Source organism: Leucoraja erinacea, chromosome 5 (assembly GCF_028641065.1).
Source record: "Leucoraja erinacea ecotype New England chromosome 5, Leri_hhj_1, whole genome shotgun sequence".
Lineage (NCBI taxonomy): Eukaryota > Metazoa > Chordata > Chondrichthyes > Rajiformes > Rajidae > Leucoraja > Leucoraja erinaceus.
The window spans coordinates 82,599,468-83,752,900 of NC_073381.1; the positions used below are offsets into that span (position 1 = coordinate 82,599,468).

The following is a 1,153,433-nucleotide window of genomic DNA, read 5'->3' on the forward strand; positions in this document are numbered from 1 at the left end:
CGGTTTAAACCAGCATCTGCAGTTCCTGCTACACATTCCTCTGGCCCATATGAGATGCTGTTCCTCCAATTTGCCTTTGGCCTCACTCTGACAATGGAGGAGGCCCATGACAGAAAGATCAGTGTGGGAATGCGAGGGGGAATTAATGTGTTTGTAAACTGAGAGATCAGGTAGGTCCAGGCGGACTGAGTGAAGGTGTTCAGCGGAACGATTGCCCCGTCTACATTTGGTCTTACCGATGTATAAGACATTGATGAGGCTGCATTTAGAATATTGTGTACAGTTCTGGGCACCATGTGATAGGAAAGATATTGTCAAGCTGGGGAGTGTATAAAGAAGATTTACGAGGATGTTGCCAGGACTAGAGGATCTGAGCAATAGGCAAAGTTTGAGTAGGTTGGGATTCTATTCCTTGGAGCACAGGAGGATGAGGAGTGACCTTATAGAGGTGTATAAAATCATGAGAGGAAGAGATCGGGTAGAGTAGGTGAATCAAGGACCAGAGGACATAGGTTTAAGGTGAAGGGGAAAAGATTTAATAGGAATGTGAGGGGTAACCTTTGCACACAAAGGGTGGTGGGTGTATGGAACAAGCTGCCAGAGGAGGTAGTTGGGGCAAGGATTATCCCAACATTTAAGAAACAGTTAGACAGGTACATGGATAGGACAGGTTTGGAGGGACATGGGACATACATGGGCAGGTGGGACATGTTGGCCAGTGTGGGCAAGTTGGGCTGAAGGGCCTGTACTACGCTGTATGACTCTATGACTCTGTATAAGAGTCCACAACTTGAACATTGGATACAGTAGATGAGGTTCTAGGAGTTACTCCAGCGTTTTATGTCTATCTTCAGTTTAAACCAGCATCTGCCGTTTGTCAGCACTGGGCCTGTACTCGCTGGAGTTTGGAAGAATGAGGGGGGACCTCATTGAAACATTAAATAGTGAAAGGCTTGGATAGAGTGGATGTGGAGAGGATGTTTCCACTAGTGGGAGTAGGCCTAGAGGTCATAGTCTCAGAATTAAAGATGTTCTTTTAGGAAGGAGACAAGGAGAACGTTCCTTGGTCAGAGGGTAGTGAATCTGTTGAATTCGTTGCCATAGAAGGTTGTGGAGGCCAAGATTCTCGATTTGTACGGGTGTCAGAGGTTGTGGGGAGGAGGCAGGAGAATGGGGTTAGGAGGGAGAGATAGATTGGCCATGATTGAATGGTGGAGTAAGTTTGATGGGTCGAAAGGTCTAATTCTACTCCTATCACTTTTGACCTTATGATCTGCCGTTCCTTGCTACACAGGCTCTGGATTACTCACTGTCCTCATTGCTGCCTCTTCAGCAGGAATGGTGATCATGTTGAACATGTCAGTGACTCTGGGCCTGGGATGATTAATGGCCCTGTGACCTATTTTGCTGCATCAGACTCCACACCACGAGAAGCATCCCGACCAATCGCCCCGCTCAAAGTGGCAGCATTTTACAGATATTTTAGTCACCGTACGACCGAACAGGCACAAGTGGCGTCAAATTTCAGCTCCGAGCATTTTTGCTATCTGGTTTCTTGGAGGGATTACAGGAGGGAATTATTTCACACTGACTTCTGCAGCCGATCATAGATCAAAGTTCAGGGCTGCCAAATATATACGTTTCAAAACAAAATCACAACCGTCATAAATCTCTGTTACTGGAGGATTTGATGACAAAGTTTAAAGCGCTGTAAAGCACACTGCTGCGTGTCAGATTCTTGCAACTGTCATCATATAACCTGCCAACTATCACTGGGACTTTACAGAAACTGTCCCACATTGTGGCTGCCTCCAATCACCACCCCCTCTCCTCCCTCACTGTCCCCACTGCTCCTCCTCTCTGTCCACCTCCTCCCCCACTATCCCCTTTCTCACCTCCCCCCCTCAGCCCCCCCCCTCCCCCATGGTTTTTCACCCCCATCGTCCCCCCTCCGCCACCATTCCCCCTCCCCCACTGTCACCCTCCCCCACCGCCCCACTCCACCATCGTCCCATTCCCCCACTATCCACCCCCCTCTCCCTCCCCCACCGCCCCTCTCTCCCACCATCCGTCCCCCATGTCCCACACCCGCCAACCTTTACAGTTCAACAGATGGGCCATTAGAAATAACACTCTGTCAATGGTTCTGTACACATTGCATCTGACAGTGACCGGAACATCTGCTGTGGGATGTCAGAGGACAACTACTGACAGGGACTCTTACCGGCCCTGTTGGGAATCGAGGAGAAGCAGTCAGCTTATACTGGGGACTGGGTACAGGATGGTTCAGTCGCCCGACATCAACTGGGAAGAAACTTTCCCTAAATCTGGATGTGTGCATTTTTGAACTTCTATTTGCCCGATGGGAGAAAAGGGAATAGCCAGGGTGCAACTCGTCTTAGATTATGCTGCTGGCCTTGCCGAGGCAATGTGAGGTATAAATGGAGTCAATAGAAGGGAGGTTGGTTTGCTTCCCCTGCCTCCTTGCTCTTTATTTAACCCCATTTGACTCCTTTCCACCTCTGGTGTGTGTCTGGTGGCAAGAAAAGACCAGGACAAATCACGTCAAGATTTGATTGCTCCAACCCGAAATGTCACCTATCCAAGCTGACCTCCCGGTGGCTCAGCACTTCAACTCCCCCTCCCACTCCGTCTCCGACCTCTCTGTCCTGGGTCTCCTCCATGGCCACAGCGAGCAGCACCGGAAATTGGAGGAACAGCACCTCATATTCCGTTTGGGGAGTCTGCATCCCGGGGGCATGAACATCGAATTCTCCCAATTTTGTTAGTCCTTGCTGTCTCCTCCCCTTCCTCAGTCCCCCTGCTGTCTCCTCCCATCCCCCAGCCTTCGGGCTCCTCCTCCTTTTTCCTTTCTTGTCCCCGCCCACCCCCGCCCCCGATCAGTCTGAAGAAGGGTTTCGGCCCGAAACGTTGCCTATTTCCTTCGCTCCATAGATGCTGCTGCACCCGCTGAGTTTCTCCAGCTTTTTTGTGTAACCTATCCATGTTCTCTAGAGATGCTGCCTGACCCGCTAAGTTACTCCTGCATTTTGTGTCTTTTATTTTGTAAACCAGCATCTGCAGTTCCTTCTTTCTACATTTTCCAGCATCTGTCCAATTGCTAAGTCATTTTGTTTCTGTTGTGTGAACAGGGGCAGTCATGATTATGAACAGATTCAATTATTTGGACCAGCTTGTCCTTCCATAATTATATGAAATGTTGCAAACGAGATGCTTTCGCATGGCAGCGGGTCATCTTGGGTAAATAAAACAAAATAACTTCTACCTTTTCAAATCATGTTGCAGCTACTGCTAGTCCCTGGTACCAGCCGGTATCTGTTTCCAATTTCTACTCCTCTTAAGATCAGAAAAGAAACAAACACATCTGAGGGTGAATTACTCCGATATTACTAAGGCCGCTTATTGTTTAGAGTCTGTGGGAAAAAAAAGTGATGGTGGGGGACGAATTTCCTTTGGGATTTTCCCGCTCATCTGCTGTAAATTTAGGGGAAGAGCCACCCATGGTGATGCAGGGAGAATGGCGAATATCTGAAGTACATAATTTTTTTTGTGGTTTTTGCTCTTAGTCCGGAAATTTGACCTTCCATTTTTTCCGAGTCCTTTCTTCTTTTGTGTCAGTCCAATACCCTTTGAAAACAAAAATGAAGAGTAACTCTTTCCAAACCATCTCTGTGGAAAATTCCATGATTGCGACTTAATAAAACGTAAATCACGATCCGGAAATTTGTCCACGAGATGCAGGAAAAGATGCATCAGCAAGGCTATCCCATGTGGATGGGAATATGGGAACTATGATAGTGTCATAGAGTTTGAAACTGACCCTTCGGCCCGACTCGTTCATGCTGACCGAGATGCCCCAGCTAAACGGTGGCATGGTAGCGCAGTGGTAGAGTTGCTGCCTCACAGCTCCAGAGACCCCGGTTTTCGATCCTGACCACGGGCGCTGTTTATACAGAGTTTTTACATTCTCCCCTTGACCTGCATGGGTTTTCTCTGGTTTCCTCCCACACTCCAAAGATGTACATGTTTGTAGGTGGCTATGGAAAGATGTAAAAAAATTGTCCCTAGTGTGTGTAGGTTAGTATACGGGGTGATCGCTGGTCAGTGCAAACTCAGTGGGCTGAAGGGCCTGTTTCTGTGTAGAATCTCTAAAGTCTAAATAATGATTGCTGCTGCTTGCTGGCAGAAGAAACTGCTATTGCCGCTGCTGAAGGCTCCAAGGCAACATTTCTTAAAAGAAAAAAAGAGTAATTCAGCAGTATAATAATAAAAGAGAAGCACAAAGTAGCAAAGATGAGTGATAAGCAAGAGTATTGGGTAGAGTTTAAAGAGCAATAGAAGATAATTAAAACACAATATGGGGAGAAATGATGAGGTACGAAGGTAAGCTAGCCAAGAATATAAAGGAGGATAGTAAAAGCTTCTTTAGGTATGTGAAGAGGAAAAAATTAGTTCAGACCAAAGTTGGACCCTTGAAGACTGAAAACGGTGAATTTATTATGGGGAACAAGGAAATGGCAGATGAGTTGAACAGGTACTTTGGATCTGTCTTCACTAAGGAGGACAAAAACAATCTTCCTGATATACGAGTGGCCAGAGGATCTGGGGTGACGGAGGACATGAAGGAAATCCACATTAGGCAGGAAATGGAGTTGGGTAGACTGATGGGACTGAAGGCTGATAACTCCCCAGGGACTGCTGGTCTGCATCCCAGGGTACTTAAGGAAGTGGCTCTAGAAATCGTGGACGCATTGGTGATCATTTTCCAATGTTCTATAGATTCAGGATCAGTTCCTGTGGATTGGAGGGTAGCTAATGTTATCCCATTTTTAAAGAAAGGCGGAGAGAGAAAACAGGAAATTATAGACCAGTTAGCCTGACATCGGTGGTGGGTAGATGCTGGAGTCAATTATAAAAGATGAAATAGTGACACATTTGGATAGCAGTAACAGGATGGGTCTGAGTCAGCATGGATTTACGATCATGCTTGACTAATCTTCTGGAATTTTTTGAGGATGTAACTAGGAAAATGGACAAGGGAGAGCCAATGGATGCAGAGTACCTGGACTTTCAGAAAGCATTTGATAAGGTCCCACATAGGAGAATAGTGGGCAAAATTAGGGCACATGGTATTGGGGGTAGAGTGCTGACATGGATAGAAAATTGGTTGGCAGACAGGAAACAAAGAGTGGGGATTAACGGGTCCCTTTCAGAATGGCAGACAGTGACTAGTGGGGTACCGCAAGGCTCGGTGCTGGGAACGCAGCTACAGTATTTACAATATACATTAATGATTTAGATGAAGGGATTCAAAGTAACATAGGCAAATTTGCAGATGACACAAAGCTAGGTAGCAGTGTGAACTGTGAGGAGGATGCTATGAGAATGCAGGGTGACTTGGACAGGTTGGGGGCGTGGGCAGATGCAAGGCAGATGCACTTTAATGTGGATAAATATGAGGTTATCCACTTTGGTAGCAAAAACAGGCTGTAGATTGTTATCTAAATGGTGTCAAGTTGGGAAAAGGCGAAGTATAACGGGATCTGGGGGTCCTTGTTTTTCAGTCAATTAAAGTAAGCATGCAGGTACAGCAGGCAGTGAAGGATGAGAGAGGATCTTATTGAAACATATAAGATTATTAAAGGTTTGGACACGCTAGAGGCAGGAAACATGTTCCCGATGTTGGGGTGTCCAGAACCAGTTTAAGAATAAGGGGTAAGCCATTTAGAATGGAGATAAGGAAACACGTTTTCTCACAGAGAGTTGTGAAATTCTGTGGAATTCTCTGCCTCAGAGCGGGGTGGAGGTCGGTTCTCTGGATACTTTCAAGAGACAGCTAAATAGGGCTCTTAAAGATAGCGGAGTCAGAGGATATGGGGAGAAGGCAGGAACGGGGTATTGATTGTGGATGATCAGCCATGATCACATTGAATGGCGGTGCTGGCTCGAAGGACAGAATGGCCCACTCCTGCACCTATTGTCTATTGTCTATTGAGACCCGTGTTTGATCCCAATTACAAGTTATGTCTGTACAGAGTTTGTACGTTCTCCTCGTGACCCGCATGAGTTTTCTCCAAAATCATCGGTTTCCTTCCACATTCCAAAGACATACAGGTTTGTCGGCTAATTGGCTGGGTAAATGTAAAAATAAAACTGTCCCTAGTGCGTGTAGGATAGTGTTAATTATTGTCATAGAGGGAGTGCAGAGAAGGTTCACCAGACTGATTCCTGGGATGTCAGGACTGTCTTATGAAGAAACACTGGATAGACTTGGTTTATACTCTCTAGAATTTAGGAGATTGAGAGGGGATCTTATAGAAACTTACAAAATTCTTAAGGGGTTGGACAGGCTAGATGCAGGAAGATTGCTCCCGATGTTGGGGAAGTCCAGGACAAGAGGTCACAGCTTAAGGATAAGGGTGAAATCCTTTAAAACCGAGATGAGAAGAACTTTTTTCACACAGAGAGTGGTGAATATCTGGAACTCTCTGCCACAGAGGGTAGTCGAGGCCAGTTCATTGGCTACATTTAAGAGGGAGTTAGATGTGGCCCTTGTGGCTAAGGGGATCAGGGGGTATGGAGAGAAGGCAGGTACGGGGTACTGAGTTGGATGATCAGCCATGATCATATTGAATGGCGGTGCAGGCTCGAAGGGCTGAATGGCCTACTCCTGCACCTAATTTCTATGTTTCTATGTTTCTATGTTAATGGGCGGGGATCACTGGTCGGCGGGGACCTGGTGGGCCGAAGGGCCTGTTTCCGTGCTGTATCTCTAAACTAAACTAAATGTGGGGCACACAATAGACCATTGTTGGCTGTCACATAGAACCATGTTACTGCTGCTCCTTACTGTCATTTTAAATTTACAATTCCTGTCTCAATATATTCAAGAGAGAGTTAGATAGAGCTCTAAGGACTAACGGAATCAAGGGATATGGAGAGAAAGCAGGAACGGGGTACTGATTGTGGATGATCTGCCATGATCAGCTCGAAGGGCCGAATGGCCTACACCTGCACCTATTTTCTATGTTTCACTGTCTCCAATAATGCAGAACAAATTGTACAAGCTGCTGTACAAATATCAGCTGCATTGGCATCATAGCGGCATAGGGAATATTTGATAATTGCAGAAGATCACTGCAGATGATTTGGGTGATCATCATCCTTATTGGAGCATGTGGTGACGTTCACTTGGCATAACCGGCAGCACACTTGTTTCAACAGAGAACCATGTGGATCCCAGTGCACGCCAGGATTACAGTGCACGGACCCAAGCAAAACATTGCAGGAACTGGAAATCTAAAATAAAAACTGAAAATGCTGGGAATACACTCAGCAGGACATCCATTCTCTTGCACTCTAACATGCTTACAGTAAAGGCCAACATGCCATAATACCCACATGAGATCTTTAACTGCAGTTACTAGTTATGACTCTACTCAAACCAAAACAAAAAAAATCAAGAACTGCAGATGCTGGTTTAAATCGAAGGTAGAAACAAAATGCTGGAGTAACTCAGCAGGTGAGGCAGCATCTCTGGAGCAAAGGAATGGGCAACGTTTTGGCTCCAGTCTGAAGAAGGAGCTGGACCCGAAACTCCAGCATTTTGTGTCTGCAAAAAAATATCAGTCACCTACATAATATAATCAAAGAAATGTCCACTCCTGATATTGTAGAATATAAGTGAGGAGGTTTTGCTACAGCTTTGAGCAGCTCCCATTGGAAAACAGCTGGAATGTGATTGTGGAAGTGTTTTTGAACACTATTCACCGAGTGGCTGGTGGGTATATGGAGAATGCCAGCAGGAGAGGTGGTTGAGGTGGTCCTACAACAGCATTTAAAAGATGTGTAGGAAGGAAGCAAATTGGAGGAACCGCACCTCATATTTCGCTTAGGCAGCTTAAAACTCAACGGAAAGTCTATTGATTTCTCTCATTTCAAGCAACCATTGGGGTGGGAAATTGCAACCTTCACGTGGTCCACCCTGTTTTGACGAATGCAATCAACCTTGTGTGCACAAACAGAAGATCAAACAGAACAAGTTGTCTTACAACTTTAGGCTGTGCACGCCATACGCAAGAAGAAGTAGAATATAAAGCAACCATTGTATTCCCCCCCTCTCTCTCTCCATCCCTCCCCTACCTTAGTCGTCCTGCTAGTTTCACTGTTTGTATAGCTTTGTTATCACCTCTTCCACAGCCAACAATGGACCATTGTGGGCTCCACCTTTCCTTGGTTATCGGTGCCGGCTCTGATTTGTTCTGTACCTTTTCATACCTCTACTTTCCCTCTCCCCTAACTCTCAGTCTGAAGAAAGTTGCCGACCTGAAACGTCACCAATTCCTTTTCTCCAGAGATGCTGCCTGAACCGTTGAGTTACTCCAGCACTTTGTGTCTATCTGCAGCATTAAACAGATATTTGGACAGGTACATGGATAGGAAAGGTTTAGAGTGATGTTGGCCAATAACATTTAAAAGGCATATGGAGAGGAAAGGTTTGGAGTGAACTGGGTCAAACCTGGGCAAATGGAATTAGCTTCGATAGGGCAACTTGGTTGGGGTGGTTGAGTTGGGCTGAAGGGCCTGGTTCCATGCTGTATGACTATGACTCTCTTTCAAAGACTATTTGGGACACATATGGTCATGTGACTAATTAGTATCCCGATTGTAGAGCAGAAAATTGGTATTTTATACAGTATGAGGTTTGAGAAGACTAAGTCATTACTGAACAATGGACCAGATTTGAAGGAGGGATTGGCCTCAGTTCAGTTCAATTCAGTCCAGTTCAGTTTATTGTCACGTGTACCGAGGTACAGTGAAAAGCTTTTGTGGCGCGCTAACCAGTCAGCAGAAAGATAACATATGATTGCAATCGATCCATTTACAATGTATAGATACATGATAAGGAACCTCCTCAATATTTACTGCATACTTTAACTGTACTGAGGTTGTACAATCATGACTAAATGAATGACGTTATTAAGCAAAGAGAAGATGACACGTACAATGCTTTGGCAGGACATCTTTTCCCGTGACGCATGAAATTTTGTTTTCCATATCCAACATAGGAAATTCCTAGGAGTGTAGGAAGGAAGTGCAGATGCGGGTTTATTCTGAGGGTAGACGCAAAATGCTGGAGTAACTCAACGGGTCAGGCAACATCTCTGGGGAAAAGGAATAGGTGACATTTCAGGTCGAGACCCTTCTTCTGATGGAGAGTCAGGAGAAAGGGAAATTAGAGGTATGTAGAGACAGTACAAATCAGAGCTGGCACTGATGACCAAGGAAAGGTGGAGCCCACAATGGTCCATTGGTGGCTGTGGAAGAGGTGATAATGAAAAGATATATGGATGCAAACATTGGAACTGGCAGAATGACTATAATGGGAGAGGGGCAGATAGAGAGAGAGGGGAAGCAGGGGCTACTTGAAATGAGAGAAATCAATATTCATGCCACTGGGTTTTAAGCTGCCCAAGTGGAATATGAGGTGCTGTTCCTTCAATGTGTAGGTATTGGATGAAATGAAAAATACCTGCCTTGGACAGTACTGTGGATTGATTCCTGGGATGAGAAGGTGGGCATATGAAGATGAATCAAGCAGGAATAACGCAAACACACTGGTGTTTAGGAGAATGGGAGGTGGCCTCATTGAGGTACACCATTCCATGTGGAAAAATGAGGGTAGATGCCGAGATGTCGTTTCAATAGAACTGTGAGTATATAGTCCCAGGTTGAATGATCGGCCGTATAGAAGTGAGGTGAGGAGAAATGTATTACTGCAGAAGGCAGGGAAGTGGAGAATGTTTAACTCCAGTGGGCTGAGCATGAGTTCAATGGATTTTTGGACTCTGAGGAAAAGTAAGTTAAATTTAAACACAAGTTTGGCCTCTGACATGCCACAATCACCTCTGGATTTGATATAAAAGCCAGAAAAACTCAGATCAGGCAACATCTGGACAAAAGCAGGGCCTTTGATGGAAGGCAGAGATTAAATGTCAGAAGAGGTACAAGATACTAATTGAGACAAATAAGAATGAATAGGTGAGTGAAGAATTAATTATGTCAGTTTATTGTAAAATGATTATATATTAATTATTATAAATTAATAATAACATATATAATAATGACTATTATTATAATATAATTTGATATACAAGTGCGTGTATATGTGTATATATATATATGATTAGATTAGATTAGATTCCTTTATTGTCATTCAGACCTTTCAGTCTGAACGAAATTATGTTGCCTGCAGTCATATACAGAACCAATAAAAACAAAACATACAATAAACACAAATTAAACATCCACCACAGTGAGTTCACCAAGCACATCCTCACTGTGATGGAGGCAAAATCTTAGTCTCCGTCACTTCCCTACTTGTTCTGTGTGTGTGTGATATGTTTATGTGTATATATATATATATATATATATATATATATATATATATATATATATATATATATATAAAACATACATATTTCTGTTACCTAAAAAGTAACATGTTATAGACAATAGACAATAGGTGCAGAGTAGGCCATTCGGCCCTTTGGGCCAACACCGCATTTTAATGTGATCATGGCTGAGCATCCACAATCAGTACCCCATTCCTGCCTTCTCCCCATATACCCTGACTAGGCTATTTTTAAGAGCCCTATCTAGCTCTCTCTTGAAAGGATCCAGAGAACTTGCCTCCACCGCCCTCTGAGGCAGAGAATTCCACAGACTCACAACTCTCAGTGAGAAGAAATGTTTCCTCACCTCCGTTTTAAATGGCTTACTCCTTATTCTTAAACAATGGCACCTGGTTCTGGACTTCCCCAACATCGGGAACATGTTTCCTGCCTCTACCGTGTCCAAGCCCTTAACAATCTTATATGTTTCAATGAGATCCCCTCTCATCCTTCTAAACTCCGGAGTGTACAAGCCCATTCTTTCCATTCTCTCAGCATGTGACAGTCCCGCCATCCCGGGAATTAACCTTGTAAACCAACGCTGCACTCCTTCAATAGCAAAAATGTCCTTCCTCAAATTAGGGGACCAAAACTGCACACAATACTCCAGGTGTGGTCTCACTAGCGCTCTGTACAACTGCAGAAGGACCTCTTTGCTCCTATATTTGATTCTTCTTGTTAGAAAGGCCAACATGCCATTCGCTTTCTTCACTGCCTGCTGTACCTGCATGCTTACTTTTATAGACTGATGAACAAGGACCCCCAGATCCCGTTGTACTTCCTCTTTTCCCAACTTGATGCCATTTAGATAGTAATCTGCCTTCCTGTTTTTGCTACCAAAGTGGATAGCCTCACATTTATCTGCATTAAATTTCATCTGCCATGCATCTGCCCACTCCCCCAACCTGTCCAAGTCACCCTGCATTCTCATAGCATGTTGATATACATGTTAAACACTAAGCATGATTATAGACACAAAAGGTCACATCTTTTCATAAAATGATTTTTCCTGTACATCAGTACAAAGGTGACAATAATAAACTAAACTAAACATCTGCATTTAATAAAGATTTCTGTTGTTTTTGTTGTGCCATTATCCATCTGCTTTCACACGATGAAATATGCTTCCTTTTACTGCCTGCTCATATGTTTGTCCAAATGTACCTGTCTCTGTACATAGACACCGAATGTTGGAGTAACTCAGCGGGTCAAACAGTTTCTCTGGAGAAAAGGAATAGATGATATTTTGGGTCAAGACGCTTCTTCAGAACTGTCAGGGGAAAGGGAAATGAGAGACATAGACGGTGATATAGAGAGATAGAGAACAAATGATTGTAAGATATGCAAAAAAGTGATGATGATAAAAGAACATTGTTAGCTGTGGGCTGGGTGAAAACGAGTTACAGACAATGAAACTCACCAGACAACAATGAAACTAGTACAACGACTAGGATGGGGGAGGGAGGGAGAGAGAGGGGATGCAAAGGTTACTTATATTTGGAGAAATCAATGTACATACCAAGCAAAATATGTGGTGCTGTTCCTCCAATTTGCACTGAAACTCACTCTGACAATGGAGGAGGCCCAGGGCAGAAAGCTCAGTGTGGGAATGGGAAGCGGAATTAAAGTTAATCAGAAGATCAGGTAGGCCCAGGCAGTCATAGTGAAGGTTTTCAGCTAAATTATCACCATGTCTCTGAAACATTTATATCATATCTGTTTCCAGCATCTGATATCGATCCTGTGCCAGTTAATCCCCTGCTATTCCCCCCTCATAATAGCAAGAATGTCCTTCCTCAAATTTGGGGACCAAAACTGCACGCAATACTCCAGGTGTGGTCTCACAAGGGCCCTGCACAACTGCAGAAGGACCTCTTTGCTCCTATACTCAACTCCTCTTGTTATGAAGGCCAACATGCCATTAGCTTTCTTCACTGCCTGCTGTACCTGCATGCTTACTTTCAGTGAGTGATGAACAAGGACCCCCAGATCTCTTTGTACTTCCCCTTTGCCCAACACCATTCAGATAATAATCTGCCTTCCTGTTTTTGCCACCAAAGTGGATAACCTCACACTTATCCACAGTAAACTGCATCTGCCATGCATCTGCCCACTCACCCAACCTGTCCAAGTCGCCCTGTAATCTCATAGCATCCTCCTCACCGTTCACACTGCCACCCAGCTTTGTGTCATCTGCAAATTTGTTCATGTCACTTTGCATCCCTTTATCTAAATCAGTGGTATATTGTAAATAGCACCGTGCCTGGTACCCCACTAGTCACTGACATTCTGAAAGGGACCTGTTAATCCCTACTCTTTGTTTCCTGTCTGCCAACCAATTTTCTATCCATGTCAGCACTCTAACCCCAATACCATGTGCTCTAATTTTGCCCATTAATCTCCTATGTGGTCCACTAGCTCTCCCTTGTCCATTTTCCTAGTTCCATCCTCAAAAAAGTACAGAAGATTAATCAAGCATGATTTCCCCTTCATAATTCCATGCTGACTCACGGACCGATCCTGTTACTGCTATCCAAATGTGCCGCTATATCATCGTTTATAATTGACGCCAGCATCTTCCCCACCACCGATGTCAGGCTAACTGGTCTATAATTCTCTGTTTTCTCTCTCCTGCCTTTCTTAAAAAGTGGGATAGCATTAGCTACCCATCAATCCACAGGAACTGATCCTGAATCTATAGAACATTGGAAAATGGCCAATAAAGCGCCCACGATTTCTAGAGCCATTTCTTTAAGTACCCTGGGATGCAGACCATCAGGCCCTGGGGATTTATCAGCCTTCAGTCCTATCAGTCTACCCAACACCATTTCCTGCCTAATGTGGATTTCCTTCAGTTCCTCCGTCACCCTAGACCCTCTGGCCACTAGTGTATCAGGGAATGAGACAGTACCTGCCTCAACTACCTCCTCCGGCAGCCCGTACCATACACCCACCACCATTTGCGTTAAAAACGTACCCTTCAGCTTCCCAGGTTGACAAAAGGGTGTCAGATCACAGGTATTCCATTTTCCGATCCATCCCACCCCCATCAGCAACTTAATATTAGCCTTTCTTCACTTTTCAAATTAATGGTTTTCGACCATTAATTGCCTGTACTCGCTGGAGTTTAGAAGGATGAGGGGCGACTTGAAACTTACCGAACAGTGAAAGGCCTGGATAGAGTGGATGTGGAGAGGATGTTTCCACCAGTGGGAGAGTCTAGGACCAGAGGTTCGAGAATTAGAGGTCCTCAGAATTAAAGGATGATCCATTCGAAAGGAGATGAGGTACAGCATAAAAGGTTGCAGATTAAAATAATGTGAAGTCTAAGATGAATCCAGCTAGATGGAGATAAGAAACTGCAGATGCTGGAATCTTGAGCAAAACACAAAATGCTGGAGGAACTCAGCAGGTCAGGCAGCATCTTGGAAGGGAAATCCAGAATCGGAGGAGATAGGTTTAAGATGAGGGGGGAAAGATTTAATAGGAACCTGAGGGCAGTGGGTGTATGGAATGAGCTGCCGGAGGAGGTAGTTGAGTTAGGTACCATCGCAGCATTTAAGAAACATTTAGACAGGCAGTACATGGATGGGGTAGGTTTAGATAAATATGGGCCAAACACAGGCAGGTGGGACTAGTGTACATGGGATATGTTGGTTGGTGTGGGTTGGGTAGACACAAATGCTGGAGTAAATCTGCAGGACAGGCAGCATCTCTGGATAGAATGAATAGGTGATGTTTTGGGTTGAGACCCTTCTTCAGACTGTTATTATGAGTTATTATGAAACTCCAAGACTTTGTGCTTTGCTCAATATTCCAGCCTCTGCAGTTTCTTACGTCTGAGTTATTGTGTAGAGTTTAGTTTAGTTTATTGTCATGTGTACCGAGGTACAGTGTAAGGCTTTGTGTTACACGCTAACCAGCCAGCGGAAAGACAAGACATGATTACAAGTGTACAGACACATGATTAAGGGAATAACATTTAGTGTAAGGTAAGTCTGATCAAAATCAGGTAGAAAGTGGTCCTGGACTGAAAGTAATGTACAGTGGCCAGAAGACATATTCTGGGTGGATCAACAGAAAGGTTTGGCAGCCGAGATACTACCCACTAATTAATATCTGTATGTAGCAAACCATTGATCCATAGCAAACAAGGCACCTGAACATGTGTAAGAAGGAAGTGCAGATGCTGGTTTTGTGTCTATCTTCTACATAATAAACTGTCTCGGCTGATATCAAATAGTGCCATCGTGACTTTGATCCATAAAGAGGATTTAAAAGTATTGGAATGAGATTTACTTCTTTGTGGCCAAGTTATAATAGTCACACCTCAGTAGGTTCAAAGTGAATTTAAGTCCTTGAGTGGCAGTGTAAGCTGATTGTAACTACAGTAGGCACTGTCATCCACCTGCACACCTAACCCTGCGGGGTTCGCTTAAATATCAATGGAGAACTCGGCGATCACAATACCACAGGAAAAAGACCAGTTGCAGATTCCTGGCCTTCACTGAGGGCCCCTCCAAGCCGCAGTCACTACAATCCGTTAATGGAAGATTGGCTACCTCACCATCTGCACTCACAAGACTCAGCTTTACAAGGCAGCACCAAACCACGCTGAAAGTGGGAAGCAGGGCAACGACACTGGAGATAAAAGGGAGGCCCATGGAATTGTTCTGTGTGTTTCATTATAAACAGCCTGCAGCCAATTGTAACAGCTTAGCTTTAGCCATGAGGCACCTCATAACGGCGCACAGCGATTAGACTCAATTAACAAAAAAACATGAAAAGGGGTTGGTGTGCTGCACGTTAGTAATACGCCCATTAAAGTTGGCTTGGGCCACTTCTAACTTGGCTCAGAATTATCATGGGGGCGGCACGGTTTCGCGACGGTAGAGTCGTTGCCTTACAATGCAGAGACCCAGGTTCGATCCTGACTATGGGTGCTGTCTGCATGGATTTTACACATTCTCCCCATGGGTTTTCCCCGGGAGGTACGTTTTCTTCCCACACTCCAAAGATCTACAGGTTTGGCTTCTGTAAAATTGTAAATTGTCCCTAGTGTTAATGTGCGGGGATCGTTGGTCGGCGGGCCAAAGGGACTGCTTCCGCGCTGTATCTCTAAACCTAAACTAAACTGAACTGAACGAGGGTTATAGTTTAAACAGTGATTGAAGAGTCAGTAGGTGTGCGTCTCTCTTCCAGCAGCAAAGGCCATCATTTGCTGCCCCATGCTCAAGCCGGTTAGCACGTGCCAAAGGCTTTTCACTGCGCCTCGATATGCGTGACAATAAACTAAACTGAACCAATTAACACTGACACAAATAAAGACGAGTCGTAGACAACGGAGGAACAAGACATTTGACGCATTTTGGAACCTTTTGAGTACTGAATGTCCTTTGCATCTCCCAAAATGCGCACATGTTTTCTAATATATAACATCTGCAGAGTTAATTTCCTGTAAATTTATAATGTCAAATTTTATAAAGAAATGAGGTTGAATGGAAATTTACAGCAATTCTAACATCAGAATAATCTGAACAAAATTTATCAAGCCAGTGACATTGCTACATATATATATTTTTATTTTTTTTCATTGGGATGGGCCCATTATAAATATTTTTGGACGTACATACAGGAAAACATTTATATACATGGAGATCAAGGTTAGCAGGCCATATGCTTGTATGGTGATCATATTACAATAACTTATGTCAATTCTCCATGAATTACTATGCCCTCGGGATAAGGCAAAAATTGTAGAGAGATGGGACTTTTTCACTTCAAGTAATAAAGATTGGGAGAAATGGATAAATGCTTTTCTGCCCACTTCTCCTGTTAGTCAGTTGTATGCAGTCCTTTCTGTTGACCTCCAGAGGTTGAACAATACCAAAGCACCAGAAAGAATACGAGGCTAGAATGAAATTGCTCAACCCAGCGTGTCACTGAAAATGTTCACAGTGGTTTTCGTGAAATGTTGGAGATTATAGTCTGTGAATATTTTATGGACCCCATGAAATGACTTGGCAAGTGGCCATCCAGCATTTTTCAATACAACTCTCATTTGCAACGAGGCTGTTGAATGGATTTGATGTGTTAACAGCTCCTCCCAACCCACATCCACACAGCTCATAACCAATGTTTTCCGTTGAGAAAGTCTGCCCGCAAGATCATTCTCAAGTTCACTGCCACGTGGATCATTTGAGCCGATTTTCAATTCATTCGGGGAGCACATTCCAAAAGTGGTGCTAATCCAATTAATGGCAGAGGAAGTGTACATTGAGCTAATGACTGGGATGAGGGTGGGTTTATTTCTGCAGAACGGCAATTTTTGTTCGTGCTGGGGACATTTTTTAGGGAACCTTTTAACGACATTTTAATGCTGGACATTGCAGCCAGCTTTGTGCTGTCAGGCAGATTTAGACCATGGCATTTAGCCATCTGCTCCAATTGTAAGTCATTGGAGAGATCACTCTATGGTGCACAGTAGAGCCACAGTCTGCTTCTTCTTGCTGGAATAACTAGTTTAGTTTAGTTTAGTTTAGTTTATTATCACGTGTACTGAGGTACAATGAAAAGCTATTGTTGCATGCTAACCAGTCAGCAAAAAGACAATACATGATGGCAATCGAGCCATTTACAGTGTATAGATACATGATAAGGGAATAACGTTTAGTGCAAGGTAAAGCCAGCAAAGTCCGCCCAAAGATAGTCTGAGGGTCTCCAATGAGGTAGATAGTTGTTCAGCACTGCTCTCTCGTTGTGGTAGGATCATTCAGTTGCCTAATAACAGCTGGGAAGAAACTGAAACTGGAGTTTTGCGTTTTCACACTTCTGTACCTTTTGCCTGATGGGAGAGAGGAGAAGAGGGAGTGGCCAGGGTGCCCGCTAATGGAAGCAATATGGAAAGGTGACAAAACATTTGCACCTTAAGTTAAATTTCCAAACGCCATATGGAGGATAGGGCAAAAAAATGATTGTGTACGAAGGAGTTATTGCGTACGAGGGCAGCACAGTAGCACAGCAGTAGAATTGCTGCCTTGCTGCGCCAGTGACCCGGGTTCCATCCTGACTACTGGTGCTGTCTGTACGGAGTGTGTACGTTCTCCGTGTGACCACGTGGGCTTTTCTCCAGGTGCACCGGTTTCCTCCCACACTCCAAGGACGTGCAGGTTTGTGGGTTAATTGTCTCCGGTAAATTGTTTCCAGTGAGTGGGATTGAACTAGTGCACATATGATCCCTGGTCGGCCCAGACACGGTGGACCGAAGGGTCTGTTTCCGCACTCTAAACTAAGCTTTGCAGGAAGAAGAAAGAAAATTGTTGTGATGCAGTCGGAAAATAGTACAAGGAGGTGTGTGAGCCTTCCCGCCTATGTTGTACCTTTGTTCCGATCATGTGAAGTGCAACCACAGTGGTAATGAACGGGTCACAATCAGGAAGAACACCATGAAGAACAAAGGAGAGCCTGGTATGGGGGACTAGTTTAGAATCCTCTGCCTAGGGGATGAGTCTGCGTTCATTTGTTTGTTTGTTTGTTCGTTCGTTCCGGTGAAGGCGCTGTGCACACGGCAGCCAGACAACAGTCGCTTGTCTTTTTCTTTTTGGTTTCACTTTGAAGTTAATTTTAATTTCAAGTTTTGTGTGTTGTGTTTTGTGACTGTTGGCAGACCAATTTCCCTCCGGGGATGCATAAAGTTTTATCGTATCGTATCATATCGCATTGTTAATGGGAGTAACACCAGCACATCACCTTTCATGTCCCTGCATTCAGTCCAGTGCGTGGATAGGAGTTTGATAGAAGTTTGTTCAACTGTTGCTAGTAGGGCATCGATCAATCGTTCCAGTCGATCACATTAAATTCCAATGGACCTGGTATCAGGACCAAGTCATTGCAAACACTTTCACTGAAGCCTTCAATGGAATGTGCCCTACATTAAACATCTGGAAGAAAAATATCACCAACCCCCAACCTCTCTGCAATACATAAAACTGCCCCCTGATAAACAAGAAGAGAGACAAAAAATGCCGGAGTACCTGAGTAACTCAGCGGGACAGGCAGCATCCCTGGAGAGAAGGAATGGGTGACGTTTCGGGTTTCTAAGATCCATGAAGAAATATCAGACGATGTGCACTATGGAAAGCATTTTATCAGGATGCATCGCAGCTTGGTTTGGGAACTGCTCCATCCAAGGGCAAGAAATTGTAGCGAATTGGACACAGCCCAGCTAATCACGATAACCAACCTCCCTTGTATTGACTCCATTTATACCTCACGCTGCCTCGGCAAGGCCAGCAGCATAATCAAGGACGAGTCGCACCCTGGTCTCCCCTCTCCCATCGGGCAAAAGGTATAGAAGTGTGAAAACACACATCTCCAGATTCAGGGACAGTTTCTTCCCAGCTGTTATCAGGCAACTGAACCATCCTACCACAACTAGAGAGCAGTGCTGAACTACTATCTACCTCATTGGTGACCCTCAGACTATCCTTGATCGGACTTTGCTGGCGTTACCTTGCAGTGAACGTTATTCCTTTATCATGTAAATGTACACTGTAAATGACTCGATGGTAATCTTGTATTGTCTTTCTGCTGACTGGATAGCACGCAACAAAAATATTTCATTGTAAATGTGACAATAAACTAAACCGAACTGAACTGGATTGTTTTCCTGACATTGGGATCTATCTCTCAGTGAAAGGGATAATAGTAAGATTGAACGAGAACTTACCAGTTTGAAGTTTGATCTGTATTTTATGAGGAGTTATGATGAGGGATTACGTGAAGAACCCGCTCAGCACGCATGCGCGGCATACTTCAAAGCAGCGGTGTGGAATCACAGATAGACACAGTTATTGAAGTAAACATAGTAAAGATAAGGAGACATCAGTTTATGAATTTGACCCATATTATTGAGGGTGGGAGCGGAGGGCACGTAATCCCTCATCGTAATTCCTCATAAAATACAGATCAAACTTCAAACTGGTAAGTTCTAGTTTAATCTTACTATTTTACTTCGGAGTCACGTGAGTGATTCCGTGAAGATTTCAAAGCTCTGTGATTTCAAACCGTGTAACAGTTATTACTACATCACTGCCGAAGTCTTTGAGGGAGGAAGTGTGTTATCGTAACCAACCAATGAATCTGTTTGTAGAAAAACACAATGGTATTTTTTAACAATAACAACAAAGAAATTAAATTGCTCCCCTGGGCTTAAATTAAATATTTGCAGTCTGTAAAATCTTTCCTGCAAATAAAACAGGTTTTGCCAACGGCTTATTATAAAATTTCTGACGGTCTTTCCCCCCACCATCCTACTGTAGCCAGGATGTGGTTATAGGCACGTCCATTCTTTTAGCCGTCGATGTGGATGCTGCCCTGGTGGAATGAAATTTGTACATGTTAGTTTTTATCCCAGCAGTTTTTAGCACCTGCTTGAGCCATCTTGAAATGGCTCGTCACCCAACCATAAGGTTTTTTATGACTGACCCACAACGCTTTTCATCTCCCTCGAATATTTTGGTTGTGTCTATGTAGGATAGTAGGTGGGTCATGGCACATAACTGTGTTTCTGGCGGGTAAGCCACGACTGGATTAGGTGTTCCTGGTCGGCTCTGTTTGATCAGTCCCTGGATAATGACAGAGATCTGGTCTGGAGCTGTGAGCATGGTGTCCAGTCGCAATAGGTGTAGTGACTGGACCCTCTGTGCAGCTACAAGTGCCACTAACATGAGTGTTTTGAGCATAGATGGTTCCAGGTTGAGGGATCTGGCTGGTGGCCATCCCCTGAGGTATGTCAGGACCACACTGACATCCCATATATGGGTGTACCATGGTCTAGGGGGTTAGTTGTAAATAACCTTCATTAGTTTGACCACCAGCTGGTGGGACCCCATGGCCTGTTGTCCTGGAGCTGGTTTTAAATAAACAGGCAAGGCAATTCTAGCTGTTGATGGCTCTGTAGCTGATTCCTTCATCGTGGTGAAGGTTCGCCAGGAATTCCAGTACGTTGGTAACTGTAGCGGTTGAGTAGGTTGTCCCTGTATCCAAGCAGTACTTCTCCCATTTTTTGATGCTGGACAAGTGCTGTTTTTTAGTGGATGGTCGGAGGGATGCTGACATGGCGTCGACGGTTTGTTATGATAATCCCAGTCCCAGAAGTGGTTTGTGCAGAATCTGCAACGCAGGAGTTTGATTTTTTCATGGCACGGGTGGCTTGTGCCTGACACTGGGTGTTAATAATTCTGGGTCACTGGGGAATACCATCGGAGTTTCAACAACCATGTCATGGAGTATTGGGAACCATGGCTGTGTAGGCCAGTCGGGTACTATCAAAATACCTGAAGCAGAGTCCATTTGTACTGTGCGTAGTCCCCGACTGATGAGGCAGAAGGGAGGAAATGCATAGAAGAAGAATTTCCCCAATCCAGCGCGAACGCATCTACCGCTGCTGCCTCAGGGTCTGGTTCCCAAGCGACATACATAGGTACCTGGTGATTTAGCCTTGATGCAAATAAATCGATATCTGGCATGCCATATTGCTTGATAACTTTTGTGAAAAAAATTTTGGGGGGTTTTAACATCCATTCGATGTTGTCATTAAATTTACGTGACCTGGTGTCTGCCACTGTATTTAGCTTACCTGGCAGGTAAGTTACTGATAGCCAAATATGTCTTTGGACACACCATTGCCAAATTGTGTTGACCAACTTGTCGCATGATACCGATTTTATGCCGCCCATATGGTTAATGTAGGCCACCACCGTAGTATTATCTATTTATAACCGTACATGCAAGTGATGCATATTTATGCATATGCTTTTAAACCATAAAAGTCACCCAACATCTCTAGATAATTAATGCCCAGTGTAAGTGGTAACGATGATTCTGGGTTAGTCCATCTACTGCTTGTGCTGGATATAGAGTTAGTTGCTCCCCAGCCTGGAACACTGGCATCTGTTTGGATAACTGACGTAGGGTTAATAATGATAATAGGCTGAAACTATGCCAAACGTTTTTTGCCCACCACTGCAGTTCTGATATTACTTCAGTGGGTAACTTCATGAAACGATCATAATGACCTGTATGTCGTTTTTGGTGCAAAGGTCCGAATTATGTAGCCGGAAATGCTGCTACCATTTTCCCAATTACTCTGTTACTTGTCGAGTAGTTGGTAGTTTGTTGACCATTAAATTGTTGCATGATTGTGCCAATTCAACTATTTCGTCTCTTGGCAATGATAGTCACGTAGATGGAATTAATTGTGAAGCCCAAGCAGTCCATGATTGTGGATGGCTTCAACTTAGATTTATCTGGATGTAAGACAACCCCAGGGTTTCGAATAACTGTTTGGTAGCTGAACAGCTAACATAGTCAAATTCATGGTCTTGCCTACCATTTAGGATATCATCAAGATATGCCATGACAATATGTTTTTGTCTTCTGAATATTGCCAGAGTTGGTTTTAGTGTCTTGGTGACACTCTTGGGCTGATGTGAACCCATTGGGTAACGCTTTAAACTGCTATAGCTGCCCCATCCAGGAAAATTTCAGGTATCTGCGATGATCCTTGTGAGTGGTACTAAATAGTAAACATCTTTAAGATGAATGCTTACCATGAAGTATCCTTTGGAATTTAGTTGTTTGGCAGTAACAACCGGTTCCATTTTGAAATGTATATACATAACAAACATATTTAGTGAAGTGAAGTCAATGATGATGCGACATCCACCATCTTTTTTGGGTTTAGTGAATATATTTGATACGAATTGCAAGGGTTCAGGTTTTCCCATGATACGCTTTGTAATTATTCTCACCAGTTCAGCTTGTCCCTCTTGTTTCTTTAACGGAGAGGGGAAAAATACCCTCTGGGGTGAATGTTGACCTGGAGGCAATTTTTCTAGTATGAATTGTATTTGTATTCACTAATGCCATTGAGTATATACTGATCACTCGTGATAGACTCCCATGTGTTAGTATTACTCTATATACTGGTAGGAACCAGACCCACCTACCTCCATGGTTATGGGTATTCTTCTGTTTCCTGCCGGTCCAACGAGTGTTGCACGTCGTCTGACGTGGCGGTGACGTTGGAGGGTGGCACATTTTCCATGGGGTCCGCTCTGGGCCCTGGTCTAAAGAAGACTTTCGGTGATAGAATGCGGACCCCAAGCTTTCATCAGTCCCATATGGTAGACGTTGACTGATGGACGCGATGGGATGCTGCTGCATAGGAATTACTGTTTTTGGTTTGCTCGTCCCGGCCCTGCCCTCATGAGCCGAACATTTTGTAAAACCTTTTTCATGTCCTTCATATGCTTTGTGAGGTTTTTGCCAAAGAGCAGTGGGTCTGGCTCAGTGGCTGGGGTATGCACAACCCCGCAAATGTAGGATTTTTATGGCAGATCTTATGACTTGTTTACGAAGGTTGTGGTCATCTCCGTATTTGTCCACGGAACGAGGAAAACGATGTGATGGCTGACGTCAGGCTTTTAACGGCCTCCTGCACGTGGGGTTTCCACGTAGCTGTCCACCACACCTAACAGCTCTTCCTGTTCCTGCACCCCTTGCATACTCCTGAGATCTTCAGCCATTGCCCCTGTTCTTGACCAGCCCAGTCCTGGTCACCAAAGCTACCCTCGGGTAAGGAGGAAGCAATGGACAGTGCACAAGGCACTGTGGAGGGAGTGCCTGTCCTCCCTCTGCGAGAGCGCCCCTCCTGGGGTGCACCTCGCTGGAGCTCCTGCTCCAAGAGCCGCTCCATGCGGCTCAGGCGGCTGTCTCTCCCCCGCCTGTGTGGAGAGACGTCCCCGTCCGACAAGTCGGAGCCACCGGCCGGACGCCTCTTCCGTGGCTTTACTTCCAGCCCGCTGCTCAGGCGCTAGCGGGCTGGGCTCAGCGCGGTGTCGGGGTATAGCGTACCGCCCGGTAAGCGGTCCTACCGCCTTGTTGCTGACCCCTCGAGATGGAACGCTCCTCCGTGGAGTCGAGCGGGGAGCAGGTCACGTGACTCCGAAGTAAAATGGCACAATGTTCGGCACAGACATTGTAGGTTGAAGGGCCTATTCCTGAGCTGTACTGTTCCATGTTCTTTGTAAGCAGATTTCAATGACAAGGGTCACCATTGCTCCCAATGTCCCAGTAAAGCCTTCAGTTGATTGTGATGTGGCACCATGTGCATGGTCGAATGACAGCAGTAGTCCTTCGCTCCTTGACCCAAAGGACAGTTCACCCAGCTCACCCTCACTCTCACCCCCTCCATGACACACTGGTCAATCTGAGGAGCACCTTCAGCAACAGACTGGTTCCACCAAGATGCAACACAGAACGCCACAGGAAATCTCCTGACTCCCCTCCCCACCCCCACCCCCACCCCTCCTCAATCCTTTCCACTCGTCACTTTAATTTCATGTTTCATGTCTCTTGTGTTTTATGACTGTAGGCAGATCAATTTCCCTCCTGGGATAAATAAAAGTCTATCGTAATTTTATTGTGTTGTAGAATGTACAACACCCACCTCAAATCACCTGAAGAAGTGTATTGGAATGTTGCTATTGTAATGTCCACAAAATCTTTCAAATCCAAGATAAGTGAAGCATGCAATGCAATGATTTACGAGTTTGATTCTTTTGCTCATTTTCAACATTGGCCACGTCAAGACACCAGGAGTACAGTGAAATAAAATATTATCTTTAATCGTAGATAAGGTATAAAAATAGGTTGGAACGAGTCACCCAGAATTAAAGCTCTACCAATTATCCCTGTTCCCTGTTGCTCTAGATTCACATGTGGAAGTAAAAATTGCCAAGTTACAATTGTTCTTTTCCACAACAGCAAGAAAGTACATCTGAACCAAGTGCAAAAAGGTGGTGAGCACTCAATAAGCAGCACCTGCGAATAGTGGAATAAAGTGAAGGTTTCAGGTACATTTGCCCAGCCTCACTAATGCCATCTTATTGACACATTGGATGGTGTTTCTCACCCAAGGAATCCTACCATAGACTGAGGGAGAACATTCAGTTAAGGCAGGTACAATAACAAAGTAATTGCAACACAATGACGTAATGGAAGAGTTGCTGTCTTTACACCTCCAGTGACGTGGGTTTGACTAAGGGTTCTGTCTCTCCAGCGTGGGTTTTCTCCAGGTGCTCCGGCTTCCTCCCACTTTACAAAGTTGTGCAAGTTTGTACGTTAATTGACTTCTATAAATTGTCCCTAGTGCGTAGGATAGAAATAGTGAGCGGGTGATCGCTGGTTGGCATGGACCTAGTGGGCCAAAGAGCCTGTTTTCATGCTGTATCTCTAAACTAATCTAAACTAACAGAAACCAAACTAAACTAAACTAAACCAAACGACAGATATACGAGGACCTGCAAAGATTAATGTTTACAAAATGACTCACAAAGACACAAACTTTAGTGATGTTTCAGGTCGGGACCCTTCTCTACCTTGAGGAGATTTCAGATGGAGCGGCAAAATGGAGACACATGGACATGCAGATGATGGTTTTAAAAACAAGACACAGAGGGCTGGAGAAACTCAGCAGATCAGGCAGCATCTCTGGCTCCCTAGAAGGATCCCGATCCAAAACGTCAACTATCCACATTCCCAAGAGATGCTGCCTGACTTGTTGAGGTACTCCAGCACTTTCTATTTTGTATCATTTAAAAGACAGGTACATGTACAGGAAAGATTTAGAAGGATATGGGCCAAACATGGACAAATGGGACTAGGTTAGAAGAGGTATCTTGTTTACTAAGAATGAGTTGGGCCGAAGGGCCTGTTTCCATGCTGTGTGATTCTATGACTCTATGAAAAGAGACATGAAGGATATTCAGTAGTTCAGTTTAGAGATACAGCGCGGAAACAGGTCCTTCGGCCCACCCAGTCCACGCCGACCAGCGATCCCCGCACACTAACACAATCCTGCACTTCACAATGTTATTTTACAGATGCCAATTCACCTACAAACCTGTACGTTGTGACAGATTGCGTTAGACTGATTATTACACTGGGACTGACCGGATGAAAGACATTACTGGCAATAAAAAAGAAGCAAAGCAGAAAAGTGATGATGGACTGTTACATGAACATATCGAGTGAAAATAGGTGCACAGGTGTAAGAGAAAAAGAGATGCAGCTTCTTTAAATGTCAAGACTAACATGAAACCGTCCCTAAGATTACCAGTCAGGATTGTGACTAATGTTATTGAATGCTCTCAGGCATCTGGTAAATGGTTTGCGTATAAAATGGTCACGTACTCCGCTAGCTCAACGTTTTCTAGTATATCTTTTGCATCTGCACTTGGTAACAAGCAGGTGATAATGTCTCAAGATTTGCTGATGATGGCAGGCGCATCATTTGAGCTTATTTCAACACTTGAAAGCAGCCGTCGGCTCATCTGCAGGCAGTTAGCGCCACAATCTTTTCATATTTTTGTTCCAAAATTAAAATTTCCCTTCTCTCGCTCTCACGGCTGCAGTCTTCATGTGCTGCTCATTTGTCATGGACTTCACCTTCAAATGACAGGGGGTGCCTGCACTCAGAGCCCTGGCTAAATTTAGCGCGGAGGGAATGACATCTAGAATGACTTGCTGAGGCAGTTGGCTGAACGAAGCGGATTTTTTCCCAGTGTTTGGGCAAGTTAGTGGGATAGCATCAACAAAGGGTGGGAGAAGATGAGCGGCAGTGTGAGGTGGGGAGTGGTGGAAATATATGCAGTTGTGGGGGGGTTAATATGTTGGTCGCAAATTTGCTGTCTGTTGTTCTCACATCCAATTTATTTTCTTGGAAAGGGAAACCAGCCAGTGTCCTTTACGGGAGGCTGATGCACAGAAATGCTATTTGCATGTTGTCAAATTTAAATTTCATCCAAGATGAGGGTGGAGGGGTGCACAGCAGTAGAGTTGCTGCCTTACAGCGCCAGAGACCCTGGTTCGATCCTAACTACGGGTGCTTGTCTGTACGGAGTTTGTACGTTCTCTCCGTGACCTGCATGGGTTTTTTGCCAGGATCTCTAGTTTCCTCCCATAGTCCCACACTCAAAGACATACAGATTTGTAGGTTAAGTGACTTGGGTATAATTGTAAATTGTCCCTAGTGTCCCTATGATAGTGTTAATGTGCGGGGATCACTGGTCGGCGCGGGCTCGGTGGGCCGAAGGGCCTGTTTCCGCGCTGTATCTCTAAACTAAACTAAAAAAATTGTCCTTATCAGTTTAGAGATTACAGCGCGGAAACAGACCCTTCGGCCAACCGAGTCCATGCCCAGTGCACCATGCACCAGTGAACCAGTGAACCATCTAGCACCATCCTACACACACGAGGGGACAATTTACAATTTTTACCAAACCCAATTAACCTAAAACCTGTACATCTTTGGAGTGTGGGAGGAAACCAGAGCACCTTGGGGAAAACCCACGTGGTCACAGGGAGAACGTGCAAACTCCATACAGACAGCACCCGTAGTAAGGATCGAACCCGGGTATCTGGCGCTGTAAGGCAACAACTCTACCGCCCACCAACTTGACCGCCCACCATCTTTTGTCAATTTTATTTATATAAGCACTGTGGCATTTTAAATTTAACTGAGGAAATTCATCATCTGTATAACACAACATAAGTGTCTCAAAGCATAAAAATGATCTATTGTACCACACTTACAAATAGATTAATCTGCAGTTTCATGCAATGGACTCAAATCTAACGGAGCAGTGTGTACAGGGGATTTTAAAGAAAGCATTGTCTAGATTTGTCCCTTGAAGTCTTTTCAAATCAGAGACTTATTACCCTGGTTTGCTTTGTTGATGACCAACACCAATTTGTGGTCAGTCAAAACCCTTATAAACTCCTGGAAGTGCAACTTTTACAGACTTCAGGGGAAGTCTGCGAGACAGAACAGACTCTTTCTTCCTACGCTCCATCTACCAACCCGCCTCAGCTCACGTTCGCTTGGGTCATCTGGTTATTGCCCATGGACCAAAATATTAACACACAGAGCAGCCCGGCGGTGTTAGAAGATAGACATAAAGTGCTGGAGTAACTCAGCGGGTCAGGCAGCATCTCTGGGGAACAAGGATGGGTGACGTTTCAGAAACAACTCGCGTGCGAACAGATGTCCAGACCCGAAACATCACCCGTCCTTTCTCTCCAGAGATGCTGCCTGACCCGCTCAGTTACTCTAGCATTTTGTTTCTATCTTAGTATAAATCATCACCTGCAGTTCCTTTCTACACCAGCAGTGTTCGATGCTGGCTTGATAATTCATAGAGTCAATGGAGCATGGAAACAGGCCCTTTACCCAACATGCCCACACCGGCCAACATGTCTCAGTTACACAAGTCCCACCTGCCTGCATTTGGCCCATATCCCTCCAAACGTGTCCTATACATGTTCCTGCCTAACTGGAATATTCCCAGCCTCAACTACCTCTTATGGCAGCTTCTTCCATACACCCCCCACCCTTTGTATCAAATAGTTACCCCTCAGATTTCTTTACATCTTTTCCTCTTCACCTTAAACCTATGGCCTCTGGTCCTCGATTCGCCTACTCTGGGCAAGCGATTCTGTGCATCTACTGATTCTATTCCTCCCATGATTTAATACAACTCTATAGATACATAGAAACATCAAAAATCAGTGCAGGAGTAGGCCATTCGACCATTCGAGCCAGCACCGCTATTCGATATGATCTTGGCTGATTATCCAAAATCAGTACCCTGCTTTTCCCCCCTATCCCTTGATTCACTTAGCCCCAAGAGCTAAATCTAACTCTTTCTTGAAAACATCCAGTGAATTTGCCTCCAATGCCTTCTGCAGAGAATTCCACAGATTCACAACTCTCTGGGTGAAAAAGTTTTTCCTGATCTCAGTCCTTAATGGCCTACCCCTTATTCTTGAACTGTGACCCTTGGTTCTGGACTCCCCGAACATCGGGAACATTGTTCCTGCATCTAGCCTGTCCAATCCCTTAAGAATTGCATATGTTTCTATAAGACCCCATCTCATCCTGGGCACTGAGGGATCCAGGGTGCTGTCCTGTGCACGGCTGCCCAGCCAGCAGCTGTCTGTCTCTTCATCTTTTTTTTTTAGTTAGTTAAAGTGTTTTGTTTGGAGGTCTAAACTTTGGAAACTGTCCTTCAGGGTCCCTACCTGGTCGGAGAGGCAGCTTTTCTCCGGGCTGCAGTTTTGACCCGTCCGCGTGGCCTACCAGCGGGCCTGGAGTGGCGTTTCCTGTCGGGGACCGCCCAGTACCACGACTTCGGCGGCGGCACAGCGCTGGAGCGCTATCGTGGAGCGGAGAGGGCGATGCCTTGCCCGGGTCGCCGCGCTGGAACTCCGGTGAGCTGGGACAGGCGATAAAAAACATCGCGGAGCTGCGGGACTGTGGAGCGGCCAGCTGCGGGCGGCGGCGTTGAACTTTACACCGGGAGCCTGGGATCTCTCGACGAGATCACCAGTGGTGGAGCTCCATCCGGCGCGGCCTTGTTGGCTTCGGAAGCCGCGGCCTCCAGTGCGGAAGCGGCCGTTCCAGGGTTCCCAGGCCGCTGTGAGGACTCTCCCGACGCCGGAGCAACATCACCCGGCGAGAACGGCCTGGAACATCGGGCCTCCGTGGAGGCAACTGTGGAGGCCTCAATGGGCCCGACTATGGGTGAACTGGGGATGGGGACTGGACTTTGTGCCTTCCCTCATAATGGGAACCATTGTGGGGGGATGTTTTTATGTTTAAATGTCTTTATTATTGTTATGTCTGTATTCTTTCTTTATGTGCTGCACGGAGAGGACGCTGGCGCTCTTTGTTCGCCGCTTCTCCGTTTGTCTGTTACTATTGTAAAGCGACTTTGAGTCTTAGAAAAGCGCTATAAAAATTAAATTTATTATTATTATTATTATCCTTCTAAATTCCAGTGAGCCCAGGCGACCCATTCTTTCATCATATGTCAGTCCTGTCATCCCAGGAATTAACCTGATGAACCTATACTGCATTCCCTCGATAGCAAGAACATCCTTCCTCAAATTAAGAGGACAAAACTGCACACTATACTCAGGTGCGGTCTCACCAGGGCCCTGTACAACTGAAGTAGGACCTCCTTGCTCCTATACTCAAATCCTCGCTATGAAGGCCAACATGCCATTAGCTTTCTCCACTGCCTGCTGTACCTGCATGCTTACTTTCAGTGATTAATATACAAGGGCACCTAGGTCTCGTTGCACCTCCCCTTTTCCTAATCTGACACCATTCAGATAATAATCTACCTTCTCGCTCTTGCCACCAAAGTGTTAACCTCACATTTAACCACATTATACTGCATCTGCCATGCCCTTGCCCACTCATCCAACCTATCCAAGTCACCCTGCAGCCTCATAGCATCCTCCTCGCAGCTCACACTGCCACCCAGCTTTGTGTCATCTGCAAACTTGGAGATGTCACATTTAATTCCCTCATCTAAATTGTTAATATATATATTATAAATAACTGGGGTCCCAGCACTCAGCCTTGCAGCAACCCACTAGTCACTGCCTGCCATTCTGAAAGGGACCCCCCCAAGGGGAGTAAGGGGTGACCAGGGCTGACAAGGGACGTCAGGGACAGTATAAAAATAAAAGAGAAGAAGTACAACGTAACAAAGATGAGTGGGAAACCAGAGGATGGGGTAACGTTTAAAGAGCAACAGAAGATAACTAAAAAGGCAAAAATGGGGAGACGAGATGAGGTACGAAGGTAAACTAGCCAAGAATATAAAGGAGGATAGTAAAACCTTCTTTAGGTATGTGAAGAGGAAAAATTAGTTAAGACCAAAGTTGGACCCTTGAAGACTGAAAAAGATTACTTTATTATGGGAAACGAGGAACTTACAGATGAGTTGATCAGGTACTTTGGATCCGTCTTCACTAAGGAGGACACAAACAATCTTCCTGATATAGTAGTGGCCAGAGGATCTGGGGTGACGGAGGAACTGAAGGAAATCCACATTAGGCAGGAAATGGTGTTGGGTAGACTGATGGGACTGAAGGCAGAAAAATCCCAAGGGCCAGATGGTCTGTATCCCCGGGTACTTAAGGAAGTGGCTCTGGAATTCGTGGATGCATTGGCGATAATTTTACATAGAAACATAGAAAATAGGTGCAGGAGTAGGCCATTCGACCCTTCGAGCCTGCACCGCCATTCAATATAATCATGGCTGATCATCCAACTCAGTATCCTGTACCTGCCTTCTCTCCATACCCCCTGATCCCATTAGCCACAAGGGCCACATCTAACTCCCTCTTAAATATAGCCAACGAACTGGCCTCAACTACCTTCTGCGGCAGAGAATTCCAGAGATTCACCACTCTCTGTGTAAAAAATGTTTTCCTCATCTCGGTCCTAAAAGATTTCCCCCTTGTCCTTAAACTGTGACCCCTTGTTCTGGACTTCCCCAACATTGGAAACAATCTTCCTGCATCTAGCCTGTCCAACCCCTTAAGAATTTTGTAAGTTTCTATAAGATCCCCCCTCAATCTTCTAAATTCTAGCGAGTACAAACCAAGTCTGTCCAGTCTTTCTTCATATGAAAGTCCTGACATCCCAGGAATCAGTCTGGTGAACCTTCTCTGTACTCCCTCTATGGCAAATTTTCCAATGTTCTATAGATTCCGGATCAGTTCCTGTGGATTGGAGGGTAGATAATGCTATCCCACTTTTTAAGAAAGGCAGGAGAGAGAAAAAAAGGAATTATAGACCAGTTAGCCTGACGTCAGTGGTGGGGAAGATGCTGGGGTCAATTATAAAAGATGAAATAGTGACACATTTGGATAGCAGTAACAGGATCGGTCCGAGTCAGCATGGATTTACGAAGGGGAAATCATGCTTGACTAATCTTCTGGAATTTTTTGAGGATGTAACTGGGAAAATGGACAAGGGAGAGCCAGTGGATGTAGTATACCTGGACTTTCAGAAAGCATTTGATAAGGTCCCACATTGGAGATTAGTGGGCAGAATTAGGGCACATGGTATTGGGGGTAAAGTGCTGACATGGATAGAAAATTGGTTGGCAGACAGGAAGCAAAGAGTAAGGATTAACGGGTCCCTTTCAGAATGGCAGGCAGTGACTAGTAGGGTACCGCAAGGCTCGGTGCTGGGACTGCAGCTATTTACTATATACATCAATGATTTAGATGAAGTAACATTTGCATATTTGCAGATGACACAAAGCTGGGTGGCAGTGTGAACTGTGAGGAGGATGCTATGAGAATGCAGGGTGACTTGGACAGGTTGGGTGAGTGGGCAGAGGCACGGTAGATGCAGTTTAATGTGGATAAATGTGAGGTTAAACACTTTGGTAGATAAAACAGGAAGGCAGATTACTATCTAAATGGTGTCAAGTTGGGAAAAGGGGAAGTACAACATAGAAACATAGAAACATAGAAAATAGGTGCAGGAGTAGGCCATTCGGCCCTTCGAGCCTGCATCGCCATTCAATATGATCATGGCTGATCATCCAACTCAGTATCCTGTACCTGCCTTCTCTCCATACCCCCTGATCCCTTTAGCCACAAGGGCCACATCTAACTCCCTCTTAAATATAGCCAATGAACTGGCCTCAACTACCTTCTGTGGCAGAGAATTCCAGAGATTCACCACTCTCTGGGTGAAATTTTATTTTCTCATCTCGGCCCTAAAGGATTTCCCCTTTATCTTTAAACTGTGACCCCTTGTCCTGGACTTCCCCAACATCGGGAACAATCTTCCGGCATCTAGCCTGTCCAACCCCTTAAGAATTTTGTAAGTTTCTATAAGTTCCCCCCTCAATCTTCTAAATTCTAGCGAGTACAAGCCAAGTCTATCCAGTCTTTCTTCATGTGAAAGTCCTGCCATCCCACGAATCAGTCTGGCGAACCTTCTCTGTACTCCCTCTATGGCAAGAATGGATTTCCTCAGATTAGGAGACCAAAACTGTACGCAATACTGCAGGTGTGGTCTCACCAAGAGCCTTCATCATTTCCAGTCCTACCGCCCAGCCCATATGCTGATATGCCTGCTATTAAAATTGAGGTTGAAGGTGTCAAGAAGTTATTGCTCAACATCAATACCACAAAAGCAATTGGACCAGATCAGATACAGAATCTCAAGATCTTGCCCTCAAGATCGCAGCCGAAGAACTGGCTCCAGTCTTGTAGTTCATTTTCCGACAATCGCTTGACTCAGGTGATGTTCCGCTGGATTGGAGGAAGGTTAACATCATTCCTTTCTTTAAGAAGGGTTCAACCACCAACCCAGCGAATTATCATCCTGTTTCATTAACAAGTACTTGCAGCAAATTGCTGGAGCATTTAATTGATAGTAATCTTTTGCGACACGTGAGCAAACATAACATTCTTGCTGACAATCAACATGCATTTAGGAGGCATAGATCATGCGAGTCTCAGCTTAACCTGACGACAAATGACCTGGCGAAGTACCTTGATAGTAATGTTGTTACGGATTTAGTTGTGCTGGACTTTTCTGAAGTATCCCACTCCAGAGACTGCTTCGGAAGCTTGACTTCTATGGTATTCGTTCCAACACAAAACGATGGATTTCCAGTTTCCTGACAAAACGTCTTCAGCGTGTGTGTGTGAATGGAAAGAGCTCCAATTGGCATCCAGTGTTGAGTGGTACACCCCAGGACACAGTACTTGGCCTACACCTATTTTTGCTTTACATAAATGACATCCATGAAAAAGTCGCAAGTACGACCAGACTATTCGCTGATGATTGTTTGCTGTACCATCCAATTAAGTCAGCTGATGATGAACATGCTCTCCAAAAGGATCTTGATACTATGGTTGAGTGGCCACAACAATGGGGCATGCAGTTCAACCCTTCCAAATGTGAAACTATGCATGTCACCAGAAAGAGGAATCCAGGCGAAATATCTTACAATATACTTGGTGCCACCCTTAAAGAATCCAAACAAACCAAGTATCTTGGCATCAAATTGCAGAATGATCTGCGTTGGAATGGTCAGACTCATCATGCAACGGTGAAAGCAACAGGTGTCCTAAACTTTCTGAGGTGCAACTTTCATCATTGTTCAACTTCTGTCAAGGAGAAGCTATACTTCACCCTCGTTAGACCTCATTTGGACTACGCAGTTGCAGCATGGGACCCATACACAAATAAAAACATTTCTTCCATCGAACGTGTCCAAAGACAGGCAGCTCGATTTGTTACTAACACCTATGAGAGAGAAGCGAGTGTCACCAAACTTCTGAATTCTCTGGGGTGGAACCCTCTCCAAGACAGACGTGAAGCTCACCGTTTGACCTGTTTTTACAAAATGTTAAATGGTCAGCTCGACTCGTCAGACTACAAGACCTACACCAAACCTAAACCAATTAGGAGCAGACGAGGGCATTCGATCCAATTTGTGATCCCAGCTACAAAGACAGATGTGTACAACAATTTGTTCTTCCCCCGCACAATTAAAGCATGGAATAATCTCCACCCAACTATAGTTACCCAACCAGATGCAACTAAATTTAAAATAGCTCTTTCTTCCCAATAACCCTTTCTGGCTTATGCCCTCCCTTCACCACCTCCAGTTTAAATTCCATTTGGAATATTTTGGAGGACCAAGAAACCAGGAACTGTACAACTGCAGTAGAACCTCCCTGCTCCTATACTCAAATCCTTTTGCTATGAATGCTAACATTCACTTTCTTCACTGCCTGCTGCACCTGCATGCCTACTTTCAATTACTGGTGTACCATGACACCCAGGTCTTGTTCCATCTCCCCTTTTCCTAATCGGCCACCATTTAGATAATAGTCTACTTTCCTGTTTTTGCCACCAAAGTGGATAACCTCACATTTATCCACTTTATACTGCATCTGCCATGCATTTGCCCACTCACCCAGCCTATCCAAGTCACCTTGCAGCCTCCTAGCATCCTCCTCACACTTAAAACTGCCCCCCAGCTACATGTCATCCGGAAACTTGGAGATGTTGCATTCAGTTCCCTCGTCCAAATCATTAATATCTATTTTAAATAGCTGGGGTCCCAGCACCGAGCCTTGCGGTATCCCACTAGTCACTGCCTGCCAATCTGAAAAGGACCCGTTTACTCCTACTCTTTGCTTCCTGTTTGCCAGCCAGTTCTCTATCCACATCAATACTGAACCCCATGTGCTTTAAGTTTGTATACTAATCTCTTATGTTGGACCTTGTCGAAAGCCTTCTGAAAGTCCAGATATAACACATCCACTGGTTCTCCCTTATCCACTCTACTAGTTACATCCTCGAAAAATTCTATAAGATTCGTCAGACATGATTTACCTTTCGTAAATCCATGCTGACTTTGTCCAATGATTTCACCACTTTCCAAATGTGCTGCTATCCCATCTTTAATAACTGACTCTAGCAGTTTCCCCACTACCGATGTTAGACTAACTGGTCTGTAATTCCCCATTTTCTCTCTCCCTCCCTTTTTTAAAAAGTGGGGTTACAATGAGGGCCCTTGTTCATCAGTCAATGAAAGTAAGCATGCATGTGCAGCAGGCAGTGAAGAAAGTGAATGGCATATTGGCCTTTAGAACAAGAGGAGTTGACTATAGAAGCAAAGAGGTCCTTCTGCAGTTGTTTAGGGCCCTAGTGAGACCACACCTGGAATATTGTGCGCAGTTTTGGTCCTCTCATTTGAGGAAGGACATTCTTGCTATTGAGGGAGTGCAGCGCATTCTTGCTATTGAGGGAGTGCATCCGGGATGGTGGGACTGTCATATGCTGAGAGAATGGAGCGGCTGGGCTGGTATATTCTGGGGTTTAGAAGGACGAGAGAGGATCTTATTGAAACATATGAGATTATTAAGGGTTTGACACGCTAGAGGCAGGAAACATGTTCCCAATGTTGGGGGAGTCCAGAACCAGGGGCCACAGTTTAAGAATAAGGGGTAAGCCATTTAGAACGGAGACGAGGAAACACTTTTTCTCACAGAGAGTTGTGAGTGTGGAATTCTCTGCCTCAGAGGACGGTGGAGGCAGGTTCTCTGGATGCTGTCAAGAGAGAGCTAGATAGGGCCCTCAAAGATAGCGGAGTCAGGGGATATGAGGAGGGCAGGAACTGGGTTCTGATTGGGGATGATCAGCCATGATCACATTGAATGGCGTTGCTGGCTCGAAGGACTGAATGGCCTACTCCTGCACCTATTTTCTATTGTCTAATTCCTACCAAGATCACCCCTCATCCACCAAGGAATAGTCCCAGCCTACTCAACCTCCCCCTATCGCTCAGACCCTCTAGTCCTGGCAACATCCTTGAAAATCTTCTCTGTACCCTCTCCAGCTTGACAACATCTTTCCTATAACACGATGCCCAGAACTGAACACAATACTCTAAATGCGGCATCACCAACATCTTACACAACTGCAACATAACCTCCCGACTTCTGTACTCAATAATCTGACTGATGAGTGCATCGTGCCCAAAGCCTTTTTGACCACCCGATCTACCTGCGACCACCTTCAAGGAAATATGCACTTGCACTCCTAGATCCCTCTGCTCTACAACACTACCCAGAGCTCATATTTGAGTTCCCAAAATGCAACACCTCGCATTTTTCCGCATTAAATCCCATCAACCATTCCTCAGCCCACCTGGCCAATCGATCATGATCCTGCTGCAATTTTTCACTCTCTGCAAAACCACTCACTTTTGTATGGTCAGCAAAGCAATTCATTGATAACATGGTCAGCACGGTGGCACAGTTGGTAAGGTTGCGGCCTCGTAGCGCCAGAGACCCAGGTTCAATCCTGACCTCTCATGCGCTCTGTGTGGCTTTTCACATTCTCCCCGTGGTCACGTGGGTTTCCTCCAGGTGCTCCGGTTTCAGGCAGAGGAGATTAGTTGAGCTTGGCATCATGTTTAGCTGGGGCATTGTGGGCTGAAGAGTCTGTACTGTCCTATACCGAAGATAGACACAAAACGGTGGAGTAACTGAATGGAACAGGCAGCATCTCTGGGGAGAAGTAATGGGTGATGTTTTGGGTTGAGACCCTTCTGTGTTCCATTCTCTATGGTCTGTTAGGTGTTTTGTTTCTCTGTCAAAAATAGATGTGCGCCACTTTAGATACCTTAATTGGGAGTTTAATGTCCTCTGATGATCCCTAGCAATGAAACATAAGGTGTAGGAAGGAACTGCAGATGCTGATTTATACTGAAGATAGATATAATGTGCTGGAGTAACTCAGTGGGTCAGGCAGTATCTCTGGAGAAAAATGATGGGTGGGTGATGTTTTGGGTCGGAACCCTAGTTCAGACTGAAAGTAGAGAGGAGGGTGGGTAACTGGAGGTAGGAAAAGGCCAGAACCATCAAAGAAAATTAACTGTGGGTTAGCTGTAAGTCTCTTCTCAACCAAAACTGCCCAGTGGCTTGTACGTTTGAAAACAAAACAAGCCAGTTATTTTTGGTCTTTCATACTTTCATGGTGATAGGAGCAGGATTAGGCCATTCAGCCCATCAAGTCTCCTCCTCATGGTCGATCTATCTTTCCCTCTTAACCCCATTCTCCTGCCTTCACCCCACACCCGTACTAATCAAGAATCTATCTATCGCTACCTTAAAAAATATCCATTGACTTGGCCTTCTTAGCCATCTCATGCAAATGAATTCCACAGATTCACCACCCTCTAACGAAATAAATTCCTCTTCAGCTCCAATCTAAAGGTACGTCTTTTCATTCCGAGGCTATGGCCTCTGGTCCTACTCTATCCAGACCTTTCACTATTCATTTGGGACCAGAAGGACTGGTAGGAGCTCATCCCATTCCATCCCAGTTACAAACATCACCAAGCATTCTCTCCCACAATGAGTAGTGATTAGCATGGGTGATGGAGGTTATGGGAAGAAGGCAGGAGAATGGGGTTGAGAGGGAGAGACAGATCAGCCATGATTGAATGCCAGAGTAGTCTTGATGGCCAAATGGCCTAATTCTGCTCCTATCACTTGTGAACTTATGAACAGCTCCCCAAGGAGTGTCGCCAACAAACCATGATGCCTGAATACGTGGCAATGTGGATAACAACCCAGCAAAATGAGAACTTTGTCTTACTGTCTTGTAATCATGTAAACAACGTTTAAAAAAAACCACGTGATCGCTTGGAAATCTGTAATCACTGGAATTCTGACAGCAATTCATTATTCCCTTGTTGGAACAATGCAAGAATTTCATTGTCCTATCTGGGACTCATGACAATAAACTCTCTTGACTTGGTACATTTGACAATTAAACACTCTTGACTTGTCTATTGACTTGCAAAAAGTTAAGTTAAAGTACGGATTTGTCGGCATCAGCTATTCTCTTCATTGTATGTTTACAGTCTCCATTTCCACGGCAGCCATTAAATGTTAAACAGATTGAATTATTATTGGAAGATGGAAAATCTCCCAATTATGGGTAATATTACAGAAAGCAATGTAATCCATGCTCATTCTAGTTCACTGTAAACATCAGAATAAAATGCATAACACAAGATATTTGAATATTTCTCCATTGTTCCTTTCTTTCAACATGATATATTGGGAAACCTAGAGGGATTGGAGTCTTATAAATTCATAAACTGATAAATTATAGGAGCAGATTTAGGCCATTCTGCCCATCATGTTTTCTCTGCCATTCAATCATGGCTGATCTATCTTTCTCTCTAAATCCCATTCTCCTGCCTTCTCGTCCATAGTTCCTGACACCCTTGCAAATCAATAATCTGTCAATCTCCACCTTAAAAATATCCATTGACTTGGCCTCCACTGCCGTCAGTGGCAAAGAATTCCACAGATTCATCATCCTCTGACTATCAAGCCCCTCTCTGCTTCACAGAAACGTAGAAACACAGTAAATAGGTGCAGGAGGAGGCCATTTGGCCCTTTGAGCCTGCACCGCCATTCATTGCGACCATGGCTGATCATCCACAATCAGTAACCCGTGCCTGCCTTCTCCCCACATCCCTTGATTCCGCTAGCCCCTAGAGCTCTATCTAACTCTCTTTTAAATTCATCCAGTGAATTGCCCTCGCTACCTTCTGTGGCAGAGGTTTTCACAAATTCACGACTCTCTGGGTGAAAACGTTTTTTCTCATCTCAGTTTTAAATGGCCTCCCCTTTATTCTTAGACTGTGGCCCCTGGTTCTGCACTCGCCCCATCAAGCTTGTCCAGTCCGTTAATAATTTTATACGTTTGTATATATTCTTCTATACTTTGAAATATGTAACTTTAATGAAGGCTCTTTAGGCACGGATTCGTGTAAAGTCTACATATTTTATTGCCAGTAAAATTTTGCAGTATCATAGTTACATATTTACACTTTTAAACATTTTGAAAGTTACACCAACAATATTTGACAAAGCTATTCACGGTTGATAATTTAGACATACTTCCTCCCAGCTGAGTAACAAAAAAGGAGAAGAAAACTTGGCACTTATGGTACGGTGCAACACAGAATAGGAGAGAGAGGGAGACCGCAGTCCTTGTGATGGGATGCTGGTACTGTTCACTGTGAATAAGATCACAATCTTACCCCAATTACAACTGTTACTTCAAAAGTCCTATCATGCACCACTGACAAAATTGCTTTGAATACCAGAATCTTGTAAATATCGGCATGTATATTTCCAAAAGCAGAGAGAGCAGGGACAAACATTCTTGTAAGATATTTTTATTTTTTAATCCTATTGCAGATATACTGTAACCCAAGATACTTGAGAATAAAAAATTCTTCCCGAATAGGAGATATTTTTCAGATCATATATTCCTTGTGAATTAGTATTTCCTGTAGTCATTTCAAGTGCTTTTTTGTGAGGGGCATTATTACATTTCCAAGATATTACTATCGTTCCTGGTGCACAGGAACTGTTTGCTAAAACATTGGAGTTAAGTCGGAAACGTTTATATTTTACTTTAGCAGCTTCATGAAAGGGGCCATAATCAGTTTGTGAGCAGCAGCCTAAGTGTCTTTAGTTTAGTTTTGTTTTGTTCAGAGATACAGTGCAGAAACAGGCCCTTCGGCCCACTGAGTCCGTGCCGACCAGCGATCTCTGCACACTAACACTATCCCACACACGCTAGGGACAATTTACAATTATACCAAGCCAATTAACTGACAAACCTGTATGTCTTTGGAGTGTGGGTTGAAACCGGAGCACCCGGAGAAAACCCACGCATGTGACGGGGAGAACGTACAAACTCCGTACAGACAGCACCCATAGTCAGGATCGAACCCGGGTCTCTGCCACTGAAAGGCAGCAACTCTACCGCTGTGCCACCGTGCTGTCTTATTCAGGATCAGTTTCAACAAAATGTGGGCATTATTGGTAAAATATTCTAAAAGTATATTTTAGAAATATATCATTGTTGTCTCTTTTGCGAATTGTTTAATCTTAGACATTAAAGACTTTCTATTAATTTTATGTAATATTAATTCTATAAATTGGACCTGTGATTTTCAAACATCACCGCTTAAAATATGAAATTTTACATTTTCTATACGCACAATTTTGAAAACCATTCTTCCAGAAATTCTAAGTACATAAGATTCCTTAATGCAGTCATTGCTTTGGATTGCATCACATTAACCTATATTTCTGTTCCATACGATAAGAAAGATTGCAGAAATAATTATCTCTTAAATTGGTGCTCTGATTATTTTCAAAGACAATCATGAACCAAAAGTAGAGAAAGAATTAATTATTTCACCCCGCATAAAAATTGCTTTTATTTTGTTGCCATAAAAAGGCAAGCATCTTCTTATAGTCCTGAATTATAAATTTGCTTTCTACATTTTGGGGGGCATTTCATGTTAAATTGCATATATCATTGGTTTGGTTTTAGCCTTATAACTTAGTGTGGTGATTGGCATTTGTAATGGTAATTATGAAGGCTTTAAACAGGCCGACTTTTTAAAACAACAAATGATTTTAAAGGCATGAAAAGGAGGAAGAAATTGATTATTAGTTCAGTTTAACTGCATGGATGTCATGAAGATTAATCTAAGAATACTGGGGGAATGATCTCTACCTGTATTGAGTGTCTTAATTAATGGCTAATTTAGTTTAGTTTAGAGATACAGCGCGGAAACAGGCCCTTCGGCTCACCGAGTCCATGCTGACCAACAATCCCCACACACTAACGCTGTCCTACACACACTGGGGACAATTTACAATCTTTACCGAAGCCAGTTAACCCTCAAACCTGTACGTCTTTGTAGTGTGGGGGGGGAAACTGTTGCACTCAATGTTGTAAGGCAGGATAGACCATCCATGTAATATTGCTTGCATACATGTGGCTGTACACATTATCCTATGAAAAGTGCACTTGTGCGACCATTAGGTTCAGACAGGATCAGCTTTAGCTGTGGTGATACCCATTGTTTTGGCAGTCTATTCACAATCACAGCTTAGACTCATGGAAAACCAAAAGCTCCTTGGCCAAGACCTCAAATGATCCAATTAGATAAGACCCGCATGCCACTCCAGGTCAACAATCTCAGGGCCGTGGAACAGAAAGCTGAAGGCGAGGAAGGAAAAGCCACCAGATGGGCCAAAGAATGGTGCTTGTAAGTTCATGTGAGGTTGAATGTTGAAAGAGATTCATTGTTGTACATCCAAGTTGCATCCAAGGGTCTTGATCAACTTCACATTATAACCAAATCCATTAGCTCTGCCCGAGTCAGAGAATTCAATAGCCAACTCAAAAGCAGACAATAATATACAAGATACAGATAATGATTTTTGAAAACAAGTGCCCTTCTTTTGCACGTCAAGTGTCCCTTAGTCCTTTGAATCCGTTCAGGAAGCACAGTGGAAGTCCCTTATCGCCCAAAACAACATATGTGCTACGGGAACAAACCACTTCAGCAGATGCAAAGTCCAAAGTTGTTCCACTCTCCAGGTGTTCAGTACAGGTCCTGTTACTGACACTGTTGAGAAACGTATTTCATAACGGCGAAAGTGTCGATGAACGGAAGAATCTCCAATGGATGTTTCATGAGTTACAGCACGCGTTTCACCCAATGCAGTCACCCTCTCAAACTAAATGTGCTGGGATCTGGGACGATGAGGCTGTCAAGTTCCCTAAGGACCTTGCGTCAAACATATTTTGCTGGCTGCCGTTGAGAATGTGCATCCCGTCCACAGTGGGCAAGACCTGTCGGTCGGTCATGGTTCCGCTGGGAGATGAACCCAGGAAACCTCCTTGGGCAGAGATGATCTTCTCAGGGCTGGCTGCCAGCCTGGGGGAGGTGGAGAAGTTATACCCGTACAAACCGTACGGGCTGTGCAGTCTGAAAGTACTGTAGGACCCCTGGTGGGCCTGGTTGGCGGTGAAAGCGTTATTTGACGGGGAAGGCATGATGTACTGGAGCTGGGGAGATGAGATCCCAGAGATGGGCACGGGTAAACCGGCCTGGTGGCAGTTGAACGCGTCTCCGTCGCTGCCGGCTATTGACATGTTCACACTGCCGGTGTTGGCCACGCCGATGTAGGACGGCGTCCTCTGGGCGCCAAACGTCTCGGTGCTGGGGTTGGCGAGGCGGTTGTAAGTCTCGGCGAGGCTGCTGCTGTAGCGGTTGAAGGCCAGGCCGGTGCGGTTGCAGGTGGCAAAGTCCGTCGGGCTCAGGTTGCACAGCTGCCCACTGTTCTGGGCCAGATGGAAAGCAGGGGATGGACAGGAAGAGCCGGGCAGGCGGTGTGTTGGAGGACCATTCCCCAGGCTCTGATGGGCAGATGAAGGCAACGTTCCACCTAGTGAGAAAAACACAGTCTCTTTAGTGTATGCTGGTTGGCGCGGAGTCGGGGGCAAAAGGGTTTGTTTCCACACTATCTCTAAACGAAAGTAAACTAAAACTAACCTAAATATTTTTAGGTTATATGCAGACAGAGGAGATTAATTTAACTTGGCAAAATGTTCAGCACAGATATTGTGGGCCGAAGGGCCAGTTCCTGTGATTTACTGTCTCACGTTCCATATGTTCCGCCTCCATTAACACCTCCATTTCCAGTTGGCCCCAACACTGTCATTCGTAGTTCAGAAAGTGGAGGATCTTCCACCTAAATATTTCTAGCAACACTTGGTTGGTAAGTAGGAATCAGCTGAGGGCTAAACAAATCTGACCTCATACAAGCAATGTGGTAGCTCTTACACTTCACCCTCTTCACCCTCACCATTGTATAACCTATACCCCAGCAAGAATTTGTGCCTTCTACAAAAGCAAACAAAACCAAACCAAATTAATGCCCACATTCAGAATAGTCATAGAGTGATACAGCGTGAAAACAGGCCCATCGGACCAACATGTCCCAGCTACACTAGCCCCACCTGCCTGCATTTGGCCAATATCCCTCCAAACCTGTCCTAACAATGTACCTGTCTGACTGTTTCGTAAACATTGGGGTAGTCTCAGCCTCAACTACCTCCTCTGGCAGCTTGTTCCATACACCCACTTTTCAGGTGAAAAAGTTCCTTCTCAAATTCCTATTAAATATTTTCCCCTTCACCTTAAACCTATGGCCTCTGGTCCTCGATTCACCTGCTTTGGACAAGAGACTCTGTGCATCTACCCGATCTATGCCTCTCATGATTTTATACATCTCTATAAGATCACCCCTCATCCCCCTGCGCACCAGGGAATAGAGTTCCAACCTACTCATCCTCCCCTTTTAGCTCAGACCCTCTAGTCCTGGCAACATCCTCGTAACCCTTCTCCAAACCCTTTCCAGCTTGACAACATCTTTCCTATAACATGGTGACCAGAACTGAATACAACTAAATGTGGCCTCACCAACATCTTACACAACTTCAACATGACCACCCAACTTCTCCGCTCAATACTCTGACTGATGAAGGCCAATGTACCAAAAGCTTTATTGAGCACCTTATCTATATGTGACTCCACCTTCAAATAACTACACCTGCTTTCCTAAATCCCTCTGCTCTACAACACTCCCCAGAGCCCTACCATTCACTGTGTAGGTCCTGCCTGCCCATGTTAGCCTTGCGAAAATGCACACCTCATATTTCTCTGTATGCTGATATATTAATTACCAGAGTGTTAAGAGCAGTACGTTTAATGTTTTGCTTACCCTGTGAAATCTATCTCATATTTCTGTTCAAACCTCCCAACATCATTAAATAATTCCAGGTTTTGGAGGACACCAGGTGTACCAGTTTGAATCAGTTTGCTCAGCCAGATGCACATAGTTTGTCCACGCATACCAAGTGTGATACCTAATCAGAGTTCAGGACATGTACCAAGAAGTGGATCATGAGGACTTTGTTCATGCTCTACTTGACATTGCACGTTTAATGTGGCCCGCCTGAAGGCTTGTCAGTCGGTGGGACCAGGAATCTGCCCAATGTTTTGTCGGTGGGTGGGTCCGGGAACCTGCCCGAAGGTTCATCGTCGACAGGACCAAGAACCTACCCGGTGGGACTGGGTGAGAGCTGGAAACATTGGACGTGAGGAGCAAGGGCCAGTCGGAGGGTGATCCGGGGTAATGCTTCCAGAGCCTTCAAGGTCGGCTACAGGAGGTGCCTCCAGACACAAAGATGGTCGGGCAAGGAGAGGGACGTCAGGTCGCGGGAATTGCCGCAGTAGATCGAGCGCGTGGATCGACCGGACTTTGGACTGTGGAAATGCCGTCAAAACACGGCGGTGCCCGCATGTGCAAAACATGCAAAAATAATTTCACTGTGCCATTGCATATGTGACCAATTAAGCACTATTAAACCATTGGACCATTAATGCTCTCAATATGCAGTCACGCCCCCTTGATTATGAGACTATGGAAGATTGCTCGGCCGATTTTAAAGAGTTCTTGAAGTTACCACCAATTTGTTGCTTTTAAGATAGACACTGTCTTAAATCAGGTATAAAAGACTAAATTAATAAATTACAGATTACCTAAGCTAAAGTGGGCAGCAATCTTGCATCACAACATGAAATGAATATATTAAAGTACTAATCTGACTGAAAAGGAACAATTTCTGTTGTTAGTTTTGTGATTTACGGTGAAATAATTAATATAAAATAAAGAATTGCATACTGAAACACTTTTTTGGCCAGCTATTGCTTGTAGAGTGATCTAATTTTCCTACAATTATTGGCAGACAAAGTGATACAAGGAAAAGCCAAAGTAATTACCTTGTTGGACACAAATGCTGGAGTAACTCAGCGGGACAGGCAGCGTCTCTGAAGAGAAGGAATGGGTGATGTTTTGGGTCAAGACCCTTCTTCAGACTGATGTCAAGGGAGTGGGACATACATAGATAAGGAAGTGTAAGGTGTGAAAATATGACAAAGGGAATGGATAGGAAGGAACTGCAGATGCTGGTTTAAACTGAAGAAAGACACAAAAACCTGAAGTACTCAGTGGGACAGGCAGCATCTCTGGAGACAAGGAATTGCCTGAATGGTGGCCGATTAGGAAAAGGGGAGATGCAACGAGACCTGGGTGTCATGGTACACCAGTCATTGAAAGTAGGCATGCAGGTGCAGCAGGCAGTGAAGAAAGCGAATGGTATGTTAGCATTCATAGCAAAAGGATTTGAGTATAAGAGCAGGGAGATTCTATTGTAGTTGTACAGGGTCTTAGTGAGATCACACCTGGAGTATTGCGTACAGTTTTTGGTCTCTTAATCTGTGGAAAGACATTCTTGCCATAGAGGGAGTACAGAGAAGATTCACCAGACTGATTCCTGGGATGGCAGGACTTTCATATGAGGTAAGACTGGATAGACTCGGCTTGTACTCGCTAGAATTTAGAAGATTGAGGGGGGATCTATAGAAACTTACAAAATCCTTAAGGGGTTGGACAGGCTAGATGCAGGAAGATTGTTCCCGATGTTGTGGAAGTCCAGAACAAGGGGCCACAGTTTAAGGATAAGGGGGAAGTCTTTTAGGACCGAGATGAGAAAAACATTTTTCACACAGAGAGTGGTGAATCTGTGGAATTCTCTGCCACAGAAGGTAGTTGAGGCCAGTTCATTAGCTATATTTAAGAGGGAGTTAGATGTGGCCCTTATGGCTAAAGGGATCAGGGGATATGGAGAGAAGGCAGGTACAGGATACCGAGTTGGATGATCAGCCATGATCATATTGAATGGCCGTGCAGGCTCGAAGGGCCGAATGGCCTACTCCTGCACCTAATTTCTATGTTTCTATGTTTTTATGTGACCTTTCGGGTAGAGATCCATCTTCAGACTGGTTAGGGATAAGGGAAACGAGAGATATAGACGGTGATGTGGAGAGATAAAGAACAATGAATAAAAGATATGCAAAAAAGTAACAATGATGAAGGAAACGGGCGGTTGGTGGGGGAGGGATAGAGAGAGGGAATGCCAGGACTACCTAATGTGCGACAAATCAATATTCATACCGCAAAGGGAATGGAGATCAATACCTTGTTTCTGAATTCCAGGTATGTCTTCAAAGCTGAGGGTGCGCAAAGAAGGTCTCCAGAAAGCGTAGGATTCCACAATCGCTTCTAAACCCATTCTAGGTTTAAAAAATATAAGGCCATGAGATACATGTTTGGTCAAATATATATATAATAAATTTAAATGTTAATGAGATTGGAAAACTTAACTCTTCAGTCATTTGAAACAAATTTTGAACATCTGAACATTTACTTTAGTTTAGAGATACAGCGTGGATACTGGCCCTTTTTGCCCACCGAGTCCGTGCCGACCAGCGATCCCCAGACATTAACACCATCCTACACACACTAGGGACAATTTACAATGTTACCAAGTCACCATGGCGCACTTCAATGATGGAGTAACAGATCAATATAAATATCCTCCAACTTCTTATATCAATACCGGTTCCATTGTTTGGAGCATAGAGTATTAGAGTGGAAACAGGCCCTTCAGCCCAACATGCCCACACCGGCCAACAATGTCCCAGCTACACTAGTCCCACTTGCCTGCACTTGGTCCATATCCCTCCAAACCTGTCCTATCCAAGTCAAGTCATGTCAAGTCAAGTCAAGTCAAGTCAGTTTTATTCGTCACATACACAATAAAAAAAGAACACACAATACAAAATAAAAATTGAACACAAACATCCACCACAGCATTCATCACTGTGGTGGAAGGCACAAAGTCCAGTTAGTCCTCCTCTATTCCCCCCCGTGGTCAGGACCACAATCCTCCGCAGTCGCCGCTGCTGGTGTCCAGATGTGTAGACAAGATAGGTCCAAGTAAGTCCTGAATAATCGGTGCTTCCTCACCGGAGACCGCGGCTTCAGGTTGGTGTGGGCCACATGCTGGGGGTCGAAGATCTAAAGTCTCCGCCATGCCGCTGCCAGAAGCACCGAGACCGCAGGGCCAGCGGTCGGAGCTCCTCTCCAGGGATCCCCGGCTAGGGATCCCGCTCCGGATGGTAAGTCCTCGCCGTTAGAAGTGGGCTGTGGGCCGGAAGTTGGAGCTCTTCCCCTCCGGGGTTCCCAACGAGGGATCCCAGGCTCCGGACGCCGCACCAGCTGGAGCTCCGCAGACTGCGGCTTCACGCTGCCGCGGGCCAGTGAACAGAGCGCTCTCCTCCGGCAACCCTCGGCGAGGGCTCGCCTGCTCCACGACAAAAGTGTCCGCACTGTGCCCGCTGCTGAAGCCCCGGGCGCGTCTCTGGGAAAGGCTGCACCGATCCTCTATGTTAGGCCACGAGCGAGGCGACATGGAAAAAGTCGCCTCTCCGTGGAGGAGGCGACCAAAGCGGTTTCCTCCTTACCCCCCCCCCCCCCCCCCCCACACACCACTCCCCACACAAGACACACAGAGGAACATTAAAAACACACATTGTGACACAGTAAAAAAACAAAAAAAATAGAAAAAACTTACACGCTGCTGGCAGGGCTGCTGGCTCGCAGCGCCCCCACCGACCAAATCGATGTACCTGTCTAACTGTTTCTTAAACGTTGGGATAGTCCCTGTGTCAAATACCTCCTCTGGCAGCTTGTTCCATACACCCACCACCCTTTGTGTGAAAAAGTTACCCCTTGGATTCCTATTAATCATTTTCCCTTTCACCTTGAACCTATGTCCTCTAGTCCTCGATTCCCCTAATCTGGGCGAGAGACTCTGTGTATCTACCCAATCTAATCCTCTCATGCTTTTGGACACACAGCATCTGGTTACTGCCAAACCCAACACTTCTTATGTTTTAAATATATAATTCCTTTTTATTCAGTGCCACAGGGGCGTCAGCACAGTGTGCAGTGGTAGAGTTGCTGCCACACAGTGCCAGAGACCCGAGTTCATTCTTGACTACAGGAGCTGTCTGTACAGAGTTTGTACCTTCTCCCTGTGACTGCGTGGGTTTCCTCCAGGTGCTTTAGTTTCCTCCCTCATTCCAAAGACATGCCGGTTTGTGTAGGTTAATTGTCCCTAGTGTGTAGGATAGAACTAGTGTGAATGGGTGATCGATGGCCAGTACGGACTTGACGGGCCAAAGGACCTGTTTTCACGCTACATCTCTAAAACTAAACCTAAAAACTAAAAATATAGATTAATCAATATACTCTTGCAAAATAAATTCCAAAATGCCCACACATTAGGAAATAAATTATGTTTGTAAGTTTCAAATGTAAATGCTCATAAATCCATGTGATGTGAGCGGAAATAGGCCATTCGGCCCATCCAGTCCACTCTGCCATTCAATCGTGGCTGATGTCTTTCCCTCTCAAACCCATTCTGCTGCCTTCTCCCCGTACCCGTGCAAATCAAGAATCTTATCAATCTCTGCCTTAAAAAAATAACCATTGACTTGGCCTCCACGGCCGACTGTGGAAATGAATTTGATGGATTCACTATCCTCTGACTAAAGAAATTCCTCATCATCTCCTTGATGTGGTTGTGTATGAGAAAAACGAGTGCCAGTTCCTCTACAATCATGTGAAGCTGGACTTGATTTGTTATTATTGATAAGTCCAGTGAATTGCTCCATTCAAAGGACTGATTGTTCCAAATAAGGTCATTATTTTTTCTGGTCTCATGATATGCACAAAAGGCAAAGTAATTTTTTTAATCTATTCTAAGTAAGATTGCTTGTTCAGGGTTCAAATAACTACAGGATTTACTTTTTTTTTAAATTACTCCTAGTTTTATTTAACGAAGAATTGGATTTTAAAATGTATTTTAAATCGGCAAATTTATATTTGCCTCTTGTTTGATAGCTAGAGATGCATTTAATGTTAAAATATAACATTCAATTTTTTACAAGCTCTCAATATTTTAACATGCTTCAACGTATTCCTATTTCTTCCAGGCTTAGCTTTGAATGAAGTCATTCAATGAATTAAATGCATGCTTCCTCCTCATGTGTGGATACAATCCAGCCTTTTGGACACCATGTCTGTCGATCTAAAATGCAGTGGAACAAAATCACTTGGATTTTTCTTTCCAAAAATGAAATGAGAATGAATCACTTTTAATTTTTTTCCATTCCATGCTGGTAATTTCATATCCATCGAGAGCCCTGGTTGCCAATGATTTATATATCATATTTAAATGATTGCACCATTTGTATGCAAACTTTTCAGAAGCAACACTGGATTTTAAAAGCAACATCTTGGTCTGTTTTGTCCCTCATCTTAGCTTGTGACAACAAAAGTCATTTCACACTGATATGCCTAGAACAGCAAATGAATAGGGAAATATCTCCAAAATGGGCAAAATAACATTTTCTTGGACATATTTTCAACAGACATCTAAACTAGCAGAAAGCCAGTTATGATAGAGCTGCTGACTTACAGCGGCAGACAACTGGATTCCATCCCTGACTATGAGTTTGTACGTTCTCCCTGTGACCTGCGTGGGTTTTTTCCAGGTGCTCCAGTTTCCTCCCACACTCCGCAGACGTGCAGCTTTGTAGGTTAATTGGCTTTGGTAAAAATTGTAATTCATCCTAGTGTGTAGTGTGTGTTTGTGTAACGGGAATTCTTGGTCGACGCAGATCCAGTGGACCAAAAGGCCTGATTCCATGCTGTATCTCCAAAATAAACTAAACTAACAAAAAATAAAACCAGCAGGTCATGCAGTATCTCTGGAGAACATGGATAGGTGACGTTTTGGGTCAGGATCTTTCTTCATTTCCGATCCAAAACGTAACTCTTCCATGTTCTCTGGTGGTGTTGCCTGACCCGCTGGGTTATTCCAGCGCTCAGTGCCTTTGTTGTAAAGTAGCATCTGCAGTTCCTTGTCTCTATTGTTTAAAATAAGTCAATCGCAGTTTATATGGCCACAATCTATAATGACAGATTTGTTTGTGATATCTGGTCACAGAGACACCAAGTCATAAAGCACACAAAGACATTTCTGCCCAACAAGTACATGAAGGCTCTACCCGAGCCGGCTGCCTGCCCCTTTCCCGGGGATACGTCCGTGCCCGGGTGCGGATAGAAAGGGAATACGCCCTGTCTACGGGGCGCCCTGAGGGAGTTTCGCGATCGCTGGGCACCGAGGGGGGTTGAATGTATCCTGGACAAGGATTGCAATATAGTTGTTTAGCAGTTGCTTAGCATATTTGTTCGTCTTGTATTATGGTGGTGTTTTGTTTTATTGTATTGTAAATACTATTTTAATATTTGAATAAATATTTTTGTTAAAAAAAAAAATCATGTCCATGAAGTATAATACAAATCCCATCTACTAAAATGTTATCTAGAGCCGATTGTGCCTCTCATTATTTTATACAGTCCTTTTAGATCCCCTCGTTTCCCTCTGCTTCAAGGATAGCAAACCCAGTCTACCCAGGTAGCGCTGTGGTAGAGTTGGTGCCTACAGCTCCAAAGACCCCGGATCGATCCTGAATATGGGTGCCATCTATATGGAGTTTGTACATTCTCCCTGTGACCGCGTGGGTTTTTCCCCAGATGCTCCATTTTCCTCACATGCTCCAAAGACGTGTAGATTTGTAGGTTAATTTGACTGGTAAAATTGGTAAATTGTCCCTAGTGCGTAGGATAGTGTTAATGTGCGGGGATCGCTGGTCGGCATGTACACGGTGGGCCGAAGGGCCTGTTTCAGCACAATATATCTCTAAATCTAAACTAAAACTCCTCTTTCTCTCCTCAGAACTGAAGCGTTGGATCTGAGTCAAAATCCCCTTCGTACATTCTCCAGTACAATTATGTCCATCCTTTGGTGTGCCAACCAACACTGGTCTCCCTGGGATAGTTGCATTGGCATTTCTACTCTCGATCGCTAAAACACATGGAAGCTCCTTTTTCATTCCATGGAAAATAAAATTAATTTGACATCTATTTGATGATAGTTTAAATGAGTACACACTGGGACAGAAAGAGCTATTAAAGAATGAGCACAAGTTATTTCAAATGACGCATGTAATTTTAACATGCAAAGCAGCCAGAAACTTGTAGGAATGTGTGCGTATGTGTGTGCGCCCGCACGCGCATGTGTGTGTGTCCGTGTGTGTGTGTGTACATTTGCCTGTGTATGTGGGTGTGTGTGCGCGTGTGTGTGTGCGTGTGTGTGCGCACGTGTGTGTCCATCTGTGTGTGTGCGCACGTGTGTGTGTGTATATGTGAGTGTGTGTCTGTGTATGTATGTGTGTGTGTGTGTGTGTGTCCGTGTGTGTGTGTGTGTGTGTGTGTGTGTGTGTGTGTGTGTGTGTGTGTGTGTGTGTGTGTGTGTGTGTGTGTGTGTGTGTGTGTGTGTGTGTGTGTGTGTGTGTGTGTGTGTGTGTGTGTGTGTGTGTGTGTGTGTGTGTGGGGGTGTGTGTGTGTGTGTGTGTGTGTGTGTGTGTGTGTGTGTGTGTGTGTGTGTGTGTGTGTGTGTGTGTGTGTGTGTGTGTGTGTGTGTGTGTGTGTGTGTGTGTGTGTGTGTGTGTGTGTGTGTCGTGTGTATGGTCTCAGGATATCCATGATTTAGTGCCGGAGTCTGGAAGGCTTTGGGCTAACAAGACAGGCCATCCACTTGTGGGCCGGGTAGGCTTGGGCATGGTATGATTGTGAGGAATTACAGGTAAAGGGCTTCTCCAGCAGGATTTGGCCTGATGTTTTCCAGCATTGCTTGCCGGATCCTTCGTTGCCCTCGGTGCACTGCTTCCAATTTACACTCCCAGCAAGCTAGTAGGCAACGTTTTTTATTACATAAACGTGCACATGTCTGACAAATGAGGTTGGTATTTACATTCCTTAATCCTAATAAAACCAGGCTGACAATCTGCAACTTCACAGGGTAAAGTTGCTGACGATTTGTTTAGTTGGACCAAGCCAGTAATCAGAGAAGACAATATACAGCTGGAACCAAATGATTTTCACTGGTAGTCCAGAACCGCTTTTTCTTAATTAGAACATTGATCTTCCAAATACGAGCTAAGAACATGGACTGGAAGGGGAATTTGCATCATTATGGCAGGTCTCTTGAATAGGGAGGTGTGAGCCATCAAATCATGATGAGTATATCTGCATGTAACCAAAGGGATCAATGAATGAAATGAAATTATGAAAGTGAACTTTCCTTTAGATTTTAGACCAGAGTTTAGAGATACAGTGCGGAAACCGGCGTTTCGGCCCACCAAGTCCGCACCGTACACTCACACTATCCTACACACTCGGGACAATTTACAAATTTTACCGGCCAACTAAACTATATAAACCTGTACGTTTTTGGAGTGTGGGAGGAAACCTAAGCACCCAGATAAAACACGCGGTCACGGGGAGAACATACAAGCTCTGGAGTCAGAATCGAACCTGGTGTCTGGCGCTGTAAAGCAGCAACTCTACCGCCGTGCCACCATGCCATTGAACTTTAGAGAAAATAACATTTCCAAGAAATAAACAAAACAAAGGTCACTCAACAGTGTTTTGGAGCCCTGAGAAGACAAAAGAATGTCTGCACATTTGAGCAAACGTGATATTTTAGAATCGGTGGAATTCATTGCCACAGACGGCTGTGGAGGCCAAGACAATAGATATTTTTTAAGGCAGTGATTGACAAATTCTTGATTAGTATAGGTGTCAGGGGTTATGGGGAGAAAGGAGATTGGGGTTGAAAATATACATTAGTCCTGCAGTGCCTACGGTGTAACGATAAAGAATATTTTAGTAGATGTATTGATTTTGGACCACATAAGAGGATATACACCAAAATCTGAGCAACATAGAAGTGAGATTGAATGATTGACCAAATGGTACCAGCACTACAACCTGGCTCTCAACATCAGTAAAACCAAGGAACTGATTGTGGACTTTGGAAAGGGAAGGATGAGGACCCACAATCCTGTTTATATCAATGGGTCGATGGTGGAGAGGGTCAAAAACTTCAAATTCCTGGGCGTGCAAATTTCCAAAGATCTTTCCTGGACCCATCACACTGATGCAATTATCAAGAAGGCACATCAGCGCCTCTACTTCCTGAGAAGATTACGGAGATTTGGTGCGACAGAGAGGATTCTCTTGAACTTCTACAGGTGCACATTAGAGAGCACACTGACTGGTTGCATTGTGGCTTGGTTCGGCAACTTGAAAGTCAAGGAACGGAAAAGGCTGCAAAAAGTTGTGACCACTGCCCAGTCCATTACCAGCTCTGACCTCCCCACCATCGAAGGGATCTATTGGAGTCGCTGCCTCAAAAACGCAGCCAACATCATCAAAGATCCACACCATCCTGGCCACACACTCACTTCACCGTTGCCACCGGGGAGAAGGTACAGGAGCCTGAAAACTGTGACGTCCCGGTTCAGGAACAGCTTCTTCCCCACAGCCATCAGGCTATTAAACACAACAACAAATAAGCTCTGAACTACAACAGACTATTATTATTATTGCACTATATCGGTTATCTATCGAGTATGCGTGCATGTGTATATATACACACCATACTTTTTTTTCTCCGTTATGTACTATGTTTACACATTTTGTTGTGCTGCAGCAAGTAAGAATTTAATTGTCCTATCTGGGACACATGACAATAAAACACTCTTGACTCTTGACATAGAGCCATACAGCATGGAAACAGTCCCTTTGGTCCAACTTGCCATGCCGACCAACTTGTCCCATCCACACCTGTCCCACCTGCCTGCATTTGGTCTATATCCTTCTATACCTATTCTATCCATGTACCTGTCCAAAAAGCATAGTAAACAATTTTTAATATAACTTGAAGATTATATAATGGAAGGCAAACAGTTAGTAAGATTAAAGAGGTGATTTTCCAACCAGCAGAATGTACTGTAACAAGTTCAGTATCACAGTGTTCTTGCTTGGGCTTCAATTAGGCATGCGCTATGTTAATTATCTTAATTGTAATGTGTACAATTTTACTGACAATGCATACTTAGGTGGTGGAAGAACAGAACTATGCCGCAAAAGCGTACAGGCAGGTTAAATGAGTGGATATGAACATGGCAGACAGAATTCAAGCTGGAGATATGAAACAGAGGACAGAATAATGGGTTTGATAGGAAAAGTAAAATCATAGATAGAAACATAGAAACATAGAAAATAGGTGCAGGAGTAGGCCATTCGGCCCTTCGAGCCTGCACTGCCATTCAATATGATCATGGCTTATCATCCAACTCAGTATCCTGTACCTGCCTTCTCTCCATACCCCCAGATCCCTTTAGCCACAAGGGCCACATCTAACTCCCTCTTAAATATAGTCAATGAACTGGCCTCAACTACCTTCTGTGGCAGAGAATTCCAGAGATTCACCACTCTCTGTGTGAAAAATGTTTTCCTCATCTCGGTCCTAAAAGATTTCCCTCTTATCGTTAAACTGTGACCCCTTGTTCTGGACAATAGGCGGATGATAGCATTTAGTGGATGATATCAATAGTAATAGGGGATTATAGCATTTAGATCTTGACACAAGATGCTGGAGTCATGCATTGAACACACAATGCTGGAGTAACTCAGAGGATCAGGGAGCATCTCTGAAAGATGTGGATAGGCAATGGTTCGTGTTGGGACCTTCCTCACCGTAAAAGGGACCTGACCCGAAATGTCGCCGCCTATACGATACGAAACGATAAAACTTTATTTATCCCAGGAGTGAAATTGATCTGCCAACAGTCATAAAACACAAAATACATGACACATGAAATTAAAGTGACGAGTGGAAAGGACTGGAAATGTGCAAAGATTGGGGGGGGGGAGGGAGTCAGTCCACCTCACGAAAGTAGGTTGAGGAGTTGTACAGTTAAACAGCTCCATGTTCTATCCATGTTCTGCAGTGAATTCTGCTTGAACTGATCTGGAGTACTGTGTAAATATTGATGTCTTGATTCAAAGTATATTACTTCTATTCTAATAAAAGGCACAAAATGATTCATTGAAGTGCTTGTTGAGATGAGGAGTTTGTGTTTGAGGGGAGATAGAATAGGATAGATTTGTATTCTCAAGGGTTCAGAAAAGTAAGAGGCTGCTACTTGGAGTATGTTTCCACTGGATGACGGACGTATCAGCAAAGGTTGCAATCTCCAAATGAGGAATCTGAAATTTTGCTCTGAGATTAAATGAAATTCTTTACTCGGAGATGAATATTTGGAAGACAGGCACAAAATTCCATGCTTGCTATTGAGGGAGTACAGCGTAGGTTCACAAGGTTAATTTCAGGGATGGCGGGTCTGTCATATGTTGATAGAATGGGGTGGCTGGGCTTGTGTACTCTGGAATTTAGAAGAATGAGAGGGAATCTTATTGAAACATATACGATTATTAAGGGATTGACACACTAGAGGCAGGAAACATGTTCCCAATGTTGGGGGAATCCAGAACCAGGGGCCATTTTAAGAATTAGGGTTAGGCCATTTAGAACGGAGATGAGGAAAAAAAATTTCACACAGAGAGTTGCAAATCTGTGGAATTATCTGCCTCCGAAGGCAGTGGAGGCCAATTCTCTGGATGCTTTCAAGAGTTAGGGGATATGGTGAGAAGGCAGGATCGGGGTACTAATTGTGGATGATCAGCCATGATCATATTGAATGGTGGTGCTGGCTCAAGGGGCCGAATGGCCTACTCCTGCACCTATTTTCTATGTTTCTATGTATTGACTAAAATGCTGGAGAAAGTCAGTGGGTCAGGCAGCATCTATGGAGAAAAGGAATAGGTGACGTTTTGTGTTAGAACCCTGCTTCAGACTGGAAGATAGAGAAGGCAAGAACAAAACAGTGTTGGCAACAAATGATCTCAGGAAGGGTGGAGTCCATAATGGCCCATTGTTGGCTGGGGAAGATGTGCTAATGTCAGAGATACAAGGATGCGAACAATGGAACTAGTAGGTACACACAAATGCTGGAGAAACTCAGCGGGTGCAGCAGCATCTATGGAGCGAAGGAAATAGGCAACGTTTCGGACCGAAACCCTTCTTCAGAAACCCTTCTTCTTTGGAACTAGTAGAATGACTATGGTGGGGGCGGGAGGAGAGAGGGGGTGGGAAGGAATACAGGAGTTACTAGAAATCAGCGTTCATACATCTGCGTTGAAAGCTGCCCAAGCGAAATATGAGGAAGCACTTATTCCAGAGATCTGTGGTGTTCAGTTATCGAGTATGTTCAGGAGAGAAATATTTGGACGCTAAGAAGCAGAGACCCTCAGATGGCATAAGCAGGGTGGGGGTGGAAGATCAGCAAAATGGAGCAGGGTTGGAAAGAGAGCAGCATACTGTACAATTGAGGAGGAAGACGGCACTAGAATAACATCCCTGGAGAACTTGTAAAGCGGCACGGTGGCACAGCGGTAGAGTTGCTGTCTTACAGCATCAGAGACCCCAGTTTCATCCTCACTACGGGTGCCGTCTGTTCGGAGTTTGTACGTTCTCACTGTGACCACATGGGTTATCTCCGGGTGCTCCCGTTTCCCCCCACATTTGAACGTCGTACAGGTTTGTAAGTGAATTGGCTTTGGTAACATTGTAAATTGTCCCTAGTCGTGTGTAGGATCATGTTAGTGTGCGGGAATCACTGGGTGTTACAGACTCAGTGGGCCAAAGGGCCTGTTTCTGTCCTATATGTCTAAACTACACTGAACTCAACTGTCCAGATGATAAGATAGTTTTTGGAAAGGGATGTTTTGGCTCCGGTTAAGTAGAAGAATGTAGAAGAGTGCAGCACAGGAACAGGCACTTTAGCCCACAACGTCCACGCTGAACATGACGGACGGCAAGTTACACTGATCTCATCTGCCCGTACATGATCCTTATCCCTCTACTCCCTGCACTTACTTCCATGTGCCTATCTAAAAGCCTCTTAAGCACCACTATCTGCCTCCACCACCACCTCTGGCGATGCATTCACACACCCACACACTAGGTTGAACATGATGCCAAGTCCTGGAGCAGGGTTGGCATCTGCACCATGGCAGACAGGGAGAGGCTTCAGAGGGTAACTAGGACAGCACAGAAGATCATTGGTTGCCCTCTCCCCTCCCTGATGGATATCTACACCTCCCGCTGCCTTAGCAGGGCAAAGAAGATCATCAAAGACAGCTCCCATCCTGCGTTTGGACTGTTCGACCTGCTGCCCTCTGGAAGGCGCTATAGGTGCATCAAATCCAGGACAAATAGACTCAGAAATAGTTGCTTTCCAAAAATTATAACTACTCTTAATTCAAATTCACACATGCACTGACTTCACAGCCCAACACCCGGACTTCCATCTGTATATATGTATATATGTATATAGCGCCGCAGAATTGTGCACCTATTCCCCCCCTTCTCTCCTTCTGTTTTTGTTTTTCTGTTTCTTGTTTTTTTGTACTAAATTATATGTATGCACTGAGTACGAGCAGCTTTCAATTTCACTGTACATGTATAGTGACAATAAATGGCATATCTATCTATATCTAAGTTAAACCAATCTCCTCTGCCTGCATGTGATCCATGTTCATCTATTCACTGCATATCCATATGTCTATCTCAAAGTATTTGGCTTAATGGCTCAGTAATCCATAAGCATTCATTGCTTTGCAGAGGGATGAAGAAGAAAGGGGAATAACGTGATTTAAGAACGTGGTTAGCATGGAAGAAGGGAGAATGTACTTTATTTCTCTTTTCCCTTCTGATAAACCATCTACTCTCATATCAAGAGAGTATTAGATGATTTCCGTGAGGACACTCAATACCCAAGAAGGAGTCCTGTTTCCGGGTATTCGTCTGGCCATTTCCAAGGAACAGATCACAGCTGGTATACTGCGGAATGTGACCGGATAAGGAGAAAGTCATGAAGTCTCACAGAAGCTGGAGAAAGCACATTCCGCTTGTGTAGCCTACAACCCATGGGGATGTGGAGAGGATGTTTCCACTGGTGGGAGAGTCTAGAACTAAATGGCTCAGCCTCAGAATAAAAGGACGCACCTTTAGAAAGGAGATGAGGAGGCATTCCTTTAGTCAGAGGGTGGTGAATCTGCGGAATCCATTGCCAGATATGGCCGTGGAGCCCGTCATTTTTAAGTCGGAGATTGATAGATTCTTGATTACTACGGGTGTCATGGGGATAAGGCGGGAGAATTGGGTTGGGTGGGAAAGATAGATCAGACATGATTGAATGGCGGAGTAGACTGGATGGAACAAATGGCCTACCTCTGCTCCTATGATGTAAAAAATGTTTTGAACCCAATGGCATGAGCATTGATGAACAGAGATGCTGCCTGTCCAGCTGAGTTACTCCAGCATTTTGTGTCGACCTTCAGTATGAACATTGAATTCTCCAATTTAAAGTAAGACCACACCTCCCGCCACTCACATTCCCATGTATCCCAACCTGGTACACACTCATTCTCCCATCATCTCCCAATCCCACCCCCCTGCACCGTGCCATACTCATCTCTAAACCCCCAAATCTCTTATTTCCCCCCTCAGACTTCACATTTCACTCCTAACAGAGTCATAGAGTGATATAGTGTGGAAACAGGCCCTTCGGCCCAACTCGCCCACACCGGCCAACAATGTCCCACCTACACTAGTCTCACCTGCCTGCGCTTGATCCATATCCCTCCAAACCTGTCCTATCCATGTAGCTGTCTAACTGTTTCTTAAACATTGGGATAGTCCCAGCCTCAACTACCTCATCTGACACCCTTTTCTCTCTTTCTCACCTCCAGCCTTTTTCCCTGTGGCTATCAAACTATACAACTCCTCCCCCTTCTGTCGTGGGGTAGACTGAGACTGACCCCCCTCCCACCCCCTCCCCACCCCCCCTCGCAATCTTTGCACATTGCCGTTCCTTTCTTTCGTCACTTTAATTCCATGTTTCATGTATTTTTTTGTGTTTTATGACAGTTGGCAGATCAATTTCCCTCCTGGGATAAATAAAGTTCTATCATATTGTATCGTATCATTCCATGTATCTATCCAAAAACGTCTTAAACCCGTACCCCTATCTGCCTCCACCACCACCTCTGGCAATGCATTCCACGCACCCATTCTCCACTTCTTGTGTAAACAAAACTTGCCCAAAGTCTATGTTAAAACATTCACTGTACAGCTGTGCTCTCTAGTGATGGACATTTCTACCTTTGGAAAATGTACTGATAATTGTATATGCTTCTATCAAGTCTCCCCTCAACATCCGAGATGAGTGTTTTAAAATCACTATTACTCTCTCATCTCTGCTCTCTGACCTGCTGAGTATTTCCAGCATTTTCAGTTTTTGTTTTAATCAAAGTATTTTACTGAAAACTAGTCTTCCTATTACTGTCCCTTTCCATTAAACAACAAAGCAGGGAGTGCGGGAACTGAACTTATTTAGCCAGAGGGTGGTGAATCTGTGGAGTGCTTTCTCACAGAAGGCCATGGAGGCCAAGTCAATAGATATTTTTGAGGCAGAGATAGGTCGATTCTTGATTAGTACGGGTATCAGGGGTTATGGGGAGAAGGCAGGAGAATGGGGTTAGGAGGAAGGGATTGAGCAGCCATGATTGAATGGCAGAGTAGACTTGATGGACCGAATGGTCTAATATGACCTTATGACACCGAACGGTCCTAATCCAATTTTACAGTACTGTAAACATTGCAGAGAACTGTGGATGCAGCCCAGGCCATTAAACAAACCAGCCTCCCTTCCACTGACTCCATCTACACCTCAAGCTGCCTCGGCAAGGCCAGAAGCATTAAAGAGAGTCACACCCTGGCCACTTCCTCTTCTCCCGTCTCCCATCAGGCAAAGGTACAGAAGTGTGAAAACTCATACTTCCATATTCAGGGACAGTTTCTTCCCTGTTGTTATCAGGCAACTGAACCATCCTATCACCAACCAGAGAGCAGTGCTAACCTGGGCCTACCACCTGCCACATTGGAGACCCTCGGACTATCTTTAATCGGAATTTACTGGACTTTATCTTGCACTAAATGTTATTATGTACATCTGTACATTGTAGGCTGCTTGATTGTAATCATGTATAGTCTTTCCGCTCACTGGTTAGTAGTCAACAAGAGATTTTTGATGACAATAAACTAAACTAGTAGCAAAGCGTCAACATCTATATGGCGCCAATATTGCGGGATTTCTCAATTGCTGGAAACATTGTCAAATCGTCTGCCATTAGCGACCTGAACAATACAAGCTGAAGAATAGTCTCGACCCGAAACGTCACCCATTCCTTCTTACCAGAGATATTGCCTGTCCCGCTGAGTTACTCCAGCTTTTTTTTTTAAATCTATCTTCGATTTAAACCAGCAGTTCCTACATGAACAATATAAACATTATCCCTGGGCGAGCGCTTTGCAGCAATGGTGGTCTCTGCAAACCCGGACGCTGCGGGCAACAGCCGGGAGAAGGGCGTTTGAAGTCCCGAACATCCCAACAAGCCGGGCACACTGAGACAATGCTGCTGCCTCCCCTCCCATTTCTTATATTTGTGAACGCATTCATACGGAGCCTGGTAAAGGCTTTAAATGCCCACGTTCAACCATACCACGGCAGCGGAGGGCGCCGGGCAGGTAACCAGGAGAGAAGTTAGGCACAAAAGACTGGATTAACTCAGCGGGACAGGCAGCATCTCTGGAGAGAAGGAATAGGTGACATTTCGGGTCGAGCACCTTCTTCAGACAGAGACACAGGGAAAGGGGAAACGAGGGATATAGACGGTGATACATAGAAATATAGAACACAGGACAATATAAAGTGTGAATAGAGCAGGCTTGGAAGGATATAGACCAACCGCGGGCAGGTTGTACACGTGTAGCTGGGACATGTTGGCCGGTGTGGGCAAGTTGGGTCGGGGGGGGGGGGGGGGGGGGGGCTGCTGTTTCCACGTTGTATTTATGACTCCAAATGAATGAAAGATATGCAAAAGAGTAACGAAGTCAACGTCCATATCTCTCGTTTCCCTCTCCCCTGACTCTCACTGAAGAAGGGTCTCAACCCGAAACGTCACCTATTCCTTCTCTCCAGAGATGCTGCCTGACCCGCTGAGTTACTCCAGCATTTGATGTCTATCTTCGATGTAAACCGGCATCCCCAGTTCCTTCCTACACAGGTAATCAGGAAAGTCGGGCTAGGTGGTTTGCTTGCCTGTATTTTCGTTGAGATATAAAGGCTTTCACGCTGTCTTTATTGGGAGATCACTGGTGTTTTGTAGCAAGCTGCCATAAAATGTTTTATTGGGTGGAGGAGTTGGGCTGAAGAAATCGGGCTTCATTCTCCCCCAGTAATAGCAGTCTTCGCGTTCCAGTGTCAAGATAAAATTCGCCTCCCGGAGAGATGTTGCTAAAGTGATAATTTACACAAGATGCCGTGAAAAAATTCCCGTTTAAACGCTCACCGCCCTCGCTCTATCAAATAGCCGAGTTTGTTTAACAGATTTGACCGTCCTTTCCGGAGACCGGAATCTGATCGTCGCACAAACTAATATTAAGCCTTAAAACGCCGACTGAAAAAATAATATTTGTTCGCGGGCGCAGCGGTAGAGTTGCTGCCTTACAGCGCCAGAGACCTGGGTTTAATCCTGCTTAGGGTGCTTGGCTGTACGGAGTTTGTACGTTCCCCCGTGACCTGCGTGGGTTTTCTCCGGGTCATCCGGTTTCCTTCCACACTCTAAAGACGTGCAGGTCTGTAGGTTAATTAGCTTGGTGTAAAATATAAAAGTTGTCCCTTGTGTGTGTAGGATAGTGTTAATGTGCGGGGATCGCTGGTCTGTGCGGACTCTGTCGGCCGAAGGGCCTGTTTCCGTGCTGTAATTCTAAACCAAACAAAATAAATTGCGGTGCTGACCTCTGCATTGTCCCGTTGTCCCCAGGGACACAAGCTCGAATTATTTTGCTGTAAGGTCGGCGTAGGGAGTTTGAGGTCGGTTTGAGTTTACTGCCACATCAAAGCTTTAATATATTGTGCCCGCTCTATAGTGTTGGCACTGAGGTTTCATATAACTCCTTCTTCGGAGGAATGAAATAACTTACCTGTTTCGTCCCGAATCGCGGAACCCTTTTGCAAAGGGATTTCGGTCGATCTTCAGTCTGGTTATCTGTGACAGAATTGGAATCGGCATTAGAGGACCATGGCCGTTAAGAGGAGACGCTAGGAACTAGACACAACATACTGGAGGAACTCAGCGGGGCAGGCGGCATCTCCGGAGAGAAGGAATGGGTGACATTTCGGGTCAAAGGGTGGTGGGTGTATGGAACGAGCTGCTGGAGGAGGTACCTGAGGCAGGAATTATCGCAACGTTTAAGAAACATTTAGACAGGTGCATGGATAGGACAGGTTTAAAGGGATATGGGCCAAACGCGGGCAGGTGGGACTAGTGTAGATGGGACATGTTGGTCGGTGTGCGCAAGTTGGGCCGAAGGGCCTGTTTCCACTGACTCTATGACTCAAACTGTTTACAAAAAAAGATACAAAGTACTGGAGTAACTCAGCGGAAGAAGGGTCCCGTTCGGAAAACTATCCATGTTCTCCAGAGATGTTGCCTGACCCACTGAGTTACTCCAGCATTTTTGTGTATATAACTGTTCCGCGTTTTTAATTCTCACACTGCTACCAGGGTAGAAATGTTAAAGTCTAGAGGACGTCATTTTATGGTGAGAGGGGCAAAGTTTAAAGGATATGTGTGGGGGCAGGTTTATTACACAGAGGGTGGTGGCCGGGTGCCTGGAATGCGCTGGGCTGCGATGGGTGAGGGTGTAGCATTTAAGAGACTATTAGATAGGCGCATGGATACGTGTAGGAAGGTACAGCAGATGCTGGATTGCATGGAATATAGACACAATGATGGAGTAACTCCGCGGATCAAGCGGAATCTCTGGAGAAAAGGAATAGGTGACGTTTTGGGTCGGTACTCGTCTTCAGACTGAGGAAGGGTCTTGACCCGAAACGTCAGCCATTCCTTTCTCTTGAGATGCTGCCTGACCCGCTGAGTTACTCCAGCATTTTGTGTCTGTCTTAGGTCAATGGACATGCTGGGTGTGGATCGCGTGCAAGCAGAGATTAATTTAACGTCGCATCATGTTCGGCACGGACTTTGTGGGCCGAAGGGCCCGATCCTGTACCGTACTGAACTGTGTTCTATGATTATTGCACACTACTAACCGAGCCTAGACCGCCTTGACTTTCCCCGCTCCCCTCATTCATTCCAACGGCCTTATCCCACAACTTCCAACGTGCAGGGGCGGATTAAGGGTCACTGGTGCCCTAAGCACTAACCAATCTTGGTGCCCCCCTCCTTTCCACACGGACCCAGTCCATTTTAGTTGTTGACCTTGTGGTACAGCTGGGAAGATAACCCTAGGGTGCACCATGATCAAGAAACAGAACATTATGATCAATTTGCACTAGTTTTATCAATTTTTTTTTTTTTACAAATCTTCATTTGTTTTTTTTTTCTTTTCACCCTTTTCCCAACTTTGTGGTGCCCCGTTTGGCCCTGGTGCCCTAAGCACGTGCTTAGTCTGTTTAATGGCTAATCCGCCCCTGCCAACCTGCAATACTTTCTCTCCACCTCTGTTCTCACCAAGACTTGAACGTTGACAGCTTTCCTTCCCGCGGATGCAGCCTGACCCGCTGAGCCCCGGCCTTTTCAGTTACTGTACAAATGAGGCAGTAACACACACTGTCCTGCAAATGCCGACATGTATGTGGAGGAACTCAGCAGGTCAGGCAGCAACTGTGGAGGGAATGGGCAGACGGCGTTCGGAGCTGGAGCCCTTCTTCAGACACGTTGGAATAAGTCTAGCGAGCGCAGCAATTTCTAACAGTTATCCTATTAACTGATGTCAGCTACATTTAAATCGGAAACACGAAAGACTGATTGCATCAGACATAAGTTGAAAACCCAGTAACATACTTGACGCATTAAAATCAGTGTAGTTTAAAACAATGCCTTGTTTATTTATTTTTTAAACTGGGCACAACGTTATCTAAATGTAATATGTTATCAGCGAAAATTAATAATGGGGGTAAATGTGTACTTTAGTGGTAAGTGTGCGGAATACGTTTACACAGCCGCTCTGTAAAGATTTGCAAGCAGAATAAGTAGCATTACACGCAGTAAAATGGAGCGGGAGCGGGGATTCGGCAGGAATCCGGCGTTGGGCCCCTACCTGTTGGTTTTGGTAGGCGGTCACTGTGGTGAAGACGGTCTCGGAGAAGGAAAAATGTTTCACCCCGTCTCCTCTAGGAATTGGCTTGACAGGAGACAATTCCTCTCCACACTCCTTCCGAATGATGTGTACCCTGGGCTGGTACTTGTGCATCGAATGTAAAATTATCTGTTCGGGCAACAAGCAAAATAAGCAACTGCAGATGCTGCTGGTTTACACCGAAGATAGATAGACACAAAATGCTGGAGTAACTCAGCGAGTCAGGCAACATCTCTGGAGCGACGCTTCGGGTCGAGACCCTTCTTCAGACACAGAAGAGACCTTACTCCAGCATTTTGTGTTTATCCCAGGTTAGGTGTTACAGTTTATGTTCCACGGCGCACAATTAGTTGATGCCGATAGTTTGTAATACATTCATTCTGGAATACCCCAGCGTTATGAAACAGTGCGTTAGACCGACCGCACACCCCGTTATACGCGCATAAGGGATATGAGTAGAATTAGGCCATTCGCCCCATCAAGTCTACTCCGCCATTCAATCATGGCTGATCTATCTCTCCCTCCTAGCCCCATTCTCTTGCCTTCTCCCCAGAATAGATGGTCAATTTTGGGTGGGATCGATCTGAAATTCCCCGGGGTTTGCGACTCGCTGGTCAAATGTCTCTAGTTGGATACATTCTCTCTTTCCAAATTTTAAGAATTAGGGAAACCCTTGTGTTGGATTCCATGAATTTCGTTCAACTTTGCTTTCGGTCCCAACTTTCTCCAGCGCGTCTCGCTGAAATAAACAAAGTTCCATTTGCAAATCAGTCACGAGGTTTGATTTGTGTAGGAAGGAACTGCAGATGCTGGTTTAAACCGAAGATAGACACAAAAAGCTGGAAAAGTTTCGGGTCGAGACCCTCTTCCAGACCAGAAACGTCTCCCTCTCCTTTTCTCCAGAGATGCCCCCCCTGACCCGCTGAGTTGCTCCAGCATTGTGTGTTTATCCCAGGTTTTGTGTTACCGTTTCCGTTCCACGGCGCACAATTAGTTGATGCTGATAGTTTGTAATAAATTCATTCTGGAATACCCCAGCGTTATGAAACAGTGCGTTAGACCGCACACCCCTTTATAAGCTCATAAGGGATATGATTAGAATTAGCCATTCGCCGCATCGTCTACTCCGCCATTCAATCATGGCTGATCTATCTCTCCCTCCTAACCCCATTCTCCTGCCTTCTCCCCAGAATGTCTGACAATCTCTGTACTAATCAAACATAATGCGCCGCTATAGCTCGGTAGACAGTATTCCATCTGCATCGCGTTTACTTTACACCCGAGCAACTGGTACATACACGAAACCTCCTCGTGAATTATGTTTAAACATAACCTATTTTCAAGTCCCCTCAAATTAAAGACTATACATGGTGATGATCAAGCCCTTCCGGTGCACGTAGATAATGAATAACATGTACAATAGTTACTGTTTATCTTCACGAGTACCGAGGTAGAGTGAAAAGCATTTGTTGCGAGCGAAACCAGTCAGTGGTAAGACAATACATGATTACAATCAGTGTACAGATGCATGAGAAGGGAATAACGTTTACTTACTGCAAAGGCATAATATTGAATACTCTGCGTTTAATTTTTTCCATTAATCATTTTATTCGGAGCTATGGACACAGCGGACCGAAATTGGACACAAAATGCTGGAGTAACTCAGGGGGACAGGCAGCATCTCTGGAGAGAAGGAATGGGTAACGTTTCGGATCGAGGCCTTTCTTTAGTCACCCATTCCTTCTCCCCAGAGATGCTGCCTGCCTGTCCCGCTGTACTCCAGCAGTGTGTGTCCATCTTCAGTTTATACCAGCATCAGCAGTTCCTTCCGACACTGGCAACGTTTACGGACGTTGTGTGGAGGAGGGAAGCCGAAGGCAAAGTTAACTCCAAAAGTGAAAATGTCAAATGTCTCAGAACGGAGTGAGAGCGGTGTAGTGAGGAGAGCGGTTGTGGAGGGGGGGGGGGAGGAGGGTAAAATATGCAACTCAGCTGCCGGTAACAAAGCGGTCGTGTTATTTTATTACCGAACAAAACGGTCCCACCGCCTGCAGCAAAAGTGGCGTTAAATAAAGTGGGAAATGCTGATGTCAACGGCACGGGTACAGCGAGACTTGTAGACGGAGTAGCGGGACACTGGTGTAGTTTGTGCGCCGTAAACAAGCCGCTTCAAACGCAAAGCCCTCGCCAGTGAAACTGCACTGCTCCGATTACACGACAATGAACCGAAGGAGCGTTTTGTAAGGATCCGTTTTGTGAAGGACTGTGCTGGTTCTAAAATCACCCACACGCCACACGTGACAAGATGTAGCGATTTAAAAAAAGAGCGTAGGAAGGAACTGCAGATGCTGGTTTACACCGAGTAACTCAGCGGGACAGGCAGCATCTCTGGAGAGACGGAATGGGTGACGTTTCGGATCGAGGCCTTTCTTCAGTCTGAGTCTAAACATCGCCCATTCCTTCTCTCCAGAGATGCTGCCTGTCCCGCTGAGTTACTCCAGCATTTTGTGCCTACCCACAATTTAAAATGATGTGCGTGGATGCAAAGATTACTGCATAAATCGTGTGATTTGGACCATTAACCCGGGGAATGATAATGTGAATTGGGAGAATTTTAATTTAGATTCAGTTTATTGATAAAAGCGTCAATTAAAGAAATGTTTACCGATTGCAAAACAAAAAGAGGCGAAAATCCTGGTTAATTTGGGAAGAAACCCGACCGCCTTTATCCAAACTGGCTGACATCTGTTTGGTTGTTAACTGTGCGTTGAACTGGCCTGTTAAACCGCGTAATGCAACAAAACTTGCAAAGTACCGCAGCTGTTCAAACGAGTCCACCACCGACTTCCCAGAATAACTGCGGATTAGTATTAAATCCCGTCCTCGCTATCGATGCCCACATTCCCAGAAATATATATATATATATATATATATATATAATTATTTTAGCTATATAAATCAGCGTAGCAGCCCGCTTTTTGCAATACAATGTCTTCACATTGGGCGTTGAATTGCCTGTTCAACCCTCCCCCTCCTTCTCCTGACTGCACCGCTGTGACTGACGCCCCCAGTCTCGGCTGCCAATTTCCACCATTCACTCACTCTACGCCACGGTCCGCCGTGGTGCCCATTTAATAAGGGCACTGCATAAAATGGGGCCAACTTGCTATAATGGAAATACAAATCGCAAGCTGATGTTACCAACACTTTGCGTTCCGTAAAATGTATTTCAGAAGTTAGAGCCGGAATAGGTATAGTTGTATAAAATATATACTGGCTTAGAAAATTGTATGGACACGTTTAGCCTCAATTGATTTCGGAATTGTTAGGCCGATTTACGCGCGCGCACAAACGACACACACCCACACACACACTCATGCTCATCCATACACACACACTCACATACACACACACACACACATACACACACACACACATACACATTCACACACACACTCACACACACACACACACTCACACTCACACACACACACACACACACACACACACACACACACGCCCACACACGCACACACACACCCACACCCACACACACCCACGCACACACACACACACACACACCCACTTACACACCCACACCCACCCCAGCACCCACACACCCCCACACACACCCACACACACACACACACACACACACTCACACAACACACTAACACACACACACACACACACACACTCACACACACACACACACACACACACACACACACACTCACACACACACCCATACACATACCTACACACCCACACACACACACACACACACACACACACACATATACATATACATATACACATACGTACACACATATCTACATACATATATACACACACACACACATATACACACACCCTCTCTCACATACACACATGTATTATAAGATCGTTGTTGGTGAGATTGAGTTTGTCAAAGCCGATCAGCTGTCGTATATATATTTATTAAAATGTTAGAGTTATATATGGGGGCTCTAACCTAAATATGTTTATATTTATTTATATCTATTGATATGTTTATAGTTATACAACACGTGTGTGTGTGTGTGTGTGTGTGTGTGTGTGTGTGTGTGTGTGTGTGTGTGTGTGTGTGTGTGTGTGTGTGTGTGTGTGTGTGTGTGTGTGTGTGTGTGTGTGTGTGTGCGTGTGTGTTGTGTTATGTAAATAGAAACATATCAATAGATATAAATACATACTTATTAAAACACATTTTACTGTTGTCTTTTTCAGTTTTTATTTAGTTATTTTTTTGTTTGTTTTGTTCTGTTTTGTTAAAAAAAATTGTATAAAATAATAAAAAATATTAAAACGAAAACACATTTTACTAAACCCAAAGTGGTGGTAACATTACTTTCTGATTTGTAATTCCAATATAACAATTTGGCGGTATAAGAAATGTTCATGTCAATCATACTCTCCTCCTATAAGTTTAGGTTAAGTACGAATGACTAATTCATTTAGCAAGATAGCATCAAGAAGAGATAATTTAGACACCCATCATTTACGGAATATTCCTTGATATAAATTTATCATCTGTACTTCGGTACACGCGACAATAAATTAAACTAACCTAAATTATTTCTTGTTTTGACGTTTGCCTTTTACAGGAGCTCGCGTGTGTTTGGTTTGTAGGCTACATTTAGCATTGATCCTAAATAGTTATCCACCGCTTCCCCCCTCACAAATAAAAGGTTCGATGTCCATTTAATGAGCCTAGCCTTGCTTAAATAAACATGTTACCTAATCTGGGGCCATCTCATAAAGTTCGAGGTGGTTTTGAATAAACTCTGCTAGAGGAGGAGTCAAGGGCGACGGCAGTAACCGTGTGTAAGACTTATTGTTTACGGCCTTTAAACATTGCATTTGATTAGGGAATTACTAGGTCGATTTGGATTATTTTTTTTAAACGAGTAAGTAGTTGATCAAGCGGTGGCTTTGAACTGGTCTGGGAGTTGGGAGGAAGCGCGCCTGACCATGGAGGACGTGCGGACACTGGGCACTTACATGTCCCTGGTCATCCAGCTCGTTGTTGGTGAGTTTGAGTTTGTCGAAGCTGATCACCTGCCGCATCCAGGTGTCTCCCGAGGCTGGAGAGTCAGGATGGATGTAAACCCGAGGAGGAACAGGGGAATCCGCGTTGCCGGCTACCATCCATTTAGAACTGTGGTACACGTATCTACATCAGGGGAGATGTCAGAATTATAATCATAGAGTCCTATATTGCACACGAACCTACTGATAAAGTAACCCATGTGAAGAACGGTCTCCACACGAAACGTCACCCATTCCTTTTCTCCAAATATGCTGCCTGACTCGCTGAGTTCGCCAGCGTTTCATGTCCATCTTCGATAAGTTAAACCGATCAAACATCTCCCTGTTTTAGGCGCAAAACGCTGTAGTTACAGAGCGGGTCAGGCAGCATCTCTGGAGAAAATGAATAGACGATGTTTCGCGTCGCGACCCTTCTTCGGATCTATTTGGTTTTCTTTACAATTTTATAATAACAACACGTCACGAAATAGTTGGTAAAACTGATAAAACCAGGTTAAAATCGCGATATAGAAACAAAGAAACAAAGAACTGGTTTATACCGAAGGTAAGGCACAAAGTGCTGGAGTAACTCAGCGGGTCAGGCAGCATCTCCGGAGGGAAAAATAGGTTACGTTTCGGATCGGGACCCTTCTTTAGAGTCTGCAAAAGGGCATCTACCCGAAATCTCACCTATCCTTTCAGACTAAAACCGTCTTCAGAATCTGAAGAAGGGCCTCGATTCCAAACGTCACCTATCCTTTTCCTCCAGAGATGCTGCCTGACCCGCTGAGTTACTCCTGCACTTAGTGTCTATCTCCGGTTCAAATCAGTCCGGATATAAAGGCTTTCTGGATTCCCCGAAAAAAATCAAAGTCTGAGTGAGAGTTTCAACTCCCATTATCGCATTTCATTGGGCTTCTCGTGAGTTAGATCTAGCGATTTAACTTGCAAATGCCTTTTTTAAAGATGTGTAGAAGGACAGCGAAAACCCGTCCATTGCTGCTCATGGCTGCAACACACAAGAGATGCGGAGATTGATGACTGGAAGAAGTGAATTATCGCCTACAGAACCGATTTTACTGGGAGTTGGAGACTACAAATACAAGTCTATTATTGTAGACAATCATAATAAGGATTGGAAGGTCACAGTGCCGTTCGCTGCCACCACTGTTCCACAATGTTTACCACCAGACAAACAGCTAGAGATACTCACAAAATGCCAGGTGATGTTTCGAGTCGAGACCCTTCTCTTGTTTCTTCAGTATGAAAAATGGTCTCGAACCGAAACATCACCCATTCCTTCCCTTCAGAGATGCTGCCTGACCCGCTGAGTTACTCTAGCTTTTTGTGTCTATCTTAGGTTTAAACCATATCTGTTGCTTCCTCCGGCAAACGCCTCCGTTGCCACGCGGTGAGAACGGAGAGGTTGCGAAGGAGTTTCTTCCCAGAGGCCATTCGGACTGTAAACGCCTATCTCACCAGGGACTAACTCTACTGAACGTTTTTCCTTCCATTATTTATTATGTAAAAGTATATGTGTGTTACGATTGTGTTTATAATTTGTTTGGTTGTTTGGCTGTTTGTCCGCGAGCATTGCCACTTTCATTTCACTGCACATCTCGTATGTGTATGTGACAAATAAACTTGACTTGACTAATCGCTGTGGTCAGAAGCGTGGATGATGAGTAGTGTGCAGAGCGAATGAGATACCTACATCGCTCCCGGGAAATGCCACTGGGAGCGAGGCATCGCTACGCCGGAGGGCCGGCGTTGTTGGAGATTATTCCTTACAGTTTATTTCCACATTCGGTTTGGTTTAGTGAATATTCGTGGACGACGCCGTGTGACCCGAATCAAGGAGCAAAACATGTAGGAAGGAACTGCAGATGCTGGTTTACACTGAAGATAGATAGGCACAGAATGCTAGAGTAACTCAGCGGGAGTATCACAGAGCGGCCAGTATCAACTCTGGGAATTCTGGCAAACTTTCTTTCCCCACAACTTGTGTTCTGATTTGCGCCCAAATAACACAAGGGAAATTAGGGAGCTGCCGGTTCACTCAAGCTTCCCATAAAGAAAGGCCGCTACCCGAAACGTCATCCGTTTCTTCTGGGCAGAGATGCTGCCTGTCCCGCTAAGTTACTCCAGTATTTTATCTTCTCAGGAACCTATCTACCTACATCTGTCCAGCCGCGAATTTTAACCATATGCTCGATACAGAAATAATAGACACTTAAACCTTGACGTTAGTTGAACGGGTGTTTTTACTTTGTGTAGAAATGAACTGCAGATGCTGGTTTATACCGAAGATAGGCACAACGTGCTGGAATAACTCAGCGGGACAGGCAGCATTTCCGGATAGAAGGGATGGGTGCCGTTTCTGATCGGGATCCTTGTCTTACTTGTTTAGTGGGTAGTTGATATAATGCCAGACCCATCAATGCACCAGTTGTGGCAGCGAGCGCCCGCGCTTCGCCCTCTCTCTCCCCCTTACTCTCTCTTTCCCTCTCCCCCTCTTTCTCTGTACCGTCTCCCCCTCTGTCTCTTTCTCTCTCACGCTTTCTCTCCCTCTTTCCCTATCTCTCCCTCTCCTTCTCTCTATACGTTTTCTCTTCCTCTCTCTCCCATTCACTCTCCCCCCCTCTCTCTCTCTCTCTCCCCCCCTCCCCCCCTCCCTCTCTCTCTCTCTCACCCTCACTCTCTCACTCTCACACACACTCCCTCACACACACACACACACACACACACACACACACCCACACACACACACACACACACCCACACACACACACACACACACACACACAGTGTGACGCTTTGTTTTCTGGACTGGTTACCTGTAGCGTTTATTATCCACTGGAACGATGTCCATGGCGATATAATACTGCTGATGTGGATCCAGGCCAGAGATCTTCACTCGCATAGCTGGAAACATCCGCCTGCAGTGGAAAGAATGAACATAATAACAACGTTAAATGGAGAAATTAATAAAAAATATACCGTAACCCCACAATGTTGGGAGTGTAAGCCATACCCGAGCTGTAATTCAACCTCGCAATCAGGGGAGAAAAAAAAGGAACCATACTAAATGTAGGAAGAAGCCAATTTAACCGTGGTGAATAAAGCCAAAACATTGTATAAAATAAGTAATAATTCCCATCCAATTTACTACTAATGAAATAAATCGAGCTTCAGGAACAGATTAACTGCACAAAACTTCGAACATATGGATTTCCCTGATACTAAATTGCAGTTTTCCCTTTCCAATCCGCGATTGAGCTCTTTTTAAAACATTTACAAGCGTGCACATGTGGGTTCAATCACAAACGAATCTGAAATGTGCGTTTCTTGATACATAATAAATAACATTAACTTCAGTGCAATATCGAGCGAAATGGGATGCAAATGTGAAGCAATCAGTGGGTCCGAAGGAGAAAGGGGTTAAAGCTGGCGGTTTACGATGCATTCGGTGCGGTGTGGTGAAGAGAGTTAGTGGAGATAGTTTAACAAAATTAAAACAAAACATCTAACTAGCAAATAAACAACAACGAGGGAGCGCACCTTGACAGACGGGAGTTTCGCGAGTCGCTGTCAGACTGACCTTCCAGCCTTGGTGATGATCATCTCGGTGCCGATGTCGTGAAACCTCTTCCACAGGTCAGCACCTTGAAGGTCGGCGTGGATATCCTCCCGAGAAGTGCTGCACTTTGGCGGTACATAGGCTTTGGTGGCTACCGGCGGCGACGGAGGCTCCAAGGCGTTGTCACAGTTTACAACTGAAGCAGAATGCGGGCGTCATTTAAAACCAGCACCACAGCACAAATGCAATCCCACCAAGGGCATTTTAACTGCATGTCTATATTTTAATTGCATTTACAATGTACACAGGGATTTTCCTTGCACCCTGCTTCAAATGCCAATAAACTACAGATAGATAAATATAAAAAGTTAGAGTAACTCAGCGGGTCAGGCAGCAATCTGAATCTCAACAGGTCGAACTCAGAATACAAGCAATTCGGTTGATTTATTAGCAACTAATGGGTGGTTAACGTCACATATTTTATAATCTGAAACTGGTGGTTGTATACGGTTTTTTTTTTAATACGTTTTTTTTTAACTTAAAGATGATTGAAGTGAAACCACAGCCAAAGCAGAAATCCAGCGCGTAACCTGGCGAGCGCTGCGAACTAACTCACCCGCTCTCTCGCTGTACTCGGTGCCGTAGTTCCTTTCCTCGTCCGAGCCCCGGTCCTTACTCGACGCGTTCACGGCCTGGCTGGCTGCTACATCTTTCATCTCAACGCCGTTCACGCAGTGATCCTCCAGTTTCCTCTTCTTTTCCGCTCCGATCAGCGCTTCCACCGAAAAAGCGTGAGCTTTCAAACTCATTGTAGACGGCGATCTCCTTTTCTCAGCCATTCCACGCCGGGCTCTGGTGTAAGCGTGTGTAAGTGTGTGTGGGTGTGTGTGTGTGTGTGTGTGTGTGTGTGTGTGTGGAATACAGTTGTTGTTGTTTTTTGTCCCCTCCCTCTCAAAAAGTAGCTTTTCTCCAAACTCCCAGACGGTATCCAGCGTAGAGGTTATTGCTGGGGAAGAATATCAGAGGGATTTGAGAGAGGGGGTGAGAGAGAGAGAGAGAGAGAGAGGGGGGGGGGGGGGGGGAGAGAGAGAGAGAGAGAGAGAGAGAGAGAGAGAGAGAGAGAGGGAGAGAGGGAGAGAGAGTAGAGAGGGGGAGAGAGAGAGGGGGACAGAGAGAGAAAAATGGGGTGTTCCGTCTCGTCCACTGGGCCAGATGGAGTGACATGGACTCGGCACGCTGCGGGTGGACTCTGAGCGCAATTAGGGCTGGTAATTGAATTTTGTTGCCTTGATCTGTCAGCACTTACAAGCGGGAGAGCGGGAGACATTCTTCACCCGTGCAACTCCACGCAGGCCAGTTGTAGGCGGCAAGAGGCGGGGGGAACAGTCAGTCACAAGCCCCGGCGACCTATCAGCTGTCTCACTGCCAACGTGGTCGCCCACCTCATTAACATTCCCCAACTTTTTGTGTCCGAATATGGGACGCAGCCTAAGCACCAAGTCAACTGGGTCTGTGCTGTCCGGTTTTTTTTTTCTTCCTTCCGGGAGTACTCTAACGGTTTAAACAATTCGGGGAAGCATTACTTTGACTTTTCCGCAAAGCACAGACAGCATCGGTTCGATAACGCGGGACTAACTTCTTAATATGTGCGAACAAAAATAACATTAAAAACCGATCCAAATAAACTCAAAATAACAGGGACAGATTTCAACAACAGGGTAATAGACAAAGAGGGAAAAAATCTATCGTCTGTGGCTGACAGAGGGGCCTCTCAAAAATGATGCATAACTGATGATCATTATTTGGTTTACACCGAATATAGACACATAATGCTGGATTAACGCAGCGGGGTTAGCACAAAGTGGCCAGGTACAAACCTTTGTTTTAACCAAGCTTGGTTAAACTAACTGGTACTGGGGTAAAGTAACGTCCAAGTAAAAATGAAGAAGGATTTAATTCTGTGGCATGTTATACGCCCAGTAATGCCATAATTGTTTAATGGCAAGAAGTGCGCGGAATGAAGGGCAAATATATTGCGGTTTAGAATGATAGGGAGATGCATAGCGGAGCATCCTTATAGAATAACGTAAAGTGTCAAAATATGTCAACAAGTCGTATGCGAAGCAATAAATGCCAGCGCTAAGATAGTTGTCAGAGAGGGAGAAAAATATATATCGTATTGATTAACAAAAAAAGTCCTAAGCTCCAGCAATCTGATTGTACTTAAAACTGAAACACAGCTGGTATTTATGTGTTCAACGGATAGGGAACGAGATTTTTTTTAAGTATGTGTGCAATGATCTGAATTAAAACCAGTGGGTTTGCCAAGCGGTCCGTTGATTCTAAACGCGCCGTCCTTTCGTCTGTGAACTCTGCAAAAGGCAAATCCAGTGAGGATCCACACAGAATCCCAAATACATCTGCTTTGATACAGTTCGGCCATTCACAGTTCTCACCGTGTTCCATTTGCAACACGAGTTGAACGCGCCTTGTAAGAAACATTTCAGAGACTATTGCTCAAGAAATCCCCATCATCTAATGCTTAAGTCTGTTCAGCTGGTCGCGGATAAAGTTACAGTTATCCAAATCAGACATATCGGAATTTAATTCAGGTTGTTAGTTGGAGTCCGATAACTTGATAAGGGTAGAAACATCTTAATGTGTCTGTGAACATATCCAGTTGTCTTTTCCTGTGCCAGATAGGTTTACAGCACACGCTATGCCTGTGCTGGCTCCTTGGCTGAAGTGCAGAGTTACTGCCGTCTCGCAGTCCATAATATCACCGCTTCACATATTTATAACCTTCTCTTTAAAACAAAAATACTTGATGGTCTCCGCTGCAGTTCGTTCCCGTGGCAATGCTCTGCTCCGCCGACTAAATGCCAAAGGACATTGATCCTAAACCCTCTCCTCACTCCGGTAACAATTTGTGATCCTCACCAACCCATCAACCTTTACCTAGTCCCCAACCTATTTCCACTTTTATGCGGTTTCCAGGCGCTCTGGGGAAAAAATACCTTTGTATTTGCGAGCATGTACAAGCGCAGCGTGCATATGAAGTTAATCTTGAACATGTTTTGCGTAATAATAAATAAAGCTATTCTTTGAAACAAGTTTGATTTCTGGAAGGGAAACCAATGCTTGAACATACAATTTAGTGTAACAAACCACAGCTCTTGAAGATTTTTTAAATATTCAAGATAAAATGCAGGATTGAAATTAAAGTTTTAATCCGAGTAGATTTGTTTTGCAATATTTCATGCGTTAGATTATGTTTTTTTGTGTGTTTTTCTTTGGTTTTCAACTGTTACTTTTTCTTTGCCAATCTCGACTTTCAACAATTTAGTCCCCATTCATCACCACCCCTACTCAAACATATCTCTCAGTCATCAATGACCAGGTTCTGATTGAAAATTGATAAGTGTATTGATCAAGGCAGCGTCTTTTCGCTGGCTCTGATTAGAGGTCCGCATTAGGGTTGCTCATTGGTGCGAAATAGCGAACATTAATAACTGTCAATATTTTTTGTCTCCTACCTCACTTTGGGGGTGCGATTCCCTATCACCCCCCCACCCCCCCCCCCCCCCCCCCCCCCCCCCCCCCCCCCCCCCCTATCTCCCCCCTTCCTTCTTCTTGGGACTCTGAGCACCTCTGGTCTCCTGTTCCCCGCCAACACTCAGTGATTGTGAAGTCCTTCGGAGCCTACCTTTCCTCCCCGAGACTTAATAATACATCTGCGGCGACCAGGACATTCGGCTCAAAAGGGGGGGGGGGTGGGGGGGGGGGGGGGGGGGGCAACAACGGCCAACAAGCGCTGAAGAAGGGTCTCGACCCGAAATGTCACCTAGTCCTTTTCTCCAGAGATGCTGTCTGACCCGCTGAGTTACTCCACAATGTTGTGTCCATCTAAGATACCCCCCCCCCCCCCCCCCAAATCCCAAAGTGAAGATGGAATAAGACGGAACACATAATCCGCCGTAAAGACCAGCGACTCGCTTTGTTTTTGCGTCAAACGAACTGGCTAAAAAGAATCAGATTTGTTTCCCCATTGGTGGGACTGAATGACCAAATCATATCGGCAGCATGGCCCATTTACCAGATCTTCCGTAGCTCTATCCGCAGAGAGTCTGGATTGCGGAAAATATTCTTCGCCCTCTTAGAAAAAATATATTTGGGGATGTTGCCTGTCCCGCTGAGTTACTCCAGCTTTTTATTGTTTCACTTTTGCAGTCGGCCTTAAATCGACGCGCATAAATTAACAATTAATTTTTGAGAAAAATTGAAAATTGATAAATTAATATTGTTCCTATTCATAGACTATAGATTGTGTGACCTCCTGTATGTGTATATGGACGGTGCGATTAGCACGCTTGTACTAAATCGCCGAATATAGTTGAAATTTCCCCCTTTGCAAATCTTAACGCGTTGATCCAGTTACCTATTCAATCTCAAGTGAACCCACGGTTCCTTCGCTCCATAGATGCTGCTGCACCCGCTGAGTTTCTCCAGCATTTTTGTGTACCCACGGTACTATAATCTGACCAATTCTTTGTCGTGTGCGTGGCTTGATTAAGACTTTAACCAGACTTTTCTAGATCGCGGTTTAATTAATTAAATTGAACGCAGGGTCACCAGTTGGAAGCAGCCACACAGTTTGCGATATTCGTTATGCAAGCTAAGCCTTCTTCACATGAGACACCCCCCTCGCATATCTACTCTTTTTTAAATTTCGGGTAAAGATGAATCTTAGTATCAGCTGTAATAGAACAAAACTAAATCGCTGGGCAATGTGCAGGCTTCGATAAATAGTGGATATCACGGATGACTCACATGTGTAAAAATACAATTCCCGAGTGTGTTTATTTAACAGAGGAACAAGGGAAAATAAACCACTTTTTTAAATCCCGGTATCAGGTAGAAAATCTTAATTCGATGGAATCTGGTTAAATGAAGAAGGAGCGGTGTTTTATTTAAGGAATAATGACAGATACGATAGAGGTAGAAACAAGGAACTGCAGATGCTGGAAAATCGAAGGTAGACAAAACGCTGGAGAAACTCATCGGGTGCGGCAGCATTTATGGAGCGGATGAAATAGGCAACAGATGCTGCCTGACCCGCTGAGTTTTGTGTCTATCTGAGTTAATATAATTTATTCTGCTGAAATACTTCCTCATAGCTCTAGTAAATAAATTTAAATTTAGATTCACAGTTAAATTTTAAATTGTGAGTTCGCAATATCTTTTAATCTAAATCTGTGTTTTCCATGTTCTTCGGCGATGCTGTCTGAGGCGCCTTAGTTACTCCGGCACTTTGTGCCTTTTTTTGTTGTAAACCAGCGTCAGCAGTTCCTTGTTTCTACGCGCTGTATTTGCTGTCTTTTTTTGCTGTGTTTTTACTCCAAAACGTTCAAGAGACACGTCCAAACCTTAAAGACATCAATTCAAAGCAACGATTTAACTCGCATCCACATCACAGCGCCATTTCCATCGATCAACGCCTTGTTTTAAAGATGCGCTGTGAAAATGATACATTTCGGTATTGTTTTATCAATCCCTTTTCCACCTATGATGACAACTGCAGTTTGCTGAATTTCCAGATACACTCGACAGCACTATTAACTCCTTAAGCACCATGTATGCTTTTTTTTTCAAAAAAGGATCACATTTTCGCCGCATTTTTTCGTGGACCTTTGCAACGTGTAGTTTACTTTACTGTTGTCACGTGCACAGAGATACCGCGAAAAAAAACATTGGTTTTCCATGCTTTCCCAGCGGAAACATGCTCTACGCGAGTACAATCATACGCAAATAAAACACTGGAACTATATTCGACACAATATGGTGGAGTAATTAACTCAGCGCGTCAGGCAGCATCTCTGGAGAACGTGGGTACGCGACATTTCGGGTCGAGACTCTTCTTCACTCAGAAGAAAGGACCCGACTGAATTAAGTCACCTGTCCTCCAAACGGCACCAATCCATGTTCTTCAGGGATGCTGCCATCCAGACCCGGTATGTTACTCCGGCATTCTGTGTATTTCCTTGGCAAACCTGCATCTGCAGGTCCTTGTTTCTACTGGGATAAACATAATGGAGAATAATAGGTTGTCCTCTGGGACAATAGTTATGATGTAGATGTCTAAAACAAAATCGCTGCATTGAAACTTATTCTTTAAGGTGTAATACAAACTAAATAACACGTACAATTGGTTTCACAATGCTTGAGAGAGAGAGGGGGGGGGGGGGGGGGGGGGGAGAGGGGAGAGAGGGGAGAGGGAGAGGAGGGAGAGGGGGTTGGGGGGGGGGGGGGGGGGGGGGGGGGGGGGGATATAAAACAAAAATTGACGGCAGGAGCATTAACCTAATCTTCGAGGATCCGATGCCGAAGGTGCGAATTCATTAAACGGTGTGGTTTTTAAAAAAAAATTAAAATGTATCTGCACACGGCACAACGAATGAACAGCTTCTCTGCACGGCATTAAAAGATAACCCGACATTGCGACGAAACTGTTTAAGAAAGAACTGCAGATGCTGGAACAATCGAAGGGAGACAGAAAATGCTGGAGAAACTTTGTTCCCGCTGAGTTTTTCCAGCTATTCCGACGAATCTGCCAACTTTTGCTGATAAATCCAATACAGGTAATGAGCTTCCTTACACAAAAGGATACCAAGTGCTATAGTAACTCTGCGGGTCAGGCAGCATCACTAGAGAACATGGATAAGTGACGTTCCGGGTCGGGGCCCTTCTTCAGATGCTCATGTCGCCTCTCCATGTTCTCCAGAGATGCTGCCTGACCTGCTGAGTTACTCCAGCACTTTGTGTCCTTTTGAGTATCAACAAACCAGTAGGGGCCCAGAGCAGGCGAATCGACCAGAGGACATAGGTTCAAGGTGAAAGGTAAAGATCTAATAGGAATCCGGGGAGTAACGTTTTCACACAAAGGGTGGTGGTTGCATGGAACAAGTTGCCAGAGGAGTCAGTTGAGGCAGGGACTATTGCAAAGTTTAAGAAACTGTTATACATGTACATGGATAGGTCAGGTTTAGAGGGGTATGGGCCAAATGCAGGCAGGTGGGACTAGTGTAGATGAGACATGTTGGCCTGTGCGGGCATGTTTGGCCGAAGGGCCTGTTTCCACGCTGTATCCCACCATGACACAATGATAGTATCTAAAGTTCTGCGTTTCTAAACTTTTTAACAATGTCCTCAGCCGTCACTTGTTCCATGAAGTGGGGTTAGCATCTATTAGTCATAGTCATAGAGTGATACAGTGTGGAAACAGGCCCTTCGACCCATCTTGCCCACATCTTGTCCCAGCCTCAAATACCACATCTGGCAGCTTGTTCCATACACCTATCACACATTGTGTGAAAAAGTTACCCCACGGATTCCTATGAAATCGTTTCTACTTCTTCTGGTCCTCGATTCCCCTACTCTGGATAAAAGACTCTGTGCATCTACCCGATCTATTCCTCTCATGATTTTGTACACCTCTATAAGATCTCCCCTCATCCTCCTGCGCTCCATGGAATAGAGACCCAGCCTACTCAAACTCTCCCTATAGTTCACACCCCCTAATCCTGGCAACATCCTCGTAAATCTTTTCTGACCCCTTTCAAGCTTGACAATATCTTTCCTATAACATGGTGCCCAGAACTGAACACAACATTCTTAATGTGGTCTCACCAACGTCTTATACAACTGCAACTTGGCCTCCCAACTTCTATACTCAATACTGATGAAGGCTAAAGTGCCAAAAGCCTTTTTAACCACCTTATCTACCTGCGATTTGACCTTCAAGGAACCATGTACTTGTACTCCTAGATGCCTCTGCTCTACAACACTCCCCAGAGGCTATCATTTACTGTGTAGGTTCGACGTTTCAAAATGCAACACCTCACATTTCTCTGTGTTAAATTCTATCAACCAGTCCTCCGCCCACCTGGCCAATCGATCCAGATCCTGCTGCAATCGTTCACAACCATCTTCACTATCTGCAAAATCTATCAATTTTGTCTCATCAGCAAACTTGCTAATCTTGCCCTGTATATTCTGCCCCCTACTGTTAACATCGAGATATTTCTCTCTCCCCCTTTCTAACCTCTCTCTGCCCAGACAACTCGTCCTTGAACTGACAGGAAACGGAAGTTTTGCTTTTACCAGCGGAGTAGCAATAAAATTAAAATCCATAATTTTGTATTTGGAAATCGGTGCAACCGAATTGATGATCCGTTCCTTTTAACGCAAATAACACATATTTTTTAATTAGCCGGCCATGAATGGGCAATAATTCACGTGCAGTGTGACAGGACATCGAAAGAGTCGAGCTTCGAAACAATTGGGCACTTCTGTTCAGATCGGATACTTTGACCGTTCCATCCACAGCACAGTCTGCCCAGTGACCTCTAACCGGCTTCCTCGCCTTTGTTGTTTTTCCCGATAAATAAATGATTACAAGTTGTTCCTGAAGGTAAAAGAAAATATTTGTAACTGGATACACTACGCACGGAACATATCAATTAATGTTTTGTGAATAGCGTTAGCATTTAATCTCTGGCTGGAGGGATGACAGGGATAACACACAGCAGTGGATCCGCATTGGAAACAGGTCACCCTAGCGAAACTTGCAGTCCTTGTTTAAGATGGAAATCGAAACTTGAACGAACAGTTCAGCAGGCGCATAATTATGGCCTGGCCATGTCTTTCTCAATGTTAAAATTTATTGAGGAATTAGAATGCTTTGGTGACATTGTGTTCATCATTTACTATTTGTGGAGTTGATTTTGGACGCCCAGATACCGTAACTTTACAGTGCATTCAAATGCTATTCCTGTGGCGATTTTCATAAAGATAGACACAAAAAGCTGGAGTACTGTAACTCAGTGGGTCAGACACCATCTCTGGGGAGAAGGAATGGGTGACGTTCCGGGTCGAGACCCTTCTTCAGACTTTCATAAAGATTTTCACAAAGTCTTCTTGCACTTTGACGTTTTGTCGAAACTTTGGGCGAAGCGAAATATATCCCGGGAATGCTTGGGTGGAAAACATCCCCCTACTAGTGTTTAAGAGGGAACTGCAGATGCTGGAGAATCGAAGGTTACACAGAAAAGCTGGAGAAACTCAGCGGGTGCAGCAGCATCTATGGAGCGAAGGAAATAGGCAACGTTTCGGGCCGAAACCCTTCTTCAGACTGAAGAAGGGTTTCGGCCCGAAACGTTGCCTATTTCCTTCGCTCCATAGATGCTGCTGCACCCGCTGAGTTTCTCCAGCTTTTCTGTGTAACCCCCTACTAGTGTGATTGAAATCCTGCCATTTGTGCCTAGCCCTGGACGTGTAAAAATGTGTTTTCCACAGTTTTATCAAACGTTCAAAGATTACGGACCAAACGATAATTTTAAATGCATCTATTTTTTGCAGCGCTAGCAAGTTTAACGTCTTGTAGCCTGTCTCAAAGCCGCAAACTTTCCCAGTTCAACCGAAGTGACTTAAAATTCGATGGTTGGTTACTGGTTTTGTGTGTGTTTGGGATACGTGTTTGTGTTGATGTAACGAAAGGTTTGGTGATACCTGGAACGGTTTGGGGGTGTAATTTGGCCAAAACAGTCCGCGCTTACAGAAGAATGCACCCGGCGAGATTGCTACTTAAAGTCAATCGCTATCTGCGGTCAAATTTAGTCGCCTTTCAATCAATTTATTTAAAGAAAATTCAACTTTAAAGGTATTTTGCATCTTCTGGAAATAAAAATTGTGGGCGCCTCACTCGTATAAGTGGCCGAAACTTTATGTACAGACAAAATGCGTAGGAAGGAACTGCAGATGCTTGTTTAAACTGAAGTGGCACAAAGTTGACACAAAATGCTGGAGTAACTCAGCGGGTCAGGCAGCGGGCCAGGCAGCATCGATGGAGATAAGGAATAGGTGAGTTTCGGGTCGAGACCCTTCTTCAGAGATGCTGCCTGACCCGCTGAGTTACTCCAGCATGTTATGTTTATCAGAGGTTTGGTGTTACCGTTTCCGGTCCACGGCGCACAATAAATTGATGCCGATATTCACCTTCATCGGATATCCAAGAAACACCCTGAAATCTTGAATGTTGCAAATACCCCACAATTCTAAACCTGGTCATGAGAAACATAAATTCGAAGACATTGAGGCACAGAAGATATTCCGGCCCTTGATGTCCACGGTGTAAAAATAGCAATTGGGTCGTTTAGGACCAAATATGCGTTGCATGGAGATGAAATGTCTTTGCAAGAATTGTGGCGCATTTTACAATCTTCTTTCTTCATATCCTCAATTCTCCGTCTCTGTACAAAAAACGTTTTTTCCATCTAGTGCTTACTATTTGACTTGACATTATGTATTTTGAGACAAAACGTTGCCAAATGGCCTACAAGAGATTATTTCAACACAGGGAAACCTAACCCGTTTCATTTCCGTAAATCAACTACCTCTCGTTGATTTCTCTAACCTCAAGTAACCTTTGCATTCCCTCTCTCTCCATCCCACCCTCACCCAAGTCGCACCAGCTTCGCGTTCTCACCTAGCAAACAGCTAACAATGTCCTGTTTCCTTTATCATCGTTACTTTATAGCTTATCTTTCATTCATTCTTCTATATCTATTGACATCACCGTCTATATCTCTCGTTTCCCTTCCCTCTGACTCAAGGCTGACGAAGGGTCTCCACCCCAAACCAAACCCACTCCTTTTCTCCAGAGATGCTGCCTGACCCGCTGAGTTACTCCAGCATTTTGTGTCTATCTTCGGGTTAAATCGGCATCTACAGTCCCTTCCTACACCTTTTATTCTTTAACCCTTGCATGTTGTGTAGAGGAATCTCATCGAACAAGAGCCCGTCAGATAGTCACTAACCACTGGTCAAATGGTGCTTTCAATGTTATCCGGCCTCGTACACAACATCGAGTTCAGCCGACTGTCTGTAATTTTTTTTAATAGGTATATCACGCCATTTGGGGATAGTTTGTCATTCAATAATCCATTTGTTACAGAGATCAGCCTTAGAATTAAGGTCGTTGATTCGAACAATCAAGAACCATTAGACCTGTGGTCTAGTAACTCGTATGGAGATGTACGACTGAAGCAATCTGGATTTAGTTGTGAATAAATATTCGGTCACGGTGGCGCAGCTAGAGTGTTGCATACCGAGTTTGTACATTCACCCCGTGATACGCGTGGGTTTCTCCGGGATCTCCGGTTTCCTCCCACCCTCCAAGGACCTACAGGTTTGTAGGTTAATTGGCTTGGTATAACTGTACAATGTCTCTAATGTGTGTGGTAGGATAGTGTTAATGTGCGGGGATAGCTGGTCGGCGCCGACTCGGTAGGAACAAGGGCCTGTATCTGCACTCTATCTCTAAACTCAATGAAATCAAATCACCTAGACACCCACCCATGGCCCACCGGTATCATTGTAAGCGTTGTTTGTAATGTAACATTTAACATTTGTGAACAACAGTAACTGATGATTATTTAATTTCCCTATAAATCAGGATCTTTATTGATGAGTGTTTTTTTTCTACATCATAAACCGTCAAGTGAAGAGTGTTTTATTGTCATATGTCCGAGACAGACAATGACATTCTTACCAGCAGCAGCGCAACAGAACACAGTGCACTGTAAACAATGTAATAAACCAGTGAAAATACCAGTGTTTGTATATGTATATATATATATATACATACATGTAATATGTAATATACGTCATATATATAATATGTGTATGGATGGGTATGTGTATTCACACACTGATTTGTTTACATATATAATATATATGTGTATGGGTGGATATGGCACGTCGGGAGTACAGTAATTCCCGATGTAACAACATAAATAGTTGATATATATGTCAGAAATTAATTAGATTTGTGTTAAGTGGGTAGACTGGCACACACAGTTGACAGATGAATCTTATATTTAGCGTTGTTGCTAATAATGTGTCCTCCTTACCTGTTCGACACTTAAAGCAGAGTTTTCTGTAAATTCGCCTTGTTGATATAATCAGCAGCCGCTGATCGGCGGCCACCCGCTTCCGCAAAGCCCCGCTTTCCCAATCTCCACGGAGTAGGTAACGAACATTATCGATGTGTGTTATGGTCTGTGGGAAGTACGGCCGTAATGCAGTGAGCCGCGGCGATACGAGTCTCGTATTAAACGCGACGAATATTACAATCCCTTGAGTCGAGGCGTAAAAGAATAAAAGTCAAAACGAAAATCACCACTTTAAATATTCGTTTATCATCATGTGGTTGGTTTCAAGTGTGTCGTTGGAAAAAGTAACAAGTCTTTTGGAAGTGTTTCGATCTTGTACAGAAGCGGCCAGTTGGATCTGTACAGATCCGCGATCAAATATGCACGTTTCTGTTGAATCCATCTATCAATTTTCATTATATAAATGTCACAAACTTTGTTGTACTTTATATGTCCACAAACTGGAAATTAACGTTGAACAGCGAAGACATGAGTCTGAATTGGGTCTGAATTTTGCTGCCGGAATTTAATAAAATAAAAACATTTACATTGTCTTTATTGTTTTCAACACCAATGATCCTTACCGATTGTCCCATTTAATTCCCATTACTCCACCGTTTTCAGATGAGTTATTTGCAAAACCTTACACCAGTGGCAGAAAGCGTGCAACACTTATGAATAATTGTCAAGCCATTTGTTGATCAATATATGAAATCCATTATGAGGACCAATAAACCGAATTTCAGCATTATTATGAAATCATATTTATGATTTAAATCTTTTTATTTGAATTTCAAAGCAATTTGCATACATACAATGATAACAGACAGTGACAGTCAAGGCATAATTGTGCAACAGTATGAAAGCGACCCTCAAAGCCCTTACCCTTACCCACCTTCAACCCACCCGAATCAGGTCGGAACCAAACGGGGATAAACAACACTCACATACATACACAATTCAATTCAATTCAATTCAATTCAATTTATTTGTCATTCAATTCAATTTATACATACACATCCACACAAATATGGTAAGATAAACGAAACAAAAAGCACAATTAATTAAATAAATAAATAATTTAAAAAAGGGGGTCACTAATAACAGTAAATAAGTAAGTCATTCATTAAATACGTGTGGGGAGGGGGGAGGGGGGGGGGGGTTAATGGGAGAGCTGCTGCATTAGAGCAGAACAGTGGTGGAGAGCACTCAGTCCTCTTCCGAGTCCGAAATTATATTTATGACACCAAGCAGTTTTTGTTTCACTAATTTTTTTTCCCATTTACGTTAGAATAAGAAAAAGAAAAGTATTGAAACTGAACAAAGGAATATTGTAGGTAGACACAAAGTGCTGGAGTAAATCAGCGGGTCAGGCAGCATCTCTGGAGAAAAATCGATAAGTGACTTTTCGGGCCCGAAGAATGGTCCCGACCCGAAACGTCACCCATACTTTTTCTCTCCGGATATGCAGCATGATCCGCTGAGTTACTCCAGCACTTTGTGTCTATCTTTGGTATAAACCAGCATTTGCAGCTCTTTATTTCTACACATTGTAGGTGTAATGGATTATTTCACTTGTTGCTTCTTTCCATAAAGCATGGTTGAAATATTCTACGTTAAATTGGACTTGCTGTTTCTATGAATAAATTATTTATGCAGGCTCACAAAAAAACAGTTTGTCATGCATAAAGAGTTAATAATAAACAAAATTCAGTGAAGCAGATTATAAAGGTTGAAGTACAGGTTACTTTACAGTTTATTTGGGTATTTAAAATTATGTTCTAAAATATGCACTTTTAATTATACACAGTAAAATAGGAACATTTCTAGTAAACCTGTCAAAGATTACACAAGTGACTGCATTTCTGGCAGTGGGCTTTAAAAAGTAAAATTTGATATCTTTGTTGTATGTGTAGGAATTGACATTTATCTTTGTGCCGAGGTATATTTATGTTCCAAGCATTATAAATGTCACAATATTAGATAATGCATAGGGAGGATAATAATGGGAACACCTCTGGTATTGGTATTCTTTGAGTAAGGCACATATATTTCATCATTTCCAAAGCAATAATTTTAGGTGGGTTTCCAGACACTTGACATCTACTGATTGCACTTTAATGGAAGATTGTCGTAGAACGAGTAAATTATCTGCTGTTCCTTTCTACACATTTTGTCTGCTCCACTGCGAAATTTCCTCATGGTATGCCTCCTTTGAAGAAGTTATCCTCCTCTACTCTCAGTCTGGAGAATGGTCTCGCCCATTCTTTCTCTCCATAGATCTTACATCTTGCAAATAGAGAGCAGTCCTAAGCTACCATCAACCTCAATTGGAGACCCCGTCCCGCTGAGTTAATCTAGCATTTTGTGTCTACCTTTGGCGTAAACCAGCTTCTGCAGTTCCTTCCTACATAAGTGACCCCTTGTTGATTGTAAGGCAATCAAGCTGGTATTTGCCTCACAATATCTCAAAACTATTTAATATGGACTATGGTTCATTGCAGCCTTGCATTGTTGTGTTCCGATGCTGTAGATCTTAACCCCCATGTACGAGGTGGAACCTTTTTCATTCCAAGACATAGTGAATTACATAGGTGACCCATGTGGCATTGGTCATTTCAAATAACCTGACCAATGCTTCAATTCTTCCATCCAGAAAGCTCCGTGTTTAAGATCACCTTTGGTTGAAATATTTAGGGAGTGCAGGTAACAATGTCTGCATGATAAATATATGTCAATTTAGAGGCATATGGACCAAACACGGGCAGGTGGGACTAGTGTAGGTGGGACATGTTGGTTGGTGTGGGCAGGTTGAACCAAAGGGCCTGTTTCCATGCTGTCTGACTGTGTGACTAGTGCAGGTACATTTAGAAATGGCCATGGGTAGCCCAGAGGTCCCAATGTAAGGGGTTAGCCTAAAGGAGTGTGAAACTTCACACAGTTTATCTAACTACTGCTTTGGCCAGAGCCATGGCGTCCTTGAGCCAAAATGAACGTAAACAGATCCTTCGGCACATCAGACTATAATCAGACTCTACCGGACTTGTATCTGTATCTGTACACTGTGGACGACTTGATTGTAATCATGTATAGTCTTTCCGCTGATGGTCAGCATGCACCAAAAGGTTTTTCACTGTTGCTCAGTACACGTGATAATAAACTAAACTAAGCTAGGTTTGAATCGGCTGCTCTTGCAAAAAGACTGTGAGCATTCATCTTATCCACACCCATCATGATCTTGTACACCTCAACAAGGTCACCCCTTTGCTCCAAATTGTAAGGTTCCCCAGCCTGTTCTACTTCTCCCATAATTCAAGCCTGCAAGACCAGGCAACATCCTGGCAAATCTCTTTTGCATCCTTTCCAACCAAATAAGGTCCCTGACTCCAGATTTGCAGAAGTCTTGCTAACAGTGCAAAATCAATTGCTTTCCACTGAATTAAAAGCAAATGCATCATCCATCACCAAATTATTTGGTAGCATTATAAATGCAGTGCAAATAACAAAAGAAACACTTAATCCATGGTATAATAAGCCCTAAAGTTTTGTGAAAAGCTGTGAATTAGTTTAGTTTAGAGATACAGCGCAGAAACAGGCTCTTCGGCCCACTGAATCCACAACGGCCAGAGATTCCCACACTTAACACTACCCACACATTCTAAGGGCAATTTTAACATTTACACCAAGCCAATTAACCTACAAACCTGTACGACGTCTTTGGAGTGTGGGAGGAAACTGAAGGTCTCGGAGAAAACCCAGGCAGGTCACGGGGAGAACGTACAAAGTCTGTACAGACAGCACCTGCAGTCAGGATCAAACTCAGGTCTCTGGCGCTGTAAGGCAACACTGAAATGACATAAAAGGGAAATTATCTATACAGAAAATTCCTTTATAACTGGATCAGCTGAAATGATATGATTTCTTCTTATGAATCTGATAGCTTTCAGATTCAGATAGCTGTATGGAGCTTGTACATTCTCCCCATGACCTGCGTGGGTTTTCTCCGGGTGCTCCGGTTTCCACCCCCACTCCAAAGATGTATAGGTTTGTAGGTTAATTGGCTTGGTATCATTGTAAATTGTCCCCAGTGCGTGCAGGATAGTGTTAATGTGCGGGGATCGCTGGTCGGCATGGACTCGGTGGGCCAAAGGGCCTGTGTTCCTGTTGTTTCACTAAACCAGCACCAAGCCAGTTTGTGGATGACACAAAGCTGAGTGGCAGTGTGAACTATGAAGAGGATGTTAGGAGGTTGCAAGGTGACCTGGACAGGTTGTGTGAGTGGGCAGATGCGTGGCAGATGCGGTATAATATAGATAAATGTGAGGTTATCCACTTTAGCGGCAAAAACAAGGGGGCAGATTATTATCTCAATGGGGTTAGGTTGGGTAAGGGGGAGGTGCAGCGAGACCTGGGCGTCGTTGTACACCGGTCACTGAAAGCTGGCGTGCAGGTACAGCAGGCAGTGAAGAAAGCTAATGGAATGTTGGCCTTCATAACAAGAGGATTTCAGTATAGGAGTAAAAAGGTTCTTCTGCAGTTGTGTAGGGCTCTGGTGAGAACACATCTGGAGTATTGTGTACATATTGTGTCCTTCCTCAAATTCCTAATTTGAGGAAGAACATCCTTGTGATTGAGGCAGTGCAGCGTAGGTTCATGAGATTGATCCCTGGGATGGCGGGACTGTCATATGAGGAAAGATTGAAAAGACTAGGTTTGTATTCACTGGAGTTTAGAAGGATGAGGGGGATCTTATAGAAACATATAAAATTATAAAAGGACTGGACAAGCTAGATGCAGGAAAAATGTTCCCAATGTGGGGCGAGTCCAGAACCAGGGGTCTGGTTCTGGACAGTCTTCGAATAAAGGGGAGGTCATTTAAGACTGAGGTGAGAAAAAACCTTTTCACCCAGAGAGTTGTGAATTTATGGAATTCCCTGCCACAGAGGGCAGTGGAGGCCAAGTCACTGGATGGATTTAAGAGGGAGTTAGATAGAGCTCTAGGGGCTAATGGAGTCAAGGGATATGGGAAGAAGGCAGGCACGGTTTATTGATAGGGGACGATCAGCCATGATCACAATGAATGGCGGTGCTGGCTCGAAGGGCCGAATGGCCTCCTCCTGCACCTATTTTCTATGTTTCTATGTTTCTATGTAACTAAACCAAACTGAACTTTCCATCCATCTACTCCTTTTACCAGAAGCAAGAGATACCCAGAGGCCAAACATGTGAGAACAGTGCCATCTGTAGTTTGCATTCTTCGTGAAGAATGTCGATGAGATACCAAATGGAAATTCTCTACTGATTTATTTTGCAAACTCCGAGGTTCTTCCAAATACGATTGTGATAGATAGAGTCATAGTTATATAGTGTGGAAACAGGCCCTTCAATTCAACCAGCCCACATTTGCCAACATGTCTCATCTACACTAGTCCCACCTGCCTCTAAACCTCTTCTATCCATGTACTCATCCAAACGCCTCTTAAACGTAACAATAGTATCTGGCTCAACTACCTCCTCTGGCAGCTTGTTCCACATAACCACTCTATTTTTATGTAAAGAATGTTACCCCTCAAGTTCCTATTAAATCTTTCCCCCCTCACCTTAAACCAATGTCCTCTGGTTCTTGATTCCATAACTCTGGGTAAAAAACTCTGTGCATTTACTCTATCTATTCCTCTCATGATCGTGTACACCTCTATAAGATAACCTCGCATCAATGTTGTCAATGGTCTCAAACTAGCCAAAGCCATGCACGGTGGCAGATTTGATGGGCAATCAGTGCTGAATCAGCCATTGTCTGCAGTGCATCACCTTGTTTTAGTTTCCCCCTGGCTGGGCTGCAGATAAATCCATTAGGATTGTTCCTTTCTTTTGTTAACCCTTGCCAGTCGCTGGAGAACACAGGTGTGCTATTTAGTTTTGTTTATTTTAGTTTAGAGATACAGCGCGGAAGCAGGCCCTTCAACCCTCCAAGTCTGCGCTGACCAGCGAGCACTCTCGTACACTAGCACTATCCTACGCGCTAGGGTCATTTACAATTTTATCGATGCCAATGTACCCACAAACTTGCACATCTTTGGATCATGGGAGAAAACCGGAGCACCCGGAGAAAACCCACACAGGTCATGGGGAGAACATACAAACTCCGTATTGACAGTACCCATAGTCAGGATCAAACCGGGGTCTCTGGTGCTGTCTGGCAGCAACTCTACCGCTGCGCCACCGTGCCACACTCTATTGTATACTAGACTAAGTGGGACCCGTTGGGTCCCAGCATCACACAGGAGGGCTGGTCACCAACGCAATATTCCACCTCTCCACCAATTCCAATATTGCTCGCCAGTGGGGGGGGGGGGGTTCTGTTGCGCTAGTATGGGTGTTGTGGGTCGAAGGTACTGGTTTCCAGAGGGCTAGTATAGACATTGTGGGCCAAATGGATTCTTGGGCCGGCAGCCAACTGTGGCAACGATTTTAAAAGCCAAGGCAAATAATTTGGCTGCAGCCACCTGACAACCAAAATTCATTTTGTGAACACAAACGTTTTAAAAAGGCGAGGCAAACAATTGGGCAGCAGCCACCTGACAACCAAAATTCATTTTGTGAACACAAACTTTTTAAAAAGGCGAGGCAAACATTTGGGCAGCAGCCACTTTACAGCTGCATGGAGGGGACTCACCGTAGAGTAGACGTGCATTCAGCGTTCTTCGCAGCTCAGAGAGCCGCGACCCTCTCGCTTCCTGGGTCTGGCAGAGACCGAGTGAGGGACTACACTTCCGGGTTTTATAGTCCATCCCCCCTGCCTCCAGCGGGGGCAGCAGAGAGAATGATGAATTAAAAAAAAACATTAATATCTCTCTGATTATTAATCGATGGGAAAAATCCTCCGGTCCCGGTAGGCGGGGGGCGGCTCTGAGCGAGATGGCCAAAAATGACAGCCGAAGGTGGTGGCATTCTCTTGGAAATCGCAGCACAGTGGGCCAAAAGAGGTCAAGATCAGACTTTTAGTAATATAGATTGTGAAGATTTGAATGGTATTGATGATTTCCACAGGCAAACTATGCTCTTGATGACAGTTTCCATAAGCCAGAAGTCTCTTTTGTTTTGAATGGTTCTGTGCTCTGAATTAATTTTTTGGAATAAATTTCTTGTTCCAATAGCTGACCTTAATCATAGTACATTTCTTCCTGGTGAACATGAAATGTAAGATGTTCACTTCAACCCCTGCCAATTTGGGAAAGGTCACCACATAAAAAACACATTATGCTTCTGTCTGAATGAATTTACAATAAGAAAATGATGTACAAAACAAAACAACCCAGCAAAATGAGGCAGCACATAGTGCATAGCAAAGAATGGGAATGAAGCCATGTTGTATTATCACTAAACTATTCTTTAACAGATATTGTACTACAGTTGTTGTTCTGAGATCTGATATATGAGATGCTATTTTATCGATTGTATATACAGACCTAGGGTGGCCACAGTGGCGCAGCGGTAGAGTTGCTGCCTTACAGCGCTTGCCGCTCCGGAGACCTGGGTTTGATCCTGACAATGGTTGCTATCTGTATGGAGTTTGTGCGTTCTCCCCGTGGTCTACGAGGGTTTTCTCCAGGATCTTCGGTTTCCGTCCACCATCCAAAGACATACAGATATGTAGGCTAATTGGCTTGGCGTAAGTGTAAATTTTCCCTAGTGTGTGTAGGATAGTGTTAATGTGCGGAGATCGCTGGGCAGTGCAGACTCGGTGGGCCGAAGGGCCTGTTTCCGAGCTGCATCTCTAAACTAAACTCAACTAAACCTCAACCATCCAAACAACAACTGGAGACTAGTCCTGAACTACTATCGACCTCATTGGAAACCCTTGGACTATCTTTGATTGGACTTTACTGGCTTTATCTTGCACTTATTCACGTTATTCCCTTTACCATATATCTGTAATCTGTGGCTGACTTGATTGTAATCATGTATTGTCTTTCCGCTGACTGGTTAGCACGCAGCAAGAGCTTTTCACTGTACCTCGGTACACGTGACAATAAATTAAACTCAAACTAAACTCAAATCCTTTTGTGCCCGCTACTAGCCACTGGAAAATCTCTATGCCTTTCATCTTTTAGTAATATTGAAATCCAAGTCATTGCATCAGAGAGTCAATGAGCCCCAGGCTGCTGCAGAGCCTCCACCGGCCCACTTGACCAGATCAGTATAATAGAAACATAGAAGATAGGTGCAGGAATAGGCCATTCGGCCCTTCGAGCCAGCACCGCCATTCGATATGATCATGGCTGATCATCCAAAATCAGTACCCCATACTAAATAATAAATATAATAAATATCTCTCCTGCTCTGAGTTATAATCGGTCAGTCGACCCCTGCAAACTGAAGAGCTGTCTTCTTCAAAGGTAGACAAAAATGCTGGAGAAACTAAGCAAATGAGGCAGCATCTATGGAGCAAAGGAAATAGGCAACGTTTCGGGTCAAAATCCTTTTTGACCCGAAACGTTGCCTATTTTCTTCGCTCCATAAATGCTGCCTCACCCACTGAGTTTCTCCAGCATTTTTGTCTACCTTCGATTTTCCAGCACCTGCAGTTCCTTCCTAAACAGCTATCTTCTTCAATATGTTTCGGACAAAAAGGTTGGGGGAACTACAATAGACACGAAATAAACTATGTGATTCCATGCAGTAACAAGGCCACTAGCTGTAAAAATAAAAACTGTTGTTGAGCATCTTTAGTTTAATTTTAGAGATACAGCATGGAGCCAGACCCTGTGGCTCCACTTGCCCATGCCGACCAAAATGCCCCAACTACTCTAGAACCTCCCGGCCGCAACCATCAAAATATTTCCTGTACATGTATCTCTCCAAATGTCTTTTAAATGACAAAAAATCTCTGGAGCTGCAGGAATAACAACTGCATCACTTTGTCACCCTGCAATGTTGAACATTTAGCAATGTTACAAAATGTTGAGATTTTAAAAATCAAGTCTGCAATTTATCCCATCAGGTAAAGCATAAAAATAAGTTTAATTTGACACCTAATTCACTTTCATATTTTCAGTATTAAAATAGTTATGGCCATTTTCATACACTGAAATTAGCATCTTGTTCCCTATTGCTTTTCCATTGACTCAACTCAAAAGCTGTGATCGAGGACAGTCAAAAGATCATAACTTTCTTAAAAATTAAGAAAACTGAATAACGTTTTCAGTTATTATAGATTGAAGCATTCTGAAACAAATATGAAACAATCTTACTTGGATTACCTGAAATTAAAGCATATAATTAGTTAGTTACCTAATTGTAGCTAATTACAAAATTCAATTACTAGATCTAAACATCTATTCATTTCTTAAGAAAAGGTTAACATTTTTAAATAGCCTATGAGTCCAAATAACATTCACGCCAGAATTCACAATATAACATGATTTTAAAATCTCATTGTCATGAATTTATAGGCCAAATGGAAGGAATTTAGTGTTTAATTCCCGTGAATTAATGGCCATTTTGATCATCTTGCGAGTGGGTTTTTGTGGAACACGATCGATTGGAACGTTGCAGTTTGCGGTGAATTTAAACGCCATATCGGCAGGAGAAACACTGCCAGTTCGTATGGGGCCCAAATCACATTTTCGCAACGTGAAATTTTGATTATAGTAATCCTAAAAAGCAGGTTTATATGTAAAATAAATGACTTACCCTATGTTTGTCCCGTACGTGAGATGCGTTCCGTTGCCTGTGTTGACGGCGTTAGAAGTAGCTTTTTATTTTACTCCTGCGCTGAAATTGTTGCGTTTTTTTTTTAAATTCCGAGTACGGCAGTCGGAACTAATTTTCAGCATCAGGTAGAAGCCCAAGAAAATATATCTCGGATAGGCAGGAGAAAAATGTTTTTTTTGCTCCCTCCCTCAAAGGCACCAAAGTCGTGCACACGGCCAGTGGCAGAAATGCTGCGCTGCTGAAGGTAAGTTTTGTAACATACCTAGAACATTACTGTGGAATAGTAGCTGATATCCCAGCTGTTATCAGACAACTGAACCATCCGACCACAACCGGTGAGCAGTCCTGGACTACAATCTGCCTCATTGGAGACCCTCGGGACTATCTTTGATCCGACTTTACTACTTTACCTTGCACTAAACATTATTCACGTTATTCCCTTTATCATGTATCGATACACTGCGGATGGCTCGATTGCATTCATGTGTTGTCTTTTCGCTGACAGGTTCGTACGCAACAAAAGCTTTTCACTGCCTCTCGGCACACGTGACAATAAATTAAACTAAACTAAATTAAACTAAACAAAACCAAAGAATAGTGACCAAATAGTAATTGCCAAGAAAATGATTGTCCTAAACTAGTCTTACGATATTTTACGTAGCACCTTTTCTTTCAAACACCAAAACATCTTACTGCTAATAAAATAAAGTGAAAATCAGTGACCCAAACACACATCATCGCTTTGCAAACCTTAAAAGATAATATGCAATTCAATCCACGCACAGATCAAGGCAAATTCATCTTAACCTGAGCAAAAAGGAATTTACACTTTCTTGTAGCCTGTTTGTCTCCTGGCTTTCATTTTATAGGCAGCCTTTTAAACTGTACAAATCCAAGGACTGGGCTCTGCTGGGGCTCTGCCAACTTATCACCCCCAATTGATATCTCCAGAAATATTGCAGGTTAACAGCTCATTCATCTCCTTGCTGTTTGTGGGATGTTGTTGGCACCGAGCTATGGCAATCCTTGTACTTCAAAAGTAGCTCACTGTATGAAGTGCAGGGAGACATTTTGACATAAAATATTTCTTTCATGGTCCAAAAGGCTTGCTAAAACAAAAATCCACACCTTTCATGATGTCCCAAACCACTTTACAGTCAATTAATTATTTTGAAGTGTGGTCACTGTTCTATGTAAGAAATGTAGCAGTCAATTTGCACACAGCAAGGTCCCAGAAACCACACTGTTGCCAAGTAATCTGTTTGTTAATTAATGCTGCTGGAAGGGTCAGCTTCGAGATCTTTGAACTCTGCGTCGGTGGGGTGGGGGTGGCTGGGGATCTGGTAAGCTCGAACCCGCTGGAAGGTTGCGTCTCCCGCCGTGTAGACTCAACCCTGCAGCAATGCAGCCCGGCTTATAGCGTATGCTCATTCCTCTGGAGTGAGACTTGAACTCACGTCCAAATGACTCAGAGGGGAGATCACTACCAACGAGCCAAGCACACTGTCTGAACCTGGCGGATGAAAAATGAGCACTTCTGTGAGGTGCCGGTTGACATCTGGCACCCTGGACTCGCAAGAGTGACTTCAGCGGGGAAGAGGGGAGAAACATGGGGGGAAAGAGGGAAAGAAAGGAAAGCATTGATGATCTCCAACACACGCTGTTATGATTTGCACATTCTTTCCGTTTAATTCTGGTGGGTGTTGTGAAGTCACCAGGCGTCCTTAAATGCAGAATACTAGACAGCTCTGAGTTTAAGCCCTGAAAGGTGCTATGGAAAGAAAACATTACCTCCTCTAAGCCTCGAAGGCACTTATGGGGAAGAAATAATCAGAAAGGCTTCAGCAGGATGTGATCTAGGGTGAAACAGGCCTGCTCTAAGCCATATTCACACCCACTGCTGGGGAAACAGTCCAATAAAACGCTTCTTTTAATCTAACTGATGCAGCTGATTTACAATTTATGGCCATTTTAATTTGAGTAATGGACTTGCCTGATTCAGACAAGACTACTGCCATGTGTTAAACACCCCATATGTACCAACTTGTAATGGAGCTAGCATCTAACTTCACAATGTGGACTCTGGCACTCTGCTAGGCAAACGCAAAGAAATCACAGCAAAGCTTTCTGCAATTCTATATACAATTCTAAAACAATCGTCGATCTGACATTTGGGGATAGAATCAACATTTATACTTTAAAAAATAAATCATTTTCCATGTCAACAGAAGTGAACGGAAAAATCAGGTCGGAAGCTCAGATGATCACACGATTAGTTTGCAAACTCAAAACATCTTTGACATATGCGAGAGAGCCATATTTTGCTTTGCGACACGGTGGCGCAGCGGTAGAGTTGCTGCCTTTCAGCGCCAGTGACCCAGGTTCAATCCTGACTACGGGTGCTATCTGCTCGGAGTTTGTACTTTTTTTGTGTAACTGCGTGCATTTTCCCCGGGTGTTCCAGTTTCCAAACTCCATAGAGGTATAGATTTGTAGATTAATTGGCTTCGGTATAGATTGTAAATTGTCCCTAGCGTGTAGGATAGTGCTAGTGTACAGGGATCACAGATGCGCTGAGATGAAGGGCCTGTTTCCGTGCTGCATCTCCAAACTAAACTGAAGGCAGTGCACAACAAGGACCCAGCATTAGACAGACACAGAGTGCTGGAATAACTCAGTGGGACAGGCAGCATCTCTGGAGAGAAGGAACGGGTGACATTTCGGGTGGAGACCCTTCTTCAGACCCAGCATTGATGTTTTGCCTCAGAAGGCAATGCCAGTCTGTGTCGGGACCTGTCCACATGGCAGTTACTAATTCAATCTTGTGCAGAATTTGCAGCTGTTCCCCATTAAAATACACCATGGAAACACACATTTATTTTCTGCACTATTTTAATCACGAGCAAAAACACACACTTCTCATTGTCAGCTTGAAAGCAGCTGCTAGGCACAGAATACACAGCATGATTCAACTTCCTCGTTGGATTTCTCTCCTGTTTTACAGCGCAGAGCACGTGGGTTGTCATTTAATACGATGTGCGATCTTTTCCCCCAGTTTATAGCTGAGGCAATATAACGGAGGGAGGAAAAACAATTGATTCTTACCCAACAAACCCAATGTAAAGCTGAACTGCCCACCCTGGACTAAGGGAGATAGGAGTGAATTGCATTCAGGTCTGATGCCCTGCCCTGCACAATGGTCCTTCTGGTGGGAGAGTCGAGGACCAGAGGGCACATCCTTAGAATTAAAGCATGTACCTTTAGAAAGGAGATGAGGAGGAATTTATTTAGTCAGAGGGTGGCGAATCTGTAGAATTCACTGCCACAGACAGCTGTGGAGGCCAAGTCAATGGATATTGATAAGGCAGCGATTGACAGATTCTTGATTAGTACAAGTGTCGGGGGTTATGGGGAGAAGGCAGGAGAATGGGGTTAGGAAGGAGAGATAGATCAGCTATGATTGCTTGGTGGAGTAGACTTGATGGGTTGAATAGCCTACTTCTGTTACTCTGACATGAACTTTCTGAAGGATTTGTATACAGTATTAAATACATAGGATTATATGTCTCTCTTGGCAGACATTTAATATCAGCTTGTTTTACTACTTGGACGTGAACCATCACCTATCCATGCCTGACCTGAGTTATTCCAGCACTTTGTGTCCATTTTTCATAAACCAGCATCTGCAGTTCCTTCTTTCTATATTTTCTCTATGCTATGATGGAAGTTGATTACATTGAGCAGTAGGTAGAGAAATAGGGCAAAGAGAAACATTTAGTAAAAGAGTTTGTAATTCAAAGGCAGCTAACGGACTGCATCCAAATGGCAATAGTTTCATAGCATGAGATATGGTGAAAATTGTGGAGTTGCCTCTGATAAAAATCAAAGGCTCTGGGAGAATCGATGGTTCACTGGTACTTCATTGTCACATACACCGTGGTGCAGTGAAATTCCTTTCTTGCGTACAGTTCAGTAAAAATAAGACTGTACATAGACACAATGATAGTTAAGTAGTTAAGGAGGAAATCCGTGCAGGAAGTTGCACGTTACGAAATGGAACTACGCCGTGTCGCAGAGACAAAGCGACATCACCGTAAGGGGAGAGAGAAAGGTGCTTGACAACTACCAAACATCGCCAGTCTCCACTGCCCACGTTGCACCAAGGTGTATGGATCATGAATCAGCCTCTACAGACATTTGTAGAACCACAAGTAGACGACCCTATGGAGAGGAGAGGACAGTCATACTAGTCTCGAGTGACTGCCGATAATGATAATGATGAGTTAAGTACAAGTGTACAGGAATAGTACACTGAGACAGCATACAAGAGTCTCCATTTTCATGATTCAAGGGGCAGCACGGTGGCGAGGCAGTATTGTTGCTGCCTTACAGCGCCAGCGATCCGATTTCGATCCTGACTATGAGTGCTGTCTGTACGGATTCTCTGTATTCTCCCCGTAACCGTGTGGGTTTTCTCTGGGTGCTCTGGTTTCCTCCCACACTCCCAAGACGTACAGGTTTGTAGGTTAATTGGCTTCGGTAAAAATTGTAAATAGTCCTTAGTGCATAGGATAGTGTTAGTGTGCGGGGATCGCTGGACTCCGCGGACTCAGTAGGCTGATGGGCTTGTTTCCGCACAGTATCTCTAAATAAAGTTGAAAGTTGTTATAAATGTAGAGTTGATAACTTGACCATAAAGGCCCATTATCCTGATGGTCTTGCAGGTTGGACTTGGCCAAGCGACGATGTGTGTGCCCTCTACTACTGCTCTACACTCCAAGCTGCTGCAGGCTGGGTCTGATCCACGCGCTCGGCCTCTTCGAATGGCACGCAATCTAAATTGAGCCCCAGGTTGCTGCAGGGCCCCCAGCGGCCCACTCCACTGAATCAGTATAAAGTACAATATATATCTCTCCTGCTGTGAGTTGCCAATAACATGCAAACAAAAGAGCTATCTTCTTCTTTACGACTTGGACAAGAGAGTTGGGGCACTACAATAGACACCAAATAAACTCAGCCATTCCATGCAGTAACAAGGCCACTAGTTGTTAAAATAAAAACTGTTGATGAACATCTTTAGTTTAGTTTAGAGATACAGCATGGAAACGGGCCCTTTGGCCCACTGAGTCCACACCAACAGCGACCACCCATGCACCAGTTCTATCCTACACACTAGTTCTAACCTATGCTAATTTTGCACACTAGTTAATAATAATAATAATAATAATCTTACTTATATAGCACATTTTTAGTCAACTTGCATTGACCCCAAAGTGCTTCACATAATTACATTACATTACACACAGGCAAAGGTGGGTGAAGTGTCTTGCCCCAAGGACACAACGACAGTATGCACTCCAAGCGGGATTCGAACCGGCTACCTTCCGGTCGCCAGCCGAACACTTAGCCCATTGTGCCATCTGTCAACCCACTAGTTCTCCACAATACACCCCCCCAGTTGTATACACTACACGCTAGTTCTACACTCTAGTTCTGTCCTATATTAGTTCTACACACTTGTTCTCTACACACCACACACTGCACACTTGTTCTACACACTAGCTCTCTACAACACACACCACACACTGGTTCCACACACTAGTTCTATGCTACACCACTTCTATCCTACACACTAGGGACCATTTACAGAAGTCTATTAACCTGCAATTCTGCACGTCACTGGAATGTGCGAGAAAGCCAGAGCACTCGGAGGAAACCCACGTGTTCACAGGGAGAACGTGCAAACTCCACACAGACGGCACCCGCTGTCAGGATCTAACCCGGGTCTCTGGCGCTGTGAGGCAGCAACTTAACGTCGCGCTACCGTGCTGCCTGGTGAAAGGTAAAACAAGTTTCACGTCGCAGGTAAAATCCTTCATCTGGTGTTCACCAGATTTACAGCACCAACTCTGAATGAAGAAAGCCAAATTAAATATTAAATGACCTCATGCTTCCAGACTCCAAGAATCTTGCAGTGCTTTCCCACATGCTCTGTTTGTTCTAAAGTAGAAAAATAAAAAATAATTTGGAAACAAACCGCTTCAAATCTCTGGCTCCAAAAAGACTATGCTGTTGGCTGATAAGTGTTCGACTGCGATCGTGAATTTTATTATCTGTCACTGTGCGTGTGGGGAAGAGTCCGAATGAGCCAAGCTTATTATTTCCAATAGAGCTCTAAGCGTTTTACAAAAATAATGGCAAGCGAATTTAAGTCTGTCAGCAGGCTAAATGGTAAGGGTAAGTGCAAGTTACATCTTTGTACACTGTTTTTTTTTGCATATTCACACATTTTTAAAATGACATTTCTTTAGTGGAACCTTCTGTAATAAAATACCATCTTAATGGTACAAACAATTATATATTTTACACTTTTGAAAATAATGTCATTTGTCCAAGTGCAAGTTACATCTTTCTGTACTGCAAAGCAACATATTTAAAAAAAATCTTCAGTAAAAACTTCAGTCATAAAATACCATGTAAAAACTAAATATTTTACTCTTTTGGAAAAATAACATTATTTATATATTTTTATGAGTTTCAAACTGGTAAAAACTAGCTCAAAAACTTTTGTTCTGATTTCTGTAGAAAAACAAAATGTGCCAGCTTTTATTTAAGAGCTCATGATAATTTTTATGAAACTATGCTGGGATCAAGTATAACTTATTTAACAAATGTACTGTTTCTGTACTAATATTTCCAAATGCCATTCTGACAAACTACCTCTAACCTGAAATGCTTCATCCGGTTCTCTTCCTGAAGAATCCCTTCACTTTCCGTTGAACAATCCCTGTTCCAGGCATACACTGGCCCTATCTCAAACTCTGCCTCCGTTACATTGATGACTGCATCGGTGCTACCTCCTGCACCAATGTCGGACTTCATCAACTTCACCACCAATTTTCATCCTGCACTCAAATTTACTTGGACCATCTCCGACACCTCCCTCCCCATTCGTAATTTCACAGTCTCCATCACAGGAAATAGACTATTGACTAATGTCAATATCTACTGACTCTCACAACTATCTCGACTACACTTCTTCCCACCCTGCTTCCTGCAAAGACTCTATCCCCTACTCCCAATTTCTCCGTCTATGCTGCATCTGTGCCCAAAGTGAGGTGTTCCATACTAGAACATCCAAGATGAGAAGGGAATGGAGGGTTATGGTATGAGTGCAGGCAGGTGGGACTAAGGGGAAAAAAAAAGTTGTTCGGCACGGACTTGTAGGGCCGAGATGGCCTGTTTCCATGCTGTAATTGTTATATGGTTATATGGTTATATCCTCATTCTTTAGGGAATAGGGGTTCCCCTCTCCCATCATGGATGAGGCTCTCACTCATGTCTCCTCGGTACCCCGCAGCTCTGCCCTTGCCCCCCCTCCCCCGCGTCACAACGGAGATAGAGTCCCCCTAGTCCTTACCTACCACCCCATCATCAGTCGCATACAACACATAATTCTCTGAAATTTCTGCCACCTCCAATGAGATCCAACCACTAGCTGCATTTTCCCATCTCCACCCCTTTCCGCCTTCCGCAGAGACCATTCCCTCCGCAACTCCCTGGTTAACTCATCCCTTCCCACTCAAACCTCCCCAAGTACCTTCCCCTGCAATCACAGAAGATGCAACACCTGTCCCTATACCTCTTCCCTCGACTCTGTCCAGGGATCCCGACATTCCTTTCAGGTTAGGCAGAGGTTGCACCTTGCACCTCCGCCAACCTCATCTGCTGTAGATGTGAACTCTTGTTCATCAGTGAGACCAAACACAGACTGGGCGATCGTTTCACAGAACACCTTCGCTCAGCTCGCCTGAACCTACCTGATCTCCCGGTTGCCGGACACTTTAAATCACCTTCCCATTCCCACAGACCTTTCTGTTCTAGGTCTCCTCCATTGCCAGAGTGAGGCTAAACACAAATTGGAGGAACAGCATCTCATTTTTCACTTGGGCAGCTTACAGCCCAGTGGCATGAATATTGATTTCTCTCACTTCAGGTAGCCCCAGCATTCCCTCTCTCTCTATCCCTCCCCCACCCAAGTTGCACTAGTTTTTCACTTTCACCCTACAAACAGCTAACCTGTTTCCTTTATCATCGTAACTTTTTTTGCATATCTTTCATTCCTTGTTCTTTATCTCCCCACATCACCTTCTATATCTCTCGTTTCCCTTATACCTACCCAGTCTGAAGAAGGGTCTCGACCCGAAATGTCAACCATTCCTTCACTGCAGAGATGCTGCCTGTCCCGCTGAGTTACTCCAGCTTTTTGTGTCTCTCTTCCTGAAGAAATGGCCTGACTTGCTCCTCTTTTCCAGCATTTTCCCCTTTTGCTTTAGTCTTCTTTTGTTAATTTACAATGAATGAATTGAGCTTCAGCACAACCCAAGCGACTCTTTGTACAAGTCACTGAAGTGGGTCTGCAATCACGCATTACAATCGCACCACCCTTTTAAATCTCTCAGCCAAAAATCTGTAGCCTCCCTTTGATCTGGTATTTTGTTGGTTTACATGCTTGATCAATGGTGTTTTATCATTAATGTTTTATTATTATTATTAATGTTTAGTGTTTTCTGAGTCATTCGTAACTGTCACTGTATGTCATGTTACTTGTGGGCGGAGCACCAAGGCAAATTCCTTGTATGTGAATACTTGGCCAATAAACTTACTTACCTATACCCCTGTATCCTGTATCTTTCTCCCTGTATCCTGTATCCTTGTATGTGAATTCCCAAATTCCAAATTCCTTGTATGTGAATACTTGGCCAATAAACTTTCCTGTATCCCTGTATCCTATATCTGTATCTTTCTCCCTGTATCCTATATCCCTTTCTCCCTGTATCCTGTATCTGTACACTGTGGATGGATCAATTATAATCACATGGTGTCTTTCCACTAACTGGTCAGCATGTAACCAAAGTTTTTCACTGTACCTTGGTACACGTGACAATAAACTAAACTCAAACTCAAGTAATCGAATTTCATGTCGCTGGGAAGCAACTTAGTGGGTTCCTAGACTATGGAAAAGGCTGGGACTAAACCAAAGGGAATACAGCACAATTCCAAAGATGTTGACCTGAATCAGGAACTTGTGGAAAGGGACTTGGACACAAAGGCTGGAATTAAATCCAAGTGATTTTGGACACTGATTCCATGCAGGAGCCTGAAGTGCAGTGGAATTTCTTTATCAATTCTTACTTGAACGGGACTACCTTTAATTTAATGGTGGGTATATTAGTTCATAAGTTCTAGGAGCAGAATCAGGCTATTCGGCCCATCAAGACTACTCTGACATTCAATCATGGCTGATCTATCTCTCCCTCCAAATCCCATTCTCCTGCCTTCATCCCATAACCCCTGACACCTGTACTTATCAAGAATCTGTCTATCTTCAGCTTAAAAATAGATATTGTTGATTATAGTTTCAGGAGATGACTTATGCCCCTGTCCCACTTAGGAAATCAGAATGGAAACCTCTGGAGACTTTTTGCCCCACCCAAGCTTTCCGTGCGATTCCCGGAGGTTCCCGGAGGTTTTTGTCAGTCTCCCTACCTGCTTCCACTACCTGCAACCTCCGGGAACCGCACGGAAACCTTGGGTGGGGCGCAAAGTCTCCAGAGGTTTCCGTTCAGGTTTCCTAAGTGGGACAGGGGCATAAGGAGAGCAAAAGCGAGCAGATGAGACTATTCATATGTTAATAGCAAAAGCGAGGCAGAGGAGGACGGTCATATGTTGATGTAATGGAGCGGCTGGGCTTGTATACTCTGGAATTTAGAAGGATGAGAGGGAATCTTATTGAAACAAATAAGATTATTAAAGGTTTGGACACACTAGAAGCAGGAAACATGTTCCTGATGTTGGGGGAGTCCAGACCAGGGGCCACAGTTTTAGAATAAGGGGTAGGCTATTTAGAACGGAGATGAGGAAAACTTTTTCCACACAGAGAGTTGTGAGTCTGTGGAATTCTCTGCCTCAGAAGGCAGTGGAGGCCAATTCTCTGTATGCTTTCAAGAGAGAGCTGGAAAGAGCTCTTAAAGATAGTGGAGTCAGGGGATATGGGGATAAGGTAGGAATGGGGTACTGAGTGTGGATGATCAGCCATGATCACAGTGAATGGCGGTGCTGGCTCGAAGGGCTGAATGGCCTACTCCTGCACCTATTGTGTATTATCTATTATCTATAATATTACCGAATAATGAGAGCAAGGTTAGCAGACAGGCTAAGAGAGAAGATCGATGGTTTAAATTGCAGTTATTTCAATGCAAGAGGCTCTACAGATCAGGCAGATCTACTCAAGGCATGGAGTAGCCCAGAGAATGGGAATAGCCATAACAGAAGCTTAGCTGAGAGCAACTCCTCCACATTCCTCACTGAGATGGAAGGCAAAAAAAAATGTCCATCTTTTCCCTTTGCTCTCCCGCGGTAAGGAGCCTCGAGCCTTCTGTTGACGGGATGATCTTGACCCCCGTAGCCAGCGGCGTTTTGGCCCTCCACATCGGGGTGATCAGCTCCTGCATCGGGGGGATGTCAGCTCCCCCACGCCGGCGATTGTACCCCGTGTACGGGCTGGTCGAACCTCTGCGTCGTTGGAGCTTCCCGACTAGCCTCTCCCGAGACTGCCAGCTCATGATGGTAAAGGCCACAGCGATCCCAGGCAAGGGAACAACTCCGATGTCAAGTCCACACCCGCGGTGGGGCCCAAGGTCAGCCCGAGGAGGCCTCCAGATCCATCATTGGTAGGCCGCAGAGCGACCGGAGACACGATCCAAAAAGTAATCGCATCTCCGGCAAGGTAAACTGAAAAAAATGTTTCCCCGACCTACACCTCCTTCCCCTACCTAAAACAAACGGAGGGCATTTACCATTTTTAACCCAGAAAAAATTAAAAAAAAAAAAAACAGACTGTTGCCCGGCGGCGTCCCTGGTGGTTACCACACATTTTTACCATACCATACCATACACATAAAACCATACCAATTATACCATACCAAACCATACATACCATAAATCATGCCAGACCTACCATATTGCCAATCGTGCGGCGTCATACCCTGGTGGTACCATACCATACCATATCATACCATACCCATACCATACCATACCATATCATACCATACCATACCATCATACCCATATACCATACCATACCCTACCATACCATACCATACCATATCATACCATATCATACCATACCATACCATACCATATACCATACCATACCATACCATATCATACCATACCATACCCTACCATACCATACCCATACCATACCATACCATACCATACATACCATACCATATCATGCCATACCCTACCATACCATATCATACATATCATACCATACCATACCATACCATACCATACCATACCATACCATACCATACCATACCATACCATACCATACCATACCATACCATACCATACCATACCATACCATACCATACCATACCATACCATACCATACCATACCATACCATACCATACCATACCATACCATATCATGCCATACCATACCATACCATACCATACCATACCATACCATGCCATACCATATCATACCATACCCTACCATACCATACCATATCATGCCATACCATACCATACCATACCATACCATACCATACCATACCATACCATACCTTACCATACCATATCATTGAGTGGATATATTTGGGGTGTCGTTCAGTGATGCTATATTTGTAGAACTTAGGAACAATATCTCTTTGATGGGATTGAATTATAGACCTAAAACATTGGTTTTTAAATTATTATTGCTGTCGGTATATCAAAGAACATTGACAAATCGCTTTGTGTGCTAGCCAGGCAAATCATATCATACATGAGGTGAGCAGGGAGTGAAATTAAAGAAAGGATCAGAAGAGTGCAGAATATAGTGTTACAGATACTGGGTAAGTGCCCAATAAAAAAAGTGCAAGAGTGGTAATGATGTAGATTGGAGGAATGTGTGAAATGTACGCTGAGGACCTTGAAGCTAATGACCATTTCCACTTTAGTACCATTGCTACAGACTGGAACGTGTATTTCACAACATTTTCTGATGTAGAGGGTTAGTTGGCATTAGTATTAGTGGAAGAGTTTATCTTTCCTGATATTGAATGGGTCATCCATGGTGTAAATGTCTTGGATGGAGTGAAATTTGTTAAAATTTGGGGCGGATGGTGGCGCAGTGGTAGAGCTGCTGTCTTACAGCGCTAGAAACCTTGGTTTAGAAACCCGTGTTTGACCCTGACTATGGGTGCTGTCTGTACAGAGTTTGTACGTTCTCCCTGTGACTGCGTGGGTTTTATCTTGGTGCTCCGGTTTCCTCCCATGCTCCAAAGACGTGGAGGTTTGTAGATTAATTGGTTTTGGTGAAATTGTAAATTGTCCATGGTGTGTAGGATAGTGCTGGTGTATGGGGATGCTTGGTCTGGACACGGTGGGGTGAAGGGCCTGTTTCTGCGCTGTATCTCTGAACTAAACAAACTAGAATAGCATATGGGTGATTGTGGTCGGCGTGGACTCAGTGGGCTGGAGGGTGCGTTTCGGCACTGTCTACTGGAAGTGGTTTTCGCCTGCATGAAATTGAAAGACTTTATTTTTGGGAAGTCTGTGACTATAGAAACAGACCACCAGCCGCTGGTCACCATCTTGAACAAACCCATTCACGCTGCTCCGACTCGCCTGCAATGGATGATGATGCAGCTGCAGCGGTTTCATTTCAACACTGTCTATAAAAAAGGCAAGGACATGCACATAGCTGACATGCTATCAAGGGCCCCACGCAAAACCAGCAAATAACAACTCTCTGAACAGGACCAGTTCTCAGTAATGAAGGTAGGGTATGTTCCCACTGATTCCCTAAGCAGCCTGGCAGAGCACACGGCTGCTGACGAGACTTTGCAATTACTGTCCGCAGTCAACCGGCGTGGCTGGCCGGATAAACAACGCTCGCAATCCGCCCATACTTCCTGGTTCGCGACGAACTGGTGTTACAGGGCGGGATTATAGTCAAGGGCCACAAGGCAGTTGTTCCAGCTGTCCTCCAGGACAAGTACTTCAACGCCATCCACAGGGGCCACCCCGGTGTGGAGGCAACCCTACAGCGGGCACAGAGCATGTTTCACTGGCCTTGTATGACCAAGTATATACGTGACAAAACTGAAGTCTGTGCCATCTGCAAAAGCCTGACGCCACACCAGCAGAAGCAGCCCCTACTGCTGCACCCGGTACCTACTCTACTGTGGTCCACGGTAGCCACCAACATATTCAAATGGCATGGGAAACTCTATCTGGTTCTTATTCGGGCTGGTTTGACATCGATCTACTCCAAACCATCACATCTGAAGCGGTTATCCAGAAGTTACAACGCCATTTCTCTGTGCACGTTTCCCCTGCAGCGCCTTCCATCCGACAACGGCAGTCAGTTCACCAGCCAACTTTTCAAAACCTTTGCACAACGATGGGACTTTCGACATATCACCCGCAGCCCTGAGTTCCCGCAGTCCAACGGACTCGCCGAACGGGCCGGTCGAAGCACAAAACAACTAATGGAGCGTTCATACCTTGCTAAATCTGACGTCTACCTGGATCTGCTCAATTTAAGGAACATTGCCTGGGATCCCATACTGGGTTCCCCAGCCCAACGACTGATGTCTCACCAAACCCGTGCTGCCCTGCCTGTACCACAGCAGCTTCTGCAGCCCACAGGTCTATTCTCCGCCTGCGATCCAGAAACAATTACAATTCAAGCGCGATGCACATAAATGTTTTTTCGACAAGTCCAATAAGCCACTTAAACCTCTCTCCAGTGGACAGGTTGTTCACCTCCAGACCAACAATGGCTATGGCTGTCTGGGTCACATCCACAGCCCTGCCAAAGAACCGCGCTCCGACTTGATTAGCGCGGACGGGGCCATTTACAGACGCAACCGTCAACGTCTCCTTCCTGTGAAGGAACCGCGTCCTGCAACCCCGCATCCAGTGGTCTCGCATTTTGTATACCCTCCCGTTACCGGGCCGGCTGCTCCACTGCCAGAGACTGTGTCCCCCGCGGCCTCTCCACAGCGTTCAGCGTGGAGCGCGCCTACTTCACCACCTCCACCCAGCGGGTCCCCAGTCACATCCCCAGTTCCCTCCCCAGTCACTTCACCGGTGAAAGGAGGAGATGCAGATTCATACCGCATTTTGTGTTTCTATCTATACTTCGCTATATGCGTTATTAACGTTCCGGCTACTATATTGTTTGGCCACCATGTTTCCACGTATCTATGCTTCATTTTGTTTCTACAAGGAAAGATGTAGATTGGTTATTTTCTGCTAACCAATTGTAGTGCTTGTTAGTAGTTGCTACACCTAATATGTGATTTATATTACCAAGAGCTTGCTTACGTAATTCAGTCTGAGTAGCTGCTAGTTACTGTAATGTCCTGCTGTAAGACCAATGCTGTAAGTGACCTTTAATAAACACACGTTGCATCTTGCCGTGTGTACGACTCGACTCATTACAGCTATGGCCTCTGGTCCTGGACTCTCCCACTTTCAGGGAGCAATGAACTTGGGATTTTCTCCAACAATCTCACCAACTTGTAGTTAACTGATATAAGCTGTGATTTTCCACACATATTATTAATAATACTTAATGAATAAAACAGCTAATTGGATTAGAGCAGATTTTGTGGATTTAGCATGCTGAGTGCTGCCAACCATTTTTGATTACCAACACGTATCTGACCTTGTGTCTTTCTCTGAGCTTCTGTGTTTGTTTCATTTCAACTATTTCATCATGTGTTTTATTGCCTCAACTTGGGAAAGTAATCCAGTAGTGAGAAAGTAACATTGAATCGCCATTGAGCATGGTGTCCGATTGCATGATGGTATACAAAAAGCGGCACGGTGGCGCAGCGGTAGAGTTGCTGCCGTACAGCGCTTACAGTGAACGAGACCCGGGTTCGATCCTGGCTATATTGGTGTTTGTCTGTATGGAATTTGAACGTTCTCCACACTCCAAAGACATACAGGTTTGTAGGTTAATAGGATCGGTATAAAAATGTAAAAGTTGACCCTAGTGTAGGATGATGTTATTGTGCGGGGATCACTGGGCTTTAGACTTTAAAGATACAGGGTGAATGCAGGCCCTTCGGCCCATCAAGTCCACACTGACCACTGATCACCCCGTACACTAACAGGGAACAATACTAAGGACAATTATTATCCCTGCATATACTAGGGACACTTTACAATTTTACAGATGCCAATTATCCTATAAACCCACACGTCTTTAGAGTGTGAGAAAAAACTGGAGCGCCTGGAGGAAATCCATGCAGGTCATGGAAAGACCGCATAAAGTCCATAAAGACGGCAGCCGTAGTCGGGGTCAGACCCGGGTTTCTGGCGCTGCAAGGCAGCAACTCTATCACTGCACAATGTGCCTGGAGTCCTGTACTTCTCACAACATTATCTTACTGATAGCTGGTTAAACAATAGCTATCACTAAACCTTCATTCAGGAACTTCCATCAAATCCAGGATCTTGGCCATCCACTTAATTCATGGTACCATTTATTGCACTCCCCTCTCCCGTCGGGAAAAATGTACAGAAGTGTGTAAACGCAGAGAGCCAGATTCAGGGATAGTTTCTTTCCAGCTGTTATCAGGCAACTGAACCATCCTACTGCAACCAAGGTGCAGTCCTGAACTATTATCTACCTCATCAGAGACCCTCGGAATTTACTGGCTTTACCTTGCACTAAACACTATTCCCTTATCATGTATCTGTACACTGTGAATGGCTCAGTTGTAATCACCTATTGTCTTTCCACTGGCTGGTTAGAACATGACAAAAGCTTTTCACTGTACCTCAGTACATGTAACAATAAACTAAACTGAAAGTGAGAAACATCTTCAGCAACCTAATCCCCTCAATTGCATTAGCTTATACCAGAACTTGCTCACAAAACAATTCTTGCTATCTGCTTTCCTTCAAAACACTTCTGAAAATTTGCCATGGCCAGAGTGAGTCCCACCGCAAATTGGAGGAGCAGCACCTCATATTTCGCTTGGGTAACTTGCGCCCCAGCTGTATGAACATTGACTTCTCCAATTTCAGGTAGTCCTTGCTTTCTCCCTCCTTCCCCTCCCCTTTCCAGCTCTCCCCATTCCTACTGTCTCCCCCAATTCCTTTCCCCCCCCCCCCCCCCCCGCCCCCCCCCCCCGACATCAGTCTGAAGAAGGGTCTCGACCCGAAACGCCGTCTATTCCTTCGCTCCAGAGATGCTGCCTCACCCGTTGTGTTTCTCCAGCTTCTTTTACCTTTAATCAGAGATTGATTCCCATGTCAAATGATTCACAGGCAGAATAGGTGCAATAATGTATACAGTGCAAAGTAACTGATGGAAGAACATGTTCTAGACATTGCTCGGTAACACACTATCAAACTAGATATAGCTACCTAAATGAGACTTAATGTCATCAATACAGATGTTCAGTTTTAGCTCCCTGCCTTGTCTAATTTGTTTTATGTTCACCCCAATATAGTTTAGTTTAGAGATATAGCATGGAAACAGTTCCTTCGGCCCACTGAGTCCACGCCCACCATCGATCACCCATTCACATTGGTTCTATGTTATCCCACTTTCTCATTCACTCCCTGCACACTAAGGGCCAATTAACCTACAAACCCACATGCTTTTGGGATGTGCACCCGGAGGGAACCTGCGTGGTCACTGAGAGAATGTGCAAACTCCGTACAGACAGCTCATACAGCCATGCCGACCAGCGATCACCCGTACACTAGTTCTATCCTACATCCTAGGGACAATTTGCAGAAACAAATTAAGGTGGGAGGAAACTGGAGCACCCAGAGAAAACCCACAGTGACATAGGAAGAATGGCCAAACTCCGTGGAGACAGCACCCATGGTTAGGATGGAACCCGGGTTCCTGGCGCTGTAAGGCTACAATTCTACTACTGCGTCACTGTGTCAATGAAACTCCCAGACATTGAAGATTTATTGTGCCCATGTCCTCCTTTTTGAAAATATATGGCACTATGAATAGAATCCTAGCCTACCCAACCCCTCCCTACAACTCAAGCCCTCGGGACCTGTAAATGTTATTTGCTCTCTCTCCAATTCAATGGTGTGGTTCCTATAGCAGGTTAGCCAAAACAGCATAATACTACAAATTGTATTTCATCTCGTTGTTGTCAAAGTGAATTTTAATAAATACAAACTAAAGCACAACATGTAAAGGAGATAGGAATCTTTAATTTATAATGCAGGCACGGTGGCGCAGTGGTAGAGTTGCTGCCTTACAGCGCCAGAGACCCAGGTTCCATCCTGACTACGGGTGCTGCCCGTTCGGAGTTTGTACATTTTTCCTGTGACCTGCATGGGGTTTTTTTCCGGGAGCTCCAGTTTCCTCCCACACTCCAAAGATGTACATGTTTATACCTGTAGGTTGATTGGCATGGTAAGATTGTGACTTGTCCCCAGTGTGTGTAGGATAGTGTTAATGTGCGGTGATCGCTGGTTAGTGCGGACCCAGTGGGCCGAAGGGCCTATTTCCGTGTTGTATCACTAAACTAAACTACACTAAACACAAAATACATGTGTCGCTTTCTTTTGATTAAAACCAATGATGAAACTTGGTAAAGTTGTAAATTGTCCCCTGTGAGTGTAGGATAGTGCTAGTGTGCTGGGATCGCTGGTTGAAGCAGACTCGGTGGGCCGAAGGGCCTGTTTCTGCACTGTTTCTCTAAACTAAACTAAACTAAACTGAACTGAACAAAACACAAACTACGTCCTTCTCTTTGTTTTGATGAAACCCATGATGGAACTTCACCATCTTGGTCATGTCAGCCTTGATGAAAGGTCACTCATAAAACGCTAACCTGCCTTCCTGTGTCAGATGTTATGCATTTCCAGCATTTGCTGTTTTTATTACAAATTACACTTAGCTATGCTGGGCACAAAACAGAACACTTTGGCCCATTAACCATTTGCACCAGTTTTCAGTTTACGGGGCTTTTAAAAGGATCCTGTTACAGGTTTCTTTAGCAAGTAATTGCTGTTTATAGTGAATTAAAAATATATACAAAAGTACGTTATGGACAAATAAGTAACATTTTCAGAGTTAGGCATATGCCAAAAAGTTAAGTCAATATCCTTGTGTTCAATGGATAATTGTTTCAAAAATAAATACAAATTGACTAGGAATGCACCTCACATTATTTATTTGTGATTTTATTTTGTTACTTAATATAATTCCCAGCCCCAACATTCCAGTTTAACACCCTTCTTGAGCTGAGCACCAATCTGAGGAACTAAAGAATCAAAACAGCTCATAAAATACAATTAGACCATTTGGTTGTACTTTACACAAAATCACAGTCATCCAATATAATTTTCTGTTGAGCTTTATTGTTTTCCTAACACGAAAGCTGATTAAGAGCACAACTCCAGAGAACATCTAATACTCAAACTGGACATGGAATACATCCAGAGGGTCAATGTAGCCTTAAACTGAAGAATCAATTTTATAATGCTTGTTTATGATCACTGTGACACATTTATATAAATATACACATATAAACCCATTGATTGAGAAAAACATAGTAAAATAATCATTAATTTTCATGTATTCATCATAGAAACATAGAAACATAGAAATTTGCATGTAGGCCATTCGGCCCTTCGAGCCTGACCGTCAGAAATATGATCATTCTGATCATCCAACTCAGTCCCGTACCTGCCTTCTCTCCATACCCTCAATCCCCTTGGCCACAAGGGCCACATCTAACTCCCTCTAAATATAGCCAATGAACTGGCCTCTTTGCCCATCGAGTCTTCACCATTCAATCATGGCCTATCTTTCCCTTTCAGCCCTGTTCTCCTGCCTTCTTCCCGTAATCTTTGACCATCACCGCCTTAAAATTACCCAGTGACTTTGGCTCCACAGTCATCTGTAGCAATGAAATCACCACCCTCTGACTAAACTCTCATCTGTCATATGAAGTGACTGCCCTTAGATCCCTGAAGTAGGAAAGGAGAGAAGATGGATATGGTTTAATTTAGTTTAGTTTAGAAATACAGCGTGGAAATAGCCCCTTCGGCCCATCGATTCCATGCCGATCCCCGCACACTAATGCTATCCTACACACACTAGGGATCATCCTGTACACTAACTAGGGACATTACTAGGTCCCTACACAGGCTAGGGAAAATGTACAGTTTTACAGAAGGCGATTTACTGACAAACTTTAGAGTGTGGGAGGAAACCAGAGATCCCTGAGAAAACTCACGCAGGTCACATCATACCACACGTAGTCGGGATCGAACCCGGGTCTCTGGTGCTGTAAGGCAGCAACTCTACCACTGCGCCACTGTGGTGGTTAAGAGAATGTATGGAAAGAATGTTGTTATTAGTTGAGGCTCGGACTATCTCAGAATAGGGATGGGAGCAGGCCAAAACATCATTCAATGCTAGTTTGATGACAGCTAGAGTACTGGATTTAGTTAAAGTCACCATATTAAAAAAATAATAGTTTTCATAAGAAAGCATGACTCAAGAAGGGAGCACATGAGGTGAATAGAAAGGCATCTTGTATCCAGAATAGGGGAATCAAGAACCAGAGGACAAAGATTTAAGGGAGAAGAGAAAGATTCATAAGTTCATAAGTTCATCAGTTATAGGAGCAGAATACTTCAATCATGGCTGATCTATCTTTCCCTCTCAACCCATTCTCCTGCCTTCTCCCCATAATCCTTGACACCCGTACTAATCAAGAATCTCAAATCAAGAATTTAATAGGAATCTGAGAGGCAACTGTTCCACACTGAGGATGGTGGGTGTATGGAACGATCTGCCAGAGGAGGTAGTTGAAGCAGGGACTACAACAACATTTGAATGATATTTGGACAGGTACATGGATAGGAAACGTTTAGAGGGATATGGGCCAAACGTGGGCAACTGGGACGGCTGCAGATGGGACATCTTGATTGGCCTGGGCAAGTTGGCTGAAGGCCCTTTTTCCATCCTGTAAGACTATGACTCTTGGAGATCATAATCATAATCATAATCATAATTTATTATCCAAGTATGTTTTGCAACATATGAGGAATTTGGTTTGCCATATAGTCATACCAAAAAAGCAACAAGACACACAGCTACATAAAAATTTGACATAAACATCCACCACAGCGGCTCCTCCACATTCCCCACTGTGATGAAAGGCGATAAAGTCTTCTTCTTTCCTCCTTTCCTCCCGCGGTCGGGGGAGTCGTATCATCCGCAGCCGGCGATCGAGCTCCCACGTCGGGGCGATCTAAGATCCTGCATCGGGATGGTCGAAACTCCTGCGGCTTGGAGTCCCCAAAACCAGTCCATAACCAGGGACTGCGAGCTCAACAAAGTTAAAGTCCGCAGCTCCCGCAGGTTGGAGCACCAAAGGCCGAGCCCAGGCAAAGGGATCGCCCGCTCCAATATGTTAAAGTCTGCAGGCTCCACGGTTTTGGAGCTCCAGAAGTCCCAAACAAGAGGCCACCAACTTCACGATGTTAAGCCGCAGTGCAGGCGGAGATACAACACGGAAAAAGGTGCAACTCCGTCAAGGAAAGAGATTTAAAAAATCCCCCACCCCCCCCCCACACATAATACAAAAACTAAAGATAAACTAAAACATACATTTTACAACCAACCAAAAAACACAAAGAATGAAAAAGACGCAGACAGACCGTTGGCGAGGCAGCCATCGTGTTCAGATTCAGATTCAGATTCAGATTCAGATTCAATTTAATTGTCATTGTCAGTGTACAGTACAGAGACAACGAAATCCATTTAGCATCTCCCTTGAAGAGCGACATAGCAAACGATTTGAATAAATAATAATAAGTGTCCGGGGGGGGGGGGGTGGTGATTGGCAGTCACCGAGGTACGTTGTTGAGTAGAGTGACAGCCGCCGGAAAGAAGCTGTTCCTCGACCTGCTGGTTCGGCAACGGAGAGACCTGTAGCGCCTCCCGGATGGTAGGAGGGTAAACAGTCCATGGTTGGGGTGAGAGCAGTCCTTGGCGATGCTGAGCGCCCTCTGCAGACAGCGCTTGCTTTGGACAGACTCAATGGAGAAGAGCGGGGAACCGGTGATGCGTTGGGCAATTTTCACCACCCTCTGCAATGCTTCATAGTCGGAGACAGAGCAGTTGCCATACATACTGTGATGCAGTTGGTAGAAGATGCTCTCGATGGTGCTCTCTAGAAGTTCACCAGGATCTGAGGAGACAGATAGACCTTCTTCAGTCTCCTCAGGAAGAAGAGACGCTGATGAGCCTTCTTGATCAGAGTAGAGGTATTGTGGGTCGAAGAGAGGTCATCGGATATGTTGACTCCCAGTAACCTGAAGCTAGGAACACGTTCCACCTCCGTCCCGTTAATGTGGATGGGGCTGTGCGTGCCGCCTCTGGACTTCCTGAAGTCTACAATGAGCTCCTTGGTCTTCTTGGAGTTAAGGGCCAGGTTGTTGTCAGCGCACCATGCTGCTAAGTGCTGGACCTCCTCCCTGTAGGCCAGCTCATCGTTGTTGCTGATGAGGCCAATCACCGTTGTATCATCTGCATACTTGATGATGGTGTTAGTACCATGTACAGGTGTGCAGTCATAGGTGAAGAGGGAGTAGAGGAGGGGGCTCAGCACACAGCCCTTGTGGAACGCCGGTGTTCAGGGGGTGAGGGTTGAAGAGGTGTGCTTGTCTAACCTCACAGACTGGGGTCTGTTGGTTAGAAAGATCAGTATCCAGTTGCAGAGGGAGGGGTCGATGCCCAGGTTACCGAGTTTGGTGATCAGTTTTGATGGAATAATGGTGTTGAATGCTGAGCTGTAATCGATGAACAGCATTCTTACATAAGTGTCTCTGTTGTCGAGGTGGGAGAGGGCGGAGTGAAGTGCCGTTGAGATGGCATCCTCCGTACTCCTGTTCTTGCGGTAGGCAAACTGATAGGGATCCAGTGTGGGGGGTAGGCAGCTTTTGAGGTGTGCCAGGACCAGCCTCTCGAGTTGGGCTGGGTTTGTTTCTGATGTAGAAGAAGCTGAGCATAGGAATTAAAATTAATGATATCAAATTGGGAGATCGATACAGTGTGATGTTAACAGATATAGTTCTCTTAGTAAGTAAGGGATGTTTTGATAACAGGATTTGAGAAGGGATAATGTGTTAAGGGCTGTTTCAGATAAAAGCCCACATCACGTTGAAGAAGTTCTGGGATAAACATTTGATGTTCTATAATCTATAGCGCTACCGACTGATAACAGGAGAGTGAGATCCAGTTAGAAAAGTCTTTCAAGCTAATGTGGATATGATAGCTACCCTCCTGTCATATAGTCATCGCATTACAACATGGAAACAGGCCCTTCAGCCCAACTTGCCCGTGCCGACCAAGATGCCCCATCTACACTAGTCCCACCTGCCTGTTTGGCCCATATCCCTATCGATCTTTCCAATCCACGTATAATAAAGCACACACAACAAAATCCTATACCTCCAGCGGCGGAAGTCCACAGGAACTGGAGGACAGAGATGTGTGGTGCGTCCGTCACCACTCCCGTTGGAAACCAACTCCACTGTTTTGTCGCTAATGTTTTCAACGATGATGATGATGATGATGATGATGATGATGATGATGATGATGATGATGATGATGATGATGTTGATCTCTAAACTAAACTAATTGGACATTATTGGCCCACTCTAAGGGAAAGATAAAAATAAAGCATCTTTCGCAGCTCCCCTGTGTAAGTCCGCCAATTTATTCTATTCCTTTCCTCCAGGGATGCTGTCTGACCCACTGAGTTACTCCAGCTTTTTGTGTCTATCTCAGCCCCTTCATTTAACAGGTGCAGTTCTAGTTTCAAATACAGGCCGGGAACACATGGAGTGTGGGAATGTGAGCGCACAAGATCAACTAGATTACCATTCAATAGGCATTTAATAGGCTCATGATCAGCTGCTCAAAGCTTTCAATTAATACCATGGACAGGATCTTTGAGATATACATAACACTATGACCAATTGTAGCTATTGTTCACACAAGAATTATTGCAAAGTTAACCCTCACAGGTTAAAATTGCGTACTCCTCTATCTGCTTCTGATGTAATTGCAAATTTTTTTTTTTTTTTTTTAATATTTTATTTTATTAGAAGTAAGCACAGTCATATGGTACCAAAGTGCCTAATATATATTTTCATAATACATTTTATGTACAACTTCTTTTTTTTTTTTGTTACATTGAAAAAAGATGAGAATAAGAAAAAGAGGTTAGATAGTAAAGGATAGAAAAATGTGAAATATATAGTGTGTGAAGAAAGAAAACGAGTAAATGAAGAAAGTTGAGAGAGAAAATAGTGAAAAGAAAAGGAGATCATTATTTATAGTCTTGACCAACCCTCGTCCAGTCCTGAAACAGTTATTTTTTACAATTGTGTTGCACCATATGATTCCAAAAAAACGACGAATGGAGACCAACTCGTTATGAATTGGTCTGATTTATCCATTAGGAGGAATCGCATTTCCTCAAGATGAGCGGTGTCCAACATACTTGCAATCCACATTTTAAGCGTTGGTATTGATGTACCCTTCCAAAATTTAAGTATTAATTTTTTTGCTATTATTAAACCATAATTAAGGAATAGATTTTGAGATGCGTTCAATTTATTCCCATCTTCCATTACACCAAATATAATCATTTCAGTATTAGGTTCCATTCTTGTCTTGAATAATTTTGTAAGTATTTCAAAAATATAATTCCAAAATCTATAAAGTTTTATGCAGGAAACTAAAGAGTGTGTTATAGTTGCCTTTTGGGCTAGACATTTATCACAAGTGGCGGATATATTTGGATAAAATTTGTTCAATCTTGTTTTTGAATAATATAATCTATGTACAATTTTAAATTGTATTAGATTATGTCTTACATTAATTGAACATTTGTGAATATATATCAGGTATTTTTCCCATTTAACCTTCGTAATTTTTATCATTAATTCCCGTTCCCACTCTTCTCTAAGTACCTCTGTCGAGATTTAGAATACTATTATATAAATAGGATATTAATTTTTGTGAGTCAGCTTCAATATTCATTGCTTCTTCCAATAAGTCAGGAGTTACTTTTTGATATCCTTGTATAAGCAAATTAATGTCAGGAAGGTCTCCCAAAAATTAATCCTTCATCTATTTGTTTCTTATCAAGATTGTGCCCTTTGATGACATCATCCAGCAAGCTGGCGCAGTGGTAGAGTTGCTGCCACACAGCACCAGAGACATAATTGCCATAGAGGGAGTGCAGAGAAGGTTCACCAGACTGATTCCTGGGGTGTCTTATGAAGAAAAACTGGATAGACTTGGTTTATACTCTCTAGAATTTAGGAGATTGAGAGGGGATCTTATAGAAACTTACAAAATTCTTAAGGGTTTGGACAGGCTAGATGCAGGAAGGTTGTTCCCGATGTTAGGGAAGTCCAGGACAAGGGGTCACAGCTTAAGGATAAGGGGGGAAATCCTTTAAAACCGAGATGAGAAGAACTTTTTTCACACAGAGAGTGGTGAATCTCTGGAACTCTCTGCCACAGAGGGTAGTTGAGGCCAGTTCATTGGCTATATTTAAGAGGGAGTTAGATGTGGCCCTTGTGGCTAAGGGGATCAGGGGGTATGGAGAGAAGGCAGGTACGGGATACTGAGTTTGGATGATCAGCCCTGATCATATTGAATGGCGGTGCAGGCTTGAAGGGCCGAATGGCCTACTCCTGCACCAAATTTCTATGTTTCTATGTTTCTATGAGACCCAGGTCCAACGCTGACTATGGCTGCTATCCGTATGGAGTTTGTGCGTTCTCCCTGTGACCATGTGTATTTCGTCCTGTTTCCTCGCACATGTGCAGGTTAATTAGACTGTAAAATTGCCCCTAGTGTGTAGAATGCACAAGTGGGATATCGTAGAATTAATGTACAGGTGATCGTTGCTCGGTATGGACTCAGTGGGTCGAAGGGCCTGTTCCCATGGTGTATCTCTAAATGAAACTAAATTAAACAAAAACCCACAAACACCGAATCAGTCTCGGATGACAACCAGGTCTACCAAACCACTCTAATCTCAAGTAACTCCTGCAGTTTTCTCTCCCGCATCCCCACCCTATCTCCCCAACTCCTGCATTCTTCGCCCCTCCTTCCCCCTTTCGCCCCAACTTCTCCACCCTAGTTGTCCTAGTATTTCCACTGTTTGCATCCTTATATCCCTCTCATTAACGCATCTTCCCCAGCCAACAATAGGCCATTGTGGGCTCCACCCATCCGGAGATCATCTGTAGCCGCCCCCGATTTGTTCTAGCCTTTTCTCACCTCCAGCCCACCACCACCCTCTATCTTTCAGTCTGAAGAAGGGTACCGACCCGAAACGTCAAGTATCCCTGTTCTCCAGAGATGCTGCCTGGCCTGCTGAGTTCCTCCAGTATTTTGTGTCTATTCACCAGACCACCACCTTTCCTAACCCTTCCACACCCATCTGATTCACTGCATGAACACAGATTTCCTTCAATTAAATATCAGGAATACTGAATTCCAGGGCTGGCAACATTGGGTGAGAGTTGAGAGTGAGAAATTGTGAGTGAGCATAGCGACCGGGGGGGGAGGGTGTGGGAGGGGAGGAGGGTGGTGGGGGGGGAGGGGGGGGGGTGCTGCTCCCCACTCTCACGGTAGGGAGCTTTTGCATTTTTCAGCTTGAAATTGTACAATCTGGTGCATACTCTAGCGAGTCTTTTAACTTACACTTGAATGCAACATTTATGCTTTAAATTGGATTAGGTATGAATAAGGTTAGGCTTAATTACATTACTAATTACATTCCACAGTAAAGCTAGACTCTGATCAACAGGTGCAGCACATGAATGACTATATTCATGTATGGAAATCAGATTATAATTCATGCTGTTATGCATATATATATGTGGGAAAAAACAGAGAAACAAGGCAAGAGTCGGACTTCAATCACTGTTCTGCACAAATAAATCAATCAACCTTACCCTTTGACTATAGAAACAATATGAATATAATGCCATATATCCAATTGTGTACGGTTCATTGAAATTAAGATATACTAGACGAAGTGGGACCCGCTCTGAGCAAGATGGCCAAAAATCACAGCCAAAAGTGGCAGCGTTTTTTCTAAAATCAATATACAGAACACCAGGAAGTGGTCAAATTAGACTTTTAGTAATATAAGTATGTAAAACATATATATGGAACAGGCCCTTCAGCCCACCAAGTCCACACCTACCAGAAATCTACCATACACCAATTCCATCCTACATGCCAGGGACAATTTACAGAAGCCAATTAACTTACAAACCAGCACTTCTTTCGGATGTGGGAGAAACTGGAATATCCAAAGAAAGTCCATGTGGTAGTAAGACAGCAACTCTACCCCTGCGCCACCGTGCCACCCCATTAAATTATTTTTTCTGTAATATATTTATTAGGGTGTCACGTCAATAAAGATGAACACATGATTCTGATATCTGCCCTTAGTTTGATAACACACATCTCCAGTCATTGTGTTTTATGGCTGGTTTTCAACCTCTTCAGTCTGAAGGTCTCGACCAGAAACATCACCCATTCTTTCTCTCCAGAGATGCTGCCAGTTCTGCTGAGTTATTCTAGTTTTTAGTGTCTATCTTTTAAACACTAATAACTCTTTTATTTTTCATCAATGTGGAAAATCCTTGGCACCTGCAGTTCCTTCTTGCACTCTTTGTTAAACGAAACAGGTCCTATTCTCATAATATCGTTCACCTCAACTGAGTTTTTTCTTCACCTCCGTTGCTGCAGAGAATACAATCCCAGTTATCAAATTTTTCTTCAAAGTGAAAAAAAAATTCCAGCCCTGCCAACATCTTCATAAATCGCCCCTGGATCCTCTCCAGAGCAATTGCACCCTTACTACAATGCGTCATAGTCTTACAGCATGGAAACAGGCCCTTCATCCCAACTTGTTCATGCAGATCAAGTTGCCCCATCTAAACAAGTTCCATTTATCCGCATTTGGCCCATATCCCTTTAAACCATGTGTGTGCCAGTGTGTGTGTGAGAGTGTGTGTGAGTGAAGCCGCGACAACATCCGGAGTAAGCGGAGACTTGGCGATGTCGGGGGAGTGATTTCCTCTCCCCCCCCCCCCCGTGAAATTCACACCCGTGCTGAAACGGAAGGTAAACGGCTGCACAGTGTATGGTAAGTCCTTTAGAGAGCGCGAAGGGGAGGGGGGGGAAGAGAAGTGGAGAGAGGTGGAGAGAAGGCGGGGTGATGGGGGAGAGAAGGTGGGAGAAGGGTGGGAGAAAGAGTGGAGACACTGTTAAGAAGTTTAATAAAGTTTAGCGGGCATTTTACCTACTGGCTGGTTTTCCCTGGTCCTGAAAACTCCAATGAGTAGGTATGTTGCAAAGCCTACCTGAAGCGTCGCTGAAAATCTGTCCCAGCCCGTGTGCGCGATTTTGGCACCGTTTAGAGGGGGCGGGTTTTAAAATGCGATTTTCCCCAGGCTGTTCAAATCGAGGATGTTCAGCCTAGTTAATTATTAACGGAAAATCGCTGGAATATTCTGTCGCTTTAGCTATTTTTAATTTTAAAGGCTTTATATAATTGTTATAGCAGGTTAAAAATTAACCTCTAAACCCCCGACCACCGGCAACCAGCAGGGTCTCATACAGCAGACAACAGAAGGCAGGCTGTTTATTTTTACATTAAAAAGGGCTTCTTAAGATCCCTTTATACAAAGTTTAAAGTTGCGAGTAGCTCATTTTGGCCCCATTATATCCCGCAGTATTTTTCTGGGCATTTGAGGGCACAAATCCACCGCAATGTAAACGTTCTAAACCAGCGCGTTCACAGGAAACCACTAGAAAGCTGATTTAAATTGACTTTAATTTACTGCAATTGAACACTAAATTCTTTCCATTTGGCCTATAAATTAATGCAAATGAGATTTAAAAATCATGTTTTATTGTAAATTATTTGTGAATATTATTTGGACACTTAGGCTATTTAAAAATGTTAATCATTTATTAAGAAATAGATAGATGTTTAGATCTAGTAATTGAAGTTTGAAATTAGCTAAAATTGGGTAACTAACTAATTATATGCTTTAATTTCAGGTCATCCAAGTAAGATTGATTTTATATTTGTTTCAGAATGCTTCAATCTACGATAACTGAAAATTTCATTCAGTTCTCTTGCTTTTTAAGAAGGTTATGGGCTTTTGACAGCACGCGATCACAGCTTTTTTGTTATGTCCATAGAAAATCAATAGGGAACAAGATGCTAATTTCCGAGTATGAACATGGCCATAACTTTTTAAATACTTGAGATATGAAAGTGAATTAGGAGTCAAATTAAACTTCTTTTTCTGCTTTATCTGATGGGATAAATTGCAGACTTGATTTTTAAAACGGTAACATTGTAACATTGCTACAATGAGCCATTCAAAATGCCCAGTCAGCGAAGGAGATTGCCTACGGCTGCCCTCGACAGCCTGTAACTAATTAGCGACCCCACTCCACTGCACTACAAGTTTAAAAGAATCATGCCGACCAATATTTACTTGCGGAATATTTTTCAACGTGCTGAGGCCACGAGTATTTGTGAACTTCCCTCGAGCATGAAGGAGAGTTCCAGTGACCTCATAGGACCTTCTCGGACCACGTGTCAACCATGCTGCGAGTTTGAGTCGAGGGCAAACTTGTCTAAACTCGCAGATTAGGTCGCTGCTGTGGGACAGCCCCTTTAGCCCGAGATTCATCCCCGCGGCTCCAGAGGCGGCACCGACGCCCCCACTCACCCGGTCTGCTCCTGGCTCCGGGCCGGGGTTAAAACCCCATGGGATGTGGACAGAGCGGCCGACGGACACAGAGGGTGTGAGGTGTGAGCAGTGCCTCGGGGGGCGGTCGGTGCTGGGACCACCGCCATGTCTCATCTATCACACCATCTGCAGGAACAGGCCTGCTTTAAACCAATGCTGTCTAGTTCTTGAATCACAAATCCCGGAAAAATGACTATGCATTCACCTTATATATATATCCCTCATGGTTTTTACTCACCTCTAAAACAATTTTTGCTTTATTTTGAATTTCCAGCACCTGCAGACTTTTGAGCGTGAGAAATTTGTGATCAGCGTGAGAGCATGAGAATGTTGTGAAATGCGTGAGTATCACGGTCAATGCGTGAGGACTGGCAGCCCTGGAATTCAATGTTTTCAATCCTCATCAAAAACATCCCTCTATCACTAACCCTGCCTTTCTCCCTGCCAACTAACTGAGGCTGAATCAAAGCATTGGTTTATTTGGATCTGGCCTGAGGATAATCTTTTCACCACATATTCACACCATCACTAATATTGCCAATCTTCATCTCCATTGCATCAATTATTTATTCAAGCAATTCAATCGAGATTTGCTTCCATTACATTGATTAAATCCTCATCCATATCTTTCTACATCTTGCATCCCAATCTTTCTTTTCTCCTTTCAAGCATAAATTGGAACCTACTCTGACTATGTTTTTTGGCTCTTACCAAATATTTTAAGTGGTTTTATGTTCAGTTTAGTTGTATAGATATAGCACAGAAACAGGCCCTTCGACCCTCCGAGTCTGCACCGACCAGCGATCCTCGCACATTAACACTATCATACATACTAGGGCCAATTTAAACTTATACCAAGCCAATTAACCTACAAACCTGTACGTCTTTGGAGAGCGGGAGGAAACTGAAGTTCTCGGTGAAATCCCACGCAGTCACGGGGAGAAAGTACAAACTCCGTACAGATATGCGCCCATAGTCGGGATCGAACCCGGGTCTTGGCACTGTAAGCGCTGTAAGGCAGCAACTGGACCGCTGCGCCACCGTGCCGCACATGTGAAAACATGTTTTTGTTAACGGTTGTGTTTCAATGTCAGCAGCACACTCTATGTTCTCTTGGGGCTGGTGGAAGTCACAGTGACTAACGTTCCAACTTACAACTTTTTCATTGCAACGTGGACACCAGGTGATTCAAATAATAATCCAAATTCAGTATATTTTAATAATTAAGTTGTGCCCTGACCATAATATGTACAGTTGGGATTTCCTCGAACACATCCATGAACTTCTCTCCTTCTCTCCATGAATCCACCAGAGTATTGAAGGCTAACAATAAATGAATGTTTATAGAGTTATAGAGTTATAGTGTGGAAATAGGCCCTTCATAATGCGGAAATAGGCCCTTCATAGTGCGGAAAATAGGCCCTTCATAGTGCGGAAATAGGCCCGCACATCAACAATATCCTACATTATCCTACAAACACGGGGCAATTTACACATACCAGTACGTCTTTGGAGATACATCATGGAAACAGGCCCTTTTGGCCCAGGTTGCCTATGCCAACCAAGATGACACAGCTGCACTGGTCTCATCTCCCCACGTTTGGATAATTTAATCCTGAGTAAAACTGAGTCTATAAAACTGAAGGTAGACAAAAATTGCTGGAGAAAACTCAGCTGGTGAGACCTTTCTTCAGGTTGATGCTGGAGGGGGGAGGGGTGGGCGAGAAAAAGAAAGGAAGAGGCGGAAACAGTGGGCTTTGTGGGAGAGCTGTGAAGAAGGAGGGGAAGGAGGGAGAAAGCAAGGGCTATCTAAAATTAGAGAAGTCAATGTTCATACCGCTTGGGGTGTAAACTACCTAAGTGAAATATGAGATGCTGTTCCTCCAATTTGTCTGGGCCTCACTCTGGCAATGGAGGAGACCCAGGACAGATTGGGAATGGGAGGGGGCAGTTGAAGTGCTGAACTACTGGGAGATCAGGTTGGTTCCTAGTATGAACTGAGTGGAGGTGTTGGGCGAAGCAATCGTTGAGCCTGCGCTTGGTCTCACCGTTGTAGAGAAGTTGACACCTGGAACGGCAGATGCAATGGATGAGGTTGGAGGAGGTGCAAGTGAACCTCTGCCACACCTGGAAAGACTGCTTGGGACTTTGGATGGAGTCGAGGGGGGAGGTAAAGCAACAAGTGTAGCATTTCCTGCGGTTGCAAGGGAAGGTACCCAGGGAGGGGGTGGTTTGGGTAGGAAGGGACAAATTGACCAGGGAGTTACGGAGGGAGCGGTCTCTGCGGAAAGTAGAAATGGGAGGAGATGGGAAGATGTGGCCAATGGTGGATCCCGTTGGAGGTGGCGTAAATGTCGGAGGATTACATGCGACGGCTGATGGGGTGGAAGGTGAGGACAAGGGGGACTTTGTCCTTGTTACAAGAGGGGGGATGAGGAGTAGGAGCGGAGCTATGGAATATAGAGGAGACCCAAGTGAGAGCCTCATTTATAATGGAAGAGAGGAACCCCCGTTCCCTAAAGAATGAGGACATCTCCGATGCTCTGGTTTGGAACACCTCATCCTGGGTGCAGATGCGACGTAGACGGAGGAAGTTGGAGTAGGGGATGGAGTCCTTACAGGAAGCAGGGTGGGAAGAAGTGCAGTCAAGTTAGCCATGGGAGTCAGTGAGTTTGTAGTAGACTGATAGATCTATGCATAAATATATCTTCAAAACATTGGAAGTGAGAGAAAAAACCCCGTCATTATCCCATTGCTGTTTGTAGGACTTTGTTGTCGGCTAATTACTGAATATTTCTACAAAAGCAACTCTACTTCAAAAGTACTCAAAACATTGGATTGAATTGAATTGAATAAATTTTATTAGCCAAGTGTGTATACATACAAGGAATTTGCCTTGGTGCTTTGCTCGCAAGTAAATATGCAGTAGACAATTAAAAATATAACGTTATAATGTGCACATGTGAGGAATGAAATAAAATACCAGAGCAAAAGGAGACGACAGACTTTTGGCTGTTGAGTTGAGCTGCTGCTCGTGGAAAAAAGCTGTTTTTATGTCTGGCTGTGGCAGCTTTGACAGTCTGGAGTCGCCTTCCAGAGGAAAGTGCTTCAAAGAGTTTGTGGCCAGGGTGAGAGGCGTCAGAGATGATCTTACCCGCTCGTTTCCTGGCCCTTGCAGTGTACAGTTCGTTGACGGGAGGAAGGTTGCAGCCAACAACTTTCTCGGCTGACGGAACGATGCGCTGCAGCCTCCAGATGTCGTGCTTGGTGGCTGAGCCAAACCAGACACTGATGGAGACGGTGGTCATGATGGAGAAACACAAAACATCCTTTGAACATCCTCAAGTTATGAAGACCCCTACATAATTCCGGCTGCACTTTCATAACTTCAGAAGAACTGATCAGGAAGAAATTCCTCCTCATCTCCTTCCTAAAGGAACATTCTTTTATTCTGAGGTCATGACCTCTGGTCCTAGACTCTCCCACTAATGGAAATCCCTTGAACTTTGCCCCTCTCATCTTAAAGCTCTGCCATCTAGTTTTTTGTAGTTGTTTTGTTTGTTTGTTTGTTTGTTTGTTTGTTTGGTGTTAATATATACATATACTACCATCCCGCTTCCCAAATAATATTGTTAATAGGACACTTTGAAATAGATTTTGTCCTCAAAATTCAATTCTTGCCAAAAGAAACGCGTGTAAAAAGAAAAGCAGAATTGATGTTTTATATATACCCCAAGCTTCTGGTCACCTTTCATAGTATATGGTTGGGTTACTGTGTTGTTGGATTCTTCTCTCCCCCTTGCACACCTCAAACTGGTGATTCACATCATAGCTATGAACAAATATATGTAGAAGTGATAAAACCACAGTTATATCATCAGTTAGCCACAAATGTTTCAAGGGGGAAAATGAACAATTTAAAAATTATTAGAACAAAACTGCTCTGAACAGTTAAAGATGGAGTCTGTCCGTTTTCATTCCAAACGTTTCTTGCATTGAATATGTCAGGTAAATTCATCAATGCTGGAGAAACTCAGCGGGTGCAGCAACATCTATGGAGCGAAGGAAATAGGCAACGTTTCGGGCCGAAACCCTTCTTCAGTCTGAAGAAAGGTTTCGGGCCGAAACCCTTCTTCAGTCTGAAGAAAGGTTTCGGCCCGAAACGTTGCCTATTTCTTTCGCTCCATAGATGCTGCTGCACCCGCTGAGTTTCTCCAGCATTTTTGTGTACCTTCGATTTTCCAGCATCTGCAGTTCCTTCTTAAACAAGTAAATTCATCATGTTGGTTCTCAGAAGTGAAAGTTCAGTCATCCAAGATAAAATAATTTCCACTCTTCTTCTGCTCCACATCCTTGATAGAGTTCATTTTATTAATCCTTGGTCTATAGTTATATGGGTCTCTTCGGAATGTGATCTCCAGCTGCAATAAAAATTCATTCATTCCAGCGAGCAGAGTCTGCGGAAGATTAGCTGTTGTAATTCTTGATGGTATTCCATCAAACATTATTACATGATCAGCCAAATAGGTGGCCATTATAAAATCATCGAGAATGAAGCATTTTATTACTCTTCCAGCCATTAAACGCTGTTCAGAATCCAGGTAGGCTGATGGTTGATCAATCAGGTAGACTGAATCAGCAGGCTTACCTAACTAAGCAAAGAGCCCTCGAGTCTTTGGCATTTCCACCATGGACACCCTCCACCGTATCTATACATCTTATAATCTGAAATGTTGTTGTATGTATTTACAGTGACAATAACGTGTATCGTTATTATTATAATTTGTTGTACTTATATCTGGTCAATCAATCATGATGCTTCAATTGATTCCCAGGTTGTCATGCTAGTTAATATGGGTGAAATCCTTGTTAAGGTTTAGATATACAGCATGGAAACAGGCCCTTCGACCCACCGAGTCCGCATCGACCAGCGATCCCCGCACATTAGCACTATCTTACACAATCTAGGGGCAATGTACAATTATCTCAAGCCAATTAACCTACAAACCTGTACCACGCAGTCACAGGGAGAACGTGCAAACTCCATACAGACAGCACCTGTAGGCAGGATTGAACCCGGGTCACCGGCGCTGTAAGCGCTGGAAGGCAGCAACTCTACCACCGTGCCACTGTGCTGCAGGTGTATTTAAAAGGTTGATTTATTTGCTACTGAAATTACCATCTTGCTTTCCAAATATTTGGATTGTTTCTTTAATATAATCACTGAATGTTCAACGTCGATGAAAGATGAAAAAAATGGAAAGCCCGCCTTTGACGAGTATGTAATTCATCATGAGGTTCATAACTTCATAAGTTTTAAGATTAGAATTAGGCCATTCAGCCCATCAAGTCCACTCTGCCATTCAATTGTGGCTGATCTATCTTTCCCTCTCAACCTCATTCACCTGCCTTCACCCCATAACCCCTACACCCATACTGATCAAGATCCTGTTAATCTCCGCCTTAAAAATATCCATTGACATGGCCTCCACAGCCTTCTGTGGCAATGAATTCTACAGATTCACTACCCTCTGGCTCAAGAAATTCCTTCTCATCTTCTTTCTCAAGGTATGTCCTTTTATTCTGAGGCTCTGGCCTCCGATCCTAGACTCTCCCTCTAGTGGAAATAACCTCTCTATCCACTCTATCCAAGCCTTTCACTATTCGGTAAGTTTCAATGAGATCGCCCCATATCCTTCTAAACTGCAGCGAGTATAGACCCAGTGCCGTCAAACGCTAATCAGATCGCTCCAAACCTGTCCTATCCATGTACCTGTCTCACTGATTCTTAAATGTTGGGATAGTCCCTGCCTCAACTACCTCCTCTGGCATCTTGTTCCATACACCCACCACCGTTTGTGTGAAAAAGTTACCTCTCAGATTCCTATTAAATCTTTTCCTCTTCACCTTAAACCTATGTCCTCTGCTCCTCTATTCCCCTACTCTGGACAAGAGTGACTGTGCATCTGCCCGATCTATTCCTCTCATGATTTTATACACCTCTATAAGATCACCCCTCATCCTCCTGTGCTCCAAGGAATAAGGTCCCAGCCTACACAACCTCGTCCTACAGCTCAGACCCTCTATCCCAGGCAACATCCTTGCAAATCCTCTCGGTACCCTTTCCAGCTTGACAGCATCTTTCCTATAACATGGTGCCCAGAACTGAACACAATATACCAAATGCGGTCTCACCAACATCTTATACAACTGCAACATGACGTCCCAAACACTATACTCAATAAACTGACTGATGAAGGCCAATGTGCCAAACGCCTTTTTGCACCAGAATAATATGTTGGCCTCAACATTGGACGCTACAGATCTTGATATTGCAACCTGCCTCTTTAATAGTGAGAACGTCTTTCAGTACTGCTCTGAAATGTCAGCATCAATTATGTGTTAAGTTTTGGAGTATAGTTTGAAACCACATCCTTCTGAAACTGACATACAAGTATTTCCAACTGTGCCAAGAAAGTTAAAATTCCTTGTTACTACAGTATAATCCTCTGATTACTTCTACTATATTGGGAGCATCAATTCAAGTTAATATGCTCAAACCCACAACCGTTGACCCAGAAGTGATAGCAGTGCCAACCAAGCCAAATTGGCAGTGTAACCGATACTGTTTAACAGATCACACCTCTGCATGTTCAAATCTGTGGTTAATTTTGTACATTCCTTGAAACAGCATTTATCAAAGTCTCAATTTCTTGTTAACAGCATTCTCTCCCCGAATGTTCTGAATTAATCTCACCGCTCTTGGTTTCGGGAAGAGAAAACTCAGGCAGAATTCTTATTCTTGATCTCCGCTTCGTTATGGTCTGTGGAACCTGGAGATAACAGAGGTCACTTTAGTCACCAAACATTGTCAAAGATGTCAGAATCTTCAGTCAGAGGGTGGTGAATCTGTGGAATTCGTTGCCACAGAACGCAGTGGAGGCCAAGTTAATGGATATTTTCACGGCAGAGATGGATACTGTGCATTCTTGATTAGTAAGGGTGTCAGGGATTATAGGGAGAAGGCAGGAGAAAGGGGTTGAGAGGGAGAGATAGATCAGCCATGATTGAGTGCAGGAGTAGACTTGGTGGGCCGAATGGACTAATTCTGCTCCTAACACTTATGATTTGCGCGGGGCAGGTTTTTTTACACAGCAGGTGGGTGGTCCCTGGTACTGCCAAGGGTGGTAATGTAGGCAGATGTGACAGTGATGTTTGAGAGGCTTTTGGATTGGCACCTGGATATGCAGGGAATGAAATGAATCATGTGCAGGAAAATGAGATCAGTTGAGCTTGGCACCATGTTCGGCACAAACATTATGGGCGGAGGTCATATTCCTGTGCTGTGCTGTTCTGCGTTCCGTGAATCAATAATATGACAAAATAGGGAGAGGAGAAATTAAATAAAAGTAACATGTATTATATAAATGGTATAATAAACAATGTCAAATAAAAATCGTTTCCAGAAGACAAAACAGGATCTAGATCTATCTAGTTATAAAATCACATCGTAAAACACAAATATTCAAAAAAATGGGTTCAGGGTAAATGCAAAGTGGTTGGTTTTCATAGATTTAAAATCTTTCATTGTTAAGGATCCTCTATTGAGGATGGCAATTGAATTATCCTATCACCAACTAGAGTCGGTCTTAACCTCCCATCTACTTCATTGGAGACCTTCAAACTACCTTTAACCAAACTTTAGTGGACTTTATCTTGCACTAAATGTTATTCCCTTTATCCTATGTCTGCACACTGTGGACAGCTTGATTGTAATCATGTATGTGCTGGATGGAAGTGCAAATGCTGGTTTATACCGAAGATAGATACACAATGTTGGTGTAACTCAGCGGGACAGGCAGCATCTCTGGAGAAAAAGAACAGTGACGTTTCGGATAGGAACTCTTCTCAGACTGAAAGTAGAGTTGGGTGGGTGGGGGGGATATAAACTGGAAGCGAGAAAAGATCAGAACATATCCTATATAGTCTTTTCGATGACTGGATAGCATGCAACATAAAAGCTTTTCAATGTACCTCTGCACATCTATTTCTCTCATGACTTACTAACCCACACATCTTTGGGATGTGTATGGAAACTGGAACATGCAAAACAAAGAATATCACTGTGACTTGTCACGTGTGACAAAGTATCATTCATCATTCATACATTCAAGTGCGAACTCCACATAAGCAGCAACTGAGGGCCCATTTGAACTCAAGTTGTAGGAGTTGCAAAGCCAGACCTGAAAAGGGGCGGCACAGTGGTGCAGCGGCAGAATTGCTGCCTTACAGCGCCAGGGACCCGGGTTCTAACCTGACTACGGATGGTCTTTGTACGGAGTTTGTATGTTCTCCCCCTGACCTGTGTGGGTTTTCTCCAGGTTATCCCGTTTCCTCCCACACTCCAAAGACGTACAATTTTGTAGGTTAACCGGCTTGGTAAAATTGTGAATTGGCCCTAGTGTGTGCAGGATAGTGATAGTGGGCGGGGATCACTGGTCGGCGTTGACTCGGTGGTCCGAAGTGCCTGTTTCCGCACTGTATCTCTAGACTACACTAAACTAAACTAAATCCTCATGTATGCTATTGTGTCGCCCATTATGGTGGAATGTAAGCAGAAATAATGTCAATTAGGGGAAATTAGTAAGGAAATAGGACTGCTTGGTAAGTCAACAAGGACTCAATGGACCAAAATGGCTTCCTTATGGAAGTAAATTCAGAGTTCAACCAGCATGCACCACACCAGCTTTAGACTTGATGTGAATCCATGGTGTGGCTTTTCAGAAAGGTTTCAGCCCGTTTTATCTTGCCAGGATGGTCCAAGGGGTCTTTTGAGGTCAGTAGGCAGGCGAACAAACCTCCCTTTTCCAAATCCACCTTGTTGCATGGGTCTTGTGGTTTGATTGAAGGGCTTTGCATGATCAGCCTTGTTTGATGTGTTCCTTCGGATCCTGTCCTGCAGTAATGTGGCAACGTTGTTAAGATAATGAAAAACAATGAACTTGATTTTTTTTTCCCGACTATTTTTAGCCTAGAATCTGGCCACAAAATACTGGCTGCAAAAAATATCTAATTGAAGCAAGCTGCGATTTCTTCAGTGCAATGGTTACATCTCAATTGAAGTAAAATTAGCAAGTGCTCGAAAGTCAGTCAATTATTTTGATATTCATAAACTCTGCGGGATGTTTGCAACAATTAATCAGGCATTGTTAACCACGATGGAATGGATATACATCACGATTGAGCATGTCAAAGCAGGGAGCACTAAATTGAACACACAATATATAATCTGTTCCAAATGAAAACATTATTAGTTCTAACAGTTTTTTTTACAGGGTGTGGAGCATTCCACCTCATTTAAATACACTATTATTTGACTCTTTTAATGGATTAATTAAAACGCAGGAGCCTGAAAGTATTTTGGTCTGCCTTGGGCAAGTAAGTGCTATAACTTTGGCAGAGGTGGGTGCAGAATGTGGAGAGAAATCTGGGGCACAGCCTATTTTCTTTGCATTTTTGTTTCACACCAGTCTCTTTGCAAAGCTGCAAAGAGGATCGTGCGGCAATAATCTCCCTCCACTAACCTACGACCATGTTCATAGGACGCAGGAGCAGAATTAGGCCATTCGTCCCGTCGAGTCTGCTCCACCGCTAAATCAAGGCGCCTTGGGATTTTATATCTTTGAATCCAGTCCTCCCTCTGCATTCCAGCAGGTACAATGCAGCCCAGACCTTCACACGAACCAATCTCCTCCCTTTCCATTGGCTCCATTTACACCTCATGCTGCCTCGGCAAAGGAGAAACCCCATGTCAATAAAATGTTAACTTCAAAAATTTAACGGCGAGTGAGGTATTATTTCTCCCCACCCTATTTTCATTTCATTGAGCGAGGGTTCTGGAGACCACATGTGGCAGTAATTGCAAAGGTTTTGCAGAATTCTATCCCTTTTATGGACTTTATCTGATATCTGCTTGATGTTGTCACGCTGGAAAGGTTACACAGAAGATTTACGAGGATGTTGCCAGGACTCGAGGGCCTGAGCTATAGGGAGAGGTTGAGCGCAGGAGGATGAGGGGTGAACTTATAGAGATGTATAAAATCACGAGAGGAATAGATCGGGTAGATGCACAGAGTCTCTTACCCAGAGTAGGTGAATCAAGGACCAGAGGACATAGGTTTAAGGTGAAGGGGGAAAGAGAGTAGATAGATAGATAATAGATAGATAGATAGATAGATAGATAGATAGATAGATATAGATAGATAGATTCAGATAGATAGATAGATAGAAGATAGGGTGGTGGGTGTATGGAACAAGCTGAACGAGATTGAGGTCATACATTAATACAATACAATAAAGGGACAATCCCACATATTAACATCCAAACAGTTAGTCCACCCAGCATCTCCTCACTGTGATGGAGGCAAACGTCTTAGATCTGCATTCTCTTCCCTCCTCTTCTCCCTCTGCGCTGGGGCGATACCCAGTTAATAGTAATCTGAGGGGTAACATTTACACACAAAGGGTGGTGGGTGTATGGAACAAGCTGCCAGATGAGGTAGTTGTGGCAGGGACTATCCCAACGTTTAAGAAACAGTTAGACAGGTACATGGATAGGACAGATTTGGAGGGATATGGACCAAACACAGGCAGGTGGGACTGGTGTAGCTGGGACATTGTTGGCCGGTGTGGGCGAGTTTGGCCGAAGGACCTGTTTCCACACTGTATCACTCTACGGCTATGACTCCATCTGGGGTTTAAGGTAACATCATTGCTAATGTGGATGGACCCATCTGCATTTCCAGCAATATGGCTATGGAATCAGAAGTTTCACTCAAAGTATTAGAAAAGTACAGTATTCTTTAGTCATCCATTTTTTGCGAACCTGAACACTGCCGACATCTATCGCTCAACCCCCAACTGCACTGGAGAAAGTCATTATCCACCAGTGGGAGAGTCTAGAACCTGAGGTCATAGATTCAGAATTAAAGGAAGGAGATGAGGAGGAATTTCTTTAATTAAAGGGTGGTGAGTCTGTGGAATTCTTTGCCACAGAAGGCTGTGGAGGCCAAGCCAGTGAATATATTTAAGGCAGAGTTAAGGGGCTGTCCCACTGTTCGAGCTAATTCAAGAGTTCTCCTGAGTTTCCCCGATTCGAACTCGGAGAATTACGGTAATTGCCGCTCGTAGGTACTCGGGGCTCACGTGGACATTTTTCAACATGTTGAAAAATCTTCACGTCTTCACGAGCTTACCGCGTTTCTCGAGTACCTGCCGTTAGCGTTACGAGGTGCTAAGGGACATCCCGAGCTCCGACGTACCCGCTACGTACATTCTACATGCTTATCACGAGTTAGATTTTTTTTTTAAACTCGGGAGAGCTCTTGAATTAGCTCGTACAGTGGGACAGCCCTTTAAGATAGATTCTCCATTAGTACAGGTGTCAGGGGTTATGGAAAGAAGGCAGGGGAATGGGGTTCGGAGGGAGAGATAGATCAGCCATGTTTGAATGGCAGAGTAGACTTGATGGGCCGAATGGCTTTATTCTGCTCTGAGAACTTATGAACTTATAATGATGTCACTTTCTTGAACCACTATGTCTTCTGGCAAGGAGTTTGAGTTTAGTTTATTGTCACGTGTACCGAGGTACAGTAAAAGCTTTTGTTGCATGCTAATCTGTCAGTGGGAAGATAATACATGATTACAATGGAGTTATCCACATGATAAAGTGAATAATGTGAATAACGTTTAGTGCAAGATAAAGTCCAGTTAAGTCCGATCAAAGATAGTCCGAGGGCCTCCAATGAGGTGGATAGTCTCTGAGGACTGCTCTGTAGTTGTTGATAGATGGTTCAGTTGCCTGATAACAGCTGGGAAGAAACTGTCCCTGAATCTGGAGGTGTGCGTTTTCACATCTCTATTCTTTTTGCCTGATAGGAAAAGAGGGAGTGAACAGGGTGAGACTCATCCTAGATTCTGCTGGTGGCCTTGCCGAGGCAGCGTGAAGTGTAGATGGAGTCAATGGTCGGCAGGTTGGTTTGTGTGATGGTCTAGGCTGCGTCCACAATTCTCTGCAGTCTGTCACTGACTTTGGCGGCTTTGAAGAGGGGGGGAGGGGGCAGGATTAAAATGCCGTTTTCTCCTGCCTGTCCAAGATATACAGTATGTTCTCGGGCTACTACCTGATGCTGAAAATTCGTTCCGACTGACGTTCTCGGAATTTTTTTTTTAAACCGCAGGACAATTTAAGCGCTGGAGTAAAATAAAAAGCTACTTCTCTTGCCGTCAACGCCGACAACGGGACAGATCTCATGTACGGGACAAAACATAAGGTAAGTCGTCTATTTTACATATAAACTTGCTTCTTAGAGTTACTTTAATCAAAATTTCATTGGCAAAAACGTGATTATGTAAATATACGAACCGGCAGTGTTTTTCCTGCCGATATGGGGTTTAAATTCACCACAACCGTAACGTTCCAAACGATCGCGTTCCACAAAATCTCACTCGCAAGATGATTTAAATGGCCATTAATATACGGGAATTAAACACTAAATTCCTTCCATTTGGCCTATAAATTCATGACAATGAGATTTAAAAATCATGTTATATTGTGAATTCTTGTGTGAATGTTATTTGGACACTTAGCCTATTTAGAAATGTTAACCTTTTCTTAAGAAATGGATAGATGTTTAGATCTAGTAATTGAATTTTGTAATTAGCTACAATTAGGTAACTAACTAATTATATGCTGTAATTTCAGGTCATCCAAGTAAGATTGTTTCATATTTGTTTCAGAATGCTTCAATCTATAATATTATAATATAATACATTCAGTTCTCTTAATTTTTAAGAACGTTATGGGCTTTTGACTGTCCTCGATCACAGCTTTTGAGTTAATGGAAAAGCAATAGGGAACAAGATGCTAATTTCAGAGTGTGAAAATGGCCATAACTTTTTTAATACTGAAGATATGAAAGTGAATTAGGTGTCAAATTAAATTATTTTTATGCTTTATCTGATGAGATAAATTGCAGACTCGATTTTTAAATTCACAAAATGTTGTAACATTGCTATTTATTGCTTCCCCCAATGATGCCATGAAAAGATATGAGTGCTCAGTGTTTAAAATCCACACCCACAGATGTTACTGGCCATACATAAAGACATTCAATGGTGTGTGAAATTCGATTTGACATAACTTGCAAAAAGTCCTGAGACTCAAAGAACCGCAGATGCTGGAATCTTGAGTAAAATACAAAGTGCTGGAGTAACTCTCTGGGTTAGGCAGCATCTCCAGACTAAATGAACATGGACAGGTGATGTTTTTGGGTTGGGACCCTTCTTTGCACCCTATCAAATCCCTTTACATGTAGTAATCGCTTTCACCCACTGCTTCCTTCTTCTTTTATGTGGCATGCACAGCTTAAAGTTGTAGGACAACTTGTTCTATTTGATCTTCTGTTTGTGCATGTCTAGTTGATTGCATTAGTCGAAACAGGGCGGACCACGTGAAGGTTGCAATCTTCCACCCCACCCACTGCTGACGTCCCTCAGTAACAAATTCCTCATGCTAGGTATCTCCCTGAACAACCCTACCTCCGTGTATCTTGAGTATGCCTCTCTCAATCCTCTGGTTGTATTTGTTGTAATCTTCTCCACATTATGGTAGAGTGGCTGCCTCACAGCACCAGAGACCCGGGTTCAAACTGACTCCGGGCGCTGTCTGTACAGAGTTTGTAGATTCTCCCTGTGACCGCGTGGGTTTTCTCCGGGTGCTCCGGTTACCTCCCACTCCAAGATGTGCAGATTGGTAGGTTAATTGGCTTCTGTAAATTGTCCCTGGTGTGTAGGATAGTACTAGTGTGTGGCGATCGCTGGCCAGCAAGGACTTGGTGGGCCGAAGGGCCTGTTTCCACACTGTATCTCTAAGCTAAACTAAACTAAACTAAACTAAACTAAACTAAATTAGAATCTCTCTACCTATATTTAACCTGGCTCCTGACCAGCTCTGTCCATCATTTCCATCATCCGTAAAGGAGGGGGCAAAACCTTCTCGGGCTGACCCTATTTCATGGTCTACTTCACCAGCAAGCTTAGGCTTCATGAAGGATAGAATATAGACACAAAAAGCTGGAGTAACTCAGTGGAATGGGCAGCATCTCTGGAGAGAAGGAATGGGTGACCCGACCCAAAACATCACCCACTCCTTTTCTCCAGACACGCTGCCCGTCCCGCTGAGTTACTCCAGCTTTTTGTGTCGATCTTCAGTATAAACCAGCATCTGCAGTTCCTTCCTACACATGAAGGATAGTATGTTATTGTAGATGGCCACAGAACCTTTCACATAAAACTGTCACCACCATCCACTCCCCTGTTCTCCCAGGCCATTGTTCTCTTTCACTGTGACATTACAGCTAGAACAGCAATGTGCTATTGAGACACGATGTGAGAAACTTCTTTACTGTACATGCACTAGCCATCTACAGTTATTCCCACAGAACCTCACATAAAACTGTCCCATCCACTCCTGTTCCCCAGGCCATTTCTCTGTTCATTACAAATGCTGAGCCGTGATCTCTGCTGGCAGCAGAACCCTCTTGCAGACTTTACCATTTCCGAAAGGTAGTAAATCTAACGGCATACCCCTTCCAGCATGAAAATATCGTGGGAAAATAAGTAGTAAATGTAGCCATGAAAATTGATGGCCTCCATTGTGCAGCCTCCCATCCTCCCACGTCTGAAGAAGGGTCTCGACCCGAAACGTCACCCATTCCTTCTCCCCAGAGATGCTGCCTGTCCTGCTGAGTTACTCCTGCATTTTGTGTCAATCTTCGGTTTGAACCAGCATCTGCTGTTCCTTCCCACACACTCCCACTCCATTTTCTGTGTATTATAATCATTTCCACAAACTTAAGTTATACAGTCATAGACTCTCCCCCCCCCCCCCCCCCCCCCCCCCCCCCGTGTCCCCCAAGATTCGGATTCAGTCCTCCCCCTTCTCCTCCACCCTTCGTCCCCTTCCACCCACATCCCTTCCTCTCGCTTCACAATTTTCACCTCTTTTATCCTTCTCCCACTCTTTTTGTCTTTTTGTCTCTGGCCTTTGTCCAACCATCTGCCTATCAAGCCTCGGTGGGGGTTGAGATTTTTGATTGGAGAAAGGCTAACTTTGATGAGATGCAAAATGATTTAAAAGGAGTGAACTGGGACATTTTGTTTTATGGGAAGGATGTAGAAGAGTGTTAGGTGCCTCCCCCTCCTGGTGAATGCTATGTACTTACCTTTCTCTGTTTCTATCCCGAGTACAGGCCTCGTGGCTGTGAGTCTGGAATCAAGGGGTTAAAGGCTCCTGTACCCGATTGGCCAAGCTGCGTCAGGTGATGGGTGACTCATCTGAAGCTTAAATACCAGAGCTTCCCAGGATTCTCTCTCTTCTTCATCGACCCTCGCTGATGAGCAGACTGCTGGTGTGAGCTGAGGGAGGCCTGGCCACATGGCATAGAACTTTGTGTACTTTCACCATTCCTTGGTAACAAATATTGAATTGGGACGGATAAGGGCTGACCTTAGTGTTTTCGTGTATTTTGTTTCAGGGTTATATCTCTTTAGGCAGGTTTTAGAGTCTCTGGTTCGATGGTCCATTACGTGGCTGGCTGGAGCACTGTTTAATTGTTTGTTAGTCCATTCATATCCCTGACTGGGTTGTTTAAATCAGGTTTGGGTTTTGTGTTCCATTGAATAATTAAAACTATTTTTGAACTTGAACCTGGTTTTTGACTTATGTTACGCGGCTCTGAAGTACCTGCATTTGGGAGTCGTAACAAAGAGAAATGGAGGACATTTAAAGGGGAAATTTTAAAAGTACAGAATCTTTATGTTCCTGTTCGGTTGAAAGGAAACAGTAAAAATTTGAAAGAGCCCTGGTTTTCAAGGGAAATTGGACATCTTGTTCGGGAAAAGAGGGAGATCTACAATAATTATCGGCATGAAGTAAATGAGGAGCTTGAGGAGTATAAGGAATCTAAAACGAATCTTAAGAAAGAAATTAGAAAAGCTAAAAGAAGACATGAGGTTGCTTTGGCAAGTAAGGTGAAAGTAAATCCAAAGGGTTTCTACAGCTATATTAATAGCAAAAGGATAACGAGGGATAAAATTGGTCCATTGGAGAGACAGAGTGGACAGCTATCTGCAGAGCCAAAAGAGATGGGGGAGATATTGAACAATTTCTTTTCTTCGGTATTCACCAAGGAGAAGGATATTAAATTATGTGAGGTAAGGGAAACTAGTAGAGTAGCTATGGATACTATGAGTTTCAAAGTAAAAGAAGTACTGACACTTTTGAAAAATATAAAAGTGGATAAGTCTCCAGGTCCTGACAGGATATTCCCTAGGACATTGAGGGAAGTTAGTGTAGAAATAGCCGGGGCTATGACAGAAATATTTCAAATGTCATTAGAAACGGGAATAGTCCCCAAGGATTGGCATACTGCGTATGTTGTTCCATTGTTTAAAAAGGGTTCTAAGAGTAAACTTAGCAATTATAGACCTGTTAGTTTGACTTCAGTGGTGGGCAAATTAATGGAAAAGATACTTAGAGATAATATATATAAGCATCTGGATAAACAGGGTCTGATTAGAATCAGTCCACATGGATTTGTGCCTGGAAGGTCATGTTTGACTAATCTTCTTGAATTTTTTTGAAGAGGTTACTAGGGAAATTGACGAGGGTAAAGCAGTGGATGTTGTCTATATGGACTTTAGTAAGGCCTTTGACAAGGTTCCTCATGGAAGGTTGGTTGAGAAGGTTCAACTGTTGGGTATAAATGCAGGAGTAGCAAGATGGATTCAACAGTGGCTGAATGGGAGAAGCCAGAGGGTAATGGTGGATGGTTGTTTGTCGGGTTGGAGGCAGGTGACTAGTGGGGTGCCTCAGGGATCTGTGTTGGGTCCTTTGTTGTTTGTCATGTACATCAATGATCTGGATGAAGGTGTGGTAAATTGGATTAGTAAGTATGCAGATTATACCAAGATAGGGGGTGTTGTGGATAATGAAGAGGATTTCCAAAGTCTACAGAGTGATTTAGGCCATTTGGAAGAATGGGCTGAAAGATGACAGATGGAGTTTAATGCTGATAAATGTGAGGTGCTACACCTTGGCAGGACAAATCAAAATAGGACGTACATGGTAAATGGTAGGGAATTGAAGAATGCAGTTGAACAGAGGGATCTGGGTATAACCGTGCATAGTTCCTTGAAGGTGGAATCTCATATAGATAGGGTGGTAAAGAAAGCTTTTGGTATGCTAGCCTTTATAAATCAGAGCATTGAGTATAGAAGCTGGGATGTAATGTTAAAATTGTACAAGGCATTGGTGAGACCAAATCTGGAGTATGGTGTACAATTTTGGTCGTCCAATTATAGGAAGGATGTCAACAAAATAGAGAGAGTACAGAGGAGATTTACTAGAATGTTGCCTGGGTTTGAACAACTAAGTTACAGAGATAGGTTGAATAAGTTAGGTCTTTATTCTCTGGAGCGCAGAAGGTTAAGGGGGGACTTGATAGAGGTCTTTAAAATGATGAGAGGGATAGATAGAGTTGATGTGGACAAGCTTTTCCCTTTGAGAATAGGGAAGATTCAAACAAGAGGACATGACTTCAGAATTAAGGGACAGAAGTTTAAGGGTAACATGAGGGGGAATTTCTTTACTCAGAGAGTGGTAGCGGTGTGGAATGAGCTTCCAGTGGAAGTGGTGGAGGCAGGTTCATTGGTATTATTTAAAAATAAATTGGATAGGCATATGGATGAGAAGGGAATGGAGGGTTATGGTATGAGTGCAGGCAGGTGGGACTAAGGGAAAATAATTGTTTGGCACGGACTTGTAGGGCTGAGATGGCCTGTTTCCATGCTACAATTGTTATATGGTTATTATATAACCATTATATGGTTATATGGTGGTGAGCCTTGGCAGTGGTGGGGCCTCGATGGCAGCGAGAGTCTTTGCGGTGGTGGAACCTTGGCGGTGGTGGGGCCTCAGCAGCAACGTTAGCCTTGGCAGTGGTAAGGCCTTGGCGGCAATGTGAGCCTCGGCGGTGGTTGGACCTTGGCGGCAATGAGAGCCTCGGCGGTGGTTGGACCTTGGCGGCAATGAGAGCCTCGGCGGTGGTTGGACCTTGGCGGCAATGTGAGCCTCGGCGATGGTTGGACCTTGGCGGCAATGTGAGCCTCGGCTGGAGGGCCTCAGTGGTAGTGGGGCCTCAGGGGCAGCAGCCTTGGCAGTGGTAGGGCCTCAGCAGCATCGGGAGCCTCGGCAGTGGTAGGGCCTCGCGAAAGACCAGCGGCCGATGAGCGTGAGGGGGGAGGGGAAGACAATGGGGACCCGGCATGGGGGGATCGCCATGGGGGATGGTGGGTGAACAAAGGGAGACCCAGTTTGAGGGGAGGGGGGGGGCTCTAGTTCAGAATCCTCTGCCCAGGGGTAAGTCTGTGTTCGTTTGTTTGTTCATTTGTTCCGGTGAAGGTGCTGTGCACACGGCATCCAGCCAACAGCCACTTTACTTTTTCTTTTGTTTTCACTTTTAATTTCAGGTTTGTGTATCTTGTTGTGTGTTGTGTCTGTTGGCAGACGAATTTCCCTCCGGGGATGAATAAAGTTCTATCATATCGTATCGTAGCGTATCTTTTAAATATTGTTATCCCACCTCTCTCAAACACAGTAACTGGCAGCTCATTCCATGTATGTACTTCCCTCCAAAAATAATGACTCATAAATTCCTATTAAAGTTTTCCCCTCTCATCTTAAACCTGTACCTAGTCCTTTGTTCCCTTGTGGGAAAAAGACTGCGCATTCACCGTATATCAGTCTTGCAAGCCAGAATTTTGATGAATCTTTGTGGTTAAAGAGCACAAGAGATGTGGAACTCAGAATTGGACAAGCAGTTAAGATAATTAAGGCACATTTTGCCATGACCTCAGCTGAAGGATAAAACAGGTTTGAAAGTATTCACATTCCATGATACTGAGGGAGCCACCTCTCGTGTTGCCAATAGCACAATTACAGAGAGTTGAGGACGCAGCCCAGACCATCGCGTAAACCAACCTCGTTTCCATTGACTCCATCTATACTTCACGCTGCCTCGGCGAGGCCAGCAACATAATCAAGGAGGAGTCGCACCCTGGCCACTCCCTCTTCTCCCCTCTCCCATCGGGCGAAAGGTATACAAGTGTGAAAACGCACACTTCCAGATTCAGGGATAGTTTCTTCCCAGCTGTTATTACGCTTCTGAACCATCCTGCCACAACTAGAAAGAGTCCTGAACAAATTCCATTCCTTCCAAGCCTGTTGCACCATGGTTGATTCAGTCAATATTAGTGTAGCTAAAATATTAATATTAACCTATTATTCCTACATTCAACTAGAGAATAGTCCTGAACTACTAGCTACCTCAATGGAGACCCTCGGACTATCTTTGATTGGACTTTACTGGCGTTATCTAGCTTTAAACGTTATTCCCGTTATTCCCTTTATCATGTATCTGTACTGTGAATGGCTCGATTGTAATCATGTATTGTCTTTGGTTAGCACACAGCAAAAGCTTTTCACTGTACCTCAGTGCACGTGATAATAAATAAACCAAGCTAAACTAAACTAAACGCTGCCTCATCAAGACCACCAGCATAATCAAGGACCACTCTCATAGGTCATAGGGTGAAAACAGGCCCATCTGTCAAACTTGCCCACGCCGACCAATATGCCCCATCTACACTAGCCTCACCTGCCTGCACCTGCCTCCATATCCCTCCAAACCTGTCCTATCCATGTGCCTGTCTAATTGCTTCTTAAACTTTGTAATAGTTACTGCTTCAATTACCTCCACCGGCAGCTCGTTCCATACACCCACCATTCTTTGTGTGAAAAAGTTATCTCTTAGATTCCTTTAAAATCTTTCCCCCTTCACTGGTCAATTCCTGTTCCCCCCTCTCCCATCAGGCAAGAGGTACAGAGGATTGAAAACGCACACCTCCAGATTCAGGGACAGTTTCTTTCTAAACTAAACTAAAGTAAACTTACTAAAACAGTTATAAAATCATAAGTGATAGGAGCAGAATTAGGGCATTTGGCCATCGTCTACTCCGCCATTCAATCATGGCTGATCTATCTCCTAACCCCATTCTCCTGCCTTCTCCCCATATCCTCTGTCACCTCTCTACCTAGGCTCTCTACTTACATTGTGAAATGTAGAACATCCTCTCTACCTACAGTTAATGTGGCTCTTGACTCACACCCTCCATTACATTTATCATCCAACTAAACTAATCTGAACTATCAAAGATATTCACTAAGAGTCAAGAGTCAAGAGTATTTTATTGTCACATGTCCCAGATAGAATAATTAAATTATTACTTGCTGCAGCACAACACAATATGTAATCATAATAAATAATATAACAAAAACTCAGAAAAAACAAACAGTCAATAAGAGTGCAATAATAATAATAATAATAATAATAATAATAGTCTATTGTAATTCATAGCTTATGAGGTTGTTATGGGGTGGGAGATTGCACCCTTCACCCTGTTTCGACAAATGCAATCAACCCGGCGTGCACAATCAAATAAGATCAAATAGAACAAGTTGTTCGACAATTTTAGGCTGTGCACGCCATACGAAAGAAGAAGAAGAAGGTTGTTGTGTTTAATAGCCTGATGGCTGCAGGAAACAAGCTGTTCCTGAACCTGGAAGTTACAGTTTTCAGGCTCCTGTACCTTCTTCCCGAAGGCAATGGTGAGATAAGTGTGTGGCCAGGATGGTGTGGGTCTTTGATGATCTTGGCTGCCTTTTTGAGGCAGCGACTACAATAGATCCCTTCGATGGTGGGGAGGTCAGAGCCGATGATGGGCTGGGCAGTGATCACAACTTTTTGCAGTCTCTTCTGCTCCTGGACTTTCAAGTTGCCGAACCAAGCCACAATGCAGCCAGTCAGTGTGCTCTCTACTGTGCACCTGTAGAAGTTCAAGAGAATCCTCTTTGACATACCGACTCTTCGTTATCCTCTCAGGAAGTAGAGGTGTTGATGTGCTTTCTTTATGATTGCATCAGTGTGCTGGGTCCATCGTCGGAAATAAGAGGAGGGGGACTGGTGGAGATAGGAAAAGGGGGGTCATCACTGGGTCTGAAGAAAGTTCTCGACTCGAAATGTCACCTATTTATTTTGACCAGAGATGCTGCCTGACCTGCTGAGTTACCCAAGCATTTTGTGTCTATAATCAAAGATATTAATTGGAATGTGTCACTTGGATGGAAGAACGATGTGTTTGATAGTATTACCGCACTGGGTAGTGCAGAAGGTGCATGAACCCCATCCAAACAGATCATTGTCCATGTGGGCTTGAAAGGAGACACAAGAAACTGCAGATGTTGGAATCTTAACTGATACATGAAGTGCTGGAGGAACTGAGCGAGTCCGGTAGCATCTGCAGAGGGAACTGGACAAACTAGGGGCAGCACCATGGTGTAGCGGTAGAGTTGCTGCCTTACAGCGTGTTCAACGGCAGAGATGCAGGTTCGATCCCAACTGCGGGTGCTGTCTATACGGAGTTTGTACATTCTCTCTTGTGACTGCGTGGGTTTTCACCAAGATGTTCGGTTTCCTCCCACACTCTAAATACATGCAGATTTGTTGATTAATTGGCTTGGTATAAATGTAAATTGTCCCTAGTGTGTGTAGGATAGTTTTAATGTGCGGGGATCGCTGGTCGATGCGGACTCAGTGGGCCAAAAGGCATTTTTCCACACTGTATCTTTAAAAAACAATGTTATGAGTTCCAACCCGAAACGTTGTCTGCCGATTTCCCTCCACAGATGCTGAGTTCCTCCAACAGTGTTGTTTTTTGCAAGATACCAAGATACCTAAAGGGCCTGTCCCACTGTGGCGACCTAATTGGCGGGTTTAGAAGAGTTTAGGAGAGTTTGAAAAAGTGTCATGTTGAAGACCTCCTCCAACTATGTAGAAGACCTCCTTCCACCTCCTTCCACTATGTTGAAGAGTAGCTTCTACTACCTACGACTAGCTTCGGGAAAATTGGACATCGAATAGTGGAGAGTGAAGACGACCTCCTTCAATCTCCTTCGACCTCCCTTTCGACTATGTTGAAGACTATCTACGACTACCTTCGACTACCTTCGGTTACCTTTGACTACCCTCGATTACCCATGAATAACATGCTGACCTACTACGACCTACTTCGACTAAACCTACGAGTAAAAAATATATTGATTTTTCCCATGGCGACCTTTTTTTACTCGCGGGCATTTTTCAGCATGTTGAAAAATATGCCGCGACCTAGCTGAGGCCTCGAGTAAGTGGGGACTACTCTCGAGCACGAAGGAGAGTTACAAAGACCTCCTAGGACCTCGTGGCGACCATGCTGCGTGTACGAGTCGAGGGCAAACTCTTCTAAACCCGCCAATTAGGTCGCCGCAGTGGGACAGCCCCTTAAGGCTCAAGGACAGTGCCAGGCAAGAATCATAGCTTGCAGTTCCAATGAATTAATCATGGGAACTTAGCATCAGATAGTGAGGGTACCTCTACCTTGAAGAGTGATAGAAAGTATAAGAAGGGAAGAGGCTGAAGTGAATACAGGCAGCTTTCTCAATAAAAGAATGTGAATGAATGAATGTATGATACTTTACGTAATGTCACACGTTCCTCGGTACAGTGAAATGCTTTGTTTTGCATACAACCCGGTAAAATCATACAGCAGACCTCACATGGGCAGTACGACAAATGTTGCCATGTTTGGTGCCCACAAAGTTAAAAAAATTGACCAAACAGTCCGATGTCTGCTGCCAGCACAGTGCAATGTGCTTGAAGATACTGCAAGAAAGATGAAACAACACCATGAAGCGTCGTAGAGTCGTAGTGTCTTACAGAGCGGAAACAGCCCCTTCGGCCCAACTACCCCAAACCGACCAACATGCCTCATCTACACTGGTCCTACCTGCTCGCATTTGGCCCATATCATCTCTAAACTTGTCCTATCCATGTGCCTGTCTAAATGTTTCTTAAGCGTTGCCATAGAACCTGCCTCAACTACCTCCTCCCGCAGTGCGTTCCATCCACATTCCATGCGTGAAACAGTTGCTCCTCAGATCCCTATTAAATCTCTCCCCCCCCCCCCCCCCCCTCACCTTACACCCATGTCCTCTGGTTCTCAGAAAGAGACAGAAAGAATTCTCCATGCATCGTTTAACAGCATCACAATGGCATTTAATCAAAAATGTGTTTGTGATTTTGGGGACACGGCGCATTTAATGCATTTTCTCTGTGAATAGAAATGTTTAATTGAAACAAGCTATGCCTGTGTGTAGATAGAGGGAGCTGTATGGTGGAAGATGCATGCTGCAGATGGCTAAATCTGAAATGCATTCATTTATAACCTGGCTATTCAAGCCAGATTATTCAAAAGATAAAATTCTGAATTTCTTATGATTTTTTTGTTTCGGTGGATGAGTTGAACCTTAGTTGTGGTTAATGCCCGGAGGCACATCTTCTATTTATGTTATGTAAAGCCCAGGAGATACAAATCCTCTGTGACATAATTTATCCATAATTTTAGCCAGGGAAAAATGTATGTTGTCATGGAAACACGGGAGACCTATATAAACTAGGACAGAGTGCTCGAGGAATCAAAAACAGATGAGAAAACAGTGCCACTATGGGATGGAAAGGTTGGAATACGATGGAATGAATATAGTGGTGAGCTCTGACGTTAATTCATTGCCCTTTAGTGCTGAAAGAATATTCAGATACACTCCCGGTTTAATTCCCTTGTCACCTTTTCATTCTGGCAAACTTTAACAATCAATGCTGGCATCTTTCTTACATTTGTCATTTTTCTCACCTTTGGCTGTCTGCAGGACATTCAAAACCATTTATGGCTTTTGGCTTCTAATTCAAACAGCTCAGATTACCTGCTGTACTCATTGCAATGCTTTATTTCACATTGAAATCTTAAAATGACAGGCTTCATATTCCTTTAAAATAAACACTTTGCAATATCCCTCTCTTCCTCAGTTAAGCTGAGCTCATGTTTAGCTTAGTTTAGTTTAGAGATGCAGCGGAGAAATGGGCGCTCCGGCCCACTGAGTCGGCACTGACCAGTGATCCCCGGACACGAGCACTATCCTGCACCCCAGGGACAATTTTATTTTGTTATTTCCGAAGCCAATTAATCTACAAACCTATACGTCTTTGGAATGTGGGGGGAAATCGGAGAACCTGGAGAAAATCCACGTGGTTACGGGGAGAAGGTACAAACTCCATACAGACAGCACCCATAGTCCAGATTGAACCTGTTTTTCTTGAATTTTGATTCTTAAGTTAATGCAGTCTGTGAATGTCCATCTTTACTCTTTTCCTAATAGAAACATAGAAAATAGGTGCAGGAGTAGGCCATTCGGCCCTTCGAGCCTGCACCGCCATTCTATATGATCATGGCTGATCATCCAACTCAGTATCCTATACCTGACTTCTCTCCATACCCCCTGATCCCTTTAGCCACAAGGGCCACACCTAACTCCCTCTTAAATATAGCCAATGAACTGGTCTCAACTACCTTCTGTGGCAGAGAATTCCACAGATTCACCACTCTCTGTGTGAAAAATGTTTTCCTCATCTCGGCCCTAAAAGATTTCCCCCTTATCCTTAAACTGGGACCCCTTGTTCTGGACTTTCCCAACATCGGGAACAATCTTCATGCATCTAGCCTGTCCAACCCCTTAAGAATTTTGTAAGTTTCTATAAGATCCCCCCTCAATCTTCTAAATTCTAGCGAGTACAAACCGAGTCTATCCAGTCTTTCTTCATATGAAAGTCCTGTCATCCCAGGAACAGTCTGATGAACCGTCTCTGTACTCCCTCTATGGCAATAATCTTTCCTCAGATTAGGAGACCAAAACTGTACGTAATACTCCAGGTGTGGTCTCACCAAGACCCTGTACAACTGCAGTAGAATCTCCCTGCTCCTATACTCAAATCCTTTTGCTATGAATGCTAACATACCATTCGCTTTCTTCACTGCCTGCTGCACCTGCATGCCTACTTTTAATGACTGGTGTACCATGACACCCAGGTCTCATTGCATCTCCACTTTTCCTAATCGGCCACTAATGTAATAAAAAAGAACCAGCGATGCTGGTTTATACCAAAGATAGGCACAAAATGCTGGAGTAACTCTGTGGATCAGGCAGCATCTCCGGAGAAAATGGATTGATGATATTGCGGGTCTGAAGAAGGGTCCAGCCCAAAATGTCATGCATCTATTTTCTTCAGAGATGCTGCCTGATACACTGAGTTACTCCACCATTTTGTGTCCACCTCCACTCTTTGATTTATCCTCGTCACCTTACACTCAACATGTCCGAATGGAAGATAGACACAAAACGCTGGAGTAACTCAGCAGGCCTGGCAGCATCTCTGGAGAGAAGGAATGGGTGACATTTCTGGTTGAGACCATTCTTCAGATATCAAAATAGAAAGATATCACTGAATGTTGTGGGTTTCAGCAATAGTTACCAGAGAAAGGTTTTGAACAAGTTAGGGCTTTATTCTTTGGAGCGCTGACTTGAAGAGGTTTTCTGAGAGGGATAGCCAGTGTGACGTGGAAAAGCTTTTCCCACTGAGAGAGGGAAGATTCAAACAAGGGGACATGACATTTTTAAGGGAGAGTTTTTGATAACTTCACTCAGAGAGTTAGCGAATGACTAAGGTGGTGGAGACAGGTTAATTTTTTGCTTTAAATAACAAATTGGATAGTTATATGGATGGGAAGGGAATGGAGGGTTATGGTCTGAGCGCAGGTGTAGACTACGATTATGTGTTCGGCACAGACTAGAAGGGTCGAGATGGCCTGTTTCCATGCTGTAATTGTTATATGGTTATATGGTTATCACTGTGTGAATAGCAGCAAACTGTTGAATTTCTAGGCCATTGTGTGGCCCTCACGAGGATTCCCTTATCCCATTTTTAAGATTTTTGATAATCATTTACGCACTAAGACATTAATATTTGCTTTAAATAACAAAGTACATTGGAGAGCAAAATCTTGCCGTGTAGAATACGTCCCTTCCTACAACAATAGAACCATGCGGGGAGTAGATTTGGTCGAGGCACAGAGTCTCTTGCCCCTCACCTCAAAGGAATCGAGAACCAGAGGACATAGGTTTAAGGTGAGGGGGGAAAGATTTAATAGGTTCCCAAGGGGGTAACCTTTTCATGCAAAGAATGGTGCTTGTATGGAAGGAACTGCCGGAGGAGGTTGTTGAGGCAGGTACTAATGCAGCATTTAAGAAACATCTAGACAGGTACATGGATAGGACAAGTTTAGGGGGATATGGGACAAATGCAGCCTGCTGGGAATAGCGTAGATGGGACATGTTAGCCGGTGTGGGCTAGTTGGGCCGAAGGGCCTGTTTCCACGCTGTAAGACTCTTATCTCTATAACAGAATATGTGTAACAATAACACGTATGGCATATTGATGAGAAGATGGTTTCTTTCAATGTCAAAAACTTTGACACCAACCATGCTATTGTTAACCATGGTTGGCTCCATCTTTCTGCCCCTCACTACAATCAGTTCAAAGAAGGGCACTTTGCTCATCCATGTTCTACAGAGAAGTTTAATAATGAGTCTGAAGAAGGGTTCTGTCCCAAAACGTCACCTTTTCCTTTTCTCCAGAGATGCTGCCTGACTTGCCGAGTGACTCCAACTCTTTGTGTTTTTTTGTACTGTTGTTACCATGCCTGGTAGAGTGCCTGCTTATGGGCCACATTGACTCAATGAAGAGTAGTTAACTCCATTTACTTTGCCGGGGTCATAGGGTGGCACAGTGGCGCTGCGGTAGAGTTGCTGCCTTACAGTGCCAGGAACCCGGGTTCCATCCTGACTACGGGTGCTTGTCCGTACGGAGTTTGTACGTTCTCCCCGTGACCTGCGTGAGTTTTCACCGAGATCTTCGGTTTCCTCCCACACTCCAAAGACGGGTAGGTTTTGTAGGTTAATTGGCTTGGTATAAATGTAAAATTGTCCCAAGTGCTTGTAGGACAGTGTTAATGTGCGGGGACCGCTGGCTCGGCACGGACTCGGTGGGCCAAAGGGCCTGTTTCCGTGCTGTATCTCAAAACTACACTAAATAAAGGGATTCTGCAGTTAATCAGCAATATGATTAGATGTGGCATGATCTTTCCCTCAGAATACGGAAGTGCTTTGAGCCCAGCCACCTGTGATAACAGATTATTGTGCACCGGGGCATAGCTGTGCACCTACAGTATGCGGTCTCTTTGCAGCTTTGTACAGAGCTTGCTTTCTTTCTTGGGAAAGGAAGAAATGATTGAAGAGTCAAGCTGATTTTTTAACATATCTTCCGTTCTCCCAAATGTAATTGGCATCAAAGCACAATGAAAACCTGTTTGTGGACACTGGATGTTTTCCAACGTACACTTTCAGCATATTCCGTGTCCCCCAGGACCTGACTCATATAAAAACATCAGCTTGTCATCAGATGGCCAGTGTCACTGAAAATCTTCAAGGGTCAGATTTTTGAAATACTTAGAGACAAAGCAAGAGCTTCATCTATTATTTTTCTTAATATTAACTCTTTGCTGGCATCTGAAGCATTAGAACACATTTATTTTCCTAACTGTTGTAACGAGCTAAAAAAAAAGGCCATGATTTATTTTGTGAACTGTGAGGGATGGAGGGTTTAACATGTGAACCAGCACAGAGATTGAACTCCTCTGGAAGCAACCGATGTCCCACAGCAGTTCAATCTCTCTTTAGGTTTATTGTACCCAGGTACAGTGAAAAGCCAGACACAAAAAGGAACAAAGTGCTGGAGTAACTCAGCAGGTCAGGCAACATCCGTAAAGAACGTGCATTGTCGACGTTTCGTGCCAGGACCCTTCTTCAAACTGATCAGTCTGAAGAGGTGTCCCAACCCAAAACACCACCTATCCATGTTCTCTGTAGGAATTAACTGCAGGTGCTGGTTTGCATGGACGATAGACACAAATTGCTGGAGTAACTCAGCGGGTCAGGCAATATTGTTGGAGAAAATGGATGGGTGATGTTTCGGGTCAGGACCTTCTTCAAAAGAAGGACAATCTGAAGAAGGTCACAACTAGAAACTTCACCGATCCATTTTCTCCATTTTCTCAAGAGACGCTGCCTGTCCCATTGAGTTACTCCAGCATTTTTTCTCTATCTTCCATGTAAACCAGTATCTGCAGTTCCTTCCTACACTGTGAAAAGCTTTTGTTTGTGTGCTTTCCAATCAAATCAGATAATACTATGAACCCAATGAAGCCAAACACAAGTACAAAATCAGACGGAAGGTGTGGAGTAACTCAGCAGGTCAGGCAGCATCTCTAGAGAACATGGATAGCTGATGTTTTGGGTCAGGACACTCATTCAGACTGTCAACTATGCATGTTCTTTAAGGATGTTGCCTGAGCTGCTGAGTTATTCCAGCGCTTTTTTTTTGTAAGCCAGCATCTTCAGTTCCTCGTTTCTACAAGTACAAACGGAAGTGTGAAGATAAAGGTACCAGCGTGCAGAATGTAGTTTCTCAGCAATGTAGTCTAATGCTTGCAGAGAAAATGTCCAATGTCCACAATGAGGTAGGTAGCAGAATTGGGACTGCACCCCAGCTTATGGAAGGACCGTTCAGAAGTCTGATGGTTCATCAGGATTGTTGATCAGGTCTCAATAAAGCAACCCCAATTAGTACAACGTAATTAAAAAGTAATGCACACAGCCGGTCAGGCAGCATCACTGGAGAAAATGGATGGATGCTGTTTCGGGTCAGGACTTCGGTCTGAAGAAGGTCCCCAGCCGAAACGTCACCCATCCATTTTCTCCAGAGATGCTGCCTGACCCGATGAGTTACTCCAGACTTTTGTGCCCCAGTTAGTACAAAGTCAATCTTCTTTGCATGTGACTTGTTGACCTCTTGAAAACAGAAATGTTTATTACCCGATTCCTTTCTTAAAATAAAACAGATCAAAAAAATGTCTTTCTGTCAGTTTTTGCTATTTTTAACCTCTCGTGATTAAAATCAAGGCCAAACATTTCCCACAGTAATGCCAGTTATGATAAACTGTTGTATAAAATCAATATTCGCAAGTTGTGCATTATAAAAATATTTAATACTGAAAGGGACCCATTGCCATAAATTATGTAAATCCAGACAGAGTTATTGTACATTGAAGCATGGTATTTATTGAAAATTCCCAATCAGTTGTAAAAGATTGTTTAACACACAAACTGTTAATTGAATTAGCTAATCTGTGATTTTGAATAATATTTCCTTACCAAAGTGTTACGGAAAACCTCTTTACTTGTTTGTGTGGTGTATTGTGAACAATTCATAATGATAACCTCTTAAAACTGATCTCTTATTATAATATTAGGGCACAGAGTCACTTGCCCAGAGTAGGAGAATCGAAAACCAGACGACATGGGTTTAAGGTGAGGTGGGAAAGATTTAATAGGAATCTGGGGTGTGACTTTTTCATGCAAAGGGTGGTGGGTGTATGGAACGAGCTGCTGGAGGAGGTAGTCGAGGCAGGGACTGTTGTAACCTTGAAGAAAAGTGTAGACAATACATGGATAGGACAGGTTTAGAGGGATAATGGCCAAACGCAGGTAGGTGGGACTAGTATAGATGGGACGTGTTGGTCAGTGTGGAATAGTTGGGCCGAAGGGCCTGTTTCCACACTGTAAGACTCTGACTATGACTCTTTATGAGGTTGTTTCATCTTTATTGCAGTGTCTTCTAGCACATTGCCCTGCACATTGCCTTGCCGAAGAGCCTGTTTGATTCTATGCACTAAGACAGAAACTGGCCCCTTGATCCATTGTGAGTGCTTGGGGCATTGTTATCTTTCTACACTAATGCCATTTCTCAGCATTCAACCCAGCGCTGTGCCATGTCTTCCTCCATTTTGGGAAACATTCATTGAAGACCTCACTCACGGCCTCTGGTCCCACCCATAGATGACCAGTTTGGGCCATGATGGGCTGGTTACAAACTTGCCCCTGTAGAGTCATCGAGTCATGCACCATGGAAACAGGCCCTTCGGCCCAACCGACCTACGCCAACCAACTTGCCCCAATTAAACTAGTCCCACCCGCCTGGGTTTGGCCACATGCCATTTTCATTCTATGTTTGTTTGTCCGTCTCCCCATACTTTACTATTCTGAGTCCTATTCCCCTGTCAACTGGACTGATTTAAATTTCATTCGATATTGGCCTTGATTCAGATTTTTGCTGATACTAACTATAAGCTGAAGCTACTTTGTGTAGAAATTGACTACATGTTGCACAAAGGAACCTACAGTCGTCTTCTTCTGATCGAGTCCACATACAAGATTAGAGGTTGTTCAGCCAGAGCTGAACACACTTCCTGGTAACTGCACAATGGTGTCTGTTTTGCGCTTCTTGTGCTGCTTGTGCATGGTGGTGGAAAGATTGGTGGAAACAGGGCCGCGACGTGAACGCTCTTTCCTCGACCCCAATGAACTACAGTATATGTACTGAACCAAATAAATCTCTGAGGCCAAATCTTTCTCTGTGTTTCAAACCTCTGTACTGGGGATTTAGTTTAGTTTAGTTTAGTTTACAGCACAGAAACAAGCCCTTCAGCCCATCGAGTCCACATCAACCAGCGATCCCCGTACACTTCCCGCACAGGTGTCAAAGGTTTTTACTCAGAGAGTGGTAGCTGTGTGGAATGAGCTTCCAGTGAAGGTGGTGGAGGCAGGTTCGTTTTTATAATTTAAAAATAAATTGAATAGTTATATGGATGGGAAGGGAATGGAGGGTTATGGTCTGAGCGCAGGTATATGGGACTAGGGGAGATTATGTGTTCGGCACGGACTAGAAGGGTCGAGATGGCCTGTTTCCGTGCTGTAATTGTTATATGGTTATATGGTTATGGGGAGAAGACAGGAGAATGGTAGGAGGGAGAGATAGATCAGCCATGATTGAATGGCAGAGTTGACTTGAGGGGCCGAATGGCCTAATTCAATAGACAATAGACAATAGGTGCACGAGTAGGCCATTTGGCCCTTTGAGCCAGCACTGCCATTCAATGCGATCATCCCCAATCAGTACCCCATTCCTGCCTTCTCCCCATATCCCCTGACTCCGCTATCTTTAAGAGCCCTATCTAGCTCTCTCTTGAAAATATCTAGAGAACGGGCCTCCACCTCCCTCTGAGGCAGAGAATTCCACAGACTCACAACTCTGTGTGAAAAAGTGTTTCCTCATCTCCGTTCAAAATGGCTTACCCCTTATTCTTAAACAGTGGACCCTGGTTCTGGACTCCCCCAACATCGGGAACACGTTTCCTGCCTCTAGCGTGTGCAAACCCATCATAATCTTATATGTTTCAATAAGACCCCCTCTCATCCTTTAAGATAGAGCTACACCTTACAGCACCAGAGACCTGGGGTTCAATCCTGACTACGTGCTCTTTCTATATGGAGTTTGAATGTTCTTCCTGGGATCTCGTGGTTTTTCTCCGAGTGCTCCGGATTCCTCCCACACCTCACGGACATATTCCAAAGAGATGAGAGGTTCTCAAAGATACAGTGTGGAAACAGCCCCTTTGGCCCATTGAGTCCACGCCGACCAATGATCATCCGTACACTAGTGCCCATACATTCGTACCTGTCTATTCATACAGTAGAATATTTATTCATAGAGTTCAATTTACCTAGTATCTATACACTGTGGAAGGCTTGATTGTAAACGTATATAGGGTTTTCTCTGACTGGATTGGACACAACGAAAAAAGCCTTTTCACTGGTTAAACGTGTCAATAATAAACTAAACGGAACTAAAGTAAACTAGAGAAACTGGGAAGAAAATAGAAAGAAGACATTGGGTTATGGAACACAGCAATTTATTTGAAGAAGGGGTCTCGACCCGAAAAATCACCCATTCCTTCTCACCAGAGATGTTGCCTGAATCTAAAGAAGGGTCTCGACCCGAAACGCCACATAGAAACATAGAAAATAGGTGCAGGAGTAGGCCATTCGGCCCTTCGAGCCTGCACCGCCATTCAATATGATCATGGCTGACCATCCAACTCAGTATCCTGTACCTGCCTTCTCTCCATACCCCCTGATCCCTTTAGCCACAAGGGCCACATCTAACTCCCTCTTAAATATAGCCAATGAACTGGCCTCAACTACCTTCTGTGGCAGAGAATTCCAGAGATTCAGAAAAATGTTTTTCTCATCTCGGTCCTAAAAGATTTCCCCCTTATCCTTAAACTGTGACCCCTTGTTCTGGACTTCCCCAACATCGGGAACAATCTTCCTGCATCTAGCCTGTCCAACCCCTTAAGAATTTTGTAAGTTTTCTATAAGATCCCCTCTCAATTTTCTAACTTCTAGTGAGTACAGGCCAAATCTATCCAGTCTTTCTTCATATGAAAGTCCTGACATCCCAGGAATCAGTCTGGTGAACCTTCTCTGTCACCCGTTCCTTCTCTCCAGAGATGCTGCCTGACCCAATGAGTTACCCCAGCATTTTGTGTCTACCTTCGATTTAAACCAGAATCTGCAGTTTTTTCCTGCACAGCAATTCATTTGATGGATAGGACAGGTTTGGAGGGATATGGGACTAAAGCAGACAGGTGGGACTAGAGTAGATGGGACATGTTGGTCACTGTGGGCAGGTTGGGCCGAAAGGCCAATTTCCTCACTCTATGACTCTATGCTTCTATGAATCTGCAAGAAAGGTGAGGGAGGGATATACTCAGCAGACAAGGAGAGGAAAAGACAAAGTGTGTAAAGGCACTCGGCCTGTGCTCACTGGAGTTTAGAAGAATGTGGGGGAACATCATTGAAACTTACTGAACAGTGAAAGACCTGGAAAGAATGGAGTGTGGAGATGATATTTCCACTACTGGGAGAGTCTAGGACCAGAGCCTCAAAATAAAAGGACGTACCGTTAGAGATGAGGAGGAATTTCTTTAGTCAAAGGGTGGTGAATCTGTGGAATCCATTGCCACAGATGGCTGTGGAGGCCAAAGTTGATATTTTTAAGGCAGAGATAGATAGATTCTTGATTAGTACAGGTGTCAGAGGTTATGGGGAGAAGGCAGGAGAATGGGGTTGAGAGGAAAGGATAGATCATCCATGATTGAATGGCGGAGTAGACTTGATGGGCCAAAAAGCCTGATTCTGCTCCTAGAACTTATGAACTTAAGATAGGTGGTTGACCTTACATCAAATTAGATCTGTGTAAATACCAACAGAAAAATAAAGTATGTAGACACAAAATGCTGGAGTAACTCAGCGGGACAGGCAGCATCTCTCAAGAGAAGGAATGGGCGACGTTTCGGGTCGAGACCCTTCTTCAGACTGATGTTAGGGGAGGGGGGGAGGAAGATAGAATGTAGGCAGAGACAGTAAGACTTGTGGGAGAACTGGGAAGGGGAAGGGGATGAAGAGAGAAAGTAAGGGCTATCTGAAGTAAGGGAAGTCAATGTTCATACCGCTGGGGGAATGGGAGGGGTAGTTGAAGTGCTGAGCCACCGGGAGATCAGGACTGAGCGAAGGTGTTCAGTGAAACGATCGCCGAGCCTGCGCTTGGTCTCGCTGATGTAGAGAAGTTGACACCTGGAACAGTGGATACAGTAGATGAGGTTGGAGGAAGTGCAAGTGAAACTCTGCCCCACCTGGAAAGACTGCTTGGGTCCTTGGATGGAGTCGAGGGGGGAGGTAAAGGGACAGGTGTTGCATCTCCTGCAGTTGCAGGGGAAAGTACCTGGAGAGGGGGTGGTTTGGCTGGGAAGGGACGAGTTGGCCAGGGAGTTTCAGCGGGAACAGTCTCTGCGGAAAGTAGAAAGGGGTGGAGATGGGATGATGTGGCCAGTTGTGGGATCCCGTTGGAGGTGGCAAAAACTTTGGTGGATTATATGCTGTATGCGACGGCTGATAGGGTAGAAGGTGAGGACAAGGGGGACTTTGTCCTTGTTACGAATGGGAGGAAGGGGAGCAAGAACGGAGCTGCGGGATATCGAGGAGATCACAGTGAGAGCCCCAGGGGAATCCCCGTTTCCTAAAGAATGAAAGAAAGAATGAAAGAAAGCATGAAAGAAAGCATGAAAGAAAGAAAGAAAGAAAGAAAGAAAGTAACGTATTCTGTACACAATCCTTGTGTTATGCAATCCAAGAAACAGCAACAACATGTTTCACTGGGAATTAACAATGTACTCACCAATCGCCTTTCCTGACCTCTGATTGCAATTTCCAGATTTATAACTCATGCATTATGGCAAAGGGTTTAAATTATTATGCAGCGATTCTGTTTGTCCAATAAATGGAATGTGAACTGTCCTGTGGGAGGTAAGTAAGTTTGATAATGTTGAATAACCCCGTATCTACTAACCAGAATACTATTTTATATTCTCATGTTGTCTCACTCCAAGTGAGTTTGCCCTCACCGCGTACTTTCACATAGGTCTTTGCTCCAAGTTTATTTGGCACATTCAAGGGCTCCTGCAATTTGTACTGGCCGTTGAGGTTTTCAGTTTGGGAAAGGAATAACTTACTGTTTTCTGCTGCTTTTCACTTCAGCAGCTATCAATCTATTCACAGCAAATCTGGAACTGTTGTTACCTTTCTTCCCTCGTGCTCAAGTCTTCATCTCCAGCTTGCAGCTGCTTACATTGCGAGTTGTGCAGATGCTGGTTCACACCGAAGATAGACACAAAATGCTGGAGTCACTCAGCGGGACAGGCAGCATCTCTGGAGAGACGGAATGGGTAACCTTTTAGGTCGAGACCTTTCTTCATTGTGAGTTTCTTGTTTTTCACCTCGTTTGGTTTGGCGGAAGGTACAGAAGCTTGAAAGCATGCACCATCGGACTCAGAAACAGCTTCTTCCCTTATGTTATCAGGCTTCTGAATGGTCCTTCCATAAGCTGGGGTGCTGTCCGATTCACTTCTACCCCATTGTGGATATTGGACTTTGTCTCTGAAACTGTACAGTACAAAGCTGAGAACTATATTCTGCGCTCTGTATCTTCCCCTTTGCTCCAATTATTGTTGATTTGATTTGATTGTTTTTCTGTGGAGCATATCTGATCTGATTGGAAAGCATGGGCTGGATAGGGTGACAAATAGTGAAAGGATAGAGTGGATATGGGGGGGGATGATCCCATTAGTGGGAGAGTCTAGAACCAGAGGCCATAGCCTCAGATGTTCCTTTACAAAGGGGATGAGGAGGAATGTATCTAATTAGAGGGTGGTGAATCTGTGGAATTCATTGCCACAGTGAGCTGTGGAGGCCAAGTCAATGGATATTTTTAAAGCGGAGATTGACAGATTTGTGACTAGTATAGGTGTCAGGTGTTAAGGGGAGAAGGCAGAAGAATGGAGTTGAGAGGGAGAAGTAGATCAGCCATGATTGAATGGCGGAGGAGATTCGAAGGGCCGAATAGCCTAATTCTGCTCCTAGAATCTGTGAGCATGCAAAACAAAGTTTTTCACTGTACCTCAGTACACATGACAATAATAAACCTGACCTAAACCAAAAGCACCTATCCTTGTTGCCAAACTGCTGTTTTACGCACTGGTCATTAACACCCAACCAATTCCTTTCCAGACTGCACAAACCTGCATATTTGGGGAACAAAGAGCACAAACAAAGTGTATGTTTAATTTATTCTTTGCAGACGGTGTCTAGAACTTTCTAAAGATGTGTTGCAACGCAGAAAGCAGTTAATTATGATTCAGTTTTGCTGACAGACTCACACTAACAACCGATATTACGTAAAATGGGTTATGTGTGCAGAGAACGATATTTGCAATGCAACGTTTGAATGTCTGTAATTAATGTTAGTTTTCAGCCTAAAAATGGAGGCACTGCCGCAAATATTGACCAGAAAACAAAAGTTACCAGAATATTTTTGTTCTGATGCTTCAGACTTTTGACTTTTGAGATACAGTGTGGAAACAGGCCCTTCGGCCCACTGAGTTTGTGCCGACTAGCTATCACCCCATACGCTAGCACTATCCTACATACTATGGACAATTTACAATTTACTGAAGCTAATGCACGTGTTTGATGTGGGAGGAAACCGGAGTATCCGGAGAACACCCACGCAGTCACAGGGAGAATGGTCAAACTCTGTACAGACAGCAGCCATAGTCAGGATCGAACCCGGGTCTCTGGCGCTTTAAGGCAGCAACTGTAGTGCTATGCAACGTGCTGCCCAATTAAAAACTGCTGTTCTATGATTTTTTTTAAACAAATAATGTCAATGGTGGAAATTCAAAATAAGAAACAAAAAACGTTTGAAATGTACAACAGCGTGTGCAGAGAGAGGAACAGAAGGAATGTTTTCTCTTTCCTTTACCAGTCTTTCTCATTAAGTGATACAGGATGAAAACAGGACCTTCAGCCCACCCAGCATTGGGAGTATTGAAAGCAGTTCGGGTCACCCCATCACAGGAAGTACGTGGGGGCTTTGAAGAGGGTGCAGTGGAGGTTTATCAGAATGCTGCCTGGATTAAGGTGAGGGGGGAAAGATTTAATAGGAACCTGAGGGTTAACATTTTCATGCAAAGGGTGGTGGGTATATAGAACGAGCAGCTGGAAGAGGTAGTTGAGGCAGGTACTATCGCAATACTTAAGAAACATTTAGACAGGTACATGGATAGGACAGGTTGAGAGGGATATGGGCCAGGTGGGACTAGTGTAGATGGGACATGTTGGTCGGTGCAGGCAAGTTGGGCCGAAGGGCCTGTTTCCACACTGTATCACTCTGTGACTCTATTAGATGGTTTCTGCTGCAGGAAAGGAGGGGTATACTCAGATTAGTTTCTCTGGAACATCAGAGTTTGAGGTGAGACTTGAAAGAAGTATATAAAATGACTAGACTAAGTGGGACCCGTTGGGTCCCATGTTCACATGGGAGGGTTGGTCCCCCAACGCAATATTCCACCTCTCCACCAATTCCAATATTGGTGGCCAGTGGGGAGGGGGGGCTTTCTGGAGTGCTAGTATGGGTGCTGTTGGCTGAATGGACTGGTTTCCATTTTCTGGAGGGCTAGTATGGACATTGTGGGCTGAATGGATTATTGGGCTCAGCAGCTCAGTCACTCAGGCCTGGTGGGCTGGCAGCTCCGTCACTCAGGCCTGGTGGGCCAGGTCACTCAGGCTGACAGCTCACTCACGGCTATTCTGTGAAATTCCATTTTAAGCAGAGTGCAGGCCACCAAATTCAAAAGCAATTTCATACCATTTCAAGCAACATGCAGGCCACCAAATTCAAATGTAATTTCATACCATTTCAAGCAGAGTGCCGGTCACCAAATTCAAATGCAATTTCATACCATTTCAAGCATATTGCAAGCCACCAAATTCAAATGCAATTTCATATAATTTCAAGCAGAGTGCAGGCCACCAAATTCAAATGCAATTTCATAGCATTGCAAGCAGAGTGCAGGCCACCAAATTCAAATTCAATTTCATACCATTTCAAGCAGAGTGCAGGGCACCAAATTCAAATGCAATTGTATACCATTTGGGCTTTATAGTCCTGGGCCCCCGGAAGGGGCGTTACCTTCATTATGGTGATTGACAAGCGAGAGGACCAATCAGCTGATCTCAAGATTTTTTAAACATTCATACCTTTTTTATTTTTAATTGATCGGTAAAATCCTCGGGGCTGCCTCAGCGGAGGAGGACTGTGAGTAAGATGGCCAAAAATCATAGTGATATATAGTAGTGTTTTTTCTAAAATCAATATACAGCGCAGACAGGAAATGGTCAAGATGAGACTTTTAGTTACTGTCTATAGATGATAGGCATAGATGGGGTAAACAATCAGAACTTTTTTCCAAAAGGTGGAAAGGTCCAACGCTAAAGGGCATAGCTATAAAGTGCGAGGGGAAAAGTTTAATGTAAATGTGCGGGCGAGTTCCTTGCACCGAGAGTGGTGGGGTCCTGGAACGCACTGCCAGGGGTGGCGGTGGAGGCAGATGCGACAGTGGCATTTAAGAGGCTTTTAGACAGGCACATGGAAGTGCAGGGAATGGGTGGATATGGATAATATACAGGCAGATGAGATGAGATCAACCTGTTTCATCGGTTTAATCAGGTTGACCTATTTCCTGACACATTTTGTCTTCTCTTCCAGCTTTCTTCTCCATTCCCCCCCCCCACAATCAGTCCAAAAAAGGGTCTCGACCCAAAATGTCACCAATCCATGTTCTCCACATATGCTACCTGACCCGTTGGGTTACTCCAGCACTTTGTGTCCTTTTTTCTACATGGGCTGAGGTCTGGATTGAACCCCGGTCTCTGTTGAGTTTTACTGTCTATATAACTCATTATTACCTAGCGCACAGCTAACAATGGACCATTGTGGGCTCCGCCTTTCCTTGATCGTCGTTACTTTTTGCATATCTTTCATTCATTTGTTCATGTCTCTCTATCCATCCATCATCCATCGGCGGTCACTCGAAACGAGTATGACTGTCCTCTCATGGAGGATGCCTGTGCGTGACTTTGTTTAACGTGGGGAGACTGGTGCACAGACAGTAACCGCACGGCCCTTGACATATCTGGATCAGAATCCAGGTACATGGAGTCCAAGGCGACCAGAGACCCTTTTCTGCTGCAGCCTTCATCCGCCTTCCCAGCCGTTGTGACGCTCCACTAAAGTCAGCCATCATCCTTCGCCTGTTCCACCATTGAGGTCTTGGTTGGATTGCTCTTTGACAGAGACCTCCCCCTCGACCTTACCGCCATGGGTGGCCCTACCAGGAGCATAGCTCCAGACGGCATCGCTCTCAGGATCTCAGGACCACACGAGCTTCTCCACCACGACAAGGTGAAAATCCACAGAGAAGATCACCATCTATATATCTCATTCCCCTCTTCACTGATTCTCAGTCTGAAGAAGGCTCTCGGCCCGAAACTTCACCTATTCCTTTTCTCCAGAGATGCTACCTGGCCCCCAGAATTACTCCAGCATTTTGGTGTCCATCGCCAGGTCTCTGGTGCTGCCCATTCTATTTACCTTCAGACTTGTTAATGACATGACCCATCATCTAAGGTTCTGAATAATTAATAAAAACGATACACTGGGATTGCTTCTACAACAGCCTCAGTTATTGCTATTGTAAATGCTTGACGGGAATTCTTCACATTTACCGAGCTGCCTTCTTCCAAGCTCACAGGGCGCACTTTGGCAGCCAATTAACAACCTTTTATTCTCACCTCTCTGCCTGTTCAAATTCTTTCCCTATTTACCTAAAAAAATAAACATACCGGTTTAACGGCTCACTAAATGCGGGCCAGCATATGCACTGCACCCTTCCCCAAAATCAAATTGAAAGCCCAACAATGGAGCCTTTTAGAATCTCGATCCTGCTGCATACCTTGTGCAGACTCTTATTAAGTGTATACCCGTGGATAAGTATATTAAAAAAACTAACGGAAAACCATGCACTTAACAGAAGTGGATTGCACAGCCAACACTGGCAATTACATTCATTTACAGGTCCATGAAAATTCCTTTGCTTCTTTAAGATGGGATTTTTAAAGGAGCCCAAATGGATTTTGTGCCAAAGTATATTAAAGGAAAGGATGTTAAACAGGTTTGATTTTTGTTAGTTTTGAAATGCAGCCTAAATATGTTAATGAAAAAGGAAATAGCTTCCTTTATATCAGTAAGGTCTCTCTTTTATATTGATTTATAGAAAATTAATAATGTTTTTCATAGAGCTGTTTTTGTATTTAAATATGACTCATTGTTTTTGTACGAGTTGGGCTGAAATGAATCTGGTGGCTTTTATTCCACACTTATGGTAACTTTATGCATTGAAGATGTTGATTAATAAAAGATGACAGATTAGGAAGGAAGTGAAGGGCTTCACACAAAGCGAAAGAAAGCAAGGGGATGAAATATTAGATCTACATATGAAAGGAAATTATGACGGTAAATTGGTTTACCACTATTTCCTCGACTGCCACTTCTCCGCAACATTCTGTTTGACCCAGGATCTGGCTCAGTGCTGAAAAAAATTAAAAAATACAAATGAATTCCAAGCTCTTAAGAGTGGAATTAATTTACGGAAAAGGTTAGCGGATTAGTTTTTCTCGTTTCGTTTGAAATTTGGAAACATAATCTGTTTCCCTGATGACTTATCCTGTTCTCAAACGTTTCTAGCTCAGCTGCGTTTCTTTCCTGTGTTTCTCATTTATTCTCTCCATCACGAAGACGCTCTTTGGAAGGCAGAGTGAGTTTAGTTTATTGTCACGTGTACCGAGGTACAGGGAAAAGCCTTTGGCGCATGCTAACCAGTCACGGGTAAGACAATTCATGATTACAATCGAGCCGTCCGCAGGGTACAGATACACGATAAGGGGAATATCGTGGATAACGTTTAGTGCAAGACAAAGTCCAGTAAAGCCCGATGAAAGATAGTCCGAGGGTCACCAATGAGGCAGATAGGAGCTCAGGGCTGCTCTCTAGTTGTTGGTAGGATGGTTCAGTTGCCTGATAAAATGTCTGCTCAAATAAATATATAGTTAACATGAAAAACATTCTTATCAGGACCAGGGGAAGGAGGGGAAGAACAGGGGTGAACTGGTGTGGGTGGGGGGGGTGTGGGGATCTGGTACTTTGTAAGCGCCCTTATGGGTGATTATTTGCATACCTTGGCATGGTATGTCAACAAAGAATTTCACTGTGGCTTGAAAGTCAGGCATTACACATTTCATGAATCATTGTCAAATTACTAGACACTTGCTTGACTTGCTCAACCTATTAGTTCTGAGGTTTCAATTCTCTGGATGTTTCCTCTACCTGCAAGCTGCAATATTGTTCCATAAAACTGGTGCTGATTAAGCTGCTGATTCACAAGCACCACAGAAAGCATACCGTCGGGTTCCACCACAGCTTGGTTTGGGAACGACCCCTGTCCAAGGTTGCAAGAAATTGCAGGGAATTGTAGTTGTAGCCCAGTCCATCGCACAGACCAAAATCCCCACTGTTGGCTCCATCTACACCTCACGCTGCCTCGGCAAGACCATCAGCATAATCAAGGACCAGTCTCACCCTGGTCACTCCCTCTTCTCCCCTCTCCCTTCAGGCAAGAGATACATAAGTGTGAAAACGCACAGCTCCAGATCACGGACAGTTTCTTCCCAGCTGTTATCAGGCAACTGAATCAAGGTTTCAAGATCAGTTTATTTATTGTCACATGTACAAATTAAGGTACGGCGAAATTTGAGCCATACTACATGAAAAGCAACTAGACACACAGCCAACATAAAATAAAAGTTAACATAAACATCCCCCACATCAGCTCCCCACATTCCTCACTGTGATGGAAGGTAATGAAAGTCCAATCGCCTCCCTCGTTATTCTCCCGCGGTTGGGGCTGTTGAACCATCCGTGGTCGGGACCATCAAAGCTCCTGCAGCTGGCGATGCGATGCCCTCGTGACGGGGAGATCGAAACTCCCACGTCTGGAAGGTTGAAACTCTCGGTGGCTTGAAGTTCCCGAATCGGTCTCTAGCCAGCGAATGCTGGCTCCACGATGTTAAACCCCACAGGCCTATAGGTGAAGCGCCAGGTCGGTCTCCAGGAAAGACCACGCCACTCCACGATGTTAGGTCTCAGTGGGGATGGAGATACCATACGGGAAAAATCGCATCTCTGTCGAGGTAAGAGATTGAAAAAAGTTTCTTTAAAATAAGGAGGCATGGATCAGGAGTAGGCATTTGGGGTCAAGTATACCCCTGGAGGAGTAAAGGGGATTGTGGAACTTGTTTAAAAAGGAAACCTGAAGGGTGGGGGCATGAGATGGCTCTGGCAGATAAGATTAAGGAGAATCATATAACCATATAACCATATAACAATTACAGCACGGAAACAGGCCATCTTGGCCCTACAAGTCGGTGCCGAACAACTTTTTTCTCTTAGTCCCACCTGCCTGCACTCATACCATAACCCTCCATTCCCTTCTCATCCATATGCCTATCCAATTTATTTTTAAATGATACCAATGAACCTGCCGACACCACTTCCACTGGAAGCTCATTCCACACTGCTACCACTCTCTGAGTAAAGAAGTTCCCCCTCATGTTACCCCTAAACTTCTGTCCCTTAATTCTGAAGTCATGTCCTCTTGTTTGAGAGGGATGTTGAATTGAAAGAGATGTTGTAAGTGTATAAAGGAATAAGGAGAAATTTGAGGGAGACGAGGGGCCATCAGAACCCAAGGTAGACATCTATGTGTGGAGCCATGAGGGATGATTGAGGACCTCAATGAATATTTCTCCTCAGCTTGTGTGGGAAGTAACACTTTGGGAAGGACATTAAACTGAGGGAACTTGAGACTTCTACTTGAGTACAAGTGCATGGTTCCATGAGATGGAGTCGTAGGTAGACAAGATGGTCAAAAAGGCTTTTGGCACTTTGGCCTTCATCAGTCAGAGTATTGTGTATAGAAGTTGGGAGGTTATGTTGCAGTTATTTTAGATGTTGGTGAGACCGCATTTTGAATATTGTGTTCAGTTCTGGGCACCATGTTCTAAGAAAGATATTGTCAAGCTTGAAAGGGTTGAGAAAAGATTTAAGAGGATGTTGCCAGGACTAGAGGGTGTGAGCTGTAGGGAGAGGTTGACTAGGCTGGGTCTCTATTCCAAGAAGCTTAGGAGAATCTTATAGAGGTATACAAAATCATGATAGAAATAGATTGGGTAGATGCAGAGTCTTTTACCCAGAGTCGGGGAATCGAGGACCAGGGGACATAGGTTCAAGGTGAAGGGGAAAGATTTAATAGGAATCCGAGAGGTAACTTTATCACACAGAGGGTGGTGGGTGTATGGAACAAGCTGCCAGAGGTGGTAGTTGAGGCTGGGACTATCCCATTGTTTAAGAAACTATTAGACAGGTACATGGATAAGACAGGTTTGGAGGGTTATGGACCAAGCGCAGGCAAGTGGGACTAGTATACCTGGGACATTGTTGGCTGGTCTCCACACTGTATTAATCTATGACTCTATGACTCTATGAATGGCAAAAGGTGTTTAATCAAGATAAGTGTGAGGTGTTACCACTGGGAAGTAAAACCAGGATAGGACCTTCACAATGAATGGCAGGGTCCTGGGGAGTGTTGTCGAGCAATGAGATCTAGGAGTGCACCTACATAGTTCCCTGAAAGCGAGTTCCGTATAGAAGGTAGGTTGTCATGTTACAGTTGTACAAGATGTTGGTGAGTCTGCTTTTGGAAGATGGTGTTCAGCTTTTGTCACCCGTCTGTAGGAAAGAAAACATTGAACTGGAAAGAGGGCAGAGAAGATTTCCGAGGATGTTTCCCGGATTCGAGGGCCTGATATAAAGGGAGGTGGGAGGACTTTATTCCTTGGAGCACAGGTGACTGAGGGCTATTCTTACAGAAAATCATAAGCAGTATAGATAGAGTGAATGCTTCTTCCCAGAGTCGTGGAATAAATAACTAGAGGGGTATGGTATAAGATGAGATAGGAACAACTTAGAATAAACCCGAGGGGCAATATTTAGGAAAGGTTTGGTGGGATTTAGGCCAAATGTGGGATTAGCTTTGATGGGACATCTTAGTCAGTATGGATGAGTTCTCCCAAAGGTCCTGCATGACTCCATAACTTCCTGACTCTAATTGAGGTATTGTATATGTATACTTTAGTTTAGTTTAGTTTATTGTCACGTGTGCTGAGGTACAGTGAAAAGATTTTGTTGCATGCTAACGTCAACTGAAAGATAATACGTGATTAGAAAAGAACCATTTACAGTGTACAAATACATGATAAATGAATAACGTTTAGTGCAAGGTAAAGTCAGAAAAGTCCAATCAAAAATAGTCCGAGGGTCACCAATGAGGTAGATAGTAGTTCAGCACTGCTCTTTACTTCATCTTCTAGAATGATCTTTTTTTTTTTAAATCAGCCTTAAAAATTGTCTTCATCTTGTTTTCCCTACCTCTACAATGTTGCTTCGAAGAACAGCAATTCATTTTAATAATCTAGGTCCTCCCTATTTGATTTGGGAGGCATTGTCACCTTACGCTGCTTTAAGGCATATCTGTTTTATCTGTCGTCTTTTTCAAATTCTTCCACATTGTAACTCCAAGAGTATCCTCCACCTGATTTTGGACATGGTCCCGATGTTGGGGGAGTCCAGAACCAGGGGTCAGAGTTTAAGAATAAGGGGTAGGCCATTTAGAACTGAGAGGTAGAAAAAAATATTCACCCAGAGAGTTGTGAATCTGTGGAATTCTTCGCCACAGAAGGCAGTAGAGGCCAATTCACGTGATGTTTTTTTTCAAGAGAGAGTTAGATTTAGTTCTTTGGGCGAAAGCAGAAGCAGGGTACTGATTGTGGATGATCAGCCATGATCATATTGAATGGAGGTGCAGGCTCGAAGAGGCGAATGGCCTACTCCTGCACCCATTTTCTATGTTTCTATGTTTCTATGTTTATCCTGGAGTATCCCGGTGAACCAGGGCTAATCCCACCAGGAGGATCGAGGACTCGCTCACCAAGGATGGTGTGGACCCGGCTCACCCACCGTGGACCCTGATCTCAGCCCTCAGTCACCGCCACCGGCGGGACCCGCGAACAACCGCCGAGATCGAGGAAGGACCCCTTGTAGCCAAGAGCTACCCGGCATGGGAGGACTGCCCAGAATGAAGAAGGGATCTAGTGGGGGTGCTGCCTGCTGGAATAACTGAATAGGTCAGCCAGCATTTCTGGTGAACATGGATAGGTGGCACATCTCCAAAGAAACATCAGTTATTCCCTTCATTCAACCCCACACTTTTTCACCACTGTAGAATCTGTCATCCATGAGATATAGATAGTTTAGTTTTCTTTTAGTTTAATTTAGTTTATTGTCATGTGTATCGAGGTACAGTGAAAACGCTTTTGTTGCGTGCTAACCAGTCAGCAGAAGGACAATATATAATTACAATCGAGCCATCCAGTTTACAGATGCCAGATAAATGGAATCATGTTTAGTGCGAGATAAAGTTCAGTAGAGTGTACTTTCAATGTCTTCCTTCTTATGTTTACAAGAAAATCAATGGAATTATCCAGCTAATTTGTGTTTGTATTCATTGTGCACAAAATACTTGTAGGATTGAGGGCGGCACGATGGTGCAGTAGCGATAGAGTTGCAGGCGTACAGTGCCGAGGACCCAGGTTTCATCCTGACTACCGGTGGTGCCTGTACGGAGTTTGAGCTTTCTCCCTGTGACCACGTGGGCTTTCTCCAGGTGCTTCGGTTTCCTCCCACACTCCAAAGATGTACAGGTTTGTAAGCTAATTGGCTTGGTATAATTGTAAATTGGCTCTAGTGTGTGGGGATCGCTGATAGGCTCGGACTCGGTTGGCCGAAGGGTCCATTCCCGCGCTGTATCTCTAAACTGAACTAAACTAAGATTTGGTGGAAGAGAGACTCTCGGGCTATGAGCTTTGCTCGGTACACAGTTGTGAACGTTATGAATGTACCTGATGTCAGCACTGAATGTCTGATCATTCCCCAAGGCTCTATACTAAGATCCTGTTATTTTAGCTTTACAGCAATTACCTCCCTGAAGTATGCTCTGATTCAGAAGTTTTTATGAGTTTGGATGACACAATATTATGACCCCATAAATTACTGATTGGCAAAAGGTATTCTCTTATTGTAAACTTGTCAGTTTATCCACATGTCAATGTAAAAAAAAACATCTATTATTAAGAAAAGGCTCTTCAATTTTTTTTTAACAAGTCACTGCCTGCAAAATCTTTTTTGTTTCAACGTAACTTTCTTTCCTTTAATAGCTGCAGATACTTCGTAATGCTTACCATCAGATACCTGGGCATTATTCCACATTCACCACAGATTTAAAAGACCTTTCATTTTGTTCAGACAATATCAAGACTCCCTTAATGCTGTTCTGATTATTAAATTTTATTACATAGATTAACTAGTTGCTTAATGTCTCCAAATTTGCTGTCTTTTTGGGAATCAAGTACAAAAACTGATTTTACCAGTGGATTAGATGTGTAACGGTGGCACGATGGCTCAGCAATAGACTTACTCCCTTACAATGACAGAGACCCGGGTTCGATCCTGACAACGGGTGCTGCCTGTATGGAGTTTGTACGTTCTCCCTGTGACCACGTGGGTTTTCTCCATGTGCTCCTGCTGCCTCCCACATCCCAAATTGCGTGCAGGTTTGTAGGTTAATTGACTTCTATAAATTGTCCCCAGAGTGTAGGACATAGAACTGGTGTATGGGTGATCACTGGTCAGCACAGACTCGGGGAGCCAAAGGGCATGTTTCCACACTGTATCTCAAAACTAATTTCTGTTTTATTTAGTTTTAGAGATACAACACCGACCAGCGACCCCCATCCATTAACACTATCCTACACACTCTAGGGATAATTTTACATTTATTCCAAGCCAATTAACCTACAAAAACCTGTACATCTTGGGAGTGTGGGAGAGAACCGAAGATCTTGGAGAAAACCTATGAGGTCATGGGGAGAATGTAGAAACTCTGTACGGACAGCCTCATAGTCGGATTGAACACGAGTCCCTGGCGCTGTAAGCACTGTAAGGCTGCAACTCCACCACTGCTCCAACGTGCTCCCTTTGAATGGTAAAAGCATGATTGGGGTCATTCAGCATATGAAGACAGTACAAGTTAAATAAAAGAGCAATCCAACTATTCCCACTTGTCTGCCCCATCAATCCTGCAAATTGCTTCATCTCGGATAATTAGCCAGTTCTCTTTTGAATGCTATGATTGCACCTGGTTCCACCAAATCCCACGACAGTGCATTCCTGACCCTAACCACTGGTTGCATTAACAAGATTTCCTTCATGGCAATCATGGCTCTTTGTAAATAACCCTCATTCTATGCCCACTAGTTCTTGACCTCGAAGATAGACATAAAATGCTGGAGTCATAGGGTCATAATGTCATAATAAATAGGAGTAGAAGTAGTCCATTCGGCCCCTCAAGTCCACCCTGCCATTCAATCTCTCCCTCCTAAATCCAATCTCCTGACTTCTCCCCATAACCTCTGACACCTGTAATCACTCAGAGAAGGAATAGGTGATGCTCCGGGTCCGAGCCTTTCTTCAGCCACAATCCGGAATGTCACCTATTCCTTTTCTCCAGAGATTCTGCCTGAGCCACTGACTTGAGTTGAGTTTAGTTTATTGTCATGTGTACTGAGGCACAGTGAAAAGCCTTTGTTGCGTGCTAACCAGTCAGTGGAAAGACAATGCATGGTTACAATCAAGCCATCCACAGCGTACAGATTAGATAAGATCATGTGATAGTAGACTTAGGCCATTCGGCCATCAAGCCTACTCCGCCATTCAATCATGGCTGATCTATCTCTCCCTCCTAACCCCATTCTCCTGCCTTCTCCCCATAACCTTTGACAACCGTACTAATCGGCTTCCCACCGGAGGCGTGGCTGTGGACTGGGGAAGCAGCCGGAGGCCATTGTTGAGGCGCCGTGGTATCGATGGCTCCCGGGTGGTCGCAGAGATGCCCTGGTCGGAGCCCAGCCGGTGCCCCGCGGGTTGGTGGGAGGAGAATCGCCTCGCGGGTGGGAGCCCGTATCGGTGGAGCCCAGGCCTCGGGAGAGGATCTGGCAGCGTTGTGGGGAGGTCGGTGCAGCGGGCGACGATGGCGGACACGTGAAGTGGGGCAGCAGCAGCGGTGGAGCCTCATCGGCAGCGGTGAGACCTCGCGGCGGTGAGGCCTCAGTGGCGGTGGTGACCCGCGATCGACGGACGATGAGAGTGTGGGGGGACCACCGTGAGGGAGGGGAGAGAACAAAGGACAATGGGAACCCAGCGTGGGGGAACTGCTTTGGTGGGTGGAGAGAACAAAAGGAGGAGCCAGCGTGCTTTCTATCTTTGTCAGCGCTGTAGGTGGCCGTTATTTGTATACATTGTGTATGCAAGCAAAGAATTACACTGTGCCTAGTCATGTGTGACAATAAAGTCTTCCATTCCATAATCAATGGGGAATGTTTCTCTCCATTCTGTCTATACCTGTCATAATTTGTTACAAGAGAGGACAATATCAGCTACCACTTAACTAAAGCTTCAAAAAACAAATTGGAAATCTGAAATATTGGAAAAACCCACCACGTTCGACTGCATCTGTGGAAGCCCATCTTAAACTGTGCTGAGCAAGTATTGAATACAATTTCTTGCCAAGATATCAGACAACATTGACAATTTATTAACTGGAAAGAAAATGTATAAAATCAAGCAAAGAAAGCCAACAGTGGTTTAACAATAACTCCAATTAAACATCAGGTAAGGGAGGCCCGATTTTCGTTCTTCTTTCCCTTCTTTAACAAGTTTTTATTCAATTAATCACAGGTACACAGTACTAAAAAGATCAAGACTGCCACTGGCTGTCTGCAAGCAACAATCAAACAGGGTGGTATGGTGGCACAGTGGTTGTACAGCGGCAGAGACCTGGGTTCGATCCTGACTATGGGTGCTGCCTGTATGGAGTTTGTACATTCTCCCTGTGTTTTTCCGAGGTCTTCGGCTTCCTCCCACATTCCAAAGATGTTTGTAGGAAAATTGGCTTGGTAAAATGGTAACGAATTGTCCCAAGTGTGTGCGCGATAGTGTTAGCATGCGGGGATCGCTGGCGGGCGCGGACACGGTGGGCTGAAGGACCTGTTTCTGCGCTGCATCTCAATACTAAACTAAACTAAAAATGTTAAATTACAATGTTGTCAATCTTATCCACAATACACTCGCTCTCCGCGGTGACTAGCATTCACGGAAGGCCTCTAGAGTTCCCGTGGACACCACATGCTCTCTCTCCAGCGACACGCAATCACGGGTGTGTGAAGGGAGGCTTGGTGTGTCTTAAGTAGCACCGAGGAAAAACTGGGCTTCAATTCTAAACTGAAAGCAGAAAATATTAGAAATTTGCAGGAGGTCTGTCAAAGAAACACATTTTATTGAGGACAATGGTGATTAAAAACCTATAGCCGACAAATCATAAATATTAAAAACGTGCAATGGAAGCGTAATCTATGGGCTATAATCCTGAAAAAAATATCACGTTTCCTCCATTCATAATTGGGTGGTATGGTGGTGCAGCGGTAGAGTTACTGCCTTACAGCATTTACAGTTCGATTCAGATTATGGGTGCTGTCAGTACGGAGTTTGTACGTTCTCCCTGTGGCCGTGTGGGTTTTCTCCGGGATCTTCGGTTTCCTCCCACACTTCAAAGACATACAGGTTTGCAGGTTAATTGGCTTGGTTTAAATGTAAATTGTCCCTAGTGTGTGTAGGATAGTGTTAATGTGCGGGGGGTTGCTGGTCAGCGCGGACTCGGTGTGCTGAAGGGCCTGTTTCCGTGCTGTATCTCTAAACTAAACTAATGGTTTATTTTTCACCATACATGTCACAGTGCCATTTGGCTTTTAATTAGAGATGAGTGTTATGGTCTGTAATAGCTGTTGGAAGCCGTATAATCGTAAAAGTTCCACTTCATTACATTGCATTGATGTTATTCCCATTCAGTTACAAACTTCCAGGTTGTTTAAAGCCAGCCAGATTGGCGTGGAATGTTCTACAAAATGAAAAGAATAGAAGCATCCACCTCCCAGAATTTTGCATTCGCTTACGGAGAATTTACAATGCGTATCATTTGACTCAGGTTCCAACAGACTGACTAAATGATGGGGAAGGCTTTTCCACATGGCTATATTCCTCCTTGAGCTGGCAGCTTGTTCCACACACCCACCACCCTTTGTGTGAAAAAGATACCCCTAATATTCCTATTAAATCTGTTGCCCTTCACCTTAAACCTGTGTCCTCCAGTCCTCGATTCCCCTACTCTGCGAAAGATTTGCATCTACTCAATCTATTCCTCTCATGATTTTGTTATACTTCTATAAGATCACCCCTCATCCTCCTACGCTCCAAGGAATAGAGTCCCAGCCGACACAACCTCTCCCTATAGCTCGGACCCTTGAGTCCTGGCAACATCCTCGTAAATCTTCTCTGTGAACATAACATAAGGTGCAGGAGGAATATAGCCATGTGGAAAAGCCGCCCCCATCATTTGGTCAGTCTGTAGCTGATCTGATCTAGACCTCTACACCTCTTTCCTTCCTGTTCTTATAACCCAAAAATCTGCTCACCATGAGAAATATTTGTAAGAAACTGCACGAGCAAAATGCAAACTGCTGGAGGAACGCAGAGGGTCAGGCGGCATCAGGAAAAGGGATCCTGACTGCAGGTACTGTCTAAACGGAGTTTGTACATTACCCTGTGACCACGTGGGTTTCCTTTGGGTGCCCCGGTTTCCTCCCACATTCCATAGACGTACAGGTTTGTAGATTAGTTGGCTTTGTTAAAATTGTAAATTGTCTCGAGTATGTAGGATAGTGCTAGTATACGATGGGATCGCTGTTCGTTGGGGACTCGGTGGGCTGAAGGGCCTGTTTCAGTCCTGTTTCTCTGAACTCTCTGAAAGTCTAAGGTCTAAATAGAAGGAGTATCGTTGTGCTTTGGTTGCACCACTACTTCCAAGATGTGGACTGGACTTTGGACTTTTTCTTTTTCTTTGTAAACCTCGCCAAAATATGGCGGATGCGTATTTGTGGTTGAGGAAAATAATTTCACCGTGCTGTGCATAAGTGACAACAAAGGCCCATTGAACCATTGGTGTCAGTGGACCACAGGGCCTGTTTCAATGCTGCATCTATAAGGTCCAAAGTCTAACGTCTAAAGTCCACGGAATGATGTTGTTGGAGTCTGCTTACTTTCAATAGAAAGCTGCAATTAGTGCAGTATTATACCATTCCCAGCACACATTCCCTCCTTCCCGTAACTTGGTCATCCTGGAGACAGAGAGGCAAAGTCATTTGTTTCACTGGGATTCGATGCTTTCAGCAAAAAATTATTCCTGGACCACTATCCAGTCTTCATTTTACTAATGTTACTCAGGAGGGAAACATGAGACGGGGTAAAGTTGTTAGCATTTATTAATTGTGTTTATGTTACTGCAAATACTGAGCCAGCACTCTTCAGAATCTTGACTCACCATTAGACTAACAAAATAAAATGCTGGCGACAGTGATTTCATCAGTTCTCTCACAGTGCATTGTGTATTTAACATGGCACACACTCAGTCCATAGATAATTCTAAACAGCTCTCAGTCCGAATATTTATTCTACGTAAGACGTGCTTCCATGTTGCACTCCTGCTCCATCTCTTTCTACAATGCTAGGCTTAGACTTTCTGTTGCAATCAGTGGTAGGTGCCTGGAATGTGCTGCCAGGGGTAGTGAGGCATTGAAGCGAGGCACATAGAAACATAGATAGAAACATAGAAATTAGGTGCAGGAGTAGGCCATTCGGCCCTTCGAGCCTGCACCGCCATTCAATATGATCATGGCTGATCATCCAACTCAGTATCCCGTACCTGCCTTCTCTCCATACCCTCTGATCCCCTTGGCCACAAGGGCCACATCTAACTCCCTCTTAAATATAGCCAATGAACTGGCCTCAACTACCCTCTGTGGCAGAGAGTTCCAGAGATTCACCACTCTCTGTGTGAAAAAAGTTCTCCTCATCTCGGTTTTAAAGGATTTCCCCCTTATCCTTAAGCTGTGACCCCTTGTCCTGGACTTCCCCAACATCGGGAACAATCTTCCTGCATCTAGCCTGTCCAACCCCTTAAGAATTTTGTAAGTTTCTATAACATCCCCTCTCAATCTCCTAAATTCTAGAGAGTATAAACCAAGTCTATCCAGTCTTTCTTCATAAGACAGTCCTGACATCCCAGGAATCAGTCTGGTGAACCTTCTCTGCACTCCCTCTATGGCAATAATGTCCTTCCTCAGATTTGGAGACCAAAACTGCACGCAATACTCCAGGTGTGGTCTCACCAAGACCCTGTACAACTGCAGTAGAACCTCCCTGCTCCTATACTCAAATCCTCTTGCTATGAAAGCCAACATACCATTCGCTTTCTTTACTGCCTGCTGCACCTGCATGCCTACCTTCAATGACTGGTGTACCATGACCCACCCAGGTCTCGCTGCATCTCCCCCTTTCCTAATCGGCCACCATTTAGATAATAATCTGCTTTCCCATTTTTGCCACCAAAATGGATAACCTCACATTTATAGGCACATGGATAGACACAAAATGTTGGACTAACTCGGCGGGTTAGGCAACATCTCTGGAGAGAAGGAATGGGTGACGTCTTTGAGGTCGAGACCTTTCCTCATTTCAGTACATTTTATGGGGCAGCACAGTGGTGCAACAGTAAAGTTGCTGCCTTACAACCCCAGAGACCCGGGTTCCATCTTGACTACTGACGCTGTCTGTGCGGGGTTTGTATGGTCTCCCTGTGACCGTGTGGGTTTTCACTGGGTGTTCTGGTTTTCCTCCTACACACCCAAAGATGTACAGGCTTGTAAGTAAGTTGCCTTCAGTAAATTGTACAAATTGTCCCTAGGATGTGTAGGTTAGTATATGGGGTGATTGCTGGTCAGCATGGGCTCTTGGGCCAAAAGGCCTATTTCCTTGATTAATAAGGATGTTACGGGTTACGGGGGGAAGGCAGGAGAACGGGGTTGAGGGGGAGAGGTAGATCAGCCATGATTGAACAGTGGAGTAGACTTGATGGGCCAAATGGCGCAATTCTGCACATTGAACCTATGAACTTTCCACGCTGTATCTCTAAAGTCTAAATTAACATAAATAGAACGAAGATTATGGTGGAGATCGATCAACATTGCACAAACTAAGCATCAATTTAACTGCAATATTTAGTAAATATTTTGATAATTGTGCTGGGCTTGGACTAGATTGAGCAGAAGCAGAGGATGTGGAGCCTGTGGAAGCAGAGAGCCTCCGTCCGGTGTTAAAACCCACAGTTTGTTCATTCGTGAGAGAATTGGCTTCCGTCGTCGTCCAGCACGTTGACAGAATTGGTCGCCCGACACATCACTAAGTGCATTGTGTCGTCGTTTTTGGGGATCGCCACGAGGAGATTTCTGTCATGGTCCCCAAAACCCACAGTGAATAATCATAATGTTCTTAATCTCACCAATGTGAAAAATGTCACGTTTTTTCCATGAGGTAAAGGAATGTAAAAACTTATTCCAAAGTTGGGGTAAGAAAAACATTTATCCTCACGCCTGGCAATTGTCAACATGATCACACTGATCACGGCCAACACAGTTGGACTCTGAGGAAATCGGCCATTATACGATTTGTCTAAATTCCCTGAGCATTCTTCAGTTACGTGGATGTGCTGCTTCACTCCAGAGGGGGCAAGGAGTAGGAAGCAAGTTTTTTATGATGTTTGACATCCGAAAGGAAAACCATGGCCGCTGCAGCAAAAGCAGTGAAGCATGAACGTGGAACCAAAGGACAGGGCAGCCCTGATGTTGTATCAGTGGGTGCTGTTGCAGAGAAAGGTCAAGAGCATGAATATCCTGATGCACGTCATTTAAGGTTAGGCTTAGGCTTAGGTTTAGGTTTAAATTTAGGTTAATGATACCATACGATACGATAGAACTTTATTGTTTCCAGGAGGGAAATTGATCTGCCAACAGTCATAAAAACACAAAATACATGAAACATGAAATTAAAGTGATGAGTGGAAAGGATTGGGGGATGTGCAACGATTGGGGAGGGGAGACGGTCTCAGTCTACCCCACGACAGAAGGGGGAGGAGTTGTAAAGTTTGATAGCCACAGGGAAGAAGGATCTCCTGTGGCGTTCTGTCCTGCATCTTGGTGGAACCGGTCTGTTGCTGAAGGCACTTCTCAGGTTGACCAGTGTGTTATGGAGGGGGTGAGCTGTATTGTCCAGGATGCTCCACAGTTTGAGGAGCAACACCCCCTCCAAGACAACAGAAAGGTTTGTTATTGTCATGTGTGTTATTGAACAGTGAATCAAGGAACAGTTGATTCCACAACCCTGGTTAAAACCCTCTGTGCATTCACCCTATCAATTCTCCTCATGAATGTAAACACCTCCATAAGACCAGCTCTTAGCCTCCAGTACCTCCTCAGCAACAAAGTCCTAACTTGTCCAATCTCCCTTAGAGCTCAGGCCCTTTCCTAGTATGTGCAACAAATACAATGCAAAACTTTGATTTGCATGCTATCCAGGTAAAAAATCCATACGTGAAGATTGGTTAGATAATCTTTATTTTTAGTAATGTCGATTGAAGGATAAATGTTGTTATGACACCAGCATAATCAAAGATGAGCCGCACCCTGGCCACTCCCTCTTCTCCCCTCTCCCATCAGGCAGAAGGAATAGAAGTGTGAAAACGCACACCACCAGATTCAGGGACAGTTTCTTCCCAGCTGTTATCAGGCAACTGAACCATCCTACCACAACCAGAGAGCAGTCCTGAGCTACTATCTACTGCATTGGAGACTTTCAGACTATCTTTAATTAGACTTTACCTGACTTGCATTATTCCGTTATTCCCTTGATCATGTATCTGTTCACTGTAGATGGTTCGATTACAATCATGTATTGTCTTTCCTCTGGCTGGTTAACACACAACAAAAGCCTTTCACACTACCTCGTTACACGTGACAATAAACTAAACTCAAACTAAATAAGTGCCCTGCTGAATTTCAACATGACTCTCGGCAAAATATGTTTATATCTACTTGACATTGGCAGGTGGAGGAACGATTTGATATCTCATGTTAAAGGCTCTTCAAACAGTGCGGAACTCTCTCAGGACTGCACCAGAGTGTCAATTTAGTTTTATGTGGCTCAATCCTGAGACTTGGCCACACATCCTCCCCGTTTTGAAGCGAGAGAGCTGTCTGCTGATCCTCAGGAGAGGATCACCAGATCACCAGGCTTGTCACATGGCAACATGCCGATGAGTTCAACCTGTGGTTTTGACTGGATTTTCCATCGCGGAACAGAAAGAAAATCTCCCCGACTATGTAATGGGCCGCTGATTCACTAACACTATTTACTTTTCACTCCAAAGGGATTAATGTTTTGTTTTGTCATGCGTGTGGTGCACTGTAAACTGTTCTGCAGTGCAGTAACATACTGTGTATTTCCTCTTCAAGACTCTGCAAGGGTGTCAGGGGTTATGGGGAGTAGGCAGGAGATTGTGGTTGCGAGGGGAAGATAGATCAGCGATGATTGAACGGGCCGAATGGCCTAATTCTGCTCCTATCGCTTATGACCTTTCAAGTGATCGTGCGTCAAATTGAAGGGTCTCGAGCAGAAATGTCATCCGTTCCTTCTGTCCAGAGATGCTGCCTGTCCCGTTGAGTTACGCCAGCATTTTGTGCCTATCTTCAATCAAACTGAAGAGATTGCATTCACAGGTTCATACGTTAAGGGAGCAGAATTAGGCCATTCGACTCATCAAGTCCACTCCGCCATCCAATCATGGCTGATCTAGCTTTCCCGCTCAACCCCATCCTCCTGCCTTCTCCTCATAACCCCTGACACCCATGTTAATCAAGAATTTGTCAATCTCGGGCTAAAAACTATCCATTGACTTGGCCTCCACAGCCTTCTGTGTAATACATTCCACAGATTCACCACCCTCTGACTGAAGAAATTCCTCCTCAGCTGCATTCTAAAGGTACGACCTTTTATTCTGTGACTCTGGCCTCTGGACCTAGAACCTCGCACAAGTGGAAACATCCTCTCCACATCCACTCCATCCAGGCCTTTCACTATTCGGTAAGTTTCAATGAAGTCCCCCCTCATTCTTCTAAACTCCAGCAAGTACAGGCCCGACAGGGATGGTCCTAAGGACTCACGAATCTTTAATAATATTGAGCTGTCAATTGTAAAATTTACAAAAATAGGATAAAAGCAAACAAAAAATATACACTTGGCATCCCAGCAGAGTCATGCTTGGGAATGTTAGTCATCTCGAGCAATCCTTGGACATCTCCAACTCTTTATAAGTGGTGAGCTGTGAGGTTTATCGTGGTGCTGGTAATCTTGGATTGATTGATTGAAAGATACTGCACAGAAACAGTCCCTTCAGCCCAACAAGTCTACGCTGACCAACGATCGATCACCCATTCACTCTGGTTCTATGTTATCCCACTTCCTCATCTACTCCCTACACCCCTCGCAGTAGCACAGCGGTAGATTTGCTGCCCGTCAGCGCCAGAGACCCGGGTTCGATCCTAACTAGTAAGTAAGTAAGTAAGTAAATTGTATTTATATAGCACGTTTAAATCAACTCGCGTTGAAACCAAAGTGCTTTACATAGAAAAAATAATAAAGTTTCCGTACATCCCTAGAAAAATAAAAAAAAAAAAAAATGACACAACACATTATAGAATTCAACATGAACGTCCCCCCACAGCAGAATCAGAATTTTCCACTGTGGGGAAAGGCATCAGAAAGTTCAGTCCTCTTCCTCTGTGATCACCCGAGGTCGGGGCCTATTTGTGGCCTCCGCAGTCAGTCCGATGTTTTCAGGCTCTCTTACCGGGAAGATCGAACTCCGATGTCGGGTGAACACTCTTCAGCGGCTTGGAAATGTCTGGAGCGGCCGCCGCGCTGGCTGGAACTCCGATTCTGGTGATTTCAAATCCCAGGCTCCGCGGTGTTTTAAATCCAGCGCTGCCCGCGGCTGGACGTCCGCAGCCACAGCTCCTCGAATGTTGGAGTCGGTGGTCACAGCACTCCGGAGCTTACCACACGGCGACCCGGTAAGGCATCGCCCGCTCCGTGATGGTGTCCCAGCGCTGTGCCGCCACTGAAGCTGTTGTCCCGGCCGATCCCTACAGGAAATCGCCGCGCGGAAGGGGCGAAGAAGCAGCAAGGAGAGAAACCGCTTCTCCGACCAGGTAGGGACTAGGAAATAAAGTTTCCCCTTCCCCTCTTAGCTGCGCCTCCATGTCGCCGTTATATGAATGAATGAATGAATAAGTTTATTGGCCAAGTATTTACATACAAGGAATTTGCTTTGGTGCTCCGCCCACAAGTGACAACATGACATACAGTGACAGTTATGAATGACACATAAAACATTAAACATTATATGACAAAGGTCTGCAATATTGTGCTTTAGGTAGTTTGCCTCTGCAAATGTTTTCTGCTCAATTATCAGCCAGACTTTACCCCAGGTTTGTTAGGTATTTTGGAGACACAAGGAACTGCAGATGCTGGTTTGCAAAAAAAGACACAACGTCCTGGAATAACTCAGTGGGTCAGGCAACATCTCTGGAGAACATGGATAGGTGACGTTTTGGGTTGAGACCCTTCTTCAGACTGATCAGCATTCGAAGAAAGCTCCCAACCTGAAACGCCACCTATCTATGTTCTCCAGAGATGCTGCCTGACCTGCTGATTAGTTTCCGCACTTTGTGTCTTTGTTAGTTATCTTGTTGGCTTACAGGGGTTTCCGTCAATGGAGTGCCAATAAAAGGGAGGAACTCCTAATTAACAAACCCTGATACTCTCCTGGGAGTTTCATTACATTCATCAGACAGGAATCCTTAAACTGTCATAGTCATATAGTCATAGAATGATACAGTGTGGAAACAGGCCCTTTGGCCCATCTTGCCCACACCGGCCAACAATGTCCCAGCTGCACTAGTCCCATCTGCCTGCGTTTGGTCCATATCGCTCCAAACCTCTTTCAATCCATGTACCTGTCTAACTGTTTCTTGAACGTTGGGATAGTCCCAACCTCAACTCCCTCATCTGGCAGCTTGATCCATGCACCCACCACCCTTTATGTGAAAAGGTTACCACTCAGATTCCTATTAAATCTTTTTCCCTTCACCTTAACCTTATGTTCCCTGGTCCTCGATTCACCTACTCTGGGCAAGAGACTCTGTGGATCTACCCGATCTATTCCCCTCCTGATTTTATACACCTCTATAAGATCACCCCTCTTCATCCTGCACTCCAAGGAATAGAGACCCAGCCTATTCAACCTCCCCCTATAGCTCAGACCCTCTAGTGCTGGCAACATCTTGGTAAATCTTCTATGTACCATTTCCAAATTGACAACATCTTTCTTATAATGGATATCTTTGGAAATCCAGTAATGCAGAGAATGTTGCTATGATATCAACGACAAGCTGCTGTGGAGACCAAGTCAATGGATATTTTTAAGGCAGTGATAGATAGATACATGATTAGTATGGGTGTCAGGGAGAAGGCAGGAGAATGGGGTTAAGATCAGCCATGATTGGATGGCAGAGTAGTCTTGATGGGCCTAAGTCTGCTCCTATCACTTATGAACATATACTATGAACATGAGATGACCTTGTAAAGGGAATAGATAGGATGAATGCAGTCTTTTACCCCAGGTAGGCAAATCAAAAACAAGAGGACATATATCTAAGGTGAGAGGGATAAGATTTAATACAAACTTGAGGGGCAACTTTTCACTCGGAGGGAATGAGTTGCCAGAGGTGGGAGTTGAGGCAGGTACCATAACAGCATTTAAAAGACATTTGTACAGATAAATGGATAGCTAAGGTTTAAAGCGAAATGGGCCAAAATGAATGGCCTAATTCTGCTCCTATCACATGAATTTATGAACTTACGAACTGCCAGACAGCCAGGAAGAACCAAGATATTCAGAGAGAGAAATTGTAGCCAAATTACTCCAAATTTAAACCAATACATATTAAAGTCATTCTCCCTGTGAAAATATATCTTAAGGGATTTATAACATTGTACAGTCAACTCCAATAAAATACAGCCAATTTATGTAGGTTATTTTAATGAATTATGTATAGATGTTATTATTTCTTGGAAAAATTCAGACAGAGGAAATTTTAGAAGGCTTGAGTTAACTTTGGTTCAATGATTTTATTCATTCGGTTTCTGCTTTATTTTGCGGTAGGTTTTACTCATATTTAACTTTAAGTTCACTTCCTTTATATGTGTTTAGTAATGCCTCACTGTGTAGTTACCAGCAACCTAGTTCCCTTTTAATTCCTACATTTTCTATGTCTTGAATGTTAATATTCCGCTGGTGGGCTTTGACATTTTTGAACTCATCAGAAACTAAATGCTCTCGCGTGAATGGTTCATTGGTTCATTGTTGTCATGTGTGCACTGCACAGTGCAATTATTGTTGTGTAAATCACACATGCACGAGTCCACATATTTTGGCGCCATTTACAAAAGTCCGAAGTCCAGTCCACATGCTCGATGTACGGGAGGGGCTCCCGATCCAGGTAAGCCCCAGGCTGCAGCACGGCCTTTTCCGTCACCCTTGACCGATCAATGAACATCCTTCTCCTCGCCCAACCGCCTCTGTGTCACGGAGGTGCCTCCTGCAGCCATCCTTGCAGGTGCTGGAGTCAATACCCCGGTCCCTCTCCTACCGGCCCGCTCCTCGCATGTGTCGTCGCCAGTGGCTCCCTCCTCCTCGTCTCTCCGGTCTAAGGGGCCAAACTCAGCGGCTTCCAAGCTTTCCCTCTGCAGGCAGCAACCCACCGGGCCCTTGCCTATATGCTCTTCTTCTTCCAAATGTGAAGCATCATGCTGGTGCACTGCCTCACAAGGGGCTGTAGCCCACAGAAGCATATAATCATAGGCTGAATAGAGCACGGACAGATAGACGCTCACACACACTCACATCATGAGAGGAATGGATCGGGAAAATGTACATGGATTTAGAGGGATATGGACCAAATGCAGGCAAGAGGGAATAGCATAGATGGGACATGTTAGTCGGTGTGGCAGGTTGGGCCGAAAGGCCTGTTTCCATGCTGTATGACTATGACTCAAAGTGTAGACTCACTAGGAGGATATTCAACCCATCCTAACCACTCTGTTTCAGTTTAGTTTATTGTCGCGTGATAGGTACAGTGAAAAGCTTTTTGTTGCGCGCTGGCCAGTCAGCAGAAAGACAATACATGATTACAATCAATCCATTTACAGTGTATAGATACACGATAAGGGTCTGAAGAAGGGTTTTGGCCCGAAACGTTGCCTATTTCCTTCCCTCCATAGATGCTGCCGCACCCGCTGAGTTTCTCCAGCATTTTTGTCTACCTCAGGTTCGTAAGTTATTTGGCTACAGTAAAAATTGTACATTTCCCCTTGTGTGTAGGATAGCGCTAATGTACGGGGGTCGCTGGTCGGCGCACACTCAGTGGGCCAAAGGGCATGTTTTCACGCGATATCTGTAAACTAATCTAACCATACTAAATGCAACTAGTACTTTATCAATGTGGCAATATTCAGATACAGTTCTTTAGTAGGCCGTTTTTCTCAGTACACTGCTCTTTTACTACAAGATAGACACAACATGCTGGAGTAACCCAGCGGGTCAGGCAGCATCTCTGCAGAAAAGAAATAGGTGACGTTTGGTCTCTAACTGAAACATCACCTATTCCTTTTTCTCCAGAGATGCTGCCTGTCCCGCTGTGTTACTCCAGCTTTTTGTGTCTATCATCGGTGTAAACCAGCATCTGCAGTTCCTTCTGACACTCTTTTACTAGTTTTATTCTTATTGAACATCTTTGCAATCCCATTTATATTAGCAGCAACATTTTCTCATACACTCTCTTTGCTTGTCTTATTTTAGTTTCACCTCCCCTTCTATTATTTTGTAATAAATACTTTAAATGCTTCTAATGATCCAGCTGTCACAACCTGCTGGGGTTGAGAATTCCAGAGATTCATCACACTCTGTGAGAAGAAACCTCTACATACCTCGTTTTTAAATGACTAGTCCCTTATCTTGTAATTATGTCCCCTTGGTCGAAACTGTTCCACTGGTGAAACTGTCCCAATGTCTGCCCTGTCAAGCCCCCTTAGAATTTTATATGTTTGAATAAAGTCATCCCTCATTCTTCTAGTCTACAGGGAATACAGACCAAAACTATTTAGAAACAAACATCTGCAGATGTTGGTTCATAAGTTCATTAGTTATAGAAGCAGTATTAGGCCATTCAGCCCATCAAGCCCATTCCGCCATTCAATCATGGCTGATGTATCTTTCTCCCTCAATCCAATTCCCCTGCCTTCTCCCCAGAACCCCTGACACCTAATCAAGAACCACCTTGAAAATATCCATTGACGGCCTCCACAGCCTTCTGTGGCAATGAATTTCACACAATTCCACACAAAATGAATACACCAAAGAGCAGAAAATGCTAGAGTAACTCAGCAGGTCAGGGAGCATCTCTGGAGAACATAGATAGGTGTTGTTTCTGGTCGAGACTATTCTTCAGTCTGAAGAATCCATCCTCTGAAGATGGGTATTGGCCCGAAACATCATTGATCCATATTCTCCAGAGATGCTGCCTGACCTGCTGAGTTATTCCAGCACTTTGTGTCCAAAACTATTAAGTCTCTCTTGTTAGGACAACCATCTCATTGCAGGTATTGGTGTATCTTCTTTGCACTGCCTTCATTGTTACTATTTATTTAGGCAAAGAGTCTAAAACTGTATGCAGTAGTCTAGGTAAGGCTTCATGTACACACTGCACATTTGCAAAAAAAACCTCCCTGTTGTTTAAAACTCCAGCCCCTTCACAACAAAGATGGCAATGCCATTTGATAATAATCTGCCTTTTGATTTCTCTTAGTGAAGTGTGTGGCCACAGGTTTGCCTATATTAAACTGAATGTTATCAGGATGAATCACAGCATGGTTTGGGAACAGCTCCATCCCAGACCGCAACAGATTGCAGAGAATTGTGAACGCAGCCCAGACCATCACTATAAACCAACCTCCCTTCCATTGCTTCCATCTACACCTCATGTAGCCTCGGCAAGGCCAGCAGCATCATCAAGGTCAAGTCTCACCCTGGCCACTCCCTCTGCTCCCTCCGCACACCTCCAAATTCAGGGACAGTTTCTTCCCAGCTGTCATCTGGTCCTGATTTACCATCTACATCAGATTGAAGAAGGGTCTTGACCTGAAACGTCACCCATTCCTTCTCTCCAGAGATGTTGCCTGTCCCGCTGAGTTACTCCAGCATTTTGTGTCGATCTTCGGTTTAAACCGGCATCTGCAGTTCCTTCCTACACCTTTCAACTATATTTAATCGATCTTTATTGGACTTTAACTTGCACTAAATGTTGTATCCTTTATCCTTTATCAAACTTATGTTTTGGGTTGGGACCCTTCTTCAGACTTATGGAGAGGGGAGGGAGAAAGCTGGAAGAGAGATGGGGGCAAGTGATAGGGGAAAAATGGGAAAAGTCATCTGTTCAAGTCCTTCAGAGATGCTGCCTGACCTGCTGAGTTACTCCAGAACTGCAAAACAACATTTGACAGAGACCTTCTTATCTTTGAGTAGCCTCGTGAGTAGCTCTGCATGTTTTCAAGTGCTCCAAGGGCTTGTTTTCTTTATACTGTACTTGGTTTATGTCTACAATGTATGCTGGAGTGAATTAAAAGCTGCAGGACCAAACAACTGATTCAAATGGACTTAGACAGCTCTGTGTCTCTATGTCTTTAATAATCATGGTGTTGGCAGAGTGCACTGGGCTGAGGATGCCAAGAGACACCCTGCTGGCGACATGGCGCCATTCCTAGAAACAAAGACAGCAAACAATTCAACAAAGGAAAGCTCAGTTCTCGCTAATTAATTTCACATTAAGGGTTTCTGACTGCAGTTCGAGAGATATGCAAAGAGCACACTTTAAGGTACGCAGCACCTTCACTAAATTTGTTTTGTTGCCTGGATACAAATCGGTATTTTAGTTCAGTTTAGTTTAGTGTTACACCAATGAAACAGGCCCTTCGGCCCACCGGGTCCGCGCCGACCAGCGATCCCCGCATATTAACACTATTTTACTGCGCACACCAGGGACAATTTACATTTTACACCAAGACAATTAACCTGCAGACCTGCACGTGTTTGGGCTGTGGGAGGAAACCGAAGATCTCGGAGAAAACCCACGCAGGACACGGGGAGAATGTACAAACTCCGTACAGACAGCACCCGTAGTCGGGATCGAACCCGGGTCCTTGGCTCTGTAAGAGCTGTAAGGCAGCAACTCTACCGCTGCGCCATCCTGCAGCCCCTAAATGATAGGGAAAATGTCAATTTACGCACCTTGATTCATGATAGCTACGGTGCAGAGCTGACGCAGAGACAACAACCTGGCTGCTCAACACCCGGCTTGACATCTAACTATTCCTTTGGGAACAGGAAGAAGGAGGAAGAAGGAGGAAGAGGAGGAAGAAGAGGAGGAGGAGGAGGGGGAGGAGGAGGAGGAGGAGGAGGAGGAGGGAGGAGGAGGAGGAGGAGGAGGAGGAGGAGGAGGAGGAGGAGGAAGGGGAGGGGGAGGGGAGGAGGAGGAGGAGGGAGGAGGAGGAGGAGGAGGAGGAAGATGATGATGATGATAGCTACGGTACACTTTTTTCCAGGCAGAATTGCTCACTGAAAAATCAATTAATCTGTTGTCTTCCTTCACATCACGTACCTGATTTAATTTATTTACTGTATATCTTCTGCAAAAAGAAAGAAAAGCTGAAGATAGAATAGTACAAGCATGGGAACAGGCCCCTCATCCCACAATGTTGCCAAGATGCCAAGTTAAACTGATCTCATCTGTCTGTACATGATCCATATCCCTCGATTCCACGAGCTTCCATGTGGCTTTCCAAAAACCCTGGCGTATCTGCCCCCACCACCATCCATGGCGATGCATTCCAGGCACCCAACAAGCTCAGTGTAAAAAATCCTGCTCCGCACATCTCCTTTAAACATTCCCCCTCTCACCTTATAGACAGCCGCTCTAGTGTTGGACATTGGAAAAAGATTCTGGCTGACCACCCTGTCTATGCCTCTTATACTTTTATATACTTCCATCGTCTCCACTCAATCTCCTACGTTTCAAAGAAAACAATGTGTCTATCCAACCGTCTATCGAGTCTAGGACGAGAGGTCATAGCCTCAGAATTAAAGGACATTCCTTTAGGAAGGAGATGAGGAGGAATTTATTTAGTCAGAGGGTGGCAGAGATGGATAGACTCTTGATTAGTACGGGTGTCAGATGTTATTTGGAGAAAAGCAGGAGAATGGGGTTAGGAGGGAGAGATATAGTCATAATTGAAGGGCGGAGTCGACTTGATGGGCCGAATGGCCTAATTCTACTCCAACCGCTTATGACCTTATGATGTTATGAACCTCTCTCTGTAGCTGAAACCTTCCAACCCAGTCAGCATTCTGTTCAACAAACAGCATTTTGGTAAACTATTAGCAAATTTTCAACAACTTTTAACAAATTAACAATTTTTTAAATATGGAATGCAGACACGATTTAAGGTAAATAACTAGTCTTACTGTCATGACTTTAACATTTACTCCTCTAAGTTCATTGTTGATTGGTGGTACACAATATACTCAATTGTGTTCTTGCGAACCTGTTGTATCATAGCACGATAATATTGTTACTGTACAGAACAAGCGCATTCTGTCCGTTGGGTCTATGCCCGGTCCTGGTCAAGGCTCCATATTCCCACTTCTTCTCCATGACCTATACATTATACTCATTCACGTCTCTTTGAAGCCACATGTGTTTCTGCTTCCACAGGGGCGGCGCGGTGACGCAGCGGTAGAGTACCCGGACGTGGCGTCGAAGGACGAGATGCCGAAGCAAAGAAATCGAAACCAAATAGCCGAATGGAAACAAAGCCGAAACGCCAACGAACCAAAAGTATATGAAGCCGAAACGCCAACGAACCGAAAGGCTGTGTCGCCTAAAAGCAAACTCACCGAATGACCGCTCTGCCGAAACGCCACCTAACCGAAAGGCAGCGTCGCCGACAAGCCAACTAACCGAATGCCGCTCTGCTGAAAGGTCAAATAACGGACATGACGTTGCCGGGGGGTGGGACTTGTCAGTGATTGTGCCAGACCGCCCATGTCTATCACATCACTGGCCCACGAGTCTTCCCACACAAGCCATTATTTGACTTGATTTGTATGTTAATTGGCTAGGCATAAATTTAAAATGTCCCTAGTGTGTGTAGGATAGTGTTAATGTGCAGAGATTGCTGGTCGGTGCGGACTCATATTACCATATAACATATAACAATTACAGCATGGAAAACAGGCCATCTCGGCCCTTCAAGTCCATGCCGAACACTTATTTTCCCCTAGTCCCATCTACCTGCACTCAGACCATAACCCTCCATTCCTTTCCCATCCATATACCTATCCAATTTTGGTCCACCGACTCAGTGGGCCGAAGAGCCTGTTTCCGTGCTGTGTCTCAAAACTAAAAACTAAACTACACTAAACTGGCTTAAAAGAACTGGTTGTGACTCTCATGTATCCATCATCACATTTGGCAGATAGTTACGAGCCTAGAATTTGCTTTTAGAATTTTGTTTGGCCTGACATTTAACCTATCGGTAATGAGCATAGCTACATAAAAACACCACACACCCACCGCTAAGTCATATTCAACATATTCTGGGGTAGCAGATTGGAATCCTCGGAGGTGCCCTCGATGAAAAGCTCCTCCCAAGTTCCTGCTTCCAAATCACTGCTGGGGGATAAAAGTTTTGCTTTTTGACACACGTTCGTTAAACTGTCACCAGTAGCTTTCTTCTGGGACAACCTCTATGTTCTACTGTGAGACTGGGTTCTTTTTTTTATCTGGAATGAGGAAGACTTAAGACGTGGCTGATAGATGATCTTTCATAATTATGGAGGATTTAAATAGGGTAGGATATGGAGAAGATGCTTGCAGCTGAGAAGGATTTTAAAATTAATGCAAGTCCCCATAATGTACACTAAATCCCAACAAATAAATCACTAGTCACTGATAAATCCAATGCAGAATTTCGGAGACAGAGTGAGAAAGGGGAACTTGCTGACATTCAGAGTAGTTGAAGGAAACAGCTTTGATTCTTTAAGGAGAAGCAAGTGTTAGCACTTCAGAGAGAAAGATATGAAGGGATATACGGTCGAGGTGAGATCATGTGGGGAGATTGGGAGTAGAGTTGTGAGGAGCACAAATAATTTTGTGACAAATTGTGTGGGACAATTTAGGTTAAGGTTTAGGACAGGTTTAGAGGGGCATGGGCCAAACACATGCAGGTGGGACTAGTGTAGATGGGACATGTTGCTTGGTGTGGGCAGGTTTGGCTGAGGGGCCTGTGCTGTATCCATGCTGTATCACTCTACGACTTTAAGACTATACTAGACCAAGTGGGTCCCGTCCCCTCAATGCACGGTTGCGGTGGGGTGGTGGCCTGTGACGTCACACACACACTAACCACCCCCACACATACGGGGGGGGGGGGGCTCCATTTGTTCCTAGTGTGTAGGATAGTGCTAGTGTCCGAAGTGATAGCTGGTCGGTGCAGACTCGGTGGACGAAAGGGCCTGTTTCTGTGTTGTATCTTTAAAATCTGAAGTCTAAAATCCGCTGTAGAAACAATACACATACAAGCTGCACGAGGAAGGCGCTGGTCATGGCTCTGCAGTCACATATAGTCTTGACTGGCTACAATGCAGATTTTCTTTCCTTTAAAGGCATCAATGAACCAAGAAAACATTTAAGGAAACCTAATTATTTCATCATCACTATAATTGATTCTCCAGATTTATGTCCCCTTTCACCTTCAATTGCCCCCCTCGCCCCTCTTCTGGCATCACATATCTTGCCTCTTCTCTGTTTATCTCCGTATCTCACAGTTTTTCACTTCTTCCTGTCTCTTTTGTTCCTCCATCTGTCAAACAAAAGGCCCCATCGCCTGTATCCATCTATCAGTACCTTGCCTGGTCTTGTCCTGCCCCCACCTCCCTTCCAGCTTTGTCCCCATAGAACAAACAGTCTAAAGATGGGTCCCAACCTAAACGTCACCTGCCCATGTTCTCCAGAGATGCTGCGTGGCCCGTTGACTTACTCTGAAACTTTGTGGCTTTTTTTGTAGTCGAGGTCGAGATTGTTCCGCTAGTAGGTGTCAAACGAGAGGAGGTGGTTATAAGATGAGGAAGCTGTTATTTAAAACTGAGGTGTACAATAGACAATAGACAATAGACAATAGGTGCAGGAGTAGGTCATTCGGCCCTTCGAGCCAGCACCGCCATTCAATGTGATCATGGCTGATCATCCACAATCAGTACCACGTTCTTGCCTTCTCCCCATATCCCCTGACTCCGCTATCTTTAAGAGCCCTATCTAGCTCTCTTTAAAGTATCCAGAGAACCGGTCTGCACCGCCCTCTGAGGCAGAGAATTCCACAGACTCACCACCCTCTTTGTCAAAAGGTGTTTCCTCATCTCCGGCTTACCCCTTATTCTTAAACTGTGGTTCCTGGTGCTGGACTCCCCAAATATCGGGAACATGTTTCCTACCTCTAGCGTGTCCAAACCCAAATAATCTTATATGTTTCAATAAGTTCCCCGCTCATCCTTCTAAATTCCAGAGTGTACAAGCCCAGCTGCTCCATTCTATCAACATATGACAGTCCCGACATCCTGGGAATTAACCTTGTGAACCTACGCTGCACTCCCTCAATAGCAAGAATATTCTTCCACAAATTTTGAGACCAAAACTGCACACAATATTCCTGGTGTGGTCTCACTAGGGCCCTGTACAACTGCAGAAGGACCTCTTTGCTCCTATACTCAACTCCTCTTGTTATGAAGGCCAACATGCCATTCGCTTTCTTCACTGCCTGCTGTACCTGCATGCTTACTTTCATTGACTGATGAACAAGGACCCCCCAGATCCAGTTGTACTTCCCCTTTTCCCAACTTGACACCATTTAGATAATAATCTGCCTTCCTGTTTTTGCTACCAAAGTGGACCACAGAGACTTCTTCTCATGTAGGAGTGGAATCTCCAGTATTCACTACCCATGAGGATCAAGACAAATTTCACTACACCAATTGGTGTTTGTGACAATGAATGGCCTTTGTATCTTTGTATCTCTTTGTATCTTTGTAGGGTCGAGAGTGGAGGGTACTTAAAGAGGAAGTAGATCCATTTTGGAGAGATCAGCAAATTAAGAGTTAAAGGGAACTGATATAGATGAAGAGATAGACACAAAAAGCTGGAGTAACTCAGCGGGTCAGGCAGCATCTCTGGAGAGAAGGAATGAGTGATGCTTTGGATCACCATCCTTCCTGAGACCGTCTGACGATGGGTCTCAACCTGAAACATCCACCTATTCCTTTTCTCCAGAGATGCTGCCTGGCCCGCTGAGTTACTCCAGCTTTTTGTATCTACCTTTGGTGTAAACAGTTCCTTCCTGCACTGCACAGAAGAAGAGATGATGCCTGGGGCAGATCAGCCACGACCATTTTGAATTTCAGTGCAAGAGTGAGGAGCCATGCACCCTGCTCCTGCTCATATTTAGTTGAGTGCATTATTGCCACAATGCAGTGAAGACCTGCATTCGGCCTGCTACCCAGCCAATTCATGCTGCACACGAGTACAATCACACTGTTCTCATTTTCTTCTTTAAAGCAGTAAAACATCCAAGAATTGTATGCTGCAACGTGATCACCTTTCAAACATAAAAAAACAAGTCGACCCTCTGCCAAGAGTTGTAATCTTGTATTCTGATTATGCATGGGAGTCTGAAGCATTCATTGTAAATAAAATAACGCGGCCAAACTCGGAGCCTGGAATAGGCAGTCACTTGTCCCACAGAACCCCATGAGCATAACATTGGTTTCACTATGTTTGAAATTACACCAGAAATGGGAAATGCTAACAGAGAAATCGGAGACTCACACTTCATCATTCGGCAGTCCCACTGCCTTCAGAAGATTCAGCATGTTCTGACGGCTGGCAAACACCGAGGAAGTTGTAGCGTTTAAACTGTGTAGTAGAACGTCAAGAAAAGTGGTGCCCTGTTTAATGCTGTTTGTTGAATTGCACTGGCACTCAGTCAACCCCATTGCTTAGTGGTAATTTATTACCTGCAACTGACCACATTACATGTAAGCTTATAATATATGAGAGCTCCAACAGAGATGGCGCACTGAACTCCTCAGATGTATTTTCTTCCAACAGCTTCTATGGCGGTGATGGAAAGTCAACAATGTCTAAAACCCATTGTTTCTAATGTTCAAAAGCCTTTCCACCTGACCTTCAACATGCATGCTAATGCACTATTATTTGCATGATGTTTATGCAAATACGCTGCATATATTTGAATATATTTGCAATTGGTTTGCATACAAAGCATGAATATTTAGTGATGCTGGAACAACAAGACATGCGGAGTTTGTTGGTTATATGACCTCTGTAAATTGCCCTCGCGTTTAGGGAGTGGATGTGGAAGTGAGATTCCATGGAACTAGTGTAATCGAAGGTCGGTGTAGACTTGGTGTACAGAAGGGCCTGATTCCATGCTATATCTTCCAATCTATCAATCATTCACAATCAATCCAAGGGACTATATGCACCAGTACTGCCCATGAGGGTCACCTTTAGACTTTAGCCTTAAGAGATACAGCGCGGAAACAGGGCCTTCAGCCCACTGAGTCCACTCCAACCAGTGATCACTCCATACCCTATCCTACACACACTAGAGACAATTTTATAACTTACCAAAGCCAATTAACCTACAAGCTTGTGCCTCGTTGGAGTGTGGGAGGAAACCGGAGATCTCGAAGCAACTCGCGCAGGTCACGGGGAGAACATACAAACCCCATACAGACAACACCTGTGGTCAGGATCAAAACCGGGTCCCTGGTGCTGTAAGTAAGTAACTCTACCACTGCGCCACTGTGCTGCCCCCTATGTTCTATGTGACCCGATCACCATCTCCATCTGTGAAAGAAACTAGTTTACTCTTGAAAGAAACAAAAAAAATGCTGGTAATGGGTTCAACAAAAATGTGCTGTCAGTAGTTTAACTAGCTACTGTAAACTCACCCTGGTGAAGGTCAGTGGCAGGAGAACTGGGGATGGAGAGGGTTAATCTGATGTGGATCGAGAGGCAAACTGGGACTTGTGTCAATGGATGCTTGATAGTTAGTGCAGACAGTTGGCTGATGGGCCTGTTTCTATGCTGTATGACTTTTTGACTCCATAACACACATTACATCAGTTGGCAGCATATTCCAGAGTCTTATTACCCTTTCAGAATAGGAGCATTGCCTTACATATAAACTGTTTTTCCTTTACATCATTAAAGAGATGAAAGGATTTATTCCAAACCCACATCTGTCTGTCTTTTTCAGATAATTTCACCAGTCAATAATCCCAGTTCTTTTCAAATTATTTTGTCTCTTTAAATTGACTTTTGTGTTTCGAGTCATAAGCTTATAGATAACATAGAGTAGAAAGAGGCCCTTCGGCCAAACTTGTCCATGCTGTCCAAGATGCCCATCTATACTAATCACATTAGCCGGCATATCCCTCTCAACCTTTCCTATCAACATACCATTTCATTATCATTATCTTAATCGAATGTCGGCCGACCAATATCATTTAAAAGTTGTTATTGTAGCTGCCTTAACCACTTAATCTGCTCTGACAGCTAATTCCAAATAGATACCATCCTGTGTATTGCCACATTGGCCCAATTCGTTCTTTTAGATCTTTCCTCTCTCAATTTAAATCAAAAACAGAAAGAAAACCTGTGTTCATTCACCTTGTCTCTGTCCCTCGTGAGTTTATACGATCACCCATCAATCTCCTGTGCTCGAAGAAATAAAGTCCTGGCCTGCCCAACGCCTCCCTATAACTCATGCTCTTTAGTCTTAGCAACTTTATCGTAAATCTTTTTTCCATTCTTAAGTTTAGTTTAGTTCATAGATAGAGTGGGGAAACAGGCCCTTGGGTCCACCACGTCCGCACCGACTGAGGATCCCCACACGTTACCACTATCCTACACACACTGGGGACAATTTACACGTTTACCAAGCCAATTAACCTTCAAACCTGTACATCTTTGGAGTGTGGGAGGAAACTGAAGATCTCTGAGAAACCCCACGAGGGGAGAACGTACAAACGCCATACAGACAACATCCGTATTCGGGATTAAACTGTCTGTATGGAGTTAGTACAATCTCCCTGTGACCACGTGGGTTTCCTCCGGGTGCTCCGGTCTCCTCCCAAACTCCAAAGACGTACATGTTTATAGGTTAATTGGCTTTGATAAGGTGTAAATTGTCCCTTGTGTATAGGATAGTATAGTGCTAGTGGTGATCACTGGTCGGTACGGACTTGGTGGGCTGAAAGGCCTGTTTCTGCGCTGTATCTCTAAAGTCTAAAGTCTAAAAAGTCAAACTAAGGGTGCCGGGTGTTCTGGGGAGAAGGCAGGAGAATGGAATTAAGGGGGAAAGATAGATCAGCCATGATTGAATGGCGGAGTAAACCTGATGGACTGAATGACCCAATTCTGCTCCTAGAACTTATGACCTTATGAACAAGACTCACTCAATCGATCTCCGCAAGTTCCTGCTTAATGTCTCCAAAATTGGCCTTGCTCAATAGAACATTAACTTGTGGATCAATCCTATCTTTCCACATAACAATTTTAAAACTGAAAGGATTATTTATGGTCACTGGTCCTAAAGTGCTACCCCATTAATACTGCTGTCACTTGCTCGATCTTGTTCCTCAAGAGGGGGGTCAAATGTTGCATCCGCTGGAGTAGCGGACTCTATATGTGATTAAGGAAGCTTTCCTTCCAAGCCCGTTAATATTAGTTAATATCAGTCAATATTAGGGTAGCTAAAATATTAATATTAACCTATTATTCCTACAACTAGAGAGCAGTCCTGGACTACAGTCTACCTCATTGGTGACCCTCGGACTATCTTTGTTTGGACTTTCTTTACTGGCTTTACCTTGCATTAAATGTTATTCCCTTATCATGTATCTATCCACTGTAAATGGATTGTAATCATGTATTGTCTTTCCTCTGCCAGTTTAGCATGCAACAAACACTTTTCACCATACCTCGGTACATATGTGTGTATATATATATATTCAATGGTATATGGACACACTGATCTGTTCTGTATTTATGCCTGCTATATTCTGTTGTGCTGAAGCAAAGCAAGAATTTCATTGTCCTGTCTGGGACACATGACAATAAACTAAACCGAAACTACAGCTAATTGTTATCTCCCTGCACATCTACACCTCTGATTGCTGCTGACTGTTGGGAGCGGCCTATAATATGGTCCCATCAAAGTGAACATCCCTTCTTGTTTTTATGTTCTATCCCTATGGATGATCACCAAAGAATATCCTTTCCTTTCTAAGATCTGTTATTTGTACATTGATCACTCCTGCAGCCTTGTACCCTGGAACAATGCACCGTCAATCCTGCCTCTCTCCCAGCCATGTAAGGACTGTAGCACCCCAGTCCCCTGAGCCACTCCATACCCTTCATCCACCTTACCCGAGTGCATCCAACTCCAGATCCATTTCCTTGACATGGTTAGTCAATTCCCACTGGTGGAGTTTAGTTTAGTTTAGAGATACAGCACGGAAACAGGCCCTTCGGCCCACCAGGTCCGTGCCGACCAGCGAGACCCGCACATTAACACTATCCTACACCCACATTTTTTACATTTACCAAGCCAATTAACCTACAAACTTGTATGTCTTTGGAGTGTGAGAGGAAACGGAAGATCTCGAAGAAAACCCACGCAGGTCATGGGGAGAACGTACAAACTCCGTACAGACAGCACCTGTAGTCAGGATCGTACCCAGGTCTCCGGCGCTGTATTCGCTGTAAAGCACCAACTCTACCGCTGCACCACCGTGACTGCCAAGGACATTGTATGTTTCCCTGATCTCACACATTTGATTAGTGCGGGTGTCAGGGGTTACGGGGAGAAGGCAGGAGAATGGGGTTAGGAGGGAGATATAGATCAGCCATGATTGAATGGTGGAGTAGACATGATGGGCCGAATGGCCTAATTCTGCTCCTATTCATTGTGACCTTATGACCTTATCCTTCAGGATCGGACTGGGTTCCTGGCGCTGTAAGGCAGCAACTCTACCACTGCGCCACAGTGCCGCCCACCTCAACCCACATGGCCCACATCTTCTTTCTTTTTATCGGTGGCGTTTGTCCAACCATTTGCTAATCAAATAACGCTCCTCACTTTAGTCGGCCTATTACCTGCCAGGCTTCGTCCTCCCCTCCTCCATTCCAGCTTTCTTCCCCCTCCCTCCACAATCATTCTGAACTTTCCATGTTCTCCTGAGATGCTGCCTGACCCACTGTGCAACTGTGTTTCCTTACGGTGGCTCAGCAGTAGAGTTGCTGCTTTACAGAGTTTACAGGGCCAGAGACCCAGTTTGATCCCGGCTGTGGGTGCTGTCTGTACGTAGTTTGTACTTTCTCCCCGTGACCGCGTGGATTCTCTCCGAGATCTTCCTACGGGCTTGTAGGTTAATTGGCTTGGTATAAATGTAAGTTGTCCCTTGTGTGTGTGTGTGGGATAGTGTTAATGTGCGGGGATCGCTGGTCGGTGCGGACTCAGTGGGCTGAAGAGTCTGTTTCCGCGCTGTTTCTCCACACTAAACTAAATGAGCTGAATAAGCCTGAAGAAGGGTCTCAACCCGAAACGCCACCCATTCCTTCTCTCCAGAGATGCTGCTTGGCCCGCTGAGTTACTCCAGCTTTTTGCGTCTATCTAAACTAAACTAAACCTGTTGTTACCCTTACCTCTGCTCAGCCACATTTATTGAATAAGTAATGAGAAGCTGTGAATCAGAATTACTCAGAAAGCTTATCTGCCCTTGAATCTCCTTGTCCTCTTTCAAACGTCTCCTTGGAACCTCATTTCTCACCAATCATTTTTCACATAGCTTAATATTTCTCGTCATCTGTCAAATTATATCTGATCCCATCAAGTTCCCAAGAAGGTTTGAAACTGTTAAACAAATTACTACATGTGCTAAGTATTATTTACTGATCTATCTTTGCCAGTTTCAGCCCAATTACATCTGTTTAGTTTAGTTTAGAGATACAGCGTGTAAACAGGCCCTTCGGCCCACCTTGTCGGTGCTGACCAGTGATCCCCGTACACTAACACTATCCGGCACACTAAGGACAATTTTTACCTAAGCCAATTAACCCACAAACCTGTACGTCATTGGAGTGTGGAAGGAAACCAGAGCACCCGGGAAAAACCCACGCAGTCATGGGGGACACGTACAAACTCCGTACAGAGGGCCACATCTAACTCCCTCTTAAATATAGCCAATGAACTGGCCTCAACTACCCTCTGTGGCAGAGAGTTCCAGAGATTCACCACTCTCTGTGTGAAAAAAGTTCTTCTCATCTCAGTTTTAAAGGATTTCCCCCTTATCCTTAAGCTGTGACCCCTTGTTCTGGACTTCCCCAACATCGGGAACAATCTTCCTGCATCTATCCAGTCTTTCTTCATAAGACAGTCTTGACATCCCAGGAATCAGTCTGGTGAACCTTCCCTACACTCCCTCTATGGCAATAATGTCCTTCCTCAGATTTATACACACACTGAACTTTTATTTATTTTTTTGTTTATTATATATTGTTTACAGTGTTTTGTTGTGCTGCTGCCAGCAAGAATGTCTTTGTTCTACCTGGGACATATGACAACAAAACACACTTGACTCTTGACATCAAGAGTGATGATCTTAGCTACATTCTTGTGATTTTTTTTGACATTGGAGGTGATGCGAACTAGTGGCATGGTTAATATTTTTAAAGATTAAAATGAACTTCAAGAAAAGCTGGAGCCGGGTATTAGTCAGTGTTGACGCTCAGACTGCTCCCTTACGTTCCTGCAGCTGGTACTGTGCTGAAATGGTGTGAGGCTGCCTCCTGGTGTCAGCATTACTGATCACCAGAATTCAACGCATTGCCAAATCTGTCTTCACTCTGATGAAATGTTATGTCGTAGCACAGTATTGATGCGACTTGGATCAGAAAATTAGAAGACCCACACGATTGGGCCAATGAGAAATATTTCCAAATTATTCCACTCTAGTTAGGAGGGCATAATAAATATTCAATCCAATGCTTCAACGATTCAATGATCTCGTGTACTGCTTTCTTTTGCACACAACCCAGTCAAATCATGTCGCAGACCTCACCGAGGTAGTAAACAAGTGTTTTAAACAAAGTTATATAAAAAGAAAGAAGACAGAGAAAGAAAGGTCATTATTACATTTAATATTTCATAATTAAACCACACTTTGCTTCTCTTCAAACCATCACAAGGAAAGTTCTTATAGGCAAGGATAAGCCTTTTATTTGAGGCTTCAGTTGCGTAGAGTCATAGAGTGATACAGCGTGTAGACAGGCCCTTCGGCCTAGCCGCCCTTTATGTGAAAAGGAAGGAAAATAGGATCAAGAGTAGGCCATGAAACAATGGATCGACTGGGCTTGTATTCACTGGAATTTAGAAGGATGAGAGGGTATCTTATAGAAACATTTAAAATTCTTAAGGGATTGGACAGGCTAGATGCAGGGAAACTGTTCCCAAATATTGGGGGAGTCCAGAACCAGGGGTCACAGTTTAAGTATAAGGGGTAGGCCATTTAGCAGATGAGGAAAAACATTTTCACCCAGAGAGTTGTGAATCTGTGGAATTCTCTGCTACAGAAGGCAGTGGAGGCTAATTCACTAGATGTTTTCAAGAGAGAGTTAGACATAGCTCTTTGGGCTAACTAAATCAAGGGATGTGGGGAGAATGCAAGAACAGGGTACTGATTTTAGATGATCAGCCATGATCATAGTGAATGACGGTGCTGACTCGGAGGGCCGAATGGCCTACTCCTGCACCTATTTTCTATGTTTCTATTTGGCCCCTCGACCCTGTTCTGCCATTCATCTAGACTGCAGCTGATCTACCTCAAGGCCATGTTCCTGCGCTAACCCATATATTTTTTCCCCTTAACATACAAGCATCATGCTAAATCCGTATTGAAGCAAAGTGGTTTTGAGTGTGGCCTGATATAAGACAGCTGTCAAAACTCAGTAATCAGTGCCCAATTCCAGCTTAATGCAAAGCTGAATTCTGTGGTCCTTCAGGGCATTTGATAATGTATTGATTCACATTTGAACACAATGGATGCCCCCGCACATTCTTTTAAGCTTAACAATATTTACCTACAGATTGGAGCTGTGTGCATGGGGCCAAACGCATTTATTGTTGCTTTCATCGCTTTCAACTATTCCACCGACCAAACATGGCTATGGCCACTAACTATTCACAGGTGAAGCTCATGTTGCATTTGATTGCCATACATTTTATTCATCTCTCCTTTGTTATTTTGTTCTCCCGGGGTAACTAGCTTTTTGGTGCCTCCACTCCCCTCTCCCCCCCCTCCCCCGCCCCCTTCCCTCCTCCTCTCTCTCTCCCCCCTCCCTCTTCCCCCATCATCCTTTCCCTCTATCACCTCCCTCCCTCTCTCCCCCCTTCCCCTCCCTACACCCCCTCTCCTACCCCCTCCCTCCCTCTCCCTCCTCTCCTCCTCTCCTCTCTCCCCCTATCTCTCTCCCTCCCTCTCTCTCCTTTTCTACCTGTCTCTCTCCCCCTGTTGTGTGTCTCTCTCCCCTCTCTCCCCCTCTCCCCCCCTTCCATTCTCCCCCCCCCCTCTCTTCCCTCAATTCTCCCCCACCCATCCTCCCCCTCTCTCCCTCCCCTCTCCCCCTCCTTCTCCCCTCCCACTTCCCTCCCTCCCCCTCCCCGTTTCATCCTCCCCCTCCCCCTCCCTTCCCCTCCCCCCCTTTCCCCCTTCCCCTTTCCCCACCCCCCCTGTCCCCAAGGTGTAACTGGAAGAGTCCCCAGTTGTTTATCTTTTTGGTTTAAACTTTAGAGATATGGTGTGGAAACAGGCCCTTTGGCCCCCTGAGTGCACACTGACTAACCTGTGATATCCTTTTAGTTTAGTTTAGTTTACTTTGGCTTTAGATTGGCTTAGTTGAGTTTAGTTTAGTTTAAGTAAATAGCCCAAGCCATATAACCTATACATCTGTACAACTTTGGAAGGTAGGGGGAAACCAGAGCACCCGGAGAAAACCCACGCAGGTCACAGGTAGAATGTACAAACTCCGTACAGACAGCAGCCATAGTCAGGATCCCCCTCCATCCCCTCCCTCTCTCTCCCCCCATGACACTCCCCCTCCCTCTCCCCCTCACTCCCCCTCCCCTCCCCTCACTGACCGTGCTCTCTTTCCCTCTGCCTCAGAAAAAATATCTGATATGTCCCCGTCACATTAATTGCCTTCGTTGTCTGGTCCACCTTTACATTGAGTTAAGAAAAAACCCTTGTGGTGACTATTGAGGGGAAACTGAGAATCTTCCTACTCATGGCAGGGTGGATTACTGTCGACGTGGTCTTCAGCTGGCCTCTCTCGGAGCATAACAGTTAAATAAAAGCAGTTTATATAAATAAGACTGATCTGGAATTAGTTAAAAGCTCAGGGTTCAACTGAAACCAAAGTAAATAGGTTTTATTCTCACAGTGCATGACAGGACCCAAAATGCTCAGTTAGGTTACAGTGTACAAGATTCTCTCTGGCTATTTGATCATCTATGTATATATATATATGTAATAACAGTATCGTGGATTTCAAACTGTTTCTTCGCAGTTGGCGTGGGGACTGCCCTGTTTCTAATTTAAAGTCGTGCAGGACCTAGACTGACCCTCAGTACATTGTACAAATAATCGTCAGGAGTAGTGTGTGGGCATTGCACCTGCAAGCAAGGCTCGGCCAGGGAGCAACATCAGAAAAACATGAAGGGGAACAATGGAGGAATTCACAAAGACAACTTTATTATATTAGCAGGTTGACACAGATGTTGATCCCCAATGTGCAAGCATCACATGAGGACCTCTTGCTAGAGTTTGGAATAACAAGAAATTCAAATGTATCTTCAATATTGGCCATGGATTGTATCGAGGCACTAATTTAGTTTAGTTTAAAGATACAGGGTGGAAACACAGAGTTCACGCCGAGCATCGATCCCCCGTACGCCCCAGTGCTATGTTATCCCACTTTCATATCCTATGCATTAGGGATGATTTCGGAATTAACATAAAAACCAGCGCATCTGTGAAAAGTGGAAGGAAACCAGCGCACCCGGGAAAAAACCCACGTGGTCACAGGGAGGACATACAAACTCCGTACGGACAGCAACCGTAGTTAGGATCGAATTTAAGTCTCTGGCACAGTGAGGTAGCAACTCTATTGCTGTGCCACTGTGTCGCCCATCATTTAGTTTAGTTTAGAGATACAGCATTGAAACAGGCCCTTCAGCCCAACTAGTCCACACCGACCAACAATCACCCATACACTAGTTTTATACTACCCTCTAGGGACAATTTACAGAAGTCAAGTAACCTACAAACCCGCACGTCTTTGGAATGGTGGGAGGTAATCGGAGCACCCGGAGAAAACCCACGCGGTCACAGGGAGAATGTACATGGGCAGCACCTGTAGTCAGGATCAAACTAGGGTCTCTAGTGCTGTAAGGCACCAAATCTACCTCTGCGCCACTGTGCTGCCTATAAAGTTTAATGTGTTCTTTACTAACTTTTTGTTTTGAAGATAATTTTTTATTTCACCATGCTGTGACATTAGAAAAATGTTTAAAAAAAAACTCTGAATGCCATACTGTGACTTGGCATGATGGTATGTAATACCATATCCGTAAACCCCCTCAGTCTGATGAAGGCGGAATATTCTGATCTCAAATATCATTTCATATGGAAGTAACAATGTAAATTCAAGAGGCAATGATTTTCGCCTTCCGCAGTTTTGCTCTGTTAAAGTGCATTACATCACAGAGTGAAAGAAATCAAACCATTGTGGGCTCTTACAATAGTCACGTTTAAATCTGTCCGGCCCTTTGTATCATCACTTTTCTGCTGTGGTGTGGAGAGTAGACCGATATTAAACGGTCTCCTTAGCCCACACTGTTCATAAGTGATAGGAACAGAATTAAACCATTCGGCCCATCACATCTACTCCACCATTCAATCATGGCTGATCTAACTCTCCCTCCTTGTACCTTGTACCTTGTACCTTATACCTCCCGAAGAGTCCACCAGGGACTATACTGGAAGTTGGACAATTTTATACTGGACAATGTTTACATTTATCAAGCCAATTAACCTACAAACCTACAAACCTGTACGGCTTTGGAGTGTGGGAGGAAACAGAAGATCTCGGAGTAAACCCACGCAGGTCTAAATGATGTGCGGCACAGTGGCACAGCGATAGAGTTGCTACCTCACAGTGCCAGAGACCTAGATTCTATCCTAATAACGGTTGCTGTCCATACGGAGTTTGTACGTCCTTCCTGTGATCACAAGGGAGAAGGTACAAACTCCCTACAGATAGCACCCGTAGTCGGTATCGAACCCGGGTCTCCGGCACTGCATTGTTTGCTGTAAGGCAGCAACTCTACCACTGTGCCACCGCTACTGCCCATTCTCCTAACCCCATTCTCCTGCCTTCTCCCCATAGCCCCTGACACCAGCACTAATCAAACACAGTTTGATTACTGTCTTCAACAGTTAAATGTAAGCAAAGGCATCAGTTGTGATGAATCTTTACCTGGTGCTCCGTACAGCCACGGGTTCAATTCAATGGTTCTACGGTGCTTTATTACCACGTGCAAAGTGCAAATGCACAGTGAAATTATTTTCTAACAAACAGTACAGTAGAGTGTCACTATCCCACCTCCGGTTAGCAGCTACATAGGTGCACGAGTAGGCCATTCGGCCCTTCGAGCCAGCACCCCCAATCAATGTGATCATGGCAGATCATCCAAAATCAGTACCTCGTTCCTGCTTTCTCCTCATATCCCTTGATTCCGTTAGCCCTAAGAGCTACTGTAAATCTAACTCTCTCGAAAACATCTAGCGAATTGCCTTCTGTGGGAGAGAATCACAACTCTCTGGGTGCCAATTTTTAGGACGCATCTTAGTCCTAAATGACCTTCCCCTTATTTCTGTAAGATCTCCTCTCATCCTTCTAAATTCCAGTGAATACAATCCCAGTTGACCCATTCTTTCATCATATGTCAGTCCCGCCAACCCAGAAGTTAACCTGGTGAACCTACGCTGCACTCCCTCAATAGCAATAATGTCCTTCCTCAAATTAGGAGACCATAATTGCACACAATACTCCAGGTGTGGTCTCACCAGGGCCCTGTACAACTGCAGTTGGACCTCCTTGCTCCTAAACACCTAAATCCTCTTGTAATGAAGGCCAACATGACATTAGCTTTCTTCACTGCCTGCTGTACTTGCATGCTTACTTTCAGTGGCTGATGTACAAGCACACCCAGGTCTCTTGGCACCTCCCCTTTTTCTAAACTGACACCATTCCGCTCAGTCCGTCGTAACCAACCTGATCTCCCGGTGGCTCAGCACTTCAATTCCCCCTCAAATTACCAATATGACCTTTCTGTCCTGGGCCTCCTCCATTGTCAGAGTGAGACCCAGCGCAAATTGGAGGAACAGCGCCTCATATTTCGCTTGGGTAATTTACACCCCAGCGGTATGAACATTGACTTCTCTAACTTCAGATAGCCCTTCTAATGAAGAAGGGTTTCGGCCCGAAACGTCGCCTATTTTCTTCGCTCCATAGATGCTGCTGCACCCGCTGAGTTTCTCCAGCAATTTTGTGTACCTTCGATCGTCCAGCATCTGCAGTTCCTTCTTGAACACTTCAGATAGCCCTTGTTTTCTCTCTCCCTCCCCTCCCCCTTCCCAGTTCCTCTACTTGTCCCACTGTCTCCACCTACTTTCTATCTTTGTCCCACCCCTCCCCCGACATTAGTCACCCATTCCTTCTCTCCATAGATGCTGCCTCACGTGCTGAATTACTCCAGCATTTTTTATCTGCCTTCGATTTTATCCAGCATCTGTAGTTCTTTCTTACACCATTCAGATAATAATCTGCCTTCCTATTCTTGCCACTAAAGTGGATAACCTCACATTTATCCATATTATACTGCATCTGCCATGCATCTGCCCATTCACCCAACTTATCCAAGTCACCCTGCAGCCTCATAGCATCCTCATCGCAGCTCACACTGCCACCCAGCTTTGTGTCATCCGCAAACTTGAAGATGTCATATTTAATTCCCTCATCTAAATCGTTAATATATATTGTAAATAACTGGGGTCCCAGCACCGAGCCTTGCGGCACCCACTAGTCACTGCCTGCCATTCTGAAAAGGACCCGTTAATTCCTATTCTTTACTTCCTGTCTGCCAACCAGCTCTCTATCCATGTTAATACCCCACCCCCAATACCATGTGTTCTAATTTTGCACACTAATCTCTTGTGTGGGACCTTGTCAAAGGTTTTTGAAAGTCCAGATACACCACATCCACTGGCTCTCCCTTATCCATTCTACTTGTTACATCCCCAAAACTTTCCAGAAGATTAGTCAAGCATGATTTCCCCTTCACAAATCCATGCTGACTTTGACCGATCCTGTCATTGCTTTTCAAATGCACTGCTATAACATCTTTAACAATCGACTCAAGCATCTTCCCCACTACGGATGTATGGCTAACTGGTCTATAATTCCCCGTTTTCCCTCTCCTTCCTGTCTTCAAAAGTGGAGTTACATTGGCTACCCTCCAGTCCACAGGAACTGATCCAGAGTCGAGAGAACATTTGAAAATGATCACCAATGCATCAACGATTTCTAGGGCCACCTCCTTGAGTACTCTGGGATGTAGACCATCAGGCCCTGGGGATTTATCTGCCTTCAGTCCCAACAGTTTACCTAACACCATTTCCTGACTAATGTGGATTCCCTTCAGTTCCTCCCTCCCATTCGATCCTTGGTCCCCCAGTATTTCTGGGAGATTGTTTGTGTCTTCCTTAGTGAAGACAGAACCAAAGTACTCGTTTAACTGTTCTGCCATTTCCTTGTTTTGCATTATAAATTCACCTGTCTGACTGGAAGGGACCTACATTTGTCTTCACTCCAAGCTGTGTAGTTCCTCTTTAGCTCCTCGATGTTCTCTGGGGATCAGCAGCCTCACATTTAACTTCCACGTCCCTCTGCCTGCATTAGTCCTGTAGGTGACAGGATGCTTGAAGGAGGCAGTGGTCAGAGATCACTGGTGACATTAGTGTGTCTGACAATGACGGGCTTCGACGTGAAGAGAAAGTCTATCCTGGACCGGGCTGAACCATCCGGTCTTGACCAGGTGAACCGCGACTGGGATCCACCCGTAGGGTTGCTGAAGGCATCGCACAGCTTTGCATCTTTGACCGTCCATCAGGAGCTTGGAGCATGGATGATGCAGTTGAAGTTGTAGTTTAGTTAAGTTTAGTTTAGTTTAGTTTAGCGAAACAGTGTGGAAACTGGCCCTTTGGACCACCGCGTCTGCACCGGCCAGCGATCCCCGCACATTAACACTATCCTACGTACACTAGGGACAATTTTTACATATATACCAAGCCAATTAACCTACGAAACTGTACGTCTTTGGAGTGTGAGAGGAAACCAAAATTCTCGGAAAAACCCACGCGGTCACGGGGAGAATGTACAAACTCCATGCAGACAGCAGCCATAGACAGGATCGAACCCAGGTCTCTGGCACTGTAAGCGCTGTAAGGCAGCAAATCTACCGCTGCGCCACCGTGCCGCCCTTTAGTTTAGTTTAGTTTATTGTCATATGTACCATGGTACAGTGAAAAGCTGTTGTTGCGTACCATCCAGCCAGTGGAAAGACAATACATGATTACAATCTAGCCATTCACGGTGTAATATTTTACTGAACTGTAAGACTGTAGACTTCGGAGCTACAGCGCGGAAACATTGAGTTTGGTCCACCGAGTTTCTGCAGAGCGGCGATCACCCTGTATACTAGCACTATCCTATACATTAGGGATAATTAACTATTTTACCGAAGCCAATTAACCTACAAACCTGCACGTCTTTGGAGTGTGGGAGGAAACCGGAGCACCTGGGGAAAACCCATGCTGTCACAGGGAGAACATACAAACTCCGTTAAGACAGCACCTGTAGTCAGGATCGAACCTAGGACTCTACCGTTGCACCACTGTGCCGGCCTGCCCCACCCTGTATGCAAGAAAATAATTTCACCATGCATTTGCACACGTGACAATAACGCACTATTGGTAGAATACATATGACAAAAAGCATATGTTCCTCGCTGACTGCAATGCAAATTTGGATTTTAAGTCCTTAGCCCAATGCATGCAATTCCAATGGCAGTGAAAGGAACCTTCTTTTCTATCAAGGGAAATACAAAGTGCAGGCAGCATCTATGGGGAACATGGATAGGCAACGCTTTGGGTCGGGACCCTTCTTCAAAAAACATCTGCAGTTCCTTCTTTTCATTCTGTGCTGAATCTGTGGAATTCTTTGCCACAGATGGCTGCGGAGATCCAGTCAATGCATATTTTTAAGGCAGAGATAGATAGATTCTTGATTAGTACGGGTGTCAGAGGTTATGGGGAGAAGGCAGGAGAATGGGGTTAGGAGAGATAGATCAGCCATGATTGAATAGCGGAGTAGACCTGATGGGCCAAATAGACTAATTCTGCTCTGATAACATATTACCTATGACCTTACGAATACTTAGTTTGTTTTCAACAAAAGGTCGATGCAATGCTGTCATCTGCCAAGACAGATACACCTGGGGCAAGGATAGAGTGGATGTGGAGAGGATGTTTCCACTGGTGGGAGAATCTAGGATCAGAGTTCATAGCTTCAGAATAAAAGAATGTTCCTTTAGGAAGGAGATGAGGAGGAATTTCTTTCATCAGAGGGTGCTGAATCTGTGGAATTTATTGCCATAGGAGGCTGTGGAGGCCAAGTCAATGGAACATTTTAAGGCAGAGATAGATAGATTTTTGATTAGTACGAGTGTTGGGGGTTGTGGGGAGAAAGCAGGAGAATGGAGTGTGATAACGACTACCATCATGGAGACCCAATCCATGCCCTCAGAACCTGCAGGGACCAGCTGGCTGTTGTCCTCCCACATTCCAAAGACCTGTAGCTTTCTAGGTTAATTGGCATCTGTACATTGGCCCTACTGTAGGGGTGATGGTTGGAATTCCACAGATTCATCACCCTCTGACTGAAGAAATTCCTCCACATCTCAAAAGGAATGTCCTCTAATTCTGAAGCTATGACCTCTGGTCCTAGACTCTCCCACTAGTGGAAACCTCCTCTCCACATCCACTCTAACCAGGCATGTGTAGAATGGAACTGCAGATGCCGGTTTATACCGAAGACAGACACAAAACGCTGGAGTAACTCAGCGGGTCAGACAGCATCTCTGGAGAAAAGGGATAGGTGACCATTCAGGTCGGGTCTAAAGGTCTGAAGAATGGTTCAGACCTGAAACATCACCTATTGTTTTTCTCCATAGATGCTGCCTGACCTGCTGAATTACTCCAGCATTTTGTGTCCATCTTCCGTAGAAAATCTATGTTCTGCTACTGTAATTTATTAAGTTTAAGTTTTGGCTTATTATGATCATGTACACCGAGGTACAGTGAAAAGCTTTACTTTACAGGCTGGTACTATACATAAACATAATACACAGTACACAGACGCAAAACTCAAGTACAATAGACAAAGCAAAGAGAAAGATACATCATGTAGAATATAGTTCTCAGCATTGTAGCACTTCAGTTCCACACACAGAGTTCAATGTCCACAATGGGGCAGAGGTAAATCAGACTGTACCCCAGCTTATTGAAGGAGAATACAGAGGCCTGATAACAGAGGGGAAGAAGCTGTTCCTATGTCTGGAGGTAAGCATCTTCAAGCTTCTGTACCTTCTGCCAGACAGGAGGAGGGAAAAGGAATGACCAGGTGGGACCATATTCAGGGACAGTTTCTTCCCAGCTGTCATCAGGCAACTGAATCATCCTACCACAACCAGAGAGCAGTGCTGAACTACTATCTACCTCTTTGTAGGTATGTTACAATACTTACCTTCAGCGGCGCTGCAATTCTGCCACTGGCCGTGTGCGCGTTTTGGTGCGTTTGAGGGGGGAGGCGGGGTTAAAACGCGGTTTTCTCCGACCTGGTCCTGAATTATATTTTGTTGGAGTGCAAGATTTTGCTAAAGAATCGTTCCGACGGCCGTTCTGTGTGTTTTAAAAAAAAATTTGCCTGACAAGTTAATCGCTGGAGTGATTTTAAAATCAGCTTCTGAAACCGTCAACGCCGACAATGGGGCCGGATTTTACATAGGGGACAGGGAAAAGAAAGGAGTTTATTTTTATGTATAAAAGTGTTTCTTAAGATGCATTTAATTCACATTTTAAGTTGCGAAACGGTGATTTTTTTTCACCGAACGAACCGGCAGTGTTTTTGCTGCCGATACGGGTTTAAATCCACTGCAACCGCAACGTTCCAATTAATCGCGTTCCAGAAGAATCCATTCGCAAGCTGATGGCCATTAATTTACAGGCATTAAACATTAAATTTCTTCCATTTGGCCTATAAACCCATGACAATGAGATTTAAAAATTATGTTATATTGTGAATTCTTGTGTGAATGTTATTTGGACACTTAGGCTATTTAGAAATGTTAATCTATTCTTAAGAAATGGATAGATGTTTCAATCTAGTAATTGAATTTTGTAATTAGCTACAATTAGGTAACTAACTAATTATATGCTTTAATTTCAAGTCATCTAAGTAAGATTATTTCATATTTGTTTCAGAATGCTTCAATCTATAATAACTGAAAATGTATTTCAGTTTTCTTAATTTTTAAGAAAGTTATGGGCTTTTGACTGTTCTCGATCACAGCTTTTGTGTTAAGTCAATGAAAAAGCAATAGAGAGCAAGATGCTAATTTCCGAGTATGAAAATGGCCATAACTTTTTTAATACTGAAGATATGAAAGTGAATTAGGTGACAAATTAAACTTCTTTTTCTGCTTTATCTGATTGGATAGACTTCAGACTTGATTTTTTAAATCTCAAAATGTTGTAACATTGCTACTCTTTGGTGAGCCTCAGACTATCCTTGACTGCACTTTATCCTGCACTAAACTTGATTCCCTTATCATGTATCTGTCCACTGAAAATGGGTTGATTGTAATCATGTATTGTCTTCCCACTGACTGGTTAGCACATCACAAAAAGCTTTTCACTGTACCTCGTGACACGTGACAATAAACTAAACTGAGCTGAAAACTGAACTAGTCTAGTCTTTGATTATGTTGGCTGCTTCTCCAAGCTACTGTGGTGTAGATGTAGAGGATGGTGGGATTTCTGGTCTGTGTGATGGACTCCAACCAGACTCCAACTCTCTGCAATTTCTTACGGGTTTAGGCCAAGCTGTTCCCAAACATGATGTGATGCCACATGACGGTGTACTTTCTATGCTGCAACTGTAGAAGTTTCCAAAGTTTCATTTTAGTTCTTAGGTTAGTTTAAAGATACAGCACTCTTTGGCCCACCGTGTCCACGTCTATGGTGAGGAAATAAATAATGCAACTTACAATCAATGAACAATCACAGGTTGTTTTTCCTGTGTTTTACTATAATTGGGACATCTATAAGGAACTATTAAATATGAACATTTGAATAAGTACCGTAACTATCAGTGCCCAGTCATTGCAAATTCTACCTCTTGGAAAGATTAATTAAAGAGATCAGCTGCTCTGATGGGGATAGCATCGAATTATTATTAATAATTAATACAATTGGAGTCATAGTCAAACAGCATGGAAACAAGCCCTTTGGCCCAACTTGTCCATGCCGTCATAAGGCCCCATCTACACTAGTCCCATCTGGCTGTGTTTGGTCCATATCCCTTTAAACCTTTCCTATCCATGTCCCTGTTCAAATGTATTTTAAATGAACAGAGGTGACATGTCAAATCTGAAGAATGGTCCCGACCCGAAACTTCACCTATCCATGCTCTCTAGAGATGCTGTCTGATCCGTTGAGTTACTCCAGCACTTTGTACCCATGTAATTTGGATGTGGGTTTGTGCGAAACTCAATTGAGTATATTTCATCTAACCAAACCTAACTATTCATCCTTTGGTAATGAATTAGCTAAATGCAAAGGTGGTTGCATTTTAAGAGAACTAGTTATTTCATAACAACTGTAGCGTGGACTGGGTTTGGAAAATGGTGTCAAACCTGGCGCCTCTTGCATGCCGGATCAGTAGACTATTTCTGTACAACTTCTGTAACTTCTGCACAAAATTTGAGGAAGGACGTTCTTGCTATTGAGGGAGTGCAGTGTAGGCTCGGCAGGTTAATTCCCGGGATGGCGGGACTGACATAATAAAAGAATGGATCGACTGGGCTTGTATTCATTAGAATTTAGATGGATGAGAGGGGATCTTACAGAAACATATAAAATTCTTAAAGGATTGGAGAGGGTAAATGCAGGAAAAATGGATGTTGGGGTAGCCAAGAACCAGGCGTCACCGTTTAAGAATAAAGGGTAGGCCATTAAGGATTAAGATGAGAAAAAAACGTCTTCACCCATAGAGTTGTGAATCTGTGGAATTCTCTGCCACAGAAGGCAGTGGAGGCCAATTCACTGGAGGTTTTCAAGAGAGAGTTTGATTTAGCTCTTAGAGCTAAAGGAATTAAGGAATATGGGGGATAAAGCAGGAACGAGGTACTAATTATAGATGATCAGCCATGATAATATTGCATGGCGGTGCTGACTCGAATGGTCGAATAGCGTACTCCTGCATCCATTTTTCTATGCTTCCATGTTTCGATACCTCAGCACAATCCCTGATTTGCAAAGTGTACAGAAATAGTCCACTGTGACCGCATTCGAGAGTCGCCAGGTGGGACAAGCTGAGAAATCGTAACACCGTTGAGTCTGGGGGTGGGGGTGGGACGGGGCACGCCCTTTGCTTGCAGGAGGGAGCTGCTCTTTGGAGGTTTGGCAAAGCCCATCCACCGAGCAGAGTGCAGGGAGTGGGCTGTACCACATCTGAACCAGCGCTCCTAATGCTGATATCAGATGGCTGAAATGAGAATCTGTCAAACTTTCCAGCATAGGCTGCTCTGTAAAAAAGCCATTAAAAAATCAAAAGAAAATCTCTCATATTCTTATATTAACCGAGCATTTCTTTTCATAGAGGCTTATTGCTTTGTTGGCATGTCTCCCATGATTTATACACTTGGAATCTATTTGTGGAACCCTGCGTCATTAAATTCAATTCAATATGCACACTCAATAGATTAAATAACTGGCACAGTAATGTAACTTAATGATGCAACCACTATGGAACTTCCTCAATATTATGACTAATAAGATCACTTCCTGTTTAAGAAAATAATTCTTTTGAAGACTTCAACATATTTCAGTCTGCAATAAAAAAATTAATAACAGTCCCTGCTCAAAAACATATTGCATTTGGTCAAATGAAGACCATTGTGTTCGGGTTTAAAATTCCTCTGATTTTATTACAATCACCACGGTACAAGAACTCAACTCGGATTCTTTACAGTGGGTATTAATAAAAAGGGGGGCTTTGGAAAAGTGAGTCCGTTTGTTTCGGAGTTCGTTAATGTGCTGTGTCGTCTGGCTCATAAAGTTAAACGTTTTTCAATCGGTGCGCTGCGCGAATATTAAAGTCGACGGCTGTAAAGGAAAGGAAGATGCTGTGAGACATGAACAGACTCTTCTATCAATGGCCATCTTTGTCTTCCATTCACTTGGTAAATGATGGCTGCGGTAGCATAGTTCCAGGATGAATGGTCATCCAAAGTTAGGTTTGATATGTCCTTGTAAATGGTAGTAATGCTGATGAGAGGAGACTTAAGGGCCTGTCCCACTTACGTGTCCTTGGCACGCAAATTACGCGACCTCGAGGAGGCGTTTGAGCATCGTATAGCCGCGCGTGGGGCCGGTCCCACTTAGAAGTGCAGAGGGGTTTGTAGTTGTGCGCGACATTCGCGCGGGGCTCCGAAATTTTTGTAGTGAACAAAACCTTTGCGCGCCAACGGCCTGTCGCGGAACTGACGGCCAAAGTATGGGACAGGCCCAAGACCCTGGCACGATGCAACTTCTCACCTTCAACAGCAGCAGAAGCAGGCAAACGATCGCTGAACTCGGCCTGGGGCTCACGGCCATTGTGGTCCGGATCCGCCCCCACTTCTGCTCCCAGAGCGGGGCCAAGAAAATTGAAGATAGACACAAAATGCAGGAATAACTCAGCAGGACCGGCAACATCTCTGGAGAGAAGGAATGGGTGACGTTTCGGGTCAAGACCCTTCTTTCAGACTTTCAGACTTGCTTCTGTCCAGAGATGCTGCCGGTCCCGCTGAGTTATCCAGTTTTGTGTCCATCTTCAAATGACGTCACGCGCTCCAGACGGCTGTGCCTACGCATGTAATCGCACCCGACCTTCGCAGGACCATCACGGCTCAACGCGACCACGAGGTCGCCGTAATCTGGGTGCCAAGGACACATAAGTGGGACAGGCCCTTTAGCCTCCTTGTACAGGAGACATAGCATCCTCTACAAAGACCCACATGGACCTTAAAGTCACATATTTTTGATTTAAGGTGAGAGGGGCAAAGTTTAAAGGAGATGAGCGGGGCAAGTTTTTTACACTGAGAGTGGTGAGTGCCTGGAACCCGCTGCCGGGGGTGGTGTTTGAAGCAAATACGTTAGCGGCATTTATAACACTTTTGGATAGGCAGATGGATATGCAGAGAATGGAGTGATATGGGTTGTGTGCAGATACATAAGTGATAGACTTGGCAGTATGTTCAGCATAGACATTGTAGACTGAAGGGTCTGTGCTTGCGCTATACTGTTCTATGTTAATGATCTATGTTCTGAAAAATTATTAGCTATAAAATTAGCTCAAACTTGTGACAACGAGAAGTTTAAGGTATGGATGTGTGGGATATGAGGTACCTTGACTTGGACAATGGCCAACCCTTGTCCCTGATGGCCCAGGCTGATATCAGGCAGGAGATACATCCAAAGAAGTACACGTGACAATAAAAGACCTTTGAAACCTTTGAAACCAGACTCAGGAAGAGTTTCTTCCCCTCTTGTTGTCAGGCTTCTGAATGGCCCGTCCATAAGCTAGGGTCCTCTACGCTATTGCGGACATTGGGCTTTGTCCATGGAACTGGTGCGTTATGATGCTGAGAACATATTCTGCTCTCTGTATCTTCCCCTTTGCTCCATCTATTGTTCTTGAGTTTGACTTGATTGCATTTATGTACACTATTACTTGATCTGCTTGGATAGCATGCAAAATGCACCCTGGTACCTGTGACAATAATAAACCTCAGTCTAGATAGAGCGATTTCTGCAAACCCCAATCAGTCAGGCAAATAGCGGAAATTATCCTGGCACGACTGACATAGACCATTGATAGGGTGTGAGGCTGCTTATGGTAGGCTGCTCTGGATGGCTGGATTGCATGGGATCCAGCAACTGGGTAGATAATTGGCTTGATGGAAGAAAGCAGAGGGTGATGATGGAAGGTAGGTTTTCGAAATCGAGGGACTGTGACTAGTGGTGTCCCTCAAGGATGACTGCTGGCCCCATTGCTCTTTCTGGATTCTATCAACACCTTGGATGAGAATATGCAAAGCATGATTAATTAGTTTGCAGATGAAACTAAAGTAGATGGTATCATAGATAGCAAAAACAGTTATCAAAAATTATAACAGGATCTTGAGCAGTGGGGCAAGTGGGCTGGTGAGGGAATGTTCAATCTCAGGATGGCGGGACTGTCATATGCAGAGAGAATGGAGCCGCTGGGCTTATATACTATATAACCATATAACCATATAACAATTATTATGGAATTTAGAAGGATGAGAGGGTATCTTATTGAAACATATAACATTATTATGGGTTGGGACATGCTAGAGGTAGGAAACATGTTCCCGATGTTGGGTGAGTCCAGAAACAGGGGCCACAGTTTAAGAATAAGGGGTAAGCCATATAGAACGGAGATGAGGAAACACTTTTTCACACAGAGAGTTGTGGAATTCTCTGCCTCAGAGGGCGGTAGAGGCCAGTTCTCTGGATGCCTTCAAGAGAGAGCTAGATAGGGCTCATAAAGATACGGGTTATGAGGAGAAGGCAGGAACGGGGTACTGATTAGGGACGATCAGCCATGATCACATTGAATGGCAGTGCTGGCTCGAAGGGCCAAAAGCACCTATTGTCTATTGTCTATTAATGAAGTTAATGCAGTAAGTGTGAGGTATTGTATATTGGGAAGTCTAACCAGTGAAAGACCTAAGCAGTGCACGGCAGGGCTCTGGGGAATGTTGGAGAGCAGAGGGCTCTACGTACATAATTCCTTGACACATGCAGGTATATAGTTTCTTGAATGTGGCATCACAGGCAGATAGGCTGGTCAAGAAAGCTTTTGGCACATTGGCCTACATCAGTCAGGTACTGTGTATAGAAGTTGAGATGTTATGTTACAGTTATAGAAGACATTGGTGAGGCCGCATTTGGAGTATTGTATTCATTTTTAGTCACTGTAAATAAGCAAAATCCACAATCTGAAGTTCAAGATCATCTTTAATCAGTACGCATATTATAACGGTACAACAGGTCGTTGGTTGTTAGTACATCATGACCGCTTCCAAGACTGACTAGTGTAGGAAGTGGGTGTTAGTATGAATCAAACAGTAGGGTGGGGTTAGTGGTGCTATTCTACTATGATTGGCTTTCATGCATAAACCAATGTACAGTCACCTCACTATAGGAATGATGTTTTTAACCTGGAAAGAGTGCAGAGAAGAATGACATGGATGTTTCAAGGACTTGAGGTGCTGAGCTATAGGGAGAGGTTGGGCAGGCTAGGACTATATTTCTTAGAGTGCAGGAGGATGAGTGGTGATGTTATGGAAGTGTTAAAGATCATGAGAGGAATAGATAGAATGCAATCTTTTTTTACCCAGAGTTGGGGTATCAAGAACCAGAGGACATCAATTCAATTCAACTTTATTGTCATTGCACAGATACAAGTATGGGTACAACAAAATGCAGTTTAGCGTCTGTTCGTAGTAATAGTGCAATATAGAAATAAAAATACAGAATAAGCAAACAATGTGGACGGAGAGACTGGAGAAATCTATCGGCGGGACTCCGAGTTCAGCAATGTGATAGTGTTGTTGAAGAAGCTGTTCCTCATCCTACTTGTACGAGACCTGAGGCTCCTGTACCGCCTCCCTGATGGGAGGAGGGCAAACAGTCCATGGTTGGGGTGGGAGGGGTCCTTGATGATCTTCCCGGCCCGTCTCAGACACCGTTTTCGGTGGAGGGCATCCATGGCAGGGAGCGGGGCACTGATGATGTACTGAGTGGTTTTCACCACCCGTTGCAGTGCCTTCCTGTCAGCTACGGTGCAACTGCTGTACCATACCGTGAAGCAGGTGGTCAGGATGCTTTCGATGGTACAGCGGTAAAGGTTAGGAGTGGATTGGGGTTAAGATGAGTGGAATAATTTAATAGGAACCTGAGGGACATGTTTTTCAAACATTAGTCGTAGATGGAACGAGCTGCCAGAGCAGCTGGTTGAGGCAGGTACTATTACAACATTTAAAAGACATTTAGACATGTACAGGTGCACAACCTTTTATCCGAAAGCCTTGGGACCAGACACTTGTCGGATTTAGGACATTTTCGGATTTCCGAATGGAAGATTTTTAGCGTAGATTAGGTAGGTAGCGCGGGCGGTTTGAAAAGTCTGGAGCGGCTGCCTCCTTAAATCAGACATCATTCCATAATGTTAGTGATTTATGGGGTGTGGGGGTGGGGGGGGGGGGGGGGATTTAGGGGGGGGGGGAAAGGGGGAAACATTGATTCTTAGTCCCCTACCTGGTCGGCGACTCCCAACATCGCGGAGCTGGGGGCTCCGTCCGGCCGCGGGCGGCGCCGGTTGGAGCTCCGACCCCGGCAACTCTACCCCTGGCTGCGAGGCGCTCCAAATCGTGCGCCGCCCGCGGCCGGACGCCCACAGCCCCAGCTCCTTGAATGTTGGGAGTCGGCGGCCACAGCGCTCCGGAGCTTACCGCACGGCGACCCGGTAAGGCATTGACCGATCCCCGCTTCTCCGACCAGGTAGGGGACTAAGAATTAAAGTTTAACCCTTCAACCCCCCCTTCACATAAAAGCCCTCCAAACTAACTGACTAACATTTAAGCAATGATTTACAGATGTTTAAGTGTCTCCCCGGTCTCTGGGGAGGAGGCAGCCGCTACAGTAGTACAGACCTGGGTTGACCGTGGGTCGTTTCGGGTCAAGTTTGACGCCAAACGCGAGCTTTGGTGTGCAGACGACATCCTGGAAAAAATGGCCGGTTTTCAGAGTTTTTCGGTTTCCGGAACTCCGGATAAAAGGTTGTGCACCTGTACATGGTTAGGAAAGATTTAGCAGGATAAGAGCCAAACCCAGATAGATTAGATTAGTGTAGACAGGCCATGTAGGTTGGCATGGGCGAGTTGGGCCAAAGATTTCTAATGTATAATGTCAGGACTGTGCAGTGTCATTAGAAATGTTTTTTGCTGAGTCATCGATCTCTTGCAAGATCTCACAGTTGTCAGATGGAGCCTAGCAACTGCAACTTCAGCAGCTGGGAACTAAAGAGGTACACAATAACTATAACTATCACACTGTTTAACCAACATTTGGTCAAGTCCATGGATAGGGGGACCTAACACAGTCAGGTGGGACCAGTGTAGATGGGACATGTTGGTTGTTGTGGACAAGTTGGGCTGAAGGGCCTGTTTCCGTGCCGTAAAACTCTATGACTCTATGACTCTATGAATTTATAAGGAAGACAAGTTGTGGTGGAAGCTCAACCACCTGAAATAATGGGAGCACAGAGTCAGTTGGGACTATGGTCCGGTTCAGAACAATGGCCATGTATGCAAGTTAGCATCATGGTATTAATAACCCATGTCTTTTCTACCATTAATGGTTTATCTGTTTTAGTGTTTCACACACTGATTGGGTTACTGCATGAAACCACAGAGCTTTGAAGTCTTCACGTAGTCACTCACGTGACTTCGATATAAAATAGAAAGATTAAACGAGAACTTACCGTTTGAAGTTTGATCTTTATTTTATGAGAAGTTGAAGTGAGGGATTACGTGCCCTCCATTCCCAACCCTACTTCTCATAAAGATCATTCGGTAGTTCTAAGGTCGTTAATCTTCTTATAACTTAGGTCAGCAACTATTCTGTGGTTTCTAAAGATTGACGTGCATGCGGCTGGCGGGCTCTTCACGTAATCCCGCGCTTCAACTTCTCATAAGATAAGGATCAAACTTCAAACGGTAAGTTCTCGTTTAATCTGTCTATTCTATCTCATTGTCATTTACCATCCCAAAATAATAAAATGTGCCAAGATGTTAAAGCAGCTATTTTATTATTTTGTCATATGTCGACTTGCCCAAGTAACACCACAAATGCCACAGCTTTAGAATGCATAGTGGATATACAAAGTCAATGGCCCAATGGTTCAATGGTTCTTTATTATCACGTATGCACAGCACAGTGAAATTCTGCTGCGTAACCCACAAATGCACAGTCGTCATATTTTGGTGCCGTTTACTAAGAAAAAGTCCAAAGACCAAGTCCGGTCCACATGCTGGAAGTACTTTTTTTTGGTATCAAATATAATTTATTTAATTATGATTACGATACAAAAACCAAAAAAAAAAAAACCCATCACCATATTACAAAATGACCAAATATTCAGACACTAAATTTCCAAACAACTAAGTTACAAATATACTAAATAATGACTATACAACAATGTCCCTCTCTAACACAACCCGGGCACGGACATAACCCCGGTAAAGGGACAAGCATCTGGCTCGGACAAAAACTTCTTCCGCCTGGCACCGTGACTCATGGATAGCCAGCTTGGCCAGGCCTAGGAGCAACCCAACCAGGACATCTTTGGCCCTGCCCACTCCCTAGATCCCGTCACCAGTCCTTCGGTCGCTGAAAGCAGTGCCACTCCTCCCCCTCTGACCCTAGGTGGAGTGGCGGTGCTCCTTGCTCCCTGGACCCTGGCTGCAAGGGATGCTCTACTGGTCCCTATGCTGGGAGTACTGGAGCGCCTGTGATCCAGGTAAGCCCAGATAAACCCCAGGCTGTTGCAGACCCATGACCCGAAATCCCTCTCCTCGCCCGACCGCCCCTGTGTACTGGGGGCGCCTCTTGCAGCTGACCTTGAAGGTGCTGGAGACAATAACCCGGTCCCTCTCCTAGCGGCCCACTCGTCACGTCCGTCGTCTCCAGCGGCTCCATCCTCCTCGGCTCTCCGGTCTTCGGGCTAACGAGCTTCTCCCTGCAGGCAGCATCCCGCTGGATCTTTGTTCTCGGCCATCACCGAGTCTTAGTATGCTTTGTGAAGTCGCCATGTGAATGCAGCTCAGTTTTATTATTACAGATGTTCCAGATCAGGGGCAGCACGGTGGCGCAGCGGGTAGAGTTGCTGCCGTACAGCGCCAGAGACCCGGGTTCGATCCTGACTACGGGTGCTGTCTGTATGGAGTTTGTACGTTCTCCCCGTGACCATGTGGGTTTTCTCCGGGTGCTCCGGTTTTCTCCCTCACTCCTAAGAAGTGCAGGTTTGGAGGTTAATTGGCTTCGGTAAAATTGTAAATTGTCCCTAGTGTGTCGGATAGCGTTAGTGAACATGGCGATCATTGGTCGGCGCAAACACGGTGGGCCGAAGGGCCTGTTTCCACAATGTATCTCTAAACTCAATTGAACTAAGCTAATCAGATGAATGGCTGCGCCTGCCTGTTAATGTTCCAAATTTGCTGAATAAATGTTGAACGCACTGTGAGGCACTATTGGTTAATGTGTCGGGTGCTGACTGTTATATTGTAGATTTAATTAGCTCTGTGGTACCAAAAAAATGAATAAATAATCAATGAAGTAATTATAAAAACACAGTATGCTATTATTAAAGGAAAGTTTTAAATGGCAAAAGATGAAGTCCCAATGAGACCTGCACCTGGATCATGTAATTTTGCAGATTAGCACATTAGCACTCCTTCAAAAAATGTGCTTGCAATCTTCTCCCAAAGCTTTTTCCTTTTTACGACCAACCATTTGGATTTCCAGACTGGTCCACAAACTCCACATGTTCAGACACTATTACTGGGAAACAATAAAGGTTGTGTTGTGAACATGTTAGCTACTTAGACCTTGCTTTGGCCCCAGCCATTGTGTTGGTGCCAGAGAATAGAAGTCGGTTCCCTGGTCATTGTCAACAAGCAAAACTGTGACTTTGTTATTTACTCTTCCAGAGGGAAACTAAACCATTTTCCTCTCTCTCCCTCTCTCTTTCTTCCCCCCTCTACCCCTCTCTCCCCTTCTCTCTCTCTCTCTCTCTCTCTCTCCCGCTCTCTCTCTCTCTCTCTCTCTCCCTCTCTCTCCCTCCCTCTCTCCCTCTCTTTCTCCCCCTCTCTCCCTCACCCTCCCTCTCTCCCTCCTCCCAACATCTCTCTCTCTCCCTCACTACTTCTCTCTATTTCTCTCTCTCTCTCCCTCTCTCCCCCCCTCTCCCCCACCCTCCATCTCTTCCTCCTCCCTCTATCTCTCTCTCTCCCTCTCTCTCTCCCTCTCTCTCTCTCTCTCTCTCTCTATCTCCCCCTCTCTCTCTTTCCCTCTCTCTATCTCTCTCTCTCTCTCTCCCTCTCCCCCCCTCTCTCTCTCCATTCTAGCCCTCTCTCTCTGCCTCTCTTATCCATCCCCCCCCCCCCCCCCCCCCCCCCCCCCCCCCCCCTGTCCGCCCGTCCCTTCAATCTGTTTTGTCCCATCCAAACCTTACTGGGATATATGTAGATTCGACATTCTCCCCATCTTTTTACATCAGTGACTGTCTGTTATCACTGACTCACAGCTTAAGGATAAAGGGGAAATCCTTTAAAACCGAGATGAGAAGAACTTTTTTCACACAGAGAGTGGTGAATCTGTGGAATTCTCTGCCACAGAGGGTAGTTGAGGCCAGTTCATTGGCTATATTTAAGAGGGAGTTAGATGTGGTCCTTGTGGCTAAGGGGATCAGGGGGTATGGAGAGAAGGCAAGTACGGGATACTGAGTTGATGATCAGCCATGATCATATTGAATGGCGGTGCAGGCTTGAAGGGCCGAATGGCCTACTCCTGCACCTAATTTCTATGTTTCTATGTTTCTATGTTATTCTAAACTATATCTGGATGACAGAGTGAAGTGGATCAAATTTGTGTTCAGCTTTCCAGAAAGTTGCTGAAATGTGAAACAATACACTATGTTATAATTCACTCCAAGGAAACCAACTGGGACATGCCTCGTGACTTCAAAAGGAGTTTATTTTTGTAAAGGTTTTGCGCAGATTTTCATTGCTTTCATAGACATTATGAATCCTTCAAACATGTATTGCATATGCAAGACTGTCTAACTGTAGGCATTTTGAGTTCAGTGATAGACACAGATAGTTGGAGTAACTGGGCGGGGACAGGCAGCGTCTCTGGAGAAATTTGGAGTCATAAAGGTATACAGCGCAGATACATCACATAGAGGTAAACAGCACAACCAGAGAGCAGTGCCTCTTTGGTGACCCTCGGACTATCCTTGATCAGACTTTGCTGGTTTTACCTTGCACTAAATGTTATTCCTTATCATGTATCTATTGGCTATAAATGGCTCGATTGTAATCACGTATTGTCCTTCTGCTGACTGATTAGCACGCAACAAATAGCTTTTCGTACCTCAGTACACGTGACAATAAACTAAACTGAACACAGAATCAGGCCCTTCAGCCCAACTTGACCATGCTGACTGAGATGCCCCAGCCAAGCTAATCCTATTTGCCAGCATTGGGTCCATATCCTTCTGAACCTTTCTTGTCCATTTACCTGTCCAAATGCCTTCTACAAGTGGTTATTACCTGCCTCATGTTGTACCTGCCTCAACTACATCCACTGGCTGCTCTTTCCATACACCCACCACTCTCTGCGTGAAAAAGTTGCCCCTCGGGTTCCTATGAAATCTTTGCCTTCTCATCTTAAATCTAGACTCTCTAGTTCTTGATTCCCTTACCCGGGGGAAAAGACCCTACCTACTTCCCTCATGATTTTATACAACTCTATGGGATCACCTCTCATCCTCCAGCACTCCGAAGAGTAATGTCCCAGCCTACCCATTCTCTCCCTACAGCTCAGGCCTATGAATCCTGGCAACATCCTCATTCATTCTTCTCTGCTCCCTTTCCAGCTTAAAAGCTGAGAGGACAATAATAAGGAGTGATTGTTTCTATTTCATATTAAAGATAATATGTAATATAAAGAAAAACAACATATTTCCAAAGGTGGGAATGTCAAAGACTGGAGGGCATAACTGTAAAATGAGATGGGCAAAGATTACAGGTGATGTGCGGGGCATGTTTTGTCACTCTGGCTGGTGGATGTCTGGAATACACTGCCAAGGTGTTGGTGAAGGCCAATATGACAAGGGCATTTAATAGGCTTTTAGACAAACACTTAGGTGCACTTGGCATGGAGGGATGTGGATCATATTTGGGCAGAGGAAATGATGTTCGGCATGGATGGTGTGGGCCAAAGTGCCTGTTCTCGTGCTGTACTGTTCTGTGTTCTATGCTCTAAACCAATGTTCAGAATTGACAAAGTCGCCAATGGGATTGCAAGCTTACAGTTGAGAAGTGTAACAAATAAGCTCTAAACTGCATAACATGGGGTCACTGGTGTTGTCTTTTTGCACCATTATTGTTTGTATGTTTTTTTTATGTATGTATGTATGTATGTATGTATGTATGTATGTATGTATGTATGTATGTATGTATGTATGTATGTATGTATGTATGTATGTATGTATGTATGTATGTATGTATGCATGTATGTGTGCATGTATGTATGTATGTATGTATGTATGTATGTATGTATGTGTATGTATGTGTGTATGCATGTATGTATGTATGTATGCGTGTATGCATGTATGCATGTATATATGCATGGATGCATGCATGTATGTATTTATATATGCATTATGTATGTATGCATGCATATATGTATGTATGTATGCATGTAGGTATGCATGTGTGTACGCATGTATATTTGCATGTATGCATGCATGTATGTATACAGGCATGCGTGTGTGCATGTATGTATGTATGTATGTATGTATATATGCATGTATGTATGCATGCATGCATGTATGTATGTATGTATGTATGTATGTATATATGTATATATGTATTATGTGTGTGTGCATGTATGTATGTATGTGTGTATGTGTGTGTGTATGTATGTATGTATGTGTGTATGTGCGTATGTGTGTATGTGTGTATGTGCGTATGTGTGTATGTGTGTATGTATGTATGATTGTATGTATGTGTTATGTGTGTATGTATGTATGTATGTATGTATGTATGTATGTATGTATGTATGTATGTATGTATGTATGTATGTATGTATGTATCTTTCTTTTCATGCTCATCTTGTTACAAATGTTGACCTCACTGTCATCGTCTGTCATCGCTTCCGGGGACAATCAGTGGAAGCCATCACTTGTCGCAGTAGATGATGGTGGTAGCAGAATTAGCTCAGGATACTTCCAGTTCCCAGCCCCACGATGTGGATGCATCTTCTATGGGGCCTGTATGTATGTATGCATGCATGCATGTGTGTATGTATGTATGTACACATAATTGGTACATGTACCAATGAAACATGTACCAATGAAACTGAGGTACAGTGAAAAACTTTTGTTACCTGCTAACCAGTCAGCGGAAATACAATACATGATTACAATTGAGCAAATGCATTATATCAATTAATATTTATATATATACACACACGCATAATATAAATATATATGTATATACTGATATATATATACTTTCATTTATTATATAGTTTGCATATTCTGTTGTGCTGCTGCAAGTAATAATCCAGTTTAGTACATACAACAATAACACACTCTTGCCTCATGACTTGACTCTTATCTGCCTGATTGACCTCTTCTTGTGCCAGCCACAAACCAAGAAGCTCAGCCCTGGGTGCATTCTCTTTGGTCTCTTTGGTCCCAGTAACAATTGCACACAGTCTCTCTCCAGCTTCAGCACAGCACTACAGTCAGTCTTCCTGCTCCCAGTATCCCTGCTCGTGAACAGCTCAGCGCCCAACCCACAGCTCGTTGCCTGTTCTGCGGCCTCACCATGGCCTCAGTGCGTCAGCCTTTCAGTTTGTTTACTTTATTTTGAGTATGTTTGAATGTGTGTATTTAGTCATTGGTAAATGTGTGATTTTGTGTGGGGGGTGGGGTGTGGTGGCCAGTGAGGAAGGAATCCGTTTCGGGGGCCTCCTACATCAGAGGGAAGGCGGGCCAGGAATGGCAAATCCCCCGTGGCCTATCCACAAGGATCGGTGTTGCACTTTTGTTATGATAAACCAGGCGGGGACTTTCGGCAGGCGCAGCGTGGAGCTCTAGAACGAAGGAACAGGGTGACCGGTTCTGGGGCTCGCCGGAGGGTAGCCAGTCCGTTTCACTGGCCCATGGTGGGCAAGCCGGTTGGGCAAAGATCCCTTCCTGAAGAATGGGAATTAAGTCAAATGTTGGGACATCAGGATGCAGTGCACAGGTTCATAAGTTCATAAGGTATAGGAGCAGAATAAGGCCATTCGGCCCATCAAGTCTACTCCGCCTTTCAATCGCGGCTGATCTATCTCTCCCTCTCAACCCCATTCTTCTGCCTTCTTCCCATAGCCCCTTACACCCTGACATCAAAAACCTGTCGGCGGGCTTTAAAAATACCAACGACCGGCCTGCGGCATCTACACAATCTTGTTTCACAGATTCTCCCCTCTGACTAAAGACCGATCCTCCTGGACTCTGGACTCTGGTCTTGTCCACGGGGGGGGGGGGGACCTCTGGTCCTAGACTCTCCCATGGAAACATCCTCTCCGCAAACTTTTTTGTGCCTTCCACCACAGTGATGAATGAATGTGGTGGATGTTTATGTTAATAAGTGTGTCCTGTTTTAGGCATTTTATTATTTTGTGAACCCATCTTTATGCTTTGTATGGAACTGATTTTTAAATTATGTAAAGCACTTTGGGGTCAATGAAAATTGACTATAAATGTGCTATATAAATAAATTTATTATTATTATTATTATTATTATCTGCCTGATTGACCTCTTCTTGTGCCAGCCACAAACCAAGAAGCTCAGCCCTGGGTGCATTCTCTTTGGTCTCTTTGGTCCCAGTAACAATTGCACACAGTCTCTCTCCAGCTTCAGCACAGCACTACAGTCAGTCTTCCTGCTCCCAGTATCCCTGCTCGTGGACAGCTCAGCGCCCAACCCACAGCTCGTTGCCATATTCTGCAGCTTCAACACAGGCCTCAGTGCTAAGTCCACCATTGTTTACTATCTATATTGACTATTTGAATGACAATGTCTTGAACATCATTGGTAAATGTGCAGATCACAGCAAAATTGGTGGTATAGTGGCCAGTGAGGAAGGATATCTAGGTTTACAATAGGGGGTCTACATCAGTTGGGAAGGCGGGCCAAGGAATGGCAAATGCAATTTATCTCTGACAAGTATGAGGTGTTGCACTTTGTTATGATAAACCAGGCCAGGACTTTGACAGGAAATGGTGGAGCCCTAGAACAGAAGGAACAGGGAGTACAGGTTCATGATTCCCTGAAAGTAGCCAGTCAGGTCACGGTGCACATGATGGGCAAGATGTGCGGTGTCCAACATACTTGCGATCCAACGATTAAGATTTTCAAAAGACATTTGGTCAAATGTTGGGACATAGGCAGGATGCACTCCCCACACTGGAGTTCCCTATAAGTTATAGGAGCAGCAAGAAGGCCATTCGGAGGATCAAGTCTCAACCGCACTTTCAATCGCGGCTGATCTACCTCGACCCTCTCAACCACATTCTTCTGCCTTCTTCGATTACCCCTGAGCATTCATACTAACCAAAAACCTGTCAAACTCGGCTTTAAAAATCGGTAACCTGACTCGACCCCTCCATCTGCAAGCAATGACTTTCTAACAGATTCACCCCCCTGTGAGGTTAGACAAGCATACCTCTTCAACCCTCACCCTAAACACCGTCCATTTTCCACAGGATATGTGTGCTAGACTCCCCCTCCTGGAAACCCTCTCTCCGCATCCACACCTATCCAAGCCTAACACTATTCGGTAAGTATGCAGATGATACAACGTCTGTATCTGGCCTCAGTCAGCAGGAAGCTATAGTTGGAATACGAGGGAGAGGTCTTTTTTTTTAGCAGCATGGTGCACTTACAACAAGTAAGTACCTTCATCCAAGGCACCAAGTGCCTAATTGTAGATTTCAGGAATATAGATAGAGGCGATACGCACATTTATTGTCACTATGCATGGACAGTGAAAATTGAAAGCTAGCTCGTACTCAGTGGATCAACATCTCCGATGACCTCTCTTGGACCCACAATACCTCTACTCTGATCAAGAAGGCTCATCAGCGTCTCTTCTTCCTGTGTCTTCCATCTGTCTCCTCAGAGAGAGCATCCTTACCAACTGCATCACGGTATGGTATGGCAACTGCTCTGTCTTCTTATTTTTTGCAGTTAGGGTGGTGAAAATTAAGAATAAGAAAAATAACCCGGTTTCGATAGTAAATGATCTGTCCAAAGTGAGATATATTGTGTGTGGAGGCGCTCAAAAAAGACGAATGAATGAAGAAAGCTGGAAGAAAAGAAAATACCAAAAGGAGCTAAGACATCCAAAGAAACCAGCAGTAAGGGAGATCATGTTTATAATCTTGACGGCCCTCGTCCAGTCCTGAAACAGTTAACTTTTACAATTGTGTTGCACCATCACCACCCCCCAAAAAGACGACAAATGGAGACAACTGGTTATTAATTGTTTGATTTATCATTTGCTATGTCGCGTTTCCTCAAGATGCTAAATGCATTCCAACATACTTGCAATCCAACGATTAATATTTTCAAAAGACATTTGGGCAAACAAATGGATAGGAATGATTGAGAGGATTTGGGCCAAATGGGACAAGCCCAGAATGGCAACTTGGTCAGCATGAACAAGTAGGGCAGAAGGACCGGTTCCCATGCTGTGTAGCTCTATAAGTCTATTACTCAAGCTCTAGTGAATACAACTCAACTGCAGCAGACACACACATGCTCAACTTTATTCAACTTTATTCAACTCAAAATTCTGCAACCAAGTTCTCTGTCGCCCAGAAAACCAAGCAGAAGCCATGTTCGTACCATAGCAGAACCTCCCGTGTCATTGTCCCCAGGCATTACCTCAGCTAAAGGGCGGCACGGTGGTGCAGCGGTAGAGTTGCTGCCTTACAGTGTAAGAGACCCGGGCTTAATCCTGACTACGGGTGCTGTCTGTACAGAGTTTCTCCCTGTGACCCGCATGGGTTTTCTCCAGGAGCTCCGGTTTCCTCCCACACTGCAAAGACATACAGGTTTGTAGGCTAATTGCTTTGTAATTGCTGTGTGTGTAGGATAGTGTTAATGTGCGGGTATCGCTGGTCGGCATGGACTCGGTGGTCTGTAGGGCCTGGTGCTGTGGTGTATCTTGAAACTAAACTAAACTAAACTCAAGATATTTTTTACTCTTATCACTTTTACCACATAAAATCTAAACCATTCCCTCCACCTTAAAAAAATCATAAAACTGGATGAAATGTTTCTACATATAACTTTGCTTTATTATAATCATTCATAAACTAAAACAGACCAATGATTGCTTCAAGAGATTTTTCATCAATGTACCAAGACGACAGTTTATTATAAATAAATTTATGGTACAGGCAGTACAGTGATGCAGCTGGTAGAGTTGTAGCGCCACATGGAGCCAGAGACCTAGGTTCAATCTTGACCTCGGGTGCTGTCTGTGTGGTGTTTGCACGTTCTCCCTGCGACCACGTGGGTTTCCTCCGGGTGCTCCCACATCTCAAAAATGGGTTAATTGGCTGCTGTAAACTGCCATTAGTGTGAAAGTGCGATAACAATGAATTAGTGTGAAAGGGTGATCGATGGTTTGCATGGACGTGGTGGGCTGATGGCCATGTTTCCATTCTTTCAACCTTCAGCAGTTACTTCAGCTTGAATAAATAGATGCTTTGAGTCCAAATGCTATGATATGTTTAGAAAGCTGAAAATACAAAAAGGATGTCTACTGTGCTAAAAAGTTACATTGTGCAACGTGCTAATTTTATCTCCCTTTATGTTACACACCTGTAATGCTGGCAGATAACTTTTGACACTATTCATTCAAATACCAACATTCATACTCAACTGAAACAAACAGATGTCCGATCATTTAATACAAATCCTATCTTCTGATATTGATCAATGTGATCCTGCACAGAAGGTTGAGTTTGGTTTAGAGATACAGCATGGAAACAGGCCCTTCAGCCCACCAGATCCACACCGACCATCGATCACACTAGTTCTATGTTATCTCACCTGCTCATCCACTCCCTACGCACTGGGGGGGGGGGTGTTTTGGGGAGGAAACCAACCGACCACCCAGAGGAAACTCACGTGGTCACGGGGAGAACATACAAACACCACACAGACAGCACCCGCGGTCAGGATTGAAACCGGGTCTCTGGCATTGTGAGGTGGCGGCTCTACCAGCTGTGTTACTGTGTTGCCAAACATTGGTTACAAAAAATGTCTTGATGGTTTTGGTTCAAAAGAACTTGGACCATTTTTAAACAAAAGAATCTTAATTTCTTTGGAAATGGTAACATTAAAGGCTGGTAATATTACAAAGGCTGATTAGCCTACAAACCCGCACGTCTTTGGGATGTGGGAGGAAACCGGAGCACCCGGAGGAAACCAAAGCGGTCACAGGGAGAACGTGCAAATTCCACAGAGACAGTACCCGAGGTCAGGATCGAACCCGGGACTCTGGCGCTGTGAGGCAGCGGCTCTACCAGCCTCGCCACCGAGCCGCCAAACAGCGGTTGCCAAAAAAAAATGTTTTGATGGGTTTGGTTAAATAAAAAATAGCGTGACTGCTTTTCAACCAATGAATCGTCATTTCTGTGGAAATGGTAATATTAAAAACTCTTTTACAAGTTAAATGTTATGACATCAGATGTACAAATGAGAAATCTTAAAGTATGTGTTGATGGGCAATACTCCGTTGTATTGCAATAATGAAAACATGTCTTTTCTGAACACTGAGATCTCTCCCAGATGCGAAAGACTCATGACTCATAAGCTTTGGAGATTTTTCACTTGAGCAACATAATGTCTGGAACTCATCTGAACTGGTCAGATGCTGTATTCTTTAAATTAGTTATCCACCAAAGTGCACTGTTGCCAACTGTTGAGTGATCGTTTCCACATATGAGCCACGATTTGCAACTTGTAAATTATCCATCCTGTGGGAGAATTCAACGATCAGGAGAATAACGAGTGCTTGTCAGTTCACGGTCAGAGTTAGGGTCGGAGAACTGCTTAAACTCAATTTTTGGCAAACCCCATACAGCGAGTGAATCCGCCACTATTGGTGAGGTGGGATACAACTTTGAGGGTAAAAAAAAAAAAGTAGGCTTGATGTGCTTCAGCAATTATCCATAGTTTTGTATTACTTTGCTGGCAGTGTTCTAGGTAACAAGAATATACCTGGGGTTTAACTGGATTGTGAATTGACCTTGCCACAGCTGCAGTGAGTTTAGTTGGTTCTTGGCTGCAGACCACACTCAGTAGCAGGATATGTATGATGTGTTAAAAACAGCCTGTGAATATGTCTCTCTGAATAATTCCATCACTCTACACCCTATCGAAAACTATAATTACATGGAAACAAACACAAAAGAAAAAGCAAATGGATAGACACGAAATGCTGGAGTAGCTCAGACAGCATCACTAGAGAGAAGGAATGGGTGACGTTTCGGGTCGAGACCCTTCTTCAGACTCAGTTCCTCCAGAACAGCGGGTGTGGAGATAGTACTGGTCCTCCAGCCAGCAGGAGGTGCTAACACAGTCTAACAAGAACTGCTGCTCACCCAACGATGCCTCTTCCAGCCAATTCTCTCAATCTCCTGGACTATAAGTAGCAGGCTGACTCTGGGAATGATGCAGAGTTCTGCTAACCCATGGGTTGCCTAGAGGTCATTAATTATGAGGCTTAGTTTTTAGTTTTAGTTTAGAGATACGGAGCAGAAACAGGCCTTTCGGCCAACCGGGTCCATGCCGACCAGCGATCCCCGCACACAAACACCATCCTACACACACCAGGGGCAATTTACAATTATACCACTCCAATTAACCTACAAACCTGTACGTCTTTGGAGTGTGGGAGGAAACCGGAGGGCCCTTCTTCAGACTCATTCTCAGACTTTGTGTCCCTTTGTGTAAACCATCATCTGCAGCTCCTTGCTTCTGTGTTTAGTTTAGTTTAGTTTAGATTAGAGATACAGCACAGACACATGCCCACCGAATCCACACCGACCAGCAATCCCCACACACCAACACTATCCTACACACACAAGGGACAATCTTTTACATTTATACTAAGCCAATTAACCTACAGACCTGCACGTCTTTGACTGTGGGAGGAAACCGAATATCTCAGAGAAAAATCCACGCAGGTCACGGGGAGAACGTACAAACTCCGTACAGACAGCACCAGTAGTCAGGATCGAAACCGGGTTTCTGGCGCTGTAAGGCAGCAACTCTACTGCTGTGCCACCGTCCATGATATGAGTGTCTATCCTGTCCATACCTATCTATGCACTCCCACCAAAGAAGCACCAAGTCTCCATGAGAACTGGGCACACAGCAACATAGCAGTGTTGAAAATCCTGTAACAAACCAGTTAACAGGAAATAAATCTTTTATATCTTGATAACTTCATCCAGGGCAATAGAAAATTCCCACGTAAGCCAACTATTTCTCACTTATGCCCACATGGATCGATGGTTGTCTTTCCGCTGACTGGTTAGTATGCAACAAAAGCTTTTCACTGTACATCAGCACTCGTGACAATAAACTAAACTAAACTAAACTAAACTAAACAAAGGAATATATTGAAGATAGACACAAAAAGCTGGAATAACTCAACGGGTCAGATAGCATCGTTGGAGAAAAGGAATAGGTGACGTTTCGGGTCGAGACCCTTCTTCCAACTGAGATTCAGCGAACTGAATATATTGAGTGTCTAAACTTAACTTCTCAAGCTTCTTCTTGTGTATGGTGTGCACAGCCTCAAGTTGTAGGACAACTTGTTCTATTTGATCTTATTTGATTGCGCACACCAGGTTGATTGCATTCGTCGAAACAGGGCAGACCACATGAAGGTTGCAATCTCCCACCCCAATTCAGTGGAACATGAATATAAGATGTTTTAACACAAAATACCTTCCTCTGCTTCCTCCAACCTGACCCTATCACGAGTTCACAAATTCACATATTTCAGAGTCATAGAGTTATTCTGCATGGGAACAGGCCCTTCAGCCCAGGTAGATAGAGGTTATAATATATCAGACATTTCTGATTTCTGAAATAAATGAAATCCAGGATTTCACTCACCACTGATAGGCACAAAATGCTGGAGTAACTCAGCGGGTCAGGCAGCATCTCTGGAGTAAATGGATAGGTGACGTTTTGGGTCGAGACCCTTCTTCAGTCTGAAGAAGGGCCTCGACGTGAAACGTCACCCATTCCATCTCTCCAGAGGTGCTGCCTGTCCTCGCTGAGTTACTCCAGCATTTTGTATCTATCTTTGATTTAAACCAGCATCTGCATTTCCTTCTTACACATTTTACAGAAGATGTTAAGCTTCCTTAACAACCAAACTAGTAGACTATTCGAAGATAGACACAAATACTCATACTTTCATAACAATGAATCACAGGCAGACAATTTAACAACACCTAGAAATCGCTGTCAGTGAAAAATTTGGTGCCTAAATATGAATTGTCTGTAGGTAGATTTGATAATCCATTTTGTGTAGCATGAGCAACTAATGCACATCACCAAAAAGCCCAGCTAAGTTAAATGTACTAAAGAACAATGTAAAAAGTGGAAAAATTGCAGAGATCATTAATTCATTGAATATTTGTGTTTATTATATGTTACGAGTTCTGTGTTTGCAGCTCTGTTATGCTGCTGTAAGTAAGAATTTCATTGTTCCATAGTCGGTACTGATGACAATTAAATGCTCTTGACTCTTGAACAAGGCATCTGATTACTCAGGTGACCCCGTGCACAATGCAAGTATTCAGGCCTCAGAACAGAATATTTAAGGACCAGTTATCCCTGATTTCACAAAAATGAGAATTATTTGAGTAATATTATACTACCTGCTCAGGGGAGCATGTCCAAATTGCATCTTTCCTTCTAAATTTGAATAAACTACAGGCATATATAAACTATTGGGACGCAATTTATCCTATAATGTGGTTGAGAGGAATGAATAAAATCAAGCAAGGAAGCAACAATTTATAATCGAGCTTTGGGATTTATTCAGAGAGGAATAGATTTATAAAGCAAAAAAGTCACGTTATGCTTTTTTAAAAATGTACTCAGGCCATGATTGTATAGTTTCGTTTAGTTCGGAGATACAGCGCGCAAAGAGGCCCTTCGGCCCACCGAGTCCGCGCCGACTAGCGATCACCCTACACACTAGGAACAATTTACAATCTTTATCAAAGTCAATTAAGCTACAAACATGTATGTATGTCTTTGGAGTGGGGGAAAAAAAATGAAGCACCCAGAGAAAACCCACGCGGTCACAGGGAGAACGTACAAACTTTGTGCAGGCAGCACCTGTAGTCGGGATTGAACCCGGGTCTCTTGCGCTGTAAGGCGGCAACTCTAATGCTGCACCACCACGTTGTATATAGCTTTTGCAGAACAAATATAGCAACAGTGGGGAAATTACTTTAACGGTGCTTTATTGACACGTGTGTAAAGTGAAAATGCACACTTTTCTTGCAACCAGTCCAGTAGAGTATTGCCATACCACCCCAGTATAGAAATAGTCTTCTGAGCCCGCATGCAAGAGGCACCGTGTTTGTTGCCATTTTCCAAGCCCATTCCACCCAGTTGTAACGAGCTGTGCCCGATGCAGGCAAGTCCCAGGCTGCTGCTGGGCCTTCAGCCATCGCCTTCCCTTGGACGTGTGGATCGACCAGTGAAACCACGTCTCTCTCCTGGAGAGGGACGTTTGTTCCTCCTTTGTTCCAGGGGGGAGCCTCCCACAGCCGACCTCGAAGGCATGGTAGGCCAGACCCCGGTTCCCTCTCCTCTCCGACCTCTTTCTCTCTCTCTCTCTCTCTCTGAAAGAATAACCCATGGAGCTTAAAAATAGGCATTGGCCAAAACGATTAACTGACTTACTTCCATGTTACGAAATTCCATACAAAAATGGAATCATATTTGCCTGGATAGAGTGGATGTGGAGAGGATGTTTCCACTGGTGGGAGAATCTAGGATCAGAGGGCACAGCCTCAGAATAAAAGGACATACCTTTAGAAGGAAGATGAGGAGGAATTTCTTTAGTCCAACGGTGGCGAATCTGTGGAATTCATTGCCACAGAAAGTTGTGGAGGCCAAGTCAATGGATATTTTAAAGCTGGAGATTGATGGATTTGGTTTGAGCCACTGTATTAAATTTTTCCTGACCAATATAATCTCTGAACTTCTGTCAAACTTCTAAATCCTTTTGCCACCATTACCAGTGCTATTAACCAATGGATTACAATGCTTTCTCCATGTGCATGACTATTCATATTGGCTGTGAAGTCATTAAATAAAGCAAAATATCATTGAGACTGAGTTTTTGAGCTGGGTTTATTTGGAGAGTCACACTCAAACATCACTCTATACGTCCTGTTTTCAGCTGCTGATCACGCTGCTGCAAATTTCAAACATATTCTATTTCTAAAAGCTTGAGGCTGAAAATTGCAGCTGGAAATAATAGTTGCAAAGAAGAATTTGGTGCTCAGATGAGACTTCTCTGTCCGTTATTTAAGCATGGGCATGAGCAAATTTAAAATAAAAGGTTTTAAGCCTTTGTGAAAATAGGAACCAGGGGAATGCTTGTCAAAATCAATAAGACTCTGCCTGTTGTTTCATCAGAGATGATGTGTTGCTCAGTTTGTATTATGAGGTTGATCATAGGGTGAAGGGTTGGCGGACATCGTTAGGAATTATTCCGTGGAGTCTGTTGTCACTTTTAGCAAAATTAAAGATGTGTCCTTAAAACAGTGATTTGTGTCCATTTAAATAAATGACTGGAGGGTTGAGGGTCGGGATTGCAGCTTTCTTCATACGTGCTTCCTGTAACCACCACAAGAGTCAATGTGGGAAAACCCTTATTTTGCTTTAAATTTCACAGCTGTATCCAGGGATACCAGGGGAGTGTGAGGAAATAGGATTAGCTTTGGGTTGCACTTGAGAGTGTCTAGGATCAGAGGGCACAGCCTCAGAGGGCACGTGCCTTTAGAATTGAGAAGAAGAGGAACCTCTTTAGTCAGAGGGTGGTGAATATGGCCAATTCTTTGGGTATTTTTAAGGCAGGGGTTGATAGATTCTTGTTTAAGAAGGTACTGCAGATGCTGGAAAAATCGAAAGTCGACAAAGAATGCTGGAGAAACTCAGCGGGTGAGGCAGCATCTATGGAGAGAAGGAATAGTCGACGTTTCGGATCGAGACCCTTCTTCAGACCCTTGATTAGTAAGGGTGTCAAAGGTTATGGGAGAAAGCAGAATGTTGAGAGAGAAAGATAGATCAGCCATGATTGAATAGAGCAGTAGACTCGATGTGCTGAATGAGCTAATACTACTCCTGTGACCTATGAAAATATATGAACTTGCAGAGACCTGTCAGAAACATGGTGGGCTAGATGTACTCTTTGTGTGCTGTGAGCCTCCATGGAGGTACTGACTGTGCATACTAATTTAATAGCATTTTAACACTTCAACTTATATAGTTTTCCTGGGCCTGGAAGAACACGGTGGTGCGGTGGTGCAGTGGTGGAGTTGCTGCCTTAAGGGCCCGTCCCACTTTCACCACCGAATTCACCACCTTTTTTACTCGTGGCCATTTTTCATCAGGCTAGAAAAACGCCCCGACCTGCTTGATGCCACGAGTACCTACGACTGGCATCACGACCTACCTACGACCTTGTGACGACCATGCTGCGAGTATGAGTCAAGGGCAAACTCGGCAGGTCGTGAATTGGGTCGTGAAAGTGAGACAGACCCTTTACAATGGCAGAGACCCGGGCCCCGACCTCAAACCATGCTCTCCAGGGATGCTGGCTGCATGACCTGATGAGTTACTCCAGATCTTTGTATCCTAGACAGTCAGAACCTTTTCCCCCAAGACTAAATGTTACAGACTAAAGTGCATAGCTTTAAGGTAAGAGGATCAAAGTTTAAAGGAGATGTGCAGAGCAGTTTTTTTTACACAGTGTCTGGAACGCGCTGCCGAAAGGGTGGTGGAGGCAAATACAGTATTGTTTTTGCAGGGAATGCAAGAATATGTATCATGTGCAAGCAGGTATGATTAGTTTACCTTGACATGATGTTCAGCGCAGACATTATGGACTGAGGGGCCTGTTCCTGTGCTGTACTGTTTTATGCTCTATGTGATTGCCAGATGGTTTAATAACTTCACTTAAAACACCTTAGCATTTTTTACTCCCTCAAAGTTTTTCCCTCCCCCCCCCATCCCCCCCCCCCCCCCGCTTTGATCTGTCGTTTTCACACCTTACCCTTCCACATCTCTCCCTTGACTCTCAGTCTGAAAAAGGGTCTCAACCTGAAACGTCACCCATTCCTTCTCTCCAGAGATGCTGCCTGACCCGCTGAGTTACTCCAGCATTTTGTGTCTATATGAATTCCTACCCACTTCGGGATATTGGGCTGATGGAATCACCCCACTTGACACCACCAGCGCTTGGATTTCTTCCTTCTGTTCCATAACAATTCCACGGCATTGTGAAGTCGATTGTTACTGGGGACGTGATATTCCAGAGGCCTAGTGACAGAAAGAGACTCCACCTTTGATCTGAGATAGAAACATAGAAATTAGGTGCAGGAGTAGGCCATTCGGCCCTTCGAGCCTGCACCGCCATTCAATATGATCATGGCTGAGTATCTACTCAGTATCCCGTACCTGCCTTCTCTCCATACCCCCTGATCCCCTTAGCCACAAGGCCCACATCTAACTCCCTCTTAAATATAGCCAATGAACTGGCCTCAACTACCCTCTGTGGCAGAGAGTTCCAGAGATTCACCACTCTCTGTGTGAAAAAGGTTCTTCTCATCTCGGTTTTAAAGGATTTCCCCCTTATCCTTAAGCTGTGACCCCTAGTCCTGGACTTCCCTAACATCGGGAACAATCTTCCTGCATCTAGCCTGTCCAACCCCTTAAGAATTTTGTAAGTTTCTATAAGATCCCCTCTCAATCTCCTAAATTCTAGAGAGTATAAACCAAGTCTATCCAGTCTTTCTTCATAAAGACAGTCCTGACATCCCAGGAATCAGTCTGGTGAACCGTCTCTGCACTCCCTCTATGGCAATAATGTCCTTCCTCAGATTTGGAGACCAAAACTGTACGCAATACTCCAGGTGTGGTCTCACCAAGACCCTGTACAACTGGGTCAGATGTGATTCTGCAACTGTACCTCGATAGAACGATAATGACATGTAAAGTGTAGGAAGGAATTGCAGATGCTGGTTTACACCAAAGATAAACACAAGATACAGCAGTAACTCAGCGGGCAGGCAACATCTCTGGAGAGAAGGAATGGATTTATCTTTAATTATATTTAAGGTATATCCCCATTGCAATTTAGGACACAACGAGGCATTCAAACATTTTTTAGGAAGTGAAACTATTAGAAACACTTCAGACCTGCATTCAGCAAGCTATTTAGACTTTAGAAATACAGCGTGGAAACAGGCCCTTCGGCCCACCGAGTCAATGCTAACCAACGATTGTCGTATACCCAAGCCAATTAACCAACAAACCTGCATGTCTTTGGAATGTGGCAGGAAACCGGAGCACCCGGAGCAACCCCACATGGTCATGGGGAGAACATACAAACTCCATACAGACAACACCCGTAGTCAGGATCGAACCCGGGTCTCTGGCGTTGTAAGGCAGCAACTCTACCACTGTGCCACTGTACCTCCCCATGATTGTGTCAGCAGTGTTGGGGCATCGTGGCCACAAACCAATGTTGAAATCATGATGTTTCCCAAAATCCCAACCTCTGGAATTTTATCTGAAGATCATATTAGCAATCGATTTTCAGAATATAATGGTTCAATGGTTCTTTGTTGTCATGCATGCACAGCACAGTGACATTTTTTGCACAACCCTCAAATACACAGTGGCATTTTAATCATAGAGTCATACAGCGTGGAAACAGGCCCTTCAGCCCAACTCGCCCACACCAGCCAACAATGTCCCAGCTACACTAGTCCCACTTGTCTGCGTTTGGTCCATAACCCTCCAAGAGCGATCACTCTACATTAACACTAACCCTATCCCACACACACTCGGGACAATTTACATTTATTACCGAGTTATTACATTTATTATATCACCAAGCCAATTAACCTACATATCTTTGTAGTGTGGGAGGAAACCAGAGCACCCGGTGAAAGCCCACACAGTCATGGGGAGAACGTACAAACTCCATGCAAACAGCACCTGTAGTTAGGATTGAACCAGGCTCACTGACGCTGTAAGGCAGCAACTCTACCGCTGCCCAACCTGTTCTTATAGGGCGTCGGGTCCATCCTTGTTCTCGGCGGTAAGTTATTCGCTGATAATCTCTGTTCTCTGACAAAGCTGGGAATCTGAGTCAAAAAAACTGTAGGAATGTACAGCACATCAGTAAACCTCTGCCAAGTTAAAAGACAGGTTTATGTTTTGAGACTGGTAACACTTCATCAGAACTGTTCTGATGAAAGATACCCGTTTAAAACATCGTTAATCTTTCTACTAGCCTCAGCTGGCCTGGTGCTTATTTGCAACATTTTCTGCTCTTCATATTTCAAGGTGTGATGGATTTTTTCACAAAGCATGCTCGAAGGAGTTTGCGCCTGTTCATTCATATCATGTTACAACATTAATAAGGTAACACCATTTAAATATGAATCAATATATGCCAGCATGTCGCCGTGTGAGAAAACATTTTTCATCAAGCATCGCTCAAAAGGAAGTGAAGACCTGTTCTAACAGTGTCTGAATTTTTAGAGGTACAATAAAAACTCTTCCTTTGATGCTGGCAATCCAGATTAGGAGGTTCTTTGAAGTGAAAGGCTTGGATGGAGTGGATGTGGAGAGGATGTTTCCACTCTTGGAAGAGTCATAGCCACAGAATTAACGGATGTTCCTTTAGGCAGAAAATGAGGAGGAATTTATTTTGTCAGAGGGTGGTGAATCTGTGGAACTCATTGCCACAGAAGGCTGTGGAGGCCAAGTCAATGGATATTTTTAAGCCAAAAATAGATAGATTCCTGATTAGTACGGGTGTCAGGGTTTATGGGGAGAAGGCAGGAGAATGGGGTTAGGAGAGAAAGATCAGCCATGATTGAATGGCGGAGTAGACTAGATGGGCCGAATGGCCTAATTCTGCTCCTATCACTTATGAACTTATCACTTCTCCCCATAACCCCTGATACCCGTACTAATCAGGAATTTGTCAATGTCCACCTTAAAAATATCCATTTCCTTTCTGAAGAGACATCCTTTTACTCTGAGGCTATGGCCTCTAGCTTTAGATTACTTTCACTAGTGGGAACGTCCTCTCCACATCCACTCTATCCAGGCCTTTCACTATTCAGTAAGTTTCAATGAGGTCCTTCCTCGTCCTTCTAAAATTCAGCAAGTACAGGCCTAGTGCCGTCAAATACTCATCATATATTAACTCAATCATTCCTGGAATCATTCTCCTAAACTTCCTTTCATAAACCCAATGGTTCTTTATGGTTCAATGGTTCACATGTATCGAGGAGCAGTGAATTGTTTTTTTTGTACACAGCTCAGTAAAGTATTACTATACAGAAGCAAAATCATAGATTAAGTACAAAGTGAAATAGCCCACTTAGATAATACACAAGTCGCCAGGTTTTGGCACCATTTTCAAAGTCCAAGTTGCATTCCGTGCAGTTCGCCATTCAGCCTCATGTCCTGGCAGCGTTGCAAGGAGGGCCTGGCCCAGTGAAATATAGTTTAGTTTAGTTTAGAGATGGAGCGTGGAAACAGGCCTTTCGGCCCACTCTGTCCGCACCAAACAGCAATCCCCGTACATTAGCACTATCCTACACACTAGAGACAAATTCTTACCGAAGCCAATTAACCTGCAACCCTCTGCATCTTTGGCGCGTGAAAGGAAACTGGAGCACCCGGAGAAAACTTCATTAAGTCTTGACACCTCCGTAGTTCGTGTTTTGGTCAAGTTTTCTATCAGGTTTCTCAGTACACCAGGCATTCCGTTCTCTATCTCCATTCAGCCTCTACTACGGGTGCTGTCTGTACGGGATTTGTACGTTCTCATCGTGACCGTGTGGGTTTTCTCCGGGAGCTCCGGTTTCCTCCTACACTCGAAAGACGTACAGGTTTGTAGGTTCATTGGCTTCGGTAAAATTGTGAATTGTCCCTGGTGTGCAGGATAGCGTTAGTTTGCAGGGATGGTCGGTCGGCGCAGATTCGGTGGGCCATAGAGCATGTTCCCACGCTGTATCTCTAAAGTCTAAAATCTAAGGTAAAGAGTTGTAAAGAAGGTGTGGGGCATGGTAATTGGCTTCTATAAATTGCCCAAAGTATGTAGGATGCGAAAGTGGGATAACATAGTGTACGGGGATCGTTGGGCGGCGCGGACTCGGTGGGCTGAAGGACCTGTTTCCACACTGTATCTCTAAAGTAAACTAAGCTATGCTCTGAAAAGGGGGGGCCTGCTTTATTCAAAGTTGGTCACAGTCTGTTAAATGTAGTATCCAGCTCTGGACTGTGAAACGATTCCAACTCATGATTCTACACAGATTGCTCACATCTGCACTTCAATGTGTGCAAGATCAAATGCGTCATAAAGTAACTTCTCTCTTGGCATCGTGCAAGACATTGGTTTCCCTTTAAAAAGAAATAAAGAGTGATACCAATTTAACAATATTTTCATTGGGCGTCAAGTCCTCTTTGATCTGGATACTGTGCCGGATACTAGTGCTGATCGAGAGACTGCAGAATTTTGTTGATGTAGCTTCCTTCCCCGCACTCATTGAAGATTTCACTTCATGATTCTCTTCAGCCCTGCTTCATGTCAACACGCCTTCAATAACTGCTTCAAGGAATTGTTCAAACTCAGAATTGTGCTCTTCATTCTTTCAGATACCTCCTGATGAGGACAAATGGTTGATGAGAAGCTTTCCGAAGTCACAATCCACTTTTGAGATAATTTAGATTTCAGGGATACCACTTGGAAACAGGCCCTTCGGCCCATTGAGTCCGCACCGACCAGCGATCACCCTGCACACTAGCAATATCCCACACACTAGGTATAGTACACTGCACCTAGGAGTAAATATCACCTGCAACTTGTCCTGGACCACCCATATTGAAGCAATGGCCAAGAAAGCTCACCAGCATCTCGACTTCTTTAGAAGGCTTAGGAAGTTTGGCATGTCGCCAACAGCTCTCACCAACTTCTACAGATGCGCCGTAGAAAGCATTTTATTGGAATGCATTACAGCATAGTTTGGGAACAGCTCCATCCAAGACTGCAAGAAATTGCAGAGAATTGTGGGCACAGCCCAGACCATCACACAAACCAACCTCCCTTCCATTGACTCAATTTACACCTCATGCTGCCTCGGCAAGGCCAGCAGCATAATCAAGGATGAGTCACACTCTGCCCATTCCCTCTTCTCCCCTCTCCCATCAGACAAGAGGTATAGATAGAAGTGTGATAAAACACACCTCCAGATTCAGGGACAGTCTCTTCCCAGCTGTCATCGGGCAACTAAACCACTCTATCAATAACTAGAGAGCAGACCTGAACTACTATCTACCTCATCAGAGACCCTCGCATTATCTTTGGTCTGACTTTACTGGACTTTATCTTGCACTAAACATTATTCACATTATTCCATTTGACCTGTATGTGTACAGTGTAATCATAGTATAGTCCTTCCGCTGACTGTTAGTAGGCAACTGAAGCTTTTCACTGTACCTCAGTACACGTGACAATAAACTGTACTAAACTAAACTAATGTTTTTTAAATGTGATGGTACCTATTGTGAGAGCCTGCAAACTCCGCCCAGACAGCAGCGAAGGTGAGAATTGAACGCATGTGACTGGAGCTGTGTGGTAGTAGCTCTACCTACTTCTCAACCGTGCCACCAGTCTGAAGAAGGGTCTCCCCAAAACGTCACCTATTCCTTTTCTCCAGCGATGCTGCATGACCTGCTGAGTTACTCCAGCTTTTTGTGTCTATCTTCGGTTTAAACCAGCATCTGCAGTTCCTTCCTAGATATATGTAGGACACCACTGATGTTATCAGGATCTCATCAGGATGCATCACAGCTTGGTTTGAGAACAGCTCCATCCAGGGCTGGCCTTAAGGGGTGCGGGGCCCAATTGGGAACAATTTTGGTGAGCCCCAGGTTCCCAACCAAGGTCTGTAGAATCATAGAAATACAAATAAAGTCTATTATAGACTTTATATCTCTATAGTAGAATGGAAAGTAATCAAAATGTGCGCTTAAAAAGTGCCTGTGAGTTAATGGACCAAACAGATCTAGGCTACATTTTAATATAAGATTGCATACATGTAAGCCTACAAGTAACAAACAAAAAATGTGTAGATCACCTCTGAAAAGTACATAGTTACAATACCACTTGTTTTAGTGACTGTGAAATGAAAAATAAGTAATTTAATTAACTAGATCCTTGCAAACCAATAACTATTGGTGAAAAACCTGTCCAGGCATTAAATTTTGGGCTTCAACCCCATACCCTTTGGGCTTCTACCCCATCCTAGCTTAGTTGTGTGTGTGTGTGTGCGTGAGTTCTCCATTCCCCCTCACAGCCCCCTCCCCATCTAACCCTTTCTTCCCCCTCCACCCCTCTACTCTCTCTCCACCCCTCTCTCCCCCCTCCACCCGGGGTAATCTACCCGAGCCAAGAGTAGATTACTTCGAGTCCAGCGCGGGGCCCCATATGGAGCAATCGTCCAATCGGCTTAAGGCCAGCCCTGGCTCCATCCAGGACTGTAACAAAACAGTGAATTGTGGACGCAGCCCAGACCATCACACAAACCAACCTCCCTTCTATTGATTCCATTTATACCTCACGCTGCCTCGGCAAGGCCAGCAGCATAATCAAGGATGAGTCACACCCTGGCCACTTCCTCCTCTCCCGTCTCCCATCAGGCAAAAGGTGTAGAAGTGTGAAGACACACACCTTCAGATTCAGGGTAAACGAAAATCCTGGAGAAACCCAGCGGGTGAGGCAGCATCTATGGAGCGAAGGAATAGGTGACGTTTCAGGTCGAGACCCTGGGGGCGGGAAGAAGAAAGGAAGAGGCGGAGACAATAGGCAGTGGGAGAGCTGGGAAGGGGAGGGGAAGAAGTGAGAAAGCAGGGACTACCTGAAATTGGAGAAGTCAATGTTTATACCGCAGGGATGTAAACTACCCAAGCGAAATGTGAGGTGCTGCTCCTCCAATTTGCGGTGGGACTCACTCCGGCCATGGTGGAGACCCAGGACAGAAAGATCAGAGTCGGAATTGGAGGGGGAGTTGAAGTGCCGAGCCACCGGGAGATTAGGTTGACTAATGCGAACTGTGCGTAGGTGTTGGGCAAAGAGATTGCCAAGCCACCGATGTAGAGCAGTTGACACCTAGAGCAGCGGATGCAATAGATGAGGTTGGAGGAGGTGCAGGTGAACCTCTGCCTCACCAGGAAAGACGGCTTAGGTCCTTGGATGGAGTCGAGGGGGGAGGTAAAGAGACGAGTGTCGCATTTCCTGGGGTTGCATGGGAAAGTACCAGGGGAGAGGATGGTTTGGGCGGGAAGGGACAATTTGACCAGGGAGTTGTGGATGGAGCGGTCTCTGCGGAAAGCCGAAAGTGGAGGAGATGGGAAGATGCGGCCAGTGGTGGGATCCTGTTGGAGGTGGCGAAAATGTCGGAGGATTATCTGGTGTATGTGACGGCTGGTAGGATGTTAGGTGAGGGCAAGGGGGACTCTGTCCTTGTTATGAGTGACAGGATGGGAAGTCTCCTCCAGATTCAGGGACAGTTTCCTCCCAGCTCTTATCAAGCAACTGAATCATCCGACTACAACCAGAAAGCAGTGCTGAACTACTATCTACCTCTTTGATATCCCGCAGATTATCCTCGATCAGACTTTACTGACTTTACCTTGCACTAATCAAGTATCTATACATTGTAAATGGATCGATTGTAATTATGTATTGTCTTTCTGCTGATGTTAACACGCAACAAATACTTTTCACTGTACCTCAGTACATGTGACAATAAACTGAACTTAACTGAATTGAATTGAGTATCAATCAGTTTAGGCACAGCTATTTTTCTGCCATACTAACACTGGATGAGTCTTTACTGTGCTATTTGAATGAAACTCATCCTTTGTCAATTAAAATGCTGCAATGCTGGTCGATAAATAGCCCATAATCAGGATCAAACCCATGTCTCCGACTGCAACTCTACTGCTTAGTTTAGTTTAGTTTAGAGATACAGCACGGAAACAGGCCACCGATCACCACACACTGACACTATCCTACACACACTAGAGACAATTTTTACATTTACCAAACCTATTTAGCTACAAACCTGTACGTCTTTGGAGCATGAGAGGAAAATGAAGATCTCGGAGAAAACCCACATGGTCATGGGGAGAATGTACAACACCGTACAGAGAGCACCCATAGTTGGGATCGAACCCGGGCCTCCGGCGCAGCATGCACTGTAAAGCCCCTGTCCCACTTACGTGTCCTTGGCACGCTAATTACACAACCTCGTGGTCATGTTGAGGCGCGCTGGTCCCGCGAAGGTCACGCACGATTTCATGCGCCCGCACAGACGTCTGGAGCGGGTGATGCGTCAGTCTGAAAGAAGGGTCTTGACCCGAAACGTCACCCATTGCTTCTCTCCAGAGATGCGGCCGGTCCCACTGAGTTACTCCTGCATTTTGTGTCTATCTTCAATTTTCATGGCCCCACTCTGGGAGTAGGAGTGGGGGCGGATCCGGACCGCAACGGCCGTGAGCCCCAGGCCGAGTTCAGCGATCGTTTACCTGCTTCTGCTGCTGTTGGAGGTGAGACGTTGCATCGCTCCAGGGTCTTAGGCCTGTCCCACTTTGGCCGTCAGTTACGCGACAGGCCGTTGGCGCGCGAAGATTTAGTTTGCTACAAAATTTCGGAGCCCCGCGCGATATCGTGCACAACTCCATACCCCTCCTCGCTTCTCTGTGGGACCAGCCTCGCGCGGTCATACGATGACCGTGTGCCTTAGCACGACAACGAGGTTGCGTAATTTGCGTGCCAAGGACACGTAAGTGGGGCAGGCCCTTAAAGCAGCAACTCTACTGCTGCACCACTGTGCCGAATAATTCTACATAGGTGAATTAATTAGTTCAACCCAACCATAATTTCCACATCCTGTCAAAAGTAGGCCCAAAAGCGCCTGCACCAAAAACACGAAACCAGCATCCGCTGTTCCTTTCTACACATTTTGTCCTCTACACTGTGAAATCTCTACAATGTATGCTTCCTTTGAAGTTCTCCTCCTCCTCCCGCTACCATATCTGTAGACTCCCTCTCCTCCGACTTTCAGCCTGAAGAAGGATCTCGACCCGAAACGTCACCCATTCCATCTCTCCAGAGATGCTACCTGTCCCACTGAGTTCCTCCAGCATCATGTGTCTAGCTTCACACTAAATAATTTGTTCTGCTTTCAGATGCAGTGTGTTTCCAATATACTTCTTTATAGATTTGCATTGTTTGCAGTCTCTTTTTTGCCCTTTAGTTTAGTTTAGATTAGTTTTGTATAGTTTACAGATACAGCGCGGAAACAGGCCCTTCGGCCCACCGAGTCTGTGCCGACCAGCGATCCCCGCATATTAACACTATCCAACACACACTAGAGGCAATTTTACATTATATCAAGCCAATTAACCTACGGACCTGTACGTCTTTGTAGTGCCGGAAGAAACCAGAGCAAACGGTGAACGCCCACACAATCACCGGATTAATTATGCATTTGATATGGTCCCACATAGGAGATTAGTGGGCTAAATTAGAGCACATGGTATTGGGGCTAGGGTACTGACATGGATCGAAAATTGGTTGGTAGACAGGAAACAAAGAATAGGGATTAACGGGTCCCTTTCAGAATGGCAGGCAGCGACTAGTGGGGTACCGCAAGGCTCGATGTTGGGACCACAGCTATTTACAATATACATTAATGATCTAGATGAAGGGATTAAAAGTAACATTAGCAAATTTGCAGATGACACAAAGTTGGGTGGCAGTGTGAACCGTGAGGAGGATGCTATGAGGATGCAGGGAGACTTGGACAGGTTGGGTGAGTGGGCAGATACATGGCAGATGCAGTTCAATGTGGATAAATGTGAGGTTATCCACTTTGGTGGCAACAAGTTGGGAAAAGGGGAAGTACAATGAGATATGGGGGTCCTTGTTCATCAGTCACTGAAAGTAAGCATGCAGGTACAGCAGGCAGTGAAGAAAGCAAATGGCATGTTGGCCTTCATAACAAGAGGAGTTGAGTATAAGAGCAAGGAGGTCCTTCTGCAGTTGTACAGGGCCCTAGTGAGACCACACCTGGAGTATTGTGTGCAGTTTTGGTCTCCAAATTTGAGGAAAGACTTTCTTGCTATTGAGGGAGTGCAGCGTAGGTTCACGAGGTTAATTCCCGGGATGGCGGGACTGTCATATGTTGATAGAATGAAGGAGCTGGGCTTGTACACTCTGGAGTTTAAAAGGATGAGAGGGGATCTTATTGAAACAAAGATTATTAAGGTTTTGGACATGCTCGAGGCAGGAAACAAGTTCCCGATGTTGGGGGAGTCCAGAACCAGGGGCCACAGTTTAAGAATAAGGGGTAAGCCATTTAGAACGGAGATGAGGAAAAACCTTTTCACACAGAGGGTTGTGAATCTGTGGCATTCAGAAGGCAGTGGATGCCAATTCTATGGATGCTTTCAAGAAGAATTAGATAAAGATAACGGTGTCTAGGGATATGGGGAGAAGGCAGGAAAAAGGGGTACTGATTGTGGATGATCAGCCATGATCACAGTGAATGGCAGTGCTGTCTCAAAGGGCCATATGGCCTACTCTTGCACCTATTGTCTATTGAATATACAAGCATGTGGGAGGAAAACGAAGATCTTGGCGAAAACCCACGCAGGTCAAGGGGAGAACGTACAAACTCCGTACAGACAGCAATAGACAATAGACAATTCGCTGGTCAGGATGGAACCCGGGTCTCTGTCGCTATAAGGCAGCAACTCTACCGCTGCGCCACTGTGCCGCCCCTATGCCTTAAATTTTTCCACAAAATAAATACATTTGAACTATTTTCAGCCCCTCTTTAACATTCTGCTTTTGGAGAGGTTTTCAATTTTTGAGTCTAATTACACAACACACCGTTCCCATCTAAACATGTAACGCTGTTAATTGAGTAATTTTCCTTGTCCAATAAGAGGTGCAAGTGCCAGGGACAAACCATAATAATAATGAGAAAATGTACAGACTCCCCTGTGTGAACAGATGCCAATGCACAAGGAAAAACATTTCCTTGCAGCCCTAAATAAAACTGGACTAACAGAAGAATCCATCTGTTTCTTGTTTTTTTTGCCTCCAACAATTCCCTTATCCCATCTTGTCGAACATATTCAACTACAGCTGGCTGCTAAAATGAGTCGAGACGTCAGGCCTATTGGTTTCCCTCTATACTTTACGGCTAATCACCAGATCGTTTATTAGTAGCGGGGGTGGGAGGGGAGGGGTCTGTACATACATAGCCAGCAGCAGGTGAATGTTGTCTGGCAAAAATATTGTCGTCCAAGGTGTTGTGCTCACTTTTTCGTTCCTTACTGCGTGTTTGTTTTCTCCCGCCCGCCCTCAGAGCATTTTCCGCAATCTCCCTTTAATGTTTTATTTCGAACAGAAAAAAAAAACGCGCAAGAGAATTCTTTGGCCTGTGCGTTGTTATTACATTGCTAGCAGGGCTTTGCGATCTGGCGAACCTGCCCCGGTTTTTTCCAAGTGAACCAGGGACGGTACAAATGCAAATTAAAAGCAGATTTATTCACACTTAAAGCATTAACAATAAACTTACACACACTCCACCCTGACCTGCTCTGCCACCGCCCCCCTCCCCCACATCCCCCCCCCCCCCCCCCCCCCCCCCCCCCCCCCCCCCCACCCCCGTACCCAACCAAATAATGCCTGCACATTCTGTGTGGAACGAAAACCACTGTCACAGCAGGACAACTCATTTTTTATTAACAGCTCATCAGTGAGCAGGTTGTAATTCATAATAAAGAATTTACCCCAAGGATCACCACATGACTAAAGGCCTTTTATATCCTGACAAAAAGGTATGCTGTTCCTTTCTGTTTCCCTTCAATAAAACTACAATAGTTAGCACTTCATTTTCAAGCTGTTATGAGGAATCAGGTGTGTTCATTTAGCAGTGAGAGGGGAGGGGAGGGGAGGGGAAGGGGGGGGGGGAGAAAGAAAAAAAAGAAAGAAAAAAAAATCAGAAACACCCGTCTCAAACCGAACATTTCAAAGATGTGTCTAACACCAGCAGAAATATTTCTCGAGCTACACATGAGTAGTCTGGGTGAAATGCAAATGAGATGAGATTTTATCCCATTAGAATATCTTCATATTTCTCCGCACAGCAGTTCAATTAACTCTACGTCAACTGTTGCTTTATTAAAAGTCACAGCATTAAATCAAGGCATAACGTGATTTTTGTCTCAGTGGGAACCATGAAAAAAAAACAGCTTTAACTGTGAATCATGCAGAGCCCGAGTGTTAACTCCAGCTCAGAAAGCATTAAAAATGTGTTCACTTTAGCTGAAGGGAAAAGAAGGCTGCTTATTAATGTAATGGCAGTTAAGTAATGTTAGATTAAGTATCGATACTGAACAGAAACGTCAAGCATTGCAGGTAATTGTTGCCAGCTCCACGAAAACCCAAGTTATTTTGTTCAACTGAAGATATGTCCTGCGTAAAATGGTGCTGGTTGCCATGTCTGTCATAGCATCATGTTTTAGCGATAAATTCAGACCAAATATAAGTAATGTTCACTTACTTCGTGTCAAACCATCATCTTGGAAAACCCTGGGTAACAAATTAATTTCTAAACATTTAGGGGAAAAACGTCAACTTAGCACCTTTTTTTAGATTATTTTAGAGATACAGCGCGAAAACAAGCAAAACTAGCGATCCCCGTACACTAACACTATCCTACACACACAAGGGACAATTTACAATTATACCAAGCAAATTAACCTACAAACCTGTACGTCTTTGGAATGTGGGAGGAAGCCAGAGATCCTGGAGAAAACCCACGGGGAGAATGTACAAACTCCGTACAGACAGCACCCGTTGTCAGGATCGAACCCGGGTCTCTGGCGCTGTAAGGCAGCAACTCTACCGCTGCACCACCATGTCGTCCTTTTTTTAGTTCGAACACAGTCCCCCACTACCACAGATTTAGCAGTTGAGTCTCCCGCATTTAGGGACATCGCAGGCATCAGCACACCCACAGTGCAATGGGATAGCATCGTCCTGAACAGTAAACTAGCGGAAGTCTCTTTTTTTCCTGTAATCCAGCCCATGATCTCAAAATTTGAGGCTTGCGGGAGATCCCTTTCATTCGAGGGATGATTTTCAGCTTGAGATCCCTTGGATCATGTAAAAGAGTCACAGGTAAAGCCCTGGATAATCCGATCCGATCCACCTGCTTCACTATGTGGAGGTCTTGAGGTGCCTCTGAAGACAGGGGAATGAATGAATTCTAGGATTCATAGAAACATAGAAAATAGGTGCAGGAGGAGGCCATTCAGCCCTTCGAGCCAGCACCGCCATTCATTGTGATCATGACAGATCGTTCCCAATCAATAACCCGTGCCTGCCTTCTCCCCATATCCCTTGATATCACTAGCCCCTAGAGCTCCATCTAACTGTCTCTTAAATCCATCCAGTGATGGCCTCCCCTTTATTCTAAGACTGTGGCCCTTGGTTCTGGACTCGCCCAACATTGGGAACATTTTTCCTGCATCTAGCTTGTCCAATCCTTTTATAATCTTATATGTTTCTATAAGATCCCCCCTCATCCTTCTAAACTCCAGTGAATACAAGCCTAGTCTTTTCAATCTTTCCTCATATGATAGTCCCGCCATCCCAGGGATCAATCTCGTGAACCTACGCTGCACTGCCTCAATCACAAGGATGTACTTCCTCAAATTAGGAGACACAATACTCCAGATGTGGTCTTACCAGAGCCCTACACAACTGCAGAAGAACCTCTTTACTCCTATACTGAAATCCTCTTGTTATGAAGGCCATAATTCCATTAGCTTTCTTCACTGCTTGCTGTACCTGCACGCCAACTTTAAGTGACTGGTGTACAAAGACACCCAGGTCTCGCTGCACCTCCCCCTTACCTAACCTAACCCCATTGAGATAATAATCTGCCCCCTTGTTTTTACAGCCAAAGTGGATAACCTCACATTTATCTATATAATACTGCATCTGCCACGCATCTGCCCACTCACTCAACCTGTCCAGGTCACCCTGCAAACTCTTAACATCCTCTTCACAGTTCACACTGCCACCCAGCTTTGGGTCATCCACAAACTTGCTAGTGTTGCTCCTAATTCCCTCTTCCAAATCATTAATATATATGGTAAACCGTTGCGGCCCCAACACCGAGCCTTGCGGCACTCCACTCTCCACTGCCTGTCATTCTGAAAAGGACCCGTTCCCTCCTACTCTTTGCTTCCTGTCTGCCAACCAATTTTCTATCCACGTCAACACCCTACCCCCAATACCATGTGCTCTAATTTTAGTCACCAGTCTCACATGCGGGACCATGTCAAAGGCTTTCTGAAAGTCTAGATATACTACATCCACTGGCTCCCCTTCATCCATTTTACTTGTCACATCCTTAAAAAATTCCAGAAGATTAGTCAAGCATGATTACCCTTTCATAAATCCATGTTGACTTGGACTAATCCTTTTACTGCTATCCAAATGCCCCATTATTACCTCTTTAATAATTGACCAGCATCTTTCCCACCACCAAAGTCAGGCTAACTGCTCTGTAATTCCCTGTTTTCTCTCTCGCTTCTTTCTTGAAAAGTAAGATAACATTAACTGATCCTGAACCTATTGAACATTGGAAAATGATCACCAATGCATCCACTATTTCTAGAGCCTGAGGACCCTGGGATGCAGACCTGCCGGCCCAGGGGATTTATCATCCTTCAGTCCCAGTAGCCCACCCAATAATATTTCTCTCCTAATGAACATTTATTTCAGTTCCTCTACCCCCCGTAGATTCTTGATTCAACATCAAGAAATTAGCCTTTTCTATTTGGTTGAATAGATAGTCATAGAGTCATTCAGTCATACAGCATGGAAACAGGCTCTTTAGCTCCACTTGCCCACACCTACTAAGATGACCCCTCTACACTAGTCCCACCAGCCTGTGCTTGGCCCATATCCCTCTAAACCTATCCTACCCATGTACAAGGAACTCAACCATCCTATCAACAACTGGAGGGCGGTCCTGAGCTACCATCTTCCTCATTGGAAACCCTCGGACCATCTTTATTGGCCTTTACTGGACTTTATCTTTATTCCCTTTATCCTGTGTCTGCACACTGTGGACGGCTCAATTGTAATCATGTATAGTCTTTCCACTGACTGGAAAGCAAGCAACGAAAAGCTTTTCGCTGTACCTCGGTACATGGAACAATAGCTAAATTAACTAAACTAAACTACCTATCAAAATGTATTTTTAATGTTTTTGTAGTACATGCTTCAACTACTTCCTCTGGTAGCTCATTCCATATACCCATCATCCATTATGTGAAAAAGTTGCCCTTCAGTTTCTTATTAAATTTCACCTCTCACCTTAAACCAATGAACCCTGGTTCTTGATTCCCCTACTCTGTGCATTTACCTTATATATTCCCCTCATGACCTTATGCACTTCGATAAGATCGCCCCTTATTCTCCTACCCACCAAGGAATTATTTAGTTTAATTTAGAGATACAGCGCAGAAACAGGCCCTTCGGCCCACCGAGTCCGCACCAACCACTAACACTACCCTACATACACGAGGGGCAATTTACACTTATACCAAGCCAATTTACCTACAAACCTGTATGTCTTTGGAGTGTGGGCGGAAACCGAAGATCTCGGCGAGAAACCCATGTGGTCACGGGGAGAACGTACAAATCAGTTAAAGGCAGCACCCGTAGTTGGGATGGAACCCGGGTCTCTGGTGCTTCAAGTGCTGTAAAGCAGCGACTCAACTCTACTGCTACACCGCCGCGCCCCCCTAATGTCCCAGCCTGCTCAACCTCTCCCTATAGATGGATGGGGAGATTTTTGTCAACGAACAGAGTTGGGCCGAGGTCGTCGAGAACATTGGGGGACCTGGAGTGGGAGGTGAGCGGAGAAGGGATGAGTACTTTTTGTAACTTTGTTGGCGCCTTTGTGGTGACTCTTTTGTGTGTTTCACTGTACCTAGGTATGTGACAATAAAGTACCATCATCATCACCTTAGAGTTCACCAGTTATATTTGCTTCACTTACACTTCATGGTTCTACATGCTAATCCAGGCCAGTCCTTCACTTACACTTCATGGTTCTACATGCTAATCCAGGCCAGTCCTTCACTTACACTTCATGGTTCTACATGCTAATCCAGACCAGTCCTTTACCATTACAGGAAGGCTGGTTTCTTCTTTAATAAAAAAGCTGGAAATACTCAGAAGGTCAGACGGCACGTGCAAAGAAAGATTAGTTGGCTTGTTGGAAGACATTTCACAAAGTTTCTCATATGAAGAATAAATGAAACATTATCCTGATAATCAAAAAATATGTACAGGTACGGTGGCGCAGTGGTAGAGTTGTTGCCTTACAGCGCCAGAGACCCGGGTTCGATCCTGACTACGGGTGCTGTCTGCACGGAGTTTGTACGTTCTCCCTGTGACCTGCGTGGGTTTTCTTTTGGTGCTCCAGTATGCTCCCACACTACAAAGACGTGCAGGTTTGTAGGCTAATTGGCTTGATATAATTATAAATTGTCCCTAGTGTGTGTAGTATAGTGTTAGTGTATGGGGATCGCTGGTCAGCGCAAGCTCGGTGGTCTGTTTCCGCGCTGTATCTCCAAACGTAACTAAAACCTAAGGTAGCATTTAACACAATGTGTTTATATTTTATTCTGCAATAGCACCGTGCCAGAACGTACCAAGTACAAATAATGTGCTGTAAATACTCAACAGACCATGTGATGTGCAGAGCGAGCAAGAGAGTTGATGTCAGACCCTCAACAAAACTTTGCTGAAGCTTCTTCATTCTGAAAAATGACCTTGGGTTTCCTCTCTGCACAGATGCTGACTGACCCAAGGAGAATTCCCAGCACTTTCAATTCTCTGGTGTCTGTAGAGCTTTGATTTTGTGTAAACACTGTTGGTTGTTGGTTTTCCTTACAGCAGTCCACACACTCTTCTGAGAATTGTGGTTCCTCATTCTCACGCTGCATCTGAGGTAGCAATTCTGCAGGTAGTCATTTTCACCACTGCTTCTGCCAAGTCTTTGCCAAAGCTAACGTGCTAAAGTAGAAAAACAAACCCAGATGTTGTGAAGAGAAACAAATACATGGTATGTGCGATGGTGAACAGTTTGGTTCCTGGCCAAACGATGGAAAGTCATTGATGAAAGTGAAAGCAGATAGAACAAGTTTGCAGAGTAGAATCCTGCTCTTATCACTTATGGACTTATAATAATAATAATAATAATACCTTTTATTTATGGGCGCCTTTCAAGAGTCTCAAGGACACCTTACAAAAATTTAGCAGGTAGAGGAAAAACATGCAAGGGGAATGAAATAAATAGTAGAGACATGACTAGTACACAAAGTAAATACAGAATTCAATACAAAACACAGTATGAGGCAATTAATGCACAGATGAAAAGGGACGGCACGTGGGGCTAAGGATAGGCAGAGGTGAAGAGATGGGTCTTGATGCGGGACTGGAAGATGGTGAGGGACACGGAATTGCGGATCAGTTGGGGGAAGGAGTTCCAGAGCCTGGGAGCTGCCCTGGAGAAGGCTCCGTCCCCAAAACTGTGGAGGTTGGACTTGTGGATGGAGAGGAGACCAGCTGATGTGGATCTGAGGGACCGTGAGGGTTGGTAGGGGGAGAGGAGGTCAGTGAGATATGGGGGGGCCCAGATGGTGGAGGGCTTTTTAGGTGAGGATCAGGATTTTGTAGGTGATCCGGTGGGAGATGGGAAGCCAGTGAAGTTGTTTGAGGACTGGAGTGATGTGACTCTATAACTAACAACGCCACTCCATCTGCATGCCCTCAACCAACCCTGCAATGCTGCCAGGACAACGGACCTTCATGGTCAGGTCAAGATCCCTGCACTTATAACAACTGGGACTTGAAAATGGCACCAAACTGGCGAGTCTGTATACTGCCTCAGTGTACTACTGCTGTATACTTGTACTGTATCTAATATGTATCGAAGTGCTTATGTATGATGATACTTGTCTGAACTGTATACAAAAATGAATTTTACTGTACCTCATGTGACAAATAAAGTACCATCCCCTACTATATTTGCCATACCCCTCACCATCCTCTGGTTGAACAGCAGGCAAGTAAGTCATGTCATAAGGAATAGGAGTAGAATTCGGTCATTCAGCCCATCAAGTCTACTCCGCCATTCAATCATGACTGATCTATCTCTCCCCCCTAACCCCATTCTCCTGCCTTCTCCACGTAACCCCTGACACCCGTGCTAATCAAGTATCTATCTATTTCTGCCTTAAAGTAAGTTGACTGTTGGGAGTACTCATGGAAGGGGACCTTATGTTGTGGTGTTTTATGACTGTTGGCAGACCAATTTGCCTCCTGAGATAAATAAAGTTTTATCGTATCGTACTGTATCGTATCGTACCTTCCGACGGGGAAGCTGGGGTGGTAGTAACACGGTGGTGGTAGCACGGGGGGGTGCGCTAATCCATCTGATCTTCGTTCATGCCGGGTTTGTGCGTGCACCTTGGAATAGGAACCCCGCAGCAATCTAGCGGCACATAGTAACTCAACCGTGTTATGTATGCTGCATCATAGGGAGAAAAAAGGAGGAAATGTACAATTCCCCATTGTGAGGAATGAGTCTGAACGATGGTGTGAATGGATGAATCACAGAGTATTCCTCTAGGAAGCACCAAATACCTGGAGGTGTGATGAACTACAGCACTTACTCTCTGAGGAGCCGAAGGTTGGTGCGAATGAAGTGTTAAAATCTCGTGAATACTTAGCTGCAGGTGGATGGAAGTGACCACATCTGGCAGCTGCAATAAAGTAGCCTTGCCCAGGGGTTGAAAACAAGCTGTATGACTAATTAACTCCCTGCGTAGACTGAGGCCCTCTCCTGTTCTCCCATTCCTCACGTAGAAGAATAAACACCATTAGACCCCAGGGCGGCACGGTGGTGCAGCGGTAGAGTTGCTGCCTCACAGCGCCAGGGACCCGGGTTCGATCCTGACTCCTGACCATGGCTGCTGTCATCTCGGAGTTTGTACGTTCACCCCGTGACCTGCGTGGGTTTTCTCCAAGAAACTCTGGTTTCTTCCCACACTCCAAAGACATGCAAGTTTGTAGGCTGATTGGCTTGGCATAAATGTAAATTGTCCCTAGTGTGTGTAGAATAGTGTTAGTGTGCGGGGATCACTGGTCGGTATGGACCGGTGGGCTGAAGGGCCTGTTTCCATGCTGTATCTCTAAACTAAACTAAATTAAAAGACTTAGTTTCTTAATCACAAATTAAAGGCCTTTGGGCATGTCATGGAGTCATACAGCAACCAGAAGACCATCGAGTCTGTTCCGCCATTCAACCATGGCTGTTAGTCATAGATATATAGCCAAGATGACTCACCTGCCTGCATTTGGTCCCTATTCCTCTAAACCTTTCCGATCCATGTACCTATACAAACGTCTTTTACATGTTGCTATAGAATCTGCCTCAACCAACTCCTCTGGCAGATTCTCAGCCGGGAAGAGGTTAGGTCATGGAGCATCTCTGGAAGTCACGGATAGGCAGTGTTTCAGGTCGAGATCCTTCTTCACATTGCAGTTTGCATTTCACCCCAGTCTCGAGAGCTGCTGCCTGACCCTGTTGAGTTACTCCAGCACTTTGTGTGGTTTTTTGTTGTAAACCAGCATCTGCAGTTCCTTGCATCTCAATGGGTGAGGTTAGATTTTAGGTACCTAGACCAAAGCATCACACAAGATGTTTAATAAAGATGTTTGAACAATCAGTCTCAAGAAATGTCTCAACCCGAAGCATCACCTATCCGTGATCACCCAGGGATGCTGCCTGACCTACTGAGATACTCCAACACATTGTGTCTTTTTTTTTTTGTAAATCGACATCTGCATTGGGCAACAGGTACAGAAATGTGAAAACGCACACCTCCAGATTCAAGGACCGTTTCTTCCCAGCTGTTATCAGGCACACTGAACCATCCAACCACAACCAGACCGCAGTCCTAAACTACTATCTACCTCATTGGTGACCCTCGGACTATCTATGAACGGACTTTACTGGCTTTACCTTGCGCTAAACGTTATTCCCTTATACTGTATATCTGTACGCTGTGGACCGCTTGATTGTAATATGTATTGTGTTTCCACTGACTGGTTCGCATGCAACAAAAGCTTTTCACTGCACCTCGGTACACGTGAAAATAAACTAAACTAAAGTGAAATTGCAGTTCCTTGTCTCTACAGAGGACGTTTGGTTATGAACATATGGCTGCCCAGTTATTTAATCAATAGACCAAGGAGTTTGTTAGATTTTGCAGTAATTTTCTGCTGACAAAGACTGCACTTCCACCTGGAGGTGATGGGGATGAAATGCAAACTGCTGGCTGAAAAACTGCATCGGAATTACACGAAGAAAGCAGTATTTAACCCTGCGGGTAGCTTGATCTTTGGTGAATTTGTGATCCAAGCATTAGACTTTTCTTTAGGCTTTTAGAGATACAGCGCAGAAACAGGCCCTTCGGCCCATCCAGTCAGAGCCGACCAGCGATCACTCCATACACTAACATTATCCTACACACTAGCGTCAATTTACAATTTGTTTTTACCAAATCTAATTAACCTACAGACCTGGTGATGGTTGCAGCAAAAACATTAGTGGCATTTAAAACATTTTGGAAAGGCAAATGTCAAAAACTAGAGGGCACAGTTGGAAGGGCCAAAGTTCATAGGTGATGTGCAGGGCAAGTTTTTACTTAGGGGGTTTTGGGTGCCTGAAACATTCTGCAAGGGAGGGTGTTGGAAGCAGTTTAAGAGGCTTTTAAATAGACTTACAGATAGGCAGGGACTAGGGGGATATGGTTCATGTACAGACAAATGGGATTATGTTTAAGAAGGAACTGCAGATGCTGGTTTAAACCGAAGATAGGTACAAAAAGCTGGAGTAACTCAGCGGGACAGGCAGCATCTCTGGAGAGAAAGAATGGGTGACGTTTTGGGTCGCGACCAGACATCATCTTGGAATCATGTTTGGCACAGACATTGTTCCTGTGCTGCACCTCCCTCTGTATAGGAAGGAGCTGCAGATGCTGGTCTCCATAGAAGATAGACACAGAATGCTGGAGTAACTCAGTTGGCAGGGAGTATCTCTGGAGCGAAGGAATGGTTGCTGTTTCAGATGAAGACCCTTCTTCAGGACTGAGGCCTATTAGCCACACTATCTCTCCAGAGATGCTGCCTGGATCTTATGTTTGATGTTCTATGGAGCAAATTAGTTTAAATTTCCCTGTTATTCTTCAAAATGAGCACTTTACCTGGAGTGACGTAATTTGATGCAAGTCTGGTTTAGTTTAGTTTTAGTGGGAAAGCTACCAGAAGTTTAAGTTTGAGTTTTCGGAGAAACCCCACACAGGTCACGGGGCAGAAGGTACAAACTCTGTACAGACAGCGCCCGTAGTTGGGATCGAACCGAGGTCTACGGCGCTGTAAGGCAACAACTCTACCGCTGCGCCACCGTGCCATCTGGTGTGTAGATTGCATTGGAACCACAAGTGCAACCCAGCTGCGAGGAAAATGTTTTAGAGTGATGTAAAACAACATGGACATTATGTTTCACTACATTGCTCTTTCAACATTTGTTCAGCAACAAAAAGCTATTTAGATTAAGATCTTAATTGAAACCTTTCAAGATTAGGATCCAATCCTATTCTGTGAGTGCTCGTTCCTGCTATGAATCAATAACAAACTCACAGATGAAAATAGCAATGGGCAGAGCAAGTCCAACACATTTACTGCAGAAAGTCTAAAACATCCATTTTAGTTTAGTTTTAGTTTAGTTTAGAGATACAACGCGGAAACAGGCTCCTTAGCCCACTGAGTCCACGCCGACCAGCGATCCCCGCACACTGACACTATCCTGCACACACTAGGTACAATTTACATTTATACCAATCTAATGAACCTGCATACCTGTACGTCTTTGGAGTGTGGGAGGAAACCGAAGATCTTGGAGAAAACCCACGCAAGTCACAGGAAGAACAAACAAATTCCGTACGGAGAGCATCAGTAGTCAGGATCTTACCCGGGTCCCTGGCGCTGTAACGTTGTGGCTCTACTGCTATGCCACTGTGCCACCGTTTAGTTTAGTTTAGAGGTACAGCATGGAAACACGCCATTCAGCCCATTGTGTCCATCGTGACCATTGATCATCTGTTCACACTGTTTCTATGTTGTCTCACTTTCCCACCATCCACGCCCGACACATTAGGAGCAATTTACAGAGGCCAATTAACCTACATTAGCGCATAACTTTGGGATGTGCGGGGCACCAGAGCACCTGGAGAAAACAAACACATCCACAGAGAGAACGTGCAAACTCCAAACAGACAGCATCCTAGGCCAGGATCGAACCGGGGTCTCTGACGCAGTGAGGCAGAATTTCTACCAGTTGTACCACAGATGACAGGCATAAACTCATCACTGATTTATTCACTTGAGGACACAGTGCTTTTAAACTGATACAGATTTGACATTTGCAAGAATGATGCACAATACCTGTGTGAATTTGCCCCACACCTTAGACTTCAGACATTAGAGAAACAGCACGGAACAGGCCCTTCTGCCCAACAAGTCCACATTGACCAACGATCACCCCGTACACTAGCACTATCCTACACACTCGGGACAATGGGAATTTTAGTGAAGCCAATTCACCTAAGAAATCTATGCCATTAGTGTGTGGGAGCAAACCGGAGCACCTGGAGAAAACCCACATGGTCACAGGGAGAACGTGCAAACTCCCTACAGACAGCACCCGTTGTCAGGACCGAACCCGGGTCTCTGGCGCTGGAGGGCAGCTTCTCTACCACTGCGCCATCGTGTTACCACACAATACAGAACAATATAAAGTTTGCAAACTGAATAAGATTGTACTAAGGTTTATCTTCAGATCGTATAAATCTTTAACCTCTCACAAAAGATTGAAAATGTTTGAGAAATATAAATGTTTCCCTGTAGATGGATCTATGGATGAACATTTTGGAGGACAATTTTGACTTTAGTAAAACGTGTAACAGCCATGAGACCTATATAAGGGATCAGCTGATATAATAATAATAATAATAATAATAATAATAATAATAATAATAATAATAATAATAATAATAATAATAAATAATAATAATAATTATCTTATTTATATAGCACATTTTTAGTCAACTTGCATTGACCCCAAAGTGCTTCACATAATTACATTACATTTACACACAGGCAAAGGTGGGTGAAGTGTCTTGCCCCAAGGACACAACGACAGTATGCACTCCAAGCGGGATTCGAACCGGCTACCTTCCGGTCGCTATATAATCTTTCCCATTTGATATTATTTAAAGTGAACATGCACATTTTTCTTTTCAGTAATAATATTTCAAAACACACCGTTTCTAAAGTTGTTTTGGAATAAATTTTCGCCAAGAATGTTTGATACTCCAAATATTTGGAAGGACTATCAGTATCTTAAAGAGAAAGATTATAGACAATAGACAATAGGTGCAAGAGTAGGCCATTCGGCCCTTCGAGCCAGCACTGCCATTCAATGTGATCATGGCTGATCATCCCCAATCAGTACCCCGTCCCTGCCTTCTCCTCATATCCCCTGACTCCAGTGTCTTTAAGAGCTTTATCTAGCTCTCTCTTGAAAGTATCCAGAGTACCGGCCTCCACCACCCTTTGAGGCAGAGAATTACAGACTCAGAACTCTCTGTGTGGAAAAGTGTTTCCTCATCTCCGTTCTAAATGGCTTACCCCTTATTCTTAAACTGTGACCCTTGGTTCTGGACTCCCCCAACATCGGGAACATGTTTCCTGCCTCTAGCATGTCCAAACCCTTAATAACCTTATATGTTTCAATAAGTTCCCTCTCATCTTTCTAAATTCCAGAGTATGCAAGCCCAGCCGCTCCATTCTCTTAGCATATGACATCCTCGCCATCCCGAGAATTAACCTTGTAAACCTACGCTGCACTCCCTCAATAGCAAGAATGTCCTTCCTCAAATTAGGGGACCAAAACTGTACACAATACTCCAGGTGTGGTCTCACTAGGGCCCTGTACAACTGCAGAATTACCTATTTGCTTCTATACTCAACTCCTCTTGTAATGTAGGCCAACATGCCATTCGCTTTCTTCACTGCCTGCTGCACCTGCATGCTTACTTTCATTGACTGATGAACAAGGACCCCCAGATCCCGTTGTACTTCCCCTTTTCCCAACTTGACACCATTTAGATAATAATCTTCCTTCCTGTTTTTGTTACCAAAGTGGATAACCTTACATTTATTCATCTGCCCACTCACCCAACCTGTCCAAGTCACCCTGCATCCTCATAGCATCCTCCTCACAGTTCACACTGCCACCCAGCTTTGTGTCATCTGCAAATTGGCTAATGTTATATTTAATCCTTTCATCTAAATCATTGATGTACAGTTATATTGTAAATAGCTGCGGTCCCAGCACCGAGCCTTGCGGTACCCCACTAGTCAATGCCTTCCATTCTGAAAGGGCCCCGTTAATCCCTACTCTCTGTTTCCTGTCTGCCAACCAATTTTCTATCCATGTCAGCACTCTACCCCCAATACTATGTGCCCTCATTTTGCCCACTAATCTCCTATGTGGGACCTTATCAAATGCTTTTTGAAAGTCCAGGTACACTACATCCACTGGCTCTCTCTTGTCCATTTTCCTAGTTACATCCCCAAAAAATTCCAGAAGATTAGTCAAGCATGATTTCCCCTTCATAAAATCCATGTTGACTTGGACCGATCCTGTTACTGCTCTTCAAATGTGCCGCTATTTCATCTTTTATGATTGACTCCAGCATCTTCCGCAGCATCGATGTCAGGCTAACTGGTCTATAATTCCCTGTTTTCTCTTTCCCGCCTTTTTAAAAAAGTGGGATAATATTAGCCACCCTCCAATCCACAGGAACTGATCTTGAGTCTATAGAACATTGGAAAATGATCACCAATGCATCCACAATTTCTAGAGCCACTTCCTTAAGTACCCTGGGTGCAGACCATCAGGCCCTGGGGATTTATCAGCCATCAGTCCCATCAGTCTATCCAACACCATTTCCTGCCTAATGTGGATTTCCTTTAGTTCCTCCATCACCCCAAATCCTCTGGCCACTACCATACAATCAGTTCAGAATATTCACACCTTGTTAAAATATATATATGGTATACAAATATAATGTTGTATAGTTTTCTATATCACTGCATCGGGTGCTGTCACCATCTATATCTGGAGCTGTCTGTACGGAGTTTGTACGTTCTCCCCGTGAACACGTGGGTTTTCTCCGCGATCTCCGATTTCCTACCACACTCCAAAGACGTACAGGTTTGTTGGTTAATTGGCTTGGTATAAATGTAAATTGTCCCTAGTTTGTGTAGGATAGCGTTAATGTGTGGAGATCGCAGGTCAGTGCGGACTCGGTGGGCCAAAGGGCCTGTTATCACGCTGTACCTCCAAACTAAGCTAAAAAACAAAACTACCATAAATTAACTTCAAAAATACCTCATACGCAGTAAAGTGCTTCCGGACATCGGAAGAAAGGCACGATTATAAATGGCAAACTTTCTTCCTTCTTTGCACCTGGATAGAGTGGCTGTGGAGAGGATATTTCCACTAGGGGGAAAGACCAGGACCAGAGGCCACAGCCTCAGAATTAAAGGACGTACAGTTAGAAACGAGACGAGGAGGAATTTCTTAAGTTGGGGGGGGGGGGGGGGGGGGGGGGGGTGAATCTGTGGAATTCATTGCCACAGAAGGCTGTGGAGGCCAAGTCAATACATATCTTTAAGGTCGAGATTGATGTGTTCTTGATTAGTACTGGTGTCGGGGGTTTTGAGGAGAAAGCAGGTGAATGGGGTTGATCAGAATGGGGAAAGATAGATCAGCAATGATTGAATGGCAGAGTGGATTTGATGGGCTGAATGTCATAATTTGCTCCCATGACATATGAACAAGAACAATGATGTGGTGTATCTACACTGCAGAGTGATTTGAGAGAGTAACACTTAATCTATATCTCTACCCAGTACTACTCAGTTACACCAATGCCAATACAACAGAAACAGGAAGAATCGATTCTAGCAATTTTAATACGTGAGAAAACATGTCATCCATGATCTTACTGAACGATGAGAGGGGCTGAATTACCTCCTCTTCTTTCTGCTTCTTACATTCATATTATGTCCTTATTCCCAAGTTTAGGTTATTTAGTTCAGAGATACCACCTGGAAACAGGCCCTTTGGCCCACTAAGTCCACGGCGACTGGTACATCAGTTCTATTCTAACCACAAGGGACAATTTACAGATTTAGTAAAACCTATTTAACCTACAAGCCTGCATATCTTTGGAATATGGTAGGAAACCAGAGAACCCAGTGAAAAATCCACACGGTCACAAGAAGAACATACAAATTCTTCCCACATCCCAAAGATTGTAGGATTGCAGTGTATTGCAGGATTGTAGGTTAATTGGCTTCTGTAAAATTCCCCCTAGCTTTAGTTTAGTTTAGAGATAGAGAGTGAAAACATGCCCTTCGGCCCACCAGGCCATTCGCTTCACCAGGCCGTTCGCCTGCGGATGATACGCCATGGTGCAGTGCAGCTTAACCCCGAGAAGGCACGCCATGGCCGACCACAGTTCAGATGTGAACTGAGGCCCCGGTCGGACGTAATTTCCAGCGGCAATCCAGTGTGCCGCCAAAGCACAGGCACACGTGGCCGCAGAGGTGTCTGCCAATGGAACTGCTTCCGGCCACCGCGTGAAACGGTCGACCACGGGCAGGAGGTGGGTGAAGCCACGAGAAGGCGGCAGCGGCCCCACGATGTCCACGTGGATCTGGTCAAACCGCTGGAGAGGGACACGGAACTCCTGGAGCGGTGCCCGCACATGCCGCTGTACTTTGGCAGTTTGGCATGGGAGGCAGGTGCGCGCCCAATGCCCAACCTGTTTGCGCAATCCGTGCCACATGAAACGGGAAGCCACGAGGACTGTCATCGCCCAAACGGAAGGGTGGGCCAGCCCGTGGAGCACCTCGAACACTCTGCGCCGCCAGGCGACGGGGACGAGTGGCCGCGGCTGACCAGTCGAGACGTTGCACAGCAGCCTCGCACCCCCGGGGCCACATGGAACGTCCTCCAACCGCAGGTCCGCAACTGCGGTACGATAGGCGGACATCTCCGCATCCGTCAACTGGGCAACAGCCAGGGCTGAGTAGTCAATGCCATCGGACACCTGCAAAACGGCGTTGACCGCAGGACGAGACAAGGCGTCGGCTACTCTGTTGTGTTTGCCCTCGATTAAACAAATGGAGGTAGTGTATTGAGAGACAAACGCCAACTGCCGCTGTTGGCGAGCAGACCACGGGTTGGAAACCTTGGCGAACGCAAAGGTGAGGAGCTTGTGGTCCATGTAAGCGGTAAATGTCTGCCCCTCCAAAAAGTAACGGAAGTGGCGCACGCTGAGGTAAAGGGCGGGTGCCGTTGAGGTGCCTGCTGAAGGAGGCCAGAGGCCGCCAATGTCCGTCAATCAGCTACTCTCGCACTGCTCCAACCACTACACTAATTAATTAATTAATGTTTTGTTTATAGGGACAGTGCATATTAATTAACATTTGCACGTAAATATGCGAGATTGTAGCCAATCAGTAGCTAATTTCCGTCTCTAGTCCCAGGCAAAGGTAGGTGAAGTGTCTTGCCCAAGGACACAATGACAGTACACACTCCAAACAGGATTCGAACCGGCCACCTTCAGGTTGCCAGCCGAACACTTAGCCCATTGCGCCATCTGTCGCCCTATTCCATTAATAGGGAGGAAAAGGCAGAAATAACATGCATGTTAGATTTGGGGAGTTAAAGTGTGGGAGTGGATTTATAGCTGAAATAGACGGGAAAGGAAAAGTGATAAATGGCGGCACAGTGGCACAGCGGTAGAATTGTTGCCTTACAGTGTCACAGATCCTGACTGTAGGTGCTGCCTGTACGGAGTTTGTACGTTCTCCCCGTTCTCTCCCTGCATGGATTTTCCCCGGGTGCTCTGGTTTCCTCCCACACTCCAATGATGTGCAATTATGTAGGTTAATTGGCTTCGGTAAAATTGTAAATTGTCCCTGGTGTGTGTAGGATGGTGCTAGTGTGTGGCGTGATCGCTGGCCGGCCCATACTCGGTCGGTGAGTCGAAGGGCCTGTTTTCAAGCTGTATCTCTAAGGTCTAAAAGTCTCTAAAGATATACATATTTTGTAGATTCCATGTCTCCCCAGGATTTTTATGTATTGATTTTTCTCAACCAGATCCCAATAGCTGATTCATATCAACCCTGTCGAACAAAGTAAGTTGAGACCAAAGGGCTTGTTTCTATGCTGTATGACACTATGACTATCATAATTTGATGCTATTCTCTTCAGAGCAGCTGATCTCTTTAATTACTCACTCCAGAAGGTGGAATTTGCAATGAACGGGGACTGATTGTTATTCAGATGTTCATAATCAATAATTCAATTCAGTTTTATTTGTCATATGTAGGTTAACACAGGGTCAACGGTACAATGAAATGTGTTTGACAAGGCAACGGGTCACCTCAGCAATATTACTACAAGGATAAAATAAGATTAAATGACATTGGTAAGGTAAAAAGACAATAATAAAATAATCAACATATATGATGTGAAATGTGTTTATGAGTTCAGAAACCTGACACCATGATGGTAAAAACTGTTCTTAAGTCTGGTGGTACGTGCAGCCATGCTCCTGTATCGCCTGCCTGACGGTAACAAGGAGAACAGTCTGCGTGCTGGGTGGCTGTGGTCCTTGATGATGCTGTGTGCCTTCCGCAGGCACCGCCTGTGGAAAATGTCCTGAATGGCCGGGAGACAGTTGCCAGTGATGTACTGTGCCGCCTTCACCACTCTGTAGTGATTTGCGGCTGTGGGCAGAACAGTTCCCGTACCAGACTGTGATGCAGCCCGTCAGCAGACTCTCGATGGTGCAACTGTACAAGTTTGTGAGGATACTGGCATTCATGCCAAACTTCCTCAGTCTTCTCAGGAAAAAGAGCCGCTGGTGGGCTTTCTTTGTTATTGCGTCCGTGTGGGTGTCCAGGAGAGGTCCTCAGTGATGTGCACACTGAGGAACATGAAGCTGCTGACCCATTCAACCTCAGCATCACCGACGTGGATGGGGAGGTGTCCACTCCCCTGCTGTCTCCTGTAGTCCACGATCATCTCTTTAGTTTTGCCTACATTGAGATGGAGGTTATTTTCCTGGCACCAGCTGTTTAGTGCCTTTACCTTCTCTCTGTAGGCCGTCTCCTTGTTGTCTGATGAGGCCCATGATGGCCGTGTCATCAGCAAACTTTAGGATGTTGTTTGAGCTGTGCTTAGCAGTACTTGCTGATGAAAGTATACCATGAGTTAGGTTCCATGAGAAGAACGTTGTTTTTGGCATCCAATAAAGATGTGAGCGGGATAGTATTTATAATTGCAAGTTGCCCTAGGAAAATTCTTTACTGATGCCACAGTCTATGTACAAATTGAAGGTAAATATTGAGAGTGACTTGGAGACACAAAGAGCTGCAGATGCTGGAACCTTGAGTAGAATAGTCAATAGTCAATAGTGCTTTGCGTATTTGTCCCATATGCAACTGCATAGTGAAATACTTTTTGCATATATTAAACACACGGGCGCCGCTATATTTGGCAACATTATTCAGTTTCCAAAGCCCAGTCGGCCCGCACGGCCGATGTACTGAAGCAGTTCCCCCGAACCGACGTCCCGCTCCTCTCCTCGTCCGCCCATCTTTGTGTCCCGGGGGCACCTCCTGCAGCCGATCTTGACGGCTCTGGAGGCATTAACCCGGTTTACCGTCCCTCCTGCCTTTGCTCCTCGCGTCCGGCGTCTCCAGCTGCCTCCTGGTTACGCCAACCCACGATTCCCGGCCCTGCCGACTGACAAGCCTTCGGCCGGGAGTAAAAGAGTAAATGTTGGGTCAGGCATATCATGCAGGACATGGATAGGCAACATTTCGAGTCGGGATCTTCTTCAGACTGACGTCAACCCCTTGTTTGAAGAACAGATACATGGGGTACTGGAAACTGCAAGAGACAGTTATTAACAACTTTAATTGGGTCCACCCTCATCGAAAGGTGGCTGGCTCTATGATTTAGCGTCGATGGAAGCTGGAATTAATCTATCTTTATTAGATGCATGGAGGGAACGTTGCTTTTTTTTCCCCTCAGTTTTTGATTTAAATGACATTTGAGAGCTTGGAGAACTGATGGAAATTTAACACTGGGAAAATTAACAAGATGTAAGTGCATTTTTCGCAGCAGATGAGTGTGGAATGAATAAATTGCATCAAGTAACTAAAAGGGAGGAATGAAAATGAGTTTGAGCAAGCTTGAGGATTAGATTCCTTGTGCACAGACCGGCAGCTGTGTCTATGCCTGTGGGGTGCTGGCAGGAAAGGGGAAATAAACTAAAAACAATCAATCTTTAAAACATAATACATATTAACAATGTTTTCTGAGGCTAGACATTGTTTAATCAAAACCGGATGCAAGATTTTGCAAGCCTTTACTGCTTCAAGTACCTCATAAAAAAGCCCCAGCTCTTTGAATAGCTTAAGGGCAATAATTGTAAAAACCCAATGTTATTTGGAGAGTCATTTCTGCAAAGTCGTTTCTGCTCTCCTCCCATGTTGCTGATCTTTCGTGAGAGTCAAAGTTCAGGGTAAACTGGCTGAAATATTCACGAGAACCAATATTCAACTTTCATAATTTTATTGGTATTAAATAGCCTTTCTATCTAATTGAAGGAATTCTTAACTGAGAAAGTATATGTTCCATAAATTACAATGCATACCCTAACATTTCACCAAAGGTTCAGGTAAATTTGAACACAGATAATTAGTAGCTTCTTTTCAAACACTGTCTGCTGTATCCAGCATATTTTTAGACTTTAGGCTTTTGAGATACAACGTGGGTACAGGTCCTTCATCCCACCGAGTCCACGCTAACCAACGATCACCCCGTACACTCGGACTATCCTACACACTAGGGTCAATTAACGATTTTACTGAAGCCAATTAGCCTACAAACATGAATGTCTTTGTAATGTGGGAACAAACCAGAGCACCCGGAGAAAACCCCCGCATGTCACAGGGAGAACGTACAAATTCCGTACAGACAGCACCTGTGGTCAGGATTGAACCTGGGTCTCTGTTGCTGCGCCACCGTGCCACCCATAAATTTTGTAAGAGTATAGGGTGCACTTTCACCTCATTCCAATTTTCCTCTTCCACTGTTGCAAAAATCCCTCTCCTTATGCTCTGTGCAATGATATTTTCCAACAGCTCTTCATAGTCAGTATCACTGGATTCCTGCAGATAATTAGCCCAGTTTCCAATTGGCTCTCTGCAAGCAGGTTGAAACAATAATGGCAAAATGCAATGATTTTCAAGGGACTGTAAAGTATTGGAAAATGTCCTTATTTTCCTTTTTAAAAAGACAAATGAGAGATGGTGAGTTTTGCTGTTTCAAAGCAGCCATTCCATCTTCCTCACCAATTGAAGTTAGCACCTGAAAAGACAAATGGTCTCTACTTACGAAATCACAGAAACTGGGCATTTTTGTGGAGCATGCATAACAGAAACCCTAAAAACCTGAGGTATTTGTGGTTTGGTTGTGGTCGTAGAGCCATACAACACGTCAACAAGCCCTTCGGCCAACTTGCCCATGCTGATCAAGATGCCCCATCTACACGTCCCACCTCTCTGTGCTTCACCCATATCCCTCGAAACCTTTCCTATCCATGTGCCTGTATAAATGTCTTATATATGTTGTTATAGTACCTGTCTCAATTACCTCTTCTTGCAGCTCATTCCATAGTCAACTACCTCCTCTGGTCGTTCCATACACCCACCACCCTTTGTGTGAAAAAGTTACCCCTCAGATTCCTGTTAAAACTTTCCCCCTTCACCTTAAACCTATGTTCGGAGAACAAACGGAGAAGGTAGGCACGGGTTATTGATAGGGGACGATCAGCCATGATCACAATGAATGGCTCAAACGGCCGAATGGCCGCCTCCTGCACCTATTTTCTATGTTTCTATGTTTCTATGTAACTAAACCAAACTGAACTTTCCATCCATCTACTCCTTTTACCAGAAGCAAGAGATACCCAGAGGCCAAACATGTGAGAACAGTGCCATCTGTAGTTTGCATTCTTCGTGAAGAATGTCGATGAGATACCAAATGGAAATTCTACACTGATTTATTTTGCAAACTCCAAGGTTCTTCCAAATATGATCGTGATAGATAGAGTCATAGTTATACAGTGTGGAAACAGGCCCTTCAATTCAACCAGCCTACATTGGCCAACATGTCTCATCTACACTAGTCCCACCTGCCTCTAAACCTCTTCTATCCATGTACTCATCCAAACGTCTCTTAAACGTAACAATAGTATCTGGCTCAACTACCTCCTCTGGCAGCTTGTTCCATATACCCACCCCATTTTTATGTAAAAAATGTCACCCCTCAGGTTCCTATTAAATCTTTCTCCCCTCACCTTAAACCAATGTTTCTCTGGTTCTCGATTCCCCCACTCTGGGCAAGAGACTCATCTACCATTTCAAAGTGAATTTCTATTCCTCTCATGATTTTATACACCTCTATAAGATCACCTCTCACCCTCCTGCGCTCTAAGGAGTCCCAGCCTAACTCAACCTCTCCCCATAGCTCAGAACATCAAATCCTGACAACATCCTTGTAAATCTTCCCTGCACCCTTTCCAACTTGACAACATCTTTCCTATAACACGGTGCCCAGAACTGAACACAATATTAATGCGGTCCCACCAACGTCTTACATAATTGCAACATGACCTCCCAACTTCTGTACTCAATACTCTGACTGATGAAGGTCAATGTGCCAAAAGCTTTTTTGAACACCCCATCTACTTATGGCACCAACCTCAAGAACTATATACCTGCACTCCTTGATCCCTCTGCTCTACAACATTCCCAGATCCCTACCATCCACTGTGTTGGTCCTGCCCATGTTAGACTTCCCAACACCTCACATTTCTCCCTATTATATTCCATCTATCTACCTCCTCCTTAACTTTGCTTTTATTTTTATTTTCACTTTATTTCTAACTCTTCCATCACCTGCATCTTTCAATTTAAGTGTAAGTACGAGTTATTAAATTGGGCAGTGGTCTCAAAATCTAATCTTGGGAACACCAAAGCCCAATCTCAAAAACAACCATGCACACATCTCCATTTTTCATTTCTTTGCTCATGTTGTGACCATGTAGCCTCTTCCTTAGCCTTTCATGGTGTTTATTTTATAACTACGTGGACAGTATGTGGTACTTCATGAAACAATTGTGTTTTGTTTAGTTGAGTTTATTCTTGTTACGTGTACCAAGGTACAGTGAAAAGCTTTTTTGTTGCATGCTATCCAGTCAGCGAAAAGACCATACACGATGAAAGAATGGAGCAGCCGGGCTTGTATTCACTGGAATTTAGAAGAATGAGGGGATCTTATAGAATCATACAAAATTATTACGGGATTGGACACGGTAGATGCAGGAAACATGTTGCCGATGTTGGGGGAGTCCAGAACCAAGGGCCACAGTTTAGGGATAAGGGGTAGGCCATTTAGAACTGAGATGAGGAAAACAATTTTCACACTTGAGTTGTGAATTTGTGGAATTCTCTGCCTCAGAAGGCAATGGAGGTCGGTTCACAGGATGCATTCAAAAGAGAGTTAGATCGAGCTCTTAGGGATAGTGGAATCAAGAGGTATGGGGAGAAGGCAGGAATGGGGTACTGATTGTGGATGATCAGCCATGATCACATTGAATGACGGTGCTGGCTCGAAGGACCAAATGTCCTACTCCTGCACCTATTGTCTATGTATCAATGTATCTATAATTACAATCAAGCCATCCACAGTGTGCAGGTACAGGATAAAGGGCAAAATAAAGTCCAATAAAATCTTATTAAAAACACACATCTTTTGAAAATCCATGAATATAACTATAAATATATTACTCCAACTACCCCTTCCTGTTACTTTGGGTCATAGAATCACACAGCTTGGAAACAGCCCTTCGGCTCAACTGATCCATGCGAACCAAGATGCTATTCTATATTCACATTTGGCCCATATCTCCGACGGGCCGCGCGGCCAGAAGGCTTCCCGACGGGCCGCGGCTGAGGACTGGGATCGCGGCCGGAGGCCTTCATCAAGGCGCTGCAGTTTTGATGCCTCCCGGATCGGCGGGTAGAAGCCCGGGTTGAGGCCTTGCAGGTCGGAGTCCGGGTCGGCGAAGCGGCTGACGGAGCTTGCGGCTGGGGCCTGGGTCGGCACCGCGGAGGCGTGAAGTGGGGCGTCGACAGAGATGAGGCCTCGATGGCGGCAGCTATTGAAGCCTCGCAAAGATGAGGCCTTAGTGGTGGCGAAGACTCACGGCAGCAGTAGCAATGCCTCATGGGTGGATGAGAGCGTGGAGGACCACCTTGAGGGGGGGGAGGGGAAGGACAATGGGGAGCCGGTGTGGGGGAGGAGGGGGGAGAACAATGGACAATGTGGGGGGCGGGGACAAAGGACAATGGGGACCCAGGGAACTGCTGGGGGAGGACAAAAGGGGGAACAAGCGGGCTTTGTATCTTTGTCAGCTCCGTAGGTGGCCGCTATTTTATACATTGTGTATGCAAGCAAAGAATGACGCTGTGCCTAGTCGCATGTGACAATAAAGTATTCCTATTCCTAATCTTTATTCTTAATCAGAGGGTGGAATTATTTGCCACAGAAGGCTGTGGAAGCCAAGTCAATGGATATTTTTAAGGCAGCGGTCGATATATTCTTGATCAATACGGGCGTCAGGAGTTATGGGGAGAAGGCAGGAGAATGGGGTTGGGAGGAAGAGATAGATCAGCCATGATTGAATGGCGGGGTAGACCTGATGGGCCGAATGGCCTAATCCTGCATCTATTCCTTATGACCTAATCCTTTCCTCCAATACTCAGTCACAATGGTCAAATGTATCTTTGCCATATGCAGGCTGACTTTCATTTATAAACCAGAACGTAAGGAACTGCAGAGCTGGAATCATGAACACAAAACAAAACGCTGGAGGAACTCAGGGGGTCAGGCAACATCCGTGGAAGTGTCCCAAACTGAAATGTCATCTGTCCCTTCTCTCCACATTTGCTGCCAATCCTATTGAATTCCTACAGCAGTTTGTTTTTTTTGCTCATTTCTATACCTATATTTTTACCACATATTTTGGCACTTAATTTTAGTAATAATCTCTAATATTTTGTCAGGTTTATCACACTTCAGTTTATGAACAGGGAATGTTTGTAACTCCTGCCCAGCACCTGGATCCTTAACTTCCTGACCAACAGACCACAATTAGTGAGGATGGGCAACAGCAGTTATGGATGTGATCATGGTTGGATGATCAGCCATGATCACATTGAATGGCGGTGTTGGCTCGAAGGGCCGAATGGCCTACTCCTGCACCTGTTGTCTATTGTCAATAATTATCAACACCAGTATCCCGCATGGATGCGTGCTCAGTCTCCCAACATGCTCCCTATACATATTCAGTGGATATATTTAAGGCAGAGATAGATAGGTTCTTGATTAATATAGGTGTCAGGGGTTGTGGGGAGAAGGCAGAAGAATGGGATTAGGAGGTAGAGATCAGCCATGATTGAATGGCAGAGTAGACCTGATGGGCCGAATGGCCAAATTTTGCTCCTATTCCTTATGACCTTCTCCATTCACCAGTGTGCAGCCAAATTCTGCTCTTGCTCCATCTACAAGTTTGCAGGTGACACCACAGTGGTGGGGGCCAGACCACGAACAATGAGGAGACAGAGTACATGAAGGAGATGACGAGTAGACACAAAATGCTGGAGTAACTCAGCGGGACAAGCGGCATCTCTGGAGCGAAGGAATGGGTGACATTTTGGATCGAATGGAGAGCTTACCCTCGGACTATCTTTGATCGGGCTTTAATGGCTTTATCTTGCACTAAACGTTATTCCCTTATCATGGATCTATAAACTGTGAACGATCGATTGTAATCATGTATTGTCTTTTTGCTGACTGGGTAGCATGCAACAAAAGCTTTTCATTGTTCTTCGGTACACGTGACCATAAACTAGACTGAACTCCCCCACTAACGTGGTGACCTCATCCTTAATGTCAACAAGACGAAGGCGGTAGTTATTGACTTCAGGAAACATGGTGAAGTACATGCTCCAATCATCATCAATGGAGCCAAACTGAAAATGGTTGAGAGCTCCAAGTTCCTTGGCATTAATGATACCAATGATCTGTCACGGACTAACCACATTGACGAGGGAGCCAAAATGGCACACCAACGCCTCTACTTCCTTAGGAGACCGAGGAAATTCAGCATGCCTCCAGTAACTCTCACAAACTTCAGCCTGTCACCACGTGGGTTTCTTACGGGTGCTCTGGTTTCCTCCCACGTCCCAAAGAAGTGTGAGTTTTTCAGTTAATTGGCCTCTGTAAAATTGCCCCTGGTGTGAAGGGAGTGCCTGCAAAAGTGAGATAACATAGAACTAGTGTGAACTAGTCATGAACATGTGAATCGATGGTCGGTGTGGACTCGGTGGGCTGGATGGCCTGTTTCCATGCTGTATCACGAAGACTAAACTAAATGTCTGGAACTAATATAACTCCACTGACTAAGTCAGGAAAGTTTATATGTCTATATATTGGCATTTCTTAACGCGGCTGCATAGAAATGCATGGAAAGTAACGGCAGATGCTGGTTCACACAAAATGGACACACAATGCTGGAGTATCTCAGCGGGCAAGGCAGCATCTCTGGAGAGATAGAACGGGTGACATTTCGGGTTGAGTCCCTTTCAGATATTTCTGCATAGAAACGTGTCTCTTCAATGTTACAAATAAAGGACTTCACATGTCATGAGGTCATGTGATAGGAGCAGAATGAGGACATTCGGCCCATCTAGTCTACTCCGCCATTCAATCATGGCTGATCTATCTCTCCCTGCTAACCCCATTCTCCTGCCTTCTCCTGTATAAATCAAGAATATTTCTATCTCTACCTTAAAAATATAAATTGTCGGCCTCCACAGCCTTCTGTGGCAAAGATTTCCACAGATTCACCATCCTCTGATGAAATAAATTCCTCCTCATCTCCGTTCTAAAGGAAAGTCCTTTAATTGTGAGGCTGCAACCTCTTTTCCTAGACTCTTTCGCTAGTGGGAACATTCTCTCCACATCCACAGCCCGACGCTGGGCAGTAAAAGCAAGGCTTATATTTATCAAGTGCTTTTTGTTTCACATCCTTTTCAAAATATCCCAAAGCACTATGCAACCAATGGGGTATATTCGAAGCATGGTGCCGGCCTAATGTAGGAAACACACTGGTTTGCACTCGGCATGCTCCTACAAACAGTAACGCGATAATGACCAAATAATGGTGTTGAATTTCCTCAGTGCCAGCAAAGCCAAATTATATAGTCACTGGGTGGCACACCAACAGCTGTTTTGGATACGGGTCTGATTAACACCCAATGCCCAAAATATGGGCTACTGTTGAATCAGTATTACCTGAGGGAAAGTTTGCACTTTGTGTGCTATGCAACTGCAAAGTACTGAAAAGTTCACACCGTGAGTTACCACCCAAAGGCAGAAAGATAACACCAGGGTAGTGAAAAGTGTTTAGAATTAATCTTGTCATGGGGTGAGAAGGAAAGTGTTTGAAGAAGGGGATCAACCCGAAACGTCACCCATTCCTTCTTTCCTTCTGTCCCGCTGAGTTGCTCCAGCATTTTGTGTCTATCTTAGGGAGAATAACAGATGGGTCGCACCCTGGCCACTATCTCTTCTCCCCTCTCCCATTGGGCAAAAGGTATAGAAGTGTGGAAACGCACACCTCCAGGTCCAGGAACAGCTTCTTCCCAGCTGTTATCAGACAACTGAACAATCCTACACACAACAAGAAAGCAGTCCTGAGCTTCTATCTACCTCATTGGATATCCTTGGACTCTCTTTGATCGAACTTTCCTGGACTTCATTTTGCACTAAAATGTAATTCATGTTATTCCCTTTATCATGTATCTGTACACTGTGAATGGCTCAATTATAATCATGTATTGTCTTTCAGCTGACTGGTTAGCATGCAATAAAAAACTTTTCACTGTACCTCGGTACACATGACAATAAGCTAATCTCAGATGAATGCACATGGGACTAGCATAACCGGACATCTTGTCAGCCTGGATGAGTTGCTGCATAACTAAGTTTCAATGATATAATGTTATACAGTGTGGAAGCAGGCCCTTCGGCCCAACCTACCCCCACTGACCATCTACACTAGTTTCACCCACCTGCATTTGGCCCATATCCCTCTAAACCTGTCCTATCGACATATCTGTCTAAATGTTTCTTAAATGTTATGATAGTCCCAGCCCTAACTACCTCCTCTGGCAGCTCGTTCCATACACCTTTGTGTGAAAAAGTTACCCTTCAGAATCACATTAAACCTTTCCCCCCTCACCTTAAACATATGTCCTCTGGTTCTGGTTTCCCCAACTCTGGTCAAGAGACTCTGTGCTGGAAATACTCAGCAGGTCAGTCAGCATCTGTGGATAGAGAAACAGAATCAATGTTTCAGCTTAAAAATCATTTGTCAGAGCAGTTTCCAAAAGCTCAGTTATTCTTTAAAATGTCTGTAAGTTTTGATATTCAAATGCTGTCACAATAGCATAGTCCCATGTTCTATGTACTTGTTTAGTTTAGATTAGTTTATTATCATGTCCGGTTATGCTAATCGCATTTGCATTCATCTCAGTTTAGTTTATTGTCACATGTACCAAGGAACAGTGATAAGCTTTTGTTGCGCGCTAACCAGTCAGCGGAAAGACTATACACTATTACAGTCGAGCCATCTGCATTTGATCTAGCTGCCTACCCCCCACACTGGATCCCTACCAGTTTGCCTACCGCAAGAACAGGAGTACGGAGGATGCCATCTCAACGGCACTTCACTCCGCCCTCTCCCACCTCGACAACAGAGACACTTATGTAAGAATGCTGTTCATCGATTACAGCTCAGCATTCAACACCATTATTCCATCAAAACTGATCACCAAACTCGGTAACCTGGGCATCGACCCCTCCCTCTGCAACTGGATACTGGACTTTCTAACCAACAGACCCCAGTCTGTGAGGTTAGACAAGCACACCTCTTCAACCCTCACCCTGAACACCGGCGTTCCTCAGGGCTGTGTGCTGAGCCCCCTCCTCTACTCCCTCTTCACCTATGACTGCACACCTGTACATGGTACTAACACCATCATCAAGTATGCAGATGATACAACGGTGATTGGCCTCATCAGCAACAACGATGAGCTGGCCTACAGGGAGGAGGTCCAGCACTTAGCAGCATGGTGCGCTGACAACAACCTGGCCCTTAACTCCAAGAAGACCAAGGAGCTCATTGTAGACTTCAGGAAGTCCAGAGGTGGCACGCATACCCCCATCCACATTAACGGGACGGAGGTGGAACGTGTTTCTAGCTTCAGGTTCCTGGGAGTCAACATCTCCGATGACCTCTCTTGGACCCACAATACCTCTACTCTGATCAAGAAGGCTCATCAGCGTCTCTTCTTCCTGAGGAGACTGAAGAAGGTCCATCTGTCTCCTCAGATCCTGGTGAACTTCTACCGCTGCACCATCGAGAGCATCCTTACCAACTGCATCACAGTATGGTATGGCAACTGCTCTGTCTCCGACCGGAAGGCATTGCAGAGGGTGGTGAAAATTGCCCAACGCATCACCGGTTCCACGCTCCCCTCCATTGAGTCTGTCCAAAGCAAGCGCTGTCTGCGGAGGGCGCTCAGCATCGCCAAGGACTGCTCTCACCCCAACCATGGACTGTTTACCCTCCTACCATTTTTTTTTTATTCAAATCGTTTGCTATGTCGCTCTTCAAGGGAGATGCTAAATGCATTTTGTTGTCTCTGTACTGTACATTGACAATGACAATTAAAATTGAATCTGAATCTGAATCTGAATCTGAATCTATTTCATAAGTTCATAATTTCATAAATTCTAGGAGCAGAAATAGGGCATTTGGCCCATCAAGTATTCTCCGCCATTCAATCTTGGTTGATCTATCTTTCTCTCAGCTCCATTCTTCCATAACCCCTGACACCTGGGTGGACATCCATCTATTTTATTCTTCCTTGTGTGCATGAAGAACAGCCAAAAGCGGAAAGAACAAAGCAGTAAAGAAGTTACTCTCCAGGAATAAACTCCTTGAGGGTGCAGAGATACCCCAGAAAAACGATCTAACCTGCAAAATAGCGCGACTCACCAAACCAAACTTAAATGTCCCAGTCATTAAATCAATATTGCAAGCAGATTTAAAAGTGGATTTCCAATGGGTTCAGGTTTTATGAGTGTTTCAATAGTTTAAAACAAGCCAGAACGTTCTGCCACAGGACACATGTTCTAACGTTTCATGTTGAATTCCTCCTAATGGTAAATAGGTTATTGCCTTAACAGAAATGAGCTGCAAAGCTAATTTCTCTGCTTCCTCCATCTATTAACTCCCAGAAGTCTGATGTCATCCAGTAATTTGAAGTGTATTCTTTATACTTCTAAACTGGTCAATAAAAACGTCACTCACTTGGTTCAGGACTAGTTCTCGAGTCAAACTGGTTCTAAAGAGAGTAATGTCCTTCGAGTGCCTGTGCACGCAGCACATGGAAAACTGCTGCTTCGGCAGTAACTCCTCTTCAGAGTAACAATCATTTATGGAGCAATTATTCACCAGGGTGTCAGGGGTTATGGAGAGAAGGCGGTAGAATGGAGTTGAGAGGGAAAGATAGACCAGCCATGAATGAATGGCAGAGTAGAGTTGATGTGCCGAATAGCCTAATTCTGCTCCTAGAATTTATGAACTTATGAACTTATCAGTGTGTAGAAGTGAAGAAGAGTTGCAACCCAAAACTTCGATGGGTGGCACGGAGATGCAACGGTAGAGTTGCTGCCTTACAGCGTCAGAGACCTGGGTTTGATCCTGACTGCAGGTGCTGTCTGTACGGAATTTGTACCTTCCCCTTGTGACTGCGTGGGTTTTCTCTGGTTGCACTGGTTTCCTCCCACATTTCAAACATGCGCAGGTTTGTAGGTCCATTGGCGTCTGTAAATTGTCCCCAGTATATATAGTATAGGGGTGATCGTTGGTCGGCGTAGACTAGGTGAGCCAAAGGGCCTGTTTCCATGCTGTATCTCTAAACCAAAATAACTAAGCCTGTTCATTCACACCCAGATGCTGATTGACCCATTGAGTTCCTCCAGGACTTTGCGTTTCGCTCAAGATTCTAGTATCTACACCATTGCTTCTTCCACTCTGTTATCAGGCTTCTGAACAGTTCATTGTCGACATTGAATTTGTCTCTGGAACTGATGCGTTACAGTGCTGAGAACTATATTCTGCACTCTGTATCTTTCCCTTCACTCTACCTATTGTACCTGAGTTTGGCTTTATTGGCTTGATTGGATTTAAGTACAGTTTCATTTGATTTTTTTAGTCTAGTTTAGTTTATTATTGTCATGTGTACTGAGGTACAGTGAAAAGCTTCCTTGCTGCGTGCTATCAGTCAGCGATAAGACTACACGTGATTACAATCAAACTGTCCACAGATACAGGATAAAGGGAACAATGTTTAGGCACCACATTTCGAGCACCATATCTGAGGAAGGGTATGTCGGCCCTGGAGATGATCCAGAGGAGGTTTACAAGAATTATCCCAGGGATGAGTGGGTTAACATGATGAGCGTTTGATGGCACTGGGCCTGTACTCGCTGGAGTTTAGAAGAATGAGGGGGGACCTCATTGAAACAGTCTAATTATGCTACCATCACTTGTGACCATATGACCTTCAGCGCAAGTTAACGTCCAGGAAAGTCTGATTAAGTATAGTCCGAGTTTCTCCAATGAGGTAGATGGTATGAGATAGGAGAACTGATGCCAGTGAACAGACTCTACACTGAGTATTCCTCACATTTCTTGTTTAGTTTCTAGTTCCCCCTGGTCTATTCCTGCTCATTCACCTGAACATCATCTTTTCTTCTATAAAATTGAAATGACAGGATTGGTCTTTACTTTCATAGTCGTAGATAAAATGCTAGTGCTCACTCTGTACCAAACAGTCACACTAATGGTTGGTTACTAACAAGGAATTTGTACGGATAGGCTTAGATTTAGGTTTATTCGTGCCACGTGTACTGAGATATAGTGAAAAGCTTTGTTTTGGCATGGATGGAATGGAATATGTTATAGTCACGTGACAAGGCACAGTGAAATTCTTTGCTTGCACGCCCAAGGTACGCAAATAGTCACCACATACGGCGCTGACAAAGTCACAAAGTACACCGGCTGCTCCTTTGTTCTCCCCCCCTCACGGCGGTCCCCCCCCCCAGCGCTGGGTCCTCCGGTTTGCGTGCTACCATCTGCAATCTACACTTCACGCTGCCTCGGCAAGGCCACCATGGGGGATAATCGTGGGCGGATTGATTGTAAGCATTGATACTCTTTCCGCTGACAGTACCTCGCTGCATATGGCAATAAACTAAACTGAACTAAACTGTCTCTGATCTTCCCTTGCCTTATTTCTTCCCTTCCCCCTTTAACTTAATACCTTAATGGCACGCTTGTTTGAAAATTCTCAAATCTACAACAATTTCCCATTTTGACAAATTAGTTCCATATACCCAACACCTTCCGTGTGAAAAAGTTGCCCCTTGGGTTCCTATTAAATCATCCCCCCCACCCCCCCCCCCCCCCCCCCCTCAAACAATGGCCCCTAGCCTGAAAATCCACTACCCTGAAAAAAAAGAATCCATGCATATCAGTGCACACCTTATCTATCCTCTCATTTCTCTTATAAATGTTAATGTTCACAAATATATCCACAAATTTAAGCCTCTGTTTAGTTCATTTTTGTTTCGAGATACAGCGCGGAAACAGGCCCTTCGGCCCACCGAGTCCACACCGACCAGCGATCCCTGCACATTAACAATATCCAACAGACACTAGGGGCAATTTACATTTATTAATTTGTACCAATTAACCTGCAAACCTATATATCAAGCACCCATAGTCAGGATCGAACCTGGGTCTCTGGCGCTGTATGGCAGCAACTCCACCGCAGTGTCACTGTGCCATTCTGGAGCTTCTAGCTTCTCACTATTTTTTTTAAAACATCACTGTTTCCAGGTATACTTTCTCAGCCCAAAGGTGATGACTTTCTATTTGTTGACACTGGTCCGTTTCACCTGATTTTTCCAATTTGCCCAATCTTGCCTGTATCTCCATTTATTTAAAAAAATTGTCAATCATGTCAATTTTCTTGCGGCCTCAAGAAACTGGAATAGGTGGGTTATTAAACATGAAAATGGATGCAATGTTAACACAAATCCTTATGGGTCATCATCACGTCACAATTCACCATTCTGAGCACAATCTGAGCACCTGGTTTCTATTTCCTTATTATTCTATTTACTATTATTCCCAGGATAATACATAGGAGCAGCAGTGGACCATTCAGCCCATCAAGTCTGCTCCACCATTCGATCATGACTGACCTATTTTTCCCTCTCAACCCCATTCTCCTGCATTCTTCTTGTAAGCTTTGTCATCTTTACTAACCAAGATCCTATCAACTTTCAAAATACCCAACTTTCAAAATATCTCCACTTTCAAAATACCCAGTCACTTGGCCTCCACAGCCATCTGTGGCAATCAATTTCACATGTTCACTACCCTCTGTGTGAAGAAATTGTAGGAAAGGAATTGTAAGAAGTGTAGGAAAGAACTTCAGATGCTGGTTTAAATAGAAGATAGACACAAAAAGCTGAGTCAAGTGCCTGTCCCACTTAGGCAACTTTGTAGGCGAGTGCAGGAGACTCTGTGCTTGCCACATGATTGCCACATGGTTGCCATATGTCCGCTGGTGGTCTCTGGTGAGTCACCTTCATGATCGCGAGGAGTTCACACATTCTGGGAACTAGTCTCGGTCTCAGTATGGTCACTGCAAATTTTCTGCGAAACAGGCCCTTCAGCCCGCCGGGTCCGTCCCGACCAGCGATCCCCGCACATTAACACTATCCTACACACACTAGGGACAATTTTACTATTATATCAAGCTAATTAACCTACAAACCTGTACGTCTTTGGAGTGTGAGAGGAAACCGAAGATCTTAGATAAAACCCACGTGATCACGGGGAGAACGTACAAACTCCATACAGACAGCGCCCACAGTCGGGATCGAACCCGAGTCTCTGGTGCTGTAATCCCTGCCAGGCGGCAACTCTACCGCTGCGCCACCACGTTGATTTACCCTCAGAACCAATGCCTAGTCTTCATCAAGCTTCCGATAATCATCTCACGCTTGGGGCAGCCTCCAAATCCTTGCTGCCATTGGGACCTCAATCTGTGAGCTTTCTTTCTTTGACTGAAGGAGAGATGGAAGCAGCTGTGTATTTAACAAGCTGGCAGAAAAGTCAATCTGCCTCTCCTGGTGCATTACCTTCCCATTGGTGTCTCAGCTGTCAACATCTCCTATGGATTGTGTGCTTCCATACATTAGGTCCACTCAAGTCTGTAGTTGCTGGGTCTGGTGTACAGATTCCCTTTACAGGCACTGCCCAACTTACTTAGTAGGCGTTATACATAAATTTACACTTACGTCAGCACATATGTAGTCCACTGCTTTATTTCTTGGTTGTCTTGGTAGCAGTGCATTACTGCCGTGGCACACGGCTGTTCCCGGGGATGCTCCCCACGTCGGAGCTTCCCTTACGGTCTCTGTGTCGGAGATCCACCGTGGTCTCCGCGTCAGTGCTGAGCTCGTGGACTCCACATCGGAGCTCCTCCATGATCTCCACGTCGGAGCTCCCCCATGGTCTCCACATCGGAGCGCCGGAGCCCCTCCATGGTCTCCACATCGGAGCTCCCCTCGTGATCTCCACGTCGGAGCTCCTCCATGGTCTCCACATCGGAGCTCCTCCATGGTCTCCACATCGGAGCTCCCCTCATGATGATCTCCACGTCGGAGCTCCTCCATGGTCTCCACATCGGAGCTCCCCTCGTGATCTCCACGCCGGAGCTCCTCCATGGTCTCCACATCGGAGCTCCCCCCATGATCTCCACATCGGAGCTCCCCTCGTGATCTCCACATCGGAGCTCCCCTCGTGATCTCCGCGTCGGAGCTCCTCCATGGTCTCCACATCGGAGCTCCCCTCGTGATCTCCACATCGGAGTTCCCCCATGGTCCCCACGTCGTAAATACTAGTACATTTATACATGCGCAGCAGCACTTCGGTTTCCGACTTACGTAACGTCTGACTTACGCAAGGGTACGCCGAATGTAACACTAACGTAAGTGAGTGATCGTTTACACAAGCAATAATACGTATGCCCTGTCTACCATCACAGCATTCACAGCAACATAGTGAGTAAACATGAAACAAGTAACATCTTGCACTAAGCATTATTCACCTTATTCCCTTTACCATGTATCTCTAAACAGTGAATGGCTCGATTGTAATCATGTATAGACTTTCTGCCGACTGGTTAGCATGCAACAAAAGCTTTTCACTGTACCTCGGTACACGTGGCTGTAAGCAATAAACAAAACTCGGCACTTTTCTGTGAAGAATACAACTTTGAAGAAATCGAAATCAAAAAAATGTATTCCGTACAATTATGTAACCGCACTGTAAAGTCCACTCACCCCTCTTCCTGCGGCTATTGGTTGGTTGCCAAGGTGCTAATCCCAAAGTGGAAGTCTTTATTGAAAATTCTCTGCTTTTATAGTTGCACGTATCAAGTCTTCTCCAAGCTGATCTTTTGAATATTTCAGCATGTTTTTGGTCTAAGTTATAAACTTCCATTGGGAGGTACGATGACCTGTGTACACAGTGTAATAAATCATAAACATGTTTGCCTTATACACTGAAGAAATCAATTAAAAGATAAAAAATGCACTGTAACTGATCCAGGGCAGTGCTTCATTTCAGTTTTGCTATTCTTTACTGTGTTTCTTTTGGGCAGTGGTAGAGCTGCCGCCTCACAGTGCCAGAGACACGGGTTCAATCCTGACTACGGCTGATGTCTGTGTGCAGTTTGTGCGTTCTCCCCGTGACCACGTTGGTTTTCTCCAGGTGCTCCGGTTTCCTCCCACATTCCAAAGACGCCCAGGTTCGTGGTTAATTGCCTTTGGTAAATTGCCCCCAGTGTGTGGGAGGCGAAAGTGGGATGACATAGAATTAATGTACGGGTGATCAATGGTTGGTATGGTGGGCCGAAGGGCCTGTTGCCGCGCCATACCTTTAAGCTAAACAAAAAATTCTCTCTAAACTAATCTGAAATCAGTGCAACCTATTGTCAAATTTTAAACACTAATTGCAACAAGGTCAAAACTTCTCTTGGTCTTTAAATCTGACCATCAATCATTTGAACTAGCAATAGGACTTTATTTGCAAAATACTTTCAGCAGTATTTTCTGCAGAATCTGGCAGCCTTTACACTGAAGCATTCCAGCAATGTTTGTGAGAGAAGTTGATCTCATGTTACAATCTGTACAGTGGCAACATCAAATATTACAGAGATTCTGTGAGCATTGTCACTGGGTTTAGAATAAACCTTCTTTTGGATGCCAGCCCCTCACACATATATTCCATGCCCAGAAATGAAGCAATCACTGCCCCATTGTTGTCGTCATGAAATCTTATAGCAAGGAAGCAGGTCCTTAGGTCCAAGTCATCCTTGCCGACCAGGATGCCTATCTCAGCTGTCCCATTTGCCTGCATTTGAAACATATCCATCTAAAGTTTTCATATCCATGTACCTGTCCAAATGTCTTTAAAATGTTTTCCTTCTAGCAACATCAAAACTTCCTCGGGCAGCCTGTTTTGCAATATGTACCACTTCGGTGTGAAAAGGTTACTCCGCAAGTTCCATTTAAGTCTTTCCCCTCTGAACTTAAACCTATACAGTGGCACATTGACGCAGCGAATCATAGATCAGCAGTTTTTAATCGGCAGGCACAGTTGCACAGCATCAGAGTTGCTGCCTTACAGCGCCAGAGACCTGCGTTCAATCCACACAACAGAGGCTTGTCAGTACGGGGTTTGTACATTCTCCCCATGACCGCGTGGGTTTTCTCCGGGATCTCCGGTTTCCTCCCACACGCCAAAGACGTACACGTTTTTAGGTTAATTGGTTTCTGCAAACTGCCCCCTAATGTGTAAGATAGAACTAGTGTATGGGATGATCGCTGGTGGGCTCAGACTCGGAGGGCTGAAGGGCCTGTTTCCGCACTGTAACTCTAAAGTCTAAAATCTATGCGCTCCAGTTGTTGATTCCACTATCCTGGGAAAGATACAATGTCCATTCACCCTATCAACACTGCTCATGTTTGTAGACATCTCTGTAAATCACCCTTCAGTCTCCCACATTCCAAAGAATGAAGAAACAAGGAACTGCAGATGCTGGTTTACCCAAAAAAAAAGGCATATAGTGCTGGATTAACGCACAGTTACTTGGGTCAGGCAACATCCCTGAAGAACAGGGATAGGTTGCGTTTTGGGTCCTAGCTTTCCTAAACACTCCCTACAACTCAGTCGTTCAAGACCTGGCAACAACTTTGTAAATCTTTTCTGTGCTATTTCCAGCTTAATGGCATATTGTCTAAACTGAAAAGACCAAAACTGGCCGCCAGCAATGGCTGCCTCGCCAACAGTCTGTCTGTCCCTTCCATCTTTGTTGTTTTAAAAGTATGTGTTAAATGTATCTTTTTAGTGTTCTTTAGCTTGTTTTATGTGGGGGGTGGGGGTTGAGGGTCGGGGGAAACTTTATTTTAATCTCTTACCTCGAAGGAGATGCTATTTTATTTCCGTATCGTATCTTCGTCTGCACTGTGACCTAACATCGATGAGTTGGCGGCCTTTGATGGAGATCCATTTGGGAGCTCCAACCACGGGAGCCTGCGGGATACACCATCGCGGAGCTCGCGATCCCTTTGCCAAGGATCGACCTCTGAGCTCCAACCACGGAGCCCGCGGACTTAACATCGTGGAGCTCGCCGTCTCTGGTTAGAGGCCAACTTTGGGTGCTCCAAGCCGCAGGAGTTTCGACGGCCCCGACGTGGGAGCTTCGATCGCCCTGACACCGGGGGGCTTTGACCGCCAGATGCGGGAGCTTCGACTGCCCCAGAAGGATGGTTCAACAGTCCCGACCGTGGGAGAATAAAGAGGAAGAAGATTGGACTTTATTGCCTCCCATCACAGTGAGGAATGTGGGGAATACGCTGTGGTGGATGTTTATGGGCCTGTCCCACTTAGGTGATTTTTCAGGCGACTGCCGGCGACTGTCAAGTTGCCAACAGGTGCCTGAAACAACGGCAACTGGAACGGCGACTGTCAGAGTGGAACACACACACACACACACACACACACACACACACACACACACACACACACACATCGCACACACACACACACACACACACACACACACACACACACACACACACACACACACACACACACACACACACACACACACACACACACATCGTTCCTTCACCAGTCCATTATGCAGGCGGGGTACAGGGCAAGCAGGGGGAGCACTGTCTGAGTGAAATTCAAGGTGATACAGACACACACCATGATGAACAGGAAGGTTGGCGCTGTAATTAAGACGGATAAAGCACAGTGTATGGTAAGTCTTTAAAAGAGGGGGGGGAGAGGGGAGAGAAGGGGGCAGAAGGAGGGAGAAGGGTGGAGAAGGGGGGAGAAGGAGTGGAGACAACTTTTAAGAAGCCAGAAGACATTTAACATTTAACCATTTCCTCCTGTCTCCACTCGGTCTGGCCGTGTCATTCGGACTCCCGCATGTTTCCTTTCCTCTGGTTCTGGGGGGGTCCTGTAGCGGCACCTAGTGGTGGTTTGGGGAAGTCTGAACCCTCGTCATTGGTCGGCTCGGTCACGTGAGCACGGGGGTTCGTTCACGGGCTTTTTAGTTAGTTGGTCAGCGCTCCTCCCAGCAACAGGAGCTGTTTTGTGTTAGAAACATAGAAAATAGGTGCAGGAGGCCATTTGGCCCTTCGAGCCAGCACTGCCATTCAATATGATCATGGCTGATCATCCCCAATCAATAACCCGTGCCTGCCTTCTCCCCATATCCCTTGATATCACTAGCCCCTAGAGCTCCATCTAACTGTCTCTTAAATCCATCCAGTGATGGCCTCCCCTTTATTCTAAGACTGTGGCCCTTGGTTCTGGACTCGCCCAACATTGGGAACATTTTTCCTGCATCTAGCTTGTCCAATCCTTTTATAATCTTAGAGCCCCTAGAGCTCTATCTAACTCTCTCTTAAATCCATCCAGTGACTTGGCCTCCACTGCCCTCTGTGGCAGAGAATTCCATAAATTTACAACCCTCTGGGTGAAAAAGTTTTTTTCTCACCTCAGTCCTAAATGACCTCCCCTTTATTCTAATACTGTGGCCCCTGGTTCTGGACTGGCCCAACATTGGGAACATTTTTCCTGCATCTAGCTTGTCCAGTCCTTTTATTATTTTATATGTTTCTATAAGATATCCCTCATCCTTCTAAACTCCAGTGAATACAAGCCTAGACTTTTCAATCTTTCCTCATATGACAGCCCTGCCATCCCAGGGATGAATCACATGAACCTACACTGCACTGCCTCAATCACAAGGATGTCCTTCCTCCAATTAGGAAACCAAAACTGTACACAATACTCCAGATGTGGTCTCACCAGAGTCCTATACAACTGCAGAAGAACCTCTTTACTCCTATACTGAAATCCTCTTGTTATGGCCAACATTCCATTAGCTTTTTTTACTGCCTGCTGTACCTGCATGCCAACTTTCAGTAAGCAATGTACAAGGACACCCAGGTGTCGCTGCACCTCCCCCTTACCTAACCTAACCCCATTGAGATAATAATCTGCCCCCTTGTTTTTGCAGCCAAAGAGGATAACCTCACATTTATCTATATCATACTGCTTCTGCCATGCATCTGCCCACTCACTCAACCTGTCCAGGTCACCCTGCAACCTCCTAACATCATCTTCATAGTTCACACTGCCACCCAGCTTTGTGTCATCCACAAACTTGCTAGTGTTGCCCCCAATTCCCTCTTCCAAATAATTAAAATAGCTAGTCAGGCACGCGTATTGCACGAGGTTTTGTTTTGTTTTTATTTGTTAATAAAAAATTACTTCACTCAACCTGCCTGGTCTCGCTATTAACGTGACCATTTTCCCAGAATGCGGGAACTCCTCACGACCATGAAGGCGACTCCCCGGCAACCACCCACGAACATGTGGTGACCATGTGGCGACTGCATAGTCTCCTGCAGTCGCCTAAAAAGTCGCCTAAGTGGGACAGGCCCATAATGTTAACTTTTATGTAGTTGTGTGTCTTGGTATTTTTTTAGTATGGCTGTATGGTAATCCGCATATCACTGTGCCTTGATTGGTACACGCGACAATAAAAGACCTTTGAAACCTTTAAACACAATACACAGTGTGACCTTCCCAAATTCTTGTACAAATGCAAAAATAACATTCCAATTTGTACACTCAGTGCCTTCACTGAGGAAGCCACTGGGTCAAAAACCTTCTTCTGTCCACCTGTGATACCACTCCTATGTCCCTCTGTTCTACGAGGCTCCCCAGGACCTTACGTTGATTATGAAAGTCCTACCCTGGTTCAATCTCAAAATGCATCACCTCATACTTATATGAATTCAATTCCATTTTCCATTCCTCGGCCCACTTACCCAACTGATCAAGATCCATCTGTAATTCTTGATAACCTTCTTCCTCCTTCATGGAGAGGATGTTTACAGTAATGGGAGAGTCTAGAACCAGATGGCACGGCCTCAGAATAAAAGGACATATTTTCAAAATGGAGATGAGGTGAAATTTCTTTCGGCAGAGGGTGGTGAATCTGTGGAGGCCAAGGTCGGGACCCTTATTCAGACATCTTCAAAGTGGGGCTGAGAGGGAGCCATAGATCAGCAATGATTGAATGGTGGATCTGACACGATGGGCCGAATGGCCTAATTCTGCTCCTATGTCCTATGATCCTAGTCCTTTCGCCTGGAAGGCTCATTAGTTAGTGGGATCTCGCTAAAAAGCTTGTCGGTAGGCGGGACATGCTCATCGGACAGCGTAACTGGGGGGGGGGAGCTGGAGACGTCAGGCGTGGACCAGTAGGAGGGTGAACCGGGGTAATGCCTCCAACACCTTCAAGGTCGGCTGCAGGAGGCGCCCCCGGAACACGAAGATAGCCAAGCAAAGAGAGGAGAGGGACGTCAGTTCATGGGAACTGTTCCAGTACATCGAGCACGCGGGCCCACCGGACTTTGGACTTTGTATAATGGCGGCAAAAATGGCGGCACCTGCATGTGTAATATATAGAATTTCACTGTGCAGTTGCAGGCAGCACGGTGGTGCAGCGCTAGAGTTGCAGCTTTACAGCGCCAGAGACCCGGGTTCGATCCTGACATCGGGTGTTGTCTGCATGGAGTTTATACATTCTCCCCATGCGACCTGCGTGGGTTTTCTCCGAGATCTTCATTTTTCTCCCGCACGCCAAAGACGTACGGGTTCGTAGGCTAATTGGCTCAGTATAAATGTAAATTGTCCCTGGTGTGTGTGTGTGTGTGTGGGATAGTGTTAGTGTGCGGGGACCGCTGATCAGCGTGGACTCGGTGGGCCGAAGGACTTGTCTCCTCGCTGTATCTCTAAACTAAAAAGCTAAAGTTGCAGATGTGACAAATAAAGTTCCGTTGTTGAACCATTGACGCTATGGGCCTGTGATTGGGTGATGGGGCCCACCTCTGAGCTGTACGCCTCTCTGACTTTATCTGTGACTCCTGGCCAGGGGCTATCATGCAGCTGGGTTTTCAGGTTTGGTCGCTGGGCCTGGTTTCTCAGTGTTTAATGAAAGTATTGCACAGCTGCTAAAGCCTCTTCCTGTGCCGGTTTCTGCCTCAAGCGTTCAAGCACATTGGCAGCAGAGCATTGCCAGCTGCCCAGCCTCTCATTCGCACTCTTCCTAATTGCCACGCAAATAGCGAAAGCTAATTGTCATCCCGTTTGTCGCTCGCCGCAAACGCTATCTCTAAGCTCCATTTGTATTCAACGTGCCGTTGTACATAATCTGCGTCTTCTTCAGAAAGATGGAGGAGAGCACATCCTGAGCGTATGGATCGCAGCCAGCACTGTAATGAAGTTGTAATCATTCCCACAAAGAGGCACCATGAGAATTGGTTAATGGACTCCTCGTCGTGCAGAGGGCTGTATAATTTACCGATCACTTACTTGAACTGTTTCTTACTGGATACAGTAATTACACAGTGGAATACCCACTCGCGAAAATTACCCTTGGAAACTTAATTAATACTGGAAAGGTCGATCAGATGGAAAAAGGATTGATGGTGCGGGGAGAGGAGAGCCCGGTGCGGTGTGTATGGTTGCTGCACAAAGCATATCCTGATCCATAACCACTCCCCGAGGCCCGGCGCAGAATCTCTCGAGACGCAAGATGAACACACTTCAGCCCTGCTCACCTTCGCTAAGTATTTATCCATATGTAGGAACGCACGGAAAATACATTCAACCCACTGGGATCTCTCTTGCGTTTGTTAGGCCACGGATCCGGACTTCTGTGAGTCCCGTGCCAGCTTTAGCTGCAGCAGTCCTCAATCTGGTAATAGTGAAGCCAAGCTGTTGGGCTCCAGCAGCAGCCAGGGATCAGAGAGCGTTCATTCTATTCTCAGCGTCAACCCATCCTGAACGTCCCATCTGAAGATGGGCCTTGACTCCAAACCTCACCCATTCTGTTCAGTTTAGTTAATTTAGAAAATGCTTTTTGTTGCGTGCTAAGCAGTCAGCGCAAAGACAAGCCAATGGATATTTTGAAGGCTGAGATAGATAGATTCGGGTGTCAAGAGTTATGGGTAAAATGGGGTTAGGAGGGAGAGATAGATCAGCCATGATTATATGGCGGAGTAGACTTGATGGACCGGATGGCCAAATTCTGCTCCTATCACATGACTACAGCCAGGATGTTTAGGCACTAAAACAACTCTGAAATAGGCAGGCAAAGAGGCATAATAAAATCACAAAAAAGGCACGAGAAAGGCATTTATTGACATAAAAAGGCATAAAAAGGCATGTATTTCCGCCGCCAAAATATGGTTTAAAATGATAACATAAAGGTATTCAGAATTCGGCCATGGGAACGGGTCTGTCGGCTGCAGCAGGGCTGGAGTTCCAGAGCCCCGGGCACAGGGGGCAAACCCGCTGATCAGAGTGGAAGTGCCGATGAGGTTGAGATCAGCCTTCTCACGCAGTCTAGCTGCACGTTTTCTGGGGGACCTCTGGGGGGGGGGATTTTGTACGGATTAGGTCTCTGGCGCTGTAAAGCAGCAACTCTACCGCTGTGCCATTGTGCTGCCCATTAATAGGAATAGTGGATTACATTGATGCGGTGCTAAACCCTTTTGACAAAATAATAACAGTGGAACATCCAGCAAGCCACCATGATCGAACAAACAATATCCGGGCTAGTGAGCTAGATCTTCATGGATCAAGGAGGCACAAGAGGCGGGAGATGCTGGAAACTGCATCAATAAAAGGTGAATAGCAGGAGGAACTCATCAGGCAGGCAGCATACATGGACAGAAATGGACAGTCAATGTTACAGGTTAAGACCCTTCATCTACTCAGGCACTTAAGTTGAGATTTAGGTTTAGGTGAGGTATATTATTGTCATGTGTGCCAAGGTACAGTGAAATGTTTTGTTTTGCATGCTCTCTAATCAGATCAAAAATACTATACATAAATATAATAATTCCTGAGTCTGGTGGTGAGCATTTTCAAGCTTCTGCCAGATGGGAGCAGGGAGAAGAAGGAATGATCGAGGTGGGTCAAGTCTTTGATCACGTTGGTTGCTTTTCTGAGGCAGCGTAAAGTGCAGATGGAGTCAATGGTGGGGAATCTGGTCTGTGTGTTGAACAGGGCTACATCTACAACTCTCTAGAATGTCTTGCTATCCTGGGCAGAGCTGTTCCCAAGCGGTGATGCAACTTGCTTTTGTAGTCTAAATACTTACGCAACTTGTCAAGCTAACTTTCGACAGGTGACCAAACAGAACACGATACACAAAATGCAGCCTCGATGTCTTGTACAACTGCTCTACAGCGTCCCAACGTCTATACTCCGTTCTCTGCCTGATGAAGACCAGCCTTCTTCACCACCCTTTCTGCCAACAACACCTCTGAACTCTGTAATAGAGTCATAGAGTCCGAGTGATACAGTGTGGAAACAGGCCCTTCGGCCCAACTTGCCCACACCGAAGTATCTTCGCCTTTGCTCAATCTATTGTACTTGAGATTGGATGCTTGTATTTATGTATGGTATCATTGATCTGATTAGATTTTGCTTTCTATGGTGCATCTGTGGAAATTTGTAAGAGTAATTGGAGACATGCTGCGCCCACACCATGTTTAAGGATGTACGCATCTCTTTAAAACATACTCAACTGCTGCAGGGGAATACAACAGGGACACGGGTTCAAATGTTGCACTTTTAAATAGTCCCCGAGCATTGGACTGAGTATTGAAAGACCACAGACCCCTGGAATACACTCTTAGATAAATCTCTGTCCAATGAGATTTTATTCATTAGCTTTACATATTTGAATTATTGGGTTATTCAGATTAGTAATATGTTTATTTGAACTTTAATATGAAATCGCCCTTCTTTGAATTAGATCTCTTGATAATGTGTGGCTACTCACCTGATTAGTTTAGTTTAGAGGTACAGTGCAGAAACATACCATTCGGCCCACCGAGTCTGCCCGAACAATGATCACCCCGCACACTAGCACCATCCTACACACGAGGAACAATTTACAATTCTTACCAAAGCCAATTAACCTACAAACTTGTACGTCTTTGGAATGTTGGAGGAAACCATTCAAGAGGGCTTATTTATTTCAAGAGGGCTAGAATACAAAAACAGGAATGTAATGCTGAGGCTCTATAGGTGCTGGTCAGGCCACATTTGGAGTATTGTGAACAATTTTGGGCCCCATATCTGAGGAAGGATGTGTTGGCCCTGAAGGTGGTCCAGAGGTGGTTCACAAGATTGATCCCAAGAATGAGTGGGTTAACTTATGATGAGCGTTTGATGGCACTGGGCCTGTACTTGCTGGAGTTTAGAGGAATGAGTAGGGACCTCATTGAAACATACAGAATAGTGAAAGGCTTGGATGTGGATAGGATGTTTCCACTAGTGGGACAGTCTTGGACTAGAGGTTATAGCCTCAGAATTAAAGGACATTCCATTAGGAAGGAGATGAAAAGGAATTTCTTTAGTCAGAGGGTGGTGAATCTGTGGAATTCTTGGCCACAGAAGGCTGCGGAGTCCAATAGGTATTTTTAAGGCAGAGTTCAAGTTCAAGTTCAAGTGAAGTTGAAGTTCAAGTTCAAGTGAGTTTGTTGTCATGTGTCCCCAATAGGACAATGAAATTCTCGCTTTGCTTCAGCACAACAGAACATAGTAGGCATTGACTACAAAACAGATCAGTGTGGCCATGTACCATTATACAGATCAGTGTGTCCATATACCATTATAATGAGATAGACAGATTCCTGATTAGTACGGGTGTCAGGGATTATGAGGAGGAGGCAGAAGAATGGGGTTAGGAAGAAGAGATAGATCAGCCACGACTGAATGGCAGAGTAGACTTGATGGGCCGAATGGCCTAATTCTGCTCCTATCACTAATGACCTTCTGACATTAGGAACCGGAACACCTGGAGAAAATACACCCAGACACAGGGAGAACGAACAAACTCCATACAGACAGCACCCGTAGTCAGGATCAAACCCAGGTCTCTGGTACTGTAAGCAGCAACTCTACCACTGCGCCACCGTGCCACACCTGATGATTGATGACTGTTTCCATGTTTGCCTGCATTCCTTGCCAGGCCAATCTATAAGTTGAAGGCATGAATCAAAGGCACTCAGTGAATAAAACATTTAAGCAAACTGGCTTGATTTTACTTCGGAGTCACGTGAGTGACTACGTGAAGAACCCCGCCAGGACGCATGCGTGTCATATCACTACACGCATTGCAACGAGTCACAGCAGGGGGAACAATGTTCCCCTTAGCGGCAGAATTTGAAAGCCGGGAACAGCAGGTAAGGAGACTCTGTGTTCTTTACACTTACTATTATCATAGGTGGAGGCATGGACAGATCCAAGAAAAACAAGAAGGCTGCGAAAAAGCTGGCGGGGGAGAACCGCGGAGTTGCGGGCAGCCAGCAGCGGCCAACGGCACACCAATCTCCCGTAATGGGAACAGCTGTGCCCGACTTCGCCCCCCCACCGGCCAAATCAACACCGCGGCCGGGCGGTAAAGCGAAGCAAAAAACTGACAGAGTCGTTGACTCCGATGAGTCCGACTTTGAACAACCGCGAGCGGCCAGTGCCCGTGAGCATTGGGGCCGGTTGGAGCGGCTGATGGAGCAAATGTTCCAAAGTGACAGGCTCCGGGAGATGGAGACTAGTCACAGTGGGCAGCTAGTAAGTCCTACAGCAGTACCTCTTGTAGGGCTGCACAGTGCTTCTCCCTCATCAGAGGGGAGTACAGGGGGTCAATTCTGGGCTGACCCTGAAGAGGGGTGCACAACATACCACTAGTGTGCATGGGGTGCAAGAAAACAAAAACCTATTGGATATGGTGTCCCAGTTCATTCAACCTGACCAAACTGGCCAAAACCTGGAACCTAAAATAGCTGCAAGTATCGACTACATGTCATTCAATCAGCTATAAGGACAGGCATTATTGGACACCACAGCAAGACACTTACCACCAGGGAACTGCAAAACACTGAATGTTCCCAGTGTCAACCAGTGTATTTGGAAAAATGTCGGAGCCTCAATCAGAGCCAGGGACTTGAAACTACAAAAAGTTCTGAAAGTCCTAACAGCGGGAATTACGGCTTTCGCCCGCACAATAAACTAAAAAGACATGACACAAGATCACCAGGATGCACTGGCTTTATTTTGCAACTCCCAATACGAGTTAAATAGTATTAGGAAGAGTGCCATCCAACCGGCTTTAGACCCCAAATTTGCAGGCCTGTGCAAACCCGGAACCTCCAAACCACCAATATTACTATTTGGAGGTGACTTATCCAAACAGGGAAAAGAACTTGACGAAGAGGCTAAAACCTAGGGGCTCATTAAAGCAACGTCTAAAAACTACTTTGGCCAGAAACAGCACCCCTACGCACCCACCAGTCGGACAAGACAAACTGGTGAAAGCTCAAGGGCCAGGTACACTCAACATCGGTCTTTTTTAGGCCATGGCCCAGACCGGCCTTCCTGGAAAATGTGCAAACCCCCAACACCAACCCAACTACAGACCCAGACACCAGCGCCTCAATGTCCACGGAGGATACCGAAAATGTAATAAACCTACCACTGGTAACCATGGAGGTAGGTGGGTCTGGTTCCTTACGAATTGAAGGGAGCATGGAGGTTGGTGGGAGATTTCACTTCTATCTGGATGCATGGAATAAGTTAACTACCGACACTTATATTTTAAGCAGTATCCAGGGATATACCATAGAATTTATACAAAAACATAACCCTCCAGTTCAGCATGTACCAAACCGAATGTTCGTGCTTACAGGCAAAGAAAAATCAAAAGCGCATGCTGAACTGGAGCGGCTTTATAAAAATGGGGTAATTGAGAAAACCCAACACGAATCACAGGAATTCGTGTCCAATATCTTTATCAAAAACAAGAAAGATGGTTGTTGCCGCATCATCATAGATTTGACTAATTTGAATACTTTCGTACAATATATTCATTTCAAGATGGAAACCTTTGTTACTGCTAAGCAATTGATTTTCAAAGGTTACTACATGGCAAGCATCGATTTAAAAGATGCTTACTATAGAGTACCCATAAGAGGTGACCACAGATGTTATTTAAAATTCAACTGGATGGGACAGTTGGCAGTACAGGGCACCACCTAATGGGCTAACATCAGCCCCCAGGCTGTTCACTAAAATTTTGAAACCAGCCCTAGTGTTTCTGCGGAAACAAAAACACATGGTAATGGCATATCTAGATGACATACGTATTGTGGGCAAAACTTTGGAATTGGCTAAACAAACGGTAACAGCCACAAAACAATTATTTGAAAAACTGGGGTTTATCATCCATCCAGTTAAATCTAAATTAACGCATTCAACCACAATGGATTATCTGGGGTTCACCATTAACTCACATGTCAGTGACTTTGCCGAAAGAAAAGGTTACAGCCTTAATAGAGGCTTGCAGCAAAATCATTGACATCAGTAAACCATCCATCAGACTGGTAACAAGAATAATTAGCAACATAGTGGCTGCGTTTCCAGCCACACAATTCAAACCTTTACATTATCAAAATTTACAGAGGGCTAAAATACGAGCACTCAAAATTAATGGTGGTCATTTTGACAGACGAATGAAGCTACTAACAGAGGCCATAATGGAACTAAAATGGTGGAAAAATAACATTGGGCATTGTTCCAATCCAATCATTATCAACAACCCGTCTATGGTACTACAAACTGATGCCAGTGCACTTGGTTGGGGTGCTACCAATTCCATCTCCAGCTGTGGAGGGAGATGGAATGCACAGGAGGCATCATTATTACAAACACTGGGCATAAACTACCTGGAAATGTTGGGTACATTCCATGGCCTTAAGTCATATTGTTCTGGGTTATATCACCAGCATGTTAGACTACAAATTGACAACACCACCGTGGTAGCATATATCAACCATATGGGTGGAAACACATCGACATCATGTGACAATCTGGCCAACACAATTTGGCAATGGCGTATCCAGAGAGATATTTGGATATCAGCTACCTACTTATCAGGTAAACTAAATTTAGTGGCAGACACCGGGTCACGCAAATTCAATGAAAACACCGAATGGATGTTGGATAAAAAAGTATTTGCTGAAATTACAGCACGGTATGGAACACCAGATATCGATCTATTCGCATCCAGGCTCAATCACCAGTTATCGAACTATGTTTCATGGGAACCAGACCCTGGGGCAGCGGCAACAGATGCATTTTCGCTGCATTGGGGGAAATTGTTTATTTATGTATTCCCTCCTTTCTGCCTCATCAGTCGGGTATTAAGGAAAATACAGCAAGACTCTGCGTCTGGTATTTTGATAGTACCCGATTGGCCTACTCAACCATGGTTCCCGGTGATACTCGACATGGTATTAGAACCATGCATCGCCATCCATCATAGACCTAATTTACTGGTTCATCCCATAACAAGGGAAAGTCACCCATGTCATAATTATATAAACCTATTAATTTGTAGAGTTTGAAAGCACCTCTACTACACCTGGGACTGACGGACCGAACAGTGGATATTATTTCAGCGGCCCACAGACAGTCCACCGAAAAACAGTACGGTGTACATCAAGAAATGGGAAATGTACTGTCACAACAATAACATCACCCACAGATCTATGAACATCCCGTCTGTTCTGGAATTCCTGGCAAGCCTCAATTACGATGAGGGGCTTAGTCATAGTGCCATCAACTGCGCCAGAAGTGCTCTGTCAACATACCTGTGGCAAGGAACAGAGCGGCATTCTGTTGGGACACACCCTGGTAACCAAACTCATGAGGGGCATTTTTAATGTTAATCCCCCAAGAACCAGGTACTCCCAAATATGGGATGTGAGCATTGTCCTGACCATGTTAAGAAACTGGTCTCCAGCTACAGCTCTGTCCCTACAGAAACGGACTATGAAAACAGTCATGCTGATGGCCTTGGTCACGGCACAAAGGGTCCAGTCGCTACAGAAACTAAGGTTGGACAACATAACTACTTCATCTGGAAATTTAACTTTTCACATCAATGAATTAGTCAAACAGAACAGACAGGGGTCAGCAGGCCTAAAAATAGAATTCAGGGCCTACCCGACAGATGATCGTCTCTGTATTGTAACACACTTGCTATTATAAATGGAGTATACTAAGATCATCAGAGGCAAAGAAATGGCACTTTTAATCAGCTACAAACAGCCACACAAAAAAGTGACAGTCCAGACCATCTCGAGATGGCTAAAACAGGTCCTAATAAAGGCTGGAGTAGACACTAACATTTTTAAATCTCACTCCACCAGGGCTGCAGCTACATCGGCAGCTATGAAGTTGGATGTTCCTATGGACCAAATCCTCAAGACAGCAGGATGGACAACGGAGAAAACTTTCCAACGATTTTATAACAAACCAGTAATTGAACCTGGAACATTTGCAGAAATAATTTTAAGTTCTATAATATAATTTTACCCCATAAATAGGGCTATAATTTGGTGTTAATAAATCTATCGTTGTTTTTCAATATCGTATTGATGTCTAATAATGTTAACACTATTCTCCCCATAATCAAGGCAGATGTGATGCATGGACTAGTTTCCATGGCATGGAATCACAGAGCTTTAAAATCTTCACGTAGTCACTCACGTGACTCCGAAGTAAAATAGTAAGATTAAACGAGAACTTACCAGTTCGAAGTTTGATCATTATTTTATGAGGAGTACGTTGAGGGAATACGTGCCCTCCGCTCCCACCCTTGATCATATACTCAACTGGCATCTTCTTCTCTAATCTTACTATGTTTAGTCATTACAGTTATCTGTGATTTCACACCGCTGCTTTGAAGAATGACACGCATGCGTCCTGGTGGGGTTCTTCACGTATTCCCTCAACGTACTCCTCATAAAATAATGATCAAACTTCGAACTGGTAAGTTCTCGTTTAATCTTACTATTCTATGTGTTCCAATTTGTACAGGCCGATTTACTCACACTGAGTTTCAGGTTGAGGCCCCTCTTCAGAACGGAAGAAGTGAAAAGGTAATTATGCTTTAAATTCAAGAGATGGAGAGGTAGGAGGAGTGGAGTGTCTGCGAAGTGAAGTTCAGTTCAATTTTAGTTTTAGTTTATTGTCACATGTGCCAGGGTAAGTGAAAAGCTTTTTGTGTCTATCTCCGTTTTAAACCAGCTGTCCAAGTTTGACCAACCTCTCCTTATGACTGTAGTAGGCCCCCCTCGGTCATGACTGACCATGGGTGATGCATCCTAGTTGTTGGCTGCTTGCTCCAAACCTCGTCCCTTATGGCTGAAGAGACCAATGCGGGAGTGACAGTCTCTGTCGCAAAGGTCACATTAGTGTGTGGTTTCTGGTTTGTTGAAGTTGCTGCGCTCCTTTCTGCGTGCCCGCTTGTCTGCCGCTGCGTTCAACAGTTTCTCTTACCCCGTTTTGAGACGCTGGTTCAGGGTACCTCTCCACCTCGTGCGGTCAGCTGCAAGGCTCTCCCAGGACTCTACATCGATGTGAAGGGCCTTCATATCTCTCTTGCAGACATCCTTGTAACTTAGCTGGGGGCGGCCGATGGTTCCCCTCCCAGATGTCAGCTCTCCATAGAGGATGTCTTTTCGAATACGGCCATCCTCCATGTGGTGGACATGGCCCAGCCACCGCAGTCTGCGCTGCCTGAGTAGAGTGTACATACTGGGAAGGCCAGCGCGAGACAGGATCTTGGCATTGGACACTCTTGTCTTGCTAGGATATGCATAGGATACGGCGGATGCTTCTCAGGTGGGAGGTGTTGAGTCTTCTCTCCTGCCTGGCATATGTAGTCCATGTCTCACTGCCATACAGCAGCGTGCTGTTGACACAGGCGTTGCAGACTGCTATCTTTGTCTTCACTGTCAGCTTTGGGTTGGTCCATCCCTGTCCGGGGGCAGCCGGAGATGTTCGGGGTGACCCTGGACTGACGGGACACCAGCCCGTAGCAGTGGCGGCCCAGGATTACAGCCAGTGCGGAGAAGAAGCGCTAACTCCAGCTCAACTCTGCATGTCCCGCCGGGTTAACTGACAGCTGCCGAGAATGTTTATCATGATTGACCTTTGACAAATCCCATGATTCCTTGAGTTTTTCGGAATACAGAACTCACTTATTTAGGCAAACATATCGTATCCCTACTGCTGCAGTCCTGATAAGCGAACACCAGAGGGAGCTGTCCATTGTTGGTTCAGATTGAATTCAAAGACTGAAAATAAAAAATTGAGCCGTATATTGAACTGAAGGCGTTCGCAGTTGAAATACATTAATTATGCGTTAATGCGCCAATTACAACCTGATGCTTGCCCAGAAACTGCAGTTTATTTTTAAGATTATTCCATATTTTTTATTTATTGTTTTAAATATTCACAACCTTTGCCTGCCACCCTGAGTAAAAGGGTGTTGGAATGTCCACCATTTAGTCCGCTTGGCATTCTTTCCACCTTAACAACATCTATAGAAAAGACATTGTTAATTGGGAAAGCATGCAGAGAAGATTTACAAGGCTGTTGCCAAGACTTGGGATGAGCAGGTTAGGACTTCATTCCTTGGAAGTGTACAAGATGATGAGGAGAATTGATATGATAGACGCACAAAATTTTATCCCGAGTTGGGGAATCAAGCACCAGACGTCAAAGATTTAATGTTTATAGCAAGGAACAGCAGATGCTGGTTTAAAATGGAGATGGACACAAAAAGTTGGAGTAACTCAGCGGGAGACAGGCAGCATCTCTGGAGAGAAGGAATGGGTGACGTTTCAGGTCGAGACTCTTCTTCAGACCAAAGATTTAAGGTGAAAGAGGAAAGATTTAATCGGAACCTGATAGGAACCTTTTTCACACAGAAGGCAGTGGGTATATGGAATGAGCTGCCAGAGGAGATAGTTGAGAAAGGTACTGTAACAACATTTAAAAGGCATTTGGACAGATACCTGGATAGGAAAGATTTAGAGTGGTATGGGTCAGACGTGGGCAGGTGGGACGTGTAAATGGGGCATCTTGGTACCAGTGAAGATGGGGCAATTGGCTCCTTCCACCTATATCCCTTCCTCTGGTTCAGAATATGATTCTCTTTTGAATCATGTTACCCCTTTACATGGAGAATGTGGAGGTTTTGACAAGGATGCAGAGGTGAGGTGGTGAGTGCCTAGAACGCGCTGCCAGGGGGTGGTGGTTGAAGCAGACGAAGCTGTTGGTAACATGGAAGTGACTTTCGGATTGGCGTATGGATATGCAGGCAATGGAGTGGTATGGGTTATGTGCAGATAGTTGAGTGATGTTCTTGTTTGTGTTCGGCACAGACATTGTGGGCCGGGCCTGTTCTTGTGCTGTACTCTTCTACGCTCCATGTTCTCTCTTTATCTTACATCCTTTTGGCCTCTTTTCATCTCTGACCTTTTTCCACCCATCTGCCAGTTAAAAATCCCCCTCACCTGTATCCATCTATCACTTATCATGCCTTGTCATCGTCCCCCCCCCCCCCCCCCCCGCCCACCACCTCTTTTCCAGCACCTACTACAATTAATCTGATGAAGGGCCCGACCTGAATCGACACCTATCCATCTCTTCCAGAGGTGCTGCCTGACCTGTTGAGTACCTCCAGTACTTTGGGTCTTTTTGAATGTAAACTAGCCTCTGCAGTTCCTTGTGGTCTACATCCAAATGGTCTTTTAATTCCCCCTTTCCTTCAAAGCGTAAATCAACTTAGGATGCCCGTTGAGCAAGTAAACTTGACAAAGGGACAGAATTTAGATGAACAAAAAACTGCAGATGTGGGAATTGTGAAATAAAAATGGAAAGTGGTGGAAATGTTTACGGCACGGCAGTGCTGCAGTAGAGTTGCTGCCTATAATGCCGCTGTCCCACTTAGGAAACCTGAACGGAAACCTCTGGAGACTTTGCGCCCCACCCAAGGTTTCCGTGTGGTTCCTGGAGGTTTTTGTCATTCTCCCTACCTGCTTCCACTACCTGAAACCTCCGGCAACCACCTGCCACCTGCAACCTCCGGGAACCGCACGGAAATCTTGGGTGGGGCGCAAAGTCTCCAGAGGTTTCTGTTCAGCTTTCCTAAGTGGGACAGGGGCATTACAGCGCCAGAAACCCGAGTTCAATCCTGACTACGGGCGCTGTCTGTACGGTGTTTGTACTTTCTCCCCGTGATCAAGTGGGTTTACTCCGGGTGCTTCGGTTTCCTCCCACATACAGGTTTGTAGGTTAATTGGCTTCTGTACAATTGAATATTGTCCCTAGTGTATAGGTTAGTGTTAGTGTGCGGGGATCGCTGGTCGGCGCAGACTCGGTGGGCCGAAGGGTCTTTTCCACGCTATATCTCTAAACTAAACTAAACTAAACTAAACTAAACTAAACTAAACTAAACTAAAGGTCAGGTAACTTTTCCGGTGGGTGGCGCGACTCTCGTCAGCAGCGGCCTCTGCAGCCCGTCCGCATTTTATTATTTTCTGTCTATGTTTTTATGTAGTTTTTGTTATTTTTTGTTGGGGTGTGTGTGTGGGGGGGTGGGGTTGGGGGTGGGGTGGAAGGGAGGGGGAAACTTTTAAATCTCTCCCTGCACGGGAGACCCGACCTTTTCTCGTCGGGTTTCCGTTATCGTTGGGGCTGCAATGAGGTGCGGCCTCCAACAGGAAGAGACCAGGGACTCTGGTGCCGACGACTCACCGTCACCGTCGCGGGGCTGGCCGAGTCCGGAGCGGGTGGAGCGGTGGAGGAGCGGTGGAGGAGCGCTGCTGCTGCGGCCCGACCGGCGAGTCGGAGGCTTCAACTGCAGGTCTGCGGACGGCGGCACCGGGAGCCCGCGGGTCCCTGCAGGGAGACCGCTTTTCAGGGCTCGCGCAACGGCGACTTCTCCCGCCCGAGTTGCGGGGTCGAAGAGCTCCTGGAGCGGGGCCTAACATCACCGCCCCGCGCGGCTTGGAATGGCCGCGGGACTCTGCGAGCGCACGCCGGGGGCTCCAACATCAAGACCCGGTGTGCGACCTCGCATCACCCGGCGTGGCTTTAATGGCCGCGGGACAATTGCCATCGCCAGCCGGGGGCTTTGACTTTGACTCTGACATTGGGGGGGGGGGGGGGGGGGGGGGGGGGGGGGGGGGGGGGTAGAGTGCAGTGGAGAGATAAGTTTATTTGGCCTTCCATCACAGCGATGTGATGGATGTTTATGTAAATTATGTTGTGTCTTGGGTCTATTTGTTTGTAATGTATGGCTGCAGAAACGGCATTTCGTTTGGACCTCAAGGGGTCCAAATGACAATTAAATGTATCTTGTATCTTGTATCTTGTATCTTCAGGGGAGATTGAAATGCAGTTCAGGTCCATAACATTTCATCTGAAAATATGGAAAGGAGATATTTATGTTAGATGAGGAAGAATGGGGGATACTGGTACACTCTATCAAAACACCTCTGCCTGTGTCCACCTATTGCCTGCCAGGTTGAAGAAGGGTCCCGACCATTCGGGTGACGTCAGCCCGTGGCCATCGGTGCCTGGGTCGACGGAGCCCGCGGCTGGGGTCCTGGTCGGCTCCATGGAGGTGTCGATAATGGTACTGATCGACGTACGAGGACGGACACGTGGAAGTGAGGACACCGCTCCGGGGGATGGAACAAAGGGGGACCCGGCATGGAGGAGGGGGAAGTAGAATGGACAATGGAGGACGTGGGGGTGGGGGTTAGGGGGACCACTGTGAGGGGGTGAGGAGGGGTGGGAGAACAAAGGGGGACCCGGCATGGAAGAGGGGGGAAGTAGAATGGACAATGGAGGACGTGGGGGTGGGGGTTGGGGGGACCACAGTGAGGGGGTGAGGAGGGGTGGGAGAATAAAGGGGACCTGGCACGGGAGAGGGAACTTATAACTTTGTAAGCGCCCTTTATGGGCAATTATTTGCAAGCAAAGAATTTCACTGTTACTTGTCACATAAGACAATAAAGTATTCAGTTCAACTTCTTCTCTCCAGAGATGCTGGCTGACCCGAAGAGTTACTGCCGTATTTTGTGTTCCCTTTCCTAGTTTTCTTTCTTCCCAGTCACACGATGGGTCCCAACCCTAAATGTCACCTGTCCATGTTCTCCAGAGATGCTGCCTGGCCTGCTGAGTTACTCCAGCACACCAGTGTCTTACTGGCATGGTCAACTTGGGCCACATAGCTTATTTCTGTGCTTCCTTTTCTACATCATTCAATGTCATTTAAAGATTTGCATTTTTATTCATCAGAGTCTAACAGTCCATTGTGATTTTCTCGGTTCGTTTCTTAGCTTCCTTTACATTTTAGTCTTTGGTTCTCCTCAGAAGGCAGTGGAGGACAATTCTCTGGATGCTTTCAAGAGAGAATTAGGTAGAGCTCTTAAAGATAGCAGAGTCAGGGGATATGGGGAGTAGGTAGGAACAGGGTATTGATCGTGGATGATCAGCCATGATCACAGTGAATGGCGGTGCTGACTCGAAGGGCCAAATGGCCTACTCCTGCACCTATTGTCTATTGTCTATTGACCTGTTTGTTAGTTTAGTCTGGTTTGGCTCAGCCACCAAGCAAGACATCTGGAGGCTCCAGCGAATCGTCCAATCAGCTGAGAAAGTTATTGGCTGCAACCTTCCCTCCATTGACGAACTGTACACTGCAAGAGCCAGGAAGCGAGTGGTTAAGATCATCTCTGATCCCTCTCACCCTGGCCACAAACTCTTTGAATCACTTCCCTCTAGAAGGTGACTCCAGACTGTCAAAGCTGCCACAGCCTGACATTAAAACGGCTTTTTTTCCACGAGTAGTAGCTCTACATAATAACCAAAAATCTGTAGCCTCCTTTTGCTCTGGTATTTTATTTAATACACATGTTTAATCAATAATGTTTTATTATTAATGTTTAATGTTTTATGTATCATTCTTAACTGTCACTGTATGTCATGTTGTCACTTGTGGGCGGAGCACCAAGGCAAATTCCTTGTATGTGAATACTTGGCCAATATTCATTCATTCATAAACTTATTCATTCATTCATTCATCCATTCATTCATTCATTCATGCACCTACCATGTCCCATACACCCACCACCCTTTGTGTGAAGAATTTACCCTTCAGATTCCTATTAAATATTTTCCCTTTCACCTTAAACCTATGTCCTCTCTAAACTAAACATAAACTAAACTAAAGCATTTAATTCTAATCCCATGTGCCGACTACTTCACACCATAACGCTCTCTCGACCTTCCCTCAAACGTATGCCCTCAAAACATTGTTAATTCATAATAATGAGTCTCCATACCCATCGCTGCTGAGGCTACAAGGCTTTATCGCTTCTGTGAAAGACTTGGAATCGCTTTCTACTTTAATTCGTTTAGTTTAGTTTAGTTTATAGCTACAGTGCGGAAACAGGCCCTTCAGGCCCACTGAGTCCACACCAACTGGCGATCATCTATTCACACTAGTTCCAGCCTACACATTAGGGACAATTTTACTGAAGCCAATTAACCTACACATCTTTATAGTGTGGGAGGAAACCGGAGCACCCGTAGAAAACCCACGCAGGTCACGGGGAGAATGTACAAACTCCGTACAGACAGCACCCGTGGTCAGGATCGAACCCAGGTCTCTGGCACTGTGCGGCAGCAACTCTACCGCTGCGCCACCGTGCCACCCGCCCCTGTGAAAGCTTGGAATCGCTCCTCCTGCTTTTATTCTGACGCTGACTTTTGCCATTGTTGCGCTTTTCAAACAAAGGATCTGCTTCTTCTTCTTGCGAATGAAACATAAACCAAAGGAATAGTTAGATCTCAAGCCGGGTGTTGAGCAGCCAGGTTGTTGGCTCTGCGTCAATGTCTGCCAGGCCCTGAGCTCCATTTGGTGGGTGGTAGAGCGGGCACTCAGAGATGACATGGTTGGCTGTCTGTTGTTCTGCTCCGCATTCACAGGCTGGGCTCTGGTGGAGTCTCCATCTCCACATGCTGGCATTGAACCGCCCAACTCCAGTACCAAGTCTGTTGAGCTTCACCCATGCTCCTCTGGGGAGGTCAGACCCTGGAAGCTTTTATCTGGTGAAGAGATGTAGCTATGTAATGGAGATGAGGTTGCCTTCCACTCCTGTGACCACTTGGTGGCTATCCAGTGTGCTTTTGTCTCAGTTGGCTGGATGGATTGTTTTCCATGTGGAGCAAAGGGGTGACGGGACTTCAGTCATGGTGGCCTCTGCTCTCTGCTAATAGCCTGATGGAGGAGGTGATCTGGGTCCATGGCACGACGAGATAGTGCCAGAGTTGCTGCTTGCCTTCGGATCCCTGCAGGCAGAATACGTGCAAGTATAGGGAGCTGCTCGACTGGAGTAGGTTGAAGGCACCCAGTGAGAAAGGACAATATAACGAGATGGGCTGTTGCCTTTGAAATGCAGCATTAGGCTGATGGAATCAGCGGCAAGAGAGGCAGGGAAGGATGTTTGTTTCCGGTGGCTGTCTCCAACTACACAGTTCTTAAGTGGTGCCAAGAAGCTGCTCATGTTGCAGTGAATGGCATTGGCCACCCCTGCAAACACTTCTAGCAGCAAAAAGCACCTTTGATCAGTGCTCACATCTCCTGGGGAATGAAGGGTGAGCAAGTTGACCTTTCAATGGTGCAGAAAAAAGGAAAGGAGATCAAAGCTGTGGTGAAGGAAGTACTTTATAGATTTTATTTTCAAAAGGTCAAGTATAAAGGCTCAAGGTCAACAGTAGAGTGGGTCTGCAGTTAGCAATCAGTCCAATAGTTCTGCACAGTAACAAGACAATACTTTGATTGCTTTTCCCATTATTTTGCTGCACCAGGTAATCTTCCTGTAAATCCTTTCTCTGCACAACTTTGACACTAGTGTCACTCTCTGTTTCCCATGGGCTGAGGCTGATCATAAAGTCATAGAGTCATTGAATCATACAGTATGAATCACACATCACAGAGGTCTATAAAACCACAAGGGGAATAGGTAGGGGTGAATGCGCAGAGTCGTTGACCCAGGGTAGGGGAACGTTAATTTAGTTGAGAGATACAGATATTTGTCAATCTCTCCCTTAAAAATACCAATTGACTTGGCCTTCACAGCTGCCCGTGGCAATAAATTCCACAGATTCACCACCATCAGACCAAAGAAATTTCTCCTCCTCTCCTTTTTAAAGGTATGTCCTATTATTCTGAAGCTATGACCTCTGGTCCTAGACTCTCCCACTAATGGAAACATCCTCTCCACATCCACTCCATCCAGGCCTTTCACTATTCAGCAAGTTTCATTGATGTTCCCCCTCATCCTTCTAAACAATTTAAGGTGAGAGGGAAATATTTATAAGGAACCAGGGGACAATTTTTTTTTTACTCAGAGGGTGGTGAGGAAATAGAACAAGCTGCTACTGGAAGTGGAGGAGACGGGTAGAATTAGATTGTTTAAAAGACATTTGGACAGGTACATGGTACCTGTATAGACAAGGTTGAGTGGAATATGGATCAAATGCAGGCAAATGAGACTGAAAGGCCTCTTTCCATGCTATATATCTCTATGATTATAACTTTGAGTGTTGTGCTCTTTGGGGTTAAACACTATTGAATCGATTATTTTGATTCTCCTATCGTCTTCCCATGACCTTTCTAACCTCCACTTATTGTCGAGAGAGAGACTCACCATTGCAAGAAGTGACTTATCTGATCACCGTTTCTGCACGTTTTCTGCTCCACACTTGACCATTGGTTTAAGCCACACAATATTCCTCAGTGTCGGTGACAATACGCCACTCGTGTGTGCTCTGCGCTGGGATTGAATGTCCTTTATTGATGGTCTGTCTGCGTGCATGACTGACAAAAAGGGATATCAGCCTGGTTAATTATCTATGCAATCGTTATGGCTGAACGGGCCAGTAATCTTCTAGGCAAATCATTAACTGGGAGGTAATCCTTCTTCAGAGAAGACTCGGGTGATTATGGGCTTTGTGTTCATTTCCCCGGTGATGCGTGCTAAACACAGCCAGCCCCAGCGCCAGCCCCAGCCCCAGCCCCAGCCCCCGCTGGGGAACGGCTCAATTCACCGTGCCCGCCTCGGCGATGCCTGCAGAGATTAGATCCGCTCTGGACCACCTCCTCGCCGGAGCAAGCACCGCGGAACGAGCGCTGCCAGCATGGGAGGAAGCGATCAAAGACTCTGAAATGCCGGAGTGTTTCGTCTCATTGCCTCAGGATGCAGCGAAGAGCTTCTCTCACACCAAGCGGGTAGGGAACTACCTGGTGGGCAAGATGATCAACAAAGGCTCATTCGCCAAGGTGATGGAAGGGCTGCACATTCCGACAGGAGAGAAGGTAAAGGCGTGTAAGAAGGAACTGCAGATGTGAGTTTAAACCGAAGATAGACACAAAAAGTCTGAAGCAGGGTCTCGACCCGAAACGTCACCCATTTCTTCTCCCCAGAGATGCTGCCTGTCCCGCTGAGTTACTCCAGCTTTTTGTGTCTATCTTAGGTAAACGCGTCTCTCTTAGGTACTTGCTTCCTGCTTGTCTGATGCCGAGTGAAAAGTACATCAAAGGAGTGGAGCAATCCCAGTCTTATATTGATTAGTGTTCAAAAAGATAAGACATTGATGTTAAAAAAAGGTATTTTAGATAGAAAACATGACAAAATCTGGCAGTATTATTTTGCAAGAACAAATTTAATAAAGTATATGAATGTATATGGGAGTGCAGCATACCGGAATCTGTTATTGATTTTTAACCAAAACTTTCCTGAAGTGAATTACCGGACAATATTCTGTTCATTCCGCTTCTGCTTGTTTACTGCACAACCGCCAACAGCTGGGCTATCGCTTGCGTGTTTCCATGTGTGTTTTCTTGCATTATTTCCACTTTATAGTATTCCATTTGCAATAGACTTTAACGTTGTCGCAGAATCAGCTACTGTGGAGATTGTAGCGGCACTGTGGTGCAGCGGTAGAGTTGCTGCCTTACACCAAGCGGGTAGAGACCCGGGTTCAATCCTGATTATGGGTACTGTCTGTACGGAGTCTGTACGTCAAAAGCGGAGTTTGTTCGTCGTCCCCCGCTCCACCTCCCCCGTGACCGTGTGAGGTTTCTGCGGGTGCACCGGTTTCCTCCCACACTCCAAAGACGTACAGGTTTGTAGGCTAATTGGCTTGGTAAAATTGGAAATTGTCCCTAGTGTGTGTAGGATCGTGTAAGTGTGCAGGGACCGCTTGTCTGCCGAAGGGCCGTTTTCCATGCTGCATCTCTAAACTAAACTAAATAAGTATTTATTTTATAAGGACAAAATTAATGAAGTTTATGAATATGTATTATTACAATATACCTGAATCTCGGTGTTTGATTCTTAACAAAAACGTTCTTGAATTGACCAACTTGAATATTTCTCATGACTAAATGTGCTTTCCTGTGTGTTTCCTTGTTTATTTCCACCTTCTTATAGTCCATTTGCAATAGCCATTAATGTTGCCGCATAGCTACTGTAGAGATCATAGAATTGCAGAGACACAACCCAGTACCAGGCCCTTCAGCCCGCCTAGTCCATACTAACCACCAACTTTATGCCCATTTATACTAATCCCACTAGTTCCATTTATATATTCTTCCACAATCTCACTACAGATCCTGCCTGACTTTCTGAGTGTTCCAGCATTTTCTGCTTTTAATTCAGACTGCTAGCCTCTGTAGTGTTTTACGGCTCCTGCAATTTAGTTTTTCTAGTGTTTAGCGATACCGGGCGGAAACAGACCCTTCGGTCCACCGAGTCCGCACCGACCAGCGTTTCCCACACCCCAACACGATCCTGCACACACTGGGGACAAATTACACTTAAACCAAGCCAATTAACCTACAAACCTGTACGTACGTCTTTGGAGTGTGGGGGGAATCTGCAGATCTCGGAGAAAACCCACGAAAGACACTGAGAGAACGTACAAACTCCATACAGACAGCACCTGTAGTCAGGATCGAACCCGGGTATCTGGTGCTGTAAGGCAGTAGTTCTACTGCTGCACCACCGTGCCATTCTTATTTAATAGTTCCCCAGCACAGCTTTCATATGGCAAATCAGGACTTTGGAGAAAAATATTTTCTCCTCTTTAACTGTTGAAATGTAAGGTAACTGGTAACTGGTTCGTGCATTTGTCAGTGGTACTGTGGCTCAATCTAACTTAATAGACGGTGCAATGGTGTTTTATTGTCCCATGTAGCTAGGTACAGTTTATTTCCTTTTTTGCAACAATTCAGTAAAAATCTTACCAAAAGTATTACCATACTTGAGTGCAATAATACCTACCGAAGATACACACAAAATGCTGGAGTAATGCAGTGGGACAGGCAGCATCGCTGGAGAAAAGGAATGGGTGATGTTTTGGGTGGAGACTGTCAGAGAGTCATAGAAAAATAGAAACATAGAAAATGGGTGCAGGAGGAGGCCATTCGGCCCTTCGAGCCAGCACCGCCATTCATTGTGATCATGGCTGATCGTCCCCTATCAATAACCCATGCCTGCCTTCTCACAATATCCCTTGACTCCACTAGCCCCTAGAGCTCTATCTAACTCTCTCTTAAATCCATCCAGTGACTTGGCCTCCACTGCCCTCTGTGGCAGGGAATTCCATAAATTCACTGCTCTCTGGGTGAAAAAGTTTTTTCTCACCTCAGTCTTAAATGACCTCCCCTTTATTTTAAGACTGTGGCCCCTGGTTCTGGACTCGCCCAACATTGGGACCATTTTTTCCTGCATCTAGCTTGCCCAGTTATTTTATAATTTTATATGTTTCTATAAGATCCCCCCTCATCCTTCTAAATTCCAGTGAATACAAGCCTAGTCTTTTCAATCTTTCCTCATATGAGAGTCCCACCATCCCAGGGATCAATCTCGTGAACCTACGCTGCACTGCCTCAATCACGAGGATGTCCTTCCTCAAATTAGGAGGCCAAAACTGTACACAATACTCTAGATGTGGTCTCACCATAGCCCTATACAACTGCAGAAGGTCTCGCTGCACCTCCCCCTTAGCTAACCTAACTCCATTGAGATATTAATCTGCCCCCTTGTTTTTACCGCAGTCATTGTCAGAGTGAGGCCTAACGCAAATTGGAGCAACAGCACCTTATATTTTGCTTGGGTAGCTTACAACCCAGTGGTTTAAATCTTGATTTCTCTAACTTCAAGTAACCCTTGCTTTCCTCCCTCTCACCGACTCCACTTTCCTGTCCTCGTCCTAGTCACCTTCACTCCGTACCATTCTAGATTTTCATCTGTCCGCTTTCTGTGAGCTGTGAGGAGGATGCTAGGATTCTGACTGACTGTAGTGGGCAAATGTTTGGCTCCTGGATAAATGTGAGGTCATCCATTTTGGTGGCAAAAAACCCTCTAAATGGTGGCCTGGGACAATGTACCATTCTCAGAGGTTTCCAGTAGCGAATGGTAGCTTTCATTGCCGCATTGTTCTTCAGTTGTCGCTTTCACCACACCTGGAGTACCCTTCCATATCTCTAGACATTACCTAGAGGGAGTGCAGAGATGGTTCGCCAGACTGATTCGTGGGATGTCAGGACTCTTATAGAAACTTACAAAATTCAGGGGTTGGTCTAAATGTTAGGGAAGTCCAGGACAAGGGGTCACAGCTTAAGGATAAAGGGGAAATCCCTTAAAAGCCGAGATGAGAAGAACTTTTTTTCACGCAGAGAGAGTGGTGAATCTCTGGAACTCTCTGCCACAGAGGGTAGTTGAGGCCAGTTCATTGGCTATATTTAAGAGGGAGTTAGATGTGGCCCTTGTGGCTAAGGGGATCAACGGGATACTGAGTTGGATGATCAGCCATGATCATATTGAACGAAGGGCCGAATTCCTATTTTTCTCTCACCCGAAAGATTCCTTGCTGAGATGCTGCGTGTCCCAGAGTTACTCCAGCATTTTGTGTCTATCTTTGGTTTAGACCAGCATCTGCAGTTCCTTCCTACACATTTCATCTGCAGTTTCTTCCTATGCAACATACTTACCGAATAATGAAAGGCCTGGATAGAGTGGATGTGGAGAGGATGTTGCCAGTAATGGGAGATTCCAGGAGCTGAGGATGTAGCCTCAGAATAAAAGGACATACCTTTAGAATGGAGATGAGGAGGACTTTCTATAGTCAGAGGGAGGTGAGTCTGCGGAATTATTTGCCACAGAAGGCTCGGGAGCCCAAGTCAATGTATATATTTAAGGTGGAGTTTGACAGATACTTGATTGGTAAAGGTATCAGGTATTATGGGGAGAAGGCAGGAAATGTGGTTGAGAGGGAAAGATAGATCAGCCATGATTGAATGGTAGAGTAGACTCAATGGGCCAAATGGCCTAATTCTGCCCCTATAATTTATGAAATTTTGAAGTACGAGTGTAAGAATATGTAAGAATAGTACATTACACTGAGGCAATAGACAATAATTGCCAGTTTACTGGTGCCATATTGTATCCAAGTTTCAAAGTGTTTTTAAATATCGAGTCTTAAAGTGGCTTAAAGGCCCGTTTCAAAAACCTTTCAGTTAGACAATAGACAATAGAAAATAGGTGCAGGACGGGGCCATTTGGCCCTTCGAGCCAGCACCGCCATTCAATGTAATCATGGCACATTACACCCTTGGACGCCACTTTATGTCGAAAAAAAGTCGTGATTCTAAATTAGCGTGGAAGGATGTGCAGAGGCTGGTTTCTACCAAAGATAGACACAGAGTAGTGGAGTAACGCAACAGGTCAGGCAGCATCTCTGGGGGAAAAGGATGGGTGACATTTCTGGACAGAACCAGTCTTCAAACTGAAAGTAGAGGGGTGAGACTTAGATGGAGTAGACTAAGAATCACAATCAAGTTGTATTAATATTGGGGTTTTTGATTTATTGATTTTTTTAATTGATTATGGTACCTTGTTTGCTGCTGCAAGTAAGACTTTATTTGTTCTGTTGTGGGTACATATGGCAATTAAACCCTCTTGGCTCTCTTAACACTTGTCTCTGTACGGTACACTGACAATGACAATTAAAATTGAATCTGAATCTGAATCTGAATCTTAACACGTTTGCAAACGCTCAACTGGGCGGCACGGTGGCACAGCGGTAGAGTTGCTGCCTTGCAGTGTAGAGACCCGGGATCGATCCTGACTATGGGTGGTGTCTGTACGGAGTTTGTACGTTCTCCCCATGACCGCGTGGGTTTTCTCCGGGTGTACCGGTTTCCTCCCACACTCCAAAGATGTACAGGTTTGTAGGTTAATTGGCTTGGTAAATTGTAAAGTGTCCCCAGTGTATGTAGGGTAGTGTGAGAGTGCGGGGATCAGTGATGGGCGCGGACCTGGTGGACCGAAGGACCTGTTTCCGCGCTGTTTCGTGAAAACTAAATAAAACATTTTTTTTTGGTGGATGTGTTCACCCAGGTAGCCATCAAGGTGATCGACAAGAAGAAAGCAAAGCAGGACACTTACATCCAGAAGAACATGAAGAGAGAACCCCGCATTCACCAAATGATCAAACACCCCAACATCGTGCAGCTCTTTGAAACGCTGGAGACTGAGAACTCCTACTACATGGCGATGGAGCTGTGCCAGGGAGGTGACCTGATGGACAGAATCTGCGAGAAGAAGAAGCTTGAAGAACGCGAAGTGCGGAAATACACCCGGCAGATCCTGGCCGCGGTGGAACACCTCCATCGCCATGCCATCGTGCACAGGTACGAGCGAGGACCATGCAAAGTCACAGTGCTGGTGAATCTGTGGAATTCTCTGCCACTGAAGGCAGTGGAGGCCATTTCACTGGATGTTTTCAAGAGAGAGTGAGATTTAACTCTTAAGGCTAAAGGAATCAAGGGATATGGGGAAAAAGCAGGAACGAGGTACTGATTTTAGATGATGGCGGCGCTGGCTCGAAGGGCCAAATGGCCTCCCCCTGCACTTATTTTTCTATGTTCTATGTTTCTATGAGCCAGGCAGCATCCCTGGAGAACATGGATAGGTGATGTTCCAGGTCGGGAGCTTTCTTCAGACTGTTTGCAGGTGGAAATGGGGATGGGGAGTGAAGAAAGCTGGAAGAGTGGAGGGGCAGGACAAAGTGTGGCAGCTCATAGGTAAATACAGGTGAGAGGGTAGCATGGTGGCGTAGCATTAGAATTGCTGCCATACAACTGCAGTGACCTGGGTTTGATCCTGACTAAGAGTGCCGTCTGCAAGGAGTTTGCCCACAGTACACGTACTATCCTACACATTAGGGATAAATCACAATTTACCAAAGACAATTGACCTGCAGTCCTGTACGTGTTTGGAGTGTGGGAGGAAACAGGAACACCTGGAGATAACCCACACGGTTACAGGGAGAACGCACAAACTCCATACAGACAGCACCCGTAGTCAGGATGGAACCCGGGTCTCTGGCGCTGTAAAGGCCCTGTCCCACTTACGGTAATAGCCGTTCGTAGGTACTCGGGGCTATTTTTTTAACTCGTGGACATTTTTCAACGTTGAAAAAAAGTCCGGACTTACCTGATGCCCCGAGTTCCTACAGCTGGCATTACGAGCCTCTACGAAATATCTACGGACTCCTATGGCCTCGCTACGGACATTCCCCGCCATTCCCCGAGTTCGAATCAAGGGGAAAACTCGGGAGAGTTTGTGATTAACTCGGGAAAGTGGGACAGGGCCCTTAGGCAGCAACTCTTCCTCTGCGCCTCCGTGCTCTCCTTGGGTGTTGCCTGGGATGGAACATTTTAATTATGAAGAAAGGCTGAAGAGGCTGGGTTAGTTATCGTTGCCATTTAGCTTAGTTTATGATTGGATGGGCATAGTGGCGCAGCGTTCCTGTGGCACCAGTCCTTGCATTCCAGAAATGGTAACTTTCCATGGTGGCTCTGCCATCTATCAGAAACAAACAGATAAGAAAAGTTGCTAAGCCTGAGTAGGGCACATCCCACCATTGTTACCAAGATTGTAGACAGTCTAGTGTGTTTGGATTATACAATGTAAAGCTTTTGTTTGCGTGCTATCCAATTAAATCAGATCAGGGCTGCATGATAGCACAGCGGTATAGTTACTGCATAACAGCGGCAGGGACCCGGGATCGATCCCAATCATGGGTGCTGTCTGTACGGAGTTTGTACGTTCTCCCCACAACCTGTGTGGGTTTTCTCCGGGTGCTCGGGTTTCCTCCCACACTCCAAAGACGTACAGGTTTGGAGGTTAAATGGCTTCAGTAAAATTGTAAATTGTCCCTTGTGTGCGTAGGATAGTGTTAGTGTACGGGGATCGCTGGTCGGCGCGGACTCGGTGGGTCGAAGGGCCTGGCTCTGCGCTGTATCTCAAAACTAAACTAAACTAAAGATAATACCATACATGACTACAATCAAGCCATTCACACATAGAACAGATAGAGCAAAGAGAAGTATAAAAGAGTGGAGAGATTTCATTGGATGTTAGTAAATCTTCTTCTGCGACCTACAGACAAAGGGTCACTATGATCTGACGCTATATCTTGTGAATAGTTTGGGCTGTTTATTACAGAGGCATTGAAACATACAGCATGTAAACAGGCTCTTCCACCCAACTTTCCCATGCCCACCAAGATGCCCCTTCTACACTAGTCCCACCTGCCCGTGTTTGGCCCATATCCCTCTAAACCTTATGGAGTGGACATACTATTGTTACTTTTTTGCATATCTTTCATTCATTTGTTCTGTGTCTCTCTCTATATCACCATCTATATCTCTTGTTTCCCTTTCCCCCGATTCTCAGTCTGAAGAAGGGTCTCGGCCATTTCTTCTCTCCAGAGATGCTGCCCATCTTGCTGATTTACTCCAGCATTTTGAGTCTAGCTTCAAATTCTTTTTAAACTATTCAGAAGAATGAAGAGAAGGAAGGTGCACAGCTCAATCACAAACATTTTAAATATAAAATAATTGTTGGTTTTAAGGATGTATTTAAACATATCATGTTTTCTGGATTTTTCTTTCCCCCAAGGGATCTGAAAATAGAAAACTTTCTCCTTGATGAAAATAACAACATCAAAATTGTAGGTAAGTGTAGCACAATATGAAATAACGAGGTAATATGTTGGGAACAATGGTGTTAAATGTTACTGCTGCAGCACAAGATCATTTGTTGCCAACTTAAAATAAAATGGTTATTAACATCATCTCAAGTAGCAGTAAAAGGAAATTAATCCAACAGAATAAGGATAATTCCTGACACCAGTTCAGTTCAATTCAGTTTACTTTATTGTCACATGTACTGAGGTACAGTGAAAAGCTTTCGTTGCATGCTAACCAGTCAGCAGAAAGACAATACATGATTACAATCGACCCATTTACAGTGTATAGATACATGATAAGGGAATAACATTTAGTGCAAGGTAAAGCCAGCAAAATCTGATCAAAGATAGTCTGAGGTGAAGTAAGGAAGATAAGGATGAGGGTCATGGTGGGGGTCACCAAAATGGTAGATAGTAGTTAAGGACTGCTCTCTGGTTGTGGTGGGATAAGTTGCTTGATAACAGCTGGGAAGAAACTATTCCTGAATTTGGAGGTGTGCGTTTCACACTTCTATACCTTTTGCCTGATGGGAGAGGGGAAAAGGAGGAGCGGCCAGGGTGTGACTTGTCCTTGATTATGCTACTGGCCTTGCCGAGGCAGCGTGAGGTGTGGTGCTGGAATGCTGGAGTAACTTCACAGGTCAGGCAGCATCTCTGGGGAACATGGACGTTTCCGGCCGGGACCCTTCTGCAGATGACCCGCAGAGTTTAATTTAGTATAGAGATACAGCGTGGAAAGCAGCCCTTCAGTTGAGTGAGTCCATGCCGATCAACGGTCACCCATACACTAGTTCTATGTAATTCCAGTTTTACATTCTACATACTAGGTACAATTAAGCTGTAAACCTGCCGTCCTTGGAAATTACTCCAGTTACTCCAAGACTTTGTGTTCTTTATGCGTATTAACCAGCAAATCTAGAAAATCTTTGGTTTCCATATAAGGATAATTCCTATTTGGGGTAAACACAAAAGCATGTGAGATTAACTCAATCAGTTAGATCTTCTCACTTTATAGAATAGGTTGTTAAGAGGATTTGTAGACACTGTCTACAATCATAAATTGGAAAGCAGGCACAATCCTTGTAATTTACAGCACGGCGGCTATCAAAAGTTGAAGACATCAGCAAAAAAAGCCAAATATTCAAGAGAAAAAGCTGGAAAGGGTACAGAGAAGATTTAAGAGGATGTTACCAGGACTCGAGGGCCAGAGCTGCCAGGAGTGGTTGACCAGGCTAAGTTTTTATACCTTGGAGCACAGGAAGATGAGGGGTGATCTTTTAGTGGTGTACAAAATTGTGACAGTTATATTCGTACAGAGTGGAAACAGGCCCTTCGGCCCAACTTGAGAGGAATAGATCAGATGAATGTACAGGCTGTTTTGCCCAGAGTAGAGTGATCAAGAACCAGAGGATATAGGTTTAAGGTGAGGAAGGAAAGATTTAATAGGAGACCTTTAATAGGGTAACTTTTACATGCCAAGGGCAGTGGGTGTATGGAACGAGCTGCCCGAGGAGGTAGTTGAGGCAGGGACTATCACAACATTTAAGAAGCAAATAGACAGGTACATGGATAGGATGGATTTAGAGGGATATGGGCCAAAACGCAGGTAGGTGGGACTAGTATATGTGGGACATGTTGGCCGATGCGACAAGTTGGGCCGAAGCTGTATGACTCTTAAGAGGAATTCAATCTGGCAGACATTAATAAATAAAACAGCTTTGAGTTCTTTGGTCTTTTATTTGATATTCCATTTTTGTTGTATATTCCTTTGATGTAGATTTTGGATTAAGTAACATCCTGAAGAATGACAGCCAGGAGATGTTAAATACACAGTGCGGGAGTCCAGCCTATGCTGCCCCTGAGCTCCTCGCCCACAAGAAATATGGTCCCAAGGTGGATGTCTGGTCAATGTAGGTACTGGGTTGCGTGGGAAATTAATCTGTCGCTTAGAAGAGGATAGCAACGCATATACTACTGTTTCCAATTGGTGCTATCTCACTGCCAAGAACAACACAATACTTCCTCCTATAAATGTTACCTGATCTGCTATGTATTTCTACAATGTACACATGTTTTTTCCTGAATCTTTGTGCAGAAATGTTTGAGTTTATTTTTCTTTGAGTGTTGCATGCTGAAGGCACAATACAGCAGTGTAGGTTGGTAATATTTAGATTGGCTGAAATTTACAATATTTGTGCATTTGGTCTGTTGAGGTCTCTGGTGAATGGTGACTCTCCGATATTAATGGCGGTGCCAATAATTGTCAAGATGAAGAGATTCATGAATTCCTGAGTTCTCGGAGCAGAATCAGGCCATTCGCCTCATCAAGTCCACTCCGCCATTCAATTATGGCTGATCTATCGATCCCTCTGAACCCCATTCTCCTGCCATCCCCCCCCATAATCCCTGACACCAGTACCAATCAAGAATCTGTCAATCTCCGCTTTAAAAATATCCATTGACTTGACCTCCACAGCCGTCTGTGGCAATGAATTCCACAGATTCACCACCCTCTGACTAAAGAAATTCCTCCTCATCTCCTTTCTAAAGGTATGTCCTTTTATTCTGAGGCTATGGCATCTGGTCCTAGATTCCCTCACTAGTAGAAACGTCATCTCCATATCCACTATCCAGACCTTTCTCCATTCGGTAAGTTTCAATGAGTTTCCCCGTCATCCTTCTAAACTCCAGCAAATACAGGCCCAGTTCCTGCAAACGCTCATCAGAGGTTAACCTACTCATCACTGGGATCATTCTCGTAAACCTCCACTGGATTTGACCTCAGTTATTATGGTGGTCACAGATGATTAACCCTCACCTCCGATAGTCATTGCCTGGTGCTTACAATCAAGATCAGATTCACCTGCCTTCCTTTCCAGGAATGAGTGGGTTAACCTATGATGAGCGTTTGTCGGCACTGGGCCTGCATTCGCTGACATTTAGAAGGATGAGGGGGGACCTTATTGAAACGTACCGAATACTGAAAGTCTGGATATTGCCCTTGGAGTGTTAGAGTGGCCAACCTTGGAACATGTCGAGGATGTTTCCACTCGTGGGAGAGTCTAGGACCAGAGGCCACAGCCTCAGAATAAATAGACGTAACTTTCGGAAGGAGTTGGGGAGGAATTTCTTTAGGCAGAGGGCGGTGAATCTGTGGAATTCATTGCTACTGAAGGTTGTGAAGGCCAAGTTAATGGATATTTTTAAGGCAGCGATAGATAGATTCTTGATTAGTACGGGTGCCATTCGTTATGGGGAGAAGGCAGGAGAATAGGGTTGAGAAGGAAAGATAGATCAGCCATGATTGAATGGCGTAGTAGATGTCTTGGGCCGAATGGCCTAATTCTGCTCCTATAACTTATGAACTTTTGAACTTATGAGATGGATCCATCCTGCAATAACTGAATAAATTCAAAAGCTACAAATAAAAACCAGAAACACCCCACAGATCAGAGAGGCAGCTGAATGCTTTCAGCACCTTCTGTTTTATTTCAGATTTTCAATATTTATTGCATTATGTTTGAGGATGTTATTGCAACTCTGCCAGCCTTGTTTAACAATGATTCCACCATCTGTGTTCCTTTTATTATTCAAGAGATTGTCAGTGTTTTACATAACTCAGAAAGTGGGAAATGATCCCAAATAAATCTCAGCTTATGAGCGATATTTCCTTTGACCTATCCATCCTTCCCCCATCTTCTCTGCAAGTTCATTTAGTTCATACATGAAATGTGGAAACAGGCCCTTCGGCCCACTGAATCTATGCTGACCATCCATCACCCGTTCACACTAGTTCCATGTTATCCCACTTTCTCATCCCCCCCCACTCCAAGGGCAATTTACAGAGGGCCAATTCACCTACAAACCTGCACAACCTTGGAGTGTGAGAGGAAACTGGAGCACCCGGAGGAAAGCCACACGGTCACAGGGAGAACTTGCAAACTCCACACAGTCAGCATCCGAGGTCAGGATCAAATCTAAGTCTCTGGTACCATAAGGCAGTAGCTCTACCAGCGTACCACTGTTTCTTTCAATCCACGGAGAAAAAAGGAACTGCAGATGCCGGAATCTTGAACAAAACAGAACGTGCTGGAGTAACTCAGAGGGGCAAGCGGCATTGTGGAGGGAATGGATGGCAGCATTTAGTGTCAAGACCCTTGCTCAAACTTTTTCTTCCTCTCGAAGGGTCTCGACTCGAAACGTCAACCATTCCTTCTCTCCAGAGATGCTGCCTGTCCTGCTGAGTTACTCCAGCATTTAATGTCTATCTTCTTCCTCTTTCCCAGTTCTGTTAAATGATCTTCGACCTGAAACGTTAACTGTGTTTCTCTTTCCATTGATAGACACAAAAAGCTGGAGTAACTCAGCGGGACAGGCAGAATCTCTGGATAGAAGGAATGGGTGACGTTTCGGTCGAGACCCTTCTTGTTCAGAGGAAGGGTTTCGACTCGAAAAAGTCACCCATTCCTTCTCTCCGTAGATGCTGCCTGATCCACTGATTTACTCCAGCTTTTCGTGTCTATCTTCGATTTAAACGAGCACCTGCAGTTCCTCCCTACACATCTCTTTCCATTGATGCTTCCTGAACCGCTGAGTATTTCCAGCAATTTCTGTTTTTATTTTAAATTCTGGAAACTTTGACGGTTCTGGCTGACATTATGTGAATTCTCTGGTACGTCTGAGGTTGCGGGGGAGATCTGATGGAAGTATATAAAATTATGAGGCATAGATGGGGTTGACACAAACAATTTCCCATGATGGAAAAATCAAATGCAAGAGGCTTTAGCTTTAAGGTGAGAGGGGCAAAATTTTAAAGTGGTGTGCAGGTCAAACTTTTTTTACACAGAGGGTGCCTGGATCACACTGCGGGGTTTGGTGATTGAAGCAGATACAATAGAGGCTTTTAAGAGACTTTTAGATCGCCAGATGTATATGCAGGGAATGGAGGGACAGGGGTTATGTGCAGATACATAAGAGATGATCTTGGCATCATGTTCAGCACAGACATTGTGGGCCAAGGGGCCTGTCCTTGTGCTGTACTGTTACCATGCACATTCTGTACAGCTGCCTTCGAAATGTATATTGCATACTGTTAGGTAATATATTTAAAAAAAAATAATATTAATATAAAATAGTTACCTTCTGGTTCCAGGTAAGAGTGATATTTTTTTTTAGCTTAGTTTAGTTTAGTTTAGAAAAACAGCGAGGAAACAGGCTCTTTCGGCCCACTGAGTCCGCACCGACCAGCGATCCCCGCACATTAACACTATTTACACACATTAGGGACAATTTACATTTATAACAAGCCAATTAACCTGCAACCGTGTGCGTCTTTGAAGGATGAGAGGAAACCAAAGATCTCGGAGAAAACCCATGCAGGCCAAGGGGAGAACGTACAAACTCCGAACAGAACAGCACCCGTAGTCAGGATCGAACCCGGGTCTCTGTACACCGTAAGGCAGTAGAACTACCACTGCGCCACCGTGCCAGCCTAAGCATCCTTCAAGAAGCAAAGATTCTTTGATTTATCTTTCTAAGCAAACCCACTCCAATAACTGAGCTTGCCGTAGCCAACTGTTCTTGGTTTTTTAAGACCAAAATGAATGGCATTGTTCATTTTACAAAGAATATGCTGATAGGGTTCATATTGATTTCCTTCAAATTTCCTGCTGTAACCAAGAGCTATGAATCATGTGGTGAAGGTTTAAAGGGTGGATAAGAGCTGACGTCTACAATGCTGCTGAATAAGATGAGACTTTGAGGATCATTAGTTTTAACTGGCCAGTCAACTGTTTTACCCCCTACAAAGCATGTAAAATCAATCATACTTTCTATTTGTAAAAGCATAGCCCCAAGGCTGCTAAACAGAAAAATGTTCCCTATATAATGAAACTTGTTTGATTCATTGTAAGATACAGTTTGGAAACAGACCCTTTGGCCCAAGCTGACCATCGATCAGCCATTCACACTAGTTTCATGTTATCCTAATTTCACATTAGATCACACTGGGGGAAATTTCACAGGGGCCAATTAACCTACAAACCTGCAAGTCTTTGAGATATGGAGGAAACTGGTCACACTGGGAACGTGAAAACTCCACACAGACAGCACCCAAGATCAGGATCGAACCACAATCTTTAGACTTTAGGCTCCAGAGATACTGTGCGGAAAAGGCCCTTTGGCACACCTCCAAGCCAACCAACGATCACTCCATCTACTAGCCCCATCCAACATACTAGGGACAATTTACAATTTTTTACCAAAGACAATTAACCTACAAATTTATGTCTTTGGAGTGTGGGAGAAAGCCGGAACACCCAGAGAAAACCCACGCAGTCACGGGTAGAACCTACAAACTCTGTACAGACAGCACCCGAAGTCAAGATAGAACCCAGGACTCTGGCGCTGTAAGACAGCAAATTTACCGCTGTGCCACCGTGCCGCCTGCTATGAGGCACCAGCTCTACCAGTTGCACCACTATGCCGCTAATGATATTCTAAGATTGCAATAAATGATTTATTCCCATTTTAAACTGGTTAGACATAGACTGTGAGTAAATATTTTCTGATTCTTACAATATTTTATAATCCTGACTACTGAAACATGCCATTGGCATTGTGGAATGCCTTAAAAATAATGTACCTTGATGTTTGCCATGGTCATAAAGAGCTTTTGGGATTAGACGAACAGTCCACCATTTTGATTTTCCGGCAACTGGTGGTCGGGCACCTCCTTTAATCCAGAGAAAATTCCAAGAACGCACATGAAATCCCCCCTGGAAATCCCTGTGAAAATGTGGCGCTGAGGCTGGGTGAGGTGGCCGAATTCATTGGGACTTCCACGGTTGAAATTGCCCACTGCCGCCGGGGCTCTGGAACTTTGGCAGATCCGTCCCCACAGACGATTTCCGAGGCTGACTTAACGGGTTGGGACCTTGACCCACGGTGGCCAAGGCGGTCAGTTCCGGTATCGTTGGACTCCTCCCAGAGGCCGTAACCTCTACTGGTCTGGCAAAACGGATAATCCAGAAACACTCTGGGACCAAGGGTGTTGAAAAATCAGTCGTGGACTTGTATCACACTTCAAAGGAGCGAAATCCTGCAGGATAAATTCCTGACTATATATTCATGATAACAAGTTTTTTTCCCCGCCAGCAATATTTACTGAGATATCAAACAGAAGTGACACATCATTTTTCAACTATTGGATGCGTCCAGATTTAGCACAACCCGCTCATGCCAGATGAAATTTCCCATCAAGAGTCGCTGCCTTACAGCGCCAGAGACCCCAGTGCGACCCTGACTACGGGCGCTGTCTCTACGGAGTTTGTACGTTCTCCCCGTGACCTGCTTTGGTTTTGCCCAGGTGCTCCTATTTCCTTCCGCACTCCAAAGATGTACAGGTTTGTAGGTTAATTGGCATGGTAACATCGTAAATAGTCACTCGTGTGCGTAGGATAGTATTAGGTTGCGGGAATCGCTGGTCAGCGCGGACACAGTGGGCTCCTCGCTGCATCACTAAACTAAACTAGAAGTTACCCACTAATCAAAAGTTAGGGGAAATCAAACACAACATGTCTGCATTCCCAGACATTTTGGAATAATGTCAGAGGCATTTTGGAATAACCCTGGCCCAATATGGAGAAGCACGACTTTTGTTTAGTTTTAGTTTAGTTTAGAGATACTGCGAGGAAACAGGCCCTTAGGCCCACTGAGTCCGCAATGGCCAGCGATCCCTGCACACTAATACTATCCTACACACACAAGGGAACATTTCACATTGATACCAAGCCAATTAGACTACGAGCCTGTACGTCTTTGGAGTGTGTGAGCAAACCACTGAGAAAACCCACATGGTCACGGGGAGAACGTACAAACTCTGCACAGACAGCACCCGTAGTCAGGATTGAGCCCAGGTCCCTAGTCTCCAAAAATATGATTTAACTTTTCAGTTTGAAGGATGATTATGGGGCATAACTTGCAGAAGAATTCCTGGATAAATGAAATATGCTGGTGTCTGCAGCTCTTCCATCAAAGTTATAGACGATGCACAAGGTGGTCTTGGTAGAAATCCATTGCTAGAGGGTAGGAAATTATGCTTGGATTGTCTAGTTTAAGAACATAATGTTCTTAGAAATCTTGCAGAGAGGGCCTCACCTTAAAATGATCTTTGACAAATATATGCTTTTGGCTGCACTGGTGCAGAAATGTTGTGAGGATTATTTTTCCTTTCATTATTCTAGCCACTGGATTACATTCATTATTTTTTATTTAGTTTAGTTTAGAGATGCAACGTGGAAACAGGTCTTTCGGCCCTCTGATTCCACGCCAACTAACAATCACCCTGTACACCAGCACTATCCTACACACTGAATCCACAACCCTGCACTTCCTTGGGGGTGTGGGGAGGAAACCAGAGCACGCGGACGAAACCCACGAGGTCACAGGGAGAACGTACAGACTCCGTACAGATAGTACCCGAGGTCAGGATTGAACCAGGTCTCTGGCGCTGTAAGGCAGCAATTCTACAGCTGTGCCACTGTGCCACAAAGTTACTAAAATATACATTATTTTCTTTCTCTATTAGCATTTCCCATTGCTATTGCCATTCTTTTTCTCTTTCCAAGCAGTCCTTTGGGATTGATGTTCTCAGTTTTGTGGGCTGTAAAGTAACTAATTAGTAGAGATGATGCCTCACAGGGCCAGAGACCCAGGTTCGATTCTGACCTTAGGTGTGGATTATGTGGAGTTTGCATGTTCTCCCTGTGACCATCCCAAAGTCGTGCGGGTTTGTATGATAGATGGCCTCTGTAAATTGTCCCTAGTGTGTATGGAGTGTGTAGAGAGCACTGGATCAACTAACTCTTTATTCCCACGCACAAACAAACTTCCTATACGATACCTAACCAACACCTCGGGTCCAATCCTTGTCTCTACTCGTCCAAGCCCTTCAGCCTCGTGCGAATAGACATCTCCAGACAGTCAACACAGTCACAAGTGCATCTCCAGAAGATCGACCTCGATCCATGTGGAGGCCCCTCTTTTATACTGTATCGGACCCATGGCGCGAAATACATGGGGGGGGGGGGCAACCCCTACCAGCCAATCACAAATAAAGATCATATAATACATTTAATGACAGCTCCCTAACACAATCACAAAATACCCCATTACATTGTTACCACAGATGGTTCTAGTTGGAAGACAGTTCACCAAAGTAAAGAAACATTTCCCCAGGTAACATAAACAATTAGAGCAAGGCTCCATACTTTGACCGATCACAGGATAACAGCACAAAGACTCTGCAACATAATTACCAATACTTTTACAACACCTCATTCTGTAACCAATCCTGGTCATGCATTTGCAACCCAGCTCAGCTCTTTCTGCAAAACCCTCATACATATTAACAATTGAAGGGACAACTGGACACCACCCTGTGCTGGACTTCCTCCCAGGGTCCAGATTCATGGCTTTGCAGTTTTTCACAGAAGATACAAGCAGGCTTTGCAAATGCAGAGATCCTCCATTTTGTGACATATTTATTTGGCCAATATTATCACAAAGACATGCAGGTTTGTAGGTTAATTGGCTTCGGTGAGTTGTAAATTGTCCCTGGTGTATAGGATAGTGCTGATGTACAGGGTGACCGATGGTCGACGCGGACTCGGTGAGCTGAAGGGCCTGTTCCCGCGCTGTATCTCTAAAGTCTAAAATAAAGAAGGATTCTGGCGAGTCAGTATTATCTCTCTTCTTCCTTGCCAATTGCACATTTCAGAGGGTTGCATCTGGAGTTGAAGTCACGCAGGAGAATCAGTTTGTCTCCCTTTGGGATGTGGACCTGTACTATTCCCAATGTCAGAGTAGACCCACATTCCCAATCCCCAGATGGGTTAACAATAAATATAGCCATCAATAAGATCCTCCTGTAGCTGTGGTAACCTTGCTCTCTACGTTATGGTGGTAGCGTTAGATTAAAGACTATGAGGGGAGGGGGTGACTCATGTGAAACACAGGGATAGTGAGAAATATTGATTACTTTCTTTTTAACCTTCCCTAAATAGATTTTTTTGTGAAATAGTTTAAAGAAATATAAACTGCTTAAGTAATATCTGCTTTGTGATTACCTTGATATGAGTGAAATGCAGGTGGTCAAACCCAAATTAGTATTCAAATTCCCTCCTTATTCGACTAATCGTCACAAACACTATATCTCACTAACTTCATGTGAGTGTGGGAGTCGACAATATACTTCTGCTATGAAGGACAATTCTCTGTATGTATTGGGGAAATCATGTTTTTGAAAGGGTCAATGACATACAAGGGTTTTTTTCTATTGCCCCCCCCTGTCAAAAAACTATTTACTGCTACACAGTATTCTCCCAGGAAAGACCGTGACGATGTGAAAACAACACTCACCAGAAGATCCAATTTAAATAAAGCATCAAAGTGATGGTGGTCATCAAAGTTGATGAGCAGTGAGGGAGGAATGGGTTGTTGGTTGGGATAGGAACATCAGAGAACCAGCTGTACGTATCCGTTATGTCAACCGGCACTTGTTCTTACCTCAGCTTCCGGGACCCTGCTTGTTTATGAGTTTGCTTTAATCTTCCCTTTCTATTTATTCAGTGTTCAGTCCATTCGCACACTATTTTATTTTCTATACTTCCAACTATACATCTTCTGCCCACATCACTTTTTACACTCATCTATCTATTTTGACATCACCACCTTAACAAGTCATTCTTTTGTGTGTGTGTGTGTGTGTGTGTGTGTGTGTGTGTGTGTGTGTGTGTGTGTGTGTGTGTGTGTGTGTGTGTGTGTGTGTGTGTGTGTGTGTGTGTGTGTGTGTGTGTGTGTGTGTGTGTGTGTGTGTGTGTGTGTGTGTGTGTGTGTGTGCCTGTGTCTATTTGTATGTCTCTGCATATTTGTGTGTGCGTGCATGCATGTGTGCGTGTGCATATGTGTGTGTGTGGTGCATGCATGTGTGTATATGTGTCTGTGTGTATGTCTGTCTGCATTTATGTCTGTTTGTGAATATGTGTGCGTGCATGCATGTGTATGTACGTGTGTGTGTCTGTGTGTCTGTGTGCGTATGTGCATGCATGTGTATGTGTGTGTTTGTGAATACGTGTGTGTGCGTGCATGCGTGTGTGCATGCATGTGTATGTGGGCGTGATTGCATGCATTGTATGTGTGCACGAGCATGCATGCATGTGTGCGTTTGTGTCTTTTAGTCTGTCTTTTTTCCTTTATAAATATTGTTCTGCTGTGAACATTTTCACCTCAAAAAAAGCTTACACATTAACTATTCTACTCTTATAAACCTAAATCTAAAGTGTTACCAAAGCAGTGTACGTTTTTGTTTGATATTTCTGATGAAGCAGTTTGTGGAATTCTCTCTGATATTGAGCAGTTCCATCTGAAGTCTAAATGTTGCCATTGATATTTTCTAACTCTGAGGCAGTTTAGATCATGTTTCTTTTGCTGATATTTTATTGTCAAGCAGAGCTGGATCCAGTGTTTCTGAATTCAATGTTTCTCACAGTCCCCATGGTCTTGTATTCACAGCGGGGTCAGTATGTTTGCAATGTTCACTGGCACATTACCATTCACCGTCGAGCCCTTCAACATCAAACAACTGCATCAGAAGATGGTAAATGGGGACATGAGTTCCATCCCATCAGAAATTTCCTCAGGTACCAGATATTTATTGAATTGAATTGATTGTTTGGAACATACAGCAAGAAAGTCTCCACCCAGAACGTCACCCATCCTTGTTCTCCAGAGTTTCTGCCAGACCTGCTGAGTTACTACAGCACTTTGTGTCCTTCGGAGTAGTGTTTGGTCACACTAGTATAGGAGAGATGTTGTTAAGCTGGAAAGAGGGCAGGGAGAATTTACGAGGGATGTTGCCGTGACGAGGCCTTGAGCTATAGCGAGAGGTTGGTCAGGCTAGGACTTTCCATGTGCCTGTCCAAAAGTCTTCTTAAACACCACAATCGTATCTCTCTCCACCGTACCGTGGCAATGTGTTCCTGACCCCCACACCACTCTGTATAAAAAATCTTGCCCTGCACATCTCCATTAAATTTCCCCCGATCACCTTATAGCTGTGCCCTCTAGTGTTGGACATTTCCACCCTGGGAAAAAGGTTCTGACTGTCTACCTTCCCTATGTCTCACATAATTCTATATACTTCCATTAAGTCTCCCGTTAACCTCCGATGTTCCAGAGAAAACCATCCAAGACTATCCAACCACTCCCCGTAGCTGAAACCCTCAAATCTAGGCAGCTTTCTGGTAAACCTCCTCTGCACCCTCTCCAAAGCTTCAACATCTCTCCTATTTAATGGGGTGACCAGAACTGCTTGCAATATTCCAAATGTGGCCTAACCAAAGTCCTGCATCATGAATTTCTGACGTACTCCATGCACCAAGCTATGAAGGCTAACATGCAATATGTCTTCTTTACCTGCCTATCTACTTGTGCTTTCACCTCTAATGAGCTATGAACACCTCTGCTCAGTCCGCCTAAACCAACCTGATCTCCCGGTTGCTAAATACATTAACTCCCCCTCCCATTCCCACACTGGCCTTTCTGTCCTGGGCCTCCTCCACTGTCAGAGTGAGGCCCAGCGCAAATTTCACTTGGGCAGCTTACACCACAGCGGTATGAACATTGACTTTTCTTACTTCAAGTAACCTTTGCTTTCCCTCTCTTTCCATCCCTCCTCCTCCCTAGCTGTCTAACCAGTCTGACTGTCCCCGATCAAATAAACCGAACATAGACATAAAGTGCTGGAGTAACGCAGCGGGTCAGAAAGCATCTCTGGAAAAAAGAAAGAGGTGACGTTTCGCGTCGAGACCCTTAAACTAAAGCCATGCTGATAACAATATGTTTATTCCTCAGGGGCTGCGCACTTCATGCTTTCTTTACTCGAACCCGACCCAGCCAAGCGGCCCTCCGTCAGAGAAGCAATGGAGGAGAAATGGATAAATGAAGGGTTTGTTCGAAGACCACTGCACTCAGTTATCTACAAGAATAGGTACCTAACCAATAGTGAACTGTGGACAGATACAAAACTGTGGATAGACACAGTAATGGGCCTGTCCCACTTACGCAACTTTTTCGGCGACTGCCGGCATCCGCCACGGGTCGTTGTAGGTCGGTGAAAATTTTCAACGTTGAAAATTCAGCGCCGACCAGAAAGACGCTATGACTCTTTGGGCGACTGAGGAGACTACTCACGCCCATGCAGGCGACACTCTGGCGACATGTCGCGGGGTGAAGCCTGTATGGTCGTGAGAAGTCGCCCAAAGAGTCGTACCTTGTTATGGTCGCTGCTTGATTTTCAACGTTGAAAATTTTCGGCGACATATAACGACCTATGACGTGTGCCAGCAGTCGCCGAAAAAGTCACGTAAGTGGTACAGACCCATAAGAGTTTAGAAGGATGAGCGGGTACCTCATTAAAACTTACTGAATAGTGGAAGGCTTGGATAGAGTGGATGTAGAGAGGATATTTCCACCAGTGGCAGAATCTAGGACCAGAGGTGATAGCCTCAGAATAATAGGACCTTTATTTTGGAAGGAGGAGGAATTTCTTTAGTGAGAGGATGGTAAATCTGTGCAATTCATTCACTGTGGAGGTCAAGTCAATTGATATTTTTAAGGCAGCGATAGATAGATTCGTGATTAGTACAGGTGTCAGAGGTTATGGGGAGAAGGCAGGAGAATGGGGTTAGGAAGGAGAGACACTCAATAAAACACTCTTAACTCTTGCCTCTCTGGAGAATAAGGATAGGCGATGTTTCGGGTCGGGACCCTTCCTCAGACTGTGGACTTTAGTGTACTGTGGACATCTTTTCAGACTGTCAGGTAAACCTACTTGCATAAAACTTCGCCCTAGTCAGTAGCATAAATGCATCATCATTGTTGAAAACATTAGCGACGCAGTGGTGTTGGCTCCAACGGGAACGGTGACGGACGCACCACACATCTCTGTCCTCCAGTTCCTGCGGGCTTCCACCGTTGGAAGTATAGGATTTTCAGATTCAGATTCAGATTCAATTTTAATTGTCATTGTCAGTGTACAGTACAGAGACAACGAAATGCATTTAGCATCTCCCTGGAAGAGCGATATAGCAAATGATTTGAATAAATAATAATAAGTGTCCGGGGGGGGGTGGTGATTGGCAGTCACCGAGGTACGTTGTTGAGTAGAGTGACAGCCGCCGGGAAGAAGCTGTTCCTCGACCTGCTGGTTCGGCAACGGAGAGACCTGTAGCGCCTCCCGGATGGTAGGAGGGTAAACAGTCCATGGTTGGGGTGAGAGCAGTCCTTGGCAATGCTGAGCGCCCTCCGCAGACAACGCTTGCTTTGGACAGACTCAATGGAGGGGAGCGAGGAACCGGTGATGCGTTGGGCAATTTTCACCACCCTCTGCAATGCCTTCCGGTTGGAGACAGAGCAGTTGCCATACCATACTGTGATGCAGTTGGTAAGGATGCTCTCGATGGTGCAGCGGTAGAAGTTCACCAGCCATCTGAGGAGACAGATGGACCTTCTTCAGTCTCCTCAGGAAGAAGTGACGCTGGTGAGCCTTCTTGATCAGAGTAGAGGTATTGTGGGTCCAAGAGAGGTCATCGGAGATGTTGACTCCCAGGAACCTGAAGCTAAAAACACGTTCAATTTTGTTGGGTGTGCTTTATCATCATTTACAACAATGCTATGTACGACAGTGATCGCAACTTCAACTGAAGTGTGAATGGCCGTTGGTTTGCTAGAAGCTCATCCGCCCTTTAACAGGTCTTGTTTTTGGTCCTGCTGGGGGTCCACAGCCCCCTCCTCACCTGGCAAACCAGGTGGGGGAGACGGTTTAGTCGCCGACTATCCGATCATGGAGCAGGTAGCACGGGATTAAGTGGTACCCGCAGCATAAAACAAGCCATTGAAGGGCAATTCTTGGTGCTTTGTGGAAGTTCACTGTCCAGTGAGATACATTTCAGAGGCAGTGTGCCACATACATTGCACATTTAACATTATCAAATAGGTATCAATTTTAAAATGTTGTGAAAGGAATGTTTCAGAATGTGTTAGAAGTAAACTTTATGTAGGGCGATGGCTGGATAATTTTCAAAGTGGTCCCGATCTCAACAGATGAAGGAAGTGGATAGATAAGTGGATGAGGTCAAAAGTCAACCAAGCTCTCATGGAATGTCGAAAGGAACTGCAGGTGCCAGTTTACATCAAAGATAGACATAAAATGCTGGAGTAACTCAGCAGTTCAGGCAGCATCTCTGGAGAAAAGGAACAGGTGACCTTTTTGGGTCGAGGTCCTTCTTCTTCAGACCTCATTGAGTCAAGATCTCATTGAGTATCTTCAAGGAGTCATTTGGAAACTGCTGCTTCTCTTTATCATTTTCTTATTCAGTTGAAGATTTCATTTCGATTTGTGTCTACAAGCATCAGGGAGGGACAATTCAATTATTGCTCTGTCAAGGAAGTTTAGTACAGGTACTCTCAAATAATTGTGTAGGACTTTGGTGAGGCAATCACTCCATGTTTGCAGGCAAAATGGCAGCTAATTATTCCGATTCATTCTGCCAAAAGCAAGTGGCTGCTGAATGTGAATATTAACTTTCAGTGATTTGTGTACAGATCCTCGAAACACCATTTTATCAATTTAACAAATACTCCCTCTTTCTATTTTTTCTGACCAAAGTAGATTCTCCCATATTCTTGGCCACATATCCCATCGATCATGCCCTTGCCCATCCACTTAGCCTGTTTTTGATCTTCTTGCAGCCTCTCTACATTCTCCATCTCCCAATCCCCAATGCCACCTGCATATAATTCAGAAATGATTATACTGCATAACATAATATATAGAAATGTACACTACAGAAACAGGCCCTCTGTCCTACAATGCATAATGGCAAGTTAAACTAATCCCCTCTTGCCTGCATTATATCCACCTCCTTTGATTCCCTGCATGTCCCTGTGCCCATCTAAATGAATGCTAATATTGTATCTGCCTCCACAACCACCCCTGGCAGCGTGTTCCAGGCACTCACCAGACTCTTTGTAAAAAACACTCGCCCCACATAGAGTTGCTGCCTTACAGCAAAATGCAGCGCCGGAGAGCCGGGTTCGAACCCGACTACAGGCGCTGTCTGTACGGAGTTTGTACGTTCTCCACGTAACCTGCATGGGTTTTCTCAGAGATCTTCGGTTTCCCCCCACATTCCAAAGACGTACAGGTTTGTAGGTTAATTGGCTTGATAAATGTACAAATTGTCCAACTTCCAGCATAGTTCCTGGTGGACTCTTCGGAAGGTACAAGGTACAAGTTACGTCAAAGCTAAGGTTTCATCTTAACATAGAAACATAAAAAAACATAGAAAAATAGGTGCAAGAGTAGGCCAGTCGGCCCTTCGAGCCAGCACCGCCATTCAATATGATCATGGCTGATCATCTAAAATCAGTAGCCTTTTCCCCATATCCCTTGATTCAATTAGCCCTAAGAGCTAAATCTAACTCGCTTGAAAACATTGTGAATTGGCCTCCACTGCCTTCTGTGGCAGAGAATGCCACAGATTCGCAACTCTCTGGGTGAAGAAGTTTTTCCTCATCTCAATCCTAAATGGCCTACCCCTTTTTCTTAAACTGTGACCCCTGGTTCTGGGCTCCCCCAACATTGGGAACATTTTTCCTGTATATAGCCTGTCCAATCTTTTAAGAATTTTATATGTTGAAATGTTTAATGGTGAAAAAGGTGCTCTCATCTGAAAAGGGTGGCACAGTGGCGCAGCAGTAGAGTTGCCACCTTACAGCGATAGATATTCGGCTTCAAAAGGGTGCTGTTTGTATGAAGTTTTATGTTCTCCCAGTGACCACGTGGGTTTTCTTCCGGTGCACCGGTTTCCTCCTACAATCCAAAGATGTACAGGTTTGTAGGTTAATTGGCTTCAGTCAAGATTGTAAATTGTTTCTTCGTGTGTAGGATAGTGTTAATGTACGGGGCTAATGCTGGTCAGTGTGGTAATGTAGTGTTAATTCTGGTCAGTGTGGACTCGGTGGGCCGAAGTGCTTGTTTCCATGCTGTATCTCTATATTAAACTAAACTATGCCTTTTCCATCCTTGGGGGAGGGGGGGGGATATGTGAAATATTCTAAAGGGTTATTCCAAATAGGGGTCTGGAGAGTTATCCCCAATTTTCTAGTCAATATTTATCCCTTAGCTTTTATGAAAGTTTATGAAAGTCATTATGTGTATAGGTCTTTTCTTACTTGATGTTTTTTTTTTAACCTTTGGACTTACTTTGTCCCAGCAGAATATACAGTATTTTATATGTATCCAATTTCTATATTCCATTTTCCCAGAGGAATACGGTTATGAGTGTTATTTCCGCATTATAAATACGGCATTTTAATGACAGACAAATTGGTCAGATTTTCTTTTTTCAATGTTTCAATGGTTACAATGTTTAATTTTCTTTACCCGGCAACAGTGCAGGCATGCACACGGTTTCCTGTTTCTGATAATACTTGCCTTTGATACACAGGAACTGCATCTAATGATATGGTGGGAATAACGCGTATAATAACTTCTTTATTTTGTAGACTTCGTTCTGATGAACTGAACTCGGTGGTTTTGAACTTTATGACAGAGAAGAAAGGTTTCGGGTTGACGGAGATTGTTAACACATTAATCAACAACAGGCCATCTCCAAGCATGGCAACGTACTATTTATTAGTGCAGAAATTGGCACGGAACCAAAAAGAAATAAAAAACAAGAAGGTACTTCATATTAGTTCTTCGATATTTTATGGCTCTTTCAAAAATTTTAATTATATATTATTAAAAGACAGTATTTGATTATTTTTTCCGCCCCAATCTGGTTATAATTTTTTTTAACCATGTTGTTTGGTTTATTACCCAGAAAATTGAGCCAAGTGAATGGAACTTATCATCTGAGGGTCTGCAAATTCACCAAGTAGAAAACAACTCCCTTAATAAAAGACCAATACAGCAGGTACTTCAACATTGACTACCTTCTAAATCGATAGGAGGTTCGGTGTCCTGATCTATGCAGTGTCATTATGACTTTTCTATTGATCAATTTTAATTCCTGGGCTTGTTTCGGACAGCAGGTGTGAGGTAGAACTTCATCGACTACACTGAATACCAAATAGTGAAAGGCCTGGATGGAGTGCATGTGGAGAGGATGTTTCCACTAGTGGCTGAGTCTAGGACTAGAGGTCATAGCCTCAGAATAAAAGGACATACCTTTAGAAAGATGAGGAGGAATTTCTTTAGTCAGAGGGTGGTGGAACTGTGGAATTCATTGTCACAGTCAACTGTGGAGGCCAAGTCAATGGGATGTTTTTCAGGTGGAAATTGACTGATTCTTGATTAGTATGGGTGTCAGGGGTTATGAGGATAAGGCAGGAGAATGGGGTTGAGAGGGAAAGATAGATCTGCCATAATTGAATGGTGGAGTGGATCTGATGGGCCGAATGGCCTAATTCTGCTCCTATCGCTTCTGAACATTATTCCAAAAGTGAGTGATATATTGACTCAAGGTTTTTTAAATCTCTTCATCTGACCCATCAGGTAAGAATAAAGTCAGGAATGTTTAATTGGCCTATGTAGCAGGAACAGAACAATGACCATTTTACTTGCTGCAGATTTACAGGCTCATTAATGGAATAACTCAACGCATAAATATACAATAAACAATACAAAAACAAATTAATAACCAGGAACATTTGGTAACCAGACCATAATAATATAAAATCAAAGTATGTTGTGTAAGCAAATCAAAGTCCATAGTCGATCAAAGATAGACACAAAGTGCTGGAGTAACTCAGCGGGTCAGGCAGCATCTCTGGAGAAAATGGAAATGTGACAACTCGGGGTCAGGACCCTTCTTCAGACCCATTCAGATCAGATAATACCAGACGTAAAAACAATCGTCAAACTCAAGTACAATAGAGTGAAAGGGGAAGATATATAGAGTGCAGAATATCATTCTCAGCATTGTGGTGCATCAGTTCCATGGACAAAGTCCAATATCCGCAATGGAGTAGAGATGAATTGGATAATATTGTTCAGGAGGACCATTCAGAAGCCTGATAACAGAGGGGAGAAAGCTTTTCCTGAGACTGGTGGTGCGCTTTTCAATCTTCTGACCCTTCTGCTGGATGGGAGCAGGGAGAAGAAGGAATGACCAGAGTGCAAGAAGAGTTTGTTTAGGATGTCTTTCATAGTGTGAAGTGCAGATGGAGTCAATGGTGGGAATTCTGGGCTAGATCTACAACTTTGCAATTTATTGCGGTTTTGGGCAGAGCTGTTCCCAAACCAAGCTGCGATGCCACCCGACAGTATGCTTTCTATGGTGCATCTGTAGAAGTTTGTTATTTCCAATAAGAACATTTAGTATAAGAACATAAGTAAGCAACCCAGTGTATCAATATTGATTTCTCTAACCTCAAGTAACCCTTCCACCCCCTCTTGCTCCGTTCCTCCCCCACTCGTCATTGTACCAGTTCCAAAGGCGTCTCGTTGAGTCTCATTGTCTGTAACTCCTTTTCACCAAGCTCACAGCTAACAAAGGCCTGTTTCCTTTATCATCGTTACTTTTTTGCTTATCTTTCATTCATTTGTTCTATATCTCTCAATATCATTGTCTATATCTCTCGTTTCCCCTTCCCTGACTCTCAGTCTGAGGAAGGGTCTCGACCCGAAGCGTCACCTATCCCTTTTCTCCAGAGATGCTGCCTGACCCGCTGAGTTACTCCTGCTTTTTGTGTCTATCTGGTTCAAACCAACATATGCAGTTCCTTCCTACACTAGAATATTTAGATTATTGCCTGACAAAAATGTCTCTTTGGTAATTCATAGAGAGAAAATGAAGCAGCAAAACAAAGCAAAGAGATGGAGGGAAGAATTCCAGATGAAAACCTACCGTCTGAATCGCAGAAAAGTAGGAAAACGACAGAACAATTTTTTCAGGAGGATCAGAGGACCATGGAGACAAGCAAGAGGCAGTGGATGCACAGCCCCACGCCAAAAGACAGTATTAAAGAAGAGGAGATTGCAATTTCTTTAGAAAAACCTGTCAACTGTTTCCCAGAAGGTAACTCAGTATGTGTAGGAAGGAACTGCAGATGCTGGTTTACACTGAAGATAGACACAAAGTGCTGGAGTAACTCAGCGGGACAGGCAGCATCTCTGGAGAGCAGGATTGGGTGACATTTTGAATTGAGACCCTTCTTCAGACTGAGAGTCTCTCTGCCTCCATCTCCCCTGACTCTCAGTCTGAAGAAGGAACTCGACCCGAAACCTCACCCACTCCTTCAATCCAGAGATGCTGCCTGTCCCGCTGAGTTACTCCAACATTTTGTGTCTATCTTCAGATAATTCAGTATTCTTATTTGAATGCGTATTTTGTTTCTCATCAACATTTTTAATAACATTTGAGTTAGAGATGTACGAACAATCCAAAGATGTTGAAAATTGAAGGCAGGCGGAATGCAGCTAAATATTATCCCCTGGTAGGAATGACAGGAGTCTCACCTCTCTCACTCCCTCTTCTCCACTCTCTGATCGGGCAAAAGGAATTGAAGTGTGAAAACGCACACCTCCAAATTCAAGGATAGGTTCTTCCCAATTGTTAACAGGCAACTGAACCATCCTACCAACATGGGATTAGTGTAGATGTAGTGTAAATGGATGCTTGAGTGGACTAAGTGAGCTGAAAGGCTTGATGCTGTGCTGTGTGACTCTCTGACTCGAATTGTGATAAGATGCCCACTGCTCCAGCGCTGTAGGCTGCGTGCGATCCACGTGTTCGGTCTCTTGGAGCAGCTCCTGGTCCCAGCCGAGCCCCAGGCTGCTCTGGGGCCTCTAGCGGCCCACTCCCAGTCGAGGGCGTGCACTCCCTCACGCAGCCGATCTGCTTCCCGGCCCTCGGGGGGCAGGTTCCCATGGATCCTTGACCCGCAGCGGGTGAGCTGGGCCTTCCAGGCGGGTTCCTGTCCACGGGGTGGGTCTTCCATCCATGGCGGGCGAGTCCGCGGCGAGTGAGCTGGACATTCCGGGCAGTTTCCAATCTGCAACGGGGGTCCACTGCCGCGGCGGGCATGTCGGGCCTACCGGCCAAGTCTCTGGTCTCCGGTGGGCGAGCTGGACCTTCCGGGCAGATCCTCGTTCTACGTCTCCCTGGGATACTCCCACCTTGCGCGCTGCTCATCGGGATGTGTGTTGCTCAGCTGCTGATTAACCTCTCTACATTGATTCGGTTGACTACTATCTAAGTACAAAAATTATGTTGTGTCATTTGCAGTTTCTAAATTTGCAAACAGGGAACTCGTGCACTTGGGACTTCCTTCGTCTAGACATGCATCCGACCTGGAGGGCTCAGATTGTCAGCATAAACCAGAGGCCACCCAATGGACAGTTGCTGCAAAGAGGCAAGACCAGAAGGAACATATACAAGAGACTCGTTTGCAACCAATAGGTCCACAGGAGGTTGAAAGGAATCACAAATCACCAATAGGCAGCCCTGATAAAGCTACACCCAGACTTTTGTTGGATACCAAAGGATATTTCAAAAGTCCACCAGCCCATCATGAAACCAAGTTTAAAGACCTTCTTCAAGCTATGGAAGACCAATCAGCACCAGCACATTGGAGGTGTCACGAGAAAGATGAGAACAATTTTGCGGTGATTAAAACTCCTCAGCCTTCCCAATTGCCAAAACTCAATCATGGCATTTTCAAAGATCCCTTTGGCAACAAAACCAGCTGGGTCCCGTCACCTTGCCACAGGACAAATAGATCCTCGCCTTTCTTGGTCAATGGCGCCAGGCAGCCACTATTCACACCTTCGCGCCAGCAGGCCTTGGTGGCCAAGAGCTTGCGTCAGTCAAAGGAGAAAACAAAAACCTCTCTTTCCAACAACCTGTTCAGAAGGAACTGCATTCAGCTGAAAGCGGCACGCAAACGCACAGACTTAAATCTACTTGTTCTGCCATCAGCGTTTCAGTCAAAGTCAGACAAAAAAGGTGAAATTATAAAGCTGGACTTTGTGTGATACAATAGACAATAGACAATAGGTGCAGGAGTAGGCCATTCGGCCCTTCGAGCCAGCACCGCCATTCAATGTAATCATGGCTGATCATCCACAATCAGTACCACAATGGAGAACATGGATAGGTAACATTCCAGCCTTTCCTTAGTAAACCTGCATCTGCAGTTCCTTGCGCAACATTTTTCTTATCTAGGTCCCAAACAGCCTTGTAGACAGAGACAAGATGTCAAGTATTCCACCAGGCGATGGCAGAACACGCTGACTATTATTTATCCTCAAACAGTGCCCCTTGGCATGAGACTCCTCAGTTTGGGGAACTACCCTTCCCAGCATTTAGCCTGAGAAGCCTTTAAGAATGTTGTAAGTGTTGATAAAATATCCTTTCACTCTTTAAAACTCTAGAGACTATGTTCATAAATTCATGTGATAGGAGTAGAATTAGGCCATTCGGCCCATCAAGTCTACTCCACCTGATCTATCTTTCCATCTTATCCCCATTCTCCTCCTCATAACCTCTGACACCTGTACTAATCAATCTCTATCAATGTATCAACTAATCAATGTGTCTATCTCTGCCTTAAAAATATTCATTGACTTGGCCTCCACAGCCTTCTGTTTAATCCCAGCCTACTCAAACCAGGAAATGTGCCATTCCTGGAACCAAGTGAATCTTCACTGCATAACCTCAACCTGGGCAGTGTCTAATTGCAAGCCTTCTTGTTGAGTAACCAAAAACCATTTACTCATGGGACCTATTCCAATTAATCTCAGTAAAAGCCCGTATCCTTGGACTTTACAGCCCAATATCACCCATGAAATATTTTTGGTACTGATATATTTTCCCCACTAAGTCATGATGTAAAGTGCAATAGATATCAGACCAATACATTGCTAGTTTGCATTTTAAATGTCAACTATGCAGTCGGAACAGTGGTGCAACGATTAACCTGCTGCCTCACAGCGCCAGAGACCTGGGTTCGAACCTGGCTACAGGTGCTTGTCTGTACGGAGTTTATACGTATTCCTTGTGACCGCGTGGGTTTTCTCACAAGGTTTCCCCCCACACTCCAAAGACGTACAGGTTTACAGGCTAATTGGCTTTGGTAAAATTGTAAATTGTCCTTAGTGTGTAGGATTTATTTGGAATTTGAGGGGTAACATTTTCACACAAAGGGTGATGGGTGTATGGAACAAGCTGCCAGAGGAGGTAGATGAAGCTGGGACTATCCCATCATTTAAAGAAACAGTTACATGGATAGGACAGGTGTGGGGGGATATGGGCCAAGCGCAGGCAAGTGGGACTGGTGAGTTGGGACATTGTTGGCCAGTGTGGGCAAGTTGGGCCGAAGGGCCTGTTTCCACACTGTATCACTATGACTCTCTCTATGACTCTATGATATTGTTAGTGTATGGGGTGATCACTGGTCGAATGGCGGAGACACACTGGGCCGAAGGGCCTGTTTCTGTCCTGTATCTTTAAAGTCTCAAGATGATATACGATATAAACTCACAAATGGCAGAGGTACCATTAAAAGAACATGATCTTGCATTAGTTGAGAGACTGATAGAGATTAGAAAAATAATTGTGCAAGAAAGGCTAACCATACAGAGAAATATTTTTATGTCAGGGTCATTCGATTGGACTATTAGATTACTGCTCAACTGTGACATGACTATTATTATACTTAAGAACTTTTTGTAGTCATGAATATTTACTATCGTCTATATTCTGCTATGATTTAATCACTCAACAGGGTGCCAAATAAACATACCTATTTTTGGCCTTTTACAAGTATAATAAATATAGCTTTTTTAATAAATCAATCGGTGTATATTTTAGCTAAATGAATTATTTGTTCTGCAATCTATAAACAGTGTTAAATGTATTTTGCAATACTGAGTAGAGCCTTTATGTACTTAATATAATTCCTTTCCTGTTTGCTCAGTATTTGGTGAAACATTTTTCTATTCCTCCAACATGGTTCAGATATATGTATTAAATGTTTTGATCTATTGCAGTGTTTATCTCAGGTAAAAATGTGCAGAGTATACTTTGTACTCCTAAACATGTAAGATATTATAAATTGCTCCTATTTTCACTGTTTATTAATTTTGTAATAAAAATGATAAGAAAATGCTGTGTATTCTTGTCCTAAGTTAAATTACATTTCTAATCATGAAGGTTTTTTTAATATAAAGCTTAAAGAAATAGAATATAGAGCATTGAACATAGAACAGTACAGCACAGGAACAGGCTCTTTAGCCAACAATGTCTGTGCCAAACATGATGCCAAGATCAACTCTTATCTGCCTGTACATATCCAAAAGTCTCTTAAATGCCACTGTTGTGCCAAACACCACCCAGTGTGAGTTCCAGGCACTCATTACTACATCAAGTCTCCCCGCAACCTCCAGCATTCCAGAGAAAACAATCCAAGTCTGTCCAACCTCTTCCTATAGTTAATACCCCAGCATCCAGGCAGCATTCCGGTAAATCTCCTCCACACCCTTCCTGTAACGGAGTGACCAGACCTGAACGCAGTGCTCAAAACAACCAAAATCCTATAAAGCTGCAATACGACATCCCGATTCTAATACTCAATAATAATAATAATAATAATAATAAATTTTATTTATGGGCGCCTTTCAAGAGTCTCAAGGACACTTTACAAAAATTTAGCAGGTAGAGGGAAAACATGTATGCGGAATGAAATAAATAGTAGAGACATGACTAGTACACAAATTAATGACAGAATTCAATTCAAAACACAATATGAGGCAATTCAAGCACAGATGAAAAGGGAGGGGGACGTGGGGCTAAGGATAGGCAGAGGTGAAGAGATGGGTCTTGATGCGGGACTGGAAGATGGTGAGGGACATGGAATTGCGGATCAGTTGGGGGAGGGAGTTCCAGAGCCTGGGAACTGCCCTGGAGAAAGCTCTGTCCCCAAAACTGCGGAGGTTGGACTTGTGGATGGAGAGGAGACCGGCTGATATGGATCTGAGGGACCGTGAGGGTTGGTAGGGGGAGAGGAGGTCAGTGAGATATGGGGGGGGGGGCCAGATGGCGGAGGGCTTTGTAGGTGACGACCAGGATTTTGTAGGTGATCCGGTGGGAGATGGGAAGCCAGTGAAGTTGTTTGAGGGCTGGAGTGATGTGATGCCAGGATTTGGTGTGGGTGATGAGTCGGGCGGCTGCGTTCCGGACCAGTTGGATTTGGTTGATGTAGGTGGAGCTGATGCCAAGGAGAAGTGAGTTGCAGTAGTCCAGTCGGGAGGAGATGAAGGCATGGATGAGACTTTCAGCAGCGGGAGGTGTGAGAGAGGGTCTGATTTTGGCGATGTTGCGGAGGAGAAAGAAGGAGGTTTTAATGACATGGCGGATGTGAGGCTCAAGGGAGAGGGTGGAATCAAAGATCACGCCAAGGTTGCGGGCCTTGGGAGATGGGGAGACAGTGATGCCGACGATGGTGAGAGTGGGGTTATTGATTTTGCTGAGTGTGGATTTGGAGCCTATGAGGAGTAATGTGTAAGAAAGAACTGCAGATGCTGGTTCAAATTGGAGATAGACACAAAATGCTGGAGTAACTCAGCGGGTGAGGCAGCAGATAATACAAAAGTAACTGGTTTTGCAGATAGTGAAGATGGTTGTCAAAAATTGCAGCTGGATCTTGATCGGTTGGTTAATGGAATTTAATACAGAGAAATGTAAGGTGTTGCCTTTTGGGAAGTCTAACATGGGCAGACCTCAGTGGGCAGACACAGTGAATGCTCGGGCTCTAGGGAGTGTTATACAACGGAGGGATCTAGGAGTGCAGGTTCATAGAATCAAGAGTGTTTTATTGTCATATGTCCCAGATAGGACAAGGAAATTCTTGCTTGCTGCAGCACAACAGAATATATAAACATAGTACATAACGGGAGAAGAATAAATGTTCCGTATGTGTACACATGTACACATGCACACATACTCAATCTCAATAAATAATAAATATAGTGCAATAATAATGATAGTCTGTTGCAGTTCACTGCTTATTTTTTGTCAAGTTTAATAGCTTGATAATGTAGAGTTGTCTCAGGAAGTAGAGTCGCTGATGTGCCTTCTTTATAATTGCATTACTGTGTTGGGTGCAGGAAAGATCTTCGGAAATATACACGCCCAGGTATTTTAAGTTTTTGACCCCCCTCCACTATCGTCCCATTGATGTAAACAGGATTGTGGTAAGAATCTTCATTCTACCCCTACCATAGTCCACAATCAGCTCTTTGGTTTTACTGATGTGGAGAGCAAGGTTGTTGTGCTGGCACCATTTGGTCAATCGGTCTATCTCACTTCTATACTCATCACCATCTGCGAACAGTGGCGAACAGACTGACCTTGAAGGTGGCGTTACAGGTGGATAGGGTGGTCAAAACATTTTTTGATGTTTCCAGGTCTCGAGGGCCTGAGACTCTGGGGAAATGTTGTGCAACATAATTTCACTGTGCTGTGCATACATAGAATATGACTGTATTCCTTGGAGCACAGGAGGATGAGAGGTGATCTTAAAGAGGTGTATAAAATCAGAGGAATAGATCGGGTAGATGCACAGAGTCTTATGCTCAGAGTGGGGAAATCAAGAACCAGATGGCGGGTTTAAGGTGAGGGGTGAAAGATTTAATAGGAATCTGAAGGGGTAACTTTTTTACACAACGGGCAGTGGGTGCATGGAACAAGCTGCCAAATGAAGTAGTTGAGGCAGAGACTGTCACAACATTTAAGAAACAATTAGACAGGTATATGGATAGGACAGGTTTAGAGAGATATGGACCAAACACAGGGAGGTGGAAATAGTATAAATGGGACATGGGCACTATGGTCACTATGGGCAAGTTGGGCTGAAGGGCCTGTTTCCACGTTGTGTAACTCTATGACTCTCAGATTATCCTTATCCCTTTCTATAACATTCCCAAATCTAACTGCACTGTAATTAATTCCAGGATACTACTCCCAGTGAAACCTTGATTATATGTGCAGCTTTATTTCCTGCAACTAAGTTCAAAAGTTTTGCCTTTTCACCCCTCTTGCACCTCCACCACCTTCCTTATTTATTGGGCTTGCTTCACAACTGGTTTAAAACTGTTTTCCTAAGTCTATATCAGGAATTCTGACCCGTGCATATTTTTACCACTGACTGTTTTGTTGTTAATATCAGGTCAAATGAAATCACCTTCATCACTGATCCATGTTTTGCATTTATAAAGAATGTACCATCACACCCACACCAACCTCCCTTCTATTGCCTTCTATTTGCCTTCCACCACAGTGAGGAGGTGTTTGATGAACTCACTGTGGTGGATGTTAAATTTGTGTTGACTATGTGTTTTGTCATTTTGTTAAATTATATACATGACTGCAGGGAAACAAAATTTCGATCAGACCGAAAGGTCTGAATGACAATAAACGAATCTAATCTAATCTAATCTAATCTAATCTATTGACTCCATTGAGACCTCTTTCTGCCTCGGCAAGGCCAGCAACACAATCAAGGATGAGTCGCACCCTGGCCACTCCCTCTTCTCCCCTCTCCCATCGGGCTACAGGTATAGAAGTGTGAAAACACACACCTCCAGATTCAGCCACAGTTTTTTCCTAGCTGTTATCAGGCAACTGAATCATCCTACCACAACCAAATAGCAGTGCTGAACTACTATTTTCCAAAGATCATTGAGCGGATTTACCTCTTTGATGACCCTCTGACTATCCTTAATCGGACTTTGCTGGCTCTACCTTGCACTAAATGTTATTCCCTTATCATGTATCTATACACTGTAAATGGATCAATTATAATCGTGTATTGTCTTTCTGCTGACTGGTTAGCGCGCAACAAAAGCTGTTCACTTTATCTCGGTACACGTGACAATAAACTAAACTGAACTGACCTATGCATTTGCTCTTCTGACTCTTTTTGGGCAGTTTGGAGGTCTATAGTGTAGGTCCAATGGCGATATCCCTCTATTTATTTCTTGACTTCAATCCCTACAGCATCATTTATTGATACTTGTAGATATATGTAATTCTTTAATAAATATTATCACCTCCTAAAACAAATTTCCCTGCAAGCACATGGGTTCTTGTCCTGTTGAGGCCTGTTGATGTCCCACCTTCCCCAATGCATCAACACTCAACACAAATAAAGGCAAGCATACCATCTACTTCTTTATCATTCTATCTACTTGTGTTGCCACTTACAGGGAGTTATGGACTTGGTCTCCAAGATCCCTCTGATTAGCAATGCTGCTCAACTGCTCTGTAAATCAATGATGCTAAGTATCATGTTATTAATTGTACATTTACTCCTTACATTCAACCTCCCAAAGGGCAACAACGTACATTGGCTCAGATTAAACTCCATCTAATTCATTCCACTGAAAATCAATGAACTACAATGGAAACAATCACTAAGACCTCATTAAGTTATTGTGCAAACAGATAACTATTAAAAGCCACCTGGACTTACCTTTGTTAACCCTGGAACATAAATATTTCAATCAAATAAGCAATAGATATGACAATTGCATGATTATTTTTGTTACCAGTCAGTGGATTGTTGAAGGTTAATGAGTTTGCTTGTCAATATAATTGACATTTGAATAATCCTAGGGTGGAATTAGTAGGTTAATTGGCTTCGGTAAAGATTGTAAATTCTCCCTAGTGTGTGTAGGATAGTGTTAGTGTACGGGGATCGTGGTCACAGTGAGCTCTCCTTCTGCACTGGTACAACGCTCGTCAGGGACTGCCCTAGGCTTACTGCTATTTTTTAATTTTTTTTAAAAAAACGGAGCCATAATTGTGGCGATCGCATTTTGTGATTTAGTTTAATTTAGAGATACATTGCGAAAACAGGCCCTTCAGCCCATCGAGTCTGCGCCGACCAGCGATCCCCATACACCAACACTATCCTACACTGTAGGGACAATTTACAAATTTACAAAAGCCAATTTGCCAACAAACCTGTACGTCTTTGGAATGTGGGAGGGAACTGGAGCTTCCCGGAGAAATCCCACACGGTCATGGGGAGAACGTACAAACTCCGCACAGACAGCACCCGTGGTCAGGATCAAACCCGGGTCTCCGGCACTATACGACAGCAACTCTACCGCTGTGCCACCGTGCCACTGTGATTGTGCAAAAGAATTTCACTGCGCTGTGCATACTTGCCAATGAAGAACCAGAGAGACATTGAGCAATGCGGGAGCAAATCTTCAATTAGGTCAAATAAGATTAATGAAACATGGAGCAATATGTCACACATCAACCACTGACCAATACGCAAGTCTTTGATGCTAGATCATAGAAAACTATTTAATACTCTCCACATTTCCCTCATCACAAAATTTATCAACACTTCATCAAAAAAATCCTGCAACAAGTCATCACTGAGAAGAATTGATATGCAATAATGTGTAAAGGACTCAGTCATGGAAAAAGTCATATATAATCTGAAATACATTGACATAATAAAGGACATTCTTTGAAGCAAGTGTTCCTTGAATAAGGAATCCAGGCCTGATTGAAAGCAGCCAAGGTTCAAAGGGGTATATAGCTCACTCAGACACACCCTTAAGTGATATTTTGGTATGCATAATATAGCACTGTTACAAAATTTTGAGATTTTAAAAATCAAGTCTGCAATTTATCCCATCAGATAAAGCATAAAAAGAAGTTTAACTTGACACCTAATTCAGTTTCATATCTCAAGTATTTAAAAAGTTATGGCCATTTTCATACTCGGAAATTGGCATCTTGTTCCCTATTGAGTTTCTATGGACATAACAAAAAAGCTGTGATCGAGGACAGTCAAAAGCCCATATCTTTCTTAAAAATTAAGAGAACTGAATGAAATTTTCAGTTATCATAGATTGAAGCATTCTGAAACAAATATAGAACAATCTTACTTGGATAACCTGAAATTTTACTTCGGAGTCACGTGAGTGATTCCGTGAAGACCCCAGCTCCAGTGCGCATGCGGCATTGTCGCACAGCGTGCAGAACGCGGCAGCCAGCGGGAGTCGGGCTAGCTCCCGCATCCAGGGACGAGAGGTAAGTACTTACCTTAATCGGGCCTTGTGATTTTTGCTCCAGGGGGAGCAAAGTGAGGCATGGTGAGCGGGCCCCGTTTCGACTCCAGCGTGGGGCCGACAGTGACGGGGAAAAGGTGCCACCCGGACCGCTAACGCTGCGGACCGCTGCTAGGAGCTGCGCTAATGCCGGTCCGCTGAACAGCTGTTCCGTACAGCCGCGGACCGGCGGGAAAATTTTAAAAAACCCGACCGGCAGCCCTGCAGACTCCTGACCAGGAGAATCACCGCCCGGGAACCGCCACAACGCCGCCTGGAAAACGGCAGGCAGCCTCTACTTACAGGTAAGGGGAAATCTTACCAATTTACAGGTTCTACAGGAGCCATCTTCCTCCAAGCTGGAACAGGTTGGAGAAGGCAAAATAAGTATGTCTGTCTCCCCAAGCCAGAGGAGGTCATAAAGTTCACCTCCAGGAGAAGGACTGCCTGCCCAACTCCACACGAGTGTCCTTATCTGGGAGGCAGCCACCGGTAGCGGTGGAGCTATTTCAATGCTCCCGCTCACTCGACACCGAGCCGCTCCCTGTGCCGCCGGTGTAAAGGGGCACTGGCTGAATGCCAAGGGAGCTGACTCCTACCCCAGTGCTATTGCACTAGCCATCTCCCTTGTCGAGGGATTGATGCAACAGCGGAGTGGAGTGCTTTGCCTCCTCCCATTTAGCGCATCCTTTATGCTCCTTTTTTAAGGGCTAAGGAGGCCAGGGCTGGGCTGGCTTAAGCGCTGGGCAGGCGGACGAGAACAGCAGTATGCCAGGGGAGCAGGATCAGGAAGAGCCACTGGGTGTCGTGGGCCACTACATGGCTCCTCCACGCGACCATCTTCCCAACAAAAGCCCTGCAGGAGCAGGCCTTTCCAGAGGCAAATCCGCAGGCAGCTGGGTCTCGTAGACTCACAGACAAGCAGCGAATTCTACAGAAGGTCAAGATGTTACCACCTTTGCTCGCCTTTGGTGCTGACGCCTAAGATGTTCCCATATTTGGGATACTCGACTGAACGATGGTGCATATAGACCTGCCCGCAACCCCGAATATATGGGGCTATGCAAACCGCTGCTGCGGGGAAGAGGGAGCAGGCTATGGGACGAGCAGGACATCACATCCAACACCCAGCTGGCAGCACCCCTCGGCATCCACCAGCAATATCAAACAAGGACTGGTGAAAGCCTGGTGACCGCTGCAGATCCCCCATAGTTCTTTTTAGACGGGGCCCAGAGCGGAGCCGTGGGAAGATGCGCCGCCCCACCGACAGCACCAGCATACCAGCAAACTACGCCTTCATGAACAACAACAAGCATGGAGGTAGGTAGTCTGGTTCCTCCCAGTTTACACTAAAACAAGGGTGTTCTACTAAACTGCATGGGGAGTGGGCTAAGCATGGGATGCTGTCACAAATAACCAAAATATACTCAACAGCATTAGAGGATAAAAACGAATTCAAATTGGGCATTTTACTGCCAGTTCAGCAATGCGCCCAAAGGGCTGTTTCTCCCTCTAACAAAAGAGAAGTGAGAAGGCAAGCTGAACTAAACAGGCACATTACTAAACGGATTGGAATTTGTATCGAATATATTCACCAAAACTATAAAAGATGATGAATGTAGCATCATCATTGATCTAATATCACTAAATAAATCTGTTGAGTATATCCACTTTAAGATGGAGGTGGAGTTTTGTCACTGCCAGACATCTGATCTCCCTAGGATACCTATGGGGAGCATTGATATGGAAGATGCTAACTATCTTACACCATACACTAGGATCATTATAGATACCTAAATATATTTACCTGGATCATGGATATCCCGGTTAGGGCAACCATGGGAGCATATAGCATTTCATATGGTCTAAACCTCAGCCCTAAACTATTATAAATGGCCATGAAAATATTAAGAAAACAAGCATAATCATGGCACATATTGGATGATATCCTCATATTAGGGGAAACAAAGGAATTAGCTGTGGAGCAGTTCTAGCTACGAAACAGCTCCCTAAAGCTGAGGTTCATCCCACGCCCAGATAAACCAGAATTGAAGCGTTACTACCAAGGATTATCTGGGCTTCAATAATAATTCCGTCCATATGACTGTTACTTTGCCAAGATACTTGGGTCACTATAATCAAATCATGAATGTACCCACTGAAGCTATATCACAATTAAGGTGGTGGGCAGACATATATTTGGCATAGTTTTCAGCCCCATTATCATCACCAATCCCAACTTGGTTATTTTAAAAACCAATGCCAGTACTTTAGGCTGGGGAGCAACTAAACTCCATATCCAGCACAGGTAACAGATGGACCAAGTCACAAACATCGTTACTACACATACCGGGCATCAACTTCTTGGGATTGGTGATCGCCTATTGGGCTAAAAAGCATATGCATTTCAAATGCAGCACGTACATATGTGGTTACGGATTGATAATACTATGGTGGTGGCTTATATCAACCATATGGGGAGCATAATAATCATTATTGTGCAACAAATTGGTCAAACAAATCTGGCAATGGTGTGTCAAAAGACATTTTAACTATCAGCTCCCTATGTCCTAGGAAGCTAGAACACAGTGGGAGACACCATGTCACGGGGTAAAATTTATGATTACATTGAATAGATGTCATAACCCAAAATATCTGCTAAATTTATTAAGCAGTTTGAAAGCCAGATATCAATTTGGTTGCACAAGACGGAATCACCAGTAACCCATGTATGTGACTTAGGAACCAGATTAGAGGCAGCAGCGATAGATGCCTATACGCTGGAAGGGGGAATTTCTGCTTTGCCTCCCTCCCTTCTGCCTCATCAGTCGGGCACTTCGCAATACAGATGGGATCTGTCTTCGAGATATTGAACGTGCCCGACCGGCCTACAGCCATGGTTCCCAGTTCATCACGACACGGTGGGCGAGTCACCTATGGATTTCCCTAGTGGACCATGGTTGCTGACTCAACCCAGTATCAGGCATAAGCCACCCATGCCAGGGAAACATCAAACTCCTGGGTGCAGGTTTTGAATAGACCTTACCAGGGACTGGGATTATCCAAAGGAACCATTACCACCATGTCGGCATCCCTGCGAACAGTCACTAAAAGCTAACATGGGTAAAATACTGCCACGACGCAGGGACATCGAACTATTCAACCACTGACATATTGGAGTTCCTGGAATATCTACACCATGACTAAAAGGTGAGTTACAGTGCCGTAAATACAGCATGGAGCGCCTTATCTGCTTATCTAAAACTGCATGTCAGCAGAGCATGGGATCCCATCCACTGAAGGTAACTTATGAAGGGCAACTATAATATAAGCCCCAAACACCCAGGTATTTACCCATGTATGGGATATTGGTGTGATATTGACATACCTCAGAGAATGGCACCAGCCAGATCCCTCAGCTTGCTTAATCTATGTTTTAAAAAAGGCTCATGCTTATGGCTCTCGTACACGCTCAAAGAGTCCGGTCACTCCATAAACTAGACTGGATACATGGTGATTATCCCAGACGCATCAAGTTCATATTTAGGTCTGGTAAAATCTAACTCGCAGGTATATGGATTCGGCACGAACTAGCAGGGTCGAGATCGCCTGTGTTTTCCGTGCTGTAGTCGTTATATGGCTATATGGACCAGGAACGCCCGATTCACTGGTGGGATTCCGGGCCTACCCACCAGAGTCCAGGTTGAGTGTGGTGACCCATCTACTACTATATATAGACACAACCCACTATCTTAGAGGGAGAGGAAAGCCTATGGGTCAACCACAGTAACCCGAAACGGGGTACGAGCCAAACCACTCCAAGGTGGCTCAAACAGGTACTGAAAGCTGCCGGAATAGATAATAATACATTTAATCCCATTCCACTAGGGCAGCATTGGTATCAGCGGCTGAACGAATGGACATCCCGGTTGACCACATTTTCAATACAGCAGAATGGTCAAGGGAACCGCGTTCAGAACATTTTTTATTATAAACCGTTGATAAACCTGATTTAATTGCAGGAGAATATTACAAACTGCAATATTAATTTAAGCTCAGAGGAGCTCTGTTATGTTGTTATTGTTAACAAATACCTTTCTGTTTCTTTTGAAAGCAGATCCACTGGTTGATTATGATAACACTTCCTCCCTCATAAACTTCGGCAGTGAGTGAAATAAAAACTGTTACACGGTTTGAAATCACAGACCTTTGAAGTCTTCACGGAATCACTCACGTGACTCCGAAGTAAAATAGTAAGATTAAACGAGTACTTACCAGTACGAAGTTTGATCTGTATTTTATGAGGAGTTACGGTGAGGGATTAAGTGCCCGCCGCTCCCACCCTCATTATACAGATCGAACTAGTAGACTGATGTCTCGTGATCTTTACTATCTTACTTCAAATATTGTGTCTATTCTGTGATTTCACACCGCTGCTTCGAAGTATGCCGCATGCGCACTGGAGCTGGGGTCTTCACTTAATCCCTCACCGTAACTCCTCATAAAATACAGATCAAACTTCGTACTGGTAAGTACTCGTTTAATCTTACTATTAAAGCATATAATTAGTTAGTTACCCAATTGTAGCTAATTTCAAACTTCAATTACTAGATCTAAACATCTATCCATTTCTTAATAAATTATTAACATTTTTAAATAGCCTAAGTGTCCAAATAATATTCACAAATAATTCACAATAAAACATGATTTTTAAATCTCATTGACATTAATTTATAGGCCAAATGGAAGGAATTTAGTGTTCAATTGCTGTAAATTAATGGCCATTTAAATCAGCTTTCTAGTGGGTTCCTGTGAACGCGCTGGTTTAGAACGTTCACATTGCGCTAGATTTGTGCCTCAAATGCCCAGAAAAATACTGCGGGATATAATGGGGCCAAAATTAGCTACTCGCAACATTAAACTTTGTATAAAGGGATCTTAAGAAGCCCTTTTTAATGTAAAAATAAACAGCCTACCTTCTGTTGTCCCCTGTATGAGTTCTGACCCGTTGCCGGCGGTCAGGGGTTTAGAGGTTAATTTTTAAACTACTATAACAACTAGATAAAGCCCTTAAAAGTAATAATAGCTAAAGTGACGGGATCTTCCAGCGATTTTTCGTTAATAATTAACTAGGCTGACCATCCTCGATTTGAACAGCCTAGGGGAAATCGCATTTTAAACCTGCCCCCCTCTAAACGGCGCCAAAATTGCGCACACGGGCTGGGACAGATTTTCAGCGACGCTTCAGGTAGGCTTTGCAACATACCTACATAATAAACTACAAAAAGGCTGAAATCTGTTTTGGTGGATTCTAGTCACATTGTTCAATGACGTCAGGATCAAATTATTTTCTTGGTCCAAGTGTGGTCAGTGACACAGAATAGGCCAGAGATTCCCCCTGATACGCTTGCCCACTTATCTTGCACTGACCTAAATAAGTTCATACTTCATTGGGGCAATATGCAGAAGCAAATTAATCTACGAGCCTGCACATTTTTGGGATGCGGGAGGAAACTGGAGCACCCAGAGAAAACCCACATGGTCAAGGGGAGAACGTGTAAACTCCATACAGACAGCACACGTAGTCAGGGTGGAACTATAAGGCAGCGACTCTACCTTTGCGCCACTGTGTCTTGCTCAATATATTGAAGAACTAAATTCTGCTGTTCTTCCTGTCTACCAAAGCTGATCTACTTATTTTTGTATTTTTGTGAAAATTTTGGTATAATTTGTTTTTTCCCATTTTAAGTTCCCGAAGACACACTTGCTCCAGTTTTTTTCAATGCAGACTCATCATTCTGGATGCTAAGCTTTCCAAAACATCCCCGAGCTCAGTGTGGAGAGGCTGCTTGCAAGGGCCTGTGTTGAATGGGTCGAGGAAAGTGGTGCAACTGCTCAGCACTGTGATGTTGCGATCAGGGCTGGCACTGTGAGTGATGGTATTATCGGGGAATGGTGGCACGTTGCCAGAATACTTGAATCAAACAGCATTTCGCTCATCATCTCCTGTTTTTGTGATGGAAGCTGCTGTCTCACACACTCTTTGTTTGCCTGCATCATCGTCCCTGTTCCAGAAATTTTCCAGTGGTAACAGCTCCAGCAATAGTTGTTTCCATTGAAGTTGTTACCATGGACAATAGACAATAGACAATTGAAAATAGGTGCAGGAGTAGGCCATTTGGCCCTTGGAGCCAGCACCGCCATTCAATGTGATCATAGCTGATCATCCCCAATCAATACCGCGTTCCTTCCTTTTCCCCATATCTCGTGACTCCGCTATCTTTAAGAGCCCTATCTAGCTCTCTCTTGAAAGTATCCAGAGAACCGCCCCTGAGGCAGAGAATTCCACAGACTCACAACTCTCTGTGAGAAAACGTTTTTCCTCGTCTCCATTCTGAATGGCTTGCCACTTATTCTTAAACTGTGGCCCCTGGTTCTGAACTCCCCCAACATCGGGAACATATTTCCTGCCTCTAACATGTCCAAACCCTTAATAATCTTATATGTTTCAATAATATCCCCTCTCGTCCTTCTAAATTCCAAGCCCAGCCGCTCCACTCTTCTAAACAAGCCAGCCGCTCCATTCTCTCAGCATATGACAGTCCCGCCATCCCGAGAATTAACCTTGTAAACCTACGCTGCACTCTCTCAACAGCAAGAATGTCCTTCCTCAAATTAGGGGGCCAAAACTGCACACGATACTCCAGGTGTGGTCTCACTAGGACCCTATACAACTGCAGAAGGGCCTCTTTGCTCCTATACTCAACTCCTCTTGTTATAAAGGTCAACATGCCATTCGCTTTCTTCACTGCCTTCAAGGAATTCAAGGATATGTTTCATACACATCCTTGGGTTTACCGCATAGTATGTGAAAATATTACTCAAGCAGAGCCCATGCCCAGAGGTTCAAACCCAGACAATGTCTTGCACATTGTGTAGCATTGTGGAGTATGGTTTGCCCAAAGCTTTGATTAAAACCAGCTCTAGTTGCACTATGCCAACACGTGTTTTCTGTTTTGCTGTAATATTCCTTGAAGCTTTATTTAGTTATCATAAATTTTAGTACCTAATGAACTGAGTAGTTTCCAAAAATAAGCCTGCAGAATATTGAATAAGCCTTGCCAAAATTCAGAACAAGTGTGGATATAGGAACTTGAAATTGGAAAAAGAAGTTTATGTATATATACAGTATATATATTATTTTAATTGATTTGTTTAGTTTCGTTTTGCTTAGTTCAGAGATACAGGCCCTTCGGCCCACCGAGTCCACGCCGACCTACACTAGTTTTATCTAACACACAGGGGGACAATTTTACAGAAGCCAATTAACCTGCAAATCTGCACATCTTTGGGATGTGGGAGGAAACTGGAGCACCCAGAGAAAAGCCACACGATCACAGGGAGAACCTGCAAACACCATACAGACAGCACCCATTGTCCGGATCAAACCTGGGTCTCTCGTGTTGTAAGGCAGCAACTCTACCATGCACCACTGTGCTGCCCAAAGTGTGAATGAAGGAACTTTTTGGAGAGAGGAAGAAGAGAGGAATTTAGTGCTTCAACATAGCATGAGCAAGTAACAAAAATATTTGCTTGTTTGTGCAAGATCATGCAATAACATCCACTGAATTACTTTACAAGGTGTTCAGCTGATGTGCTCACACAAAATGGAAAATGAGAAACATGTCAAAGATAGACGGCATTGTAATGTTGTCCCAGATTTATATCGTGCATTTGTTCTTTTAACAAAATAAAGACCATTTGCATGAATATTTTAAAAGCAAAATAGAACTTGGCAGAAATGCAGAAAGCCCTGTAAATAATTAACACCAACCTATCGTATTGGATAACCTTTCCTCTGGAGGTATCTGAGCCTGATAGATTGATGAAAAGAGATTGAACTAAACAGTGCTTGTATGCAGTTGCTTCATGTTACAGTGGTGAACAAAATCATCCTCAAACATCAAACAGTGACTGAAAATTATGAAGTAAATGTGACCTTGATGGAGTATAAATTTTAGGAAAGATTGAGATACCCTGTAGGTCTCTACAAACTTAAGACAAAGCTATGTATTTGGAAATATTGAACTGAGATGCACTAACACTGAAGATAGATACTAATGTTGGAGTAACTCAGCAGGACAGGCTGCATCTCGGGATAGAAGGAATGGGTGATGTTTCGGGTCGAGACCCTTTTGTAGACGTCACCCATTCCTTCTCTCCAGAGATGTTGCCTGACCCGCTGAGTTGCTCCAGCATTTTGTGTCTATCTTCGGTGTAAACCAGCACCTGCAGGTCCTTCCTACACTAACACTGCTTTTGCTTTGGTTAGATATACAGCGTGTAAACAGGCCCTTCGGCCCACCGAGTCCGTGCCGACCAGCAATCCCCATACACTAGCACTATCCTACACACTAGGGACAATTTACATTTTTTACCGAAGCCAAATAAACTACAAACCTGTACGTCTCTGAGGTGTGGGAGGAAACCAGAGCATCCGGAGAAAACCCACGCAGGTCAGACAGCGCCCGTAGTCAGGATCAAACCCGGGTCTCTGGCGCTGTAAGGCAACAACTGTACCTTTGCACCACTGTGCCGCCCTCTAGCTACATAGCAACTGAAAGCTGTATTATACTATAGAGCCTAACCAGAAGTGAGGGCAACTCTTTGGAAGAATGGACCTGAATGGATCTAATGCTGAAACAATTGAGTGTTCAATTTTGTGTTCAATGCAGACAGTGCTTTGTCAGATTATTAAATCTTTTTGATTAGTATTAAGTTCTAGGTACATTACATTAATAATTTACTGGTTACATGATTGACATTGGTATCGTTCATTAAATGTTTTGATTTGGAACTAAAATTATTGGCCCATTTGAATAAAAGAAAGATAATATGTTTCTACGGGCCTTTCATACTCCAGTAATATTGCGCCTTCAACAGTATTATTATCATGCACAAGCATAGAAATCCGTTTACATGTAGAAGGGTTCAACAGGTGGCTTTGGCTGAAGGATACATGTTCAAACATACTATTTTTATCATTGTTAAGAAAGCCATTGGACCATTGAATGTATCCATGTGCCTGTGAGATCAATTTCAATCTTACTACATGTCGTAGGTCATGAAATGATACCGCATGGAGACTGGTTGTTTAGCCCATCGTATTCATGCTGACCATTAAGTTTCTATTTACACTGATCCTACATTAATGCCGGTTTTTAATCACTCTGCGTTTTCATCAACTATCCCTGGATACCAAGGAGGATAGATTGTTTTGACACATATTCTCCTGGTGTTCTAAGAGATAGAATTGTGAGATAGTGTACACTTCCACCATTAGAGTGGAACTTCACCTTTGGGGAGAGAGAGGAGAACTTCAACTTTGGAGAGAGAGAGAACCTTACCCAGAGGGAGAGCTTGGACCATGGTATGTGCCAATGCCTGCCAGTGCAGACAGGAGACTCGAATACACTTCATTAACTACCCCGAGATTCTTCCATTCATATGCACGCTAAGGGCAATTTACAGAGGCCAATTATCCTACCAACCTATATGTTTTGAGATGTGGGAAGAAACAGGAGCACCCGGGTGAAACCCACGAGATCACTGTGACAATGTTAATTCAAGAGAGAGTTAGATTTAGCTCTTAGGGCTAACGGAATTAAGGGATATGGGGAGAAAGCAGGAATGGGGTACTGATTCTGTATGATCATATTCAATGGCGGAACTGGCTCGAAGGGCCGAATGGTCTACTCCTGCACCTAGTTTCTATGTTTCTATGTGAAAACTCCACAGAGGCAGCACCCGAGGTCAGTATTGAACCCAAGTCTCCGGCACTGCACAATAGTGTCTCTACTGGCTATGCCTATGTGCCCCCAGTCAGCTTAGAGGTGGTTAAAAGGAAAATTCTATTGCGGATCTGCTCATAATTCCCTGTCAAATGGCACTAAATTTTAACTTTCACTCATTGAATTTGAAAATACACTTGGGAGTGAGAAATGGGGAAGTAAAATCAATAAAGTGCAGCCAAGACGTGCGGCTGTCATGGAGTTTAGGCATTTGTTAGGGTGGGTCATAAATAACTCTATCCTGAATGTGATGGTCATATATTCTTCTGGCACACACGCTCACAAGCGAATCGCTTAATTAGGGCAGGCATTCATTAAAATTTATTTTTAAGAAAGAAATAAAATATTTTACGCTCGAACTTCTACAATGTAATAAAACATGTTTGGCTCCTGATTCCTTGGAATATTAACAAAGGATTGGCAACTTCTCCTTGTCCACCATTGCTTTCAAACAGCAGTGTTTTCAATTAGAATATTATGTGTAGCACCCTCGGGATTCTCATGCTAGGAGCATTAAAAGGAGTCACTGAGGTCCCATCATATTCCTCCACAAGCAAACCTGACCACACACACACTATCTAAATACACAAACCTACCCCACACACGCTAAAGCAACAAATTGACATCCTTCTTCATCAATAGAGCAGTTTCTGCAACTTAGCCGGATGCACTGAAACTTTTTTTTCAGAAGAAATCTTAGTTTAACGTTAATTAATACCAGCGCCAATCCCCTGCATTTCAGGGCATAACAAACAGATTAATGCTTTTTACAAGTTAGTCGAGCGTTCAATCTTGTCAGTGTTTTCATTCAACTCCTACAGGGAACCATTTACTGCTGTACTGCATTAACTGATCAAACAATCAATCTCACTATTATGGCTTAATCCTGCAACTAAAATATTAATGCTGACCTTTACAAACTTTTTTTTTTTCTGGCAGCAGGCACAGGTGAAGAAGTCTGACCTGGTTGGGAGGAGCTCAATCTGAGGAAATAAATAGTTAGAGATGTGTAGGAAGGAACTGCAGGTGCTGGTTTAAACTGAAGATAGATACAAAATGCTGGCGTGACTCAGCGGGACAGGCGGCAGCTCAGGATAGAAGGAATGGGTGACGTTTCAGGTCGAGACCCTTCTTCAGACTCTGTCACAGTGGCCTTCAGTAGATAGAGTATTGAGTATGGAAGTTGGGAAGTTGTGTTACTGTTGTACAAGACATCGGTGATGCCACAGTTGAAGTATTGGGTTCAGTGAAGACCACTATTTCATGTTTCTGGAAAGAATGCAGAGAAGATCTAGGAGGATGTTGCTAGGACACGAGGGCCTGAGGTATAGGGAGAGGTTGAGCAGGTTTGGACTTTATTTCTTGGAGTGCTGGAGGTTGTGGGGTGATCTTATAGAGGTGTATACAATCATAAGGGGTATAGATAGGATCAATGCACAGATTCTTTAGCCCAAGTAGGGGGAAGAAGAAGGGTTTAAGGTGAAGGGGAAAGATTTAATAGGAACTTGAGAGTTCAATAGGAAGATTTAATAGTTTAGTTTATTTTGGTTTGGAGATACAGTGCAGAAACAGGCCCTTCAGCCCACCGAGGCTGTGCCGACCAGCAATCCCCGCACATTGACACACACTAGGGATAATTTACATTTATATCAAGCCAATTAAAGTACAAAGCTGTACTTCTTTGGAATGTGGGAGGAAACTGAAGATCTTGGAGAAAACACATGCAGGTCATGGGGAGGACGTACAAACTCTGTGCAGACAGCACCCATAGTCGGGATCGAACACGGGTCTCTGGAGCTGCAAGTGCTGTAAGGCAATAACTCTACCGTTGCTCCACCCTTAAGAACTTAGGAATAGGAACTTTTTCAGAACGGTGTTGGGTTTCAGTACAGGCAGGTACAATAACGGTGTTAAAAGACATTTGGTACAGGTCAGGCCAGGAGCATTTAGAGATACATGGAAATATGGGTATGGAATAACAACAGTTTGAAAAAGATGATTCAATTTTTGTCATTGACAGTGTACAGTACAGAGACAACGAAATGCATTGTTAGACATTTGAAGGGAGACACAGGGATATATGCCGCCGTAACAATACATGGGTGAAATCTGGCCCAAGACACAACGACATGCACTCCAAGCGGGATTTGAACCGGCTACCCTCCGGTCGCCAGCCGAACTCTTAGCCCATTGTGCTATCTGTCGTTTAGGTGGGCATTTTGGTTCGCATGGACGAGTTGGGCCAAATTTTCTGTATCTGTGCTGCATGATTGTAGGAGTCTAGAGTATAGGTGAGCTTAGAAGTCGGCTCAATTTGTTACCGTTGGATAAGGCATTGGTGAGGCCGCAATTGCAGTATTGTGTTCCGTTTTGGTCACCCTGCTGAAGAAACGATGGCATTAAGCTGGACAGGGTGCAGAGGATGTTGCCAGGAATCAAGGACCTGAGTTAGTGGAAGAGGTTGGGCAGGTTAGGGTTTTATTCTTTGGAGATGTGGACTATAGATCTGGAAATATGAGTTTCAGTCACACCGTGGCAACAAGGGAATTTAAATTTATTGGATTCAATTAATCTGGAATAAAAGAAACTAGTATTAGTAATTGTGTCTATGAAACTGCCAAATTGCCAGAAGAGCTCAGCAGTTTCTATAGTGCCCTTTAGAAAGGTAATCTACCATCTTTACTTGGCATAGCCAACATGCAATCAGATCATCTAGTACAGTACACTCGTAGTTCACCTCTACGCAGGCTTTTTACAGGAAAGATATTCGCAATATGGAAAGATTTACAAGTATGATGCCAGGACCTGAGGGTCTGAGCTCTAGGGAGAGGTTGAGCAGGCTGGGACTCTATTCCTTGGAGAGCAGGAGGATGAGGGATGAGGGATGATCTTATCGAGGTGTATAAAATCACCCGGGGAATAAGGGTCTGAAGAAGGGTCTCGACCCGAAACGTCACCCATTCGTTCTCTCCAGAGATGCTGCCTGTCCCGCTGAGTTACTCCAGCATTTTGTGTCTACCTTCGATTTAAACCAGCATCTGCAGTTCTTTCCTACACACAAGGGATAAATCGGGTGGCTTCATCTCAATGTACAATGATTTAATTGTCTAACCTGATTTGACAGGAAATCAGATTTTTTTTTTTACACATAAGGATAGAAGCACAAAGTCTCTTCCCCAGAGTAGGGGAATCGAGGACCAGGGAACAGAGGTTTAAGGTGAGGGGGGAAAGATTTAATAGGAATCTGAGGGGTATCTTTTTCACAGGCTTGGAGGGATATGTGCCAAACGCAATCAGGTGGGACTAGTGTAGCTGTGACATGTTGGTCGGTGTTGGGCTGAAGTGCCTGTTTCCATGCTGTATTACTCTATGACTATGACCAGATGCTCATTTCAGAGGGTATTTAGGAATAGGTAAGATATTCCAGCATTCCAGCAAAATCATCTCCTTACGTTAACCAAGAAAAGGGAGATATGGAAAAAAGTATAAGGACACCAGTAAGGATATTATTCTTGCATCCAATTTATGACTGGAATTGTTTTCCATAAAACCTGAAGAATTAACAAAACAAAAACATGTTCATGATCTATTCAAATTTATTTTCCGTGTTACACCCTCGGGAAACATACTTTTGCAAGGGTTGGTCGATGATTGTTCCAGGTATAAACTAAATCTACCTCAGGCATACCTTGATGGTCGATGTAGCGGAGGTAGAGGTCCTAATGATAGTTTATGAATGGAAACAATTCCTATGCCACACAAAGTTTAGCTGAGGCACAGAATCAAACGGTGTGAAATGGTGAGGAAAGATTAATGACTGTGTCATTTGCTATTAAAGTCGATCAGTGGAGTGTAACAGTCTGAAAACTGTGCTGCATTCATTATTCAAAGCACACGGTGATAGAGGAACTCACTGGGTCAGGACACAACTGGGGAGGGAATGGACAGGTGACGTTTCAGGTCGGGACCCTTCTTCAGTCTTAAGCAGGAACCCAGAATGTCACCTTTCTATACCCTCCCCAACCCACTGAGTTCCTCCAGCATTTTGTGTTTTGCTCAAGATTTCATCATCTGCAGCCTTTTGGATCTGCATTCATTATTGGTTTGAGTTTCACAATTTTCTGCCTCTGAAATTTTGCTTTATGTCAGAAGATATCTTTAAAGAAATAGAAAACTGTCTATAGTTTAGTTTACTTTAGTTTAGAGATACAGCGTGGAAACAGGCCCTTTGGCCCACCGAGTCTGTGCCAACTAGTGATCACCCCTTACACAAGCACTATCCCATACACACTATGGATAATTTACAATCTTTACCGAAACCTACAAACCCGAGTTCTTTGGAGTGTGGGAGGAAATCGGAGCACCCAAAGACTACTTAATATCTCATCTAAAGAACAGGGCCGACAACAGTCAATGGTCCCTCAGGAATTCACTGCAGTGCCAGTCCAGAATTTTGGGCTCAAGTCCCAATCTCTGCTTTATACTATGTCAACCAGTTGTCCTGACCCAAAATGACACCCATCTTTTTTCTCCAGAGATGCTGCCTGACCCGTTGAGTTACTCCAGAACTTTGCATCTATCCTTTTATAATGCTGATTTGATGCCAGCCTATTAACTTGCAAACATAAGCTCAGTGTACTCAGAAATATCTTTAGCTTCCCACATTTGTCACATTGCTTTAAAGTTGCAGTGAAATAAATTAGAACTTTTTCACTATTAATAGCATAGCTCTACGTTGTACTGCAATCAAATCAAAGTGACGACTTCGAAGTAAGGGCAAGTTCAAGACTTCCCATTCTTCTGAGGCAACCTGCCGCTACACGTTAATCTACTCAACAAGTCTTGACATGATGGAAGTAAATGTGTGACCGTTGAGTTAGCTCCAGATTAAATATTACTCAAAACAAAAATTGGAAATTAAACTAAAGACACAAGAGGCAGCAGACACTGGCATCTAGAGCAAAAACACAAGGTGCTGAAGGAACTCATCGGGTGAGGCAACATTTGGGGCAAGAACGACAAGCAACCTCTCAGGTCAGGACCCTTCTTCATGCTGTGGGAAATTAAACTAGACTTGTTTAATTTAGAGATAGAGCACGAAAACAGGCTCTTTGGCCAACCGAGTCTGCGCTGACCACCGATCCCCGTACACTAGTACTGTCATACACACTAGGGACAATTTACAATTTTTACTGAAGCCAATTAACTTACAAACGTGAACGTCTTTGGAGTGTGGGAGGAACCCACAGCACCCGGAGAAACCCCACGCGGTCCCAGGGAGAATGTGTAAACTCCATACAGACAGCCCCCGCTGTCAGGATCAAACCCGGGTCTCTGGCACTGTAAGGCAGTAACTCTACCGCTGCACCACTGTGCCTCCCTTAGTTGTGCCTTGAACTTTCACAATGATAAATATTGAACAATTCAGTACTTTCTCCAAGTGATAGCAATTTAAACTACTGTACATTTGTAGAATTTGCTAGTTCGTGATTTTTTATGGGCTTGCCATTGATGGGAGTGATTCTAAGTTTTGGGAGTAGCAAGGGGCAGATTATATTCATGCTATTTCTCATTTCATTGGGATTGCAAAATTAAAATTGTGAGGAAATAATTGTAAACCTGTCGCTGGAGATCTAGACCTGCCCTTGGTCTAATTTTCCAACAAACCTGAACCGTGGCAGTTAGCATCACCAACTAAAGCCACCTCTAAATATTTATGAGTAGAGATCAATTTGGTTAAAACTTTCAAGAACTGGTCAACACCATCATTGCCATAAGACTGGAAGAAGAGAAACAAAAAGGGAAGCAGCACATTAATCTGCAGATGGGCAATAACATGCTCTCCCACCGACTGCTGTTGTGACATCCACGTCAAAACCAGTTAGCCCAAAATTGTGATTTCTCCCGAAGAAAGACACAGAGTGCTTAAGTAACTCAGCAGGTCTGGCAGCATCCCTGGGGAAAGAAAGTATGGGTGACATTTCCAATCGGACCCCTTCTTCAGAATGAACCCCTTCTTCAGAAGGTGTCTGAAGAAGGGATCCGACCCAAAACATTTGCCCATCCTTTATCTCCAGAGATGCTGCTTGACCCACCGAGTTACTCCAGCACTGTGTCTTTCTTCAGTATAAACCAGCATCTAAGTTGAGTTTAGTTTATTGTCACGTGTACTGAGATACTGTGAAAAGCTTTAGCTGCGTGCTGACCAATCAGCGAAAAGACTGGAAAGATTGTAACATGATCAATTTGGTTAAAACTTTCAAGAACTGGTAAACACCATCATTGCCATAAGACTGGAAGAAGAGAAACAAAAAGGGAAGCAGCACATTAATCTGCAGATGGGCAATAACATGCTCTCTGTTATTATTATCTATTACAGACTATTATCTAAATGGTGGCCGATTGGGAAAGGGGGAGATGCAGCGAGACCTGGGTGTCATGGTACACCAGTCATTGAAGGTAGGCATGCAGGTGCAGCAGGCAGTAAAGAAAGCGAATGGTATTGTAGCTTTCATTGCAAAAGGATTTGAGTATAGGAGCAGAGAGGTTCTACTGCAGTTGTACAGGGTCTTGGTGAGACCACACCTGGAGTATTGCGTACAGTTTTGGTCTCCAAATCTGAGGAAGGACATTATTGCCATAGAGGGAGTGCAGAGACGGTTCACCAGACTGATTCCTGGGATGTCAGGACTGTCTTATGAAGGAAGACTGGATAGACTTGGTTTATACTCTCTAGAATTTAGAAGATTGAGAGGGGATCTTATAGAAACTTACAAAATTCTTAACGGGTTGGACAGGCTAGATGCAGGAAGATTGTTCCCGATGTTAGGGAAGTCCAGGACAAGGGGTCACAGCTTAAGGATAAAGGGGAAATCTTTTAAAACCGAGATGAGAAGAACTTTTTTCACACAGAGAGTGGTGAATCTCTGGAACTCTCTGCCACAGAGGGTAGTTGAGGCCAGTTCATTGGCTATATTTAAGAGGGAGTTAGATGTGGCCTTTGTGGCTAAGGGGATCAGGGGGTATGGAGGGAAGGCAGGTACGGGATACTGAGTTGGATGATCAGCCATGATCATATTGAATGGCGGTGCAGGCTCGAAGGGCCGAATGGCCTACTCCTGCACCTAATTTCTATGTTTCTATGTTTCTATGATTACAATTGAGTATTCTGTAGTTCCTTCGGACACATTGTAATTTCCCCACTGTGGTCACAAACAAATATTATAAAGAGTATCAAATCTTACTCTTTATTGTGCAGGAAAACAATGGGTTTGATGCCAAACAGTTCCCACGTGTATGCAGAATAAGCACAGGGCGGCACAGTGGCTACCTTACAAGATCAGAGACCCATCTTTGATCCTGACTAAGGTGTGCTGTCTATATGGGATTTGTACGTTCTCCTTGTGGCCACATTAGTTTTCTTCTAATGTTCTGGTTTCCTCCCGCACTCCAAAGACGTACATGTTTGTAGGTTCATTTTGTAGCTTTGGTAAAATTGTAAATTGTCTCTAGTCTGTGGGATAATGTTAATCTACAGGGTCAGCGCGGACTCGGTGGGCCGAAGGACCTGTTTCCGCTTTGTATCTCTAAAGTCTTAAGTCTAAAAGATAAGAATGAGAAACAAAAGGAGAACAATCCAGATGCCGGAAGTGTCAAATAAAACAGAAAATTAATTGACATGTAAAATGAATTCTGTTCCTCTCTCCAGAGTATCTGTACTCTGCCTCAGCATAGATGACTATTTTCAACATTTTTTTTTCAGCATTTTCTCTTTTCATTTTATTTGAACTAATTTTAATCCATTGTTTAATTTTATTTTCACTGAGATTCACTGAGACAAATATCCAGTCATTATTTTGCATATCAGAGAATTAATCACAATGTGGACATCACTTGATTGATTATCAGAAATATTCTTCAGCCAGCACCAGAAAAATATCTATGTGCTTTCTGTGTCTGAGGAACAGTCTTTCCTAGCCTCAGCAATCTGTACTCCAACAATGGTTGGGAATAGCCTGAGTAGTTCATTGATAAGCTTCAGACAGCAGTAGCCATTAAAGATTCTGAGTATCAAAAATAGACTGGAATAACTCAGCGGCACAGGGAGCATCTCTGAAGAGAAGGAATGGGTGATGTTTCGGGTAGAGACCCTTCTTCAGCTTGCAGCTGCCTGTCATGCTGAGTTACTCCAGCATTTTGTGTCTATCTTCGGTGTAAACCAGCATCTGCAGTTCTTTCCTGCACATGTATCAAAATATTGCTTTGCCTGAGCACACTTCAATAACAGATCCGTGCCATTGTCTACAGTAATAGTATTTAGAAAAAAATAATTTTGCAAAGCAAACCTTCAGAACATAGAACATAGAACAGTACAACACAGGTACAGGCCCTTCAGCCCACAATGTCTAGATGCACCGACTTAGCCCCCCTACACATCAACGGCGAGTGTGTGGAGAGGGTCAACACCTTCCGGTTTCTCGGCGTCCATATCGCGGCTGACATCTCCTGGACGGACAACACGACAGCGGTCATCAAGAAGGCTCAGCAGCGGCTGCACTTCCTGAGGGTCCTCAGGAAGCACAACCTAGACTCTAACCTGCTGCTGACCTTCTACCGCTCGTCCATCGAGAGCCTGCTGACATACTGCATTACAGCATGGTATGGCAGCTGCACCATGGCAGACAGGGAGAGGCTTCAGAGGGTAACCAGGACAGCGCAGAGGATCATTGGTTGCCCTCTCCCCTCCCTGATGGACATCTACACCTCCCGCTGCCTTAGCAGGGCAAAGAAGATCACCAAAGACAGCTCCCATCCTGCGTTTGGACTGTTCGACCTGCTGCCCTCTGGAAGGCGCTATAGGTGCATCAAATCCAGGACAAACAGACTCAGGAATAGCTGCTTCCCGAGAATTATATCTACCATGAATTCAAATCCACACATTCACTGACTACACCGCCCAACACGGACTTCCATCTGTATATATGTATATATGTATGTAGCGCCGTAGAATTTGTGCACCTATTCCCCCCCCCCCCCATCTCCCTTCTGTTTTGTTTTCTGTTTCTTGTTTTTTGTGTAAAATTGTATGTATGCACTGAGTACGAGCAGCTTTCAGTTTCACTGTACATGTATAGTGACAATAAATGGCATATCTATATCTATGCTGAGCATAATGCCAAAACCAACTCTTATCTACCTGCATTTAATCCATACATTCCTTTCCCTGCATACCCCTATACCTATCCTAATGTCTCTTAAATGTTACTGTTAATGTCTCATAACTGCCTCCAACACTACGTCCAGCACATTCCAGGCATTCATCATCGTCTGTGTAAAAATACTTGCCCCACACTGATAACTGAGATGAGGAAAACCCTTTTCACCCAGGGTTGTGAATGTGTGGAATTCTCTGCCTCAGAAGGCAGTGGAGGCCGATTCAAAGGGTGCATTCAAAAGAGTTAGATAGAACTCTTAGGGCTAGGGATATGGGGAGAAGGCAGAAATGGGGTACTGATTGTGGATGATCAGCCATGATCACATTAAATGGCGGTGCTGGCTCGAAGGGCTGAAAGGCCTACTCCTGCACCTATTTTCTATATATCTATGTATTACACATCTCCTTAAAATGTTGTTCTCTCACCTTAAGGCTATCTTTTCAGTATTTGATATTAACACCCTGGCAAAATGGGTTCTGACTGTCTACCCTATCTACTCCTCACATAATTTTATATACTAGTTCTTCATGCAATCTCTGGTGTTCCAGAGAAAACAATTCAAGTATGTTCAAATCTCTACTTGTAGCTAGAAAGTGACGCAAAGTGCTGGAATAACTCAGCGGGTCAAGCAGCATCTCTGGAGAACATGGATAGGTGACGTTTCGTGTCAAGGCCCTTCTTCAGACTGTTAGCAGCTGGGGGGAGAAAGCTGGAGGAGAGGATGGGGTGGGACAAAGCCTGGCAGGTAATAGGTGGATACAAGTGAGGGATAGGAAGGAACTGCAAATGCTAGTTTACACCGAAGATAGACACAATATGTTGGAGTAAGTCAGCGGGTCAAGAGACATCTCTGGAGAAAAGGAATGGGTGACATTTTGGGTCGAGACCCTTCATCAGATTTGTCTATCTACAAGTGAGGGGGTTTTGATTGGCAGATATGCGGATGAAGGTGAAAGATGGGAAGAAGCTCTAAAGAAATAAGAAGTCAGAGGAAGGGATTTAGGTGCAAGGGAATGGTAGAAGGAGAAAGGTTTGTTAGCAGTTAGTTACCTAAATTTAGAGAATTCAATGTTCCTACTTAGATACATAGACAATAGGTGCAGGAGTAGACCATTCGGCTCTTTGAGCCAGCACCGCCATTCAATGTGATCATCCACAATCAGTACCCTGTTCCTGCCTTCTCCCCATATCCCTTGATTCCGCTAGCCCTAAGAGCTCTATCTAATTTTCTTTTGAGCGCATCCAATGAATTAGCCTCCACTGCCTTCTGAGGCAGAGAATTCCACAAATTCACACTACTGTTGAGATGTAACGGACCCATTTGGAATATAAAGGGCTGTTCTTCTTATTTGTGCATGCCTCACTCTGTACATCAACACGATTAAATAGAATCAGATTTCATTTTCGTGATCTGGTTATACAGTGTGTACGTCTTGCAAATTGAAAGGTTTAAATTAGCATGGAGGTTGTCCCATTATCTCTCACCATGAAGGAAGTGGATACGTATCCAGTTATTGAACAAGATGGGGGCACAGTAGTAGGGTGCAAGGGTGCAAAAATGGGTGCAAAAATATGGTATTGCTGGCTGCCTTCTGCATAGAAAACTTAGAGAATAGGTGCAGGAGGAGGCCATTTGGCCCTTCGGGCCTGCACTGCAGTGTCAACTCCTCATGCATAATGAACACTCGGTAGTAGCCCCAAACCTAATGTGCAGCCAAGCTGACCAGAAATTCAATGCAACAAAATTGCAAGTATTTAGAAATGTCATTATTTATACACAAACGTTGAGCCATGATTAAGGTATGCAGAAGGCAAAAAGACCAATGATTTTGGCTTAGAGAAAATGGAACATTTTCAGAAGTGACATTAGCAGAACACTAACAGAAGATAATGACACAACAAATATGTCCCGAATCTTACCTTACTGGGAGGTTTGTCGACAAAGGTAGAGTAAAGAGAATGCAAGTTCAGAGAGAGACGCTTAGAATAAGAGGAGTTCAGATGAGTTCAGTTTGAATTGGAGACCTGTAGAAAAGATCAGCAAAGATCAAGAGTCAAGAGATCCGAGGGTTTAATTGTCATATGTACCAATAACAGAACAATGAAATTGTTACTTGCAGCAGCATAACTGGCCTGTAAACACCATACACTCAGATAATATATAATGAACAAAAATTCATTAAATCAATAACCATAATACGAGTACAGAAAATCCTTAAGTGCTCAGTGCAACCAAAGACAGCCCATAGAAGTTCACAGTTGAGGTCAGTTTGGTGTAGTGTTCAAGACCCTGATGGTTATTGGGAAGAACCTATTCTTGAACATAGTGGTCATGTTTTTCAGACTCCTATACCTTCTTCCCAATGGTAGGTGTAAAATGAGTTTGGCCAAGGTGGCACTAACAAGTCCCTTTGCACCTCCGATTTCTGGATTCTCTCCCGATTTAGAAAATATTCTACGTCTTTATTCCTTCTACCAAAATGCATGACTCCACACTTTACACTATATTCCATCTGCCACTTCTATGCCCACTCTCCCAACCTATCCAAGTCCTTCTGCAGAGTTCCTGCTTTTTCTACCCTACCTTCCCTTCCACCTATTTTCGTATCATCCACGAAATTGGCCACAAAGCCTTCAATCCCCTCATCTAAATCATTAATTTGTGTGAAAGCCCCCCACAAGAATTCTTTAATGCGTTTTTCTTCAAATTTCCCCGATTGTTTTGTATGCCACTCGTTTGGATCACATCTGCCACACATGCTTGGTGCACCAAAAAAAAGTATAATCAACTTCTCAGCGCCAGTGTGGTGCAAGAAACTAGCGATAGGCCCGCCCTTGAATTTCAGCCCCATTTATTAGCACTGAATACACCATGTAGTAATGCCAGCATGCTCTGCCTGGCCTTTGGAACTGATTATATTGAATTCAATGGAAAGCATTTTAGAAGTAGAGTAGCACATGCTTTCTCTCCTGTGTAGACAAAAATGCTGGAGAAACTCAGCGGGTGCAGCAGCATCTATGGAGCGAAGGAAATAGGCAACGTTATGGGCCGAAACCCTTTTTCAGACGTTGAAACGTCACCTATTTCCTTCGCTCCATAGATGCTGTTGCACCCGCTGTTTCTCCTGCATTTTTGTGTACCTTCGATTTTCCAGCATCTGCAGCTCCTTCTTAAATGCTTTCTCTCCTATTGCATTTAGTGTTAATTATGGGGAATGAATGGTCAGGCAGTGGTAATTCCATGTGCTTGTGCCTAAACAGCTCAGAGCAGGACAAGGTAATCAAGGCACTCTCAACAGCAAAACAAGCAAGTTATTTTAGTTCCACAAAAGGGAAGCAAAGTGGAGCAGCTGGTAGAGCTGCAGCCTTACAGCACCAGAGGTCCAAGTTCAATCCTGACCTCTGGTGCTGCCTGCGTGAAGTTTGTAGGTTCTCCCTGTGATCGCGTGGGTTTCCTCCGGGTGCTCTGGTTTCCTCCCATATTCAGAAGACGTAAGCGTTTGCAGGTTAATCGACATCTGTAAATTGTGTAGGGAGTGAATGCTAAAGTTCGATAGCCTAGAACTGGTGTGAATAGGGTGTTTGATGATTGGTGTGGACTCGGTGGACTGCAGGGCCTGTTTCCATGCAGCATTTTTTCAATCAATCAAAAAAAGAACAAAGAAAATGTGCAGATGCTACGGAAATTTTCCATGAAATCCTCACTGAAATAATAACTCTGTTCTCTTCCCACAGATGCTGTTTTCCTTGTAGAATGCTTTCAACAATTGTTGTCTACATCAAATAAGGTTGTTCCTTTTTTTAACACCAGAGACCCAGGTTCGATCCTGACTATGGGTGCTGTCTGTACAGTTTGTACGTTCTCCCTGTGACCACATGGTCCGGTTTCCTCCCACATCCCAAAGACGTGCAGGTTTGTATCTTTCTCTGCCTCTGCCTCAGAAGGCGGTGGAGGTCGGTTCTCTGGATGCATTCAAGAGAGAGTTTGATAGAGCTATTAAAGATAGTGGACCTAGGGGATATGGGGAGAAGGCAGGAACGGGGTACTAATTGTGGATGATCAGCCATGATCACATTGAATGACAGTGCTTGCTCGAAGAGCCGAATAACCTTCTCCTGCACCTATTGTCTATTGTCTATTTGCCGGTGCTAGAACCGTGGGTTTGAAATGCATTTCAAAGCATTTCATTGCACCAAGATACATGTGATAATAAAGTATTATTGAATCAATTAATCAGGTTTAAAGAGGTGAAGACTTCTGTAAATTGTCCCCAGTGTTTAGGAGTGCTAGCGCTTCTTAGTGTTTAAGAATTTAAGAAATGTTTGAGAGTACGGGTGATCGTTGGTCGGCGTGGACTCGATAGGCCGAAGAGTCTGTTTCCATGCAGTATCTCCAAACAAACCAATCCAATGTGACACCACATCCATCTCATTGGCATTGTAAATGCATAATTATCTTGCAGCTATTTAATGTATAAAGAATTCAGGTTGCTTGTTATTAACACTGCCTTCTAAACACTAATTGGTTAAGCGTGCATCTTTGTCTGTTCTTTGATCTGTCAACATCCCCTGTAACAGAAGCAGGCACATGAACTCTGTGTGTTTAAGCTGACCAGGTCTCAGTGGGCAACTTGACACTTACTGACGAGGAATTCGTCACAAATTCAAAAACAAGCCCGACTCGTATTTCACAGTTTAATAATAACTGCAGACTAATGTCGTTCATCAAGTTTCTGATATTCACAACACTCATTCATAATTCATTGCTTTCTCTGCAGGACACATGAAGGGAGTGCAGACGGTTTAAGCGTGAGGTCATTTATCTTCTCAGGTAATGAATAGAGGGAGTGGGCCAGACAATGTCTTTGCAAGGGAAATTAACTTGAAACATCAAACAGACCTCTTTAAATGTTTCAGAAGAATTAGCATTTATTGATTCAATCATATTGTCCTCTTGGGGTACTTTATTGGCAATAACATATTTTTTAGTTTCATGTGTAATCAGAAATAAAATAGAAGTTGATTCCATCTTCAAGAGTCAGAGTGTTTAATTGACCTCTGCACCAAAAACTGAACAATTAAATTCTTACTTGCAGCAGCATAATAGGTCTGTAAACACAATGCTCATAGATAAGAAACAAAAAATATTAAAAAATTAAAAACCTCACTATTTGTGCAAATGAACAAAGTCCTTAGTGCAACCAAGATAGTTTAATTGGTGTTTGTAGTATTCAAGAGCCTGAAGGTTGTTGAGAAGAGGCTGCTCCTGAACCAGGAGGTCACAGTTTTCAGACTATACCTTCTTCTCAATGGCAGGAGTGAAATGAGAGCGTGGCCAGGGTGATGTGGGTCCTTGATGATGCTGTCTGTTACTTTTCTATTACATCAAGGCCCCTCTGTGCTGCATGGGACCACAACTCAGCCAAATAATAATAAACAGCATACAACACACAGGGTTAGACGATGAACATCAGATCAAAGATTTCCACTCCTGCTATATCCAGTTGTGCATTGTAATGGGAATTTGACACTGAAGAAGGGTCCTGACAGAAACATAATTTATCCTTGTTCTCCAGAGATGTTGCCTGACCCACTGGATGCCTCCAGTACTTTGTGTCTTGTTTGGTAAACCAGCTCCTGCAGTTCCTTGTATCTACATTTCTGGCAAATGGTTGATATAATATGGAAATTTGTACTTTATAAAATGCAAAATAGAGTAAATAAAAGAAATATTAAAGAAAAGAAAACGCTACAAAAATTGGTCAAGTCTATGAGCATCTGTAAAATGTCATAGTACTATTGTAATATCCTTGTATCCACTCAGCGGCACGGTAGCGTAGCGGTAGAGCTGCTGCCTTACAGCACCAGATACCCATGACTTGGGAGTCTGTAAGGAATTTGTACGTTCTCCTCATGACCATGTGGGTTTTCTCCCGAAAGAAAGTTCCGGTTACCTCCCACAATCCAACGCCGTACAGGTTTGCAGGTTGCTCGTTAATTGGTTAATTGACTTGGTATAAGTGTAAATTGTCCTTAGTGTGTGTAGGATAGTATTAGTGAGCAGAGATCACTGGTGGGAGCGGACTAGGTGGGCCGAAGGGCCTGTTTCCACACTGTACCTCTAAACTAAATGAAAAAAACTAATAGAAGGAGGATCCTCAATGATGGTGGGGCTCAGAATATGAATGCTAATGACGTGCCTGAAGCATTGTCAGCCACATTCAACCAGAAGTGTCAAGCGCATAATACATGGTGTGAGATCCACACCATCTCGGGGCACAGTTGATGCAGCCCACTTGGTGTCAAGAAAAGACTGAGAGCACTTAACAGGGCAAAGGATGTATGAACTGACAGCATCCCAGAACTGAAAAACTACAGAAAAGTGATCAAATAAGTTTGGTTTAGTTGAGAAATGCAATGTGGAAACAGACTCTTCAACCCACTGAGTTTGTGCCGACTAACAATCACACGTGCACTAGTTCTATCCTGTACACTAGGGACAATTTACAGAGGTCAATCAACCTACAAACCTGCATGTCTTTGGAGTGTGGGAGGAAACTTGGGCACCTGGAGAAAACCCACGCTGTTACAGGGAGAATGTACAAACTCTACAGAAAGCACCCATATTCAGGATCGGAAGACATGAGTGTACTACAGAACATTTTGCAGATGATGCAGAATGGAGGGGGGGGGGGGGGGGGGGGGGGGGGGGGGGGGGTAGGGGGAGGGAAGGAAAGGTGCGATCAGGATACAAATATTCTAATGAGAAGCTGACGAGTTCATGGGGTGGGCAAAAAGTTGGCAAACGGGATATAATGTGAGTAAATGTGAAGCGCTTGACCTTTACCCACATTGTACCCTGTTTGCTAACTTTTCATTCGGTGCACTAAAAGCTAATTACTTCCCAGTCTATTCTCAACCATGAGCAAAGTCAAAATGATGGCTGGTGCCATCAGTGGTACTATCAAAGACTGCTTACACTCTGACAACTTGATCATTGATGCCTAGTTTGGGTTTCATCAAAACCACTTGGTTCTGGACCCTATAGCCAAAAGCCTTGGTCCAAATAGCGACTAAAGAGCTGAATTCCCCAGGTGACAAGAACCTTGATGTGTGACTCAGTGTGACATCAAGGATAGACACAAAAGCTGGACTACCTCAGCGGGACAGGCAGCATTCCTGGAGAGAAGGAATGGGTGACGGTTCGGGTTGAGACGTCTGAAGAATGGTCTCGACCTGAAACATCACCCATTCCTTCTCTCCAGAGATGCTGCCTGTCCCGCTGAGTTACTCCAGCTTTTGCCGTCCATCTTCAGTTTAAACCAGCATCTGCAGTTCCTTCGTCCATGTGATATCAAGGAACCCTGGTACAATTGAAATTATTGGATATCAAGACGATCTCAATTGAGCAGTCATTGTTATTGGAGTTTGATCATCCCAACTCAGGATATTGCTACAGAAGTCCCTCACTCGTGGGTTTGACCTAGGTGTAACCGACCAGCTACTTCATCATGAGATCGGAAGTTTCAAAACTGTATGATATTCAATCCCATATGCTATCGCTCAGCTAATGAAGCATTCCATGACAGCACGCAGCAAGACCTTGACCGTATACAGACTTGGGCTGATAATGTTTGTGCTTTGGAAATGCCAGGCAATGACCATAGTCATGGAGCTATAGATTGTGGAAACTAGCCCTTCGACCAACTTGCCCACGCCAACCAAATTGTCCCATTTACACTCGTCCCATCTCACCTGATGAGATGAATTCAGTTCAGTTCAGTTCACTTTAGATTATTGTCACGTGTACTGAGGTACAGTGAAAAGCTTTTGCTGCGTGCTAATCAAGAACAGAACTCATTATCAAAACATGGAGGGGACGTGTCCCCTCTGGCCCCCCCGGGTTTTCCACCCCTGGTGCTAATTAATTAGAGGAGAGACAATACATGATTACAATCGAGCCATTCACAGTGTACAGATACATGATAAGGGAATAACATTTATTTGTCCCCACACCATTCTACCATCTGCAAGGCACAAGAAAGAATTGTAATGAAAGACACTACACATGCTTGGATGAGTGCTGTTCAAACAACACTCTATGCAATCCAGGAAAAGGCTGCCTTCTTGATTGCATCACACTAAAGTTTCACTTGCTCCAACACCAATGCAACATGGCTACAGAGTGCACCTTCTATGAAATACACAGCACTTCCTCCCCTAGGCTCCAGGGAATGGAGTGATCTGGATCACATTCTTGCAAAGGAGATTAGTTTGACCTGACTTCATGTTCAGCATGATACCTCCCAAGTCCACAACCTCTATCACCAAGATGGATAAAAGTAGTTGGTGCAAGGGAACGCTATCTAGCTTTTGTTTCCTCTCCAGATTACACACCATGCAAACTTGGAAATATATCACTGACATGCCCCATATCCAGGCGACTAGGGGTGCTGTTTGTATGCTGTTAGTAAGTTCTCCCCGTGACTGTGTGGGTTTTCTCCAGGTGCTCCGGTTTCCTCTCACATTCCAAAGATGTACAGGTTTGTAGGTTAATTGGCTTTGGTAAGTTGTAAAATAGTCCCTAGTGTGTAGGATAGTGTTAATGTATGGGTGATTACTGGTTGATGCGGACTTGGTGGGATGAAGGGGCCTGTTTCTATTTTGTTTCTAAAGTCTAAGTTACTTGTCCAAATGTTTTTTTTAAATATTCGTTTCTGGTTTCAGTGCATTACCTGCAAGGCCATCGTCCATTGACAAAACATAATAACCATTGGGAGTGTAATGCCATTTTCATGAACCATCAACTCAAGGACATTTATAGATGCGTAATAAATGTTGTTAGCCACATCTATTTCCAAATAAATCAATAAATTAACAAAGTATTTGCAGTAGTTACCTTCACCAAACATAAAACAATTCTACATCATTCTTTTAAATTCAAAAACAAGATATTTTATATCCTCTGGTTCTCGATTCCCCTACTCTGGGCAAGAGACTCAGAGAGCTGAGGAGAAGGGAGCCACTGGCGACGACAGACATGAGTGAGTGGGCTGGTAGGAGAATGGGTATTAGGAGAATGGGTATTGCTCCAACCCTTCAAGGTCGGCTGCAGGTGGCGTCTCTGGGACAAAAAGGTGGTGGGGCCAGGAGAGGGACATTGGTTCACAGGTCAAGCTGGTGAAGGGCGATGGAGGTAGCCCTGCAGCAGCCTGGGACATACACGAATCTGGAACAGTTCCAGTCAGTGGCGGACTGGGTCTAAAAATATTGGTTGCCAGGAGACAAAGAGGGCCCACTTCATCAGGAGCCCACTTGATATCGGGGGCCCACTTCATCAGGGGCACACTTGCCATTGGGCAAGCTGACACCCTGGCCAGTCCGCCACTGGTTCCAGTACATCAAACTAGTGGATCGGACTTTAGACTTGCTGTAAACAGCGCCAAAATAATGTGACTTGTGCATGTGTGATCCACGCAAAAAAAAATTCACTGTGTAGTGCACACGTGACAATAAAGTACCATTGATTCATTGGACCATTCTGTGTCAAAGAAACACCTGATTTCCTGTCAAAGCAGCTTAGACAATTAAATCATTGTGCATTGAGATAACGTCTTTCATATGTATCTCGGGAATCAAAGTACTGTACCATAAGAGAACACAATGTTCCCATTAATTACTGTCAAGTAGGCAAATATGACATGAAATATGTTTTAGAATAAGCTATTCTAAAACTGATCTCCTAGCAAAACATTACAATTCCATATCTACAGTCTTTAATGCCTTGACAACTATATCAATGTAGTAGAGTAAAAACAATAAATTGTTTATAGGTTCTGGTAACAATTCAGCACCCACCTTATGTGATTCGGCAGCAGAAGTCGGTAAATGCTGGAAGCTACTGTATGAATTATTATCTTGGTGGGTTGAGGAGTGTATGTAGATCATATTCAGGTTAATGTTCACTAAAAATCCAAAGGTTAAACAGGAGAGCTGACCTCCTGGAAGAGTTACAAGATGGTGGCCAGTGTTCCTGAATGTTAACAACTGTAGCAGGATAAGCTTAGTTTTAGAGATACAGCGTGGAGACAGACCCTTAAGCCCACTGAGCCAATGCCGACCAACAATCCCCCATACATTAGCTCTATCCTACACACTAGGGACAATTTACAGAAGTCAATTAACCTACAAATCTGCACATCTTTGGGTTGTGGGAGGAAACCGGAGCACCCGGAGAAAGCCCACGCTGTCACCGAGAGAACATACAAACTACGTACAGACAGCACATGCAGCCAGGATCGAACCCGGGTCTCTGGCGCTGTAAGGCAGCAACTAAGGATGTGCCACCGTACCGCCACTTAGAGGTAAAACGTTTAAAACTCAAGTCCCATCAGCAACTGCTAACACTTTGTGTCTTAATAATGTTAGTTTAGAGTCCATAAGCGTGCTAGCCACCAAAAAACGCAGGTAGACTTTTATTTCTGTTGACTTACAACGTGGAAAGGTTTTGAGCCAATTTTTCAGTTATCCAATCCAGTTGTAAACAAAGTTAATCCATAGCAAAGAAGTAGATATGCCCGCGTGATGTTTTCTGATGATCTCACCAATAAAAGGTTGTGTGCTGTTGAGACTGAAACTGATAGCGCATTGAAAATTAGTTAATGTGTATCAAAAGGAAAGGTGTTCCCAGTCATATTATATTAATAAATGAGGTAAATACTGCCTTGACCCCAAAGTAAATACAAATTAAACGTTATGTAGGCTGCTACTCTTTCAATAGACTGTTTTATAGGATATTCAATAGAATATATATACTTTTAACGATCATGTTACTAAAACTAAAAAACTAACTAAAAAACACACAAATGCATGTTTAATGTTACAATGATTTATCTAAAAATGTATTCCTTCAGGACTAAAGAACTCTGATGTGGCCAATTATATTATGCTGTTATAACCAATTATATAACCAATTAAAGTTATTTATGAAATTAATACTTTCTCACTATTTTAGCTTACAGATAATGTAGCCATTTGTCATATTCAGATTCCAATAAAGCTCTATGAATTATTCAGAATTACTTAAATTACCGTCTTAAGCGTTTATAATTTCTTGAGCTTTGCGCATGCTATGATATTAGACATACTGACATTGGAGATTGGTGAAGATGGATGGTTCTCCTTTGCTGAAGGATTGTTATAAGATTATTTCTGTTTTGGGAACAGCTCTATGACCACTTCGATAGACACAAAATGCTGGAGTAACTCAGCGGGCCAAACATCATCTCTGAAAAGAAGGAATGGGTGACGTTTCGATTCAAAACCTTTCGTCAGACTGAGAGTCAGTGGAGAGGGAAACTGGATATGGAAGGATACAAAGAACATGTAAAAGAACAGATCAAACCAGACGCTGATCAAGCATATGTACAATGGTTCACTGTTGGATGAGGGGAAGGTGACAACGAGGCATACAAACAGTAAAATTATTCAGGGGGGCATTGAAACTTGTAGAACTAGGATGAGGGAGGGACAGAGAGAGGGAATGCCATGGTTACTTGAAGTTAGAGAAATCAAGATTCATACCAAAGAGCCGGGCAACTTTCCTGCATCATTTACTGTTACTGTTGGTCAGCATAACAGGTTATTTACTTCATTGTTGTGTGCAATTTGGTTGCCATGATTTCCACGTTATTTTCCTCATAATTTCTAAGCCTCGATCAATGTCTCTGGATTGTTTTACAATAGAAGGAATATAGCAGCCTTTCTACTGCAGTGGAGAGGCACTTTTTTTTTCATTTATCAGCTCAAAATAGGTCAAAACATATTAAGGAATATAATCAAAATGGTTAACAAATGTTGGTTATACTGGATAACTAATTGATAGTGATCTTCTATCTGTCTGCTTGTGTTGGGAGGATATTGAGTGTCATAAAACTCTCTTCAATCATCACCCTCAGATCATTTACCTGTACATTAATTCATTTATCAGATTAAGTTGCCAGACAAAATAAAAGGGGGCACATTAGCAGTAAATTCATTTGTATTCAGGAGGAGCCAATAGCATGAAAGGCATAGATAGAGTGGATGTGGAAAAGATGTTTGCACTGGTGGGAGAGACTAGAACCAGAGGTCATAGCCTCAGAATTAAAGGGTGCTCTTTTAGAAAAGAGATGAAGAGGAACTTCTTTAGTCAGAGGGTAGTTCATCCGTGGTACACGTTGCCACAGAGGGCTGTGGAGGCCAAGTCATGGATAATTGTAAGGTAGAGGCAGACAAATTCTTGATTAGAACGAGTGTCAAGGGTTGTGGGGAGAAGGCAGGAAAATGGGCAGGATTAGGAGGCAGAGATCAGCCATGATTGAATGTGGTAGTAGACTCGATGGGCCGAATAGCCTAATTCTACTTCTATAACTTGTGTACCATTGGGCAGCATAGTGGTGCAGCTGATGAAGTTGCTGCCTCACAGCAACAGAGACCTGGGTTAAATTTTGAACTCGGGCACTGTCTGTATGAGGTTTTTCACATTCTCCCGATGACTGCGTGGGTTTTTGGATGCTCTGGCTTCCTCCTGACAATAGGTGTATGAGTAGGCCATTCGGCCCTTCGTGCCAGCACCGCCATTCAATGTGATCATGGCTGATCATCCCCAATCAGTGCCCCATTTCTGCCTTCTCCCCATATCCCCTGACTCCGCTATCTTTAAGAGCCTTATCTAGCTCTCTCTTGAAAGTATCCGGAGAACCGGCCTCCACCGCCCTCTGAGGCAGAGAATTCCACAGACTCACAACTCTCTGTGAGAAAAAGTGTTTCCTCGTCTCCGTTCTAAATGGCTTACCTCTTATTCTTAAACTGTGGCCCCTGGTTCTGGACTCCCCCAACATCGGGAACATGTTTCCTGCCTCTAGCGTGTCCAAACCGTTAATAATCTTATATGTTTCAATAAGATCCCATCTCATTCTTCTAAACTCCAGAGTATACAAGCCAGAGTATACATGGTATACGGTAGAGTTGCTGCCTTGCAGCACCAGAGGTCCGTGTTTGATCCTGACTACAAGTGCTGTCTGTACGGAGATTGTATGTTCTCCCTGTGTGTTTTCTCCGGGTTCTCCTGTTTCCTCCACACTGCAAAGACGGAGAGGTTTGTAGGTTAATCGGCTTCAATAAAAGATAGTATATTGTATTCAGTGAGTAGGACAGTGCTAGTGCACGGGGATCACTGGTCGGCACGAACTCAGCGGGCCAAAAGGCCTGTTTCCGCTCTGTATCTCTAGACTAAACTAAATTGCTAAACAAAACTAACACAACATTTTGAAGGGTTCCTGGTTAATTGCTAGATTTGTTTTAGGTTAAAAACACATAAGAAATTAGTAATGCTTACGCAATTCCTGTCTGTTTCTCGAAGAAAACTGTTCCTCCTCCCGGGCTCAATCCCATTTCACCACACCCCTACCTTAATATTTACAAAGTAATGGGCAAGCATACTAATAAAGAGCTTGTTTACATTGTCTAACACTAAAAAGGCCACTGTGTAATTATTAAAAAGGGCAATTAAGAACTTGTTTTCTCTTCTACTCCACTCAAACTTTATACCAAGGCATGTTTTCCCCAAAATTGCAAAATCAGTTATAGTTTGAAAAAAGAACAAAAGAAATGGAGGTCAGGCTGGGCCTTTCCACTCCACCATCTGCTCTGCCATTCAACAAGATTATGCTGAAGATGGACACAAAATGCTGGAGTAACTCAACGGGACAGGCAGCATTTCTGGAGAGAAGGAATGGGTGACGTTTTGGGTCGAGACCCTTCATCAGACCAAGGGTCAAGGGAAAGGGAAACGAGAGATATGGACTGAGATGTAGAGAGATAAAGAACAATGAATGAAAGTTATGCAACAAAGTAATGATGATTAAGGGAACAGGCCATTGTTAGCTGTTTGCGAGGTGTGAATGGGAACCTGGTGCAACTTGGGTGGGGGAGGGATGGAGAGAGAGGGAGCGCAAGGGTTACTTGAAGTTAGAGAAATCAATATTCATACCACTAGGTTGTAAGCTGCCCAAGTGAAAAATGCCCATTCCTTCTCTCCAGAGATACTGCCTGTCCAGATGAGTTACTCAGCATTTTGTGTCCATCTTCGGTTGTCCATCTAAACATCTTAAAATAAATGGCCAAACATTCCCAGGCTTCTAGGAGAATAAAGTCCAACCATTCGCCAGCTTTCAGATACATACTGTAGAAACATAGACAATAGATGCAGGAGTAGGCCATTCTGCAGTTCGAGCCAGCACCGCCATTCAATGTGATCTTGGCTGATCATCCACAATCAGTACCCCGTTCCTGTCTTCTCCCCATATCCCTTGATTCCGCTAGCCCTAAGAGCTCTATCTCAAGAGCCTGTCCCACTGCGGCGACCTAATTCGCGAGTTTAGAAAAGTTTGCCCTCAACTCATACTCGCAGCACGGTCGACACGAGGTCCTAGGAGGTCTTTGTAACTCTCCTTCATGCTCGAGTTGGGGTGAAGACGAGAGATATGGGCGGGCAAGGTGTGAAAATGACAGATCAAAACAGACAATAATGATCAAAAATGGAGAATGGTTCATTGTTAGCTGAGGGTAAGGTGACAACGAGGCATAGTATCAGTAAAATTTAATCAAGACGACAGTGAAACTAGTTGGAGAACTAGGGTGCGGGAGGGCCGGTGAGAGAGGGAAAGCAAAGGTTACTTGAAATTAGTGGTTACTGGTTATAATAACAGCTTAAACATAGAAATGCTGATAATTTGTTCTCTGAAGACGTCTGCTGTAGAAAAATGAAATGGGTGATGATCCTTGGAGGCACACATTCTGAAGAAGGTTCCCAACCTAAAACATCATCTGTCCATTTTCCTCCACAGATGCTGTCTGACCCACTGAGTTCCTCCAGCACTTTTGTTTTGACCTCTGGTGGAGCTGGCTGCTTGCACGGAGCTCCCTCTAGTGGTTTGCAGTGCTGTCTTGTTTGAAGTTACCGTCGCCACAGACAATATAGAACATACAACAGGTCATAAACAGGCCCTTCAGCCCGCAATGTCTGCACTGAACGTGGTGCCAATAAACTAATCCCCTCTGCCTATACATACTGCATACAGTTTTGGTCTCCAAATCTGAGGAAGGACATTATTGCCATAGAGGGAGTGCAGAGAAGGTTCACCAGACTGATTCCTGGGATGTCAGGACAGTCTTATGAAGAAAGACTGGATAGACTTGGTTTATACTCTCTAGAATTTAGAAGATTGAGAGGGGATCTTATAGAAACTTACAAAATTCTTAAGGGGTTGGACAGGCTAGATACAGGAAGATTGTTCCCGATGTTGGGGAAGTCCAGGACAAGGGGTCACAGCTTAAGGATAAAGGGGGAAATCCTTTAAAACCGAGATGAGGAGAACTTTTTTCACACAGAGAGTGGTGAATCTCTGGAACTCTCTGCCACAGAGGGCAGTTGAGGCCAGTTCATTGGCTATATTTAAGAGGGAGTTAGATGTGGCCCTTGTGGCTAAGGGGATCAGGGGGTATGGAGAGAAGGCAGGTACGGGATACTGAGTTGGATGATCAGCCATGATCATATTGAATGGCGGTGCAGGCTCGAAGGGCCGAATGGCCTACTCCTGCACCTAATTTCTATGTTTCTATGTTTCTATTAGCAATGTTACAAAATTTTGAGATTTTAAAAATCAAGTCTGCAATTTAACCCATCAGATAAAGCATAACAACAAGTTTAATTTGACACCAAATTCACTTTCATATCTCAAGTATTAAAAAAGTTATGGCCATTTTCATACTCGGAAATTAGCATCTTGTTCCCTATTGATTTTCAATGGACATTACAAAAAAGCTGTGATCTTGGATAGTCAAAAGCCCGTAACATTCTTAAGAATTAAGAGAACTGAATGAAATTTTCACCTATCATAGATTGAAGCATTCTGAAAAAATATAAAACAATCTTACTTGGATGACATGAAATTAAAGCATATAATTAGCTAATTACCTAATTGTAGCTAATTACAAAATTGACCGATGTGACAGAAATGGTAATAAACAACCAGACTGCCTTGAAAATTCAAAAATGCGATACTCAAGATCAGAACTTTAATATTATTGTATAATATGCTGTAAGTCAGTTATGGATAGGTAAATAAATTACAATTTCTAGCAAAAGACCAAGTCTTTATGGAGAAGATCAGCTGCTAGCTGGTACATTGGCATATCATAATCAGTAGCATCATCATACTCCTCAGACTGCAACCAATAAGCAACTCTGTACACGTTGTTTTTCCTCAATTTTTCAATTTTAGAAAAAAAGGTAGAGATTATAAAGTTAAACGCTAAAACAAATAGTAAATACTAAAAAAGAAAATCATGTTTAATCAAAATTCAATTACTAGATATAAACATCTATCCATTTCTTAAATAGCCTAAGTGTCCAAAGATTATTCACAAATAATTCACAATATAACATGATTTTTATATCTAATTTACATTAATTTATAGGCCAAATGGAAGGAATTTAGTGTTCAATTGCTGTAAATAAATGCCCATTTAAATCGGCTTTCTAGTGGGTTCATGTGAACGCGCTGGTTTAGAACGTTCACATCGCGCTGGATTAGTGCCCTCAAATGCCAAGAAAAATTAGGTTTCTATGGCCCTACCATAAGCTAGACTGAACTAATGAGTTAGGTCAACAGGTGACACCACAATGCATGTCACAATCACATCAGAATCCCCTCCAAACTTGTTACCAAGCTCAGAAAACTGGATCTTTGCACATCCCTCTGCAGATGGATGTTTTTCTTCAACAGACCATGATCAGTAACAATTGGCCACAATACTTCCTCCTCGATATCCATCGTCACAGGAGCACCTGAGACTGTGCACTCAGTCTCCTGCTCTGCTCAGTTTGAAGAAGGGTCTCGACCCACTACGTCACCTATTCCTTTCTCCAAGGATGCTGCCTGAACCACTGAGTTACTCAAGCATTTTGTGCCTGTGTCTATTGTGTCTATCTTCAAACCATACCATGACCCCTGGTTCTGGACTCCCACAACATCGAGAACATTTTTTCTGCATCTACCCTGTCCAATCCCTTAAGAATTTGACAGTCTCCTCTGCTTCTCAAGTTCGCGGATGACACAACCCTGATTGGTCTGATCCAGGAGGGAGGAATCTGCCTACTGACAGGAAGTGATACAGCTGGTGTCCTGGTGCCATCTCAACAACCTGGAGTTCAATGCATTTAAGACAATAGACTTTAGGAATGCTCCCCCTCCCCTCACAACACTCACCATCAACAACACCACAGTCACATCTGTGGAGTCTTTTAAGTTCCTGGGAACCATCATCTCCAAGGACCTTAAATGGGGGGCCACCATCGACTCCACAGTCAAAAAGGCACAACAGAGGATGTACTTCCTGCGGTAGCTGAGGAAGCACAATCTGCCACAGGCAATGATGGTCCAATTCTATACGGCCATCGTAGAGTCTGTCCTCGCCTTCTCCATCATGGTATGGTTTGAAGATAGACACAATAGAAATTGAAGATAGACACAAAATGCAGGAGTAACTCAGCGTGACCGGCAGCATTTATGGAGAGAAGCAATGGGTGACGTTTCGGGTCAAGACCCTTCTTTTCAGACTGAAGAAGAGTCTTGACACGAAACATCACCCATTGCTTTTCTCCATAGATGCTGCCGGTCCCGCTGAGTTACTCCTGCATTTTGCGTCTATCTTCAATTTCTATTGTGTCTATCTTCAAACCATACCACAGTTTAAAAATCAGGAGGAGGCCATTTAGGGCTGAACCCCTTTCACCCAGAGAGTTGTGAATCTGTGGAATTCTCTGCCCCAGAAAGATGTTTTCAAGAGAGAGTTAGATTTAGCTCTTAGGGCTAAGGGAATTAATGGATATGGGGAAAAAGCCAGAACATGGTACTGATTTTGGATGATCATTCATGATCATATGTTGGGATCACGGAGACATGGCTCCAGGGTGACCAAGGCTGGGAGCTGAACATCCAGGGATATTCAATATTCAGGAGGGATAGACAGAAAGGAAAAGGAGGTGGGGTAGCGTTACTGATTAGAGAGGGGATTAATGCAATGGAAAGGAAGGACATTAGTTTGGAGGATGTGGAATCGGTATGGGTAGAGCTGCAAAACACTAAGGGGCAGAAAACGCTGGTGGGTGTTGTGTACGGGCCACCTAACAGTAGTAGTGAAGTTGGAGATGGTATCAAACAGGAAATTAGAAATGCGTGCGACAAACGCAAAACGGTTATAATGGGTGACTTCAATCTACATATAGATTGGGTGAATCAAATTGGCAGGGGTGCTGAGGAAGAGGATTTCTTGGAATGTATGCGGGATAGTTATCTAAATCAACATGTAGAGGAACCAACGAGAGAGCAGGCTATTTTAGACTGGGTATTGAGTAATGAGGAAGGGTTAGTTAGCAATCTTGTTGTATGTGCCCCCTTGGGCAAGAGTGACCATAATATGGTTGAGTTCTTCATTAGGATGGAGAGTGACATTGTTAATTCAGAAACAATGGTTCTGAACTTAAAGAAAGGTAACTTTGAGGGTATGAGACGTGAATTGGCTAAGATTGACTGGCAATTAATTCTAAAAGGGTTGACGGTGGATATGCAATGGAAGACATTTAAAGACTGCATGGATGAACTACAAAAATTGTTCATCCCAGTTTGGCAAAAGAATAAATCAGGGAAGGTAGTACATCCATGGATAACAAGGGAAATCAGGGATAGTATCAAAGCGAAGGATGATGCGTACAAATTAGCCAGAAAAAGCAGCATACCGGAGGACTGGGAGAAATTCAAAGACCAGCAGAGGAGGACAAAGGGCTTAATTAGGAAAGGAAAAATAGATTATGAAAGAAAACTGGCAAGGAACATAAAAGCTGACTGCAAAAGTTTTTATAGATATGTGAAAAGAAAGAGATTAGTTAAAACAAATGTAGGTCCCTTGCAGTCAGAAACAGGTGAGTTGATCATGGGGAACCAGGATATGGCGGACCAATTGAATAACTACTTTGGTTCCGTCTTCACTAAGGAAGACATAAATGATCTGCCGGAAATAGCAGGGGCCCGCGGGTCAAAGGAGGTGGAGGAATTGAGTGAAATCCAGGTTAGTCGGGAAGTGGTGTTGGGTAAATTGAATGGATTAAAGGCCGATAAATCCCCAGGGCCAGATAGGCTGCATCCCAGAGTACTTAAGGAAGTAGCTCCAGAAATAGTGGATGCATTAGTAATAATCTTTCAAAACTCTTTAGATTCTGGAGTAGTTCCTGAAGATTGGCGGGTAGCAAACGTAACCCCACTTTTTAAGAAGGGAGGGAGAGAGAAAACAGGGAATTACAGACCAGTTAGTCTAACATCGGTAGTGGGGAAACTGCTAGAGTCAGTTATTAAAGATGGGATAGCAGCACATTTGGAAAATGGTGAAATCATTGGCCAAAGTCAGCATGGATTTACGAAAGGTAAATCATGTCTGACGAATCTTATAGAATTTTTCGAGGATGTAACTAGTAGCGTGGATAGGGGAGAACCAGTGGATGTGGTGTATCTGGACTTCCAGAAGGCTTTCGACAAGGTCCCACATAAGAGATTAGTATACAAACTTAAAGCACAAGGCATTGGGGGTTCAGTATTGATGTGGATAGAGAACTGGCTGGCAAACAGGAAGCAAAGAGTAGGAGTAAACGGGTCCTTTTCACAATGGCAGGCAGTGACTAGTGGGGTACCCCAAGGCTCAGTACTGGGACCCCAGCTATTTACAATATATATTAATTATCTGGATGAGGGAATTGAAAGCAATATCTCCAAGTTTGCGGATGACACTAAGCTGGGGGGCAGTGTTAGCTGTGAGGAGGATGCTAGGAGACTGCAGGGTGACTTGGATAGGCTGGGTGAGTGGGCAAATGTTTGGCAGATGCAGTATAATGTGGATAAATGTGAGGTTATCCATTTTGGTTTCAAAAACAGGAAAGCAGACTATTATCTAAATGGTGGCCGATTGGGAAAGGGGGAGATGCAGCGAGACCTGGGTGTCATGGTACACCAGTCATTGAAGGTAGGCATGCAGGTGCAGCAGGCAGTAAAGAAAGCGAATGGTATGTTAGCTTTCATTGCAAAAGGATTTGAGTATAGGAACAGAGAGAGGTTCTACTGCAGTTGTACAGGGTCTTGGTGAGACCACACCTGGAGTATTGCGTACAGTTTTGGTCTCCAAATCTGAGGAAGGACATTATTGCCATAGAGGGAGTGCAGAGACGGTTCACCAGACTGATTCCTGGGATGTCAGGACTGTCTTATGAAGAAAGACTGGATAGACTTGGTTTATACTCTCTAGAATTTAGAAGATTGAGAGGGGATCTTATAGAAACTTACAAAATTCTTAAGGGGTTGGACAGGCTAGATGCAGGAAGATTGTTCCCGATGTTGGGGAAGTCCAGGACAAGGGGTCACAGCTTAAGGATAAAGGGGAAATCCTTTTAAAACCGAGATGAGAAGAACTTTTTTCACGCAGAGAGTGGTGAATCTCTGGAACTCTCTGCCACAGAGGGTAGTTGAGGCCAGTTCATTGGCTATATTTAAGAGGGAGTTAGATGTGGCCCTTGTGGCTAAGGGGGTATGGAGAGAAGGCAGGTACGGGATACTGAGTTGGATGATCAGCCATGATCATATTGAATGGCGGTGCAGGCTCGAAGGGCCGAATGGCCTACTCCTGCACCTAATTTCTATGTTTCTATGTTTCTATATTGAATGACGATGATGGCTCAAAGGGCCAAATGGCCTACTCCTGAATGAATGAATAAATAATGAATGAATGAATATTTATTGGCCAAGTATGTACACATACAAGGAATTTGCCTTGGTGCTCCGCTCGCAAGTAACAACACGATATACAGTGACAATTGAGAATGACACATAAAACATAAAACATTAACAATAAAACATTATAGTTTAAATATGTGAATGAAATAAAATACCAGAGCAAAAGGAGGCTACAGACTTTTGTTTATTGAGTAGAGCCACTGTTCCTGGGGGAAAAAAAACTGTTTTTATGCCTGGCTGTGGCGGCTTTGACAGTCCGGAGTCGTATTCCAGAGGGAAGTGCTTCAAAGAGTATGTGGCCAGCGTGAGAGGGGTCAGAGATGATCTTACACAATCGCTTCCTGGCCCTTGCAGTGCACAGTTCATCAATGGAGGGAAGGTTGCAGCCAATAACCTTCTCAGCTGATCGGACGATTCGCTGCAGCCTCCGGCTGAGCCAAACCAAACCATGATGGAAAAGGTGAGGACAGACTCTACAATGGCAGTATAGAATTGGACCATCACTGCCTGTGGCAGATTGTGTTTCCTCAGCTGTCGCAGGAAGTATGTCCTCTGTTGGGCCTTTTTGACTGTGGAGTTGATGGTAGCCCCCCCATTTGAGGTCCTTGGAGATGATGGTTCCAACGAACTTAAAAGATTCCACAGATGTGACTGTGGTGTTGTTGATGATGAGTGGGGGGAGGTGAGGGGAAGCTCTCCTAAAGTCTACTATCAATGCCACTGTCCACTCCTGCACCTATTTTTTATGTTTCTATGTCCTCCCAGCGATTTAATGCTGCCTGACCCACTGAGTTACTGCAGCACAGATGCAACTGTGGTATATCTTGAGACTCATGTGTTGGAAGGAACTGTAGATTTTACTTCGGAGTCACGTGAGTGACTACGTGAAGAAACCGCTTCCAACGCTTGCGTGTCATATCGCTACACGCATTGTACGAGTCAACAGGAGGGGGAGGACGTTCCCCAGTAACGGGAGAGTACAAAAGGACCAGCAAAAGGCAGGTAAGGACTCTACATTTTTGATTTAACAGGAAAATGGATAGAGTTAAGAGGAAGCGGCCCGCTAAAAAGCTGCCCGACAAACGTGTGGAGAACACGGATGAACGGCAGAGACAGCAGCCGCCGGCTTTGGATACGTCGGCAGAGGAACCAGCTGTGCCAGAAAGCGTTCTGGCACCGACAAAACTTACTTCCCGGGCGGGAGGAAAAGTTCGGCAAAAGACTCACCACCTGGAAGAGCCCGACTTGGAGCAGCAGCGGGCGACCAGCCCGTATCAACATCGCACCAGGGCTGAGGAGCGGGAGATGAAACAAACCCGCTATGAGTGGGTGCACACGGAGCAGCCACAAGAAACAGCTGACCGGGAACACAGTCAGGACCGGTATGGCCAGCGGCTGGATGAAGGAAGCCCGCAAACCAGCATCCGTGAGTGCCGGGGACGGGAACGGCGGGGATACAGCAGAAAACAGCACACTGCTGAAAGACTGCAGGATTGGGGGCAGCCAAAAATGGCTAGTGCAGCCCAGCACAAAGATCGCTTAAAGGAGCTGCTTGAGGAGCTCATTCACAGTGGCAGTCCCGAGAATGAGGAGACTAGCCATAGTGGGCAGGCAAGCCCCATATGGGTACCCCGTGAGGGACCCCCTCAAATCTCAGACTCCTCGGAGGAGAGTGGGCAGGACCCTGATGGGCCAGAGCCCGGTAATACAGCGTCCCATGATCCTAAAACAGCAGGGACTCTGCTGGACATGGTGGCTGATTACTTTAAGCCAAGTCAAACAGGGGTAGACTTGGATCCCAGGATGGCAGCTAGTATTAACTATATGTCTGGCCACAAACTCCAACAGGAAATATTTACAGAGACACTGGCCAGACATCTGCCACCTGGCAACTGTGAGGCATTACAGGTGCCCAGCGTAAACCAATGCATTTGGCAGCACATGGGGAGGAACATAAGGAACCAGGACCTCAAGATCCAGAGAACCCTAAAGGGGCTGACGGCAGGAATCACAGCATACACCCGCACCCTGGACAAAACAGAGCTAACCAAAAACCATCAGGACGCACTAGCTCTGTTTTGCAATGTGCCATATGAACTAAACAACATGCAGAAGGCTGCCATTCAGCCAGCACTGGACCCCAAATATGCTCCCATCTGCAAACAAAAAAACACAAAAACATCAACCCTTTTGTTTGGACAAGACTTGACCGCACAAGTCAAAAAACTGGATGACGAAGCCAAGACACTGGGGCTCATTAAGGCCAGTGCAAAGGCCTATTTTGGAGCACGATATCAGCCACATACAAGACCTAAAAATGTGGCTCAGACCAGTCGCAGTGCCAAAAATCAAAATTACCAACAGCAGCCTTTTTTAGGGTATGGCCAGGGACGGCCACCCTGGAAGATGCGGAAGCCTCAACCTCACACACAACCCCGAAGGGATATCAAACCAGAACCCCCCTTTTTCAGAAAACCAAAGAAATAATACAACCACCAGTAACCATGGAGGTAGGTGGGTGTGGTTCTTCTCTAAAAAAGGGACCCACTATGGTGGGGGGGAGGTTGCAATACTACAGCTATGAATGGTGTAAAATCACTACAGACTCGTATATTCTTAGCAGTATTCAAGGTTATCTGATAGAATTTACTTATCCCAAAAAACCCCAGTACAACATACACCAGAAAAGCATTTTGTCCTTACAAAAACCGAACAATCTAAGGCCCACATGGTGCTACAAAGATTGTACTCAAAAGGTGTGATTGAGCATACTATTCATGAAAAATTAGAATTTGTATCAAACATCTTTATTAAAAATAAAAAAGATGGGGGTTGCAGGATTATCATTGACCTTTCAACCCTAAACACATTCGTTCAATATGTTCACTTTAAGATGGATACTTTTATTACTGCTAAAGAATTAGTGTCAACTGGGTTCTATATGGCAAGCATTGACTTAAAAGATGCATATTATACAGTACCCATCAGAAGGGATCACAGACGGTATTTGAAATTTAACTGGATGGGGGAACTTTGGCAATATAGAGCCTTACCGAATGGGCTAACATCAGCCCCCAGATTATTTACTAAAATTCTGAAACCAGCTTTGGCATTGTTACGTAAACAAAGCCATAGGGTGATGGCATATTTAGATGACATCTTTATTGTTGGCACAACTTATGAATTGGCATATCAAACAGTGCTCGCCACAAAACAATTGTTTGAACAACTAGGTTTTATCATCCATCCAGTTAAGTGTAAATTGATACCAGCAACTAATATGGATTATTTAGGATTCACCATTAACACGGTCAATATGTTAATAACTTTACCAATATGTAAAGCTGCAGCCCTACAGCAGGATTGCAGCGAGCTTCTTAACACCTACAGACCCTCCATTAGACGGGTAGCCCGAATAATTGGGAAAATTGTGGCCACTTTCCCGGCCACACAATTTGGGCCATTACATTATCAAAATTTGCAAAGAGCCAAAATTAGAGCACTCAAATTTAACAAGGGTCATTTTGATAGACCAATGGAGCTGCCTATGGAAGCTATCATTGAACTACAGTGGTGGGTACATTATATTAGGTATTGCTCCAACCCCATCATTATTGACAACCCGTCTATGGTATTAAAAACAGATGCCAGCGCCATTGGTTGGGGAGCCACTAACTCTGTTTCCAGTTGTGGAGGGAGATGGAAGGAAGAAGAGGCAGTATTACTTAACACACGTGGCATTAATTACCTATAGATGTTAGGGGCATTTTATGGCCTTAAGTCATATTGCTCAGCAATTAAGCACCAGCATGTACGATTACAAATTGATAATACCACCACGGTGGCATATATTAATCACATGGGTAGAAATATATCGACATCTTGTGATCAATTGGCAAATTCAATTTGGCAATGGTGCATCCAAAGAAACATTTGGATATCGGCAACTTACCTACCAGGTAAGCTAAATTTAGTGGCAGACACCAGGTCACGCAAATTTAACGAAAACACGGAATGGATGTTAAATAAAAATATATTTGCTGAAATTACAGCAAAATATGGCAGACCAGATATTGATTTTTTTGCATCCAGGTTAAATCACCAATTACCAAGGTATGTGTCCTGGGAACCAGACACTGGGGCAGAAGCTACAGATGCTTTCTCTCTGCATTGGGGGAATTGGTTCTTTTATGCATTTCCCCCGTTCTGCCTCATCAATCGGGTACTAAGGAAAATTCAACAAGACTCGGCATCTGGGATTCTCATAGTACCCGATTGGCCTACTCAACCGTGGTATTCAGTCATACAGGGGATGGTGTTAGAACCATGTTCCCTTATTGGACATAGCCCGAATTTATTAATTCATCCAGTGACTGGGGGCAGCCATCCATGCCATAAGACTATGGATTTGTTGATTTGTAGAGTCTGAAAGACCCACTACACGGCATGGGGCTGTCAGACAGGACGATGAATCTCATCTCATCTGCACAAAGACTGTCAACACGGAAGCAGTACCTTGGACACATCAAGAAATGGTGCATATACTGCTTGGACAACAACCTGGACCAGAGGGCCAAGAACATTCTGGCTGTATTGGAATTCTTAACGAGCCTCCATTATGATAATCGATTGGGCTACAGTGCCATCAATAGTGCCAGAAGTGCACTTTCCAATTATCTAGCGCAAGGAATGGAGCGGCACACGGTGGGAACGCACCCCCTGGTAATAAAAGTTATGAGGGGCATATTCAATGCAAATCCCCCTAAAACCAGGTACTCCAAAATCTGGGAGGTGGGTGTCGTTCTAAACATGCTGAGGAGCTGGTCGCCCATTACAGCATTGTCACTTCAGAAACTGACCATGAAGATGGTTATGCTCATGGCACTAGTTACCGCTCAACGAGTCCAGTCATTAAGCAAACTGAGCCTGGACTCCCTGATCACCTCACCCGAGAAACTGGTGTTTATCATACAGGAACTAATAAAACAAAACAGACCAGGTTCATTGGGTCAAGTGATCGAATTCATGGCGTATCCATATGACGAACGACTGTGTATAGTAAGACACATCCAATTATACATAGAAAATACTACGAGTATTCGAGGTCAGGAAATGGCGTTGTTAATCTCTTACAAGAAACCGCACAAAAGGGTCACGACCCAAACTATATCAAGGTGGCTCAAATATGTCCTAAAGATGGCAGGAATAGATACTGATGTTTTTAAATCTCATTCCACCAGGGCTGCAGCAACATCCGCAGCAAAAATTCTGGAGGTGCCCATGGACCAGATCCTCAGAATGGCAGGATGGTCATCCGAGAGGACTTTCCAAAGGTTTTATAATAAACCAGTTTTGGAGCCATCATCATCATTTTCAGAAACCATTTTACGTTCAACAATATAATTTGCCCAAAAGAATACAGGGCTATGATTTCAATTAATAAATTTAATTTTCGTTATACCACACAAGTCTTTGTATAAGTGTGTTTTAAAATTACTAATGATGCTCTCTCCCAATACCCAAGGCAGTTGTGAAGCATGGACTCGATCCACGGCATGAGGTCACAGAGCTTTGAAATCTTCACGTAGTCACTCACGTGACTCCGAAGTAAAATAGTAAGATTAAACGAGAACTTACCAGTTTGAAGTTTGATCTGTATTTTATGAGGAGGAACGTTGAGGGAATACGTGTCCTCCGCTCCCACCCTCCTATGATCATATCAGAAACTGGTATATCTTTGATAATCTTACTATGTTAGGTCATTATAGGATTTTCTGTGACCTCACCGCTGCTTTGAAGAATGACACGCAAGCGTTGGAAGCGGGTTCTTCACGTATTCCCTCAACGTTCCTCCTCATAAAATACAGATCAAACTTCAAACTGGTAAGTTCTCGTTTAATCTTACTATTCTGGTTTACACCAAAGTTAGACACAAAAAGGTGGAGTAACTCAGCGGGTCAGGCAGCATTTTTGGATAGAAGGAATGAATGATGTTTTAGGTCGAGATTTTGGGTCTGAAGAAGGCACTCCACCCGAAATGTCTTTTGTCCAGAGATGCTGCCTGTCCCGCAGGGTCACTCCAGCTTCTTGTGTCTGTCTTCTGCACCATGGATGGACACAAAATGTTGGAGTAACTCAGCGAGACAGGCATCATTTCTAGGGAGGAGGAATGGGAGACCTTTCTGGTCCTGACCCTTCTTCAGACTCAGCAGGGCTCTCGATTAACTTTTTTTCCCTGTTGCCAGTCGGGCAACCTTGGCAGCTTTTTTGGTTGCCAAATGACAGTTTAGGTGGTCTTTTAAGATGGCTTGCATGACGCGTGCTCGGACGAAGTGCGTAGTTACCAGTCTGAATTACGCTCAATGAAGCATTCACATATTATTTCTCCTTCAAATAAAGTCACAAACTAACATATTCACCAATCAAGACATGATATATTCCACAATGACATGCAGCAAAATTATAATATAGTATCTCAACTCTTTTTACACATTCCAATTAATGCAATTTTTAGTATTTCTTTCCACTTCCAAACAAAAATGTGGTTGGATTATTCAGCGTATGATCAACTTGTGTCAATAAATCCTGGACCTTGATAATATATATGCTTAACCATGCACAGTACAGATTGATGCAAGCATGTTTTCTGTGAAGGACCGAAAATTATCATGACATGGCCATAGCATGGGTCGTTATTGCTATTGGTACAGAAACACTCTTGCTTCCCACATAATTTATCCACAACAAAATATACAGGTTGCAAGGAATTTTCTAAAGGCATTTTATGACAATAGCTGACAAAACTGACTATACCCATCTGACAGGCTAAACATTACACTAACTAACAAGAGATGGCCAAAGGACATAAATGCAGCAAATGTTTGGTAATATATTTAAAGGTGTCAAGACGCCACATTATCAGACATTCAGATTAGATGTGTGTGGCAATGAAGATACCCAATTTGTAAGCCCCATTTAAAAAAAATTGTTGATAAACACTTTTTCCATCATTCCCACTTCAGAATTAACGTTAAAATTTCAACTGAAATATCTCCTGACCAAATTTGTGATGTATATGACTGACTAGAAGTAAAACCTGGATAAATCCAACGTATAGTTGTGAATGTTGCTCATTAAATAACTACAGTACAGATACTCCATATTAACAGCATTGATTTGCCATTAAAATGAATTCTGTAATAACGTCAGTGACAATTGAACACTGCGGTTTTAATGTTTCACGTGTTCAAAATTTAATTAATCCATCTTTATGGATTAAAACAAATAATAACATTGGGAATTAAAACATATTTGATTGCATTCCGTTATCAAACATAGTCAATGTTAGCTCTGAAGACATTCCCAGCACAATACGGTTGGGAGGGTCAGGAGGGGGGACGGGTGTATGAATCAGTGCAGGATGGATAGGTGGTGGTGGGGGGGCTTGAGAAGGCAATCGGTGGGGATTGTATGGATTGAGGCAGGGGAATTAGTCAGTGTTGGTTGGAGTAGGTATAATTATGAGGGGAGAGCGCGGGGAATGTCAGTGGGGTTGAATGGGGAGGATCTGTGCAGGATGAAGAGGTGGAGCAGTGCAGGATGGATGGGAAGGGGGGTCAGTACAGGATGAATTGGGGGACCAATTCAGTAGGATTGATAGTGTAGGATTGATGGGGAGTGGCAGGAGAATCAATGGCGAGGTGGCTAGGGAGATCAGTGCAGGATGAATAGATTGGGGGGGGAGGGTAGGGGGGAGTGGGGAGCACAGGGGATGTCAGTGAGGACTGAATAGAGACAGGAACGGGAATCAGTGTGGGATGGAGTGGAGGGGGTCTCAGGATAAGGGGAGTGGAGGGGGGTGTACGGGAGAGAGAGAGAGAGAGAGATACTGAGAGAGAAAGAGACAGGAAGGGGCAGAGGAGGTGGGAAGGAAGGCCAGCGCTCCTCGGCCAAAACCTGTCAGGCACGGAAATCGCAACTAAAATATGGAGGGGACCGCGGACATACCTTGGAGGCCGCGCGCGCATGCGCACACTCACACACACGCGCCAGGCTTCTGTGAACGGTAATTTCAGCTCAATCCAGCGCTAAATGCAGCTGAACTGCCTGTCTCGCCTACAGCCCCGTCTCAATCCAGACATGGCTGTTGGTTAACCTGGCGGGGCAGGCAGAGTGAGGTGGGTTTTGCGCTACTTTTCTGCTGTGGGCCAGGGGGCGCCGCGCCCGTCTGACTTCCGACATCTCTGGCCACCCCCGGGGGATGGGGGGGGGGGCTCTCAGGCAGGGACGGGGATGGTCCAGTGGCGGTTCGGCAGCGATTGCAGCGCCGGAGACCGGTATCGGTCCTGGCTGCCGAGAGTGTTTTGTCTCGTCTCCCTCCTCAAATCACACCCCCCCCTCCCCCAACTCTGCTTCGCGCTCGGACCCTCCGTCCGCCATCTAGCCAGGGAATCTGTTCCCACAACGGAGTGGCAGCAGACACAATTATCCGTCACGTTCCGGGCCTCCAGGGGAGAATGACGGCTGCCGCTGTGCGGGGGCCCGGCAGTTACTCGCTTACGACCCTCCGTCACGCCACACTTAGCAAAGTTGCCCCACAACCCGGACACAAAAAATGATTCGCCTCCAGAGTTGCCCCGGACCCGCGGAGGTCACTCCACCCGGGCAACTTAATTGTCGAGCCCTGGTCATAAAACAAAGTTGCAAAGCCGGGCAGAAATGACCCTCCGTCACGCCATTTAGGTTGCCCCGCAGCACTTTGAGTGGTCATGCTGCCGGACACGCGGGAACCGTTAATTTCGAGCCCTATCTTCGGTATAAACAAAGTTGCAAAGCCGGGCAAAATGACTCGCCATTTAGGTTGCCCGGCAGACTTTGAGTAATCAATGAAAGATATGCAAAAAAGTAACGATGGTAAAGGAAACAGGCTGGAGTAACTCAGCAGGACAGGCAGCATCTCTGGAAAGAAGGAATGGGTGACGTTTCGGGACGAGAACCTTTTTTAGACTGAAGACTGTCAACCCGAAACGTCACCCATTCCATCCCTCCAGAGATGCTGCCTGTCCCGCTGAGTTACTCCAGCTTTTTTGTGTTTATCTTCTGTTTAAACCAGCATCTGCATTTCCTTCATTACGCATGGTTCCTTATTTCATCGTCGAACGCATTCTGGGAATGGATTTTGACCTGCGGCGGCTTCCGTCCGCTGAACCAAAGATCCTAGAGGAGCAAGATAGACCACTCCTCCGAAATCCAATGGACTGACGTGTAGTACGTGACGGAACGTCACGCCCGCCATTTTTTAATGCAACACGCGACTTCCGGTATGCCACCCGCTGTGATCCAAAGCAAAGATTATAGAGCTCCGCTATAATCTTTGATCCAAAGCAAAGATCCTCGAGTATCTTGTAGCGGGAACAGCCCCCTCCTTTGCGTAGTTTCCCTTGCATTGTATTGTGCAGTTTCCCTTGTATTGCTTTAACACACACTGCACAAAATTAAATTTAACGTATACATATTTTATATATTTATATGAATGTGTGTCTGTGTGTGAGAGGCAAGTTAGAGATAATTAAGTTTATTCTCATGGATCAGAAGCAACTTTGATTTAAATAATCACTATTAATTTATTTGTCTTGTAAGATGATATACATAAACCATAAAGGCAATTATATATATAATTATATAGTAATAATATATATATGCATATATATATATTTATACACACATATATATACATATATATACACACACATATATACACACATACATATATACACATACATACATACGTATACACACATACATATGCACATACAAATACACGCATACATATGGATACATTTATATGCATACACACACATATTTAAACATATATACATACATATATACACACATATACATATACATGCATATATACACATACATGCATATATACACATACATATATATTTATACCTATGATCATTTTCCAACGATCAATAGATTTACGATCAGTTCCTGTGGATTGGAGGATAGCTAATGCTATCCCACTTTTCAAGAAAGGAGCGAGAGAGAAAACGGGGAATTACAGACCAGTTAGCCTGACTTTGGTGGTGTGAAAGATGCTGGAGTCAATTATTAAAGATGTAATAATGGGGCATTTGGATAGCAGTAGAAGGATTAGTCCATGTCCACATGGATTTATGATTTTACAGTGCATTTAAGCCCCTCCCATTTGTATGGGATGCATTCCTGGAATATGTTGGAAGTTTATTGTAACCGAGTGCTACATGCCTGAACAATGGATGATATATCACTTAAATGCAATTGTTTTCAGTTGTGTGGAGAGACCTGTATATTGAAGATGCTTTTTGCCTCTAATTTGTCAATTTACTTTAAATTTATTAGAGCTTATTAAAATTTTCTTACAAAAACCATAAATTATTTTCTTTCTATCCTCTTTTGGACCCAAGGCATAGCAGAGCTGCCAACTCTCACAAAGAGGTAAGGGAGGGAGAGATGGAAGGAGGGGAGAGAGGGAAGGGAGGGGAGATCGAGAGAAGAGAGGGGGAGAGAGAGAGAGAGAGAGATGGAGAGAGAGATAGGGAGAGAGAGATCGAGAAGAGAGGGGGAGAGAGAGATCGAGAGAAAGAGAGGGAGCGAGGGGGGAGAGAGAGAAGGAGAAGAGGGAGAGAGAGGGAAAGGGGGGGAGGGAGAAGGGGAGAAAGGGGAGAGGGAGAAGGGGGGAGGGAGAAGGGGGGGGAGGGAGAAGGGGGACAGGGAGAGGGGGGGGGGAGAGGGAGAAGGGCGGAGAGGGAGAAGGGGGGAGAGGGGGAAGGGGGAGAGGGAGAAGGGGAGAGGGAGAAGGGGAACAGGGAGAAGGGGGAGAGGGAGAGTGGAACGATAGCACATTATAACGCGCAGCCGTCCCATTCCGACCAAAGATTATAGAGCAGAGCTCCTCTAGTATCTTTGATTGTGGCCGCCGCCACCGAACCCCCCGGCCCACCATTGCACCCAAAGATGATAGAGCAGAGTTGTATAATATTTGATTGCACCCTTCTTCACGGCGGGCTTGTGATCTTTTCTTGTGATGTCTTGACAATTCGAGGGATATAATGGGTAACAGCCGCCCATTCTCGGACTTGAATCGGAGCTCGAAAAATCTCCTGGTCACTGGACCTGATGTGTCCGCGGGCCATATTGTGGAGACCAATCCCTTACAAGAACAAAACCAAAAACGTACAGAAGTGTTAAAAATTGTCTTTATTATTATGGTAAGTAAAGGTCTATTAAAAATAATTTTCTAATGTACCGACAAACCCAGTTTCCCAATGGCCGTTGATGGGAGAACAGAAAATAACATTTTCACGACAGAATATCGACTGAAAATAATACAAATATTTTCTCACCTTTCTTTTTTATTGGGGAACCTAAAGAATGACAGGTCGGGTCGTTTAGATTTACGATTAGAATACTTGATAGCAGAGCAGTGAGATGACATTTAGATAAGGACGCCATGACAGTGTGGGGGAAGCCCAATAAATGCCCTCGATAAAATGGCGTCCACAATCACACACGTGATACTACGCGTTTTTCGAGGAGTGAGTGGTCTATCTTGCTCCTCTATAATCTTTGGCTTCACCTTCCTTCTCTCCAGGCGTCTCGTTGCCCCGCAACGCAACCGGAGCCCAGGCCCAGGACCAGCGCCGTCCGTCCACCCATCCCCGCAGGCAGGCAGGCAGGCGCTGCCAGCTCTCACCTAACAACAACCATCGCCCGGGTAAGCAGAGACTTATTTATTTGAGATCAGTCTGAAGATGGGTCTCTACACGAAACGTTACCCATTCCTTCTCTCCAGAGATGCCGTCTGCCCCGCGGCTGAGTTACTCCAGTTTTTGTGTTATCATTCTCAGGCTTATTTAAAGCTAGCCAGGAACCGGGAGGGGTAGAAGGAGGGAGAATCAGAAGCCTGAAACATCACATTCCTTCTCTCCAGAGATGCCGTCCGTCCCGCTGAGTTACTCCAGCATTTAGTGTGTAGAATCAGAGGTTGTCGGTTACCGATCCAACATGGCTCGGGACGGGAGGGGAGGGGTGAAGAACAGGATGTCCCGCCTCTGGCAGGCGGTGATTGGTGCAGGCCGAACGCCCGCCTCTGGAGTCTCGACCCTGAGTGGCCAATCCCGCCGTCACGCAAGGAGGAGGTGGCGGAAGTCCCGCCTTCTCCCTCAACCTGGCCGTTAGCAGCTTCAGTTGGTGTTGTTGTGGCGGCGGTTGGAGCGCGAGGCCCCGGTCCCAGGCTCGGCAACCGGTCAATGCACGAGCGGGAGCCGTTAGTGCAGCAAGTGGAGGCGATGTAATGCAAAGCACGAAGCCGCAGGAGGAATCCCAGTGGCGCTCTGGCAGCATCTGTGGAGGGAATGGACAGTCGAGAGAGCTTCTACAGACCGCAGTAGGTGATCAAGACGGGTGGAGAGAGCATGAGAGAGCCATTGAAATTTTGCAGGGAGGAGAAAATACTATGGATGAAAGAAACCTCAAATTCTGCAGGGGGACAAGGGGAGTGAACCCTTGATATCTGTGCAGAGCAGGGGAGACAATCCCTTGGGGGCAAGGGGACATTGAAAAACGTTATTCAGCATGCATTTTCCAAACCTATCAGATATACTATACATAAGTACAATCAAGTCAAACTGAAATACAATAGACAGAACAAAGGAAAAGGTATAGTACGCAGAGTAGAGTTCTCCGCATTGTAGCTCCCTCCACAACTCCGCTTGACAAATTCCAATCCCTCTCAATGGCATATAGGGCACTTTTGAATTGGACAACCGCTAGCTTCAGGGAGTCCCCATTCCCCCCACATCGTTCAAGGAACATAGAAATTAGGTGCAGGAGTAGAGGCCTTCGGCCCTCTTCCAGCCTGCTACCGCCGCTTCTAGATGTATGATCATGGCTGATCAGCGGACTCAGTATCCGTACGCCGAACACCTCCGCTCGGTCCGCATACCCCAAGCTGATCCCCTTAGCCACAAGGGCTCACACTTAACTCCCTCCCACTCCGCCTACCCTCTGTCCTGGTCCTCAACTGGCCACTCTGCAGCAGAGATTTCCACCTCATATTCCGTTTCAGTCTGCACCCCGGGGGCATGAACATCGATTTCTTCTCATTCTGTTAGTCCTTGCTGGATTTCCCCTTTATCCTTCCCCTGTGTCCCCTCCCTGGACTTCCCCAGCCTTCGGGCTACTCCTCCTCTTCCCTTTCTTGTCCCCTGTCCACCCCCCACCCCCGATCATTTTGTAAGTTTCTATAAGAACGTTGCCCTCTCAATCTTCTATAATTCTGCTGTATAAACGCTGAGTCTATCCAGTCTTTTCTGTGTAAGACAGAGTTCCTCCGCATCCCAGGAATCAGTCTGGTGAACCGTCTTGCACTCCCTCTATGGCAATATAGGTCCTTGGACAGCACCTAGCTTCAGGGAGAACCAGATGCTTGGTAAGGAGGGAGAAGAAGTTGTTCCTAAGTCTGGTGGTGCACGTTTGCAGTTTGGGGTGGGACTATTTGATTATGTTGGCAGCTTGAAATGTCGATGCAGTCAACGGTGGAAATCTGATCTGTGTGATGGACTGGGCTACATCTACAACTCTCTGAATGTCCAAGAATTTTGAGGTGCAAGGGTGAGCAAGTCCTTGAATTCTCGGATTAACATGGAGCAAGTCCATAAATCCGGCAGAGTGGCGGTGCCTTAAATCAAGAGACAAGAGTGTTTAATTGTCAATTGTACTAGTGATGGTGCAATTAAATTCTTACTTGCTACAGTTTTTACAGCCCATTAATGCAATAACACACAAATAAATATACCATAATCAATAATACAATAAATTAAGGATCAGTAATACTTTGGTAACCAAACCATAATAGTGCAAAATTGAAGAGCATAGTGTAACAGAAACAAAGTCTTTAGTATGTCATTGTTGATGATGTTGGGTTGTGGTTAGTATTATGCAGTGTTCAAGAGGTTGGTGTTTGTTGGGAAGAATCTGTTCTTGAACCTGGGAGATCACGATTCTCAAGAACCTGCACCTTTGTCCTGATGGTAGTAGCAAGATGAGAATGTGGCACTGGTGGTGTGGATCCTTGATGATATTAGCTGTGTTTTTGAGGCAGTGTCTCCTGTAAATCCCTTTGATGGTGGGGGGCTTGAGTACCTGTGATGGACCAGGCAGTTCCATTAGTTTTTGTATTCTACTTCAATCCTGGGTGTTCGAGTAGTTGAACAAGGCCGTGCTGCAACTAGTCAATGTGATCTCTTCCGTACACCTAGTGAAGTTCAAGTGAGTGTTTGTGTACTTACCCAATCTCCTCAATCTTCTAAGGAAGTGGAGGCATCGATGAGCTTTCTGAGGTGCTCCTGTGTTAATAGTCATTAAGGATGAAGTGTGGATAGACAGAAAATGATGGAGTAACTCAGCGTGACAGGCAGCATCCCTGGAGAGAAGGAATGGGTGATGTTTCAAGTCAAGACCCTTCAGACTGAACCAGGGGAGGGGAGATACAAAGATAAGGAAGTGTAAGGTGTGAGAACGAGAGATCAAAGAGGGTGAAGATCAAGACAAATGTAGAACAGATCAGTGGTATACAATCCAGCATCTGCAGTTCCTTCTAGTACAGATCAGTGTTAGCTAGGAGAAGGTAACAACAAAGCAAACCGATAAGATGTAATCAGGGACAGTCAGATTAGTCGGAGAACTCGGAAAGCAGCCTACAGATCATCGGATCGGCTGCCATTCGAAGAGGCCAAGCGAGTGGATTCAACGCACCTGCAGCAGCATCAGTGGAAGACATTTACAATGTCACATGACCAGGCCGACCACTGCAACTCCGACCCAGTGTCATCGCCAGGACAATGAACCTTTCAGGCCGAGTCAAAACAGCATTTGTTAAGAGCTTTGAAATTTGAAGGATACTAGATGGCGATGGAGACATATCGACTCCTGTCTATTGCCTCAGTGTAACCTACTATGCTTGCATTCTTGTACTTAAATTTGATTGTGCTAGTAAGATTTTCACTGAAGTACATGCAAAAAACGAATTTTATTGCACCTAGGTACATGTGACAATGGAGTACTATTGGATGCATGTTATACTTTGGGCATGTTGTATGGGTTAAGTGTTATACTTTAGATTGTTTACTTTTTTAACAAATGCACTAACTAAGATGTTGGTATAGCCAACTGTTATTATTAAGTAAGAAATGAATATGCATATAAATCTCATCACATTATAATACATTTTACTTAAACATTTTGCAATACATTATTTATGAAGGTCAAAATGCTGTTGAAAATTTGAAACTTGCAGAGTAGAATCACAAAGAATGGGCCCACCACCCTCCAATTTGTGATCCTCATCCTGTGGTTCTTTATCCAAGTATCTAATCTGTTGATAATTCCCCAACATGCAGAATCCACCTCCCCATCCCTGCCAACTGATTTCATCTTGGATTACCCCCGCACTCCAATTATCCGCCTTACCAAAAGCCTCTGTTACCGATTCATCCACAAATCTTTCTTCAAATCGTTTGTACTCTCATTGATTCAAATTCTGTTCTATGTAATTCTAGAGTACCAATCTGAAGAATCGGCTACTGCCACGCTGAAACCATGAATCATAAACTCACCAAGGAAGAAATAGAAGAACAGTTTGAACAATTCTTGAAAGAGGTACAATTATCTTCACTCTAGTTTGTGTTGTAGATACTTATAAGTTGAATGTTACTTGTCGGTAAAAAGTAGAAGCCAAGCACAGGCAGACTTTAATCAGAACTGCTGTAGATTTGGGAGCAACAGCAGGAGGAGATTAGCAAAAGATCAGACTGATTGACTCTAGCCCGAGTGGGAGGAGAGAAGTGATTCAGTGCCGGGAAAACAGTTGAAAACTGAGGAATTGGTTTGTAAATTGGTAAATTGGGCAATTTATCAGTCAATTTAAGCAAGACTGCTCTTGGGGAGCGATAGTGAATGAGTGGCCTAGTGAGGGAAGTGCCCTGTGAGTAAAGTGTGAGTCTTTGGCTCGAGAGTCTTCGGCGAGGAGGCTGAGGAGAGGAGACCACGCAATACGCTTGAGAGTTAGAGATGAAAGAAGGAGATGTCAGGCAAGCTGATTCATATCCATTGGTCGGTGGGGGCACTGCACTGGCGGCAGCCCTGTCAGCAGCGCGTTAGTTTTTTTCAACTTTTTTTATTTTTTTGGTATGTTTTGAAGTGTGTTTTTAATGTTCCTTCGTGTGTTTTGTGTGGGGGGTGGTGTGGGGGGGTGAGGGGGAAACTGTTTTGGTCGCTTCCTCCAAGGAGAGGCGACTTTTTCCAGGTCGCCTCCCCCGTGGCCTAACAGCGAGGATCGGCGCGGCCTTTTCCGGAGACGCGCCCGGGGCTCGGGGCTCCGGCGGCGGGTGCAGCGTGGACTGTCAGCACGGAGCTGGGGCTCGCTGGAGGGGAGCGCTCCGTTTCGTTGGCCCGCAGCAGACGGCAGCCTGAAGCCGCGGTCTGCACAGCTCCAGCTGGCGCGGCGTCTACAGCCCGGGATCCCTCGTGGGGGACCCGGGGGGAAGAAGAAGCTTCCACCACCGGCCCGCGGCCAACTTCTACTGCGGGTCCGGTATGGACTTAACATCACCCCTGGAGGGGAGCTTCGATCGCCGGCCCTGCAGACTGCGATGCTTATGGCTGCGACGTGGAGGGAACTTTAAATCTTCGGCCGCCGGCCTATACCAACTAAAAGCTGCGGTCTCCGGTGGGGTTGAGCCGACTCTGGACTTACCTGGACTTGTACCTTGTCCTTACCATCTGGACGCCCGCAGCGACTGCTGCGGAGGGTTGAGGTCCCGACCACGGGGGAAAATGGAGGAGGACTGGCCAAATTGTGTGCCTTCCACCACAGTGATGAATGCTGTGGTTGATGTTTATGTTAAAATTTTATTGTGTTTTTGTGTGTGCCCTTTATCATTGTATCGCTGCTGACATATCATTTCACTTGCACTTTTTGTGCAATGTGACAAATAAACCGTTGTATTGTATTGTATTGTGTCAGTGCGATGCTTGCAGTATGTGGGAGGTCAAGGACACCGCTGGTGCCTCTGGCTGCTACAAATGCGAGAAGTGCATCCAGGTAGAGCTCCTGAAGGACCGTGTTGGGGAACTGGAGAAGCAAGTGGATGATCTCAGGTTCGTCCGAGAAACGGAGTCGTTCCTCGACAAGTCCTACAGTAAGATTGTTACACCTAAGGTACTGGAAGAGAGAAGGTGGGAGACAGTGAGAAAGGGAGGGAAGCATGGAATGCCAACGTCCCCGGGTGTTGTACCTCTTGTGAACAGGTTCACCCACTTAGAAGCTGTCGAGACAGAAGACGTGTTTACACTGAGTGGCGGACTGGCTTGCGATGCGAATAGGGCTGTTGAGCCAAAACCAAAAAGGCCTAAGGCAGGCAACGCCATTGTAGTGGGAGACTCCATTGTGAGAGGTAAGGACAGGGGTTTCTGCGGCAACAGACGGGATGCGAGGATGGTGTGCTGCCTTCCTGGTGCCAGGATCCAGGATGTCACGGACAGAGTGCAGAAAATCCTCAAGGGCGAAGGTGAACATCCGGAAGTGGTAGTGCATGTCGGCGCAAACGATGTCGGAAAGAAGGGGATGAATATTCTGCAGCGTGACTTTAGAGAGCTCGGAAAAATGCTGAAAAGCAGGACCTCCAGGGTTGTTATCTCCGGTTTGCTTCCAGTTCCCCGTGCTGACGAGAGCAGGAACAGGGAGATACGGGACCTGAACGTGTGGCTGAGGAACTGGTGCACGGGGCAGGGATTTAGATTCTTAGATCACTGGGATCTGTTTTGGGGTAAGGGGGAACTGTACAAAAGGGACGGATTGCATCTCAACAGGTGTGGGACCAGCATTCTGGCAGGCAGGTTTGCCACTGCTACACGGGTGGTTTTAAACTGAATAAGGGGGGGGTGGGGTGTCGAATGGGATAGTGGAGGATGGAGTTAAAGGGAAAGGGTTTCATAAATGTGTGAGCGTAGAGACAGAGGAGTGTGAAATGAGGGTAGAAGCAATAGGTAGCAAGGTGAAAAGTAAAAGTGGCAGGCCGGCAAATCCAGGGCAAAAATCAAAAAGGGCCACTTTTCAGCATAATAGTATAAGGGGTAAGAGTGTTGTAAAAACAAGCCGGAAGGCTTTGTGTCTCAATGCAAGGAGCATTCATAATAAGGTGGATGAGTTGAATGTGCAGATAGCTATTAATGACTATGATATAGTTGGGATCACGGAGACATGGCTCCAGGGTGACCAAGGCTGGGAGCTGAACATCCAGGGATATTCAATATTCAGGAAGGATAGACAGAAAGGGAAAGGAGGTGGGGTAGCGTTGCTGGTTAGACAGCAGATTAACGCAATAGAAAAGAAGGACATTAGCTTTGAGGATGTGGAATAGATATGGGTAGAGCTACGAAATACTAAGGGGCAGAAAATGCTAGTGCGAGTTGTGTATAGGCCACCTAACAGTAGTAGTGGAGTTGGGGATGGCATCAAACAGGAAATTAGAAATGCGTGCAACAAAGGTAAAACATTTATAATGGGTGACTTCAATCTACATATAGATTGGGTGAATCAAATTGGCAAGGGTGCTGAGGAAGAGGATTTCTTGGAATGTATGCGGGATAGTTTTCTAAACCAACATGTAGAGGAACCAACGTGAGAGCAGGCTATTCTAGACTGGGTATTGAGTAATGAGGCAGGGTTAGTTAGCAGTCTTGTTGTGCGAGGCCCCTTGGGCAAGAGTGACCATAATATGGTTGAGTTCTTCATTAGGATGGAGAGTGACATCGTTAATTCAGAAACAAGGGTCCTGAACTTAAAGAAAGGTAACTTTGAGGGTATGAGACGTGAATTGGCCAAGATAGACTGGCGATTGATTCTTAATGGGTTGACGGTGGATATGCAATGGAAGGCATTTAAAGACTGCATGGATGAACTACAACAATTGTTCATCCCAGTTTGGCAAAAAAATAAATCAGGGAAGGTAGTGCATCCATGGTGGCCGATTGGGAAAGGGGGAGATGCAGCGAGACCTGGGTGTCATGGTACACCAGTCATTGAAGGTAGGCATGCAGGTGCAGCAGGCAGTAAAGAAAGCGAATGGTATGTTAGCTTTCATTGCAAAAGGATTTGAGTATAGGAGCAGGGAGGTTCTACTGCAGTTGTACAGGGTCTTGGTGAGACCACACCTGGAGTATTGCGTACAGTTTTGGTCTCCAAATCTGAGGAAGGACATTATTGCCATAGAGGGAGTACAGAGACGGTTCACCAGACTGATTCCTGGGATGTCAGGACTGTCTTATGAAGAAAGACTGGATAGACTTGGTTTATACTCTCTAGAATTTAGGAGATTGAGAGGGGATCTTAGAGAAACTTACAAAATTCTTAAGGGGTTGGACAGGCTAGATGCAGGAAGATTGTTCCCGATGTTAGGGAAGTCCAGGACAAGGGGTCACAGCTTAAGGATAAGGGGGAAATCCTTTAAAATCGAGATGAGAAGAACATTTTTCACACAGAGAGTGGTGAATCTCTGGAACTCTCTGCCACAGAGGGTAGTTGAGGCCAGTTCATTGTCTATATTTAAGAGGGAGTTAGATGTGGCCCTTGTGGCTAAGGGGATCAGGGGGTATGGTGAGAAGGCAGGTACGGGATACTGAGTTGGATGATCAGCCATGATCATATTGAATGGCGGTGCAGGCTCGAAGGGCCGAATGGCCTACTCCTGCACCTAATTTCTATGTTTCTATCCGTGGATAACAAGGGAAATCAGGGATAGGATCAAAACAAAAGATGAAGCGTACAAATTAGCCAGAAAAAGCAGCCTACCAGAGGACTGGGAGAAATTCAGAGACCAGCAGAGGAGGACAAAGGGCTTAATTAGGAAAGGGAAAATAGATTATGAAAGAAAACTGGCAGGGAACATAAAAACTGACTGCAAAAGCTTTTATAGATATGTGAAGAGAAAAAGATTAGTTAAAACAAATGTTGGTCCCTTGCAGTCAGAAACGGGTGAATTGATCATGGGGAACAAGGACATGGCAGACCAATTGAATAACTACTTTGGTTCTGTCTTCACTAAGGAAGACATAAATAATCTGCCGGAAATAGCGGGGGACCGGGGGTATGGGGGAACTGAGTGAAATCCAGGTTAGCCGGGAAGTGGTGTTAGGTAAATTGAATGGATTCGATAAATCCCCAGCGCCAGATAGGCTGCATCCCAGAGTACTTAAGGAAGTAGCCCCAGAAATAGTGGATGCATTAGTGATAATTTTTTTAAACTCTTCAGATTATGGAGTAGTTCCTGAGGATTGGAGGGTAGCTAATGTAACCCCACTTTTTAAAAAGGGAGGAAGAGAGAAAACAGGGAATTACAGACCAATTAGTCTAACGCCGGTAGTGGGGAAACTGCTAGAATCAGTTATTAAAGATGGGATAGCAGCACATTTGGAAAGTGGTGAAATCATTGGACAAAGTCAGCATGGATTTATGAAAAGTAAATCATGTCTGACGAATCTTATAGAATTTTTCGAGGATGTAACTAGTAGAGTGGATAAGGGAGAACCAATGGATGTGTTATAACTGGACTTTCAGAAGGCATTCGACAAGGTCCCACATAAGAGATTAGTATACAAACTTAAAGCACACGGTATTGGGGATTCAGTATTGATGTGGATAGAGAACTGGTTGGCAGCAAGGAAGCAAAGAGTAGGAGTGAACGGGTCCTTTTCACAATGGCAGGCAGTGACTAGTGGGGTACCGCAAGGCTCAGTTCTGGGACCCCAGCTATTTACGATATATATGAATGATCTGGATGAGGGAATTGAAGGCAATATCTTCATGTTTGCGGATGACACTAAGCTGGGGGGCAGTGTTAGCTGTGAGGAGGATGCTAGGAGACTGCAAGGTGACTTGGATAGGCTGGGTGAGTGGGCAAATGCATGGCAGATGCAGTATAATATGGATAAATGTGAGGTTATCCACTTTGGTGGCAAAAACAGGAAAGTAGATTATTATCTGAATGGTGGCCGATTAGGAAAGGGGGAGATGCAACGAGACCTGGGTGTTATGGTACACCAGTCATTAAAAGTAGGCATGCAGGTGCAGCAGGCAGTGAAGAAGGCGAATGGTATGTTAGCATTCATAGCAAAAGGATTTGAGTTTAGGAGCAGGGAGGTTCTACTGCAGTTGTACAGGGTCTTGGTGAGACCACACCTGGAGTATTGCGTACAGTATTGGTCTCCTAATCTGAGGAAAGACATTCTTGCCATAGAGGGAGTACAGAGAAGGTTCACCAGACTGATTCCTGGGATGTCAGGACTTTCATATGAAGAAAGACTGGATAGATTCGGTTTGTACTCGCTAGAATTTAGAAGATTGACGGGGGATCTTATAGAAACTTACAAAATTCTTAAGAGGTTGGACTGGCTAGATGCAGGAAGATTGTTCCCGATGTTGGGGAAGTCCAGAACAAGGGGTCATACTTTAAGGATAAGGGGGAAATCTTTTAGGACCGAGATGAGGAAAACTTTTTTCACACAGAGAGTGGTGAATCTCTGGAATTCTCTGCCGCAGAAGGTAGTTGAGGCCAGTTTATTGGCTATATTTAAGAGGGAATTAGATGTGGCCCGTGTGGCTAAAGGGATCAGGGGGTATGGAGAGAAGGCAGGAACAGGATACTGAGTTGGATGATCAGCCACGATCATATTGAATGGCGATGCAGGCTCGAAGGGCCGAATGGCCTACTCCTGCACCTATTTTCTATGTTTCTATAGTTTGCTTTTGTAAGATGCATGATCTTCAAGATAATGGTGAACTGCGCAGTACAAATGATTTGTGCTCAAGATCTTTAATTTGACGTGTTGGAAATGTATCTTGTGTTGAGAATAGGTATCATTGTGATAGGGTTTGATAGTACAGTGAACCCTTATTTTAACGGACCCCATTATAGCGGATTTTGATTATAGTGGACGGACCCTCAACTTGCACTGCCTCCCCGGCCGTTTAGAATTCAGGCTTCCGATGGCCTCCGCATGACTCGCAAGGTGCGCGAATGAGCCCTTTTTCATTCACCGCACTGTCCAGTTGAAGCGGCCATTGTTGGGGCTCAGATTGGAACAGTGCTTTTTTCAGTTCACAGTTACCTGCCATTGCCGAGGAGAAGTTGGTAGGAAAGCCTAAAGGTCTGAGGGTGGAAAGGTCACATGGTACAGATGGACTGCACCCCAGGGTTCTGAGAGAGGTGGCTTCAGAGATTGTGGAAGCATTAGTTGCGATATTTCAAGAATCATGAGATTCAGGAGTGGTTCCTGAAGATTGGAAAATTGCGAATATCATCCCGCTGTACAAGAAGGGAGCAAAGCAGAAGAGTAGAAACTATAGGCTGGTTAGCCTGACATCGGTGGTTAGTAAGATATTAGTCAATTACAAAGGATGAGGTTGTGCAGTACTTGGAAGTTCACGATAAAATAGGCTGAAGTCCGCATGTTTTTGTGAAGGGATGTTCTTGCCTGACAAATCTGCTGGAGTTCTTTGAGGAAGTTAATAGCAGGACAGACAGAGGGGAGGCTGTAGATGTTGTTTACCTCGAATTTTAGACGGCCTTCGATAAGGTGCCGCATTTCAGGCTGCCACGAAAGATGAGAGCCCATGGTATTAATGGGAGGATGGTAACATGGATAGTGGGTTAGCTGGATGTTGGAAGGCAAAAAGTTGTAATAAAAGGCGCTTTTTCAGGTTGGCTGCCAGTGACACAAAGGTCGGTGCTGGGGCTGCTTCCCTTCACGTGATTAATGATTTGGATAAGGGTATTGAAGATTTTGTGGTCAAGTTTGCAGATGATGCAAAGATAGGTGGAGGGGCAGACAGTGTAGAGGAAGCAAGGACTCTGCAGAAGGACTTGGACAGGTTAGAGTGGTTAGAGAAGTGGCAGATGAAATTCAGTATCGCAAAGTGCAGAGTCATGTATTTTGGTAATAAGAATAAAGGTGCTGATTATTTTATAAATGGAGAGATTCCAGAAATCAGTGCAAAGAGACTTGGGAGTGCTGGGATAGGACTCCCAAAATGTCATTTGCAAGTTGAATCGGTAGTAAGCAAGGCAAGTTCAATGCTAGCATTTATATCAAGTGGACTGGAATACAAAAAAAGAGATGTAATGCTGAGCCTCTAAGGCTCTGGTCAGGCCACATTTGGAGAACTGACCAAATGTGGGCCCCATATCTGAGAAAGGACATGCTGTCTCTGGTGAGGGTCCAGAGGAAAGTTACAAGAATAATTCCAGGAATGAGTGGGTTAGCATATGATGACAGCACTGGGCCTCTACTCGCTGGAGTTTAGAAGGCTGAGGGGGGACCTCATTGAAATTTACAGAATAATGAAAGGCATAGATAGAGTGGATGTGGAAAGGATGTTTCCACTGGTGGGAGAGTCTAGGACCAGAGGTCATAGCCTCAGAATGAAACGGCGTTCTTTTAGAAAGGTGGTGAAGAGGAACTTCATTAGTCAGAGGGTAATTAATCTGTGGAACTCATTACCACAGGAGGCTGTGGAGGCCGTCGGTGGATATTTTTAAGACAGAGATAGATAGATAGATTCTTGATTAGAATGGGTGTCAAGGGTAATGGGGCGAAGGCAGGAAAACGGGATTAGGAGGCAGGGATCAGCCATGATTGAATGTCGGAGTAGACTTGATGGGCCGAATGGCCTATTTCTACCCTATAACTTGTGAACTTGTGACCCACTGTAGGGCTCTCTTCCATCTCACTAGCTGCAGCTTGTTCCTTCACTTTATGTGCTTGACTGTCACCGTCTCTTCCTTCTCCTGTCACCTCTGTCCACTTAGCCTCTCCCCCTCCCACACACACCTACCCTCCTCCATCGCATCCTCCTCCTTCACCCCCGGAGTCGTCGACATATTCGACCAGCAGGTGAGAGGGAAAGGAGGCCATGGTGACCAGTCTTGTCATTGGCAGTGGCCTGAAGAAAGCCCTGTTGCAGCTGTTGCAACATGAGGCACAACAACAGCCACATGAACTGGTGAAAAAGGGCTTGGTGGTGCAGACCAACAGCATTAGTGCTTCATTTTTAAGTGAAGGGGCACAAAGTGCTTGAGTAACTCGGCAGACAGAAGCAGGGTTATAATGTCATCTATCCATGTTATCTGGAGATGCTGCCTGACCCACTGAGTTACTCCAGTACTTTGTGTCTTTTAGTCATCATCAACAGTTGTTTCTTTCAACTAAATACAATGATAATACCTTGCTTGTTTATAATGAACAATTTGCAATAATGGACACCATTCCCCCCCCCGTATGGTCTGTTAAAACGAGTGTTTGTTGTATACAGAACCACTTTAATTTACCTGTGGGACATAGTTTAAACCTGGGGACGACTAATTGAGATGTTAATCTAACACAGAAGAGTCTTGACAACAAGTAGGCCATTTACCTCCTTGGTCGTTTCCATCATAAAATGAGATTATAGTTGATAGTTAACGTCGGGAAAAAAAATAACTTTCAAAATGAAATTGAACAGTTGAACAGTTTGCCCTAAAGCCCATGCACACTTGGGAGCTTGCTCAAGGTTTCTCAGAAGTCCATCAATTGCTATCTCTTGGAGGGAAAAATAAATCAATCAAATTAGTCTGACAGTATCGACCCCCAACAAAATGATGCAGGTTATTTTTTGATTAATCCCTGCTTTTGTAAGTTTAGATTAAGTCTGTTCCTCATAAATTTTCCAACAAATTCCTTCTCGCTGAGAGTCATGTTAGACAAACATGCCTGTAACTACACACCATATCTGTTCTGACCTTGTTAAAAAGGGTACACCATTTTCTGTACTACACATATTGACTACTTGTGGTGGCTTGTAAAGATGTCAGAACCCCAGCTATTTCATCCCTTTGCCTGCCTTAGCAAACTGGGATCAATATGATAAGGCCGCTGAGTATTTATCAATGTTGAATCCACTCGGACATCTAAAATTTCCTGTTTTGTGATAAATTGTGCCTATATTTCTCTGAATTCTCCAACTACAATGAACTTCTCTTGAGCATGTACAGATGTGAACCTCTGTTCATGCACAGTTTGCTCCTTTTATCCCTTATGGATGCTACTCTTAACTTGTTTGCCCTCTTTCCCTGAATATGTTACAAAATCCTTTGGGATTTTACTTAATCTTGTCTGCTGTGCCTTTTCCTTACCCTCCCCATTTATTTTTCTAAGTAACAGCTGCCTACTATACTTTATGCACTCTTATAGACGTCCCTCTATTTTGATGCCCAACACTTGCCATATGCTTCTATTTTATTTTTATCCAATTCTCTAAACCCTCAAGCTCACGAATAATTATTTGAAGTTGAAGAAACTGAAGTTTACCCTGCAGCTTTCTTGTGTCTTTTATAATTTAAACAAGTTTCAAGTTTAAAAACTCACTGTGTGTAAAACAAAATTGCTCACACATAGTCATAGTCATGCAGCATGGAAACAGGCCCTATCTACATTAATCTACATTAGTCTTGCCTGCGTTTCTTTCAACTTTTCCCCTCGCACTTTAAAACTATGCCCTCTCGTCTCAATGCAGAGGGAGGACAAGGAGGGAAAAGGCAAGGACTTTAAGACTTTTGCCTTCCATCACAGTGAGGAGGTGCCTGGTGGACTCACTGTGGTGGATGTTAAATCTGTGTTCAGTGTGTGTTTTGTTATTTTATTCTATGTTATGACTGCAAGGCACGAAACTTTGTTCAGACTGAAAAGTCTGAATGGCAATCAAGGATACTTTGACTTTGACATGAATAGATTTTTACCAAACTTTGAACAATCTTAATCTTAATGGATAGTGGATATTGCAAAAGTGCTTGTAACAAAAAAATTGAAATTGAAAATTTCAGAGAGGGGGGGAGGAAGAGGGAGAGGGGAGAGAGGGGGGTGAAGGGGAGAGGAAGGTGGTAGGGTGGGAGTGGTAGTGGGGGGGGTGAAGGGGGGAGAGGAAGGAAGGTATGATAGGGGGGGGAGGAGGGACGAGAGGAAGGAGGAGGAGGATGGGGAGAGGGAGAGGGCTGACGAACTCGGCGAGCGGACGGCTTGGACAGGGCCGTCTGCGAAAGGGCAGCGGGCCTCGGCAGCTCTGGGCCTCCAGCGGTGTGGAGGGCCTTGGCAGCTCTCTGGCATCACGATTCCCTGTGTCCCTGCGATCAGTGGAGGAATCGCAGGTTTCCCAGAGGGAATAATGGCCGCCCAGGGCCACCTTCTCATCATCACGCTGCCCCACGCGACGATAACGGCCGCGCGCCATGTTCTATGATCGGGGCGGGCGGTGGAGACGGAGAGGATTCAAAAGCAAGCCAGGTGACCTCTGGATCTGCAGAGGCTGCTTGTTCTTTCTGCTGCCTTTTGAAGAATGGGGGGGGGGGGGCGGGAGGGCGAGTGGTTGTGGGGGAATGAGGTGGGGGGAAAGGAGGAGGAGGGGGGGGAGGGAGCAAGGGAGTGGGGAGCAAAACTGGCTGCGCATTGAAAATCTGCGCAGCTGGCCGCGAGGAATCAAAGGCTGGCACCCACAAGACAGGCAGAAACACACACACACACACACACACACACACACACACACACACACACACACACACACACACACACACACACACACACACAGTATATGATATAGATTAAGCTAATAACATTGTTTGTTTATTGCATGTTTGTTTATTACCTTTCATATGTTTAAATAAACAATTATTAATTGAGCTGTCCAACTCTCGTCCTTGTACTGATCACTGTGTACACATTTTCTAGTCTGTTTCAGATGAATCTGTTGATTTAGGAAATTCACCAAAATCCAGTGTTCTAAATTCATTGGGGAAGCATAATAGAAAGGAAACAAAAAAGGATACAAAACCGTGGTGGATTAATGAAGACGATTCTGACAATGGGCGTAAGTAGCTGCCTTTTCCTTTTGCAGCGACATTATGATTTCAGTTCTTTGAAGTTTGACCACAGGAAGGAAGCACAGCATCAATACTTGGAAACCGTGATGTAGTTTTACTCCAATTAGTGTGTTCTTCAATTTTTTTTTAACTTCTGTTGTATCATTTGAATTGAAGTTTTCACATTTTTGTCTTTCTCTTTTCCTGTTGCTTACCATTTAACTTGCTTTCTTTTTTATGCTTTATCTGCTTGAACTTCTTGGCACGTTTCTAATCTTCTCTATCCAAGAACCCCCTCTGAGAAGGTTTACCAAACTGAAAAGACAGCCAGCTGTCATTGATGCTGGCACTGAAACACTGAAGATAGAAATTGGTGAAGAACACAATGGAAACCCACAATCACAAAGCCCAGGTTCACATGAGGGTATTTGTTTGTTTTATATTTAATCTCCTGCTTGTATTGTGGAGCAAGTAATAAGTTCTCAACATAGTGGTTGAATTTTGCTTGCCTGGAAATGCATAAGCTTCTAACAACATTTAACTATAAAGAGTTACCTAGAAAGCAGGATAGATCTTGTACTTGCATTTTCCACACTGCTAGGATGTGAAATGCATTTAGAGCTAATAAATTATTAGGGGATAGAATAGTGTATTTAAATTGTTTCATTTAATGACAATTGAAAATACAAGTGACCAGCTCTCGGACACAAATGACTGAAGTAACTCAGTGGGTCAAGTAGCATCTCTGGAGAACTTGTGTATGAAGGAACTGCAGGTTGCTAGTTTATGCCAAAGATAGACACAAGGTGCTAGAGTAACTCAGCGGGCCAGGCAGCATTTCCAGAGGAAAAGGATGGGTGACTTTTCAGGTTGGAACCATTCTTCAGTCTGAAGATAAATCCCTGGAGCCTGGCCAGGTCTATCCTAAGAGATTGTGAGATGTGGGGGAAGTAATTGCTTAGGCCATGGGAGAGAGCTTTGTACATGGCATTAATTGAGATTTTTTGAAGAAGAGACCACGAGGATTGATGAGGGCATATGGTCTGCAATGGCTTTGGCAAGTTTGTATGTGGTACACTGCTATGGAAGGTTGGACCTCATGGAGTCCAGGGTAAGCTGCCCAATTGGATAGAAAATTGGCTGCAGGGATCAGTTTGAGTGATAGGTGGATAAAGATGAGGGGAGGGTGTGGGTTTGAAAGACAGATGGTTGGACAAAGGCCAGCCATGAAAAGACAAAAGGTGTGATTTAAGGATAGAAGAGATATTAGTTGTGAAGTCAGTGGAAGAAATATAGGTTAAAGTGGAGAAATGGGTGCGTGTCCAGGTGGGGCACAGGGAAGAGAGGAGGGGGTTATGTTTGTAGGTTAGTTACCTACCTCAAATTGGAGAATTCAATTGATGGAAGTTTTAGTTTACAACTGAAGAATCACCACTTTTAGCCCATGTGCTAAATACTAAAATTCAGTTAGTCTTGATTACTTTTTTATCTGTTTCAATTCTTCTGTACATAGAGCACTAAATTTGTTTTGGTTTTCCACTGTTTGTAGTCTCTCCAGAAGATTTATTAGATCTCTTTGGTAATTACTGTCATGTTAATTCACCACAGAAATATGGCTTTTTCAAACTAATTGTGATGCATTTTCACTTTTTTACAAAATAACAGATATGCTGCCAACCAATCAGAGCTATCTCAAATCTCAGAGATTCCCACAATCAATTGCAGAGACTGAAGAAGAGCAACAAGCGGAGAAGATTTTGCTCCAAGGTGATGAGCGGTCTTCAGTGTCCATCAGTAGAGACAGTTTGGAACCAAATGGTAAGAAATATTTTCTGAATGGAGTTAGAAATATAAAACAGTGAATAACTGCTAGAGGCAGTGGTGGTGACAAGAGTCAAGAGTGTTTTATTATCATATAGAACAATGAAATTCTTATTTGCTGCAGGACAACAGAATATGTACACATAGTACACTGTAAACAATATGATAAATGAAAAAAAAAGTTCAGTGTGTATATACTGTATACACATACTGACAAGTGTATATATACACACACACACACACACACACACACACACACACACACACATATTTATATGGCTGTAGGGAAGAAGCTGTTCCTGAATTTGGACGTTACAGTTTTCAGGCCCCTGTACCTTCTTACCGATGGTAGTGATGCAATGTGTGTGTGTGGCCAGGATGGTGTGGGTCTGTGATATTGCTGGCTGCCGTTTTGAGGCAGCGACTCGGATAAATCCCTTCGATGGTGGGGAGGTTAGAGCCACTGATGGACAGGGCAGTGTTCACAACTTTTTGCAGTCTTTTCTGCTCCTGAAGTTACCGAACCAGGCCATGATGCAACCGGTCAATATGCTCTCTACTGTGCACCTGTAGAAGTTCAAAAGAATCCTCCTTGACGTACTGAATCTCCGTAATCTTCTCAGGAAATAGAGGCATTGATGTGCTTTATTTAAAATTGCATCAGTGTGCTGGGTCCAGGAAAGATCTTCGGAAATCCGCATGCCCAGGAATTTGAAGTTTTTGACTCTTTCCATGTTGATATAAACAGGATTGTGAGTCTTCATGCTCCCTCTTCCAAAATCCACAATCATATCATTGGTTTTACTGATATTGAGAGCCAGGTTGTTCTGGCACCATTTGGTTAATCAGTCGATCTCACTTCTATACTCTGACTTGTCTGTAATTTGTCCAACAACAGTGGTGTCATCGGCAAACTTGAAGATGAAGTTCGCACTATGTCCTAAGTCATGAGTATAGAGTGAGTAGAGCAGGGGGCTGAGCGCGCAGCCTTGAGGTACTCCGTACTGATTGTTAATGAGGAAAAAGTATTTCTGCCAATTCGAACAGACTGGTCTGTGGATGAGGAAGTCGAGGATCCAATTGCAGAGGGACGCGCAGAGACCTAGTTCCGTGAGCTTGGTAACCAGCTTGGAAGGGATGATAGTATTGAACGCCGAGCTGTAGTCTATAAACAGCTTGATGTAAGTGTTTTTATTGTCCGAGTGGTCCAGTGCAGAGTGGAGAGCCAGTGAGATCGCATCCTCCGTTGACCTGTTGTGACGGTAGGCAAACTATAGTGGGTCGAGGTTCTTGTTGAGGTAGTTGATATCCACCATAACCAACCTCTCAAAGCATTTCATCACCACAGATGTTAGTGCCACTAGTCGATAGTCGTTGAGGCAGATCACCTTACTTTTCTTGGGCACCGTTATTATTGATGCCCTTTTAAAGCAGATGGGAACCTCAGACCTCAGTAATGAGAGGGTGAAAATGTCCGCAAAAACTCCAACCAGTTGGTCTGCACAGGTTTTGAGAACTTGACCGGGTATGCCATGGGTTCCCAACCTGGGGTAAATTTCGCCTGCCCAATGGGTAAGTTTGTTGATTCTGGATTTGTACATTTTTTCTCATTGACTGACTGTTTCGTTCTGGTATACCGGTATCTGTTCATCATTAGTTGTTCATAAATAAGTGAAATAGCATTGTTATGTGCTATTAAAGTTGCAAGGGGTAAATGGGACAAAAAAAGTTGGGAATCCCAAGGGCATCCCTTTTGGTCCAGGCGCTTTCTGAGGGTTTCACCCACCTGAAGGATCTTCTGACATCGGCCTCTCTGACGGGGGCTCGGGAAGGCACATCAGTGTTCTCCCTATCAAAGCGTGCATAGAGCGCATTGAGCTCGTCGGGGAGTGATGCTTCGCTGTCGCTTGAGCTGCCTCCTGGTTTTGCCTTGTAGGAGGTGATGGCATTCAGGCCCTGCCACAGTTGCCGAACATCCAGCCCATCCTCCAGCTTTGAGCGGAAGTCCTTTTGGCCTTTTTGATGGCCTTGTCAAGGTCGTATCTGGACTTCTTAAAGACCTCTGCATCACCAGACCTGAATGCATGGGATCTGCTCCTCCAAAGAATGCGGATCTCCTGGTTCGTCCAAGGCTTCTGGTTAGGAAACACTCGGATAGTTTTTGTAGGAACACAGTCCTCCACACATTTCTTTATGAAGTCTGTAACGACTGTGGCGTATTCATTCAGGTCCGTTGCCAAGTCCTTGAACATTGCCCAAGCTACTGACTGCAAGCAGTCCTGTAGTTGTCCCTCTCCCTCCCCAGACCAGCTCTGTGCAGTCCTCTCTTCTCAGGACACACTCTTCAGTTGCTGCCTGTGTGCAGGAAGAAGCAGTACCGTTGAATAGTCGGATTTCCCGAAGTGAGGGTGAGGGATAGAGCGATAGGCATCCTTGATAGGTATATAGCAGTGGTCAAGGGTGTTTAATCCTCTGGTGCTGCAGGAGACATGTTGGTAGTAGTTTGGGAGTGATTTTTGTTTCAGCTTGGCTTTGTTGAAGTCCCCGGCTATGGTGGTAAAGGGTTCGGGTGCGCTGTCTGGTGCTTGTTGACTACGGCGTGCAGCTCCTCCAATGCTAGACGGACGTCTGCCTGGGTGGGATGTAGACCGCGGTCAGGATGATGGAAGCTATTTCCCTCGGGAGGTAGAAGGGGCGGCACTTCACCGCCAGATATTCCAGGTGCAGAGAGCAGAAGTTAGACAGAGCTGCCACGTCTGAGCACCACGAAGATTTGACCATGAGGCAGACTCCCTACGATACAGTGCCCTCGATAATGTTTGGGATGAAGACCCATCATTTATTTATTTGCCTCTGTACTGCACAATTTGTGATTTGTAATAGAAAAAAATCACATGTGGTTAAAGTGCACATTGTCAGATTTTATTGAAGGCCATTTTTATACATTTTGGTTTCACCATGTAGAAATTACAGCTGTGTTTATGCATCGTGCCCCCATTTCAGGGCACCATGATGTTTGGGACACGTGGCTTCACAGGTGTTTAAATGCCTCCTTAATGCCGGTATAAGAGAGCTCTCAGCACCTAGTCTTTCCTCCAGTCTTTCCATCACCTTTGGAAACTTTTATTGTTGTTTATCAACATGAGGACCAAAGTTGTGCCAAAGAAAGTCAAAGAAGCCATTATGATACTGAGAAACAAGAATAAAACTGTTAGAGACATCAGCCAAACCTTAGGCTTACCAAAATCAACTGTTTGGAACATCATTAAGAAGAAAGAGCACTGAGGAGTTTACTAATCGCAAAGCGACTGGCAGGCCAAGGAAAACTTCCACAGCTGATGACATAAGAATTCGCTCTATAATAAAGAAAAATCTGTCCGACAGATCAGAAACACGCTTCAGGAGTCGGGTGTGGATTTGTCAATGATCACTGTCTGCAGAAGACTTCATCAACAGAAATACAGAGGCTACACTGCAAGATGCAAACCACTGGTTAGCTGTAAAAATAGGATGGTCAGGTTACAGTTTGCCAAGAAGTACTTAAAAGAGCAACCACAGTTCTGGAAAAAAGGTCTTGTGGACAGATGAGATGACGATTAACTTGTATCAGAGTGATGGCAAGAGCAAAGTAGAAGGAGAGAAGGAACTGCCCAAGATCTAAAGCATACATCTCATCTGTGAAACACGGTGGTGGGGGTGTTATGGCCTGGGCGTGTATGGCTGCTGAAAGAACTGGCTCATTTATCTTCATTGATGATACAACTGCTGATGGTAGTAGCATAATGAATTCTGAAGTGTATAGACACATCCTATCTACTCAAGTTCAAACAAATGCCTCAAAATTCATTGGTTGGCGGTTCATTCTGCAGCAAGACAATGATCCCAAACATACTGCTAAAGCAACAAAGGAGTTTTTCAAAGCTAATAAATGGTAAATTCTAGAGTGGCCAAGTCAATTACCCGATCTGAACCCAATTGAGCATGCCTTTTATATGCTGAAGAGAAAACTGTAGGGACTAGCCCCCAAAACAAGCATAAGCTAAAGATGGCAGCAATACAGGCCTGGCAGAGCATCACCAGAGAAGACACCCAGTACCTGGTGATGTCCATGAATCGTAGACTTCAAGTAGCCATTGCATGCAAAGGGTATGCAAGAAAATACTAACATTACTACTTTCATTTCGATGACATTGCTGTGTCCCAAACATTATGGTGCCCTGAAATGGGAGGATTATGTATAAACACTGCTGTAATTTCTACATGGTGAAACCAAAATGTATAAAAATAGCTTTTTTATTAAAATCTGACAATGTGCACTTTAACCACATGTGATTTTTCTTTTTCTTTTACAAATCTCAAATTGTGGAGTACAGAGGCAAATAAATAAATAATGGGTCTTTATCCCAAACATTATGGAGGGCACTGTTTTTGATGATTTTTTTGCTGTTGGTAACATGTCGCCATGGACAGGCGCCATCTTTTTTTTGCAATTACTACATTTACAAAGTGTTTGTCAGGGAATAGAGTGATATGGATTATGTGCGGACCGATGAGATCAGTTTAACTTGGCATCATGTCCTGCACAAAACATTGGGAGCCATGATACAAATGGTGACAGCGCTGGGTGGAGAAAATTATGGAAACTTGTTAATTGTAAATTATCTATCTATACAAGATGATGATGCGTTCCAGGCACTCACTATTCTAGATGTAAAAAAAAATTGCGCTTCACATCTCCATTAAACTTTCCCCCTCTCAGCTTTTTGCTATGCCCCCTCATGTTGGATCCTGGAAAGAATGGTCTGACTATTGTATCTATGCCTCTCATAATTTTACATATTTCTATCAAATATCCCCTCTATCTCTGACATTCCAAAGAACATTTTTCTTTGTCGCCATCCTATCCTAGAAATTCTCTTTCTTCTCTCTGCCCTCTCCCTTCTCTGCAAATTAAAACGTGTTTGTTTCCTATCTATACCAAAATCTGATGAGAAGTCATTAACCCATAAATGCCCCTGAGCATAATAAATAAGACTTTTTAACTCCGTATCCCTGACAACAGATTATCCTTGACCTGTAGTTGACTTGATATTTGATATTTGTGTTGAAAGGCGAACCAGTTTTCAATTTGCTGTATATGCTTTTTGTGTATATTAAAATTGCATGCTGAAATGCTGTTTTTGATTTGCGATAATATGAGCACAGCTCTTTGGTGTAAAGACAATGGAAGTAAATTGTTGTTTATTGTGCCTAAATAAATATCCTGTGTCTTACTGAATGTCCTTTACCATTTGAATAAATAGTCAGTAGGATCCAGTTTATAAGATACTCTTCAAACCTAACAGAGGTGATTTTGTTCATTTGTAGACTCTATTGTGGCATCAGGCCCTGCACAAACCACTTTTGGACCTGGACTTGATACACTCGAAGAAGAAGAGGAGAAAGAACAGTTTTTTGCTAATCTTGAGACGGGCGCTTCCTCTACTATTGACTATTCAAGGCTAATTAAAGAGCTTGAATCGACAGGTTCAACACCCATAAATGCTTTGAATCAGTAAGTTGATTCTCTAGGGTGAATTGTGAAAGTTATGGACATCAGTATCTTATATGGACTTTGATAAATATGCTTCCAATTTTTTAAATGGGAGAAGATCTTTATTTGTCCAATATTTTTGTACATGGAGTATATGCTAGGAGGTCATGAACACCAGATTTTGAAGCAATGTTATTGTTTACCTTTACAGCAAGATATTTTGCAAAGATATAATCACTGATCTTTTTCTTGTGATACTTTTAGGAACCTAAGCACTAGAAGCAAAAGTAGGTTATTCCCTTTGTCCTGTATCATTTATTAAGATTATGGCTATATTTTACCTTGATCGCTTTGATAATTAAAAATCTATCAATTCCTTGAAAATACCCAGTAACCGAGTTTCCACCTTTTTCCTTTGGAAATCAATTTATTCTCGTCTGTCCTAAACGGCTAACTAAGACAAAACTCTTGGTTCAAGACATTCCAGCCGGGGAAATGTCAAAATCTACAATTGACTTAGAAAACATAGACATAGAAAATAGGTGCAGGAGGAGGCCATTCGGCCCTTCGAGCCAGCACCGCCATTCATTGTGATCATGGCTGATCGTCTCCAATCAATAACCCATGCCTGCCTTCTCCCCATATCCCTTGATTCCACTAGCCCCTAGAGCTCTATCTAATTCTCTCTTAAATCCATCCAGTGATTTGGCCTCCACTGCCCTCTGTGGCAGGGAATTCCACAAATTCACAACTGGGTGAAAACGTTTTTTCTTACCTCAGTCTTAAATGACCTCCCCTTTATTTTAAGACCATGGCCCCTGGGTTCTGGACTCGCCCGACATTGGGAACATTTTTCCTGCATCTAGCTTGTCCAGTCCTTTTATAATTTAATATGTTTCTATAAGATTACCCCCTCATCCTTCTAAACTCCAGTGAATACAAGCCTAGTCTTTTCAATCTTTCCTCATATGACAGTCCCGCCAGGGATCAATCTTCCCAGGGAGCCTACGCTGCACTGCCTCAATCACAAGGATGTCCTTCCTCAAATTAGGAGACCAAAACTACACAATACTCCAGATGTGGTCCAACTGCAGAAGAACCTCTTTACTCCTATACTAAAATCCTCTTTCCATTGGGGCCAACATTCCATTAGCTTTCTTCACTGCCTGCTGTACCTGCACACCAACTTTCAGTGACTGGTGTACAAGGACACCCAGGTCTCGCTGCACCTCCCCCTTACCTAACCTAACCCCATTGAGATAATAATCTGCATCCTTGTTTTTGCTGCCAAAGTGGATAACCTCACATTTATCTATATTATACTGCATCTGCCACGCATCTGCCCACTCACTTAACCTATCCAGGTCACCCTGCCACCTAGCATCCTCGTCACAGTTCACACTGCCACCCAGCTTTGTGTCATCCGCAAACTTGCTAGTGTTGCTCCTAATTCCCTCTTCCAAATCATTAATATATATGGTAAACAGTTGCGGCCTCAACACGGAACCTTGTGGCACTCCACTCGCCATTGCCTGCCATTCTGAAAATAACCCTACTCTTTGCTTCCTGTCTGCCAACCAATTTTCTATCCATGTCAACACCCAACCCCCAATACCATGAGTAATTTTAGTCACCAGTCTCCCGTGCGGGACCTTATCAAAGGCTTTCTAAAAGTCTCGATACACTACATCCACTGGCTCCCCTTCATCCATTTTACTTGTCACATCCTCAAAAATTCATAAAAAACTTGTCAGCTCCTTTAGAATTTTTACCTTTCCATGGAATTGCTTATTTTTTGTTGTAACTCAAGATTTTAGGCTTAGTTTTCCTAATTTCTCTACCTATGAGTTGAGTTTAGTTTACTGTCATGTGTACCAAAGTACAGTGAAAAGCGTTTGTTGCGCGCTAAACAGCGAAAAGACAACACGTGATTACAATCGAGCCATTCATAGTATACAGATACATATTAAAGAGAATAACGTAATAACACGTGGTAAAGTCTGATTAAAGATACTCCGTGGGTCTCCAATGAGGTTGCTAGTAGCTTGGGATTACTGATGTCCTATGACAAATAAGTCAAGAAAAAAGCAACAGGAGAAAGTCATTTGCTTGCTCATATCCTTTGAGCCTTATCCTCATTTCAGTGACAATGACTGACTACTGTTAGTTGTTCTGCAGTTAGATTCTTTCAGAAACCCTTCTGAATATCCTTTTTAATGCAGTATCTTGACAATGTTTATAATCTGTACTTTGTGGAAATTCAATTCTATTTTATGCAGTTGACCAAACCAATACGTCAGAAGTCTTAAGCTTTAGTTATAAAATATAATTGAATATGCGATAAAAGATTTATGTATTGTTTATGATCAAGAATTATAGCCGGCAAATGTACTAGAAAGTTAAGTAATTGCGGATATTGAGTTAGTACGGAATAAGTTACTGGATAGAAATCGATGATTATGGTTCCATTATTTTGTGGTATAGTTATACGTGATAGTCCACCACATTACATTTTGTATTTTGTTTCTAGACAAGAAGATGAGTTTGCAGCATTAGAGGAGGAGGAAACAAATGAAGTTGAGTCCCCAAGACCTAAAAGTGTCACCGGTAATTTAAAAGCTTAGAGAAATGCTCTATGGTTTATGGATGTTGTTTGTGTGAATTAAATTAATTTGCAAAGACTGCAAACAAATTGCAAATAGTAGCTAAGAACTTGTTCACAAAATTAATTTATCTTGTTAAGGGTTCTAAAAATACCTATCTCATTGCTCAATTGTTACATCCATGGAGTTTTCGGTAGAAGACTAGCCTTTAGAGATATAGCGTGAAAATGTAATGAGCCTGCGCCATCGAGCGATCACTCCGTACACTAGTGATATTCTACACCACTAGGGATAATTAACAATTTTACCAAAGCCAATTAACCTGCAAACTTGTACATCTTTAGAGAGTGTGGTCTGAAACAAGCGGTCACCGAGTGAGCGAACAAACTCCATACAGACAGCATCTGTAGTCAGGATTGAACCCAGGTCTCTGTTGCTGAAAGGCAGCAACTCTTCTGCTGCGCGACCGTGCCGTTCCCCCAAGAGTGGATGTTACAGGAAGAGTTAAAGTTAAAAGATCAATTTAAGAATCAAGAAATTATGTATTGTCGATATCAGAGAACAAGCTAAGATCATTGCCAAGTGTTTGAAATTTTTGAGTTTTATGAATGCAAGACTTTGTTTGGGTAAGAATCACTCTTGGAGATAAAATCCAAAAATATTTTATAAAATAAATAAAAATACCAAGGGTGACCAGAGCAATAAAATAAATTGATTGTCGTTTAAGAAAAGTATTGCATTTTGAGATGTGATTGAATCATAATCTCAATATTATTTAGCAGTAACCTTGGAAACAATTGTTGGTACTGCAGTACTTCTTGGACTTCTGTGAAGGCTGAACTCTAAGATGTGGGAAATCAGATGCTAATGTAGGGGCATCTGAGGAGAAAACTTTTTACACAAAGGGTGGTAGGTATATGGAATGAGCTACAAGAGGAGGTAGTTGAGGCAGGTACTATCACAGCTTTTAAAAAAAACATTTGGACAGGTACATGGATAGGTGTGGAGTGACATGGTCCAAATGCAGACAGGTGGGGCTAATGTAGATGGGGCACATAGTTTGGCATGGGCATGTAGGACTGAAAGGCCTGTTTCCGCACTGTATGACTCTCCGTGTCTAGGTATGCACTTAAAAATCTGAATAGCAGAAGCTGCGTTTTAAATCTATCTGCACATGGCAAATAAATTATTTAAATATTATCGGGAAATTAAAATGTGTTGCCATAATAATCAATTCATTTGGAATCTCACATATTTGATCATCTTTAATGTGATCTGGGCCTTTGTTTAGTGGTGCGCACTACTGAATATGCAAACTTAATTTATTAAATGCTGCAGCCAGGTTTATGTAAAGGCAATGTTAGTCTAAATACAATGCAAGACTGGAAAGAAGTATCCTTGAAACAGTGCACATTGTTTACTCTTCTCTGGTTGTACAAATCCTTTCACTAACAAACATTTTGATTTGGAAGTGTGTATGATATCTGCAGAATAAATTTTGTTCTAAATTGTGAACAGCTTCAAGACACTATAGTGAAGATTTTGAAGAGGATTCTGTTCAGATTGGTGAAGAATTTGAATCAAATAATAATATAACGAAAGCTAAATATATTCTAGATGGCATTGAAGATGCAAGAGAAGCCAAAGAACAGGTAACCATGTTATAAACTTGAATTTTTACCAAGTATAGTCATGTGATTTAGGTTGCAAATCATTTTGTTGAAAAGTACTTCGATTAGATGGGTGCAATAGTCAATATTTGCTCTGTAGTGGGGCCTAGTCAGACCTCCATTTGTAAAGCATATCGGTCAGTGTGATCGTCAACTCATTCTAAAGTACTTGCTCTTTGATTTTTTTTTTGGGGAACCAATAATGCAGAGTAAGGGTTTAGGAAGGAATGGCAGATGCGCCGTTACACAAAATACTGGAGTGACTAAGCAGGACAGGCAGCATCTCTGGAGAGAGGAATGGATGATGTTTCAGGTCGAGACCCTTCTTCAGACATTACCAGACATTAGTCAGGGTAGAGGGAGATAAATAGATAAGGAAGTGTAAGGTGTGAAAATAGGACAAAGGGAATGAAGCTTAAGGAAGATGTAGAATGGATCGCTGGGAGAAGTTAACAACAAAGCAAAATAGATAAAATGTAGTAGGAGACAGTAAGACTGGTCGGAGAACTAGTAAGAGGGAGGGATGGAGAGCGGGAAAGAAAGGATTACTTGAAGTTAGAGAAGCCATAGTTCATACCACTGGGTTGTAAGCTGCCCAAGCAAAATATGAGGTGCTGTTTGTCCAATTTGCGCTAGGCCTCACTCTGACAATGGAGGAGGCCCAGGACAGAAAGGTCAGTGTGGGAATGGGAGCGGAGTTAAAGTGTTAAACACCCAGGAAATCAGGTAGGCTTAGGTAGATTGAGCGGAGGTATTCAGTGAAACGATTGCCGAGCCTTCGCCTGATCTCACCAATATATAGGAGTCCACACCTGGAACAACGGATACAGTATATGAGGTTGGAGGAGGTGCAAGTGGACCTCTTGCAGAGTAAGGGGACATCTTGTGGCTCATTATGCCACAACATCATATGTAAATTCTGCTTGTGAACTTTTTCCTAATATATGTATTTTGAGGGAGGCAATAAACTAGTACGATCTACAGTCTAATTGAATAGCCTTAGCAGAATGAATAGCCACCAATTTAGTTTTAGAGATACAGCGCAGAAACAGGCCCTTCGGCCCACCGAGTCCTTACTGACCAGCAATCCCCGCACACTAGGACAATTTACATTTATACCAAGCCAATTAACCTGCAAACCTGTACGTCTTCGGAGTGTTGGAGGAAACCGAAGATCTTGAAGAAAACCCACGCAGGCTACGGGGAGATGGTAAAAACTCCGTACAGAGAGCACCTGTAGTCGGGATCAAACCAGGGTCTCCCGTGTTGCAAGCGCTGTAAGGGAGCAACTCTACCGCTGCGCCACCATGCCGCCCATTGCACAGATGATTTGGCGTAGATAACGCTCCACTGGCAGCTGTGGGGCAGACCATTCTGGATCCAACCCGTTGCCACAACCTGATTGACCTGCAATCTGAGACTCTCCTATACCAGGGTTGGCAACCTATGGCCCCCGGGCCGAATGCGGTCCATAAACCAAAATCGTCCGGCCCGCAGACTTCCGTCATCTCCGGTACCTTCCGAGCCCGAGGCCACGGCGCCCAGGTGTGGTGACGCAAGAAGGCCAGCGCTGGCGGCCGCAATGGCGGAGCCGCCGAGCAGCGCCGAGGAGTGCTGAGCTCTGGCTGTACCACATCCGGCGCAAAGCCGCCAGCGGGGCCGCGCACCTTCTGTGTCTGGGCTTCACTGTCGGAATCGTGGTTGTCAGTAGGCTGGGGACGAGTGAGTGTGAGTATTTGAGCCATTGCCTTCAGGACGGAGCCAAGGCTATGGTCCGTAGGTATGCCATGTTGGTGAGCGCCCATAACTAGGGGCTGTTGCTCCGGGTGGTGTCCTCGAAGTGGCGGGATCTATGTGAATTTGTGATTTGATGCCTGGCATCTAGGGCGGGTTGGGGGTGGGGTCCATGTGTACACGTGATAGGTGTGGCCCGCCATCCGCTCACCGACATGTTTCCTGGCCCCTATGCAGAACAAAGGTTGCCGACTCCTGTCCTGCACTCTCATCTATACCACAGATTACTGTGTCATGGAGCACGGAAACAGGCCATTCAGCCCAATTGGTCCATGCTGACCATGATGCCCCATCTACGTTGGTCCCACGTACCTGCATTATGACCATTTCCCTCTATACCGTCCCTATCCATGTTGTACATCGGCAAAATCAAGCATAGACTCTGGTGCCGTTTTGCCTGCAGGATCACCTGGTTGCTAACCATTTTAACTCTCTTCCCATTCCCATACTGACCGTTCTGTGCTGGACCTCGTCCATTGCCATAGCGAGGCCACATGCAAACTGGAGGAGCAACATTTCGTATTCCATTTGGGTAGCTTACAACCCAAGGGTATGAATATTGTTTAAGAAGGAACTGCAGATGCTGGAAAATCGAAGGTAGACAAAAGTGCTGGAGAAACTCAGCGGGTATGGCAGCGCAGCATCCATGGAGCGAAGGAAATAGGCAACGCTTCGGGCCGAAACCCTTCTTCAGACTGAATATTGAATGCTTCAATTTTAGACAACTACCCATACCCCACTCCCCTCCCTTACCTGTGCCGTACCTGGACTCGCTCCCATTTCTACCCTCCCCCTTCCCCTTCCGCCTATATTTCTTCCTCTAGCTTCACAATTTGCAACTTCGATCCTTTTCACCTCACAGCTACTGTATATTCATCTCTGGCCTTTGTTTAACCATCTATCTATGAGAAAACCCTCCTCATCTGTATCAACCCATTATCTATTTGTAGGGAGGAACTACAAATGTTAGTTTACACCAAAAATAGACACAAAGCGCAGACCCTTTGGGTGTCATCTGCGAACCTACTAGTCATACGTATAACAATACCGTCCAAATTATTGATGCAGTTTAAAAACAAGGAATGATTCCCATCACTGATCCGTGCAATAATTGCTAATCACGCACTTGCAATCACAAAAACAATCTTGCTTCCTATTACCAAGCTAATTTTGGATCCAGTTTGGCACTTAATGGAAATGTTGCCTAGACTCAAGGGTCGGAGCTTTCGGGAGAGGTGTGAGTAGACTGAGACTCTATTCCTTGCAGTTCAGAAGGACGAGGGGTGATCTTATAGAGGTGTATAAAATCATGAGAGGAATAGAACGGTTAGATGCATAGAGTCTCTTGCCCAGAGTAGGAATTGAGGACAAAGGTTTAAGGGAAAGGGGAAAAGAATCTGAGGGGTAACTTTTTCATACAAAGGGTGGTGGGTATATGGAACGAGTTGCCAGAGGAGGTAGTTGACGCAGTGACTATCCCAATGTTTAAGACCAGACAGGTACATGCATAGGACAGGTTTGGAAGGATATGGGCCAAGCGCAGGCAGGTCGGACTAGTGTAGCTGGGACATGTTGGCCAGTGTGGGCAAGTTGAGCCGAAGGGCCTGTTTCCACACTGTGTAACTATGAGTTTAATAGGGAAGTACTTGATTGCACTGGAGAGTAGGTCAAGGAATTTTTCTGTGACATTGCATGGAATGGAGCATTCCCGCAATTAGGTATAACTGGATAGGCTGGGTTTGTTCAAAATATATAATGCTCTTAGACTCTACTTGGCAGCCAGGATGTGTTCCTGAGAACTAATGGGATTAGTGATATGGGACTAATGGGATTGGTGTTGCCAATAACACTGCTCTGCTGAGAACAATGGCTCTTTTAGCAGCCTGTAACACAACTGTTAAGTAGAGAAGTCACAAGCTGGGGAGAGTTGTGTGGCCAAACAAAAAGAGAGGAGACGTAACATGCATAATATCCAACAGTACTTAATGAGAGAGACCATCGAATCTGGGCTCTCTGTTCAACACATGGAGCAAGTGCTGCCAGTCCCCAGCTTGCACCTGGCACACTAGCTTATTCTAACTAGTGTTTTTTAAACTAATTAATAAATTCAATTGCATTTGTGAAATCAATAAAACTGGCCAGGTAATCCAAAATCAAGATGATGAAATGATTACATTTTTCTCTTATTTATGTTCTTCAGATATTAGATACACTTTTGTCTATATATTCATTGGACTTCGGCTCTGGGCATTGTTATGTGACCAGTTGATAGGTGTACTTTAGTAGATAAGTGAGCATTTTACTCCCTGTTCCTAATTGCCCTTGAGAAAGGGGTGAATTAAGATATTTAAAGAAAATTAAAATTAAATTATTTGAAAATAAAATTAAGAATTAATAAATTTAGGTAAGTAATTTAATTTAATCAAGTAGGTTTACTTGATATTTTTTGGTGTGATATTCAAGTTTTACATTAGTTGGATTATTTGAAACCTGTTTTGTTCTTAGTGGAACAATCAGATGAGAGCACAATGTTTCTGTGTGCCATTTGTCTGCATTTTATTTAAGAACTGCATGCATACACTGACCACAGGCATGCACGCAGTGTGCTTGTATATATTTGATCTAGATCCTGCATATAACATATGAACAGGTCCTTTGGCCCAACCCGTCCATGCCGACCTAGTTATCCATCCCCGCTAGTCCCATTTACCCATCCCCCTCTAAACCTTTCCTATTTGTGACATAATATGTGGAGGGTGTTGAGCATACATTGTGACATCAAATGTACATTTTGATGTAACTTGTGTAAGATTCTTTTGTGCAGTTGAAGCCCACAAACAATGTGGACTACTGGCCCTGCAACACCTCTTTCCCTGGAACGAAATGGAACAAATAAAATGTGTCTAAGTATGTAGAGAAAATATGTTTTTCCATTCAGTGATTACCGCGACTAAGGCAGTCCTAAATGTAGTTGGGCCTTCGGGTAAAGTTTTATCTAGGCCCCCTCAGTGACAATAATGCAAAATTCGCTGCCAGGCTGTATAGTGAGGCTTCAAGCCACACCGTTGGAATAAGGGATAAATGGCCACCAGTTGAGATGAAAATATTAATCGTGCGATAAGTGGTCGAAATTGCCTACAACAGAGTGAAAAGAAAAGGAGAACACTAAGTTGTGAGATCTGTGAAAATCTAGCAGGTGAATTCAATGGCATAAACTACGTATAACCTTAAAATGAAAAAAACAAGTCTAGTGAAGGTACGGTGTTGCCATGGTAATGGAATGGTTGAGACCGACCGACAATGCTGGAGCTGGATAAGACAACAGAATGGTTGTTGTAGCTGCACTAGATGGAAAGCCAGAGTTCATCAGTCAAAAATAATTCCAGGAATTATTAGGAGTGTGTTTTACATTTTTAGTAAGCGTGTTTTTTCAAATGAGTGGCCATGTACTTGGATAGCAGAATGGGCCAATGTTTCAGCTGTATTCTTTTATTCTTGTACTTTCATATGCTTCTGAGAGAACTTGGACCTGCAAAGCATCTGAAGGAACGGGAAACAAATCTTGAGCATAAACAACCGCTAAAATTAGAGACGGGGCATGGTGTTTAGAAATGTAAAGATTTGTTGTGTTGAATTTTCAGATTAGTTGTTCATCTATCCTTAGTTTCATCCTGCTTTTCTCTTCATATATAACTCATTGCTAGGTAGTGGACACTTTCAGTAAATGTACAAATGGTCTGTATTAAATAGCCAACGAGATGTATTAAACAAATGTACAGTGCCCTCCATACTTTTTGGGACAAAGACCCATCATTTATTTATTTGCCTCGGTACTCTACAATTTGAGATTTGTAATAGAAAAAACCACATTAAGTGCACATAGTCAGATTTTAATAAAGGCCATTTTATACATTTTGGTTTCACCATGTAGAAATTACAGCTGTGTTTATACATAGTCCCCCCCCTTTTCAGGGCACCATAATGTTTGGGTCGCAGTAGTGTCATGTAAATGAAAGTAGTCATGTTTAGAATTTGTTGCATATCATTTGAATGCAATGACTGCTTGAAGTCTACGATTCATGGACATCACCTGGTGCTGGGTGTCTTCTCTGGTGATGCTCTGCCAGGCCTGTCTTTAGCTTATGCTTGCAGCCATCTTCAGTTTATGCTTGTATTTGGGGGCTAGTCCCCTTCAGATTAAAAGACATGCTCAATTGGGTTCAGATCGAGTAATTGACTTGTCCACTCAAGAATTTACCATTATTTAGCTTTGAAAAACTCTTTTGTTGATTTATTTAGCAGGATGTTTGGGGTCATTGTCTTGCTGTAGAATGAACCACTGGTCAATGAGTTTTGAGGCGTCTGTTTGAACTTGAGCAGATAGGATGTGTCTATACACTTCGGAATTCATTATGCTACCACCATCAGCAATTGTGTCTTCTTTTTTTTCTTCTTTTTTTCCAGTTAAATTTTTATTGATTTTTAAGAGATATTTTCAAAACAGTGCAACACCATCACCATAAATAAAACAAAGTAAGAAAAACAGCAATCAAAATAAAAAAATAAGTAGATCGGGGGAAAAAAAAGAAGTAAATAGATTTTAAAAATCGGAATAAGGCCGTGTGGTTCACTTGCCAAATTAAAAAAAGAAAAAACATTACATTGATTAGTTATCTGGAGATAATTCAACATTCATACAAACATACCGTGTAGTTCTATATAACGCAATCTTCCCATATCTAGCTCGGCATTTATCTAATTGGTGTCATGGCTCAAATAAACAGTCCATTTTTCCCAGATCTTCTCAAATTAATTCTCCTTGACTCTCAAGGAATATGTCAATTTCTCCATATTAAAGATGTCTCGCACAATTTCAAACCACTGTTCCTGTTTTGGACTTTTTTCATTAAGCCACTGCCTGGTAATGGCCTTCTTACTTGCTGCAAGCAAAACTTATCAAATATGTATCTTCTATTTTTACACTATCTTTAATACGCCCCAGATACATCACAGGGCAGGTATTTGGGATTTTATAACCCAAGATATTATTTACAGCCGCATTAACATTTTCCCAGTATGGCCTTATCTTTACACAGTTCCAGAAAATATGCGAGTGGTCTGCCTCCGTACTCCCACACAGCCTCCAACAGTGTTGTTGGACAGCAAGTTGTCTGCTTTTTATTTTGGGTGTTATAAAAAAGCGAGATAGATTCTTCCAGCAAAATTCTCTCCATACTAGTGAGCTTGTGGATGAACATTGTGTTTCACACATTTGATACCATTCTTCTTCTGTTATTTGAATCTTTAATTCTGCTTCCAATTTTGTTTTTATGTAGAGTGTTGATTCTCCCCCGCTTTCCACCAGAGCTTGGTAGAAAGCAGAGATGACCCGAGACCCCTTCTGTTTGTATGCATCCACAATCACCTTGATCACATTATTTGAAGTTTCATCTAGTTCTGGCCTTATCTCTTTTATAAAGTAGTCTCTTAATTGCAAGTATCTAAAAAAATCTTTGTTTTCGAGACCATACTTTGACTTTAAATCTTGGAAGCTCATAAACTCGCCATTTTCTGAAACTGTATACATTGCCGTTATGCCTTTTTGTGCCCATTCTTTGAATTTTGAATCATACACCCCTGGCTTAAACTTTGAGTCATATGCGAACCACTTCAATGCGTGAACCCCTCTTTTGAATTTGTATTTTTCCACTATAACATTCCATATTTCTAACGTAAATGCTACTATTGGATCCATAGCATGTCTCAAAGCCTCTCTCAGATATTTGTCTCCCACCAAAATCTGGGTCTGGTAACCCTGTATCTCCCTTTCCATTTCTTTCCATCGAGATTCATAATCAGGCCTACACCAACAAGCCAGAGGTCTGAGTTGAGCTGCATAAAAGTATTTCCTCAGATTTGGTAAAGCCATTCCACCCTTGCTTTTTGGCAGTTGAAGTGTTGTTAGTTTTATTCTTGGTTTTTTGCTATTCCAAATGAATCTAGAGATCATTTTATCCCAGGCTATGAATTTATCTCGGGGAACATTAATTGGGAGAGATTGGAATAAATATAGTAGTTTAGGTAGGATATTCATTTTTACCGTTTGTATTCTGGCACTGAAGTCTAGAGGAAGGGTCGACCACCTCTCAACATCCTTTTTGATGTTTTCTTCAATTTAGTTATAATTAGTTTCAAACAAGTTGGAAAGTGTTTTGGTTATAGTTACACCAAGATACTGCATCATTTTAGAGTTCCATTTCAGATTATATGCATCTCTGATTTGTTGGGATGGAGAATAATTGAATGAAAGAATTTGTGTTTTTGTTATATTCAATTTATACCCTGAGTAGTATCCATATGTTTCAAATAGGTTCATTAGATTTGGGAGACATATATCTGGTTGTTCAAGAAAAATAATGATATCATCAGCGAAAAGACCAATTATATGTTCTTTCCCCCCTATTTTGACCCCCTGCAGGTCTTCTCTCTGCCTTATTGCTTGTGCTAAGGGTTCAATATACAAAACAAAGAGAGTAGGAGAAAGACAGCATCCTTGCCTTGTGCCCCTCTCTAACTGGATCCTTTTTGATATGTTTCCATTTACCTTAATCCTAGCTGTAGGCTCCTGATATATTGTTTTAATACACCGAATTGCATCTTCATTGAAACCAAATCTCCTCAGTATTTCATATAAGAATGCCCAACTAACGCTATCAAAGGCTTTTTCTGCATCTAAACTGACCAGGACCATATTTGTACCCTTTTTTTGAGCATTATCCACAATGTGGAGGGTTCTTCTAATATTAGTTTGACGCCCCCGAATAAATCCAATTTGGTCTTCATTAATCAAATCTGGTACAAAAGTCTCGAGTTGTTTGCAAATGATTGAGGTAAATAGTTTGTAGTCTACATTTAAAATTGAGATTGGCCTGAAATTTTTACCTTGCTCCTTGTCTTTGCCTTCCTTGGATAAAATGGTAATAATTGCTTCCTTCCATGATGGGGGAGCCAGTTAAAGCAAGACAGGAGCAGAAGTGTTAGCTCTTTCTTAAAGGCCTTGTACCATTCTGGTGGAAACCCATCGCTGCCTGGTGATTTACTAGCCTTGAGTCTACTGATTGCAGCTTCCAGCTCCTTCACCGTAAATTGTGACGTAATGATATTATTTTGTGTCTCACCAATGGATGGCAGATCAAGTGAGTTAAGAAAACTTCTCATTGTCCTTTCGTCAGCTGATGGTGGTTTAGAATAGAGTTTCTTATAGTATTCTTCAAATATTCTTTCAATCTCATCTGGCTCGTGTGATAATTGATTGGTTTTAGGATCTCTTATTTTATGAATTGTATTAGAGGCCTGCTGTTTACGCAGGCGTCTGGCCAGGAGTCTAGTTGCTTTTGGACCTGCTTCATAATAGGTCTGCTTTACGAATCTTGCCCTTTTTTCCATATCTCCCCTGAGGATCTCATCTATCTCCCCCCTTTTTTTCTTAATCTGTTTTAGTACCAACTGATCCTGTATGGTTTTTATGTTTTTTTTCCAATTCTTTCAGTTTTTCTACTTTATGTTCATACGTAGCTAGCCGGGCCTTTTTTTGTGATGATGTCAGGGCGATCAGCTTTCCACGTATAACTGCCTTCATAGCATCCCACAGTATTACAGGATCCACATCCCCGTTATCATTCTCTTCTATGTACCTTTTTATCTCTTCCCTTATTTGTTCCACATTTGCCTTATTATTCAAAATACCCACATTGAGCCTCCAAACAGTATTTATTTTTCTACTATTCAGGTGTACTGTCAAGCTGATCGCACTGTGATCAGATACATCTGCCACCCCGATTTTACACTCTGTGATCCTGTGACTTTCACCCGTATTCATTAAAAAGTAGTCAATCCTGGAGTAGACTGAGTGAGGTACTGAATAGTGTGTGTAGTCCCTTTCTAAAGGGTGAAGTTCTCGCCAAACATCAATTAGGCTTGTTTCCTGTATTGATATGTTAATAAACTTAGTCAGATGCATCTTGATTTTTTTTTTAGGCTTGTTATATCCAAATTATGATTCATGACCACATTGAAGTCCCCTCCACATGTCAAAATACCTTCAGTCTCTAAAGCAATAATGTCAAACAGAGTTTTGAAAAAACATTTGGTACTCTATGGGGGGGCATATACATTGATCAGTGTCACTACTTTGTTTTCCAACTTTCCTTTAACTAATACATACCTTCCCTCTTTGTCCCTGACTTCTTTATGGCATTCAAATTGGACTGCATTTGTAATAAGGATAGCCACTCCCCTCTTTTGGCTAGTTTTATAAGAACTATAAAATGCATTTCTTAAGCCAAAGCGTTTTAGTTTCTCATGTTCTTGTTGAGGCAGGTGGGTTTCTTGTAAAAATAGTACCTGGGCCTTTTCTTTTTTCAGTTTAGCCAGGACCTTGCTCCTTTTAACTGGATTATTCATCCCATTTACATTGAGTGACACCAATTTGATAGTATTACGTGACATTTAATTTACCTACTCCTGTCTTGCATTCATAAATCTCCAGATAACTTGAAACTGTGCAGGTCTGAACATCTGGACAACATGTGCCAAATAAAAAAAAAAGAAAAGAAAAGAAAAAACAGTTGACTTCCAAGTAAGGGTGATTCCTTTCCACCCTGAGTCCCCGTTGGCAGGTATAGGGGAAAGCCTCCTCCCAGAGGGCCCCTCACAAGAGGTGAAACACTCCATTTCACGCATCCTAGTATCGTCCAACGTCGTCCGATAGCACTTATAGTCCAAAAGAATTTGTGACACAATAAAAGCTAGTTGGATGGGGTCTGCTCAGACTCCTGTAGTCGCACTCTTACTGTCTCTCTCATCTTCGCTCCTCTTTCCAACTCTCTGCCATGTCAAAGCCTGGAGAAGACGCTCCATCTCTGGGTCCGCCAGCTCTTCAGCGCAGTAATCAGGTGTCTCCATGGAGTAGCCTCTCCTCCTCAATTCCTGCGCTGCGTCTTGTGCACTATGATATGTGCATGTTCCAGAGTCCCAGTGAATAGGCATCTTGTCCAGCGGGGTCTGGAAGTGGACACCTCTCTCCTTCAGGGCCCTCTTTATTCCCTTATAAGCCTTGCGCTTCCGGACAACCTCCGTTGCATAGTTGTGGTCAAATGATAGACATCGTCAGTCAATTATTATCTTCTTTCCCCAGGCCATCATCAATACCATTTCTTTGGTATGAAACTCCAGGAAATTTACCAGGTTTGCGAGCCAAAGCTCTGTGCGCGCGCTGGATCCGTACGTTGGTGTCCGTTGTTATTACGAGTTCAGTTTTTAAAAGTTGCTCCACAAATTCAGACATAGATTTGCCTTCTTTCTCTTCAGGTACGCCGTAGATGCGAATGTTATTTCGTCTAGACTGTCCTTCCAAATCAGTCAGTTTTTCTTGCATGGCTTTCTGTTTTTTTTCATAGATTTAAACAGCACATTTTTCACAACCATGTTAATTGTTTCAGCCTCTTCAATTCGTGCTTCAGCTTTGTTTCGTCTAGTTTCATGGGCGTGGATTTGTTTGGAGTTTGCAGAAAGTTTATGATAAATTTCTTCCTTCAGTACTCTGAGTTTGGTTTTCATGTCTTCTTTGATTTCTTCTTTAAATTTATGTAAGTCCACTTTATATTCAGTCCTGAAGACTAGATCTGGTGTACACCAACATTAAAGATGCATATAAAGCAGCCTCCCTCCCCCATATCGGCAACTCTGACCACTTAGCGGTCATGCTCACACCTGCATACAGACCCAGGGTGAAACAGGACAGGCCAACGGTCAAAGAAGTCAGAACATGGCCACAGGGAGCTACGGCAGCACTACAAGATTGTTTTGAAACCACACAGTGGGCCATTTTCAGAGAGGCAGCAATAGATGACAGTGGCATCAACCTCCAAGAATATACAGAATCCGTCATCGCATACATCAATAAATGTATTGAGGATGTAACGGTGGTAAAAACCATCAGGAGGCGTGCCAATCAGAAACCTTGGCTAACTGGGGAAGTGTGTTCCCTACTGAGAATCCGGAATGCGGCATTCAAATCTGGGGACAACGCAGCATACAAACTGGCAAGGGGTAACCTATCCCGGGGGATCAGGGAAGCGAAGAGGCTGTACGGACAAAAACTCAATAGCCACTTCGCAAATGACAGACACACGTCGCTTGTGGCAGGGATTTCGTACCATCACTGACTACAAGCCCCCCCCCGCTGCGGATATGCCAAAACAACCCCTCCCTACCAGATGAACTGAACGAGTTCTACGCACGGTTTGAGGTTAAAAACAGCACCCAGACACGTGCACTTCTGCCATCTCCCAGTGACCAGTCGCTCAGGCTGTCCGCAGCCGGAGTTAAAAAGGCCTTTGCCAGCGTCAATCCACGCAAAGCTGAAGGGCCGGACAACATTCCTGGATGCGTTCTAAGAGACTGTGCCGAGCAACTGAAAGATGTCTTCACAGACATTTTTAACATCTCACTCAGCCAGGCAGTAGTGCCCAACTGTCTTAAGAGTGCCACCATCGTCCCTGTCCCGAAGAAACCAAACCCAGCCTGCCATAATGACTTTCGACCAGTGGCCCTAACACCCATTGTAATGAAGTGTTTTGAGCGACTAGTTATGCAGCACATCAAAAATAGTCTACCTGCCGACCTAGACCCACTGCAGTTCGCCTACAGAGCCAACCGATCCACAGAGGACGCAGTCTCAACAACACTGAACCTCGTATTGTCACATCTCGATCAGAAAAATACCTATGCCAGGATCCTCTTCATAGACTTCAGCTCTGCTTTCAATACAATCATTCCGCAGCAGCTGGTGGAGAAGTTGGAGCTATTGGGGGTTGATGCTGGCACATGCAACTGGGTCCTGAACTTTCTGTCGCAACGGCAGCAGACAGTCAGGGTGGGCAGTAGGACATCAAAAACCATAGCCGTGAGCACTGGCTCACCCCAAGGCTGTGTCCTAAGCCCCCTTCTGTTTAGTCTGCTGACACACGACTGTACTGCCAGACTCGATAACAACTTCATCAACAAGTTCGCTGATGACACAACAGTGGTGGGTCTCATCAGTGACAATGATGAATCGGCGTACAGGATGGAGGTGGAGCTGCTCACAGGTTGGTGCAAATCCCACAACCTCATTCTTAACGTGGGAAAAACTAAGGAGATGGTGGTTGACTTCAGGAGGGCGGGGAAACAACACCATACACCTCTGCACATCGACGGAGCTGATGTGGAAAGGGTCAGCAGCATGAAGTTCCTAGGACTACATCTGTCTGATGACCTGACGTCCACGGCCAACACCACAGCTCTGGTCAAGAGAGCCCAGCAGCGACTTCACCCTCTCCGAAGACTACGTAAAGCAGGCCTCCCCACTACACACCTACGGACTTTTTATAGGGGGACTGTCGCGAGCACATTGACCTACGGCATCACTTCCTGGTTCGGAAGCTGCAAGGCGTACGAACGGCACCAACTAGACAGGATAGTGAAGACCGCCAGCAGGATTATTGGTGCTCCACTCCCCTTCCTGCTGGACATATACAGGAAGAGATGTATCAGCAGAGCCATCCCCATCATCAAAGACCCTTACCACCCATCGCATGACATTTTCTCCATCCTGCCATCTGGGAAGAGGTATAGGAGCATTAGCTGCAAAACCAGCAGGATGCTCCTCAGCTTCTTCCCACAGGCTATAAGACTGCTAAATGGACTTTTCCCCCTGCCAAGTATCGCGCACAAACCCCCACACTGCAGCAGAGCCACTGTTGTGCCGCTGCCGGTCGGAACGCCTGTTGAATGTTTAGTAGAGTGTTAAATTTGTTCATGATACATGTATTTTTTTTTTATTTCTATTTATTTTTCATGTACACTGAATGGACACTGGTTCAGCAACGTTTTTTTGTTTCCTCTGGGTATGCGAATACTCAGGAAATGACAATAAAGATATACAATACAATACAATGTATTTCCTTACTGATATTGTGTAGCATTGAGCGCACGGTTTCTGCTGTGTCATCTTTTGAGCTTTGAGCTTTGTCCATCTCCGGTGAATTCTTTCTTTCTCATCCGTCACGTTTCTTTTGACTTCTAGTTGTCACTCCCCCACTCATTCCAAAACAGAAAACTGTGAATTATGTAGCAATTAGTGAATTAAGGGAGATAATAAACTGTGAATTATGTAGCAATTCGTGAATTAAGGGAGGCTAGTTTTAAACTTGCTATCGGGAGCTTGAAATTAAGCAGCCATCTGCTCGCGTTGCCACCGGAACTTCTCCTGTGAGCAATTGTGTCTTCAATGGCGATACGTGAGCCAGTACCTTCAGCAGCCATACATGCCCAGGCCATAACACCCCCACCACCGTGTTTCACACATTAGGTGGCATCCATGAACTTTGGATCTTGGGCAGTTCCTCTCTGCACCGTACTTTGCTCTTGCCATCACTCTGATATAAGTTAATCTTTGTCTCATCTGTCCACAAGACCTTTTTCCAGAACTGTGGTTGCTCTTTTAAGTACTTCTTGGCAAACTGTAACCCGACCATACTATTTTTGCGGCTAACCAGTGGTTTGCATCTTGCCGTGTAGCCTCTGTATTTCTTGGTGATTAGTAAGCTCTCTTTCTTCTTAATGATGTTCCAAACAGTTGATTTTGGTAAGCCTTTGGTTAGGCTGATGTCTCTAACAGTTTTATTCTTGTTTCTCAGTCTCATAATGGCTTCTTTGACTTTCTTTGGCACAACTTTGGTCCTCATGTTGATAAACAGCAATAAAAGTTTCCAAGGGTGATGGAAAGACTAGAGGAAAGACTAGGTGCTGAGAGCTCTCTTATACCTGAATTAAGGAGGCAATTAAACACCCGTGAAGCCAAACATTATGGTGCCCTGAAATGGGCGGACTATGTATAATCACAGCTGTCATTTCTACATGGTGAAACCAAAATGTATAAAAATGGTCTTTATTAAAATCTGACAATGTGCTCTTTAACCATGTGCTTTTTTCCTATTACAAATCTCAAATTGTGGAGTAAAGAGGCAAATAAATAAATGATGGGTCTTTGTCCCAGACATAATTGAAGGCACTGTATGTGCTGTTTGAAATAACCAAATTAATCTGCATTACTTTTATTTTAGGAAGTAAAGCCAGGCATGCTAGCAAAAGGTAAGCATTTCCCTTTATATTTCTAGAATCGTTGACACCTGAATATTTCCCATTTTTGTTTAAATTTTACTGATGTAAGTGGCTGTTTGCAAACTGATCAAAACGTTACCAATGTACAAGGTAAAGATGACACTTGTATTTCTCAAGTTCTTTGAATGTATTCAATTGTCATTGGTGCTAGGTAATTATATGTTGTTAGACATCTTTGTCACCAGCCCAGGTCCCTTCTCTAAATAAAAATATAGGTCTTGCACGATATTTGAATCTTTTGCAATTTGCGTCGCTTCAGCCAGTTTCTTTTGGAAAGCCTACCATGAAGCAGCAGTGACTGCACCAAGTGATGGAGGGAAAGATTTAATAGGAATCTGACTTTTTCACAATAAAAGGGTGGTGTGTGTATAGAACAAGCTGTCATAGGAGTTAGTTGAGGCAGGTACTATTGCAATGTTTATGAAACATTTAGACAGGTACATGGATAGGACAGGTTTAGAGGGATATGGGGCAAACACAGACAGGATTTACTAGTGTAGATTGGACATGTTGGCTGGCGTGGTCAAATTAGGCCAAAGGCTGTATGACTCTGTGGTTCAAGGTCATGTATGTAAGGTTTCTTAGATTTCTTCACATCTTCATGACATTTTTAGGTAATCACATGGATATGCAGGAAATGGAAAACTATGGATCACATGCAGGCAGACATCAGTTTAACTTGGTATAATGTTTGGCCAAAGGGTTGTACTATTCTGTGTGATACAAGAAGATACTTTAATGTTAATCGTATTTACATTGTCCCCTTGTAAGTTACAATATTTTGCTTTCTTTGCAACTATTTTATTTATATGTTTAGCATACCCAAAGAGGGAAATGATTCAACAACCAGACTGGAAACAAATCTTGAGGCTTCTGTGTAAAGCTTTTTTTTTTAACATTAACTCCTCCAGAAAAGAGAAACAGTAGATAGACTAAGTTGAAAAGATAAGGAATTACCAAATAACTAGAAAATTGTCTACCATAGAAAATACAAAATCATAGTTGGTTATATTTAAATATCTAAGATGTCTTACAAAATATCCCCTGTTCCTAATCGGAATTAGCAATGGAGCAGTAGTAGAAATGCTGCCTTACAGCACCAGAGATCTGGGTTTGATCCTGCTTATGGGTGCTATCTGTATGGAGTTTGCACATTCTCTCTGTGACCGCATGGGTTTTCTCTGGGTGCTCCGCTTTCCTCCCACATTCCGAAAACGTACAGGTTTGAAAGATAATTGGCTTCTGTAAAATTGTAAATGGTCCCTAGTGTGTAGAATAGTGCTAGTGTACGAGATGATCACTGGTCAGCACAGACTCAGTGGGACGAAGGGCCTGTTTCCACAACGAATATCTCAGGTGTTAATTAGAATAATCATGGAGCTTCACTAAAAAAATCACTCTCTTCTTTTATGTCACAGTATCTTGCATCCATCTGCAGTATGTATAGTGAGTAGTGTAACTGCTTACCTGTTCAATGATCATTTTGTGTTTAACCACCTCAAAATATGCATGTTACCAATTTGAAATGAATAGAGGGAGAGAGAAACCGCTGGTTTCTGGTAATTATTTGGCATTAGCAATTCTTCTTCAGTGATTGTGTAATGCATTTGTATACAATTTGATTACCTGGCTATTAGTCAGAGCTTGGGTTGCTGTGAGCTGTACTTATTTGTTATTATAAATTATAGTCATACTGCTAGATTCATTAGATTCAACGCTGGATACACAGAAGTTATTACAATCTGGGGATGACCGATCTATGGAAAAACAATCAACTGATGGAAAAATTGGACTGGACACAGCATCTCAAATGAATACCACAGGTAAGTAATAAACAAAGTCAAAGTCAAAGTAGCCTGTATTGTCATTCAGACTGTGGTCTGAATGAAATGTTGTTGCCTTGCAGTCCTACATATAGTAAAAATTACAAAAACACACAATAAACACAAATTAACATCCACCACAGTGAGTTCACCACAGACACCTCCTCACTGTGATGGAAGGCAAAAGTCTTAAGTCTTTGTCTCTTCCCTTCTTATTCTCCCTCTGCGCCGAGGCGATCCAGGCTTCGGATGTTGTGACCCCGCCGGGCGATGGTAAGTAATGTCAGTCCCGCGACTTAATCCGAACTCCACGAACGGGACGGTGCAACTCGGGGTGGTCGAAGCTGCAGCCCTCCAGTCCAATCCAAAGGTGATGGAAAGACGAGGTGCTGAGAGCTCTCGTATACCTGCATTAAGGAGGCAATTAAACACCTGTGAAGCCATATGTCCCAAACATTATGGTGCCCTGAAATGGGGGGACTATGTATAAACACAGCATTAATTTCTACATGGTGAAACCAAAATGTATAAAAATGTCCTTTAATAAAATCTGACAATATGCTCTTTAATCACGTGATTTTTTTTCTATTACAAATCTCAAATTGTGAAGCGCAGGGGCAATGATGTGACTGTCCCAACATTATGGAGGGCATTGTATGTACAATGTCAATAGTTGAAAACTTGCATTCCTGTGTGGATTTAGTTTGATTGCAGAGATTTTGGTAAACTATTACGTTTTGTTAAATGTGCTGTCGCAAAGTAATCCAGTAAGTAGGGATATCAATATTGTTCATCTTCTGAAGCAAGTACAAAGTTACTACATCATATTACTGCATCATGTTTGGGAAGATTTTGTATTAATGATTTTTTTTTCCAGCTATTTCTGGTGGGCAAACTAACAGTGATATTGAAGCCCTACATCAAGCGTATCGTAAAATTGATCAGTCTCTGGAAAGTACAGGGGCGGGACAAGATTCAATAAATGGAAGAGACACTAACTTTGCTGTGCATCCTCAGAGCCATGTTGGAGACTCGGCAAAGAATATTTCCACAACTGAATCTGGTGAGCAGAAAAATGAGTTAAATTTGAGTCACTCATTTCCTTGTAAAATAAGTGTGCTTATTTAGTTGGCTAATGTACCAAATAAGATCATAAGAAGTAGTTCAGTTCAGTTTATTGTAACGTGTACTAAGTACAGTGAAAAGCTTTTGTTGCGTGCTATCCAGTCAGCAGAAAGACAATACATGATTACAATTGAGCAATTTACAGTGTATAGATACATGATAAGGGAATAACGTTTAGTGCAAGCCAACAAAGACCAATCGAGGATAGTCCGAGGGTCTCCAATGAGGTAGATAGTAGTTCAGCACTGCACTCTGGTTGTGGTAGGATGATTTGGTTGCCTGATAACAGCTTGGAAGAAACTGTCCCTGAATCTGGAGGTGTGCGTTTCACACTTTTGTATCTTTGGCTTGATGGGAGAGGGAAGAAGGTGGAGTGGCCAGGGTGCAACTCATCTTTGATTATGCTGCTGGCCTTGCCGAGGCATTGTGAGGTGTAAATGGAGTCATTAGAAGGGAGGTTAGTTTGTGTGATAGTCTGCGCTACGTCCACAGTTCACTGTAATTTCTTGTAGTCTCGGATGGAGCAGTTCCCAAACCAAGCTGTGATGCATCCTGATAAAATGCTTTCTATGGTGCATCTGTAGAAGTTGGTGAGGGTTACAGGGGACATGCCAAACTTCCTAAGCCTTCTAAGGAAGTAGAGATGTAGATGTGCTTTCTTGTTTGTTGCTTCAATATGGAGAAGTTGTTGGTGAGCAGCAGGAGTAAGTCATTCAGCTGCTCAAGCCTGCTCTATTGTGGCTGATCCAAAATTTCTTAAGTACATTTTTCAGCTCTTTCACCTTAATTCTTGCTCATTAGAAATGTTGTTCTTTGTGCCTTAATTAAACCAACGGCCTCGGTCTCCGCCTTTAGTTTAGTTTAGAGGTAGTTCAAGTTCAAGTGAGTTTATTGTCATGTGTCCCTGTATAGGACTATGAAATTCTTGCTTTGCTTAAGCACACAGTAAATAGTAGGCATTTACTACAAAACAGATAAATGTGTCCATATACCATGATATAAATATATACACACATGAATAAATTAACTGATAAAGTGCAAATAGCAGAAAGTGGTTAGTAATAATCAAGAGTTACAGCGCGGATACATGCCCTTCAGCCCACTGAGTTCTTGCCGACCAGCAATCCCCATACACTACCACTATTCAACACACCAGGGACAATTTACAATCTTTACCGAAACTGAGGAGAGGGAGGGCGTGTGGAGAGGGAGGGAGGAGGGGGGGGGGGGGGGTGGAGAGAGAGAGAGGGGCAGAGAGAGAGAGGGGGGGGGAGTAGAGAGAGAGAGAGGGAGGGGGGGTGGAGTGGGAGGTGGGTAGTGAGGGTAGATAGGGAGGGGGCAGCTCCCTGCTCCATCCATCTCCTCCACTCCCTCCCCCTCCTTCCCCCCCCCCCCCCCCCCCCCCGCCCATCTCCCTCTACCACCACACTCCCCACCCCATCTCCCTCCTCATTTCCCTCATCCTCCTACCCTCACTCCCATTCCCTGCCTCAAGACCTACCCAAGTCGTAGATCAGTGCCAGGGTCTGGTTCTTGTACTCGGCCCAGCCCTGGCTATAGACTCCAGCCGTTAGCTTGGCCACTGCCTGGGCTCGAGTCCAGGCACCGAGTTCATCTCCGGGCTCGTCCCTGACCCAGGTTCGTCCTTGGTTCAAGCAGCGGCTTCTTTGTCGACCTCGGTCACAGCCCCATCCCAAGCCCCGGGCCTCGGCCCTCACTCCGGCTCCAGCACTGGGCTGGGCCTGCGACACCACCCTCCCCACCAGGTAATCGGGCAGCTGCCGCCACTCCTCGTTCACCGCGAGCGCTGGAGTGGCCCTCCCTCCCGGAGTGTCACGTCCTGCCTTGTGAGTGCATTGTGACATCACACGGGTTTTTTCCAAAATGGATGAGTTTTTGGGGCTAGTTTTAAAATTTAAAGGATCAATAAGTTCAGAAATATAAGTGGGATTGCGACGGGAAGATGTTTATCGCCACGACAGGGAAAATGTGAGTAGGATATGTGAAAATGGGAAGGCTGTGGCCTAACGTTTAGAAGAAGATGGGTAAAGCAGATTGACACATCGTGGGCACACACAGACAAACAAGATGAAGACTTTTAGTTATATATAGAGATGTGAGGGGTAACTTTTTCATACAAAGGGTGGTGGGTGTGTGGAACAAGCTGCTAGAGGAGGTAGTTGAGGCAGGGACTATCCCAACATTTAAGAAACAGTTAGATAGGTACTTGGATTTCAAAAGATAGGACAGGTTTGAAGGGATATGGATCAAACACGGGCAGGTGGGACTAGTGCAAACTAGGTGGGACATGTTGGCCAGTGTGGACAAGATGGGCCGAAGGGCCTGTTTCCACTATTACTCTGACTCTAGAGGCCCAGTGCCATCAAACCCTCATCGTATGTTAGCTCGCTCATTTCTGGGCTCATTCTTGTAAACCTCTGCTGGACTGTCTCCAGCGCCAGCACACCCTTCCTCAGATATGGTGCCCAAAATTGCTCTCAATATTCCAAATTCAACTTGCAGGATTCCAAAACAGTTAATTTGCATCAGCACTTCCAAGTTCCATTGCACCTCCATGCATCCACCTCTTAAGGCTTTCTCCTGCCCCCACTTCTCTTTTCCAGCCTTCTCCCCACTGCAATCAGTCTGAAGAAGAGTCCAGACCCTAAATAACACCTATCCATTCCCTCCACAGATGCTGCTTAATCCCCTGAGTTCCTCCTGCACTTTGTGGTTTGCACAAGATTCCTGTACCTGCAGTTCCTTGTGTCTCTTTGAACATAAACATACACCTTGGGGAAGATTTACTGAAAATGACCCAATCAACATTGAGACATTTGCCACGTTTTTCTTCTTTCAACTGGAAGAAATTAACATTGCAATGTCAAACTGATTAAATATAATCGGCAAATTAATTCAATAGAGATTGTAATATTGGGTTTAGTATGATAATTTTGTTTTAATTAGAGCGCTTGGGAAATTAGACATTAATGTTCTGTGCAACCTGCGTAAATGGAGCAAAGCACTTTGAATGAATTGTAGTAGAATTTTTTTAGCTTTATCACAGGTGGTTGATATTTTCAAATACATTAAGTACGAGATTGGCTCACTTGGTAGAACTCTCCACACTGAGTCATTAGATAAAGGGTTTGAACTCCACTCCAGAACTTAAGGACATATAGGTCAGCACTCGTGCTGTTTTGATGGTGCTGCATTGCAACTAATGGTGGATATAACATAAAAATCTCATGGCACTACACATAGAGTCATATTAGTATCCTGGGAACTTTTTTTCCTACCAAGAATATCAGACTAGCTGGTTTACTACTTCAAATGCATTTGTCTTGTTTACTTGCACAACACTGAATAATATGCTTCAAAATTAATTTTTTGGTTGCAAATTGTTTTTGGTGGCCTGCAGAAGATGCAATGCAAATACTTTTTTTTAAAAAAGGGAATAATAAGTGAAATTAAAGAGGAGAAAATGGAGGCTTGATGCTAGAATATGTGACATCTGCGAACAATCAGCTTGGTTTTGTTCTTATTTCTTGTGGATCAAAACTTACAAATGAATGGCATATTTTTAAGATTTGCCTACAGTGGAAGAACTAATGAAACCTATTAAAGGGGATGCTGTATTTCCAAGAGGATTTGACTTGCATTCAATAAGGTAAGAAAAAAATCAATTAATGATAATTACAATTATCTGGTTCAAGCTTCACAATATTTATTTATATTTTATTTTGTGATCTCCAAGCAGTTTCGTTTTTTTTGCCTGCTTTTCTGGCTGTTTTCATGACAAGTGGCAGTCGTGCCACTTTTCATTTGTTTTAATGAACATTTTGTGAAAACCGCATTGAGCATCCTTAAATTGGATGTAAATATAAATTCACTGTGGTTGACATTTTTGACTAGCACAGAATTCCATCAATGGGAGAATAAGCTAACATGTAGGAGTTAAAGAAGTAAAAACTGTCGATGCTGGAAATGAGAAGGTAAAGCAGAAAATTTTGAAAAAATTCTGCCAGTATACATATTTGGAGAAAGAATCTAATGATAGTACATAAGTTCTAGGAGCAAATTTAGGCCATTCAGCCCATCAATTCTACTCCGATATTCAATCATGGTTGAAAGTGATAGAAAGTGATTAGTGGGAACCTGTGGAGCTATTTCTTTTAGCACCTGGTGGTGGGTATAGGGAATGAGCTACCAGAGAGGGTAATTGAGGCAGGTACTATAAAATATTTTAAAGACATTTGGATACTTACCTGGGTAGGACAGTGATATGGGCCAAAACGTGTGCAAATGGGACTAGTGTAGATGGGGCATCTTGGTAGGCCCAGGTCAAGTTGGGCCAGTGCCTGTTTCTGGGCTCTGTGAGTCCATGACAAGACTACAAAGTTTTGTATTATCACCACTGAACAAGCATTTCCATTACTTGAAGATACAATTTTCTACCAATTATACGACAATCTATTTTAATCATAGCCTTTAATCATAGTCTAAAATAGCATTTGGATTTTCATTTGCTATCACTGATATCTGTAATTTGTCCAAATATTCTTTGATAAATCTATACTTATTCGAGAACTTGAACACAGTGGTTTGATTGTGATGTGCCATTTAATAACAGCACAGGTTTGTTATATCTCTTTACTGCTGAGTATTAGGAAAAAACTCCTCTTGAAATAGTAATATGATATTTTACAAAAGCTCAGACATGACCAATTTTTGTAGCATTCTTTTCTTTTAATATGTGTTTTATTTAGTTTTTTGGTTTTTTTTTTAATGTATATATTTCCATATTGTATATATTTGTCAGAAATGTAGATTATAAGAACTGCAGGTGCTGGTTTACATAAAAAAGACAGTGCTGGATTAACTCAGCTGGTCAGGCAGCATCTCTGGATAATGTGGATAGGTAATGTTTCGGGTTGAGAGCCTCCTTCAGACTAAAGAAGAGCCTGAAGACTTTTACAGTCTGAAGAAGAGTCCTGACTCAAAACATCACTTATCCATGTTATCCTGAAATGCTGCCTGGCCTGAGTTACTCTAGCGCTTGGCATCTTTTTTTGCAGGTGGGTTTTTTTTGCATACAAAGATTAGGTCATAATTGTACTTCATTTTGGTTAGGCATTTGCATCCAGATCTTACAAATGCAATGTCATCATTTTCCTCATCTCTCACTTGGTAGTACAAATGCCCAGCAGGAGGGTGAAGTTGCAGCAACATGCAGTAAACCGATGGATTCCAGTGGTCCGAGTCTCTTTCAACCACAGCTTAACTCTAACATTTCATGTGAAAGACCCACATACCAAGAAGTATCTGAGAGTTCATTGAAGCAAAATGCGAACCACACAAGTAGAATTTCTGATGATGATGTGGAAGCCTTAATTAATGAAATAAAAAATGATTCTGCAAGCAAACACAGTCTCGTAGCTTCCACTTCACAAGCTGTTTCCCACCGAGATTATCAGGTACACACTATTCATTTTATATATTATGCAAACTTTTACATTGGCCCTCTGTGTTCAAATATAGTCAATATAATGTTTCTGGCAAGCAACCTTGTGTGAGGAATGTAATCCCTCATCTGTCTTCTCCCAACAGTCTAATGAAGATGTGTGCAAATTGCAATGATGCCACAGCAGAACTTGCAAAATAATGTGCACTGTGGAACAGCTGGTGGAGCTGCTGCTGCGCCAGAGCCTGGGGTTTGATCCTGACCTCAGGTGCTGTGTATGTGGAGTTTGCACATTCTGCTTGGGTTTCCTCTGGTTACTGCAGTTCTTCCCCACATCCCAAAGGCATATGGGTTTGTAGGTTATTTGGCCTCATCCACTCCTTGCACACAAAGAGCAATTTACAAAGTGGGACAACATAAAACTAGTGCGAACGGGTGATTGGTGGTCGGCGTGTACTTGGTGGGCCAAAGGGCCTACTTCCTTCCATGCTGTATCTTTCAATGATTCAATGCAAGTTTTTTTCTGAATATTTTTGAAAGCTAAAATTTGAAAAAGCACTGATCTTTTAAGGTTATATTTAAATGTTGACTGGTTTATTCCTTTGTGATTATAGTGAGCACACAATTATTCTCAACAACTTTAGTAGCAAGTACACTGAATAAAGATTTAAGACTATGCATCATATTTGAAATGGCAGATTTTTTGAGCAATGGACTGTTTTTGTTCGAAATGAAAGCAACATACTTTTTGTTTAATTCACGGACTGTTGGAGTTTTCAATTTTGCAACCAATATCTTTTTTCAGTAATGCCTTCTGTGAGAAATCAGAGCAGAGGCAATAACAATGGGATTGAGGTGCAACATTACTTTTACAACTTAAATGTTGGAGTTTGAGGGACTGCAGACCCTATTTTTGTTCTTCTTTAACAAACCTTTATAGATTGGCATTCAGTGAATAATAGAAGTATAGATTTTACTTCTTATGCACTGACAATTTATAAACGAAAGTTCCTCATTTGACTGAGACCTTGGATGATGCACTGGAATTAAATGTTGACTGTTTACAATCAGGAATTGAAATTAAATTGAGCAATCGTTGAAATTTACAGCAGGATAGTTAGATGGCCGGCATAGAGACACAAAGAACTGCTGATGCTGGCATGCTGAGTATAAAAATAAGGTGTTGGAGAAACTCACTGGGTCAGGCGGCATCTGTGGAGTGAATGGACAGATCATGTTTTGGGTCAGTCCCCTTCCTCAGCAGACTGATTGAAGTAGGGGGCAGAAAGATGAACTAGGACAAAGTCATGATATGTGTTTAATAGATATAGATGGAGAGGGGTGGTATTGGCAGATGGGTGGAGTATGTAATAAAGGCTAGAAGTTAAAGGAGACTAAATGTTCAGACATTTCCACCACCACAGCGTCGCTTTTTGCCATCCCCACCCTTTTCTGTAGTGAACTACCTCCACAACTCCATCCCACTTAACCCGGCCCCTCCCAGGGCATTTTCCCTTGCAACGGCAGGAGATGTAACACATGCTCCTGTACCTCTTTTACTTCCATCCAGGGACCCCCAAGCACTGTTCAACTAAGGCAGAGGTTCCAGTGCGTCTCATCATACCTTGTCTACTGTATTTACAATGTGTCTGCCTTTTACATTGGCGAGACCAATGGGTGACATTTTGCCAAACACGTGCACTGTCCACAAAAAGTCTGCAGGTGCTTCGGTTGCCAACCATTTTACCTCCCCTTCCCATTTCTAAACAGACCTGGAGATGATTGGGTTAATGTACAACGTGCGTTTGATGGCTCTTGGACTGTACCGGCTGGACTTTAGAAAAATGAGGAGGGATCTCATTGAAGCCGAGCGAATAATGAAAGGCTGAGACAGAGTGGAAGTGGAGAGGATGCTTCTAATGGTTGGAGAATCTAGGACCAGAGGACACAGCCTCAAGAATAAAAGGACGTACCTTTGGAATAGAGATGACAAATGTCTTTAGCCAGAGGAATCTGTAGAATTCATTGTCACAGCAGCTGTGTATGTTTAAAGCAAAGATTGATAGGTTCTTAATTAGTAAGGATGTCAAAGGATATATGGAGAAAGCATGAGAATGGGTTGAGATGTAAAGGCACATTAGTCATGATCGAAAGGTATAGACTCGATGGGCCAAATGGCTTAAATCTGCTATATTTTATGATTATACTGAGACAGTACAAACTGATCCCCCTATCATTTATTTCTCCACCCCAAATAATACTCAGTACTATGTGGTAGAGATCTATGTTTTATAAAAGCAGGAAGAACCTATTAGGTCATTCATTCGCCATTTTTAAAGAAAGTATTGTTTTATAATCAAAAACCATTTGATCTAATGGCCGATTTAATCTTGGGTCTTGCCATAATTGTGGGATTATAGGACTGCTTCTAAGTGTAATATGCTTCAGTTGACTGATTTTTCAAAAATATAAAAAAATGATACACACAATTAGTCTAATGATTTATTTATTTTTCTCCTGCCGTGGAATAACATCATCCAATTGTTGTGCAGATTTACGCCAAGGCCAAAAGCCCAAGCTTAACGAACAAGAAGCACTTTGGTGGAAACTACACATCTGTCAGAAGCTCGGGATATGGCAAAGTTAGTTCATTGAAAAAAGATCCCCTTGGTGCTAGTGAAAAACCGACTCATTTATCTCCAACAAAGCAAGCTGTGCCAGTGAAAGGCTTTAAAACTAGATCCTCACCTGACCATACAAAAGGCAGACCTAAAGGTAATATCCTTTTTTTTTCTAGTAGATTCGAAAATTATAGAGTATTTATTTTGAAATGTAGCCAACCCGTCAGAGTGTTCATTTTATTTCCCCCATTAATTCTTGGAGTTTTGCCGTTATTGGCAAATCCAATGTTTATGGTCTACACAAGTTATTTTTGAGATAAGGATGCTTTGAACAACTGCAGTCTGTCTGATAAAGATATTTGCACATTGCTATTTTGCAGAATCTTTGCAGAATTTCATTTATCGTAACTGAAGGAACATTGAAATATGATCAAGTTTTTTTAAGGGCCTGTTTCCACGATGTATCTCTAAACTAAACTAAACTATGCCCTACTACACACTGTAGAGACGTATTGCTTTGATGTAAAGTGACGAGAATAATCTTAGGAAGTATTGTATAAGATATTTTTTATAAAACTATCATCATTTGATTGGTGTTCTATTCTTACCATGTTCATCTCTTTATATTATGTATTATGCTAGTCTTTTTTTTGTCAATGCGAGTTATTTATCCTCCACAAAAATTAAATCATGCTTTTTATGCTGAAATGATAGTATATAATTTTTTACTTTATTTCCCTTTTCTCAACTAGGACAGTTATTTATAACACAGACAATCAGATCAGAAAAGCAAAAACCTGCAGAAAATAATCTTGAAAATCCACTGTTTACTTCAATGCAGTCATCCTTTACACCACTTCAGCGACAGATGAACAGTGGGCCAAATCATACAAAATTACTTGGTGGCCTCGCACCAGAACAAGTAAAGCAACATTCTTCCTGTCAATAGATCGATAATAAATTCACCATGTGTAAAGAAATATTTGCACTTATACTATACCTATTACATACCTAAACAGAGAACATAGACTGAAAGAAGGGTCCCGACCCGATACGTCTCCTATCCATGTTCTCCAAAGATCCTGCCTGACCCACTAAATTACTCCAGCACTTTGTGCCTTTTTGTGTAAACCAGCATCTGCAGTTCCTTGTTTCAACATAGAACAGTGCAACACAACAACAGGTCTTTCACCCCACAATGATTGTGCCGAACATAAGTTCAAGTTAAATTAGTCTGATTTGTCTGCACATCATCCATATTCTTTCTTTCCCTGCATATCCTTGTTTCTATCTAAAACCCTCCCAAACACCAGATAATCAGAATAATTATTAATCACATTAAGGTATTAAAGTATAAAGGAATATCTGATATATTCCTTAATGGCATTTATATTATCTATGGCACACCAAAACATAGACCATATACCGAAATAAGGCTCCCGACCCAATTATCTGCAGCGGTAGAGTTGCTGCCTAACAGTGTCAGAGAGCCGGGTTCGATCCTCACTACGGGTGCTGTCTGTATGTAGTTTGTACATTCTCCCCGTGACCTGCACATGTTTTCTCCGGGTGCTCTGGTTTCGTCCAACACTCCAAATGCGTACAGGTTGTAGGCTAATTGGCATGGTCGAATTGTAAGTTATCGTTAGTATGTGTCGTCAGGATAGCATTTGTGTGCGGGGATCGCTAGTCAGTGCAGACGCAGTAGGCCAAAGGCCCTGTTTCGGCGCTGTATCTCTAAACTAAATAAATAAGTCAACTCGAACCATAATACTGTGTATAAAATAAGTTTAAGTTAAAATAAGTATAAAATCTGGCTTTTGTTAATGAGTCTGTATCAGGATTACTGATGTGCAATGTGCTGACGATCTGTAAAGTCAGAGGATAGATACTTTATGTATATTTCCTACAATACCATACTTTTTGTTATAGCTAATTACAAGAGACAATTGGGAGCTTTCAAAAGGAAATGGACAAAGATTGTCGGAGCCCGGTAGCGTATGTAGGGAACTTGTCCTACTGCAAAAACTAGAAGAGGCACATGAGAAATGGAGCACAGAGCACGGCCTGGTTGAAAAGCTGAAAGAAAAGCTGGAAAGGAAAGAAGAAGAACTTGTTGGCAAAAATGAAGAACTGAAGAAACTTCCTCAATTAAATGAGGAGATTTACATGCTTCAATCAAAGGTAAATATATGCTTTGGGAGTTCTCAAAAACTATACAAGCAGAAAAAACCCAACTGAAAATGTGTTTTAAAACAGGATGGATTACCTAAATTTGAATCATTGTATATCTGCAATTTTTTTTTAGGTCTGATTATATAAAGCTGTTTTTGATCTGATTAAATAATGCAGTTTTTGATGGATAAGAAACGTGATTACAAACAGTTAAACTGTTGCCGTGAATATTTTTGGTCTCTGCATTCGACTACATAAATAACAAATAAATAAGAAGATAGTCACAGCCAACATCAGTATGAATCTTGATCTGTAAGTGTGTTGGGGTTATGGGGGGGAAGGCAGAGGAATGGGGTTGAGAGGAAAAGATGGATCAGCCATGATTGAATGGCAGAGTGGACTTGATGAGTTGGGGGAACAGGTTACGTTGGAATGGGTACATCACACTGGAATTTCATTTAGATTTCTTGGGAAGAGATTTTTCCATTGTGGGGATGGGGGGGTGGAATAGGGGAGATATTTCATTTACTCAGGAAAAAATTGCAATTTTCTTTGTGGGATGGGGGAAGCTCCCTATTTCATTGTGGGGAGGTTGATTAGGGGAGAGGTTTAATTAAGAGAATTTTCCATGGGGGGGGGTGGAATAGGGGAGAAGTTTCATTTCCAGAACTTTCCTTGGGGTGGTGGGATGGGGGGGGGGGGGGGAGAGGTCAGGTCAGATTTCATTGTGGGGGGGGGGGGGGGGGGGGGGGGGGGGGGGGGGGGGGGGGAATAGGGGAGAAGTTTCATTTCCAGAACTTTCCTTGTGGGATGGTGGGGACAGTTGAGGGCTATGGGTGAGTGGTGGAAACGGGTTGCGTTAGGGGAACGGGTGAGTGGTGGGTTATTGCGTTGGAGGAACGGGCCCAACGGGTACCACTTGGATTACTATATATTACTAAAACTCTCATCTTGTTTGTTAGTGAGTCTGCCTGTTTGATTCATGCCCTGAATTATGCCAAAACGGTACACGATAGCGCTACAATTTTTGGACTACCTAACTCACCATTGTCCTGTGGTGTGTTTTTTATCAAGTTTCGTTCAGATTGATGTTAAATTTTACAAGTTATTCACATTTTTATCTTTACAAAATCCAGTTTGAGATTGGTCCGTCTTGGTCTATTTATAATTAAAACATAACTAAACCCAACCTTCCTTTTGTAGCAATTTTGTAGCCTGTTTTGCCTGATCAGCACTGCAATCTAATTTAACTGCATTTCAGCTTTTTCATGATGAAAGGTCATTCAAGTTGAACATCCTCCTCATTTTCTCCCCATCATATACACCATGATCCGCTGTGTTACTCTGACACTTTGTTTAATTTAAGATTTCTGCTTCTGCAGTTTAATGTATCTCCAAAATATCTTAAGTTCAGTTTAGTTTAGAGACGGAGCATGGATACATGCTTCTTGGCCCACCAAGTCCATGCCGACCATCGCTCGCATTAGTTTGATGTTATTCCACTTAGACATACAGCAGGAAACAGCCCCTTCGACTCACTGAGTCCATGTCGACCAGCGATCACCCAGTACACAAGCACTATCTACACACTATGGACAATTTACAATTTTACCGAAGTCAATCAACCTACAGACCTGTATGTCTTTTGAGTGTGGGAGGAAACCGGAGCACACAGAGAAAACCCATACGGGCACAGGGAGAACATTCAAACTCCATACAGACAGGACCCGCAGTCAGGATTGAACTTTGATCTCTTGCCCTGTATTGGAGTAACTCTACCACTGTGCTGCAGGAGTTGAGTTTGCACGTTCTCCTTGTGAGTTTCATAGAAACATAGAAAATAAGTGTAGGAGGAGGCCATTGGGCCCTTCGAGCCTGCACCGCCATTCATTGTGATCGAGGCTGATCATCCACAATCAGTAACCCGTGCCTGCCTTCTCTCCATATCCCTTGATTCCCCTAGAGGTCTATCTAACTCTTTTTTAATCATATTGAAACATATAAGATTATTAAAGGTTTGGACACGCTAGAGGCAGGAAACATGTTCCCAATGTTGGGGGAATCCAGAACCGGGGGCCACAGTTTAAGAATAAGGGGTAAGTCATTTAGAACGGAGATGAGGAAACACTTTTTCACACAGAGTTGTGAGTCTGGGGAATTCTCTGCCTCGGAGGGCGTTAGAGGCCGGTTCTCTGGATACTTTAAAGACAGAGCTAGATAGGGCTCTTAAAGATAGCGGAGTCAGGGCATATGGGGAGAAGGCAGCAACGGGGTACTGATTGTGGATGATCATATTGAATGGCGGTGCTGGCTCGCAGGGCCGAATGGTCTACTCCGGCACATATTGTCTATTGTACAAATTCATCCAGTGAATTGGCCTCTGTGGCAGAGAATTCCACAAATTCACAACTCTCTGGGTGAAAACGTTTTTTCTCATCTCAGTCCTAAATGGCCTCCCCTTTATTCTTAAACTGTGGCCCCTGGTTCTGAACTCCCCAAACATTGGGAACATTTTCCCTGCATCTAGCTGGTCCAGTCCTTTTATAATTTTATAAGTTTCTATATGATCTCCTCTCATCCTTCTAAATTCCAGTTGGGTGGCACTCCACTCGCCACTGCCTGCCATTCTGACAGGGACCCGTTTGTTCCTACTCTTTGTTTCCTGTCTGCCAGTCAATTCTCTATCCATGTCAATACCCTACCCCCAATACCATGTGCTCTAATTTTGCCAACTAATCTCCTGTGTGGGAACTTATCAAGAGCTTTCTGAAAGTCCACATACCGTACACCCACTGGCTCTCCTTCATTCATTTTACTTGTCACATCCTCAAAAAATTCCAGAAGATTAGTCAAGCAGGATTTCCCCATCATAAATCCATGCTGACTTGGACCACTCTTTTTACTGCTATCTAAATGCGCCTATTACTTCTTTAATAATTGACTCCAGCATCTTTCCCACCACCGATGTCAGGCTAACTGGTCTATAATTCCCTGTTTTCTCTCTCGCTCCTTTCTTGAAAAGTGGGATAACATCAGCTACCCTCCAATTCACAGGAACTAATCCTGAATCTATAGAACATTGGAAAATAGTCACCAATGTGTCCACGATTTCTAGAGCCACCTCCTTGAGTACCCTGGGATGCAGACCTTCAGGCCCTGGGTATTTAATCAGCCTTCAATCCCATCAGTACCCAATACTATTTCTCGCCTAATGCAAATTTCTTTGTTCCCTATATCCTCTGTCCTCTAGTGCATCTGGGAGATTGTGTGTGTGTCTTCCTTAGTGAAGACAGAACCAAAGTACCTGTTCATCTCTTCTGCCATTTCCTTGTTCCCCATAATAATTTCACTTGTTTCTGCCTTCAAGGGATCCACATTTGTCTTTACTAATCTTTTTCTCCCAACATACCAAGAAGCATTCTTGGCCAGCTTACCTTCGTACTTCATCTTTTCACCCCATATTGCTGTTTTTGTTACCTTCTGTTGTCCTTTGAAAGTTGCCCAATCCTGCTACACTTTGCTATGTTATACACCTTGTCTTTTAGTTTTATTCCATCCCTAACTTCCCTTGTCAGTCACGGTTGCCTCTTACTCCCCTTAGAATCTTTCTTCCTCTTTGGAATGAAATGATCCTGCATCTCCTGGATTATGCCCAGAAATTCCTGCCATTGCTGTTCCACCGTCATTCCTGCTAGGATCCTTTTCCAGTCGACCTTGGCCAGCTCCTCTCTCATGCCTTCATAGTGCCCTTTGTTCAACTACTTTTCTGATTTAACCTTCTCCCTCTCAAATTGCAGGTTAAAACTTATCCTATTATGGTCACTACCTCTTAGAGGTTCCTTTACCTTGAGTTCCCTTATTAAATCTGGTTCATTGGTCAACGCTAAATCCTGAATTGCCTTCTCTCTGGTAGGCTCCAGTACAAGCTGCTCTAAGAATCCATCTCGGAGGCATTCTGCAAACTCCCTTTCTTAGGGTCCAGAACCAACCTGATTTTCTCAGTCTACCTACATATTGAAATCTCCCATAACCACAGTGGCATTACCTTTGTTACATGACAATATTAACTCCTGCTGCAACTTGCACCCTATATCTAGGCTGCTGTTTGGGGGCCTGTAGATAACTCCCATTAGTATCTTCTTACCTTTACAATTCCTCAATTCTATCTACAGCGACTCTACATCGTCAGCCCCTATGTCATCCCCCTGCAAGGGACTGAATTTCCCAGAGCTACCTCACCTCCTCTGCCCACCAGCCAGGGTGTATAACCCTGAATATTCAGTTCCCAGTCGTGATCCTCCTGCAGCCATGTCCCTGTAATCCCCACAATGTCATATCTACCAATCTCCAACTTTACTTCTTATACTTCATGCATTCATACAATACTTTTAATCCATAACTCACCTCGCCTTTCACATTGAATCCTTTTTCACTTGGCCATACACTCCTATCCCTTTGAGAGCTTTCTGCCCCATTAATTCTGGTGTCTTTCTTAACGTTTTCCGTACTCTCTTTCCCGTTAACTCCACCCTTATATATCCAATTTGTCTGTTAAGGTGCAACCCATCCCTTTTGTACAATTCATCCTTGCCCCAAAACAGATCCCAGTGGGCTAAGAATCTAAATCCCTGCCCCCTGGAATACACCCAACTGTGTAATGTTCTCTCTGCTGTTTCTGTCTCTAACCAAACCAATTCTGTCTTTGACCCAAGTTCAGCATACTGCTCACCATCATGCAGTTTTCTCCATTTTAAAATTACATGTAATTCTATTTTGAAAGCTACTACATGTCCCTCTGGTGCTCTCAAGTCTCCAGTATACCTCGGATGAGAAGTGGCCCCCCTAATGAGGTCCACGCCTACCCCCCCCCCCACTCCTAATTACTTGGACACCTTTCCGCTTGAGGTTTTGCACCTTAATGCGTCGTCCTCGGCGTTTTCCCCCCCTACTCGTAATTCATGACTGCGCTCGTCTCTGCCAGCAAATAAAGCACTATAATTGCACATCAAACAATTATTGCCTTGTGGAGCTATCTGTCGCGCAATAATTTCGGACTCACCCCCCCAACCGCACACGGGGACGCACTCTGACGAGAGCCTAGGTGACTCTCTAACAATCTAGATGGAGGTGGGGGGTTGATTGGGGTCGGAGTTTCTGGTGTGACGGAAGTGTGTAAGATGTGAGGAAGGGGGGGGCGTGAGGGGTTAGACGGGGAGATGATGTGGAATAGGTGAAGGGAAGGGGGAGGAAGGAGAGAGAGAGGACTCGAACGGAAAGAAAAGGAATGAATGGAGGGAGGGGAGGAGGGTAGCGTGATTCAGGGGGAGAAGAAAAGGTTATGGAGGGAGGGGGGAAAAGTGATGTAAGGATAGAGTGTGGAGTTTAGGGGGGGGGAGGAGAGAGGAAAAAGAAAAAAGGAAAAGAAAAAGGAAAAAAAAAACTATTAACACAAGCAGAAGGCGTGGACCAGTTGAAACGAAAAGCTGAAAGGGGGGGGAGGGAAACTGGAACCAAGGCTCAGCAAGGAAGCCGAGGAGAAAATGAGATCAACCAAATATGGTCAGAAGGTAGAAAACAACTTTATACAAAAAAGACCTCGGGAGTGCAGTGTGTTAGCCGTAAAGATGTGGTGAGCCCCCCAAGATCGTTGTCTGTAGAGTGGTGGTAGTGGGTGATAGAGCTTGTCGTAGCAAGTGCCGTAGTATGTATCTATGTGTGTTTTGTAGGGTAGTTGTTTAGGGGGGAGAATAGTTTGGTGCGTATCTGTGAGTGTCGTGCTGTGGTACAGTGAATGGGATGTGTAGTCTAATGCTCGGGTGGTGTGTGTGATGGTGGGGACCATGTCGGGAGCGGAGACGGGTGTGGTGTGGTATTAGGTGTTTGGTGGTGGGTGTGAGCGCGTATATGCATAGCTAAGACGAATTGGAACAGTTTCACTGTGCCTGCGCAGGGAGGAAGATTGTCCGTGGATTTTTTGGGGGTGTCAACAGAACAAATCAAAGTGTAGGGTAAAGCAAATGGTTGTTTTGTTCTGCTAAGACAAGATAAGGTATGGTTTTTTTGTTGGTGTATGCTTAATAGAAGGCAGGTGTGGAAAAGATGACGAACTGAAAAGAAGAAGAGAGAAAAGCAGTAAAAACGAAAGAAAAGAAGCGGGGTTTGAGGAATAATAAAAAAGAAGAGGAATACTACTACAATAAAAACAGAAGGGCATTACTAAGTATATTAATATGAGTTTAGAAAAAGAATTAAGAGAGACAAAAAAGAATTTGGGGAGTATATAACAATCTACAAAACTATAAGTAGAATAACAAATAACAAAGAACCAATAGTCCGCATCAAAAACAAGAAGATAAAGGGTATGTTGTGAACTGTAGGGTACTATTGGGGATTTAGACAGAGAAGGATGGGAGATAAAGTTATAATGTAAGGGTGGACATAACAAAAAGGATATAGTATACAGAGGAAAAAAAAACACCCACGCAACAGCGATCGCTGGGAAAAACTGCGATGGAATCGGTTGTCCAGACAAAGATTGAAGAGGTATAAAGGGAATGTTAGACTCAAACTCAATACAAATAAAAGCGTCAAAGAATAATTTAGATTTAAGAATGAAAAATAACTACAGTCCAAACGTTGTTTAACTTACCACAACCAATAATCACCTTAACCAAAATATATAAATGAGAATAAGATGAAAGTGGTTGAGACATAGTCAAAAAGTAAGAAAGAAAGATAAAAGAAAAAGTGTTGGTAGGCCAGTAAAAGGAACTCTAAATAGTCGGGATAATACCAAAGTAGATTGTGGACAGACTCAGTGGGAGAACAGCTGAGAGCCTTGGATGAGGTTAAGAGTAAAAACAGCCATAAAAGCATAAACAAGTGCCAAGACAGTGATGCATTGAAACGGAAAAGGAAAGGGGAAGGTAAAAGGGACAACTACACAGGGACGAACGGCAGATAAATTCGTAAGAGGAGAGGGCCTACATAAATGATCCACACGGGCCAACCACAATTGGGGAACATAATATTTTCAGCTGGGTTACACAACCAGTGCGAAAAGCAGGGTAAGCCAAAGAGTCGTAGTACGGAAGGTACTACCCCAGACGATATGCAGACTCTCCGTGCACCAGAACTCAGCACCACAAGACGAAGGGTATTGAAGGGGGCTACAGAGTGCACGTGTGGACGCAAAACAAGCAAAGGGGGAAACTAAGTAAACAACCACCAGCCACCGAAACATGTATGAATAGGCTCTCAAAAAGAAGCGTAAGCGCACTATCCCTACTAAATGTCATAGAATCGATGGGAAATCCAACGGATGAGAGAGGGGTCACGTTAGAATAGTGTGTTCAAAGGATGTATGATTACTAGGTCTAGACTTGGATGCCATGTATCAGCCTACGGGAGGACCTGGTTAGAAAGTACGATATCATCAAATGAATCAAAACAGGAAAGTAAGGCACACAAATAAGGGAGGTGGTCGGAAAGATGCATGGGAAAGGGTCAAGCATATCGAAACAAAAAATATATATTATAGCGGGGTGTCGGTAGTTCATTGGATAGTCATAGGTAATATCTTAATATATTGTGTGGCGGCGTTGTGAGCAGATAGGTGGTGCGGAAAAGTTGAGGTACTGAGACATAAGTTCAAGAGAGCTGAGCATACCGTGAAACGCGATTGGAGGGTGTAGAATAGACGTAGTCTACACAAGAGAGATGACGAGATTAGAAAAACTATACCCGAACCGCCACGTGGAAATTCTTTATGAGCTTGCAGTAACTCCGAATATATAAACCCTTTGAATAAATTTGGGATGCGACACTTCGCATGGTGAGACCGTGTTCAGGGCTAATTTGGGCCGGACTGAACAGGGGGAAGACGGGAAGGAAACTATAGTCCCACGGGTTGATGCGTAGTGATTGGCAGTTGTTGGGGGGTCGGCGTGTCGGAAGAGGGGGAGAGACGGGGGGGCTATAAGTGGAAACAGAGGTTAGTGGTCAATTGGTTAGATATTGCTGCAACGATTGTCGTATAGGCTGTCCCAGCCGACCTCTCCTGCCCAGCTGCGTTGCCGATGGATAAACATTAGTGCGGGAGAGACCTGTGGAACAAAGCCTAGATTAACGATGTGAGCATAGCATATTCGGGGCCAGCCGGCGTGGGGGTTGGTCAGTCAAAATCGAACACGGGACCCAACCCGGTGGTTCCTCCAATTGCGCAACCCGAGGACCCAGACCTAGGCCCTCCCGTTGTTAGAATCGACGAACCAACCGGGGTGGTGCTGGCAAATTTCGCGGTTCAGTGGGGTGCTATCAGTACACACGAGCATGCGACTAACTTGCAAAGCCGTGGGATTTTGTTGAGAGCAGGAAGTGGATAGAAGGGGGATTGGTGAGAACCGCACCATGCGGCCCGGTCGCGGCTCTAGGACAGGAAGTAATATGTAGACGAGAGCCTTTTGGGTGGCACGAGAATATAGCTAATTTACAGATAGGGAAGACGGTGAGTGTAGACAGAGAGGGGGGAATTGAATATCTAAACAAGTGCGTTAGACAAAGAGGAAGCGAAAAGACCGAACTAGCTGCCGGGCTGGGTGGGAATATGGATGGAACATGTACGCTGATTGGCCTTCCGCGGATTCAAGAGGGAGGGAGGCTGGCATGTACGGGGGCAGGGAAGGCCCCCCGGTTGGTACATGAATTAGCCACGACAGCAAACAGTGGAGAACCCCGAGTATCTGGTCTGGTGGAAGGGGGGGGGGGGTCGGCTAGCCAGCGGACAGGCCCAATGCGACCCAGCATGGCCGATCGGGGAATCCCGGGATAGGCAGCTGGCAGCCAGGGCCCCGTCGCAGGGACACTCCATCCAAGCAGGCTCACCGCGGGGGCCCGCGCCGCACGCGGCCGCCAGCCTACGAAAGGCGGCCTACCGCGCAGCCGCGCGGCCCCGACCCACCCCCCCACATGGGGGGGCAGCCACACGGCAGAACGGCCTGGCATCGAGGCCATCGCCCCCCTGGGTTTTCGAGGATAATGGTGGGGGGGAGGGAGGCCAGCGGGGGCGGGTCGCTGGCTACAGTCCTGTTATTCTGGTTGCTCGCTAGACGCCTTATTAGTAGGCTGTGTAGGAAGGAACTGCAGATGCGGGTTTAAACCGAAGATTGACACAAAATGCTGGAGTAACTCATTGGAACAGAGAACATCTCTGGAGAGAAGGAATAGGTGACGTTTTGGGTCAAGACCCTTCTTCAGACCCCAAATGTCACCTACTCCTTCTCTCCAGAAATGCTGCCTGTCCCGCTGAGTTACTCCAACATATTGTGTCTATCTCAGGTTTGTAGGCTAATTGGCTTGGTAAAATTGTAAATTGTCCCTATGTGTGTTAGTGCACCGGAATCACTGGTGTGCCAATGGGCTTGTTTCCACGTTGTATCCCTAAACTAAATAACTTCAGGCCCCTTTGATCATTTGTCCAACATTGTTTTTATCCACCACCCCATCTTATTATTTTGCCCCATCCCAACCGAACATCTCCCTGAACCCCTTCCAATTCTCCACAACAATCATCTATCCCCAGTTCTCTTAACAATCTGCTATCCAATTGATTTCCTCAATGTGGCTGCTATATTGCCAAGGTTACATTTGGCTAATTTTTGTAGAGGAGAATTAGCACAAAAACAAATCCTGCCTTATAAAAAAATGCTGAGATATAAATGTTATTTGCGGAGAATTGACACGGCCTTGATTCAATCCTACAATTTGCAATAAGAATGATCAAAAATGCAATCAAGATACATTAAAGACCTAGATGGTCTCGATTTCACAAGGATTACTGAGCTACAGGCTTAAATAAATGAATGAATGAATACGTTTATTGGCCAAGTATTCACTTACAAGGAATTTGCCTTGGTGCTCCGCCCGCAAGTGACAACATGACATACAGTGACAGTTAGGAATGACACATAAAGCATTAAACATTAATAATAAAACATTATTGATTAAACATGTGAATTAAATAAAGTACCAGAGCAAAAGGAGGCTACATATTTTTGGTTATTGTGTAGAGCTACTACTCGTGGAAAAAAAACAGTTTTTATGGCTGGCTGTGACAGCTTTGACAGTCTGTAGTCGCCTTCCAGAGGGAAGTGATTCAAAGAGTTTGTGGCCAAGGTGAGAGGGGTCAGACTCGTTCGTTCGCTTCCTGGCCCTTGCAGTGTACAGTTCGTCAATGGAGGGAAGGTTGCAGCCAATAAACTTCCGAGTTGATCGGACGATTCATTGCAGCTTCCGGATGTCGTGCTTGGTGGCTGAGCCAAACCAGATCATGATGGAGAAGGTGAGGACAGACTCTACGATGGCCGTATAGAATTGGACCATCATTACCTGTGGCAGATTGTGCTTCCTCAGCTGCTGCAGGAGGTACATCCTCTGTTCTGTCTTTTTGACTGTGGAGTCAATGGCAGCCCCCGCCCCCCACTTAAGGTCCTTGGAGATGATGGTTCCCAGGAACTTAAAATACTCCACAGATGTGACTGTGGTGTTGTTGATGGTGAGTGGGGGTGAGGAGAGGGGGAGCACTCCTAAACTCTACTATCAATTCCACTGTCTTAAGAGCATTGAGCTCCAGGTTGTTGCGATGGCACCACAACGCCAGTTGTGTCACTTCATGTCTTTAGGCAGAATTTTTCCCATCCTGGATCAGTCCAATCCGGGTTGTGTCGTCCGCAAACTTGAGAAGCTTGACAGAGGAGTCAGTGGAGGTGCAGTCATTGGTGTAGAGAGAGTAGAGGAGAGGGGAGAGTACGCAGCCTTGCGGTGCTCCTATGCTGAGGGTTTGCAGGTCCGAGATGTGCTTTCCCAGCCTCACATGCTGCTTCCTGTCTGTCAGGAAGCTGGTGATCCACCGACAGAGGGGTTCAGGCAGTCAACTCTTATTTGCAGATGACACAAAGCTGGGTGGCAGTGTGAACTGTGAGGAGGATGCTGTGAGAATGCAGGGCGACTTGGACAGGTTGGGTGAGTGGGCAGATGCATGGCAGATGCAGTTTAATGTGGATAAATGTGAGGTTATCCACATTGGTAGCAAAAACAGGAAGGCAGATTATTATCTAAATGGTGTCAAGTTGGGGAAAAGGGAAAGTACAACGGGATCTGGGGGTCCTTGCTCATCAGTCACTGAAAGTAAACATGCAGGTACAGCAGGCATTGAAGAAAGCAAATGGCATGTTTGCCTTCATAACACGAGGAGTTGAGTATAGGAGCAAAGAGGTTCTTCTGCAGTTGTATAGGGCCTAGTGAGACCACAACTGGAGTATTGTGTGCAGTTTTGGTCCCCTAAATTGAGGAAGGACATTCTTGCTATTGAGGGAGTGCAGCGTTGGTTTACAGGGTTAATTCCCGGGATGCAATATGCTGAGAGAATGGAGAGGCTGGGCTTGTATACTCTGGAGTTTAAAAGGATGAGAGGGTATCTTACTGAAACATATAAGATTATTAAAGGTTTGGACACGCTAGAGGCAGGAAAAATGTTCCCAATGTTGGGGAGTTCAGAACCAGGGGCCACAGTTTAAGAATAAGGGGCAAGCCATTTAGAACAGAGATGAGGAAACTTTTTCACACAAAGAGTTGGGACTGTGGAATTCTCTGCCTCATAGGGTGGTTCTCTGGATACTTTCAAAAGAGAGCTAGATAGGGCTTAAAGATAGCGGAATCAGGGGATATGGGGAGAAGGCAGGAACGGGGTACTGATTGGGAATGATCAGCCATGATTACATTAAATGGCGGTGCTGGCTCAAAGGGCCGAATGGCCTACTCCTGCACCTATTATCTATTGTCTAACTCGGAAAGTTTGGAGGGTAGTAGCTCTGGCACAATGGTGGTGAATGCAGAGCTAAAATCATCAAACAAAATCCTCGCATAGGTGCTGGAGGATGAAGTGCAGGCCCAGGTTGACTGCGTCATCCACAGATCAATTGACCTGATATGCAAACTGCAGAGGGTCCAGCAGGGGGTTTGTGATATTTTTCAGATATTGGCCAGCACAAGCCTTTCAAAGGTCTTCATGAGTACAGAGGTCAGTGCGACAGGCCTGTAGTCATTAAGATCATCAAAATAATAGGTGATGTTTTGGGTTGGAACCCTTTTTGCAGTCTGAAGAAAGGTTCCAACCAAAACGTCACTTATTCTTTTTCTCCAGGGATGCTGTCTGACCCGCTGAGTGAATTAAAGAGCTGAGATGAGAGTGACTGCCTCTCTCTCTCCCTCTCAACTGAGATGTCAGCATTTAATTAATTGTGGCACTGATTCAATCTGGAAAAGCTGAAATCAAACGGTCATTAAAGGAAAAACACTCTGGTGGTTGGAATCTTATCGTGCAGAAAGGAAAATGGCTTTGGTTGTCAGAAGTCAGTGGAGCAGCAAGAAAATAGAAACACCAGCACCTGCAGTTTCTCCTTCAAGTTGTACATCATCCTGACTTAGAAATTTAGTTCCACTCCTTTGCCATCACTAGACCTTCATCAGAAGGACTGCACAATTCTAGAAGTCGGCGAGCCTTCATCTTCTCAGAATTAGAGATAGGCAATAATTGCTGGCTTTGCCGGTGATGCAGGTTCTGCAAATTCATTAAAAAGAATAGCATTTATTTAGTCATCTCAAGTTGATACTAGGTTTAGGTTTATTAATGTCTCGTGCACAGAGATACAATGAAAAGCTTTGTTTTTCATGCTATCCTATCAAATCAGATAATGCTATACGTTGATACAATCGAGCCAGACTCGAGTATAGATTCAGATTCAGATTCAGATTCAATTTTAATTGTCATTGTCAGTGTACAGTACAGAGACAACGAAATGCATTTAGCATCTCCCTTGAAGAGCGACATAGCAAACGATTTGAATAAGAAATAAATAATAAGTGTCCGGGGGGGGGGTGATTGGCAGTCACCGAGGTACGTTGTTTAGTAGAGTGACAGCTGCCGGAAAGAAGCTGTTCCTCGACCTGCTGGTTCGGCAACGGAGAGACCTGTAGCGCCTCCCGGATGGTAGGAGGGTAAACAGTCCATGGTTGGGGTGAGAGCAGTCCTTGGCGATGCTGAGCACCCTCCGCAGACAGCGCTTGCTTTGGACAGACTCAATGGAGGGGAGTGTGGAACCGGTGATGCGTTGGGCAATTTTCACCACCCTCTGCAGTGCCTTCCGGTCGGAGACAGAGCAGTTGCCATACCATACTGTGATGCAGTTGGTAAGGATGCTCTCGATGGTGCAGCGGTAGAAGTTCACCAGGATCTGAGGAGACAGATGGACCTTCTTCAGTCTCCTCAGTCTCCTCACACAAAGCTGGAGTAACTCAACAGGTCAGGCAGGCATCATCTATGGAGAAAAGGAATAGGTGGTGTTTTGTATTGAGACCCTTCTTCAGACTGAGTGTCAGGGGAAAGGGAAATGAGAGATATAAACAGTGGTAAAGAGACATATAGAACAGATGAATGGAAAAATATGCAAAATAGTAATGATCAAGGAATATCAAAGAGGAATATCAAATGGGTCAAAGGGGAAGATATTGATTGCAGAATATATTTCTCAGCATTGCCACGCACCAGTTCCAGAGACAAAGTCCAATGCCCGTAGTGGAGTCGAGGTGAATCAGACGGCATTCTAGTTTAAGGTAGACACACAATGCTGGAGTAACTCAGCGAGACAGCATCTCTGGAGAGAAGGAATGGGTGACTTTTCGGTTCAAGACCCTCCCTCATACTCTAGCTTATGGTAGATTAATGTAAGGCTGGATTTGTATGCACTCCAAGTTTGCAACAGAAACAGGATTCTTTCTGTCAAGGGCACATATAAATCTAGTGAAGATTTTGTATAAAAAAACAATAATCTGAGTATTTTGAAATGTTATTGTTGAGCTTTATATTTCTCATAAATTTAAATTAAATTATATATTAAATTGTATGTGCATATTTTCTACATTATAAGGCTGGTAAACAAATCACCACACCTCCCTTCCAAGCCATAGAATATCTGAAATCATACAAAGGCTCTTCACAATGGATTTCAATTCTAGTGGATTTGATGCTTTTCATACATCTCGAGTGTATTAATATATTCTAGTCACTCTATTAGTGACACATTGGTATTTAGGCAGATTTAACTGTATTTAAAACAGATTTAAACAATGTCCTCTAATTTTTGAGTTCATATGAGGACTTTATTTTTTGCTTTTTCATCAGGGAACAGTTGAAGAAGAAGAATATGAAGCAAGTGTCAATCCATGATGTACAGCCATCTGAGCAAAATAAAAATCAGAATATTGACGACTTGGTTTCACAGCTTAGAATTCAACAGGTGAGTTCTGCTCTTCAAAGATTCAATGGATCTTTATTATCACATGTATCGAGGTACAGTGAAATTCTTCTTTTTGTGCATACTATTCAGTAAATGATTGCTATACATCAACACAATCCCAGATTAAGTACAAAGTGCAGAGATATAGCCCACTGAGACTGTATACTAGAGTCACCAGGTTTTGGCGCCATTTCTAAAGTCCGAGCTGCAGCTGGCCATAAAGGCCCGTTATCCTGACTGAAGGGCCTCCAGCCATTGCCTCTATCCAGATCGTCCAGCGAACCGTCGTCCCTCTCCTCTCTCGGCCATCTTCACCCTTTGTGCCCTGGGGGCACGTCCCACAGCCGATCTCGCGAATGCGGAGGGTAAAACCCTCTGGATCTTTCACCGGCCCTTTGTTCTTGCGTCTGCCGGCACCGACTCCCATACTCTCCAGTCCTCGGGGATGAGCACGGGCTGGGCTTGGTGGCTTCCCTCTACAGGTTCTGCGGCGTACAAACAAGGCCTTCTGCCAGTGATAGCCGCAGCCTGATGGGTCGTTCTTGAAGCTTTACATAGAAACATAAAAATTAGGTGCAGGAGAAGGACATTCGGCCCATCGAGTATTATGATCATGGCTGATCATCCAAAATCTGTACCCCGTTCCTGCTTTCTCCCCATATCCCTTGATTCCGCTAGCCCTAAGAGCTATATATAACTCTCTTGAAAATATCCAGTGAATTGGCCTCCAGTGCCTTTTGTGGCAGAGAATTCCACAGATTCACAACTATCTGGGTGAAAAAGTATTTCCTCATCTAAGTCCTAAATGGTCTACTCCTTATTCTTAAACTGTGACCCCTAGTTCTGGACTCCCCCAACATGGGGAGCATTCTTCCTGCATCAAGCCTGTCCAATCCCTTAAGAATGTTATGTTTCCATAAGATCCCCTCTCGTCCTTAATTCCAGTGAATACAAGCCCAGTCGACCCATTCTTTCATCATATGTCCGTCCCGCCATTCCAGGAATTAACCTGGTGAACTTATTCTGCACTCTCTCAATAGCAAGAATGGCCTTCCCTAATTTAGGAGACCAAAACTGCACACAGTACTCCAGGTGTGGTTGATAAGGTTCATTACTTAAAAAACAGACAACTCACAAAAAGGTTAGGTAAACCAACTCAAACTTTACTGATCATCAGCCTGCGGAAGTGACGGGGATACATCAGTCAAGTAAGCAACAGACACTTGACTTCTCTGCACCACCACTTCAATGAACAAAGATTTGCATGGTGTTTTATACAGTGTGTCACTTGTCACATTCCAAATATGTTAGTCATGGTCACAAGATGCATCCAACATACATCACTACAGGACGAGTCTGAGCTTGTTGGTTGTCTCTCTTATCTATTAGTAGACACATTTCAAAGGCATCTTATCAGTTGGAACTTCCAAGACAAGACATTTCAAAGGCATCGGTCTCTTATCAGTTGGTACTACCAAGACAAGACATTTCAAAGGCATCTTAGTCATTGTCTCAATATACATCCACATGAGACGAGCCTGGTCTTTTTGCACCTCCCCTTTTCTTAATCTGACACCATTCTGATAATGATCTGCCTTCTTGCCACCAAAATGGATAATCTCACATTTATCCACATTATACTGAATCTATCTTGCATTTGCCCACTCACCCACCCCATGAAGTCATCCTGCAACCTCATAGCATCCTCCTCGCAACTCACTCTGCCACCGAGCTTTGGAATCGTTTATATATATATATATATATATATATATATATTCCTTCGTCTAAATCATTTATATATACGTGTGTATGTGTATATGTATATTTGAGGAAGGACATTCTTGCTATTGAGGGAGTAGGTTTACAAGGTTAATTCCCGGGATGGCGGGACTGTCATATGCTGAGAGAATGGAGCAGCTGGGCTTATACACTCTGGAGTTTAGAAGGATGAGGAGGGATCTCATTGAAACATATAAGATTGTTAAGGGCTTGGACACCCCAGAGGCAGGAAACATGTTCCCGATGTTGGGGGAGACCAGAACCAGGGGCCACAGTTTAAGAATAAGGAGTAAGCCATTTAGAACGGAAACGAGGAAACACTTTTTCTCACAGAGTGGTGTGTCTGTGGAATTCTCTGCCTCAGAGGGCGGTGGAGGCAGGTTCTCTCTATGCTTTCAAGAGAGAGCTAGATAGGGCTCTTAAAAATAGCGGAGTCGGGGGATATGGGGAGAAGACAGGAGTGGGGTACTGATTGAGGATGATCAGCCATGATCATATTGAATGGCGGTGCTGGCTCGAATGGCCGACGCCTGCACGTGTGTGTGTGTGTGTGTGCGTATATATAATAAAATAAAACTGTAAAGGAAGTGCTTTATTATGTAATATCCAAATTGTATGAAGGAATTGTGTTCAAAAACTTTGAGCTTTGAATTTTTTCACAGTATTTGAACAGGCCTTTGCAATACTGGCAGTTGAATACCAGAGCAATGGTAGAGAGAAATTCCTGAAGTTTATATAGTGGAGGGAATATCCTTTCCTAATCATTCAAATCAAATCCTTTTGTCACACACGTCTTTTCAACTTTTGCCTTTGTTCAAAAACCACCCTCGCCTGTATCGACCTTTGTCTTGCCCCTCATCGCCACCAGCACAATCAGTCTGTAGAAGGGCCCGACCCAAAATGGCACACACTCACGTTATCCAGAGATGCTGCCTGAGTTACTCCATCACTTTGTGTCTTTTTTTGTAAACCAGAATCTGTAGTTCCTTAATTCTATATCACTCTATCTATCAGAGTTAGTTCAATATTGGCTGCATTTGGTCCATATTCCTCAAAATATTTGCTATCGATGTTCTTGCTCAAACATCTTTTAAACGTTGTTTCCAGTTTCTACACTTCCTCTGGCATTTCGTTTCATTTAGATTATTTGAACCTTGTTCACTTTATTTCAATTTTATATTTTGCAACACAATGGAAAAAATTGAGAGTATTTGGGAAACATAAACAGTTTTTGTGTACATTCAGAATGTGATAAGAATTACTTTAACTGTTTTATATACTAACCATTTTTAATCATGCATCAAACACTGCTGTGAACAATTGCAGTAAAACAATGGAACCAATTACAGAGGAAAATACTAATTTTATAAGATGTGTATCTTTGCAATGCAATGTGTGTACAAATTCAAATAGTAAATAGGACTTCTCATATCAGATAACTAAAGGTTTATAGTAATTATGGTCTGAATAGGTAGACAAGATGGAGAGACAAGCCGAGTGATTTATTTTTGAGCCTTACTTAAATTTATTATTGGGCACTTTAATAATAAGGCAAATCAGGAAATTATTTAAAAGCACACATAATACTCGTATACCTTTTAAGAATCCAGTTTTTTCTATGTACATAATTTGATCATTTTTAATTTCTGTACTCCATCTGTTCGTTTTATGACATTTTTGTTTCTTTGTATAACAGCAAACCCAAATAAATCTCCCACAAAGTGCTGGAGTAACTCAGTGGGTCAGACAGCATCTCTGGAGAAAATGTTTGCTAGCGATGGTCCCTGGCCCACTGAGTTACTCCAGCACTTTGCGTGTTTGTTTGTCAAATAAATCTGAGTTTCGTCATTCTCTTTCTTCTTTTTTCCAGTTACTTTTACTGTTCATGGTTTGTTTTGGCAAACTATGAAACAGCATTGTGGTGGTTTACTGGTTCTAAACCACTTAATCACTTTCTTTATTAAATTGTATTATTAAAAGAAGTGAACTAGGAATATCTGCTCCTCTCAAACACCACTGAAAAGATATTTTGCGACTTAATGTCAACTCTCATTTTGACCTTTATTCAAGTTACTGAATTTTTTTTTTTTTTGGTAATTGATGTACATGCATACAGCATAGTTGATACTGTGGCAAACTTCTTGACGGTCAGTTTTTATCCTGACTTTTGTCTTTGGATAGTTCTATTGCTTTGTAGGACATTATTTTTGATTACCTTTTCCTACCCCTAGAAAGGGCACAAAACACTATTCCCTTTTCATGTATCTATAAGTTGTAAATGGCTAGATCATAATCATGTATTGTCTTTCTGCTGACTGAAAGGCACACAACAAAGCTTTTCACTGTACCTTGGTACACGGGACAATAAACTAAACTGAAAACTGGCACAGCACTAGAGTTGCTGCCTAACAGAGCCAGAGACCCGGGTTGAGCCAGATACCCGGGTTGGTCAGTTTAATACTGTTTGATACTGACTACGGATGCTGTCCGTATGGGGTGTCCACGTTCTCCTTGTGACCGCATGGGTTTTGTCCGGGTGCTCCGGTTTAATCCCACATCACAAAGACGTATTGGGCTGTACATTAATTGGTGTCTGTAAATTGTCTCTAATGTGTAGTATAGAACTAGTGTACGGGTGATCAATGGTTGGCGTGGACTAGGTGGGCAGAAAGGCCTGTTTCCACGTTATATCTCAAAACTAAACTAAATTACCCACCATAAAGAAAAACATGCTTCTGCAAATTACCTCCCACACAATATTTGACATATTATGGGTCTACTGAGTGGGAACTTGATGCTCTATCTGTGATTTTAATCTATTTTGTTTGATCCCAACTTTCAGAGAGAAGAGGTTAAGCTTACAGAAGAGATTAAAAAACTTAAACAAGAGAAACAAGCATTAGAGGTGGACCTAGAAAAAATGAAGAAAGAATGTAATATGGCTAAAGAACAACTTACTAATACCTCAGGCGAGTTATTGGTTGTGCAGTTAACCAATTCCTTTGTTGGGATTGGATAATTATTCAAGATAAATAATGAAGAAGTATTAAAGCTGGCCTTAAATTGCAATGATTTGACCAGAAGACATGAAGTTAGTAATTTTCAATTCTATATTGTTAAAATGTAAAGACATGCAAATCTTTTTAGGAAAACACAAAATGCTACAGGAACTCAGTGTGTCCGCTAACATCTGTGGTGGGAAATGAACAGACAATAACAAACGTTTTTGCAAGCTGATGGAGTGATTTAATTTGCACAGATAAGATGGACACATCATATAACCATATAACAATTACAGCACGGAAACAGGCCATCTCGACCCTTCTAGTCCGTGCCGAACACATAAACTCCCCTAGTCCCATATACCTGCGCTCAGACCATAACCCTCCATTCCCTTCCCATCCATATAACTATCCAATTTATTTTTAAATGATGAAAACGAACCTGCCTCCACCACCTTCACTGGAAGCTCATTCCACACAGCTACCACTCTCTGAGTAAAGACATCAGTCTGTAGAATAGTCCTGATCCGAAACCTCTTCTGTCCATTTCCCTACACACATGTTCTTGATGCATTGAGAATCCAGAGCACTTGTTTTTTGCTTAAGATTCATCCATAGACTCTTGCTTCCCAATATTTTCTACTGTAACAATATTCTTAAGTACATCGGTTGCTGCTTAACCAATAGTATTTTGAATATTGATCTACCTAGCTTATTTTTCTATAAATATTAACCATATTTCACGTGAAATTATCCAGTTCTTAAAAACAGAATATGACTTTCAGTTCTTCCTTTGGTAATCTGTTCTTGTATCTGTTGATAAATTACTTATACTTTTGATTTCTTATTTATGGACTGTCCCCAGGGTTTGGAAAATCTGTACCATTTGGATTCCTCCTCAATCTAAATACTTCATCATTACAATCGTTTTGAACATTTTTACTCAAGCTTTGCAAATTTTCCCCACCCACTGTGCCCCATCAATGCTCTTCAGGTCTCCAGCACAGAGTGGATAAATGGAGTGATTTATCATTGTGCCCTGCAACCATAGAAGTAATGGCACAGATTGATTGCCTGTTTTTTTGTTTTTTTTAAACTGCACACTATTAATTTCCCTTGATTTCAAGGCTATCAGAATGTATTTCTCCTTTCAGATATTTTCCTTTAAAAGGTCGAATTCCTGGAAGATTTACTTATCAGTAATTATCTGTTTCCGCTACCTGAGCTCTCTGCAGCCTTCATGCCTCAAAAAAATGCTCATACATTTTGTAGAAAATTGAAAGCAGACCAAATAACATTAAACATCAGCAGGTCAAGCAGCATCTGTGGAGGGAATGGATATGTGACATTTCAGGTCCAAGTAATCATTTGGACTGGAGAAGGGTGCAGATCTGAAATGCCGTCTGGTTGCAAGTGACACATATCCTTCTATTCCCAGCATCTCCACGAGCCAATCTAAATGCTTCTTAAACAATTGAATATTGTGAGCAATTTTTAGCACCATATCTGTGGAAAGATGTGCTGGCTCTGGAGAGGGTCCAGAGGAGGTTTACAAGAATGGTTGCAGAAATTAGTAGATTGACATATGATGAGCGTTTGATGGCACTGAACCTGTGCTCGTTGGAGTTTAGAAGAATAAGGGAGGACCTCATTGAAATGTACAGATTAGTGAAAGGCTTGGATAAAGTGGATGCGGAGAGGATGTTTCCACTAGTGGGAGAGTCTAGGACCAGAGGTCATAGCCTCAGAATTAAAGGACATTCTTTTAGGAAGGAATTTCTTCAGTTAGGGTGGTGAATCTGTGGAATTCTTTGTTACAGAGGCTTTGCTGTGGAGGCCGTCAGTGGATATATTTAAGGCAGAGATACATGGATTCTTGATTAGTATAGGTGTGCGAGAAGGCAGGTGAATGGGGTTAGGAGGGAGGGATAGATCAGCCATTGTTGAATGGCGTAGGCATGATGGGCCAAATGGCCTAATTCTGCTCCTATCACTTGTGACCTTATGATAAACTTCACTTTCTTATCTGCTGTGGCCACCACACCTGCACGCCACACCGCCCTGTGTAAAAGAAAAAAAAACTTGCCCCGCACATTTCCATTAAACTCCCCCTCTCCACCTTGTAGCTATTTGTATTCTGACTTTTGTTTTAAAAATCCAGGTGATAAAGATTTTGTAATGAAAATAATGGAAGAACAGAATAAGCAAGAAATCCATCGTCTCACCAAGAGGTTGCAATGGTATGCAGAAAACCAGGAGATGTTGGACAGGGATACCGCACGGCTTAAAACAGCAAATGGAGAGATTGAGAAGCTAAAGGAACAGGTACTGAATACACCTGGCTGATTAACAAAGAATTGGATGTCAGATAGATCTTGAACTATCTGAGTCTTTTCTCAAGACAGTTGAATAGTTATTACTGAATCACTCCGAACATCTGTTACATAATGCTATATTTTTGTGTGCTGTGCTACTCTATTTTTCATGGCCTGTTCATATTCTTCACATTAGCATCATTTTGCAGTCACATAGAATCAGATTTACCAATGCTTTGTATATCAAAGTCTCTATTATAATCATAGTAATACAGCATGGAAACGGGCCCTACGGCCCAACTTGCCCACACCGACCAACATGTGGGCTTGCCTTTGGCCCATATCCTTCCAAACCTGTCTTATCCATGTATCTGTCTAATTTTTTCTTAAACGTTGTAATAGTTCCTGCCTCAACTACCTCCTCTGGCAGCTTGTTCCATACACCCACCGCCCTTTGTGTGAAAGAGTTACGCCTCATTCCTGTTAAATCTTTTCCCTCTTCACTTTAAACCTATGTCCTCTGGTTCTTGTCAATCCTTCAGCTTCCAATTACCATTATTATAGTTTTAGGTTCCTCGGTCAAGTCTTTCAGGGTACATTTGCAAACTCACCGTTTCTTCAATTTACTCTCTTCAACTTTAACAGATTGAAAAGCTTGCAGCTGATTCCAAAAGTCAGAAATTCACCTCCTGAGAAACGTGCAAAGGGCAGAGCACTTGAAGCCAAGCGAATTCAGGACCTTGAGCGACAAGTATGTACTGTTTATTTTTTCGAACTCTGGTTGCCAACTTGTTATTAACATTATAAAGTAATGGAACACCAATTGGAATACAGTAGGAAACGCTCAGTAGGAAGGTTGCATCATCTATGGAAAAGTGTGTTGAGTGCCTAGAACACGTTGCCTGGGGCGGTGGTGGTTGAGGCATATATGATAGTGGTATTTAAGAGGCTTTTGGATAGGCATATTGTTATGCAGGGAATGGAGGGATCTGGATTATGCGCAAGTCTTGGCATCATGTCCAGCACAGACATTATGGGCCGAAGGGTCTGTTCTTGTGCTGTACTGTTCCACATAGAACTGGAAAAGTGAGAAATCAAGTTAGCTTTAATGTTGGAGAGAGGGTGGGGAAGGATGAATAGTTAAATGGGAATATCTGTGATTGGGTGGGGCAGGGTATCTGAAGTGATTTCACTGTTTTACGGAGCTGTAAGCTGTTCCTCCACAATACAACTTTGGTCTTGTCGTTCATTACCTTGTGTCCTCGGTGACATTTTAGCTATATGCCCACAGAGACATTTGAAGCACCTCATTGTTTGGGTATGGCCCACACTATATGCATGATGCCAAAATGGACCACTTTTGGAAGGGTCCATCCTGAGCAAACTCTCTCTTTCTTTGTTCCTCTGGCCTAGCATTCCATTATCACTGTTCCAAACCTTTGACTTTGAGAGGGATTGTAACCCCTTTGCACCCTGCCCTCCTCCAAACTTTGATTATTTTATTTTGTCAATCTTGTTCATTTTCATTGCCCAACTTCCTTGTTGCACCCTATTAAATGTTTCCATCCTCCAGCACTCTCATACTTACTTCCCCAACCTGGGGATTATTTTTGTCAGCTTCATTGGCTCTATCTTCTTTAAAAAACTACATTTAACAAAATTTCCTTCTGGCTTGTTTCACTCTCCGATCCACCAATATTGCTTCTTCTTTTCTGCCTCCTGGGACTACCCCGTGCCCCATGGTTTTGTAAACCTCAGTCTCTTCCACTCAATGCCATAATTACCCCACTCTCCAACATTTCCTTATAACTCAAACCTTCTAGACCAAGTAACATCCTCATAAATCTTTTAGCTGTACAGCATAGAAATAGGCCCTATAGTTCACACTCATTCATTCATTTACACAAATCCAATTTTATTCTCCTCACAAACACTTCATCCTGCCCCAGATTCTACCACTTGCCTCAACACTCAACACAATCACATGACTTCAATTACTGGGTTAATTAATCTATTAATTAATTTGCATATCTTTGCAACGTGAGAGAGAGCTCACTTGCCCATAGAGTGTAGGATATTTTTGAGGCAGATGTAGATAGATTATTGATTAATGCGAGTGTCGGGTTATGGGGAAAAGGCGAATGGGGTTGAGAGGTGGATCAGCCAGGATTGAATGGCAGAGTAGACTTGATGGGCGGTATGGCCAAATTCTGCTCCTATCACATAAACATGAATATGAGACGGGGGTGACCTTATGGAGGTTTATAAAACCGCGTTGGAAATACCTAGGGTAGCCATCTTTACTCTAGTTTACAATTTCAGTGACCAGGATTGATAGTCTCTCGAGTTGTGAGGCAGTAATTTTACGTGCTGTGCCACTATGCCACCCGAATGCAGTAAACCCAAGGAATGTTGGAAGCTACTTTAGTTGGTAATTTTTCTTGGGGACTGGGACTCCCATATAATGTAGCATTTTAAAAAAGTTAGACAATTTAAAGCATTCTGTACTATATTCTCAGCATCTGCTGTGTTTTGAGTTTTATTTTCAGGTATTCTCTGGATTATTTTATGAACCTGGATGATTCAGTAAAATGTAGCGAGCCCTTTGCACAATTACATTTGTAAAATGGAGGTGGGGAGAGAAATCAGATAGTGGCTCCTTGCTATCAGTGCAAGGAAGTTTTGGAAACCATATGGAGATTACCAGTGTGTTTGAGAAATGCATTTCCTGCTCATGAGTTCTTTGAGAAAGATGAAAATGTTGATGATATAATAAATGTTTTGCATTAACTTTGATATATTAATAATATTACAAGCAATATTCCACAGAGAAGGCTTTTCAAATAGTTACTGCTGCAGTGGCAGCTGGTTTAAATCACATAATTAAATTGTTTATTGAAGGTTGGTATCTGGATGAGTTCAATTCATGGGTAGAGTTTCAAAAAAGCTCTCTTTGGGCTGTGTAGCGGGAAATCGCAGGAGTCCAGCCAAAAACTAAGTGGACACAAGTTCTGTGCATGAGACGTGTTTATTCTCTCCGATACAGCTCCCTACTCCTCGAAAGTCACGGGCTTTGCCTGGTCTTAAATACCAACTCGGGTACAAACCACATGACTAGCGCCTCCCACACCGAGACGCCGCCCTCCAGAGCCGAGGATTCGTTGTGCCCGTGGCTTGCCACCAGGTGTCGCCACATGACCCCTCCCCCACTCCGCAGAACCAGAGGCACCGAACCGGATGGGACGCCGAACGAGGCGGCCAGAATGCGTAGAGATGACCCCATGCCCGGGGGGTTGCTCGGTTCAGAAGAATCTCCAGGAGCCCGGGACAGCAAACGCCCGCGACGGGGCGGTTGAGCCACATGGACTGGCTCGGTCAGGTCCAAGTGGGTCGGCTACAAACGAGCCATAGACACAGTTTTGCACCGGCCTCCCATGTCCAAATCAAATGTAGAAGGCTCGTGACGCAGCGCGCGAAAAGGACCTTCATACGGGCCCTGCAAGGGTGACCTGTGGGAGTCATGGCGAAGAAAAACATACGTGCAGCCCATCAGTGGCAGTGGCACATGGGAAGGGGCCACTCCATGACACGATGTTGGGACGGGAGACGGCACCGACCCTCTACCGCAAGCGGACCAGCACCAATGACGGCGGTTCCTGGGACCCATCAGCAGCAGGGACGGTGAGCAGAGCACCACATACCAACTCCATGTAGGACAATGACTGATCCTCCTTGGGGGCTGTCCGAATTCCCAACAGGACCCATGACAACTTGTCCATTCACCCAGGGCCTGTGAGACAAGCCTTCAGGGTGGCCGTTAGACAGCGGTGGAACCTCTCCACCAACCCATTCGACTGGGGATGGTACGCTGTCGAGTTGTGGAGCTGCGTCCTCAACAGGCGGGCCATGGTGGACCATGATTCAGATGTGAACTGGGCACCCCAGTCGGACGTGATTTGAAGTGGAACCCCAAAGCGGGCAATCCAAGTTGCCACAAGCACACGACTGAGCGGAAGTGTCCATGAGCGAGATGGCCTCCGGGTAAAACGGTCAACCACCGTAAGCAGGTGCGAAAGACCCTGGGACGGAGGCAGTGGCCCCACGATGTCCACGTGTACATGATCGAACTGTCGGCGTGGCACTACGAAGTCTTGAACAGGCGCCCGGATGCGTCAATGTACCTTCGATGTCTGGCATGGGATGCACGCCCGGGCCCAGCCACAGACCTGCTTCCGCAGTCCATGCCACGTAAACCTTGCAGCCACCATAGTGACCATGGCTCAGGTGGATGGGTGGGCCAGCCCATGGATCACCTCAAACATGCAACGGCGCCAGGCCGCTGGAACAATATAGGATGGAACCAGACGGACCCAACGGCACGTCTTCAAGCACCAAGCCAGAGATCGCGGTGGGGTATGCTGGCATCTCATCATCCACCAACTGAGCCACTGCCAAGGTGGAGTAATCTATTCCTGAGGCTGGGTAAAGCACGGCTGCAATTTCCGGATGGGAGAAGGTATCCGCCACTAGGTTGCATTTCCCGGCGATGTGTCGGACGTCCGTTGTATACTCCGAAATAGCCGCCAACTGGCACTGCGGGCGGACCAAGGATCCGAAACCTTGACGAAAGCAAACGTGAGGGGCTTGTGGTCCGTGAAGGCTACGAAGGAACGGCCCTCGATAAGTACCGGATGTTTCGCACTGCAAGGTGTAAGGCGAGCAGCTCCCGGTCAAAAGTGCTGTAGCGCTGTTCCGCAGCGCTCAAGTGCCGGCTAAAGAAGGCGAGAGGCCGCCAACGGCCGTTAACCGACTTCCAAAACGCCACCAACCACAGAGTCCGAGGCATCCATGGTGGGGGCTTCGGCCAACGGATGCATGAGCATTGTCGCCCGAGCCAAGGCCTCCTTCGCCCCTTCAAACGCCGCCGTTGAGTTCGGCCTCGTAGGCGGCAGTGGCGGAATTCATTATTTTTTTTCAAATTTCCCTTGCAGGATTACACTCCTGGGCGTCGGGGTCACCAGTGTAGCGGGGACTCGCGGGAGTCCAGCCAAAAACTAAGACACAATTTGTGTGCATGAGACATGCTTATTTTCTCTGACATAGCTCCCTACTCTTTGAAGGTCACGGGCGTTGTCTGGCCTTAAATGCCAACTTGGGTACAAACCCCGTGAATAGCGCCTCCCACACCGAGACGCCGCCCCCTCCAGAGCCGAGTGTTCGTCGTGCCCGTGGCTTGCCACCAGGTGCCGCCACACCAGTGTTAATATGTTGCATTTTTGCTTATTTTTGACAACAGATATCTCTGCTTCTTAAACAACTCTCATCAATGAACCTTTAATTAGTGCAGGTTTTTAATGTACCCTGATTAAATTTGTGAGAAAACCGTCCTGCTTTACCAAATTTATTCTATACTTTAATATGCAAATTAACTGTGCAAGCTAAATCTAACCACTTCATATTTGTAGATTTTTTATTTTTTTTCTTACTGGGATGTTGCTTTGACTAATTTATTCACAGCATGAGGACATCATGAATCATTGTGAAGGAGCCTATTCTGCCCATCTTCCATGCTAAATAAAACATGAGCTATTTAGACTTTTCTCAGTTCCTTGTTAGTTATGGCATTTCAACTCTCCATTTAAGCCCTTGGTCAACACAAGGCTTTTTACCTCCACTGATAGATAGACACAAACTGCTGGAGTAAACCAGCCTGAATAAGGGTCTCGACCTGAAAGATCACCTATTCCTTTTCTCCAGAGAAGTTGGCTGACCCGCTGAGTTACTCCAGCATTTTGTGTGTATGTTCGGCGTAAACCAGTATCTGCATTCCTTGCTACACTTTTTACTTCCACTACCTGGTGGTGAATTTCAGACCACCAACACTCTTTGAATGGAAAAAGTATTTCCTCAAATTATTTTGAATACTTCACTCCCTGGTATCTAGTTATTGAATTTAGTGGAAATTAGATCTTCCTGTTCACACTAACTCTGCTTCTGTCAATTTTAAACACCTCAATTACATTTCCATGTCCTCCTTGGTCCAAGGTAAACGGCCCCAGCTTAACGAAGATGTGTTCTCCAGTCAAGGAAGTGTTGTGTATAGTGTAATGCTCCGAAGGATACACAGTGGTCCCAACTAGAATTTACACTGTCTCAGTATCACATTTCCCTTCTTTTGTAATCTGAGCCATGACTGGTAAAGGAAAAGATCTCAATGCTTTCTTAATCATCCTCTCTGCTTGTCCTAACATCTTTAAAGATCTATGGATATCTTGGATCCTTCATTTTTTCTACACTTTCATTCAATGCCTGACTTTTATTGTGTATTCCTTTATGACTTTGGCTTTCTCAAGTGCATTAGATCACCTCTCCAAGGTTGAATTCTACTTGTAACTTTGTTTGTTCTCCTTTACTATCACCTACAAGTGTTTTCCTCACTATTAACCACATTGCCCATTTTGTATCAACTTCAAGCTTCTTAATTTTATTTATTTTAGTTTAGAGATACAATGCATATGTTAATCTAAGTTCTTTTGTCAGTCAAATTCAAGAAAATTTGATTCAAACCATTGCTGCTAAAATCAATTATTTATTCTGACAGTGCTAGATAATTCTTTAAACCTTCCAACACCGAGCTAAAAACTTTGGGGCTGGTTGAAAGAACTACTGACTTTGGTATAAACGTAACACATCATATAGGTATTAGACAATGATGATACAAAAGGAGTGGCAAACTATTAACCAATCATTATGGTTTACCATACATTTAGCTTATTTGCATTAACCAATCAACTAGATCCTTTCGAGTGATTGACAACACGCATAGTCACATGATTTTCCCTTTCCCGGCCCCTTTACCACCTTTTTTCCCCCTCTGTGGCTTTCTTTAACTTCTTTGCTCAAAATCATTTTATTTCAATGAAGTAAAACCACAGAGATATAAAACTAATTCTCAGAGAACACCTCTCAGAATATAAAATACATATCATATAACCATATAACAATTTCAGCACGGAAACAGGCCATCTCGACCCTTCTAGTCCGTGCCGAACACGTATTCTCCCCATGTCCCATATACCTGCGCTCAGACCATAACCCTCCATTCCTTTCCCGTCCATATAACTATCCAATTTATTTTTAAATGATAAAAAACTAACCTGCCTCCACCACCTTCACTGGAAGCTCATTCCACACAGCCACCACTCTCTGAGTAAAGAAGTTCCCCCTCATGTTACCCCTAAACTTCTGTCCCTTAATTCTCAAGTCATGTCCCCTTGTTTGAATCTTCCCTACTCTCAGTGGGAAAAGCTTATCCACGTCAACTCTGTCTATCCCGCTCATCATTTTAAAGACCTCTATCCGGTCCCCCCTTAACCTTCTGCGCTCCAAAGAATAAAGCCCTAACTTGTTCAACCTTTCTCTGTAACTTAGTTGCTGAAACCCAGGCAACATTCTAGTAAATCTCCTCTGTACTCTCTCTATTTTGTTGACATCCTTCCTATAATTAGGCGACCAAAATTTTACACCATACTCCAGAATTGTCCTCACCAATGCATTGTACAAGTTTAACATTACATCCCAACTTCTATACTCAATGCTCTGATTTATAAAGGCCAGCACACCAAAAGCTTTCTTTACCACCCTATCTACATGAGATTCCACTTTCAGGGAACTGTGCAGTTATTCCCAGATCCCTCTGTTCACCTGTATTCTTCAATTCCCTACCATTTACCATATACGTCCTATTTTGATTTGCCAAGATGTAGCACCTCACACTTATCAGCATTAAACTCCATCTGCCATCTTTCAGCCCACTCTTCCAACTGGCATAAATCTCTCTGTAGACTTTGAAAATCTACTTCATTATCCACAACCCCACCTATCTTAGTATCATCTGCATACTTACTAATCCAATTTACCACACCATCATCCAGATCATTGATGTACATGACAAACAACAGTGGATCCAACACAGATCCCTGTGGCACCCCACTAGTCACTGGCCTCCAACCTGACAAACAACCATCCACCATTACTCTCTGGCATCTCCCATTCAGCCACTGTTGAATCCATCTTGCTACTCCACCATTAATACCCAACAATTGAACCTTCTTAACCAACCTTCCGTGAGGAACCTAGTCAAAGGCCTTACTGAATTCCATATATACAACATCCACTGCTTTACCCTCGTCAATTTCCGGAGTAACTCTTCAAAAAATTCAAGAAGATTAGTCAAACATGACCTTCCAGGCACAAATCCATGTTGACTGTTCCTAATCAGACCCTGTTTATCCTGATGCTTATATATATTATCTCTAAGTATCCTTTCCATTAATTTGCCCACCAGTGACGTCAAACTAACAGGTCTATAATTGCTAGGTTTACTCTTAGACCCCTTTTTAAACAATGGAACAACATGCGCAGTACGCCAATCCTCCGGCACTATTCCCGTTTCTAATGACATTTGAAATATTTCTGTCATAGTCATATATCATACAGCAATTACACAATACATACAACATATATTTTCACCTTTGGAAAAGAAAGTTATTTCTAAAACTTCAGATTTAAACAAAGTCTAATACTCACAATCCTAATTAAACACAATACACTTGACAAATAATTTCCCTACTTCATAGTTAAAATAGTTACTTATGGATTAAATTTGAGTTTTGCCCCATTCTTACAAAGTAGTAAGTTATTTTTACAATCCCCAACCGCACAAAGGCCACTAATTGTCACACTTGATTGCTTCGTCCCTGGCTCGAGTCTAGTTTAATTACCACCTCCCCCTTCTATCTCTGGATGAAAGGAATGTAAGGCCTCCTCACTAATAGCATGCCACACAACAAATGGAAGATTATCAAAACAGAGTTACTTTCTCAGTTTTCTATAAACATAAGAAACCACCTTTATACAAAGGTCACACAACCATCACCCATGCCTTATCTCTTATCTCAACATAAATATTTTTAAACGGCACAAACCAGATCACAGACTAGTATCTAGCCTTGGTGCCCACAACCTAATATAGACGACCATAAATCCCCTTTATAACGTAGCCGAGCTCAAAGATGTGCCATAAAGAAGGACACACGGTGTTCATGTCTTGAGAAGAAACCCATCAATATCCGATACTCTAAACCAAATAAAACTTCTGAGAGTTATAGCCGTTTCAAAACAAACAAAGCAATGCGTATTTACATCAACATCTTGTTGTAACAAGCCATCTGTTCTCGTGTGTGTGTGTGTGTGTGTGTGTTTGTGTTCGTGTTCTTTATTCCTTTGTGGCCTATGTATTTTGAAAACCTCCACTCCAAGTCCCTCTCTTGCAACTCAACACAAGTTCCTTACACAGAAATTATCATTTGAGCAATTTTATTGTATAATATTTCCTCACGTAAACAGGCCGTTCTGCCCACTGAGTCCGCACCGACCAGCTATCCTCATACACAAGCATTATCCTACACACCAGGGACAAATTACAATTTTTACTGAAGCCAATTAAACCAAAACCTGTACGTCTTTGGAATGTGGGAGGAAATCGGCGCACCTGGGGGAAACTCACAAGGTCACGGGGGGAATGTACAAACTCCGTACAGACAGCACCCGTAGTCAGGATTGAACCCAAGTCTCTGGCGCTGTAAGTAGCAACTCTACCGCTGTATCACCCTTAATTGTTGCAGTTAAATAGAAATTATTTATATATACCAGATAACTTGAGGGATCTTGCTCTAAGCCCCTCAGCACGCCACTGCAAAATCAATTACAATCATTAAAGTTCCCAAATTTAACTTGAAAAAAGGCATAAAGTGCTGAGGAAATTCAGCGGTCAGGCAGCATCTCTGGAGAACATGAAATCACTTTTTCTCTTTGATCTGGACTTTGCTTTTCTCTGACAAAATCCTTCATGGTGGACTTTTTGTTCCTTTCTCAAATTGATGTTGACAACTTTGAATATGCTACCATTAATGATCCACCTCGTGTTTACCTAAAAAAAATCACACAAGGTAGTCAAACACTATTTCTCTCAACAAAGTTGCGCTTATTCTCCTTGATTCATTTTTAATTTCCTAAATGATTTTTCATGCTTCCCTGGGAGTTTTTGCCAACAACCTTTTTCCAATCACTTGCTCAACAACAATGGTAAATTAAATAGATTGAATTACATGGCCTATTCCTTTCTCAATGTTAAATCATTGTACCATAAAAGCAGCTGTCTAGACCTTTCAGCACCATGTCCCAAGCAAAAGAGAACTGGCATATGACGATCAGAGTCTTTACTGTTTCCATATTCTTAAAGAAGCTGTTTTATCCAGAAATTTACATCTTTAGGAATCCACATTAAAAAAAATATTTTTTTGAAGTGTATCACAAAGATTTAGAATTAAATATAAATGGCCTAATTATGAAGGCGTATAATTCCAACATTGGGCTGTGTTTGATCGTGAGGAAAACAGTGTTATATCAATCGTAGGAAACATGAAACCAGTCTGAAGAAAGGTCTCGACGCAAAACATCACCTCTCCATAGATGGTGCCGGTCCTGCTGAGCTACTCCAGCTTTTTGTGTCTGGTTTAAACCAGCATCTGCAGTTCCTTCTTACACATGGGAAACTAATTAATGGATTGGTCAAGCAGGCTGATGAGTGGACGTTAAGGTGACGATGTTACATATGCATGAGGTCTTTGTGATGAAGAGCATAACAGTGAGGTTTGATTTGTTAAAAAAAAAACATCAGTAACGTTGTGAGATGTTATGTTATATTTCATTGGATTTTGTGTCAAAGGATCACTGATGCTTGAGGCCAACATGAACTAATCACCTATTTCACCTGGTCTTCTTTAGAGGGCATGGAACCTCCACACATCCCACTCCCCCACATATGTGGTAAAAGAGTGAATGATGAGTTTGTTTTTCGAATTTGTATAAGTGGTTGGTTTGGTTCGAGTCAATGTTTAGTTTACTTTATTGTCATGTGTACTGAGATACAGTGTAAAGCTTTTGTTGCATACTAACCAGTCAGCGAAAAGCCAATGCACCATTACAATCGAGCCATCCACAGTGTACATGATAAAGGGAATAACATGAATAACACTGGGTTAGTGTAGAAATATTGAAGCTTTATGTGACAGGACTCTAGGAGTGCATATGCCAGTCTCAGGTGCTCATTTGGTCATAATAGTCATTTTAAATAGGTGATCAGCACATAGATTTCTCTGTGAAACAGAGGGAATTCACCCCATTAAGTCTGATATCTGGAAAGCAATGAATTGAAGTTCACTGGATTAGGAAAGATAGTTTATCTACAACTGAAGAAAACCAACTTTGCTACCATCTAGTATGATGGCATTGTCACATTTTCTTCATTATCCTCCCCAGATTAATTAGAATGCAGGAGAACACCCTTCTGTCACAGATGATATTGGTCACTACTTTTATACGTTACCATCGTTGAACTCTTTTGTTTATGCATGATTGTGCTTATTTAATTTAGAGATACAGCATAGAAATAAGCCCTTCTGCCCACTGAGTATGCGCCAACCAGTAATCCCTGCACACTAATGCGATCCTACACACACTCGGAACAATTTACAATTATACCAAAGCAATTAACCTACAACACTGTACGTCTTTGGAATGTGGGAGGAAACGAGATCCCGGAGAAAACCCACACAGAGAAGTGCTGTAGTCGGGATTGAACCCGGGTCTCTGTCGCTGTAAGGCAACAACTCTACTGCTGCACAACTGTGGTGCCCTCGGCGTACGGTATTACTCAATTGTAAGCAAAACAGTATTTTACTTTATCTAGGTACATGTGACAATAGATTATTAAACTATAAAGTGTATGTACTGTACAAGGTCATTTCTCATTCTTGTCTCAGGTGAAAGAAATGGAAGAGATAATTCGAAGGCGCTATCCAAATTCCTTGCCTGCCCTTATTTATGCCGCGGCTTCTGTACCTGATGCATCAGCTGAAACTGAAGGCAACCTGTATTCAAGAGCTTTTCTTGAAAAAAGGATAAAGAAGCTAGAAGCTGACCTAGAGGGGAAAGATGAAGAAGCAAAGAAGTGCTTGAGAACAATGGAACAACAGTTTCAAAAAATAAAGGTACAGATCATTATTATTTAAAGCTGTACCCTTACAAATAAATAGTTAGCTGATGCAAGAATTTTGGGCAATGTTGTAACATCATTATTTTATTAATTGATAGACTATCATGTTTTCATTGATGTATAGATTTTTGAAGCTTTTGAAACTATTCAAACTTTATGAAACTCTACAATCTGTCGATGAGGATAGCGTGGTGTTCATCCCCTCGTATCCTTGGGTCAACTACCAACTGTTTCGTCTTGTTCACGTTACAAGTTAGGTTATTGTCCTGACGCCATGACACTGGGTTCTCGATCTCTTTCCTGTACGTCCTCTCATTATTGTTGCAGAACTGGCTGATAACGGTGTGTAGGAAGAAACTGCAGATGCTAGTTTACACCAAAGATAGATGCAAAAGGCTGAAGTACTCAGAACAGGCAGCATCTCTGGATAGAAGGAATAGGTGACGCTTCGGGTCGAGACCCTTCTTCAGACTGCTTCATTTTAAAGGGGATGATGATCAAGGAAAATGTAGAATAGATCATTGTTAGCTAGGAGAAGGTGACAACGAAGCAAACAGAGATAAAGTTTAAAGAAGGGTCTCAAGCTGAAACGTCACGCATTCCTTGTATCCAGAGATAGAATGCTGCCTGTTCTGCTGAGTTACTCCAGCATTTTGTGTCTATATTTGGCCGATAACAGTATCATCGGCAGACTTAAACTTTGTCGATGGTGTACTTGGCCACAGAATCATGTGTGTACAGGGAGCATAGCAGGGGACTCGGCTCTAAATCCTGAGGGACAGCAGTGTTGAAAGTCAAGGTTGAGGAAATAGTATGACTAATCGACTGAGGTTGGGAAGTCCAGAAGCCAGTTGGAGATGGAGGTCCTGAGGCCAAGATCCACAAGTTTTGTGATAAGCATTGAGGTTACCGTGGGGGAAAAACAGACATTGTAAATGAATGATGTTCACAGAGATTTAGGCATTCTAGTGCATGATTCAACATGGCAACCCACGTCCAACATGTAGTTTAGAAGGCAAGTATTGGCAGTATTTTCGCCTTGCAAAGGGATTATATGTTAAACAAACAGAGTGGTTTTATGGATGTACATGGCCTTGGAATTCTGTGCACAGGTTTGTCCCCACGCTATCCAAAAAATGATATAATAGCATTGGAGGCAGCCCACAGGAGATTAGCCAGTCTAATTGGTTTAGTTTAGTTTAGAGATACAGCTTTGAAACAAGTCCTTTTGCCCACCGAGTCCACGCCGACCATCGTGGTCACATATCACACTAGTTCTATGTTATTCCACTTTTACATCCACTCCCTAAGCACTGGAAGCAATGTACAGATACAATTAACCTACAAGCCTGCTCGTCTTTGAGATGGGGGAAAAAGACGAAGCACCCGGGGGGTAACACGCGGTGACAGGAAGAACGTACAAACTCCGCACAGACAGCACCCGAGGTCAGGATCGAACCACAGTCTCTGGCACTGTGAGGCAGCACCGTGCCATCCTTGTACTGCATAGATCTTGGCATGGGAGGGTTGTCCATTCAAGAGAGGCAAAATGGTTTGTGTCCATAGTTCAGAAGAATGAGGGAATGACCTCGTTCAAACAGAAATTCAAAGGAGGCTTGACTGGATAGATGTTGAGATGTTTCCACAAGTAGGAGAGTTGTAAACAAGGGATTAGTCATTTAAACGTCAGGTTTGTAGAAACATCTCTGAGGGTAGTGAGTCTCTAAAATTTCTCCAACCCTGAGGGTGGGGGAGGTCAGATCATTAGATTTGTTTTTAAGGTGGAGATAAATATTTGGAAGGTCGATGAATAGAAGGTTATTGCAAACTGGGATAAAAGAGCAGTTAATGCCATTATAGACCAGCTGGGCTTGTATTGAATGGCAGGGCAAACTTGAGGGACCCGGGAGCATATTCCCACTCCTAGTTTCTTGTATGCTTATATCTTGTAGGTTTACCATATGTGCTTCCTTGCTTGATCCTATTTTAATTGTCTTGGCACTACTTACCTTTCTGAAGAAGGGTTCTGACCCCAAACGTCACCCATCCTTCTCCAGAGATGCTGCCTGATCCGCTGAGTTACTCCAATACTTTGTGTCTATCTATCTGATATACACATGTATTTCATAGCTGAAGCCTTATTGAAAATTTTCATTATTAATGTTTCAAATCTGCTCAGTTTTCTCTCAATGAGTGACTTTTGATAACATTTTTCATTTAAGTTCTCTTAATTTTCAGTTCATTTGAGAGTTTAGTCAATGTGCACACTTGATTTTTATCCATGCTGGCACTTTATACAGTGATGGACCACGTTGTAGAAGAGCAGTATGTTAACTCCTAATTCTTAGTACCATCCATCGTTTAGCATGTGTGCAGTCATTTAACGTGTTCAGTAATTAAACATATTTCCCTTTCCTTGGAATATCCTATTTTTTTCCCCCCAACCTGACGTCATATTCAATGACGTACGAGTGATATCATAAAGATGGCATCACAATGGCAACCACATCATTCAGCTTCCTGCCTGAGCCATCTACAGGATGGCTCGGGTCTTGCAAGATATAATGTAAGTCAATTATTATGCCACTTAGGAGCTAGCATTTTGCCATTGTTTTATAAATATTCCAATGGAAGGTTAGATCACATGGGATCTAAGGAGAGATAGCTGAATGTATAGAAAATTGGCTTCGTGGAAGGAAACAGCCATGATCATATTGAATGGCGGTGCAGGCTCGAAGGGCCGAATGGCCTACTCCTGCACCTAATTTCTATGTTTCTATGAAACAGAGGGTGATGGTGGAAGGTTTTGCTTCTCATACTGGAGACTTGTGACTAGTGGTGTGCCTCAGGGTTTGTTACTGGACCCATTACTGTTTGTCATCTATATCAATGATTTGTATGAGAACGTACAATATAGAAGTATGGAGGTCATGTTGCAGTTATGTAAGATGGCGGAGAGGCCACATTTAGAGTATTGTGTTCAATTCTGGGCAACATGTTATAGGAAAGATGTTGTTAAGTTGGAAAGGGCGCACAGACTATTTACAATAATGTTGCCAGGACTCGAGGGTCTGAGCTATAGGGAGAGGTTGACTAGGCTGGAACTCCATTCCCTGGAGAGCAGGAGGATGAGGGGTGATGTTGTAGAGGTGTATGAAATCATGAGTGGAATAAATCAGGTAGACGCTCGGTCATTTGCCCAGAGTGGGGGAATCGAGAACCAGAGAGTTTGAGTTTAAGTTGAAGGGGGAAAGATTTTATAGGAATCGGAGTGGAAACTTCACACAAAGGGTGGTGGGTGTATGGAACAGCCTGCCAGAGGAGGTAGTTGAGGCAGGGACTATCGCAACATTTAAGAAGCAATTAGACAGGTACATGGATAGGACAGGTTTAGAGTGATATGGGCCAAATGCAGGCAGGTGGGACTAGTGTACATGGGACATGTTGGTCAGTTTGGGCAAGTTGGGCCAAAGGGGCTGTTTCTACATTGTATGACTCTAAGTAAAATTATTTTTTTAATGCTCATGAAGAAAATAATTTTGGTTGTTTGTAGTATTTCCTGTTTTTTTTTAATACAAGTCAAATCTTTTTGGTAAACTGTTACCAAAAAAGATTGCAGGAAGCTTTGTGCATCAGAAATCTAGTGCAATTCTTCTGAATTGAAATGTATATGCTTATTTTGAAGGTACTATTAAAAGTACTATTAAGAGTAAGAGCAACGTGTTTACATTACAAAAGCTACAGGAACTGAATATATTTTCATCTCCATAAATAGTTTCTTATTCCACAGTACACAATTACAAAATCCCACACTGTTTCATCACTGATCATTGCCTTCTTGCTTATGTACAGTATCTCGGCTGCATTATAGATCTTATTTTCCGGTAGGCGGCGCAACTCTCGTCAGCAGCGGCCTCTGCAGCCCGCCCGCGTTTTTATTATTTTCTGTCTATGTTTCTATGTAGTTTTTGTTATTTTTTTTGTTGGGGTGTGTGTGTGGGGAGGGGGGGTGGGAGGGAGCAGGAAACTTTTAAATCTCTCCCTGCACGGGAGACCCGACCTTTTCTTGTCGGGTCTCCGTTATCGTTGGGGCTGCAACGAGGAGCGGCCTCCAACAGGAAGAGACCGGGGACTCTGGTGCTGACGACTCACCGTCGCGGGGCTGGCCGAGTCCGGAGCGGGTGGAGCGGTGGAGGAGCGCTGCTGCTGCTGCTGCTGCGGCCCGACCTCCGGAGAGTCGGAGGCTTCAACTGCAGGTTTGGTGGACGGCGGCACCGGGAGCCCGCGGGTCCCTGGAGGGTGACCGCTTTTCAGGGCTCTCGCAATGACGACTTCTCCCGACCTGAGTTATTTTAGAACTTTGTGTTTTGCTCAAAATTCCATAATCTGCAATTCCTTGTGTCTGATTCAGTTCAGTTTAGTTTATTGTCACGTATACCGAGGTACAGTGAAAAACCAGTCAGCAAAAAAACAATACATGATTGTAATCAATCTATTTACAGTGTATAGATGTATGATAAGGGAATAACGTTTAGTGCCATGTAAATACAGCAAAGTCCGGTCAAGGATAGCCTGAGGGACATCAAAGAGATAGATGGTAGTTCAGCATTTGCTCTCTGGTAGCAGTATGGTAAGATGATTCAGTTGCCTGATAACAGCTGGGAAGAAACTGTCCCTGAATCGGGTGGTGTGCATTTTCATTCTTCTATATCTTTTGCTGGAAGAGAGAAAGGAGAAGAGGAAGTGGCCAGGTTGCGACTCGTCCTTGATTATGCTGCTGGCCTTGCTGAAACAGCGTGAGGTATAAATGGAGACAATAGAAGGGAGGTTGGCTTGTGTAATGGCCTGGGCTGCGATTCGCTACAATTTCTTGTAGTCTTGGATGGAGCAGTTCCCAAGACAAAGCTGCGATGCATCCTGATAACATGTTTTATATGGTGCATCTGTAGAATGGTGAGAGTTGTTGTGGGGGACATGCCAAACTTCCTAAGCCTTCAAAGTAAGCAGAGGCGTTGGTGTGCCTTCTTGGTCATTGCTTCAATATGGGTGGTCCAGGTGAAGTTGTTGGTGATATTGGCTCCAAGGAATTTGAAGTTTTCGACCATCTCTACTTCGGCACCAGGACACAAGGTTCTCAATACTTCCCAAAGTCGATCACTATCTCTTATGTCTTGCTGACATCGTCTTGACACCAGCACACAAGGTTCTCAATACTTCCAGATTCAGAGACAGTTTATTCCCAGCTGTTATCAAACAACTGAACCATCCTACCAACAACTAGATAGCAGTCCTGAGCTACTATCTACCTCATTGGTAACCCTCGGACTGTCTTTAACTGGACTTTACGTTTTTCTTGCACTAAACATTCTTCCCTTTATCATGCATCTGTATTGTGATCATCTATAGTCTTTCCGCTGACTAGTTAGCACGCAACACCAGTTTGATCCAGGCTACGGGTTCTGTCTAATTGGAGTTTGGTCATTCTTCCCGTGCCCTGCGTAGGTTTTCAACGGGTGCTCCGGTTTCCTCCCACATCCCAAAGACATATGGGTTTGTGGGCCAATTATAAAATTGTAAATTGTCATTAGTGTGTAGGATAATGTTGGTGTGTGAGGATTGGTGGTTGGCGCAGATTCGGTGGGCCGAAAGGCCTGTTTCCGTGCTGTATCTCAAAACTAAACCACACTAAAAGCTTTTTTGTACATATGATAATAAACTAAAGTAAATTACTGCTTGTTTTCTAGATTCAGTATGAACAGAGAGTCTCGGAGCTTGAACAATTTTTAACACACAAAATAGTTAACGAAAAGGAAAAACTAGATGCTGATTCCAAAATGAAGATACTTGAAGAAGAAATTCTCAAGTTGAAAGAAGCCCACAAGTTCAAAGAAAATCATCTCAGGGGTGACATTGAAAAGCTGAAAAATCAGCTTTACCAGGCAGAATTAAAACTGATGGAAAGAGAAGATAGCTCCCTTCGAATGGTTGACCAGCACATGCACAATTCATATCAACAAGCTAAGATTGAAAAACTCAATTTAGAGCTAGCTGCAAAAAACCGAGAGATACAAGAACTTTCAAAGACTTTAGAGCGTCTTCAGGCCGAGAGAAGATTGCTCCTTAATAATAAAACAGCTACTGACAAATATGATCCTCGGCAGAAGTCCACCAAGAAGTCCAGAAAAGGAAAAGAGTCTACACTATCTTTCCCAGCAGCATTTGATGAAAAAGCTTATCAGCCAAATGACTTCTCTGATTCTCATATATCAGAGGTTCTGAAAGAAAATGACATATTGAAGAACAACATAGAAAGATTGTCTTTGGAAATGGACAAGCAACGAGTACAATTGGCCCAGTATGAAAATGAAGTGAGGAGGTAAGGACAAATTTTAGTTTTCTTTTTGTCTGTTTACTTGAGTAAATTGCACTTGAGTAGCTGTTGTATGTGGTTAGATTAAAAACCTGAGGAAGATCACCAACCAGCCTTTTGCCCGATGGCCACTGCTAACTCCTCACCTCGATGTCCTTAATTGAGGGCCATTTAGATGTATCTTGTCCTCAATTTTGTTTCTCTTCCTGCCTCATTATCAAATGTGCCAGGGCCCAATGTCAGAGGATCGCATTTTTAATATACCTGATAGCATAACGTACCATAGATACCACACACAACATAGATTTGTTAAAAATTAGTAAATATAAATGTTCATTATATTATCATATCTTTGCAAAAGCAAATTATGTAGGTCAAGACCTGATCATACTACTTAACCTCAGAGTGGTGTTTGTTCTCCATTTAAGCCTTCCTCCATCCTTGAAACTCTATCCTTCTCTTCTCTCTCACTTACTTATCTAGCTTCCTTTAAAATGCATTCTGGATTAGGAGCTGACAATGAAGGCCAAAGAAAGAAACAAAATGCTGGGGTAACTTGACTTTACATGTTTGATTTGTTGACAATGGAAGATGCAGGGATGTTGTCTGACCCGCTGAGTTACTCCAGCATTTTGTGTCTTTGTTTGGTAAACCAGCACCTGCAATTCCTTGTTTCTACATGTTTTTACAATGATGGCTTCTGGTTTTACACTTTATATCATTGAAACATTCTTCAAGCCCTTTTATATCTCTTAAGTTTCTATTTAGTAACCCCTAAACCATTTATTTTGGAGACACGAGGGTTCCAGTTTATTCTCCCACAATTTATTTTGCATTCTCTCCAGCGCCTCCATCTTTTAAAAAAACATGGCATCCAGAATAACAGATAGTACCACAAGAGTACGTTTCACTAAACTAAATCCATTTAGTCTTAGTCGTCTACTTATCAATGGTAGTCCTCGAGAAGCAAATACGAGTTATTATTTATTAGTAATCCCAGTTCCCATTGCAGTTTCTTTTAATTTTCTAGCTGTTATCTGAACTCTTGACTCACTGAAATGTAATGTCTTTCATTGACACACTTTGAGCATATAACTGCTCAATTAATTTCATTCTCTGTGTGATATCTGACAGGACTTCAAATATATAGAATCTAGTGGTGATTATTGTGTCGACAAAACACCACAAATATTTTACTTGGTAAAGTTCTGACAGCTTTGCACAAGGGTACTTGTTGAATAAATAATGGAAGATAATAGAAAATCATCCTTGCTACTTATTATGGTAGACATAAAAGATCACCAATGCCTCTTCCGATATTCATTATTTCCCCAGATATTCTGTAATGCGATGTTGAATATTTTTATGGTTCTTTTTGAGAGAACTTGAATTGTGCTGTGTTTCTTGTATCCAAAAATACTTCACTGGGAGTCCAAGTACTGAGATTGTGGGCGGTGCAGCAGTAGAGTTGCTGCCTTACAGTGCCAGAGACTCGGGTTCGATCCTGACCACGGGTGCTGTCTGTACTGAGTTTGTACATTCTCCCTGTGACCACATGGGTTTTATCGGGTCGCTCCTGTGTCCTCCCACACTTCAAAGACTTGCAGGTTTTTAGGTTAATTGGCTTCTGCAAATTGTAAAATTGTCCCTAGTTGTGTGGAGGTTAATGTACGGGGTGATTGCTGGTTGGCATGGACTTGAAGGGCCTGTTTTTGCACTGTATCTCGGAAGTCTAAAGATTTAAGAAATGGTTCCTTAGAAATTAAAAAAACCCAAGTTCTGACGTGTTTCTTCAGTAATTCACCAAAGTGTCAACCTGGTTTATGTACACAATTTGTGGAATGAAGCCTCAGCCAAAATTGGACACTGGTCACAATTAAGCCAAACTGAAATCTGAATTAAAACATAACATTGAATTGTGTGCTAAAATCTGATTTTCTATGTGGTTTTTAGTTGGAATAAACATTGTGTACCAGGTTTTGGCTGGTGCTTGATAATAGCTGTATCTGAACATTTCTTTGCTTTGCTGTAGAACCCAGGGAGGTCTTTCTGAGCATGTTGCAGCATTAAACGCATCTCATCAACAAGAAATAGAACAGATATTGACGCAGCATGCTCTGGAACATTCCTCCTCCAAAGTGGCTGAATTGGCGAATAAAATCACTGCTCAAGAGGTATATGCAATTTGCTTACAACCTAACACAATTTAATTTAATGTATTAATATTCAGGACTATTATGTATTACTAATGGCTTTACAATTTCATAAACGGTTTGGATTCAAAAAATGGAACAGTTTTTAAAAGTGCTGGAGAAGCTCAGCGAATCAGGCAGCATCTCTGGCGAATATCGGGTCGCCAATCTTCTTCAGACTATCTGACCAACCCATCTGCCTATCAAAACCCCCATCACCTGTATCCACATAGTACTTACCAGGCTTTGGCCTGCCCCCACCTCTCTTCCAATTTTTTCATCCTCAACACAATCAGCCTGAAGAAGGGTCCCGACCCAAAACATCACCTATCCATGTTCTCCAGAGATGCTGCCTGACATGCTGAGTTACCCCAGCATTTTGTATCCTTTTTTTTTATATAAACCAGCATCTGCAGTTCCTGTTTCTGCATATTTTTATATGTCATTTATTATGGGATGTTTAAATATATATTTTGGGCGTATATTGAGGTGGTGGTGTATCATTTCTGAATTGTGAGGAGTTTTTATGACGTGATCAAGTGCCATTTTTTCAAAACTTTTAGCGATGATGATTTTCCGAGTTTAATTTGGTCACAATGGAAGTTACAAATCGATATATCAGACAGTGGCTTGTAAAGAACGACCCAGGAATCAGCTGGTAGAATTTATTTTGTACATTGAAAGTGAGTTATTCGCTATTACTGTGCAACAGTGCAATCCACATTAGTCAGGAAATGGTGTTCGGTACACTGTTGGGACTGAAGGCAGATAAATTCCCAGGGCCTGTTGGGCTGCATCCCATTATTATCTGAATGGTGTCAACGAGACCTGGGTGTGCTTGTATATCAGTTACTGAAAGTAAGCATGCAGGTACAGCAGGCAGTGAAGAAAGCTAATGGCATGTTGGCCTTCATTGCAAGAGGATTTCAGTTTAGGAGCAAGGTCTTACTGCAGTTGTACAGGTCCCTGGTGAGACTGCACCTGTGGTATTGTGTGCAATTTTGGTCTCCTAATTTGAGGAAGGACAGTATTGCAATTGAGGGAGTACAGCGTAGGTTCACTAGGTTAATTTTCGGGATGGCGGGACTGACATGATGAAAGAGTGGGTCGACTAGGCTTCTATTCACTTAGAAACATATAAAATTGTTAATGGATTGGACAGGCAAGATGCAAGAAAAATGTTCCTGATGTTGGGGGAGTCCAGAACCGGGTCACAGTTTAAGAATAGGGGGTAGGCCATTTAGGACTGAGATGAGGAAACATTTTTTCACCCAGAGAGTTGTGAATCTGGAATTCTCTGCCACAGAAGGCAGTGGAGGCCAATTCACTGGATGTTAGATTTAGCTCTTAGGGCTAACGGAATCAAGGGATATGGGGTAAAAGCAGGAACACGGTACTGATGCTATATGATCCGCCATGATCATATTGAATGGCGTTGTTGGCTCGAAGGGCTGAATGACCTACTCCTGCACCTATTTTTCTATGTTTCTAAATCTATTAATCTGGCACACTCAAGACATTGATAGCTCAGGCAAGCAGATGCTACTTTATTAATAGTCCAACATACTTTTAATTCACTGTAACATGGTAGAATAATGCATTTTCCAATGAACCTGGTAAGTTTAAAGGGAGAGTGTGAGGAAAAAAGGCCATAGCAAATTTCAAGGAAATATTGGATACAGGACCATGTGAGTTTCAAGAGCAATATGCACAAAGTGCTGGTGTAATTCAGTGGTTCAGGCAGCATGTCTGGAGGAAAAGAATTGGTGACGTTTTGGGTCGGTACCCTTCTTCAGACTTCAATAGTCTGAAGAAAGGTTCCGACCTGAAACATCACCCATTCTTTTTCTCCGGAGATGCTGCCTTGACCCACAGAGTTACTCTAGCACTTTGTGTCTATCTTCGGTATGCACCAGCTTCTGCAGTCTCCCTTTCTACATGCATTTTAAAGGAGGACAGGAATGGAGGCCCCCATGAATACAAGGGAATACAGGAATCAGCATCCAACATACCAGATGCTGAACCATCAGGATTTCCAAGTAAATAGCAGACTAATATAGTGTTACTATAATTTGAGATCCATGAAAAGACATCGCCTCACTCCTGCATCGGTGGGGAAAGAAAATTAACATTTCTGGCCAATGACTGTCAGAACTTAGACTAATGCATCTACCTAAAACATTGGCACGCAGTGGTAGAGTTGCTGCCTTACAGCGCCATAGACTCGGGTTTGTTCCTAGCCTAAGGGTGCTGTCTGTGCGGAGTTTGTATGTTAAATCTGGGACCGTGTGGGTTTTCCCCAGGTGCTCCAGTTTCTTCCCACATTCCAAAGACGCACAGGTTTGTAAGTTGATTGGCCCCTTGTGTGGAGGATGTGAAACTAAGTTAACATAGAACTGGTGTACAGGTGTACATTGGTCAGCATAGACTCGGTTGGCCAAAGGGCCTGATTTCATGCTATATCTCTAAACTAATTTACTGGATTAAATAACTAATTAACTGCCTGATCTGTTAAGTACTTCCAGCATTTTCTACTTTTATTTCAATTACCATTGTGTAGAATTTTTGTTTTTTTGATTGCCACAATATTTTGAATCCATATTAATTTTAACTGAATAAGGACAAAGTTTGTACCATTAGAGTGATCACTTTTTAAATTTAATAGATTATTTTGCATTTAATAGATTTGCCATTCAATAGATGTAAATTCCCAGAAAATGTGTTTTTTTCCTTGATGAGTTATGATATTTTTGCTGGTTTCCAACAACTTAAAGAGGTACAAAATGAAGCAAGGTCAAAATACGCAGATGTAACAGAGCAACCTTTTGGTTACCAGGGTAGCATTTGCATATTTCCACCATTAAACAAGATTGTGTAAGAAGAAGGACTTTCACTGCACCACAATCTAGCTCTTGTATTGAACATCACAACTGAATACAGCTTTAATTCAACAGCTAAAGGAACTGTCATCTCTCCATCTGCTTCTCATTCTCTTTGTACATGAGAGTATAGAGCTGATCCACTTAACCTCATGCAATAAATCTGCCATCCAATGAATCAATACAGTGAAGCATAACTGTATCCCTTTGGTCTCAAGTATTTCATTGGGGAGATGAAACCAGACATGTAAATTATATTCTAGATGCTGTCACATCAGGCAACTATATCATTAGAGAAAGATATTTCTACATAAATCATCTTGAAATAAAGCCCTTTATATAATTTCCCTTCCTAATTGCTTGTGTTACTGACATGTTAACTTTGAGTATTTTAGGTCCCTTTAAATACAATTGTCAATGTAACAGTACCATAGACGAATAAAACTAGTCAGTGTTTACTCCCTATCAGTTCAATGGGATACATTAAAACTGAACTTGTTGTTTCCTGTTGAAGTAAGCAGAATTTCAATCTTTTATGTGCATCAAATCAATCAACTTGCTGGATTACATCTCAAAATGATTGATGTCCCTACCACGTCATTTATTGAAATGATAACTGATATTACTTTCACTTTCAGAGACAAAAATCTTTGCTAACTTCCCATGCTGTATCCTACATAAACTTCAGTGCATTGGAGTTTCCATGGGATGGTTACACTGGCTTCAACCTGTTCCTTACCAAGCCCTGTTTTCCCATAGCCTCCCTTTGATGATCCATCTTAGAAATGCAACCTTCATAAGATCATAAGTTATAGGCGGAGAATCGACCCATCAAGTCTACTCCACCATTCAATCATGGCTGATCTATCTCTCCCTCCTAATCCCTTCTCCCCATAACTTCTGACACCTGTACTAATCAAGAATCTACCTATCTCTGCCTTAAATTATATCTACTGATCTGGCCTCCACAGCCTTCTGTGGCAAAGACTTCCACAGTCACCACCCTCTGACTAAAGAAATGTCTCCTCATCTTCCTGAAAGAATGTCCTATAATTCCTAGGCTATGACCTCTGGTCCTAGACTGTCCCGCTAGTGGAAACATCGTCTCCACATCCACTGTATCCAAGCCTCATTATAATTTGTGCTGCCCTGATTCTACTTGCACTTGGTGTTCATCCAAATCGAGTCTTCTAATCTGCCCTATGGAACTGCTAATGTACCATTGATGAAACAAGACTCCCTTGTTTCACACGCTATTTTATGAGGCTGTTACCAGGACTTGAGAGCCTGAGCGATAGGGAGAGGTTGGGCAAGCTAGGGCTTTATTCCTGGGAGCACAGGAGACTGAGGGGTGATCTCATGGAGGTGTATAAGATCATGAGGGGAAGCATAGGGTGAATGCACAGTCTTTTACCTGTTGTGAGGAAATCAAGAACCAAACGATGTAGGTTTAAGCTGAGAGGGGAAAGATTTAGTAGGAACCTGAGAGGCATTTTTTTTCACACAGAGGGTAGTGGGTATATAGAATGAGCTGCCAGAAGAGGTAGTTGAGGCAGGTACTATTAACAATTAAAAGACATTTGCAGAGGATAAATGGTTAGAAAAGGTTTAAAGGGATATAGCCAAATGCAAGCAGGTGAGTCTTGGGTAGATGGGGCGTCCTGGTTGGCATGGGCAAATTGGGACACAGGGCCTGTTTCCATGCTCTACGACTCAATAACTATCCAAGGAGCTCTTTACCTCGGTCCATTTAAAAGACACATAAAATCCTGTTTTTGTAGTGGCAAAACTCAACGGCACCGCCCTATTTCCTCCTGTTCCTTTTGATCATCATCTATAAAGCATCTTATGATTTAATACTGTAAAAGACTATTTGAATATTCTTTGAAAAAGTTCTTGTGCATAAAATTCTCCTTGCATTTTTATTACAGGTTATGATAAAGCACCTTCGAGAACAGATTACTGAGTTGCAGAAAGATCGTGAGGCACTTTCGTTTGCAAAACTCCGCGAGGAAAAGCTGCAGACTCAGGTACTTGACCTTCAGGTATTAATATTGCCTGAGATTAGAAACAAAGGACTGCAGATGCTGGTTAATACACAAAAGGACATAAAGTGCTGAAGTAACCCAGCGGGTCGGGGAGCATCTCTGGAGAACACGGATAGGTGGCGTTTCTGGTCAAGACCCTTCTTCAGATTGAAAGGATCTTTACCTGAAATGTCACCTATCCATGCAATATTGCCTGAGTTCATTTCAGTCATACATTCACACTAATGTAAATTCATGTTTTAAAAAAAAGAAATTTTAGCAAGGAAAGAAACAAGTGATTTACTGTAACACTTTCATGTGAAAAACAAGCACACAGCTGTAGATCAAAGTAGATTTCAGGGATAATAAAGTCTGTTGAACAAAATGGAATTAACTTAAACTACAACTATTTTTAAATTGCGCTAATGTACATAGGTTATGCAGAACAAAACTTTGTTTTGTCTCCCTTTGCCCTTGAATGCTAGATGGAATTAACATATGGTACCACCTATATATATAATATTTAAATAGTGTAAGATTTGAGAAGTTTTCCCTCGTGCCACAATCAACAAAACCAAAGAGCTGCTTTTTGGACATTTTTTTATACGGGACTGGGACTGAGAGAGAGAATTCCACAGATTCACCACCCTCTGACTAAAGAAATTCCTTCTCATCTCCTTTCGAAAGGTATGTCTTTTTATTCTGAGACTATGGCCTCTGGTCCTAGACTCTCCCAATAGTGGAAACATCCTACCCACATTCACTGTATCCAGGCCTTTCACTATTCGGTAAGTTTCAAACTCCAGCGAGTACAAGCCCAGTGCCTTCAATCGCTCAACATATGTTAACCCAATGGATATGGATTATATGCATGCAGATGAGATTAGTTTATCTTGGCATCATGCCTGTCCCAGACATTGCGGGCTGATGGGCCGGTTACTGTGCGGTACATTATGCTCTACTATGTGGAAAGCAATTGTGTTGTCTAGCATCTCGTTATGGATGTTTTATTTGTTGGGGGAGCAGTGATGTGAGGCAGGTCAGTGGAAGACTTTTTAAATGTTATTTTATCTGTGCAGCCCATTCAAGTGTACGCTTCAATGAACATGTCAGTGATGACTTGGAGCTCAGCATCCCTGAATGCACATTCTCTGTGTTCTGCAGCTCATTGACTGAAGTTGGACTGACCTTGGGTCTATATACATAGAAAGGTTTTCCTTTCAACCTACAACTTAACTCAATACCAGTCGGAAACTTGTTAAAGTAAAAATGCGATATCGTGATGAGAAAGGGTTTGAGTGGAAATATAGCCTTGAGTGACCCCAGTCCGCACTGAGATCGACCCATTGATTAGAATCATGGTTTTATTGTCATGAAACAGCTAAAATAGAGATGACTTTCTGAAGATATGATGAATGGAATCCATGATGCAATTTGGGGAACAGTTTGTCAGCCACTGCGAGAACATAGAACAAGTACTTCGGCCCACAATGTCTGTGCCAAACATGATGCCGAGACCAACTTTTATCTCGCTGCGCATAATTTGAGTTTAGTTTAGAGATACATTGTGGAAACAGGCTTTTCGGCCAAACGAGTCCACTAATCGGTGATCCCCACACACTAACACTATCCTGTACATCTTTGGAGCGTGGGAGGAACCCGAAGATCTTGGAGAAAACCCATGCAGGTACACGGCGAGAATGTACAAACTCCATACAGACAGCACCTGTAGTCTGGATCGACTCCGGGTCTCTGGCACTGCAAGGCAGCAGCTCTACCGCTGCGCCATCATGCCGCCCATAATCTAATTACCCTGTGTCAATTACAGAGCATTTCCTGTGCTCTTTCCATCCATCTTTCTTCACTGCAACAAGTTATGTTCATCGTGCCCAAAGAGGCATGGTGAATAGTGCGGTGCTGGGGCGAAGAGCTGAATGGCCTTATCCTGCACCTATTTTCTATGTTTATATAGATAAAATGCCTTGAATCTTTGAATAATTAGCTCCTAAATCGTCTGGTGATTTTCAAGGGACCATTCCTGATGTTATAGAATGATATACAGCATGAAACGCATCCTTCGGCCCACTTGTCCACACTATCCAAACTGCACTAGCCCCACCTGCCCGCATTTGGCAAATATCCCTCCAAACTTGTCCTATCCATGTATCTGTCTAACTGTTTCATAAACGTTGGGATAGGCCCTGCTTCGACAATCTCCTCTGGCAGCATGTTCCATACACCCACCACCATTTGTGTGGAAAAAGTTACCCCTCAGATTCCTATTAAATCTTTTCACGTTAAGCCTATGTCCTCTCGTCCTCTATTCACCTAGTCTGGGCAAGTGACTCCGCGCATCAACTCGATCTATTCATCTTATGATTTTATACACCTCTATGATCAATCCTCATCCTCCATCACTCCAAGGAATAGAGTCCCAACCTACTCAATCTCTCCCTATAGCTCAGACCCTCAAGTCCTGGCAACATCCTCGTAAAGGATGTTTCAAGAAAGCGACGTGAATGTTAGAGCTCTGTGCATTCCAGGCACTGTGAAGTGTGCCATCTATAAAGAAACTATGTATTTCATGGATATTTTTATCTTTTAATAACCATATAACCATATAACAATTACAGCACGGAAACAGGCCATCTCGGCCCTACAAGTCCATGCCGAACAATTTTTTTTTTTTCCCCTTAGTCCCACCTGCCTGCACTCGTACCATAACCCTCCATTCCCTTCTCTTCCATATGCCTATCCAATTTATTTTTAAATGATACCAATGAACCTGCCTCCACCACTTCCACTGGGAGCTCATTCCACACCGCCACCACTCTCTGCGTAAAGAAGTTCCCCCTCATATTACCCCTAAACTTCTGTCCCCTTAATTCTGCAGTCATGTCCTCTTTTTTGAATCTTCCCTATTCTCAAAGGGAAAAGCTTGTCCACATCAACTCTGTCTATCCCTCTCATCATTTTAAAGACCTCTATCAGGTCCCCCCTTAACCTTCTGCGCTCCAGAGAATAAAGACCTAACTTATTCAACCTATCTCTGTAACTTAGTTGTTGAAACCCAGGCAACATTCTAGTAAATCTCCTCTGTACTCTCTCTATTTTGTTGACATCCTTCCTATAATTTGGCGACCAAAATTGTACACCATACTCCAGATTTGGTCTCACCAATGCCTTGTACAATTTTAACATTACATCCCAGCTTCTATACTCAATGCTCTGATTTATAAAGGCTAGCATAACAAAAGCTTTCTTTACCACCCTATCTATATGAGATTCCACCTTCAAGGAACTATGCACGGTTATACCCAGATCCCTCTGTTCAACTGTATTCTTCAATTCCCTACCATTTACCATGTACGTCCTATTTTGATTTGTCCTGCCAAGGTGTAGCACCTCACATTTATCAGCATTAAACTCCATCTGCCATCTTTCAGCCCATTTTTCCAAATGGCCTAAATCACTCTGTAGACTTTGGAAATCCTCTTCATTATCCACAACACCCCCTATCTTGGTATCATCTGCATACTTACTAATCCAATTTACCACACCTTCATCCAGATCATTGATGTACATGACAAACAACAAAGGACCCAACACAGATCCCTGAGGCACCCCACTAGTCACCTGCCTCCAACCCGATTATCAGCCATCCACCATTACCCTCTGGCTTCTCCCATTCAGCCACTGTTGAATCCATCTTGCTATTCCTGCATTTATACCCAACATTTGAACCTTCTTAACCAACCTTCCATGAGGAACCTTGTCAAAGGCCTTACTAAAGTCCATATAGACAACATCCACTGCTTTACCCTCGTCAATTTCCCTAGTAACCTCTTCAAAAAATTCAAGAAGATTAGTCAAACATGACCTTCCAGGCACAAATCCATGTTGACTGTTCCTAATCAGACCCTGTTTATCTAGATGCTTATATATATTGTCTCTAAGTATCTTTTCCATTAATTTGCCCACCACTGAAGTCAAACTAACAGGTCTATAATTGCTAGGTTTACTCTTAGAACCCTAATGACCACCCTTTCTTCACTGCCTGCAGAACCACATGTTTGTTCTAACATATACTTTGCAAAACAAAAACGTGATTCATATCCAACCAAATTTTAACCCTTAGATTGCCAAGCTCTTCGATGAACTCGGGGAAGCCAAGGAGAATCACAGTCCAGAGATGAGGCACTTTGTGGCATTGGAAAGGAAAATTCAGAAGATGGAGCTCAAGTATGCTCAGAGAGAGCAGGAATTCCAACAGGTACTGTACAGTAAGTGGTCGTAAAAGGCCAGACAAATAACTACAGCTCTGTAACAGAAGTCAACTTAAACCTCTGAATAAATCTCTTGTCAAGCTGAAATTAATTGGTGCAGATCATTACTTGCAGGAAGTGTTTTTGAACTTCCCTGCCTAACCTACCACACCACATCAGTCTGAAGAAGGGTCTTGACACAAAACGTCACCCATTCCTTCTCTCCAGAGATGCTGCCTGTCCCGCTGAGTTAATCTAGCATTTTGTGTCTACCTTCGATTTAAACCAGCATCTGCAGTTCTTTCCGACCACACCTTTGATATCTTTTGTATTCAGTAAAGGGGCTGTCCCACTGCGGCGACCTAATTTGCGAGTTTAGAAGAGTTTAGGAGAGTTTGAACAAGTGTCATGTTGAAGACCTCCTTCGACTATGTTGAAGACTAGCTTCGACTAGATTCGGGAAAATTGGACACCGAATAGTGGAGAGTGAAGACGACCTCCTTCGACCTCCCTTCGGCTACGTTGAAGACCATCTACAACTACCTTCGATTACCTTCGACTACTGTCGATTACCTACGAATAACAGGCTGACCTACTACGATCTACTTCGACTAAACCTACGAGTAAAAAAAAGAACGATTTTTTATTTTTTTTCCATTGTGACCTTTTTTTAAAAATTATTCACTGGCATTTTTCAGCATGTTGAAAAATACGCCACGACCTAGTATGCGGGGACCATTATCGAGCATGAAGGAGAGTTACAAAGACCTTGTGTCAACCGTGCTGCGAGTATGAGTTGAGGACAAACTCTTCTAAACTCGCCAATTAGGTCGCCGCAGTGGGACAGCCCCTTTAAGAGGCATAGTTACTTCATAGAGGCATAATATTCTCCAATTTCAGTCACAATTTCATAGCCTCAGAATAAAATGATGTGCATTTAGAAAGGAGATGAGGAGGAATCTTTACTCGGGGTGGTGAACCTGTGGAATTCACCGTCACAGAGGCTTTCGAGGCCAAGTCATTGGGTAATTTGATGGGGAAGATTGACAAATTCTTGATTAGTACAGGTGTCAAGGGTTAAGAAGAGAAGGCAGTAGAATGGGGTTGCGAGGGATAGCTAGATCAGCCATGATTAAATGGCAGAGTAGACTCCATGGGCCGAATAGCCTAATTCTGCTCCTATAACTGAACTATGAACGATTTGATAATTTCAGCTATTCACTCCCATACTTGCATTCAGAACTAGGCACATTGTTTGGATTATGCGCACAGATAGATCCACCTTTGGAGTGGGGTTCTACTTTCCTTAACATCGACATCGGCAACCTGCTCACAAAGGTGTCACCAAAAGGACTATCTACCCATTACATTAGAGTTTTCCTGTAGATCACTTAAACCTTTATAAAGTGAAGCATAAAGATGGGAGGCATTTATACATTATTTAACATTAAATAGAAGCTAAAATATTTTAATATTTTAAGCATAAAAATTTCAAAATGAATACTCAACAATACAATTTTTGCAACATTTATGTGGGGGCTATTGAGAGTATTATGCTAATTTCATAGATGGGGACGGATTTTTTAATTCAATTACACTTCTTCAACAAGGTATGACATTTCTGGCTATTTTAATAGCAAGTTCTTAAACTTCCCATTAACATGCAGATTGGATAAGGGAGAGCCAGTGGATGTGGTGTATCTGGACTTTCAAAAAGCCTTAGACAAGGTCCCACACAAGAGATTAGTTTGTAAAATTAGAGCACATGGTATTGGAGGTAGGGTATTGACATGGATAGAGAACTGGTTGGCAGACAAGAAGCAAAGAGTAGGAATTAACGGGTCCTTTTCAGAATGGCAGGCAGTGACTAGTGGGGTGCCGCAAGGCTCAGTGCTGGGACCTGTTATTTACAATATATATTAACGAATTAGACAAAGGAATTGTAATATCTCCAAGTTTGGGGATGACACAAAGCTGGATGGCAGTGTGAGATGCGAGGAGGATGCTATGAGACTGCAGGGTGACTTGGATAAATTGGGTGAGTGGGCAGATGCATGGCAGATGCAGTATAATGTGGATAAATATGAGGTCATCCACTTTGGTGGCTAGAGCAAGAAGGCAGATTAGGAAAAGGGGAGGTGCAACGAGACCTGGCTGTCCTTTGTACATCAGTCACTGAAAGTAAGCATGCAGGTAACAACAGGCAGTGAAGAAAGCAAATGGCATGTTGGCCTTTATAGCAAGAGGATTTGACTATAGGAGCAAGGAGGTCCTACTGCAGTTGTACAGGGCCCTGGCGAGACCACACCTGGAGTATAATGTACAGTTTTGGTCTTCTAATTTGAGGAAGGACATTCTTGCTATTGAGGGAGTGCAGCGTAGATTCACCAGGTTAATTCCCGGGATGGCGGGACTGACATGATGAAAGAATGGATCGACTGGGCTTATATTCACTACACGGGGCATAGGTTTAAGGTGAAGGGGAAAAGATTTTATAGGAATCTGAGGGGTAACATTTTCATGCAAAGGGTGGTGGGTGTATGGGACGAACTGCAGGAATAGGTAGTTGAGGTTGGGACTATCGCAATGTTTAAGAAGTAGTCGAGAGTCAAGAGTGTTGTATTGTCGTATGTCCCAGATAGAACAATGAAATTCTTACTTTCTGCAGCAAAACAGAATATGTAAACATAGTACACTGTAAACAATATATTAAATGAGGGGGAAAAAAAGTTCCGCGTGTATTTATATACATATACACACACATACTCACAAGTACACGCGCGCGCACACATACACACACGCAAGCACACGCACGCATACGTACATACAAAAAAAACAAACAATAGTAGTGCGATAATAATAATAATAATATAGACTATTATAGTTCAGAGCTTATTTGAGGTTGTATTGTTTAATAGCCTGATGGCTGGAGGGAAGAAGCTGTTCCTGAACCTGGACATTGCAGTTTTCAGGCTCCTGTACCTTTTACGCGATGGCAGGGGTGAAATGAGTGTACGGCCAGGATGGTGTGGGTCTCTGATGATGCTGGCAGCCTTTTTGAGGCAGCGACTCCAATAAATCCCTTTGATGGTGCGGAGTTCAGAGCCGGTGATGGACTGGGCAGTGGAAAGTAATTAGACAGGTACATGGTTAGGACAGGTTTAGAGGGGTATGGGCCAAACGCAGCCAGATGGGACTAGTGTAGATAGGACATGTAGGCAAGTTGGGCCGAAAGGCCTGTTTCCACGCTGTAGCACTCTATATATTACATCTCCATTAATCCTTTGTTCTTCTATTTACCAATTCAGTTAATTCAGAAAGCTCGGCACTCTGCTGATGCGGATCAAATTCAAGAGGTGGAGAAGTGGAAGAAGCTAGCACAATTGAAAAATTATGAACTGGAACATTTCCGAACGGAACTCGATTCCATACTGGACGTTCTCCGTGAACTGCAGAGACAAGGAATTGTGATTCCAGCTCCTAGTTCCGTTCGACAGAATATCGCAACATTTACTAGGCAATTGTAATACTATAAACAAATTGATTCACTTTTATTACGTTATAGAGTCTCTCACTGGCTTGTGTATGCAGACGAGTAGCCTGTGAGGCTCTACCATCTTGACGGCTGCTCACAAAATCCATTGTACGTGTAGGGTCATAAACTGTTTGGATGAAATGTTTGGCACCATCCCCTTATCTGAAGTTTTAGCCTCCTGCAGCTCGAGCCAATCGGCACAATCTATTAAGGGAATTTTGCTTGAGTACATCTAATTTCCTCATTAAAATCCTTTCACTCAGAGCGCCTCATTGATATATTACTATCTAGCAAGTCTGCAAGACATTGATGTGTATCTGAAATACTGTTATATGCATTCATTTATATTTGAACATTAATATTTTGTACATTTTTGTGAATATTTTTTCCAGATACGCTAGTCATTCATATGTTACTACATAATCTGATATTAGGGCCAGGATTTGGTAAATTATGTATAAACTGTGTATAACAACAAATATTTAGAAGCAATGATTGATTTAGATGACAATTTCTCCTTAATTTATAACTTCAGTGAGAATAATGTCGCCAAATAGTTTAAAAAACGGAATACCCCAATAAAAATGAACCACCCACAACACAGGAGAAGAGATTAGTTATTTAATATCTCTTTGTCGATTTACAACTGTACATATTATTGGGAGTTTTTTGATATGTTCTTAAACTGTAAACATTTTGGTAAAGTACCTATCAAAGTCGGCTTGTTCCAATGAAATGTACATTTTCTTTTGGTAATGTACAACAAATTGAAGCATGTATTTATGTATATTTTGGTTTTGTCATAATAAATCATACTAATTTTGACAACAAAATGTTCTGATTCGGACAGGATGCTCAACACTACCTTTGCCCTTTATCAAGTCAAGTCAAGTTTTATTTTTCATTTGTACATAAAGTGCAGTGAAATTAAAAAAAAACACACAATACACAATAAAAATTTAACACAAACATCCACCATGGCATTAATCACTGTGGTGGAAGGCACAAAGTTTGGTCAGTCCTCCTCCATTGTCCCCCGTGGTCGGGATCACAACCCTCCGCAGTTGCCGCTGTGGGCGTCCAGATGTGCAGACAATAAGTCTAGGGTAAGTTCTGAATCGGTGCTTCCCCACTGGAGACCGCAGCTTCAAGATGGAGTAGGCCACATGCCAGCAGTCGAAGATCTAAAGACCCCGCCGCAGCCAGAAGCACCGCAGACCGCAGGGCCGACGGTCAGAACTCCTCTCCAGGGATCCCCGACGAGGGATTTCTCTTGGCATAGATGGTCCCCGTCGCGCCCACGATAGAAGTGGGCCGCGGATCAGCGGTCGGAGCTCTTCTCCTTCCGAGTCCCCAACGAGGGATCCCAGGCTAAGGACGCCGCTCCAGCTGGAGCTCTGCAGACTTCAGGCTGCCGCGGGCCAGCGAACAGAGCGCTCCCCTCCGGCAACCCCCGGCGAGTGCTCGCCAGCTCCGCGATCAATTAGTCCTCGCTGCGCCCGTGGCTGCAGCCCCAGGCGGGTATCCGGGAAAAGCCGCACCGATCCTCTGTTTTAGGCCACGAGCAAGGCGACATGGAAAAAGTCCCCTCTCCATGGAGGAGGCGACCAAAGTGTTTCCCCCACACTAGACACACAGAAACATTAAAAACACACATTGAGACACGCAAAAAACAAAAAAAGTAGAAAAAACTAACACGCTTTTGGCAGGGCTGCCGGCTCGCAGCACCCACACCGACCGAAACTTAGAACTCTTGATGTTTTCTGAGGTAATTTTATAATGGGATGAGATATGTGTTCACTGTGTATAAATGTTCAAATAAGTAGATTTGCCCACGCCGACCAATATTCCCCATCTATACTGGTCCTATGGGCTATTGGCCCATAGTCCCTGTAAACCTACCCTAGCCATGTGCCTGTCTAGCATTGATCCTTTCATGTGTGTGCAGACATGTACATACATATACACATGCTAGTATGTGCTACCTCACACAGACCAGATTGACTGGTTCAGCCCCTTACGATTGCCTCCCAAAATCCAGATATGCCAGAGAGATCCATCACTTGAAGGATATTATCATTTTTTCAATGATAACGCTCATGTTAGGAACCCTCTCCAAGACAGACGTGAAGCTCACCGTTTGACCTGTTTTTACAAAATGTTAAATGGTCAGCTCGACATAGACTACAAGACCTATACCAAACCCAAACCAATTAGGAGCAGACGAGGGCATTCGATCCAATTTGTGATCCCAGCTACAAAGACAAATGTATACAGCAATTTGTTCTTCCCCCGCACAATTAAAGCATGGAATAATCTCCACCCTACTATAGTTACCCAACCAGATGCAACTAAATTTAAAGTAGCTCTTTCTTCCCAATAACCCTTTCTGACTTAAGCCCTCCCTTCACCACCTCCAGTTTAAATTCCACTTGGAATATTTTGGAGGACCAAGAAACCAAGAACCAAGAACGCTATTCTCTCTTGTTTTCTCAGATTCAGATTCAATTTTAATTGTCATTGTCAGTGTACAGTACAGAGACAACGAATTGCTTCGTTGCAAAAAATGTTTGGGAACAACAGCCTTTGACACCAACTGTAACTGTGTGAGTGGAGCTGGCTATTATTGGACCTGTGCTCTGCAATGTGTCTGAACCCCACAGTATGTCAGCCGCTGTTCCTGGATTTGTCATCTCTGGGAAGTAAACAGGCTGACTGGAAGGTCATTGACACCAAATCTTCTGGCCTCCCACCTGTGTTCAGTAACATCAGACATACCTGTCACCTGCCCAAATTTTTCTTATCCTTTTAGCCCTGCCTTTATCAACCCTTCCCTAACATCGTAGAAACAGGTGTTGTGTGATGTAGAATGTGCATATCACAGTGCCCACCCACACAGTTTAGTTTAATTATTGTCCTGAGTTCCGAGGTACAGTGAAAAGCTTTGTATGCTTGGTCTCACCGATGTAGAGCAACTGACACCTAGAGCAGCGGATGCAATAGATGAGGTTGGAGGAGGTGCAGGTGAATCTCTGCCACACCTGGAAAGACTGCTTAGGTCCTTGGATGGAGTCAAGGGGGGAGGTGAAGCGACAAGTGTAGCATTTCCTGCAGTTGCAAGCGAAAGAGCCAGGGAAGGGGGTGGTTTGGGTGGGAAGAGACAAATTGGCCAGGGAGTTACGGAGGAAGTGGTGTGGCAGAGGTTCACCTGCACCTCCTCCAACCTCATCTATTGGACCTGCTGCTCTAGGTGTCAACTGCTCCACATCGGTGAGACCAAGCGTAGGCTTGGCGGTCGCTTCGCCCGCTCAGTTCGCAATAACCAACTTGATCTCCCGGTGGCTCAGCACTTTAACTCCCCCTCCCATTCCGAATCTGACCTTTGTATCCTGGGCCTCCGCCATGGCCAGAGTGAGTTCCACCACAAATTGGAGGAGCAGCACCTCATATTTCGCTTGGGTATTTTACAACCCAGTGGTATGAACATTGACTTCTCCAATTTCAGGTAGTCCTTGCTTTCTCCCTCTTTCCCCTCCCCTTCCCAGCTCTCCCACAGCCTACTGTTTCCGCATCTTCCTTTCTTCTTCCCGTCCCCCACCCCCTCCACACATCCGTCTGAAGAAGGGTCTCAACCCGAAACGTCACCTATTCCTTCGCTCCATAAATGCTGCCTCACCAGCTGAGTTTCTCCAGCATTTTTGTCTACCTTTGATTTTTCCCGCATCTGCAGTTCTTAAACAATAGCCAATCTGAGGTGTTTTGTTATGGAAACAATATTACAGGAAGAAATTGTTTTAAAGTTTATTTCTGATAGATGTGTTCTACATTACGGGGCGACAGATGGCGCAATGGGCTAAGTGTTCGGCTGGCAACCGGAAGGTAGCCGGTTCGAATCCCGCTTGGAGTGCATACTGTCGTTGTGTCCTTGGGCAAGACACTTCACCCACCTTTGCCTGCGTGTGAATGTGTGTGAGTGATTGGTGGTGGTGGGAGGGGCCGTAGGCGCAGATTAGCAGCCACGCTTCCGTCAATCTGCCCCAGGGCAGCTGTGGCTACAGAAGTAGCTCACCACCACCGAGTGTGACTGAGGAGTGAATGAATAATGCGATGTAAAGCACCTTGAGTATCTAGAAAGGTGCTATATAAATCCCATCCATTATTATTATTATTATTACAAATGTAATAACTATGCTAATGGGAAAAGTCTCTCATTGTTTTGCTATCCATGACCCTCATAATTCTGTACATCTTAATCCACTCCAAGGAAAGCAAATCCAGCCTCTGCTGTTAGCTGATGCCTCCATTTCAGGCAATATCCTGTTTAATCTTCTCTGCACGTTCTCCAATGCAGTCACATCCACAGTCACATATGGTGACAAAAATCTGCACACAGCATTCATCAGGCAAGAATGCATCAGGCAAGAATGAAATGCTCGACAAGGAGAAAGAGGTGCAGCGCACAGGCCTTGAACCTGGTGAGATGCAGGAACAGCCCGGCCGGGATTCACCCCACAGAGCCCAGTCCCTCCGCGCACTAGAGTCTCCCAACCCCTGCAGAGTAGTTATTAAGATGGCTGATCCGTGGGCGGTTGCTGTTGGGCCACAAGTTGGGGCTTGATTAACCCCGGCTGGGTCGCCTGGGCGAGGGTGTCTGATGTTGTGAGACCCGAAACACCCGGACCCCAAGTCACATCACTGAGGATGTGTCCCAGTGCATCTAGAAGATGTATATTTCGCAATGTTATGAAATGTTTGTATTTTTAGAAAACTCTTTGTTTTACAATTTCCTGTAACACAACCCCATTGTCCCATTGAACCATCTAAGCAGAGATGCGTTCCTATGGCATGGAGCACATTATTGAATTTGTATCTCCTCTCCAGAGGGAAGTTTAATTTTTTTTACAGAGGCCTCATTTACACAGTTTGGAATGTTACTCAAAATCCTGAGTTGAATCCTGGAAAGCTTGTGCTAATTGAGAGCATTCCGATATGCTTAAGGGTAAATATCTACAGGTGTTTGCATTCATTATGTTTGACCTTTTCTTCACAACCTACTTCTACGAAACCAACCGGAACAACCTTATCTAAAGCAGCAGGAGATCTTGACCTGTTCATTGAACCAACCACAAAATCAGAAGACTCTAAGAAACCACTGTCCAAGGATTCAATGTTATCATTATGTGGTACAATACAGGAACAATGCAGCAGCAGCAGCAGCAGCAACGACAAGGCACTCCAGGTAAAGGACTAGTGGTTTAGAATACAAAGCATTGGCAGATGAATCCCTTGGCGTCTTTTACTTTTTAGACGCACCAGCTATGACTGTATTTTTATTGGTTACGTCAAACAGTCCTTGTCCAAACCATCCCCCAACTCTTTCTCTTACATCGACAACTGCATCAGAGCTGCCTCCTGCACATGTGCAGAACTCATTGATTTAATCAACTTTACCACTAACTTCCACACTGCCCACAAATTCATTTGGACTGTCTATGTATGACACCTCTCTCTTTCTTGATCTATCTCCATTGCGGGGGACAAGCTACTACAACAAACCCACCGACTGCCACTTTTTTCTGAAAGCACCTTCCCCACCACAGCCACTTGTAAAGATGCCATCCCCTCCTCTCAATTTGTCCATCTCCGTCACATCTGCTCCAAAGAGGAGACTTTCCACTCTAGGACATCCCAGATGTCATCTTTCTTTAGTGTTTTCCCCCCTTGCTGTCGTAGATGGATACTTCACCTCCGCTGCCCCTGTGCCCTGCAGTCTGATTAGTCCATTCCACCATACATGATGAGCTTGCCTCTGGTAAGAAAATTACGCTCTGGAATAAGAGTTCCCTGTGAAAACTTAATCATAGTTACAAATCTCTGCCTCCTCCAATCCTATAATATTGTGGTGCAGATTACTGGAGGGATTTGGAGCAGTTGTTTATCAAGCTTCCCTTCTGTGGAGACTGAAAATTGGGATCCATATTGGCAAAAATGCCATTCTAAACACGCCAAATCCTTGAATACTGTTAATTAAACTTTCCCAGCACTAATTCATTATGGGATTTTTTTGTGTAGGAAATAATTGCCCAGAAAGTGGAAGTAGCAATTGCCTTTAAAAAATGAACATCATAATCTAAAGTCATCCATAGGCACTAGGAATTTGAAGTAATCTTCATTTTGGGTCAGGAAATAGACAATAGACAATAGGTGCAGTAATAGGCCATTTGGCCCTTCAAGTCAGCACCGCCATTCAATATGATCATGGCTGATCATCCGCAATCAGTTCCTGCCTTCTTCCCATATCCCCTGACTCCGCTATCATCAAGAGCCCTATCTAGCTCTCTCTTGAAAGTATCCAAAGAACCGGCGTCCACCGGCAGAGAATTCCACAGACTCACAACTCTCTGTGTGAAAAAGTGTTTCCTCATTTCCGTTCTAAATGGCTTACCCCTTATTCTTAAACTGTAGCCCCTGGTTCTGGACTCCCCCAACATCGGGGGAGTCCAGATTCAATAAGATTCCCTTTCATCCTTCTAAATTCCAGAGTAAACAAGCCCAGCCACTCCATTCTCTCAACATATGGCAGTCCCGCCATCCCGGGAATTAACCTTGTGAACCTACGCTGCACCCCCTCAATAGCAAGAATGTTCTTCCTCAAATTTGGAGACCAAAACTGCACACAATACTCCAGGTGTGGTCTCACTAGGGCCCTATGCAACTGCAGAAGGACCTATTTGCTCCTATACTCAACTCCTCTTGTTATGAAGTCCAACATGCCATTCGCTTTCTTCACTGCCTGCTGTACCTGCATGCATACTTTCAGTGTTCAAGAAGGAACTACAGATGCTGGAAGATCAAAGGTACACAAAATTGCTGGAGAAACTCAGCGGGTGCAGCAGCATCTATGGAGCGGAAATAGGCGGCGTTTCGGGGCCGAAACCCTTCTTCAGACTGATCAGTCTGAAGAAGGGTTTCGGCCCGAAACGTCGCCTATTTCCTTCGCTCCATAGATGCTGCTGCACCCGCTGAGTTTCTCCAGCAATTTTGTGTACCTGCTTACTTTCAGTGACTGATGAACAAGGACCGCGTGATCCAGTTGTACTTCGCCTTATCCCAACTTGACACCATTTAGATAATAATCTTCCTTCCTGTTTTTTCTGCCAAAGTGGATAACCTCACATCTGCCCACTCACCCAACCTGTCCAAGTCACCCTGCATTCTCATAGCATCCTCCTCACAGTTCACACTGCCACCCAGCTTTGTGTCATCTGCAAATTTGGTAATGTTACTTGTAATCCCTTCATCTAAATCTAAGGCATTTGAAAGTGGGCCTTCTTATCGTTCAGTAAGTTAGATATTTTGTTTTTACACAGTAATAGATTTAGCAGCTTGATAATTTCAAAGATACATAGTGTATTATCTTCTACTGAATGACTGGTTCTTTATGACTGTAGGTTAGCAAAGCAGTTGTGAAATATAACTATTCCTTCTGAGTATCAACTGAATTGTCAACCACTTCCACTACCCCACCCCATCACCTTACCAAGTACCGATTTCTATTTAATGTCATAATTGGATAATAGGTGAAACATCTTGTTTACTATTAAGATATACCCCCCAAGTTCTGTGCATCTCCAGGTGATGGACCTTCTGCTTGTTTCATCTTGAAAGTGCCTTTTTCCAGTAGAAAGTGAGCACTCATCTTTGTCTGCAGACAATATGAAGTTGAATATTTTGTATTTCTGTCCAGGGTGTGCGATCATGAACTAGTCTTACACTTGAAGTATGGATGGAATTGGCCATTCAATGAAAGGCTAACTGTCCGTTTTAGATTTGTTTTAATAATAATTAGCTCAGCTAGCATGTGATCAGCTGAATTGTTTCGTAAGGAAGTCAAGCTCAGGGATTTTCTGTTTTTAAATTGGCGAGAATGTGTCTCTGATATTCTTATATCTCAGAGTTGGATCTCTACATTGAATATATGTCAGATCCATGTACTTTGTTTCCAGATATTTACTATCTGCAAGATCTTTGAATCTGGTGCAAATTTTACCTCCAGTTTAAATTCCATTTGGAATATTTCGGAGGACCAAGAAACCAAGAACCAAGTGATCTTGTGTGGATCCAGTAGTATTTGGCGTGCTTATTGAAACGTGTGGCTTCTCCTGAAGTATGATCTCAGCACTCCATAATGATCAGGCAACCAGTCCTAAAGAGAACCTGTGCATAAGTTCATTGGTATTGGTAAGAAAAAACACTGTGCATAAGTCATGCTATTAGTACGGTGATGATGTCTTAAGTTCAGTCCTTTTAATTACTGTTCCAAGTTTAGCTTCAAAGCTACCTTTTGCAGCCGGAAAGGTAACATAATTTTGCCATCATTAATTATAGTAATTAAGTTTGTTCCAGATATTTGTGACAGGAAATTAATCTTGAGTACAAGAGAAAAGGGCACTTTGTTGTGGAATTGAAATGTTTCTCACATGCAGCGTAAAAATTGATACCCTGTCTACATGGTGATGTCAAATTGCTGTTTTAGATTAATGAAATCATCCGCAGCGTTGCAGCTAGATATATTTGTACTTAAGCGATTGCATGTGTGAGGGTAAACATCAAAAGTAAACGGAAACTGTGAGACCAATACTTCTGCCAAACATAATGACTGCAAGATAAATACTAAAATACAAATTGATAACTTGCATGTTTTTTGGAGGGTGGAGGGAGAAGAATATTTGCATGATGGAAAGAAGTTTGATAGGCGATGCAGATATAAATGATGTATAAACAAGCTTCCCCAACAGGAAAGAGCTTATCAGGTGTGGATTTATGTTCTGAGTGTCATCAAGATATTTGTGCAATTTATTTTAGTATACTATCTCTGGTGCATGGTGGATTAGGGTGCTAGAGCAAACTTGGGCTGAAGGACCTGTTTATTATTCGTTTCTATCTATGAATCCCTCTACCGTGTTGGCCTGTGCATTCCACACATAAATTATTCTGCTTTTGCCAATTGCCTTGGTTGATAATCTCCGTTTGTTGGGAGCAGATCTAACGAAACATTTACTTCATAAGCAAGCACATTGCCAAACGCCATCCTGTACTGAAATGTTTTTCTTTGCTTCCATCAAAGTCATGTTTTTCTCAGCGTTTGTTATAACTTGAACCCCTCACTCTCTAATCATTCATATTGTTTAATGTAATCTTTCCAAACATACAATTTTTGTGATATTTTGAATCTTTTTATTGTTTATAGTAACCGACTGATCACTGACGAAGGATGCTTAAAATGACTGGAAGTGGACCACAACAGACCCAGTTATTTTTTAAACTTTTTAGTGAGGACTCAATTAGATAACTCAATTTTACCATACTATTGAAGAGCAATCCATTACTGGAATTTTAATTTAGTTCACATGTTTTTGGTTTGTGCACAATTCTGATGGCCACATTTTTTGTCATGTCCAATGATGATTGGGCAATTGATATCCAAGTCACTGTGTATGACCAGCAGGGGAATTTCAAGCTTATGGCATTGGCATCATGTTGATGTTTGTCTGCCTTTGTGATAGAGAGAAATGATACCAAAATAATCGAAGATGAATTGTATCCTGTAGAATTTATATCCTGTGTCAGTGTTGAATGGCACATAAATCAATCCTGACCAGTCTAAAATATCTTGCTATTTAATTACAAAGCCTTTACATCCATAGTTTGATGTGTAACCAGGCTTTCTATTTTTTTTTTTTTTTTTTTTTTTTAACAATACAGAACAAAACAAACAAAAAATATAAAATAAAAACTGAAAAAGACAACAGGAAAAAAAAAGGAAGGAAAAAAAAAATTATTTAAAAAAATAATATTAATAAAACAAAGCCGCCAGACATAACAGTATTGGTACAATCCACATGGTGCTACACAGTCATGCATTGCAAAAGCAGAAGTAAAGGTCACAGGACTACATCACTGCAGATAATATGAAATTATGAAATTATTGGACTTTGAGATGGTTGATAAATGGTCCCCAAACACTTAAAAAGTTGTTTGGTACCTTGGAGTTGTAGAAGCGTATCCTTTCCATCTGTATGATTATTATCATTTCATTGAGCCATTTTTCGAAGCAGGGGGGTGTAGATATGTAACAAGGCATTGTTTTGTTCAATGTAGATGTGTAACAAGGCGTTCAATGCATTGTTTTGTTCTTTACAGCTACGGTGTTCATGGCACCTTCCCCCGTGCCCCTTGTCTCACACTCTACTGCCAGCTCTCTACCAGCTTCCACTGGCATGATGGGCAATATGATGGGACAGTCGGTTGGAATGAAGGGGCAGCCAGCAGGGATGGATGGTGGTTGGCATTGGAGTGGGCAATGCACAATCCGGTGTCATCAGAGTCCCAGAGAACATGGTGGGTCCCCAAGGAGGCAATGGTAGGAAATTCGTACGGTGTCCAACCAAGCCAGCAACCACTGTGGGACCTTGGTCAGGTCAGTGAAGTCCAGTTTTTATTTAATCTAAGAACAAAGTGAGAAACACTTCACAGAGTATTATCAATAATATATTTCTGAATTGTAACATTGTGGCGGCACCTGGTGGCAACCCAAGGGCACAACGAACCATCGGCTCTAGAGGGCGGCATCTTGGTGGGGGAGGCGCTAGTCACGGGGTCGGTACCTGAGTTGGTGTTTAAGGCCGGGAACGCCCGTGTCGTGCGAGGAGTAGGGAGCTGTATTGGAGAGAATAAACACGTCTAGTGCACGCAACTCGTGTCCGACTAGTTTCTGGCTGGACTCCTGCGAGTCCCCGCTACAACATTACCTTTTGGACTTGAATGTGAAAGTCTACATTGTTATTTCTTCACTGATAAACCTTGTGGATTATGTGTTTTTACACTTTTAATTAAAATGCAGTTACTCCAGTAGGTACCATGTAGGTGCCTGCTTGTGGAGTGACATTAATCATAGTGGCATGGAGTAATCAGAAGTGGTTTCTCTCCTTGTTGGTAATCCATTCATGCTGCAGAATTTTCATTGGTGTGAACTAGCATTTTATTTGACACCATGGGAATTTTAAAAAAAAACATTGCAAAGAGCTGCAACACAGAACAAAAGAGAACAAAAAAACAGGTTTTGAGAATTAGGATTTCAATTTTTGATATTCATTGGAACAGGCCTCCCTAGCTGGTGTTTTTATTCAGGGATTTTAGATCGGCTGGATACACTTTGAAAATAGATCAATATACTGTGAACATAGAATGCTCAATCTCAACGAGATAAAGGTGTTAAAATTTAAAATATTCTTTTTACTTGGAGTATATCTTATCTGTTATTAGAAAAAACAGATTCTCATTCGACACGTTATTATTTGAACATAAGCCATCAATCTGTAGATCTAGTCTATGTAATGTTAATCTGTACAAACCTAATGGCATAGATATTGTCTCAAGTTAAAGTGACTGGAAAAAAATATATATAGATCGCATGTACGTTATGCTTGGAGTCTTTAGAAGACAACTTTATTTTTTATATCCTCTAAATCCTGAAGTCTCAAGATTAATTTTAGTCCGCCAGCTAAATTCAGGGAGAGCTGACCAAGTCAAGAATCAAATCATCTTTGTTACTCAAATGAGGCCAGAACAAAAAAAGATATGTTTTAATTAGAATAATTTAAATTGTTTTTCTTTAAGTGTTTGGTACTAAAAGCATTTCATGTTTCTAGTACCAGACACAGGCGAAAATTGTTTGAATTATATGGGTTCAAAATCATTGTAACTGATTCCTACGTGTGATTGACTGCTATTTCGACAGAGAGGTCAGTATTAGGTCCTTAGAAATTAAGGTGCAATGCTTTTGGGAAAAAAAATAGTTGAACTCGTTAGACATACTGTCTTAGAAACTTGATCAAGTTTATTGAAGAGGTGACAAAGATGATTAAGGGTAAAACATGGACTTTAGTAAAGCATTTGACAAGGTCCCGTGCTGGCACGATCCAAAAGGTTAAGGCGCATCAGAGCCGGGGAAACTTGGTAGATTTAATCAAAATTATCTTGGCCAGAGCAGGTATGGTAGTGGTAGAGCAGTGTTATTTACAAGAGAGGTCTGAGACCAGTGGGGTTCCACAGGGATCAGTGCTTCGAGCCCTGGTTTATGATTTGGGTGAAAATGTAGCTGGGCTGATTAAGTTTGCAGATAACATGAACATTGGCAGATTACAAAGAGTGAAAAGGGCTGTTAAATGATGCAGCAGGTTCTAGATCAGTTGGAAATATGGACGCAGATGGCCGATAGATTTTAGTCTGGATGTATGATGTGTTACACATTGGGGTGGTCAAATGTAAGAGGATAATACACAGTAAATAGAGGGATCCTTCAGAGCATTGATGTACAGAGAGATCTTGGGATGCATGCCCATAGCTCACTGACAGTGGCAACACAAGAGGATGATAAAGATGTATGGCATGTTTGCCTTTATCAGTTGGGATATAAAGTATTAAAGTTATTAGCAAGTTGTGTTACAACTACAAAATAATGGCTATGCCAGGTAAGACAGAAGCAGTTCCAACAGCAATGTTTACACGGTATTTAGACAAGCACATGAATGGCAGGGAATGGAGGAATACAAATGTTCAGACAGATGTGATCAATTTAAAAGAGTGTCTTGGTGTGAACAGACATCACAGGATGAGACCTGTTTCTGTGCTGCATCGTTTTAAATTCAGTGATAAATCTGATATGTGAGATAATGTGCATTCTCAGCATTTAGCATTTAATTTAGAATCAATCTCTCTCCACACAAGCTTGTGATCCAAGTACTTTCAGCTTTTGCAATATTTTGATGTGTCTTTTTTTTTGGTGCTTTCAGTACAAATTGTGATCCCTTGCATTTAACTGTTTCCTAAAGGTTCTATGGGAATCGGTGATTCAAAGCACTGTTCTTCAAGTGGAATTTGAAACATTTGCCCAATCATTCAATGCATAGTTAAGAATGGGGCTGAGGTGGGCATTGATAGGAAAAGATAAATCTAGGTGACTGACCCATTTATTGAAGTATTAACAATTTATTTTTGTTAGTTGAGGCTACATTTATTGAAGTTAGTTGAGGCTACATTTATTTTAGAGAAATATTTTGGGCAATTTTACTAGTTATGTGTTGGCGTAAATCTGTGGTGCTAACTTCCCATAGATTGTGTAATAAATGGATATATAGCATTGGTTACGTTACTCCTGTGGCTTACTTAGGAAAGAAGTTGAGAAGGTTAGCATCATGTTTGGTACATTGTGGGCCAATGGGCCTGTTCCTGTGCTGTACAGTTCCTCTCTTCTATTCTGAGATCCGATGGTAACGTTTCACCAAGGAACAAACATCACAAATTAAATAAACCCTTCTATATTCCGCACCTGAAAATCACTTTGCATCGTCTGTAAAACCACCTTTGCTTTGAACGAGGACTGAGTGTCGCCGCCCCCCCCTCCCCCCCCCAGCCCCCCACCCAAACCCTCCCCACAATCCTCACCAGCACCTGCACCCCTGCCCAAACCCCCTGCCCCGCCCCGCCTCGCCACCATCAAACACACACACATGGGACTGAACTGGATGGAACATGCTGTCATCACAGGTGTTCCACGGCACTTGTCACTTTGCTTGTAACAGCACTATTTGTTATGTGGTATATTTATGGGGTATGTGTTATATGTGGCTATTGTTTTATGTGGGTTATGTGGTATCTATGGGGTACATAATATTATGTGTTATATGTGGGTATTGTTTTATGTGGGTTATGTGGTATCTATGGGGTACATAATATTATGTGTTATATGTGGGTATTGTTTTATGTGGGTTATGTGTAAGTGGGGAACCATGCACAACTGGACAGGCACTTAAGCATTTGACTACTGGTTATACCTGTATAATTGAGTATGTGACCAATAAACTTGAATTGAATTGAAGTGAATTGCTTCTTAATTTGAATTTTATTTTCTGCGAGTTGATTTTTATTCCTATCTCTGTCCTTTCCTTAGTTGTGAGCATCTTTTTAATCTTGGAAGGTGCTCCTGTTATCTCAGTCCTAGTTACCATTGCAACCTTTCTGTTGTGATCTTTTTCTCATCCCTGGTATTTTATAGGGTGGCTAAAAGCGCAAATAGGGGTAAGGTGGAAGTGTTTAGGGACAATTCTTCAATTATCATAGTTTTATTTTCTAGGCCATCAGTTTTGTACATATGCATCAATTTTATTTTTTTTCCTCTTTGCGCATCCATTCTCTGTTAAAAGCTTTACTTTTTCTCTTCAATGAGTACCTAATTTTGTTTTTGCTCCCTCATACATGCATGCACTCCATTACCAGCACCTCAGCATAATAAATAGGGTTGTTGATAAGCATGTGAACAGATGGAATATTTTCTCTTTAGAAAGCTGAATGAGACCTCATTTTGTTAACGTTATGAAAGTCTAGATGAAGTGGACACAGAGTGTTTCTGCTGGCAGGGAAGGACAAAACCAGAGACCATGAATATAAAATAGTCATTAAGAAATCCAATAGGAAATTCTAGAGAAACTTGTTTATATAAGGAGTCATGAGAATGTGGAATGTGCTATTGATGTGTATAGTGTACATTGAATGAAAGGCTGGATGAGGACACGGGGGAGGGAATGGAGCATGAACGTGAAAGATTCAGCTGAGAAAATGCAGGAGGCAGCACCAGTAGAGTATGAATAATAGAGTGGAGTCAGTGGCGGACTGGGTCTAAAAATATTGGTTGCCAGGAGACAAAGGGGGCCCACCCACAACTACAATGCTATCATTTAACAGGGGCCCACTTGCCATCACTTGCTATCACTTCATCAGGGGCCCACTTGCCATCAGGCAAGCTGACACCCTGGCCAGTCCGCCACTGAGTGGAGTGGTTAGTCTGAATGGTTTGTTGCCATGTCAAGTTTCCTGTGCAGGTTGATTATTAATGTTAGTGTATGATTTTAGTATTATTTAGTATGTGTAGTATATGATGATGATGTTGTCTTATTGCATTCAGAGATGAATCAGCAAATGGCGTGAATGAATATAAGTTGCCCAAGTGGTATGATGGGCTTCAGCCAGCCTGCGAGTACAATGGGTGGATGGACGGACAGGCAGTCCTGCAGGCCAGATGCTCAGCACTCAGCTGTGGAAATGAAGGGAGATGAGAGCTGATGCCCCACATTAAATGATAAAATGTTTCTGAATTGCATAACAGACTTATTATTTGATCTATGTGAAAGAAAGCTCTGGTTTGACTAATTGTCCTAATCATTCCTGGCAGTCTTGGTCTATTCAGTCTAATGAAGCGATTCCCTGGTTAAGCTGTGGAATAGCAGTTTCAGAACTGCTTCCCCCGATGCATCTTTTCTGAACTCTGTCCACTGCAGGCTGTCTGAGTGGTTTATAATAACTTGTGATGATGTTGTTGCGTGGCTTGCAGCTAGTACTATTACAGCTAGGCAAGGGGGGAAACAACCTGTCATTTTACCAACAACCCTGCAAGAGTCCAGTGCCCTCCGGATAAACGTCAAACATTCCTGTAGATGAAGTTGTGTGAGCCAATGTATGTTCAATAACAAAGTGTCTGTGTTACAAAGTTGTTCCTGGAGTACCACGCACATTCTGTCTTTGTCCCCACCATTATTTTTTTTGATATTTTAAAGTCGAGCAAATAAAAGAAAGCAAAGTTATCGAACAATAAATCTGGATGGTAGAGGCAATGATTGGGTTTAGATCCCAATGGTTGTGTTTAGATCCTAGGTATTGGAAACGACTCGGGTTTGAATATTTTTACTCCTTGCTATTCCAGAGATCACTAAACCATGTGGGTTGATTTGTTGTGCAAATGTTATTTCTGTACAGAAAACCCCTCACCCTTACAACTGAATTATATGTATCTCCTTTTTAAAAAGGTTATCATTAGATTGCCTTAAATGCTAATAGTCAAAGCAGCGCTAGTATTAAAGCGCAACATTCTGATTTGTTATTTTAACTACTTACATGATACAGACAAATAGGTAACGGATAACCTAAAGTATCTGTTACAAATCAATTTTAACAAAGCTGAAATTCTCACCTGTTTCAAAGAAAAGTTTAATGTTATTAGGCTGTGGGCCGAGGAGCTTTATTCCAGTGTTTCGTGACCCATGTCACAGAACTACATGACATTTTCACATAGTGTGTACAAATATTATATAAATCACCCCTGAAACTCGTCATGAACAAGACTTGCACATTTTTATTAAATTAGAGAAAAAACGGAAAAAGTTTGGGTATTTTTCATCCAATCAAAGCAAGGAGGTTGCAATACTATGATAAATTTCCAACTGTTGGATCTTTCAAAAACTGAGCAGTCTATACACATTTAGCATTGTGATTAACAGTTGTTTAGTTTAGACTGCAGTCATGAACTATTCACCACATACAATGCAAATAAATATTATATAGTGTTTGCTCAAATGATATTGAGAATCTAACATTCTAAATTTTAAACTATTTGACACAATTGTGATAATGTCTACCGAAGATGAAAGGTATGATGAAAGGAACATGTTTACAATATTTTATTCCTGTTTTATGATGCCCTTTTTCAACACACTTACGTAAATGAGGACCCTTCTCAAAGAGGTGACCCTAACTTAGTAGGTAACAAACTTTTGAGAGCAAAATTGTATTTCTGAGCTCACCAACCTGTGGTGCGATGTTCATTTTCCTTGAAAAGCAGAAGATACCACAGATTTCAAATGGTGGACCTTTTTTTTTAACAGTCCCAATTCACAAATTATCAATGTATGTAACAGTTATTTATAGTTTTTTAAACTATTGTGGTATATAATGTTTAAACATCTATTGCAATAGGACGGATTTCTTTTGATGCTGAGTATTATAGCTTTGTTAAATAATAACTGATGTTTTGTAACAGATACTTAAAGTGAAAAGTTACGAGTTTAATGCACCAGATATGAGCAATAATTAACTGTGTAGCACTTCTCAAGACATTTAATTTCTCTAGAGCTACATCCAGGTTTATTGCTGCAGTGGTGGTTACTATTTATGGTGCCTAGTATAACAAAAATGTTATCTACATGTATTAAATCAATTAAACTACTGTCTATTGTGCACATTTGTCTGGTGGAATAATTTAATTTAATCCTGACATGAGAGCACTGGCCTCATTTGCTTCTGAACGGCATGAAGAGTTCACCTTGTTTGAGAATGCCTGAAGGTGATCCACAGAGTTCAGGATGTTTCTCGAGTTGATGAGATTTTGTTTTTATTGAAGAGAAGTGAATGTAAGCACTCTTTATTCGTATTTCTTTATGATATTGAAAGTGATCATTCAACACAATGTCTCAAGGCACAAAACCCCAACAACCCTATTCTCCTAATTTTTCCTGCAACATGTTTTCCCCATACTCCTGTCAGTAATTGGGCACAAAGAGAATGTGCAAACTTCACACAGACAGCACTAGAGATCTGAATTAAACTGCTTGTTGGAGCAATGAGTCAGCAGCTCTGCTAGCTGTGCCACTATCATTTGTATACATTGAACAGGTAAGTGAGTCAACTACATAAGTAGAAGGAGGAAGATGTTTTATTTGTATGTGACATACTTTTATTGAAATTAACAAATGTGCTACAAAACATGCAGATGACAACAACATTTTTAAAAATTGATGTTAACTCTTGCTTGGAAAAGTGTCCCAAGTGAAGAATAATTTATCCTACTTGCTGCTGCCACAGATTGCTTGTGTAAACTGTTTTGTTGAAGGTTCTCCAGGATGCGTGCAGTGCTCCCTGCACGTTCTATTCTGAGAATAGCAGTTCTATACTTCGATGTGAATTACATCCTGGTTCTGTTTAGGTTCAAAAACGAGGTTTGCCTTTTCGGTCCGTGTGTGCCAAACAAGGACCTAAAATATAGAAAGAATCATTATTTGATACTGTTTCTATGGAAAAAGCTGCCAAATTAACTTTTTCCCCATAGCTCTGAAAATATCTTCAGCTGAATTGATCATCCAATGCCTGTTTGAAAATTGCTATTGAATCTGGCCCCACTACCAATTCACGCAGTGACACTTCAATTGTAAAAATCTAATTCTCTCTCCTTTTTCCAGTGAATATAACTATCAAAACCTCTCCTCATTTTTAACACCAATTAAATTTCAATATTCTCCTATTGAAAAATAAGTGCATTGATTCCAAATCCAAATGAGTGTAACAATCCATTTTTCTCAGTGTACTGGTTACTTCATTTCTCTAACTAGGTCTGATTATGTTTCTGTAGTGAAGAGTCCCTTCCAACACAGAACATGCTGTCTGGGTGAAAATTCTGTCAAAATAACAGAACATATATATTGATGTGGACGGTGTATTTGATGCAGTATACGCAGACTTCTGCAAGACCGTTGACAAGTTTTGACATGGCAGATTGATCCAAAAAGTTAAAGCCCAAAGAATCTTAACTTGAGTAGCAGTCAGGATGATGGAGGAAGGTTGTGTTTGTGATTGGAAGCCAGTAACTAGTGGTGTATCACAGGGATCAATGCCGGGACCTTTGCTTGTCATGTACATTAATTATTTGGATATAAATGTAGGAGGTATGATTAAATTTGTGATTGACATAAATATTGGTGATGGTGTTGAGGTGGATAGTTTTAAGTTATTGATCCGTTGTTAAATTGGGTTCAGCAAAGGCTGGTCATATGCCATGAATGGAACATGACCTCATTGTCCATGCCCAAAGCTTTCCTCCAAGATGGAATCGTAGGTAGATTAGGTAAACAGGTGGAGAAGGTAACAGGCATACAGATGTGGCCTTCATGTTGTCAGGGCATAGATTACAAGAGCACGGTACTTTATAAAACCTTGGTTAAACCACAGTTGGCGTATTGCGTGTAACTTGCGCTTATCACTGTAACGATGGGGCATAATTGCATAGGAGAGGGGACAGACGTACCAGATAATGAATAGGATGAAATGTTTCAGATAGGAGAGATTTGCTTTCCTTGAAGCAGAGGAAGCTTATTAGAGAAAATATGACAGGTGTACAAAAAACTATGTGGGGCACTGACAGTGAATAGACAGAAACTTTTGCCCATCATGGTCACAGAGCTATACAGCATGGAAACAGGCCCTTGTCCCACCTCGTCCATGCCAGCCACATTGGCATACTGGGCTGGTCCCATTTGCCTGCATTTGGCCAATAGCCCCCTAAATCCTTCATATCCATATCTATCCAAATCTAATGTCTTTTAAAGTCGTAATTTTGTAACGGTACCCACTTTGATAGCTTCCTCTGGCGGCTTATTCCAGATATGATTATCTACTGAGTGGCAAATATTAGCTAAAAATGTGTGACAGATTTCTTTGGAAGTGGCCCATAAAGATCCCCCATTAGTTAGGTATCTATAAATTTGATGCTTAACAAATTAACAATGGGGTGTTTTAATTTATACTGATTGTTGTAATTCTTTCCAAATCACACTGGTTAGTGCTGGGATTGTCACCTTTCCCAATGCAGTTGCTTTCAATTTTTAACATGTTGTGTTGCCCCTCTTTAAAAAAAACAGTCATTACCTTGGTGCAGTTAGCAGCCTTTGGCTCAAGTTCATGGACGGTTGTAATTTGTTTCAGAAAGTCTGATTCTTGCATGCCCGGTTGTGATCCACCCCTCTTGAAGACGGCTTTTGGGTTTGATAGAATAACTTTCAGATTCACAGCAAATCCTATTTAAAAACAAAATTAGGATACAAAAAATGTATTAAGACATATGTGTTGTGTAGTATTGTAACTTAAACCCCTTTTTCACGGGGCGACTTGACGCAAGAGGTAACCAGAGTTTAACATCGTGGGAACCTCGTGCGGTAACAGTACGGCATTCGTGGACCACCGTGGCGCTAACGGCAGGTAATCGTGTAACTTGGGTACTCGGGAGCAAATTCAAGCAAGCAAGCTTGAATTTCTCCAAGAGTGACTAGTACACTTGTGGTTGAGCATTGCAACATTTTATGAACGTAGTGACCAGTGCAATATCCGTAGTAACTCTTGCGGTTACCGTGGGAACTCCTGCGAACGGTGAACCCGGAAGCTGGACAGAGGGGACAGGAGGTGAGTAAAAAAGGTGTTCTCAATGTCGCCAATGGAACATGTGTCCATCGAGGACGTCCCACCTCATTGTCATTGTTGGAGAATCTTTTTAACAGGAACACTTGCAGAGATGGCTCCCAGAAAAGCTCAAAGAAAGGGGGTAAAGCGTGTCAGAAAGGTTTTTGCCATGCAGGAGAATGAGGAGGAGACGCAGCAAGAGAGACAGTGGAGAGGCAACAGGAGATGCCAGAGATAACACTGCCTGTGGGCTCCTTGGACCAGGGAGAGGGTGAGCAAGGTGGATTTCAGATTGCCTCCCCAGTAGCCGTTGTAGGAATAGCCTCAACAGACGCTTATGTAAAGGGAAGATGGCAGAAGGTAAGACCATATAACTTCTCCAGGGAACAAGAGGGGGAACTTGTAGAATGGCACCAATTTAACGAGATTCTCTACGATAAATCCAGAGAGGATTATAGAAACAGGGAGAGAAAACGGAACCTGCTGGAGACGAAGGCTGTGGAGTATCTCGGGTGCTCATGTGAGTATATATAACGATATATCAATTCATCAACAGGAGAACCATTTAATGTTATCCAAGATTTAAAAACATACAATGCTATAGATGTAAAAGTGCTGTTTTTGCAGTTAACTTAAACTTCTCCTATAAGTCTGTCTGTGCCCTGCAGCTGCAAAGTAAAAAAGTCGCAGACACTTTTACACCCTCTGTGTTTGAGGTTGGAATCATGTCTCTAAGAGCCATAAAATAAATTATGACATAATTTGTGCCACGTGATGATTTAATTGCACTTGACAGTTTACAATGTTCATTCAAGATTTAACGGGAAAGCTTGGGAGACGGACAAGTCACTCGCACAAATAACAGAAATGCCGAGTACCGTCGGAACTCTTTGTCTACCCCCCCGTTATATCGTATGATATCGTGCTAGACCACGACCACTTCACTCTGGTCACGTCTTGCGTCAAGTCGCCCCGTGAAAAAGCCCCATAACCGTACTTCTAAAAAACAAAATAAAATAAAATAAAATAAAACAAAATGTTACTTTTGCTTTTGAAAACAAACTAGGTTGCTTTGATGTAATCACATTGTCCAGAAATAATTTTTGTCTTCACATTTTAACAATCATTTTGTATTGTTATCGATCAATATTTGCTGCGTCGGATACAATTGTTCAAGTAGTTGTAGGCATCCAGATGCGTTTGAAAACAATTTCGTAGAAACTCCCAGCAGAAATTAATTTTCGCTCTACTGTCAATGCAAGGAAAAAAATCTCAACATAGCTCCTTTCCCCAGAGCATTTAATCAATAGTCACACGATGCCTGCTTGATGACTGCTTTGTTTGCATCGGCCCATTGCAGAGTTCTCAGATTTGTATTCATTATTTATTAAACGTACAGAAAATCCAGTAGTAAATCTTTTTATTGAATTAATAATGTTTATCGCTCAGTCTTCTCCCCAGGCAGCATTCAGGAATGTCCAATGACCAAGCCTGAGGCTCTTCCATACCTCTGCTGCTGTCAACAATCCAGTGGGCCAGGAATTGAGTCACACTCTGTTCTTGATTCCATAGGATGCCATCATTAATTCGCGCATACACACACATACAAGTATGTACACACATGAGCACACAAGCATATCCATAGATACAAATGTAGGTACAATTTTATTAGACGTGTCCTCATAAAAATAGACAATAGGTGCAGGAGTAGGCCATTCGGCCCTTCGAGCAATGCCATTCAATGTGATCATGGCTGATCATCCACAATCAGTTCCTGCCTTCTCCCCATATCCCATGACTCCGCTATCTTTAAGAGCCCTATCCAGCTCTCTCTTGAAAGTATCCAGAGAAGCGGCCTCCACTGCCCTCTGAGGCAGAGAATTCCACAGACTCACAACTGTGTGATAAAGTGTTTCCTCGTCTCCATTCTAAATGGCTTACTCCTTATTCTGAAACTGTGGCCCCTGGTTCTGGACTCCCCCAACAAAGGGAACATGTTTCCTGCCTCTTGCATGTCCAAACCCTTAATAATCTTATATGTTTCAATAAGATTCCCTCTCATCCTTCTAAACTCCAGAGTGTACAAGCCCAGCCGCTCCATTCTCTCAGCATATGACGGTTCCGCCATCCTGGGAATTAACCTTGTAAACCTACGCTGCATTCCCTCAATAGCAAGAATATCCTTCCTCAAATTAGGGGACCAAAACTGCACACAATACAAATAGATCATAAATGGATTGGCCCGATACATGGGCAAGCAAGAAATGATGTACCTAAATGTTAACCAATATGTGTAATTGTAGGAAAGAACTGCAGACGCTGGTTTAAACCAAATATAGGCACAACAAAGCTGGAATAACTCAATGGGTCAAGCAGCATCTCTGGATGCTGAGGAATTTGTGACATCTCGGGGCGAGATCATTCTTCAGACTGAGAGTCAGGCTGCTAGGGAAGATGAGACCACATGGTATTAAAGAGAAGATACCGGCATGGGTTGGCTGGATGGCAGAAGGTAAAGAGTTGCAATAAAAGGTGCTTTTTCAGGATGACTGCCAGTGAACGACACACACTGAACTTGTTTTCTTCTCCCGTTATGTATTATGTTTACATATTCTGTTGTGCTGCAGCAAGCAAGAATTTCATTGTCCTATCTGGGCACATGACAATAAAACTCTCTTGACTCTTGACTAGTGGAGTTCTGTAAGGGTCAGTGCTGAGGCCACTTCTCTTCCCGTTGTATATTAATGATTTGAATAAGGGGATTGTTGGCTTTGTGGCCAAGTTCGCAGATGATGGTAAAATCTTCTGGGCTCCCACCTGTGTAACATCAGACATACCCGTCACCTGCCCAAATTGTTCTTATCCTTTTATCCCTGCCTTTATCGACCCTTCCCTAACATGTTCCTTACAAGTCTGATCTCATACATCGCAGAAACAGGTTTTGTGTGATGTAGAATATCACAGTGTCCACCCACACAGTTTAGTTTAATTATTGTCCTGAGTACCGAGGTACAGTGAAAAGATTTGTGTGCTGTCCAGTCAAAGAAAATACTAAACTTGATTACATTCAAGCCATCTACAGTGCACAGATATAGGACAAAGGGTAGAGCACTCAGTGCAAGATTAAGACACAGACATGGTCTTTATTTTCTCTGCATCTCTTAAACCTAAAACATGTTCAATAGTAATACTGACCAATTCTGAAGATGGGCTTTCCATCTGAAGCAGCAAGTTTGCTTCCCCCTCCACCTGGTCTGCGGAGTGTTTCCAAACATTTCTGGTTGTAGTTCAGATTACCAGCATTTGCAGTTTGTTTTTTTGCTTCATAGTGCACTTCGAAGAGCACTTTCTTTCATCAGAATATTATCCACCATTGTGTCCAGAACATGAGTGTACACCTTATTACAGACTTGCAATAACTAACACGTGTCCTGGCTTCACACATATGGTTGTGACATCTGGGCCTTTGACACAACGAGACAGAATGATACAACACTCAGACAATTTATGGAACCTCCTGTGCACCTGTTATTCACAGGCCTTGCTCTACACACTGGGATCACTGTATAACAAACACAGTGTTATGTTAAGCCTTGGAAACACAACGCAATATCTTCCTGGTTTTCCAATCACATGAGATCAGAGGGATCATCCCTTTGTTGTGAGATTGCACCTTAATTTTCCAGCCACCCTCCACCCTCACAGTCTTCACCTTGACTTTCATCCATTGAATATCCTTCATCTCCATTGGAAGACACCAAAGTCATTGCCTTTAGCTGGCGGCCATACCACCAATAGCTGGTAAACTCCAGCTCCCATGTCACATATAAAGCATGGTAGCCAAGTTCTTGCTACTGCCTGTAATCTCCCTCTTCCCACTGTGGAAATAGATCTTCAGAGGAAGAGTAGCACTGCACTGCAAATAAGGAAGATTGGATAATTGGGAAGGGTAGGGGGCCTTAGAGGGCAATAGGGTGATGGGAGAGCAGATAACCATGTTCTACAAAGTGAGAAAATGTATCCATTCAAATAGCACTCTATAATTAGCAATGTTACAAAATTTTGAGATTTAAAAAATCAAGTCTGCAATTTATCCCATCAGATAAAGCATACACATAAGTTTAATTTGACACCTAATTCACTTTCATATCTCAAGTAATAAAAAAGTTATGGCCATTTTCATACTCGGAAATTAGCATCTTGTTCCCTATTGATTTTCTATGGACATAACAAAAAAGCTGTGATCATGGACAGTCAAAAGCCCATAACCTTCTTAAAAATTAAGAGAACTGAATGAAATTTTCAGTTATCATAGATTGAACCATTCTGAAACAAATATAAAATAATCTTACTTGGATGACCTGAAATTAAAGCATATAATTAGTTAGTTACCCAATTGTAGCTAATTTCAAACTTCAATTACTAGATCTAAACATCTATCCATTTCTTAATAAATCATTAACATTTTTAAATAGCCTAAGTGTCCAAATAATATTCACAAATAATTCACAATAAAACATGATTTTTAAATCTCATTTACATCAATTTATAGGCCAAATGGAAGGAATTTAGTGTTCAATTGCTGTAAATTAAAGTCCATTTTAAATCAGCTTTCTAGTGGGATCCTGTGAATGCGCTGGTTTAGAACGTTCACATTGCACTGGATTTGTGCCCTCAAATGCCCAGAAAAATACTGCGGGATATAAAGAGCCCAAAATGAGCTACTCGCTATAGAAAACTTTATATACAGGGTTCTTAAGAAGCCCCTTTTAATGTAAAAATAAGGTACATACCTTTAATTGTTTGCTTTATAAAACCCTGGGGCTGCGAGAGGTCGCGGGTTTAGAGAGTGATTTTTAAACTACTATAACTATTATACAAGGCCATAAAAACTAATAATACTTTTTGCGACGGGGTCTTTCAGCGATTTTTCGTTAATGATTTACTAGGCTGAACATCTTCGAGTGCAACAGCCTAGTAAAAATCGCGTTTTAAACCCGCCCCCTCTAAACAGCGCCAAAATCGCGCACACGGCCTGGGGCAGATTCTCAACGACGATTCAGGTAGGTTTTGCAACATACCTACTATAATGACTCTGAATAGGTTGGAGTACAGAGCAGTTCAGCATTGCTGGAAAACAAGGATTATTTTCAAATTCTGCACCGCACCTGCAAGGCACAGCGAGTAGCTACTTTACGGAAATAGACACCTGGGTTCAATCCCGACCACGGGTGCTACCTGTATGTAATTTGCATTCTCCCCGTGACTGCGTAGCTTTTCTCCGGGTGCTCTGGTTTCCTCCCACATTCCAAAGATGTACAGGTTTGTAGGTTAATTGGCTTCTGTAAATTTTCCAACGTGTGTGGACTAGAACTAGTGTATGGATGGATTATTGCTGCTTGGCACAGACTCGGTGGACCGAAGGGCCTGTTTCCATGCTGTATCTCTAAACACTAATGACCTGTTAAGCTGCTGCAGGCAGTGGTGTGCGTGGGAGGAATGGCACCCAAGGCTCACTGACTACAGTCACAGCTAGACTCGAGCCCTGTTCACTTCATCGCTCACCCAGAGCTCATCCGTGAGACTACCCTGTGGCTGGTGAACAGCAGCACCGAAACATAAAGGGAGAAGCTGCCATGGCTAAAGGAACTAAAGATAGTTATGGAGCCTGAAGTTTTTGAGTAATGAATTCCCCAAGAAGAGGACCTATTGATTGATTAAGAGAACAAAAATGTATGAGATCAGACTTGTAAGGAACATGAAAATGGATTGAAAAAGCTTTGACTAGCATGGGGAAAGCAAAAGATGAAGGAAGACAAATGTATGTCCATTGTCGTAAAAAAAGGTGCATTGATAATGTAAATGAACGAAGTAATAGTTTAATTTAATTTAGTGTTTAGAGAATGGTGGTGGGGTTAAACTAACAGTTTGGTTCTATCTTCACGGACAAAGACACAAATATCTCTGCTGAAATTTAAGGGATCCCATGAGCCTAATGAAAGGAGGAATGAAAGGAAACTGGTTATTTAAAGTATACTGCTGGAGAAATGAATAGTGCTGGAACTGAAAACCAACACATCCACAGGACCTGATGATCAGCATCCCAAAGCGGTAAGTGGTCGCCATGGAGGAATGTTGGTTATCATTTTCTAAAGTTCCCCATGTTGTGAAGGGATCTCGGCAGGCTGGAGGGGAGGGGGGGGGGGGGGGGGGGGGGTGTGGGGGGAGGTAAATGTAACGTTGTTGTTTACAAAGGAGGGAAATCAGGGATCTACAGATTAATTTGCCAACCATCTGAAAAGAGAAAATGCTGGAGTTAATTCTGCAATAGGCAATAACAGAACTCTTAGTAAATGTTGTTTAGTTTAGAGATACAGCGTGAAAACGGGGCCATCGGCTCACCGAGTCCGCGCTGACCAGCAAATGCCCGTTCACTAGTTCTATCCGACACACTAGGGACAATTTACAAAATCTAATTAATTTATAAACTGATACATCTTTGGAGTCAGTACGAAAACCAGAGCATCAAGGGAAAAACCCACGCGTGTACAGAGAGAACATAGACAAACTCCATTCAGCCTGTTCCCGTAGTCAGGATTGAAGCCAGGTCTCTGGTGCTGCAAGGTAGCAACTCCACGCTGCCCCCACTGCACCGCCCGAGGTTTCTGAAATAGGCATTGTGCTTGAGAAACCACATGGAATTTTTTGATGAAGTAACTAATAGAACAGAACCAGTAAATGTGATGCATTCAGATTTTCAGCAAGCCTTTAATAGGGTTAGTGTGCAGCATTAAAGCACAAGGTTTCGGGGATTGATGAACGGGGACAAATTGGAAATCAGTAGAGAGGAAGGAAGCAGAGAGGAGGAATATAATGTCCGTAGCAATATTCTGTAGGAACCTTTCGAGGTGGGAAGCAGTGACGTGACATGTGGTAGGGATCGGTGCTTGAGCATTAATGAACTGCTTCAGGCAATCTGAATGTAATATTTCTGAATATGTCGATGACAGAAAACTAGATGGGATTCTGTGTCGAAGGGAAATGCAAAGACGTTTCAGGAAAATTTAAGACAATTGAATGAATGGCAAATACTGTACATGACAGGTGCAGTGGATAAATGTGAAGTTACTCGTTATGAAAAACAAGGCAGCAGGTTATTTTAAATTGAGACAGATTGGGAAAAGCTGATGCACAGAGGGGCCTGGGTGTCCTTGTACATCAGTCACCAGCAAGTTAGTGCAAAAAGCAATTAAGATAGCAAAAGGTACATTGGGCCTCATTACAAGAGGCTTCCGTGTTCAGGGATTTGGACCCAAAGATCCCTCCGCACTTAGAGGGCCCTTCGATCAAACGTACTTTCCCCACTTCATTAGACCTTCCAATGTGCCACTCCTCACACTTGCCCGGATTAAAGGTCACCTGCCATTCCTGGTATGACTTAAAAATCCCATCCCTCTCCTTTTTTTGTTGCACCACATGGCAAATTTCACCCAATCACTTTTGGAAATTGGACCATTATAATTCAGTAGTATTTATGTGAATTAACTGCAGCAGTGTGGTTAGCATGTTGGACAATGACAGGCTGGGTCTCAGTCACCTACTGGCAGAAGCTATCAATTTCTCCCCAAGCAGACAGCCACACATGTTCCCGGCACATTTCATTGGTTTAGTTTGCAAGTCCCGAAGAATAAAACTGATTCGTGGTACCAATAGTAAAGTTTGTCATTTTACTCATTTTGATGTACGCTAAATAAAATATGGACATTAAAAATCAATGTGAAATGAGTTCAAGACAGAACAATTCTTCCTTCACCGTTCATAAAAGAAGAAATATCTCGTGTTGACAGTGGATTCCACACTAAAAGAATAGGATTTACTACCTAGTGTCATATGCCCTAAACAACACTGAAGGTTCGCTTACCTTGTAGATGAGGAAATTCAGCAATTTACTAAACCGTACCTTTAGGGTCATTATAATCTCGCACATAAAGATGAATAATTGTGTGCATGTGTTTTTTTTTTTACTTTATTGGGCCATTAGTTTAGTTTGGAGACACAGTGCGGAAACAGGCCCTTCGGCCCACCGAGTCCGCACTGACCAGCGATCCCCGCACACTAACACTATCTTACAAACCAATTAACCTAAAAAGTATTTGGAGTGTGGGAGGAAACCGGAGCACCTGGAGAAAATCGTGGTGAGAATACGCAGCCAACACCCGCGGTCAGGATCGAACCGGCGGTTCTGGAGCTGTAAGACAGCAACTCTACCACTGCGCCACCCTTAACCATAATATTAAACTGTTAATGTTAAGTCAGTGCAAGACTTGGCTGAAAGCATTTCACTGATGCCAGCTGAATGCAGGAATTAGATCTGGGCTTCTAACCAGAGTAGTTCAATGAACACATCAAAACGCAGTAGGGACGGAGTTTTGCTTACCTGCCATGTCAATGGCGAAGGGTCTGTCTGGTCTCCAGCCGGTGTACCAGCCCACCACACGGCCTTGTTCCACCAGCGGCCGCTCATACCGCCGCCCCCCAACTAGTCCCACCGGCCAGACAGACACCTTTTTGGTCGAACGCATCTGGAAAAGCAGCAAGGCATGCAAGGGGTTAATCAGCAAGCACAGTCTTCAACTTAAACACAGAAGAAACCAATGAGGTAGTTTGATCATAACATTGTTCCCATCTCTTATTACCCACCAATGATTGTCGCACAACTTCAATGGCTGGTGGCCGTGAACATATTCTGGCAGCCCTTGTTGAGTCCATGCATGTGCCAAACACACAATTGTCAACATACACCGACCAGCGATCCCTGCACATTCACACTACACCAGGGACAATTGACACGTCAATTAACTGACAAAACTGTACGTCTTTGGAGTGTGGGAAAAAAACGATCTCTGGGAAAATCCGGTCATGGGGAGAACGTATAAACTCCGTACAGACAGCACCCGTGGCCGGGATCGAACCCGGGTCTTTGGCGAGGCAAGCGCTGTAAGGCAGCAACTCTACCGATGCACCACCGTGCGTGTAGATGGGACATGTTGGACGCTGTGGGCAAGTTGGGCGGAAGGGCCCGTTTCCACGCCGTAAAATTCAATGACTCGAAGCGTGCCCACTTCCCAGAGCAACATTCCTTCCTGGTGGGGCACTACCCTTATTCAGATTTAACAGATATGATAAATTAATAATAATGCCCCCTTCCTCGGGAAGTAAGACGGTTACAAAGTGTTTGAGGTCTCTATTTTACCGTTACACTATTTAAGAATCCAATACCTGGGGCACATTGAAAATGCAGTGAAACCTTACCTGTAGAAAGATTACTGAGTGCACAATGACTGGTTCATTGGGGATGGTGATTGTCTGGGGGTGATAGACAAATGCATGGAGGCAACACATAGAAACAAGAAATACAGCATCCAGAAAACCCCTTTCAAATACAATCTCCGCTATCCCAATGTTACAGCATGACAGAACCTAGGGGGAGACCTCAGCAGGAAACATCATTATGCCCCTGTCCCATGTAGGAAACCTGAACGGAAACTTCTGAAGACTTTGTGCCCCACCCAAGGTTTTCGTGCGGTTCCCAGAGGTTTTTGTCAGTCTCCCTACCTGCTTCCACTACCTGCAACCTCCGGCAACCACCTGCAACCTCCGGGAACCGCACGGAAACATTGGGTGGGGCGCAAAGTCTCCAGAGTTTTCCGTTCAGGTTTCTTAAGTGGGACAGGGGCATTACAAATCAAAATCTCGTATCCAACCCAAGAACCAGGCTCTGGCCCACTTTGAACCTTCTGAATAGAGTACAGACTGGTTATAGAACAATACACAATATAGAACAACAGGAATGAGTCATTCGGCCCACAATGTCTGTCCTGATCGTGATTACAAGATAAACTAATCTCATCTGCTTGCACTTGATCCATAATTCTCAATTCTCTGTCCCGATGTCCCAAATATGTCCGAATATGTCCAACGTGGTCCTCTAATGCACAAGAGCACTTTAAACCTTGGCCTGGTTGTGAATGGAAATCCTGATCAAACTAGGGGCAGATAATAACATCCCTGATCCAACGCAAGCTTCAGAACAAGGACAGTTTCTGCTGCTAATATCTTACAAAAGAAGTGTATTGTTGTAAGGTACGTTGGAAATGTGGTAAATAATTCACATTTCAGGATCCCAGAACTAGCAATGAAGCCACCAACCTGACAATTTGATTCTACTAAATGTTGGGCGAGAGATTTGGTTGAGTTTCATTTTTGGTTTAGGACTCACAGTTTAAGCTGGCAAAATACCTTGTGATTAACCACAACAGCTCCCGTGATCTCTCCCGAAGATGGTGGAAACAAATTCCGATCCATTTAGGCATAAATGTGAGCGATATCTGGGAGAGTTGCTTTTTGCAGCTTTGACACAATCGCAAGATAAGATAATTTTGGTTCTATAATTTATATGGCTTTCTACCGCAAAATTCACACTACAGTGCCAAAATGAATCCAATTAAACTTTATTAAATAAATGGTAACATTGATGAAAGAAGAATTTAAAAATTAACTTCCCTTTTCCCGTACCTATTGTACTTGAGTTTGACTTGACTGCATTTATGTATAGTATTATCTGATCTTGATTGGACAGCACGCAAAACAAAGATTTTCACTGTACCTTGGTACATGTGGCTATAACAAACCTAAGCATAAAACTAGATAGATTCCATTAGGCCCTGGAGTCTTTTCCACCGTAATGTTCTTTGAGTGACACAACACCTCTTCCTTCTTGATGTCAACTTGATATCAACATACCTCTCCCTGATCACTCTATTTTCCGTCTGAAGAAGGGTTTCGGTCCGAAACATTGCCTATTTTCTTCGCTCCATAGATGCTGCTGCCCCCGCTGAGTTTCTCCAGCTTTTTTGTGTACACTCTATTTTCCATGTCTGTCTGCTTGACGAATACTAATGTGAAGTACTCACTTAGTACCTCAACCACCTCCTGTGACTTTACACATAAATTCCATCATTCATCCTAGAGTGGACATACCCTTTCCCTAACAATCCTCTTGGTTTTAATGTATGGATAAAATGCCTTGGGATTTTCCTTAATCCTACACGCTAAAGACATTTCATGGTTCTTTTATCTCTACTTATTCTCTGTTTAAGTTTTTTCATATTTCCTTTATATTCAGCAAACAATCAAACTGAATAGAGAAAGTACAGTATGGAGGAGATCAGATATAGTCATATATTCATAGTTATACAGCATGGAAATAGGCCCTTTGGCCCAATTGTCCATCCGGCCCAAGTCGCCTACCAGAGATAATCCTATTTGCTTGCATTTTCGACAAATCCCTCGAAACCTCTCCTGCCAATATACCTGCCCAGATGTCTTTTACACGTTGTAACTGTACCTACCTCTACAGCGTCCTCTGCAGCTCCTTCCACATACCCACCATCAGAAAAAAGATTTAGAAGATATTGGTGATAGATTTACTGAGTGACAGGAGTAAATAACAAAGTAAATCACGAGTAGACATAAAAGTAAACAGTCAAAAACAATACACGGAGAAGAAAGGTGTAAAGGGACCAAACGTGGGCAAATAGGACCAGCTTACAGTAAATGGGCATCTTGGTTGGCATCTACGAATTGGACAAAGGGTCTGTTTAAGTGCTGTATGACTATGACTAAATAAGTCAAATGGAGTGAATTAGAGTGGAAAGTGGCAGACTGAAGGCAGGGCTCCATGCTCAATGACATCTTTGCACTTATCTTCAGTAGAGAAAAGGATCCTGACTTTGTGACAAGGAATGAGGAAAGCAAATCTCTATGAGTGGGTTAAAGGAGGCACTTGATGGCTTTCATTGAAGGAGGATGTCCTTGGTGTAATGCACCTGAATGTTTCAAAGTGTCTTTGATAAGTTGTCACATGAAAGAATGGTGCACAAGATAAAAGATCCTGGTATTGGGAGATATGTGTCAGCATCGATTGAAGACTGGTTTACATATGGAAGAAAGGGAGCTGGAATAATGTAACAAGTAGATTGCCACAGGAATCAGTTCAAGGCCCTGAATTATTTAGAATGAATGATTTGGAAGAGGAGACAGAGCGTGATGTGTAGTAGTCACAGAGTAATACAGCGTGGAAACAGGCCCTTTGGCCCAATTTGCCCAAGCTGACCAACATGCCCATCTACACTAGTCCCACCTACCTGCTTTTGGCCCATATCCCTCTAAACCTACCCTATCCATGTACCTGTCTGAATGTTTCTTAAACATTGCAATAGTCCCTGCCTCAAATACCTCCTCCGGCAGCTCGTTCCATACACCCACCACCATTTGTGTAAAAAGGTTACTGCTCAGGTTCCCATTAAATTTTTCCCCCTCACCTTAAACCTATGCCCACTGGTTTTCGATTCCCCTAATCTGGGCTAAAGACTCAGTCTGTTTACCTGATCTATTCCTCTTGTGATGTTGTACATGTGTAAAGGGCTTTATCTGATTGAAACATGTAAAACCATAGGAGGCCTGACAGGATAGGTCTTGAGATGTTTCCAAAGGCAGGAGAGACTAGGCCTGGTTATGAGGAGGTGGACATTTAAACTGAGGTGCATGGGAATATCTTCTTGCAGAGGTTAGCAGACCTTTGGAACTCTCCATCAGGGAGGATTGTGAAGGCTAAATTAATATATGTATTTCAAGAGGAGACAGATAAGGATTTGAAGGCCATGGGAACTGGCACCAGAGGAGGAGATGAGACCCAAGCCAGATCATCCATGATCATGTTGAATGGCAAGGCTTGAAGGGCCAGGTGGCCAACTCCTGCTCCTATTTGGTTATACGGTGCTGTGGAATATTTTTTACTCTGTTCCATATTTTATTAAATTTGAAATCGAAAGTTCAAGTTTAGTTTAGTTCAGAGATACAGCGCGGAAACAGGCCCTTCGACCCTCCGAATCCGTGCTGACCAGCGATCCCCACACACCTACATCAGGGACAATTTACGATTATACCAGGCCAATTAGCCTACAAACCTGCATGTCTTTGGAGTGTGGGAGGAAACCAAAGATCCCGGAGAAAACCCACGTGATCACGGGGAGAACGTACAAACTCCGTACAGACTAGCGCCCGTAGTCAGGATCGAACCCGGGTCTCTGGCGCTGTAAGGCAGCAACACTACTGCTGCGCCCATCAGAATGAAGGGTCCAAATTGCAGAATATAGTAACAGAAGGTATTTGTGCGGCTAATACAGCTGTTATGGTCCCTTTGAGTGTTCACATTTTGTTTAACAAAATAGATGGAACAACATTTCAGTAATCGAAGCTGCAGTGAAAACGTGGATACAATTGGCTAAGCAAATGAAAACATCGGGGGTTCAGTATTGATGTGGATAGAGAACTGGCTGGCAAACAGGAAGCAAAGAGTAGGAGTAAACGGGTCCTTTTCACAATGGCAGGCAGTGACTAGTGGGGTACCACAAGGCTCAGTACTGGGACCCCAGCTATTTACAATATATATTAATGATCTGGATGAGGGAATTGAAGGCAATATCTCCAAGTTTGCGGATGACACTAAGCTGGGGGGCAGTGTTAGCTGTGAGGAGGATGCTAGGAGACTGCAGGGTGACTTGGATAGGCTGGGTGAGTGGGCAAATGTTTGGCAGATGCAGTATAATGTGGATAAATGTGAGGTTATCCATTTTGGTGGCAAAAATAGGAAAGCAGACTATTATCTAAATGGTGGCCGATTGGGAAAGGGGGAGATGCAGCGAGACCTGGGTGTCATGGTACACCAGTCATTGAAGGTAGGCATGCAGGTGCAGCAGGCAGTAAAGAAAGTGAATGGTATGTTAGCTTTCATTGCAAAAGGATTTGAGTATAGGAGCAGAGAGGTTCTACTGCAGTTGTACAGGGTCTTGGTGAGACCACACCTGGAGTATTGCGTACAGTTTTGGTCTCCAAATCTGAGGAAGGACATTATTGCCATAGAGGGAGTGCAGAGACGGTTCACCGGACTGATTCCTGGGATGTCAGGACTGTCTTATGAAGAAAGACTGGATAGACTTGATTTATACTCTCTAGAATTTAGAAGATTGAGAGGGGATCTTATAGAAACTTACAAAATTCTTAAGGGGTTGGACAGGCTAGATGCAGGAATATTTTTCCCGATGTTAGGGAAGTCCAGGACAAGGGGTCACAGCTTAAGGATAAAGGGGAAATCCTTTAAAACCGAGATGAGAAGAATTTTTTCACGCAGAGAGTGGTGAATCTCTGGAACTCTCTGCCGCAGAGGGTACTCGAGGCCAGTTCATTGGCTATATTTAAGAGGGAGTTAGATGTGGGCCTTGTGGCTAAGGGGATCAGGGGGTATGGAGAGAAGTCAGGTACGGGATACTGAGTTGGATGATCAGCCATGATCATATTGAATGGCGGTGCAGGCTCGAAGGGCCGAATGGCCTACTCCTGCACCTAATTTCTATGTTTCTATGTTTCTATAACCCCGGCTCCATCCCCCATCCCTTTCTTCACGACATCGACGCCTGCATCAGGGCTGCCTCCTGCACCTGCATAGAGCGCCTGGATTTAATCAACCTTGCCACTAACTTCCACCCTGACCTCAAATTCATGTGGACTACCTCTGACACCTCTCTCCCTTTCTCGATGCCTCTATCTCCATCACGGGAAACAGACTATGTAGTAACGTCTATTACAAACCCATTGACTCCACAGCTGCCTTGACTACACATCCTCCCACTCTGCCTCTTGCAAGGATGCCTTCTGTTACTTTCAATTTCCATGTGTCTCCTTTTCCCTTTAGTCAGAGGGTGGTGAATCTGTGGAATTCTTTGCCACAGAAGGCCGTGAAGATCAAGTCAGGGGATATTTTTAAAGCAGAGCTAGATAGATTCTTGTGTTCAAGAAGGAACTGCAGATGCTGGAAAATCGAAGGTACACAAAAGTGCTGGAGAAACTCAGCGGGTACAGCAGCATCTATGAAACCCGCTGAGTTTCTCCAGCATTTATGTGTACCTATAGATAGATTCTTGATTAGTACAGGTGTCAGAGGTTATGGGGAGCAGGCAGTAGAATGGGGTTAGGAGGGAGAGATAGATCAGCCATGATTAAATGGCGGAGTAGACTTGATGGGCCGAATGTCCTAATCCTACTCCTCTTGCTTATGACCTAGACTTGTCACTTAGATCTTCAATCAACCCCCCCCCCCCCCCCCCCCCCCCCCCCCCCCCCCCCCCCCCCCCCCCCCCACCTTACCTTGTGTAGGAAGGAACTGCAGATGCTATTTTACACCGAAGATAGACACAAAATGTAGGAGTAACTCAGCGGGACAGGCAGCATCTCTGGATAGAAGTAATGGGTGACGTTTCGGTCGAGAGCCTGAAGAAGGGTCTCGACCCGAAACGTCACCCATTTCTTCGCTCCAGAGATGCTGCCTGTCCCGCTGAGTTACTCCAGCATTTTGTATCTATCTTCAATTATCATTTGCCAGGCTTTGACCCACCCCACCTCTCATTTCCAGCTTTCTCCCTCAACTCCAATCAGTCCGAAGAAGAGTCCCTACCCGGTATGTCTCCTATCGATTCCCTACATAATTACTGCCGACCCACTGAGTTCCTCCAGCACTTTGTGCTTTGCTGAAGATTCCAGCATTTGCAGTTTCTTGTGTCTCCATGGAGACAGTGAAAGCTTCTTATACAGTGCTGGTTTGCACCCTCTGATACCACAGTCTTGGAAAAATCAAGTAACCAGGATGTTCGATATAGTTTTAAACTAAAAGGGTTTAACAGTGTTATCATAAAGGTAAGTCTGAAAAGAAAGGTTATGATGGAGGATCTTGCAGTAAGTTGGATACAAATAACCAATTTAAAGAGAGGGACAAAAACCCCAATTGTTACCTTGGCAACTAAAGTCACATTGAGGAACCATTAACAGTGCTATGTGAATGAACCAAACAAGATAGATGTTACAAAATAGAGGCAAATTGGTTCCCATCAAGTAGTTTCACTGTTTTGATGAGTTAGAGCAGCTTGGACAATGTCAGTTCTTTCTGTGATCTGAATTAGACAAGAATCATATGGAGAGCCTGTTTCTACAGAATGATATACAGCCACATTCAAGCCTCACCAACAGAAATGACTACAGAAGGGACATTACAGTTTGTCTGATCATTCAGATAATGAGGACATTGGAGTGTACAATACCTCTACCACACGCAGCGATGGTGGACAGGTTTGAGTAAAGAAGTTACTTTACATACCAAGGATATTGTCTTGCAAATGAATCCCTACCTCTTTATTCTGTGTCTCAAACATATTACAAATTGCTAATCAAAATAATCGTTTCATATTTGTTGATGGGCTTTGGTGACTGTCATTTGCAGGTTCAAAGTGAGTCTGCAGCATTGAAACTAATTTTCCACAGAGAATGTTGTTTGTCTAAGGTCTCTGCATGGACCACTTAGCACAGTGCGAAGAAACCGTGGGCCAACGTTTGCACCAAGTTAGCCAAGGCACTGTTGTATATGTGTGGATAATTTGACTGTAATCCTGAGGCTGGATATGGCCAATGAATTAGTTCAAGAACTGTTCGGAAACAAATATCTAGCAAATAGATGTTCTTCAAAGTGAACAATATCACAGAAGTTGAAGAGTCCTGGTGGAGATTGACTGGGTGTAGATGTGTGCTGACAGATCTTCTCACACTGTACGAGGTGGGAGATGTCTTGTTTAAATGTTGTGCAGATTACCCTGATCTAAATTTGTTAGAAATAATTATGAACTATAATTTGGCCAAGGAGTCAGAAGCAGGAAGAGACAATGAGAAAGTACAAAGTTCTTCAATGAAACTTTGTACTTTCTCATTGTCTCTTCCTGCTTCTGACTCCTTGGCCAAATTATAGTTCATAATTATTTCTAACAAATTTAGATCAGGGTAATGCAACCTTGCATTGCAATTTTAGTACCTTTTTAGGTTATGCCCTACTCTAAAGGTAGATTAATGCATTCAGACAAAGTTGTTAAGCATGCAAGATCTGCCATTGGAAAAGGCATCCAAGAATTTGAACACCACAAGTATAACTGGACTTCATTGTGTCAGATCAAAATCTAAGATGACTAAACCAAGTCCAAGGCACCAGACTGAGACCATCTCATTGCAATGGCCATTGCTCCCTAAAGGCCAAACAGTTTAGAACAGTCAAATGTTTCATTTGCTGAAGGCAAGATCACAATCCCAAGCCTGTAGATGCAAGGTTAAGGTAGCAATGAAAGCAACTTTACTGTTACACAAAAATTACACAAAGTGCTGGAGCAACTCAGTAGGTCAGATATGATCTCTTGAACATGGATAGGGGATGTTTCAGGTTGGGTCTCTTCCTCAAACTGATTGCATTGAGAAGGAGTCCAACCCGAAATGTCACCTATCCATGTTCTCCAGAGATGCTGCCTGACCTATTAAGTTACTTCAGCACTTTATGTCTTTTTTTTTGTAAACCAGCATCTGCAGTTCCTTGTTTCTCAACTTTACTGTCAATTCAAAATGACAAAAGGAAGCAGGATTTAATACTTTGGAGGATCATTCAGACATGACGAACTGGGATTAGGCCGTGTCTGTACCACCAGCTTCAATGGCAGACAAGGTGGAATAAATATATGAAACAACAGCCAGCGCAATGACATGGAAATTGATACTGCTATAGGCAACTGGATAATGAGCCAAGACACTTGGTCTAGCTAGTTCAACCAGTTGCCGCAGATGCAAAATTCCTTCACACTGAAAGAGCTGTCAAGTGAAGCATCAAATCTAAGTGGATCTGAAAAAGAAAAAGGACATTTGGTTTTTTTTTTTGGTTTTTTATTTTATTTTTATTAGAAGTACGGTAAATTACAATCCTACACAACACATATATCTTAATACATTTTTTGTACCGCTTCATTTTTTTTGAGCTTTAAGAAAAAGGTAGAAGTAAGGAAAGTAAAGAAAGTGCAAGAGAGTCGTGAAGTGCAAGAGTGTTGGGAAAAGAAAGCCCCTTAGGAAAGAAGTTAGAGAAGGAAGTAAAGTGAGAAAATAGACCCTAGAAAAGAAAGAAAGAGAAAATAGAAACAATCGCTCTATTATAACATTAAACTCCGCAGAAAGGGGACTACCAACCAAGTCTGTTTTTGTTGTTTTACCTCCCGTTACCAGGTCCTGATACCACTTATTTATATATTTGGTTTTTTTTTTAAATTACTATTGCACCTCATACTTGTAATAGGTCCAGAAACATAGACCACGTCTTTTGGAATTGGTCTGCTTTACCTGCTAGGAGGAATCTCATCTCTTCCAGATGTAATGTTTCAAACATATTTGATATCCACATTTTTATTGTTGGTGTCGGCGCATTTTTCCAGAATTTAAGTATAAGCTTTTTTCCCATTATTAGCCCGTAATTAAATAAATTCTTCTGAAACACGTTTAATTCAGGGTTACCTTCCGATATTCCGAAGATAATCCATTCTGGTTTTGGTACCAGTTTTATTTTGATCAATTTTGAAAAAATATCAAATATTTCATACCAGAATTTTTGGATTTTTGTACAAAAAACAAAAGAGTGCGCTATGGTAGCTTCTTGACACAGGCATTTATCACAGATTGGTGAAACATTAGGGAAGATTTTATTTAATTTAGTTTTTGAATAATATAATCTATGTAATGTTTTAAATTGGATGAGCGTATGTCGTACGTTGATCGAACATTTATGCACCTGTAGTAAATGATTATCCCAGGTCTCTTTTGAGATTTTTATAGCTAATTCTTGTTCCCAATCTTTTCTAATTCCATCTGTTGTGGGTATTTCTATGTTTAAAATGATATTATATAGGTACGATATTAAATTAGCTGATTCCGCCTTGGTCTTCATTGCTTCATCCAATAAGTCGGAAGGCATATTATGATAGTCTTTTGTGTGTTTTTTTCAGATAATCACAAATTTGAAGATATTTAAAATATTGGTTATTTTTCAAATTATATTTCAGTTGTAGTTGTTGAAATGATAGTAAATTCCCCAATTCATACAGATCTTCGAGCGTTTTAATTCCCATTCTTTCCCATTGTATAAATGATTTGTCTATGATTGATGGTTTAAACGATGGATTATTGACTATTGGTATTAAAAGAGATAGGTTTCTTAATTTTAAATTCTGTTTTATTTGTTTCCATGTTCTTATTGTGTTATGTATAATTGGATTTTTATTATAATTTTTATTATTCAAATTTATTGGTGAGAGGATGGTCGCTCCTATATTACTCGGGGAGCAGTCCCCTTTTTCCATTACCATCCAGTCCGCCTGCTGTGCAGAATTGTCCAGCAGGTGAATCATATTTTTAATATTTACTGCCCAATTATAATACATAAAATTAGGGAGCGCTAGACCCCCCAGCTCTTTTCGTTTATTAAGGTGTGCTATTTGTATTCTATGGGATTTATAATCCCATATAAAATTTGTAATGTCTGAGTCCAATTTTTTGAAAAACTTTTTTGGGAGATATATAGGTATTGATTGAAATAGGTATAGAATTTGTGGTAAGAAAACCATTTTAATAGCATTTATTCTGCCTATTAAGGACATCGGAAGTGTTTTCCAGAATTTAATCAGATTATTCAATTTCTTGAGTAAGGGATTATAATTGGCTTTAAACATATCCTGGTAATTTCTAGTAATTTCAATTCCCAAATATTTGAATTTTTCTGTAGCTATTTTAAAGGGAAATTTCCGAAGATGTGTTGAGTCTTTTGGTTTTATCGACATAATTTCACTTTTGTTCCAATTTATTCTATATCCCGAAAAGGATCCAAAGTCCTCAATTAAATTTAATATGTTTGGTATACTAATTTGTGGTTTTGTGATGTACAGTAGTACATCATCGGCATATAGGGATATTTTATTCTTTGAGTATTTTGTATTATAACCATAAATATCCGGATGTGTTCTTATTTTTTCAGCAAGGGGTTCAATTACCAAAGCAAATAACAGCGGTGATAATGAGCATCCTTGTCTATTGCCCCTTGATAGTTCAAATTTCGAGGATAAAATATTATTAGTTAATATTCTAGCCGTAGGTTTGTTATATAATAGTTTTATCCATGCGATAAAGTTTTCTCCCAATTGGAATTTTTGCAATACTTTAATCATATAATCCCATTCTACTTGATCAAACGTTTTTTCTGCGTCCAGTGAGATAATAGATAACTCTTGGTCGTGAGATTTATGTGAGTGCATTATGTTAAGCAAACGTCTCAAATTATTGAATGAGTGTCTCTTAGGTATAAATCCTGTTTGATCTCCATTTATTAATCTACTAACGTACCTGCTTAGTCTACTGGCTAGTGTTTTCGCTATTATTTTTTGATCCGTATTTAACAAAGCAATAGCTCTATATGAGCCTGGTTCTTCTATGTTTTTATCTTTTTTAAGTATTAATGTGATCGTTGATTCTGCTAATGTTTCGGGTAAGCTTTGCTCTTTAAAAGCGTATGTATACATTTTCTGTAATCGTGGGGTAACTATATCGTAAAAGGCTTTATAGAATTCACTACTGAATCCGTCTGGTCCTGGTGTTTTGCCATTCTTTAGTGTTTTTATTGTGTCTTCTATCTCCTTAGAAGTAATTGTTGCTCCCAGTTCCTCTTGTTCCCTCAATTCTAATTTTGGGAGGTTACAATTTTCCAGAAATTCTGAAACTTTATTATTATCTATTGACGTTTTAGATGTATATAGATTTTCGTAAAATTGAGCAAATCTTTTATTGATATCCTTGGGTAATGTTAATAATTCCCCACTATCTGATTTAATCTTTAGTATTGCATTCTTTTTTTCCCGTTTTTTCAATTGGCGTGCTAAGAGTTTGTGGGGTTTGTCCCCGAATTCAAAGTGTTCTTGTTTTGTAACTTGGAATAATGTTATAACTTTCTCTGACAATAATTTATTCAGCTTGAATTTCAATAATAGGATTTTATTATGTTTATCCATAGTTGGATCTTTAGCATTATCTGTATCTAATTGTTTTATTTGTTCTTCTAAATGTCTTTGTTCTTTCTTATTCTTTTTATTTTGATAAGCTTGAAATGAAATAATGACTCCTCTAATAAATGCTTTAAAGGATTCCCATAATAGCGTGGGGGATATATCTGGTGTATCATTTATCTCAAAGAATAAGTCCATCTGTTTTTTTAGATATATACTCCCTTGTGGGTCTTTTAAAAGTTGCGAATTAAACCTCCAGAACGATTTATTCATAGACATTCCTTCTAATTTTAAAACAAAGGTTAAAGGAGAGTGATCTGAAATCGCATTAATGTGGTATTTAGGATTCATAGTGTGTGTAATTAATTTTGTATCCACAAGAAAATAGTCTATCCGTGAATATGTTTTATGCACCGTTGAATAGAACGAGTAGTCCCTTCCCGTCGGATTTGCAATCCTCCATACATCTGCTATATTTGTGTTTTCCATATATGTATGTAAGAGTTCACTGGTTTTAGATTTCATATTACCTTTTTGTTTTTGCATCGATTTATCTAAATAAGGGTCTAAAACACAGTTGAAGTCTCCTCCAATTATAACATTTTGATAATTAAATTCTGCAATTATATTCAGAATTTTATTAAAAAATTGAGGGTTATCAAAGTTGGGCGCATATATATTTACCAGCGTAATTGGCGTATTATTGATCTCTCCTGCTACTATAAGATATCTCCCTTCCTTATCTGAAATAGTATTCTTTGATTTAAATGGAATTCCTTTACGGATAATAATTGCAGTACCTCTAGATTTAGAAGTGAATGAAGAGTGAAATGTTTGGCCTATCCAGTTAGCCCTCAGTCTCGTCTGATCTTGATGTTTAAGATGCGTTTCCTGTAGGAACGAAATGTCCGTGTTGTATGCTTTCAACTGAGCTAGTATCTTGCCCCTTTTAATAGGTTCATTAATACCCCTTATATTCCAACTACATAGTGTGACTCCTCCCATTTTCCTTTGATTGTCGTCATACATTTTTACCAATTTTAATGACCTTACTTATTATGGTGCATCCATACCTCAGGACTCTGGTTATTTTGGGAGCATTTATATTATAGACTTTCTTGGTAGTTCCCCTCTGCGATTGTCCTTGAAAAAAAAACACATAAATGTGACATATTGTGATAAAAAAAAAAAGTATATAGAATAAATGTACGGTGTCTGGATTTCCGACACCGTAGTGAGTGGCCCACTCGTCTGTGGGATACGACATCGATATTGCTTCCGGCGTAGCTGTTATGAGGTTAGCCCCGCTGACTTTATTACTCATAACCTAGGGGGTAGGTACCGTTTCCAAATCAGTTCTATTTCACCCCATTGCAGTATATATATATATATATATATGTTTCATTCCGACTTATCAAATCTAATCAAGTATTCAGTTACATATATTCCTCTCTCTTTATCTCTTAACTATTTGTAATTGGTTTTAGTATTGTTAAAAGTGAGCTGTTCGTTGAAAGGGTTAACCAGAGTCAGGCTCCTGGAATTAAGCCAGGTGCCTGAGTCTCTTCCCCTCCCCACTCGAGCTGCGGAACCTGTGAGATTACAATGTTGTCTGCGTTATAACACATATTTATCAATATCAGTTTATGTATTAGTATTGTTAGTTATTAATTACTAATAATTCTCTATACTTTGTAAGAGTCTGTAAGAGTATGTAAGCCATGTGATGTTTTTCACTCTCTCTCAGCTTCAGCAGATCTGCATTCTTCTGTTATCAATGTTTCCTGGTTTGAGCATCGCATGTCCTTGAATTAAATTCGAGAGAAGATTATAATGTCTAGACAAGTCTCGTGGAAAATCTGTTGCGAATAGTCATTTTTAAAGCTTGGTGTTATTCACTTTTTTCACTTTTCTACTAATATTCTTGTTGGGGGAATAAGCACATTAATTAGTTCATGACGTCTGGTGATCAATCTTCTTTTGTTGCTGCCTTAGCCACGATTTCTTGAGCGTATTTAAGGGATTCTACCGGGTTAGTGAATGTTTTTGAGATTCCCTTGAAAGTGATACGCATCCTAGCCGGATAAAACACTCCACATATGACGCCCTTGACACCGTAGAGAGCTTCTCTGGTCTGTGAGAACTTTCTTCTCTTTTGCACAATCTCATAAGGGTAGTCCCGTAGAAGTTTAATAGAATCATTTCCATACATCATCTTCTCTCCGTGTTTAATTTTTTTCATCAGCGCTTCCACTGTTGGGATATCCCGAAGTTTGACTATAATCTGTCGTGGGTAGGCTTGTTCTCCTTGAAATCTTGGTTTAAATCTAGGTAGTCGATGTGCTTCTTCAATTACTGGTGCCTCAGGTAAATTGAGTACATGTTTGATTAAATTGGCAGTGAACTCACGAGCGTTTTCCCCCTCAGCTCCCTCTTTCACTCCACGTATTCGTATATTTTGACGTCTTGAGCGAGCTTCTAGTTCAACACATTTATCAGATACTTTTGTAAATTGGCTCTTGAGGCTGTCTAATTCTAACTTCATTGCCTCCATTTCTCCAGCCATCTCTTCCACAACAGCTTCCAAATCTTTCACTGCAATTGCATTTGCGGAAATAGTTTCATGCACAGCCTCAAACATCTTTGTGGACTCTTCTGCCACCTTATTAATTTTCCCCGTTAGCTCTTCTTGCACATCATCAACTTTTTTTTGCAGAGCACCAATGCCCGCGAGTATTTTTTCATTACCAGCAATCAAGTTTAAATTTCCAGCTTTCACATCATTTTTCAAATCTCTTACCGAGTTCCTTAATTCCTCCATTTCAGTTTTCTCTTTTGTGATCAACTCAGTCTTAGATCGTGTAGCCATTCCAGAATCCACTCCAGAGGTTAGTTTTGCAGTTTCTTGATGTTCCTGAGTCTTCAGCAGTTGTTTTGTCACTTTCCTCTGTGGGCTCTGACCTGGAGATGTGTTTTTCATTTAAAATGATTTTCCCTCCGTTAAATCCACGGCGCTTACTGATGACGTCATCAGCACCGCGACATGAAACTCCGGTAAGTCTTTAAAATCGGTCCCGACCTCCAGACCCGATTTTAACGCGAAAAATCGCGATTTTTTCAGCGGAGCTAGAAGATTTGCGACTGCTAGCAAAGCATGCCGCCACCGGAAGTCGCGCGTTTACATTTATATACCGGTCTGTTTAACATCTCACTAAACCCCCCATGGGTATTTGAGGACACGGTCACCTAGAACACGTTCACCCTGAAACCCTACAGCAAATGTGCTGGAGACGGCAGCTTGCGCGGTGGATATGCGCAGGTTCAACAGCCTCCTCGAAACTGAAAGCGTTTTGAACCGCGAGGTATTGGGAGTTAAAATGGCTTCGAAACACCAGGTCGAGAGTTTGGCAGAGGAGACACTCTGTCCCATCTGCCTGGATTTATTCACCGACCCGGTTATCCTGGGGTGTGGGCACAACTTCTGCCGCTCCTGTATCACACAGAGTTGGGACAGGGAGGAGAGAAACTCCTGCCCGGAATGTAGAGAGGAATTTACAGACCGCACCCTCAAAGTTAATCGGGCCTTGGCGAGACTGTCTGAGAAAGTTCGAACACTGAGCCTGAATACGGAAGAGAAGGAAAGTAAACATCACTGCGAGGAACATCAGGAAGAACTGAAGCGGACATTTGTGTTCAAACTTGGAGCTAAATAGTGGATTCAACATAAAACCTGCAAGATCAGGAAGACTCCAAAAACCACTTAGGTTAGTTCATGTTCATTCGATGTGTCCCAATTATTTTACTTCTGCCTCATGGTTTATTTTATATAATAGGAGTATGTGAGGGTATGATTAAGCAAGGGTATTGTGATCAGTGTGTGTATCAGTGTGGGGTAGCACAATGTGCAGCCAGTTTCACTACTCTCTCACAGCTCCCACTACCCGAGTTCAACCCTGACTTCTGGTGCTATCTGGGTTGAGTTTGTACATTCTCCCTGTAACCACATGGGTTTCCTTTTTTTAAATTATATAAATATTTAATTATTTAATTTAAAAAATAAAAATAAGCATACAGAGTATTAACACAATCAAAGACTGCCTATGTTGACAGTTTACAAACAAACGATCATCAAATTAATATATCGCCAACTCTATCAACAAATCACTTGACCTCCCGTGGTGACCAGCGTGCGCGGAAAGCCTCCAAAGTCCCCGCGGACACCACGTGTTCAGTAGCGGACTGGGTCTAAAAATATTGGTTGCCAGGAGACAAAGGGGGCCTCACCCACAACTACAATGCTATCATTTACCAGGGGCCCACTTGCCATCACTTGCTATCACTTCATCAGGGGCCCACTTGCCATTGGGCAAGCTGACACCCTGGCCAGCCCGCCACTGCCCGTGTTCCTACTCCAGGGACACACGGGCACGGACATAGGCTCGGAAAAGGGGCAGGAAGCCAACCCCGGTGCAGGCCGTCGACTGCCTGCTGCCCAAACCCGTGAATGGCCATCGTGGCCAGGCCCAGGAGTGGATGGACAGGGAGATCACACGGTGGGAGACTCCACTAATGGTGGGAGTGTTGGCCCACACATTGGACAGGTCTGCAGTTTGCTGCTCCACCACACAGTGGCAGTGTTGAACATTACATTGGACGGGCCTGTAGTACACCGCTTCACCACACGTTTTTTTGTTAAATTATACAAATACTTCATTCAACAAATAAAAACATACAAATTAGCACAATCAAAGACTGCCTATGTTGACAGTTTTACAAACAAACAAAGATCAATTTAATATAACGCCAACTTTATTGACAAAACACTCAATCTCCCGCGGCGACCAGCGTGCAGGGAAAGCCTCCAACGTCCCCGTGGACATCGCGTGTTCCTACTCCAGGGACATGCGGGCACGAACGGATGCCCGGAAAAGGGGCAGGCAGTCAGCGCTGGTGACCAGATTCCCGGCTTTAAGTATATCTCGATAAAAGCCAGGCAACTCCCACCGAGCGTGACGACTGATGCCCGCTACCGGGAGCTGTGTGTCCTGCTGAAGGCAGCGACCCTGGCGGAAAAAGTACGTCGCCAGCGACTACCCACTGCCTGGACCCGCGAATGGCCATCTTGGCCGGCCCAGGAGGAGATGGACAGGGATATCCACTCCTCCCTCCCAACCTTCCCCCCTCTGTACCGGGTGCCCAAATATCAGGAGTATGGGGTTAAAATGCAGCCTATACTTGAGGAACAGCCCCTTCAGATAGTCGAACAGGGGCTGCAACCTCTCACACTGCATGTACAAATTAAATACGGTCTCTTCCTTGCCGCAGAAGTGACAGGCGGCTGGCGAGTCTGTGAACCAGCTCAGTAACCTGTTGCAGGCCACAGCCACGTGCAACACTCTCCACCCCAGGTCCCCGATGTAAAGGGGGAGAGACCTCCACTGGGGACCACTCCCGCCATCAGGTGGTACCACGGACCAGGGCGTGTCTGGACGGAAGACAAGGGCGAGGAAGTGCAGAGTGTGCAGGAGCAGCCTGTACAGTACGCGCGTCTCTCCATCACGGAACGGCACACGGAACAGCATCTCGGAAAGGCGGCTCATGTTGCGTGGGGACGGCTCTCGTGAAGGGACCCGGGCCGCAGGAGGCCTGACCAACGCCCTAGCCGGGCAACGACTTTCACCTCTAGCTCCTGCCCATTCGCCGGTCAAGCCCCCTCCATGGGACTCAGGTAGACTCAGGTGGTACGTGATGCTCCATGCATAAGATGTCATCTCCTCCGGCAGGGAGTCCACCTCCCATTGACCCACCAAGAGACCAGAACACTTCCCCCAGTTGATTCTGGCCGAGGATGCAGCCAAGAAAACTGGTAAAGCCAGGCCTGCCAACCGCCTCTGGAGAAGGCACAGGAATGGCTCTACACAGACAGAATACAGCTGGCCGGACATGGGACGTCCCTGACGTACCCCCCTCCTAAAGTGAATGGGGGCCAACAAAGAGCCGTTGACCTTAACAAGGCATTCCGCAACAGCGTACAAAAGCCAGACTCGGGCCACAAGGTGCGGTCCAAATCCGAATGCCTGCAGGGTCCCCAGAAGGTAGTCGTGCTCCACCCTGTCAAACGCCCTCTCCTGGTCGAGGGAGAGAAAGGCAACTGACTGACCAGCCCCCTGGGACAGATGGATCAGGTCCTGGACCAGATGGATAATGTCCTGGATGGATCGGCCCGGGACTGTGGGGGACTGGTCTGGGTGGATCACTTGGGCCAGCACGGGACCCAGGTGATTCGCTATTGCATGTGCAAAGACTTTGTATTCTGAGCTGAGGAGAGAGACCGGGCGCAAGTTCTTCAAAAGGAGGAGATCGCCCTTCTTCGGGAGCGGGACAACGACTGCCCTGCGTCACGAGAAGGGCATCTTCCCGGTCGCCAGGCTCTCCCCCAGGACCTTCATTTAGTCATCCCCCCAGGACATCCCAGAAGGCTCTAAGAAACTCCACCATCACCCCATCCAGTCCTGGAGACTTGTCCCCCCTGAGCTGATGCAGGGTAGCAGTCAGCTCCTCCAGAGTTAGGGGATCATCCAGGTGTTCAGCCACCTCTTCGCACACTACGGGTAAGCCCTCCCAAAGAGCCCCCTGCGCATCCCCACTAGACGTACCCGCGGAGAACAGAGTCCTGCAGAAAGACCGAACCGAGGCAGCGATGTTCTGTGGATCTGGGACAGAGGAGCCATTATCCACAAGCAACCCAACAAGCTGCCTGCGGGCTCATCGCCACTTCTCCAGAGAAAAGAAAAAGGGGGAGGCGCAGTCCAGATCGTGCAACATCTGGAGTCGCGTCCTCACGTACACGCCCCGGGACCTCCGAAGCTGCAAGTCCCTCAGCGCACCCTTCTTCTCCTGGTTCTTGCGCCACTCGCACGAGTCCCCACCAGTCCAACCCAAGTGAGACTCCGAGTCAAGCAACTCTCTCTCAAGCCGTCAGATCTCGGAGTCCCGCCCCTTGGTCCACTCCCTCGCAATAGTCCTGGCGAAACAAACGGACGTAGGCCTTCCCCACGTCCCACCATTGCCTTAGGGAAAGGAAACGCCCCGGCCTCTCTCTCCACTTCGCCCAGAACTGCCTGAATGAATCCCGGGATCGGCGATCCTCCAACAGCTGGTTATTAAAATGTCAATACGCGGACCCTGCCCGTGTGCGCGCGCTGGGATAAAGTCCACTCGCACCAGGCAGTGGTCCAAGCACGACACTGGCCGCATGGAGGTCGCCGAGACACAAGAGGCACAGGCCTTGGAAACGTACAAGTGGTCAATACGGGAACCACCACCCTCAAACCTGCATGAGAAGGAACTAGAGTCAGGATGGAAATATCCAGAGAATCAGCCTCCACCGCCCTCTGAGGCAGAGAATTCCACAGACTCACAACTGTGAGAAAAAGTGTTTCCTCGTCTCCGTTCTAAATGGCTTAATAATAATAATAATAATAATAATAATAATAATAATAATAATAATAATAATAATAATAATAATAATATATTTTATTGTCATTGCACGTCAATGCAATGAGATTTAGTATGCAGCTTCCAACCGATGTAAAAGAAGAGTAAAATAAATAAATAGCTGTGTAACATGACCATCCGAGGGACAGTCCAGGGGGAGGGGGGGGGGGGGCCCTATTCACCAGGGCCGGTTCAGAGCCGCTATAGCTCTGGGAAAAAAGCTGTTTCTGAGTCTGGAGGTTCGGGCATAGAAGGCCTTGTAACATCTGCCGGAGTCTTTATTACCCCTTATTCTTAAACTGTGGCCCCTGGTTCTGGACTCCCCCAACATCGGGAACATGTTTCCTGCCTCTAGCGTGTCCAAACCCTTAACAATCTTATATGTTTCAATAAGATGCCCTCTCATCCTTCTAAACTCCAGATTATACAAGACCAGCTGCTCCATTCGCTCAACATATGACAGTCCCGCCATCCCGGGAATTCACCTTGTAAATCTACGCTGCTCTCCTTCAATAGCAAGAATGTCCTTCCTCAAATTAGGGGACCAAAACTGCACACAATACTCCAGGTGTGGTTAGAACAGGTGTGGATAGAACATGGATAGAACATGGATAGAAAATGGTTTAAGGGACCAGCAGCATTGATCCTAATTAAGGGCCACATCAGCAAATTACAAGACCATATAACCAGGTCAGCTGTAATCCCGGAATAGTCCAACCTTTGTCCAGCCAAGCCAGGTTGAGAAAATTAGTTTGAAGGAAGTTTTCATAGAATGCAAGCGAGACAATTATCTGGAATGATTTGTTTAGCAATCAGCTGGAAAACAGTCTATTTTCGGCTGTGGTTTAGTCTAATGAGGCAGGGTTAATGAGCGATCTAATTGTAAAGGATCCTCAGGGAAGATGCGATCATAATGTGATGGAATGATGTGTTAAATTTTAGAGTGAAATGTTCAAATCCCAAATTAAGACTTTAAATTGAAACAAATCCAATTACAGAACCATTGCAATAACTTTGTTTAGGTCACCTGGAAAACAATTGGATTAGAAGATACCACCTACAAACTGGGAATATTAAAAAAACATTTTCAACAAGCATTGTGTAATTAATTAAAACTCCACTGAAAATGTCTAAATCCATGGGTATCCAGAGAAATTAGGAACAGCATTAAAATAAATTCAGGTCAACCACGTTGCCAAAGGCAAAAGTAAATCTGAATATGGAGAGGGTGGTATGACCAAGAAACTTTAAAAAAGACTGAGGAAGCCTGAGAATAAACTTTTTTTTTAAACTGCTTGTCAGAGCTTTTACATTCGTGCAACAAGAGAGATTAGCACGAGCGGTTCACATTTTGTGAGGTGGAAAAAGGAATTACAATGGAGAATGAGAAAATACTGGATGTGTTTAATTAACTTACTGAACTTGTCTCAGGGTGGAAGGGTAGTGAACATAATTGAAAAGTGCACTGAATCAAGGATCAAATGGACTTAAGGAATTTAAAGTAGTTAGAAACATAGAAATTAGGTGCAGGAGGAGTAGGCCATTCAGCCCCTCGAGCTAGCACCGCCATTCAATATGATCATGGCTGATCATCCAAAATCAGTAACCCGTTCCTGCTTTCTCCCCATATCCACTGATTCCATTACCCCTAAGAGCTAAATCTAACTCTCTCTTGAAAACATCCAGTGAATTGGCCTCCACTGTCTTCTGTGGCAGAGAATTCCACAGATTCACAACTCTCTGGATGAATTTTTTTTTTTCATTTCATTCCTAAATGGCCTACCCCTTATTCTTAAACTGTGACCCCTGGTTCTGTACTCCCCCAACATCGGGAACATTTTACATGCATCCAGCCTGTCCAATCCTTTAAGAAGTTTATATGTTTCTATAAGATATCCTCTCATCCTTCTAAATTCCAGTGAATACAAGCCCAGTCGATCCTTCCTTCATCATTATACCGTTAATATCGTTATAAAAATTGTGTTGGCTGCGGCAAATGGTTCAGAAGGAATCCAGCATCGTTTAGCTGTTCCCATGCGAGGACATTCCAGATTGATACTCAGGAGTCTGTCTACCTCTCCAACCCTCAACCAGTCAGACCTGCCATAGGGTCCAGGATCACATTCATTTCACAGGGCATCTCAGCCTGGGGAATGAGGAAGTTAAGTCATTGAATGAAACAGCATAGAAAAGGCTCATGTGATGCCAACCATCAAGTCCTGTCTGCACTAAACCTATTTACCTCCATGTCTTGGTGATTCAGGGGCTCGTTTCCTTAAATGTTACGAGAGTCGCTGCTGTTACCACTCCTTTCAAGTTCCATCTGACCTCTGTGTGAAAACAATTGTTTCCTTATATCCAGTGGGGTCTCTTTGTTTACCAGTGTCACCACCTCCATAATGTCAAAAATTAGACTTTCATGTTCTTAATATTGAAAAAGATCACTAAAAATAAAACATATTCATTAAATTAGGCCTTTAAACAGCATAGCACGATGATCTGCTATACCCCAACATCATAGAACGATACACATACCACCAACACCTTGCCCACAAAAAAAGCACTGTATCCTTTTAACTTGCTTAACTTAATCTATGCCTACTGCTATGATAAAAAGTCTATAAATGCTACCATATCTCCGCCTCCTATAATTTTGTACACCTGTATCAGGTCTACTCAGCTTTCTCCACATAATGAAAACAAACCCTGCCTATCCGCCTCTCCTCACAACACTCCATTCCTGGCATCATCCCTGTGAATCTCCTCTGCATCCTCTCCAGTGTATTCCCATCCTTTTTATGCTCTGGTGACCAAAACTGCACACAGACCTCCAGATGTTATATAAAGCTGCGCTGTTACTTCCTCGGTCTTGTATTCTATGCCCCAGCTAACCAAGACGAGCATCCTTTATTTGTTATTTCCCGCCTTATCATCTGTGTTGCCAACTTCGGGGACTTTAGACGTACAACAAAGATCCTCCGTTCTTCAATATTCTTTAGGGCTTTACCCTTCAATGTGTATGTCCTACCCTTATTTGACCTAAAAGGCATTATTTCAGAGAATGCTTTTTGTGATTTTTGCTTTAATGACATGTTTTGAAACAAAGCGATCGTTTTTCAAGTTTTGAAACTTAGGACCACACGTCTGAGAGGCTTCAACCCTCCTCAGAGGCCCCTGGCAGCTGAGGTGAGTCGACTGGCCATCTCAATCCAGCCCAGACAAGTGGGATCAACGGGCAAGGGGGGTGAATTCAGTTTCATTTGGTGCCAAAGGAGGGGAATTACAGGAGAAATTACAGGGAGTGAAGGATGGCACGCTCTCTGCAGCCTTACATGCTAAGGTTGTCAAATGGCTTGTGCTGGTGACAAAGAGCACATCAGGCTTGATCAGTGAAGGCAAGGCCACAGGATGACTTGAAAATCACAACACAATTGGGCAGAATTACAAAGGGCTCCATAAAACAAAAATAGGTTTGACAATCTTGAGAGCGTGGCAGACAGGGTAGACAAAATCCAACTCACGGATCAAGTATATTTGGATTTTAATAAGATATTGGCATGGGAATGAAAAAAAACTGCAGACGATGGAAATCTGAAATGCAAACAGAAAATACTGGAAAGGTCAGGAAGTATCTGTGGGGAGAGAAACGGAGTTAATGTCCCTTCTCCCTTGTTCTCTCCAGCAGGATTCTCATGACTTGATGCCTTGTTTGTTAACTCTGTTTTGTATGGAGTAGGAAACAGTATAAGAAATGACCCTTGCCTCAGGGCAGCCGGGAAGGATCAGATGTGGCAGATCAATGGTCTTGTGCAGCCGCTGAAGGATCTCAGACTGTGACATTGGACTCTTGGGCTGCATGGACATCTTGCACTGGATGCATGCCAGCCACAGTGTGAAGTGGACAGCTCCAGTTGGTGCCGCCATGATTACTACAGTACGTAAACCTCCATATTCAGGGGCAGTTACTTCACAGCTATTATAAGGCAACTGAACCATCCTATCAACAACGAGAGAGCAGTCCTGAGCTACTATCTACCTTACTGGAGACCCTTGGATGATCTTTAATGGGACTTTACTGGACTTTATCTTACACTAAATGTTATTTCCTGGCCACAGAGATCCATACAGTGCTCTTCGTGGTTAGTTACAAGCAAATATTCACAGTTCTGATGAAGGTTATTGACCTGATATGTTAACTGTTTTTCTCTGCAGACTATCTTACTGCCTGATCTACCGTGTGTTGCAGCATTTTTAGCTTTTACTAGACCATGTGGGACCTGTGGGGCCCCATTCCCCAACGCGGGGGGAGGGTGAGCGGTGTCACAGTTGGTCCCCGAACGTGGTGTCGGCGCTCACCCCGGAGACAGGCGCCCCCGGACCCAATCACCCCCATCACCCGTTCCACCAACATAACCCGTTCACCCAATGCAATATTCCACCACTCGCCCATAAGCCCCAACTGCGCGGGGGGGGGGGGGGGGGGGGGGGGGCAGTCGGCGCTTCCCGGAGCCAATGAATGGACTCGACTTTTGGAGCGGCGTCAGCGCTCCCTGGAGCCAATTAATCCTTCCCATGTGTGGGTGGTGGGGGGGCAAAAATCTCCCTCTTCTTACTCCCCTTGAAGCTGCTAATCCCATTGTCTGTCACCTCTCCCTCCCACTCTTTTTCCCTACCCTCAGTCACTCCCTACCCTCACCTCTCCCCTTTCGCACTACCCCACTAGAGACAATGTTTAAATAACATTTCTTCTCCTCCTATCCCCCACTCCATCAACTCTCATAGTTTCTATTTCGCAGCAGAGATCACATTGTGATGTCATTTTCGGTTTTCGGAATCTTCACTGCAGCTTGTGTAAATGAGATCTCATTGTGATTGGATGACTGTGAGATGCCATTGTGAGATCATCACTGGAAGCTGCTAGAAAAGTCTCCCACTCACAGGCAGTTATTATTTTCAAAGTTGGCTTTTTTTTTAACTTTAAATATCAATAACTTGTGAAATATAACATCAAATGTGAAGAAACTTGATAATAATGACGACAGGAAAAAATTAAGTTGATTCTGCAAAGGTTTTTTGCGCTATTGTGTACCGTTTTGACGTAGTTCCTTGATCTCACAGACAGACAAACAAACAAGATGAGACTTTTAGTATAATATAGATTTCAGATCTCAGCACTTTCTGATTTCCATAAATTGGGCAGCATGACGGCACTGCTATAAAGTTGCTGCCTCACTGCACTGGAAACCAGGGTTCAATCCCGCCTACAGATGTTGTCTGTGAGGAGTTTATATATTCTTCCTGTGACCATGTGGGGTTTCTCCAGGAGCTCCGGCTTCGTACGACACTCCAAAGACTTATAGGTTTGTATGTCAATTGGCTTGGTATAATTGTAAATTGTCCCTGGTGTGTGCCGGATAGTGTTAGTGTGCAGGCATCGTTGGTTGGCGTGGAAGTGGGCCGAAAGGCCTGTTTCCGTGCTGAATCTCTAAACTAAACTAAATTATGTTGCCCTTTATCCAAGAAACCTGCGACATGAATTGGAGCAAAAGCTTAAAGAGCTGAGGTTAAATCACATCTAGCGCAGGGCACTGGTCGCTCGTTATGAGGAAGGAAGAAGGAGCAGTACTGATCTCCCAACATGGTGTCAGACTGTGCCGGGCTGGAAAATAACACAAGGACGAGGGGCAACAAGTGCAGAAATGTCAATAATGTTAGAAATGGATCAGAAAAGAAAAAAAGATTCAGAAAGCCTAATAAGGCTTCATAAACGGCAGTGATGTGGTCAGTCCCAATGGATTTCAATAAATGCAATTTCCTCTGGGATGTTCCCAGTACATTTTACAGCTGTGTACGCTACATTTCCGATTAATTGCAACCCAACAGTCTCCTTCCACTTGGTTTCATTGTCACTTTCTACTGATTGCCAAATCATCCAGGCCCTTGTTTAACAAACCAACCATCACTTTTCCCCATCAAACATTCTTTCCCTGTCCCACCATTCCAAACGAACCTCAAATCAAGAAAGCAAAAAGAGTAGGCATTCCTGAAGGGCCAATTAACGCCTCTTATACTTCACGTCAGGAACACGAGATAAAGTCAAGTATCAAGTATCCTTTGTTGTCTCTCAGGCTTTTCAGTTTGAATGAAATTTCATGCCTTGCAGTCATAACATAGAATAAAATAACAAAACACACAATAAACACAGATTTAACATCCACCACAGTGAGTCCACCAGGCACCTCCTCACTGTGATGGAAGGCAAAAGTCTTAAAGTCCTTGTCTCTTCTCTCCTTGTTCTCCCTCTGCGTTGAGGCGATCCAGGCTTCCGATGTTGTGACCCCGCCGGGTGATGGTAAGTAAGTCCCGCGGCTGAATCCGAGCTCCGTGAACGGGCCGGTTCAAACTCCGCGGCCCGGGGCGGTCGAAGCTGCCGAAGCTGCCGCCCTCCAGTCCAGCGGACGAAGCTGTTGTTGCGGGAGCTCCGGAGAACAGGTCACCAACCTGTGACCTGCGAGCTCCCGATGTTGCCGTCCACTGGGCCCGCGGTCGAGCCTCCGAGACTCCGAAGTCGGGTCGCCACCGCCGCAACGCCGCCACAGCCCCGAAGTCGGCCAGCCTTGCGTTGGTAAGTCCTGGCTGGCTCTGCCTCCGGAGCCTCGAGGTCAGTCCCAGTTGGAGGCCGCCAGCTCCGCCATTAGGCCTCAGCGCAGACGGAGACGGGGGATACGACAAGAAACGGTCGCATCCCCCCGAAGGAAGACTAAACCAAGTTTCTCACCCCTCCCCCCCCCCCCCCCCCCCCCCCCCCCCACACACACACATACACAACTAAAAAAAAAAAAAAAGAAAAAAACAAACAGACTGCAGGCAGATATAGGATAAAATAGATTAGTACAATGATTTAAATCCGATTCACTTCTACCCCATTGCAGGCATTGTCTATGGAAATGTGCTACAAGCTGACAACCATATTCTGCACTCTGTGTCTTCCTCTTTGCTCTGCCTATTGTACTTGAGTTCAACGTGATTATAATTATGTACAGTATTATCGGAACAGAGTGGACAGCAAACAAAACAAAGCTTTTCACTGTATCTCGATACACATGATAATAATAAACCTAAACTTAATATCAAGACAATGCAATGGACAGCACAGATTTAATGTCGTTGGCAAAACGATCAGAGGTGGATAAACAGTTTTACAGTGTTTATTTATATAGCACTTTTCAACAAAATCAAATGACTCAAATGCTTTTGAAACCAGGTGAATTGGAACTTTCCAAAACCAAGTCAATAACGTGGCGAAGGCTCTATGAACCTTCATTGCCACAACTTAGAAATCGAGTTTAAAAATATAGTTCTCCCATAACTTTAGGGGATAGTCCCGATCTTCCACATTATCTTCTTTGCAGATATTACATTTCTTTGTAACTATAACACTACAAGTCTGACCGCTGACATTTTTCTCTTTACACTACTATACATACTTGTGTGTGGCTTGATTGTATTCTTGTATCGTATTATCTGATGTAATTGGTCTCACACTAACAACGTTTTTTCACTGTATCTTGGTACACATGACAATGATAAACTAACACTATATCAACAAAACAAGAAAGAGGTGCAAAAGGACTTAGCTTGCCTCAGACAAATATATTAAAAAGCCATATATGCTCAAAACCTTTGATAATAAAATGAAATCTGCAAATGAAACAAATCTGAACAATTCGTTCTGGCTGAGTGCAGCACTGAGGAGAATGTTACTGTGCTGTGCCTGAGCTGAGTGTGTTCTGTGCGTTGCATTAGTTTGCTCAACAGCAGATGTAAAGCTCCTTCAAAATCACCAACCATCAAAACTCTGGTTATTGGAAAATTGAAGATGAAACTTCTATTTCCTTCTGATTCCACCTGATAGCTCCCTCATCTCATTCCCTGCTGTTGCTTCACCCCTGCCAGGACTCGGTGCAACGATGCCCTAGGTCATCTCTCCAACAACACTCTGCAGGTTCACGACATGCCCACACAACTTCACTTCCTTTGAAGAAGGGTCTCGACACAAAGCATTCCTTCGCTCGAGAGATGCTGCCTGTCTAGCTGAGTTGCTCCAGAATGTTGTGTCCATCTTCGATTCAAACCAGCATCTCAGATTCAGATTCAGATTCAATTTTAATTGTCATTGCAGTGTACAGTACAGAGACAACGAAATGCATTTAGCATCTCCTGGAAGAGCGACATAGCAAACGATTTGAATAAATAATAATCACTTCCTTTGGCAGTCACCGAGGTACGTTGATGCTAGAGTGCCAAGAAGCTGTTCCTCGACCTGCTGTCTACACCTTACTTCCTTTGCACCATGCTTGCCAACAATCTCCTGTCTCCCTTAGAACTGAGTTGTAGATGCAGGAGAAGGCCTCTTGCATCTGCTCAGCCATTCAATGTCACGATTGATATTTTGTACCCCTTAACAACTAAAACCTACCATACAGAGACTGAGCTTTTTGGGAGAGTATTAACATAGTTTACCACTCATTGGTGAAGATATCTCGCTCCTGATAGCCAACCTCTTATTGTGAGAACATGACCTCCAGTTTTAAATTACTAGATTTTAGAGATACAGAACGGAAACAGGCCCTTTGGCCCACCGAGTCCGCACTGAGAAGCAATCACCCCATACACTAGCACTACCTTACACACTAGGGACAATATACAATTTACAGAAGCTGATTAACCTGCAAACCTGTACTTCTTTGGAGTGTGGGAGGAAACCGGAGCAACCGGAGAAAATCCATGCGGTCACAGGGAGAACGTACAAGTTCCGAAATCAGGATGGAACCCGGATCTCTGGCGCTGATAGGCAGCAACTCTGCTGCCCCTCTAGGCAGTGGAAACGTCAAAACACCATCAGCAGGAATGTAGCGCATTTCAATGAGATCACCTCTCCAAGATGCTTTTAAGCTCAATACAGTGCAGGCTCAATCCGCTGAGAGTAACTGAACACCTACAAATTGAGTAATTTAAAGAAGGCATGTATGACTTGTTCAGGGTGAAACATGAGGAAACAAATGGCAGAGCAGTCCATGTTCTGTAGAATGCTGTAGATCATCACCACATCTTTGATCTGGAATATGGGAGGAAACATGTTAGCCGCCTCCCCTGCAGGAAACGTACCCAATACAGTAAAGTTGTTGGCAGCCACTGGATGTTGGGCAAGTACAACATTAAAGCAGGGAGGAAGTAAGAGAAGAATAATCTGACAGGTTGGGAGAAGTATGGTGAGAAGATTTTATTGACCAATAATACCAGTTTAGCTGGGTCAGATGGCCAGTTTCAATAAGCAAAACGCAAAGTGCTGGAGGAATTCAGCAGGTTAGGCAGCACATGTGGAAGGATCGGACAGTTAACGTTTCAGGTTGAGACCTTCTTCAGAGTGAATGGAACGTGGGAGAGATTGCTGGAAAAAAGCATTTGGGCAGGACAAAGCATGGCAAGTGATAGGTGGGTAGAGGTGAGGGGGTGTAGGAAGGAACTGCAGATGCTGGTTTATACCGAAGATAGATACAAAATGCTGGTAGTAACTCAGCGGGACAGGCAGTTTCTCTGGATAGAAGGAACAGGTGACGTTTTGGTTTGAAACGGGTCTGAGGAAGGGTCTCGACCCGAAATAAGAATAAGGGGTAAGCCATTTAGAACGGAGACGAGGAGACACTTTTGGTCACATGATCAATCGTGAGGTTCCACTATTAAACCGTGAAGTTTCCATATTGTACATTGAAGTGAAAGCCAACATATAAAGATCTGAAGCTTAAAGATCCCTAGAGACAGTTTTCATTTAACCAAGACTGTGCAGAGAGACTGGGAATCAATGCAATGCTGACAGCTATCAGCAGCTATTGTGTAGGCGTTGATGGCTTCAAAACAAGCCAACACAATTCCTCTTGTCAAAACAATCTGCACAACAAAACGTAGTCTGCTGATGATATGACAAAAGCTTGGAGAATAGGTAATTAATCGTAAGGAAGAAATGTCAGGATTACGTACATTGTTTACAGATGAAGAACGAGTGAGAACAAGTGGTCTTATATTGTTATTTCAACTAAATATACATGGTACAGGAGTCACACAGCATGGAGACAGGCTCTTCGGCCCAACTTGCTCATGCTGGCCAACATACCCCATTTACGCTAGTCCCACCTGCCTTTGTTTGGCCCATATCCTTAACCTATCCTATTCATGCACCTGTCTAAATGTTTATTAAATGTTGTAATAGTACCTGCCTTAACTACCTCCTCCAGCAGCTCTTTCCATACAGACATCACACTTTGTTTAAAAAAGTTGCCCTGTAGGTTCCTTTCCCCCCTTCACCTTTCCCCACTTCACCTTAAACCAATGTCCTCTGGTTCTTGATCCCCTACTCTGGGCAAAAGACTTTGTGCACGAACCCGATCTATTGCCCTCATGATTTTATACACCTCTATAAGATCACCCCTCATCCTTCGGCGCTCCAAGGAATAAAGTCCTAGACTGAAGTACACCAGCACTCTCATGTCCCTTTGCACATCCAATGTTTGAATTCTCTCCCCATTTGGAAAATAGTTTTCTCCTTGATTCCTACTACCAAAATGCATGACTCCACACCTAGCTACATTATATTCCACCTGCCACTTCTCTGCCCACTCTCCCAACGTGTCCAAGTCACTCTGCAGAGTCCATGCTTTCTCTGCACTACCTGCCCCTCCACCTATTTTCGTATAATTCACAAACTTGGCTACAAAGCCTTCTATCCCCTCATCCAATTCATTAATATACAAAGTGAAGAATAGCAGCCCCCGCACCGACCCCTGCGGAACTCCAATAGTCACTGCAGCCAACCAGAAAAAGCCCCCTTTGTTGCCACTCTGCAAATTCTGCCATCCAGCCAACCTGCTATCCATGCTAGTATCTGCCCTTCGATACCATGGGCTCTTATCTTCCTTAGCAGCCTCACGTGTGGCACCTTATCAAAGGATTTCTGAAAATCCTGCTGTTTATTTCCTCAAAGAATTCCAACAGGTTCGTCAGGCAAGATCTCCCCTTCACAAAACCGTGCTGAACTTGGCCTACTTTATAAGGTGTGACCAAGCACATACAGACCTTGTCTTTTATAATGGACTCTAAAATCTTACCAACCACTGAAGTCAAACTAACCGGCCTCTGGTATCCAATCATCTGCTTCATTCCCATCGCAAATATTTGCAATTTTCCAATCATCTGGAATCATTCCTGGCCCTAGTGAATCTTGAAAGACCACAACTAACCCATTCACAACCTTTAAAGCCACCTCATTCAGAACTCTGGGGTGCAGCCCATCCGGTCCAGGTGAATTACCAGCCCTTTAACTTCCCAAGCACATATGAAGGTACCAAGCACCTTCTCCTTAGTAATAGCCACTCCACTAACTTCGATGTCCACTCTTGCCTCTTTCTTACTCTTTGTATAACTGAAGAAATGCTGCTATCCACTGTCCCCTCCCACCCAACCTACAACCCCCACCCTCACCCCCAGCTTTGCTCCAGACCCTTCCGTCGGTCGCCCTCATTGCCGGTGGGGCAGCGGGCAGCTGATGTCTGCGTACAATCCGGTGTGGTTAAAATCCACTGCCAGAGCCAACAGCTTCTTTCTACTAACTTCCTGCATCCTCCCAGTGTTCTGACAGGCATGAAGCGATGGATCCCCTCGGGAAATGGCAGTGGCTGAGTGGAGTCTGCCTTGTCACAGATGAGACCACTCTGGCCACAGTAAATGGGCAGGATGAGTCTGGCTGGCTGCAGCAGGTTGCGGAGGGCTATCTCACATATACACTGCTTCTGGATACGCACCATCTCTCGTGTATACAGAGCGTGCTAGCATACCAAACCATCTCTGTGATGTATACTATACCCAGCAGAGGCATAATCTCTCGCATCTACTGAGCAGGCCCCAGCACACACTGTGTACGCTTCCCCATCGTATACTTTGATATACATCAGTTCTTGGATAGACGCTGCCCTCCACTTCTCATAATGACTCTATAAAATAAACTGCTCCGGGATATACATTATCTCTGATATACATCATCTGCAATGTCTCGATTCATATATATATATATATATATATACGTTGCCCCAGTGCCCGCAGCATATCGGGGGTACACACCGACCCCAGTATGCGCGGACTTTTGCCTTAACACGGTCCTCACCTCGAGTCTCACGTCCTCAGCGTGTGAGGTTTTAATGGGAACTGTTTAGGAATCGTTTGTCAATTGAGTTGCCGCGGAAGAACAGGCAAGAGTTAGTTGTACAAGGTGCGCCGAGACGAGAAACAAAGGGATGGCCGTGGAAAATACAGAGATAGATAAGATACAGAAAAAAGCATTCGAGAGGAACGTTGACAAATAGGTAGAAACAGCCATATAGTCGACATGGAGAGATATCGAGTGTAGGTGGAGGGGGGATAGATGCAATAAGTGTCTGGGGTGGGGGGGGGGGGGGGGGGGGGGGGGGGGGGGGGGGGGGGGGAAAGAGGGCAGGGGTGAGGGAAGTGGTTTGGAAGGATGGGGTGTTTAAAGGATAACAAAGTATATCCTCGGGTGGAGAGTCTGGAAGCGGGTGTCGGGAGAGAGAGAGAGAGGGAGAGTAATGGGAAGAGTAAAGAGGAATCCAAACAGATAACGCCGCGCACACAGACACCAGAGACCGCTGGCATCATGAACACAAAAGTGCTGAAGGAACTCAGCGGTTCAGGCAGCATATGTGGAGGGAATGGACAGACACCGTTTATGAATGGGGGGGGGGGGGGGGGGGGGGGGAGGGGGGGGTAGGGGGAGAGAGTGGGGGGGGGAGTAGGACAGTGGGGGGTTGGGAACGGATAGATAATGGGGGAGAGCGGACGGAGCCAGTGAGGTGAGGGGCGGCAGTGGAGTGGCTGATGGGGAGTGGGGATTGAAGTTGAGCGTTAGTGGTGAAGGGAGGCAGTGGGGTGGCTGGGGGGAGAGGGAGGGAGGGAGGGGAGAGAGAGAGGGAGGGGAGAGAGTGGGGGTGAGGGGAGGGAGAAGGTGGAGAGAGGGGCCACAGGGGGGTTGAGGGGGTGGGGAGGGGAAGCAGTGGAGGTGGTGCTGGCCAGCGCCGCGCTCACCTACCTACCTCGTGGAAGAGCTCAAGGCTGTAGGTGTTGTCATCGTCCGCGAAGAAGACAACGCCGGCCGTGTGTGAGGAGCGGTTCTTGCGGACCCAGCGCAGCCCCTCGTTCCTCTGCTCGGTGGCCCGGGGCAGGCCGGCCCGCTTGTAGCGGCGGGGAGTGGGGACATACAGGAGGGTGTAGGATGGGAGGCCAGAGGCAGCGAGCAGCTCGGACACCAGGCGGCTGCGGCCGGCCGCGTCCTCCACCAACACCCAGTGGAAGCTGGGCAGCTGGCGGAAGGTGTTGGCCAGGCGGGTGAGCTCGGCCTTCTGCACCGGCCGGCTGTAGGTGGGGGTGATGGCGTAGATGGTGGGCAGTGACAGGTTGGCTGCTGGAGAGAGTGGCAGCGGCGTCTCCCGGGGGCGCCGGCCCGAGTCAATGTCCGCCAGCATCAGCAGCATCAGCGCCCAGGGCAGGGCAAGGCACAGGCGGCCGATCACAGCCCCCCTCATGGCGGGGCCGCCGACCCAGCCCCAGCCCCAGCCCAGCCCAGCGCCGCTCACACCCACACCCACACACACACACACACACACCTACCTCATCCCCCTCCCCACCGGCCGCCCGCCCGCCCACACCCGCCCCACCGCGGCCGCTCACACGCTCCCGCTGCCCGGCAGTCTATCCGCCGTCTCCCCGCAGCTGCGGAGTAGGGGATCAAGGAGAAGTGAGAGAGAAAGAGATAGAGTGATGGAGGAAAACGGGCTGGCAAAGGGAGATGAGGGGGGGGGGGGGGGGGGGGGGGGGGAGGAGGGGAGAGGAGAGGAGAGGAGAGGAGAGGAGTGGTGAGGAGTGGGGAGGGGAAGAGAGGAGAGGAGAGGAGAGGAGAGGAGAGGAGAGGAGAGGAGAGGAGAGAGAGGAGAGGAAAAGGGAGGGAGAGGAGGGAGGGGATGAAGAGGAAGGGGGGAAGGAGAGAGACGGTTGGGGAGGAGAGGAATGAAATGGGGGAAGAAAGAGAGCGAGAGGGAGAGGGGGCAAGAGGGAGAGAGGGAGGGGAGGGATGTGAAGGGACGAAGGGGGAAGGGTGGAGGATGAAGAGGGAGATTGGGATAGGGGAAGGGATGGTTAGGAGAGTGAAGAGGGAGGAGAGGGTGAACGAGAAGAGGAGGAGATAGAGGGGGGGGGGAAGAGGGGGGGGGTGGGAGGGGGAGGGAGGGGGGAGGGAGGGAGGGAGGGAGGGGGGTAGGGGAGGATGGGAGGGGGAAGAGTGAGGGGTGGGGGGTGAGTGGAGGGGAGGTGGGGTAGGAGGAGGAAGGGGCAGGGTAGAGGGACAGGACAGATGGAAAGGGGGTTGAATGAAGGAAGGGAGGGGGGATGGGGGCGTGGAGAGGAAGAGGAGAGCAGGAAGAGTGTCTGTCGAAGTTGGTCTGGGGGTGTTTATTGATCATCTGCTAAACTCATCCATCTACCTGATCACATCTATGTGCTGGGCGCAGGATCCGAGATAGTAAACACTCTGGAAGTTTTAAAAGCGAAAACGGGGAGAAGACGGGAGGGAGGCAGAGTGAGGGGAGCAGGAGGGGGAGTTTGGAGAATGGATAGAGAAGGAGGAGGGAAGAAGGAGGGGGGGGATGAAGGGATGGGAGAGGAGATGTTTGAGGGCATGAGGAGTTAAGAGAAAACAAATTGGAGGTTGGTGGTGTCCTGTCGCTGTTAACCCGGCGGTCGAGACGGGACGGGCTGTTGCTACCACTGGCAGCTGCATGGATGATCTGACTGTAGCCCGGGTGAGTACTGGCCTGCTGCAGATACTCCCCTGCTTTCTATCCCTGGAGGGAGTTGAGGGAGAGTGGGCTGAGAGACAGGGCTGCAAACATACGCGACTAGTCTGCTGTATTCCGGCCCGCTGATGGTGGGGAGCTGAATGGCCCCGCAGTTGCCGCCTTCCCCACTGGTCCGTCCGGCGACCAGTCAGTCAGTCAGTCAGTCAGTCTGCCCCCGACCGACCTGCGCTCCCCTGCGTTGCCGGCTGACCGACTCATGAAGCCCGCTCCTAAACTCACAGCGTTGAGCTCCTTCAGTTGCCACCACTTCTTGCCTGAGTGGCCAAGGACACAGGGATTCCCGCAGCGCGACCCGCAATCTGGGACCTTTTGTGTCTCCATATACTGGGGGAACTCTAATAATGCTGATTTATTCCAAATCATGAGAGGAATAGATCGGTTGGACGCACAGTGTCTTGCCCAGAATAGGGGAGGGGGAGGGAGAGAGATTAAATTGTACTCTGGCTGGTAACTTTTTCACACAAAGGATGGTTGGTGTATCGAACAAGCTGTCAGGGGAGGTAGTCGAGGCAGGTACGATCTTACCGTTTCAGACACATTCAGATAGATACGTGGCTAGGAAGCGCAAGCGGGTGAGACGAGTGTAGATGGGACATGTTTGGCGGTGTGGGCCTATTTCCACACTGTGTGACTATGACTATAATTCACTGAGTGGACAGCACATTTTCTCCTCCGTGGACAAAAATGCTTGAGGAACTCAGCGGGTGAGGCAGCATCTATGGAGCGAAGGAAAGGAGCGCCTATTTCCTTCGCTCCATAGATGCTGCCTCATCCGCTGAGTTTCTCCAGCATTTTTGTCTACCTTCGATTTTCCAGCATCTGCAGTTCCTTCTTAAACAGTTTCTCCTCTCTGGGGCGTTAATCCCTTCTGCAACATTCAAGCGCCGCTCGTATAAAAAAAAAAAAATAATGTATTCAATTAGGATGCAAAATTCTGAAGAAGGGTTTCGGCCCGAAACGTTGCATATTTCCTTCGCTCCATAGATGCTGCTGCACCCGCTGAGTTTCTCCAGCTTTTTTGTGTAACCTTCGATTCTCCAGCATCTGCAGTTCCTTCTTAAAAACAGGATGCAAAATATTATTGACGAACGAAAACTGCGGTAACACATCATAATACAAAATCACCAAATCATCTAAGACACCACATTTTCCAATGACTATAATACAATCCTTATTTGGGATAGAGCGCCGATCTCTGAGAGGAGCAGCGCACTGTTGAACTGAACTGTGTGCTCGTCTCTGCAACTCACTCCGTCCTCAGCGGCGAGTGTAGCCGAGGCCGCGGTCACATCACGCACGGATATACCGACTGGTGGAACGGGGTGGCGGGGCAGGGAGGCTGGCACCGGCTGCCGACCTGTTGCTGCCCTGCGACCGACTCTGGCTGGACCCGGGCACTGTGACATCCTATTGAGGTTACTTCCACAATTCCCCTACACACCTCCATACCCCCCCACCCCACGTGTTGGTAAGTCAGACCCCTTGAATTCACACCAGCCCCCGACAACACCGCAGCACTGTGGCTATTCATCCATCACCAGCTTCACGGGAAAGATTGTCACTTTTATCTGCATAGAAGCCGAGGACGATGCAACCAACATCCTCAGTGAACACACATGAAAGAGGCACAGAGCTGCAGCCGGCAGTATCTGCATGTTATATTGACCAGGGAATTGTGTACCGTCGCGACATCCATTGGAACTTGACTTTTATTGATTTACCGTGTTGGGTAAAAGCCGATATCACAAGGATATTGCATCTCCCCCTTCTGGGGGACAATGTATGTTACAATGAGGTTCAGGAGTTTAGGGCGACACAGTGGTGCAGCGGTAGAGTTACTGCCTTAATATAAGCGCCAGAGATCCTGACTACGGGTGCTTTGTCTGTACGGAGTTTGTACCTGGGACCTGCGTGGGGGTTCCCCATGTGTTCTGGTTTCCTCCCACACTCCAGAGACATACAGATTTGTTGGTTAATTGGCTTCTGTAAATTGTCCCTCGTGTTTGTAGGATAGAACTGGTGAATGGGTAGCGCTGGTCGGCGTGGACTCGGCGGGCCGAAGGGCCTGTTTCCACGCTGCATCTCTAAACTAAACTAAACTAGACTAAACTAAAATACTTTAACTAACATCCCATAACCGGTTTACATCTACAAATGGAAACATGGAAAATAAAGCAATGTGATAATGGCTGATTATCCATTCCTGTCACTTCCCCACTGTCCCTTGAATCCATTAGCATTAAGAAATGCATTTCCTCGCAGAACATACATTGATTTGGTCTCTAGGGCCTTCTGTGGTGAAGAATTCTACAGGTTCACTACACTCTTGGTGAAAATATTGCTCCTCATCTTGTCCAATGTTGTCCATTCCCAGGGCCCCAGCGAAGAGGCAGTGAACTGGCTAAAGGGGTTAAATTAATCATTATGATTTTCAGCACACTACCATCTTATTCTGCCCACATTAGCACTGAAATCAATATTGTGTCTTAAGATGTGATTGACTGTTGACATGATTAGACATGGCTGAAGTACATATATAGACTTTCTATCAGGTTCAAGATTTACGTTATTTTATTACTTGTGATTTCCAAGAACATTTACAACTTGCTGTACATTCCATTCTCCTGCTGTAATGGGGTCTCACAATGGATATGGAATAAGTGAAGGCACAGTCCAGCTAGTGTCCCAAGTTCCAGGATACAAATACTGGAATCATGATTATTTTGTCGAAGGTGGGTGAACATGCTTTGGGGTCAGATCCGTAGTGAACAGTGAGCGCTGAGGAGGTCATGGGCAGAATGGCCTGTTCTCATCACAGACTGTGTCAGGCGAAGAAGTGTGTAGAAACGAACTGCAGGTGCTGGTTTATACCCAAGATAGACACAAAGTGCTGGAGATGGACACAAAAAGCTGGAGTGTCTCAGCGGGACAGGCAGAATCTGTGGAGAGAAGGAATGGGTGACGTTACCCATTCCTTCTGTCAAGAGATACTGCCTGACCCGCCGAGTTACTCCAGCTTTTTGTGTCTATCTTTGGTTTAAACCAGCATCTGCAGTTCCTTCTTACACAAAGTGCTGAAGTCTGAAGAAGGGTTCCGATACCAAAACGTCACCCATCCTTTTTCTCCAGAGATGCTGCCTGACCCGCTGAGTTACTCCAACACTTTGTATCTATCTCGGGCAGAAAGGTGTTTGGAGGCAGCCTTGTGTAATCACTCTGCTTTGACAAGGCCGCACAGGCCGGCATCATTTCTCTCCCACGTCCACTTGACTCATGCAGGGAGTGAGGGGGTGATCGTGGCTGCTGGCAGCAGTGCTGGAGGCTGTCGTGAGGTGCCGGCCTGTCCTGTTCGGGGAACTGCAGAGCTGGCTGTCTCAGCAGAAGGAGCATCTGTTAACGCCACAGAACCTGCCAAGCTGGGCCTTCTGGTAATAAACCACAGAGTATGTTGTAGACTTCAGCTTGGCACAGAGCTCCGTGGGGTGGGAGTTCAGGCATGATCCTGCCAACATGGCTCAATCCTCCATTGTGGCTTCAGTGAATGCAGGTGCAGTTTGGTAGCAACACACAGGGCTTGGTAATGTTACCTCAAGACCCTCAGCACACACTGTTGTGACTTTGACTGTACCTCATTGACAACAGCAATGCTCATCATCGAATCATATAGCACTGAAACAAGCCTCATCCACACTCGCTGTGATACCATATCCATTTGCTCACATCTCTCAATGGCTTTACTGTCAGTGTACCTGTCTGAGTTTTGTGGCAACAGGAATAATGGGTATGAGATTATATCAGACTACAGAAGTAAAATCAATAACATTACATATTCTCGTCACCAAAATACTGCATCTGTTCTATGGCTCGATCCCTGACCCCAGGAATACAACTGCAAACGACAAGGCCTCACAGAAAAGAAGATGAGGCCTGAGGTAGATCAAAGATAGATGCAAAATACTGGAGTAACTCAGTGGGTCAGGCTGCATTTCTGTAGAAAAGGAATAGGTGACGGTTTGGATCAAAACCCTTTTTCAGACTGAGCGTTAGGGGAGACTGGAACTAGAGGTATGACAAGGCACAGAACAGATCAGAGCCAGCACCGATGACCAAAAAGCCCACCGTTTGGAAGCATAATCCATTTAACATTAGCGTGTAGCAAGCTGAGGGAATTGCACCAAAGACTTGCAAACAAATCTCTGTCCAGGCATTTGCGAGTGAAACTGCCACTATTGGAGTCATCAAATCCAACAGTGACAATAAATGCTCTGCCAAATTTCTTTACTATCAATTCACTTCACTCTCAGTCTTGTCAACATTACATCCAGGACCACTTTAACAAATTGGAAACTCATTTTCATCAACCATCATCACTGCAGCAAACACACAAGAGGCCGCCAGTTAAGCACATTTAATGGGGCATATTTACTTTAGTGTTATATTCTGGTGGGATCTTTTCTTTAGTGGATCTAAATTTTAATCACATGTGAGGTAACTCAATAGTCCAATCTTCTTATTGTAAGCTCAAAGCAGGACAAGAAAATGTGGGTTATGCTCATCAACATTTGACTGCCTTTCAATGACCCCAGCAGAAACTTTGCAGATAATGTGAAAAATTGTGACTTTCTAATAGCACATTAAGCAAGATGAACAGTCTTGCAAACTAATGCAAACCAAGCAATTCCAAAGCGAGATTCGACTATGAAGCGGGTTTCGACCTGAAATATGGGTCGTTCCATTCCACCCACATATGCTGCTCGACCCACTGAGTTCATCCAGAAGATTGTTTGTTGCGAGATTAGAAGAGATTATTGACAGGACTGTAAATGAAATCCCCAGAAGCTGAATTTGCTTCTGGTAGTAATTACAGGGTCAGCAAAACCTGGGGCAATGGTGTGTTATTTGTCACATATTCAACTGCGCAGTGAAAATCGTTTTGCATATAATTTACATTTCGGAGCGCCGCCATGTTTTTGTGCCATTTCCAAAGTCTAAAGTCCAACAGCTGGGCTGGGGAAAGAAACAACTGCAGGTACGAGAAGAGTGAAGTCAATGTAGGAGATGTTCAGCGGGTCAGGCAGCAAATATGGAAAGAGTGAAGGTTTCAGGCTGATTGCCTTTCGTCCAAACTATGACATATTTGGGACAGTGTAAGTTTGAAGTCAGAGAAATAATGGGGGAGAGGGGGGTGGGTTGGATGAAAGGTGAGTAAAGAACAATAGGGAGTTGCTATGGGAGGACAAAATCTGTAGGGATTGAATAATATAAAAGAGGAAGGGGTGAACTGGTGATAAACAGAAAATCAGTCCAGAGTAGGAGTAATTGATAAAAGCCATTTTGTGAAGTTGTTGATCTCATGGCTTGTAAGGAAAGCTGCAACATGTCAAGCTGTCTATGAAGCCAGATGTTTTATCCATGAGGAAGGTCTCAGTAAATTACTGAGTATGATGAAACTGCACATATCATCACTTCACCCCAACTCGGGACACGGAGCAGAGTGAACTCACCCAGCAAGGCCTCTGCACCGGTTCCACTTCCCAATGGCATTGGACTTGGTTTCAGGATCTCCTTCACCCCAGTCTCACTTAAACTCTTCCTGTAGAGCCTTTTATCTATTAATAGCAAGGAGCTGGATTCCACTAAAGTCTACTCTTTCTGAGTAGTCAATTTGGTGATCCACGTTGCCATGCCCGCCATTTGTCAGGATTCTAAGCTCCTTCGAAAACAACCTTAGGTGGTGCAACGGTAGAGTCTCTGGTGACGTACACCACAGACCCGGGTTTGATCCTGACTGCGGGTGCTGTCTGAACATCATTTGTACCTTCTCCCTGTGATCACATGGGTTTTCGCCGGGTCGTCCCATTTACTCCCACACTCCAAAGACGTACAGGATAGTAGGTTAATTGGTTTCTGTAAATTGCACATTGTCCCTAGTGTATAGGATCGTCCTGGTGGGCACCTCGCCCACTTTCGTTGGCCGAAGGGCCCGTTTTCGTGCGATGTCTTTGAAGTAAAGTCTAAACCTTCTCCCTGTTCACAGAGTGAGCAAGACCAGTCCTTCAAGTTAGACCCTACTTGGGAGTTTTGTGTGCAGTTCTGGTCACTGCAATATAGGAGGTGTTTGTTTGCACTGGGAAGAGTGCAGAGGGATTCACCACACATGTTGCCCGTTTTGGAGAACTTTAAATATGGGGGGGGGGGGATATTGGATCGATTGGCCTTTCACTGAAACTAAGGAGGCTGAAGGGTGACCAAACATACAGCTGCATAAAATTATGAGTGGCAATGATAGGGTAGTCAGAATTTTATTTTCATGGTATTAAAAACTAGAGGGCCTTTTTTAAGGAGAGGAAAGAGAGTTTTACAGGGGATCTAAGGGAAAAGTATTTTTCAAAGAGGCCATTTGGTATCCGGAACTTACTGCCAGTGGAGGTGGCACAATCAGATAGATAAATTCCAAGAATTTGGACAGACAATTTGATGGTGTATTTATCCAATTTCACGCTTTCTAATAGGAAAAGCAATGTACATGTGAGCAGAATTTAACGATCATGTAAATTTTTAATGCATTATTTTTTAAATTGTTCAGTTCAATAGATTTAGAACATGTAAAAAAAGTGCAGCCTATCCAGTTATGTGCAACTATATAACTGGCCAGCTCTTGGACTCAATGCCTTGGCTAATGAAGGCAAGCATGCTATATACCTTCCTCATCACTCTGTCTTCTAATTAGAAAAACAAGCCTTGATCATCACCTTCTGCCTCCTACCACCAGGCCAATTTTATATCCAATTCGTCAGCTCACTCCGGATACCATGTGTTCTAATCTTTTGGATAACCCACTATGTGAGACCTTGTTAACGGCCTTGCTAAAGTCCACGTGGACATTTACCAACCTGCCATCGTCAATCCTTTCCATCATCTCATCAAAAACATCAATCAGTTTGATTGGACAGGATTTCCCAGGCACAAAGCCAGACTGACTCCCACTAATCCATCCGTGTCTTTCCAAATGCAAATAAATCCCGTGTTTAAGAATCCCTTTCAATAATTTTTCCATCATCAATGCAAGTTTCCTGGCTTTCCTCCACTCTTTCTTACATAAAGGCATCATATTAGCTAACCGCTACTCTTCCAGTACCTCACCCACGGTTAACAGAGATAGAATAATCTCTGACAGGCCCCTGCAATCTCCTCCCTTGTACTCTATAACATCCCAGGATACACCAAGTTAGGCTCTGAGGATTTATCCACCCTAAGGCTTCCAATACGTCCCCTAGAATATCAGTGTTTCTTCCCTTAAACTCATTAGCATCCATGTCCTTCTCCATAGCAAATACAGAAGAGAATTTGAGCCTCTGCCGTTTCCATGCATAATCAGATTTATCCTCATGAGGACCTATTCTCTCTCTATCTACTATTTTACTCTTAATATACTTGTAGAATCGTTCAGAAGAAATTTAGAATCTCCAGCACTGTGGTGCAGGATCTGAGAGAGGAAGATTACTAATAGACTATATGTAAGTCAAGTACAGTCAAAGAGTGGGATTTGCTCCCTATTCCCACAGATGAGACATCACTCTCTATAAATGCTCAGACTACTGGTTCACATTTGTGCCGATCACTGCTCAGGCCCGAACAAATCACTGACTTGAAAATAAAGCAATTCTCTAAATTCTACACAGCAGAGGATTCTATATTCCATTTGTTTCAAATTAGTTTAACAACCATGGACATGGAGTATGGAGATTGGTATCGCAAAGGTACAACTCACATTTTCACACTGGATTCCACGTATTGCCGGGGAAGAAGTTAGTGGTGGGAGGTCCCGCTTCATATTTTTTCAGATGGGGTGGGCAAATAGACTTTTGGCACATTGGCCTTCATCAGTCATTGAGTATAGAAGTTTGGAGGTCATGTTGCAGTTGTACAAGATGTTGGCGAGGCCGCATTTTAGAGTATTGTGTTCAGTTCTGGGCACCATGTTATAGGAAAGATGTTGTCAAGTTAGAAAGTGTGCAGAGAAGATTTTCAAGGACTCGAGGATCTGAGCTATAGGGAGAGGTTGAGTCGGCTAGGACTCTATTCGCAGGAGCACAGGAGGATGAGGGATGATCTTATAGAGGTGTATCAAATCATGAGAGGAATAGATCGGGTAGATGCAAATGGCTGAATGGTCTAATTTTGCTCCAAACTCTTGTTTTTCAAAGGTTCAACGGTCTGTTCATTGTCACATGTACCAATTAAGGGACAGTGAAACTCGAATTAGCATACAAACACACTAAAAAAAAGCAACAAGACACACCATGACATAAACACAAAGTTAACATAAACATCCACCGCAATGGATTCCACATTCCTCACTGTGATGGAAGGCAATAAAGTATAATTTTCATCCTCGTTATTCTCCCGCGGTCGGGGCAGTTGAACCATCCACTTTATATTGGTATGTCCAGTTCACTAAATGCAAAGCAATTCCAATCTGGCAAATTGTTGCCCGAACGGTCTATTTCCTTCACCATGGCTTATAATTATGACTTGAACTGAGTGCTGTCACCTATATTCACTCTGCTATCCTCATTCACCAACTGAGCTCATTCACTCAGTTTTATATCCAGCTGGTCAACGGTGTCATGCCTGATTGATCTAGATGCTGCACTCAGTTTTACATTCTTTAGTTCAGTAGTACCATCATGGATTAATCCAGTCGTCTCCAATTCAGTGATCCAATGCTTACCTCCTGCCATTAATTCATGAATATCCAAACCCTTTGACAACAGCAGTTCTTTTCACAAGTGTCCAACACACAGCGTTGTCCCGCTGTAAGGCTCCCGATCCCGGGGAGATATAACACGTCCAACACAGTAAAATGGCCACAACTCACCTGCTGACTGGCGATCACTCCTTGCGTTCTGCTTGCACTACCTAGTCAGGAAGGACTATCTTTGCCAATGAGAACATAAAATGTCATTGTTGTCCAGCTGGAGAGAATGCAGATGTCATTGCTGCCTGGTCAAAGGGAACACATTTGTTATTGTTGCAGGGCCAAGGAAAGTTCACCAAGTGTCTCTACGGGCTGGACTATATCAATATGGACCAGTACATGAAGAAGGACCCCTGCAAGGAACAATTCATGTCTGAAGAAACGTCCCAAAATGTCACCTATCCATGTTCTCCAGGTATGCTGCCTGACCTGCGGGGTTACTCCAGCACTCTGTGAAACGTCACGTATCCATGTTCTCCAGGGATGCTGCCTGACCTGCTGAGTTACTCCAGCACTCTGTGAAACGTCACGTATCCATGTTCTCCAGGGATGCTGCCTGACCTGCTGAGTTACTCCAGCACCTTGTGTTGCTTTGTGCACAATTCACGGCACTCACCAATTGTTCTGGTCCACTGCATAAATCCATGTTAAACACATTATATTTACACTAAAGCTAATCTGTAAGATAGTTAGCAATGATTTAAGTGCTTCCTATTGACTTAAGTGATGAAATCAGAGCTGGGAGATGGGTTTAAATACAGTCAGAGCAGCCTATTGAAATACAGAGTGCCCAAAGTATGGCCCAGGTTGGGAATGTGTCTCCTCAAAGAGAGTTGACAATAGCTTCTGCTGCAAAGAGGTCCTCTGTGGGAGGACCAGGCAGGTAAGGCACTTAACCCTGGATATTCACAAAGAATGAATCACAATCTGTCTCTATCCCTTTGGCTCATCCTCTCCAGCCGTAGCTTCTTCCACTTCTCTTGCTTCTAACGCTGCTCTGATTATATTTTTAAAGTCCTTTTTTTTTGCAGTTTACACTGTATTTGGTATTGCTATTGTATTTTTTATTAATAATTATATCCTCAAAGAAGCCCCTATTAAAAGCTGATGAATAGGAACATAATGTTGTCAGCGAGGCTTTTAGACAGGCACATGGAATTGCAAGGAATAAAGGGATATGATTCATGTACAGGCAGATGAGATCTGTTTAACTTGGCGTCATGTTCAACACAAACATCGCGTGCCAAAGGACTGTCCCTGTGCAGTACTGTTCCATTTTAGTTTAGTTTAGGGAAAGGACTCAGAAACAGGCCCTTCGGCCCACCGGGTCCATGCCGAACAACAATCTCTGCACACTAACACTATCCTGCCCACACTAGGGACAATTTGCAATTTTACCCAGTCAATTAACCTGCAAACCTTTGCCGTGTGGGAAGAAGCCGGAACTCCCAGAGAAAGCCCACGCAGGTCACGGTGAGAAGGTACAAATTCCATACAGACAGCACGTGTAGTCAGGATCAAACCCAGGATCTCTGAAACTGAAAGGTAGCAATTCTCCCACTCCGCCACCATGCTGCCCTATGCCGATTATGTTCTATAACAAATCCCCATTTGGCATAAGTAGCATTCTGACCCGTTTTTGATCTTATTTAGTTGTTAATCCCATGCCCAGGAACACATCCTGAGTGCTAATTACCAATAAGTAAGTATGGAACAATATCATTTACTCCATTGACCCATTCATTGATTGTATGCCTTTTTGTCAGTTATATCGTTCATTTAGCCTTCATTCAGCTGCATTAATATCCATGTACTGATCTGTTAATTCTGATACACCATCATTCATCATCCAGTGCCAATGACAATGTCTCTGTTGCATCATCATTCAGGCATTCATTCAACTCAATGTTATCCAATATTATTTGCCATTTATATTTTTCCTCACTATCTTTTACTTTGCTTATTGTTACCTGTCAATGTTCTTCTTGACTCCATACATATTAAGCTCAGTTTGAATACGGGGGGGAAAAAGAAATCTAAAATTGACATGAAAAGTAACTTTTATTAAACATGTTGTTTACATAACATATGTCTGAGGTTCATTTAAAAGCACAGGGGAGTGTTTAGACAACTGTTGCCATTAGAAAGATACCACCCAACCAGCTGAATTTGGCCACAACAAATCGAATACAACCTAAAGGTGTAGCAAACCAGTGTTTTAATTCTTCCTGCTCAGCAGGTCGAGCAGCAAACAGTCTTATTCTACATTATGGGAACACAAACAAAGTGCTGGCCAATTTAAATGAGACAATTCACTCCGTGCAGGCAAATTACCTTGAATTCAAAACTGAGTATACACAAGGCTGCTAAAACCCCACAGTAAGAGTCCACGTCAAGGCCAATAAGGTGCTTTTCTGCACTGCATCAGCAATTATTTGCCAGATAGGGTACAAAAAAAATCTTTCAGTGGACATCCACTGCCAAACCTGAGGCTTGTTAAAATCAGCAATAAGTCTATAGCAGAAACAAATGGCTTTGATTTCTTTTTTGTAATCTCCATATATTAATTAACAAGCAAACTGTACAAGTACATGCAACTTACAAGCTGGCCTATGTGGAACTAACACACATACAAACTCCTGTGTTCTGTCCCCACCACCCTCCCCACCCTCCCCTACAAAACGTGCATGCAGCAGGTGAACTGGCCCAGGGTCATGCCGCTCCACATCAGTGATCAGAAACTCAAAGTGGCCTCGGGAGCAGGAGGAGGAAGAATCACTGCACCTCATGGATGTAACATACACATGGGGCTTCACGTACTATGGGACTCAGAAAAAAAAAAGTTTTTTTTTTCTAAAAAAAGCAATCAAAAGTTTGCCTTTCTTCCAAAAGGAATGCATTTCACTGTTAAAAATAATTGTTCTTGCAGTAATCCTGAAATAAAGTTAGCTAAAATCAGATATAAAATTATTACGGTGTTTTCAACCAGAACGTCCAGCAATCTTCATGCTCTGTCAGATCAGCTCAGATTGCCAATTGACACAAACATCCAGGAAAAGTCTCAGGTACTGCTCAAACAGCTTATGCTCCGTCCATTATTGGCCAACACTTTAGGCAGTCAAATGTACAATTTTATACAGCATTTATCTCAACTGTAATTATTGGAAGAGAACTGCATTACAAGGAACAGTTTAGTGCCACAATCTCTGCAGAATACCACAACTGAAGTTGCTTTTCACAGTCCCCAGCACTGACAGCAGTTTCAAAACATTGTTTTCATGCAAAACATCAGAAAACATAAAAATTATTAATTCAAAATGCAAACATGTGCCTGTTTCACAAAGAGAGAAGCAATGGCAATTATATGGCAAATGACAAACAACACTTGAAAGTCTTCTGTTTAGAAATATAACGAGTTCTGCTCTGAATCAGTTCTGAATCTGAAATCCTCTCTGTCGCTAAATTGCAATCAATGTTATGTTTTTGATTGGGAGCCAATGATATCCACACACTGACATTATCTGCATAAAGTCTGTAATTGTTGAATACCATTCGTATTGCTCACAGAAATATACCACTGGCCTCGGGTCACGGGCATGGACTCTGCCACCAGCAGAGAAAACAAACACCAGCATTTCGTGAGGCTTCAGTGAGCAGACAGCAGTGGAAGAAGTGTGTGCAAGGAAACAAAATGTAAGAGCAGAAAGGTAACACTGTTTGTCATTTCTATAGAAATGTTAATGAACAATTCAAAATTTTAATCCGAGTTTGATACTTTCCAGTATGTGGCTAAAGCTCTTTTTTTTTTTAGGTCAGAGTACTGGTCTCCTTCAATTAGCCTCCTACATATAGTCAGTGAATCTCACTGATCACCATTTTCCATTCAGATTTAATGCAGTGTGCGTGTGCCAGTTCATGCCAGCATACATACAGAAATACATTCACATATGTATGTCATTTTTAGGATTGATGAAGCCCTATTGTTGTTTGAAACAGTGCCGTTGGCAAAACAAAGGTGGTTGTCTGGCTCCAGCAGCAGTTTGATCATATTTGTGGTCAGCGTCTGATTTCTGCCTGTTTGGTGATTTATTTTGGAAATCATTACGACCTTATACAGGGAGATCCAGTCGAACTCTCAAGAGATGATTGGGAAGCTCTACGAGTCAGTGGTGTCAAGGTGGGGTCCACCAGTGAAGATGTTGGGAACAGTTTGTACCAGCCAATGACCATGCTGGAAAGGTCAAGCTCTTCCAGTAGGATCTGTGCCACGCCCATAAAACACTTGTGGTCCATTCGGCCATAATCTCCCCATACTATCACCTGTAAAATAATAAAGCAACAAATGAGGAAATGGTACTGTATGTTATGCAGATAACTTCACTTGATTGACAATGATAAATATTCTGTCACAACTTTTCAGTAATCACATTGTATATAGATTAGCGAGCACAGATTGAAGCCCCCCCCCCCTCCCCCCCAGAGGGTATCGTTTAGTTTAGTTTAGAGATACAGCATGGAAACAGGCCCTTCGGCTTTGCAGTGTGGGCAGAAACTGGAGCTCCTGGAGAAATCCCGCGCAGGACATGGGGAGCACGTACAAACTCCATACAGGCAGCACCTATAGTCAGGATCGAACCCGGGTCTCTGGCGCTCTAGGGCAGACACTCTTTCGCTGCGCCACTGTGATTGAAGGTGAGGACATAGAATGTAGAACAGTACAGCACGGAAACAGGCCCTTCAGCCCAACATGCCTGCACCGATCACGATGCCAATCTAACTCCACCCATGGTCTGTAACTCTCTATTCCCAGCCTGTTCATGTGTTTTCCCAAATGCCTCTAAAACATTGCTTACTGCTCCTGCCGCCTCCCCTGATGGCTTGTTCCAGGCACCTAACATTATCTGTGAAAATAAACTGGTCTTGCATTTCTCCTAGGGATAAGTGGGCTAGAGGAGATGAAGATTTTTTTTTCACCAAGTGAATCGTTGCACTGAATCTGAATGCACTGCTTGAGAAGGCAGTCGAAGCAGGTGCTCTCACAACATGAAATATCTTTCTAGAAGAGCACTTGAATCGCCAAAGCATAGAAAGTCAAGCAACCTAGTGGTGGTAAATGGGAATAGTATAGATGGGTACTTGATGGTCAGCCTGGAGTTATTGGGCTGAAGGACCTGTTTCAGGGCTGTGTGATTCAATAAATATGATTGCAATGGACTGATAGATTCACTGGTATAAGATCTGATTCTGCATGAAGTTATAATATACACACTAGGTTTGGCAAAATGCTTCATCTCAGGGCTGTTAGAAATAAGGAACTGCAGATGTTGGTTTACAAAAAAAAGACAAAGTGACGGAGTAACTCGGTGGGTCAGGCACCATCCTTGGAGAACATTGATAGGTGATGTTTCGAGTCGGGAAGGGTCATTTAAAGGTACAGAATGAAATTGATGAATTGGCTAAAATGGACAGGAAGTGTCTGAGATGCTGCCTGACCCGCTGGGTTACTCCAGCATTGGTGTTCTTTTTGTTTAAGTTCATCTGTTGATGGTCTGTCCATTTTAACCAATTCATCAATTTCATTCTGTCCCTTTAAATTACCCTCCTATCAACAACACCACACATTTTAAAGTCATCTACTAACTTACTAATCATATCTCCTTTATTCGTATCCAAATCTTTACTGTCTATAACACATGGTAAGGGTTACAACAATGATATGTGTCATAACAGGTAACCGTGTTCCTATCCTATGAGTGGCACTTGGGATACCCTGGAGTGATTTCAAATGGAGTAATACCAGTGGTAGAAGGTTTGTTGGCCAAGCTTTATAAAGGTAGTGGGTACCATCCTGAGAGCCTGCTGAAATAATTTGCCAAATTTACTAAGATACTGAATAATACTCACCTGTAAGACTTTACCCTGTGGGCTTTCTTCAAATGGCAAAGACTGTTGATAGAGTGGATCAAGTGTTTTCCGTGCAATTTTTGTTTTCTTTTTGGCAATGCAAACACCATTCTCCAGCAGGTACACTTTGACATAAGGAGCTGCAACAGGATGAAATTAAAGACTGAATAAACATATGCTTTTAAGATCAAATTCCTACGAGTTATGACTGTGGTTTATTCCAGATTGACTTTCAGCTTCAGAGCTGGGGAGGGAACTTGCCGGCCAGATTACTGTTCTGCTTCAAAAGCTGCCTGTTTTTACAAAAGAGGACAGTTGTATAATCACCAATATCACTTGATGTTTGTTAGGGAAGCTGAAACACACACACACACACACACAAACCCAATTCATGGAGTGTTGAATCACAGACAAGTAATAGTGCAATTTGGTCCTGCAGGTTCTGCTGGGTCTCTGTTAGTGTCATGCAGTTCCCATGCCTTTCCCGACAGCCCTGTGATTATTTTTTTTACTTTCAAGCACTGATCAATTTCCGTCATGAAATCTAGACAAAGGTATTGTAGATGTTAACCACTGCTGTCTCAAATAAGTGATTTCTTTGTTCTTTTACCGAGTACCTAAATGTGACCACTTGGTTCCAATGTTTCTGCCAATGGCAATAGATTCTAGCTGCTAAAACTGCACATCACTTGAAATATTTCCATACATTGTTTCCCCACTAGGGGGACAATCCCAGCATCTCCGGCATTTCCCTGTAACAACGCACCCAGAAACTGTCCCCGTAAAGGGCCTGTTCCACTTGGGCTTATTTGCTTATCATTTAAGCGGCACGGTGCGCGCATGGCATGCATTACGCGTGCACGGTGCGTGGTGAGACGTGGTGGCGTAGGCAGTGACGCGAGGTAGCGTGCGACGCCCCAGGATTTGGAGATTCTCAAAATCCTCGCTCGCCACCTGCGTGACGCGCAAATGACGCGCTCGCCACCTGCGTGACGCGCAAGTGGGACAGGCCCTTCAGTCTTTCCTGCAGCATCTCTAGTACCTTTACATCTGTGCTTTGGTGAAGAGATGATACTCCAGGTGTAGCCAAACCAATGCTTTGTACAGGTTCAACAAAACCATCCTGCCTTCGCTCACTCTTATAAAACCACATTCTCAATCTACCTGCCATCTGCAAGCTTTACATAACACCCCCCAGCTCCCGCTATTCCTGCTGTACTGTCCATATCGTAGTGCATATCTTCATGCACCAAACGTCTTGTGCCTTGAGTCTACCATCCTGGTGGACTGTCCATATCCTCCTCACCATTCAGACTTCCAAGTTTTGTACCACCTGTAAATTTTGAGATTGTCCCTGGTACACTCAAATGCTTGTTATTAAAACACAATGGGAAAATCAGTAGACTTGGCATCTGCCTCTGGAGAACATTACTGATCTCCTTCCTCCTAAAAAAATATTCATGAGTCTATTTTCTGCAACTGAGCTAGCTCCTTATCCTTTGCTGCGTCTTCCATTCCAAGGCCTCATCCTTGCAGATGAGCACTTAATCACATGTTGCAAGTCCCACAAGCCACTTCAGCTGTCCCATTCAACCCTCGTGCCATCTCATCAAAACATTCAGTCAAAAAACAAATTACTGAAGGAAAGGGAATTATGTTTCATTTTCAAGATAAAATATTGCAGACCTATGATGAAAAGAACTGCAGGGAAGGGAGCAATTGCCCAGCCCTGGGCTAATGGGCCGAATGGCCTCCTGTGTTGTAGTAATTCCCAAATGCAACCTAATTTCATTAAGCATTGGCCATTGGTCTGCAGGATGGAGGACAGGGGACAGGTTGTGCTGTTTGCGCCCTCAGGGCAACTATGTTGACAAACGTGCAAAAGAAAATTGAAAAAGATAACTTTAACTTTTTTTAATTGAAGCCACAACTTCTTGCTTTTTGCTATTCTTTAATTGTTGCAACGTTCAGTTATTTGTGCCTTGTGTGCCTGAAAAATCTTCTAACAACAGTCAATTTAGGTTTCATCACCTCAGGCGGAGGTGTCTCTCTGCAGATACTTTTCCCACTCAGTGAAATTTCCTTACTGGCTTATAAATGTGGGAATAAGTAAGAGAGTAAACTAAATTGGCTTACTTTAGACTGCATGCAGCCAGTGTGATACAGAGGGTGCCAAAGACCAGGTGTGTGGCTGACTTACCAGGGAGCGACTTAGAGCCTAGTTTTTGAATGAGGCCTCGTGCTCGAATTACTTCAACCTCCAACTGCCCCTTCCGGTCCAGCATCCCAATTTGAATGTCACCTGAGGAAACACACGGAATTTCAAAGAAAAACCTACAGAATGCATGGAGTGTTGGCGATCCCAATTCTCATTATCAGGTTGCAAACTATGAAAGAGAAGCAGAAAGGTCAGCCTGAAAAATGTATTACTTCAGCACAGCAAGAAAGTTACGGAATACCAAGTATTCAGAACGCCTCTTCAGAACTCCCTTCAGCCAGCAAAAGATCATTCAACCAAAACCAGATCACACAAAAACACAGCTAAATAAGAGGCACCTCGTTCTTCTAACCTCCAAATAACATCAAAGATCACTCATGTATCAGGGACTTTTCAATCATCAGCAGGTCATATTTTGTCCTGAATTAACCTTCTTCACCCTGAAAGGTGTCACACCTTTTGTTACGCCCGACTAGACTCTAAGACAGGTCAGCCCTGGTCTCATTTCCATGTCAGAAAGTTCTGGCGAGATGAGCACACAGATTTGGCCTAATACCCCAGTGCATTGTGGGGGAATGTTGTACTGATGGAGGCACCATCTTTTGGATAAAAACCTTAAATCCAGGAACCATCGCCTCACTCAGTTGGATTGAATTGCACCTTTGGAACATTGCTGGTGAGTTATCCACAGTTCAGTCAACATCACTAAAAATTCATCTGTCTGGAAATCACATTGATTTGTCAGCTGTTGTATGCAAAGTATAAATTAGTTTTGTTTAGAGATACTGCGCGGAAACAGATCCTTTGGCCCACCGTTACCGTGCCAACCAGCGATTCCCGTACACTAACACAATCCTATACACTCGGGAAAATTAGTATTTGTACTTTACCGAAGCCAATTAACCTACAAGCCTGCACATCATTAGAGTGTGGGATGATACCAGAGCACCTATAGAAAGCCCACATGGTCACAGGGAGAATGTACAAACTCATTATAGACAGCGCCCTTAGTCAAGATCGAACCAGGATCTCTGGTACTCTACCGCTGCGCCCACAGTACCGCTCGGCAGTGTCCAGATTCCAATGGTAGCTCATATTTACAAAGCCTTTAAGTGTTAAAGGCATGATGTAGTTGCGTCTTTTCATATGTGACCAGAAACGGTTCACTTTCTGAACAATGGCAGTGAGCTGTGGAAAGAGGGCACTGAGCTGTGGGCAGCAAGCGGCAGGTTGCAGGTAGTGAGCGGTGAGCTGCGGATAGTGTCAATGAGCAATGCCGGTGAACTGTGGAAAGTGGGCAACAAGCTATGGGCAGCAAGCTGTGGGCAGAGGTGGTGTGTTTTGGCTTGTAGACAGTGGGTTGTGAACAGTGGATTGTGGGCGGTGGGCAAGGGGCAGTGTGCAGTGTGCTGTTGATTATGGGCAGTGTTCTGTGAGTCATTTCTATGTTATGGGCAGTGGGCAGGAGGCAGTGAGCTGTAAGTTGGGGACAGTGGGTTGTGACCAGCGAGCCGTGAGCCATGGGCGGAGAGCTGAGGCAGTGGTAGGGAACAGTCAGTATTGCAGTGCAGCACTACACCACTGGGAACAGTGGCAGTGAGCTGTGATTGCAGATGGTAGATAATGAACCATAGGCTGCAGGCAATGAGCTGGGTGGATTGAGGGCAGTGGGTTGTGGGGAATGACCTTTGGACAATGGGCAATGAGGTTTGGGTCGTGGGCAGTTGACTGTGGGCAGTGAGCTGACTGGGCAGACGTCTAGCAAGGATGATGGGCCTATTTAAAGTGAAGCACTACAGGATCCCCAAGTGACCAGAATACTGCAGGATAACTATAAGAGTTTTCACTTCCTGAACAATCACTGGGCTATGACCCGGAGAAACATCTCATAGACACTACTACTTGTCACCCTGCAGTGGTGGCTGACATCTGCTCACTTATCCTTCAGTGAATTTGGAGTGTTTTGTGGATAAACAACCAATCCACTAGCTGTGCTTCTGTGCTGAGTGACAATGCCTTCAGAAGGCAACATCTGCCCCGCAGTTCCCCTGAGTGCCAGCAGATGTTTGCTTATCTCTTGCTAGCTGGAGAGCGTGGGGATGTGAGCTGACAACAGCCATAGCGATGTGAGGATAACGGAAAGAGTGGTGTGGCAATGGTGGAAGTGGCAGACACCTGCACCCAGCTCTCTGCCCCTGAGCAAGTGCCTTGCCCTTTGGCTGCATGCTGTAGGGCCATGGTGTGACCAGTGCTGGTGTGACTACTGCTGCCCGACCTACAGTGCCTGGTCAGGCATGGCCAGGTGCTCCATGAACACCTACTCGCACCCAGCCAGAGATATTTTCTCTCAAATCTGAGCTGGCATCATTTAACTTGAAAGCACATTTGTATGAAAAGTTTTTAAATGAGAGCCTGAAATTCTAAGAAGAAATTGCAATCACCCCTTTGCCTGTTGCTCTCCGAATCTCACCTTCAGCCACTTGGCCTTATGCCACTCCAAAATTAAAAAAAAAACAAACAATGATAACAAAAAATAACACATTAACATTAATTATGAATTCATTTTTCAATGCTCTGCAGTAGAGGCCGCTGAGCTGATGAAGCTATTGCTGATTTCTGGTTGATTAATGCACTTGCCTTCCCCAAGCACTCCAATAAACTGAGCTAAGAAAGCTCTGAGCGCTGTGTGTGTGATTCCAATACTCATTACTTACCCATGGCTGGCGTTGCTAATGTTTGCCTTCCAACAAGTTGCGCAGGTCCCAGCCCATCAAGGAAGTCGCTGAATTGACTGTCGGCACCTAATCTCATCCCAGGAAATAAACTAGAGCAGATAACATTAGTTAGAGGTATGAACATATATGGCCACATTATTATTTAGCCACTGGGCACTCCCAGTGAGAAGGGCTAGCAGAGGTCAGATGGTTAGTTGGGTGACAACCCTCTTTCCCTGATTTCTAAACCTACACCAACTGGACTGAGAACAAGGTTTAATATTCAGCATTTCAGATGTTTTTACTCTTTTTGTTTTTCACCTCCAAGAGTCCCTTCTCCACTCCAGGGAAAGCACATCTAGGCTATCCTGTCACTCCCCATGGATGAAACATTCAATCTCTGGCAAATTCCTGGTGAATCTCCTCTGCACCTTCTCCAGTGCAGTCATATCCTTCGCGTGATGCGGTGATCAGAAATGGCCTGATTAATATTTAATACATAAAATACATAAAAGACAATTAATCTGAACAGGAGAGGGGATGAGGGCAGAAGTGTGGGAAAAATGATATGATGCAGAGGATTAAATATCAACTACAGTTCTGTCAAAGGTTCTTCAATTGGAAATCTTAACTCTCCCCACAGATGCCGCCTGACCTATTGTTTTGCACTTTTGTCTTAATTTCACCTTTCGTGCTTTTTAAAATGTTCTCCGGGTGCTCCGGTTTCCTCCCACACTCCAGGCTTGCAGGTTAATTGGCTTCAGTACTCCCCTACTCCCAATTCCTCCGTCTACGCCACATCTGCACCCAGAATGTGGTGTTCTAGACCAGGGCATCGGAGATGTCCTCATTCTTTAGGGAATGGGAATTCCCTTCTCCTATTATAGATGAGGCTCCCACCAGGGTCTCCGCTATATCCCACAGCTCCGCTCTTACACCCCATCCCCCCCACTTGTAACGCGGACAGAGTCCCCCTTGTCCTCACCTACCACACTACCAGCCGTCACATACAGCATGTAATCCTCCGACATTTTCGCCACCTCCAACGGGAGCCCCCCACTGGCTACAACTTCCCATCTCCTCCCCTTTCTGCTTTCCGCAGAGACTGCTCCCTCCGTAACTCCCTGTTCAATTCGTCCCTTCCCACCCAAACAACCCCCTCCCCTGGTACTTTCCCTTGCAACCACAGGAAATGCTACGCTTGTCGCTTTACCTCCCCCCTCGACTCCATCCAAGGACCCAAGCAGTCGTTCCAGATGTGACAGAGGTTCGCCTGCACCTCCTCCAACCTCATTTACTAGATCCGCTGTTCCAGGTGTCAACTTCTCTACATCGGTGAGACCAAGCTCAGGCTCGGCGATCGCTTCGCCCAACACCTCCGCACAGTTAGCAATAACCAACCTGATCTCCCGGTGGCTCAGCACTTCAACTCCCCCTCCCATTCCGAATCCAACCTTTCTGTCCTTGGGCCTCCACCATGGCCAGTGCAAATTGGAGGAGCTGCACCTCATATTTCACTTGGGCAGTTTACACCCCAGCGGTATGAACATTGACTTCTCCCATTCCAGGTAGTCCTTGCTTTCTCTTCCTTCCCCTCCCCTTCCCAGCTCCCCCTCCTCCCGACATCAGTCTGAAGTAAGGTCTCGACCCGAAACGTCACCTATTCCTTCTCTCCATAGATGCTGCCTCATCCGCTGAGTTTCACCAGCATTTTTGTCTACCTTTGACATTAACAAATGGTTTATTTTTATTGTTCTAATTTTGGTTTTAATTTTGACTACACTTCTCCAAATGCCAGTTAATGTCAGCTCTGGTTATAGTTTCTAACAGATAACCTTCCCTTCCGCACCCCCAGCAGAATGAAAGCCTTGACTGGAAAGCTGTAAAGAATGGGCTGTGCAAGCCTTGGTGTCTGAACACTTATCATGGAAGTGTCGAATCAATTATTGGATGTGAAATGCAAGCAATATCTGGTGGTGAGTTAAGGTTGATTGGGGAAAAGAAAGCTCCAGATTGCACATTGGACTGCCTGGATGTGCAGAGACGTGCTGAATGGAATTAAATCTGGAGACATGTGCAGAAGCTGAACAAGTAAAGGGAGTACAGTAACTGGAAGAGTCGAGGAACAGAGAGATCTTGCAGAGCATGTTGACAAATCCTGAAGATAGAAGGGGTTAAAGACGCAAATGGTGCCTTTTTTGTCCTTTTTTGGCCAATACAAATAATATACTGTAAGAGCAAGGAGGCTACACCAGAACTGTGTAAAACACCATGAGGTCACAGCTGGAGCAGTTCTGTTCACCACAATACAGGAAGGATGAGACAGCATTGGGCAGGGTGCAGATAAGATTTACAAGGTTGCCAGGGGCTATCAGGGGTGCAGTTGTTTTCTTTGGAGCTAAGGGGACTAACGGTTGGGAAGGCTGTTTCTAAGCTAACTGTGGGCCTAAAATGAAAAGAATTAGCAGAAAGATTAAAGGACAATTCAGTAGATTAAAGGACAATTAAAGGACAAAATGAGTTTTTGTCCAAAGGGGCTAAAGCCAGCTGAAACACGATGAGCCAAAGGGTTTTCTTCTGTAGTAAATTTCCATAAGAAATTTATCTTTTTCATCTTAGTGAAAAGACCTTCTTAAAATGCGAGATATATGCCTGAATGTGCCTTGTTTCTCACCATCAGATACAATGGGTCCCACCTTTGGCAGAGCATACCAAGACAATTCAGTGTACTTACTTTCCTTCTGAACTGTAGCTGTTCATGCTACCATCTGTGGACTCCCGGCTGGCCTGGCGCGTCATGCGTCGCATTTCCACTGCCATGCCAGTCTCTGTGCTTCTCTGGATGGTGTTTCTGGACTTCTTCACTCTAGCCTCTGTTGACAAACACTCACTTTGAAACACCTCAGAACAGTTTAGTAACATGGTCGTGCAATAATGGTAGAGACAAAACATGGTGTTTGGATGATGCTTGAGATGCCAACTGTTACTTAAGTTAGTCTTCCAACTTGACATAGTTGGATACAAAGAAGATTCACGCAAAGGCCAAAAGCCTAATGTAGGATGAATCTACCACAATAACTGCATACAGTGCCCTCCATAATGTTTGGGACAAAGACCCATCATTTATTTATTTGCCTCTGTACTACACAATTTGAGATTTGTAATAGAAAAAAATCACACGTGTTTAAAGTGCACATTGTCAGATTTTATTAAAGGCAATTTTTATACATTTTGGTTTCACCATGTAGAAATTACAGCTGTGTTTATACATAGTCCCCCCATTTCAGGGCACCATAATGTTTGGGACACATGGCTTCACAGACGTTTGTAATTGCTCAGGTGTGTTTAAATGCCTCCTTAATGCCGGTATAAGAGAGCTCTCAGCACCTAGTCTTTCCTCCAGTCTCTCCATCACCTTTGGAAACTTTTATTGCTGTTTATCAACATGAGGACCAAAGTTGTGCCAATGAAAGTCAAATAAGCCATAATGAGACTGAGAAACAAGAATAAAACTGTTAGAGACATCAGCCAAACCTTGGGCTTACCAAAATCAAATGTTTGGAACATCATTAAGAAGAAAGAGAGCACTGGTGAGCTTACTAATCACAAAGGGACTGGCAGGCCAAGGAAGACCTCCACAGCTGGTGACACAAGAATTATCTCTATAAAAGAGAAAAAACCCAAACACCTGTCAGACAGATTAGAAACACTCTTCAGGAGTCAGGTGTGGATTTGTCAATGACCACTGTCTGCAGAAGACTTCATCAACAGAAATACAGAGGCTTCACTGCAAGGTGCAAACCACTGGTTAGCCGCAAAAATAGGATGGCCAGGTTAGTTTGCCAAGAAGTACTTAAAAGAGCAACCACAGTTCTGGAAAAATGTCTTGTGGACAGATAAAACAAAGATGAACTTGTATCAGAATGATGGCAAGAGCAAAGTATGGAGGAGAGAAGGAACTACCCCAGATCCAAAGCATACCACCTCAACTGTGAAACACGGTGGTGGGGGTGTTAGACAATAGATAATAGACAATAGGTGCAGGAGTAGGCCTTGACCCTTTGAGCCAGCGCCTCCATTTAATGTGATCATGGCTGATCATCCACAATCAGTACCCGGTTCCTGCCTTCTCCCCATATCCCCTGACTCCGCTATTTTTAAGAGCCCTATCTAGCTCTGGGCCTGGGCTTGTATGGCTGGGCATGTATGGTCTGGGCATATACGGCTGCTGAAGGTACTGGCTCACTTATCTTCATTGATGATACAAATGCTGATGGTAGTAGCATAATGAATTTGGAAGTGTATAGACACATCCTATCTGCTCGTTCAAACAAATGCCTCAAAACTCATTGGCCGGCGGTTCATTCTACAGCAAGACAATGATCCCAAACGTACTGCTAAAGCAACAAAGGAGTTTATCAAAGTTAAAAAATGGTCAATTCTTGAGTGGCCAAAGTCGATCACCCGATCTGAACCCAATTGAGCATGTATTTTATATGCTGAAGAAAAAACAGAAGGTATAAGCCCCCAAAACAAGCATAAGCTAAAGATGGCTGCAATACAGGCCTGGCAGAGAATCACCAGAGAAGACACCCAGTACCTGGTGATGTCCATGAATCGTAGACTTCAAGCAGTCATTGCATGCAAAGGATATGCAACAAAATACTAAACATGACTACTTTCATTTACATCACATTGCTGTGTCCCAAACATTATGGTGCCCTGAAATGGGGGGACTATGTATAAACACTGCTGTAATTTCTACATGGTGAAACCAAAATGTGTAAAAATGGCCTTTATTAAAATCTGACAATGTGCACTTTAACCACAAGTGATTTTTTTCTATTACAAATCTCAAATTGTGGAGTACAGAGGCAAATAAATAAATGATGGGTCTTTGTCCCAAACATTATGGAAGGTACTGTACATACTGATAGCTGCATGCATGTTCAGTTCTATCTTTGAGTCTTTTTACTGTTCTGTTTCAAGTATTTCTAGGAAGCTTCTGGCATGTGGAAAACTGTTCAAATATTGTTATCATAAGGTATCGCAAACTCAGGTATTTGGGTTATCTGCATATGATGGGAAATCAGGGCTGGAGTTCCCATTACATCAATATAATCAGAGCAGTCCATGCACACTGAAGATAGTCCAATGCTGAGGGTGAGGGTATTTTAATTTTTTATGGGCTATATCCAAACTAGTCTGAATTTCTAATGGGATCTGATTCTCAGATTCATTTATTGTCAAGGTGCAATGAAATTCCTCGTCCACATGAATCCCTAATTCAAAGTTAGGATTCCAATATCTTTGAGAAGGTATAATAAAATTTAATTGCCTATCCAATCAGCAAAAGTATTTATGAATTAGATCCCACTATGTTTACAGCCAGTGCATTCCACATTACTAAAAACCCTTGGAGTAAAAAAACATTTAATTTCCCTCCCAGGACCTCGGCTTAAGGATTCACTCACCACAGGATCTTCACATGTCATCTAGAAAATCATTCATAGGAAGAGCAAGCAATGGCATTGAATGGCCCGCACTTCAGGAGCTAACACAGATTTATGGCCCAAATGGCCTCTTGTGTTGCTATGTGTCTGTGCTTCTACACGTCCTGGCCTCACAGGAGACGCAAGGTGGTAGACCAGGCCTTGCACAATGCCCCAAGTAAGCTGTTGCTATTGCAGAGAGTAGAGATGTGGGGGGGGGAGGGGGGAAGGGGTGAAAATGAGTGTACATTAGGCATGCAGGGGAGAGAGGAGCAGGGAGAGGAAAGAGCATGGCATAGACAAGGAGAGAGGATGACAGGGGAAGGGAGTTGACTGGCGGGTACAGCGGTGAGGCAAGGTGTGGAACAGCATGATGGAGGAAGGGGGACAGGATGCCAGGGTAGGGAATAGATGGTGAAAGGGAGGGGACAATAAGGGTGAAGAGGATGGCGTAGGGGTAACATTTGTTGGCGGAGAGAGGAAGGTATGAACATAAACTTGGGTGAAGACAATGGCACTGGGAGAGTAGATGTTGAGGGGTGAAAAGGATGTTGTGGAGAAGGATAGAGAAGGCAACCTCTGTACATGAAGGCACAACACTCCGCAATCTGATTTGGGGACGATTGCTTAATGTGATGCGTTGATGAACAGAATTCGATTGGCAATTCTAATGCACAGGAAAGCAAGAGGCTCCAGAGAGGTCCATCATGGGTTCAGCTTCGTCCTCCATCAAAAGCCTCAAGAAGGTGGCATCTATCATCAACGATCCCCACCTCAGACTTCTGTTAGTGCCTTCCCTCCCTGGCAGTCACTCACTCGTCTCTCTGGCTGATCCTGTGGTGTGATCCCCTTCCAGACAACCCACTCTATAACACTTCATGCCTCCTGCGTGCATCTCTCCTGCAATGCCAACTACCCCTCCAGCTGATCCATGCATTCTGTGAGGAGCGGCAGCTGGACACACTTCCTGCAAACGTAATCGTCACAAACACAGTCTGAAGAACGGTCTTGACCCAAAACGTCATCCATTCCTTCTCTCCAGAGATGCTGCCTGTCTCGCTGAGTTACTCCAGCATTTTGTGTTTACCTTCGATTTAAACCTGCATCAGCAGTTCCTTCCTACACACTTGAACTCATCCGCTTCTCCCACATTTCACAGCATTTTGTAGATTGCTATTACTACGCCTGAAGATATTACTCTCTCAAAGAGCAAGGAAAGACCTTACCGTGACTGTCTGTCATCGCCTCGCCTCCTTGCCAAAGCCTTTGCACTTAGTCCTCAATCATTGTACCATGACCTTAGTATCAGCCCTTCTCAAAAACCACAAAGTAATTTGATAAAATACTATTGTGTTACTCACAAAAAGATTGTGCTGTCCTTCGGTATTCGTCCTCCCAAAATGCATCCCCTCAGACATCTCAATGTTGAACTTTATCTGCCCAAACTTGCCCAAAATCACCATCCACCAAATCAACCCCATTCTCCTGCTGTTTCCCTATAACCTTTGATGCCCTCATCAATCAACAACCTATCCATGGATACAAGCCCCTCAAATCCTGTGACATCCTTGTGAATCTTTCCAGAACTGTGCATAACGGTCTGTGTGGTCTCGCCAATCACTTGTACAGTTGCAACATGATGTCCAAACGCCCCGAGTGATGAAGGCAGGTGCACTAAACACCCTTTTCACCACCCCATTTACCTGTGTGGCCAGGAAACTATGTACCTGTACTCCGAGGTTGCTCTGTTCTACAGCTCTCTTCAGGGCCCTCCATTTTCTATAGGTCTTGCCAAAATGCAACACTTTGCATGTGTCCTTGTTAAATTCCAATCACCATTCCTTACCCCACTTTCCCAGTTCATCTAGATCCTATTGTAAGCTTAGATAACTACCTTCACTGTTCCTTATACCATTAATTTTGGCATCATCCCGAAACGTATCAACCATGTCAATAATATTGTCATGCAAATCGTTGATATGGATGACAAACAACTGCAGACACAGAAATCCCTGTGGCACACCACTGGTCACAGCCTCCAATCTGAAAAACAATCCTTCATTTCCACTCTCGGAATCCTTTCACTCATCATGTTTACCATGAATCCCGTATGATCGAACCTTCCAAACCAGCCTCCATGCGGGACCTTGTCAATACTTAATGGAAAGATAAAATAGCTGCTTGTGTTCTGTGACATCATTCGAATTCACTATTTGATTGACTCCACAATTACAAATATAAAAAGAAAAGATTAAGGAGAGCTCAAACTGGTGTGTTTAAAACAGCTGTTTGCCCTGGTGAGAGAGTGCACATCAGGCAGACATAACATTAGAGGCTGGTTGCTCAGGCAATTGGCCAGAACACTTTATTCACCTAAAGTATAATAAAAATCCAGAAATCTCTTGTAAATAACATTTGATTTCAAAACTTAAATGTATTCATAATCAGCAGGTTACCACTCAGTTCTGATGTCTTATTGCCCTGAAACATTGTCTCTGTTTCTCTCTTCAAATGCTGCCTCACCTGCTAAGTATTTCCAGCATTTTTCATTTTTCATTCACAATTCAGGCATCCGCAGAATTTTCATTTAATATCACACAGTCCAGAAGACTTGTTGGGGCTCAGCCCCATTTGCATCATGATTTTGGAGACTTTTGAAGGTGGCATGAATGGTCTGTGATTCTTGCTACGAGCTTAGTACTGTTCATTCTGAATCTGTGTACATAGTTGCATGTATTCTTTGGCAGTGAGTACTTGTCACAGACTATCATGGGTTCAGTGGCAGCTGATATCTCCGTAGAAGGATCTCGTGCTTGACTTAAGATAACTCATGTGAAATTAGGCAACAGAGAAACGGGCTTCAGCATTGCTTGGTCTTTGTTGCCCATGGGCCATACCATTCTATGGGAAATGTAATTCTCAGCCAACATCCAACATGACCACACATACAACACGATTCTGAGCATAAATAACAAGTGTTATCAATGGTTGAATTCCTCCCAACAGCAAAGGATTCTGAAGCTACTACACTTTGGAGAACTGTGTGGCTGAATTTTCCTGCTTTAGTATGACTTTGATTAAAAATGATAAATGTCCATTCTATCGTCACATGTAACAGTAGAAATTGCAATATACACCAATCAATTAAATATCATTTTTTTCTCGCAACAAGTTGAATTTACCAAATTAATGTGCTCACTTGCTTAGGTCCTCTGTATAAACAGATAATCATAAGCAGCACATAACACTTTTAGTACATTATACTTGACAGACCTGCAATTGCAAAGTTCTTCCAATCACACTAGTACTAACTGTGTGTTCTGTTCTGAACCTACTGCATTGCTTGTACTGTGGACAGATATTGTGTCGGCTTTGCAACTGGGTTTGAATGGACCTATTTTCTATTATTAATTCATTATGCATCCCTTTTTCTTTCAATATGGTGGTGGTTCACTACTCTCTGAACTATTGAAGTTATTCCATAGTGCAATTGGCCAATGAATGCCAGAATATAAATCCAGTGGTGATATATTTCCAAATCAGGATGAGGGATTGCAGCTAATAGGGTCTTATGGATGCACTCTTGATAAGATGAGAAACAGACTGGTGCTTCTTACATATTGCTTCTTGAATTCCAGGCAAGTGGAGAATATTCCATCACACTCCTAACTTGTGTCTTGTAGATGGTGGAAGGGCAATGATTTTATAGTGTCATACAGTACAGAAACAGGACCTTCAGTCCAGCCTGTTCATGCTGACCAAGATGCCCCAACTAGGTAAATCCAATTTGCCATGTTTGGCCTATATCCATCTCAGCCTTTCCTATCTGTGAACCTGTCCAAATATATTTTTAATGTTGTTACCGTACCTGCCTCAACTACTTCATCTGGCAGATAGCTCCATATACCACACCCCTCTGTGTGAAAAGGTTTTCTCTCAGGTTCCTACTAAATCTTTCCCCTCTCACCTTAAATCGATCACCTCTAGTTTTTAATGTTCCTACACTTGGAAAAAAACCCATTGCATTCACCCTGTCTGTCTTCCTCACAATTTGTACACCACTGTAAGGTCACTCCTCAGCCTCCATTGCTCCAAGGGATAAATGCAACTATCCCCTACAGCTCAAGTCCTCAAGCTATCATCCTCGTAAATCTTCCCTGCACTCTTTCCCGCTTAATGACACCTTTCAACAGTGACCGACACTGAACACAATACTCCAAATAACCAATACTCCGAACCAACATCTTGTACAACTGTAACATAACGTCCCAACCTCTATACTCAATTCTCTGACTGATTAAGGCCGGCATTCCAAAAGCCTTCTTCACCACCTTATCCACACGCAATGCCACATTATTTCTACCTGCAATGCCACATTCATGGAACTATGGACTATCTTTACAGCCTTTTCTGGGAAAGATGGGACCTGTACAAGTGGGACAGGTTGCAACTTAACCAGAATGGGGCCAATTGGTTTGGTTGCACTGTTGGGAATGGTTTAATCTGAGTTGGCAGGGGGAGGGGGCTCAGAGTAGATCCACAGATGGAAAGGTAGAAGGAGAAATAGTTTGCAGTTCCAAGTAAGTGCACATCAAGGGAATTCAAATCCAAGTTAGATCTATTTTATTGCAAGGAGTATAGCAAGTAAAATGGATGAGCTCAAAGTTTTAATTAACATGGGGTCTATGATACTGTTGGCATCACTAACACTTGGTTAAAGAATAAACTTTATCTCAATATCTATATATTGCATCTCAATATCCGAGGCTCGGGAATGTTCAGGGAAGACAAAAGGGGGAGTAAAAAGGGAAAACTATTGCGTTGTTTGTTAAAGATTGCGTTACTTCAGTATTTAGAGAGGTTGCCCAAATGAGACCTTAGACTAGGTAGAGGCTGAAAGCAAAAATGGTGTTGTCTGAGGAGTTTTCAGATTTTCCAGCAGTCAGCAGGAGTTAAAGGAACAGATGTAACGGCAGATATCAGAGAGACACAACACAAATAAGGTTATCATGCTGAAGGACTCAATTCCCAGCTATTCACTGCATTGAATTGAAGAGCATGGAGGTCATTATGTAACAAAAGTTAGATTAGACCACAAATGGCATATTTTGTTCAGTTCTAGGTGACACACTAGAGGAAAGATATGATTGCACTAGAGCTGGTGTGGACATTTATTAAGATATTGGCGGGGATGTGGAGGAGACAGGTAGGAGGAGCCCATACAAATTAATGAGCGGTGTAAATTGGCTGATGGTGGGAAACTTTTCTTCATAACACAAATGTCTCAAAGTCAAACTTCTTTTTCACCAGTAGTTGTAGTTGCAAAGTGGAACACATTGCGTAAATGCACAGTGGAGGCAGGTACTCCCACAACATTTTAAAACTATCTGGATGAGCTCTGAAATTACCAAAGCCAAGAAGATGACGGAGCTAGTGGCCGGTACACACATGGTGGGTTAAAGGGCCTCTTTCTGTGCTGTCTGACTCTGTGAGGCACAAACGAGGAGGAGTGGGGGTGGGGTTAAGGCATTCAGGAGTCCAGGGGGAGTCCAGGGGGAGAGAAGGGGGAGAGAAGGGGAGAGAAGGGGAGAGAAGGGGAGGGAAGGGGGGAGAAGGGGGGGGGGGAGGGGGGGGAGAGGGGGGGGGGGGGAGGGGAGGGGGGGGGGGGGGGGGGGGGGAGAGGAGGAGGGGGGGAGATGGGGAGGGGGAGAGAAGGGGAGAGAAGGGGAGAGAGAAGGGGGGGGGAAGGGGAAGGGGAAGGGGGGGGGAGGGGAGAGAAGGGGGGAGGGGGAGAGGGGAGGGGAGGGGAGGGGAGAGGAGGGGGGAGAGAAGGAAGGGGGAGAGAGAAGGGGGGGAGAGGAGGGGAGAGAAGAGAAGGGGAGAGAAGGGGAGAGAAGGGGGGAGAAGGGGGAGAGAGGGGGAGAAGGGAGGAAGGGGGGAGAAGGGGGAGAGGGGAGGGGGAGAGAAGGGGAGGAGAGAGGGGGGAGAGAAGGGGGAGAGAAGGGGGGGGAGAAGGGGGGAAGGGGGGAGAAGGGGGGGAAGAGAGGGGGGAGAGAAGGGGGAGAAGGGGGAGAAGGGGAGAAGGGGGAAGAGAGGGGGGGAGAAGGGGGGAGAAGGGGGGAGAAGGGGAGAGAAGGGGAGGTAGAAGGAGTGGAGACATTTTTATGAAGTGTAATAATGTTTAGCGGGCATTTTACCTACCGGTTGGTTTTCCGTGGTCAATGAGCCAATCAAAATGCCTGGTCAACGAAGGAAATTGCCTACGGCTGTCCTCGACTGCCTGTGACTAAATAGCGTACCCACTCCACCGCACAACGAGTTAAAAAGAACCATGCCGACCAAATTTTACTCCGTAAAATTTTTCAACATGCTGAAAATGTTTCCGCGACCTAGCTGAGGCCACGAGTATTTGGGAACTTCCCTCGAGCATGAAGGAGAGTTCCAGTGACCTCATAGGACTTCCCAGGACCTCGTGTCGACCATGCTGCGAGTTTGGGGCGAGGACAAACTCGTCTAAACTTGCAGATTAGGTCGCCGCAGTGGGACAGCCCCTTTCGCTATAAGGAGAGGGTGGATAAAAACTAGGTGACGTGATAGAAGTAATAAATTAGGAGACCATGGTCATACTAATTTTCCCAGGGTGGAGGACATCATTTTTAGATAAGAGGGGAAAAGTTTAAAGGGCAGCGATAAGGCAAGTTTTCTTTTTTCTGAGTGTGATAGGTGCCTGGAACAGGTTGTGGTAGTAGTAGATATGATGGCAATGTTTAATAGGCATTTAGACGGACACACGAGTAGATGTTGACCATGTTCAGATCCATATTTAAACAGTGCATGTGCAGTTTAAAATGGCATCATGTTTGGCAAAGACATCATGGGCTAATTGCTATGTTTATGTAGTGGACTATCCTATGGTCTGTTAGGAAGAATGCCTTAGGGTGTTGCCTGGATTGGAGGTCTATTGTTACAAGGACAGATTGGATACACTGGGTTCATTCTCATTGGAATGCATGAGGGATGACCTTAGAGAGGAATATAGGATTACGATGGGGCACTGATGGCATTAACTGCTTCCATTGTTCATCAATCGATGAATTTTTCAACCATATTTACTGATCTACCTTACTTGCTCAGATTCATAATTGGTTTCCATTAAATTTAATACATTAAAGTTGCAGTGATCTGTGCCTCTTCTGAATTGGATACAAAATTATATTATACCACTATCATTTACAATGATAATTAAAGTTAATTTTTCTCACTACAGGTGCTGTCTGATCTGCAGAGTATATCCAACATTTTCAAAATTACTAATATCAGTAGCTTTTTGCATTTAAAAAAGAATGGACCAGGGTAGCCTAAATCTAATTTGTTCCATGAAATCCCAAGAGTTAGGGTGACCAGAAGTCTAGTTTGCTAGAAGGGCACAGAAGTAACATTAGGACAGTGCATTTATACACGACTATATAGAGTCATTATAGAAGGGAGGGACTGGTGATGAAAATTAGAATTAAGAGCAAAGAACTACTGAGCAGATTTACAAGAACACTGGCTCAAATGCAAACTACGTTTATGTCTTGGTTCCAAATTTAAGTCATGGTGTGGCATGAACCCATGCTCCCTTGCATCCTATCCAGTGCCCTGGTCCAGATGACTTTGGAGCCTCTCCCTGATACTAGTTTGACATCTTTCTGGTTCAACCTTCTCCAATTCATAGTCTCCAACTACTTTCAGAGACGCTGATGCCTTCTTGCATGTAAGTATAGAAACAAGGAATCACAGATGTTGGAACCTTGAATAAAAAATAGAGTGTTGAAGGAACTCAGTGGGACAGATGGCATCTGTGAAGGGAAATGGACAGGTGAAATTATACGCCGGGACTCTTCATGAGACTGATTAGCGTCAGGAGGTAATAAAGCTGGAAATTAGAGTTGGGGCTGGGATAAAGCCTGGCAAGTGATAAATGGAAGGTACACAAAATTGCTGGAGAAACTCAGCACCCGCTGAGTTTCTCCAGCATTTTTGTGTACCTTCGATTTTCCAGCATCTGCAGTTCCTTCTTAAACACGTGATAAATGGATCTCGGTGAGGAGAGTGGGGGGGAGATTGACAGATGAGTGGAATAAGCGATAAAGGCAAGAGGTTAAAGGGAACAAAAGGGTATTAGGAAGGAAAGAAAAGGAGCAATGAAGTGTAATGCCGGGGAAGGGATATGGGTAGAAGGGGATAAGAGAAAGAGGGGAAATAAAAGGTAAATGTGGGACGCAGGAATGGGAGATGACGGTACAAAGCAGAGGAAAGGAAAATAGTTTTCTATCCTTGGTCTCTCCCATTGCCAGAGTGAGGGCACATGCAAACTGGAAGAACAGCACCAAATATCCCGTTGGGTATCTGACAATGGTTGAATTCTTCAATTTAAAGTAATACTCCCCTCATCCCATTCTCTTTCCCTTGCCCTCATCACCCCAGTGCACGTATTTCTCCTACCCCAGTCACCCTACTACTTCACCCGCTCATCTGGCACCCCCATCCACAGTTCCCTGTATCCCCTCTCTTACCCTCTAACCCACCCACCAACCCTACCACCCCTTAAGTCATATCCCTCCCTCTGGATTTTTATTTCACTCCTCCTCTTCTTTCCTATCTGACGTGCTTTTGTCAGGGGGATTTAAATCAGTTGCAGGTTAGAGGGCGGAGAAATGGCACGAGGAGTTCAATCTGAGCAAATGTGAGGTTTTCAACTTCTAGAAGTTGAATCTAAAAGGGCAGTAGACAGTTAATGGCAAGACATTTAATTACATGAATATACAGAGGGATATTGTGGTCCAAGTCCATGGCAACACAAGTAAATAAGACTATAGTGTGCTTGCCCTCATCGTTCAGGGCATTGAGTATACGACACATTGCAGCCATATGAAACTTCAGTAAGGTCATGTTCGGAGTATTGTATGCAGTTACGGTTGCTTCTTTACAAAAAGGGTACGAAAGCTTTGGAGAGGTTTACTAGAATGGTGTAGGAAAGAACTGCAGATGCTGGTTTAAATCGAAGGTAGACACAAAATGCTGGAGCAATTCAGCGGGACAGGCAGCATCTCTGGAGAGAAGGAATGGGTGATGTTTCAGGTGGAGACCCTTCTTCAGACTGAATTAGATGGTGCCGGGATTAGATGGTACTAACTATAAGGAGAGGTTGGACAAACTTGGATTGTTTTCTGTGGAGCGTTGGAGGCTGAGGGGAGACCTGATGGAAGTATATAAAATGATGTGAGGCATAGATACAGTAAACAGTCAAAACCTTTCTCCTAGGATAGAAACGTTAAAGACTTGAGGATATAACTTTAAAGTCAAAAGGGGGAACGTTTAAAGGGGAGGTGAGGGGCACGTTTTTTACGCATAGAGTGGTGGGTGCCTAAAACCCGCTGGCAGTGGTGGTGATGAAAGCGGGTATGATGGTGTATTTAAGAGTTTTTTAGACCGGCACATGGATATGCAGGGAATGGAGGGATATGGTTCTCATGCAGGCAGAGGAGATTAGTTTAATGGACATTGTGGGCCAAATGACCTGTCCCTGTGCTGTACTGTGCTGGAAATGTAAGCATATAAGTGTCAAAGTTATAATGCATTCACATCAAGCAACATTGAGGCCTCAGCAGGATTATTATGGAGCAGCCTTCATGGAATAATCAAAAATAAAATGAATCGTTACTTCAAAAAACCTACAAGCCCACTTGGAAAAATATGATCAGAAATAGATTAATTCAATATTAACAGAAGGGATATTATCTGCAAGGTAAAGACGGGAATATGAAGGGCAAGGTAAAAGTTGAGGTTGTGCCTTTGACTGACAGCTGTTTCAGAAACTGTTGTAAAGAAACCCACTGATGCCCCATAGTATCAACGATTGGCAACTCAGTGAGCAGTATAAATCCTGCTGAATTAGATAGCTAGTTCAGTCAGATGGTGAGAGAAAGCAAAGTGTAAGCATGGAGCATGTTGCAGGAAAAGTTGCATTCAGCAATGATTCAGCAGGGATGATTCAAATTACAATGAACCAGGCACTATGCAATGACATGAGAAGCGAAGCATACTAATGAGTAGATTTGCTGATGAGGGGCGAGGTGCAGGAATGGGGAAATGGGACCTAAAGCAATCTGGATCAGCCGACTATAAATTGAGGTCTCCGAGTGGACTTGTGCCATTCTCCTGCTCATACTACCAAACCATTGCAGGCAGATAGACCATCCTCCTCCTGTTTCTTATTTTCTCACCTTTTCTCCTTAAGGTGCTGACTCCAGTTTCAGTACAGATCCAAGGGTACTGGGCACCTTCCAGTACCTCGCTCATTTGGCCATTCTTCGTGTGTGAGCCTAGGCAATGAGCACAGACAGTCAATGTTGGCAGACTATTTGAATGTGGAAGGCATCCCGGCCAACCACGACCATCTCCTCATCTAAGCCCACACACATGCCGACGAATAGAAAGACGTGTATCCAATTGTCCATGGGAACACTGCAGCAATAGCAAGCAGGGTCTGAAAAGTTCTGGCCTGTAGTCTCACTGGCGAGGCTGGAGATAGCTGATACACCCGCCCTCTAACAACAATGTTCCTTGTAGAGAATGTGATCATGCAGCACAGAATGGTACAGCACAGGAGGAGGCCAGTCAACTCACAGTGTCTGTTATGTCTTAGAATAAAGTTATCAAATTAGCTCCAAAGCCCCTACTAACCTGTCAGCTCCTAATTAATACCCTCAGATCTGCACCACATTACCCCTCACTAAACCACAATCCTTCAAATGTTTTCCATACACATATCTAACCAATTCTTATTGGGTAATAGCCAGCTTATTGAATTCACAATTGAATTCCATTTGTTTCAGCCACCCTTTCCTATGTTACAAGTGTGACACTTCCAAGCACCCCACTGACTGCGATGTTTCTGTAGTGTCCTGAGGGGATGCGATAGCTGCCTTATAAATGCACCTCTATTTTCTTTCCTGTGAATGACGTTTTTACAGATCACAACAATTCTTTAAAAACAATATCCTCCTGGAGCCCCAGAACCTTCTTTAAACAGCAAAGACTCAGAATAGCATCACAATGAATGCCTTCAATGTGGCAAGGTAGGGTACAATACTTCATGGGAGAGTTGCCAGGTTTGACAATGAATGAGGTGAACAGGTATTCATGCAGATGATCAAAAGCTTCACCAAAGACCTACTAAAAAGGAAAAGGTGAAACAGAAGGCAGATGGGTTTCAGGGGAGAATTCTAGAAGCTTAGGGCCTCGTTAACTGAAGGCACAGCCACCAATGGAGGAATGATTGCTTTCAGGAGACGAGAATCACAGAAGAGCAGATTTCCTGTCAGGATCTAACGCTGATGAGAAGTCCAGAGATATAGAAGAACGTGGCTTGAAGGTATGTCTGTTAAAAAAGTGCCACTGCCCAACTAGATGGCAATGTCTATCACCAGGAATGGAGTGAGGTAGGGGGAAGGAAGGGATGGTGAATGTGAGCCAGGGTGCGGCACAAGTGCCTCAGATGACTTAACAATAACTAGTTAAAACATCAGCAATTAAAACCACTGATTCTAAAATGCTGGCAGCCTGCTTGATCAGACCCCCCCCAACTATGGAGACATTTAAGTCATCAGTAAAAAGCACGATCTTCATGATTACTTCCACAGTGTTTGCCGTGGAATCAGAGTGACATGGTCATACAGCACAGACACAGACTCTCCAGCCCACCATGTCCCGCTTCAATTCAACTTTGTAACACAGAGCCAGCCCAATGCTAGCCTTCAAAGCCAACCTCACTGCAAAAATAAAAACAAAAGATGCTGGAAAACCCATCAGGTTTCAGGTCAGCAACCTTTGTCAGAACTGGGGAAGTGAGAGTGGCATGTTAGTTTTGGTAGTTGAGAAGATAGTAGAGGGATGTATAGAATGAAGGGATGGTCTGAGATCGGATTAGTGAAAATGGTTTAATGGCAGCAGTAACCAGCACATTAAACTTCTTGGTCTGTGCAATCTGTTGTTAATGATAAACTGTTGGGACCTGCCCGAGAGGCTAGATTGAGAGGACCTTAAGAGGATGCTCTTAATGGATGATTAATTGAGAGGATGATCTTAATCATAGAAGTCTAGCCTATTGGGAAAACTCCACCACGTTACCAATAACAACACATTACCTCTCAAGGCAGCTTAATGTGAACATTGTTTTGTTAAGGAAATTCATGCTTGAAGAAGTGATGTGTGCTGGAAATCGGAGAGATTCCCTTAAAGCATTTGACAAGTTATTGCAGAAAGTAACAGCTCCTGGTGTGGGAGGTAACATGTTGACATGGATTGAATTGCTGACAGGAAACAGAGTAGACACAAATGAATCATTTTATTTCTAAGTCACGTGAGTGACTACGTGAAGAGCCCACCAGCCTGCATGCGCGTCAATACGTTGACGGATGGCATGAGAGTCAGATCTGGCAGGTAAGCTAATATTGTTTTCAGGAACGGGCGGCTGCGGTACAGCGGGCCCGGAGTAGCTGACGGGCGCAGCCTGTGCGGCTGTCGCCGTTGGAGCTCTGAACGGGAGCATGCGGCCGGATTTGGAGGCCGCCGTGGGGGCCCCGTAAGGAGCTGGGATGCGATATTGCGGCTGCTGGCGTGGCCAGGTCAGCGATCGTTGCAAAAGATTAGCAGCAGCCGGTGGGTTTAGAAATAGCCACGGCCTGGACCGCCACCGCCAGGTTAGCTCAGCTGCCGGGTCAGTATTTACTGTGGGGGGTTTCCACAGCATAGCATACGCTGTAGAGCAGCATATAGTGTATGCTCTATTTATAGGGCGGCTATAAACAGGGCTGGCAGGTTTTTTAATAGCGGTTGCTGCTCGGTCACGTAGAGAAAAGATACAAAGCACATTTATTATCACATACACCAAATGGTGTAGTGAAATTTGACTTGCCATTGCAGCACAGAATGGGGCTCCACTGGAGCAGTCGGCTGTTCGGAGCATCTTACATGCAATGCCTGTACAAGATTAATGCTCCGAAAGGGAGTCAGCCAGAGGCCTGAGGAGGCAACGTCTAGTTCAGGGTTGCGTTCTATTTCCTCCCCTAAGAAACTCCATTGAGGCTCCAGAAAGCTTAGGAAGCCTTTTTTGAGCTGTGTCTATCAGACACCTGTGGGAGTAACACCTGGTTCAGGGTTGCGTCATTATAATTTCCGCTCAGAAGAGGGGAGAGACTTTCATAAGAGACTCCAACTATGTGGATATCGATAGATCCTCTTATATAATGGGGATATGCTTCTTTTTAATCATATGAACAAACTATGCTCGTGTACCGGAGGCATTAACAGGGCGGCTCCAGCCATTTGCCTGTGACAACACCTGGTAGGGTTGCAATATTTCTCCCACTCTGTGGAGGGGAATATCGGAAAGAGGTGACTCCGATTATGATGCCGGCTCATCCAGGTCATATGGGGGCCAGAGGCCTGAGGTAGCAACACCTTTCCTCCCCTGAAATACTCCGTTGAGGCTCCAGAAGGGAGCAAGGACTCGGAGTCACTAGCAGGTGCAACCTGTCTGGTAAGTACAATAAATAATGATGATTTATACCGACAGCAGAGGACCGCGGCAGTGCGGAAAACCGACGGCCACTTCGGAGTCGCTGGCAGCGCCAGTCTGCACAGCTAGTTCCGATTCGGCTCCTAGAGGGAGCAGCTTGGCAACCCCGAGTCGGCGCAAAGTCAAAGCCAAGTCTGTGAGACAAGTCCTGTTGGACGATTCGGGACAAGAGGATTCTGTCCCCACATCTATGGCAGATGTGATTGGCCGTTTGTCTAAATTGGAACATCTGATGGATCAGATGGTGGCACAAAATATGCTCTGTGGTATGGAGGCATGCACAGGCAGTTCGAGTCATACGCCTGTGGCAACACCTGGTTCAGGGTTGCAATATTCCTCCCACTCGGATGAAGGGAGTGTCGGAGATGGTGCCAAAAAATATGCTCCATGTTACAGAGGCATGCACAGGCAGTTTGAGTCATACGCCTGTGGCAACACCTGGTTCCGGGTTGCAGTATTTCACCCACTCTGTCAAGGGGAGTGTCAGAGATCAGTATGGAGCTGACTCCGAACATGAGTATGTGCCTGAATCCCATGCTTTAAGGCATGATGTACAAGAGTCACATAAGGAAGAGCTGCCTGCTCTTGCCTCTAAATTTGCTGTTCCCTCTGGGACGGGCAAGCCACTACAAGAGGAGTTGGCCAGCAGCATCAGGTACCTAACATCAGACCAGCTGAAGGAATGGCAAGCATGGGGCTGAAGATGTGGTCAGACAGGGCCTGAAGCTCCAACAAGCAGGTTGACCCGGATTCAGAGGTGCTGGCAGGTAAGGTCTCTTTATTAACCTCCGTAAAACTCCAAAATGGAGCAGTCTGTCGGCCCAGTTTACTGGCAGCATGGGCTGTCTAGTATCTTTTCACTGTCTCTGGAGAAGATCAGGTTGATGCAGAGACATTGGCAGGGTGCCTTGCATAGTAACTTCTGTAAGTTCCAAGTAGGACCAGCTTGGTTACCCTGGTTCAGGGTAGACAATCTTGGAACTGACTGGCCATATGGATCATATTGCCCACGGAAGCATTGCCTCAACATCTGTGACTGAGGTTATCAGGCTGCTCAGTAAAGTTAAATAGTTGAAGTCTCCCTCAACACATGTTTACATTTCTGCTCAGTTAGTGGAGTTGCCAATTCATTGGAAACATCATTGCCATCCTCTCTGGGATAGGTAGCTACCAGCAGGAAGCTGGTCTGGCATATAGTATTTTTATCTGACCTGCAGGTTCATGTTGTGAATCAAAAATGTATATATAATAATCTGTAGGCTCTCAATACCAGTATTCCTGATTGAGTGGCTGGTCGAAGAGATTGTGCTGCGCACACTGGCGACTCAGACAGGTGGTTTCAGTCAGAGGACTGCAAAGCAATTCCTGGTTCAGGCTTGCATTATGCTAATTTCCACTCTGAGGAAGATCGCTGAGGATTCATGGTGACTCTAATAGTCAAGAGTTGACAGGGAACTTGTATTCCCACATCAAGTGGATACTGTGTTTCAGCTCTAGTCATAAGGTTCTGATTATATGTTATCAGTGAAATGTATGAATAACTAGATAATGCATCTTCCGCGGCAAGAGAAGCCAAAATCTTCCGTCCGTACGGTCAATAGGGGAACAGTGGTTCCAAGTGGAATCAGTGACATCTCACAGAGGATGAGTCGTCTGCCCAAGAACAAGTGGAGTATATTTCTGATATTTCTCAAGATTACAGAAACGTGGAGCATGCCAAATAAGGTTAGGATTTGGCTAATTTGATCATGTGTTTGGTTACCCAGTTTGAGATGGATTAGCTTTCAGCAATTTATCTGATTCAGAGAATCGATCTTGAAGATGCATACTTTGCCATAAATATACACAAGAGGCACAGATATATCTAGTGTTTTCATAACAAAGTCAGTGGTGGAAGCTAATACTGCCCTACTCAGATCAAAGGGCATTGTGTCATGGAGTTTTTTAGATGACATGCAAAATTTGCATTTGATAAAACTTAGGGGTTTATCAGTAGATGCATCTTACGATATTAATGATGAGGCAACATGAAATTTAATAGTGCCAACTTTGCCTATTCATTCAGGCCATGGTAAGGCTGCTGAAGCAGCTCCTATTTACTTGGTCACGAGTGATGGCTGGTGCAGCCTTTTTCTCGGGCAGCTAGCTCTGCACGATTGTATGGGAAGTTTGTGAACAAGATATGTGAGTTACTTTTAAACGGAAGTAACAGAGGTTTGTGTTGTTTACAGTTTGGGCTTAGAGAAACGATTGTGTGATAGCACAATTGACACTGCTTGTGCTGCTTTGTCATTCTCTACGGTCCCATAAATGGGACAATAAATGATTGGTTATTCACCCACTGTTCAAGGTGTCTTTTATATCACCGCTCTAAAAGCCTACACCATCGTAGTGTGCAATGTATATCAGTAAATTATTATGCAGATATTCATCTACTGTATTCCTAATGGGAGCAGTATCTTTTAAGTTGATTATGCTTTTAGCAACTGATTTCAGCACAAAGAACACAGTCTTTACTCAATCTCTGGCTCGGTCTCTGGGCCATAACTGACATTAGGGTAGCTTGTTATGGGAATGATCTCATAAGCAAAATGGGCATGATTGCGTACATTTGGAGTTGACAGCATACCCACCAGAGCGGAGATTGGGGGTGTTATTAGGTATACAGGTACACTGAGCTTGCTAGTACCTATGAGATGAAAAATAGTTTCTTTATTGTTATTTAATAGTCTCTCAAGAGATTGCCGATGGCTCATTAGCAGCCAATAGAATGGATATTTCCCTTTCATCATACAGCAAAAGGCTTACAGGCGTGTTAAGAAGTTATTAAATTTGGTTGAATATGTCTGGATATTTGCAGATAGAATTCTGAACAGTGTTGCATGAGTTATTGTCTAACTCAAAGTCAATTGGGACTATGGTCCGGTTAAGAGCAATGGCCATGTATGCAAGTTAGCATCATGGTATTAATAACCCATGTTTTCTACCATTAATAGTTTATCTGTTTAAGTGATTCACACACATATTGGGTTACTGCATGAAACCACAGAGCTTTGAAATCTTCACGTAGTCACTCACGTGACTTCGAAATAAAATAGAAAGATTAAACGAGAACTTACCGTTTGAAGTTTGATCTCTATTTTATGAGAAATTGAAGTGAGGGAATACGTGCCCTCCACTCCCAACCCTGATTCTCATAAAAATCATCCGGTAACTCTAGTGTCGTTAATCTTTCTGTAGTTTAAGGTCTGCAGCTGGTCTGTGGTTTCATACAGTTGCTCTGAAGATTGACACACATGCGGGCTGGCGGGCTCTTCACGTATTCCCTCACTTCGACTTCTCATTAAATAAAGATCAAACTTCAAATGGTAAGTTCTCGTTTAATCTTTCTATTTTCTGGTTGGCAAGGTCTAGTGGGCAGCTTGCCATAAGGATCAATGCTGGTCATTTAAACTTTTTAGAATTTATACCAATTGGGTGCTAGCAATGAAGGTATGGTCATTAAATTTGCTGAAAGTGGGTGAGAGCAGAGGTTTGATCTGTAAACTGTAGTACTGCAACCTAGATTGGCAACTATCCCTCTCCACAGATGCTGCCCATCCTGCTAAATGATTCCTACAAAATAATATAGATAAGTTAGGTGAATAGACAAGGATCGGGCAGAAAGAGCATTAAAAATACAGGTGACCTTGTATAAGTATTGGATGTCATGTTGTAACTATACAAAACATGAGACTAAAGGTGGAATATTATGTACATTTCTGGTTGTCAAATTACAGGAAGGATGCAGTAGAATGAGAGAGCCTGCACAAGGGATTTAATGGGATGTTGTCTGGAATATCAATGATTTTTATAAGAATGCATGAGGCATGATTAATAAGTTTGAAGATGACAGTAAAATAGGTGGTATCATAGCCAGTGAAGACGGTTATTTAGAATTACAGCTAGATCTCTCCCCGCTGGGGAAGTATGTTGAAGAATGGCAAATGGTGTTTCAGATAAATGTGAGCTGTTACATTTTGGGAAGTCAAACTAGGGCAGGAGCTTCACAGAGGAACCCTAGCAATTGTTATAGTACCTTGAAAGATAGGGTGGTAAAGAAAGCTTTTGGCATGCCGGCCTTTATCCGTTAGGGAATTTAGTACAGAAGTCAGAACGTTATGTTACAGTTGTACAAAACATTTGCGAGGCTGCACTTGGAGTATTGTGCTTTTGCTTTTGCTATAGGAGAGATGCCATTAAGCAGTATAAAATGTTGAGAAGACTTACAAGGAGTTGCCAAAACAGCATGAGCTAGAGGGAGGGAGAGGTTATGCAGGCTAGGACTTTATTCCTTGGCGCGCAGGTGGTAGAAGGGTGATTTTATAGAGATGTATAAAATCATGAGGGGTAATCTTATAGGAGTATATAAAATCATAAGGGACATGGATAAGGTGAATGCACCTCATCTTTTGCGAAGGGTACAAGCATAGGTTTAAGGTGAGAGGGGAAAGATTTAATTGGAACCCGAGGATACTTGGATAGGAAAGGAGTAGATGGACATGGGTCTAATGAGGGCAAATGGGATCAGCGCAGATAGGCATCATAGTCAGCATGGACAAGGTAGGTTGACGGGGCCCATTTCTGTAATTCTATGGTTCGACAAGGAAATCATCCATTTTGGCAGGAAAAGTAAAATAGAATGTTATCTTAATGGTGAGAGATTGTGGAGGGATCTGGGTATCATAATGCATGCTTTGTAAGAGATGAGAAGGCACTGATAGCATGTGACGAGGAGTGCTAGCAGGATGTTACTGTCTATTGTGAGCGGAATTCAGTAAAGTAGGGAGGTTATACTTCAATGGTATAGGACATTTGTGAGAATACATCTGGAGTATATTGTGCACAATACCAGTCTCACAGAATCATGGAATCATGCAGAAACAGGCCATTCGGCCCAACTCTTACATTTCCATCAGTAGGCACTCTTCTGTATGAATCCTTTCAGCCAATACTCGATGCTATGCCTAAACAATTGTCCAACACATATTAAAACGAGATACTTCTTAAATGCTGTCAGTGTGAGTTTCAACCACTCTTGAGGACAGTGCATTTCAGGTACTTACCACTCACTGTGTGAAGAAGGTTCTCCTCATATTCCCCTATAAACCTATGTCCCTTCATTTTATCTATGTTAAATACAGGGAAAGGGTTTCTGCGATCTACCCTTATCTATACCCCTCATGAAGTAATCCCCTCCTTCACTTCCAGGAGAACACACCCAGCTTTGCCAGTCTCTCCTCATAAATTAACTGCTCCATCCCAGGCAACAGCCAGGTGAATTTTCTCTGTACCCTCTCCAGCGCTATCACATCCCTCGTGTACATTGGTGCCCAGAACCACATGCAGTTCTCCAGCTGAGGCCTGACTAACATTTTATAAAGTTGAAGCATAACCACCCAAGAATGTTACCACCCATGAAGACCAGCAATCCATATTGACTTTGTAACTGCATTGTCAACCTAGACTTATGCTTCAATGTTGTTCTGTTCTTCAATACTCGCTGGGACCCAATCATTCATGATGTATGTCCAAACCTTGCTGATGCTCCCAAAATGCATCACCTCACGTTTATCTATATTAACTTCCATCTGCCAATTCTCAGATCATTTCACCAACATCTTGATATCTATCTGGAACCTACCAATCATTTATTGTCCCATTTATGGGACTGTAGAGAATGACAAAGCAGCACAAGCAGTGTCAATTGTGCTATCACATAATCGCTTCTCTAAGCCCAAACTGTAAACAACACAATCATTAATTCTCTCCCACAGATGTTTCTCTTGGTTCTTCACTCCCACTGATGTTGGACTGATAGGTCTACAGTTGCCAGGCTTTACACTGCTGCATTTCTTGTTCTCCAGTCAAACTCCAGTGCAAATGTAAAAATCTCAGCCAGAGCAACACCAATCACGTTTCTTGCCTCATGTAGCTGCTCACGATAGATCCCATCCAAACCTGGGGATTATTCCACCTTTAAGGATGCTAAGGGCATCGAGTCCCTCCTCTACATCTATGAAAACCTGTATTTGACTGTCACCTACTCTTACATTCTTTAATTCTCCAACTACAGGGTGTATTCTTTATGAATACCAGTGAGAGTATAACTTCCGGCCTCATGCCCAGATTGCCCCTGTTGTCCCTAAAGGGTTTTACTTTTACACTGGTTATGTTAAATATATGCCCTTAATATGCTTGTAGGACTACTGTGGATTTAGCTTAATCTTGTCGGCCTGTGATTTATTTTTGTGAGCTCTTGTAACCATCCCAATTTCATTTTTAAGCAACTCCCTTCACTTTTTATACTTTGTTGTATCTCCCCTGTTATCAGTTTCTATACCTGTTGTATGTTTCCCGTTTCCTCGTTATCCAACCTAAAAACCCCTCAACATCCAGGATTCTTCTTACCACTTTTACTATTATGGAAACATGGTTTACCTTTAACTCTTGCTATTTTGCCTTTGAATACTTATCGCTGTGGAGATGTAGACCTACCTGCATGTAGGTGCTCCCAGTTTATCTTTGCCAGGTCCTCCCTTATGTTAATACAATTGGCCTTCCCTAATTTAAGACCTTTATTACTGGTCCAACCAGATCCTTTTCCCTAACGATTAAAATATATAGACTTATGATCACTTTCTCCAAAATAATCCCCCACTGACACTCCCTTTATTTGACCAGCTACATTTTCAAGAGAAGGTCCAGTAAAACATCTTCCCTCAATGGTCTATCTATATACTGCATCAAAAAGTTACACTCCAAAACTTCAGCCCCCTTTGAGCCTTTAAAGCTGAGACCATCCCAGTTAATATTTTGGAAATAGTACAATAACTTCAGTAAAAACCCTATTTTTGTTGCATTTCTCTAATATCTGTACTTCTACCACCTGTTATTTAATATTTGGGAAATAGTACAATTAGCAGTAAAAACCTTATTTTTATTGCATTTTTCTAATATCTGCCTACTTATCTGTTCTTCTACTTCCTGTTGGCTGTCCTGTGGGGAGAGCACTAAAACACTCACAGCAAAGTAACAACAACCTTTTTGTTTCTAATCTCTGTCCATTTGAGAGTCTTCCAGGATATCTTCTCTCATTGCAGAAGTAATGCAATCTTTGACCTTCTCCCTTTATTTCCTTATTTGAGGAAGGTTCGTATTGCATTGGAAACTGCCCATAGTTAGCTAGTCAAACATCTGGCCCAGATTACATTACCAACATCAATTTCAATTTGTGGCATACCAGCCAGGAATTCAGGCAACAACTCTAGCAAAGCATATTCCTTGCAGAAATGACGACTGAGAGGTAAGAATGCTGCCGTTAGATAAAATGCTGCAGATGGTTCTTCTTTCTTTCATTAAATGGCTTAACTCTACATGGCATGGAGCCTCATCAGAGAGGAATGCAGTATTAACTTCTCATTACTCTTCCCCGAGCCTGCTGTTCAACCTTGCAAGGCTGCCTGATGGGTATGGAACATCATTACATTATTTCTTTACCAATCTAAATTTGAGAAGACAAAATTCATTGTGAAATGTTAATTTTATGGTTCAATGCACAAGCAAAAGCACTGCAGCATGATACCTAAAGATGACAAAATGTGGTTGGTGTACTGTGGAAGGTCAGTCTTCAGAGCTCATCTGATAAATAAACTGATTTTTGATCACGATTTTAAACTATTCAATTCCCAATAAAATTATTAAATGTCCCATAATGAACAAAATACTAACAGGATGGTCTAAAGCAGTAGAGCTCAGTCTGTGTGGGTTGGTTGACTCCTGTGCCTGCTGAGGTTAATAATTAAACTCTGGGTACAGAAGCTTTACCTTTATGCTGCTCTGAAGATGTGAAGTGGCTTAATTTACACTCCGCTGCCATTGAAATGTTACGTAAGTGGAATAGAACAGTTCAAATATTCATAAACATGAAAGTAATTCTTCCCTATGGTTAAATTACATGAGACTTCACTTCTTGTATTCTTGGATCTTGGTCCTCCAAAAATATTCCAAATGGAATTAAAACAGGCTTCCATGTCACTTAACCAGTGATTGATACTGGGGCCTTCCTCAATATTATGTGCCAGCTCTGTTTCAGTGTTATGGTCCTGTCCCACTTGGGCGATATTTCAGCGGACTGCCAGCGACTGGCAAGTTGCCGGCAGTCACCTGAAAAGCCGGCAACTGGAACGGCGACTGTCAGAGTGGAACACACACAAACACATCACTTCCTTCATCAGCCCGTTATGCAGGCAGGGAACAGGGCAAGCGGGGGGGAGTGCTGTCTAAAAAATTCACACGGTGCAAAGCCAAGGTGAAACAGACACACACCGCGATGAACAGGAAGGTTGGCGCTGTAAAAAGATGGCTAAAGCACAGTGCACGGTAAGTCCTTTAAAAGAGGGGGGGAGAGTGGGGAGAAGAGGGGAGAAGGAGTGGAGACAACCTTTAAGAAGCCAGAGATACACGGCTGTGAAGCCCGACGGACATTAACATTACTGGTCGATTATCCTTGGTTCTGAAAACTACTGCTTACCTTTTTTTTCCCCCAATGAAATTTACTGGTCAGCACTGGCTACAACCGACGAGAACCTCCGAGAACCTTTGACCTCCTGGCAACTAATTAGGAGCTCCTGGCGACCCACCTACGGCTTGAAAATTCTCTCTACTCTCCATGGTGGCTGAATTCTAGTCGCCGCTAATTTTTCAACATGTTGAAAATATGTTGAAAAATTCACGGTAACCATTATGAGGCCGCGACTAGTTCCCACGACCATGAAGGCGACTCCCCGGCAACCGCCTGCGACCATGTGGCGACAGCATAGTCTCCTGCAGTCGCCTAAAAAGGCGCCTAAGTGGGACAGGCCCATAAGGAATAAAACATCATGAGTTACAGTACGACTGCTCAAACCCTTTGTCTCTGATGGATGAGATGGAAAATGGTGATGCATGGGTGCACAGGCATAAACACTCACCAGTCTGGCTGAGCTGTGATGTGCTCCTGCTCCTTCTCGTCAAGCCGACAATGGCCACCATTTTTGCACCCAAGCTCGATCTTCTTTTCTTGCCCCCTGTTCCTACTGTTCCCACAGCAGTGTCCGACTGACTGCCGTCGTTATTGTCCAGACTATACATCTCCTCACTTACACTTGTGCTCTTCATAATATTTCTCCCCGAGGTCCCCATCTGCCTGCTTTGCATTTTAGAGGTAAATGCACTTTTTTTCCACAACCAATTTCACCATGGGAAGCATGAAAAGGGAAGAAAAGAGATTAAAAAGTAAATTGGCACACTCCCTTCAAGCATAATTCTATTGGTAACATTTCAATTGCGATACCTAACTGCAGTATCTCTTATTAGAATGATTCACTGAGCTTTAACTGAAATCCATAATGAAACTGGTAGGCACAATAAATCACCTCTAAATGAAGCAGAGATTTCCCAGCATGGCACAAAGTCGCATATTAAACAAGTCCCAGGTTCTAGCCCAAATTCCAGAGGAAGATAGATTCCAAAGGGAGTAAGGGGCAACCGTGGCTGACAAGGGAAGTCAGGGACAGTATAAAAATAAAAGAGAACTATAACATAGCAAAGATGAGCGGGAAGCCAGAGGATTGGGTAACTTTTAAAGAGAAGGTAACTAAAAAGGCAATACGGGGAGAAAAGATGAGGTACGAAGGTACGCCAGCCAAGAATATAAAGGAGGATAGTAAAAGCCTATTTAGGTATGTGAAGAGGAAAAAATTAGTTAAGACTAAAACTGGACCCTTGAAGACTGAAAAGGGCGAATTTATTATGGGGAACAAGGAAATGGCAGACATGTTAAACAGGTACTTTGGATCATTCTTCACTAAGGAGGACACAAACAATCAATCCTGATGTACTAGTGGCCAGAGAGGTTACGGAGGAACGGAAGGAAATCCACATTAGGCAGTAAATGGTGTTGGGCAGACTGATGGGACTGAAGGCTGATAAATCCACAGGGCCCGACGGTCTGCATCCCAGGGTACTTAAAGAAGTGGCTTTAGAAATCATGGTGATCATCAATCCAGAACCAGGGGCCACAGTTTAAGAATAAGGGGTAAGGTGAGATGAGGAAAAACTATTTCACACAGGGAGTTGTGAGTCTGTGGAATTATCTGCCTCAGAAGGCGGAGGAGGCTGGTTCTCGAGATGCTTTCAAGAAAGAGTTAGATAGAGCTCTTAGAGATAGTGGAGTCAGGGGATATGGGGAGAAGGCAGGTACGATGTACTGATTGTGGATGATCAGCCATGATCACATTGAATGGCGGTGCTGGCTCGAAGGGCCGAATGGCCTACTACTGCACCTATTGTCTATTGTCTAAATCAGCAGTGAATTAGGTGGCCAGTGGCTTTGCCAGGATTTGAAAAAGAGTAAAATGTTTGATCTAGATCACCATAAATTGTGCCCAGTAGATACTTAGTTGATGGGCGAGATTGGGTCTTGTGATATTCCTTCTGTTGGAACAAAATGCCAAGGGATGGCCAAGACCTGAAGACTGCCAACAGCAGGATGGAAAGGGAGAGAATCTTAGTTATGACATGAGAATAGCTGCTACTGGAAGCTCTGGGATGCTCGTCAGCTTTAATCAGATTGCTCTAACGTCTTTATCTTTTGCTCATCAGGGGATCGATAAAGAGATCATTGACCACATGCAAATGTACACTGAACCCGGTATCAAAGAATAATTGGGCAGAAAATCAATTGGTGGAACAGTGTTCAAGAATCCTGACAGAAAGAAAACTGACGAAACTGTGCTTCATTATTTGTGCAGTGTGGCCCAGAAAATCTTGCAAAATAAATTAGTTTGGTTCAAACTGGTATGGAGACTGAGGTAGACACAAACATGCTGGAGTAACTCAGTGGGTGAGGCAGCATCTCTGGAGAGAATTCCTTCTTTTTAACAAAGCATTTCAGAAGGAATTCTCTCCAGAGATACTGCCTGACCCACTGAGTTACTCCAGCATTTTGTGTCTACCTTCGATTTAAACCAGCATCTGCCGTTCTTTCCTACACATGGAGTCTAAGGTGCTCAATTGGAGATGCATTCTGTGATTTACTTTAATAAACTGATAAAATGGAAAGTCATATATGTAGTCATAAAAAGCAACAGAGAACAAACAGAGTCATTGTCAGGCAACAAATATGTAATAAAGTTGATGTAACCCCCTGATCCCTCCTTGTAGCAGACACCACTTCATTAAACACATTCTATTCAGCCATCATTACCATCTGGAAGTTTGTGTCCTGACCTCATGGCAGGACAAGTGGCCTTCTGCACACTTCAAATAATGATCAAGCCAATGATAGATTCACAACATGATAAAGTAAAACACAGTCCATCTGCTTGTGTACCTCTGTGAAAGGCCACGAGTCACACATCCATGCACATTCCTCACATTCCTCTCATGCCGTATCATTCTTTTGCTGTTTTCTTCATGAACCCGTTTTCTAGATAGTAAATCTTCTGCCACCGTCAGCTGCTTTCCAACATATAGTCTTTCAAATACACCTATTATGTTGCTACTTTGATGTCAGAGTTTCTCCCCTCAGAGAACAGTGACAGTTTTTGCAGCCTCTCCACAAATCGTGCTGAAGATAATTCTTCACCCCAATTAGCATTTTTGGAAATAGATTATTAAATCATATGAACACACAGCTAAAGCTTGTTAATTCATTAGAATAAGACAAACTCAGATGAGTTATTGGATGTTCCATGAAGTCTTTGATTTTACGTCGGGGGTCATCATTAACCCGACAAGCTAATGCACAGAGGAGCCCAGATTGTGCAGTGGTGTGCAACAGCAACCTGGGATTTTCACTGAAGAGTAAAGCAGCACGGCATTCATTCAGAGGGGCTCCACAGCACTTGTAAGGCCTGGTTCACTTATCTAGAGCAGACCTATCTGAATGGGGCCAAGGCCATGAAGCCTCTCCACACTGCTTAGTGTCCCCACTATTCCTTCCAACTCACTGAGCCTGCTCATCATCCCACTCCTTTACTTTCCCATCTCTCAGTCTCTGATCAATGCCTGATCTCACAATCACCAAGCCACAATCTGACAATGCTCCCTGACCACATGTACCATCCAATGTTGCTGTCCAACATCCAAGTGCCGAGACACTATCCACCAAAGATCCTATAGGGGAGCAAGATAGCTTACTCCTGCGAAATGCAATGGGCTGACGTGTAGTACGCTACGGAGGGGATCCTGGGCATTTTTCCCCCACCCATTTTAGTAACCGGAGCCTACCTGACCCGACCCGACTCGCAGTGTAATCAACGTTGCGGGGGAACAGTTTGTGTGTGTGATATAGGGTTAGATTCATAATTCTGTCAGTTCATACTTCTGTTAATTCTTGTCAAGAATAAAATTTGACTCTGGTAATTGTCTTTTTTAATGTTTTTTAAATCATTTCTTTTTAAATGGCTCACAAGCAGTGTTTGAGTTGATTTTGTAGTAACCGGAACCTACCCGACCTGACCTGACTGCCAGGGTAATCAACGTTGCGGGGGAACAGTTTTTGTGCGTGATATAGGGTTAGATTCATAATTCTGTTAGTTCATAATTCTGTTAATTCTTGTTAAAGAATAAAATGTTTATAAACACACATACATGAATGTGATATAGATGTATATAATCATATAACACACACAATCATATTTCTTCTGATTTTTATATCCAATGATGAACTTTATTTCAGACTAGACAAGGGACATTAAATAATAAACATTGTAAACCTCCCCGCAACTTCACACACATTAGGCCCTATCCCACCCATCAACTCTCCCCCGGCACTCCCTCGCCTCCCCCCACACTACAATGTCTCCCCCCCATGCCCCTCTCCCCTTCTCCCCGGGCTGCACACCCCTTTGCCCCGGGCCGCACACACACCTTCTCCCCGCTGCCCCGGGCCGCGCACCCCCTCTCTCCGGGCCGCACACCCCCCTCTCCGCGCAAGTCAAAGACCAAAGCGAAGGTACGGGAGCGTTGGCGGAAGCAAAGATACGATCTTTGGCCGGAAGCAAGATGGCGGAACAAGATGGCGGAACAAGATGGCGGAGGCTGGTTGCTAAAATGGGTCCTTTAATCAACCATGAATCTGCCCATGGCCGTACCATGCGTTTGCATGAGAGCAAACCATCTTGCTCCGCTATAGGATCTTTGCTATCCACTGACCTTTCAGGTTGACTCTCCCCCCAGCAACTCCAGATTGAGTAATAGTCTGACTCTTAGCAATCCACACACAGTGGACACACTGTTTCGTTTAGTTTGGAAATGCCGCATGTAAACAGGCCCTTCAGCCCACAAGAGTGCGCGTTGACCAGCAATCCCGCACACTAACACTATCCTACACACTAGGGACAATTTACAATGATATTAAGCCAATTAACCTACCTGTATGTCTTTGGAGCGTGGGAGGGAACCAGAGATCCTGGAGAAAACCCTCGCAGGTCATGCGGAGATTGTACAAGCTCTTTACAGGCAGCGCCCGCAGGATCAAACTGTCAGGATCGAACCCGGGTCTTTGGCGCTACGAGCCAGCAACTCTACCGCTGTTCACCATGCCGCACACTGATGCAGGCCTGATTCATCTGGTCATCTTCATGCCTCTGTCCACTAAGCACAACCACATCCCTGCTACCTGTAACTCAACCTTCCTCAACCTACTGCAAAGACAAGGCTCACAGATGAAGGTATTTCACCATGCAACACCCATTCAGTGGGACACCGGGCCTTGGGTTATATGTGCTGCTGAACATGCGTGGTCGGCTGAGAGCTACATGTGTATGGGTATGCTGTAAACCGCCTGACTTACTACTGGCATGCAACTTTAAGATAAACATTTGCTTCAATGAAATCAACAGGATACTTCCAGTGCTTGACATTTTCCCACACAGCCCAGCAACTACGTGTGAGAGCCACAGGCACACTGGCTCTGCACAAACGGTGGGACCATCAGCACAGGTCCTCACACAACATCTTTAGCCAGTGGTGCTGAATGGATCAGTGTCCTCTTCAGGTCCTAACAATCACACAAGACAAGCTTAGAATCAGAACACCCTGCATCAGCTAATAAGGCCTGGATAGAGTGGACATGGAGAGGATGTTTCCTCTATAGTGGGAGAGTCCAGGATCAGAGGGAGGCCTCAGAATAAAAGGAGATGAGGAGAATTTTTTGCTGGAAATTTCTTGAGGTAAGGGAAAAGAGAGGGAGGGGCTGGGGATGCGAAGAACAGGAGAGGGAGGTGTGGGAGAGGTACGAGATGTTAAGGTCTCCTTGCAACATTTTATACATCAACCAACTGCATTCAAACGTAGCTTTTTGCAGAATGAATTAGCACTGACACGACAACAACACTTGACTAAACCTTGGGAAATCATTCCTTGGCTATATCGTGCTTTGAGCGGCTCTGATGTAATTGTAAATGTAAGCATGTTTTTTACATAACTTTACAGGTCTACAAAAGAACAGCATTTCAATAGACAATACTGGCAGGAGTAGGCCATTCGGCCCTTCGAGCCAGCACCGCCATTCAATGTGATTATGGCTGATCATCCACAATCGGTACCCGTTCCTGCCTTCTCCCCATATCCCTTGACTCCCTTAAGGGGTTGGACAGGCTAGATGCAGGAAGATTGCTCCCGATGTTGGGGAAGTCCAGGACAAGGGGTCACAGCTTAAGGATAAGGGGGAAATCCTTTAAAACCGAGATGAGAAGAACTTTTTTCACACAGAGAGTGGTGAATCTCTGGAACTCTCTGCCACAGAGGGTAGTCGAGGCCAGTAGATTGGCTATATTTAAGAGGGAGTTAGATGTGGCCCTTGTGGCTAAGGGGATCAGAGGGTATGGAGAGAAGGCAGGTACGGGATACAGAGTTGGATGATCAGCCATGATCATATTGAATGGCGGTGCAGGCTCGAAGGGCCGAATGGCCTACTCCTGCACCTAATTTCTGTGTTTCTATGTTTCTATGACTCCGCTATCCTTAAGAGCCCTGTCTAGCTCTCTCTTGAAAGTATCCAGAGAACCTGCCTCCACCACCCTCTGAGGCAGAGAATTCCACAGACTCACAACTCTCTGTGTGAAAAAGTGTTTCCTCATCTCCGTTCTAAATGGCTTACCCCTTATTCTTAAGCTGTGGCCCCTGGTTCTGGACTCCCCCAACATCGGGAACATATTTCCTGCCTCTAGCATGTCCAAACCCTTAATAATCTTATATGTTTCAATAAGATCCCCTCTTATCCTTCTAAATTCCAGAGTATACAAGCCCATTAGAGTATAGTTCAGTTTAGTTTAGTTCATAGATAAGCTTGGAAACAGCTCCGTTGGCCACGCCGACCAACACTCACCCATGTACTGGTTCTAGTCGACACAAAAACTGATCTCCATATTTAGTAATTAATGTACTTTGAATAGGTTAAAATTAATAAACAGCATAATGTAGATAAGATAACAAAATTCTAGGAAAATTTAAATAATTTCCCGTACATGACAAAAGTATATATCACTGATATTTTGCTACAGATAAAGGCAGTTACACATATCCTAAAAAATAATATTAAAGATAGACACAAAATGCTGGACTAACTCGGCAGGACAGGCAGCAACTCTGGAGCGAAGGAATGGAGAGAAGCATCCAGAGATGCTGCCTGTCCCGCTGAGTTACTCCAGCATTTTGTGTCTATCTTTGGTTTTAACCAGCATCTGCAGTTCCTTCATACACTAAAAATAATAGTGTCCTTTCAATGCAATGCATTAAATTGATGGACTTGGACTGCTGCCTTAAGTCACCCAACAAGGTCCACACAAGCCTACAGCCTGGGGGAGATCCTGCTGGGGTTATATGGATAATAACCAAATTATTATTCTGTAACCTGCAAGTCTGGCAGTGTGGAAACGCTGGGGGTGGGGTTTGAATTGAAGTAAATATTTTAAAATATAAAAATTATTTCTGAAAAATATCAAAAGCTAAAGGAATAAACTCAAAATAATTAAAATTGTTAAAATAATTTAAAAAAAGTAGTCTTACCTTCTCCCTTGACTTCTAATGCACAAGCCTGGAATTCCCACCAATACTGGCTCTATTGTTACACCGTATGGAATGCTGAAAGTGGGTGAGTAAGTTAGTCTCGGACCTGCGTGATTGTCAGACTCCGAGGGAATTCCGAGGCTTGTTAATGTTTTGTCAGCCGAACACTGTGCTTCTAATCAGTGTGGCAGCAAGACTAGTCCTAGTTGGCGTGTAGTTAGCAGTGCAAGAGTACACACTGAAGGTAACCAATAATGATCCAATGAAACTCAACACATGGAATATTTCCACGTCTTATGTAGGAGACATGAATGGTGGGCTATACAACGTGAGGCTATATATTTAAGAGGGAGTTAGATTTGGCCCTTGTGGCTAAAGGGGGTATGGAGAGAAGGCAGGTACAGGATACCGAGTTGGATGATCAGCCATGATCGTATTGAATGGCGGTGCTGACTCGAAGGGCCGAATGACCTACTCCTCCACCTATTTTCTATGTTTCTATGTGAGGTCCTATAATTGCAATATAATTCCATCAGTCTGAAGAACGGTCTCGTCCCGAAATGTCACCTATTCCTTCTCTCCAGAGATGCTGCCTGTCCCGCTGAGTTACTGCAATATTTTGTGTCTATCATTGATTTAAACCAACATATGTAGCTCTTTCCTGCACATAATTCCATCTGCTGTATACTTCATATCCTTTAGTCCTATATTAGGGGCAATGTCACAACTCACGCTAAGATATAAGAAATATCAGGAGAGGAAGAGGATAAGCCCCAGTGAGGACACATAAAATCGTGGGCCGAAGAGCCTTGAACTCAGCCACAGGTAATGGCAGAGAAATAATTAAAAAATGGGGCGGATGTGGCAATGGAACCAGCCGCAGACCCAGAGGGGATTTGCCCATAAAACTTGGCAACTACCGTTTCTCTGCACATTTCTATTGCCAGTGTTATTCGCTGGCAAGTGCGTGTCAAAAGGGAACCTTACTACCCAGCAATAAGTGATGTCATTAAGCTGACTGATCAGCCAATCACATTGAGGAATTCCTGCAGCTAGGAATCAGGGAAGGAAAAAGCTCAATTTTGGCCAATGTTTTAAATATTATAGAGTGTAAAATAAAAAATTGAACACATTAAAGTCATGAAGTGCTCAGACAGGGTGGGCGGAGATAAACTGATCCCATTGGCATAGAAGTCAAGAAGTGGCTGGATGGTTCTTACTTAGTGCCTCCTTCGGTCCTGTTACATTTCTATGATTCTGTAGTTATTATATAGTTGAGGTAGTTACAATCCACATACATCAAATCAAGTTTTTTGGGGTGACTTTGTTAAACAGTAATTACAACTGTGAGTACATTGCTGAAATCATCTTACACCTTATGGGTAATAATTTTAGGAGTTATTTTACAGTGGCATTAATCATCTGAATGACTGACCTCTTAAATATGACACAGCCCACAGCGAAAGATTGGTAAATAAACTCAAAGGAACTCCGACATTGCTGTGTTTTCGTGGCGTATGATGGCAAAAGTTGATATTATTCAACTGTGATATTTACTTTGCATCGAAATACCTTGAGCAGCTTCTGCAAAGCTGCTGGTGTCCTTGCTCCTGACTGGACTGAGGTGCTAAGGATGGAAGAGATACCCTAGAGCCATCCACGTTAAACTATGGTAAGCACACAGACTGCTTTAAGACTGCGTTCAAGCACAACCACGGCCTTAACATCAGTATTATCTACTGATGAATGTTGGAGCCTTGTGCATTCCAGTCACTCATTCCCTGTTTCACTGGTATGTTAGCAGTCTGAAAAATGCACATCCCATCTGTCAAGGAGAAGTAGACAAAGCTCTCAGAATAAAAAGTGGCGATATGCTTAACAGAAGTGTTTTGCATATAATGAAACCAATCAAACGGCAGCTGCTGATGAAAATCACAAAACTGTGGGGAAATTTACCTCTCATATATCCATTGATTTTTTTTCCCCTCTCACCTTTAACCTGCTCCCTTAAGTTGTACGGAAATAGTATCTATCCTATCTTGGCCCCTCATAATTTCATAAACCTCTATGAGTTTGCCCTCAGCCTCCTAATTTCCAGTGAGAGTAAACCCAGCCATTCCAAACTCTACTAAGATCATTCTTTTAATCTGGATTTTTAACTCATATATTGTGTTTAAAAAATATATAATTTATGATGCTTTTATAAGTGATATACTAAGAGTTTATATGCACTTTATGATATTTTTATAATATGCATTTTTTATGTAATGTTGCCCCTTGGCTGGACCTCGAGTCCGCAATAAAGTTTATTATTATTACTTGAACCTACAACTCTTCATTCCAGGCAACATCCTGGTGAATCGCTTCTGCACTCTCTCTTTTCCTATTACACCCTTTCTAGTAGTGTGATAACCAGAACATCACAGCATTTTATAAGTGTGGAATAAACTGTGTTTTGTATAGCTGCAAGTTGATGTCCCGACTCTTATACTAAGTGCCTTGGCCTACAAAGGCAAGCATTTCAAATGCCCTCTTCACAACCATATCCGCTGTGTAATCACATTCAGGCAGCAATGCACTTTCACCGCAAAGTCCCTATATATCTACGCTCATAACTTTCCTGTCACTTTAAATGATACAATACGATAGAACTTTATTTATCACAGGAGGAAAATTGATCTGTCAACAGTCATAAAACAGTCATAAAATACATGAAACATGAAATTAAAGTGACGAGTGGAAAAGATTGGGGATGTGCTAAGATTGGCAGGTGGGGGAGGGAAGTCAGCCTACCACAACAGAAGGGGGAGGAGTTGTACAGTTTGATAGCCACAGGGAAGAAGGATCTCCTGTGGTGTTCTGTACTGCATCTTGGTGGAACCAGTCTGTTGCTGAAGGTACTGCTCTGTTGACCAGTGTGTCATAGAGCGGGTGAGCTGTATTGTCCAAGATACTCCGCATTTTAAGAAGCATCCTCCCCTCCAAGCCCACCTCCCATGAATCCAACTCCGCCCCCAGGACCGGGGCCAGCCTTCCTGATGAGTTTATTAATCCTATTGGCATCTGCGGTCTTGGCCCTGCTGCCGCTACACACAACAGCGAAGTAGATGGCACTGGTTATATATCCCACCATCATTTTACCAAGATTTAGCTTTACTGGAGAGCTCAATTGACCACTCCAAATGAATGACAACATACAGAAGAGCTCTCTCCATACACTTGGGGGACCATCAGTTGTGGCTTCTGGTTTGTGAATGATTTTCATATTGAATTTGCAAAATTTGCAATCACCTAATATTTAGAAAACCAGTGCAGCAGGAGGAAATTTCCAGGCCATAGTCTGTTCAATGTCACAATGCTCTTTTTGGGGGGTTTACTCTGTATGATGTGATGCTAGATTTTATGTTTTACAACAGTCCTATACATAATTGAGTTTGGGACCCCTGAAGATATAAAGATGAGTGCAAGCTTCGTCATTCATCTTTTCCCTGTCATGGGAATAATACAATCCAAGAATAACTTGGTCTATCAGTATAACAAGCTCCTCATCGCTGGGATCGAAAGCTTTTACTGCACACAATCTGAACCCTGACCATAAGCAAGGAGGTGAAAAGTTAATGCAAATAAATTGGGTTATGGAGTCAACATTACAATGGGAGAGAACAAGCTAGAGGAAATATTGTGCACATGCTTACAAAATATCTGGGAAAAGCGAATATAATTTGACTATTATTTAAAATGAATAAATAACCCAAATACTTCCTGTTTCTAATAACTAATGCCACGAAAATATGCATTACATACCTAGAACATTACAGACATGTACTGACACCTAGTTGGATTCATTGATGCAAGTTAAACTGTTTCATACTCCCAGCATATTATTTTTATAGGAATAAACTCATGCTGCCTCACCTACACAACAGTTATAGATCTGACATGTAACAACTCAATGACATCCCCACACAACCTGCACTGTATGTCGAAGTATCCACCATATTCATTATTTGAAAGGCAAACTGTGTGAATACTTAGTGAGACAACACTTGATACGAGTCATTAAGCCACTTTATTTACTATTGGGTAGACATTCATGTCAGATGTGAACACATTTGCTCATTTTAATCAAAAGAATTAATATAAGAACACAAAAATCATACACACCATGTGCGTATCTTTAAATCTTTTCACCAGGTTTTGTATTTATTACATCTTAAGATTTCCATGTTTTCATTCAGCCTATAAGGTCTATGCTGACTAATAAAGCTCCCCCATTAATTTTCCATATAATCTTTCCATGTTCTGATCAACCCCCACTACCCCAGATTTCACCACTCATCTAAAACTAGGGTCAATTTAAAGTAGGCAATTAACTGAATATCCACGTATCCTTGAGATGTGGAAGGAAATTAGAGAAGCGGGATGTGAGCCATGCTGGGAGAATATGCAAATTCCACAAGGGCAGCACTTGAAGTCGGGATCAAACTGAGATTACTGAAGCTATGAGGCAGCAGCTCTACTAGCTGTGTTGCTGATTAAATGCTTTTCTAGGAAGTCAGAAAGACATCCTTTTTGAACATTTATATCGGCACATAACATGTAGTTGTTGAACAGATCTGTAATTGGCATCAGTCTTTGGGGGAAAAAATCCAAACTACAAATTTGCTTATAACAGTATGTACCAAGTATATGTTAAACCAGGATTGGGTGTTATATGACCAGCCTTTAATGAAACCACACCTATCTCATTAATGTCATTGGGCAGTGAAATGGAGATGTTATTTGATTTAGCAAATTCCTGTTGGAGAAATATAATCACTGCTTTTTGAAACAAGTAACTTTGTTTTAATCAATGGACACATGTGAAATTGGCTTGATTAGAATGCTATAATAGGAAGGCACTATAATAGTGTTATTTAGATGTGAATAAATTATCAACTGCTGAATTAAGGTGTGGTTATCTGGGTGAGGAGAGGGTGCAGAAATCTGCTCTGAATCTAACCTTGCTAAACATAAAATTTACCTATTCTCAATTCTAAAATTCTTACTCGGATACAAGGCAAAATTCGCCAAAATAGATGTGGTAAAACAGAAACCAAAACTTCATCAATAAGTTTACTTGAATGAAAACACTCACGTTATTCGCAGAGGCATCAATGCTACATCCAGGAGTTTTCATTTCAGTTTGGGAACAGTGTATCCTAAAGTCCCATGACCCAAGCTGGCTTTCAGCCCAAGTGGGCATAGTTATTCTGTTGTTTCTGCAGTGTAATTTTCCATAGTGGTATCCTAAGGCAGATGATTTTTACTTAAGGTAAATCCCCACTGCTTACCTGGTTGTATATTCCTTTGTTGGAAAATCACGTATGATCCCCAAGCAATTGTTAATGTCCCTTTTAATGCTGCATTAATTTGGCACTCAACAGTTTCAGCTTTAAGAGCATTATTTCTATAACATTTAATATTTAACTTTAACTTGAAAATATGGATATGTTGACATTTTTAAAAATCTTTTTAGGTATTTTATGTTGTCTTTTGATTAATTTTGTTTTGCCCTTCTTTTCGGAAAGTGCATCACTGCATGTACTTGTGACACTGGCAGTTTCTATGCTTCCAACTCTTTCTGACAGTGTACCAGCAACCAATTCTTCTAAGTCAATGGTAGAGAAGTCATTGGCCTTCTTCTCAATGGACTGAGGCAGTGGTCTTGCAGTGTCTGCAACTATGATCTGTTGGTCAGGCAGTATTTTGGATTTCACAGGCTTAGCTTTGGGTCTTTGCTCCTCCTCATTTTCCTCATTCATACATCTGACACACAGAAGCTCTCGAATGAATGATGAACTAAAAAACACAAACAAGGAAAAGGGGCAAAAGTAAAAGAAAATCAAAGCGATACGGACAGAAAATTAATGTAATATAACACAAAAGGATTAATGAAGGGAAAGAAATGTTGCATACAAAAGGTTAAAAAAATGAATGAAAACCATGCTTTAATACAAATAAGGTTAATATAATAAAACGAAAACCCGAATCACATGTAGAACAATGCTGCCAACTAAACATCATTTTGAAAGGAACAAATGTCTATATTCAATTTGACATGTCACTGAAATAATTAGATACCTTGAACAAAATGATGTTTATATTAACACATTACACAATATTTCAAAAGAAATGGATGGGATTAAAATAGATTTTTTTTTTTGCAGTGTAGCATGCAAGAAATGTTAGTACTCATGCTGTTATGTAAAATAAGCTGCATCCGAATGGCAAGTACTTATCTGGGTAATCAGCTGAGACAGGAGGATATTATCACCTTGTGGCATGTGGGAGACATGTGACCAACAACTTTAGTGTTGTTAAAAGTTAGTTGTTTCATTTGTCATCACAAATAATTTGGCTACCTGGTACACCAAGACTTGTTTCATTGAATTGCTACCCTTTCATTTTGAAGTTTATATGCTACTTTTGGATCTAGTTGGAACATTTTAAGACCTTATCTGGCTTTTGAAATAAAAGTTTCTATCTATTTTGGTCTCATTAGTCACCATTACCTTGAATGCATAGTTAATCATGTGACATCTCTACATTATTTCCTTGGTGTTGGAGTTGCTTATATGATTGACAGTTGCGTTTAATTTAATTGAAATGAAGGTCAACATAAAACCCCGCCCCACCCCACTTATTAACATTTTCCTTTTCCATGGATGAAGCAGAGGGGGGTGGCACTGTGTACTATAACTGGGAGACATGACACAAAAATGCTTATAAGGTCTTGTCAGTTGCAAAGGCTGGTGGCAACACAACATGCATTTTACCAGATGTACAGTGATGATACCTCACTCCACCAACTATTGCCTCTCCTGAAGCTCATCACTACTTACCTGATGAGCAGAGATTTGCCTCAGCTAACAGTTGGAAGGACTAAAGGCATGATACTTGGTCCCGTCACGGATTCTGTTGCTTGACTGTTGACGCTATTTTTCTCAACAGAATGTTATGAACTGGACTGGCAGCATGATTGGCCCACTGTGGCTAGTCTGCTACTCAATGTGATTATAGCTGATGCTCTACCTCATCTCATCTTCCGATCAGTATTAACCTTTGATGCGCGGTAAACTAGCATCTGCACTTCCTCGTGTCTTTAACCTTTGACCCAATTGGTGTTCAGCAATGTATTGGTTTCACCCTTACATGTCCTCAATAATTCATCATCTGCAGGCCTCCGTGCAGCAACTTCTAAAGGATTGCACTCCATGTATTCAGATTCTTCTTAGCTCAGCCCTACTTGGCTGACCGGGTCCTGAGAAAACGGCCCTCCAGCTAGATGAAACAGCTTCTCCAGTGTCTGAACAAAATCACTTAGAAACATAGAAACATTAAAAAAAAAAATAGGTGCAGGAGTAGGCCATTCGGCCCTTCGAGCCAGCACCGCCATTCAATATGATCATGGCCGATCATCTAAAATCAGTACCCCGTTCCTGCTTTTTCCCCATGTCCCTTGATTCCTTTAGCCCTAAGATCTAAACCTAACTCTCTCTTGAAAACATGCAGTGAATTGCCTTCCACTGCCTTCTTGTTCCATTTCACTGAGGTGACGTCTAATTCTTCTGAACTATGATGAACTTTGCTCCATCGATCCACCCGTTAATTTACTAGAAAAAGTGAGAAACTAGTCCCTATCTGACAATTATTGGTTTGAGAGTAGTTTCAGAACTTTCCCTGAGTTAACAAATAGATAAACTTCATCCCACAAGGGAATAAATTGCATGAATCAAGGAATATTTTATCAGATTCAAAATAAACGAATACACGTGATGAAAACAGGCTCAGTCTTGCCCTTCTCATTATGCATTTTAACCTAGAGTTTCCCCGAGGACTGGCACCATAATAACTTACGTCATCTTAATATTTTCAAACAATTCATAATGTTATTTGATTTTTGTGACAGAACCAGTGCTGTAACAGAGCAATCCAATTAATGACACTGTTCTCCTTCCTCGTAACCCGGATCTTTTTCTCTTTAAGTAATTATTCCATTTCCTTTTGGAAACTCAAATTGAATCTGTTTCAACCCTTTCAGTCAGTGCATTCCGTATCAAAACAACTCATGTGAAAAAGGTTTCGTCAGACTTCCTTTGAAATTATCTCAAATTTGCCTCCTTTGCTTATGACTCTTCTGCACTGTAAGCAATTTCTCTTAATTCACACAAAGTAACCATGCATGATTAGAACTCTTAATCGTTTTCCATTGAAGGAGCATCGAATGAGAAAGAAAAAAATTAGAGAGAAAAAATGAAATACGCAGTTAAATATGGTGAACCGTAGATCATGTTATTCTGGAAAATAATGGCAATTTCACACTATACATTCATTAATCCATAATCTGGGTAGTGTGTTCACTCGAAGAAGTGATATGTGGTAAATTATGAATCACTGTCGTTTCCTGATCAGTTTACACCACTCAGTTGTTCGTTTTGAACAAATAGCAACTTCCATGTAGATTTTGAGAACATGCTGGATTTGCATATGAAACAATGCAGAAAGCAATTAATGGCCTTAATTCATTTTTACCAGTCAACTTTGACCCAAGAAATGTTCAACAGACATTCAATTAATTCTTCTGAGAGATTTAAAAATAATTCTTACTTCGCCTTTCTCTTTTCTTCTCTCTCCTGACACAACCTTTCCCCTTATTCTCCATAACTAATTTGACTCAAAGTCATGGCACAGTGGCGCAGAGGTAGAGGCCAAAGACCTGGGTTCAATTCTGACTACTGGTGCTATTTCTACGGAGTTTGTACGTTCTCCCTGTGACCGCATGGGTTTTCTCCGGGTGCTCCGGTTTCCTCTCACATTCCAAAAAGAAGACGTACAGTTTTGTAAGTTAATTGGTTTCTGTAAATTGTCCCTGGTGTGTAACATAAAACTAGTGTTCGGGTGATCATTGGTCAGTGTGGTCTCAGTGGGCCAAAGGGCCTGTTTCCATGCTGTATCTCTAAAACTAAGTCACTCACTGTTCTATTGCTGTTCAATTTCTATCCCAATTCTTAATCCTTATTTATTACGATGGTGCATCAATGTTTTACCTCAATCACCTGAGTTCCACATGTCCTGTTTCTCTGTTATTTTTACGGAAAAAAGGGAAGAAAAGGTTTAATCCATTTGGAAAATGCCACAAAAATCATCTACAATGACTGAAAGCAGAAAAGGAGACCATTCTACCCATGCATCTGTGCAAGCCCTTTCAAAGGGCCAACAATTAGCCAAGAATCCTGGAAATTAAAGGGCTTGTCCCACTGCGGCGACCTAATTTGCGAGTTTAGAAGAGTTTGCGCTCAACTCAAACTCACAGCATGGTTGACACGTGGTCCTAGGAGGTCACTGGAACTCTCAAGGGAAGTTCCCGCATACTCGTGGCTGTCAGTTTGGTCGTGGAGAATTTTTCCCGCATACTCCTGGCTGTAAAGTTTGGTTGGCATGGAGAATTTGAACTCATGGACACTAGGCAGTCGAGGTAGGTGTATGCAATCTCTTTTGCTGACCGGGCATTTTAATTGGCTCATTGGAGTTTTTAGAACCAAGGAAAGCCGATCGGTAATGTTAAATGCCCGTTAAACTTTATTACAAGTTGTCTGGCTTCTTAAAAGCGTCTCCATTCCTGCTCCCCCCCCCCCCCTCTCCTCCTCTCCCCCTCTCTCGCTTTCTTCCCCCCCTCTCCGCGCTCTCTAAATGACTTACCGTACCGTGCCAGCCGTCTTTTACCTTCCTGTTCATTGCGGGTGTGAATTTCAGACAGCGCTCCCCCGCTTTCCCTGGCCCCCGCCTTTGCGATGTGTTTGTGTGTCTGTATGTGTGTGTGTACAGATGGTTGATCCGGCTCGTGGTTTCATCGCTGACGGTCGATCGAGCTCGAGGTTTTTCAGGTGAGTGTCCTCGAGCTTGAAGGTCGAAGACAGTCGCTGAAAAGTCGAGTTAGTGGGACAGGCCTTTAGAATGTTCAGTGTCTGTAAAATTCTACATGGCATGACTTCGGACTTTGAGTGTGTGCAAAACATCTCCTACTTTTTCCACTGATTCCTTTGCCAAATATTTCAATCTTTGACTTCAAGTTATCAAAGTATCTATCAGTTGGCAGTTTCTCCTAATTCACCCATTCATTCCTTCACAGAATTATGAACATGTGAACTAAATCTTCCCATAAGATGCTCCAATCTTATAGAAGCTGGGCCTCTTGGTATTGCCCCGATATCTCTCTGTTTATACCTTTCAAGGATCTTAACATCTGAAGCATGTTGTCAAGAACTGACACAATACTGGGAATAACTTCTGGGAACTGGCATAACTTCTGTCCTGATTCAGTTTGACCTAATCTGCCAGAACAGATAACATTATTGGCACAATACAGGTTACAGTCCACTAATATCTCATGGCCAGAAAGGAGACCTGAACAAACAAGTTGCTCATCTGTTTGACCAATTGCTTTAGCCTCTTGAGCCATTCTGGCCTTGTGGCTCTCCAGGCAGCATAGCTTGGTAACAAAGAGTTCAGTCTGAAGAAGGGTTTTGGCCCGAAACATTGCCTATTTCCTTATCTCCATAGATGCTGCTGCACCCGCTGAGTTTCTCCAGCAATTTTGTCTACCATAACTTGGTGACAACTTATTTGGTTTAATGAAGCTGATTTAAGCCTCAATTAAGTTCATGAAGAGCCCATGAATTAAAACAATTTAATTTGTGGGTCCAGGGTCACGGAGGTGAGACCAACTGAAACAGACCTGAGTATGAGAAAAGTTTGGACATCAGTCAGGTGATTTGCAACATCAAGGAATGAGTTGGCTCTTTGGAGCAGAAGGGGTGGTTGGGGGAGTCTATTTGAGAAACAATGAATCATACCTCACAAGAATTGTGCAGACCAGGATCTGCATGACAGGCCTGCAACACCCATGAGTTATGAGCGTAGAGAGGAAAATCCCAGAAGTTGCTTAATGTCAGGTATTGCACGCCACTGCACATGTTCGCACTGTGCATTGGATGGAGGTCTGAGAAGAAAACTCACAGCCTTCACAAATCTAGCAGTAAATAATTTTTATTTTTGTGTCATTCTTTGTTGAAAAAGAATCACATCAATAGACAGTAGACAATAGGTGCAGGGGTAGGCCATTCGGCCCTTCGAGTCAGCACCGCCATTCAATGTGATCATGGCTGATCATCCCTAATCAGTACCCCGTCTTTAAGAGCCCTATCTAGATCTCTCTTGAAAGTATTCAGAGAACTGGCCTCCTCCGCCCTCTGAGGCAGAGAATTCCACAGACTCACAACCCTCTGTGAGAAAAAGTGTTTCCTCATCTCCGTTCTAAATGGCTTACTCCTTATTCTTAAACTGCGACCCCTGGTTCTGGACACCCCCAACATCGGGAACATGTTTCCTGCCTCTTAATTCAAGAGTCCAACCTCTTAATAATATTATATGTTTCAATAAGATCCCCTCTCAACCTTCTAAACGCCAGAGTATATAAGCCCAGTCACTCCATTCTATCAACATATGACAGTCCTGCTATCCCGGGAATTAACCTTGTGAACCTACGCTGCACTCCCTCAATAGCAAGAATGTCCTTCCTCAAATTTGGAGACCAAAACTGCATACAATATTCCAGGTGTGGTCTCACTAGGGCCCTAAACAACAGCAGAAGGATGTCTTTGCTCCTATACTCAACTTCTCTCGTTATGAAGGCCAACATGCCATTCGCTTTCTTCACTGCCTGCTGTACCTGCATGCTTACTTTCAGTGACTGATAAACACGGACCCCCCAGATCCTGTTGTACTTCCCCTTTTCCCAATTTGGCACCATTTAAATAATAACCTGCCTTCCTGTTTTTGCTACTAAAGTGGATAACCTCACATTTATCCGCATTAAACTTCATTTGCCGTGCATCTGCCCACTCACCCAACCTGTCCAAGTCATTATGCATTCTCATAGCATTCTCCTCACAGTTCACACTGCCACCCAGCTTTGTGTCATCTGCAAATTTGCTAATATTACTTTGAATCCCTTCATCTAAATCATTGATGTATGTTGTAAATTGGTGCGATCCCAGCACCGGGCCTTGAGGTACCCCACCAGTCACTGCCTGCCATTCTGAAAGGGGCCCTACTCTTAATTAGGTTAATCCCTACTCTTTGTTTTCTGTCTGCAAAACCAATTTTCTATCCATGTCAGCACTCTGCCCCCAATACCACGTGCCCTAATTTTGCCCACTAATCTCCTATGTGAGACCTTATCAAATGCTTTCTGAAAGTCCAGGTACACTACATGCACTGGCTCTCCCTTGTCCATTTTCCTCGTTACATCCTCAAAAAATTCCAAAAGATTAGTCTAGCATGATTTTCCCTTCGTAAATCCATGCTGACTCAGACCAATCCTGTTACTGCTATCCAAATGGGCATACTATATATCCCATGACCAATATTGTGTTACACTGATCCTTCCTGTTATTTACAGGGGTTTTGTTAAATTTGCTGACAATTCTAGTATAGTGGTACTTTTACATGATGTCAACTACACTAATCTCAATTCTCTTCTAATGCATTAAAGAACTCAACCAGGTTGATCAAGTGTGATTTCATTCCTTAGTTTTTCTTTTCCCCATCTAAAATATTTTCATATATAAATGTTTATTATGCCTTGTACTGGTTTTTCTTTTGGCATATAACATCTATTTACTGCTGAAATGTCTTGCTCCTCACTAATACTCCTCACTATGTGATCTCTAAACTAAACTTAGCAGAAATTACATGGGTCAAATTTCAAGGAATCCAAGCACCTAATTTGTTAATTTGCCCGCATTAGAAGAGAATGATGTCAAAATGGTTGCTCTTATCCTTGACAATTCACACCTGTTGGTCTATGATAAAGCCCCACACTCCACCAATTCACCGAAAAATGAAGCAATAATCATTGATATAAAAAAATATTGCTCAGTGTTAACTATTTACATAGTGATAAATGTAAAGTGATCTCCAAGTTTTCACATTGTCAAGACACAGTGCTTCATTGCTGAGTAAGATTTTACTTGATACATAATGGGTTATACATTTCCCATGAGTTATACGTGTAAATAGGGTAAACACATCAAGGAAGAGGTAGAATAACTAAATGCAGGCCAATGCTTTGATGGAGGTGTGGGATTTATCACTTAAGGGAAGAGGCAACAGGGTAAGGCAGCTTCGCTTTACCTCAAGTCACCAGAAGCCGAATGCCGTCTCTTTTTCAGATCTTCTTTTCCTGGCTTCTTTTCAGAGTTTCTTTTCTCTCCCTGGTCTACTAACACCCACGATATCCTCCTCTCCTTTTTATTTGTCACATCCCTGTTGTTTTCTAAGGATTTCGATCTTTTCCACAATTAAAGCATGCAAAATAAAATTAAAACAACTTAAATGGAACTAACTAGTTGAGCAGGATGTGACCAGCTTCATATACTGATGATAAACGAGTTATTCTCCTTCTGCTTACAAATTCAAAATTGTTAATGAACAAAGCTAATTGTAACAAAAGGAATAAAAGCAAGTTTTAGGCATAGCTTGAAGTTCATAAACAGAATAGGAAATGGTGCTGATTCTGCGAAGGTGGCTCTATCCAAGATAAGAGAGGTATCTTTGTAATATCATCATAGCACGGAAGACAAAAACTCAACCAATGGACCTGTAAGGAATACTGCACAAGAGCTAAATAATAGATTGTTATACTTAAACAACTCTCCGCAAATATAATAAAACTGTCAAACTGATTCAAGTTCTCCTTTTCATTTTGAACTGACATGAGATTTGCAAACAGTGCTTTTAAAATTTCAACTGCTATTATGTGTCTAATTTTAAATGGATTTTTCAATATGTATTTGTTTTCAGAATTCCACATCTGATGTCTGATGTGAAGTTAGGCATTTATTGCTGTGTTTACCATATGCTGTCTGGAGTTGAAACTCACCTAATCTTCCGACTGCCCCTTGGGCGCTCGGATTGTACTGACATGTAGCTTGTACTGCTGAGACGAGAGGCACTGCTGGTTCGAGAGATGGCTGAAACATCACTAGCATCGCTGTCCGACGACTTGACCGAAACATTATCAATGCTTCTGTTTTGTTCATTATACGAAAGATGCTTAAAGTGAATACAATTGTACACCATTAATACAAAACACACAGCCATTAAAAATGCTTATTTTTAACTATTAATTGAACTCTATTTAGAATTCTTATTATGATTAATATTCTGTTCAACAATTTCAGAATTCAACTGCTTCAAGTTATACACCTAACATAGCCAATCATATTTTAAGCAATTTTACTTGAAATAACATTTTATAATGAAAACACTGGTTTGTAAAGGCTGTTTGAACTCCACACTTTTGCAAATAAATTTGAGGAAAATCTAGAAAACATATTTTTGAGAATGATACAAAATTGTGCACAATTTGCAGCCAGATTAGCCCTTGCACACAAGCGGAAAATCTTATTATTTTTATGACTATATAAATCATAATTTTTCATCCAATTTTTCATCAACATTTAATGATCAATTTCACAAGTATTGGTGATGATGAGATAAGAAAAGTTCAAATTAACTCATCATTTCCAGGAACCTATCAATAAATCAACTACTTAATATATGACTACTTTGCAACCAAAGGCAAAGGAAATAGCTGCTATCCATACTATAATGTTATTCTGCTACCATCTTTTGAAATACAAATCTTTTTCAAATAACTTATTTACTTATAAAACAAACGTTTTAAATCTTCCTCCAAAATAAGTCTCAGTGGAACTGGCGATAAACTGTTGGTATGGAAAGAAAGTTCAGATAACTCACTCCATCTGTGTTTCTTTCCCACTCTCACCAGTTCACCATCGGTTCACCTTGTCCATCCCTCCCACCATACCCCATCCTCATTATCAAGGCATCACCCTACCCTACCTACTTCCATGTGCCCATCACCCACATATTTACCTACCTGGGTTTCTTCTCCCTTGGTTCAGTCTTTCTAGCCCTGCTCCCACCTTCCCTCCCTCCATCTGGCTCTTTTTCTTACTTCTTCAGTTAGCTTCATTCTTTCTTTATACCGGCTGCCTGCCCAGTACATCTCCCTTATCTGGTCAAACCTATCACCTACCAGCATCCATCTCAATCCTTGCCCCTTGCCCCTCCTCTTCCCCATCCCTCTGCATTTGCCCAAATCTTTGGAAACTGGAGACCTAATGTAGTGAAAATTAGTACATTCTAATAGGCAAGACTGCATCTTTTACAGCGCCCTCAGCTTTTTCCCATATTTTTAAACAAATGAGGTGAACAGAGACATATACGAGACATATATCTACTTTTACTCCTGACCAAGAGAGTATAGCAGTTTAGCAGCAATCTATGTCTATGACCCAATGGCACTGTGTGAACATCACATTGTTCCCTACAGACTGTCTCTCCTCCCATTCCCCTCAACCACCCTTTCTGATTGCCCCCTCGTCTTCCCTTTTCTGTTTCCTTTCTCATAACAATGCTTCCAGCAAGGCCCCCTGCACACATATTTCTCGTCCTCCCTCTCCCAGTTCCAGCTACCCTCCATACACATTGCTTCCTTCCCATCTGGTCTGGTTCCATCTGCCATTCATTTCCCCCTAATGATTAACATTATCCCTTTCCTTATTATCAGATTCCAGCATAGGTGTGTTCCCTCTCATCACCCACAAGCAGTTGGCTCTACCTTCACCCTTCCTTCCCTTCATCTGGCTCTTTTCCGTACTTCTTTAGTTAGTCTCCTTCTCTCATTATACTGGCTATCTTGCCTCTCCACTCTCAGTGTATAGTTTTGACATTAATGCAGGGTGTTTTCTTGAAACGCCGACAATTCCTTTCCCACCCAACAGATGCTGTTCAACCTGCTGATTAATTCTAGCAGTCTGTTTGTTGCACTAGTTTGTAGGCCCTTGAAATGTTACTGCCAGTCAATTTTTATCAACCTGTTCTTTAGAGGGTGGATATAAAAATCGTGGAGGCAGAGATGATGTGTCTGTGGAAATGTATTCCCTGCAGCTACACTGGTGTTAGTCCTGGTGCAGCAATCTCTGAGGATGAAGAGCTTGGTTGTGGAGAGGAGTTGACAACAGGCTTGTTGCATAAATGCTCAATAACTAGGCACCTAAACTGCTTGACTAAACAGGGAGCGGAAGAGGGAGGAAAGGAGCGAGGGGAAGAGGCAGTAGCCGAAGGGAGGGCAGGAGTGAGGGGATGAAGCAAGAAGGAGAAGGGATGAGGAGGGTGAAGGGTTTGGATTGGGGAGGAGTGTGGTGTAGCAGAGTGATGAAAGAAGGGAAGAAGGATAGAAGAGAAGGGAAGAAAGTAGGAGACCGCATTTAAAATGAGCAGATAAGAAATTGTATATGGAGAATGAGTAAAAAAGATGTATGATAAGACAAGAACAAGGGAAGACTTCAACTAAGATCTATAAATATATGAATCACCAAGAAATCCAGCTAGGAATTTGGGAGAGTCTTATTACACCAGGCAGGGGTAAGGTGGTGTAAATCATTGCCCCAGGAGCCGAGTTGGAGGAGTCAGGATAGACATGAGGGTAAAGGGATGGAGGATCTGTTGCTGGGGTTGATTGGTGAATAGTGAGTCGATTTTAGACATAGGAAATATCTGTGATAGTGGCCTGTTTCTGCATCGTACCTTCTGTGTCATTCTTACCTTTGTGTACATCTCCCGCTCCTGTTCCAAGCTGGTCACCATGCCCGCCGGCTGTTTGCTCGCGTACACTTTTGCCTTTATAGACTTCGATCGCTCTTCCACTATTCGGCTTCCTATGAAAAAAATGGGTTGGTTATAGAAACATAGAAACATAGAAATTAGGTGCAGGAGTAGGCCATTCGGCCTTTCGGGCCTGCACCGCCATTCAATATGATCATGGCTGATCATCCAACTCAGTATCCCGTACCTGCCTTCTCTCCATACCCCCTGATCCCCTTAGCCACAAGGGCCACATCTAACTCCCTCTTAAATATAGCCAATGAACTGGCCTTGACTACCCTCTGTGGCAGAGAGTTCCAGAGATTCACCATTCTCTGTGTGAAAAAAGTTTTTCTCATCTCGGTTTTAAAGGATTTCCCCCTTATCCTTAAGCTGTGACCCCTTGTCCTGGACTTCCCCAACATCGGGAACAATCTTCCTGCATCTAGCCTGTCCAACCCCTTAAGAATTTTGTAAGTTTCTATAAGATCCCCTCTCAATCTCCTAAATTCTAGACAGTATAAACCAAGTCTATCCAGTCTTTCTTCATAAGACAGTCCTGACATCCCAGGAATCAGTCTGGTGAACCTTCTCTGCACTCCGTCTATGGCAATAATGTCCTTCCTCAGATTTGGAGACCAAAACTGTACGCAATACTCCAGGTATGGTCTCACCAAGACCCTGTACAACTGCAGTAGAACCTCCCTGCTCCTATACTCAAATCCTTTTGCTATGAAAGCTAACATACCATTCGCTTTCTTCACTGCCTGCTGCACCTGCATGCCTACTTTCAATGACTGGTGTACCATGACACCCAGGTCTCGCTGCATCTCCCCTTTTCCTAGTCGGCCATCATTTAGATAATAGTCTGCTTTCCTGTTTTTGCCACTTTATAAATTTACAAAGCAAATGTTGAGCAGGTTTACGATCCCACACAAACATTTTGCAGCTAGGTATACCAAGAATCAACAAGCCAGAAGGATATAATATGACCCCAAAACTCTGTGCTGTATATTTAAGGCAAACTTTGTATCCTTTTGCCATGGCTCTTTATGTTCCTCATGCTGAGAAACTTGCCAAACCTTTCAAAATTAAAAAAATTAAAAGTTAAAAAGCAATTAAAAACCGTTGGATTGTTATCCTTGGAGGGTCAGAGGTTGAGGGGAGACCTGATATTAGAATATAAAAATGATGAGAGGCATATATAGTCAGGATCATTTTCCCGAGATGGACATGTTAAAAACTAGAGGACATAGCTTTAGGGTCAGAGGGGGAAAGTTTAAAGGAGATGTGTGGGACAAGTACTTTTACACAGAGAGTCGTGGGTACTTGGGAACAGGCTTCCAGGGGAGGTGGTGGAATCAGATTTGATAGAGGCATTTAAGAAGAAGATGGAAGGATCTTAATCAATGCAAGCAGAGGAGATTAGTTTAGCAGCATCATGTTTGACACAGACATCGTTAGATGTAGGGCCTGTTCCTGTGCACTATTGTTCTATGTTCTAAAAGTAATTATAATAAGGCATAAAACAATCATTCACTTGAACAAGAATACCAGCATAGGTTTGTTCAAGGCAAATCATGTCTAAGTAATTTAATAAGAGTTTTATTTGATGACGGATAGCTGAGAGAAACACAGCAAATGTGTTAATGTGACCTCCAAAATGCATTTAATGAGGTGTCAGAAAATAGATTTGACATTAGCATTGAAAACCATGGAATAAAAGTGGCAGCATGGAGAGAAAAGCTACAATGGAGTTTCCCAGAAGATGCTAAGCAGACTACTATGTTTAATATTTTAGATGGACTTGGGTGCACAGAGTACAATTTCCAAATCTGCAAATTACCACATGACAAATACTTTGGAACTGTGAGAATGATAGCAAACTTCAGAAAGATTTTGATAGGCAGATAAATGTCAGATGAAATTTAACAGAAAAACGGAAAACCAAATAACTAAAAGTCTCATCTTGACTATAAAACCCCAGATGCCTGGACGGGAGTCAGTCACTCTGGAAGATCACGAGGGAGAGTCCACGACTGTGATTCTAAGCTGTGAATCAACTGAATATTGAGTCTGCAATGTACTTGCAATAAATGATTTGTTAGCCCTTAATTTGGTGGCCTGCCCTCTGCTTGAAATGCTATGAAATTGAATTTGGTGGCCTGCACTCGGAAATGCTTTGAAATTGAAATTAGTGGCCTGCATTCTGCTTGACATGCTATGAAATTGAATGTGGTGGCCTACACTCTGCTTGAAATGGAATTTTAAGGAATAGCCATGAATGAACTGCCAGCCCACCAGCCCTGAGTAACTGAGCTGCCATCCCACCAGCCCTGATTGACTCAGCTGCCAGCCCACCAGCCTTGAGTGACTGAGCTGCCAGCCCACCAGGCCTGAGTGACTGAGCTGCCAGCCTACCAGGCCTGAGTGACTGAGCTGCCAGCCCATCCATTCGGCCCACAATGTCTATACTAGCCCTCTGGAAACCCTTCGGCCCACAACACACATACTAGCGCCCCCCCCACCCACTGGCCATCAATAGTGGAATTGGAGGAGAGGTGGAATATGGCATTGGGGGATCAGCCCTCCCATGTGAACATGGGTCCTAACGGGTCCCAATTAGTCTAGTGTTATATATAGCCAGGAGAATGAGATGTAACATAAACCACAGGCCACAATATTGGAAGTACAAGAATTGACAAATTTGGAGTTACCTGCAAATTGTACATTGAACTTGTCAGGGCAGATTAAGAACATGGCTTAAACTAGCAAACAATAGCCAGGGGTTCATAAATAATGAGAAGAAATAAGTCATAATTAAACTTTGCAGCTTTGGTTCGACCACAGCTGGAGTCATGTTCCCTGTAAGCCAGGCCTTAAGGAAGGTGTGAAGGCTTTGAAGCAGATGTAGGAGATTTAACAAAATGATTCCAGAATGAGAGATTGCAGTTATACGAAGAGACTGGGACTGTCTCCTTTGAATAGTGGAGGTCATGAGGGAATCTGGTGTAAATCATGAAGCACATAGACACAACAGAGCACAAATGTTACCATTGACACATTTGTCGACAACATAAATGGACTCACGATCCAGAATGCACTTGTGGAGCCAAGTTCAATCATTGTGTTCAAAAAGGGAGTTGATAGATTTTGTGAAAGGGAAGAATTTAAGGGGTTCGGGGAAAGACCAGGGACTCTGGACCCTAGCAATGAGACAATTGGACTGTTCTTAATGTAGCAATGGTATGGGATCAATGTGCTGTAGCCAGATCGTGGTGTAGAAAATTACTTATGGAATCGGCTTCTACCTTTATTCCAGGCCAGGTAGTCCAGATCCCCACAACCTTTTGCTTGCAAGGAAATTCTGCCCATGTCCCCTCCTGATTATTTTATCAATAATTTCAAGAGACATGGAGTTATACAGCATAGAAAAGGATCCTTTGGTCTACCATATCCTTGCTGACTTTTGTCAATCTAACACTGATCCCACATTAAGTCCATATCTTTCTATATCTTGCCTGTTAAGTGCTTATCTATATATCTCTTAAATGAGTGGTTGTATCTGGTTCATCCACATGCATTGGCAGTGTCTTCCAGATATCAACTACTCTCTGAATATTGCATGGGATCTTCTGCAGTGGGACTCAAAAGAGACTCTTCACATATACTGAGCCAGAAAGAGGAGTTGGTGGAATGAGATTTGATAGAGTTATCTTGTTAATGATGATTACACAGTTAAAAGAGAGTTACATTAAGAGACCTAGAATGCAGTGATAAAATTGATGGGTAATCAAAGTGCAAATGGGGAAAATTGGTCACTTCATGGGTAAGAAGCCAAGCAAGTATATAAATGACATGAATAGAAACATAGAAAATAGGTGCAGGAGTAGGCCATTCGGCCCTTCGATCCTGCACCCCCATTCAATATGATCATGGCTGATCATCCAACTCAGTATCCTGTACCTGCCTTCTCTCCATACCCCCTGATCCCTTTAGCCACATCCAACTCCCTCTTAAATATAGCCAATGAACTGGCCTCAACTACTTTCTGTGGCTGAGAATTCCAGAGATTCACCACTCCAGGGAATCACAAGTACCCATGGATTACTTGAAGACATTTATCAAGTGTCAATGCCTTTATTCTCCTCTCAAAATAGCTGGTCGACACAAAGTACCAAGTCAAATTTCTTGTATGTATACATACTTGGCCAATAGAATTTTATTCTGATTCTGATTCAATAACATGGTGCATCAGAAACGTGCCTGTCTTTTCCAAGTAGCATTGACACATTTTGTCAAAGCATCATACACCCCCAACACGTGGTAGACTGTTAACATCAATAACGTCTATCCATGATGCATTTGAGGATCCTCAAAGCCATATGTGTCTAAGCTGATATTTCATACTTACAGACCCAAAAAGTCTTGCAGTCCCATTAAATCTGCAATAGTTTAGTGTTTTAGATGTACAAACATTTAATTGTTAGGATCTCAAATTATGAAAACACAACATGGTCGAATTTTATCTGCTACTTAAATGTTTCTGTACATTGGTGCTTGAGACAAGTTTCACTGCAATGCCTCAGAAACACAAAAGTTTAATAACGGTGACAATTTGATACCTTGCTCCACACTCGTGCTTTTGACAGGGACCTGTGGGAGCTGCCTTCCCCTCCGCCCGTACAATGGTGTTGCCGTTGACGGTGATTGCACCAGGCTTCCTTGTTGGTACACTCTGTGAAAATAGAGCAAACATTACTGGTCCGGCTTTTACATTTCTCTTCTACAGCCTAAAACCACCTTATAGAACATTTTGTCATCAATTATAGTTCAAGGAACATCAAACTATTGCACCTGATTTCACCACATCCCTCTCCTTGAACATTGTCAAAAACATTATTTCTGAGCAAAACCTCAATTCCAGTTGCATCTTTGTTTCAGTTGTCTTGTTTTCTGAACATGAATCCCTTGCTTTTTTATTTTGGGAAGCAAGGAAGGATCCATGAAATGTAATTCACTCCACACATTTTTAGTACAAGCTGTCTCCGGACTAGAATGTTTGCCATCGGAAATCCACTTCTACTGAGGCTACACCGTTTTCCCGACTGCAGCTCAAAATCTTGTATTTCTTGAGAATTAGTGTTGAATTTGATGTAAACAGCAACTATTGCAAGGTTAATTGTAAACTTTAAATCTGAGATTGAATCGTTATCCAATTGTTATTCAGAGGTGTTATGAGAATGTGCAGCCTTAGCACAGATCTGTTTACTCAAGATGAGACTGAGTAAGATAAATGGCTTGCTGTTGCTACAATTATTTACGTTGTTTTTTTATGTTTTTATTTCCATTCTCTTAATCTGTATCTTAATTTTGCATTTGTATGAAAATACCCAAATATGTTGGAATTGGAATATTACAACTTATAGCACAATTGAACCAAATTAAGATCAAATTGTCATGATATCCCAAAAATCAACAATGTTAACAATCCCCAGCGACACTCCCAGCCTCTCCTGGTGGCTCTTTGACAATTTGCTCTGTAAAAGGAATCCCTTTTAAAATATCTCAGATAGGATAAATTTCACTGATAATTGAAGACATTTAAAACTCGTTTAAATCGTATCAAAATGTGGTAAACCACTATAAATGGTAAAAACTTATTAAAATACCTACCTGCACTTACCTTTGTAATCATGTTTGGCTACCCCATTTAATTGAGTGGGATCATGTTAATTGTATGGACAACCCTGGCAAACTGTGTCTGCCCCATTCAGTACAGGAGGTCAGACCTCTACCCTCCGACTCATTTCGAGTCTGGGATAGAGGGCAAGGTCAAAGGTACAGCTCACCTTGGACTTCAATGCTGCAACATGCAGTTGTGGTGGAAGTCAGAGATGAGGTGACCTGCAAACAGGACATCATTATCTGTAGAACTGCCAGCCATAGTTGAGCAGAGTCTAGCCCAACCACTCAGATACGTTGCCAGGTTTACCAAATGGACAAAACATCCTCCTCACAAACCATAACTCTATTCATTGACTTTCAGAGGGAACTGCAGAAGCTGGAGACCCGCTGAGTTTCTCCAGCTTTTTTGTGTAACTCTATTCATTGAATTGTACTCATTGACTAATATTTCTAATGTATCTACATTAATTTGAATTTCAGGAAAATCATTAAGTCTGATGATCTGCAATGGGATGATTAGAAATCTCAGCTGGAACTCAGTGCAATCAGTAAACTATGCAACTGTAATCAGTAAGAGGTCATCCAATTAAAAATTTGAAGATTTGAAATTTAGATTAGCACTTACTCCTTTGAATCTGTCCCATAATAATCACAAACCAGTTGATTGGATTCAACTAAAAGCAACTAGGAACACAATTCAAGAACTGCTTTCCATAAAGTAGTTGGAAACCATTGCTAGAAATGTCTTCACACAGTGAATGGGGCAAGGATCCAATACAGAGTGATTTAGTGATTAAGATAACTGTGTATTAAGAATTCTCAAGACATACCAACATCAAAATTCAACTACATTATGCTAAAAAAATACAGCATCACATTACCCAACTTCTACCACCCATTTTTTAAAATGTATGTGAGCAAAACTATTGTTTTTGAAGGTGAACACAGTACGCTTACTGGAGACGGACTAGTTGAGGTTATTAAACAAACAAGTCTCCTGTTGATGAGCCTCAACTAATTGCTTGCAGCCTGGAGAGACAATTTCATTTAAAAATGTCTTCCAGACCGCCAGTCCCACACTGCGTTCAAAAGCTGCACCATAGGTATGTCCCAGTAACTCCCACATCCAGTATACAAATCAACTTATCATCAGACAGTATGATTGAGATGAGAGGAGTATTTCTGGTGATACTTGGGTCCTATCAGAAATGTACCACAAGAGGGATGGTCGAATGGGATGAAATTATCGACCTGCAAAGTAGCAGATGCATGTAGTGCATTAATTAGCACAGTAAATTGTTCTGTTTGAGCCCTGGCTCACACTAATATAACATATCAAGCTAGTGTCAGCAGAACAACTTCAAACCATTTATTCATTCATTGGATAAGGATAAGGGCATGGTCAGCATTTGTTGCCCATCCACGTGTGTGTGCGTGCTGTATGTATGCTTGGGGCGTGCCCACCTGTGTCTGTCAGTGTCTGTGTGTGCATTTTGTCTGCTGAGAAAAACAAACACTGCAACGGATAAAAACGGGAAGTCGATGGAGGGAACAATGTTATGGCGGAGGATGGGGTGCCAAACGAGCAAACTTTGTTCTTGTTGCCATCAAATTTCTGCAATGTTGCAACCATCTAAGTGGAGAATATTTGACTTCACTCCTGACTTGTGGCCTGCAGATGGTGGAAAGGCCATCGGGTGGCAGGAAGTGATAACCCAAAGCCAATTGATGAGCAGGATTAAAACTGGTCTCTCAACATGTGTGGGATTACTTTTCAGAATCAAAATCAGAAACTTTAATGTAGCAAAATGAGTCAAAGCAGTTCATGGAAGATTGAAAATGAGAAATGAGTCTGACAGTTGGACTTCTTCAGTATTTCTTCTCTTCACCACATGACTGTTATCCAGTGGACTGGATCCAATGGTGTTTATTGAACAAACCTTGCTTACGTCTACAATGCACAGGAAATCTGCTTTGCCGTAAAGACCCATCTTCAACTGATGAGGTAATGTAAACTACGTTGAAAAAATGAATTTCACCACAAAATTCTTTCCCTTTGACTTTAAAAATTGTTATCTCTATAATTACACAAAGGTGCACTTCAAGATTTTTACGGTTTCCTGCCATGATAGCTGTTCTACAACAATGAGGGAAGGTCATCTGTGTGCCCTTAGCATTACAGAGCACCCTACCTTCTGTCAGGCATTAATGCACAATCTCACAAAGTGAAAAGAATCATAAGAGTAAATTATTTTGAAATACATTTTACTTTCCTTCATGTAACAATTTATATTTTATTAGAAATATGATGTGACCAAAAAGTGTTCAAATCTTATTTTCAAGACAAAGATTTACACTGACAAATAAGATTAAAACTTATCATATTGTGGTCACTACCATTAGGAGGTAGTGACCACAATATGATAAGTTTTAATCTACAATTTGAGAGGGAGAAGGGTAAATTGGAGGTGGCAGTATTACAGTTGAATAAAGGGGACTATGGAGCCATGAGGGAGGAAGCTGGCCAAAGTTGACGGAGAGAGACCCTAGCAGGGAAGGCAGTGGATCAACAATGGCAGGAATTTCTGGGAATAATACAGAAGGTGCAGGATCAGTTCAATCCAAAGAGGAAGAAAGATTCCAAGGGGAGTAAGGGCGATTGTGGCTGACAAGGGACGTCAGGTACAGTATAAAAATAAAAGAGAAGTAGAACAGAGCAAAGATGAGTGGGATGCCAGAGGATTGGGTAACTTTTAAAGAGCAACAGAAGGTAACTAAAAAGACAATACGGGGAGAAAAGATAAGGTACAAAGGTAAGCTAGCCAAGAATATAAAGGAGGATAGTAAAAGCTTCTTTAGGTATGTTAAGATCAAAGTTGGACCCTTCAAGACTGAAAAGGGTGAATTTATTATGGCGAACAAGGAAATGGCAGATGGGTTGGACAGGTACTTTGGATCCGTCTTCACTAAGGAGGTCACAAACAATTTTTCTGATGCAGTAGTGGCCAGAGGATCTGGGGTGACGGAGGAACTGAAGGAAATCCACATTAGGCAGAAAATGGTGTTGGATAGACTGATGAAGGCTGATAACTCCCCAGGGCCTGATGGTCTGCATCCCAGGGTACTTAAGGAAGTGGCTCTAGATATTGTGGACATATTGGTGATCATTTTCCAATGTTCTATAGATTCAGGATCAGTTCCTGTGGATTGGAGAGTAGCGAATGTTATCCCACTTTTTAAGAAAGGCGGGAGAGAGAAAACAGGGAATTATAGACCAGCTAGTCTGACATTGTTGGTGGGGAAGATGTTGGAGTCAATCAAAGATGAACTAGCGGCACATTTGGATAGCAGTAACAGGATCGGGTCCGAGTCAGCATGGATTTACAAAGGGGAAATCATGCTTGACTAATTTTCTGGAATTTTTTGAAGATGTAACTAGGAAAATGGACAAGGGAGAGCCAGTGGATGTAGAACTTTCTGGACTTTCAGAAAGCATTTGATTAGGTCCCACATAGGAGATTAATGGGCAAAATTAGGGCGCATGGTGTTGAGGGTAGAGTGCTGGCATGGATCGAAAATTGGTTGGCAGACAGGAAACAAAAGATTTGGGATTAACGGGTCCCTTTCAGAATGGCAGGCAGTGACTAGTGGGGTACTGCAAGGCTCGGTGCTGGGACCGCAACTATTTACAATATATATTAATGATTTATATGAACGGATTACAAGTAACATTAGCAAATTTGCAGATGACACAAAGCTGGGTGGCAGTGTGAACTGTGAGGAGGTTGCTTTGAGAATGCAGGGTGACTTGGACAGGTTGGGTGAGTGGGCAGATGCATGGCAGATGCAGTTTCATCTGGATAAATGTGAGGTTATCCACTTTGGTAGCAAAACAGGAAGGACAATTATTATCTAAATGGTGTCCAGTTGGGAAAAGGGGAAGTACAACAGGATCTGGGGGTCCTTGTTCATCAGTCACTGAAAGTAAGCATGCAGGTACAGCAGGCAGCGAAGAAAGCGAATGGAATGTTGGCCTTCATAACAAGAGGAGTTGAGTATAGGAGCCAAGAGGTACTTCTGCAGATGTAGAGGGCTCTAGTGAGACCACACCTGGAGTATTGTGTGCAGTTTTGGTCCCCTAATTTGAGGAAGGACATTCTTGCTATTGAGGAAGTGGAGCGTAGGTTCACAAGGTTAATTCCCGGGATGGCGGGACTGTCATATGCTGAGAGAATGGAGGGGCTGGGCTAATATACTCTGGAATTTAGAAGAATGAGAGGGGATCTTATTGAAACATATAAGATTATTAAGGGTTTGGACACATTAGAGGCAGGAAACATGTTCCCAATGTTGGGGGAGTCCAGAACCGGGGGCTACAGTTTAAGAATAAGGGGTAAACCATTTAGAACGGAGATGAGGAAACACTTTTCCTCACAGAGAGTTGTGAGTGTGGAAATCGCTGCCTCAGGGGGCGGTGGAGGCCGGTTCTCTGGAAACTTTCAAGGGAGAGCGCGATCGGGCTCTTGAAAATTGCGGAGTCTGGGTATATGGGGACAAGGCAGGAATGGGGTACTGATTGTGGATGATCAGCCATGATCACATTGAATGGCAGTGCTGGCTTGAAGGGCCGTATGGCCTACTCCTGCACCTATTGCCTATTAATTTAAGTGTATAACATCTGACATTCTACATCATTTTTGAAATGACAAAATAGGTTGACCCTCAAATTATAGCTTGACCAATTATTAGTTTCATTTCTACCCCAAGAAGACAATTACTTGAAGGAATCAAATGAAGTTCACAGTAAAAACAATGTTCTGGAATGCTGAGGATTGCATGTTGAGTAATGCCTGCTGGGTGTGATCGTGGTTTGTTACAACATTATTGTCGTCATTTCAGCATCAATTCATACTCTTCTAAGAGCAGAAGACTGTTGATTTCCTTTAAACTGGAACATTTGGATCATAAGAAATTGGCGACAGATTTAATGAGCGCATTGCACCAGGTTACATAAAAATGTCATTCATTACCACTTTTCCTGACTCAAATCAATTGCGAAAAATCTTTATTCCCCTGGTGCTCCTAGCATGACTGGCATGAGGATAAATACAGCAATTAATGACTGCCACAACCATCACATTAAAATATAAATCATGTACATTTTCACAAAAGGAGAGCCGGAGATTCTTTCTACATTTTATTTGCAATTCAGAGGTTCAGTTTGGAACAGTCATTCATGACATCTGACCGAGAATTTTATTTTCACCCGTATGTGTTTCTCAATTTTTGCTGTGATATTAGTATCGAAGATTCACTTTCAGGCTTGAAATTTGTTGTTCTTTCAACTTTTTTTTTGCTTGAGTACTGGATGATCTAGAAAGCTCATTGGGGGATTATTTACTGATGAAGGGCATTGTAGGGAAGCCTAGTTGCTTTCTACATGTTTACACTTAAGACCACTGCCTCCCAAACCATACTCAGGAGCTGGCTTGGCTGACTACATCTCTCTCCAGTTCTGAATCATGACTATTGTGCTGTCATAATGCCAACCAGCAATTTCAACACAGGACAAGGAATAACCCCCACCACTCAGGTCTCCGCACTACACCAGTCAGAACTAAAATAACTCAGACATTTTGCAGGCTTTTCTAAACTGCTATTTAATCATGGAATCGGCAGCAGTTGAGGTGACAGTTACTTTAATGGGAACGTATGATAAAATTAGCAAAATAATAATCACAAAAGTGTTTGAAAATATTAATAGGACGTTAATTTTTGGGGACCCTTTGCCTAGATGTCAGCGACTTAAACTGACAATAAATTAGATGATACAATCAATTGAATGCCACCAAACTGGTGTCAAGTGAGATTTTGATAGCATTCACTGCCCATTTTCAAGAGAGCTGAGCCAACAATTGACCGTCCCCTCAAATGACATATTGTGAATTATTTTTAATTTTTGCTGCTTTTCAGTTTTTGAAAGACTCCAGCATCCTGACATGCCGTGTGAATGAACAAGAAGAAAGATAGAGTGGATGCTTAGAATGTCATGAAGGAATGGCCAGAATTATCAATGGCAGAGAATAAGTTCCAAACCAAAGGTCTGGGTGAGAGGTTCTTCAATGTGTGCTCCAAAGGGATTCTAACATTTTAATGCAAGCCCCTACTCCAGTGTTGTAGGCAAGGTCTACAGTAAAACAAGCTGAACACGTATAATGACACAGAAATGACACTGCTTACCAACTACTGTTGCTGTTTGTGGGGATACAGATTGCAGGAGAGTGGGAGATGATCCTTAAGAAGGTTGAGGAAAGGACCATAAGATTGGTATCGGGAGATGTGAAGCAGCCCTCAGGTCAGGTATCCAGTAAATCATCGCGATTGGAGATGTTTTGAATGAGGAGTTGGTGCTGGTTCTGAGGGGATGATTGGGGATGTAGCTGAAGAGAAGTTCAGAGTAGGGGATGGGGAGAGGTCCAAGGGGAAAAATGATTTTTGCAAGAAGAGGCATCTTCCTTACTTTGGCTTGCACTATTATGGTCTGGTTACCTAGTATTACTGATAATTTATTGTATTATTGCCATTGTATATTTATTTGTTTTGTTGTTGCAATAATAGGCCTGCAGTGAGTAATAATTCCTGGTGCAAATGACAATTAAACAGTTTTAACTTTTGTCTCTTGTTTGGGAGTGAATAACTATGGATGAAAAGATCAAGAGGAGTTAACTTGAGGATGGTCAACCCTGGAAGTGACAGGTGAGAGTGGAATAATTATTACTGCGAAGGAGACCTCGATGCTCTGGTTATGAACTGCTATAGAACTGATACGCTACAATGCTCAGAACTATATTCTGCACTCTGTATATTCCCCTTTCATCTATGTATTGTACTTGAATTTGAAATGATTATATTTATGTACCGTATTATCTGATCTGTTTGGATTGCATGCAAAACGAAGCTTTTATCTGTATCTCGGTACACGTGACAGTAATAAACCTAAACCTTTTGTATTTAGCTGCAGGTTTTATATACAGAACAATTTTGTGCTTGTCAAGTGTGCATTATACTACTACTGACAGCACTGATATGCTGCACAATGGCCTTTATGGCGATCTAGAACTAAGTGTGAGAAACCACTGGATGTGTGCTGGGATAACAGTGTTCTCCATGAAAAGGATGCATCAATCAAATTGAAAGAAATTTGATTGCCGAAGTATTAAGGAATCGCTGGAAACAAGCAATGGATAACCAAAAAAATTATGAAGAGGGAGAAATTATAAGTATGAAGGTAAACTGATTAAAAATGTAAAGAAGACAGTCCATACCAAGAATAACAGACAATCTTAAAGAGAGAAGAAGGTACAACCTCGAGCATTAGAGAAAAATAAATGGGCAAACAAATGGGAGTAAAGGCCAACAAATGGCATGGAGCAGATGGCCTGCATCCTAAGCTCTTGAAGGAAGTGGATGTCGTGAAAGTGGATATTTTTTGGTTGTAAACCACAAACGTTCCCTGGATGCTAGACCACACAGGACTGGAAAACTCCCAAATGTAACATTCTTTATAATTATACAGAAGTTTAGATATTCTGTGATTAATGTAATTACACAGATCAGGAAAATAGGATTTATGATTTCAAGCTGCATCTGAAATAAATAATGAACGGATTTTCATTAGTTAATTCCCTTGAATGATCAGCTTTGCACTTTTAGTGTTAATTTCCACCTTTTCTCACATATTCATCGTTTATCCCCAAATCTTTCCATCCGTCAATTTTATCTCATCATTCCAGAGGATAGATTAGTAACCAGTATCTACAATAAATTCATGCAGATTCAGAGCCTGGCTGGTCACAATCTGGGCCCAGTCAACACTGAGCTGCTTATAGTCAGCAGTGAGCGGGGATCCGTTGTCTGCAGCGGGAGCCCCCTCAATCCCAGCGCAGAGCTAATGGGGGCATCCAGCTGTGATCTGCTTCACTCGCTGCCCTCTGACTGGGTATGTGCATGCTGGCAATGAGCTGACCCCATTTCCCAACTGGAGAGGTTGGTCTCCAGATTCCAGGCAAAGCTGTGTGATCAATGCAATAAAATCTCCCCCCGTGATCCTTGCTATGTCTTGGACAATGCAGGAAGTCGGACTAACCATGGCTATTTGCATTGCAGCAGCAATCTTCCAAAGTCTAGCCCATAGAATTCCTCATGTCCTCCAAAGCAGAACTGGGGCATAGCTAACTCTCTAGGGAGCTGCCACCAGCCACCAGCCAACTAGTATGCTTGCAGGGCACTTCTGTCATGTCTCATCATACACCTCCAAACTCTGTTTACAAGAGATAGCATGACCTGAGATGGACCACAAACTGTCTTCCTTGTGTGAATGGGCTCCCCAAGCAAGGCAGGCAGTGGATGGGCAGTGGATGGGCAGTGGGACCTCCTGCATGACAGCATGAACAGTGATGAGGCCTGGAGCCCAGTGAGGGAAGCTTGAACAACGGATGCTCATGGACAGAGTATTAATGCTGTCTCCTCAGATCCTGGTGAACTTCTACCGCTGCACCGTCGAGAGCATCCTTACCAACTGCATCACAGTATGGTATGGCAACTGCTCTGTCTCCGACCGGAAGGCATTGCAGAGGGTGGTGAAAATTGCCCAACGCATCACCGGTTCCTCGCTCCCCTCCATTGAGTCTGTCCAAAGCAAGCGTTGTCTGCGGAGGGCGCTCAGCATCGCCAAGGACTGCTCTCACCCCAACCATGGACTGTTTACCCTCCTACCATCCGGGAGGCGCTACAGGTCTCTCCGTTGCCGAACCAGCAGGTCGAGGAACAGCTTCTTTCCGGCGGCTGGTACTCTACTCAACAACGTACCTCGGTGACTGCCAATCACCCCCCCCCCCGGACACTTATTATTATTTATTCAAATCGTTTGCTATGTCGCTCTTCCAGGGAGATGCTAAATGCATTTCGTTGTCTCTGTACTGTACACTGACAATGACAATTAAAATTGAATCTGAATCTGAATCTGAATCTGAATGCACAGAGGGAGAGGGATGAATCGGCTGAGGGGAGATGTAAAAGGGCAGACTGGATTTGTGCTTCAAGTTTAATGAGCCTGTCCATTGCTCGGTGATAGCAAAGCAACACTGGCAAACACCCTCTCCTCCAGTTGCCTTGGGCTAGATAGAATTCCCCCCAGACTGGCCCAGCCAGAGAGATCATCAATCGTTTATCTGCACTGATGCTTGACGTGCCATGATTCACTGCAGTCACCAATTTACTGCTGTTGGCAGAAGAGGTAAACTACTGGGACCACAATCATTGCCATGAGGATCTCCAGATCAACCACAACCCGGGGGAGGGTGTCATGCCTGACTCCTTCTCTCTTTTGATTCACAGTGAATTAATTGTTCCTAGAAAACGGGCATTTTTATGGGTGGGCTGGAGCTGGTTGGAACTGTGACAACACACATTGGTTGTCCATCAGTGCCAGACAGAGCTGCTGCATTGTCTGGAGATACAAAGGGCACTACACGCTGCAAACACATGAGGCACAGGTCTGATAACTATTCTCTCAGACCAAGCCGCAATGTACCAATAAAGTGCTATACTAGTGCACTTTTTCCAAAGCAAAATAATTTCTTGCTCTATAGATTCCAACCATTCTTTGTGGACTGAATTACAATTTGGAATAAGATGGGAATATGATCTAAATTCACCAATCAGCAAATAATTATCAATACCAGGAAGCCTAAGGATGATACTAGATTCTAATGGTGAAATCCCCTCTTTAACACACCACATAGCTCTGGAATATGGAAAAAGAATTGGAAGTCATTAATCATAGATCAAAATTAAAGATTAGAATTCTCAGTTATATTTGGTATTGGAAAACACAAATTGAACTAAAAACAGTTAACTTCCAAATGAGCCAGCACATAGTTTTATACATAAATCTTGACGCAGACTTTGAATAGGTCAGTACCTGTCATCCTCTGGAGAGGCATGCTGGATGTGAATCCTGGGACTAGGAGGTCGTTTCCTATCTAGGGAGTGAAACCACCTTTTCCACCATGAAACAGGAAGATACATAGACAAGTTAAACAGAAACTGCCAGCAAAGGCTTAGCGGTAGATGGCTGACTAGGAGTGTACCCCATGTATCTAAACACAAGCAACATGGAAAGATTTTAAGTGATAAACCTTCCCATGAATGAAGCAAAGCTGGAAAATGGTGATGGCAAATGGTGATGTTGTCATTCCATCTTTAATGTAATTGTTTGGAATGTTTTCATTATATTTGCATTAATTTGAAGCAAAATGTATCTCAAAATTTTAATGACAGAGTGAGGGATGGATGGCAATCTGCCAATACTCGGTATTAAGCGTCTTGTATAGTTTGTTTTCATCCCCACACATGAATAAATTATCTGAGGAATAGATAGGGTAGACAATGATAATGTTTTTCTTAAGGTAGGAATGTCAAAACAAGAGATCATTGTTTTGTGAGAGGGAGAAATTTAAACGAGAGGAAAGTTTATACACAGAGAAGTTGATATTGGGTATGTGGTTGGCACGGCATAGAAGGATACAGACCTAATATGGGAAAATGGAATTGATGTAGATGTAGATGGGAAAAATGGTTGGAATGTATGTAGTGAGCAGAAGGGGCTGATTCTGTGCTAAATGTTCACAATGACGGATTTATCAATAAAAGATGTGTCCCTTCCATTGCGTTTGAAGAATGTATCTGCTCCAATAGTGATAGACAAGGCTTTTCCCACTTACTCTGACAAGGGGATTAAGATTTAAGCCTAGGGGATTAAGATTTTTAAACAAATCTGCGTAAAAATACTAAGGTTCAATTCCATTATAAAATATTATCTGTGCATTTGCCATTGTTGTTGACATTGAGAATCTGCCATCAAATGATGATAAAAACTGTGATCACTCAATAGGAATGGAGTGGTACAGAAGTTTGATGAAGTCCTGCTGAGGTGTTGTGTGTAGATGACACTAACTCAGAATCAAGGAGCTGAAAACTGACTGGGTGGATCTATGCTGACATCTCTAATTCTACTCAATGTAGAATTATGTGACATGTACAAATTGTTTAAAATGAAAGCTGACTTATTCACCATGTATGGTGCCGCTACAACTCAATGAATCACAGGAATGCTATTTTCAAAATATAATCATCCAATTTCTCTTGGCAATTTTTCTTCTATGGTATTCTCCTAAACACCGGGCCCCTAAATCTTAAGACATATATGGAAGAGCAGGAGTTCTGACAGGAGGAAGCTAACGTCTGGCTATTCCTTGTCACAGAAGGGAGCCAAGAAGAGATAAGAAGGTATGCCTCAAAAATTGGCACACAATACTGTCCAGGGTACTGAGATACACATGTCCTTGGTGCGGATTCGGTGAATTCATCATTCCACACACTCAAAACACAAGCAATGTCCTTGTGTTTGAGGGAAGTAATTGTGCATGATTAGTACTGATAGGTACAATGATTGGTAAGGATGTGGTAGGCCAATGATGAATAATGACTGGCAATGCATGCAGAATCACACAGCAGAAAGTACTACCATGTTAAAAGTGCATAAAAGCCTTTACACACACACACACGCACACACTTTACCTGAGAGGTTAGAAATGGACATCTTAATAATTTCTCTTTTCCTAATAAGAAGTCCAAAAGCCAATTACACAACATTTATTGATAATCCAATGCAGAGCAATGGCTTGGAGGACCTTAATGATATGTGTTGGAATTTTGATTCCAATAAATTGATCACAGTTAGGGCTCTGGTGTTCCACAATGAACTACCAATATTTTAAACAGTTCCTGTTCTAAGACATGACTAATATGGAGACTATCTGTGTTCTGAGTATTATATGATCTGGGTTAGCTGCAGCTCCCAATGATGCAGATTAAGGCCCTGAGACTTCTGCCACACCTGCAAGAATGACTCCAGTTTTCATCATTTTAATGAAGGCAAGAAGATTCTTTCAACTTAAGCTAACCATTGAAAGATATTTCAGGAAATGTAAAATAAGTCATGACTGGCTAGCTAAAAGCTAAATTAGAGAAAGTTTAAGTTTTCTCCTTTCCACGTTTATATCTTGCATTTTTTAGAAATGTTTTCCAGCAATGTAATCAAAATGGTGTGGAGATTGTAATTTATCTGCATTGAATAATGTGGGTGTGATTTTTTTCTGTAGGAGTGAGCCAGTGGGGAAAGTATTGTGAGGGCAAAATTCACTCAAGTAACCATGGATTGTGCAACAGAAAAGGTCTCAGGAAACACTATGGTATGAGTGACCTTTTTGTAAATCAGGTGCTGGATTAGTCAAACTCAGCCAGGCTAGTATCAAAACCTACCAAGGAAAAACAGGATGACGTAAAAGTCATGTGCAAAACATACAAGGATAAGAAGGGGGTTTACTAGCTTGACCTTGTTTGACATCCATGCATTGTTGTATTGTGTCTAAACACATCACCATCCACTCTACAAAACCACTCCCTGGCTGGGGCATCTTTCCAGTTGGCTGTTTACCGCTGAGCAATACAAGAAAACATCAAAGGACATCCTGTCAGCCTTGCAAAGCTGAGTAAACCTGGCAAAGCAGCTGAAGGTGAGGAAAAGGGAGAAGAAAGCTGCCACAGTGCTTGTACCTTGTGCAGTGCTCAGACAGAGCTGGGTGGCTTCAATGCATTTCACCTTCCCAATTTAAAGCCAAGCACTGTTTACACACATCTTGTAAATACGCATAGCTTTAAGTTGCTCTGTTCAAGGATGAAGCACAGCCTAAGGAGAATAAAAACTCTAAATAACATGGAGAGAGGCCCTTAATATGTTGACGGGTTTTTAAACAATGCATTAATGCACATTCTTTACTTTTGTCTTTGATACATTTTGTTTTTCTCCAGTAAAATATTTGGCAGAGCTTGTGTACCACTGATTATTGTGTTTGTTTCTCTCTGCTGTCATTGAAGGATTAGGCTTTCCCATCATGATGCAAATATAAAGTACAAGCAAGCACTGGGTTTCAAAATCCCTGGCATACAATTTTTTGACCTTATGAATATATTCCGATCAATTTTTAGGCAATTTCTTGAAATAAGTTAAATCTACCTGACATTCTAGCAGAACGTCGCTAGAAAGTTTGTGAGACAAATCAAGTGATTTGGAATTAGCCTGACCATGCAGCTGACTGCTGCTGAGGGGGTGGTGATATTTTTGGTGGGAATGTTTGCATGGGAATGGATTTGTCAACCGAGGTCTGATTTGGGATCAGGGGTTTGGGAGTTGTGAGCAAAGGGTGGCTGCAGACTGGCAAGATGGATAGGGATGGATTTGCTAGCTGCTGTGGGCACCTGGCATTTTCACGTCTTCTCTCTTTCTCTCTTGGCTCCGACCCCCGAGTTGCAACTTAAAATGTCTTTGACCGGTTCAGGCCATTTTTTGGAAGATATCCAGACAGCTGCCACAGAAGATTGAAGATTTTGATGTGGACAAGCTTTTCCCTTTGAGAATAGGGAAGATTCAAACAAGAGGACATGACTTCAGAATTAAGGGACAGAAGTTTAGGGGTAATATGAGGGGGAACTTCTTTACTCAGAGAGTGGTAGCGGTGTGGAATGAGCTTCCAGTGGAAGTGGTGGAGGCAGGTTCATTGGTATCATTTAAAAAATAAATTGGATAGGCATATGGATGAGAAGGGAATGGAGGGTTATGGTATGAGTGCAGGCAGGTGGGACTAAGGGGAAAAAATTTGTTCGGCACGGACTTGTAGGGCCGAGATGGCCTGTTTCCGTGCTGTAATTGTTATATGGTTATATGGTTATATGATTATTTCTGGACATTTCCTATCAGTGGCTCTCTGCGGGAACTCGCTATACAACCACTAGCCTTATCGCCGACCAGTTCTATTTTCCCCGATGACTGCTCATACATATGAATAGGAGTAGAGAATTTAACTAATAATGCTGCTTGTACAATACACCACTTCCTAAGCTTTATATTCCAATGAGGGGTTATCCCATCAGACCTGAAATTAATTACAGGCCAAATCGTATTTAAATGTAACTTAGAGACTCATGTACGTTTGCAGGCAGTGACAAAAAGGACTTACCTTACCTTGTAATTCAAGTTAAACTGGCAGGACATCTGCTTGGATTCTGTTTAAAAATATTCTATTTCAAACTCCTACCTGTTTTTAAACACTAGCCACTGAGTAATGAGATACTGTCAACATATGAAAGGCTCTCTACAAGCTAGAGGAAGAAAAGGTAAGCAAGGAAAGCAAAATTATTGAAATGCCAAGCACTCAATGTGAAATATATACACAAGATTAATATGGTTCATGTCTGAGGATTTGCCTAAGCAAAAGGGCAGAAAACATTGTAAACACTATCGTCTGAACACGACACAAATCTACGAAGCCTACAGGGTCACAACTAAAGAAACATGGAATCATCAGCACAAGGATAAAAAAGGGTTCGATATACCTGTCTTGTTCTGGTGACTGTAAACTAGTATCGGGTCTCAAACAGTTGGTACTAGCACTCCTAGCCCTGTCAAGAGAGTGCTGTATTTCACTAATGCCAGTACATGGGATCCAATGGTGGAAGAGAAGTAGGACAGGGAAGGAAAACAAAGAAGGAATATAATGTTAGATCGTAAATCATAAAGCCAATGCACTCTTCAAAACATAATACAAAAACAGTTATGAATTCAATCATTAAAAAAAAATGCTGGAAAGTTGGAAGGATGAATGTCAAAACAATTCAGTCAAAAACAGAATCTTGGCACAGTTAAAGCAATCTTTGACAATCATTTGCTCATGTGGTTCCGAGGTGGTGTAACCCATTCATTAGCAAAAATTAATGTAACAAGCGAGAGTTGGAGTGAGCTTGGGAGATAATGTAGCAGCATGGATTAGATGGCTTACAATTAGCATGCTGATGATTTCTGCTTGTAACTCCACAAAATGCAGCAGGATTGCACACACATTTCAATGTTTGATTTGGGTGTTTTTAAAACTTTCAAAGATATTGTAATACTGGTTCAACCCCCAAAGGTCACATTTCAAGAGCTGCCGTTGGGCTGCAAAGTTTCCTCTGAGCTGGAACAACACTAGTCTGCGTAACGGAATAACAATTGCAACAGCTAACCTTGGAGGTTGCAAAAGGTAAAAACCCAAATTGTGTGATTTTTGGCATTGATGTGTTCATTCAAGAAATAACTGAACACTGCAAAATGCCAAGGATCAGGTGAAAGAATGATGGGAAAATCTTAATGTCCTCTATAGACCAATATAAAAACATAATGGGTTTAATCATTCAGGGAGATCCTATTTTGTATGATTTGTCTGGACAGCAAGCAAATCAAAGTTTTTCTCAGTACTCGTATCATTAATAAACGATTATCAATGCCATTAATGTGCTTATTATAGCTACAATTTTATATTAAAACTGCTGTATACATAAGCTCTCAGGCTGGAATCTATTCATATGTTAGCGTTATCTGCAAGATTGTAGTGAATGATTTTGTGTGAGCTGAGTACGTAAAGATGAATCAGCAGAAGACTGGCATGTAATCAGTGGAGCCAGCCCCACACTACACAAAACACACACAAATCAAGGAGATCAGTGATGCAACGACTCAGTGTATCAACAGTGACCTGACATATGGCCAACACCATCATCCCAGGCATGGGCAGAGTGCTCCAAATTCTCATACAAAGGCAAAATATTCTGGTTCCAATGAATCTTCTATGAACAACCTTCTTTTACCCCCTCCCTCGACTCTGTCCAGGGACCCCAACAGTCCTTTCAGATTAGGCAAAGGTTCACTTCACCTCCTCCAACCTCATCTACTGTCTCCGTTGTACAAGATGTGGACTTTTATACATCGGCGAGACCAAACATACACGGGGCGATCGTTTAGCTGAACACCTTCACTCAGTCCGCCTGAACCTACCTGATCTCCTGATTGCTAAACACTTTAATTCTCCTTCCCATTCCCACACAGACCTTTCTGTCCTAGGTCTCCTCCATTGTCAGAGTGAGGCTAAATGCAAATTGGAGGAACAGCATCTCATATTTTGCTTGGGCAGCTTACAGCCCAGTGGTATGAATATTGATTTCTCTAATTTCAAGTAACACCGGCATTCTCTCTCTCCCTCTATCCCTCTCCCACCCAGGTCGTACCAGTTTCTCATTTTCACCCACAAACAGCTAACAATGGCCTACTTCCTTTATCATCAAAACTAATTTGCTTATAAACAATAGGTGCAGGAATAGGCCAATTCGGCCCTTTGAGCCAGCACCGAGATTCACAGTGATCATGGCTGATCATCCACAATCACTACCCCATTCCTGCCTCCTCCCCATATCCCCTGACTCTGCTATATTTAAGAGCCCTATCTAACTCAATCTAACTTATCTTACATTCATAGGTAAATAAAAATGCTGGAGAAGCTCAGCGGGTGAGGCAGCATCTATGGAGTGTAGGAATAGGTGACGTTTCGGGACCAGACCCTTCTTCAGACATTGTTCTTTATCTTTCTACGTCATCTATATTTCTCGTTTCCCTTACCCGTGACTTTCAGTCTGAAGAAGGGTCTCGACCAGAGACGTGACCCAATCCTTCTCTCCAGAGATGCTGCCTGTCCCACTGGGTTACCAGCTTTTTGTGTCCACCTTCAATAAAATGCTGTTCTGATACTTGAAACTCACCAATGACAATAAACTCTCCAGCTCTCATTGGGGTGCTTCTCAAACCATTTCCATCCATTGGTGACAATACCCTGTGCATTACCCGATATTTACAGCTGGACTAATTTACCCCCTCCGTCTCCCTCACTGATCCTGCCCTCCCTCATATTTCTCCCTTTACTCACTCAGACTACCAATACCAAGTTACACTACTCCCTTCCTCACTGACCACCCCGACCTCCTATCGATACTGCACTCTCCTTCACCTACAATCCTACCTCACAATGCTATATTCCACACTCTGTGCTTCCTTCCTCACTTCTCTGGGCACTCACTCATTCACTCTCTTCCCTCCGTTACTTATTCACACTGACATTCTCAGTGTCTTCCTTCCCTCTGTCCCTCGCACTCTTCCCACCATGCCACCTCCTGCATTCAATGCATCCTTCCCCACTGACACTGGTAGCCCTCACTCCCATTGCCCCTTCCCCACACACATAGTTACCATCTCACTTACACTGTTCCTTCCCTCCTTCCAGACTCACAGACCCTGCACTCATACAGCCTCTCCAGCGCTAATTCCCTCTCTTGTTCCATTTGTGACTTACTTCCTTCCCTCCCTTCTTCAATGAAGTGTGGTTCACTCTCCAAATCTTTGATATAGTTTGTGAAGGTGAATCCTCAGCACCAACTTCTGTAGCTCATAACTCCAAAATGACGTTTATTCCTAATCTCTATGTAGATTACCGGTCCGGTACCGCATCACCAGTTCTTCGCTCCCCTCCATTGAGTCTGTCCAAAGCAAGCGATGTCAGCATCGTCAAGGACTGCTCTCACCCCAGCCACAGTCTGTTTACCCTCCTACCATCTGGGAGGCGCTACAGGTCTCTCCGTTGCCGAACCAGCAGGTCCAGGAACAGCTTCTTCCCTGCGGCTGTTACATTACTTAACACTGCACCCCCCCCCCCTTCCCGGACACTCCTTCCCCCAGACAAATTGCACTACTACGACTGTATGTACGTATATTTATTTATTGCTCATTATTCTATGTGCGCTCTACTGGGTAGATGCTAATTGCATTTCGTTGTCTCTGTACTGTACACTGCACAATGATGATACAGTTTGAAACTGAATCTGAATTTCTGTTATTAACAAACCCTTAATAATCCTTAAATCCATCTCAATAACAGAGAATAACATGAAAAGAGGCAGCAAAGAAAGGCAGTTTGCAGTGGCAGATTAACCTATCCATCTGCACATCTTTGGATTGATCAAGGACACTAAATTCACTGGTTACGGAAGAACGTGCAATCTGCTCGCATACATCATCGGAGATCAGGATTGAACTTGGGTCACCAGAGTTGTGGGCAGGAAACTCTACTAACTGCGCCAGCCCACTCTGTGATGCAGAATTTTATCAAATGCTGTCTGAATGTCCAAATACATCATGTGAGTGCGCTTCACCTGAACTCAACGCAATACTCCAAGTGTAATCTCACCAACAATTTGTACAGCTGCAACATGCTGTTCAAACATTTGCACTCAATACCCTTCCTAGTGACGGTAAGTGTTCCAAATCCCTTCTTCACTGTCACCATGGCAAGCCATTTTTATGGAAGCATGCACCTATACTCTCTTTTCCACAACTCTCTCCAAGGATCTACCATTTTCTGTGCAAGCCTGACCTGTTTTGACATATCAAAATACAAAACATCACACTTGTCAGATTTAAATTCTATTTACCATTCCTTAATCCACCTTCCCAGCTTATTTAGATCATGTTATAAACTTAGATCTCCTTCCTCAATTTACCTATACTACCAATGTTGATATTGAAAACAAGAGGACAATGGTTTAGGGTTAGGGATTAGAGGTATTGAGGGGATTTGAGAAAGATGCTTTTCACGCGAAGTGTGATTTGAATCTGGAATACTAGATGAGAATGCAAGCAAAATGAGTAGTCTCACTCTATATAAAAAGTATAGACTTAGGGCTGGTAATGGGCATTAGTGTCGATGGGGAATTGATGGCCGGCAGGCAATATGAAATAAAAGGCCAGTTTCTCTTCAAATTTGAGTCATACAGCATGAAAACAGGCTCTCCGGCTCAAACTGTCCATGCCAACTAAGGCACCTGCCTGTATCAGCCCCATTTGCCTGCATTTGGCCCTTATCCCTCTAAATCTTTCCTATCCATGAACATGTCCAAATGTCTTTCAAACATGTCTGTCAAACCGGCCCTGCTGAGTGCCCCCCACCCCCATGGACAGTCTCCCTCGGATGGTCACGTCGCAAAGACACATCTGCACTTTAGTCTGTTTGAACTGTTTGAACTGTTTTACTGTTTTAATGTTCTTTTTACAACCATGTTCTCGGGGTATCTATATCTAAATTTTATTAGTTATTTAAGCTATGACATCGGATGGAAGCTGCATACCAAATCACTTATGTGCAATGACAATAAAAGATATTATTATTATTATTATTATTATTATTATTAATTATTATAATTGTACCTGGCTTTACCACTTTCGCTGGCAACTCATTCTATATACCCAGTGCCATATGTGTGAACTTGCCCTTTAAATCTTTTTCCTCTCACCTTAAGCCTTTGGCCTCAGGTTTAAACTCTGTCTGGTGAAAAAGACTGTGACCATCATCTTATCTCTGTCCCACATCATATTATAAATCTCTATAATGTCTCCCTTCAGCCTGCTTCACTTGTGAATCTTATCAGCACTCTCTCTAGCTTAGTCCACACTTCCTATGGTGTAGCAACCAGAACTGCACACAATATTACAACTGATGCAACATGATGTCCCAATTCTCATACTCAATTCTATTTCACAAAGATGGTGGAAACAGAGACTTTGAATATTTTAAGGCAGAGCTGGATCAATATTTATAAGTGAGGGAGTAGAAGATTATGGAGGGCAGATGCGAAAGCAGAGTTTAAGTTACAATCAGATAGCCATCATCATATTAAATGGTGAGGCCAGCTTAAGGGGCAGAGTGTTCTCCTACTGCTCTTTGTATGTTCACATGTCCATAATCCTCCAAACAAGGTATATGAAACTTGTGGAAGAATCAAACTGTTGTCAAATTGATCTAAACGGAGTCTTCTGGAATAATACATATGTATAGTCCCCCTGCCATTGACCTGTTAAACTTGACTCCTTCGCATCTTGCCTGATTGCAATCTAGAAACATCTAGCAACAATTTAACCCTTGCATCCTCTGCTCATCCAGTGTTAATTAGTACAGGTATTAAGCTAGGCTTTGTGGACTTGCTGATATAGATAGGGTCCGTGTACAGAACACACCAAAAACTAGGGCAGAGGTGCAAAGGATTTATAGAGTTATTCATAAATCCACCATGCTGGCCAATTTGTCTTATGGTTAAGTTATGATTCAATTTTAATATTTTCAACTTCTGTTTTAAACCCCTTCATGTCTCACAACACCGTGCCTCTGCAATCTCCTTCAACAGTACTGACCTCCCATCCGCATTCCTCCATTTCTGGCTTGCACTATCGCCAAGTGTGCATGCTCCCATCCTCTTAACCCCGTTTTTATCCTTTAAGGTGCTACTTAGAACTGCCTCATTGCCAAAACTATTGGTCATCTCTCCTACCATATTTATTTGGGTTGTGAAAAAATGTTATTGGCTGACATGACTGAGAAGCATATTTGGATGCTTCATTAGCAGTTCCTCATGAACACAATCTGCTGTTGACTTAATCTCAAGGGACTGGAAGAAAAAGTGTAATTAATTATGCCTCAGTTGCATAAAGTTATGTTGTGTCTATAGCTGTCGTTCAAGGCCGGGTACCACACTTTAGGAAGAATATACTTCTCTGAATAGAGAAGTTGAGGAACAGGATCACCAAGAAGATGCTAGGTATAAAGTTAAATTATGAGGAAAGATATCATGGATAAAAATTGCGTTCACTCTGGCACATGTTAAGGAGGATTCTAATTAACGTGTTTAAGTTGGTTTTAGTTTTTAGAGGATAGGTGGAAAGAAACCAGTTCCTCTGTTGGGACAAGGAAACACAATCTTTAAACTCGAGCTAGCCATTCCTTCACACAAACCATGTCTGCAACAACCCTTCTGTAAATTCTTCTCTGTTAACCTAATCAAAAACTTAAATTGTTAGGCAAGGAAATGAATGATTACGGCACCAAGCTGTTAGACAGAATCTAGATAGACATCAGGCCTAAACTTGTACAGAATGGTGCAACAGGTCAGAGCATTCCTGCTTCCATATGACTGCATATCCTTTTGAGTTGTATAGTTTTGTACATACAGCAGGGGGCAGTTGATGGGTAGTTTTTTAAGTTATGTCATTTTTTTTTGGAAATGCATTAGCAGATGGCTAAACTCCTTTAAAGCTAGATCCCATTGTTAAATATGGCCACAGGAGGGTGAGTAAATTTTACTCCTTGTTCTTCAGATAAGTAGCAGGAGAGCACCTGCAACATCCAGACACTTTCAACTCTTCTTACCTAACCAAGATGTCTGTAAATGACAATATCCGTGATTCTCGATTCTGAGATCTGTCCAGTCTAATGCTGGATTTAAAGCAGGAAGGCAAAGTGTAGCTTCAGAAGCAGTTTGAAAATTAAATGTTAAAAGAAAAATATTAATCCATGCAAACATATAGAATAATCCACTAAATTGGAAACAAAATTTCACATACATTAAAATAATTAGATAGCAAATAAGGTGTATTATGATAAGCAAGGAAAATAACAGAGGATGTTAAATACATTCCAATAAACAATAAATTCAAATAATGCTAACTCTGTCCAATCTCTTGAAATACAAGTTCCCAGGAGAAAAAAAGCGATTTGTCTGCATTTTAACTAAAATTGCATTTTTATCTTAATTAAAAAAAATACTTTTGGGTGCCATTCCCAAATATTAATATCTGATAGTTGTATTATTTTTTTAAGAATTGACTAAAGGTTTTGACCTAATTCCTGTGAAATCTAATTGAACAGATGAGAGTCATTGATCAAAAGTGAAAATAGCAACAAAACAATTAACTAGAGCAAAAAATAAAGATTGTTACACTTAAACTAACATGGCATATTTCAAAAGAAAATAAATGTGAAGGAGGAAAGAGTTCGACAGCAAGAAAAAGATGGATTAAACGAATGGAGTTCAATGTAAAATCTGCGAGTGCATCTGTAACCATCTCATGAGCAGTAATCACCAAAACAAGCTACCTTGTACATTCTACATGTCTTCATACCAACATTGTGGCAATGCTTTCAAACATTGGGGTATATGGTAGGGAAACAAAAGGGGATGGGTGCATGGTCAGGTAGATAGGGGTTTAAACCAACCCGCAACCATGAGTTGCTGGCTCAGATCCATATTAGTCCCATGGTGTACCAACTGGTCATGTTAGTTCCATGGTAGAGAAGGCAGTCATTCTAGTTCCTCAGCATACAACTGGTCATACAACTGGTCTGGCACAGTTGCGAGTTTCTATACGAGCAGGACACGCCAGTCCCATGGTATACCATGTGGTACTGCTTACCCAATGATATATCAGTTGATCATGCCCAATGGTGTAGTCTAGTCCCATGATAGAGCAGTCGGTCACACTAATCTCATGGTATAGCAGCTGGCAATCGGTAGAACCGCTGACTCATGCACAACTATTTCAGATGAATGTATTGTCATGAAAATTCAGGAGAGCCAGCAACCAGAAGATTCATGATTCTCTGAAATGAATGCATCTATGTTGCAAACCCACTGAATTTACTTATTAAGAAAAGGGGATACAAAAAGCATTCTAACATCATAATCTGTGCATTTAAACTTTCAAACTTTCATTCCCTTTAAGCATTTTGTTTATAATGTTAGTCTCTCTTCATTATTCAATTGTATATGTGCACAATCACACCTCTAAAAACATTGCATTCCAGTTAAAGAAGAGTCCTGATGCTAAATGTCGCCTATCCATTTTCTCTAGAGGTGCTGCCTGGCCCACTGAGTTACTCCAGCACTTTGTGTCTATCTTTGCTGTAAACCAATATCTGCAGTTCCTTTTTATTACATTTAAATTTTAGCTGCCAGGTTCCTGCCTATTTCACCAGTCTGTTGGCTCCGTAACTTGTGATAAATATCTTTAACAATTAGTCTATTTTCAAGTTCAAAGTGATCTCAATTTTGAAAATGTTTCCTGTCTGCCCAAGTGCAGGCTGACAATATTTACGAAAGTGATTTGTATTCCTAGTACCAAAAACGGGATACACTGTGATCATCTCTCTCGAAGAAGTCAAAGGGAAGGAATCGACAGGAATGTCAAGAGATCTTTTTCTGATTCGGAGCCTGTGACAAGTGGAGTGCCGCAGAGGTTGGTGTTGGGACCACTATTGTTTGTTATCTACGTTAAAGATTTGATGACAATATTATTAACAATATTAGTACATTTGAAGACAACGCCAAAATTGGTGGTACAATGACCTGTGAGGAAGGATATTTACATTTACTGCAGGAGTGTTTAGTGAAGCTATATAGGTGTAGCTGAGCAATAAAAAGTGGATGATCACCTTGATGCAGAGTACTGCAGGCTCCCAAATAGTCAACAGGAATTAGAAGGGAAAATATGCCAGGAGATTACAGGACTAATAAGGGGACTAATAAGGGGAATTGTATTGTTCTTCCCCAATATAGACTAGAACTGTCATAGTGCAGAAGGCGTAGATGAGGTGGAATATGTCGAATGTGTTCAGGAAAGTATCATCAGGCAATATGTAGAGTGCCCTCCACCGGAGAAGGCAATTTCAACGAGTGTTTCACTTCTGTTTTTACCATAGAGAACTACATGAAGACTGGGGATCTTGGAACAGTCAATGAAAGTGCCTTGAGGACAGTCAGTACTATGTTCGAGCAAGTGTTGAATGTCCTAAGGCTTATGAAGGTAGACAAATCTCCCCGACCTGATCAGATATAGCTGAAGACACTGTGGGAAGCAGGTCAAAGAAAAGGAGACATGGGCAGGGGGATCAAGTGTATCCTGAAGGATTTATGAACTTATCATATTAGGAAGGAACTAGGAGGGCAAAAGGGGGGGGCCCCAACTGATAAACTCCCCATCCAGACTTGTCCCCCCCCCCCCCCCCCAAAGAGAGAATAGAGCGACCACACACCTCAAACTGGTCACCCCCCTGGCTTCTCAATGGTCAACTCTTCATATTTCACTTCTGTTTTCCCACACCTTCTGCTCTTATCTTTGGCCTTTGTTCCAAACATTTGGCTATCAAAAAAACCCTTGCCTGTCCACCTATTACATGCCATGACCTGCTAAGTTACTCGAGCACTTTGAATCATTTTGGGGTATTAACCAGCATCTGCAGTTTTTTGTTTCTACATCATTAAATACAGGTGAGGTGCCAGAAGACTGGAGGGTGGTTATTGTTGTGCCTCTATTTAAATATGAAAACAACAACTCAGTGAGCCTAACATCTGTGGTAGGCAAGTTACTGGAGAGTATTCTGAGGGATAGATAGACAGGCATTTAGATAGACAGGTGCTGATTCAGGAAAGAGGCAGCATGGTTTTGTACGTGGATCATGAAACTGATTGAGTTTTTTGAAGATTTAACCAAAAAGGTTGATGAGGGCAGAGCTGTTGACATTGTCTATAGGGATTTCGGCAAGGTATTTAATAAGGTTCCGCATGGTAGGCTGTTCTGGAAGGTTAGACCCAGTGGGATCCAGGGAGACCCAGCCTTTATAACAAGAGGAATCAAATATAGGAGCAAAGAGGTCCTTCTGCAGTTGTACGGAGCCCTAGTGAGACCACACCTGGAGTATTGTGTGCAGTTTTGGTCCCCTAATTTGAGGAAGGACATTCTTGCTATTGAGGCAGTGCAGCGTAGATTTACAATGTTAATTCCCAGGATGGCGGGACTGTCATATGCTGAAAGAATGGAGCAGCTGGGCTTGTACACTCTGGAGTTTAGAAGGATGAGAGGCTATCTCATTGAAACATATAAGATTGTTAAGTGCTTGGACACGCTAGAGGCAGGAAACATGTTGCTGATGTTGGGGGAGTCCAGAACAAGGGGCCACAGTTTAAGAATAAGGAGTAAGCCATTTAGAACGGAGACGAGGAAACACTTTTTCTCTCAGAGAGCGGTGAGTCTGTGGAATTCTCTGCCTCAGAGGGCGGTGGAGGCAGGTTCTCTGGATGCTTTCAAGAGAGAGCTAGATAGGGCTCTTAAAAATAGCGGTCAGGGGATATGAGGGGAAGGCAGGAACGGGGTACTGATTGGTGATGATCAGCCATGATCACATTGAATGGCGGTGCTGGCTCGAAGGGCCAAATGGCCTATTCCTGCACCTATTGTCTATTGTCTATTGTCAGCTGACTGGATAGAACTTTAGTTTCATGGAAGGAAAGTAGAGGGCGATGGTGGAAGATTGTTTTTTGGACTGGAGACCTGTGACTAGTGGTGTGTCTCAGGGATCGGTGCTGGGCCCGTTACTTTGTGTTTGGATCCAATGATTTGGGTGAGAATGTACAAGGCAGGATTTGTAAGTTTGCAGATAGTACTCAAGTGGGTGATATTGTTGATAGCGAAGATGACTATCAAAGATTACAGCTGGATCATTTGGACAAGTGGGCTGAGGAATGGTTAATGGAGTTTAATGCAGATGAATAAGGTGTTGCATTTTTGGAAGTCAAACCAAGGATAGACCTACACAGTGAATGGAAAGGCTCTGGGGAACATTGTAGAACAGAGGGATCTAGGTATAGTTGCTTTAAAGTGGCACCAGAGGTAGACAGGGTTATCAAGAAGGCTTCCAGTGCATTATTATATTACAGTTGAACAAGACATTGGTGAGGCCACATTTGGAGCATTATGTTCAGTTTTGGTCATCTTCCGATAGAAAATATATTCTTAAACTGGAAAGAATACAGAGCAAATGTACGAGTATCTGCCTTGATCTTCCTCAATACCCTCTTTTCACCACCAGCCTTCTGACACCTTGTTTCCTTTCCTCCCTCTCTCACGCAAATACACCCATTGTGTCCCCTTGTCCCACCCCATCCCATCCCAACCCCCATTGCTCAACGCTCTCCTCATAGAACAGAACAGTACAAGGCCAGGCCCTTCAGCCTACAATGTCTGTGCTCCTTTGGTTTGTAATTCCTATATTTACTTATACCACTGAAATACCTTGCGATGGTGTGTAATGTGATACTGCTTTATGTTAAAGCTGTACTGTAACTCCCTCATATGTTCTTCCATTTTGTTTGTTCTTCCAAAGGTGAACTAGCAGGTTAATGAAGCTATCAATTTCGAGTGATTCTGGTGGATTTTTACTTATTTAGCATCAATCCTTCCTGCCAGACATCCTCACATTAAGCTCACACAAAGAAAGTCTCTCCAAAAGAAGTGAGGTTGGATTTGCAGTCAATGGCACATCATTCAAAAGATAAACAACAATGAACATTTAAAAAAAATCTAAATGAACAAGCCATTGGAGTTTATTAAAATGACCTTAAATAAATATTTGCTGAACTAATTACCTACCTAGAATTATTTTCAAATGAACAAACTCTTACCTGAGACTTTTGCAACCATTCCCCACCAGTAAAACAGCAGCAACATTCCCCTTGGCCCTGGCACAGAATCTTTTTTACTGAGTTTGCATCATAAGCTTTGGACAAATCAGCCCAACTCTTACTTCCTCACCAGACTCCAGCAAGGGGCACAGCCTGCCCTCCAGCAGCAACTCACAAACTGGAGCTTCCAGGTTTCTACGTGTATTAAAATTCCAGAGTTGCTCTCAGCTCCATTGGATAATAACAGCAAATACTGTCATTCAGGTCATTACTTGGCAAAGCCAGGTCACTGGGAATATTTACTGGAAATGTATAAATGTGATAATGACCTACTTTCTCAAATGATAAACGTTTCAGTGGCTGGCTTTTTAGAAGATCTCATTAAGATGCCTTGGGCCTCAAATTCTGTGAAAGATTCTTAATCTAAACCTAAACAAGTCATTGACACAACTCAGACACTGAATAACGATGTTGTATCTAAGGTTCTTTGTGTGTGTGTGTGTGTGTGTGTGTATGTGTGGTCAGGGGAATGAAGAGGTTGAATGCTGTCAAATTTAATTTGAAATTAGACTGAAGATCACGTGATACCCCATCTCTATCAGTATCTTAACACCTTAGTCATCTCCTGGTTCAACAACTACATTGTTTGAATGAAAGTCAGAAGTCGTGTTTCCTTGCCCATAGCTAACCAATAACAAAATCCCTCTGGGACGAATAATGAAATCCCACCAAGCGAGGCGATGACCTTGCTCCTGGAAGGTCATGTTTTTGATTTGGTGGATTGGTCAGGTAGTTCCTCGATGATCAGGAAAGATCTTCAAAGGTTTCAAAGGTTTCAAAGGTCTTTTATTGTCACGTGTACCAATTAAGATAACCAGTAAGCTTCTACCAGTAAACTTCTACAGGTGCACAGTAGAGAGCATGCTGACCTGTTGCATCGTGGCTTGGTTCGGCAACTTGAGTGCCCAGGAGCAAAAAAGACTACAAAAAGTAGTAAAGACTGCCCAGTCCATCATCGGCTCTGACCTCCTACCATCGAGGGGATCTAAAGCAGTCGCTGTCTCAAAAAGGCTGGCAGCATCATCAAGGACCCACATCATCCTGGCCACACACACATCTCCCCGCTACCTTCAGGTAGAAGGTACAGGAGCCTGAAGTCTGCAACGTCCAGGTTCAGAAACAGCTTCTTCCCCACAGTCATCAGGCTATTGAACTCAACTCAAACAAAACTCTGAACATTAACAGCCCTTTATCTGTTTATTTGCACTTTATCTATTTTATTTATTCATTTGTGTGTATAATTTATACAATGGTATATGGACACGCTGATCTGTTCTGTATTTATGCCTTCTATATTCTGTTGTGCTGAAGCAAAGCAAGAATTTCATTGTCCTATCTGGGACACATGACAATAAACTCCCTTGAATCTTGATATTCGTATTACCATACAACCATACTAAAAAAAGGAACAACACACAACTATATACTGCAAAAGTTGCACATTCCTCACTGTGATGGAAGGCAATAAAGTCTAATCTTCTTCCCTCATTTTATGATCTTATTCAAGTCACCAATATATTTAATGGATTGCTGGTTTCAGATAGGTTGGTTATACTTCAGTCTAACCTGTTCAAATCCAAATGTGAGAACAAAATATCCAATGACAGAGCTGGAGCAATTCAAAGTGATGTTATAACAATACTGCTCCAGGGCAAAGACCTTAAATCTTATGACATATTAAGAACAGTGATTTGTCCAATGAAAGTTGATCAAGTGCTTGGGTGTGCTTTCAAGTGAAAATGGCTCAGAGAAAAATGTTTACATTTTCATTAAATATACATTAAGACCAGCAGCTCTTGTTGATAGCAGTATTTTGGAAAAATACAGCTGTTTGAATTAATAAAGATTTTACCAACAATAAATACTAGTGATGGCATGTCATTGTATGTTTATTTTGCTGCATGTTAATTTGTAAAGTCAATATCTATGGAGGGGATGTGCATTAAATTTGATGGGATGTTTGGGCAAGTGGTATGCCCAAATGCATAATGTAAAAAACTAACATCCAATATAGATGGGTACTCTGTATCAATGATTATTTTACTGAATTTCTTTCTGAGTGGCATTGTCAAAAATCTGCTGAGCACACAATCAAATACAAACAGTGAAAATGATAAACTCTCAATATTATTCACCACTGGGATGAAAGGCGGCATTCTACAAACAGAAAGTGTAGCTGTGTTAAAGCACAACAAGATGTCTGACAATGAACTCATATATTTACAACTGAAAATCATTTTTACGACGGCAACATTAAACCAAAGTAGAAAAAAAAGTCATTCACAGATTACCTTCGTTTACAGAATGAGAAAGCAGTGTTGGGCTGCTATATTTACCTGGCAGTATGCAGGCATTCTGCACTCCTTCCTCGTTTTGCTCTGGGCAGCATAAGGAGCTCACTGCACAGACATGATGAATGGGGAGCAATTCAGTGAGGAGAAAAGATGGAGCAATGAAAAAGAAAGTGAGATCTGATGAAGACGTGACTGAATGAACAAATTATAATATTTTCATTGTATGCTTCAATGATACAAGCACTTAAAACTTTCCAACAGGGAACATGTTAGCTCTTGTGATTAAATATCAGAGAGAATGAATTTAAATGTACCATTGCATTAAATGCAGTCCCTAATAGAATTATGTTAAATTTAATTTATCTTATTAACAGGGGGTCATGATATAATTAATGTAGTAAAAACTACCAAATTACTTGGAAATGTTAAAGAATGCCCCTCATTCCCAGACTCTGAAAACCACATCGTATTTGAATGAAAATTATGCAAGTAAAATTATTTCCTAACCAAAGCTTTTTTGTGACAATCACTGATGCAGTGCAGAAGGCAATGTAAATATGGATATGTGTCGTAAGGAACTGCAGATACTGGTTTAAATCGAAGGTAGACACAAAATGCTGGAGTCACTCAGTGGGACAGGCAGCTTCTTTGGAGAGAGGGAATGGGTGATGTTTCGGGTCGAGACCCTTGAAGAAGGGTCTCGACCATTCCTTCTCTCCAGAGAAGCTGCCCGTCCCGCTGAGTAAATACGGATATGAAAATCACATACAACTCAGTACTTACAGCAATCATGTTCCCTCCACAACAAAATCTTTAAAGATCCCCTACCCTCAGTTTGGGAAGAGATCAACAACCGTCAGGGGTTGGCCTCCAATTTTCTTACACTGGGATAATGTTTCAAGATTTAACTGCGATTAACTTGCTAACAATACCTGACCCTTGGTTTTACTGCAGCCCTGAGAGAAGCCCAGGAAAGAAGAGTATATTGAGAGCCTGTCTCGAGCAGACTTTGTTGATACTTTCACACAACTTCAATCATCAATGAAAAGAATGATAATGGAAACATATTCTTTATCAAAACTGCTACTTTATTTGAAATGTATGCAATAGCAACAAGTTTTTCTCTCAGGAAATATGCTAATACCCAATTATAAATTGTACCCTGATTCTATTATAAAAGATTTGCCATCCCAGGAATCATTTTGATGATGCTTCACTGAATTTGTTCCATAGCAAAAGCATTCTCCAAATAAGAAGCCACGACAAGACCCGTACACCAGCAGCACCAGTCCCTGATCCTACAAATCAGATCCTCTCACTATGACGGTCAGCATACCATTAGATTTCTTATTCCTCAGCTTCACCCGCACACTTATTCCCAGTGACTGGTGTACAAGAAACCCTGATATCATTAAACCTTCCTCTCTCCTTATCTCTCACCATTGAGTAAAACATCTCCCACATTATACTGCACCTGCTTGAACCTGCCCACTCCTTCACCCTGTCCAAATCAAGCTGGAAAACACTGTGCCTTAATTTCACCATTCGGTTGCTCGCTATTTTAATTATATGACATTTTTGTTACTAGCCATTTGCAGAAATTGAGCAAGTAACGAGAAACTATGAAGCTGTCTATTATCCCCCTCCTCTGTGCAAAGAGAAACTTGCATCTATGAATCTATCTCATTGTGGGATCTGTACTTTAAAGAAAATCTGTACTTTCTCTGCAACTGGAACAATATATTCTACACCTTGTTTATTTTTTCCTTTGCTCCACCTGATGCACCCATGTATGGTATGATTGCCTGGATATGATGCAAAACACAGGTTTCCACTGAGTTTTGGTACACCTGACAATAATAATCAAATACCAAGAGCAGTAATTCACCGTTTCTTCAGTCTCTACATGAAACTGAATTCCCTTATCCCTGGTATCAGCCTGATGAATCTCCTCTGTCTCCACTTTCGAGCTCTGGGAACCTACACATGGCATCTAGAACCAAAGACATACTGTAGGACAAACCTAACCAGAGATGTAAAGATCATTAGCATGAATTCCTTTACCTTCAGTGCTCCTGTTTGTGAAGCGGAGCATGCCGTACATTTTTTAATAGCCCTCCCAGCTTGCACTGTCGCCAAAGGTTTATAATTACACACCCCTAGTCTGCACTGGCATCGCCATAGCATCACTCCTTACTAACTGACTCCCAGATAGTGCTCAAAATATGTACATTTAAAATAAATGTCTCTCAACGTTGTCAGTTCATTGTTCATTCGCTGTTTATGCGCATTAGTTTTAGTTTAGGGATGATACAGGCCCTTCGGATAACTGAGTCTGTGCCGACCCACCCGCAAACAAATTCTATCTTATACACGAGATGAAGAAGGTGAGCGATGAGGGTAAGAGAGTGGATGTTGGCTACACAGATGTTAGATGTTAGTGGGCTCTCTAATGTAGATGTAGATGGGTTGGTTATTAAGTTAGCAGACAACACCAACAATGGTGGTGTTGTGGACTCTGAGGAAGGCTATCAAAGGATACAGTGGAGTATAGAACTGTTACATATATGGGCAGTAAAATGGCAGGTGGCATTTAATGCAAGTGGCACATGTCCTCACAGGCAGTTTATGCAATGCCTCTCAGCTCTCACTTCTCTTTCATCGACATACATTGATGGTTCATCTCTCCCTTCATCCACAACCGATTGTCAACCCAAAGCTCTTACAACTTGATAACACCTCAGATTGTCAGCTCATATCCTCAAATGCCTGCTCATGGCATTTGCTGGATCTGCCCACTGTCAACTTGAATGAATGCACTGTCCATGCTTGCTGGAGAACATACCAACAGGCACTGATGAGGAAAAGATATGCATCCCATTGCACGTCAAGTCCTGCCATCCTGTCCAGCTGTGGAACTTCAGGTTGCAGGGATTAGCAGAATTTCTCTTCTTTGTTCGTTGGAGACACCAGATGTATAGAAGTATAGAAGTATTGTGTATAGAAGCTGGGATGTATGTTAAAATTGTACAAGGCATTGGGAGACCAAATCTGGAGTATGGTGTACAATTTTGGTCGCCCAATTATAGGAAGGATGTCAACAAAATGGAGATTTACTAGAAGTTGCCTGGGTTTCAACAACTAAGTTACAGAGATAGGTTGAATAATTTAGGTCTTTATTCTCTGGAGCGCAGAAGGTTAAGGGGGGACCTGATAGAGGTCTTTAAAATGATGAGAGGGTTAGACAGAGTTGATGGGGACAAGCTTTTCCCTTTGAGATAGGGAAGATTCAAACAGAGGACATGACTTCAGAATTGCAGAAGTTTAGGGGTAATATGAGGGGGAACTTCTCTACTCAGAGAGTGGTGTGTGGAATGAGCTTCCAGTTGAAGTGGTGGAGGCAGGTTCATTGGTATCATTTAAAAATTACAGGCATATGGATGAGAACAGGAATGGAGGGTTATGGTGCGAGTGCAGAGACTAAAAAAGTTGTTCAGAGATGATAGGGCCGCTGGCCTGTTTTACTGTTAATCTTATTGTTTTGCATGGTGACAGTGAGGGATTAATCTCTTTGACCCTGGTGTAACATCTTGACTGCTTCTGGATCATTACAGGACATGCCCAACAGGCAGCAATACTGCGAGGGCAGAGCTAATGCAGCTTAGAGATGATAGGCCTCTGGGTAAATTACTAGAATCTATTGTTTGCATGGTGAGTGAGGGGATCTTTCATCTATTCTGCATCTATTTCACTGAGGCCCTTGCTTGCCCATCTCCTGCAGCTCCACATATAGATGACCATATTCTCTCTCTAGTTACCCTTTCCATTTTAGTATATATAAATCTCTTTGGATTATCCTTAATCTTATCTGCTAGTGATAACAATTTCCTTCTTCAGGCAACCCAGCTGAATACAGTGCAGATGCGATTCACCAGGATGTTGCCTGTATTTGAACATTCCAGTTATAACTAGACATTGGATGGACTGGGAGTTTTATTTGGAGTGGAAGAGCCTTGGAGGTGACCTGGTTAAAGTACAAATAATTATGAGGGGAACAGATAGCGCAGACAGTAAAAAACAAATTCCATGGTGGGGTTGTCTAAAACAAAACCGGTAAAAGTCCAAAGATGTTTTGGAGGGCTATGGGGGGGGGGGGGGGGGATTATCTTAAACACAGAAAGTGGTTGGAATCTGAATGTGTTGCTGGTGAAAGGAGATATTCTCACAACATTTAAGAAGTGTTGGAAAATCACTTGAATCGCGATGACATAGATGGCTACAAATTAAAAGTGGGTAAATGGGATTGGTATAGATAAGTACAGTGGTCAGGATAGACCTTAGGTGTGGGGATGGGTGCAAAGGGCCCATTTCTATATGGTGCTATATGGTGCTATTCTGTGACTCTAATTATATAATATATAGTCACCCTCACTCACCAAAACATGCATCATGAGATTGCTGCACTCTGAGACCACTGAGCAAAGTCACAATGTGGTTTCCCCATCTCCTTATTATACAATGAAATAACTGAACTATACTCACTGTACTCTTCATACTCACACAGGGAGCTCATCGCACAAACATCACATCTAAATCCTACCTTTTAATCATTTTCCTAGTTTCATTTATAATACACACGCTCACAAACACGCAGACGTGCATGCACACAAACACATACATGCTCACACACACAGACATGCATGCACACAAACACATGCACGCTCCACGCACACACAGACATGCATGCACACAAACACACTCACACACAGACATGCATGCACACAAACACGCTCACACACAGACATGCATGCACACACACATACACACTCACGCACATGCAGCCATGCATGCACAAACACATACACGTTCGCACACAAACACATACACGCTCACACACAAGCAGCCATGCATGCACAAACACATACATGCTCACACACACAGACATGCATGCACACAAACACATACACGCTCATGCACACGCAGCCATGCATGCACAAACACGTACATGCTCACACACACACACACAGACATGCATGCACACAAACACATATATGCTCACACAGACAAGTTTCCGCTCACTCCATTTACTCAAAATTCAGGATGTCAGCATATCTTTTCTAGTTTCTTTATAAACGTATCCAAACATGATGTAACTGAATAGGGGGATGGCCTGGAGGAGATGAATGGCCTCTTCCTGGTTGTTAGCTCTTAATTTCCAACCTATTGTTTGGGCCTTCCACCTCCCATTGACAGCACTTTCAGGTAAGCTCTCCAAGGGAAACTGCCTCGCAGGTACCAGAAAAGGTAGTGTTCCACTGAAATTCAATCAGGATTTGTTAATCAGTCCAAGCTAGTCAGACAATGGCCTTGCATGCTTTGAATGGCAACATTTACATTGGATTTCATGTGCAGAGAGAATAGATAAGCTTAAAAAATACCACTCGTCTTCCCCAAGCTGTTTCTTGCAGAGAGGTAGCAGTGATGGGCAGCTAAATTTGGGAGTGTTAACACACAAGGTTAAAGCACACACTCTCCTTTGCCTGTTTCATCCATTGCAGCCCTCCCACCAGAACCTGACTTCAAATGCTATTTCAGGTGCAGTACAGCTCAGAGGCTCCACAGACTGTTGGTTATTGGCTGCAAACAGCTTAGAGCTCAAGAGATGGAAGCAAACATTCACCATTCATTAAAAGTGACAACCATCTTCCTGTCAACTTCCACGTACCCCAATGTATGCTGCCATGACATTATGGTCACCACACATCTGAGATTTATTATAGTACGAGTTAATAGCTAGGCCTTGCTCTCTTTGTCTTCTACAAAGAACACCAGAATAAAATGATTCATTGTCACCATGATATTGCGTAAAGTGCCAGTAGCAGAAGATAGGATTTATTTCCTGTGATTTGCTCTCTGTATCTAATAATGATCCACCTAACCCATGCTGGTCATAACCTCCTTCTTTTCATTTTCATAATGGTATCAAGGACTAATATCACCCAACCCGACAGTCTAGTAATCATGATACACCCACTGACTGGAACTAGTCTGGCATTACCAGTCATTAGCCTGTAATAGATGCAGAGGTTACACACCAAGCTGCAGTGTGGTTTGGTTAGGAGATTTCCATACTTTTGACCCAAACTGTGTCGGTCATGTTAGGCAAGGATAATAACTTCTGTTAAATTATGTGCCAAACATGAGAACAGATACAGTCCTCCAACACACACTGCTTCAGTTCTTGTATGAAGAATGCCCACTTGAATGGAAGTTGTGGAAAGGGAACAGTTTTGGGAGGCTGAGCCCGGTGGATTCAGCTTGATCATATGCAAGTGTGAAAATCTTCACAGGGAGACCAAGCAGTCTCTCCTAACATTTTGGCAAAGGAGGTCATCTCAGACATCTCTAGGGGCAGCTGCATCAACATTATAATCCCATTCCAAAGCAAAATAATTAAAGTGCATGATGAAAAAAAAACTTTGGGGAAATGTTTCCCCCCCCCCATTATAAATACAGCCTCTGCAGCATTGCAGTGTGGGTGCTGCATGCAAGGCAAATGTTATTCATCCAGGGCATTAATGTGCTGTTAGAAGCAGGAGTGTGAGTAAATAAATCAAGAGGTGCAGTTACTGTAAATTAAAGGAGAAAGAGAACATAGAGGATGAGAAAAGGAAGATAGGTTTGAAGTTTCAGGAGAAAATAAAACAGATTATGGTTCCAAAATTCATTGGAGCTGCTCATGATAAGGGTGCAAATTTAGATACCGCCTCAAGCATTGTGATGCACACTGCCAGTCTTGTAGAATCGTAAAATAATTGAGGTCTTTTATATCTGATCGCGGCTGTACATGTGCAGGAAACGGGATATCCGGATCGTTGTAAAAAAACAAAGCTAACTATTTATCTCCACCATGAATGACTTTCTGGATCGTAGAAAAAAAAAAGTAGATAGTGACAGAAAAGGATTTCAAGTCAAATTAAATACAGGTACAGTGAGTTAAATAAAGAAAGAGATAGAAAGGTTGGATTGGCAAAAGAGAAAGAGACAGAAGGGAAATGAAAGGATAGTAATCCAATTTAAAGAGCACATGGGAGCTATTAACCACCAGTGTGATTGGGATCCCACAGGGTTTACTCTTCCCTACATTGTTCAATACTATCTTTGTGTGCTTCAACTGCATTTTCTCAAAACACACTAAGAAACTCTCTGTGATGCTCCATTTCCACAAGGCTAACAATGAAATGCTGCAACTCATTTTGCAATTCGTAGTAATTTGCATTATGACAATTTATTTTAAACACTCTAATAGCAACCAGCGTTAACTTGTTATTATTTTACCAGTGAATCTTTGCCCACTGTGAGCTGGGTTTAATTTTGATGTTGTCAAGATTGCCGGCTGGTTGGGAATCTGAATATGTCACCTGGTGTATATGGAGCTCAAACAAACAGAAACTAATTGTGGTCATGGAATAATTCAGCTGGTAAATAATTCAGATCCTTTGTAACCTAGTCACCTCTCTGCGTACGAGATGGAAGATGTTTTACACCAGTGGAATTACTTACAAACACCACCAAAATGAAAATTGACACAAAATGTTGATCAAGATGCTGAACAAGAGGAACAGGATAATTGATGAACACTGTACCTGTCTCTTTCATATGGGTAATGATTGTCTACGTCCCTGGGCCTGCGCTCGACAGGACTGCGTGAGACAGCTTGGTATTGGGTGGGAGAACGAGATCGCCGACTCTGATGGATTTCGTCTAGACTCCTATACAAAAAGATTTACAGTTCAGTAGAGGATGGTCAAGACTACTGCAAGTAGAAACTTTGTCTCAAAATCTTTCATCTCAAGAGAAAGCAATTTAGTGTAAGAAAATCAAAGAGCACCAACCCATAAAGTATCTTTTTCTCAAATGATTTTGAAATTCCACAAGAAAATTTTAAATCAAAATAGATTACCGAATTGACAAATTTGTAAAACAAAGGTTATATATACTTCCTGCCCATCGTTTAAAAAAAAAAAAAGAAAGTTGCAGCAAGAAGATGAAACACACCTCTGTAGTGGGACACTGGGTAAACGTGACCGGGTCCTGCCCTGGTCGTCACCACGGTGAGGAGAGACAGAGCGTGAACGATGATGCGGGCTTCGCTGTTGATCGGGCACTGTTAGTGTGCTTGCTCTACTTTCTCTACTGCTAACTCTATAATCTGTTGGTTAAGATGCCAAAAATAAAAGTACAATGTTTTAACATTTGTTTGTATGAACAATAATCAATACGAATAATGCTGCAACTGTAAAGATGAACTTTAATGAAATAAGAACTTAAAAGCGTGATTCCATGCTAACAGCTTTTTTAACCATCTCTATAGCTCATTACTTTTAATCCTTAAAATATGAGATGTTCTTTAAAATGCATGCAAACAAGACAACCTGTACCCAAACTAGATTGTTAAGGGGCTGGTCTAGTTATGTGATTGACATTTATTATGCATTATTATGATTAAAAACAATTGGAAGCCATCACCTTGGTCATGTGGAGGTCCAGAGGCCATGCAAATGTCTACATTAGGTTAAAGCAAAGCCATGCAGGTTGCAGTCAATTGGAAATCTCAGTTCTATGGCTATATGCTGCTCTATTGCAGTTCACCTGTGGAGCTCAAGCAGGAAGGCTAGAACATGGCCATTGACTTTGTCACAAAGTAGTATTCTTTCCAACCAGAGTCTTAGATGTTATAAAGTGCAATTTATTTTGGGAAGCATTAGGTGAACATAACACAGGAAATAAATGAGAATAATGTTTCTCTTCTGTCAGAACGCAGTGGCATAAACCAGCACTAATATCAAAATACCCAAACTGTAAGTGAACACTGAATTAGGTTTCCAGCCAGTTAAATATGACACGTAAAGGCATGTTACCACGTAACGTCCTCAGCAATCAAGATCAATAGCTCTTCAATTATTCATTCTCTCCTTTGAAATTCAAAGCATTGGATTTTAAGCACTTCCCAATAAATGATTTAACTATGAAATATACATCGTTTTTTATGAAACAGATTGTGACATGAAGTTCCAAAGTTGAATTATTTTATGAGAAAACTTAAGAGGATTTCAAAATGGTGAGGGAAGTTGATCTAGATAAACTGCTCAGACAGCTGAAGGGTTGGCAGGGCAAGCAGAGCAGGCGTAAGAATTGAAACAACTGGATAGCCTACAGTTTTCAATTAGCTTTATTCTATAAATAAATGAGTTAGTATTAGGATTTTAACAGTTAGAATCAGAATATTTAAACTAATCTATTTTGGCATAGAGTAACAAACTTGCAAAATGAGTGATCCAGATAGGCCATTGGGCCTTGCTTCATTCATAAAGCAGTGAGTTAGTTTCAGGATATTGAAAATACAATGGGATAATGTGAGATGGTTGGTAAATGGGGAAATGTATTTAAAAAAGGTAATTTTGTTTGGCATTTTCACTTGTAGCCCTACATTTTCTTAACATTCATGGCGATTTGTTAATCACAAGTTGCATTTTGCAGAAGAATGTCAAAGGCCAAGTTCTTTGCCACTGGAGTGACAGAAAACCAATGACTTCTCCCTGCACCCCATGAAGAGATCATCGATGAGTATGGCATAGATTGGGTAACAGAACACTCAAACACAAAGCAAAAATCAATTCATGAAAACTGGAATTAATTAAAAAATAAAACCGACATAACAAAGCGGAATATTTAGGTGCAGTTTTTTTTGGTTTTTAATCTAAATATTAGTTTTAGATAGAATTTAATTGCAGAATTGTGTATAGCACTTAAGATCTAAGGGTTTAACCGAATACATTTCAGCCAACATTCAGTCAAATATCACCCACTAATTTCAACACTGTTGTTTTGGCTTGAGTCATGCAGCCATTTCTAATATGGATGAATAGTTGTTCAATTTATGTGTACAAATCTTTAAATGAATTTAATAAGAAAAGAGAGCATACAGTTAATTCCTGTTTTTATTGAATTGGGGGCTTGTGTCATTTCCTTTCCAAATAGATTTCTTGATGCAACTAAATTAGGCCAAATGTTTTCTGATCATAAACAGTTTTATTGTTAGTTCACAGCTCTGAGCAAATTGAAGACAAATTATAGCCCAAAAATGAGCAAGTTCATTTTATTTTTAAAAATTCAGACTGTTTGATGTAGTTTGATGTAACTGCATATACAACTCTGTTATTGTGCTAAACTGTTCTATAATCTTACAATTTTCTTTTGGGGGACATTTATCGAGGATTTGCTACTCAGGTGTGCAGGATACGAGGCTGCAGAATCAGGGCTAAAAGACTCCATCTCCAACCCAAGTCTCTACTTACCTTGGCTTCAGATCTCAACCAAGGCCTTGCAGTTAGTGCATTTTGTGTATAAAGTGTGAAATTGCCCTGAGTTACTTGTGGGACATCGTTAAATAAATCCAAAATAACAATTTTTGTGTTGTTCACTTGTGCTGAACATTGTGTTCAATCAAATTCAAATGATTTGTTTAAAATGTACATGTCAGCCCAATTAATAGCCGTTTATACACCTCCAACTGTACATTGAAAAGCAAAATGCTCCATCCTCACAGTGGGAAATAAATACTGAAGCAGTAATTTTAAAGGAGTGATTATTATTGCTTCTTTGTATTACATCTCAGCTAACGAGCATGGGCTTTGACATATGTAATTACAATACAATATCATGGCTGGCCTTTGGGTATTATCTGCTTCTTAAAACATTACTGACCTCCTGCTAGAGCCCCACATCAAAAGCAATTCTAAATGCAGATAGCATTCATAATGAGAGCATGTTCTGCCACCCACCCACCTGCTGTGACCACTCCAATACCATCATCAACATCATAATCTGAGATGTCACTATCACTGATTCGCTGAGATCCTGGTTCGTGATGGAACAAACAGACAAAACAACTGTGTGCGTGGACTCATTAACATTTACGAGTTATTTTTAAATCAGAAATGCTTTGAAGAATAAACAAATAAGAGTAACCTAGAAATTTAAAATCTGTTGAGTTATTCTACATTTTTAGCAACACAGTTTCTAATTGGGATCTCTAGCACAGAATAAATACATTCAAACAAAGTGAAAATGGGACACATATTTAGCATATCATGGTATTTCACTTAAAAAGCAAAAATCAAGAAAAAAAAGAATTAGATTCTAACCATAACATGGCAGATGACCCATAGGATTCTTACTGCAGATGCTTACACATTGGGCAAATGTGCTGGGAAACTATCATGTTCATTTGTGTACAACTCAAGATCTTTCATCCACTAATCATCTGAAAATTGTGGAGGACATACATACAAATTCCCAATATGTGGTTTCTCTAAGCGAGGCTCTTTGGCAGGATACTACACTGAGAAATATATTCCTAACACCTGGAATATTTTTTTTTTTGTGTTTGTTCCATGGGATTGATGATTGGTAATACCAGATGTACACACCTTGCTGAGACTGCTACTGAATCAATCAAACTGGGGGGGGGGGGGGGGGGCGGGGAATAAAGGATATGTGAGAGAGAATAGTTTAAAGGGAAATAAATGAGAAAATAAGATAGATGCGATTGCTCTGCAAGGCAGCGCATACTCAACGAACTGAAGAGCCTCCCTCAAAGATGTAAGGAAATATAAAAATAAATTCTGAAAATATGAACCCCAACTATATGTGGCAAAATGAGTGACTTCGATGAAAAAAGGACATGTACACATCCAAAGGTGGAAAAGTAAGGAGCCACCGATATTCTGATGCGAGTCATAGTATCAAGAGCTTTACATCACAGAAGAATGACATTAAAATGACAGTGTTTTGGTCAATCAAGAAATTCATTTCAGACCTGAGAAGGGAGCCAACCGGAAACATTGTGTGTCCATTACCCTCGACACATGCTACCTGAGCAGCTGGAGGAACTTCTTCAATGGATTTGTTTACAGGATCTCAGCAGAGCCAACATGGTCAGCATTTAAAACCCTCCCTTAACTGTGTTCATAGAGTGAATCATGGAACCGCGGAGATATACAGCATAAAAAACTGTATGCCCTTGTCCTATCAAGTCTGCACCAACCATCTAGGATAATATTGCATTAATCCTTCTTTTAAATGTCCCTATATACTCATCAGCTGCTGCCATATTCTACCACTCACCTACAACACACTAGGTCAATTTACAGTGGCTAACTAACCAACCACTGAACATCTTTGGGATGTTGGAGAAAATTGGAGCATCCAGAGGAAAACCAATTAGTCACAGAAATAATGTACGAACATCAAAGAAGTGCTGCCTTCTGTAGCCACTGTAGCCCTTCTTGCAATGGTTTTGAAGGATCTGTTGGCATAGATTAACTGATAATGAAAAACTGGTTTTATTTCCCAATCGCGATGATGTGCAACTTGGAGCAGAACCTGTCGGTGATTGTGTTCCCTTGTGCACCCTGCCCATGTCCTTGGCATAAATATAGCAGAATTGGGAAATGTCGTCAAAGTAGCCTAGACAAGTAACCTCCGTGAAATTTGTAAATACAACCACGATGCATCTGTGGTGGAGGGAATGAGTGTAGGATAGCGAATGAGATGCCAATCAAGAGGGGGTGATTTTTGGTATTAACATTAATCCCATTTTTCAAAATCTTTTTAGACACTATCACAAAATCATTGCAGTAACACTATTGAATCAACTTTCCCATCAGCCATGCAAACTACTTCACCTCAATTTAGTATCCATTTTTCCAAAAAGCATTGGGTTTCAGATAATAACCAATTTTAGTTGATGAAAGTTATTCCTCATACCCCTCAAGTCTATGCCATCACTTTCAATCTCTACCCCTTATCTTTGAACCTTACGGGAACAACCTCTCTCTATGTGTCCAATGCAAACAAATAAACATGTGAATTAAGACCAAGAGTAGGCAGCTGTCAAGATCTTGTGTGTACCAATCAAATTCTTCTCAATTTTCAAAACCCATCACGATTTAGCACAGTATAAACTTGTCATCTTCGAAACCAATACATTTTCTTCTGCTCTCTTTTGAGGACATTCATAACCTCTCAAAAATTTGGTGACCCAAATTGGATGTAGTAGTGCCCAAATTAGTTTTTTTTTTAGAGATTCAACCTAGCCTCCCTGTTTTTGTAATCTGTGCCTCTGCTTATCAAGCTCATTCCATATGAAGCTCATTCCAGACTATTCACTTAACATTTTTTTGCCCTTTTCACAGATTTATGCACACAAACGGCAAGTTCCTTACACCCTTTAGAACTGTGCCATTTAGCATGTATTTCCTTCCCCTGTTCTATCTTCCATAGTTATCACATCACACTTTACCTCATTAAATGTTCAGCTTGCTGTCCAGCCATTCTGTCAATCAGCCATCTTGTTTTGCTACCTCCAGGGATCTGTGTGCAGGAACATCAAGATTCCCTATGCCTAGCATCACAATATTATTCTCTGCATTATTTCCTTCGCTCCATAGATGCTGCTGCACCCGCTGAGTTTCTCCAGCAATTTTGTGTACCTTCGATCTTCCAGCATCTGCAGTTCCTTCTTGAACACATTGTTCTCTGCATATTCCTTTCCTTGTCTGTTCTTCGTAAAGCCATAGGGCTATACAGCATTGAAACAGACTTTAGGGCCCACCTTGTCCATGCTAGTTAATATTCTGGGCTAGTCCATTTGTCTGCATTTGGTCTGCGATCTTCTAGACGTTCCTATCCATATATCTGCCCAAATGTCTTTGGAAAGTATAATTGCATCCGCTTCAAGGTATCCTTTGGCAGTTTATTCCAGACTTGGACCATCCTCTGAATGAAAATGTGCCTCATGATGTCCTTCTCTCACCTTAAGCCTATACCTTCAAATTAGAGAATCCTCTATCCTGGTAAAGAGACTGGGCGTTCACTTTATTCTCGCCCTTCAAAATTTGTATACTTCAATAACGTCACCTCTCAGCCTCCTATGCTCCAAAGAAAAACATCTAACCCATTCAGCCTCTCCCAATATCTCAAGCCCCAGTAACATCCTTGTGAATCTTTACTGCACCCTTTCAAACTAAATTTCATCCTTTGTGTAGTTGGGTGACCACAACTGCACAAAATACACCAAGTTTGGATCAAACGCCTTCTTCCCTGTCCATTTGACTCACCGTTTTCAGGGAACCATGTACCTGTGCCCCCAGAGCTCCCTGGTCTATTTCACTTTCCAGCAGTCTCCTTTTCACTGTCATGCCCTGGCTTGACATAGTAAAGTACAACATCCACACTTATCACAGTTAAATTGCATTTGCCATTCTTTGGCCTACCTTTCCAACTGATCTCGATCCTGTGGTAAACTTAGATATCCTTGCTCATTGGCCACAATACTATTATTTTTTAGCATCGTCTGCAACATTATTAATTATGTTAACTACAATGTCATCCGAATCATTAATATAGATGAGACAGTGAACCAAGCACTGACTCCTTGGCACACCACTGGTCACAGACCACCAATCAGTAAAACAACCCTCAACAACTACCCTTTGATTCCATTCTTGCAGCCAATTTTGGATCCAATTGGCTAGCTCACCTTGGTTTCCATATGATCTAACCTTCCAGATAAGCCAACTGTGTTGGGACCTTGTCCAAATATATTTTTTCACACTTGGATGGGCTGATTCCATTCATCACTTCAGTGCCCATCTAACCAGTCCATTGGTGTCTTCTTGCAATCTACAATTATCTTCCTCATTCCAATGTCAATATCATGTACAAACTTTTAAATTACATTTAAACATAAATCACTTAACTACTCAATGGAAAGCTTGGCGCCTTTGTCTTAAGTCTCTGTATTTGAGGACACACCTGTCTTAGAATCAGCACAATATGGATTTATTCCTGAATGAAGGATGTTCGACGTGGAATGTTTCAATAGTGTCAGCCTGTACTTACTAAAGTTCAGAAAAATAAAAGTGTTCTCATTGAATCATACAAGATTGATAGGCTAGATAACAAAGGCAGTTTCCTCCACTCTCTGGAAGTACAAAGACTCAGCATTAAGGATCAGAAATTTATCATTGAGATAAAGTGAAGTGTCTTAATTTTAAGGAAAGTAAAATGGTTGAGTTACATCTCATTGTAAAATCATTAATGGGCACATCTGTAATTTATCGTGTGTACACCTGCGAATGACAAGTTTACAGGAAGTCAGGAGAATAAGCTCCTGCCAGACTGAATATTTTTGATGACATCACTGAAATAACAAATTATATAAATTCCATTATATACTTGGATGTTTGGATGTCAAAATATGTCAATGGAAAATATGAATAAAAGATAATGGCCATCAATGCTTTAAAAAATACCTCCTAAAAGATGATGATTTTATTTATCAGATTTCACTATACAAAATATGTATAGGCAAGTTAAATGTATTTAATGGCTTTCTAAAAGAACAATGAGTATTTATGAAGTATTTACAAAATATGATATTACACAAGAAAATATACTCAATGTGCTGGAAATACCTTGCCCTGCTCTTTAACAGAACATTAACTTGTTTGTTTTAATCCGTTGCCATGAAATGAAAATTTAAAACGCTAATAATCCAAAGCATTGTTTTGAAGGCAATTGCCTTCTTTATGGATCCAAATTTAACAGAGCATTTTAATAAATTATTTAAAATATTTCCTCATTATCATAAAGGGAAAACAGGAGCAAAAATGTAACAGGAAGAGTAGATTGGAAGTTAGGTAATAGTTTGCAATGGCATATTTAAAGGAGAGCTTTTCAGTTGCTGCATGGTGATTGTGATGAATGACTCAAATCACTAAATTAAAATAATACAAAGCATCATCAATTTTATATTAATAATTGAATTTGTGCCCATTTCCCCCTCATTTGTGTTTTGCGCCCCGCAACAGTACAGAATCAGCTCTGATTAGTCATAAGCAAAATCCTATTTAATTAGGTATGTTGCAAAACCTACATGAATCGTGGTTGAGAATCTGTCCCAGCCCGTGTGTGTGATTTTGGCGCTGTTTAGAGGGGGCGGGTTTAAAACGCAATTTTTACTAGGCTGTTGCAATCGAAAATGTTCAGCCTAGTAAATCATTAACGAAAAATCGCTGAAAGACCCCGTCGCAAAAGGTATTATTAGTTTTTATGGCCTTGTATAAAAGTTATAGTAGTTTAAAAATCACTCTCTAAACCCGCGACCTCTCGCAGCCCCAGGGTTTTATAAAGCAAACAATTAAAGGTATGTACCTTATTTTTACATTAAAAGGGGCTTCTTAAGAACCCTGTATATAAAGTTTTCTATAGCGAGTAGTTCATTTTGGGCTCTTTATATCCCACAGTATTTTTCTGGGCATTTGAGGGCACAAATCCAGCGCAATGTGAACGTTCTAAACCAGTGCGTTCACAGGAACCCACTAGAAAGCTGAATTCTAGCAATTCAACACTAAATTCCTTCCATTTGGCCTATAAATTAATGTAAATGAGATTTTAAAATCATGTTTTATTGTGAATTATTTATGAATATTATTTGGACACTTGGGCTATTTAAAAACGTTAATCATTTATTAAGAAATGGATAGATGTTTAGATCTAGTAATTGAAGTTTGAAATTAGCTACACTTGGGTAACTAACTAATTATATGCTTTAATTTCATGTCATCCAAGTTAGATTATTTTATGTTTGTTTCAGAATGGTTTAATCTACGATAACTGAAAATTTCATTCAGTTCTCTTAATTTTTAAGAAGGTTATGGCCTTTTGACAGCACACGATCACAGCCTTTTTGTTATGTCCATAGAAAATCAATAGGGAACAAGATGCTAATTTCCGAGTATGAAAATGGCCATAACTTTTTAAATACTTGAGATATGAAAGTGAATTAGGTGTCAAATTAAACTTCTTTTTATGCTTTATCTGATGGGATAAATTACAGACTTGATTTTTTAAATCTCAAAATTTTGTAACATTGCTAATTTAATTGTATCAGTCGATCTACCCTTCGCTGTGTTTTTTAATCTGTCCGTGGCCTTTCACACCATTGACCCCAACAGCCTATTCAAGCTTTTCTCCACCAGTAACACTGACTCCACCCCCCGTCCCCATCCCACCCCACACAACTACACATATAGACACACACATATATTTCGCTCTAGTGCCTCTCAGGGCCCTTCTTATCTCTTATTTTTAAGTTGGCTCTCAGCAATATCATTTACAACACGTATCTATTTCCACAAAAGCTGGCAAACGTTCCACTGTCTCTAAATTATGAAACATTTAGTACCAGATGAGCAAATCATTCTTCCACTAAATTTTGGAATTATTAAAGTAATCACAAAATATATTGTCTCTTTCCCTGGCAACTCTGAAATTGAATAATACTGATCACAACGTTGACTTTAAATTCAGATTTCATATCCAAGCCGTCACCACAATCTTCTAGCTTTAGATCTGCAATACCATCTCATATCAACAGTGTGGCATTTGCTACAGAAGGATTCATCCATGTCTTTTTGCTGTGCCATATTCAATGACTTGAAGACTCTCCAGGCTGATTTCCCAACTCAAATATTTGTAAACATGAATTCATCATAAACTCTTCTGTCCAACCCCTAAAGCACACCAGTGTCCCTCACACATTGCATGCTGATGTATACAGTTCCTGGTTAAAACAACATCTGCCTTCCAATGTTCTCAGGCCTAATTTTATTCAAATATACTTCTGTAACGGTAAACTTGCCTCGAGGCAATGAACCAAAATACCTGCATTCTTTCATGCTGACCAGTGATCCACCTTAAAATGTAATCACACCACCAGTTGTGTCCACTCTTTCAGTTACCAAGGGCCTAAGTCCTGGCATTCCCTCTCTGTGTCTCTCCAAATGTTTTTCCTCCTTTAGGATGCTCCTTAAAACTATGATCAAGGGTTTGATGAACTTTTCAGGTGTCTCCTCTTGGGAACTGGCATGTGATAATATTCTTGTGAATCACCTAGGGATGTTTTGCTTCATTTAAGCCACAAGACAACTGGAAATTGTTGTTTCAATGCACATTTAACAAAATAACAAAATATTGAACACTGAAAATATTTACATTGAACATTTACTTCACAACCTAGATACCCCGACTCTTAAATGAACTACAATTATCAATGACCTACTTTGCAGTCTTTTGCTAGGACTATCCCCATGGACATGCCGCCGTGGCATGTAGGGCGATGGTTGGGGCAGAGGTAGTGAAGATACGTCATGCGTCTGAAGTTTATACCAGTGTGGTTCATCATCCAGCAATGCCGTCTCCAGCTCTATAAGGATCTGTAAAAGTGTAGCAACGTCATCTATAGCAGTCTAAGAAGCAAGCAAGAGAGAACTGAATAAAGATATAATTAAAAACAGGACCAGATGATTATAAGCACGTGACTGATAGCGAAAGTCATTTTCCAAAGAATGTGGGAATTATAGAAACAGCACAGGAAATCACCCAATGAATTAATTGCTGAATAAAGTATTTAGTATTTTATTCCGTATACGTCTTAAAATAAGAATGGTCTTAAAATAAAATATCTGACATTTTATTAAATTGGGTATTATTATTCAAGCAAATATTTTCCTTCTAACAATTTTAATGAGGTATATGTTTGATCACTTACCATTGCAACTTCTAGGCTAGAATTCTCTATTCAATTCTATTATGGCAACAACTACAAGATAATTACAAGATACAAGGCACCAAGGCAAATTCCTTGTATGTGAATACTTGGCCAACAAACTTACTTACTTACTTATTTCAGACTCTGGAATGGGACGTCTTTTAAAGTCTCACCTTAGACTTCCGCCACTATCTTATATTTCATATTTTATCTATATAACAAATATAATTATTATTTGGTCTAGGGCAATGCCATGAACCATTTACTAATGTTTAAGTATTACAGCTCACAGCCCAAGTTCTTTAACTGGAAGTGAGCATTTATACTCCAAAATTCATAGGAGCATCAAAACGTAACACAACAGCAGCAAACCGGGCCTGCATTACCAGATATTAGATAACCAACCATGTTGGAGCTTATGTTTGGAACATGAATCACTTCCAATGAGTTATTCCTGTGATATCTCCACATAAACCAAGCCTGAATTAAGCTGGTTCAAGACCTGATGGTAGAGTACCTAGGATTCACACACATAGTGACAGCTCATCAGTCTAACCTTAATTCAGAAATTGTGATTGTGAGTGTTGTTAATTTATATTCCCTCTTCCAAAAGTAAAAGACTGAGAATGTCTCACACATGACAACAACAAAAATGCCACTTCTCTTTAAATTGCTCTCCTCTTCTCTACTTTTGTTGGGCAAATAAAAACATTTTCCACTCATTGTACATCTCTGTTCTGAATGCCTGACCAACCTATCCTGCCTAATTTCACTTTGTGTTAAAGGATCAAATTGCTGAACATAGCAAATGATCACAGATCAAATTGCTAAGCATACCCATTTACTGAATTACCAGAATGTACAGTGTTTTCAGACAGTATTCAGACCCCTTCTCTTTATCCACATTTTGTTACGTTACAACCTCATTTTAAAATGGATTAAATTATTATTTTTTTATCATCAATCTACACACAATACCCTATAATAAAAAAGCGAAAACAGGTGTTTAGAAATTTTTGCAAAGTAATTAAAAAGAAATCACTGAAATGTCACATTTACATACGTATTCAAACCCTTTGCTATCTATTATATATATAAAACTCAAATCAGTCCGGCTGCCGTCCGGCTGCATTTCTTCCTTTGATTCATTGCCACGCCCAATCCAGACGCTCAATCTCCGAGATATTTTCCATTTCGGTAGAGATTTCGCTTTTCTTTCTAAGTACCCGCTCCTCATTTCATTTCGTCGTGTTGAAGTACATGTTTTTAATCAAATCCTTCTCCCACCCACCCCCAAGTATTTCAAAAATAAACAGGCTTCTCCATTTACATGTCAGCTTCCAACACACTTCGAAACAAAGTTGCAAGAGAGGAACACTGACCTTTTCACTGCTGCAGCAGGCAGGGGAGGGCTGCAATCTTACATTTGGGAACGGGCTCAGTTCCAATGGAGGAGACGGGTGCATGGCGGAATATTGGGTTGGGGGATCACACCATTGGGGGAGCAGACCCATTTACACGTCAGCTTCCAACACACTTCGAAACAAAGTTGCAAGAGAGGAACACTGAACTTTTCACTGCTGCAGCAGGCAGGGGAGGTGTCAATGGATTTTTTTTTTTAAAGAGGCAGGGCAGTGCTGGAATCTTACTTTTGACAACGGCTTCAGTTCCATTGGAGGAGACGGGTGCATGGTGGAATATTGGTTTGGGGGAATCACACCATTGGGGGAGCAGACCCAACGGGTCTGCACTTGGTCTAGTTATATATTAAAACTGTGTGGCTGCCGCCTGCCGCCTGGCGTCCGGCTGCCTTTCTGCCTTTTGATTCGCTGCTGCTTCCTATCAGCTTCCAACACACTTCAAAACAAAGTTGCAAGACAGGAACACTCTGAACTTTTCACCTCAATGGGATATCACAGCAAGTGCTTCAACAGGAGGGGGAGGGCCAATTGGTATTGCAATTGGAACTGCTGCAGCAGGCAGGGTAGGTGAAATAGGATTTTTTTTTAATCCACTGCTGAGGGAGGCAGGGGAGTGCTGGAATCTTACATTTGGGAACGGGTTCAGTTCCGTTGGAGGAGACGGGTGCATGGTGGAATATTGGGTTGGGGGATCACACCATTGGGGGAGCAGACCCAACGGGTCTGCACTTGGTCTAGTGACAATTAAAATTGAGCTTAGGTTCATCCTGTTTCCATTGATTATCCTTGATTGTTGCCCACCAGTGGTAAATTAAATTGATTGGACATGATTTGGAAAGGCACACACCTGTCTATATAAGGTCCCACAGTTGACAGTGCATGTCAGAGCAAAAACCAAGCCATGAAGATGAAGGAATTGTCCGTAGACCTCCGAGACAGAATTGTATCGAGACACTGATCTGGGGAAGGGTATAAAACAATTTCTGCAGCATTGCAGGTCCTGAAGATCACAGTGGCCTCTGTCATTCTTAAATGGAAGAACTTTGGAACCACCAGGACTCCTCATAGAGCTGGCCGCTCGGCCAAGTTGAGCAATCGGGGGAGATGGGGAGGTGACCAAGAACTCGATGATTACTCTGACAGAGCTCTAGAGTTCCTCTGTGGAGATGGGAGAACCTTCCGGAAGGACAACTATATCTGCGGCACTCCACCAATCAGGCCTTTATGGTATGGTAAAAGGCACATGACATCCCGCTTGGAGTTTGCCAAAAGGGTTGTTTTCTCTGGTTCTCTGGTCTGATGAAATCATGACTGAACTCTTTGGCCTGAATGTCAAGCGTCACGTCTGGAGGAAACCAGGCACTGCTCATCACCTGGCCAATACTATACCTACAGTGAAGCATGGTGGAGGCAGTGGGGATGTTTTATCAGCGGCAGGAACTGGGAGACTAGTCAGGATCGAGGGAAAGATGAATGGAGCAAAATACAGAGATGAAAACCTGCTCCAAAGTGTTCTGGACCTCGGGCTGGGGCGGAGGTTTACCTTCAAACGGGACAACGACCCTAAGCACACAGCCAGGACAACACAGGAGTGGCTTCGTGACAAGTCTGTGAATGTCCTTGAGTGGCCCAGCCAGAGCCCGGACTTGAAGCCGATCGAACATCTCTGGAGGGACCTGAAAACAGCTGTGCATCGACGCTCCCCATCCAACCTGACAGAGCTTGAGAGGATCTGCAGAGAGGCATGGAGGAAATTACCCAAATACAGGTGTGAACCAAGCTTGTAGCGTCATACCCAAGAAGACTTGTAATCGCTCCCAAAGGCGCCTCAAAGTGCTGAGTGAAGGGTCTGAATACTTATGTAGATGTGATATTTCAGTTATTTCTTTTTAATTACTTTGCAAAAATTTCTTAAATGTCTGTTTTTGCTTTTTATTATGGGGTATTGGGTGTAGATTGATGATTTAAAAAAAAATAATTTAATCCATTTTAGAATAAGGCTGTAACGTAACAAAATGTGGAAAAAGTGAAGGAGTCTAAATACTTCTTGAATGCACTGTATTGCAGAACACAGTTGTACAACTTATAGCTTGCCAAATTAAAGGTTCATGAATTTCAATTATTCCTGCTCTGAACCCCTGGGAAGGTTTTTTGGAGGAAGTTAAATTTGAGTTGCCCTCAACATCCACAACACCCCAATTCCCATTCCTACCGTGGTGAAGAGCAGTCCAGGAATTCACAATGCATCAACGAGACAGCTTTCTGCTGCACAATGTCTGACCACTGACACAAATGCTTTAGCAATAAAAATAACTTCAGGTCGAAAGGGTTTGTGTCTTTTACCTCTCCAAGAAATCCACTTTCTTCTTCGTGCACTCGAGGCTGATCCCACAATGTGATCTCTAACATCCGTTCTCTAAAGTCTCTTCGGTGAACGTGAGAATAGATAAACGTTTGGTTCCATTTTGGCTCCAAGCTTCTCTTGACTGTTTTGGTCCTCCTCTTACTTTTGTCACTGCCAGTTAAAATATACAGTTCATTTACATTTGCTAATCCTTTCCAACCATCACAATTCAAAAATACAAAACATGTCAAGGCAACACATTCTACATATTCAAAGTGAATCATAAAAAGAATTCTGGCAAAATGAAATATACCGCGACAAAGATAATCTACTTCAGTTCCACACTCAGACCGTGTTGCCATTGAGGTTTTTAAAAATAAAGGCAAATGTTTTTCAACACTTGAACTGCAAGTTTGAAGATATTGGCCCAGATTTAGCAAAGGCAATGACACAAAACCATTAGTCTCTCTGTCACTTCACGATAAACTCTTAGCATCTTTGACATTTCAGCACGAGACATAAATTTTGGGGGCTGTGCATTATTCAGCACTTCTCCGCAGTCCATGCTGCCCATCAGAATCCACTATTAAAATATCAAAACATCCAGATGGTTGCAAACCACCTTGGAAGATTAGTGCTGTGTTGTACAATTGTTCAACTCAGTGGTTCAATGGTGCTTTATTGTCACATGTGAAAACGCACAGTGAAATTCAGTTCTGATATACAGTTCAATAAAGTATTGCCACACCTAAGCACAATTCCCAACTAGCAAAAGTTTACAGAAATAGTCCACTGAGACCAGTGTTGTTAATGGCTAATAAACCAAATGGCTCAAAAGATCTTTTGTGCTTGTGGGTTTTAAATTCCTCACACAAATATTTCTACATATAATTGATAATAAAACAAAATATTTAATGTACATTCAACTTAAGAATTGATTTACAATATTTTTGCTTGTCAATGTAATGGAAATGTCCACCTATATTTTGTACTCTATAAAAAGTTCACAATGTTGTTTTTTTCCCCAAACTGATTTGAGTGAGAATTCTTTAATGTCTGTTATTCCAAATTGATGAGATCACTGTTGCTGCCCTTCGGGGTTCGACTGGAATCAACGCCGGACGGGAATTAAGTAGAAAATAAGGTAGCCTTGCCCAAAGAGGTTTTCACCACTTTAAGGTGGGCTTTTTTCAAGATTAGTGGCAAGTATTGTCCCTTCATCACTGTCCTCAAAACGTGGGTCTTGTACCACATTGAGCTACCTTTACCAACCTGCCATGCCCATACCCACCCTTGGTATCGCCAACAATAACAACAGGCAATCTAGATCTTAAAGCCTTGATCATCCAATCTCATTTGGAGTTTCATCCTCTTTACATTTGGGGGCCTACAGTTTTATGAAGAAGTCTGCTGTTGCATTGCTGCCTGATGGGTGAATACCAAGTAAAAAATACCAATATTTAGAAACATAGAAACATAGAAATTATGTGCAGGAGTAGACCATTCGGTCCTTTGAGCCTGCACCGCCATTCAATATGATCATGGCTGATCATCCAACTCAGTATCCCGTACCTGCCTTCTCTCCATACCCTCTGATCCCCTTAGACACAAGGGCCACATCTAACTCCCTCTTAAATATAGCCAATGAACTGGCCTCGACTACCCTCTGTGGCAGAGAGTTCCACATGGCAAACGCCTCCGTTGCCATGCAGTGAGAACGGAGAGGTTGAGAAGGAGTTTCTTCCCAGAGGCAATTCGGACTGTAAACGCCTTTCTTACCAGGGACTAACTGTACAGAACGTTTTTCCTTCTATTATTTATTATGTAAAATAATATGTGTGTTATGATTGTGTTTATAATTTGTTTGGTTGTTTTGTTGTTCCGCGAGCATTGCCACTTTCATTTCACTGCACATCTCGTATGTGTATGTGACAAATAAACTTGACTTGACTTGACTTGACTTCCAGAGATTCACCATTCTCTGTGTGAAAAAAGTTCTTCTCATCTCGGTTTTAAAGGATTTCCCCCTTATCCTTAAGCTGTGACCCCTTGTCCTGGACTTACCCAACATAAACCAAGTCTATCCAGTCTGAAAAGGACCCGTTTACTCCTACTCGTATAAACCAAGTCTATCCAGTCTTTCTTCATAAGACAGTCCTGACATCCCAGGAATCAGTCTGGTGAACCTTCTCTGTACTCTCTCTATGGCAATAATGTCTTTCCTCAGATTTGGAGACCAAAACTGTACGCAATACTCCAGGTGTGGTCTCACCAAGACCCTGTACAACTGCAGTAGAACCTCCCTGCTCCTATACTCAAATCCTTTTGCTATGAAAGCTAACATACCATTCGCTTTCTTCACTGCCTGCTGCACCTGCAAGCCTACTTTCAATGACTGGTGTACCATGACACCCAGGTCTCGCTGCATCTCCCCTTTTCCTAGTCGGCCACCATTTAGATAATAGTCTGCTTTCCTGTTTTTGCCACCAAAATGGATAACCTCACATTTATCCACATTATACTGCATCTGCCAAACATTTGCCCACTCACCCAGCCTATCCAAGTCACCTTGCAGTCTCCTAGCATCCTCCACACAGCTAACACTGCCCCCCAGCTTAGTGTCATCCGCAAACTTGGAGATATTGCCTTTAATTCCCTCATCAGATCATTAATATATATTGTAAATAGCTGGGGTCCCAGCACTGAGCTTTGCGGTACCCCACTAGTCACTGCCTGCCAACCTGAAAAGGACCCGTTTACTCCTACTCTTTGCTTCCTGTTTGCCAGCCAGTTCTCTATCCACATCAATACTGAACCCCCAATGCCTTGTGCTTTAAGTTTGTATACTAATCTCTTATGTGGGACCTTGTCGAAAGCCTTCTGGAAGTCCAGATACACCACATCCACTGGTTCTCCCCTATCCACGCTACTAGTTACATCCTCGAAAAATTCTATAAGATTCGTCAGACATGATTTGACGAATCTTATAGAATTTAGTATCATCTTGGGCTTAGTAAATGAGATTAATGGAATTGACATAGGGATTCAAGAGACATGTATCAGTGCTGCATGACTCTATGACCATCAACGATGTGAATGGTATCTAAATCTTATGTACTTTATTAAGTCAAAAGTTGAGACCTGTGGAAGTTTAGGAGGAAATTTATTTATTTGTATGTTTGTAAAGATTCTTTACAAAATGCACAATTTACATGCAGCCAAAGGGGATTTAAATGGAATATGGTGGGATCACTGCAAGAAGAAAACAACAAAGCATTTATATATCCCGTGGATATATATTTTATTTTATTGGCAATAAAGCACATTTGGGAGTCCTCACCATCTAACTTAGGAAACAGATCTGCTAATTTCTATGCTCAGGCAAAAGCGCATGTTCAACATGTTTTCTCTACATGAAAGATGCCATATCAAATGCTGTATGCAACAAACTGGGAATTGAGCTGAAATTCACTATTTCATTTACATCAGGATTTGTTAATGGAATCAAAAGATAATCAAACTATGCTAAATAAGGCAGAAGATCAAAAATATAAATGTGTGATTAGTAATCTCCCATTGGCCATTACTAGCTAAGAAGAGGGTAGTATCACAGAACTCTGCATATAAAAGATGCTGAAGGAGGCCACGTGTGTGCCATCAGAGCCACGTCACTTAAAAGAGTGCTACGATCTAATCCCCCCTTCCAGCACTGGGTCCATAGTCCAGTCAGAGTTCTGCAAGTACACATCTGAGGATTGTTTATGCAGGATTTTTTCCCTTTAAAGTACTAGCAAACCAGCCTGAGCTGTATGTTGAAACAAACAACTACAGATGCTGGTTTATATCAAAGATAGACACAAAGTGCTGGAGCAACTCAGTGGGTCGGGCAGCATCTCTGGAACGGATAGGTGATGTTTTGGGTCAGGACCCTTCTTCAAACTGTAAGGAATTCTTTAATTTTAAGTAACTTCTACCTTCACATCGGCTTGTAATTTTCTCCCAAATTCTCAAACCATGTCTGACATCTTTACAAAACATGGCAATAAAAACAATGTTCCTCTCTCCTGATAGCATGATGTCAGTGTTGATAGGGAGAAGCTGGTGAAGTTTCTAATTTTGATTGTTTTAATGTGAAAGGAGTGAAATCTGTGAAAGATTAAAGTGCTAGAATTTGAAGGAAATGATCATTATAATGGATCTCCTGGTACTATGAAGTAATAATAGAAATTGTTCACAGTTTCACTTTTGTGGGGGGAGGCAGAGATGCAAGACAATGTCTTAACACATGTGGGAAAATGTAACATTTTTGAGGAAATTTGGAGGAGGTTTCCAGGAGGGAAGAGACAAAGCCCAAACTTGATGTACAGTTAGCTGAAGGCGTCCTTGAGGAGCAGAGAACACTGCTGGTCCAGAAGCTGTGCTGGAAAAAGTACTCATCATCTTGAGCCAGCAGCTCCAGAATTCTTTTCACTGTCAAATTTTCTGAGGCCTGAGAAACCTGGTAGTAGCCACTGAATGGTAACCACTGAAATTCAATTAATTTTCAAGAGAACATTGAGAATCTGATTTAAACATGCATTCCTTTTAGCGTGATGCCCGTTCCTATTAAACATGACTATAAACATGTCAAAATGATCCTTCTTCAACTATCATTGAGGCAATTTCTTAATTTTATTAACAGGTAAACAGTGTAACACAAGCAAATACATAGCTTCAATACTTCTGATTTCTGCAGAATGGAAATTCTGGTTGAATTTGTCCGTTTGATTTAATTAAACAAACACTAAAGGATTTATGTCCATATATTTTTTTTAAAGCTGCAACTATGATCCTGCTAAACTGTGATTATTATAACATACTAAGTTTTGTCATTAAGTAAGTCTCATATTCCAGTGAGAATGGATTTTGTGATACAACACTGCCCTCTATTGTCACTGGATTGATTGCAAAATCCACCAACCGTCTCCACCACCTTCAGTCAACTGAGATGTACGATGATTGAGACCTCAAACTTGACATCAAGGTCATTGTGTACGGAGAGGTTGCGATTCACACACTTTTGCATGCATCAGACATGTGAGAAACTAAAAGTTGTCACCTTTGAGCACTGGAGAGGTATTAGAATACTATATTTGTAACAACCTCCAAATTCACAATGTCAATGTCTTATCCAAGGCTCACATGATTGACATAGACCCATGGGTCTTCTTGTCCAATGCCACAAATGTAAATATACATTCAGGAAGGCATCGTCCATTTCAAGTCTCTCTGAAGGAAACATGGAGAAGTCAAGTGCAAAGAGTTGAAAGGAGTATTCAAGGACCCAATCAAGCCACCCACACACGCACTCAAACCCCACCTCTCCCTCCTTGGCAGAGTCTGCATATCTCACATAGAATCTCAGTGGAAGCAAATTTACCTCAATGGAGAAAACGTTGCAAATAATATGGTTACATAGAAAACTTACATAGGACATAATATTCAACATTAGTAATTATATATATCAATATTAATTCTGACAATAGTAATAAAGCCAATGCACTTGTGTATCACTGACATTCAGGCATTTTAGTTTAGATTGATTTATTCACTTAAAAAAAATACACCCTGCAAAGTTATGTGGCAATCCAGGCTATGGATCTAATTTAGAAACTGTGGAGGAAAGAACTGCAGATGCTGGTTTAAATCAAAGATAGACACAAAATGCTGGAGTAACTCAGCGGGACAGGCAGCATCTCTGGAGAGAAGGAATAGGTGACATTTCGGGTCGGGACCCTTCTTCAGACTGAAGAAACTGTGGGTCCTATTTCAATTTCTCTGTTTGCCAATGTCAGATAACCTGGTCTAGTAGGAAAAGGAAGAATGATAATTTAGTGGCATAACTATCTAATCATCCCAGTCGTCTTAATCTAATCTGACCCTCAGCAATTTCTGGTAATTGCCGGACTTGGGAACAATGGGATTTACCATCCAATGAGGAACAATATATCCATTTTGATGGTCAAACATTGTTCTCCATTCTTTTAGTCTAGCAGGGTGGCTAAGCTTTTTAATCATGAAGACTAATGTTTGTAAAGCTGTTCTAAAATAATGGTCAAAATCCGTAATAATTAAGAGGGAAGGACCTTACATAGAGTTGACTACTTATTATCATCCATGTCCCTGTTATTCTAAGGAAATAAAATAAATAAGTGGAGATGTAACAACATTATGCCTCCAAACACAACAATACAAACAGTTGTTTTAATTGATTTCTCAATGTTCACCTTCGATCTGGAAGGAAGTACATTTTTACATAAGGATTCCTGGGCCGACCATCCCCTCGAGAAGGAAGCTCCATGGCTTGTAACACATTCACTATCAACTGGTGGCCTACTTTATCATACCAGAGTTTCACCTGTGAAAAGAATATATTTTATGGTCCATGCATCATCATTCAAAAGCTCGTACACAACAAAATGTCAAATTGTCAGTACATGCTGTTTTAATAACGGATATACAGGCATTATATTGACATTCTTTTGAACTTTATTCTGTGCACGTTATTTCTTTAACTGTCCAACTGCAGGTTTTCCAAGACGAAAAGAGACCAAGATCCACTTACTTACATAAAAGTGTTAATTCCCAAATCTAAAAATCTTCTAATCCCGAGATTTGAAAATATGTAAATTACCTGATATCAGCCTTGGCAGCTTCATAATTAATAATGATAAACCACCAAATGACTCCATATTGATATTAAACAGCGAGGCACTTGCCTATCAGTGCTTCAGTTAGTTCCAGTGTAAATAAGCACATAAACATTAAGATAGGAGATGCCGTGCCCCATGAGAGTCACTGTTCTTTCTCCAGTTCTCTTCCTCTCAGAGATGTTGGCTCTTTCTGAGATGTTGGTCTTTTTCATCTATAATCTCGATTGGTTAATGTTGGTAGGTTGTCAAATTTGCCCTCTAACCCATTGAGAGACTTCTTCATTTGGTTACCTTTCTCATAGACTGCCGCAAGCAGGGCTGGAAGGTAAGGTGTATGCCCATCGAGGTTGGCTGCAGAAGTTTTGCAGGGCAATCGCTCTACAAAGCCTTGAGTGCACTGGGCATAAACGGAGTGGCGAGGAGAAAGGCCATCAAGAACACCACAGAGGCAGCGGAGAAGGCGTTGAGATGGCTCTGGATCAGGAGAGGAGGTCCATGGGGAGGAGCGAATGGCACCTGAACACAAGTCGTGGTCTGATCAACCACGGCTGGGTCGCCTGGGTGAGGGTGTCTGATGTTGAAAGACCCGAAACATCCAATGACCCCAGGTTACATCACTGATGATGTGTTCAAGAGCATCTATCAATGTATTTGTATCAATCTCAGAATGTTTCCAGTTGCAAAGAAAGGTTCTTCAACCTAATTTATTAATTGTTCCTTTTGCCACAGATGCTGTCTAATCTGCTGAGTGTTTCCAGCAATTTTAATTTTTTATTTCAAAATTCCAGCATCTGCGCCTTTTTCACTCAGACCATAGAGATACTTTCCAACTTAGGTCAGAAGACAAAAACCTAGAGCAGAAAGTGCTGCTAAACTTTTGACTTCATAATCGAGGGGTAAAGGAAATAATTATGAAATCTTGGCTGCAAACGCAAACCAACCGGAATTCAGGTTAGCGAGCTTTGTGGTAATGTTGAATTAGTAGAAACAAGGAACTGCAGATGCCGGTTTACAAAAAAGAACACAAAGTGCTGGAGCAACTCAGCGGGTTGGGCAGCATTCCTAGAGAACATGGCTGATGACATTTTGGGTAGGGACCTTTTAGTGGCAGATTAATAGCTATGTACCTATACATTGAAAACACCTATCATCTTGACAAAAACTACAAACATTCAATACTGAACATCAGATAAACGAGGGAACAGTTGGTCCATTCATTGGAATGGAAAGAAACTACAGCAATTACATATTAACTAATTTACATTGTTTTGAATTAATTTGAATATTCTTGAATTATTTAATTGCTTAACAATACTGTAAGCATTAAGCATTAAGCACAGCTTAAGGATAAGGGGGAAATCCTTTAAAACCGAGATGAGAAGAACTTTTTTCACACAGAGAGTGGTGAATCTCTGGAACTGTCTGCCACAGAGGGTAGTCGAGGCCAGTTCATTGGCTATATTTAAGAGGGAGTTAGATGTGGCCCTTGTGGCTAAGGGGATCAGAGGGTATGGAGAGAAGGCAGGTGCGGGATACTGAGTTGGATGATCAGCCATGATCATATTGAATGGCGGTGCAGGCTCGAAGGGCCGAATGGCCTACTCCTGCACCTAATTTCTATGTTTCTATTACTGCAAGATTCAGCAGAGGTTCTCCTATTACTGTACATTTTACATATTGAGTGAAAAACACACACTGCATACCCTGTGAAAATATTTTTCGATGTTCATCCTTCGCTACTTCTGGCGAGGAGGTGAAATAATCTATTCGGCATAGTTTCCACGACTTAAGGTGCAGTTTTGCCACATAACCAGAATCTTTGAAATAGCAAGGGGAGTCCGATTTAAACATGTAACTGCAGATGCTGGTTTTCAAAAAGACACAAAGTGCTGGAGTAATTCAGCGGGTCAGGCCTTTGCTTGCAAGAGTGGGAAGATTTGTTTTGAATGTGTTTTTCTGAGGTTTAAGATTAGAATCCTTGGCACAAGCATTGAACGCCTGTCCAGATGCAGAGATGTTGGGCAAGTGGGGCATCCTTTGGGTTTACTTCTGTAATCACTCTGTATTTTTCATTTGTATCTGGCCAAGATGATGTAAACATTTGCAGGATCTGAATCGAATGATCCATCATCAAACAAAACATGGAAAATCAACTTGCAGTAACAACTTCCCAACTAATATCTTACGTATCTATTGATTCTGTTACCCTGTTGGGAGTATTCATTTGCTTTTCAAGACAACAAATTTGTTTTCTTGCAAGAGGTTTTCTTGGTGTTTTACCTCGTCTTAGAATCCTTTTCACCTTCTTGCTCTTCATTCAGAGATGACAGACCTCAGCTTTGTATAAGATTAGTATTTTTCTTTGATACTTAAATTAGACATTGCAGGCAGGTACGGGATACTGAGTTGGAAAATCAATGATCAGTCCCCTATATCTTACGTATCTATTGATCTGAATGGCGGTGCATTTGCTCGAACAAATTGTTTTCTTGAATGGATACCTCCTACTTTTCCCTTCTGCATTCCCTGAATTTCTATGTGTTTCTATGTTTCTATACCAGATTATCCAAATAATGGGTAATTTCAATGCACTGAGGAAGTTCAATGTTGCATTAAACTTGGACGTGGATTAGTAGTCGCCCACAATTATTTCTAATGACTCTGACAAAAGTTGCCTATACAGGCTTCCCTAGGATTTAACCACCATGCTCATCACTTGTTTTGGATAAGTGTATCATGTTGATAAATGAGATTAACATATATTAACAAAATACTGAAACAAAAAGAAAATGACCAATCACTGGATAGATTTTTCTTAATGTTTAGACATTAAGTGCAAACAAAAATCACAATAAAAAAAACGACAAGTCCCTAATGGCGGCCAGTTGAATGTTCGGCCCAAGTGATCGCATCCCAACGCTGAAGCCTTGTTCAATTTGTCAAGACTGTTAACTCAGTTACATAATGCATTTATATCAATGAAAAAGATAAAGGTTTTTCTCAACATGTATGTTTAGTTTTGTGTGTTATTGGTTTACTCACTGAGAGCTGTCCAGGTAAGATCTGAGGGGCATCTTTCAAAGCTCCTGGGCTGGTTGGAGAAATGACTGAAATACAGGGCCGTTCCATCTTCTGCGACTCAAAGGAACTCGAACCTGAAAGCATTTAATCACAGTACTTCTATTTATGCAGATGCTTGGCATACATTAAGTGTTGAAATACCAATGCAGAGACAAATGTATAATATTCCCTGAGTTATAAAGCACAGAAACGGACCCTTCTCCCACTGAATCCCTACTGATCTTCAAATATTAATTTACCAAAAAGCCACTTTTTATTCTCCCCATATTCTCCTCAATTCCTCCCACATCTTCAGATTCTACCATTCACCTACACACCAAGGGCAATTTAATGACTTTACATCCTATCAATGTGGGATGTGAGGAGATACCAGAGCACACTGAGGAACCACATCACACAGCCATAGGGAGCATGTGCAAACTCCACAGAGACAGCATTTGAGGTCAGGATTGAACGTGGGTCTCTGGCTCTGTTAAGGAACATTACTACTCGCCTCCACTGCGCCACAGTGGCATTATATGAACGTATATCGTGGTTACATCCAGTCATACAAAATCATGTTAACTGAATCTTAAGAAATAAAATAATGTCTTTATTCAATGTCAATTGAATACTTGGAAGCAATATTTTTCAGTACGTTGGTCAACAAATAATTCACGGATTCTTGATGAGTTTGTGGGTTAGACACATATCTATTGTTCAAACCTAAAATTAAATTAAGCCGTGTGGAATAGCAATTCAGAATCTTGTGCACAATGAACTTGGGCAGTCACAAAATTATTAATGGGTATAAGACCACAGCAGAAATCACCCAATAACTTCAGACACAGGGGGCTAAAGAAGTTTGCAAAAATGAAGGATGTAATTAAAGCGATAGGTAAAGGAGATCCAGCAGATGCTGTGGATTTGGAATTCCAAAAGAGATGCAAGAAGGTTACTGTCGAGTGCATACTGGTTTACGGTTGGATAAAGGAATGGCTAGCTAACAGAAAACGGTGAGTAGGATGCCATGAGTATTGTGGGAATTGAAACTCTGCTGAGCTAAATTAAACATACCTGGCGAGTAGGGGAAAGTTCCTGCTCGCTGCACAAAGCTGCAGTGTCGTCAGTCTGAATGTTTTGTACAGCTTGTACTAGACGATAAGGCTTTGTGTTGCAGGGAAAAAGGTTAGAATGATGAATTGCGCAGACCAGTGCAGCTAAGTCATAAAGAAGTATGGTAAAAGAGGGCTGCTTGCTTAAGGGTAGCTGATCAGTCTGCAGCTTGACTTGCTCTCCTTGTTAACACGTTTCTGAATAAAGTAGTTAACTCATTCAAGTCTTGGTAAATTATTCCAGCAGGATCCTTGCTGGGGATTGTCAATGATTTGGATGAAAGGAGCAAGTGTACTGTAGCCAAATTTGCCGATGAAACAAAGAGTTAGGAGATTTTGAGGACAGAAAGGCCTGAGAATGGTATATAGATAGGTTAAGTACATGAAAACAAGGTTGATAGGTGGAGTGTCATGTGGGGAAATGTGAGTTTATCTACATGGAAAAAAAATGAAAAAGTAAATTATGATTTAAACAGAGCAAGGTCATTAAACATTACAGTACAATGGGATCTCACACACAATGTTGGCATACAAGTATTTAGGATTACAAGTGCAACTTTGGCCTTTATTGCATGTGATAGGGAATTTCAATTTAAGGAAGTTTTGATTCAACTTTACAGGGTGCTTGTGAGAAGGCATCTGGAGTATTGCAAACGGTTTTTGTCTCCAAATTTCAGGAAGAATGTGTTTACCGTGCCTGGAGTGCAGGAAAAGTTCACTAGATTGATTTGTGGAATAAAGGGATCAATGTATAAAAAAGATTGGGCCCATACCTACTGGAATTTAGAAGAATAAAAATAAATTATCAAAATATTTAAGATTCTTTGGGGAAATTAGAGGGTGGATGTGAATGTTTCCCCAGTGGGATACCTAGAACTAGGTATATGGTTTCAGAGAAGGGGGACTGCTGATTTCAGACATGGGTGAAAAATAATTTATTCTTCTAGAAGACTGGGAAACATTAGAATTCTCCACACCAGTGAGCAGTGAGGTGGAGTCACTGGATATATTCAAGGTGGAGATTGGTAGATACCTGAACCACATGTGAGTAGAGTGGTCTGGGGACAGGAACAGGAAAGCGGGGTTGAAGCCAAAATTGGATAAGCTAAGATTTGATTGAACAGAGAAGCAGGGCCAAGGTCCAAATGGCTTAATCCTGCTCTTGAGTCTTACCTTTCATATGGACTTTGTGCCTTCCCTCACAGTGGGAACCATTGTGGGGGGATGTTTTTATGTTTGGTGTTAAATTCTTCTTTAATGTTGTGTGTTATTTTTATTGGTGTGCTGCAAATGACAACTCAAATTTCACTACACCAATGGGTGTATGTAACAATATATGTCCTTTGTCCTTTGTCCTTTATGTCAGCCCAGGTTTAATGGGCAGCACAGATAATTACTCCCTTTAATTCAGAATAAAACATTGAATGGTGCAGAAAATCAGTTCCAAAAGCTAAATCCCCTCCTTTTTGAAAATACTTACTGGACTCCAAAGGGGGGTGGGAGCTCTCCGGAATTCTAGGTATGTCACTGTAGACAGAAACGGAACAATTTGTATTGTGATATTTTTGGCAAAAATAACCATCACATTCAATCACCAAATGATTAATGTTAACACAATTGATCGCAAACAAGTTTATTCTATTTTTAAATAAATATTTTCTAATATATTTCATTAGGACTTAGAAAATGAATAGGATTTCAATGCAATCACAGTTCAGACTATCCAAGAATCTACCCAATATTTGCATGATTGACAGAAACTTCAGTAAACTTCACCAGGAAATATTTAGTTCAATGCGGCTGCTTATAGCATTTTTATGACATCCAAAGGGAAAGAAATTCCTGTTAAAAGTTAGAAAATGAGATTCAGCATGGTGAAGACAGTATTTGATATTCTTGCCTTTAGTGGTTGGAGTACCAAGTACAATTGTTAGGATGTCATCTTATAACTGTACCAGACGTTGGTGAGATAACACTTGGACTATTGTAATCACTATCTGCTATTAAGCTGGAGAAGATGCAGAAATGTTACACGAGGATGTTACCAAAACTGGAGGGCTTGAATTATGAGGAGAGACTGGAAAGGTTGGGGTTTTATATTACACAAGGGCATAGGAAGCCGAGACATCACCTTATAGAGGTATATAAAATCATGAGGGACATAAATAAGGTGAATTGTTACAGTCTTTTTCCCCAGATTAAGGAAGTGCAATACTGGTGGGCATGGATTTAAGATGAGAGCGGGAGATTTAAAGAGGATCCGAGGGGCAACTTTCTCACACAGGATGGTGAGTAGGTACCTGTTGAGTCAGACACAATTACAACATTTGTAAATTTGACATTTAAAAGACACTGCAAAAGGTACATGGACAGTAAATGTTTAGAGGGATGTGGGTCAAATGCAGGTAAATGGGACTAGCTTAGATAGGTTTTTGGTTGGCACCGACAAGTTGGGCTGAAGGGCCTGCTTCTATGCTGTACGACCAAATGCTGCATGACCCGCTGAGTATTTCCAATATTTAAGGTTCCTTGTATCTATGATTTATTTTTGCTTTTTCCATGGTATTTGTTAAAATAAGACTCTCAGTTAAATTTAGTCCTTACATAAGATTTATATACATATTATATCACGATCCCACTATGATGCCAGTCTGCAATTGTGATCGTGACAACAAGCTGCAAGCAGAGTAGGCTTAAGATAGAAAGGTTTAGGAGAAGATTTGGCTGGGCTCAGAATGTAGAAAGATTGTTTAAAACTCGTTTTCTACATCAAATAAGGTGATTTATGGAGAAGCGTTATGTATACACAAGGATAACAGAATTTTCTTTTTTGCTCGTGGGTTTCGGAAAAAAAAGTAGGAGGATTATGCTTTAGTTACATAAGGCATTAGTGAGACCACATCTTGAGCACTAAAGTATGTATAGCATTGGACTCCTTGCTTAGAAGGGATGTTAATGCATTGGAAGCAGTTTATGAGAACACAAACTGGAATGGGCAGGTTATGATATGAGCAAAGATTAAGCAGCCTTAGCTTGTATCTGCAAACGTACAGAAGAATGAGAAGCGATGTGATTGAAATTTGTAAGGTTCTGAGGGGACTTGTTTAGAGGATGTTTTCTCTTGTGAAAAAAAATCTAGAATTAGGGGGTCACTGTCTAAAAATAAGGAGTTGCCGTTTTCGACAGAGATGACGTGTAATTTTCTCTCCGAGTCTTTGGAATGCTCTTCTTCACACGACAGTGGAGGCAGAGTCTTCCAATATTTCTAATGAAAGAGGAAGAGAAATACAGTACGTTAAATATAGGAGGGTGGGGGTGTTGAAGGTGACTACCTTGGGAATGTGAAGTTGAGGTTACAATCAGGTCAGCCATGATCTAAAATGGTAGAGCAGGCTTGTGAAGCTGAGAAGCGGTTCCTAATTCATGTATTGTATGTACATCATTTTGTTCGTGAATGTAAGCTTAACAATTCATATTCAGCAAAATTTTTCAATGCATTTCTTAAACCACTTTAGAAATGTTTAGAGAAATGCATTTGGGGAGACATGCAAGATCATGGGATATAAAATTCAATTGTTCAGTGTCTGTACTTTGGTGTATGTATTTCACAGGCCCAGTGACCTTGGGTTTAAACCTGACCTCTGGTGCTGTGCATATGCAATTTGCATGTTCTCCCTGTGATCTCAGATGTAACCCCTAGATTCTCCACTTTGCTCCCTTATCCCCAAGACGTGGGCATTGTTTGGTTAGTCAGCTGCCGTGAATTGCCCTTGGTCTGTAGGCCGGTGACAGAAACTGAGGAACACTGATGGGATTGTAGGCAGAATAGTTTAGAGGAAAAGTTAGTGGGGCATGGGATTAATGGACTGTTCCGTGCTCCAGCATTGACTTGATGGGTCAAAGTTGGCTCTTACGACGTCATAAGGAAACATGGAAATACCTGCACACACACACACATGCATCATGTGAAGCATTCAGACGCAGTGTGGTTGCACCTGCTGACATTTTGGCTGCAGCCCAGTGGAAGCAGAAGGAGTTGGCAGATTGTGGTAATGTCTGATGCTGATTTCTAACAAACATAGCCAAAGCAGAACTCAATAATGCAATAAAGATAAATGTGGAGCCTTTGAAGTTGGGACAGGGGAATTAATGGCAGTAACATTAAACAGATATTTAATTTTGTAGCTGCATTGACATTTAAAGAAACTGAAAGCATGCCAAGGGACAAAAGGGAATGGGCAGCTTAAAAACAATCAATGTCACAATAGGAAATGTATTTGGAAGAGCTACTTAATAACACATGATGAGATAGAACTACTGAACACAGATATTGGCCCATTGAGTGAATGCATTTTCTCTATCAGGTTACGTAAGGATGGGACTTGCATTGGTTAAGTCCCCTGGGCATGTAGTCTTGCATCCTCAGACTCTAAAATAAGTTGGCTGCAGAGATACAGAGTACAATGAACATGATCTTCCAGAGTCCCTCTGATTTTAGGCAGTCACTACGATTTTATGAATGGGGGAATATTTTTCAAAAATATTTTTCGCATTCTCTCTGGATGTAATGAGCCGGGTGGTTAAAGTAGATATCAGACCAGATTAGTCCAGTCAAATTTCTGTCGGTACTGAAGATAAAATTGCAGCACAGATATAGAGGATTGATTAACGGACATAAAAATCAACTGTTCATTTTCAGGTTTGGAAACTGTAACTAGTGGGTGTCACAGGGATCAGTGTTGTGGCCACAAACGATTTATAACCCAGATTAATAACTCAGATGAGGGACTAAGTGTAATTATCCATTTACTTCGTAAACAAAAATGATAAAAAGATGGTTAAAATAAATAAGTTGGAAGGACACAAATGCACATACATTTGTTTGCATTCTCTGTTGGTGCACAGAACTATATTGAAAAAAACACAAGGTGCTGGAGTAATTCAATGGATCAGGCAGCATCTTTGGAGTACATGGAAAGGTAATGTTTTGGGATCCTTTCTCAGACTGATTGTGGTGGGAGCGGGAAGGGGAGAGAAAGCAGGGAGAGAAATGGGGGCTGGACAAAACCTAGCAAGAGGTGGATGCAGGTGAGGAGGGTTTTTGATAGGTTGATGGTTGGGCAAAGGCCAAAGATGAAGATATAAAAAATATTAGATAAGGACAGAAGAGGTGAGAATTGTGAAGCCAGAGGAAAGAATATAGCTGGAAGAAACATAGAAAATAGGTGCAGGAGTACGCCATTCGGCCCTTCGAGCCAACACCACCATTCAATATGTTCATGGCTGATCATCCAAACTCATATCCCGTTCCGGCTTTTTCCCCATATCCCTTGATATGGGGTCAGAGGGAGGTGGAATGGGAGACATGGGTGTGAATCCAGGTGGGGTACAGGAAAGGGATGGACACACACACCTATCCCTACACCTCCTCCCTCACATCCATCCAGGGACCCAGCAGTCCTTCCAGATGAGACAGAGGCTTATATGCACCTCCCCTAATCTTATTTACTGTATTCGGAGTTCCTGATGTGGCCTCCTTTACACTAGCAAGATCAAACATAGACTAGGCAACCATTTTGCCGAACACTTGCGTATGGTCCGCCAAGGCCCGCTAGATCTCCTGGTTGCTATTTATTTTGCTTCCCATTCCCCTACTGATCTTTCTGACCTGGGACTCCTCCATAGCCAGAGTGAGGCCACAAGCACACTGCACAAACAGCATTTCATATTCTGCTTGGGTAGCTTACAAACTAATGAACATTGAGTTCTCCAATTTCAGGTAACTAACCTACTTCTCCTCTAACCCCTTCTCCTCGTTCCTACAATCTTCTCTGTGCCCCACCTGGATTTGCACTCATTTCTCCCATTCCTGCAATCCTTGTCCTCGTCCACCTACATTCCTTCCTCTGGCTTCATAATTCTTCCCTCTTCGATCCTTACCTCACACTTTTTGTCCCTTTATCTCTCGTCTTTGTCCAAACAACTATCTGGATAAATTATGCAGAATTGCCTGACAGGCATTTCAATGCTTTTATGCAATCCTTCCCAATGTTTGCATTGGATAAAAATAAATATCCTGCTATAACCATATAACCATATAAGAATTACAGCACGGAAACAGGCCATCTCGGCCCTACAAGTCCATGCCGAACAATTTTTTTTTCCCCTTAGTCCCACCTGCCTGCACTCATACCATAACCCTCCATTCCCTTCTCATCCATATGCCTATCCAATTTATTTTTAAATGATACCAATGAACCTGCCTCCACCACTTCCACTGGGAGCTCATTCCACACCGCTACCACTCTATGCGTAAAGAAGTTCCCCCTCATATTACCCCTAAACTTCTGTCCCTTAATTCTGAAGTCATGTCCTCTTGTTTGAATCTTCCCTATTCTCAAAGGGAAAAGCTTGTCCACATCAACTCTGTCTATCCCTTTCATCATTTTAAAGACCTCTATCAGGTCCCCCCTTAACCTTCTGCGCTCCAGAGAATAAAGACCTAACTTATTCAACCTATCTATGTAACTTAGTTACAGTGCTATACAGTGCTATGCTTATAATGCTATACATTGTCCAGGTAAAATGCATATTGGACCATGAGGCCCATGCGGCTCTCATCGAATTTTATTTCCCGACACAAAACTTAAATGTCACTTAACACGTTCCTTCACAAGCAACGCTATAGACAAAATATAAACCTTACCCTATTGGCCTTGAAACAACTATTTCAACCTGAAGTTCTGATTTAGATTCCAAAATGATATTGTAAACTTCTTCATTTGTAGCTCCCGGTAAAGGTTTCCCATTCCATTCAAGGACCTCGTCACCTCGGAAACAAAAGTTTTACAATTATCACACCATTTCAAAATTACAACACACATTTTTTTCCAAAGTAAATATGGATTCTGGCAATTCACATCTTTCAGGTAATACCACGATTTAGAAAACTGAAATATTGAACAGCTTGCAAGTATTGTGATCCTTGATGGATTGATTGAAAGATACAGCATGGAATCAGGCCTTTCAGCCGACCGAGTTCACGCAACCATCGATCTCCCGTTCACACTAGTTCTGTGTTATGCCAGTTTCGCATTCACTCCCTACACATTTAGAGCAATTTACAGAGACCAATTGGCCTGCAAATCCGCACATCTTTGCGATGTGGGGGGACAATGTGGGGGCAGTCAGAAAGAGAACGCGGATAGTCCACACAGACAGCACCCGAGGTCAGTTTTGAACCTGACACTGTGAGGCAGCAGCTCTACAAGCTGCTCCACTGCACGCTAAAACAACACCTGTCTACAGCAAGCACTTTTATTTATTTTTCTTTGAAGTTTCATTTAGGATTTCCATCCCGTGTGGATGCACAGAAAGATACTGTGGAAATGGAAGTGGTTATTGGTGATTAGTGAACGATCTACATTGGGAGAGAATTCTCTTCAGAATACTGAAAGGGGATAAAAGGTGGGCAGAAGGGCCAGTTTGAATGCTGTGTGACTATGACTGTACTATTATCTTTACATGGTTCGATTATTGTACTTTAATTTTTTTGCACAACTTCAGATAGTACTGCAATTTTGCACAGTTCAATTTTGCATTCTTTGTGGTATTGTTGTGTTTAATATTACTGTGTGTATACTGTTTACTCCATGAGTAAGAATTTAGTTTGAATCTGAAGTATTTAATTTGAAGTATCTAATAGCTAGCTGCGTTCAACGGTAAGATGGCAGCTATGTGCTTTTCCTAACTTCAGGGCTTTTTGGTTTTTGTAAACGCATGGTCTGTGGTTCTTGACCTCTCAGGTTCACACACAGTAGTTTCTCCCAAAATCACTCCAGTGCCCAGCTCCTGACATACAAGATATGGCTGGTACCTCTACTACTGCCCCAGAATATTGCTAATAAACTCACGTTTACACTTGAGCCTCCAGTTCCATCAAAACCATGATTGCCTCTTGGAGTAAGATTTCACGTGTTAAAGAGTTTGACCTGCATTCCCTCATCACACTAAACTGTCCCTCTTTACTCTATTCGGGAATGCACCAAGATTATATCTACTTGTTAAATCCCTCAGATGCTGCAATTCACAACTGCCTTCTCTAACATTTGATTACAGGGACTGAACTTTGAACTCTGAAATATTTTGCAAAACAAGACTGAATTGTGCTTTTAACTTTACAACAAATTTTAACAAACGGATTGTTTATCACGCTGCAGCACCATTCAGTTTGCTTGTGTCACACAGATGTTAGAGCCACCTTACTTCTATTTCTGATCACAGCATTTTGTCCTTTGAATTTGTTGCTTGCTTGTCTTATGTTATTAGACGTACTATACGTGCAAATATTCATGCCTCTCGGGGTTTAACCTACTTCCTACATTTTCAAATACATCCCTTTTATGGCATCCTTATCATCTTGTTTTGAGCTTCCTTGTTACATTCGTGAATATTATTTTAATTCTAAAGAATGGTTGTCTTTTTGCCAATTTGCCAAGAGGTTTCGATTTTTTTTTTTACATAGCATTGGACTCCCACAGACACCATTCCCATCACGTGCAGCATTTGCGGGGTTCTTCTGATCTGATCTCGAGTTGAGTATCACTGTCACTCATTCACTCACACAGACACAGAGCATCAGCACTTTTATTATGCACTTGAGCCTTCAACAAAACAGCAAGTTGAATACAAAAATGTTAATGGAAATAGGACATGACTGCACTTGAGAAGATGCAAAGGATATTTTCTAAGATGTTGCCAGGGCTGTTGCAGAGAGTTGTGAATCTGTGGAATTCTCTGCCACAGAAAGGAGTGGAGGCCAATTCACTGGATGGATTCAAGAGAGAGTTAGATATAGCTCTTAGGGCTAATGGAATCAAGGGGTATGGGGAGAAAGCAGGAACAGGGTACTGATTTAGTTTAGTTTAGATTAGTTTAGTTTAGAGATACAGCGCAGAAACAGGCCCTTTGGCCCACCGAGTCCACACCGACCAGCGATGCTCCACACATTAACACTATCCTACACACACTACGCATAATTTACATTTATACCAAGCCAATTAACCTACAAACAGTTACGTTTTTGGAGTGTGGGAGGAAACCGAAGATCTCGGAGAAAAACCACGCAGGTCATGGGGAGAACGTACAAACTCTGTACAGACAGTACCCGTAGTCGGGATCAAACCCGGGTCTCAGCACTGCAAACGTGGTAAGGCAGCACCTCTACCGCTGTACCACCGTGCCGCACAATGATCAGCCATGAACATATTGAATGGCGGTGCTGGGTCGAAGGGCCAAATGGCCTACTCCTGCACCTATTTGCTATGTTTCTATTTCAGTAATAATTATAGGCTGGCTTTGTTTTCCTTGGAGCAGAGGAGGCTGATGGAGGGAACAAAATTCGGAGTGGCAATTGTTAGATGAGAAATGTATCCCTTTAGCTGAGGTATCTGAAACTAAAGGGTATCGGTTTATGGTAAGGACCAAGAAATGTAGAGGATCTGAGGAAGAACATGTTCACCCAGAGGGTGATAGGAATCTGCAACACACTGCTTAAGGAAGATACTTTCACAACATTTAAGTAGAATCTAGATGAGGATTTCAAATGTCAACATACAGAAGGCTACAGACCAAATGTTGATACATAAGATTTGTAAAGATATGAATTTGATATTGGCAAGTTCATAGTGGACCGAAGGGCCCATTTCTGTGCTCGATAATAATAATAATAATAGTGGATGGGATTTATATAGCGCCTTTCTAGATACTCAAGGCGCTTCTCGATGTCTCCAATCACGGATTTCCAACCATGTGGCACTTAACATCGGAGTAATCTATAACCCTCCATTAATAGTTTCCTTGTTAGCCAACATAAATATACCAGATTATCTGCCATTTACTTACCAGCTCTCAAGTGGCCCACAACATCAGCTAAACTGCCTTTTTTCACTTTGGTGATGAAGGCCCCAAGTCTTCCAGTTTCTGTTAACTTTCCTCCAACCACCTGAATGGTAAAATTGACCAATGAATTCTCACTGATTATTCTCAGCTGATTATTATCTAAATGTGATGAAAGAGAAGCTGCACCTATTTGCGGGAACATTGTCCAGTAATCACATAGATGCTGTAGGGTCATGGACTTTGTAAATTATATCAACCTCATGCTCAGGTCAGTACTCCTAATGACATTCACAATCATAAGAGGTCTCCCTATGAATTAATTTATTTGTACGCCATCTGATGCGGTTTTGAACGGGATACCCTGCTTTGATTTTGTGCCGTTAAATTGGGAAGAAGAAAGAATATTAGGTAATTTTTCAGGAGTAATATCCCCATTTTATGAAATTAATGCTAAATTTCTTCTGCATAAAAAAACAACATTCTGTTCCAAAATAAATCTCTTGCCACATTGATTATTGTGAAATAACTTGACAATCCAGATCCGCCTCCTATGAAATAGGTGGTACATTTTGTACGTTTTTAATATCATCTGGTTATGGAAATTATCTAGTAAGTCAACTTAACAAATACTAAATCATCCCTGTATGTTTTTTCAGTCCAATTGAATTGAATTATCCACTAAGTGTTCATCTATTTTGTGTATGCCACATTATTTACAAATTCTTTTTAGGTTCAAATAAAAGATGGGGCCCTGAAACTCAGTTGGCCACAAGGCCCTCCCTCTCCTGTGGATCATCTAGTAATGAGAAGCAGTTAGCGAGCAAGATGACTCCTTGTTTCACAAGGGACAACAGCAAACAGTTTAATGTAACCCGCACACATCTGCAGGAATATATCTTGCCTAAAGAGTACAGAGATTACGGCACAGAATTGATTTATTTTAAATGAATGAATTGCATGCACGGAATTGAAAAGGACTCACTTTTAACCCAAGTAAAGCTCCAGATTCTTTAGGCATACTTGTTCTCTTGTTCAAAATTATACGTCCTATGAGACGATCTCCTTCTTTGGACGGTTGCCACGTAACGGGATGCTGCCGATTATATGACATTGATTGAATTACATAAGCAAATTGGAAACCATAGAATTAAAGACTATTTCTTATACTGTAATTACTCCCAGTTTTATGATTAACTGTATACAGAAATTCCAACCTTTGCTACGGATTAATTTATAAGACGGGATACTTGCAGTGAAGCTATCGCAGTATACAAGACCATGAGGGGTCCTGGATAGTGAACATTCATGGTCTTTTTACCAGCGTGGAGCATTCTAAAACTAGTGAGCATAGGCTTAAGATGAGAGAGGAGAGATTTAAGAGGGACCTCCGGATCAACCTTTACATTTAGGGGATAGTTCAAAGCTGGAACTTCAGAGGATTCAGGGGAAAGTCAGAGGATGCTAGAAAGGGGGGACAATTACAACTTTCAAAAGACATTAGGACAGATATGTGGACAGGAAGGTTTAGAGGGATTAGGGTCAATAAGGGCTAATGGGACTAGACCAGAATCCCAATATGATCCGCATGGACAAGTTGGGCTGAAGGACCTATGCTTTGTAGCTCCTTGACTCGATAGTTTGCTTGTGGTTCTCAAACTTTCCCTGGAAAGTTCAGAGCATCCAGCCAGTGCAATCTGGGCTGTTTGGAGTCAGATACTCTCAGGGTCTAACCATCAATTCAGCCACTAGTAATGATATGTAGAATAATACATTTCCTTCAAAGCACAGCTGTCCGCCACAGAGTGTATAAGGTGGGTGTACACCCACTGGAATTTTGCATAACAAGAGGTAACTTCACAGAAATGTATCAGACTCTGAGAGGAATTGATTGCAGAAATAATGCGTCATTCGGAAAGCAAAAAAATTGCAGTTGCAGATGTGAAATTAATCCACAGGATGGTTACACAAAAGATTCCAGCATCTGCATTCTTGTGTGGCTCCATTTTACTGCTCCGCTGCAAAATCTCTTCAGGATGTGCCTACTTTGGGTAAGTTCTCCTCCTCTTGCCAATGAGAGATCTGGAGGACCCACTCGTCCTCTGTCATTTCTGCTGCTCTCCTAAATGTTTATAAATGCTGCTATCATGTCTGCTTCTATATTCCTTCCTCTGGCTTCACAATTCACACCTCTTCCCATACCATACTTTTTCTCTTTTCATCTCTGGCCTTTGGCCAACCAGCTGCCGACAACAATCCCTTTCTTTCTATCGACCCATTACTTGCCAAGCTTTGTCCAGCCCCCACCTCTCTTCCAGCTTTCTCCCACTCTACCCACCACAATCAGTCTGAAGAAGGTTCTGACTTAAAACCATGTGTTACAGGGATGCTGCCTGACCCAGCATTTGGAGTTCCATGCATCTTGGCATCTCCACCCTGGAAAAAGACCCCATCTATGCCTCTCATTTTTTTACATACTCTCAGGGGAAGGGAATCACATTCTTATGCATCCTAAGGAGTAATCCGACTGAAAGCTAGGATTTTAAATGTATCAATGTAGGTATGACATTGACTGGGATAACATACATAAATATTTGATTTAAAGGCTCTGAGACCTGATTTGATTACATTTGATTAAAAGGCTTCACTGCAGGTACTTCAAGTTACTGGAAAAATAGCACAAAAACACTATCTCTGAAGTATCCTCCAAATTGGCTGGAATGATAAGTGAAGTAACATCTCCCAGGCTAACAACCCAAACACTGAGGCAAATAATTGGGTTCAGTTGCCTACGCTGTCTGAACATGATTATGGACACAGCTTTTATGTTAAACGTTTGGTAAAGAATCACACAAACATTGGTTTACAATGAGTAGGGAAAATATATCACCAGGAATATAACACTGGTTCAAGGACAGAGACAGGAGACACAAAGTGCTGGAGTACTCAGCAGGTCAGGTGACATCTGTGGGGGAAATCAACAGATCATGTTTCCATTCACAGACAGAGGTTAATGTGGGACAGATCTCAGTTTAGATCTTGTTTCCTTTCACTGTTTTTCTGCCTGAGGGATAATGGCTGCCTTTAAAATGCGTGTGCTCTTCTTCATGAAGTGATGCCAATTGGTTTGATCCTGTGCTCATTTCTCATGCCTCTATCACCTTAAAGTTTGCTTTCACGATGTTCCTTACAGAATTATCGCCAGCCTCTTTGAGTTCTTACTTGTTAACAAGTTAAAATAGTGCTGTTGTTTAGCTAGGCACCTATAGGCATGTACACACAATGAATGCTCTGTCCTCACAGCTGATGTTGTGCTTCGGTGAGATGACACAGACAGGCCTCTCACTTTCTGTTAGGATTTATCCATAGGTAGTTCTGGTTCCAGGTTCATCTTGGAACATGTTCCACCAATTTTATCATCCACATGTTACATCTAAGGGAAGACTTGGCATTATCACAACCTACTATTTGAGTAGTTTTGTGGGAGACAAGATATTTACAGTAGTTACACCTTTTCAATGCAAGTGACATTACAGGGTCTTGTTATTAAATGACAGCCATTTTATCAAGTACTCTTTAAATAATATTAATTATATTGGGAATGTGAATCACAAAAACACAGTGTTATGAAGAGTAAAAATCCAATGTGAACTTACCGAGCTGATTGGCGAGGTCTCGCTGCCATGCCACGTAACGGGATCCAACCAATAGTAATCTAGATCACCTGGCGAGATGAAAGAGCACAATTACAAATCATAATAGTTTCTGACAAATAATTCATGCTGTTTGGGTGAGATGGTAGATAATAATCATAATTCTAAATAACTTTTCTTTTTACCTAATATTTCTTCTTACTTAAAATTCATTCTTTATTAGTCATCCCATTTCCAATCTGATCTACACTTTTCCTATACAGGTGCCTGTCCAAATGCCTTTTAAACATAGTAATTGTATGGCCCTACCCCCTCCTCTCGCAGCTCTTTCTAAATGACCACTACCCTGTGTGATAAATGCACCCAATGAATCTCCTCACATTTTTCCATTCTCACCTTGAACCTGTGGCCTCTAGTTCTAGACTCCCCTGTCCTTGGAAAACAAAGTCAAACTATCTATGCCCCTTGTCATTTTATAATCCCCTCAAGGGTCACCTTTTAGCCCTACTTTGTTGCAGTGGGATTAATCAAAGTCCCGATTGGTCTGAAGGGTTCCTGACCTGAAATGCCATCTGTCCATTTCTCTCCATAGACGCTGCCTGACCCGCTGAGTTTCTCCAGACGTTGTTTTTGGTAGTCTATCCAATCGCTCATTATAACTACAGCCCTCCATTCCAACCAATCTTCCGGTGAATCTCTACGGCACTCTGCCATTCCTACCACATCCTTCCTGTTGTGTAGTAACCAGAAATGTACACAATATTCTAAGTAGCCAATGTTTTGTATAGTTGTATACGATGTCCCAACTAATATACACAATGCCTTGGCCTGTGAAGAGAAGTGTACAAAATGCCCCTTTCCATTATCTTCATCACCTGTGTCACAACTTTCAACGAGCTATGGATTTACACCCGGAGGTCTCTTTGTACATATACAGTCCTGCCATTTGCTGTTTATGTTCTACCAGCATTTGACCTCCCAAAGAGTGTTACCTCACATTTGTTTGGATTTAAGTCTATCTGCCACTGCTTTGCCAACTTTCCAGTTGATCTATGTCCCACTGCATCTTTAGATAACCTTCATCATTGTCCATGACTTCACTAAGTTGTGTCATCTGCAAACTTATGATTCATACCTCCTATATTCTTAGTTTTTCTTCACTTTGCACATTGCCTGACCTGTAAGGAATTCAAAGTTTTCTCATCTTTATTAAAAAATTGCACAACTGCTGTGTTTTTTTTCCATTTCCAGCACTATTTATCCTATCTCTAGCCTTTCTGCACAGTCTCCGCAGACAGATCAGCTGTGATTAACAAGTCTTTACTGCCGTGTTTCAGTTCAAACCACTGCATTACAGTCTGTCTTCATGTGCACCCTATCATATACAGTATATTCCCTATTGTTCCCGCCCTTCTTGCTTTCTTTTTTTTCCAATTGAAATTGATAACTCTGATCCTTTTTCCACAGATGCTGCCTGACATGCCAGATATTTTAAGTGTTTTCTGTTTTCATTTCAAGCAATTTGTTTTGTTTCAGATTTCCAGCTGCTGGAGTGTGTTACTTTAAAAAAAAATGCTGTTGCATTATTGCAATCATTGTCCGAGGAGAGGCCAGGAGATTCTGTGGCGGCAGATGAGATGCGAGGATGGTCTGTTGCATCCATGGTGCCAGGGTTCAGGATGTCACAAGCCGAATTCCGAACATCCTCGAGAGAAAGAGAAGGTGAACAGCCGGCAGTAGTTGTGCATGTGGGCACAAACGACATCGAGAAGAAGAGGAAGGAGGTTCTCCAACATGAGTTCAGAGAGTTGGGAAGAAGACTGACATGCCGGACTTCTAGGGTGGTTATCTCTGCATTGCTTCCAGTACCTCGTGCTAGTGAGGACAGGAACAGGGAGATAGGGGATCTGAATGTGGCTGGGGCTGGAGCAGGGAGCAAGGATTTAGATTTATAGACCACTGTGATCTCTTCTGTGGTAGGGGTGACCTGTACAAAAGGGACGGGTTACACCTTAACTGGAGGGGGACCGACATTCTGGCAGGCAGTTATGCTAGGGCTACATCTGTGGGTTTAAACTAAATAGTGGGGGGGATGGATTGACATATTGGGAGTATAAAGATGGAGTTGAAGGGGAAGAGGCTGCAGGGAAAATTACAAAGGATTCTCAAATTAAAGGGAAGGTAAGCTCGAGAATGGATAAGAGGGTAAGGTCAGGGCCAATTGCGAGCGGTTCGAGGGGAGAAGTGAATACGGAGGTCAAAGTGTTGTATATGAATGCGAGATATATAAGGAATAAAGTGGACGAGCTTGAGGCTCACTTAGAAACTGGCAAGTATGATGTTGTGGGAATTACAGAGACATGGCTGCAAGAGGGCCAGGGTTGGGAACTGAATATTAAAGGGAATACCTCCTATCGAAAAGACAGACAGGTGGGCAGAGGGGATGGGGTTGCCCTGTTGGTGAGTAATAAAATTCAGTCCCTTGCAAGGGGTGACATTGAAACAGGAAATGTGGAGTCAGTATGGATAGAACTAAGGTATTGTAAAGGGACTGTCCCACCAGCATGCGATTGCATGCGTCTAGCGCGACCAAACGGAAGTACGCGGTAAGTGCGCGGTAAGTACGTGCAAAGTTCGCGCATGACGTAATTTACGTTAAACTCACCAATCAGTTGGGCAGGAGGCGGGCCGACTGAATTTGGACGTCGTGCGACACTGGGTGGTGACATCATCGTGCAACGCCACATGCTAGGCGTACGCCGTCAATACGCTGCATACGACGTCAAGACGCTGCGTCCGACGTCGAGACATTGCATACGGCCTCAATGCGGCTGCGGGCCAACAGGCCGTTGTCGCGCGGGATTTTCGGACAGTGCAAGATTTTTGGAGCCCCGCACGATGTCGGGACCAGCCCCGCACAGCTCCATGCGCCTCCGCTGATCGAAGTGGGACCGGACCCGCGAGGCCATAATCCTCAAGCAACCATGTTTGGTCGCGCTAGACGCATGCAATCGCATGCTGGTGGGACAGGTGCTTAAGGGTAAAAAGACCCTAATGGGACTAATCTACAGGCCCCCAAACCTGGACATAGTAGCCTGGACATAGGACACAAGTTGAATCAGGAGTTAAAATTGGCATGTAGTAAAAGTAATGCTGTGGTTGTTATGGGAGATTTCAACATGCAGGTAGACTGGGAAAATCAGGTTTGTACTGGACCCCAATGAGCCATTAGGAGGTAGTGACCATAACATGGTCAGGTTTAATCTACAATTGGAGAAGGAGAAGGGTAGATCGGAGGTGTCAGTTTTGCAGTTGAATAAAGGGGACTATGGGGCCATGAGGGAGGAGCTGGCCAAAGTTGACTGGAAAGATACACTAGCAGGGATGACAGTGGAACAAAAATGACAGGTGTTTCTAGGAATAATACAGAAGGTGCAGGATCAGTTCATTCCTAGGAAGAAGAAAGATTCTAAGGGGAGTAAGGGACGACCATGGCTGAAAAGAGACGTCAGGGACAGTATGGAAATTAAAGTGAAGAAGTACAACGTAGCAAAGATGAGCGGGAAGCAAGAGGATTGGTTAAGAACAACAGAAGATAACTAAAAAGACAATATGTGGAGAAAAGATGAAGTCTGAAGGTAAGCTAGCCAAGAATATAAAGGAGGATAGTAAAAGCTTCCTTAGGTATGTGAAGAGGAAAAAAATAGTTAAGATCAAAGTTGAACCCTTGAAGACTGAAAAAGGTGAATTTATTATGGGGAACAAGGAAATGGCAGATGAGTTGAACAGGTACTTTGGATCTGTCTTCACTAAGGAGGACACAAACAATCTTCCTGATATAGTAGTGGCCAGAGGATCTGGGGTGATGGAGGAACTGAAGGAAATCCACATTAGGCAGGGAATTGTGTTTGGTAGACTGATGGGACTGAAGGCTGATAAATCCCCAGGGCCTGATGGTCTGCATCCCAGGGTGCTTAAGGAAGTGGCTCTAGAAATCGTGGATGCATTGGTGATAATTTTCCAATGTTCTATAGACTCAGGATCAGTTCCTGTGGATTGGAGGGTAGCTAATGTTATCCCACTTTGTAAGAAAGGAGGGAGAGAGAAAACAGGGGATTATAGACCAGTTAGCCTGACATCGGTGGTGGGGAAGATGCTGGCGTCAATTATAAAAGATGAGATAGCCGAACATTTGGATAGCAGTAACAGAATCGGTCCGAGTCAGCATGGATTTACGAAGGGGAAATTATACTTGACTAATCTTCTGGAATTTTTTGAAGATGTAACTATTTCACACAAGGAAAAGCCAGTTCAAAAGGCCGTTGCGTCAACATGCTTATAGGAAAGCAGTAAGATATGATTTCTGAAGAGGTCAATGTCGCAGCCCACATGCATATCTGGTCATGCCTCGCCTACTTTCGTCTCCAACTGTTTCAGTCACAGTGCATCTTAATGACTGTATATCAGGCGCGGTACTTTACTTTATGCTACTGAAGCAGTTGTGATCTCCTGTTACAATAATTGACTCTCTGAGCATTCCTTTTCACAACATAGTGACTGATAACACAACGTATCAGTCAATCCTAACCCAGGATGAAAATCATTCAGATTTCCAACCTAAACCCCAATCAGTCGCTGAGCTCTGCAAATACTGTAAGTTGATCACCATTGTGTTTCCCCATCCCAGTGTAACAGGCACAGTGTTTCCCCATTCCAGTGTAACAAGCGCAGTGTTTTCCCATCCAGTGTAAAGGTACTGTGCTCCCATCTCAGTGAAGTAACAGCCATAACGCTCTCCCATCCTGGTGTTAGACCATCACACAAACCAACCTCCATTCCATTGACTTTATCTACACTTCACGCTGCCTAGGCAAGGCCACCAGCATAATCAATGACCAGTCTCACCCAGTCATTTCCTCTTCTCCCATCTCCCAGCGGGCAGGAGGTACAGAGGTTTGATAAAGAAAATACCGCTAGATTCAGGAACAGAGTGTGGTCTTGTCCTTCTATCGACCTTCTATGAAGATTTTTGAACTATTTCATTCAGACATTTTGGGGATTTCAATGTTAAATCCTTGCACCAAATGTTGTAGAGCTTGCAAATAAAAGCTTCCCACTGTACTTCGGTAAACATGACAATAATAAATTAAACTAAGCTAAAAATAGGCTATAATGCTAAGTGAATTAAATGTAGCAGATGTGAGATTGTTTTTTTCTGAGCATATACCCCGAAAAAGAAACTGGCCCGTATGCAGTCCCCAAACATATCCTCAGAATCTTCGCGAACCAGCTGGCAGACATATTCACAGACATCTTTACCCTCGTACAGCTCTATTCTGAGGTTAGCACCGGTGTTGAGAAGATCACTATCATCCCCGGTGCCAAAGGAAAGTAAGGTAGCGTGTCCTAACGTCCAGTGGCTCCGACATCCACCATCAGGAAGTGTTTTGAGAGGCTGGTCATGGTGCATTTTAATGCCAGCCTCCCAAATAACCTTAATTCCACTAAAAACGATTCTCCACCCCTCGCAACAGGTCCACACCAGACACCATCTCTGTGGCCCTACGCTCATCTCTGGAATATCTTGATAACAGGGACACACACCTACGCCAGGCTCTTCTTTATTGAGTATCGCTCTGCCTTCAACAACATAATCTTAACAAAATTAATCTCCAAACTCCTGGACCTTGGAGTCAACACCCTGCCCTGCCACTGGATCCTTGCCTTTCTGACTACAGTCAGTGAGGAAAGGCAACAATACACCATCCACAATGATTCTCAACATCAGTGGCCCATGTATTCTCAGCACCTTATTATATGCCTCGACCGTGTAGCCAAATTCTGCTCTAACTCCATTTATATGTTTGCAGATGACAGCAATGTCATGGGCCGGATCTCAAACAATTATGAGATGGAGTAGAGGAAAGAGATAGAGAGTCGAGTAACATGGTGTCAAGAAAACAACCTGCTCCTTAATGTTAGCAAGAGAAAGGTGCTAGTTATTGACTTCAGGAAGCAAGGTAAAGTATGCACCACATTCAGCATCAATGGTCCTGAAATGGAGATGGTCAAGAGCTTCAATTTCCTAGGCGTAAATATCACCAACAATCTGTCCTGAACCAACCACATTGAAGCCACGGCCAAAAGAGCACACCAACACCACTACTTCCTCTAGAGAGTAAGAACGTTTAGCATGCCTCCAACAACTCTTACCAATCTCAATGGATGCACCATAGAAATCTTACTATCAAGTTGCATCGTAGCCTGATTTGGGAACATCACTGCCTCGCACAAGAAATAGCACAGAGTTGTGGATGTAGCCCAGACAATGCGGGTAGCAAACGTAACCCCACTTTTTAAGAAGGGAGGGAGAGAGAAATGGGGAATTACAGACCAGTTAGTCTAACATCGGTAGTGGGGAAACTGCTAGAGTCAGTTATTAAAGATGGGATAGCAGCACATTTGGAAAGTGGTGAAATCATTGGACAAAGTCAGCATGGATTTACGAAAGGTAAATCATGTCTGACGAATCTTATAGAATTTTTCGAGGATGTAACTAATAGCGTGGATAGGGGAGAACCAGTGGATGTGGTGTATCTGGTCTTCCAGAAGGCTTTCGACAAGGTCCCACATAAGAGATTAGTATACAAACTTAAAGTACACAGCATTGGGGGTTCAGTATTGATGTGGATAGAGAACTGGCTGGCAACAGGAAGCAAAGAGTAGGAGTAAACGGGTCCTTTTCACAATGGCAGGCAGTGACTAGTGGGGTACCCGCAAGGCTCAGTGCTGGGACCCCAGCTATTTACAATATATATTAATGATCTGGATGAGGGAATTGAAGGCAATATCTCCAAGTTTGCGGATGACACTAAGCTGGGGGGCAGTGTTAGCTGTGAGGAGGATGCTAGGAGACTGCAAGGTGACTTGGATAGGCTGGGTGAGTGGGCAAATGTGCAGATGCAGTATAATGTGGATAAATGTGAGGTTATCCATTTTGGTGGCAAAAACGGGAAAGCAGACTATTATCTAAATGGTGGCCGATTGGGAAAGGGGGAGATGCAGCGAGACCTGGGTGTCATGGTACACCAGTCATTGAAGGTAGGCATGCAGGTGCAGCAGGCAGTAAAGAAAGCGAATGGTATGTTAGCTTTCATTGCAAAAGAATTTGAGTATAGGAGCAGGGAGGTTCTACTGCAGGTGTACAGGGTCTTGGTGAGACCACACCTGGAGTATTGCGTACAGTTTTGGTCTCCAAATCTGAGGAAGGACATTATTGCCATAGAGGGAGTGCAGAGACAGTTCACCAGACTGATTCCTGGGATGTCAGGACTGTCTTATGAAGAAAGACTGGATAGACTTGGTTTATACTCTCTAGAATTTCGGAGATTGAGAGGGGATCTTATAGAAACTTACAAAATTCTTAAGGGGTTGGACAGGCTAGATGCAGGAAGATTGTTCCCGATGTTAGGGAAGTCCAGGACAAGGGGTCACAGCTTAAGGATAAGGGGGAAATTCTTTAAAACCAAGATGAGAAGAACTTTTTTCACACAGAGAGTGGTGAATCTCTGGAACTCTCTGCCACAGAGGGTAGTTGAGGCCAGTTAATTGGCTATATTTTAGAGGGAGTTCGATGTGGCCCTTGTGGCTAAAGGGATCAGGGGGTATCGAGAGAAGGCAGGTGCGGGATACTGAGTTGGATGATCAGCCATGATCATATTGAATGGCGGTGCAGGCTCGAAGGGCCGAATGGCCTACTCCTGCACCTAGTTTCTATGTTTCTATAATCAGACAGACCAGCGTCTCCATTTACACTTCATGCAGCCAACATAATCCAGGCACATTCTCACCTCGGTCATTTGTTCTTTCCCCCTCTCCTGCCATGCAGAAGATACAAAAACTTGAAAGAAAGCACGTACTACCAGATTCAGAAATAGTTACTTCCCCATTGTCATCGGCCTACTGAATGGTCCTCACATAAGCCAGGGTGTAATCCTGATCTTCCAACCTACCTCATTGTAGATGTTGGACCTACAGAATCTACTTGTAAGAAAGTACATTGACATAGTTGGGAAGCATTTGAAGAAGAAATAGTAAGAGTTGAGTACCGTCATGTCCCCTGTAAGGGTGAAAGTTAAGGATAACAAGTGCAGGGAACCCTGAGTATCAAGGGATAAAAGAGAAAAAAGGAAACATACAGCAGGTATAGAGAACTAATGATGGGAATGGGCCAAGAAGTTTCACCCAGAGATTGCTGGCCACTTGGAATGCATTGCTGGAGAGAGTGGTGGAAACAGCATCACTGACAGCATTTAAGTGGTGACTGAATGAGCACTTGAATCAAATAGGCATTGAATGTTACGGGCCTGGGAGTTAGACTGGAAGATGGGCACAAAGTGGATTGGTACCCTTTCGTCTGCTTGGACATGGTGGGCTGAATGACCCGTTTCCATGCTGTCACTGAACATTCATATCAAAGTTTATCATTCAACGAACCAATTCAACAAAAGTTTATCAATTTATCAAACTTTATAATTTCTATCACAGTATATCAGACACAGAGCAAAACTAGAATAACTCAGCAGGTTGGGCAGCATCTGTGGAGGGAATGCATAGGCAATGTTTCGGGTGATGGACCCTTCTTCAGACTGAAGAAAGGTCACGACACAAAAAGTTGCCAATCCATTCTCTCCACAGATACTGTCTGACCCACTGAGTTCCTCCAGCACTTTGTGTTTTGCTCAAGATTCCGGCATCTGCAGTTTCTTGTGTCTCCTTATCACTCAATGAATCTTGCTCTCCGAGTATCACTGAACCATGAGTCACTGAACCAGATGATATTGTGGCCAAGGATTTTAATGCGCTGAATTGAAGTTGAGGATGGCACAGTTAATAGTACTATTGCCTCGCTGCACCAGAGAACCGGGTTCACTCCACCTCAGGCACAGTCAGTGGGCCGTAAGGCCTGTTGCTAAGCGATATCTCTCTACAATTCCTTGAACCTTCCTCTCATAGTTTATAGCTCAGTCTGAAGAACGTTGCCTATTTCCTTCGCTCCATAGATGCTGCTGCACCCGCTGAGTTTCTCCAGCATTTTTGTCTACATTCTCATAGTTTATCATCAGTCATTGAATCTCTTCTCACACTATTTCAGCCAATGTGTTTCCTAACACAGCATATCACTCACTGGGCTTTCCTATCACACTATATTGGTCACTATGTTCCTTAGCACAGAGTATCAATCACAGCGTATTCTGATCACATTATGGCTTTCATTCCACAGTATGTCTAGCAGGGTACTTTTGTGTAGCTGTTCATCACTCATTGAGCTTTCCCAAAAACAGGATTTCTACCACTAAACCTTTCCATTACAGCACATCAGTCACTTTGTTTCCTTAGATCATGTATCCATCACTGGGTATTCCTGTCAGTCGCTGTGTATTTATAGACTATCAGTCATTGTGCTTTTGTATCATAGTATATCGATCATTTTCCTCTCACAATACATCAATAAGTGAGCCTGCCCTAGAATAGCACTATCTGTGCTTTTAAACACAGCATGTGGAATCAATTTATCAGCGTGGCCACTTTTTATTTCAACATCACTAAATCCCCACACAATTTCTGAAACCAGTTAATGTTGCAGCAAGCCCGAATGCTCCTTCTGATTATATTTATTTACTTCTTATTTTTCTCTCATATTTTCCTCTTATTTCCAATCAGAAGGTCCAGACTCTGAAATGTGTAATGGATACATTCTACCTTTCCCGTCTTTCTTCATTGGCACAAAATTACATTTTATTTCAGTAAGATGTTATTTACATATCAGAAAATGATGGTCCCTACCTTTCTCACTGACACTTTCGCTTTCTATTTCCACATCTTCACAACTGGTGTATTCTGGTGTTGATGCTCCCTCCTCCTCGGAGCTGCTTACTGATATTTGCCTTTTTTTACCAACTTTCTTCATTCTATGTGGTTTTGGTGGGGGTGGCCTGACAGATTCTGATTGGTCAGAACTAAGAGAATCATTTCTCAGCATGGTTTCACTTTTTTCCCGCTTAGTTCGAGCCACAGCAGAGCTGGGATCCAGGTGAGACTGCTTTCTGTAGGAGTCTTGGTCCTTTGCATCCAGGTGCTCAGTCGAAGCGGTGCTCCTTCCCTGTGTTGGTGGGCTGTGATTGCTCAGATGCTGCTGTCGAGAAGCTGAAAGCTGCACATCTGCATTCCTTTCACTGGGGTAGGACTTCTGTGCTTCAGTAGGGGAATGCTGCTCTTCCTGTGGCTGTGTCCTCCTTGGTAATCTGTGCTCTGTTCCCTGGCCCTCTTCAACCGGTGTATTTGGAAGGGATGCATCACTGTGTCTCCTTTCATGTCGTGCTCTTGACACTTTAGCATGCATGCGCATCTGTTGCTCCTCGGGTAGGGATTTAGCAGGATACCGTGCTAGATTGGGATCACTCTTGTATCGGTTCTGATAGTCCTCTCCATTCCATTCCATGTTCCTATCTTCCAGCTTCTCCCCTTCTAATTTTTCACCCATGTCCTGATAGTCCTGTGATCGGCCTTTCTCCAGCCGCCGGCTCTCTCTCCGCTCTTTATGTTCTCTTTCTTCGGCTGGCCGGTCAACCTGCCGAGGGGATGTCTTTGGTGTGCGTTTCCGTTCACCTTTCTGCACTTTTCCATTCTGTTCTGAAAATGAAGAATTCTTCCTCCTGCAATGATCAGTATTAACAATATATGTAAATATTTGACACCAAACCAGTAATTTGAGAATTTTTGAAACCTGTAAAATTAAGCAGATCCATTAAAGGCAAGTAAAACATGGTAATATAAATTCAGATGGTGACAACAGTCTTGAGGTCTAGTACAAATAATCCCAATATTGTCCAATTTAAATGTAGATTCCACAAAATGGCATGGACAAGATTTATACTGCCCAATTGACCATATATCTCTGGCCAGCCTTTCAATGCTTTTCAATTCAAAGTTCAAAAACACAGCATTTCTTGGACATTATTCATAAATAGAAATGAGCTGGAATTCACTCAAATTCACTCAAATTCAGCTGTGGTCCAAGAGGTAAATTAAATACACCTTCTCTGATGAATCACAGGGCTGGAAGTTGGACAAGGGTCATCAGGACTTGAATCACTGTAACCCAGAATACCCCTTTCCACCTTGACTTCACAGAATCTTTCAGCTTTGAAAGAGGCTCTTTGGCCCATAAAATTCATTTACTCATAAAGACTAATCCCATAGCCTTCAAATGTTAGCAATTTGAGTGTTTGTCTAGATGTTTCTTCAACATTATGGCAGCTTTTGTCTCCACCACACCATCAGGTAGTGCATTGCAGATTACAACTAATTTCTGGGTTAAAAAAAAATTCACAGATCCCTTCAAAACCTAAATCCCATTACCCAAAACTAACATCCCCCTAGTTATATATACCATTGCTATGGGGGCAAGTTTCCAATCCTCTACCCTATCTATACCCTCATAATTTTGTATACCTCTATCAGGATATCCTTGAGCCTCCTCCCTTACAAAGAAAACAAATCCTCTCATCATAACTGAAATGTTCCATTTCAGACAACATTCAGGTGAATATTATCTGCTCCCAGTCCAGAGCAATCCCATCCTTTCTATTGCTTGGTGACCAGAATACACACTACAAAAGCTCTGGCAAAACCAATATTTTATAAAGTTATGTGCCATAACTACCCTGCTTGTACGTTTTAGTCACCTCCTCCAATGAAGACTAGTTTTGGCCGCCCCGGCTAATAACACACAGAAAATTGCAGGATGTTTGGGAGCTTTGGTGAACACAGGGATCTTGGAGTGCAAATCCACAGCTCCCTGGAAGTGACAACACAAGTGGACTAAAGAAGGAATGCTTGCTTTTATTAATCGGGGCGTTGGGTATAAAGTTTGTCAAATCATATTGCAGCTGTAAAAAAATTTGGCTAGGCCATATGTGGATTATTGTGTGCAGATCTAGTCACGCTCTAGGAATGATTCTGATGAGTACAGTACGTAAAGAAAAATCTTGGATTGAAAAGCCAAGTTTAGTGAAAGTGACCATGAAGATGACAAATTTTAAACCCAACAAATAACCTTAATGGAAGGATATCAGGTATCCTTAGATGGTCTTGTCTTGTGTGGTTGCAGTGCCATATCAAACTGTTTGAGTTTTGATTGATCCCCGAGGTGCACAGCAAACTAAAGTTGTACCATCATTCCCGCATCATCTTCTGGGGATAGGCAATAAATGCAGCCTTGCAATGATAATCACACTTTGAAAATTAATTACACAAAAGCAAGTAGCACCTCATATCTGTAGCCTTAAAAGTGACCCTCCTATTTGCCTTGAATATTCAGATGAATGCTATATATATGCAACTGCATTTGGCAATTAACCCAATGGGAAATCACACTGCACCTTGCAGCCCAATTTAGTATTTTATCCAGATCTGGTTGATTTACTCAGTATTACTGCATATGAATCACAGGTTTATGATGAAGGTTGGATTGGTTTTATATCTAAATGGACCTCAACACTATGTGGTCCTTTGGATTCATTTAACTTGCAGTCACAAAGGCACTGACAAAAAGTGAGCAATGCTGTTCTTGAAGCTCCTTTTCCAACAACACTGTGGGACCACAATTGTTCATGATGCCAGCTTACCATCTCCTTCTCAAAGGCAATTAGGGATGGTAACTAAATGTTGTCCTTCTTAAAACAATGGGATGTAGACATCATTCACAGGGCCACAACTCAAGCACTCCATAACTAGTGTAGTTATTGTCTGAAGTGTAGTTGCTGTGGACAGCATAGATAAAGCACCAACGAAGAAGAAGAATTTGACAGTGGACTGGATAATCTGTGTAGGTGTTGGTGAGTGATGTGAATATTATGCAACGTAGAGTAATGCAGCAGAAAAAGAGTGTGCACCCACTGTATCTGTGTTAACCATGATGCCACTCTAAACTAATGCCTGTAACAATCAACAATGTCCCCCAGCAGTTTGTTTTTTGATCCAACATCTGAAGTCATTATGTCTCTAAACTTTATTCTTGGATTCTCTGAAAAGCCACAAATCTATCAACATTTTGAATGAACAAAATGACAGGACCTCGATTACTCATCCAAGTGGAGAATTGCTTGGCTCACCACTCCTCGAGTGAAGAAATTATCCTTGTCTCAAATCGTAAACAGTCAATCCCTTATTCTCAAACTGCAGCCCCTCGTTATAAACTCCTTAACCATGGCAGAACAATCTACCTGCATCCAGCCTACCAAAGTCCTGCAAGAATTGTGTAGGTTTCAGTGAGATCTCCTGTGCTTCTTCTAATCAGCCACTTGAAGTTCCGTGCCAGTCTGAGTAAATCAACCAGACCTGGATAAAATACTAAATTGGGCTGCAAGGTACAGTGTGAATTCCCATTAGGTTAATTAGCAGATGCAGTTGCATATATATATATAGCATTCATCTGAATATTCAAGATGATTCTTGCAGCAAGCAAAAATTTCATTGTCCTATCTGGGACACATGACAATAAACTCTCTTGACTTGACTTGACAATAGTCTATCGCTGGAACCAGTCCAGTGATTAATTCTCAAATTCTTCATTTGCCAGAATGGAATTTGATGAACATTCTCCCAATAATTTCCAATGGCCCTCAGACAGCAGCATGCGACTTTAAAGAGAAAGTAGGTACTTGGATCATGGTAAATTGGGGTTCAAAAGCCTACAAATTACACCAAGCTGTACAAAGCACATGACTGTGGAAAGAAAAACCACGTTGATTTTACCAATTGGCCAAAGTACCATGAAATGAAAGTGGGGAAATCAGGTCAGAACAGGAGACATGGAATCTAAAGGATGGAAATGGTAAATAATAGGACATTTGGAGGTGTCATGAGTGGTGGTGATAAAGATAAAGATGAGCCTTCCAAAGAAAAGAGGTATCAAAGAGGATTTATGAGTTCAGGGCAATAGACATTACCAACATGGACTCTAGTAAGGCCTGTGCCACGGAAGAAGGTTAGAATCCAATGGGCCAGGATTAGACAGCCAATTAAATATAAAATTGGCTTGATGGAGGACTCAGGGGGTGGTAGTGAAGGGTTGTTTTTTTTAATTGGAGGCCTGTAACCAGTGGTGTGCCACAGGGATTGGTGCTGGGTCATCTGTTGTTTTCCACATGTATGTTAACTACTCGGATGAGAATTAAGTTAGCACTATCATTAAGTTTGCAGGTAGCACCAAAATTGGTGTGTGAAGGTGTGTTAGGGTACAACAGGATCTATACCAACTGGGAAAATGGGTACAGGAATAGAAAATGTAAATTAATTCAGACAAGTATGACATGATGCATTTTGGGAAGATGAACCAGCTCAGGAGATACATAGTGAATGGTAGGGTTACGGAGAGTGGTGTAGAACAGGGAGGAATAGGAGTACAAGGACATCGTTCTCTGAAAGTGATGACACAGCATGGCACACTTGCCTCCATTGGTTGGGGCATTGGATACACAAGGAGGGACATCATTTTACTGATTTGGAGATTTTGGTGAGTCCACACGAGCAGTATTGTAAGCTATGCTGGTTGCCATGCTATAGAAAGGATGTGGCTAAATTAGAGAGTGTGGGAAGAAGATTCACAAGGCTGGTGCTGGGACTGCAGGGATGGGGCTTTAAGGATAGACTGGATAGGCTAGGACTGTTTTTACTGGAGCAGAGGAGGCTGAGGGATGACTTTATCAAGATTTATAAAGTCATGTAAGCATGGATAAGGTAAATGGCCATTCTCTTTTTAATCAAGTTAGGGGAGTCTAAAACTGGAGGGCACAGGTTTAAGCTGAGAGGGGAATGATAAAAACGGACTCAAGGGCTAACGTTTTTTACATATGTGTGGTGGGATATGGAACAAACTGCCAGAGCAAGTGGTAGAGGCAGTAACAAAAACACAATCATTTAACCTAGGAATGCATTGGATAGGAACATTTACATAAGGCCAAACATAGGGAAATGGGTCCAGCACATCAGCATGGATGAGTTGTGTATAGACCTATTTCTGTCCAGTATAACTCTTTATAGGAAGAGAAAGAACTTTAGGAGAGGAACAACAGCGAAGGGTGTCTGGGAAGAACGACTGGATAATAGGAAGAGAAAATTACTCCGTGATATGATGAACAAGCAGGAAAGCAGACTAGAATGTTGCATGCTTCGGGGATGGGGTAGGAGAGGATCATGGGAAATATACCTGGGGAGGAAGTGAGGATCTGTGGTGGCAAATAGGATGAAGGAAGGAAGGTCAGTGGGATGTAAGTTGACTTTAGTTTGAATCAGATCTCAGTCAGTAGATCTTACTTACAGCAGTAAAGCCTTTCATGGAGGTAATGCCTCCCAGTAGCCAATGTGGAGCCATTATTTATAGCCAGCAATTCACCATTCAAAAGCCAATTATTCTGACAGCCTAAACCACAAGCCTGTTTACAATGACTGCGATAATATTTTCTCTTGTTTAAGCTCCTCATTACCATTATCAGGATGGTTTAAAATTCTCAACATCCTCACCAATGCATTCAAATTCTTCCATGAGCTTAATTCTTTTTACAGTTTTATCAGACAGGCAGGAATTTAAAAAACCTGGTGTGGGGCAACATTGGTTAATAAAAAATCTTGACTGTGAGAAGATATCCCAAGTGAATCAAGAAATATGATATTATTAGAAAATGTGCTATATGTTAGATGAAGTGCACATTTCCCTAATGATTGCCCACAATGCCCCGCCTGGTTTTCCTTGTATCCTTTTCCTGAACACTTTATACTTAGAAATATTAAGCACCCAGAACTCACTATTTCTAAGCAATTTTCCTGTTGCTATTAAATTATATTCCTATTTAGTTATGTGGTTTAACAACCATTTCACCATACTGTGCACCTACTGTATATTTCTTGTGAAGCTTCTTGATCCACTGATAACTTAATATGGTACTACTTCCGCTACCAGCACCATCTAGCACTCGTCTTATTCCTTATTTCTACTTCTATATATTTAACTCGTAGAAATATTAAGCCATGATAAACCACTTCAGCTACAACACATTGCACTATGATTCAAAGTAGAACAAGGTGGGTTTTAATGCTTCTTTGATTACCTCTCTCTCGGGGGTTCGCTCCGAGATCTTGATGCAGACTGTTTCTGTTCAAAACCCATCTCTTGCCGAGCAAGTTCAGACACCCGAGTCTTGTCAGGCAGAGTGGCGTCTTGTGTCGGTACTACTGTACTTAAAGGAGTCTGGGAATGTGAGCGCTCTTGCAGTCTTGCTTTCTTTTCTCTTGGAGCATCAGAACCACCAACAGTAGCTGTGTCACTCAAGGTTCCATCCTGATTTGACGTCTGTGGTGTTCCACTTTCAATGAACCACGCTTCTGATTTTGTAAGAATTTCCTGTTGCTTACGGCATAAATTGCATACCCACATTACCTAGTCAAGATAAGAAAAGTAATTAAGTGATCAGGCTTCAGACTCTTCCAACATAGATCTTCAAAGTCTGCATGTTGATGTTTTTACGTTATTTTGGCTCAAGCTTTCACTTTATGCAAATAATTCAGTTGTGTGGTTAGTTTATATTACCATTCACAAAATACCCACTCACCCAACCTTTACAAATCACCCCGCAGCCTCAGAGTTGAGTACAGGAGCCAAGAGGTCCATCTGCAGTAGTACAGGGCCCTAGTGAGACCACACCTGGAGCATTGTGTGCAGTTTTGGTCCCCTAATTTGAGGAAGGACATTCTTGCTATTGAGGGAGTGCAGCATAGATTTACAAGGTTAATTCCCAGGATGGCGGGACTGTCATATGCTGAGGGAATGGAGTGGCTGGGCTTGTATACTCTGGAGTTTAGAAGGATAAGAAGGGATCTTTTTGAAACATATAAGATTATTAAGGGTTTGGACACACTAGAGGCAGGAAACATGTTGGGGGAATCCAGAACCAGGGTTAAGAATAACGTTAAGAATAAGGGGAAAGCCATTTAGAACGGAGACGAGGAAACACTTATTCTCACAGAGAGTTGTGAGTCTGTGGAAATTTCTGCCTCGGGCGGTGGAGGCCGGTTCTCCAGATACTTTCAAGAGAGAGGGCTCTTAAAGATAGTGGAGTCAAGGGATATGAGGAGAAGGCAGGAACGCAGTACTGATTGGGGATGATCAGCCATGATCACATTGAATGGCAGTGCTGGCTTTGAAGGTGCTACTCCTGCACTTAATGTCTATTGTCGTAGCATCCTCATCGCAGCTCGGTGTCATCCCCAAACTTAGAGATGTTATATTTAATTCCCTCATCTAAATCTTAATATATATTGTAAATAACTGGGGGAGACCCAGGTGACCTAGTGGATGATTTACAAAAAGCTAGTATGCATTACTAATCAGGGAGAATGTCACAGCTGCAATCAGAGAGTATGTAATGGAGGGATTACCCAGGCGGAGTATATGGGTGGAGCTCAAAAACAAAAAAGGTGCAATTCTCCTGTTGGGATCATATTATAGGTCTCCCAAAGGGGAGAGATGCACATATAGATGTAGACTGATAATGGAATGATGTGAAAACAACAAGGGTGTCATAATGGCTGACTTTAACTTTCTCAATATTATCTGAGACTTTCTTAATGCAAGTCTTAGATGAAGTAGAGGCTTCGAGGGGTCCAGCAGTTGGCCCGCACAGATGTGGGTAGGTACATTATCCAGTCCAGATGCTTTCCAAAGGTGCAACCTCATGAAGGATCTTCTGACATTGGTCTCGGTGATGGAGATTACCAGGCCTTCAGGCGCTGGGTGGACCCAAGAAGCCACATCAGTGTTCTCCCTTTCAAAGTGTGCATAGTACACATTGACTCATTTGGGAGAGATGCCTTGCCATCACTTGAGCTGCCACTTGGTTTTGTCTTGTAGGAAGACAATTGGCAAGGTCCCCCAGGGCAGGTTAATCCAAAAGATTAAAATGCATAGGATCTACAATGATTTGGTTGGTTAGATTCAGAACTGGCTTACCCACAGAAGACAGAGGGAGCGATGGAAGGCTGTCATTCTAACTGGAGGTCAGTGCCAATGCTGTTCTACAGGGTACATTGCTGGGGCCTCTGTTATTTCTGATATATATAATTGACTTTGATGTAAACATACATGGGTTGGTTGGTAAACTTGCAGATTACATAAAAATTGGGAGAATTGCAGACAGTGAAGAAGGTTGAAAGGATACAGTGAGATATAGATCAGTTACAAATATGGGTGGAGAAATGAATGGAGTTTAATTTGAGCAGGTTTGGGGTATTGTACTTTGGGAGAACAAAGTAAGGGGGAAAGTATACAGTTAATGGCAAAACCCTTAACAGCAATGATGCATAGAGGGGTTGCAGTCCAAGGTTGTAGGGTTCCCTGAAAGTAGCAACATGCATAAATAGAATGGCATAAAGGGTGTATTGTATATATACGTTCCTTGATCAGAGCATTTGTTACACAAGTCTGAGTCAGGAAGACATGTTACATTTTAATAAAACTTTGATTTGTCTGCTTTTGGACTATTGTGAGCAGTTGCCGCTGTCCCTGAATAAAACGGATGTGGAGGTTTTGGAGATGGTGCAGAAGAGTTTACAGAATGTTGCCTGTATTCAAGGTTACTAGCCATTAGGAAAATTGGAAGAGGTTTATAAGATTATGAGAAGCAAATATAGGGGTTGACAGTCAGAAACATTTGGCCAAGGTGGAAATATAAATTAGTAAAGAGCATAGCATTACGATGAGCGGGGAAAATCTAAAGCAGACAAATATACACAGAATGGAGTGATATGGATTATATGCTGGTGGAAAGAATTAGTTTAATCTTGCATCACGTTCAGCACAGACACCATGGAACAAAGGGTCTGTTCCTATGCTGTATTGTTTTATGTTCCTGCTGCAGCAAGCAAGTGGAAGAAGCATACATAATATTTTTTTTAAATAAGGAAGACAAAAGGGGAAATAGACCAGTGATGAGACTATGTCTGGAGTCCTGTATATAGCATTGATCTTCTTATTTATGTGACTGCATTAGAAGCAGTTCAGAGAAGGTTTAAAAGGCTGATACCTGGAATATGAAAGCTGTTTTATAAGAAACGTGTTGTCAGGTTAAGCTTGCATCCACTGGAGTTTAAATGAATGAGGAGGTTAAGAATCAAACATGAAGATTCCGAGGGGCCTTGAAAGGGTGAATGTGAAAAGGATGTTTCCTCTTCTAGAGATTCTGGAACTGTGGGTCACTGTTTAAAATTACGGGAATGCTAATTTATCTGTCCCCTTCTCTCCTTAGAAATATATCACTGTTAGCACGAGGTGATTAAATAACCACAGCACAAATGTAAACCGTAAATGGTCTAGAACTGGAACTAAACCATCTATCATGTGAACAAACATCTCAAATCACATGTCAGCTAATTGGAAACACTCAGTAAGAGCTAAACCGTTCATCTACAATTTTACATTGGCACAACTAAAATTATTGTTGTTATCTTACCATGTCATGCATGCACTAAAGCAGCAAGATCTCTAATTTATGAGTCACATTTAATGTTCCAAGTTGATTTACAGGAACATTATCAAATAAAATGGGCACGGAAGCGCACAAGGAGATTTTAAGCAGGACAAACAAATGTTTGGTCATGAAGAGGGGAGGTGCTGCTAGGATTGTCTAAATGACGGGAAAATCATGGAGACTTTTCAGCAATCGTATTTGTGCCTCGAACAATGCCGTCCCATCTTTCATCTATTGGTCCATAGTGCTGCAGGTCACAGCATTTCAAGCACACATCCAAGTAATAGATGATGTGTTTTCACCTCTAACACCTTTTCAAGCAGCACCACGCTCCGAGTGAAAAAAAAATCATTCTGTGTCGCCTCGCTAATCCTTCAACCTTACGCCAATACCACCTGGATTTGAACTTCTCTCCTAAAGGAAATTAATCCAGTCTATGTTAGTAGACAGGTGAGATTCAGGGAAAGATGTCCAAACCCTAATCCACTTTGGCGGCAAAAATAAGGGGGCAGATTATTATCTCACTGGGGTTAGGTTAGGTAAGGGGGAGGTGCAGCGAGACCTGGGCGTCCTTGTACACCGGTCACTGAAAGTTGGCGTGCAGGTACAGCAGGCAGTGAAGAAAGCTAATGGAATGTTGGCCTTCATAACAAGAGGATTTCAGTATAGGAGTAAAGAGGTTCTTCTGCAGTTGTATAGGGCTCTGGTGAGACCACATCTGGAGTATTGTGTACAGTTTTGGTGTCCTAATTTGAGAAAGGACATCCTTGTGATGGAGGCAGTGCAGCGTAGGTTAACGAGGCTTGTATTCACTGGAGTTTAGAAGGATGAGGGGATATCTTATAGAAACATATAAAATTACTAGACTAAGTGGGACCCGTTGGGTCCCATGTTCACAGGGGAGGCTCGTCCCCCGACGCCATATTCCACCTCTCCACCAATTCCAATACTTGTGGCCAGTGGGGGGGGTGGGGGCGGCTTTCTGGAGCGCTGGTATGGGTGTTGTTGGCTGCAGGGACTACTGGTCTCCAGAGGGCTAATATGGACATTGTGGGCCAAATTATTGAGGTGGCAGCTCAGTCCCTCAAGCTTGATGTGCTGGCAGCTCACTCACGGCTGGTGGGCTGGCAGTTGACTCACGGCTATTCCTTGAAATTCAATTTCAAGCAGAGTGCAAGGCCACCAAATTCAAATCCATTTTCCTACCATTTCAAGCAGGGTGCAAGGCCACAAAATTCAAGTGCAGTTTCATACCACTTCAAGCAGGGTGCAAGGCCACCAAATTCAGGTTCAGTTTCCTACCACTTCAAGCAGGGTGCAAGGCCACCAAATTCAAATGCAGTTTCATACCATTTCATGCAGGGTGCAATTCCACCACATTCAAATGCAGTTTCATACAATTTCAAGCAAGATGAAACCAACATAAAACGACCATAAAATCACACAAAACACCACACTCACAGTTCAGTAGACATTCAGTGTGTTCAGTTGATTCACAGGTCAGACAGAGTTGTGACCTCTCCCTCCCCCATCATGCAGAGACTGAGCCACACCCACACTTCCGGGTTTTATAATCCCTCCCCCTTCCACCGGAAAAGGTGTGGCCTTCATGGCGTGATTGACAGGAGAGAGATTCTCAACATTTTTTAAACACTAATAACACTGTTATTTTTCATTGATGGGAAGAATCCTCTGCACCTGTTTCAGCGGAGGGGGACTGAGTAAGATGGGCAAAAATCACAGCCGTAAATGGTAGCGTTTTACCTAAAATCAATATAGTGCAAACAGGAAGTTGTCAAGTTTAGACAAACAACCCTTTACAGTGGTTTTTCACTTCAACCCAACACCCCCCAAACAACCTTTTGAGGTTTTCACTTCAACCCACCCCCCCCCCCCCCCAAACAACCCTTTGCAGTGCCTTTTCACTTCAGCCCCAACCCCCCACCCCCAAACAACCCTTTGCAGTGCCTTTTCACTTCAACCCAAACCCCCCCCAAACAACCATTTGAAGTGCATTTTTAATTCAACCCAAAACTCCCCATAACCATTTGCAGTGCATTTTGACTTCAACCCAACCAACCATTTGCAGTGCATCTTTACTTCAACCAAACAACCATTTGCAGTGCATTTTTACTTCAACCCAAACAACCATTTGCAGTGCATTTTTACTTCAACACCCAGTGCAACAACCATATTTTCATTTTCAAACCACATTACTTCACCCACTCACAGTTTAGTAGACATGTGTTCAGGTTATTCAGAGCTCAGAGAGACCCCCTCTTGCAGTGCATTTTTACTTGCAAGACCCAAACACACCACTTTGCCCTGCATTTTTTACATCCCCCAAACCTCCATTTGCCGCCAGTTTTACTTCAACCCAAAGTTGGGGTAGAGATTTGAACAATTTGTTTACTTCAACCCAACAATATTTCTCTGTGATTTTTCTTCCAAACCCAAACAACCATATCCTCATTTTCAAACCACATTAAGGCACTCACAGTTTAGTAGGGGCAGTCTTAAGCAGAGCTCAGACCAGACGTGACCCTCTGCTTCCTTCATCTGTAGGAGTGGGGCACACCACTTCCTTGTTTTCTCTCGGAAATCCCTCCCGCCAGCAGGGCAGCAGAAGAGATTTTAAAAAAAAACACTTTAATATCTCACTGCTTTTTCATCAAATGGGAAAAAATCATCCGTACCCGCCAGGAAAAAGTTGGGCTCTGTTGCGGGTGGCCAAAAATGATGTGCCGTAATGGCGGCGCTTCTCTCGGAATCACAGCACTTAGCAATAAAAGCGAGTCAAGATCAGACTTTTTAGTATGATAGATTAAAGGACTTGGGCAAGCTAGATGCAGGACAAAAATGTTCCCAATGTCTGGCGAGTCCAACCAGGGCCCACAGTCCTTAGAATAAAGGGGAGGTCATTTAAGACTAAGTGAGAAATTTTTTCACACCCAGAGTTGTGAATTTATGCAATTCCCTGCCACAGAGGGCAGTGGAGGCCAAGTCACTGGATGGATTTAAGAGAGTTAGATAGAGCTCTAGGAGCTAGTGGAGTCAAGGGATATGGGGAGAAGGCAAGCACGGGTTGTTGATAGGGGACGATTAACCATGGTCACAATGAATGGCGGTGCTGGCTTACTATGGCTCACTTAAGTTCACTTACTTCATTAAGATATACTTACACGGCACTTCTTTAAAAAAAAAAAAACTCACCTAAACTATCAACTCTTTATATGCATGTAATTACACATCTGATTATTTTCAACAATGTTCAGTTATTTATTCAACCATTATTATAAATGTTCATCACCCCCGAACCCCCTCTGTTCCATTAACCCCCAAGACTGGCACGCAGATAACTTCATGAAGACTGTCCAACTGTTTGCGGCAGGTGATGTCCCAGTACGTATCACTTTTCATGCACTTTTTCCACACACCGCTAACTTGCCAGTAGTTTAGTTTAGTTTTAAGTTTAGAGTGATACAGCATGGAAACATCTCTTCAAATCCAATGAGAATTACTTCAGTAACCAGCGATCTTCCATTACACGTTAGTACTATAACTATCCCAGTTTCTTTATCCATTGCCGGTGCACTAGTAGGCCCAATTTACAGAGGCCAGTTAGTTTCCCCCCCTTCCCCTCCCCTTTGTCCGTTGGGGGTGGGGGAAACCCCCTCGGCCCATCACCCCCCCACCCCCCCACCCCCCCACCACCACCCCCCCTCCCCCCCCACCCCCGCCCCCCCCACCCACCCCACCCCCCCCCCCTCTAACTCGGTAAAGATGGGCACAGGGGGGGCCCCTTTTTCTTTTTTTCCTTCCTGCCGCCCTCCCCGCATCGATTACCTACAAACCCCACATCTTTGCGACATTGTGGGAGGAAATCCCTTCTCTTTTCTCCTTGCAGAAACAGGAACACACGAATGAAATCCCATGAGAATGAGAAGCGAGAATGGTGCAAAAGCTCCGCACAAAGACATGTAACCGAGGTCAAGATCGAAACCAGGTCTCTGGCACCACGAGGACAGTGGGCCCCTAGGACTGAGAAACTGAAGCCCCCACTTGGTGCCACTCTATAAAACAATACAAGGGCTTGATACATTACATATTGCAAGGAGGGGAACTATAATATGCTGTTTTAAACGCAAGATAGACACTAAAAAGCTGGAGTAACTCCAGCGCGGATACGCAAGCCGCAGCATAATGCTTTTTTTTTTTGGAGGCCACAGTTCATTGGCCATATTTAAAGAGGGAGTTAGATGCGAGCGCTTGTGGCTAAAGCGTATCAAGCGGTATGGAGAGCAGGCAGGTGTACAGGATACTGCAGGTTGGTATGATCAGCCTATGAATCATCCCTTGAAAATGTCGCGTGCCAGGCTCGAAGGGCCGCATGGCCTACTCCTGCACACCTATCTTTATAAACTTTCTATGTTTTTCTATGCGAAGAAGCGAATAAGTAAGTAAGTTTATTACATTTATGCAAAGCTATTCACATCCAAAGAATTTGCCTTGCGTGCTCCACACCCATAAGAATAAAAACAGTGACATACGGTGACAGTTTACGAATGACACTAAAACACTATAACATTAATAATAATAAAACATTAATGATAAAACAACATTGATCAAGTATGTGAACCAACAAAATACCAGATCAAAGGGAGGCTACAGATTTTTGGCTGTTGAGTAGAGCAACTACTCGTGGATAAAAACTGTTTTTTATGTCTGGCTGTGACAGCTTTGACAGTCCGGAGTCGCCTTCCAGAGGGAAGTGATTCAAAGAGTTTGTGGCCAGGGTGAGAGGGGTCAGAGATGATCTCGCCCGCTCGCTTCCTGCCCTTGCAGTGTACAGTTCATCAATGGAGGGAAGGTTGCAGCCAATAACCTTCTCAGCTGATCGGACGATTCATTGCAGCTTCCGGATGTCGTGCTTGGTGGCTGAGCCAAACCAGACCATGATGGAGAAGGTGAGAACAGACTCTACGATGTTTAGTTGTAGATGTAGAATTGGACCATCCATTGCCTGTGGTAGATTGTGGCTTCCTCAGCTGCCCGCAGGAAGTACATCCTCTGTTGCTGCGCCTTTTGACTGGTGGAATCGATGGTAGCCCCCACTCTTAAGAGTCCTGGTCATGCCGGATGAATGCGTTCCCAAGAACTTAAAGACTCCACAGATGTGACTGGTCTCCGGTGGAGTGGCTTTCTCAATGACTGTGAGTGCGGCGTTGATCGAGTGGTGGAGGAGGAGCTCTCCTAAAGTCTACTATCACATTCACTAGGTCCGTCGCGACAGCGTCCGCGGGGTCTCACGGCCGCGTCTGGGCCGCTCGTCCATCAAGCGCCTGCCTCTCTGCTCGGGTGAGCTGGAACTGCGGTGGGCGGTCCCACGTCCGTGCTTCCTGTGGCGATGGCACCAGGCACCTACCACAAATGTGCACTTCCGGTCTGGAGGCAGAAGGGTCCTCACACCCGCAATCCAATCAGGTTGAGGTCATCCGCCCAAACATTGAGAAGTTGACAGAGGGATGTCTGTGCGAGATGCGTCCGTAAGTCGTGAAGAGTAAGGCGAGGAGTAGCTACTGATCAGTGTAGAGTCGAGTCGAGGGGCTCCGGTGGCGGACGGCCCTCCTGTGCCCTCGCTGCGCAGGTGTCTGCGCGAGTGCAAATGGCAACCCGTCGTTGCGGTCCCACGTCCGGCGAGATCCCGAGTGTTTGCCCGGGTATAGCAGGGACGGGTGACGTTGTTTCGGGCGCCAATCGACCCCTTCTCAAGGACGATACTTGGCAGCCATTGCTTCCTGAAAGGGACATATTGCCTGGCCCCGGACCTGTCCCACTATTCACGCGAGAGTTAGATTACATCAATTGCTCTGTTGACTTATTCACAAATGTCGAGCCACGCGGTCTGGACGGCCTCGCATGTGAAGGCCCGTGTGTGAGTACGTGGATATGATAGATAGTGCGTAGTCTGACAAAAGAAAAACGCGCCCTCGAGCCGGTCCACCTCTCCCGTAGCGCCGTACTATGGGCCGGCTTTATTTGTTGTATCCAGTGGCTGGGCGCATCTTTTTACTCGTGGATTTTTTCATCAGAGCAAGGAAAAAACGCTCCCTAGTCTTCACACTGGATGCCCTACGAGTACATCCTGCTGCGTCATACACGCAGCCCGAACTACGGTATATTCCAGGATTCCTACCGCATCCTACGGACTCTTTACGAACTCTTCTGAGAGTTGCTTAAGAACTCGGGGAATTCGTTGAATGACTCGCGGTAAGTGGGATACAGGCCTCCTCTCATTCGTTATATCATCAGCCTTCACCATCATGATCGCCTCCCCTCCATGCCATTGAAACATAGCCTAAGAATAAATGTAATCCTCCCATTGACTTATCAGAATCCCCTACTGGACAAATTATTAGCAAAACATAGGAAGAATTAGGTGCAGGCGTAGCTATGCCCCTGTCGAGCCAGCCACCGTGCCATTCATAGGATTGTGATCGACCGCGCTATGATGTCATGGCCATAACTCCCAACGTTTTCTGCATGAAATTCTCGCGGTTTCCCCATAGTCCCTTGAGTTGGTTCGCCTCTATTACCCTAAGAAAATATAACCTCTTCTTAAAAACATCCAGTGCATGGGCCTCCACTTGTCCCTCCACTGGCAGAGAGAATTCTTTGTTTTTTTTTTCACAGATTGCACAACTCTCTGCGGTGAAATGAAATTGAAATTAGTTTTCCTCATTCTCAGTACTAAATGGCCTAACCACTTATTCTGAAACTGGTGAACGACCCTGCGTTTTGCCGGACTCGCCCCAAAATCAGGCAACATCTTTTCTGCCATCTAGGCTTTGCTCCAGATCTCCTTAACTAGGAATTGTATGTGATATATATGAGACATTGCGTACCTCGCACCCAGGTCTTCCTCTGCCAACTCTCTCGACACTATTTAAATATCACGAATGATATATAAGCCCCCACGGTGTGACTCCGCGCCATTCTGTCAGCTATCTGTGCAGCTACTGCTTCGCCCATCGCTGGGTCCAAGCTCACTCCCGTGCATCCCTGGACGCCTGTAGCATACCTTGGGCGCTTTAATTAGAAGATTAATGTATTGTGGCTAGTCCTTGTCTGTTCCAATTTCGCCTTTCTCAAATTAGCGAGACCAAACGGATACACTGCTCCAGTTTATGGTCTCACAGGGCCCTCAATAGCCTCCAGTATACCCCAAGGTCTTGGTTCAACAGGGACCTGCTCACTAAAGCTGCAGTAGGACCTGCCTTAGCCCTCGGCCTCGATGACGGTGTCAAATCCTCTCGCTATGCGGTGGTGCCATTACAGCAGCCATTCAGCTGTCCCCAGTCACTGACCACAGGTGTGGACATTCTGACTCGTGCACGATGTATCCGGAAGGCCACAAATGTCCTGCACGGGTGCTCGTTAGGACGGGCCTAACGTGCGTAAATAATGCAACAAGTTGTGGACATTGTGTGGTACCCCTAACCCGCACCTGTGCCCACTCGGTTGCGCGTCTGGACTACTGAACAGAACTCAGATGCAACAATTAGTCATTAGAGGCCTGGCATTGCTCTCTCCACCGTTACTCCAAGCTTACAGGCTGCCCTAGTGCTCGCATAGTGATGTGCTATTCCCTCCCGGCACTCCAACCTCTCACGTGAAAATAGACATCAGCTCCCAACCCTTCTCTTTCCTGTCCTCACTTTTGTCCTTCCTGGAAGGTGATCTTCCATGTGAACGTGAGGAATATAGGTCACTGGCGACTCGAGTGAATAGAAGTATAGAGAGCAGCAGGGCCTCAAATGAACAGGGGGGAATGAGGGCCTCAGGGTCCAATGAAAGGCACGGATAGAGTGTTTCAAAGATTGGGATAGATGAGGGGAATTCAGAAACCCAAAGTTTCTTGAAGGGGGCAGCAGGATTAGTGAGCAGGGACACAAGGGACACAAATGAGCGGGAGGGAGGGAGGGAAATCATCTGACACAAGTGCAGATTCACAAGTGCAAGAGAGAGAAAGGTGTGGAAACATAGCTAACTATCCACTGATTCAATAAGATTGAAGGTACGTGATACTAACATATTGACATACTTGATTGGTAAAAGTGTCAAGGGTTATGGGGAGAAGGCTGGATAGGAGAATGGGGTTGAAAGGGAGAGATGGATCTGCCATGATTGAAAGGCAGAGTAGATCTGACGGGACAAATGGCCTACTTCTACTCCTACGACATATGCATGTATCAATTAAAGAGGGATTGAGGAGGAGTGTAAATTAGACCAGACAAATTCAATGTTTAACCGGATACCGAACAAAAATAACGATTGGCAAAACCTAACAGTTCGGGGGTGAACAAAGGCAATCAAGTAATGGATTTTACATTGACACATGCTGATAATTCAAAACGTGAAAGAGTGAGAATTCATTGATTTACAGTGCCAGTAAGCCTTTTTAGCCACGTCTTGCTTGGAGAGATGATATGAAGTAGGATGAGAAAGGGTCCGATGACATGACATTCGGAGGATGTTGAAGCAGATCAGGAAGGGAATCTGATTACATTATTTACATTTATCTCAACTCTTACCTCAAACAAAAATCTAAATTCTCACCAGCCACACACTGGTCCTAGATGTAAAGGCTGATCAGACAAATTGATTCTGATCGCTGACGCTTCTCCTATCTAGATCATCATCCTGTGTATTGAGTAACTTGTATGGAAATGAATCCTCAATTTATACCGAGCTATTTAAATTCTGGATTGGTTGATATCAGGAACTTTTCAACAACAGGTTTAACTTACAAAATTCTGTAACTCAAGGTAAAAAATGATTCCCGAACTGATTCACAACCTCAACATTGACTGAAAGTAGTCTAATATAGATTTTCATATCATATTTTGGTTTACTTCATAATCACACAATATTTTCATTCCATATTAAACTGACAACATTATTATAGTTCCTGGCATCACCAATACAAATGTCACAGTTAACGACCAAGGAAGTCCTTACACCAAGGAGCACAGCATTGACAACAAATACAGCCCTTATACTCACACAGTAACAGCGGACAAATGCACCAAATGAACTTCTGCTCTTAGCAATTCAAAGCTGTTTGTTCAGCAAACGACGATCTCTGAACTAAGACAGTTCTAAATGTTAACTGCTTCTTGGTCTCCAAGAGATGAATTATTGTGCAGGACGCACCAAACATTTCACGAGTTGTGCCTGTGCCCAACCATCAGACCAGAGTTTAATGTTAATTATTTGGATTCAGTTCAAACTAATCCAAATTCAGAATAACAATCCACAGATGTCAGGCCACCCAACACAAACGGTCTGATGAAGGATAAAGAGGATCTCATTTTGCTTTTACCTTTTACATTACTGAAATGCAGCATAATGGATGATGAAAATGTTTTCAAAATCCTTATCCCCAAAGGATTATTAAATACCTTTACCCCAGCTGATCTGATGTAATTTAAAGTACACCACTTTCGTAAAAAATACAAACATACAATTTAAAAAAAATGCAAATTAATAAATGAAGAGCATCCAGGCTCAGCAATTAATGTAGAAGATGTTTTGAAACGTCACTAATATATTGAATGAACATTTTACCTACAGAGATCAGGTTCCACCCTCATATTCTGACCTCACTGAGTTGCAACGCTGACACAATTAATTTTGTTTCAATGCCACTGGATTAGAAATAAATAAAAAGCTTGTGGTCCTGTCCAGCTGCTGTTTTTTCTTCTTGCTGGCAATATGATGTGTGTGAAAAAAGATTAGGCTCACCTGAAATGGCCCATGAGATTGCACTTCCAACTCACTTGCCAAAACCAGCCTTTCATTTACAAATAAGTAGCTGTGGCTAGCAACTGCCATCAGGGGCAAGCATATTTCAGCAGTGATTTTTCAGTCTGGGTTCTCCCCAGTCTAGCAGAGTTTATTGCCCTTTATGGCGCTCTCAACATGGAGCAGCAATGGGGAGTTGGCGGTGAGGACGAGCGTGCCATAGGTTCTATCATACGTTGTGTATTTTTGACACCCTTATTCTTTTTCACCAATTCTTTTGCAAACTGCATATTTCAGTATTGTTATACATAACATAATAAATACTCAGTCCATACAACGCAGAAATATCAATCCTCCTGAACTTGTGCTCAATAGTGAATAGGTTTACGTACATAATACAGCACATCGGGGAAGAAAGAGCCTAAACGGCAAGGCTCCCTTCCTGGAGGCTGCTGTTGGACATGTTGGAACTATTGGAACTGTTCTGCTTGGAGCATGATGTGAGTGCAGGTGTGCAGTTGCACATTGCCGAAATGCTTATCATTCACTGTCCTGTCTAACATAGGTGGAAGGGCCCGTCCGGTGGGGGGGCGGCCATCTGCGAAGACTAGCTGCCAATGCACAGCGCGTGTTTTATTAGTACGATGTTAATTCTTTTTTTGTTGCTATTTAGTAGCTATGCTCCAAATGGAAATTTTTAAGTTTCTCGGTGCTTGTCTTTGGGTGAGGGGCCCGGTGGGTGGGCCCCGGGGAGGGGTGGCCTGCGGGGCGGGGGGGGGGGGCGTAAGGAGGCAGGAAACCGCTTTCGGTCGCCACTCCTCATGGAGAGACGGCGACTTTTGACTTTTTCCTGTCTGCACTCCCTCGATGCCTCAACACAGAAGAGACTCGGTGTCGGCCCTCTTTCCCTGGGAGAAGACGGCGCCCGGAGCTATCCGTCGTTGGGGATTCCCGGGACGAAGAAGACAGGGACTCCAACGACCCCGGCCCCTAAAGGGAATTCGAGAAGAGGCTCCCCCTCAAGAAAAAGAACGAAACAAAAGAACGGACAAAAAAAGACAGAGGAGTGAGCAAGACCGAGGGCCAAACGTGGGAATAAGCAATGAACGGGTAAAGGCAGGACTTCCAACCGTGGCCTCCCGGCACCGCGCGGCCTACATCAGCTGTGGTCGAGAACGGACGCCCCCGAAAAGACGCAGAGCCAAAGGTTCTAAACGTGGGGCACGGCAGGGAGGATTACCATCCAGAGCGCCGACCTCCCCCAATTGAGGGGAAGCAGCCCCCTGGGTGACGAGCCCTCTGCACGCTGTGGCCGTGGCCGCCCTGACAACATCTTTGCAAGGCTAGCATCTCTCTTGAACAGAAGTCTGCCCCGGGGCCAGGTTGCCGGCCCACATCAAACACAGGCAGCTGGGCGGCGCTGCGGCCAGTGACATCTCAGCAAAGCTCAAAGAAGTTGGTCCAGTGTCCGGAAGCGAGGAATACACACGCAGCGATACGCCGCAGGGATCTTACCATCCGGAGCGGGAACCCTCGTCGTGCTCCCTGAAGAAGGATAACTAGGCCTGACAGCCACGGTCTGCGCCGATGCTCTCATTATGCTATGCCGGGCATGCGGCGCGGGGACACATCCAGGGGACACATTCAGCAAGGATGAAGATGTATGTGTCCTATATCGGGACACATGACAATAACACTCAAACCTTGCGCGACTTGACGTGTCAGCCGGCGCCGAGGACTCCCTCACTGGGAATCCCTGGAGAAGAGAAGAGCTTCGACTCACCGCCGCCTGCGGCCTACGTACCATACTCTCAAGCACCGCGCCGGATCGGTAGGAAGAAGAGGGGAAAAGCGGCGACCCGGGATTACCTTGCCCACTGTGCCATCGGACTGCCTCATGCAGCGGGAACTGTCGCAAAGTCCGGCTTGCCCAGGTCTCCAGACACCACGGGACCCAGAACAATCTCGGAGGAGGACGTCTCGGGAGCATTTAAAGTTGCTCGCCTTCACCAAACCACTGGTGAATGAATGCCCTGGTGAACGATGTTTTGAGGTTATAAAACCATTTGAAAAATTTGTATGGAATTGTGTTGATTTTTTTTTATGATGTAGACCCTAATCTCTGTAGGACAAGTGCATTCACATAAAGCACGGTTCATTGTGCTATTGTCAGATGCAATAAATCTTGACTAGACTATTGAAGCTAGTAGCACAGTGACAGGCAGTAGTAACACTGCCCTGAAGGAACCTATCATTTTTGCCCAATCGGCCGTTCTATTGAATAGCCCAAAAACATGACAAGTGACCATGTGCTAGAGAACGCACAGCCAGCGTACAGGACAAACCAGCAGTTTCTGCGGAAGTCACCACAGGCCGAGTCGTGACATCTTTCATGTTGGAGATCCTCCTGTCTCAGACCTGATGTGACCAGTTAGCCACAACTAAGTCGCTCACTAATGGGCGGAAAGGGGTAAGCCGGGCCTCTTTCATCAATGTGTCACCCCCGTGCTAACCCGTAGTCGCTACAGTCCCACATCCAGTCGAAAAAAGAGCCACTGTCCCCGGGTTGGAACTGGCCGAAGGCTATCACCTTCCACAGCAACGGAATAACCAGACCCACACTCCTGATGCTCACAGATGTCATTGTTGACATTGGTCTTTGATGCGCATATTTTGGCCATCTAGCACCACTTGCAAAGTCCAGCAATATAACCTGATGGCGCCGTAGAGGGATGCGCAACTGTGGTCACCTGGTGAGCGATGCTCCTGAAACAGCCGCAAGGGGGATGAAGTGGGGCGGATGCTAAACCGACAACTGAGCATGGATTAGATTCACACGGACGGGCAAGCGCACACGATATAAGTTGTTAGTAGGATATTATATGATGAGCAAGTGAGGGGTCACGGGGGTCGACGGGATTGCGCCAACAGCTCGGGGCCAGTAAAAGTGGTCGATTCCCGTATTTTGGCCCACTTAAGAAGCGTTCAATCCCACCTCAGGAGATGTACTCGCTCTTGACTGTTATCCCCTACATACTGCCGCGAGTACTCATCCAGGGCGGGCTGGGGAAAAAAGGATCCTGGACGGCCGAACAGATAACGCGCCGCAGCGCGCGGCACTCCTGCAGAATGCCTCGCCGGACTCCGCGCGATGCAGCCATCGCAGGCTGCCACAACAGCAATACTATCGCCCCCGACGACGAGAATCAACTGGCGGAACAGCAAAAACGCTGTTAGAGCCACAGTCCTGTCCACCCTCAAGAGGGGCCGGACCTGTCGACACCGGGGTGCTTGCCTTGTCCAGCGACACAGCTTGGGGGGCTCCAGTGTCATACATGGGGCGTTAGGGGGGGGGGCTACCGGACATCTTGTTAGAGGAGAGATGGAGTTTGAGGGGTGCCAACCTTCCACTACAGAGAAGTCTGGATCGGCAGGGGAGGATAAATACCTAGGGTGGTGTCCCGTTAACTCCTCAGCTCGATGGGAAGCGGGATGGGGCGAGAAACGGGACCTTCGTTTGGTGGAACCCAGTAACACGCCAAGGAATTCCAGGCTGTCTTCGCGGTGAGGCGGGGATGTGACGCGTGGGTAAATACATCATGAAATGCAGGAAGAAGAGAATATTGCACTGTCGGTGATCAAGATGGTGGTCTGTGGACGGTGGAGAGCACGAGGGAAGGAAGAGTTGCAGGGAAACATAGGGCGGGAGGTCAAAGGAAGCGGAGAAGGTAATTGATGAAAGCAAATGCCCAAATAAGAATAATGCAGGGGGCAGTCGCCTGGGGGAGGTGAGGAGGGGTAAGGGCAAGGGGTGGGGAAAGGCGAGAGGGATAGATATCACAGGTTGGGGGTCACCACGGCAAGAAGTGATTGGGACTCCTATTAGGCGCGGGAAACGGTGCTAGTCGCGCCTCCTGGCAATGGCAGTGCCTAAGCGACATCAGGGGCCCGCAAATGTCGGTGGTATAGAGACTACAGGCACACCATCCGAAAGTCATGAATGGCAAAATGCTGAATCGCAGATAAGGGCAACGGGAACAAACTCTATCTTAGCTTCGGGGGCTATGCGGTGCAAACAAAACAACCAGACTGGACGGTCACGAACGGGTTAAGCGGAACAAAAAGAGCGCGCTGGGGAGACATGGGGAGGTAAAGGTAATTGTGGGCTGTGTGTGAATGGCTATTGGGGAGTGCGGAACGGGCGGCACGCACAAGGGAAAGTCAGACACTCATGACAAACGGGAAAAGTGAGTAGGGGGCGAACGAGCCGGAGGGTGAGTCTTGGAAAAGACAATAATCCCAAGGGGGGACAAGGTCCGATTCAGGGCAAGGTCTATGCACATGGACATTACAATGGTGGCCAGGAGATCTCGCTGGATCCTAGTCTGAAAGCTTCCAAACCCTGCATGAGGGTAGAAAACAAAAGAGAGGCACAATAAGAAAAAGGAAGAAAAAGTGGGGGGACACAGCAGCTTTCGGGATCGTTGCTATACGGGTCCGAGCTACCACCCCACCCCACCCCCCGAACTAGAATGGACAATCTTCAGCCGTGTGCATGTTCTTGCTAAAACAGTTGTCTTCTGCTCCCCTCGAGAGCCACCGTACTTCATGGCGACGCACACGTTGACACCATCAAGTAGCATCTTTCCTATCATGCACACAACACCATCTGGCGTTTTAGTTTACAATAGAATTTTCCTTTAAAACGTCTTCCCACAGACCTGACAGATCACGTGAAAACCTCACATCCTGACGAATCCCCTACCAAGGTATCACACGGAAACAACTTCCGAAAAGACCATGATTGGAAGACATCTAGATGGGATTTCATTTTTTAAAGTTGATTTGAGTTCCCAGTTTAATGCAAGCTGGGCACGATAGGGTCAGGCAAAGCCTCACATCTATTGCCACCCCCAGGGTACCATCTGCCCCTCACACTCTTACCCTCTTTAAATTAACATTTGGGAATTTTTGTCCCTCTCCGATTACAGTCTGACAAAACCATATCTGCGTGTAAACCCTGTCACACCCTAAACCTGTTGCTCTGTTGGACACTCGTTGCCAGACCTTTTAGAGGCTGCACAACTCTCAAATACAAATCTGTTTCGAATACTAATAGTACTGCTACTTATATTATACTCCTGTAAACTATAACATCTTGCACTAATACACAGACATAACACTCACAGTACATTGCGAGGGGGGGGGGCCTGCAACAGTAGCCACACACACACAACCACACAAAACACCACACATCATTATAATTCATCTATGAGTAGTATAGACATATATACCCATACATGTATATAGATGCACACACAAACAGTTAGGATATGTAAAGAGAAAAGCATCTCCCCAATACCAAACATTAGGAGGATCTATCATACTTTTCTCTTTGAGGGATAATAAACAACTGCCGATCACCACCACTTTATGAGAAGTCCTCCATACCTTTATCGAAACTGTGAATCAAGAGTTTGCCACCATCTTTTGAATACTTTTGCGTAAATTTTCTAACGTCAGCTAAAGTCTATTGCAGATTAATTTCATCCAAATGCCTACTTGTTTATTTGAATAAATCGAATAGTCAGAAGCCAGTTAGTAGTTTTGTTTCAATATCTCCCCTGGCGCCTGGCGGTCCCTGTTTAACCCCGTGGTGCTGCCCCCCTCCGATGAGAAATGCAAAGTCCCCTCTATTACCAAGACTAACCCTCTCCCCCCTCTTTGTATGAAATAAGGGGAGTATCATTGTGGAGGAACGAATAGTGTATGGTAGTGATGATACGCGTTACTGCGTGAAATGTGCTTCAACATTTGGAATCCCATCAGGCGAAGGATTGCAGTGAAGACCGCAGTCTGAATATAACATTCTCAAGGAAGTATGACCAAAATTACCTGGCAGGCTGACAATACATAAAATCATAAAGTTCGCTCAAATTATATTTTGACGAGGGCTTTCATTTAGCCCATTAGAAGAACTTCTTAACCAAGTTGGATCCTTTTACACTCACAAACTCAAAACCTTAAGCAAGCGGGTTCTTCAGCCTTGTGTTATACTCAGTTTAGTTTCTTATTTGGAAGATGCATGCATTTCTCAAAATGAAAGAACCCACGCAAGCGTATTCATATTCAGGCTGTTTCGTAGCAGAAAATAGGATGTCGTAAAGGTGCTAAAGATACATGCTGGAAGTGGCATACATTCGCGAACAGAATCGAGCTAGTCATAGTACACGTATGTGTACAAGCCCTGCCTTCCACCAGTCAAATTAGCATCTTCATTTAATACGAGATTCATAATTCCATCCACCCACATTGACTTTACAAATAAATATTAATGCTTGTTGGCAGGATGGGACAAAATCAACAGAACCATGACATTTTCCAGTGTATCATGTATCGTAGTTATCTTTTAGACTGAACAAGAGAAACTTATTTAGCCCCACATCAATTCTCTGGAAAACACTCTCATGATCAAACGCCTCCCCACTCCTCGCAAAAGTGACCTACGTGCAAGACCCATTCAAAAGTATGTTGAAAGCTCTACAAGCAAACACGCAAGTCCCCAACAAGTTCTTTCTACCTGCACCGTAATAAAGAACAGGCCTCCTCCGTTCGTCAAAATGATCGCATCAATGTGATCAGTACACATTTTGCAGGCTGAAATCTGCACTTGCAAACCCATCACTCTCAGATGGCATTCTTTACTTATAGTGGCAAGTTGCTGCCCGAAGCCCCTTCAGCCACGCCTCTGTCAAATCTGACTATGTGGTCTCTATGCATTAGTTTGGCGAAATATCGTTCGGTACGCCATGTGCGGTTTCCTCCTTTCTGCCAAAGGCATTAGTTAATTTGCCAACTTATAACACGCCCCTGGTGTGTCGGAGGAGTGATAGATCAGGGGGTTGGGGGAGCGGCGTGATGCGTGGCGGCTGCCATACGGGATGAGCGAAATTAGATTACAGAAGAGCGGAGTTAGGTTATTATAGAATACAGTGAGGAAAACAAAACAAGGATTATGTGGGAAGGGACTAGTATTAAATAATTGGTGGCTACTCAGTGGGCTGAAGGCCCTGTTTGCATGTGTTGTTCTATGACTCTTTAGAAGGCAGTGTACCATGTGCAACATATTAACTTTGTTTCATGAACATAATGATCTTTACAAATAAGTATATTGTGTATTGAATGTGGCCTAATTAATGTTTTAATTATACAGTTCTAGCATAACGAGCCCAACTACCCAACAGGTACTATGGATAGGTGGCCACTCACCAGACATATGCACGACTCAACTCAGTCTCTGGAGCATTTGGACAGTGAATGCCCTCTTTAGTATTTATGAACTCTCGCTAAGCCGCAACCACACAATCCCACAAACTCATATCCAAAATCCTGAACGAGCACCTAAGGCCGCGCGCCAGACCCCTACCTCTCCAGCCACTCCTCCCTTGGGCCCAGCATCAGTGATCTTACCAGACCAGAGATTAGCCAACCAGGATAGAAGATAGGCAACAAACATCCGCGAGGCCTCATCGTCTTATACCCCCACCCTTAGCCCCACAAGGCGTTGAGGACTACCCAGTTTTCTACTAAACTACTATTTACTAACCATTACTCTTTACAGTACACCTCTATCCATGATATCTATCCAAATGTCGTGTTAACTGCACTTTGTGATTGGAACCTGGCACAACTTACCCCTTCTTGGAAACTCGTTCCCATACACCCACTACCGTCTGTGAACGTGAAATAAGGTTGCCCCATTCAGTTTGCTATTAATATCTGAGCACCACCTCTCACCTCTTAAAAACGATTTGTCCCTCTGTCTTTTTGGAATCGTTTTTTTTTTTTTCTTTTCATTCCCCCATACCCATGAGGTTTAAAAGATTCCCCACCGATCCCCAAAACTTCTCCACTCGGAAAAAAACAACCACAGTTCTCTCATAATCAGAAAACACCATCCCAGGAGGAGTGCCGTGCAATAGTCCTCGGCACCATCTCCATGTTGCCATTTCATTTGCTCCATCTGAAGTGTGGTGATGGTCTCACTCTAGCTGTGGCCATAACAATGTTATAATTCAAGTTGTAACCTAATACCTCTTAAATTTCTCTATCAGCTGAACGACTCTGTCCTACCTGATGAAGGAATAGTCTATCTTTACGACTTTCCTCAACAATCTATCGGATGAGATACCAACTCTGGCGATCTTTTGACTTAGTACACTTGAGGTCCCCAGTTGTTATTGCCCTTCATCTAGAGTCCTACTGATTCACAAGTGCTTATGCCACCATCCTTTCTACCCAAAGAATGCACCCCGGCAATATCTATTTAAATAAATTGAAAGTAAGCAGGCAGGTCACGAGGCACGCGCAGATGAAGAAAAGCAAATGGCGATGTTGGCCTTCATAGACAAGACCGAGTTTAGTATAGGGGGACAAATAGCGTCCTTCTGCACAGTGAAGTGACAGGGCCCCCTCCTAGAGAGAGCCGCACCATGTGGAGTCCTATTGAGTGTGCAAGTGTTTAGCCGTCTACAAATTTGGACAAGATAGAAAAAAGAAAAGAGACGAAGTAATAAAGAAGGAGCACTGAGGATAGACAGTCTCTTTGCTATCTATATTGAAGGAAGTGCACATGCGTAAGTCACTGAGTGGGCGTAAAGCGAGCGAGGTAAATTCAAGCGAGGAAGGCGGGAGGGGGCGGAGCGCGGAAATCTGTCATAGATGTTAGAATGCCAGTGGACGGTGCATAGTGTACTATGCCACGAATTAAGAAAGAATGTAGAAGGATATCTTATTGACGCATATAAGGATTTTATTAAAAGTTTGGACACGCCATAGCTGGCTAAGTGAACAACTGTTCCCCATGTTGGGAAGGAGTCCAGAGAACCAAGCGGACAGGCCACAGTCTAAGACTAAAGAGTCTAAGCCATTAGAACGGAGATGAGGAAATACTTTATTCGCACAGAGAGCATGGTGAGTCTGTGCGGATTCTCTGCTGTCAGAATGGCATCGGATGTCCGGGTGGAGCGCGCACGGGTTCATCATGGCGGGGACATGGTTTCATGAGAAGGGCATACGCAGAGTTAGCAGCCCCTCAGCTTGTGTCGTTTCCCCACCTTTTTGCCTACTACCCTTTTTCCCCCCTTCCCGAGAAGTTTAATAGCTAATTACTTTTTTTTCCCTTCTTCCCTGTATATTGAAATTCCCTTATAATCGATGAGTATAGCAAGCACCCACGGGTCAAGAGTAAAGGGACTATCAGGGGAGAGAAGGGAGAAGACTATAGGAAAAAGGGGTTACTGCCCATTTCCCATTTTGTGTAGGGTCCTGATTGTGGCTGACACCATGAATCCTACATTGCATGGTACGGTTGCTGACAACGAAGGGCCGAATGGCCTGCCTACTCCTGCCACCTCATCTCTAGTCACTTCCAGACCTAGCTGTAACACAGCCAACTCAATCGACTGGTGAGATGTAGACCACCTGATATGTTCGCCCCTTCCCCTGTACCACTTTCCACCCTTAGTAATGCGAGGTCGGCCGCAACTGCGCTCACCAATCAGAGTCCATGACGCCGCCCGCTGCCAGACTGCCCCTCCACATGATATATCACAACACGGTGAGACTGTTCCCCTACCGTCATGCCACTTCCCCCCCCCCCCCTAACAATAATAGTCTATAAGCTGATAGCATTATTGCCACATACCAATTTTGTGTATATAAGTTTAAAACTTATGAAGTTATGCCTCAGATACGCTATTTTTCATAGGTTTTATGCCTTTACATCTCAGCCCGAAGGCATGCCGCTGTGTAAGTACTACACCAGGGTGTATATTCACCACCACAGACACAACCCCCCCCCCACATCCTTACCACTGATTGCTAAAGGTGTTGGGTCTCCTTCTAATTAGCACAAAAGGATTCTGCTCCAATGTGCAATTTGTACGAAACTGACTGATCAGTATACCGTATCAGCGAATTGCTTCTATTGACATACACTTGGTTCTGACCGATCAGAAACTCTAAGTGATTGACGCCCCCCCCCCCCCTCCCACTGTATTTTATATGATTATCATGAAGGGGTTGTTACCCTCGAGCGTCTCGAGTTCGTGGAAACGTGGTCATAAGAGTGTCTGCCTTCACTCACGTGCACTTTCAGCCACCAGTTTCACCATCTGCTTCAGACAACATAAGGAGCCAGAGATGTGGCATCATCCATGCTGTCTACTGGAGAATTCACACTTCCGCAGACCAGCTGCTCTAAGGGGAAATTGGAGTAAAAGAAGCTACAGATGGAGCAAATCCAAAAAAAAAAACAGAAAGTGTTATAGGCACTTTGGAATAACTTTACCTGGATAGTATGCAACGTATAGTTTTTCACTGTATCTCAGTACACCTGACAAGAATAAATCAATAATCTGATCTGACAGTGATATTTTGTGACTGATATTCAGAAAATAGTGCAGCAACAGGAACAGAGGGCTTCATCCCCACCATGTTACACAGGAACTATGATGCCGAATCTAAATTAATCCTAACAACCCACATACGTAGGCATTCCATATCCTCTATCCACAACCACTCTACACGGCTAGCTAACAAATCGATCTACGTATCTATCTAATCTATAAATTATATCTATCTATCTATCTATCATTCTATTCTATTAATTATATAAAACTGATGAATGCCTGAATCGACTGCCGTACTGTTGTCCGGCTCGCGCTTCTATGCCCTTTCTTCGTATTTGATTCGTTCCATAGTTGTGTCACAATGCCCCCAATGTTCACATATGTCAAGCGGAAGTATGGCATCCATTTACATATGCAGGAGCCCCAGCCCATGGATGAACGTTCCATTGGTGCTTTCGGATGATCACAATGCCAATGATCAAAGACATTTTGCCAATAAGAGGGAGCTAAGAGGATAGCGTTCACCAGACTGATCTCGAGAGTCGGACCTTTCATATTGAAAGAAAGACCTTGCCTGGATAGGACTCGGCCTTGTACTCGCCCTAATTTAGACATTTTTTTAGGAAGATTGCAGGGGGGCGGCAGGGATCTTATAGAAAAACGGGGTTGCGGGAAGTCCAGAACAAGAGGACCGGTCACAGTTTAAGCGATAACTCGGCGCAGGGAAGGAATCTTACTAGAGACCGAAATGAGAAAAACATTTTACACACAGAGCCAGTGGAGACTGAAATCTCTGGATTCACTGACCAACAGACGGTTAGTAGCGCCTGCTTCATTGGCCTATATTTAAGAGGTGGGAGTTAGAATGTGCAGCCCTTGTGGAGAGCCTCAAAAGCTCGATGAAGGGGCGTTTTGTTTGTTGCGAGAGAAGGAAGGTACAGCGAGTACTGATATGGATGCATCGCCTCTATGATCATAATAGCAACATGGAAGGTGCAAAGGCTCGACAGCGGACACGAATGAGCCGACTCCTGCCACCTTGATTTCCTATTTTTCTAAGTTTCCTGCTTTTTCTCACCCTCTCTCATCTCCCACCCATTCCACTCTCCTCTCCCTACCCCCTTCACTCTCATACTCCGTATCCCCCTGCAGCCTCTCCTCTCACCTGTTTTGCCCGCTTCGCCCCTACCCCCTCTGTTCCACCCATCTACCACCAGCTCCGGCCACCTCTCCAAAAAAACCTGCTGGCAGTCCTACCCTCCCCTCCACCCCTACAGCCGCGTGCACTATCGCGCACTTCATCTCCCTCACCGCTATAACTCGTGAGACGATTACACGTGGCATCTTGCTGTGTCCCCTCCCCCCCAAACCAGCACTGTTCAAGCCATCACCATCTAGACATCGAGCACCTCCCTTTAGCCTTCTTTCCCCATCCCGCCTCCCTCCACCTCTCAACCGGTACCTCCCACCCCTTATTCCCCTCACTCTTCTAGACACCTCCACACTTGATTCCCACCCCACCGCCCCCTCCCACAATATCCCACCCATCATCACCCCCCAATATTTCCGGCCCCCTCATCCTCCTCCACATATCCTCATCCCCACTCCCTACAACCAATATTCTCTTACACCCCCCCTCCTATCACCATCTCTTACTCCACTAGCATCCTCATCTCCCACGTATCAACATCCACTCCCCCCACATCTATCCTTCCCCTGTGCCCCATAAATCTACATCCTAGCTCTCTTCCACTTGCACTGATTCTCTCCCCCTTCCCCAAGTCCACTCCATCCATACCCGAATCTTTCCCCTCGCTACAACCCACCCCTCCCTCCTCCCTCCCCCCCTCCTCTCCTCATCCTCATCTTCCTTTCTCTTCCCTCCTCTCTCTTTCCTCCTCCTCCAACCCCATCCGCCCCCCCCCACCCCCACTATCTCTCTCCCCATTCCACCCCAAAACAATTATCGATTCCACATTATCCACCCCTACTCTCACGGCATCCAGTCACACCCTTTCCCTCACCAAATTTCTGCTTCCCGTTTAGTCATACTCCTCCTCTCCCTCCCTCAAACCTACTATTCCTCACCCCACCCCCTCCACCCCACCTGCGCGTGTTTGGGGGTTGTTTATAGTGAGTGTGATTGCCTCTTAGCCCCCACCCCCCCCCCCAAACGCCGATTGGGGAAACAGCCAAAGAGGGTATCTGCCCCACTTGTCAGCCTCTTAAATGCTTATTTTTGATCTGCCTTTTATAATCCACACCTGGCCCCGCAGCGTCCAAGGCTACTAGACCACTCTCTGTCTGTAAGCAAAATATATGGTCGTCATACTTATTTTATAACTTTCCTCGTCGCTACCGTTAACCCTCCCCATTGTCCCTAGTATTTGGATATTGACCACCCTGAGCGAAATAAAATGACCTCGACTCCAGCATATGACCCCTCTCAAGTATTTTAGCCACACCTCTATCGAACATCAGCAACCCGATTAATTCCTGACAAAAACAACCCGAACGTCTGTTGAACATCTGATTACATTTGCTCGTAGATATATGCACTGCCACTGACCCAGAGCAAATACCAACAAACCCCCCCTTGCACCCTTGCCAAAGCCTCCACATCCTTCTATATTGTGCAGCACACCAGAACTTCGCACAATACTACCAAATGCCAACCCAACCAACGTTTTACACATCTGTAAATATACTGTCTGCATTCAATTCAAGCCCCACACCAATGCCCCCGAAGGCATGCATAGGCAAAATACCTTCTTTACCATCCTAACCATTTATGCTGGTAAACTTTGCAGGGACCATATGGAACCTTGCCACGCCAAGCATCCCTCTGCTTCATCACATGGGATCCCATGTAAATAAAATGGCTTGGTGGTGATGGATAGACATCAAAATTGGTTCTGTAGTGGGTAGTGAAGAAATTTAGCTAGTGACAAAAAATAGAGCAGAGAAATTTACACTCGCAATGCACAATAGAGAACCCGGATTTTATTTCATCCTTGGCTTTCATCGTTATCATTCAGATCAATGACTCTCAGGGACAAATACATTTTAGCTTCTGCTCAATTTACAGATAGTCAGAAAGGGAGGGTGCAGCAGAGGACAACATGCCAGTCAGTGAATGGCAGAAGTTAGGCCACCAATCTCTTGCCAGTTGTTTTGTGGATTCATAAGAAATGCTCTTGCTTGCTCCTGACTCGGCAGACAACAACATTTTGTCAAGGCCTTGAACTCTTTCTGTGCCATCTCCAGTGATCCCTCTTCTTCTTCTTCTTGCGTATGGTGTACACAGCCTAAATAGGTTGCGACAACTTGTGGATTCTATTGATCTTATTTGATTGTGCCATCGCCAGTTGATTGCATTCATCTGAAACAAGGGCGGCATCACGTGAAATTTTGCAATCTCCACCACCAGTGCAGTTAGAGTGATCCCTCTCTAATGCTTGGTTGGTAGATTCCAGCTGGGGTTACAGATTTCAATGAGTTTTTTGTCCTCTTTTCTAAAATGCTGAACCAGGACGTCATCTCGGACTGGATTAGCAAACCGAATAACTTACGTTGTTTATATATCTATACTCTGACACAGGGAGTTATAGTGCTACACCAGATCCTTGTACAAATATCCACACAATTGTTCAAAACAGGTGTACTCAACCAACCCTCACCCTCCCTCATGCGTTTGCCTTGTTAAGCTTTGATCAAGTCGGAGCAATCTGACAAAGTCCAAATAACGACTAGATCCACGGCGCGGAGTCAAGGCCCATCTCCTACGTGCGCACGTAGCCAACTATGTGCAATCCCTAACATATAATGAACATCATTGCTGAAGAAGGCAAAGTGTTGGTTGCAAAACTTCACTTTTGCTTTGTAAAACATTTTTGTTACATTAATTACATTGTAGCGGCACCAAACGTGGTGAATAAACAGTTGCTTTATTCAGACATAATAGGTTCGAAATACATAGACGTTTGGTCCTCTAATATAATGTCAATGCTGCTGCAGCTGACTGAGCAAGAGTGTTGCCTCGAGCTCAGCTACCTGTCGACTCATGATCTCCAGGTGAGATCTGCTTAAGTACTAGGACACTCCCCTCAACCCATGACGTCACGTGATAGTCCTCATAATCACTGACGAGGGTTCGACCGTAAGTGGTCTGACCATCAGGTGAAGCCACAACATTGAGATTTTAGTTTATACTAAAATAAAATAGCCCAAGTGGGATCCATTGGGCCCCGTTCCCCCAACGTAATAATCCACCACTCACCCGTTCCCCCAATGCAACCCGTTTCCCCAACGCAACCCGTTTCCACCACTCACCCGTTCCCCCAACACAATAATCCACCACTCACCCGTTCCCTCAATGCAACCCGTTTCCCCAACGCAACCTGTTTCCACCACTCACCCATTCCCCCAACGCAATAATCCACCACTCACCGTTTCCCCCAACGCAACCCGTTTCCACCACTCACCCGTTCCCCCAACGGAACCCGTTTCCCCAACGCAACCCATTTCCACCACTCACCCGTTTCCCCAACACAATATTCCACCACTCACCCATAGTCCCCTCAGGAGGCCTGGTCCCCCAACGCAACCTGTTCCCCAACGTAAGATTCCACCACTCACTGGCTGTCCCAATTATTTCCCAATGTAAATCCACCAGATTCTCACCCATGCATATGTCTTCCTGACCACTTTCTTCTGTTGCTTTTGTCATTGCCCAATTTTGCATGCTAAGCAGTGTAAAGCACTATCTTTCTCACGTTAGTGCCGACATCTCAGGTGTCCCTTGCACCACATGAAATACACTGATACCACTTTATGACATGACTGCTCGTATTAAAGGGAAGATGCCCACTGACTAGCACTGTAAAGATGGGGAGGGATCGGAGTGTTGGGGGCAAGATCAAGGGGAGTACAGGGCTTGTCCCACATTGGCGATTTTTTAGGCGAGTGCCTAAAAATGTTCAACATGTTGATAATTTTTCAGCGATAGTGGCGACAATTTGGGCTGTCATAGGTTGGCGTAGGTTGTCATAGGTGCTGTCGTAGGTTGTCGACAGATTAGCATAGGTTGTCACCAGGTGACGTAGGTTGTCGCTGGTGCTGGCCGGTGAATTCCATTGTCCCAGTCACTGACAGTCGCCTAAAGAATTGCTTAAGTGGGACCGGCCCATTAGAGGGGCAATGTGTAGCTTGAACAAACAATTACACAAATACTAGAGTAGGCCTCCCATTTCTCTTTGCTTGAGACACTGGTCAAAGGAATGAATTTCTGAGGAGAACTATCACAAGCCTCAGGCCAGACACCTTGTAGGCAACAATAAAAGCAGCAGAAGAAAGTGGTCAGGAAGGTGAATTAATGAAATTATACTGGGTGCTAGTGCTGCTGAAGCCTTAATGACCTCGCATGTAGGATAACATCAACTTAAGCAGCACTAAAACCCATCTGCCAACAAATGCATATCTATAATGTAATATTGTTCATACTTCACACTTCTATCACCAATCTTATGACAATAAAATCATAAGAAACAGAACCAGGAGTAGCCCCTTCAACCTTTCATGTTTGCGACACCATTTTTTAAGATCATCTTCCATCTCAGTGCCACTTTCCTGTACTAACTTGTTTCCCTTGATTTCCTTACAATGAATCTGTCAGTTTCTGCTTACCTTATAGACAGCAACTGAGCTTCCCTGAGGTGTGCCACTGGTCGAAGGCTTCCAATCACAACCAAAAAAATGTCCACAACCATCCTTACATTGTCATGCCAATGTTGTGTCTCACTCTTTTGTTATCCTGCCAACTAGCTCTGTGTTTCACTGGAACATAATCGAAGACATTACTGAAGTCCATGAGGATAACATCAGCTGCACTGTCATCACCTCTTTAAAAATTCAATCAAACTGATCAGACAGGGTCTTCCCAAAACAAAGCACTACTAATTTTTGTAATCAATCTATTAGACTATAAAACATAGGAGCAGAATTAGCCCATTGATTCTACTCTGCTAGTCAATCATGGCTGATCTATTTTTTCCTATCAATCCATTCTCCTTTGACACTCATCCTAATCAAAAACCTATCAATACCCAAAAACATAAAAAATACCCAATGTCTTGGCCTCTCACAGCCACTGTGGCAATGAACTCCACAGATTCACCGACCTCTTGTTAAAGAAATTATTCCTCATCTCCATTTTGAAGGTTTGTTTTATTCTGAGGCTGTGCCCTCTAGTTCTAAACTCTCCCATTACTGGAATTATCCTTTACATGTCAACTCTATCCAGACCATTCATTATCTGATAGGTTTCATTGAGATTCCCCCCTCGCCCTTCTAAACTTCAGCAAGTACAGGCCCAGAGCCTTCAAACACTCTTTATACATGAATCCAATCATCCCGGGATTATCCTCGTAAACCTCCACTGGACCCTCTCCAACGTCAGTACATCCTTCCTCTGTCCCCGCCTTTTTAAATGTAGATTCATCCAGTCCCTCAGAAGACCTTTCCCAATAACCTTTGTATCAATTACGTTAGACTCAGAGGACTGTAATTGGCTGCTGCCCTTCTCACATTTTTTCCACTAGATTTTTTCCCCATCCTCAACCTGTCTCTGGAGCGTTCCTCCATCTTCCTTACAGCCAGACTGCTGCTGTGTATGGAGCCAGAAGCCAGAAGTTATAGCTCCTAAATCAATACCTTTATCAGTATTTACAACAGAAACAGATTACATTGTTGGATAGCAAAGGGAAAGGTGAAATTCTAGTGCAAGGCTCCGTAAATATAATGGTACTCAATGTCTGAATAGGCTTAAAGGTTGATAAATCCTCAAGGCGGGATGAGATTTATCTTAGTCTTTAATGGGAGGCATATCTGGGGCTCTGGCCATGTGAGTGAGTACCAGATGACTGGAAGATGGCAGATTTTCAGGCAGGGTAGCATGGAAATGCCTGTTAACTGCAGACCTGTGAACCTACCATCAGGACCAGGAAGGTATGAGTGAGTTGTGGATGGAGTGGCCTCTAAGTAAAGTGCCAAAGCAGTGGAGATGGGAAGTTGTGACTGGTGGAGGCGTCGCTTTGAATGTTTGCTGTGGAAATGTTGGAGAATGATGTGGTTGATGCAGAAGCTTATGGGGTGAAAGACAGGGACCTGGGGAACATTATCCTTGTTCCTCTGGGGGGAGAATGAGCAAGAGCAGAACTGCGGGACACAGATGAGGGATCTATCCATAACAGCAGGGAGTGGAGTGGGAGTTGGGGGGGGGAGAGAATTCACGTTTACTAAAGAAAGAGGACATCTCAACTGTCCTGGAGTGGAAAGTCTCATCTTGGTAGCAGATTGGGAGATGGAGAAATTGGAAGTAGGGAATGACATCTTTGGGGGAGGCATGGTGGGAGGAGGAACTGTTCATATAACTGTGGGAGTCAGAGAGTTTTTAGTCAATGTCAGTCTATAGGCTCTCCCGTGATGGAGATAGAGAGATTGAGAAAGGGAAGAGGGGTATCAGAGATTGTCCAAATGAATTTGAGGCCTGGATGGAAATTAGTGGTAACATTGATGAAATCAACAAGTTCTGCATGGGTTCAGGAGGTAGCCCCTATGCAGAATTCAATGCCCCAGCAACTCTAGCAGTTCTTCCAGATGAGGCAGAGATTGCTGTGCACCTCTTCTAACCTGCACTGCATTTGGTGCTCCCGATGTGGCCTCCTTTACATCGGCCAGACCAGGCATAGACTAAACAACCATTTCACCAAACACTTGCGCTCAGTGCGTCTAAGCCTGCTCAATCTTCCAGTTGCTAACCATTTTAACTCTGCTTCCCACACCAACCTTCCTGTCCTTGGCCTCCTCCAATGCCAGAGTGTGGAGGAAATTGGAGGAACAGCACCTCATATTCTGCTTTAGTAGCTTACAATTCAATGGTACCAACCTAACCCCTCCATCCACTTTTTTCTCACTCTTTTCCCTGCACCCCACCCAGATGCACAGACATTTCCTTTCCATTTGTTGAAATACAAACATTCATACCCAGGTTTAACTGAAATGTTGCTAGTTAGTTAATTCTACTCATTGGGGAAGTTGCATTTTCCACCCAAATCTTTTTCCTCAACAGAGACAGTACATCCTGCTTATTCTAGCTGCTTCTATACCTGTAAATCCAATGTCCAACCATTAACATTTCCTGTTGTATTTTTAATTCAACAGTGCCATCAGCCCTTTCAGACAAAATGATTCTAAGTTCCCACAACCATTATGCATTCCTTGGTCTTCCATAAACAGCCAATGATTCAGTGGCAACAAGCAATCTGCTGGAGGAACCAGGAAAGGAATGATTGATATTTTGGGTCAAAACCATGCATCAGAACAGGTTCATGGACGTGCTTTCCTCTCACAGATCTGAGGACCAACACTTAACCCTCACAGATCTGCTGCTCTAGCAGAAACATAGGTGCAGGAGTAGGCCATTCGACCCTTCGAGCCTGCACCGCCATTCAATATGATCATGGCTGATCATCCAACCCAGTATCCCATACCTGCCTTCTCTTCATACCCCCTGGTCCCTTTAGCCACAAGGGCCACATCTAACTCCCTCTTAAATATAGCCAATGAACTGGCCTCAACTACATTCTGTGGCAGAGAATTCCACAGATTCACCGCTCTCTGTGTGAAAAATGTTTTTCTCATCTCGGTCCTAAAAGGTTGCCCCCTTATCCTTAAACTGTGACCCCTTGTTCTGGACTTCCGCAACATCGGGAACAATGTTCCTGCATCTAGCCTGTCCAAACCCTTAAGAATTTTGTAAGTTTCTATAAGATTCCCCCCTCAATCTTCTAATTGTCAATCTTCTAATTCTAGTTCTAAGACTGTTAGTTGCTCCAGATTACAGCATCTGCAATCTCCCGTGTCTGCTTCAGTATATCTCCCAAGTTCCATCAACCCTTGTTACAAAAATATCTGACCATGAGAATTTTGGGAAGTTTTTATCATTATGATGAAGATACCTCCATCATGTCAAAACTACCAAACCATTTAATGGGATAATCAAAGCACTAAATGGAGTCAAGAGAGTTTAATTGAAATTTGTAGTTGCAACGGAAGAATGGAATTCTTACTTGATGAAGCTTTACAGGCCCATTTAGGCAGTAACAAACAAAAATACAATAATTAGTAATCCAACAAATTAATATTCAATAATATTAGGTAACCAAGGCACAATGGTGCAGACCGAAGCACATAGTGCAATCTAAACAAAGTCCAAAGTAGATCATGGTAGCTATGGTTAGTGTTGTGCACATGTGATTTAAGAACCTGAATGCCGTTATGCAATCTGTCAGTATGCTCTCTGTCGTACACCTGTAAAAGTTTGATCTGTATTTGATGACAGACTGAATCTGCTCAATTTTCCTAGGAAGTAGAGGCGTGGATCAGCTTTCTTTGTGATTTGCAACAATGTGCTGGGCACAGGACAGATATGTGCACACCTCGTAAATAGATGTTGTCAACTCTCCACTGATGTTCTGTCCATGAAGACAGGTTAATGGATCTTCGACTTTTCCTTCATGAAGTCAACAATCAACTCCTCAGGCTACCTTGAGACAAGATGTTGTCCTGGCACCATTCAAATAGATTATTAATCGTATTCCCATTCCCACATAGACCTTTCTGTCCTTAGTCTCCTCCAAAGTCGCACCAGCTTCCCGTTTTCACCCAACAAACAGCTAACAACAACCTGTTTCCTTTATCATCGTTACTTTTTTGCATATCTTTCATTCATTGTTCTTTATCACTCCACATCATCATCTATATCTCTCGTTTCCCTTATCCCTCGCTAGTCTGAAGAAGGGTCTCAACCCGAAACGTCACCCATTCCTTCTCTCCAGAGATGCTGCCTGTCCAGCATTTTTTCAAGTTCCTAACTTCCCGGAGATGTGATCAATTTTTCGGATCACATTCTCCGGGCTCTGCGGCCTGCCATCGCTGGAGCTGGAGGCCTCCTCAGACTGTCGTGAGCCCCACCCCGGGGCGCGGATTTAACATCGGAGCGGATCCCTTGCCTGGGATCGCTCCCACCGCGGCCTGCGGACTTACCATCAAGGGCTCGCATTCTCGGGAGTGGCTAGTCGGGAGTTCCAACGCCGCAGAAGGTTCGACCAGCCCCGACGAGAGATTCGATCGGCCGGCACAGGGGAGCTGACAACCCCACGATGCAGTAGCTGAACGCATCTACGCGGAGGGCCAAATGCCGCCAACTACGGGAGTCAAGACCGTTCCGTCAACGGAGGGCTCGAGGCCCCCGACCGAGGAAGAACAAAAGGAAGGACTTTAACTTGATTTCGCCTCCCATCACAGTGAGGAATGTGTAGGAGTCACTGTGGTGGGTGTTCATGTTAAAGTTTGTTTGTGAGTCTGCTGCTTTTAATTGTATGACTGACCTGGCCAGTGAAATTCCTCGTATGTTGCAAAATATACTTGCCAAATAAATTCTGATTCTGATGCTGATTCTGATTCTAGCTTTGGTCTAAACCAGCATCTGCAGTTCCTTCCTAACCATAACATGTGCTTGTTCTCTCAGAGGGCAAACGTTTCCCAGTGCTTGAAGCCAGGAACCTGGAACCATTTCCATCCAATCGATCTTTAACTATCACTATTCTTCCGACAGGTAGATGAGGGCATGAATCGCAATTCAAAGAACCTTGGAATCAATCATGATTGTAGCAGATCTTTCAAAACAGAAGACAGAGCGGCAACACTTTGCTTTCACACCATGCCTGACTGGCTGAGTTCCTCCAGCAGTTTGCTTTGTATTCCAGATTTCAGCATCTACAGTCTCTTGTGCCTCAAATTTAAAGGATACATGACCAACAAAACCAGGTGAGTTTAAGAGAATGTGGGAACCAGAGGCTTCATGTGAAGACGAGGAACGGAGGCCTGGCTGAATGGACAGAGGTCACAGAAACTAGAGCCCTGGCGAATGGGCAGGGAGCGTGACACGCGTTTTCTGATGTAACCGATGCGAGCCAGCGGGATTTCCACATAGTTGATAGCAGATTATCAGAGTTTTACTGCATGTCAATACCATAAGTTATAATAAGACAAGTATATTTAAGCAATTGGACTTCTTAGATCTTCTCCCCCTCCAGGATATATGTTTCTGCTACTATCTGTAGCAATGTTACAACATTTTGAGATTTTAAAAATCAAGTCTGCAATTTATCCCATCAGATAAAGCATAACAATAAGTTTAATTTGACACCAAATTCACTTTCATATCTCAAGTATTAAAAAGGTTATGGCCATTTTCATACTCGGAAATTAGCATCTTGTTCCCTATTGATTTTCAATGGACATTACAAAAAAGCTGTGATCTTGGATAGTCAACAGGCCATTTCTTAAGGAAAGATTAACATTTTTAAATAGCCTAAGTGTCCAAAGATTATTCACAAATAATTCACAATATAACATGATTTTTATATCTAATTTACATTAATTTATAGGCCAAATGGAAGGAATTTAGTGTTCAATTGCTGTAAATAAATGCCCATTTAAATCGGCTTTCCAGTGGGTTTCTGTGAACGCGCTGGTTTAGAATGTTGACAGCGCGCTAGATTAGTGCCCTCAAATGCCGAGAAAAATACTGCGGGATATAAAAAGCCCAAAATAAACTATTCGCTATAGAAAACTTTAATTACAGGGTTATATATATGCCCCATTTAATGTAAAAATAAGGTACATACCTTTAATTGTTTGCTCTATAAAACCCTGGGGCTGCGAGAGGTCACGGAATAAAACAGTAATTTTAAGACTATTATAACTATATTATCGAGGCCTATAAAACTAATAATACCTTTTGCGACCGGGTCTTGCAGCGATTTTTCGTTAATGATTTACTAGGCTGAACATGTGCGATTAGTACAGCCTAGTAAAAATCGCGTTTTAAACCCGCCCCCTCCAAACAGCGCCAAAATCGCCAACATGGCTGAGGGCAGATTCCCAATGGCGATTCAGGTAGGTTTTGTAACATACCTACTATCTGTGACTTTTTTTAAAGAGGTACTGTCATCTGTTTTCCGATTTATTTTCATCACCCCAGCCCATTCAACAACAGACACCACTAGCAATTGCTCCAGCTGCTCATCCACCCCCCGAGCAGACTCCGAGCCCTGGAAATACAAGCTGACCAGAATGTATGAATGATACACTTCCTATTAATGATGCAAACTTTTGGACCAGCAAATGACAATAACATTCTACCTCTCAATGATCTACAGTTATGTTCCTGAGAATTAACATAAAAAACACTATTTAAGTAACCAAACAATGAGGTGTAATTTCTATCAATACCCGATAATCATAAATCAAACTGTATGAGGCACTGGTATTTATATTGTGTGTTTTTTTTAAATGCAGATTATATGAGGGGACTGCAAGAAACCTTTCCCCACGTCAGTGATAGCTAAGATCAGAGAACACGGGCAAACATAAATTTAGGGTAAGAGTTAAGAGATTTTAAGGAAATCTGAGGGGGACCTTTTTCATCCAGAGTGTGGTGAGTATCTGCAATGCAGTGCCTATGAGAGTGATAAATGCAGTCACTGACAGCAGTTAAGAAGCATCTGGACAAGCACTTGAATCACCCAAGCATAGACGTCTATAGACCTCGTGCTGGAAGAAGGGATAAAAAAGGATGACCCCACTGGTAGGCATGGATAGGTGCGATTTGCATATCACTACACCTTAATTGGTACACATGACAACAACAGACCTTTGAAACCTTTGATGTGGTGGACCGAATGGCCCGTTTCCATGCTGTATGACTGAGTCTGTGCAAATGGTTAGAATATGTAGAATGAACCAGATGGTGCAATGGTTAATGATACTGTGCTATCTCAGAGGACAGCCCCAAACTTGCATAGGTGGGTGGTGTCTCAATAATCAGGGCCCGGTGCTCTATCTATGGGGCTTAGATAGCGCTGATCAATGAGCAGAAGGATACCTCCCAATGGTTTAGGTTACACCTGACTTGGAAATTCTTGGTTGGTGCCTGAAATGGCAAAGCACTGCATTTCCTAGCATGACATTCCTATTCTGATTCCTAAACAAAATTAAAGCAAAGTCCAGCACAATAGACCCCCAACATCAGATTAACAACAAATTCTAACAGGTATATTTCTTCAACACTTTAAGAACCAAATCAAATGTTACATTTTACATTACTCCTTTGTTAATAATAGATTAATAAAAATTAAAATAGAAAATCATGAAATCTAACCACTTTGTCCTCCTTTCAGACAGCATCCAAGGAAGCATAGCAAAGAGAAATGGAAAACAGGAGAGAAAGAAAGGAGGCAAACATTAATCAAGAGAATGAAAAGAGTCACAATAATTGTTATTAAAGAATACTTCTATAAACATTTTCAACACTAGCCATGAAGAAATAATATTTCATTTTTGATTATAAACAAAGTCCAGCACAATAGACCCCCAACTGTATGAACAAAGTAATGAGCAAATCACCAAATAAATCAAATTAGCAATTGTACGTATTTATAAAAGTTCTGCCAGGCCTCTTTCAAGTTTAGCTTGAACAGCATCTAAACGCGTCTGACGGGACTCGACCCGAAATCCCACCTGAAAGTTACTCCAGCTTTTTGTGTCAATCTAAAAAATCACTCTTCATCTTCAAATCAGTATCAAATGGGCATCCATCCTCCCTACACACTGCATGGTGAGAGCTTAAATGTGGCCACTCATGCAAATGATGTTCGAAACTCAAGGTACTTCCATAAAAGTCGATTATTAGTGGATGTGAGGAATTTGAAATCTCAATCAAGCACAGTTCTAATAACTATGCCTGCAATTTACCTTTACATTTATAATTGGATAAATGCCTGAGGGATTCATGCCATTTTGTGGAAGAGGACTGGGAATATAATGGTATTGATACAATGGCAGAGGTATTGTTAGATTTCCTCTGGAGTCCCGAGCCACCATATCCCACCCATCTTAAACATATCTAACAGCTTGTCTGCAGGTCAGATAGATCTGGTCAAGACAGCAGCTAAGCAACCTACCCACCCTCTCTTCTTTTCATTGACCTCTCAAGTTTGATCCTTCTCTTCCCCGAACATCTTCTCAAGAAAACGTCACTGGGAAGCGTCTTTGTAGACAGCAGGAGCTCCAGAGCATCCACAATGTCAGGAGCTCTCTGATGTCTGCCATAACCAGCCCCTGTGAAAGACTTGGAATCCCCAATACTCCAGAGAAAACAATCCCAGTTTGACCAGCCCCTCTTTACAGCTACCGTCGTCCCCGCCTCACAGCGCACTTCCATGGGAAGGAGTCCTCGCCCCCCAATGATGACCCTTTTTCCCGTCTCCAACACACCCCCTCCTCGTGGAACCCCCCTCGTAAAGTCCCGGCTCTGGAACTCTTTATCCAGAACTGCCGCCGCGACGTCAACCGCCTCAACTTCTCTACTCCCCTGTCTCACTCTAATCTTTCCCCCCCTGAACGCACTGCCATTGAATCACTCCGCAAAAACCCAGATTGGGTCATCAAACCAGCCGACAAGGGAGGTGCCGTGGTAGGCTGGCGCGTCGATCTCTACAAAGCTGAGGCCACGCGCCAACTCTCGGACACCTCCTCCTACTTACCCTTGGACCATGACCCCACTGACGAGCACCAGGCCACCATTTCTAACACCATCACCGACTTCATCAATTCCCACGCCCTGCCCGACCAAGCTTCCAACCTCATCGTTCCCCAGCCCCGCACGGCCCGTTTCTACCTTCTCCCCAAAATCCACAAACCCGGCTCTCCCGGCAGACCCATTGTCTCTGCCTGTTCGTGCCCCACCGAACTCATCTCCACATACCTTGACTCCATCCTATCACCCTTGGTCAATTCCCTTCCTACCTATGTTCTAGACACCTCAGACACTCTCCGCCGCCTCCACGCATTCCACTCTCTAGGCCCTCACCCCCTCATTTTCACCATGGATGTCAAGTCACTCTACACCTCCATCCCCCACCAGGATGGCCTCAAAGCCCTCCGGTTCTTCCTCGACCAGAGGAGCAACCTATACCCAGTCACTGACACTCTCCTCCGCTTAGCGGAGTTGGTCCTCACCCTCAACAACTTTACATTTGACTCCTCCCATTTCCTCCAAACCCAAGGCGTAGCTATGGGAATACGCATGGGCCCCAGCTACGCCTGCCTCTTTGTCGGGTACGTTGAACAATCCTTGTTCAATACGTACCAGGGCCCCATCCCCGACCTCTATCTCCGTTACATTGACGACTGCTTTGGGGCCACCTCTTGCACCTACACACAACTGACTGACTTCATCCACTTCACCACCAACTTCCACCCGGCACTCCAATACACCTGGACCATTTCCGACACTTCCCTACCATTCCTTGACCTCACCATCTCCATCGCAGGGGACAGACTCCTGACCGACATACATTACAAACCCACTGACTCACATGGCTATCTGGACTACACGTCTTCCCACCCTGCCCCCTGTAAAGACTCCATCCCCTACTCCCAATTCCTCCGCCTGCGCCGCATCTGTTCCCAGGATGAGACGTTCCATACCAGGGCATCAGAAATGTCCTCGTTCTTCAGGGGACGGGGATTCCCCTCCTCCACCATAGATGAGGCTCGCACCAGGGTCTCTTCCATACCCCGCAGCACTGCCCTCTCTCCCCATCCCCGCACTCGCAACACCGCACCAACCGGCAAATACAACACATAATCCTCCGCCATTTCCGCCACCTCCAACGTGACCCCACCACTCGCCACATCTTCCCATCTCCCCCCATGTCTGCCTTCCGCAAAGACCGCTCCCTCCGCAACTCACTTGTCAATTCTTCCCTTCCCTCCCGCACCACCCCCTCCCCGGGTACTTTCCGCTGCAACCGCAAGAAATGCAACACCTGTCCCTTCACCTCCCCCCTCGACTCCATTCAAGGACCCAAGCAATCGTTCCAGGTGCGACAAAAAGGTTCACCCGCATCTCCTCCAAGCTCATCTACTGCATCCTCTGCTCTAGGTGTCAGCTGATTTACATCGGGGAGACTAAGCGTAGATTGGGCGATCATTTCGCCGAACACCTCCGCTCAGTTCGCAATAACTAACCTGACCTCCCGGTGGCTCAGCACTTCAACTCCCCCTCCCATTCCCAATCCGACCTCTCTGTCCTGGGTCTCCTCCATTGCCAGAGTGAGCAACAGCGGAAATTGGAGGAACAGCACCTCATATTCCGCCTGGGGACCTTGCGTCCGGATGGCATTAACATTGAATTCTCCCAATTTTGCTAGCCCTTGCTGTCTCCTCCCCTTCCTTAACCCTCTAGCTGTCTCCTCCTATCCGCCCGCCCTCGGGCTCCTCCTCCTCCCCTTTTCCTTCCTTCTCCCCCCCCACCCCCCATCAGTCTGAAGAAGGGTTTCGGCCCGAAACGTCGCCTATTTCCTTCGCTCCATAGATGCTGCTGCACCCGCTGAGTTTCTCCAGCATTTTTGTGTACCTCCTTACAGCTAGTTGTACCCTCTAAACTACGCAGCATCCTAGTACACCTCTTCCGCACATAATCCAAATGCTCCATGTCCTTCCTGTAATGGGGTGAATGATGGCACTACACACAATACTCCATGTGCACCCTCACCAAAGTTTTATAAATTTGCAACATGACTATCCGGCAATATGCTGACAATAAGCAAACTTACCAAAAGCCTTCTTTACCACTCGATTCTTTTGATGTGTGAAAACGCTGTAACTATCCCATCTACATTTATATCCAAGTCATTTTTATATAATCATAAATATCAAAGGTCCCAGCACTGATGCTTGTGGAACATCACTGATCACAGATATCCAACCAGAATCACAACCTTCCACCTTTAACCTCTATCTTCAATGTGCAAGCCCATTTGTAATCCAAACTACCAAGTTGCCATGGAGTCCATGCATCCTTAATCTTCTGGATCAGCTCCCCATGAGGGACGTTTTCAAATGCCTTGTAGGCACCATCCACCCCTACCCTCATTAATCACCTTCATCAACTTTTCAAGAAACACAAACCAGTGTGTAAGACATGACCTGCTCCATATAAAACCAATGTTGACTGTCCCCAATTAGCCCACTCTCTTCCAAATGGAAGTACATTCTATCCATAAAGTAGACAAAAATGCTGGAGAAACTGAGCAGGAGGAGGAGAATGTCTTCAAAATAGGCATACCTTGAGATTTTGCAGTGGAGTAAACAAAATGTTTAAGAAGGAACTCCAGATGCTGGCAAATCAAAGGTAGACAACATTTCTCCAGCATGTTTGTCTACCTTCGATTTTCCAGCATCTGCAGTTCCCTCTAATCATTCTATCTATAAGAATAATTTCCAAAACTTCCCTCCCCCAGATGTGAAGCTGACCTGCCACTAATTTCCTGGATTATCTCTTCTTAAAACAAGGGAACGACATTGGCAACGTTCCAGCCCCCTGGAACATCACAGAGATCTTTATCAAGGCCCCTTGCAATCACCTCTCTTGCCTCTCTCAATAAACTGGGAGAGATCTGTCAGGCTCTGGGGACCTATCCACCTTAATGGTCTTCCAGACACCCAACACCAGCCTTTTCGTGATCTAAAAATTCCCAAGCAAAATATATCATATCCAACATTAATCTTACAATTCTCCAATTCTATAAATGCACGTCACCCAGGTAAATCATATACATGAGTACATCAGGCAATGCAAAAGGGAAAATAAACTGAATGCAGAATAGTGTTACAACTACAGAGAAAGTGCAGTTAAAATAAATACAAGGGCCAGAACCAGACAGATGGATAATCTGGAAATTCACCCTCAGTTTATGAGAGGTGCTGATAACAGTGGGAACAAGCTTTTCTTAAATCTAGTGGTGCAGGCTTTCAAGTTGTATCTTCTGTCAAACGGGAGAGGGGAGAAAACAGATTAATCAGAGTGTGAGCAGTCCTCAATTATGTTGACTGCTTTTCTGAGGCAGTGACAGGTCATGACATATATTTACTCCAGTCTACCACTCAGCCTTGATGCATTGCAGTTTGTCTACTGTCACAACAGGTCCACGGCTGATGCCATCTCTGGCCCTACACTCAATCCCTGGAATGCATGGATAAGGAGGACACCTACATCAAGGGCCTGTCCCACGAGCATGCGACTCCATGCGGCAAGTGCGACCTAACGCGGTCGCTTGAGCCGTACGGCCTCACAGGGCCGGTCCCACTTCGATCGCCGGAGCCGTATGGAATTGTGCGGAGCTGGTCCCGACATTGCGCGGGGCACCGAAAAACTGACACAGTCCAAAAATTCCACGCGGCAACGGCCTGAGACCGTACACACCGCCTCGACAGGCATAGGCAGAGTCTCGACGTCATACGCAGCGAACTTCGCTCGAACTTCACGTCAACTCGTAGGGGATCACTCGACCTCCGCGCGGCCCCCGCTTCCGGTTTGGTCGCGCTTGCCGCATGCTCATGGGACAGGCCCTTCAGACTCCTATTCAATCAACTTCTATTGTCTGCTTTTAATACCATTATCACAACCAAGGCCATCTACAGTCATGGAATTTGGAGTCAGCACTCCCCTCTGCAAATGAATTCTCGACTTCCTGACCAACAGTCCACAATCAGTGAGGATAGGTGACAAATCATGGTCCAACCCATACCTTAGGTTTGCTTGAGTTTAGTGATATGTAGAAAATCATGTAACAAAAGTATTTCACTGTAACTCCGTATGCATGACAATAAACTAAACTGAACTGAATGCCTTGGAATTCTCTTTAACCAAACTTGCCAATGACATTTAGTGGTTCCTTCTGGATCTCCTTATTCCTTGCTTGAGTTCTTTCCTGCTTTCTTTATATTCCTCAAAGGTCCTGTCAGATTTTATCTTCCTAACTTTACACATGCTTCCTTTTTATTTTTGACCCTATTTACCGGGTGCGACGGGCCACAATGTACAAGTCAGCAGACAACAGGGTAAATGCGTGCCCAACGTCGCCCTCACTCTGATGGCCACCTTCGTGTGTGGCTGCATCAGGCGGAGTGTAGAGCCAAGGCACGTGGGCACCAAGTGTCACTACCTGCTGAGGTTCTACCTGTCCCCGGTGTTGCGATGGATGGGCCTGGCGCAGATGCCATGCAATGTGCCTGTCAGCTGGACATTGCCGCCCCATCTGTCATTTGTGGAAAGGTTATTCCGGACCAACACCTTTGACCACATGTCCATTGGGCAGTGGTCAGCATGGAAGGGAAAGGACTCGATAGATCCGGTGGCGTGGTTCCCAGAGCAGACTGCCCAAAATGCAACATCGTCAGAACTGACCAACAAGCACCATGACTTGGCTTGGCTGGCGGTGAGGGGAGCCCTCCCAGTCCGATCCTTCCTGCACCGTCAGAACCTCACTACCAGCGCACGTGGCCCTCGGCATGGCTGCTATGGAGAGGAGACGGTTGCCCACCTCTTCGCAGAGTGTGGGTTAGCAAAGAGAGTCTAGAGAAGTATGCAAGGGTCCCTGGCATGCTTTATCCCGAACAGCTCCGTCACAGAGGACTGTGATTTACGGACTGTTCCCAGGGACACATTCAGAGTCTGACATCGAGTGCTGCTGGAAGATCATCAACTCGGTGAAAGACGCTCTGTGGTCTGACCGAGCATTGTTGACCACCCAGCAGAGCGAGATGTATGTGGGGAAATGTTGCCGACTGGCCCACTGCAGACTGCAGGAGTACATGCTGAGGGACGCACTGAAGCTCGGTGCAGCCAACGCCAAGGCTCGGTGGGGGAGGACCACAGTCTAGGGTCCGTCTGCTGCTGGACATGGGGGGCAGGGTGTGGTGGAGCCGCCCCTCAAAATAAGGGAAGAGATTCCATGCCAGGGGGCCACATGAGTGGCATGGGTGGGGGACAGATTTGTGAAATCTGAAAAATGTATAAACACTATTGAACAATTTGTATAGCCTCTGAAAATGTCGGACGGTTCACGTATTGTATACATTTATTTACTGAATAAAGTTTATTTTGAAATTTTTTTTTAAATCCCTCTTGTACACCTGCTCTGGATGAGAATCGAATAATCTATTTAATTTACATTGAAGAACAAGAAGGCAGATTATTATCTGAATGGTGTCAGATTAGGAAAAGGGGAGGTGTAATGAGACCTAGGTGGCCTTGTACATCAGCCACTGAAAGTAAGCATGCAGGTACAGCAGGCAGTGAAGAAAGCGAATGGCAAGTTGGCCTTCATTGCAAGAGGATTTCAGTATAGGAGCAAGGAGTTCCTACTGCAGTTGTACAGGGCCCTGGTGAGACCACTCCTGGAGTATTGTGTGCAGTTTTGGACTCCTAATTTGAGGAAGGACATTCTTGCTATTGAGGGAGTGCAGCGTAAGGTTCACCAGGATGGCGGGACTGACATATGATGAATGAATGGATCGACTGGGTTTATATTCACTGGAATTTAGAAGGATGAGAGGGTATCTTATAGAAACATATACAATTCTTATGGGATTGGACTGGCTAGATGCAGAAAAAATGATCCCCATGTTGGGGGAGTCCAGAACCAGGGGGTCACAGTTTAAGAATAAGGGGTAGACCATTTAGGATTGAGATGAGGAAAAAGTTTTTCACCCAGAGAGTTGCGAATCTGTGGAATTCTCTGCCACAGAAGGCAGTGGAGGCCAATTCACTCGAACTATTCAAAAGAGAGTTAGATTTAGCTCTTACGGCTAATGGAATAGATAATAGACAATAGGTGCAGGAGTAGGCCGTTCGGCCCTTCGAGCCAGCACCGCCATTCAATGTGATCATACCTGATCATCCCCAATCAGTACCCCGTTCCTGCCTTCTCCCCATATCCCCTGACTCCGCTATTTTTAAGAGCCATATTTAGCTCTCTCTTGAAAGCATCCAGAGAACCTGCCTCCACCGCCCTCTGAGGCAGAATCAAGGGATATGGGGAGAAAGCAAGAATGATTTAGGATTTAGGATGATCAGCCATGATCATATTGAATGGCGATGCTGGCTCAAAGGGCCGAATGGCCTACCCCTGCACCTATTTTCTATGTTTCTATGTTTCTACACATTTGCTGAAGCATACAAGAGAATAGGCATTATACTGAAACAATCTTTCTCTTCCACTTATTCCCACTGTGCAATAGATTGCAGATGCTGGGATCTTGGGACATTACTACAATTAGTCTGAAAAGAAGTCATGACCCAAAACGTTGTCTGTCCATTCCCTCCACAGATGCTACCTGGCCCGCTAAGTTACTCCAACACTTTGTTTTTAGCCCACAGTACAATCTCTGTCCTTTGCCGGTATGAATCTAAACTGAAACACTTCCCACACCTCAGAAGCCACCCTCTGAAAATACAGATACCAAAGATGTATTTCACTAATGCTTTCTGTTAACTGGGTTCGCCTTTAGCAACTGAGTACAAGGGTGTTTGAAGATTCAAAACTAGGCACAAAATCCATTGTGTACCAGGCAGCAGTGATCCTTTACATTCTATATGCTTGTGAGATTTGGTCTAGCTAAAGGTGGTAAGTCAAAGAATTGAAGGGATATCACCAGTACGTACTTATACCCTCCTCTATCACTGGCTGCTCATTCCATATGCTCACCAGTCCGTGAGAAAAACGTGCCCCTTTAGATCCCCTTTAAAATGTTTCCCATTCCCTGAAATCTATGCCCTCCAGTTTTAGACTCCCCTACTGGTGGAAAAAGACTGATCACCAACATTATCAGGATTTCATAGCTCTTTATACGATAAATTATCAGCACCCTCAGCCTCCTTCATTCCAAGGAAAGCATTTCCAGACTCTCCTCGGCTCCAGCTTTACAGAGAATATATAACATGCTGTGGCCTTGGACAACTTTCCTTGCTATCTTCAACACCACCAATTCTCATATCCAACTTCTACCGGGCTGTCGAGCTAAGATCTGCCCGGTAGAAGTTGGATGTCGAGGATTCGTGGCAACATCTACCTTAAGACTGATGAAGGACCTGGGGATCAGCGGACAAGGTCTACTCCAGGCCATCAAAGAAACATCACGGGTGGCAGAGCGGAGTAGCCAGTGGCTCTGGCTGAAGAGGAAAGACCCCATTTGGTCTCCCAAATAACCGACTAGACAGATGCAGAGGGGGGTGGTTCTGGGACGCCAGAATGCACCGCTGAGCCGACTGGAGACGTCGTGGGTTCAATCAGCGAAACGTCGATGAAAGTAGGTGCCCACTGGATAACCCCAATGACGTGTCTGCCTAGCCTTTCTCAACATCGGAGGAGCATAGGTGAGTGCAGAAGGCTCCCATCACCATCGGGAGTAATTTGATATTTGGCACTTTGGACTTTTAACATCTAGTCCTGTGTATTTGTAAACAACACCACCAATTCTCATATCATCTGCAAACTTACTCATCATACCACCGACATTAACTCTCATGTCACCACAAATACCAACGGTCCCTGCTCCAATCTTTATGTTACACCACTGGTCACAGATGAACAATCAGAAAAGCAACCTTCCCACAGTACCCTCTGCGTACTATTACCAAGCCAATTTTGGGTTAGCTCTGGCAGATCTCAGGTATGAACAAGATACTTTCCACCACACTGAAATTTGTAAAAAATATGAGAAATGTTAACCTAATCCAGAATTTTCTGTTAAACTTCAAATGTCTATGTTATAAAATAAAAGAATACTTGTACATGTAAGTATATTTCATATTTTAAATGCAATAATTCCTGATGAAAATTACACAACCAAAAAACTATTATGAAGCGATTTGGCCCATAGCATCAATAAAAGAACTATCCAACTAATTTCACTGCCTTGCTCTCCCCCTCCCCTCCCAAATATATATGTATCCTGGTATGCATCAAGTATGCATCTAATTCACCTTTCATTTCAAGCAGTGAAGTGCATATCAAAGAAACTTGCTTTACATAAACAATTCTCCTCAGCTTTATTACATCTTTTAAATATCTTTTCTCAGCTCTTTCTCCAATTACCATAAATCTACCGTTGCAGATTAACAAAACTCCTCCCAAAGACACTTCTCATTTTACCTAATATCTAACATTGGTCATTCTACTCTGAAACACTCGACTCTGCAATAACAAGTCCAAACTCACAGACTTCCTTCAGTTAACACTGTCATCCCTGCTTTTTATTCCCTGCTATGCTGACCCAGCATCCTCTTAAATACATTTCTATCCTTCACCTCTGCCACTCACTGGGAGTGTCATGGAGTCATGAGCAGAAACAAACCCTTCAGGCCATCCAAGTCCGCACTAATCATCCATTTACTCTAATCCTACATTAATTCTTTAAAAACATATTTACCTGCCCTTTTTTCAACTTATCCAAGATTCTACTACTAAACTACATATTAGAGGCAATTTGCATTGGCCAAAGTAATCTCCAAACTTACACATCTTTGGGATTTGGGAAGAAAGCTCTATGTCTGGGATAAATCCACACAGTCACAGTGAAAATGTGCAAACTTTATATAGGCAGCACCCAAGGGCAGGTTTTAATATGGTCTCTGGTGGCACCAGCAATGGCTGCCTCGCCAACAGTCTGTCTGTCCCTTTCTTCGTTGTCTCTTTAGTATGTGTTAAATGTATGTTTTTAGAGTTCTTTAGCTTGATTTATGTGGGGGGTGGGGGAGGAGGTTGGGGGAAACTTTTTCAAATCTCTTACCTCGACGGAGATATGATTTTTTCTCAGTATCATATCTCCGGACACACTGCAGCCTAACATCAAGGAGTTGGCAGCCTTTGCTGGAGACCGATTTCGAGAGCTTCACCGCGGGTGCCTGCAGACTTAACACCACAGAGCCCGCAATCTCTAGACCTCTGAGCTCTACCGCAGGTGCCTGCAGACATTAACATCGTGGAGCTCGTGGTCTCTGGTTAGAGACCGACATCGGGAACTCCAAGCCGCAGGAGCTTCGACCGAGCCCCGACGCGGGAGCTTCGATTGCCCTGACGTGGGGGCTTCGACGCCACGCGGGAGCTTCGACCGCCGGCAGTGGAAGCTTCGATCGCCCCGACGGATGGTTCGACTGCCCGACCGCAGGAGAAAAATGAGGGAAAAAGATTAGACTTCATTGCCTTCCATCACAGTGGGGAATCCACTGTGGTGGATGTTTATGTTAACTTTTATGTAGTTGTGTGTCTTGTTGCTTTTTTTGTATGGCTGTATGGTAATTCGCATAACACTGTACCTTGGTACACGTGACAATAAAAAACCCTTTGAAACCTTTGAAATAATAGCTCCACGATGCATCACTCTGCTTCCCCTTCACTGGGAAAATAAGTTTACTCTGAAATTCCTATTTCATTTATTGTGGCAATGTTAAATTACTGGCCAGTAGTGTGGCTGTTGTGCACAAATGGAAAAATATTATAGTAAAACATTGTCTAGGTTCAAAGATTTTCACTGGACCATCTCAAGCCGTCTCTTTTTATGCTTTTGGAGTTCCTGGTAAATCTTTTTACATCTGCTCTGGCATCTCCATCATAAATTTGAAGACCATGCTTGGTTTAATCAAGGCTAGCCTCATTTTTCAATTTCATAGTTCTCTCCCTGTCTCAATGGCATTTTGAACTTTCAAGTAAATCTACTTTTAATCCCTTTTCTAAAGAAAGTGGTCTCTGATTCATATTACTGAACTCCCACATCGTTGCTATTAAATCTGGCAAAAAATTCCATGCTGAAATTCCATGCTGAATACTCTCCAAAGCTTCAGCATTTTTTCACCTGTGATACTACAGATTGAGCCTGATTCCCCAGATGAAGTTGAGGGATTTAAAATAGCTTACATACGGTAACTTCTATTGTGACATTTAAACTTGGTTCCCCTGAATTTATCCCCATTTGGATTACTAGAAACTAAAAACAACAAATGGCAGAAATACTCAACAGGTCAAGGTGACATATGTGGAGGGGGAAATAGAGTTAATGTTGCAGTCCAATTACCTTTCATTAGAACTGAAAAAGTGTCAGATCATTTCTCCAGTTCTGATGAAAAGCCTTTGACATTAAACTATTATGTCTGACCTACTGAATATCTTCGGCAATGATTCTTATTTCTGATTTCTGGCACCTCCAGTTATTTGATTTTCAATCTTTGATTTACTAATCTGGTGAAATGACACATAATTGCACTGAATTTCATCAGTAAAAATGCCAGAAGGTAAATAATCAAATTATATCAATAAACGGTCTCCCTATTTAATTTTAAAGAAAAATGCAATTCTGCCCATCTCTTGTTCAATTTTCTATCATTTCTGTTATAACAATGGAAGGGTTTAAATTGTAGGCAACTCTTCATATTCTGGCCATCAACAGGTGCAATAGTTACAAATAGAAACATAGAAACATAGAAAATGGGTGCAGGAGTAGGCCATTCGGCCCTTCGATCCTGCACCGCCATTCAATATGATCATGGCTGGTCATCCAACTCAGTATCCTGTACCTGCCTTCTCTCCATACCCCCTGATCCCTTTAGCCACAAGGGCCACATCTAACTCCCTCTTAAATATAGCCAATGAACTGCCCTCAACTACCTTCTGTGGCAGAGAGTTCCAGAGATTCACCACTCTCTGTGTGAAAAATGTTTTTTGGACTTATGTTTAAAGGATTTCCCCTTTATCCTTAAACTGTGACCCCTTGCCCTGGACTTCCCCAACATCGGGAACAATCTTCCTGCATCTAGCCTGTCCAACCCCTTAAGAATTTTGTAAGTTTCTATAAGATCCCCCTCAATCTTCTAAATTCTAGCGAGTACAAGCCGAGTCTATCCAGTCTTTCTTCATATGAAAGTCCTGACACCCCAGGAATCAGTCTGGTGAACCTTCTCTGTACTCCCTCTATGGCAAGAATGTCTTTCCTCAGATTTGGAGACCAAAACTGTACACAATACTCCAGGTGTGGTCTCACCAATACCCTGTACAACTGCAGTAGAACCTCCCTGCTCCTATACTCAAATATGCTTAAAATAAGAAATTCTCCATCGTTATTTACATTGTAGTTTCCAAAGGGAAGAACACTGTTGATCCTGGCTCAGTTTTCTTTTCATTATAGAGGACCAAGGATAGCAGCACATATTTCAATTCAAACATTTATGAGAGGCAATTCAGTTCAGCACATCAGTGACAGGCTGCTGGAAATGTTCAAGCCTGTTGGGTGAAGACAGTACGAAGCTCAGTTATGATTCACCGTTCTCTCCCCTTCCACAAGAACACAGCCTTTTGCTGATTCTACCTTTCAAGCTCGCTCACGGAACACAAAACAGTTCAACACAAATAACATGTCCTTTAGCCCACCATGTCTATGCCGAACATGCTGTCTCTTTTGGTCCTATTCCACTTAACACACTCTAAAAAACAACTATTATTCATCGGAATGAGGTCATGGAAGCGTTCATTCCTATATCTTAATCAGATTCACATTGAAGCAGGAATTTGATAGAACTCCTTTAGATTATGTCCACTTCTCAGTTCAGAAGTGGCTGCCCCCTCTCAATGGATGAAATGTCAGAGAATAGAAAGAGAACATTGGAAGAAATAACAAAAAGATGGCAACATTCCAATAATTCTGTTCAATAATTCATGAATGAGATCATACAATCAACAAAGGCAGATTTATGTGGCTTCCTTTCTTCCAGTTCTAATTTTAACATCTCCTTCACTCCATAGATGCTGCTGCACCTGCTGAGTTTCCCCAGCATTTTTGTGTACCTTTTAATTTTAACACAATGACTGCTGAGACACTAAATCTAAGAATCCAATATATTTGCTTCTGGAACATATTATTTAAAATATCACATTAAGTTGTACTATGTTAAAATGTATTGCCATACTTTCCGGCTGGATAGAGAAACAATGCAAAATAATCAGATAATTCTCCAATATAAATATTGGGCAGAGCTTCAATATGACACTAGACTAAATGGGACCCGTTGGGCCGTTCTCACACAGGAGGCTTGGTCCCCCAACGTAATATTCCACCACTCACCCATAGCCCCCAACTGCACAGGTGCACCTCATTTCCCCTCATCCCTAGCTCTCTCTCCCCCTCCTCTTCACCCTCCCTCTTCTTTCCTCTCTCCTCCTCCCCTCCCCCAATCCCTCGCTCACCTCTCTCTCCCTCTGCTTTCCCCTACTCTCAGTCACTCCCTCCCTCCTTCCTCTCACCTCTCTACCCCCATCCTATCCCTCTGTCCCTGACGTCCGCCACGCTTCACCTCCCATATACCCCCCCCCCCGCTATCCCTCCTCACCTCCCCCACTGCCTTCCTCTCCCTCTATTCCCCACTCCCGACCTACCGCACTCCCCCCTCCTCTACTCCCCCCTCCCCCATCTTCTTTCCCCCCTCCCCCTACCCTCCCCCAATCCCTCCCCCACCTTTCCTTTCCCCTACCCCCAGTCACTCCCTCCTTAACTCCTCTCCGTTTTTGCGACATCAACAAACTTTCCGTTTGGCGACATCGCCGCGCCAGGTCGGCCGCTTCCGGTCCCTCCGGAAATTGTATCTGGTTGGAGACCTCCGCCAGCCTGCCTCAGCTCCAGTAAAGACGCAATGGGACAGGACGGGGCCGGACCCTACCTCTGAGCGACAGGAGAAGAGACTAATTCGCACGGCGCAGACTGGCAGGAGAGGAGATCGATCTGCGCATGCGCGGTTTTTACGATTTTTAAACCTCGCTAACTTTTACATTAATAATAATAATAATAATAAATTTTATTTATGGGCGCCTTTCAAGAGTCTCAAGGACACCTTACAAAAATTTAGCAGGTAGAGGAAAAACATGTAAGGGGAATGAAATAAATAGTAGAGACATGACTAGTACACAAAGTAAATACAGAATTCAATACAAAACACAGTATGAGGCAATTAATGCAAAGATGAAAAGGGATACCACCGATCAGAACAAAATGTGGTGCACACGCAGCAGGGGAGAACGGTGAGTGAGCTGGTGAAAAATCGTAGCGCTATTGGGTACCGTTTTTGCGCAAATAGAAAAACAGTGCAAACCGGAAGAGCACAAGATCAGAGCTTTAGTTATGCATAGATTGGCAGGTATACTCACATTATTTGAGCGAAGAGTAACCCGACCTCCACACCGGGCACAAAACTTAGTCTGGCAATAAGAGCAGATGTGGCCGCAGCCATCGGCAAACTTGGTTTTGAGGCAGATCCCACATGTTGGAGCATCATCCTTGTGTTCGCCCTGATAACGCCGGGCTTCATCACCAATCTTCCTTATCTGCTCTTTATAGCTCTCAAATTGCTGATGTAGACGTCTGTGAAGGAATGAATAAACTAAAGTAAGGCAGTTATTTCAGAATGCTTTTATGTTGAGATAATTACGCAACACTAAAATGCTCCACCACCCCAAATTTCCAAGGAAAAATTCAGTGCTGCTCAGTTCAGATGGTGATGCACGACATTTCTGCAGAAGGGTCTCAGTGACGATCTTAAAACCACCATTGGGGCCATTACATGATATATATTTAGTTAAATATGTAATCATAGCCTGGTATTTATATTTTCAGTCATAGCTATGAGGACACATTTATTGTCAGTCTTAGTCAGTTCCAAATAACAACAAACCAAAAATGATTTCCTCACTTAAAATGCAAGGAATATAGACTACAATTTTAATGTATTTAACAGCATGTTTTCATTTACTCAAATTAAATTTAACTTTTATTTTCCACCAACATAAAATTAACAATTTGAATTGTAAGATGCATTTGCGTTGTTACATTGCAATTTGTAATCATCAGAGTTCAACCACCATTAAGGACGAAATAAATTAACAACCATTAGTGATTATATACCTCGTGCAATTGGTACCAATGTACCAATAGCTACTAGGTACATGCTAGATAATGATCCAGGCACAATCCAACCTCAAACACACCCCCATGCCTCCACCACCCTCTCATATGAATTTGACAGTGAATAGAAATGATCTTTAATCAAAGGAAGCCCATCGATGCTATTGTTGCTAATTACAAACATGTACATCAATTAAGAGCAATAGATAGCCACTCCTTGAATCTGTTTCGCCATTTAATAAGACCAAGGCTGATCTAAATGTAACTTCAACTCCATGTTGAAACAAGATACTGCAAATGCTTGGTTACAAAAGAGGATAGAGTGCTGGAGTAGCTCAGTGGATCAGGGAGAATCTCAGAAGAACATGGATAGGTGACATTTCCGGGCAGGACCCTTCTTTAGACTCAAGTATTACACCCTTTCCTCATAAGACAAGCTGCCTCCAGTACAGGTGACTTCAGATTCAGATTCAGTACAGGTGACTTCGAAATGCATTACTTCTGAATTACCGGGAGGAGGTAATAGTCAAAGAAAAACAGTCCATCTTATGATTTTCAGTAACGTGAAGCCATGTCATCTGCACATAGATCAAGGAAAGCGAGTTGGGGGAAAAAATAATTTGTGTTTACTTATTTCAAATTATGTAAGAGTGAATTTTATTCCATAATCTCACATTTTTGAGTCATTATTTATGGATTTTGCAAGTCCAAATTTCTATTACCCAAACAGGCGTAACACAGGGATTATCTGTACAAGCTAGCAAACCTTTTTTTACTATTAGCAATGAATTTACATCTTTCCTTAAATAAAGTACAATATTGTACTAAGTACTATAAGTACTAGAAGATTAATATTGTACAAAAGTACTCAAAGAATAAGTATCACCTATCCGCTATATAAATGAAGTATATACGTCACTATTTTCATATTCAGTACCCTAAAAGTAAGCAATTACATTCTGTAATTTTTGCTAGTTGTTGACAATAGTATTTTGCTAGTCATTGCCGTTATTCCTATTGTTATTCTAGTGCAAAGTATATTTATTAACTTGACATTGTTTACCTAATTTAAAATAAAAGAAAAGCTCCTTCTAGTTTTCTCTTTACTTTTTCTCCAAATATAGCCACACCAAGCCTCAGCAAATAATCATCCAAGTCTATTCTGGGTGTGATTATATTTTATTCAAGGAGGTATTCCAAATAGTCAAAGTCATAGAGCTATACAGCAAAGACACAGGCCTTCTCTCCAATTCATCCATGCTGAGCAATTTGCCTATTTGAGCTATACCCATTTGCCTGCATTCAGCCCAAATCCCTCTAAACCATTTCTCTCAGTGTACTGTCCAAATGTCTATTAAATGTTGTGATCTTACCCACCCCTAACACTCCCTCTGCCAGCTCATTCCATATATTCACCACTCTCTGTGTTAAAAAGATGCCCTTCAGTCCTTTTTAAATTTTCCCCCTCCCACCTTAAACTTATGTTTTCTAATTTTAAACTCCCCTGCGCCATGTAAAAGACTGTGCCCATTCACTTTATGATTTTCATGATTTTGTATAATTCAATAAGGTCATGCCCCACCCCCCCACAGGAAAAAAAGTCCCAATCTATCCAGTCTCTCTTTATAACACAAGCCCTTCAGTCCCGATAACATCCTTGTAAATCCTTTCTGCACACTATGCAGCTTCATGATATCCTTCCCTTTGCTGGGTGAATAAAACTACATATGATATTCTAAGTATGATCTCACTAAAATCTTCTACAAATGTTCGACTTATTTCCCAACTCTGACCAATGAAAGCAAGCATATCAAATGCCTCCTTCACCATCTTGTCTACCCTTATCACCACTTTCAGGGAACTGGGCACTGTACTCCTAGGTCTCTCTGTTCTACAACAGTCTCTAGGCCCCTGCCATTTACTGTCTCAGACCTGCTCTGGTTGAACTTCTGAAAATGTAACACTTCACATTTGTCCAAGTTAAATTCTACCTGTCATTCCTTGACTTGCTTTACTGGTTGATTTCGTTGTAATATTTGTGACGAGGTGTAAGCCTCATGGATCAGTGCCGGACCCATTGCTGATTATCATCTATATCAACGATTTAGATTAAAATGTACAATGTATGATTGGTAGATTTACAGATGACACTTAAGTGGGTGATACCGTTGATAGTGAAGAAGGTTTTCAAACATTACAGCAGGCCTTTGATCAGGTGGGCGTGGGCTGAGGAATAATTATTGCTAATGTTTGGAGTGTAATACAGAAAAGTGTGAGGTGTTGCATTTTGGGAAGTCAAACTAGGGCAGGACCTTCACTGTGAATGTTAGGGCCCTGGCAAATATTGTAGAGCAGAGGGATTTAGAAGTACAGGTACATTGTGGCCATGGTGGCCGATTAGGAAAGGGGGAGATGCAACGAGACCTGGGTGTCATGGTACACCAGTCATTAAAAATAGGCATGCAGGTGCAGCAGGCAGTGAAGAAGGCGAATGGTATGTTAGCATTCATAGCAAAAGGATTAGAGTATAGGAGCAGGGAGATTCTACTGCAGTTATACAGGGTCTTGGTGAGACCACACCTGGAGTATTGCGTACAGTTTTGGTCTCCTAATCTGAGGAAAGACATTCTTGCCATAGAGGGAGTACAGGGAAGGTTCACCAGACCGATTCCTGGGATGTCAGGACTTTCATATGAAGAAAGGCTGGATAGACTCGGTTTGTACTCGCTAGAATTTAGAAGATTGAGGGGGGATCTTATAGAAACTTACAAAATTCTTAAGGGGTTGGACAGGCTAGATGCAGGAAGATTGTTCCCGATGTTGGGGAAGTCCAGAACAAGGGGTCACAGTTTAAGGATAAGGGGAGAATCTTTTAGGACTGAGATGAGGGAAACATTTTTCACAGAGAGTGGTGAATTTCTGGAATTCTCTGCCACAGAAGGTAGTTGAGGCCAGTTCATTGGCTATATTTAAGAGGGAGTTAGATGTGGCCCTTGTGGCTAAAGGGATCGGGGGTATGGAGAGAAGGCAGGTACAGGATACCGAGTTGGATGACCAGCCATGATCATATTGAATGGCGGTGCAGGCTCAAAGGGCCGAATGGCCTACTCTTGCACCTATTTTCTATGTTTCTATGTTTCTACATAGTTCCATGAAAGTGGCATCACAGATAGATAGGGTGGTCAAGAGGCTTTTGGTACATTGGCCTTCATCAGTCAAGGTATTGAGTATAGAAGTTGGTATGTTATGTTGCAGTTGTACAAGACGTTGATGAGGCCATATTTGGAATACTGTGTTCAGTTTTGGTCATCCTGTGGGAGGAAGGATGTTGTTAAGCTGGAAATAGCACAGATAAGATTTACAAGGATGTTGCCAGAACTTGAAGGACTTGACTTGAGGGAGAGATTGTGCTGGCTAGGACAGGCTTATTCCTTGAAGCACGAGAGGCTGAGGGGTGATCTTATGAAGGTGTATAAAATCATGAGGAGACTGCACGGTGGTGCAGCGGTAGAGTTGCTGCCTTACAGCACTTGCGGCGCCAGATACTTGGATTAGATCCCAACTACGGGTGCTGTCTATGGAGTTTGTTCATTCTCCCCGTGACCGCATGGGTTGTCTCCGAGATCTTTGGTTTCCTCCCACGCTCCAAAGACGTACAGGTTTATAGGTTAATTGGCTTATTATAAGAGTAAAATGTCCCTAGTCTGTGTGTGTAGGGTAGCGTTAATGAACGGGGATCGCTGGTCGGTGCGAACTCGGTGGGCCGAAGGGCCTGTTTCCACGCTGTATCTCTAAACTAAACTAAATAAACTAATAGATAGGGTGAATACAGAGGTTTTTACCCAAGGTAGGGGAATCAAAAACAAGAGGACATATGTTTAAGGTGAGAGGGACACGATTTAATACAAACCTGCTGAGTAACTCTCACACTCAGAGGGTGGTAGATATATGGAACGAGTTGCCAGAGGAGGTAGTTGAGGCAGATACTACAGTATAACAGCATTTAAAAGACACTTGGATAGGTACAAGGGTAAGAAAGATTTATAGGGATATGGGTCAAACACAGGTAAATGGGACTAGCTTAGATGGGGCATCTCGCTCGACATGGACTAGTTGGGTGAAAGGGCCTGTTTCTATGCTGGATGACGATGAATATTCTGATGTTTTTTTAATGATTTTTTTTATCTTGGTGATAGTTTCTAAACATAATTTGTATGAATTAAATGATGTTTGCAGATTCAGTGTCTTCTTATTATGTAACAAAAATATTAATTAATGTGAATTTGGTTTAATATGTTTGACATTATTTCTTTAAGGTTATAAAAGAAATACGAGTTCAGCTCTTTGGTCAGAGTGAACTCTATGTTTGACGAGAAAATGCTTTTAAGAGCTTCCAAGCTAACCTCCTAAAAAGACAATCTTTAACATTTTCTGATTGGTTGATATGCAATGCCAATAATCTCCCTGGTCCTGCCAACATTAAACAAAATTAAACGCGGTATTAAAACGAGAAAAAGGATTAGAGAGTTGCCTGAAAAAACTGTTAGGCTAAGTATTGTGAGTGATTTAGAATTCAACAAAGTTGACCAAGAAAACAATAAATAAAGGGAAAATGGCAGTAAACTAGAGAGGAACATAAAGCAGACTGTAAGCACTTCTAAGCTAAAAGTTGGCGAGGGCAAATGAGGCAATGAAGCAATATTTATACAGGGCTATGTGGACACGGCAGAGGAACTGAACAATTTCTTTGGTTATTTCTTCATAGACACCACAAAATACTGGAGGGGCAAAGGTTCTGTTTAACTGGAATTCAGAAATACTGGTGCTTCAACAAAGAGAAAATAAAATGCATTAGAATGAATAAATCAATGATGACTGGAGAAGTAAATGACCGAGGTGAGGCAAGTGATTGAAGTGTCAGTGGTGGGAACATTTTGGGACAAGTGACCATAATTCTATTGGTTTTAAAGTAAGTTTGAAGAAAGATAGGACGGGCCCACAAGTTAAGATACTTTAATTAGGGCAAGGCTGATTTTGAAGGCTTTAGACGGGAACTTGCAGAGGTTCCTTCTCATTCCCATGGTGCCAAGTTCCTTCTCCTCTGCCTGCATGTGATCCATATCCCACCATTTTGTCATATCCTATCTAAAAGCCTCTTAAATGCCACTATCATATCAGCCTCAACCACCAGCCCTGGTAGCGCATTCGAGGCACCCACTACTCTCTGTGTAAAGAACTAATTTGATCAAGTTTTTTGAGGAGATGGCAAAGATGATTGATGAGGGTAGAGCTGTGGATGTTGTCTACGTGGATTTTCATAAGGCATTTAATAAACTCCCCAAATGCTTCAGAAGATGCACTGGATTAACAGTGACTTGGTTGTATAGATTCAGAACTGGCTTACTGGTAAAAGGCAGAGGGTTCTGGTGGAAGGCAGGAGCCCTGTGACCAGTTGTGTTCCTCAGGGATCTCTGCAGGGACCTCTGTTGTTTATGATATATAAATGGCTTAGACATAAACATAGACGAGTCGGTTAGTAAATTTGCAGATTACACCAACATTGCTGGGGCACAGACTGTAAAGAAGGCTGTCCAAGAAGGCTGTCCAAGTATAGAGATCAGCGACAAAATAGTCTAAGCAGAAAAATGGCAGATGGAGTTTAATCTGAGCAAGTGTGAGGTTTTGCATTTGGGAGGTCAAATGTAAGGGGGGAAAGAGACAATCAATGGCTTGTCCCTCAACAGCATTGATGAACAGAGGAATCTTGAAATCCAAGTCCATAACTCCCTGAAAGAGGCAACATAAGTTGATAGAGTGGTAAAGGCATATTGTATGCTTGGGCATTGTGGGCATTGAGTATAAGAGTCATGATGCAGCTTTACAGGACTTTGATTAGCCACATTTGGAGTATTGTGTGCGGTTCTGGTCACCCCATTACAGGTAGGGTGTGGAGACTTTGGAAAGTGGGCAGGGGAGGTTTACCAGAAAGATGTGTAGGGGAGAACTGCAGATACCGGTTTAACTCAAAGAGAGACACAAAATACTGGAGTAACTCATTGGGACAGGCAGCATCTCTGGAGAGAAGAAATGGGTAACGTATGCCTGGTTTAGGGGGTATTAGCTACAAGGAGAGTTTGGACACACTTGGATTGTTTCCTTTGGAACATCAGAGGTTACAGGGATAGAGGTTTATAAAATTATGAGAGGCATGGAAAGGATAGACAGGCAGAATCCTTTTTCCATAATGGAAAAATCAAACACTAGAGGGAATAGCTTTAAGGTGAGAGGTGTACGGTTTAAAGGAGATGTGCTGGGCAAGTTTTAGTACACAAAGGATGGTGTGTATCTGGAACACACTGCCATGATGGTGGTTGATGCAGATACAGTAGACATTAGACAATAGACAATATGTGCAGGAGTGGCCAGCACCGCCATTCACTGTGATCATGGCTGATCATCCCCAATCAGTACCCCCAATCAGTACCCCGTTCCTGCCTTCTCACCATATCCCCTGACTCTGCTATCTTTAAGAGCCCTATCTAGCTCTCTCTTGAAAGTATCCAGAGAACTGGCCTCCACCGCCCTCTGAGGCAGAAAATTCCACAGACTCACAACTCTCTGTGTGAAAAAGTGTTTCCTCATCTCCGTTCTAAATGGCTTACCCCTTATTCTGACACCATGTAATTACCGGACTCATACACAATAAAGATACAACACATCTTTATTAAATTACTTATAGTATTGGATATGCAGTACATTACATGTCCAAGCTACTACACCTACTGCCTGTCGGAAGCAGGTTTCTAATATTATAAAGCATGTACTAGGCGGGACTACTACTAACAAACACTCTGATTGTCTAGCATGCAATAGCCAATCTGCACTTAGTAATGGCATTTAGAGGTTTTTGGAAAAGCAGATGGATATGCAGGTAATAGAGTGAGATGGATTATATATAGGCAGATATCATGGATCAGGGACAGCACAGGATATCATGCTTGGCACAGACATTTTGGGCCAAAGGACCTACTCCTGTGCTGTTTAGTTCTATATGTTATCGCTAATTGTGAAGAAGCTGCAGCACAGTAATGCAGCGGATAAAGCCACTGCCTCACAATGCCAGAGATTTGGGCTCGATCGCAACCTCGGGTGCTGTCTGTGTGGAGTTTGTACATTCTCCCTGGGACTGTGTGGGTTTCCTTTAAGGGCTCCAGTTTGAATAAATGAATGAAGGTATGATTGAATGAATGAATGGAATGAATGAATGAATGTATGATTGATGAATGAATGAATGAATGGATGAATGAATGAATGAATGAATGAATGGATGAATGAATGAATGAATGAATGAATGCATGAATGAATGAATGATACTTTATTGTCACATGTGACAGTGAATTCTTTGTTTTCTATCCCCAAGGTATGCAAAGAGTCGCCACAAAAAGGGCCTCGACAAAGTTACAAGGTATTCCGTGCCAAGTCCCCCATTGTTCTCCCCCCCACGGCAGTTCCCCAAGGTCATCCTTTGTTCGACCACCCCCCACCCCCCCCTAAGAGCGGTTCCCTGACGCACAGCACAGACAGTCGTTCCTCCCACAGCACAAAGACTTGCTGGTTTGTAGTTTAATGGGCCTCTGTAAATTGCCCATAATGTGGAGGGAATGGATGGGAATGTAGCATAACATAGAACTAGTGTGAACAGGTGATCGATGTTTGTCGTGGACTCAGCGGGTCAAAGGGCAAGTTACCATGCTGTATTTTTCAATCAACCAATCACAAACCACTTTGGAAGGACACATGTTATGTTGCCCTTTATTGTATAGGATTTGTGTGTAAGACATGGGACATCTTGCTAATTATGACAGGTACAGGTCTTACTTCAGGAAAGATATATGAGTAATAGGTGGAGCACCATAATGGTCCATGGTTCCCAGGTTTGTCATAAGTGTAGAGAATAAGTAGACAGGTAGAAAATCTTTTCAGCCCAGAAGAATGAGGCACATTTCCTTACAAATATTAACAGGATACCGGTAAATGCAGAATTTACCAAGGGGTATCAAGAGCCAGAGGTCACAATCTTAAATTAAGTGTTTAAGAAGGAACAGCAGATGCTGGAAAATTGAAGATAGACAAAAATGCTGGAGAAATTCAGCGGGCGAGGCAGCATCTATGGAGCGAAGGAAATAGGCGACGTTTTCGGGTTGAGACCCTTCTTCAGACTGATTTGAGACAAAATAAGAGTCAGTTGTTCAGGAACATAGAGCAGTACACCACAGGGGCAAACCCTCCAGCTCACAACATCCGTGCCGAACATGGTGCCAAGTTAAACTAGTCTCCTCTGCCTGCAGGTGATCCATATCCCACCATTTTACTTCTTAGTCACGTGAGTGATTCCGTGAAGAACCCGCTCAGCACGCATGCGTGGCATTACGTCCAGCAGAGCAACAGCGGCACAGCGGGAGTTAGGCGCTCCCGCTACGGAAGTGAAAGAACGGACCGTCAGGTAAGCTGAGGTCGGGTTTTTCTTTCACAGGGAACCTTCTGCTTTCAGGCAGAGAAGAAAGGCTCTAGAACAAACCTGTCCCCCGCTCGACTCCACGGAGGAGCGTTCCATCTGGGGGGGGGGGCAGCAACAAGGCGGTAGGACCGCTTACCCGGCGCTCCGCTATCCCGACACCGTGCCGAGCCCAGCCCCGCTAGCGCCTGAGCAGCGGGCTGGAAGTAACGCCACGGAAGAGGCGTCCGGCCGGTGGCTCCGACTTATCGGACGGGACGTCTTTCCACCCGCCCGGGGAGAAAGACAGCCGCCTGAACAGACCTGCCCCCGCTCGACTCCACGGAGGAGCGTTCCATCTCGCGGGGGCAGCAACAAGGCGGTAGGACCGCTTACCGGGCGGTCCGCTATTCCCCGACACCGCGTCCGAGCCCAGCCCGCTAGCGCCTGAACAACGGGCTGGAAGTAAAGCCACAGAAGAGGCGTCCGGCCGGTGGCTCCGACTTATCGGACGGGGACGTCTCTCCACCCAGGCGGGGGAGAGACAGCCGCCTGAGTCGCATGGAGCGGCTCTTGGAGCAGGAGCTCCAGCGAGGTGCACCCCAGGAGGGGCGCTCTCGCAGAGGGGGGTCAGGCACTCCCTCCACAGTGCCTTGTGCACTGTCCATTGCTTCCTCCTTTCCAGAGGATAGCTTTGGTGACCAGGACTGGGCTGGTCAAGAACAGGGGCAATGGCTGAAGATCTCGGGAGTATGCAAGGGGTGCAGGAACAGGAAGAGCTGCTAGGTGTGGTGGACAGCTACGTGGAAACCCCACGTGCAGGAGGCCGTTAAAAGCCTGACGTCAGCCATCACATCGTTTTCCTCGTTCCGTGGACAAATACGGAGATGACCACAACCTTCGTAAACAAGTCATAAGACCTGCCATAAAATCCTACATTTGCGGGGTTGTGCATACCCCAGCCACTGAGCCAGACCCACTGCTCTTTGGCAAAAACCTCACAAAGCATATGAAGGACATACAAGAGGTTTTACAAAACTTTCGGCTCATGAGGGCAGGACCGGGACGAGCAAACCAAAAACAATAATTCCTACGCAGCAGCACCCCATCGCGTCCATCAGTCAACGTCTACCATATGGGACTGATGAAAGCTCGGGGTCCACATTCTATCACCGAAAGTCTTCTTTAGACCAGAGCCCAGAGCGGACCCCATGGAAAATGTGCCACCCCCCAACGTCACCACAACGTCAGACGACGTGCAACACTCGTTGGACCGGCAGGAAACAGAAGAATACCCATAACCATGGAGGTAGGTGGGTCTGGTTCCTACCAGTATATAGAGTAATACTAACACATGGGAGTCTATCACGAGTGATCAGTATATACTCAATGGCATTAGTGAATACAAATACATTCATACTAGAAAAATTGCCACCAGGTCAACATTCACCCCAGAGGGTATTTTTCCCCTCTCCGTTAAAGAAACAAGAGGGACAAGCTGAACTGGTGAGAATAATTACAAAGCGTATCATGGGAAAACCTGATCCATTGCAATTAGTATCAAATATATTCACTAAACCCAAAAAAGATGGTGGATGTCGCATCATCATTGATTTAACTTCACTAAATATGTTTGTTAAGTACATACATTTCAAAATGGAACCGGTTGTTACTGCCAAATAACTAAATTCCAAAGGATACTTCATGGTAAGCATTCATCTTAAAGGTGTTTACTATTTAGTACCATTCACAAGGATCATTGCAGATACCTGAAATTTACCTGGACGGGGCAGCTATAGCATATCTTGATGATATCTTAAATGGTAGGCAAGACCATGGAATTTACTTTGTTAGATGTATCAGCTACCAAACAGTTATTCGAAACCCTGGGATTGTCTTACATCCAGATAAATCTAAGTTGAAGCCATCCACAATCATGGACTACTTGGGCTTCACAATTAATTCCGTCTACGTAACTGTAACATTGCCAAGAGACAAAACAGTTGAATTGGCACAATCATGCAACAATTTAATGGTCAACAAACTACCAACTACTCGACAAGTAACAGAGTAATTGGGAAATGGTAGCAGCATTTCCGGCTACATAATTCGAACCTTTGCACCAAAAACGACATACAGGCCATTATGATCGTGTCATGAAATTACCCACTGATGCAATATCAGAACTGCAGTGGTGGGCAAAAACAAACAGATGCCAGTGCTCAAGGCTGGGAAGCAACTAACTCTATATCCAGCACAAGTAGTAGATGGACGAACCCAGAGTCATCGTTACCACTTACATTGAGCATTAATTATCTAGAGATGTTGGGTGACTTTAATGGTTTAAAAGCATATGCATAAATATGCATCACTTGCATGTACGGTTACAAATAGATAATACTACGGTGGTGGCCTACATTAACCATATGGGCGGCATAAAATCGGTATCATGCAACAAGTTGGTCAACACAATTTGGCAATGGTGTGTCCAAAGACATATTTGGCTATCAGCAACTTACCTGCCAGGTAAGCTAAATACAGTGGCAGACACCAGGTCATGTAAATTTAATAACAACATCGAATGGATGTTAAAACCCCCAAAAAAAAAAAGTTATCAAGCAATATGGCACGCCAGATATCGATTTATTTGCATCAAGGCTAAATCACCAGGTACCTATGTATGTCGCTTGGGAACCAGACCCTGAGGCAGCAGCGGTAGATGCGTTTGCGCTGGATTGGGGAAATTCTTCTTCTATGCATTTCCTCCCTTCTGCCTCATCAGTCGGGGACTACGCACAATACAAATGGACTCTGCTTCAGGTATTTTGATAGTACCCGACTGGCCTACACAGCCATGGTTCCCAATACTCCATGACATGGTTGTTGAAGCTCCGATGGTATTCCCCAGTGACCCAGAGTTATTAACACCCAGTGTCGGGCACAAGCCACCTGTGCCATGAAAAAATCAAACTCCTGGGTTGCAGATTCTGCACAAACCACTTCTGGGACTGGGATTATCATAACAAACCGTCGACACCATGTCAGCATCCCTCCGAACATCCACTAAAAAACAGCACTTGTCCAGCATCAAAAAATGGGAGAAGTACTGCTTGGATACAGGGACCACCTACTCAACCGCTACAGTTACCAACGTACTGGAATTCCTGGCGAACCTTTACCACGATGTAGGACGCAGCTACAGAACCATCAACACAGCTAGAATTGCCCTGCCTGTCTATTTAAAACCAGCTCCAGGACAACAGGCCATAGGGTCCCACCAGCTGGTGGTCAAACTAATGAAGGGTATTTACAACTCTAACCCCTAGACCAAGGTACACCCATATATGGGATGTCAGTGTGGTCCTGACATACCTCAGGGGATGGCCACCAGCCAGATCCCTCAACCTGGAACAATCTATGCTCAAAAATACTCATGTTGATGGCACTTGTAACTGCACAGAGGGTCCAGTCACTGCACCTATTGCGACTGGACAGCATGCTCACAGCTCCAGACCAGATCTCTTTCATTATCCAGGGACTGATCAAATAGAGCAGACCAGGAACACCTAATCCAGTCGTGGAATTCCGGGTTTACCCGCCAGAACCACGGTTATGTGCCACGACCCACCTACTATCCTGCATAGACACAACCAAAATATTCGAGGGAGATGAAAAGCCTTGTGGGTCAGTCATAAAAAACCTTATGGTCGGGTGACGAGCCAAACCATTGCGAGATGGCTCAAGCAGGTGCTAAAAACTGCTGGGATAAACACTAACATGTACAAATTTTATTCCACCAGGGCAGCATCCACGTCGACGGCTAAAAGAATGGACGTGCTTATAGACCACATCCTGGCTACAGCAGGATGGTGGGGGGAAAGACCGTTCAGAAATTCTATAATAAGCCGTTGGCAAAACCTGTTTTATTTGCAGAAAAGATTTTACAGACTGCAAATATTTAATTTAAGCCCAGGGGAGCAATTTAATTTCTTTATGGTTATTGTTAAAAAATACCATTGTGTTTTTCTACAAACAGATTCATTGGTTGATTACGATAACACACTTCCTCCCTCAAGGACTTCGGCAGTGCGTGAAATAATACCTGTTACACGGTTTGAAATCACAGAGCTTTGAAGTCTTCACGGAATCACTCACGTGACTCCAAAGTAAAATAGTAAGATTAAACGAGAACTTACCAGTTTGAAGTTTGATCTGTATTTTATGAGGAGTTACGATGAGGGATTACGTGCCCTCCGCTCCCACCCTCAATAATACGAGTCAAACTGATAAACTGATGTCTCCTTGTCTTTACTATGTTTAGTTCAACAACTGTGTCTATCTGTGATTCCACACTGCTGCTTTGAAGTATGCCGCGCATGCGTGCTGAGCGGGTTCTTCACGTAATCCCTCATCGTAACTCCTCATAAAATACAGATCAAACTTCAAACTGGTAAGTTCTTGTTTAATCTTACTATTTTGTCATATCCTATCTAAAAGCCTCTTAAATGCCACTATCATCTCAGCCTCAACCACCAAGCCTGGTGGCACATTCAAGGCACCCACTACTCTCTCTGTAAAGAACTTGCCCCGCACATCTCCTTTAATTTTGTTCCTCTCACCTTAAACCTAAGCCCTAGTGCTAAACATTTCCACCTTGGGAAAAAGATTCTAACTGTCTACCCTAGCCAGAATAGCACCTTTCCATCGCAACCATCAGCCTTCTATCAGTAAGCCAGTTCTGAATCCAAACAACCGTGTCGCCGTGGATCTCTTGCATCTTAATCTGGATCAGTGTACCTCGAGGGACTTTATGAAATGCCTAAGGACTGAGAAGAGAAGACATTTCCTCACCCATCGGGAAGCATACCTTACAGATTCTCCGCCTAAGAGGACTATGGAGGCTCAGTTGCCAGGTATTATTATGGACAGATAGTTAGATATTAAGGGTGTCAAGGGATTCGAAGTTAGTGCAAGAAAGTAGCGCTGAAGTAAAAGATTAGGCATGATCTTATTTAACAGCAAGGCTGGCAAGCAAGGCTGAATGATTTGTTCCCACTTCAATTCTTATGTGCTTGTGGTCAAGTGATTTTCTAACTTCCAATGACTATTTGTCCTGAGATTTCCCAACTCTAGCTACCTCCTAGGGCTGTACCATCCTAATTAGCAGTGACTGACCGTCTTGTAAATTCCTAACTGGACTCACAATGAATCTTGTGATTTTTGTGATTGCTCGTCCAATTATTTCCTCACTTAAACTGACTGCTTCGCCTGGGATTTCCAAACCAGCAATGACTGCCGGCCACGTAATTCTTGTGTGTAGCACTGACTGTTTGTCCTGTGCAGGGTGTCACATCCTATTGGTTCCAGGCTGAGGAGTTGTCTTCAGGAAGTTCAAGTGACTATGAAATGTTTACCAAACACTTCTAAATACTGTCATTCTACAATTTAATGGTATATCAGAATTAGGTCTCTTGTGACCTACGCATATCATAATCGAGCAAATGATCTCACATCGTGTGCTCAAATCCTGCTCCACCATTTAAAAAGACTGCTACCCATCTTATGTAATGCCATTTCCACGTCCCTGCTTATTCGTGGAGACTTTTCACCCCAGTATCGAAATATCACCACATTTGAAACCATTTTACGTCTGTGGTTTCATATACATTCTGGACAGATTCGTGTTTTTTTGTAAAATGTTAGTTTGTGCATTTTAAAGCTCACCTCATATTATGTAATAATTCACATTGAGAATTAATACCATGATATGTTCATAGAAGATACAGTTTTAAATACAATCTCTTACAACTTCATAACTAACTTTAATATTTTGTCTCTATATGTTTTCCTTACCACATTTTAATATTTAATCTATATCTATTTTACTGTTTAGATTCTTTGTCTTTTAACCCATGCCTATTAATCTCTTAGTAGAATGATTGACTACCGACATACTTGGCTTAGTTCATGGGAAATTTGATGTCAGATCATTCCGTTTACCTGCCCCTGTCGATATCAGAACTTTTTTTTTTACAACATTTCTTCACAACATAAAGTAACTGCAAAAATTGTAATCAATAGTTTTATCCGTCTGCAAAGGTTGGTTGTGGTACTCTGGGCATATTGAAGTTTGATCGATTTACGTCCTGGAAATTCACTCTCAGCCAGAGCCCAGCAACAACCACGTGTCCACAATAATGTACAAAATACATGGACAGCGCAACTGAAATGAAAGCGGTGACGTTCTGTAAATGCAAATAATAAATCACACAAGTATCTATTTTAATGCCAACTGGCTAATAATTTACACCTATAAATAATCAAAATTAAAGAGCTTGTATTTAATGTCTCATTTGATTGCTTGTGTGAAATAGAAGAACTGATGTAAACAAACAAGTAATTTACTCAATCAACAAAGTGCTTTTTTAAGGATCTTAACTATTTCTTGACAATAGCTTAATGAATACAAGTTTGTAAAATGTAGAATGGATAAAACACAACATACTGGTCCAGATCGGGAGAAGAATACATCTTGCTGAGTCCCTTCGATGGTCCTGTTGGCAATTCATTCCATTGGGGTAAGCTATAAAAGTCATAGTTTGTATTATTATTTTATCCCATGTTATCTTGTTACAGGATATACTGCACATGTTGTACTGGGTTGAAGAAACAGTATCCCATATGCTGGTCTGCTCAGTGCTGAATTAAAAAAAGTACCATTTCAAATGCACCATTTCCCTTAAATAAAAACTGTTTTCTAGACGTCTAGCTTAATTTTGTTTAAATTAACTAGTTGCATGCACCCCAGAATGTAACAGGGAACATTAAAAAATGACATGTACTATACATTATTTGAAAATACATGAACACCACATACACTGTGTATACTGATATTTACATCTTTATCTAAATGCAAATATTGTGATGGATTCACCGATGAGACTGGTTGTCATTAACATAATTTTAATTAGAGCTATCACAAGAACACAAGAGCTCTGACTTTTGCTATTTTCAGATCATTCACATTGGGTTGAAGGCTCACTTGCTCATGAGTGCCTCACATACCTCGGAACACCACAAGAGACAAATAGACATAAAGGGATGCAGACAAAGACAAAGACAAGTAATGATCGCTACAACAAATAACAGACTAACTCTTCTAGAAATATATAAGGAAAATAGGCAAAGGTGATTACAAATAATCCAATATATCATAGGAACACATTTTATCTTTTTTAAATAATAATTTGAATGAAGCATCTTTAGTATTCATAATAGGGAACAATACACAACAATGTAAACATATATATGTTACTAGAATTGGTTTGGAGTACTTTTAAAACACATGACAAAATTACAGTTACGCTGCTGTTGAAGGATGCAGCTAACATTAGCTGAATTCTGTTTCCAAAAACCACCAAGAGGGTGCAGTATCTTTAAACTCTCAAAACCGTAGCTTAACCAGTTAATTGAACACCAGCATTTATGCAATTTTCTTACGTCAGATATATGAACATTTTGCTTTTCCATCGAAGAGTATTTGTCTTTTCCTTCTGAGAATATTCCTTGCTCAAACAAGCACAGCAAGGTTCTTCTCGGGAATGCCCAGAAAATGCATATTCCTTGATGGTGCAAAGCATTATTAGCAAGCTTGATCATTTCCACAACCAACACCAGAAATAACGCTACTCACTCAATAACAGCAGATGAAAGGGGGTCAGGATTACAGGAGTCAATAGAAATTATCAACGATGGGCTGCAAGACCTTCCTATTCTGAAGTTAGCTATTAATTTTTACAAGGTGATATGAGTTTATCATGCAGCATTCATTTGGGGCGACACGATTTTCCCTCTTGATCATCGAAAAGAGGTTCTGAATTGATCTGAAGACTGCATTCTTTGTGTAACTTATGTAGAACCACCGTGAATTTAACCAATGTTTTGCAGGGACTGGATAGCTTCTATCTTGAAATGCTCCTCAACATTCAAACGGGAATAATAAATAGATCTTCTATTTACTTTTGCATGATTTAAAATTTCTTACCACAATTTAATTTGTTGACATTATTAGGGACAATTAGATCACCTGTCCAAGTCAGAGTATCTTTACAAAAAATAATCAGCAGTTCTGTAGGGACGTAGTCGTACTTGCATCAATTTGAACACTGCAATGTACAATCAGTCATCGTTGATTTGATTCATTTAACAATATTTTTAACATTTGTGATGTGTTTAGTACAGCTCAAAATACAGCTCCTCCCCAACATACGAACGTCTTACTTATGTGCAGCCCGCACATAGGAATGAGTGTTTGGGAGACCACCGGGATGGATTTTTAGGCTGTTGTGGGACTGCAGGCATCTTCTATCATCTAAGTTTACAGCTACATTTCCAACTTGCAAATTGTTCACCTCCTCCAACCTGGCATATTGCATTCATTGCTCATCATGTTGCCTCCTTTACATTGGTGAGACCAAGCTCAGATTCGGTGAATATTTTGCTATTTCTCCACAGAGCCTACAATTCCCACCCTGCCCTGTTGTCCTGAGCCGCTGCCTGCCACGGTGAGGCCAAATAACTATAGTGTGCTTGGGTAACCTAAGGCTCAATGGTATGAACATTGAACGTTACAATTTCAGTCCCCACTCCAAACAGGCCATCCACGGTCCTTCGCCCGATGTTCATATTTTCCCTTTCTGCTCCCCTCTTTATCAAAGTCCAGCACCCTATCCACCTGCAGGTCTGGCAACATCCGAGTTGGAAAATGAATGAATGAATACTTTATTGTCACATGTGACGAGTCACAGTGAAATTCCTTGCCTGCATACCCAAGGTATGCGATAGTTGCCATATAAAGGACGGTGACAAAGTTACAAAGCATCACGCGCCAGTGCTTCCTGTGTTTACCCACCCCTCCCCTCCCTCACGACAGACCTCCCACTCCGGGTCTTCCATTGTTCTTCCCCCTCCCTCACGGCAGTCCCCCCACGCTGGGTCCTCCTTGGCTTCTCTCCCCGGCAGCGGCGTCCTCACTCCCACGTGCTCCGTCCTCATCTATCGGTTGGCACCCTCATCGACCGCCGCACTGACCTCGCTACTATTGCCGCCGTGTCCCCGCCTGATGCCTCCGTGGCGCCCACCCAGGCCCCAGCCGCTGGCTCCGCCCACACAGGCCCCAGCCGCTGGCTCCGCCGACCCTGTCGGCCGCGAGATCCTGGCTCCGACCCGCGAGGCTCCACTGACCAAATTCCGACCCGCAAGTATTGGGCCAGGACCCTTCTTCAAACTGATGGTGTAGGGGGAAGAAAGCTAGTAAAGCGGGGTGAGTGAAAGGGGTGGGACAACAATTTGCAAATGTGGGTGGATACATGTGAGAAGAGATGATTGGAAGAAGGGTGAAAATGGTAACAAAGGCTTGAGTTGAAATGGAGGCAAAATGGTGTCAGATAAGGAAGGAAGAGGAGGAGTGAAATGTGAAATGCAAAGCCGGAGGAAGGTTTAGTGGGTGGAAGGAGATGGTAGGGGGTGGAGGCTGTAAAAGGAAAATGGGGGACTCTGAATAAGGAGGGGTGTGTGATGAGCATCAGGCAGCAACAGGAACTGGGTGCTGGGGGCAGGAGGAAAATGGTATAAAACAAGGCATAAAGGCAAGACAAAACACAGTGGATGAGAAGGGGGTGTTGAGAGATTTATCTGACATTTGAGAATTCAATGTAGCATGCCTTAATAACTATAATCCAGTAGTGCTGACATCCACCATTACGAAGTGCTTCAAGAAACTGCCCTTAGCGTTGCGATGTTACAAAACCTACCATCAGCGGCGCTCCCGATCTGCCACTGGCTGTGTGCGCAACTCCAGAGCCTTAGAAGGGGGGGGGGGGGGGGGGGATTAATATGCAGGTTTGTATTGATTGTCGGAGAGGGATTTCTTCGGGCTGCTTGTTGATGAAGAAAAATCGATCGGACTTCCGTTCCCGTTTTTTTTTAAATCGCTGGACAATTTAATCTCTGGATTAAAAGTAAAATGCGACTTCTAACGTCCTCAACACCTTCAACATGATGGACCGCAATATCAGGACAAAACAAAGGGTAAGTCGTTTATTTCAGATATAATCTTGCGTCCTGGGGTGGGGCTTTAGTCTAATTTTACGATGCAAAAATGTTATTTAGGCCCCATACGAATCGGCCGTGTCTTGCCTGCCGATATGGGCTTAAAATTTACGGCAACGTCAACATTCTAATCGATCACATTCCAGAAACACCCACTCACAAGATGATTAAAATTCTCTTTTTTTTTGACAATCATGTTAAAAGAGCATCTAATTCGTCTATATTTTGTGTAATTGTCTATCCATAATCAATATTTTTATACTAAATATCCACAACAGTTTTAGTCACATGTATTGTGCACAAAATAATAATTTTGAGATGGATGTTTCTAGATTAATTTATGGGAACTAAACATTAAATTCTTTCCATTTGGCATATACGTTTATGACAGTGAGATTTAAAAATCATGTTATATTGTAAATTCTTGTGTGAATGGGATCAGTTTGTTATTTGGACACTTAGGCTATTTAACATTTTTAGCCTTTTCTTAAGTAATGGATAGATGTTCAGATCTAGTAATTGAATTTAGATGAATTCTAATTTAGATTAATTTGATGAAACTGAATATGAATTTTTTGTTGGGTATTTACTATTTGTTTTAGCATTTAACTTTATCATTTCTACCTTTTTTCTAAAACTGCAAATAATAACTTGATTCTGTTAATGCTGTTCAGTGTTTTTTTTTTTTTTTCTTTACATTTTAAGCAGATGTCTCCAAAGAAGAAATGCAAAATTGTCAATCCAAATGCCCAGCAAAAGAAACTGATTTACACAGCATTCGCAGAGAATTTGGACTACTCCAAATGTGATGGTCTACAGGACATTCTTAATGGGAAAGTAGTGGGCAGAAAGGCATGTCATGCGTGGTTTGAAGAGTAAAAACTTGTAGTTTACAATGCCAAAATTGAAAAGTTGAGGACAAACAAGGTGTAGTGTTGCTTATTGGTTACAATCTGAGGAGTATGATGATGCTACTGATTATGATATGCCAATGTACCAGCTAGCAACTGATCTTCTCCATAAAGTCTTGGTCTATTGCTAGAAATTGTAATTTATTTACATATCTGTTACGGACTTACAGCATATAATACAATAATATCAAAGTTCTGATCTTGCGAATATCACATATTTGAACTTTCAAGGCAGTCTGGGTGTTTATGACTATTTCCGTCACAACGGTCAATTTTGTAATTAGCTCCAATAGGTAACTAACTAATTATATGCTTTAATTTCAGGTCATCCAAATAAAATGTTTTATTTGTTTCAGAATGCTTCAATCTATAATAAATGAACATTTCATTCAGTTCTCTTAATTTTTGAGGAAGTTATGGACTTATGTCTGTCCTCGATCACAGCTTTTGTGTTAAGTCAATTGAAAAGCAATAGGGAACAAGGTGCTAATTTCCGAGTATGAAAATGGCCATAACTTATTTAATACTGAAGATATGAAAGTGAATTAGGTGTCAAATTAAAGTTATGTTTATGCTTTATCTGATGGGATAAATTACAGGCTTGATTTTTAAAATCTCAAAATTTTGTAACATTCCTACTTAGCGCACATTAACTTCAATCTCCCAGACAGTCTTGATCCCCTGAAGTTTGTCCACTGTTGTAACAGGTTCATGGGGTGCCATCACCCTGGCCCTACACTTATTTCTAGAAACATCTAGATAACAAGGACACCTATGTCAGAAACCTATTTATTGACTATACTGTAGCTCCGCTTGGAACTAATCCCATTTAAACTCATCTCCAAACTCATGGACCTAGGCGCCACACCCCATCTGCGACTTTCAGGCACACAGACTGCAGTCGTGACAATATGTACTCCACAATAATTCTCAACACCGGTATACGTTCTCAGCCGCTTACTTGACTCCCTATACACTCACGGCTGTGCAGCCAAATTCTGCTTTAACTCTATCTACATGGCACCAATGTAATGGGCCGCATCTCGGACAATGACGGATTGGAGTACAGAAAGGAGATAGAGAGCTTAGTAGTATGGTGTCATGACAACAACCACTCCCTGAATATCACAAGACATAGGAGCTAGTTATTGACGTCAGCAACCGTGGTGGAGTACATGTCCCAATCAGCGTCAATGGGATCGAAATGGAAATAGTCGCGAGCTTCATGTTCCTTGCAGAAATATCACCAATAATCTGTCCTGGACCAACCACATCGAGGTTACAGCAAAAAAAAGTACACCAACACCTCTATTTCCCCAGGAGACTGAGGAAGTTCATCATGTCTTCAATGACTCCTACCAACTTCTACCAACACTTCATAGAAAGCATAATTTCATCACGGTTCGATTGGTGAACAGCTCTGCCCAAGACAGCAAGAAATTGCAGAGAGTTGTGGATCTAGTCCGGTCCATCACACAGATCAGACATCTCACCTCACCTCATCTACACTTCACGCTGCCTCGGGAAAACATCCAACCTAATCAAGGACATTTTTCATCCCTATCATTCACTCTTCACCCCTTCACCGTTGGGCAGAAGACATAACAGCTTGAAATCACGTACCACCAGATCCAGAAACAGCCTTTTCCCTGCTGTTGTCAAAACACTGAATGGCCCTTCACAACGCACAATGTTTGTTTTCTCTGGAACTGCAACATTATAATGTTGTAAACTATACTCCACACTCTAGTATTGTTCTTCTTGCACTACTTGTTGTAAATGTGCATGACTTGATTGTGTTCATGTATAATATCCGACTCAATTGGATAGTGTGAAAACTAAAGTTTCTAAACACTGTGCCTCAATACACATTACTATAGTTTAACTTAGTTTATTATTGTCATATGTATCAAGATACAGTGAAAGAAAAATTGTAAACCACACCAAAATCGACATTCATGCTGTTGGGTTATAAACGACACAAGTGGAAATGCAAGGTGCTATTGTTGCGTCACTTTGTCCATCTGTGTCGCTTCTCTTTTGGTTCACCTTCCCTATCTCCCTGCTGCAAGTGATAAGCGTTTCCTAAATGCTGCGTCACCCTAAAACCTGACAGGTTTTCCCCAAAGCAGCAACACCAATGAAGTGCGTTTGCTGAATCTTGGCGAGTGAGCAACGTGCATTTTCTGAAACAGGTGATGTGAATGATGTATGTACAGTATATGCTCCCTGAACATGGCATAGTGACTCATTTTAGGTAGAGGAGAGAAGTTTGCAGATAGGTATGAGTCAGGCCAGTTACGGGGAGCCAATGATTGGGAGATGCGGGTAGATTTAGGAGGAAAGCTTGTTGTTCTGCACAAAATAATGACTACTAGTTTGAGGCCTGATATAGTGCTATGGTCAGTTAGTCAGTGGATAGTGTATTTTATAGAACTGATGGTGCCTTGGGAGAACTTAGTGGATGAGGCTTATGAAAGGAAAAGGCTTAGATATGTAGAGTTGGCAGCAGAAATTGAGCAGCGAGAGCAATAGTACATTGGGTAGAGGTGGGTTGTAGAGGTTTCATAGCGAGATTACCACGTCGCTATTTGGAGAGCTAGGAATTCGCGGACAGAGTTTGCGTCAGGCCGTAAAGCAGATGTCAAGCAGCAGAGCAAGGCAGTAGGTGGATTTGGTGGAGAAGAAATATTGTCAGATGGGGGCAGAAAGGAAACATATGACATGCAGTATGTGTATTTCTTTGTAATTGTAGTATGTGCAAGTGTATCCCGGTCTTATGCAAGGGTGATATTTGGGATGTTACAAGTTTAATGATAGGCTCGGATTAGTGGAAGATAGGAAGATAGAACCTACTGTTGGGCCTTTTCAAGGTGTTGTGGGCCTAACTCAACGAAAAACCAATGAATGGAGGTGCCCACTTGGTAACCCCAATGATATACTTGCATGTACAGGATTAGTTTTTTTTTAAGAACTAATTAATATGTAGTTATTAGATAGCTATTTTTTTGTATATGGAGTCATTTATTGTAAATTGGTTTAGATAGTTAGACTTTAGGCTTGGTTTTCTTATCCTGGACTTATAGCACAAGTACTTTGTGGTTTAATTGTAATGGTGCATGCATTGCACAAACCCTACAGTGTGGGGCTATGTATGTTCCCTGAACATAACATTGTGTGTGGTATGTGTTGCATGAACACAGCAGACTGGGTGGTGGGTGTTCCCTGAATCCCAGTGTGGGTGGGTGGGTGTTTCTTGAACCCCACACTGTGGGTAAAATGGGTTTCCTGAATCCGACAGCATAGGTGATAGGAGTCACAGGATGTAGAGTACGGAAAAAGCTCCTTTGGCTCAACTCATCCATACCGTTGCTTTCCTGAGCTAATCCCATTGCCTGCCTTTATCCCTCTAAAGCTTTCCTATCTATGCACCTGTCCATTATAGGTGAAGTGTATTTCCTGAACTCGACAGTTTAAGTGATGCCAGAGTGAGGTACATCACAGAAGCAGGCTTGGCTCGTCTGCCTGTCACCTCCAAGCCCACTGTTGCACCCACTCTATTAATAACATCTGGCTACTGTCCATTTGGACCCTAGCCTTCCGTTCTTTGGCAGTCTTTGTACAGGTGGATACAGGGGAAATGATCTTGGAGATTAGTTTGAATGGGATTATGGTGCTGACGGCAAAGGTATTCTCGATAAATCGTAGTTTGATGTGGGTGTTCTGAAGAGTGTTTCCTAAAGCAGGCAATATGAGTGACTGGCGATTGCTGAAGCCAGCAATATGAGTGACATGCACTTCTCCGAACATGCAGAGCAAGTGATGATTGTTGCATGAATCCGACTGATGTGTGTTTTCTGGATCTGGCATTGTGAATTATGTACTTTCCTGAACTCAGCTTTGTGAGCAATGCACCCTTTCTGGATCTGACATTGTGAGTGATGTGCATTTCCTGAGCGTGGCAGTGTGATTGATACATGTTTGCTAAACCCAGCAGCGGAATCTTTGTGTGCCTCCTGAAGCTGGCAACTTGAGTGATATGCATTTCCCGAATGCATCAATGTGATTGATGTGTGTTTCCTAAACCTAACTGTGTAACTGATGCGTATTTTCTAAGCATGGCTGTGTGAGCTCTGTGCACTTCCTGAACTCTGCTGTGTGATTGATGTGACTTTCCCAAGCCCGGCAGTGTTGTGCATGGCAGCTTAGCACCTTTTGTGTTTCTGTTTGCTATTAATATCAATGTTGTTTATCCTAAATTCATTTTCCAGTTTGTGGGAAACAGGACTCTAAAAATGTTTTGAGGTCTATAAGCTGAGTTAAAGTTCCATGTCCTTCTGGAACCTGATAGAGCAACACAATTCTTGCAATATGTTAATATAATGACAATCATGTTTCCTGCTTTGGATCTACCATTCAGAAAGCCATGATTTGTATTTTCACATGGAAGCCGGCTCATCACAGAATCATTGATTTCATATCATAATTTCATTATTATTTGATTATGGATAATGAAGCATAGAAACATAGAAACATAGAATATAGGTGCAGGAGTAGGCCATTCGGCCCTTCGAGCCTGCACCGCCATTCAATATGATCATGGCTGATCATCCAACTCAGTATCCTGTACCTGCCTTCGCTCCATACCCCCTGATCCCTTTAGCCACAAGGGCCACATCTAACTCCCTCTTAAATATAGCCAATGAACTGGCCTCAACTACTTTCTGTGGCAGAGAATTCCAGAGATTCACCACTCTCTGCGTGAAAAATGTTTTTCTCATCTCGGTCCTAAAAGATTTTCCCCTTATCCTTAAACTGTGACCCCTTGTTCTGGACTTCCCCAACATCGGGAACAATCTTCCTGCATCTAGCCTGTCCAACCCCGTAAGAAGTTTGTACGTTTCTATAAGATACCCCCTCAATCTTCTAAATTCTAGCGAGTACAAGCGGAGTATATCCAGTCTTTCTTCATATGAAAGTCCTGACATCCCAGGAATCAGTCTGGTGAACCTTCTCTGTACTCCCTCTATGGCAAGAATGTCTTTCCTCAGATTTGGAGACCAAAACTGTACGCAATACTCCAGGTGTGGTCTCACCAAGACCCTGTATAACTGCAGTAGAACCTCCCTGCTCCTATACTCAAATCCTTTTGAAAAATGAAAGATGGCGCAGTCGGGTCCAGTTGCCGTCGTGGTGGCTCCACAGAGATTGTGCGTTTTTTTTAAACTATTATGTTTATTTCTAATATCTTTCTTACTGCTAACACATCAGCACTAACACTCCACGATCAAAAAACACTTTTGAACTTAAACTTTAGGATAACCCGAGGTTTTTTAGACACTTTATCCACCGATCCAGCGTGGGCGGCAGAGACCATACGGGCGAGCGGCAGCAACAACAATGGGAGCACGTCTCCGGGAAAAAGTCGGGAAAAACGTCGAGGTCAGCATGGGGGGGGGGGATTTGGAACAGACTAAGAGCTCAAGCCCGCGGTCCACCTCTGCCCAGCATTCTTCTTGCTAATGTCCAGTCCCTGGAAAACAAGATGGATGATCTCAGGGCAAGGATTCGATTCCAGCAGAACACAAGAGACTGTAACATCTTTTGTCTGGCGGAGACATGGCTGACTCCACTGGTGCCGGATCAAGTAATATGCCCAACCTAGTCCTTCTCTGTTTTTCGTGCAGATAGAACGGAAGAATCCGGAAAATCAAAGGGTGGAGGAGTTTGCTTCACGAACAACAACAACTGGTACAACCCTAAGAATATTAAGACGCTTTCTCGTACCTGCTCGCCAGCCTTGGAGCATCTGCCGATCTCATGTCGTCCATTCTACCATCCCCGGGAGTTCTGCTCAGTGATCGTCACAGCCGTCTACATTCCACCGCATGTGGACACTGACGTGGCACTATCGGCCCTACACGATGTGTTATGTCAGCATCAGAACCAGCATCCTGATGCCGCTATGGTGGTGGCTGGGGATTTTAATAAGGTAAACCTCAAAAAAGTTATTCCTAACTTCTGCCAACACATCACATGTGTCACCAGGGGGGAAAGAACATTGGACCACTGCTACACGCCGTTCCGGAAAGGCTCCATGGCCGTTTCCCTCCCTCCTCTTGGAAAATCTGACCACGCTGCCATTTTCCTGCTGCCGGAGTATAAACAACGGATAGGACGGGAAGCGGCAGTGACGAGGGACGTAAAGCGGTGGTCCAACCAGTCAGAGGCCATGCTGCAAGATGCACTGAGCGATGTTGACTGGAATATGTTCCATGCAAGTTCCAGAGATGTCAGTGAGTTCGCGGAGGCGGTCATGGACTTCATTGCAACAATAGCCGATAACATGGTCCCCACGGTAAGGATTAGCATCTTTCCTAATCAAAAACCCTGGGTGGACAGGTCCATTCGCATTGCCTTGAATGCTCGTACCGCTGCTTAAAACTCCGGCCTGGCATCCGGCAATATGGATGACTACAAGGCAGAATCCTACAGACTGCGAAGGGCGGTGAAGGACGCAAAAAGGAGGTACAGGGACAGGATGGAGTCACAGATGGAGTAGCGTGATGCCTATGGCAGGGGCTACGGTCTATAACTAACTACCAGAGCAGCCGCCCCTCAACCGGGAGTGCCGGCACCTCCTTAGCTGATGACCTGAACCCTTTCTATGCACAATTTGAGGCGGGCACCATCACCCCTAGCTCACCGACTAACAACAACGCCGCCAGTGCGTGGGCTAGCGAAGCTGGAGGGAGGTCCACCGCTGGGGATGTGCACACATTCTCGGTGACCAATCACGACATGAGGAGGGCTCTGACGCGTGTGAACACGAGGAAAGCTGTAGGCCCAGATGGCATATCTGGGTAAGTCTTGTGCTAATCAGCTTGCTCCAGTTCACCACAATATTCAACCTCTCCCTGGCCCAGATGGTCCCTATGCTTTAAGGATCCACAATTGTACCCAGTGCCAAAGTCTTGTGCTAATCACCGACTTGGCCCTCCCTCAGTGGTCATGAGAGTTCACCACAGGATACATTCCCCCTCTCCCTGGCCACAGCAGTCTGTACCGTCCCTGCCGGATGATGCGATCTCAAGAGACCTTCCAGAAGGGGGGCAATGCTGTTGATTGATTTCAGTTCAGTGCCAACACCATGCCTCACCAGACTTGCTGAGAAGCTGCTGAATGAACACTCACCGCCACTGGTGGGGAGACCCTCCAACCCCCTCAGTGGTCAGGGTTGCGAGATGCTGTACTCGAGAGACTGTGTGAGCAAGGACTACATCTGCTGATGACACCTGGGGGCCTGATCCCCCTCGCCTACCATCTTGGATCTGACACTGGTGTCTGCAGTTCGCATAAAACCGTCCAACAACTGAGGATCCACTGGGGATGATGCGATAGGGGGAGCAACCAGGATTTGATCTCACCTTGACAGCCAGAAGGGGGGCTATGTGAGAATGCTGTTGATTGATTTCAGTTCAGCTTTCAACACCATAGTCCTCACCAGACTTGCTGAGAAGCTGCTGGAACTGGGGCTGAACATTTCCTGGACTTTCTCCATATGAGACGGAGTTTCTTCCCACAGACCATCAGGACTGTAGACTCTGATATCACCAGGGCATAAATACTGTTGTATCTTTTTTTAATGTAAATACTGGTTCTGTTCTGTTGTTTTTCACAATCCCGCAAACATTGCCACTTTCATTTCACTGTATATGTGTATGTGACAAATAAAGTTGACTTGACTTGACTTGGCCCACCTTGTTCCTAAAGCATAATCAGGCCACGTGGTAGGTGTTTGACAATGCAATTTTGTTCTGTGGTGAATTACTGCCATTTGACATGTGTGATAAAAATATTTCTGACATTGATCAGTTACATTCTCACACTGTTGCTCAAATATACGTCACTGTGGTACATCGATCATTTGCGACTCCAAGCTGATGTTCTCTACCTAACACTAGAAGCTAATCAATTTCCAATCCTCTAGTCATTCCACAAATCACTATTTCTGATGTTTTGATGGTTATAAATGTATAATTTCTGGATTCCTCAATCTCATTTACCCACAGATTTAGTTTATAGAATTTGATAATAAATTAATCTCACGCCAAAAGTGTCAGTAACCAATCGAAGATATTCAGTTCATCCTCAAGTTGTACGAGATGCACATTCCCACACATGGCAGCCAATATCATCAAAGACCCACACCACCCTGGCCATACTCTCAATTCGCTACGACCATGAGGAAGACTAGACAGAAAAATGAAAATTGTGACCACCAGGTTCAAGAACAGGTTCTTCCCAGCAATAATCAGGCTCCTGAATACTACAGGACACTAACCTCAACAATTATCATCATCTATGTCCTCAACTGTGATCTTCTATGCCCTCTGCCCCTTTATGGTCTTAATTTATTGTATTTTTGATTGTTACACATTATCTGTGCATTATTGTGCTAGCGGGCCAGTAAGCTACAACAAGTAAAAATATGTTGTCATGGGACACTAGCACCAGAACTGGGGAAGGAGTGCGCTATTCCATTGAGATCGGGTTATGAAGTGCCTCGGCAATTCTCATAACTAGGGTTGGAGACAGGTGGTGGGAGTCATAGTCAAAGTCATACAGCATGGAAAAAGCCCTTTGGCCCAACTTCCCCACATCAACTAAGATGCCCCATTCTATACTAGTCCTACCTGCCTGCATTTGGTGCATATCCTTCTAAACCTTTCCTATCCGTGTACATCCCTCTGCTTTGCAACACTCCGCAAGATGCAATACGTCACAATTATCTGCATTAATCGGCATTAACCATTCCTCAGCCCACCTGCCCAACTGACCAAGATCTTGCTATAATCTTTAGTAGACAAAAATGCTGGAGAAACTCAGCGGGTGAGGCAGCATCTATGGAGCGAAGGAATAGGTGCCGTTTCGGGTCGCGTCCCTTCTTCCATCTTTGCTATCTACAATACTACCCACTATAATGTTCCAAGAAAGGCAGGTTTAATAAATTATGAACAAATGAAAGATCAGTGGCACAGCAGGGGGAGCTGACAGTCAGTGTGGTAGCCAGGGCATAAAATGTAAACAAAAATATGCATAACAGGGCAAATCCAGAGTTGTGAATGGCTAAGAAAAAATGTATGTTTCAAAGAGTTAAGAGTATTGTTATATGTCCCAAGGCAGAACAAATAAATTCTTACTTGCAACAGCAGCACCGCAGATGTGTAAACATAATACTCAATAAATAACACAATAAACAAGCAAAAAGAGAAGTTCAATAAATAACCAATTCCAATATAGTGCAAAAACCACTATGCCCCTAAGTCCCTGGTGCAACCAAGGCAGTTTGGAGTTTAGTTGGAGTTCGTAGTGTTCAATAGCCTGATGGTTGTTGGAAAGAAGTTCTTCCTGAAACTGGACGTTACAGTTTTCAGACTCCTATACCTTCTTTCCCATGGCAGGAATGAAATAAGAGCTTTGCCAAGGTGGCTTGGTGATGCTGGCTGCCTTTTAGAGACAGCGCCTCTTATAGACTTCCCCTTCGGAAGTGGGGATTCCTTCGATGATGGGAAGGTCAGTACCTGTGATGGACTAGGCAGAGTTCACCACTTTGTGTAATCTCCTTTGTTCCTGGGCATTAGAGTTGCCAAATCAGGCCATGATGTAACCAATCAATAAGCTCTCTACTGTACACCTGTAGAAGCTTAAGAGAGTATTCATTAACATATCAAATGTCCTCAATCTTCTAAGGATCAATGTGCTGGGCTCAGGACAGGACAGATATTCATATATATGCATGTCCAGGAAGTTGGTGACTCTCTCCACAACCGACCCGTTGATGAAGACAGATTTGTGTATTCTCAGTGTTCCTAATCTAAAGTCAACAATCAGGTCCTTGGTTTTACTGACGTTGTAGGCAAGGTTATTGTTCTGGCTCCATTCAATCAGACGATCGATCTCCCTTCTATATTCATCATTATCCATAATTCATCGTTGAAATTTGAAAGGGCATAGGTTGGCGCCAGAAACGTGGCAACTCTTTGCATATTGTCTCGGTGAAGTCTATTATTGTTACACTCAGTTATTGTGCATATCCATAGTATGATTTTACTGGTTTGCATGCAAAACAAAGTATTTCACTGCACCTAGGTACATGTGACAATAAGGTTTAATCAGACAATGGTGGTATTGACAGAGATTTAAATATGGAGATAGAACGGTATCCTGCTCCCTGGTGATAGGTATAGAGCGAGTAGAGCAGAGGCAAAGCAAACTGCCGTGAATGCCCCTGTGCTGAGGGTTATCAAGAAGGAAGTGCTGTTGCCAATTTATACTGATTGTGATCTGTTGATGAGGAAGCCAAGGATTCAATTGCTAAGTGTTGCACGGAGACCCAGTTTGGAGGGGATGATGGTGTTAAGTGCCAAGCTGTAGTTCATGAACAGCGGCCTCCGAGAGTCAGCGAGATCACAACCCCCATTAATCTATTGTGGCGATAAGCAAATTGTAGTGGGTCCCAGGTTCTTGCTGAGATAGGAGCTGATATGCGCCATAACCAACTTCTCAGAGCATTTCATCTCCACGGACATTAATGTCCTTTGTTTGAATGCACATAGCATTTGCACAAGATAAATGAGTTGATAGCAATATATGAGTATTATGGAATAACTATTACAAATACATATGTGGTGGGTAAAGAGGACAGGGTGCTCATTAGTTTATTTTAGTTTAGTTTATTGTCACGTGTACCGAGGTACAATGAAAAGCTTTTGTTGAAAACTAACTAATCAGCAGGATTTCAATGGAGCCATCCACAGTGTACAGATACATGATAAAGGGAATGTTTAGTGCAAGATAAAGCCCAGTAAAGTTCGATTAAAAATCGTCCGAGGGTCTCCAATGAGGTAGATAGTAACTCAGAATCGCTCTCTAGTGGAGGTTCCAGATTATACACTGTTTTAAAATAATTCAAGGTTATTCCAGGTTATACACGGTTCTCAAAGAAGAGGCCAAATAGTAAATGAGGTGGGGTGGCATTGTTCTCAAGGAATGTACTTGAGTGGTGTAAGAAGGAACTGTAGATACTAGTTTAAACTGAAGATAGACACAAAAAGCTGGAGACAGCATCTCTGGAGAACAGACATATCGGGTCTGAAGAAGGGTCTCAACCTGAAACAACCCCTATTCCTTTTCTCCAGAGATGCTGTCTGACCCACTGAGTTACTCCAACCTTTTGTGTCTAACTTAGGTACTTGAGCAGTGTTGGGTTGAGATATAAAAGGCAGTAGCTAGTGATGTAGAGTTGGTTTGGGTTAAAATCACAAACTGCAGGGGAAGGAAGATAACAGTTGAAGAAGTCGATAAACCTCACAAAATGTTAACTCAATAGGTTAGAGCATAAATGGGGAAATAAAACCGAACTACATCACATGAACAGGACTTTTAGACCACAATGTCATGCCAACCATGACACCAATTTCAACTAATTCCATCTGCCTGCACAGTCTATGTCCTTCCATTCCCTGCTGGTTGAGGTGCTTGTTTAAATGCCTCTTAAATGTTACCAATGTGTTAGCTTCACCACCTCCTCTGGCACTCTGCAAAAAAAACTTGATTTAAACCTATCCCCTCTCACCTTAAATCTATGCTCTATTTGACTTTTCCATTCTGGGAAAACAATTCTGATACTATCTGCCCCATGTATATATTTCATAATTGCATATATTTTTTATCAGATTGCCCCAGACCATCCGATGCTCCAGAGAAAACAATCCAGGTTTGTCCAATCTCTCCTCAGGCCAAATACTTTCTAATCCTGGCAAGATTCTGATGAGCTTTTTTTACACCCTCTCCAAAGCCTCCACATCTTTCTGTAATGCAGCGAGCAGAAATGCCCACAATACTACAAGTATGGCCTAACTAAAGTTTTATACTGCTGCAACATGACTTGCCAACTTTTATACTCAATGCCCTAATCGATGAAGGCAAGTATGGTGTACACCCTCTTTACCAACCTATCGAAATGTGCTGAACATAAAACACTGGAGAAACTCAGGCGGTCAGGCAGCATCTATAGAGGGAATGGACAGGCAACGTTTAAAATCAGGACCCCACTTCAGATTGGTAGATACTTGTTTTGCCAATTTCAAAGAGCTCTAGATTGGCACCGAAGATCCATCTGCAACTTCCAAACTCCACCGGTCATTTTTCCACCAGTATTTCCCATTGATATAAATCCTATAGCATCCTTTGACAACCTTCCTTATTCTCTAAAGCTCTGCCAAGTTGAGTTTATTGTCAAAAGCACAGTGAGGTGCAAAGATAATATTGCTTGCAGGCAGATCGCATCACGGGCAGATAAACTTAGAATTTTTGTGTGGAAGCTTACTAATCATCCCATCTACATTTTCATCCAAATCATTTATACATGGCACAAACAACAGGTCCCACCATTGATCCCTAGTCACAAATCCCCAATCAGAATAATGCCCATCTACCATTACCCACTGCCAAGTTTGAAATCCAATCTACAGAAATATGGCTGAGAGAATGACAGGATTTGCAGCTCTATGCTCCAAGGTACAGATGCAACAGGTGTGACAGGGTTACGAGTTAGAGAGGAGGTGGGTTTTCCTTTTAGATAAGGGAGGACATAACAACAGTGCTTCAAGAGCAGATTCTATGTAATCATCTAGTATGGTTAAATGGGCAGATGTAGAAACATGAAGGGAATGATCACTTTGATGGGACTGTTTTATAGGCTCCAAAATAGTCAACAGGAGATTGCAGATAGCTGTAACAGGGTGGTATTAGTAGGATATTTTATTTTCTAATACTGACTAGGTCTGCCACAGAGTAAATGCTTGGAAAAGATGGGAAACTTGTCCAATGTGTCCAAGAAAGCTTCCTAAAGCAATGCATGGAGGGTTCTACAAAGGAGTGTGCATCAGTGGACATCCTCTTGGGGAGCGAGGTAGGGCAAGTGACTGAAATGTCAGTGATAGAGAATTTTGGGACCATAATCTGTTTGTTTTTAAATAGTTATGGAAAAGATAAAACTGGTCCACAAGTTACGGTCCTGAATTGGGGCAAGGACAATTTTGGAGTCTTTTAAAAGTTTAATAGCAAGAGTTCAGAAACTGCATTCAATAATAGGGTGAAGGGCAAGTCCTTTAAGGAAACCCTGGTGGATGAGACATATTAAGGCTCTGGTCAAGAGTACAGAGGCATACATCAGGTTTAGGCAGTATGGATCGCAAATCCCTTGACAAGTACAAGAAATGTAGGAATACACTTAAGAAGGCATCTGCAGGGGAAAAAACGCCATGAGATAGATCTGGTAGGCATGGTAAAGGAAAATGCCAAAATATTCTACAGGTATGTTAAATGTAAAAAGGTGGCTAGGGAGAGTATCCCCAAAAGATTAGCATGGCCTCAGAGATGGGCCTGATTTTTAATGAATATTTCTTGTTAGTGTTTATGGAGAGATCATAGAAGTTAAAGAATTAAAACAAATGGGGCATAATGTCTTGGATCATCTACAAATTGTCAAAGAGAAGGTAATGGTGATTTAAAACTCATTAAGGTGGATAAATCCCCAGGACCTACCTGACCAATGCATCCTTGGACCTTGTGGGAAGCTAGGGAAGAAATTCCGAGACCCTAAACTAAAAGAGATATCATCTTTTGACACAGGTGAAGTTCCGGAAGATTAGAGGATAGTTAATTTCGTACCGATATTTTACAAATGCATAAGTAGAAGTCAGGGATCTGTAGACTAGTGAGCCTGGCGCGAGTGGTGGCGGGTAATTTGAAGGGCATTCTGAGGGGCAGGATCTACCATCTAACATTGAATAAGGAATGGCTCATTAGGGATCGTCAGTACAGTTTTGTGTGTGGGAAATGTCTCAAAATCAGTTGAGATTTCTCAAGAAATAACCAAGAGGATTGGTTATTCCCACATAGATAGGAAGAATGCACACAATCTTTCTTCCCCACATTGTCTGTGTGTCTTTAGCAAAACCTTTTGCAAGGTCTCACATGGTAGGCTGCTCTGGAAGATTAAATCGCTTGGGATTCAGGGAGAGATAGCTAATTTGTGATATAATTGGCTTGTTGGTCAGAAGCAGAAGTTGATGGTGGAAGGAATTTTTCCCGACTCGAGACCTGTGTCTAATAGTGTTTCGCATGGATCTGTGCTGGGTCCACTGTTGTTTGTCGTTTATATGAATTATTTGGATGAGAATGTACAAAGCATGCTTGGTAAGTTTAGAGATGACACTAAAATAGATGTTCTCGTAGACAGTGAAGATAGTTATCAAGAATTGCAGCAGGATCTTGATCATCTTGATCAGCAAGCAATAATTTCATTGTCCTATCTGGGACACATGACAATAAACTCTCTTGACTTGACGAGCGAGGTAAACTTGTCAAGGCAACTGTTATTCAGTGTTGTATTCTGGAAAATTAAATTGGGGTAGGATTTCCACCCAGGGTAAGGGCCTGGGGAATATTGTAGAACAGAGAGACCTCAAAGTATATATTTCCTTGCAAGTGACATCATAGGTGGACAAGGCAGTGAAGAAGATGTCTGGCGTTGTGAAAAGGAGTTCGAACATTGCAATGAGACAAAACATTATTGAGGCCACACATGGAGTATTGTGCACAGTTTTGGTTGCCGTGCCATAGAAAAGATGTCATTAAGCTGGAAAAAGTTCAAAGAAGATTTTGATGAATATTGCCAGGACTCGCAGGCCTGGGTTACGGGGAGAAGTTGGGCAGGCTAGAACTTTATTCCTTGGAGCATAGGAACTGAGGGTTGACCAAATAGTGGTATATAAAAAGTACTAGCCTGCCAAACTTCTCCTTACAAAGTGCAGGCCCTCGAGTCCTCATAAATCTTCTCAGCTTATGACATCCTTCTCATAGCCAGGAAAATGTCATCAAGCCTGGAAAGTTATCCACTTTCAAAGAAACTAAACTCCTTATGATCACCTCTTCTGCAATGTTTAAACTTCCCAATTTTCCATACGAATATGTCCCTTTGGCCCACAATGTCTGTGCTAAACATAATGCCAAATTAATCTACTCCTTTCTGCCTGCTCGTGATCTATATACCTCCATCCATAGAAGTTCATGTGCCTAGATCTGAAAGACATTTAAACGCCACTATTGTATCTGCTACTACTACCACCCCTGGCAGCAGATTCCAGGCACCTATCTCTCTGTATAAATAATATTTGCCCCACATACCTTCTTTAAACTTACCCTCTCTAACCTTAAAGGTATGCCCTCTAGTATTTGACATTTGCACCCTGTGAAAAGGGTTCTATCTATGCTTCACATAACTTTATAAACTTCTATCACACCTTCCCTCAGCCTCCCACACTCCTAGTTCCATTTCTCATCCTGATTAGCACCATTTATTTCCTTGCTTATCCTCATGCATTGTACTTACTTACAGAACATCTTTCGAATTCCTGTTATTTTACTTGCCATTTTCTTTTCTGATAATCGCTGTTACTTTCCCATTTGACTTTACTCTGCCCCATTCTCTGCCCTGTGAGGCTTTCTGCTATATTATTCTACTGGGATCTCACACAAAGCAATTTTTGTTTTTTTCTTATCCTCAAAGCACTTTGTCATGTAGATGCCTCAAGATTTGGCTGTCTCTGTATTCTTTGTAGGGACATGTTTACCCCGACCCCATGAACCTTGAATGCCACTGCTGTAAGACGGATGTACCTGCTCAGCTTGATACACTTGGCAGTCTCCCAATGTGGGATATACCTATATCTGTGTGGGAAGGAACTGCAGATGCTGGTTTATACCCAATTTGGTCGATGGGTTAAAGGGGTTAATAGGAGAAAAAGTGAGAGAGCAAGAGAGAGGAAACCTAAATAAAGGAAAACAAACTATGAAATGAGGACAGTTAGAGAGTGAAAACAGTTAAAAAAAAAAACTGTGTTCACGCAGAGACAAAAACTGAGCCAACATCACAGATGGACAGGCCAGTTCAAAAACAGACGGACAAAGCAAGTTACCCAAAGTTGTACGATTCAGTATTAAATCTTAAAGGCTGCAACGTGCCCTGATGGAAGCTGAGGTGCTTCTCTTGACTCCACAAATAGATAAAGCAGATGGAGTATTGATGTAAGGCAAAAGGGAGCTCAGAGTCACCCATGTGATCTGAACACCGTGATACATGAAGCAGTCACCTAATTTGGTTTGGTTTCTCTAATGTAAAGATAACATTGTGATGAAGATGCAGTCCACTAGATGGAAGAAGTGCAAGTGAGTTGGGGGGTTTTCTCAAAAGGACTATTTAACTCCCTGGTTGGTAAGAATGGAAAAGGTAACAGAACACATGTGGCACCTTCTTTGGTCTCATGGAATGTCGTATGAAAATAAGCTGGGGATTGGTAGAGGCAAAGATCAGTCCATGGAACAATTTCTTCAAAATGAAAACAAATGGATTGCTGGAGAAAATGTCTCCATTGGTAGAATCCCATTGAAGATTTTGGTTGATTCTTAATAGTCCCTTGAACAAGTCTTTCAGTTCAGTAACACTACAGGATGGTTTACTTTCAAAATTCAAAACGGCATGAGGTATGGGTTGACATTGGAAAAGATTGGCATTAGTCACCAAGCAATGGCTAAGCAAATACACTTCAAAGCATAAATACACTACAAGAAAAACATGGCTATGAATAGTTAAAAACGGTATCAAAAAGGCTCCTAATGTTGCAAAAAAATGCTGTAAACCAGTTCACAATTCAGCAAAGGAAAACTAAGACATTGAAAAGGAAAAGGAAAGCAGAATAACAGTACAACCCTGCATGATATATAAAGACAGATAGTAATAATTCTACATAAAAAGATTGAGAAAAAGGTAAAGTTAGAGCCTTATCAATGAAGAGAAATGTATCTTGTAAAAAACAAGGGGGAGAAATCAAACAAATATTTAATCAGTCATCAAGTGCAGAAAATACAGATTTGAAAAATTCCGAATACAGATTTGAAAAATTCTCTTTTAAGGGGCCTTCTCTCCTATTTCTACTTTCCACTTTTAATTTTTTTTAATTTTTTATATACACACTTCATGTTTTTTTATTCTCTACCATCTATTTTTCCACTTTTTCCCCTTTCTATTGTTTTCTTTTTCTTGTCTTGCTTCCTTCCTTCTCATAACATAAAACTAGAGGTTGTACATAGAATGGATTACGTTATGACATAGTTGGCACCTAAAATTAGGTTCCACTGTACTGTTTTGTACTGTATTAACTTCTAATAAAATAAACAAAAAAAAACAACAAAAAAAACAAAACAAAAAAAAAAAAGTGCAGAAAATAGCCTTTCGGCCGATCCTGTCCATGCTAACATTCAAGTAGCCATACATACCAATCCCATTTACTCGCATTTGGTCTATAGGGCTCCATGCCTCAATTGTTCCAAGTGTTCATCTGGAATCTATATTACTAAAAGTCTGATCTTGATCACTTTCTGTTGTATTGTATATTGATTTTAGAAAAAACGCTGGCGCTTACAGCTTTGATTTTTGGCCATCTTACTCGGAGTCCCCTTCCGCTGTGCAGGACAAGAGGACTTTTTCCATTGATGAAAGATAAAAGAGTTATTAGTGTTTAAAAAATGTTGAGATTCTCTCTCCTTAAGGCCACGCCCCTTCCAGAGGGACTATAAAACCCCGGAAGTGTTGAGTGCCTCAGTCAGTCTCTGCAAGATGGAGGAGCGAGTGGGTCACGTCTCTCAGTCTGAATTGTGAATAACACCGAACATATGTCTACTAAACTGTGAGTGTGGTTCTACAAACCTTGAGTGCCTTTAATGTGGTTTGAAAATGAAAATGTGGTTGGTTCGAAATAAAGCCCAGCAAATGGTTGCTGCTGGTGGTGGTTGGTTTGAAATAAAGCACAGGATTAAAAGTCTAAACATGACAACTTCCTGTTTGCACTGTATATTGATTTTAGGTAAAACGCTACCACTTACGGCTGTGATTTTTGGCCATCTTACTCAGTCCCCCTCCACTCATCAGGTGGAGAAGATTCCTCCCATCAATGACAAATAAAAGTGGTATTAGTATTTAAAAAATCTCTCTCCTGTCAATCATGCCATGAAGGCCATGCCCCTTCCGGTGGGAGGAGGAGGGATTATAAAATCCAGAATAGTGGGTGTAGCTCAGTCTCTACAAGATGAGGGAGGGAGGTCACGTCTGTCTGAGCTGTGATTCAACTGCACACACCGAATGTCTACTGAACTGTGAGTGTGGTGTTTATGTGGTGTTTTCTGTGGTTTTATGGTGGTTTCACCCCGTTTGAAATGGTATGAAACTGCATTTGAATGTGGTGGCCTTGAACCCTGCATGAAGTAGTATGAAACTGCACTTGAATTTGGTGGCCTTGCACCCTGCTTGAAGTAGTACAAAACTGTACTTGAATTTGGTGGCCTTGCACCCTGCTTGAAGTGGTCGGAAATTGCACTTGAATTTGGTTGTCTTGCACTCAGCTTGAAGTGGTATGAAACTGCGCAAAGTCCACTAAGGGCGCTGCATTGAAGGCGCCTCTGCCTACAGCCTGTCCGTTTTTTCCCCTATTTTCTTTATTTTAGTTTGTCTAAATTGTCTGTTTTGGGGATTCTTTCATTTTTCTATGTGGAGGAGGGTGGTAAGGTAACGGGTAAACAGTTTCCTAGTCGCTTCCTGGCGAGGTTGCGACTATTTCTCCAAGTCACGTCCTCTCCCCTCCTCTTCGCGGCCTACCACTGGATCGGAGCGGCCTTTCCTACCTGAGACCGGGGCCGGACCAGAGCTTCAGCAGCGGCAGCACGTAGCTGGATTCACCGCGGAGCGGGCGATGCCTCCCTAGATCGCTGTTTGGAGCTCTGGACCGTTAGGCCTGCTGCTCCAACATCGCGGAGCTCTGATTCGCGGAGCTCCCAACACGGGCAGCGTTGACTATAACTTTGCGGAGTTCCTGGGGCCCTTTGCCGAGGGCCGCCAGAGTGAATCTCCGCCTAGCGCGACTCTGGTAGGAAGCGGCCAATTCGGAAGTCCAAGCCGCTAAGGTTGGCCTCCAGTCCTGACGTCGGAGTTCCAACATTACGGCGAGCGGGCCTGAGCGGCGAGTGCTTGAAGTGGTATGAAACGGCACTTGAATTCGGTTGCCTTGCACCCTGCTTGAAGTGGTATGAAACTGCACTTGAATTCGGTTGCCTTGCACCCTGCTTGAAGTGGCCGGAAACTGCACTTGCATTAGAGAAATTAATGGGACTGAAAGTCCCTAAGACCCGATTACCTGCATTCCAATGCTTTGAAAGAAATGGAGATAGTGGGAGAAAAAAGAAATGCAAATGCTTGAAATCGAAAATAAAAACAGCAAAATGCCCCAAAACACAGCAGGTTATGTTGTATCAGTGGAAAGAGAAATAGTGAATGTTTGGGGTCTGGAAGCCTTCATCAGAAATGGGAAAGAAACTTTAGGTTTCAGTTACTGGAGGAGGGATGTGATAGAATGAGTCTAAGTGGCGTAACTAGGACAATTGCCAGCATATTAAACTCTCTTGATGTGTGTAATGAGTTGTTCATGGTAAGTTTTGGAAATCTGCTTAGCTGGCTGGATTCTAAAAGTAGGGCAAGAAAACTGTGTTCACGTGATATAAAAAGAGAAAATGGAAAATGCTGGAAAACTCAGGGAAACAAAAGGTAGACACAAAAAGCTGGAATAACTCAGTGGGACATGCAGCATCTCTGGAGAGAAGGGATGGGTGATGTTTTGGGTCGAGACTCTTCTTCAGAGAAACAAGTTGGTCTAAGTAGCAATAAAGTTGAGCTAGGACAATGGATAGAACAAAGAGAATTCTCACAAAAGGTGACGTCATGTGGCAGGTTTGCTGCTAATGTGAGTTTGGCCTCCTGGGACATCCCTCTCTGGTCTTCTCTCCTACTGACAACTAATTTGTAGTTCTCCGTTTCCCGCATCTGATGAAGAATGGCAGGCCTAAAATATTGACGAGTGCTCTTTCCACAGTCCTGTCTCATCTGCAGACAGTGAAAGCACTAATTGTCATTTCCTAAATTCCGGAAGATTCCAGGCTGGTTCCATAGATGGAAGGCAGCAAATGTAACTCCACTATTTAACAAAGGAAGAAGAGAGAACACAATGTTACCCTGACATCTGTAGGAGGGAAAATGCAACAATCTACTATTAAGGTAGTAATCACTGGGCAGTTGAAAATAATAATCGGATCGGACAGAGCCCATGTGAATATATTAAACAGTAATCATGTTTGACAAATGTGTTTTAATGTTTTAAGGTTGTGTGGAATAGGCTGGTAGCAACCTATGGATGTACTGGGACTTTAGGAAAATCTTCCATTTAGTGTCACATTAGAGCTTATTAATCATGACCATGGCCCACTTGAAATTACAATGATCGCACAGACTCAGGGGGTGAAGGACCCGTTTGCATGCTACATCTCACTAGGGCCCTATTATGCTAGAAGCCCTCTATTCAATAACCAGTATAAAATAATCTCTTGGTCAACTTCAGAAATGGAGAAGGGTAAGCATAGTGTGCATTTAATGGAATGTAAGCAACACAACTGTAGCATAAGCAACGTATATTTTGTAATCATGGGCACTGATTTCTGTGGTTATCATGGCTTTATTTTGAGTTTCAGATAAAAACGGGCAGTATGGGGTGAGAGAACTACCATGTTGAGGACTGAGGGGAGATTGCCAGAAGTGAATAGATCTGTGATGTTTTGAGAGATAGTGGCCCAGTGTTCGTTGGCGGGATCATGGTCAAGGGGTGGCTATTGGGAGACGTCCGAGACTGATGCCTAGCCTCGGCATTATAGAGGACATCCCACCAGACTACAATGGCACCAACCTTGTCAGCAGGTTTTATGGAGAGGTTGGGATTGGTGCACAGTGAGCAAACAGTTGCTTGCTCAGTGCTGGTGTGATTGAAATGGCTAAGAGGAGTGAAGAATTCAAGTCATTGAATGTCACGGCAACAGTTGGAAATGAAAGGGTTGAGAGACGGCCACGTGGAAGAGAAATGTTGGAAACAGGAGAAAAGATCACCAGTTGGGGGGGGGAGAGAGGTGCAAGGATTCCTTGTCAAAAAATAAGCACAGAGGCAGACGTGGAGACAATGGAAGAAGACTCGACATCATGGCAAGCATTGAGGAGTGGGCGCAGATTTAAAAAGGTATATCCCTTTTATCTTTTTTTCTTTTTTTTTCTTTTTTCTCTTCTTCTCTCTCTTTTTATTGCACTTTTTCACGATCTATTACTTTCACCACCTTATCTAACCATCTTTTTCTCTCTTTTCGCTTCTACTACTTTTTTATTATTAAATTTAAAAACAAAGTTGTACATGAAATGTATTATATTATTCTTGGTTTATACTACTGTGTATGATTTCTAATAAAAAATATTATATAAAAAGATTTTAAAAAGTGAGGCCTCTGCTGAAGATAGATCATTCAGCATCCGAGATGGGGGGGTTGGTAGGATGATGAAGGCCAGCAGGAGTTTGGGATGGAGCCTGATATAGGATAAGACGAGGGTAGGGTTCAGGGGGAGGGGGCTCAGGGGATGTGCCTTGGTGGGAGGATGCATGCTCAGAGGAGAGTGCAGGGTGGTGTGGGATTGGTGGGTGAGGATGTAGCAGGGTCAGTGTGAGAGGCAGGACACCAGGACCCTGTGGCATCAGTCAGGGGAATTCTCAATGGAGGTGGCCAGGAAGTGGTGGGATCGGGCAGTGATGGTGATGAAGTAATTGACAGGGAATACTTGGGGGAAAAAGCACAAATAATCTCAGCAGCGGAAGCAAAAGTAAAATGGTGCAGAGAAAACAGCAAATATGACAATATGTCACTGGAAAAAATGGTTGAACTTGTATGACTGGCAAGATGTTCAAACAGAAGAATCTAGACAAGGCCGGAGAGTAGAAAAGCAGGAGGTAAGTTATAACTATAAATTATGTGGTGAAAAAACATCCAAAATAACAAATTGTGGTGCGTGGGTCTCAAAAGGAGGCACGAAGTCCAGTGTTTGAGAAGCACCTTTATTGTATTCCTCCCGGTTGAAGGGAAGACGAAACCAGAGGAAGATGGCACCCAAACCCTGCCTTTTAAACCCTCCGGCTGAGGGCCGCCTCCGGACTGCACCACTCCTGTGCCGAGGGTTTCGGCAGTATAATGGCACGACCCTTAGGAGCCGCCACAAAATGAGGAATTGCATAAAGAATAACAAAAAAATAATAATATTAATAAAGGAAAGCACTCAGTTGCAGGAAACTGTTTGTATAGGGCAAATCACCAAGTCTGAATTGCCACCGCTAGTGTTGAAAGAACACAGATTGTATGCAACAGATGAACACAGCATGTAACAGGTGGTGCACACCCAGGTGTGAAGGCACTGGGCCTCTATGGCAAAACAAAACAGTGGAATTATTCATAGGAAAGAGTTTAAAGACCAGGAAGTCCGTAAAGACAGGAATATCATAAATACAATAAAGAACCAACCGAGAACCATTTAAATCAGATCAGAGAAAATTACAGCAGAGGGACCTGGAGTGTAAGTGTATAGTTCCCTGAAAGATGCAACACAGGAAAACAAGATGGTGACAAAGGCATATGGGATGTTGCTTTCATCAGAATGGGCATTGAGTATAAGAGTAGGGACATCATGTGACAGCATACTAAAAGGATACGATGAGGTAGAGTGGGTGCAGTAAAGATTTACAAGGATGCAGCTGGGACTAGAGGGCTTTAGTTATAAGGAGAGATTTCCCTGCAGCAAAGGAGGCTGAGGGATGACCTTATCAGCTTTATAAATCATGGGGGAGCATAAATAAGGTGAATGGTCACAGTAGGTTCCCAGGTTACAAAGGGCATCGTTTCGTGGATATATGGAACATGCTGCCAGAGGAAGTGGCAGAGGTGGGCATTTTTGACTCCTCTCATCCTGGCCACAAACTCTTTGAAGTACTTCCCTCTGGGAGACAACTCCGGACTGTCAAAGCCAGACATAAAAACAGCAGTAGCTCTACTCAACAGCCAAAAGTCTGTAGCCTGCTTTTGCTCTGGTATTTTATTTTATTCGTCACATGTTTAATTTATAATGTTTTATTTTTAATTGTCTACTGTATATCGTGTTGTTATCCTTGCGAGCAAAGCACCAAGACAAATTCCTTGTATGTATACATACTTGGCAAATAAAATGTATTCTTCAATTCAATTCATAATTAGTGTTTAAAATACATTTTCACAGGTTAGATAGGAAATGTCTGAAGGGATATGGAACGAACAGGGGCAAATCAGCCATGATCATATTGAATGGCGGTGCAGGCTCGAAGGGCCGAAATGGCCTACTCCTGCACCTATTTTCTATGTTTCTAAATGGGTCTTGCTCATGAAGCAGCTTAGTTGGCATATACAAGCTGGATTGAGGGGCCCATGACCATATTACAGGGAGACAATTTGGCCCTTGGTGTATACATCAAACAGAAGAGGATTTTAGGTACTGTATTTCCCTGGTTCCAGCTCAGGTGCTTATCCTACTACTTTTAAAATGCAGTGAAGGGTTTTTGCCTTCAGCACTGTTTCTGGCATCCCCAATACTCATTGAGAAAACTATTTTGTTCTCAACCTACCTCTTATATTTTTACCAATTAGCTTCTTTAGGTATGTGAAGAGGAAACAATTAGTTAAGACCAAATTTGGATCCTTGAAGACTGAAAAGGGTGAATTTATTATGGGGAACTAGGAAATGGCAGACGAGTTTAACAGGTACTTTGGATCCGTCTTTACTAAGGAGGACACAAACAATCTTCCTGATGTACTAGCCAGAGGATCTGGGGTGAAGGAGGAACTGAAGGAAATCCACATTAGGCAGGAAATGGTGTTGGGTAGACTGATGGGACTGAAGGCTGATAAATCCCCAGGAACCAATGGTCTGTATCCCCGGGTACTTAAGGATGTGGCTCTAGAAATCGTGGATGCATTGGTGATTAATTTTCCAATGTTCTATAGATTCAGGATCAGTTCCTGTGAATTGGAGAGGAGCTAATGTTATCCCACTTTTTAAGAAAGGCAGGAGAGATAAAACAAGGAATTATAGACCAGTTAGCCTGACATCGATGGTGGGGAAGACGCTGGAGTCAATCACAAAAGATGAAATAGCGGCACATTTAGATAGCAGTAACAGGATCGGTCCGAGTCAGCATGGATTTATGAAGGAGAAATCATGCTTGACTAATCTTATGGAATTTTTTGAGGACGTAACTAGGAAAATGGACAAGGGAGAGCCAGTGGATGCAGTGTACCTGGACTTTCAGAAAGCATTTGATAAGGTCCCACATAGGAGATCAGTGGGCAAAATTAGGGCACATGGTATTGGGGTAGAGTGCTGACATGGATAGAAAATTGGTTGGCAGACAGGAAATAAAGAGTAGATATTAACGGGTCCCTTTCAGAATGGCAGGCAGTGACTAGTGGGGTACCGCAAGGCTCGGTGCTGGGACCACAGCTATTTTTCAATATATATTAATGATTTAGATGAAGGGATTACGTAACATTTGCAAATTTGCAGATGACACAAAGCTGGGTGGCAGTGTGAACTGTGAGGAGGATGCTAGGAGAATGCAGGGTAACTTGGACAGGTTGGGTGAGTAGGCAGATGCATGGCAGATGCAGTTTAATGTGCACAAATGTGAGGTTATCCACTTTGGTAGCACAAACAGGAAGGAAGATTATTATCTAAATCGTGTCAATTTGGGAAAAGGGAAGTACAACGGGATTTGGGGGTCCGTGTTTATCAGTCAATGAAAGTAAGCATGCAGGTACAGCAGGCAGTGAAGAAAGCGAATGGCATGTTGACCTTCATAACAAGAGGAGTATAGGAGGAAAGAGGTCCTTCTGCAGTTGTACAGGGCCCTAGTGAGACCACACCTGGAGTATTGTGTGCAGTTTTGGTCTCCAGATTTGGGGAAGGACATTCTTGCTATTGAGGGAGTGCAGCGTTGGTTCACAAGGTTAATTCCCGGGATGGCAGGACTGTCATATGCTGAGAGAATGGAGCGGCTGGGCTTGTGTACACTGGAATTTAGAAGGATGAGAGAGGATCTTATTGAAACATAAGATTATTAAGGGTTTGGACACATTAGAGGCAGGAAACATGTTCCCGATGTTGGGGGAGTCCAGCACCAGGGCCACAGTTTAGGAATAAGGGGTAAGCCACTTAGAATGGAGATGAGGAAACACTTTTTCACACGGAGAGTTGTGAGTCTGTGGAATTCTCTGCCTCAGAGGGCGGTGGAGGGCGGTGGAGGCCGGTACTCTGGAAACTTTCAAGAGTGAGCTAAATAGGGCTCTTGAAGATAGCGGAGTTTGGGGATATGGGGAGAAGGCATGAACGGGGTACTGATTGTGGATGATCAGCCATGATCACATTGAATGACAATGCTGGCTTGTAGGACCGTATGGCCTACTCCTGAACCTATTGTCTATTGTACCTCTAAGTTACTGAACTCTAATGGAAGTGAAATTGGTCCTTTCTGTTTACTGTCTTAACCTCTCGTAATATTAAACAGCTTGTTGAAATCTCCCTTAAGTTTCTTTTGATTCCAGCCAGTCTTCCATTATAATAAGATATGATTATAGCATTTAAGAGGCTTTTAGATGCTACACGTGGATGGATCGCGTGCAGGCAGATTAAATTAAGTTTAAATTGGCATCATGTTCAACACAGACACTATGGCCCAAAGGGCCTGTTCCTGTGCGGTACTTTGATGTTCTATGTTCTAATACAAATCTCACAAGAATAATAACTGCTGCATCTCACCTCCAATGGACTTCCTGCGGAAGTGGAGCTAATCTTCCAAACCAATGGAAAATTGTTCAGCCGACAGTGACTATTGTCCAGAACAAAGTTTATCAAATATCTCAGTAATCAAAGAGCAGTAAGGAGATCATCTTGGTGCACACTCAAGAGGCCAAACTCCATCATTGATATTTTCACTGAAGCACACACAATACTTAATTTCCACAAGACGAAAAGTCTTCCACACAAAATTGTGTTGCATCACCACACTGCCGTCAAATAATAAAACTTTACTGCAAGACCTCAGAAAAAGTAGACATCCATTTCCCAGTAGCCAACTCTCGAAAAATATGTGATTGATGATGAGGTTCGCTTTTGCCTTCCGTGGGATAACAGCCCATAGTCATTTGAGTAAAATGGTAATGAAGACCTTGGAATTAGCACAACATTCATAGCAAACTAATTGCAAAGATCCCTACCCTCCAACGTTTCTGCAAATTGCATTATCTATAACCGGTTTCTCAAGGCACTCGTGTGAAATGACCCGCCTACTCTCTGAAATCTTCCAAATCCATTGGTAGGACAAGCAAACCATTTCAGTTTCCTCTCCCACATTGAGATTGATTCACGTAATAAAAAGCAGAAGATGATGGCAACACTAAATAGGTCAGGCAGCATCTTTGAAAATAGAAACAGTTAATGTTTCAGGACTGAGACCCTTCATCAAAACTGGATAACTGCAAGAAAACAAGTTAGTTTTCAGTAGTAGAGAAATAGGTTAGGGGTGGATAGACCAGAGGGAATATCTCTGAATGATTTAAAAACACCTTATGCTCCCTTGTTTGTATTTTGCATTGTCACTAGCAGGCCTGTGGGATACATCTGGTATCCATAGAAAACGAACTGAATTAACATGAAGACAGAAACAGCCAATTTGATACATGCAGAAAGTAAGAATGAGTTATCTAACTATGGAAAATTTGATGTCAAGTGTAGATGACTGCTCAATGTCCCGGGGTGTTGTTTCTTCGGCTTGCATTGGGTCTTATTGTTACAGCTCGATAAACCATACACATGACAGAGTGAAAGTATGCATGCAGAATTAAAGTGTCAGGAAACCAGACACTCACAGGTCTCTCCTGCAGACTATGCAACATCTGGAAATCTTTCAACCGGAAAGCAATTCATTTGCACTTCCAATCTATGTACTAGATGGATTAGGTCCCTGGGTAGTGAGAAGGGAAGAGATGAAAAGTATCCATGGGTCAGGAAGAAAGCATTTCAGAAGCACCTATACGGAATGCCTCATCAGCACAGTTAGTGGAATGGAGAAACTGACAGTATTGAACTGAGTCCTTAGAAAAGACAGGGCTGGAGAACGTATAGTCAGGATAACTGTGGGAGTTGTGAGCTTGCAATGGATGTTTGTGGCTGGCCAATCCCCTGTGATGGAGACAGAGAAATGCGGGCAGGGAACGGAAGAATCAGAAATGTTCCACATGAAGACGACAGCAGGCTGGAAATTGGCAGCTCAAATTTTCAGGTTTTGGGTGACTGCAGGAAGCTGTATCTATGCAGTGATCAATATACCAGAACAAACGATTGTACCTCATATTTCTGAATGATAAAGGTACTTTGGGCCAGTGCAAATGTCTATAGTTACTCCTTTGATCTGGGGGGGGGGAGGGGGGGGAAGTTGCTCACTGTGAAAAGTAGTTCAGCAGAACAAGTTCAACCAGACAAGCAAGTATTTTCATGGTGGATGCCTGTTGGGCCTCTCTTGAAAGAGATTAATATGATACTGTTGCTCTCTCCACAGTTGCCATCTGACCTACCAAATGTTTTCAGCATTTTCTGTTTCTAGTTCAGATTTCAACGCTCCCAGAGAAAACTCAAGCAAGTCACGGGGAGAAGGAACAAACTCTGTACAGATAGCACCCAGTCAGGATGGAATCTGGGTTTCTGGTGCAATTCTACTGCTGCACCACTGAGCTGCCCCATTATCAAAACTAATTATTAAAGCTAATATTGTTCTTAAATCTCTGCCCCTTTATTTTATACCTACAACCTCCAGTTTTCTATCCTTCCACCAAAAATAACTTTCTCCCCTAGTGCTATATAGTGCTGTATTCTAGTGTACCGTATTCCACTGTATTCTAGTGCTATATATACTTTATCAAATACTACAATAATTTTAAATACTTCCATCAGTCTGCTTTTCAAACTGGATGTTTGCGAAAATTGTTGGTGTGAAGATAACTACTTTTCAAGATGTGTACTTGAACCAACAAGAAGTCCATAAGGAGCATTTTATATGTTGCAATTTCTGCAATGAATGTGATAAGGAGGATAGTACCAACCTTCAAGAGATTGAGACATACTGCAGGAATGATAGCTAAACAGCAGCTTGAGGGAATGCATTCTGAAAGTAAAATAGCCATTCTGACTATCCCTAATTCGGCCTTTGCATATACAGATGGATCCTGTTTCTCAAATCCCCTCCAGTAACTTCCCCACCACTGATGTTAGATTCACCAGCCTGGAGCTTCCTGGCCTATCCTTGCAAACCTTCTAAACCTTGTTAAATAAAGGCAAAATATTAGGCACGTTCCAGTCTGCCCAATGCTAAGGTAGAAAAATCTCTGCAAGGCCCCAGCAATTTATTTGCTAGCTTCTTATAATGTCTTAAGAAATACTTGGTCAGAGCCCTGGTCAGATCCAACTTTATGGCCTCAAGACCGCCAACACCTCCTCTTTCATATTATCGATATGTTTCTATTCTCATCCCTGAATTCACCAGCTTCCATAATCTTCTCCATAGAAATGCAGACAAGAGATATTTATTTAAGACCGGCCTACCTCCCATCGCTCCACACATTGATGGCCGCAATGATCCTTTACAGGACCTATTCTCTTCCTTTTTCCAACAGGTTGTCTGATCAGACGTCCCCCGCCTGAAATTCACCAGGAAAGTTGAGAATGCTGAGATGAGTTTACACACAGGTGCTATGGAGTAAAAGCAAGAGCACTCACCCAATAGCTATTTCAAGGGCACGGTTGTCTGAATACCCCCCTTCTATTCTGCAGCACACTAGGCAGGATGCAATGACACTCCATACCACATTCACATAGTAGCGTGACACAGAGCTAACAAGCAAGCAGTCAACTCCCAAATATAATTGAGGGATATTAATTTAAAAGTACCCTGTACTGTGAAAGACCAATAAACTATCCAAAAGTATTTTTTTTTTTTAAACTGGAAATCTGAAGAAAAAACAAAACATTGGAAACACTTAGGAGGCCAGACGCCACCTACGGAGAAAGAATCTAAGTTCACCTGTTAGGTCAGTAACCTGGCATCAATCTATATTATACATGACCTCTGAGGATCATTTTTTTTAAATGATAAAAATTAATGCACCATTCCCTTAAAAGAGTTTGTGATGTGCCGTAACAGAAGGCAGTCATTGTATAATTACTATGTTTAGTTCATAACCATAAAAAAAACAGCATTGCTTCAGACTCCAATGCTTTTCATTTTAATTACATGCTGATTTATAATACATCTCCTCATTATACCCATTCCACACCAGCTGCACAGCCTCTGTAATCACTTAATATTATGCAGATTGAAAGTTCTTATAAATGGCCTGAAAGACTGCTCATTCCGGCTCCTCCTCTTAGCTCTGTGGTTTGTTTTATGAATGACTGCCGATCAATGACTGCCAGCTGCCCACTCATCTCGTTCCTATCAGTTTCAATGCGCATGCAGCACAGCCTCAAGCAGTGCCTCTTGATTACCAATCAGTTCCCAGTGTTGGTTAAGGATTTCCATAAACCAGAGGATGGAAAACAAATATGGATTTGACAGAAGTTGCTTCACTGTGATGTCTGTAACAAAATCCTGCACTATTGGTACAGTTCACTGAAGTCTGATTTTTTCTTTAATTTTCCTTTTGCAAAATATGAATCAAGTCTACATCAAGAGTACACAGCAAAATATAAACTAGCACGAGAAACAGCTCACCGGAAATTCAATGTTAGCTGGAATGGAACAAAAATAACTGGAATTGAAAGCTGTCTCAATTGTTTCTTTTGCTTTTCTGGATTTTCTACTAGCTGCATTAATGTATTTTTTAAACAAGAGTTACATTTTTCTTTCAACACCAATTAATTTCCTTAGTTATTTATTTTGGTATTTAGGCTCTCACCAATGGTAAAGCAGTTAGCACTGCTGCCTCAAGAGCTCCAGCATCAGTGGTTCGTTCGATCCATTTCTGAGATGCTGTATGTCTATTTCTGTTGTGTGGGTTTCCTCCAAGCGCTCCCGTTTCCTACCACATCCCAAAGAAATGCTGATAGGCTGATTGGCTATTTAACAGAATTTATTTTCGTCCCTGCCCATCTCTGGCCACCAGCAGTTCTTTCCCAGTAATAATGTGGGCGATTTACCCCCTTATGTCACTGGCCATAATTACGGGTCACAAACGTATCCCGATTAATGTGTGACTATGACTTAGCCACTGGACACTGAAACTGATTGAAATAAAAGGGAATGAGTCTCGCACAGAGATCGTCCCTGGGGGGACATTTTGGGAACAATGGCCTTAATTCTGCAAGTTTTTTAGTTCTGATGAAGGGAAATACTGATCCTCATTGGGGAGAAAGGCTAATTGCAAGGCATTATGTATTATTGAAGTAGATTAGAAGGCACTATTTGAGAATAAATCCACTTCTGATATGTGGGAGTCTTTTAAAAGTCAGCCAGATAGAGTTCAGGACCAGCATATCCCTTAGAAGATGAAATTCATGGATGGCAAGTTTAAAGAACCTTGGATGTTAAGAGATATTGTAAGTTCATTCAAAAAGAAAAAGAGAACATAGTCAAGGTTTAGGAAGCTGAAATTAGACAAGACCCTTGAGGAATACAAAGGAAACAGGAAATTAATAAGAGAATGGGAGGGCTAAAAGGGGCCATGAAAGGTCCTTGAAAAGTAAGATTAATGAGAATCCCAAGCATTTTATACATATATTTGGAGCAGGTTAACTAGGACTGGGTAGGTTCTTAATCGATAGATCTCAAGGACATAGGAGCAAATGTATGTGTGCAGTCAGAGGAAGTGGGTGAGGTCCATCAAGAATACTTTGCATTGGCATTCACCAAAAGAGAAGTACATGGATAATGGTTAGATTTGCTAAGATACGTCAATATTAAGGAGGAGATGGTATTGGGTGTCTTTAAAAACATTAAGGTGGATAAATCACCAGAGCCTGATGCAATCTAGCCCAGGATACTTAAGAAGGCAAGGGGGGAGATTGCTGGGGACTTGGCAGAGATCTTTAGTATTGTCTTTAGCCAGGGGCAATGTGCCAGTAGAATGGAAAACAACCTTCATTATTTCTTAATGTAAGAAGGGCAACAGGGACAAACTAGGAAGTCATAGGCCAGTGAGCATTGTATCAGTGGTAGAGAAATTCTCAAGGGCAGCATTTATTCACTGTTGAAAAAACATGAACATTAGGCACAGTCATCGTAGTTTTGTGCAGGACAGACCTGTTACAAATTTGATTGAGTTATTTGAGGAAATAAAAAAAAATGATGAGGTTAGAATAGTGGATACTGTTTATATGGACTTCAGCAAAACTCTTGACAAAATCCCCTATAGTAGGCTGGTTCAGAAGATTAAGTTGCAAGAGTTCCAGTTGGTAAATTGGATCCAAAACTGGCTTGGTCATAGAAAACAGCGGGTCGCGGAAGAAGGGTGTGATTCTGACTGGAGGTCTTTGGCTAATGGTGTTTCACAAGCATCAATGCTGTGTCATTTGGATGAAAATGTAGATGGCCGATTAGTAAGTTTCCAGATGACCCAAAAAAAGGCAGAGTTGTGGTGAGCGAGTAAGATCGTCAGAGGATACAGCAAGATATGAAGCAGTTGCAAACTTGAAAGGATAAATGGCAGATGGAGTTAAATCCAGTCAAGAGTGATGCACTTTGGGAGTAAAGTATACAGTGAACGGTAGGATTCTTAGGAGCTTCAATACACAGAGGATACTTTGAGGTGCAAGTCCACAGTTCCTTGAAAGTAGCAACACAAGTAGATAGAGTGGCAAGGAATGTGTACGGCATGTCAGAGCCATGAGTATAAAAATTGACAAGTCACATTACAAATGTATACAATTTTGGTTCAGATACAGACTATTCTGCTGTTCTGATCACCACACTATAGGAAGTATGTGGAGGACTTGGAGAGGGTACATAAAATATCTACCAGGATGATGACTGGATTGGAGTGTATTAACTCTGAGGAGAGATTGGACAAACCTGGATTGTTTTTGCTGGAGTGTCAGAGTGTCTATAGAATAAGACCCATAGATTGGGTAAATAGAGTCTTTACTCCAGGGTAGAAATGTCAAATACTAGCAGGCATAAATTTAGCGTGAGAGGAGGGAAAGTTTCAATGAGATTAGCAATGTTTGTTTGTAGGTGCCAGGGAAAGTAGTGGGTGGGAATACAATAGCAACATTTTAAGATGCATTTGGACAGATGCATGAACGGGCAGGGAATAGCTGGATAGTACATGCAGAAAGTACAGCATATGCAATGTTAATGTAGATTGGATTAGCTTAGATTAACATCATGGTAAGTGCTTACTGCTCTAACTTCTCCCAGATTCTACCATTCACCGATGCACAAGGGTCAATTTATAGTAGTCCATTTAACCCACTAACACGCACATTTGTGGAAGGAGCCTGAAGCAATCATGGAAACCAAATGGTCACAGGAACTACGTGCACAAACTCCACCGATAGCATCAAAGATGATGATTGAATGCTAGCTTTCTTCACTGCACTACTTTGCTGGCCCGTGTGATAGTTTCTTCAGTCCCTTTGATATAATCCAGAGATGAAGTTGATGAGCATTTATTATAGAGGGCATGGGTATACAGGCAAATAGAATGAGAAGATATGCGATACAAATTCAATGCAGAGAAGTGTGAAGTAATATTTCTTCAGCGGAGAGAATGAGCCAATCTAGGCAGAATATCATAGTACATATGAGTGCACAGCAACAGAGAAACCTGTGTGTATAAGTCCATAAATTCTTGAATGTGACAGAGTATCTTAAGAGAATGGTTAATATAGAATAAGAAATTCATAAATAGTGGCACGGAAAAATGAGATGATGGTGAATATTTATAAAACACAGGTTAGGCCACAATTAGAGTACAATATATGGCTCTGCTGGGTACATTGTAGGAAAAGATACACATTTTCTGGCTAGGTGTTGAGCAGATTTTGTTCTAGAGACAACTCCCATTTTACTGCCATTTGGGTTACGGAATTCACCCTTACAGAATCCACAAATCATTCCCCAATAATTCGAGATACAAAATAAAATTTGCTCTTATGGAATTTGTGCAAACTCTAAATAAATACACATATATTTTTCAGTTTGTGTTTCTTCATGCATGCACGGACCATTGTCTAGAATCGCAGCCTCTGAATAGATTGTTGTGCAAGGAAAAGTCTAAACTGCACTGAACTGTAACAATTCTGTGTTTCTGGGAATAGCCCATTGAACAAATTTATGATGTGTGTTCGGCACATTTGTCTTCTAATTAAGATATAAACAAGCTTGGACATTTTCCACTGAATTAAAAAAAAAAATTTTTCCAGATGATGAATGCAAATCTTGACAGCTCTCAAAGTGCAGTATCTTAATCCAATAAAAATATATGAACCTAAGAGTAGAAGGAATTGGGTGCACAGTTCTTTGAGTCTGTTTTACCAATCATCAAGATCATACCTATCTTTCAGCTCAGTGCCATTTTCCTGCACTATTCCCTGAACCTGTGATTCCCTTATGTTCAGAAATCCATTGCTGTTTTGAATGAACACAATGACCAAGCCTTCACATAACTCTAAGGTACATAATTCCAAAGGATCACTACCCTCTAAGCAAAGAACCTTTGCCTCATATCAGTCCCAAACGACATCTATATTATTTTTTCAAACTATGATAGGCTCCTCAGATAAGGGAAGCATCTGGTCTGTTAAAGCCTTTGCCCACTCTACTCAAACAGCAATCTCACTCTCCCTGGAACCAATCTGGTGAATCTGCACGGCACTCCCTTTATGGAAAGTTCAAGCTTTCTTAGATAAGGAGACAAGATCAAAACTGTACATAATATTCCAGGTGCAGTTTCATCTCAGTCCAAGACCATTATAATGAGGGTTCCATACTCCTGAAATCAAAAGCTTTTGTGATGAAAGTTAACATACCCTTTACCCGTCTAATCGCTTCCTTCATCTGTACGTTCGCCTTCAGTGACTTGTGTACAAACCGGTTTCTTTGTTCCCTTGAACATCATCAAAACTCAATCTCTCACTTTTCAACAAAGGCTCTTTTCTGTTTAGTGGATCAAAGTGGATAACGTTACATTTCCCCACATAATATTCCATCTGGCATGTTCTTGCCCATTCATTCATCTGCATTCTTACATCTTCCTCTGTACTCACAATCCTGCTTAGTTTATTATTACCAGTAAATATGACATTTATTCCCCTCAGCCAAATTGTTGATATGGATTCAAAATCTTTGTCTACAGTATCCAATAATTCAAAGCCTGACAACTTGAGATGGGTCTATTTATATCCACTCCTTGTTTTTTGTTCCATATTTTGTTCCATATTCCATGACAGTTCATTACCCCCTATTTAATATTCTTTCTTAACCAACTTCCCCTGCTGGATCATATTGAAAACTGCCAGAATTCCAAAATAACCATACCTGCTGCTCTCCCTTATCTGTTCTACTGGTCATTCCCTACCACCGACATTAAGCTAACGTGCCAGTAGTTCCCCATTTACTCTCTCCTTCCTTTCTAAAATAATGGGATCACATTTGCAGACCTCCCCTCATTCCACAGGAACAATTCAAGAACCTACAAAACCTTGGATGTTGACAACCAGAGCATCCAATCTGTCTCAAGCCACCTTCTTCACAACTCTTGGATATACAGTACATCATCAGCTTCCAAGCTCACCAACTTGTCTCAAACTGTTTTTAACTAATAGTTATTTCTTACAGATCCTCAGACATCTAGGCCATTGATTCTCCGTGAAAAATGGTAAGTATTGTGATTTCTATATCAACAGTCACAAGGTAAGTGCTTAATTTCTCTGCCATTTCCTTATCCTCTAATATAAATTCTCCTGACTGTGTCTACATTTGCCTTCACTAATCTTTTCCTGTAAGTGCAAAAGCTCGTAGAATCTGTTTTAATGTTTCTCACTCGTCTACATTCATATTCTATCTTGCCTTTGTCTATGAATTTCTTGGTCTTCCTCTGCTCATTTTTTCAGTCATGAGGGCAACATTCCGACCCTCTCTTTTGATTTAATACTACCTTAAATTTCTCCAAACATTACTTTGTCTTGGGGGATTTTGCGCCTCAGCAGATAATTTGCCAAGATTTCATGGTGAAGCAAAGAGAACTAAGACATGGATTGAATTCCCTGAAATATTTCTGCATGCACATTCAACTGCCCCTATACTTGAATGAGTCATTTACAAGAACCTGGAGAAAAGGCTGAAATTAAACTACTGTGTCAAAGATCTCAAAGGCCCTCAGTGTTGCAATAATCTATCGTCCCTACTTCTAGAAAAAGAAAGCTCCCCAATCAGAATAAGTTAAACTCCATTCTCACACCTGCTAGAAAAATGTCCACAAGGACATGAAAACTGTCCACAAGGAAATGAGGAATGTCCACAATGTCCACAATGAGGAAACTTTCAGCTTCCCCAATATCAATTCGGAGGCAGCTGCAGGCCATTTCTCCTTTCTAGCTTTTTTAGATTATGACTGATCCAAATCTTAACTTATCTTGCCTCTGAAAACACATTAAGCTTGATTTATGACATTTTCTGTTGATCTCCTTTTCCCGTCAGCTCTTTGGGCCAAAGCATTCCAGATTTACGCTTCTTTCAGTGCTGAAATGTTTTTTGACAACTGCATTGTGGAACTCCAACACTAATCTTTCAGTATTCTGAATTCTTCCATCAAAGGAAGTATTCATCTCATTCATTTATTATATATACCTCAGGAATATAATTTAATCTGTCCTTCAAAATGTAACCCTTCATGCCATTTATTCTGTGTGGTATCATCACATATCCAAGATATCTTTATAGAGAATCAGTACTCTGGATGAAGTCCAATTCATGCATCCTTTTTATAGCAACTTAACTGATGCAAAGTCTTGTGTTTAATAAGTATACATTGGTTTTTGCCATCTTTAACATGAACTACTAAATTATTTTGACACGTCATCACAATTGAGCAGTTTCCCCCAATTTGAAAACAATCTAATCTATTATTGCTGCTCCCACTATGACATCATCTGCACAATCCTGCTCAGTACTGTAAGCAGTTTTGAGCATATGGCTTTCCTTTTAATTATGGCAAAAAGCCATGTCCCCAGAAAAGCTCGCTGGGGATATTATTAATTCCATCCTAATGTATTGATTAGTTCCATAAGCCAACATCTCCGTTTGTTATTTTGTTCCAACACTGTGAACTCACATTTTTTTGCAGTGTAAATGTTACCAAATATCTTCTCAGACTAAAACAGCACTATCTACCATATTTATTGCACCTAAAAACTGCAACTAGTTCTGAGACATGACTTTTCCTTTACAAATCCAAACGGGCTTTCGCTGATTAGTTATAGTTTACTTCTTCACAAGGAGTTAAAAGAGGCAAGGACACAAAATGAATTCCTCAGTCTCTAACATGAATGGATGACATGTTCATCTGCAATTCATTGATGGATGCAACCTGCAACAGCACGGAGTGGTAGAGCAGTGGTAGAGGACATGTGGCCATGAGACTAGTGGTGTGCCTCAGGGTTCGGTGCTGGGCCCATTGCTGTTTGTCATCTATGTCAATGATTTGGATGAGAACATACACGGCAAGATTAGCAAGTTTGCAGATGATACAAAAGTGAATGGTTTTGCAGATAGTGAAGATGGTTGTGAAAAATTGGGCTGAGGAATGGTTGATGAAATTTAATACAGAGAAATGTGAATGTTGCATTTTGGGAGTCTAACATGGGCAGGACCTACACAGTGAATGGTATGGCTCTGTGGAGTGTTGTAGAACAGAGGGATCTAGGAGTGCAGGCGCATGGTTCCTTGAAGGTGGAGTCGCAGGTAGATAGGGTAGTCAAAATGGCTTTTGGCACATTGGCCTTCATCAGTCAGAGTATTGAATATAGAAGTTGGGAAGTCATGTTGCAATTGTATTTGAAGCTTTTGTGTTCATTTCTGGGCACCATATTATAGGAAAGATGTTCTCAAGCTGGAAAGGGTACAGAGAAGATTTACGAGGATGTTGCCAGGACTAGAGGGTCTGAGTAATAAGGAGAGGTTGAGTCGGCTGGGACTCTATTCCTTGGAGAGCAGATGAGGGGTGATCTTAGAGAGGTGTATAAAATCATGAGAGGAATAGATTGGTTAGATGCACAGAGTCTCTTGCCCAGAGTAGGTGAATCGAGGACCAGAAGACATAGGTTTAAGTGGAAGGAGAAAATATTTAATAGGAATCTGAGGGGTAACTTTTTCCACACAAAGAGTGGTGGATGTATGGACCAAGCTGCCAGAGGAGGTAGTTGAGGCAGGAACTATCCCAACGTTTAAGATACAGTTATACAGGTACATGAATAGGACAGTTCTGGAGGGATGTGAGCCAAAGGTGTGCAGGTGGGACTAGTGCAGCTTGGACATGTTGGTCGGTGTGCACAAGTTAGGCCGGAGGGCCTGTTTCCACGCTGTATCACTCTATGACTCTTAGGTGCATGTGAAAATAAAGTACCCATTGAACATTGAACCATTGAATACCTAATTGTATGTTTTGACAAACTTACAATTAAATGCCAGTGAACAAACATAACACCCCATTATTCTGAATGTAGATGCTAAAATATTTGGCAAAATAAACTCTGGAGTACATTATAATCTGAACACAGGTCAACCCCTTGAGTATGTACCAACCATCATAATCATTTTCACACTCATGTTTTTCCAACTTATTTTATTCTCCCTACATTCCCATAAACTTCCCTCCCAAATTCCACATCTACACACTGGGGGATGATTATTGGGGTAGCGTGGTGGCGCAGCAGTAGAATTGCTGCCTTAGAGCATCAAAGACCCAGGTTCAATCCTGACTATGGGTACCATCTGTAACAATAATAGGTGGGAGAACATGTTTCAAGGAAGATATAGGACAGTGCAATAGGATATAGATAGTTGTGTGATGGGCAAAAATTTGGCAAACGGAGTTTAACGCAGGAAAGTGTGAGGTGATGCACTTCAGTAAGAGGAATCGACAGGAAGACGAACTAAATGGAAAAAGATTGCAGATAAGGAAAGGGAAGAGGTGCTCTCCACATATGAATCACAAAAGCAAGCAGGTGTAGTGGTGGCATGGCACATTGATTTTTTATTATAACAGGGTTGGAGTTTCAAAATAGGGAAGTATTGTCACTATACAGGCTATTGTGAGGCCATACCTCAAGAACTGTGCACACATTTGGCCCACTTTTTTCTAATTGATATACTGTACTAATATTGCAGCCAGTCAAAATGAGATTTACGAGGCTAAGTCCTGGGAAGAGAGGGTTAATGGGCCATATTGTTTTGAGTTCAGATGAATGAAACAAATGGGATCCTAACAGGATGTTGAATTTGGGTGAACAACGAGATGTTTCAACTAGTGGGAGAATCGCAAATAAGGGGATTCTGAGATTACTGTACCTCAGGATTAATTGTTCAAAACTTTGCAGTCGGTTTCTCTGCTTCTCTTTCAATAAGATCTCCCAAACCTGTCCTGCCCAGAACCTGAAGGCAGATGTGGAAATGTAGAAATTGTAGGACTGCAGAGGCCATTGCCTGAGGATCCTTCAGATTACAAAATATGGAAAAGAGCTGGATTATAGGACAAGCACTGACATCTTGTGTTTCTCTAGATTATTAACAAGCAAGATAAGTAGTGACACATCAGTCCTCATCCCAGTCCACCATTTTGTCTGTATTTGTCACATAGATATTTTAGGAATCTAGGAATTTGATGTTCAGCCAATGTGATGTGGAGGAAATCAGGCATCAAAATTTTCAGACTCATTCCTTGATTTGCACACATTCATTCATAAATGAATGATTCATTCATTCATTCAAAGTATCATTCATTCATAAATGATAAATGAATGAATGATACGTTATTGTCACATGTACCCAGGGTATTAATGTACAGTGAAATGCTGTGTTTTGCATTCAACCTGGGCAGTACACAAGTGTCATCACGTGTTGGCGCTGACAAACTTACAAAAGTGCCGGACAGTCCTATCTGAAGAAGGATCTTGCTCAGTCTGAAGAAGGGTCTCGACCACGAAACGTCACCTATTTCCTTCACTCCATAGATGCTACCTCACCCTCTGAGTGTCTCCAGCATTTTTGTCTACCTTCGATTTTCCAGCATCTGCAGTTCCTTCTTAAACATAGAAACTAGGTGCAGGAGTAAGCCATTCGGCCCTTCGAGCCTGCACCGCCATTCAATATGATCATGGCTGATCATCCAACTCAGTATCCCGTACCTGCCTTCTCTCCATACCCTCTGATCCCCTTAGCCACAAGGACCACAACGAACAGTCCTATCTACTGCCTGCCGCTGCAACAGTTGTAGCTGCTGAACATCGCAATAAGAATGATTATGATCTTTTCATCTTCAAAACTGACTGAGGTTTGAAGCCTTAAAGAAAATTGTTTTTACATTGAATTTGACACCATTGAATGTCCTGTTTGAAATATACCCATAATATTAAACACTCTCATTCTGCTCACACATTCTGTTAACTTGTTTAGTTCATTCTTTGATGGTCTGACAACATTATTTTGTCTTCCATACACTAATAACATTAGTTCAACCTATATGTCGAAATATATTTATATAACTTTAAAGAAAAATAGCACAAACTTGTATATTGCAGTCCTCAATATGTCCAGCCTTACATTTTTACATTTGAACCTGCTCTATCAATTCTGGAAAATCAGGCTGAATATGTATCTTAAATTCACTTTGCTGACCAACTCCACATAAGACACAGCAGAGAGACCCTTTGCCTTACACTGTCCCTGCTGGTTCGCCTTCCTTCATTCATTCAGGCATGAATATACTTAACTACTGATACTCCAGAGTTCTTCGAGAGTTCCTCTCCATTGAGTCTGTCCAAAGCAAGCGTTGTCTGCGAAGGGCGCTCAGCATCGCCAAGGACTGCTCTCACCCCAACCATGGACTGTTTATCCTCCTACCATCCGGGAGGCGCTACAGGTCTCTCCGTTGCCGGACCAGCAGGTCCAGGAACACCTTCTTCCCTGCGGCTGTCACACTACTCAACAATGTACCTCAGTGACTGCCAATCACCCCCACCCCCGGACTCTCCTCCCACAGGAAAAACACTATGACTGTATGCATGTAAATAGATTTATTTATTGAAATCATATTCTATGTCGCTCTTCCAGGGAGATGCTAACTGCATTTCGTTGTCTCTGTACTGTACACTGACAATGACAATTAAAGTTGAATCTGAATCTGAATCTTCAAAGAATTATACATTTTCGTGAAAATATCTCAGCAAGAAATGACCCTTAACTCTCTGACTGTATTCTTTTTTTCTCCGGTGGCATCCACACCATTAGTATTTGCCTCGCAATTTTGCTCCAGCATTTTGTGTCTATCTTTAGTAGAAACCAGCATCTGCAGTTCCTTGTTATTACATTTTGATGATGTTTTATTTGGCCTCAGATAGAAAGGGCATCCAACCGAGCTACAAAAAGATTCATCTTTTATTAATTCAATTGAATGCCTTACAAAGGTCATCATTGAGTGAATTAGGATTTTTTTAATTGACTATGTGGCCTTTTAAATTAAGTACCTAACGAGTGGCTTCTCAAACAGATGTGGAATCAGTGATGATCTGCTCTCATGTTTTGAGATTTATTTAAAACACAGCGTGAAAAGACTCCTGCAAATAGCACTGGATCCACCTGGAGGAAGATTACCAGGTAGATTACCAGTAGTGTTGCGGTTCTATCTATTTATTATTTCTATTTAGATCTAGCATTGAGAAAACAAATATATGTCTGATATTAAACAATATCAAATCCTGAAACAAAAATTAACATATTTGGCAAATGTAGTTGTTTTTTTTAAACGTGGTGTTATGCATGTGTGCAAAACTCTACAGTGATCAGAATGAAAGCAGTCCGTGAAGGAAATAATCTATGTCTTTTAGTGCATTACTCTCAAGTGATTCATGTCCAAAGTTGTGAAGTTTTAGCTCAGGCATCCAGTTTCAAAATGTATTCAAAGAACAATTACCATACGGCAAAGCATTCCATCTACAAAGCACACCCATTACCCCAAGTAGATTCACCATCTACAAGGCACAAGACAGCAGTGGAGAGAATATTCTACACTTGCCTGGAAGTGTTCCAGCATAGCTCAAGAAACCTGAAACCTACAGAACTGCTCCCCAGCAGCCATTCATGACCACAGTACATATACCATCCACAAATTACACTAAAGTTACACTAATAGTACATCTCAAGAAAGCCTCTACCATCAATAAGGGCTTGGTAACAGGGCACCATCTGCAGTCTTCTTCCCAAGTCAAATATCAAGCTAATTTACAAATATCTCACCATTCCACCATTCAGAACCTTTTCCCAGAGTGGAAGTGGCAGGACCAGAAGGCCTAGATTTAAGGAGAGTGGGACGAGGTTTAAAGGATGTGTGTGAGGAAAGTGTTGTTTTTACTGAGTAGTGGGAGCCTGGAGTAGACTGGTGGTGGAGACGTATATGATATTGGCATTTTAGAGGCTTTTCAATAACATATGCGGGATATGGAGGAATATTGATCTCCTGCAGGCAGAGAATAGTTTAACTTGGCATCATGTTTGGCACAGACATTGTGGGTCGAAGGGCCTGTTCTTTTGCTGTCGTACAGTTCTATATTCCAGACAAATCCAGGTTTTGGAACTCCCCATCCAACATCCCTACAGGAATACCTACACCAGAAGAACTGTAAAGGAGGAATGAACAATGAATTACTCAAATAAACCCAAATGAATAATTTAATAAATAATGGCAATTGCAAAAAACATCAGTTCTCTTTATGCTTTCAAGAGATGTTCATCCTGCACAGTAGTTTTCTATTATAGAAAGCTTGTGATCCGTTAGATTTGCCGTGAGGGACCAGAGACAAAGTCCTCCATTCTTCACCTGGATCCTCACTGTTCTAGATGGAAAGGATAAGTTTGAATCATGGTGAACAAACCATTGTAATTAATTGAATTTGACTTTGTTTTTTCATATCTGTATTTTTTTTTTACATTCCCAACCCAACTATGACGTACTTTTAATAAAGAATGGTGGAGACATGTTTTAAAATGTTTTCCAGACTCGTTCAACATATCAAATCCCAACATTGACACATGATTTTTATATTCAATCTTTTTTTTTCTCTGTCTGCTGGATTCTCAACTGAAAGGTGTACATTTTTCAGCGAGGTTATAAAAATTCTCTTCAGGACATTAGATTGCAACCTTCACGTGGTCCAGCCTGTTTCGACAAATGCAATCAACCCGGCGTGCACAATCAAATAAGATCAAATAGAACAAGTTGTCCCACAACTTTAGGCTGTGCACTCCATACGCAAGAAGTAGAGGACATAAGAAATCTGCAGTTGGGCAGCAATAGCCTTGCTACCTTACAGTGCTGGAGACCTGGGTTCGATCCTGACGACAGGTGTTGTGTTGTCTGTACGGAGTTTGTACATTCTTCCTGTGATCGTGTGGGTTTTCTCTAGATACTCCAGTTTCCTCCCACACTCTAAAGATGTGCAGGCTTTTGTAGGTCCCATTGGCTTCAGTACATTGTCCCTAGTGTGTAGGATAATAACTAGTGAACAGGTGATTGTAGGTTAGAGCCGTCTCAGTGGGCCGAAGGACCTGTTTCCACACTTGAAACTAAATTAAAAACTTAGTGGAAAAAGACATGAAGACTAACAAACTTGTCAATATGGAGATGTCGAGGACAGTCCGTATTACAGTCGAGGTACTGGACATCCCAGGGTGTATGAAGACGATAAAGCACCTGGACTGAATCAGATGTATCTGAAGACACTCTGGGAAACTAGAGAATAAATTGCAGCAGCCCTGGCTGAGATATGAATCATCGTCAGGTTCCAGATGACTGGATGGTGGCAAATGTCCTGTCACTAAGGAGAGCTGCGAGGAAAAGCCTGGGAACTATAGACCAGTGAGCCTAACATCTGTGGTAGTAGGTGAGTGACTGGACAGGATTCTGAGAGACAAGATACGTATATGCATTTGGATAGATGGAGATGATTAGCCGTGTGGTTTTGTATGTGAGAGATAGTGTCTTATGAATTTGATTTTTTGAAGAAGTGACCCAAAGGGTGAGAGGGCAAGGCTGTAGACGTTATCTATAGGGCTCCACATGGTAGGCTTCTCTGAAAGGTTATATTCAATGATTCAATGATACTCTATTGTCATATGTACATAGGGAGAATGAAATGCTTTGTTTCATATACAACCCGGTAAAATAAAACCCCCCACTCACGCTGGGTCACTTTTCCATCTCTGTACTCCACCTCGCTCCCAGCAGCGTGGGTCCCATCAACGACGGTGGCTCTGGGGCAGGTTCGGAGTCCACAATGGGTGAGCCAAGACCACCACTGGCTCCACTATCAGCGTTCCGCAGTGGGCGAGTCTTCCGTCGGCAGTCCACAGCTACGAGCCGGGCCTACTTGCTGGGACACTCCAGGTGCGCTGCTCGTATGGGATCTAGGGAGAGCTAGCTAACTGGACACAGTATTGGCTTTATGAAAGGAAACAGAAGGTGGTGATGGAAGGGCTAGAGGCCTGTGATGGTGTGCCTCTGTGGATTGATGTTTTCGGTTTGTATCAACAGTTTGGATGAGAATGTGCAAGGTATGATTAGCAAGTCTGCAGGTGAAATTGAAGTAGTATCGTTGATCGTGAAGACAGTTATCAAAAGTTAGAGCAGGATAGAAGGATATAGGCCATATGCAGGCAAATGGGACTAGTTTGGATGAGGTATTTTTCAGGGCATGGACAAGTCGGGTTAAAGGGTTTGTTTCCATGCTGTACGACTCCATGACTCTAACCCCATGGTCCTTAACTTCAGCCCAAAAATCTGTCTACCTTTGGCAGATATATTCAATAGCTCAGCCTTGACAGTTGTAATCATTTTCTTGTTCCTGCCCACCTACATTTTAATGAATAACCCTTTACCCTGAGGTTACCACACAGGAAAAATAGTTTAGCTGCTTTCGTGCTGTGAAGTCCCCTTAGAATTGTATTTGTCAATTAGATCACCCCTAAACTGTAATCTATATAGATCTATGTAGACAAGACTATTCCCTTTTCACAGAACTGTCTCCAAACAAATATATCCATCCTGAAACAAGCTATATCGACAAGTTGAGCGAGTGTAGATAAAATGGCAGATAAAGAATAATATGGGGATAGCTGAATATTGACATTGGAAAGAAGAAATGTAAGATATATTTTAAATGGTTTGAAATTTGTAATGCTGTTGTGCAGAAAACTTCTGTATTGTGGAACAAAAAGTAATCATGTCGTGTTAGCAAAAAATGGCAACAAATGGAATGTGGGTCTTTATTACAACAGTAATATGTACACATTCGATATAAATCAGCTGTTTGTAACCTAGTGAGAATGTGTATATTATCTCAATCCCTTTTCTAAATTTTGTTTAAAACCCTTGTGTGTCAACTGATTGAAGGCTTTGTGAAAAATCTAATTTACCACAGACTAGTTCCACCACTGGATTAGCTCAATGTGACAACTTGATCCGCATTGACAAGGTGGAAAGGGCACATATAGCTACATGACTCATGTCTCCAATGACCCGTACCAACTTTTTACCAAGATGGCGCCAAAGATTGGTGACTTTGTGTGCTCTTCCCAGAGATGGATCTACTACTATCAGATATAATTGCTCTACTCTTTTAAATCTCTTTTCTATCTGCAAGTACCTCCATTTCCACATTTCTGAGGACATTTTCTTTAATATTCCTACAGATCTGATAATCTCACAATCTCCAGGATCAAGGGCCTTGCCTGACCTGAACCAACCTGATCAGCAAGGTTTACTCTGACCACCAAAGCCTGAGGCTCACATAGATCCGCCGAAACCTCAATGTTGTGCAGCTACCGACATGGCCAACCCAATGCAGGCACCGACGTTGAGGAGCTACAGTAGCAACTAGACCACCGGGCCCCACCGAATGCATGCCCCTTATCGAGGAGACACTGACCTGATTCAACCTAGTGTGGGCCTTGACCTCCCGATGCCATATTCCTATGTTGAGGTGTGGTAGGCCGAAGGCCCGACTACCAAAGCACCCAAAACCACGACCGATTGCAGGACCGCATTAAGCGCAACCAGCTGCCTGATGGAGAGACCGACTCCACGCTCCTGCTCCTGTTCCCAACCAGGAACAGCTACCTTCTGAAGAAGCATGGGAAATGAGCTGGACTGCACCAGAGACTGAAACAACATGGTTTCAACTCCTCCTCCCCAGCATACAGTTGGCTAACGTACAAGCTATTTAGAACAAACTGGATAAACTTAAGCTAGACTCACTTATGTTAGAGAACTGAGGGACTGCTGTGTGCTCTGTTTTACAGAGGCATGGCTCACCCCTGCCTCACCGAACTGTGCCATACAACCCAAACATTTCTCACTTCACCGGATGTCCCAAGGCTTTGTTTATAATAGCCAGGGACTTGAATCAGTCCAACCTGAAGAGCATGCTGCCAAAATACTATCAGCACGGCTTTTGCCCAACCAAAGGTCCAAACTCCCTCAACCTCTACTACACGAACGTTAAAAACATATTTAATGTTTCACAACCCATTTCCAGACCGCATTTTGGTAATTCTGGTTGCGCTTCCACTCCCTGCTTGCAAACAACAACTGAAGCAGAAGAAGCCAGTCCAGAAACACATGCAGTACTGGTCCATGGTAACAGATGGGATCCTTTGCAAGTGCTTGGAGTCGGTGGACTGGTACTCAGGACTCTTGAAGAGTCAATGGAAGGAAAGCTAGTTTGTGGGATAATTTGGGCTACATCGAAATGAATATGCCACAGCTGTCACAGATTACATCAACAAGTGTGCAGAGGACTGTGTTCCAAAGAAAATAATACGTCTATTCCCCAACTAGAAAACATGGATCAACTTTGAGGTCCATTCCCAGGTGGAGTTCAAGTCTGCAGCATTCAAGTCAAACCAAGGCAGCTTGAAGAGTCAATGGAAGGAAAGCTAGTTTGTGGGATAATTTGGGCTACATCCATAACTCTCTGCTATTTCTTGTGGTCTTGGGATGGAGCTGATCCCAAACCAGGCTGCTTTGGACAAGCTGGCAAAAGAATGAAAGACTTGCCTCACTACGGTTATTCCTTCTTCTCCCTGCTCCCATCTGGAAGAAGGAACAGAAGCTTGAAAGTGCACACCACCAGACTCAGAAACGGCTTCCTCCTCTCTTATCAAGCTTTCAAACAGTCGTTTACAAACCAGGCTACTGGCCAATTCACTTCTACCCCCCAACATTGGACTTTGGAACTTGAGCGCTACAATCCTGAGAACTACATTCTGCATGTTCCACTTTGCTGCATCTATTGTGCTCGGGTTTGACTTGAATGTATTTATGTAAAGTAGATCTGATCTATTTGGACAGTGTGCAAAATAAAAGCTTTTCACTGCACCTCAACACACGTGACAATAATAAACCTTAACCTTCCACAAATGCACCATAGAAAGCACTATCAGCAAACATTACAGGTTGGTTTAGCAACAGCTGTGCCCAAGATGGCAAGAAATTGCAGTGGATGTAGCCCACCCCATCCAAAAAAAGAGCCTTATTCCCCCCCCCCCCCCCCCCCCCCCACCCCCCCTCCAACTATCTCCGCTTGATGCTGCCTAGGGAAAGCAGTCAACATAATCAAGGATCATTTCCACTCCAGTCATTCCCACTGCCCTCCTCTCCTGTCAGGCAGAAGATACAAAAGCTTGTACTGACTGCTCCTCCCATAAACTAGAGTGCAGGCCCAATCTCTAATATAACACAACACTGACCTTGCTCTTGTTTCTTATCTGCACATTCTCTGTAACTGTAATGCTGTAACACCATATTCTGCAATCTGCTGTTTTTCTCTTTGCACTTGTGTATGGCCTGATTACAATCACGTATATTATGATGAAACCAGGTAGCTCGTAAACAAATGTTCACTGTATCCTGGTACACGTGACAATAATAAACCAGGATATCATAGATTGAAGATCCTGTTCCTGTGCTGTACATTCTGTTCTATGATATCTAAAATTAATTATATCACAATTTTTACAGATAGCTAACAAAAATAAATAACATAATTTTCAACTAACAATTTAAATATTGAACAGAATGTAAAATAAGTTCTGGAAAGCACACTCAATATTAAAATGGACTGTCCCTTAACAACTTTTTCGTTTGACTCCTCCCATTTCTTCCATATACAAGGTGTAGCTATGGGCACACGCACGGGCCCAAGCTATACCTGCCTCTTTGAAGGGTACGCCGAACAATCTTTGTTTGAGGCGTACCATGGCCCTATCCCCGAACTCAACTCTACCTCAACGGCTGCATTGGTGCCACCCCCTGCACCCGCACACAACTCACTGACTTCATCCATTTCGCCACCAACTTCCATCCGGCACTCAAGTACACCTGGACCATTTCCGACATTTCCCTACCATTTCTAGACCTCACTACCTCCATCGCAGGTGATAGACTACTGACCAACATCTACTATAAACCCACTGACTCCCATGGCTATCTGGATTACACTTCTTCCTACCCTGCTTCCTGTAAGGACTTCATCCCCTACTCCCAATTCCTCCGTCTACGCCGCATCTGCACCCAGCATGAGGTGTTCCACACCAGGGCTTCGGAGATGTCCTCATTCTTCAGGGAACAGGGGTTCCCCTCTTCTACTATAGATTAGGTTCTCACCAGGGTCTCTTCCATACCCTATAACTCTGCTCTCACTCCACAACCCCCCCATTCATAATAAGGGCAGTTCCCCTTGTCCTCACCTTCCACCCTACCAGCCGTCACATACAACAAATAATCCTCCGACATTTTCGCCACCTCCAACGGGATCCCACCAGTATCCACATCTTTCCCTTTCGGCTTTCCGCAGAGACCGCTCCCTCCGTAATTCCCTGGTCAATCGTCCCTTCCCACCCAAACCACCCCCTCTCCTGGCACTTTCCCTTGCAACCGCAGGAAATGCTACACTTATCACTTTAACTCCCCCCTTGACTCCATTCAAGGACCCAAGCAGTCTTTCCAGGTGCGGCACAGGTTCACCTGCACCTCCTCCAACCTCATCTATTGCATCCGCTGCTCTAGGTGTCAGCTGCTCTACATCGTTGAGACCAAGCGTAGGTTTGGCGATCGCTTCGCCCAACACCTCCACTCGGTTTACAATAACCAACCTGATCTCCTGGTGGCTCAGCACTTCGATTCCCCCTCTCATTCCGAATCTGACCTTTCTGTCCTGGGCCTCCTACATGGCCAGAGTGAGGCCCACCGTAAATTGGTGGAACAGCACCTCATATTTCGCTTGGGCAGTTTACACCCCAGCGGTATGAACATTGACTTCTCCTATTTCAGATAGTCCCTGCTTTCTCCTCCCAGCTTCCCAGCTCATTGTCTCCGCCTCTTCCTTTCTTCTCCCCGCGCACCGCCCCCCCCCCCCACCCCCCATCCTCACATCAGTCTGAAGAAGGGTTTTGACCCGAAACGTCGCCTATTTCCTTTGCTCCATAGATGCTGCCTCACCCGCTGAGTTTCTCCAGCTCTTTTGTCTACCCTCAATATTAAAATAGTTGATTATCAGAGTTGTTAAAATCTATTATTTATCTAAATAATTATTTAAGGAAATTATTTTATTTATTTTAACACCAGAGAATTTGCAAAGAAGTAATTATAACTTTCCACTCCATGAAAAGCACTTTTGCACTGCATATTTCGCTTGGAATGTCTTTCAGAATATTTTACAATCATTTTTATTTAACTTTTATGAAGTTCTTATCAGGTAACTCACTTTCTTTGATTACTGTGAAGGTTGCATGCAGATACAGCAGGCAGTGAAGAAATTGAATGGCATGTTGGCCTTTATAACAAGAGGAATAACAAGAGGAATCAAATATAGGAGCAAAGATGACCTTCTGCAGTTGTACAGGGCCCTAGTGAGACCACACCTGGAGTATTGTGTGCAGTTTTGGTCCCCTAATTTGAGGAATGACATTCTTGCTATTGAGGGAGTGCAGCGTAGGTTTACAAGGTTAAATCCCGGGATGGCGCGAATGTCATATGCTGAGAGAATGTAGCAGCTGGGCTTGTACACTCTGGAGTTTAGAAGGATGAGAGGGCATCTCATTGAAACATATAAAATTGCTAAGGGTTTGGACACACTAGAGGCAGGAAACATGTTCCCGATGTTGGGGGAGTCCAGAACCAGGGGCCACAGTTTACGAATAAGGAGTAAGCCATTTAGAACGGAGACGAGGAAACACTTTTTCTCACAGAGAGTGGTGAGTATGTGGAATTCTCTGCCTCAGAGGGCGGTGGAGGCAGGTTCTCTGGATGCTTTCAAGAGCTAGCTAGGGATCTTAAAAATAGCGGAGTCAGGGGATATAGGGAGAAGGCAGGAACGGGGTACTGATTGGGGATGATCAGCCATGATCATATTGAATGGCGGTGCTGGCTCGAAGGGCCGAATGGCCTACGCCTGCACCTATTGTCTATTGTTGCGAAACCTAATTCTCTGCAAAAAACAAGAAATATCTTACAGGATTTTGCGTGATTTCTTATTTAACTATAGCAGGAATGGACCATGACTTTAGCACTCAAACAAACTCTTAAGATCTGGCTCTTAAAAAAAAACTTGACAAATATTTATGCAAAATCCAATGAGAAAATCTTTAAGTCATTATGGCACGGTGTACGGGTATAGCAATATTATACAGTGGGGCCAGTATTCTAATCAACAGCTTTTACACAGAGTTTTCTGAAACATACAAGGACTGGCAACCGCAATAAATATAGATTGAAAGTCTAGATTACAGCACTAATAATTATGACTGGTCTTGCAAGCTTCCTGAGAAAAAAGAGCCTGTTTTCATGAGTTAGTTAATGAGTCATCTGTTGTATAAAATTCTCCAACTAAAACAATGAATAGTTCAGTCTACCAGTACTGTAAAATTGGTGGCTGCAGTCCCACTTTAGCATCATTTCTTTCAGCAGATGTCAAATACAGGGAAACTACATGGAATTAACACGTTTTTTTTTAATCACACAGTCATTATCAAATTATTTGATGGTGATTTTATGCAAATATAACACTGGTAGGTGAAACACAAATGCAACACCAATATTAGCAGAAGATACATTAAATGAAGGAAAGGTGTCCTTATATGGCATCTTCCAGCTTCTGAAGTGCTGCTTCTTTCAGAAGAAGCTTAAGAAAGAAAAGTCAGAGTGGAAGTAAAATGATGAAATAAAGCAGAAGATGGAGAGCACGCAGAAACGGGGTCTGCACAAGGTCGTAGAGACATCTGACACAACGTCAATTTCCGACACAGAGTCTGGGATTTGCATTGAGGTCAATGTAACCAGAAACAATTCCTCTTCAGGTCAATTCGCTGAGACGCAGGTCGGCACAGAAGCCATCAAGTTTCATATTGGTGCCAGTGTTAATGTGGATCGTGTACCTAACAAAGAGAAAGTTGTCTTAAAGATGTACAACGGATCCAACCTGCTGGCGGAAGGTAGGACAAAAGTCATACTCCGGAACAAGATGAACAACAAGAAGTACCGTGTTCACTTCATAGTGGGAGAGGAAGGCTGGCTCACACCGCTCCTGAGCGACAAAGCTGCACAACAGGAAGGGAGAGTTGCAATGAGACCTGGGTGTCATGGTACACCAGCCATTGAAAGTAGGCATGCAGGTGCAGCAGGCAGTGAAGAAAGCGAATGATATGTTAGCATTATTAGCAAAAGGATTTGAGTATAGGAGCAGGGAGGTTCCACTGCGGTTGTACAGGGTCTTGGTGAGACCACACTTGGAGTATTGCGTACAGTTTTGGTTTCCTAATCTGAGGAAAGGCATTCTTGCCATAGAGGGAGTACAGAGAAGGTTCACCAGACCGATTCCTGGGATAGCAGGACTTTCATATGAAGAAAGACTGGATAGACTTGGCTTGTACTCGCTAGAATTTAGAAGATTGAGGGGGGATCTTATAGAAACTTACAACATTCTTAAGGGGTTGGACAGGCTAGATGCAGGAAGATTGTTCCCGATGTTGGGAAAGTCCAGAATAAGGGGTCACAGTTTGAGGATAATGGGGAAATCTTTTAGGACCGAGATGAGAAAAAAAATTTCACACAGAGAGTGGTGAATCTGTGTAATTCTCTGCCAGAGAGGGTGGTTGAGGTCAGTTCATTGGCTATATTTAAGAGGGAGTTAGATGTGGCCCTTGTGGCTAAAGGGATCAGGGGGTATGGAGAGAAGGCAGGTAAGGGATACCGAGTTGGATGATCAGCCATGATCATATTGAATGGCGGTGCAGGCTCAAAGGGCCGAATGGCCTACTCCTGCACCTATTTTCTATGTTTCTATGTTTCTAACAGATGAAACTCACCATGGTTCACTACGAGAATTTCAAGAGCCTGAATGCTGTTAGCGAGGCTGACTCATTACTCAAGAGCTACGAAGATGTCTTTGACAAGGAAAGACCGGGGAGACTACCAGGCAAGGTCAAGTTGGTACACAGAAGGAGGATGTGACTCCATCACAGTGTTCTGCAAAGCCGGTACCTGTAGCCATGAAAGGGAATGGCCAAGATGGTGTGGTAAATTGGATTAGTAAGTATGCAGAAGATACTAAGATAGGTGGTGTTGTGGATAATGAAGTAGATTTCCAAAGTCTACAGAGAAATTTAGGCCATTTGGAAGAATGGGCTGAAAGATGGCAGATGGAGTTTAATGCTGATAAGTGTGAGGTGCTACATCTTGGCAGGACAAATCAAAATGGGACGTACATGGTAAATGGTAGCGAATTGAGGAATGCAGTTGAACAGAGGGATCTAGGAATAACTGTGCATAGTTCCCTGAAGGTGGAATCTCATGTAGATAGGGTGGTAAAGAAAGCTTTTGGTGTGCTAGCCTTTATAAATCAGAGCATTGAGTATAGAAGTTGGGATGTAATGTTAAAATTGTACAAGGCATTGATGAGACCAATTCTGGAGTATGGTGTACAATTTGGTCGCCCAATTATAGTAAGGATGTCAACAAAATAGAGAGTACAGAAGAGATTTAGTAGAATGTTGCCTGGGTTTCAGCAACTAAGTTACAGAGAAAGGTTGAATAAGTTAGGTATTTATTCTTTGGAGCGCAGAAGGTTAAGGGGGGACTTGATAGAGGTCTTTAAAATGATGAGAGGGATAGACAGAGTTGATGTGGATAAGCTTTTCCCATTGAGAATAAGGAAGATTCAAACAAGAGGACATGACTTCAGAATTAAGGGACAGAAGTTTAGGGGTAACATGAGGGGGAACTTCTTTACTCAGAGAGTGGTAGCTGTGTGGAATGAGCTTCCAGTGGAAGTGGTGGAGGCAGGTTTGATTTGATCATTTAAAAATAAATTGGATAGTTATATGGATGGGAAAGGAATGGAGGTTTATGGTCTGAGTGCAGGTAGATGGGACTAGGGGAAAATAAGTGTTCGGCACGGACTTGTAGGGCCGAGATGGCCTGTTTCCGTGCTGTAATTGTTATATGGTTATATGGAAGGTCAAGACTGGTCTCATGAAGCTGGTCGACCAGGACATCTTGACTCAAGTCGAAGAACCAACTGAGTGGTGTAGCAGGCTGGTCGTTACAGTGAAAAAGGACAGCACAGAGGTCCTAGACCCCTCAACAAAGTCCTGAAAAGGGAGATCCACAGACTACCAGTCATAGAGGACCTACTCCCCGAGCTGTCTAAGGTGAAGATTTTCTCCAAATTCGATCTGAAGTCAGGATACCTCCACTGCGAATTAGATGAGGGGAGCAGTTTCCTAACAACCATGAACACCACTTTTGGGAGATATCGCTGGAATAGGTTGCCATTTGGACTGAAAGTAAGTGCAGAGATCTTCCAGAAGAAGCTGCAACAAGCCCTAGAAGGATTAGAGGGAGTGGAATGTGTTGCAGATTACATCATCCTATTCAGAGTAGGAGACACCAGAGAAGATGCAGAAAGGAATCACGATGCAAGGCTGCAAGAACTTCTTCAGTGATGCAGAGACAGAGGCATCAAGCTGAACCAGACGAAGTTGGTAGTGAAAACTACTTATCACATTTCTAGGACATGTAGTTACAGATTGTGGCCAGAAATCGGATCTGAAGACGATCCAGGCTATCCTAGAGATGCCCAATCCAACAGAAATCCAAAGATTACAAGGCAGTGTAAACTACTTGGCAAGATTCCTGTCAATGTTGTCAGACACATCCGAGCCTTTGAGGTGATTGACCCACAAGGATGCAGAGTGGGAAAGGTCATCAGAACATGACACGGCAATGTCAAAGATTAAGGAGCTGTTGACAATGGCACCTATCCTGTATACTACACACCAGATGAACAGCTGACCATACAATGTGATGCAAGCAAGGCAGGTCTAGGTGCAACACTTATGTAGAAAGGACAATCACTGTCCTAGTGATTCGAGCATTGACGCCGACCAAACAGGGATTTGCTCAGATTGAGAAGGAGGCACTAGCAATAGTGTTTGCCCTCGAGCGCTTTCATCAGTACTCCTACGGACAGAGTGATCGTGGAGAGTGACCACATGCCATTGGAAGTTATCGCCAGTGAAGGTGGTGGAGGCAGGTTCGTTTTTATCATTTAAAAATAAATTGGATAGTTATATGGACGGGACAGGAATGGAGGGTTATGGTCTGAGCGCAGGTATATGGGACTAAGGGAGAATACGTGTTCGGCACGGACTAGAAGGGTCAAGATGGCCTGTTTCCGTGCTGTAATTGTTACATGGTTATATGGTTATAATACAGAGAAGTGTGAGGTGTCGCATTTTGAAAAGTCTAATAAGGGCAGGATCTTCACAGTGAGTGGTAGGCCTCTGGGGAGTGTTGTGGAGCAGAGGGATCTAGGAGAACAGGTGCATGGTTCCTTGAAGGTCGAGTCGCAGGTAGATAAGGTGGTCAAAAAGTCTTTTGGCACATTGGCCTTCATCAGTCAGAGTATAGAATATAGAAGTTGGGAGGTCATGTTGCAGTTGTATAAGACGTTGGTGAGACCGCATTTAGAATATTGTGTTCAGTTCTGGCGCCATGTTATAGGAAATATATTGTCAGGCTTGAAAGGGATCAGAGAAGATTTACAAGATTGTTGCCTGGACTAGAAGGTCTGAGCTATATGTAGAGGTTGAGTAGGCTGTGTCTCTGTTCCTTGGAGCGCAGGAGGATGAGGATGATCTTATAGAGGTGTAAAAAATCATGAGAGGAATAGATCGGGTAGATGCACAGAGTCTCTTGCCCAGAGTAGGGGATTTGAGGACCAGAGGACATGGGTTCAAGGTGAAGGAGAAAAGATTTAATAGGAATCTGAGGAGTAACATTTTCACACAAAGGGCGATGGGTGTATAGATCAAACTGCTGGATGAGGTCATTGAAGCTGGGACTATCCCAATGTTTAAGAAACAGTTAGATAGGTACATGGATAGGACAGGTTTGGAGGGATATAGATCAAGCGCACGCAGGTGGGACTAGGGTAGCTGGGACATGTTGGGCCGAAGGGCCTGTTTCCACACTGTATCACTATGACTCTATGACAACTGCGGGTAACTTGACTTCTGTGTCTGTATCAGTCGTCCGTTGTGATATGAGTTACAGACAATGAGACTTAGCAAGACAACTTTGAAACTAGTACAATGACTTGGGTGGGGGAAGGAAGAAGAGGGAGGGAATGCCGGGGTTTCACAAAGTTAGAGAAATCAATATTTCATTCCACAGGGCTGTAAGCTGCCCAAGCGAAATATGAGATGCTGTTCCTCCAATCTGCATTTAGCCTCACTCTGACAACAGAGGAGGGTTAGGACAGAAAGGTCAGTGTGGGAATGGGAAGGAGAATTAAGTTTTTAGCAACCGGGAGATCAGGTGGGTTCAGGCGGACTGAGTGAAGTTCAGTGAAACGATTGACCAGGCTACGTTTGGTCTCGCCAATGTACTGTATAAGAGTCCACATCTTGAACAACGTATAAAGTAGATGAAGTTGGAGGAGGTGCAAGTGAACCTCTGCCTAACCTGAAAGGACCGTCGGCGTCCCTGGACAGAGTCGAGGGAGGAGGTATAGCGACAGGTGTTGCATCTCCTGCGCTTGCAGGGGAAGGTACCTGGGGAGAGGGTGGTTTGGGTGGGGAGGGATGAATTAACCAGGAAGTTGCAGAGGGAACAGTCTCTGCGGAAGGAGGGAAAGGGTGGAGATGGGAAGATGTGACTAGTGGATCCCGCTGGAGGTGGCAAAAATGTTGGAGGATTATGTGTTGTATGCGACGGCTTGTATGTGAAAGGCAAAGACTAGGGGGGCTTTGTCTCTGTTTGACTAGGGGAAGGGGAGCAAGGGCAGAGGTTCGGGGTACCGAGGAGACACGAGTGAGGGCCTCATCTATGATGGGAGAGGGGAATACCCATTCCCTAAAGAATGAGGACATCTCGGATATCCAGGAATGGAACACCTCATCGTGGGCGCAGATGCGGAGAAGACAGAAGAATTGGGAGTAGGGGATAGAGTCTTTGCACGAAGCAAGAAGTGGGAAGAAGTGGGAAGAAGTGTTATCTACACTTCTTCCCACCCTGCTTTGTGTACACTTCTTCTCACCCTGCTTCGTCACACTTCTTCCCACTTGTGCAACAATGCTCTGTTAAACAGTATAACATACAGCCTTAAATATTTTTAGCTTGCAGCAACAAAAATAAACTTAGTTATTAAAATCACCTTAATTTTTGAATATCCTGCAGTGCAACATAAATTGTTATTGCAAGTCTGAAACTCTCTAGCCCCTAAACCACTTTCCCCCAATTGTCTTGTGAATGTGATTTTCCATAAGACATTCTCTATGAACACAACTATTGTGTTAAGCAATACCTGTACATATAACCTTCATCAAAATAGCCCAGGATTTTGCAAAAAAAACATGGCTGGGCAATATCTGATTCAGTACAGACCATCCCCTTTTCAAAAATGTACATCACTTCGGATACTTTGGGCAATGGGGGTTGAGGGGAGGAGATTATCTCTCAGGGGAAAGCAGCAAAATCAAGTTTGTAAAGGCACATGACTCCAAGATGTTACCTCCATTGTACCAGGATGAAAACAATCTCAGGACGTTCTCAAAGGAGCAGATAATCAATCAGAAGCTGCATTACACTTTGGAACTAACTACAGAAGTAGAAAGGGGAATGAAGGAAGATATGTAATTTCATTCCTTTATTCATAGTAGTAGCAGGGATAAACCAAGTAACTACAGGCCATAGTCTTAAATCAGTGGAAATCAGATGAACACGATTTATCAACACCTTAGGAAGATAGGAATTGATTACAGATAACTAGGTTTGCAGGAAATCCAGTCTCATTAATTTGACTTTTTGTTAAAATAAGGTAACTAAACATAGTGATGGGGGGAGTGCAGTAGATGTCGTTTACATAGACTTTAGTTAGGCCTCCGACAATGCCCTGCATTAAAGGCTGATCCAAAAGACCAAAGGCCATGGGATCCAGGACAAGTTGGCAAAATGCATCCAAAATTGGTTTAGTAATAGGAGAGTGGTGGTGGAGAGTTGTTCTTATGGCTGGAAATTTTGTGATGCCAGTCACCAAGGGTCGGTGCTGGATTCTTTGATATTTGTGATATACATTAACAATTTAGATGTGAATATACGATTAATATATTTGCAGATGACACAGAAATTAGTGTTGTATATTGCTTTTCTGTTGTATTTCCCCCCCCCCCCCCTCTCTTCCTCCCCCTCCCCCCCAATGGGAGTAAGGGCCTGCCCATCCCAATCTAGCAGTATTTTCCCCCACACCCCCTCTTCCTCCCCCTCCCCCCCAATGGGAGTAAGGGCCTGCCCATCCCAATCTAGCAGAGATGGCACCTTGCCCTGCATTTCGCAACTCCTGCATTCTATTGTCTACGGATCTTTCTTGATGTTTTCACTCTTCAACTGCTCCCATTCACTCATTGAGAAGGTAATCTTGTTTACAGCTTATCCCCATGGTAACCCCAGTTTTATTTTATCAGAAACTCCCCCCCACCCCCTTGTGTTTCCTGCGGTTTAATAAGCTTATTTTGTGGCCTTTCCAGTTCTGGTGAAGAGTCAATGGCTTGAAACATTTCCTCAGTTTCCCTTCCCACAGTTGCAGCCTGACTTGCTGAATATAAACCAGCATTTTCAGTGTTTATTTTAGATTTCCAGCATCTGCAGATTAACAAAGAGAATTAAATATGGTTGTCACATGCACACACATCAGCTTGGACATTAGGAAATGCAAATGTAATAAGAAAATGGAAGTATGGATTGAAGTAAAAATATGATGATCTAGCTACATGAATCATCAAATGCAATTCACATTATTAATCACCAAGTTATATGTAGTGAGGACATAAAGATATTCAAGGGCATTATCAAGATAGTGGGTTTTCTTTACGTTTGTTTTAAGATGAACTAAAGGAAATGCTATGGGGATTGGTAAGTGATACACATTAGCACAGAAAGCATCCAGAACAGGTTCATAACAGATGTTTATTCAATTAAAGGAAAACATTTGCATGCCTAAATAAAAGTATATTAAGTGTACATGAGTGTACATTAAATGTTTTATAAAATAATACTGCATTGGAGGCAATTATTTATTTATTGAACCTATGCCAGATTTTAGTTGGAACTCTACAATTAATCCCACTTTCCCCACTTCCCTCACACCATTGTAAAATTTTCCTTCAAGTCCACTTACAATTCTCTTTCGATCATCAGAACTAAGTCTGATTCTACCCACTTTCAACCAGATTGCATTCTTGATTGCGACAACCCGCTGAATAAAAGCAGTTTCATGCTATCTCTTTTGCTGATAAATTTATATCAACATCCTTTTGGTTATCACTTTTGTCACTGGAAACAATGCTTAACTTTCTCAATATCATTTGTGACAACTCTTCCAAATCTCCGCCAACTTTGTTCTCCAGTTTATCCACGTATCTAAAATTCGCTCATCACTGCTCTTACTGGAATAAATCACTTCTGCACCAAGTTCATGACCATAACATTCCTTCTAGATCTGAACACCACACTCTGCTGAACTTGTACGTATTTCTTTGACAGTTACATATCTCAACCTGTCCCATCATTTGTATAAATTACACCTCCAAAACATGTTAAAAATTGTATGATTGTCTTTGCATTGTCTCTTCTCAAACTTTTTACCAGCCTTTGCAATCCCTGAACTTTGCTGACCCTCTCTTACTATCTCTCAGTATCCTTAAAGTGCCCAGCTAAGGCCTAGTATCAAGAAGGCCTCAAATGGCACAGTGCAGAGACCCCACTCTGTAAAGATGTCAAGAAGTTAAATATAAACCTAAGTAAGGTGGCTGATTCTTTGGCTCCAAGTTCTATGGGTAAAGTTTTCCTTGTGCATCATTTGAGTGTATAAGCCAACAAAAGAACAAAAAGGAATCCTATCCTATATCCATACTATTTTTATTGAGTAAAAATGAAAATAAAAGTCACGCTTAAGATGATAAAACTGACTTTCTATCATGGGATTAAAGCGCAATGCCAGATGTTGCATAAAAAGCAACATCTCATACAAAGAACTTTAAATGGTAGATTTACAAAATTAAAATTAAAAAAGGAATTTGGAAAGCCATCCTTTGAGATGGAAAATTGAGATATGTAAACCGAGCTGCTTAAACGTGTGCAAAACTAGGACCACAGTTCTAAGAGCTGTGAAGTTAACAGATTGCAAAAACAGCAGATACAAGGAAGCATTATTTCTTGCCAGGGATTAATTTGGATCTGTGCTGACACTTTTGATTCACCATGTTGTTATTACTAACTTCAAGTACGCTACCATGGAAGTCACTGAGAGACCCTCTACCATGATGACTACAATGGAGGGAGAGCTACCTTACTTTGATATCAACTGGAAAGAAGTGGCTACTAGCAGTTAAAAAGATAGAAACTATTCAACTGCCCTTAGTTAAAATTCTGCTATGACTATTGCTAAGGCTATAGGGTGGCCTGTCAACATTAAGTCATCTCCTCTGTTGAAGCAGTAAAGGTTTTTAAAACATTCCTGCTCAGATTGCTAAAATTTTGAACAGCTGTTTTTCCAGGAATGAAAGAGTTTGGGGTTTAAGATGAGTTGATAGCATAAACAACCAACAATCCTGTCAAGGTCATAAAAATGTTAATGATGGAATGGAAACAGTCAGGAATAATTTATTTGATATACTACAGGATTAATTTGTTTTAGTGTTTTGCTCAATTGCCATTACTGGATCACAGATTAATTAGTACTGGCAGCTCTTCCCATTCAATAGTCAATAAAAAGGTTGGCTTGTCAACAAACAGGATGTGTACGTCTCCATCGGGATTATCAAGACTAAGAGTTTCACGCTATTGTTAAGAATTCTGATAAAAACAGTTTCCCATCATTGGTTAGAGAGGAAATGAATTGTTGGCATAAAATTGGCAATTAAACATTCCTCCATCTATCTGTATATATTTTTTAAATCACCTACCCACTCACCATCACTTCTTACACATTGACTGAGAACATAAATTTAAAGTATATTATCAACAAACCACAATTTCATATTTTCCACCTAATTATCAAGGTTGAACTAGAACTGCTTTGTTTCTGCATGACTCAACAAGGATTTCTGCAATATAACGTTCTTGCATGGTGTTGTAAATGTTACGTGCAACAGTTGAATAACAGACATGTTCAAAAACAAAAGTCTCCAATTAGAATCAGGATAACCAACTCCACTTACAATTCATCGTAAGGTGAACAAAGGGGACTATGAAGGCATGAGCGGGGAGCTGGCCAAGGTAGACTGGAAAGGGATCCTAGCAGGAATGACGGTGGAACAGCAATGGCAGGAAGTTCTGGGCATAATCCGGAAGACGCAGGATCATTTCATTCCAAAAAGGAAGAAAGATTCTAAGGGGAGTAGGAGGCAACCGTGGCTGACAAGAGAAGTTAGGGATAGAATAAAACTAAAAGAAAAGATGTATAACACAGCAAAGAGTAGCCGGAAGCCAGAGGATTGGGAAACTTTCATAGGGCTGAAAAGATGAAGTACGAAGGGAATCTGGCCAGGAATATAAAGAAGGCCAGTAAAAGCTTCTTTAGATATGTTAAGGGAAAAAGAGTAGCAAAGTCAAATGTGGGTCCCTTGAAGGCAGACACAGGTGAAATTATTATGGGCAACAAGGAAATGGCAGAAGAGTTGAATAGGTTCTTCGGATCTGTCTTCACTAAGGAAGACACAAACAATCTCTCAGATGTACTGGAGGACAGAGGATCTAAGAGGATAGAGGAAATGAAAGAAATCTTCATTAGACGAGAAATAGTGTTGGGTAGGCTAATGGGACTGAAGGATGATAAATCCCCTGGACCTGATGGTCTGCATCCCAGGGTCCTCAGGGAGGTGGCTCTAGAAATAGTGGACGCATTGGTGATCATTTTCCAATGTTCAATAGATTCAGGATCAGTTCCTGTGGATTAGAGGATAGCTAATGTTACCCCACTTTTCAAGAAAGGAGCGAGAGAGAAAACGGGGAATTACAGACCAGTTAGCCTGACTTCGTGGTGGGAAGGATACTGGAGTCAATTATTAAAGAGGTAATAATGGGGCATTCAGATAGCAGTAAAAGGATTAGTCCAAGTCAACGTGGATTATAACATTTATAAAATATAAAAGGACTGGGAGAAAAAACCTTTTCACCCAGATAGTTGTGAATTTATGGAAATCCTTGCCACAGAGGGCAGTGGAGGCCAAGTCACTGGATGGATTTAAGAGAGAGTTAGATAGAGCTCTAAAGGCTAGTGGAGTCAAGGGAAATGGTGAGAAGGCAGGCACGGGTTATTGATTGGGGACGATCAGCCATGATCACAATGAATGGTGGTGCTGGCTCGAAGGGCCGAATGGCCTCCTCCTGCACCTATTTTATATGTTTCTATGTTTCTATCATCAGCATTCTGAGAGGACTTTGTGATCAGAAAATCAGCTCAACATTAATATGGCAGGTATATGAACAGATCAGGAACTGAACACTCATTGTTCCATCACCTTAAGGCACATCAAGGCATGACTGTATACTCTACACTTGTTGACTGGAACACACCCGCACAGAACACTGGGGACCCTAAAATCACCATCACCTCCTCAAAGTTCAGTTCGGTTTTAGTATATTGTCACATGTACTGAGGTACAGTGAAAAGCATTTGTTGCATACTAACCTGTCAGCAGAAAGACAATACATGATTACAATTGAGCCATTCACAGTGTAAAGATACATGATAAGGGAACACATTTAGTGCAAGATAAAGTCAGTAAAGTCCAATCAAAGACAGTCCGATGGTCTCCAATGAGGTAGATAGTAGTTCAGCACCGCTCGTTAGTTGCGGTAGGATGGTTCAGTTGTCTGATAACAGCTGGGTAGAAACTGTCTCAGAATCTGGAGGAGTGCGTTTTCACACTTCTTTACCTTTAACCCAATGGGAGAGGGGAGGAGGAAGTGGCCAGGGTGCGACTCATCCTTGATTATGCTGCTGACCTTGCCGAGGCAGCGCGAGATACAAATGGAGTCAATGGAACGATGAGTCGGCCTACGGGGAGGAGGTCCAGCACTTAGCAGCATGGTGCGCTGACAACAACCTGGCCCTTAACTCCAAGAAGACCAAAGAGCTCATTGTAGACTTCAGGAAGTCCAGAGGCGGCACGCACACCCCCATCCACATTAACGGGACAGAGGTGGAACGTGTTTATAGCTTCAGGTTCCTGGGTGTTAACATCTCCGATGACCTCTCTTGGACCCACAATACCTCTACTCTGATCAAGAAGGCTCACCAGCGTCTCTTCCTCCTGAGGAGACTGAAGAAGGTCCATCTGTCTCCTCAGATCCTGGTGAACTTCTACCGCTGCACCATCGAGAGCATCCTTACCAACTGTATCACAGTATGGTATGGCAACTGCTCTGTCTCCGACCGGAAGGCCTTGCAAAGGGTGGCGAAAATTGCCCAACGCATCACCGGTTCCTCGCTCCCCTCCATTGAGTCTGTCCAAAGCAAGCGTTGTCTGCGGAGGGCGCTCAGCATCGTCAAGGACTGCTCTCACCCCAACCATGGACTGTTTACCCTCCTACCATCCGGGAGGTGCTACAGGTCTCTCCGTTGCCGGACCAGCAGGTCCAGGAACAGCTTCTTCCCGGCGGCTGTCACTCTACTCAACAATGTACCTCGGTGACTGACAATCACCCTCCCCCAGACACTCCTCCCACAGGAAAAAACACTATGTCTGTATATATGCTAATGTAAATATTTATTCAAATCATATGCTATGTCGCTCTTCCAGGGAGATGCTAAATGCATTTCGTTGTCTCTGTACTGTACACTGACAATGACAATTAAAGTTGAATCTGAATCTGAATCTGAATCGGAAAGGAGGGTCGTTTGTGTGATGGGGGTCTGTTGATCAGGAAGTTGTGGATTCAGTTCCAAAAGAGAAAAGGGGATGGAGGAGGGCAATTCTGGCCTTTTGAGTCAAGCCCCCGTCCCATTAATAAAAGGCTAAGTGTTGCAAAGCAAACTTATTGCGGACTCAAAACATTGCATTCTTTCAATAACAAGATGAAAAACATCCTTAAAAAATTGATACAACTGAAGATTTAGGTGTTGATATCATATCTTATGATGTTGCATCAATGGAATTATTCTCAAACTAACAGATAACATCTTATAATCTCTGCTAAAATAGTACGCCGATAAATAACATTAACATATCAACAAATCTGATGATGAGCAGAATATCAGCAACTTGCTAATGCATTGATGGTAAAAAAAAAATTTATAAAGAAATCAGAACTCGCATCAAACATAGAGAAAAGGTCTCAAATCAATGGGATAGATAAATAGGATCTTTAGTCCCTATAGATTTTGTAATATTAATGTGCCAGTAAAGTTAAATTGATTTGCTGGCTGTCCTCATTAAACTGATATTATTTTCACCTTAATCCATGGAACAAATAGAGAAGATACTGGAACGGATTTGCCAGGGATCGACCTCGGAGCTCCAACCATGGGTGCTTGCGGACTTAACATCACGGAGCTCGCGGTCTCTGATCAGAGACCGATTTTGGAACTCTAAGCCGCAGGAGTTCAGACCGCCCCGACTCAGGAATTTCGATTGCCCCGACGCGGGAGTTTCGATCGCACCGACGGATGGTTCGACTGCCCCGACGGCGGGAGAATAAAGAGGAAGAAGATTGGATTTTTTTTCCTTCCATCACAGTGAGGAATGTGGGGAATCCGCTGTGCTGGACGTTTATGTTAACTTTTATGTAGTTGTGTGTCGTGTTGCTTTTTTTTCCCGCATGGCTGTATGGTAATTCGCATATCATTATACCTTAATTGGTACATGTGACAATAAAGGACCTTTGAAACCTTTGAAATAGAGATGAGCTGAGAATGTTCAAGCACCATTGTGGAGCGAACCTTATTACTACATACAATACATCAATACAACAGAGGAACAGGCCCTTCAACCACAATATCTGCACAGTACATGATGCCAAGTTGAACTAATCTCCTTTGCCTGCATGTTATCCATATCCCTCCATTCCCTGCATATTTTACATGCCCATCTAAAAGCGTCTTAAACACCACTATCGTATCTGCATTCACCACCACCCAGAGCAGCATGTTCCAGGCATGTTCCAGGCATGTTACACTGTGTAAAAAAACTTGCCCCACTCATATAATTTAAACGTTCCCCCTCTGCCCTTAAATGTTTGACATTTACAACCTAAGAAAAGTTCTGACAGTCTACATGATTCTCATAATTTCATTTACTTCTGTCAGGTCTCTCCTCAGCCTGACTCCAAAGTACCAAGTCACCATGGATCCTTGCATTGTAATCTTCTGGATCAGCCTACTATGAGGAACTCTATCAAATGCATGAACACAAACTCACTGCCCTACTCTCGTGAATCACCTTCAACAAATCCAAACAAAAAAAACTTGTGGTTCAGAGACAGCCATTCTGATTTCCATAATTATCCCATTCTCTTCCAAATGCAAGTTAATCCTATCCCATTGCTTTCCTACAATTGACGTGAATCTAACTGTCATACAAATTCTTGGATTATATGCACTCCTTCTTAAACAAAGGAACAATATTGGCTAGTCTCCAGTCCTCCAGGACCTCGCCTGTAGCTAGAGATGATACAAAGATCACCTCCTCTCATGCCTCTGTAAATAGCCCCGGTATGTCCCATCAGGTGATAATGCTTCGATGATGTTGTACTCCTTCAATTTTATTCCCATTATCTCTCAATTATTCTCATTTTACCGTGTTTCATGTTTTCACAATATCAGTAGAATTACTCATTTAGTCATTGGTTGTAGGAGTGATTTTAGCTCTGATGAGAAGGTTGGGAGGTGGTGAAATTAAGATTTTGCATCCTGGCTTTCACTGCCAAACCGTGCCGGATTTACCTACAAGCTTGGTAGGCTGAAGCCTAGGGCCTCAAAATCTAGGGGGCCTCCGGCCAAGGTGTATAATATTTTTGACACTGTCATAGGCCTTTCTTACATATGCTGTCACAACGCACTGTAGTCTCTAAACAACCCTTCAGTAATTTTCCTTGCCATCCATTTCAGAATAATACTGTTTTAAGCCGATGAATCAACACTAGCACTGGCAATAAATATATTTTTTTTAAAGTGCAGGTTTCCAGCCTGTTATCTCATTGGCCACGCTCAGCTGCACATCAGTGTCAATCTGGTGGCACCGGGATCCGGCAAACTTTCACACATTCGCCAGTAAGCAGCGATGGCGGGTGCAGGGAACATCTTTGCATACTTGCAGGCTTCAAAAGGCAAACTCAGGGGTAAGTAGGAAAGTGCAAAGATATTTGAACTAGGAAGTTGGCAAGGAGCAATGCTAGGGGTAGAGCTGATAATTGTTACTAGAAACGTACTGTGTAGTGCTGTGGCTGCCATTGTCAGGTTAGGAATAAAACTAAGCATATTTGTAGCATCTATTTTGTTAACGACAGGAAAAAGCATACTCATTTTGTAAACAGTTTTTGGAAGCAGGTTTGATTCAGATTAGATTCAGATTTTGCAATATAATTGTCAATAAGGAACAATTCTTTAAGAAATATTTCCCAAATATTGTACAGAAAAAAAAAATGTCTTCACTCAAGTGGATCCCATTTCATGTTTTCCTTTCTAATAACTGTTGGAAGATTAATTTAACTTTTTATTTTCAGATTCTAATCTGAGCACGAGTAAAAGATTTGAAAGTGGTGCTAACAAGCGCAAGAGAAAGAGACTTGAAAATGATGCGGTAAAGAAGTTAAGACCAATCACTGCTTTCTTGGATCAGCCACTGACAGAGGCAACAAGTGCCAGCGATGAAGCAGATACATTGATTCTCTCTGTTATTCTCACTTGACCGACAACCGTTACACACCTCCAAATCATGTCCCCATGCACATTTACATTAAAGACATGGACTGGGCAGTGAATGCCACAGTGTAACCCAGTGCAGCATGTGAGGCAATGTCCTGCTCCCGGCGGCAGTCGGAATTTAAGGATTTGCGGGAAGCAGCTGACATGAGCGAAGCTGGCGAGCGGTAGGAGAGAGATGTTCAGATGGAGAGCATTGCCAGATGTGAGCGGGGAACTGAGGCCAGTTCTCCGTGATGTACGGATCCCAATGCTCAGTGCTTCGTGTTTCGGAGTTGGCTAATGTTATTGATTTGTAATTAGCCTGATTTGTAATTAGTTGACAAAACCTTAATTTATTAATCCAGATTATACAGGGGGATGGGATAAGTGTAATATTAAAATGACATGCAAGGTGTCAGGCTGTCTGTCACAACATACAGCCCCGATAACCCATTATTTCCTTCATTTAAATATTGGGAAGGTAGCACTATTGTCATTTGCCACTCAACTGTTATGTTTGTTTACCTCACTGACTATTTCTAACCCCCTCCCCCCCAAATTCCTTTGACAGGTTGAATAAAAATGTTCCCAATCTCGCTGTTTTATTAATTGAACACATAGATGAACATCCTCAAGGAGTGTAATCAGATGGAAACTAAATCAGATGCAAAGTTTAAGAGCTTGTTCAAAGAAGAGGCATATTTAAAAGAGTGACAGAGATACCTGCAGGGGAATGTGTGAGGAGGTTATTATGTGTCTTTAGTTTTAGCTTGAACCAGGACATCTGAAGATTCAGAGTTTGATATAGTAATTGTGCTGATACTGACTCCAACCAACCATGTAATGAATATCATCCATTCCGGAGTTTTGATTTTTCTGATGCCATTTAAACTTCACTTGGATTTCAATCACTTCAATGTAAAAGTAATTGGGAATGGGGAGCATTGGAACAAAAATTTGCCCTCGGTACATATTAACTGTAATATAATAATGTATGCATGTTGGTAGGTGCAATCAAAACAAAGATTTGTTTTATCATTGTTGTGTTATGAATACCACCAAAAATATCATGTACTCATTAAAGATCACATTAAATAGAATATAATTGCTTAAATATGTATTGATATTGCACATTGCATTTCGGAAAAGTCTCAGGAAGACAGCAAAATACTGAAAATATTGGGGGTGAAAATGGCTTCAGGACAGTTCGTTAGGAAAATGAAGGAAATGGTAACAGAATACATACAGCTGAGTGAGTATAATTTTATGGATGAGAAATTGTGTTCAACCAATTGATGACTTATTTGACAAAGTAACTAGCATGTTAGATAACAAGGAAGCCAATGGATGTAGCAAATTTTGTTATACAAAATTTGGTCCATGAAGTACCCCATAAAAGATTACCGTATTAGATAAGCACCTGTGGAGTTGAATGTTTAAGAAAGAACTGCAGATGCTGGAAAAATCGAAGGTAGACAAAAATGCTGGAGAAACTCAGCGGGTGAGGCAGCATCTATGGGGCGAAGGAATAGGTGACATTTCGGGTTGAGACCCTTCTTCAGACATGAACATAATAGATTAAGTCCAGGGGGTCAGATATGGGGCTTTATGTGTGGGCCAGATATATTGTCAGAGCAGAGGGGCTAGGAGCAAGGCCAAATGTATATCCAGAGATCTGAAATAGTACAGTCAAGGTCTGGAAAAGCTGGGACAATGGGAGTGTTCAGCACTGGGAACATAAGCAGGTAAGCAGCTATGATAAAGGTAGAATAGGGGACCAGGTGTAAGGCTGAACTCAGGGTCAGGAATGAGAGAAGGTATGCAACTGGAGTCAGGGTCAGGAGTAGTACCAGGTGTGCAGTGAGTCCCAGGTTGGTCAACATGGGCCAAGTGTTTGATTATAATCTGATTTCCATACATGAATATACTAAGATCATTCATGTGCTGCACCTGTTGAGTGTGGCTCTACTGCGGAATGTAATTAGGAATGTAATTTAGCCTAACCTTATTCATAGCTAATCCAATTTGAAGCATAAATATTACATTCAAGTGTAAGTTAAAAGAATTGCTACAGTATGCACCAGATTGCACAATTTCAAGTTGAAAAATACAAAACCTCTGTACCATAAGAGGGGAGACAACCCTCTCCCACATTCATACAGATCTATCAAATTATATACTTCCCACTAACAGTAGGATCTAAAAGTGTCACACCGTCACTGTCAGGTAATCATGGTCATCTTATTAACACTTCACCGGCAATAAAAATTTTAAGCTCACGTTTTAGGTTTTTGTTTGTGTTTTTTTTTTGGTTTTGTTCTTGTTTTTTTTTAAATAAAACAGTAAACTTGCAATTTTATTTTCTTAAAAATTCCTGATTCTTTCACAAAATGTTTGCAAAGTTCAGTTATAGCAAAAGTTTTTCACAGTGTTCATTTTAACATTTATGCATTTTTTTTCCAATCACTACGATATTTAATAATAACATTTTATGTCCTTTAGAGAAGGAATTGCGAAATTTTAAACACCCGTCATCATCCTTGGCTTTACTCAAATTATTTAAAACACTCTTCCATCTTCCTCTAGTCGTGGGGGTGGGGGATTGGGAGGGGCCTCACAAGTGGAATAGCCTTGGGCCTCTCTTCATCTAAATCCGGCACTGCTGCCAAACCTGCTTTAATACTCCCTTGTCTGACATCACAACACAAGGAGCTATCATGCACAAGAAAAAATGGTGTAACAGGCATTAAAAATTGAAAAAAAAAACGTTAAATGACGAAGGTAGAAAATAATGAAACATTTCAATAATTTGCATTATTACAACATCATTAACGTAACATTCCAAGGTTTTTCCACAAAAGCATAATTAGACAAAATCTGACACTGAACCACGTAAGGATGATTTAGGGCATCTGCCAAGTTTTTTTTTAAAGGTGCCATTTAATGGAGAGCAGTGGACAGGCAGAGAAATTTAAGTAAGGGACCGTTGACCAAAGACCCAATACCATTGGTGAGCTGCAGAATCAAAGCTATAGAAAAGGACATAATTAGTGGAATTCGAAGTTCCAGGAGAGTTGTGTTGAAGGTGTTTAGGTTGGAGTGAAATTAAGCCATGGAGTATCTTAAACTCTTAGGATTGAGTTGTTGCTATCAGACTGCCAAGGTGGTTCAGTTAGCACAGTCTAACAAATGAACGATGCAAGTTGTTATCAGCAGCAGTTTTGAAAGATCTAACGTTTACAGTTGGCTAGGGGTGCAGGGTAACATATTCAGTGAAGGTATTAACAAAGAAAACAGCAAAGTGCTGTGAATCCTTCGTAGAATGAACTTGATAGCTTTATCTCACAGATAGATTGGATCAATAAGCTTTATCTCACAGAAAGATTGAAATCCTCAACATATAAACATAACTTTAACAAAATGTTAAAATTCACACGGGGATGTATTCTCCAAGCCCTTAGTCATCCAATCTTTTTCAATTGGAATACGCTTGTTTGATTCTGTATTCAATGCACAATACCCAATTTAGGATTGATTAATTTGAACAATAAGTGAGTAAATATGATAAGGAGTTTATAACTAACTGCACTGATTTATGAAGTAAGTTACCAAAACACACCGTTATGCTAACATTGCATCGGGCAAAAAGGTATGTTTTGATAAGTTACAAATATTGTGGCATAGAAGAAAGTCTATTGGCCTGCAATTTTTATTTGCAGAGCAATCACATCAATTACATTCCTTGCTCTCAGAAAAAAACTTTAAACGAGACCGTAGAGCATAACATTAGTAAAAATAAACAGATTGACTTGCCTCGCAGATGGTGTATCCTGGTCTTGAAATGCCTGGGTGCAGATAAAGCCAAGACAAGGCATCACTGACCATGGTGACATCTTCTGCTGGTCCCTGAAAGGAGCCATTGAAGCAGACCTTAGTTTGGTGCTCAGTTTCAGTTTAATAGGTGGTGCTGCCGTTTGTTACCTCTCACATCAAGTCTGGGATTCCACAAACATTTAGGTGCAGTATTTCTCAGGTTCTGGGGCTGTGCTGCACGGGATTTACTGATGTCCAGATGGATGATCTTTCACGTACTGAGATTTTCTCAGTTGTCGTTGTTTCTTTCATTATTACATTTTAAGCATTTGGACACTATTAACAAGGCCAACATTTGTTACCCATCCCAAATTTCCTCAAGAAAGTGATAATGAGTCACCATCTTCAACCTAAAATGGTGTGTAGAACACAAAATGCTGGAGTAATTCAGCGGGTCAGGCAGCGTCTCTGGAGGACATGAATAGGCAATGCATCGGATCAGGACCCTTCTTCATACTCTAAAGACTGAATCTGAAGAAGGCTCCCAATCCAAAACGTTGCCTATCCATGATCCACAGATGCTGCCTAATACGCTGAGTTACTCCAGCATTTTGAGTTCTATAGAAGATTACAGCATCTAGTTCCTTTGTGTCTTAAAGTACAATTAGGGTAAATGAATGTTCTGTAGAAATAGAAAATACAGAGGAAATGGCTTGCTTTAATTACACTAATACATTTATCAGTTTGTACTTTATGGGGAAACTTTAATCAAAGATATTGAACAAATACGATTGATCCAATACAAGCAACTCCACATTACTGGCCAGAGAGGGGAAAAGGGTCCATTCCCAGAAAAAGCTTGGCATGGCAATTTTCCATTGTGCAAAGCTGAGCCATTATTCAAGCAACCCAAGTTTTTAAAAAAATAAATGTTTATTTACTTCCCTCCCTCCTCCCTCCTCCACCCCCACCCTCGCCCCCACCCCCAGGATAAATTTCGCAAGAACACACTTTATTCTGTAGCACAATTATTTTGGTAGTGCTATGTGAATTCAAAAAGGAACATTGAGAGAAAGAGGGAGAGGATGCAAAGGAGTGCTTAGAGAAAAAAAAAAGTTGGGGAAAGGGGGTGTTGAGGGAAAGAGAAAGGCAAAAGAAAATAGAATAAGTGACGGCCTAAGGGAGTTAAGAGAAGAGGGTAATGTAGAGAGCACAAAATATGTGGGGTGTGTGGAGAAATACAGAAGTGATAGGGAAATGGGGAGAGGAGAGGAGAGGGAGGAATAGAAGGGAAGGAATGACAGAGGAAGAGAAAGGGAGAGTTGGGATGGGAAGATGAGGAGATGGTGGGAGAAAAAAGGGTATTCGATGCGGAGAAATAGTCAAGAAAATTGGGGGAAAGGGAGTTAAAGGAAACAATGGGAAAGGGAGTAAAAGGAAGGAGAGAAGGGAAGGCGGTAAGGCAGTAGGGGAATAAAGCCATGCATAGGAGAGAAGTAGTAGTGGTGAAAGAATGAGGGGAGAAATGAGAAAAGGAAAACGAGAAAAGAGAGAAAGAAGGATTCACAGAGGGTTCACATGGAGTTTAGAATGTTGTGGTCTGTGGGGCAAATTGTATTTTTCCCTTCAATCAATGCAAGTAAAATGGCATTAAATTGGCTGCATCCCAATGATCTGGCTGCTAATATAATTAGATGGATTACATAAACATCAGTGGGTTATACTATAGAAAAAGAAACAATAAAGCCAAAATCCTATTAATGATTTTAGGAGGCCAATATTGATGTCATTGATGCTCAGATGTTATTGTCATTAGTGTTTTTCCATAATTGCTCTAATTTTATTTCAATTTATATCTATTGCTCAGCCACCAGACTAAAGACATCCAAGCCACGAAAACAAAGAAAAGTCAAAATGTAATATGTATTATTGCAATGCAAAATGTAACATTGGGCCGACACAGGACCTGGTGCCAAATACAAACTGTGGCAATGACTGCCCCTTAGTCTGATTATTAGTTTCCCCAAAGTGTATCTAATTATGCTGATGAGTGTTGTGCAGTTGTTATTGTCTACATGGAATTTAGTAAGATCTTTGATGTGCAACTGGTCAAAAACCCATATACCCAGAGTCATTTGGCAACTTGGATTCAAAATTGATTTGGTGATCGGAAACAGAGGATGTTAGTGGAGGATTAGTTTTGCGATTGAAACCGTGAGATCAGTATTGAACCACGAGGATTGGTACTGGGACACATACTGCTTTTATATACATAAATGATGTGAATATGACTATAGCAAATGTGATGAATAAGTTCACAGATGACATGGAAATTGGTGGTGGTGCTTATAGTGAAGTTGCTGGTGTGTGGCTTCAGAACAATATTAATAAGATGGGCAAAGAAATGGTAGATGAAATTAAATCCTGAAAAATGTGAGATGATGCATTTAGATTGGACTAATACGATTAGGATACACACAATAAATGGGAAGATCCTAGCAAGGAACAGTGTCCATATCCAAACAGCAGATATAGATAGTGTAGAGAAGGCATAGAGGATATTTGCCTTCTATAGCTGAGGCATAAAAAAAACAAGAGCAGAGAGATTGATTTATACAACTATATACAACTTTGTTTTTGCAGCAGCTGAAGTGGTAGGGGAGGTTCTGGTTGCCATACTGTAAGAATGATGCAATTACATTGGAGTGTGTGCAGAGGAGATTAACGAGAACATTGCCTGAGATGCAGCATATCAGATATGAGGAGAGGCAGGATAGGCTGGGTTTGTTTGCTTTGGAATGGAGAAGTCTAATAAAGTCATACAAAATTATGAGATTTATATTGGGTGGTTTATGAAATATTTCCCCATGGCTGAGATATCTATCACCAAAGGACATAGGTTTAGGGAAAGGTGTGGGAGATTTAGAGGGGATTTCTCCCAGAAGATGATTGAAATCTGGAACACCACATCTGAGGGGGTGGAAAAGGCCTGTAGTCTCACTGCATTTTAGTATTTAGACAAGTACTTTATGCGTCAAGGCAAAGAAGACTACATGCCAAGTGCTGTAAAATAGAATGTATAGATGGCTACTCGATGATCTGCAAGGCCATCTTCGGGCCAAAGAGCCTATATGATTCTATGATTCTGAGATGTTTGCTAAGCAGTCCCAGCCTGGACAATGGTTTCAAGGATGAAGAGAGCAATAAATATATTAAATAAACAAAATAAACAAAACCAGATGTCAGGAATGACTAAATTATTATTTTATGTAACTTTGAGCTCTGTAATGAGATTTTCACAGTACAGTGTTGTACTACTAATTTCAGTACCGTACAATATTGAAAAATATTGACAATTAGTCAGTTCTATTCCAGTCACCCTTCCCTACTTGCAATTGTTTCCTTTTGCAATGTATCACCAAGTTTTCTTCCAGAATCAAACTGGTCAATCTGTCTCTACCAGATGTGGTGTATTCCAAATTGTAACACGTCATTAAAAAAAAAATTGTCTTAACACCTACCCTCTGACTTATAAAACTATTTATTTTATATCTCTCTTTGCTCTGATATCTTGTATCTAATGACTGACCCTTCCCCAGATTCATGATAAACGATCATGTTTAACCACTGTCTACCTTCCCCAGATTAAATTATTTATCCTCTTTTATTCTATCAGTATCCTACTTAACTACGAATATCTCTAAGATTCCTCCAATTCTTCTCACCTTTAAAGAGAATAATCCCAGCTTCTTCAGTAGCTCCATTGGTACACTTTGCTCTCTCCTTACGCACTTGATATCCTTCCTATAATATGGTGTTCAGAAATTTATGTTGCACTGCATGTAGTTGAAGGCTTACCAGTGGTTTATAAGATTTAGCAAAACCTCTAGCATTTTGTACTCTATGTCTCTATTTATCAAAATGAAGGGAACGGTTTGTCCATTTGTTAAACAGCTTTATGTTTGTTCCATAACCTTCAAAGATTTATTGGTATGAATTCCCAGGTCTCTATGCGAAACCCCACTTTACTATTGTGCCACTAAATACGAGAGAACTAGAGAACAAAACCAATCAGTAACCAAAGCTTTAGAGAAACAAAAAGTCATACGAAACATGTAAATAATGAAAAAGGTAATGTCACATAGTGCTAGTAACACCCGCGTCTTGGAAAATAATCAAAAAACTTCAGCGTGTCTCCAAAATAAGTGTGCAGTCTAGGATTATTCCAAAGTAAACTAGGTTTATACAACGAGTGAGATGGATGCCAGTGTAATTAAATCCAGCGTTTTACTTACATCACAATAATATCGGTGGGGGAGACTGATCTGTGCTTAATTTAAATTAGTTAACAGCAGAAGGCTTACTTGGTGAGTAACTGAAGATCTACAACTGAAGATGCCTGCAAACCCACTGGGGCATCAGGATCACCGTGAAAATAAGCCTAAGGTTTCAACATCGATGGTCCAGTGTGCCAATATTGAGGGCCTCTGCTATGTCAGCCAACAGCTATTTGCAAAGTTCTTGCCTCCAAAAAAAAAGCAAGCAACAACAACAGATCATGAATTTTTGATGAAGTTGGCAACTGAAAGATTTCATGAACAGCATATCAGTGAATTCTTCATAAAAATTATACACAAGGAGGCAGCACTAACAACCACTGCAATGACATTGAGGAATTTAATCTACCACTTCCAAGCTGTTAATAGGAAAGTTATATTTTGGAACCAAAAAGAGATTGATGAAATGAGCTAAAACATGATTAAACTTCATAAAACACTGGTTACACCATAGCTAGCAAATCATGTTTAACACTGCCATTACGAAGGAATGTTAAGGCATTGGATTGGAGTCAGAAGGGATTGGCAGGAATGGTGCCAGGAATGAAAGATTTCAGTTAACCTAGGGTTATTCCTGCTCTAGTATCGGCAGGATAAATAAACTCAACACAGATGTAGGGTGCTGGTAAAAGGGAATTGTTTCTTTCTGCATTTTGTTGTAAAATGTCTTGGAAGTAGCTTCAAGGACAGGTTTCAAAAGGGAATTGAATTCTTTAAAGAACCAAATACTGCAAATAACCCAAGTACCCAAAGCCTTCCTTTCAGTACCAACTGTTTAGCCATTCATCCATCTGACCTGTCCTATTTCCATTTTTGCCAGCACTAACATCTTGATACATTTCTGTCAATATTACTATCTACAACATTTCCAAGCTTCTGAAATCTATAAACTTGGAAATTACATCTACTTTACTAACATGCATCAATGGGGAGATACAAACTTCCCTCCAGCATGAAAAGCAATAATCACCATACTGCCCTGACCCTTTTAATCCCATGTTTTAGTATTACTTATCTGCTAAATGACAATCTATCAAACATTTGAAATGGCAATTTGTCAAACAGCCATTGGTGTTTCTCATATCACAATAAACCGCTGGGGTTGCGTGCTATTCCAGAGATTATTTTGTGACCTTGTAAATCGCTCGTTCTAAGCTTCTCCCCAGTCTAGTTTCAGTCACAAATCACTGAATCAAGCACTTTATTTTGACAAAACACAAATACAGTTCCAACAACTGTACCTAACCACCGCGGGTTCGATCCTCGCATCAGCCTGATCAAGCCCTCTAGGCCTCACTCAAACAGAGACACTCCAGAAGGTCACGCAGTCCTAAATGCTCTCCCAGAAGATCGATGCAGGACCTCGTGACAGCTGATTTTTATATGTCCCCGGACCTCGAGGGGCCAAACCACATGGGGGTGGTCTCTTTACAATCCAATTACAGATATTGATTAACCCCATACATGACAGACATTTACCTGACCCAATAATACAGTGGCTAATACATTGTATTCAGTGTTTCACAGAGGAAACGAACATCGCAACATGTGCCCTGATGTGCAAGAAAACCAGACAAGGCTCAATACTTAATCCAATCAACATTCAGCAAAGTAAAGCTTTGCAACATTATTTACAATGTGTATGTCTGGTTTGCATTCATCCAATCGATTCCATGCATTTTGCACCTAATTGTCAGGGTCTGCAGATGTTCCCATTCTCTTCCTGCAGCTTTGATATAGGCTCTAGACAAACTGGCACCATTCTGCAGCTTGTACCATTTCTACAGAAAGCACTTTTAAATTGACCAAATGGCCTAGCAGCCCTGAAGCCTTTACGCAATTTTAGGGTCCTAGCCTCTCCAATTCGGCTAGGATTAACATTCCTTCCTTTTATCATATATGATAAACCATCATTTATGATAACTAAGTAGTCAGATAACCAGATATACATATGTGTGTCCATTACATTCTCCATCTAAGACGATGATGTTTCTTTCCAGAATCATGTCAAGCTTCCCGTGTTTTCGTGGGCATAGCTTCACAATATCCGTCTGATGAGTCTTCACCTCCCAAGTTTTCGTGGGCGCGAATTCCCTCCATCTGTGTTGTTGCCCATTCTTCTATCCTTTTCCATAGTCGAAACTATAACCTATAATTCCTGAAAAACTTAGGACAAAGCAAGTTACCATTCATGCACCAATGCTTCCCCATACATTCACTGTAATTCTGCAATACTATTCATTTTCCATTTCACTATTTTGCTCTATTATATTCTACTCTATCACTGTATTCTTATTCCTATTCTGTTCTATAATATACTCTTTACTATCCTAGGATCAACACTAATCAGCCCTCTCCATATTCACACAATGTTATAATATGTATATCTGATGATGGTTTCTCATATAAATTTCAGCTGGGTTCAGTCCAGATTTCCCTACAGGTGTGACTAATTTAAAGCAAACCATGAAAAATGTTCCAATTTCACCAGATTCAGTCTCAGCCTTCAACTTACTATTTTAAATTTCAGTGTCCAGCTCATCCTTCTCATTCCACAGCATTGTGGCCGATAACACAATTCCATTCCAATTCCTGTGGAATTCCCAGCTGTTCAAATTTAAACAATCAATTTCCATATGTTCTCAATTTTATCATAAATCCAATTAAGAATGCCATTTCTAAATCTAGGGATAATTTATTTCCACCTTGATAATAGAAGCCGCTTTCCCATCAAGGGTTAAACAATTTAGATCCATCGGTTAAATACATCGACTCTGATATCTCCACACCCATTCAAGTTTCTCCTTCTAATTCAACAGACTTCTCCCCCAGTACTTCTTCCTTAGTATGTTGGCTCAGTTAGTCTTGGGGTTCTCGCTTATACTAGTTTTTTAACTACTGAATAATTTCCTTGTCTGGTTTCTTAAAGGGAAGTCCTGCTGCTCACAGTTCCTGTTTTGACGATTTCCAATTCCAACTCTCATGTTCCCTGAATAATTTCCATGTTACCAGATCTTCCCAAGTTCCATCCTTCCTGATGTTCTATGAATAATCCTTGTGGCTAAGGGGATCTTGTGGCTAAGGGGATCAGGGGGTATGGAGAGAAGGCAGGTACAGGATACTGAGTTGGATGATCAGCCATGATCATATTGAATGGCGGTGCAGGCTCGAAGGGCCGAATGGCCTACTCCTGCACCTAATTTCTATGTTTCTATGTTAATCCTTCCCATTTTTGGCTGCCTGTCTGGGGATGAGACAACAATATCAATTATAATCAAACTCCAAATATTCCTAAGCCAAATCTCACAAGTCTGTTCCAAATCGCAAAATTAAAAAAAGCCTCTTATTCATTACCATACAATTTAGAGACCGAATTCAAAATGTTATAAATTTATTTCTAATAATCATAATTTAAATGCAAAGTGTTTTACCCCAACCCACAGAGGAATGTCTTTTATTCAAATTCAGTTATTTTAAGTGGAGCTTGTTCCTATAGTCGTCATAGTATGTCAGTGTTGTTTCTCTAGGAAATATTAGATATTGTCACTTTCCTTCCTTCACTGGCGTTAAAAGCTAGATGATGTTAAAGTTGGGCACTAGGGTAGGTTCCCTTCTTCTTCTTTCCTGATGTCAGTTTCGAGGGAGTAGGGATACTGAGGAGCAGCTTTCTCTATCGCTTGGCCTTCCCAGATTTGTCTTAAAGGGACGGGACAGTATCATTTCCTCCTGCTTGTTGATTCCTGTTTCTGGGGAGCTACATTACCTTTGATATCTTCTGTCCGTTCTCAAGGGGTCTGTATATTCTATACCTCACTCCCCAGATAGGTTGTTGTCGATTATACTGTCCTGTAGGCACAAACTCAGTAACAAGTTAGTATAATGGTTTCTTTCCCCACTCCCGTACCTCCTGCACAATAAGTTTTTTTTCTTCTCTCCCTGGTGCCATTCTTTCTCACACCAGCCACATGGTTCCTTTTCTTACTTTCTTTATTGCCCCTTGATTTTTCTTCCGTCCTGCTATATTCTATCTTCTCGCTGGGCACTCCTTGCTCCAATGACCTAATTGTGTACAGATGTGAAAAGCTCCTTGATTTACAATGTTCTTTGCTCTCAGGGGTTTTCTTGGGCAGTCATAAGATTGTTTACAATTTTCTTTTGTATGACCTTCAGTTTTTATAGCACAATATTGTGGGGAACTTACTCCATATTGATAGTTTAAGTCATCTGATCGGTCCATATATAATTTTGAAAAACGGTCTAAAAATTCATCTGCTCCTTCACCCTTTTCTGGTTTTATTTCCAGAATTTGTTTTAAATCACTTGGTTTCTGAAACATGTTTGCAAAGGCCTTTAAAACAGCCTCTTCTCTAGCACTGTCATCCATTACTACATTTACCAAGGCTTCATAAGTTGGGTGTCCTAGGGCTACTAGAAATTTGGTGTTTTCAGCTGGAGTAATTATCTGTTGTATGGTCTCCCACAAGTCCCGGGAATCTGCATGATATACACGCATGGTGGTTCTTAAATCTATATTACTAAAAGTCGGATCTTGACCACTTTCTGTTGTTCTATATATTGATTTTAGAAAAAACGCTGCCACATACGGTTGTGATTTTTGGCCATCTTACTCAGAGTCCCCCTCCACTGTGCAGGACAAGAGGATTTTTCCCATCGATGAAAAGTAAAAGTGTTATTATTGTTTAAAAAATGTTGAGATTCTCTCTCCTGAAGGCCACGCCCCTGCCGGAGAGACTATAAAACCCGGAAGTGTTGAGTGCCTCAGTCAGTCTCTGCAAGATGGGGGAAGCAAGAGGGTCACGTCTCTCACTTTGAGCAACACTGAACACATGTCTACTAAACTGTAAGTGGTTTTACTGAGCCATAATTTGGTTTGAAAATATAGTGTGGAAATGCTAAAGCTGCGTTGCCTTTGGTTTGGAAATGCTAAAGCTGTGTTGCCTTTGGTTTGGAAATGCTAAAGCTGTGTTGCCTTTGGTTTGGAAATGCTAATTGCCAAATTAAAGTTGCCTTGCCGAATTAAAGTTGCCTTGCCTAATTAAAGTTTCCTTGTCTAATTAAAGTTGCCTTGCCTAACTAAAGTTGCCTTGCCAAATTAAAGTTGCCTTGCCAAATTAAAGTTGCCTTGCCAAATTAAAGTTGCCTTGCCTAATTAAAGTTGCCTTGCCCAATTAAAGTTGCCTTGCCCAATTAAAGTTACCTTGCCTTCTTTATAATTAAAAGTCTAATCTTGACCAGTTCATGTTTGCGCTTTGTATTGATTTTAGAAACAACGCTACCACGCACGGCTGTGATTTTTGGCCATCTCGTTCAGAGTCCCCCTCCTCTCATCAGGTGCTGAGGATTTTTCCCATCGATGAAAAATAAAAGAGTTATTAGTGTTTAAAAAATGTTGAGAGTCTCTATCCTGTCAATCACGCCATGAAGGCCACGCCCCTTCTGGTGGGAGGGGGAAGGGACTATAAAACCCAGACGTGTGAGCGTGGCTCAGTCTCTGCAAGATGGAGAGGTCACGACTCGCTGTCTTTCGTGGCCTTGTACCCTGCTTGAAGTGGTATGAAACTGCACTTGAATTTGGTGGCCTTGCACTCTGCTTGAAGTGGTAAGAAACTGCATTTGAATTTGGTGGCCTTGCACCCTGCTTGAAATGGAATTTTAAGGAATAACTGTGAGTCAACTGCCAGCCCACCAGCTGTGAGCTAACAGCACAACAGGCTTGAGTGACTGAGCCGCCAGCCCAAGAATCCATTCGGCCCACAACGTCCATACTAGCCCTCTGGAAACCAGTCCCTTCAGCCCGCAACAACCATACTAGTGGTCCAGAAAGCCCCTCCCCCCCCCCTCCACTGGCCACCAATATTGGAACTGGTGGAAAGGTGGAATATTGCATTGGGGGACCAGCCCTACCATTTGATGCTGGGACCCAACGGGTCCCACTTTGTCTAGTAATATAATAATAATTATTATTATTATTATATTATAAATTATAATTATAAATAAATATTATATATTTTATTGTCATTGCACATAAGCGCAACGAGATTTGGTATGCAGCTTCCTATACTTCCTATAATCTATAAAAGCAACAGGTGACTTCTTCCTATCAGGGATTCTGTTTAGTACTGCCATTATTTCATGGGGCTTCCACAGAGTATGGACGTCTGTGGCACGGGGATTCTCCATACTTACTGCACTGGTCGAATCGGTTGTACCCAGCCCTTCACTTACTGGGTACTGCCTATGGGATATGTGTTTAATTTGTAAACTTCCGGTTACATCAAAATCTATCTCGGTATCTTCAATCACTGTCTCACCCTCAGATGAATCTTCCCGTTCACTAGGGGTTCATGGTACCTTCTAAATGATTTATTTCCTTCTTTAACTGCTCGTTCAATTTGTCTAGGGGTATGCTCTTCTTTCTCCTTAACTAATTTAGTTCTTTTTCTAGTTTGGGTTCTGGTGGCGTGAACTCTAGGACTGTCTGTAATGGACGGGGCGGTCTGGTTTAAGGAAGTCTGTGCCGTGGAATTTGATTGTCTATTCCGGTCAGAAGCTGTGACCGGAATACCTTAGATCAACGTGCATCTAAGGTATTGGGATCGTAAGATGTATAAGGTGGTCGATGTGAATTCCTAATTTTAACACTCTCCCAATCTCCTAAATAATCATCTCCTTCCCCCTCGGTCAGCACTAACCAATCTTTAAATTTACAGGGACTAATTTTTTTCCAGGAGATCTGCCTTTTCCTTGTTCTGTGTGTTTCCCTTCATCTCCACTCCTTCCTTTTAATCCCTAAATTATCAAGCTCGCTCCTGAGTTTAATAGCTCCAAAGCATTCGCAGCCTCTCAATTCTTTATTCCTTTGCTCCACCAATCCTACTCTCCTGTTCAAATTCTTCTCCTGTCTCCCACAAGTCCACGCACACTTTCAATCTTACAATTGCCACAATCCTCAGTCATCCAAAGATCAGAGTACTCCAGGGAACAATCAAACTCATTCTCGCAACTCGTTTAACCCTCAATCAAAGCACATGAAGATAAGCTTTAGACACACAAGTAACACAGTGCACAAACAGGAGATCACGTTGCTTATTATTATTATCAGGCACAACCACACTCCTACATAAACTACAATCATTCATCCAGTATCGCATTCAGTAACTGTACAGTTCCAAAAGCAAATCACAATATTTTAAACTTCCAAAATTTAAATCTAACAATACACAATCTACAGTAAATACAGTGCAATACACCATAAACTACTAATTCATAATGTTGTCTCCACAGACCAACGAGTCGGTTTCCCATTATCGAAAATTAACAAGTTTCCAGCACCCTAGTAAGTCTTTCACAGATAAGTCTTCTCGCAAAACAAAGGCAAAATTCCTAACACCTAGCAAGTAGTTTATCTTCTTTCAAATGAGTACCCAAGAACTAGTCACACAAATCTTACGTACACAGAGATCCACACAGTCTTTTCAAAGCGGTAAACACAATTTGAATCCAAGCGGATCCACCTTCTCAAAAGAAATAGCAAACACAATACAGCAGCAAATTACCTGCACTTAAACACTTGGATTCAAACAAGAACAAATACAGTTGTAACATAAGAGCGAAATCACATTCAAATAAGAAATAATATACTAATAGTTATAATGCATTAAATCACACTATTTTAAATTTCACTGGTTCACACAATTCAAACAAACAATTCTAACAATACAAGAGCAGAATTAGTTACATTACCAGAACAAAATCAGTTACATTTCAAGAACAGAATATCACAACTCACATAAAGGCAGAGCAGTACAATTTAAGCAACCAATACAAATATTTAATTCAAACGCACTTTTACTTAAATTATCTAACACCCAATAATCCTTAAGCACTCATACAAACAGCAATACAAATAGCGGTCTGTGAACACACTCTAAATCTTAACTTTCTAAATCTTAATACAGGTACACTCTAAATTTATTTACATGCACAAAATATTTACACAATTCGGATCCGATAACAATACAAAAAGCTAGATTTTTACAATTTACAAAAATGATTTAAAGCACTAGCGCAGTTTACAAACACTCAATCTCAACACCGCGTCATGCTGTTATCAATCAGTGAACCTCTCCCTCCGATACCGAAGATTTTCCCCTTCCAAGGTTACTCTTTGCTGAGGGGTACTACTCCTTAAATGACTACTTTTCCTCCCGAATGTTACTATCCTCATGCTAAGATTGGACTTCTATAGGGGGACCTCTATCTCTCCACTCTAAGTTCTACAGAATTATGGGTATAATCCCTCACATTCGGATTATTTTTCACCAAGTAAATCAGGTTCCCGTCTCACAGGTACTCTTCGCTATCAGGTACTAATCAACAATCGTCCATAGGGCTACTATTCACTGTTGATCAATCGCTATTTGGAATTGATCACGGACATGCACAAACTCCGAAGTTCTATCTACACGGAATTTGAATTCTGCCGTACGGGCAGAACTTCAATATGAAATTGATTCTGCAAATTTAGACTCGTTCTCGAACTCCTAGTTTTGGTGCGTACCACTCCACATACGCCTGCTCGCTAATTCAAACTAAATTGCCCAATGAAAAAATCTCGAATGGACTAGAGTATTCTCAGCCAATCTATACTCCATCCATCGAGCCCAGTACCTTTACGAGGTTCCTCGTCCGTCACTCCAGAGAGGGACTCAGACACCTTCAAGAAGAGACCCCTCTCTGCTGGCGCTGAGGGTTCAGCACCTAGCCTCTTTGCGCTGGCAGTCGATGCCGATTTTCGGAATGCACCTTTCCGATCAGCGCTCCCGGCAAAGATAGATCAATACATAGACCAGACCTGTATTTCAATACCCCAATTGGATACCAAATCTGGACAGTGGGCCACCCCTCACCAAATGAAGCAAGTCAGGCTCTCATTAAAGCAGCTGCAGTCTACCAACTACGACCACGTTTTGGGCCACTACAGTTCCTACTACTGTCCCTAACCACCGTGGGTTCAATCCTCGTATCTGCCTGATCAAGCCCTCTAGGCCTCGCTCAAACAGAGACACTCCAGAAGGTCACGCAGTCCTAAGCGCTCTCCCAGAAGATCGATGCAGGACCTCGTGACAGCGGGCTTTTATAGGTCCCCGGACCTCACGGGGCCAAACCACATGGGGATGGTCTCTTTACAATCCAATTACAGATATCGATTAATCCCATACATGACAGACATTTCCCTAACCCAATAATACAGTGGCTAATACATTGTATTCAAACAGTGTTTCTCAGAGGAAATGAAGATCGCAACATGTGCCCTGATATGCAAGAAACCTAGACAAGGTTCAATACCTCATCCAATCAACATTCAGCAAAGTAAAGCTTTGCAACATTATTTACAATGTGTATGTCTGGTTTGCACTCATCCAATCCATTCTATGCATTTTGCACCTAATTGTCAGGGTCTGCAGATGCTCCCATTCTCTTCTTGCAGCTCTGATCTAGGACAAACTGGCACCATTCTGCAGCTTGTCCCATTTCTGCAGAAAGCACTTTTAAATTGACCAAATGGCCTAGCAGCCCTGAAGCATTTACTCAATTTTAGGGTCCTAGCCTCTCCAATTCGGCCAGGATTAACAACCTGATTATTACTGCACAACTTTACAAATATGTTTTTTCTTACTCAATGTTTTATTTGACTAAAAGGAAATGTTAATGCTAGCGAAGATGGATATAGAAGGACAGATACATTTTGTGGCTGAACAGCTGATGCAGGAGTGAGAAGATTAGGTATTTAGATTATTGGGATTGGTTAAGACATGTACGGCGACTAATGTTGAAGAATGTTGATGAACAGAGAGACTTTGGGGTTCACGTTAACAGTTTTCTGAAAGTGGCAACACGGGTTGATAGGATGGTGAAGAAGATGGATATGCTAGGACATGCTGGCCGGTGTGGGCATGTTGGGCCTATTTCCCTGCTGTAAGACGCTATGACCCTATGTGCCTTCAGGCAAGTAAAAGTTGGAAGATTAGTGTTGCAACTTTACAAACACTGGTAAAGCCACTGTTGGGAGTATTGTGTGTAGTTCTGGTCACCGTAGAAGAGTAATGCTGGACCAAGTGCAGAGAAGAAAGCTGCTTGTATTGGCAGACTTTAGTTATCAGGACACAGAGGGTGGATTTGTTTTGCCTGGTGCAAGGGAGGTTGAGTGGTGACCTGTAAGAGGTATATAACATTATAAGAGTCATAGTCAGAAGATTTTTTCTAATAGTAGGTGTATTAAAAACAATAGGACGTAGGTAGGTTTAAGGTGAAAGGAAGGAGTTTAAAGGGGATTTTAGTTGTTTTTAGTGGTTGATATGTGAAGCTTGCTGCTAAAGGAGATGGTAAAGTCAAATACAATTATTATATTTACGAGTCATTTTGACAAATAGGTTACAGATCTAATGTGGGGAAAATAGGATTAACATAGATGGATAAAAGTTTGTTATGATAGTGGTGAGCCCAAGATTCTGTTTCGATGCTATACAAATCTAAGACTCTCTGTATCTCCTCCTGGCTGAACTAATATAAAATGAACAAATGTCAAAACTACAAAGGGAAAAGACTACCAATTTGACTGTATTTGTGAGTAATTATAAAAGGCTAATTAGCTGCAGGTTTTTAATAAGTAAATGATTTTGCTTCCTACAGCGTTTTAAATCATTAGCTCCTCAGACACAGTTGGATGGCTTTTATCCCACTGCTCACCAGTAAATCCTAAGATTCAAAGCCACAGCTATCCTAAAGTGAAATTAGCTTTAATATGCAACAGTAAAAGCTGTCAGAAGCTCAAGGCAGAAGAGCTTCTGACTCGTCCTGAATTTTAAATATAAATGCATCTTCAATTTCCAAAGTCATGCATGCGATAACATCTCCGCAATGTTTTGCAATTTTTATATTGAGATTACATCTTCTGGTGGGTACATTTAAAAATAAACCAAACAGTATTATAGTTAAAGATAGACACAAAAAACTGGAGTAACTCAGCGGCCCAGGCAGCATCTCTGGAGAGAAGGAATGGGTGACGTTTCGGGTCAAGACCCTTCTTCAGACTGGTTAGGGATAAGGGAAACGAGAGATATAGACGGTGATGTGGAGAGATAAAGAACAATGAATGAAAGATATGCAAAAAAGTAACGATGATAAAGGAAACAGGCCATTGTAAACTGTTTGTAGGGTGAAAATGAGAAGCTCGTGACTTCCGGTGGCGCCATGGAGCACTAAGGTGCGGCATTGAGCTCCTCTCCCGCAAAAATCGCAAAAAAGCCGTTTTAAAGTCAGTACCGATTTTTTTTTAAACTCACCGGAGCTGCTTGGTGTCGTGTAAAGTGACATCATCAGAAGGTGACGTGAAAATCGGGGATCTTAATGGTAAAAATCGGGAGTTTTAAATGAGCAAAGAAAAAAGCTCAAGGGCACCTAAGAAAATCACTATTAGTCTTCAGCTCGAGAAAGTATTGGATACTCTGCAAATGACAGAAGAAGGCTCAGAAGAAGAAGAAGAAGCTTACAGCCAAGGGTCTCTGCTTGAAATGGCTACAAAAGGAGACAAGAAGGAGAATGAGGTAAAGCAAATGCTTTTAGATATGACTGCTACAATCAATATTACACTGGAAAAGACGCAGAGTATGGAGTCTCATATGGAGAGTAATAAGCAGAGGATGGAGACTAATATGGAGAGAATTTCTCAAAAAATTGATAATACTCGCAGTGAGTTAAAAGAACTGAAGCAATATAAGGAATTTGATAAAAATATGTTAGAATCGAAAATGACTATAACAAGAAATTTAAAGATGTGAAGGATGATATCGGAAAACTGGATGAAATAATGGAAGAGATGGAGAATGAGATAAAAGAGATGGTCACAGAAATAAGGGGTTTGAAAAAAATAACAGAAAACTGAAGAGGAAAAACTTGGAAGAATGACTGACAAATGTCTGGACTTAGAGGCAAGATCTCGAAAACAAAATCTGAGGATTCTTGGAGTGGGTGAAGGATGAGAGGGACATGAATCTCAAGCATGAATTTTCGTTACTGATTTACTCAAAGATGTCTTTGAACTGTCGGAAGAACCAAGAATAGACGTCGCTCACCGAGTTGGGCGTGTTGCAAGAGGAACAAATTATTCAAGACAGATAATTGTGGAATTCAGTGGAATTTATATTGAGAAAGATTACCCATGGGAAGAAGCTGACATACCGTGAGGATAATATTCGAATTTTCCGTGATTACCCATCTGAAGTTGTCCAGAGAATGAAACACTCTGAAGGATGTCCCCGGAGTTAGATATGGGGTTGTTTTTCCAGGGAGAATGAAGGTGTTTTATAACGGCACTGAACGCTCATTTACAGATCCTGGAAAAGCTTTTAAGTATGCAGAGGATATCGTAAAGAAAACATCGGGGGAAGCTATCGACAAGGAAGAAGATTGAACTTTTTAATTCTTATGATAGAGTTTTGAACTGGCTAAAATGGCGGAGCTTTCCAGACAATTACAAAGCTTATCTCTTTGGAATGTGTTTTGGAGAGTGCTGGCCATATTTCACCTTGAACGCAAAGCTCAAAGTTTAACCCCTTGGTACCTGCTTGTATGGTGTTGGTACCTGCTTGTATGGTAGTTAAAGAATGGGATATTATGTAAGAATCTTGGGTGGATATATATGGTAAAGTTTAGATTAGATTAAGATTAGATAAATTGGAAAGACATATATACTTATATAATCGTGTATATGGTGTGTTTTATATTAGTTTTTTTACTTCTTATGTCTTTTCCTGATTTCTTTCGGCTTTCACTGGTGCTGGTTTGATAAATTCATAAAAGAAAAGACAGAATATGAAACGGTCTGTAACATTTTATGAGACTCTACCAAGGGGGAGGAGCTCAATGTATAACAACATCAACGGAAGTCAATAAATTTTTTGACATCATCGATGGCTATTCGTCTTTAAGGTATCTTTTCTTAGATACCTTAATAGCACTTTTTTTTAAGCACAATCAAGATTTTTATTTGTTTATTTCTTTTGTAATTAATTGCATATCACATTTTTTCTTTCTTTTTGTAAGGCACTTTATAAGGAGGTGCAATATAAATCTAATAACTTGGGATGACCACCCAACTCCCAGAATTCTGAGGTATTTGGTTGCACCATATGTAGGTATGTTACAAAACCTACCTGAATCGTCGATGAGAATCTGCTCCCAGGCCGTGTGTGTGATTTTGGCGCTGTTTAGAGGGGGCGGGTTTAAAACGCTATTTTTACTAGGCTGTTGGAATCGAATATGTTCAGCCTAGTAAATCATTAACGGAAAATCGCTGAAAGACCCCGTCGCAAAAGGTATTATTAGTTTTTATGGCCTTGTATAATAGTTATAGTAGTTTAAAAACCACTCTCTCAACCCGCGACCTCTCGCAGCCCCAGGGTTTTATAAAGCAAACAATTAAAGGGCTTCTTAAGAACCATGTATATAAAGTTTTCTATAGCGAATAGTTCATTTTGGGCTCTTTATATCCCGCTGTATTTTTCTGGGCATTTGGGGGCACAAATCCAGCGCAATGTGAACGTTCTAAACCAGCGCGTTCACAGGAACCCACTAGAAAGCCGATTTAAATTTACTTTAATTTACAGCAATTGAACACTAAATTCCTTCCATTTGGCCTATAAATTGATGTAAATGAGATTTAAAAATCATGTTTTATTGTGAATTATTTGTGAGTATTATTTGGACACTTAGGCTATTTAAAAATGTTAATCATTTATTAAGAAATGGATAGATGTTTAGATCTAGTAATTGAAGTTTGAAATTAGCTACAATTGGGTATCTAACTAATTATATGCTTTAATTTCAGGTCCTCCAAGATTATTTTATATTTGTTTCAGAATGGTTCAATCTATGATTACTGAAAATTTCATTCAGTTCTCTTAATTTTTAAGAAGGTTATGGGCTTTTGACTGTCCTCGATCACAGCTTTTTTGTTATGTCCATAGAAAATCAATAGGGAACAAGATGCTAATTTCTGGGTATGAAAATGGCCATAACTTTTTTATTACTTGAGATATGAAAGTGAATTAGGTGTCAAATTAAACTTATTGTTATGCTATATCTGATGGGATAAATTGCAGACTTGATTTTTTAAATCTCAAAATTTTGTAACATTGCTACCATATGATTCAGGAATACTATCTTGATTTACAATGCAAGACGATAGACAAATAAAGAATGGAGGAATTACATTCTGTAGTTGGAATATAAGGGGTGCCAACGAACCAATTAAGAGGGGTAAAATTTTTGCTCAACTAAAATCTTTGAAAAGCGACATAATGTTTTTGCAGGAAACTCAAATGAAACAAACACAAATGAGATTAAAGGCGAAGTGGATAGGCCAAACATACTACTCCTCATTTACTTCTAAATCTAGAGGTACTGCTATTCTTATTCGAAAAGATATATTTAAATTAAAGAATACTATATCAGATAAAGAGGGAAGGTATATTATAGTTTCGGGAGAAATTTATGCAACCCCACTAACTATGATAAATATTTACGCTCCGAATTTTGACAACCCCCAATTTTTTGATAAAATTATAGATATATCAGTTTAATTACCAAAATGTGATAATAGGGGGGGGGACTTCACCTGCGTTTTAGATTCATATCTAGATAGATCAGCAAAACAAAGGAGGAGTAATTTAAAATCTAAGACTAGTGACCTTCTAAATACATATATAAAAAATACTAATATAATAGATGAATGGAGGTCTACTAATCCAGTTGGAAGGGAATACTCATTTTACTCTTCGGTACATAAAACTTATTCAAGAATTGATTATTTTTTAGTGGATATGAAATTAATGCCATATACAATCAATCCAACATACCACATTAGTAGTATCTCAGATCACTCTCCGTTGACATTTTCAGTAAAATTTGAGGGAATGCCGGGTAAAAAATCTTTTTGGAGGTTTAATACACATATTTTAAATTACTTACAAGGCTATCAATATTTAAAACAACGAATGAAACTTTTTGTTTATACAAATTATACACCAGGTACCTCGCCTTCTTTATTATGGGAAACTTTTATGGCATTTATTAGAGGAATTATAATTTCATATCAAAGTTTTCAAAATAAAAAGAATAAGACAGAACAAGAAATCAGACAGTTGGAGTTAGATAATACTAAAGATTCTACGACAGATAAACACAATAAGATAATATTACTGAAATTTAAACTTAATCGAATTTTATCGGCAAGAGTAATAAGACTATTCCAAATTACAAAACAGGAACATTTTGAGTTTGGTGACAAACCACATAAGCTTTTAGCTCGCCAATTGAAAAAACAAGAAAAGGAAAATCCTATAACTAACATTAAATCAGAGAAAGGTGAATTACTAATACTACCTAAAGATATTAATAATAGATTTGCTCAATTTTACCAACATTTATACACATCTAAAATTAAAATAGAAGATAGTAAAATTAATTTTTTTTTTAGATAACTGTAATCTTCCAAAACTGGACCTTTTGGAACAAGAGGAACTTGGAGCTCAAATTACAATCAAAGAAATAGGTGAAACAATAAAATCGTTGAAAAATGGTAAGACACCGGGACCAGATGGTTTTAGTAATGAATTTTATAAAAAATTCCATGAGATAACGACCCCTTATTTATTTAATTTATACTCCCACGCTTTTAAAGAAAACAAACTACCTGAAACACTAACAGAATCAACTATTATGCTTATTCCAAAAAAAGATAAAGATTTAGAAGATCCGGGCTCATACAGAGCTATATCACTTTTAAATACAGACCAGAAAATCTTAGCAAAGACTTTAGCAAGAAGATTAAGCAAATATATTAGTAAATTGATAAACCCTGATCAAACGGGGTTTATACCCAAAAGATACTAATTTAATAATTTGAGACGCCTGTTTAATATAATGTACTCACATAAATTAGAGGAAGAAGTTATATAAAATATTTCGTTGGACGCAGAGAAAGCATTTGATCAGGTAGAGTGGCAATACTTATATAAAGTACTGCAAAAATTTAATATGGGAGAGAATTTTATAACATGGGTAAAATTATTGTATGATGAACCGATGGCAAGAATTTTAACTAACAACATGTTATCTCAAAAATTTAAACTATCAAGGGGTAATAGGCAGGAATGTGCGTTATCACCCCTGCTATTTGCCCTTACGATAGAACCTCTGGCTGAAAGTATAAGAATTCATCCGAATATTCAGGGCTATAATACTAGGGACTCAAAGAATAAAATTTCATTATATGCAGATGATATACTTTTATATATTACAAAGTCACGAACGAGCATACCAAATGTATTAAATTTAATAGAGGAATTCGGGTCTTTTTCTGGATATAGAATAAACTGGAATAAAAGTGAAATCATGACATTAAAAGCTCAAGAACCTACACACTTACTGAAGTTCCCCTTTAAAATCGCAACAGAAAATTTTAAATACTTGGGTATTCAGATTACTAGAAAATATAAAGCATTATTCAACGCTAATTTTATACCTTTATTAAATAAACTTAATATGCTGATCATTTCCTTTATCATTATTAGGTAGAATAAATGCAATAAAATGATCTTCTTACCACAATTACTATACCTATTTCAGTCTATACCGGTATATATACCAAAATACTTTTTTTTTTTAAATAGCTCTAATATTACTAATTTTATTTGCGACTATAGATCACATAGAATTACAAAAAAAACACTTATGTAAACCAAAAGGGGTCGGGGGACTTTCACTTCCGAATTTTATGTTTTATTACTGGTCAGTGCATATTAAGAATATAATTTATTAAGATACTTCTACCCAACAGACAGAATGGATAAAAATGGAAAAAGGGGATTGTCATCCTTGTAATATACGAACGATCCTCTTCTCCCCGAAAAAACTGAATAACACAATATATAAAAAGAACCCAATTATAAATGGTACAATAAGAATTTGGAAACAAATAAAATTATCTTTAAAATTAAGAAATTCATCATTGTTAATGCCAATTGCGAATAACCCTTTATTTAAACCATCTCTTATTGATAAAACATATAACCAATGGAAAAGTCTCAGAATTAGAAGGGGATATGTACGAAATGGGAAACCTACTATCATTCCAACAATTACAATTAAAATTTAAACTGAAAAACAACCAATATTTTAAATATCTTCAGATTTGCGATTTCATGAAAAAATATATACAAGGATATCAAAAATTAGATTATGTCTTACATTAATCGAACATTTATGAATATATATCAAGTACTTTTCCCATGTAACCTTTGTAATTTTTATCATTACTTCCCGTTCCCACTCTTCTCTAAGTACCTCTGTCGATGGTAGGTCTATATTTAGAATACTATTATATAAATATGATATTAATTTTTGTGAGTCAGCTTCAATATTCATTGCTTCTTCCAACAATGTTTCAAGGAAAATAAATAGCTCTGCAGGTACCTGAAAGCCAAACAAAGTAAATAACATGGCCTCTGGACCAGATGTCATCCCCGTTGATTTTTTAAAAACAGTGAATGGATAAATCAGACACCAATCCACAACATTACATCACGTATCTGGAAAGAATTGGACATGCCAATAAGCTCAGACACCATAAATATGTCCCCTTCAAGAAAGGGAACAAATTAACTGTGGTAACATCAGGAAGACTTCCTGCTGTCTGCTCTCGGTAAAAACATTCCCAGGGTTCTTTACGATCTCCGCCTCCCCGAATTACATGATTGTATTCAATCCATTCAAAGACACAGTGAACATCATCTTCACTGTGCTTCAACTCTGAGGAAAATACAGGATATCAGCACCAAACATTAGGCAAAGATTTTTCAACCTCACTAAACCCTTTGATTCCATCACTCAAAAAGAACCATGGGGCATTCCCTTCAAATTTAGTTACACATGGAAATTTGCGTCACCTTTACATGCCACCCTGCTGGACAATAGATCCAATCTTAATGTTTAAGAAGGAACTACAGATGTTGGAAAATCGAAGGTAGGCAAAAATGTTGGAGAAACTCAGAGGCAGCATCTATGGAACGAAGGAAATAGGCAACGTTTCGTGCCGAAACCCTTCTTTAGATCCAATCTTAATGTACCTGAAGCAAGGCTGCATCATCACCTCAACACTTATTTTCCCACCGGATCTCCCGCAAGTTTATCTTTAGGCCTGTAGATTAACTCCATGCTGCTGTCGTGGAGCTGATTCTGCAGGTCTAAAAGTAAACTGGTCCAATTACATGGCTTCCAGTCCAGATGCTAATAGACTCAGTCATGGAGCCGTACAGCACGGAAACAGACCCTTTGACCCAAATCGTTCATGCTGACCACAATACCCCATCGAAGCTAGTCCCATTTGCCCACTTTTGGCCCACATCAGTCTCAACTGTTCATATCCATATACCATATACCTATCTTTCAAGTGTTTTTATTGGCAATAACATTGCAGGATTCTTATAGAACTCAATGTCCTTTTCTTAGAGATATTTGCAAAGGAATCTAAACATATATATACACAAGAATTTGGAGAAGATCGTAGGTGGCATGATTAGTAAGTTTGTAGATGACACTAAAACTGATGGTGTGACGGACAGTGAGGAATGTTGTCTATGGTTACAACAGGGTCTAGATGAGCTGGGAAAGTGCTCCAAGGTATGTCAGATGGCAAAGTACAACATTATGCATTTTGGGAACAAACACATTGAATGATGTGGTGTACGGGAGTGTTGTAGAACTGAGAGGTATAGGGGTACAAATGCATTGTTCCCCGAAAATGGCAACAGGGGCAGACACGGTGCTAAAGGTGGCATATGGAATACTTATTTTTTATCACAGGTGCAGCTGAGTACAACAATTAGGACGCCATGTTATCCCTGTACAGGACATTGGTGAGCCAACACCTGCGTGTTGCAAATATCGTGCGCATTTCTGGTCAGCATGTTATGGGAAGGATGTGATTAAGACGGAAAGATTGCAGAAAAGATTTGTTAAGGTTGTTGCCGGGACTGGACGGCTTGAGTTACAAAACACTGGAGAGGCTGAGACTGTTTTCCCTGGAGCCAAGGTGGCTGTCGGTCGACTTGATAGGGGTTTACAAAATCACGAGGGGCATTAATAAATTGGATATTCAGAGTTTGTTTCCCCCCTGAGTACAGGAGTCTAAAGATAGAGGGCATTGGTTTACGGTAGGTGGGGAAAGATTTAAAGGGGACCTTTAAGGGTAGGGTTTTCACACTGCACTGAAGGCGGTGAGTATATAGAATGAGCTGCCAGAAGTAAACGCAGAGGTGGGTACAATTACAATGTTTAAAAGGCATTTGGGTAGGTACATACAGTGCATTCAGAAAGTATTCATACCCATTCATTTTGCCACATTTTGTTACGTTACAGCCTTATTCTAAAATGGATTAAATTATTTTTTTTAATCATTAATCTACACATAATACCTCATAATTAAAAAGTGAAAACAGGTGTTTAGAAACATTTGCAAAGTAATTAAAAATAATTAACTGAAATATCACATTTACATAAGTATTCAGACCCTTTACTCAGTACTTTGTTGAGGCACCATTGGCAGCGATTACAGGCTCAAGTCTTCTTGGGTATGACGCTACAAGCTTGGCACACCTGTATTTGGGTAATTTCTCCCATTCTTCTCTGCAGATCCTCTCAAGCTCTGTCAGGTCGATGCACAGCTATTTTCAGGTCCCTCCAGAGATATTCGATCGGGTTCAAGTCCGGGCTCTGCTGGGCCACTCAAGGACATTCACAGGCTTGTCACTAAGCCACTCCTGCGTTGTCTTGGCTGTGTGCTTAGGGTCGTTTTCCTGTTGGAAGGTGAACCTCTGCCCCAGTCTGAGGTCCTGATCGCTCTGGAGCAGGTTTTCTTCAAGGATCTCTCCGAATCATTCATCTTTCTCTCGATCCTGACTAGTCTCCCAGTTCCTGCCGCTAAAAAATATCCCCACAGCATGATGCAGCCACCACCATGCTTCACCGTAGGTATGGCATTGGCCAGGTAATGAGCGGTGCCTGGTTTCCTCCAGACGTGACACTTGGCATTCAGGCCAAAGAGTTCAATCTTGGTTTCATCAGACCAGAGAATCTTGTTTAGGTGCCTTTTGGCAAACTCCAAGCGGGCTGTCATGTGCCTCTTACTGAGGAGTGGCTTCCGTCTGGCCACTCTACCATAAAGGCCTGATTGGTGGAGTGCTGTAGATATAGTTGTCCTTCTGGAAGTTTCTCCCATCTCCACAGACGAACTGGAGCTCCGTCCGAGTGACCATCGGGTTCTTGGTCACCTTCCTTCTCCCCCGATTGCTCAGTTTGGCCGGGCGGCCAGCTCTATGAAGAGTCCTAGTGGTTCCAAAGTTCTTCCATCTAAGAATGACGGAGGCCACTGTGTTCTTCTGGACCTGCAATGCTGCAGAAATTGTTTTATACCCTTCCCCAGATCTGTGTCTTGATACAATCCTGTCTCGGAGGTCTACAGACAATTCCTTCATCTTCATGGCTTGGTTTTTGCTCTGATATGCACTGTCAACTGTGGGTTCTTATATAGACAGGTGTGTGCCTTTCCAAATCATGTACAATCAATTTAATTTACCACTTGTGGACTCCAAGTTGTAGAAACATTTCAAGGATAATCAATGGAAACAGGATGCACCAAAGCTCAATTTTGAGTGTCATAGCAAAAGGTCTGAATACTTATGTAAATGTTATCTTTCAGTTATTTCATTTTAATTACTTTGCAAAAAATTCTTAACACCTGTTTTCACTTTTATATTATGAGGTATTGTGTGACTATTTATGTCTTCCTTAGTGAAGACAGAACCAAAGTAGTTATTCAATTGGTCTGCCATGTCCTTGTTCCCCATGATCAATTCACCTGTTTCTGACTGCAAGGGACCTACATTTGTTTTAACTCATCTTCTTCACATATCTATAAAAACCTTTGCAGTCCGTTTTTATATTCCCTGCCAGTTTTCTTTCATAATCTATTTTCCCTTTCCTAATTAAGCCCTTTGTTCACCTCTCCTGGACTCTGAATTTCTCCCAGTCCTCTGGTAGGCTGCTTTTTCTGGCTAATTTGTACGCTTCATCTTTTGCTTTGATACTATCCCTGATTTCCCTTGTTACTATCCCTGATTTCCCTTGTTATCCACAGATGCACTACCTTCCCTGATTTATTCTTTCGCCAAACTGGGATGAACAATTTTTGTAGTTCATCCATGCAGTCTTTAAATACCTTCCATTGCCTATCCACCGTCAACCCTTTAAGAATCAATTGCCAGTCAATCTTAGCCAATTCACATCTCATACCCTCAAAGTTACCTTTCTTTAAGTTCAGAACCCTTATTTCTGAATTATGTCACTCTCCATCCTAATGAAGAACTCAACCATATTATGTTCACTCTTGCCCAAGGGGCCATGCACAACAAGACTGTTAACTAACCATTACTCAATACCCAGTCTAGAATAGCCTGCTTTCTCGTTGGTTCCTCTACATGTTGGTTTAGAAAACTATCCCGCATACATTCCAAGAAATCCTCTTCCTCAGCGCCCCTGCCAATTTGATTCACCCAATCTATATGTAGATTGAAGTCACCCATTATAACTGTTTTACCTTTGTTGCGCGCATTTCTAATTTCCTGTTTGATGCCATCCCCAACTCCATTGCTACTGTTAGGTGGCCTGTACACAACTCCCACTAGCGTTTATCTGCCCCTTAGTGTTTCGCAGCTCTACCCATATCGATGTCCCTTTCCCGTGACTTTCAGTCTGAAGAAAGGTCTCGACCCGAAACGTCGCCCATTCCTTCTCTCCAGAAATGCTGCCTGTCCCGCTGAGTTACTCCAGCATTTTGTGTCTATCTTCGGTTTAAATCAGCATCTGCAGTTCCTTCCTATACACACATCAGTCTATCCAATCGAGGATACAATTGGTGATCGAAATACAACAGCGAGTGTTCAAGGATGATTAATGCACCTGGCTCCAGTTTATGTACTTAACTTCATCCCGCGTTGAAACCGATCCGGGGTGTATTAATCACCAGTAAATACACGCTTCATTCTCCTCTTTTCAATACTTGTATGACAGTTTCTAAAACTGGCGCACACAATGCTTTGGGGCCCGTTTGAATGGGTGAAAAATACAGCGATTCCGAATCTCGCTGCACTTAGCCCAGTAGAGTTATTTCCTTTACTCGTTTCAATGCATGTAAAAGCAAATGACGATACGACATGAAGATTCTTGCCACAAACAACCAAAAAAGCTTGTAATGATTAGCATTTTATTAACATTTCGCCTTTTCATTTTGGATCGTATAAATAAAAGTGATAGTAGACGTTTACACGGAATTCAAAATATTTGTTTTTATTATGGGTAGCATTTTGGAAATTTGTAGGGAAATGGAACACTTAATGTTGAGGCACCGTTACTATAATCTGACGCTTAAAATGCCTGCGTTTTAAAATCTAAATATTTCTTTGCTGTAAAATAAATAGTTACACATGGTCATAGCTGGTTACCCTATATTCTGCTAATTGGTATTCATATATATATGTTTTTAAACGCATAAATGATAAATTGCAGGCATTTTTAAAAGAGTTTATTTCAGTTGTGATTAGTTAACGATGTAAACCTTCTGAAATAGAAACCAATTATATTTTCCCAAAACAAAAATCGAGTAAAAATGTCCTGAGCATAAATGCCTAATTCACAAACAAGAAACTGCATCAGGAAATATCGGATTATAATTTGATTTTAGACGCCCAATACGATCCATTAGGAACCGCGACAGTTCTGCGTGCGGCACGCACTTGGGCAAATGAAATGTATTTTTAGCAATTCAGAACTGTGTTCTGCATTGGAACGATTTCATACATATTGAGCTAGGAGCTGAAGCTAGTGTCTGCAGTTTTATAGCACGGGACAATTATAGGTAATCAAAAGAAAAATAATTAACTTTATCGAACATCTGTGTGAGAAGGGTCTCGACCCGAAACGTCACCCATTCATTCTCTCCAGAGATGCTGCCTGGCCTGAACCGCTGGGTTACTCCAGCTTTTTGTGTCTATCTTCAGTGTATACCAAAGATCATACAGCGGAGCAAGATAGGCCACTCCAAAGATCATAGAGCGGACGCCATGACCAAAGATCATAGATTGGAGCGGAAACGGAAGCTGGTTACGGAAATGGTGCTGAGGATTACCCATGACCTACTACGGCTTTTTCGGCTCCGCTCTATGATCTTTAGTGTGAAGAAAGGTTCCAACCAATCATCTATCCATAGCCCTCCAGAGATGCTGCCTGACTCCAACATTTTTGTTTTACCCATCTGAGTAAGCCTGCCAGTTGTCCTGCTAATTAGTTTCAATGTGTCTCATTGCAGCTATGGGTTTGTAGTGATGTGACTGTCTTAAACCTGCCAAAACACATGTTTAAAAGTGACTCTTATTGAGTATCAAGAGTACAGTCAAACCAAGATGGAACTCTTGAATGTGATTACTAACTGTCCTTGCACCTGAAGGATGGTGTTAAAGTTTTCACACTTTGTATTTAGATTACGAAGCCATGGACAAAATTACTGGGAAGTAAAACCTGTATGCATTTTCAGCGTTGCAAGGGGATTGGAGCACTGCTATTGAACCTTTGTTTAAAAAAAAAAGAAAGAAGTAATTACGGAACAAATAGATTAACCCAAGCTGTGGGCAAATAAATCGAATTAATTCTGAGAGACATTGTAAACTTTTATTTGAAAATGCACAAAATGAATCAAAACCCATCAGCAAGGATTTAAGGTAAGGTTGCGCCAGACTAATTTGATTGATTTCTTGATAAAGTAACATGGACAGTTAATGATTGAAATGCTTTTGATGTAGTCAACATAACTTTTAGCAAGGCCCCAAATGGCAGGTTGCTCATGAAAGTAGGAGTCCAGGGGAGAGCACCAAATCGGATCCAAATCGGATCCAAAATCAGCTCAGTCAGTGCAGGAAGCAAAGAATAATGATGGTGGGTGTTTTTGCATCTGTAAGGTCATTTACCAGTGGGACTCCAGAGCTCAGTACACTGTCTACGGCTTTATAAAATAAATAATTTAGACCTAAATGTAAATGTCACATGAAGAAAGTTGCACAAAACATAACAGTTATTCACAGTGGCTGACAGTGAAGAGGGAGGTTTTAGATATTAAAATATAAATGGTCTGGTCAGTTGAGCAGCAAAGTGGAAGGTGGAATATGATCTAGAGAGGTAAGGTTTTAAGGAAATGCAACAAGGAAAGCCGACACAATAAAAGGGAAAATATCAACAGGTGTGGAGGAAGAGAGGGTCTTTGGAGTATATAAAGGATTAAAGACAGAACAATAAGGTGATTCAAACACAGGCAGGATGCTTTTCTTTGTTAGACAAGGAACAGAAGACAAAAACAAAATGATTGTGCTGGAACCACACAAAACAATAGTCAGACATCGGTCTGAGTCAAGGTGATGTATTTTTGGTATATCAAACCAGGGCAGGATTTACATAGTAAATAGTAGATCCCAGGAGAGTGTTAGAACAGAATGATCTAGGAATATAGGTGTACGGTCCCTGAAATTGGAGAGTCAGGTGGACAGGTTGGTAAAGGCGTTTCACATTCTTGCCTTCATTGGCAGTATTAAGTACAACGTTTAAGACATCATGATGCAGATGTACAAGTCGTTGGTGCACATTTGCAGTTCTGGTCGCCCAGCTACAGAAAGTTAGAAAGGGTGCAGAAAAGATTCACCAGGATGTTTGCTTGGACTTGCAGGCTTGTTGCAAGGTTGGATAGGCTGGGACTTTATTATTTAGAGCGTAGGAGGTTAAGGGGTAACCATATTGATGTGTACAAGATTATGCCGTGGATGCCCAGGGTATAGGATTCTAAAACGAGAGGATATATGCTTATTTATTTATTTGTTTGTTCATTTGTTTATTTGTTCCGAACAAGTAAAGACATAAATAGGAATAAATAACGACAACAAAATCGAAGTAGTCAAACAATTGGACATTCCAGGCAACATTTGCAAAGCAAACCAAAAGCATAAAACAAAATTTAAATGTCTAACACTTTTTCTTTACAAGCTCGAAAAGGAGCGAGAAGAAGAATAGCTTATTTAATCTCACCCCTTCTCCCTAAACCCTTCTTCAATATTTAACAATTAATTAATTAATTAATTAATTCATAATACCCTAGACAATTTTTAGAGATGCATACAGACGTATATATACATACAACTGATTTACACATACAAGTAATATGTATGAAGTAACCAAAAAACATAAATAAATAATAAATAAAATAATAAATAAACATTAACCCCTGTTTGTCAACCATCCCCTTCATCCCTGTGCCTTGTGAAAAAAAGTTTTTTGTATGTCATTTTGAACTGGTTCATATTTGGACATTGCTTTAACTCCACATTCAAACTGTTCCACAATCCTACACAGACCGAAATACAAAACGTTTTTCTGGTTGTGCGGACTCTTTGTACCTTAAAATTAAATATTATTTTTAAATTATAACCCCCCCACTCCCTCATTGAATAATTTTTGTATATTTCCAGGTAAATTTTTATTTTTGGCCGAAACATTATCTGTGCTGTTTTAAATGCAACCAAATCTTCAAATTTCAATAATTTTGACTGTAAGAATAATGGATTAGTGTGACCCAGATACCTGACATTGTGAATAATACGTATTGCTCTTTTTTGCAGAATAGTTAATGAATGTAGCTAACTTTTATAGTTATTGCCCCAGACGTTTGCACAGTAATTTAAATAGGGTAAGATTAGTGAACAGTAGAGAATGCGGAGTGATTTGTGATCCAGAACCTGCTTAATTTTGTGTAATACAGAAATGCTTTTTGACAGTTTGGATTGTACATGTTTAATGTATGATTTCCAGCTGATTCTATCATCCATTATAACCCCAATAAATTTATTTTCATGAACTCGTTCAATTTCAAACCCATTTATCTTTATATTTGCTTGTGTAATTGATCTGCAATTACCAAATAACATTATTTTGGTTTTGCTCAAGTTTAAAGATATTTTGTTCCTGTCAAACCATGTTTTCAGTTTGCCCATTTCTTTTGTTATTTTGTCCAGTAATTGTTTTAAATTCTCCCCAGAACAAAAAATATTTGTGTCGTCTGCAAACAAGACCAGCCTCAAGGCATTGGACACATTACAAATGTCGTTTATATACATGATGAATAGTTTTGGACCCAACACTGACCCCTGGGGGACACCACAAGCAATGTCCAAACATGTAGAACTGTAGCTACCCAGCTTCACAAACTGTTGCCTGTTACTTAAACAGCTTTTTATCCAATCCAGTACTAGACCTCTGATGCCATACCTTAATAATTTTTTTAATAAAATATCATGATTGATCGTATCAAATGCTGTCTTTATATCAATAAATATCCCAGCTGAATATAGTTTATTGTCAATAGCGTTTGTGATATCTTCAATTGATTCTATTATTGCAAGTGATGTTGATCTGTTTGATCTGAATCCATATTGACTTTCAGTGATTAATTTATGCTTTTCTACAAATATGTCTAATCTATTGTTAAACATGTTTTCTAGCATTTTGGAGAATTGAGGGAGTAAAGAAACAGGTCTATAGTTTGTGAAATGATGCTTGTTCCTAGTTTTGTATATTGGTATGACTTTTGCTATTTTTATTTTGATTGGAAAGTACCGGTTTGGAAAGATAAATTACAGATGAATGTTAGAGGTTTGGAAATCCCCTCAATGACCATCTTAACTAACGACATGTCAATGTCATTGAAATCAGTAGACATTTTGTTTTTATATGTTTTAACAATGCCCAACAGTTCTTTTTCATCTACTGCCATAAGAAACATAGAGCAGGGATTATGCTTAAGGTGAGAGTGGAACATTTTAAGGGGATCTCAAGGCAACTTCTTCACTTGAACGGTAGTTCATATCTGGATTGGACTGCCAGAGAAAGTTTAGAAACTGGTACCATTACTACTTTCAGAAGACATTTGGATAGATACATGGATAGGAAATTACAAGCAAATGGGCTTAGTCAAAAATCTCAATTTGGTCGCCATTGATAAGATGGGCCTGTTTCCGTGCTAGGTCTATGACTTTATGACTCTGCATACAATTCTGCACACACTATATAAGGAAAAATGAAGGCTATGGAAAGTGAGCAGAAAAATATTGCCTGGATTGCAATCGCTGAGTAGTGAGGATAAACTGAATGGGCTGGTTGGCTCTCTTTTTAAAACGGATGGACTCTACAACATCTCCCAACAGTCAGCAGAAATTAGAGCAGCAAATATGTAGGCAGGTCAAAGAAGGGTGTAAATGCAAAAAGGTTGTAGCAAAGGGTTTTTTAAAGTTTCTCAAAACTGCTGTGGATTCTTTTAATGCAAGGTGTTAAGAAGTGGAATTCATAAAATATTTTGATTCGTAAAAGATGATGTACTACTACTACTACGACTGTACTTGATCTTATCTTTGGAAAAGAAGATGGGCAAGTGAGAAAAGCATCTGTGCACGCATCCTTTATGCAGCAACTGTAGTCTAGTATGCTTCAAGCAGGCACGTGCCGTCAGGGTGGGCAAGGTAGGAACTGCCTACGCCGACTAAAATTATAAAATGGTCATTACTAAATATAAATAGTAAAGGCATGGGAGAATTATGCCTATCTAAGAGATCGATCTCTCAGGTAGACATAATTCTCCGTGCCTTTCAACCGCAGCACTTGTAACACGTGAAGGTCTGTGCAGCCCACATGCCGTCAGCGCTGCTTCAAGCCGTCAATGACAAACAGGGCTGAAGGCAACTGAAACTCTGCCTTTGCTGTACTGTGCAGGCACAGCAGCCTACTGCGCATGTGCAGCGCTAGTTTCTTGGCTGGTTTTTCAAATATGCATTGCCATTATCTGAAGAGTATCTTAGGAAACAAAGAGAGTAGAATGGAGTTTGTGTACCAATAATGTGGTAAGTACATTTCTTGGTGCTTTATGTTTTTAAATATGGTATTTCCCTGGGTGGTGGAGGGGGGGGGGGGGGTGAAAAGAGTTCCTTTCACAGCGTTTGGGGAGTCTGGCCTGGGGTAACGTTGCGGGGAGGGCAGGAGCATTGTGAAGGGGGGGATCTGGATCATGCCAGTAACCCACTTGCGATGCTTCTTGCACGTAGCCACCGCATTGAGGCGGGGGGGGAAGGAAAGAAGTAGCTCGGGTGACTGTGAGCGGCCGTCGGGCTGGACAGCGGAACCGGCCGCCACCTCAGCGCCTTTTGCCGGCCCCCGCTCACCTCTGGCAGCTCCCCGTCTAAAAACCTCTCTCCTGGCGCTCGCTGGCCTCACTCATGTCAGCCGCTTCCCGCAAATCCTCAAATTCCGACAGCTCGATTGAGGTTACTCTGCTGTGGGAATTTAAGGATTTGTGGGAAGCGACATGAGCGAGGTCGGCGAGCGGCAGGTGAGAGGTGTTCAGACGGAGAGCACTGCCGGAGGTGAGTGGACCGGCAGAAGGCGCTGAAGTGGTGGCCAGTTCTGCTGTCGGGGGCCCGGCGGCCGCTCACAGCCATCCGAGCTGCTTCCCTCCCCGACCACAATGCGATGGTTCCGCGCCTGGAGCATCGCGGCAGCGGTGAGTGAGTTACTGGCATTATCCCCGACCCCCTCCTTCTCAATGCTCCTGCCCTCCCCGCAACTTTATCCCTGGTCAGTCTCCCCACATTCTGTGAAAGGAACTGTCCCCTCAATTGGTCACTTGAACAAGTATTGTCATTCAATGAGATAACAACTGATTCAACTTTTCCCTGTACTCCCGATTTTCCCACCATCTCTCCACCTGCCATCACCCTTCACCCCCACCCAGTAATTCAGAACTTGGAAGCCTTGGGCAAATTGAATTGTTACTGTCTTTATTTTTATTTTTTATTTTTACGGAGAGAACAATCTGTGCATGCGCGGTTTAAGGTTTTTTTATAAGGCCGACTGACTGCCTACCCTGAGTAATTAATCATGACACGTGCCTGACTTCAAGATAGTTGTGGAAAAAGTTAAAGTTGGTGCTTGAGATATGGTCCTAAACTCGAGGAAGGCAGATTTTAATAGGGTAAGACCTGGCAGCATCTGCTAAAAGGGAAAAGTAAATCTAGTAAGATGGAGGGTTTTAAAAGCGAGTTTAGAGTCAGCATGTCACTGTCAGAGTAAGAAGCAACGATAGCCAGTTTAAGGAACCTTGGTTAACAAAAGACATTCAAGATTTGATCGGGGAAAAGGCAGAGATTTGTATCAAGTGTTAAATTGGTATCAAATTAGTCTTTTGAAGTTTATTGTGGATGTAAGAGAGAACTTAAAGAAAATAGGTTGTAAGTCAGAAAATGGAAAGAGCCATGGGAAGGATGGACAATTAAATATACAGAGGATAGGACAATTAAATCTCAAAAGAGGTACACTGGGAGAGGTGACTATTTCACAGAGGTGGTCTTTATATGAAACGCTGCCAGATGAGGTAGTTGAGGCAGGTATTATAAACAGCATTTAAAAGACATTTAGATGGATGCGGGCCAAACGCAGGCAGGTGGGATTGTCATAGACAGGGCATCTTGGTCAGTATGGTCAAGTTGAGCTAGTTTCCATGCTGTATGACTCTATTCATACCAATCATAATGCCCATCTGAGCAAGTCCCATTTAGTAGCGTTTGTAAATGGGATGCTGTCAGATCTGAATTGGCAGCTGAAAACAGAGTATCATGTGGTACTGTGGTCAATTTGCAGCAGTAATGTACATCATCGCAATCTATCACCTTGTAATACAATCAAGCCATAAAATTAATTTTGGTTTCATAAAATGAGTATGGGGGCACGCTAGAAGTTGCACCAAAAGATGACTGCTGAAGATGCAATAGTTCTGCACACTAAACCTTATGCAGCATACAGAGCCAACCCATCACACATCGAACACATCAGTTTAAAGTTCAGCACTCCTGTTAAATCACAGTGATAGTAGACAATTAATCAACAGGAGGTGGCAGTTTCATGAATCTTCTAACACGGTAATGTCCAGCTTTTGAGCACCAAAGACAGGGTTGAGACCATTTATTGCCTTGTGCAGCTGAAGGGCCTAGTGGATCTTGCCTTCCTCCTGAGATCCCGACCATTGGAAAACATAGAAAATAGGTGCAGGTGGAGGCCATTCGGCCCTTCAAGCCAGCACCACCATTCATTGTGATCATGGCTGATCGTCCCCTATCAATAGCCCGTGCCTGCCTTCTCCCCATGTCCCTTGACTCCACTAGCCCCTAGAACTCTATCTAACTCTCTCTTACATCCATCCAGTGACTTGACCTCCACTGCCCTCTGTGGCAGGGAATTCCATAAATTCACATCTCTCTGGGTGTAAAAGTTTTTTCTCACCTCAGTCTTAAATGACCTCCCCTTTATTCGAAGACTGTGGCCCCTGGTTCTGGACTCGCCCCACATTGGGAACATTTTTCCTGCATCTAGCCTGTCCAGTCCTTTTATAATTTTATATGTTTCTATAAAATCCCCCTCATCCTTCTAAACTCCAGTGAATACAAGCCCAGTCTTTTCAATCTTTCCTCATATGGCAGTCCCGCCATCCCAGGGATCAATCTCGTGAACCTACGCTGCATTGCCTCAATCACAAGGATGTCCTTCATCAAATTAGGAGACCAAAACTGTACACAATACTCCAGATGTGGTCTCACCAGAGCCCCATACAAAAGTAGTCTATACTAAAAATCGGTTTTCAGCTAGTTCAATCCATTCACATGATATCAAGAAATGGGCACTCATTCTGCAGCACACAACATCCTCACTGTAGTACTGAAGACGTGTGCTCCTGAATTAGTTGCATCTCTAGTCAAGTTGTTCCAGTACAATTACAACCTAGGCATCTAACCAACAATGTGAGAAATTGCCCGCATGACTTTTTGACAAAAGGTGAGACAAATCTGCTGGTCGAGCATTATCAGACTGTTGCTCGTGGACCACAATGGTACCTGTGATAGTTTTCATCTGCCATCGTGGCACGCAACTGAATAGGTGTCCTTCATTTGAAATCTGGAAACTGTTCAGTGGTCATGCAATCAATACCGTGATGGATAGATGCAACCGCAACAGGTAGATTGGTAAGTATGAGATCACCAATCAACAATTCATAAAGGTCCTTCAAACCAACATGTTCATCAATTCCTAGTTTGGGTTCCGCTAGAATCACTCTGCTCTCATTTCATCACAGCCTTGGTACAAACATGGGCCAAATAGTTGACATCAGCTGTGAGGGGAGAGTAACTACCATTGTCATCAAGGCAGCATTTCATCAAGAGAGACATAAAGTAGCTCTGGTAAAATTGAATGGACAGCAAGAGGAAAACACACCAATGGTTGGAGAAATACTTCAACAGGACAAAATGATTGTAGTTGTTGGACAAAATGAAAATGAGAAGGTGGTGAAGTGTTATTGGTGAAACGCTTTGGAGATAGTGTCCATAATTATTAAGCTTAAAGTTAGTTATGGAAAAGGATTTGGGTTGTCCTCAAATTAAAGTTCTAAGATAGATTAGAAGAGATGATGAAAGTAGACGGGGAGCAGATGCTTATGGGCAAAACAACTGACAATAGAAAAGGTATTTCAAAAGAGAGTTAACAAAGAGTTTACGGGATGATTGAAAAAGCAAAAGGCAAAATTTGGGATCCCTGAATGACAAGGAAACCGAAGATTTGATCCGGATAGGAAAGTAACTGTAGATTAAAACTGCAGGTATGGACAGAAAATAGGAACAGCAGATGTCGGTTTCTCAAAAAAGTGCTGGAGTAGCTCAGCAGGTTAGGCAGCATTTCTAAAGAAAATGGAAAGGTGACATTTTCGGTTAAGACCCTTGAGACTGATTGTGTGGTGGGGGGGGGGGGGGGGTGCGGGGAAGAGACGATGGGCAGGACAAAGCCTGTCAGATAATACATTGATACAGGTGAGGTAATAGATAGGTATAGGTATGGTGGCAGCGCGATTCACGTTGCAGCGGCCCCTACAGCCTGTCTGTCTTTTTAAATATTTTTTGTCTAGTTAAATGTAGTTGTTCGCGGTTTTTAATACTGTTTTTAACTGTGTATATGTGGGGGGCGGGGGGGGGGGAGGGGGGGAAACTTTTAAAAAATCTTTTCTCTGCACGGGGGACCCGACTTTTTCCCTGTCGGGTCTCCGTTGTCGTTGGGGCCTAGCACGGTGGAGCGGCCTCCAACCGGAACGACCTGGGGGCTCCAGTCGCGGAGCCTGCGAGCTGCGGCCTTACTTACCATCATGGGGCTGGCCGGCTTCGGAGCGTGAGGAGCGGTGGTGGCTCGCTACTGCGGCCCGACTCCGAAGCTCAGAGGCTCCAGCTGTAGACCTGGGGACTGGGACATCGGGAGCTCGTGGGTCCGGGTGGAGACCGCTTTTCGGAGCTCCCGCAACCGGACTTCTCCCGCCCATGTCGCGGGGTTGGAACGACCCGGAGCGGGGCCGTACATCGCCCAGCGCGGCTTTAATGGCCGCGGGACTTACCATCGCCCACCGGGGGCTTCGACATCGGGAGAGAAATGGTGCAGGGGAGAGAAAAGACTTTGCCTTCCATCACCGTGAGGAGGAGATTCACTGTGATGGATGTTTGTGTAAATTGAATTGTTTGTATTTCTTGTAGGAATTGTCTTTGTTTGTATGGCTGTGGAAACAGTTTCATTTGAGCCTCACTGAGGTTCAAATTACATGTAATAAAAATGGTATTGTATTGTATTGTAACGAGTAAGTCTCTTGAGGAATAAGGTGAGTGTAGGACAGAACTCAAGAAAGGAGGAGCATTCAAAGGGGCCGTAATCCAACCACCCAAGCATATTTTAATGAGAATCTCAATCATCAGGAACAAAAAGGTAGCGAAGGAATGCGTGGGCCCCTCAATGGCCTAAGGGATAATTGATAATGTGGAGCCAGGGGATGCGAATAAAGCCCCAAATGAATACTTCCCATCTGTATCTCCCAAGGAAAAGGAAGTGAGAGGTAGCGAGTTCAGGGGGAGGTACTGTGATAGTCCTGGAGCACTCAGTGTTAAGAAGGTAGATGTGTTGGATGCTTTGGAACAAACGTGGATAAATCCCCAGAGCCTACCAAGATACTACCGGAAGCTGCTGACAGAGATATTTACATCTTCATCAGCACAGGTGAAATACGAGATGACAAGAGGACAGCTAATGTTAACAAGAGCAACGGAGATAAGCCAAGTAACTACGTGTCTTACATCAGTGGTGGAAAATCTTACAAAAATCTGAGGATCAGATCTACATTTGTTTGCAAAGGCTGGTGCTAATCAGGGTTAGTTAGCATGATTTAGTGCAGGGAAAGTCCTATCTCACTAATTTTTGAGGAGGCAACTAAGAAGGTTGATGAAGGCAAAGCGGTAGACATTGAAGGCATTTAATTTTTTTGATATGTGGAGCCAGGGGAATTTTTTGAATTCACATACCCAATGCATTTCGTTGTCTCTGTACTGTACACTGACAATGACAATTAAATTGAATCTGAACATGGCATGGTAAGTTGGTCTAGAAGGTAAAGGCACATGGTGACAAGGAGATCTAACTAACTGGCTCCAAAACTGGTTTAGTGATATGAAGTAAAGGATAGTGGTTGAAGGATGTGTTTCTGATTGGAAGTCCATGATCAATGGTGTACCGCAGGGATTAATACTGGGTATATTTTATCATATTAATGATTTGGATATAAACGATAAAAGTATTTGTAGTAAATTTGTGGAAGACACAAAATCAATGGTGTTGTGAATAGCGAAGAAGGATGTGAAAGGCTACAGCAGGATACAGATCAGGTGGAAACTTGGGTGGAGCATAGGCATATAGCACTTAATTTTGACGTGCAAACTAATTAATTTTGGAAAGTCAAATAGGTATACGAAGTATCGAGTAAATTGTTGGGCACAAAATAATGTTAAAGAACAGAGGGACCTTGGGGTTCCAGTTCATGGCTTTGAGTTAAATAAGGAAAGGAATTATAACTTTGATGGAAAAATACAGAAGACAAATGGCATACTTTCCTTCACAAGTCAGCACATGGAGGGGGGGGGGGGGGGGGGGGGGGGGGGGGGGTGTCATCCAGTGAGGCTTTTTGAGTTAAATAAGGAAGGGAATTATAACTTTGATGGAACTGTTCTATTGGCCTCCATTAGAAGAGCAGATGTGTACGGTAATTACAGATAGCTGTAAAAGTAATACGGTAATATCAATGGGAGATTCTAACTTCACTAATATAGACTGGATCTCCCACTGCAATTTGCCTACAAGATATCAACGGGGATGAGATCTCATTGGCTCTGCACAAGACTATTTGGACAATAAAAACACACACATCAGGCTGATGTTTATTGGCTACTGCTTGGTGTTCAACACCCATCAACCCCTCAAAACTTGTTACCAAGCTTAGGAAATTGGGTTTCTGCACATCCCTTTGGATCTTCTACTTCCTCATTAATAGGAAGCTCAGAGGGGACCGTGCCTTTGCTGTGTCGGCACCCAAATTATGGAACGATCTGCCTCTCCACATTAAACAGGCCTCTTCTCTGTCTTTTTTGAAATCACTTCTTAAAACCCATCTCTTCTCCGTGGCCTTTGATACCCAGTAAGATGTCGACTTTATTTACTTGATTTAATTTATTTTTTGATTGCTTTATTGCGTGGTTATTATTTTTACTCATGTTTTATGTCTTTTAATTTATTGTTGTATTTCATATGTAATTTTTGCGCTTTATGTGAGCTGTTATGTTATGTTCTGTTATGTTGTCTGTTTATGATGTCTTGTTTATTCTTCTGTACAGCACTTTGGTCAACATTGGTTGTCTTAAAGTGCTTAACAAATAAAGTTGGATTGGATTGGATTGGATTAATAGACCAAAATCGGCACAGGGGCACCAAATGTGCTCAGTCTCCTGCTCTACCCATGACTGTGTAGCTAGACATGGTTCCAACTCCATTTTTAATTTCGCCAACAACATCACTGTTGTTCAACGAATTTACAGATAATGATGAGTCCGAGTACAGGAGGGAGATTGATCATCTAATTGAATGGTGCCAGAACAACCTTGCTCTCAACCTCAATAAGACCAAGGAGCTTAGTATAGTTTAGAGATACATCATGGAAACAGGCCCTTATCTTTGTCTGGTCTTAGCTTCAACATGGTTACTCTGTTAGTTTCAATGTGGGTATAAAAAGCTTTGGTATTTTCTTCATCAGACATAGCCCTGTTTGGTCTGTCTAATCACTCGCTTGAATTTCTTCCTCTTCTCATTATATTCATCAAAGGCCCAGTCAGATTCCATCCTCCTAAACCTTGCTTTTTATTTTGGCCATGATGTGTTTGGCCAGCTCTTGTTAACATTAGCTACGCTAACACCTCAACAATTCCAAACCCACTGTGATGTACCTACGCCCACAACTCAACGAGTCACCAATATTGTTTATATGTGTCTTGTGTACGAGATACTAATCATATAAAACAAGACTGAATGGGAAGGGTTTGGAGAGATAGGGACCAATTGCAGGGAGATTAGACTAGCCCAGAATTGCAAATTTGGGCCTAAGGGCCTGTTTCCATGCTCAATAGCTCTACATAGGTAGAATAATATAGGTAAGTGAACATTACAATCTTCCTTCCCACACCTGTCCCTTTCCCTCCTTCACATCTACCCTGACCCTCTCAGCCCCACCCTATTTCCCACTATGCCTCTAGCCCCCTATCCCCCCCCCCCCCCCCCAACCCCCCCCCCCCCCCCCCCCCCATTCCTCTTTCTGTCCTTCTCATCTCCTGCTCAACTATATCCCTCTGTTGTGCCTCATCCTGGCAGTGGAGGAGGCAGAGGAGACTGGCCGGTGTGGGAATCGAAATTGCAATGTTAACTGGCTATACTTCTCCTCTGTTAACCAGCTATACTTCTTTTTCAGTCCATATGAAGGGTTCCAACCCGAAACATCGACTCTTTTCCCTTCTCAGATGCTGCATGACCTGCTGAGTTCCTCCAGCTGCTTGTCGTTTAGTACTCACTAGACTAAGTGGGACCCGTTGGGTCCCATGTTCACACGGGAGGGCTGGTCCCCCGACGCAATATTCCACCTCTCCACCAATTCCAATATTGATGGCCAGTGGGGGGGGGGGGGGGGGGGGACTTTCTGGAGTGCTGGTATGGGTGTTGTTGGCTGCAGGGACTACTGGTCTCCAGAGGGCTAGTATAGACATTGTGGGCCAAATGGATTCTTGGGTGGCAGCTCAGTCCCTCAAGCCTGATCTGCTGGCAGCTCACTCACAGCTGGTGGGCTGGCAGTTGACTCACAGAGGCTATTCCTTGAAATTCCATTTCAAGCAGAGTGCAAGGCCACCAAATTCAAATCCATTTTCTTACCATTTCAAGCAGGGTGCAAGGCCACCAAGTTCAAGTGCAGTTTCTTACCTCTTCGAGCAGGGTGCAAGGCCACCAAATTCAAGTGCAGTTTCATACCATTTCAAGGAGGGTGCAACAACACCACATTCAAATGCAGTTTCATACCATTTCATGCAGGGTGAAACCACCATAAAACCACACAAAACACCACACTCACAGTTCAGTAGACATTCAGTGTGTTCAGTTGATTCACAGCTCAGACAGAGTCGTCACCTCTCTCTCCCCCATCATGCAGAGACTGAGCCACACCCACACTTCCGGGTTTTATAATCCCACCCCCTCCCACCGGAAAAGGTGTGGCCTTCATGGCGTGATTGACAGGAGAGAGATTCTCAATAATTTTTAAACACTAATAACACTTTTATTTTTCATTGATGGGAAGAATCCTCTCCACCTGATAAGCCGAGGGGGGCTGAGTAAGATGGCCAAAAATCACAGCCATAAGTGGTAGCGTTTTATCTAAAATCAATATAGTGCAAACAGGAAGTTGTCAAGTTTAGACATGATTGGGCGTGCTCAATCAAAGTTGCAGAGTTATTTTAGCAGAGAAAAGCTGTAGAAGTGATGGCTCCTTCCCTGTTCCTTGTTCCTTCCCTGCTCTCATGGTTCAGAATGAATTTTTTTTTAAACCTGGGAGGCTTTTATTGTAAGAAAAAAAAACTTTTCTCTGCTAAAAGAACTCTGCAACTATGATTGAGCACGCCCAGGAGTAACAGAGGTCACATGCTTACGTTAATATTAACCTTTTTTTCACCCAGTTTTATTCCACCAGGGAGGTCTTACTTTCCACTACCTGCAACCTCCGGTACCCACCTTCAACTAGCATCGCAACCGGCTTCAACTAAAAAATTGCCTATTTTTAAAATGGCAACCCATTTTTAGTGGAGGCTGGTTTTGAAATTTTTGAAATAATCGCCGGAACATAGAAGAAGCGGAAACCACTTTCGACCATTAGGGAGACTGACAAAAACCTCCGGGAACCGCACGGAAACCTTGGGTTGGGCCTAAAGTCTCCAAAGGTTTCCGTTCAGGTTTCCTAAGTGGGGGCTTAAGACAGCTAAAGCAAATTGTACGGTAAGTCCTTTAAAAGGGGGAGAGGGGGGAGGAGGGGGAGGAGGAGGAGAAGGAGTGGAGATAACTTTTAAGAAGCCAGAGATACACGGCTGTGAAGCTTGGCAGACATTGAACATTACCGGTCGGTTATCCTTGGTTCTGAAAACTACTGCTTACGTGTTTAATCCCAATGAGCCAATGAAATTCACCGGTCAGCACTAGCTACAACCCTCAAAAACATCCACAACTCTAAACCCTACGAGAACCTTTGACCTCCTGGCAACCCACCTACAGCACGAGAATTCTCACTACTCTCCATGGCGACTTCATTCTGGTCACTGCTAATTTTTCAACATGTTAAAAAATTTGCAGCCACCATAATGAGGCCGCGACTAGTTCCCAGAATACGGGAACTCCTCACGACCATGAAGGCGACTACCCGGCAACCACCCGCGAACATGTGGCGACCATGTGGTGACCGCAGTCTCCTGCAGTTGCCTAAAACGTTGCCTAAGTGGGACAGGCCCATATAGACATTTTGTTTCAAATTGAAACAATTGGCTGCACAGTCTTTTCAATATTTTTGCTACTTCAAAGATTAGTATGCATGCCCCATCGGATTTCTCTATGCATGCAGCATCCTATTGACTTGGTCTTTCTTCCCCCAAAAATGCGACTGTGTGTTTAAATTCCCTTTGTTCTGAGTCTACTTGTTTTAGTCCTCCAAATTGTTTGTTATGTTGTTGAGTTTGGTGTCATCTGTAGATGTTGAGGCTGGACTTTGTATGTCTAAATACAACTCATTGGTTCAAATGCCCTACCATTCACTGTGAAGATCGGGGTGAGACTGGTCCTGGATTATGCTGGTGGCCATGCCGAGGCAGTGTGAAGTGTAGATGGAATCAGTGGAAGGGAGGTCGGTTTGTGTGATAATTTGGGCTACATCCACAACTCTGCAATTTCTTGAGGTCTTGGGTGGAGCTGTTCCCAAGATAGATGGGAAGATAGATGGGATGGTGAAGAATGCTTTTGACACTTTGGACTTCATCAGTCAGTGAACTTGGCAGTCGTCTGAAAAATCACCTAAGTGGGAAAGGACCATAAAAGGTAATGTAAACCATTTTATAGTAAGTTCCAAAAAGAGAAAATGAATAAATATTCAAAGGAGAAACATTTGTCAAGCTGTACAGAAAAAATGGAGAGTAGGAAATTATTAATATTCTATGCAGTATTGGGGTCCATACTATGCAAAGAACATTGAAGCTTCTACAAGGATACAAATGCAAGTTCTATTGTCTGATTAAATAAACACTTTTTAATATATATTTTAGACAGGGAGAAATTATGAAATGGCTTCAATTATAAATGGTATAACATGTCAAAAATATATATTCAGTGTTCAGATGATGGGGGTCAAAAGTAAGGGAACATAGATTAAATGAGAAAGACTTAACACCAAGGTGAGAGGAGCATCTTTTTTTAAAGAGTTGCAAGACTGTGGAATTCGCTTTAAGGTTTAGTGACTATCAAGACATATTAGACAATGCTCAAAGTAAACGAGTTGAGAGATCTAGATAGAATGAGTGAGTAAATATTGATTCTGGTTACTTTCTCACGCTGGGGATAAATGCCAGCATTGACTGAAGATGATCAATACATGCTGCTATGTTATGCATTTTCATTGAACTTAAAATATTATCTACAGCACTTTAACCACTGATAAACCCTGCTGATTTGCAGTTTAGCCTGTCTTCATGATCAACATAATTTCCTCAAACTCAACAGCGATAAGAGAGAATCCCTCCTCATAGGCTCCAAAGCCACACTCAGCAAAATCAATAACCCCACTCTCACCATCGATGGCACCACTGTCTCCCCATCTCCCCAGGCCCGCAACCTTGGCGTGATCTTTGATTCCACCCTCTCCCTTGAGCCTCACATCCGCCATGTCATTAAAACCTCCTTCTTTCATCTCCGCAACATCGCCAAACTCAGACCCTCTCTCACACCTCCCGCTGCTGAAAGACTCATCCATGCCTTCATCTCCTCCCGACTGGACTATTGCAACTCACTTCTCCTTGGCATCAGCTCCACCTACATCAACCGACTCCAACTGGTCCAGAACGCAGCCACCCGACTCATCACCCATACCAAATCCTGGCATCACATCACTCCAGTCCTCAAACAACTTCACTGGCTTCCCATCTCCCACCGGATCACCTACAAAATCCTGATCCTCACCTACAAAGCCCTCCACCATCTGCCCCCCCCCCCCCCCACCCCCCCCCCCCATATCTCACTGACCTCCTCTCCCCCTACCAACCCTCACGGTCCCTCAGATCCACGTCAGCCGGTCTCCTCTCCATCCACGTCCAACCTCCGCAGTTTTGGGGACAGAGCCTTGTCCAGGGCAGCTCCCAGGCTCTGGAACTCCCTCCCCCAACTGATCCACAATTCCGTGTCCCTCACCATCTTCCAGTCCCGCCTCAAGACCCATCTCTTCACCTCTGCCTATCCTTAGCCCCACGTCCCCCTCCCTTTTCATCTGTGTATTAATTGCCTCATACTGTGTTTTGTATTGAATTCTGTATTTACTTTGTGTACTAGTCATGTCTCTACTATTTATTTCATTTCCCTTACATGTTTTACCTCTACCTGCTAAATTTTTGTAAGGTGTCCTTGAGACTCTTGAAAGGCGCCCATAAATAAAATGTATTATTATTATTATTATTATTATTACTAAACTCCTTGAGCAGCATTAAGCCAAACATGACAATGCTTCCTCATCTGGTAAACAGTATTGTACACAGTTGCACATTCATGTGTAGATAATGGGTGAAGAAAACTAATAATTATGATAATCAGGGCGAGGCATTCCTGCCTGCCTACGCAATTAATTGCAAGATGCTAAGACTGTAATTTTTCTTTTAAAGATGCTTTGATTAGAATGTCTCTGTATTTCAAGGCAAATTAATAACATGGTACAGTATCTATCTAAACCAGTATAAATGTTTATGTTTAGGTACTACAACATAAATTAAAAAAACATTAAACAGGTTTTTATTTGCTGAAGTTATGTGTACTCTATCATGACACTCAACAAATTAGCAGAAATCCAACTTCCTCAATATCTGTTCAGAGGTAATGCAATCTTTTAAATTGAGCTTTCTTTCTAAGTCCTCTCTACAACAATTACAAATAACTCAGAAGCTTCAGATCACATTACTCCCCACCTTAAACCTATCTCTTTTGGGTTTTGGACATTTTGGTTTTGGAGAGAAATGTCCCACTATCCACACCATCTATGCCCCTTACACATTTGTACATCTCAATCAAGTTGCCCCCATACCCTCCTTCTTTCTAAGGAGAATAAACCCAGCCTATCCTGTCACTACTTATAACTGAAGGTACACAAAAATGCTGGAGAAACTCAGCGGGTGCAGCAGCATTTATGGAGCTGTTCAGACTGTCTGAAGAAGGGTTTCGGCCCGAAACGTTGCCTATTTCCTTCGCTCCGTAGGTGCTGCTGCACCCACTGAGTTTCTCCAGCATTTTTGTGTACCTTCGATTTTCCAGCATCTGCAGTTCCTTCTTAAACATTACTTATAACTGAAACATTACATCCCAGACAATATTCTGGTAATATTTCACTGCACCCTCCATAGTTTCTAAATTTAGAAGATTTATGGGGAATCTTATAGAAACTTACAAAATTCTAAAGGGGTTGGACAGGCTAGATGCAGGAAGATTATTCCCGATATTGGGGAAGTCCAGTACAAGGGGTCACAGTTTAAGGATAAGGGGGAAGGAAGTCTTTTAGATCCAAGATGAGAAAATCATTTTTTACACAGAGAGTGGCGAATCTGTGGAATTCTCTGCCACACAAGGTAGTTGAGGCCAGTTCAGATTCAGATTCAATTTTAATTGTCATTGTCAGTGTACAGTACAGAGACAACGAAATGCATTTAACATCTCCCTGGAAGAGCGACATAGCAAACGATTTGAATAAATAATAATAAGTGTCCGGGGGGGGTGGTGATTGGCAGTCACCGAGGTACGTTGTTGAGTAGAGTGACAGCCGCCGGAAAGAAGCTGTTCCTCGACCTGCTGGTTCGGCAACGGAGAGACCTGTAGCGCCTCCCGGATGGTAGGAGGGTAAACAGTCCATGGTTGGGGTGAGAGCAGTCCTTGGCAATGCTGAGCGCCCTCCGCAGACAGCGCTTGCTTTGGACAGACTCAATGGAGGGGAGCGAGGAACCGGTGATGCGTTGGGCAATTTTCACCACCCTCTGCAATGCCTTCCGGTCGGAGACAGAGCAGTTGCCATACCATACTGTGATGCAGTTGGTAAGGATGCTCTCGATGGTGCAACGGTAGAAGTTCACCAGGATCTGAGGAGACAGATGGACCTTCTTCAGTCTCCTCATGAAGAAGAGACGCTGATGAGCCTTCTTGATCAGAGTAGAGGTATTGTGGGTCCAAGAGAGGTCATCGGAGATGTTGACTCCCAGGAACCTGAAGCTAGAAACACGTTCCACCTCCGTCCCGTTAATGTGGATGGGGGTGTGCGTGCCGCTTCTGGACTTCCTGAAGTCTACAATGAGCTCCTTGGTCTTCTTGGAGTTAAGGGCCAGGTTGTTGTCAGCGCAACATGCTGCTAAGTGCTGGGCCTCCTCCCTGTAGGCCAGCTCATCGTTGTTGCTGATGAGGCCAATCACCGTTGTATCATCTGCATACTTGATGATGGTGTTAGTACCATGTACAGGTGTGCAGTCATAGGTGAAGAGGGAGTAGAGGAGGGGGCTCAGCACACAGCCCTGTGGAACGCCGGTGTTCAGGGTGAGGGTTGAAGAGGTGTGCTTGTCTAACCTCACAGACTGGGGTCTGTTGGTTAGAAAGTCCAGTATCCAGTTGCAGAGGGAGGGGTCGATGCCCAGGTTACCAAGTTTGGTGATCAGTTTTGATGGTATAATGGTGTTGAATGCTGAGCTGTAATAGATGAACAGCATTCTTACGTAAGTGTCTCTGTTGTCGAGGTGGGAGAGGGCGGAGTGAAGTGCCGTTGAGATGGCATCCTCCGTACTCCTGTTCTTGCGGTAGGCAAACTGATAGGGATCCAGTGTGGGGGGTAGGCAGCTTTTGAGGTGTGCCAGGACCAGCCTCTCGAAGCACTTGGTGATGATGGGGGTAAGTGCAACTGGGCGGAAGTCGTTGAGGCTTGCCGCAGTGGAGTGTTTTGGCACTGGCACGATGGAGGTGGTTTTAAGGCAAGTGGGGACAACTGCTTGGGCAAGTTCATTGGCTATATTTAAGAGGGAGATAGATGTGGCCCTTGTGGCTAAAGGGATCAGGGGGTATGGAGAGAAGGCAGGTACAGGATACGGAGTTGGATGATCAGCCATGATCATATTGAATGGCGGTGCAGACTCGAAGGGCCGAATGGCCTACTCCTGCACCTATTTTCTATGTTTCTATGTAAGGCAGATCAAGCCTGGATCTGCACATGGAACTATTATGTGGTGGCCATTACAGGGGCTTGATTGCAAGAGGGCCAGGACTGGGAGCACACCAATCCAGGATTTCGATGCTTCAGGCATAGAGAGTGAAGTAAAATAGGCCTCCACATAGCCAACGTGAGATAATGAACAGTTGCCTAGATAAATTACGGAAATATCTAGAAGCACAGGGCTGTCGTAGCATGCGACTTTAACTTCTCCAACACTCTCAGACTTTGTTTATCCAAGAAGTGTAGACTGGGAAGAGTTTGTTGGATGCAATGTTTTTTTTGTGACAGTGCGTATGAAACAGTACATATTGGGTTCATATAAAAACACTGCTTAGGTGAATCCAAGAAGGTTTCTTGAAATGGTATGTGGATAGTGAAGGAGAAACAATATTGAACCTTGTATTAGGAAATTAGCCTGGCTAGATGACTGGCTATTCAGCGAGAGAACAATTTGGGAACAGTGATCAAAACCTCCAAGTTTTAAGATGAGGATTGTACATGAAGATAATTTTGGTTTGGGGGGAAATGTACTCAAATGGGGTAACACATATTACAACATTATTAGGAAGGATCTAGATAAAGTAAATTGAATGCCCACGTCTAACATGGGGGAATTGTTTAAAGACCAAATGTTCAGAGTTCAGAGCCAGCATGCTCCAGTAAGTAGAAGAGATAAGGATGGCAACCTTTGATGACCAGAGAAGGTGTAAATTTGGTCAAGAAGAAAAAGGAAGCATATGTAAGGTTCGGGAATGTGAAACCATACAGGGCCTTTGAGAAATATAAAGAAAGCAGCAAATAACTCAAGCAGAGAATTAGAAAGGCCATGAAATGTCATTGGCAAGTCAGATTAAAGAGAATCCCAAGGCTTTTTATAAGAGTGTAACTGAGGAGAAGGTAGGGCCATTCAAGTATAAGGGGGCCAATTTATGATTGGAGCAGAGGATGCAGAAGAAGTATGAAACAAGTACTTTGCATCAGTATTCACCAAGGTAAGGATATACTATTACTCCAGGCCAGTTTGCCATCAAGAAGTGTTGGATCTCTTAAAAAAACATTAAGGTGGATAAGATGTATCCCAGGTTGGAGAGAGACACAACTGTAATTGTGATATGTCGGCATGGAGGAAAGTGATAGAACATCTGGTGGAGTGCTGCAGCAACAAGATCCTCTCACTCAACATCAACAAGACCAAGGAACTGATTGTAGATTTCAGAAAAGGAAAGCCATAAGACCATGTGTCAGTTTCATTTGGGTATCTTTGGTGAGTCCAGTGGGAGAGGATGAGACATCGTGGGCCCACCACATAATTGCAATCTTGACCAGAATTACCAACCTCAATTTTTCAAAGGCATTTTCCGAATTTCAGTATGTCTCTGAATACTCAACAATCGTCCCAGATGTACTATAGAAAGTCTTGTCCATCACCACCCTTATGGTACCGTCCTGGCGATCACAGCGTTCAGGAACGCAAGACGCTGCAGAGAATGGTGTGCTCAGCCCATCATGGACACAGCCCTCCCCTCCAACTATATCACCTACATGCTACCTCAAGGATGGCAGTGGCACCGATAGTAGAGCTACTGCCTCACAATGCCATAGACCCGGGTTCAATCCTGATCTCGGCGGTGTCTGTCTGGAGTTAGCATGTCTCCCTGTGACCACTTGGGTTTCCTCGGGTGCTATGGTTTCCTTGGACATTCCACAGATAGGGCTTTGGTAAATTCAGTGATCTCTGTAAATTGCCCTAGTGTCTAGGAAGTAGACGCAAAATTGTGATAACATAGAACTACCGTGAACAGGTGATCGATGGTTGCCGTAGAATCGGTGGGCTGAAGGGCTTTTCCAATTCAATTGATCAATTAATCTATCCAACTTGCCATCACCAGCCAACTTGCCCCACCTGCCTGCCTTTGGCCCATATCCCTCTAAACTTATCCTATCCGTGTACCTGTCCAAATGTTTTTTAAATGTTGTCATAGTATCGGCCTCCACTACGTCCTCTGGCAGCTCGTTCCGTATATCTACCACCCTTGGTGTAAAATAGGGTCCCTCAGGTTCCTATTAAATCTTTCTCACCTCACCTTAAACCCATGTCCTCTGGTTCTTGATTTCCCTACTCTGGGTAAAAGACACTGCGCATTTATCCTAACTATTCCTCTCATCATCTTGTACACCTATATCAGATCACCCCACATCCTCTTGCGCTCCAAGAAATAAAATCGTAGCTATCTCAACCTATCTCAGGCCCTCGGGGTCTGGCATAAATCTTCTCTGCACCCTTTCCAGCTACTTTCCATTAACTATCAGGTTCTTGACCCAACCTAAAAACCCCTCATCCTACCCCGACAGAACACTGGCCCACCTTTTGCATTACTATGCACTTGCCTTTATTCTCATTATGTTTTGCACTAAACGTCTTGTTTTTGCACTAGTCTTCTTTCTTTAAGAATCTTGTGCAACTCATGTATAATGAATGTTATTTTCTGTGTATGCCCAAGGCTATATGATCTGTGTTGCTGCTGCAAGCAAGATTTTAATTGTACCTGTACCTCACCATACTTGTGCAGATGACAATAAACTTGAACATGTGCTTGAGAGGAGATGGCTGGTGCACTGACACAGATCTTTATATCCTCTCTAGCCACAGGTGAGGTCTTGGAGGACTGGAAAGAAGCCAATATTCTTCCTTTGATTAAGAAGGGAAATTATGTGCCTGTTAGCCACACATCACTGGTAGGAAGATATTGGAGAAAATTTGTCCGCATAGGATTTACTCACATTTGGAAGGGATTGAGCAAATTAAGGAGTAAATTGGTCCTAATGTATAGGATAGTGTTAGTGTATGGGGTGATCTCCAGTCGGTGTAGGCCTTTTCCGTGCTGTATCTGTAAAGTCTCAAGTTTTGGGGCATATGACAAGAGAACACTCTTGACTCTTGAGCCTCTGACGATTCAGCAAATCCAAGTTTGTCTAATAGCTAACACTCTCCAGTACAGGCAATATCGACGAGAACCTCTTTTGCACCCGCAAAACCCCCACATCCTTCCAATGGTAGAAGAACCAGGACTGCACACGATAGTCCAAATGTGTACCAACTAAAGATTAGTACCTCAGCATGTCTCTTAGAACATAGAAATTTTGCAGGAGTAGGCCATCGGCCCTTCGATCTTGCACCGCCATTCAATATGATCTGGTATGATCATCCAACTCAGTTCCCGTACCTGCCTTCTCTCCATACCCTCTGAATCCCCTTGCTCAGCCCATCAGGGCCACATCTCCCTCCCAACTAAATATCACCTGAACTGGCCTCAAGGACCCTCTGTGGCACCGATAGTCCAGAGACTTCACCACTCTCTGCCATAGACCCGGGTTCTCCTCATCTCGGTTTTAAAGGATGTCCCCATCCTTTAGCTGTGACCCCTGTCCTGGACTTGGGTTTCCTCGGGGAACAATCTTCCTGCATCTAGCCTGTCCACCCCTTAAGAATTTTGTAAGTTTCTAGTGATCCCTCTAAATTCTCCTAAATTCTAGAGAGTATAAACCAAGTCTATCCAGTCTTTCTTCAGGTATCGACAGTCCTGACATCCCAGGAATCAGTCTAGTGAACCTTTTCTGCACTCCCTCTATGGCAATAATGTCCTTCCTCAGATTTGGAGACCAAAACTGCACGCAATACTCCAGGTGTGGTCTCACCAAGACCCTGTACAACTGCAGTATCCCTCCCTGTACCTATACTCAAATGTTTTGCTATGAAAGTCATAGTATTCGCTTTCTTTACTCCTGCTGCAGCTCCTTCATGTATACCTTCACCCTTGGTGTACCATGAAACCCAGGTCTCCTGCATCTTCCTATTTCCCAATCACCCTCACCTTTAACCCAGCCATGTCCTCTGGTTCTTGATTTCCCTTTTGCCACCAAAATGGATAACTGCACATTTATCCACATTATACTGCATCTGCCAAACATTTGCCCACTCACCCAGCCTATCCAAATCACCTTGCAGTCTCCTAGCATCCTCCTCACACCTAACACTGCCCCCCAGCTTAGTGTCATCCGCAAACTTGGAGATATTGCCTTCAATTCCCTCATCCAGATCATTAATATATTTTGTAAATAGCTGGGGTCCCAGTACTGAGCCTTGAGGTACCCCACTAGTCACTGCCTGCCATTGTGAAAAGGACCCGTTTTCTCCTACTCTTTGCTTCCTGTTTGCCAGCCAGTTCTCTATCCACACTCAATACTGAACCCCCAATGCCATGTGCTTTAAGTTTGTATACTAATCTCTTATGTGGGACCTTGTCGCAAGCCTTCTGGAAGTCCAGATATAACACATCCACTGGTTCTCCCTTATCCACTCTACTAGTTACATCCTTGAAAAATTCTATAAGATTCGTTAGACATGATTTACCTTTCATAAATCCATACTGAATTTGTCCAATGATTTCACCACTTTCCATATGTGCTGCTATCCCATCTTAATAACTGACACAGAGCAGTTTCCTCACTAGCCCGATGTTAGACTAACTGGTCTGAAATTCCCCAATCTCTCTTCCTCCCTTCTTAAAAAGGGGGTTATGTTTGCTACCCGCCAATCCTCAGGAACTACTCCAGAATCTAAAGAGTTTTGAAAGATTATTACTAATGCTCCACTATTTCTGGAGCTACTTCCTTAAGTACTCTGGGATGCAGCCTATCTGGCCCTGGGGATTTATCGGCCTTTAATCCATTCAATTGACCCAACACCACTTCCCGGCTAACCTGGATTTCACTCAATTCCTCCAACTCCTGTGACCCGCGGTCCCCTGCTATTTCCGGCAAATTATGGATGTCTTCCTTAGTGAAGACGGAACCAAAGTAGTTTGTCAATGGTCTGCCATACCCTCCCATGATCAACTTACCTGTTTCTGACTGCAAGGGACCTACATTTGTTTTAACTAATCTCTTTCTTTTCACATATCTATAAAAACTTTTGCAGTCAGTTTTTATGTTCCCTGCCAGTTTTCTTTCATAATCTACTTTTCAACATAGTGTGACTTTTCAACTTTTAAACTCAATGCCTAGACCGATGAGGGCAAACATGTTCCTTTCCACTTGATCCACTTGCGTTGCCAGAGTCAGAGAGCTATGGTTTTCATCCCTGGATCTCTTGTATATCGGTCGGAGGATCCGGCAGACCACAGCCTGTAGGGAGAGAGCCGCCGAGCTGGCTACCAGTGGGAGGACCCAGCGAACCGCAGCATGCAGGGTGAGAGCTGCCGAGCCAGCCCATGCTCATCCCTCGCGGCCCGAACACAAGACCTATAGGGGGGAGGCCACCAATCCGGCCACTGCTCGTCCCCCAAAGACCAGGAGGATGGAGCTGGTGACGACAATGACGTCCGCAACACGGGCGAGGAGCAAGGACAGTAGGAGAGGGAACCGGGATCTGACTGCGCTCTCAAGGCCGGCTGCGGGAGACGCCCCGGAGCACAAAGGTGGACGGGCGAGGAGAAGGACGTCACTTCCAAGGAAGGCGACTGCTGGAAGCCCGCAGGAGCCTGAGACTGAGGCTTGCCTGGATCAGCCACCGCTCATAAGAGCTAAAACTAAAACACTGACTGGACTTTAAAAATGGTACCAAACATAGCACCTCGTGCTTGCAGGATCAGTAAACTAGTTCTATGCACTTGCTAATCGAGGATGTGCTTAGGTATGGGAATACCACACTGGACTGTGTGCAAGAAAATAGTTTCACGTTGCGTTTGTACATGTGACAATAAAAGTACTACTGAACGAATGAACCATTATTGCCCCTTGGATTCCTGCCATTGATTATATACTTCCCACATGCATTTGACCTCCCAAAATCCAATACCTTACATTTGTCCGGATTAACAGATTTGTTATCAAGACCACTCTAACACATGGCTACAGCAGCAGTGATATAAAATTGGCTAAGAATGAGCACACACAGTGGCACTGAAAACTTGTTCTTTGCACTGGTAAGAATACGGAGTCTTCAAGGATTTTAAATCAGAACCACTGGGTTTTTTTTTAAATTACTTATTTGATGGGTGTACAGAGCAAACTTTACAAATTTGCAGACAATACAAAAATCTTGGCGGTAGAATGAATGCATGGAGGCGAAAAAAATTGAATTCAAGATGAGATAGATGAACAAGTAGAATGACCAGAAAAGTTGTAGATGAAGTTTAATGGTAAATGAGAAGGATCACACTTCATAAAGAAGATTGAGAAGAAGCAATACTTTAAAGTATGTACAAGAGGACAAAAATATATTTCATTGTGGTATATCTGCATGGCTCTTAATAATGTTGGCTGCGAAAAACAGGCGGGATCCTGGCCTTTATAAAGAGGGATAAAGAGGGCTGACCATCATCGTGGAGTCCTGGGACACCTTGCAGAGGGTCTCCAGCAGCAGTCTCCACCCGGCGCGGCCTGCGGACTTTGGGAGCCGCAGACTCCGGTAGGAGGGGGCCGCCTCTGTGTCCACGCCGCTGAGGACGTCCCGCAGCCCCGACGTAGGACTTACAACACCCCGGCGGGGACATCGGGCCGCCCGTAGCGGCAACTGCGGAGGGCACGGGGAGGCCCTGACCACGGGGAATAGTGGAGGAAGAAGACTGACTTTGGTGCCTTCCCACACCGTGGGGGACTTTGATTCTGCTGTGTGGGGATGTTTTATGTTCAACCCTATAGTGTGTTGTGTCCTGTTGATTGTTATTGTATGGCTGTATGGAAATTAATTTCACTGTGCCATCAGGCACATGTGACAATTAAATATATCTTGAATCTTGAATCTTGAAGTACAAGAACAAAAGTCATGACAATCATTTGTAAAATACTGGTTTTAAATTCATATTTCCCTTATAAATAGGAGGCAATTCAGACTATCAAATCTTTATCAACTCAGAACAATGCTATTCCTTGAAATATTTCCAGTACCATATTTTCTCTTAATTGCCCATCAATTTTTCTCCTACCCACCTACAGTTTTGGTAATTTACAGTAGAGAGTTTACTTTCCCCCCATCAGTCTGAAGAAGGGTTTCGGCCCAAAATGGTGCCTATCTCCTTCGCTCCATAGATGCTGCTGCACCCGCTGAGTTTCTCCAGTATTTTTGTGTACCTTCACTTCCCCACCAGGTATCTTTGGGCTATGAATGAAAAGCAGAGTACCAGAATAATTGAACCCGGATCATTGAAGCTACGGGGCATCACCATCACCATCTGCTGTTCTCCTCAACAGTGTCTATTTTTGGTGTCATCATTTAAGAAAACTATAAAGGGTTGTAGCAGAGTCGCATTCGAGAATCGCTAAAATACACAAGAGTTGACAGAACTAAGGTGATGAAATGGAGAAGGTGGATTTGTTTTCCTTGGAATAGAAAACGCTGTGAGACAACCTTACAGAGGTTTCCAAAATCATGAATAATCCAGACAGAGAAAGAAAAGAAAATGTGTTTCCACAGGTAAAGGGATCAAGAACTAAGAGAAATAGATCAAGGGTGATTGGTAAATAAATCAAAAGTTAAAACTCAGCAAGCACTTGGGATTTAGAATGCATTTCCTGTTGATTCAGTTGCATTTCAAAAAGGCAACCTTAATCAAAGAATTTTGGGATAAACTGGGTTCATTTTAGCAAGCAGGTTTGGGCTTGGGACTCTTACCGGTAATGGCCAGCAGCGGCCTCTTCCTGTTTCTGTGTGTAGTTTTGTTATTTCAGTGTGTGGGGGGATGGGGGTGGGGTGGGAGGGGGGGGGAAAACTTTTGAATCTTCACTGGAGGAACCTTCATAAGTGAGGCCGCAACAGGATCCAACGGGAAGAAGCCGGGGACTCTTTGCCGACTTACCATTGCCGTCGCGGAGTGGCCGAGACCGGAGCGGGTGGAGCGGTGGAAGCGCTGCCGCTGGCTGCTGCTGCTGCTGCTGCCGATGCCGCTGCTGCTGCTGAGTCGGAGGCTGCTACTGCGGGTCTGCGGACGGCTCGGACGACCTCGCGCGGCTCCCTGGAGGGAGACTGCTTTTCGGGGCTCCTGCAACGGCGAATTTCTCCCGCCCGTGTTTGCGGGGTCGAGAGCTCCTGGAGCGGGGCCTACCATTGCCCCGCGCGGCTGGAACGGCCGCGCGGACTTTGCGAGCGCACACCGGGGGCTCTAACACCAAGACCCGGTGTGCGACCTCGCCCCACCCGGCGTGGCTTGAAGGGCCGCGGGACAATCGCCATCGCCAGCCGGGGGCTTTGACTTTGACTCTGAAATCGGGGGGGGGGGGGGGGGGGAGGGGGGAGATAAGTGGCAGTTTGGAGAGATAAGTTTTTTTTTCCGATGGATGTTTATGTTAATGTATTATGTTGTGTCCAATGCAGAAACGGCATTTCGTTTGGACCCAGGGGTCCAAATGACAATTAAATTGACTCTTGACTCTCTCCCTCTTGACAGGCCAAATAGGCTCTTTCCGTGAGATTACGTCAGTATCCAATTTATCAATTTATCAACCCATCCGGACACTTTCGATGAACTACAATGGTAGTGTTATTCTACCATTTTTAGAATTTTGTCCTTAAAATGTTGGCTGTTCTTATTTTTCCAAAGTAAATAAGAATATTGGATTGAGGTGTTCAAAAATAATGATTAGTTTAGGGGCAGTGAGTAGAAAGAAGTTGTGCTATTCGCAGATACTTAAAGGACCAGAGAGCAATGATTTAAAATCATGAAAAAAACTGGAGAGAGTGCAGAAAAGATTGACAAGTATGTTGCCTGGATTGAAGTGAAACGCTTAAACTACGAGGAGAGATTGGATCAGCAGTGTTTTTTTTCCCTGGAGCAAAGGAGGTGGAGTAGTGACATGACAGAAATGTATACAATTATGAGAGATATCCAGTAGGTAAGGTAGATAACCAGGGTTTTTCCCCATGTTAGTTGTTTCTGAAAATGGAGGGCAGATGTCTAAGATGAGATAGAGAAAATTAAATGGGATTTGATCGGTACATTTTTCATACAAATATCTGGTATCTGGAATGAGATGCTAGTGGAGGCAGGAACAGTTGAAAAGTTCAAACAAAATCTGGACAAGTACTTGAAACAGCAAACATAAAATCGGCCATGGAATTGAGGTAGGCATGAGGTATTAGTACAGATAACCACAATAATCAGCATAGACACAGTGAGCCAAACTGCCTCATTCTATTTTAGGTTAGAGATACAGTGTTAAACAGGCTGTTTGGCACACCAAGTGGGCGGCGATCAGCAATCACCCGCACGCTAGTTCTATCCTATGCACTAAGGGCCATTTACAGAAGCCAATTAGCCTACAAACCTGTGTGTCTTTGGAATGTGGGAGGAAGCTGGAGTACCCAGAGAAAACCCACTGGTCACAGGGAGAATGTACAAACTCTATACAGTCAGGATCGAACCTAGGTCTCTGGTGCGTTAAGGAGGCAACTCTACACTGCGCTACTGTGCTGCCAATGATGTACAACTATGGTGTAGAACTCTGTGATCAGATCATAGAAAACATAGAAATTAGGTGCAGGAGTAGGCCATTCAGTCCTTCGAGCCTGCACCGCCATTCAATATGATCATGGCTGATCATCCAACTCAGTATCCCGTACCTGCCTTCTCTCCGTACCCCCTGATCCCCTTAGCCACAAGGGCCACATCTAACTCCCTCTTAAATATAGCCAATGAACTGGCCTCAATTACTCTCTGTGGCAGAGAGTTCCAGAGATTCACCACTCTCTGTGTGAAAAAAGTTCTTCTCATCTCGGTTTTAAAGGATTTTCCCCTTATCCTTAAGCTGTGACCCCTTGTCCTGGACTTCCCCAACATCGGGAGCAATCTTCCTGCATCTAGCCTGTCCAACCCCTTAAGAATTTTGTAAGTTTCTATAAGATCCCCCCTCAATCTCCTAAATTCTAGGATCTTACGTCTGCCACAGAAACCGTTGGTATAAGCTCACCCAAGACTGAAGGGGCGGGAGATGTTCCTCCACCAACCTTCTATTCAAAGTGGGCATAGAATGCAGCAGTCTCATCAGCAAGGGGCCTTTGTTGCCATCAGTACCACACAACTTTGCTTTGTAATTCAATGCAGCATGCAAGCCCTGCCACCATTTATGGGTGTCCATGGCATTGCCTTGAGCCTCAAGCCTGGTGTAGAATACCCTCTTGGCATCCTTAATGTCTGGGTATCTTAAAAGATGGTGCAGCAACTCTTTGCATGCCCTTTCCAGAGGATGGAGTTTGCACATTCTCGATGATGGAGTTTCATCCAAAGAAATTTCCCTCAAAATTAGCCCTCAGTTAGGGTTAATGATAAAATAATCCAGGTGCGGTTGACGGGCATGCAAGAGAATAAGCTTTCGGGTTACAAAGAAATGAGCAGGGGGGGAAATGGATTACATGCTGGCAGCTGGGCAGTGACCTCCTTCTGTGCCACTAACAAGGCACACTGATTTCATCAACCCTCCTCCTCACCATCTCAAAAAAATTCTCTCATGCTCCGATTACACGATTATATAGTGTGAACTGAGGTTGTATGGTTGAGTTAGAAACTGGAAAGTACAGCAAGTCTTATGGGAGGCAGACAACAACATTCACTAATATATTCTCAAATGACAAAGATGAATGGCTGCCAATAAGGAACCGATTATACCCAGATTTTCATGTATATATCCAGAAAAAATTAACAAAAAAGTCAAGTGATAATGGGAGTAGAAGAGGTGTTCGTAAAATCGTGGGCGAAAAGGACAGCTGTCGAAGGAAATTGGTAAAAACACATTCTTTCCGACCACTTCAGCTCATTTCTATTAAATTTGCAGCACAAATAAAATTAAGCACTCTCATCAAGAAAGGTGTCAGGCTGACAATTAAAATCTGACAAGTCTCCTCAATCACGTCATTCATAATGCTCCCACATACCTGTATCACCAAAAAAGATTTGGGGTGGCAATCTCATCGAATACAAATGGATCACCAATGGTTAAAATTGACTGAGATGCCACATGAACAGGTTTAAGAGTAGGAATAGAAACCCTCCTGTGGTTTGATTCTTGCTGAAATTGTTTGCTAACCCAACCAAGTTAAGAGAACTTCTGTTCAGAAATGTATGCATAAGGACATTGGAACGGCAATTTAAGAGATGAGGGTATCATCTGTAATCAAAGAGGATAATGATGGAATTGATGTATTGTTATTTGGGAAGCTCAATTCATTGCGCATACATATTATATTTCTATTACAATCTTCGTTCCTTTCAACATTCCTAAATTCATTCAACCAACAAATCTAAACAGTGTTGAAGACTTATTTCCTGCTGTTACATCTTTAAATCAAGTATCAAATCTACTCATACTTAGCCCAGGGATTATATAAATGAGGTACCACCATTGACGTATTTGATTACAGTGAAGTTAATCAAAAATATTTTTATGCTGATAATCTCAATACTGTGAAAGACCAATTGGCTCAAACTAATTCATATCTGGGAAAGGTACAGGTGTTAATATTTACAGTTGGTTTAAAAATGGAACAATGACTTGGCCAGATAAATAAAAAGGTTTCTTATGACTGTTGAAAATCCTGGCAATTTCATTATTTTGCTTCCTGTTAAACAGGATACTTAAATTAAATTAAAATAGTTCATTTGACAATGAACAGATGACAACAATAGCCAGTCAGGCACAGTGGAAGGGCAGTTGTAGTGAAAGAGTACAGAAACAGGCCCTTCGACCCAACTTGTTCATGTTGTTCAAGATGCCCCATCTACACTAGTTGCATTTGCCCGAGTTTGGCCTATATCCCTCTAACCTTTACAATCCAAATGCCTTTAACTTGCCTTGGTTCAACTATTTCCATTGACAGCGTGTTCTATATATTCAACATCCTCTGTGTAAAAAGATGCCTCTCAGATTCCTAGTAAATCTTTCCCCTCTCACCTTAAACCTATGCCATTCAGTTCTTGATTCCTCTCTCCTGGAACAAATATAGTGTATTCATCCTATCTATCCCCTTCCGGACTTGTTATACCTATATAACATTACCCCTTACCTTTCTGTGCTCTAGGGAATCAAGTTTTAGCCTGTCCAACCTCTCCCTACAGCTCGGCCCATCAACCTCATAAATCTTCTCTGCACCCTTTCGAGCTTAATGGCCTTGTAGAACATACTGAAACAAGGGATCAAACATACATGGAATAAAGTGCATGATAGGTAATCAAGGAGGTGAAGCATATGGTAAGCTTACTTTTATTGATGAGCTGAGAACATGAGTTCATGGAGTAATTGCACAGAGCACCAGTTAGGCATAGACTCCAGCACTGCAAACAGTTCTGATCACAAAGCATTACGCGAGTGACTGCACTGGAGAGGGTGCAGTGGAGATTTAATGTTGCCAGATATGGGGAAGCATAATGTGGTTGGCTAGGGTGGTTTGTTCTGGTTCTAAGGGGAACGAAGGAGGATGTGGTTGAGGTGCAGCAAATCATGCAGGGCCTTGATCATTTAAATAGGAATAGCCTATTTCCCAATCACGAGGATAATAACAAGGAAATATAGATTCAGAGGCTGATTAGTGAGGTGCAGAGGATTTTTAAAATATTAATGAGCAGTGGGAATCTGGAGGTTACTACTAAAAAGGATGTAGAAGCATATTTATCAGTGCCTGGAGGCCACTTGAACAGCTGTTAGCCACAGATCTGGGAAATAGGACTAACCTTGGCCATAGGAAAGAAAAGACAGACTAAAGGGCTTCAGTGTAATAAAAACATCTCCAAAACATCAAAATTCTGTTAATCTGGCACGCTTGGGACATTATTTGCATGGGATGAGAAGAATCGTCTAGACTATCAGATGCTGTCATTTTGCTACCTAAGCACATGGAACCTAGAACAGCACAGCAAAGGAATAGGCCCTTCGGCCCATGATATTTATGCTGAACAATATGCTAAAATAAACAAATTCTTATTGCCTGCATACAGTCTATAGTCTTCCATATTCAAGTGTCTATCTAAAACCCTCTTCAATGCTTTTATCCTATCTGCTTTCACCACCTGGCAGCGGTTTCCAGCCACCTCCCACTCTAAGCGCCAAAGAAAAACAGCCCTTTATACCTCTCAACAAAGTTATGGCATCTACTCTTTGAAATTTCCACCCTGGGGAAAAAGTTCTAACCATCTACCCGACCTAAGAGAGACTCTTGCCACATTTTAGTATTGGGACAAGCACTTCAATTGCCAATGCATGGAGAGCTGTGGACCAAGGGCTATTAAATGGGATTAGTATAGATGGGTACCCGATAGTTGGAATTAACATGGTGGACCCATTTCTTTGCTCGATCCCCTTCCGGTCTACATTTGGCACTGCGTAAGACTCATCAAGTGACTCAAAACACCCGCATGACGAAACCCAGTTAAGATTTTATTTTTTCAGTTACCAGAGGTGGCCAAGACATTTCCCGGCAAAGCCAAAAAGTGATTATCATGCATTATACGCCGTTTAAACTAATGTGGTATGGGGGATGGGAGCATGAGCAGAGAGACAGAGGGGTGTGAAATGAGGGTAGAAGCAATAGGTAGCAAGGTGAAAAGTAAAAGTGGCAGGCAGACAAATCCAGGGCAAAAATCAAAAAGGGCCACTTTTCAACATAATTGTACAAAGGGTAAGAGTGTTGTAAAAACAAGCCTGAAGGCTTTGTGTCTCAATGCAGCAAGGAGCATTCGTAATAAGGTGGATGAGTTGAATGTGCAGATAGTTATTAATGAATATGATATAGTTGGGATCACGGAGACATGGCTCCAGGGTGACCAAGGCTGGGAGCTGAACATCCTGGAATATTCAATATTCAGGAGGGATAGACAGAAAGGAAAAGGAGGTGGGGAAGCGTTGCAGGTTAGAGAGGAGATTAACGCAATAGAAAGGAAGGACATTAGCTTTGAGGATGTGGAATCGATATGGGTAGAGCTGCGAAACACTAAGGAGCAGAAAACGCTAGTGGGAGCTGTGTACAGGCCACCTAACAGTAGTAGTGGAGTTGGGGATGGCATCAAACAGGAAATTAGAAATGCGTGCAACAGAGGTAAAACAGTTATAATGGGCGTCTTCAATCTACATATAGATTGGGTGAATCAAATTGGCAAGGGTGCTGAGGAAGAGGATTTCTTGGAATGTATGCGGGATAATTTTCTAAACCAACATGTAGAGGAACCAACGAGAGAGCAGGCTATTCTAGACTGGGTATTGAGTAATGAGGAAAGGTTAGTTAGCAGTCTTGTTGTGCGTGGCCCCTTGGGCAAGAGTGACCATAATATGGTTGAGTTCTTCATTAGGATGGAGAGCGACATAGTTAATTCAGAAACAAGGGTTCTAAACTTAAAGAAAGGTAATCTTGAGGGTATGAGACGTGAATTGGCCAAGATAGACTGGCAATTGATGGTGGATATGCAATGGAAGGCATTTAAAGACTGCATGGATGAACTACAACAAGTGTTCATCCCAGTTTGGCAAAATAATAAATCAGGGAAGGTAGTGCATCCGTGGATAACAAGGGAAATCAGGGATAGTCAAAAACAAAAGATGAAGCATAGAAATTAGCCAGAAAAAGCAGCCTACCAGAGGACTGGGAGAAATTCAGAGTCCAGCAGAGGAGGACAAGGAGCTTAATTAGGAAAGGGAAAATAGATTATGAAAGAAAACTGGCAGGAACATAAAAACTGACTCCAAAAGCTTTTATAGATATGTGAAGAGAAAAAGATTAGTTAAAACAAATGTGGGTCCCTTGTAGTCAGAAACAGTTGAATTGATCATGGGGAACAAGGACATGGCAGACCAATTGAATAACTACTTTGGTTCTGTCTTCACTAAGGAAGACATAAATAATTTGCCAGAAATAGCAGGGGACTGGAAAGGGGGTCAAATGAGATGGAGGAGCTGAGTGAAATCCAGGTTAATCGGGAAGTGGTGTTAGGTAAATTGAATGGATTAAAGGCAAATAAATCCCCAGGGCCAGATAGGCTGCATCACAGAGTGCTCAAGGAAGTAGCCCCAGCCCCCGACAGACGAAGCTCCCCTCTAGGGGTGATGTTAAGTCCACGCCGGGCCCGCAGTAGAAGTTGGCCGCGGGCCGGCATTCGGAGCTTCTTCTTCTACCTGGTCCCCCACGAGGGATCCCGGGCTGCGGACGCCTCGCCAGCTGGAGCTCTGCAGACCGCGGTATCAGGCTGCCAGCTGCCGCTGCTGGGCCAGCGAAACGGAGCACTCCCCTCCAGCGAGGGCTCGCCCGCTCCACACCGAGAGTCCGCGCTGCGCCCGAGAAAGGCCGCGCCGATCCTTGTTGTTAGGCCACGGGGGGGGGCGACCTGGAAAAAGTAATCTCTCCGTGGAGGAGGCGACTGAAGCGGCTTCCCCCTACACCACCCCCTAAAAAAAACACACCGAGAAACATCAAAAGCATACTGTAAAACATACTAAAAAAAACTCTCTCTCCCCCCTCTCTCTCACTCGACCCTCCCCCCCCTCTCTCTCACTCGCCCCCCAGACTGCAGGGCCGACCTCTCTCTCGCTCCCCCCTTCTCTCCCTCTACCCGTCTCTCTCTCTCTCCCTGCGGAGATTGGCGGATCGGTAACCAGCTGTGTGTGTGTGTGTGTGTGCGGGTCTATGTGCCTGTATTTTTTTAATGTGGGAGTCCATGTGTGCATGTGCGTTTCTGTGTGTGTGTGTGTGTGCGCACGCGTGTCCGTGTGCGCGCGTGTCAGTGCGCGCGTGTGTCAGTGTGTGCGTGTGTCAGTGCGCGCGTGTGTGTCTCTGTGTGACATTTCTTTATTTTTTCCTACGGCCCGCAAAAATGTGCCAAATATATAATGTGGCCCTCATGCTGAAAAGTTTGGAGGCCCCTGCTTTAAAGGATCCTGTTTTTAAGAGTTCCCTGTTTTTATGCTTCTATTGGTTTAGACCAGAATTATGAAAGCTTTATTCATTCTTTTCTCGGCCTGTCCTGATATTTCCTCGTGATTTATACATACCCACCCTCAGGTCTCTCTGCTCCTGCACACCTCCTAGAAAAGCATTCTTTGTTCAAAAGCATTCATTCTTTGTGCCTTTCCTTTTATGCCAAGTGCGTTAACTTTGCTGAGAAGCCTATAAAACTGACACACCATTCTCAAAAAGTAAGTTTCAGTAACAGAGGATGAGAGAAAAGTTGGGTGGTCTACGGAATGCTTTTCTTTTAAATCAGCAACTTTTGAAATGTTGTTCCTTGCCTCCTGCAACTTCCATCATTCAGCTCTGGTGCAACATCATATTTGAAAGTTAAAAAATGAGTCAGAATCATAGAGCAAGGAAATGGGTCATTCGGCCCACCTTGTCCATGCCAACAAACATGGTATTCTTGGCTAATCCGATTTGCCTGCATTTGGCCCATATTCCTTCAAACCTTTCCTATCCATGCATCTGACCAAATGTCTTTTGAAAGTCGTAATTGCATCCACTTCTACAGCTTCCTCTGGCAGCTTATTCCAAATACGAACTACCCTTTGAGTGAAAAAGTTCCCCTGAGATCTTAAAACTCCCCTTTCTCACCTTAAGCCTTTGCCAAATAGTTTTAGAATCCTCTACTCTGGGTAAAAAGACTGAGCATTCACTTTATCCATGTTCTCCTCACCTTAATAAGGTGGTAGCAAGATGAAGTGGGCGCATGTGCGCATGTGCGGAGCTCTTCTAGAGTGTGCGCATGCGCAGGACATTTCTGGAGTGTGCGCATGTGCGAAGTATATCGGGCGGGAAAAGCCTGCGGAATCAGCCATGTTTGCCAGACGTTTCTGAGTTTATGTATTAAAGAAATAAGTTGCTTAAAGCTTAAATAAAGTTAAGTTAATTACGAGGAGTGAACGTTTAATTTATCTCACAACAATTTAAGCAACTTATCTCAGAAGTCAAACAGTCCGACTTGGGATGGAGAAACTATTGAAACCACAACGCTTGGATCTGGATCCCAACTCATCTGCTGCTGCAAAGAATTGGAAGCACTGGCTTCGTATACTAAATAACTAATTTGATGAGTGTGGCAATGATGCACCAGACAGACTCAAGACATTAATAAGCTTTGTCTCTTCTGATGTATATGATTACATAGAGGAATGTACAACTTATGATTCTGCTATTGATGTACTAAGCAAACTCTTCGTTAAGACACCCAACGTGATATTCGCTCGACACCTCCTTGCCACTCGAAAACAAAAACCTGGTGAGTCACTTGATGAATTTTTACAAGAATTTCAAAGACTTAGTAAAGACTGTGCCTTCATAGCAGTTACGGCTGATCAATATCGACAGGAAGTTATTCGAGACTCTTTTATCAATGGTTTGGCATCACCTTTAATACGACAGACTATTAGAACAGTAACTACTGTTCCTGGCAGTTCAGAAGCAACAAGTTGTGTCTCGACTAAATCTAACTATAATTCTTCACAAAACCTTGGATTTACAGTCAGCTAGCTATGAAAAATTTGTGTAGCAATATAATTCTAGGTCAGGATTTCCAGAAACTGCACAGATCACTTCAAATAATGTATGAAGGAACTATGCCTGATCTTGTATTGTCAAAGCCACCCGTATTGTGTGGTCTTTCTGCTGCATCTGTTGAATGTCCTTCATTATTCACTAATTTATCCTCCAAGTGCAAGCCAATTGCTACAAAATCAAGACATTTTAGTAAAGATGATAGGAACTTTATCAACACAGAAGTAACTAATCTTTTACAAGAAGGGATTATAGAACCCAGTTCTTCCCCTTGGAGGGCACAAGTTGTCGTGGTTAAGGACCCCTTGGAGAGACATAGAAAGAGACTCTGCATTGATTACTCTCAAACTATAAACCAGTTCACGGAGCTTGATGCATATCCATTACCTCGAATAGAAGAGATTATCAATACATTAGCTAAGTATAAGATATTCTCTACTTTTGACTCAAAAAGTGCCTACTATCAAATTCCTCTGAAGGAATCAGAGAAGAAATACACTGAGTTTGAAGCAAATGGGAAATGATATCACTACTGCAGAGTTCCTTTTGGAGTAACTAATGGCGTGGCTGTTGTTCAGAGAGAGATGGACAAACTTATTGAACAGGAAAACCTTAAAGATACTTTCCCTTATCTTGATAATATAACTATTGCAGGAAAAGACCAAACTGAACATGATGAAAATGTACAACGGTTTTTAGATGTTGCACATTCTAAAAATCTAACATTAAATGAGGCTAAGTCAATAACATCAGTATCATCAATTAATATTCTTGGTTATTGGGTTGGAAATGATATAATCAAGCCTGATCCAAAAAGACTCCGCCCACTCCAAGAGATACCTGTTCCAGCAACATTAAACTCTCTACGAAGGGTTCTTGGGATGTTTGCGTATTATGCTAAATGAATACCAAATGTTTCTGACAAAATTCAACCTTAGATTAGAGCAAAATCTTTCCCCCTTGACTCTACAGCAATTGGTGCCTTTACTTCTGTAAAGAAACAATTGGAATCTGCGACATTACACGCCATCGATGAGGATCTCCCCTTTGTTGTTGATTGTGATGCCTCTGATTTAGCAGTATCAGCAACATTAAATCAAGGAGGACGATCAGTGGCTTTCATGTCTCGTACTCTCCAAGGTAGTGAATTGCACTACCCACCCGTCGAAAAGGAAGCTACAGCAATTATTGAAGCAGTGAGGAAATGGAGTCATTTCCTTGCTCGCCAGCACTTCACTTTGATAACAGATCAGCGTTCAGTAGCTTTTATGCTGGATAATCGGAAATGAACGAAGATTAAAAATAGTAAAATTCATGAATGGAGGATTGAATTATCCACATATATAAGGATAATGTTGCTCCGGACACATTAACTCGAGCATTTTGTGCCTCTGTTCATTCTTCTGCACTCACTGATCTTCACAATGGGCTGTGTCATCCTGGAGTCACTCGTTTGTTACACTATGTTCGTTCCAAAAACGTACCTTTCTCTACAGAAGATGTGAAGATGACGTGTGCTTCATGTAGAATCTGTGCTGAATTAAAACCAAGGTCCTTCCGTCCTGAAGAAGGAAGATTGATCAAAGCTACTCAACCTATGGAACGTTTGAGTATTGACTTCAAAGGGCCTTTACCATCCTCCTCTCGAAATGTTTATATACTTACCTTAGTTGATGAATATTCGAGGTTTCCATTTGCCTTTCCTTGTCCAAATATTTCAGCTGCTATGGTTATCAAATGTTTAGATCAACTGTTTTCATTCTGTGGATTTCCAAGTTATATACATTCTGATAGGGGCACCTCATTCATGTCAAAAGATTTAAAGGACTACCTTTCTACGAGAGGAATTGCAACAAGTAAAACAACACCCTGTCATCCTATTGGAAATGGTCAGGTTGAGAGGTATAACGGAATCATTTGGAAAGCAGTGAAACTGGCTTTAAAGTCAAATGATATACCAGATCAGCAGTGGGAATGTGTTCTACCAGATGCATTACACTCCATCAGATCTCTACTGTCAACTGCTACCAATACTACTCCACACGAGCGGTTCTTTAACTTCAAACGGCGTTCTTCTAGTGGTACTTCTCTGCCATCATGGTTGACGAGCCCTGGGCCTGTGTTGCTTCGTCGTTATGTCCGATTAAATAAGAATGAACCTTTTGTTGATGAAGTTGAACTGACTGATGTCAACCCTTCTTATGCAACTATCAAGTATCGGGATGGACGTCAGTCAACTGTCTCACTTCGTGACCTTGCACCATGTCCATCTTCTCCATCAGCTCCGTCACTTCCTGATAACACTAATCGAGAACTTCCTCTGTCAGCTCAGCTCCGTCACTTCCTGATAACACTAATCGAGAACTTCCTCCGTCACTTCCTGATAACACTAATCGAGAACTTCCTCCGTCAGCTCCGTCACTTCCTGATAACACTAATCGGGAATTTCCTCCAACACTTCCAGCATCCTCTATGGAAACTTTTACAAGAAATTCTAAAATTGAAAATCTAAATAACAATATGAGTGAAGTTGATGACCAAGCAATATATCTACCCCCAGCTATTGAATCACCGGTATCTCCTGAGGCTCCAGTGCTGCGACGGTCATCAAGACGTATTAAACCTCCTGACCGTCTCAACTTATAAATAGGAGGGGAGAATGAAGTGGGCGCATGTGCGCATGTGCGGAGCTCTTCTAGAGTGTGCGCATGTGCAGGACTTTTCCGGAGTGTGCGCATGTGCGAAGTATTTCGGGCGGGAAAAGCCTGCGGAATCAGCCATGTTTGCCAGACGTTTCTGAGTTTATGTATTAAAGAAATAAGTTGCTTAAAGCTTAAATAAAGTTAAGTTAATTACGAGTAGTGAAAGTTTCATTTATCTCACAACACAAGAATATCTGGATGACGAGAGAAATTCTATTCATATCCCTCATAATTTTATAACGAATTGTTCTATTTTAAACTCCTCTGCTACAGGAGAAACAGACCTAGCCTCTCCAATCTTTCCAAATTAAAACACTCCATCGAGCAACATCCTGTTGAATGTCACCTGCATCCCCTTCAGTACTCTCACATTCCATACTGTCAATAGAATGGTGAAAAGAACTGCTTGCTGTAGTCCACCGGAGGTCTGAGCATTACTTTATGAAGTTACAGCATAACCTCCCTTCTCGTATTCATTGTTCCGTCTAATGATTGCCAGTATGCTTTATTTAACAATGTTTTCTACCTGTCTTGCCACCTTCAAGTATCTTTGGACAGTCAGGTCTCTCTGTTCCTCAACACCAAACCATTCATGGTCTATGTCCAAGCCTAATTAGTGCTCCCAAAATCCACCAACTGGATTAAATTTGCTTTTGCCATTTTGCCTTTTGCTATTTTTCAGCCCGTTTCGCCAACGCATCGATTTCATCCTGTACCCTAAGGCAACTCTTCAAGTCAGCATCTCCACCAGTCCACGTGCTATTCGTGAACTTACTGATCATGCATTCCACATCCACATCCAACTCAGTCAGGTAATTGCAAACAGTAAGGATCCTTGCAGAACACCCACAGCAAGAGGCATCTTATCAGAATACATCACAACCTGGTATGACAACTTATCATTCCTTCTTCTCTCTTCCTAAGCCCATTTCATGGTTTTGCATTTTTGTTCCTTTTCCCAGCAATATTTAATAAGATTTACACAAGGGAGATCAAGACAGGAGTCAAGGGAGTTTTATTGTCATGTGTCCCAGATAGGACAATTAAATTCATGCTTGCTGCAGCACAACAGAGATTGAAAAAATAATAGTGTTAAGAGAGTTTATTGTAAGCAGAGCATTTAGGCAATTTGGTAGCCACAAATGAGACTCCAAGATGATTTGATGCCTTTCTGGTGCTAGAATCAAGGATACCTTGGAGCGACTGCAAGGGGGAGGGTGATAGCCAGCCACTGTGGTACACATTGGAACCAATGCCAATATATAGGAAAACAGATGAGTTCAACCTCAAAAGCTTGTAATCTCTGGATCGCTTCCAGTGCCATAAGTCAGTGCGTATGGAAAGGATAAGTCTGATGAATATATGACTAAAGGGATGGTGTGGGTGGATGGGTGAATAGTACTGATTCTGGAGAGGGGGTGAGGGGTGGGGGTGGAGGAGGACCCTGTCAAAGTAGGACATGTTGCACCTTAACTGCAACAGGACTAACATCCTAGTAGGGAGTTTTAATGGTACTTTGGGGATGGTTTAAACTATGTTGGCAGGAGAATGGAGCTCAGGGATCTTGTTTTCTGCACATGCAGTAAATAGCCCTACTACCCCTAACTGCCCTTCCAAAATGTATCAGCTTGAATAAATTTCATTAATTGGCTTTCTAACATCAGAAATTCCCAAAAGACACAATGTGAAATCAAATTCTCCTCCAAAATCGGTAACAAGCAAGAAATAGTTCATAGTTGTAATTATCGAAGTGGAGCTCACTGCTAGATACAAGAAGATGTATGACGTTGCAACATTTGCAAATACATTTTATTCTTGGGCGTGAGAGAAACACGTTCCAGTTTAAGACTGTAAAAGGCTATTTGTTCCAAGAAAAATCCATATCCACTTCAACCAGTCTCCCCAGCACCAAATGTACCAATCCTCATAACACAGTGTCATCATAATTCCAGTCTGAATCTTGCTAATCTGAGGCATAATAGCACAGCTGGTAGAGTTGTTGCCTTAATGACTTGGGTTCAATCCCAACTACTTTAGCGGTTGAGGAGTTTGCGTGTGACGGGATTTTTCTCCGAATGCTTCTGTTTCTGCCCACAGTGGGAGAGTTGAAAGTTGAAGGGAGAATAAAATGGGATTTGTGTAACATTAGTAATGACACTCATTCCTGCAGCACATAGCACAAGGTTAGTACACCCATGTGAAATATTACAAGATTTGTTCCGTTGGAACAGACTCCGCCTTCACCAAAACCCCATCTGAACAGCTCAACGTTAGTCGAAAATCCATCACACAAATTTCTCACGCGTACAAAAAAATATAAAAGAGCCAACTTTGCTACAATCACATTATTGATACAGCAGCTGCAGCTTTAACCAGGAAGTTAATTATTAACTTACTCGCTATGCTTCAGTTACTTTCCACAATCTACTTCACTCTATAAATACAGTCACACTACCTGGCATCATCAAAGTAACAGGAACTGAGCAGGCAATGATGTCAACTATACCCATAATGTCCCAACTGCTATGATTTTATCTTGTGTACCTGCGCATATGCCAGACTGCTATGCTACTTTGTTTTATTTTTTATATTAATATATTATCATTCCAACCAAGATATGGGAAAAATCGCACAAAGCTTCTAAATCAATCCTATAGTAAAAAACGTTTTTCATCCAACTTCCAGGTTCTCTAAAGGTAAACAGAATCCCAATCGACGATGCAAATACCACTCGCTTAAATTACAAACCAAAACCACACTGGACAGAAGGAACCACTGTTATTGAAGATCTCCTGGGGTGGGAGATTGCAACCTTCACGTGGTCCGCCCTGTTTCGACGAATGCAATCAACCTGGTGTGCACAAACAAATAAGATCAAACAGAATGAGTTGTCCCACAACTTTAGGCTGTGCACGCCATACCCAAGAAGAAAAAGTAGAAGGTACACAAAAAAGCTGGAGAAACTCAGCGGGTGCAGCAGCATCTATGGAGCGAAGGAAATAGGCAACGTTTCGGGCCAAAACCCTTCTCCGTCTGAAGAAGGGTTTCAGCCCGAAACGTTGCCTATTTCCTTCGCTCCATAGATGCTGCTGCACCCGCTGAGTTTCTCCAGCTTTTTTGTGTACCTTCGATTCTCCAGCATCTGCAGTTCCTACTTAAAGAAAAAGTAGAAGGTTTCCTTAAACTCTGGGTCTGATGAAAGGACACCGACCCAGTAGTCAATTGTCTTGTTCTCCACAAATACAGCCTCATCTACTGGTTCAGTGCACTCCCTTTTCTAATTTCACATTTCCACATTCTACAATATTTAACAATGTCTCTTAAATTCATATTGGACAAAGAGACAGAACATCCAATGAAACCATGAAGTCACTACCACCAAGAAGAACCCCATTCAGAGCATCCTGCAGATTCCCTGTACCAGCTCTCAGCCAAACATATCCTGGCCCATCTACTTCCCAGGTCTTTTCTTGAAGATCTACTTTTTTTTAATTTTAAACAACACTCCAATTTCCATTTAAAGTGACAAATGAATCTGCTTCCAACAGTTTGCTTCCACCATTCATCCACTGTGCATTCCAAATCACAATTACTCAATGTAGTAATTTCTTTTCCCCTCCAGTCACTCTTGCTATTTTTGCTCTCTGCAATTCAACAAAAAATGTAATCTCTCTTTATTCATTCTATCTATTCCCCAAATACTTCTTTAAAGTTCTATCAAACTGCCTTTCAACTTTCTCTGATCTAAGTAAAATAATCCTAATTCATCTAATTTATTCATGCGACTGAACTCCCCCATCTTTGTGACCATTCTATAATTTTTTTCTGACACCCACAAAGTCATCTATATCCTTCCTATTGTGCTGTTGGCACAAAGTATACAGTGCCCCAGTTGCCATCAACTGTATTTTGTACAGATTCAATATAACCTCCTTCCTTCTGTACTCTTCATCTCATTAAATCACATCCTATCTGGCCACCGTTAAAAAGCTGCACACAAACATCCAGATTATTTTTCCCTGCAGCCCTCTTAGATGCATTTATCTGCATTACTCTGCCTTTTATTCTTCCTACCAAAATATAAACTCTTCTGGATTAAATTCCATCTGCCATATAACTGCCCATTCCATCAGCTTGCCGATATCCACTTTAGATTGATTACTGGATCTTGACTGCTCACCATCCAATTTTTAAAGAAAAGTTCAAAAGGAACAGGAGCACCAGGCCATTTCGCCCCTTGAACCTGCTCTCCCATTCTGAAGTCTGAAGGAAGGCCTCGACCTGAAACGTCACCCATTCTTTCTATCCAGAGATACTGCCTGTTCTGCTGAGTTTCTCCAGCATTTGTGTCTATTTCCCTTTCAACATCGTGACCAAACGATCTGGAAGCAGCTTAATTTCCTTGCCCAGTTCCCATTAACTCGATTCCATTGTAATCCAAAAAACACTTACCTCAGCCACGAATATATTTAGTGAATCAACATCCACAATATTCAGTACAAAAATGTAAACAATTCTAGTCTGAAGAGATTCCGTCTCATCCTGGACTTTAGTGTTCTAAGATAAAGCACCCCCCTTTGTGTGTATGTCTTCTGCCAATTTCAGAGTCATGGCATCATATTATTGTGTAGGGCAGAACAGGCCTGTCTACCCATCTAGTCCATCAAGTACCTGTCAATGCTATTTACATTTGTCATTAGTTTGTCCTTAGGCTTCTAAGCCTTGGCAATCAGGAGCTTGTTCAGATACTTCTTAGATGTTGAGAGTACTCGACTCCTCCACCCACTCAGGCAGTGTATTCCAACCTTAAGGCGAAAAACATTTCTCCACGGATACCCACTAAACCTCCTACCTGCTTATCCCAAACCTATGCTCTCTATAGACACCTATGTCAAGGGAAATGTTCCCTATGAATCTAGCTTGTCTTTCAATTTTATATACCTCTTAGGTGTCTCTTCAGCCTTCTCAGAAAACATATCCAGTCTATCCAGGCTTTTGAGGATATTGTTAGGCATGTTTCAAGGTAGAAAACTGATTACAGTGGGGAGGGGAGAACAAAGTGGGAGGTGGGGGGCAGGACAAAGCCCGGCAAGACATAGAGGATACAGGTGAGAGGGCGGGGGGGGGGAATCGACGGATGGGTGGACATTGGCTAGAAGGGCCCCAACCAAAATGTCATGATATGCTGCCTGACCTGTTTAGTTACTCAAGCACTTTGTGCTTTATTCAAGATTCCAGCATCTGCCATTCCTTGCGCCTCTACCCAGTATTTCGTTATGAATGAACACCGATGACCTGATACTGACATTTTAATCAAAACAAAAATCAGTTAATCTTATCTGATCATCAGTAAAAGCCTCTACCTCCCCTAAGCTTGAGAAGCAACCACTCACCAAAATTTGCAACCTGTTAAGATGCCAATTTTATACCAATGCTGCCACACTCCTCTCCGTGAGGTAACTATAAAGATGATGCTTCCAATGCTCATGCGTAGCAAGGCAGAGTTGAGAAAAGTTATGGAAGCAAGTGTGTGGCTGGAAATGTGGTAGGTGTGCAGCAAGGAGCAGGAAATTGGCCGTTTGAAGCTCAAGACATTAACGAACGCAGACCCAGTAGAGAAGCTGTAAGGACTGAAGGGAATGATTCTATTGGGGAGGGACAGAGGTTGGGGAGGTGAGAGGAGAGGAAACATTATTGGGATCCAAACAGGGAGGGTTATGGGTGTAAAGTGTGGAGTGAGGGCAGGTGAAGGGAGTGGGAAGCAAGAAATGAGGCACACGGCAAAAGGCATGTGGTCTCGTAGGTATGCGTGCAAGTGCGTACGAGTCTGTGCCCCTATGAAAGGACAAGTGTGTGCATACGAGTGGTACAATGCTTTTCACTCTGTATCATTGCACAACGTTGATTTATTAGTTACTGCAACTTTCACAGTTAAGTTTCTTACTTTTGTCCAAGTGACCCATTTGAAAAATATCACTCTGCTCAAGCACCTCTAAACTATCACAACAGTCAAATGAGGAATGAAGTGAAACTCTCTGAACAATCCTGCCAGTTTGAAATTTACAATGTGACAAAAAAACCTACTCCCATTGCCATCTGCCCTGTGCTCATCTGGATTTAATGAAATCTCTGGTACCAAGAAAGAAACTATCCGCTCAGCTATTGAGTGTTTACGCGCTCCTTTGCCTAATCTAGCAGAATGTGAAATAGATCCAGAACAGATCTTCACTTCACCTGTTGTTGCTGCTTCATGTGCACCTCTGCCAATCCAATGTACTGTATTCATGCTTCAATGTGGTCCCCTCCATATTGGAAAAATAATCAGTTTAGGGGATTATTTTGCAGAGGACTTGCTCTTAATTCCGACGAGCTTCTAGTTACCTGCCACTTTAATACTCCATGTTGCTCCCACTCCAATTCATCTTTCACTGACTTCGTAAACTGTTGCCACAAAGCCGAAAGCAATTCTGAAACATTACAACTTTTGACTAGGTAGGTTGCAGCCTTTTGGACTCCATTTCGAATTCTCCAACTTTATGGGGCACATTTTGTCTGCCTGTATAGAACTAGTCATTTATGTTATCATCTATTCCTGTTATTTTGGTTGTTTTCATCTCCCTATTAATGCAGCCTGACTTACTGGGCATGTTCCAGTCCAGTTCTGACCAAGCCTTTGCTCCATTGCTCTCACCATAGCTGCTGTACACAGTAACTCGCTGAGTATCTCCAGTATTTTGTTTGACCAGATTTCCAGCATTTGGGGATATTCTTAAATTTTCTGCATCACATGGATTCACCTCAGAAGAATCCATGCAGTAAGCTCACCCATGGTTTGGAGTGGTCTGGGTTCCATGGGACCTTTTAACTTAATGTTCTTCTGCTGCCCACTGTACATCACTACTGAGATGCTCCTGGGAGGAAGCGAAATGTAATAAAAGAAAGTTAAAACCCCCCGGCAATGCTGAATACCTGAAACAGCAAAAAGAACGGCAGAAATACCCAGCTGGCCAGGCAGCAATCCTGGAAGGACAAACAATTTACAGTTCCAATTAAGCAACCTTTACCAAAACTCTGATAGGTTAATTGGGGCAGTTGCAAGCAATATTAAGCCTTTTTTGTCCGCGTAATATGTTGCGAGAGGTAAGACTGAGATCTGCCAAACAAAATTTTAAAGATTGAGTCAACATAATGACTGATAGAAATTGTTGTCAGTTCTGAAATAAATGTGAAGACATAGTGAACGGCCCAAATTTGAAGAATTCGATATTAGAATCTGAAATGTGCCCTGATGGAACAGTATTGTCCCTCAGATATATGTTGAGTTTTGTTATAACAACATACAAGACAACTTACAGAAAGATCAGAGTGGGAATAATGTTGAATGACAGTGTAGGCAGTGTAAGCCCAGGGTTACTCCTCTGTGCTGAATGGAGATGCTCCGCAAAGTCATCACCTGGTCCAGGTCTGGTTTCTCCAATGATACTGAGAATAAGGTATTTTGTTGTTGTCACAACTGCTGTGCAGTGCTGCAGTCCCGAAAATAACATTGTCTTTTGGACAAATGTAATAGAAAACATGCTTACTATAGAACAAGAAAAAAAGACACACAATTTAACTATCACCATCTCACAATATCCCAAAGCGCTTTATAGCCAATTAAGTAAACATGGGAAACTTGGCACCCAATTCATACACCATGAGATTCCGTAGACAGTTTGACACCAAATGATCTCTTGAATCCGTTCCGGTCAGGCTTTTGTCACTTCTGAACACATAGTATTCTGAAGAGTTTAGAAAACAAACAGAATGTATTTGACATTTTTTACTTACAGTATTCTAAAAAGGTTAGTAAAGGTGCCCTACATCAAAGTAGGAGGCCATTCAAATCCATTATTGCAGAAATTAGGATTAAATTGTTCTTAGCCATAAGAGCATGTGCAACACAAAATAGAAAATTCATTTGGCTGTTTGTATTCCAAACATTTGTCTGTATTGAGTACAGACCAAAAACACTAAATTGGGTGAAATGTGCATAAATGATGTCTCATTAGCATCTATTGTCAATGATGTCTCATTATCATCAAGATGTCAATTAAGTTTCTAATAGGATCTAAAATGCAGTAACCGGTGATTTCTTGTAAAGCAGCTCAGATACCAAACTGAAAGATTTCCACTAAAGGTACAGCTTCTTAATCAGCCAAAACTTCAATGAAATTATAAAGGCAAATTCAAAATGGGATAATGCTAGGAATGGTGTGCTTGGATTGTTAAACCCAATTAATCCACATCCATTTAACCCAGTGCAGGCCTCGTAACAATCGCAATTCCAACTCATTATGATTGTGATAACCAGATAGTAATAACATGATGAAATGTAGAAACAAGGAACTGCAGATGATGGTTTACAAAGAAAGACACAAAGTACTGGAGTGACTCAGCGTGTCAGGCAAGATCCCTGGAGAACATGAATAAGTGACTTGTTTGGTCAGCACCCTTCAAACATTTAGAGTCTTGAGGCATAATTACAGCCTGGAACCAATTGTGGAAAAGAATGCAAAAAAGCAGGCGAGGCACATAATCAGTCATCGATTAGCCATGCAGATCTGAGGGACCATACCATTTTGGAGTTACAGAAGCACACAGCACAGAAACCAGTTCAAGCCAATGAGTCCACACCAACCATCAAACACCCATTTATACTAAACCCACTTATTCTCCTCACTTTCCCACCAACTGCCTGCAAATTCAATCTTGTATCTATGAATTACACAGTAGCATATCAACCCTCCAATCAGCATGTCTTTGAAACATGGGAGAAAATTGAAGCACCCAAAGGGAGTCACAGGGAGAATGTGCAAAGCCCACATAGACATCACTGGGTGTCAGGAAGGACACTTGTGGTGCGAAGCAGCAGCACCACCACTCTGTTGTTGGTCATCATAAAGCAAGGTGGTAGTTAATTACATTGCCCTCCTTCATTAAGGCATGGAAAATAATGCAAAGCTGCACATGCAGACAGCTCACAGGAAATTTCAGGTTGGACCTGGATTGGAGTAAAATATCAGTTTGTCCCATAGATGCATCCTTGAAGTCAGTAGCGTTACCATGTTCTGCCTATCATTTTCAGCACCATTGAGGTAATATGAAGATGATATAAAGCTGGGTGGCAGTATGGTTTTCAAGTACGATAGAGAGTGGCTTTAGGGGACCACAGATAGGCTAGATAAATAGGTAAGAACATGGCTTATGTGGAAAAACTGAAGAGAATACTGCTTGGAAGTTAAAAAAGAGAGAAAAATTATGAACAATTGAAACATGAACACGCGACAGCATTTAGGAAGGTAAATAATATTTTGCTCTTTAATACAATAGCATTTGAGTGCCAGAGTAATGATTCAGATGAGTATATTGTAATATACACTGGAATGCAATGACATTCTTTGTTCACACGAAGCTCACATTGAACAGTACACATACAGTAATGATCAATACCACATTAAATACAAAAATGAGTGCAAAACGGCAGCATGGTGCAAGATTGTAGGGCAATCTGAAATAATGCTAAATAATTATTAAAGTACAATAATGGTGTAAGGTAGAGTTAAGAACATTGGTTCATCCATGGTTTTCGGTTGAGGAAAACTCATGTCGTCTTCTTCAGCTCACATTCCTCTACATACTTACCGATAAGTCTGTAACTGCATTGGCGTACTCATTTAGGTTGCCCGCATAATCCTCGAATATGGACTAGTCCACCAGCTCAAAGCAGTCGTGAAGCATCTCTTCCTCGCACAGCATCATACGACTTTCTGTACTGGATTCTTCTACAGCCGTTTTTGATCGTGAGCAGGGAGTAGAAGCACAGGCAGGTGGTCAGATTTTATAAAACGCGGTCAGAAGATGAAGTGGCAGGCATTTTGTATGGTTGTGCAGTGATTGAGTACTATAGTGTACTGTTCTGTGTCTTTTTTTCTTTTTCTTTTTTTTATTTTGTATGGATTTATTGACATTTAATCTATTCAATTAGTTTAATCAATCTCTGTAAAGCACTTTGGTTCAAAGTGATTTTGTTTAAAAGTGCTATATAAATAAATATTATTATTATTATTATTATTATTATTATTATTGAGGGTGTTTGGGCCTCTGGTAGGACAAGACATGTGCCCATTGTATTTTAGTATCAGAATTTGGAGTTTGAAATCCCTGGCTATTATGAACATGGCCACGAGGTAATATGTTTCAAGGGGATTGGTAGCAGTGCATAGTTCATTGAGTCACGGTGCTATACTGTAGGGAAACAAGCCCTTCAGCCCACTTTGTCCATGCTGACCATTAACATTCTGTGCTAGTTTCACTTGCCTGCATTTGACCCATATCGCTCTCAACCTTCCTAGCCATCTGTCCGTCAAATGTCTTTTGAAAGTAGTCATTATATCTGCTTCAATGGCTTCCACTAGCAGCTCATTCCAGATCCAGACTACAGACTCCAAATGTAAAAGTTGTCCCTGATATCGCTCTTAAATCTCCCTCTTTATAACTTAACCCTATGCCATCTAGTTTTAGAATCCTTTACTCTGGGAGAAAAAAATCTCCTGATTTTGTACATCTCAGTAAGGCCATGCCTCAGGCTCCTACACTCCAAAGAAAAAAAGTTGCCATACCAGTCTGCATCTCATCAGAATATTTTCTATAGTGCATCGGTGGAAGCTCAAGAGAATACTTGTAGGCAAGCCAAATTTTCTCAGACACACAAGAAAATAAATACACTTTTTTCCTGATCACCACGTCAGTATGAAGGGTCCAGGTTAGGTTATTTATGATACAAATATGGAGAAACTTGAAGCTGTCAACCATCTCAATTATATATGAGCTGGTATGACTGTTTCTGGAAAACTAACAGGCTAGGTCTTCCTAATTAGGGAAGAACAGATTTGCAGTAGATGGAGCACAGGAAAGATTCATCAGTGATTCATGAGATAGTAAATTTTAAGAGATAAAATTTTAAAATTTAAAGTCCCAACCCTTCTTGAATGCGTTTGTAGGGATACGGTTCTGAGTATAGGATGCCTTAAATTACATAAACAATATTTGCCTCATACAAAGCAGAAGTAAACATTAATGGTTTCTAAAGGAGGTTATTGAGCAAAACGGTTAAGACAGGAACATTGGCCGATTTCCCTGATGTTCACCAGCCCATCTTACTCTTAGTCCAGATTCCTCCTGGTCTCCTGACCAAAGCAAACCATGTGTTGATTTGAGTTACATTTTAAAAACTAAGCTGGAAAGAATTTTGCACAAGAAGGATATTAAGAGATATGATAACATGACAATATACTGACCAAACAAGATCTAATTTACTGCCACACTCGTCTCAAGTGGACCAAATGGCATTCTCTTGTTCCTGTGAATTTTCTGGTCAAGGCAGAATTTTGTGTGGGCAGTATTAGTGAGTGAATTATGGGAGTCACTGCATGAAATTAAAAAACATCGGGCTTTTCCAGCTAACCCTCGCTCTCATGCAACACAATTATGGAGCATTATTAGCATCTGCAACAAATCATCAGACAACAAATGAATAGCACCTGAATGGTGTGCAGAAACCCAAACATGTAATTTGCCTTCTAGACAAAAAAAACTCATTATTATCACCCTTTCCACCTGCCCAACACTGCAAACAGCTTCAAATTGTAAACAGCCAGAGTGTGTACATTTTTGGCCCAGTTGGTGCTGATCTGGTTATTTCTTACCAGCTCATCAACAGAGACAAACATGTGTAGTCACATGGACAAGATCAGCAAGTAAAACCAGAGGGAAGTTAAGTCACCAATCAGATTCCACAGATGAAGCATACTACATGGCTAAATGACACAGTTCTTCAGATCAGATATCAAACACAAAGCCAAAATGTCCAAACTCAACAATCCTTTTCCACCTTAAACTTTGGTATATTAAGATTATGATTTCTAAATCTAAAATTAACAAGATCTAGACATTTCAGAACAGTGATTCTTAACTGCTTCAACATTACATGTATGTCATTTCATGTTGTGATCCTGCTGCTTACTCCTGCAAATAAATATCTTACAGATCCCAAATAAATCAACAATGCAAAATATCAAAGATGCTTGGACTGGAAGTTGTTAATTCACTGTTTCCCACTTTACGGCCAATATTAAAAACTGCTGTGGAGTCGAAGCTTAAACACAAAAAAAAAATCATGACAATCAACAGAAAGAAGTTATGCTTCTGTAAATGCTGCAAAATGTCCCTTGTTGATGCACAGGAGCATTATCACACAATAGAAGTGACACTTCAAAAAGAAAAGTCGCAGAAAGGAGATAGTCGAAACATGACAACAAAGTAATAGACGCATTAGATTTGTGGGTGATAATACTGTGGCAAAATTTGAGATCCAATAGTTCCTGGAGGTTTTGAAGAATGGACGTGATAATACTGAGAGGGATAGGGAGAGGGTTTGCGAGGCCAAGTGATTGAAAAATAAGGGTTGGTAGTGAAGGATATTTAGTGAGGAACTTAACTCATGGAAGGAAGAACAAGCGAGGGCATAGAAACAGAAAATATGTGCAGGAGTAGACCATTCGGCCCTTCGAGCCAGCCAACCTCTATGTTCATGGCTGATCATCAAAAATCAGTACCCTGTTCCTGCTTTCTTCCCATATCCCTTGAATTGCTGAAAGAGTTCAATACAAACAACAACATGGAAATCAGTAATATAATAGATGAAGCATGGCAGAGCCTGGTATGCCATGGAGGTGTAATAGGTAGTCTTTGTCAAGGCATGGTGTGGTCCAAAGATCATTTTAAGAGTTCAAGGATGACATCAAGGATGCAAACAATTTCAAGGAGAGGCATGGATTTGGAGGCTTCAAGAAAAAATGAAGACAATTGGTTTAGTGTTCCTAGGTAGACAAAAGTGCTGGAGAAAATCAGCGGGTGCAGCAGCATCTATTGAGCGAAGGAAATAGGCAACGTTTCAGGCCAAAACCCTTCTTCAGACTGACGGAGGGTGGGGGGGGGGGGCAGGGAGAAGAAAGGAAAAAGGAAGAGGAGGAGCCCGAGGGCTGAGGGAGAACTGAGAAGGGGAGGAGACAACAAGGGCCATCAGAAATGGGAGAATTCAATGTTTATGCCGCTATGGTGCAGGCTCCCCAGGCGGAATACGAGTGCTGCTCCTCCAATTTCCGTGTTTCGTAATCTGGCCATGTAGGAGACCCAGGACAGAGAGGTCGGATTTGGAATGGGAAGGGGAGTTGAAGTGTTGAGCCACCGGGAGGTCAGGTGGGTTAATGCAGACCGAGCGGAGGTGTTCAGCGAAACAATCACCAAGCCTACTCCTGGTCTCACCGATGTAGATCGGAGGGAGCGGTCTTTGCGGAAGGCAGATACGGGGGGAGGTGGGAAGATGTGGAGAGTGGTGGGGTCACGTTGGAGGTGGCGGAAATGACGGAGGACTATTTGTTGTATGTGACGGCTAGTGGGGTGAAAGGTGAGGACTAGGGGGACTCTGCCTTTGTTACGAGTGGTGGGATGGGGAGAGAGAGCAGTGTTACGGGGCATGGAAGTGACCCTGGTGCGAGCCTCATCTATAGTAGGAGAGGGGAACCCCTGTTCCCTGAAGAATGAGGACATTTCCGATGCCCTGGTGTGGAACACATCATCCTGGGAGCAAATGCGGTGTAGACGGAGGAATGGGAGTAGGGGATGGAGTCCTTACAGGAAGCAGGGAGGGAAGAAGAGTAATCTAGATAGCCACGGGAGTCAGTAGGTTTATAGTGGACATCGGTCAGAAGTCTATCACCTGCGATGGAGATAGTGAGGCCAAGGAATGGTAGGGAAGTGGTGGAAATAGTCCAGGTGTATTTGAGTGCCGGGTGGAAGTTAGTGGTGAAGCGGATGAAGTCAGTCAGTTGTGTGTTGGTGCAGGAGGTGGCACCAAAGCAATCGTCGATGTTTTGGAGGTAGAGGTCGGGGATGGGGCCCTGGTACGACTCGAACATTGATTGCTCGACGTACCCGACAAAGAGGCAGGCATAACTGGGGCCCATACGCGTGCCCATAGCTACGCCTTGTATTTGTAGGAAATGGGAGGAGTCAAACGAGAAGTTATTGAGGGTAAGGACCAGCTCCGCTAGGTGAAGGAGGGTGTCAGTGGACGGGTATAGGTTGCTTCTCCGGTCGAGGAAGAACTGGAGAGCTTTGAGACCACCCTGGTGGGAGATGGAGGTATAGAGTGACTGGACGTCCATGGTGAAGATGAGGGGATGGGGGCCTAGAGAGTGGAATGCCCGGAGACGGCGGAGAGTGGCTGAGGTGTCTTGAACATAGGTAGGGAGGGATTTAACCAAGGGTTTTAACAAAGGGTTAAAATGGTTTAGTGTTCCTAATGTCTGGCCGGAGGATATTTCTGTTCATCGAATAAAATCAAGAAGTAGTAATATGTTCCAAATTCACACATGTATAATGCTAAATTTAAATAGATAACTGATTTAATTTAAAATAATAATAAATATAATTTTAGTTTCCTGTTAAAGTCAGTAGCCAATTTCCTAGAGCTAAGGATCGCATAGTAGATGGCTTTTGAGTCAATCCACAAAATAATGTCATTCATTTGATAACTAATATTAACAAAGTACAGATTAAATCAGAAGACAAAATAAACACTTCTGCATTCCCATTTATGTTGTTGTACAAAATATTCTTAAAACAATGGAACTGTTCCTTGCCAATTCACCAACCTTATAATTAGCATTAAATACAGGATGGAAAGCAATTGCACAAGGATTTAAGTTACTTTGTTAGAGTTCTATTAGATCTCCCGACAGGTTATCCAAGCCATGTCACAACTATATCCTGACAAATGACATTGAGTTAAAGATACTGATATTTCAAAGAAATCAAGCAAGAACAAGTGTTGGTCTTGCTAGATACAATGAAATTGAAATCAATGAAGTATCCACTGGTGTAAAACAGCTGTATAATTCAACATAAATGAGTACTTTATGGTACAATTTGACACGTTAAATTAATATTTTAATTCTTCCATAACTCTAACAGCACGGAGAGAACACAATGATTTTGCACATCATCGGGTATCAGAATACTAGCCCCACCCACAGATAACATGAAGAACATTACAGTTGTGACAGTATTTGATTTGGGCCTTGAATACTTAATGCTAAATATACGCAAGCGCTTTGACAGGTACAGTACAGTGCATTTCACCCACAATGTAACATCATTTACGGGTCAGCCTATACGAAATTATTCTGAAAAACGGAATTCCCATTTATGCCAATGCAGACGTCCAAGGCTATAATGCAGCAGTTGGTACATGAACATAGTATGAAAAGATTAAAAAGGTTGGACGGAAACTGTGAATTAAAACGGTTCTTTGAAAGAAAATGGGAGCGGTCTAACAGTGCATTCGGCTTGCGGGATTCAAATACACCCACCTCCTCCCAGTGCATCTCATCTCATCTCACCCACCCACGTTTAAAGGGGGTGAAACAACATGTATTCCCGCACAACACGGCGCGCTTCTCGGGGGGGAGTGGGGCAGGTTCAGGGTAGGGCAGGGTAGGGCAGCCCCGCCGCAGACACCGGGGCCCGGGGCCGGGATACCGGGCACGGTCAGCCTCTCCCCACCCACATGACATGTGTCCCGGCCCTGCCCGGCCCGGCCCGCCTCGCCAGGGGAGTTACGGGAGGGGACGGCGCTGACCTGACCTGGGCTTGGACGCGGCGGCGGCGGCGGCGGCGCTATCGATCCCCACCCGCCAGGTAAAGGCCGTCATGACCAACCCATCCATCCACACACCCTGGACCGCTGGGTCCCAGCCGGCACATTGGGCCGGGAAGCGGCGGCACTAGCGGCGGCAGCGGAGCCCCGGGCATCACATGGGGACAGGGAGAGGGACAGGGGACAGGGAGAGGGGCAGGGAGGGACAGGGACAGGGACAGGGACAGGGGACAGGGGCATCACCTGGAGACAGGGAGCAGGGGCAGGGACAGGGGCGGGGAGCAGGGACAGGGACCATGGCGCTTACTTGAGCATCGCCTCCTCCTTGCGCTCCTCCTCACGCTGCCGGTCCAGCACGGCCATGATGATGCTCCGCTCCTCCTCGGTCAGATGGCTCAGGTCGGGCACGGCGGGCACGGTGGCGGCAGAGGCAGCAGAGGCGGCGGAGGCAGCAGAGGCGGCGGGGGCGCGGGGGCCCAGCGAGGCCGACATCTCCGCGACCGGCCGACCGGCCGCTTAGCACAAGCCACGGCCGCCAGCAGCAGCAGCAGCAGCAGCAGCGAGAGAGAGAGAGAGGCGACAAACACACGGACTGCACTGCACTGCCAGCTCCAGCTCCAGCTCCAGCTCCAACCCGATGCTCAGCTCAGCTCAGCGCGGTACTGATGCTGCGCCTGGGCGCTGGCAAGCAAGGTGGGCAGGAGGGGGCGGAGCTGGGCGGGGACCGGGGCTAACTCCCCCATCCCATCCCTCCCCGACCCGCCAACGGGTAACTCCCTGGTATTACCTTATCCCCACCCCCTGGCACAATCGTATCCCCACACACCCCCTGATCCCACCCCCTCCCCTGGTATTACCTTATCCCCACCCCACCCCCCGGCCTCACCCCCTCCCCTGGCACAATCTTATCCCCCCACACACCCCCTGATCCCACCCCCTTCCCTGGCATTACTTTATCCCCCCCCCCCCCCACAAATGCCCCATTCTCTCCCTCACTACTGCACCCCCTCACTATCCTTCATGCCACTCTTCTTTATTGCCACTTTATCTGCCACTTCCTCTCACCACCCAGCTGTATCTCCTCACCAGTCAACCACCTCTCCCCCTCACTGCCCAGTCCCACACCTCACCCCATCATGTCCATCTCCCTCGCATCTCTCACCATCACCTTTTTTTTCTTTGCCCACAAACACACCCATACCTCATCATCCTCTCTAGCGTCTGCCTCTCACTTCCTCTCACTGACCCCACCCCACCCCCAACTCCCATTCACCTACCACTCCACCACTACCACCACCCTAACCTGGCTCTCCCTTACCAAAGGCATCTGATCAATCCTCATCACGGCCCCACTCTACCCCTCCCCATAGTCCTTCCTCTCCATATCCCCTACCTCTTTCCCATCAATGCCCCCTCTCATTGCCCCAAGCCAGTCCCCAACCTCTTCAGTTTCTTTGCCCTCCCAAATTGTTCTTCTTTAATAGCCTGCTTATTCTTTGTTTTCATTTTCAATTCTTTCAATCCTTGTACGATTCTTTTGTAGTGACAAAAACTGCACAATGTTGACCCAATAGCATTGACCGTATTAAAAAAACCTAAATTTAATTTTATATGACTGCAGTTTTTTGCAGTTATTTATGCAGTTATTCTCTTTCTCCTGAATCTGTACACTGTGAACTGTTTGGTTGTAATCAAGTATAATCATTCTGCCCACTGTATGGCATGCAACAACAAAGCGTTTCACTCTACCTCAGTACACATGATAAGAAACTAAACTAAACATAGAAGGAGGTCATTTGGCCCATCTCGTTTTTACTAGCTTGAAGAGTAATCCATTCCCATTTATTTTCCCATAACTTATTGTCCCTGACATTGGGACTAAATTCCATCACCCACCCACATGAAGCCAATTTTAGAGCAACCATTATCCTACCAACCCAGTGTCTAAAGAAGTGTATCTGGACTACACTTCTTCCCACCCTGCTTCCTGTAAGGACTCCATCCCCTACTCCCAATTCCTCCGTCTACACCGCATCTGCTCCACGTATGAGGCGTTCCACACCAGGACATCTGAAATGTCCTCACTATTCAGGGAACGGGGGTTCCCCTCCTCCACCATAAATGAGGCTCGCACCAGGGTCTCTTCCATACCCCGCAACACTGCTCTCTCTCCCCATCCCCCCACTCGCAACAAGGGCCGAGTCCCCCTAGTACTCACCTTTCACCCCACCAGCCGTCACATACAAAAAGTAATCCTCCGTCAGTTTCGCCACCTCCAATGTGATCCCACCACTCGCCACATCTTCCCATCTCCCCCCATATCTGCCTTCCGCAAAGACCGCTCCCTCCATAACTCCCTTGTCAATTCTTCCCTTCACTCTCGTACCACCCCCTCCCCGGGCACTTTCCCTTGCAACCGCAAGAGATGCAACACTTGTCCCTTTACCTCCCCCCTCGACTCCGTTCAAGGACCCAAGCAATCGTTCCAGGTGCGACAGAGGTTTACCTGCATCTCTTCCAACCTCATCTATTGCGTCCGCTGCTCTAGATGTCAGCAGATCTATATCGGTGAGACCAAGCGGAGGTTGGGCGATCGTTTCGCCGAACACCTCCGCTCGGTCCGCAATAACCAAGCTGACCTCCCGGTGGCTCAGCACTTCAACTCCCCCTCCCACTCCGTCTCCGGCCTCTCTGTCCTGGGTCTCCTCCATGGCCACAGCGAGCTGCACCGGAAATTGGAGGAACAGCACCTCATATTCCGTTTGGGGAGTCTGCATCCTGGGGGCATGAACATCGAATTCTCCCAATTGTGTTAGTCCTTGCTGTCTCCTCCCCTTCCTCAGTCCCCCTGCTGTCTCCTCCCATCCCCCAGCCTTCGGGCTCCTCCTCCTTTTTCCTTTCTTGTCCCCGCCCACCCCTGCCCCCGATCAGTCTAAAGAAGGGTTTCGGCCCGAAACGTTGCCTATTTCCTTCGCTCCATAGATGCTGCTCCACCCGCTGAGTTTCTCCAGCTTTTTTGTGTACCATCCTACCAACCCAAATGTCTTCGGAAAGTAGGTTGAAATTAGAGCATGTGGATCTTAGGGAAAATGTTTAAACTCCACAACGAGGTCAGGATTGAACCTGGATTGCTGAAACTATGTGATAGAGGAACAATCCGTGATTTAATTCCATATGTGCAACGTCCCATTTACTTTTTAATTGTTTCATTGTTTCAATGTGCCATCAATGTGTGCTAATTTTATAATCAGCAGTTGTCTTCAATGTTCCCTGAAGCACTCATTGCATGGCACAGGAAAGGAACAGAAATGCTGCAAACAACTGCAAGGATATTTAACCAAAATACATATTCTGAAGGAAATGCTAGATGTTTCAAGACCCCATGATTTTAACATCATGAAACGTGGTTCGAATTGTTTTCATATAAAATCAAGAAATAGATTTGATTGCTGAAGTCTCATTAATGAGTCTTATATTGCTCTTTCCTGAAGTTTCACAAACTTCCTCCATTTCCCGTTGCATGATTTCAATTGACTTTCTTCGTAACTTGGAATAGCATCAAAATACACCTTGTAATGGTTTATAACCAACTGAAAATACATATCTGATGCCCTATCACCTATTAGTGAATAATTTCACATTAGGTGATTATGATGCTTTAGAGCCATAAAGTTATACAGCATGGAAACACACCATCGGGCCAATTCCTGTATGCTGAGTGACATGCCCTATCTCAGCAGGTGCTATTTTCCCACATTTCTTTCGAAATATCTCCCTCTATGTATCAAGTATCAAGTATCCTTTTTTGTCATTCAGACTTTTCAGTCTGAACGATATTTCGTGCCTTGCAATCATAACATAGAATAAAATAACAAAACACACACCGAACACAGATTTAACATCCACCACAGTGAGTCCACCAGGCCCTCCTCACTGTGATGGAAGGCAAAAGTCTTAAAGTCCTTGTCTCTTCCCTCCTTGTTCTCCCTCTGCGTTGAGGCGATCCAAGCTTCCGATGTTGTGACCCCGCCGGGTGATGGTAAGTAAATCCCGTGGCTGAATCCGAGCTCCGTGAACGGGCCGGTTCAAACTCCGCGGCCCGGGGCGGTCGAAGCTGCCGAAGCTGCCGCCCTCCAGTCCAGCGGACGAAGCTGTTGTTGCGGGAGCTCCGGAGAAACAGGTCACCAACCTGTGACCTGCGAGCTCCCGATGTTGTCGTCCACTGGGCCCGCGGCCGAGCCTCCGAGGCTCCAAAGTCGGGCCGCCGCCGCCGCCACAGCCCCGAAGTCGGCCAGCCTCACGTTGGTAAGTCCTGGCTGGCTCTGCCTCCGGAGCCTCGAGGTCGGTCCCAGTTGGAGGCCGCCAGCTCCGCCATTAGGCCTCAGCGCAGACGGAGACGGAGACGGGGGATACGACAAGAAAAGGTCGCATCCCCCCGAAGGAAGAGACTAAAACAAGTTTCTCGCAAAACACACGTACACAACTAAAATAAACTGAAATAAACTGTGACAACGGGACAAAAGAAAACAAAAAAAGAAAAGACGGACTGCAGGCGAGTCGCAGCTGCTAGGGCAGCGCCGCCACTTCCGGACTCCCGGAGCCCAACACTTTAGGGTTTTTGACTAACTGATTAGGGAAGCAGTCTGAAGAAGGGTTTTGACCCGAAACGTCACCCATTCCTTTTCTCCAGAGATGCTTAGTTACTCCAGCATTTTGTGTCTAAAGAGGAAACACTGAAGTGCATTAAGGTGGATAAATCCCTAGGGCCTGACCAAGTGCATCCTCAGACCTTCTGGGAAGCGAGGGAGGAAAATTGTGGATACCCTCACAGAGATGTTGCATCATTTATAGCCACGGGTGAAGTTGTGGAAGACTGGATTGAGGGTCTGTGACCAGTGGAGTGGCAGGGGGCTCGGTGCTGGGTCTGACTGGTTGTCATCTACTTTAATGATTTGGATAACAATGTCAGATGTAGACCTACATGAATGTATCTGCATCCAGTCTATTTTTTGTCAGGTCCTGTATTATGATATTGAAATTAGCCTTCGCCGAATTCACGTCCTTAATTTCCAGTTAATATTTATCCATTTCATTTGAAATTTGTGGAGCTACAGTCACTTTTTCCAAACTGCTCCCCTGCTGGCACTCCAGCCACTGGTCTGGCCACACGCCCCTTCTGAACAAGACCATTTCAATACTGGCTCAAAATGCTCTTCTGGAAGCACTTTTAAATCTCACCCCTTCTAAACTTTTCACAAGAAGACAATCTCTTTAACTACCCTATTACATCTCTGTGATTGCCACATCCTATATCTCCTCGTGATTGTTAGGAAACCCCCGATAAAGTGATAGATACAATGATAGACAGATGAGATAGACACAAAAAGCTGGAGTAACTCAGTGGGTCAGGCAGCATCTCTGGAGAGACGAGGTGACACTTAATTAGAAACTACTTTCCAAGTTCTACGTTTTTGACCTAATTCAAAAAATCCTCTTGGATATCCTCCCTTATTTCTGTAATGATGATGACCATAACAATATTGTAACATCGCCATTCCTTTTACATTCCCCCCCATCACATCTAAAAATGATATACCCCAGAATGTTGCTGACTCGTGTTCTTTTCAAAAGTCAAGAGTGTCAGGTCTGTTTAATTGTAATACGCACCGGGATTGGAACAATAAGATTATTATTTGCTGCAGCTTTCCAGTTGGATTAAATGCAACAACACCACAGATAAATATACATTAAATTATCATTCCTACTATGTAAACCAGACCATAATAGCACAAAACAAAGTACAACCTTAGTAGTTCAAAATCCACAGTAGTTTGGTGCTGAGGTGGGGTTGAGGTGAGAATTTTGCAGGGTAGTTCAAGAGCCTGATAGTTGAAGTGAAGAGGCTGGTCTTGAATCAGGAGGTAACATTCTCAAGCTCCAATACCATTTTCCCAATGGCAGCAGCAAGTTGATAGTGTGGCCAGGGTTGTGTGGCTTATTGATGATAATAATTGCCTTTTGATGCAGTGCTTTCTGTAGATCCTTTCGATGTTGGGGAGGTCAATAGCCGTAATGCACCAATGGTCACCACTCTCTGCAGCTCTTCATTCTTGCCAAGTCCCCCACTGAAGTGTCACCATTAGCCAGAAACTCCTCTGGATCAGCCACATGAATATTAACTTCCTGACACCCCAATGTCTTTCCACTATCTACATTGTACAAGGCCTGAATCAAAAGTGTGATGATCTGGATGAACAGCCACAAGATCAAAGCCATTTAGATCAAAGCAGTCTACTGACAGGTTCCTCATCCACCACTCTAAATATTTACTCCCCCTACTGTTGCCATGTGATTGCTGCAGTGTGTACCACAGAAGGTCATAAGTCTTTGAAACTGCCTTCCACAATGGACGACGGAAACAAAGTCTTTGAATCATTTTAAGGCAGAGGTAAATGGACATTTGATAAGTATGGGGATGAAATGTTCCAAGCGATAGGTATGAATGCAGAGTTAAGGTTACACTCAGGTCAGCTATGATCTTACTGACTGATGAAAGGGGGTCGAAAGAATGAGTAGCCTACACTTCTTTCTAATTTGTATATTTATATCTCTGTACTTATCTACAAAACATAGTGCAGTTACTTGTTAGATAGACAAAAATGCTGGAGAAACTCAGCGGGTGAGGCAGCATCTATGGAGCGAAGGAAATGGGCGACGTTTCGGGTAGAAACCCTTCTTCAGACTCAGTTACTTCTTAAGCTAGTTGAGCATGCAACGTCTACCTCCAAAAGGGCCAAGCGAAGTAGGTATCGAGGAACATTTTAAAGTCAGAGACCATCCTTGAAATGAATTGAATTAAAATGGATTGAATTGAACTGAATACTTTATTGTCACACGTGGGCCGCGAGGTTCTGACTTGCGAGGCACGGATTCTCCAGCCGGCGAGGCTCCACCTCCGAGACACTGGCCTCGGATTCTCAGCGGAATCTCCGGAAGGCGTGAAAATTATTTGAAGAACATCCTTATTTAAAAATATATTGTTGGTCCTTCATCATCACTACTAAACACTTGGAGAGCCCCTTCATTTGAAGGGCTTCAGTAGTTTAGTTTAGAGATACAGCGCAGAAACAGGCCCTTCGGCCCACTGAGTCAGCACCGACCAGCGATCCCCACACATTAACATTATCCTACACTCATTAGGATAATTTACACTTATACCAAGCCAATGAATCTACAAACCTGTACGTCTTTGGAGTGTGGGAGGAAACCGAAGATCTCGTAGAAAACCTACACGGTCACTGGGACAACGTACAAACTCTGTACAAACAGCACCCATTGTCGGGATCGAACCCGAGTTACCGGCGCGGCGCTGCAAGCTCTGTATGGCAGCAACTCTGCGCCACCGTACCGCTGCATCACCTTAGTTCTCAGAGGAAGTAGTGATGGAAAATAGATGCTCGTGTTGGCCACAGTGGTCAGAAACAAAAAATGAATTAAAAAGTTTTGCAAAGATTAAAGTACGATTTTGATATTAATAGTAATATTTGGAATATCTCACAATGATGTGAGACGTGTGTGACCTTGTTACAATTAGTTTAGTTTAGTTTAGTTTGGAGCTACTGGATGGAAACAGGCCCTGCGGCCCACCAAGTCCACGCTGACCGACGATCACTCATACACTAGTTCTCTCCTGCACCTTAGGGACAATTTAAGAATCCAATTAAACCACAAACCTGCATGTACTTGGAATGTGGGAATAAACTAGAGAACACCTACACAGTCACAGGGAGAACGTACAAACTCCACACAGACAGCACCCGTACTCAGGATCAAACCCAGGTCTCAAGTCCTTCCTCAGCTTTGGAATGAACGAGGCATTAGAGTTTTGGAATAAATGAGGCTCTTTTAGCTATTCATATGAACAAAGTATTCACCACATTTTGGAAGCACCATGACAGATTTTTAATAAATCTATACAAGAAAGTTTCCTTGTTTGATTCACAAACATGCACTCTCCCAGCAAGACCACAAGTTTAAGAGTGGTTTGGCACAAAGCATGTTTTGACATCCACCAAGCAGGCAGAGGTTTAATTAGCTACGGTGGCTCAGTAGCCACTACTATACAAGACGCAACCTACCTTACATAACAGATGGCTTTATCAGAGTGGATTAATGACTTTCCCTCACTCTCCTCATCTTGAAGTAAATCAACCAAATGTCAGCCTGCCACCATCACCAAACCCCTGGAAAGAAAATTAGGCAAAACTGTTAGCAGCCGATATGTGGAACTGGATATGTTTCAGCAATGCCTGCCTACATTATGTTACATTTATGCTTTGTAATTATTTCCCCACCCAAATCGTATCTTGGTGTGCAAATGGATAGCTGGTATTTGCTGAGACATAACAGCAACTTCAAAGCCATTTATGTGCCTTTATGAAGAATTAAGGGCCTGTCCCATTTAGGCTATTTTTTAAGCAACTGCAGGTGACTAGGCTGTCGCCACATGGTCGCCGTTGTGACGCCTGTATGGTCGTGAGTAATCTCCTCAGTTGCCCAAAGAGTCTTTCTGGTCGCCGCTAGATTTTCAACATGTTCAAAAAAGTCGGCGACAGTGGGTTGACGCCAATGAGCGTAGCTTGACTTCTCCTGATGTAGGTGCTGTCATAGGTTGTCGCCGGGTGACGTAGGTTGTTGCTGGTGCTGACTTTGGTGAATTCCATTGGCGACCACCTACGTCAACCTTCGCCAACCGGCAACCGGTACCAACAACTGAATTGTCTTTAGTTGTCGCCGACAGGGTTGTAGCTTGTCGCGGGTGGACAGGGTTGTAGTTTGTCGCGGGTGGACAGGGTTGTAGACTTGTCGCAGGTGGACAGGGTTGTAGCTTGTCGCGGGTGGACAAGGTTGTAGTTTGTTGCGGGTGGACAGGGTTGTAGCTTGTCGCGGGTGGACAAGGTTGTAGTTTGTCGCGGGTGGACGTAGGTTGTAGTTTGTCGCGGGTGGACGTAGGTTGTAGTTTGTTGCGGGTGGACAGGGTTGTGGCTTGTTGCGGGTGGACAGGGTTGTAGTTTGTCGGGGGTGGCCAGGGTTGTAGCTTGTCGCGGGTGGACAAGGTTGTAGTTTGTCGCGGGTGGAAGTAGGTTGTAGTTTGTCGCGGGTGGACGTAGGTTGTAGTTTGTCGCGGGTGGACAGGGTTGTAGTTTGTCGCGGGTGGACAGGGTTGTAGCTTGTCGCGGGTGGACAAGGTTGTAGTTTGTCGCGGGTGGACAAGGTTGTAGTTTGTCGCGGGTGGACAAGGTTGTAGTTTGTCGCGGGTGGACAGGGTTGTAGTTTGTCGCGGGTGGACGTAGGTTGTAGTTTGTCGCGGGTGGACGTAGGGGTTTAGTTTGTCGCGGGTGGACAGGGTTGTAGTTTGTCGCGGGTGGACAGGGTTGTAGTTTGTCGCGGGTGGACAGGGTTGTAGCTTGTCGCGGGTGGACAGGGTTGTAGTTTGTTGCGGGTGGACAGGGTTGTAGTTTGTCGCGGGTGGACAGGGTTGTAGCTTGTCGCGGGTGGATGTAGGTTGTAGCTTGTGGCGGGTGGACAGGGTTGTAGTTTTGTCGCGGGTGGACAGGGTTGTAGCTTGTCGTGGGTGGACAGGGTTGTAGTTTGTCGCGGGTGGACACAGGGTTGTAGTTTGTGGCGGGTGGATGTAGGTTGTAGCTTGTGGCGGGTGGACAGGGTTGTAGCTTGTCGTGGGTGGACAGGGTTGTAGCTTGTCGCGGGTGGACAGGGTTGTAGTTTGTCACGGGTGGACAGGGTTGTAGTTTGTCGCGGGTGGACTGGGTTGTAGTTTGTCGCGGGTGGACAGGGTTGTAGCTTGTCGCGGGTGGACAGGGTTGTAGTTTGTCGCGGGTGGACAGGGTTGTAGCTTGTGGCGGGTGGACAGGGTTGTAGTTTGTCGCGGGTGGACAGGGTTGTAGCTTGTCGCGGGTGGACAGGGTTGTAGCTTGTCGCGGGTGGACAGGGTTGTAGTTTGTCGCGGGTGGATGTAGGTTGTAGTTTGTCGCGGGTGGATGTAGGTTGTAGTTTGTCGCGGGTGGACGTAGGTTGTAGCTTGTCGAGGGTGGACGTAGGTTGACATCGGTTGTCGTAGGTTGTCGCCTGTGTGGTCATAGGTTGTCGTAGATGTGGTCATAGGTGGACGTCCTAATGGGTGTTGGTAGCTTGTCGTAGCTTGACAACGACTAGGTGGTAGGTTGTTGTAGCTTGTTGTAGACGTTGTCATGAGGGGGGGCCAGTCACCGTTGTTTTGGTGACCTGCCACGATTATGACAGTCGTTAGCAGTTGCCTAAAAAATCGCCTGTGGGGCAGGCCCTTTGGACATTATCTCAGATTTGACAGCAATAGACCGAAATGTAACCAACAACCTCTGGATATCAGTTCTCTCATTTAGTCTGCCTCGCCTTCCACACCATCGGACATCTTCCAATGTTTTCCCGATACCCTTCCTCACTTTCTCTGCATCATTAAAACTCATTTTATCTCCAGCTCCTTCTGATCCTTTTGAAAGGGCAACAACTAGAAGCATTTCAATTCAACTAGAACTCTCTCCACGGATGCTAACTGATCTGCTGATTATTCCAGCGTTTTTTATTTTTACTTTAACTTTCAATCATTTGCAATTTTTCGCCTTTGATCTAGATATGCGGAAGTAGAGAATTGTAATTATACCCAGTAAATGTTTTGTCTCAGTAAAAAAAAATCCCCTGGAACCTAATTAGAAGACATAATCGTGTCAAAAACATTCTTACAAAAAAAACAGAACCATGGGATCTAGGACAAAGTGATTTGTGTCTGAGCTCACTCTGTTTGATACTGCAAAGTATGCGGGTGAGCATATGGGTGATGATTTGTTCCTTGCACTTAGTTTCCAAGCATGTTAAGTTACTCCAGGGACCGAGGGGTGGGTAAGAGGTATATGTGGATGTATGATGGGGGAAGAAGCTGAAAAGCAAGCACATGGACCATTAATCGTAAACTATGTTAAAGACACAGGTGCATAGCCACTTTGGTGCATAATACATGTAGGTTTAACACACCCTATGCTGTCACATTTAAATTCCTGCAAATGCCCTAGATACCATTCTTCTCTCCAGGTGAAACATAATTATATTCTGGAGATTCTCAGCTTCTCAGAACAGGAAATAGATGGATTGCATCATCCATATTAGAAATATACCTTTGCTATTTTTAAAATAGTGTAATTTTTATTTGTTTCTCAAATATCTGCTTGAAAAAAAGCATTTTCGTATTACCTTGTAAAACACTGCCCAGAATTAAACGGGCAATGGCGCATACTGGAAAAATGTCCACAGGTAGTATTTTCGGAGGCAAGAATGGGTACAACGAGGTTCCCGGGACAAACAATGTGCATCAAAATGCTGTAGCAATTATCTTCCAAGACTAGAGGTTGAGGATTTCACAAACTAGGTTTCTAACGTAACCATTCAGCATACTCTCCACGTATTTCTATGGAAGTATGAATAAGTATTCGGCAACATGCCAAATCTCTGCAAAGTTCTGAGGAAGCGGAAGCATTGGTAAGGTTTCCGTGTAATTGTATCAATGTACCGGCACCAGAACAAAATCATTAGAGATGTGCACACCCAGGAACGTGAAGCTGGTGACACTCTCCACTGTTATCCCACTAATGAAGACAGTTGCACGGTCCCTCAGCTTTCCTTCCTGAAGTCAACAACCAGTTCCTTGGTCTTACTAATATTCAGGGTAAGATTGTGGTTCTGGCATCACTCAGCCAGATTATTAAACTCCCTTCTGTACTCTGACTTGTCGTTACCAGCTATTCATCCAACAACGGTGATATCTTCAAGTCATTTAAAGATGTAGTTGGAGCTGTGCCTGGTTACACAACCACGGGCATAGAGTAGAGCAGGGGACTGACTGAGCACACAACCTTGAGGCTCCAGTGCTGACCGTCAGCAAAGAGAACCTGTTGTTGCCAATTCATACTGATTGAGATCCAGTTGTTATGGGGCAAGTAGAGACCCATTTCCCCGAGTTTGTCGATGAGTTTGGACAGAAGATAATACTGAACGACAAGTGCTAATCAATGAACAACAGCCTAACCTGTTGTTCCCATTGTCCAAATAGTCGAAGGAACAATAGAGAGCCAATGAGATTGCACCCGCGGTTGATAAGTTGTGGGGATAGGCAAATTGAAGTTGACCCAATGTATAGGAAAGAATTGCAGATTTAAATCTCAATCCGAAAAGTCACCTATTCCTTCTCTCCAGAGATGCTGCCTGGCCCGCTGAGTTACCCCAGCATTTTATGTCCACATTTGAAGTTGACCCAGATCCTTATTGTGACAGGAGTTGATAGACATCATAATCAATCTTTCGTAATCACAGCAGAGTACCACAGCTTGGTAGTGATGGAGGAATGTTACCTTGCTCTACTTGGGCATTGATATTATAGATGTCCTTTTAAAGCAGTAGGGGACCTCAGGTCATAGTAACGAGAGATTAAAGATGTCCATGAAAACTCTAGCCAGTTGTTCCTTGCAGGTTTTCAGATTGTCAGTAGACCATCAGGGTTGGATACTTTCTGAGGGGTCACCCTCATGAAAGATCTCCTGTCATCAACTTTGGAGACTGAGATCAGAGAGTCATCGGGGGAATGTGGTGGCTTGTGAAGGTACATTTTTGTTCTCCCTTTCGAAGGGAGCAAAGAAATCATGGAAGGTAGGCATAAAAGCTGGAGAAACTCAGCGGGTGAGGCAGCATCTATGGAGCGAAGGAATAGGTAATGTTTCAGGTCGTGACCCTTCTTCAGACTGATGTGGGGGTGGGGGGGGGCGGGAAGAAGAAAAGAAGAGGTGGCGGTCAGTAAGCTGTGGGAGAGCTGGGAAGGGGAGAGAAAGCAGGGACGACCTGAAATTGGAGGTCAACGGTCATACCGCTGGATTGTAAACTACTCAAGCAAAATATGAGGTGCTGCTCCTCCAATTTGCGGTGGGACTCACTCTGGCCATGGAGGAGGCCGAGGACAGAAAGGTCGGATTCAGAATGGGAGGGGGAGTTGAAGTGCTGAGCCACCGGGAGATCAGGTTGGTTAATGCGAACTGGCAGAGGTGTTGGGTAAGCGATCGCTGAGCCTACGCTTGGTCTCACCGATGTAGAGCAGTTGACACCTAGAGCAGCGGATGCAATAGATGAGGTTGGAGGAGGTGCAGGTGAACCTCTGCCACACCTGCAAAGACTGCTTGGGTCCTTGGATGGAGTCAAGGTGGGAGGTAAAGCCACAAGTGTAGAATTTCCTGCGGTTGCAAGGGAAAGCACCAGGGGAGAGGATGGTTTGGGTGGGAAGGGACGAATTGAGCAGGGAGTTACGGAGGGAACGGTCTCTGTGGAAAGCCGAAAGGGGAGGAGATGGGAAGATGCGGCCAGTGGTGGGATCCCGTTACAGGTGGCGAAAATGTCGGAGGATTATCTGTTATATATGACGGCTGGTAGGGTGGAAGGTGAGGACAAGGGGGACTCTGTCCTTGTTTGGAATGGGGAGATGGGGAGTGAGAGCAGAGCTACGGGATATAGAGGACCCTGGTGATAGTCTGGACCAATCTCTGACAAGTCCCGTCCCCCAGCGATGTCATGTCCATTATTTGACTGTTCGGTATTGCGTCCGTTCGGTCAGTTGGCTTTTCGGCGTTGAGCTCTTTCGGTTATTTGGCTTTTAGGTGTCCCGCCCTTTCAATTATTTAGCTTCTCGGTGTTGCATCCATTCAGATATTTGGCTTTTCTGCGTTGTGTCCGTTCCATTAGTTGGCTTTTGGGCGTTGCGCCCTTTCGGTTATCTCGCTTTTTGCCGTCAATTCCGTTCGGTTATTTGGCTTCCACTTCTTCGCGTCGGCTTCCCATCCTTCGACGCCACGTCCGGGTACCAGAAGGAGATGTGCTGGGCATATCTTTACATGAGTGGTGGATGCCTGGAACATGCTGCCAAAGGTGGCATTTAGGAGGCTTTTGGGTAGGCACATGGATATGCAGGGTATTGACGAGTATGGATTATGTTAGGGATGAGCAGATTAGTTAAACTTTGACATCATTATGGGCTGAAGGACCTGTTCCAATGCTATACTATTCTATGCTCTATGTTCTACACAGCACTACTTATAACTCAAACCCTCCAGGCCTGATAATATCCTCATAAATCTTTGTTGCATCCTTTTTTCCTAACCAGAAGCCTTGGATGAACCATGAGATCCGCATTCTTCTGAAGACCAGATCCCGGGCATTCAGGCCTCGATATACAGAGGTCTACAAGAAGCCCAGATACGACCTTGGTAAGGCCATCAAAAAAGCCAAAAGGGACTTCTGCTCCAAGCTGGTGGATGAGACGGATGTTCGGCAACTGTGGCAGGGCTTGAATGCAATCACCTCCTACAAAGCGAAATCAGGAGGCAGCTCAAATGTCAGCAAAGCATCACTCCATGACGAGCTCAATGAGTTTTACGCACGCTTTGATAGGGAGAACTTTGATGTGCCTTCCCAAGCCCCCATTCGCCCGAGATGGTATTTCAGTTACAGTCACAGAGGCCGACGTCAGAAGATCCTTCAGAGGGGTGAACCCTCGGAAAGTGCCTGGATGTGAGCTGGGGGGAAGTGTTAGGTATGAGGAGGATGCTAGGAGACTGCAAGGTGACTAGGATAGGCTGGGTGAGTGGGCAAATGTTTGGCAGATGCAGTATAATGTGGATAAATGTGAGGTTATCCATTTTGGTGGCAAAAACGGGAAAGCAGATTATTATCTAAATGGTGGCCGATTGGGAAAGAGGGAGATGCAGCGAGACCTGGGTGTCATGGTACACCAGTCATTGAAGGTAGGCATGCAGGTGCAGCAGGCAGTAAAGAAAGCGAATGGTATGTTGGCTTTCATAGCAAGAGGATTTGAGTATAGGAGCAGGGAGGTTCTACTGCAGTTGTACAGGGTCTTGGTGAGACCACACCTGGAGTATTGCGTGCAGTTTTGGTCTCCAAATCTGAGGAAGGACATTATTGCCATAGAGGGAGTGCAGAGAAGGTTCACCAGACTGATTCCTGGGATGTCAGGACTGTCTTATGAAGAAAGACTGGATATACTTGGTTTATACTCTCTAGAATTTAGGAGATTGAGAGGGGATCTTATAGAAACTTACAAAATTCTTAAGGGGTTGGACAGGCTAGATGCAGGAAGATTGTTCCCGATGTTGGGGAAGTCCAGGACAAGGGGTCACAGCTTAAGGATAAGGGGGAAATCCTTTAAAACCGAGATGAGGAAAACTTTTTTCACACAGAGAGTGGTGAATCTCTGGAACTCTCTGCCATAGAGGGTAGTTGAGGCCAGTTCATTGGCTATATTTAAGAGGGAGTTAGATGTGGCCCTTGTGGCCAAGGGGATCAGAGGGTATGGAGAGAAGGCAGGTACGGGATACTGAGTTGGATGATCAGCCATGATCATATTGAATGGCGGTGCAGGCTCGAAGGGCCGAATGGCCTACTCCTGCACCTAATTTCTATGTTTCTATGTTTCTATACCTGGCCGTGTTCTAAAAACCTATCTGTCTGGAGTTTTTACGGACATTTTCAACTTCTCACTTCTGAGGTCTGAGGTTCCCACCTGCTTTAAAAGGGCATCAATAATACCAGTGTCCAAGAAGAGCAAGGTGACGTGCCTCAATGACTATCGACCAGTGGCACTATCATCTGTGGTGATTAAGTGCTTTGAGAGGCTGATCATGGCGCAAATCAACTCCTACCTCGACTAAAACCTGGACCCACTGCAGTTCGCTTACCGCCACAACAGATCAATGGTGGATGCAATCTCACTGGCTCTCCACTCCGCTCTGGACCACTTGGACAACAAAAACTCATATGTCAGGCTGTTATTCATTGACTGCAGCTCGGCATTTAATGCCATCATCCTCACCAAGCTGGTTACCAAACTCTCAGATCCAAAGATCCTATAGCGAGCAAGATAGACCACTCCTGCGAAATACAATAGACTGACGTGTAGTACGCACCGGAGCGGAACTTCCGTCATTCCAGTAACCCTGACCCGACGCAACGCTCAATGTAATGAGCGTTGCGGGGGAATAGTTTATGTGTTTTTAAATGTTTTAAATGTCTTTTCACATTTTCTTTTTAAACGGCACATACCTTATACAGGGTGGAATTGCAGATGCTGGTTTAAACCGAAGACAGACACGAAAGGCTGGAGTAAAACAGCGGATCAGGCAGAATCTTTGGAGAGGTCTAGGTGATATTTCGGCTCGACTTTTTCGATACGCTGTGCATGTGTGTGTGTTTGTTTGGCGGAGTCTGAGGGGAGAAGCGCCGGCACTAAGAGCGAGTGAACACGTGGACAGACGGACGAAAGCAACGATCATAGAGCGGAATAGGTGACATTTTGGGTGGAGACCCTTCTTCAGACTGACAGTCAAGGGAAAGGGAAACGGGAGATATAGGCATATCTTCCATTCATTTGTCCTTAGTACTGTCTATATCTCTTGTTCCTCTTTCCCCTGACTCAGTCTGAAGAAGGGTCTCCACCCAAAATGTCACCTACAAAGATCATTGGTCACCTATTCCGCTCTATGATCGTTGCTTTCGTCCGTCTGTTCGCACGCTCTTGGGGCCGACGCTTCTCCATTCAGACTCCGCCAAACAAACACACACAGCATGTCCGGCAGATCAGTGCGGGCCGAGAGCAGGAGCAGGGCGAAGGATGACATCAAACGGGTCATGGCAGCTATCGAAAAAGTACGTAAATGGTAAAGGGTAAATGGTAAAAAGAATTAAAAACCCGAAGGAAATAGATGTTTAACAAATAAAAAGGGCGGCCGGCGATCGCTCCGTGTCTGTGTCGGAGGGAAGGGGGGGAGGGGATGATGGTTTGAGTGAAGACAAATCTTGACCCAAAATGTCACCTATTCCTTTTGTCCAGAAATGCCACCCGATCCTCTGCATTTTGTGTCTAACCTTTAATCTCTCAGCCTGATATAGCAGAAACTCCCTGAATTAGCTTGACGCCATGATGGAAGCCGGTTACCCAAATGGCGCTGAAGATTACCCATGACCCTACTATGGCTTTTTAGCAGAGTGGACCATCTTGCTCGCTATAGGATCTTTGCTCAGATCTGGGTCTCTGCGCATCCCTCTGTAATTGGATCCTCGACTTCCTCATTCACAGACCACAGTCTGTCCGTATTGGTGGAAATGTGTTATCCTCGAGAATCAGCACAGGAGCACCTCAAAGCTGCGGGCTCAGCTCCCTGCTGTACTCACTCTGTACTCATGACAGCGTAGCCGGACATAGTGTGAACTCCATGATCAAGTTCGCTGACGACACCACTGTTGTGGGACGTATCACTGATGGGGACGAGTCAGAGTATAGGAGTGAGGTCGACCGACTGACCAAATGGTGCCAGCACAATAACCTGGCTCTCAACACCAGCAAAACCAAGGAACTGATTGTGGACTTCAGAAGGGATAGGATGGGGACCCACAGTCCCGCTAATATCAATGGGTCAATGGTGGAAAGGGTCAAGAACTTCAAATTCCTGGGAGTGCATATTTACGAAGATCTCTCCTGGTCCCAGAAACATAGAAACATAGAAAATAGGTGCAGTAGTAGGCCATTCTGCCCTTCGAGCCAGCACCGCCTTCATTGTGATCATGGCTGATCATCCCCAATCAGTACCCCGTTCCTGCCTTCTCCCCATAAGCCCCTGACTCCGCCATCTTTAAGAGCCCTATCTAGCTCTCGCTTGAAAGTATCCAGAGAACTGGCCTCCACTGCCGTCTGAGGCAAAGAATTCCAAAGATGCAGGGTCATTTCATTAAAAAGAAAAGGAAAGATTCTAAGGTGAGTAAGTGGTGACCGTGGCTGACAAGGGAAGCCAAGGACAGAATTAAAATAAAAGAGAAGGCGTATAACGTAGCAAAGATGAGCTGGAAGCCAGAGGATTGGGAAACAGAAGGTAACTAAAAAGGCAATACAGGGAGAAAAGTATGAAGTGTGAAGGTAAGCTAGCCAAGAATATAAAGGAGGATAGTAAAAGCTTCTTCAGGTATGTGAAGAGAAAAAAAATAATTAAGACAAATGTGGGTCCCTTGAAGACAGAAACAGGTGAATTTATTAAGTGGAACAAGGAAATGGCAGATGGGTTGAACAGGTACTTTGGTTCTGTCTTCACTATGGAAGACACAAACAATCTCCCAGATGTACTAGGGGACAGAGGACCTAGGGTGACGGAGGAACTGAAGGAAATTCACTTTAGTCAGGAAATTATTTTGGATAGACTGATGGGACTGAAGGCTGATAAATCCCCAGGGCCTGAAGGCTGATAAATCCACAGGGCCTGATGGTCTGTATCACTGAGTATGCAAGAAGATGGCTCTAGAAATTGTGGATGCATTGGTGATCATTTTCCAATGTTCTATTGATTCACGATCAGTTCCTGTGGATTGCAAGGTAGCTAATGTTATCCCACTTTTCAAGAAAGGAGGGAGAGAGAAAGCAGGGAATTATAGACCAGTTAGCCTGACATCGGTGGTGGGGAAGATGCTGGAGGTGAATATCAAAGTGTAATAGTGGCTCATTTGGATAGCAGTAACAGGGAGAGCCAGTGGATGTAGTGGACCTGGACTTTCAGAAAGCATTTGAGAAGGTCCCACACACGAGATTAGTGGGAAAAATTAGAGCACATGGTATTGGGAGTAGAGTACTGACATGGATAGAAAATTGGTTGGCAGACAGGAAACAAAGAGTGCCTTTCAGAATGGCAGGCAGTGACTAGTGGGGTACCGCAAGGCTCGGTGCTGGGACCGCAGCTATTTTTAATATACATTAATGATTTAGATGAAGGGATTAAAAATAACATTAGCAAATTTGCAGATGACACAAAGCTGGGTGGCAGTGTGAACTGTGAAGAGGATGCTATGCGGATGCAGACTGACTTGGACAGGTTAGGTGAGTGGGCAGATGCATGGCAGATGCAGTATAATGTGGATAAATATGAGGTTATCCACTTTGGAGGTAAGAACGGGAAGGCAGATTATTATCTGAATGGTGTCAGGTTAGGAAGAGAAGTACAAAGAGACATGGGTGTCCTCGTACATCAGTCACGGAAAGTAAGCATACAGGTACAACAGGCAGTGAAGAAAGCTAATGGCATGTTGTCCTTCATAAAGAGAGGAGTTGGGTATACAGTAGGAGCAAAGAGGTCCTACTGCAGTTGTACAGGGCCCTGATGAGACCACACATGGAGTATTGTGTGCAGTTTTGGTCTACTAATTTGAGGAAGGACATTCTTGCTATTGACGGAGTGCAGCGTAGGTTCACAAGATTAATTCCCGGGATGGCAGGACTGTCGTATGATGAAAGAATTGAGCGACTGGACTTGTATTCACTGGAATTTAGAAGGATGAGAGGATATCTTATAGAAACATATAAAATGATTAAGGGATTGGACATGCTAGATGCAGGCAACATGTTCCCGATGTTGGAGAAGTCCAGAAACAGGGGCTACAGTTTAAGCATAAGGGCTAGGCCATTTAGAACAGAGATGAGGAAAAACCAAGAAACCCAAAGAGTTGTGAATTTTTGGAATATTTTGCCTCAGAAGGCAGTGGAGGCCGATTCACTGGATGCATTAAAAAGAGAGTTAGATAGAGCTCTTAGGGCTAGCGGAATCAAGGGGTATGGGGAGAAGGCAGGAACGGGGTACTGATTGTGGATGATCAGCCATGATCACCTTGAATGGCGGTGCTGACTTGAAGGGCCGAATGGCCTACTCCTGCACCTATTGCCTATGTATCTATGTATGTATCGATGTCAGTATGGGAATGGGAAGGGGAATTAAAATGGTTAGCAATTGGGAGATCAGGTAGCCCGTGGTGGATCGAGCATCAGTCCTGCAAAACGATCTCTTTGTCCACACTTGGTCTCGTTAATGCAAAGGAGGCCACATTGGGAACACCAACTGCAGTAAATTAGGTTAGAAGAGGTGCATGTGAACCTCTGTCTCACCTGGAAGGGCAGTTGAGGTCTGTGGATGGATGCGAGGGAGGAGGTATAGAGATGGGTGATACATCTCCTGCGGTTGCCGGGGAATGTATGTGGGGAGGGAGTGGTTTGGATGAGAAGAGATGAATGAACCAAGGAGTTGTGGAGGGAACGGTCTCTGTAGAAGGCAGAAAGGAGTGGGGATGAGAAGAAGTGACTGATGGTAGGATCACATTGAAGGTGGCTGAAATGTCAGAGGATGATGTGTTGGATGCAAAGGCTGGTGGAGTGAAAGGTTGGGACATGGGTAACTCTATTCTTATTCCGTCTGGGAGGAGGTGGAGCAAGAGCAGAGCTGCGGGACACAGAGGAGAAGCGGGTGATGGTTTCATCTATGATAGAAGGGGGGAAAACCATGTTTACTAAAGAAAGAGGACGTGTCAAATGTCCTTGAATCGAAAGTCTCATTTTGGGAGCATATGCAGAGGAGACAGAGAAATTCATAGTATATGATAGAGTCTTTGCGAGAGGCAGGGTGGAAGAGATGTAGGCCAGACAACTGTGAGAGTTAGTGAGTTGAAGGGCACGTGAGGTGTCTCAGATGTAGGTCAGAAGGGAGTGGACAAGAGGGGAAAGGATGGAATCAAGGTATTTGGAGATGGGTTCTGTAGGTCAAGAAACCATGGGTCTGCCAGGACAGTCTTGTTTGTGGATTTTGGGAATGAGATGGAAGTGGGCTGTGTGAGGCTGGGGAATGATAGGTTGAAGGTTATGGAGGGGAGATCGATAATGGTCTGGCAGATGAAGGTCTGGTGTTTGGCTGTGGGATCCTGGCAAGGGGTAGGTATGAGCAGGTGTCTGAGAGCTCAGATGGTATCAGCATGGTAGAGGTCGGCTGCCAGACTACAATAGCACTTCCCTTGTAGGCAATCAGGGTACTGAGTATAAAGTTGGGATGTTATGTTGCAGCTATACAAGACATCGGTGAGGCCACATTAGGAGTATGTGTTCAATTTTGGTTACCTGCTATCGGAAAAATGTTAGATAGACACAAAATGCTGGAGTAACTCAGCAGGACAGGCAGCATCTCTGGAGGGAAGGAGTGGGTGACATTTCGGGTCGAGACCCTTCTTCAGACTGAATGTCCTAAAATGTATAGAAGTAGATAAATCTCTGGGATATGATCAGATATATCCTAGGACACTGTGGGAAGCTAGATAAGAAATTACCAGAATATATATATGAATCATCATTAGCCACGAGTAAGTTGCCGGAAGACAAGACGTGTTGTTCCTCTATTTAAGAAGCTTAGTTTAATTTGGAGATATAGGAGAAAACAGGCCCTTCGGTTCCCTGAGTCTACGGCGATCAGTGATCACCCATACACTAGCACCATCCTACACACTGGGGACAATTTACAGAAGCCAATTAAACTACAAATCTGCACGTCTTTGGAATGTGAGAGGAAAGTGGAGAACCCGGATAAAACCCACGCAGTCACAGGGAGAACGTACAAAGACTGTACAGATAGCACCACAGTCAGGATTGAACCCGAGTCTCTGGTGCTCTAAGGCAGCAACTCTACTGCTGCGACACTCCACTACCCTGCACAGGGCTCCAGAGAAAATTCTGGAACTACAGACCAGTAAAGCCTAAAATCTGTGATAGGTAAGTTACCAAAGTGAATTCTGGGATATAAGATATACAGTACATGCATTTGGAAAGACAGGAGTTGATTAAGGATAGACAGCATAGTTTAATGGATGGTCTCACAAACATGATTGAGTTTTTTGAAGAAAGTAATCAATAACCAGATGTCATAGGTTTACAGTGAGAGGGGAAACATTTAAAGGGAACCTGTGGGACAAGGTTTTCACACAGAGGATGGTGGGTATATGGTATGAGCTGCCAGAGGAAATAGTTGAGGCAGGTACTATAACGTTTAAAAGACATTTGGACAGGTACATGGATAGGAAAGGTTTGGAGGGATATGGGCCAAGCGCAGTCGCGAAGGGCTAGTGTAGATGGGGTATCTTCGTTGACATGGGCAAGTTGGGCTGAAAAGCCTGTTTCCATGCTGCATGACTATGACCATTGCTCTATCCATTTGTTCCCTTCTCAAATAGTCTGTAGGTTTATAAAGGCCCATCCATGTAGGGCATTTCTAATACTTAATCTTCATGCTGTGATATGATCATTTCATGCTTAATTAGTTAAACCCCTTTTCAATATCATTCCTATTTGAAATGTTTGGGAAAGAAATCACTCATATTCACATGGTGCATGTTACAACCTCAGGATGTCCAAGAGCACTTCAAAGCTAATTAATTCTTTGTTGCTTTGTGGGCGGGCTGTGGAGGATTTCAGCTCAATCTGTGTTTGTTCCCTTGATGTTGGTTAAAAATAAAATGTAAAAGCATTGAGGAGGCAGTGTCGTAAGACCTGCCACTTTCTGTTATATATGCATAGACACATACGCTTCATTCAGGGAATGTTCACCCTGCAACAAATAAGACTGTTCTATCAAATATACCGCACAATAATGTTTGCATCATTCACTGAAACATAATTTTGAAAATCAAACAATGCTTACGAAGAGCTTTTCTTGCAACTGTATGGCAATCATTGGTTGACCCAACATCATCTTTGTTACCAGGCACAAAAAACCAGGCCCTGAGACCTATTATCTGGAGTCAGAAATGTAAATTCACCATGACGGGATTTGGAACATATTCAATTAATTAGGTAAACCTGGAATCATTAGCAATCACCCTGAAATAAGCAGATTGTTGCAAAGCCTCATCTGGCTCAAAAATTGAGGAAATCTGTTGTCCTGACTCTCTATGGCCTACATCCAAGCCAGGGCATATTATGCACTCGTAAATTTGGAAAAAATAAGAGAAATAAAATCTGTTGGACCTCACCATCAGATATAGATATTGAACCCAGCCTAGTTATTGTCGCAAAGTCATCCTCACAAAGGCCCGCGTCTCCTACCTAAACCAAGAGAGTTGTCCATGGTCGACTGAAGCATCAGCACAAAATAACTGGAGCCACAGAATCAGACCTTTATGACACAATTTTGTTGGTGTTGCTGCTCCTAATATCACAGAACATGGAACCCTCACTGTACAAGAGCAGGCGTTTCACCCCATAATGACTGCGCTGAACATGATGCTAGGTTAAACTAATCTCTTCTGCCTGCATTTCCCCTGTTGGTGTTATTGCTGTCAGGATTGTTGCAGCCTTTTGCTGCTAACTTGGCTGTTAATGCTGTTGTTGATGCTGGTGCTGTTGTTCCTGCTGATGTTGGGGCTGCTGCTGGAGTTTATGTAGGTGTTAGTATTATACTGAAGGTGTTGCTGCAAATGTAGCTGTTGTTGCTGATGTTGTTACTACTGAGGTCAGTGGCTTGTTGCTTATGCTAATGGCATCCTGCTGATGATGGACTGGCTGCAGATGTTGGCATTGCTACTGGTACCGATGGTGATATTGCTGTTGTTGCTGAAGATAGTGTTTCTGCTGGTGTTGGTGTTGCTGCAGGTGTTGGTGCTGCTGCTGCTGCTGTTGATGTTGGTGCTACTACTGTTGCCAATGCTGCAGATGATGTCAGAGTTGCTGCAGCTCTTGGCTTGGCTGCAGATGATGTCAGAGTTGCTGCAGCTGTTGGCTTGGCTGCAGACATTTGGGTTGCTACTGATGTTGATGTTACTGGTGTTGCTTCTGTTGCTTCAAATGTTGGTGTTGCTACTTGGTTATGGCGCATATCAACCTCTACCTTAGGTAGGACCGAGACCAAACACAATTTGCTGACCAGCCAATAGATCAATGGGGGATGTGATCAAGCTGGTTCTCCACTCTGCACTAGACTACTTGGGCAATAAGAACACATACATCAGGCTGTGTTTCACATGCTACAGCGTTCAACATTATCATCCCCTGCAAACTTGTTATCAAATTCACGGAGCTGGGTCTCTGCTCATCCCTATACAACTGAACTTCCTCATTGACAGATCACAATCAGTACAAATTGACAACAACACTACCTCCTTGGCAAACATCGGGTGGCATCTCAAGGCTGTGCGCTCAGTCCTCTGTTCTACCTACTCTATGCTACAGCACAGTTCCAAAGTCATCTTAAAATTCGCGGACGACACTACTGCTGTTGGACGAATAACAGGTAATGATGAGTCAAAGTATAAGATGTTACATGCCTGTTATGCAGCTTCATGTAAGAATGTTGGACCATGTGACCATTCAAAACTCTTGACTTAACTTTTGAGTCTTGCTGATATTGATGTTGCTCCTGATATTGGTGCTGTGCTCATGTTATGGGTTTTACTGCTTATGCTATTGCTGCTGGCCTGGGTGTAGTTTCTGATATAGGTGTTGCTACTGATGTCATTGCTATTGATGGCATTATCGTGGCTGTGCCTGCTGACGCTGCTGCTGTTGCATGCCTTTAATAGAAGCTGCTCCCTGTAAAAAGGCAGGTGTTTTCCTGATGTAGTGTGATATTTATTTCTGTGCACACCGTTTTGTTGAGTTAGTGGATACTCATTCCATGGGATTATAACTACTGCTACTCAGCATCTTCTTACTGTTATTCAGGTGTGCTGAATTTTCTAATGTGGAGAGGATATTTTCTTTAGTGAGAGAATATAAAGCTGAGGTTCAGCATTTAAAAATAATGTTTTCCATTTAAGATAGAGAAGAAGTCAAATTATTTCTTTCAGGAGGTCAAGGGTCTTTGGAATTATTTTTTCCCCAAATGACAGTGGAACCAGGGTATTTCAATATCTTTAAAGGAGGGGTAGATAGATTTTTGACAAGGATGGGATGGGGGAGACGTGAAAGGTTACAATAGGTAGATGGGTTGCAGAATTGAGATCGATATTGGAGCAGTCATATTCTGATGGCGTGGTAGAGCATGCTCGAGTGCTGAGTAGCCTATTAATAGTAGTTTTTCATTCAAACTCAAGTACAATTGTACGCAGACTCCTCAATATGGGACTAGATTTCATATGTCTCTTTGCAGTGGGATTTGCATGCAGAACAAACCTCTGATTGATACAAATGTTTTCAGATCCACAGCTGACCTGAAGGTGTTGCAGATGTTCTAATCCTGGAAATAAAATGAAATACACCATTACTATTTGTCCTCCAGTCACCCCATACCAAACTAATCGATGCTGACTATCTCCAATCAGTTCATTGCTTTGCAAATGTGAGTAATGCCCCTGTCCCACTTAGGAAACCTGAACGGAAACCTCTGGAGACGTTGCGCCCCACCCAAGGTTTCCGTGCGGTTCCCGGAGGTTGCAGGTGGTTTCCGGAGGTTGCAGGTAGTGGAAGCAGGTAGGGAGACTGACAAAAACCTCCGGGAACCGCACGGAAACCTTGGGTGGGGCGCAAAGTCTCCAGAGGTTTCCGTTCAGGTTTCCTAAGTGGGACAGGGGCATAAATCTTATCTCCGAGACTCTTCTCCAATAATTTCCCGATCCCACTGATATAAGGCTCACCAGCCTACAATGTGCTGGATTATCCCTGTTGCCTTTCTTAAGCAAAGGCACAACACTGGCTATTCTCCAGGCCTCTGAATTTCTTATTACTCCATTCTTCAAGAAAATGTTCTATGCTTCTTTGATTTCTGTTTTATGTTACACTGGTGCAATACAACACGTGGCTGTCTGCTGACTATTCACCAAGTAATCCAGAACTGGTAAGTCATAATTTCTTCCAAACCGAAAGATGTAAGTAACCACTCACTAAAGATTATCTGGTCCGTTGGCCCATCTTACCCATGCCAACCAAGATGCCTCAGACAAGCGAGTCACATCTGCCTGTTCCTACCCCATATCCCTCTAAACCCTTCCTATCCATGTACCTGTTCAAATGTCTTTTAAACGTTGTTACTGTACCTGCCTCATCTATTTCCCCTGGCACCTTGCTGACAGAAATTTTCCCCAGCCACAATGTGACCAGGACCAGTTTAAGCCCACAGATCAACAATCAACAACATTCATGGATTCAGCAAGAGTTACATTTGACCTTTCAGATTCTTGCTTTTCCATCAAAGTTGCTATCAGTTCCAGCTTCCTATTTTTCTTAACTTAATTCCCTGATTATGCTGCTGTCAACTTAAACAATAAATCTTTTTTTTTTAGCTCTCATACTATTTAAAACAACATCACTGCAAATATGATATTGCAAGTAAATGAGGACAAGCACGTCTTGAGGATTTGGATCAATGAATGGAGAAAGTAAGAACATTTCGGGTTACATACACCTGTTTTTATTAGAGAAATATACAATAAAAACTATTAATAAAGTAACAAATGTCACCCCTTTCTGCTTGTTAAGTCTTCACTGATATGAGCAACGGCTACTGACAACAAATCTCATGGTCTTCCTGTTTGCGATCACTGGTCTGCAGAACTCCAGGATCCTGGCACCATTCTGGATCACAGCTCGTGGTGAAGTCTCTCTCTCTCTCTCTCAATCACAGTGCACATATAATCAATAAGCCTGCTTGACCGACATGTACCATAATCTACAAACAAAAGTTGACTGTTTTTAAAACCTGCTGTTCTTCTTAGTACTATCAACAAGAGGGCCACTGAGGAAAAAAAGGTTTATCTTATCTTTTTGCTAGATGTCTTTGCAGGTGGCCTTATGATTTACTGGTTCTTCTGAGTGTGCCCAAGTATTTTCCCAAGCATCTAATTGTTTTTGAGCAAGCCTGCTTGGCCGACATGTAGGCTGTCAGCTCCATTCTAGCTGAAAAGCCTTTGCATTACAGTCTCTGAAGCTTTTTTTGTACAAAGGAAATACTTATATTCCATTGGAGACCAACTATCTCGGGACGAGGGCACCGTTGCAGAAGTCCCTGAAGGAAGCATACCTCTTCAAGTAATTCTCTCTCCATCATCACTGATCTTCTCTGAATCCTCATCTTCTGGGATTCACCAATAATGAGTAACTGATCTGAACTTACTTCATAATATGCCTTGGGTGCAAAAGGAACTCAGAATCTAGGCATCACACAACAAAGTGCCTCTATTGAATCCTCAATGTTACCACCCATCAACAAAGAAGAAATACAGGATGTGGTACAGTGTTCATTTTTCTTGAATGGGTACAGCATTCAAGAACTTCAATAACAACAAATAATTGCATTAGTATTATTTGGAAACGTACAGCATGTTATATATTCATTTCAAACAGCACCATTATGCTGTGTATCATGCATTTTATCCGTAAAATACACTGCAGCAACTTGCTGGAGCTTTCTTGACACTATTTCCTGGACCCGTCACCTCCACTACCTCGAACGACAACGGCAAGGACTATGTTCATTCCAACGTCATGTCCAATGTTCACATGTTCACAACTTGTATATATTTTGTAGGCGTAATTCCTAGAATTCAGTACTTATTATATAAAAAAGTGAAGAAATGAGATCCAAATTGGCTGATGAGGGAACATTATTTAAAGGGCTTAGTGGTAGATAAGCAAGACAAGCATTAAAAGAGCACATGGATGAATTACGACAGTCATTTGTTGCAATCTGGTACAAAAATGAAACAGGGAAAGTGGCTCAACCATAGATTTAAAATAAATTAGCGATTGTATCAAATCCAAGGAGGAGAAAATTAAATGGTCAGAAAAAGCAGCAAACCAGAAGATCGTGAGCCATTTAGTATTCAGCAAATGAGGACAAAGTCTGATAAGGAAGGTGAACAAGAATCATGGAGATATACAGCATGGAAACAGGTCCTTCCGTCCACCATATTTATGCAGACCAAGTTGGCATTGTGGGCTAGTCCCATTTGCGTGCATTTGGCCTATAGCCCTCCAAACGCTTCCAATCCATATGTCTGTTCAAATGTCTTTTGAAAGTCATAATTGTATCTGCTTCTGCAGCTTTCTCTGGCAGCTCATTGCAGATATGGACAACTTTGTGAGTAAAAACATTGCCCATAAGGTCCTTCTTAAATGTCCCACCCCCTTCACCTTTTCTAGTTATAGAATCCTCAACTCTGGGAAAAAGACTGTGAGCATCCGTGGATAAAGTTAACATAGAAACAGACTGTAAAACATTTGATAGATAAGTGAAATGAGAATTCCACAAGTTTGGAGATGAGCTCGGTTGGCATAATGGTATTGGAAGTAGAGCTATTTTTGACGAATAGGGTCTAATGTAGGTGTCCTTCTTAACCAGGTGTTCCAGGTATGAGTGTAATGCCAGGGAGATGGCATCAGCTGTGGATCTGTTGTGGTGGTAGATAATAGACAATAGGTGCAGGAATAGGCCATTCGGCCCCTCAAGCCAGCACCACCATTCAATGGCTGATCATCCACAATCGCTGCCCCGTTCCTGCCTTCAGTGAACTGCAGTGGCTCAAGGCTGCTTGGTAGGCTCAAGGTAATGTGCACAATAACCAGTCTCTCAAATAATTTAATGATGATAGATGTCAAGGCCATGGACGGCTGTCATTAAGGCATGAGATCTTGCTTTTCTTTGGCACCCAGATGATAGTGGTCTTCTTGAAGTAGGTGGGTACCTCAGAATGGGGTAGGGGGAGATTAAATATAAACAAAAGCAGGTAAAGGGACTTCTGGCAAGTGGGAAGTTTTTAAAGTGAGATACAGTAGTTCCTTTTAGAGCAAAAGCTGTGGTTGGCAGGATTAGGGAACCCTGGGTGAGAGGTATTAAGGCACCAGTCAGGAAAATGAAGAAGGCATTTGTCAGATGTAGGCAACTGGCATCAAGCGAGTCCCTGGAGGATTAGGAGATGTAGTACACTTAGGGAGGAAATCGGGAGGGCAAAAATGGAGGAAATTAGATAGCTTTGGCAGATAAGATAAAGGAGAATCCTAAGACATTCTACAATTATAAGAAGAGCAAAAGGATATCAAGCAAGAGATCAGGTTCTCAAGGATCAATGGGGCCGTCTATATGTGGAGCCAGAAAGATGGATGAGGTACTTAATTGATCTTTCTCATCTATATTCACCATTTAGGTCTCGGAGGTTTAGGAATTAAGGAAAATAAATATTAGAAGATATCCCTATTTCAAAGGGAGTGGTGCTAGAGGTCAAGAAAGATTCAGATAGATAAATCCCCAGGTAAATCCCCAGGATTTATCTCTATAATCTGTCCAATGTTGTTGCTCATTTTTTTAGGAGAAGTGCAAAGAATCCAGGGGATTATCAGTAGGGAAGCTATTGGAGAGGATACTTTGGGATTAGGATATACTGCCATGTGAAAGGGAATGGGTTACATAGGAACTGTTGGCATGGCTTTGTATACGGCAGGTCATGTCTTAAAAAGCGTTCAAGGGACAGGTGGGATGGATATGTCACCTACCACATGGGAATTTGGTTTGCGGCCGCATTTCCAAGATGAACTATTTGGGGTGATGAATATTTCTCGGCACAGTTTCTTGGGTTAGCCCAGGGAAGACCTGCACTGAGTTTGGATGATCAGCCATGAACATATCGAATGGCAAGGCAGGCTCGGGGGGGTTTGAATGGCCTATTTCTGCTTGCAATTTCAATTTTTTTCCTGTTTCTATCATTATGGGAGCACCTTCATCACAGACAGCCGCAGTTCATTAGGAGCCTGTTCCAGTGCATTCCATGCTGATCCGATTGGTAACAGCCGTATTCCTGAGAAGAAAAGGAATAAATAAATGAGCTGTATCTGGAACATGTATTTTCAAAATTTATTCTTGAATTGATGAGAGACACCATGCTGTGAGGACAGCAGCTGTTCTGTGTTCATTGCATTCACTTCCTGGAGAAGGCAACAAATGTTCTTTCCCAAAGAAGGAAGAATTGGTCGTGTGTTCTTCCTCTTAAAAGGGTTTGCGCGGCATCTCGTTGAAGCTTAGGCAAATGTTCCTCGCAGTTATGTTATCTTCAACAGCTTCAAAATAATTCTGACAGCAAATAAATGGAGCAACTGTAATATCCATGCAATGGATTTCTGCTGCAATCAATAATTTCAGTTTGTCACAATCAGTCTTGTATTTCACATTTCCGGTATTCAATTTTAATTATTTCTATTTTTCTAATATTTGGATTTAATTTAATGGCATTGGTATATTGTCATGCAGTGAAAAACTTTGTTCTGTGTCCCATCCAGGAAAACCCTAATCCTAACCCTAACCCTAAAACTAACCGTAACCCTAAACCTAAACCTAACCCTAAACCTAAACCTAACCCTAACCTGAGAGAGAATGACTGGGGTGCGAGTGGTCCCCAATTATGTTGGCTGCTTTCCTCAGCGTGAAGTGAGGTGGAGGTTGTCGAGTTGACGCCAAGCAGCTGAGCTCTCCATCTCCTTTCTGTCAGAGTCATACAATGTAAAAAAAGGCCCTTTGGCCCAACTTCCCCACATGCCCCATCTACACCAGTCCCGCTTGCTTTTGGCCCATATGCCTCTAAACCTATCCCATACATGTACCTGTCTAAATGTTTCTTAAACATTGTGATAGTATCTGCCTCAACTACCTCTTCCGGCAGCTTGTTCCACCTTTGTGCAAAAAAAGTTACCTCTCAGGTTCCCATTAAATCTATCCCCCCCCCTCACCTTAAACCTATGTCCTCCGGTTCTCGATTCCCCTACTCTGGAAAAGTACTCTGTACAATTACCAATCTTGTTATTTTTTAATATCTGGCCCACTGCAGTGTGTCATCTGAAGACGCATCCTTGCAGGACTCCAGTGTTGAGAATTATCGTGGAAGAAGTCTGCCTTACTGATTGCAGACTATGGATCTGGAAGTCAAAGATCCCGTGGCAAAGGGGAGTGCTGAGACCTGGTGAGGAATTCGGAGATGAGTTTAGTTGGGATCCTGGAGTTGAAGGCAGATCTATAGACATTGAACAGGAGTCTGACAAAGGCATCCTTCTGTTCCTGATGAACCAGGGTCCAGAGAGCCGGCGTCTGTCATGACCATGTGGCGGCAGGCAAACTGGAGTGGATCAAAGCTGGGAGGCTGGAGTTAATGTGCGCCATGACCAACACTTTAAAGAACTTCATGATGATGGATGTCAGAGCCACCAGGTGGTAGTCATTAAGGCACGTTACCTTGTCTTTCTTTGACACCATGATGATAGTGGTCTTCTTATAGCAAGTGGAAACCAGAGATTAGAGATTGGTGTAGGTGTGGAAGTTAAAAAGATTTAAACTTACAAAATAGATTCTGCTGAAACTAAGACAAGCTTTAAGTTTCTCCTATTAAATTGCAAAGCCAGTAAAACGCACTAACCTTTACTTTCAGTAACAAAGCTAACAAACTGTTGATGTTCCCTTTCCAATAACATAGGTGAGATAAGAAGCACAGCTTCATGAATGTCTCCTCTACAATATAAACATTGAGAGAGGATTCAGACAATAAGATTATAATGTGCGTCATAAGTAGAAAAAAAACAAAAGGCTTGTTCTGCAGAAATATAGCCTTCTCATATAACCATATATGGCTAACCCTTCTTCTCTCAGAAGAACCTGTCAATCTTAAGAAGCTGTCAATCTTAAGGATCTGTCAATCTTAAGAAGCAAGAGGCTGTACTATGCTTTGTAGATAAGGTATTGCTGAATTGTCAATTATTGGGGTACATATACATGTACTGAGATCATTGTCCCTTTGTGTGGGGATGAGAACTCTGTATAGTCTGTAATCTGCATACTGTAAAGAGTTTTACCACACCCGCCTGTGAAATAATGATTGTACTGCTTGATCACTGATTTTATTTGCGTTTTTGTCTGTTTAAGAGAAACTGAACCACAACATTGGGGTAGTCGAGCAGGTCTTGCTGGGAACAATCGCTGAAGACTGAGTAAGAGGCTACAGTTTGGCCGGGGTCTCGAAGGGGGAAGAAAGTGCACTATCAGACCCCTTGAGTCTGAACTCCTAAGAGTACCCAGGAACACTGTTGTCTTTCATCCGAAGTGATCTGGTTCCCTGCCAAGATTTTTCAGGACAGACAACGCAAGGTAAGACAATTTTGGGGATTGTTGACTCAGACTAAGTAGGCTGTCTGCAGTATTAAGCCGATATTTTGGGCCAGTAATGGGATAGGCTCGGGATAAGAGTAATGTGGGAGCTGCGGTATATGTGGGAGTTTCGGTTGTGGGAGCTGCGGTATATGTGGGAGTTTCGGTCGTGGGAGCTGCGGTACAGCACATGTGTTATTTGGATCCAGGGAAAACGTAAAGATTGCATAATGTATTAAAAAAAGAGAGATAATAAGGTTGTCCAACATAATATTAAACAATTGGTATGTAGAAATGGAAACCTAAGCAAAATATCCCCGGGGACCCCTTGTCTGACATAGCGACCTTGTTTACAGGGGGGAGAGGGGGGGATAAGGAACAAATTCGGGGAGAGAAACAATTGGAAATAGTGTAGACTACCTCCCCCATGCCCTGGCCACCAGTCACTAACAGCAGGAGTTACGACACTCAGATTCCGTGAAGAGGAAGGGGTTCTAGTACTCCTACAGGGAAGGGTTACCCCCAGAAGAAGGAAGAACTGATAAGGAAGATGAGGAAGAAGAAGGGAGAGGGCTTAAGGCAGAAGAGGAAGAGCAGTGAGAGAGTTCAACAACACAGAGCACCAGGAAAGAGAAACAGCAGATAAGAAGTTTGAAAAGATAAAGCAGGATGTCGAGCTGGTGGCTTTCGAGGCACTGTTCCTTAACTACCCTGCAAGAATCGAGGCAGCACACAAGGTTAGCGAGGTTAGCACACAAACAACGTTTTTCACTGTATCTTGCTACATGTAACAATTATAAACCAATGACCATGTTTTAAATTATTGCAGCTATGCACACGAAGGAGATCCAGGAGCTACACATGTTTTGGGCAGTGCAGCACCTGCCCAAGCAGACCACTGGTCAGGTGTCATTGAGTTTGGCTTATAGACACTAGCGGGCCAAAGTTATGTACCAGAACGGAGTTGGTACATTCTCTTTGTGATGCATGGGTTTCCTCCTGGTGCTCCGGTTTCCTTTCACATTCCAAAGACAGGCAGGTTTGTAGGTTAATTGGCTTCTGTAAATTGTCTGCAGTGTGTAGGATAGATCTAGTGTACGATTGCTGGGCAGCTTGGACTCGGTGAGCCAAAGGGACTGTTTCCATGCTGTATCTCTAAACTAGAGTAAACATGGCTTACAATGCACAGATGCAAATGCATGAAGTGTGATTAATCATGTAAATTCACTATAGTCTTGAAAGAAACAGGGAAGTATGATGCGACGCCAATAACAGAAACTTGCCCAATAAGGGGCAGCACTGAACATTAAATGAAAGGAGGAGGTTCTACAGGATTGATTAAAAGTGCTGGAGAGAGAGGATAGTGTCAAAGACAGAATCTGTTGTAGGAGCTAAGAAACAACAGAAGGAACATTAGACAATAGACAAGAGGTGCAGGTCCCAGTAGGCCATTGGGCCCTTCGAGCCAGCACCGCCATTCACTGTGATCATGGCTGATCATCCACAATCAGTACACCGTTCCTGCCTTTTTCCCATATCCCTTGACTTAGCTAACTTTAAGAGCTCTGTCTAACTCTCTCTTGACAGCATCCAGAGAATTGGCCTTCACTGCCTTCCGAGGGAGAGAATTCCACAGATTCAGAACTCTCTGGGAGAAAAGGTTTTTCCTCATCTCCGTTCTAAATGGCCTACCCCTTATTCTTAAATTGTGGCCCTTGGTTCTGGACTCCCCCAACATTAGGAACACGTTTCCTGCCTCTAGTGTGTCCAATCCCTTAATAATCATATGTTTCAATAAGAAACCCTCTCATCCTTCCAGTGTATACAAGCCCAGTCACTCCATTCTATCAACTTATGACAATCCCGCCATCCCAGGAATTTACCCCATGAACCTACGCTGCACTCCCTCAATAGCAAGAATGTCCTTCCTCAAATTTGGAGCCAAAAACTGCACACAATACTCCAGGTGTGGTCTCACTAGGGCCCTGTACAACTGCAGAAGGACCTCTTTGCTCCTATACTCAACTCCTCTTGTTATGAAGGCCAACATGCCATTAGCTTTCTTCACTGCCTGCTATACCTGCATGCTTACTGTTAGGTGTATTTTCTAGGTCGCCAATGAGTGGGTGAGATAAAGTGGAGCAAATATGCAGGGAGATTACAGTGCTGTGCACAAGCGATGAGGTGTTCTAAATGGCATTTCAGTTATCCCAATGTAAACTGGTATCACTGGAACAGCAGAGAGGCAGTATCTAAAATGTGTTAAGAATAATTAGAGGCAAAGAAAGCATATGAGAAAAAACAAGCTCCTATGATAAATGGGAATCTAAATATATTCTACCGTCAAATCAATTGTAATAGGCTAGTACCTGGAAGAGCTGGATCTGTTAAGGTCAAACATGGGAACTTGCACACATATGCTCAGTTAAAGTCCTAAATTTAATCTTCTGACCATCAAGGAAGATAGTGCTTCCAAAGTACTAGTGAAGGAGGAGATTATTGAGACACTAAATACATTAAAAAATTGTTAGACTGCCAGTATCAGAACGGTTATAAGGTCATAAATCTATACAGCACGTAAATAGACTCTTCAGCCTAACTGACCTTGCCGACCAAGATGCCCCATCCAAATTAGTTGTATTTTCCTGCATCTGCCCCATAACCTCTTCCCATTCATGTTCCTGTCCAAATGTCTTTTAATATTCCTCTATATACTTCTTAAGGTCACCCCTCAGCCTCTTTCGCTCCAGAGAAAACAGTCCCAGATCATCATGTCTCTCTTCCAGCTTACCAGTCCAGTAACATCCTTGTGAATCTTCTCTGCACCATCTGCAGATTAATCACATCTTTCCCATAAGGCAACCAGAACAGTACACAGCATCGCAGAGGCAATCTCACCGATATCTTGTGCGGCTGTAACGTGGCAGCCCAACACTTGTACTCAATGCCCCATCTAATGAAGACACACGTGTCATACTCCTCCTTCACCACCCTGTCTCAATGTGTCTTCACTTTCAGGGAGCCGTGTACTGGTATCCCTAGGTGTCCCTGTTCTACAACATTCCCGGATCTCTTTATTCACTGTGTGCGTCTTGCCCCGAATACATGAATTGACTTCCCTAGACGGTACCCAAAACATGAGTCTTTTTAGGCCATGGCCCAGGCCGGCCTTCTTGGAAGATGCGGGGACCTCCAACGCCAACCAAACCGAAAATCCAGACCCCAGCGCTACAACAGCAGTGAAGAACCAACAAAAAGTAAACCTGCCATTGGTAACTATGGAGGTAGGTGGGTCTGGTTCCCTACAATATACAGTGGGCACGGAGATTGGGTGGAGATTACACTCTTTTCTGAATGCATGGAGCATGATAACAACCGATACTTACATCTTAAGCAGTATCCAGGGATATACAACAGAGTTTATACACAAGTATAGCCCTCCAGTTCAACATATACTGAACCGAATGTTCGTGCCTTCTGATAAAGGAAAATCAAAAGCGCAAGCTGAACTGAAGCGGCTTCACATAAAAGGTGTAATTGAGAAAACTCAACACGAACCATTAGAATTCATGCCCATATATTTATCAAAAACAAAATAGATGATGGTCAGCGCATCATCATAGATCTGACAAAATAGATACCTTTGTTACTGCTTAACAATTAATTTCCAAAGGTTACTTCAATGGCCAGCATCGATTTAAAAGATGCTTACTATTCAGTGCCTATTCGAGGTGACCACAGATGTTACTTAAAATTCAACTGGATGAGACAACTCTGACAGTATAAAGTACTGCCAAATGGGTTATCATCAGCCCAGGCTGTTCACAAAAAATTTGAAACCAGCCCTAGCGTTTCTACGGAAACATACACACATGGTCATGGCATATTTAGATGACATACTCATTATGGGCAAACTTTGGAATTGGCCAAACAAACTGTAACAGCCACAAAAAAGTTATTTGGAAAACGGGGATTCATTTCATCCAGTTAAATCTAAACTAACGCCTTCCACTACCATGGACTACCTGGGGTTTCACCATTGACTCAGTTCACATGTCGGTGACTCTGCCTACGGGAAAGGTTAGAGATTTAATAGAGGCTTGCAATAACCTCACTGACATCAGCAAACCATCCATCAGATTGGTAGCAAAAGTAATTGGCATAATGATGGCTGCCTTTCCAGTCACACAATTTGGACCTTTACATTACCAAAACTTACAGAGGGCAAAATACAAGCACTCTAAATTATGCAGGTCACTTTGACAGATCTGCGAAACTACCAATCAAGATAAAATGGAACTAAAATGGTGGATAGATAACATCTGGCCTTGTACCAATCCAATCATTGTCAGTAACCCTTCCATGGTACTACAAACTGATGCCAGTGCACTTGGGTGTGGAGCCACCAATACCATACCACCATGGTAGCATACATTAACCACAGGGTGGAAACAAATCAACATCATGTGACAATCTGGCTATACAAATTGGCAATGGTGTATCCAGAGAGATATTTGGATATCAGCCACTTACCTACCAGGAAGACTAAATTCAGTGGCAGACACCAGGTCACGCAAATTTAATGAAAACACCAAATGGATGTTGAATAAAATAGTATTTGCTGATATCACAGCAAAATATGGAACACCAGATATCGATTTATTCACATCCACACTTAACCACCAGTTATCAAATTATGTTACATGGGAACCAGACCCTGGAGCAGTGGCGACAGATGCATTTTCGCTGAGGGGGGGGGGGGGTGGGGGGGGGGGGGGGGGGGGGGGGGGGGGGGGGGGGGGGGGGGGGGGGGGGGGGGGGGGGGGGGGGGGGGGGGCAGGCCTCCACTATGATGAGGGGCTCAGTTACAGTGCCATCAACTGCGTCAGAAGTGCCCTATCGACTTACCTATGGCAGGGGACAGACCATTACACTGTTGGGACTCACCCACTGGTACAAAACCTATGAGGGGAACCAGATACTCCCAAATATGGGATGTGAGAATAATCCTGAAGATGCTCAGGAATTGGTTTCCAGCAACAGTTAATTCCCTACACAGACTGACATTAAAAACAGTCATGCTAATGGCATTGGTCACGGCACAGAGGATACAGTCACTGAAAAATCTAGACTGGACAACATGACTTCCTCAACAGAAAATATTACGTTTCATATTTATGAGATAGTAAGCAGAACAGAAAAGGGATCAGCAGGCCTCAATATACAATTAGGTCATACCCAACAGATGACCGTCTGTGTATAATAAGACATCGTCGTTATACATGGAGAAAACGAAAATCCTAAGAGGCAATGAAAAGGCACATTTTGGCAGCCACTAGAAACCACACCAAGAGTGATGGGCCAGACCATCTCAAGATGGCTGAAACAGGTGCTAACACAGGCTGGGGTGGATACTAATTTTAAAAATCTCTTTCCACCAGGGCTGCAGCTACATCGGCAGCGATACATTTGGATGTTCCAATGGACCAAATCCTCAAGGCAGCAGGATGGTCTGGAGGGGAAAACATTCCAATTATTTTATAATAAACCAGTAATGAAACCTGGAACGTTTGCAGAAACAATTTAAGTTCTGTAAATTAATTTAAACCCATAAAAAGGGGTTATAAATTTGTGTTAAAACTTTTTATGATTTCAATGTCGAATTCATGTCCAAATTATGTTAACACAATTCCTCCCACAGTCAAGGCAGACGTGATGCATGGACTCGTTTCCACGGCATGAAATCACAGAGCTTTAAAATCTTCACGTGGTCACTCACGTGACTCCGAAGTAAAATAGTAAGATTAAACGAGAACTTACCAGTTTGAAGTTTGATCTGTATTTTATGAGGAGTTACGATGAGGGATTACGTGCCCTCCGCTCCCACCCTGATCATATACTTAACTGGTATCTCTTCTCTAATCTTACTATGTTTAGTCATTACAGTTATCTGTGATTTCACACCGCTGCTTTGAAGAATGACACGTATGCGTCCTGGCGGGGTTCTTCACGTAATCCCTCATCGTAACTCCTCATAAAATACAGATCAAACTTCAAACTGGTAAGTTCTCGTTTGATCTTACTATTTTTGAATGCAATTCAGTTACAATCGTGCTATACATTAGCAGCTGCAATCATACCAAGTATAAGTGTGTAGGGTAGTAGACCACACCGAGTCCATACACAACACCATGTTTTAGGTGCCATCTAGTACCCTTCATGTCTGAATTTTTTTTGAAATGTCAGTCTTAACTTGGCCATCGAGTCCCACTGTCCTGGCATGGCTCTGGGTCAGTTGCAGGGGTTGTCGTTGCTGGAGTCGTCCTGGCTAGGCGATGTGGTGGTGTCCTCCATTGCTGCTCTGCGCCACTGTTCCACGGGTTCGGCCACTTGTGGCACTGGATCTAATGGAGACCTAATGGAGGATGAAAAAATGATTAGCCAAAATCTAATGGATCAAGACAGGATCACCCAAAATGACTCCAGGGATGAAGGACTTTAGTTACATAGGTAGACTGGAGCATTTAGAGTGGTTCTCCTTGGAATAGATAAGATTTCATGGAGATCTAATTGAGGCGTTTAAAAATCACTAAGGTAATAGCGATAATGTATAGAGAGAACTATTTTGATTGGTAGAGGGGGTCAAGAACTAAGAGGCAAAAATGGTGTTGACTAAAGAACCAAAAGTACCATAGTGACCTGAAATCTCGCCACAGCTACGTCAAATCGATAGATTGAAACTTGCCACAGTTTGATCAGGATTTGTGGGCAAGTTGGCTTTGAATTCAGTGGCAAATGCCATTGCTTTAGCAATCACTGGGGGACCTAGACCAATTAATTATTCTGCTATTCAGGGATAACTGCATTTAGTGCACTTTCTTCACAATCGGCATTTGAAAAGGGTACTCCTCCAACTCCAGTTGCACTCTCCTGATCTTTGGGCGCCTGGACAGGAGTGGGTATTTGAAGGACTTCCTCATATCTGTCTGAGTCTCACCAAGTTCCAGGGACTGGGCTGCCAAGGGCTCTATTCATGAGGGTATGTCTGTGCCTGGTGTTCGTCCATAGAAAGCACCAGGTCTCTGGAGGACTTCCGGAAGCGGGAGGTGCCACGGGGGCTGGTGTGTACCTGGACAAGGATGCCAGTGTTTTTAAGTATATTTGTAAATAACTGCAAACTGTGTAAGCACTCTAAGTGTTAATGAATCTTTTTTTTAAATTGTTGACAGATCTATTAAGATATGAAATATTCATGGAAAATGTCAGACACATTTGGTTAGTTAGGTAGAGGCTGGGAAAGGACAAATGGGCTCTGTGAAGATTCTGGTCGTTGCACGATGCAAGGATATATATTACTTACGGAGCCTGGAAAGGACCAGGTCTGAGGAGCGAGGAAGTGGAGGGATTTTTGTGTTGCTTCACATATACAAAATGATGGCGAAATAGCCATGAGCTTTTTTAAATGAGATCCTGAATTTGAATCTTGATAGTCCATGTACCTTTCCGACTCAAAGAAAACACCGGTCCTGCTCTCAGCCTCAGCAGCCGATTGGTCAAGTTTACTTGATTGGCCATCTGGAAGAAGAGCGAGTTTACTAATAATAAGGAGAAGCAAGGAACTGCAGATGTATGTTTACAAAAAAAACATATAAAAGTGCTGGAGTAACTCAGCGGGTCAGGCATCATCTCTGGAAAACATTGATAGGTGATGTTTCCGGTCGGGATGCTTCTTCAGAATGGGGGCGAGGGGATAGAAGGAAAGCAGGAAGAGAAGAGGGTCAGGATAAAGCCTAACAAGTAAGAGGTGGATAAGGGGGTTATAGGCGGATAGTTCAGACAAGATATTACAAAACAGAAGGCGGAAGATAAAGGGATTGAAGAGTTGTGAATTGTGAAGCTAGAGGAAGGAAGGAAGTAGAGGGGGGAATAAATAGGTGGGAGTCGAGGGAGGGGTGGAGTATGAAGGAAGAAGGTTGTGGTCACCTACAATTGGAGAATTCATATATCTGTTAGCTATTTAAAATTCATGAGTTCAGGTTGAACAAGGGGGGGGGGAGGGGGGAGAGAGATTAGGATTAGGGGGGAAAGGCGCTGGGAATAGGAAATGAGTGTTTGTCTGAGGCGTTTCTGTTCGGTGTCTCCCGCCCAAGGGTCGTGTTACTCACTGGTCTTCGGAGCATTATTAGAGCAGTAAAATGCATCGTTAACAAAACCCACCCAACATGCCCCGCTGTGCAATGACATTGCCAACTCTCAAGTTGCAACAACAGCCCCTTCACCGCGTTTAACCCCTCAGTGCTTTATCGGAATCACTGAGAATCGTTTGATTTTTACCTGAGCCTTCTCTTTTTCCAATGTTCCTTTAATCACAGACTATGACAAACAGTTTGGACGCGGGGTAACGCAGCGCCTTCCTACTGTGTAGTGCTGGCGATATGGCCGGGGCAGGGGCCGGGGCCGGGGAGGTAGAGTGTCGGTCGGGGTGGGTGTAGAGGGAGGGGGTGAAGAAAAAGGGTAAAGAAAATGGCGAGAGGCGGGAATCGAGGCTTGTCCTCCTTGACTCTTTAAAGTTTCCGCGGGCAAACGCCTGCAGCCGGACTAACCAGCCCGGTTAGGAACTGTCCAAGAGCAGGCTGGTAACTGCTGTGAGGCTGGTCCTGTGACCAGGTGAAGGGCGAAGGATAACTGATATCCACCGCCTTTTCTGCACCGCACCGCACAACCCCTTCCTTTCTACCCCTCCTCTTTCCTTTCCTCCCTCCCCCATCCTTCCCCCCTTCTTTCACCCCCTTCCTTTCCCCTTTCCTCCCCCATTCCTCATTTGGGACGGCTTTCCCGTGCTGGGGGACACTTTGGGACTATGGGGCTGTGCCCGAAAGGTGGGGGGTGGGGACGCGGCTGTCAGCGGTGAAGGACACACTCCGCTCGGCGGGCATGGGACAGATTGACTGAGTGAATAGCTCCCGGGGGGAAGCTCAGTACAAGGGAGAGGAACATCACCCCACAAGCTCGGCATCCCCCCCGGCCCGCCCCATCAGGAACTCAAGTTCGTGTGTTGTTTCTGAAGGACTCGGAAACTCAGGGCGACCTTGAGAAGAGTTCCCGGAGGACGTGGTGCAAACACAGGTGAGAGGAACTTCCTTTCGACAATTCACCGCAATAATTCCGCAAACCAACGCATGCATTACTTTAGCGGTTCTTTTACTGTACTTTAATTTGTTCTCGCTAAACCATCATCCGGAAGTGTCTATTTAATATCGGAGTGTAGAAGTAAACTCGCGCAGAATTTGTGCAACGAACTTGTCAACTCTGTTACCATGAAAACGGAGAGCTAGAAGTCACTATAATCGATGTAAATCAATTAATACATCTGCATCACATCGTGAACCCGTCTTCCCAGGTGATCATTAATAATCCGAATCACCCTTTCAATTAAATTGGAATATTTGCCCCTCCCAATTTAAGACCGTTTTTCCCTAGTTCATCCCTATGCTTTTCCCGTAACCGCATTAAAGTGTACAGGGTAAATGACATCATCTCTAACACGACCCTCCGCGGACTCTCCCTCCACTTGATCAGCTGTTTAGATATTTCCCCCGGGATAATGTGCCTTGTTGGACCAGCTATATATATACTGCATCAATCAAAGCGTTCAATCAAAGCGTTCTCCTCCACACCTCCAAATACCCCCCCCCGAGCTTTTCACACGAAAGCAATCCTAATTAATATTCGGAAAATTGATAACCCTTGTATCCCATTTTATTGTATCTCTTTTATTTGACATCTGTCAATTTTTCTGTTCCACTCTCCTGTTGGCCGCTGGGTGGTCTGTTTACCCGCAAAGTGGTGACACCCTTTTTGCCTCATTTGAGGTGCCTTCTACTGTTATACTCGCTCAGTACTGAGCAACGTAATCTTTGATGGACAGTGCAATATGTCCTCCCCTTTTACTTACCCCCCTCCCCCCCCCCCTCCCCCCTTTTACCCCCCCCCTCCCCCCCCCCCCCCCCTAAAAATGGTATATCGGCTGGTGCTGCATTTCCTTTAACCACGCCTTGGTGACGGCAACAGGATTGTAGACCCCTGGGTGCAAAGCTGTAATTAATCTTCTTTGATAGATATTCCTTTCATTAAAATAGAAGCAATTTAGCTCAGAGTTCCCTTGGTGTTCACCTACTTGCTTGTTCTGCCTTCTAGACTTACAAACTATTTCTCCTCCAGGCTATTGTACCTTTCCATTTGAAGCTCCCCCCTTCCTTGTTAGCCCAGTGGTGCAGTGGTAGAGTTGTTGCCTTACACCACCAGGGACACAGGTTCAATCCTGACTATGGGTGCTGTCTGTACTGCGTTTGCACAGGTTTTCTCCAGGTGCTTAAGTTGCAGGTTAATTGGCTTCAGTAAAAAATGTCCCTAGTGTGTACGATATGGCTAGTGTATGGGCGATCATTGGTTCTTAAAAGCCCACTCCGCGGGCTGAAGGGCCTGTTTCCACACTTCCAAACTTCCCTACAGCATAAGCCAACCTCCCAAGCAAGGATGATTTCATTCAGCTTAAAACAAACCTCCTCCCTCTTCAACTGATCCTGTCTTACCCAGAAATGGTTCCACAGATACAGGAACCTAAAGCCCATTCTACTGTACCATCCCAGCTGCCATGCATTCATCAGACCTAGCCTATTCCTATATTCACTAGCTCACAGCACCAGAAGCAATCCAATATTCCCTTTGTGTCCTGCTCTTTAAACAGCGACCTTGCTCTCTCAACCCATGTTACAGAACCTCATCCTTATTCACGTTATTGGTACCAACATGTACTAGATTCTCAGGCTGTTCACCCTCCCTTTCAGACATCCTGCAGTCACTCCAAGAGGGGCATTAAATTTTGATATATATTACTTCAGTTTCATTCTTTCTTAAGATAAGTTTAAATACATATTCAGGCCTGAAATTTGTATTAATCCCCGTTGAAATTCTAAGTGTGGTTGACATGTCTAACTCCATGGATCATGGGATTTTAGGCATCTTTTGGATGTTAACATTATAAGTTTTCATGTAAAGGAAGAAGAGTCTCAACCCTAAACGTCACACATTGCTTCCTCCAGAGATGCTGCCTGTCCTGCTGAGTTACTGCAGCTTTTTGTGTCTATCTTCAACATAATTAGAATCTACAGTATTAAAAACAATTAGCTAAAAAGGAGTGTTTAATTTTGCATTGCAAATTGTTATCTTAAATATAAAAGTGGAGGAAGTAAATTTAGAAATAACTTAAAAAAACTCTATTTAGAAAATAATAATTTACAGCTCAGTGGGACCATGCAAAAGAATAGTTTGCACTTACATGCAGTGGGTGGAACCAAGGCTGACTGCACTGTCCGATTCCACAGAAAATGTACTCACTCTCGAGGCATTTATACTGAGGAACCCTCTTAAGCAGCAGAATTGTTATTAATTAGCACATCCAATTTAATTTGCTGTGTACCCAGCTGCACTAAAGTCAGTGTCTGTTGATGGGACTTGCTTGGGGATTTTAAAATTACTGACATGACTACTAGGAAAGCCATGTAATGGAGAAGATGGAGGAAATTTGTCACTGGATTTCTTATTTCAATTCGAATATATCTAATTGTGTGAAACAATAGAAAGCTTTGGAGTAACTTCTGAGTAAAATGTACCTACCATTCTCTCCTGGATGACTGAATGCGGTATGTATAATTGTCTCATATTTTGCCAAAGTGAGCACATTGCATGTGTAAAATTAGGTTGTGAGACTCAGCGAGCTGTTCAGTTATGTCCCAGCTCTGTCTAACTGAATATTGTATTTCAAGGAATAAGAGTCGCGACCCAAAATGTCACCTATCCATTCCCTCCAAAAATGCTGACTGACCAGTTGAGTTACTCCCGCACTGTGTTTGTTGCTCAAGGCTCCAGCATTTGCAGTCCCTTCTAGTCCAGTCTGCATATTTTTGATCCATGGTCACTGGACTTCTGATCTATGTGCACCTCCCCAGATTTGGAGGCGATAAGGTCAACAATATTCCCCACTACTATTTTGATAAAGTTGGAGGAGATTAGTAACATTTGTTGGGAAAATCCTGTCTAAGCCCTATTTCAAAAAGTAATCATATGTATATTGATTTGGCTTCCAATTAAAAACACTGAGGAAGTGTTGGCTTGTTTTACATACCATCTTTAAATTGAGGATTCTTTTGCCCATTAAGAAAGTGATTAATGTTCCCAGGGCATTATTCAGCTCAGAATATATTTTATAAACGTACAAAAGAGCTACTCGGAAAATTATTCATTCAAAAACACCGTAATCTTTTCCAATCTGGCAAGAATAAAAATATACTGTAAGACCTTAAGAAGAGAAAGACTAGCGAGAATAATGTACATATGAGACTGGAAAATCATAATAGCTATAAGAAAATGACAGAAAATTCAAACAACACCTTGCGTCTATCTTCACAGAAAGCCCCCAAAACGTACCAAAATATTGGAGGACCAGGAAGTAAATAAATATAAGTAATTTGTTTTAAAAAAAACACAAGATATTAAGGAGACTGAAAGTTGCTAAATACCAGGAATATTTTATTGTTTAAAACCAAGAGTTTTCAAAGGGATGGCGATGCTGCATGCAATGATTATGATCTTCCAGAATGGTATCGTTTTTGGAAATTTCCTGACGATTGCAGACAAACAAGTTGACTGTAATATTTAGGAAAGAAAGGAAAACGAAAAAAAGGGACTTGCTGATTGCTCCTGACATTGGTAGTTGGGGAAAATGTTGTAATTTATAGTAATTAATGTGATATCAAAACACTTAAAGCACTACCTAAACCCAAAACACAATAGTATCTGGGAAGATGGGTCTGTCAAGTGAGGAGAATAGGAGTCGAGAATAATAGATGATCACAACTTAGCTATGATGGTAGATATGGGGAGGATATTTCCCCTTGGTTGAGGTAAAGAAGGAAGCACGTTGGATATAGACATCTGGGATCAAGCAAATTCCTTGAGGAATTAAAGAGATGTGGGAATACATTAAGAAGGAAATCAGCAAGGCAAAAATAGGGCATGAGATAGTTCTGGCAGATAAGGTAAGGGAGAAGTAGAAACAAGGAACTGCAGATGCTGGAATCTTGAGTAAAACACAAAGTGCTGCCATAACGCAGCAGGTCAGGTGGCGTCTCTGGACACATGGATGGGTTATGTTTCAGGTTGGGACCTTCTTCTCTAAGTGATTCTACAAGGTAGGAAACAAAAGGTAACTTGGAAGATCATAGATTCCCTTAATGATCAATGTGGTTACCTATGTGTGGAGCCACAGGAGAATGGTGAGGCCATCAATGAATATTTCTCATCTGTATAGCGTGGAGAACCGAGTGAGTTTCGGAATGAGATCAGTGATGTCATGAAGCATGTCAACATTGCAACAGGTGAGGTGTTGGGGGTCTTGAAGCACATTAAGGAGGATACATCTCTGTGACCTGACAAAGTGTATACTCAAAAGTTGTGGAAACAAGGGAAGGAGTTACTGAGGCCCTCATAAAGATTATTGTGGCTTTGTTAGCCACAGGTGCGGTCGCGGAATACTGGAGGGTGTTATGCCTTTTTTTTTAAGAAGGGCTGCAAGGCAAACCAAGGAACTATAAGTTGGTGAGCCCAACATCAGTGATAAAAAAAAGTTTCTGAAGGAAATTCTGAGGGACAGAATTCATCAGTTTAGCAGCTGATACAAAGAAATCTCTTAAATCTCTTGATTGCTGGATCAGTTGAATCTGGGCATTACACATGTATATTCTGCGAGCTTACTGGTTTTAGTGCATTCTGGACACAAAAAGCTGGAGTAACTCAGCGGACAGGCAGCATCTCTGAAGGGAAGGAATGGGTGACGTTTTAGCTCAAGCCCCTTATTTAGGGTGTCTTTCTTTGGTTTAAACCAGCATTTGCAGTTTCTTCCTACACATTTAGTGCATTCTGTTGTGAATTGGATTTCTGAATCTTTTGTTCCCATTGAAATAATGACTAGAGTTATTTCTGCTGAGTACAACAGTAAATCTGTTTTTTGAAATTGGAAACCTTATGTTTGAAAGAACATTTCTGCAGCATTTCCCATCATATCATAGCCAATTCATCACTTGGGAGGTCTAACTGTTCTTGCTATATGGCAAATGCCAGTTTGCATGATGGAAAGTCTCTCAAACTGCTCGTGATAATTTCCTGATTGTGGGTTGTTGTTTGGCGAAGGCCAGATAGTAGTCAGTATTCCTGGATAATAACTCTTTACTCTTCTCATATTGTGCAACCATCTTTCCACGGTTACCTGAGATGGAAGGTGGATTCCCGTTTAACACCACACCTGACAGTTTTCTGATAAAGCACCCTCGGTATGTGTGAAAACAAAGTTTAAATATTACCGCTGAAGAGTGCGTTTTGAGCAACAGCTTTCTAACTTAATAAGTTGCCAGTTGAACTGGGAAAATAATGAATTAAACAATGAAGTTTAAACCTTTTTTGTTGGAGTCAATTAAATCTATGAACTTGGCCTTCCAATAGAATGATTGAAATTGGCAGATTGAAAATATGATACTTGCTGGGACAAAATGTCCCACTGTTCTACAATGTTTGAGATTGAGAATAATGGGAAGAAATAACCTCAAGCCTGCATGCATTTAATAGATGTGTTCAAGAAGGAACTGCAGATGCTGGAAAATCGAAGGTACACAAAAATGCTGGAGAAACTCAGCGGGTGCAGCAGCATCTATGGAGCGAAGGAAATAGGTAACGTTTCGGGCCGAAACCCTTCTTCAGACCGGTTTCGGCCCGAAACATTACCTATTTCCTTCGCTCCATAGATGCTGCTGCACCCGCTGAGTTTCTCCAGCATTTTTGTGTACCTTGCATTTAATAGATGTTTGAAAGTTCATTCTGTTAATCATACTCATTGTGGAGATGTGGTTGGCTGCTTTTTTGTGATTCCATCCAATTGTACTTAGTACCCAAATTCCTCAACAAAATTGTTGCCGATCCCTGCATTTGGGAAGCTCTTTCCACCCCATTGTTCTAAGTCAGGTGAGTCCTTGTGCTGGTTGTGAGCAGGAACTTCCCCTTCGCTGCTGAGATAAATTAATTCCTTTAACTAATGGAGCTTTGGGGGTGATTATTAATTGAGAAATGCAGGAACACTCAACACTCATGCTCATGTTGACATTTCTATTTGCAAATATTGAAGAGTAGGAAAACATAGTGCTATTGGAAGTTTCTTTGAAATAAGTCGTTGACTTGTAAGTGCTCCATTTACCAAACCAGTGTCTATCATCTATGATTTACAAGTCCAATGTTGGCGAATTGTCTTAAAACAATAAGTGAACTTATTTAGGTAAATTAGGATAAATTGATAATGTGTGTAGAATATGTTATTTTAAAGGGTCTGTTTATGCTGAAAAGTAAGTTATGTTATTGAATATTGTTATTAGCTAATTAGGTAGATTAAACTAAACTGGTAATCTGGAATCTTAGAGTGGTAGTCCAGTTACCCAGGTAAGAAGAGTCTTGACCTGAAATATCACCTATACCTTTTGTCCAGAAATGCTGCCTGACCTATGTTACTTCAGCATATTGTGTCTACAAATTCTACATATTAAATTAAAACCGTTTATAATATGCATATTAAAAAGTTATTAATAATTGAAGCCAGAAAACCAAAACATAGTAGAGAATGCTAGAAGGACTCAGCAGTTCTGAACAGCTTCAGTTGAGAAACAAACTAAATCTCTGTTTCAAGTTCAGGACCCTTTATCTGAACTGCAAGTGAAAATGAATACCTGGATAAGAAGGACATCTATGTCAGACTCCTATTCATAGACTAGAGCTCTGCTTTCAATACCATTATCCCACCCAAGCTCCTCTCCAAACTTGTGGAACTTGTAGTCAGCACTCATCTCTACAACTCGATCCCCGACTTCCTGATCTACAGACAACAATCAGTGAAGACAGGTGACAATCATCCTACACAATAATTCTCTGAGAGACATGTGTTCTCAGCCCCCTACTATATTCCCATTATACTCCTACAAGTTTGCAGATTACACCACCGTAGTGAGCCACAAAACAAGTAATGACGGGAGGGAATACAGAAAGGAGATTGAGAACATTATAACCTGGTGCCAACATGATAAAATCTCTTTAAAAAATGTAGCTTTTGAACTATTTTGAACTTTTACATTTTGTTTACTTGCTGACTACTAACAAGTAAATCATTTTTTTGTGTTTTTTGTGTGTTTTTCAGTGTTTACAGCTGGCAATGTTTAGAATTGAGTCTTGGTGAACAACGTGTGTGATAGTTAACAAAATGTTTTGTCCATCCCATTCTAAGCTTGTACAGCAGGCCAATGTTAAAGCATTCGGGGAATGCAGGGTTGCATTGCCGCAATGAAGCTCTGCTTTGTTTTGCCACTGACTAAGCCAATGAAAATATGCGGGTTGCCAGGAGGCTTTGATAGCAGTTTCAATATCAGGCTGCTTCGGAATTATTCGTCCGCTTCACCTACTTTTTGGAAATTTAGTCTTTTAGTCCTTTGTTTCTGGAATAAATACTGCTCGAGCAAAATAATATATATTTTTTAAATTGAACTACTGATAAACAGTCCTGTGTTTCAAGTCGTGGACTAGATTCCAACGACTGCTTATTTCACATCATAATAGTAAGTCGTTTCCTACCTCCTGTGGTTAGAGGCACAGTTTTTAAAGTTTTAGGTTTTGATTAGCAAGAAAGAAAAGCTCTCCCCAGGCACCATCTTTGAATTTAATTAAAGACCATCCAGAAAGAGCCAAAGAAGAAATAATATAACTAGTCCTTTAATCCGAACAATGTAAAAGACTAAAGGATGGTTTTGTAATGGGGGGGGGAGGGGGGAGGAACAAGATGATCTTAATTTAATGACTATACCATTGCATGCTGCAGCACAGCAGGCTGTGCTGTTTGTACTCTGCACCTGTGACTTTCTGTTCTGCCAACGTACTGTGCAAAGCCTGATTATGCCAACATCTGCTTCAAGGAAGGAAGAAGAACTGCTCTGGAGTTGTGAATTGAAGTTATTCAGGTACTGTTTCTATGGTGTGCAGGGAGGAATGAAGGAGTCTGTAGTACCAGACTCCTTCAGTACCACCACATCATCAAAAATGTGTATGTTAACCATACTACAAGGATTTAATTGCCTGCTGTTGTTGGCCAAAGCACTTTATTTTTACGTTTCTGTATCTGTTAAGAAAGCCATAATGTATAATTGTTTCCACCTTGTGCAGCGTCCAGAGCTTCCCTGCATTTTTGTTTCGTGCTCCACGTGCTCATGGCGTTCCATGCCCCATTGACCGCCTTTGAGTGTTTTTTTTTCCTCTGTTGTGTTCAGGCCATTTCGAGCTTCCTGGTTGTTCCTGTTGGTCGGTGTGACATGTTACACCAGACAGAGCAGCAGCTGTTTGAGTAGGTTGACAGTAAGTGCTACTGTAAACATCCTCGACTGGAAACTTTGAGAGAGCAAACTGAGCTTTCAGTCAGATGTTTACAGCTGCAAGCTGCCGTGCACTCCAAAAAGAACAACATCTTTTGACCCATGGTTTTGCCTGAAAATGATTCATAAGTTCTTGGAGCAGAATTAGGCCTTTCGGCCCATCAAGTCTATTATCAATCTCCACCCTAAAAATATCCATTGATGGCCTCCACATCCTTCTGATTGTATGTACCAAGCATGCGAGGCTGCATGAAAACTAATAAGTTTATGTAAAGAAAGTGAATTTGGGTTTCTTCACAGCAAACAACTGCTTGCTTTTGTGTTGACACCTTCAGTATTGTGTGGCGATTAAGGTGCATGACAGCACTAGTCTGAAACAAAGTTTGAAACTAAACTGATTTAGATTTGGTGGCCACGGTTTTGTTCAAAGCAGTAGAACACCTAAGAGGAGAAAGAGATGGAGAGATTTACAGAACCTGGGCCAAAGCACATCCGCCCCTTGGGGAAGGGAACTGGGAATGTTCGGATTTCATGCTTTGAATGGGATGGGCCTGAAGTTATAGGGCCACAGCCAGCACTAGCCATCAATTGAAATAACATGGTATAAAACCATTGGTGGGAAAATAGAGAATATTTAATAGGAACAAAATGGGTCAAGGCATCATTTCATTGAAAGATCAACCTGCTTCAGCTTTGAACAAGTGAAAGCCAAGACCAAAAATTCTGCTTGAAAATGTTCAGCCAGTACAGAAACTAATTAAAGTTTGGTATACAAATGGATTCAATTTTGTGCTTGGGTTTCACCACACCCAATGATATACGTCAAGTTTTGGTCTGCTCCAGTTGATGAACAAATTCTACCAACAAAACCTCTCAACAACTGCATATCACACTTTCCCGCACAGTGAATCTAAATGTGTTGTGTTCACAGAAGGATTACGTTTTGGGGAAAGGTTGATTTATTTGGGTTGATATTCAATTTGACAGGCCAAGAGGCAATTTTGAGATATTTAAAATGATTGGAAACACTGTGGTGGTTTGTCTGACTTGGAATGCAGCACAGAAGGGTTAACTTTAGCCAGTCAGGGTTGAAGGTGGAAGGTGATTGTTCACACATGGGTTAGTGGAAATCTTGAACATACTTCTTGGAAGGGTGTGTATCAAGTGACAATGTAATTCCTTTTGTTAGGTAAGGGCATTAAAGAAACAAACTTTGATCATATCAACTGTGATCTCGTTGAGTGATGCAGCAGACTTGTGGAGTCCAGTTCTTATAATTCTAATAATTCTCTCAATTCATCATTTACATACCTCCTGACACACTGGGGGGCATCATTGTCTCATGGGTGGAATTTGTTTACTAGCGGTAGGGTGAAAGCAGGAATATGGAAACAAGAACAAAAGCCAGCTTAGGGGGATGATGTTGACCAGGAATATCCCAGATTCCATTCTCAACTTGTGCTCTGTCAACCAGGTCAAAACTCAGGACCCAGTGTTTGAGGAGAAAGGTGGCTGAGTCTTCTTCGCCATTTGACCAGTCAACAACACCCCTCCAGTGGAAATGAGACAGTTACAAGTGCCCAAATGGTCCGCACTTATCCTTATGTTCCCACCTGTTAAGGTTCTTGCAATGCTGGATTTTTCCTGTGGTCAGTGTTCAATTCAGTACTGTACATTACAATGTTTTGTGTATTTAATATTGCAGGCCCATGGTTCCCAGGCTTTCGGGTTCCTCACTCAACTAGCACCTCGCGCATCACTGCAACCAGAGATTGTTAAATAGGAACATTATAATGGGAATGCCACAGTCAATCTGTAATCCGTGTGGAAGGAGATCTGACATTAGGAACAGGGTTCTTATTTCTGAACCATTGTTTCTGCATGTTCTTGTGCCACCAAACTTATTTCCGCATACCACGACTCCATCTTATCCCCCGCCCCCCCGGTCAAATCCCTCCCAACCTATGTCCAAGGCACCTCACACGCTCTTCGTCTCCTCCATGACTTCCGTTTTCAAGGCCCCCATTCCCTCATCTTCACCATGGATGTCCAGTCACTCTACACCTCCATCCTCCACCAGGAGGGTCTTAAAGACTTCCGTTTCTTCCTTGACCGCAGAACCAACCTACCGATACACTCCTCTGCTTAGCGGAGCTGGGCCTTGCCCATAACAACTTTTCCTTTAACTCCTCCTATTTCCTCCAAATCCAAGGGTAGCTATGGGCGGGCGTATGGGCCCCAGCTATGCCTGCCACTTTGTAGGGTACGTCGAGCAATCCCTGTTCAAGGTGTACCGTGGCCCTATCCCCGAACTCTACCTCCGCTACATTGATGACTGCATTGGTGCTACCTCCTGCACCCATGCAGAACTCACTGACTTCATCCACTTCACCACTGACTTCCATCTGGCACTCAAATTCACCTGGACCATTTCCGACATCTCCCTACCGTTTCTAGACCTCACTATCTCCATCGCAGGTAACAGACTACTGACCGACATCTACTACAAACCCACTGACTATCTGGACCACACTTCTTCCCGCCCTACTTCCTGTAAGGACTCTATCCCATACTCCCAATTCCTCCGTCTGCGCCGCATCTGCACCCAGGATGTTCTCATTCTTTAGGGAACGACTATAGATGAGGCCCTCACCAGGGTCCCTTCTATGTCCCGTAGCTCTGCTCTCACTCCCCATCCCCCCCACTCATAACAAGGACAGAGTCCGCCTTGTCCTCACCTTCCACCGTACCAGTCGTCACACACAACAGATATTCCTCTGACATTTTCGTCACCTCCAATGGGATCCCACCAGTGGCCACATCTTTCCATCTCCTCCCCTTTTGGCTTTTCCGCAGAGACTGCTCCCTCCGTAACTCCCTGCTCAATTCATCCCTTCCCACCCAAACCACCCCCACCCCTGTTACTTTCCCTTGCAACCGCAGGAAATGCTGCACTTGTCGCTTTACCTCCCCCCTTGACCATCCAAGGACCCAAGCTATCTTTCCCGGTGAGGCAGAGGTTCACCTGCACCTCCTCCAACCTCATCTATTGCATCCGCTGCTCTAGGTGTCAACTGCTCTACAGTGATGAGACCAAGAGCAGGCTTGACAATCGCTTCGCCCAACACCTCCGCACAGTTCGCTTTAACCAACTTATCCCAGTGGCTCAGCACGTCAACTCCCCCACCCATTCCGTATCAGACCTATCTGTCCTGGGCCTCCTCCATGGCCAGAGTGAGGCCCACTGCAAATTGGAGGAGCAGCACTTCATATTTCGCTTGGGTAGTTTACACCCCAGCGGTATGAACATTGACTTCTCCAATTTCAGGTAGTCCTTGCTTTCTCCCTCCTTCCCCTCTCCTTCCAATCTCTCCCACAGTCTACTGTCTCTGCCTCTTCCTTTCTTCTTCCGGCCCCCCACCTCCACATCAGTCTGAAGAAGGGTCTCGACCCGAAACGTCACCTATTCCTTCACTCCATAGATGCTGCCTTACCCGCTGAGTTTCCCCAGCATTTTTGTGGGTTCTATATGTTTCTGTTCTTCAGTGCAGGAGTATATGAAAGATTTGTCTGAGATTAATCAGCTGTGAATCAGTAGGAACTGGATGTGAGATGTCTGGGCCATGTTATTTATGGTCTTATACCATGCACAAAGTGAACACAGGTTAGAAAACATTAGTTCGGCGTAGAAATTATTACTGCAGGATGCCATGATCAATATCTTTAGGCAATAAGGAAGAACATTGTGGCGATGTGTACTTGTGTCATATTCTTCATATAAATTTGTATTTGCACCATCATTCTAGGGCAGTGGTTCCCAACGTGGGGCGTACGCCCCACGGGGGGGGGGCAATTTGATTTTTAAGGGGGGCAATTGAGCGCGACTGAGGAGGTCTGGGTCCAAATTTTCGATTTTTATTTTTTTGGATTTTCCATCAGGTTAATAAATATGTAGTTTATGTTTCAGATGTTATTTTGAGTAAATTTTTTTTGGGGTAAAAAAGGTCTTTATTATGTAGTTATTATATAATCACCGCGCCATCGCTCTTCATGCACGTCGCACGATGCTGTCCACCACACCTAGCAGCTCTTCCTGTTCCTGCACCCCTTGCATACTCCCGAGATCTTCAGCCATTGCCCCTGTTCTTGACCAGCCCAGTCCTGGTCACCAAAGCTACCCTTGGGTGAGGAGGAAGCGATGGGCAGTGCACAAGGCACTGTGGAGGGAGTGCCTGAACTCCCCCTGTGAGAGCGCCCCTCACGAAGCGCGTCTCGCTGGAGCTCCTGTTCCAAGAGTCGCTCCATGCTGCTCAGGCGGCTGTCTCTCCCCTCCCCGCGCGGTTGGAGCGACGTCCCCGTCCGACAAGTCGGAGCCACCGGCCAGACGCCTCTTCCGTGGCGGTACTTCCAGCCCGCTGCTCAGGCGCTAGCAGGGCTTGGCATGGCACGGTGTCGGGATAACGGAGCGCCGGGTAAGCGGTCCTACCACCTTGTTGCTGCCCCCCCCCCCCCCCCAGACGGAACGCTCCTCCGTGGAGTCGAGCGGGGGACAGGTTTGTTCTAGAGCCTTTCTTCTCTGCCGGACAGCAGATGGCTCCCTGTGAAAGAAAAACCCGACCTCAGCTTACCTGACGGTCCGTTCTTTCACCTCCGTAGCGGGAGCGCCTGACTCCCGCTGCGCCGCTGTTGCTCTGCTGGACGTAATGCCGCGCATGCGTGCTGAGCGGGCTCTTCACGGAATCACTCATGTGACTCCGAAATAAAATCTGACAATGTGCACTTTAACCACATGTGATTTTTTTTCTATTACAAATCTCAAATTGTGGAGTACAGAGACAAATAAATAAACGATGGGTCTCTATCCCAAACATTATGGATGGCACTGTAGGTGATTAGACTATGCCTTGATAGTCTGGCCTGGCATTTTTGTGGCTTGAATGTTTCAGGCTGGGTGGATGAAGAGAGTACTTTGTTTAGATTATGCTGCATACAAACAAGGTTGCTTCATTGTAACTCCTCATCGAATAATGTAACCCTTGCACAAACATTCCGGCATTTGATCTTGTGATGCATAGAAGAACTCGATCCATCTGCTGAAGATGAGTGTATGACCAGAGGCTGGAATTATCAACTTCTAACCACTGCAACCATCTTCCTTTGTGCACAATGTGACTCCAAATGGGGTATTTTCACCTTGTGGCTGGTGACTTAAGTTTTTCCTTGATTCAGTATTCAGTATTTACTTTAATGTCATTTTAACTGAGTACTTGCATACACAGATGAAACGAAAAAATTGTTTCTCAATCAGTTCCCATCGGTGCGGTTAATAAAAACAGAATAAATACATATAGCTTTAAAAAAAATTAAAATTGCCATTTCTAAAAGTAGGCCTAAAAATTGAAATAAAAACAGACATTCAGACCGAACAGTGGCTTTACTTTGACAGGTGCCGAGCTGTCAAAGTATGGGCGAGGTTAGATGTGTTGGTATATGATGTATGGGGAGGAGACACAGTCCGTTAACCAGTCTTATTGCCTGTGGGAAGAAGCTGTGTAGCATCCTGCTGGTTTTGCAGCTGATGCTCCTGTACCTCTTCCCAGATGGCAGAATGGAGAAGATGTGGTGCGATGGATGATAGTGGTCCTTGATAATGGAGATGGCTCTGCTGATGCCACACTTGGTCAAATACTGCCTTGATATCATCGGCAGCCATTCTCACCTCATCTGTGGAATTAATCTCTATGATCTACGTTGGCTGTGCAGAGGATCCTGGCAAATTCCAAGCTGAGCATTGATGAGCTAGTCATTGATAAGTAAGAGCCAGTTGACAGCACCGTCAGCAACATCCTCCATCACTTGATGGCTGAGAGTTGTGCAGTAATTCGCCAGATGGGATTTGTCTTGCGTTATGTGAGCAGGATATCTGGACAATTTTCCACATTGTTAGTAGATGCCAGTATTGCAACCGTACTGCAACAGCTGAGCGAGAGGTGCAATTAGTTCTGGAGTGCTATAATGTTGTCTGATCTAGTTGCCTTATTTTTGCATCCATTGCTCTTCGTTGTTAAATGATAATATGTGGAGTGAGCTGAATTGTCTGTTGATTTGCTTATGCGAAGGTGGGATCTCTGGAGGAAGCAAAGATCATTTCCACTCTGCCCTTCTGGCAGAATATGAATGCTTCGAACTAGACTTCATAATTCATCTTTGCCAAGGTAGTCAAGGATGAGGATGTTCTCAGAGCCAACATTTGCTGTTGTGGAATTGTCCGTCACCATTTATGATTGACTATGGGACGATTGATAGGGCAGTACAATGGCGCAGCAGTAGAGTTGCTGCCTCACAGAGCTAGAGGCCCCAGTTCAATTCTGACCTTGGGTGCTGTCTGTGTGGAATTTGCACCTTCTCCCTGTGCACTGTGTTTTTCTCCGGGTGTTTCAGTTTCCTTCCACATTACAAAGACTTGCAGGTTTTTAAGATAATTAGTTTCTGTAATTGCCCCTAATTGGGTAGGATAGAACTGGTGTACAGGTGATTGTTGGTTGGCGCGGACCTGGTGTGCCGAAAGGTCAGTTTCCACACTGTATCTCTAAACTAAACTGATGACCTTTTGACTTTGCTGTTTATTGCGTTATTACTTAGCTCTGCCTATTGCGTGCTGATTTTGTTGTTATTTAACACGCACGCTGTTTAGTGTTATAACTTCAGTAGGCTGACATTCAGTTTTAGAAACGCACGTTGCTGCTCTAAGCTTGTTCTTATGTATAAATCAGTGAAACAAGGTTGATCCTCTGGCTTGATAAGAATAGGAGAATGAGGAATAGGGGCTGCCATAAGGTTACAGACTATGGCGATATGATTTTTCTCCTGTTGATGGATAACAACATTTCATAGATGCTCATTCTTTAGCATAGTTGTGGTACCTCAACACACTGGAGGGTATCCCTGATGTAAAAATGGGACTGTACCGTGGTCTCATCCACCAATGTTACCATGGACATGAGACTCTGCAACTGGTCGACTGATAAGAAAGAGGTCAAATAGGCTTATTTCTCATTTTGATTCTGCACTCTCTTCTACACACCAAGTCTGGCACTTGTCCTTCATGACTCAGCCCATCTGATCGTGGCAGTGCTACCAAGACGTCCTTTGCGATGGGCATTGTGTATAATTATGCTGCCACATTTGGGAGGTCTCTTCTGCTGCTGGCATGTGAAGTCCCCTGGGATTGAGTTGGAGGCATCTATGACAGGTTTTGCTTGACTAGACTTTGGATTGCTCTCCCCGTTCTGTTCCCAGGTGTTTGTGAAGGGGGGATTTACAGGTTAACTGAACTAAGAGAGACTTCCCAGAATCTGGATGTATTACTTTGGTCAACAGTCAGGTGGTCCATCCAGTTTATATTCCTTCTGTTTTAACTTGGTGTTTATGGTGCAACTGAGTGACTTTCTGGGCCATTTGAGAGAATCAATCATCTTGATATGGATTTGGAGTTCCTGTGGGCTAGGCCCAATCAGAAAGGTAGATTTCCTTTCAAAGGTGTTTAAGGACTAGGAGCATCATTCAAATGCTTGAGTTTATTGCTCCATTCAGGGCTCCATGTCTTTCTGCTTTAAAATCCATTGTGACAGTGCCCTATTCCTTGTATGTTGCTGAACCCTATCACTGACTGCCAAGCCAGGAGAGCCAGTCCCCAGCATCACTGGTAATAGCTCGGTTCAATTAGCTGATGTTGGTTAGCCACCTGAACCTTGTCAGCCTTCTCCCTATAAAACCCAGGCATTCGAGACAGACTGGGAGAAGGTGAGAGAATGACAGAAGAGGAAGTAATAAAGAAAGCGAGGAAGGGAGACCGAATTAAGCACCTCCCTGCTAGCTGTGTTTGCCTGTTGCAGGTTTGAGGAAGACTGAGCCACTGGGGAAAGCCCTAGACCACCAGTGCTATCGGTCAGGGTCAAGGCTGGACTTCCGGGAAGATGCCCTAGACAGCTAGCACCTCTACTCGAGGCCAAGACTGAGTGGCTGGGGCAAGCCTGAGACACCAGAACCTCTTCCTGCCCCAGCCAACGAGGGATTGCAGCCACAGAGGCAAAGTCTGGACACCAGGATAATCCAGAGACTGCCAGCGTTGCCTCTTCAAGCTCAAAGCTGAGCTGCCAGGAAGAAACCTGTACCATCGGCACTTGCTCGAGGCAAGGAGCAACTGCAGGAAGAAGCCTGAGATCGCCACACCACCTCCTTCGAAGACCAGTGCAGGACTAAGCTGCCGGGAGAAGCCTGAGATGGCCAGCATCATCACACATGTGCTCTGATGGTGATGGACAGCGCCCTCATGTGGTCCTGGACTTTCTTACCGCTGTAAATAGAATTAATCACGTGAGTTTACCCTACTGCAAGTGTCGGTGTGGCCAATGCCGAACCTGATGTTGTTCCCCGACGCCACACCGTTTATCCTTTCATATCCAGAAATCTATTGATTGCTATTTTGAATTAATTCAATGAACATCCGCAGCCCTTTCTGGTAGTAAATTCCATAGATTCACCAGTGAATCCAATTCCTGAACAGCCTATCATTTATTCTCAAACTGTGACTGGTCCTCAAAAGCTCATTTGGGATGAGCATCTCTCTTCAGCAGGCCTATCCTAAAACAATTTTGTAAAGATTGATAAGATCCCCTCTTTCCCTTTGAAACTGCGAGAATGGAGTGCTGGTCTGCTTAGCTCCTCATCACAAACGCGCTATTTCTAGAACCAGTCTAGTGTATATTCTGTGCCAATCAAATTGGTATTCTGGCCTCATCTGTTCATATCCCTATCCATTTATATCTCTCCAAATGCCTTTTGAAAGTCATAATTTTATCTGTTTCAGTAGCTTCCTCTGGCAGCATTCCCAATTCAGACTATCCTCTGAGTGAAAATGTTGCCCCTTATTAAATCTCATCCCTCTCAACTTTAGTATTACAATCCTACCCATGGAAAAGGTCAGTGAGTATTCATTTTATCCATATCCCTCGTGATTTTGTTTACTTGAATAAAGTCAGCGTACTCTGCTCCAAGGGAAAAAAAGTCCCAGCCTCTCTCTATAACACCAGCAGATCCAGGTAACTTCCCAGTAAATCTTTGATGCGCCTTTCCAACTTAATCACATCCTGGGTGAACAGAACTGCACACAATACTCAAATATGTTCTTGCCAACAACATATATTGCTACAACATGATGTCCAAACTGCAGTGTTCCCAATGAAGGCAAGCATGCCAGATGCCTTCTACACCATCCTGTTACCATTTTCAGAGAACAACGTACCTGTACCTGTACCAGATATCTCTGTTCTATAACACTTTTGCAAGCTCTACCATTTACTGTGCACGTTGTGCCCTGGTTTGATGCCAAGGTGCAAAACCTCATCCAAGTCTGAGTTAAATTCTATTTGCCATTCCTTTGGCCATGTTCCCATTGGGGTCAAGGGATGGTAATCGACAGTAAGGAGAAGGGAGGCAATAATTCATAACCGCTAATGCCTTTCTTCAGAACAACCTATTCATATTATTGTACATCAGATTTATTTTTCCTACAAAACGTGTACATGCTCATCAACTGCAGTTCAAGAGGGCAAATATATTGCTTCCAAAAGAATGCTAACAATTGCCTTAAACTTTGTGGGGAATTGAATATTTGCCACCCATCACAAGCAACCCCAGCTTTGAAGTGTTTAGTTGCATTTCCTGTTGACTTCAAATTTCATCAAGACTTTTTTTAAAACAAAGTTGTGGTAGAGTGCATTGTACTTTTCATTGTTAACATTTTATTTGGCGGGGTGGGCATAGTTGCAATATTTTATTGCTTATAATACAACAGCTTATAATACAAGTATGAATGATTTGTTCAACAATGAGTCTGAATGCTTCTGTTATGTATTTAATAGCAAAGACAGACTGAAAAGATTAAGCAGTTTTTCCCTGATGGGGCTAGCTTTTAAATTATAACTGTAGACAAATGTTCCATTATGTAGCTGGGATTTTTATCAGTCTTGCCACAACAGAAAAGCTTTGTTTATATGTTGAATGTATTTGGTTTCAGCAAGTTTCAAACAGATGGGGGGAACAGTAGACATTGGCACAAAGCAGTTTGCACTCCTTCCACTCATTAATGTCATGGTTCCACTGTAGAGATTGATCGCTGGAAGAGGCTGTTCTTTGTGCATGCATTTCAGTGAACTGATACCAATTGCATTTTACATTTAATCGGGTCATTTCTCTACTGAAAGGAAATATAAATGAACAGAAGAGACCCTACTGCATTTGATTTAACAGAGTGTCTACACTAGTAATGCATTACTCTTCTCCAGTCCCAACACAATGCTCCCAACAAAATGCAGAAATACGAGTTAAATGGAGTCTTACCTAACCTTGCAGTTAGCTTCCTGCAGGAATAAATCTAAGCGGAGGACAATGGGAAACGATTCTACCTGTGTTCAATTTGCACACCAACAACAAAAGCACTTCACTTTTGCAGCACGGTCATGTTTGTGAGTAGTTCCTATTCATCTTCAATTGATTTACTGAAGTTTATATAATAAATGTCCCTTATACTTAACATCAGATATGGGACAAAACTCATGGTTTACTGGGCAGAGGTAATCCCATCCCTGATGTGTTTCTGAGACTTTGACTATCTTGCACCAGGTTTCTGGAGACATTAGAAAGATATCACCAACTCTTTCTCTGAATAATTCTTAAATCCATTGCCAGGATAAGCAAACTATTGTTCTCCTCAGGCCCACATCCACAGTAATGAGGCCCCAATATACTCATGTACATAGGGGAGACTATATTGTTAGACTCAATGCTAGACTCGTGAAATAGACACTTTTCATGACCATCCAGAGATTACCAGGCAAACTTAGAATAATGTTCAAAGGTATATTCAAGGTCTCTGTGAAGAAATGCTCGGCGGCACAGCAGAAGAGCTGCTGCCTCACAGTGATAGAGACTGGGTTTGATCCCATTTTTATTCCCCCTGCACTTGCTTCAGATTCCACCAGTGACCTACATGCTGGGGACATCTAACTGTGACCCATTAACTACGGGTGCTGTCTGTGTGGAGTTTGCACGTTCTCCCTGGTACCGCATGGGTGTGCTCTGGATGCTCTGGTTTCCTCCCACATTCCAAAGACTTTCAGATTTGTAGGTTATTTGGCTTCTGTAAATTACCGCTCGTGTGTACGACATAGAACTAGTGTACGGGTGATTGTTCGTCGGCACAGACTCGGTGGGCCGAAGGGCCTGTTTCTACACCGTATCTCTAAACTAAACAAAACAGCATCCCAACTGTTCCCTGTAAATCTCTGGTTTTCAAAACCCTCAAAGTGGAAAAGGAGCATTTGGGACAATATGGAGAACCTGAAGGAAATGCACTGGGAGCACACCGAAACCATGTGTAAATAACAGGAGAATCCCAACACCATCTATCTAAAGTCATAGAGAGAGGCAGCATGGAAACAGGCTTTTGGCCTATCGAGTCCGTATTGTCCATTTTTTACACTAATTCTACATCAGTCCCATTTTTTAATCCCCCTGGATTTTCTTCAGCTCCCCTCCGATTCCACCAGTGACCTACATGCTGGGGCCATCTAACTGTAGCCCATTAATGGACACGTCTTTGGGATCTACCACACAACATACGTTTGAGGTGAGGGGAAAGATTTAATAGGAACTAGAGGGACAACATTTTCACACAGAGGTTGATGGGCATGGAATGTGCTGCCAGAGGAAGTGGTTGAGGCAGGTATAATAACATTTAAAAGGCATTTTGATAGGTACATGGATAATAGAGTCCTAGAGTCCTACAGTGTGGAAACAGGCCCTTCGGCCCAACTTGCCCACACCGACCAACATGTCCCAGCTACACTAGTCCCATGTGCCCGTGTTTGGTCCATACCCCTCAACCTGTCCTATCCATGTGCCTGTCTAACTGTTTCTTAAATGTTGGAATAGTCCCTGCCTCGACTACCTCCTCTGGCAGCCTGTTCCATACACCCATCACCCTTTGTGTGAAAAGGTTACCCTTCAGATTACTATTAAATCTTCCTTCCTTTATCTTTAACCCATGTCCTCTGGACCTTGATTCACCAATTCTGGGCAAGAGACTCTTGTGCATCTATCCAATCAATTCCTCTCATGATTTTATACACCTCGATAAGATCACCCTCACCCTCCTGCACTCCAAGGAATAGAGACCCAGCCTACTCAATCTCTCCCTATAGCCCAGACCAAAGATCCTATAGCAGAGCAAGATAGTCCACTCCGGTTAAATGCAATGGGCTGACGTGTAGTACGCAACGGAGCGGAACGTCGGCCATTTCAGTAAACTCGACCCGACTTTGGTTATCCCTCTTGCAGTGTAATCAGCATTGCGGGAGAACAGTTTGTCTGTGTGATATAGGGTTAGATTCATAATTCATAATTCTGTTAATTCATAATTCTGTTATTTTTTTGTTAATGATTAATATGTTAATAAATTATAATTCTGTTAATTTTCTTTTTTTAAGGTTTAAAAAAAAATATATTTTTAAATGGCTCATGTGCTGTGTTTGAGTTGATTTTTGTTTTAAACTTGCACTCTGTCATTCATCTAATCACACTGTTCACAACTGCGGTATTTAGTAAAATAATAGCAATATGAAGATTCCTGTTGCTCTATTCTTGGAATGTTCCTTAATGTTTTTTTGTGTCTATGGAATTGTTTTCCAACAATAAAATGGGTCTGGTCTTCCCAATAGCCAGAGAGTGGAATGAGATCTGTCTGTAATGGTGGAGTTCAAGGAACCATGCACCTGCATTCATAGATCCGTCTGTTGTACAACACTATCCAGAGGCCTAGCATTTACTGTGTAGATCCTGCCCGTTAGACTTCCCGAAATGCAACACCTCACATTTCTCTATTAAATTCCATCAACCATTTCTCATCCCACCAGGCCAATCGATCAAGATCCTGTTGAGACTTTTCACAACCATCTTCACTATCTGCAAAACCACCCACTTTTGTATCATCGGCAAATTTGCTAATCTTGCCGTGTATGTTTTCATCCAAATAATTGATATAGATGACAAACAGTAACTGGCCCAGCACCGAACCCTGAAACACTTTTTCACACAGAGTTGTGAGTCTGTGGAATTCTCAGCCTCAGAGAGCAGTGGAGGCCGGTTCTCTGGATTCTTTCAAGAGAGAGCTAGATAGGGTTCTTAAAGATAGTGGAGTCAGGGAATATAGGGAGAAGGCAGGAACAGGGTACTGATTGTGGATGATCAGCCATGATCACATTGAATGGCGGTGCTGGCTCGAATGGCCGAATGACCCACTCCTACACCTATTGTCTATTGTCACACCACTAGTCACAGAAGCAACCTTACACCATCTGATAAGAAAGGTTTAGAGGTATATGGTCCAAATGCCTGAAAATGGGATGAGCTTAGATGGGGCATCTTGGTTGGCAAGGATATGTTGGGCCAACAGTCTTGGTTCTGTACCTTATGACTATGACTGAGGCACACCTGCAAAGGGCTATGCTGCCTCATGGAGTGTTACCTCATTTTCAATGATGAAGTGCATATGAGACAAATAGATAAAAATGCAACTGAAAAAGATTTTGTTTATTAATTGGATGTCTTCTTTGAAGTAGTGCTTCCAGGTTGGACTGATTTGGATGTACTTCTGAGCCTCTGCCATTGTTGGGTCCAGGACCACGATAACAAGCCAAGTTACAGCATGTGTAAACATCCTACACTCTCAGCTGTGACAGCTGGGAAAGCTGGGGGAAGGGTGTTTACTCTTGCAGCCTTGGATAGGCAACAATCGTGGAACTGACTAAACTGATCCCGCTGGTGAGTGCAGTTTTTGTGTGAACGCAAACGGTGCGTGCTTCTGTTGCTGCAAAAGATTACTTTTGTTTTTGTTTGAGAATTGGGGATTGTAAAGCATGTAACCATTAACTGAAGAGAGTGGAGATGTAGGCATTGTTCTTCAAAGAGCAAAGAAGTTTATGGAGCCTTTTCACTGCATGGGTGGGGGAGAGAGCCAGCACTGACTCGAACCTCCTCAACTTCCTCCCCAGCAACGGGTGTTCTCACTCCCATCCCGCACCCAACAGTAACTCTCGAGCTCGACCACTCCTCACAATTCAATTCCATGCAATGGGCTGTCTGTTTCTGGCTCCCGATCCGGCACCGCTGAATTTTTAATCGAAGATACAAGAACATAGATTTGAGGCAATTGCCAAAGACAACCTGCAAGAGATGAGCTTTTTTTATGGCACAATTAAGGGAAGGGAAGGGAGAATTGTTTAAAGAGCAAGCACAGTGGTTTTATTGTATGTACCATTCTGTCATGCCATGCTCTGTTGTGGCCATTTGTCTAGTCCAGTCTACATCTAATTCTTTTGTGACTTAGCTCCATGCAGATTCCATTCCCTTGAGTAAGCAAAATTTTGCAAGAGCAAATATATTTAACAAGGATTAATAACCGAATAGCACGATCTTGACCAGAGGAATCTCTATCACGCATCTGATTAACTGAAGTGCGCTTTTAATAAAGCCTGCAGAGGGGACGAGTGGTGGTAAACCTTTGAATGAACTGCGAGTGGATTTCCGTTAGTGAACTGCATGCATTTGATGGAGATGGGCAGATAAGTCTAATCTTAGTCAAGAATGAATTTTCTTTGGATTATTGGTGTTTTCCCAATCTCTAATCCTTTTTGTCATCTCTCCTGTGACCTGGAAGGTGGAGACACCAAATGACACAGCACCCTATCTCGCTAATCGCACTCCTGATTCGTATTGGTGTGAGAGGGTTTGGTCAGCCATGCCAAGAGTTGGAATGTTGTCACATTCCTGGTGTTGAACTTTGGTCTCCTGATGGTCCACAACTTATTTAAGCAGAGGCACAGGATGTTTGGCCAAGGATTTGTTTTTAAGGCAATTATGGTATCTTTAATGAACATTTTTTTTACCGCTTCAGATTTGTTTTTGTTGATTTCCTTGAGAGCTTATTCATTTTTTCATCCTATGTTTATATCAATATAAGGAAATGTTTTAGTGCTTAATTTATCTCCAGTCAATTTGCTGCTTGTTGGGTTTAATTCAGAGTTATGCGGTTACAGAATGTGCATGTTCAATTCCTTTAGGTCAGTGATGTGGTGTTTCACTTATTTTTTACAAGTCTTCTAATATTTAGGGTATACTTCCTTACAGGTTGCATTCTGCAGCCACTGGGAGTGCCTCGGGGTGGATTTGAATTTCAGCTTAGCACCAACATATGGTGATTATTTCTTTTCTAATTAAGGCATTTCAATGTCCTGAGAGTATGATGACCTTAGGGTTTATCTACCTGTAACATGTGAACAATCAAACTTAGAATCTTCAGTCTACAATAATGGTTCTATCATAGTAAATACTACTTGGTGGTCAGACAAGGTCTGCGGGATCTCCAGGTTGCAAACCATTTATCTCCCTTTCCCATTCTCATTTCTATCCTGGGCCTCCATCATTGCCAGAATGAGGCCATATGCAAACTGGAGAAACAGCACCTCATAGTCTGCTTGGGTAGCTGACAAGCCAATGGTATGAACATTGAATTCTCCAACTTTAGGTAATCTCTATAAGACACCACCCCTCACCTTTCTCCCACTGAGGTACTCCAGCATTTTCTTGAGTCTTTCCTTGGTTCTATAATAACATGCATTGGTCTTAGAAGAGTATTGGTCTTTCTGCTGACTGGATAGCAGGCAACAAAAGCTTTTCACTGTACCTCGGTACACATGACGATAAACAAAACCAAACTAGGGAGTGTGAATACCATCCAGGTTGTCCACCTCCAGCTGGGCTGAACTTTCCCAGAAATAGTATTGCAACATTTTAAGAAATATTTGGACAGGTACATGGATAGGACAGGTTTGGAGGGATATGGGCCAAATGCAGGCAGGTGGGAATAGTGCAGATTGGAAATGTTGGCCCAAAGAGCCAGTTTCCACACTGTAAGAATCTATGACTCTATGACTAAATGATGACACATCTCCAGCCACAGGGATTATGCAAACTCAGAGTGTGCTGATGGGGAAATATTCATCACATTTAAACAGACATTGACATGCAATACAGAAAATGTTGGAAACACTCAGCAAACAGGCAGCATTTGTCGATAAAGAAATTGCCGAGTTAATATGTCAGATCAACAACCATCATCAGAACTGGTGCAGGTCTGTGAGCCTGGCACTGGAAGGTGTACTTAAGGCAGGTGCCTCTTTATGTCCAGGATATATATTGAGGGTCACGTGGCCTACTGGGTCAGAAAGTTTCTGAGTTCGAAGATCTAGAGATTACTGCATTGAAAAGAATAGTTTTCCTTTTTTGACTCAAAGGAAAAAATCCATCCGGTTGGATAACGGAACCTGTGCAAATAAGGCTGGTCTGTGGTTCAGGTTCAGCTCATGGTGAAGGCATCATTCTTTGTAATGGCTGTCTGGCATTGGCATCCGGGAAGGAATCTAGGTCAAAGGGTTTGCCATGAAGAACAACCGTGAGGGGACTGATCTATGGTGACACCAGTCAGGGAATGTTCTTGTGAAATCGCAGGGAACGTTCGAACGGAACATCTTCCTGACCAAAAGGAGGCGCCAGGAAGGTACATCGTCCTGATACAAAGGGAACAGCAACAACGGAGTGCCCTCATCATCCACAGGTAATGCGAGGAAAAGAACACTGGTAAGAGACCATCATCCTGCTTACACAGTGAGAATCAGCAAGGGAAATCCTGATCATTGGGAAGCACTGGCATATCCTCCTGTTCTCCAGCAATGTTGCCACATTGTGGCAGTCAGTGTCCACTCACTATCTTTTGTGATTTATTTACAAAGTTACAATATTTACGTGGCCCAAGTCACAAGCTCCCTGAAAATGGCAACCCATTGGATAGAGTGGTAGAGAAGGCATATGGTATGCTTGCCTTCGTCGGCCGGGGTATTGAGTGTAAGTCAAGAAGTCATGCGGCGGCTTTATAGTACTTGGGTTTGGCTGCATTTGCAGTATTGTGTACAGTTCTGGTCATCCCAGTACAGGAAGGATGGAGAGGCTTTGGAGAGGGTGCAGAAGATATTTACCAGAATGCTGTCTGCATTAGAGGGTATTAGATATAAGGAGAGGTTGGACAAAGTGGGATTGTTTTCTCTGGATGTCAGAGGTTGAGGGGAGACCTGAGAGCGATTTATTTTTAAATGATGAAAGGCATAGATAAGGTAGACAGTCTGAATCTTTTTCCTTGGATAGAAATGTCGAAGACTAGAGAGCAAACCTTTAAGATGAAAGGGGCTGAGATTAAAGGAGATGCACAGAGCAAGTTTTGTTACACAGAGTGGTGGGTGCCTGGAACATGCTATCAGAGAGAGTGGTGGAGGCAGATATGATAAAAACCATTTAAGATGTTTTTAAATAGATACATGGATATGCAGGGGATAGAGGGATGTAGATCATGTACAGGCCAGAGGGGATGTTTAACTTTGCATCACGTTCTGCACGGACATTGTGGGCCAAAGGACCTGTTCCTGTACTGTACTATTGTGTATTCTATGATAAGATCTACAGCATGTCAGATAGCAACTGAACCTCTCTACCTGTGCCTTTGGAATAAAAATAACATCAGATTATATAGCAGCACAGACTGTAGTGACAGAAATCCCATTAATATCTGTGCCAGCTCGGTTTATGGTTTCATCAGTTTTAGCAGAGAGTAAATAAGACATGGATCAGGTTCACTATTACTGAGCACTGAAGGAAGGTAATTATCAAAATCAGGTCAGATATTGCAACAGTGCAAGCTTAACTGAAAGTGCAGCACACCAGTGAAAAAGAGAATCCCATTTTAGAATCTAGTATGGGTGAATTATGCACCATCATTCAGGGTCTGGACTGTGAAGCACAAATTGAAGATACTAATATTTTTTGCCAGACTATTATACCACTTTATACAATTCTAGCCTTAATAACCTCTTTTTGACTCTCATTATGTTGGAGCACAGCTCTTTGAATAAATTGTCAACATAGTCCTACTCTACCTCCCTAACCGGAAATGCAGTCTGCAAATCTTTCCTCCACGTATTAATCTGTTCACTTTGCAAATAGAATTGGCATTTGCCATTCATTGACACAGTGTAATCAGATCAACTCAAATCTCAAAGAACACACCCTTGGCACGGTGGTGCAGAGGACGGCACAGTGGCGCAGCGGTAGAGTTGCTGCCTTAAAGCACCAGAGACCCGGTTCGATCCTGACTACAGTTGCTGTCTGTATGGAGTTTGTATGTTCTCCCCGTGAGCTGCAAGGGTTTTCCCCGGGTGCTCCAGTTTCCTCCCACATTCCAAAGACGTACAGGTTTATAGGTTAATTGGCTTTGGTAAATTGTCCCGAGTTTGTGCAAGATAATGTAAGTGTGCGGGGATCGCCGGCCAGCACGGATTCGGTAGGCGCTGTATCTCTAATCTAATCTAAACTAAACCTCATCTATGATATTTAGCCACTGCCGGGGTCACAACCTGAAAAGTAAACTATCCCGTAGAGAAGGAATGGGTGACGCTTCAGGTCTAGACAAGGGTCTCGACCCGAAAGGTCACCCATTCCTTCTCTCCAGAAATGCTGCCTGTCCCGCTGAGTTACTCCAGCATTTTGTGTCTACCTTCGATTTAAACCAGCACCTGCAGTTCTTTCCTACACAAGTAAACTATCCCTTTGTTCCAGAGATGCCACTTGACCAAATGAGTTCCTCAGCCGTTTGTTCTTTGCATCTCATCTATGACAATCACCTTCACTACATGTCCTTCATTTATCAATCTTCCCATAACTATAGTTGCTTAAAGAGAACAGGACGAGCTTCACCTTTACCTATTAAACTATATCATCTGCTGTTTACTGAAACTTTGATTAAAAAATAACTGATTCTAACTTGTCCTTCATAAAGTCCCCGGCAGAGACTGGAGCAGACTCATGCAAAAATAACTTACAGAATTCAGAAATCAATAAGTTGAGTTGCAAAAGAACTACTATCTCACTGCTTTCATCAACAGTTTTTTTTTATTGCAAGAAATCCATGGTTTTTAATGTGAAATAAAATATGTACATTGGTATGAACAGATAGCAATATCCCTTTTGCACCAAAAACACACTATGCTTGTCATAATTCTTGGGTTTTTGACCTTCCTGGAGTTTTCAGAAACTAGAGGTCAATCCAAAGAAAGAAAAGCACTGCTTAAGTATTTTTTTATTTGCTTTAAACCTTTTTTAATGAGATAACTATCGAGAAATGAGCGGGGAGAAGACTGTTGTCCATGTCATGTGAATGGACGTTGGGGGTAATCAAATCTCCAGAATAATCTACAGAGTTGGAACTTTATAAAAATTCCTCCCATCAAATATCAGATAGATTAATTGACACTAAGCATTAAAACTGTTCATTAGTACATTTGCCACAAAAGGACGTAAGCTTGGAAATAGGATTTCATTCATTCATCGAACACAAACTCCACACAACACTATTTCTCCAAAATAGAACTTTGGCACTCTTGCAGTTTGCACCCAGAACCAAGTACTAAAGTGGAACTTGCAGGGTTCCAGTGGGAGACTCTGGAGCATCTTGTTGGTGTTGCATCATTACCATGCTAAACGCTTGGAAGAGCGTCAAATCTTAAAGGAACTCTCCACATAGGATGACGCAGAACAGTTGTATAAAGGGCTGCCAGAAAAACACAGGGGAAGAATGGAGAATCTGTTTGGATCCATGCCAGAAGTGACACCACTACAAGGTGTGGGTTAATCATGGTGCAGGTCAGAGATGATTGTATAAAAGTGGCAAAGAGTGAGGAAACAACCACCTTTATCCCGAGCATTTAACATTGAGGCCAGCGTTGCCAAAGGTGGGTACCAATATCAAAGAGAAAACTCTGTAATTGATACTTCAGTTTGCTCCCGATTCTTTAGCAAATATGCAAAAGCTGTAAGATTGTACCCAGAAGCTCAGATTTCTACATAAATTATCCACTGCACCATCCTTGACTTTTGGTACATGGTCGATGCTGGGAAAATATTGGGTTTGCTGAAGTAAATTGCACATTTACTTTAACAAAAAGTAAATTGTGCCTGGGCTACAAGTACAACTGTGAAATGATTGCTAATGCAATCTAACCCAGTTACACTATTGGATGCAAATGAATCTATACTATTACAGTCTCTACAAATTTATGGACAATTTTTATTAATTAATCCATATTTTGCTCCTTGCATTCAGGACAGAATGTACCTCATGTATAAAAAGTTTTACAAAAACTGAAGAGACCCCAATCACAGATTATTACTCTGAGTGCAACACTGCCGAAGTTATATAAACATTCAACTTTTACACATTGTTAGAAATATATAAAAAATACAATCACGAGCATGTCCATCGGCAGAGCAAGGAGATTCAAAGGTCATTTCACGAATGCTTTGTCATGGAGTTTCAGCTGAGATCTGCCTTTGACCACCTATTCACAGGCTGGACTAGTGCCTTGTTCTATAATCATATCAGAAAATAATGTCCTCTTGGAATTCTTGTAACTATTTCTCTGTTGCGTCAGTATCTGCTCCATTTTGTATTTGGCACTGAAGTGCTTGATCACCAATTTTGATTTCTGTTGGTACTTTAGGCTTTGTAGTCACCTGATGATCACTCTTCTCTTTGACAAAGATGTTATTCTTGGCTGCAACATTTTCCACCTTGGTGTTGCCTTGATCTGTGAGTTGTTCTTTTTGATGCATGCCTGTTTCTGGACTGGTTTCAGTAGATGAGGCCAACTCTGTCCCAGCTGCCAATTCAACGTTGGTTTTTGACTTATCGCTTATGTCTTCACACCTGGTTTTCTCTGGAGCAGATAAAGTCGTCTCCGATAGAGAGGACTTGGCTATGGTACCTTTAGCTCCTGACACCTCCTTCCTGGGAGGCCCCCAGATAAAGTTCTCTGGTGGCTTATAATGCTGATGGGCAAAGCGCAGGAGTTTCCTTCTCTCTTTCCTGGATTTTATTGTGTAAACAAAATATTCCAAAGCACTGTGCAACATGTTGGGCAGAGTCTCTTCAACTAACGCCTCATACAGCAGGAAGTGGACCAGGCCAATCTGGAAGCTCTCAAACTTAAATTCTCCTAAACTTTTTAAAATGCGGGTGATTCTCAGATAATTGTGCTCGGATCTTTAAAAATAAGGGTACAGTCAAATTAAATAATTGGCATTTGGTTGATACATGTCAAAATACTGTAACATCAACATTGATTTACAAAGAATTGGCGGCTCAGAGGCATCACTAACACCTTTGGTTTAGAAGATTATGGTTCAGGCCTTACCTCAAAGACTCAACCTGATAAATCACGGAAGACATTGCATAAGAGGGGATGTGACAATGCCGTGTTTTAGCTCATTTACCAGTCTACCTCATCAGGACACACTGTTTGAAGACTTCAGAAATTCATCTATTCGTTGACCAATAGAAATTTAACAAACACTATTTGAGATGAATATTAACGGGTCACTATCCCATTTACTTGGCCATATACTTGCTGGCTGCATTTGCTGAGATTAGATCAGTTGCAAGATTTGAAACTTGTTTGAAAGTGCTTTCGATGGGTACCCTCATCGAGTCATACAGCACTGAACTTTGACCTAACTTGTCCATGCCAACCAAGATGTCCCATCTACGCTGGTCCTGTTTGCCTTCATTTGTCAATACCCCTCTCAACCTACCTTATCCATGTATCTGTCCTTTAATTTTTTTTTTTTGTAACTGCCTCAACTATTTTTTCTGGCAGCTAGTTTCATTTACCCACCAGCCAGGAATGAGTGGGTTAATATATGATGCGTTTGAAGGCGCTGGGCCTCTACTCGCTGGAGCTTTCAAAATATGAGGGGGGGGGGGGGGAGCTCATTGAAACTTACTGGACAGTGAAAGGCCTGGATAGAGTAGATGTGGAGAGGATGTTTCCACCAGTGGGAGAGTCTAGGGCCAGAGGTCATAACCTCAAAATGAAAGGACGTTCCTTTAGGAAGGAGATGAGGAGGAATTTCTTTAGTCAGAGGGTGGTGAATCTGTGGAATTCATCCATCCACCTTCTGCTTGAACCTTGGGAGTGACCACCTCACTGTAACTCCTATCTATGACCTCTCACATGCCTGGATAATCCTGAGGTTGTCTGCTTGTCGTTGCTCAAACAGAGAACTGATGCCCATTCAGATATTTTCCACGTTCCTTTGAATTCCATTATCGTGTCTCAAGCCCTTTGTGACCCAGCACCACTTTTTATAATTCTGACATGAATATTCTTTACTTTCCTTCTTCAGGGATCGCCCTCTCCTTACCTTTACGTTTTTGCTCTCCCTATCTTGATAATTGCTACAAAAGAACAAGAGATCCAGGGAGGTTGCAGGCTTGAAAATGAAATCGTGTTGGGAACAATATCCAGGTATTATTAGTCACTTTCATAGCCTAACTGTCATTTAAATCTTTCACCCTACGTGAGACCATAATATCACTCCCCTTGTTTTTACATAGGGTGCCAATAACGGTTCCATCTCGCCTCCTGCCATTTGCTCTCTCGTTAACCTGGTCTTAGACTGTGATCCATATTGTCATTCTGCCCACTTGGTATTCAATTACAGAGCCTCCCTTTTGACACTTTCCCCCTCCCCACCATGGGCCTGTACCTGATGGCTTTGATAGCTTTCTCTGGGTTCATTTGCCTCGGTGAAAGACGCTGGTTCCTCATACACTTACTCATTGAGATGTTGAAATCGTTCCTTCCAGTTTGAAGCACGAGCCACTGTCCCTGTGTTTTTATCTTCTAGTTTCATTCCAAAGAAATCCAACATTATTTCATAACCCTGGAGATAGTTAGATTTTGCTTCCTTGGTTTTAAGGAATTCCTATGAAAAGAGATACAAAAGGCTATTTAATTTGAAACACTTTGATATTGTCCCATTCATGTCATCTGTTGACGTTTGGGACCCCAACCCTGCACACATCTCCATTGTTTTGTCAAGGGGTTCTCAGCCTGTAAAAATCCCCCTTGCTTGGTATGAATCAGGTAGGTGCACGTTTTCCCTGTGAACACGAGTTTCTCCCCGGTGATCCAGTTTCTCTCCACAACCCAAAGATTAGTAATTGTATAGTTCCCTCCTGAGTAAGTAGCTGACGGGATCTGGGGAAGGAGTGTTGATGAGAATGTGGGAGAATAAGGTGGATGAGTAGAAGTAGGTACTTGATGATGAGCATGACTCTATTGCCCAATGGGCCACAACTGTGTCCCTCTCCACAAATATTGTCTGACCTACTGAGTAATTTCAGCAGGTTTTGTTTTTACTTCAAACTTGCATTTCTGCTTCAACAAGCATTGCCCTAGGTTCAGGTGGCAGATTGTGTCCAAGTTTGAGCATGACACCTTGTGAAAGCTTTCAAGAGGGTGCAAAGATGATTTTCAAAAATGGTTCCAGGAATGAAGTACTGACTTTGTGGATACAGGAAACAACCACTGGTTTCCCTCCAGTCCGGGTGCAACCCGTCTCTTTTGCACAGGCCCTGGAAGAGAGTCCAATGATCGATGTACACATACACTCTCCCTCCTGCACCAGCTCCTTATCCATGTGTTTAACTGCCCTACCTTCCTCCTTCTTGCTTCGCTATATCGTGGCATGGTGTGTCATTCTGAGATTACAACCATAGAGGTACTGCTTTTTAACTTACTACCCAACTCCCTAATTATCTTTGCAGGCTTCTCATCTCTCTTCCTTCTTAAATCATTGATACTAAAAAGGACAATGACCTCTGGCTATTTATCCTCCCCCTTCAGAATGTTATGTGGTCTCTCAGAAATATCCTTGACCCAGGCACTAGGGAGGCAGCAAACTCGCCTGAAATGCCACTCAGGGCCACAGAAATGCTTGTCTCTGCCCTTAACAGACCCCGATCACTATTGCTCGCTGAGACTTTACGTACCCTGCTTTACAGCAGAGCTGATCATAGTGCCAATGATCTGGCCGTTGCCTCTATTCTCTACGCAGTATCCAAACTGGTATACGTGTTGGATAGGGGGTAGCCACAGGAGTATCTTGTACTAGGCTGTGGGCCGAGCATCAAAAATGGGTCTAGAAATCATCTTTCGTGACCCATGTCTCGGAACTACATGAAATTTTGCACAGATTTAGATAAAATATAATCGCAAAGTCATAACTCGTCAGTGCCAAAAGTTGCACATTAATTAATTAAACTAATTAGAAAATTAGATCGAAAACGCGCCATCTAGTGTACAATGCCCATATTACACCATGGGGTGCCTATTTCCGTGTTGCAGTCTATTTAAACCATATATTATTATACTGTATATAAATGACGTGTATATGACTAATCATATAATTATGTATAATTATATTATATAAAAATAATTGTGTGTGTTTTTTCCAATGAGACTGCTGCAGTGGTCCGGCTCCTGAACCAGCCTAATTAATGGGTGAGGGCAGTTCCTGTGGGTTCCTGACTACCAGTGTGCAAAGTGGGGGTCATGGTCATAGTGGGACTGGGACATGCCAGGTTGGGGGAAGGCTAAGGCATCTTCCACTGAGAAGAAAATGCCTAACCCTAACTCGCCTCCCCTTCCACAGCTGCCCACGGCTGGAGCTGGAGCTGCTTTGGGACCAGCTGCGGGCTCCGTACGTGTGGCCCCACAGCGCGTCCACCTCGGCCAGCATGCCCTTCTTGATCATCGTGGTGATGATGGTGGGGAGCAGCACCAAAGATACTAGACCACAACAGGAATGGGTCCAAGAACGCATGTGGTTGTGAATGAGGAAGTGCAGGGAAGGTTTTCCACATTGATTCCTGCAGCGACAGACTAACTCCAGCCTGAACGGTCTCAAGTTTAGGAGAATGATCGGTGACATCACTGGGAGTACAGGGTAGATATCAAGTGTGTAGGAAGGAACTGCAGATGCTGGTTTACATCGAAGATATACATACAAAATGCTGGGGTAACTCGGCAGGTCAGGCAACATCACTGACATTCTACCCTGAGGATAGACACAAAACGCTAGAGTAACTCAGCGGGTCAGGCGACTGTGAGATGCAAGAATTTTGTGTCTATCTTCAGGGTAGATATCAACCCTGGCCGCTCGCCCTCATGGGGATCTGGGTGCATTGCAGTTCATTCCAGAGGAGAAGCTGGATACGTAAACACAAGAGGTGTAGAGACACCAGCACCGGGGGAGCACGACCCTCCGGCGGGGGTCTCCCACTGAGCCGCAGCCCAGGCGGCTCCGCTCCGCACTGCACCCCTCCTGCTCCCATACCTGGGATGGTCTGGAGAAGACCACAAGGCAACTGTATCACCCCGTCCCACACCTCACCTCCGCCCCCAACTCTAGCCCCAGGCCCCCGAGCAGGACGAGCAGCGGATCTCCCCTCACTCACCTGGACACTTTGCTGGCTATGAGCAAAGATACTAGATACTTTGAGCAGCACTGCCCTGCACGCCGCCCGGGCCGCCTTCAGCACCACCATAGTGCCGGCTCCGTCAGACCGCCCGCTCACTCGCTGCAACACCGGCCTACTGATAGCCCGACCGATCCCTCGCAGCACCCACCGGCGGCCTGGCCACTCTCACCATCCACCAGCGGCCTGGCCACTCTCACCATCCACCAGCGGCCCGATCACTCTCACCATCCACCAGCGCCCGATCACTCTCACCATCCATAGCGGCCCCGATCACTCTCACCATCCCCAGCGCCCGGCCACTCTCACCATCCACCAGCGGCCTGGATCACTCTCACCATCCACCAGCGGCCCGATCACTCTCACCATCCACCAGCGGCCCGGCCACTCTCACCATCCACCAGCGCCACTCTCACCATCCACCAGCGGCCCGATCACTCTCACCATCCACCAGCGGCCCGATCACTCTCACCATCCACCAGCGGCCCGGCCACTCTCACCATCCACCAGCGGCCCGGCCACTCTCACCATCCACCAGCGGCCCGATCACTCTCACCATCCACCAGCGGCCCCGCCACTCTCACCATCCACCAGCGTCCCGGCCACTCTCACCATCCACCAGCGTCCCGGCCACTCTCACCATCCACCAGCGGCCCGACCACTCTCACCATCCACCAGCGGCCCGGCCACTCTCCCCATCCACCAGCGGCCTGGCCACTCTCACCATCCACCAGCGGCCCGGCCACTCTCACCATCCACCGGCGGCCTGGCCACTCTCACCATCCACCAGCGGCCCGGCCACTCTCACCATCCACCGGCGGCCTGGCCACTCTCACCATCCACCAGCGGCCCGGCCACTCTCACCATCCACCAGCGGCCCGGCCACTCTCACCATCCACTGGCGGCCCGATCACTCTCATCACCCACTGGCGGCCGGACGGCCCGATAGTCCGACCGATCCTCCACAGCATCCATCGGCCTACTGACATGCCCGACCGACCCTGACCCTGACTCTAACCCTAACTCTACATTTGTTATTTATCATTTTCATTTAACAGTTCACATCATAACTTTATAAAGATAAATCAAATGAAAAACAAAATGATCAGCAAGGTTAGCATCACCTTTATTCCTTGGAAACCTTGTAATTGTTTTGATGTAATGAGGAGGCAGCCATGATGCCAGGGCATAAAACAAAACGCGGGATTGGTCAATTTGCGTCCGACCTCAATGTCAAACGTGCATTGATTGGACAACTACTACTTGGAAAATTGGAAGTTTTTCTCATATTTAAAAAATGTGCAGGTTATCGTCTCGACGAGTTTAAGGTATGATTTATATAATATTTTTACCCAATATGTTAAAAATTCAGGTAGTTCCGTGAGTTGGGTCACGAACTTGAACGAAAAAGCTCCTCGGCCCACAGCCTATACTATTTGCCACTCCTGGCAGTCAGCAGTCTACCTGAATGAACCTTTGGTATGACCACATCTCTGGAAATATCATCTGACGGGAACATAGCACACCACTAGCTGCCAGTACTGCTCCTTCAGTAAACTAGCAAACTTCAGAAAAAGGAAACATTTTACCATGCCCCTGCCTTGTGGTTGCTCGCCCTCCCTATTGAAGCCCAATGTTCAACAAAGCCCACACGTTCACCATCAGCAGAACTTACACTTCCTGTAGTCCTTTTTAGAGATACAGCATGGAAACAGGCCCCCCGGCCCACCGGGTCCGTGCCGACTAGCAATCCACGCACATTAACACTATCCTACACCCACTAGGGACAATTTTTACATTTACCAAGCTAAATAACCTACAAACCTCTACGTCTTTGGAGTGTGGGAGGAAACCGAAGATCTCGGAGAAAACTCACGCAGGTAACAGGGAGAACGTACAAACTTCATACAGCACCCGTAGTGCAGATCGAACCCGGGTCTCCAGCGCTGCATTTGCTATAAGGCAGCAACTCTACCGCTGTGCCACGGTGACTGCCTCTAGAGCCTGCCTTCCTTTTAACGCAGTCACTTGAGGAACAACAAGCTGCTTGCCTTTCATGGACACAAAGGGCTTCATTCTGACCATGATGAGGGGCTGGCATGAGTGACCTTCCATAACTATAACAACCTTCCTTTGTATGAGGAATGATTCCAAACATCAAGTGTTTTGGTGCCCATTGACTTCTGCTTTAGCCGGGCACCTTGATGCCACATTTGGACAAATACTACACTGTTGTCAAAGGCAATCCCTCTCATCTCCAACATTCAAATCTGTAGTCCATATCTGGACAAAGGCTGTGAAGACATCGAAAGTCTTGTGGTCTTGGCAAAGCCTAAATGTGACAGTGGTGAGCAGTTTACTGCCGAGCACCTGCCACTCAATTGCACTGAATTTACTTTCCATTTCTGACTAATTTAAGCACTGATTAAACCTGTCTACATTTTGTGTTTAGCAGTAAAGTCTGTCTGGATAGTTCTCTACCACATGCAGATTTGGTCTCCTTAATCAAGAAAGGATTATATACAGTTGTGTGCTATCTCCCCCAAGTCTTGTATGAGTATGGTTGGTGTTCAGCTGCATTTTCAGATGGAGTGAGCAGGCACCAGGGGATTAGCCGAGAGCAAGACGGGAGAGGAATCGAGACACAATATTCAGCCAGATTTCACAACTTACCTTGATCTCCTCGGTGGTCAGTTCCTCAGCATGCCAGTTTAGTCCTGGTTCTCGCAGCGGGAATAGCCTGATTTATTCATACAAGAAATTAATTACAAATGTGTACCTGTGCAGGAAACTTAAAACAATTCAATGCCAGAGTTGAAAAGTTGAAACAAACCATTGAATATAGGTGTGGTTGTTTTCTAGCTTGTCATAGTCTCCTTTCCATGTGGTGAGGATATCATCAATATAAATACCTGTATATAAGACGGCATTTTAATATATGCACTAGATTTACAGTGCAAAAAGCACAAAAGAGATTTACAGGAATGATACAGGCTTCAGGGTAATGGTGAGACCACATCAGAGAAGGTTTGCTCAGCTAATACATAGAATGGGTAGGTAGTGTTAGGGAAAGTTGGACAGACATGGGATGCATCCATTGGAGTTTGGAAGAGCGAAAGGAAACCTGATTAAAACCAAGACCCTGAAGCAAATTGACACAGTGAATGTGAAGAGAGAGTGGTAAGCCCTGCGATATGCTCCTACGGTAGTCAAGCCAACATAGATATCTTTTCTCCGGAGATGCTGCTTGAGCTGCTAAGTTACTCCAGCATTTTGTACTCATCATAGATGTCTTCATGGGATTAGTCAAGAATATGACTGCAAATGAACAGAAGGCCACCCTGATAGGTGAAAAGAAAGGTAGGATCATGTGTGTAGGCTATAAACATAAACATGTGCCAGTTTTTATACTAGTTTTTATGAATAAAAGTGAATAGGCAGAATATTTAAGGTGGTTTAAAAAAAAAAGGTACATATTTCCAAATATAACGGATTGCCATTCAGGCCTGAGGTGAAAAGATAATCTCTCATTACCCACAAAATGGTGAATCTTTAGCACTCATTGCTGAAGAGTCTGTGGAGGCTCAGTCGTAAAGTATGTTAAAGACCGAGATGGAGAGATGTCTGCATCTTGAAGGGATCAAGGTTTATGGAATAAGTGTAAGAAAGTGCCACTGTGCTACACAGTTGTGAGCAGATCTCTCGACTTACCATCCGGTTTCAACGGTATTTCCTTCATATAAAACTTGAGATTGACTTGACCACTGTTCTCTCGTGATTTTGCCTTGGTTAACAAAAGAACGCATGTAAAGTAAACACATAAACAATATGCCATTCTGTGGCAATATGTATTGAAGTTATACTTAATCTACCATATCTTCTGAGAGAGGGGAAGAAACATACTGGAGATTACATAATAATGCAGAGAGTCAGGACACCAAGCTGAGGAAGAGGTAAACTAAAGGGTTTGTTCAGATACAAAATTAAAATCGCATTCATCTGACTCAACTTGAGTCTAAAGGGCTATAGTTTTTCTTGGATCCCATCAGGATTGGGTTAGATAGCCAAGCTCTCAAATAAATCCATATACATATAATTCTCCATTCTCTCTTGACATTTAATGGTATGTGGAAAGAAAAGCACAGGGGAACGTGTCTGTGGTCTGTGGGAATTTTTTATGGCCAACATGGAGTGGCTACATGTTATCACAATAGCATGAATGATCAGGTCTGGCTCTATTGCACAATCTTAGCACATGTAGGAACTTGAGGGATAACTTTTTTACACCATGGGTTGTGGGTGTATGGAATAAGCTGCTGGAAGAGTAGTTTGGGCAGGTACTATGGACAGGATAGATTGAGAAGGATATGGGCCAAACACAGGCAGGTGGAACAAGTGTAGATGAGACATGTTGGTCGGTATGGGCAAGTTGAGCTGAAGGGCCTGTTTCCACGCTGTATGACTATGAATGAGGTTACACAGCTCTGTCCTACTCGTATGTATACTCACACACATGCACTCCATATACCCACCTAGATATCTGTGCACACCCATGTGACAGAGTCACAATACTATAATCTGCTCTCCAGCTTGACACTAAACTTTTGCCTTACAACCAGAATTTCTTCTTCCAGCATCTATGGAGCGAAGGAAATAGGCAATGTTTCAGGCCAAAACCCTTCTTCAGACTGATCTGATCGGCCCGAAACGTTGCCTATTTCCTTTGCTCCATAGATGCTGCTGCACCCGCTGAGTTTTTCCAGCACTTTTGTCTACCATCGATTTTCCAGCATCTGCAGTTCCTTCTTAAACAAAGGTTTAAAGAAGGGTGATGACAGGTTTTTTTTTACACCGAGAGCAGCAAGTGTCTGGAATGCACTGCCAGAGGAGGTGGTGGAAGCAGATATGATAGTGATGCTTAAGAGGCATTTAAACAGATACACATGTAGGGACTTTAGGGATACACACCATGTGTAGGCAGATGGAATTAGTTTAGATTGGCATCCTGATTAGTACAGACATGGTGGACCAAAGGACATGTTCCTGCATTGTACTATATTATGTTTAAGAAGGAACTGCAGATGCTGGAAAATCGAAGGTACACAAAAATGCTGGAGAAACTCAGCGGGTGCAGCAGCATCTATGGAGCGAAGGAGATAGGTTTCGTGGTGAAATCCTTCTTCAGACGCTGCGCCCGCTGAGTTTCTCCAGCATTTTTGTGTACCTTGTACTATATTATGTTCTACTGTACCCAGGAAATAGACCACAATGTAAGGTCTTAAATATCAGAAAGCTGAGGATGATGCTCACTCACTGGATAGTCATGTCGGTACATATACAGGTCTCTGGCAGCAAAGTAACTTCTCTTTCGTTTGAATGAAGTGTCAAGATTATCCTTATTCTGTAAAAGATCAAATTGACCAAATTAACATGGTGCCACGTAAAAAAACAAGACAGTACTCTGCAACACAGAATCAGCAGTGCAGCAAGGTGTTGTGAAATTCTGTTGTCATATTTGAGTCTATTACACCTTAATAACATAATGCAGCTGCATAAGCAGACCATGCACTGCACTGTAACAGCAACATTTTTATTGTATTTTTATGGCATACTTCTGAGAGTTTATGAGTTCAATGGAGATACCAAACAATATGTCAACACTGCCCTGATACTTTCCTCAACCATTCTTGCTGCATAATTGCACTTTGTCTTCAATAAATTTCCTGTGGGTCGAGCTTATCTCTTGGACTAATAGGGAACTGCTGAAAATACTTCTGAACCCACTCCAGAACTTAGATCACCTCAATCTCAGTAGCTGAGCTACAATACATAGATCATGCCTCTGTTTTGGCTTGGTCAGAGGCTGAGCTCCAAGCAACCATTGACTCTTACACAGAAACATTGGGTGGCATAATTGGTAGAGCTGATGCCACACAGTACTAACCTGAACTTGGGTATTGTGTAGAGTTTGTACGTTCTCCACATGACCATGTGAGTTTCCTCTGGTGCCCCAGTTTTCTTCTATTGGTTGAATGGTTAATTGGCCTCTGTAAATTGTCCCTTGTGTGCAGAACGAGGGCAGGTAGAATCTCAGGGACCAAAGGCAATTTAGGGAGGCTAAAATAGGATTTATAATGGATGGTTGGCACAGACTCAGTGAGCCGAAGGGTCTGTCATATGCTGTATCTATGACTATGAGAACAGTCCATACATGCAACATTCATGAGACAAAAACTCCCACTAACCCCCCCCCCCACCCCCCCCCCCCCCCCCCCCCCCCCCCCCCCCACCCCCCCCCCCCCCCCCCCCCCCCCCCCCCCCCCTCCTCCACAGCCGAACACTGTATTCTGACAACACAGGTACACGGTGAGTCCTGGGAAAATGTGGAATGCTTCTCATGCCTTAAACCACCGTTCAGAGAAGGCAGGCATCTAATTACTTTCTAATCCAGGCAACATTCTGGTAGTCTGAAGAAAGGTCTTGACCCGAAACGTGACTCATTCCTTCTCTTCAGAAATGCTGCGTGCCCCTGTTATTTTCTAACATTCTGGTGAAGCTCTTATGCACTATTAAAGCCTCAACATCCTTCGAGCAATGTGACAACCAAAACTGCACAAAATATTCCACTGGCCAAGCCAAAGTTTTATACAGCTGCAACATCTTATGGACTTTTATTCTCAACTTGCCTACTGACTTAGGCATGTATGCCTCAAATCTTCTTTACCACCTTATTTACCTGTGTTGCCATTTCCAGGGGCCTATGGACATGTACCCCAAGACCCCTCTGTACATCAATGCTCCTGTGCCCGGCCATTCACTGTATACTTCCCTCTTACATTTGACTTCCCAAAGTGCAACACATCACACTTCATCTGCCTTTACTCTGCCCATATTTTCAACTGGTTTGTATCATGCTGTATACTTTTACGTCTTTCTTCACAATAAATAACTCTACCTATTTTTGTGTAGTTTGTAAACTTGTTAATCAGCCTACCTACATTTTCATTCAAATCATGCACGATTCAGCACTAGTCCTTATAGGACACCACTTGTCACAGACCTGCAGTCATAATAACACCATCCATCTGTCTTCTGTGGCCAAACCATTTTTGAATCCAATCTACGCAGTCTTCATGGATCACCTGTGCCTTAATCTTCTGAATCAGTCTACCATAAGAGACCTTGTCAAAAGTTTTACTAAAGTCCATATATATAGCATCCACTGTCCTATCCTCATCAGTCATCTTTGTCATTTCCTCAAAAAAAAAAATTAAATGTACAAGGCATGACCCAGTTTTTTTTTTTAAACTTTCACTTTCTATACTCTAGAAGGGCCTTACCCCATTTTCAGTTTTCTATAGGGAGGTTGCACGGCAGTCGGGTCACGACCCATGACTCGTACAGTTGCTACGCTACGCCAACTGGAGTACACGCGATGAACTGCAGGTAAGCACTGACCATTGTTTCCAGCGTAGCGGGCCCGTTAAAACCCACCGAAATGGTCAATTTTTGCGCTGTAAATAATTATGGAAATCGGGATGAGCGTGCGAGACATTTATCCTGCTTCAGAATTCCAAAAGCGAGGAGAAGCAAGGAGGAGGAGGGAGGAGGAAAGTGATGAGAAGCGAGAGCTGAAGGGACAACAGCCAAAGTGCTTGGCGAACATTGGCCGTTTGCTCACTGCATTTCATCAACAATAAGGCATTATTTGTGTTTTTCTTGATTCCTTTGGCATCTAAAAAGTTCCAGAAGTGATAAATCTGGCTAAAATTTTTAAATCGCCCATGGTTCTCAAGTGGGTTTTTACATACAAAAAGAAAATGCCTCTGAAGCAAAATTTATCATTAAAAAAAAACACAAACCATGCGTGGGTTTTGAATTACATTTTTCTCAGATGTAAGCCAACGATTGGCATAATTGGATTGGATATAAGCAACCTCAGCACATTGACAATATCCTATTGAAAGGGTGGGTGTTTAAACTGTCAGGACATTTTATTATTTGCCAAAATATACATCTCAATAGCCTAATGATAGAAGACTTACTTGTCCACATACCATTTGTAAGTCTGCTGCATTTCATCAAAAGTAAGGCATTATTAACTTACTTTTGATGAAATTCAGCGAGCAAACGCGATAATTCCCGATAATTTGGAACTTTAAATCTCCACGACAAATGTCTGCTGTTCACTTCCGCTGTTTTTCCACCTTCAGTTCCCTCTTGTAATTACCTTACTTTCTATCTTTTTTTTGCCTGAAAATTTAGGTCGCTGTGCTTCACGGTCACCCCGACTAGCACAGAAAATTTCAGCTCAAAAATTGGCCGTTTTCCATGTTTTTAACGGGTGTGAAAGTGCGTGTTTCCCCATTCACTAACATGTACCGAAGTGACATATGTCCTCCAGTTAAATTTTTCGGTCACGTGAGGAGGGATCTACGCTCATTTGACATTTGGTGAAATCACCCTATACTCCCAAGCCTTTCCTGACGTCCACTGAGCGAGGGCTATATGTATATATGTATGTAGTTTGTTTGTTTATACTATTCGTATAACAAATGTAAAGCACTTTGGCCAACGAGAGTTGTTTTTTAAATGTGCTATATTAATAAATGTGACTTGACTTGAATATACGATATATATCTGATCAGATTGGATGGCATGCAAAACAAATCTTTTCATTGTACCTGGGTACACATGACAATAATAAACCTAAACCTGTCCTTATCCAATCTCTTTGCTGTCCAGTGATATGTTTTCCTGTTTAATAACACTGCGGCGAAGTCCTCAGGCCGGCTTTGATGAATTTGAAAGTGCAATATAAAAAGTTGATGTGAAAATCAGAGCTGGGCCATTTCACCGGAAAGCTCAGTTTTGGGCACCTTGCGGCACAAAGCAGTAATTTTATATCTGAGATGTTTGATTTCCCAATTTGCCGGGTTTGGTGACCCAGGGGAATGGAATATCCCTGGGGTCGCCGAATGTCGTCCTACCGGTTCCAAAATTCAGATAAGATATTATCTGCCGGGTTATCTCACTTTACACAGTAGATAAAATTGCTGGAGAAACTCAGCGGGTGAGGCAGAATCTATGGAGCGAAGGAATGGGTGACGTTTCGGGTCAAGACCCTTCTTCACACCTTCTTTTGGGACTTGCCTACAATCACTTTACATAGTGATGCCCCACAGGAGAAGCCGCGACGGCGTTACTCCACCCCACTAACTTGCAGTGACCAGTACCTGGTCCTCTCCGCTCCCGCCTCCCCTCGCTTCCTCGGCCGTGGCGAGCGTTTTCTGAGCAAGCGCTTGCTGCTCCTCCGGTTCCGAGTCGCTCTCCCAGGTCGAGTCGCATTCCTCCACAGTGGCGGGCTCCCTGGCGCTCCAAAACAGCGAATTTCCCATTTACAGACGGGCGATGCCAAGAGAGCTACCACCCAGACATAATCCGGGGCAACAGCAGCGCACTGATTTGCGGAGTCGCGGATTACTTCCTATTTACACACGCATCCTCTCGATCAGCACAACGCGAATCAGGCGCTCAGTGTGTATCAGGGAAGAACCTTCCCCTGCTCCTCTCAATGGCAATAGCACACCCTTCACTGGAGCAGGGCTGAGCAAGGTTCCTGTGAACAAAGCTGCAATCTTCATGTATTCTCTCCCGCGCCGGTCTTTTCCCTTTGCCACCGTTCCCAATTATGTAGCTCTTTCATTCACTGAACTGTTGCACCGAAGCTTTCCGCTGTGCCCAATGTGCCGTCTCCGGGCGGCGGAAGAGACAGGCAGGCGGGCGGCGCCTGCTGTCCATGCCGAGTACTGCAGCTACTGCCTCTTTGCCTGCCACATTAACAAGCCCTGGGAAACGGAGGCCAGACCAAAGATACTAGAGGAGCTCCTCTAGCATCTATGGGCCAGGCAGGGGAAAGCGAAGATACTGATCTTTGGGGGAAGGAAGGGTAGCAAAATCAGCAAAGATTTCACTGTTGGATCGCACAGGCGGAGCAAAGGTTGGACACGAGTTCACCCATCTCCCGGAACCTATTGGACTCAGCACTCGTCAACCGATGCTATCGGAGAAGCAAAGGGAAAATCCGTAGATGCTGGAATACTGAAATAAAATATCGAAACTACCGGAAAGACAGCAGATGGGGGGACATCTGTGGAGAGAGAAAAACAAGAGTTAATGTTTCAAGACCACAGCAATTCGTCAGGATCAATGTAAATTCATCCATCTAAAAATGCTCCTCTCACAAAAGTACTCAAAACGTTGAATTCGGTGAAGGTAGTGTGTAGGGAAATGAGGCGTAAATACATTGGGACGCAGATGCTCACCCAGACACCTTCTCTCCAGAGATGCTGCCTGTCCCGCTGAGTTACTCCAGCATTTTGTATTTATCTTTGATTTAAACCAGCATCCGCAGTTCCTTCCTACTGTCACTGAATTCAAACCCAGAGGTCTGAATTATCGACCTGGAGACCAAAGTTCCTATAGGATCTTTGCTGGAGACACCAGTTCACATTCCCCTCCACGTGTAATACCGGCACGACGACCGACTGGGGATTTGCAGGGAGTTCGCGGCCTGCGGGCCCGGCGTGCGGTTGTCCTGGTAACGGTGAGCGGAGGCCGCTGCCGCCATGGAGGAGGGCGAGGCGCAGGCCTCGGCCATGTGGGCGCGGCGCCGCGAACTCTTCATGCAAACCCACCTTTGCCGATTGTCCGTGGATATGTATGGCCCCGAGGGGGGTCGCCGGAGGGTGATCGCGGCCGCTTCTACCGCAGGCCGGAGCCGACCGCGGTCATGGCCCGAGCCGCTGCCCCGCCTGCAGGAGGCCGAGGAAGAGCAGGCGCCCAGCGACCAGCAGGATGCGGCCTACCGGCTGTGGCTTGCGAACAAGAAGCGGCAGAGGGCCGACCTGGAGGCCATGGCCGACGTGAAAAGCTGGATCGACAGCAAGATCGGGGCCACTGACCTGGAGCTGCGAGTCCTGGAGTCGCTGGAGCGTAGACCCGAAGCAAGCGAGCCGGTGCCTGTGCCTGAGCCAGAGCCTCAACCCAAACCCAAGGTCTGCAGCCAACGCCTGTGCACTGGGCTTTCCTGTAGTTTAACGCTGTTGGGCCTGTCAATCCTGGCTTCCACTCCATCTACCCCCTTCCTCCCCACCCCATCTACCCCCATCTCACCCTCACCATCTACCCCGTTCCCCCCATCTGCCCCTACCCCCCCCTATCTGCCCCCCTACCCCCCATCTGCCCCCTACCCCCCCCCCCCCCACATCTGCCCCTACCCCCCCCCCCCATCTAACCCTTTCCAATCTACTGCCCTCCCTTCCCCATCTACCCCCTTCCTTCTGACCTCATATGTCCCCTTCCTTGCTTCCCTCCCTATCTGCTCCTTCCCCTCTGCCTCCCCTGCCCTCCTCCCCTCTCTATCCCTATCTCTAACCCTCCCCCGGTGATAAGAAGATAGTTTATTTTAAAATGTCTTGTTCCGTAATGATCTTTGGAAAGCTAACTTATTATTCTTATCTAGCCTAGTGCAGCCGTGGCTCCAAAACACTGTAATTTGGTTGACCTAACTTTGTTCAAATGGTTATTTCCGGATCGATGTTTACATTTTGTGGGCAAATTCAATATATTAAAGGATTTCTGCTGCTTATGGCAAATGGGATTAATGTAGGTGGTCACAAAAAAAAATAATGATCCAGGTGGGCCGAAGGGCCATTTCTATGCTGTACAATTCTATCATTTTACTTTGTTAATGTACTAATAATAATAGAGAAATGTAATGTTTTCATTTGTGTATTACAGAAAAGGACTAGACACAAGCGTTACACCAAACCTGTGACAGTTCATCTCCCTACTCTGGAACCAGTTAAGCGACTCCATGAATATTTAAGTAAAAAAAGACTACGATTTGTAGATTTCTTCCGAACCAGTGATCCAGGAAAGAAAGGCAAACTCTCAAAAGATGATATATTGGCAGCATTTAAAAAGGTGAGCACAATCATAACATTTGCGATCAATGGCAACATCACGTAGTGAATGACTCACCTGTGGCGACACCTGGTGGTAGGCCACGGGCAGAGCGAACCCTCAGCTCTGGAGGGAGGAGTTCGGTGTCTCCGTCTGGGAGGCGCAGGTCACGGGGTTTATCCTTAGGGGTATTTAAGGTTGGGCAACGCCCGTGCCCTTTGAGGAGTAGGGAGCAGCATTGTTAACAATAAATGCCGTTTGATCACGCAACTTCATGTCCTGTCTGATTCTTGGCTGGGCTCCTGCGAGTCCCCACTACACACCCAACACTCCAAAGCCATTCTATCCTTTATAGGGCAGAAGCAAGTGGTGTGATAAAAGACTCTCCACTTGGATGAGGTGGCACATGATGAAGCTGGTAGAGCTGCTGCCACAAAGTTCCATAGACTCATGTTCAATCCTGACCACGGGTGATATCTGTGTAGAGTGTGGATATTCATTCTGTGGCTTTGTGGCCTGCTTTCAGTTCCTGGAGTCATAGAACTCTCCAGCATGAAAACAGGCCCCTTGGTCCAACTTGTCCATGATGTCCAATTTGATTGAGCTGTTCCCATTTGCCTGCCTTCTTCTTCTTAAGCCCTTTGTTCCTCTAGGAAGGATAGGCCATTGACAAATGTCCCCCACCTCACTCGGTTGTTTGCAGTTCTTTCGAGAGCTCCCCAGTTGAGCCCACTCTCAGACATTTCTGTTTGGACACCTTCTCCAACTGTTCCTCGGGTGACCTCGTTTCCTATTTCCTTGGGGGTTCCATTTCAGGGCTTGCCAGGTGATGTTTGTGGCAGGTTTCCTGATGGTGTGTCCAATCCAACTCCATTTTCTCTTTCGAATTTGTAGGTCAATGGGCTCCTTGCTTACTTTGTCTCTCCACCAGATGTTAAGTATTCTCCTAAGGCAGGTGTAAATGAATGTTTGCATTTGTGTTTAAGAAGGAACTGCAGATGCTGGAATATCATAGGTACACAAAAATGCTGGAGAAACTCAGCGGGTGCAGCAGCAGCTATGGAGCGAAGGAAATAGGCAACATTTTGGGCCGAAACGTTGCCTATTTCCTTCGATCCATAGATGCTGCTGCACCCGCTGAGTTTCTCCAGCATTTTTGTGTACCTAATGAATGTTTGCAGCTTGTTTATAGTGTGTTGTGTTGTTTTCCATGTCTCTGATCCATACAGCATTACCTGTTTCACATTTGAGTTAAAAATGCATATTTTGGTGTTGATTGAGATGTGTTTTGAGCTCCAAATCTTCCTGAGCATGTTAAACACCAACCTAGCCTTATTGATTCTACTTTTTATGTCTGCCTCTGCCCGCCTGGTGATGTCCACAACACTGCCGAGGTATGTGAATGTTTCTACCTCCTCTAGAGCAGTGCTGTGCGTATGGATGGGATTGCTGGTTTTGGAGTGGATCCTCGTCACCTGTGTCTTTGCTGTCTTGGGTGTAAGACCAAGTTTTGTTGCAGCTTGTGAGAGTCCGTCCGTCTTCTCCTGCATTTGTATCTGTGTGTGTGAAAGGAGAGCTATGTCGTCAAGATCTTCTAGCTGCTCCCATATTGTCCACTGAATTCCATTTCTTTTCCCTTCATTTGTTTCCATCATGATCCAGTCAATTGCTAGGAGGAACAGGAATGGTGACAATAGACATCCCTGTTTGATGCCCATCCTGACATGCAAGGTCTAATTTTGCATGAGGTTCCATCATACGAGTTCTTAAATAAGTTTATGATCTTGGTGGGAATTCCATAGTGGTCCATTAGGCGCCATAGTGTTGTCCTGTCTAAGCTGTCAAACGTCTTCTGAAAGTCGACGAAGTTGATGTACAGGGATGTGTTCCATTCAATAGACTGCTCAATGATGATGCGTAGTGTTGCTATGTGGTCTGTGCATGAGCGATCCTTCCTGAATCCTGCTTGCTGGTCCCATAGCCTCTTGTTTACAGCTTCCTGTAGACGGTTGAGGATGACCCGGTTGAGAATTTTACTGGGTACAGAAAGTAGGGTGATCCCTCAGTAGTTATCACATTTTCTTAGGTCACCTTTTTTCTTTTGGCAGTTTCACGATGTATCCCTCTGCCCATTCTGTGGGTGTATTTTCCTCTTCCCAAATTCTCCCCAAAAAGCCATAGAGCATGTCTGTTGATGAGTCTATATCTAGTTTCAGAGCTTCAGGTGGAAGTGTCATACCAAAATAAAAAATCTCACATTTATCTGGCCCAGTTGATCAAGATCCCGTTGTAATTGTAGATAACGTTTTTCACTGTTCAATGTAATAATAAGATTAAACGAGAACTTACCAGTTTGAAGTTTGATCTGTATTTTATGAGGAGTTACGATGAGGGATTACGTGAAGAACTCGTCCAGCACGCATGCGCGACATACTTCAAAGCAGCGGTGTGGAATCACAGACAGACACAGTAATTGAAATAAATATAGTAAAAAAAAGGAGAGCTTAGTTACCAGTTTGATCTCTATTATTGAGGGTGGGAGCGGAGGGCACGTAATCCCTCATCGTAACTCCTCATAAAATACAGATCAAACTTCAAACTGGTAAGTTCTCGTTTAATCTTACTATTTTACTTCGGAGTCACGTGAGTGACTACGTGAAGATTTTAAAGCTCTGTGATTTCAAACCGTGTAACAGTTCATACTTCACTCGCTGCCGAAGTCATTCGAGGGAGGAAGTATGTTATCGTAATCAACCATGAATCTGTTTGTAAAACAAAAATGGTGTTATCAACAATAACAAGACAAATGCTCCCCTGGGCTTAAATTATATATTTGCAGATTCTAATGTTATTTCTGCAACCAATACAGGATCTGCCAGCGGCGTGTTACAAAGTTTGGAACGTATACTCCCTAGACCACCCCGCTGTAGCCAGGATGTGGTCCATAGGCACGTCCATCCTCTTAGTCACTGACGTGGAAGCTGCCCTGGTGGAATAAGATTTATACACGTTAGTATTTACTCCAGCAACTCCCTGTACCTGCTTGAGCCACTAGAGGTAGTTTAGCTCGTCACCCGACCATGAGGTTTCTTGTGACTGACCCACAAGGCTTTTTCCTCTCCCTCGGATATTTCTTATTGTGTCAATGTAGTTCATTAAGTGGGTCATGACACATAACCGTGGTTCAGGTGGGTATGCCCGGAATTCCATGACTGGACCTGATGTTCCTGGTCTGCTCTGTTTGGCCAGCCCCTGAATGGAAAAATGTGACACTATCTGCTGTTATCACCATGTTATCCAATCGCAGTAGATGGAAGAACTGGGTCTTTGTGCTATTAAGGTAAGGCCGTCAGCATATCCATCTTCAGGGCAGGCTGTTCCAAGGTGAGGGACCTGGCTGGTGATCATCCCTTAAGGTACGTCAGGACCTTACTGACTTCCCAATTTGGGTGTACCTAGTTCTGGGGAATGGGAATTGAATATACCTCTCCTGAATTTGATCACCAGTGGGTGGTACCCTTGCCCTGTTGTCGTGGTGCCTGAGTTGAGTAGGCTGACAGAGTACTTCTGGCTATATTGAAGGCGCAGTAGCTGAGTCCTTCATTGTGGTGAAGGCCTGCCAGGAATTCCAGTACAGGTTTTGTTGTAGTTGAATGTGTAGTTCCTGAGTTTGAGCAGTTTCTTCCCAGGTATGTTCCTTAGTGGATAGGCGTAGAAAGAAGGGGAGAACATAGAGATTAGTTTCCCCCCCCCCCCACCTCAATACGCGGAAATGTATCCATGCCGCTGCCTTGAGTTGGTTTCATGCGACATATATTGGTACGTGGCGATTCAATTGGAATATAAGGTAATCGATATCCGGTGTCCATATTACTTTGTAATCTCAGCAAATACTTTTGGTTTAAATGTACGTTTACAGTATTTAGCTCACCTGATAGGTAAGTTGCTGATGGTCAAACATGTTTGACGACATACGATTACCAATTGTTAAATAAATTGTCACATAATATCGATTTTATTCCGCCCAAGTGGTTTGGTATATGCCACCACTGTGATGTGTTAATTTTAAACGAACATGCAAATTGCACTATGAGCAATATGTTTGCCCATGCAAAATCGGTGCACTACTGAGCAATAAAGAATGTTTCAACCCAATGGCACCCCCCCCCCCCCCCCCCCCCCCCCCCCCCCCCCCGCCCGGTGTTCAATTTCCACTGTGGGGAAAGGCACCAGAAGTCTCTTCCTCTGAAAAACCCCGAGGTCGGCCCATTTGTGGCCTTGCAGCCAGTCCGATGAATATACTCAATAGAACATACTCAATATTTCTAACTAGGTTTAATGCCCAGTGTCTATAGTGATGACAACTCCAGATTAGTCCATTTGCCACCATACTCTAGGTATGGGATATAGTTTGAACACTAGTATCTCAGCTCATTGGAAAGGTACAATGTTCAGTAGCTGGTAATGCTGCTACTATCCCAATTACGTTTGCCACGTAGTTGATAGGTGGTTAAATGTTACCATAACTGATAGCATTAATGAATACCAGATAGACAATGTTGTGGATGGGGTCAACGTAGATATCTGGATAATATGACAGAGCCCAGGCTAAAATAAGTTAGTAGCTAATGCAGCCAATATAGCTATATCCAAGGATAGTCTGTCGTTAATATATAGACATGCCATGACGAAATGTTCCTTAAGTGTCAGGGCTGGTTTGAAATTCTGGAATAGCTTCGGCTCATATAAGCCAATTCAATAATAAGTCAACTCAAATCAAGTGAAGTCAAGTTTATTTGTCACATACACATGCGAGCTGTGCAGTGAATGAAAAGTGGCAATGCTCGCCATGGTTGCCCCATCCAAGTAAATTGTGGTATATCCGAAATCTTATATAAAAGGGTACTGAATAGTATGCATCTTTAAAGTCGATGTCTACCATAAAGTATCCTTGGAATCCATGGTAGTAGTTACAAATTCCATAAGTGGGTATACCTGGTGAAATACTCAAGTGGTTAATCAATGATGGTGCGACATTCACCATCTTGGGGTTTTTTGGTACCAAAGTCTCATATGAGATTTCTTATGACCCCTGAAATATCTTTCCCAGTAGCTAGACCCTCTTAGTGGGAGGGTAGACCCTTTGGGGTGCAAGCTGAACTGGTGGCAAGATATTAATTCTATTCCCCTTGAATATTTTTTGGTATGTAACTACCAAGAGTGATAGCTTCCCAACCAGGTATGATCCCCCCCCTCTGTTAGTACAAACCCTTCACCTTTATGTGATGGTAGGAACCATACTTATCTGTCTTCACTGTTGTCTGGTGGTGTGTTAATTTCTTCGGTTTCTGGTTCCTTGTCTGTAGGGATGGTGTTGTTGGGGATGGCGCATTTTCCATGGGGCCCGCTCTGGACCCTGGCCTGAAAGAGCTTACTGGGGGTTGGCATGCGGGTCCCGAGCTTTCACCAGTACTCTTAAGTAGACACCTACTGGTGGACACGTAGAGGCACTGCTGTCTGGTTTTGTGTGGTGCTCATTCCAGGCCCTACCCTCTTGATGCCGAATTGTTTGATACTTCATCCAGTTTCTTAGGCTTGGTTTGATAAGTTAGCCAGATAGCAGGATCTGTGGTTGTGAGGTCGGCGTTCTCACAGTTCTCACAGTTCTGTAAAAATTTTTAAGTTGAGGGCAAGTTTTATATTATTCCTGAGAAGTTGCGGAGCATCTGTGAACAGTAGGGTCAGGTGTTTTGCCGTACTACCCTGCCCCTCTGGAATGAGCATGCGAAAATGATAGCCGATGTCAGGGATATCAAATGCAATTTAAGATATTTGGATTTTTTAAAAAGCTATGCTCAATGTACCCCCCAATAACGGTGGGCACTTTGAGTAAATGCAATTTAGGGGAGGCATGATGAAACCAGCTCCTCATGACTACCTGTCTTGGAGAGGTTTTGAAAAGAACAGGTAGTAAACTGGCCGTCAGTTCAGACTGAAAAAGCCATCTCGCTAGTGGTGGAGCCACATAGCGGCCACACCCAGCAGCTCTTCCTGATCCTGTACCTCAAGCATACTGAGGCAAGTCTCGCTGGAGTTTTTGGCTCCATGACCTTACTCTGGCTTGGAGAACAGACACTTACTTGTTCTCGTTTGAAGTGCCGATTCCATCTTCCATGTCTGTCTCCAGCCCGAGGTTTGGTTGCTGGCTTTGCTGATAGAGGCTGTCTGCCGTTTTCAGGCGGCATTTCAGCGGTTCTCGGGCGGTGAGTCTCCTTGTCGGGAGATGCAGGTGTTACTGGCCGGTTTTGAATTTCCCTCCAGTCTGTTGCTGTTGGCCAGACAGCTGTTTAGCGGACTGGGCATCGGCGCAGTACCCGTGTCTGTGGACCGCAGCGTGAGCGGTCCCATTGCCGCCTCTCCCCCCTCCACTGATGGGACGTTCCTTCCCTGGAGTCGAACGGGGGCCGCTTCCCTCTGTGCTGCTTTGCTATCTCCAGTTCCCCTGGAGCAACAAAGTGAGGCAAAGTTGCGAGTTTAACCTGTAGGTAAGTACTTACCTAACGGTCCGTTCCTTCAGGCTTGTAACGGGAGCGCCTGTACTCCCGCTCGTCGCTGTTGCACTGCGTGAACACAATGTCGCGCATGCGTGCTGGACGGGTTCTTCACGTAGTCACTCACGTGACTCCAAAGTAAAACTCCAATTTTAGTGTCATCTGCAACCTTACTAACAATGCCACTCATATTCATATCCAAATCATTGATATCAATAATATACTACACTGGTCCCAGCACTGATTCCTTTGACTGAAAAACATTCCTCTACCACCATGCACTCTCTCACCAGGGCCGGATTTAGATGAAGAGAGGCCCTAGGCTGTTTCACTTGTGAGGCCCCTCCCAATCCCCCACCCCCACAGCTAGAGGAAGATGGCCCACCAGATTGACCGATTTGCAGCCGAGCGTGGCCAATGAGATAAGGGGCCGGAAAGCTGCACTTTTATTTATTTATTTATTGCCAGTGCTAGTGTCGAGTTATCGGCTTAAAACACTTATTTTTCTGAAATGAAGGGCAAGGAAAATTACTGAAGGGTTGTTTAGAGACTACAGTGCGTTGTGACAGCATATGTAAAAAAGGCATATGACAGTGTCATAGAAACATAGAAACATAGAAATTAGGTGCAGGAGTAGGCCATTCGGCCCTTCGAGCCTGCACCGCCATTCAATATGATCATGGTCTGATCATCCAACTCAGTATCCTGTACCTGCCTTCTCTCCATACCCCCTGATCCCTTTAGCCACAAGGGCCACATCTAACTCCCTCTTAAATATAGCCAATGAACTGGCCTCAACTACCTTCTGTGGCAGAGAATTCCAGAGATTCACTTGTGTGAAAAATGTTTTTCTCATCTCAGTCCTAAAAGATTTCCCCCTTATCCTTAAACTGTGACCCCTTGTTCTGGACTTCCCCAACATCGGGAACAATCTTTCTGCATTTAGCCTGTCCAACCCCTTAAGAATTCTGTAGTGTCAAAAATATTATACACCTTGCAGGGCTCTCACTTAATTTTTTTTCTCTGTTGTCAACCGGGCAACCTTGGCAGCTTTTTAAGTTGCCAAATGACAGTTTAGGTGGTCATTTAAGACGGCTTGCATGACGCGTGCGATAATGTGTTCGGACGAAGTGCGTAGTTACCAGTCGGAATTATGCTCAATGAAGCATTCACATATTATTTCTGCGTCAAATAAAGTCACAAACTAAACATATTCACCAATCAAGACATGATATATACCACAATGACATGCAGCAAAATTATAATACAATATCTCAACTCTTTTTACACGTTGCAATGAATGCAATTTCTATTATTTCTTTCCACTTCCAAACAAAAATGTGGTTGGATTATTCAGCGTATGATCAACCTCGGTGAGACCAAGTGCAGGCTTGGCAATCGCTTCGCACAACACCTCCCGATCTACGCAATAACCAACCTGATCTCCCGGTGGCTCAACACTTCAACTCTCCCTCCCATTTCGAATCCGACCTTTCTGTCCTGGGCCTCCTCCATGGCCAGAGTGAGGCCCACCACATATTGGAGGAGCAGCACCTCATATTTACTTGGGGGATTTACACCCCAGCGGTATGAGCATTGGCTTCTCTAGTTTCAGGTAGTCCTTGCTTTCTCCCTCCTTCCCCCCACATTTCCAGCTCTCCCACAGCCTATTGTCTCCGCCTCTTCCTTTCTTTTTCGTGCCCCCCGACCAATCTGAAGAAGGGTCTCGACCCGAAACGTCGCCTATTCCTTCGCTCCATAGATGCTGCCTTACCCGCTGATTATCTCCAGCTTTTTTGTCTACCAATGTGATTCCACCACTGGCCACATCTTCCCATCTCCTTCCCTGTTGGCTTTCCGCAGAGACCGCTCCCTCCGTAACTCCCTGGTCAATTCGTCCCTTCCCACCCAAACCACCCTTTATCCTGGCACTTTCCCTTGCCACCGCAGGAAATGTTACACTTGTCGCTTTACCTCCCACCTTGACTCCATTCAAGGACCCAAGCAGTCTTTCCAGGTGCGGCAGAGGTTCATCTGCACCTCCTCCAACCTCATCTATTACATCCGCTGCTCTAGGTGTCAGCTGCTCTACATCGGTGAGACCAAGCGTAGGCTTGTAGATCGCTTCACCTAACACCTCCGCTCGGTTCGCAATAACCAACCTGATCACCCATTGGCTCAGCACTTCAACTCCCCCTCCCATTCTGAATCCGACCCTTCTGTCCTGGGCCTCTTCCATGGCCAGAGTGAGGCCCACCATAAATTGGAGGAGCAGCACTTCATATTTCGCTTGGGCAGTTTACACCCCAGCGTTATGAACATTGACTTCTTCAATGTCAGGTAGTCCCTGCTTTCTCCTCCCCTTCCCAGCTCTCCCTCAGCCCACTGTCTCCACCTCTTCCTTTCTTCTTCCCGTCCGCCCCACCTTCACATCAGTCTGAAGAAGGGTCTCGACCCAAAACGTCGCCTATTTCCTTCGCTCCATAGATGCTGCCTCACTCGCTGAGTTTCTCCAGCATTTTTGTCTACCCATTCACACAAGTTCTGTTATGCCACTTTCCTCACCCACTCCGTACACATTAGGGGCAATTTTACAGAGACAAGTTAACCTACAAAGCCAATGCGTCTTTGGGATGTGGGAGGAAACCCACACGCTTGCAGGGAGAATGTGCAAATTCAACACAGACAGTGCCCGAGGACAGGATCGAACACAGATCCCTGGTGTGTGAGGCAGCAAGTCCACCAGCTGTGCCACTATATTTTATTTTCCAACACACAAAAAATTACACGTTGATAACTTTGGTTACTAAAAAAATGAAAATATCCATTTTCAGTCTTAAATCTCCAAGTGACCCAATGTCCCCCTTTACAGCTACTGTATGTTTTAATTCAGTTCAAGACTATGGGGCAGTACATTGGCCATAAAGTTGCTGCCTATAAGAGCCAGAGACCCAGAATTGATCCTGAATATGGGTGCTATCTGTATGGAGTTTGCTCCTTTTCCCTTTGATCGCATGGGTTTTCTCCGGGTGCTCTTGTTTCCTTCCACATTCCAAAGGTGTGCAGGAACCTTTTTCAGACCCAACCCAAAACGTAATATTTTCCTTTTGTCCAGAGATTGTCTGACCTGTTGAGTTACTCCAGCTTTTTGTGTCTATCTTCAGTTTAAACCAGCATCTGCAGTTCCTTCCTACACACACAATATTATACGATAGAACTTTATTAATCCCAGGAGGGACATTGTGTGTGTGTATGTGTGTGGGTATATATATTAGATATACACACACACACATATATATATTTATATAGTTATATATTCATATATAAATATACACTGTTTTGTTTTCTCGTTTATAACATTGCTTACATAGTACTGTGTTTACATATTCTGTTGTGCTGCTGCAAGTAAGGATTTCAATGTTCTAACTGGAACGTGAGAGAATAAAACACTCTTGACTTACGTCGCTAATGTGTGGGATAGAACTAGTGTACGGGTGATCGGTGGTCGGCGTGGGCTCGGTGGGCCGAAGGGCCTGTTTCCACGCTGTATCTTTAAATTAAACTAAAAACACTAAAACCAGAGGGAGTCTAAAGAAGGATCACTACCCGAAACGTCATCCAATTTCTTCTATCCAGATTTGCTGGCTGCTCCATGGAGTTCCCCCGCACAATTAAAGCATGGAATAGTCTTCACCCTACCATAGTTACCCAACCAGACGCAACTAAACTTAATGTTGCTCTTAATTCCCATGAACCCTTTTTTGCTTAAGTTCAAGTCAAGAGTCAAGAGAGTTTTATTGTCATGTGTCCCAGATAGGACAATGAAATTATTGCTTGCTGCAGCACAACAGAATATGTCAACATAATACAGAACAGGAGAAAAAAGGTCAGTGTGTTTATATACTATAGACCATATATATATACACAATAAATAAACAGATAAAATGCAATGGGCTGTTATTGTTCAGAGTTTGTAGTTTGGTGATGGACCCTCCTCCTGTTTAAATTCCATTTAGAATATTTTTGGAGGACCAGGAAACCAGAAGCTAGAGTTACTCGAGGGAGTTACTCCAGCTCCAGGGAGTGATTCTGCATTGGCTTTCAGCGGTCGTGGCGAGGCGGCGACCGGACAGCAATGGCAGCCAGATCCCCCACAATTCAAAGTGAGGGAGAAAGTGCCCAGTGCCGACCAGTTGCTGTGGCAGTGCGCATGCGCAGGGCAGCCGATGATGTGCTGGCCGTGGTTGTGCGCTTCTGCAGGGGGAGGATGTGTTGGGCGTTGCAGTGCGCATGTGCAAGGCGGCCTGCCGTGCTGGCGGATGAGGAGCGAGGGAGAGCGGAGACCCAGCGGCCCGGACACGGATACGGATGGCGGGCGGAGACAGAGGGTGACAGAGAGAGAGAGAGATAGAGATGAGGGCCCGCCCAGAGTTGAACAGTAGGTGTCCTGCCTTGGCCGGAGGCCCCCTAGATTTCGAGGACTAGGCTTCAGCCTATGAAGCCTAGTGGTAAATCCGGCTCTGCCGAGGCCCCTCTAGATCGATAGGCGGCGCGGCTCTGGCCAGCAGCGGCCTCTGCAGCCTGTCCGCGTTTTTATTATTTTTTGTCTGTGTTTTTATGTAGTTTTTGTTATTTTATGTTGGGGTGTGTGTGTGGGGGGATGGGGGTGGGGTGGGATGGTGGGGGGAAACTTTTGAATCTCTCCCTGCACTGGAGACCCGACCTTTTCTCGTCGGGTCTCAGGTGTCGTTGAGGCCGCAACGAGGAGCGGCCTCCAACGGGAAGAAGCCGGGGACTCTGGTGCCGACTCACCGTTGCCGTCGCGGAGCTGGCCGAGACCGGAGTGGGTGGAGCGCTGCCGCTGCCGCTGCTGCTGCTGCTGCTGCGGCTGCCGATGCCGCTGCTGCTGCTGAGTCGGAGGCTGCTACTGCGGGTCTGCGGACGGCTCGGACGACCCCGCGCGGCTCCCTGGAGGGAGACCGCTTTTCGGGGCTCCTGCAACGGCGAATTCTCCCGCCCGTGTTGCGGGGTCGAAGAGCTCCTGGAGCGGGGCCTAACACCATTGCCCCGCGCGGCTGGAACGGCCGCGGGACTCTGCGAGCACACACCGGGGGCTCTAACACCAAGACCCGGTGTGCGACCTCGCACCACCCGGCGTGGCTTCAATGGCCGCGGGACAATCGCCATCGCCAGCCGGGGGCTTTGACTTTGACTCTGACATCGGGGGGGGGGGAGAGTGCAGTGGAGAGATAAGTTTTTTTTGGCCTTCCATCACAGCTATGTGATGGATGTTTATGTTAAATGTAATTATGTTGTGTCTGGGGTCTATTTGTGTGTAATGTATGGCTGCAGAAACGGCATTTCGTTTGGACCTCCAGGGGTCCAAATGACAATTAAATTGACTCTTGACTCTCTTGATCTCGAGGCCCTAGGCTTAAGCTTATGAAGCTTGTACGTAAATCCAGCCCTGTCTCTGACCTTCAAGCCAATTTCAGATCCAACTGGCGAGGTGGCCCCCGGTCCCATGTGATCTTACCTTCTGAGTATCCTCATGAGTGTGCCTGTTATGTTTTTCCTTCTCAAAATGTAACTCTTTCTCTCTTACTTCCGCCTCTATCTCTCCTGCAGTAATTGTACCCTGGAACGTTGGGTTGCCAGTTCCATCTCTTCCTCAGATACATTACTCTAAAAGCTATTCTATCTCTGTCCCTTGTGCCTATCCCTGCCTTGAGTTCATCTGCCTAACCCGTTAAACTGATTTGCAATAAATGCAGTTTAAACAATCAAACTTCGCTTGATCCCCACCATACTCCTACCTGTTCTGTCAACAGAACCTGCTCAACTTTCTAATCTGCCTTACCACTACTTCTTCTTCTTGCATATGACGTGCACAGCCTAAAGTTGTAGGACAGCTTGTTCTATTTGATCTTATTTGGTTGTGCACGCCAAGTTGATTGCATTCGTTGAAACAGGGCGGACCACATGAAGGTTGCAATCTTCCACCCCCTTACCACTGCTAAACAATCCTGAGTAGCTCTATCAAATCTCATGGCAGATATTGGTCCAGCTGCAGTTTAGGTACAATCCATCCTCTTGTACAAGTCATCTCTGTGCCAGAAGAGATTGCAATGGTCAAAAAACCTGAACCCCTGCACCCTCCACCAGCTCCTCAGCCACTCATTCACCTGTCGTACCTTCCTATTCCCACCCTTCCTACCCTAGCACAAAGATTATTATTCTTGAGGTCCTGCTTTTTAATCTCTTGCCTGCTTCCCTATATTTACTCTGCAGACCACAGCCTTTTTCTATCTATGTTGTTGGCAAGAACGGAACTCACTATCAAAACATGGAGCGGACGGGGGACACAATTTTTTGGCGTTCTCTGTGTCTCTCCCGATGTCCAAGCCCCAGGCGATGAGTCCCACGCCATTTTAGGCCGCGCGCGCGATTTACGGCCCCGCTCCCTCACAGCCCCCACGGGCACACACACACAAACCCCGTGTGGCAAGAACGGAACTCACTATCAAAACATGGAGCGGACGGGGGACACAATTTTTTGGCGACCGCGCGCGCATGCGCACACTCACACACACACAAACACGCACGCACGCGCGCGAGGCTTCGGAGGCTCAATCTAGCGCTAAATGCAGCTCAACTGCCTATCTCACCGGGTTAACCTACAGCCCTGTCTGGACTGATGGGATACCAGCACTGCTTCTCTGCGCTGGCCATATTTCCCACAAGCCCAGGCAGGTTAACCTGGCGGGGATGTCGCCCACCTCTCAAAACATGGGGGGGGACGTGTCCCCTCTGGCCCCCCCCCCCCGCGTTTTCCGCCCCTGGTTGTTGGTGCCAATATGTGCAAAGGCTTCAAGCTGCCTACCCTCCCCTTTGAGAATCTTCAGCAACTGCCCAGAGACATCCTTAACCCTGGCACCCAAGAGGTAACATACCATCCTGGTAGGAAGGAACTGCAGATTGTGGTTTAAACCGAAGTTAGACACAAAATGCTGGAGTAACTCAGTGGGACGGGCAGCATTTCTGTAAAGAAGGAATGGGTGACCTTTCGGGTTGAGGCTCTTCATTCTGAATCTTGTCTGCATTTTGTGTAAACTTTCCTGGTACTTCTTTTACAGCCACAAAATCACCTGCTGGATGCACTTCCCACAGTTGGCGTCACCAAGCACACTGGAACTTTCCCTGACTTGACAGGAGATTGCGGGGGCCTTGATGAGGGTCTTTGGTTTTTCTTTAGCCACAGGCAACGGACTGAGTGTTGACGATGTTGTTCCTTTGTTTAAGAAAGGAAGTTGGGAGAATCCAGGGAACTGTAGGCCATTGAGCCTCATGCCAGTGGTAAGGAAACTATTGCAGAGAATTCTATGATATAGGTTTTACTCCCATTTGAAGGAGAATAGGCTACTTAGGCAGGTCCATACGAAGCATTTCAAAAAGGGGGGTGGCATGACAGGATTACAAAGATTTTTTTTAATTTTTTTTTATTTGCACTTTACCAGTTATTTATTCTTTTTTTTTTTTTTTTGTTTGTTTATTTTATTAGAAGTTAATACAGCACAAAACAATACAGTGGAACCTAATTTTAGGTGCCAACTATGTAATACCGTAATCCATTCTATGTACAACCTCTAGTTTTATGTTATAAGAAGGAAGTAAGCAGGACAAGAAAAAGAAAACAATAGAAAGGGGAAAAAGTGGAAAAATAGATGGTAGAGAGTAGAAAAACGTGAAGTGTGTATATAAAAAATAAAAAAAGGAAGAGAGAAAGTGGAAAGTAGAAATAGAAGAGAAGGCCCCTTAAAAGAGAATTTTTCAAATCTGTATTCGGAGATGTAGATCTATCCGCGTCATGAACTGAAATCAGCAATCCTTGCGGTACCGCTGCATCACATGATTCCAAAAAGTCGATGAAAGGAGACCAACTCCTTAAGAATTGGTCATATTTATCTATTAGTCGGAGTCTCATTTCTTCAAGGCGTGCTATGTCCATCATATTCCTGATCAGGATTACAAAGATTTTAATGTGAAATAATGTGCGCACTGCGAAAATCACGAGCGTGATGCGTGGTCTCTTGATGCCGGGGTTTTAGATTCTCTCTGATGCATTCTGAGCCTTATTTTGGAGCATTTTTGCACCAAATTTATGACCAATATTTCAGAAATTAACAGGAATCTGAGAGGTAGCTTATTCACACAAAGAATGGTGGGTGTATGGAACGAGCTGCCAGAGGAGGTAGTTAAGGCTGGGACTATCCTAATGTTTAAGAGACATTTGAACACGTACATGGATAGGACAGGTTTAGATGGATATATGGGCCAAACGCGTGTGAGTGGGACTAATGTAGATGGGACATGTTGGTCGTTGTGGGCAAGTTGGGCTGAAGGGCCTGTTTCCACACTGCATCATTCTATGACTAAAAAATTAAGAAGAAAAATACATGTAGATAAGTAGAGCAGATTTGAAAGTGGAGTGAAATGTAAAGGCAGAAAGAAGTTTATGGGTGGAAAGGAACATAGGAAAGGAGGGGGGGAGAGTGGGCAGATGGGTGAAGGGAAAATAGACACAAAATGCTGGATAACTCAGTGGGTCAGGCAGCATCTGTGGAGTACATGGATAGGTGATGTTTCATAGAGTGCTGGAGTAACTCAGTGGGTCAGGCAGCATCTCTGGAGAAAAGGTATAGATTATGGTACCCGGACGTGGCGCCGACAGACAAGAAGCCGAAGCAAAGAAGTTGAAGCCAAAGAACGGAATGGAAACGAGGCTGAAATGCCAATAACCCGAAAGAGTCCGAAGACGAAACGCCTACTAACCGAAAGGATGGGACGCCTAAACCCAAGGAACCGAAAAGCTGTGTCACCTAAAAGTAAACTTATGGAATGGCCGCTCTGTCGAAACGCCACCTACCCGATAGGCGGCGTCGCCTACAAGCCAAAGGACCGACTGCCGCTAAACAGAAAAGTCCAATAACGGACTTGACGTTGTAGGAGGCGGGACTTGTGAGCAATTGGTCCAGAACCCCGTGTCCATCACATCACTGTGAAGGCATGAACATTGTCCCAAACCTCCGCTCCACGTGACCCGCAGCCCGCGGAGGGTGGCCGTGAGAGAGTGGGGGCTGTCGCGAGCGATGCACATCTTCGGCCACTATCAACTTGGTACTTGGGTTCAGATTGCCCAGTCACCTATGGCTTGTGTGGGAAAATGAAGCCCAAGCTCTTGTTTCCCCCTTCTCTACCCCCTCTTCTCTCTCTCCCCCTCTCTCTCTTCCTTCTCTTTCCCCTCTTCTCTCTCTCCTTCTCTCTCTCCTCCTCCTCTCTCTTCCCCTCCTCCTCTATTCCCCCCCTACCTCTCTCTCCCTTCTTTCCTCTCTCCCCCCCCTCTCCCCCCCCCCCCCCCCCCCTCTCTCCTCTCTCTCTCTCTCTCTCCTCCGTCTCCACTCGTGGGAGTGTCCCACAGTCACTGACCGCGATGCACCACCATCGGACCCCAACCCCCACACCAGGGTGATTTCCCCCCCTCCCTCTGACCGCGGGTGGAGACGGAGGAGAGAGAGAGAGAAGGGAGAGAGAGAGGGAGAGAGAGAGAGAGGAGGAGAGAGAGAAGAGCAAGCACATGATAGATTATATTTCGGGTCAAGACCCTTCTTCAGTAATATTCATGATGTGACATGCATAGACATTCCTGAATATTACCCAAAGCATCATGAGCCACTTTGTGACGGTGCTTGCCCTCTCCTATAACGTTTCTGCTGCCTTGGGTGATGCAGGTACAGGACACAAGCTTTGGGACACGGTGTGAAGCTGTTGCAGTCTGTCCCAGCCTGGTAAAAACCTGGATGGAGTGGATGTGAAGAGGATGTTTCTACTAGTGGGAGAGTCTAGGACCAGTGGCCACAGCCTCAGAATTAAAAGACATTCCTTTAGGAAGGAGATGAGCAGGAATTTCTTAAGTCAGAGGGTGGTGAACTGTGGAATTCATTGCCACAGACAGCTGTGGAGGCCAAGTCAATGGACATTTTTCAGGAGGAGATTGATAGATTCTTGATTGATAGGGGTGTCAGAGGTAATGGGGAGAAGGCAGGAGAATGGGTTTGAGAGGGAAAGATAGAGTCATAGGGTGATACAGTGTGGAAACAGGCCCTTCGGCCCAGCATGTCCCATCTACACCAGTCCCACCTGCCCACATTTGATCCATATCCCTCCAAACTTATCCTATCCATGTACCTGTCTAACTGTTTCTTAAATGTTGCGATAGTCCCTGCCTCAACTACCTCCTCTGGCAGCTTGTTCCATACACCTACCACCCTTTGTGTGAAAAATATTCCCCTCAGATTCCTATTAAATCTTTTCCCCTTCACCTTAAACTTATGTCCTCTGCTCCTCGATTCACCTACTCAACCATATCTAATCAAATCATGATTTTATACACTTCTATTAGATCATCCCTCATCCTCCTGTGCTCCATGAAATAGAGTCCCAGCCTACTCAACCTCTCCCTATAGCTCTGACCCTATAGTCCTGGCAACATCCTCCTAAATCTTCACTGTACCCTTTCCAGTTTGATGACATCTTTCCCATAACATGGTGCCCAGAACTGAATACAAACTCTGAATGCGGCCTCACCAACTTCTTATAAAACTGCAACATGACCTCCCAACTTCTATACTCAGCCTGGCCCGCTGAGTTACTCCAGCACTCTGTGAAACGTCACAGAACAGGGCAAGATTAGCAAGTTTGCTGATGATATGGAAATAAGTGGTTTTGCAGATAGTGAAGATGTTTGTGAAAGATTGCAGCAGGATCTGAATCAATTAGCCAGGTGGGCAGAGGAATGGTTGATGGTTCCTTGAAGGTCGAGTCGCAGGTACATCAGGTGGTCAAAAAGTATTTTGGGACTTTGGCCTTCATCAGTCAGAGTATTGAGTATAGAAGTTGGGAGGTCATGTTGCAGTTGTATAAGATGTTGGTGAGACCGCATTTAGAATATTGTGTTCAGTTCTGGGCACCGTGTTATAGGAAAGATGTCAAACTGGAAAGAGTACAGAGATCCCCATCCTGGATCAGTCCAATCAGGGTTGTGTCGTCCTCAAACTTGAGAAGCTTGACAGAGGTGTCTGTGGAGGTGCAGTCATTGGTGTAGCGAGAGTAGAGGAGAGGGTTGAGTACGCAGTCTTGCGGTGCTCCTATGCTGAGCGTTTGCGGGTCCGAGATGTGCTTTCCCAGCCTCACATGCTGCTTTCTGTCAGGAAGCTGGTGATCCACCGACAGAGGGGTTCAGGCACAGTCAACTGGGACAGTTTGGAGTGTAGTAGCTCTGGCACAATGGTGTTGAATGCAGAGCTAAAATCAACAAACAAAATCTTCGCATAGGTCCCCTGGCGGTCTAGGTGCTCCTCTCCATCTCCTCTCTCCTCTCTCCAACTCGTGAAATGCTGTTTCTAAGTTTTCTCCAATAATGTTGCCTGACCCACCACTACATTGTGTTATTTCAAGGCCATTCTTAACTCTGGTTCTTGTCTATAACCCATCTCATTTCTTCTTTCAGATCAAACAGTGCAGCTCCAACGACCCAGGTTTTCTATAAATATAAGGTTTAACTTTTAACACACAATCTTTTCCGACACACCTCTGTAACTGACTGATTTTATATTTACTTGTGTATGTTGCATGTGTATATTACATTTTCAGACCATTCCATATATTACCTGTTCCAATAGACCAATCTTCCAATCACTGATCTGCAAATCAAAGAATTGATCGAAAATCTTGGTGATCGCACTAAGTGCATTCGTTACAAAGTTCTTGCCCAAGCACTAAACACCTGGAGAGAAGAATTGCGACAAGAAAACGGAGAGAAAGGTAGGGATGGATTAAAGAAAAAAATATACGCTTTAAAATGCCATGTATCCAGGTCAAATCCAAAATTGTTAAACAAACTCACAAAAACATGGAAGACATTTCACTACACTTCCCTTTTCCTCCCCAATCCAATAGATTTGTATTCTTGCACTGAGATTCAAAAATCTGAGATTTTTCTCTTTTGGGAAGTGAAGATTATAAGGTGTTTAGAATTATTTCATATTTGGTCAATAACTAGTAGTTGCAAATTTAATATGTGGCGAAAGAACTGAGGGAATCATGAGAACTATTTAAATATGGTGACACGGTTTAGATTATCAAAATTGAAGACGTATAGGGGGCAAAGTGGTGCAGCAGGCAGAGCAGCAGCCTCACAACTCCAGAAACCAGATTTGATCGTGATCTGTCTGTAGGGGAATAAAGTCCTGACCCAAAATATCACCGATCCATGTTCTCCGGAGATGCTGCCTGACCCGCTGAGTTACTCCAGAACTTTGTGTCTATTTCTATGTTGTATGACTCTAGTAGAACCTGACTGTCGCTTAATTAGGAGCCAAGAATGGAGGTGAATTTATCAAGGAAAGTTCAAACTTCAAAGTCCTCTTCCATGCTTGACTCCAATCCACAGCATTTTATTCCACCCAGCTTTGCTGCCAATCCTGACCAACAAAGGGTATACCTGTGGAAGTTCTCAAATGTGATGGTGAGGAACTTCATTCAAAAATACGCAAACACATTACCCACATCTATGAAGATGATAATCTAAGATATTCTGAGTCCCCACACTGACTTCAAGAAGGGAGACAAATCTAATATTGGTAAACACAGGGTGGTCTCCTTGCTCCCTGCCCTAGGGAAAGTCATTGATTGCTTCAACCACTTCTTCTTAGAGGCTGATGGAATCCAAATCTAGGTTCTGTCCACGTGAAAGCATGGTGAAGGTGATCTTTACCAAGAAAAATAGGGGAAGGAGAAGGTGACATTTCAGGCTAGGTCCCTTCTTCAAACTGATTTGAAGGGAGGGTGGGGTGGGGGGGGTAGGGGAAGAAAGTTGGAAGAAATGGCAAAGCCTGACATTTCCTGCCCATTATCTCTTCACCTATTACTTACCAGGCTTTGGCCTGCCTTCCTTGCTCTCTGCCTTCTGGTTCTCAACTCTCATTATTGGAACCATCATTTTTGCATCCTCTCTAACCAGGCCTTTCATTATCTGGTAGGTTCCAATAAGATGCCACCTCATCTTTCTAAATTCCAGTGAGCCCAGGCCCAGATACTTCATATGCTCCTTATACGTTAACCCAATCGTCCCGGGGATCATTCTTAGAAACCTCCTCTGGACCCTCTCCAAAGCCCGCACATCCTTCCTCAGATATGGAGCCCAAAACTGCCCACAATGTTCCAAATGTGGCCTCACAAATGTAAACATCCTCTCAGAAAAATTTAGACATCTTTTGTGCAACAGTAGCAACCATTGCAGCAAATGTCTTGTAATGTTAGAATGTTTTTTTAATTTTGGGGTGTTTTACATAGATACATAGAAAATAGGTGCAGGAGTAGGCCATTCGGCCCTTCAAGCCTGCACCGCCATTCAATATGATTATGGCTGATCATCCAACTCAGTATCCCATACCTGCCTTCTCTCCATACCCCCTGATCTCTTTAGCCACAAGGGCCACATCTAACTCCCTCTTAAATATAGCCAATGAACTGGCCTCAACTACCTCCTGTGGTAGAGAGTTCCAGAGATTCGCCACTCTGTGTGAAAAATGTTTTTCTCATCTCGGTCTTAAAGGATTTCCCCTCTATCCTTAAGCTGTGACCCCTTGTCCTGGACTTCCCCAACATCGGGAACAATCTTCCTGCATCTAGCCTGTCCAACCCCTTAAGAATTTTGTAAGTTTCTTTAAGATCCCTCCTCAATCTCCTAAATTCTAGCGAGTACAAGCCGAGTCTATTCAGTCTTTCTTCATATGAAAGTCCTGACATCCCAGGAATCAGTCTGGTGAACCTTCTCTGCACTCCTTCTATGGCAATAATGTCCTTCCTCAGATTTGGAGACCAAAACTGTACGCAATACTCCAGATGTGGTCTCACCAAGACCCTGTACAACTGCAGTAGAACCTCCCTGCTCCTATACTCAAATCCTTTTGCTATGAATGCTAGCATACCATTCGCTTTCTTCACTGCCTGCTGCACCTGCATGCCAAAGGAGGAGGAGCCATCCTGGGGAACGGCTGCTAACCAGCAGCTGTCCGTTCAATTCACTTTTTAAAATTAGTTTCTAGTGAATTTTGTCCAATGTTTGTTGGGGAATTGGACTTTTTTATGTGGGGTGGAAGGGGGAAACTATTTTCTAGGTCCCTACCTGGTCGGTGAGGCAGCTTTTTCCCCGGGCTGCACCGTTGACCCGTCCTTGCGGCCTACCAGCGGGAGTGGAGCGGCGTTTTCCTGGCGGGGACCGCTCAGCACCTTCAGCTTCGGTGGCGGCACAACGCTAGAGCGCTATCGCGGAGCGGAGCGGGCGATGCCTTGTCTGGGTCGCCGCGCTGGAGCTCCGGTATTCCGAGACCGCCGTGTTCAACACCGTCAAGCTGCGGGACTGTGGAGCGGCCAGCCGCGGGCGGCGGCGCCGACTTTAACATCGGGAGCCTCGGAGCACCAACCGACGCGGCACTGTCAGCTTCGGAAGCCGCGGTCTCCGGTAAGGAAGCGGCCGTTCCAGCCATCCCAGCCGCTGAGAGGACTCTCCCGATGCCGGAGCAACACCACCCATCGAGAACGGCCAGGAACATCGGGCCTCCGTAGAGGCAACTGTGGAGGCCTCAATAGGCCTGACTATGAGAGAACTGGGGATGGGGACTGGACATTGTGCCTTCCCCCACAGTGGTAACCATTGTGGGGGGATTTTATTTGTGTGTAAATGATTCTTTTATTTTGTGTCCAAGATGGCTGCCGGAAGGGAGTGTACGCTAGCGCGGTTTAGCTGCCGCTGCTCTCTTCATATTGCGTTTTTGATTTTTGTCTTTGGATTGAATTCTGTCTTTAATTTGTGTACTGGTGATGTATTTACTATTTATTGCATTCTGCTTACATGTTTTTACTCTATTTGCTAAATTTTGTAAGGTGTCCTTGAGACTTGAAAGGTGCCCATAAATAAAATGTATTATTATTATTATTACTTTCAATGACTGGTGTACCATGACACCCAGGTCTCGTTGCATCTCCCCTTTTCCTAATCGGCCACCTTTTAGATAATAGTCTGCTTTCCTGTTTTTGCCACCAAAGTGGATAACCTTACATTTATCCACATTATACTGCATCTGCCATACATTTACCCAGCCTATCCAAGTCACCTTGCAGTCTCCTAGCATCCTCCTCACAGCTAACACTGCCCCCCAGCTTAATGTCATCCGCAAACTTGGAGATGTTGCATTCAATTCCCTCGTCCAAATCATTAATATATATTATAAATAGCTGGGGTCCCAGCACTGAGCCTTGCCGTACCCCACTAGTCACTGCCTGCCATTGTGAAAAGGACCCGTTTACTCCTACTCTTTGCTTCCTGTTTGCCAGCCAGTTCTCTATCCACATCAATACTGAACCCCCAATACCGTGTGCTTTAAGTTTGTATACTAATCTCTTATGTGGGACCTTGTCGAAAGCCTTCTGAAAGTCCATATATACACATCCACTGGTTCTCCCCTATCCACTCTACTAGTTACATCGTTGAAAAATTCTATAAGATTCGTCAGACATGATTTACCTTTCGTAAATCCATGCTGACTTTGTCCAATGATTTCACCACTTTCCAAATGTGCTGCTATCCCATCTTTAATAACTGACTCTGGCAGTTTCCCCACTACCGATGTTAGACTAACTGGTCTGTAATTCCCTGTTTTCTCCCTCACTCCCTTTTTAAAAAGTGGGGTTACATTAGCTACCCTCCAATCAACAGGAACTACTACAGAATCTAAAGAGTTTTGAAAAATTATCACTAATGCATCCACTATTTCTGGAGCTACTTCCTTAAGTACTCTGGGATGCAGCCTATCTGGCCCTGGGGATTTATCGGCCTTTAATCCATTCAATGTATCCAACACCACTTCCCGACTAACCTGGATTTCACTCAGTTCCTCCATCTCCTTTGACCCGCGGTCCCCTGCTATTTCTGGCAGATTATTTATGTCTATCTTAGTGAAGACGGAACCAAAGTAGTTATTCAATTGGTCCGCCATATCCTTGTTCCCCATGATCAATTCACCCGTTTCAGGCAAGGGACCTACATTTGTTTTAACTAATCTCTTTCTTTTCACATATCTATAAAAACTTTTGCAGTCAGTTTTTATGTTCCCTGCCAGTTTTCTTTCATAATCTATTTTCCCTTTCCTAATTAAGCCTCTGCTGGTCTCTGAATTTCTGGCTAATTTGTACGCTTCATCTTTTGCTTTGATACTATCCCTGATTTCCCTTGTTATCCACGGATGCACTACCTTCCCTGATTTATTCTTTTGCCAATCTGGGATGAACAATTTTTGTAGTTCATCCATGCAGTCTTTAAATGCCTTCCATTGCATATCCACCGTCAACCCTTTAAGAATTAATTGCCAGTCAATCTTGGCCAATTCACGTCATACCCTCAAAGTTACCTTTCTTTAAGTTCAGAACCATTGTTTCTGAATGAACAATGTTACTCTCCATCCTAATGAAGAACTCAACCATATTATGGGCACTCTTGCCCAAGGGTGCTAGCTAACCCTTCCTCGTTACTCAATACCCAGTCTAGAATAGCCTGCTCTCTCGTTGGTTCCTCTACATGTTGATTTAGATAACTATCCCGCATACATTCCAAGAAATCCTCTTCCTCAGCACCCCTGCCAATTTGATTCACCCAATCTATATGTAGATTGAAGTCACCCATTATAACTGTTTTAACTTTGTTGCACGCATTTCTAATTTCCTGTTTGATGCCCACCCAACTTCACTACTACTGTTAGGTGGCCTGTACACAGCACCCACTAGCGTTTTCTGCCCCTTAGTGTTTCGCAGCTCTACCCATATCGATTCCACATCCTCCAAGCTAATGTCCTTCCTTTCTATTGCGTTAATCTCCTCTCTAACCAGCAACGCTACCCCACCTCCTTGTCCTTTCTGTCTATCCCTCCTGAATATTGAATATCCCTGGATGTTCAGCTCCCAGCCTTGGTCACCCTGGAGCCATGTCTCTGTGATCCCAACTATATCATAATCATTAATAGCTATCTGCACATTCAACTCATCCACCTTATTACGAATGTTCCTTGCATTGAGACACAACGCCTTCAGGCTTGTTTTTACAACGCTCTTACCCCTTATACAATTATGTTGAAAAGTGGCCCTTTTTGATTTTTGCCCTGGATTTGTCTGCCTGCCACTTTTACTTTTTCACCTTGCTACCTATTGCTTCTACCCCCATTTTACACCCCTCTGTCTCTTTGCTCACATTTAAGAACCCCACCACCTTTTATTCTCTGTTTATTATTGTTTTCTTCTTTTTGTTTTAATTCCAGTGTACGACTTGCCAAAGATCGCTGCATCCTCCAAACGTCCAAATAAAGCTGCGTCAGTTGCAAAAGATAAGCATGATGTGTCCAGACGTAAAGATACCTTGCCTGTGCCAACAGTCGAATGGAGCGCAAACAGGCCTTTAACAGCTGGAGAAATGGAGCAACTCAAAGCGAGGGATCAGGAGACAAAAATAACAAAAACGGTGAGAATAGCACAAAATGATTTCTGTATATGGGTTTTTCTGTAGAGTTTATTTGCAGGAATGTTTTTGAAGTTTGAAATATAAATTAGAGAGCAAAATGTTCTTTGGTTTGGTGCCTTTTATGCCCACAATGGTCCAAAATGTTTTATAACCAGTGGTGATCATTCTGAAATGTTCTGCTGCTTACAAATGTTTTCATACGAATTACCATGAGAATAAGTACCCAGCAAATCTATTTTGGTAATAGTGAAAGTTGATGTAGCACATCGAGTCCAGAGAGCCCGATCAGGGATTGGAGCTCCACCAAGACAGATTATCCTGAAATTAAACGACATAGCAGTTCTTGAAGACATCATGAAGAAAGTGACAATCGGAAGAAACCGGATGTTTGAAGGAGAAAACATAAGATTCTTAAGTAAGTAAGTAAGTTTATTGGCCAAGTATTCACATACAAGGAATTTGCCTTGGTGCTCCGCCCACAAGTAACAACATGACATACAGTGACATTTACGAATGACTCCGAAATCACTAAACATTAATAATAATAAAACATTAATGATAAAACACTATTGATCAAGCATGTGATCCAACAAAATACCAAATCAAAGGGAGGCTACAGATTTTTGGCTGTTGAGTAGAGCAACTACTCGTGGATAAAAACTGTTTTTTATGTCTGGCTGTGGCAGCTTTGACAGTCCGAGTCGCCTTCCAGAGGGAAGTGATTCAAAGAGTTTGTGGCCAGGGTGAGAGGGGTCAGAGATGATCTTGACCGCTCACTTCCTGGCTCTTGCAGTTCGTCAATGGAGGGAAGGTTGCAGCCAATAATCTTCTCAGCTGATCGGACAATTCGCTGCAGCCTCCAGGTGTCGTGCTTGGTGGCTGAGCCAAACCAGACCATGATGGAGAAGGTGAGAACAGACTCTACGAACACCGTGTAGAATTGGACCATCATTGCCTGTGGTAGATTGTGCTTCCTCAGCTGCCGCAGGAAGTACATCCTCTGTTGTGCCTTTTTGACTGTGGAGTCGATGGTAGCCCCCAATTTAAGGTCCTTGGAGATGATGGTTCCCAAGAACTTAAAAGACTCCACAGATGTGACTGTGGTGTTGTTGATGGTGAGTGGGGTGAGTGGAGGGGGAGCTCTCCTAAAGTCTACAATCAATTCTACTGTCTTAAGCGCATTGAGCTCTAGGTTGTTGCTACGGCACCAGGACGCCAGCTGTGACACTTCCTGTCTGTAGGCAGATTCCTCCCCAACCTGGATCAGTCCAATCAGGTTTGTGTCGTCCTCAAACTTGAGAAGGTTGACAGAGGTATCTGTGGAGGTGCAGTCGTTGGTGTAGAGAGAGTAGAGGAGAGGAGAGAGTACGCAGCCTTGCGGTGCTCCTATGCTGAGTGTTTGCGGGTCCGAGATGTACTTTCCCAGCCTCACATGCTGCTTCCTGTCTGTCAGGAAGTTCAGAGATTATCAAGCAGAAGTGGTTAAGAAACAAGCCCTTTTCACGAAGACTCGTCTGATTCTTAGAGACATTCCAGACCTGAGATATGGAATAATGTATCCCGCCAAACTAAGGGTCACATATGAAGGCTCGGAGCGCTTCTTTATTGACCCAGAAGCCGCATTTAAATATGCGCAGGATTTTAAAAAAGACCGTAAAGAATAAGTAGAATGTTACGGCTCTGTTTGATTAGCCGGGCTACTGAATTATCACTGAACCAGTTGGTAAACCACGAGTTTAATGTACACCTTTTATATATATTTATGTGGTAGTTTGATAGAATATGTTTTTTACATAAAAAGATATATAAAAGTTGCAAATAAGATGGTCGACAAACTCGCATGTGCTTATGTCTAGACATTCTTATCAGAGATAGATTGGAGTGTAAGCAGATAGACTGTTCAAGGCCCTCATGTTTATTAAGAGAAGGTTCAAGACTTTTGAATTACGCAGCATAGAAAACAATTTAAATCGATGGTAACATAATAATCTACTAACAAATTATATAAATAATTCTATCATTAACACATAAAAAACGAACAATTGTACTAAACCGTTTACTTCAACCTAAAACCTAACGTTAACACCTAATACCAACCCGTTCCTTTTTAAAGCTAATACTTAATAGTTACTAGATTTACGACCTCTAGCCAATGGTCATTGTATCAGTTTATATCTAAAATATGTTTAATATCTTTCCGATGGGGGCGGGGGGGGGGGGGTTGGAGCTTCCAGTAACTGCCAGGCCAAAGCAAGAGAGAGGCGACGGTGTTTGGAGGTGGGAGGAGTGAGAGAGAGAGAGAGAGAGAGAGAGACTGGTTTGGCAGGCAGGTCGGAGATTTCAATTAACCCCTTCAAGCCAGATGGTTTTCAACCGAGTATGTGTTTAATATACGAATACCAATAATTATGAAATTTTGTTAATTAAAATTGGGTATTTAAATAGTAAATACCCACTTAGACCTAGTTAAGAAATGTAATCCTCTTAGAGGAAATTACTCACAGTCCTCGACACTGTTTAATGCGGGATTATTAATAAGTAAAAAACTTTTTTTTAAATTTACATATGGTATTTAAATAGTAAATACCTACTTAGACCAAGCCACAAGATGAACTACTTACAGTACATGTTCTGTTTTTTTTCTGTGCATATAAAATCAAAATCCAGCAAACTCTTAAATATGTATATAAGAAATACAAATATAATAGACGTATGGAGGATTGCAAACCTATCCGGTAGAGAATACTCCTTCTACTCATCAGTACATAAAACCTATACACGTATTGACTATTTTCTAGTGGACACTAAATTAATACCTTTCACAATTAATCCCAAATACCATAATAGTACTATTTCCGATCATTCCCCGCTAACCTTCTCCTTAAAACTAGAAGGAATGTTTAATAAATAATCATTCTGGAGGTTTAACCCTCAAATACTAAATAATTCAGATTGTTGTCAATATTTAAAACAACAGATGGAAGTCTTTTTTGAGACCAATGATATCCCAGGTATTTCGCCCTCGTTATTATGGGAATCATTTTAAGGCTTTTATTAGAGGTTCTATCATTTCATATCAAGCATATCAAAACAAAAAGAATAGGATGGAACAATTGCAATTAGAAGAACAGATCAGACAATTTGACTTAGAAAATGCGATAGATCCGACTATAGATAAACATAACAAGATAGCAGTATTTTAAAATTTAAGCTAAATCAAATTCTATCTGCAAGAGTTATCAGATTATTTCAAATTACTAAACAGGAAAATTTCGAATTTGGTGACAAACCACACAAACTTTTAGCACGTCAGTTGAGAAAAGTTGAAAAGGACCATACTATCCAAAAAATAAAATCAGATAAAGGTGAATTGTTAAAGCTTCCAAAAGACATTAATGAAAGATTTGCCCAATTTTATCAACATTTGTACACTTCCAAAACATCAACAGAGAGGAGAAAAATTACAAACTTTCTTGATAACTGTAAACTTCCAACATTTAATCCGCTGGAACAAGAAGAATTAGGAGCACAGATTTCAATTAAAGAAATAGAAGAGACAATCAATTAATTGAAGAAACGGCAAAACACCAGGACCAGACGGGTTTGGTAACGAATTTTATAAAAGATTTTATGAGGTAATTTCCCCGCGTTTATATAACCTGTATACATACGCATTTAAAGAACAGACATTACCACAAACACTAGCTGAATCAACTATCACACTTATACCCAAACAGGGGGGGGGGGGGGGGGGGGGGGGGGGTGTGGGGCGGGGCGGGGGGCGGCATCAGCGCTCTGTGTCTGTGTCCCTATCTGTGTCCAGCGTGCTTTTATCGCGGACATCAGTGAGATCCCACACGAGCCCTGCTGGTTGCTTTTGCCTCTCCCTCTTCCTCCCCCTCCCGCGGCTCCATAAATGAATGGGCTGTTATGAAACCTCTCCCCTATTCCACCCCCCCCCCCACAATGAGCAGCTGAGATTTTTTTTTGATGGGAGGGGGGCGACGTCGGCGCTCTGTGTCTGTGTCCGTGTCCGTCCAGCGTGCTTTTATCACGGACAGCGAGTTTTTAAATTGTTATTGAGATCCCATTATGACGGGTCGGCACTCACCTCCCCCACATCCCACCCCCACCCCCCACAATGAAACCAGCAGTTTATGGAAATGAGGTGCCATTGTGACGTCAAATGCTGCTAAGGACAAGTTGGGGCACTGTTAACATTTTTTTTAAAGTTTTAAATGTCAATAACTTGTAAAATATAACATAGATCTGAACGAAACCTGATACAAACCACCACATGGCAATTGTGAATAAGGTGGTCCACAAATTGTGGCACTATCGTGTACCATTTTAGTGTAATTCAACGGCATCACCGAATCAGAGAGCGCAAACTCCCACGCATGCAAAGAAACAAACGAGAGAGAGAGAGAGTGAGAGACACAGAGAGAGCGAGAGACACAGAGAGAGCGAGAGACAGAGGGAGAGATGAGAGAGACAGAGAGTGAGAGACAGACAGAGAGATGCAAGAGAGTGAGAGGGAGAGAGACAGTGAGAGAGACAGAGGGAGAGAGGTACAGAGACAGAGAGAGAGATCTCTTCACCCAGAGAAGAGGCGTCCAGCAAGGCTGCAATCTGAGCCCAACACTATTTAATGTATATATCAACGATTTGGCAGCAAAGTTGGACCAGAGCAGAGCGCCGGGCCTCTGTCTTCTGGACGGAGAGGTAAAATCCCTGTTTTATGCGGATGACTTGGTTCTGCTGTCCCCCACAGAACAGGGACTGCAGCAACAGTTGGACCTACTTGATGAGTACTGCCAAAATTGGGCACTGGCAGTAAATCTAAAGAAAACCAACCATGATTTTTCAGAAAAGACCCAGATGCCAGGAAGATAAATACAAATTTACTCTCAATGGTACTGTTATCGAACACATTATGAGCTATACTTACCTTGGTCTAACTATCTCAGCATCAGGGAACTTCAATATGGCAGTGAATGCACTAAAAGAGAAAGCTCGAAGAGCTCTGTATGCAATAAAAAGAAGATTCTACAACATCCAAATCCCAATTAATATCTGGCTTAAAATATTTGACAGTGTAATCCAGCCTATTGCGCTTTATGGTAGTGAAGTATGGGGTTCACATAACCATAGTTATAGTAAATGGGAAAAACATACAACGGAGGCCCTGCATGCGGAATTTTGTCGGAACACCCTCCGTATCCAAAGGAAAACACCAACAAACGCATGTAGGGCGGAACTAGGCAGATACCCACTGATAATAAATATCCAGAAAAGAGCACTAAATTTTATGAATCACCTTAAATCTGCCCCCCCAGATACCCTCCAGTTCTTCAAGCCCTTCAAACACAAGAGGGGAACCCAGAAAAGAGTTCCCCGTGTCAGTTGGTACTGAGACTAACTACTCCTATTCAGTTAAACCCTATCCAGTTAAACCCTGACCAGCCCCAGATCAATACTGGCCACCAATCACCAATTAGAGTGAACCAAATTATCAAACAATGTAAAGAAACGTACTTGGAACATTGGGATAAAGAAACCAAAAGCCAAAGCAGATTAGAATGTTACCGTTCCCTAAAAAGAGACTATAAATTGGCAGACTATCTCTCAACTGTTAGAGACATAAAGCAGAGACAGACCCTCACCAAATACAGGTTAAGTGACCACTATTTGGCAGTTGAAAAAGGAAGATAGAAGAGATTCTGGCAACCAAGAGAAAACAGAATATGCGGCCACTGTTTGACAGATGAGGTTGAAACAGAGGTGCACTTCCTCCTAAAATGCAATAAATTTGACAAAACAAGGAAAGCATACTTTGACAAACTCAGTGTGGCAACCCCTGATTTTAAAGAACTAGATGATACATCAAAACTAAGAATAACCCTTGGCGAAGGAAATATGGCACATCTTGGTGCACAATAACAGCATGCCATAACCTCAGAGACGGTGAATGGCCAACATGCACATATGTACGCACACACTAATCGACATTAACTAACACTAAGAAATTAATACTGAATTGCTAAACTTGCTATTGTGCTGTACTGCTTACAGCTACAAGAACGTGTAGCAATCAATAAAGGGCTATCGGCCTATTGCAAGTTTATGTACAGGGACATATCTATCCATGCACTGTATACTTGTATTTATACTTATGCATTTCAAATATGTATGTCATGTTTTATACTTTGGCAATATAACAATGTTTTTTTATCATGCCAATAAAGTTTTTAAATTGAAAAAACATTGAAGAGAGAGAGAGAGAGAGAGAGAGGTCTCTGCAGGGGGCAGGGATTACTGGGATCTAGTTCTGATCTTCGTTGGTACGAACAGGGAGATAGGGGATCTGAATGTGTGGCTGAGGAGTTTGTGCAGGGGGCAGGGATTTAGATTTCTAGATTCTAGATCTAGATTGTTCCCGATGTTGGGGAAGTCCAGAACAAGGGATCACAGTTTAAGGATAAGGGGGAAATCGTTTAGGACCGAGATGAGGAAAACATTTTTCACACAGAGAGTGGTGAATCTCTGGAATTCTCTCCCGCAGAAGGTAGTTGAGGCCAGTTCATTGGCTATATTTAAGAGGGAGTTAGATGTGGCCCTTGTGGCTAAAGGGATCAGGGGGTATGGAGAGAAGGCAGGTACAGGATACTGAATTGGATGATCAGCCAGCGGTGCAGGCTCGAAGGGCCGAATGGCCTACTCCTGCACCTATTTTCTATGTTTCTATTACTGGGATCTCTTCTGGGGCAGGGGGGACCTGTACAAAAGGGACTGGTTGCACCTTAATTGGAGGGGGACCAACATTCTGGTAGGCAGGTTTGCTAGTGTTACACGGGTGGGTTTAAACTAAATAGTGGGGGGGTGGAGTCAACAACGTGGAAGCGTATGCATGCAGTTAATAGGACAGAGAGTGCTGGAAAGCTTATGTTGAAACTAACAGGGCAGGGGGATGGGAACCAATGCAAGGAGGCAGAGGGACATAAAAGGTGGACAGAAGCAAAAGGATGAAGGGAGATAAGAAAAACCTGAAACATGAAAGTTTTGTGCCAATACGAGGAGCATTTGTAATAAGGTGCATGAATTGAATGTACTGTTAAGGAATATGATATAGTTGGAATTACGGAGACATGGCTCCACAGTGACCAAGGCTGGGAGCTAAACATGCAGGGGTATACGATATTCGGGAAGGATAGACAGAAAGGAAGGTGGCATTGCTGGTTAAAGAGGAGATTAATGTAAGGAGAGATATTAGCTTGGATGCTGTAAATTAGCATGGGTAAAAATGCAAAATAGCCAAGGGCAGAAAACGCTTGTTGGAGTTGTGCACAGACCACCAAGCAGCAGTAGGGAGGGATGCCTGCAGCAAAGGTACAGCTGTTATAATGGGTGATTTTAATCTACATAAGGATTGGGCCAACCAAATTGGTAGCAGCGCTGAGGAGGAGGATTTCCTGGAATGTACAGAGGATGTTTTTTTAAACCAATATGTAGAAGAACCGAATAGAGGACAGACCATCCTAGACTGGGTATTGTGTAATGAGGAAGGATTAGTTAGCGATCTTGTTGTGCAAAGCCCCTTAGCAACAGTGACCATAATATGGTGGACTTCTGCATTGGGATGGAGAGTCATTCGGTTAATTTAGAGACTAGGGTCCTGAACTTAAAGAAAGGAGACTTTGAAGGTATGAGATGGGAATTGGCTAGGTTAGACTGGGAAATTATACTTAAAGGGTTGATGGTGGAGATGCAATGGCAAAGATTTAAAAAAACGCTTGTATGAAGTTCAAAAATTGTTCATCACTTTCTGGCAAAAAAGAAATCAGGAAAGGCGGCTCAACCGTAACTAACGAGGGAAATCAAGAATAGTGTTAAATCCAAGGAAAATGCATATAAATTGGCCAGAGAAGGCAGCAAACTGGAGGACTGGGAGAAATTTAGAACTCAACAGAGGAGGATTAAGAGAGGGGGGGGAAAGAGCATAAAAGAAAGCTTTCGGGGAATATAAAAACTGACTCTAAAAGGTTAATTAGATATGTAAGAAGGAAAAGATTAGTGAAGACAAATGTAGGTGTCCGAGGCCTCCTCCATGGCCAGAGTGAGCACCACCGGAAATTGGAGGAACAGCACCTCATATTCCGCTTGGGCAGTCTGCACCCTAGAGGCATAAACATTCACCAATTTCCGGTAGCCCTTGCTGTCTCCTCCCCTTTTCAGCTCTCCCTCAGCCCTCGGGCTCCTCCTCTTCCTTTTTCCTTTTTCCTTTCTTCTCCCCACCCGCCCCGTCCCCCCACCCTCCATCAGTCTGAAGACGGGTTTCGGCCCGAAACGTTGCCTATTTCCTTCGCTCATTAGATGCTGCTGCACCTGCTGAGTTTCTCCAGCACTTTTGTCTACCTGGAGCAAGGGAACTCTTCCTGCCACCCTGTCATAAACTCCAACCTCTCTTTTGTGGAGGTAGACAAAAATGCTGTAGAAACTCAGCGGGTGAGGCAGCATCCATGGAGCGAAGGAAATAGGCAACGTTTTGGGTCGAAACATTTCGGGTCTTTTGTGGACCTCATTACCAATTCCTTTAGGTCTCAGCCTGTGACATTCCTGATTGTTGCAGTGTGGTTACTGAAGCGTATAGTATTCCGATAGCTATGGTTGAGCGTTTGTCCTTTATTTGATTTTTCTTTAATCATTGTAGAGCAAACGACATCACACGGATTTAATGGCAAGATGCCTGTACATGAAGGGAGAGGATCGTTCCATTGCCTGCCATTCTTTACCAACGACATTGGGGGGAGAAATGGGGGAGGCAACCAATGCTTTCCGCCGACGGTGCCTGATGGAATACAGGAAAATTCTGAAAATGTGCCGGTTCTATGGTATTGCCTTCACTGAAAAGATGCTAACAAAAGGTAACATTCAAATTTAACTTTTTAATACTACTAGTTACCTAAATCATCTTAATATTTACTGGATTCCACTTTTAAAGATTGTTGCTTAAAGCACACGGTTTTCGGATGAGTTGAGTTAGGAACTTGCATTTTTGTTTCCAATTCTCTGTTTTTAAACAATAGACAATAGGTGCAGGAGTAGGCCATTCAGCCCCTTGAGCCTGCACTGCCGTTCAATGTGATCATGGCTGATCATCCACAATCAGTACCCCATTCCTGCCTTCTCCCCATATCCCCTGACTCCGCTATCTTTAAAAGCTCTATCTAACTCTCTCTTAGAAACATAGAAACATAGAAACATAGAAATTAGGTGCAGGAGTAGGCCATTCGGCCCTTCGAGCCTGCACCGCCATTCAATATGATCATGGCTGATCATCCAACTCAGTATCCCGTACCTGCCTTCTCTCCATACCCCCTGATCCCCTTAGCCACAAGGGCCACATCTAACTCCCTCTTAAATATAGCCAATGAACTGGCCTCAACTACCCTCTGTGGCAGAGGGTTCCAGAGATTCACCACTCTCTGTGTGAAAAAAGTTCTTCTCATCTCTTGAAAGCGTCCATGGAACCAGCCTCCACCGCCTTCTGAGGCAGAGAATTCCACAAACTCACAACTCTCTGTGTAAAAAAAGTATTTTCTCATCTCCGTTCTAAATGGCTTACCCCTTATTTTTAAACTGTGGCCCCTGGTTCTGGACTCCCCCAATATCGAGAACATGTTTCCTGCCCAGAGCGTGTCCAAACCCTGAATAATCTTATATGTTCCAATAAGATCCCCTCTCATCGTTCTAAATTCCAGAGTATACAAGCCCAGCTGCTCAATTCTATCAACATATGACAATCCCGCCATACCAGCAATTAACCTGGTGAACCTACGCTGCACTCCCTCAATAGCAAGAATGTCCTTTGTCAAATTTGTGGACTAAAACTGCACACAATACTCCTGGTGTGGTCTCACTAGGGCCCTGTAGTTACTGTACAACTGCAGAAGGACCTCTTTGCTCCTATACTCAACTCATCTTGTTATGAAGGCCAACGTGCCATTCGCTTTCTTCACTGCCTGCTGCACCTGCATGCTTACTTTCAATGACTGATGAACAAGGTTCCCCAGATCCCGTTGTACTTACCCTTTTCCCAACTTGATACCATTTAGATAATAATCTGCCTTCCTGTTTTTGCCACCAAAGTGGATAACCTCACATTTATCCACATTAAACTGCATCTGCCATGCATCTGCCTACTCACTAAACCTGTCCAAGTCACCCTGCATCCTCATAGCATCCTCTTCACAGTTCACACTGCCACCCAGCTTTGTGTCATCTGCAAATGTTCTAATGTTACTTTTGATCCATTCATCTAGATCATTAATGTATATTGTAAATAGCGGCGGTCCCAGCACTGAGCCTTGCGGTACCTCACTAGTCACTGCCTGCCATTCTGAAAGGGACCCGTTAATCCCTACTCTTTGTTCCCTGTCTGCCAACCAATTTTCTATCCATGTCAGCTTCTATCCTATCCACCCCCAATACCATGTGTTCTAATTTGCCCACTAATCTCCTATGTGGGATCTTATCAAATGCTTTCTGAAAGTCCAGGTACACTATATACAGTGGTTCTCCCTTGTCCATTTTCCGAGTTACATCCACAAGAAAATCCAGAAGATTAGTCAAGCATGATTTCCCCTTCGTAAATCCATGCTGACTCGGACCGATCCTGCTACTGCTATCCAAATGTGCCACTATTTCATCTTTTATAATTGACACCAGCATCTTCCCCACCACCGATGTCAGGCTAACTGGTCTATAATTCCCTGTTTTCACTCCCCCGCCTTTCTTAAAAAGTGGGAAAACATTAGCTACCGTCCAATCCACAGGAACTGATCCTGAATCTATAGAACATTGGAATATAATCACCAATACATCCACAGTTTCCAGAGCTACCTCCTTAAGTACCCTGGGATGCAGACCACCAGACCCTGGGAATTTATCAGTCTTCAGTCTCATCAGTCTACCCAACATTTCCTGCCTAATGTGCATTTGCTTCAGTTCCTCCGTCACCTCTGGCCACCAAAGATCCCATAGCAAGCTAGATAGATCACTCAACGAAAAAGACGTAGTACGGTCATGGGCAGATTCATGTAATTTTCGGCCCCATTTCCGTAATCGGCTTCCGTCTCCGCACCAAAGATCCCATAGGATACTAGTGCGGAGATGGAAGCCGATTACGGAAACATCCTCGTAAAAATAAAAGTTATTTGGGAAAAATCTTCCCCTCATTTTCAGAATTATAATTTATTAACACAAACTGTTCCTCCGCAACGCTGATTATACTGCGAGTCGGGTCGGGTCGGGTCGGGTTACTGAAATGGATGAAAAAAAGGCCCACGTTCCACTCCGTTGCATACTACACGTCAGCTCATTGCATTTAGAGGGAGTGGTTTATCTTGTTTGCTATAGGATCTTTGCTGGCCACTTGTACATCAGGGAGATTGTTTGTGTCCTCCTTAAGGGCCTGTCCCACTGTACAAGGTAATTCAAGTTCTCCCCAGTACTCCCCCTGATTTGTGCTCAGGTAATGTACATAGCGGGTACGTAGGGGCTCGTATGAGTAAAAAGCAACAATTTTTTTCATCACGAGTATTTTTTTACTCGTGGACTTTTTGTCACAGTGTTGAAAAAACGTCACGAGTTTACCGGATTTCCCGAGTACCTACCTTTACTCGTGCGAGCCGCTACATGACATCCACGAGCTCCTACGTATCCGCTACGTACATTACTTGAGCTCGAATTGGGGGAAAACTCGGGAGAGCTCTTGAATTACCTCGTACAGTGGGACAGGCCCTTTAGTGAAGATGGATCCAAAGTACCTGTTAAACCCGTCTGCCATTTCCTTATTCCCCATAATAAATTCACCTGTTTCAGTCTTCAAGGGACCCACATTTGTCTTAAATAATTTTTTCCTCTTCACATACCTAAAGAAGCTTTTACTATCTTCCTTTATATTCCTTGCTAGCTTCCCTTCGTACTTCATCTTGTCTCCTTGTATTACGTTTCTAGTTATCTTCTGTTGCTCTTTAAAAGTAAAAATTACAGTAAACCCTTGTTTTAACTAAATTCTTTGCAATGGCTTTCAGTTATAATGGGTTGGCTCAACAATGGCTTCCCACATCACCCCGGTTCCCGTCGCCTCTCTGGCAGCTTGTAACCCCGGCTGCCACAATATCCCCGACTCGTGCCTTCTCCCCGGCCACTTGCTGTACCGGCTGCCTTCACGCCACCCCCGGCTCGTGCCATCTCCCCGGTGAAGAGGAGAAGCGAGAGCGGGAAGGATTCGAAGTTAATTAAAATTGGAGAATTCAACATTCATACCATTGGGTTGCTGTCCCTCTAGTTTGCGTGTGGTCTTACTCTGGCAATGGAAAACCCCCTGGACAGAAAGGTCTGTTTGGGAATGGGAAGGGGAGTTAAAATGGTTTGCAACCTGGAAATCCAGTAGACCTTGGCAGACCGAACACAAGTGTTCAGTGAAACCAAGTCTGCACATGATCTCACCGATGTACAGGAGGCCACATTGGGAACACCGGATGCAGTCGATAAGGTTAGAGTAAATGGGCGTGATCCTTTGTCTCACCTGGAAGGACTGCAGGGGTCCCTGATTGGAGGCAAGGCAGGAGATATAGGGACAGGTATTCCATCTCCTGTGGTTGCAAAGGATAGTATTTGAGGAGGGGGTGGTTTGGATGGGAGGGAATTAATGAACCAAGAAGTTGGGGAGGGAACAGTCTCTGCAGAAGGTGGAGACGGGAAGCTGTGACTGGTGGTGGGATCACGTTAGAGGTGACAGAACTGTCGGAGTATTCTTCTGAAGTCTGCTACATTCCTTCTTATTATTTACCACATTGCTGAGATGGTGGGCACCATTGGACTTTGAAATTCTATACTTGGTTACCAGCATTAGTAAAACAGCTCTTAGAGCAGTATAGCATAGCAATAGGCCCTTCAGCCCATGATTCTGTACTGACCATGATGCCAATTTACCTGCACATGGACAATATCCTTCCATCCCCTGCACGTTTGTGTGCCTGACTAAATACTTCTTAAATATTGATATTGTCTCTACTTCCACCACCTTCCCTGGCAACGCATTTTAGTCACTTAGAACTCTGTGTAAATTTGTAAATTTCCTTTAAACTTTTCTTTAAACCTATGCCATCTTGTATTTGACATTTCCACACGAGGAAAAAGACTTTGACTGTCAATATTATCATTGTTGTTGATATCTGATTGTTCTTCACAGTCTCATGGTTGGATATACAGCAGTGTACATCCTTGCAAGGGAGATGTCAATGGTATGTCACAGAAAGATTAACAACATCCTTGCATGTATTTTGGCCCTGTGTGTGTGTTATATACATTGGAATGTTTTTTTGGTGCAATGTAATGAAAGGTATGTGATCCATTTTGCCTAATGATTCAGCTTCTCAAATAAGTGGCATGAGATTAAATTTAAATGCCTCAATACTTTACGGTGTTAAATGGTTGTATAAATGCAAATCGTTTTTATTGAAATGTCCACCTCATAGAAATTACTACCTTGCGGCCTTGATTCAAGAGTTATAATTTGTGTCTTTTCTTTGTAGCCTTACTTCACCCTGGAGACAAGTTAACTTACATCCCGGGACAAAGAGTGAAGCTAAGACAGCCTGGGACTAATGTTGTACCTAATGGTTATGCAGAGCGATGGCATGTCACTAGGTGCGAATGGGAGCCAGACCATGCTTCTATTTTTATTCATATTCATTTTGGGGATCCAGCTTCATTGCCCAGGACAGCCTTCATTGTCCCTCCCTCATTTCCCATGAGAAAGGGGTGGTGAACCGTCTCCTTGACTTGGAAGAATAATTGCAGAGTATTCTGTAGTTGATACATAATTCAGTGACACTGCTGGTGATGAAGGGAGTAACTATTTAGACTGGCTGATGGAGTACGAGTCAAATGGGTTACCTTTTGTTTGTCTATGGGTCTTTTCATGCAAACAATTCAGATATGGTGGAGTGTAGTTCACACCTAGTGAGGTGCTGAGATAAATTATAGGTTATATGTATCTCAAGCAGACTCAAAGAATACAGTGGAAGATGGCAAAGAATAAAGGCTCCTTAATCTGAAGCTGCCCACCAGTTCACAATAGGGCAAACAGCTACTCAGCATCCATGCCTTTCACATTCAAATTTATTTTAATGAAAGACTGTTTGTTACCATTCTCGCCTCCAAAATGCTCAAGTTGGATTAAATTGGATTTATTTTGATGTCAAATGCCTAGCAGGTTAGGAGGTTGAACTCAGGTTGTGGATAGGTACATGTGACCGGATAGCCATTACGGAAACCTGGCTGAACCGAATGACCCAGAGTCAAGGTGGAGGTAAAAGAGGAAGATCAAGGAGAACATGATGGCAGTAGTCCAAAATTCATTAATGAAGGATCGTCCAGTGAGGCTATATGGGTAGAACTGAGAAATAAAAAGGGGATGATCACCTTGTTGTGATTGTAGTATAGACCCCCCAAATAGTCAACAGGAATTACAGCAACACAAATGCCCGGACATTGTAGACAGCTGCAACATTAATAGGATTGTCCTGGTACGGGATTTTAATTCTCCCAATATAGACTGAAACTGCCACAGTGCCAAGGGCTTAGATGAGGTGGAATTTGTCAAGAGCGTCAAGAGTGTTCAGGAATCTTCCATTCCCCCCATATCCATGTGTCTATCTAAAAGCCTGTTAAATGCCACCATCATATCTGCTTCCAGCACCACCCCTGGCAGTGTGTTCCAGGCACTCACCACTCTGTAAAACAAAATTGCCACACATCCTTTAAACCTTCCTCTCTCATCATAAACATTTGCCCACTATATTTGACATTAGCTCCCTGGGAACATAGAAACATAGAAAATAGGTGCAGGAGTAGGCCATTCGGCCCTTCGAGCCTGCACCGCCATTCAATATGATCATGGCTGATCATCCAACTCAGTATCCTGTACCTGCCATCTCTCCATACCCATTGATACCTTTAGCCACAAGGGCCACATCTAACTCACTTTTAAATATAGCCAATGAACTGGCCTCAACTACCTTCTGTGGCGGAGAAAGGTTTTGTGTCTATCCTATCTATGTCTATCCAATTTTATAAAATTCTATCAGGTCATCGCTCAGCCTCTGATGTTCCAGAAAATCCAAGTTTGTCCAACCTTTCCTTGTCATGCTAGTAATTTACCAGCATCCTAGTAAAATGTAGACACAAGGAACTGCAGATGCTGGTTTACAAAAAAATACACAAAGTACTGGAGCAACCTAGTAAACCTCATCTGCACCTTCTTCAAAACCTCCATATCCTTCCTGCAATGAGACCAGAACTACATACAATATTCCAAATGCAAAGATATATAAAGCTGCAACATGATCTCCTGATCATTCAGATCAGTCTGAAAAAGGGTCTCAAGCTGAAACGTCACCCATTCCTTCTCTCCAGGGATGCTGCCTGTCCCGCTCAGTTACTCTGTGTCTACCTTCGTTGGGCCGAAGGGCCTGTTTTTGCGCAGTATCTCTAAAATAAAAATAAAGAAAACCACTATCCTCTGTTTTTCCATAAATAAGCCAGTTCTGAATCCAAACTACCAAAAAACTGGATTCCATGCATCTTAATCTTCTGGATCCATCTCTCCTATCAACTCCTCCTCAGCTGGATCCACCTAATGCCTCACCCCTCATATAGCGCCATCAACCTTCTGACTTACTTCTTCAAAAACCTCAATCAAAATGATAGGCATGATCATGTGTTAAGCAAGCTTCTCAGGAGTAAACATATTTTGTAAACCGCAGATCTGAGAGTCTCTAGTTGATAGCTTCAGGTAGATACTGAGTGCCAAATAAAGCTGAAAGTCTGTAAATAAATCTTTATTTTACTGCCATCCTAGACAACGCATCATTATGGATAGATTCAATCGTAAATATGCACTGAAAAAGGAAGAGAATCAGATCAACATTGATCCAATTAAAAGTCAACTGGAGGAAGCTAGTGAAGAGCCAGAGTCGGAACTGAGGTAATGCATTTTCCCAACCAGAAGCCCATGACATTTTATGTGGAAGAGCCAATAAGTGTTACTTATGAATGAATGAATGAATGAATGAATAAGTTTATGCATGAATGAATGAATAGGTTTTATTGGCCCAGTATGTACACATATAAGGAATTTGCCTTGGTGCTCTGCTAGCAAGTCACAACACGACATACAGTAACAATTAAGAATGACACATAAAACATTAAACATTAATAATAAAAATGACAGTTTAAACATGTGAATGAAATAAATTTTCAGTGCAAAATAAGGCTACAAACTTTTGGTTATTGAGTAGAGCTACTACTCTTGGGGGGAAAAAGCAGTTTTTATGTCTGCCTTTGACAGTCCGGTGTCGCCTTCCAGAGGGAAGTGATTCAAAGAGTTTGTGGCCAAGATGAGATGGGTCAGAGATGATCTTACCCACTCGCTTCCTGGCCCTTGCAGTGTACAGTTCATCAATGGGAGGAAGGTTGCAGCCAATAACCTTCTCAGCTGATCGAACGATTCGCTGCTGCCTCCGGATATCGTGCTTGGTGGCTGAGCCAAACCAGGCCATGATGGAGAAGGTGAGGACAGACTCTACGATGGCCATGTAGAATTGGACCATCATTGTCTGTGGTAGATTGTGCTTCCTCAGCTGCGTCAGGAAGTACATCTTCTGTTGGGCCTTTTTGACTGTGGAGTCGATGGTGGCCCCCCATTTCAGGTCCTTGGAGATGATGGTTCCAAGGAACTTAAAAGACTCCACAAATGTGACTGTTGTGTTGTTGTTGGTGAATGGAGGGAGGGGAGGGGGAGCTCTCCTAAAGTCCACAATAAATTCCACTGTCTTAAGAGCATTGAGCCTATTTCCTTCGCTCCATAGATGCTGCTGCACATGCTGAGTTTCTCCAGCACTTTTGTTTACCTTTGATTTTCCAACATCTGCAGTTCCTTCTTCAACACTCAGTCCAATCAGGGTTGTGTCATCCACAAACATTAGAAGCTTGACAGAATTAGGGTACTGGGACAATAGTGGACACTTTGAAGCAGTACAGTACAGGTTTACAGGGACTGGTTGAAAATGTATATGTAGACCCATGTCCATTGTCCGGGCAGAGCATGAGGGTAGAGGGGGAAACATTGTCCTGGAGATTTCTGGCTCTATTGTTAGTGATGGAGAAGTGGCCAGACTGATGTTGGGCAGCAAGGAGGGGGAGGGTAGTGTACGATGAAGACTGGAGACTGTAGACTTGAGTCAGGCTGTACAGATTCAGATTCAGATTCAATTTTAATTGTCATTGTCAGTGTACAGTACAGAGACAACGAAATGCATTTAGCATCTCCCTTGAAGAGCGACATAGCAAACGATTTGAATAAAAAAAAATAATAAGTGTCCGGGGGGGGGGTGGTGATTGGCAGTCACCGAGGTACGTTGTTTAGTAGAGTGACAGCCGCCGGAAAGAAGCTGTTCCTCGACCTGCTGGTTCGGCAACGGAGAGACCTGTAGCACCTCCCGGATGGTAGGAGGGTAAACAGTCCATGGTTGGGGTGAGAGCAGTCCTTGGCGATGCTGAGCGCCCTCCGCAGACAGCGCTTGCTTTGGACAGACTCAATGGAGGGGAGCGTGGAACCGGTGATGCGTTGGGCAATTTTCACCACCCTCTGCAATGCCTTCCGGTCGGAGACAGAGCAGTTGCCATACCATACTGTGATGCAGTTGGTAAGGATGCTCTCGATGGTGCAGCGGTAGAAGTTCACCAGGATCTGAGCAGACAGATGGACCTTCTTCAGTCTCCTCAGGAAGAAGAGACGCTGATGAGCCTTCTTGATCAGAGTAGAGGTATTGTGGGTCCAAGAGAGGTCATCGGAGATGTTGACTCCCAGGAACCTGAAGCTAGAAACACGTTCCACCTCCGTCCCGTTAATGTGGATGGGGGTGTGCGTGCCGCCTCTGGACTTCCTGAAGTCTACAATGAGCTCCTTGGTCTTCTTGGAGTTAAGGGCCAGGTTGTTGTCAGCGCACCATGCTGCTAAGTGCTGGACCTCCTCCCTGTAGGCCAGCTCATCGTTGTTGCTGATGAGGCCAATCACCGTTGTATCATCTGCATACTTGATGATGGTGTTAGTACCATGTACAGGTGTGCAGTCATAGGTGAAGAGGGAGTAGAGGAGGGGGCTCAGCACACAGCCCTGAGGAACGCCGGTGTTCAGGGTGAGGGTTGAAGAGGTGTGCTTGTCTAACCTCACAGACTGGGGTCTGTTGGTTAGAAAGTCCAGTATCCAGTTGCAGAGGGAGGGGTCGATGCCCAGGTTACCGAGTTTGGTGATCAGTTTTGATGGAATAATGGTGTTGAATGCTGAGCTGTAATCGATGAACAGCATTCTTACATAAGTGTCTCTGTTGTCAAGGTGGGAGAGGGCGGAGTGAAGTGCCGTTGAGATGGCATCCTCCGTACTCCTGTTCTTGCGGTAGGCAAACTGATAGGGTGTAAATGGGTGTTAAGTGGTGATTGGAGAGGTGTGGGTGGGAAAAGACCCAGTCTTTGCAGACTGGAGTCAGGCTGTAAGTAGGTGTGAAGTGGTGGTTGGGGAGGGGGTACCAGGGTTATGTTTCTGTATATCGAACCTGCAGAGGAACTCGTTCAGGTCGTTGGTCAGCTGACTATTGTCCACGGACCATGGAGTTTTCCTCTTGTAGCTGGTGATTTCTTGCAAGCCCTTCCAAACTGAAGAAGAGCCATTAACTGAGAACTTGCTCCTCAACTTCTCAGAGTACCTTTCCTTAGCAGCTCTGATTCCTCTTCTCAGCTTGTACTTGGCCTGCCTGTAGAGGTCTGCATCCCCGCTCCTGTAGGCCTCATCTTTAGACTGGCGGAGCTGTCTGAGGTCTGCAGTAAACCAAGGCTTTTTGTTGTTGAATCAAATGCGGGACCTAGTGGGAATGCAACTGTCCTCACAAAAGCTGACATATGATGTCACAGTGTCAGTATACTCATCGAGGCTCGTGGTTGCTTCCCTGAACACATTCCAATCTGTGCAGTCAAAGCAGGGTTGTAGGTTCTCAATGCCCTCACTGGTCCACCTTTCATTGTTCTGACCACAGGCTGAGCAGATTTTAGTTTCTGCCTGTAGGTCGGAATAAGATGAACTAAACAATGATCAAGAGAGACCCAGAGCCGCCTGGGAAACAGATCGATATGCGTTCTGGATTGAAGTGTAAGTGATCGAGTGTTCTCTCCCCTCTGGTGGGGCAGGTAACATGAAGTCTGTACTTTGGAAGGTCTCGGCTGAGGTTAGCCTTGTTAGTCCCCCGTAAACAATATCCATGGAGTCCGGGAAGTCACTCTCCACCCTCATTACCTGGTCAGCGAGTTGCATTTGCGCCTCACGTACACAGGCTTGGTGGGGGATGTAAACTCCAGCGAGAATAAAAGAAGTAAATTCCCTCGGAGAATAAAGTGGTTTGCAGTTTATAAAGAAGGATTCTAGATTGGGAGAACAGAAGTTAGACATTACCATGATGTCGCTGCACCAATCTTGGAGCAGTACGGTTCATCCATTCAGTTAGTCTCGATTCCCATGTGCTAGAATTGAAAAGATACCATGGTACAATTTAAGAAGCAGCAGGGAACATTCCAGTGTTCTAGTCACTACTTTCCTCTCAGCCAACTGCGTAAAAAAAGCATTAACTACTCTTTCATAGCCTATGCCTTTAAGAAAACGTAAACCCCTGTCTCATGGTACGAGTCCACCCATGAGTGACTCCGAGTTTAAAATAAATCAAACTCGTGGTTTCAACATGATGAAAGATTTCCACGAGTAAAATTTACACTTCAAGTAAAAAATGTTAAACTTTTAAACTCGTTGTAAGAACGTAGTAGCCCGTTAGTTTACCGTAGTGACTCATGAGTCTACTGTGGGCACTCTTTAACTCACCAGACAGACAGCATCTCTGGAGAGAAGGAATGGGTGACGGGGTGACATTTCCAAAATTCTGCTGCGTCTTCGTGTTACTCCAGCACTGTGTGTTCACTTTTTGTCAACCAGCATCTGCCCTTTCTTGTGTATGACATTATTTGTATCCGTGGCAGTTGATTGTCGCTCCCTTCAGTATCCCAGGGGGTCGGAACGGGACTGGAGTTGGGAGGGAAAGGGGGGGGGGGGGGGGGGGGGGGGGGGGGGGGGGGGGGGGGGGGGGGGGGGGGGGGGGGGGGGGGGGGGGGGGGGGGGAGGGGGGGGGTGACTTGGGGTGACTTACTACGGGAGACAAGTGTACGAGAAGTGTACTGACTGTGTGGGCAGCCACTTTGGTAGTGATTGCCCATTGCAGATGGTCGCATTTTTTTCTCTCTCAAATCATCCAGCGGCCAGAGCCAGAATTTCAGGCGATTTCCGACAAAGTGGAAACGCTGATTGCGCTCCGATTTTTATTAAAAAAAAATTCTCAGGATTTTTTCTTACTCTTGGGGGAAAAAGTGGGGGTGCGGTCGCACCCAACGCACCCTCCCTTTGGACGGCCATGGCAGAGGGTGAGTTTAAGCAATAAGATAATTAGGAGTGAACTGAGGAAGAACTTTTTCATACATTTGCAATGTGAAACTCACTGCCTGAGTTTGGGGCAGGTACTTTCTCAACGTTTAGGAAGTATCTGGAGGAGCACGTGAATTGCTAATGGGTTTGTTTTGGGCAGGTACTGAATACCAAACAGAACTGAAATCCCTGCGAGTAATCCTCTATCTTACAGATCTCCCGAGCGGCTCATGGTGGATAATCTCAACCAAGAATTAAAGCATACGGAAGTGAAAGTCGAGGTAGGAATGCAAAAGGACACCAGTCAACTGGAGGAAGCCAGTGCAGGAGCAGAAGCAAAATTGAGGTAGTGCACTTCCACGCCTACCCTTTCTCAATTTACCCCTTGACTCCTAAGTTCAAGTTCAAGTGAGTTTATTGTCATGTGTCCCTGTATAGGACAATGAAATTCTTGCTTTGCTTCAGCACACAGAACATAGTAGGCATTTACTACAAAACAGATAAGTGTGTCCATATAACATGATATAAATATATACACACATGAATAAATAAACTGATAAAGTGCAAATAACAGAAAATGGTTATTAATAATCAGAGTTTTGTCTGAGCCAGGTTTAATAGCCTGATGGCTGTGGGGAAGTAGCTATTCCTGAACCTGGTTGTTGCAGTCTTCAGGCTCCTGTACCTTCTACCTGAAGGTAGCAGGGAGATGAGTGTGTGGCCAGGATGGGTTTGATGATACTGCCAGCCTTTTTGAGGCAGCGACTGCGATAAATCCCCTCGATGGAAGGAAGGTCGGAGCCGATGATGGACTGGGCAGTGTTTACTACTTTTTGTAGTCTTTTCCTCTCCAGGGCGCTCAAATTGCCGAACCAAGCCACGATGCAACCGGTCAGCATGCTCTCTACTGTGCACCTGTAGAAGTTAGAGAGAGTCCTCCTTGACAATCCGACTCTCCGTAATCTTCTCAGGAAGTAGAAGCGCTGATGAGCTTTCTTGATAATTGCGTTAGTGTTCTCGGACCAGGAAAGATCTTCAGAGATGGGCACGCCCAGGAATTTGAAGCTCTTGACCCTTTCAACCGACCCGTTGATATGAATGGGGCTGTGGGTCCCCCTCCTACTCCTTCCAAAGTCCACAATCAGTTCCTTGGTTTTGCTGGTGTTGAGGGCCAGGTTATTGCGCTGGCACCATATGGACAGTTGCTCGATCTCTCTTCTATATTCTGACTCATCCCCATCAGTGATACACCCCACAATGGTGGTGTCGTCAGCGAACTTGATGACGGAGTTCGCACTGTGGTTCGCTACGCAGTCATGGGTATAGAGTGAGTACAGCAGGGGGCTGAGCACGCAGCCTTGAGGTGCTCCCGTGCTGATTGTTATTGAGGCTGACACATTTCCACCAATACGAACAGACTGTGGTCTGTGAATGAGGAAGTCGAGGAGCCAATTGCAGAGGGATCCGCAGAGATCCAGTTCTGCGAGTTTGGTATCCAGCTTGGAGGGGATGATTGTGTTAAATGCCGAGCTGTAATCAATGAATAACAGCCTGACATATGAGTTTTTGTTGTCCAAGTGGTCCAGAACGTAGTGGAGGGCCAGCGAGATCGCATCCACCGTTGATCTGTTGTGGCGGTAAGCGAACTGCAGTGGGTCCAGGTTTTTGTCGAGGTAGGAGTTGATTTGCTCCATGATCAACTTCTCAAAGCACTTCATCACCACAGGCGTTAGTGCCACTGGTCGATAGTCATTGAGGCACGTCACCTTACTCTTCTTGGGCTGCCAAATTACAAGGCAAATTTCAATTTAATGGGCATTCTTAGCATGTTAGGTCGCCATTGTCAGCAGATCATTCAACTGGTTGTCTTTCTTAGGCTGAATTTTCCGTGTTTTGGTCATCATTTGCCCTTCAACCAACTACAAAACAGTACAAATTAACTGGTCATAAGCTAGAAAAAGTGCCAAGGAAAATTACGAGGATGTTGCAGGTCTCGATGGCCTTATCTATATTAAGTTGGAATGGCTCGGACTTCATTCCTTGAGTGCAGGAGACAGAGGATGATCTTATAAAGGAGTATAAAAACATGTGGGGTATACGTAGGATGAATGCACAGTCTTTTTTTTCTAGTGTTAAAGAGGGAACTGCAGATGCTGGAGAATCGAAGGTTACACAGAAAAGCTGGAGAAACTCAGCGGGTGCAGCAGCATCTATGGAGCGAAGGAAATAGGCAACGTTTCGGGCCGGAACCCTTCTTCAGACTGATCAGGGGTGGGGGTGGGTGGGGACAAGAAAGGGAAAAGGAGGAGTAGCCGGAAGGCTGGAGGGTGGGAGGAGACAGCAGGGGAGCTGAGGAAGGGGAGGAGACAGCAAGGACTAACAGAACTGGGAGAAGTCGATGTTCATGCCCCGGGGTGCAGACTCCCCAAACGGAATATGAGGTGCTGTTCCTCCAATTTCCGGTGCTGCTCGCTGTGGCCATGGAGGAGACCCAGGACAGAGAGGTCGGAGACGGAGTGGGAGGGGGAGTTGAAGTGCTGAGCCACCGGGAGGTCAGCTAGGTTATTGCGGACCGAGCGGAGGTGTTCGGCGAAACGATCGCCCAACCTCCGCTTGGTCTCACCGATATAGATCTGCTGACATCTAGAGCAGCGGACGCAATAGATGAGGTTGGAAGAGATGCAGGTAAACCTCTGTCGCACCTGGAACGATTGCTTGGGTCCCTGAAAGGAGTTGAGGGGGGTTTCAACTCCTTTCAGGGACCCAAGCAATCGTTCCAGGTGCGACAGAGGTTTACCTGCATCTCTTCCAACCTCATCTATTGCGTCCGCTGCTCTAGATGTCAGCAGATCTATATCGGTGAGACCAAGCGGAGGTTGGGCGATCGTTTCGCCGAACACCTCCGCTCGGTCCGCAATAACCTAGCTGACCTCCCGGTGGCTCAGCACTTCAACTCCCCCTCCCACTCCGTCTCCGACCTCTCTGTCCTGGGTCTCCTCCATGGCCACAGCGAGCAGCACCGGAAATTGGAGGAACAGCACCTCATATTCCGTTTGGGGAGTCTGCACCCCGGGGGCATGAACATCGACTTCTCCCAGTTCTGTTAGTCCTTGCTGTCTCCTCCCCTTCCTCAGCTCCCCTGCTGTCTCCTCCCACCCTCCAGCCTTCCGGCTACTCCTCCTTTTCCCTTTCTTGTCCCCACCCACCCCCACCCCTGATCAGTCTGAAGAAGGGTTTCGGCCCGAAACGTTGCCTATTTCCTTCGCTCCATAGATGCTGCTGCACCCGCTGAGTTTCTCCAGCTTTTCTGTGTAACCTTTTTTTTCTAGTGTTTTTTTTCTAGGGTTGCGCAATCAAGAACTAGAGGGATGAGAAGCAAAATTAAGATGAGAAGCAAAAGATTTAATAGGAACTATTGAGGGGGATATTTTTCCAACTGTTTTCATACTATTCCTGTTCTTGAAAAGTGAAGACGATATCTTTTTTTTGGAGGGGGGTGTTTTTTTGTTATTATTTGAGATTTTCCACATCTGCAGTTCTTTGATTTATATTCATTGATGATATTTTATCTGTGCTCATTGACTGCAACTTGCCCAGCGGGGGTGAGGTGGGGTGGCATGGGCCCAGCGGGGGTGGCGTGGGGCAGCGGGGGTGGCATTGGCCCAGTGGCGGTGATGTGGCGTGGGCCCAGCGGGGGTGGCGTGGGCCCAGCATGGGTGGTGGGGGTGGTGTGTGCCCAGCGGGGCTGGCGTGGGCGGAAGATGGCTTGGGCCTTAGCGGCCCAGCCGCAGCGGCATCTGGTGTTCGGGTTACAGCCGCTGGGTTCAAATTCATCCAATCCCGCCCGGCGATGGGAGGACGCCAGGCTGGTTGCCAGGCTGGCCGTTGGCGAGGCTCCGACGCTGGAACCGCACCTACCCCCCCTCCCCTCCCTCCCTCGGGCCCGGAGAATTGGGTTACCAAATCATCCCGCGGGCTGGATTAGACGCCCTCACAGACTCCCCCTCCTGCAACGTGATATTCCACTACTTACCTGGGGTAGACGCGATGCATCAAGCTCAATGTGTGGAGTACAAATGGCAGTCTGATCCTACCCGGGCCCACTGCGCACGCGCGGAGAGATGGCGTCAGTTTGCTTCGCTTCCCCAACTGTGCAGGCGCGGATGGCCGCATTTTTTCTCCCCCAAATCATCCAGCGGCCAGAACCAGAATTTCAGGCGATTTCCGACAAAGTGGAAACGCTGATTGCGCTCCGATTTTAAAATAAAATTTTCCCGGGATTTTTTCTTACTCTGGGGGGAAAAGGGGGGGTGCGGTCGCACCCAACGCACCCCCCCCTTCGGACGGCCATGGCAGAGGGTGTGTTTAAGCAATAAGATAATTAGGAGTGAACTGAGGAAGAACTTTTTCATACAGAGGGTGTTGGCAATGTGAAACTCACTGCCTGAGTTTGGGGCAGGTACTTTCTCAACGTTTAGGAAGTATCTGGAGGAGCACGTGAATTGCTAATGGGTTTGTTTTGGGCAGGTACTGAATACCAAACAGAACTGAAATCCCTGCGAGTAATTCTCTATCTTACAGATATCCCGAGCGGCTCATGGTGGATAACTTCAACCAAGAATTAAAGCATACGGAAGTGAAAGTCGAGGTAGGAATGCAACAGGACACCAGTCAACTGGAGGAAGCCAGTGAAGAAGCAGAATCAAAATTGAGGTAGTGCACTTCCACGCCTACCCTTTCTCAATTTACCCCTTGACTCCTAAGGCTGCCAAATTACAAGGCAAATTTCAATTTAATGGGCATTCTTTGCATGTTAGGTCGCCATTGTCAGCAGATCATTCAACTGGTTCTGTCTTCCTTAAGCTGAATTTTCCATGTTCTGATCATCATTTGCCCTTCAACCAACTGCAAAACAGTGCAAATTAACTGGTCATAAGCTAGAAAAAGTGCAGAGGAAATTTACGAGGATGTTGCAGGTCTCGAGGGCCTTAGCTATATTAAGTTGGAAAGGCTCGGACTTCATTCCTTGAGTGCAGGAGACAGAGGATGATCTTATAAAGGAGTATAAAAACATGTGGGGTATACGTAGGATGAATGCACAGTCTTTTTTTTCTAGGGTTGCGGAATCAAGATCTAGAGGGCATAGATTTAAGATGAAAAGCAAAAGATTTAATAGGAACTATTGAGAGGGATCTTTTTTCCTACTGTTTTCCTGCTGTTCCAGTTCTTGAAAAGTGAAGACGATATTTTTTTTTGGAGGGGGGTGTTTTTTTGTTATTATTTGAGATTTCCCACATCTGCAGTTCTTTGATTTATATTCATTGATGATATTTTATCTGTGCTCATTGACTGTAACTTACATAATGCAGTTCAGGGAGCCTGTGTTGATCCATTTTTCAATATTCCTCTCCTAATGGAATGCTGTATTCAAGGTGATACTTACATTGCACATTGAAGGCCGGGTAGTTTTTAAATCAGTGGAGAGTAAGCTATTGGAGAGGATTTCTGGTGACATAATAGGATTTAATATCATTTGGAAAAGTTTGGGATTAATAGGGATGGTCAGCAGGGCCTTTTGAGGGGAAAGTCATGTATGATAAACTTGGATGAGTGTTTTGAGGCTGTGACAAGGATGATTGATAATAAAACGGTGTGAATTTTGGAGCACCACTCATTATCACACGATGCCATTCACTTTTGTATTGAGTTGGAATCGCAGATGGCTGTACTCATCTGGAGAGATCTTTTTCCAGGTTGTTTAAGTCCTGTGGCTTAAATAATTGACGTCTGACAACCACAGCTTAATAGAAAGTCAATCTGAAATGGTAACTGCATCTTTCCCCAAACATGCATCCTGATCCACTGAATATTTTCCACATTCTCCATTGTTATTTCATCTTCATTTAAGTGAAGATATTTCCAACCATGTCTTCAGTACTAAAATGGGAATATTTTTCTATTGCCACCATCTTTCTTGTATCGAGTACTGTTGGCCATTTATAATATATAGAATGAATCAAGTTTGTCATAAATTGGTTTATGCAACAGGGAGACTCTCAGACAATGTTTTTTTTTTCATACACATACTTGGTCCTCCTATTTGCTCTATCATTTCCAATCACTGTTCATAGTATTTTTGGAAATACAGTATTAATCTGATCTATTGGTTGAAGCATCACTTAGCTCTGTCTGCATTTAGTGTTTGGCACACATGTAATCTTGTGTTGTAACTGCACCAGGTTGACATAATTCTTTAAATATACCTGCACCCATCATATCTTCTGGACTCCTTACTGGACCTGGCATGATCTCTTGGCTTGATAACAATGGGTCAAAGATAGAGATACACCAGGTCATGCGTTTACAGACTATCACATTGCAATCACATTTAAAAGATCATCATCCTGTAATTCTTACCACAGAAACAGGCTGCTCTGAGCTACATTTCCAGCATTTTCTATTTTAATTCCAGCATCTGAAAATTTGTTATTCAATTACAAACGTATGTTTCTGTCGGTGCTTTCATTCAGGCTTCTAAACATCATCGTATTTTGTAAACCATTGTAAAATAACTGCAAGAAGTACCAAAGAGAGCAGGTAAATCTGTGAATAATTCTTGATCTCACTGCTGTCCTAGGCAACTTATCATTGTTGATGAACTGACACCGAGAAAGGAAATGATCCAAATTAAGGTGCAGCCGGACAACAATCAACTAAAGAAACCTAATGACAAGCTAGAGTCAACTCCAAGGTAATGCTCTTTCACTTTCTTCACCTCCCTTTACTTTCTTCTTCATTCTTCAAGATGACAAATTTTTGAAAGCTTTTCAAAAATATTTAAATTAAGACGACCCAAATACAGAATTTATTATTTTCGGAGCAAGGGAAAGTTCTGAACTAACTATATTTCAAAGATGTTTCCTAAACTAGAAGCTATTTCAAGGCATTCTTTTATCAATGCTCCAGCCAGTGTCAGCTATTCATTCATCTGGCCCTGCCTGTCTTCACACTGAAAATCGCATGCGTATCTTAACCAGCAGCAAAGAATTGTCCTACTCTTTGAGCCATTATTCTCAATTAAGTCAAGAACCAGTATTATCACCTCATTCATTTTGTTCCTCACAAGGGCTAATTTCCATGATATAGGAGCATTTTGCACTTATTTATGTGATCAATTCATGACGAAATTTTGGTTTGCACATATTTTAAAGTACTTACTCCCATTTTGTGGTGGAAATCCCACTCACTGCGACATGGGATGGGGCACTCAAGGGCATGAATCACCCTAACATAGCTGATAAATTCATGCAAGTCTTAGTCATACAGCATGGAAACAAGCCTTTTAGCCCAACTCATTCATGCCGACCGAGATGCCCCATCTCAGCTAGTTCCATTTGCCCAGGTTTTACCCATATCCCTCTAAAAGCTTCCTATCCATGCACCTGGCCACAATGTCTTTCAAATGTTGTAACTGTATCCACCTCTACCACTCCTGTGGCCGGTCATTCCATATGCCCACCACCTTCTGTATAAAAAACCTTTGTCTCAGGTGGCAAACTTGTCATTTTAAATCTTTTCACTCTCAACTTAAAGGTTTAGATTCCTCTACCCTTGGAAAAAGACAGTGACTGTCCACCTTATCTATCCCCGTCATGTTTTTATAAACCTCGCAAAGACTTCAGAAATTTTGGAAGGAAATTTTTGAAAGCTTTTCAAAAATATTTAAATTAAAACGAACACAAATACAGAATTGATTATTTTCGGAGCAAGTGAAGCCTGTTCTGAACTAACTATATTTCAAAGATGTTTCCAAAAGTATGGTTTGATATCGGCAAAAAAACGTATACTTAAATTCTGGAAACATGCTCCTATCCCAACGTTTAAAATGTGGATCACAAATATGTCGGAAATATTACATCTCGAGGAAATGAGACTCGTTCTAGCAGGAAAACAAGAACATTACTTAAGAATATGGTCACCTTTTATTGATCAGTTGCAAGTATAATATGTTGCAGCATAACTCTAAAAAGTTATTGTTTTAGAACTAGGTGATGGGTGTGAATCGTTATGAATTAGGCGCATTCCCTTTATTGTTTGTTTAGCTCTTTGATTTGTTTACCTTCTTTGGATTTTTTCTTATTTCCTTTCCCTTCCTAAGGCCCTCTCTTCATTGAGGTCTGTTTTCTTTTCTTTTTTCTTTCCTTTTTTTTCTTCACATTCTCAAGCACGCAGTTTACTTAAACATCATCATTCATTTAACGGCAATTACTGCAGACTACACTTCACAACTATCCTCATTCTTCTCTTCTTTCTCTTTCTCTCTTTTTCTATCACAGCTTAAAGTTTAAAAAAAAGAGAAGTTGTACACAAAATGTATTATATTGTATATCATGATTAAGATGTATGTACAATGCTTTTAATTTTTTTTTTAATGTTTTAAAAATGTTTTTTTTAATTAAATAAACCTCTCTAAGATCACCCCTCAGTCTCCTACTTTCCAGGAACACAGTCCCAGCCTATCCAGTCTATTGTTATAACTCAAGCCCACCAGTCCTGACGACATCCTTGTGAATCTTTTCTGCACCCTTTCCAGCTTAATTACATCTTTACTATGGTATTGTGACCAAAACTACAGGCAATATTCCTGATGTGGTCTCACCAAGGTCTTGTAGAGCTGTGACATGACGTTCCAGCTCTTGTACACAATGGCCAGTGTGATGAAGGCAAGTGCGACCTACACCTATCATTGCTTTGCCCACCTTTATCACCACTTTTAGGAAACTATGTACTTGTACCCTTTGGTCTCTCTGTTCTACAATACTCCCCAGGGCCAGGCCATTCATCATGTAAATTGACAATAAAGCATGGAGCAAACCCTGTGGATCAAAATAATGTAAATAAAAGGTTCCAGTTGGGATATGAAGTTTTGACCATCAGCTCTGCCACAATTTTTATCGCTTCATAAGCATTGCTGACAAATAATACAACATCTCTATATTGTGTATATAATCTCTGGCCTCTTAATGAACATGCACTTCACGGTGTCGTTGGTCTATACATGCAACAGCCATTCAGTTGGCAGCAAGCCATGCTGCTGCTCCCAAGTTGTCCCCACTTGCCTTAAAGCCACCTCCATCGTGCCAGTGCCAAAACACTCCACTGCGGCAAGCCTCAACGACTTCCGCCCAGTTGCACTTACCCCCCATCATCACCAAGTGCTTCGAGAGGCTGGTCCTGGCACACCTCAAAAGCTGCCTACCCCCCACACTGGATCCCTATCAGTTTGCCTACCGCAAGAACAGGAGTACGGAGGATGCCATCTCAACGGCACTTCACTCCGCCCTCTCCCACCTTGACAACAGAGACACTTATGTAAGAATGCTGTTCATCGATTACAGCTCAGCATTCAACACCATTATTCCATCAAAACTGATCACCAAACTCGGTAACCTGGGCATCGACCCCTCCCTCTGCAACTGGATACTGGACTTTCTAACCAACAGACCCCAGTCTGTGAGGTTAGACAAGCACACCTCTTCAACCCTCACCCTGAACACCGGCGTTCCTCAGGGCTGTGTGCTGAGCCCCCTCCTCTACTCCCTCTTCACCTATGACTGCACACCTGTACATGGTACTAACACCATCATCAAGTATGCAGATGATACAACGGTGATTGGCCTCATCAGCAACAACGATGAGCTGGCCTACAGGGAGGAGGTCCAGCACTTAGCAGCATGGTGCGCTGACAACAACCTGGCCCTTAACTCCAAGAAGACCAAGGAGCTCATTGTAGACTTCAGGAAGTCCAGAAGCGGCACGCACACCCCCATCCACATTAACGGGACGGAGGTGGAACGTGTTTCTAGCTTCAGGTTCCTGGGAGTCAACATCTCCGATGACCTCTCTTGGACCCACAATACCTCTACTCTGATCAAGAAGGCTCATCAGCGTCTCTTCTTCCTGAGGAGACTGAAGAAGGTCCATCTGTCTCCTCAGATCCTGGTGAACTTCTACCGCTGCACCATCGAGAGCATCCTTACCAACTGCATCACAGTATGGTATGGCAACTGCTCTGTCTCCGACCGGAAGGCACTGCAGAGGGTGGTGAAAATTGCCCAACGCATCACCGGTTCCACGCTCCCCTCCATTGAGTCTGTCCAAAGCAAGCGCTGCCTGCGGAGGGCGCTCAGCATCGCCAAGGACTGCTCTCACCCCAACCATGGACTGTTTACCCTCCTACCATCCGGGAGGCGCTACAGGTCTCTCCGTTGCCGAACCAGCAGGTCGAGGAACAGCTTCTTTCCGGCGGCTGTCACTCTACTAAACAACGTACCTCGGTGACTGCCAATCACCCCCCCCCCCGGACACTTATTATTTATTTTTTATTCAAATCGTTTGCTATGTCGCTCTTCAAGGGAGATGCTAAATGCATTTCGTTGTCTCTGTACTGTACACTGACAATGACAATTAAAATTGAATCTGAATCTGAATCTGAATCTGAAGACATAAAAGCACCCCAAAGATTTTTGTACCAGCATTTTAAAGCCATTTGGGCATTATAGCTCCAAGTAACATTGATATCCAATTTCAGGACAAAATATTGTTGCTGACCGCGAGGAAGACAATTTTAGGGTATATTGCAATTTAACTGCTGATCAACATTGCAGCATCCCAAGCAACATTCTGCACCATCTCCAGTGCAATTACATGCTGTTGCCTGGGATGCTGCAATGTTGATCAGCTGTTAAATTGAGTGGAGTAATGAAATATGAGATTTATGTATTTTGGTAGGTCCAGTGAGTGTAGGACTAATACTTGTGGGGCCCAAGGAAGTACTAAGGAACAGAGGGACCTTATCATTAGCTTGATAAGTTCTTAGAGGTACCAGGACACATAGGTAAGATGGTGAAGAAGTTATATGTTTGCCTTCATTAATTGGAGCTTAGAATATGCGAATGGATGTCATGGTACAACTTCATCGAACTTTAGTTACGACACAGCTGTAGTATTATATTCAGTTCTGCAAGCCACACTTTAAGAAGCATCTAATTGCACTGGAGAGGGTGCAGAATGTTGCCTGGGATGCTACTTTTCAGTTTGAGGAAAGATTGGTTCTCTTGGCGGAGGGAGCATCTGATATAGGTACACAAGGTTTTTAAGGACATATATAGAGTGGATGCTGAGAAACTTTTCCCCCAATGGCGATGTCTAACAGCAGATTGCATAAAAAAGGGTTAGAGAGGATCTGAGGAATTATTTTTCACCCCGAGCTTGGTTTTGTTTGAAATACATTGCTTACTCACCTAGACCGCCAAGATTCAAGATTCAAGATTCAATTTAATTGTCATTTGGACCCCTTGAGGTCCAAACGAAATGCCGTTTCTGCAGCCATACATTACAAACAAATAGACCCAAGACACAACATAATTTACATAAACATCCATCACATCGCTGTGATGGAAGGCCAAATAAACTTATCTCTCCACTGCACTCTCCCCCCCCCCCGATGTCAGAGTCAAAGTCAAAGCCCCCGGCTGGCAATGGCGATTGTCCCGCGGCCATTAAAGCCACGCCGGGTGGTGCGAGGTCGCACACCGGGTCTTGATGTTAGAGCCCCCGGCGGGCGCTCGCAGAGTCCCGCGGCCATTCCAAGCCGCGCAGGGCGGTGATGTCAGGCCCCGCTCCAGGAGCTCTTCGACCCCGCAACTCGGGCGGGAGAAGTCGCCGTTGCGAGAGCCCTGAAAAGCGGTCTCCCTCCAGGGACCCGCAGGCTCCCGGTGCCGCCGTCCGCCAGACCCGCAGTTGCAGCCTCCGAATCTCCGGAGGTCGGGCCGCAGCAGCAGCAGCGCTCCACCGCTCCACCCGCTCCGGACTCGGCCAGCTCCGCGACGGTGAGGTGAGTCGTTGCAGCCCTAACGACAACGGAGACCCGACAAAGAAAAGGTCGGGTCTCCCGTGCAGGGAGAGATTTAAAAGTTACCCCCTCCCTCACACCCCCCCCCCCCACACACACACCCCAACAAAAAATAACAAAAACTACATAAAAACATAGACAAAAAATAATAAAAACGCAGACGGGCTGCAGAAGCCGCTGCTGACGAGAGTCGCGCCGCCTACCTCGCATAGGAGACCTATGCGAGGATTTTGTTTGTTGATTTGAGCTCTGCTTTTAACACCATTGTGCCAGAGCTACTACATATCAAACTTTCCAAGTTGACTGTGCCTGAACCCCTCTGTCGGTGGATCACCAGCTTCCGGACAGACAGGAAGCAGCATGTGAGGCTGGGAAAGCACATCTCGGACCCGCAGACCCTCAGCATAGGAGCACCGCATGGCTGCGTACTCTCCCCTCTCCTCTACTTTCTCTACACCAATGACTGCACCTCCACTGACTCCTCTATCAAACTTCTCAAGTTTGCGGACGACACAACCCTGATTGGACTGATCCAGGATGGGGAGGAATCTGCCTATAGACAGGAAGTGACACAGCTGGTGTCCTGGTTCCATCACAACAACCTGGAGCTCAATGCTCTTAAGACAGTGGAATTGATTGTAGACTTTAGGAAAGCTCCCCCTCCCCTCACTCCACTCACCGTCAATAACACCACAGTCACATCTGCGGAGTCTTTTAAGTTCCTGGGAACCATCATCTACAAGGACCTTAAGTGGGGGGCCACCATCGACTCCACAATCAAAAAGGCACATCAGAAAATGTACTTCCTGCGGCAGCTGAGGAAGCACAATCTGCCACAGGCAATGATGGTCCAATTCTATTCGGCCATTGTAGCGTCTGTTCTCACCTTCTCCATCATGGTCTGGTTTGGCTCAGCCACCAAGCACGACACCTGGAGGCTCCTGCGAATCGTCCGATCAGCTGAGCAAGTTATTGTCTGCAACCTTCCCTCCATTGACGAACTGTACACTGTAAGGGCCAGGTAGTGAATGGGTAAGATCATCTCTGACCCTCTCACCCTAGCCACAAACTCTGGAAGGCGACTCCGGACTGTCACAACTGCCACAGCCAGACATACAAACAGCTTTTTTTCCACGAGTAGTAGCTCTACTCAATAACCAAAAATCTGTGGCCTCCTTTTGTTCTGGTATTTTATTTAATTCACATGTTTGATCGATAATGTTTTATTATTAATGTTTTATGTGTCATTCCTAACTCTCACGATATGTGATGTTGTCACTTGCGGGCGGAGTGCCAAAGCAAATTCCTTGTATGTGAATACTTGGCCAATAAACCTATTCATTCATTCATTGCGAAGGTGATGGAGGCAGTGCTCTCACAAATTGTCATAAGTGTCTTCATGTGCACAGACATAGACAAAGGACAAAGAATAGTACAGTACAGGAACAAATCACCATGTCTGTGCCTAACCTAATGCCAAATTTAACAATTGTCTACTGCCTGCAACTTATCCATATTCTCCATTCCCTGCATATTCATGTGCCGATCTAAAATCCACTTAAACGCCACTATTGGATCTACTTTCACCACCACCCCTGGCATCGTGTTGCAGGCACCTACCACTCACTGTATAAAAAACTTGTCCCACACATCTCCTTTAAAGGTTTCCCCTCTGACCTTAAAGCTTGCCCCTCTGACCCTCTAGCCTTTAACATTTCCACCCACGCAAAAAGGTTCTACCCTCTCTTTGTCTCTCATAATTTTCTAACTGAATGTTTTCACAATATGTCAAGGATCGCAGCACCCCAGGATCACAACATGGGTGCAAGTGTACCGGTTCCAACGAGCAGCACGCAAAAACACATGACACCAGAAGATTATGTAAAGTTCAAAAGGTTAGTTCAGAATGAAATTGGTGAACGTTGTGGAGATTTTGTGCTTAGGAACAACAGAGCACATGGCGGCAGCTTAATGTAGCTACATACCTTGCTGCCAGCTCAGAGTCTAACGCAACATTTGAAGGTTGGCCAGCTGATTAGGCAAACCAGGTCTGCAGAGTGTTGCGAAGTTCATTTTTAGCCTTCAATATGATCATTACCACGACAAACATCACATAGCATCATTTTCAGGAACTTTACAAAATCAGCAAAAATGTGGCAAATATTAGATTATTTCTTCCTTTTCTGCCTTGATTCTACTTCTTGTGTCCTCTGTCTTCCTACTCAACTTCCTTTCTTAACAGTAAGTTCTAGTTTGAACCCTTATGGATAACCCCAGCAGGCACTCTCTAAGGACATTCGCCCCAGTCCTGCCCAGGTGTAACCCATCCAGTCTGTACTGGTCCATTTGTTCCCAATCTTCTGCTGAATCAGTCCAGTGTGTCACAGCTCTGATTTACTTCCATCCTCGCCCCCATCCCCTCTCTCTGCACTATTTTTCAAATAACATATTTATCCAATATACCAATGAGCTCTTCCTTTCAAATAATCTTTTAACTCCCTACTTTCAGATTGTAGGACTTCATTACTTTTTTGAGCTAATATTTCTGATAATGATATGTACAGTGACTTATAACTGTTCACCCTTCCCTTCCATGATGTCGTGCAGCAACTCAAGACATCCCTCATATCAAGGAGGCAGTATGCTAACCTGGAGTCTCAATTATGACTGTAGAAACGCCAAACCATTTATAATGAAATCTCTAATCACTAACACCTCCCCACACATTTTCCTTCTCCCCTATACAGCAAATGGTGCCATGAACAATTTTGCTGCTGCTGCCACCTTTCTCAAAGAAGACATCTCCCCTAGTAGTATCCAAAGAGGTATATCCATTGGAAAGGGGAATGGCTACAGATTCATGCAACATCTGCCTTCCTCTATACTGCCTGGCAGTTACCCATTGCCTTTCTACATGACTGAATGGGTCATCCTCATACATCTCTGCTTCACAGTGAATCCACCTGCAGTTCCAGCTCCAGGTCCGTATTGTGATTAGCTAGGCACACTTCTTGCATACAGTGATGCTGGCGTTTTCCCCAAGTTGTCACATTGTGCAGCAGGAACAATCCACAGGTCTGAGCTCAACTTCCATGAATTAACTTTAAATTACTCTGAATTAAGTTATATTGAATGTAACTACTGTAAACACACTGGGGCTTATCCATTGAGTTTCTGCTGACCGTCAAACACTTGTTTACACTTATTGTACACTAATTCAATTTTATTCTCCCCACAATACTACCAACTCCTCCAGATCTATCACTCCCTAGAGGGCGGGGTCAATTTATAGTGCCCAATCAACCAACCAACCCATAAGCCTGTGGGGTGCGAGAGGAAACTAGAGCAGCTAAAACCCACTTGGTCACAGGGAAAATGTGCAAACTCCACACCAACACCAGGGCCATCAAGATTGAATCCAAGTCACTGGAGCTGTTCGCCAGCAGCGTCATTAGCTGCACTACAATGCTATGTCATGAGAGATTTCAAAATATTAAAAGTGCTTGCAAATGTCATTCACTGTGTTGAAATGCATATGTTATGAATGTTCTTATATTCATTTTCTTTGCCAGAAAGTTAAAAGGGAAGCTTCCATCAGTGGCATCTCCTGTACAGGACGTCTTTTGGCCTGGCCGCATGCTGGAAAAGGTGCGCATGTACCTCCCAAATGCTAAGCTACAGCATGAGGAAGTGTTGTTCAGTAAAATCCAGAAAGGTACGACTTTCAGCTCCAACATCTATCACAATGAGAAGACTTGGCCCATTAGTGACCAGGGATATCTTATGTGTGGAGATATTGAAAGGAAGAAGCGTTACATCCTTTGATCAACCTGCCCAGGGTAGATTGGGCTGTTCATACAGCTTGACCCTTGTGACTGCGAAGCTCTCAGAAACTTGTCTAATCCTTCCTTTGAAAAATGGGAAACAACATGGACTTCTGCGAAAAGACAGTGTGCAGGAATCTGATCTGATCAACTTAGGATCAGCATTAAATAAGAGATCAAGATTCCACACAAATCCTTCTACCTTCATAACTTAGCAGCTTAAAAACTCTCTTCTCGAATTTCTGTGCTCAGTAATAGTGATTCAACATCACGTTAATTCAATTTTAATTAATTAAACACAATATTTTACTTATATTTCCCATCTTTTATTTATTTCATTCATCTCAGGCAGTTAAACTAACACTCTGCACAGAACTAGGGCTCTGGGATCTACATAAAACTCCCTAGTTATGTGTACATATAAGTGGGCATTCAGGATTCATTTCATATATTAAGATTTTAACTTGTTTTTATCTCTTCTGTCTTCATGGTTCTTACTGCAATTAGGAATAGTAAACTGCTTCAAATATTCATCCTCAGAAGGTTTTAGGAAAAGTGCGGCATGGTGGTGCAGTGGTAAAGTTGCTGCCTTACAGCGCCAGAGGCCTCAGTTCAATCCTGACTACAGGTGCTATCTGTGTGTAGTTTGTACGTTCTCACTGTGACCGCGTTGTTTTCTCTGGGAGCTCCAGTTTCCTCCCACAGTCCAAAGATGTGCAGATTTGTAGGTTAATTGGTTTTGGTAAAATTGTAAATTATTCCGAGTGTGTGGGATAGTGCAAATGTATGGGGATCGCTGGTCGGCGTGGATTCGGTGGGCCAAAGGGCCTGTTTTCGTGCTGTGTCTCTAAAGTAAAGTCTAAAGTCTCTCTCTGCAGGTGCTGCCGGACCTGCTGAGTATTCCCAGCATTTTCATCAGGTCATATGTTATGGAATCATGCAGCACAGAAGTAGTCCATTTGACCCACCATGTCCATGCTGTATATCAAGTATCCATCTGTACAAAACCCACTTACCAGCATTTTGTCTGTGACCTTCTATGCCTAAGTGTAGGTATGTTACAAAACCTACCTGAATCGTCATTGGGAATCTGCCCTCAGCCATGTCCGCGATTTTGGCGCTGTTTGGAGGGGGCGGGTTTAAAACGCGATTTTTACTAGGCTGTACTAATCGCAGATGTTCAGCCTAGTAAATCATTAACGAAAAATCGTTGCAAGACCCGGTCGCAAAAGGTATTATTAGTTTTATAGGCCTCGATAATATAGTTATAATAGTTTTAAAATTACTGTCTGATTCCGCAACCTCTCGCAGCCCCAGGGTTTTATAAAGCAAACAATTAAAGGTATGTACCTTATTTTTACATTAAATGGGGCATATATATAACCCTGTAATTAAAGTTATCTATAGCGAGTAGTTCATTTTGGGCTTTTTATATCCCGCAGTATTTTTCTCGGCATTTGAGGGCACTAATCCAGCGCGATGTCAACGTTCTAAACCAGCGCGTTCACATGAACCCACTAGAAAGCCGATTTAAATGGGCATTTATTTACAGCAATTGAACACTAAATTCCTTCCATTTGGCCTATAAATTAATGTAAATTAGATATAAAAATCATGTTATATTGTGAATTATTTGTGAATAATCTTTGGACACTTAGGCTATTTAAAAATGTTAATCTTTCCTTAAGAAATGGGCTTTTGACTATCCAAGATCACAGCTTTTTTGTAATGTCCATTGAAAATCAATAGGGAACAAGATGCTAATTTCCGAGTATGAAAATGGCCATAACTTTTTTAATACTTGAGATATGAAAGTGAACTTGGTGTCAAATTAAACTTATTGTTATGCTTTATCTGATGGGATAAATTGCAGACTTGATTTTTAAAATCTCAAAATTTTGTAACATTGCTACTAAGTGATTGAAGTGATCATCCAGATATATGTTAAATGTTGTAAGAGAACCTGCCTCCAGGTCCTTTTAGATGACAACCAACCTCTGGGTATGAAGAGGATTACATTGGACCCTCTTATTCCTAACTTTAAACATATAGCAACCAAAATGCAGAAACAAAGAACTGCGGATGCTGGTTAATACACAAAAGGACATAAGGTGCTGGAATAACTCAGCAGGTCAGGCAGCATCTCTGGAGAACATGGATAAATGACATTTGTCCTTTTTTAAACATATAACCCTCGGCTTGTAGATACATTTGTTATGAAGAAAAGTTTCTCACTGTTCACCTGATCTGGTATCTGGACGGGGCGTCGAAGGACGAGAAGCCAAAGCGAAGAAGTGGAAGCCAAGATACCGAACGGAAACGACGCCAAAAACCGTATGCGTATTTGGCTTTTCGGCTTCGCGTCCGTTAGGTTATTTGGCTTTTTGCGTCGTTACCGTTTGGTACCTTGGCTTCCACCTGTCCATGCAGTCATCTTTAGAGATCTATGGACTTGTAGACAGACCATCATCTTTAATATTCACGAGGTGGCGCCAGCAATGACTGCCTCGCCAACAGTCTGTCCGTCCCTTCCTTCTTTGTGTTTTAATAGTATGTGTTAAATGTATGCTTTTAGTGTTCTTTAGCTTGTTTTATGTGGAGGGGTTGGGGGAAACTTTTTCTTATCTCTTACCTCGACAGTGATGCAATTTTTTTCCGTATCGTATCACCAACCGTACTGCACTTAAAATCGAGGAGTTGACAGCCTTTGCTGGAGTCCAACTTTTGAGAGCTCCACCGCGGGGAGCCCACGGGACTTTAACATCGCGGAGCCCGCGATCCCTTTGCCAGGGATCGACCTCGGAGCTCCATCCATAGGTGCTTGCAGACTTAACATCACAGAGCCCGCTGTCTCTGGTCAGAGACCGACTTTTTGAACTTGAAGCCGCAGGAGCTTCGATCGTCCTGACGCGGGAGCTTCAATCGCCCCGATGGATGGTTCGACAGCCCCGACCGCGGGAGAATAAAGAGGAAGTAGGTTGGACTTTTTTGCCTTCCATTATAGTGAGGCATGTGGGAAATCCGCTGTGGTGGATGTTTATGTTAACTTTTATGTAATTGGGTGTCTTGTTGATTTTTTTTGTTTGGCTCTATGGTAATTTGCATATCACTGTACCTTAATTGGTACATGTGACAATAAAAGACCTTTGAAAACTTTGAAAACCTGGAGCTCTACAGATTATTTATGCCATTTCATGGTCACACAAGATGAAATAAAAATAACTTCTGCATGTTGAAAACAAAACTGGATATTATTTTAAAAATTGTCCTGCCTTTATTTAGATCATAGACATTGTGACTCTTGCGTAGTAATTGGTATTAGTTTATTAGTCACTTGTGTCATGGTACACGTAACAATAATAAACGATGATTACTCATATATTCACCCTCTAAGTTTCCGATTAATATTATGTGCTATATTGTCATTAACATTTAGGTGACAAGAGACAACCCACACCAATCTTTTCTGCCTCTTGCTGTTTCTTAATTCCATCAAAGCTAATTTTCTGATCTGACATCCTTTTTTAGTTATCCATTCTTGAATGTCATTGGATGGCTTATCACTGTCTTCATTTTTTTTTTAGATGTTACATGGTATACTTTCAAGTGGAACGACTAAGTTACAGGGAGCACGAGAAACACGGGGATGGTCAAATTAAAATGAACTGATGCCAGGGAATTGTTAGGGAGCGTGGCAAACAGCACCTGTGGTTAAATAGTTAGCAGTTTATTGGGTTTTACTGTGATATCACAACTTATTTTAAATGCCACCCATTTTTTCACGGAATCCAGTAAATTAAAAGGAAGCACGTGATCAGTTTAAATTCAACCCAGCAATTGGGGCCATGTTGAGTTAGAATCTATTGTATGAGCCTATTGTCGGGCCCCACTGAGTTGCAAGGAAAGGATGATCCTGTTGAGTTGGAATGGAGAGTGAAAACTGGCTCCAGTGAGTTGGAAAGGAGCACAGGAATTAGGGGATCATTGAATGTGAGCCTAGGAAACAGAGCTTTGGTGGATTAGAAGCAGGTGTGGAAATCAGGATTCCAGTAAATTGGAATAGTGTGAGAACGTGGGAGTTCTATCACATTCATTTTTATACATGCTGGGGACTTGGCAAATACAATTTACCAATCTGCATTTTATCATCCATAACCCAATTCATAACCTCACCTCATTGGGGCTTCATAGATAATAAGTAAATACATATTTGAAAGATCAGCCTATGCAGCAATGTTACCGAGGGGAAATAAGGCCTGGTGAAGATAAGTTACGATTATTTTGAATGGTTGGATACATTTGAGGGGGCTAAGTTCCTGACTCCTTTCACTTGTAGCAACACAAGTAGATAGAAAGGCATATGACATTCTTGCCTTCATTGGACTGGACATTGAGAATAAAAGACAGGTTCTAGTCGTCCATTACAGAAAAGATGTGGAGCCTTTAGAGAGGATGCAAAATAGGTAATGCTGCCTAGATAAGAAGGTTTTAACTATAAGGAGAGGTTGGACAAAGTTGGATTGTTTTCTTTGGACCTAATAAAAGTATATAAAATTATGAAGGCTTAGATAGGGTAGACAGTCAGAATGTTTTCTCCCTGGTTGGAAATGCAAAAACTAGAGGGCATAACTCTAAGATGAGAGGGGCAAAGTTTATATGCAGTGCAAAATCTTTTGCACAGAGGGTTGTGGGTGCATGGAATGCACTGCCAGGGGTGGTGGTGGTGCAGGCAGATATGATAATGAAGTTTGAGACTTTTGAATAGACATGGAAATGCAGGGAATGGAGGCATATGGATCAGCAGATAAGAATTTGTCTTGGCATCATGTTCAGCACAGACATTGTGGGCAGAAGGGCCTGCTCACATACTGTACAGTTCTATGTAGAGAGAATGGTAGGTGACCAGAATGAGTCCAACATGATAGTGGCATTTGTGACTTTTAGATAAGCTCATACATATGCAGAGAATGGAGGGATTTAGATCATTTGCAGGCAGAGATGATTAATTTAGCATTATGTTCTGCATAGGCATTGTGGGCCTTGTTCCTGTGCAGTACTCTTCTCCATTCCATCTATGTCGTCATCTATTGTGGCGTAGATTTTTGTGTGTTCCTAAGTACAGGGGAGCACGTGATTTGTTGTTTCTTCTCATCTCTTAATTAAATGGGGACCCTTTTATTTCCCCCCTGGGGCCAATGGGTCATGGACAGGCCTCATTAAGTACTGGCCTAAGCACCTGTCACCTTTGTTACAGTGATAACAGCCAGCTCTGGTAGCTGGTGTTAAAATGATAATGAGCCAACAACTTGAATCACCAGACTGTTTAAGAATTACAAATGCTGGAAAAATCGAAGACAAAAATGCTGGAGAAACTCAGTGGGTGAGGCAGCATTTATGGAGAGAAGGAATAGGCGACATTTCGGGTCGAGGCCCTTCTTCAGACTGATGTCAGGGGCGGGGGGGAAAGAAAGAAAGTAGGTGGAGACAGTAGGACTTATGGGAGAACTGGAAAGGAGAGGGAAAGGAGGGAGAAAGCAAGGGCTATCTAAAATTAGAGAAGTCAATGTTCATACCACTGGGGTGTAAACTACCCAAGCGAAATATGAGGTGCTGTTTCTCCAATTTGCGCTGGCCTCATTCTGGCAATGGAGGAGGCCCAGGATGCAAAGGTCAGGTTGGTTAAGACGGAATGAGCGGAGGTGTTCAGCGAAGCGATTGCCGAGCCTGCGCTTGGTTTCGCCGATGTAGAGAAGTTGACACCTGGAACAGCGGATGCAGTAGATGAGGTTGGAGGAGGTGCAGGTGAACCTCTACCTCACCTGGAAATACTTATTTGGTCCTTGGATGGAGGCGAGGGGGGGATATAAAGGGACAAGTGTTGCATTTCAGGGAAAGTATCCAGGGAGGGGGTGGTTTGGGTGGGAAGGGACTAATTGATCAGGTAGTTACGGAAGGAACGGTCTGTGCAGAAAGGGGACGAGATGGGAAGATGTGGCCAGTAGTGAGATCCCTTTGGAGGTGGCGAAAATGGAGGATTATATGTTGTATGCAACGGATGATGGGGTGGAAGGTGAGGACAAGGGGGGGGCTCTGTCCTTGTTACAAATAGGGGAAGGGGGAGTAAGAGCGGAGCTGCAGGATATAGAGGAAACCCTGGTGAGAGCCTCATGTATAATGGAAAAGGGGAACCCCCGTTCCCTAAAGAATGAAGACATCTCCGATGCCCTAGTATGGAACACCTCATCCTGGGCGCAGACAGAGGAATTGGGAGTAAGGGATTGAGTCATTACTAAGAAGCAGGGCGCCCTGTTTCTCAGGATGCTGGATTACAATAGTAGATGGAATGTCAAGCTGGGTAGACCACCCTCACCCCCTACCACTAGTAGCGTAGAAATGTGGCAGTAAATGGGGGCTTACGATTGGCTTAGAGATGGGGCAGTGGAACGGTCTGCTTGAAAGACGAGATAGAATAATGTTGAGATGCCCTTGTATATGTTTGACATATTAACCATCTGTGTTGAATACGATTAACATAAATAAAAAGTATATTATGACTAATGCAATTATTAATACCCATGTAGTAGATGGTAGTTATAGGAAAACATATAGCTAAGGACGAATATATTTTCGTAAAGTTACAGCTAACAAAAAAATAAAAGGTGTTTACTGTAGTTGAACTGTCGGCTAATTCTGCTGTGAAGTGATAAAAGTGGTGAGCAGTTAACTGCCGCCATCTCTCCATGATTAGCATTCATAGCAAAAGGATTTGAGTATAAGAGCAGGAAGGTTCTACTGCAGTTGTACAGGGTCTTGGTGAGACCACACCTGGAGTATTGCATACAGTTTTGGTCTCCTAATCTGAGGAAAGACATTCTTGCCATAAAGGGAGTACAGAGAAGGTTCACCAGACTGATTCCTGGGATGGCAGGACTTTCATATGAAGAAAGACTGGATAGGCTTGGCTTGTACTCACTAGAATTTAGAAGATTGAGGGGGGGATCTTATAGAAACTTACAAAATTCTTAAGGGGTTGGACAGGCTAGATGCAGGAAGATTATTCCCGATGTTGGGGAAGTCCAGAACAAGGGGTCACAGTTTAAGGATAAGGGGGAAGTCTTTTAGGACAGAGATGAGAAAATCATTTTTTACAGAGTGGTGAATATCTGGAATTTTCTGCCACAGATGGTAGTTGAGGCCAGTTCATTGGCTATATTTAAGAGGGAGTTAGATGTGGCCCTTGTGGGTAAAGGGATCTGGGGGTATGGAGAGAAGGCAGGTACAGGATACTGAGTTGGATGATCAGCCATGATCATATTGAATGGCGGTGCAGGCTCGAGGGGCCGAATGGCCTACTCCTGCACCTATTTTCTATGTTTCTATGATATCATGCAATAAAGTCTCTCGAAGCAAACCTCAAAGTCTCCACAGAAAACAGTGCATTTGCTCAAATACCAGCATCAAGCCACCAATTTCACTGCAATCATTGTAAAACCATTGGAGTGCATTGGTTCATGGAATATATTTCATTTGATAATTTATACAGTGCACTCCATAATGTCTGGGACAAAGACCCATCGTTAACTTACTTGCCTCTGTAGTCCACAATTTGAGATTTGTAATAGGAAAAAAAAAATCACATTGTTTAAAGTGCAGTCAGATTTTAATAAAGGCCATTTTTATACATTTTGGTTTCACCATGTAGCCAGCAGTGTTTATACATAGTCCCCCCATTTCAGGGCACCATAATGTTTGGGACACAGCAATGTCGTGTGAATTAAAGTAGTCATGTTTAGTATTTTGTTGCATATCCTTTGCATGCAATGACTGCTTGAAGCCTGCGATTCATGGACATCACCAGTTGCTGGGTGTCTTCTCTGGTGATGCTCTGCCAGGCCTGTATTGCAGCCATCTTTAGCTTATGCTTGTTTTGGGGAGTTAGTCCCCTTATAAAAGGGATGCTCAATTGAGCAGATCAGGTGATTGGCTTGGCCACTCAAGAATTGACCATTTTTTAGCTTTGAAAACTCCTTTGTGGCTTTAGCAGTACATTTGGGATCATTGTCTAGCTATAGAATAAACTGCCGGCCAATGAGTTTTGAGGCATTTGTTTGAACTTGAGCAGATAGGATGTGTCTATACACTTCAGAATTCATTATGCTACTACCATCAGCAGTTGATTCAATTCATTATGCTACTACCATCAATGAAGATAAGTGAGCCAGTACCTTCAGCACCCATACATGCCCAGGCCATAACACCCCCACCACTGTGTTTCACAGATGAGGTGGTATGCTTTAGATCTTGGGCAGTTCCTTCTCTCCTCCATACTTTGCTCTTGCCATCACTGTGATATAAGTTAATCTTCATCTCATCTGTCCACAAGACCTTTTTCCAGTACTTTTTCCTTAAGTACTTCTTGGCAAACTGTAACCTGGCCATCCCATTTTTGCAGCTAACCAGTGGTTTGCATCTTGCTGTGCAGACTCTGTATTTCTGTTCATTAAGTTTTTTTGCAGACAGTGGCCATTGACAAATCCACACCTGACTCCTGATGAGTGTTTCTGATCTGTCCGACAGGTGTTTGGTTTTTTTATTTTATTATAGAGATAATTCTTCTGTCATCAGCTGTGGAGGTCTTCCTTGGCCTGCCAGTCCCTAGGTGCTGAGAGCTCTCTTATACCTGCATTAAGGAGGCAATTAAACACACCTGAGCAATTATAAACACCTGTGAAGCCATGTGTCCCAAACATTATGGTGCCCTGAAATGGGGAAACTATGTATAAACTCAGCTGTAATTTTTACATGGTGAAACCAAAATGTATAAAAATGGCCTTTAATAAAATCTGACAATGTGCACTTTAACCACATTGGATTTTTTTTTTCTATCACAAATCTCAAATTGAGAGTACAGAGGCAAATAAATAAATGACTGGTCTTTGTCCCAAACATTATGGAGGGCATTGTAAATTGTTTTGAGAAAAATACTTGGAACAGTTAGCACAATTTGTTTCAATTTTCTACGTGTATTGCCTGTCCTGCAGAGTATTTCCGGCATTTTATTTTCATTTCAGAAAAACAATGCTGCTTCTGCAAGGGCTCCATGGCAACATCAATATGCCTGTTTTTTAAACAATAAATTATAGTCTTTATTGATCTTGTATTGAATTGTTGAACTTTGATTCACACAAAATGAGCACTCTAAACAGATGCCTGACATACTGATAAGTTACTGGCTTGAGGAAATATAATGAATCACTTCTTGCTAAAAGCTTTATTTACACGGCTTTCTCCATTCGCTGGGCAGCACGAAATTTCCCAGTCAGCTCCTTAGGTAAAGGCACCAATCCTGGGCAGGGAATTTGTCCTTCTACTTCACAAATGCATTCCCGCAGACAGTACTTCTTGTTTCCAAAATGTGCAGGATGGGAATAGACATTCTTTGCTAGTTCTTCTGCATGCTGCAACTCTCTGTGGGGAAAAATAAGATATTGTCAGGGACTACTGAAGAAATGACACAATTTGAGTGTTTACTGCCACTGAGTCTTGCCGCTTACCAAAAAAGCCCATGCACAGGTGGAACAGCTGTATTGATGCTACACTGCACAGCCATTTAGCAGCAAGGAAAGAGTGGTGCAAAGTTAGAGGGCAAATGTGAAGGGAGAAGTTGCCCGCGGGCATGGTGCCAAGCCAGTGTTGTTCATTTGGAGAGAAAGTAAAATTGGAAGGCTATTCATTCAGAAAAGTCATATTGAGTGCATGGATAAACAAGGAACTATGGATGCTGTTTAACAAAAAAAAAAGCATTTTACTCAGCTTCACTATTCACACCTCTATCCTTGTATCACACGTTGTCTCTTCATCTCTGGTCTATAGTTCCTTGAAAATAAGAACACCAATGGATAGGGTGGTGAAGGAGACATATAGCAGAGGGTGATGGCGAGAGTACTTTTTGTGATTTCTAAGTCTGCGATTAGTGTGTTTGGATAGTGCTGTTTGTTACACACTGTAAACATTTGGATAAGAGTGCCGGTGGTTTAATTGGCAAATTTGCATGTCACATAAATGACAAATGATCAGCACAATGGTCATGAAATGTAATCCTGATCTTTTCATCTCTATTAGTCTTCTTAAAGCATACCACAATTAATGGCAACGCTGCATGCAAGACTGAGGAACAGAGGAATCTTGGTGCACAAGCCCATCCATCCCTGAAGGTGATGAAGGACACACTAGCTGTCATTAGGAAGGCAGAGGAGCAGGAAGGTTATGGTCCTTTATAAAACATTGATTATGCACCAACAGAATACTGTCACTGCACCATAAGAGAGACATGAGTGTGCTGGAGGGGATACAGATGATATTCACCAGGAAGTTGGCTGGGATAGAGGGTTTAAGTTATGAGAAAGTATTGGCTGGGCTGTTTGTTCAGATTCAGATTCAGATTCAATTTTAATTGTCATTGTCAGTGTACAGTACAGAAACAACGAAATGCATTTCCTTGGAGTGAGGAAGGATTTGGAGGAGCCAAGGAAGAGCTGAAAGGGGGCCACAAATTAGAGTGGTATAGCGAAGGCAAAACTATGCTCAATCATAGAGCTGTCTCTAACAAGAGGGCATAGAAGTAGTCAATTGTAAATATTGTGAACTTATAGAAACACCTTTGGTAAAGTAATTAGGCTCAAAATATCTTAATAAATCTAACATGGTTCTAAGAAAGGCCAAAACAAAGGCTTACTGGCTTTTTCCGAGGATTGTCTTGACATGCTCAAGGATATCTCTGTGATTCTTTCCTTCTATGTCAACCAAAACCTGTTCACTGTCACCTGGAGAAAATGGCAAAAGCATGAATCTAGACATTATACTGATGCAGTCAACTCATGGATCAGTCTGTTCCTGCTACAGGAGAGGCTGACGTTATTCCCCACGTCTGGCAGATGAAGTCCTATCCCAACCGTTATGACTGACCCATCCAATGAGGCAGCAATACCCCTATTCCCAAGATAGATTGAACCCACGCCGAGTATCAACCGACCTGAACATATTTCTGAGGAAACCAGGCCATTAACATTCTGGCTAACAAGGACTGTGTCACCATTCAATTCCAATGTTAACTTCTCACTGTGAACCACACCACTACATATCCTTTAGGAAACGCCATCCTTAATATCAAAAAACAAACATAAACAGATACCAGGACTGTTTGTTCCCACACCACAAGGTGCATCCTCTCCTTCTCATCTATCAACGCCCAGGAAACTCAGTGGCACAGCGGTAGAGTTGCTGCCTTACAGCACCAGAGACTTGCATTCAATCCTGACTGTGCGTGCTGTCTGTACAGAGTTTGTCCATTCTCCTTGTGACCTGCGTGGGTTTTCTCCAGGTGCTCCGGATTCCTCCCACACTCCAAAGCTCTACATAGTTGGTAAGTTAATTGACTTTGGTAGTGTCCCTAGTATGTGGAACTAGTGTACAGGTAATCGTAGGTCAGTGCAGACTCGTTGGACCCAAGGGCCTGTTTTCACGCTATATAACTAAATTATAAAGCTGCACCCGAAGGGAGTGCATCCATGCACCCATATGCCCCACTCACTCCAAGATGATGTATACTCAAGCACTGATGACACTTCCTTACAGTGGAACGACTGTGACCCCAAGGCAATGCATCAGGCCACGTCTTCAGATTTTGGCCTTCAGCACTAACTCATGACAGTCCAGAGACAATGTGATAACATCAAACCAGTCTTACCCAGCACCATAACAACCTGATCCAGGTCACAGAAACCATGTTCCACCACCTTGAAGAAGCATCGCCAGGTGAAACTGGCTGAGGCATCCCAAGCAATGTTGTTATCCCACCTTTCAAAAATTATTTCCATGCATACATGCACATAACCCACTGCCATTTGAGACTGATTGCACCGTCACTGCTAAGTCCACAGCCAAGATATCCAACATTAACCCTCCCTTCTCACATTCCCACCAAGATGGCATTGCATTAGTTTGGAGAGTATGTCTATCGAAAGGTTTAATGTAGTATCACTATCTTTAGAACAGGAGGGGGAAAAAAAAACACTTACCTAAATAAAACCTAAGAAATGATGATGGAGTCTGGTTTTTGAACATAACAATCTGAACCCAAGGATTCTGATACTGGATCTGAGGTATGTTGAAAAAAACAAACTTTCTGAAAAGAAAAAATGTAAACATATTGGCATCATAAGCTTAACAACACTGCAGCATACATATAACTAAAGATTAATTCAACTTCCATTGGCTCCAGTATTAAATTAGCTCAGCCCACTTGTTTTTAGCAATCCACAAAAGTCCAAGTTTTACCTCGATAGAAATGTCAAATACTAGAGGGCGTAAGTTAATGCTGGAAATGGAAAAAGTTTAAACATTTACAAGTGAAGGTTTTTGTTACAGCGAGTGGTAGGAAGATAATTCAATATGGAAATGCAGTTAACTGGTCAGAAGACAAGACAATGAGAATAGAGGAAATACAAATGCAACATTTTTAAAGCAGGCAATAAAACACCAAGAGAAGGAGGTGTTTGTGCACAAATCTTTGGAAATGTTTATTTCTGTACAAATGCTTGTTAAAAACATTTCCAGAATTTATATTTAAAACTGTTAGGGCCTGGTGCCAAAACTATTAGTAATGCATTAATAAGTTATACAGCAAAAGCATACAGCATAAAATCTAGAATGCTCCTGACATTTATATTTCCACCATCCTCAAGACACAAGTCAGGAATGTAAATACAGGAATAAAATACTATCCACCAGGGCTGTGGAGTCAATACCCAAAACACCCAACTCCGACTCCTTGGTTTCTTGTGTATCCGACTCCGACGTATAATAATTCTAAATCTGCTATGATGACATTGCTATATAAATAAACATTATTATTATTATTACACAAGACAGCATTTCGTAAGAACCACATGAATCATTGGCTACTTTTTAAACCCATGTCCTTAAACTTTTGAGTCTAATGGTTGTAGCTATACTATTGTGGCTTTTCTTAAATTGTTTATTCTTGAAAAAAAATCATTATGCTAAAAGGCAAAAAAAAAATTACAGAAAGTACTATGACAAAATTAAAATTCCATTAAATTAAATAAATATTATAAAAACATTACTCCAAAATGTATTAAACTAAGGCTACTGGTATGAGCTAAATGGCTAAGTTATGACAACAAAAATTCTCAAGTGCAATAGAAATTAAAAGTAAATGCATAGGTAGTTAAGTTTGCTACAAAAGTACATGCCTGAAATGTATTAATAACTTGTCCTTAGGAACAGAATTGCTTCTGCCAGATCCTCTTTCATTGAAGCCCTTAAATATGATTTAATTATTTTCAGTGCAGAAGGTAGACAAAATGCTGGATAAACTTAACGAGTGAGGCAGCATCTATGGAGCGAAGGAATAGGTGACGTCTCGACCCGAAACGTCGCCTATTCCTGGGGCTGCAACTATTTACAATATATATTAAAGATGCAGATGATGGGATTAAAACTAACACGAGCAAATTTGCAGATGACACAAAGCTGGGTGGCAGTGTGAATTGAGAAGAGGATGCTAGGAGGTTGCACTGTAATAGAGCTGGTGTCTCACAGTTCCAAAGACGTGGTTTCATTCCTGACATCAGGCACTGTGAAGGCCGGAAGCAAAGAGTAGGAGTGAACGGGTCCTTTTCAGAATGGCAGGCAGTGGCGAGTGGAGTGCTGCAAGGCTCAGTGTTGGGGCCGCAACTATTTACCATATATATTAATTATTTGGAAGAGAGAATTAGGAGGAACACTAGCAAGTTTGCGGATGACACAAAACTGGGTGGCAGTGTGAACTGTGAATAGGATGTTAGGAGGGTGCAGGGTGACCTGGCCAGGTTGAGTGAGTGGGCAGATGCAGTATAATATAGATAAATGTGAGGTTATCCACTTTGGCAGCAAAAACAAGGGGGCAGATTTTTATCTCAATGGGGTTAGGTTAGGTAAGGGGGAGGTACAGCGACACCTGGGTATCCTTGTACACCGGTCACTGAAAGCTGGCGTGCAGGTACAGCAGGCAGTGAGGAAAGCTAATGGAATGTTGGCCTTCATAACAAGAGGATTTCAGTATAGGAATAAAGAGGTTCTTCTGCAGTTGTATAGGGCTCTGGTGAGACCACATCTGGAGTATTGTGTACAGTTTTGGTCTCCTAATTTGAGGAAGGACATCCTTGTGATTGAGGCAGTGCAGCGTAGGTTCACGAGATTGATCCCTGGGATGGCAGGGCTGTCATATGAGGAAAGATTGAAAAGACTAGGCTTATAGTCACTGGAGTTCCCCAACATAGGGAGCATTTTTCCTGCATCAAGCTTGTCCAGTCCTTTTATAATGTTATATGTTTCTATCAGATCCCCTCTCATCCTTCTAAATTCCATTGAATACAAGCCCAGTTTTTCCAATCTTTCCTCATATGACAGTCCCGCCATCCCGGGGATTAACCTCGTGAACCTGCCTCAATAGCAAATATGTCCTTCCTCAAATTAGGAGACCAAAACTGCCCACAATATTACAGATGTGGTCTCACCAGGGGCCTGTACAACTGCAGAAGGACCTCTTTACTCCCATACTCAAATCCTCTTGTTATGAAGGTCAACATGCCATTAGCTTTCTTCACTGTTTGCTGTACCTGCATGTTTACTTTCAGTGACTGGTGTACAAGGATACCCAGGTCTCATTGCACTTCCCTTTTTCCTTATCTGACAACATTGCAATAATAATCTGCCTACTTGTTCTTGCCGCCAAAGTGGATAACCACACTTTTATCAACATTATACTGTATCTGCCACGCATCTGCGCACTCACTCAACCTGTCCAAATCACCCTGCAACCTCCTAGCATCCTCTTCGCAGTTCACATTGTCACCCAGCTTTGTGTCATCTGTAAATTTTCTAGTGTTACTTTTAATTCCAACATCTAAATCATTAATATATTGTAAATATTTGCGGCCCCAGCACCGAGCATTGCGACACTCCATTCGCCACTGCCTGCCATTCTGACAGGCACCCGTTTATTCCTACTCTTTGTTTCCTGTCTGCCAACCAATTATCTATCCATGTCAATACCCTACCCCCAATAGCATGTGCTCTAATTTTGCCCACTAATCTCCTGTGTGGGACCATATCAAAGGCTTTCTAAAAGTCCAGATACACTACATCCACTGGCTCTCCTTCATCAATTTTACTTGTCACATCATCAAACTATTCCAGAAGATTAGTCAAGCATGATTTCCCCTTCATAAATCCATGCTGACTTGGACCAATCATTTTACTGCTATCCAATTACCCCTGTACTTATTAAATAATTGACCCGCATCTTCCCCACCATCGATGTCAGGCTAACTGGTCTGTAATTCCCCGTTTTCTCTCTTGCTCCTTTCTTGAAAAGTAGGATAACATTAGCTACCCTCCAATCCACAGGAACTGATCCTGAATCTATAGAACATTGGAAAATGATCACCAATGCGTCCACAATTTCTAGAGCCACCTCCTTGAGTATCCTAGAATGCTGTCCACCAGGCCATGGGGATTTATCAGCCTTCAGTCCCATCAGTCTACCAAATACCATTTCTCACCTAATGCAAATTTCTTCCAGTTCCTATGTCTCCCCAGATCCTCTGCCCACTAGTACATCTGGGAGATTGGTTCTGTCTTCACTGATGAAGACACATGTTCTATCTTCACTAAGGAAGTACCTGTTCCATTCTTCTGCCATTTCCTTGTTCTCCATAATAATTTCACTTTTCTGCCTTCAAGGGACCCAAATTTATCTTTACTAATCTTTTTCTCTTCACATACCTAAAGAAGCTTTTACTATCCTTCTTTATATTCTTGGCCAGTTTACCCTCATACTTCATCTTTTCACCCCACGTTGCCCTTTTTGTTACCTTCTGTTGTCCTTTGAAAATTTCCCAATGCTCTGGCTTCCCACTATGCTTTGCCTTGTTATACACCTTTTCATTTAGTTTTATTCCATCCCTAACTTCCCTTGTCAGCCACGTCTGCCTCTTACTCCCCTTAGAATCTTTCTTCCTCTTTGGATTGAAATGATCCTGCATCTTCTGGATTATGACCAGAAATTCCTGCCCTTGTTGTTCCACCGTCATTCCTGCTAGGATCCTTTTCCAGTTAACATTGGCCAGCTCCTCTCTCATGCTTCATAGTCTCCTTTATTCAACTGCAACACTGACATTTCTGATTTAACCTTCTCCCTCTCAGATTAAAACTTATCATATTATGGTCACAACCTCCTACTTTGAGTTATTTTACTTTGAGTTCCCTTATTGGGTTCATTAGACAACACTAAATCCAGAATTTCCGGTAGGCGGCGCGCGGCTCTGGCCAGCAGCGGCCTCTGCAGCCTGTCCGCGTTTTTATTATTTTTTGTCTGTGTTTTTATGTAGTTTTTGTTATTTTTTGTTGGGGTGTGTGTGTGGGGGGATGGGGGTGGGGTGGGAGGGGGGGGAAACTTTTGAATCTCTCCCTGCACTGGAGACCCGACCTTTTCTAGTCGGGTCTCAGGTGTCGTTGAGGCCGCAACGAGGAGCGGCCTCCAACGGGAAGAAGCCGGGGACTCTGGCGCCGACTCACCGTTGCCGTCGCGGAGCTGGCCGAGACCGGAGCGGGTGGAGCGGTGGAGGAGCGCTGCCGCTGCCGCTGCCGCTGCCGCTGCCGCCGCTGCTACTGAGTCGGATGCTGCTACTGCGGGTCTGCGGACGGCTCGGACGAGACCGCTTTTCGGGCTGCTGCAACGGCGAATTCTCCCGCCCGTGTTGCGGGGTCGAAGAGCTCCTGGAGCGGGGCCTACATCACTGCCCCGCGCGGCTGGAACGGCCGCGGGACTTTACGAGCGCACACCGGGGGCTCCAACACCAAGACCCGGTGTGCGACCTCGCACCACCCGGCGTGGCTTCAATGGCCGTGGGACAATCGCCATCGCCAGCCGGGGGCTTTGACTTTGACTGTGACATCGGGGGGGGAGAGTGCAGTGGAGAGATAAGTTTTTTTGGCCTTCCATCACAGTTATGTGATGGATGTTTATGTTAAATGTAATTATGTTGTGTCTGGGTCTATTTGTGTGTAATGTATGGCTGCAGAAACGACAATTAAATTGACTCTTGACTTTATCTGGTAGGCTCCAGTACAAGCTGCTCTAAGATATTTATATCCTTTCCTTTTATATTGAGTTCTTTGTGTAATGTATGGGTGACTGCAGAAACGACAATTGGGAAATTGACTTAGTGAGCTAGCATTTAGTTGATGGCTTTATCTGGTAGGCTCCAGTACAGTTTTAAACAGCTAAGTTCTGATCTGAAATATATCCTGATTTGCCCTTTTATACCCACAGTAAGAGTAGGTATTACAAAACCTACCTGAATCTTTGGTAAGTTAACGGGCATTTTGGATGTTTGGAGGGGGCGGGTTTTAAACCCCGATTTTGATAGGTCGGGTGACTAAATCATTAACGGAGAATCGCTGCAAGAATCCCAAAAGCTATATAGTTTTTGCCTCGAAGAGTAGATATAATAAATTTTAGTTCATTGCTCTGTGGGATAAAGGAATTGCTTAGTGAGCTAGCATTTATTTTCTATGGCCGCTCCTTTTTTTATTTTTCTCGGCATTTGAGGGCACGTTTCTAAACCTGCGCCGCACAGAAACACGGAGCAAAAATACAGGCCTATAAATTAATGTAAATTAGATTTCAGTTTTAAACAGCTATTTAAAAAGAGGTTCCTGATCTTTTGAAATAGATCACAGCTTTTTTGTAATGCCTGATGGTGTGCTAATTTCCGAGTATCCCCCACTTTTTTAATACAGTGAAAGATTTGGTGTCATTAAACACTATGCTCTCTGATCCCCAGCCCAGACCCATTTTTTAAATCTCCCATTTTGTAACATTGCTAGTGCTCCTCCCCTCCCCAGCCCAGCCCACTCACCGTGCTCCTTCACTCTGCTCCCCGTGGGTGTTGTAGTTAACCGTCAGCACCTTCACCGAGTCCTTCAACGCCACCGCCCCCTTGCGCAGGTACTCGAGAGTCCGGCGGACCGGGAAGCGGCCCTTCATCGGCATGGCCCCGCCGCTCCTCCCGGCCACCCCGCGCCTGCGCACTGTGCCCGGCTGGCCCCGGCAGCCCCGCGCCTGCGCACTATGCCCGGCTGGCCCCGCGCCTGCGCACTTTGTCCGCTGGCCCCGCGCCTGCGCACTATGCCCGCTGGCCCCGGCAGCCCCGCGCCTGCGCACTATGCCCGGATGAGGTCGGTTTGTCCGTGACGGAGACGGGCACATGGAAACAGAACAATAGGCGCCGCGCAGGAGCAGGCCATCCGGCCATCCGGCCATCTTTGATCCGGCCCTTCGAGCCAGCGCCGCCACTCAATATGATCATGGCTGATCATCTAAAATCAGTTCCTGCTTTTTCCCCATATCCCCTGATTCCTTTAGTCCTAAGAGCTAAATCTAACTCTCTTGAAGCACTTGAACTATCTTTTAAGAAGCCAGAGATAGCAATGTGACAAAATTTTGAGATTTTAAAAATCAAGTCTGCAATTTATCCCATTAAATAAAGCACAAAAAGAAATTTAATTTGACACCTAATTCACTTTCATATCTTCACTCTGAAATTAGCATATTGTTCCCTATTGCTTTTCCATTGACTTCTCAAAAGCTGTGATCGATCGACTGACAGTCAAAAACCCATAACTTTCTTAAAAATTAAGAGAACTGAATGAATGTTTCAGTTATTATAGATTGAAGCATTCTGAAACAAATATGAAACAATCTTACTTGGATGGCCTGAAATTAAAGCATATAATTAGTTTGTTACCCAATTGTAGCTAATTACAAAATTCAATTACTAGATCTAAACATCTATCCATTTCTTAAGAAAAAGTTAACATTTATAAATAGCCTGAGGGTTCAAATAACATTCACACAATAATTCATAATATAACATGATTTTTAAATCTCATTGTCATTAATTTATAGGCCAAAGGAAGGAATTTAGCGTTTAGTTCCCGTAAATTAATGGCCATTTAATTCATCTTGTGAGTGGGAATTTGTGGAACGTGCTGGTTTGGAACGTTGCATTTGCAGTGAATTTAAACCCCATAGCGGCAGGAAAAATACTGCCGGTTGGTATATTTACATAATTACATTTTCGCAATGTGAAATTTTGATTAAAGGCATCCTTAGAAGCAAGTTTATATATAAAATAAACAGCTTTCCTTTACCTGTCCCGTACATTAAATCCGTCCCCGTTGTCAGCGTTGACGGCTTTAGAAGATTATTTTTAATTTACTGTTCGTAAAATATCCAGTGCAGTTTAAAAGAAACTTAATAAAACGGCAGTCAAAGCGATTATTCGTTAGCAGCTAAACAGCCTGACAGACATCGATTTGAATAGGCTTGAGAAAGAAGGCATTTTAAACCCGCCCCCCTCTCAAAGGCGCCAAAGTTGCGCACACGGGCAGCGACAGATCTGCAGCGCCGCTGAAGGTAAGTTTTGTAACATACCTACCAGAGATACACGGCCGTGAAGCTCGGCGGACATTAAACATTACCAGTCGGTTATCATTGGTTCTGAAAACTACTGCTTATGTTTTTTTTCCCCAATGAGCCAATGAAATTCACCGGTCAGCACCGGCTACAACCTACAAGAACCTTCAACCTCCTGGCAACCCTCCATGACCTCCTGGTGACCCACCTACAGCACGAGAATTCTCGCTACTCTCCATGGCGGCTTCATTCTAGTCGCCGCTAATTTTTCAACATGACCGTAATGAGGCCGCAACTAGTTCCCAGAATGCGGGAACTCCTCACGACCATAAAGGCGACTCCCCTGCAACTACCTGCGAACATGTGGCGACCATGTGGCAACCGCATAGTCTCCTGCAGTTGCCTAAAATGTTGCCTAAGCGGGACAGGCCCATTATTCTTAAACTGTGACCCCTTGGTTCTGGGCTGGAGTGCTGGGCGCTGCAGTGAGCCAGCGGGTCAGGCAGCACCTGTGGAGTAATTCAGCGGGTCAGGCAGCATCTGTGGAGAGAAGCCCTCTCCCCCACACCCCGTTGTCTGTGCCGGCATCATAAGTGACAGGAGCAGAATTAGGCCATTCGGCCCATCGTCTGCTCCGTCATTCAATCATGGCTGATCTGTCCCTCCTATCCCCATTCTCCTGCCTTCTCCCCATAACCCCTGACAGCGGTACTGAACAAGAATGTATCTATCTCTGCCATAAAATTATCCATTGATTTGGCCTCCACAGCCTTCTGTGGCAAATAATTCCAAATTCACCACCATCTGACGAAAGAAACTTCTCATCTCATTCCTAAAAAAATGTCCTTTAATTTTTAGACTATAACCTCTAGTCCTCGATTTTCCCACTGGTGGAAACATCCTGTTCACATCCACTCTATCCAAGCCTTTCACTATTCGGTAAACATCAATAAGCATCTGCTGGCCTCTCCCTTCCTGTGCTAGGGGTCATTGTCCGATATCGACCCTCAGCCACATTACTTTTATGACTAGGGGAAATGTGTAGGAAGGAATTGCAAATGCTGGTTTACACAAAATATATACACAAAATGCTGAAGTAATTCAGAGGGACAGGCAGCATTTCTGGATAGAAGGAATCCAGAGATGCTGCTGGTCCTGCTGAGTTACTCCAGCATTTTATGTCTGTCTTACTTTTATCACTGCTGTGTTAAGTTTTTGGTTACCGGTCAGCATGCGTTGTTGGGGAGTAGGATAGGGAGGTGCAGTTCTGGGCAAAGTGTAACACCCCATTAAATACCCATGGGATACAGACTGGGCAAAGTGTAACACCCCATTAAATACCCGTCTCCAGCAGTACCTGGCCCTCACAGCACCACTGCCTCAATCCTCCGCAACAGAGGATGTCATTGGGATTTGAAGTGACTAGAATGGACAGCTGCACTTAAAGTAGGTAACTCACCCAGTCTAGATGAGATGCATCCTAGGGAAGTAAGGGAGGACATTGCAGAAACTTTGGGCTATAATCTTCTATATATCACAAAATTTAGAGACATTTCAGAGGACAAATAAAATCCAAATACATCTTTGTTCAAAAAAAGGGTCTAGGGATAAACCAGGAACAAGAGACCAGTCATTTAATCACAGTAAATGAGAAATGTTCTAGTAAAAATAACTTTTGCCCCTGTCCCACTTAGGAAACCTGAACGGAAACCTTTGGAGACTTTGCGCCCCACCCAAGGTTTCCGTGCAGTTCCTGGAGGTTGCAGGTGTTTTCCAGAGGTTGCAGGTAGTGGAAGCAGGTAGGGAGACTGACAAAAACCTCTGGGAACCGCACGGAAACCTTGGGTGGGGCACAAAGTCTCCAGAGGTTTCCGTTCAGGTTTCTTAAGTGGGACAGGGGCATAAGGATACGATTAGCAGTCACCTCGATAAGGATGGGTTGATGAGAGAAAGCCAGTGTAAATGTGTTAAATATGAATTGGATCTCACTAACAAAAAGACAAAATGCTGGATACATTTAGAAAGGGGGCAGAGCAACTGCAACTTAAAACCAACCTGCTATCTCTTTCCCAGCTCTGATGAGGCATCTTCAACTTGAAATGTCAACTCTGTTTCTCTTTCCACAGAAACTGCCTGACCACATGAGTGTTTCCTATATTGCTAATTTTTGTTTCAGATTTACAGCACCTGCAGCTTCTTGATTTTCATTCATTGTTCATTAACTTTTACTGGACACACAACTCCTCCTGTTTTTAATAGTTAATTAAGACCGATAGTTCGTTAAAAAATACATTTAAAAATTGAGATAAACCTAAACAAAATAAAGGCTGTTTTAAAAAAAATGCAGACTGGGATAAATGAACCCTGGCTCACAGTCTGAAGAAGTCTCAACCCAAAACATTACCTATTCCTAGTTTTCCCTAGAGATGCTGCCTGAACCAGTGAGTTACTCCAGCTTTTTGTGTCTATCTTTGGTTTAAACCAGCATCTGCAGTTCCTTCCTACACAATGGGGAACTATCACTGGCCACTAGGGGGCATTCCTGTAAAGCTACTTCAGAAAGAACTGCAGATGCTGGAAAAATCAAAGGTAGACAAAAATGCTGGAGAAACTCAGCGGGTGAGGCAGCATCTATGGAGCGAAGGAATAGGCGACGTTTCGGGTCGAGACCTTTCTTCAGACTGAAATTGTGCCCGTCGGGAAGAAGAGGAAGGAGGTTCTGCAACGCGAGTTTAGAGAGTTAGGAAGAAGACTGAAAAGAAGGACTTCTGGTGTGGTTATCTATGGATTGCTTCCAGTACCTCGTGCTAGTGAGGACAGGGAGATGGGGATCTGAATGTGTGGCTAGGGGGCTGGTGCAGGAAGCAAGGATTAAGATTTATAGACCACTGGGATCTCTTCTGTGGTAATAATAATAATAATGGATGGGATTTATATAGCGCCTTTCTAGATACTCAAGGTGGTAGGGATGACCTGTACAAAAGGGACGGGTTACACCTTAACTGGAGGGGGACCGACATTCTGGCAGGCAGGTTTGCTAGTGCTACACATGTGGGTTTAAACTAAATAGTGGGGGGGGAGGGATTGACAAATTGGGAGTATAAAGAAGGAGTTAAAGGGAAAGTGAGTACAGGAAAAGTTACAAAAGACTCCCCAATTAATGGGAAGGAAAGTTCGAGAAGGGATAAGAGAGTAAGTTCAGGACCAATAGTGATCGTTGTGAGAGGGGTGATGAATACCGGTCAAAGTGTTGTATATGAATGCGTGAAGTATAAGAAATAAAGTGGGCGAGCTTGAGGCTCAATAAGAAATTGGCAAGTATGATGTTGTGGGAATTACAGAGACATGGCTGCAAGAGGGCCAGGGCTGGGAACTGAATATTCAAGGGTATACATACTATTGAAAAGACAGACAGGTGGGCAGAGGGGGTGGGATAGCTCTGTTGGTGAGGAATGAAATTCAGTCCTTTGCGAGGGGTGACATAGAATCAGGAAATGTAGATTCAGTATGGATAGAACTGAGGAATTGTAAGGGTAAGAAGACCCTAATAGGAGTTATCTACAGGTCCTCAAACAGTAGCCTGGATATAGGGTGCAAGTTGAATCAAGAGTTAAAATTGGCATGTCGCAAAGGTAATGCTACGGTTGTTATGGGAGATTTCAACATGTAGGTAGACTGGGAAAATCAGGCTGGAACTGGACCCCAACTGCAACTGAACTAGAAAGGAAGTTTGTGGAGTGCCTCCGTGACGGATTCTTAGAGCAGCTTGTATTGGAGCCTACCAGGGAGAAGGCAATTCTGGACCTAGTGTTGTGCAATGAATCGGATTTGATAAGGGAACTCGAGGTAAAGGAGCCATTAGGAGGTAGTGACCATAATATGATATGTTTTAATATACAATGTGAGAGGGAAAAGGGTAAATCATAGGTGTTGATATTACAGTTGAGCAAAGGGGACTATGGAGCCATAGGGAGGAGCTGGCCAAAGTTGACTGTAAAGGTACCCTAGCAGGGATGACAGTGGAACAACAATGGCAAGTATTTCTGGGAATAATACAGAAGGTGCAGGATCGGTTCATTCCAAAGAGAAAGAAAGGTTCCAAGGGCAGTAAGGGGCGACCGTGGTTGACAAGGGAAGTCAGGGAGAGTATAAAAATAAAAGATAAGAAATATAACATAGCAAAGATGAGCGGGAAACCAGAGGATTGGATAACATTTAAAGAGCAACAGAAGATAACTAAAAAGGCAATACGGGGAGAAAACATGGGGTACAAAGGTAAGCTAGCCAAGAATATAAAGGAGTATAGTAAAAGCTTCTTTAGGTATGTGAAGAGAAAAAAACTAATAATGGCCAAAGTTGGACCCTTGAACACTGAAAATAATTAATTTATTATGGGGATCAAAGAAATGGCAGATGAGTTGAACAGGTACTTTGGATACTAAGGAGGACACAAATAATCTTCCTGATGTACTAGGCAGAGGATCTGGGGTGACAGAGGGACTGAAGGAGATTCACATTTGGCAGGAAATGGTGTTGGGTAGACTGATGGGACTGAAGGCTGATAAATCCCCAGGGCCTGATTGTCTGCATCTCAGGGTACTTAAGGAAGTGGCTCTAAAAATTATGGACGCATTGGTGATCATTTTCCAATGTTCTATACATTCAGGATTGGAGGGTAGCTAATGTTGTCCCACTCTTTAAGAAGGGCGGCAGACAGAAAACAGGGAATAATAGACCAGTTACCCTGACATCGGTGGTGGGGATGATGCTGGAGTCAATAATAAAAGATGAAATAGCGGCACAGTAGCAGTGGCAGGATCGGTCTGAGTCAGCATGGATTTACGAAGGGGAAATCATGCTTGACTAATCTTCTGGAATTTTTTGAGGATGTAACCAGGATTATGGACAAAGGAGAGTCAGTGGATGTAGTGTACCTGGGCTTTCAGAAAGCATTTGATAAGGTCCCACATAGGAGATTAGTGGGCAAAATTAGGGCACAAGGTATTGGGGGTAGGGTGCTGACACAAAGCTGGGTGGCAGTGTGAACTGTGAGGAGGATGCTATGAGGATGCAGGGTGACTTGGACAGGTTGGGTGATTGGGCAGATGCATGGCAGATGCAGTTTAATGTGGATAAATGTGAGGTTATCCACTTTGGTGGCAAAAACAGGAAGACAGATTATTATCTAAGTGGTGTCAAGTTAGGAAAAGGGGAAGTACAACGGAATCTGGGAGTCCTTGTTCATCTGTCACTGAAATTAAGCATGCAGGTACAGCATTCAGTGAAGAAGCGAATGGCATGTTGACTTTCATAACAAGAGGAGTTGAGTATAGGAGCAAAGAGGTCGTTCTGCAGTTGTACAGGGCCCCAGTGAGACCACACTGGAGTATTGTCTCCTTTTTGGTCTCCAAACTTGAGGAAGACCATTCTTGCTGTTGAGGGAGTGCAGCCTAGGTTCACGAGGTTAATTCCCGGGATGGCGGGACTGTCATATGTTGATAGATTGGAGTGGCTGGTCTTGTGTTCCTTGGAACTTAGAAGGATGAGGGGGATCTTATTGAAACATATAAGATTATTAAGGGTTTGGACATACTAGAGGCAGGAAACATGTTCCCAATGTTGGGGGAAGTCCAGAACCAAGGGCCATAGTTTTAGAATAAGTGGTAAGCCATTTAGAACGGAGATGAGGAAAAACCTTTTCACACTCAGAGTTGTGAGTGTGTGGAATTCTCTGCCTCAGCGGGCGGTGGAGGCTGGTTCTCTGGATGCTTTCAAGAGAGAGTTGGATAGGGATAGCGGAGTTAAGGATTATGGAGAGAAGGCAGGAACGGGTACTGATGCTGGCTCGTAGGGCCAAATGGTCTACTCCTGCACCTATTGTCTATTGTCTCTGGGTGAAAAAAAAGTTCCTCATCTCAGTCCTAAATGTTCTTAAACTGTGACCCCTAGTTCTGGACTCCCCCAACATCGGCAACATTTTTCCTGCATCTAACCTGTCCAATCCTTTAAGAATTTTATATATTTCTGTAAGATACCCTCTCATCCTTCTAAATTCCAGTGAATTAACCTGGTGAACCTACGCAGCACTCCCTCAATTACAATAATGTCCTTCCTCAAATTAGGAGACCAAAATTGCACACAGTACTCCAGGTGCGATTCTGTACATTTGGAGAGAATACTTTGGGATAGGATTTACTCCTATTTGGAAAAGAATGGGCGAATTAGGGATAGCCAACACGGCTTGTACATGGCAGGTCGAATCTCACTAACCTGATTCAGGTGACAAACAAAATTGATGAAGGTAGGGCGGTGGATGTTGTATATATGGATTTTAATAAGGCTTTTGATAAGTCCCTCAAGGTAGGCTGATACAGAAGATTAAGATATATGGGATTCACAAGGACTTGGTCGTATGGATTCAGAACTGGCTTATTCATAGAAGATGGAGGATTGTGGTGGAAGGTAGTTATTCTGGCAGGACATCTGTGACCAGTGGATTTCCACAAAGATCTGTGCTGGGACCTGTGCTGTTTGTGATTATATATAAATGAGTTAGATGTAAATCAAGATAAATTTGCTGATGCCACCAAAATTAGAGGAGTTGCAGATAGTGAGGGAGGCTGTCAGAAGATACAGTGGGATATAGACCAGCTGCAGATATGGGAAGAGATATGGCAGATGGAATATAACCTGAGAAAATTTGAGGTGTTGCACTTTGGGAGGTTGAATTATAAGGAGAGAGTATACAGTTAATGGAAAGACCCATAACAGCATTGATGTGTAGGGATCTGTTGGTGTCCAAGTTCATAGCTCACTATAGATGGCAGCACAAGTTGATAGGGTGGTTAAGAAGGTGTATGGTATGCATGCCTTCATGGATAGGGGCATGAAAATACAAGAGTCACAGACAGGAACGGGGTACTGATTGTGAATGTTCAACCATGACCACATTGAATGGCTGGCTCAAAGGGCCAAATGGTCGACTCCTGCACCTATTGTCTATTTTACTTCGGAGTCATGTGAGTGACAACGTGAAGAACCCCGCCAGGACGCATGCGTGTCATATATCGCTACACGCATTGCGAAACAGTCAGGCGGGGTGGAAATACGTTCCTCCGCAGCGGCAGTTTTAAAAGCCGGAACCTGCAGGTAAGAGATATTCTGCGGTCTTTTGTGTTTTCCCATACTGATTTACAGGTGGGGAGTCAATGGACAAGTCGAAGAAAACAACGAGGGCTGCGACAAAGCTGGTGGGGGAGGACCGCGGAGTAGCGGGCAGCCAGCAGCGGCCAGCGGCACATGAATCACCCATAATGGGAACAGCTGTGCCCGATGTCGCCTCCGCACCGGCCAGATCCACTCCACGGCCGGGCGGTAAGGCAAAACAAAAAACCAACAAAGTCATGGACTCAGATGAGTCCGACTTAGAGCAGCTGCAAGCGGCCAGCGACCGTGAGCGCTGGAGCCGGATGGAGCGGTGTGTGGAGCACTTGCTCCAACGTGACAGGAGATGTAGTCTAGTCACTGTGGGCACTATGTAAAACCCACAGCAGCACCTCTTGTAGGGCTGCACAGTGCATCTCCCTCGTCAGAGGGGAGTACCGGGGGTCAGTTCTGGGCTGATCCTGAAGAGGAGTTTGCAGAAGAGAAATCAAGTGTGCAGGGGGTGCAGGAACGTGAAAATCTACTGGACATGGTGTCCAACTTCATACAGCCAGACCAGACTGGCCAAAACCTGGAACAAAAACTAGCTGCCAGTATAGATTATATGTCCTTTAACCAGCTACCGGAACAGGCTGTATTGGACACCACGGCAAGACTCTTGGCACCAGATAACTGTATATCCCTGAATGTTCCTGTTGTAAATAATTGCATATGGAAACATATCGGAGCAGGAGTTAGAGGCATGGATGTCAAACTCCTAAAGCTCCTAACAGCGGGAATAACAGCTTTCACCCGCACAGTAGATGAGAAGGATATGTCGCAGGACCAACAGGATTCACTGGCACTGCTTTGCAACACACAATATGAAATAAACAGCATCAGGAAGAGTGCCATCCGACCTGCTTTAAACCTGAAATTCGCAGGTCTGTGCAAACCTGGAAACGTAAAACCACCAATTTTACTAATTGGAGGTAACCTATCGAAGCAATTCAAGGAGCTCGATGAGGAGGCAAAAACCCTGGGGCTCATTAAAGCGACTTCATCAAAAACCTACTACGGCAATAAACAGCACCCTTACGCACCCACCAGTAGAACAAGCCAAACTGGTGAAAGCTCAAAGGTCCAGTACACCGAACATGAGTCTTTTTTAGGCCATGGCCAGACCAGCCTTTTTGGAAGATACGCAAACCTCCAATACCAACCCAACCACAAACCCAGACACCGGTGCCTCAACATCAACGAAGGATTTACAAAAAGAAGTAAACCTGCCACTGGTAACTATGGAGGTAGGTGGGTCTGGTTCCCTACAAATTGCAGGGAGTATGGAGGTTGGGGGGAGATTACACTTCTTTCTGGATGCATGGAGTATGTTAACTACCGACACTTATATTTTAAGCAGTATCCAGGGATATACCATAGAATTTATACACAAATACAGCCCTCCAGTTCAGCGTGTACCGAACCGAATGTTCGTACTTTCCGGTAAAGAAAAATCAGAAGCGCATGCTGAACTGGAGCGGCTTTACGCAAAAGGGGTAATTGAAAAATCCCAACACGAACCGCTAGAATTCGTCCAATATCTTTACCAAAAACAAAAAAAATGGTGGTTGTCGCATCATCATAGATTTGACCAAATTGAATACATTTGTACAATATATTCATTTTAAAATGGAAACCTTTGTTACTGCAAAACAATTGATTTCCAAAGGTTACTTCATGGCTAGCATCGATTTAAAAGATGCTTACTATTCAGTGCCTATACGAGGTGACCACAGATGTTACTTAAAATTCAACTGGATGGGACAGCTATGGCAGTATAAAGCGCTGCCAAATTAGTTAACATCAGCCCCCAGGCTGTTCACAAACATTTTGAAACCAGCCCTAGCGTTTCTACGGAAACGAAAAGTTCAAAGTTCAAAGTAAACTTTCTTGTCAATTCAAATAAATTGGATTGAAATTGCGTTTCCCCATACTCCAAATGTGCAAGTAATATTTATAACACAGACAGACAATATACCAATAAGATAGACAATGTACAGTATTTAAAATATTCACAGTGTGCCAGAATGTAGTAAGATTTTGAGGTATGTTATTAACATGCAATAATAAAGGTGCAATATAGAAAAGTGCAAATAGCATAGTGCAGACAATGAGTTAAAGTTAAATGTTCATGGAATTTTCTTGAGTGTGTTGAGTAGTCTGATGGCCTGAGGGAAAAAGCTGTTTTTGAATCTGGTGGTTTTGCTCCGCATGCTGCGGTAGCGCTTGCCAGATGGTAGGAGAGTGAACAGTTTGTGTGCTGGGTTGGTGGTGTCTTTGATGATATTGGTTGCACTCTTGCGACAGCGAGATGGGTATAAGTCCTGGATTGCAGGTTGGGGTGATCTGGTGATTTTCTCTGCAGTCCTCACCACTCTCTGTAGTGCCTTCTGGTCAGCAGCAGAGCAACTGCCTGGAAAACACATGGTCATGGCATATCTACATGACATACTTATTGTGGGCAAAACTTTGGAATTGGCCAAACAAATTGTAACAGCCACAAAACAGTTATTTGAAAAACTGGGGTTTATTATCCATCCAGTTAAATCTAAATTAACGCCTTTCACTACTATGGACTATTTGGCGTTCACCATTGACTCAGTTCACATGTCGGTGACTTTGCCAAAGGGAAAGGCTATAGACTTAATAGAGGCTTGCAATAACCTCATTGACATCAGTAAACCGTCCATCAGATTGGTAGCAAAAGTAATTGGCAAAATGGTGGCTGCCTTTCCAGCTACACAATTCGGACCTTTACATTACCAAAATTTACAGAGAGCAAAAATACGAGCACTCAAAATTAATGCTGGTCATTTTGACAGACCAATGAAGCTACCAATCAAAGCTATAATGGAACTAAAATGGTGGATAGATAACATTCGGCTTTGTTTCAATCCAATCATTATCAGCAACCCTTCTATGATGCTACAAACTGATGCCAGTGCACTTGGTTGGGGTGCCACCAATTCCATCTCCAGCTGTGGAGGTAGATGGACTGCACAGGAGGCATCATTATTACAAACACTGGGCATAAACTACCTGGAAATGTTGGGTGCATTCCATGGCCTAAAGTCATATTGTTCTGGGTTATATCACCAGCATGTTAGACTACAGATTGACAATACCACCATGGTAACATATATCAACCACATGGGTGGAAACAAATCGACATCATGTGACAATCTGGCTAATATAATTTGGCAATGGTTTATCCAGAGACATATTTGGATATCAGCTACTTACCTACCAGGTAAACTAAATTTAGTGGCAGACACCAGGTCACGCAAATTTAATGAAAACACCAAATGGATGTTGAATAAAAAAGTATTTGCTGATATTACAGCACGGTATGGAACACCAGATATCGATCTATTCGCATCCAGACTTAATCACCAGTTATCAAACTATGTTTCGTAGGAACCAGACCCTGGGGCAGCGGCGACAGATGCATTTTCGCTGCATTGGGGGAAATTGTTTATTTATGCATTCCCTCCTTTCTGCCTCATCAATCGGGTATTAAGGAAAATAAAGCAAGACTCTGCGTCTGGTATTTTGATAGTACCCGATTGGCCTACTCAACCATGGTTCGCTGTGATACTCAACATGGATTTAGAACCATGTATCACCATCCCGAATAGACCAGATTTATTGGTTCATCCCGTAACAAGGGGTAGCCACCCATGCCATAACTATATGAATTTATTAATTTGTAGAGTCTAAAAATACCTCTACTACAGCTGGGACTGACGGACCGAACAGTGAACATTATTTCGGCGGCCCACAGACAGTCCACCAAAAAACAGTATCTGGTATATATCAGGAAATGGGAGATGTATTGTCACAGAAACAGCATCACCTACAGATTAATGAACATCCCGTCTGTTCTGGAATTCCTGGCAGGCCTCCATTATGATGAGGGGCTCAGTTATAGTGCCATCAACTGCGCCAGAAGTGCCCTTTCAACTTATCTATGGCAAGTAACAGAGCGTCATTCTGTTGGGACTCACCCCCTGGTAACAAAACTTATGCAGGGAATTTTTAATACCAATCCCCCAAGAACCAGGTACTCTCAAATATGGGATGTGAGTATTGTCCTGACGATGCTCAGGAATTGGTCTCCAGCAACAGCTCTGTCCCTACACAGACTGACATTAAAAACAGTCATGCTAATGGCTTTGGTCACGGCACAAAGGGTACAGTCGTTACATAAATTAAGACTGGACAACATGACTTCTTCATATGGAAATATTACGTTTCATATTTATGAATTAGTTAAGCAGAACAGACAGGGATCAGCAGGCCTCAATATAGAATTTAGGTCTTACCCAACAGATGATCGGCTCTGTATAGTAAGACATTTGTTATACATGGAGAACACGAAAATCATCAGAGGCAATGAGAAGGCACTTTTTATCAGCCACAAGCAACCACACAAAAAAGTGACGGTCCAGACCATCTCAAGATGGCTGAAACAGGTTCTAATACAGGCTGGGGCGGATACTAATATATTAAAATCTCATTCCACCAGGGCTGCAGCTACATCGGCAGCTATGCAGTTGGATGTACCAATGGACCAAATCCTCAAGACAGCAGGATGGTCAAGAGAAAAAACATTCCAACTATTTTATCATAAATCAGTCATTAAACCTGGAACATTTGCAGAAACAATTTTAAGTTCTGTAATTTAATTTACCCCATAAATAGGGGCTATAATTTGTTGTTAATAAATTTTCATGGATTTCAATGTGGGATTCATGTCTAAATTATGTTGACACAATTCCTCCCACAGTCATTAAGGCAGATGTGGTGCATGGACTCGTTTCCACGGCATGAAATCACAGAGCTTTGAAATCTTCACGTGACTCCGACTCCAAAGTAAAATAGTAAGATTAAACGAGAACTTACCAGTTCGAAGTTTGATCGTTATTTTATGAGGAGTACGTTGAAGGAATACGTGCCCTCCGCTCCCACCCATGATCATATACTCAACTGGTATTTCTTCTCTAATCTTACTATGTTCAGTCATTACAGTTATCTGTGATTTCACACCGCTGCTTTGAAGAATGACACGCATGCGTCCTGGCAGGGTTCTTCACGTATTCCCTCAACGTACTCCTCATAAAATAACGATCAAACTTTGAACTGGTAAGTTCTCATTTAATCTTACTATTTATGCACCTCTGCAGGATTTTGGTTAGGCTGCATTTGGAGTATTGTTTGCAGTTCTGGGTGCTACATTACAGGAACGATAGGGAGGCTTTGCAGAGGAGATTTACCAGAATGCTGCCTGGATTAGAGGGTTTCATCTACAGGGAGAAGTTGGATAGACTTTTGATTATTTTCTCTTCGAACGTTGGAGGTAGAGGGAAGACTTGATAGAAGTATATAAAATTATGGGAGGCATAGTGAGGGTAGACAGTCAGAACCTTTTTCCCAGGGTGGAAACATCCAACAATCAAGGGCACAGCTATGAGGTGAGGGGGACAGTTTAATGGAGATCGACCAGTGGCACTAACGTCTGTGGTAATGAAGTGCTTTGAGAGGTTGGTTATGGCGCATATCAACTCCTACCTCGACAAGAACCTCGACCCACTAGTTTGCCTACCGCCACAACAGGTCAACGGAGGATGCGATCTCACTGGCTCTCCACTCCGCATTAGATCACTTGGACAATAAAAACACTTACGTCAGGCTGTTTATAGACTACAGCTCGCCGTTCAATACCATAATCCCCTCCAAACTGGTTACGTGAAGAGGTGTGGTGATTTGGAGCTCCCGTCCAGATACAGAAATAAGTGATGTAAACATCTTTTGTAATTTGGAGGAGGCACAACGATACATTTAAACATGTTTGTGTATTGCTGCGACTTTGCAGAGACTTGTTTTAAAGTTTTCTGCTTGTTTTGGGACTGCGAACAGTCTTATCAACTGACTGCGTAGCTCCCACTACGAAGGCTGGCAACCTGCCAGGAAACTATTTGCGCACCAAAAAAGGGGAGAAAAATCTTTCTGGACTTTTACACCTGCATCCAGAACAACCCCTCTTACTGCATCGTCGGTGCTGCCTGGGCCGGTCTGGTTTTCGTGTGGTGTGGGAGGATTGCTGCACCTGCACCATCTCGACCTCTTTCTATGGCCTTGGAGCCTGGAGTGGAAGACGAAGCCTCCTTTCTCTCGGCAAGACCGTCGGAGATAAGAGGCTTCCAACAACAAGCATGCAGGCAAATCCCTTTTGTTGCTGTAGGAGCAGTAAAGAACAGCTGGTATTGCCTGCAAAGGTCAGCAGCTCACCAAGGAACACAGTAGAGCCGAGATAGCCGGGCAGAGGAGGTGACGCAGCTGTTTTTTGGGGAATCCGCCATTATCAATGTTCGAGGCGACACCACTTACCTCCCTCCCTCGAACTGTTCGATATTGTTTTGGTGTGTGGACTTGGCCTCGTGCCATTTGGACTGTGTGTCTCAGGCTTTGTGTAAGTGTTATGTTTAAATTGTAGCACCTGATACCATGCTGGGTCAGTGTTCTGGGGGAGCGGGGCCTTCCTGGAGCTATGCAAAGGCGGCTGCTTCAGCTGCTGCTCTGGGGGCCCGGTTCTCCATGAGGAACCTGCCTTTCGAGCATGGAATAAGGTGCTACTTGCCCCTTCATATGAACCTGGAAGACTGTTTGGCTGCCATGACCGTGGTGGCCAAGCCGGCAGGCGTCCTGTACGTGGGCAGGATGCTTGGGAAGGTGGTGTTCTTCCTCGAGTCTGTTGTGGGGGTGAACACGGCAGTGAGTAAAGGGATCTCAGTGGGGGGGAACAATCCTGCAGGTCAAGCCTTTGGCGACCACCGCGCAGCGGGTGGTCCTGTCCAACGTCCCACTCTGAATCACAAATGAGACCCTCCTTCCCCACCTTCACACCCTGGGGAAGGTACTCACAGACATCACCCCGATATCCCAAGGGTTCTGCAGGAAGGAGCTGTGGCACGTTCTTTCCCTCTGGCGCCAGCTGATGATGTTGCTGGACCGGGAGGAGGTAGTTGACGGGCGCTTCTCTGTCCAGCAGGATGGGCGTGATTTCACTGTCCACTGGACATCGGAGCACCCAAGGTGCCATGTCTGCAAGGAAGTGGGGCATATTCGGATTAATTGCCCCAAATCCCGAGCGCAGGCCTCTGTCTCCGGTGCCACTAAACCCTCCCCCCCCCCCCCCCCCCCCCCCCCCACCCTGCTCCCACCCCCCCTTGTAATTAAGTCAGGGAACCCTGGGGTTGCGCAGGGTGCGGAGGGTCAAAAGAAGGGAGGCAAGGTGGCAAAGAAGACGGGGAATAATACCCCCGGATACAAGTACTTTCCACCTATCCCGTCACCCGTTAGGGAGTCTGCAAGCTCCATAATCCAGCTGGGGGCGGTGGGGATCGTGCGGGAGGAGGGGGTGCCGCAGAGGAAGGTTGCTCAAGTGACCCAGAGTCTGTGAGCTCCTCCCCATCGAAAAAGAGGAGGAGGAATCTCTCTAGGGAGGAGCGGAAGGGAGACAAACGGGAATCCTCCAGTGGGGAAGGGAGTACTGTGGTGGAGGAAGATTCTCGCCCTCTGGTTCAGACCCGGGTCCCATGTTCTGGAGGGGATTCTGGGGAGGGTGGCAATGGGGACCACTCAGGTGATATGGAGCAGGGGGAGATTCCTGTTGGGGAGGGAGTCCCGCATCAGGCACCCAAGGAAGCCCAGGAGCAACCCACCCAAGACGAGGCGCAGAGCACGGCTCTGGAGGTAGAGACTGTAGGCGGGGAGGGGGTTGGGGAAACCAACCCTTCTCTCTCTCTCAGGACCTGGCTCTAGAGGGACTCCCTGAGTCTGGTGCACCAGAGTCCACTCTGGGCCCAACTGAGGAAGGGATAGTCGCCCCCACTGTCGATGGTCTTGACTTCCCGGGTACATTTGGGGAAGGCCCCTCTGCCTCTGGCCCCAGGGTTGGGACTAAGGTGGTGGAGAGACCAGCGGGTGGGGAAGAGGCAACCGCCGCACAGGGTGAGGCGGGAGTATCGAGCACTAAGGGTGTGTCCGGGGATGGGCACGATGTCTCCATCTGCAGTGAGCAGGTGGAAGGGGACTCCTTGGACAATGAGTCAATGGATGTTCTCGCTCCCCCGATGTCACTCCACTCATTCCAGTGGAGGAAATCCGCGAGTTCATTCGGGCAACCGAAGGAGCTCAACACCGGCCCAGACTAACCTCCCTCCAGTGGCCAAACCTACACGGGCTCACCAGCTCACTGAACCTCATCCTCAGAAGGAGTAGGAGGGGCAAGGGGGTGAAGGGGAACGACCGGCGTCAGCTCAGGTCCTTCTTGAAGAAGGACGCCAAGATCAAGAGCAGCGTCGTTCCTGTTGATGGTAGAGGGAACAGTAGAGCGTCCCTTGTAGCCAGGGTCCGGAGGGCAAGGAGCACTGCCACTGCACCTAGAGCCCGAGGGGGAGGAGTGGCTCTGTTGTCAGTGACCGAAAGACTGGTGACAGGATCTAGGGAGTAGGCAGGGCTGAAGATGTCCTGGTTGGGTTGCTCCTACCCTGGCCAAGCTGGCCATCCGCAAGTCAAGGCACCAGGTGGAAGAGGGCTTTGCCCGAGCCAGATGCTTGCCCCTTTACCGGGGTTGTATAGTAGTTATTAGAATATTTGTAACATAGTTGGTTGATGATTTTGTAACATGGAGGTGGGTATGTTATCACGGTTTTTTTTGTTTTTGTTTTTGTATCATGCTAGTTACCAAGCTCGAGTAACTGAGTCTCTGCGCATCCCTCTGCAATTGGATCCTCGAATTCTTCATCCAGACCACAATCTGTCCGAATTGGCGGAAATACATCATCCTCAGTAAACATCAGTATGGGAGCACTCCAAGAACCCTCTCCATCACCAGCACCTCCTTCCACAAATCTGTTTACAATATTCCAAATATGGCCTCACCAGTGCCTTATAAAGCCGCAGCATTATGTTCTTGCTTTTATATTCTAATCCCCTCAAAATGAATGCTGTCATTGTAATTTCCTTGCCTACCACCAACTCAACTTGCAAATTAATCTCTTGGGGATCCTGCACCAGCACTCCCAAACCTCTTTGCACCTCTGATTTCTGAATCCGCTCCTCGTTTAGAAAGTAGTCTACACCATTCATTAAACCAAAGTGCACATCTGTACATTTTGCTGTGCTGCATACCATTTGCCACTTCTTTGCCCACTTTTCCAACCTGTCCAAGTCCTTCTGCAGACTCTTTGCTTCCTCAACACTACCCACCCCTCTATCTAGCTTTGTATCACCCACAAACATGGCCACAAAGCTATCAATTCCATCATCCAAATCATTAACATATAACATGAACAGTTGCGGATCCAACACCGACCCTTATGGAACACCACTAGTCACCGGCAGCTGACCAGAAAAGTTTTCTTTCAGTCGGTCAATCTTTTTTCCATACTAGTACCTCGCCTCCATACCGTGGGATACAATCTTGTTTGGCAACCTCATGTATGGCACCTTATCAAAGGCCTTCTGAAAATCCAAGTAAACAACATCTACTGATTCGCCTTTGATTATCCTGCTTGTTACCTGCTCAAAACCCCCGAACAGTTTTGCTACACAAGATCTCCCCTTAACAAAACCATGCTAGCTTTGGCCTCTTTAATCATGTGCTTCCAAGTACCCCGAAACCTCATCCTTAACAACGGACTACAATTTTTCCAACCACAGTACTACTACTAACTGGCCTATAATATCATTTATTTTTGCCTCGCTCCTTTCTTAAACAGTGATTGTAATTTTCCAGTCCTCTGGAACCATTCCTGACTCTAGTGATTCTTGAAAGATCACTGCTAATGCCTTCACAATCTAAACAACTACCTCTTTCATACCTTAGGGCGCGGAAGTGGCGGCGCTGCCCTGGCAGCAGCGGCTCACCTGCAGTCCGTTTGTTTTTGCTTTTTTGTGTTGTTTTTTTCGTTTTGGTTAGTCTAGTTTTTAGTTTGTGTTTTGGGGTTGGGGGGGTTGTAACAGGGCTTGCTGTCTCTCCCTGCGGGGGAATGCGACTTTTTTGTCGTATTCCCCTTCTCTGCCTCCATCTGCACTGAGGTCTAATGGCGGAGCTGACGACCTCGAGGCTCAGGAGGCAACGCCCGTCAGGCCTCGCCCTGAGCTCGCTGACGTGAGGACGGTCCGGCTCGGGGCTGGAACAGGGCTTCCGTGAGGGGCTGTGACGACCCCGTGAGGGCGGCCAGCGCGAGGGAGGAACGGTGCTCCCGTCGGAGTGGCCGAGCTCGGGGAGGTACGGCGCTCCCAGCCCGAGGGAGGAGCGGCGCCCCTGTCGGGGCGGCCCGGCCCGAGGGAGGAGCGGCGCCCATGTCGGGGAGGCCCGGCCCGAGGGAGGAGCGGCGCCCATGTCGGGGCGGCCCGGCCCGAGGGAGGAGCGGCGCCCATGTCGGGGCGGCCCGGCCCGAGGGAGGAGCGGTGCCCATGTCGGGGCGGCCCAGCCCGAGGGAGGAGCGGTGCCCATGTCGGGGCGGCCCAGCCCGAGGGAGGAGCGGCGCCCATGTCGGGGCGGCCCAGCCCGAGGGAGGAGCGGCGCCCATGTCGGGGCGGCCCAGCCCGAGGGAGGAGCGGTGCCCATGTCGGGGCGGCCCAGCCCGAGGGAGGAGCGGTGCCCATGTCGGGGCGGCCCAGCCCGAGGGAGGAGCGGTGCCCATGTCGAGGAGCGGTGCCCATGTCGGGGCGGCCCGGCCCGAGGGAGGAGCGGTGCCCATGTCGGGGCGGCCCAGCCCGAGGGAGGAGCGGTGCCCATGTCGGGGCGGCCCAGCCCGAGGGAGGAGCGGTGCCCATGTCGGGGCGGCCCGGCCCGAGGGTGGAGCGGCGCCCATGTCAGGGCGGCCTGGCGCGAGGCTGAACGGTACTTACGTGAGGGCGATCCGACTCAGGGCTGGAACGGTGCTCCGGTGGCTGGGACGGCGTTTTGGCGGCGGTGACCTGACGGGGTTCGGCCGTGGGCCAGCGGCTGCTTCAGCAGGACTGGTGGACGGCAGCTTCGACCACCCCGGGCCGCGGTGATTGAGCCGCGGGACTGTTTTAACATCGCCCGGTGGGGTATCGCCTCAGCGCAGAGGGAGAAGAGGAGGGAAGAGACTGCAGACCTAAGACTTTTTGCCTCCATCACAGTGAGGAGGTGCTAGGTGGACTCACTGTGGTGGATGTTAATATGTGTTTATTGTTGTTTTTTATTGTATTGTATGTATGTATAACTGCAGGCACGAAATTTCGTTCAGACTTTGGTCTGAATGACAATAAAGGAAACCCTGTAAAACCCTGTACCCTGTAGTCCATCTGGTCCAGGTGACTTATCCACCTACAGAACTTTCAGCTTCACAAGCATCTTATCCTTAGGAATAACAACTCCATTAATCTCTGCCTCCTAACTCTCTTGAATGTCTAGCATATTGCTGGTGCCTTCCACTGCGAAAACTGACGCAAAAAGCATTAGTTCACCCGCTATTTATTTATTCCGCATTACTATTTCTCCAGCATCATTTCCAGCGGTCCAATGTCCACTTTTGCCTCTCTTTTACGTTTTATATATCTGAATAAATCTTATCTCCGCTTGTAGGCTTTTTTTGCTGCCTTTTGTTCGTTTTTAAATGAGATCAAACAATTGACCAAATGGTGCCTGCACAGCAACCTGGCTCTCAACATCAGTAAAACCAAGGAACTGATTGTGGACTTTGGAAGGGGAAGGATGAGGGCCCACAATCCTGTTTATATCAATGGGACGATGGTGGAGAGGGTCAAAAATTTCAAATTCCTGGGCGTGCATATTTCCGATCTTTCCTGGACCCAGCACACTGATGCAAATATAAAGAAGCACCTCTACATCCTGAGGATATTACGGAGAGTGAGTATGTCAAGGAGGATTCTCGAACTTCTACAGGTGCACAGTAGAGACCAAACTGACTGGTTGCATCATGGCCTGGTTCAGCAATTTGAACATCCAGAAGTGGAAAAGACTGCAAAAATTGTGACCACTGCCCAGTCCATCACTGGCTCTGACCTCTACACCTTTGATGGGATCTATTGAAGTCGCTGCCACAAAAAGGCAGCCAACATCATCAAAGACCCACACCATCCTGGCCACACACTCATTTCACCATTGCCATCAGGAAGAAGATACAGGAGCCTGAAAAATATAACATCCAGATTCAGGAACAGCTTCTTCCCACAGCCATCAGGCTATTAAACACAACTAATAAGCTCTGAACAGGCTATTATTATTATTGCACTGTATTTGTTTATTTCTTGAGTATAGGGAGGTTTCACGGCAGTCGGGGCACGACCTATGACCCGTACTGTTGTTACGCTACGCCAAATGGAGTACACGCGATGTACTGCAGGTTGGCACTTACCATTGTTTCCAGCGTAGCGGGCCCGTTAAAACCCGCCGAAATTGTCAATTGTTGCGCTGTAAATAATTATGGAAATTGGGATAAGCGTGAGAGACATTTAGCCTACTTCAGAAATCCAAAAATGAGGAGAAATGACAAAAGTGAGGAGAAATTATAGAAGCGAGAGCTGAAGGGACAACAACAGCCAATGTGCTAGGCGAATATTGGCCGTTTGCTCAACGCATTTCATCAACTAAGGCATTATTTGTGTTTTTTCTTTATTCGTTTGGCATCTAAAAAGTTTCAGAAGTGATAAATCTGGCTGTAAAAATTTTAAATCGCCCATGGTTCTCAAGTGGGTTTTTACATACAAAAAGAAAACACATCTGAAGCAAAATTTACAGCCAGATTTATCACTTCTGAAACTTTAGATACCAAAGGAATCAAGAAAAACCTTACTGTTGATGAAATGCAGTGAGCAAACGCGATAATTCCCAATATTTTCAATTCCGATATCTGCACGGCTAATGTTCGCCAAGCACTTTAGCTGTTGTTGTCCCTTCAGCTCTCGCTTCTCTTTACCTTCATTTCGCTTCATTTTTGGAATTCTGAAGTTGGGTACATGTCTCTCACACTTACCCCGACTTCCACAATTTTTTACAGCACAAAAATTCAACATTTTGGCGGTTTTTAACAGGTAGGAAAGTACGCATTTCTTGTATTAACATATACCGGAAGTTACGGATGTCCTCCAGATGGATTAAGCGGCTCCGTGTGTCAAGCTCTATGACCCAGTGACCTTACGTGCAACCCCCTATATGTGCATGTGTGTATATATACACATTAACTTTTTTTCTCCCGTTATGTACTATGTTTACATATTCTGTTGTGCTGCAGCAAGGAAGAATTTCATTGTCCTATCTGGGACATATGACAGTACAACACTCTTGACTCTTGAAGTTTTTCAATCCTTCCCACTGATCTGGATTACATAAACATAACTCCAAATATTTTTGGCAATTAAAATGTATCCATCACTGTTCATAATAAACCTCTCCTAATATTTTCCTAGTGTCAGTAACCTTAAATATCACCTGCATAACTATATTAAAAATTATAATAGGATGATTTAATAGGAACCTGAACTTTTTTTTACATTAAGGATGGTATGTGGAACGACTTGCCAGATGAAGTAGTTTAGGAAAATACTATCTCAATGTTTAAAAAATTGGACAAGTACGCGGATAGGGCACGTTTAGTGGCATATGGGCCAAATGTGGGGGCAGGTGGGACTAGTGTAGATGGTGCATATTGGTCGGCGTGGGCATGTCGGGCTGAAGGGCCCGTTTCCACATTGTATATGACTTCTCACTGAACATGGTGATTACCCCACTTTTCCCGGACACTGTATGTTTAATTTCACTCGACTCGGTAGTCACTTTCCTATTTTTAATCCCAGTTAGACCATTCTCATATCAGTTTAATCATTGACCTGTACCCAACCGGCACACGGGTGCGTTCACCGTGTTAATGGCGATCTATAGATTGTCGAAGAACATGATACAGTCTTGCAAGTTGAGCATAACCAGTTGCCTTGGATGGTCAGATTCAATACTTTAAATGTGACAGGTATATGCCTGTACGCACGAATTATTACATGGATCGCGTCTGAAACGAACGCATTTCCCCTTCACTCTTTCCCCTTGATTCCAATGGACCACGCCGTCTTTGCTCGCCGCCGCCCTGAATGAAAGGGGGCGACGGAGAAGCAGAGCAGGGGCGAGCTTCCGGGTAGGCGGTTGCTGAAGTGACGAAACTTCCGGCCTTCTCTTCCTCTTTGTCTGGCGCGGCGCGGAGCGGTGGACGCCATTTTGAGCTTCCTTGTCGTCGAGTGAGGTACACGATCATCTCGCTGCTAACATGTCGGACGAAGGAAAGTTGTTTGTCGGCGGTCTTAACCTCGACACAGACGAGCAGGGCCTGGAAGAACAGTTCTCCAAGTACGGGCAGATCACCGAGGTACGGGTCATTAAGGACCGAGAGACCTGTGTATCGCGTGGTTTCGGCTTCATCACTTTCGATAACCCGGAGGATGCCAAAGACGCGCTGCAGGCCATGAACGGCAAACAGATAGATGGCCGCCAAATCCGAGTGGGCCACGCTGAGAAGAAATCGGGCAGTCGAGGCGGTTACGGCCGGGGCGGCGGCGGCGGTGGCGGCAGTTACGGCAACCGCAGGAGAGGCTCCGGCGGCGGCTACTGGGACAGCGAGAGGAGCAGCTATGGCGGCAGCGGTGGCGGCGGCGGCGGCGGCCGGTACGATCAGCAGGACCGAGACAGCTACTCGGGTGGGTACCGGAGTCAGGGCAGTAGCGGTTACTTCGGAAGTCGCTACCGGGACTATGAATGAAGGGCGAGAATCGACCGTTTGTGCCGGATTCCCGTCGACTTGCCGCCCAGCGCGGCTCCTGGAGTCGCAGAAAGCCGCTGTGAATGAATTTGATTTGCCTGTTATGTTAAAATGCTAGAAACCCAGTTTGACCATTGTCTTGATTAATCTTGTTACCTGTTGTTTGTTCTGAGGTCTTCCTTAAGTTGGGCTTTCGACTTTGCGCCCCGCTTGCCATGTGGTTTTCTGTGATAATTTTTTTTACCCGACCCACGGAGTCTCTGTGTCATTGGGACGGTGTGTTGGCGATTTAAATTGCCCGAGTCTCCTTCCGTGAGCTTCTTTTGGAATTTGTCGAAACGTTTCGCTTTCTGGTGAGCTCTTTCCACAATTCCATGCGGCGCAAAGAACGAAATCGGGCGGAAAACATTTTAACTCCCACTTCCTGACCACTTTATCCGATTGCCATCTTTAAGATCTCAATGCGGATCGCTCGAGTTTCTTTTGATCGACCGACCGATTTTCTTCACTTAATTATCTCATGAAGATTGAACATTTAAAAAAAAAACAAAAAAAAACCTTACTATCCCGCATTACAGCTTTTAATGCATTTAAATATCTTTTGGACCAGTAAAATGGAACCCGTAGAAATCATTCATTTGAGCGGGAAACCTTGTCTGTTGCCAACAGTACACCCGAGTGCTGAGTCACTTATCTCTAAAAAATAATGAGAAAATCAACTACAGAGCAGCTCTTCTGTCGTACACCTTGTCACAGGCCTCTTGGAAAGCAAACTGATCGTGGTCTTTTTATTTTGAAACATTTATTGAAAACTGTATACATTTAAATTTTCATTTACCATTGTTGTACTTTCATCGACCAGTATGGTCCATTTTGGACATCAATTTGCCACTTGGGAGACCAATCTTTGCCAGTGGATGTATCTCAATAAAATAGCTTCAGGTACTCTAGTGACTTGTCTTTGTTACAAACCATTCACTCCAAGGAGATGAATCTGAAGATTGTCTTTTCTTGCTAAACATGTCTCACCATGATAACTTGATTCCTATTACTGCAGAAGGTTTGAAGGTGGTCCTCAAAATCTATCAAATCTAAGGTAATAAACGTGTTAGATATTAGTTTAGAGTGAACGTATACTTTTTATTGTGTTTTTCAAAAAGCCTGTGTAGAAGCCATTTTTGCGTTCCTTTATATCATGGAATTAACATGCTTTTTCCTTTTTACAATGGCATTCTGCTTACTCTTTGTAAAGTAGTAACAATTTATTCATTTTGCCTGGCGGATGCACTGATGTTTGTAGCCTGGCTTCTATTAATTAATTCAAAGTCTCTATTCCTGTGACCATTCTGGCGATTTTTAAAAATGGGGACTATATCTGGTGTTC

The 1,153,433-nt window shown here is 43.5% G+C and overlaps 9 protein-coding genes and 1 long non-coding RNA gene across 19 annotated transcripts in view; 4 read left to right on the top strand and 6 right to left on the bottom strand.

The window, feature by feature from the left end:
• Nucleotides 1–38,728: 38,728 nt before the first annotated feature.
• On the bottom strand, nucleotides 38,729–73,777 carry tbx18 (T-box transcription factor 18). Its single transcript, XM_055636096.1, has 8 exons — nucleotides 73,260–73,777; nucleotides 72,665–72,839; nucleotides 71,901–72,002; nucleotides 69,037–69,208; nucleotides 63,979–64,146; nucleotides 61,840–61,904; nucleotides 45,885–45,979; nucleotides 38,729–42,227 (listed from the first exon to the last, which is right to left on the bottom strand). The coding sequence occupies exons 1-8, from the start codon at nucleotides 73,480–73,482 to the stop codon at nucleotides 41,512–41,514; spliced, it is 1,716 nt and encodes a 571-aa protein (XP_055492071.1). The 5' UTR covers nucleotides 73,483–73,777; the 3' UTR covers nucleotides 38,729–41,511.
• Nucleotides 73,778–301,623: 227,846 nt separating this feature from the next.
• LOC129697483 (hormonally up-regulated neu tumor-associated kinase homolog A) lies at nucleotides 301,624–337,493 on the top strand. Its single transcript, XM_055636097.1, has 10 exons — nucleotides 301,624–305,568; nucleotides 310,658–310,950; nucleotides 313,226–313,281; nucleotides 315,073–315,205; nucleotides 324,867–324,994; nucleotides 326,208–326,343; nucleotides 330,924–331,101; nucleotides 331,244–331,336; nucleotides 333,208–333,442; nucleotides 334,652–337,493. Exons 1-10 carry the CDS (start codon nucleotides 305,317–305,319, stop codon nucleotides 335,398–335,400), a joined length of 2,253 nt encoding a protein of 750 aa, XP_055492072.1. The 5' UTR covers nucleotides 301,624–305,316; the 3' UTR covers nucleotides 335,401–337,493.
• Nucleotides 337,494–395,617: 58,124 nt separating this feature from the next.
• On the top strand, nucleotides 395,618–505,962 carry cep162 (centrosomal protein 162). Its single transcript, XM_055636381.1, is given in 27 exon segments — nucleotides 395,618–395,875; nucleotides 399,048–399,147; nucleotides 410,302–410,440; nucleotides 410,722–410,856; nucleotides 412,098–412,250; nucleotides 417,621–417,807; nucleotides 420,317–420,393; nucleotides 421,908–422,041; nucleotides 437,020–437,047; nucleotides 438,766–438,900; nucleotides 439,778–439,963; nucleotides 443,614–443,695; nucleotides 445,220–445,502; nucleotides 448,042–448,264; nucleotides 448,863–449,032; nucleotides 450,043–450,342; nucleotides 464,484–464,636; nucleotides 469,258–469,384; nucleotides 471,579–471,742; nucleotides 472,378–472,413; nucleotides 472,415–472,483; nucleotides 483,618–483,845; nucleotides 489,595–490,226; nucleotides 492,253–492,394; nucleotides 497,223–497,321; nucleotides 501,457–501,591; nucleotides 504,892–505,962. Coding segments are annotated over 26 exon segments (4,296 nt in total). The 5' UTR covers nucleotides 395,618–395,875; nucleotides 399,048–399,087; the 3' UTR covers nucleotides 505,111–505,962.
• A 15,272-nt stretch (nucleotides 505,963–521,234) lies between these two features.
• On the bottom strand, nucleotides 521,235–567,411 carry b3gat2 (beta-1,3-glucuronyltransferase 2 (glucuronosyltransferase S)). Of its 2 annotated transcripts, XM_055636098.1 has the most exons (4): nucleotides 566,902–567,411; nucleotides 533,671–533,815; nucleotides 524,706–524,854; nucleotides 521,268–523,039 (listed from the first exon to the last, which is right to left on the bottom strand). In XM_055636098.1, exons 1-4 carry the CDS (start codon nucleotides 567,388–567,390, stop codon nucleotides 522,953–522,955), a joined length of 870 nt encoding a protein of 289 aa, XP_055492073.1. In that variant the 5' UTR covers nucleotides 567,391–567,411; the 3' UTR covers nucleotides 521,268–522,952. The 2 variants fall into 2 exon arrangements, with proteins under 2 accessions (XP_055492074.1, XP_055492073.1); XM_055636099.1 differs by lacking the exon at nucleotides 533,671–533,815 and having other exon boundaries at nucleotides 521,235–523,039; nucleotides 566,898–567,411.
• Nucleotides 567,412–578,571: 11,160 nt separating this feature from the next.
• LOC129697485 (regulating synaptic membrane exocytosis protein 1-like) lies at nucleotides 578,572–963,463 on the bottom strand. Of its 8 annotated transcripts, XM_055636100.1 has the most exons (30): nucleotides 963,222–963,463; nucleotides 805,241–805,318; nucleotides 789,488–789,701; nucleotides 737,695–738,023; nucleotides 731,372–732,240; nucleotides 721,529–721,596; nucleotides 718,858–718,968; nucleotides 717,879–717,978; nucleotides 714,682–714,805; nucleotides 709,456–709,502; nucleotides 706,843–706,955; nucleotides 703,375–703,505; nucleotides 697,108–697,279; nucleotides 692,855–693,008; nucleotides 685,513–685,584; nucleotides 682,723–682,876; nucleotides 682,311–682,436; nucleotides 674,707–674,769; nucleotides 660,506–660,595; nucleotides 655,974–656,051; nucleotides 644,929–645,041; nucleotides 640,265–640,377; nucleotides 637,512–637,684; nucleotides 616,444–616,685; nucleotides 604,077–604,175; nucleotides 591,051–591,189; nucleotides 588,317–588,426; nucleotides 585,585–585,686; nucleotides 583,385–583,524; nucleotides 578,572–581,800 (listed from the first exon to the last, which is right to left on the bottom strand). In XM_055636100.1, the coding sequence occupies exons 1-30, from the start codon at nucleotides 963,404–963,406 to the stop codon at nucleotides 581,582–581,584; spliced, it is 4,728 nt and encodes a 1,575-aa protein (XP_055492075.1). In that variant the 5' UTR covers nucleotides 963,407–963,463; the 3' UTR covers nucleotides 578,572–581,581. The 8 variants fall into 8 exon arrangements, with proteins under 8 accessions (XP_055492075.1, XP_055492077.1, XP_055492078.1 ...); XM_055636102.1 differs by lacking the exon at nucleotides 674,707–674,769; XM_055636103.1 differs by lacking the exon at nucleotides 655,974–656,051.
• A 36,349-nt stretch (nucleotides 963,464–999,812) lies between these two features.
• Nucleotides 999,813–1,003,764, bottom strand: LOC129697489 (uncharacterized). Its single transcript, XR_008723531.1, has 3 exons — nucleotides 1,003,306–1,003,764; nucleotides 1,002,471–1,002,546; nucleotides 999,813–1,001,386 (listed from the first exon to the last, which is right to left on the bottom strand). It is a non-coding gene; the product is annotated as an uncharacterized LOC129697489 (long non-coding RNA).
• Nucleotides 1,003,765–1,031,567: 27,803 nt separating this feature from the next.
• LOC129697487 (opioid growth factor receptor-like protein 1) lies at nucleotides 1,031,568–1,048,174 on the bottom strand. Its single transcript, XM_055636112.1, has 7 exons — nucleotides 1,047,261–1,048,174; nucleotides 1,043,339–1,043,425; nucleotides 1,041,736–1,041,808; nucleotides 1,040,858–1,040,936; nucleotides 1,040,698–1,040,764; nucleotides 1,035,319–1,035,467; nucleotides 1,031,568–1,033,743 (listed from the first exon to the last, which is right to left on the bottom strand). Exons 1-7 carry the CDS (start codon nucleotides 1,047,420–1,047,422, stop codon nucleotides 1,033,113–1,033,115), a joined length of 1,248 nt encoding a protein of 415 aa, XP_055492087.1. The 5' UTR covers nucleotides 1,047,423–1,048,174; the 3' UTR covers nucleotides 1,031,568–1,033,112.
• Nucleotides 1,048,175–1,048,197: 23 nt separating this feature from the next.
• LOC129697486 (EF-hand calcium-binding domain-containing protein 12-like) lies at nucleotides 1,048,198–1,113,906 on the top strand. Of its 2 annotated transcripts, XM_055636109.1 has the most exons (12): nucleotides 1,048,200–1,049,081; nucleotides 1,049,827–1,050,012; nucleotides 1,068,281–1,068,422; nucleotides 1,073,969–1,074,168; nucleotides 1,082,879–1,083,092; nucleotides 1,087,770–1,087,884; nucleotides 1,090,100–1,090,225; nucleotides 1,094,970–1,095,101; nucleotides 1,099,337–1,099,468; nucleotides 1,101,393–1,101,506; nucleotides 1,108,463–1,108,564; nucleotides 1,110,242–1,113,904. In XM_055636109.1, exons 1-12 carry the CDS (start codon nucleotides 1,048,653–1,048,655, stop codon nucleotides 1,110,492–1,110,494), a joined length of 2,145 nt encoding a protein of 714 aa, XP_055492084.1. In that variant the 5' UTR covers nucleotides 1,048,200–1,048,652; the 3' UTR covers nucleotides 1,110,495–1,113,904. The 2 variants fall into 2 exon arrangements, with proteins under 2 accessions (XP_055492085.1, XP_055492084.1); XM_055636110.1 differs by lacking the exon at nucleotides 1,094,970–1,095,101 and having other exon boundaries at nucleotides 1,048,198–1,049,081; nucleotides 1,110,242–1,113,906.
• A 5,843-nt stretch (nucleotides 1,113,907–1,119,749) lies between these two features.
• mrps25 (mitochondrial ribosomal protein S25) lies at nucleotides 1,119,750–1,128,676 on the bottom strand. The gene is made up of 4 exons (XM_055636113.1): nucleotides 1,128,481–1,128,676; nucleotides 1,122,571–1,122,677; nucleotides 1,121,229–1,121,316; nucleotides 1,119,750–1,119,961 (listed from the first exon to the last, which is right to left on the bottom strand). The coding sequence occupies exons 1-4, from the start codon at nucleotides 1,128,612–1,128,614 to the stop codon at nucleotides 1,119,769–1,119,771; spliced, it is 522 nt and encodes a 173-aa protein (XP_055492088.1). The 5' UTR covers nucleotides 1,128,615–1,128,676; the 3' UTR covers nucleotides 1,119,750–1,119,768.
• Nucleotides 1,128,677–1,151,454: 22,778 nt separating this feature from the next.
• Nucleotides 1,151,455–1,153,433, top strand: part of LOC129697674 (uncharacterized) — a 22,056-nt gene continuing 20,077 nt past the window's right edge. The window contains exon 1 of the mRNA XM_055636383.1: nucleotides 1,151,455–1,152,047. Within this exon, the coding sequence (XP_055492358.1) occupies nucleotides 1,151,561–1,152,047 (487 nt within the window). The 5' untranslated portion in view covers nucleotides 1,151,455–1,151,560. The remainder of the gene's footprint in view (nucleotides 1,152,048–1,153,433) is intronic.

Bases quoted from the DNA above. Each gene is read 5' to 3' on its own strand.
- tbx18 (XM_055636096.1), bottom strand. From the start codon at position 73,482: ATGGCTGAGAAAAGGAGATCGCCGTCTACAATGAGTTTGAAAGCTCAC. The intron at 72,003-72,664 runs GTCAGTCTGACA...TTTCCACTGCAG, and splicing joins ATCATCACCAAGGCTGGAAG to GCGGATGTTTCCAGCTATGC. The intron at 45,980-61,839 runs GTAAGTTATTTC...TTTTAAACCTAG, and splicing joins CGCGATTCGGGACGAAACAG to AATGGGTTTAGAAGCGATTG.
- LOC129697483 (XM_055636097.1), top strand. From the start codon at position 305,317: ATGCCTGCAGAGATTAGATCCGCTCTGGACCACCTCCTCGCCGGAGCA. The intron at 305,569-310,657 runs GTAAAGGCGTGT...GTGTTCACCCAG, and splicing joins ACATTCCGACAGGAGAGAAG to GTAGCCATCAAGGTGATCGA. The intron at 313,282-315,072 runs GTAAGTGTAGCA...CCTTTGATGTAG, and splicing joins TAACAACATCAAAATTGTAG to ATTTTGGATTAAGTAACATC.
- b3gat2 (XM_055636098.1), bottom strand. From the start codon at position 567,390: ATGAGGGGGGCTGTGATCGGCCGCCTGTGCCTTGCCCTGCCCTGGGCG. The intron at 524,855-533,670 runs GTAAGCAAAACT...GTTTTTAAATAG, and splicing joins CTTCGCCATTGACATGGCAG to GATTTGCTGTGAATCTGAAA. The intron at 523,040-524,705 runs GTAATGACTGTT...TCTATATTTTAG, and splicing joins AGGCTGCTAACTGCACCAAG to GTCCTTGTTTGGCACACACG.
- LOC129697485 (XM_055636100.1), bottom strand. From the start codon at position 963,406: ATGTCGGCCTCGCTGGGCCCCCGCGCCCCCGCCGCCTCTGCTGCCTCC. The intron at 682,877-685,512 runs GTGGGTGGGTGG...CTTAACCAACAG, and splicing joins TATTGGAGTGGTCACAGCAG to ATTATAGAGTTAGCAGTAGA. The intron at 640,378-644,928 runs GTATCAAATTGT...TTTTTTTCATAG, and splicing joins AAGCACGAGTGTGGAGCAAG to GAAGCCGAATAGTGGAAGAG.
- LOC129697487 (XM_055636112.1), bottom strand. From the start codon at position 1,047,422: ATGGGAAATTCGCTGTTTTGGAGCGCCAGGGAGCCCGCCACTGTGGAG. The intron at 1,040,765-1,040,857 runs GTTTGTTTCAAC...TGAATAAATCAG, and splicing joins AACCACACCTATATTCAATG to GCTATTCCCGCTGCGAGAAC. The intron at 1,035,468-1,040,697 runs GTAAGTTGTGAA...CTCTTTTCATAG, and splicing joins TGACCACCGAGGAGATCAAG to GAATTCCTTAAAACCAAGGA.
- LOC129697486 (XM_055636109.1), top strand. From the start codon at position 1,048,653: ATGGAGGAGGGCGAGGCGCAGGCCTCGGCCATGTGGGCGCGGCGCCGC. The intron at 1,087,885-1,090,099 runs GTGCGAATGGGA...CTGCCATCCTAG, and splicing joins GAGCGATGGCATGTCACTAG to ACAACGCATCATTATGGATA. The intron at 1,099,469-1,101,392 runs GTAGTGCACTTC...CTGCTGTCCTAG, and splicing joins GAAGCAGAATCAAAATTGAG to GCAACTTATCATTGTTGATG.
- mrps25 (XM_055636113.1), bottom strand. From the start codon at position 1,128,614: ATGCCGATGAAGGGCCGCTTCCCGGTCCGCCGGACTCTCGAGTACCTG. The intron at 1,122,678-1,128,480 runs GTGAGTGGGCTG...TTTTCTTTTCAG, and splicing joins GAGCAGAGTGAAGGAGCACG to AAAGTTTGTTTTTTTCAACA. The intron at 1,121,317-1,122,570 runs GTAAGTGTTTTT...CATTTTCTCCAG, and splicing joins ATTTCTTAGGTTTTATTTAG to GTGACAGTGAACAGGTTTTG.